The sequence below is a fragment of the Balaenoptera acutorostrata genome, chromosome 17 (assembly GCF_949987535.1).
Source record: "Balaenoptera acutorostrata chromosome 17, mBalAcu1.1, whole genome shotgun sequence".
Taxonomy (NCBI): Eukaryota; Metazoa; Chordata; class Mammalia; order Artiodactyla; family Balaenopteridae; genus Balaenoptera; species Balaenoptera acutorostrata.
Genome location: NC_080080.1, coordinates 8,795,384 through 9,948,816, shown reverse-complemented (window position 1 = coordinate 9,948,816; position 1,153,433 = coordinate 8,795,384). Strand labels below are relative to the sequence as shown.

Sequence of the window (1,153,433 nt, the reverse complement as noted above, 5' to 3'; positions counted from 1 at the left end):
CTGGAAACTAATCCTGGATGACCCCGGCCATCTATTTTCTCCGTGCCTGCACTCATGATGAGGTTCCTGGAATAAATCACACTGCCTAAACTTTTGTGTCACTAGAAATTTATGACCAGTGATGAATGACACATTGCATGACACTTGCCAACATCCTTACTGAATTTCTTTAGTAAGTGCATATTCCCTTTGCTGAGGACAAGTTTCCCACCTTCCCTGCTTTCCTCAGCTCTCCACTCCACACTCACCTCCCTCCTAGAGGGTGTCACTTCATATTTCTTTGAGTAAATAAGAGACAGCAAGGAGCACACACGCCTTCCCACCACTGTATCAACACACGCCTGTGCTTATTTTCTACTTCCTTCCTGCTTAAGTGGAAGACATGTTCCTCCTCTTGCCAAAGGCCAATTCCCTTCTATGTGCAACCTCCCTCTGTGTGTGTGTGTGTGTGTGTGTGTGTGTGTGTGTACAACCTCCAGCCTAAACCTCTTTTCTGACAATCAGACTAACGTACTCAAATGCCCAGTTAACACATTCACTTAGATGTCTCAGGCATTTCAAACACAATAAATGCACAACTGAATGTTCTCCAGTCTTCTCTATCACCATACACACTTCCATTATTCTTCAAGTTAAACCAGAAACCTGGAAGTCATTCCTTTTTACCCCCATTTCCCACTTATTACCTGATTCTGTTGACTCTACCTTCAAGAAGAATCTTTAATCCATCAAATTCTTTCCTCTTCCACTACTGCCAACTTAGTCAAAGTCCCAATGTTTTCTGGATCTGAACGACTGCAAAGGCTGCTCACACAATCTGTGTATTTAACAAAATCCCCGCTCCTTACACTGGACTAAATGCCCTGCATTATTTTTCTCTTCCATACCCATTTAGCCTCAAATTCAACCATACTTTTCTGAGTGTTAGGCATGATGCTTTATTTAGGCTTCTTAGAAAAACTAGGCTCTACTCTACCTAAGGCTATTTGCACTCATTACTTTCTCTGTCAGAAATTTCTCCATTCTTTGCCTGGCCTATTCCTGCTCATCTTTTATTTGTCAGCTCGAATATCACTTCCTCAGTGACTTCCTGGTCTACTAATCAAAATTACAGGCATACCTTGGAGATATTGCAGCTTTGGTTCCAGACTATTACAGTAAAGCGAATATCACAATAAAGTGAGTCACACTGTTTGGTTTCCCAGTACATATAAAAATTATATTTATACTCTACTATAGTCCAAGTGTGCAATAGCATTATGTCTAAAAAAACAAAATATTTTATTGCTAAAAATGCTACCCATCATCTAAGCCTTCAGTGAGTGTTAGTAGTAACATCAAAGATCACTGGGCACAGATCCCCATAACAAATATAATAATAATGAAAAAGTTTGAAATATTGCGAGAATTACCAAAATGTGACACAGACATGAAGTGAGCATATACTGTTGGAAAAATCACACCAAGAGACTTGCTCACTACAGGGTTGCCAGAAACCTTTGGTTTGTAAAAAATGAAGTAGCTGCCAAGCACAGTAAAGCTAAGTGCAGTAAAATGAGGTATGCCTGTGCGTCTCCCTTATTATTCTTTCTTTTTAATTTGTTTTCTTGATAGAACATAGCTTCCTTTTTTCTGTTTTAAAATTTTTTATGGGGGAGAGGAGTTAATTGTTTATTGTTTAATCCCTGATGAGAATTCAATTTCTATGAGGCCAGGGATCGTGGCTGTTTTCCTCACCACTTCTCCTGGCATCCAGCGCAGTTTCCGAAACACAGTGAGTGTTTAACAGATACTTGTTGAACAAATGGATTTGAAGTTGAAAATGGCAGCATTTAGAAGCACTCTTAAGTTTCTGACTCAGACGACTAGGGAGATAAATGTGTCATCTACCAGGTGAGAAACACAGGACAACGGAGAGATGTAGTCCAACTAAATGGGGTGTTGGGGAGGGGGAAGGTGTGGGAAGGGCCTGTGGACCCTCAGGTATAAATGTCAAGGGGGTAGTTGGTATTTACTGTCCTGGAGTTTGGGATAGAGCTCTGGACTTGAGGCAGAGATTTGGGAATTTGCCATAAAGACAGCTATTGAAGCTCAGTTAATTCCACCTGGAACTTTTGGGGGGGTTTTTAGTGCCAATTAATGGTGCTGCCATTTTCCCTTAAATGAGCTCTTTTTTAAAAAAAATTATTGAAGTATAGTTGAGTTACAATGTTGTGTTAATTTCTTGTGTATAGCAAAGTGACTCAGTTATACACATATATATTCTTTTTCATATCCTTTTCCATTATGGTTTGTCACAGGATGTTGAATATAGTTCCCTGTGCTATACAGTAGGACCTTGTTTTTTATCCATCCTATATATAATAGTTTGCCTCTGCCTACTTCATGAGCTTTTAAACTATAGACTTGTGGTCCTTGGATTGGGAGAACAGCTCTCCGGGGTGAGAGCACCAGTTGTCTGCATTGTAGGAAGACTATTTGGAATATATCAAATGGTTCCTGGACAGAATTTTGGTAAAAACCATAATGATAATCCCTCACCAAGATTTGGGTTATAAAAGAAAATGTCTGCTTTAGGAGAACTAGTTTTTATTGAGCCCCTACTGTGTACCAGGATCTTGTACTACTTTATTTCATTTAGTCTTTGCAGATGTGGGGTTTTTACATCTACTTACTGGCAGTGGAATGCCCTTCTTCTATCCAGGAAGATCATAAAATTCCTTTTTAAGGTTTAAAAGTAACAACATAGAACCAAGTACCTAACACTCAGTGTGTTCTCTAGAAATACTAGCTCACTGCCTTCTACACTGCAGCTCTTTCAGCAAGCAGGGGTTTTAACTTTACAGTGACCCATAGGCCTTGTACTGCAGTGACTTCTGAGCAGGTGAACTTGAGTTTCTTATGGAAAAGTATGAGAACAGTGGAAAGGCATAGGTGTAAACATGTGTATATTCTTATAACAGACAGGCACATGGGCTGCACTTCACCTTATCTAGTGAGATATATAATCCTCGTTGTAAGAGAGAAATATGTGTGAGTGGAACCTGGTTGTCATCAAAGTGATAATGTCCATTTAATAGCCTATAGCGTGGGCAATAATAGATGTGTCTGCGGGGAGAATTAGTCTTTTTATGAGCTGAGCTGGATGCTAGTGGAATGAGTACAAATATGATGAAACTTGGGGTAGAGACAGAGACAAAAATTTACATATACACACAAATGCATGCACACAGCCTATGTGTAGCCATGTACCCATCTGTCAATCTACCCAACTCTCTACCTGTCTCACACCAGCCAGCGGAGTATATTAACATTACTTGTTCTTCCACATTCTGCTAGGAGAGAGAGATTTGATTTACAGGTTGTTTGTGGCTGCATTTCTCAATTTCACTAGTCCTTGCCTTAAGCCTCTCCTTTCAAATACTTGCATTCAGAAATTAAAAATAAAATTCAGACACAGACCTACTAGAGAATGGACTTGAGGATATGGGGAGGGGGTGGGGTGAGACGTGACAGGGTAAGAGAGTGTCATGGACATATATACACTACCAAATGTAAAATAGATAACTAGTGGGAAGCAGCCGCATAGCACAGGGAGATCAGCTCAGTGCTTTGTGACCACCTAGAGGGGTGGGATGGGGAGGGTGGGAGGGAGGGAGATGCAAGAGGGAAGAGAAATGGGAACATATTGTATATGTATAACTGATTCACTTTGTTATAAAGCAGAAGCTAACACACTATAGTAAGGCAATTATACTTCAATAAAGATGTTTAAAGAAAATAAAAAAAATAAAATAAAATAAAATAAAATTCAATGGGAACACACATTGTTTTTAATCTTCTGAGGTCCCTTAAGCCGTGTTTGCAGACGCTTGGCGGGGGTGGGGTGGGATGAGAAACAGCTTTTAATTTGTTTGCAAAGCTCGAATTCTACTTACCTACTTCTGAGAAACTGCAAAACATTTGGGGATGCTTCCCTTAATTTTTGATTTCCCCCTGGTCTTTTTCCTCTGTCTGACCTGAATGGCAGAAGTATAGAATTCTGAAAGTTCAGAACTTGAGGGGAACTTGGAGATAATCTTGTATAATTACCTTTTTTTTTTTTTTTTTAAATGAGATCTCTCTAGTAATTTCATTTTTTTTTTTTTGGTATTTTATTTATTTACTTATTTGGTTGGGCCAGGTCTTTAGCTGTGGCAGGTGCGCTCCTTAGTGGCAGCAGGTGGGCTCCTTAGTTGCAGCATGCGGACTCTTAGATGCGGCATGCATGCGGGATCCAGCTCCCCTCCCAGGGGTCAAACTCGGGCCCCCCGCACTGGGAGCGTGGAGCCCCAGCCCCTGGACCACCAGGGAAGTCCCAATTACTTATTTTTTAAAAGAGATAGTTGAGGTCCAGAGAAGGAAGTGACCTTACCAAGGTCACATAACTCACATAAAGTAGCAGAGCCTGAAATGGCCCAGGTCTCTGAATTCCCGTTCAGGATTATTTATACTGTTCATACACTGATACCTCTGCTTATGCTGTTCCCTCGCTTGGTGTAAAACCCACGATCCTCATACCTTGACCCCTAACTGTCCCACTCCCAGGGATCACAGGAATCCTAGCCCCAGCCTCACGAGGACCCCTGAGGTTCCAGACTTCACAGATCATACCTCACCAAGTCACTTGCCCTCTTTCTACCTTAACTTTGTTGAACCAAGAGACAGTAGTGTTTCCTTCCCTTCCTTTCTTCATAGAGACAGCATGTGGACGGAATTCTGCGGAAGGTATCCTTCTATAGTACTAAACTTTAGTTCACTACTACGTGATCCTGCCATGCTTGTTAATGTATGCACATAACTGAAGACGAGAATACATGTAATCTGACACCGTGCTGACCCTGTCTTATCCCACTCTTCCAGATGCACAGCTTTCTTCTTGTTCCTTAAACACGCCAAGCCCTCTCTAGCCTCAAAGCCTTTGCACTTGCTCTTGCCTCTTCCTGGAGCCCTCCTCTGCCTGGAATCTGCCAGGGTCTGCTCCATCATCTCCATCAGGATTCTGCCTGAATGTCAGCCAGTCAGTGAGTCCTTCCATGATTAACCTTTTCAAAATAGCCACCTCTGTCCCCAGAATGCCCCATTTATAATTCCCAGCAAATTATTATATTGGAACATATTACAGCATATTATATTTGATTTTTGATATATTGTGTATCTTGCCCTGAACAGATGTAGATTCCATGAGAGCAGGATTTTTGTCTGTCCTGTTCTTTGTTACCATAGTAGTACCTACAAAAGTGCCTGACACATTGACACTCAATAAATATTTATTCAATGTGTGAATGAATGAATGAATGAATGCCATGTTCCTTCTATTAGTCTGTGGTCCGGTGTCTTCAGTGGTCCTAGTCTCAGGGATCCTTCTCTATTAAAAAGACTCCTGCTTGGTCAGTTTTCATACCTGTTGCCAAGATAACTATTCGTATCCACCATCCAAGATTTTATGAAATTTCATTATCAGGCTGCACAAATGGTGAAAATAAGACCCTTTTTTCTTTCTCATTTGCTTCTCACTTGGTGATTCAAGAGAACCTTGAGCTGGGTGTCAGGATGCCTGAGTTCCAGCACCACACAGCTCTCCGATCGTGTCAGGCCCTTCACTCTTTGGGCCTTGATTTGTTTATTTGGAAGCTGCCTTCCAGCTTTTGCAACTGTTAGTTGAAGGAGCATTAGCATCAGGAAGGCTTCACATCAGGGAGCATGGCCCTGACTTGGGGAAATTTGAGCTCCTATAAAGAGGAGCCGGAGAGGGTCTCAGGCATGGGAAATAAAACAGGGCCCCAGTTATTCAGAGTCAATCACGGGGTGAGGCCCAGCGACTGATCTCAAGGTCAGACTAAAGCTGCGGGTAGTTCGAGTTCCCTCATTAGCTCCTGAATTCTCCCAAGTGAGCGGCTTGGTGAAGAAGCCTGGGAGGTGGTCGAGGTACTGAGAGCCCTGGCTTATTGCACAGTGGCCAGGGGCTCTGGAGGAGTATGGACATTCATTCAGTCATTCTGGACGTCGGGCAGAGGACTTCCTCTGCACCTCTGGTCCCCACAAGGCAGCATTGTTCTGTACATTTATAGATGGCTGCCCACTCCTCCCTCCTCCACTGGGGAGGAGGGATGAATTGCTCGGCTAATGGGCTTGGAACAGGAACTGAGCACAAATGGGCCAGCCACTTCTTCCTGCTTTCTTGCAGGGATCATGGGGAGGCCTGTGGTTTTCCACACCTGCCTGTGAAAGAGTTAATAAATCTACCTGATCTTGGGGTTCTGTCTTAGGAAGCCCATTTGCCCAAATATGTAAGCTGAATTCTCCATCATCAGCTTCTTATCAATAATCAAGGTGATGTTTTGGCCCCCGTGATCATGTTTTCTATTTTATTTGGTTTAGAACATGGGTGGGAAAGAGGAATGCTGTTTACTGGGTCCCTTCAACTCCCGCGTCATCAGTGTATTAGTCAGTCAACAACACCTACTGAGTGCCTATCATGCGCCCGGCACTGTGGCAGTAGGGAAAGTGGGTAGGAAACTATCTGTGGAGCATGTACTGTGTAGCAGCTATGTTCTAGATGCTGTACACATGTTCTCACTTAACCCACGCAGCAACTTCGGAGGCAAGATTATCATTCCCATTTTACAGATGACACAACTGCGGCTCAAACAAGTAAAACGACAACAAACAATAACTTGCTCCTGGTAAACACAGGTAGTGAATGTTGGAGCCAGAATGTGTACTGATGCCAGAAGTTATATTATCAGATGTGGTTTCTGCTCGCCGAGTCACAACCTACTGGTGGGAACAGTTAAATGGATCCCAAATCACAACGTCTTCCAGACTGTGGCCCTGGTTAGATAGGCACAAGCTACAACAGGGAAAAGAGAAGGGCTGTCGACTCAGATCGAGGATGGCAGGCTTATAAAAGACTTTCCATCAGGGCAATCATTGAGCTGAATTTTGCAATTTGCAATCAGATAACCCCGGATTATTTTACCACTTACTTACTATCTGTTTGATACGAAGCAATTATGTAACCTCACTGAGTCTCAGTTCCCTCATTTATAAAATAGAGATAATGATTGCAAGCCCACAGGTTTGTAGGGTGGATTAAATGATGTAACATTTGGAAAGCTACCAGCAGACTCCTTGGACCAGGGTAAGTGTTCTTCAGTATTGGCGTTCTCCTTATTCACTCTCTGGATCTCAGCGCTGGCGTAAGGAGGATTGTGTGATGAAGAAATTAGTGTTTCCAGGAGGGAAGTGATTCTGTTGGACATATTTCTGGGCATGAGCTGCTTGGAAAGTGATTTTCACAGGTGACTTCCAGAAATTCAGACTTGATATAATTTCATAATGGGACCACTGTCACCACTCTAAGGCCTGAAATTAAAACGTCCTAACGTCTGCTTTATCTGATGCTCACAAACCTTTTAAAGTGTAGCCAGAACCCAGATGTTCAGGGAACTTTTATTGCTTATGTTGCAGTTTATGCAACTCTGATGAGACTATTACAATCCAAGTGTCCCTATGCTTATCCCAGGAAAGCAGAAGGTAATTATCATTTCTGTGAGTGCTTGGAGCACTTTGAAACATTTTTCATCACTAGAGTATAAAAGGAGGTATTTTTCATTTTATTTGTTTAGCTCTTGATTGTTTCTTCCTCTATTTTTATGCGATCAAAAAAAAAGTGTTGCGTATTACATTTGGCTTGGGATTAAAACAAAAGTGTCCTCAAATCGTCTTGTAAAGACCACGGTTGAATTATTTCCTGGGCTGGGTGGTACAGTGGCCAGATCTTGCAAAATAAAGTAAGTTTAAAATGGACTAATGAGATCTTTTTTTTCCTCTTGCTTCTGAGAAGAAAGGAATGCAAAGAATAAAGTAAAGCAATCTGGAAAAATCCAATGTGGATTTCAAATCTCCCTCTCTGTCCACATCCCTAAGCTGCTGTTTAGAGAGAGAATGAATCTAGTATCATTAGAACTGCTTAGAGTGCCAATAACTGTGCTTTCAGCTTTAGCATGGATCAATCTTCAGTCTTGCCCACAGTGGGGAGAATGAACCACCTACATCTGGAGCACCTGGTTATGTGTGAACATGAAGAATCATGGTCCAACTCCAGGTAGACTCTGCATCAGCAGCCCTGGGGATGCAGCCTGGGTGTCCTTTTTCCTTCCTTTCTTTCTTTCTTTCTTTCTTTTTTTCTTTCTTTCTTTCTTTCTTTCTTTCCTTTTTTCCTTCTTTCCTTCTTCCTTTCTTCCTTACTTCCTTCCTCTTTCTTTCTTCTCTTTCTTTCTCTTTCTTCCTTTTCTTTCTTTCTCTTTCTTCCTTCCTTCCTTCCTTTCTTTCTTTCTTTCTTCCTTCCTTCCTTTCTCTCTTTCTCTCTTTTCTTCCTTCCTTCCTTCCTTCCTTTCTTTCTTCCTTCCTTCCTTTCTTTCTTTCTTCCTTCCTTTCTTTCTTTCTTTCTTTCTTTCTTTCTTTCTTTCTTTCTTTCTTTCTTTCTTTCTTTCTTTCTTTCTCCTCAAGGTATTCTTATTCACACCAAACTTTGAAAAACACTGGCATGAAATCTGTGCTAAAGCACAGAATAGAAGACATAACTGTTGGGTTCCCCAATAGTTGGACTAGAAATTAATTTGGCTCCATTTGTAAAATAAAAGTACCCCCCCAATAAATTAACGAAAATAAAAGATAAATAGATGTTTTGTAAAAAGTCTGCTCATCTTAAAACCTCCCTCCTTTGTCTCCTACTTTCATCTGTGTGGTGTTCTCTTTCTCTTGGAATTACAAAGTGTTGTAAATGGTTGTGGTGACTTTGAGGATATTCTCTGAGATCATATCTCAGCCAAGCTCCAAGGAGAAAAGGTCAGGAGTAAGTTCTAGAGGGGGAACTTACCATACAAGGACGCACTTCTCTGTAACTCTGGACTTGGTTTCCTTTCTATTAAATAATTCCTTCCCAGCTTGTTTTAGTTTTTTTTACCCACAAAACCTTCCCCAATGCTTCCAGCTGTCATTAATTTCTCTCTTAGGTTGTTAAGCTATTGATCAAGTGTGTTTCACATAGTTCTGTCTGCCTTGCAATGGGTTAAATCAAATGAAATATCATTTGTATGATGCTCTCCAAAGCATTTTCATACACACTACCTCATTACTCTTCATGATATACTCTAGTTGGGCACTGGAACTCTCCTAGGTTTAAGAAAAGGTGCTAAGGCTCCAAAGGTTAAGTGACTTCCCCAAGATTAAGAAACTAGTTAGTGCCAGAGGCAGATCATGTTTCCATTACACTGTTTTTCATATAAGTTATATAGTTTTGTGCCTCTTTCATCAAACTACAGATTTTAAAAATTAAGCAGTTATATGTGCCAGAAGCATGCTAGATACCATGGGATATAAAGGTGTCAGCAAAGCCCTCTTCATTAAGAAATTTACAGTCTTACCAGATAGTAAATCAGGTTCACAAATAACTTTCACATATGCTACATTCTGAATGTTTGTGTCTCCCGCTAAATTTATATGTTGAAATCCGAATGCCCAATGTGATGGTATTAGGAGGTGGAGACCTTTGGGAAGTGACTAAAACATGGGGGCAGGGACCTCATGAATGAGATCAATGCCCTTATAAAAGAGGTCCAAGAAAGCTCCCTTTCTTCTTCCACCAGGAAAGGATACAAGGAAAAGTCTGAGATGAAGAAGACGGTGCTCACCCAACCATGCTGGTGCCCTGATCTCGAACTTCCAACCTCCAGAACGGTGAGAAATAAATTTCTATTGTCTATAAGCCACCCAGTCTGGGGTATTTTGTTATAGCAGCCCAAACAGACAAGGACAACCTTATACTGTAGTTATTTATTCTTTTCCCAACACATATTTTTAAGCCTCCATATGTTAGATACCTCACAGAGAACTACACATACCTTAAAAAAAAGTCATAGCACAACAAAGTAACTGCCATTAATAATCTAAGTGCAGAGGAGAGACTGACCCTAGGTGTACCAGAGAGTCTGTACATTTTGGTTAAGAGCTTGTTCTCTGGAGATAGACTTTCTGGGTTTATTTCCTGTCCCCACTACTTAATACCTGTGTGATCTTGGGAAAGAACTTGTAAGTGTTACTCCTTGGAGACTAAATGAATATGTAAAGAACTTAGAACAGGTCATGGCACAAAGTGCTCAATAATGCTGATAATAGTAATAATAAGAATATTATTAATAATGATTATATGTTACAATTATTTTTTAAGATTAAGCCTTTGGTCAAATTTGGGAAAATATTAGCCATTATCTCTTTAAAAGATTTTTTTTCACTATACTCTCTCTTTTTCTTCTGTAGTTCTGATTACATAACTGTTGGACTTTTTTGGTATTATCTCATCAGTTGTAAGGCTCTATTTCTTTTTTAATAATTTTCCCTCTTTGTAGTTCGAACTGGATAATTTGTATCAATCTACCATCAAATTCACTGACTTCTCTCCTCCGTCATCTCCATTCCATTTACCAGGCCCATCCAGTGAATAGTGTTATCCAGGTTGATGTATTTTTCAGTTCTACATTTTCCATTTGGTTCTTTGTTATAATTTCTATTCATCTAATGAGATATTCTTTCCTTCATTTCAACAGTGTTGACCCTCACTTTGCAGAGTATGGTTAAATTAACTGCCTTAAAATCTTTGTCTAATAATTCCAACATCTGTGCCATCTTTGGGTCAATATCTGTTGATTACTTTTTTCTTACAAGATATTAAAGTTTCCGTATGCTTCCTGTTCATAATTTTGGATTATATGTTGGACATTTTGAATATTATAAAGATCTGAATTTTACTTAAATCCTATAGAAACTATATTTTATAACAGGCAATTGACCTAGTTGAAGGCCACAAATTCCTAGGCTGTGGTTCTGATACCAGTTCAGTTTTCAAAGCCTTTGGAGGACCTTTTAGATCTTTCCCATGTGTGTACCATCCAGTGGCTAGTCTAGGAGCTAGGTGGGGATTTACCCCATAGTTCAATTCTCAAAGCCTTTTGTATGCAACTTAGGGCCAAGTTCCATGAAAGCACAGCTTGGAGGTGAGCCCAAGAGTTCATACACAGCTTTATGGAGCTACTTTCTTTCTTGTGATTTTCTTGATGCATTCTGGCTCCCAGCATCCATCTCCCACACTAACCACCCCACCCCTACCTTGGTTTTCTGTCTAGGAAACTGGTGCTGTAGGTTCCCTGATCTACCATATACTTCCTGAGACTGAATCTGCATCAAGGGCCAAATAGTCAGGGTCCAGAAAATGATATGGTGCAACACCCCCCACTCTCTTGGTGCCACAGCTCTCTGGTCAGTAAGACTTCTTTCCCCTTGGAGTTGTGCCTGCTCAACATTGCTGCCATTTTTACCACTACTGCCATGCGATTGCCTGCAGACTGGGGTAGGAGAGAAGGAAAAACAAAACCAAACCCAAGATGGGATTTCTACCATTCTCTTTGATCCATAGGAACCCCCTTTCCTGTTCCTGGGACCAGAAAGAAAGGTGTTTTTTGTTTTTTGGTTTTTTTAAAATTTTGTTATGGGTTAAATTCTGCTTCCCCTCAATTCATGTTGAAGTTCTAACCTCAGAATGTGACCTTACTTGGAAATAAGATCATCGCAGATGTAATTAATTCAGTTAAGGTGAGGCCATACTGAAGTAGGGTGATCCCTTAATCCAATATGACCAGTGTCCTTATAAAAGGGAAGTTTGGACACTGGTACATAATAAAGGAAGTTGATGTGAAAAGACACAGGGAAAAGGCAGCCATCTACAAGCCAGAGAGAGAGAGACTTGAAAGAGATTCTTCTCGCATGACCCTCAGAAGGAACCAACTCTGCTGACACCTTGATTTTGAACTTCTAGCTTCCAGGACTGTGAGAGAATAAATTTCTATTTTTTTTTAAGGCATCCAGTGTGTGGTATTTTGTTATGACAGCCCTAGAAAATGAATCCACAACCCTTCTTGCCCACATCTGGTGTACACTTATGAGCTTTAGGCTGTCTTTGAGTCCAGGCTGAGAAATATTGGAGGAGGAAAAAGAAGAAAATCATCACCAGTTTGGTGTTATTTCAGGTTCTGGTTTCCTTCCCCAATCTTCCTGCTACCACTTTAAAAAAATATTCCTTAGATAGCTACACCATGCATTCTGCCCCGGGTTTTTCATTGCATTGAGTGGAAGAGACAGGGCGGAGTGTGCTCGTGCAGTCTTGAGCGGAACCAAAACGAACTGTTTTCGAGTTTGCGGCTTCCCTCTCTTTACTTAGATGTTACAGGGTTGATTTGAGAAAAAGGGTCTTATGTTATTTCATCATCTTGTCAAGAAATGGAAACAGGGAGCTCTCCATCTGCTTTCCTTCGGAGACTAGTTTCCTCCATGCTCAGTTTAAAAGTCTAACATCTTATTGTTTGCAGTTAAAATTCCTGAGTTCATTCTGTTCATTATCTTTCAGGGCTGAGGGCCTTTTGGACTTCGGGGCAATACAAGTAAATTATATCTTTTCACCTTTAATGATAAAGAAATGGGCACCCAGTTGCAAGACATTCTTGGGATACTTGTTTCTGATTCATCTGGATTTTATCCAATTCAATTTTATTCACATTTATTGATTTTCTTTTTTTCTTTGCATTAAAAAAAAAAAAACTTTACAAATCACCCTAAAAGGATGAATCACACATAGTTCATTCACTGAAGAAATTCAGGCAAACTACTTCTCAGAGCCTTGATACTCTCAATAGGAATAATTATATTCATCACACAGATGGTGTGTGGATTATTTGAGAAAAAAATAAAATAAAAAAAGCATTTTGTAAACATAAAGTGTCATGCCAATTAAAGGTAATAATATTTTATTTGTCTTAAATGTGCCTTCTTTCAAGCTTTAAGAGGAGCCTGAAAGAAGGATTTTGGGTTTTACTGAATAAAACAGTGTTTACTCTGTCCAAATCCCTGCAGATTCTGTGCCCACTTCTTCTCATCCTAACATTTCAAGGCACAACAATCCTGATATTTCTAGTCTGGAACTGTACAGCAACCTCTGCTGGCCCTGGCCCTTTGGGGGAATGTCCCAAGCATCATTAAGTCTTTCTGAAAGAACAAGTACCAGAACTGCACATAATGTTCTACCAACGGACACCCTGGGTCTTGTAAAATGGGAGAATATGATATATTCAGGTTTAAGAGAAAAATGTTGGGTATGAAAGTACGTAACCCCTTACGTTGATATATAACTTGCCTTGTCTCTTGAAGCTACCCTTAGTCTCTAATATCTTTACTCTCCCTATTTCTTTACCTGTTAAAACAGGACTCATTTATTCAACAAGTAATTTTTGAGCTCATACTCTGTGGCTACGGCAGGTGGGAAAAGTTTATGTTTTCAAGGGGTTGGCTTTCTAAATGTAGAGGGTGGAAAGAAGAAGGAAGGAAGGAAGGAAGAAAGAAGGGAGGGAGGGAAGGAGGAAGGGAGGAAAGAAAGGAAGGAAGGTAGGAAGGGGGGAGGAAGGAGAGAGAGATAAAGAGAGATCAGATAACGATAAATGTTGGGAACAGTGTGTCAGAAAAAGCCTCTCCGAGGCATAAGAAGGGCAAGAACAAGAGCATTCCAAGCAAAGGAAATAGCTATTTCAAAGGCCCTACAGTAATCTTGGTACAACTGAGGAATGGACAATGGTTCAGCGGCTGGAACAGAAATGACAATGGGGGAAGTGGTACAAGATGAGTTCATAGAGATGGTTACAAACCAGATTACACAAAGCTTTGCAAATCAGCTCAAGGAGACATTTGGATTTTATTCTAATTGTGATGGAAGCTATTAGTGGTTTTAAAGCAGGGAAGTAACAAGTTCTGATTTACTTTTTGAAATGTTCACTCTGTCAGCTATGTGAAAACTACATTGTATCAATACTTCTCCTTCAGAATCCATTTCAAATGTTTCTTCTGTCAAACACTCTTCCCTCAAATCCCAGACCAAAATTAACCCCTCCTTCATCTTGGCTTTGATGAAGATCTACCATTGTATACAGTCATTTGAAATTTGGTGACTAATCTGATTTAAATCAACTTGAATGTTTCTCTTCATTAAATATAGGGATGGTCTATGGATAAATAAATAAGCACACAGAAAAGGCTGTGGCACTTAGTAAGCCTTTAGTAAATTCTGGTATAATACAAGTCCTTAGCACTTTGAACCTAAAATTTAGCATTTATTTTATCTTAAATTCTAGCTGGTCATTTGTATGTTTGATTTGTCCTAATGACTGACTTCCTTTAAGACAGAGATTTATTATATTGGTGCCCCTTTCACCCTGTGGAGTTATAGGAATATCATCAAATAGTATAGATTGCTGTGTGTTCACCCAAGTGCATTGGTTTCTCATGTTATGTAAACAGCTGGAGGAAATTCCCAGTCTCTAGTTAGGTAGGACCATGTGACTAGCCAACCCAGTTCTAGCCAACTGGATGGGATTAAAATGATATTCATGATTTCCAATCTCAGTCCTTAAAAGCCTCCTAAATAAGTGATGCTTCCTGTTCCTTTTTCTTATTTGCCGGCAGAAAATGAAGAATTATGAGGCCGTGGGGAAGGCTAAGCAGGAAGAAGCCTGGGACCTTGGATCACCATAAAGACTACCCATTGAAATATTGCATGAGGGAAAAATAAATCTTACTTTGATAAGCTATTAAGATGTCAGAGTTGTTCTCTTACATTGCTTGTGTTACGCTAACTAGTATAACATACCATCATATGTGTAGCATTTGCTTTTACTTTCACATATTTCGTCTCCTTTACTCTTTTCTATTATGAAGGATGCAAGCCAAGGCAATCTACTTTTTCCCATTTTATAGAGGAAGACTGGGGAAGGTTGTGATTTTCCCTGATTGTTAAGGCAAGAACCAAGCCTTGAGCTCCTCATTCTGTTTTAGGAAAAGCAAACAGACAAACAAATCTAATAGGATAGTGGAGAGTGGATTAGAAAGGAGTGAAGCAAGATTATGTAATCTTGTAAGGAGACAATCTAGTAAGGAGACAATCATACTAATAAGGATGGCAAGAGATGAGATTTTGAATAAGTAAAAGTGAGGAAGGTGGTGAGAAGCAGATGGAAGTCACAGAGCTCTTCCCTATATGCAATACTCTCTGCAGCAGCGTGACCTACTCACTAAAATCCCCATATTTTCATATTGGGAAACTGACTTATTCTGAAATGAGTACAATGTATTAAAACTGAAAGTGAATGGGACTTTCACTGAGGCAAGAGACCCTTGGTAGGTATAGGAAAAATATTGTCATAGTTATTAATATTGTTATTATTATTTTAAAGTGTAATTTGTGCCTGGGTTCTCTTCTGGAATATTTCAAGACTCAACATGTGAAGAAAATAAATGCTTTGAGGTCTTCTATTTCTGACTTTCAGTTTTCAGATAAAACTGGCTACAACGTTGCTCTCAAATTCTTATTTCTAGCTCAGGCTTCCTCCTAAAGCTTACACCCATATATTTATTTACTAAAACCTAAGAGTCTTGTTAAATTTCTCCCTCTGTTTCTCAGTTTAATCTATCACCAATCCCTATAGAATTTACCTCTTAAACATCTTTTAAATATGACTTCTCACTTTAATTAAAAAATGGATTCTGGCTTACAGTCCTTGATGCAGTTTCTCTCCAATTTATCACAAAAAAAATCTATGAAAATACATTTTTTAAAAAAGATAAAACTGGGAAACAGCATCAAAATTTAAACCTGTTAAAATTTACTGGAATCCAAATTACCAGAGATTAAAACAATAGAAAAAAACTTTTATCAAGTCCCTATATAACCCGTGGAAACACATCAAATTTATTATTCTGAAAAAAATAGTAGGAAATTCTCTAGTTTATAGCCTGTGGCTCTGAAATATAAAGTCTAAACCAACAGAAAGTGGGGACAACATCTCTCTTTCATATGGGATGTTCTGTTAAAAGCAGTCACCATGAAGCTTCCATTCCCATCCTTTCCATTTTGTTCTTCTTTGTCTACAGTTAGCTCTCCCTAGTATATGTGGAACATACCACACTCGTACTTGTTCAATATCTGTTTTTTTAAGTAAATTAAATTATGGCCTCCAGGAGGGCAAACATTATGTCTATTGTGTTCATCGTGGTGTTTTTATGCCCAGCAGAGAGCCTAGGAGGCAGTGATGTGCTCAGCATTGCTTTGTTCTTGGAGTACAACCATTCCCTCACCCATGAAAAAAAAAAATATGGTTTAAAAAAAAGACAATTGGCAGTGATATACAGGATTTGGAAGTGAAGCACTTCATGTAATGATTCATGGGTGGGGATAGAAAAACAGATTTGTTAGCAGATTATTTTGTGATTCTTTTTTTCCCCACTGTAGTCCATTGGTCAAAAAACAATGAACCAGATAATGGGTGTAGGAAAAATTCCACCCTCTGTTGAGCAGACCCACAGACGACTTTAGAGCTGCATAATCTCCATTTACTCTTTGAGAATAGTATTTAACCATCACCCAAATGAACAGTGCCTGGAAACTACAGCTGGCAAACACTTAGTGTATAGATATACTATACAAGAACACAGTACAGATAAATCTCATTACATTTGAAAGTGAGTAAATTGGAAAATAAACTGAAACCTGCTGCAGAACAAGTGAAAAAAATATCCTGAACACCCAGGAGATCTTCACACCTATAAATATTTTTTTAACAAGAATTGGAGGAAAATGTTAGAAAACTAAATGCTTCAACAGAATGCAAGAAGTAATGACCTCTATAAAAAAGGAGTAGAAAGGCTTAAGCAGAGAACTAGTTGAGACCAAAGACAGCAGGCTGAGAATACGAAAGATCTAAGAGAAAAAAAGAAGGATTGCAAAGGAACCAATAATTCAGTAGCAGTAGTAGAATTAAAATCTCCATTGCAGGTAGTGAAGTGGCAAATTGACAATAAGACACAATATTTGTGAGGTGGAGGGCAAACTTGAGCAGCTCTACTAAAATGCAAAGGAAAAATGATTATTATAAGAGAAAAAATGACAGCTATGGAGGAGAAAATACACAGACACTAACAATATATGGATATCTAATGTTACTTGTAGTAGTATTTAGATTTTAACCTCATAGTACAATAAAAGTTGATGTTATTAATATGATCTCTATGAAAATCATCCTGGATGATTTCTCAGGAAAATGAAGATGGTGTAAGGGCATGTCTTAAAATAGTTTAGACCATTTAAAGGAACATTTCAACATAAGTATTGATAACACGTAGAAAATTTGTGAAAGCAAACAAACAAAAAAAAATAGAGCTAACATTTCCATAGTACTTAGTAATTATTACTAAAAATAAAAGAAAAGTCAAGCGTCAAAACCTGCCATTATAGAAACACTGGCAGAAAACCCAAGAAATCACAAATTTAGTGAAGAGTCTGAATATGGCTATTAAAATAATTATATAGTCTTGAAATGAGTAACTTGAATATGTATTTATGATGATTTTACCTACATATACACATTGACCAAAAATTTCATCCTTATCCTAAAAATAAAGACTTGACCAGGAGTTTTTTTTTTTAAATTATCTATTACCCAAACATTTGTTGAGAACATAATATCTGCCAGACATCATAATGTGTTCTAGGTACTGTAGTGTAGATTCAGCACTTTATTCTGTCATCTCTGAATCTTTAGTCCAATGTAATATGCCAATAATCAATCAGACAATCACAAAACAGTCTGATAAATGCTGTGATGGGGTATAAAAGCCTGTTGTGCCCCAAAAGAGTGGAGTCTCATCCAATCCTGGGATCCTGGGGAATGATGGGTGTCATTGCAAGCCAGGGTTATCACCAGTATGAAGGCCAGAGGGAAAGAGGTCCTGGTGAGTTGGAGGAACCAGGAGTTCTTTGTGATTGACTCTTAGAATCAAGGAAGGAGAGTGAGAAGAAGTGTGAAGAGAAATAAACTTGAAGAGATAGATTAAGATGTTGGATAGAATCCCAAGAGTATCTTGGACTTTCTCAAATATAGAGTTTAAATCAAATTTTTGAGTTTATTTGTACTTACATTTTTGTACTCATAGTAATACCTTGGGCTTGTTAAAGGGAATGTATTTTTCTAAACCCCTTCTATGTGCCAGGTACTTTACATATCTTATTTCATTGAATTTCTCCAGGAATTTCATAAGGTAGTCATGCTTATTTTTAATGAAATGAAAACTGTGGAACAGAGAAATAAATTAACCTGTGGAAGATTAAACAGTAAGAGGCAACACTAGAATTCAAATATAACTGTCTACCTCTACTGGACTGGATGATGAAGATGATGATGAAGATGATAAAGACCAACATCATCATCATCATCATTCTAATATTCACTGAGTGCCAGGCACTGGGCTTAGCATGTTACAGTGATTTATTTACACAACAATACTAGAATAATCTTTGTTCAAAGCAGAGGGTTAGTAAATTCTGGACATAATTAAGAACCTCAGTCAAACTGTGCTTGTTGCTTTGATCTCAACCTCTAATGGTACTCAGGCTTGTTCCGCTGTGTGGGCTGCCCTCCCTTTGCCCATTCCCTCTTCATCTGATTAACTTTTACACCTATTTTAAAATACAGCTCAGGTATCACCTGCTCCAGAGAGTATTCCCTGACCCCTCCCACTCCCAACCTTCATCTGATTAGATACCACTACTCTGGATTCCATTTACAGTCTGAGCATATATTCACCCTTGCATTCCACACTTGGCTTTACCTTTACCTGTATTTCTACCACTTCCACTCTCTGTGAACTCATTGAGCAGAAAGATGTGTACTATTCAGCTTTGGGTCCAGAGTACTTTTCACACTATTTTAGACATTATAACAAGCTATAACAATTTGCCGAGGGCTGAGATGGCAATCAAAAATCATGAATAATTAAAGTAGGGCTAAAGACTATATTAAACTTGTAAGAGTTCATTTGTGGTAGAAGTGCATTCTGTGTCCAAATTAACTCATACTGTTTTGTGGAGAAACTGTTTTATTTTGTTTTTTTCCTCTCTAAACAGTTGAAGAACTATTTTTTTTCTTTATACTTGGAGAATATAAGGAATCACAAGAAGTTGTATTGAGGGACTAGTGTCATTTAATTCATATTGCCTGATGTGTACTTTTTATTTGCAAACTTCATATTTTTCTTTAAGCTGGGGAATATTGTTATTATTATTTTGTTATTGAAATTATTTACTTTCTTTGGACTTTCATGTCATTTGTGTTCTACTGTGAATTTCATCTTGGCTTAATTTCTGAATTTGAATTTGGACGCAATCTGTAGACCTGTTCTTTTAGTCCAAACTAATGTTTACCAATTTCCTTGTTCTTTTAATATGACAAATATGCTTTTCACCTCTTTAGTCTTTCCTGATATGAAATTATTTTCTTTTTATGACTGTAAGCTTTAGTTTTAAAGATTCTAAGTCCCTCTGACTCTTGATGAGAAAATTAATTTAAGGATGTGAAAGGTTTCTCCTTTTTCTCCAAGTTATCCATATTCAGAATCTTTTGGGCTATGGCGTTTTTCCTCATGTCTCCGATTTTTCTTTGTCTCCCATCTTGCCACTGAGGTCTCTGTATTTTCCATGAATGGGGTGACAGAGAGCTTCTCTCAGAGATTGTGTGGGTCCCTGTTTGCAAATCCTAAGATCTAGTTCCTCGAGATGGGACAAATTATTGGTCATGTTGACACTTTCTTCATTCCAATCTTGTCTTTCCTTTATCTTGCAGCAAGAGCTCAACATTTTTGGCATGTGGACATCACTCTTTGCGAAAGTCTAGTAAAAATAAAGGCTTTCTTACTTTAAGTCTTATTGGTCATTGTACTGTAATTCGGGAAGTCTCCTGCATCCTGTTTACACAGAAAGATTTCATATTTATTTTACAATAAAATAAAACAGCTCAATAAATAAATCATTAATAATTTCTAACTTTATAATTTAAAACTTATAATTTTCTTTATTACAGTTTTATGAAGAACATATGTTGTTCAAATAGTCAGAAGAAATTAATAAAAGTTATGATATCCATTTATATTATTGATAGGGCATCTGTTTTCAGATATCTAAAGAAATGATTTGAATAATACATGTGTAACCTCAGATATCTAAAGAAATGATTCAGTAATACATGTGTAACATTGTGTAAGTTTAAGGCATACAAAGTGTTAAATTGATAGACATATATATTGCAAAATGATTACCACAATTATATCTCAGTAAAGATAGAAAAGATTCAACTGATAGAAATCATATACTTGCATTATCAGGGACATGGCCAGGGGTACAGAGAGAAACACTGTGGTCTCTTATGTCTGCTGAAGCCACCATCGCCCCCTTCTCTAGAAGCTGGCGAATCTGCCCCTGTTATCGTCCCTCCAATGGTCCATGATCGTTTCTTTCTCTGTTTAACTGCAATTCTTTCTTTATAGAAGCCAGGAGTATGTTCATGAGAGCAAGGCTGCTGACATTTTTAAACATTTTAAAGATTTCCTGAGCTGTATCATTACAATCCCTTATCACTGCCCCCTTGCCTTGGAGCAGATATGAGTGCTGCAGTTCTCTTTTCCTTCCAGACAAATTATATTCCAAGATGTCTCTTCTTCCTTTATGCAAACTGTTCCCTACCAGGTCTCCTCTGTAGTCCTTGAGCTGTCTTCAGGTACATCTGAATGTAAAGTTTAGAGTTAGTGTACTATGGCTGCCAATTTGGAACTCCGCCGGACACATGACTGTGTTTTAATTTGAGTGATGGAACTTAATGTGGACATGACTATTGTTTTGCACATTCCTGATTCTTGAAAGTCTTGAAAGGTGAGACATTGCACCAGTATCGCATTGTGACTCACAGAGGGCTGTGAGTAACTTTGGAGAAAAGTAGCACTTAGCTGTCTTGCTTCCATGCAGTGTCTTTTTGGGGCCTGCCATCCTCCATGTAAACCCTTTATCCACTAAATTCATCAGGACTCAAATAAGCTCAGTTTTGAGGAGCCTTAGCTACAGCCTTTTATAAAAAGGGAAAAACCAGGACTGGAGGATTTGAGATTATAATTAGTGTTGACATAATTTCTGAAAGGGTCAATGTATGTAATATTAATATTAACAATAATACAAACACTGATACCAACATCAGCTCTCAGATATTAAATATTTATATTCTAGGCTCTTTGCTAGATTTACCTACAGTACCACATTCAATCTTTACTGCATCTTCATGAATTAGTAATAATGATCCTCACTTAACAAGAAAGGAATCTGAATGATTGGAGAGGTTAAATGGCTTGTCACAGGTAACATAATTTAAAAGTAGTAGAAACTTCTCTATTTCTCTCTAAATTCTGTTACTTTTCATCACTCTACCATTAGTGTAATGCTGGCAAATGTGTTCACAGATATGGGTGAAACTGTACTCATGTCATCATTAAGTCTTTTTTCTTTTTAATATATGTTTATTGGAGTATAATTGCTCTACAATGTTGTGTTAGTTTCTGCTGTTACAAAAAAGTGAATCAGCTACATGTATACATATATCCCCATATCCCCTCCTTCTTGAGCCTCCCTCCCACCCTCCCTATCCCACCTCTCTAGGTCATCATAAAGCATCGAGCTGATCTCCCTGTGCTATGCAGCAGCTTCCCGCTAGCCATCCATTTTGCGTTTGGTAGTGTATATATGTCAGTGCTACTCTCTAACTTGTCTCAGCTTCCCCTTATCATTAAGTCTTAATTCTGAGATATATATTCATTGGCAGTGGACTCCAGCTCTGGCTATAAGTATGAAGACCCAAAAATCAGATCCCATGTATGAGGGGGAAAAAAAAAAACAGGTAGAAGTTTGGAAAACAGAACGCTGAACAGAAAACTGAGGTAGAAGTTCGATTGAATGAATGAAGAAGTTAATTCAAGAGATGAGAAATTCTCCAGCTCAGATACTACTAAATGAGTGAATGTCCAGAACTCAACCTAACACGTGAACACTGAACTTGGAGCAATCTGTTGTTGAGGCTGCATCTACAGCCACGAGTAATGCCTTTGTTAGCACAGCTCAGGAAGTGGTCATTGGATGAGCCTGCAGGAGTCTCCACTTTTTCATGTATCTCTTTCCTCTCAGGTCTACAAAGCAGCCTAATGAAGAACCTTAGGAGTCTAGAAGGCCAGCTCACCTCTCAAAGGTCTGCAGAGTCAGTTCATACCCACTACAGCTCATTGTCTTTATTAGCTCTTTGCCTTTGATCCAGAGGAAGACGCCTTCTTTCAGTTTCACCAGGACAGATTTAGTTCTGAAGATTCTCACATCTCTTGGCTTCAACGGTGGAAGAAACACTTTCTGGAATGTCTTATTCTTCCTTTCACAGAGGAAACCAGACCAAACGGAATAAAGTGAAAACCAGCACAATAGAACAAACTTTTCTCATATCGGGAGATAGGGCTGGCTCAGAAAACTTCCGGTTATAATCTTAATTGAGAATTCTTTCAGTTAGGCAGAATGTAGATGAGTCTTTAGACCACTTCTGGGTGACCCCCAAGGGGAAGACTAGGTCCAAAGGATACAAATTTCTGGGGTACCAACATTGTTCAAACTTTACAGCAGTCAGAGCCATCCAGAGACGGAATGATCTACATCAGGAGGGCATCCATATATTAAGAAAGGACATGCTGTAGTCATGATCTAACGGAGGCCAGTTAAGCATTTGGTGGGTGTGTTGGAGATGGTGCTCCAATACCATGTGGGAGATTGTATTAGAGTTTTTAAAGTTTCTGTATCAGTTAGCTATTGCTGTACAACAAATTATTTCAAAACTCAATGGCTTATTCTGTTTCGTAAATAAGTTCCTTTGTTTCATTTTTTTTTAGATTCCACATATATCATATGATATTTGTCTTTGTCTGACTTACTTCACTTAGTATGATGATCTCCAGGTCCATCCATGCTGCTGCAAATGGCTACTGAATAGCACAGGGAATGCTGCTCAATATTCTGTAATAATCTAAATGGGAAAACAATTTGAAAAAGAATAGGTACATGTATATGTATAACCGAGTCACTTTGCTGTACACCGGAAACTAACACAACATTGTTAATCAACTATGCTCCAATATAAAATTTAAAAAATTTAAAAATTCAGGGGAAAACTCAATGGGTTAAAGCAATAGGTATATATTATTGCTCTCATTGTCTATGAGACAGCTGGATGATTCCTTTAGTCTTGGTTGGGGTCCCTCCTGTGTCTTCAGTCAGCTGATCTGGGTGCAGGTGGCTTTGCTGATCTAGGCTGGGCATTTCCATATATTTGGAAATGGCTGGTTATAGTCTGGCTGAGGATGGCATTGGCTGGGATGAATGGGTGCTAGTCTATGAGGTCTTTCACACTCTAGCAGGCTAGCTTGGACTTGTTCATAGGCAATAATAAGGATCCAAGCGAACAGGAAACTCACAGCTTCTTGAGACCTATTCTTGAAACTGGCATTTTTACTGCATCTCATTGACCAAAGTAAGTCACAAGGCCAGTCAAGATTCAAGGGATGGGGAAATAGACTCTGCCTCTTCAATAAGAGGAACTACAAACTCTTACTGCCAAGGGTTTGGATACTGGAAGAGTGAAAAACATTGGTCACTTTTTTGTAACTGACCACATTCCTTCCATCCCACAGAGCCTGTGATTCCAGGAGGCTGTGAGCCTGTGTTAGTCATTTAAAAGAGCATGCTGTGACTTTTATTTATTTATTTTTCTATTTAAATATAATCTGTTTTATACCTAAAGGATTTATGTTCCTTATACTGATAACCTGCAGGGATTAGTTATGGTTCCTTGAGTAATTTATAAACATAGCTAGAATTTTGTCCTGTCTTTTACAGAATTCTTAAGGCAACAGCCAAAACAACAACAGCAATTACCACGACCACAACAGCAGCTCAGTGACATTAATATTTTCACCTTTATATTCAGCACTTATAACAACATGACTCTATGTGATCTGTACAACTAACTTTTGAGGCAAGCGGGGTGTCCATTTAACAGAGGGGAAACTGGGGCTCAAAGAGCTTAAAGAACTTGCCCGAGGTCACCCAATTAATGTCCCCAAGGTCAATGTCTTAGACTCTTTTTCCTATTTCTTAGGTCATTTCCTGGGAAGATGTTAGCTTTTAAACAGAAACATTTCCTCCCTCATACCATTAGGAGACCATTTTTAAGTACTAAGTATATAAGGTTGTTCTTTACATCCTGGAGCTCATTTCGTCTCTACAACATATATATTCATGGGGGGTAAGAAGATGGGGTTCTTACAAATTAGATCATAGTATTAGTCCTCTATTCTGCCTTCCTTGCCTTACATGTTCTATTTGACACATCTCACTAATAGCGTGTCTTCAGCAAGTACCCAGTCTGGGCCTTATACAATTCTAGACCATAAGATAACATGTCATAATAACACCATGGAATAGATGTTGTAATATTATGAAACATATGGCTGAGAGGTGTTAAATGACTTATAAGGTGACACAGTTCATCTGGACCTAAGCTTGACTCCGAATCCCATATTTTTCTCCTGCATAGAAACCTTTCTTAGTATCCTATTTCCTGGAAGAGATAATAAAATCCTGCATCTTGACGGCATTTCAATATTTCTGTCACATATTTATAACTTTGTTCATTTGCTCATTACAAGTCTGGCAACAGCTGACAGCCAGTGTAAGAATCTCTCTTTCTACATTTAGGGATACTGGAGAGCAGATTGGACAATTAACTTGCTCAAAGTCACATAGCTTTTGAATGACGGAGATGGGACTTAAAATCAAATCTGTCTTAAATTCTGAGATGCCTTCTCCTTTAAAGAGCTTTCAAAGTCATCAGATGGCAGAATCTCTGCCTTCTCTCTACTTGTTCACTTTAAGTTTCTAGTCCCCATTTCCTTATCTTTTATTGGCAGAAAAAAGCACTGTTGTACTTTCTAGTTTGATGATACGTATCTCTTCTGTATACTTGACTTTAGGTAAGTCCTTTCTCATTAGTCCAGAGGGCATCTTCAATGCAATAATACGTGTGCTTCTCCACCTTCCTGGAAGAAGACCAGCGAGAGTCATTAAAACCTGTTCCCCTGGGAAGCATTGCCCGGTGGAAAGGAAATTAAGAAAATATTAATGAGTTTATGTTAGATATTTACTTTACTCCCTCAAGGGTCTTATTGATGGCACATAATGCCCAGTATGGTAGATAAATGAGAAACAAAATATAAATTTTCATGGGCAAGTATTTGATAAATATGAAATGAGATTGGATAATTTCTCCACCTATAAAGGCTTCGTACACATAGGCATGTCTGGAGAGAGAATGGTGTGGGGGGGGGACACTAGCCCTAGAGACTTCTAAACCTGTATATTAAAATAGGTACGTGGATGAAAGCTGTATACCTGCCTCATCCTTCTAATCACAGGTGCAAAATGAAGGCATCTAGGAAAATGCTCAGAATTTCCTGAATCAAAGTGGTCCTCAATCTTTTGCACCAGTAAACCTTTGGTACTCACGTTGCTGGGTCCTACCCCAGAATTTCTCATTCAAAAGGTCTGGTATGGGGCTAAAAATTTACCTCTTTAACTTTCTAACAAGTTTCCAGGTATTATTGGTGCTGCTGACCCAGAGGCCACACTTTGAGAACCGCTGCTCTAGAAGGAAGACCTGTTATGGAACTAGGAATACTAATACTAATATTAATACTAATACTAATAACAGCAGGTGATGTTTATCAAGCTCTTGCCCTGTATCAGGTGCTGTTCTCGAGTGCTGTATGAAATACTTCATTTAATCCTCCCAACAATCTATGAATAGAGACACTAAGTTCATCTCCTGTTTGCAGATGAGTTTAAATTATGTGCCCAAGGTCACACAGTTACTAAGTGTAGGAGCTGGGATTTGAACCCAAGCAGGGTGACCCTAGAGACCTGAACACTATGCTTAGGTTCTCTGAACTTCAGTTACTCCAACTGTAAAATGGAACTCAGACTCTTAGGTGAACTCCCAGGAAATGCTAGTGTCTTCTTCATTTCCCTTCACCTCCAGCTTTACCATTTACTGATACTGACTTTCGGTAAGTCATTTGGAATTTTTGAATTTTTGGACTTTAACCCTTTAGCTGTGCTTTGAATGAACGCACATTATCTGTAAAGTAGAAGAATCGTACCTGTTTCAAGGCTCCTGATTTATCTGAAATCCCTCTAGATGAGAGCTTTGAAATGCAAAAACAAAGAGCACTGTTGAGGAGACTTCCTTATCATCTTTGCTCTCATTGATTCCTCCTTGTGATTTTCACAAATGTCCTGAAAGGTATCTGAGAACACACTGCTAATTGATAAAGTTATAGAACTCAATTTCTGTAACAACCTCTGGATTTGCATAGTAGGTTTCCTTGGAATCTTGACAAAGAATGTGGACCAAAGTGTTCTCCTGCAAAGGTAGGAACAAAATCGTGTCATTTAGTGGATGGTTACTATTTGCAGCCTCTCTGCTAAGAACCTGTCTTCTCATTTAAACTTCACTATAACTCTATAAGATTTGATGTTATTTTTGTACTCATTTTTCAAATAAGTAAATTGAGGTTTAGAGACGTTGAATAACTAGTCAAGATCCGTTAGTAGATGTATGGTTGAGTCAGAAATAACCAGGCTGGCCTCCTAAGCTTGGTTTTGTAAGCAGCACTCTCTGAGTTACTTTTTCTCAATTTGCACAAATCAAAGTCAGATAAAACTTCTTTTCTTTCTTTTCTGTCTTTTATTCACTTAAAATGTTCTCATATGTTTCATACTTTCTACCCTTTGTTTATATCGGGGCTGTGTGTGGCAAACCAGGGAGAGATGAGTCTTAGTCTTTTGTTTATAGATTTTATTTATTTATTTAATTTATTTATTTTTGGCTGCTTTGGGTCTTCCCTGCGGTGTGCAGGCTTCTCATTGTCGTGGCTTCTCTTGTTGCGGAGCACAGGCTCTAGGCGCGCGGGCTTCAGTAGCTGTGGTGCGTGGGCTTCAGTAGCTGTGGCATGCGGGCTTCAGTAGTTGTGGCGCAGGGGCTTAGTTGCTCCGCGGCACGTGGGATATTCCCGGACCAGGACTAGACTCCGTGTCCCCTGCATTGGCAGGCGGATTCTTAACCACTGCGCCACCAGGGAAGCCCTGAGTCTTAGTCGTTAATAACAGGGAACTTCTTAACTGATTTGTCATTCTGGGCACTGCAACCAATTCTACAATAAGGTCACATTTTATTCTGTTCACATATCTGTCTACAATGCCTCAAGGATTTCTTCAACCCTGAATTTTTTAAAGGCTAACTAAGACTTTGTCATCCACGTTCTGGGATGAAGGCTCGATATATCTCTCTACTCAGTTCATGTAAGCAAATAAATATGCCCCACATCCTAAAGTTCCATAAGAGGATCTGATGTAAATGTAAGAGTAACTTCTCCTTGTGGAATTAGCAGAAACCCTGAGGCAGGGGAATGATCTCTCAGGACAGTCATTTCCACACCTTCCAGCTGCGCGGAGTCAGCTCTTTGTGTTTCACTCTCTCTCTGCCCTTGCTGGTCTATCCTGGAATGTCACTGTTTCAGGATACACTTAGCTTTCTTCTCCACCTGCCCACTTAGGCAATGCTCACCTTTAATTGGCTTTGTCATTGGAGTCTTACCTCCTCCAGTAACTCTAGTAAATGCCTGTCTCCTGGGTTACACCTTAACTGGGATGCTTCTTGCACTCTACCTAGAATTCTTGCTAGACCTGTCCCTCTGTAATCTTAGCATTTGACCCCTTCTTTCTATCTACTGCTTTCTCTCCTGTGGAGTGTGTGAAGGGAGAGAGTGTAACGAGAAGCAGGCAACATAACCCCCAAATATGGACCCAAATTCTTTCTTTGGGAATTAAAAATGGATTTAATGCAATTTAACAAATGTTAAATTTTTTGCCAAATGAATGATAACACAAGCAAGATATATAAAAATGTATGCAATGTAGCTAAAGCAGTGGTTAAGAGAAAACTTTTAACTTTAAATGCTTATATTCAAATAGTAGAAAGGTTTAAAAGTCAATGAATTTTTCTTAACTGTATCAATGTCAATATCCTGGTTATAATATTGTGCTGTAAAATTTTAAGATGGGGGAAAGTGGATAAAGGGTACAAGGGATTCTTCTGTACTATTTCTTAGAATTGCATATGAATGATCCCCAAATAAAAAGTTTAATTTTAAAAAGGCAAAGGGTAGGATTTGGCAAGCTATGGACTGTGGGCCAAACCCTTCCACTTTGTAAACAATTCACAAGCTAAGAATGTTTTTAATATTTCTCAAGAGTTGTTTACAAAACAAGAATAGACAGAGACCATATGTGGCTCTCAAAGCCTAATGTGTTTACTAACTGGTCTTTCAGGAAAACACTTGCCAACCTTTGATCTAGGCAGTTTCTGTTCCATTCTGGAAGTGTAAACTTCCTTTAGCCCATCCCTCCACTAATTAAAGATAAAACCTCTGGACAAAAAAACAAGAACAGTTACTTTATGACTCTTAAAAGTAAACAAAAGTGGGCAAAAAATGGAGGAGAGTAGAAACTTACAGAAGTGACCCATATTGGGATGTGTTTTCCAGTGTATTTTTGTTTATTTTTGTCTTTGCTGAAAGAGTGAGTCCCTCTTATGAGTTGTATGGCAATGTTAGCTAAAACTCAGGTAAAAACCCTTACCTGATAAGGTAAGACTTACCTGATGAGGTGCAGACTTTCTTCCTAGTGAAGCAAGAGACCGTGTAGGCCAGAAAGTGAGGTGAAAGAATCACAAGGAGAAAACAGGACAGGAAATCACTGTTTTTCCCAACGTTTAGAAGATTTTTAACAGTAGTTTTTTCTTGAATAAGTGCTTCTCGATTTGATTTAACTTTTGGTCAATTTCCAGAGTCCTGACATAGTTGTTTTGGTCAATTTTGTACACTTTTACTGTTCATTTTTGGAGATAAGATTGGCTAATAAGCCCTTGACTCAGCCATTCCAGAAATAACATTAACATTTAACCGTAGAAAGAAAAAAATCTTTTTGGGGAGGAATTAAAGTACAGATACTCTTACTTGCTACCCAGAATGAAGAGAAGGTACTAAAGATAGCATTAATGCATTATTATGTTGGATTGTTTGGGAAAGAGAAAAACCATTAGACAATTTGAATCAAGGACATAGGGGAAATGAGTGGCTGACAGAATGTCATTATGCAACTTGAAAGGAGAAGGCGCATTTAATGAATGATTTTAGGGTCTGAGCAATGAAAGTAATTAACATAAGGGAAATGCATCAGTGGATTTCAGAACATTGATTTTAGTGATTCCCCTGAGTTCTTTCAGATCTGTTGATTGTTTTTGTGCATCAACAGTTCCTGATTAAAAAGGGATAAATGATTCAAATGGAAATTGCACATTTAAAAACTATGTATATTGCTTTTGTCTATTTTCATCATATTTAGCTCTGGCTCTTTGGTCATAAATGGTGGAAATGTAACAATGAAATTGTGTGCAATGAAAAATTATGCTCAGAATGAATTACTTATGAAGCAGGAATTTAAGAGGGCAAATGAAAGGAGCTGTGGTTCTTTAGTCTTGAATGGTGACAGTGGGGAAAAGATTTATAGTTGGAGAGATCCACTTACTGTTTCATTCATGCAACAAATATTATTAAGCTCTTACCAAGAGCCATGTACGGCTGGGGATAGAGTGGAGGATAAAAAAGATAGAACTCTCTGCCTTCCTGGATTTGATATTTTAGTAGGACGAGGCAGTAAGTTATATCACATGCTAGAGGGTATCAGTTTTATGGTCAAGCATTAAATAAGATGTGGGAAAGGGAGAACGGTGAAGAGTGCTGCAATTTTAAATGGAGTGGACATGGTAGACCTCACCAAGTGATAATGTTTGAGCAAAGACTTGAAGAGAAGAGAAAGCATGCCAGGTGAGCATCAAGGGTAAGGACCTTCCAGGCAAAAGGGAAGGCCAGTGCAAAGGAGAAGGTGATTGGGCACATTCAGTAACAATAAGGTAAGTGTGGCAGGAGTGGAACGAACAAGGGAAAGAGTAGAGGAATAATAGGAGGCCAGATAGGACTTTGTAGCCTATCATCTGAAGGACTTTGGTTTTTACCATATATGAAATGGGGAGCTATTGGACAGAGAATTAACTAGGTCTATTATAGATTCAGAAAGCTCATTAAGAAATCTCTGTGTTAGGAAAAAGTCAAGGACTTTGACCAGACTGAGTAATGAGTTGATATCATTGTATGCCATTCTGTTAGTTTTTTGTTCACTCAGATTTTATCCCTGAGAGTAAATTCATGAGATCAAGTCCCAGCTTGTGAGCATGACGTTCAAGGCTCATTTCAACATAGCCCCTCCCACTGCTTCCCAGCCTAATCGGATCTGCTGCTACTCCCTCCATTGCATCTCACCCCCCTCTATTCCAGAGGCATGATGGATGTTGGACAAGTAAATAGTGCATTTTGAGTATGCTCTTCTGTCTACCTAGAGTGCCTCATCTGTTTCTGGAATTTCTATTTCTTCTGGTTAGCATAACACATTACATTTAATTGCAATTATTCATATTTCTGTATGTCTCTGCACCTAGCAACAACACTCGGTACACAAGAAACACTCTATATGAGTGCATTATATTGGATACAGTAGGAACAAATCTAACTACTTGATTCAAGTTAAGGAGATGTTTACATTTATGCTAAGACTAATTTCAAAAAGAAATAAGGCAGATAATAAGCAAAAATTTATATTTCAAAGGAATCAGAGTAGTGATAAACCTTGAGAAACTTTATTGAGAGTTCAGTGAGGTACTAGGGGAGGAATGGGTATTGCAAAAACCTAGGCAAGCATATCTTTCCTTCAATATGCTTATTATTACTTGAAATTATATTATATATTTATTTGTATTTTTTATCACTCACTGGACGGAGCCTCTATTAGAGCAGAGACTTTGGCACTGCCATGCTTGCATTTCCTAAAGTAATATTCAGATATTTGATATATTTGTTAAATGAATGAACGATCACTTTACGTGAGCACTAAGCTTTGATATGAACACCATTATCATAGTGCAGAATTCTTTTTTTTTCTGATAAAAAGACTTCTATCAGATTTTTCCAGAAGGATGAACTTTGACTTGTCATTAATCCCTTGGAGGAATTTATCTCACTTAATTTCACAATGTCTTACCTAGGGACCATTGGTGAAGATAACAATGTCTTTAGGAACTGATATATGAAATTTCAGAAGTGTTCTTCAGGTAATTATTTCTTAATTGATCCAACATTAAACGTCAGTATGACGGCTATTAATATAAATTATATTACCTTTTCATTCTACATAATAGTATTAACTTTTAATTAACATTAACTTTTAATTCTACAGAAAACTCAAATAATATAGCTCGTAAGTAGGTTTCTGGTGATATAAATTGGGGAAAAAATAGAATCTAGAGCCATGTGTTAATGGGAAAGACATTAAGTCTTTATTTTCTGTCTTTGGAAGGATAAATAGCAACCCAAGACGAGTCACTGGTGTCCTTCCCTCATTGGATAATGTTTGATAATTATTTTTAGACTATGGAGCCAGTTTCTTAGGTAACAGTTAATTTTCTGGTCCCATATACCAATTTTACTTGTACTTTTGCTACTGACCTTTGAGGCTTTAACCCAAGGTGATACAAGACTTTATCATGTAATATATACACATACGTACAGATACACACACACATATGTGTATGTATATGTGTATACAATTGTCCTTTTCTTTATTGGTCCTCAGATGATCTTTTGAACTGGAGATGTATCTTCATTCAGGAGAAGGTAGTTCTCTTGATTCTGCCACTGGAGTAGAATTTTATTGTTTTGGCTCATCAAAATATTGTACTTTTGAGAATGAGACTCTGATTTTACATTGTGAGAACAACTGCTTTCTGGGTCCACATTCATAAGGTGAATAAAGCTGACTCCACCTCCCCCCTGCTCTGACCCCCGGGTTCCAGGTGCGTAGGCTATGCTTGCTGTCAGTGCATTCAATGGCCCCATCCACAGAGATAGGTTCCGGGGGTAGAGAAGTGATCCCAGGCAGGGCATTTACTGTCTCCAAGAATCAGTTTTCTGACTCTTGTCCGCATGCTCAGGGGAGTGAATGGTCTCTTCTGCTGGATCAGATGCTGCATTGATAGTAACCTGAAGCCACTGGAATCACCATGCAGAACCCATTAATGTGCTGCACCTACAGGGACCAGAGCAAAATAGTGGAGCTTTGTGACATCATTTGGGCCCTGAATCATGACCCATTTAAAGCTAGATCTACTCCTGGACATTGTATCTTACATGAACATCCACTCGCCTTCTTACTTAGTTTGAGTCAGGTTTTCTACTCCTAGCTACTGAAAGAGTCCTAACTCTTCATTAGTCATGTAACCACTAACCAGCTTCACTGCTGGAGGCCCATATCCCTTCTCAGTTTTTCCCTCCACTTAATGAGAATATTAATTCTCATCCAAAAGTGCTAAGTGTTGTAGAAAGGTATTTGAATAGACTATCAACTGATATGTAAATTAAGGGTGATGCCTAATGCTTCTGGCCAACAGAAGCATTCTTTTGAATATTTAATTTTGATGATGGTTTGTGTGCTAGTCTCGTTTGTTTGAAATACTATCTATAAAAACTATCATGTACTGTTTTCAATTACATGCCAGAAACTTCTAAGGTTAAGGATACACAAACAAAAGACATGGTCACCTTCATCAGCTTTCTCTCTTCTATGAGCAATTTGAGAGGAGGGGGCAGAAATGACTATTACATCAGGGAGACAGTGTTGACTGTCCCATAATAAGTTTGTATAACTGGAGGATATATGTAGGAGGAAGCAATTGCTTCTGATTTTGTTGTAGGATAGAATAAAAATACAGAAAGATCCATCAGGGGAGCAAAATTACCTTTTCTGAGATAAAAGTTTATGTGTCATGTACTCATCATTTCTTGTCTTATTTACTGTCTCATTTAATTATAACAGGTATATGAGATACCTATTTTATAGGTAGAAAATTGAGGCTATCAGAGTTTGACTGATGTTATATAGCTAATTCGTGACCAAATCAGGATTCAAACCCATGTCTAAGCTGAGAATTTATGTTCTTTATGACTTTTGCCTTGAAGGCTAAGAAGGAGGTGGGAATTCAGAGGAGGAGAAAAGGGCAGTCTAGGGAAAATGACCATGAGCAGTCCTTGCACTCTGGGGGGGGGTTCTTCATCTGCACGGGTGCAGATTTGGCAGCTTCTGTACCAACAAGACCCAGCCCTGGGTGTTAGGTGAATTTCAGGCCAGGTGACAGTGGGATATGAATGATTCTATCACTTACTGATGATTTACAATACAGGCACGTTTGTAATTTACAGGGTGCTTAGCGCTCCAGTGAAGTGTGTGAGCAATGCAGATGCGCTGAGGAGACCGGAGTGGAAAACTGTACATCCCTTCTGTTTTATCCTGAGGTTACTATCTGGATTGCCATTTAAATGCGCATGCAACCTAAAATGCAGAATTTATACATGAAGACCTCTAATCTGATTTTTATAACTGAAGCTTACTTTTTCCATAGCTAATAGACAAAAAAAAAAAAAATGATAGCCGGTTTTAGAAATGCAACTGTCATATAAAAGCCAACATTAGAGTTGCATACCCATTAATTGTCATCTATTTCCTCAATATAATCAATTTATGGGGGACCTCCCAGGTCCTTTACATTATTTTGAAGGGTATGGTTTTAGGAACAAGAATTATGTCACTGCAGAGTTAGGATTAACACACATGAAGAGAAGTGAGCTAACAATTTAAGATCCATTATATGTCAAGCACTGCGTTGAGTTTGCAAACATTATATCAGTAGATTCTCCCAACAATCCTGAGATAATATTTTTAGCCCATCTCACCGACAAGGCCCAGAGGGATAAGTAATCCATGTCAAATGACAATTTATGAAGAAAGGCTAGCATATTTTGAGAGCTTAATAGGTGCCAGGTGCTCTGCTAAGCGCTTACAGGGTCTCGTTACAGGGTCTGCTGTAACCCTCAGTACATTGATAGAATCCCCTCCTTGTAGATAAGACCCGAGGCTCTGAAGTCAAGGACTGCCCAAGATGACACAGGGAGAAAGTGGCAAAGCCACCACGCAGGGCTCCACAGTGTCAGGCAGGCTGCTCAACACTATTTGTCCCAACACTTCCACTTTCTAATAAACATTTCGCCCGCCCGCCTTGCAAAACCGTGAAACAACGTTCACAGATAATACAACCTAGTGACAAGCAATTTCAAGAAAAGCCAATAGAAATACCTGAATGTCATACATAAAATAAATAAAATTAGTTCATAATAAAATAAAATCTATCATTCAATAAATAAAATACATTACTGCATTATAAATATTTTATGTAAACTATTATTTATGATATATAGATTTTATTTATATATAATTACTAACACATGAACACCCTAGAAGACTTAACAAATTGTGAGATGTTGCCAGTATCATAGACCCACCAGCAATGTGAGAGCTACAAATATAGGTTGATCCAAGTGTGTTGTAACAACTCAAATACCACAATGTTATTACTGTTGCCTATTTTCTCAATGGATAACAGTCTTGGTAACATTCTAAAAATAACAAAAATCTTTTCTACTTTACATGGTAGATGCATCCCTGGACAATTATCTTTATTTTAAAACCATGCAAAGCATACTATGTGTATGTGTATAATTGTAATAAGCAACTTATTAATGACTATACAGCAGGACCTTTTTTTTTTTTTTAATTTATTTATTTATTTATTTTTGGCTGTGTTGGGTCTTCGTTTCTGTGCGAGGGCTTTCTCCAGTTGCGGCAAGTGGGGTCCACTCTTCATCGCGGTGCGCGGGCCTCTCACTGTCGCGGCCTCTCTTGTTGCGGAGCACAGGCTCCAGACGCACAGGCTCAGTAGTTGTGGCTCACGGGCCTAGTCGCTCCGTGGCATGTGGGATCTTCCCAGACCAGGGCTCGAACCCGTGTCCCCTGCATTGGCAGGCAGATTCTCAACCACTGCGCCACCAGGGAAGCCCTACAGCAGGACCTTTGAAAATCATATGGGATGTAAAATAATTCTTTGCATGAGGGACTGTCCCTGACAACATAGAACGTGTAGCATCCCCAGCCCTTGATATTGATCACTATGCCCAACTCTTGGGACAAACAAAAATACACCCTATAAAATTTCAAAATACACTAGAAGAGTTGTACTTCTGTCCTTGAGAACTGCTGCCATCAAGTTCTCAAGCACTGCATCTGCTTCCCCTATAAATGTACAGTCATAGCAACTGAGAGTTGGAAGGGGTCTGAGTAGGCAGACAGCTCCTTAATGGAGCCGGTATTTCCCAACAATCAGCCATTTCTGCATCACCGGAAGGATGTTTGTTATATATACAAAATACTATTATTTAATATTTTTCTTTTAACAGACACTTCTACTATAAAAATTCCACTTGAAAACAAAAATCAGTTGCCATCTTAAATGGAAAATAAGAATCACTTACGATAAATGAAATGCAAACTTAACAGTAACAATGAATAAACCAAACACAAAACATCAAACAAATGATGATGTCATTAAATTCTAGCTAGATTCAGTTACCATCCAGAGTCTCAGCCGGATGTCTATTATCTTTTGGCTAATCACCAGATTAAGGCTAAATTTATCTCCTCAGAACTTTAGCACTCCTGTTCTTGGTCTGGTTTCCAGAAGAACAGAGGAAGAATCTATTCCCTTTACTTCATGATAACTCAGCTGCCATTATTCTCCTCTCTCCAGGATAAACAAGGTATTTCTTTTTTCTTACAGAGAAAGTACTTTTTTTCCTGACTGTATTACCCCCTTATATCAGGATTTATTGTTTTTTATTTATTTATTTATTTATTTATTTATTTATTTATTTATTTATTTATGGCTGTGTTGGGTCTTCGTTTCTGTGCGAGGGCTTTCTCCAGCTGCGGCAAGTGGGGGCCACTCTTCATTGCCGTGCGCGGGCCTCTCACTATCGCGGCCTCTCTTGTCGCGGAGCACAGGCTCCAGACGCGCAGACTCAGCACTTGTGGCTCACGGGCCCCGTTGCTCCGCGGCATGTGGGATCTTCCCAGACCAGGGCTCGAACCCGTGTCCCCTGCATTGGCAGGCAGACTCTCAACCACTGCGCCACCAGGGAAGCCCTATTGTTTTTTTATAAGGAAAAAATATTGTGAAGTATCTGTTACTTGGTACTAATATAGAATTTAAAATATATTTTTTTCTAATCTTTTATAAATACAATATGCCAAGGTATACCTCAACACTCCCATTTTACAGATAAGAAAAGGTATAGTGCATTTGCATTTAACGAATTTTCCCAAAATCTCACAGCTGGTTAGTGGCAAAGCCAGGATTCCAGCTCAGAGCTAATTACACAGCTTGGAGAACTCATACCATTTCTTGTGTTAATTGGCCATGGAATTAAAAACCAGAGTAAGATGGCGTTGTCTAATGATACAGAAATAAGGATTTAAGCTGACTTAAACTTGTAACTACCTAAATAGAGATAGCTTTAACCTAGTGGTGCATTAATATATTCTAAAGGGTTTTATTTTAAGCCTCCTCCCAATACTTAAGAGGGTAACTGAGAAGACCTACATTAACCCATCATGAAAGCTCTATTGTTTCCCAGTTCCTCTAAAATGTTCTACAAGTGCTGCTTCAAAAGCGAGCTGAAGTCTAGAAGTGAATAAAAACAAATGTTAGCTGCTCTGGAAGGTGGTGTGATCACTAGACAATACACCATAATGGTGGCTGGATCCTCCTGGGGGCTGCGCAAGGCACGAGATGGTTAAATTATGTGTCATCTGGGCCACGAGATGCTCATATATATGATTAAACATTATTTCTCAGTGTGTCTGTAGTATGTTTCTGGAAGAGGTTAACATTTGAATTGCAGGACTGCAATAAAGCAGATGGCCCTCTCCCATCTCCCATGTGGATGGGCATGATCCAATCCATTGAGGGCCTGAATCGAACAAAAAGGTGGAGGAAGGCTGGATTTGCTCCCTCTGTGCCTGACTGCAGAGCTGGGACATCCGTCTCCTCCTGCTGTCCATGCTCCTGATTCTCAGGCCATCAGACTCCATCTAGAATCTACACCGTCAACTCTCCAGCTCTCATCACTGGCTTTCCTGGGTCTCCAGCTTCAGACAGCAGATCATGAGACTTCTCAGTCTCATAATCACGTAAGCCAATAGCTTATAATAAATAAATATCTATACTATCCATATCTATATCACAGATATAGATACCTGTATCTTTATCCATATCTATATCTCTATCTGTATCATCTATCTCTTCCCAGTGGCTCTGTTTTTCTGGAGAACCCTGGCTAATACAAGGCAGATGTTAAAATCATGGAACACAGGATGTACAGGTGCATTCACGTCTTTCATTCTCTCTTGTCATTCTCTACTTCACATGCCAGTCACCATGCCAGGTTTTCAAAAATGCACAAATTTTCCCACTACAAGAAATAAATACATCATTAAAGAAGTAACACAGATTGTCCTCTGTACTCTGTGCTTCAGGAACACATATGTTTTTTGTATCTCAAATGTGTCATCATCTTTACCATTCTTCTGCATCTTTGTTCATACCCCTGCCTATAAATTCTGTCCTCTGCATAGCATTTTATAGTTTTGGTATTATATATTTGTATATAATATAAATATTATATGTATATCAGTTAATAATATTGAGTGCTAACAAATATTTATTAAGCGTTTACCGTAAGTACTATGCTAAGCATTTAATATATGTTATTTAATATTGACACATTAGGTGTCATTATACTATTATTATACATGATGAAACATAGGCTGAGCTAAATTGAATAGGCTTTTGTTTGTTCATTTGTTTGTTTTTAACATCTTTAGTGGCGTATAATTGCTTTACAATGGTGCGTTAGTTTCTGCTTTATAACAAAGTGAATCAGCTATACATATACACACATTCCCATATCTCCTCCCTCTTGCGTCTCGTTCCCTCCCACCCTCCCTATCCCACCCCTCTAGGTGGTCACGAAGCACCTGTCTGAGAGCTTTTGGGCATGGCAGAGCTGGTATTTAAAGCCTGGGGTATTATCAAAGACAATGATTAACCACAATGTAATATAGAATATTTCATCCATTACTATGCTATGAGTCAAAATCCCAGAGAAGAGATTTTATGTACCAAGTAGAGCGATTCAGGTGATCCAGTTCATAGTGTTCCTTAAGGTTGAACTGAATTTTTAGGTAGAGGACGTGGTATGGACTTGGCTTTGATGTGATGGTGAAACGTCTCCCATGATGCTCTAGGCTGGCCCCCGAAAGCCTCGAAGAAGATGGACCAACGTAGATGATAGTATCATGCAGTGGCTAAGAACTTGGGCTTTGGAACCAGAGCTGAAGCTGAATCTTAGCAGAGTCACAACTACATGACCTGGGACAAGTTGCTTTACCCCTGTGGGTGCCAGTATTTTTTCATTCTTAAAACAACAACACCCACATTGCAAGATTGTTTTGTAGATTGATTACAGTAATGCTGAGAAAATATTCAGCTATGATCTGGAACGTATTAAGTGCTTAATGAGAATTAGTATTGCTTCACAACGTAGCATAAAATTAGCCTTCACAGCCTTATCTCTAAGGCTATGAAGGTTATGATTTCCTCCTGTCTCGCCGTCATGAACTCCTTTAAGTCAAAAAAAGGAAAATATTTTCTTTTTCCTAAAACATCACCATCTATCCATCCATTCATTCATTTCAATGTGCCAGGCATTCCTCAAAGGACTAAGAATAAATAACAGCAAAGGATTTATGGGCCCAAATGACCCCCAGAATAACAGAGATAGGAAGCTACATGCACAAGTTAATATATGACGGTATGAAAATCACTGCAATTCAGTGCTCCATATGGCAATTTCTAACTAACCCTTCAAAATGGTAAAGTGTGGATATCACCTCCCACCTGAAGTCTTCTTTGATTTACCCATGACAAACCATTTTTCTATCTCAGCTGTCACCATCACCTCATTTATTCACTACAACCACAATATTTTATAATTTTTCAACATTAAATAAAGGGGTATTTGAAGGATGGGTCCTACTGTTTTTGTTTGTTTGTTTGTTTTTACCCTTTTTAGAGCCTTAAAATCTTGGGCCATGCCTAGAATGTTGGGTGATGGATGGATGGAGAGAGGGATAGAAGGAGGGAGGAATGAAGGGAGGGAAAGAGGGAGGACGGGAAGGATGGAGAAAAGGAGGGATGGATACATGGATGCGTAAATGACTTCAAGAAAAACATGGGGGAGGAAGACATAAATTCTGGTTGAAAGTAAGACAAAGAAGGAAGACTTCATAGTTAGGGAGGGTTTGAGTTATATCTAAAGGACAAGTGAGATTTCAGCATAAACACAGAAGTCTGTATGTGATGGTGGAAGGCTGGGGAGAGAAAGGCATTCTAGATAGAGGGAAAAGTATAATAAAAGCACAGAGGTATGGAATTTAATGATGTATTAATTGAGCGGTGAGTAGATCAGGGGAAATAGAGCTGAGATTGGAAGTCGGAGGAGAAAGGCAGAAGGATGGTGAGAAAATAGGTTTCAGACCTTGAAGAGCCTTGGAAACCATGCTAATGAATTTGGACCTTCAAACCACAGCGATTCCTCAATAGGTAAACTTCCCTGTCGTACTTAAAGACTTAACCATGACTGAGGACATTATTCCTCAGTTTCAGCTAAGTACTAATGTACTTGATTATCAAGACTGAGAGCAGGTAGGTAGCTCCAGTGGTATTTCCTGGGAGCCTAAATCACAGGGTTTTGGCATCTCCGAATTTAAAGAGAAATTGAAATCGCTTCAACACTTATTCAGGCTGAACCTACTTTTACAATTTCCAAGAAGAACAGTTGAAAACACAAATCTGTCTCCTAACAATACTTAGGCTTTGGGATTCTGCCTGCGTTTATTCTGTTGAATGAGACAGAATGGTATGAATAATAATACCTGACGTGCCCTTACATTATATTTGTAGAGCACTCTCACAAAAATGATCTCATTTGATCTTCATAAAAACCCTGTAAGCTAAGCACTATTATCTTCATTCAGCAGCAAGCACACAGCACAGAAATAGTAAGGCAGGCAAGTCTTGATTCTCTCACCTCTTTCTCTGACCTTCCCAGCTGGGGCAAGTTCTGAGGATCTTCACATGCAGATAAAGGCCCCTTCTGGTGTTACAAAAGAGGCAGAAGATAAAAGGGTATGTAATATGTATTGAAAATCTACTCTGACACTTGCCGTGATTATCATTATATAATCCTCATACCTATATGGGTATATCCTCATATACTCCTGGAGGTAAGTGTAACTGGGTCTACTTTGTAGAAAAGCACACTGAAGCTCAGAGAAATTAATAAACGTGCTCAAACTGGTCCAGGGACAAAATGGAAGGACCAGATCTGAATCTCCATCGCTAGCCTCCAATGTACACACCCTTTCATTGCCACCTCTCATTGCCAAGATGTTAGAGTGTGGGCTCAGAGCTCAGATTACTGCATTCACCACTGATTGGCCTTATGACCTTGGGACTGGCTTTACGACCTTAAGAATCTGTGCTTCAGGTTCTATTCTCTAAAATGGAGACAATATTAGCACTTACCCCTAGGAGTTGCTCTGCAAATAAACTGTGGCAATACATCTTGAAGTGCTTCAACAGTTCCTAGCACAGAATCCATATGACAACAGTAAGTGTTGTCTACAGTTATCAAGCATCTTATGGGTCTTAGAATCGATTCCCTTCCCCAGACCCACGCTAGATCCCCTTTTTCCACAAGGATTAGCTTATCTGGCGCTATGGTATAGATATCAACTAGACTTGACACCAGATTCTCTGGAATGAGTTGCCCTGGGAGCCCCCCTGGTTCCCAACCAGGTCTCCCTACAACTCTCACTGTTGTGAGTCCAATCTAAAGGACAGAATTACCATCTGAATATTTCCTGTTTGTCCTTCAGTCCCTCTGAATCCCATCTCACTGGATTGGAGCTCTAGAAACACAACTTCCTTTTGCTAGACCCCTTTCCCAGAATGATGACCTAATGCCATGTCCCTAGCATGCAGGCCAGTGGTCCTCTGTGTCCATACTCTTGGAACAATAAGTCCTGCCCTGTGTAGCATTTACATTACTGCACATTGACTCTGTTACCTCCTGGTTTGTTCTTTCTTTCTGTTGGAATTTTGCATCAGATATTTATTTTACGTCAGGAGCTCTGCAAGGTCATAGAGAAAAAACTCCAATCAACCAAGCATGGCTTCTGTCCTCAAAGAGAATAGCCAGATTTTTAGCAATCAATTATACAAATAATTACCTAATTATAGTTGAGAAAATGTCTTGAAACAGAAATAGAGAAAGCTGTGAACCAATAGAGCAGGAAGATTCCCAACCAGTCTGAAGATTCAGGGAAATCTTGAGGAAGTGAAAACGTTAAGTGATCTAGCACTCCCAGGGATAAGGCCTTTCTTATTTCCCCTTTATTTATTCAGATGCTACTATGTGATTTAGAGGTAATGAAGAAAAGAGTAATCACCTCTAACAGTTTATCAAAGCTGTGATAGACTTTTCAATTTATACATGAGTCATAGTCATAACATGATTTTTTAAAAAAACGCTTTTTATTAAGTACATGTCAGGTGTGTTGTTAAAGACATTACATCAATCTTGTTTTCTCAGTCTGATTAAATCATGTGTCAGCCACTCTTCTAGGCTCTGCACAAACAAAGCCTTTAAGGAACAATTTCTGCTTTCAAAAAAATTCACAGTAGAATGGTCCTCGCCACAAATTTGAATTGTGTGTCAGTTTGGGTGAACTAAGTTATGGTGCTGTAATGTACTAGTTTTCCATTGTTGCATAAAAATGACCCAAAACTGAACAGTGTAAAGCTCATCCATTTATTAGCTTTGAGTTCTGTAGGTCAGAAATCTGTGCAACTTTAAGTTCTCTGTGTAGGGTCTCACAGGTTGAAACCGAGGTGGTGGGTAGGCGAGAGTGGTTGAGCAAATGCTTGAATCATGAGGAGTTTTTCCACTAGGCAAGAGAAGGGAGGTAATTCCAGAAATGAGAAAAAATTTCATGTGCGGAAGACAGAAGAGGAAGGACGGGGTCACGGTCAGCTGGGCATCTGTCTTCACGTGTAAAGGGATGCAGTTTGAAGTGCATCCCTAGTAATAAATCTGATAGGGCTGTGTATGCTCTGCTGAGGAATTTGAACTTCATCCTGTAGCAGCCACAGAAGGATTTATGAGAGACTATGTTAATCCGGGTCTTCTGAGAAGTAGATGCCAAAATGCAATTCCACATGTGAGGATCTAATTAGGAGAAATGGCTGTGAAAGGAAAGGGGGAGGGAAGGGGCCAGGGGAGGTAGGGGGAGTCTGATACCCAGTAAAGGAAAGAGGGAGAGCAGGTGGGATGGAAATGGCTTAGAGTTCAAAGTCAACTGAATGTGTCTCAAAACGGTAACAACAGTATAGGCATATTTGAAGATAGCTAACGATTAAAAACTATATATATGTATATAGAAAGGTAAAGTAATTAAAAGTGCTTATTTATGTGGAGCTGGATGGGGGGTGGTGAAAAGTGTGGGGCAAAGAGCCCTTGCTCACTGTTCTCAACCACAAGTGTGTGTGTGTGTGTGTGTATTTAAACCTCATAATGCATTACTTTAGTAAAAATGAAATATAGATATGTATGTGTGTATATACATGTGTGTGTGTAATTAAAAACAGTGTTCTTTTTCTAACCTGTAGAGAAGAGGGTATCATTCCTGATTGGCTTTGGGGTGTCTTCCAGGTAAGATAGGCTCTGCCTGAGATTCCTGGCCATTTTTCCTTGGGCCATTTTCCCTTTCCTAGAGCTGCCTGGACCTTTGTGAACTATACAAAAGAAGGTGTCTAATGTAACCTTTCCAGTTGTGCCTATTAATCACTGACATTTCTTCTTGATGAATCTTCACCCATTTCAGCCTTTGTGGGCAATTTTGGGAAGAAAAGAAGTTGCCTGAGATGGCATTCAAAAGGAAGAATAAGAAATCTGTAGTAAAATTGGGCTGGATGCTAGAACATGGATCTTGAAAATGTGTGCCAAAGCAAAGGTGCTGGTATCCACAGAGATAAATAAGGGGATCTGCAGGAGAAGGGAAGAGGGAAGTACTCTTAAGGGGCAAAAAGTGCCCAAGTACAAACGGAATGGGAATAGATTGTCTGAGAAAACAAACGAGCAAAGCAAGTAAGTAATTGAGAGTCCAAAGCAGCAGTGATCTCCCAATAGCAAATTATTACCAGATATGCCACACACGTGGACTTTGCCCTCACATTCACACAGGTGTATGCGTGAGCGTGTGCACACACGCACACACACCACCTACTATGCACACCTTGCACATGGTGCTCTAGCAGTTGATTCTGACCACATCATATTACATCTGGAACTCCCCAGGACCCTGAATTGAAGACCCAGAACTCTGCCCAGACATGGAAGCCTCTCCCATCCATTCATCCGGTTCTTAAGCCAAAGCATCAGAGCCTCAGTGTCCATTTTCCATTGTTAGTTCAAGAAAAGGCACCTTCCTGTCTCAGCTTACATGTCCTTTCATTGCTCCCGGTGACCCCTCATATACAGGCTGTGTGCGGGTTGTCCTTTCGTTACATGAGCATGGTTTTACACTGCATTAAAATGAAAATTTGTTTTGCTCATATTCCCGTTTGTTCCTTTTAGGACCTGGAGGGAAGGGCAGGAGCTGTGTCTAAGTTCCCTTTTATGCTTGACACCAAGTCTGAGGCCTGGCACTTAGTAAGTTCCTGGTTAATATTTCTTCAGTAAATAATTAGACTAAACATGAGTAGGGTTGGAGGGCAGCTGGGTGCAAAATGGGAGGGAAAAGATCAAGGCTTTCCTCATAATCTTCCTTCAGATCTACTTTTCTTTTTCTAACTCAAGTCACATTCTCATTCTTAGATTTATTTCCTTTTCATCCTGCTTATTAGAGAAAAAAAGAAATAAGAACCAGGGGTAGGAGACTGGTTCCATTTTATTTATTTATTTATTTATTTATTAAATTTTTTTTGGCCGTGTGGCACGTGGGATCTTATTTTCCCGACTAGGGATTGAACCCTGCATCCGCTGCCGTGGCAGATGGAGTCTTAACCACTGGACCATCAGGGAAGTCCCTGGTTCCATTTTAATGTGCCAGTGATCTACATTATACGCTCACATCCCAAGAATTTGCCTTCTCCCTCTTCATTCTTCTTGCTCTCACAAGCTTCTTATTTTGAGGGAAAGACAAGAAAACCAGGCAGATTGATCGTATTTTCCAGGAGTTTCGCTGGGCATTTCCAGCACATTTTTTATTAAGTTCACAGTAATTCTCAGAGTAGGTACTTTTATTCTTATTTTAAAGTTGAGGAAACAGGGAATTCCCTGGCAGTCCAGTGGTTAGGACTCTGAGCTCTCACTGCTGAGGGCCCAGGTTCAATCCCTGGTCGGGGAACTAAAATCCCACAAGCCACACAGCCAAAACATTTTTAAAAAGTGAAATGAAATGAAATGAAATAAAATAAAATAAAATAAAATAGTTGAGGAAACGAAGACACACAGAGCTCAAATGGCAGAGCTGGGAGAGAGCTCATTCACAGGAGACTTAGCATTGGTGCCCATGTTCCCTCACCTGGGTGCCTCTCAAGCACATTTCCTTGAGGAAGACCTTAGCAAATTTCTTGTGAAATCCCCTTGTACACATGGGAGGGTTGAAGTCCAGGGGAAGGAGGTGACTTGCTTAATGTAGATTATTTTTCCTACACACTTTGCTTTTTCATAGTTCTTCCCTTGCCTCACTCAGGAATATACTTATGATGCTTTTAATAGTGAAACTAATAGATCAGAGGACTGTGGAAAACAAATGTCCGTGAATGATCCTTAGGTGACTTGTTTAATGGGACATGTGAATTTTGAGTGCAGAACTCAATGTCAAGAAGGCTCAAGTTCAAATCCCAGCCCTGCCACTTAATCAGCTGTGAGAGGAAGGAGTTAACTTCATTGGGTATCAGTTTTCTCCTAGGGTATTGTAAGTGTTAAATGAGATGAAGTATGTAAAGCACTTAGTATATTGTCTGGGGCATGGTATGAGCATCATATAAAAGTGTTGTTATCTTTATAGTTAAGCTTGCCAAGTGCAGAGGTGTGGTAAATGTGTCATCGATGGTGAACACCATGGAGAACGGTCCTTGTTCTCTTTCTTCCACTTCCCACCATGGGAACATGAGTACATCCATTATACGTTTTCCAAATCTCCATCTAACATTCTGGGTGAGTTAGACTTTATAATTCTTGCATTCTTGGTATTTAATGCCAGTTTTCTTTTTCAAAATTACACTTTGAAAAAGAAGTTGCTCTGTTCTGATATGCCACTTTGCTCTTTCCAAGTGGCTTTAATCTTTATTCACTCATAAGAGCTAGAACTTAAGGGAGTATTGCTATGGAGAAAATTATGATATCATTAATAATAGAAATGTTTTGAAGTCACACACATGGCTGGGCCATTGGCTTTAAGCGTTCCAAGTTACCAGAAGTACTTGCAATTTCTGAAAGGAGAGCTATGGTCTTAAATGACAATTTGCCTGTTGAAATAGAGTACGTGCAAGGGTGGGAGTACTGGGTGAAAGGTGCTTACGCTTTGGAGTCAGGGGTACCAGCTTTCAAATCCTGGGAGCATCACTTACAATTGTGTGACCTTGACAAAGCTTGGCAAGCCCTCTGCATCTCATATTTCTCACCATAAAGGAGGGATTTCAATTCCTACTTTTCTATGTGGTTATAAACCTTAAATGTGAGTTAAATATCCAGAGTCTTTCACATTGCACGTGCTCTCAAATATTAATAATGATTCTTTATTTTATTATTTGAAGCCATAGTATCCTGCATTTGCATCCAACTCTTCTACGTGGTAGCTATGTGATCGAGTTACTCTTTGAACCTAAGTATCTGTAAGTAAAATGGAGATAATATTTACATTATGAGTCTGTCATGAATATCAAATGAACTAACTTACTTAATAGTGTCTGGTATGGAGTAATGATTCAATAATGTCTCCCTCTCTCTTTCCTTCCTCTTTCTTTTCCTTTCTCCATTTCTCCTTGCCCAGTGATAACTATTAATATGCCCAGACATAGTCCTTTTCCTCAAGGATGCCTTTCTGTAATACTGCAGCTCTCTCCTGTTCTCTAGTTCCCAGAATCAAGGTCACTAGGAGCCTGTCACCTTCATTTCCAAGAGCAAAGGTCATGCAGCCAATAAAGGAAACTGGTGACAAGCCACTGATTCTCTCTGTGTCGTGCTTCTCTCTCTGGGGAGCAACCTCACGGTTTAGGGCCAGACTCCTACCAAAACGCTCTCATGGGGTTTTGCACTGGCTGCACTTTGTTGTTCATTCTTCTTTTGCCTATACATGCACAGTAGCCAAACATGCATAATCTAAGTGCCCAAATTTTCAGGTATTGCAAAAATAACATTGAGATGATTAAATGAGAATATATTGCATGAGACTGTAGCCCAAGCGATAGAGTGTGAAATGGTTCAGTAGTAATACCTACTCCTAATGTACTACAGCAGTAAGATAACTGGTGTTGGGACATAGGACGTAGCATTTCTCTGAACACAGGGGAAGCTTCAAACAGGGAGCAGAACTTCCTACCAAAAGGAGATCCACATGCCAGCCTCCACAGGTACAGATATAGAAGAAAAAGCCCCAAATAGGCCACATATTCAGACTCAAGTGTTTGGATTAGAGATGATAAAACAACAATCTAATTAATAGTGGTTAATAATAGTTGGGTGCTTATGACATACATACAAATGAAATTTTCCTTCAATTACTTCATGTAACCCTCAGACAATCTATGTAAATGGCAATTAAAAGTTCCACAGAAGAATTGTTTCCTATTTTTATTCATTTTCTAAATTCAGTGAATTTTCAATAAGGAAATGAAAATCAGTTTCAATAATGATTTTCAGAAGCCAAAGCTTTTGCTTAGAGGAGAAGGATGGCTCCACTCCTACTTTCTGAATTTCAACATTTCTCCAAATATTTGGAATACATTAGTACCTTAGAAACAATTTCTCATCACAGTGTTTTCCACTTAATTTCTAAAACGTCAGTTGTTTGGAACTAAGTCAGTATGTTCCTAATTTCTTCCACTTGACTCAGTGCTGAGGCTCTGATAAAGGAAATGGATGCCCAAAATACCTGGCAAAACTAAGACTTGCTAATGTTTTCTGATTTAAAGCATTGCTATTTTCCATATTTTAAACCAACCCTATGCTGTTGATACAACGAATGCCCACTCCCCCATTGTACAGAAGGGAAAATCAAGGTTCAAAGGGGGTGCTGAAATGTGCCTGACCCTCACAGTTAGTAAGTTACAGGGCCAGGCAATTTGCCTCCTAAGATTGTAAGCTACACACTAAGTGAATTCAAGGGGTGATTGTTAAGATCAAATAAAAGGAAAAAAATTGGAAGTGAGTTGCAAACTCTAAAGTAGCTTGAAAAATTTCAAGCACTCAATTGATGATTGTTCCACGGCTGAATGAGTGGATTCTTATCCCTGATGATAGCTGGGTAGAGGCAAAGTCAGGAACAAGAATGGGAATCTTGATCCCTGGCTTGCAGGCTCTGGAATCAGACATTTATAGGCTGGAGTAATGGCTCAGCAGTTTGCTTCCTGTGTCACCTCGATCAGTCACTTAAATGCAACCAGTCTCAACGTCTTTGTAGGTATATCAGGGGCTATGACATTTCCCTCATTGGCAGGAGGAAGGATTAAATTAAAAAAGGGGCAAATTAATTGATATGGGAGCTTGGTATATGGGTTTGCTTTTTTCTGTGCCCTATCACACTACAAAAATATTTTAATGTGCCCTCAAATTTCAGCTCCAAAGAAGTGCTTAGAAATAAATCCAAATTAAAGCCAATAATCACGTGAGAGGTCAGAAAAGAGAGATGAAATTGCTCATGATATGTGGCAGAAGTCAAAGAGGCCCAATGGTTAGTCTAAGAAGTTAAAAGGGACTATAAAGATACACCAATAAGAAAATTTTTCATGCTGGGTTTCCTGGGAAATAAATGTTACATGGTTTTAATTGGCTATTTATTAGTGGCTGTGATTGCTGGGCCCTTGCTATGGGGCCTGGCCTTTTAACCACCAATCTGAGTTATAAAAGAGCAAAATTTAGTTACAAAAATTCAGATAAATAGTGACCTTTTGGAAGGAAAATTTTCTAATGTGTGTAGTTTTTCCTTCAATAACATATGTTTTCTTTCACTTACCTTCAATTCTAACCTTTTTATAATTACTTAAAGAGCACCACGTTAGTCAGGATGAGCTAGGTTATGCTGATGTCACAAATAAACTTTGAAATATGAGTGATATAAACAAATATATATCTGTGTCCTGTATACACTCATATCCAATGTGAACTGACGGATGGGAGACTCTACTCCGCAGACTCAGTCAAGGACCCAAGCTGTTGACTTGACAGTTCATTATGGCAAAGGAAGAGAAAAACTGAAGAACTGCTTGGTGTTTTAAGTTGGCTCAACCTGAAAAAAATACACATCACTTCTGTTCATGTTTCATGGGCAAGAGATAGCCACATGACCTTGCCAGGCTGCAAGGTGCTTGGAAGTCTATATTCCACTGGTCAAGGAAGGAGGAATGTGAAACAGGATTTAGTGAACACAGCAACCTCCATGTGTCAGATAACAATTGCATGCATATGTGATGATTTTAACAATGATTACATTTCCTCCTCTCACAGGTTGTAAGTTTTGTGTCTCGTGAAACCCACTGATTCCCTGGTGCTTAATACGGTGCCTGTCTCAGAAATATCATGGTGCTCAGGATGGAGTTGTTGATTTCTAGTGCTGAATATACGTGCCATTCATCTGCTCCATCAACAAACATGTACAGACCTCCAGCTATGAGCCCAATAACAGAGCTAAGCATTGAGGAAAGGGATCAAAAAAAGAAAAAGAGGTGTAATGAGTGTGTAATTACATGTGCTTAGCTTGATAACTAACAAGTCAAGCTCACTGGAGTTGTCAGGGGGATATTCAGTTGGAAATGCTCATTCAATGTGAGGAGCTATTAGGGAAAATGTTAGGATAATATCAAAGACAACGTTATATGTTCAGAAGGAACCTCCAGAGAGATGCTATTTTTTTTTTTGATTTTTTTATTGAAGTATAGTTGCTGTACAATATTATATAAAGATATACAATACAGTGATTCACAATTTTTAAAGGTTATATTCCATTTATAGTTATTATAAAATATCGGCTATATTCTCCGTGTTGTACAATATATCCTTGTAGCCTATTTTATACTTAATAGTTTGTACCTCCCAGTCCCCCAGTCTTACATTTCCTCTCTCCCCCACCTCTGATGGTAACCACTAGTTTGTTCTCTATACATGTGTCTGCTTCTTTTTTGTTATATTCACTAGTTTCTTGTATTTTTTAGATTCCACATATAAGTGATATCATACAGTATTTGTCTTTCTCTGTCTGACATTTCTCTGACTTATTATTATTAGCATAATGCCCTCCAAGTCCATCCATGTTGCTGCAAATGGCAAAATTTTGTTCTTTTTTACCATTGAATAGTATTCCATTGTGTGTGTGTGTGTGTGTGTGAGTGTGTGTGTATCACATCTTCTTTATCCACTTGTCTGTTGACGGACACTTAGGTTGTTTCCATGTCTTGGCAATTGTAAACAATGCTGCTATGAATATTGGGGTACACGTATCTTTTAAATTAATGTTTCTGTTTTTTCTTTTTTCCAGATATATACCCAGGAGTAAAATCACAGGGTCATATGGTACTTCTATTTTTAGTTTTTTGAGAAACCTCCAGACTGTTTTCCAAAGTGGCTCTTTCCAAAGAAGTGGTACTTTAAATATTTAAATTACGTGGTATTGTTCAAGACTGCATGGTTTTGTAGAAAAATGTATTAGAAGGGAAGAGAAAGAAAAGGACTAGCACTGATTTTGACATGTACTGAATATCAAGCACTGTGTCAAGTCTAGATATTCTATCACTGAATCACCACCAGCTCTGGTTGTGTTAATATCTCCATTTGATAAACAGAGAAACCGAGGGCCAGAGAGGTAAGAAACTGGGCCAGAATCACAGTTTATCAGCCAGGAATCCCATATTTAAACTCAGGTCTTAACACCTCGGAGTCCAGCCCTCATTTCTATGCCCATCACTGCCTAAAGAAGATGGGGTTCCGTAGTGAGTTCATTGTCACTGGAGGAATTCAAGCAGAGGCCGAAGCATTGTCGTGTTGGGGATAATGTAGAGCTGGGGCAATGCTGGGTTGGGCTTGGCGTTAGATAACCTTCAAAGTGCCTTCAGTAGCCAGGACTTTGTGTTTGTGGGGTTGAGCCTCAGGCATTCCTACCTTCAGAGGGTAGGAGAAACAAGAAGTGTCCACGATGAAGAAGCCACTTTCCCTGGTGCGGTCTGACTCAGACCCCACTGCTGCTCAGCCTTCTCCTGGCTGCTCTCAGCACTCGAGCCTGGCAGGTGCCCTGAAAAAGGAGCCCAGAGGAACATAATTGCTGAGCCTTTCAGATTTGGAGCTCTAAATGTCCACTCACCCTCTAGTTTCCTTGTTAAATCTGTTCAAGCGGAAATCTTTTGACAGGTGTAATTAAGGTCATTTCAAGAGCAAGTAAACAGTTGTTTATCTCAAAGTCACTTATTCCGTAGTTTCCCTAGACATTTACCAAGCTGGATCCAGCCCCAGAAGCTGCACGGAGCAGTCAGTAGATGAAAAGAGAATGCCAGGTGCTCACCACAGGGTCATAATTTATTGTTCTGGGCTCAGTGCAGCCTGTGAAGTTAGGGTTGGGGATTCTTCAGAGACATGCAAATGCCCTTTCCATGTGCTGTCCCCAAGCCACCAATTGTCATGATTTAGGGAGAAAATAAAACACTCATGGAAATGTCAGGAGACTCCATCTCAAACACTAGCCGGCCACGTTATAGTAGCTAAGTCACTTCCCCTATCGAGGTCTCCGTTTCCTCGTTTGTCGTGCATCAGATGAGTTCTTAAAACGGGTGCCTACTAATCCTTTTCATGTCCTGTGTGGTCTGGAGGACCAAGGCAATGGTCTAGGGCTCTGTTTTCTCACAGATGGGAAAGACAGTAACTCGTGGAAGAGAGTGTGATGCAGTGAGTTCAGTATCTGAGTGACAAAGTGTGGCTTCCAGCTCTGTCACTTACTGGCTGTGTTGCCTCGGGGAAGTTCCCTCTGAACATCTGGCCCATATAGAAACAGGAATCGTGTTAGCTACATCACTCTGTTATGGTGAGAAGTAGATGGTGGAAAGAGCCTCTAGCCCAGTGTTTGGCCAGACACATCACACATGTTAATATGCCCCCCTTCTCCGCCTCCTCAAAACGCCAGGAAATAAGACGACCCCTCGGTATCCTCAGGAGTGGATCTCATGGGTCAAAACTATCCAGGGGCCCAGGCTGCTCTGGGCAGTGGTTGAAAGGGAAAAGTAATTTTGAGCACTGCCCAGATAACAGCTCTTAAATTTTCCTCTGTCGTAACCAACTCTCATTTTAACACTCCCTGATCAGACTTATGCAAAGATAGCTCTAATGGAGATAAGAAAAAAGAAAGCTCCAGTGTCAAAAAAAATGAACCCAATTTTCAGAGGGCACAAGTCAGCAGTGCAGGCCTGTAACAGTGGATTCCCAAGCAGATGAGAAATTTCCCTCATCTTGACCCAGTGCAGAGGTTTCTCGGGACCCAGCTGGGAGAGCAGGAAATATATCTGCAGGAACCTGTTAACACTCATCCCAAGCTGGGAGCAGCAGAGGGGAAAGACAACGTATGCATATCTGACTGCCATTGGGAGTATACGTGAGATGCTCCAAGTGGACTTAACTTCCAAATTCATTCATGTAAGATTTGGGGAGTGGCTAGGGCTCCGCAATTTAGCTGTTGAGGACTAGAAGTTAATTATCTTTTTGATGCTATTTTTATTATTTTGTTTCAACCTCAGTGCACACCTTCATCCCTCCATGCCCAATGCCAGCAAACCACTGTAGCCCGGGGAATACTGAGTGCTCATGAAGTGTCAAACATTCTCCTAGTACTTCAGTGCAAAGGCCCTGAGGTCAGGTGGGCCTAGGAATATTTGAGGAGTCAGCTGCCTTGACAAGAGGGAGAAGAACAAAATATGAGGCTGGGCTGTGTTGAGTTTCATGAAAAAGTAAAAGCCAAGAATCATTTTGTGTTCTACACCTCAAAAATAATTGAATCTTCCTTTAGGTATTATCAGAGTCATTTTGTTCTTTTCTGGTCCTGTCAATATGTCTCATGACGATATTTTTAATTGAATTTAGCCTTCTCTATCCCAACATGACACCTACAGTATCCAAAGAACAGGGGGATGTTTATGAAAATACAGAGATGCAAAGTAAGAAACCATAATATAAACATTGACCACAAAATTGGTGATAGCTACAATTGTAATGATTCTCAACATCATTGTTATTATAGTATTATCAAACACTCTTAGGTTTTACATGACAGAAACCCTACTCAAACTGGCTTAACCAAAAGGACAATTTATTACAAATGGTCTTGTGATTGCATGAGATAGGAATGTGCTTGCACCTTATCAGAAGTCAGAACCAGAAACTTGAATAGTATTGATACAAAGATCCTTGATCAATTATATTTGCTCCTCTTTTTGAATCTGATTTATTTGCCTACTTTTTTTCTCTCTTTTTAAGCTAGGTATCCTTCACTCTCATCCCTGCTTTATTCCTCAGATTCACCTTGTATGATAAATGGCATATGACAACTCCCAAGCTTTTCATATATTTCCCAAGGTTAGTGTTGATAGCATGAGTCCCTCCTTTCCAAGTCCAAAAATCCCAGGGAAGGGACCATTGGCCCAACCCCTGGACCAATCAAATGTACTCAGAGAGTGAGCTCATGTATGGGAGCTCCTCCTACTTCAGGCATGTGAATAAGATGGGAGAGGAAGTAATCTCAAAAGAACCAGGAGGAGTAGAGATGTCCTCATTAGAAGGCAGGATGCTGAGAAGAAAACAATAGTTGCCCACTATAATCATCGTATTTATTTTTATTTATCATTATTATTATATTTCTGACAAAATTTTTTAGTATTTATAAATTCATAGGTTCTTAGAAGGAGTAGACTGGAAGGGACTTTATCACATCAGTAATTCTTTGCAACCTGACACAGAACTATTGCTAATCCTTTCCAAGAGTTTGATGAATAATGTTTCTCCCAACGAGACTTCATCACGTCCCCATGCTTTGTCCACCTCCTTTGCTATGAAGATTGGAAGCTCTGCCTTTTCTCCGTTTCTGGCATTTAATGTAAATTCCTCTGCTGTTATTCTTAGAGATGATAAGGAACAGCTGGTCACCATCTTCAGCCTAATAATGTTTGATATGTCTGAAAACTGCTCTCAAGTCAATCCCTTTGCCTCCCTTCAGACTAAATAAACCCAACTGCTCCCGCCATGTGTCTGATCCTCATTCTTGCCGTCACTACCCTCTTGATTGTTCCAGCTTCTCCTTTTCAGAAGGCGGGCCTCTGCTTTGGCTATTGGTCATTGGCATCTCATTGCTTCGTCAAGGACAGTTCATCCCTGGAATATTGCAGGGAAGAGAATCAGTAGCTGCACGAGGAGTCGCATTCTGATGTGGGTGAGCTGTGTGGCCAAAAGTCTCTGTGTGATTCTCCTCGTTGCTCTTAGTGGGATGTCAGTGTCTACTGTGTAGAGTTTCATGAGCATGGATTCAAATCCTGGCTCTAATGCTTATTGATCATGGGCAAGCGATTCAATTCTCTGCCTCATTTTCTTCATCTGTGCTGTGGAGATAAGAATACCAATAATATTTAGAGGATGAAATAGGATGATTCATGGAAATGGCTGAATAGTGTGCCAGAAACATAAGAATTGCCCCATAAATCTTAGTTCTGTTCCTTTTCTCCTTGCCTGCATGGAGAAACCAGCAGACGATAGCAGCCAGATTAATGAACAGAAGAAAACTCAGATTCTGGTGCCCGCTCTACAAGGAGGTATGGGACCTTGGGAAAGTTTCTTTATTGTATGACTCTCATCCCTAAAGTAGAGAGCTGGAAATGGAGATGAAATTGATTCCTAGAGTTGCTGACAGCTCTAAAAATACAAAACCTTAAGACTACGAGTTTCCTTATATAGTTTGGCAATTTTCAATTTCAAGAACACCTCCTAACCACATACACATTGGCCACAAAAGCAACACTGAACATAACAGAATACCTTTAATTCACAGAATAGTATTTTCTGCATCTTTAATTGTATTAAATATCTCCACTGAAGCAATCCTGTACCCTCAAGAATTCTGATTGTTTCTTGTATCCTATCAAGGGGCAGAACCAGGGAGTGAGATAAGAGTGGGAAAAATCAGAAGGGCAAGGTGGCTGTGATCAATTCTGGAGAAGAGAGGTCAGAGCTGATCTCCATAGTGACCACCAATAATGAGGGAAGGTCTTAGTGCCAAGATCCAGAACCTCAAGCAGGGGCAACCTGAGAGAGGCAGAGAGCACAGGGGTTAAAGAATGAGTCTGAGAGGCATGTACACCTGGCCTGGAATCCTGTCTGTGCCACTGCTTATAACATGAAGATAATAGCAATTATCTAGAAGGGCTGTTGACAGCATTAATGAGATAATATATGCAAAGTATTTAACATATGGCGAGAGCTCCATCAACTGTAGCTTGTGCTATTAACAGAACCTACAATAGGAGCTTGGTGGGACTGTATCAATAGGGCCTAGAAAGACATGCTGGGGGCCCCTCTCTTTCTCCAGTTGGTGTGTGTTTATCCTTAATACACAGTCTTTTCTTTTGTTGAAGTTCTTGATCCCAATAAACCAAGAATTGTCTGACATTGTTTCGAGTGTGGATAAAAACAAAACTTTACTACATTTGCCTTTTAGAAGGAATTTTATTAGATGGTTATTTTGGGGGCACAGTTTGCTCTTAACTGATATGTACTAGCGCTCTAAGTTAACAATATTACTAAATGAGTTTGCTTTCCTCAAACGTATGCCAATGGATGTAGGGGGAGACAGTCTTGAAGTCTGGGGTTAAGGTTTTATCACAGACAATCTTTGAAGGAGAAAAAGCACATGGAGATAAACATTCATGAGATTAGCGTATTTAATTACATCAAAATTAAAAGCTTCCATTAAGTGACAAAGAAAGCAAAATGCTTAACTAAAATAATAAGATAAATGACAGGCTCAAGAAACTACATTCAGTGAAAAGTTGGGACTCTTCTGACTGATAATTTAAAGAGAATAAACAAGATGCTAAGAGCCTAATACATACACAGGCAAAAAACATAAACAGATGTGTCCCAGAGAGAAAACAAACAGAAAAAGTACTGTTGCAAATAATCCTGAGATATGCAAAGTAAAACAACAAAGTGCTTGATTCACCTATTAATTATTACCCCTTTCTCAAATAATTAGACTCAATGGTAATGACAAGGAGATGAATGAAATAAACTTATATATTGTGGATAACATTTTGAATTGGTACAATAGTTTGAAAAAGCCTTTTGATAATTTGACTCGGGAGACACTTCTGGGATATTGACCTAAAGAAATAGTCCAAAATATAAAAAATGACCTCTGCACAAAAATGTCCATTTCTAATAGCAAAAAGTTAGAGGCAACACAAATGCTCAAATAATATACAAACGACCACAAATTCATTCAATGTGACATTATATAGCCATTAAAAATTATCCATGTACAGAAGCTGATGCCATCATACGTCATGGGAAAAGTAAGGTGCAAAATAGTTTGTCAAACTTGGACATATTTTAAAAATGAGAAGTAAATGTACTAAAATATGATTATTATTGCAGTGGTCGAATCATCTACCGGAAACAAACAGCTTTCCTGTTTCCTTCTTCCTTGAATAATTACAGGCCCATTTCTTTGCTCTTCTTCCCAGCACAACTTTTCACATCCCATTGCCCCTGTCCCCACAGTTCTTGTCAAGGCTTTCATATATTTTATTCTTTGGTAACTTTTCTATTCTCATATTACTTGACTTCTCATCAGCCTTTGACAGAGTTGACCATCAACTCCTTTTTGAACTCTCTTCCTTGGGTTCCCCTGATACTACCCACCCTGATATTCTTCCTGCCCTCCTGACTGCTCTTTGTCTAATTCCTTGCTATCTCTTCTTTTCCTTGACCTCTAAATATTGGAGTGCCCCAGGCATTCGTTTCTGGGCTCTATTGTCTTCTCTTTTTGCCCTTTCTCCTAAAATTAGTTCATCCAGTATCATAGCTTTAGGTATCATCCATAGGGTAATGATTTCCAAATCAGCATTTCCGGTCCAGTCTTGACCTCTTACTGAACTCCAGGCTCATACATCTAACTACTTCTTTGCCATCTCCACTTGCATATTTCTCATGCATCACAAACACAACATGACCAAACCAAAAGACTGATTCTCATTTTCCCCTGTCCCAACCTGTATCAATCCCAGTCTTCCTATGTCAGAGAATGGCATGACTATCCACCTAGTTGCTCAAATTAAAGGCCTAAGAGTATTCTTTCACTCTACACATCTGATCTACCAGCATGTCTTGTCAGCTTTATTCTCTGAATCAGTATAATTCTCTTCATCTCTATGTACATCACCTTAATCTCTAACATTGCAATTTCTCTTCTGAACCACTGCCATAGCATCTAAATGTTCTTCCTACTTCCCCCCATATGTCCCATCATTTATTCTTCACAAGCAGCCAATTTGATCTTCTAAAACATAAATCAGGTCATATTACTCCCACTTAAGATTCTCCAATGACCGTCCATTGGCCTCGGGATAGAATCCAAAGTCCAAGACAGGATGTTTTTGTCTCTGTCTGAACTCATCTCTCATTCCTCTTCGTTTTGAAATCACATTGCTTCAGACTCTCTAACTCCTTTCAGACTGAGCTCATGCAAACCTTAGAGTCTTTGCATTAGTATTCTTTGACCAGGCAATACAGATGATATACACCTAACTACAGATGATACTAAACTTCCTGTCATCTAGATTTCACCTTAAATACCACTTCTTCAACAACATCTTTCCTGACCTCCCCAATCCATTTTTTTCTCCCACTAGATTAACCTGTTTATTATCATTCCATTTCCATCACATTCTATACCATTATAGATTTATTTGTTGAGTTGCTTATTGTTTTTCTACATCCCTCAAGAATGTGGGCTTCAGGGATCAGGGGACTTATCTGTTTGGATCATCACTATGTTCTCAACATCTAGACCAGTGCCTGACACATAGTAGAGTAGATGCTCAATGAATATATTTTGCATAATTGTGGGATTTCTCCTCCAAACTTTCCATATTTTTTCTGTCAATTTTAGAGTTAAAAATAAACTTCTATGTATAAAAAGAAATGTAAACGTGCATGCCATTATATTTTAAGATTCTAGTAAAGAAATCATCGTCATTAGATTATTTAGCTGCTCCCTTACTTCTCTGTGTCTAAATTATTTAAATTCTTTAAAACTCAGTATACTAGTCTGTAAAATAGGGCTAATAATTATACTGGACTTGCCTTCCTTGATGATTTGTTAATAGGAGACAAATGAGACAAGGCACAGGAAAGTGCTTATTGAGTTGTTAAATGATTCAGAAACATCTAGTGTTATTTGCTTTTATTATCCTGTTTGCTCTTTTCCAGCTCCCATTCTTCTATAGGGTAACATATAGTCAGGAAATTCCCAAGGGTCCTCAGACTGAGTTGAGGCTGGTGGGGAAGGCGGAGAGATTGGTTATAATTATAAAATCAAATGTAAATCAGTCTTCAGATGGCTAATCTCCTCTATCTGCAAGCATCTTTTCCTTGATTTGAGGGAAAATTCCATGCATGAAAAAAGTCTGATTTGAGCCTTTTAGATGTATTATCTGCATTACCATCTATCCTTTCTCTTTGTTCCTGGATGTATTTCACTCTGTGTATTTTAACTACCAGCAGTGCTTATAACCACCCAGAGAGATGCCAATTGGTTGCGCCACCAGAGTAGACATTTGACAGTAGAACAATGAATCGAATGGTTATAAACCAAATTACCACTGCAGCTTCCTGTGGTTTTTTAGAGGTAATTCTGCACAGGTCCCAAAAGGAAAAAGGCTTAAGGAAATCAACAAGACTGAAGCCTACCATGAAAGGCAGAGTTTGGCATCTTGAGTTTAATTTTCAGCTCTGTGTGTTTACCAGCTGTGTGACCTTGGGGAATGAAAATAGGGACACTGAGTGATTATAAGACGTAATTTGAATAATATTTGTGAAAATATCATTTGTAAACTATAGCATGCTAGGTAAAGGGAAGATATTAACAGAAGCAATCACTCTAATCCACTGAATGGGCATGTTGGCTGTCAAAGGAAATAGATTTAAAGTAGCAACACAAATCCATCTCTCCACTTAACGCTGGACTGTGCAAGTTTGGGAAACTCAGATCTCTCTGAGTCAAACTCTCTAACTTGGTCTATAAAATATGAAAAGTGGGACCCATTCATCCCTACCTTTTCCTTGAATTTTTTTTTTTTGGTGAGGATGTGATGTCTGGAACTGTGCAGCCATCCTTTTTTTTGGTAACTTTATTTATTTATTTATTTTTATACAGCAGGTTCTTAGTTATCTATTCTATACACATCAGTTTATATATGTCAACCCCAATCTCCCAATTCATCCCCCCCTCCGCTTTCCCCACTTGGTGTCCATACGTTTGTTCTCTATATCCATGTCTCCACCCCTGCCCTGCAAACCGGTTCATCTGTACCACTTTTCCAGATTCCACATATATGCGTTAATATACGATATTTGTTTTTCTCTTTCTGACTTACTTCACTCTGTACGGCAGTCTCTAGGTCCATCCACATCTCTACAAATGACCCAGTTTCATTCCTTTTTACGGTCGAGTAATATTCCATTGCATATATGTACCACATCTTCTTTATCCATTCATCTGTCAATGGGCATTTAGGTTGCTTCCATGACCTGGCTATTGTAAATAGTGCTGCAATGAACATTGGGGTGCATGTGTCTTTTTGAATTATGGTTTTCTCTGGGTGTATGCCCAGTAGTGGGATTGCTGGGTCATATGGTAATTTTATTTTTAGTTTTCTAAGGAACCTCCATACTGTTCTCCATAGTGGCTGTATCAATTTACATTTCCACCAACAGTGCAAGAGGGTTCCCTTTTCTCCACACCCTCTCCAGCATTTGTTGTTTGTAGATTTTCTGATGATGCCCATTCTAACCGGTGTGAGGTGATACCTCATTGTAGTTCAATTCTTATTTCATTTTTTCTAAGGATACAGTGGCAGAAACGCCAGGTTCCTGTGTCTTCTTCCAGTAGGTGGCGTCATTGAGCACCAAATTTTCTCAGAAGTAACATTTTGTAATTTTTTTCTTTTTTTTTCATGAAAAGAGAGGGAGAGGTTCATCGATGTTGATTTTTACTATCTGTGAACCATTTCCCAGAATAGATCCACTAGGCCTGAAACTATCAGAAATATAAAAATTGAAACACATAATATGCTTCTTGTTACAATCATGAAAAGGATACCAGTTTGTTAAACAAATTTTCTTACTTTTTGAAACCCTTGTGATTTCGTGTGAGACCAAGGACATATACTGAAACTTGATTATACTCTCTGCCATGGAAAGAAATAGGCAAGTTCGTTTTACCTCTATTGGAAAGTATTACATTTATTTAAAAATGGGCATGATGCATGGTCTCCAATAGGATTTTCCCAAGGCTCTCATGCAGGTGGATGAAATGGGATGATAATTAGGAAAGAAGGGATATTAACACTTTAAAAATACCTACTATTTATTATCTTCATATATTATTTTTTTAAATATTAATTAATTAACTAATTAAGTAATTATTTGGGCTGTACCGGATCTTAGTTGCGGCACACGGGATCTTTTTTTTTTTTTTTAGTTGCGGCAAGGGGACTCTTAGTTGCGGCATGCATGCAGGATCTAGTTCCCCCACCAGGGTTTGACCCGGGCCCCCTGCACTGGGAGCGTGGAGTCTTACCCACTGGACCACCAGGGAAGTCCCTGTCATATTTTATATACAGCTACAGTAACAATTATTAGAGTTAAATATTCTCCCCTATATTTTATTACATGGAAACACGAGGCTGAAAGACGTTAAGAGATTTGCCACTAAGAAGGAGTAAGTGAACACTTGAACGTAAATCCACTCTGGCTAGCCTCAGAGTCAGAGCATTTGCAGACTACAGAGCTGTCGCCCTGAGGAGCAAATGGGGTGATACAGATTTGGGGCAAGGGAATATTTTCAAGCCTTCCTCAAAGGTATACACTGAAGCTTCTCTGTTTTCTTGATGAAAAAGTTTTGGAGAGGGTATAGATTGAACTAAATCAAGGTTTATTGTCCATTTTCACTAGGAGACATTCACCAAAGAAAGAATAGCCAGGCACTTGGAGCCTACCATAAAACAAAGAACGTTGCCCACCACCTACAAGACTTAAGTCATTAGCCACTGCCGTCACTGACCTACAGAGAACTCTGAAAAGAATTCAGGAGGAAAAACAGGGTAAGGCACTCTGTGCTTTGGAAAAACAGGCCCCTTAAATAGTTAGATATTTCTCAGGAAATACTGTAATGAACCTAGATTCTTGCATCTTCCCAAACATAAAGAAGCACTAAAATCATTAACTGGGATATCTGTTCCTTGTGATGAGCAGTAATCTTCTACCGAGTTGTAGGCTTGACTGCACACATTCCCTAGCCAAAATCATATATAAACTGTTTTTTTCCCCCTTCCTCTTCAGAGCAGTTCTTCAGAGCTATCTGAGAGGCTGTCTCCTGGAACATAGTCCTCAGTAAGACCCTGAATAAAACTCACAGCTCCTACATTGTGCATTTTTATTACAGCTGACACTACCTTCTGTCATACTGCATTTATCTATGAAGGGGAGCAAAATATACTATCCCGAAATATGCTACTTTGTCATATTGATTATTGTGAATTGAACTTACTGAAGAAATAGCAGGTGCAAGAAGAACATTCTGACCATCTTTTGTCCCCTCAAAGCAGGAAATAAATCTCCCATGTGAAACATACCTTCTCTGTACCAGGGGGTAAAGAGGCATCCTTCTTACCAGGAATAGGAAGTTCAGGGCTAAGACGTCTGTATAAACAAACCTTGTTACTTCTTCACTACTTAGCTACCCCAAGCCCAAACCGCTTTGTTTTGCAAATTCTTCCCAAATTTTGTTTCTTTGTCCAAAAAGTATAAAAACTGCTTGCTTTGGTCTCTTCTTTGAGCCTCATATCTTTGGGGATCCCATACATATGAAATTAAATTTTTTTTCCTGTTAATCTGTTGTATGTCAATTTAATTATTAGACCAGCCAAAGAACCTAGAAGGGGAAAAGTTTTCTTTCCTTACACCTACATCATCCCAACCCCAGGAAAAACAGGGGACAAGAAAGAGTCAATGTGCTCAGGGTTGGGATAAAGTTAAAAACCCCAGGGGAAACTGAGGCAGCATCCCAGGTATGTACAGTAGGGCAAATAGTGGGGAACCAGTTGACCATGACAGTGAATACATATGTGCAAAGGCTGACTCCACGCATATTGGATGCCAGGTTCATGAAAGAAAGTCTCATCCTCAAGTGTGATTTTTTTTTTTTTTATAGCTACTTTATTTATTTATTTATTTATTTATTTTTATTTTTGGCTGTGTTGGGTCTTCGGTTCGTGCGAGGGCTTTCTCTAGTTGCGGCAAGCGGGGGCCGCTCTTCATCGCGGTGCGCGGGCCTCTCACTATCGCGGCCCCTCCCGTTGCGGGGCACAGGCTCCAGACGCGCAGGCTCAGTAACTGTGGCTCACGGGCCCAGCTGCTCCGCGGCATGCGGGATCCTCCCAGACCAGGGCTCGAACCCGTGTCCGCTGCATTAGCAGGCAGATTCTCAACCACTGTGCCACCAGGGAAGCCCTCAAGTGTGATTTTTAAGTGGTTATGTGGATGGGCTCTGGCATGACTGTCCTGATTTCAACTTCTGTCTCAAGATGCTCTGAATGTACTGACTCAGCAAGACGTTACAAGCGTACTGTAAGCGAATAGGGTGGGGGTCCCCGGAGAAAGAGAACCAGGCACGGCTTTCTCGACAGAGGAGAAATTCCTCCTCCCAGTTCTCCCAAGTCTTTCTCCTCCACCATTCCACTCACTCACTCTTCTTTAAAACCTTAAAGAAAATATTTCTCCCTCCTCCAACTTTCTAGCCTGAAATTCTCAAAGAAATCTGAGGATTTCCTCCTCGGACTAGAATTCATTCTGCTTCCTCCTACCTTTATATTCTTTACCCTGGGCAGTGCATTTCTGCTATTGATGTTTCCCCCAGAGGAAATTATTATTTCTCCTGTCACCTTTTCCCTCACCTACTTTTTTTTGCATTAGGTGTGTTCTTCAGAACCCATGGATAGCCTGATCAGATGTTGAGGAGTTCATAAAACATATTTTTTAAAAAAATAAATTTATTTATTTATTTATTTATCTTTGGCTGTGTTGGGCCTTCGTTTCTGTGCGAGGGCTTTCTCTAGTTGCGGCAAGCAGGGGCCACTCTTCATCGCGGTGCGCGGGCCTCTCACTGTCGCGGCCTCTCTTGTTGCGGAACACAGGCTCCAGACGCACAGGCTCAGTAGTTGTGGCTCACGGGCCTAGTTGCTCCGCGGCTTGTGGGATCCTCCCAGACCAGGGCTTGAACCCGTGTCCCCTGCATTAGCAGGCAGATTCTCAACCACTGCACCACCAGGGAAGCCCAAAACATATTTTTTTAAAGAGAGTGTATGTGGGGAATAATTTTCCCTCTACTCTCCTAGTTTTTGTCTGAGACCCCCCTGCAATAAAAGACAGATTAATAGGAGAAAAAAAGAAGTTCAATAACATGTATACCACCTACACACATGGGAGATACTCAGGAAAACTGAGTAACTCCTGAAATGGTCCAAGCCATCACCTTAAATACCATCTTCAGCTAAAGACAAATGAAAGATGCTGGGTGGGGGAAGGACAGCTCTGGGAAATTACCAGGAAAAGTGCAGTAAGCAAGAGCATGGCTGCAGTACAGATCTGAGTGAGTGCCTTCTCCAGTGAAAAGAGTTTTGAGAGATTTAGGACCATCCTCTTCTTTCAGGTACAGAGAAGGAGACACTCTTACAAATGAAGATTTCCTTTATGAATGCAAATGTCTTTTACATAAGGGTAACTTCTCCTTTTTTAGAGCTTTTCCTGTGTCTGCTGTTTCTTAAAAATAATCAGCTCAAGATAATCCTCATGCCAAAAAGACATATTTTGGGGTGGCAGATTCTGCTCCTTTTCAAGTGGAAAATATAAATATCACTCTCCTAATCCTCAGAAATCCCTTGGGAGCTCACAGTAGGACAGCTGCCACTGCTTAAGGTCTGAGCACTTCCTGCTCAGAGAGCCTGGAGGAGCTTAGCAGAGGTCTCCCTGCATATCAAACTCCATATCACAAAGGTGGGTGTTGAAAGGATCTCTTGACAAAACTGCTCTCCCCCTGGTCCAAGCTAAAATTCTCCCATCAGCTATTTCTTCATGTGTGAGTATTAAAATATGATGGGAGTGAGCAGAGAAAAAATTAATAGCTAAATTGGGTGCCTGCTTTTCCGCAGGTGTTTGCACATACATTACTTCATTTATTCCTTACAGAATTGTACGAGCTGTTGTTATTCCCATTTTTTAGATGAGGAACCTATGAACAAAAAAAGAACAAGGAACATCACTCATCGTCCAGTTATACAAGGGTTAAATTGCAACCCACTGCAGTTGTTCAGGATGAAAAACAGGACGAGGCACTCTGTGCTTTTAATAAACAGGTCCCTAGATAGTCAGATGCATATCTCAGGAAGAAGTTCAACGACCCCAGATTCTTGCACCTTCCCATATATAGAAAAGCACTAAAATCATCCAATTGGGAGATATCTGTTCCTTATGATTATCAGTAATCAGTAATATTTTACCATGATGTATGCTTGACTGCGTGTATTTCCTAGCCAAAAAATTCATACACGTGCTGGCTCTTTCCCTACCTCTTCAGAGCAGTTCCTCAGAGCTGCCTCCCAGGCTACAGTCCTCAGTAGGACCCTGAATACAACTTACACTCACAACTCTTAAGTTGTGTATTTTTCCTTAAGTTGGCAAACCTGAATGATGGCTTTTGTGTCACAGCTGAATATTCTCTGCATTGCATTTGTCTTGACTTAGGTTTCCTCCAAAACAGAGTCTGAAACAAGAACTCGTGTGAAGGTGCTTTGTTTGGGAAGTGATCACAGGGAGCAAGGAGGAGAGTCAAGGAGAATGAGATAGGAAAGAAGGAATAGCACATTTAAGGATGCATTATGGAATTGGTCACTGCCAAAGGCAACTCGGGATCACCCCTTAAAGGTCATTCCGAGGGGCTTATAAAGTGCTTCTCAAAATTTTCTACCTGAATATGTGGACACAAAGTGTCCAATTATAAAGGCAAGACATAGTAGCAGACTGGAAAAAAAAGGAATAATTATTAACGATCTAGAGATGATAGGGAAATTTTATTTATACATTTTTACTCTTTAAAAAATTGTCTAAAATAAAAGAATATTTTTTGTAATCAGAAAGAGCAAACAAAATAAAAATGTTTAAATAAGGATTGAAAACAAATTTTCTACCTGAGCAGAATGGAGAATTTTTTTCCCCAGGAGCCTAGCCCCCACTGGTTGAGATCTTCACTAGCGGTGTCAAACCCTCCACTCTTCAGACCTGCACAAGCTTGCCTCAAATAAGACTCCCACTGGTGTTCTATACCATGCAGTGTCCATAAAGCCCGGGATTAAAAGTGAAAGGCATAAGGCTCATGCTTGAGGTGAGACACTATGAGATGTTATGAGCAGAAAGTGAGCCCAAATTAGCACAGGATGACTTGGCATTGGCATTGCTGGAATCAGACATGAGGCCAAGATGATGGTAGTGCTGACCTAAAAGAGATAGACTGCCAGTCTTCTGTGGCAAAGATGAGTTTATCTGGGATCAGCAGAGAATTGCAGTTCAGGGTCTGCAAACCTGGCGAGCTATGTGCAAGTCCCTGCAAGGCAAGGGAAGGAGAACTCTTTTTTTTTTTTTTTTATTGGACTATAGTTGCTTTACAATGCTGTGTTAGTTTCTGCTATACAGCAAAGTAAATCAGCTATACATATACATATATCCCCTCTTTTTTGGATTTCCTTCGCATTTAGGTCACCACAGAGCACTGAGCAGAGTTCTCTGTGCTATACTCTAGGTTCTCATCAGTTACCTATTTTATGCAGAGTAGTGTATATATGTCAATCGCAATTTCCCAAGGAGAACTCTTTATAGAGAGGAAAAGGAAGTTGGAAGGGCTATCCTAAACAAAGATTCCATGGCTTTTCATTGGTTGAGTTTTTGCCAGGAAAGAAGAGGAGTCTGATTTTCTTGTTAGGCTTTGCTATGCTCACAGGGCATGAGAGCTCCCCGTTTTGGTCCCCTGACTCTATTTAATTGAGATTTCTGTTTATCAATTTTTTATAGGAATAAAAAAGAGCACAAGAGGTGTCTGAAAGAACATCCTGTTCTGCCATGTTAACCCTTCCGTGTTATCGCCAGTTGGTGGAGGGTGGGCATGGGAGGATCTGACATTATACACCTATCCATCATTAACAATTTAGCCAGAATAAATCTCACAGTTAGTCTTAGATTGTTGCAAGCAGTGAAGCTGATTAGAAAGAGTATGCACTCTGGATTTGGATCCTGTACTCTAAACTGTGTGACTCTAGACAGATGATTGCACAGCCGGTCTGTATGCCATTTTCGCCCAGGATGGAAACTGCAGGCAGCAATAGCACAAGCGTCTTATGATCCCGGTTGGACTGGAGGCGGGGGTGGGGAACAGAGAACTGGGTAAATGAAAGACAAAGAAGCTGATTCAAGATGGACAAAACCATCCTCCAGTTTCCATTTTGTTTCTGGTCAATCTGTAACCCAGCAGTCTCTGCTTCCCGGGTCAATGAAGATCCAAGAGATGGTGCTGTCTGCTGCCAGCTGTTGTAGCCTTGGCACAAGGAGATGTTCCTTCTCTCCTCTGCTGAGACTGTTCACCCCTGATTCAGGCAATATAGTTGGGAAACTTCAGAGGAAACACTTTCTCTATCCCCATTGTATTTTTAGCCGTGCATTGCGATGCAAACGCAAAATATTGCGAACTATAAATCAGCACCAAATCAACGCATGACCAAGAAAATCTATTGCATTTACACCACTACTAGTTTTGAAGGTTTTGCTTTTGAAACAGAACTGACTCCGTCTACATTTGTAATCCAGTTCAGGACACTTTTATTAATCTAGCTAGACTCCTTTGGGGGTATCAATTTCCCACATACTTACCCAGCCTCTGTATCTTCAGTTTATTTTCTTAAAAGATCCTTAAGAAATACTATTTAGTATCTTCCTGTTGGCCATGGGCTCAGCATGGTGAACTCTTCTAGGAGTGGGGATACAGCAGGTTATACATTGGCCGTGGCAGAGAGTGAAGGTGGGCACAGATATCATTTGGTCCTTTGGGATTGAAAAATCACACCTCAGTGTTTACGACTGAATTATAGGAGAGCACCTAGTCCTCAGTAAATCCACTGTGTTGGGCAAATGACTGTCATTCTCTGAAGGCCTTAATGGGCACCCCATTACTGTCATGGCTGAGGTATTGTCACTGACTTAAATGGGAGCTCAGTGCCTGAAGAGGAAACAGGTGACCAAGAACCCCCTTTACTCCCTTATAATGCAAAGAATTTGGCAGGAGTGAGGCAAAAAAAGACTATTTTAATACCTGCTTATATTTGGGGAGTTAAGCAGTTATGACTCTATTTGTGGCAGAAAAGATCATTTGTCAGCATCTGGAATTGGTCTTTGCCCTGTATTAGTAGAATGGACTGACTAATATAAGAGAAAGAAACTGCAAATTTCAGGGGCTCCTACAGACTGAATATTTTGCCCCCCTATTCATATGTTGAAACTTAGTCCCTGATATGATGGTATTTGGAGGTGGAGACTTCGGGAGGTGATTAGGTCATGAGTGTGAAGCCCTCATGAACGGATTTGTTCCCTTATAAAGAGACCCCAGAGGGCTGCCTTCCTCCTTCTGCCATGTTGAGGACATAGCGAAAAGTCGGCCGTCTATGAACTAGGAGGCTGGCTCTCACCAGACACAAAATCTGTCTGCACCTTGATCTTGGACTTCCCAGGTTCCAGAACTGTGACATATAAATGGTTGCTGTTTATAAGCCACCCAGTCTGTGGAACTCTGTATAGGGTGTCCAAGTGGACTAAGAGAGGAGAATAATAGAATAAACTTTTTCTTCTCATTCACATGAAGTTTAGAGTGAGGTCAGTGGCCCTCTGCCATCTTCTAACTCTACTATCTATCACATTGGGCCTCCAAGGGCAACATGGCAGCCAGCAAGTGATGGAAGAAGCATAGGACTCTTCACATTCTTGGACAGAATGTGACATTTGTGGTCTATTGACCAGAACTAGTCTCATGGTTCCAACTTTAGTGCAGGGGTCTGGATAATGAAGGGGCGCACAGAGAATATTTGGTGATTACTGTTTCTGCACCACCATTTCATGTCTTTCTCACATGCTACCCAGGGGATATGGTCCATCATCCTGGAACATGGCTAAGATTCTGCACCCAATTACAAAATGTGGGTTTCTTTCCCTGTTGGTTTGCAAACTGGTCCCCATAAACAAAGGGCAAGGAGAAACTGAAGAAAGAGGCAGACCATCCAGAATGGTAGGTGTCAGTTTTAATAAGTAAGGGAACTTACACAGGAGGCTTGTCTCGGGCGGCCACAAAATGAGTAGATCTCCGCACCCACCACTGTAAATATTAGGTTCTCATTTATAAATTGATAAAGCATTTCATAGGCAAGGAATTTTGTTCCCATTTTACAACGAAGACACTAAGACTCATAAAGGTCCTGTGACTTATTCAGAGTCACATAGCTAGCAAGGGGAAGAATAGGGGTTTGACTTCTTGTTTTCTGACACCAAGCCCCATGTTTGGTTATATCATAAGTTATAAGTTATATCATGTTATAAGTTATATCATATAAGTTATATCATAAGTTCCCTAAGTTTGGAGATCCCTAGCTGTGAGAGAATTAGCAGTGGATTATAAAAGTTGAGTAGCATCAGAAGAGCAACTAAAGCATTTTCTACAGGAAAATTGAAGCAGCCTCATAAAGATTAAATCCATTTTTTTCAATTGCCTTAAGAGTCAGCTAACAATTACAGTTTTAAATGGTTGCTAGAAGTATTAAGTGAACAAAGTAATTGGGTCGATCATTTGTGTACCAGTTATTTTGGTCATTAAGTGTGGCCTATGTGAAATGAATTTGTTTATCTGCAAATAACTTCATACTCAAGCTCCTCAGATCCAGCCAGTCTTTAGAGCTGAGCAAAGCAGAGTTTCCACAGCTGCAATGATTACATGTGTTTCCCAAGGCATCCCAGAGACCCAGACAAAGGACCCAAAATAGATACTCAGACGGATCCCGGTCTGATTTGCTTCCTTCTCCCAAGAGAGGATTATTTTATCTTGATTGTAAGTTGATGAAACTTCTCCAGAGGTCAGCACAAATTAGAAATGCCAGCTTCTACTTTAACTACTGATAGCCTACTTAACCCTGAGTATCTTAAATTCTACTCTCATAAAAAATATTTAGGTTGGAGAGAATTAAAAATCAGAGACCATATTTTATTAGAGTAACTGAAATATACTAAATTCTATGGCAGATGAAAATAACGATAAATTATGTAAATATCCTACCCTAAATGAAAGGAACCATTCTTTGAGTGTGGGGTTAGTGAATCCCTTTCAATGAGTACAGTGTGGAAAGTGGAAAAAAAGAATAACTTCACAGTGGCGAAACCTGACAAACACTGTTTCAACCAGGTGATCAAGGTCAACATGCACAGCCATACATCATATGGATAATATGTGCCCTTGATATTCTGTAATGAAAATGGCACTTTACTTCTGGGATCTTCCTTCTTGAACCTATAACTCCTATCTAATCAGAAGAAAAACATCAGGAAAATTCCAATAGAGAGATATCTTACAAAATACCTGACCAGTTCTCCTCAAAACTGTCAAGGTCATAAAAAACAAGGTGGGTGTGAGAAAATGTCACAGCCAAGAGGAGCTCAGGAGACAGGACATCTAATTGTAACATGGATATTGGATGTGGATTCTAGAGCAGAAAAACACCGTTAGGTAAAAACTGAGGCAACAGGGATAAACCATGGACGTTATTATTAATGATGATAATGGTGATGATGGTGGTATTGTTGATGGAATTATGATGCTTAAGGTGATGATGGGGGGTGCTGGAGCCAACAGAAAAGTGAGAGTAATTAACATGCACTTGTGTGGAATTCAGATGATACCTAGAATCAGAGCCTGTAGCTCCAGCCTCACCCTTCCCTGTGCCCCTACAAATCTGAACTACTGATTACTTGCATCTTACCAAATGTAAAAAATAATAAGCAGAAAACTCAGTTAAATAGAGCTGAAAGCCTAGACAGGGGAGATCTCACACTCTGTGATAATGGTAGAGCCCAACAGGAAGAAGAAAAACTCCTCTTCTTTCCTGGCAACAATTCAGCCAATGAAAATCCACAGACTCTTCGGTGTTTTTTTTTATTAATTAATTTTTATTGCAGTATAGTTGCTTTACAATGTTGTGTTAGCTTCTACTGCATAGCAAAATGAATCAGCCATACATATACATATATCCCCTCCCTTTTGGATTTCCCTCCCATTTAGGACACCACAGTGCATTAAGTAGAGTTCCCTGTGCTATACAGTATGTTTCCATCAGTTGTCTATTTTATACATAGTATCAATAGTATATATGTGTCACACCATTGTAAAGCAATTATACTTTAATAAAGATGTTAAAAAAATAGTATATATGTTTCATTCCCAATCTCCCAATCACAGACTCTTTGTTTACAATAGACCTTCCACTTTCCCTTGCTCCTTTTAAAAAGATTTCTCCTTCCCTTGTCATGTAGGGACTTGCACATGGCTCGCCATGGCTGCAGACCCTGCATTGCTATCCTCTGCTGATCACGGATATACCCATCTTTGCTGGAGAAATAACTGGCAGTCTATTTGTTTTAGGTCAACACAAATATAACTAGTGTATTCATTCATGCTTCTGTGCCTTTTCTCTTGCTCTTTCCTTTCTGTGGAAAACTGACTTCACCCCTTTCATCATCTGACAACAACACTCACTTTTCATAACTCAGGTCAAGGGTCTTTCCTTATAATATTCTTCGTGACAATTATTTTCCACCTGGCATAAAATTGGTTTCTACCAACTATATACACACAGCTATCACAGTACCTCCAGCCTTTTATCTGATCATTTATGTATCTTCCTCCTTATCTAGACTGAGATTTTTGCAGGCTGGAGGTGCATCTTATTCGCATTTGTGCTCTTACACTAATCATAATGTCTGCCATATAGCAGAACCACCAGACATTCGCTGAATGAATGTGTAAGTTAATGATGAACTAGTATTCCATCTGTGGTAAGCTAGAGAGGATCTGGGTAATGTCCTCTGGCCATTTCATCTTACTAAAGTTACTGAGGAAATTCATGGAGTATCCCTGATTTACACTGTTTTATTTTTATCCCCTTATTAGAACATATGGTTCTCAAGGGCATCTATATAAATGGTCCCCAAAGTGTGGTTCTCAGACCAGCAACATCTGCATTACCTGGGAACTTGTTAGAAATGCAAATACACACGCCCCAGCTGAACTTGCTGAATCAACAACGGGGTGTGAGGCCCAGCAGTCTGTGTTTAACAAGTCCTCTAGGTGATTCTGATGCACATTCAAATTTGAGAACTACAGACATATATCATTCACTGCTGTACTGTAGGCATTAAGAACTATAAAGTAGAAACTGTTGTTAATCTTACCAAAGCCTTCTAGTTACCCATTGTTGATTCCTATTGCAACTCAGCAGCAACTACCCTAAACCACTGCCATACTCTTGAAGTACCTAATTCCTCCCCATACTCCCTTGTCTCAGCAGAAGGCCTGGTCCTTTACCAACTGGAGAAACTTGAGGTTATCCAAATGAACCTTTTCCATTTCTCTCCCACTCATTCCAGTAGTTCTCAGTTTCAGCACCAGGTAAAATTTAAACCCTTAAACACTGATGACCAGACTTTTCATGTCATACGGTGTCTCCGTCCTCATTCTTTACCACTTGTACAGTTATACAGTATGCCCCAGCCATGCACAAAGATAGGTCAGTTTCTTGGTATTAAGACCATAAGCATTGTCTCATGGAAAAAAATCTACTCTTCTCTTGCTCCACCTCAACACATACACACACACACACACACACACACACACACACACCCCTTCTTGGGTCATAGTTGGAACTCTTAATATGTTTGTTGAATCAAGAAATAGGACAGGTGCAAGTTAGAACCCTTGATTGTAAGGAAAAGAAGTTTATTTTACCTAAATTAAGCTAAGAAGAGTTTTTTGGAAAAAAAAAATCTGTTTGACCTCACATACTTGAAGGAAAAGTTGGACCATCAAACCTTGGAAAGGACAACTATCTAGACCAATCTTCAGGTTTTGGAAGCAGCAAACACAGAGCAGTGTCTGATGGGAAATAATGTTATTCAACCATCTCCAACTGTTCCACCTCCTTATATCATTGCTCCAGATTTAAATTCATGAGAGACGTTCTAAACTGGCTAAATATGGACTTCTCCAATAGCAGATTCAGACTCAAAGGGCTGGGTGCTTATAGCTTATTTGGGAGGATATGCCAGGAACTAAACATAAGAGAGAAAATAAGGATACGGAGGGAGGAAAAGTAGAAAACAGCTTCTAATAAACCACATAGAACAACTTCTGAATCATCCTTTTGGAGGATGGGAAGCTGAAAAATTTATTCCCAGACTGCCAGGCCCCATTGTTTGAGATTTTTCCCAAGTGCGTTAATATCCCATACTTCTGGATTGCTCTGGTTTGCAAACGAATGAGTTTCCATGGTAGGAAAACCACAAGGGTCATGGGGATGTGGAGCAAGAACAGCTGTAGAATCCACTTCAAGAACTTAGCATATCTCTTTTTAAGAATCCCACTAAGACTACATGAATTAACCAGGACTAGTTCTCCAGAATAAAACAAAAATGCTGTTACCAAAAGAAGGGAGAATAGATTCTGGGCAGACAAGATTATCAGATACACACTTCAGAGGAGGTAATCAATGGATAAGAGAGGTTCAGAAAAAAAGTGCTTAGGGAGGTCCGTAGGGTGAAAGATTTTTATCCAATAGGGGGAAATCATGAAAAAGTTCATGAAGAAGTTGGTTTTTGTTGACCAAATGCACCCTCCTGATCCAAGATAACAAAGTCTGCCTTCCTGGTCTCTCCTTTTCAAGCATCCAGTACAAGTTGTACTAGATTGCCACGACCACTGCATGGTTCAAAAATAATTTATGTGAACTTAACAAATCATTAGTGCTGTGTGTTTGCTTAGATCTCCTTGATGCTATTTTCGGGTGAATAATTGCTAATTTAATTCTTGCTGGGAGAATAACATTACACTCAAATTCCTGTGTGAAAAAAAAAAGGCGCTAATGACTAGACAGCCTTAGGTTTCCATGGCAACATATTGCTCTCAAAGATCAAGTGGAATATTAAAATAGTGGCTCATTAGGTGGCACAGGTTTATTTTTAATGTATTACATATGTAATATATAACAACAGTAATGTGGTCCATGAATTAGGGTCTCTGATATACCCTCTAGAGCAGTGAGGGAGTTTTTTTTTTTTTAAGTACTTTCACTTTGTAAAGAATTACTTCCAAAGCTGTAACTATATCATTTTTTATCTATTCATATTCTTTTACCTCTGTGCAGCTGAATATACATATATACAATGGATATCTGCCCTGCTCTTCAAAAGTCAGCAAAAGCCTGAGAAGAAGGCATCCACACTGTGTGAGCCTGAGAAAGAGTGTCATTGAAATATTCTCTGGGCTTAACATTTGAAAGTCTCTGGGGTCTGACATCTCATTACTCTGTTCCTTACATCCAAATAGGGTTATTCAAACCTCTTTAAGAATGTTCTTTGCTTTTCATTTTTTAAACCTTTGATTAAGTTGTACCCTCTTCCATTCCTACATTGCTTGGTAAGAGTTTACCATCTTCAAGTGCCAGTGGAAATGTTTCATTCTCTGTCCTCCCAGGTCTTCTTCAAAGACCTGATGAGAAATAACTTACCACCTTGCTGCACTGTACAGACCTTGATTTGTACTCCTCTGATGGCCTTATTAGGTTGATCTATTGGCCCCAATGTTAATCAATGTTAGTGATGCTTCTGAAACATTTGATCTCATAGTTTAAGTCTTTCCTCCCACCTATAATATAACATTATAATGAATAGCTTTAAAGTCAGAATGAGCTGCTGTGAATCCTATGTTCTCCTCCATTCATTATCTATGCCTCCCCGAGAAAGACATACAACCTTCCTAAGCCTCCATTTTCTCACCTATAAAGTGGGGTTAATAATAGTTCCTATTTCATAGGGTTGCAAAGATAAAATGAAATACTTATTGATGATGATGACAGTGACAATGGAGAGGGTAGTATAATTAGATGGGTTTAGGTGTGTGTAAGTATCTGTACAAACTTTAGATTGTATAAATGAGGAATACAGTAGGGGCCCATGTGGCTTGAAAGAGCAGTAAATAGTACATTAATGCCTGTAAGAATGAATGCATCTCCTGAAACCCATTTCCATGTTATGACCTCTAGGGAAAAAGATGAACACAGTGGGTGCTTAAAATCCTGTAGTAATGTCCCAATCTATCAAAATTAAATTATTTCCTAATTTAGAATGTAAGCATGACCTGAGTCCTACTAGCATCTCTAGAATTTCTTTTCTATCATTTTCTTCTATCATTTTTTTCTGTCATTTTCCTAGATTTTGCAGTTCTCTTATACTTCCATATTTTTTCCACATATAGTTTCTCTTTCCTGGAAAACTTTGTTTTTTCTTTCTTTCTTTTTTTTTTTTTTTTTTTTTTGGTCTTCTTTACCATTCTCTCTTCTAATGTTCCCTCAAGATTTAGTTCACAGATAGATTACGATTCACCTCCTCTGGCCAAGTTTCTCTGATCCACCTTCCTCTACGGCTTGGCAAAAAGTCTCTTTTTGTTTTTGTAGCTGCCTATGTATATCTGTCAGTACACTTTTCTTTTTCTGGATTTTAATTAATATATTACTTAACCTTGCATGCAAATAAATTGTAATTACTTCTTTGTCTCTATAGCCTCAGCATTTAGTACTGTACCTGGCACTTAAAATGAACTCAATAAAAAACATGTACATAGATGAATGTAGTAGTCATTAGTATTATTTGACAAATGTGACAAATAGGTCTATATTGTTCAGTAAATTTGCACTCCCACCTCTCTCACCCTCATGGAGGACATGTATTTCCTTGCCTCAGTAACAGTAGGTTTGGCAATACAACTTACTTTGGATGTTAGCTGGCGTGGCACAAGCAAAGACTAGAAATGTGTTTGTGTGATCTGGCTCTTATCTTGCATTCCTGCCTTTTATGAGAAAAACATGGCTTAGATAATCATTAGCTCCAAGGAGGAAGAGAAGGATATACAGTGGGTCTATGCTTAATCAATAACTTGAAGCCGACCCCCATCAAAGGCAGCCTAGATCAGCCATCTGCCATCTGACCTACAGACACATGAAGATAACTACATTCTTCTTATTGTATGTCACTGAGTTTGGGGTTGGTTGATTAGACAGTATTTTTGTGGATATAGTAAACTGAGAAGAAAATTGATAGCAAACTGTGTAGCACTGCCATGACAAAAACCTAAACTATGTGAAATTGGCTTTGGAACTTATTCGCAGGAAGGAGGCAGGAAAAATATCAATTTATGTTATATAGGGGGGACCATTAGGTAAAACTGTTGCTCATGGTAAGTGGAAGATAGGAAGATGTACCTAATATATTTTTAGCACCAGGCAAATACATTTCAGAAAACAATGTTGATGCTGTAAATTGACTCTTGCTAGCTGCATTTTATCAGATATTATAAAAAGAGATGATTTCTGAAAAGTATAAGCTAGATTGCAAACATAATTTAAAGGGAAAATAGAAGTACCAGGAATTGCGTGGTTAGAAATTAAAATGGTTTCTTACCAAATACGGCCTTAGAACAAAGGGTCCTGCCATTGTGTTATGCTCTACAAAAAGCAAATCAATGGTGTGGCTGTAACATGTTTTATTAAGTCCTCTGAAGGAACTGATGTAATGTTCAGTAGATCTTTTTAGGTAGAAAAAGGAGCTTCTAGAAAGCTTGAGAGCATGGTCCAGAGTACCTTGATATTATAAGAATGAATGAGAGAGAGACACAGAGACAGAGAGAGAGACAGAGTGAGGGCGGGGGAGGGAGAGAGGGAATAAGAAGGAGGAGGAGGAGGAGGGGGAGGAAGATAAGAAATAGGAGGAGAAAAAGAGTCTCAAAAGAGTTGTGGAAAAAGCTTTTGGCACATGGAATGCCCTGGAATGGAACATATAAAAAAAATCCAGAAAGGTTTTGAGAAAGTGACATTGGAAAACACGCACACACACACACACACACACACACACTGAACTAAAGGAGACAGAGACGGTTAGAGATGTAAAAATACTCTGCTCCCTCAATTACTACAGGGAGGAAGCAGGTTGAAAAATCTGCTGATACCAAAGAATATATCCTTCAATGCCTTTATTAGAAGTGGCCAAGGAAGATGCTCTCCTACAAAGCGGAACCATGAGCAAAGTAGAACAGTGGACTAAGGAATCACTTCCAGAAAGCAGAAAGAGGACCTAATCAAAGAACGGTTTTTACAAGGCACTATTTGTCCAGTGAGATTTCAGAAATGCCAAAAGCCTTATTCACTACCGTGTACCTCTTATTCATCCCCTGTTCAAAGGTGTTGTGATTATTCTGTACATGTTCCAACACGGTATGTTGGATGCAAGGAGCACAAATAATTTGCCTTTTTAAAAAAAAATTATTTATTTATTTATTTATTTATTTATTTATTTTTGGCTGTGCTGGGTCTTTGTTTCTGTGCAAGGGCTTTCTCTAGTTGCAGCGAGCAGGGGCCACTCTTCATCGCGGTGCGCGGGCCTCTCACTATTACGGCCTCTCTTGTTGTGGAGCACAGGCTCCAGACGCTCAGGCTCAGTAGTTGTGGCTCACGGGCCTAGTTGCTCCGCGGCATGTGGGATCTTCCCAGACCAGGGCTCGAACCCGTGTCCCCTGCACTGGCAGGCAGACTCTCAACCACTGCGCCACCAGGGAAGCCCCAATAATTTGCCTTTTTGTTCATTAGTCACTGTATCAAGAGGAGTTCAAATTGAACTTAATGTAGAGTAAAAATTCCGGACTTGAATACTGATGTATTGATTAGATAGAATTTTGGAGCTCTTAGGGTTGATTCAGTGTATATTGTAGGTGGGAGAGATGTGAATACTTTTAATTTTAGTAGATGCTGTACCACTCTATCCGGATCTCCCTGTGCAGGATCAATGTACCCATTTTCCCTGCTGTCAGAAAGCTTGTCTGATGATGATTCACGGCTGAGGCTCTTGTAGGGAATTACCATCAGCCTAGGGACGCTGCCTCACAGAGTACTATGCACTCCCTCCCTTGTGACAGTAACAGATTACTTCAGTTGGGGGCAACTCTGAAGGGCTCTCTGGATGAGGTCTCTGCTGAACCCCATCACAATTTATCCACAAATTATTTCTCTTTGCCTAGCCCTACTTCCTTCATTCTCATAGATGTTGTTCCTGAGAGAACTGCCAATAAAATTCCTCTAAGAAATTAATCTGTCTCATAGTCAGTTGCCAGGCAACCCAACCAAAGACAGTTGGAGCCAGGAGTGGTCTAAGAAAGTAGAATCTCAGATGGGATTTGGGATCTGGATCACTTGTGGGCAGGCTGACCATGAGGGCCCAATCGGCAGTGGTAGATGGATTGCGGCTGCAGCAGTGCAATTTTTACAACTTTTATAAAAGTTGTACTGGGATAGGATAGCAGTAGGGAGTAATACACGGGCAAGTGCAGTATTTCAGGCACTTGAAACGTTCAGTGAAAGTAGTACAACTTGAGTGGAAAGAGAATAAGCTAAAGTAGACATACATACACACATACACACACACTCATGGGAAATGGTGAATTGCTTGGCTTGTTTACCAAGTTTCTGATCGGAGAAAGAGTGAATGATCAGGGATAAGGAGACCTGAGGAAGTGACATGTGGATGAACCTTTGAAAGTGGGCACAAACTGGGAAAAATCTTTGTCTCATGTGTTGATGCATGCCAGAGAGCATCCATCATGGAAGAAGTACTAAACAACCAAATAGAGAGAGAGCTTGACTAGTTGACATCAAACAGCACAATGGACACAGGAATGGAGGGGACATGGTGACAGGAAGGGAGGAAAACTAACAACAAACAGACAGTTGTAGTCTTTGTAATGATGCAGGAAAACACAGGAGATTGTGGGAGCAGAGGGGATGGATGCACAGTTGAGACTATATATGGGCAGAGTGGTGCAGGTGTTGCTATAGAAATGCTGTTACAGTGCTTATGCCAAACACTGAACATGTTAACTGTGTAAACCTCAGAGAGAGGTTGGGAGATTGGAGGGAAAGTTATAGAGTCGACTTGCTATCAGAGTACCTTAACCAATGGGAAGGTTTAGTTCATTATTTACTTATTCCAGCTGAGGAAATTAGTGCAAATCTCTCACCCAACATGATTCCACAACTCAGCGACAGAGAGAAGACAGCTGGGCAGATTCATGAGGTTAGACAGAACAGTACGTATTAATAAGCCCAACACTGTAAACTTTCCCACGGAAGTGTGATTTTACACTATGTGCTGGGGACAGTCTGTGAGGGCTGTGGATGAGTGAGTGTGTGTGTGTGTGTGTGTGTGTGTGTGCATGGACTTGCTATGTGTGATGCTTTCTGGGGTACCTCCGGAAGATAACTGAACTCTACTTTTAAACTCTACATAACGTGAAACTAGACTCTCTTGTATATTGTTTGAGGATCTCATTTATTTTGTTGATTGTGTTCTTCTTGAAGAAGAGCCAGAAGTTTTATTCATCTTGTCACTCCAGAACTCTGCGTGGGCACTGGCATAGAGTTGAGGGCATGGAGAGAACGTGCCAACCTGTGAAGTGGATATTTTCTTCACTACTCTTCCTATTGTATGAGTGAGAAAAAAAAGGCTCAGAAAGGTCATGTCCCTCAGCTACAATGTAAGTGTTGATATTTGGGTACAAATCCTGGGATCCAATGTTCTAAAGCCCATTAATTTTCCATGGTGTCATTTTATTTTGACACGCTTCTTGGATTTGGCCAAATAAATTATAGGTCTCTTAATATTTTGCTTTTTAATCACCTGGATCTGTTAGTCTACTTTTTAGCTGTCTGATACAAAAAGATAGCTTACATAATCAATGATGATGTGGACCCTATAATTATATCATGAAATAGCTCCATTACATACTAGGTCTAAAAAATTATGGACATGTAGGCAGGTATGTTAAGCATGGTTGCATTTTGGTAAAATCCGGTGCGTGCATGCGTGCGTGAGTGCATGTCTGTGTGTTTCTGCCTGTCTGCCTCAATTCCGAAAGGTATTTACATAAATGTTAATAATGTTTATCTTTAAACGGCAGAATCACAGGTAAATTTTACCTTTCTTTTAATTTTTCTGTTCTGAATCTGCTTCTTTTTGGAACAACTCTGATGTTTCACTTATACAAACAGATAAAAAAGTTATTTCCATTTCAGAAAGAAAAATTTCCTATACGTATTTGGTCCTTTGTGAATTGCGATTTCAGTGTTACAGGAGAAGCCTGGAGATTAGGTACAACTAGCAAAGCTGCTTGAAATGAAATAAGTGCTGAATGAGGTTCTCACAAACCCCAGTTTATTAAATCAGTGTGTCCAGGTGTGATTTCTGATTGACCTTGGTCTCTGTTACAACAGTCTGTTTCATGTGTACAGCTTCTTCAGTTTACAAGGTCCTTTTCCTTATCTCTTCTTTCAACACAAACACCCTCTGTATAAGGAAGAAGGCCAGGAATTGGGTTTTTTCCATATTTAGGTCAAGGAAGTGAGATTCAGAGAGGTTAAGTGACTTGTAAAGTCACACACTAAGTCGAATGATGGAGTAGTGAGGAGCATTGAGAGAGGGTCCATAAAGGCTCATAACTACTGTCTTTGCAATTTGTTTTATTTTCTCAGACTTCCCCCCAGTAGAATTCTATACTCCCAACTCTAATAAATATTGCACATACCTGTCAACCTAATAAAGCATTTGTTTACATATGTACCTGTCAACCTAATAAAGCATTTGTTTACATATGTCTTCTTGAGGGAAGACAGCATTTCAATTCCATAGTGCTTATCTCGATATCTGGTATGCAGCAAGTTCTCAACAAATGTTTACTGAATTAATATATGTCTTGTATCCTGGAGGACTTCAATGCAAAAGCAATTATGAAAAAGAAGTGCAGGCTATACCTCAGAGATATTATGAGTTTGATTCCAAACCACCATAATAAAGCAAATACCACAATAAAGCAAGGCACACAATTTTTTGTTTTCCCAATGCATATACACCACACATAGTCTATTAAGTATGAAATAGCATTATGGCTAAAATATATATACACTTAATTTAAAATACTTTATTGTTAAAAAGTGCTGTCATCTGAGCCTTTAGCAGGTTGTAATCCTTTTGCTGGTGGAGGGTTTTGCCTCAGTGTTGATGGTTTCTGATTGCTCAGGATGGGGGTTGCTGAAGTTGGGATGGCTGTGGCAGTTTTTTAAAATAAGACAACAACGAAATTTGCTGCATCTCTTCACGAACTAGACTCTGTTCACGAATGATTTCTCTGTAGCATGCAATGCTCTTTGATAGCATTTTACCTATGGTAGATCTTCTTTCAAAATTAAAGTCACTCCTCTCAAACCTTGCTGCTGCTTTATTAACTAAGTTCATGTAATATTCTAAATCCTTTGTTGTCATTTCAATACTCTTCACAGCATTTTCACCAGGAATAGATTTCATCTCAAGAAACCACTTTCTTTGCCTACTCATAAGAAATAACTCCTCATCCGCTCAAGTTGTATCATGAGTTTGCAGCAATTCAGTTACATCTTCAAGCTCCACTTCTAATTCTAGTTCTCTTGCTGTTTCCACCACATCTGCATCTGCTTCCTCCCCTGAAGTCTTAAACCCCTCAAAATCATCTATGAGGTTTGGAATCAACTTCTTCCAAACTACTGTCAATATTAGTGTTTTGACTCCCTCTTCCCAAGAATCACAAATGTTCTTAATGGCATCTAGGATGGTGAATCCTTTCCAGAAGGTTTCAATTTACTCTGTCCAAATCCACCAGAGGAATCTTTGTAGCCATTGCCTTACAAAATGTATTTCTTCAATAATAAGACTTGAAAGTCAAAATAACTCATTGATCTATGGGCTGTAGAATAGATTTTTCAGAATGGTAAATGAGCATTGGATTCAACTTAGTCACCAGCTGCTTTAGCCCCTAACAAGAGGATAAGCCTCTTTGAACATATGAAGCCATACATTGACTTTTCCTCTCTAGCTGTGAAAGTTCTAGATGGCATCTTCATCCAATGTGAGGCTGCTTCATCTACACTGAAAATCTGTTGCTTAACGTAGCCATCTTCATTAATTACCTTCACTAGATCTTCTGGATAACTTGCTGCAGCTTCTACATCAGCACTTGCTGCTTCACCTTGCAGTTTTAAGTTATGGAGATGGCTTCTTTCCTTAAAAATCATGAACCAACTTCTGCTGTAAGTGCTAGAGATGGGATATAATTCAGGACTGTTTGGCTTCAGAGCAGGAGTTCTCTAAAGAGTATTGATCATGGAGCTGATGATGGTGATGGCAGGGAAAATCATGTTAACTCTCTGGTAATACGGCTCTTCATGCAGACAGGGTCTCAGAGAAAATGAGCAGGATGTTTTCAGTTTCCTTCCATAGAAAGAAAGTCAAGTTACACAGTCAGAAGTCATAAAACCAGCGGGGGTAGAGATCATGATAGAACTCAAATCTCTCCTTGCATCCTTAGACCTTCTTCTACAGCTTTCCTCTCAGAAGGATATGTCTGTCACACAGCCACTTGGATTGCTGGTCTGTTCATTAAAAAAAAAAAAAAGACAAGCTGGCTAAGACTTAGGAGTCATGAACTAGGGGCTATGATTTCTAGTCATTCACTGTTTGGTCTTAGGCCCCCCTTCCCTCCTTTCCTCAAGGTAAAATGGTGTGCTTTGGGGAATAGACTGAACAATTCCCACAATGCCTTTCAGAACTAATATTATATCCTAAGTTTAGCTGAGTAAATATAGTTTGCTGAGAAAGAGTCTACAGCTTTGGATGGGAAGGAGCTTTATGACAGGAGATTTGAGGGAATTAAGAAATCAGCTGAGCATCATGGAGTGGGCCATGAATAGAAGAATACTGGCAGATCCTTCGAGACACAGTAATTAGACCAGAAGCAGATTAAAGTTCTTCTAAAAGGATGTCAGCAAAAAAGCAGTGGATGTGCCTAGAGCCTCTAAGGGACTTCCCTAAAGGTTTATAGGTAAGAGAAACAGTGCCAGATCCTAGAAGATGGAGAACTACTCTAGAGCAATTACTGTGCAAGAAAAATAGTGAAAGAGGGCCACATCAATACAATGAAACAATGCTAGAGAACACTAAAATCAGGTGGAGACCTTCTTCCACCTGGAGTTATCAATTATGAGGAACATATGAGACTTAGGGGAAACCCTCATGGTCTTTGCTGAACCTCCATCCCAGTAATGGTGATAGAACTTCAGGTTTGGAGGTGCTGTATTTTTCAGTTTATAATAGACTGGAACCACCACTTTACAACTTTGCCATCACTTGTTTGATGTGGGGGGTGACAGAACCTGAGAATGAATCTAATACAGAGGAAAGTTGGAGCAAAAATCAAGCAAGACTTAAAGCATTATTTGAGGTCCTAGATCTAGCCATTCCTAAAGGCATACTTCATCTTACAAGGGCTCCTCAATACCCCTAACTTCTTTTATGACTTAAGCCTTTTGGGTTAGTTGTCCCTCATTTGCAATCAGAAGAGTCCTAGTGCCTAGTATAAACTCATGATTTTATGTAAGTAGATATCCATACTTGTGTATATTGAAGAAGCCCAGAAAAATGTACTGCATAGTAATGAGCACTGTATTGCCAAGATCTTGATTTCTAAATACCATCATTCAATAAAGAGCCAGAGGTTCTTGCAGAAATGGCTCATTCCAGGTCTGAGACAGGAAAAGTACAAGGCAAGCCTGTGATATCTTGCGTCAGAAAGCAAGAAAGAACTCAAAGATCAGAGGACCGTGTCCAAAGAACACAGGAACAGAAGGAAGAGGCTCCCACTGGCCAATTTTTGGAAGTTTAAGCATCAAAAAGAAAAATGACTATAACTGACTGTAGTCATTAAATTTTTAAAAAACCCATAAATCTATAATGACGACAAAGAGAGAGAGAGAGGAAAACAAAAGGGAAAAAACTCTTCTATACGGAAGGATATTAGTTTGAATATGTAGAAGGAATTGCAGAATTAGGAAAAAACAGTCATTTTCATTGATTTAGACACTGATTACCAACAGAAGCAAAAACCATTACATGGAAATTTGGAGGGAAACCAGATATTCCAAGATGCCAAAAGACTCCTGCCTTCAGAGTCTTCCCAAGAGCAGAAGGAAATGTTTACCATCTTAAAGGTTGACCACCATTGGGCTTCCCTGGTGGCGCAGTGGTTGAGAATCTGCCTGCCAATGCAGGGGACACGGGTTCGAGCCCTGGTCTGGGAAGATCCCACATGCCACGGAGCAACTAGGCCCATGAGCCACAACTACTGAGCCTGCGCGTCTGGAGCCTGTGCTCCGCAACAAGAGAGGCCGCGACAGTGAGAGGCCTGCGCACCGCAATGAAGAGTGGTCCCCACTTGCCACAACTAGAGAAAGCCCTCGCACAGAAACGAAGACCCGACACAGCCATAAATAAATAAAAATAAATAAATAAAAATTAAAAAAAAAAAAGGTTGACCACCATCTTAACCAAATGGTCATACTTCGCCTCACTAATAGCAAGAAAACCCAACATTATTTTTCTCCTTTTGTGATATAAATATCCTTGTCAAAAATGTTTATCTTGAATCTCATCAAGCCTTTTATAACTAATGCTCAATTTACAGAAAATGTAGGAGGCAGGAAAAACACTGTTTAATGATGCCAGAAGGAAACACTTCGATAAACACAGATGTGTAATATTCTCCAAGACCACTGGCATGGACTCTTCCATAAGGCAATATTAATTGGGAAAAAAAAGAAAAAAAAGAAGGTTGGTAGGTTTGTTTTAGATCAAAGAGATGGAAGAAATGTCATAACCAATAGAGACACATACAATCTGATAGGGTATTGATTAAAATAAATTAAAAAGCTATAGAAAGATTCTGAGGACAATTGAGGAATTATGAATAAGAGCTGTCTATTAGATGGCAATTATGAAATAATAGTTTATTTGTGTGGTAGCATATGGCTTTATAGAAGAGCATCTTTTATTCTTATCAGAGGCAAGCTGAAGTGCTCTGAGAGGAAAGGTCATGATATCTGCTGCCTACTTACATACAGATCAGGAAAATATACATATATGTGAAAATAGAGAGAGAGAAGAACCATGATGAAATCTTAACAATTGTTGACAATTGTGAGAAGATACACAAGTGTTCATTGTGCTAGTCCTAGTGTTGGTAAGCTTTCTCTGTAAAAGGTAAATACTACCTTGTAGGTAGTATTTAAAGGTAAATACTACCCTTTCAATGAAAGAGTGAATACAGTAAATAATAGACATTTTTCTGCTTTGGGGGTCCATAGATCTCTGCCTCAGCTCCTCAAAGCTGCCCTTGTAGTGCCAAAGCAGCTGTAGACAACATGAAGAGAAGTGGGCATGGTTGGATTTAGCCCTCACATGTAGTTTGCCAATCCTTGTGTTACTCTAGCTTTGTATGTGGTTGTAAATTCTCATCATATAAAGTTAGGAGAAAAAAGGAAGTCCTGATGTCCATATCATAATACTCATCAAGCTTGAAGTTTGCAATACACACAATGGAATAGTGATGGCCAGTGGTTGGGAGGAAGGTACCTTGTGGTCTCTCCTAAGGGCCTTGAGCTTTGTGTGTAGGTAAAGGAGAGCCAATGAGAACATTCTCTACTCTCCTTTCAACTGCTTGTTTTCAGAGCTTGAGCTCCAAATCATGATGTGTTTTCACATTTGATCCTTTCTGATTTTCCTTGGCTTCTTTATCTGTTATTGTTATTTCCTACTTGCCTCCAGATGCTTCTTATATTTTGGAATAAGACTCAAAAGTACCCAGACTTTCTCAAGTCTGCCTTTCTTGATTTCCCCACTTAGTGACTGTGTAAAACAAAAGGAAAAGCTTTGACAATATGTGAACTGGTTGTAGGAGATTACTTCACTCCTAAAGACCTTATCTCAATGTTTCCTCCTTCAGCAAGACTTAACTACTTTGGCAGCTGGGGACGTTGGGACCTCCTCCTGCCTGATATGAACCACAGATAGACATGGAGCTATTAAGGGAGTTCATTGGTTTGGAAGAGAGAACTCAAAGGTCTCAGGTAAATGGATAGGAAGTTCTGGAATTCTCTCCCTTCAGGATCAATCAGCTCTTAGGTAGCATCTTATCCAAGTCAGCATGGCAAAGAGAGTTTGAAGTTCTTCTGTTTAGTAAAGATGCTGTTTTCAAAGATCTCCATGCACCTCTGCTTGGGCAATGACTTCATGCGTGCTCTCTCTGGAGTAAGACAGTCTTATCAGACAGATAGCCTCTTGGAAAGAGTCAGTTGGTCTCATCTGTCAATTAGGATGAAGATAAGCTATTCATCTCTTTTGCATTTGCAGATAAAGTCATGCTTCTCTTTCAAGGGGTTAACTCTTCAGGTAGATGACCTTTCTGACAACACGGCTTTGGCGTTGGCCCTGGACTGGAAATCGAGAGACTGGAGATCTATCCATGGCTAAACAGCTTACCATTCACTGACCTTGGTAAGTCACTCCTCTTCCCTGAGCTGAGATTATTTCAGTAGGATCAGGGGGGTAGACCTGATGACTTCCAGTTCACACCTACCTAGTACAAGTCTATTGACATGTCTATTTTTTGGTTTGTTGTGTTTTCTAGTCATGAAGCTAATTTTATATATCTCGAATAGGAATCCATTGCAGAGGACGAGTTTAACTGTTAATTCAACTGTGCAGTTTAACACATGAGGGAAAATGGTGACTAAAGTGAATACACACACACACACACACAAACATGCCCCTGAAAGGTTTGGAAATAATACCTTCTGACAATAAATATGTCAGAACTTGAGCACAGATTTTATTAAACTGTTGTGCCATTGTTGTGTTCAACCAAGTGAAACATAGAAGGAAAACTAACATGATTTCTTATTTAATCTGTGGCATGTCTCAAAATTTTTACCCTGTTGTATAATGCATGCATTTTATCGTGAGCAATCTTTGTGTGTTGCTTTTGTTCCTCTTGTTTGTCTCTCTTGTTAAACTTTAAGCTGAACAAAGGTAGGGAATCTCTCAGACACCGCTGTATCTTCAGTGTCCTGTCAGTTTACAGTACATGTGCTCAATAACTGTTTAATTAGATGACGTTGAATTCAATCAACGTCTTCAGGGATTCTTGGAGTTTGCCATTTACAAATAAAGAAAGTGAGAATCAATAGAATCAATTACTAGAAAGAGACGCAGTTAGGATCTGAAGCTAAATGTTCCTGATTCTAGTCTACTTTCATTCCACTAAACCATTTTCTCTTGTAAGGTTATTATTTAGTGTAGCCAAGTTAGTGAATTTGAAGGACTTTATTTATTGATTGATTTATATTTTTTTTGGTCACGTGGCATGTGGGATCTTAGTTCCCCTACCAGGGATCGAACCCAGGCCTGCTGCATTGGAAATACAGAGTCCTAACCACTGGACTGCCAGGGAAGTCCCCAATTTGAGGGACTTTAAACTGCACACAGAAAATCCCTCATTTGCCCCAACTGTTCCCACCAGGAATTCCATTTCAAACACTAGCTTATATCAGGAAATCTACCACGATGTCATAATTTCATCCTGCGAGTTTAAGGCTTTGATCGCTTTAATGCTAATAACTTTGGGGCATCTCACAAGTAAATTATCAGACATTCTTTTATTTAAATGAAACACCTTATTTCAGCAGCACATGTCTCTTTTCTTTGAAGAGTTTAAATACCAATCGCTATGGAGAAACAGATAGGGGAATGAAAATCAGGAATAAGAAGAAATTGAGAAATGGAGAACAATCTGACACAGTTCTCACAGTGATAGCACTTTCATTTCCCTCTTAGCACCCTTCTCCTGGTGTCACTGGTATCCAAGTCATTAGCTGGTAAAGCTAAGCACCCCACCGAGGGTGTGCATTGCTTCACTCTTCAAGACAGAAAAGTTGTCACCACCTAAAGGAAATCAACCTCTGATGGGAACAAAAGGATTGCTGTTTTGGGATTTGGGGTTCTGCCCAGCAACCTCCAAGTCACCTTTTTAAAAAAATTGTGGATATGAGCTCATTGGAGTTACATACACAAATGCTTATGTGAAATTAAATTATTTAAGACAAAAGGAAATTCTTTTTCCCCAGGAGAAAACATTTATGTAAAGATATACTTCTCATTAGGCTCATTTGATTTTTAAAATTATTCCTTTTTTCTCCTTTTTTTACATTGAAGTATAGATGATTTACAATGTTGTGTGCTAATTTCTGCTGTACAGCAAAGTGACTCCATTACGTGTGTGTGTATATGTATAAGTGTACACACACACACATTCTCTTTTATATTCTTTTCCATTATGGTTTATCCCAGGAGATTGCATATAGTGAAAGGGAATGGAAAACCCTTTATAATTCTGTAAACATAATATTCTATGACTCAATGATTCCATTTTATACTGGGCATATTGGTAGTCAAAATATAGAAATGTATTTTTTAGAAGAGTTGTTGCCAAATGAAATGGATTCACCATGTAGGGTAGAGATTTTAGCATTCCTAGAGGTGTTCAATCATAAACAAGATCATTATTTGGCAAATAGATCATAGAGGTCATTCAGTGGTTCTCAAAGTGTGATCCCTGGTTCATAGACTTGAGAATCGCCTAGGGTGTTTGTTAAAAAGTAATAATTAAAACCTCTGGTGATACTGTTCAGAAATGTGTATTTTAAATAAGTTAACAGAGAAATTCTGATGTAGTCAAAATCTGAGACCTCTTGGTGAAGGGAATTGAATATGATGATAATTAATCTGATTTTAGGCCATATTTCCCTTCTTCCTTTATGTTTTCCTTCAAATGCTTCTGTTCTTTTGAAAGAAGTAAGGGTGGAGTGTTACATCAACTAAGGCTCCTTAAAAAGTTAAAGAACTACCATAGAACCTAGAAATACATAGACAGTTGACCCTTGAACAATGCAGGGGTTAGGGGTGCTGACCCTCCGCGCAGTTGAAAATATAACTTTACAGTCAACCCTCTGTATCCACAGTTCTGCATCTGTGAATTCAACCAGCTGAGGATCATGCAGTACCTACTGTTATAGGTACTTCATACTCTTTTTTTATAAAAAAAAAGAGTCCACGTATAAGTGGATCATGCAGTTCAAACCTGTGTTGTCCAGAGTCAACTATATACGTGTATATATTCAAAAGAATTGAGAGGAGGGATTCAAACAGATATCTGTACACCAATGTTCATAACACCATTATTCACAAAAGCCAAAGGTGGAAAAACCCAAGTGATGATCAACAAATTAATAGGTAAACAAATTGTGTTACATGCATACTATGGAATATTATTCATTCGTAAACCGGAATGGAAATTTTATATAGGCTGCAACACAGATGAACCTTGAGAACATATGCTAAGTGAAATAAGCCAGACACAAAAGGCCAAATACTATAGGACTCCGCTTATATGAGGTGCCTAGAGTAGGCAAACTCAGAGAGACAGAAAAGTAGAATAGAGGTTACCAGGGGCTGGAAGGAGTGAAGAATGTGGAGTTATTATTTAATGAGAACAGAGTTTCAGTCTGGGATGATGAAAACCTTTGGGTGTGGGTAGTGGTGATGATTTTACAATATTGTGAATGTACTTAATACTACTAAACCGTACACTTACAAATGGTTAAAGTGTTAAATATTACGCTATATATATTTTACCACAATAAAAAAAAAAAGGGGAGAAAATACCTTGGGAGAAAGAATGCTATTATTAGCCTACTGTCGGATGCTGTGCCCACTCCTTGGCTGGGGATAGGGGTTGCAGGGTGGGGATTAGGGCAGGGGAGCAAAGTACAACCTGACTGTGGATGCCATTTGGACTGCCACAATGGGGAAGGATTATTGCCCCGAAGAAAACTCAGGAGAGGGTACAGGAAGCTGAAGCAAATGATGTTCACTGCAAAGGTATCTGAAGGGACATGAATTCTCTATATCCACAAACTATTAATCTCTCAAATTCTCATCTGTATAACAAAAGAATGATTTGGCTGGCTCCAGCAAATGTAATCTGTATCGGCTGCTCTAAAGATTTCTTTCATTCCTAGAAATTTAACACACATCTCAAGTAAGTCACTTAAACGTCAAAGACTTCTTACAGAAGGGATCAAAATGGTTGTCCCAAACAGGAGTGATTTATGAATAATCATACTTGAATTTGTTTATTTGAAGCAGATAATATCCAGTACATGTCAGACCTCACAACACCTCTCATGTCTTATACTTCACCCAGCTCACTCATTAGTGGTAACTGTCTGGTCCATGTAGATATTTAAATTGAAACCCTGGGCTTACAGTGAGTTGGCGAGTATGTGTGAGAAAGACTATATTGGCTTAATCAGCTTTGATTCCAAAAGAAGGGTAATCTGACCACTCTAGCTCCAGATGGGTTGAACACGCCTGCAGGCAAGTCTGCATCTTCAAAGCATTGTAGGAGAGAGTGAGGCAGGCAGAAAGATGTCCCAAGGACCATTCTCTGCACTGCCTCTCTTTCTGTAACACTCTTCCAGATCTTCTCTTAGCTTTTATATATTATATATTTATTTGTTTACTGTCTGTTTCCTTACTTACAATGTGCCTGGAATGAGGAAAAGAGCTTTGTTTAGTTCACTGCTTTACTTAAAGCACCTAATACAGTGTGGTCACATTTTACCAGCAGAAAGTAGGCAGACTATACATATTAGGTGAAAGAATAAATGCAAATTCATATTCTTAAAGGTCAACTTTCTTAAGTTGCTCCAGCCCTCCCTCTCTCACAAAAATAAAAAATATGCCTGAGTCAGAGGTTATCGTATAGCAATACCTACTACCTTCTATCCTAGGAAATAAGCAGATGCTATAATAAAAGATATTATGTTTGTTCATTTGCTTGTCTTCTCACTGGATTCTCAACTCCTCAAAAATAGGGAGTGTGCCCACTATTCATTGAACAGTTATGGAATGAATGAAATAAAGCATGATTTGGGAAGTGAAATTTAACCAGGAGTAAACACTAGCAAGTGAACTTAAGGTAGAATGTAATGCTTTTCTTCTCTTACTATCAGTCAAATTCAAGATAGTATATTTGTTCTGATTTGTTGTCCTAGTTATTTAAGCTTCTTGCTTCTAGCAGAGAATATCTAGATTAAAAGATAAAGGTTGAGATAAAGGTGGATTGTAGAATGCTAAAAATATCTGTTATTGTCTTTTGAACAGTGTCAGTATAGTAGGATCTAAATTAATCCTGGATTACTAATATTTCATGGTAAATCATATGAGAGACAAATCAAAGGCCATAGTAAAATTTTTGATCTCTATAAACTAGCTCCCAAGGTTCAAGTAAGTTCAAGAATGTATGAATACAGAAATCTGAGCACATTTTAGAAAACTATAAATTGAGAAAGTTAATTTTTTGTTAATTGTCACAATAATATATAAATTTAGAATTTAGAAAATATGAATTTAGAAAACATGGGTAATAAATATATGTATTTTTATATATGTACATATCACCATATACTTATATGTGTACATTAATATTTTGTGTATTTAATTTTACACATGGTATTTTCTGCCATTTAATTATTCTTTAAACTTTCAATAGCTGTTTATTATTTCAATAGTTGGATCATTCACTTATTCAATCCCTTATTGTAGAGCACTTATGTACTGATGGCAAAAAATGGCAACACTTCTCTGTATTCCTGCAATGCTACTTTGAAAGTCCTTCGATAAAAAGGTGAAATCTGGGCTTCCCTGGTGGCGCAGTGGTTGAGAGTCTGCCTGCCAATGCAGGGGACGCGGGTTCGAGCCCTGGTCTGGGAAGATCCCACATGTCGCGGAGCAGGTCGGCCCGTGGGCCACGGTTGCTGAGCCTGTGCTCGGCAGCGAGAGGCCGCGATGGTGAGAGGCCCGCGCACCGCGATGAAAAGTGGCCCCCGCACCGCGATGAAGAGTGGCCCCCGCTTGCCACAACTAGAGAAAGCCCTCGCACAGAAACGAAGACCCAACACAGCCATACATACATACATACATACATACATAAATAAAAAGAATGTAAGCAGACAAGAATAGCATTAAAAAATAAAAAAATAAAAAAAAATAAAAAAATAAAAAGGTGAAATCTGTTTCCCCATAGGTCTCAATGGCTTGCTTTGTCCAATAGAATGTAGTGGACATGAGTGTGTTCTCTCTGAGCCTGCATACCCAGAGGGTTTGCCACCTTCCACTCCTTTCCTTGGAACCCTGACAAGCCTGGGATAAGCTTCTGATGACAGTTACATGGGAATCATCAGAAACATGGGCCCAGTTCCCTGATTCCCCCAGCTGACAGCCAACTAACATCCAGAGGCAGAGATGCCCAACTAATGCCAGTTGACCACAGATGAATGAGCCAGCCCAGCCAAATAGAGAAGTTAACAACCAGCAGACCCATGAACAATGTTTTGTAATCATCATTTATTTATATGACTTCCATTTTGTTTCATTCTAATTTTTCTAATGGGAGTAGGACTATTTTTTCTTATTGTGGTAAAATATACATAATGTAAAATTTTACCTTTTTAACTGTAAAATTCAGTGGCATTAAGTATATTCACAATGTCATGCAATGTTCACAGTATTTCCAGAATTTTTCTTCTCAAACGGAAACTCTATACCTATTAAGCAATAACTCCTGATTCTCTCTACCCCTAGCCTTGGTAATCTCTTTTCCACTTTCTGTTTCTATGAATTTGCCTCCTTTAGATACTTTATATAAGTGTAATCATGCAATATTTGGCCTTTTCCTTCTGGCTTATTTCACTTAGCATAATGTTTTCAAGATTCACCCATGTAACATGTATTGAAACTTCATTCCTTTTTTTAGCTGAGTAATACGTGTCCATATACATACATTTTGTTTATCTATTCATTTGTTGATGGACACTTAGGTTGTTTCCACCTTTTGGCTATTGTGAATAATGCTGCTATGAACACTGGTGTATAAGTAACGGGCGGAGTGCCTGTGTCCAACTCTTTTGGGTATATACCTAAAAGTAGAATTGCTGAGTCAAATGGTAATTCTATGTTTAACATTCTGAGGAACTACCAAACTGCTTTTCATAGTGGCTACACCATTTGACATTCTCACCAGAAATTCACAAAAGTTCTTATTTCTCTACATCTTTGTCATATTTCTTATTTTCCGTTTTTTTTTTTTAAATAATAGCCATCCTGTGAGTGTGAAGTGGTATCTTGCAGTTTTGATTTGCATTTTCTTAATGACTAATGCATCTTTTTATGTATTTTTTGGCCATTTGTGTATCTTTGGAGAAATGTCTGTTCAAGTCCTTTGCCCACTTTTAAATTTGGTTATCTTTTTGCTATTGAGTTGTAGGAATCTTTTATGTATTCTGGATATTAATTTCTTTTTAGATGATATTTACAAATATTTTCTTCCATTTTGTAGGTTGTCTTTTTTGTCATGATAGTGTCTTTTGATGCTCAAAATTTTTTTGAATTCTGATGAATCCAATATATTGAATTTTTATTGTGTGTAGTTTTGTGTCATATTCAAGGGACCATTGCCAAATCTAAGGTCATGAATATTTTATTTCCTTTATTTCCTATATTTCCCTCTAAGAGAATTATAGTTTTAGCTTTAAATTTAGGTGTATGACTCTTCCAAACTATTTTCGCAAGGTGTGTATACCTTGTTGTGTGTCGTCACTGAAGTCTCTGCCCCATTATCTCTGTAATCAGCCAGTGACCTGAAAAATATTTCCTTAAGTGTCTGGCTGTAAAAAGGGAAAGAAAATAAGAAGAGGTCCTGTCTCTTCAGGTCTCCTGATAGTTGCTGCTGAGGGATGTTACATATGCTGAAAAGCCAAAACCAAGGTAAGCATCTGCACAGGTCTTTTTGGGTACTGCCAGACCAACCTAAACACACAGCCCTACAATTTTGGAGGACAAATTTCCACTGCCTGCCACTCCAGCATATGAAATGCTCTTCCCATGCTGAGGAATGAGAAATGTAGTTGGTTCTAGGGTGTCACTCCTCATGAAAGGTCAGCAGCCTCTTCCTTTACTGAGCACTGTCTTGGTTGTGATAAGCGTCAGATCAGGTTCCAGAGTTCTAATACAGTTGATGCCAATGACTCTTTTCAGCTCTATGGCTGATTTGGTGGAAGGACCAACTCCTCCTCCATAGGAGACATTTTTACTTTGCCATTGTGTGTCATCATTCCCCTCTCATTTTTTAAATTAAACATCTTATTTTGAGAAAATTGTTGATTCGCATGCAGTTGAAAGAAATAATGCAGGTAAATCCCATGTATTCTTGACCTACATCGTCTTTTTGAAAACTTTCCCCTTGTACCTGTCATGCTAGGATTTTTAAAAATCCCTAATCTCATTAGTTCTTGGAATATTCACAAGCTCGTAACTACCTGTTGAAGCTCTGTGCTTGCCTCACATCCTAACTCAAGATCCAACTGTAAGAAAATACTTTTCATTCTCAGTATCCATATGTTTTTTTTTTTTAACCTATCTACACTGGTGTTTTCCAGCTTTGCAAAATTAATAACACTTTTATGTAAACCTCTCCTAATAAACCAGGAATCCAGAGAGTGCCAACCATTTACTACTAGTGCAGATGTAGAATTTTGCAAATAGCAGGCTCTCAACATATATTGGGTAAATTAAATTCATTACCAAATCATGATAACTGCACGTGACTACCAGACATGCTGACAGTTCCTTTTAAACTGGAGTGCATTCACCTCTGTGATAGAAGCTAAGCACTTCTAACCTTTGTAAACACTGTGCATAACACTGAACTATACAATAAACATTTATTAATCAATTTGGGGGCCTTAGAATATTCTTTAATTTAAATTAGTATTCTGATCAAAGGAAAAAAACTGAAAGATTGAGGAAAAGGAAAGAAAGAAGGAATAACAAAAAATGAAGACTTCTAGGCCTATCTAGTAAGAAAATATCTAGCAATTTCAGGTATATTTTGCAGCAAAGAAAGGGAATGTTAGAGCATATTCAGTTTTGAGAAAAGGCTCACAAAAAAACATAGGTATGTTGGAATTCATATGAACAGAAAAGTGATGGAGAGAGACTATGAAAATAACACACTGGTCCTCTCGTGCTGCTCCTTATCTGATGATCTGAGGTTGAGGGAACCAAGGACAACGAAGGAAATTAGGTCTTCCACAATTTTCATTAAATGCTCAAGGAGTCTGACTGCTGCTGAGCTGAGCACTTCAAGGGCTTTGGAAAAGGATAGTGTGGTTACTTATTTCGCCACCTTCACTGTGCTGAAGGAAGTAAGAAATAGCTCTGAGGCTAATAATAATAGAAATGGCATCCGAAGCAGCAGAACACAGTGGCACTTCCTTAAGGCAGTATAAATAATTAAGCATCTCTACAGGCAAGCCACTAGGAATATAGGAAAAAGAGTTGCAATGTGCTGATGCCCTCTCAACTCAGTTCTGCCCATATTTCTTAAAGGGGAAGGGAGTTGGGGTGCCCGTTATAAAGTCTTGGAGTTGGAAAGAACATTTGTTTGCTCATTGATTTATGCATTTATTCAGTCATTACTGAGTACTTATCATCAGAGACCAGTCATCATGTGCCGGCTAGGAGCTTTGATATCATCTATTCCTACTTCTTCATTCTTTGGATGAAGAACCATCCTAACTGTGAACCCAGAAGTGAAGAGTGCTATGCACAATTTAACACCTGGGTTGTCCAAACCTAGAACTACAACCTAGTTCTCCAATGCCCCAGTGAATATGTTTTTAATTACACTCCACTTTATTTTTTTAAAATGTGGCTTGTGAATTACTTTATGAATGATTTTATTTTCTTGGCCATATTAAGCACTAAAATAAATAAATAAATAAATAAATAAATAAATAAATAAATGGACCTCTCCAAGGTACTCCTTCTGAAAATGACTTCATGGCTGTTTTGTCTATTTGAAACATTTAGTTTCTTTGGCCTTTAGGTCCAACTCTCTTTGGATTCACCTCTTACCTGATGCCTGTCCCTTCTCTGTTACCTGTGCTTTATCTTCTCTAACTTTCTGACCTCTAGATTTTTTTTTTCTAGACTCAGCCTTCTGACCTCTTTGTCATCTCTATACACACTCTAAATATACCCATCCAAGCAGCAGCTTTAAAGAACATCAGTATTCAGATGATTCCCAAATTTATATACTTTAATTGTCAGGGTGATCTAGAGAAACAGGATCAATGGGATATAGACAGATAGATAAAAGGAGTTATTATAAGGAATTGACTCACAAAATTTTAGAGACCAAGAAATTGCATGATCTACTGTTTGCAAACTGGAGACCCAGGAAAGCCAGTAATGTGGTTCCAGTCCAAGTCCAAAGGCCTTGTAACTAGAGAGTTGATGGTGTAAGTTCTAGTCTGAGAGCAGAAGACCAAGACCAATGTCCAGATCAGGTAATCAGGAACAGAGAGTGAATTCTCCATTCTCCACCTGTTTTGAATGGTTCAGGCTCTCACTGGATAAATGAATGATGCTCACTCACATTGGGGAGGGTGATTTACTTCAGTCAATCTACTGAGTCAAATGCTAATCTCATCTAGAAACACCCTCACAGACACACCTAGAAATACATTTAGTCAAATATCTTGGCATTCCTTGACCAGGTCAAGTTGACACTCTCCCTTCAGGGGAAATGGCCAAGATGGCAGAACAAGAAGACCCTGAGCTCACCTCTCCCATAGGCATACCAAAATTACAACAGTTTACAGAGCAACTATCCATGAGAATGACCTGAAGACTAGCAGAAAAGATTTTCCAAAACTATAGATATAAAGTAGGAATCACAGTGAGATGGCCTGGAGGGGTGGAGATGCAGTATAGTCAAGACAAATACTCCTGAGTGGTGATCTACAAATGGGAAGATAATTAAAATTCCTCCCCAAGAAGCTAGGGGTCCAAGCCCCACATTGGGCTCCCCAGCCTGGAGGGTCCTGCACTGGGAAGATGAGCTCCCAGAATACTTGGCTTTGAAGGCCAGTGAAGCTTACTTTCAGGAGAGCCAGAGGGCTGTAGGAAATACAGACTCCACTCTTAAAGGGTGCACACAAAATCTCACACACTCCAAGACCCAGGGCAGAAACAGTAATTTGAAAGGAGCCTGGGTCAGACCCACTTGCTGATCTTGGAGAGCTGCCCAGAGAGGCAGGAGGCAACTGGGACTCACCCTGCGGATATAAACACTGGCAGAAGCCATTTTTAAGAGCTTCTACCATGAGGACATTGGTGCTGAAAACCACCATCCCTCTAGCTTATTAGCACTGGGACCTGGCCCTACCCACCAGCCTGTTGGCATCAGTCACAGGATGCCCCAGGCCAAGCAGCTAACCAGACAGGAAAACAGCCCTACCCACCAGCAGGCTGGCTGCCATAGCAAACTATCAGAAAGAGAAATTAAGAAAGCAATTCCATTTTACAACTGAGTCCCAAATAATTAAATACCTGGGAACCAACAAGTAAAAGACCTGTACTCAGAAAAGTATGGGACATTGATGAAAGAAACTGAAGGTAACAAAAACAAATGAAAAGATGTTTTGTGCTCATTGACTGGAAAAAGTAATATTGTTAAAATGATCATACTACCCAAGGCAATCTACAGATTCAATGCAATCCCTATCAAAAGACTAATGGCATTTTTCACAGATCTAGACCAAATAATTCTAAAATTTGTACAGAAACACAAAACATCCTGAATGGCTGAAGAAATCTTGAGAAAGAAGAACAAAGGTGGAGATATCATGCACCCTGATTTCAAACTATACTACAAAGCCACAGTAATCCAAACAGTACAGTGCTGGCACAAAAACAGAAACCTAGATCAATGGCACAGAATAGAGAGCCCAGAAATGAACCCACACTTATATGAGTGATTAATGTACAAAAAAAAAAAGGAGGCAAGAATATGCAATGGGGAAAAGAGAGCTTCTTCATTAATGGTATTTGGAAAATTGGACAACTACATGCAAAAGAATCAATCTGGACGACTTTTTAACACCATATGCAAAAATAAACTAAAAATAGATTAAAGACTTAAATGTAAGACCTGAAACCATAAAACTTCTAGGAGAAAACAGAGGCAGTAATCTCTTTGACATCAGTCTTAGCAATATTTTTTTGGATATGTCCTCTCAGGCAAGGGAAACAAAAGCAAAAATAAATGGGGCTATATCAAACTGAAAATCTTTTGTAGACTGGAGGAAACTATCAACAAAAAGAAAAAACTGCCTACTGAATGGGAGAAGTAATTTGCAAATGATAATTACTGGCAAGGGGTTAGTATCGAAAGTATAGAAAGAACTCATACAACACGTCATCAAGAAAACCAAACAACCCAATTTAAAAATGGGCAGAGGGCCTGAATAGATATTTTTTCAAAGAAGACATATAGGGAAACTCAACATCATTAATCATCAGGGAAATGCAAATCAAAACCACAGTGAGATATCAGTTCACACATGTCAGAATGGCTATTATCAAAAAGACAACAAACAATAAATGCTGGAGAGGGTGTGGAGAAAAGGGAACCCACATGCACTGTTGGTGGGAATGTAAATTGGTGCAGCCATTATGGAAAACAGTATTGAGATTCCTCAAATAATTAAAAATAGTACTACCATATGATCCAGCAATTCTACTTTGGGTATTTATCTGAAGAAAATGAAAACACTACTTAGAAAATATATATGTGCCCCTATGTTCATTGAAGCATTATTTACAGTAGCCAAGATATGGAAGCAACCTAAGTACCCATCAATAGATGAATAGATAAAAAAGATATAGTATATATATAACAAAATACTCATCCACACAAAAGAATTAAATCTTGCCGTTTGTGAAAACATGGATGGACTTAGAGGGTATTCTGCAAAGTGAAATAAATTAGACAAAGAAAGATAAATACTTCATGATTTCATTTATATGCAGAATCCAAAAACCCAAATGACCAAATATAACATAACAGAAACAGAATCATAGATGCAGAGAACAAACAGGTGGTTACCAGACAGGAGGGTGTCAGGGGAGGAGCGAAATAGGTGAGAGAGATTAAGTGGTACACACTTCTAGTTACAGAATAAATGAGTCATGCATATGCAATGTACAGTGTGGTGAACATAGTCAATAATTATGAAACATCTTTGTATGGTGACAGATGGTAGCCAGACTTATTATGATCATTTTGAAATTATAGAAATATCAAATCACTATGTTGTGTACCAGGAACTAACATAGCGTTGTAGGTCAATTATAGTTCAAAACAAACGAACAAACAAGCTCACAGAAAAAGAGATCAGATTTGTGAATATCAGAGGCGGGGGTTGGGTGGGGTGGAGGAGGGATAATTGGATGAAACTAGTCCAAAGGTACAAACTTCCAGTTATAAGACAAACAAGTACTAGGGATGTAATGTACAACATGATAAATATAATTAAGACTGCTGTGTGTTATATATGAAAGTTGTTAAGAGGGTAAATCCTAAGTGTTCTCATCACAAGGAAAAACAATTTTTTTTCTGTTTCTTTTATTTTGTATCTATATGAGATGACGGATGTTCACTAAACCTATTGTGGTAGTTTTTTCATGATGTATGTAAGTCAAAGCTTTATACTGTGCACCTTAAACTTATACAATGCTGTATGTCAATTATATCTAAATAAAACTGGAGGAAAAAAAGAAAAGCTGAAAACAATTAAACTATCACATATACTCCGCTCTGACCTCTCCCTTTAATTTACACTGATATCAGATTATTTCTCTGATATTCCTACAGTGATGTCCAACTAGCATCATAACCTTAACATGTCTAAAATAAACTCTGTGCATGTCCCTGTCTGCATCCCCCATGCGTACAACTCAAATCTGTTCCTCCTGTGACCCTCCCCCCCATCTCAGGAAAACACTTGCTCAGGTAAAAAACTTTCAGTAATTAACTACTCTCATCTCTTCATTCTCCACATTCAATCCATCATCAAATTTTCTTGGCTCTAACTTCAGAATATACGCGGAATCCAAACACCTCTCTCCATCTCTACCATTGCCACTCTGAGACCACCATCTCGTTACACCTGAATTATTGCAGCAACCTCCCAACTGGTTTTTCTGCATCTCCTTTTGCTTCACTCCAATCTACTCTCCACATAGCAGCCTAAATCACTCCTCTGTTCAAAATGCTCCAACGGCTACCCACCACACTCAGACTAATAACCAAAGCCCAAACTGTGGATTAAGTGACCCATCACTACCTGGACCCCTCTTTCAGGTCACATCTCTGTACTTTCTCCAACTGAGAATCCAGTTGAGCAGTAGAGTTGACATAAAACATTATGTTAGTTTCAGGTGCACAACATAGTGATTCAACATTTAAATACATTAAGAAATAAGCACCATGATAAGTCTAGTAACTGTGTCATCATACATAATTATTACAGTATCAAAACTTTATTTCTTATGCTGCATAATACATCCTTGTGATTTATTTATTTCATAACTGGAAGTTTATACCCCTTAATCCTCTTCACTCATTTTGTCCAACCTCCTACCTTCCTCCCCTCTGACAAACACACAATCGTTCTCATATATGAGTCTGTTTCTGTTTTGTTTGCTTTCTTTTATTTTTAGATTCCACGTGTAAGTATTTGTCTTTCTCTGTTTGACTTATTTCACTTATATAATATATATAATAGTACCTATATATTCCATTGTGTATACATATATCTATATATCTTTTTTATCCACCTATGGACGAACACTTAGGTTGCTTCCATATTGTGACTATTGTAAATAATGCAATGAACATAAAGGTGTGTGTATATATATATATATATATATTTATTATTATTTTTTTCAATCAGTGTTTTTTTCCTCTTTGGCTAAATACCCAGAATTTCTGGATCACATGGTATTTCTATTTTCAATTTTTTGAGAAACCTCCATATTGTTTTCTATAGTGGCTTCACCAAGTTACATTTCCCTTATTTTAATATTATTATCAAAAATAAGAAAAACAAAAGGCAAGGATAAATGGATTACCACTTTTGGTAAATATGTCCTGGGAATTTTCTGCCAAAGACATGAAGTAGACATAGAGTTATACCTATCTGAAAGCATGATAACTAAATTATTATTATTATTATTTATAGGCAATGAGATGAGCAAACTCAAGAGTCATCTGAAAACTATTAGAACCAATGAAACATTCAAGGCAGTGGCTTTATGAAGAATAGAAATATCCAATGTTTTCCTATACTATAGCTATAACCAGATAGAAATTTTTATGAATAAAACCACATTCTCATAACACTAACATTGATTTAAAGGAATGCATGGTAATATACTTAAAAAATATTCAGGACTTATATGCAGAAATTTCCAAAGAGGAAATATAGCTTGAGTAAATGCCATAAAAAAGCTATATCATTGAAAGGAAAGACTCATTATTGACATAATATCAGATCTTTCTAAGTTAATATACTCATTGATGCATTTTTGGTAATGAGTCTGTAATTTCCCTATAATAAACTTGTATGCTTTTGTAAAGAGAAAAACATATTTAAATATTAGAATTATTGAAGATACCTGAAAGGTTAGTCAACACTTAATCATATGTCCCATGACTGATAGAATAGACAGCTTACAGAAAAATGATACAGGGAAAAATTACTTTATAGAAAATCAGGGGTAAATAAGGACTGAATTTTAGTAACTATAATTTCAAACAAAAGAGTCTTCGTTAGATAACACATTTTGCTTTGGAAACAGTTCATTTGTGACCATTGATGAATGAAAGAGTTTAAATCTCATACATGTACTACTCATCTTTGCTAGAGCAATACACAGTCCATAATCTCAGGAGCTTATAACAAGGAGCCTTCATTTCTCACTCAGATTACACGTCAACATCTGCAGGGTGGCTGCTATTTCTCTTCTTTACTATCTTCTCATTTTGGGGGCCCAGGCTGAAAGAGAAGCCCCTCTTTGGAGAATACCATTATCCTGGGAGCAGGAAACAAAAGCCTAATAAGAAATGACACTAACCTTCAGGTTGGACTAACAAAGGTCCCATCCACTCACATCTATTGTCCAAAGCAGGTCACAAGGCCAAGCCCAATGCCAGGGGGTCGCGGATAAATAGTCCTCCCATGGTGAGGGTGGACATTGGAAGTCACATGGCAACAAGAGCAGATGTGTCATACTTTTCCAAGGAAGAGGGGGTGGAGTAGGATAATTGGTGGCAATAATATAACCTCAGTACATGTTTCCTGTCTGAGTGAAGAGGTCAATTTCTAGGCTGGTAAACAAGCTGCTCTCTCTTTCAGTCCTTCCTCTGCCCCTGTCCCTCACCTTTTGGTCAAAGAATAATTTACGCTGAAAAGAGTTGCTTTACTGAGCTCCTTTTTTACAACCTGAACCCTATAGACATTTATTTATAAGTCAATGATTTATCAAATTCAGTGTATATGTCTTGAGGGTAAAACATACGTGCGCCGTCATGGTAAATAGCAAATTTTTTTTTTTTCATCATCTGCTTATTTAAACCCACTTGACTAGAATATAAAAGCAGTCACACATACACATATGATTACATAGATAATCACAGTGGGTTCCTTGGTGTCACAGAAATACATTTTCCTCTTGAAAACGAACTAGCTAGAGGAAAAGTAATATAGACTGAATAAAAAAGAAATAAGAAACAATATTAAATAAGAGAAACATGATAAGGTATTTTTCAGATGAGCACACATTATTGACCCTGATTTATTTCAAGTATCTGTAGTTAAAGGAAATTGAGATAAACATTGATGAATTGGTGAGCTAGCCATTGAATCATTAAGAAAATGGAATTGGCAAAGGTATGTAATATGCTTTTAAAAAGATGAAACTTGGATGACTTGAGGGTTCATGGCTTGGGTAACTGCCCAAGTAATTCTTCTAGAAACTGGCTCTTTGACCTTGAGTATGTCTCTTTCCCTCTTTGTGTCGCAGTTTCCACATTTGTAAGATTATCAAGTTGAATGTTCTTTAAGGTTTCTTCCAGCTCTCTTTTCTTTACTTGTAAATCTTTTCTTTATACGGTTTTTAATTTCTTTCTGCCTCCAGAAGCTTCTGTCGTTCAGCCTGCCTGTCTCGCTGGCCCTGAGTCCAGACACTGGCAGCAATGTGGTCAATGTGACGTTGCTATCACCTGAGCGCTGACCCCTTCCAGCTTTGTTGGTGGCACTGTGACAGATCGTTCATCTTGACCACAGGAAATAATGAGCTGAGAGTGTTTTCATAATCAGACTCATTTGAAAGCAATTAAATCCAAGTTAAATGATAAGGCTTTGTATTACTTCTGTCAGGGTTGGGGACAGTGGGTGAACATATCATGTTCAGTTGACACAAAGAGTAAATAACTGTAAGGGAAATGTTAACTGGAAATATACTATTTCATCTACCAGAGTTGGAACAAAAGTGGTAGTGAGTACGCATAATCAAACCAAAGAGTGCAGTTGTCACAAGGATCACTCCCCCATATGGAGGGCCAACTGTTTTACATAAGAAGCTCGAGCATCTGCAGATTTTGGTGTCCTGGGGGGCCCTAGAACCAACTCCCTGGGGTACCAAGGGAGTACTGTATTAATGCCACAACTTGGAGAATTCTAGGGGATTTTGCTGAGTGAAAAAAAACCAATCCCAAAGGTCACAAACTATATGACTCCATTTATGTAACATTCTTAAAATGAAAATTTAAAAATACATAGCATATTGGTTCACCAGAGGTCAGGGATTGGGTGAGGCAGAGGAGAAGGTGACAGTGGCTAAGAAGAGCAGCACAAAGGGCTTTCCCAAACCCCTCCCCACACTCCAGTTGCCAGGTGAAAATAAAGCATAATGTGTAAGAGGCATCTTTGTGTATGTTGGGGTGACAGGCATTTTTGATAACATATGCAATCCTTCTCCCTTATTTCCATTTATATGATTTCCTGTAAAGTCAGTGACTGACTCTGATTGGAGACACTGATGAGAGAAAGCATGAATGTCTAAAATATGGGCTGTCCCTTAGAGGAGGTTAATCCATGGAAGATAAAAAAGGACTTTACTAATTTATATATTTAGGCCACCTCTAGCATGAATTGTCTTCCTGAAATTTCAACAATTGCCAAAGGAGGCATTGTTTGACAGGATCAGAGAGGTTAAGGAATTTGCCCACAGTCACACAGCTGGGAAGTATTGAAAGTGGAATTTGAGCCCAGGGATAAATAGAGAGACCAAGCCTTTAATCACTGAGGATTACTCTTGTTCTGCCTCTTACTAATTGAGCAAGGTCACTCATTGCATCTCTGTTTCATTATCCATGGGATGGAAGTAAAAACCCCTACCTCTTGAGGACATTGTGAGTTTTAAATGAGACAGTGTAGTTAAAGAGACTGCATACATTTTAACATTGTCTATAAATATTAGGAAGTGAGCCTATTTTATCTAGTACCAAATGTGTGAGAGCAACGTTTAATAAAATCTTCAATAGACTGAAACGAAGGCAACCAGTTTCCTTAATTAGCCGGGATAGTATGCTTCTAATTTGCAGAGAAAGAGGAAAATCACAAGAAAATGAGCTGACATCTAGCACTTACTAAAAAAAAGTCTAAGAAAATACCCTGGGGCAATATTAATTCAATTGCATCCAAAATATCTTTGTATTTCTTCCTGACCTTGATAATGAGGATTAACATTTACAATCCACAGGGCCAAAATGTTAAAAAAAAAAAAAAATGTGTGTGTTTGTATGCTGGTTGGGGGTTGTTTGTTGGCATCCAGCTAAGATCAGTTACCAGCGTGCAGTTGTTGGTAGGAAAGGGGAAGGGGAGGCATGGTAAAATGAGAGAGCAAATAAGAAGGGCAAAGGGCCTGTAAGTTGTAGCAGCAAACACTAACATCTGCTTACCAGGTACCACCCACTGCTCTAAGTGTTTCCATATGTAAATTCATTTAATCCTCAAAACAGTTCTAGGAGGTGTGTACTATTATTATCCCCATTTTACAGATTAGAAATAAAGGTACAGGAAAGATAGGTATCTTGCCTAAGACCACACAGCTAGAAGTTGCTCGGGCCAGGACTTGAGCTCAGGCAGCCTGGCTCTAGGGACCATGACCCACACATTTTGCATTCTTTGCAGTTTTATTCAGCATTAACTCTGAGTTGGTGATAAAACTTAGGTGAGAACCAATATTGATTTGTTATCTACTATACTCCAGATACTTTCCCTACTGGCTAATACTTCCTAATACTCCTATATTTCCTAATCATTCTCCCAATCGACTGTTGGTTTAGGACCCTTTTACTCCCATCTCCGTTTGGGGAATAATTTAATGTTCAGAGATCCATTATAATTCCCCAAATCACACAGCCCAAAAGTGACAAAGACAGAATTTGACCTCGTATCTTTATGACCTTATTCCACTACCTTGGAATATGAAACCAAATATTCCAGGTACATAAGAAACAGAAAGAATATTTTCCCCAGCTTTGATGTACTGATTGCGACTTTTGAATGATTACTTTGTGTCAGTTTCAGGTCTCTGAGAAATATGCACCAAAATGGAATTAGATGAGCAAGATATATATTGAGGGAAATGCCTGTGAAGGGCAAATGGGAAAGAGAGCAGGAATAGGCAGAGAGGCCCTTCAGATGTAGGTATGACACCTGTAAAAGGAGAGAGGGAGATAAGGATGATTGGGTAGGAGTGGCCTCAATCTGCAGGGCCATTCTGAGAGTCTTGGTCAGGCCAATGGAAAGATCTCTAGCAAAGACTGACCATTAGAGGAGTGCTGTGTTGGGCAGGAAGGGCCCAGCTCTAGTAATGCCATCATGCTGGGTCACTGCCTGGGAGCTGGGAGCAGTCCAGACATCTCATGGCACTGGTATGAAGATGGCAGCAGAGTCAAAGGTGCAACAGCAGAACACTGTCAATCAACTACAATTCTCACAGCAGGTCCTTTGAAGGGAGATCTGAGTGGCACACCCACTAGCTACATGGACTTCTTTTGTACAGGTGCACCCAGGGTGATGCATGGAGATGACTTATTCCCCAGGATATTTACCGTTGGACTGTGGATGTGACTTTCCTTCATATTAGATGCCAGTGTTGAAACGGGTACCAGGACACAGACGTACAGGAGGGAAGCAAGGGAAACTGACAGCCTGATTTCGATGGAATTACCTTTGATGAAGTCCAAGTTACCCGAAAACACATCAGGGAGGAAGAGGGCAGGAAAAGAAGCGAAGAAATACTGGTTACACCATTACACTAAATTCAAGCAGGTCGAATTTTAGGGAAGCCAGCGCAGCTGGGCCAGTGGCTGAGCAGTTGTTCTAACTACTTGGAGCTGGAATGCAGAGAAGGAACATCTGAGCCATAACTCTAGAAATTTGACATTTGTCACTTCTGCACTATTTCATTACCTGTTGGGATTTAGGGAGATTTTCCTAGTAAATGACATCCAAGCCCATCACCCTACACATTTCTTGAGCATCTGCTGTGTGCCTGAAACTGTACTGAGAGTTTTGTATAATCCCACAATACACCTGCAAGAAAAAGAATAAATGTTCCTTCTTTATAGGTAAAGACGCTAAGGCTAAGAGAGTAAACGACTTTCCCAACGTCACACTGGGACAGTGTACCAGAATCATACCCCTGCCCTTCCCTCGAATGGAAACCAATTGCTCTTATCTCAGTTTCAGAAGGAAGCTGCGAAGAGAAAAACAAGAACTGGTTAGAACCAAGTAGGCCCAGGATGGCAAAAGATTTGACTTCCAGTAGACCTTGAGCCTCATTATACGCTCATTGTATAGTACATTAGCTAAATGACACACCCACAAGCACCCTGACAGTTGACAGTTGCCATGACAACAATGGGAAAATCCCATACAAGGACTAAAAGGATTGTTGCATCAGTTCTGGGTCCAAACCACACCCCTTTTCTCAGAGAAGTCGTTAATATTCCTCCCACCCTTTCCAGTTCCCTAGCTTTTACCTCAACCCTCCTATTTATATGGTGTCTCCACCTGAATAGGGTTGAGAAGTTGATTTGTGAACTAAGTTCCCGCTTCTCCATTCTTTGGTCACTGAATAAAGCTTGTGCTGTTCCAGTGTCAGCATAAGTTTTGTTATTGGCTATGTGAATCCGAGCAGAAAAAGAACCTCCCTGGCGGAGGCAGGGGGTCTCGGCCCAAGCTACGACTCCGGCGTGGGTCCAGGCAACACATTTGGTACTAAAAGCAGGGCCAAGAGAGATGGGTGCCAGTGTTCAGTGCCTGGATCAAGTCATGCCTGAGAACTTATTCAGGACATTTATTCAGATAATGCATTTCCTAGTTGCTTGAGCTCAAGTTGAAGTTGGAATTTCTGCCATTTGAGAGAAAAGAAAAGAAAGATATCCACATCTACAGAAAGCATTTGGCAAACTCGAGACCAGAAGAAAGCACGAGATTTTGCACTGGACATTATCTTGCCACATCACTTTTCTCTGGGTCTCAATTTCCTTATCTACACCATGGATTTGGTTCCATCACTTTTAAGGTGACTCCTTGTCTCAGACGGTGTGCAGTGCTGAGTTTAACGCGGAGGCGTTTGTTGCTGTCACATAGATGGAAGATGCCTCCTCACCACCCAGTTGGACTTTCCCAGAGTTTTCTTGGTTCATCCTTGAGAAGTAAACTTTAAACTTAGCTGAGATCCAGGATTCATAGCTAAAGGGAAACTTTAAAATGGCTCCCCAATTACCCTCATTCCTGTAGAAGTTCATGAGAACCCTGAGTTGGCTGTACATCCTCTTCCCTTCACAGTAAGGAAGATTGTTCCATGAAAAATTCATGAGTGCTTTGGAGTCTCAAGTGCTGAGTTCTCCCACCCTGAAGGGTTCTTAACGCCCCTGAAAAGACAGCGGATTTAATCTGCACAGAAGAATGCATCTGAATACTCAATCTTGCCAAGACAGGAGGTAAGGTATGCATTTGCTTCTTTGTGACATTCTGCGTAGCATTACCTGTCTCTTTCCCTGTGTTTGCAGAAGTAAGAACATGGAAAGGTTATTAACAGATGGTGCAAAATGTGGGTTAGGTTGAATTATATGGCAACATCCACAGCATGGAATTTAAAGTCTTGTGCTTATGTTTTCATGCACAGTGATAATTCAGTGGGTTATAGCTCTAGTACATTTGAAAGCAAGAAAAAATTGTATCCTTTCTGATACAGGCTTGATGGAAGCCCTCCCTACAGTTGCTTAATGAAGTCATGCCTCATACTTTTCAGAAAACACATTCCTTTTGACTCAGTTCCTCAAGAAGTACTGAGCCCTGTGTTAGATGCTGGGAATACAAACATAAAAAAGACATGATTCCTGTTCTCATGAAGCTCAAAATTTGATAGCGGAGAGAGGCAAGTAAACACAGATTTAGAGTCCAGCACAGCAAGTGCAATGAAATGGCCCTTTGAAAGCACAGGGATTTCACAAAAGGAATTTTGGAGCATGTAGCAGGAGGAATTGGAAGATGCAATATCTGGGATGGATTTAGATAAAGGAGGTAGAAGAAGTGAATCAAGCAAGGCTGTTACTGTGTTCCAGGAAGAGAGAACAGTATGTGCAAAGATACAGAGGCATGAAACAGGTAAGTGTTTTGCAATGTTAAGTGGTTCAGTATGGCTGCAGTGTACTGTGCTGAGACAGGGGCCATGATTGGAGAAGATGCTGAGAAGACTCAAGATGGGCAGGAGGAAAAATGGGAGGGGACCCTGATGCAGTAGTCCAGATAAAGACCAGAACTACAGCAACTGTAGTAGGGATGGAAAGTGGGGAGGACTCGGGACATTTTAGGAGGTAGGACCGGAAGGATAGGGTGACTAATTAGTCTTTGGAAAGATGGAGGTGATGGAGTGGGTGGAATCAAGAATGCATTGTAGGTCTGTCTTTGGTAACAGAGTGTGTTCTTCTACAACCACACATGTATCTGCTTTTCTTGAGCACACATTTTTATGGGGTTTTGGCTCCACAGCAAATATAGCATGGAGCTTATTTCCCAGCAAAATTGGCCCATAGTTTCAGGAACTAAGTCTAACTTTTAGGTAAAGTATTTAGAAACCCTCTTAACCTCACACCTAAACTAAGTTTTTTTATCTTATTAATATAGGTAACATGTTCATCTACATCTGCCTGACTCCTGTACCTTTGTCTCATTTTATTTGCAACTTGGCTTAGAAAGAGAGGAATGTTATTCATAAGCACCTTCAAACACCAAAATATGAGTTCAACTTTCCTTTTTCAACCACATTCAGTTTTTTCCTCCTTAATTTACTTGGAGAATACATTATTCAAGCAAAGAAAGGCCTCTTTAGTGCTGTTATGTTTCTTCCTTTATGTCAGTTTCCTTCGTATATACACTCCTATTTCTAAAGCAGTTCATTCTCCAGGCTTCTGACTTGGCAGAAAGCATAACTTCATACAACGCCCCTGAGTATGTAGACCCTGCTCTGTAATGAGCCATTTAGCTGAGGCTTTCTGCCGTTATGTCTTTTGATTGGAGTATTTAGTCCATTTACATTTAAAGTAATTATTGATAAGTATGTACTTATGGCCATTTTGTTACTTGTTTTGGGGTTGTTTTTGTAGTTCTTTTTTTGTTCCTTTCTTCTTCTTTTGTTCGCTTCCTTTGTGATTTGATAACTGCAGTTTGCTCAGTTCTTTTCTGGGGTTTTGTCTTAGTCCTTCTTTTGGAATATACTTCTCTGCTGCCTCATTTTGCCTAATTCTGTATTTTTATTTCTACATATTAGGTAAGTAGGTTACATTTCCTGATCTTGGAGATCCCTTATTAGGACATGTCCACTGGGGCACCCCAACACACTCCCCTCTTGTCACCAGAGCTGTACGCCTTAGGGGCACCCCCATGTGGCTGCATGGGCCCTTCCTTTTGATGAGGCTGACTACTGTGGGCTCACCGGTGAGCAGGGCTGGACCCTGGCATGACTGGCCACCAGGCTCTGCCTCCTGCAAAGGCTGCTGGCCTGCTGGTGGTTTGGGTCAGTTCCCAGGGCAGCTGGCAGCAGGGCTTGGTGGGGTGGGGGGTGGGGTGTTCCCATGGCTGGTGTTGGTCTGCTGGTGGGTAGGGTCAGGTCCTAGGACAGCTGGCTCAGGGCTGGCTGGTGGGTACTGCTTAGTCCCTGGGTCGTTGCCTGCTCGCCCTGGGGGGTTCTGGGACTGGTACCAACCAGCAAGCAGGGATGGGCTAAGCCCTCAGTGCTAGTAGGCTAGAGGGAGAACTCCAAAATGGTGCTTGCCAGGACCAGTGTCCTCATGGTAGAATGACTCCTATAAATGGCTGCTGCCTGCATCAATGTCCCAAGGGGAGTCCCAGTTGCCTCTTGCCTCTCCAGGAGGCTCTCCAAGATCAGCAAGTAGGTCTGACCCAGGCTCCTCTCAAATTACCACCAGTGTATCAGGTCTTGGAGCATGTGAGACTTTGTGTGCATCCTTTAAGGGTAAAGTCCCTACAGCCCTCTGGCTCTCCTATATGTAAGCCCTGCTGGCCTTCAAAGCCAAACGTTCTAGGGGCTCATGTTCCTGGTTCAGGATCCCCGGGCTGGGAAGCCTGATGTAGGGTTCGGGTCCCTCGCTTCTTGGGGGCAACTTGTGCAATTGTGATTATCCTCCCATTTGTGGGTCACCTACCTGGGGGTCTGGGTCTTGACTATACCAGGTCTCTGCCTTTCCTACCCATCTAGTTGTTGTTCTTTCTTTACATCTTTAATTGTATGAAATCCTTTCCGCTAGTGTTTAGGTTGTTCTCATTGATAGTTGCTCTGTAAACAGTTGTAATTTTGATGAGCCTGTAGGAGGAGGGACGCTCAGGTCATCCTATTCCACCATCTTGGCCACTCCACTCAAAACAACTTTTTTTTTTTTTAATTACTTCCCAGTGGTGCCGAATTAATGCAGCTCTAGACTATTCTGGCAAATGATCCAGAGATCCTGCCAACAGAATTCTATCAATTTAGACTTCTTTTGCTGTTTCTTACTCTAGGTACTTAAGCCATAAAAGTTTATTATTACACATTGATTTTTACCCAGCGCCCAAGGTTGAGGAATTAAGTGAGTATTTATGACGTTTCTAATATGCATCTTATTCTTAGTTTAAAATACATTATTTCATTCAGCTCCTTCATACCTCTTTTAAGGTAAGGAAACCAAGGCTCTGAGAGGTTAGGTGATTTGCCTAATGTAACACAACCAAAAAATCTTAAAGTAGCAACTTGAAACCAGGACCCCAAAACCCATGTCCTTTCAAGTCATAAAATACTGACCTCAATGAAATTTTTTCTATTTTAAAATCAGAAATGTGCAACAATGCAGTAATGAATTTGAATTCCCATGACATCTCCATTATCACTTTTGTTCTTTCTGAAATTAAATGTGGATGAATTTATTAATGGACAGCTTTTTTATAGAAGAAATCTACATATTGAAGAAATGTAAAAAGACTCAAATCACGTTCAGTTATAGTTATAGGATTAAAAACGTGCCCATTTCATAGTTAAGAAAATGACACCCTTTTAGACAATTCAGGAAAAAATACTTCTTTTGTATGCAAAAACAGGAATCATTCTCTTATAATGGATCAGTTTATGGATTTGAGGTACATCAGAGAAATGTGCACAGTGTTTTATGTATGTCTGCTAAGGGAAAGGTAATTTAATCATTGTATTTAGGCCAATAATGATTATGAAATGCTATAGTATTGTTCTGTTTCAATAATGTAAATGATTCCCTCGAAAATATATGCTGCTCTTCCTTTAACAAAATGCTTTATTAATGTAAGTCTATTTGATTTATTTGAGCCTCACAACAGTGCTAGCAGGAATTAACATCGCAATTTTAGCAATAGTGAAATTGAGAGTCCTATAGTCAAATAGTCAAATGTTATGTTTGAGCCACACAGGAAGCTTATACTGGGGATGGTGGCCAGGATTTGGACTCCTGGGCTCTCCTCACTATCACATGTTGCCTGTAGTAAATTAGCTATCTAATTTGTTGGATCTTAAAAGAGCATTTGGATTCTATTAGATTATTTTAAAGTCTTAGAATGCTTGGGGTTTCTGAAAGTGCCTGATAAATAACACCCCTCTTTGCTATCCAGGTCCTAGACAAATTGATAGTAAAAAAATACATTGGCTGATAGAGCATCAAGCTCTCCCTTTCATTACTGTAAAGGCAGAGCTGGATAATTTAGCTTAGAATGAGAGACTAACAGGCCTGCTGCCTAAACTCCAGGATTAAGCTAATTTACCCCTGGGGTTATAGACAGCCCTGGATGTGGGCAGATATCTTCACAGGCTGAGAAGAGGCTTCCCCTGGAGGAGAAGAAGCAGGATGTGGTGTCAGACAGCTGACTTGCAGGGAAAAGAGACAGTCTGAGCCGATCATGACCAGCTTATGCTTCCCAAATTTACCTATAAGTTAAATTCCTCTGTCTCCTTTGGGGAAGAATGATTGAAAGAGTGAAGTGTAATATAAGTAGAGATCAAGTCTTCACAAGAAACATTGTGCTTGGGGAGAAAGAAATCAAGCCTGATACTTCTGTATATTATTGATTTCTTCACTCATTCATTCATTCAATCATTCATTCATCCAGTATTTATTGAGTGCTTCCTCTGTGCCAAGACTGTCGACACAAAGGCAAACAGTGCTATGACGGTCCTGATATTCATAGAGATTACTTTCCAGTCATGATTAGGATGGCTAAGGTCAAAAGAGAAAAGATAACATAGGTCGGTGAGACGTGGAGAAATTGTAACGTTTTGCACGTTGTTGGTGAGAAGGTAAAATGATAAAGCTGCTATGGAAAAGAGTATGGAGGTTCCCCCTAAAATTAAAAACAGAACTGCCATATGATCCAATGAGTATCTCAAAGAGATATCCATACTCCCATATTCATAACAGCATATTCACAATAGCCACGATATGGAAACAACCTAAATGTCCACTGATGGATGAGTGGATAAAGAGAATGTTATACACACACACACACAATGGAATATTATTCAGCCTTAAAAAAGAAAGAAATCCTGCTATATGCAACAACATCAATGAACTTGGAGAACATTGTGCTAACTGAAATAAGCCAGTCACAGGACAAATACTACATAATCATACTTATATCAGGTATTTAAAGTAGTCGTATGATCTACTATATCATCTAGTCGTATGATCTAACCTCTATGCCAGAGGTTAACTGGCATAATGAGACACTAGAGAAAATAATGGAAAACAATTTTCAAGCAGAAATAGCATTCACTAAGTATTGCTTTGTTACTGCTATTCTCTAAAGTGTAGAATTATGTAAAATGGCATTTTTAAGGAAAAATGTCAACTGCTATAAAGTAGAATTTAAAGTTTAGCTGTGATTTATACATAACCCTGAAGCTTTTCATCAAGCTCTTCTCTGAAGGAACTCAGTTGTATGCTTTAACAAACCAGTTTCTACCATAAAATTAAGTACAAGCAGGGTCATATGGTAGTTCTATTTTTATTATAGTTTTTTAAGGAACCTCCGTACTGTTCTCCATAGTGGCTGTGTCAATTTACATTCACACCAGCAGTGTAAGAGGGTTCCCTTTTTCTCTACACCCTCTCCAGCATTTATTGTTTGTAGATTTTTTGATGATGGCCATCTGGCCGATGTGAAGTGATAGCACATTGTAGTTTTGATTTGCCTTTCTCTAATAATTAGTGATGTTGAGCATCTTTTCATATGACCCAGTAATCCCACTCCTGGGCATATACCCAGAGAAAACCATAATTAAAAAGATACATGCACCCCAATGTTCATTATAACACTATTTACAATAGCCAGGACATGGAAGCAACCTAAATGTCCATCAACAGAGGAATGGATAAATAAGATGTGGTCCATATATACAATGGAATATTACTCAGCCATAAAAGTAATGAAATTGTGCCATTTGCAGAGACATGAATAGACCTAGAGACTGTCATACAGAGGGAAGTAATTCAGAAAGAGAAAAACAAATATCGTTTTTCTAGAAACGATAGAAAAATCGTTTTCTAGAATCTAGAAATCGTTTTCTGGAATCTAGAGAAATGATACAGATGAACTTATTTGCAAAGCAGAAATAGAGACACAGAGGTAGAAAACAAATGTATGGATACCAAGGGGGGGGGGAAGGGGGGATGGGATGAATTGGGAAATTGGGATTGACATATATACACTGCTATGTATAAAACAGATAACTAACGAGAACCTACTGTATACCATAGGGAACTCTACTCAGTGCTCTGTGGTGACCTAAATGGGAAGGAAATCCAAAAAAGAGGGGATGTACGTACACGTATAGCTGATTCACTTTGCTGTACAGCAGAAACTAACACAACATTGTAAAGCAACTGTACTCCAATAAAAATTAATTAAAAAAAATTAAGTACAAGCAGATTTTGTTTATTAAGCACTTGCTAACAAATCTACTGGTAATTGATTTGTTGCTTTTAAAACAATATATTACTAGAAAATAAAAATAACTTTTCACATAGTCCTAGTGATTAGAAATCCCACATAATGATATATTTCATCAAATTTCAGCTTGGAATATCAATAAAATACGGAAATTACATGAATACTATAATGAACAAATCTTATCACTTATTAAAGACATTTGTGTCTGCATTTTGGAAAAACAGACATAAAGTGTTATTAAAAGAAAAGTAGAAAAGACAAATACAAATACGTGTGGAAGAATTTACATTTTCATTTCTACATGTAAGGGGCTTGGAAATTGCCACTCTGTCCTAACAATTAAAAAGCTAAACAGACTGAAAAATCAGAAACTCTTCTAGGGTCCCTATGAGAAGTGAGGACACAGGGCAAACTGCTTCCCCCAAAACTGAAGAGACCACAGGTGAATAGAAAGAATAACAACTGAAACCATATCTACACAAAACCTACAGCTCATATCATGGTTAATGGTGAGAAACCTGAATCTTTCCCACTAGGATCTGGTACAAAGCAAGGATACCCATTCTCACCACTCCTTTTCAGCATAATACTGGGAGTCCTTATTAATATGGTAAGGGAAGAAAATAAAATAAAAGGTATACGGATTGGGAAGAAAAACATAAAACTGTTTTTGTTCACAGATGACATGATCATCTATGTAGAAAATCTGAAACAATCACAAAAAAACTCCTGGAACTAATAAGTAATTATAGCAAGGTTGCAGAAAACAAGGTTAATATACAAAAGTCAATGGCTTTCTTATATACTAGCAGTGAATAAACAGAATTTGAAAGGAAAAACTCAACACCATTTACATTACCACCACCCAAAATGAAATACTTAGCTATAAATCTAACAAAATATGTATAAGATCTATAGGAGAAAAACTACAATACTCTGATGAAAGGAATCAAAAAACTAAATTTATAGTGATATATACCATGTTTATGGATAGGGAGATTCAATATTGTAAAGATGTCAGTTCTTCCCAACTTGATTTGTAGATTCAATGCAATCCCAATCAAAGTCCCAACAAGTTATTTTGTAGATATAGACAAATTGTTTCTAAGCTCCATACAGAGGACAAAAGACCCAGAATAGCCAATACAATATTGAAGGAGAAGCACACAGTTGGATGACTGACACTACCTGACTTCAAGAGTTGTTATAAAGCTACAGTAATCAAGACAGTGTGGTATTGGTGAACAAACAGACTAATAGAAGACTGTTTCTTAAAAAACTAAACATACTCTTACCATATCATCCAACAATTGTGCTACTTGGTATTTACCCAAAGGAGTTGAAAAACTATGTCCACACAAACCCCTGCACACGCATGTTTATAGCAGCTTCATTCATAACTGCCAAAAGTTAGAATCAACCAAGATGTTCTTCAATAAGTAAATGGATAAATAATCTATGGATAAGTGAGGTATCAAGTGATGAAAACTCGGAGGAAACTTAAATGCATATTACTAAGTGAAAGAAGCCAATCTGAAAAGCCTATATACTGTATGATTCCAACTATATGAGATTCTAGAAAGGGCAATATTATGAAGACAGTAAAAAGATCAGTGGTTGCCAGGGGTTGTGGGGAGGGATGAATAGTCACAGCACGGAAAAATTTTAGGTCAGTGAAACTATTTTGTATGATACCACAGTGATGGAAACATGTCATTATATGTTTGTCCAAACCCATAGAATGTACAACAGCAAGGGTGAACCTTAATGTAAGCTATAGACTTTGGTTGATTATGACGTGTCAATGTAGGTTTAATCAATTGTAAAAAATGTACCACTGTAGTGGGGAATGTTGATAATGGGGGAAGCTATGCACATGTGGGGCGCAGGGGGTATAAGGGAAATTTCTGTACCTTCCCCTCAATGTTGCTGTGAACATAAAAATGCTCTAAAATATAATGTCTTTTAAAATACGGAAAAAAGAGTTTTGAGAAGAGCCAAAGGATGATTCCACGGAGACCTAAGTTAATGACATGTCAAAACCCTGGAGTGGGTCAGAGTCTGTAAGATAGATTGCCCTCATAGTACCTGGTAGCTGAGAGGGAGCATGGAAAGGAGTAACAGAATCCCAGGCATGGAGAAGTGACGACCATGTCCAAGGGTCCCAATGTCCTCACAGTCATGGCCCTTGCTCTGTGCAAGTCATTTCTTTCCCCAACTCTCTTTCGACCTTGCCCTAGCAAATACCAAGATCTTGCTTCCCCAACTGCATTTGCCATCAGAAATCAGGGCACTGTTATGGCAGAATACCAGGCGCCATCCAGGTGGGTAATACGATTCCTAGCACCTGCAGCCCACGCCTGACTGAGGAACATCCCCTTGGCATGTTCTTGATCTGTCCCAGGGCTACTCCTATACTCTACAGTATCTTAGTCCACAGTACCTTAAAAGTGAGAACAATTTCTTGTTGTCATTAAAGCCAAAGACAGCACTGCCACACCCTTGTCTGATCTTACCAAGTAAGAATCTCCTTCCAATTTGTACTTGGAAGAAAAATCAAGCACTACCAACTCCAGAAACTTGGGAGATTTCCTTGGTTTAACTCCTGAGCAGATCTTGGTCTCTGTTAGCCTGTAACCACCCCTACCTCGCCCTAATGGGTACTCTGTTACTGTGTACGTGAATGTTGGGGTTACTCTAATGTACTTGTGAAGGGTAAGTTTTGAGTCCCTAGAAGTGCAATATAAATTTCTACCATTAATCACTTGAAGAAAGTCAGGTTCTTAAAAAGGCAAAACCAGAACTCAGAAGACAAATCCTAGTGATACAGGAAATGGGAGTTCCTTCTTTGCTCTGTATATCAATCTCTTGTGTCTGGACTTTAAACAGGGTGAATTTTAAAAGTGTGATCCTGGATAAAGATACTAAGATGGTGTTCTTCCCCTGCTGGCAGGCTGGGAGCAAGGAAATAATAGTACCCAAGAATATCCAAGCTTCTCTTTGTTTCCTGTTTATTGTCTTACTATTATCTGCTGAAACATGAAAAACATTTTGTCTGCTTGCTAGAATTTGGTCTCAGCTAAGTTTCAAAGCATAATATTGAAAGATAAAGCTAATAATGAGCTTGAAAATGACCCTTTCTCTCTCTTCCTACCCTATAATTCCAGAGATTAAAATAGTCATGACAGCAGCAGTCAGTAAGAGATTGCCACAGGAGTTGCAAGGTGAATAGGTACCTCTCCCCATCGGAGAAATGTCTTTTAGCACTAATCTTGAAAGATCTGGCTTTTCTCTTCCCTGAGATAGATTCAATTTTCTGTTCACTTGATTAACTTGAACTTAATTAAGTTACTAAATTACAAAAATATTTTGAAGGACTGAAGCTTATTGATGGCTCTTTATTGTTTTGGTAAAGATGTAAAATGCATATCCGTCTTTATGGAATAATAAAGACTTTTAAAACAAACAAAACATTAAAAACACACATTTTTATTTAGATTTCAATCATAGAGATGCCAATTTAAAAATAGCTGTCCAACGTTACCCTTGGTGAGGAGAGGATAGAAGGGGAGGAGCATATGGGGATTCCAGTTGGTGCTGGGAATGTCCTATTTCTTGATCTGGACAATGGCTACAGGATTTGTTCATTTTGTGAAAATTATTGTGAATTGTACACTTATTACCTGTGTACTCTTCTATACGTATAACTCCATTAAAAAGTTTTTTAAAAGTTTCCTCAAAAAGCTGAAATATTGAGTAATGGTTACCATTAAATCCACTAACATACATTTATGGTTTATGCATGGTATGTGCATTGCATATTTAAGAATTAAAGAGATTTTATCATAAAGTCTCAATTGTTTCAACCCAGCAACATCACTATGAAAACAAATATAACCTAGAAATTATTAGTGATAAAAAAAAATAGCTGTCCAAAGGAAGTAAGAATTTATATTTACTCATGCTGGTTTTTTTTTTTTTTTGTATGTTTATGTAAGCTTTCCATAATTGAAACTGTTGCACAGATTCAATTTTGCATTCTTACTTTTGACATTAAATTAAGTCTCTATTTTGGCACGCTGTTTCTATACATATTCCTTTTAATGTCTGACTATTAACCCCCACATTTACAATAAATAGACACACAGGTTACAATATAAATTACGTTTACCTTCAGCTCATTTGTGTTGTTCATGTATACATTTTAATTCTCAGAAAGTAGGACTTAAACAGTGTCTGAAAGACTTTTGCAAGAATGACTTTTAATTTGTTCACAAGGAAAGCGATGTTCAGAAAAAATGGAATGATGAGGGAAGCCACACAGCATCCTATTGCTGAAAAGAGAACGGAAGCCAGCTCGGTATAGAAATCTCAGGTCTAGGAACCTGAGGCTGGTGAAAGGAACGGTAGTAGGTAAAATGACTTTCTTCTTGGTCTCAGGAGAGAAAAAAAACAAGCTTTGCTCTTCAGACTCCCTGGGAAGAGGCAGACTGGCATTGCCCAGCCTGGCATGTCATATACAGTATAATATACAGACTTATTTTAATAGTTACACATTTATTTTAAAGACAACATATTACCAATTCTTCAAGCATACTTAATTTTAAAGATATTTTTGCTCAACGCAAGTCTAAGATTTAAAAGTGAGTAGATTTAAAGTCGGTTTGGAGAAGAATATCAACCATTGCCCTGTTGGCACACCAATGCGTTAAAAGTGTTGGCATGCGAATGACTTGAGATTGGAGACATTGGTAATAAAGAAGCCAGGAAATAAGAACTGAGTTTCAGCTCTATTGCAGACTGGCTACACTGACTTGGCTGGTTAGTCACCCCAAGCCTCAATTTTCTTGTCCGTATGACGTGAGGAATTTGTTAGATGATCTCTAAGCAACTCTGTACCACTATGGTGCTGCAGAAAAAAAAGAAAATCATCTTGGATAAGAAATCTGGAGTCTTCCATTCCTTGAAAGACAATAATCTGAGTGTGGTCTATATTATCCTGCTCATCAGAATATTTGATAATCTGGATCCCCTTCTTTTTCCCCCAGATAACTTCTGACATGCTGGGTATTACAGATGAGATCGGGCGTGTTCAGGGTGGTATGGCCGTAGACCATGCTGGGCGTTACAGAATTTGCAGTTTCACAGTCCTCATTGTCTCAAATGGACACTATTTCCAGATTTACCACAGCCCCAACCCCATGGTACACCATATAATAGAATTCTTGAAAAACAATCAGAAGAGAAAACCTAAAGCAGTTAGAGAAATAAGATGTTACGCCCAGGGGGACAAAATTCAGAAGTCCACTGACTTATCAGAAATAATGCAAGCTAGGTGATGATGGAAGTGAATGATATTTTTGAAGTGCTATTTTAAAATAAAAGTAAAATCATCATCCTAGAATTCCATAATCAGATAAGACATCCTTCAAAACTAAAGGCTAAAAAAAGTATTTACAGTAAAAGGCTTAAAGAATTTGTCACCACAGATCTTCACTGAAAGAAATATTGAAGGAAGTTTTTCAAGCTGGAAGGAAAGTGAAAGTAGATGAAAAATCAAATCTACCAAAGGTATTAAGAGCACTGGAAGTGGTAAATATGTGGGTAGAAATAAATGGAGAAGGGATTGATTGCTACTTATTTAGCAAAAAATTTGATAGCCTATGTTCATTTTTAATGATGATAACGTCAGATTTGGGGTTTTTTTAGTGAAGAAATGATGTCTGAAGAAGTTCACAACCTACTGTTTGTCATCTAATTGTGGGTATTACGTATTTGCAATATTCCCTGCTAATGAATTCTTTAATCATTAGATCCAGTGGAAATATTTTGCTAAGCATGGGGAAGAAAGTGGGAGGCTTGAAGATATATCCAATTATTGAGCTCTTTACTCTGTTCTCATATAATCTTCCCTGTAATTTGGATAAGTAAGCATCATAACCCCATGATAGAGATAAGAAATTAGGCTCAGAGAGGTTAAGCCATGTGTGCAAGGTATACAGCTATTTGCTTCTCATTTGGTTTTTGATTTACAGATTCATGTAACACTAAAGTCTTAGTTGGTTTATATGGAGACACCATATTTTAAGATGCTTTAAAAGTCCATCTGAGAAAGGGAGATCAAAGAGTAAATAGCATCTCCTAAGCGAGCAAGTGACTACACTCCTCTGGTTTTCAGTTTTTCCATCTATAATGTGGGAAGAAGGGGCTGGGATTCAATGGTACATATTTTCCTTCCCATCTATATCATCTGTCACTCTAAACTCAAAGGACTTCCCAGTGGTACCACCATTCACCCGATTGTCTACATGAGAAATTGGGCATCATCCTAGACTTCTACCTAAGTATCCACCCTATATCAGTCACTAAGCCCCATTGATTCTATTCCCCATATTTCTCAGATTCATCCATTGCTTTCTAGTGTCATTGTTTTTGTCCAAGCCCAGGGCACTAGCATCTTTATCTGGACCAATACGTCTTCATTAGTTTCCCAATGTTCAGTCCATGCATCAGGTATGTTGGAATTTTTTTAGTCCTTTAAAAAATGTGAAATATTTCAAACATGCAGGAAAATCAGAAAGTAATACAAAATATATGCAGCTACATTCAGAATTAACAAATGGGAATGTTGTCATTTGCTTCAGATAGCTTTGAAAGAAATATATATATATCAATAATTTCTTTATATATAAAGTCCCAAAGTAAATGTTAAAGTCCCCATATCACAGTTTTTATTTCCTTCCTTCCCTCACAGAAGTAAACACTACCCTACAGAAGCTGTGCAGCCATCTGAGCTACTATTTCCAATATTGGAACCATGAGAAAATTCACATTTTGTGGGACTTAAAACTTATGCAATTTTTATATAGAAAAAATACAATATTAAGAATTTAAAATTAGGCACAAAAGTTTATATTTATTTACAAAGTGAAACATAATTGAAAAAAAGTTAAACTGACAAATGTTACATAAATGACAAAATCCAGAAAAATAACATAATGTTTTATTAACTAAAGGCTTGACTCACCTCTATAATACTTTTTCCCTACAGTTTTGGCTGCATATTCTTTGACTGACACTTCAAATTGGAATGCTTCAGAATATCATTTTCTACAGAGAGAATAGAAAGATAATTCAATCTTTTCTCCAACACAGTGGATTACAAGTTGTTTCTTTATTATTGATAGTTTAGAATAACTTGTTTAAGTTTTACTTCATCTTGGGAATGTCTTGTAAACTTGGGGGATAGTTGTCCATTTGGGGAAAATTTAAGATTTCTTCATATATGAGCTGTAATATTTCAAGGTAAATCAAGTTTTCTTGTTCAGTGACTTATCTTAATTACCCTTTGAGTTGACGACACTGACTAATCTACCCATGTCTTCTGGTGCTGGATAACTTTAGGCCACATTCGTGTTCACATATGACCTCTGGCCCTACACCTGTACGTGCTGATGCTAGGTGATTTAGCACAGAGGGTGGTAGGAGTGTTCCCGGAAGCCATTCCTCCTCGGGGATGCGCATAGAAGGGAAGTGACCAAAGTACAAAAAAATATTCCCCAGATGAAATATATCTCCGATTCAACTTTCCCTTAGCGGCTCCTAAAACTCCTCACGGCCATTCCAATGTCACTGGCACCAGAGGAAATGCAAAGGGAAAAGTAGAGTGGAAAGACTTGGTCTTAACTGATTACTGTTAAAATATCTGAATTTTGCAAGATTTATGAAAACATATGACTATGAGAACAGCAGACTAGGATGCCTCCCAAGACTCTGGAAGGGGTCCATAAGGGAGAAGTCTGCTTCTGAAGTTTCCATTAGTGTCATAGCAAATCTGCCTTTGATGACCACATACACGACGCCGTGTCTGCAGACCACCCCCTCCCCTAGTCTATCATGGTGCCTTTGTGCAAATGGGCAAAAAGCTGCTCCTCTAGGGGGATGCGTCTCTGTGAGTGAATGGCTTTATGATCAATAGCATCTTCGTACAAGTAACATGGTGCTGCATCCTTCAAGCAAGTGAAAACCAGAGAGGGGCAAGGCTTGGCAAGAAGGCTGGGAGTTAGATTTTGTCCCCTGCTCATTCTTTCAGCCTGTTACTCCTCATGGGCACAATCCTATGCCCTAAACCTGTATTCACACACTCATAAGCAGCATGTAGTATATTCTCATGTGATTTAAATTTTTCTTTGACTGGAATCATGCTGACATATCATTCTGCAATTATCTGTCTCATATGGTAGGTTTTTGAGAAATACTCATGATAATTTGAATAGGTACATGGATAGATATAATTCAGTCATTTTGCTTGGAATACTGTATTCCATTGTTTGAGTATTTCAAATTACAGTTATCATTCCCCACTCTACTTAACATTAAATCTATGGTCCCCTCTTTTTTCTTTTAGAAATAGAGCAGCAATGAACATCTTGGACGTATTTCCTTGTGTTAATGAAAGTTTCCATTCTATTTAACTGGAAGTGGGATTGCTGGGTTGTACAGTTAGGTGCATATTTAATTTTACTAGATAGTTCCAAACTCTTCTCCAATGTATTTGAAACTATTTATATTTCCTCCAGTATCATATGAATTCCTGACTCCATATTTTCAAAAAAAATAATTGTTTTTGTAGATTTATACTTTTGCCAGTTCAAAGAGGAGTGAAATTGTATCTAATTTTATTGTAAAGTGTGATTTTTGTGAATACAAGAAAAGTTGAAGAATTTCAAAAATATCTATCAATGTTCTAGTTTCCTTTATTGTAAATTGAATATTTGTATGCTTTTTTCCCCATTTTTCTATTGAGTTGTTTGATTTAAAATAAAAACCTAAATTGGCAGCATTTTAAAAAATATTTTATGAACTCTAATATTTTTGGGGTATATGGGTTGCAAGTAAATTTTTCCATTCTTTGATTGTCTTTCAATTTTGTTATAGGGAATTTTTCACACAGAACATTTTAATGTTAATGTAGTTATATTTTTTAGTTATTTTATCTATGGTTTTTGTTTTTAACATTTTTTTCTTATGTATTCATTTCTTATCCCAGGTTAGTAAAAAATATTCTATTTTATCTAAATTATCTAAAATAGATTATTATACTTTAAATTATTAGACATTTTAAGAGTAATCTTTAATCTATTTAATTTTTTTTTTCTGTGTGGTGTGAGGTAGGAATCTATTTATGTTTGTTTTTACTTGGAAACATCCAGTTTTTCTCCAATGACGTTTATTGAATGGCTCATCTTTCATCTCTGACCTGCAATCCCAGCTCTGCCACATGCCAAGTTTCCTTGCGTGAGTGGGATGTTTCTGGGCTGTTTATTCTGCCCCACATATTAGTTTGCTTATTCCTATAACATACTGAATATATATTTTTTAATTTTTATTTATTTATTTATGGCTGTGTTGGGTCTTCGTTTCCGTGCGAGGGCTTTCTCTAGTTGCGGCAAGCGGGGGCCACTCTTCATCGCGGTGCGTGGGCCTCTCACTATCGCGGCCTCTCTTGTTGCGGAGCACAGGCTCCAGACACGCAGGCTCAGCAATTGTGGCTCACGGGCCTAGTTGCTCCGCGGCATGTGGGATCTTCCCAGACCAGGACTCGAACCCATGTCCCCTGCATTGGCAGGCAGATTGTCAACCACTGCGCCACCAGGGAAGCCCCATACTGAATATTTTAATGGCAACTTCTTTAAAATATCTTGATATCTGATTAGCTAGTCCTCCACCCTGATCCTTTTTCTCCTTCTGCATCTGCAAAACTGCTTGGCCATTCTTGGCTCTTAACTTTTCCATATACATTATAGAATTAGTTATTTAAGTTACAGTAACACAACATATTGAATCTCTTGTGATTTTGTTTGAAATTTCATTGTGTGTGTTGATTACCTTGGTATAAAATGACACCTTAATGATAGTTTATTCTTCCTACCTATAAACACAGTCTATACCTCTATTAATTTGGTCCTTGGACCAAAGTAGTATCAGAAGCATTCAGGGACAGATGAATCAAATTCACCTAGGAGTGGAGTCCTTGGTCTATAAGTGGAAACATTCTGGAGGCAGATGACTTTTAAGTGATATCTGGGCACTGACTCAGCTTTCTTTGCCTGGATATTGGACTGTAGCCTAGCGAGAGTTTAATGTTTGTAAACATTGAACACAAGTGCAGAAATTGTTAGTAGAGTTTGTAATTCTAACACTCACTTATGGTATAAGACGAAGAGCGTAAAAGTACAAAGGGGTACCGTTTTTCCTTCTTTCTCAGGTCCAGCAGGACTTTCCCCACATGGAGGGAGCCATCCGCCTTGTGTGTGCTGTAGGTAACCAAGAGCCAAGGGAAAAGCTGAATTCAGAGCCACCTCAATTCCACTAAGTTCTGAATCTTAGCTAAATACAGTTAGAACTTATACCAGAAATAATGGCATACACTTCCACCATTGCATTGATGGTCTGCAGTTTCACAGAAATTAGTGGGGTTTTTTTGTTTGTTTGTTTTTTGTTTCTGTTTTGTTTTTAAATCTTTCTCAGGACTTGGTGAACTCACGGAATCTAAGGACTCATGTGTGTGGAAGTTCTCAAGCATTATATCTTTGAATGTCGTCTCTTCCCCATTCTTTCATTTATTTGACCTAGAATTCCTTTAAGATGTATTTGGATCTCCTCAATGTTTCTCACAGTCTCTTTATATCTTTGTAATAACTTTCCTTTCTTTACATCTCCGAGCTATTTTCTGCACGATGTCCTGAGGTTTCCACTTGAAGAGCTGTGAAGAATTTGAGATTTTACACTTTTTGCAATCAAGTTAGCTTGTCACAATTTTACACATACACTAGTAGGGAAACAGAAGACCTATGGGTCAGAGACAAAGAGGTTCTCTATTCACAGCAAAAGCAACAGCAAGAGTTACATTGTAGCTTTGGATGGACAAGCCTCAACTCCCTGAAGTGTCACCGTGAAGGCCAAGTAATACCTACATACACAGCAAGCGGGGATGTGTTATAGAAGAGAAACACTGAATTGAGTAGACTCTGATCTTACATAGAGGCTGCTGGCCAAACTGCCTTTCCTCTTCTCCAGAGAGAGAGACATGAGTTTTATCACCCTTGCAGGAAAGCAATTGTCTCTAGGGAGGAAAGGAAATATCTCTAGGTTTATTACCTGAAATATCTCCAGGGAGAGAAATCTCAAAATCTTTCCAGAAGGAGTCACCATCTTTATCTTTGCTTACCCAAAATATTAATAAATTCTCTCTAGAGGGAGTTTCTCTATCTTTCTGGGGCTGCCTGCTTGTATAAACATTCCTGAAAAGATAGTCCTGGAACACATGGATTGTTCATTTCTGGATGTGCAAAAATGTGATAAATTCATAGAGAATTATCTCCCAATATAGATTATCTTCCCTACATAAATCCTCTCTCGAGATGTTCTAATCTATTTTTTAACTTATGGACTAAATTTTAATTTGTCTATGTAATTCTCATTTTTAAAATGTCATTCGTTTTCAAATTTTTTAAATATCTTCTTCTGTTCTTGAATTTAAATTACTTTTTAAAACTCTCTTTAAATATTATTTAAAAATCCCTTTCAAATGGTCCTGTTACTCCTAATTCTTGCTTTGCTAATTTTCCTTTTCATTGGGTTAGTTTACTTATTTTTACTATTAGTGTTTTTATTTCCTCTTGTGTGTTTTTTGTTTTTATTTGTTTGTTTGTTTTGGTGAAAGCAACATGTGCTTTGAGTTATAGAGGTACCTCCATCTTCTCACGTTTGCATCTGTCAGAACTCTAGGGTTTTTCTAATTTCATATCAATTATTCCACTGAATGTTTTGGTTTGGGATTTTCACCCCAAAAGAGTGGGGGTAGCTTTAGACCATCCACTTGTATCCACAGTTCCAGCTACATTTTCTAAGTTCTACTGGTTTTTTAGTGTCTAGCACATAGCAACTAAAATATATTGAGCACTTATTATGTGCCGGGTACTGTGCTAAGTGCTTCACATATATTATCTTACTTTACCCTTGCTATAACCTTGACATGTGTACAATTATTAATCCTGTTTTATGGATGGAAAGGTGAGACTTGCCAAGATGAAATTATTTTCCCAAAATCACAAAGCTATGAGTGGTAGAACTAAGATTCAAACACAAGCCAGGTGGCCTTAGAGCTCCTACTCTTAACTTCTATATTACGTATCCCACGAAGAGGACAAAAAGAATATGTGCTAATTGAATGAATGAATGAATGATCTAGTAAAAATTCCTAAATAAAAGCTGCTAGTACTCCTTCTCCGCATGACCTCCCAAATCCTTCTCCCAAGGTCAGTGTCTGAATGTGCACAATCCCATCAACTCAACCACAGCAACTGTGATGATTAAAAACAAAAAAAAAGCTGCAGAACAATCAGAACTACTGCTGTCCTCTCTGCAAGATGTAAAGGCTTTTCAGAGTCTTCCCACTGGCATATTAAATGCTACTGAAAGACTGTGCTGAGAAGCTCTGCAGAGGCCAGGTGTGCTCAGTCTTAACAGCTGTCATTCCACCGACATCTGCAGCCTTTATTTGTCTGGGTGACGTGTGGCACTTTTGAAGAGGTCTGGGTTTTCAGGAAATGACAAACCTTGAGTGAGGAGAAACACGAAATAGACCCTAGTTTGAGCGCCATTATCGAGTAGGTAAGACGCGGCAGAATGACTATCTGTCATGAGAGGTAGTCAAGTGTCCGGCTCTGCAAATGCCGTGTAGGAGCATCATAAATTCAGTCTTTTGTGGATTTGTGGCGACTGTCTTCTAAATTAGGAGTCAGTCAGGATGCAAAATTCTATTTCTCACATTTGCAGTGCAGGACGTGGGGATGGGTATAGGGGATTGGTCCTTTTCCAGAGCGGCAAGGGACCACGTAAGTGAACTTTCTGGCCCTAGACATTGTCAGGATAGATGAAAACATTTCTGATGAGCTAATACGTATGAATAAATAACCATTTTTAAATGCATTTTATTTGATTTTTTAAAGTTACAAAAGTAATACATGATCGTGGTAACATATCAAAGCCCTCAGATCTACTTACCTGAGAGAATGATGTTTTGGATTTGCGTTCTTCCATACTTTTCTTTATGCTCTTAAAACGTTGAACATGGGTTACAGAAAATACAAGATCCTTGCAGGCAGAAATGTTTACCTGTTTTGTTCTCTGTTCTACCTCTGGTGCCTGGTATACCTGGCATATAATAGTTTACTTTATTTGTTCACTGAATATGTCATATTCCATTGATTCTAAGATGCACTTTTTAAAACATCTGAACATCACTGAAATGGGAATGCATCTGATACTTTGAGTTATCTCACTATTTAAAAAAGCAGTACACTTTTTTCTTTCTTAGCAGTATAAGTTAATAATGTGTCATAATGAATGTGCCTTGGGTTTGCTGAAATACTGTATACACATATACATAGAGACTTATCCTTTCTCTTTTCCTTTTTTAAAATAGAGTCATTCTTCATAAATTACTCTGAGATTTGTTAATTTGCTTAATGGTGTTTCCTGGACATCCTCCCCTGTGAATGTGTATAAATATAACTCATTCTTTTTAAAACAGACACACTATTTGATGGGGTAGATGTACCATAACTTGCTTATCCATTCTCTTACTGAATGAACATTCAGGTTGTTTCTAGTTTGGTTTTTCATTTTAAAAAAATATTGTAGTAATTATCTGTGTACTTATATGTTTATATGGCAGCTTCTTTATAAGAAAGATCATCCAATGTCACTGATGAATTATTTTGCTTTGAGGTAATTAAGTGTGGTATTAACTTGTATATCCAGTTCCTTCCCCAGGTTTGGGAAGTTCTCAGCTATTATTCTTTAAATAAACTCTCTGCTCCCTTCTCCCTCTCTTCTCCTTCTGTGATACCCGTCACCACAATGTTGCCATTCCTAAAAGAGTCAGATAGCTTTCATAGAATTTCCTCATTTTAAAAATACCTTATTTGGGAATTCCCTGGCGGTCCAGTGGTTACGACTCCAAGCTCTCACTGCTGAGGGCTGGGGTTCAATCCCTGGTCAGGGAACTAAGATCCTACAAGCCACACTGTGAAGGCCAAAAAAACAAAAACAAAAAAAAAACAAACTTTATTTATCTTTCCTCTTCTACTTCTATCATTTCTAGATTTCTATCTTCAAGCTTGCTAATTCTCTCTTCCATATGGTTTGCTCTATTTCCAATGCATTCTTCGTCTCGTCAACTGAGTTATTCAGCTCCAGAATTTTTCTGCTTGGTTCTTTTGTAAAGTTTCAATCTCTTTGGTAAAGTGATTTTTTCTGTTCATTAATTTTATTCCTGAGTTCTTTGAACTGAGTTTTCTTGTATCTCATTGAGTTTCTTCATGACAGCTATTTTGAATTCTTTATCAGATAGATTGCAACATTTTGACTTTAAGTTTGGTTGCTGGAGAATTGCCATTTTGTTTTCGTGGTACAGTGTTTCTGTGGTTCTTCATGGTGCTTGATGAGTTAGTTGTTCTGCTGGTGCGTTTGAAGTAGTGACGGGTTAGAATTAGAGGCCTTTCTTTTGTTTTCCAGTAGGTGGCGCTATAACACACATGTTTTTGGTTTCTCTTACCTGAGCTAACTGTGGTTATATGAGAGTCTGCACTTTCCACCCTCTGCTACCTCTATCAGAGGTGTGGCTCTGTGCCTTGTTGTCGCTTTTGGTGCCTCCAGCGTCATTCGTGCCTTGCTTCTGCCAGTGTCACTGGTGTTGCTACCTGGTAGATCAGAATGGTGGGCTCTTTCACCGTGTCTGGGATCCCCTGAGTCACAAGCTCCACCACTGCTGGGGGAGGGGAAGGTTGAAGAGGAGGGTCCAAGTCATGCAGGTGCCTCTGCCATGTCTGGTGTTGTAAGGTTTGCGGGCTTTGCTGCTGTGGGTAGGGGCATGGAGACTGTAGTCATGGGCGCCTCGGAGACTGGAGGGGTGAGGTCTCAGGCCCCACTGATCCTGCTGCCCAGTTGCCTGTGGGTGTGGGTGCAGCTACTGCAATCAGAAGGCTGGGATCTCAGGCACTGCCTCTGCTTTTCCCTTGCTTCTACCTCCTCTGTGTGTTCAAGTCCACCCACCTTTAAATGCCCAGATGTGTGGAATTTTCCAGTTCCTGTTGAACTGGGCAGAGACAGCTTTGTTGCACTGTGGATGTTTTACTGGTTGTAGGTTGAAGGGGAGAGACAAAGGTAGCTTTACACTCCGCCATGTTGCTGACGTCACCCCTCTCTTAAAATCTGATCTTTTTATTGGCTCCATAGTTTTGCCTTGTCCAGGTTGTCATATAGTTGAAATCATACAGTATTTATTCTTTTCAGATTGGCTTTTTTTCACTAGCAATATGCACTTAAGATTTCTTCATGTCAGCTCATGACTTGACAGCTCATTTCTTTTTAGTGCTGAATGATATTCCAGTGTCCGGATGGACCACCATTTATTCATCCATTTACCTACTGAAGGTCATCTTGTTTGCTTCCAAGTTTTGGCAATTACGAATAAAGCTACCAAAAACATCTCTGTGCAAATTTTTGTGTGGACATGAGTTTTCAACTCCTTTTGGTAAATACCAAGGAACATGATTGCTGAATCATATGGTAGGAGCATGTCTGGTGTTTTTTGTTTTTTTTTTAAATTAATTAATTAATTTATTTATTTATTTTTGGCTGTGTTGGGTCTTCGTTTCTGTGCGAGGGCTTTCTCCAGTTGCGGCGAGCGGGGGCCACTCTTCATCGCGGTGCGCGGGCCTCTCACTGTCACGGCCTCTCGTTGCGGAGCACAGGCTCCAGACACGCAGGCTCAGTAGCTGTGGCTCACGGGCCCAGTTGCTCCGCGGCATGTGGGATCTTCCCGGATCAGGGTTCGAACCTATGTCCCCTGCATCGGCAGGCAGACTCTCAAACACTGCGCCACCAGGGAAGCCTGCATGTCTGGTTTTGTATGAGACTGACAAACTTATTTCCAAAGTGGCTGTACCATTTTGCTTTCCCACTCGCAGTGTATGAGAGTTCCTATTGCTCCACATCCTCACCAGCATTTGGTGTTGTCAGTGTTCTGGATTCTAATAGCTGCGTGGTGATATCTCCTTGTTGTTTTAATTTGTATTTCCCTGATGACATATAACGTGGAGCATCTTTTCATATTTTTATTTGCTGTGTATCTACTTTGATAAGGGGCTTGTTAAGGTTTTCTGCACATTTTTAATCAGGTTGTTTGTTTTCTTATCATTGCATTTTAGGAGTTTTTGTACATTTTGGATAATAGTCTTTTATCAGGTATGTTTTTTGCAATTTTTTTTCTCCCAGTCTGTGGATTGTCATCTAATTGTCTTAATTTCATGCTTTGCAGAGCAGAATTTTTAAATTTTAATATGGTCCAGCCTTTGAATTATTTCTTTCATGGATCATGCCTTTGGTATCGTATCTAAAAAGACATCACCGTATCTAAGGTCGTCTAGGTTTTCTCCTATGTTATATTGCAGGGGTTTTTATAATTTTATGTTTATATTTAGCTCTATGATCCATTTTGAGTTAATTTTTGTGAAGAGTGTAAAGGCTGTGTTTAGATTCTTTTTTTTTTTTTGCAAGTTGTTCCACCACCACCCATACTGTGTATTTACCTTTACCAATGAAGTTTTTCCTTTTGTATTTTTATATGTCTAGTTGTGGTCTTTTCTTTTCTACTTAGAGAAGTCTCTTTAATATTTCTTGTAAAGCAGGTTTAGTGGTACTGAACTTTTTTTTAGTTTTTTTTTCTTCTATATTTTTCTGTAAAGCTCTTTATCTCACCTTTAAATGTGAGTGATAGCCTTGCTGGGTAGAGAACTCTTCATTCTATTTTGTTTCCTTTCATCATTTAAAATACATTTTGCTCCTCCCTTCTGCCCTGCAGAATTTCCACTGAAAAGTCAGCTGATAGTGTTATAGGAGTGGCCTTGGATGCCACTGGTTGCTTTTCCCCTGCTGCTTTTAAAATTCATTCTTTATTTTTTGCCATTTTAAGTGCAGTGTATCTTGGTGTGAACGTTTTTGGGTTGATCTTGTTTGGGATTCTCTGCTTCCTGGACCCGGATGTCCGTTTCCTTTCCCAGGTTAGGGATGTTTTCAGCTATTATGTTTTCAAATATGTTCTCTGCTTCTTTGTCTCTCTCTTTTCTTCTGGGACCCCTATAAAGTGAATGTTAGTATACTTGATGCTGTATCAGAGAGCTCTTAAACTGTTCTCATTTTTTTAATTCTTTGTTCTGTTCAGCTTGAGTGATTTCCACTACTCTATCCTTTAGTTCACTGCTCCATTTCTCTATCATCTTATCTACCGTTGGTTCCTTAGAGTGTATTTTTTATTTCAGTTATTGTATTCTTCAGCTTTTTTGGTTCTTCCTTATATATTCGAAGTCTTTGTTAAAATTCTCACTGTGTATTTATTATTCTCCCAAGTTTGTTCAGCATCTTCATGATTATTTTCTTGAACTCTTTATTGAGTTGATTGTTTATCTCCACTCTGCTTACCTCTTCTTCTGGGGTTTTATCTAGCTCCTTTGTTTCAAAAATATTCCTCTGTTGCCTCATTTTGCTTGATTCTCTGTTTCTGTTTCCATGTATTAGGTAAATCAGTTATGCTCCTGACCTTGGAGGAGTGGCCTTGTGCAGGAGATGCCCCAGGGAGCCCAGCAGCCCACTCCCCTCTTGTCACCAGAGGTATGTGCTCAAGGAATGCCCCCCTATGTGGGCTGCATGGGCACTCCTGCTGTAGTGGGGCCAGTTACTGTGGGTGTGCTAATAGGCAGGGTTGGCCCCCAGCCCAGTGGCTGCCAGGCCTTTCCTAGTACAGATGCTGGTGGCCCACTGGTGGCCTGTTCCAAGTCCTGGCATAGCTGGCTGTGTGGTCCGGGGGGGTCTTGAGGCTGAATTCAGTCTGCTGGTCAGTGGGGCTGGGTCCCAATATGGCTGGCTTTGGGCTCTAGGGATCCTAGGACTAGTGCCAGCCAAATGGTGGGTGGAGCTGGGTCCTGGGGTGGTTGGCTAGGGGGTGCTATGGGTCCTGGACCTGGTGTCAGCCCAGTGGTGGGCAGGGCTGGGCCTGGGGTCTGAGGGCTGGTGTTGGCTTGCTGGTGTGTAGGGCCAGTTTCTGACATGGTTGGCTACAGGTCCCAGGGGCTCAAGGCTGAGGCTGGTCACTGGTGTACAGAGCCAGGTCCTGGGCAGCTGGCTGTGTAGAACTGGTGTTGGTCCACTGGTGGTTGGGGGCTGGGGCTCAGATGTCCTGAAGATGGTGTCAGCCTGCTGATTGCCAGAGCCAGGGCCCTGGAGGTGACGGGGCTGTTGCCTGCCTGCTGGTGGGTGAGGCCGGTCCCATGGCTAGTGATGGCCCACTGGTGGGTGGAGCTGGGACCTGAGGTGGCTAGCTGGGGGGCCTCCAAGATTCTAGAGTGGGGGTCCAGGCCTGGGGTCCCAGAGGTGGTACTGGTAGGCAGGACCAGGTCCTTATGCAGCTGACGGTGGCCAGTGGTCCTGGGCTCGTGCCTACCCGCTGGTGGGTAGGAGCCAGGTCCTGGCCCATTGATGGGCAGAGCTGGGTCTTCGGGAGACTGGGAGTCTCAGGGGAGCCTATGGCTACTGAGAGCCGGCTGGTGGGTGGGGCTGTGTTCACACGAAGCTGGTTGCTTGGCCTTGGGGGTCCCAGGATTGGTACAGACTGGCTGGTGGATAGGGCCAAGTCCTGGTCACTAATAAGCTAAAAGAACGACTCCAAAATGGTGCTTGCTAGCACCAGAGTCCTTGTGATGGAACGAGCTCCCCAAAATTGGTGTCACCATTGTCTATGTCCCCATTGAGTAAGGGAGTCCCCATTGTCTCCTATCTCTCCAGGAGGCTTTCCAAGATTAGCAAGTGAGTCTGACCCAGGCTCCTTTCAAGTTACTGCTTCCGCCTTGGGTCTCAGAGCATGTGAAATTTTGTGTGCATCCTTTGAGAGAGGACTCTCTCTTTCCTATAGCTCTCCAGCACTCTTGAAAACAAGCCCCCTCTACTAGCCTTGAAAGCCAGACGTTCTGGAGACTTGTCTTCCCAGTATGGGAGCCCAGGGCTGGGGAACTTAATGTGGGGCTCAGGTCCCTTGCTCCTTGGGGTAAACCTCTGCAATTGTGATTATCCTGCTGCTTGTGAGTCGCCTGCTGGCGGGGTGTGGGTCTTGACTGCGCCGTGTCTCCGCCTCTCCCACCCATCCCATTGTGGTTCCTTCTTTATATCTTCTGCTTTGGAAAATCTTTTCTGTGTTCAGGTTGTCCTCACAGACAATTGCCCTGTAAATGGTTGTAATTTTAGGGTGCCTTTGGCAGGAGGTGAGCTCAAGGTCTTCCTGCTCTGCCATGTGGGTCACTCCGTGACTATATGCCTACTTTTAAAAGGATTAAATGATGCATACATTTTGTAAGATAAAATTGGTATATCGTAGTTATTTAACAAGATGCAATTCTTTCCTCTCCTTCTCTCTCTTCTTCCTCTTACAGTCTCTGTCTCCCTCCATACACATTTAAATAGGGAGTTATTAGAATAGACATTTAAAGATAAGGGAAACAAATATCTTTCAGCAAATAGTGATTGATATGGGTAACCACATCAGCTTTTCATCACAGAATCCTTTCCGCCTTGGTGCCCAGTGATTTCTTGACTTTACACTCTGCATGATCCAAACAGCAGGGCCAGATGACTTAGGAGGGATAGTCCTATGAGAAGAGCATTTATCTGATGAAGGAAGATAACAAAAAGAAGCCCAGTGCAGATACAGGCTCAGTATCCCTAAGGGGGTTGCTGTTTGTGCAGATATAAGCAGGTTGGATTGTGGCAGACGTGATAACGCTTTTTAATAATGCCTGAATGTAGGGAAGTACATGTGTAGGGAAGTACACCAAAACGAATTAAATCGGGGGAAACATGTCAAGATGAAGCCCTGGGTGTGAGACAAAAAATCTACAACTTATGCCTAATGTTTCATGTTTTTTATGTAAAACTGGCATTTGTTAAATCCTTTGTTGTTGATAGAGCACTCTCACACAGTATCTATTTATTCAGTAAATACGTTCTATCAAATAGCTACTGGTGTTAGGGAAGGGGTAAGAAAGAATGTGAATCACAAGGGTCCTGACATTCAAAAAATAGTAACCCAACCTCACTGAACAGGAGTCAGTAAAAGTCCTGGCTCTGGGCTTCCCTGGTGGCGCAGTGGTTGAGAATCTGCCTGCCAATGCAGGGGACACGGGTTCGTGCCCTGGTCTGGGAAGATCCCACATGCCGCGGAGCAACTAAGCCCGTGTGCCACAACTACTGAGCCTGCGCATCTGGACCCTGTGCTCCGCAACAAGAGAGGCCACGATAGTGAGAGGCCCTCGCACCATGATGAAGAATGGTCCCCGCTTGCCGCCACTAGAGAAAGCCCTCGCGCAGAAACAAGGACCCAACACAGCTCTGTCAAAGGACACTCTTGATTTCTGAGAGTATTTTTGGAGAATTTCCTTCCTTTGGTCGATTTCAAAATAGGTGAAAATATTTCAATCATCTCTATTTGAATTGAGTTGGTTATTAACTTCCTTTCTAAGCCACATGTTTGTACTGGGGGCTAGTAAGAATCTAGTCCTACAGTAATTTCAAGTATATTGCTTTTTATTCATTCATTGTTTTCCCAACCTATGCAGCACTGTTCTATCGTAATCAAATCACCATAAAACATCAGAAGAATCTTTGGGGACTAAGCACAGTAGTCTGTAGAGTATTCCATTCCGGGAAATTTCCACTATTTGAGTCACATCACTCAAAAGTCTTTCATGCCTCTCACAGTCTACCAAATCATACCCAAAATTCCATAGTTTGATTTTAAAGTGTAAGATGGGTGGGTTTTAAGTAGACTGGTAAAAGGCTGGATGGATCACAGCACAAAATGGAAAGGGCGGGGGTTGCAAAGAGAAAGCACATCTTAGGATGACCCAGAATTATGCAATGACCTACGTTCTACAAATCTAGCACCACTTTAAAATATATTCTTCATTTCAAAGAGGTTTAACTCTAGCCCTCAAATCTCATGATCAGTAGAGTATAATTACAAGCCCTCAAGGGAGACTAATTTATTCCTCACCCCCTCCCAAGAGACAAGGCAAAAACAATTAAATTTTCTTATTATCTCTTTTATCTGGGTGTTTGTTTTTTAAGTCTATCTTTTTCTCTGGGGCTGTCATATTTCAGAGGTTCTGGTTTTATGTGGAGGGGGTGGGCTCAAATCCATGTCTTCCATCGAGTTGGTCTAAGTTTTATCTCCTGTCTCTACACATTTATTTAAACCCAAGGCTTTGGGTCACCACAAGTCAGCAGATGCGCCCAGGATAGCCCCTGACCTGACTGCCTGCTCACTTCTCTGAATATGTCTTTTCTCCTTGTTTTACCTTATGAGTATTTCCTTACTTCTTATGTCACATGTCCATTTAAGAGGATTACAAAACATTGTTTCACATGTTCGTTTGGATTCTCAGAAAAATAGAACCGGAGACAGGGGCTTGTGTATAGATCGTGTATTTTAGGTAGTGACCTCAGGGGATGAGAGAGGAGGGACTAGGGAGAATAACAGCAAAGGCAAGAAAGCCAGTTCCACCGTGCATTAGGGAATGGTGGTTCTGCTCTAGGCAAAGAACCCAGAGGGTTCAGTCCCACAGGGACCTCTGAGGGACCACGTAGAATGCACCCCAGACTTGTCCCCTAAGGCATGAGAGAGGGGAGTATTTACTCAGCAGTTTGGGGCCCATAACCTTGGGAGGGGTTAACCTAGTAGAAATTTTTGTGTGTGCACGTGTAGGATGGCTGAACACGTAGTACGTGTCAGGTAGCACATGCAGCTAAGGGAGAGAGAGGTTAGGATGCATCCTTAGAGAATTGGCTGCCATAGCAACAGCCAGAGAAGTAAACTGTGGGCAGAAAATATGAGGGGGGTACATAAAAGATGTCCACTATGAGTGTTTTGTTGGGGAGGGCAAATTGTAGATCGTATTGCCAGAAACCTAACTTAGGGTGACTTTCCAGACTTGGGAATCTGGCAAGCTCAGCCTGTACCACTGTACCAAACACTCCTCACTGAGGTTGACTAAGGATGTCTCTGGCTGGCTTCACCATGGTCCTTCACTTTGCCCACCTCTATCTTATCCCAGGAAGAAAAAAGTAATGGACAAACAGGAGAATCTCATAGTTTCTCTTATTACTATTGCTGAAACTCAAACAGGGAAAGTTAACATTCAAGGACATCAGGATTCAGATAAGGGGCAGTTGCTAGCAGTTATGAGAAAAGGAAATTAATTAGTATGTGTCGTGGTCTGAATGTTTGTGTCCCCACCTCCCCCCAAATTCAAATGTTGGAATCCTAATGCCCAATGTGATGGTATTAGAAGGCAGGCCTTTGGGACGTGATTAGGTCATTAGGTGGAGTCCTCATGGATGGGATTAGTGCCCACATAAAAGAGAACCCCACAAAGCTCCCACCCCTTCTGCCATGAGAGGATACTCGGAGAAGTCTATGACCTGGAAGAGACCCTTTGCCCAACCATGCTGGCTCCCTGATCTTGGACTTCCTGTCAGTAGAACTGTGAGAAATAAATTTCTATTGTTTATAAGCCAACCCAGTTTGTGGTATTTTGTTATATCAGCCCAAAAGGACTAAGGCAGTAAGGCTGAACAAAGTCAGGATGGAGAATTGTGAAGAAATTAAAAGCCATAGGAGTGTCCTTAGGATAGGCGGACAAGCTCCTCGAATCAGCACTACCCACAAAAGGGCATTGAGGTTGTCACTTCTGAATGCAAGTTCTCAGCAGGTATGAAAGCACTTGAGAAGAGAGCCATGTGTTCTTTCAGCTGTATCTTAAAACTTTTAATACATATAGAATGCCTAATAAATATGTAGTAAGTTAAAAGATGACTATCACTATCACATTAATCATGCACTGAATGTATGAAAAATGTCATGTGCTGACTTGAGTAGTATAGTGGAAATGGTTTAGAGTAGACATAGGGTGACAGGCCTGAATTCTCATTCATTTCCCCCTTCTTTTTATGTTGCATCATAGCGGGCAACTCAATTAAGTTTCCCGAGCTCCTTACAGATGCTGCAAGTGGTAGAAAGTCTGTGGTGATGAACTATATGTGTACAGAAAATATGCATGTCAATTCAACCTGCTTGCTCCTTGTTCTTTGAGCAAACTCCTTGTTCTGCGAACCAGCCAATTATAGCCACAAGCAGGCAAAAGCTGGAATGTTTGCAGATACTCAATATGCACTTGTGGAATTAATAAAAGAAAGAATGAATGATTTTTTACTCCCTTGAGGGTAGAAGCAAACATTTAGATTCCCAGCCCTTAAACTAGAGACACAGAGAGGGCAGGTTCCTCATCTGTTTCAATCACCACTCTATGCCCTGCCCAATGCTTAGTACCTGTACAAAAGAAGCTCAACAGACATTTTTTGAATAAATATGTTGAATGAATGAATAGATGTCTATTGGTTTATTGAATGGATAATCGAATAATAAATAAATATGTAAAATATACTTCTTTCCAAAGACCCGACTCTATACCAAAGAGAAAATGTTCACTAAACTCAATTATTTTTTCTTAGCAGTGATGCCATCACATGTGTGAGCCCCAAATTATACTTGAAATGTACATTCTACATCCTGTACTTTATGCCACAGATAATGGCCTCACCAATTCAGAAGCACTAGAAAAGGAAACAATTGCCCTTTAGTAATTTAGTTTCCAAATATTGGTTTTGAATGGAAATGAAACAAGACTCAGAGGACCTATTCACAAGAAATTGAGCACTAGCTTTTCTTCTGGTACAGTTCCTCCTAATCATTCTACTTGTATAGGGTCAGGGGGTTTTTAAAATATGTTAGCAAAATGGAATTTATCTCAAGTACTCCCCTTTGGCTCCTCTAGAATTGTAACTTTCCCATTCATGATATGTGGATTAGTATTCTCCAATTCTCTCAGCATGAATTTTTTTAAATGTGTGCATGGTAGACAGATCCATGTTTATGTGAAATGCAGGGAAACAATCAGTGGTTCATGAGTTTAAGCCCTGGATCCACACCTAACTCACTGGGTGATATGAACCTCTGTTTTCCCATCTGTAAACTGCACAAAGGTATTTGTTGAGCAACTAGTAAGTGCCAGGCCTTAGGAATACAGAGATAAAGCAGACCTGACTCACACCCTCAAAGTGCTGCTAGATCAATGGGGAGATAGATATGCAAACAGAAAGATGTGTTAAATACTAGAGAATGAAAGCTGAGTGTTTGGGGAAAATAACTGCATTTTGACAAGACAATAAAACATATCTTATTCAAGTGTGATTGATAGCGAGCAGGACCCTGTGGGGCTCCTGGGCACAAAAGCCTCTGTGTGTCCCCCATTTCTTGATTACAGGAAATAGGCTTCACTCAGCCTCCATGACCTTCCCTGAGTTCCAACTAGCAGGTTCAAACAATTGCTAAATAGCGAAGGCAGGGGATGCAGAGACAGGGGAGGAACAGTCAAGAAACCATAGTGCAGCCTTGGGGCAGGATCCTGGTTCCCCCTCAAGGATACACATAACAACATCTTTGAGCTGTTTTGCAGGTACTGAAACCCTCACCAAGTGGGAGAAGTTAACTGTCTGCTGCCAACAAGCAGGCAGACCCCAGACCGGGTGGAACCAGAAGGTTGATGATGCCGACTCCCACTTACCTCCCCACCAACCAGTCAGAAGAATGTCCACGAGTTGATCACGCCCTCTTTGAACCATTGCTATAAACTTACTCACTACTCCATCCAGGATGGGACACACAGTTTTGAGGGCATTAGCCTGCCGTGGCCCCCTTTGCCTGGCAAAACAATAAAGGTATTCTTTTCTAGTTCACCAAAACTCTGTATCTGAGATTTAATTCTGTGTCAGGGTACAGAAGCCTGATTCGGCTTCATGATGATTGTAAACTGGGAGTTAGTTGGGGTATTGTTAAGGTGATCCTGAATGAGAAAATATTCAGAGACTTGCATGAGGTTTCATTAGGGCAAAAAGAGAAGCATTTTCACCAACCTGAGAGTTACAAAGAGGATATTCTGGAAATTCCACTTGAGTAGAGAGTTGAGACATGAGTAGGGTTTTGGCAGGTAGGGTGAAGGATAAGGGAGAGAGGGCTGGGTTTATACCTTGAAGGTTCTGTGGAGCAGTGTCCTGGCAGACCTTTACAGTAGGAATTTGAACTTTATTTTCACAGTGTGGGTGGTAGGAGTGTGGACTTTGGACTCAGATCATTCGGACTTGAATCTTGACTTCCCACTGATTAGATGTGCCAACCTTGGGCAGGTTGGTTAATAATAGCAACTAATAATAGTATTTATTTCAGTGTTGTTGCAAAGGGGGAACAAAGCAACACAGGAAAATGACGACAACAGAGCACTGTGCATTGAAAGTACTTAATAAATGGTTGCTATCATTATCATCATTATAAACTCAATGGCATCCCTCATCTTGAAGTCTGAGATCAAGGGAGATTCTGAAATGCAGCTGGAATGAGCTACGAGGAAGACATAGATGGATGGATCGAAATATTGGGCTGGCCAAAAAGTTCCTTCGGGATCTTCCGTAACATCTTATGGAAAAACCCGAACGAACTTTCTGGGCCAACCTGGTATTTTCTTTGCCATTAAGAGATCAGAACATCCCTAGCTAGTTAGGAGATTGTTCTCTGCTAATGAAGAGATACAGCTCTCCTGAAGAATGACGAGATCACTGCGCAAAGACAATCACCTCTAATTAGGAACAAAGTTTAAGTCACAGATTTGTTCAGGTTATTTTTCCTCACAATGACCCTGGTATTTATTGTGTAGTGGCAATTGTTATGGTGATACAAAGGTGGCTAAGCTGGGAAAGCATTGTGAAAGCATTTGCAATGAAGACACCGTCTTAATTAGGTCAACATTTGTCATCTTTGATTCCTAGATGTGGGTTTAAAACACAGCACAGCATATTTCCATGATGCTGGTAGACATCATTCAGATAACAAAATATCCCACCCAAAGGTCTGTGTGGGAGATGGTCTCTGCATTCTCTCTGTCCTTGAGCCTTGAGGGGCAGTCCATGGACCAGCAAGCACCAACATCACATACAAAGCCCCAGGAACCATCCCCAACTGTCTGAATTAGACGCTGAATCTCTACCAGCTCCCCAGGTCATTGGATTGCATATTCCAGTTTAAGAAGCCCTGTTCTATGTCAAGTTTGAATTCCAGATATGGCCAGCTGATGAGGATATAACCCACACGTGGTAATCAGTTAAGGTTTTGACAAAGCTATTTCAGACTGAACGTGCTAAAAAGGAACTGGAATGCTTGTTCTACACTTTTAAAATGTTAAGGCTTGAATGGAACCTAGAAATAATAACCTTTTACTGAGGTATTACTCTTAAAAGTAGCAAAGTCTGGACTCAAATCAAGGTCATTTGAATTTAGGTTCATTGTTTTTTTTGGCGACGCACTCAGGAAACATGAACTCTAGGCCTGGTTTCACTTCTTACTTGCTGGGTGACTTAAAACATATCGCTTCACCTCTGATCTTCAGTTTCCCCACCTGCACAATGATTGATTGGGTGTCCTCTGATGACCTCCCAGCGTTGTTTACTCACTGTGTCTGGTCACACTTTTGATCTTCCCATATGTGAGGAGGTGACCATGGTATACTCACAGGTGAAGCTTGCCCTGAAGCCAGTTTCCAAATCAGCATGACTAACATATCTGCTTGATTACTTCAGTCGTTTCTTTCCCATTCATGAGGAAAAATGTTCCTCAGAGAATGACTTCCCATTAATTCATGGCTTTGCTTGGCTGTCAAACTAATTGCAGCTATTTTCATTGCTGATCAGAAGGACACACATGCTTTGGATACAGTCTGATGCTGATTAAAAGTTATTATCTGTTTGGAAATCTGCCTGCCTTTCCCATCCTACCTGCTGTCAAATTTTAATAGCATTGAATCAGACCCCTAATAAGAATTGTAATGACAGCCTACATTTGATAGTGCTTTATATTTTCCAAAGCAGTTTCAAGGGAATGATACACATGCATTATCTCATTGATCCCCCATGGCAGATAGGGAAAGAGGGAACACAGTGGATGGTTTGTCTGAAAGCCTGGATTAACTTCTCTGAACAGTTGACACTCATTTTCACCCTGTAGAGAGAAGAAATTGAGAGTCAAATATGGTTATTACATATTGCAGGACTCTGATACTTTTGTCCAGACATTATCTCATTTACTGGTCACCACCGTGCTTACAGGTGCTTATCTTGTTCCCTGTTTTTCAGATGAAATAAACAAAAGCACACATCGGTGAAGTGCCCTGTGCAAGGTCACCTGCTCCAAATAAGAGGATTCAGAATGTAGATCCCAGACTTCTGACTCCAGCCAATCTCCTCCCTTATTCCCATGGAAATGAAAATACAGAGTGTTGTTCTTGCCTGAGGTTCATCACACTGTTAATAGGGCTCTTTGGAGAAAAGCTTTCAGGAATATCTTTATTGACATTTGTTTTTGTTTGTCAAAATAACATTGTAAGCTTGATATCATTAACCCCACTTTACAGATGGGGAAACAGGAAAATTCTGGTTTCACTCTGGTCTGCTTAGCTGTTTATTGAAAGAGTTAGAAATTTAACCCAAAAGTCTGTGCTTTAACAAGGCACCACTACCCTGCAGGTACATTTATTTTACCAACCTGCCTGCGGTGTCTTCATTATCTATAAACCCCAGTGGATCATGCTTGCTTTTTCATTTATTTATAAGTATTTATAATGTCACAACCATCAGGATGGCCATTATCAAAAAAAAAAAAAAAAAAAAAAAAAGGAAAATAAGTGTTGGTGAAGATGTGGAGAAATTGAAACCCTTGTGCATTTCTGGTGGGAGTGTTAAGTGGTACGGCCACTGTGTAAGACAATATGGAGTTTGCTCAAAATTTAAACATAGAGTTACCATACAATCTAGCAATTCCACTTCTGGGTATATACTCGAAAGAACTGAAAGCAGAGACTCAAACAAGTATTTGTACACCAACGATCATAGCAACGTTTTTCACAATAGCCAAAATGTGGAGACAACTTTTTGGTTGTCCATCAATGGATGAATGAGTAACAAATAATAAATAAACAAAATATGGTATACATACAATGGAATATTACTCTGCCTTAAAAAGGAATGGGATTCTGATATATGCTGTGACATAGATGAAATTTAAAGACATTACGCTAAATGAAATAGGCTAGTCACAAAAGGACAAATATTGTATGATTCCACTTATACGAGGTACCTAGAATAGTCAAATTCATAGAAACACAAAGTAGAATAGTGACCACCATTCTACTTAACAGGTTAGCAGAGGCTAGGGAAAGGAGGTAGAGAGGAGTTATTGTTTATTGGGGACAAAGTTTAAGTTTAGCGTGATAAAAATGTTTTTGAGATGGATGGTGGTGAAGGTTGCACAACAATGTAAATGTATTTAATGTCACTGGTTTGTACACTTAAAAATGGTTAAAACCATCAATTTTATGTTATGTATATTTTTCACAATTTTAAAAGCAATATTAAAAATCAACATTCATAAAGCATATTATTTTTATTGATGGAATGATACAGTGATGGAGAAGGCATGGCCCATTATCTCAAGAAGCCAACCATCTACCTATTTGGAGCAGTAGATGTATAAACAACCAAACATAGTACAGAATCCTAACTGCTCTAATTAGAGATATTCCGAATCAATGAATCCTCCCAAATATTGACAATTTTCTGTTGAAACACCCAAAATGTTTTAAAGATGATGTAACAACTCGTGATAGAAACCTTTCTAAACCATTACCCATTTCCCTGTTTAATTGCATTGAGGAAACTGAGCATTTATTCATTATTCATCTATATATTTCATTCACTGACACAAATTTATTGGACAAATACTATGCAGCAGGCACTGTTCAAAGTTTAGGGACATAGAGATGAATGGGACCTGGCTCTAGTCAACATCTGGGGCTGCACAGAACAGACACGTCAGAAATGGAAAATATATAATATATATATATAAATATAAACATGTGTATGTATATATACAGTAACTCTGGTGAAATCTGCACAGAGTACAGGGGTGAAAGAAGGCACAAAGCTTAAGTGGTTGATATATTTGGGCAAAGGGTAGTCTGGGAAGGCAAATCAAGGTAACAACTGCATGGAATCTTGAAAAGTCACTAGGATTTTGCCAGATGTAAGGTGGAAGGAAGGAATCTTGGGCAGTGGGAAGAGTGACTTAAGGCCTAGAGGCCTAAAGCACAGGTTGATCCATGTGACTTAAAGAAATGAATGATGCTTTCTCTAGAGATGAGACCGGACAGGACTTCAGGGGCCAAATCATGAAGGACTTTGTATGCTGGTTTGAAACACACACCATTGGCAGTAGGGTGTCGCTAAAGAGTTTTAGGTTAAAAAAAAAATGGTGCTGAGTGACAGTTCCATCTTGGAGAGATCAGCTCGGCAGCTTTGAGGAGGATAGATTGGAGTCATGAGCTGTTGGAAAAAGATATGACACATCTTTACTAGCCAGTGAGAGTAGGGCTGGGTCTCAAGGACTCCCCTTGTCCGTGACCAGGGGAGCTATTATTTCCACTGGAAACCATTCCCATCAGAGCAGAAGCAGACCATTTTTGGTTCTGCTTCTCATTGGTCTTTCTCCCTCATGTTGGTTAGATCAGGAGATGGGGTAGGAAGTAATATTTATCTCTTTTGGCTTGTTTCCTCATCAAGTCACCCAGAGGATTTGGGACACAATTTATTTTGCCCTGGAGGTTAAAACTTTATGTTACCTAGAGGGACAAATTTAATAAACCCAAACAAATAAGTCTCCCTGAGTTTTATTGACTATTACAAGGATATGTTTTACTGAAGAAACAATTTAAATAAAAATATACACATACTGTGAATCTTGAACAATAAGATAGACTTGCTCTGTTTTAATTTTTTCTAAAGAGAAAAAAAGGTCACTGAACAGAAGAGGTTGAAACCAGGTTCCCTCTTTTCCTACCAACTTTCAGGTGTTGACAATCACCATTAATAATGATGATGATGACGATGTGATGACGACAAACTCTAAAATATAGTTACTCTCATTGTATGCACGATAAAAGGAGAGTTTCAGGGCCTTATGGTCACCCACATGGTAAATGGCGAGTGAGGATTTGAACTTGGGTCTCTCTGATCCTCAAAACTCAAGCACGTGCTAAGAATATGCTATCCTGCCTTGAAAAGGGAATGTAGGAAACACATTTGCAAACACTGTGAAATGCAAACTCTATATGTCATCTTGTGTCGTAAACCACCTCTGAAGGCATTATGCTAAGTGAAATAAAGTCAGACAGAGAACGACAAATGCCAAATGACCTCACGTATATGTGGAATCTAAACAACAACAACAAATCCTACCAAACTCATGGAAAAAGAGATCAGATTTGTGGTTTTGCCAGAGCTGGGGAGTGGGGGAGGTGGAGGGAGACTGGAGGAAGGTGGTCAAAAGGTGTAAACTTCCAGTTACAAGACGCATAAGTACTAGGGGTATAATGCACAGCATGATGACTGTAGCTAACATCGGTATGTGGTATATAGGAAAATTGCTAAGAGAATAGGTCTTAAGAGTTCTCATCACAAGGAGAATTTTTTCTTTTTTTTATTGTAGCTATATCATATGATGGATGTTAACTAAATCTACTGCGATAGTCATTTCACAATTATGTAAATCAAACCATCATGCTGTATTCCTTAAACGTATACAGTGATGGATGTCAATGACTTCTCAACAAAACTGGAAAAAAAGATGAGAAAAAAACACCTCTGAAGATTGCATTTTTTTTAAAAATTTATTTATTTATTTATTTTTATTTATGGCTGTGTTGGGTCTTGGTTTCTGTGCGAGGGCTTTCTCTAGCTGCAGCAAGTCGGGGCCACTCTTCATCGCAGTGCGCGGGCCTCTCACTATCGCGGCCTCTCTTGTTGCGGAGCACAGGCTCCAGACGCGCAGGCTCAGTAATTGTGGCTCACGGGCTTAGTTGCTCCGCGGCATGTGGGATCCTCCCAGACCAGGGCTCGAACCCGTGTCCCCTGCATTGGCAGGCAGATTCTCAACCACTGCGCCACCAGGGAAGCCCTGAAGACTGCATTTTAATTGATAATGGAGCAGGGATTGAATAGTCACCGTATCTTTGGCAATGTATTTGTGGTTACGAGAAGGAACTGTAACTTCCAGAACAATGTCAAGCACAGCAGGAATCGTTTGTTCACCCTGTTGCAGAGGAGAGCAACTCATACACCCAATGAGGGTTTCACTAAAGGACTCCTAGGGCTCTTTCTAACTTTTGTGACCTTTGCTCTTATTTTTTTATTTATTTATTTTAACATCTTTATTGGAGTATAATTGCTTTACAATGGTGTGTTAGTTTCTGCTTTATAACAAAGTGAATCAGTTATATATATATACATATGTCCCCATATCTCTTCCCTCTTGCGTCTCCCTCCCTCCCACCCTCCCTATCCCACCCCTCTAGGTGGTCTCAAAGCACTGAGCTGATCTCCCTGTGCTATGCAGCTGCTTCCCACTAGCTATCTATTTTACGTTTGGTAGTGTATATATGTCCATGCCACCCTCTCACTTTGTCCCAGCTTCCCCTTCCCCCTCCCCGTGTCGTCAAGTCCGTTCTCTAGTAGGTCTGGCCTTTGCTTTTATGACCAAGATGTTATTGTGAGTTCTTACTCCTAAAAAAGCCCTCAGACATCATCTCAGCTAAATCTTTTATTTTGCAGAGAAAAAGAGGGTCAGGAGAGAAACCGGGCTGCCTGATATCAGAGGCTTGTTGGTGGATGAAGTAAGATAAGAAGCGAGCGTGCATAGTCTTTTCACTCAGATGCTCTCACTTACTGAGCTCACTCACCAAGGCAGTGGGCAGCCCGTCCCGTGGACACCATCCTGCAGCTGAGGAGGATGAAGGTCCACAGTGCTGACGTCCCCAAGCCAGGGTGATGTGAACACTTACATGAAGGGCAGGACCATAGAGCTTTGCTAGGGTCCTCGTGACACCAAACGTGAGTGATTTTTTAGAAGGAAGGGCATCATTGGCCTCTGTCCTTTCTCAGCTTTGGTGGAAAATAACCAAGAACTAGAGAAGGCCAGCAGCCACCTTCTAACATTTGGTCAACTTGAGTGTGGGAAAATACAGCTTAAGTCAGCCTGGAAAATCAGTGTTGTGCTGTCTTCCCATTCTGCTTGGTGAACTCACCACTTGAACTTTTGGGGTACAGAGATGCTCACTGAGCAGCAGTTGATTAAACATTGGCTTCAGGGCCAGAATGTGAAGAAATAACATTAACATTTGGGAGCTCACTCATCCTGTGCGCCTGCAAACCCTGTGCTGATTGTTCCTTAGGGAGGATACACTCAAGCGTGGGAGAAAAACATAAACCAATATCCAAAAGGGTGAATATGGAATTGCCAGTGTAATCTAGGCTACAGTGAGAGTCACTTACTGTGATGAGCATCTACAAGACAGTTGATTTTGTCAGGGGTCCAAGGGCTTCCTCAGGGCATTAAAAATTGAACTGAGAGGATCTCAACAAAAGCCCTGTGAAGTCAGTTTTAAACTCCTGTAAAGCCCCTTTTATAGTATAAGGAAACTGAGGCTCAGTGAAATTCAATGAATTTACCAGTCCCAGACAGTAAGTAGCCGAGCATGTATTCAAAGCCAGGATTGTCTAATTCTACACTGTATCCTCCCCCGTGAAACCATGGGTGACACCCTAGGACCCCCTTTTCCCAGACCTCTGGTCCCTGTGCTGTCATGCTGAGTGTATTTGTATTCTCTGAGACATAACCAGCATTTTCAGGAGGAACATGAACTTTAGCGTTGGATAAACTTGGATTCAAATTCTATTTCTTTTGCCTGCTGTGTGACCTTGGACAAATCATTTAAACTTTGTAGGCCTCCCTTTCCTTGGTGACAAAGAAGGAATAATGCTACGTTTTGCTGTTTCCAAGATTAGAATTTTTGAAGAAGGTGCTCCATAGAATAATAATATTAACATTGAAAGCAACAAACCAAAAGCTATCATTTGTTGAGCGTCTACCATGTGCTAGATACATGAATTATCACATTTATTCCTTATAATAATCCTAGGAGAGAAGCAAAATTATCATCCTCCTTTTAAAGAAGAGAAAACTAGCACATAGTATTAAAATAAGTTGCTCAAAGTCTTAAAAGCAGGGAGTGGCAAAACTAGGATAAAAGTCCAGGTAGGCTGACTCCAGAGCCCTTACCCTCGACTGCCACACTGTATCATCTTCCTAATCACGGTCTACATCATGTACAGGAGACTGGGAAGTTGGCTGGGTATATCTGGGTAGATTTTCCAGCACAAACTTTGTGATCTGTTTTCCCTGTGGATAGTTTGAAGGCTTCGTATGTACACATAGACACACACACACACACACACACACACACACACACACACACACACGACAAACTTTCCCTCTGGGGCTCCTGGGCCTGGCCCTTCTGTACTGTTTCAAGGTGTCCTATGGAGGCTGCTCTTGGCTTCATTGCCATCTTCTCGGTTTCCTCCAGCTGCAAAGCTGTAGAAAGAGATGAGTCTATTTTTGGTAGTTATGTATTTTCTGAGCTGAAACCAATGCAGGCTGCTATCCAGATCCTCTGAAAAATCACTTCAACCAGCTCTGAGAATGGCTCACTCATTTTTCTTTCAAACCTCAATTCAGGAGCATGAATTGGGAGAGAGAGAAAGGAAGAGGCACGGGCGAAGCAATTAGAGAGATGGGGGAAAGGGGAAAGGAGGAAAGTCACATACGAGCCAGGCCAACCGTGTGACAGTTTTGCATAAAACAATAACTGCATGATACACACTGAAGACCTACTTATTTAGTGACATTTGAGGTTCAGGTGCTATACTGCTGCCGCTTTCTACATCTTTACATTTGCTGGACCCTTTGTCTTAAAAAGGGCTCCTAAACCTTCTGTCTCCCTGGAGATCTCCTGCATCAAGACTACATCTCCCATATCCACCCCCGTAATCCCTCCTTGATTGCCCTCCTTTCCAGGCCAGTTAATTTTTAGGTAAAGATTCAGATCTTAAATTCAGAAAGGCTTAAGATCCTAACCCAACTTTACTAATTATTAGCTTTTTTTGAATTGGCAAAAGCTCCTGAACCTTTCTGAGGTTCAATATCCTTCCTGTTTAAAGGAGCATTGCAAAATAATCTGTCTCATGACTTATTATGAAGGTTAATACAAGAAGACGAAGTGAGAAATAATGCAAGTGATGAAGAAGTGCCTGGTACTAATCATGTACTGATTCCCAGTAAATATTTGTTAAATGAATGAATAAAAGAAAGAGACTGACTCAGAGCCTGCACTTAGCAAGTGCTTAGAAAGGTTAACCATTAGTAGTAGTGCATTATCTATTCATTCCTCTCACTATGACATCCAGAAGCCAGAAGCCTCTTATCACCATCCTCATATTTGTAGAGATTAGCATGATACATGGTATGTGGAAAACTTCCCATCTCACTAATCATTTTTCAAATATTTATCTTGATTATCACATACATTTGAAGTGATAGGCATTATTGCCATCACTTTACACGTGAAAAAAACTGAAGCATAGGGAATAAAAATCCTTCCTTTAATTCAAAGTTAGTAAAAACTAGAATAGAACTTGAGTCCAAGCCTCTGACTACACTGGGTATTGTCTGCTTTTCCATGGAGAGAAGTAACCCAGCTTGGGGTGGCAGAGACTTACACCTCATCTAACTTTCCTCATCTTAATGTATGATGCCCAGAAAGAATGGACCTGCCCGAGCTCACATGGCCACTTGCAGGTGATTGCATTTCTCAAATGCTCCAGTCACTCAGAGATGAGAGTCAAGTTTATTTTGATAAATAAATCAAATAGTTATTACTCACCAGTCCAAATGTGTTGTATTTAGAAATACTAAATATTTATGGTCGACAAGGAGAAATTGAATTCATTTACGTCTCTTTTGACAAATTAGTTACCTCCTGTAGAATAATTGCTGCTTTTATTCTCAGTACTTAGCTCCACTCTGCACATTCATGAGTCATAGCTTAGTTGATGCCTCATTTCAGTTGGCAAGGTACTATTTATGGAAGAAAAGATTGTAACATTTTGGAAGCAGTCCTTTTTTCTTTGAACTTTGCATGCATATCATTGGAGGTGTTGACACTTCTATCGTAATTTCAAGTAACAGAAAACTGATTCATTGAAAAGAGCAGAGTGGCTGGTTGCATGTTTCTCTAGAATGGTGTCCCCACTCAGTGACATGTTTCAGAAAAGCTTGCCTTGTCTGTAACTGGGTGGGAGATCTCTGTGTTTTTTTCAAAAACTCTTGTTCACAACTCAGAAACGTTGCATGGGGATCATGTTACCCTGTGTAATATCACCCATTTTGACTGATACACCATCTTCATTCTACCAATTTCTAGCACAGTTACTGGAATATAATAGTTGTTCAGTACATTTCTGATCTTCCTCCTCTAGCAGGTGAGAGCCTAGGGGCTGGGCAAGTAGATTGCAGAGGTGGAATATTGGGTCAGAATCCTGATTTGACCACTCTGCAACCAGCCTGAAAGAATTCCTTTATTTATAAAATCCACTAGTTTATATACTTTGGAGAATCAAATTAGTTAATATACGAAAATACTCAGCATAAAATCTAGGATGGAGTAAATTCTCAATGTCGGGAATGAAGTAATAATTATTAAATAAATAATTAAAATAATGTGCTATATTTAATTATATAGTTACAATAATAATTATGATGACGAAGATACAACCTCACCTGTCTCATGCAGTTTGAATTAGCCATAAAAATTCACACTAGCCAATGGCCCTAAGGTCTTAGTGGCTTAGCACTGTCACGTTTTATTTCTCCCACGTGTCATGGTCCTATAAAAGTCTGGTGGCTCTCCTGGTAACTGTCCTCCACCAGAAGAGCAATGGCTGAGGAATCCAGATTCTTTCTTTCATGTGGCTCTGCCCACTTGGAATCCTTTCCTTCCAGCTGCAAGGAAAGCGCAGAAGGAAAGCAAGATCTTTAATCTGCACTACTCTGACCATAATTCAGTCCCAAGGCTCAACCTTATTGTGATGGAGGTAGAAAATGCAGTCTTGTCTCATGTGGCTGGTACATTCAGCTGCCACATAATTTAACATATAACAACATTTTAGTTGTACAAAGGCTTACTCCATATTATAGGCCAAAGGGCGTTGCCATCATTTACAAGTTATCATTCTATACGGTGAATATGTACTGGATACATAGAAGGATGCAATGAGAATCTTCAGGCCAAGCATATTTTAAACACACACCCACACAAACACACACACACACCACAGACACACACACACACAAACACACACACACACACCACACACACCCACACACCAGACACACACACACACCACAGACACACACACACACACACCCCACAGACACACACACACACACACCACACACACACACCACAGACACACACACACACCACACACACACACAAACACACACACACAAACACACACACAAACACACACACACCACACACACACAAACACACACACACAAACACACACACACAAACACACACACACACCACAGACACACACACACAAACACACAAACACACACACACAAACACCACACACACAAACACACACAAACACACACACACAAACACACACACACACCACAGACACACACACACACACCACACACACACACACACACAAACACACACACACATACACACACACACACACACACACAAACAAAACAAAACTAATGAATCAATGAAGTAATGGATTTCCAAAACAGAAGCAACCCAGGAAGAGGCAGAACTTGTTCAGCCTTACAGGATGGATAAGACAGTAAAACAGGGAGAGTAATGACGTCAAACTCATGGACCCCTAAAAACAGGCTTTTAGTTTTCCCTTCTAGAGACAATTAGGCCATTATGCTTGCTTTATTTATGGTACAAGTTTCAAAGCTTTGAATCTTTGTCCATTTATACTCATAATAAAAACATACATTTTTTTTATCATTTGGCTGCAAATACTACCACTTAGTTATTTCATATTATTTATCATAGAGACATTTAAAATGGAGGAGAATAACCTGTACAATTCACTTATCTTAAATTGTGAGGAAATAAGACTTTCCATATAAGTGAATATTATATGAAACTGAAGCTTATTATTTTTTTATTTTCAAGCTTTCTTCTAATCACATCTAATTTATATCTATCTAATGTTAATTTTGAAATGTATATTTCCTGCTTTCTCAAAACCAAGTTTTTTTTTTTCCAACATGATTTAGCTTCTTAACTTCTGTATGAATTTCATACAAGAGATGTGTATTGAGCACATTGTGTAAAAAGAATCGTCCCTATACTCAGTGGCTGCTTTTGGAGACCAGTTTAGAAGAGAGAGGCCGCATGCAAACAGATCTTCATTTTGAAACCTTGTCACCTACATTTATTTTTGTGATGGCATATTATTTTTAGTCTTTCCTCCATATATTGTTAGCTCTATGAGGCCAGGAACCAGGTCTGTTTCAACTGGTGATCACCACCAGACCCCCAGCACTTGGCAGGGTGCCAGGCACACAGTTGGGTCTCAGTAATTTATTCCATGTGAATAAATTAATTTGATAATACATTTTAATTCTTCACCTGATGCAAATTATCTTTTTCCTATGGCTCACATTTATGTCTAGTATGGCCTAGTGGTTAAAAACACAGACTTGGAGCCAGAATGCCTGGGATCAAATCCTGGCTTTGTCCATTCCTAGCTCTTGGGAAAGTTATTTTTTTTTTTTATTTATTTATTTTTTTTTAAAGGATTTTCTTATTTACTTATTTATTTATTTATTTATTTATTTATGGCTGTGTTGGGTCTTCGGTTCGTGCGAGGGCTTTCTCCAGTTGCGGCAAGCGGGGACCGCTCTTCATCGCGGTGCGCGGGCCTTTCTCTATCGCGGCCCCTCCCGTCGCGGGGCACAGGCTCCAGACGCGCAGGCTCAGTAGTTGTGGCTCACGGGCCCAGCTGCTCCGCGGCATGTGGGATCTTCCCAGACCAGGGCCCGAACCCGTGTCCCCTGCATTAGCAGGCAGATTCTCAACCACTGCGCCACCAGGGAAGCCCTTGGGAAAGTTATTTAATCTCTTTGTACCTGTGTCTTTATCTGTAGAGTAATGACAGTGCTTGTTTTATAAATTTGTTATGGGTATTAAATGAGTTACTGTTTGTAAGGTGTTTACTACATATTAAGTACCTTATAAAAATTAAAATATTTGCCAAGGAAGATCTGATTGGATTAGATCATCACTATTGTCCATTTGGGGGCAGGCAGTTAATGGAGTTACTTTTCCCCACTGGTTTACTCATCTGTGGGTCTAAAGAGTTAGGCCACAGGACACAGAGTGTTGCAACTCATGTGAAAAGACTTCTTGAGAAATGACCATTAAGGAGGAACCACAGAAGTGAGTGGTGAATGGCGCAATGGCCTTTCCCAGCAGTCACTGCCCTAAGAAAACTGAAGCTAAGTGAAGCTAAATAAACCACACACACACATCAGTGGCAGAGTCAGGATCTGAACTCAGGTCTCCGGTCTCCAAAAACTGTGCTCTTTGCAGAACATCTGGCCAAACTCATTTATCAAGCAACGATTATGGTCATTACTAATATAATGCTCAGGCTATAGATAATCAAACAGAACATCAGTGAATTAGTGAACAGAGCATTTGCATGGGTGAAACAAGAAATTTATGAAGATGAGGACTCTTTTATCTCACCAATTTTTATTTTCAGAAAAACAACCACCACAAACAACCTTGTTTCTTCTGTTTCCCATAGCTTTATAGCCCCAAATGACTCAGCCTACATCAAACTATAACTGTGTTTCACAACTAAGCGGATCTTCCACTCAAAATTTATGGAACTTTGGGGCAAGAGTTTGAAGGTTGTAAAAGTCTAGCGATAAAACCCCCGAAACTTGCTGCTTGAATGAAAATTGCTGAAATTAACATTGTTAAGGTTATAACTCACCTTCCAGATTTTCCATATGAGTTATGGCCCCCACTTAGAGCTTTTATGTTGTTGTTGCGTTTTATACCGCATGGTAATGACGGATGCGTCTGTCATTGTTAATGAGTTCTATATACGTCTGGTGTTGAACGTGATGAAAGACAATCCTGAGACATCATATTTTCCTCTGATGTGACATTCAACTTCTTATTACAGATCACTATTTCCATTAATAGAATTGTCACGTTTGAACTAGTTCATTCATTAAATCAACAAACTTTTATTGGGCATATAATACAATATGTGCCAGATATTGTGCTAGACACTGGGAACATAAACATGAAAAAGAAACATTCCCTTAATTAAAAAAGCACAGAGTCTAGGGGAAGAAACTCTAGTGTCAAAAGTTGTCAGCATGATTACATTAAAAATTTGTTCCTTAGAGTCTAAGACTATATTGTCTCCTGTGTGGCATATATGCTGTAAAGACACAGTATAAACTTTAATTCCACGGATATTTTATGGGTTCACTTAAAAAGTTTAGGGCTTTATTTTTTCCCCAAAGGTAGGAAGAGAGATTTATCGCTAGGAGATTGAAATGATTTGAATTTATACAGGTATGACTCTGATTCTAAAAGTGTGTCCGCTAAAATGTAAACTCTGTAAGTGTAGACATTTTATGGAATCTATTTGTTCACAGGTGCTTAAAATACATTGCCTGGCTCATAATGGATGGGCACTAAATATTTGTTGAATGAAGGGACTTACTGCGTGATACTGGCTTAGCTGTTTAACTTCACTGAGCAGAGAGTCTGTTCTTTCTCTCTCCATCTGGGCTATTGGATGACGGCAGAGAAAATGACACAGCCTCACAAACTGGTGCCTCTAGACGTGCATGGTGGGTGGTCTCCCTTGTGCCCTCAGCCAGTCCGTCTCCCTAGTTCAAGGGTCTCATTGGCCTCTGGATACAGTACCTTCGCACTCCTGCGGTTGTATGCTCTTTCCTCACCCCACATCTGCATATGGTGGAAAGGAAGTCTTTTGTCTCATCTAAGGGTGACCCTTCCACCTGTGCACCATGACCCATGCCCCCATCCCCACCTGCTGGGGATGCACCCCATTACCTCATCTTATCTTTATAAACTGGCTCCTTCCAACAGCATTCAAACATCTTAAAATCCTCTCTCTCTGTTAAACAAATAAGGGGAAAAAGGGAGAGTGGGAATAGAACCTCCAGCAATCTCTCCTTCCTCTTCCGCTAATTCTTTATCCATCCCTTTCCCTGTATGATCAAACTTGAAAAAACTGTCTGCATTCGCTGCTTCCCCTTGTTGACCTCATGAACCCACCTCAATATGGCTTCTTCCTTCCTACCTTAGCTTGGTCACCTGTAGTCCCTGATGCTTAGGGATAATAAATGCTTCTTCAGTCCTCAGTTTACCTGACATTCAGATTGGCTCCTCTCTTCCTACTTGGAAAACATCTCTCCTTAGTTATAGCTTTGTGTTATCACCACAACACTGAGGACATCACCAGTTGGTTCTATCCACTTGGCTTTGCTGGCGTGTATTCCAATGTCTATCCCTCGTATGTAGAGCATGCTTGGGCTTCTGTTCCAGGCTTGCTCACTTTCTCAGTCTACATGTCTCATATGCAATCTCATTCAAAGGCATGGCTTTGTTTTATCACCTATTCCTGTAGCCCAAAACTCTCCCTTGAGTTTCAGGCCAATCTAGCAAACATTCCAGAGGCTGCCTCCATTTGAAAGGCCTACAGTCTCCTAAAGTAAACACGTAAAATTTGTTGACGTTACTATCACCTAGTCCCTCAGCAGTTGGAGCCCTTTGGGCCACAGCTTATCTTAGAATAATTTGGAGACTGACCAGCAGAATCTTAACAGAAGTTTCTTAGCACATATGTAAAGGGAGTTAAGCAACGTCTGGCCCAAGCACAATGTAGAAAAAAATGCTTGTACAAAGATTTTACAAGCCAAATTTCCATGATCTCCACTTAATTTCTCTCACAAAACAGCTCAATAACCATATGGAGGAGACATATCAATAAATACTGATCTAAAATTTTATTTACGGCTACATAGTATACTCTTGGGAACACCTTAGTATATCTAACTAATCTCCATTTTTACAGTGTGTATAATCTCCAAAAGCTCAAAATAATACAACATATTATAGCAATAGCATCTTTGCGTCCCTTGGACAACACTTTTCTTGGAATACACTCCGAGGAGGGTGAGAGTAGTGTCACAGGGCACGTGCAGTACTTCAAGCGCTTGTGTGTGTGTTACCAAGGTGTCCTTCGGAAACACAGCAGCAGTCCGCGTTCGTTCCAGCAGAACTTGAGAGGGACCGTTCCCCCCCAGATATGCTAACACTGGATATTAGCCTTTTATCTTTTGAAACAGTTCATACTCTGTCAACTACTTCTTCTGGGGAACCATTCCAATTTGCCAGCGCTCCTCACAATGTCGGCTGTTAGTAACTAGTCGTGATATTTTAAGTGTGCTTTGACTACTGTGGAATAAAGTAGAATTAGAATAAAGGAGAATTAAGCTCTCCTTGTTCTAAGTCCAATCTCCCTTAAAATATATATTATTACAAAAGTGGTTTTTGGCAGGATCAACAAGCAGTTTATCTTGTAAGAACTGAGGTCACTTATAATCATTCATCGTTCCCTTTTTTCTATCCTATATCTTCTGATGTCAATATTTTCAACCCAAAGCAAGTTAAACAAATCAACTCCAAAAGCCAGAATGAGAGGAACCTTACTTCCTAAGTAGTTAAAATGAGTATCTGCAGTGTAATTCAAATAACTTGAAAAATTAGCTGGGATGAAACAACCGAAAGGGAACTTCAGATGGAAAACAATTAGCTTTGCTCCTCCAGCAGGCAAGAGAATATTGTGGCTTCAAATTTTCTTTTGATTCTATTTAATTCCCTTTCATGGGCAATTATCCTATTAAACTGGCTCTTTTGTTTTGGCATAAGTAATTAAACCCTCGGAGCTCAAGATTGCTTCTTTCAATAGCAAAATTTAGCTCTGAACTTCTTTTTTTCCTAGAATTTAGCAGGCTGCAGAGCTCTTTTAAAAGTGCCTGTGCTCCAGGCTTTTCCTGAGACCAGGCTTCTGGAGACTCTGGAAAGCAAACGCTGAGGTTTATACTAGGAGAGCAGGGACCTGTATCCATGCTGCCATTGCCAGCTGTGGGTTTTTACCACCAGCCCAGATAAGAAATTGGTATCCTTATTCTGCAACTCAGATTCAGTTCCACCAGTGTTTACTGAGCACTTACTACATGAGCAAGATTGAGGGCTCAGAGAAGGAATCATTCCTTATCCTGACCAGAAACACAGTTGGCATAATGAATATAATAGGTAAAGAGAAGAGCTCAGTGGTCTTTGGAAACCAGACAGACCTGCATTCAAATCACAGGTCTGGTACTGCCTGACTGTGTGGCCTTGGAAAAGCCACTTGACCTTCAGAGTCTCAGCTTCTTGATCTAAATTCTAGACCAAGAAATGAGGATCATGAGGTGTGAGTTAAATGGGAGAACTAATTAAGGGTCTGGCACATACCACATGGTTATGATGACCAATGGGATATCTATCAGTAGTAGTAATACAGAAAAACCTCAACACAAAACAAAATAGGGATTTCAAAATTTAAATTTGATGCTTTATCTTATTTCGAGGAAGTTAAAGAAAGGAGCAAGACAGGCCCATTTAACTAGTTGCTCAGGGGCTCTGCATGGCCTTCTGTGCTCTCCAAATTCTTTCTTTTCACTGTAGTTTGGTGCCACCAGGATATGATTATCTACATCAGCTTGACTATTGGTGGATATGATTGTGGTTCTGTGGCCAGCTGGAGCTTGTAGGACAGACAGCTTTTCCAGGTATCTCCTGGAATTCTGCGATCCATTTCAGTGACCCAATCCGGAGAGACATGAATCTAGGGACTACTGGGGATATGAAGACCTTCCTTGCCCTTTCCTGCTTTTCCCCTTGTATTTCCTTGCTGGGTTTTGTTGTCATTTCCATTTCCTCCCTCCCCTATGGAAAGTGAATATTTATCTCACCTTCTTAATTGAGACTGAGCCAGGACAGTAGCCATTCCCACTACAGCTGGGTAATTTGTGTTGTCCTGGAGACTATTATTAAGGGGATCAGGAGTTGATGTTACTGTATTTTTGGTAGACAGATCTGTCCAGGATATCGGGCACAGAAGATATATATATCTTCTGTGATATATAAGATAGTTAGTTGAACAGAGTAGCCTCAAGGGTTTCAGGAATCAGAGTACTCGGAATAGGACCTCAAATTCCAACTGAAATGATATCCTTGGGGAAGGCACCTGGCTGGAGCTAGCTACTCATTTGGGGGAACCCCAGATATCAGTGAAAAGGTCTTTTCTGGTATGGAGTTGGACCACTGATGTGAAGATTACAGGATTATTTCAAGTCAGGGTACTTAATCTGAGTCCAAAGGTGTTAAGCATTTCATGGTTGGGCTTCAGAGATCTATGAATCCATATATAGCAACACAAACACAGTTCTTCGGAAAAAGAGTTTGCTATTTGTATGAGGGATGATATCCTCAAGAGAGTTCATTGTTCCCAACAAGTAAAACCAAATGCTTGAACTAGAGGATATTCTTCACGCGTTAAAATAGAAGCTGATTGGCACAGAGTCAGATTCAATGGGATATTGTGAAATTTAACACTGTATGTAGTGAGCTTGTAAGATATTGCCCGCTGCAAACAAGCAGAGGGAAAGTAAGGAGCTGCTGAAAGGCACTCAGAATCCTTTAAGAGGGACAATTACTTGGCCTAATTACTGAAACAGGCCCTCTGGGACTGTCAAAGCATTTGCAACTGCCCATCTCATTGGATACATCACCTTGAACACTCAAATCACTCAGAACATAACTGCTATTAAATGAATGAAAGGCCATGTGAGTGAGGGCAGAGCATAACTAATAGAATGTTAGAATGGAGAGGCAGCTTTTAAAAGTTAAAATGTGCAGCCTTTTGCAAGCTGCCTTTCCATTTCTATTGACCAGCATCACTCAAAAGCGTATCAACTCTTGGGGCTTCCCTGGTGGCGCAGTGGTTGAGAATCTGCCTGCTAATGCAGGAGACACGGGTTCGAGCCCTGGTCTGGGAAGATCCCACATGCCACGGAGCAGCTGGGCCCGTGAGCCACAGCTGCTGAGCCTGCGCGTCTGGAGCCTGTGCCCCGCAACGGGAGGGGCCGCGATAGTGAAAGGCCCGCGCACCGCGATGAAGAGCGGTCCCCGCACCGCGATGAAGAGTGGCCCCCACTTGCCGCAACTAGAGAAAGCCCTCGCACGAACCGAAGACCCAGCACAGCCAAAAATAAATAAATAAATAAATTAAAAAAAAAAAAAAAAAAAAAGCGTATCAACTCTTAATTTGCTCATTTTGCTTACTTTGCATATAGGTCACGATAGATTAAAGACAGTGAAATAAGTGAGGAAGTTGCCCCAGAGAAGCACATTAGACTCAGGAAAGGTGGAAATTCCCAGCAAGAAAAGAAATAGACAGTGCAACTTTAAACAAAAAGAGTGGTGTTCTGAAATCCTTGAATGTAGAGGTAGAGATTACTATATGATTCAATAGGGCTTTAGGAACTAATTCTAAAACAATACACTAATTTTTAAAATAATTTGCCTCTATTTAAAAATAAGGGTATTGGCTATTCTGAGAATTTGGACATTTTGTATATCCTTGTGTGTGCCTTTTAACCTCTCCAGGCATAACTGCTTTCTTCATGGTTAAATTTCAAATAAAGTGATGCCATGTGGAAGGGAGACATAAAACTTTTCTGTGTTGCTTAAGAAGAGGATGAGAGTTATCAGAAAGCAGGTTTTATTTGAATATAAGAAAGTAGCTTTTACTAATTAGTGCTAACTTGTGGGAAACAAGTTATTTTCTGAAGTGGGGAGCTCACATTTTGTAAAGATGTTCAAACAAGGTGTGAAACCCCATCCGGGATGTTGTCAAAGTGACTTGTGCATTGAATTTGCATTTAAAGTAGCAAATCCAGATTCTGTGATCAAAGAGGCTTGTTCAAACAAATACAAGAGAATTTCCATATCAAGCCCTGGTAAAATTCCGTGTTTCGTTTTAATACCTATGCACTTCTCCTGGTGGGTGATTCTTGTCTGCTGGGATGGATGGTGCGAGACAGGAGGAATGCTTTGGAAGGTCATCCATAGGATGCCCAGTTCATATTGAAAAATTCAATGGCAAGGAGGTTTCTACTTCGGTACGTCCCCCTCGTAATTCTTCCGGGTCCAGTAGTGATGGGATGGGATGTAATGTACTAAGACTCCACTCAAAATCTCTTAGAGGTAAGTGTGCTGAGGACTATTTAGATCCCAGATTCTAGCACATGAGAAAAACAGAACACATGAACAAAAAGAAAATTACACATGGTTTAGAATTTACCAGGAACTCTAAAAGGGAATGATGGAGAACCAAAACCAACTCCACCATGGTTAGAATGAAAGATCAGAGCTTGGGCTAAGTGGAGCCTGCCAATCTGAGATGAATCAGCCTCTGAAAGCCTCAGAGTTGGTGGAAGGGGTTCACCAGGGTGGGTAGTTCTGACAGCACACAAAGCGGGGGCTCTCTGTTGGTGGAAATTTCTGAGTCTGTAGCTGAAGGTGCAGTAACGTTTCAGGAAATCCACTTGTCCTGCCCCTAAACCGCACCACATTAGCAATGCATAAGAAACGCCATTTCTTCCTTTTGGATCTCTGTATTCCTAGACTGACTTCTGACTTCCCCTCTGAGAATGATACTCAGTACATCTGTCCAGCTGCAGTGCTTGCCATTCTTGGAATATTCCATGCATGCTTCCAAATGTCAACAGCTTTACACATAATCTTCCCTCTGCCTGGAGCACCACCTCCATTCCACTGTCGCCACCACCAGCAAAAATACAACGTGGATTATACACTCCAAAGTGAATTTCCTTTTTGATATGATAACTTCTCACTCTGCCTTGTAATTTGGGTTAATTGGTGCTCTCACGGAGTCACTAGAAGCTTCAGAAAGGCAGGACTCTGATTTATTCATCATTGTATCTATTCCGGTGCCTGGAATAACGCCTGCCACACAGTAATTGCCGAGGGAATAATGTTGACTAAATGAACGAGGTCAAGAGCAAATTGACTTTCTGAAAGGTGTATGGCATTCTTTTCTATTGACTCCTGGTTCTACTTCCCTATCTGGGCAGATGTCATTCTCTGAGAAAGGAGATGCAGAGAAAGCCACTTCCCTTACTGGTGGCCTGGAGGACCCTGGCTCAAACCAGGCATCAGAAATGTAAATTCCACCTTTTCCTGTAGACAATGATGGCAGAATGGCAGAGGAAATGAGGCCATGAGCTTTTACAAGTATGAGATTTATCAGCTTCACAAATCTTAACTGAAATTAGTGCCAGAAGCCACAGATGGTAACTTCTCCCAAAGTTCTCAAACACACTTGGATTTATATATTTCTGCAAAGACAAAAACAAAAACAAAAGCCCCCAAACCCTTCCCCTTACATTGTTACCTGGTTTCACTCCATGTAGGTTCGTGCCCAGATTAGATGTATGGGTACCTCTTTATATTACAAGATCATATTGGAGGAGTGTGGGGACTGAACATCCTAGACCAGTTGTTTCTCTTTGCACCTGCAAACTTTTTCCTTCCTAGTTGATTTTCTCCCAAAGTATTCCCAAACTATAATTTTTGTGTAATTAAAATTATATATATATACACACACACACACACCACACACACACCACACACATACATGTCCTGATATCATTTTGTGTTTTATCATATAAACACCAACTGATTGATGTTAAACTGATTCATCTAATTCATTCTTTCCCATGTATTTAGATTTTTTTTTTTTTGGCGTACGTGCAAGGGATATTGGTTAACATTTTTCAAAAATACTATTTGAATTTAATTGTTCTAATATATTTGTCAATTTTACTTCTACTCATTTTACTCCCCAAAGGTTCACAAATTTTAGAGCATGATAAAATTCTCACTGGACCATGCAAGATGAGAAAAATATGTGTGTGCATGTATGTGTGTGCGCTACAGTTGTCACAAACTTGTCAATGGTCTTTTCTTTATTGAAGATTATCTTCCCTGCTTTTTAAGTTTGGGTCCTAAATTGTCCTTTTTTTAATGTAATGTAATTAAGTTTTTTGTAGATGGGAGTATTTTTTTTAAAAATGTCTTTACTTGGAAAAAATGAAATCTGGTAGTTGTATATCAGCCTTTTTGTTAGTTAGTTGGTTTAAATTGTATTGGTTTAGAAATCCCAAAATAAGATTACTATTATTTACTATGCTTACTAATAATACTATTTTAGTCCAAGAACAAGAGAACCGTTAAATCACAGTGCAGAGGGGGTGCTGTTCATCATCCATCAGCGCTCTCACACCATTAACAGGGAGGGAACTGGACCCATGCTCAGAGCCAGGTGGTAAGAAAAGAGATGCCGAGTGAGGACTTGAACCCACGTATCCTGGCTCAGTCACTCTTGCCCACTGCCCACATCACCTCCTCACACTTTTAAAATGACAAAAAGATTATCTTGGCAGAGAACTCATAGTAGAATCATTGCATCTTGTTTATTCATGTTTAGAACTGCATTTCCCAGGAACCTCAGAGGGTTATATTCAACATTTCCAGGGTGAGAGAAATTTGCAAGTATCTGGCAAAGAGGCACCTCTTTGTTTGGAACTGAGTGCATAATGGAGGATTTCACACTTCAGCGTTATTCAATCTTAATCTTCAGTGAACTTAGTAAAATACTGTTTTGATCAGGACAGCTTCCCTTATTGTTATATGATTTCCCCACCATAATTGTATTCCTGGGGCACCACAGGAGTTCCAATTGCAAATGCAGAGCAATTTCAATCTCAGCCACTCATGTTGTCCATGTTGAGAGCCTTAAAGGAGAAAAAAAAAAAGGAGTCATTTTATTTCTGGGTGAATTTCAAAAGCTAACATAATGCCATCACTGTATTCTCTCATAATTTCCAGAAGGCCTGAGCAACTCATGCAATTTGCAATCATTCCCCTTCGAAAGGTTTCAGGAATAACATATTACAGACAAATTTAATAGAACTGCCACAGAGCCTAAAAAGAGGATTGGATTTCCAAAGAAAAGATGAGATGGGCACCGTCTATAAATCGTGGTACTGCCATGGGATTCACTTGTCTCAGGGTTTGACTGGCCTTAAGTGTATGCTTCATGTTATGGTCAATTGACAAGTTTCTCATGGGATCTTTTTTTTAATTTAAATTTTTATTGGAGTATAGTAGATTTACAATGCTGTTAGTTTCAGGTATACAGCAAAGTGAATCAGTTATACATATACATGCATCCACTCTTTTTTTAGATTCTTTGCCCATTACAGAGTATTGAGTAGAGTTCCCTGAGCTATACAGTAGGTCCTTATCAGTTATCTATTTTATATATATAGTTGTGTGTATATGTCAATCCCAATTTCCCAATTTATCCCTGCCCGCCCTTACCCCCTGGTAACCATAAGTTTGTATTCTACATCTGTGTCTCTACTTCTGTTTTGTAAATAAGTTCATTTGTGCCCTCTTTGTAGATTCCATATATAAATGATATCATATGATATTTGTCTTAATAATTAAATTTAATCTGCTTAACCATGCAGACTGGTGTCAGTTAAAGACAACATGTTTGGCAATCATATCACCTGGGGTCTAGAATTGTGTTGCCATTGTCTACTTGGTTTTCTCAAACAAGGAGCTTTGTTTTCCTGCGCCTCTGTACCTTCATGCATTTGGAAATGAGAATTTAAAATCCTGGTCTAACTCAGAGGATTATGTGTTGATAAAATGTTGTTAGATATGGAAACATGCTTGTAAATTAAAACCCCACCAGAAAGCAAGGTGGTGGATTTATAGTAATAAGAGAAAATTTATCCAGAGCTATGTGCCAGGTGCTTTAATGATTCATGCATTATTCCTCACAATAACTCCTTTATTCCTCACAATAACCCAGTGAAGTTATCATTCCAGGTTTGTAAATGAGGAAGTTGAGGATAGAAAGGGAAAGCAGCTTGCCTAAAATTGCACAGCTGATAAGTGGTGGAGCTTGGTTTTGAACCCAGGCTGTCTGGACCCAGAGCCCATCTTCTTAGCTGTTATGTTACATGCCTCCCAATGCTGACATCAGTGATCGAAAGAAAGGAAGGGATGCCTCAATAAGAATGACCCTTTAGACATGCGAGGAAAAATATATCTCTTGTTATGGGTTGAAGTGTGTCCTTCTAAAATTCATGTGGAAGTCCTAACCACCAATACCTCGGAATGTGACCTCATTTGGAGATAAGGTCATTTTAGATATAATTGGTTAAGATGAGGTCATACTAGAGTAGCGTGGGCCCCTAAAACAATCTGGCTGATGTCCTTACAAAAGGGAAATTTGGAGATAAAACCGTGCAAAGAAAGAACACCGAATGAAAATTAGAGTTATGCTGCTACAAGCCAAGGAACTACCAGAAGCTGAGTGAGATCCCTGGAACAAAACCCTTAGAGGGACCATGCCTCTGCAGACAACTTGATCTTGGACTTCTAGCCTCCAGAACTGTTAAACAACAATGTCATGTTGTTTAGATCACTCATTTTGTGGTACTTTGTTATGTTAGCCCTAGAAAACAAACACATAAGTGCACACGGTTTATGAAAATCAACTCTGTGTGATTTATTTATTCATCCTTGGAAATCCATAGAGGGAGGGACCCTTGCAACATGTGCATGGATCTGGTTGCAGTTTAGGCCAAGTTGACTGGAGAGGAGGCCATCAACTTCCGGTGCCAGTGACTCTGTGCCCTCCTTGGCCCCGTTTTGAAAGCAGAACCTCATGTCATCCATGGATGTCACAATGAGGACACTCAGCCTTAGCCCAGGGAAAACTAGGAGGGTCAAAACTTCTGGTTCTGTTTTCAGTCACTGAAAGGGAAACCCACTCAGTCACCTCTGCAGCCACCTGATCTGGGCTCACCTCTGTAAGGTTGGTGTTTCCCAGGTTTAATCCCAGGACTAGTGGGTTCCCCCTAATGTACCTTCCCAGTGACCTTATCCTCTCCAATGGCTTAAATGACCTCTTGCGATGCTACTCTTGTAGCCAGCAGTGGTTATTGCTTTCAGTGTATTATTGCCTAGCTATGTGAACTTGACGCTAAATTTTTGGACTCCTCTATGCTCCAGTTTCCTCATTTGTAAAATAGAGGTGAAAATTGTGCATTCTTTACAAATTTGTTTGGAGAATTAAATGAAATAGTACAAGTATAATACATAATGTACAAAGGAGGTAAAAGGTCATGAACTCCTGGAGTTTAAATTCTGGGAGTAAACATAGGCAAATATATAATTAATCTATATGTAAATACAGTTTAAGAAATAGGAAAAAAATAAAGCCAGGGAAAGAGAGTGTCAGCTGTGGGAAATGTCAACCTAGGGTGCCTACAGAGGGTCTCTCTGATAAGGATCCAGGTGAGAAAATCCCTTGTCACTGAAGTCATCACCCTCATGAGCTGGGGTGTGGCTAGAGTGGGACCAGACAGGGGCCTTCTAAACTATGGGTTCCAGTATCCAGGTGGTTTCTAAATGCAACAGAACTGAGCATTTAGCCCCTACCAAACACCCGCTGTTTTGGCCTGATTGTTTAAAAAACGGAGGAGCTGTGTACCACTTCCTGATAAGCTGCTTGCTGTTTTCTCAAGACAAATTCAGAGAGTAAGAGGCTGCCGTTCATTGCAACAGTCTTGCCTTGGGGGAATGGAGGAGCTGGGGAGGGAGTTTTTAATATTGTTCCCTCCTGCTTCCTACCGGCCAACTTTCATCCCATAGGAGTTGATGCCCTTGAACTTCTGGATTATCATCCGGCCTTTTCAGGAGCTTCTGGAGAAGCCCAAGGAGTCACCCTCTGGGTGAGGCTTACTTGGGTCCTGTCATGGACCCAGACACCCCAGGCTCCAATGGTAGGCGGTGGGCCAGGTCAGCCCATGAAATTAGGCTGCCGCTGCACTGGCTGCTTGGAAGCCACCAAGTATGAGAGCTGGAAGTGCATTCGGAGCTTGTGGCCACAGAGGTGCAGGATTCGGAACAAGTGGTCAAGGTCCCTGGAGAGAAGTGAGGCCAGAGGATCTGTGTTGGCACATAAATAGGAGCTGTCTGATACACCTGCTCTTACGCCCTGGGTCCCTATGGCAGGGGAACCTAATCTAATTTTAAACTTCAAGGTAAACCTCTCTGAAGAAGTGCTGTTGAAGGATGAGGCGGTGCTAACTATGTGGAGAAGCAAGTAGAATGTTTCAGAAAGAGGGAAAAGTTGTACCAAAGCCCTGAGGCAGGAGAGGACCTGGGCACGTGGGCTCAGTAGTTGTGGCTCACGGGCTCTAGAGCACAGGCTCAGTAGTTGTGGCGCATGGGCTTAGTTGCTCCGTGGCATGTGGGACCTTCCTGGACCAGGACTCAAACCCGTGTCCCCTGCATTGGCAGGCAGGTACTTAACCACTGTGCAACCAGGGAAGTCCCAGGTCACTTATTTCTAATTACTTGTAAATATTTGTATTTTCCAGTAGAGTATTGTTTTTTATGTAGCAAGAAATTATTTTCAAGTGTTTTTTTGTTGTTTTGTCTATTTCCAAATGTAGTTTCCTGTTGTTTTCTGGCAATATATTTTATTACGGCAGAGAATGTTGCCCCAAAGATATTTTCTTCAGTATTTGTTGAAATTTTTGATCAATTTTTTAATTTTATTTTTTTACAAATCATTCATCATTTTCAAAAGCAGCTGCTGAATCCAAAATCATACAATTTATTTTTGTCTGCATTGTGCCTTTTTTATTTTTCTAGGCTACAAAATAGGCTTCTCAGCTTGAGCAGGGGAGTCTGACATGGCCTCACCCAATTTGCCCATTTCTGCAGCTTTCAAGATGTGTTTCTTCACTTCACCTGAATACTTCAGGTTGACAAGTTTCAAAGCCTGTTAATTGATTTATTATGAGCACCAGCCTTTGGGTATCTCATTTGCATGTTTCTGTGCATTTTTGCTAGTGTTCAGGTCTTACCTGCAAATTTAACTGTAATCTTAACCAAAATTAAATGTGATTCCCCCCCATTTCCATCTGCTTAATTAGATCAGATTGCAAAGAGAAAAATAAAAATATAAAATATTTCTTGAAAAATAATTGTCAGAAAAGCATCACTTAACTATTTTGTGGGGGGTTTTAGTTAGAGTAGTCACTGTGTGGGTAATGCCAGGGTTCTGAGCTGGCCTCAGAAAATGGCCTGTTACTCTTCTGCTGTCTATTGGATAGTGGAGAGTACTAGTCAGTTTACAATACACCTGCAGAAGAGATATCATTTTAGAGACTTTCAGAAAATAGCTCAAACTTTGACAAAGAAAATAGAGTTCAGAATGAGTCTAAGACAGAACTTTAAGAAAATTTAGGCCCAATGACAAAAAAAGTGGACATTTTAGTTCAATTTTAGGCACAAAAATGCCTGGGAAGCGCTTTTATAGATGCTAGGAATGGTGCAGTGAAGAAAAGCATAGACACATTTGTCAGGTGAGAATAAGTCCTAAGATGAAAAATATAGAGGATGAAAAAGACAGAGATTGATTGGGGGGGGGGTGTTATTTTAAATAGATTGGTCAGGAAAGTCATTATAAAGATGATATTTCAGCAGAGACATGAATACAATTAAAAACCCCAATATACCGAGAGGTTCCAGAAAGTTAAATGTGAATGCATAAAAGCTCTCTGCATTGATAGTGGTTTGTTCCATACCTATTGCCAGCTTGTGGAACAAGGCTGTATCCATGCCAGTCAGGATCAGGACAGAGGGACAGAAATCTGGCTATAAATGATCTTCCTAACCCTTTTTCTCCTGTGCACATGCTGGTGCACCTTCCCTGTCCCACTTTCCCAGCCTAAGTGTTGAGGTAGATTCATTTGCAGATTACTTCTGCAACATTTTAAAATACTCCTACAAATGAAATGTTCATTCTGCTTCTCATTACCACTTTCTAGATCTTTTCTAACTTGTTTATGCTGAGGCTAAAATTACTTTTCTTCGTCTGTTCAGTCTGCTCTAACAAAATACCATAGTCTGGATGGCTTATAAACAACAGAAGTGTGTTTCTCACAGTTCTGGAGGCTAAGAAGTCCAAGATTAAGGCACCTGCAGATTCAATGCTTTGTGAGGTCTCTCTTTGGTCTCACTGTGTCCTCACACAGAAGAAGGGGTGAGGGATCTCTCTGTCTCTTTTGTAAGGGCACTAATCTCATTCATGAGGACTCCACCCTCATGGCCTAATCACCTCTAAAAGGGCCCACCTTATTGAGGATTAGGTTTCAAGATATGAATTTTGGGGGGACACAAACATTCAGTCCATAGAAATTGTATTTCTTCAAGCCCTTCTTCCTCACTTTCTTGTTCAAAGCAGCTGGAATCCTTATATAGGAGCAAAATGTTATCATAAAATATATGAAGAAACTGGGGAGAGGGTCTTTTTTTAATACCGGGAGGCTGAGGACACAGGAAAATAATGGATTCTGTTCCATTTACTAGATAGCAAGGACTCTTTCGGACTTGTCTCCAAGTCTCTGAGAGCACCCAGTGAAGTGTGTGGTACCCGCTTGGTGCTGAAGACTCTGAGCTGCATTTCACAATGGATCTGTGATTCCCAGCAATAAATTAGACCAGAGGAGTTCATTTATCAACCTTAGAATCTGGGTGCAAAAGTAGACCAAAAACTATTATTCAACAAGCATGTCTCCTTAAAGAATTCCCAATTAGACTGCCAATATATGCCAATTTTCTAAAATATATATACAAAATTCTATTGTACATCTTCTTAAATCGTTTTATATCCTCTTTTATGTCAAATAATTTTTGAACATTTTAATTAAAAATAGAAGAATACTTAAATACTATTTTTAAAAACAAGTAAAGTATGTCTGTATCCATGCACTTGCATGTGTACATTCGTATTAACACCAACAGTTGGAGTGTGTCTTCGTTTTATCCTTCACTGTTTGTTGGAAAAGCATGTATACACCATTGGATAGATGAGCAAACTGACATTTAAGGTAGACAAGTGAACTTCCAAAGTCATATGTTGGTAAGTTGACCTTTCTCCAGCCAAGGACCTCTCCCTTGACCCCATGGTCACTAACCACACATCACCTCTATTCCCAAGTCACCTGGTATACACGTAAATACCCTAGAATCAGGAATCCTGTTATTAGTGTGTCCTTTGGCATTTGTAGGACATTGATGATGGTTTCAGTCTAAATAATGGGCAGTTTGTGGTGAGACTGATGCAAAGTGCTTCTGTGCTTTGAATGATTGGCCATCTAGTATTTGCCCCTTGCTGTGTTTGAGAGCTTCCTGCTGGGCCTTCATCGTGTCCAGGCAGTGCTGTCATTAAAGTCACTGTAGCCATTCATTACAGAAGCTCTGAAGTCAATCCCTGGGAAACAAGAGTGAATTAGTCACAGCTGGTGCTGCCGGACAAATGCATACTGATCAGAAAAGACTTCTCAACACTTCCCCTGGACCTCTAAGAACAGCTTTTGAAAGTAACCTCTCCCCTCCAAACAGAGCTTTTCTTGAGCTTTACAAAAGATAGATGTTTATTTACTTGCTCACTCTTTATTCATTTATCCTTACCTCCATTTGTTCAATAAATATTTGCAGATATAATAATAATAATTTGTGCTGGGAACTGTATCAAGTCCAGTTTATGCCTTGTGAACAAAGAGAAGGGATTCCTGCTCTTCTAGAGCTTTCAGGACAGGGAGCGTGTTAGATAAACAAGTATCAAGATCTATCCTTATACAAAATACAAATGGTGGGGAAGGGAGTGGAAGGGGAAATAAGGAAGAAGTACTGCATAAAGTCCTTCAGGGAGTCACTCTTTGAGGAGGGGGCATGAAAGTCAAGCCTGAAGAAGAGGTATAGATTCTCTGAAATATTTCAAATTCTTTCAGGGACAGGATTTATTTCTAGTTCATCTTTGCCTCCTTAGGAATTGCCACTCACTGTGAGACAGCTGGGGTCAGTTGGAGAACACACTGGTTATTGCAACATCAGTGTAAGCTGTATCAGCCCTAAAATCTCGACTTCATTGTCACCTTGAGGGACCCCTAAGTTCAGGCCTTCCACTCTTCTCAAACGCTCACCTAGAATCCAGAGCAGCACTTCTCTACCTATATTCTGTTTCAAACCACAGGACAAAATGTATTTTCCTGTGCTATATACTCCAGAGTCCACGTAGACCCAAAGTATGCATCAACATTAACCCCAACACTTCTGACCCATTTAAGAAAATATATCAGAAGGCAATCGACGGAGAGCAGCTTTGTTACTGAATTAACCTTGAGTCCACTTTACTTTAAAAAAATCCAAAGTGCATCATTCTCATCCATATAGTCTGTACTATTATAAATGACAAACTACTTGTAGAACACATGACAGTTGATTGTGGCATACCAAGTTTTTTGATATCACAGTCACTGCTCTGCAGACCTCCAGGTCTTACTCCCTCTTACATGAATGGGTCTTAACCTCTACACTCTCATGCATTATTTTCTTAAACCCAGTACGTCACCGAAGAGTTACTCAAGGTCCCCATCCCATCCACACATGGCTGAGTAGTTGCTCCAGGCACACCTTCTCCAATGTACTCTTTATTTGAAACCAGTGTTCTTATACCATTTTGGCTACATTCCCCTCATTATGGGTCTCTGGTACTGAGGTTTATAAACAGTCTCCACCATAATCCCACTGTAAGAGGGCCATTATGAATAGTCTCTCAATACATCATTTATTCAACAAATATGTATTGAGCATATACTGTCATTGCCATCCTCCTCCTCCTCCTCCTCCTCCTCATCATCATCATGTGTAAGGCTTCTGAGAAGAGCTAGAGCATCAACAGTGAACATAATAGATAGAGTCCCTATCTTCATGTAGATCACAATTTAGAGGAGATTTTTTAAATGTATAAGACTTCAAAAGATAGGTATAAAAGATGTATTTTTGATCCGCTGGGGCAGCTGGGGGCTGGGAGCTGAGGCTCGGGCTTCAGAGATCAGATCCCAGGGAGAGGACACGAGTTGGCTACATGAACACAGCCTAAAGGGAGCTAGTGCACCACAGCTAGCTGGGAGGGAGTCTGGGAAAAAGTCTGGAAGTATCTAAGAGGCAAGAGACCATTATTGCAGGGTGTACAAAGAGAGGGGATTCAGAGCACCGCCTAATCGAGCTCCAGAGATGGGTGCAAGCTGTGGCTATCATTGTGGACACCAGAGACGGGCATGGAACGCTAATGCTACTGCTGCTGCCACCAAGAAGCCTGTGTGCAAGCACAGGTCACTATCCACACCTCCCCTCCTGGAAGCCTGTGCAGCGCGCCACTGCCAGGGTTCCGTGATCCAGGGACAACTTCCCCGGGAGAGCACATGGCATACCTCAGGCTATTGCAACATCACGCTGTTGCCCTGCATTCTGTACCCCTCTCTCCCCCCGGCCTTAGTGAGCCAGAGCCCCCTAATCAGCGGATACTTTAACCTTGTCCTTTCTGGGTGGGGAAGAGACGTCCTTAGGTGACCTACAAGCAGAGGCAGGGCCAAATCCAAAGCTGAACCCCAGGAACTGTGCGAACAAAGAAGAGAAAGGGAAATCTCTCCCAGCAGCCTCAGGAGCAGTGGATTAAATCTCCACAATCGACTTGATGTACCCTGCATCTGTGAAATATCTGAATAGACAACGAATCATCCCAAAATTGAGGCAGTGGACTTTGGGAGCAACTGTAGACTTGGGGTTTGCTTTCTGCATCTAATTTGTTTCTGGTTTTATGTTTATCTTAGTTTAGTATTTAGAACTTAACATCATTGGTAGATTTGTTTATTGATTTGGTTGGTCTCTTCCTTTGTGTATATATATATATATATATATATATTTTCCTTTTTCTCTTTTTGTGAGTGTGTATGTGTATGCTTCTTTGTGTGATTTTGTTTGTATAGCTTTGCTTGTGCCATTTGTCCTAGGGTTCTGTCTGTCTTTTTTTTTTATTTTTTAGTATAGTTTTTAGCAGTTGTTATCATTGGTGGATTTGTTTTTTGGTTTGGTTGCTCTCTTCTTTTTTTTATTACTTTTTTATTTTTAATAATTTTTTCTATTTTTATTTTAATAACTTTATTTCTTTTCTTTTCTTTTCCTCCCTCCCTTCCTTCCTTCCTTCCTACCTTTCTTTCTTTCCTTCTTTCTTTCTTTCCTTCTTTCTTTCTTTCTTTCTTTCTTCTTTCTTTCCTTCTTTCTTTCTTTCTTTTGTTCTTCTTTCTTTCTTTCCTTTCTCCCTTTTCTTCTTTCTTTCTTTCCTTTCTCCCTTTTCTTCTTCTTTCCTTTCTCCCTTTTCTTCTGGGGCTTGTTGCTCCAGCCAGGTGTCAGGCCTGTGCCTCTGAGGTGGAAGAGCTGAGTTCAGGACATTAGTCCACCAAAGACCTCCCAGACCCATGTAATATCAAATGATGAATGCTCTCCCAGAGATCTCCATCACAACGCTGAGACCTGGCTCCACTCAATGACCAGCAAGCTATACTGCTGGACACCCTATGCCAAACAACTAGCAAGACAGGAACCCAACACCACCCACTAGCAGAGAGGTTGCCTAAAATCATAATAAGTTCACAGACACCCCAAAACACACTACCAGACATAGTCCTGCCCACCAGAAAGATAAGATCCAGCCTCATCCACCAGAACACAGGCACCAGTCTCCTCCACCAGGAAGCCTACACAACCCACTGAACCAACCTTACCCACTGGGGTCAGACACCAAAAACAACTGGAAATATGAACCTGCAGCCTGCAAAAGGAGACCCCAAACACAGTAACTTAAGCAAAATTAAAGACAGAGAAATACACAGCAGATGAAGGAGCAAGGTAAAAACACACCACATCAAACAAATGAAGAGGAAATAGACAGTCTACCTGAAAAAGAATTCAGAGTAATTATAGTAAAGATGATCCAAAATCTGGGAAATAGAATGGAGAGAATACAAAAAACGTTTAACAAGGACCTACAAGAACTTAAGAGCAAACAAACAATGATGAACAACAAAATAAATGAAATTAAAAATTCTCTAGAAGGAATCAATAGCAGAATAACAGAGGCAGAAGAACGGATAAGTGACTTGGAAGACAAGATAGTGGAAATAACTACCACAGAGTGGAATAAAGAAAAAAGAATGAAAAGAATTGAGGACAGTCTCAGAGACCTCTGGGACAACATTAAACACACCAACATTTGAACTATAGGGGTCCCAGAAAAAGAAGAGAAAAAGAAAGGGACTGAGAAAATATTTGAAGAAATTATAGTTGAAAACTTCCCTAATATGGGAAAGGAAATAGTCAGTCAATTCCAGGAAGTGCAGAGAGTCCCATAAAGGATAAATCCAAGGAGAAACATGCCAAGACACATATTAATCAAACTATCAAAAATTAAATACAAAGAAAAAATATTAAAAGCAGCAAGGGAAAAGCAACAAATAACATACAAGGGAATCCCCATAAGGTTAACATCTGATCATTCAGCAGAAACTCTGCAAGCCAGAAGGGAGTGGCAGGACATATTTAAAGTGATGAAAGGGAAAAACCTACAACCAAGATTACTCTACCCAGCAAAGATCTCATTCAGATTCAATGGAGAAATTAAAACCTTTACAGACAAGCAAAAGTTAAGAGAATTCAGCACCATCAAACCAGCTTTACAATAAATGCTAAAGGAACTTCTATAGACAGGAAACACAAGGATAAGACCTACAATAACAAGCCCAAAACAATTAAGAAAATGGTAATAGGAACATACATATCAATAATTACCTTAAATGTAAATGGATTAAATGCTCCAACCAAAAGACATAGACTGGCTGAATGGATACAAAAACAAGACTTGTATATATGTTGTCTACAAGAGACCCACTTCAGACCTAAGGACACATACAGACTGAAAGTGAGGGGATGTAAAAAGATATTCCACACAAATGGAAATCAAAAGAAAGATGGAGTAGCAATTGTCATATTAGACAAAATACATTTTAAAATAAAGACTATTACAAGAGACAAGGAAGGACACTACATAATGATCAAGGGATCAATCCAAGAAGAAGATATAACAATTGTAAATATTTATGCACCCAACATAGGAACACCTCAATACATAAGGCAAATGCTAACAGCCATAAAAGGGGAAAATGACAGTAACACAATAATACTAAAGGATTTTAACACCTCACTTTCAGCAATGGACAGATCATCCAAAATGAAAATAAATAAGGAAACACAAGCTTTAAATGATACATTAAACAAGATGGGCTTAATTGATATTTATCAGACATTCCATCCAAAAACAACAGATTACACTTTCTTCTCAAGTGCTCATGGAACATTCTCCAGGATAGATCATATCTTGGCTCACAAATCAAGCCTTGGTAAATTTAAGAAAATTGAAATAGTATCAAGTATCTTTTGTGACCACAATGCTATGAGACTAGATATCAATTACAGGAAAAAAACTGTAAAAAATACAAACACATGGAGGCTAAACAATACAGTATGAAATAACCAAGAGGTTACTGAAGAAATCAAAGAGGAAATCAAAAAATACCTAGAAACAAATGACAATGAAAACAAGACAACCCAAAACCTATGGGATGCAGTAAAAGCAGTCCTAAGAGGGAAGTTTATAGCAATACAATCCTACCTCAAGAAACAAGAAACATCTCAAATAAACAACCTGACCTTACACCTAAAGCAATTAGAGAAAGAAGAACAAAAAAACCCCAAAGTTAGCAGGAGGAAAGAAATCATAAAGATCAGATAGAAATAAATGAAAAAGAAATGAAGGAAGCAATGGCAAAGATCAATAAAACTAAAAGCTGGTTCTTTGAGATGATAAACAAAATTGATACACCATTAGCCAGACTCATCCAAAAAAAAAAGGGAGAAGACTCAAATCAATAGAATTAGAAATGAAAAAGGAGAAGTAACAACTGACACTGCAGAAATACAAAGGATCATGAGAGATTAGTATAAGCAACTATATGCCTACAAAATTGACAACATGGAAGAAATGGACAAATTCTTAGAAAAGCACAACCTTCGGAGACTGAACCAGGAAGAAATAGAAAATATAAACAGACCAATCACAAGCACTGAAATTGAAACTGTGATTAAAAATCTTCCAACAAACAAAAGCCCAGGACCAGATCGCTTCACAGGCGAATTCTATCAAACATTTAGAGAAGAGCTAACACCTATCCTTCTCAAACTCTATCAACATATAGCACAGGGAGGAACACTCCCAAACTCATTCTATGAGTCCACTATCACCCTGATACCAAAACCAGACAAAGATGTCACAAAATAAGAAAACTACAGGCCAATATCACTGATGAACATAGATGCAAAAATCCTCAACAAAATACTAGCAAACAGAATCCAACAGCACATTAAACGGATCATACACCATGATCAAGTGGGGGTTATCCCAGGAATGCAAGGATTATTCAATATACGCAAATCAATCAATACGATACACCATATTAACAAATTGAAGGATAAAAACCATATGATCATCTCAATAGATGCAGAAAAAGCTTTCGACAAAATCTAACACCCATTTATGATAAAAACCCTCCAGAAAGTAGTCATAGAGGGAACTTACCTCAACATGATAAAGGCCATATATGACAAATCCACAGCCAACATTGTTCTCAATGGTGAAAAACTGAAACCATTTCCAGTGAGATCAGGAACAAGACAAGTTTGCCCACTCTCATCACTATTATTCAACACAGTTTTGGAAGTTTTAGCCACAGCAATCAGAGAAGAAAAAGAAATAAAAGGAATCCAATTTGGAAAAGAAGAAGTAAAACTCACTGTTTGCAGATGACACGATACTATACATAGAGAATCCTAAAGGTGCTACCAGAAAACTACTAGAGCTAATCAGTGTATTTGGTAAAGTAGCGGGACACAAAATTAATGCACAGAAATCTCTTGCATTCCTATACAGTAATGATGAAAAATCTGAAAGAGAAATTAAGGAAACACTCCCATTTAACATTGCAACCAAAAGAATAAAATACCTGGGAATAAACCTACCTAAGTAGACAAAAGACCTGTATGCAGAAAACTATAAGACACTGATGAAAGAAATTAAAGATGATACAAACAGATGGAGAGATATACCATGTTCTTGGATTGGAAGAATCAACATTGTGAAAATGACTATACTACCCAAAGCAATCTACAGATTCAGTGCAACCCTTATCAGACTACCAATGGCATTTTTCACAGAACTAGAACAAAAAATTTTACAATTTGTATGGAAACACAAAAGACCCTGAATAGCCAAAGCAATCTTCAGAAAGGAAAACAGAGCTGGAGGAATCAGGCTCCATGACTTCAGACTATACTACAAAGCTACTGTAATGAAGACAGTATGGTACTAGCACAAAAACAGAAATATAGATCAATGAAACAGGATAGAAAGCCCAGAGATAAACCCATGCACATATGGTCAACTTATCTTTGATAAAGGAGTCAAGAATATACCATGGAGAAAGGACAGCCTCTTCAATAAGTGGTGCTGGTAAAAGTGGGCAGCTATATGTAAAAGAATGAAATTAGAACAATCCCTATCACCATACACAAAAATAAACTCAAAATGGATTAAAGACCTAAATGGAAGACCAGACACTATAAAACTCTTAGAGGAAAACACAGGCAGAACATTCTATGACATAAATCACAGCAAAATCCTTTTTGGCCCACCTCCTAGAGAAATGGAAATAAAAGCAAAAATAAACAAATGGGACCTAATGAAACTTAAAAGTTTTTACACAGCAAAGGAAACCATAAACAAGACGAGAAGAGAACCCTCAGAATGGGAGAAAATATTTACAAACAAAGCAACTGACAAAGGATTAATCTCCAAAATATACAAGCAGCTTATGCAGCTGAATATCAAAAAACCAAACAACCCAATCCAAAAATGGGCAGAAGACCTAAATAGACATTTCACCAAAGAAGATATACAGATTTCCAACAGACACAAGAAATGATGCTCAACATCACTGATCATTAGAGAAATGCAAATCAAAACTACAGTGAGGTATCACCTCACACCAGTCAGAAAGGCTATCATCAAAAAATCTACAAACAATAATTGCTGGGGAGAGTGTGGAGAAAAGGGAACCCTCTTGCACTGTTGGTGGGAATGTAAATTGATACAACCACTATGGAGAACAGTATGGTGGTTCCTTAAAGTACTAAAAATAGAACTACCATATGACCCAGCAAACCCACTACTGGGCATATACCCTGAGAAAACCATAATTCAAAAAGAGTCATGTATCACAATGTTAATTGCAGCACTATTTACAATAACCAGGACATGGAAGCAACCTAAGTGTCCATCAACAGATGAATGGATAAAGAAGATGTGGCGCATATATACAATGTAATATTATTCAGCCGTAAAAAGAAATGGAGTTATTTGCAGTGAGGTGGTTGGACCTAGAGACTGTCATACAGAGTGAAGTAAGTCAGAAGGAGAAAAACAAATACCGTATGCTAACACATATATACGGAATCTAAAAAATAAATAAATAAAAATTGTTCTGAAGAACCTAGGTGCAGGACAGGAATAAAGACACAGACTTAGAGAATGGACTTGAGGACATGGGGAGGGGGAAGGTTAAGCTGGGATGAAGTGAGAGAGTGGCATGGACTTACATACACTACCAAATGTAAAATAGATAGCTAGTGGGAAGCAGCCGCATAGCACAGGGAGATCAGCTCGGTGCTTTGTGACCACCTAGAGGGGTGGGATAGGGAGGATGGGAGGGAGACGCAAGAGGGAGGAGATATGGGGATATATGTATATGTATAGCTGATTCACTTTGTTATACAGCAGAAACTAACACACAATTGTAAAGCAATTATACTCCAATAAAGATGTTAAAAAATTGATGTATTTTTGTGAAGGAATAGATGGCTTGAGCAAAGCACCAAAAGTAGGAAATAGCAAGACATGTCCTGAAAAAAAGGAAATAATGCATAATTTGGCATTCCTCTAAAGGTCTGGGCAGAGATGAGGCTCACCTTCTTTTTCATTTCTTGCTTGTAGGGAATCCCTCATAATTTTCAGCTCTTCTGCAGGTTTAGGACTTTGTCCTCTGACACTTCAAACTTGTGAAACTTCAGTTTTTGAAACTTCAAACTTGTGAAATTTCACCTGAGCTGTTCAGAGTTGGGGAATGCACTCAATTAAAAGAAAACCCAGATAATTCATAGGTTAGACCCCCATATAGCCCTATCATTGTAGATTAGATTTCTCCTTGGTTTTTGTCTGCATTTGTATTGATTCCCTGGGATATGTTCCGTACAATCATAATTTAACTAACATCAAGGGATTCAGGGGGCATTTATAGTCAGATTTTGGTTCTTATTCCTTCTGTTGTTCTCTCTCTGCAAGGATTCCCTTTAAATTTCCAGTTGCTTTTTTATAGCCCTAAAATTTTATCTCTGACATTCTAACCAATTAAGCTATATTTCCGAAGCTGTAATCAGAGTGGTTGGACAATTCTCTCATGTCAGAAAGCCACCAGCTCACAATATTTACCTTTTCCATTTGCATTTTTCCAAAATTAAACTCCCCAGAGGCTTCCAGAGGTTTTGGATTCTTTCTGGTGTTATTAACTAGTTTTTTCTTTAAACAGTTTTTATAAATATGATTCATGGAAAATTTCATGCCATCACTTCATTACTCTGCTATTAATTTAAAAGCTCTTTCTTTTAGTGATCACTTTAAAAACAAATGCATTCATTTAGCTTTTTTTTTTTTTTTTTTTTTTCCTAAATGGTGCAAGACATGAATACCAGTACTGGGGTAACAATGAGCAAAATAGACATGTTTCCTATCTTTGTAAATATGACGCTCTAGTACAGAAGACAGAATATAAATAAGCAAGCCAACATGTGACAAAATATAAAGTAATTATAAGTGCTGTGAACAAAGTTAAAGCAGGTAAAGGAACAAAGAGTGATGAGGTTGGTATTTTAGACATGACATTAAGGGAAGACCTCCTTTTGGAGGTGACATTTGAGTAGAAATGCTAAATATTAAAGCATATATATTCTGAAATCTGTGTTGGTTCCCTCGGGGAATGGTAAGTATAAATGAATCATACTTACCACTAGGGAGAAACTGATTCTGCTCAAGTGAAATACATCATTTATTGATACATAAATAAATAAGACAAGCACCTTCTATTGGCCAGGAACTGTTCTATGTGATAAAAGTAGAGCTATTTCCTGCTCTCGTGGGACCTACATTCTAGTAGGGAAAATCCAAAAGTGAGGTCCATAAACAAATTATACAGAATGTGATGTTACTACAAGCCCCAGAGAGAAAAATAAAGTAGAAATAATGTATGGGCTGCCAGTAGATGGAACAATCAATTTAAAATAAGAAATCAGGAAATACTTCACTGAGAACAAACACCTGAGGTGGATATATTTTGGAAGAGCATTCTGTGCCAAAGAAATAGGAACTGCAAATTTCCCAAGGTGGAAAATACTTTTAACGTTTGAAGAATAGCCAAGAGGACGGTGTGGCTGGTCAGAGAGAGTAAAACGTAGAACATAAAAAGAGGGGATGGAGAAATAAGAAGGGGTCAAAATCTGCAAAACCTCATGGACCCTTGTAAGAACTTTTACTTTCACACTAATTGAAATTAGTGTGAAACCAATTTCAGGATTTTGAGCAAAGGAGTGACATCAGAAAATAGTTATTTCATATATTTTACCCAGCAAGAGGTTTTGATCTATATTGGATCCTCCACCATAGCTAAATTTGAAATTCCTCCCTTATGTTTTAACAGGATCCCTTCAGCTGCTTTGTAGAGAACAGACTATTTGGGTAAGACTTTGGAAATCAGTTAGCTATTGGTTTTTTCCTGTAAATAAACATCCGATAAGATGTTCCATCTTATGGAAAAACAGAACGACCTTTTTGGCCAATCCCAATACTTCAAAAATCCAGGAGATACTATTATAGTGTCTTCGACCAGAGTTGGTAGCAATGGAGATGGTGAAAAGAGTTGGCTCCTGGAAATCCAGAATGCCCGTAGTGTTGTGAAAGTAGTTTCAGTGTTATTTCATATTATTATTATTTTTAGTGAGATGTGCACAGGAACTTTACATAGCATTGTAGAGTTGTAATCATCATATTATTATCTATGTATTTGTTTACATGTTTATCTCTCCTACTTTATTCCGAGTTCCTTGAGAACTGAGAATAAGTTGCTTTATCTTTGTAGTCCTAGTACTTTGTAGCCCACAGTACTCCAGTATCGATCTGGTCTCGTCTCACTAAACTTTTACTCATTGATTCCTTTCCAGCCCTTGAGGGCTACACACAACAAGCCTGATGGTTTTTTTTTTTTTTTTCCACTAAGGGTCCTTCACATAACTGAAGCCATCTCTTTCCTGCCATTCTGCACACATATAAAACACTTGGGGTGAATGGAGGTGAGTATCTAATAGGTTTTAAAACTGTATAAAACTGTAGTGGAATTGGATTGAATTTTGAAGCCATTTGAGGGCCACACCAAGGAGACCACAATATGTTCCTTGCGTATTGCCTGATAAAGATAATCATTTCAGAAGTCCAGGTTAAGCAAGAATGGACAAGAAAAAAGGAAAACTAAAAGAAGACAATTGTGTCATTGAGAGTCCTGATTCTTCTTTCCGGTCAGGGCTCCCTTTTTCCTGTAGATAAACAAGCAGCTTCTATATTCTTCAAGGAAGGTTCTGGGTTCTTTGCTTCACGCCCACTTCCTCCAGGTGGTAGTAAGCTGGAGGAAGGCTCATGTCAGAGCCATCATGATACAGATTCAAACTAGCTTCTTTTCTCTCTCCCCTGTGCTCTCCTCATTTCCTCAACCACGAGAAGATGATGATCCCAGGAATAACAACTGCAACAACTTTATTATAAAGTCCTGATCTCTATAGCTCTGTGTAGTTTATGAAGCACTTTCCCATGAATTAACTCACTGGATACACACAGTAGATTTGCAAGATAGATTTTATTATCTCCATTCAATTTGTTGAAGACACAAAGGCTTCAGGAGGTCATAGGGAATTACACTGAATTGTTTTCATGTTACCTGACTTTGGGGAACACAGAGAAAGGGAAAAGTTGAGTACTGTATTCAGGTGCCCCTAATTATTTATAAAATCATTATCTTCAAGAGCTGTGGCATCAGCTTACATTTATTGAGTATTTTAGGCTTTCAAGTCCCTTTATACACACCCGCTCGTTGAACAGCCTCGACAAGCCATGAGGAAGAAAATATCTATTATAGACTGTGTCTTCTTCACTAATCCATGAGCTCCTTTAAGGCAGGAAATGCATCTCATCTTTCTTGGACCTCTTCCTCCTAGCACGATCTCTAGATCTTAGTAGGCATTCATTAACTATTAAGTGAATCTAGGTAATTTGTAGTATAAGAAACAAGAGACTTGGGACTTCCCTGGCGGTCCAGTGGTTAAGACTCTGTTCTTCCACTGCAGGGGGCATGGGTACGATCCCTGGTCACGGAAATAAGATCCTGCATGCCACGTGGGAAAAAAAAAAAAAAAAGAAACAGAGACTCCTAACAGCTAAGTGACTCATCCAGGCTCACAAAATCAGTAGAGGAATAAATTAGAATTTGAAGTCAAGTCACCTAATTATAAGTCCTCTATACTCACTGCCTCCAAGGTATTGTTCAGGGGGGATTTTTGGCCACATCTTAATTGAACTGTATGCTGCCCTTCACCAGGGCCAAGATTAAAGCATCCATCAAGCATTCAGGCCAGCTTGGGATGTGGGAGGGCTGGCCGCTCAGGCATGATAATGATTGCCATGTTTAGCAAGGCAGCTGGAAGCAAGGACATGGAGCAGGACCGTGCTTGGCCCCTTTCAGTCATGCACTGATGGATGACCCCTGTAGAGAGGCAGCAGATGCGCTGAGACACTAGGACCACTGCCTTCATCTATAAACTGCCCAGCACTGCTGGGGAGCACTCCTCCTCCCATCTTGTGTGTGCATTTGTTACCCCTGCGGAGCAGCTTTATCTGAGCATAACAACTCAGGAACTAAGCTTCAGCTTAATTACCTATTTGACATAATAATTCTCTTTCCTAGGAACGTTGATGATGAAAGCAGGATGACTGGCCTCAAAGATACCAGAGGATGAATCTCCTATTGATATTCCTGAACCCAACAGAAGCCAAAACAATTTCTCAAGTGGTTTGTGGTATCAGGGTCATCTTAGGAAGTTTCAAATTTACCACTTTCTTTGAAAAATGTCCAAGTCTTTTTATGAAAGGAATTCTCAGCTCTTGGGACTAAGCTAAGGGAAATTTGTTCTGAATCTATGAATTGTCTTATGCTAATTTGTTTCACTGCCAGAGCTCAACATCTGATGACATAGCCTAGGAGATGAAATTCTGGTTTCTAACCTCAGAGTGCATGACAGAAAGCAAATGGTATCAAGTGCGGTTTCGTTTGGTTGCACATAAAAGAAAAGTCCAAAATAACAAAGGTTTAAACAAAATAGTTTATGTTTCATTTGAAAGTCCAGAGGTAACAGATGAGGGTCACTGGCACCGCTGCAAGATTCAGGCAAAACTCTCCACCTCAGTCTTCCCCAATACTCACAACTTTACCCTCACTATTAATCTGGAGACAATCAGAGTGAATCTCATTGTGCACTGCCCACCTCTTTCTATCAGCCCTACAAGAACACAAGGCTGCCACGATCGCTTTATCCCTGGACTCCTTGGCTCTATACGACTCTGTCCATTTCCTTTTTGCATCCATCTTTCATCTCTCCTCCATCCCAGAAACGCTTCCATGAGCCCACTGGAACTTATAGCCAGTCATCATACAAATTCCTCAGACCCTCACTGAATTTTCTGAATGTTCCCTTTACCTCCTTGCTCTACAGAAATCTGTCTCTTCCCTGAAAACACTTTGGCCTCCAACACTATTAAGTATACAAATTTTTCTCCCTAGTACTTCTTGGCCTCAAGTCCTTCTTGATTCACAATGACGCTCTCAGACCATTGTCCTTCCTTCCTCCCTAGCCCTCTCATTTTTAATTGTCACCATCAGAGTATTTGATTCAGAGCATCTCTCTATAACAGTCAACTGCACACATAGAGACTATTTCTTATCAAAAATTGTAATGATCAGCTTTTTAAGTTTACCCTTTATAGAGGGCACGTAGTGTTCTGTCATTTTAATTTGCATTTTCCTGTTGACTCTTGATATTGAATATCTTTTTGTTGTTTATTGACCATTTATAAATCTTCTTTTTGAAGTGCCTGTTCAAATCTTCTGCCAATTTTAAAAACGTGATTCTTTAATCTTTGTAGAGCTGCCAGAGGCTGCCTGTATCCAGGACAAAATTCCTCTGTCAGATCTGTACACAGTGAATATTTTTTTTCCATTTCGTAAATTTATGTTGTATTTTCCTTGTTTTATCCTTATTATTTTCTCTCTTTAAAAAAAAAAAAATTATTGGGGCTTCCCTAGTGGCACAGTGGTTGAGAATCCACCTGCCAATGCAGGGGACACGGGTTCGAGCCCTGGTCTGGGAAGATCCCACATGCCTTAGAGCAACTATGCCCATGCGCCACAACTAGTGAACCTGTGCTCTAGAGCCGGTGAGCCACAACTACCAAGCCCGCTCGCCACAACTAGAGAAAGCCCGCACGCAGCAGCGAAAACCCAATGCACCCAAAAATAAAATAAATAAAATAAATAAATTAAAAACACACACACACACACACAAAAGAATTCTTTAAAAAAAATTATTGAAGCATAACTGACATAAAATAATCTGTACATAATTAAAGTATACAATTTTAAATTTCGACTATGTGTATACCCATGAAACTACCATCTTAATCAGAATGGTGAGTGTATCCATCAATCCCTAAAGTTTCCTCTTGCACCTGCTGTAACCAGTCCCTGTCGCTCCTCGCACTTCCCAGCCACGCTCTCTAGCCCCTCACCGCAGCCACACGGTAAGCCTCGCCATCTTCTAATGAGCAAGCACTTCCCCTCAGAGCACTTACCTTGTTAATCCCTCCATCAACTCTCACCAAGAAATGTCCTCTCCTCACCTCCTTCAAGTGTTTGTTTACTCCATTTTACTTGAAAGTAGGGCCTTCTATGGCCACGTCTCTCCAGGCTAGTATTCTCTAACACACTTGACTGATTATTTTATTGATAATGCTTATCACCCACGTAAATACATATTTTATTTGTTTATTGCCTATCTCTAGCCTTGGAAAGGTCCATGAAGTCAGTCAACGATTTTCTTTTTTTTTTGAATTCACTCTTATTTAGTAGTTACAAAAATCCCTGGCACATAGAAAAATGAATACATATTTGTAAAGTATAAGATGGAAGGAGGGAAGGAAGGAAGGAAGGAAGGGAAGAAGGGAAGAAGGGAGGGAAGGACTCCTTTGGTTTTGCTCCATAATGCTATTTAGAACATGGCTTCCATCCTTAGAATCACTTCATCACCTACGATGCCTGCTGGGGTTCCTACCATAATTTCCACTGGAGAAAGAAAGGTTGAAGGATATAAATGTGCATCTCCCAGATGAGGCAGTTACATTTAATCAGGATTTCAGGAAAACCTACATAATAATTATTCTTATATCTTTTTGTTCATAATGTCGTCACATGAATAACTGCTAGAAAAGTTAAGAAAAGGTTGTCTTTTATCCTTACTGATGTGTCCAAATTAAAATTGGAGTTCCCTTACTAAAAACAAAGTTGTAATGGGAAACTAGCAATTCTTGCCACAAAAGACCCAAGGGCTTTTAGTGAATAAGGAAGGTTTTCCCAAATGGCATTCATCCTGGTATTTTTTTCTTTCTAAATGCCAGGGAGATTTATAAGCCCTCTCAATATACAGTGTCAGTGTGTGTGTGAATGTGTGTGCATGTGTGTTTATGTGTGTGTGTGTGAATATTGCCAGAGAGCTATAGTAGGCATCTACACACCTGGAGGAGCATCACAATTCCAATCTCTTTCCAAAAAAAGGTACAGCTTAGTAAAAATTGAAAGTTTATTTATTCTAGTTAGAATTCAGAAAACTGTAGAGTGTTCCAAGCACCTCTATAGCAATAAAAAAATCCAACACTCTACAAATTAAATTTTTATAATCCATCATAGAGCTGAAGTTACAGTGAAAATAACTGTCTTCAAATCCAATGAAAGATGTCTCAAAAAAATAGAATAGACATGGATAGATTAAAAGTGAAAGAATGGAGAAATGTATATCAACAAACTCTAATCAAAGCTGGTGTGGCTATATTAATCTCACACAAACTAGACCCCAGAACAAGGAATATCACAACAGATACGAGGGACATTACATAATGATAAAGGGAACATTTCACCAAGTAGAAATAACAATTTAAAATGTCTTTGCAGTTAATATAAGTGCTTCAAAATAAAATTATGTGAAAATGATAATACTAAAAGGAAAAATAGACTATTCACAATTATAATTAGAGACTTCAACACTCCAATCTCAAAAATTGACAAAACAGACAAACAATTATTAAGAATATGGAAGCCCTGGACAAGACTGTCAACCAACTTGACCCAATTGACAACTCCACCCAAGAAAAACAGAATACACATTCATTTCAAGTTCACATGGAACGTTCACCATGTGAACCATGTTGTGAGACATAAAAACAAGTTATAAAATTTAAAAGGCTTAAAATCATATAAGTTGTACTAGAAATAAACAATGGAGAAATATCTAGAAATTCCTCAAATATTTGGAGATTAAACAACATACTTCTAGATAATATATATGTCAAAGAGGAAGTCAAAAGTAAAATTAGAAAATACTTAAACCGAATAAAAATAAAACACAGCTTACCAAAACTTGTGGAATGTAGCTAACACAGTGTTTAGAGGGAGATTTTTAGCATTAAATATTATTGTTAAAAAAGAAGAAAGGTCTCAATCAAGGAGACCTAGCACTATATACAAGTTACATAATATACTTAAATATAAAACCTAAAACAATAAAACCTTTAGAAGAAAACACAGGAGAAAATAGTTTTCATCTTGGATTAAGCAAAAGTTCTTCGATACAATACCAAAAGTACAATCCACAATGAAAATATTAATGGATTGGACTTATTGAAAAACGCTATTAAGAGAATGAAAACGTAAGTCACAAACTGTGAGGAAATATTTGCAAATATAAAGACTCTCAACACTCTATAATAAAGCAAATGATCCAATCTAATATATATATGCATACATATATAATATAGGATATAAACAGACACTGCACATTAAAAGATGCTCATTATTAGTTACTAATGAAATGCAACTTAAGCCACAATAAGATTTTGCTACACACCTATTAGAGTGGCTAAAACAAAGTAACTGATAATATCATATGCTGACGAGGATGCACAGAACCTGGAATTTTCGTATAGCATTCATGGGAATGCAAAATTGTGTGAATTCTTGGGAAAAGTTTAGCAGCGTCTTATAAAATATACATGGACCATACAACTTCGTTCCACTCTGGAGTATTCACACAAAAACTTTTATGTCAGTATTTGTTATGGCTTTGTTATTAATAACCCCAAATTGGAAACACCCAAATGGCCTTCAGCTGGTGAATAAAGAAACTCTGGGGCTTCCCTGGTGGCGCAGTGGTTGAGAGCCTGCCTGCCAATGCAGGGGACACGGGTTCGAGTCCTGATCTGGGAAGATCCCACATGCTGCGGAGCGGCTGGGCCCGTGAGCCACAACTACTGAGCCTGCGCGTCTGGAGCCTGTGCTCCGCAACAAGAGAGGCCGCGATAGTGAGAGGCCCGCGCACCACGATGAAGAGTGGCCCCCACTTGCCACAACTAGAGAAAGCCCTCGCACAGAAACGAAGAGCCAACACAGCCAAAAATAAAAATAAATAAATTAATTAATTAAAAAAAAAAAAGAAAAGAAAAACTTAGCAATGAAAAGGAAAACTCAGGTAGAATTTCATTAAAAAAAAAAAAAAAGAAACTTTGGTACATCCATACACTGGAATACTATTCACTAAATAGAAGGAAAGAACAGCAATATAAGGTGCAGGATTCTTAAATGCATTATGCTAAGTGAAAGAAACTGGACTCAGAAATCTATATACTGTATGTTCGATTTATATGATCCCTGGGTTAGAGTGGAGGAATTGACTACAGAGGAGTGCTGAGGACAGGTTTTTGTAGGTGATAGACATGTTTTATATTTTTATATCGTGATTTGGATGGTGCTTACATGACTGTATGCATTTCTCTAAACTTGCCTAACACTGAAAAAGGGGAATTTTACTGCATGAAATTATACCTTAGTTTAAAAATGGGGTAAAACCTTATTAAACATCATTCCATAAGATTTTTATGGAATAAATCATAGAAACGTGAATATACATAAGCATGGCCTTTGAACTAGTAAAGAATTCAACTCTGTATGGATTTAGCAATGTGTGGGTTGCAGACACTCATATGAGCCCATCCTAACTGGTATGGAACAGTGAGGATGCATTGTTAATTAACACTAGAATCACATGGCCACTGTATTTCCAATGTTTTTGTTGTATGGCGTTCATATACGTTCATGTAAAAAAATCTAAGGATGCTTTTACCTCAGGGATATTTATTGTTATATAAATACCTCCCTTAGTAATTTATAAAAGTCTTAAATTGAGGACCTTTTCAAGTATTGCAAAGGTTAATAAGATAGCTAAATCAGCTGGACTGAATTTATATTTTTGGTCACCTCCTGTCTTCCAGAGTGATCCAACAGCAGTTCTGAGAAAATGAGGGCTGCACGGTGCTTATTTTTATAAGGGATGCAGGAACTTTGACAAAGAAAAGGTACAGCCTGAAGCTGTCTTCCTTTCATGCAGTCTATAGTGCCCAAAGCTAGCTCTGTCTTATCTTCTAAGAAATACGATTTTTTTCCACGGTCTTTGTTCTCTAGGAGAGCATCAGGACCGTTCCACCAGTGTATATGTGAAATGTAGAACACTCGGGCTGAAAAATCTTCTTGTTATGAAACAATTTTCTCTAGAGGGACAGTGTACCTACCTGGGACCCCATTGTGGGTGAGCTTGTTCTAGGTATCCTTCCACATAAAAATTTGGAAAATTCTTTAATCGAAGGCATAATAATTCCAGCAAAGGATTTGTTGAGACTGAGTGAGGTCAAAATCTAAAAATAAATATATTAGTCAGCTATAGTAATTCTTAAAGGTACACTTCCTATCTGGTTGGGAACGGAGAAAATGGAAAATTGATAGAGCAGGTTTCAGTGGCAAATTTCTTGAATCCTTACACTTCCACTTACTAGTTGTACGACTTCGGGCAAATTAGTTAATTTCTCGGTGCCTTGATTTCTTCATTTGTTCCCTTGGGAATCAATATAGTAACTACATATTTTGTTTGTTCAATTTAGAACATGAAAAGCATCATAGAACAATGCCTGGTACAGAATAAGTTTTCAAAAATTACTATTGTAATGGGTAAAGAGCATAGGCTCTGCGGGACACTGACCTGGAATGATACATAGCTCTATCACCAATAAGCTGGGGGACACTGCATCATTTATTTAATCCTCTGTTCTTTAGTGGGTTTCTTTTCATGGACAAGTAGGTATATTATGTACTTACTTAAAGAAATTATCACAAATATTAGACTTAATTGTGCGTTTAAAGCGCTCAGTGGAGTGTTACATACATTTAACTAGTTTTTATTACTACTACTGTGAGTGTGGTTCTCTAAATTCCAATTTCCTCTGTATCCTTAATAAATGCTATTCAGCAGCGCTTAAAGATGAGGGATAAACTTTTAGAGGTGTCTTAAATACTCATGTTGGACAATTGTCAAAGGGCCGAGTATAAAATTCATCCTTTAGCTAACGCCAAAGCAAGAGCCTTGTCCTAATCTTGTAGGATTAAATCTGGAATATAATTTTTAAAGTTATCATCATCATTATTTCATTGTTGAAATGTAGGAATATTTTAAAATTGTGATATTTGTATTTGTAAAAGTTAATGAATAATAATTTCCCAACACTGTCAGATGTCAGATTGCATCTTACATTCCTATATTGTATTTTATGAGACAGAATTAGTTATTACTTTCTTTCAGGATCATTTGCGGAGCAAGGTCTTTCCTTTATTTGCTGTGTCTGAAGATATAGGCTGTTATCTGCAAGTGAAGCTTTGCTTTCTGCTCCGATTTTAAGTGACTTAAGTGCATGCTTGTATCCTCCAAGCCATGAAGTTCATTTAGTTGACAGTGGTAAAAATGTTTATTCAATAAAACTTTTAGTGTGAAGCTTTGTGCACTCATTAAAGAAGACACTGACTCAGTCCAGATTCCCTAGAAAACAAAGCCTATGGCAAGCTTCAAATGCTAATGCTTTATTGGAAGGAGCAATTCACCAGAGCAGTGAGATTGAGGGAAAAGTGACGTGAGCAGAGAAGAAGGTGGAAAGCAAACACAATAGGATGCATCTATGAGCTATTCATAGCTCAATAAAAACATGTAATCTGTTATTTGGTCATGCAGGACACCTCCAATCAGGGGTAGAAGTTAATTTGATAGTCCTCTCCTGTCTCTTGTCTATCATTTATCAATCATCATGCCAAGGGCATTAACTCCTCTGCATTTCCATATGTGGAACATGTATGAATTCTGGTAAGGAAAAATAACTGCCCCCTCTAACATGGAAGGGATCAAATATAATCACTTGACATCAGTTGGCTGGCTTGTCGCCATGAGGAATGTCCTGTAATTAATGCTCAGCATCGGTCTCTGCTCCTGGCAATACATGAGTCAGGCTTGACGGGTAGGATCCCACCCTGCTGCCTCCATAGTTTTGAGGCAAGAAAGTGAGCATATACTGCTGTTCTTGCTGTGTAATGTCTGTCTGCCTTCAATCCTTACTCTTAATTGCTGTAGAGAGAAAAAGTGTTTGCCTAATCAATAGCTGCATAGAAAGTGCCAGAGACAGTGTTGCCTGTCTCTCGTTAAGACAGTACTTCCAGCACAACAACTACATTAAAGGCTACCACTTGCTTCATTTACAACAGACCACTGATGTCTACCTTGATAGATCAGGACTTGTTGAAAGTGAACTGAGCGGGGATATGAGAAGACCACAACCTCATGAATCTTTCAAGTCTTTGATGGCAGCACCATCTTAGTTTGGGTTTCACCAGAAGCATAGCCTGAGACAAGGACTTGGAATCAGATAATTTATTTGGGAAGTGATCTCAGGCTGACGATTACCTCTGGGGATGCCAACTCCTTCTGTCCCCTGATTCCAGGCTTCATCTGCCCAGAGAATGAGCATGGAAGTCCCTTGAAGTAGAATGCTGTCAGTATAGACAGAAACTCTCCACCACAGCTAAAGCTGAAGGCAGTGGTTGGCTGAGGAAATGTGATATGAATAGGTACTAATCTCTACATCAGTCATCCAGGAATTAGATATTGCTTTAATTTACTATTTTGGTGTATCTATGTAGGGGCAGTTTCAAGGACCCCGCTTGGCTTTCCCTATCATAATGCCATTATTCTATATGTCAGGAACCAGCAGGAAGGTACTGACTACTGCTAAGTATATACTTATATGACCCAAGTATTCATTTTGGGAGCAGGTAAACAAACACAGGATGCATATTTATGTGTGTGTGTTATGAATGTATGAACCCATTTTATCCATTTTGAGAAAAAGAGCCACTTCTTTTGAAGTGCAGACTATTTACCACTTGGCTTGCATAAGTCCTAATCTAACTAGAGGACTAAAATGGTATTTTAGTTTCCCTGATATCAGTGTCAGTTTAGACCTTGTATCTTACTGTCTTCAAAAAGTCTGATTGTTCACTTACCCTTTGCATTGACTCTGGAAAATGGCACAGATTTCTCTGGTGAAGGATTGAAGGAATACTTACTGTATCTATGTTTGGTGGCATTACAGAATCCTTTCTCAAGAGGACTTGGTCTCCCCCTTGATCAATGGGCTATAGAACTGTGAACTGAGATAGGTCTGGGACCTGAATGAGATTCTGTGATTTTCCATTTTGGTGGCTGGTGTCAGCTTTTTGCTCACCGGATCTGATTTCTTCTGATTTTAGACATCAAACTATACATTAGTTAGATACCCCTCTATCGTAGCCATAGATTCCTATGGGTCAAAGCTCCATCGTCGATCAACTAAATTTGATTCCCATTATATCTACTTTGCTGCTGCTGAGTAAGTCTTAAAGCCTGGCTTCTGCTAGTCCTAACGTCTCTAAGATATCAGGGGTTCAATTCCTTGGCCTATAAAGGAGAGCCACTGCAGTGGATCTCAACTGTGCTAATGGGACCCCTTACCAGTATGTTCCTTACTGTCCTAATAGGAAAGGTGTGCTCTGGCCTTTCCAAGGAATATAGACAAGTGATGATTTCTTGGAATGCATAATAAATCAACTCTATCATTCCTACCTCTCTAAGCCTTCTGAATCCTCCTCTATAGTACAAGAAGAAAGTTCTGGAATCTCTACTTTGATTACTGTTGGCTATTGATAAGTCCAGACTTAGGACCCATCCACAATGCTACTAGGAATGGTTTCAGATGTCCTTCCTGAAACTCAAATCCCGAACAATAGGTTAGTGGCCTCACGTCTACAGATGATTGCTTATCCAGCATTGCATTCTGTGTTTCTGGGCATAGTACCTCCACATCCATCTCGCATGTGTTCTCTCTTTTCCTGCTGATGTTTACTACCCATGTCCTGAAATTCTTTTGAAGTGTAGACTATTTATTCCTGGAGAAGGGACTATAATTTCTTCTTTGTGCTGAGACTTACTCTGTTGCCTTGAAGGCAGTAAAGGGTGGTTGCATTGGGCGCTGAAAATAACAAGCATTATTTCACAACACACTGCTCTGTGGTTGTAAGAGATTAAAAAGGCTCTTTAAAACTACCATAACGGCCTTCTCATTTTCATAGCAGGCATTATATTGGTAAACAACTAGATTAAACCTGTCCTTTTCTGCTTGCAAGCTCTACAGTGTTGTCAAAAGGTGCTACAACACTGTGTAATTCTTTAATTACCATTTCCTTTATATGGATTAATACAATAGCTACTTGATCCTGCCATGCCTTGATCTCATCCTGTACCACACCATATTATCACAGATGAAAATTGTATTAATTGTGATGCCATTACTTGCCAAGGGTTATTAACATTGCACCTACCTGCAAAAATGGGGTGCCTATTGCTTCTAGGCAGTCACTCTTAGTACGAAGTCTCAACTTTTAGGTCTGCTTTCTAGGACTGCTCCTGGAAGCCCCTGTTTATCCCGGTTTCCCTAGAAAAAAGCCCGAATCAAAGCTTAAATGTTGATGGTTTATTAGGAGATGTAATTTCAACTAAACAAGAGTAGGAGAAAAGGAAGTAAAATAAGGAAGAGGGAAAGACGTTTACGTTGGTGAATGATGAAGCCATCTACATCTCCATGAAGAGACACAGCCATTTGTTCTGTCATGTAGGAGGTATCCAGTTCGGCTTTCTGGGAGAGGAACAGAATATTGGACATGTTGGCTGTCTCCCATCCTCTCTTTCCAGTTGGTCAATTTCACCAAGTGAGTCAATGACTCCACTGCACTTTTCTGCATGTTCATCACCTGGCTCTTTTGGGCAGCTGCTCAGAAAATCATAGCTCATGCTCCGTGTTATGGCATTTCACACAAGACGAGAGGGGTAGAAGCACCCAGGGTGTCCATGGTCATATCCAAAGGACCCCAGTGCTGTAGCTGCTGCGGTTCCAAGCATGATGTTTGTGATGAAGTCCGTCCAGGAGGCCAGTGCTCGTCCTGGGAGTGAAGCAGATCTCAGCTGATTGCCCCTTACTCGTCTTTTTATTCCTAATGTTTTTCATGCCATTATTTTTTCATACAATCACTAAGTTCAAGGACAGAAGAAATAAAGAAGAAACTCAGTCATACAGCCTTCTAAAGGCTAAATCTGAAGATGAAGAACAGATTTTGACTGAATAACAAGGTCAAGGCTGACCCTAGGCAAATCTCTGGTTTTGATTGATGTTTAATGGAATTCTTATTCTAACAAGTGTCCTTTTAGTTACACTGATATATTTCTTATTTAAGTGACAAATGCTTGAGACTGTTATTTGGTTGTTGCTAATCTATAGAAATGTGATGACATGATCAGGTTAATTATTAAGACTTGTCCAAATTTCTTAGTAGCTAGGCAGGAGTTGGCAGAGACGGTTCATGCTTTTGCATAGAGACCTAATTGTAAAAAAAAAAAAAAAAAAGAGATAAAAGAAGTAAGGCTTTATGGCATAATAATTTCATGTTCTGGATAATTAAATGTGGACCTCCGTGTCTATCTATCTATCTATATCTGTTTATCTAACTATCCATTTATCACTTATCTGTCTTTATACATATCAATTTTTGTACACACACATACATACATATATGCAGTCTTTCTTTTGGTTAACCTTTCAATTTCAAGGTCAAACACTCAGCTGGTGAACAGGGGGATTTACCTAATAGTGTTTAAGGCATCTAAAAGGAACTACCGCTTTAGAATACAGGCAATTAAACATTGTTAATCGAAAGACTGCCTTAAGGATTAGCATCTATTATTAAGTATTTTTGTGACACGTACAGAAAAACAACCTGCCACCATGAAGGCACTCTGAAAATAACAGTAGATCAAAGTGACACACAGTATTCATTTTTTGACAAGCAACCAGGGTTTGGAAAGCACACTGGAGCACATATTAATATCTGCGTTGAAAAAGGAATCTGTGGCTGCATTCTAAGTGCTTGACAAAAGAAGAGTGGGGGAAATTAAATATTATAAACTAATAATATAAATCAACCCGTTTGTATTCGCCATATATCAGGCACCAGGTTAAACACTACATGGATGTTATCTCCTTTGATCTTTCACAACATCCTTAAGTGTAAGCATGATTATCTTCCTAGATAAAGAAACTGAATCCCAGAGAGTTTTAAAAATTAATCCAATGGACATAGTATTTGAATTCAGGTATGTGGCTTAAGTATTTGAATTCAGGTATGTGTGCTTAGAGCTTGTGATTTTAAGCCACTATGTTGTATGCCCCCTCACTAGCATTTATAGTGTTTCTCCAGTGTGCCAGGCACTTTACATTCATGATCTCAGGAGTCTTCTCAGCCACACCATGCTCAGTGAGGAGAATGTTGGGACTCAGCTAAGAAAAGAGGCTTTTCTAAACCGTGGAACTAACTAGTCATTGATAGAGGTCAATACAGCCTCAAGCAATCTCATTCCAAATCCCTAATTCTTCCCGGTACTCTAAATTGCTGCCTAGGCTGCCAAACAATGCAGCTAGTTCAACCTTGTGAATTCAATCTCTGGTTTCTTTCCATTCCATAATTTGTTTGATACAGAAACATACAGGTACATGAATGATTATGATTACATCAGTTAATACTTATGTCTCACTAATAGTGATAATACTAATAGTCTCAATAATGACTCACAATCATTTAAGGACACCACACTTTTTCTCCAACTCTAAAACTATCACTATCATCTCCAGTTTACAGACAAGGAAATTTTTAAATCTCACATGCATTTCTGAATTCAAATGTACGAAATGGTAAGAAGCCAAGCCGTTATTTTGTTTTGGAACATCAACTTCAATGCTGAGAAAAAAAATCTGGCCATCTGAAGACCCTAAGGCAGCAGTACAGAAGGCAAGCTGTTTTTTCCTGATCCCTCACAGGTGTTTGTCCCCAGATTTTAGCCCCCAGCAAAGTGAAGACCAAGAGGAGAAGGAAAGGGAGATGGATTTACCATTTGTGCTTGAATATTTTTTTTTAAGATTTTTTTGATGTGGACCATTTTTAAAGTCTTTATTGAATTTGTTACAATATTGCTTCTGTTTTATGTTTTGGTTTTTTGGCCATGAGGTATATGGGATCTTAGCTCCCCGACCAGGGATCGAACCAGTACCCCCTGCATTGGAAGGCAAAATTTTAGCCACTGGACAGCCAGAGAACTTCCTGTGCTTGAATTGTTTGATGCAATAGAGAGGACATCAAGGCATCAAGCTAGGTTGCAAGGAGAGCTAACACAGATATTTATTTTTTAACCATACCACCTAATACTGGTGATAATGTGGCGACATGAGCTCTTTGATCAATTATTGATGGGTTGAACACTGGGGATGCCCTTTTGGAAATCCATTTGACAACACATAGAAAGAGTCTTCAAAATATTTTTATCTGTTAGCGCAGAAATTCCTTTCAGAAATCCCTCTTAAGGAAATTAATTCCAAACAGCAAAAGCTTGATGTGCAGTTGTCATAGGTCTTGGTATTGTGCTTGATGGACCGATGTTCACAGACAAGGACAAAGACTACGGATACTTTTCCTTTGCTGTGCAAAAGCTTTGAAGTTTCATTAGGTCCCACTTGTTTATTTTTGTTTTTATTTCCATTACTCTAGGAGGTGGATCGAAAAAGATCTTGCTGTGATTTATGTCAAAGAGTGTTCTTCCTATGTTTTCCTCTAAGAGTTTTATAGTGGCTAGTCTTACATTTAGGTCTCTAATCCATTTTGAGTTTATTTTTGTGTATGGTGTTAGGGAGTATTCTAATTTCATTCTTTTACATGTGGCTGTCCAGTTTTCCCAGCACCACTTATTGAAGAGACTGTCTTTTCTCCATTGTATATCTTTGCCTCCTTTGTCATAGATTAGTTGACCATAGGTGCGTGGGTTAATCTCTGGGCTTTCGATCTTGTTCCATTGATCTATGTTTCTGTTTTTGTGCCAGTACCATATTGTCTTGATTACTGTAGCTTTGTAGTATAGTCTGAAGTCAGGGAGTCTGATTCCTCCAGCTCCATTTTTTTGCCTCAAGACTGCTTTGGCTATTCGGGGTCTTTTGTGTCTCCATACAAATTTTAAGATGATTTGTTCTAGCTCCGTAAAAAATGCCATTGGTAATTTGATAGGGATTGCATTGAATCTGTAGATTGCTTTGGGTAGTATACTCATTTTCACAATGTTGATTCTTCCAATCCAAGAACATGGTATATCTCTCCATCTGTTGGTATCATCTTTAATTTCTTTCATCAGTGTCTTATAGTTTTCTGCATACAGGTCTTTTGTCTCCCTAGGTAGGTTTATTCCTAGGTATTTTATTCTTTTTGTTGCAATGGTAAATGGGAGTGTTTCCATAATTTCTCTTTCAGATTTTTCATCATTAGTGTATAGGAATGCAAGAGATTTCTGTGCATTAATTTTGTAACCTGCAACTTTACCATATTCATTAATTAGCTCTAGCAGTTTTCTGGTGGCAGTTTTAGGATTCTCTATGTATAGTATCATGTCATCCACAAACAGTGACAGTTTTACTTCTTCTTTTCCAATTTGTATTCCTTTTATTTCTTTTTCTTCTCTGATTGCCGTGGCTAGGACTTCCAGAACTATGTTGAATAATAGTGGTGAGAGTGGACATCCTTGTCTCGTTCCTGATCTTAGAGGAAATGCTTTCAGTTTTTCACCATTGAGAATGATGTTTGCTGTGGGTTTGTCATATATGGCCTTTATTATGTTGAGGTAGGTTCCCTCTATGCCCACTTTCTGGAGAGTTTTTATCAGAAATGGGTGTTGAATTTTGTCAAAAGCTTTTTCTGCATCTATTGAGATGATCATATGGTTTTTATTCTTCAATTTGTTAATATGGTGTATCACATTGATTGATTTGCGTATATTGAAGAATCCTTGCATCCCTGGGATAAATCCCACTTGATCATGGTGTATGATCCTTTTAATGTGTTGTTGGATTCTGTTTGCTAGTATTTTGTTGAGGATTTTTGCATCTATATTCATCAGTGATATTGGTCTGTAATTTTCTTTTTTTGTAGTGTCTTTGTCTGGTTTTGGTATCAGGGTGATGGTGGCCTCATAGAATGAGTTTGGGAGAGTTCCTTCCTCTGCAATTTTTTGGAAGAGTTTGAGAAGGATGGGTGTTAGCTCTTCTCTAAATGTTTGATAGAATTCACCTGTGAAGCCATCTGGTCCTGGACTTTTGTTTGTTGGAAGATTTTTAATCACAGTTTCAATTTCATTACTTGTGATTGGTCTGTTGATATTTTCTGTTTCTTCCTGATTCAGTCTTGGAAGGTTATACCTTTCTAAGAATTTGTCCATTTCTTCCAGGTTGTCCATTTTATTGGCATAAAGTTGCTTGTAGTAGTCTCTTAGGATGTTTTGTATTTCTGCGGTGTCTGTTGTAACTTCTCCTTTTTCATTTCTGATTTTATTGATTTGAGTCCTCTCCCTCTTTTTCTTGATGAGTCTGGCTAATGGCTTATCAATTTTGTTTATCTTCTCAAAGAACCAACTTTTAGTTTTATTGATCTTTGCTATTGTTTTCTTTGTTTCTATTTCATTTATTTCTGCTCTGATCTTTATGATTTCTTTCCTTCTGCTAACTTTGGATTTTGTTTGTTCTTCTTTCTCTAGTTTCTTTAGATGTAATGTTAGATTGTTTACTTGAGATTTTTCTTGTTTCTTTAGGTAGGCTTGTATAGCTATAAACTTCCCTCTTAGAACCGCTTTTGCTGCATCCCATAGGTTTTGGGTCGTCGTGTTTTCATTGTCATTTGTCTCTAGGTATTTTTTAATTTCCTGTTTGATTTCTTCAGTGATCTCTTGGTTATTTAATAACGTATTGTTTAGCCTCCATGTGTTTGTCTTTTTTACGTTTTTTCCCCTGTAATTCATTTCTAATCTCATAGCGTTGTGGTCAGAAAAGATGCTTGATATGATTTCAATTTTCTTAAATTTACTGAGGCTTGATTTGTGACCCAAGATGTGATCTATCCTGGAGAATGTTCCGTGCGCACTTGAGAAGAACATGTAATCTGCCGTTTTTGGATGGAATGTCCTATATATATCAATTAAATCTATCTGGTCTATTGTGTCATTTAAAGCTTCTGTTTCCTTATTTATTTTCATTTTGGATGATCTGTCCATTGGTGTAAGTGAGGTGTTAAAGTCCCCCACTATTATTGTGTTACTGTCGATTTCCTCTTTTATAGCTGTTAGCAGTTGCCTTATGTATTGAGGTGCTCCTATGTTGGGTGCATATATATTTATAATTGTTATATCTTCTTCTTGGATTGATCCCTGGATCATTATGTAGTGTCCTTCCTTGTCTCTTGTAACATTCTTTATTTTAAAGTCTATTTTATCTGATATGAGTATAGCTACTCCAGCTTTCTTTTGATTTCCATTTGCATGGAATATCTTTTTCCATCCCCTCACTTTCAGTCTGTATGTGTCCCTAGGTCTGAAGTGGGTCTCTTGTAGACAGCATATATATGGGTCTTGTTTTTGTATCCATTCAGCCAGTCTATGTCTTTTGGTTGGGGCATTTAATCCATTCACGTTTAAGGTAATTATCGATATGTATGTTCCTATGACCATTTTCTTAATTGTCTTGGGTTTGTTTTTGTAGGTCCTTTTCTTCTCTTGTGTTTCCCACTTAGAGAAGTTCCTTTAGCATTTGTTGTAGAGCTGGTTTGGTGGTGCTGAATTCTCTTAGCTTTTGCTTGTCTGTAAAGCTTTTGATTTCTCCATCAAATCTAAATGAGATCCTTGCTGGGTAGAGTAATCTTGGTTGTAGGTTCTTCCCTTTCATCACTTTAAGTATTTCATGCCACTCCCTTCTGGCTTGCAGAGTTTCTGCTGAGAAATCAGCTGTTAACCTTATGGGAGTTCCCTTGTATGTTATTTGTCGTTTTTCCCTTGCTGCTTTCAGTAATTTTTCTTTGTCTTTAATTTTTGCCACTTTGATTACTATGTGTCTCGGCGTGTTTCTCCTTGGGTTTATTCTGTATGGGACTCTCTGCGCTTCCTGGACTTGGGTGGCTATTTCCTTTCCCATGTTAGGGAAGTTTTCGACTATAATCTCTTCAAATATTTTCTCTGGTCCTTTCTCTCTCTCTTCTCCTTCTGGGACCCCTATAATGCGAATGTTGTTGCGTTTAATGTTGTCCCAGAGGTCTCTTAGGCTGTCTTCATTTCTTTTCATTCTTTTTTCTTTAGTCTGTTCCGCAGCAGTGAATTCCACCATTCTGTCTTCCAGGTCACTTATCCGTTCTTCTGCCTCAGTTATTCTGCTATTGATTCCTTCTAGTGTAGTTTTCATTTCAGTTATTGTATTGGTCATCTCTGTTTGTTTGTTCTTTAATTCTTCTAGGTCTTTGTTAATCATTTCTTGCATCTTCTCAATCTTTGCCTCCATTCTTATTCCGAGGTCCTGGATCATCTTCACTATCATTATTCTGAATTCTTTTTCTGGAAGGTTGCCTATCTCCACTTCATTTAGTTGTTTTTCTGGGGTTTTTTCTTGTTCCTTCATCTGGTACATAGCCCTCTGCCTTTTCATCTTCTCTTTCTTTCTGTAACTGTGGTTTTTGGTCCACAGGCTGCAGGATTGTAGTTTTTCTTGCTTCTGTTGTCTGCCCTCTGGTGGTTGAGGCTATCTAAGAGGCTTGATGGGAGGCTCTGGTGGTGGGTAGAGCTGACTGTTGCTGTGGCGGTCAGAGCTCAGTAAAAAACCCTCCTTTCTTCTGAGTTGATCAATTAGTTTTGAAGACAGGAAAAACAAGATCAAGGCATTGGCAGGGTTGACCAAGCTGTCTGGTGAGAGTTCACCTCTTGGGTTGCAGGTGGCTGCTTTCTTACTGTGTGCTCACATGACCTCTGTGTCTCAGAAGCACAGGCGGCCGGGCGGCCTCGGCCCGGAGTGAGATCAGCGATCACCCTTCACACGGACGCGCTCCTCCCGACTACGGATACTTTTAATGCAGGTAAGAGACACAACTTATGGCAAAACTAGTGTTCAGAGCACAGGTGCAGCTGCATCCAAACCAGAAGAGCCTTGCCAGTGCCCCCCAAAGCTGCTCACCCACAAACCGTGGGTGAGAACAGTGTAGGGCTCTTTGGAATAATCCCTCTGCACTCCTCCAAAGACTAGGTGAGGAGGAGGAACTATGACGCATTCCCACCAACCATCCTAGAGACTCTGGCTACAGGCTTTCTGTCCCCCAAGAGGAAGTGGCTGGTAACACCCCGGCACAGGCTTGTGATGTTTGTAGCAGAACTGAGTGAACTAAACATAAATATTCCCTCAAAACATCCACTGCACCTAATTTATAAACCTAAACGGGTTCTATAACATGGAATGGATAATTACAGACTGAAAGATATGACATTGTTAATACTGATTATTTTTTTTAATATAACTTATGTACAATATTATGTTAGTTTCAGGTGGACTACATGATGATTAGACATTTGCATACATTATGAAATGATCACCACAATAAGTCTAGTAACCATCTGTTCCCACATAGTTACTACAATATTATTAACCATATTCCTTATGCTGTATATTACATCCTAATGATTTATTTTATAACTGGAGGTTTATATTCTTAATCCCCTTCTCCTATTTTGCCCATCCCCCAACACCCTTCCATTCTGGCAACCACCTGCTTGTTTTCTGTATCTAGGAGTCTGTTCTCATTTTGTTTTGTTTTTGTTTTGTTTGTTAGATCCCACATATAAGTGAGATCATGCAGCATCTGCCCTTCTCTGTCTGACTTATATCATTTAGCATAATACCCTCTAGACCCATTCCATGTTGTTGCAAATGGCAAGGTTTTATTTTTTTTAATTTTTTAAAAAATGAATTTATTTATTTTTGACTGCATTGGGTCTTCATTGTTGCATGCGGGCTTTCTCTATTTGCGGCGAGTGGGGGCTACTCTTCGTTGCGGTGTGCGGGCTTCTCATTGCGGTGGCTTCTCTTGTTGCGGAGCACGGTGTCGAGGCACGCAGGCTTCAGTAGTTGTGGCACATGGGCTCAGTAGTTGTGGCTCGCGGGCTCTAGAGCGCAGACTCAGTAGTTGTGGCGCACGGGCTTAGTTGCTCCGCGGCATGCGGGATCTTCCTGGATCAGGGCTTGAATCCGTGTCCCCTGCTTTGGCAGGTGGATTCTTAACCACTGCACCACCAGGAAAGTCCCAAGGTTTTAATTTTTATGACTGAGTATTATTCCATTGTATGTACATCCAACACTCTTTATCCGTTTGTCTATTGATGGACAGCTATGTAGCTTCCATATCTTGACTATTTTAAATAATGCTGTAATGAACATTGGAGTACATATATATTTTCAAATTAGAGTTTTTGTTTTCTTCGGAAAAATACCCAGAAGTAGGGCTTGGACATTTTGCTTCTTTGGGAGAATCTCTGCAATTGTGATTATCGTCCCATTTGTTGATCACCTACCCTGGGGGTGTAGGTCTTGACTATACCGTGTCTCCGCCCCTCCTACCCATCTCATTGTGGTTCCTTCTTTATATTTTAAGTTTTGGAAAATCTTTCTGCTAGTCTTCAGGCTGTTATCATACATAATTGCTCTGTAAATAGTGTAATTTTGGTGTGTCCTTGGCAGGAGGTGAGCCCAGGGTCTTCCTACTCCACCCTCTCAGCCACTATTGATCACTTTTAAGCTACAAAAATGGCAGTGCCATATGGTTTAAGCGAGTATGGTGGCACACGCACTCAATAGAACAGTATATAGCCATTAAAAATGATGTGTACAAAGATTTTATAAGCAACATGAAAAGTGCTTTTATCATCACATTAAGTTAAAAAGTGGGCTGAAATATTACAAATAAAACATGGTCTCAGGTGTGTAAATAAGGCTGCAAGGGAATCACCCTGAAAAGAAATGTAGCTTTTCAACCCTCTTTCTTGTCTCCCGTCTTTTATCGGCATCCTCGAAACTAAAAACACAGACAAATGAACACACTGAAAAGTAGCCCACCTGGCTTTGAGTTTCAGCAGTGCCATGACCTATCTGGAAAGGGATCCTTTCAGACCTGTCCATGCTTGGGCTTAATGCCCCATCTGTCAAATAAGGAGAGGGATTCTACATGACACCTGAGGGCCCCAGAGCAACATGATTTCATTTAAAAAATCAATATAATCTGAACACAAGATTCCCTATTTTGGTAAACTATGACTTTGCTAGACGTAGAAAGACAAAAGCAGGGCTTGTTAAACCTCAGAAAATCCATGGGAGATAAGAGAATGTCACACCATTATCTTCCCAACTCAATTTTATAAACTATTCAGGTCTATCAGCCTATTTTGTTACTCAATTTTAAAATGTTCTTTAATTAAGTCATTTGAAATTGCTTAGTTTAATTGGATTCTTGATTGTTAGTGAGACAAAAAACCAGTGGATTTTCTCGATGTCAAGGTACCAAGAGGTCTTTTTTTTTCTTTCTTTCTTTTTTTTTTTTTTTGGCATGAAAACTGAGATGTTGGTGTTACAGACAAGATTTGAGATAATTGGATATATTCCAAACAGGGTTCAATACTTCTGTCTGGAAAAGGTCACCACAAATATGTCACATAATTGAAAGTAAACGCGTTAGAGTTTTAAAATAACAATTTTGTTTAAATTGCAAACCATAACAGAAACAGAAAGGCTTTCTTAGGTATGGCTATTTCAAATGTTCGACTTGAAATATGTTTTAATGTACAATTTTTCCTTGACATGCTCAAATATCATGAAAATTTGTATTACTTTCCTTTCGAGTCTGTATTCCAAAGATGGAGTGGAAACTGACCAGTTTATTCTTTCCTATCTATCTTGCCTACAATGGAAGATACAAAATCGAACTACATCAATCCTGAAATACAGTGTTGACACTCAACCAGCATCAAAATCAATTCTTTCACATTTTAAAGAAAATTTAAAATCAGTTTATAGAGTTTTAAGGAACTAATTTTTTAACCAATATTTAAATAACATTTTCTATGTAGTGAACACTATGCTGGACACTGCATATTCAACAGTGAAACTCACAGTCTAACAGGCAAAATCGATGTTAATAATATAATTGTAAAAATGATCATCACAAAGTGTGTGCACAATGTTGCAATCATCTAAGTGGTCCAGAGGAGGAACATGGCTACTGGAACACTTCCCTGAAGATGTGCCTTTTCAGCTGAGAACAGAGGAATTAGCAGAAAGCACTTTGATCTTGTCCTCCCACTCAAGGACAATGAGACACAGAATTTTGGAGCTGGAAAGGAATTCAAGTTTCAATCAGCCTAACATTCTGATTCGACTCTTAAGGCTGTATAGCATACTGAGTACTGCAGTCAAAGCAACAGGGTTGGGCTTCCCTGGTGGCGCAGTGGTTGGGAGTCCGCCTGCCAATGCAGGGGACACGGGTTCGAGCCCTGGTCTGGGAGGATCCCACATGCCGCGGAGCAACTGGGCCCGTGAGCCACAATTACTGAGCCTGCGCTCTGCAACAAGAGAGGCCGCGATAGTGAGAAGCCCGCGCACCGCGATGAAGAGTGGCCCCCGCTTGCCGCAACTAGAGAAAGCCCTCGCACAGAAACGAGGACACAACACAGCCATAGATAAATAAATTAATTAATTAAAAAATATATATATATAAAAAAAAGCAACAGGGTTTTATAGTCTCTACTACTTAATCACTATGCAACAGAGATGATCAGTGGCACAATTCCGTAAATTTCTGGGTCTGTTCTAGTTATTTATCTCCAACAAACCATCTGAGATTAGCTGAAACCTTCCAGTTTTTAAGCACTGTAAGTCCCAAGTCCTACAAAAACCCTCAGTTCCAGGCAAAAAAGGAGCTGTTGGTTGTCTACTAACGAATCGCCCCCAAAAGTAGTGGCTACAAATATCAATTTATTATTATTATGTCTCACACTTCTGTGGGTTGTCTGGGATTCATTGGGGTGGTTCTTGCTTGGGGTCTCTCATTCAGTTGTGGGTAAATGGTAGCTGCAGCTTAGCTGAGCTAATGCCTGTGACATAAGGTTGTTGTGAAGTTTAACGAGTTAATAAGTAAACGTTGATTAGCCCAGTGCCTGATACATGCAAAATATAAAACAAGTTGAGCTGGTAGTAATGGCAGAATGAAGGAAAGAGAAGAGGGGGAGTGATGGCTGTAGGAAAGGGAGAGTATATCAGTGTTTTCGTGTCTATTCTGACAGCCATTATTCTAGATGTTTCACATACATCATCACAGTTCATCTTCCATTCATCTCCATGGAAGAGACCCTGTAATTACCCCCATTTTACAGAAAAGGAAACTGAGGCTCCAAAGTTGTAGTCACCTCCCCAAACCTCATAACAGTAGAACTAAAATTTAAATGCAGATTTGTGTTTGCAAAGCCTGTGAATCTTCAACCTCTGTATCTGCTTTGTGGGAAACCATGAAACAGGCTTTCAAAAGATTTCTGTAAAAATTTCACTCCCAGTCAAGATGATATAACAGAGATGGGAATCACCCTTCTGCATGAAACAACCAAAAATATGGGCAAAAATGTATGGGAAAAAAAAAAACCAAACAGTTTTCAAGACATCTAACAGAAGGAAGTGATCCCTGAGAGAAGGCATGGGTGAATTAGGTCTATGAATGCCCCAGGTTACGATCTTGAGAGAGTTTCCAGTTCTTGGAAGAACAGAGGGAACGTAAGTTCATACAGGCTTCCTGGGTTGAGGAGGCAGAGCTGAGAGTCAGGAGAGATGAAGGTGGCTTGAATTTTCGGGAGAAAGTACCAGAAAGAAGAGAGGCTGACTAGAGAGAAAGCTCCAGAGATCTGCAGAGGATCCCCATCAAGTATTCAGCTAGGTACTTGTCAGTGCATGTGTGTGAGGGAATTACTGGAGGCCAGAAAAAGAACCAGCTGAAAGGATTAAAGGTAACAGTGGCCACTGCCCACACAGGTCTGGGAATAGTACACAGACTCCCCAGCCAGCCTGGAAAATCTCATGATTTAGGGGCATTGGCTAGAGTACACAGAAGGCTCTTGCCTGAGCCATGGGGAGTAATTAGCACCTCTGATGCCACCTAACAAAACTTATAAGCAAGAAACAAAAGAATTAAACTGTTTCCAATATGTTTACTGTGCCCCAGAACAAAGCTCGAAAATATTTATAGGAATACAAAAAATGTGCTGGGTCGAACAAGGTAAAATTCAGAAGGCTAGGGCTTTAATTAAACATTACCTACCATGCAAATAAATAAATAAGAAAATACAATGCATAATGAAGAGAAAAAGCACTCAATCTAAATTGATCCGGAATTAGTACAGATGTTATAGATAGCATACAAGGACATTAAAAATGTTATTATGACTCTATTCTACATATTCAGAAAGTTAAGCAGAGATATAGGAGATCTTTTTTAATTCCAAATTTAACTTCTAGAGGTAAAAGTTTCAATGAGTGAGAAGAAAACACATTGGATGGGGGATCAATGACAGATTGGGCATTGCAGGGGAAAGATTAGTAAACTTAAAGACAGGGCTGTGCATACTATTTTAAAATCTAACACAGACAGAAAAAGAGAAAAATAAGTGAACAAAGCATCTCTGAGTAGTGGGACAACCGCAAGCATCCTAGTAAACATTTAATTTGTATCCCTGAAGAAGAAGAGAAAGCAAGAGACAGAAAAAAAAAAACTTTATCAGTCAATGGTTGGAGTTTTTCCAAATTTGATGAAAACTCTAAACCCACAGATCCAAGAGTCTCAGGGAACCTTAAGCACAAGAAACGAAGAAAATTACACGGCAATCATACCTCAGTAAAGTTTTTTTAAAAAGATTGTTGTAAGAATGTCTGTCAAGGACAGATAGTTTTTAGACTTATAATGGTGATCACTACATAATGCATGCAAATGTTAAATCACTATGTAGTACACCTGAAACTAACATAATAATATATGTCAACTATATTTCAATTTAAGAAAAGGATGTCTTTGATGGGACTCACCAGAACCCCTCAGTCCTCTGCTTCTGGAAATTTACAAGGTGGTGCTTGTATTAGTCATCTTTGAGGGGATGTTAATTGTTGTTGTTACCCTCAGTCTCTGTGGAACTGCCAGAAGCAGACTGTAGCAACAATTCTATCTCCATGTTGTGCAGAAAATACCAGAAATAAAGACTCGTAGCTCTCTCCAGTCAATGTGGCTTCTTAGAAAAACCCAATGGTTAAGAAACCTCACCCGAAGCTAACACAACATCAACTATATTCCAATATAAAATAATCAACTATATTCCAATACAAATCAACTATATTCCAATATAAAATAAAAACTTAAAAAAAAAATCCCTCAACCAATGTGGCAGAGTGTGTAAGGAATAAGCCAGTGGACCAAGTCCTTTCAGGTTTCAGATTATCCATGATAATGGTCACAGGGTCTAAATACCTTTCCAAATATCTGCTGGTCTTTTTGGATCCCTGGAAAAAAGTCTCAGGATGACATGCTCTTCTCATCCCTGTATAGGCCTTACCTGTTGGTTACCTGGGGTCTTAATCCCTCCCTGTTGCAGAATCCATGAAAGCTCTATCCATAAACATTTGAACAACAGTACCCACTTCACTATATTTCCACTTACATAATTTTTAGTTTCTTATAACTACCACATGGAGTCTTGAGGATGACTAAATAACAGGTAATATTTATGAGCGTTTCCCATGCTCTAGCTACCTTTCTAAGAACGTTACATAACTTATTTATCTTATTTAACCTTTGAAAGAAACTTATGAGGTAAGTATAGTCTATTCTTATTATTGATGGTAGTTAAGTTCTAGAAAGTCGATTCTCATTATTTCTGGCAGTTGTTATTCCCTGATTTAGTGTATCCTCAACTTCTGTTTCTAGGGGAAATACAGGATCCAGTTCCTCTGAGTCTCTAGTTACATTTTTGTCATCTGATCAATACCTAACCTTGTTTTATGTGTGTTTCTGTTCAGAGAGACCTCATTTAATGTATGTTGTTGGTTCATTAACATTGAACTCACGGTCAATAGCGCTATGACTTAAGCCTTGAATGAGGCTTGTCTAACGTACTTGATTTCCCCAGAAGGCACATCACAGCGTTCTTGAACTCAGAACAACAGCTGGGGCTGCAGGACTATACTCTAGGGGCCTTTTAAACTGTGCAATCACCAACAGAAAGCACGAAAATGTGAAAAAAAACCCCCAAAAAACCATGGCACAAAATAGACCACAAAATGACATTTGTTTACAGTGTAAGCGCTAAAGCAAAAGAGGAAGCAGCCCCTTGATCAGCCTCAGCTGGAAGCATGCACATCAGGGGACTCAAATTTTTCACCACTCCGCACGTGTCCATGAATCCTGGTGAAAACACCGCAAATATGCATCTGGAGGTTATAAATCAATTTTAGCGAGTAGGTGACTTTGCAAATGCAGAACATGAGGATCAGTTGTGCAATAGAGCTCATCATCCACCTTTTCCAGGGAAAGAAGCACTCAAAGGGTAGTCGACTAATTTTCTCAAGGTTGTGTTGTTCATAAATAAGAGTCAGAATCTAAACTCCAACATTCTGACTCCAGTGCCAAGCTCTTAACCACTGTGCTGTCTCTGCTGATACGGTACTTTTGGTTGAATGGTACCCATATCAATCAACAATAATGAGGTGCAACAAAGAAACATAACATCTCAGTGGCTTACAGCACCAGAAACTGATTTTTCTTGCTGCCAGATCTGTGGGTTGGCAGGGATTCTGCTGTTCTCATTTAGGTTCAGCTGGGCTTGCACTGGGCTGCAGTTTGGGTTCAGGTCACTTCGCTCTCCATTCTCCTCGAACAAGTGGCTACTCAGAGCTTGTTCTTAGCACAAATGGCAGAAACGCAATGAACCAAAGTGTTTAACACAATGTATTTTATACAAACACATTTAAGGTCTGATTCAAGGCAAGTCACATGGCCAAGCCTAGCATCCACGGTTTTATCTACTCTAGTCACAGATACTGCAAGCTCACGTGGCACAGGGTGCTGATATATAATTCTAATAAAGAGAGGAGTGAAGAATGAAAACCATGATACACACTTTGTCAATGTCTTAGGTCAGATTAAAAAGCATTGCAGGACTTCCCTGGTGGCACAGTGGTTAAGAGTAGTGAGGTGGATGGACCTCGAGTCTGTCATACAGAGTGAAGTAAGTCAGAAAGAGAAAAACAAATAGCATATGCTAACACATATATATGGAATCTAAGAAAAAAAAAAAAAGGTCATGAAGAACCTAGGGGCAAGACGAGACTAAAGACACAGACCTACTAGAGAATGGACTTGAGGATATGGGGAGGGGGAAGGGTAAGCTGTGACAAAGTGAGAGAGTGGCATGGACATATATACACTACCAAACGTAAAATAGATAGCTAGTGGGAAGCAGCCGCATAGCACAGGGAGATCAGCTCGGTGCTTTGTGACCACCTAGAGGGGTGGGATAGGGAGGGTGGGAGGGAGGGAGACGCAAGAGGGAAGAGATATGGGGACATATGTATACATATAACTGATTCACTTTGTTATAAAGCAGAAACTAACACACCATTGTAAAGCAATATAAAGCAGAAACTAACACACCATTGTAAAGCAATTATACACCAATAAAGATGTTAAAAAAAAAAAAGAATCTACCTGCCAACACAGGGGACAGGGGTTCGAGCCTTGGTCCGGGAAGATCCCACATGCTGCAGAGAAAAAAGCCTGTGTGCCACAACTACTGAGCCCGTGAGCCACAACTACTGAAGCCCGCATGCCTAGAGCCCGTGTTCCACAACAAGAGAAGCCACCACGATGAGAAGCCCGCGCACCACAACAAAGAGTAGCTCCCGCTCGCCACAACTAGAGAAAGCCCGAGCGCAGCAATGAAGACCCAACGCAGCCAAAAATAAAATAAGTTAAAAAAAAAAAAAAAGTCCTGCACTTCTTCCAAGGCCCTCGTTTTTCTTTTAAGGAGGCAAAAGAAGTGTTCACCCCAAACCCCTTACCTCAAACTGAAGAACCACATTCATTCTCCTGATTCATTTTGGTCCTGCACTGGGATGAGGAACCTCTAGCCCCGAGGATGATCTAGACAGTGTTATCTTGAAGTTCAATAAAAAAAGCCGAAGGCTCTGCAATGATGGTGGCAATTGTACAGGACTGGACAGAATTAGAATATCTAAGTAGGTGCCGAAGTTAAGAATAACAGGCTGTCCATATGAGACTGACGATTCAAAAGTGAGAAGTAATGCCCCCCCCAAAATTTGTGAACTGACCAGCTCCAGTGGCAGTGGTTGTTTAGACGGTTCCTAGGGAATAGGTTTCTGTACGCCCATAGGCTTAAGGAAATTGGCCAAAAGCTGACCATTCAGGAACCCAGCCCTGTGCCAGCCAATTTCTCTCCCTTTCACCCTCTCTGGGCTTTCATCGGCCATCTTTATCAGCTCCCTTGCCATCAGCTGGCACTTGCTTGACCATTGCTGTCAGGTACCCCTATTTCTGCCTTCCACCCCCTCCATGGCATCAGATACCCCATCACTTTGTGATGTGATGCATTCTAGGTTGAATTTGAGTCTGCTCTTCTCCTTTAGGACGTTTTCCCCTCTTGGTGTGAGTCAAGGAAATCTCATCCCTATAGGTTTTTGTTAACTTTTAAATCCATCCCTGTATAAGTTGGTTAAAACTCATTTTTTTTTTCATTTGATTGGCACTCCTGATTTACCTTGCAACTGTCATCAGGCCAGAGAGGGCAAACTCCTAGATGCTGAGTTTACATCTCTTCCCCTACTCTTAAGCCCTCATCAAATCATTCTTCTGCAGCAGGATGATTAAGTGAAAATCCACTGGATGAGGAGTTCAGAGACCTGTGATCTCATTCATGCTTCGCCACTGACTCAGTTAATGACTTTGAGAAAATTACATCTTTTCTCTGCTCATCCACAAATGGGCTGGGGGAACTCAGTCAGCAATTCTTAATGTTCCTTGGTTGCTGAACGCATTTTAAAAATTAAAGTCTAAAAAGGAAAGTATAAAATGATAAAAGCTAAGCCGCTGTAATTTAATAGAAGGTGCTGGCAGGGGTGGGAGCGGGAGTAGGGGAGAATCTGCGAGAGTTCCAGCCACTTCACACTCTCCCACTCCTGCCTGTGGTCTCAGGCACCTCCTCAGCATGCTGAATGCTCCACGGACTGCACCTTGTCAACCAGTAGATAAGACAGTGTCTTACATCTATTTTGGGTCTAAAGTCACTTGAATCTTTGTTTTCTCTTAAATTACATATTAGGTCCCAACACTTGAAAAATCAAATAAAAATTCTAGGTATCGTTTACTTGTATTTCAGCCCACCAACACAGAACAATTAAATGAATCATTGGCTGGGTTTTAGCAAATGCTATGCCACTCATTAGCTGGTGGGAATTTGGTCAAGTCAATCGTGCTCTGTGTTTTCATCTATAAAATGAGGGTCTCAGGTTAGAGTATCTCTAAGGCCCCTTATACATATGCATTCCTTATTATAGAATTCAAGCCTTTCTAACCAATCCTCCCCCCATCTATTAGCAGCTTATTTGACAATAATCTTAAGAAAGGACGGTTTTCTGGGACAAATTAAGTTGTAATGAGCAGGTGGGAAGTGTGTGCCCGCACAGCCAGAACACGTGCAAGCCTGTTTGTAAACGTGCAAACTCCACATTCATCTTTATGAGGCCCCATTTGTCTTTTAGCATTTCTGATGAGTAAACTAACTCCAAACCAATATGGAGTTTGGAGCAAGCAAAATATGTTATCATGAGATATTTGTTTTCTCAAACGATTGTACTCACAAAGCCTCTCTCTGTCTCTCTTTCTCCCTGCCTCTGTGTTTTGGTCTGTTGTTTCTGAATAATGACTAGAAATCTGCAACTCAGGGCTAACACAGATTTCAAACTTATGGAGATAGAAAGTTGATGCATTGGACCAAATCAGAGAGGAAAAAGGAATAAAAGGAGGAAGAAATACAGGAGAAGGGCAAGAGAGACAATGACCGACAGAAATTGAATTCCTCTTCCTTTTCCCCTTCATTGAACTTTCAAGCCAAAAATATCTGCAGTACCAGATCCAGATGGAGAGAGAATGGTCTGTTTACCATCTGCAGAGACAAAACGGCACAGCGAAACTGCAATTTAAAGGCGAAAGTCATCAGGAATAGAGTTAAATAACGTATGTCAGAATTAAGGGATTTGGTACAAAACCCTTTGCTAAGATTCTGGGGTGCCTCTCTGTGGGTGTGTGTGGTTCAGAGAGTGAAAGCTAAATCCTTTGACAACCAGAAAATAAATGTGAGGGGCACTTAGGGGCAGTAAATAGATGGCTTTCAGGGAAGATCACACACGACTGAGGAGGCTATAGAGGGGAATCAACAACACTTGCCCTGAAGCATTTGGAGATTTTATGAGGCTAAACATAGCTTCCACTGAAGCCTAAAAGTCTCCATTCAGAGGATGCATGTGTTACATAATTAAAGAAGATCAGAGGCAATTCAGAAAGCCAACTGAGAAAAATGCTGCTGAGCAATTCTTATTCTTCAGATTCTGTAATCAGGGTCATCTTCCAGGGGGATGGAGTGAGAAGCAAATGATCTTGCATGATATCCCACCACCATGGTCCTGCTTAGGAAAGAACATGGACTTTGCAGTCAGAAGACCTGATTTTATAGGGCTTTGCCCCTCTTCCTTATCTGGGTTGCCTTGGGTAAGTTTCTCAACCCATTTTCTCTCAGGTATCCTCATCTATAAGATAATGATTGCAAAAAACACGTTGAGAGGGCGTAAGCCAGGTACTGTTGTAAGTGATTCACAGACATTAACTCTTAATTCTTACAACAGCCCTAGGAAGAAGATATTTTAGCTCTGTTTTACAAATGAGGAAATTGAGTCACAGAGGGATAAGTAACTCGCTCATGATCATACAGTGGATCTTGACAAGCAGGGGAGCTGTGAGCTCTGGAAGTGGAGCTCTAGAGCACTAACCAAAGCACATGGCAGTTCTGATACTGTAGGGGACCTTGGAAGGTACCGGACACACTGGTTCATACTAGAAACACAACCGGTATTGGCATGTTCGCTTTCTTCCTAATCGGTCATTTGTTTACTTGATAAACATTTATAAAAGTGCTACTATGTGCCTGAAATCATGCCAGGTAATAACAGTTAATGGTTTTTTTCTGTGCAAACTCATTTCGTTCTTATAATTCACAGCACCCCTGACATCAGTGTTGATATTATTAGGGGTTTCTTCCCTTGCAATTCCCTTTGCTGGAAATGCTTTCCCCTCTCAGATACCCATATGGCTCACTTCCATACCATTCAAGTCTCTGAGAGGCTTTCTCCAAACACCATATCTGAAACAACAAACTCCATCATACCCTCTCTCTCCTTTTCTTGCTATAGTTTCCTTTAGAACATATAAAAACACCTGGAATTATTCTATCTGTTCCTCTATTTTCTGCCTTTCTCAAAATAATGGAAGCTTCATTAACGCAGGAATTTTGCCTACCTTGCTGACCGCTATTCCGTATCACCAGCCTCTGGTAGACACACACTTGTTAAATAAATGAATGAATTGTCTCCATTTTACAGTTGCATAAGTTAAGATGCAGAGAAGTTCATGAAATGCCTTAAGGTGCAAAGGTAGAAAATGATAGAGCTGGAATCCAAAGGCAAGAGGATTCACACCTGGAGCCTATCTTCTTAACCACCACGCCACCTTGGAGGATACAGAGATACATAACCCAGCTCCTGCCCTCAAGGAGTCCACAGTGCAACAGTGGACAGTCTCGTACACAAGAACCCTGGTTCATTATGCATGTGTTCACTGCTGTAACATGCATGGAGCACTTGTCAGTTACAAGGTACCAGGAGTGTCACCGTAGGGACACAAAACCATGTAAGACAGTCTCTGCACCCAAAGAATTTACAATTTAAAAGGGTGAATAGGATATAAACAATCTAGAAAATCATAGAATACGTTGAAAGGGTAAACATTAATTGAAGGCAAAAATTGTATGTTGTGAAATGCCTAAAAAGGAGAACTTTTTCTTTAAGAATTGGGCGTCGTGGAAGGGTCAACAGTGAAGGCAGTATTTATTTAGGCTCTAACACGAAAAGAATCTTCATTTTGTGGGAAGAGGGGTAGGAGTTATAAGCAGAAAGTACAGCCAGAGTTGGGTAGGGGAGAGACTGAAGGATGTAAAGAAGAACAGGCATCATTTTAGAGTTTCATGGAAAGAAAAGAGACATCAAAATAGTGGGTTGAGACAAGATCATGAAGGGTCTTGATCATCACGCTAAACAATTTGGACTTTGTAACTTATGTAAAGTTTGGGGAGGTTTTTATGGAAGGAAGGTCTTTGAGGGAGATAACTGGCAGACTGTGGAAGGTGGGTGAGAGGTGAAAGATGTAAGAGCAGGAGATGGTTACACTTATCCAGGAAATAGAGGATGAAGACTTGAACTAGGGAGGGGATGGTGAGGAAAGGATGAGGAGGAAGTTGCATCACAGTTGAGGGTCCAACCCCTATGCCCTGGCTTTAGAGGTCGAGGGAGAGGAATGAATCCAAAAGTTTGAAATTTGAAAATGGGCTTTATAAGATGGTAACTTCCTGTAAGTGAAGTTGAAAACATAGAAGGAAAGCAGGCCTTTGGAATGAGGGAAGAAGGAAGGGGTCTGAACTGAGAGTTGTAGGACAAGATAGCTAATCCACAGAGGACGGGCCAGGGCTTGGGCAGGAAAGCCAAGGCAGAGTGGTCAGCAGGGGTACAACCCACTGCTTACTGATTTCTTACGTGATTCCTCCAGTTTTCCAATCTCGCTCACACGTGTGCAGAAGATGGTAACACCCGTATGGCAAGCTGGGTGTGGTTGATCGCGCCCTGAGAACCTCCAGCTGGCAGACCCCACCCCCCAAGGCTCTGCCCCTGCAGATTTGGCCACCCATCAACCATTCACGCCGCATACTTGGGCCATGGGACCCCAGTTGGGAAACACTGTCATACAGGATTTAGAGTCAAGGGAGTTTCATTTGGAAATAAGCAGATAGTTTTTAATTTATAGGGAACAGCCGCCTCCCTTTACATAGACTGTCCACGTGGCTTTGCTTTTTCCTATCAGTATGTGGGCTGCTACACAGCACTTCTGAGGGAAAGGAAATAGTGCATTAAAAATGGCAGAATAATATGCTACTAAGGAGGCCGGGAATCAGTAAGAGCTGCCTGTTCCTGAAAACTGCATGACCACAGTGTCCCAGAGATCCTAGGTCAAATTCTCCAGGGTAGGTTTGGCCAATTGTTCTTAATTAAATCTCACTAAGCTCCACATAGATCTTCTCAAAAGAGAATTTGTGATACTGTATTTCAACAAAGGATAAAATCATTTAACATTTGAAACATTGTGAGGGAAACCTTTCCTCTCTCTAAAAGGTATATTAATTCCCTGTATGATGGACAAAAAGGGACTAAGCCATTGACCATGCTCCAATGAGGTCATGAACGTATGTTTGGACATTACCTCAGCTCATCATGTGTGCCAGAAGGAGATAATGAAAGGGATCAGAATACCTGTCCCTTTTAAACTCATGAGTTTCAGATGAACCTCAGTGTGCCTGCCCTAAGTCTGAGTCAGCTCTGTCAGCTTGAGGTCCACAACCAAATGGGAATATGAACAAACCTACCACCTTTGGTGGAAGGCTCAGAGCAGTGCAGATAGCTCCTGAAAGTTGCTTTGCGTTGTCTTGGATAAGGAATGTGGGGACATTATTGCTCTCACCTAATGTCCTGAATTAAAGAAAAGCATGGCTGAGAAAGGGACACCAGCCCAAAGTTTTGGAAACTTCTAAAACATTTAAAGATGTCACTGCACTTCTCCGAATTTCATCTTCTTCATCAGAAAAATTGTGAGATTGGTCTAACCCACTGGTTTTCCAATGGGACCTCACTGGAGCTCCTCAGTGATACCTTGGTGGAGATTGGGAGTGGGAGGTGCATGGAGGCAGGACCAACAAGACCGAGGGGCTAAGGTAGTCTATCCCAACTTCAGCAAATAGCTCCATTCTCCTTTGTGTTGTATTGTGGGCCTCCCAGTAAGATTTCACTTGAATAAAAGGACTGGCTGCTTTAAAAATCTTTGTAAATGATCACACTCAACAGTAGCTAAGAGCCATGTTAATTTTCAGCGAGAGTGGCATCCAAATTTTAGGTTCTCCTAGGAGTCTGAGCTGAGTTCTACTTGTCAAAGTATTCTAAATATCGTAACTGAAAATGTTGTTGTTCTTTAAGGTTTCCACACAAGATTTCCAAATTGCTCTGAAATGTAGCCTCTCATGAGGTTCGTATTAACTGTCTGTTCTGGTGAACGTGAAAGGTCCAATATATAGCCTAAGGAATTATACCTTTTGAGGTTATTCAAGTCCACTGTTGAATTTCCCAGCAGAGAACATTCTCACACATTATAGAAAATAATCTAAAATTACCCTATGGCCTGGTAATTGTACTCTAGGATACCTCTTCTAGAGAAAAAAGAAGAAGAAGAACATAGGGCTACTCCTGGTAACGTTGTTGATACTGAGGAAAAATTGGAAGCACCCTACAAAAGAAAAGAGATTTAAAGTAATAGGTACATATGATGGTATAGAGGATCAAATAAGTGAAAGATCTTCAAATAGTACTTCAGTTTAAAAAAAAAGTGGCAGAATGCTACATGCATTACAAAGTATATATGGGAACTGAAAAATTATACTACATATTTTCTCTTGTTATGTATGTATAGTATAGGAAAGACTGAAAGGAATCACTCAGACTCAAAATAGTGTTATCCCTCAAGGAGTACATGTGGGTTTGGGAGAAGCAGTGTATGGAGACAGAGGTCAACCGGGACTTCAAGCTCTAATAAAGATACTCCAAATGTTTTTGAAAAGGGTTAATACCACCTGCACCTGTATTAGTTGCATAATTTAAAAAGTAATTATAAGCATAGAAAAAAATGACTGGAAGCCAATGGGCCAAATGTGAATATTAGTTTACTCTGGCTGCTGAGAATATATATGATTGTGCTTCTACATCCTTTTCCATATTTTTAAAATTTCATGGACCAGCATCCAAGTCTATATGCTTAAAAACTAAATATTCAGTAAGGCAGGGCTTGTGGTATGAGGTACTTGATTTCAATCAACTCAGGCTCCACTGATCAGCTTCCAGCAGTGGACCCTGGAATCATTTGGCCCCTGGCAGTGTCAGTGTTAGTGGCAAAGCACAAAATAATGTGACAAGACTGTGAAGCAGTCATGTGTGAACAAGGGCTTGGACTGTGTGGGTCTTAGAAACTCAACGGGCACATAGAATCCGTCTCCAGCAAAGGGGGAGCAAAAAAGAGGGGGCAAAGTAATAAACAGTTACATTTTCTCCCCTCTGGTCACGCTGAAGAGCAACCCAGGAAGCAGGGCATGGAGACCAGCCCTGACTGATGGAGAAGAAAGAAGCTATTTTGGTTAAAATTGAGTGGAAGAGAGAATTGCAGGTGATGCAAAATATTTTGCGCTTTCAGAGGAGTCATGGGACCCTGCACACCAAGGCAACACAGCCCAAATATCTGGGACCACTAGGGAGAAAGGATAAAGCACAGATGTGCAGACTGCAATCACCCCCAAATTGTCAGAGTCTCCAGGGCATCTCAAGCAGTCTGCAGGGTTAGTGCTTAATAGAGTAGCCCAAAGTATTTTCTGCTTGTTAAATTTCTCAAAATAACTTCATGGAAAAAGGGCTTATCCTCGATTTCAGGGATTTGCAGGAGATCTGGGCAGGGAGACTATGCCATCTGACAGTTTCCCTTGAAGACGACAGCCAGAGGGACTTTTTGAAAATCTGTACTGAGTATCCAGATGTTACATCTAGATATGTTTGGTGCAAAGTCTGTCCCTCTTTGGAACAGCTTCTGTGGTGGACCTTATCACACTGTGTTATAATTGCTTGGTTTCCCTGACGAGCTTGCCAACTGAGCAGTGAACTCCAGAACAGAACTCCAGCAATGACGGCCAGAACAGGATGTTATTCATCAGTGTTTCCACAGAACCTGGTACAGTGCTTGACACAGAATATTTATAATGTAGTTTTTCACTGATGAATGAATTATGGCATCTTTAATTGGAGTTGCATGCTTACATAGTCCAAGATCCATACCCCTTCAAAGTTTTATGGCTTCTCACAAGCCTTACTTCCTCTTATCTACATATTTGCAAAATGAGGATAATGCACCAATCATTTCTTGACATGAGTCATTTCAGCTGACACATCTCAGACAGACCCATCTTCCAAATATGAGCTGTGGCTGGACAGCACTGGCTGCTGTGATAATAAGTTAACTGTCCATAGTCCAGAAAAGAATTGAAAATTCAGTTCTTGGGACTTCCCCGGTGGCACAGTGGTTAAGAATCCGTCTGCCAATGCAGGGGACATGGGTTCGAGCCCTGGTCCGGGAAGATCCCACATGCCGTGGAGCAACTAAGCCCGTGCGCCACAACTACTGAGCCTGCACTCTACAGCCTGTGAGCCACAACTACTGAAGCCCGCACACCTAGAGCCCATGCTCTGCAACAAGAGAAGCCACCGCAATGAGAAGCCCCCGCACTGCAACGAAGAGTAGCCCCTGCTTGCCGCAACTAGAGAAAGCCCGTGCACAGCAACGCAGCCAAAAATAAAAAAAGATTTAAAAAAAAAAGAAAAGAAAATTCAGTTCTCTCTTCTGGTTGATTTTTCTAGCTGTTTTCAGAGAAGATATTCCTAAAGAAGGCTTTTTAAAAAAGCATCTTTACTGCTTCTGGACCCTGAGGTATCAAAGGAGTGGGGCAAATACTCTAACGTATAAGAGGCACAAAGAAAAATTCACCAAGACAGAGTGAAGACTGAGTGCTAATCTAGCTGAATAGAAGGAGAAAAATAGCGCAGACCCAGTGGGATAGGGAGAGGAGAGAAGGCTTGGTTTACTGGGAGCGGTGGTAGGGATGAGGGATGTCAAAACAGAGAGAGAGACTCAAACTAGCAAGGAGACCAAGCCTATTCTCTGATGTTTATTTAGCAGTTTCCCACCCAGACACTGTGCTAGGTACTTCAGATAGAGACATAAAAAGATGTGGCCCATGTGTTGAAGGCACACGCAAGTGAATGCCAAAGGAAGAAAACTAGGGGGTCATGAGAGATGCCAAGAATGGGGGTAATTCAGAGTCTTTCCAGGGTCCTGGAAAACTGAAAAGGCATCTGTTCAAAGCAGAGGGGGAAAAAATGTTTAAAACCACAAATGTATGAAAGTATGTGACACATTTGAGGATAGCCAAGTAATCTGAGAAGAAGGTGGGCAGGGGAAATCACAAGAACTGAAGCTGAGTTCACATGTGGACACCCTTGAATTCCATATTAAGAGGTTTCCTATTTATCTGGGGAATTCTTGATGAGGGACCTACGAAAGTTTTTAATCAAATGATTATGCTGTTTTAGAAGGAAGCGAACATTTTGAGAGCTAGAAATGGACATACAGAAGAAGAGACAGAAACACACATTTACTTCTTAAGAGAGCAGTTTGATGAGTGGCAAAATCAGCTTGATCAATGTCCTAACCCCAAACACCTAAATATCCAATGTGGGCACTCTCATGACATTCCAAATTCGATTGCACTTCATTCTTATTCCCTGGAAGACTAGACACAAAGAGTCGTTTGCTATCAATTTGGTGTCCAGATAGACCTGCTGCTGGACTGGCTTCTGGGAGGAAGAGACTGACCTAGCCAGATAACAAACTACTGCCTAAACTTAAAAATCAGGACCTGGCCCTCATGCTTGGCAGAAATCAGCTGCCAGTCTATGTAGCTGCCCTATCTGACTGACACTTTCATTCATTTCTTCATTCTGGAGGCAGACTCCGATCAACTACAGGGCTTTCTAGTAGCAGAGAAACATGAACTCTGCTTTGGAGCCCGCAAAACTCCCAGTCTCCCAAGTCTCCCAGGGCAGAGAGCCAGCAGGTTTTGGGAATTCACCCAACAACACGACAGGTACTTACTGAGAGGTCCTTGAGTTGGGAGGTAACTAGGCCAGCTGGGATCCAAGTCCCAGCTCCTCAGTTACCGGCTATGTGACCTTGATCAAGCTAACGTCTCTTCGTCTTATTTCTTCGTTGATGAAATAAAGATGATAATGCATGCTCTACGTCATCACTAAGAAGACGAAACGAGATAATGAAGGTAAAACAGTTGACATAGTCCCTGGCACATAGTAAGTACTTAATAAATGTCGGCATCTGGTAAGAATTATTCTCATTATTATTTGAGAATTATGGCCACATATTTATTTTTGTATCCCAGAACCTAGCATATCACTTGACACCTAGTTGGCGCTTGACCTTTCGTTACCCAAAGCTTCTGACAGACATCAGATTCCAGAAGAGATTTTAGTTTCTTGAAGTGCAAGATGGAGCTAACTATACTTAACTCAGATGCTATTGTGGGCAGGATACAGGACAATTTAAAAATAAAGACCCTAACTCAGTCATCATAAATGAGGCCAGTCACTAAAGATAGTACTGGTTGCTCTAGAACATTTAGATATTTTTGTGGTCTTCTAAAAAATGTGTGACCACCTGTGCATCAGGAATGTGTCTTAAGAGCCAGCATCACACTAGCCCCATCAGGCAGCTTAGGTCCACTTATTGGTAAAGAAACTGAGTCTCAAGATCAAAGAACTAAGACTGGAAAACCCAGATTGCCAAACTTCAAGTTTCATATTTTTGTTTTCTCCACTCAAGCATGATGTCTACAAAGAAGTAAAAGAAAAAGAACAAAAAATTCCTATGTATTTCACAAATGTGCCCTGCTAAATAAGATAAGATGAATATCTTTAGAATATAAAAGTTCAAGGTACTGCTTTTTTTTTTACTCTTTATATTCCCTTTATATATATTGTGGAGATTCATTGGGTGATGCATTTGAGCTGAGAGCAGACCCCATCCACTTAAAAGATATTTGCTTGTGAAAATGGACTTCAATGTTTTCTCAGAAAACCTCAATATTATCTCATGTTTGTAGAGCAAAGTGGAGACCAATTTCTAACGGTGTATCTCAGACTTACATGACATCTGCAAATAATATCCTGACAATCACCTCATCTCACCAACTCTCCCACTACCACCTTAGTTGAAGCCCCCATCCTCCCTTCCCTAGATGACTACAGCAGTCTCCTCATTGGACACCCTGCTTACCCTCTTGCACCTAAATACAACAAGTCCCCTACATACGAATGAGTTCCGTTCTGAGAGCATGTTTGTAAGTCCAGTTTGTTGTAAGTCCAACAAATTTAGCCTAGGTACCCGACTAATACAATCGGCTATATAGTACTGCACTGTAATAGGTTTTCACACAAATAATACATAAAAAAACAAACACAGAAAATAAAGAAAACATTTTTAATCTTACAGTACAGTATCTTGAAAAGTGCAGTAGTACAGTACAACAGCTGGCATGCAGGGGCTGGTATCGAGTGAACAGGCAAGAAGAGTTACTGACTGGAGGAGGGAGAGGAGGTGGGAGATGGTAGAGCTGAAGAATTGTCAGCAACAGGAGACAAAGGGCAAGCTGCAATTTCAATTTCACTCACGCCTGACGTTGATGGAACACACGTTCGCATCTTTGAAAGTCCACAGCTTGAAGGTCCGTGTGTAGGGGACCTACTGTAACCCGTTCTTCACCTAATGTCATGGTGAGCTCTTACAAATGCAAAGCAGGTCACTGGCTTCTCATCCACACTCCCGAACACGACATTTAAAGCCCCACCTGATCTGGACTCTGGCTACATTCATCTTCTTCCTTGTGCTTACTTGTACCCAGGCATGCTGACCTTCTTCTTTTCCCTGAACAAGCCAAGTCTGTATCTTCCTCCCAGACTTGGTACATGGAAAGCTCTCCCCCAGATCTTCAAAAGTCTCACTCCTTCTCATCATTCAGATTATGCTCAGATGTTATTTCCTCAGAAATGCCTTCCTTTTCTTGCTCCTCCCCCAATCACCCCATTTACATTAGCCCCTGTCATCAATCCTGTGAATTGGTCAGGGTTGGCCAGGTTATGCTGCAGAGAAAAAAAAAAAACCTTCAAAAACCAGGGGCTTATCTCACCCATGGTTTAGTTCTTGCTCATGCTCATATCCATCACAGGTTGTCAGTGGGCTCTGCTCCACGCTTTCTCACTCTAGAAATCAGGCTGGCAGATTATCCACCATTTAAACATCACTAGTCACTGTGGCAGGGAGACAGGAACATGTAAAAATCAAGCGTTGGCTCTTAAAACTTCCACCCAGAAGCTATGCCTGTCATTTCTGTTCACACTTAATCGGTCAAAATGAATCATATATGCATATATGACATCAAGAGAGTATGAAGGTACCATTCTAACTTATGCCCAGAGAGAAAACTGGAAGTATTTGATAAACAGCATTAATAACTACTACAGTCTTCTTCAGTCTTCTTAATAGCACTTCCTACCACCTGCAATTATATTTATTTATCTTTAATAGCACTTCAACTTTAGTAAATACCATCTACCACGTGCGCCTATCCTTTGAGCAAACGTCTTCATTCAAATACTGACTTGGTACAGGGCAAACCTCTGAATGATTACTCACAGCAGCAGTTCAACCATGTTTGACTTTCACAGGTCCTGAAGAACACAATATACTTCCCTTGAGTAAATTATATTTTGTTGTTTTTTCAAATAGAATAAAGTTTTCTAGAATATTATTCCCAAGAAGCCAAAAGATCGAATCATCAACTTGTCCCCAGTCACCTGCCTTAAGCACAGTTCTGCCCTGTTTCATGAGAACAGGTAATATTGTATTGTTTATTGATATTTCTTGTCTATTATTGACTGACTTGTAGAAAAAAAACAGAATCCTACGTATGTCACCAGAAATCACCCAATTAAGCATTTACAAGAGAGCTGTGTATCATCGACAAACTATTTTTTCCTCTCTTCTCTACACACACACACACACACACACACACACACACACACACACACACAAACACACACACAATCATTAACTATATTTACTTTGGAAACCCCAAAGGATCTGATATTTCTATTTTAATTGAACCGAAACATTTTCCTATAGCCAAAAGAGTAACTTTCAGACAATATGCTATGCAAAATCCATCAGAATAAATTCTCAAAACTCTCACAGTAAACCATATAATCATTCCCAGACCACTTTTAGAGTGTAGACCAGAAGTCAAGACTGTTCACCATAAGGTTTGTTTTATAATTATGCACAGAGTAAATTTTTACCAACATTTGAAATGTTGGATAATTTACATAAAATCTAGATTTTGAAATTTCCTTGGCAAATCAGAAGATATGATTACAATGGGCATATATTTTTGCAATGTAACAATTGCCACTATTAATAGAGGGGGTGGTTTTTCCCATTTGTTTCCTCAAATCCTTGTTGTGTTGTGTTGACTCTGAGCCAATTGCCGTCTTCCACCTTTCATCTGGCTGGATTCATTCAAGCCTTTCTTTGGTCTTTTAGACATTTGAGATGTGGCCATCACTTTGGAAAATCATAGGATGTCACTCAAGATTTTAGATAATAAAATATCTTCACATCTGGATTTTTCCATATTTCCATGTTCTTTTTTTTAGACAAAGTGTTTATCCTCTTTTTTTGAAATTTTCTAGATTTATTTACATTCTTTCCCTTTTGCTTGAACTTACATTTTGGGGAGCTTTCTTTGAATACTTTATTTTCACTTTTTAATTACAGACTCCATGTACCCATCAACTAGCTTTAATAATTATCCAGATATAGCTAGACTTGTTTTATTAATAATTAATTTCTTATTCCCCAATCATTACCTCTCCATCTTTTTTCTCTTATTTATTCATTTTACTTATTTATATTAATAAGTATAATATTAATATTTGTTCATTTTTAATGAGGTTATTCTCTAATTCCCTGCTAGAACCTAAATGTCAGGTAGGCAAGGACCCAATCTTTCAAATTCACTGCTGTATCCTTAGCATCTTGAACAGTACTTGGAACAGACTAGATTAAAGAGCTTTTGAAAATAACAAAAGAGTTCCCATTTAAAAAGTCAAGCCTGAGGATAGGGAAAATATTGAATGATCTCTTGGGAATCTTTGTAGACTGTAATGCCACAAAGTCTTTAACCATTTATTCATTAAATTCATTCATTCATCCATTCAGTCATTACTCAGCAAACATAACCAACTATCTGTTATGTGACAGGCACTGTGCTTAGTGATGTGAATGGCATGATGAATAAGACATAGTTCTTGACCTCAAGGCACTAATAGTCTAGTTAGGAAGATAGACAAGTAAACAAATACATGTAATACAAAGTGATCAACACCAAAGGAGGAATGACAGATTCTCTTCAAATTATTGAAGAGATGCTTTGCCCAGCTGGTTCCCCATCCTGCCCCCTCCCAGCACTGTATAATAAAAGTGCAGATTTAGACCAACTAAATTAGCCCATCAATCTGGATATTTCTCCCAGGGCTTCAATTCTAACAGTGTTGTCCGAATTGTCCATCAAGAGAAAATTGAAAAAAGAGAAACTTTTCCAAATATGAGCTTACCAATGGTGTTTCACTGGGGGAAGGGGATCAGGCAATGGAAAGAATGGGGAAGTGAACAAATTCTTATACTGCATGAAGCAGAGATTTTTTTTTTTAAATCCAACATCTGAAGCTTATCACTGGCTAAAAATAAGTGCTGTTAAGCAGTATGCCAGATGTTCCTCCTCATTGGAACTACTACGTAAAAAATACAGTATGGTCGAGGCAGAGAATAGAAGCAATCAGTGAGAAAAATAGCTCACCCTTAGAGTAACCAAGCCTTAACTGGAGTCCCACACCATTCAAGCTGAGAGACATGTAAGAGATTATACACACTCCTACTTTTTCTTCTTATTGACAAGGACATGAAGACTCAGAAAGGTTTAGAGGTCCAGGCCAAGATGTCACTTTGTGATAGAACAATTTATTCACTTCGTTTTCTCAGCCTGAATAAGCTGTAATTTTTCTCTTTTCCTTTTATCAAGAGCAGTCACTTTCCCCTCCAGTTTCTGAAAGAAGCATCATCAGTTATAAGAACAGCAAGTCAATCCTCCATACATCATCTTACAGATATTGCCGGCATCTGTTAAGGCGACATAGGTACACACACAGCCCATTCCTGGGCATTGCTGTCGGCAAAGAAATATTGTCAAGTGAGATAAGTGAGATAAGAAATATTGTCAAGTAAGATAAAATACATCAAGAAAGAGAGAAAACAAAGTGATTCTTGTTGTCTTTATTAGTCAGAGACTAATAAAAACCCTAAAGGCTGAATAGATTACAGGATTCACCCCAACTTTATATAAATTTTTAAAGCTATTATTCTGTAGAATAAATGTAAGAAAGACAAAACTATCCCTGATTTTTATGACAATTATTGAAATTTTACGTAACAAATAAAATATCTCGTTTTTTAAATTATTGTGTCAAGTGGTCATGAATATACGCCTCTCAGATGTCCTGCTACAGGAAGCAAATATAGCTGATGATCCAGCTGTTGTCCCCACTGTGTCTATATTAATTAATTAGTACAGATCCACCACTCTATCTCTATTAAAACCAAGTTTAGCCAATGACTGAAAATAAAGGAGATACTAACCTAGGCCCATTGGGACTCCTAGTGGGTGACTTGAGGTTTGGTCTGAGGACTCATAGCAATTTGACAGAACACTTCTTGGAACTGCGCTATTGACTGGGACTCCTCTTACCCCTTCCTTCACCCCTCCTTCTAAGGTATCAGACTTGCATTCCAGTCTGAATGCTCTCCCACCTTCTCCACCTCTCTCCTCTTTAGCCTTCACTGGTCTTTTCCCCAATAAATTTCTTTTGCATCTAATCACACCTGTTCCCAAAGGACCCAGATTAATACATGCATATGTATGTATGTGTGTGTGTGCTCCGGATTCATTGGTGCCCTGAGCACTTATTTTGTTTGTCTTTGTAGGTAACCAGACATCAATATGATAGAAGGTAAAAATAGTCACCTTTAGTCATACCTAACTTTGAATCCTGGATGCATGAGCTCGAGTGTAATTTAATCTCTACAGTTAACCCAGAAAAAAAATAAAATTTAGTTATTGAAAAAATATCTCTATAGCTTTTATCTTCTCATCTGTAAAGATATTCATCTGTGGGGATGCTAATAGGATATGCTACAAGAATTGTCACACATAAGCACATTACATTATATGACAGAGATGTATAAATTGCAAAATACAAATTTTTTTCTTTAAATTTTTTGTGCTATTAGGCTAAGTGTATGTTCATGGTCATCTTTTAAAAAGTATAGACTTCTAGTTCAATATGCAAGATTAACCATATCAATACATCTATTACCACTTCTCCTCGAAGCTCCTTAAATGTAAGTATTTTTTTAAATGTAAAGTACCAAAAAAACAGAGAAGATGGGGAATAGTAGAAGAGAAACCTCTGTGTATTATATTTAAGAAAATAGTGATTAGAGAAGCAGTGACTGCAGGAGCAGAGGAGTACAAACTACCATTGGTTCCTCAATGGGGTACTAAGTAAGGATACCCTGTTTCACCTCCGGAAGCCTCACAAGGATGAGAATCTGACAGTACAAATCACACCCAAAGGCAGAGGTGTGGGACCTGATGAAAGGAACTTGAATGTATATACAAAGCCAGTCATATCCTATACCCACTGGCCCTGAAAGAGACTGCAGATTTGTTTTCTGGAGAAACTGGACATGAGAAGTTTGAGTTTCATTGAGATCAGGCAGAGTAAAGGGGGAAGAGGAGGCACAGGACCGAAAAAAGTGAGATTTGGGAAAAGTCTGCCCCTGCCACCAAAATGATGGAAATACAGTTTTTCTTTTCTTACTCCTCCAAGGTAAGTAATATCAGTGGATTACTTTATAGAGAAAAAAAAAAAAGCTAGAGGTTACTATAAGTGGGGACAGTCTCAGTGATTTTGGCACCAAGAAGAGGGAATTTGCTGTAACAAATACTTAAAAATGTAGAAGATGGGAATAAAGACGCAGACATAGAGAATGGACTTGAGTACACAGGGAGGGGGAAGGGTAAGCTGGGATGAAGTGAGAGAGCGGCATGGACATATATACACTACCAAACGTAAAATAGATAGCTAGTGGGAAGCAGCCGCACAGCACAGGGAGATCAGCTCAGTGCTTTGTGTCCACCTAGAGGTGTGGGATAGGGAGGGTGGGAGGGAGGGAGATGCAAGAGGGAGGGGATATGGGGATATATGTTTATGTATAGCTGATTCACTCTGTTATACAGCAGAAACTAAGACACCATTGTAAAGCAGTTATACTCCAATAAAGACGTTTAAAAAAAAAAAAGATGCTTTGGAATTGTTGAAGGCGCAGCCTGGTTTCTCTGTGCTGCTTATAGTAAAACGTGAGAGGAAAGGGATAAACTAAAGAAGAAACTGTTAAGCAAAAAGGAACCAGCGCTTGATGATTTGAGAGGCTCCCTTCCCATTTAAATGGCAAAGGATGCTAATATTAGGAAATTCACTGTTGGAAAAGCATACTCTGGAGAAATGACCAGTGTGGCTAGGGAATCTCTTCCCAAAGAGATTAGGTATGTGAATGATGAATCCAATAAATCTTCCCAGCAGAAGCCAGGAATAGAGATGAATAGGAATAGGGATGATTCAGGAAGGATCTGTGGAGGACCCTCTTATCTAATGGTGTGAATCTGGGTGACATACACAGGAGATCCACACGGCTTTTGAGAATGTTGTGTGAGCAGAAATGCTGCCCGCCTGGACTCAAAGGGTCAGAGACTAGACAAAATGAAAGTTTGTCAGACTCCCGAAATTCTATAGGCAGAAAACTGATACTGATTTTGATCACTATACGGTGAAGCCTAACAGTAGACAAGCCCATCTTATAAACACAGAGATTCTAATCAGCTTTTCAAAATCTCTAACATATGCCAAAGACCAAAATAATCGAACAAAAAGGAAACTGAAAGAAATGGAAATCATATCCTAGGAAAAAGTAAACTACCCCTCTACACACACAATACCCCCAACTAGAATCAATAACCGGAGAGCTAAAAGATGATGTCGCTTCATGAAAAAAGAACAGAATGTTAGGGAAAAAAAAGAAACAATCAAATACTTTTTTAAAAGCACTGGAAATATAAAAATCCAATAGCCAAAATTAAAATATCATTAGAAACATTGGAAAATAAGATTGAGAAAATTTCCCAGAAAATAAGCCAAGGGATAAGACACAGGAAGTACATGAAAATCAGAACATCATTCTCAGAGCGTCATTCCATGAGGTACAACATTCAATGAATAAGAGTTTAAAACGACAAAAGAGTGAGACAGTGAACCGAGAAAACAGGAAAGAGAAAATTAACAACAATAACCAAAAAAATACATTATAATTTCCCGGTTTTGAAAACACAAGTCTCCGGTACAGTGTGTGACTAGCACTGAATGGGAAAAAAAGAAGCAAACATCAAGCATATCATTAAAGATTTTCAGAATAGCAAAGATAAAGAGATACTTAAATCTCCCAAAAAAGTAAGACAAGTCACATATAAAGGGTCAAAAATTCACAAAGCAGCCATCTTCTTGACAATAATACTGTAAGTTAGGAAGAGAATAGCAATGTTTTCAATATTTTGAATAAAAATAAGTTCAATCTAGAATTCTCTACACAGTCATCCTAACAATCAAATGTGAAAGGAGCAAAAAGAAAATTTCAAGCATGCAAAGATATAAAAATTTATTTACTATAACCTGTCTGTAGGAATATATTAGAGAAAATAATCAGCAATCTAAGGAAGCACACAAAGAAAGAAAAAGGCATATGATTTTGGCTCTAGGCTAGAAGGCAGTGTAGGGAAGTCCAATGATGATGGTCCAGAGAAATTGACAGATGACACAAGGCAGCAGAGTAATTAGACCCTATGGTAATGATGGCTTAGAGATTGTTCTGAGGGAAAGAGAGGGCTAATGTTTTAGCCTGTGGAAATTATTAATATTTCCTGTGGAATATCACTAGGTGTGTAGAAGATGTGATGGAGCATTAGCTCCCAGATAAAAGAAAGGTTGTCAAGAGAGGAGATGTAATCATATGGCATTACTCAGCTCAGCAAAGAATAACATTTGTTCAGTCATTATTACGTAAATTCTGAAGATTAAGTTAACAAATAATTGTGATATAGCTACCTACCGGGAGGTATTGGGGGGGGGGGGAAATAAGAGGTTGTATCTATAGAAAAGCTTAGTTTTCCTTTCTCATAGCAGAGAGCCAAGAACTATTTTCTAAAAGAAATTTCAATATATTATTTAGAAGTATATAGATAAATACTAGGGAACATACTAATTGTTGAAGATGTAGTGTTGAAGGAGATAAACCAGGATTGACAGATGAACAGGGAAATTTTAGGACTGCTTGCTTATTTAAACCAGGGACAAGTGTGATCTCTTTATAAATTCATTAAAACAAAATACCTTGCCCAAATATAAAATATTTCCCCTAATATGGACACAAAAGGCCATGCCACAATTACATCTTTTAATATCTGGCATATTTGGAAACTAGAGCTGACTAATTGTAGGTATTTTAAGTAAAACCAATTGACACTGAATTCTATCAATAAATAACTAGTTTTGTGTGTACATTTATATATGTGTAATATTTCAGAAATCAAGCTGCAATACCTTTAGATTCTTTGTTAACAGTCAAGAAGAAGCAAAACTCCTTAGTCTTTCCCCTGGTACAGCATAGTAAACCAACATTTTGCATTTGAAGGATAAACTTTTATTACTACTGATTCCAGCTACGAAGAAAATCATAAACATCAATATGGTAGATTCACTCCTCCCTCAGACTTGACACAATTGTAGAACTAATTCTGTTATTTAAATCAAAATTTAATCATAATGGTGTACTCTGCAAAGCAAACCCAATAAAAAGCAAAAATGGATTAAAAGAAAAATAAATTGCAGGAAAAAAATGCCAGGTAGCATTTTCCAATGCTTAACTTTTCTCTCCAAAGATTAACTCTCACTTTTGAAAATTCAATCCATTCTGGAAATAATTATATTCATTTAACTGGATAAGTTTAAGATTTGCATATTCCAGAGAAGACTTAGGCTTTACATTTTTTCCCAATTGATGGGCTAGGAATAGTTGTGTACATTGTCTATTTATTAACAAAAACTGATGAGCATTAAAAATTTAAAACGAGTTCTTCTTTGGTAACAGATCTGGGTTCCTGATAAAGGAGTATAAATTTATTCAGCAAACATTTATGATGTATCTCCTGCGTGTCAGGCATGGTCCTATGTACTGGGGACACACATGTTTATTATGGATGCCCAGCTGTTATTGTCCAAAGTCTTCTGCAAAATTTCCCTTGTTACAGCTTGTCAGTTATTGAATTTTGCTAATTTAACAAAGCTGTGGATTAAGTGGAATAATAATTCAGGGTTTATCGGTAACATCTAACATCACATGAGCACAGCCAGCAGAATGGGAGTTGCCTCTACAGCACACTGAGCAGTGAAAACAACCAGTAAGTGTGCACACTGAGTCAGGCTCGGTGATCAGCAAATTCATATTATTTTTAATCCTAACAGGTCCTTCTGAGATAGCTTCTATTACCCCCATTTTATAGACATAAAAACTGAGGTTACGGAGTTTAACTCTCTTTGTGGACCCAGGATTTACATTTTTCCATTTCTCAGTCCCAGTTTGGCTCACTTCTCCTTCTCCTCCAGGTTTCATTTCAGTACTCATTTCCTTGGGTATCTATGCACTCTCTAAAAATTCATTATCACAGCATACATGGCCTTTATGACAATTGCAGGTTTAATTGTCTCACTACCTGTCTGTGCTTTCTTGAAGGCAGGAACTATAAACATTTTGTTCACTCCTGTCATTCTTGTGCCTGGCACATGGTATTGAACAATAAATACTGAATGAACAAAGAAGTGTGCAAATAGATTCATATCTATGCAATTCCAAAACCGGTGCTTTAACTAGCAAACCCACTCGAATACCATTCTACTTTTAGTGACGATTACAGATGGTGTGAACTGTTTGCTTGAGAGGTAAATGTAGGTTTGTTCATTTTCCCGTGTGTGTGCGTGTGCGTGTGTGTGTGAAGGTGTATATTTGTATGTAGATAATTCTGAGTGTTATTATTGGGGCCAAATCTCTGCAGTTTAGTGTCACAGAGGTGAAATTGTGGTGGAAGCCAAGAAGAAACCATTTTGCCACCTAATTAGTCGCTTTACTCTAATAGTCTAAAGAATATAACTAATGTGTCTTTGCAGTAATTTAGAACAATGACTACAGCAATTCGTATTTATCTATAGTTATTTACTGAAAAACAAATATCTACAAACTTTTCCACTTCCCCTTCCTTTAACCCTTTCTTTCTCCATTCTTTTTTGCCCCACTCTTTTCTTTTGTTTTTTTTCTAGAGGAGTTGTATGGCTTTGGAGAAGGTCAACTTTCTGAGGTTTCTTCATCTGTAAGATGGGGATAATGCCATCCAGCCCAAGAGGTAAGCATTAAATAACCTAATGTATGCCAAGCACTTAGCTTGTGGTATCTTAAGTCATCTTCCTCATCTATCACCAAATGTTGATTGAGAATTTATATGTACCAGGTACACTCCTAGGATCTGGTTTCCCAAAGATGAATATAAGGCATAACTTTTCTCCCTGAGAATAGCAAATAATCCTTGGACAGAGATATGGTGAGTTTTCATTTGTCTTGTTTTTTTGTTTGTTTGTTTTCTTTTCCTTTTCTTTGGACTTATCTGGAAAACTAGAATCAAATAGCAATTTTGACTATAGATAAGTAGGAGTCTCTAAAAGAGTGATATAGTTTTTAGCATCAAGATGTTTCCTGAGGTAAATTCTCTTCTCTGTGCAGAACAGCATGAATTCCTTTTCTCTTAGTTACAGGCAAAACCCTTCTATTGCCATGATGGGGTCCTTGTTCACGGTGGGGAGAGGAAGCAAAATAGAGATGCCCCATGAAACTTAGGATGGAAACCTTTCAATGGCACCTCAGCACTTGTAGAGGCCAAGGCCAAAGTTCAGCCAAGAAGAACACTACAAAGTGTTAAACCTGTTGTGCTTAACAAACTCACCTGTTGATTCCAACGTGTAGCACAGCATGACAAAGACAGGTTAAATGGATATCCTAAAAACCAAAAACAAAACATAGTAACTTAGAAATCAAAGACTGGACTATAAATTTCTTGGCTTAAATTGCTAAATTTTTGTATATAAATACAATGTGATGAGTCACTTTATCCCCCGAGAGAAATTATTCTCTCCTTGAAAAGGTAGAAGAAACAGGTATTGGGTTGGCCAAAAAGTTCGTTCGTTCTTTTCTGTAAGATGGCTCTAGTAACACTTAGTTGTCTTTAACTTCATTGGAAACAATTTTGTTAGATTGTATGTGAGAGCTGTCATGTCAGCGTGCATTTAAAAAAAAAGACTTATCAAAACAGGTGAATTTTTGTGTAGCCATTTTAATACTGAAGATGGAAGAAAAAAAGCAACATTTTCGGCCTATTATGCTTTATTATTTCAAGAAAGGTAAAAATGCAACTGAAACACAAAAAAAGATTTGTGTGGTGTATGGAGAAGGTGCTGTGACTGATCGAACGTGTCAAAAGTGGTTTGCGAAGTTTCGTGCTGGAGATTTCTCGCTGGACGATGCTCCACGGTCGGGTAGACCAGTTGAAGTTGACAGCGATTAAATCGAGACATTATAAGAACGATCAACATTATACAACATGGGAGATAGCTGACATACTCAAAATATCCAAATCAAGAGTTGAAAATATTTGCATCAGTTTGGTTATGTGAATCACTTTGATGTTTGGGTTCCACATAAGTTAAGCAGAAAAAACTTTCTTGACCGTATTTCCGCATGTGATTCTCTACTTAAACGTAATGAAAACGTTCCGTTTTTAAAACAAATTGTGATGGACAATGAAAAGTGGATACTGTACAATAATGTTGAATGGAAGAGAGATTGTGGGGCAAGCGAAATGAACCACCACCAACCACACCAAAGGCCAGTCTTCATCCAAAGAAGGTGATGTTGTGTATATGGTGGGACTGGAAGGGAGTCCTCTATTATGAGCTCTTTCCGGAAAACCAAACGATTAATTCCAACTAGTACTGCTCCCAATTAGACCAAATGAAAGCAGCACTTGACGAAAAGCATCCAGAATTAGTCAACAGGAAATGCATAACCTTCCATCAGGATAACTCAAGACCGCATGTTTCATTGATGACCAGGCAAAAACTGTTACAGCTTGGCTGGGAAGTTCTGATTCATCCACCGTATTTCCATTTATTTTGGTCTTTACAAAATTTAATGGAAAAAATTTTAATTCCCTGGAAGACTGTAAAAGGCACCTGGAACAGTTCTTTGCTCAAAAAGACAAAAAGTTTTGGGAAGATGGAATTATGAAGTTGCCTGAAAAATGGCAGAAGGTAGTGAAACAAAAGGGGGAATACGTTGTTCAATAATGTTCTTGGTGAAAAATGAGAAATGTATCTTTTATTTTCACTTAAAAACCAAAGACACTTTTTAGCCAACCTTTTGCTGTCAGCCAATTGAGGTTGAAAATCTTAGATCAGTTACTTCCTAGCCAGGAGAATGAAACTAATTTTTAGGCTAGAAGTCTGTGGCTTTCTTTTCATCTGGGAGTGTTGTTAATAATATAGGCTCCAAAATAAGATTGCATGAGTTTGAATATTAAATCTGTCAGTTATTAACTAGGCAAATATGTCAAGCTATTTAATATTTTTGATTTTCTTCATCTTTAAAAATGAGAATATTAACAATGTTTAACTCAGAGAATTGCTGTGAAGATAAGTTGATTCATATAGAGTCACTAGGAAAGTGCCTTGCACATAGTAAACACCCAATAATGTGAGCTGTTATAATTGCCAGTAAAATGGAAATAATAATACAGCTTCACATTATTTTCACTAGGATCAAGCAAAGTTGTGAATACTGAATTCCTTTTTAAACTTTAAGGTGCTAAGTGAATTTAAAGTGTTATCACTTCCCTTATTATTTTTTTATACATCTAAGTGATTAGAGTATCTCAACAGCTATTATTTTCATTACTGATAATTTCTATAAAATGAGTGGGTTGTCCCACATGATTTCCAATTACCATTTTAGTTTTGACATTCTCTCATATTTCAGTAGTCAAACAGCAGCTGATTTAAAGAGCACATTTTAAGCATACTCTGAGATATGGCCTATGATTTCCTTTTTGGAGTTTTCAAAAAATCTACCCATCTAAACTACTGCCACTATTTGGGGGGAAAATGTTAAGGTTTAATTAGCTAGCAGCATCAGAAAAAGTAGCGCTTATAACATGCTGAGAACATAAGCAGTGCAATAAATCATTCACCTCATCAGTTAGCCATCCTTTATTTAATTTTACTGAGTAAGTTGTACAGAAAAATCTATATGTGTATCATGTCTTGACCAAACAGAGGTATCAGAGAAAGAAAGACAGGACAATCAACAAGAGATGGAAAAAGTAACTATCTTAATACTATACATACAAAAAATATTTATAGTGCATTTTTCAGTGTTCTCTTCTGCACTTCTAATTTCCTTATTAGGCTTGTTTTGTTTCCCTTTGCAATGCTTTCCAATGGTATTCCAAAATGAAATCTGTGAGAAATATTAGAAGATTTATAAAGAGAGAATATTCCAACTTCCTCTACAATTATAGAAAAACAAAAGACATTACTCTGCACTAGTTCTGAAAAAATGGTGGTTTGAAATATTTACAACATATAAGTATTGCACTTCAGTCCATTGTGGAGACTTATACGTAAAATCTTGTTCTCTCTGGTACTAAAAATGACCTTAGCAACACAGCATTGGCATAAGGATACGAAAATGAATAAAATGTAGATTCCAGGTGTAGACCCATGCATATATGGTCAATTGATTGTTGACAGATTTTCCATGGTAAATCTTTGGAGAGAGGATATTCAATTTAATAAATGTTGCTAGTATGCCTGAATATCCATTTTCTAAAACAAACTGAACGCTGAGCTTACCTCATGCCATATGCAAAAATTAATTCACAATAGATCCAGAGATCTAGATGTAAGAGCTAACACTATATAAGTTCTGGAAGAAAACACAGGAGAAAATCTTTGTAACCCTCGATTAGGCAAACATTTCTTAGTCAGGACAGGAAAAGCATGGGCCATAAAAGAAAAATTTGATAAATTAGACTTCATAAAAAGGAAGCACTTTTGCTCTTCAGAAGAAACCGGTAAAATAATGAAAATATCAGACTGGGAGAACATACTTGCCAAACATATATCTGGCAAAGGACCTGTTTGCAGAATATACAAAGATCTCACAAAACTCAACAATAAGAAAACAAATGAACCAATAAAGCTATATGGATGACAAATAAGCACATGAAAAAATGGTCAATATTATCCATCCTTAAGACATGCAAATTAAAACTATAGTGAAATACCACTACCTACCCAATGGAATGGCTAGAATTTAAAAAAAAGAACAGTAACAATCATCAAGCATTGGTGAGGATGTGGCGTATTTGGAACTTTCATACGTTGCTAGTGGAAGTGCAAAATTGTGCAGTCACTTTGGAAAACAGGTTGGCAATTTCCTATAAAGTTAAGCATATATTTATCATAAAACCCAGCGATCCCATGACAAATTTATTTCCCCAGAGAAATGAAAACAAGTTCACATAGAGATTTTTATTCAAATGCTCATAGCAACTTTATTCAAAATAGTGAAAAACTGGAAACAACACAAATGACTATCAAGTAGTGAACAGATAAGCAAAATACAGTATATTGTAAAATGGAATACTACTCAACAACATAAAGTAACAAATTACTAATACACTTCACAGTATGAATTAAGCCCAAAGTATTATGCTAAGTGACTGTAGCCAGACACAAAGTATTATGTGTTACATATTCCATTTATATGAAATTCTAGAAAAGGTAAAACTATACTTGTAGAAAGCAGATTAGTACTTGCCAGGGGTCAAGTGTAAAGAAGGGGAATTCATTGGAAAAGAGCATGAAAATTTGGGGGGGGGGGTGTAAAGAAAATATTCTATATCATAATTGTGGTGGCAGTTACACTCATATATATATATTTGTCAAAACTCACCTATTAGAGCCTTTAAAATTGATGAATTTTACTGTATGTAAATTATGCCTCAATAAACCAATTCATTTAAAAAATCTGTCTTTGTAAGGGTCACTTGTACAAAGAATTTGTGTAAGACTGCAAATTTCATCAAGTGTTGTTATTTCCCATAAAATGTAACCTATAACCCATAAAAGTTTGAAATTTCAATTGGTTGTCTTAGCTCTTGCCGTAAGTAATAATATTTAAACCGGAATATTTGTTTTCTGAGAATAATAAGTACTTAGGGATTACTTTGTTAAACTAGAGGGAGAGTTTAGGAATTCCTTCTTCTTTGTCTGGACTTGAGTGCACAGTCTTGGACTCATCATAACCCTTGGGTCATGGCACCCTCTCATTTTTGGTCCATGTGTACCATGTGGTCCCCTTTTATTTAGATACGTATTTGTTTAATTGTTTTACTATGGCCTCCCATGGACACAGAAACTAGTACACTGATTAACATTTACATCTACTTATTTGATCCTCTCCCATTCCAAACCCCTGCATCAACTAATCCAATGCAAACACCGCTATTCAAAATCTTGTACTGATCATTCCCTTGTTTTTGAAAACAAAATTATCATATTCATTTATTTGTATTTCTAAAAATTTATTGCTTTGCTTTATTTGGTTCATGAAAAGAATATTACAGTGTTGGCCATTTTTGCAGTTTATGTTGTACTCAATATTATATTTCTAAGTATAATATGTTTTTTACTCAATATTATACTAGGAATCATTCATATTATGTACCGCTGTAGTAGATTCATTTAGATTTCATAATATTTCATTTTGTTATTGAACCAAAATGGCCATGTAGAATATATCTTCTCGACCTTGTAAATGAGTCCTTATAAATAGTCCTGCATATATGCATGAGTTCCTCATGGATGTGTGCCTAGGAGGGTAATGTCTCAACCATAGGACATGTTTGTAGCTTACAAAATAATGTCATTTATTTTCAAAATGGATGTAGCAATTGACACTTTTTCTAGCATTCCTGTCACTGTACATCTTCTCTAACACTTGATATTATCAGACTTCTTCATTTTTGCTTTCAGAGTAAGTGTTAAATATTATTATGTAATGGTCTTGATTGCAAAAAGATTGGAAATTATTAAATTAAACTGACTTTTTTTTTAACAGATGATATGATTATCCATATTGAGACCACACAATAATTTTATGATAAATTATTAAAATAGTAACAGAGTTAAGCAAGGTGACTGGATTTGAGATCAATATATAGACACCAATTTCATATACAGTATAAACAAACATTAATTTCTAAAAGGCTTATGAATAGTTACACACAAAAATAGTTTCTGTTAAAAAAAGAACAGTTCTAAGGTCTAACATTCTGGCAAATGTTAACCACTCTCTTCGTATTGGATCAAATATCTAAGTACTATTCTTCAGAACGAAGAGTGACAATGTGCTCATTAACTGAGTTTTCAACCACCTGCTTCAATTATTACAATTAAAATGGTGCCAATTTAGTGGTGACTCGCAAATTTGTGCTTGTCCTTGGTAAGATTTAACCTGAGTCAGATCTCCTTATCTGTGTATTCATATTGACTAGTTCAAGTCATCACTGGAGAGAATTAGATTTTATCATGATACATTTGGATGAATATGTAACATTAACTAGCAGAGTCTCTCTGTAACATGGAGTCCTGCTATATGTTGAAATATCATACCAGATAATTCAAGAATCTCACTATTGAGAATTTCTTTTATTCTGTACTATAATCTTCAATGGATTCAGTCTGCATTCATTACTTATTTGTTTATTCATTAATTCAGCAAACTTTTATTGCATATTATGGACAAGATACTGTGCTAAGCACTTTAATTCAGAAAAGTTAGAAGGCAATACCTTCTTTACAACATAAAGGGAAAGCTAGGTCCATAAACAGATGATTCAGCATATTTATAAAGTGCCGACTCTGAGAGGTATGAGACAATTGTGGGAGGAAAGTTCAGAAATTACTGTTTCCAGTTCATATAACTGAGGAAGGATTCCTGGAAAAGGTGACATTTACAGTGAATGCTGAAAAGATATCTAGAACTTCAAAAGCTTAAGAAGGGAGAAGAGTGAGGAAGCATCATGAGTGGAGACAGGGAGGTGGGAACAATGTTTGTGAAATGACAAGGGAGACAACCACTGTTATTACTACCATTCCACTACTACTACTATTACAACTATTACTACCACTACTATTACTATCAATACTAATACTATGACTATGACCACTACTACTGTTACTACTACTACTACTACTACTACTACTGCATATGCCTTATTGAGATAGGAACCATCTCTTTTACAACTGCTGCTACTACTACTTCATACCATTAATTGAGAGCCAGGAAGTGTCCCCTTTAAAAGTACTAGGCTCCTCATAGGACTTTCTACTGCTAAAGTAAGCATACCGCCTCAATATCTCATGAGTACGTCTGTCATATTTTGTCTCTCCAGGGGACCTTTCAGTCTTGTGTGGATCTTGTGTATGTGTATAAATCTCCAGATCAGGTGGCATTAGGTTTTCTGGCCTTTTCTTCACAAAGGATCCAATCTCTTACATTTTTGTCTATGAATTGAATTAATCTTAGTCCAAATTGGAATGTCATTAAATGCTGACATCAGTAGACAAGTCACCTGGGATAGACATGAACAAAGGAACAAATTAAAAAAGCAAGCATTTTCTGGTTGTATCTGCATAGTCGAGAGTGAAGGGAAGTGATAAATCTGGATCCAGAGCAAAGGGAACCAATGAACATTATTCAAGACCCAGAAATAGCTCAGACCAATACATACACCAGTGGATGCGGTATGAGGCAGAGAGAGCTTCAGGTCCTTCATTCAGGTCATAGGCCTTCCCTAAGGGGAAAAGAGAGAAAGCCTCATGATCTGATCTATCCATCAGAAAAAGCTGAATAATGGTGGCCAATTCATCAAGCACAGATGTAGTCATTAGGCAACTCCCCACTGGACCAAAAAAAAAATCCCCAATAGCCCCACTGGACCAAAAAAAAATCTTTTTTTAATTAGCTAAAAAACCTTAGTCACATTGTCAAAATGAACACAAGAAATGGTAGAAAGAAGGTGAATCAACTCATCAGGTGTCCAGTCTCTAGGGTGCCCTTGCAGCTTTTCAGCAGTAAGTGTAAACTTTCATTTGGAACCAATTGTTTAGAAGTTAATAGGTCACACTGATGAATAACTCATGTGAGTAGCTTAGTGACAAGCCCAGCTGCTCAAGAGGGGGAGTTAATACTTCTGACTTAAAGGTTAATGCATTCAGCATCGAACTTCGAAGTTACAGACATGTAAACATAATTCCCCCATTTTTTTTAACATCTTTATTGGAGTATAATTGCTTTACATTGTTGTGTTAGTTTGTGCTGTATAACAAAGTGAATCAGCTATACGTATACATATATCCCCATATCCCCTCCCTCTTGCGTCTCCCTCCCACCCTCCCTATCCCACCCCTCTAGGTGGTCACAAAGCACCAAGCTGGTCTCCCTGTGCTAGGTGGCTGCTTCCCACTACCTATCTATTTTACATTTGATTGTGTATATATGTCCATGCCACTCTCTCACTTCGTCCCAGCTTCGCCTTCCCCCTCCCCGTGTCCTCAAATCCATTCTCTACGCCTGTGTCTTTATTCCTGTCCTGCCCCTAGGTTCTTCAAAACCTATTTTTTTTCTTTTTAGATTCCATATATATGTGTTAGCATACGGTATTTGTTTTTCTCTCTCTGACTTACTTCACTCTGTATGACAGACTCTATGTCCATCCACCTCACTACAAATAACTCAGTTTCGTTTCTTTTTACAGCTGAGTAATATTCCATTGTATATATGTGCCACATCTTCTTTATCCATTCATCTGTCGATGGACACTTAGGTTGCTTCCATGTCCTGGCTATTGTAAATAGTGCTGCAATGAACATTGTGGTACGTGACTCTTTTTGAATTATGGTTTTCTCAGGGTATATGCCCAGTAGTGGGATTGCTGGGTCATATGGTAGTTCTATCTTTAGTTTTTTAAGGAACCTCCATACTGTTCTCCATAGTGGTTGTATCAATTTACATTCCCACCAACAGTGCAAGAGGGTTCCCTTTTCTCCACATCCTCTCCAGCATTTATTGTTTGTAGATGTTTTGAAGACGGCCATTCTAACTGGTGTGAGGTGATACCTCACTGTAGTTTTGATTTGCATTTCTCTAATGATTAATGATGTTGAGCATTCTTTCATGTGTTTGTTCACAATCTGTATATCTTCTTTGGAGAAATGTCTATTTAGGTCTTCTGTCCATTTTTGGATTGGGTTGTTTGTTTTTTTGACATTGAGCTGCATGAGCTGCTTGTATATTTTGGAGATTAATCCTTTGTCAGTTGCTTCGTTTGCAAATATTTTCTCCCATTCTGAGGGTTGTCTTTTCGTCTTGTTTATGGTTTCCTTTGCTGTGCAAAAACTTTTAAGTTTCATTAGGTCCCATTTGTTTATTTTTGTTTTTATTTCCATTCCTCTAGGAGGTGGGCCAAAAAGGATCTTGCTGTGATTTATGTCATAGAGTGTTCTTCCTATGTTTTCCTCTAAGACTTTTATAGTGTCTGGCCTTCCATTTAGGACTTTAATCCATTTTGAGCTTATTTTTGTGTATGGTGTTAAGGAGTGTTCTAATTTCATTCTTTCACATGTAGCTGCCCAGTTTTCCCAGCACCACTTATTGAAGAGGCTGTCTTTTCTCCATTGTATGTTCTTGCCTCCTTTATCAAAGATAAGGTGACCATGTGTGCATGGGTTTATCTCTGGGCTTTCTATCCTGTTCCATTGATCTATATTTCTGTTTTTGTGCCAGTACCATACTGTCTTGATTATTGTTGCTTTGTAGTGTAGTGTGAAGTCAGGGAGCCTGATTCCTCCAGCTCCGTTTTTCTTTCTCAAGATTGCTTTGGCTATTCAGGGTCTTTTGTGTTTCCATGCAAATTGTGAAATTTTTTATTCTAGTTCTGTGAAAAATGCCATTGGTAGTTTGATAGGGATTGCATTGAATCTATAGATTGCTTTGGGTAGTATAGTCATTTTCACAATGTTGATTCTTCCAATCCAAGAACATGGTATATATCTCTCCATCTGTTTGTATCATCTTTAATTTCTTTCATCAGTGTCTTATAGTTTTCTGCATACAGGTCTTTTGCCTCTTTAGGTAGGTTTATTCCTAGGTATTTTATTCTTTTTGTTGCAATGGTAAATGGGAGTGTTTCCTTAATTTCTCTTTCAGATTTTTCATCATTGGTGTATAGGAATGCAAGTGATTTCTGTGCATTAATTTTGTATCCTGCTACTTTACCAAATTCATTGATTAACTCTAGTAGTTTTCTGGTAGCACCTTTAGGATTCTTTGTGTATAGTATCATGTCATCTGCAAACAGTGACAGTTTTACTTCTTCTTTTCCGATTTGGATTCCTTTTATTTCTTTTTCTTCTCAGATTGCTGTGGCTAAAACTTCCAAAACTATGTTGAACAATAGTGGTGAGAGTGGGCAACCTTGTCTTGTTCATGATCTTAGTGGATATGGTTTCAGCTTTTCACCATTGAGAATGATGTTGGCTGTGGGTTTGTCATATATGACCTTTAGTATGTTGAGGTAAGTTCCCTCTATGCCTACTTTCTGGAGAGTTTTTATCATAAATGTGTGTTGAATTTTTTCAAAAGCTTGTTCTGCATCTATTGAGATTATCATATGGTTTTTCTCCTTCAATTTGTTAATATCGTGTATCCCATTGATTGATTTGCATATACTGAATAATCCTTGCATTCCTGGGATAAACTCCACTTGATCATGATGTATGATCCGTTTAATGTGCTGCTGGATTCTGTTTGCTAGTATTTTGTTGAGGATTTTTGCATCTATGTTCATCAGTGATATTGGCCTGTAGTTTTCTTATTTTGTGACATCTTTGTCTGGTTTTGGTATCAGGGTGATGGTGGCCTCATAGAATGAGTTTGGGAGTGTTCCTCCCTCTGCTATATTTTGGAAGAGTTTGAAAAAGATAGGTGTTAGCTCTTCTCTAAATGTTTGATAGAATTCGCCTGTGAAGCCATCTGGTCCTGGGCTTTAGTTTGTTGGAAGATTTTAAATCACAGTTTCAATTTCAGTGCTTGTGATTGATCTGTTTATATTTTCTATTTCTTCCTGGTTCAGTCTCGGAATGTTGTGCTTTTCTAAGAACTTGTCCATTTCTTCCAGGTTGTCCGTTTTATTGGCATATAGTTGCTTGTAGTAATCTTTCATGCTCCTTTGTACTTCTGCAGTGTCAGTTGTTACTTCTCCTTTTTCATTTCTAATTCTGTTGATTTGAGTCTTCTCCCTTTTTTTATTGATGAGTCTGGCTAATGGTTTATCAATTTTCTTTATCTTCTCAAAGAACCAGGTACTAGTTTTATTGATCTTTGCCATTGTTTCCTTCATTTCTTTTTCATTTATTTCTGATCTGATCTTTATGATTTCTTTCCTCCTGCTAACTTTGGGGGTGTTTTGTTCTTCTTTCTCTAATTGCTTTAGGTGTAGAGTTAGGTTGTTTATTTGAGATTTTTCTTGTTTCTTGAGATAGGATTGTATTGCTATAAACTTCTCTCTTAGAACTGCTTTTGCTGCATCGCATAGGTTTTGGGCCGTCGTGTTTTCATTGTTTCTAGGTATTTTTTGACTTCCTGTTTGATTTCTTCAGTGATCTCTTTGTTATTTAGTAGCACACTGTTTATCCTCCATGTGTTTGTATTTTTTTACAGTTTTTTTCCTGTAATTGATATCTAGTCTCATAGAGTTTTGGTCTGGAAAGATACTTGATACGACTTCAATTTTCTTAAATTTACCAAGGCTTGATTTGTGACCCAAGATACGATCTATCCTGGAGAATGTTCCGTGAGCACTTGAGAAGTAAGTGTATTCTGTTGTGTTTGGATGGAATGTCTTATAAATATCAATTAAGTCCATCTTGTTTAATCTGTCATTTAAAGCTTGTGTTTCCTTATTTATTTTCATTTTGGTTGATCTGTCCATTGGTGAAAGTGGGGTGTTAAAGTCCCCGACTCTTATGTGTTACTGTTGATTTCCCCTTTTACGGCTGTTAGCATTTACTTTATGTATTGAGGTGCTCCTCTGTTGGATGCATAAATATTTACAATTGTTATATCTTCTTCTTGGATTGATCCCTTGATCATTTTGTAGTCTCCTTCTTTGTCTCTTGTAATAGTCTTTATTTTAAAGTCAATTTTGTCTGATATGAGAATTGCTACTCCAGCTTTCTTTTGATTTCCATTTGCATGGAGTAACTTTTTACATCCCCTCACTTTCAGTCTGTATGTGTCCCTAGGTCTGAAGTGGGTCTCTTGTAGACAGCATATATACAAGTCTTGTTTTTGTATCTATTCAGCCAGTCTATGTCTTGGTTGGAGCATTTAATCCATTTACATTTAAGGTAATTATTGATATGTATGTTCCTATTACCATTTCCTTAACTGTTTTGCGTTTCTTATTGTAGGTCTTATCCTTATCTTGTGTTTTCTGCCTAGAGAAGTTCCTTTAGCATTTGTTGTAAAGCTGGTTTGGTGGTGCTGAATTCTCTTAGCTTTTGCTTGTGTGTAAAGGTTTTAATTTCTCTGTCGAATCTGAATGAGATCCTTGCTGGGTAGAGTCATCTTGGTTGTAGGTTTTTCCCTTTCATTACTTTAACTATGTCCTGCCACTCCCTTCTGGCTTGCAGAGTTTCTGCTGAAAGATCAGCTGTTAACCTTATGGGGATTCCCTTCTATGTTATTTGTTGCTTTTCCCTTGCTGCTTTTAATATTTTTTCTTTGTATTTAATTGTCAATAGTTTGATTAATATGTGTCTTGGCTTCCTAGTGTGTGGAAACTTTTCCTCCTTCACAGCTCCCTCCCCGAGGTGCAGGTCTCGTCCCTATTCTTTTGTCTCTGCTTTTTCTTTTTTCTTTTGCCCTACCCAGGTATGTGGAGAGTTTCTTGCCTTTTGGGAAGTCTGAGGCCTTCTGCTGGCATTCAGTAGGTGTTCTGTAGGAGTTGTTCCACATGTAGATGTGTTTTTTATGTATATGTGGGGTGGAAGGTGATCTCCATGTCTTATTCCTCCGCCATGTTGAAGGTCCTCCAATTTCCTCAATTTTTATATTACGGAGCATCACCAAAATACATGGACTACACTTGAAAATTCATTTGGGAAACATTACTAGAGCTAAAATAAACCCAAAACAATCACTAAACCATAGAAGCAGCATGATGTGTTAGAGGTAGAATTTGAACTCAGGAGAAGAAATGCTTAGCTGGGAATCCCAAATCTATCACACACTTGTTGTGGGACCCTGGGCCGGTCACTCAGCCTCCTCTAAACCAAGCCTTGATTTCATCATTTGCAAACATGACTATAATAATCTGGGCTAATCTTATGTGGTCAGTTGCAAAAATGACTGCAGTTTTCCACCTCACTCTGTATTCATACTTTTTTTTTGCAATGCGACTTTTCTAGCACTTCTAATTAAGAAGTGGAGTCTATCTCTTTGGCTTTGGATTCAGAGTAGCCTTATGACTGGCTTTGGCCAATAGAACACAGGGAAATACTCTTTGTGCCATTTCTAAGCCCAAACCTCAAGAGACCCTGCATATTTCTACTTACCCTCCTAGAACTCTGATGCCACTATGGAAACAAACCTGGGCTACCCTGCTGGATGTTGAGAGACAAGTGTCCCTCTCACCCTAGCAGTTGATGGTCACCCCCGTCATTCCACCAGCTGACAGCGAGATATCTCGCAGATTTATGGGTGAGTCCATATGTTTTCATTGTCTGTTGCTGCAAAGAAGCAACCCTAAAACTTGGTGACATTAAGAAAAAATTAATGATCTCTTACATGTCTGTGGGTTGATTGGGTTCAGTCGGGCTCTTCTTCTGTTCCCCATGATATTGACTGGAACTTCAGTCATTTGGGAGCTCTGCTGGATTGGAACACCCTAGATGGCCCTCTCACATGTCTGGATGTTAGGTGTCTCAATAAGGAAGACCAAAATGCTAGGAGAGATAAGTTCCCCTTCCATCCCTTCTCCTCCTCTCCCCTCCTCTCTTCTTCCTTCTCCTCTGTCCCCTTTCCTCTTCTTGCTGCTTTTCTTCTCCTTCCCCCTCTCCTTCTCCTTCTCTCTCTCTCTCCCTCCATCCCTCCTTCCCTCTCTCTCTGTTTCTTATGTCAAGGCCTCGCCAGATTACCTTTCTGTTGTACTCCATGTTATCTTTACTGCACGATAGCTGGATTTCTTACATAGCAGCTCAGGGCACTCAAAAGGGCAAAAGTATAAGCTTTCAGGCTTTCTTAAGGCTTAGATCTCAGATTAGCACTGTGTCACTTTCTCTGCATTCTGTTAGTAAAGTGAGTCACAAGATTAGCCCAGATTCAGTGTTGAGAAGGGACTGTAGGAAGGCATGGATACCAGGAGACATAATTCTTACAAAATTTGCTTCAGGAGCTGTCAGCCCCTCAGTTCTCTGCTTCAGTCCCTGCTGAGGGCCCCACCACTGACACAATGGTTAGTCACCAGAGCTGTTTAGAGATCCTACTTCTCTGAGCTCATGAGTCTTCTTGGTGACCATGTTGAGCCTTCATGGTGGTCAAGCAGAGCAGTGCTCTGGAGCAGGGAGTGTAACGCTCTCTCCCCGCTCAGGGCTACTCTTAACCTCTCGGCTGCAAAGTACAACTGCTTGTGCCCTGAGTTTCACCAGACTTTGTAGATGCTCAGTTCTACCTGCTGCACAGGAGGAAGTTACCACGTCATTGCATCCTATCTTTCTCTTTCTTGCCTTTCCTTGAAGCTCCTGGCATAAATATTCAAACAGTATTTTCAGACAATATTCTTTTACTACAACAACAACAAGAGTATCCTATTGAATTTATGCTAAAAGAACCACATGGCTTCACCTATACATTATCTCTGCAAACAGCCAAATTCAGAGACCCCTTTTGTACTTATTAGAACACCGTGTATACATGAGTAATTTCCAATGATTAGAAGCTATGTTTCCAATAAGTACTGGATAATTGAACGAATAAGTAAAGCAAAACCTTGCACACACATAACAGAAGCTCAATAAATATTCATTAAAATACTAGCAGTAAGACTCACCAATCTTTAAGGTCATTTCTGGCATTAAACATTTGTAAACTATAATCTTTTTGTTCTCAGGAACAAATATAGTATAGTATAGTATAGTATAGTATACAGTATAGTGCAGGGTTTCTCAAATTCTACACTCCATATTTTTGGCTGTGGGTGGCTGTCTTGTGCACTGTAGAATTTCAGCAGCATACCTGGCCTCTACCCACTAGATGCCAAGAGCACCTCCCATCCAAGTTGTGACAACCAAAAATCCCTCCAGATAGTGACATATGTTTACGTTCTCTGAAATGAGGAGCTGGAAATCTAGATTAAAACTGTGCCTGAGGCACCAACCTTGGTGATTTGGGGGGAAGTCATTTTCCTTTTATGAAACGGGTGTTACAGAGTTGCTGCAAAGATTAAATAAAATACTATATGAAATTTTCTAGAACATAGTAAGTGGTAAATACATGTTAGTGTCCTTAACTTATAACTAATACAGATGGAATATTTAGAAAATAAGACAACATGATATAAAATTTAAACTACCTAAGATGCAAGATGTTGTCCACCATCATTTTTTATGCTCAGAAGACCCCATATTGTATTTTCCACATAGCAGATACTTGATAAATACTGTTGAACTGAATAGAAAAATAAGGCTTCATAACACAGTAGGATTTTGAAGGTACAGGAATGAATTAGTGAGATATAAGAGATAACAAAAATGCTGAAACAAACTGCGTGTGAATAAAGAAAATGTATGTTTTTGAAAAGACCACAGGATTCACTTATTCAAACTGGTTTGAACCTTAGCTATGCCTCTCTGTAACAACTTCTGTTGAGTCTCAGTTTTGTTATCTGTAAGTGGGAATGATAGCTAGTATCTATTATGAAGTGTTATTGAGATGACTATATATATATTGGTTTAAAAAAATTATAGTATAGGGCAGACATGCTATAAATAATAATGGCCACTGCTATTAATGTGTATTCCTATTTAAAGATACTGTTGAATATTCATTATCCCCTGAATTCTGTTTTTAAGGGCACTTGAAAATTAGAACTCACTCAGGAAATCCACCCCATGATTCTCATCTATGAAAGCTGCTGGCCTCAGCTAATCAATTAGAACCTACCAAAACATTCACAGCACTGGGATTCAGGCACATCCATCAAGTGAAAGGGCAGGGGAGTGACAAACTTTCAAGGAAGGCTGGTGAAAGGTTTATGATTCATGGCAGCAACTTGCACAGGGGTCTCAACAGCAGGTACCCTGTATTAGGACATGGCCCTGCCTTCCAATGGGAGGTGGGATTTGCTTTCAGAGGTCAATACAATTACCTTTTTAACCTCCCATGAAAAGAATGAAGGAGTTATTCCTATGGTTTCATCAGGACCAGCCTTCATCCATCAGATTATTTTAGTGGACCTGTGGGTAGACAGTCATGGCTAGAAATCTGAAGCCTTTTGGAAAATTAATAGCAAAAGGCCCCTTGAGGATGGATGAAGCTGGAATCTGAAGCTTTCCCTATTAACTTTCGGCTCTACCAAAGCTAGTGACTACTGGGATTGTGGGGGAAGAGGTGTGAGCCCTGGATGGATTTCTCCCAGGTCTCAGAAGAGGGTAGATTTGTTATCTATGAGGAGCATAAAGAAATATCAGTCTTAGACCTTTTAGTGGGACGCAATTCTCAAAGTTGTTATTTGGAGTGTGTGTGTGTGTTTGTACGTGTGTGTGTGTATGAGAGAGAGAAAGAGAGAGAGAGAGAGATTGAGAGAGAGAAAGGAATGTCCTCCTAGCTCTAGCGTTCCACATATAAGGGAGTACAGACGTGGCTGCCTTTAGGCTCCAAGACAGGTGTGAGCACTGCAGAGAAGCCAGAGGCTTAGAGTCAAGTCAATCTGAATTAGAATCCTATTTCTACTGCTTACTAGCAGTGTGGCCTGGGGGTGGGTAAGCCCTCTGAACTTATTTCATCACATATAAAATGAAGATAATAATAACCATCAAGAAGGGTTGCTTAGACTTGACCCTGGTACTTGGTGAGGATGCTGATGAGACAGTACTCAAAAGGCAAGAGTGGAAGAAGCTTCGAGCTGCTTCCTGGCCTAGAAGGGAAAATGAGCCTGAATCTTTCGCTATTACACCTCTTGTTTTAAACAAACATAAGGTGAAATATCCCCATGGCCCTGGGGAAAGTATGTAAGTGAATTATTTGTGCTTGACAAAATTTGTGCCTTCCCAATAGCATTTTCACATTCTCAGCCATTCCCTGGAGTAAATGGGGGGGACTAGGGATTAAAAACATATCTTGGGAGAAAGGAAATTGAGCATCTACTTCCATCCCCTTTTAAGAATCAACATGATAAGAATTTCTCTCTTGAATTGTAATGGTCCAAATGTGGTCTACCAGCAAGAAAGAACTCTATGGTCCCCACTGAGGCAGCATATCAACTGACCACACACACTCAACCCCAAGGCAATGAGCTTCACATCATGCAGGATGGGCGAGAAGCTTTTCTGGACCCTGTCTTGATGCAGTGCTTTGGGAGTACTCACTAAACAAGCAAGTGAGGATGCAAAGGGCTACAATTTGGCTCAACTGTGACACTCTATTGTGAGAATTAGAAGGAATGAAGTGAGCTCAGGTATCAATACAGCAGCAGCCCAGACGAAGCAGGACCCATGTGGCCACAACCAAAGACAATGAGTGAGTTATTCCATGACACTTTCTGGTTTTCTCCCTGCTTTGTGTTTGGAACAAATCTGGCATTTGGGGACTGAACAGGGTTCCAGGATAATTGGAAAATTCAGAGTGTGGAGGACAGTCAAGTAGTAGAGACTAGATTTTCTGCTAATAAAAGCAAGTGGAGTTTCAAGTGCCTGACTGGAAAACTGAAGTAGATGACATTAATATTTATACTCCTAGTTATAAAATGTATCAACTAATTGCATGGGTATTGGGTATAAAGCATCTGGCACTTACATGTGTGAGATTAATCGTACACATCATTATCGCTACTCCTACTCTTGTAATTATGGATACCCTTGAACATAATTTGATCCTCTATCTCAGTCATAGAACAAGGCGAGAATAAAAGAGAGAGATTAAACAAGCAGAGATGCCAATATTTACTAGAGTTAATTGTTGAAGGTCAAGTACTCCAAGGATATTGAAATATCTTCTCTTTACTGTTGGACAGTGGCGAACATTAGAAGAAGCAATGAATGAGGGTGGATTTGTAGAGAGCAGAAAATGTTGACTTTGGACTAAAATCAAAGCCACTAAGTCCTGATCTCCATCACAGTGTTGTGAGAGTGGTGGATAGGGCCAGTACTTCCTTCATGTGGAATCAATCACAACAGCACTATTCAGCTGTGGTGCAAAAGGAAATAATCATAATAAAAGCAGTTAATATTTAACTGCCATCCGTGTGCTAGCCACTGTACTAAACATTTAAAACAGATTACTTTATTTAAATCATCACAAAATCTCATGAGACAGTCACCATTGTTTTCTCCAGTTTCATGTAAGGAAATTACAGACTAAAGAGATTTACAGATACCCCAGTTTACACAGATGGTGAGTGGTCAAGCTGAGATTTGGACCCACGGTATCTGACTGCATTGCCAAAGCTCTTAACCTACGTGATGCTGAAAGTACACTGGACTTGTTGTAAAAGTTCTAGGCTTGTATTTTAACCCAGAGCTCTTGGAACAAGTGAGTTAAAACTCCCTGAGCCTCAGTCTCATGTTTTACGCCTAGGGGATGAGAGATAGCATAAAATATGGCCTTAAACTCTCTGAGTCTCAAATTCTTTTTTAAAATATTTGTTATTGCCAAACTTGGATCCCTGACCTTGAGGAGCTTACAGTTAAATACAGAAATAGGCTTGTATACAGATGGGACGATGTAAAGGTTACAAAGAAGCAATGACCAATCGTCCCTTGTTTGGGAAGGAAGTCAAGGCTTTGAAGAAGAAAGGATCATTCACACCCATTGACTTTTGACCCCAGATTGACTGGCTTTGAATTCCATACTCAACGTTCTGATTTTAATCAATTTTCTATTTCTGTTATAACGTGACCATAGGCAATCACCCCAATTTATCTAATGACTTGATTGATAATAAAAAAAATATCAACAACGTTTATGTTATTTAGTAAAAAGTTAGACTTGGTAGGACGTAAGCAGAAAGAAACTGCATGCTTTCTTACTTCAACCCTTTAAAACTGCTCTGTTGAATTGTTCATTCCTGCCCTTCAATAAAATCTGAGAGAATCAAATGACATAGATTTCCAATTACATTAAGCACTATGCCTTAGTGCTCTCAGCTTCAAGATAAGATTAATTTCTCCTGGATAATTTCCAAAGAATTCTTGGAAAGATACATAGGATGATATACAGCATGAGCTCTGTTCCTTCTGAAAGAATGAATAGCATTCCAGTCGACCAGTATCGACTGGTCGATACTTAGTTCCTGTATGTTATGGGTAGAGTGGGTACACTAGCAGAAACCGCAGTCATTCTGTCTAACCAATGAAGTTTTCAACTCCCCATCAGTTCTTCTACTCCAGTGAACCCAGCTGGAACATGTACTACTTTCCCCTGAGACTTCTTTGGCCTTTGTCCCTGAAGAGTCTCCCCTTCCATGTTTCCATTGCACTGGCTCTTCCCTGGCCCCACCTGTTCATCTAAGCATAGGGCACATTTGAGTCAGGAGGCACCCCCATGGGTTATGCTACCATAGCTGACACAGGGGCAAGAGAGAAAAGTAAGCGTATTTCACAAGAAGGAAAGGGAACATTGGTCCCCTTACCCCTTTGCATGGAAACTTTCACCTCCCCAAACTATGGGCTCCAATTATAATGGCGTCAAAATGATCTCAACATGGGCCCCATCTATGAGAGTCCCAGTGTCATCTTAAGGACTCTTTTTCTTGACCCACTCTTTTTTATGGTAGTGTGTGAAAGAAGAATTTTTGTGCTCCCCTGGAAATTAAAACAAAATCACCAATATGCAGGAGCTCTTGAGTTGTTATATAGAACTCAATCTATGGGCCAAATGATAGCATCAAGTCAGTTCAAAACATATCAGAAACTTAGATTAGGTTAAAAAACAAAAAATCCTCCATTTGTTTCAAGAAGTGTCATTGTGAGATGACAGTCCCTCTTGTTCTCACTTTGAAGCTTTTGTTTGTTTCTGTTAAGGAAGGTGATGTCACCTCTCGGAATTAAGTAAAACATCAAACCTATTCCTTACAACTTAATCCACTTAAGGTTTATTATCAGACATCTGGAGTCACAACTTTCTTCACAGTTCCCTGTGTCATGGCTTGTAAAACTGGGAAGGCACATTAAACAAACTGAGTCTCAATTACTTATTTCGTAGGTAAGGAGAAAAGGACTCAAAGAAGAATGTGTATTACCTCCTCAGCCTCATTTCTTACCAGTCCTGTCTATTACAAAACCCATGTTCTATCCATGTGAAATAATTTGTAGGTCTTTATTTTGGTATACTCTATCGTACTCTGTGCCTTTGCATATGCTATTCCCTCTGCCAGGAATGCTTATCCCTACTCATACCTTCTCCTATCAACTCCGTAACTTAGATTCCTCTTTCAGGTCTCAGGTTAGATTTCACTTCTATGATAATCCTTGCATGACACCCTTCTCCACTTGCCTCACTTAGGTGCCCTCTTTTTTTGTTTGTTTTGTTTTGGCTACAATGAAGTGCTACTGCTTTATTGGAAAGTACAATCCCAGAGCAAAAAAAGTCAGGCAAATAGGAAATGAGACAAGCAAGGATGAGAAGCAAATGCAAAATCATACATTGCCATGCCTGCCACTTTTCCCCAACCTTCAGTGGAGACCTAGCCCATCATTCTGCAGGTGTCCCTCCTTAGCCACATAGTCTGCCTTTTGTATGACAGAAAATCATGTTTGACACAGCCCAATGGAGATAGGAAGAGAGAAGAATTTATCTGTTAGGTTCTTCTCATATTCTTCCTTCAATTCTTCAATCAAAATATGTCTCACAGGGCTTCCCTGGTGGCGCAGTGGTTGAGAATCTGCCTGCCAATGCAGGGGACACGGGTTCGAGCCCTGGTCTGGGAAGATCCCACATGCCGCGGAGCAACTAAGCCCGTGAGCCGCAATTGCTGAGCCTGCGCGTCTGGAGCCTGTGCTCCGCAACGGGAGAGGCCACGATAGTGAGAGGCCCGCGCACCGCGATGAAGAGTGGCCCGCACTTGCCGCAACTAGAGAAAGCCCTCACACAGAAACGAAGACCCAACACAGCCATAAATAAATAAATTAATTAAATTAAAAAAAAAAAATGTCTCACAGGTAATTAACTTTCCTGCACCTCCTGGACTCTCTGAAAGCCACTATGAAGCTAGAGAGAATGAATGGGGTGTTTCAAGCAATAAGAGAAGTGTAGTTAGGATAATAATAGTTTTTTTTAAGATTTTTTTTATTTGATGTGGACCATTTTTTAAAGTATTTTTTGAATTTGTTACAACATTGTTTCTGTTTTATGTTTTGGTTTTTTGGCCACGGGGCATGTGGGATCTTAGCTCCCCAACCAGGGATCGAACCCGCACTCCCTGCATTGGAAGGCAAAATCTTAACCACTGGACCACCAGGGAAGTCTCAGGATAATAATAATTGAGTTATTTGTAATGAGGTGGATGGGTCTAGAGTCTGTCATACAGAGTGAAGTAAGTCAGAAAGAGAAAAATAAATACTGTATGCTAACACATATATATGGAATCTAAAAAAAAAATGGTTCTGAAGAACCTAGGGGCAGGACAGGAATAAAGATGCAGATGTAGAGAATGGACTTGAGGACATGGGGAGGAGGAAGGTGAAGCTGGGACGACGTGAGAGAGTGGCATGGATATATACACACTACCAAATGTAAAATAGATAGCTAGTGGGAAGCAGCTGCATAGCACAGGGAGATCAGCTCGGTGCTTTGTGTCCACCTAGAGGGGTGGGATAGGGAGGGTGGGAGGGAGACGCAAGAGGGAGGAGATATGGGGATATATGTATATGTATAGCTGATTCACTTTGTTATACAGCAGCAACTAACACACCATTGTAAAGCAATTATACTCCAATAAAGATGTTTAGAAAAAAATGTATTGGTTTGCGGGACATAGTTGGAGAGTAGTGAATAGTACAGAATGTCTAGAGATAAAGCCATATCGGAGGTAGTTGTGGAAGAATGGCTAGCGTAAGACCATAAAGGGATCTGATCAGCATAGAAACACAGACACTGTCACATTGCCTCCAGAAATACCATAATAATGGGACTAACCCTCGTATAGGTCTCATCATGTATCAGAAAGGGGGAGATTACAGGTGTGACTGCAAGTAGATTGGTCCCAAAGGCATACCCTCAGTCCCTGTACTGAACTATATCATCCACACCATCCACTATATCATGCCAGTGTTGAAACCTGGCAAACCCAAGCTAATGGAAGGGTCAGATGAGGAGGCCTCTCAGAGCCTTTGTTTCAATATTTAATCTACTTACCCAGAAGCCAGTGTTTTCTCCAATAACTGTTGGGGAAAATGTTGCAGACAAAGCTCGCCACCTGTTAATTACTGCACAAAAACAGCAGGGTCCAAAGACATTATTGTGTACCACGGATAATTACTGCCACACAGTTGTGAGGCGTCCTCTTGGCTCCTTTTCTACACGAATGTGAGGGCCTAGATCCTGAGCCGGTGATAACGATTTACGAGAAGAATAATAAATGCCGGTGGGAGCACAGGTAATTAAGAGATGTCAGCTGCAGACAATGTACTCTGAACAAGTCTGGAAACAGACCAGGAGGAATTATGGCAGCTTCCATCCAGTTTAGATTGCATCTGAAAAGATTGACCAGCACATCCAGTAAGTTCAATTTCCTTAATACATAAAGAAGGAGGCAGATGTTAAGATCAGGATGAGTAGATTAATAAATGCCATTCCCGACATGGGAAGCAGGCTTCCTGCCCATCTCTGGCTGGGCATGCAGACATGAAGTGAGCAGGACTTGGAACGGGGGACTGAGGTGAATGTAATACCATAAACTGACAGCTGATAGGCATAATGAGGATGGCTAGAGACATCTGCCTTGCTGGAATGAAAAGGAAAAACCAAAATTAAAAAGGATTTCCAAATTTCATTTAGGAATTTGGCATGTTGGTGATCTAGGAAGACAATGAGCCATTCATTCAAAATCTCTGGTCCAAATTCAGACCTGATTGCTGCCAATATTTTGGACTTATGCATTTTTTTCTTTTTTTTCTTTTTTTTTTTTTTTTTAATTTTATAGCTACGTTATTTATTTATTTTTGGCTGTGTTGGGTCTTCGGTTCGTGTGAGGGCTTTCTCTAGTTGCGGCAAGTGGGGGCCACTCTTCATCGCGGTGCGGGGACCGCTCTTCATCGCGGTGCGGGGACCGCTCTTCATCGCGGTGCGTGGGCCTTTCACTATCGCGGCCCCTCCCGTTGCGGGGCACAGGCTCCAGACGCGCAGGCTCAGTAATTGTGGCTCACGGGCCCAGCTGCTCCGTGGCATGTGGGATCTTCCCAGACCAGGGCTCAAACCCGTGTCCCCTGCATTAGCAGGCAGACTCTCAACCACTGCGCCACCAGGGAAGCCCCTTTTTTTCTTTTTTTATTGAAGTATATTTGACTTATTGTATTAACTTCAGGTGTATAACATAGTGATCTGATATTTTTATAGGTTATACTCATATAAACTTATTACAAAATATTGACTATATTCCCTGGGCTGTACATTACTTCCTTGTATCTTACTCATTTTATACCTAGTAGTTTGTATCTCTTAATCCTCCACGCCTCTCCCCACTGGTGACCACCAGTTTGTTCGCTGTATGTGTGAGTGTGTTTCTCTTTTGTTATATTCATTCATCTTTTTTTTTTCAGATTCCACATATAAGTGAAACCATACGGTATTTGTCTTTCTCTGTCTGATTTATTTCACTAAGCATAATACCTTCCAAGTCCATCCATGTTGTTGCAAATGGCAAAAATTCATTTTTTTTTATGGCTGATATTCCATTGTATATACATACCACTTTGCTTTATCTATTCATCTGTTTATGGACACGGGTTTCTTTCACGTTTTGGCAATTGTAAATAATGTCACTATGACATTGGCGTCCATTTCTTCTAGGTTGCCCTATTTGTTTGCATATAACTGTCCATAGCATTTGCTTATGATTTTATGTCTTTTGGGTTTACAGTGTAATCTGTCTTCTATTTCTTTGTTGATCCTCTATTTAACGGTTATAGCCACTATTAAAAGTAGAATATTGATGACTCCAACTATTATCATTGAATTATCTATTTCTCTATTTCTATCAGTTTTTACTTTGTGTATATGGACAAAAATAACTAAGTATATTTTTATAAAATATTTTTAAATTTATAAAATATGTATTTTATAAAGCTATTTCACCTGCATCTCCCAATTTAATCTTAGCAACAAAGTTGTGCAGATGATATTTTCATCTCCATTTTATGGGTAAGAAAACGAGTGTCCCTGCAGTTCACACAAGTAATAAACAGCAGCAACGAGACTCAAACTCAGCCTTGGCCATTTTCCACTCATATATCATCCTCTCAACATCATCCCAGCCAACACATTAACTGGCTGAAAATCTAAGAGTAAACTCAGCCAAATGTAGAACTGTCCAGCTGACAGCAGCCCAGATTACTGACCCACAAAATTATAAACTAAATTAATGGTTGTTTAGTCACTGAGTCACTAATTTTGGGAATGGATTGGGACATAGCAACAGCTGATACAGTGCTCCTATTTATTGCCTATGCTCCCTGCATTCAAGTGTCAAATTCTGTTAATTTCTATACTTACATTATTTTTTTAGAGTACAGAACTATTTGTTAGTACTATAAGTCTACCAAAAGTCAACAGAGATGTTTTCCAGCTTTACTGAGATATAATTGACCTACAATATTGTGTAAATTTAAGGAGTACAATGTGACGGTTTGATACATGTATATATTGTGAAATAATTACCACAGTAAGGTTAATTAACACATCCATCAAACTCACATAATTACCATTTGTGTGTGTGTGGTGAGAACATTTAAGATCTAGTCTCTTAACAACTTTTAAGTATTTAATACAGTATTGTTAGCTATAGTCACCATGCTGTACATTAGTTCCCAGGATTTATTCATCTTTGTACCCTTTGACCAATATTGCTCCACTTCCCCTACCTTCCAGCCTTTGGGAAGTCACCAACATTCTACTCTCTTTTTCTATGAGTTTGGCTTTTTTAGATTTTAAATTTTAGTGAGATCAGGCAGTGTTTGTCTTTCTCTGTCTGATGTATTTCCATTCCATTCCTGCTGTTGCAACTAGCAGAATTTCCTTCTTTTCATGGCTGAATAATATTCCTTTGAATGGACATATACTACACCTTCTTTAACCATTAATCTGTTGACAGATACTTGGTTGCATGCATGTCTTGGCTATTGTGAATAATGCTGCAATGTACATGGGAGTACAGATATCTCTTCAAGGTAGCAATTTCATTTCCTTTGAAAATGTACCCAGGAGTGGGATTGCTGGATCATAAGGTAGTAAAAGTCAGGGATAATGTGATTAAAAGGAATGCAAGGATTTTCTTAATCCAGGGTCTCTTCACTCAATTACTTGCTTTACTGCTTTGTCCCTCTTAGCCGGTCAGTTTGCAGCTCTGCTACTCACACAATTAACATACAGATGATTCATTTTGTTGCAGGTTTTAGAAACATTTATTTCTGACCAAGAGCGGCCATATGGTTTGAGTGTTTTCTCCTACCTTGCAGACATTCAAGGAACTATTGCTGCCTACTAGGAAAAAGGAATTCACGGTTTATGTTGTAAACATTTCTCTCCACAAATACTTTTTTTCTTTGTTTCTTTTCTTTTCTTTTCTTTTTTGAGGAGTGGGGATAGAAACCAAACCTGAAGCAGCTAAGAATAGTTCGATTCAATATATTCCTGCAAAAAGCGTGTTGTTTATTTATCTCTACACTGCAGGTGCTGAGCACAATTTTGTTTTTCCAAGAACTTCACAAAAGTAGCTTTCCCTGGCTAGCCAAGAAACTTTTAAAATAATAATTTAAAACAGGTTCAAATTTAATTTCATCCTTTGTAATGTAGATGACTAGCGGAAAGTAGAAAGTGGTCTCTAACAGTTGGATTCATTGATTATATTTTTTTCTGTGTTTGGACTTCTGATTTCTAGCCAGGTCAGATAGATTTCCAGGGAGCCTGATCTCAAACCCCTTCTCCCAAAATTTCCATCAAACCAGAGAATGAACTAGCCTGTGATAAAAACAACAAAGAAGATAGAGAAGGAAAAGAAACTGACAAGACCATTTGGGGGTAACCACTTATTGTTCCCAAATTAAAACACTCAAGAAGTACAGTTTAATCCAATTTTAAAATTGTTTCCTAAAAGAAAGGATTTTTTTTTTTCATTGTTAAACATTACCATTCTCTACAACTGAAGAGATAAGTACACTTTAGTTTGGCAAAGTTCACATACTAATTATTTTAAAGTAGGATATATATAGTGTGTAATTTGTGCTGACATATATGTATGAATTATTAATTACACATACTCTACTATATATATTAATATATTATAAACTACACACACACACACACACACACACACACACACACACACACAGAAAGAGAGAGAGAAATTCATGCTGACTAGTAGGTGGCTATATTATTTTCCAAGGTAAGCTGAAACTTAGAAAGAGCAGAAACATGAAAATGACTCTGAGATCATCATATAAAGAATGTAAAAGAAGAACTGGACATTAGTGCCATAGTCAAGACCAGGATCCTTCTCAAACCAGCCAGAGTCCTTCTCAGGTTGGCCTCAGTAATGTGGACGCAGATACATTTGAACATGGATCCAATTACCATTCCTCCTTTGGCTAGGAAGGCCATAAAGCATCGCAGTGAAGGGAAGGCCTATAAAATCTGGCTACTTTGGCTGGAATTCTGTTTCCCCTGTTACACTCTAAGTGATCTTTGTACTCTGAGCCTCAGTTTCTTTGTCTGTGAAAAGAGAATAATAATTCTGCAACTTGGGAAGCATCCATCCAGGACACATAAGGCCTGCATTCTCCCTTCTTGCAAGGTACCCTCAATCACATTGAAAACTTTGGGACTTTGGGAAAGGGGTAGATGCACCTAGGAAAGAAAAGTCCTCTGTCTATGAAAGCTGTATTTCTGGAAAGACAAATATTCTTGGTCTGGCTCTACCTGCCCCCTCCCTACTCTACTACATATGCTGGGAAGGGTGTGGTTTATAATGGTGACCACTGGTAGCCAGATTTTCCCCCCACCTCATCAGCATGGATGTGGCGTGCTTAGCAGCATTTTTCCTTAACTGGTAACCCTAGTCCACAATTCCCAGGGTAACAGAAAAAGCCCCAATCCACATCTATTTATACATTTATTTATGTTATTAAATTCTTTCAACAACTGTGAGATAGGAGCCATAAATGCAGGTGGATAAATGGAGGACCATGAGGGTTAAGTAAAGTAACCTAGGTTTTGAAGCTCAGCACAACACTAGCCTAGGTCTGCCTGTGCTTATTCCCTGTATCACGTAATATGGGAATATTACCATCAGCTCAACCCTGGGAGGCCTCTATTCTTTATCCTCTTCTCTCCTGGTTTATATCTCTTCCACTTCAACTTTTATTTCATCTTCTGACTTTCATCTTTCTTCATCTACCTTCCTACCCCTTCCCAAATATTTCTTTGATTTTCCTAAAACTTCTGTCATTCAACATGTTTTCCTCTTTCTACATCTGTATAGATTATATTACTCTTCAAATTTTTCAGACCCCTGCTCCCTGGGGAGCCTTATACCTTCCACAATGTTGAAGCCAGGAGTGACAAAGACACACTTTGGTCAATGAATCTCAAGAAAACTAATGTATGTCCAAGTTGTCTGGGCCTTTAAAAGCCATTAATTGTTTAAAACATTTCTCCCCTGCCCCCTTGAGACTGGCAATGTTCCAGAAGGTGATACTCCATCAACCCCAGCCTTGAAAGATGGAAAGTGTAGAGCAGAGCTGTAGGTGACCCACACGGATATGCAGTGAGAGATAAACCTTAGTTGCTATAAGTCCCTCAGGCTTTGGAGTGGTTTATTACCACGGCATAACCTAGCTAATCCTAACCAATATTCTATCCCTCTGTTTTTCCTCCCACATCTTATTTTCTTTGTCTCTTTTTCTTTTCATTCAACCTCTTCCAACTCATCGTTTCAGATCTTACTCAACTTTTTTCTTACCAAAGCCTATAAACTCTCTTACTTCTTCTTCTTTCTCTTGATTCTTCTTTTCCTGATTTTGTCCTATCTTCCTCTGTCTATTCCCCAATTAAACCCAAAGGAAAAATAGAGAAAAAGAACTTTCAAAAATTAATGATGAATAGGTATCAAGAAATGAGACCAAAGCAGGGGAGACTGGACATTATCCTAGTGGCCCCCAGAGACTTGCATTCCAGGCAGGGTAGTAAATGTCTCATTTTTCATTGAATGCCTAGTTTGGGCCAGGTACTTTGTTGAGAACTGAGGTTACAGAATTGAATAAGACGTACTCTCAGATACCCAAGAGGAGATACTGAGAGGGAAAAGAGGTATAATCAGTATTTTGTGTAAGTACTATAATATATTACACATTACATATATTATTGTACTTGTCTCACTAAATTACATATATCATACATGTGCATAAGCACACAAAACAACAGTTTCTAAGCAATTTTGTGCTAGAAGCTCTGCCTGGTACTGTACAATCCTCTCCTTTGAAAGAGTAATCCCATGGTTTAGGGACACTCATCCCCACTTGACAGCCAATAACACCGAGACTTAAGAGAGTTTAAGACAATGAAGCCACCCTCATACCTATTAAGTGATTAATCTGTGAATCAAACCCAGGTCAGCCTAATTCCAAAACCTGAGTTCTTCACCAACACCCTGCACTACCTCCCTGACGACAGCTGTAGGGAAAGACAGGAAGTCAAGGAAGGCTTGTGAAAATAAGGACTGGCTGATTCGAAAACAAAGGGGTGAATAGAAGAATGAGTGAAATGCTATTTCAGGCAGGGTTACTCTCCTAAGTAAGATGCCCAGAGGCAAGGAAAATAATGGGATAGTTTTGTACTTTTTTTGGTTTTGTTTCCTTTCTGTTTTTTGCAATTTCTGAAAGAAGTAGAAAAGCAGAAATCCCTGCTCTTGGGTAGTTATTTGAACCATCAAGCACAAGCATCTAGAGAAGAATAAAATCACTGACCAAGAAGGAAAACAAAATGCTCGGTAATTTTTCTCTTCAGAGTCTATGGAGAAACAATAACAGATACACCAACCTGATCTTTGATGCATTGAAAATCAAAAGTTTAAAAGCCTGCAAATATACTTTGTTTGCCCTGCACAGTTTTGCAAAAAACAAATTAGCTGCCAACATTGAAAAAGTGAGAGATGCTGCATAAAAAATTCAGACTTCTGGTTTCTCTTTTAGAAGTCCAATATCCCCTATGTGCTGAGTACTAGTTATCCCTTCAGATGGGTCATACACTTTCCTGTTAACCACCGTCCCACTACCTTTTTGGTTCCTTTTGTTTTCTACACCTGGCCTGCTTCACTCATTCATTCTGATTTCCTGGTCCTGAATGCATTCAGTGTTAAGAAGCCTTGATAACCATTATCTACTCTTTGATTCTTTAATCATATAAAACAAAACAAAATTTTAACATGCATGCTCCCAGAGTAACAGTGAACGATGCCATAGCTTCAACTGCCCACATGTGTGGGGTTAATAAATATCTGCCAGCTCGTTATGCCAGTATTGCACTGTGTCAAGCTTGCTGTTGTATGGTGCTATTAACACTGTCTGGAAAATGAGTGAGTACAAGCGAATAAAACACCATCTGAGAGCTCTGGGATTTCAAAATAACTTGTTAAGCCTTGCTAAGTATAAAAATGGATCACGATGATATGCCACTGGGAGCAGAATATTCTGCACTTGTGGATGGTCAGATGAAATTTAGAAATTGCTGTTCTGATCAGTGAATAAAAACATTACCATCAGCCACTTCCCAGAAAATGTACCTTGACTTGTTAATTGCTCGGCCATTTATTATTAATAATTGAAGACTTGAATGCGTTCTTACTGTGTAATCCAATTCTACCCTTACACTTACCACTCAGGATAATATTAACCAGAGCACTTCTTCTGAGGAAATGCATTAGTGCACAACTCTGTGTTAAAAATAAAAGCAAAGTTTCCTGTAAGTGGAAAGAAGAAATCTGTATTGAATCCAGAGGAAAAATCAAGATAATTGTAACAGGGAGTATGAAAAGGACAAATATAGGGGAAACAAAATACTTATTGTGATTCAGCCATATGCCACATATTGTGTTGGATGTTTCACCTGAATTTATCTTATGTAAACTTGTCAATTAAGTGTTATTCCTGGTTTAGACACAGAGTACTCAGGCTTAGAGGGGGTCAAGTAATCAAAGTAATGGAGTCAAGTTTCTAGCTCAGGTTGTTCTGGGAAGATTTAACAATGACTACCTAAACAAACAGAGACCTATTCTCAACTTAGAGAGGGATAGAGGTGGGAATAGTGGAAATTTTGTAAATAAGGCTGTGATGGTTAGTTAATTTTATGTGTCAACTTGACTGGGTCACCAGGTGCCTAGATATCTGGTGAAATATTATTTCTGAGTGTGTCTGTTAGGGTGTTTCCTGAAGAGATTAGCACTTGAAACAGTAGGCTGAGTAAAGAAGGTTATCCTTCCCAATGTCAGTGGACATCATCCAATCCATTAAGGGCCTGAAAAGAACAAAAACGCAGAGGCAGAGAGAATTCTCTCTCTGCGCCTGACTGTTGAGCTAGGCTATCAGTCTTGGTCTTCTGTCCTGGGACTGGTTCTTAAACCATCATTGCTCCTGGTTCTCAGGCCTCTAGACTCGGACTGAAACTGCGCTACCAGCTTTCCTAAGTCTCTCCCCAGCTTTTTCTCCAGCTTGTATATGGCAGATCATGGGATTCTCAGCCTCCATAATAACATGAGACAATTCTTCATAATAAATCTCCCTCTCTTTCCCTCTCTCTTTCTCTAAACAGAACCTAAATCTATCTATCTATCTATCATCTATTTATCTATCTACATCTATAGATAGATATAGATATAGATAGACATGTTCTATTTATCAGACTAATACAAAAGAGGAGGTGTCAAAAAAGGAATTCTCTGTACACATATGTAGCACTTCACCTTCTTTAAATGTCTTTGCAAGTAAATTTTTCCTCTTAATTTAGGTAGCCACAATAACTCTATCATGAAAAGCACTACTCCACTAACTTTACATACATTAAATGCTATCTGCAAAATAGTTATTAATTGTGTCATATAATAGGTGCTCAATAAATGCAACTATTAATATAATTGCCTACGTATTTACTGATATGTTGATTATGTCAGAGAAGAGTGGGTATGATTTGGACTATTAGATATATAAATCCAAGTAATAAAAACATCTAACATATTGAGGTTCAACTATATCAAAGAAATGGCTGACAGATGAGATGATTGCTCATTCACCTAACAGTCATTGAGCACCCATCCTGCACCAGAATTACACTAGGTGCTGGGAATAGAATGATCAATATAATAAGGTGTGTGCCCGTGAGAAGCTCATAGTTGAGTTGAGATGTGAATGAGAAAACAAATGTTCATGATAGACTAAAAAAAAGTGGCATGGAGCCATTTATGAAATCTGCAAGGAGCAAAAAATTCCTGCCTGAGAATTTGAGGCCTGAGCTGAGTGAAGTTTACTAGTTTAAAAGAGTTAGAGTTTATCAGTTGGATAAAGGGTAAAGAGGATAAAGGCATTCCCAGCAACAGACTTGCCTATGCAAAGCCCAGAGGTGAGAAAGAACAAAAACAACTCAAGAGAAAAAGTTGGAGGGTCTAAAGGATGAAGCTGAACAAATGGGAAGATGTCCAGTTTCGAACGGGTAGACAGGCATGTGAGCTACAGAGCCTGTCCTGTATAGAACTTGCACTTAGAAGGGAATATGAATACATTAACCAATAACACATCTTTCTTGAGTATTTCTCCAGAGTCCAGCCCTGTGCCAGTTACTGAGTAGGATACAGAAGTGAATGTGCTACCGTAACTACAATCAAGAAGAGGTGGAGTTCAACTAATATTTATTGAGCACTTATTATGTGTTCTATTCTGATCATCTGAAAAGGGGAAATGCTCATAACATCTTGAGACTAAGTTTTGTTTCTTACACATTACTCACTCTTTCTAACAATCACCATGTACTGAGGATATTGAAAGCTTGGTCAAGTCTTAGCTAGAGGTTCAATTTGTAAGACGGCATAAGTTTGAAGCAATATGGTTATAGTAGAAAGAAAGTAAATAGGCTCAGGAGTTAGGCAGATGTATGTTTGCATTCTATACTCATCATCTGCCACCGACATACCTTGGGCAAGTATCAGCCTCAGTAACCTTCATTATAAAATCAAGATGTCAACTCCCAGCGTATAGGTTTCTTGATGCAATTAAATAAGATCACTGACGTAAAGATGCCCAGCACAGTACAGAGAAATAACAGGTGCTCGACACATGTTAATGAATTTATCCAAAACTTATTTGTGAGAATGATAATCAGGATGTACCACACATATCTGCAAAATGATTATGGTATCCAGTATATTAACTCCTGGAATCCTTCCTTTGAATATTGCTTTAAGAAAAAATAATAACTGGATCCAACTGCAATCTAAGATATAGCCAGGAGCAATAACTAGGCTGGGAAAAGGTGTCTCAGTTACATTTTCCTGTCCTTATAGATACAGATAAAAACTGAAACCAATGAATGGAACCAGGAATATGGAGGAAATAAGGAAAAGAGTGGAAAAGATGGAGGCTGAAAATTAGTAGAACAGATCTAATGACACCCAGGGGAGGAGCAGAGCCCAGGAAGGAAGGAGGAGCTGACATTAATTAATGAAGAGTTTAAAAAGGAACCAGTGAAGGAATGACATCCCCTGGGAATAGTCACACTGGTGGAAATGGCAAATAACTCCTGAGTGTCTTGGACTGTGATTATTTTTCTCCTTTCAAAGATGATCAGCATCCCTCAATGGAACTGTTAGCTGAAATGCCAACATCTCTTGGAGAAAAAAAAAAAAATTGTCTTCACTCATGTGATCGGAAAACAATCTTATTCAGAATTCTCCACTTTCTTCCAGAAAATATTCATTTCCCATCTTGGTGGCTTGCTGTAATGATCAAATTAGAATTCATCTTCCAAAGATTCCTGAATTAAAGGAGTTAAATAACTGTATACAATGGGAATTCAATGAATCAACTTACAAAAGGCGGTAGACAGTAGGTGATACACTCTGAAAACAGACACTCCACAAAGGTGTGATTTATCATCAAAACTGATCTCAGGATCCACATTTTTTTGTTGTACAATTTTTGTCTCATATAAAATGAGAATTATAGCATCTACCACAAAGGATTTCAATGTATATGAAATATGTTATTAAACATTGATAAATGCATCTGGTCTGAGCATATAATAACTGCTTAATAAATGTTAGTTCCCTTCCTACCTTCCCTTTTCTCTTCCATCCTCTCAATTTCGTTAAATTGGTTCATCCATCTGTGTCTAAATTGTCCCCTTTATTTGTTTTTCTTTTTTCTTCTCTCTCTCTCCCCTTACACATACATTTTTTTTACCTTTGTTGAAAGCATGGGAAATAGTTTCAGACTATATTCCATTCCATTCCATTTCCATTGGGAAAATGTTTCTTTATATTAATACAGATTTAGAATTTACTAGTCTGAAATATTTTGGTTGTTCTTGGAAGCTGGGTATATCATTTACTCAAGACACTGTCAGAACTTTTCCAGAAGAATGAAGGTATATATTTTTGCTTTGTACAAACTAAGAAGGCTTAGAGGACAGTTTACAGTCTGGAGTGTCAGAGCCCAGCTTGGAATCTTCCACTTGACTTGAGCATCAAGTTACATATGGATCTGTACTCCTAAACTCCTCCTGCTGAGAAGCTAGACCCAATAACTCTGACATTGGGAAATGTGTGACTAGAAAATTACTGTGCTTTGCAAATTGCCTTAAGGCTAAGAAAAAAATAGCACATAGGGTATGCTTAGTGCGTCACAAGTGTTTATGTGTGTGTCTCTGTGTGTATGTGTTTATGTGCATGTATGTAGATTCAAACTACAGGGGTGGAAGAGGAGCTCTTTCTCTTGGAGGAGGAGGAGGAGGAAGCGGGGGAAGAAGAGGAGAGGGAGACCTCAGAGAGTAAGGGGAGGAGCTAAGATAATCCAAGAGAATACTCTTAGTAATAAGGGTTTCTTTTTAATTTTTTCCATAATCTTGAAGAATATTTTGCAAGTTTCAAGTTTCCTTTAACCCCCTTTATTGTTATTCCCTATAGTTTGGGCCCAAATTTCAATAAAGTCTGAAACAAAAGATTTGGTATCATTGGTAGTTAAACTGTATAAGGATGTTTACAATTCCTCCTATCACTCCTCTGAGGAGGCCAGAGTGCAAGTAGCTGCACTTACATAAGGGAAACAGTGGTCCTGATGTTATAGCATCAAAGAGAATAGAGCTCCCAGGCAGGAGGAATGTGGGATGGAAAAATAATCTCAGCTAGTTCAGTCCCAGGAATGAGTCTGAAGGTCACAAGTATAATTGCAAAATATGATGCTTCAGGTGAATGTAGTCTTGATATTCAAGTTATGTTATTATGAGAGATGTTCACTCTATGTTGAGCTTGAACTTGAGTCACTCTCCAGTGAAGGCCAACCTTTTCTTTGTTTGATGTTAAAAAGTTAAGTTTCAAAACTATCTTCCAATTTTTTGGCTTATTGTATATATCCTCAATCCTACTTTGCTGCAAATAACCTCTCTTTGGGGTTTCTGATACTGGATGAAGAGCCAGCAAATTCAGAACATTAAAGAGATCAAGTGATCTTTCCCTTAAAAAGGACTTTTTCTCAAGTGGAAATGACCACTGATGTATAATTAAAGTAATGATTTTGGTGACCCCTAAAAAGTACTGAAAAGCTTAAGCAGACAGAAAGGACTCCAAGAATAGAAAGCTATTCTAGGAAACACTTAACTCCACCCCAATACAGCCAGTATTTTAGAAAAAGCCAACAACCTTGAAAACCAGTCAAATGAGAAAACAGAGTTGCAGTGCTATGTATTCAAGTGTACAGTGTTTGGAATTTGAAGGTTCTAAGAATGAATTCTAGCTCTTTAATTTACTACATTTATTTATCTTTCTGATTATAATATCATACACATGTATACATATACATTACATTATATATACATATGCATTACCATATGTAATTTTTAAATTTACTGACATATAGTTTATTTACAGTGTTGTGTTAGTTTCAGGTGTACAGCAAGTGAGATATATATGTGTGTGTGTATATATATATATATATATATATATATATATATATATATATATTTTAGATTCTTTTCCCTTATAGATTATTACAAAATATTGAGTATAATTCCCACCATATACGTCTATATGCAGGTACTTGATACATATTAATTTGCTTCTCCTCCATTTTCCTTTCCTTTCATATCTTCAACTGTTGATTTCTACTTTGCCTTCTCTAAGCCAAATGAGGTGTGTCTGTCCCCCAAATGAAAATGGAAAATAAGTGATCAAACATAAATGAAAATTAACTTCACAAAGAAACAATATCACATAGAGTTTTAACCATATGTAGAATATAAATTGACAGAACAATAATGCAAACTGAGTGAGAGAATAAGTGAATTGAACTGTTCTGAGGCCCTTGTTTTATCAGGAAAGTAGTAAAATTATTCATTTGTATTATAGTCTAATAAGGCATTTGTGTTTTAGTCTCTAAGATAACCACTAAAATAAAAGTAAAGTAATCTATAAGTAGCTAAGGGAGGTGGGTAAAATAAAAATAAATTACCAGACTAATCCTAAGTAAGTAAATAACCAAGTAAAAACAACCAAATAATGAAATAAGTGAATAGCATCAGCAAATATAATATTAAGAAATATTAAGAAAAACGAATTAGCTTAGAGTTTATAGAAAGTGATGGGTGTGAGCTTTTGTTTTTGAGTCATCAGGAGAGATCTTACAGTGAGATGACAGTTTTGCGGAGATTTGATTGGTAAGTAGAAGCCAGACCCGCAAAGATCTAGGGATAGAGCATTGTACACAGAAGGAAGAAAACTAAAAAGGTAGAAGCATCTTGGCATCTTGAAGGAACAGAAAGAAAGCTGTAGTGAAGTAGGGTTGTACTATCTTATGCCAGCACTGAGCGCTGTACTGCACAGTATATTTGCAGCCTACAGTGCTGTATCAGAGCACTAGGGGATATTTTCAGTCCTAACTTATAGAGGGGAGACTGACGTGCCAAGCAATTAAGTGAATTGGGTAGCATTACTGCGTATATTTTCTTCAAATATGTATTTTGTAGACAATCGTTTGAAACTAGTCTCGGCCGCTTATGAGAGCAATTTGGGAAATTTGCTTCAGCTTCACCCTATGTATTTGTAAAATGGAATTATCAATAGCATAAAAAGCCAGGGTAAGGTGTGCTGAGGATTAAATCCTATTATGTAAAGTGTCTACCAAAATGGGTGAAACATATTAGTGAGGGTTAACTCATAAAATTATTATCTTAGATACTCCATAGGATAAGAAAAGGTGCTGGTGTTCTACCCCAAAGTGTGTTTCACTACAGTCATTGCATCTTCCACTTCACCTCACAGTCAAGTAAAAGGATGACGTGGAAGACAGTAAGTGCTGTAAGAGAAGCTGGGGCAAATGGCTATGAACCACAGCAGAGGAGACAAGGTAAGTCCAGCCCTGGAGAATTAGACTTCACCAAAGACTTCTCAGAGGAGGGAATATTTGAACTAGAACTTGGAGGATGAAGAGCTTTGATTTTCCCCCTTAGACATTTGCTCTCAGAGCCATCTGTTTAGAACTCAGTTATGTTCTTTCTTGCATGGCAGCTAATATGGTTTCATCTTCGAAGGAATGCAACTGCTATGTATTCTCAGATCATTGTTTTTTATGGTCATGGCTTATTCCATTTTCTAATCCTGTAAGAGCAGGAAGCTTTCTCAGAGATAGTTCATATTTATTTTTGTCACTACAAAGTGCCTGACACTAGGCTGATATGACATATGTAGAAGTCCTTCCCACTGCATTGGTATATAGTAGGCACGCAATAAGGATAGCTGAGTTAAAGTACATAGTTAACATTTTTATATACTTATTAAATTGATCTTGGATATGATAAATTCATGTTGGATGTATGATGTTGGTAGAAAGAATATCAAGATAGAAGGGAAATGACTCTATGGATGATGGATGGGTGGAGAGATAGATGGCTATAGAGATCAGGTGGCTGAGTGGCTAGAAAATAGGGAAATACCAGTGAATCATTGAGTTTTCCAATAATTTCCATTGACTGGGGAAACACTTTCGAGCTGCACTGATGTTTCCAAATTTCTAAAGGATGTGGAAAGAGGCTTACAAAATTCATTTATTTCAACTTTTCTCCTAATGCTATTAAAATGATGGATGCTTGTTCTGTTCTCTGAGACTTTTGCTCCAGTGCAACATCAATTAACTAGGATATCACATCATGTTTCATGTATTTTTCAATATCTTCAGCCTCCCCTGTCTTCCTTTTTTCCTGTCAGAGAAAACAATTCGGTATCTCATGGTATGAGTAAACAATCTCCCAAGAAGTAGTAGTAATAATAATAATACAGAAAATCTTTTACAAACAGAAGGTAAAGTTGATTGAAAACACACCTATCTTGAAGACAAACTTCAAACACTAAGAGTAGATATTTCAAAGCTAGGTGGCTACCTTGGGGCTACAGTTCAGCAGTAAGGGCACATAATTAGAGCTAGCAAGACCTTGGTTTAGATTTAAAGCTGCTACTTATTAGCTGTGGGATTTAGGGAAAGTTACTTAATACTTTTTAACTGTCTGTACTTTGGGGATACCATTCCTACATTCCATGGTTGATGAATAAATTAAATTAAACAAACTAATTTGTGCAAAGTAAACAATTTAGTGTTAGGTACACATTAAGTTTTGAATAGAGGGTAGATATTAATATCTTGATTCCTCTGTAAAATCCATTTAAAAAATGGAGTCATCTAAAGCCAACTCAGATATCTTATAGCATTTTACAAGTTTACAGGCAATATGCACATATATTATTTAATTTTTATTTATCATCTCTGTCTCAGAGAGGTGAAGTGATTGACTCAAGTTCACACATCTGGAAGTAAAATGAGAAGCTAGCATCTTGGACACTGCATGTCATGGTTTTTCTTCTGCAATACTTATTGGCGCCATCTCTCACATTCCAGAATCTGTTATCAACAGGAGATACACCTACTGGACCAGAGCAGAGCTCACAAGACAGCCTGATAATCTAGATTTCAGTCTTATCCGGTTCTGAATCTTTAAATTCCTCCAACAGCAAGACTGCAAGCACTAGCTCAGGATGGTGGAAATGTAAGTTTGCTAGGTTTCAGTTATATCCAACAGACCATGGCATTTTATGACGGCAAATGTGACAACTGTCTCCAATATATTGTTCCTGTGCTAAAGCATTTCCAAGAGCCTCCATATCTCACAGCAATGGTTCTCCAAATTTTTAGTAGGCATTGAAATCCCCTAAGGAACGTCTCAATCCCCATCCTGAGAGATTCTGTTCTGGGTTTAAATCTATTATAGTCTTATATAGGATTTGGGGGCCATATCAGATGATTCTGATGCAGGAGATCCCAGGTGTCCTGTATGAAAACTGATTTGCATGATAAAGGTCAACGTGGCATTCATATCCTTCCATTACTTTGTCCTTGACTATCTCTCCAGTCTCAAATCCCATCTCTTCCTACTTTGGCAATGATGGTCCACTGATGCCTAATTGTTTGTGGACCCTTAAAAACACATCATGCTCTTCACCACCGATTCCTTTGCTCAGGCCAACGTCTTACCACCTCCTCCCAGACTTGCCTGAAATTCCCTTTCTCCTCTACACACACTCCCATGCACTCCTCAGGACTCAGCCCAGCCACCCCTTCCAGATATACCTCTGTCACTAAACATTCACATTATTTTACAATAGTCTATGAATTATTCATCACCCCAACTAGATGACAGTTAGCCCATTAAACAAAAATTCATGAAAAATGTGTGTACCCAAAGAGGAGGATGGGAGAATTGCTTTCATACCCAACGTGAGAATTTCTCATGATGGATCCTAGCTGAAGGGCACTTGGAGATTCTGTTGTGTGCTTGGCTTTGCTATTAGGCAAATGGCAAATAAAGACTGAGTATCGCTAGAGGTTTTCCTTTAGGCTAAGAATCCTATTCCACGGCTTTCCAGCTCAGAAACCCTCCTACAGTCTTCAGTCAACCGAACACACCAGGGGTCCTGCAAGGTGCTGGGGAACCAGCTCCCCCCCAAAGGCCATGCACAGAAGTGGGACCTGGGGAGGTCAAAACAGAGGAGTGAACTGGGCATGTGCAGGCTGCGCATCTATGCCTTCTAGGAGGCCAATGCCCAGGGACAGCAACCTGGGCTTCTGGTGTGGATTCCGGGGCCCAAATTGGTCCTCTGCCAATGTCTACAGCTACCTGATGGCGCCATCCCATGCCCAGAGGCCAGGCCAGGTGTAGAGGAATTGGTTCTGGCCCAGAGCCTGTGCAGGAGCAGGACGACCCAAGGCCAGGATGGGGGAGTGAACTGCGCATGTATATATGTATGTATAGATATATGTGCATACAAATACACATATCTGCACACACATACGTGAATAAGTAAATATATATACACACATATGTGTGGTTTCCCTACTCCTTCCTAGGGTCCAACTTGGAGGAGACATCTAGAAAACATTTCTATCCTCCCCAAGATAAAGTTACTAGAGTTTCTCCAGTCTCTAATGAACAAGCTTTGGGATCATGGCAGGCATAAGAAGAGGGTTTTTTTTTTTAAATACTGTTCAGGGAAGGTGAGATGTGATTCTCTTAAAGGATAAATTTCATGGGTTGGATGGTGGGTACTTGAGATATCTAAGACAGTTGCTCTTATGAACTTAACTGGTTTGTATAATTTTTTAATATACCCAATTCAGTTCCTCTTCTTGGAAGTTCCCTGCCTCTTTTGAAGGAGTGGGCCTAGAACCATATGTCTGTACCAGATTATGCCTCATATGTGCCAAAAATAATTGGATGAATTACAGAATTGGAGCCCTACAGTTGAGCCTCACTCTTGAAAATTTGAACTGATAAACACTAAAACTTGGTGCTTGTGAAGCAACACTCTAAGGTCATGTAGGGCAGGTGAATTTGGGCTTGCTGTTGACACAGCATTAACCCAAAGCTGTGGAGAATCAGAACCAAATGCCTTGTCAAGAAAGCTGGTCTACAGGGAAAAAGGAATTAGATGAGAAAATGTACTGTCTCAGAAAAAGAAATTGAGTAGATGTCTAATGATTTTGTAGTCCTCCTGAAGCTGCTTTACTTCTTTCCTTCGAGTTCTGAATGAGCCCCCTATATCCTGACAAAATCTCTTTTCCTTAAATTTGAGAGGGGAGTGATCCTTGACTAAAACATCCTACAAATGACTGAGTCTCATGGGCTGGCAGGTGGATCTATGGGATAGAATGTGTGTAAGTTATGCAAAATGACCCAAAGGTCTGTCAAATTGGAGCAATTTAGGATCCACGTTTCCAGTATGTTACTCTGGACATTAAATGCTGCTCTGGCCCTAAGGTACAATCCACTAGGGATCTTTAGCACAAGATTTTTTAGCCCAGTTAGTTAGCACATCTAACCTCCAGCTCCTCTATGACTAACCATCTGCCCACAGCTAACATTTAGGTGGCTAATTACATCCAGGTATGATGCTGGTGGGCTTGGATAAATTAACTGTTGCAATTGAAACTGAATGCAATCAATTATATGGTTTTGAATTGCTCAGAAACTGTTCCACTGGAGCATGAATAAAAGGGCATGAGAAATATCTATTAACAGTAGGAAAACAGGCATGAATAAAGCCTCTAAGTATTTTTGACTCATGTGTGAGTCATGGGTATTACCTGCATACCAAGAGAGGACCCTTTTGAGTCACCACTATTATCAACAAAAACTTAATGAGGACCATACACATACGGAATTATGATAATGGGACCCACGTAAGAGAAGACTTGGGTGTCCACGTTAGTCATAAACTTCATTCATCTGAGGAGGCGGTTCAGGGTTCCTGGATGAAGACATCTGCTTCACACAGATCAAGCTTAGATTCTTGTTTATGCCTCGTCCAGTTTACTTCATCAGCTTTCTCTTTGGTCTCCCTGTTACAAGTCTTCACCACACCAATACCACACTCATACAACTGTCAGAGCAATCTTTCCAAAACACAAATCAAACAAAGTTGTTTCTCTGCCTCTAGTTTTTCAGTTATCACAGCATGGTTCTCAAACTTTCACGGGTATAGAGATCTCCTGGAGAAATTGTTATATACATACACATAAGGCCCACATTCAATGATTCCAACATAGTACATATTTGGTGGAGTGTAAAATTTATTTTATTTAATTAGCAGCCCAGGGGATTCTATTACGGTGGCCTAGATACTGTCTGGTCTTGGATGCTGCAATGGCTTATAGCTTAAAGCCCCTAATTCCTTAGCATGGCCAGCGGGGACCTGCATGATCTAACCGTGTCTGTAACCTGGCCTCATCTCCCACTTCTACATGACTTATCCTGTATACCGCCCGGACAAAACCCAATCTTTCCAGGTTCCTCAGTTCTCCCCATCCTCATTCATGCCTAAGTCCTTTTTTTCCTGGTCTTCCCACTCTCTGGAAAGCCCTTCACTCATATCTACCATGATTGGGTGCTGGGTCTTCCCTGTGCAAAGGTGACGACCGGCTGAGCGACCTCAGCTGGGAGCTGAAACCTAGCCTGTGCCAGGGATGTGTGAACTTGGAGGCAAGGACACATTTACCCGATTGGATACTCAGAGGGTATCCACTTTGGGGCATTCATCTACTCAAGGAGAACAATTTTTCTAGTTCCCAAAGAGGGTTTGTAGTGGAGGATGCCTTGTCCCTGTCCTCACTTGGGTACAACTTTAGGCATTCTCCAAGACTCAGCTGGTTGCCACTGCTTGCTGGGTTGGGCACCCTTGCTCTCTCCCCCTGCAATACCTCTATTCCTCACTCACCCCATAGTGTTGTAATCACCGCGTCTGTTTTTTCAGGCTGTGGTCCCCTCAAATGCTTGGCTTATCGTAGTTTCACCATAAATATTGTCACTGTGAAGGTAGCTCAAAGGAAATTTCAGTCACTGGCTGACATTTCTGAGACTAACAAGAGCAAGTCTGGCTTCCAGCCCCCTTTCAGTATCCTTCAACTCATTTTCTTGAGGGCCAATCCCGTGCCTAGTACTGCGTCTGCCTCTGGAGATGCAGACGGGAATTCTTCACCATCCTGTTCTTAAAATCAGAGTTCCTTTAACTCCTCCCCTGAATCAGCTTCTTGCCCCCTTGGACACTCATCTTCAGCAACACTCTGGCTCCTTGTACACTGGCCTTTCCTACCAGATCCTAGAAGTGCCACACACCCACTCCCCACTGGGCCTTCCCCCGTGATGTTCCCTCCATCTACTCCAATCTCCTTGTCCACTTTTTAAGATTTTTTTTTTTTTGATGTGGACCATTTTTAAAGTCTTGATTGAATCTGTTACAATATTGCTTCTGTTTTATGTTTTTCGGGTTTTTGCCCACAAGGCATGTGGGATCCTAGCTCCCCGACCAGAGATTGAACCCACGCCCCCTGCATTGGAAGGTGAAGTCTTAACCACTGGACCACCAGGGAAGTCCCTCCTTGTCTACTTTTTAAACAAGCAATCAACCTTCAAGAACCAGCTCACAGGTCTTCCCTGGTGGCTCAGTGGTTAAGAATCCGCCTGCCAACACAGGGTAAACGGGTTCGATCCCTGGTCTAGGAAGATCCCACATGCTGCAGAGCAACTAAGCCCGTGCACCACAACTACTGAGCCCTCACTCTAGAGCCTGTGAGCCACAGCTACTGAGCCCACGTGCCACAACTCCTGAAGCCTGGGCACCTAGAGCCCATGCTCCACAACAAGAGAAGCCACCACAATGCGAAGCACACACACCACAACGAAGAGTAGCCCCCGCTCACCGCAACTAGAGAAAGCCCACGCACAGCAAGGAAGACCCAACGCAGTCAAATAAATAAATAAATACATCTGCGTCTTTATTCCTGTCCTGCCTCAAGGACACGGGGAGGGGGAAGGGTAAGCTGGGACGAAGTGAGAGAGTGGCATGGACATATATACACTACCAAATGTAAAACAGATAGCTAGTGGGAAGCAGCCACATAGCAGAGGGAGATCAGCTCAGTGCTTTGTGACCACCTAGAGGGGTGGGATAGGGAGGGTAGGAGGGAGGGAGACGCAAGAGGTATAGCTGATTCACTTTGTTTTAAAGCAGAAACTAACACACTATTGTAAAGTAATTATACTCTAATAAAGATGTTAAAAAAATTTTTAAATAAATCTTTAAATTAAAAAAAAAAAAAAAGAATCAGCTCACAATACATCTTCCAGGAGCCTCTACTGATTTTCCATTCTGCTCCAAACAACACTTTTCTTGAGCCCTCAGGTTGGAGATACCCCATTGCTGACAGGTATGATGTTCCTGCTGTGCAAAAAGAGAGTGAGGAGTACCGAGTGCTTTCCACCATAGCTTCTACCCTGGCATGGGCTTTCCTTTGCACAAAGGGGCATGTTCACCACACCCTGTACTCACACGGTTTGTCTTCCCCAAAGGAGCCCTTTACCTATTTTAAACAAAGACGTAACAGCAGCAGCCCTTCCTTTTGATTCTATAACATCCTGGGACTATCCTTGATTATACCACATGGGGCTCTGATTAGTATTTGTCTTCTATTTCTGCAAGTACCCTGTGGGTTTGTTGAGGTCGGGGACTTTGCCTTACTAATCTCTGTGTCCTCTCAAGCAAAGTGTTTGGTTCAAAGGAGGCACACAAAAGACACTACTCAAATCAATGAAATTGTAAAACTAGAGAATCTCCAAAAGAAATGTAAGTGTCCAGCCCACTGACTCACTCGGTCACACATCCATTCATTTATTTTTCATTCATGTATTTTCAATCATATGAACCACTCTGGGCCTCAACTATAAAATGGGAATAATGATCTCTCCTCTCATTCTATCATTAGAAAGTTGAGAATCAGAAGAGATAATGTTATAAAGGCAGCTTTCAAAGAGTAAAATAGAAAAAAAAAAAGGCACTACGGTAAGAAAGGTCTCCAGACATGTAGAGACATATTTCGGCATTGTTTTATCCATGGAATTTTGGCATACATGAAAATTAAAATTTAAAGCAGCAATATCCATGCGTATTTCACAAAGCTAAGTATTTTACAGAAACAGAATTCTGTGGTTAGTTAAATTTTGGAAAGAATGCATTTTTTTAAAAGTTAATCTTTTTAGCTGCAAGATCTTCAGAACCTTCAATACGGCAATGCCATCATCATACACCTCTGAGGGGTGATAGAGTGAGCAGATTCTCCGAACTTAATTGACCAGAGAACCTTACGGATCACGAGTTAGCTAATAAACCAACCCCCACCCTCACCTCCAACATGTTTTTGACAAAAAGTCCAGGAAAGGATTCCATTCAGACACACTGTCCCCGGGAAATTTGGCAACAAATTCCATCCAGCAAAGGGAACATCCTTCCAGGTTTTAAAATCAAAGGATTTCAGAGAGCTAATGAAAATCTCAGGAGAGGCAGTGTAGTATATTAGATTATTTCCTTGAACCTCAATAAAGTCACAATATATTTTAAAACAAATTTATTTTTATAACTACAATTGTATTTTGAAATATTTGAGATCCAGCGCAGCCATGGTTTTCCAGATCACCTTTGCCCTTCACTGTATTTCTCCATCTTTCTTAATTCTCAACCACTTAAAGATAAATTCTCTGCTGGGTGAAGCCCATCTAGAAAGTTATTGTAAGTGGACTTAGTTCAACACTATTCACCTACAGGAATCATTGCTTCCTGTCAAGCCAGTTTACTCAATGTTTTCCCCAGATATGGGTTCAGTCAGTTTCCATCCTTTTGCTCTTGTCATCCCCTCAGTAGAAATGCTCCCTACTTATGCTTCATTCTTCTTTTCCTCCTTTCCATTTTCCCCCTTCTTTTTTCTGTACTTCTTTCCATCCACCTACTAACCCCCAAACATTTATCTGACACTGTTCAGTGTTAAGGGTACCAGTACCTAACAACTAAGATTTGTTCTTTGGTTTCAAAAAGTTTAAATAAACAAATATGTTGAGAGCCTGAATATATAAATGAACAGTGGCCAGACCATATGTTAAAATAGAATTCTGACTCACAGCCTGTAGCAACCTTCCCAGGAAGCCAACCTCTTTTCTACACTAAACAATCGAGAAAGCCAGTCTATTATAAGTCAGATTGCTATCTCTAGTGATAGCCCAGGAAGCTAAACAATGACTTCTATTATTGGCCCAAAGTGGCCAAGACATGATTAATGACTGAAAGCTTTGCTAATTTTTGTCCCTGCTTCTAACTTAAGACCAAGCAGAGAAGGCCAAATATGCACCCCTTTCAAATCACATACGATGCCCCATCCCTAATTAGCCCACCTACAGCTTCCTCATGCCAATAGCCTCAGCTCAGGACATACCTGAAGCCTCCCCTTTTCTCCACTGTAATGCTTTCCCACTCCTCTGCCTGCCTTTGAGTCTCTGCCAAAACAGAGTGATGGTGGCTGACCCCCTTGCTCAGAATAAATAGCCTTTGCTTCTCTCATTTGGTTGGTTTTCATTTCCACAATGTGAACAATGAAATTTACAATGCAATGTAATCAGTTTATAGCAGAGGAGTGTATAAGATACAATAGGTACACACACACACACACACACACACACACACACACACACATTAAAGAGTTAAATCTCAAGAAGATTGAAAGAGAAGATAAGATAGATCAAGGAAAGCTTCCCAGAAGCGTCAAACTGGAATAATAATGTTACCACGTTGACAAAGCCAAAGGCAGAAGGAAATAGATGTGTAAAGGCACAAAGGCAGGAAGCAAAATATACTCATAGACTAGCGCTTGGAATGAGAGCTAATTTATTGGGTGCATACTGAGTTGCAGGCACTGCCCTAGTGACTTGTTCAATAACCCTTTGAATTACATTTTATTATTATGCCCATCACAGAGATGAGGAGATGGAAACCAAGGGTCACAGAGCCAGGAAGAGCTGGAGTTAGGATATGAACCTATAAATTTTGGGTTCAAAAGTCTAGACGTTGAATCACTATAGTATACCTAGAATACAGTAGGTGTGGGCAGTAGTAGAGTGAGATGAAGCCACATAAGGAAGGAGCACCCAGCTCACAGAGGACCTCTTATGTCCCGCTAATGTGTTTGGACATTCCTAGGTGCCTTCTCTGGCCACCCCAACTCACTGTTATACTGGCCCCCTCTGTAGCAGGGTTAAGCATTTTCCTACACATTAGCTGCCCGTAGCCTTTGAACTCACCACAGCCCTTGAAATAAATAACTTGATTGGTCCATCTCTCATCTCTCATCTCCCAACTGGATGATGAGATCTCCAGTGGTGGGCACTGCATCATCACCTTCTCCCCTTGATGTCTATCATAGGGTTCTGCACAAAACAGGTATTTAATTGGAAAAAATACGAAAGGAATAAAGGAATAAGTCCTTGAATGAGCATTAAAAGTAACAACTCAAGACTTCAACATGTGTAGAGCATTTTCACATACACAGTTGACTTTGATTTTTTTTTTTTAATGTCTGTGAGGTAGTTACAATCTTAAGATCTATTTTAGATATAAAGAAACTGAGATTCGGGGTGTGTTTAATGACATTCAAAGTTAGAATGATAAAGCAAGTGATAGGTATTGAAGTTTAGGAGGTTCTAAATCCCTTAGTTTTCTATTTCTTCATTGCTAGTCATTTTCAAAACTGCTTTAACACAAAGGGGACGGGCATTTGATGGAATAGAGTCTATATTTGATGCATTTAATGCTCCCTTCCTTTCTAAAAACTCCATTACCATCCCCGGAAACTATGATCCAGGTTTCATTTACTGCAGCAAAAGTACAAATTGTGGAGGCAAAGACAGATAACGTTGGTTGAGTTGCTAAGAAACCCAGAACATTGTTAACTATCCCAGGTCACTATCCTACAGAGAGATCAATAATACATCATGTCTCCATAGTAACTTACTATGAACAGGATGTGAGTTGAAAATAGAGGAAACTATGACAATGGTAATCAGTAAGAGTTAAACCAGAAGAATGCTGAGTAACAAATTGTTTGAGAATGTTAAAATCCTCAGAAAGAATTAGTAGGCAAAGGCTGAGCTTTAGAATCCAAGAGACTGGGTTGGAATCATAACCCTTCCATTGAAAGTTACAAGACTGGGGCAAAGCAGTCAAACTCTCTGAACTATATGTTCCCCAGCTGAGAAGTAAAAAATGTTAAGTCTTGACCTACTTAATTCTCAGGGATGTTGTGAGTTAAGGGCTGCACAGATATAAAATACGTTTGAAGAATCATTAACATCCTTGTCTTTAAAAAGGCACATAGTCTTACATATCTGAGAAAGTAAATAAATAAAATTCCATCTTAATTTGTTGCTGGCTTATATTATGCAGTAGAATTTTCTGTTTGCAGTAGATTATTCTTCAGGTTTTGCAAGATTGAACTAATGTTAAATTAGTTCAGTTTGGTTGGTGGCTGGAAAAAGCATGAATTTGGAGCTTTGAAACCTAGGTGTCAGCTCATTATTTCCCTAATTATTTATATGATTCTGAGCAAGTTGGTGGCCTTTTAAACCTCAGTTTCTTTATTGGTAAAGTAACAGTAGTAATATTAACAGGTACCACCCTTAGACTCTGACAAGTGAGCCCCTGCCTGAACCCAGTGCCTCAGTGTGCCCAGGGCGTTGGAGTGCTTCCTCACAGTTTTCTAAGTCCCCTTCCAGTGTCTGGAACCTGCTAAGGCCAGCAATGCCACACAGACAGAATGACGCTTAATCCCAGACCAGGACATGTGTGGACCTCAGTCAGCATTTCTCCCCTTCAGAGCACTGTCTGACCATCTTCTTTGTGTGGGGTCAACCAGATGTCCCAAGTTGCTCTGGGATTTGTACCCAAGAGGTCCTTGTAGCACCTGCCTCAGTTCCAGGAGGATTGTCTGGTGAACAGATCATTCCCACTGGCCAGTGTGGTTTTTCTTTCATAGGATGGGGCAAGATTGAGCTGCAAGAATGATACTAACGTGCTGATTTGGTGTGACTCTCTCTCATGCTAAGCACAGGACAAGTTCAGGGCTCTAGGCTAACAAAAGGTTAATAACAAGGGTTCTCCCAATTCTTGGGCTTGAGCTTGTGTGTAAACCCGTGTATCAGCTCTCACCCATATATGTATCAACCATAGTACCACCTCCTGTCTACAGCATCTAAGGGTGGCTGGGGTAGAGGTATATATTTTTTACCCAATGCACCCTTCACCACTGACACCCAGGGTGGTCACCCATCCCCCTCACAGGCTCTGTGTCATGTATTAGGTATAAACATGCCTATGTCCTGCAAGGTCTTTGGAGATCATTGCTCTGCAACATCAAGGAGCCCTTCCAACTGTTACATCTTTTGTCTCCAATCTGTGCAGTGCTCTCCCCAGGGTTGGTCTTAAGTCATTCTGGATAAAAGATAAACACTTATTGCACAAATTGGACTGCTCTTCTTGCCCCACCCGCATTCTTCCTTGCTCATTGCCATATATGGGAGGCAGGAGTGAGCTCAGCATTGAAAGATAGGACATTCTAGGAATGTAGTGATTATGGCCTTAAGAGTTCAAGAGAAGGCATGGTTGGAAGATGTATGGTTCTACCTTTATGCTATAAAATTCTAAACAGTTAATATAACATGATCACAAACTAAATTATCATTCAAACTTTCCTTCATACTCTCAGTAAGATGAACATGTGTGATCATCATGAACAAAGTACGGCAACAACCATAGGAATCACTGGAATCCAGGATCCATGAGTGCCTTGGAGGATGATGTTGTATCATGAGTAGTGTTACAACTGGTAACTGGTTGTAAATTACATTAGGGAGTTGCAGATGCAAGAGGATCTATATGTTCCAACACAAACAGGTTCCAAAGAGCCATGTCATTATGAGTACGCTACATTTTACTTGCAGTGGGTAATAAGAAATTTGACAATAATGGCACATTTGACAATAAAGAATGTAAAGGGGTGGCTTCTGAATATTAACATAAAGAGATAGTGCCCAGTTACTATGAAGAATCTTTATGTGCAAGGATGAAACAGTAAACAAATACATAAGTACCACTTCTCTATCCATTATTTCAAATCTTCGTTGATAAAACACTGTGCTTCACATGGGCCCATTCATTTTATATTATATGCTTTAATCAAATTGCACGTATGGACAAATATCCCACCAAAAATATTCACACAGGGCCTCATACATCATAGGGTGACCCCAATACTAACTATGCTTTTGCCAAAGGATAATAAAAATACTACTACTACTACGAATAAAACAAGTTAATAAGTTGTTCCTGACACATGCATATCTCCCCTCATACCTGAGAAAAAAATGGACCTTCCCTCATTTATGCCACCTTTCTTCCTATTCACAGTGCCAGGAACACAACACTACCTCTGCTTCCTGACATACGTCTATCATTCTCAGGCAGTATGAACGTCAGGACAGTGGCACATACGGTTCTTTTCTGAATCTCCAGTACTTATCATAAAACCTGGTGCTGCCTAAGCAGTCAATAAATGTTTGATGAATGAATAATAAAAAATGAACTAATTTATAAATTATAAAGTGAGATAGAAATGGCAACATTATTACAGTAATATTATCATTTCTTGTCAGAATTATCCTTTAGGACAGGATGAGCAAAAAATGCTGAACTGCTGAAAGGATACAAAGATACAGAATTCATTTTCCAAATAAAATAGAATAATTTTTTAAAATATTCAATAGCAGGTACTTTAAACCAAATGTTCCTGTGAATCTTATCATCTCTTCACCAAGCTTAGAATCAGCTAAAGTGTCCCGTAATCATACAGATTCTTGGACCCCACACCAATGATACTCAATCAGAATCTCTGGTCTTGGGCTTGGGGATGAGGGGCAGGAATATGCACACTTAAAATGTTTTTCAGTTGATATTTGAGACTTATTTCTGTAGACTGATATTTTCAGAATGAGATTTGCCCTTCAGCTTCTGAATCAAGTGAATTCTTGAACCTTTAATTAGAAAGGAAATAGGATTAAATATTGGGAACCTCCATGAGTCATAAATTGGTATACGTCTCTCTATGACCACAGCAGACTTTTTAGAGGCTACTATGGCATCTTGTTGTTTTGATATAATAGGATTTCTTATATTTTATAGTTATTGCATACAATAATGTTTTCCTTCATGTCTATAGTGTAAGCTCCGTGAGAAAATGGACCATAGATATTTTGTTTATCACTGTGTTCCCAGCTGCTAGCACAGTACTTAGCCTTTGTAAATGCATGCATGAATCCATGAGTTAGTAAGAATGAATGAATGAGTCAACAATGAATGAAGAAAATACCTTCTTCTGATGCTAATTTTACTACATTCAATTCATTATTATCTTTTGTTCAATGAAGATATTTCTCCTGCTGAGTTATGTTTTTCTTCTCAATTGTTCCCTGAGAAAGGAAAAGTCCTTTCCTGTAACTATGTAAATTAATAATAACCTATTTAGGGGGGAAAGGGAAAGAAAGACAGAACATGATCATCAGATAATACCCTTTTCCCCTCTGTGTTATCCACTTATAAGGATTTGGAACCTGAGTGTATCTTATACGAGAACAGGAACAAGGACAGTAAATGCCAAATGTGAACTACCCATCTACCAAACAAGATAGCGAGATGATTTCATCCATCACCAGGGCTAGCAGAAGTGTGATGGATGCAGAGCAATCAATTTCAAACTCACGCAGTCCTGAGATTAAATTAAGTCTAACAGATATCTCCCCTATACGTCTTAGTGGTTAGTGTTCCAGAGAATGTACCTTTGGTGTCCTTGAAGGGAGAGGAACAGGGTAGCTGGTCTTAATCCTCAAATCTATTGGTCCAGCATCTCACTAAGAAAGGTCCCACTCCCTCTTGAGTGTACAAGAGTTCCACAAGATGAGCTTCTGCCTTAATCCCATATCTAGGTCTCTGCTGTATGTATCAATCCTTCTTCCACGAGAAGTTGGGACACTGCAGGCCAAGCAAGTAGTGTCCCAGGGGCCTAGGCTGGACAGGAATTGAACTTCTTATAACTTTATTTGAGGGTGGCTTGGGAGCTAAGCTTACATCAGTCCAAAGCTAAATTATCAGATCCCCTATGGACAGTAAGTGCTCTGGGCAAGAAGGATATTTGCATATAAGGAAGAGAACACCTGGAGAAATTTCTTAAACTAGGTTCAAACATTTGAGCAAATTTATGTTTTAAGAGGTAGGCTATAGAATTACATAATTGAGGGTCTGAATCATGGTTCTACCACTTAGTAGCAATGTAAGATTCAGAAGATTCCTTCAAATCTTTGAGCTTCAGTTTTCTAATCTGAAAATAGGGTTAATAATAGCATTTACATCATAGGCTGTTATGCAGATAGAGGAAGATATGCATATCAAGTATTTGAGGCAATGTAAGTATTTGAGATACTGAACGTGTTCAGTAAATATATACTCCAATTATTATTCATCTTAGGATTTTTAATATTGTGTACAACTTCTAACAAATGTAAGTCAGGAAAAACCACTGATAACCCATGGGTACCTACATTGCAACCCTGTTCTTCCAGGAGTGGACCCAGTCTTGATATTACACAATCTGATGTAATATACATATCTACATGCCTGCTCAGATTCTCTCGCCCTCAGCTATCTGCTAGACCTACGCCAACTAGCTCTCACTCAGCTGTCAACATGGCCCACTGACTCCATATGTTTTTAGCAGATCCATGACCCAAGGTTGACCAGTTGCATGCTTGGAATTTCTTTTCCTTCCTCTTCTGTCTCAGATGAAAAACCACACTGTAAGTCACGCGACCCAGATTCCCCAGCAGCTGCCAAAGGGGCCAACCTGAATGTAGAGGGGAATTAACTTCCTGTGGGGCAGAATTTGAACTGTGGGGCAGGCGAAAGTAGGGAGCAATTTTTACAGTCAATTTTCTATTACTCCTTCCAATAGAATGTTTCCATGCACTTTACTGTATAGCCAGAGATGTACAAAAATGCCCACATGACTAAATAGAGACACCTTCATAGTGACAAACATGAAGAAGTATTGTCCAGTGTGATTAATGCATTATTTTGCATTGCTTCCTACATCTCCTTGCCTCACTTCATTTTTCCCTCACTCTTCCCACCCTAGGAATGTACTTCCCAAATAAAGCATTAAGACTAGATTTCTCCCTCAGTTTCTGCATCCAGGAAACTCTGACTAAGATTATTAATAACAAGAGTGGTTCTGCAAAGCAGACTGTCAGACAGGAACTGGCTTTCTCACTGGTCTGAAGGCAATAAAATCTCTATTACCAGGAGTAAGTGGGATGCAGTGACATCATGAGTACTGGGACTTTCATCTGTAGTTAATGGGATAAAGACAAGGCTATGGGATTTTGAATAGTTGTGATGCTTAATCAGCTTGATAGCAAAGAAAGCATAAAAATGTGAGTAGAGTGGCTTTTGGGGGAAAGTGGGCACAAGAGACCTTGCAAAAAAAAAAAAAAGTCCAAGGCTTCTAATTGCCAGCTCAAAGCATGATCTAAAATCTAGAATCCTTTATGATGCATTAAAAGAGACATTCATCCCTTGAAGCTAGAAGACAAGAAATGCAGTGAATCCAATTTTAGGGGTAATAAGTGCAAAGAAGATAAAATAAACAGGCTCAGCAAGTCTCTTATGTCAAAACCAGGGCCCTAATGGAGAAAAAATGGACAATTTAGACCTGGAATAGGAATATTTCTATAGGCAAGCCTCAAAATCTTTGAACTCCCTAATCCTCTGAAATCTTCTCACGGCAAGCTTTTTAATCTTTCCAAGTGAGAACTTTTTTCTCTTGCAATGGATTCATTTGAAACTGGTTGCAAGATGATGTTTGATCTCCTATCACACTCATTGCTTCTAGTCTAATAACTAGAGTCAAGTCCAGTGGAGCCCTAACAGGAAAAGGCTATACACTAAAGGACCTGCAGAATCCAGCTAATATGTCCTAGTGAAACTGGAGGAACACAGATGGGGCTGGGTCTCGCAGATGATAAACCAGGTAAAAAGAATGTAACACTGGATAGAGGAGAATTCACTGGCATGTGGGCACTTACCCAATACTTGAAATTCAATATCTTGACTACTGCAGATAGTTTGCTTATATGAATGTCTGCTCAATGCCTGGATTTAAGGATGACTTACAGTAAAACGAAGTGGATGTGCTAACATTTCTTTGACATAACATCAAATGAGGCATTTCTACTGGATTTGACTTTTCCGTTACCCCAGACCAACACACTTGTTGCCCTCCTGGCCAAAGAGGTCCTAGCAATGGTTTGCTATGCTCCCATGGATGCAATTCAGCTTGCTGGAACTGCCGCAGTGAACACTACAAGGAACCACACATGTAACATCACCTGGAAAAGAGAGCCTGGCACGCCAGCATAATGGCTGGACTATACCCACAGGGTCTCCAGTCTATCTTGCCAAAGTACAGCATTTTCCATTTGCCTGGAATCATTCAATGACCTTGCCAAAAAATGCCTCACAAGATGGCATATTGTCTTTTTTTTTTTTTTTTTTTTCATTACTCGTCCTTGCATCCAAACCAATAATAAGGGTCAGACCTCAGCCCACTCTAAGTGAAGAAACACAATCCCTACTCTGGGGCAAATAGCCTCTACCAACATAATTGTAGTACTCGACTAATATGTACCACAGGGACTGGGGAAACATGACTACAGAATTCACTGAGTTGGAGGACTCATCCGTAACTCAAGAATTATGGTCTGGGAAGAAGAGGACAATAATCTGCTTGGTTGGCTCCTTCAACCTTGTTGAATTCAACAGTGATGACTTAACATTAAATGAGGTGAAGATGTCATAGTACTGATGAAAAAAATCAGAATGATCAAGGAAGTGGAGATATTACAATAGATTCACAATCTGCAACCACATAGCAGCATTCCTCAGAAAAGCCCAAGGATGCTTCTTTTACCAAGGCAATAAAGAACATAATGAGGGGGGAAATGGCATCTTTACGAGTTCAGGAGAGACCATTCTCCATAGACTGGTATTTGGGGCCAACTTCTAGTTTGGAATTGCCTCCTAGGGAAAATCACTGACTTATTCTTCCTTGGCTACTCTTGCATAGGTGCTGGTAGCTAAATAGATGCTCAACAAATTCCTCCAGATTTCATATATGTAAGCCAGGATAGTAGAAAGTGTCTGAGCTATAGAGCTGAACTTAGATGAACTCTAAGCTCTGTATTGTCTTTCTTCTAGGTCTACCACTTACATTTTTAATACATTTCTCCCCAAGGAACTTTTATTTCCAGAAAAATCTGCTTAAAATAATGTTCCCTACATGACCTCATGGCTGCCTATATGTCACTGCAATACTCTGTTTTCTCCCCTTTGGCTCAGAATAGGAAAGAAAATAGAAACTTTGAGCTCTTTGGTCCATTAAAAGCAAAAAGAAGAGGCCACTGGAGTTCTTTAGATTCTCTTCACTGTAATGGATGAAACTTTCTAAATCAGGGGCAAGTCATTTTAAGCAAGGCACTACAAAATGGTATATTTCTATGAAGCTGCACTATTTTGAAGGATGTCCAGGAGCTTTTTTTATTCCCGCAATAAAATCTCTTCCTACTTATTTTCTATTTATAATGACTCCCTCTATTCCCTCACCAAATGTTTGAGTTTCAACCCATCTCAATACCTGAAAGCCCAGCTGTCTTTTGAGACAGAGAAAACCAGCCTCCTGTAGAATCTGAAATGTCTGCTCACAGGACAGAGGAGAATTCAGGCCTGCTTGGCTCCCAGTGGCCAAACAGTTAGGAACTTCTCAAGGTAGAATGTGAGTCTTTTATCTACGCCTAACCCTGGGCCAGCACTGGACCAGCAACATAGGAGGCATTCAGCAAATCTTGGCTTGATTATCCTTTGTGACTTAGACTTGTTCTAAATGTGTAAAATCAGCAGCATGTCATAAATAAGCATAATCAACTTTTTTGAGTGCTTCCTGTGTGTTACCCACTGTTCTAGGGGCTTTACGCATATTCCTTCATTTGACCCTCATAACTTACTATTATCCCCAGTTTCTAGATGAAAAAAGAGAGGGACATTGTGGTTGAATGACCAGCCCATTACATGTAATGAAGGCTCCAGCTTTCTAAATCTCAGGCTAATTAATGTGGACTAAATTCTTCATTCAGTGAATTATTCTTGAGCACTGTATCATGTGCCCAGAACTGTGCTCTGTGGTCAGAAACAGTTACCCAAGACAGACCTGATCCTTGACTTCATAGAGATTGCAGCCAAAGAATCAGTGATTATCAGTGCCCATCACAGCCAGAGGAGCTGTCCAACAGCCAGTAAAACTAACACCACCACTACTAGTCACAACAACATCATGTATTTGTGTAACCCTTTGAAATTTGCAAGTGTTTCGGTGGGAATTAGTGCATTTGTCCTGATGCAGGACAGACTTTCTCCTTCTTACCTTAGAGACGTGAAAACTGAGGCTAGCACAGGTTGCAGGACTTGCTTGAGGATCACAGAATTGGTCAATGGAAGAACCATGACTGGAATTAGGGAGATAACTGTGTAGACCAGATGCAAAGAGTTAAACTCCTCTATTGGTGCACAAATAAAAGAAGGCATTGATTCACAGATAGCTTGCAGCATGTGGTGTATCAGAAAGAACACTGAATTTAAAGTCCTGCTAGATCAATGGCCTTATGATCTTGGAAAATCACTCTATTTCTTTGCCTTTCCGTTTCCAGGGTTGGAATATGAAAACTGACCTAAGCCAATTAGTGTATTCCTTCCCTCTGACCACTTAGATGAACTAGAGAAGAATATGTGACCTAATCCAGTCCAATCACAGTAAATCTTAGAGAATATTACAAATATTGAAACAAAGATGATCTCTTTCCTGCTGGATATAAAAATGAAGGCATACAGTGCTAAGAAGTTATTGGCAACAATTTGGACTATAAGGAAAATCAAATTCAGGTTGAAACCAACCCAGATGAAGGCAGGCCAAGGAAATAAGGCACATGTAGAGCTTGGTGACATTTATTTGTGTCTGTATCAAGCTGTGCCTGAAGTTGGAATTACCAAAAGACTTTTCGGTAACACAAGCAATTAGGTTCCCTTTGTTTTTTAAGTTGATCTGAGTCGGATTTTTTGTTATCACAACCAAAGCTGCCATACAATTAGGAAAGCCAGTACTTAATGGTGAACTCATGGAGTTACAAAAAGAAGATAGAAACAGAAAACTCTTGGGATAAAGGATGAAGGCACAATAAACAAGATTAATCTCCTACTAAAGTTGCTTCCATCTCATTTCCCTCTTTAATTCCTGTTCCAGTGGGGACATCGATGGAGCAGTGAAGGGCAACAAAGTGGTGACAGATGACAGGATATGGAAGCATTGAGTCAGGTTTGGGAGGTTGTAATGTCGAGGCATAAAATACACTCCCAGATGGCTCTGCTTTCTTTGACTATCAAATTAGTCTACACACTTGTCATAATAAGCATTTACACCAGTTTTCCCAGTGATACCAGTAAGCTTTGTTTTATTCAAATACTATATTGCAAAAGAATGCCTCCAACGTAGAGTCTGATAGAACAACAGGTTCAACATTTATCGATCACCTAGTTTTTACCTATACTAAGTTTTACCTATATTAACGATTCCAATTTTTACAATTCTGTAAGATACTTATCTTTCTTTACAAATGATGTAGATGATGAAACTGAGACTCAGAGAGGTAATGTCACTGGCCAAGATCAAGCAGCAATTAATTCATTGCTGAGTTTTGAACACAGATTTGTTCATTTATTAAATATGTACTGAACAACCACTACGTGCCAGTCACTTTGCTAAATTCTGGAGACACAAGGGCCCTCTCCCCGAAACTTGCAGAATTTACAGTCAGTGGGAAAAGAAACAACACTAAAAGGTGATGATTCTTATGGTGGGGAAGTACATGGGGTTTATTCACTGTATTAATCTGGGTTCTCCAAAGAAACAGAATCAACTGGAGATAGACAGAGGATAGATAAAGGATTGGTAGCTAGATACTTAGATGGATAGACAGATAGACAGACAGACAGACATAGGGATAGAGACTTATTTTAAGGAATTGGCTCATGTGGTTACAGAGTCTGAGAAGTCCCAGGTTCAGCAGTAGGCAAGCTGGAGACCTACGAGAGACAATGGCTTAGTTCTAGTCTGAGTCCAAAGACCTGAGAATCAAAAGAGCTTATGTGTAGTTCCAGCCTGAGTCTGAAGGTTGGAGAATACCAGGGTTCCAGTTGGAAGACAGACAGAGGGAGCAAATCCTCCCTTACTCAAAATTTTATTCTATTCAGACCTTGAATGGATTGCATGAGGCCCGTCTATATTAGGGAAGGCAGTCTGCTTTACTCCGTCTCCTACTGCAAATGTTAATCTCATCCAGAAACACCCTCACGGATATGCCCAGAAATAATGTTCAACCTAATATCAGAGCACCCGTGGCCCAGTCAAGTTGACACATAAAATTAGCCACCACATTCACTTTCCTAATCACCTTTTCAAGGAAAAAAAGCCTTATATTTCTTATTTACTAGTTTATAAAGCTTAAAATTCTTTCTCTGTACCATACTCCAGAGATATATGACATGATTCAGTGGCTTTCAATGCCCAGTGGAACAACTTTGTCTTCCAAAAGCTGAAGGAGATACAGAGCAGCAACTGATTCAGGTAACAGCATTTAGTCCCTCCACATGTAAATATCAATAATTAAGCTCTCTTTCTAGCACTGAGGATCTTTGGGCAAGAGCTAAGCCATCTCAAGAATTAAACCTTAAATACAGTGAGAGGTTCAGCCTTACAAGATAAAATAAAACGAGCTGCTTTATCAGCAATCACATTTTACAGGAAACAAGGAAGCATCTAGAAAGTTTACAGAAATACTATGTCAATAAAATGGAATTGCTAATCTTAATTTGGCCTATAATAATTCGTTGAAATCTGAAGTATTGAGTTCAGTTCTGGGTTCCAGATTTTAAGAATATTGACAAACTGAAGTCAGAGAAAGAATGGCAAGATACTTAATTCCTCCTCTTTGAAGAATTGTTAAAGCAATTAGCGATGTTTAACCAGGAGGTAGGAGAAATTTAAAGGGGAATATATGACTCTTGAAGTGTCTCAAGGGCCATCATTAAGAAGAAGTAGTAAGGGGGTAACCAATTACTGAGCACCTGCATAGTGCCGCCCCCTAAGCTACATCATCTAATCCTCATTTAAACACTGCCCTGTGGATATTACCATTCCCATTCTTAGATAAGGAAACCTAGACTCAGAGACTTCAATGTCCTGCTCAAACTCACACAGTATGTAAGTGTCAGAGCCAGTTTAAGATTGCACAGATTCTTCTGACTCCACTGTTTATATTTTTGCTGTTATATAAAGACAAAGAATTAAGAGTTAAGGCTGGGCTGGAACCAATGGAATCAGGTTACAGGGATAACATTGGTTCAATAAAAGACTGACACAGTAGAAATTAAAACAGTCCAGCAATGGACATGGCTGCTTCTGAAGTAGAAGTGTTTGTCAAAGGAGTTCTAGTAAGAACGGTGACCACTTGTCCAAGGCAGTGTAGAGTGGGTTTCTACACTGGGAATAGGGATTATATGCTCTCTAATGTCGACTCCAAGTCTTGGATTGTAGGATTCTAAATCCCATTTCCCTTCCTTGTTTCCTTGTCATTGGGGCAGGAAGGGAAAAGTCAAACTTGTGGGCTCTTGGCAAGTGGGTAAATGGCTAGGATAATGCCTAGCATACAGTGGTGCTAAATAATTGTTTTTGAATTAATGAGTAAATGTAAATAGTGACTCAAGTCATTAAAATAAGTATGAGCAAGGGAAGATACGTTTTCAAATCTCTGCAAGAAAAAAGAATGATCCTTCTAAATCTAGGTATGTAGATTTCAGGAAGAGAAGAAATATATTCTAATGAAGTATCAAAATTCTCATTCAGCTTTATCAGCCAATATCTCATCCAGTTTAGTCATTCTTGGGAATTTCTTTAAGTGGCTTTTCTTTCTTCTCTTAGCTTTACATGTTCCCCAGAAACCCAGCAAGTTTTTCCAGGCACCGCATTTTCTGAAAACCATTTATTGAGCTCTTTCTCTTTGTTGAACACTGAGCTAAGAGCTACCTGTGCGTTATCTTACTAAATCCCCTCAATTGTTCTACAAGTGTGAGGTATTTTTAATCCTCATTCTACAAATTTGAAAACTGAGGTTCTGAGGAGTAAGTTATTGCACAAACATCCCACAGCCAGTAACTGGTGTTGCTGGACTTTAAACCAAGGTCTGCATGATTGCAAAGCTGCTACACTGTAATGTCAAGAGGTTCATAGCATCGTGTTCGTGGACCACATTTCACAGATGATAAAATCAGTTTTATCATGTGGTAAGCCTCCTGTTGCCCTGCATAAAGGCAAGCCTGGCCTGTTCTGTTAATTGTGCAAAACAAGAAAAGCAGGGAGGGACTTTTTGACCCTTTGCATTCTGCCCAAGGCAAGGGCTATGGTCTACCATCAAATGGTTGCTCTGGTAGATTAAAAAATCCTATCACTGCAGGTTTGGGGCTGAGGACATCAGGTATATCTTAGAGGAGGTTAAAGGGTGAGTGGAGAGATGAAGTAGAACTGTTTTAACGTTAAGATTACTCTGTAATTACTCCATGATTTCTTCTTCCCTTTGTGGCTCTATCAATCTCCATTTTGGAGTGATGGGGAAAGTTGGCCCAGAATCCACTGCCATACAGTGTGCCTGTGTGACTGTGGACAAATCGCTTCACATTTCTGGCATCATTTTCCTCATCAACTGCAAAGTGATACCTTGGGAATAAATAATCCCTAAGGGCCCATCCAGCTCCCACCAGCTGAAGCTCAGATTTTCTGGCCTATGCCCAAAGGCCACAATTTATGACTGCTCCAAGACTCAGAACTTCCAGGTCTGAAAAAATGCACCCAGCTGCTTAATCCATTAAATAACTGAGGAAACCCGACACCCAGAGCCGGTTGCTTATCTTGCACACTTACTGTATGAATGAAGCAAGAGCTGCAAAGAGAGGTGTTCTAATTTGTTATTCAGTCCACCTGACTCCTGGATTGATGAAAATCCAACATATTGACCTGGAATGTGATAACCTATTCACATTTGAAAACATGAGCTTAGTGCTTGCAAAAAGCTGTCAGGTTGAAGCTGCGGGAGGCTAGAGCCAATTTCTCCAAAGAGAGACTGCCACAGCAGAGCAAAGGGCTGAATGGCTCTGAGGTCCTTTAAGGGCGTGGGATGCGAGACAGAGGCTCTGGAGATGGAGGCGTGGCAGGGACCTCAGCCAATGGAAATAATGCCATCTTTAGAACCTCAACTTTGCAACAGACCTTGGCGTCATCTAAGAAGTCAGAAATACTATGTTAGTTGTGTTCAGGGTTTGGGAGTCACACAGCCTTGTTGTGAATCCCAACTCTGCCACTTACTAGTGGGTGATCTTAGGTACGGTGGTGACTTTCTACCCAGTACCTACAGTCTAGATCTCTCTTATACCCCAGACTTGTGTATCCCACTGGCATGCCTCACAGACAGCTCAAATTGAATATGACCAAAATGGAATTGATCATCTTCTTCCCTTCCCAAATCTGCAGCTCTGGCCACTGTACATTAATCTATATAACAGGCCTGACGGACCATTTTGTGCAGCCTCTCAAGTTCAAGTCTTGCCTGACTATGATGTCTTGTTGGTCTGTGATACAAATAAGAAGTTACTTTTCTTAATGAATCCCTAAATTTACAAAACCCAAGTGTGTATGAAGAAGATGAGGATGAAGAACAGGAGAAAGGTAACAGATGACGCAAGAAGAGATGAAGAAAGACAACTGAGAGAGCGACAGGCACAAAGGGTGAGAAGATGGGAACAGAATGTGTGCCGCCTGGTAACTTGTTTTCGTGCATTTACATTTCAGATCCTGAAAACAGACTCTGGGTGCCCTGAGACATATTTTGTTGCTATTTCTGGCAGCCCATTACAAATTAGAAAATTATAAATGCAAACCTCAGCCCTAGAGGGCCAGTGCAAATGAGGGAACAGTTCATAAACTCCCAATGCTGATGTCCCTACTAGCCTGTGGGAAAACAGAGGCTTGAGGCTCATGGGGGAATTCGAGCTACAGCAAGAAGCCTACCAAAAGCCAAAAGAGGAGACAAGGCAAATTCCTCTTGCGATCAACAAAGAACACAATTCTCTGCAAATAAGCAGAACAACTAGGGAGAATAGAAACTCCTTTACCACTCCTAGAGCACAAAGTTGGAATAACAATGGTGAGCCTGGAAAGAAAATAAATTTGTTCAGAGTTGTAGAGAGAGAATGATATGGTGATTTTTAGAAATTAAAAAAAAAAAAGCAAAAAAAAAACCCAAAAATAAATTACCATTATGATGACAAAATTATATTTTGGGGTACATAAATAAGAAATAAAATTCTCCCTTAATCTGTGCTTTTCGGTACTAAGTTTTGAGATACTGTAAATAGGCTTCAGCAGCTTCATTATTTTCTATAGTGGATATCTTTCCATTTTGGTACTTCCTTATTAGCCCTATTCATTATTTTTCATGGCTGTAGAGCAGCTCACGATGCTATATTTAATTTAAATGATCCCCACTCCACTGGCAGTTCTTTGTTTCCACTCTTCTTGTTATTATATATATGGCTACAATAAAAATTATTACACATATATATCTTGACACTCTCTAAAGTGAATTTCTAGAGTATAACATCATTTAAGTGGAATTGCAAGGACACAGGTTATGCACGTTTTTTATTTTGATAAAAATTGCAAAATATCCTCTCAAAATTACTGTAGCAATTTCAACTTCCAACAGCATATATGAGTGCCCATTTCCATACTCTCTTGTCTACCCGGGATGTTTTCAATCTCTTAGATTCTAGTCGCATGTGTAAAAACTATTTCTTAGTTTCAATTTTTATTACAAAAATATTAGTGAGGTGAAGCTTGTTTTTACATTTAAAAGCATTTGTATTTTTGGAGTATTTCCTTTGATATTCTTTACCCATTTTATTATTTTTAAAATTTTTCATTGATTTGTAGGATACATTTATATTTTAAAGCTATTAACTTGGGATCTCAAATATGTTTCAAATATATCATAAACATTATTATGGTATATTATACCAAACAGAAGTTTTAAATTTTTAAGTGGCTATATCTCTTCATCCTTTATCCATGGCTTCTGGAGTTTTTATATAGAAAGCCTTTCCCAAATCTATGATATATAAATATACTACTTAAATTTCCTTATAATTTTTATAGTGTTTTTCAACATTTTTGTCATAGTAAAATACACAAAACATAAAATGTACCATTTTAATCATTTTAAAGTGTACAATTCAATGGCATTTAGTACATTCCAATGTTTTGCCTCCTACAAGCCCCCAAAGACCACTTCAGCATTAGGGTACATTGTTAGGAAAGTTACATCTTTTATTACTGAAGGGAAATAATATTATCCAAAAAATTTTTTTTAATTTTATTTATTTTGGCTGCATTGGGTCTTCGTTGTGGTGCTCGGGCTTCTCGTTGCGGTGGCTTCTCTTGTTGCAGAGCACGGGCTCTAGGCGCGAGGGCTTCAGTAGTTGTGGTGCGTGGGTTTCAGTAGTTGTGGCTCGCAGGCTCAGTCATTGTGGCTCTCGGGCTCTAGAGCTCAGGCTCAGTAGTTGTGGCGCACAGGCTTAGTTGCTCCACGGCATGTGGGGTCTTCCCTGACCAGGGCTTGAACCCGTGTCCCCTGCATTGGCAGGCGGATTCTTAACCACTGCGCCACCAGGGAAATCCTATTATCAAAATTTAAATCTGTTTTCAGGACCTTCTACCCTATTGCCAAGATGCTGCACAAGTGCCAGGATCAGAGGCAGAGAAACAAAAGTGGCTGATGGAACACCAAAGAAGCCCAGTGTTGGAAGCAATCCATGAAGGCTTAGCTCTGGCCAACAAGTGTTTGAAGAAATTGTAAGCTGTATCCTATGAGAGTACTGCAAATGTGCACTATTTCCTGGAGCTGATATTTTCATGATGGAGAGATTTTTCACAGGACCACTTACAGCAGGCATCATCTGGGTCTAATCTGAGTAAAACATGTCTTTATTTCTCAGCTGAGTCAAATGACTCAACCTCTCCAGCAGTTGAAGCTATTCAGGAAAAAAATCAGAGATCCCTTCCATGAGCCATGCATCAGCAGAGACCCCGATGTGTAAATCCTGAACTTCAGTTTTACAGACTAGGAAGCAAGGTGTGGGTACCCCTCCGCAGGCTTCTCAAGAGCTAGCTTCCAAGGCAAGGTGACCCAGCATCCCACAAAGCAGGTGACCCTAGCATCCTTGATCTGCTATCTGGGAAGCAGCCTGAGACTTATGCAAAGGGGCTGTGATAAGAAAGAGAACTCAGCCCTAATATCCCAAAGGTTGAGAGTCTCTAAGCAAAGGACTAGAGATGGCATCCTGCCAGGAGAGATTCATGGCGAGCTATCTCTCCATCTCCTATTCACCTATGTCTGGTGGGTCCCAGGAGTTGTCAGTGAGGACTGGAGCAGCTTGAAAAATAAAATCTGCCCATGTTTTAGGCTTGTTATTATTAGCTACAATTCCTCAGTGGGTATTTGTTTGAAATCAAAGAAAAAGCATTTACTGACTAGCTTCCAGATTCAGGAAGCATATAGAGGATGGAAGCATTTATTGTGATAAACTCCTACTTTTAAGATGCTAGCCCAGTACCATCAGCAGCATCAGGGCTCAGAGGACCCAGAGGTTGTACTCATTTTGTCCTGTGTGCAGAAGCTGAAACCGAGCAGGACCCTGGGGGGGTTCCTGGGCACGGAGGCCTTTCTGTGTCCCCCGTTTCTTGCAGCCTCCATGACCTTCCTTGAGTTCCAAAGGGCAGATTCAAACTGTTGCTAATCAGGGAAGGGAGGGGATACAAAGACAAGGGAGGGGTTGCCAAAACACAATAACGCAGCCTTGGGGCAGAGCCCCGGTTCCGCCTCAAGGGATACACATAACAATATCTTTGAGCTCTTTGTAGAACTAAAACCCGCAATAAATGGAAGATGAAGTAATCCTCATTCCAGAGAGAAGGTCACGGTTTGATAGCCTCGAGAACTAGAGAAGTTTATCCAGAGACCACCTGAGGCCAGATTAAAGGAGTGCAGGCCCTGCAGGCCCTGTGCACACGCTAATCTTATCAGCAACCCTGCCCTTAAACCGATTGCTGTAAAACTCCTCACCAAATCCTCCCAGGTTGGGACACATAGTTTTTCAAGGCAGGAGCCTGCTGTGTCCCCTTTTGCCTGACAAAGCAATAAAGCTGTTCGTTTCTACTTCACCCAAAACGCTGTCCCTGAGATTTGATTCAGCACCGGTACACAGAAGCCAAGCTTTCAGCATCAAATTCTCCCCAAAGAGAAATACTAAGCTGAGGAAAACCAACAAACCCCTGCCTTTTCTCAGGGATTTTAATCCATGAGCCCACCTTTCAAATTAGATCCTGAGAATTTTAATTTATGAAGTTCCCTGATATCTGAAGAATAGAAGAATGGAAAAAGAAAGTCTCAAACAGGAGTAGTATTCTCTGTCCCCATGACGAAATGTGAACAACTTTCAGTAGAAGTGCACGGTTCTTGATCTTTAACGGAAAGATCTAGAAAACCTTCTCCTTTTAAAGTCAAGGATTTGCAAAAGCATTTGAATGGTGATTAATTGCAGAAACTCTCAGTTCCATAGTCCCTGTGCCCCACCTCTTGGAAACTTAATACGCGTGTGGATAACCATTATAATCTGGATAGCTGAGCACCAACCACACAGTCTACTAAGTGTTTCCGAGAGAGAGCAGTTCATTCATTAGTCCACTTAACAACTATTTATACATCACCTAGTAGCTTCTCTGCCTTATCTCCGGTGACTGTTCTAGGAACTGTTTCAGGCACTGAGAATTCAATACAGAATAAAACAGCCAAAATTCTTGCTCTCTATTGATGAGACAGCCAAGATTCTGGAGGGCAGCCTTTGTAGAATAGTTATTTTTAAATATCTCTGGCTAAAAGGAAGCAGAGGAGAATAGTATTTTACATCCCACAGGAGGTATATCACTTTGAAGCAAAGTCTCAAAATTTCTCAAGGTTTCCTGCCATCTTTCAGCAATTAATAGCAAAAATGGTTGAAACACAAACTATTTGGAAGCATTACCTTGTCTTTGGAGAATATGAAGAGGGAGTTCGTGGAAAAATCAAGTCTGAATGTACCCTCTGATTAATGTCAGTTTTAATTGTATGTTAGGGACATGGTAACCAAATGCGGGGGGTGAGCAAGGATATTTGCATTGTTGAGTTGGCCTCCTTCTGGAAATAGGGTGGGTACTATGTAAAGTTTGTAAAGCTTATTCCAAGGTATCCAAGCTATTAATGATTTAACTGTGCATTATGAGATTAATATCAGGGTGCCTTTAACCAAGCAGAGGAAGAGTCAAGAGCAATAGGAACCAAAGTCTTCACAACATATCCTGCTCCATCATTCCAAGTTCTTCAACCTTTAAAGAAATTGTTGTTGGGACATCCATTGACTGGGTGCTCATTACCACCCTGGTAGACCTTCTAATGTAACCCCATGTCTTAGCCCTAACTGACCTAGTGAGTGCCTCATTATACATGCAGCAGGGGACTTTGAAGGATTAGAGACGAAGGTGCTAGAGTGAGACTACAAGAAAAGAGGAGGCATGCAGTTTTCAACAGCAGGAGAATGTCAGAGAGTGAGACAGAGTACTCTACTCACAAGTCTGTGACTGGCCCTAAGATGGACAATAATGGAAAACTTTCAGGGATGTGTATACAGTGTGACTAGCAACATCATTTCCTGTTTCATAGATAGCATCTTTTTGTTGTCTTCTCACATGGCAAAAAGGGTGAGGAATCTCTCCGGGGTCTCTTTTGTAAAAACACTGACTATTCAAGAGGACGCTGAGCTCATGACCTCATCACCTCCCAAAGGCCCCACCTCCTAATACTATGACCTTGGGGTTAGGATTTCAACATATGAGTTTGGTGGACACAGACATTCAGACCATAATACCATGTGTTTTATTTTTTAATCTTATTGATTACTGATTTGATTTCTTTAATTGATAAAGGCCTATTCAGATTATCTATTTTTCTTTGTGTGAGTTTGGTAGTTGAATCTTTCAAGGGATCGATTCATGTCACCTACATTATCAAATTTGAGGGCAGAGTGTTCATAATATTCCTTTATAATCCTTTTAATGTCCATAGCATCAGTGATAACCCCTTTTTCATTTCTGATATTAGTCATTTGTTTCTTCTCTCTTTTTTCTTGCTCAGCCTGGCTAGAGGTTCATCAATTTTATTGATCTTTTCAAAGAGCCAGCTTTTAGTTTCATTAAAAGTAATTTTTTAGAGAAGTAAAACACACATACGCACACACGAAAACTTCCAAATGAACCACTGATTAACAAGGAAATTAAATACCAAAATAGAGACTGTTAGAAAGATAAGACAGTGCAGTACATATTCAACCCTGTGAAATGAGGCAGAAGTGGTATGCAGTCATTTAAGCCTAAAATCATTTATGTGAAAAGAAGTAAGATTGGAAGTAAAGCAGTCTATTGAAGAAAGTAGAAAATGGATGACAAAACTAACCTAAGAAAATTGAAGGGCAGGATTCAGGTAGAACTTAGAAATTAGAGACCAGCAGGGTCATAAGAGATTCTTGGGTTTCAGCATGTTAATTTTATTGATGGGAAAACTGAAGTTAAGAGAAAGTTACTTGACCAATAGTAACAATATAATCAGTGTCACAACTTATTTGAGTTTCTATGTGAGATATTCTGAGTCGACAACTACTTTCCCACTAGGAATGGAGGGGAACAAAATTTGATGCAGGCAGGAAGGTAGTCAACATATATGAAACTTTGGTAGGGGAGAGAAGGGGCAGGGGTGAAGAGCTACCTATAAGCCTAATACATAGCACCCAAGAAGATCCTGTGATCCAAGGTTTTCTATAAGTCGATGTCAATTTCCAGTGGAGTGAGGAGGTTATCAGTTGTACAAATCTTTGTTATCAGCAAGACCTGTCCAGAGAACACCGCCATAAGGAGTAGGATTAGATCCAATTGCTCGGAGGTGTGAAAATGGCCCAGCAACAAACTCACATGCTGTCAGGGGCCTGGCAGGAAACACATATAAGTGAAGTTGTCATATGTTAGTAATAGGGTATAACGGTGCAATGACAAACCAATGAGCTGCATTCTTTTGTAAGAGTCTAGTTAATAACAACTGAGTAGGGTGAAGCTGTAGTTTGACATGCACTTGAATTCGTCTCAGGTTCATTGGATATCAGGAACATATCCTGATATCCATAAAGCTTTCAGGAACAATACTTGTTCCAGACTTCATTCATCAATGGACTAAGGCTGATAATGTACTGCTGTCCTGGTGAGAACTGGCTAGAAATTAGTTGGAAGCAAACATGGGGAAGGAAAAAATTATTGATCCTAGTTGAAAGGGGCCAGAGATGACAGGGCTGACAGCTGATGCCCGCTTCCTCATCGCCAGAGCCAAGTCCAATCTGGCAGGCTGGCAGCCATGTGAATCAGCCCAAGGTTGGGTCTTCAAATCAGAGAGACCAGCTGTGTTGTTGCTGAGGCTTGCCAGAGAAGCCAGAGCTGGTCCTAAACAAAAAGGCAAAAACAAAGAGGTCAGTAAAAGAAGAATAGCCTTTGTTTTCAGATCCAAAAGAATTTTTAAGCCCATAGTCATAGGTTCAGGCAAGAAGTAAAGAACAGCAGAAAACTGTAAGAAAAGTAACCCAAGGTAGGACATAGCAGGGGAGTTCAGGGTAAAATCTGATCTGAATTGTCCTAAATTGGTGACATTTTTATTTTTCATTAGATGCTAGCTACACTATAACCAGATTATTTTATTCCACAAACATGTATTCAGTGATCACTATGTACTAGGCACTGGGTTAACTTCAAGGGATATAACTGTAAATGAGACAGTGCCTTTCCTTCATGCATTCTCAAATTTATTCAAAGAAACAGGAAAGAAATCTGCAGTCACAATGCTGTGTGACATTATAGCGAAAGTACATGGTGTTGTGGGAAGCCTGGAGAAGGTACCGAAACATTTCTTGGGTGATCAAGGAAAGCTTCTCAGTGAAACTGATCTCTTAGTTGAGAGCAAAACAACAAATGGGCGTCAGTTTGGTGGAATGGGGTTGGAAGAGCTCTTCAGGCAAAACATAAAGCCTATGGAAGAGAAATCAGGCACATTCAAGGAAATGCATGGCATTCAACGTGATTACAGCCCAGTAGATCTGTGTGTGCTCATGATGTGTGCATGAAAGAGTGAGCTGTGTGTGTGTGTTTGTGTGTGCACATGTGGGTATGTAAGGAGTAAGTAGTGAGAGATGAGAGCGGAGAGGTATTCAGGGACCAGATCCCAAATGGCCCTGTATATGCAGTATTTGGTCCTTGTCCCAAGAACCATGAAGACTCTGTGGGTTTCTGACGTGTTTCTTCGTAAGGTTCTTTTTTTTTTTCAAGTGACAGTAACCCAACTCAGAGTGGTTCGTAGAAGTGACTGGTGCACAGAACTGGGAGGGCAGCCAGATAGAGAGTCTTAACGGAGATCAAAATCATGAAGTGGCTATAAAGCTCTACTTACTTCCTCTCATCTTTTTGCCTGTTGGTTTTCTTCTCTTCCTTGGTAGACACATTTCGTCACATGGTGGAGACATGCTCACTTAAAGCTCCACCCTCACAGCTGTAGAAAGCTGTACAATGAAGGAGGAGATTATGGTAGGCGGAATTCAAACATTCCATAAGTTCATGTTAGCACAGTTGATCTTAAGATAGGGAGATATACAAGCGGGCCTGACCTAATTACATGAGCTCTTTAAAAGCAGAAAATTTCCTCCAGCTGTTGACAGAAGAGAAAGTCAGAGATTCAAAGCATGAGAAGGGTTTAGTATGCTGTTGCTGTTTTGCAGGTGGAGGGGGCCACACGCCAAGGAAAGCGAGCAGCCTCTAGGAGCTCAGAGCAGCCCCTAGGTGACAACCAGCAAAGAAACTCAGACCTCAGTCCTACAACTGTAAGGGACTAGGTTCTGCCGACAAGAATGTACTTGGAAGTGGATTTTCCCCGGAGCCTTCAGATAAGAACTCACCCCAGCAAACAGCTTTATTTCAGCCTTGTGATTTCAGCCTTATTCAGCCCGAGCAGAGAAATCAGCCACACCACGCCAGACTTCTCACCTACACAAGTGCGAGCTAATAAATCATTGTCGTTTAAGCCACTAAGTTTGTGGTAATTTGTTATACACCAATAGAAAATTCACACCAAGAGCCTCTGCCCCTTGAATCCTGCCTCTGCCCTAGCTCGAGGTATGTCTCAGAAAATTGCTCTGATTGGCTCATCTTGTGGCATATGCCTAAATCTGAACCAATCACTATGACCAGGGAGTCTGATTGGCCCAGACAGATGATAAGACCACCCCTTGACCAGTCAGTTGAGTCACAGCAGGAAGGATAACTTATAAATAGTAACTCTCAAATGGAACATTGTCAAAAATGTTGATGAGGTAGAAGATGAGCAGGTGGGTGCGTGCTGTTTACAGAAGATGAAAGGAGTGTACGTTACAATGTGGGATAAACATCTTCAGCGTCACAATTTAGAATAATCATCCTGGCTGAAGAGTGGAGAAAGGGTTAGACATGCACAAGACTTGAGACGGAGGATCAACTTGAAAACTCTTGTGATAATCCCATAGAGAAATGACTGTTACCTGAACATGTATAGCGGCAGTAGGGGGTAACACACCACCTGGCCTAGAGGCTCACACAAACTAGGCACTGAATAATTTGTTGAATAAATAAATTAATAATGAATGGATGAATGAGCATGGATGGAAATGGGAATGGCTTCTAGAGGTATTAAAGAGATTTAACCAAAATTGGCTCAGAGCACTAAGAAAATTCATTTAAAAATGACTGGAATTGGGCTTCCCTGGTGGCGCAGTGGTTGAGAATCTGCCTGCCAATGCAGTGGACACGGGTTCGAGCCCTGGTCTGGGAAGATCCCACATGCCGCGGAGCAACTGGGCCCGTGAGCCACAACTACTGAGCCTGCGCGTCTGGAGCCCGTGCTCCGCAACAAGAGAGGCCGCGATAGTGAGAGGCCCGCGCACCGCGATGAAGAGTGGCCCCCGCTTGCCACAACTAGAGAAAGCCCTCGCACAGAAACGAAGACCCAACACAGCCAAAAATAAATAAATAAATTAATTAATTTTTAAAAAATGACTGGAATTGACATATATACACTATTGATACTATGTATAAAATAGATAACTAATGAGAACCTACTCTATAGCACAGGGAACTCTACTCAATGCTCTGTGGTGACCTAAACGGGAAGGAAATCCAAGAAAGAGGGGATATATATATATACATACAGGTGATTCACTTTGCTGTGCAGTAGAAACTAACACAACATTGTAAAGCAACTATACTCCAGTAAAAATTAAAAATAAATAAATAAATAAATAAATAAATAAATAAATAAATAAATGTTTCTTTAGCTGTGTTAACTGTATCTCCAGGGCCACAGAACCCTGGGCTTCTTAGACAGAGCAGGCATGTCAGACCATGCACATTAGAATGCTCAATGCCTTCACACATCACTGGGGCATGATTACATAACACCCTGGATGCCTTCAATCTGCCTTTGCAGACCTCTTGCTGTTAGTTATGAATCACTGCACGCTGACATAACTTTGCATTTCCTCCTTTGCCATATGTCTCCAGTCCCTTGTCATCTTTGCTCATCACCGAGGTAACCCATCTTGCTTCCTTTTCATTAATTTGCATGACTAAGATGTCCTCCCGATCAAAAGAGGCCCCTTGTCCTCCAGTGCCTGCTGTAGCTGCCTCTCCTGGGCTGTGACCTTGTTCCACTTTGATATTTTCCACTTTATTAACTCTGTAAATGTCCTCAGATGGGCAAAGTCATTTCTCTCCATTAACTATCAGCAATATGGCCACATGTTCAGATGGAGACTCTATTAAGTAGCCAGCACTGGAAGTGGAGAGCTGGACCATTGGATGAGAGGGCATCAATTACTCTAGTTTAATGATTTAGCTTCTGCTGCTCAAGATAACTAGTATTTGGCTGGGGGCTGTCTCCTCTACCTATCCTGAGGTTGCAGCGCCTTTGCTGTATCAATGTTTCCTGTGGTGTCCTACCCACAGGACTGTAAAGCTTGAGGGCAGGAATTATATTCAACAAATATTTGAGGGGCTTCCATGCATCTGGTCCCATGCCAAGGGCTGGGCATATAATCATTTGGAAAATAGGCATGATCCCAGCATTTATGGGGCTGAAAATTGAGTAAGGAGATGAACATCAGTCATGTAATCAGACAAAGATAATAATCAACTACAGGGATGCTCTTTTAAAATACAGCAGTGGGCTTCCCTGGTGGCACAGTGGTTAAGAGTGCACCTGCCAATGCAGGGGACACGGGTTCGATCCCCAGTCCGGGAAGATCCCAAATGCTGCGGAGCAACTAAGCCCATGTGCCACAACTACTGAGCCTGTGCTCTACAGCCTGTGCTCTGCAACAAGAGAAGCCACCGCAATGAGAAGCCCGTGCACCGCAATGAGAAGCCCGTGCACCACAATGAAGACCCAATGCAGCCAAAAAATAAATAAATAAATAATTTAAAAAAAAATACAGTAGTAAAGAAAGTCCGACTGGAAAGAAATTACATTTAAACTATGATCTGAAGGATAATCAGGAGTTAAGAGGCTGAAAGGAGAACAGGGGGTGAGTGATCTTTGTTCTGCCTTCTAAAGCGATTTTAAATAAATTTGTCCTCGCTTCCACATGAAAGTCCTTGAAAAACATATACATTTATCAGACCCATGTATGTTTGTTTGTCTTCTCTTTAACAAAATGAAGAAAGCATGTTAAGTCCGGACCCCTTTCTGATCATTTACATTTTCTTACTCTGGATTATTCCTAATTTTCTTTGCTGATGTTCTGATTGAATTTGCTCAGTGTCAATTTGAGAATGAGGTTAATGTAGAGAAGAAAATTAACATTTCTTGACCACTAATATGTCAGGCACCATATTAGGCACTTTACATAGGTTCCTATTTAATCTTCAAGTGAGTGAATAGTCATCAATCAGACTATTTTATAGATGGTTAAACGGAGGCTCCAGAATGCATCCAAGACCACACAGCGATAGGTGGTGGAACCAGGTCTTTCTGACTCCTAAGAATTTGTTACTTTCTTTCCATCATACAGCATCCATGAATTTGACCACCATCTATCTTTGTACCCTGGATGGCATTAGCTTTTTCAAGCACCACGTCACACATTTGACTCCTTACGGACAAATAAAATGTCAGGTCTTTCTGCATGTGTGCACATGCATGTTTGTAAGTACACATACATACCGAGACTCCGCTACAGTTGTTGCTGCAATTGACTGCTTAGATTCTAATTCAGCGAGACTTTTTGTTTATCCCTATTAGAGTTCATCTTGCAGAGCATGAAAAATCTTTCCAGTCTGTTGAGAGGTTTCTAGTATTGATTCCCTTAGCATGTTCCTACCAGCTTTAGGTAACGTAGTATGCATGCTTTCTATGTTCTCCCTTAAATCCCTATTGTTAAAAGTGAGCCAATGAGATTATATCACATATTGAGAATCAGAAATCCTGTATTTTCTATTATTTAACTCTCAACCTCTTTTCCTGGCTCTCTGTCCTTAAAAATCCAAATCTAAAGCCTCACTGAACTAACTGAAGTTTTCCCAAGTCCTCAGTGCTCTCTTAGAATATGACTTCTGGACATACATCTTAGTGTATGTCCTCTTCTTCCTTTGAAGTCTTATTCATTAATCAAGAAGGATACTTTCCCAAAGACCCCTACCCTCAAGGTGAATTAACTGTCCCTGCTGTATGTTTTCTCAGCCCAGAATTATCCCTATCATGACACTTTTATACTGTATAGTAATCTTCTGATTTTTTTTTTCCTGGCAAGACTGAGAATAGTATTACCTGTCCTATTCATGAAACCCAGCCCAATACACAGCATATTTGAAGAGCTCAATGTATGTGTGAAATTAAAATGCCTTAAACTAAATCAGGCTGGGTTGTATTGGGCTCCATTGTGCCTTCTGCAAAATGATATAAAGCAGGAAACAGAAAGTCAGTGTCCTACAGACCGTCCTATCCTTTGACATTGATCAGCAGGTCAACAAGGGCAATACTGTTCTTTTCAAATTTGCTAATTTGTGACAGTTTCTGAAGAAGTCTGCCCTTCACACTTTCCATCAACAGAACTTTCCCCTTTGAAAAAGGACCTTTTGTGAAGAGTGGAATCTCTGGAGTCAGAGTGCTGAGATTTAATTCCCAGCTCTGTCAGTTACTAATTGTGTGATCTCTAGCAAGTTACTTAACTTTTTTCTTTTTCCGTCTGTGTAAAATTGAAATGTTCACAGCACCTATGGAAAGAGATGATTGTGTTACATGAGTTAATTCAAGTAAAGCATTTAGAAGAATGCCCAGTACATGGTAAGCACATTACTATGTCCACTAATGGTGTATTCCACTCTCTACCGTGTAGTCTGTTTTCCCTATCACAACGTGAGGTAGCTGAGACCAGAGATCTTATTTTATTCATTTTTACATTCCCATACATGAAGGCACAGAGTAGAAATTCAATAGATATTTGTTGTATGATTGATAGAATGGAAGACCAGAGGGATTCACTTCTGCCCCTCACCAAAACTTGCTTTGCCCTCCATCACATTTCTAGATAATTTGCCCTAAAATTTAGCAATCTGCTCAAGCAATTTATGTTAAAAGAAAAAAACCCTGATAACAATTAACTATTAAGCCACCAAGATGGCTCCCACCTCACCCCTCATGTTGTAGGAACAAAGAGGTAAAAGTTGCTAAGTCCCCTGCAAAGACATGGAGGAAGGTTAAGGAAGAATAGGAAGGAAGGATGGAGGAAAGAGTGAGAGAAGGGGAGGGGAGGAAAGAAAAGGCAGGGTAAGGCAGGGAAGGGAAGGGAAAGGAAAGGAAAGGAAAGGAAAGGAAGGAAATCCTTTGACCCCATTAGGATCTACAACTCATGTTGTTACCATTTTTTTCACTGTCTTTTACTCCTACCTGCATCCTCACTTCTTTCTGTTTCAGCTTAAATTCCTGGTCCGTCATGAAAATCACTATTAGCACATTCCCAGCTCCTTTGCTTCTTTGCTCTTTTACAAAACTCACCTGGAAAAACACCACCCCACCTTTGTTAAATGACTCTCCACTTGCCTGGTTCCTGATCCAGCTAAGCTGATTATGATAAGAAAAACATATAAATACGCAGATTTAAAAATCACTTTATAAATTCTAAGGTCACTCTCCTCAAGTGGGCTCATAAGTCCTAACAGGGATCCTATTACATCTCCCTGTAGGTGCTTCATTTCCCATTTATCTTTATAACTATTTCACACCTTCTCTATCCTCTGATCTGCAAGATCTCCTCCTCCCCCATAAGGCCTCTCACCTGATGGCCTTGCTTCCTATTTCCCTGAGAAAATGAAAACAAGCAGAAACTAATCTCTTCACTCTATCATCACTTTATATACAACCTGCCTGCATTTGTACCCATATACTCCGCCTTTATTATAAATGTACTGCCTGTGCTTCTATCTTAAATCAACCACCTACTTATGAACTAGGTAGCTGCCTCTGTCATCCATTCTAAGGATATATTTCCAGCAATTGCCCCCTTCCCTGTACCGTCAATGTTCTTCTTCTATTGGAGCATCCCCATAACCATATAAATACACTTTCAGTGTCAATCACTAAACATTTTAAAAACCTATTCTTGACCTACATATGCCTCCACCCATCACTTCCTTTCTCTGCTCCCCTCTAGCTGGCTTCTGAAATGCCTTCTCTCTTGCATCTTTTTCTGTATTATTCATAGCTCCTTCTTGGTCTCCTTTGCTGGCTCTTCCTCGCCTCCCAAAGCCTTAACCTTTGAAGTGTCCCAGAGTTTAGTCTTCAGAACACTGCCCTTCCTGTCTACACTCATCCCCTTGGTGATCTCAGCCAATGCCAAGGCTTTCAATGCCTCTTGTATTGACAGATGTCAAATTGTTATCTGCAGCTGAACCTCTCCCCTGGACTCTGAAGCCCTATAATCAACTGCCCCCTCAAAGCAAACTCCTGATTCCTCCAAAATCTGCTCCCCCATCATCTTTCCTACCTCAGTTAAAAGGCAACTCAGTTTTCCCATTGTTCAGTCCAAACACCTTGGTTTCGGCCTCGGCATTTCACTTTCTTTAAAACACCACATCCAATCCATAGGCAAATCCTTCAGTTCTACCTTCAGAAACATCCCATCTAACTCCTTCTTGCCACCACACATGCTCTGGTAAGAGCCACGTCACCTCTCATCTGGATTATTGCAGTACCTTCCTCCTTGATCGCCCTGTGTCTTTTCCATCCTCTCATGTCTTTTCTCCAGGACAGCAGCCAGAGTCTTCTGTGTCATTCCTCTGCTCAAAACCCTCCCAGGCCCTGACCTTACTCAAAGCCAAAGTCCTCACAATGGTCTACAAGATGCTCAAGAGGAGGAGCTGGGGGCCAAATCAGGCACAGCCTTCTTTCTACTTTATATTTAACCTTTGAATCCCTCTCTCGATTTTGCATAATTAAGAAACAAAAATGTATATTCATACAAAAACCTATACATGAATGTTCAGGTCTTAAGATCATATCTGGCAAAATGAAAACTTCCTCAAAAGATCAGTGGAAGAAAATATGAATAGTTAAAGAGGAAGGAAGGTGATACTTGTAAATTAATAATTTACAAGTAATTCTCTTTCCATAAAATAGCATTTTACATCTTCTTACTGTTCTGCACATGTTTCTTCTACGTGTGGCTCTCCTCTCCAAGCAGATTATAAACTCTGGGTGAGCATGGTCCATATTTTATGTATCTTTCCCATCTCCTCTTAGGCCAAGCACAGGGTGGTTAGGTGCTAAATAAATACATCCAAAATTATATATCCCTCGTGCCCTTTCTATCTGGTTTCACTTCTTTGCTTGGTGACATTGGCTAATGTTTCAATGTGATAAATTCCTACTTTGTATTAATAAGCTAAAAGGTTCTCCTTTCTGGGCAAAATGGAGTCATAGAACCTTAAATTGAAGGTTCCTTAAATGGTCCCTAGTTTTATCCACCAGCAAACTCCCTCTAAGGCACTCCCCACACCTCTTGTTTCTTCTTGCATACAAACAGGGCCAAGGAACTCACCACCATACAGAATGGTCTCTGAAATTATTTGATGGTTCTGAATTTAGGGACATAATTCTTTACATTAAACTGAAATCGTCTATCTCTGTCTTTTATCTATTATGTTTTAATGCCAGCATTTGGGTCTCTCTAAGACATTCAAATTCTCTTATTACAAGGGACGGCTCTTCAGAAGGCAGAAGACACCTTTAAGATATCTCCAAGTAATAAGCACCAAGGCCAGTAAAGGCCAGCCTAATGTAAGAAATAATACAGAGATTCCCCTATATCCTTTACCCAGTTACCAGCAATGTTAACATGGCTATCATACAATATTACAACTATGATCTCACATTTATATAAACCACCAATCTTATTCAGATTTAACCAGTTTTATATGCATTCATTTGTTTATGTGCATGTTGTGTATTTAGCTATATGCAATTTTATCCATGTGTAGAGGTGTATGACCACCACCATAATCAAGATACAGAATAGTTCTATCACAAGAATCCCTCACACTACTATTTTATAGACACAATTACTTCTCTCCATCCCTAAACCCTTGGAAACCACTAATTTGTTCTCCATTTCTATAATTTTGTTACTTCAAGAATGCTATATAAATGGAAGTATATAGTATGTACCCTTTTGAAATTTTTTTTTGTACTCAGCATAAATCTCTTGAGACCCATCCAAGTTGTTGCACCAGTGGTCTGTTCCTTTGTACAAATAGCTAATGTTTTAGTGCTAACTTTGGGCCTGAAACAGTTCTAAAATGTGCATGCCCTAACTCATTTATTCTTCACCAAAACTCTGTGAGGTAGATAATATTATCATATCCATTTTATGGATGAAAAAATAGAGGAACAGAGATAGTAACTTACCTCACCTGATTAGTAAGCAGTAGAGCTGGAGCATTATGGCTCCAACTTACATACTATGCTACACGGTCTCACAAGGTGTGTTGTGATCAGAGATGGATAACCTGCCAGAATGGCTGAGATAGGGAAAAATGGCTGAAATAAGGAAAAAATGTAATAGGACATATAAAGAGAGTGTAGGACTAGGTCATCCATAGTCTTGACCGTATGTATTTGTGTATATATTTGGATGTGTAATGACATCAAATTAAAAGCATGCTCTTATTAAATTACAGGCTCTAGGCAGGCAGGGACTATGTCTCTTTAGGTTTATTATCTCACAGAGCATTTGTCATATTGCATTTATATACTCTGTGTTCAACAAATGGAGAGTGTTCAGATATTCCATTAACTAACCATATGGATATATACGCCCCAAAGGAACAATATGCACACTGTTATTCTTAACATATATGCATTGTGTTAACTTTCTTGTGTTCTCTTTACCTAATTATGAGCCTCTGCATCTCAGCATTCTGAAGAGCTGACCCAGTAAATGGTTTATAATCAATCCTTGTTGTACTGTTTCTTAAATATTAAAAATGAACAATAATGCAGCAAGAATACAAAACAATTGAGAAAGGAATTATAGTATGTATCATAGAAAAGAAAAGCAAACACTTGCTAAAAAATTCCCAATTTTTATGTGACCTTGGGAAAATTGCTTTGCTTCTCTGGGACACAGTTTCCTCAGCTGATAAAATGAGAAGAGTATTTAAACATGATTCCTAATTCTAAGATCTTACCATTTAAAGAATATAAATTTATCTTTAATCTTTTAAATTTCAGATGAAGAATAAAAGCCCAAGAAGAATGTGTCCTTTTTATCATAAATATAAACCATAGTGTTATGTGTACACAGATGTCAAAAGACAAAACTGGTTTCCCTGAGAAACCACTCTCTCTTGCCCCTGCTTAATGAAGACACCAGAGCATTGGGGGTTGGAGAGCCAGAGGCAGCTCTTACAGGTTATTAACTTCTTTCCAGTTAAGGGCACACATTCTAATTTGCATTTTTGAATATGCATGAGCAGCTTTCAGCTGAAAAAGAATTTTGCCAGTTGTGACAAGGCCCTCACCAAACCTGTGACATGCGTATTAAGCAATGAGGAAGTAGACTTTCCTTTTTCCACAGAAAGGTTGAAGAGCCCTCAAAAGATCTGACAAGTTTTCCTGTTGGCTCTGTGGGCGAGTGTCTCACTTTCTAATAACGATCTAAAATAAAATCAGTTTAGACTGGCTTCCTTTGACACTGGGGCTCATTGTGACATGGCTAATAACTTCTGCTTTGTGTGGCAGCGGAAAGCATACTGAATTGAGAGCTGAGGGCCCTGGCTACAGATCATGGATCTACCATTAATTGTCTGTCTCCCTGAGCAAACCACTGAACAACTTAGAACCTAAAATTTCCAATATGACATAAGAGCAAGGATGTCAACTCAGTGTTATTTAAGGAAAAAGATGATGTCATGACCATGAGAACACTCTCAAAGCACTGAAGGATCATCAAATACAATGGAATTTCACTAATACAGAAATATAAGATTGTATTATTGCTGACCTTCAGAGTAGATGGGAATGAAAATAATATGATTACAGAGTATATATTCAAAAGATACGTTAGCTTGGTGTGGAAAGTAAAACGTGATGCACTGTAGATGGTCTGCAAGTGTTGTGACAACACAAGTTTAGACCAAGAGGTAAGAATGCGGATCCCTCCCAGTTACATAAATGACAAAGCATATCACAAGGCTTTCTGCAAACGCCACCATGCTGTCTTGTTAAGGTCATTAAACATTGAGACTCGCAACACCACCCTAGGCCATACATGACATCAGATTCACTTAGAAAGATATAGGGAAGAAACAAGAAATCGCCAGTTGTGCAGCATTGCAGTAATCTTTGCAGAAGAGCATCTCTTTGAGTGCCTCCCCCTTCCCTCAGATGATGATTCAGATGCCAGAAAGCAAGATCCACACTGAGCAGGCATGAGAGCCTGAGTTTAGCATGTCGTGTCCCATGGGAGCCAATATCTCATAACAATTCCATAGGCGTGGGTTCCTGGGTCACCACAAGTATGTGCCCAGTTACCAGAGGCACTGTACTCAGCGTGGCCTCAAGCCAATCAGGTATGGATAACTGTTACATCTCAGGTGCAATTTACCATTCAGAAGATATTTTACCATAATAAACATTGCCTAGGAACATAGTTGACTTTCTCACCTTTATTGGGTATAAGGGCACACAACAGGACAGCTAAATGGAGTTCAAATTCTCATGCCGTAGGGGAAAGTCTTCTGTTTTGATCTGCTGGAAGAAAAAATTAGTAAATTTGAAGCTTAGTCAAATGAGATTTTTCCAGCATGAGAAATAAAAGAAATTAACAGACCCTAAGGGTCCTTTAGGACCCATGGGACACCATCATACATGCATATGCATAGTGTGTAATGGGAGCCCCAGAAGGAGAAGAGAAAGACAGGGGGAGAAAAATTATCCGAAGAAATAATGGCAGAAAACTTCCCAAATTTGACACAAAATATTAACTTCTACATCCAAGAAATTCAACAAACCGCAAGTGGACAAACTCAAACAGATCCACATCTAGACACATTATAGTCAAACCGGCAAAATACAAAGAGAAAGAGAATCTTGAAAGCATCAAGAGAGAAGCACCTTGTCACATACAAGGCATCCTCCGTAAGATTAACAGCTGATTTCTTATCAGAAACCATCATGGCCAAAAAAGCAGTGAGAGGACATATTTATTGTGCTGAAAGAAAAAGAATATCAACTAAGAATTCTATTTCCAGTAAAATCATCTTTCAAAAGATAAAGGAAAATTAAGACTTTCCCAGATAAACAAAAACTGAGAGAACTCCTCTCTAGAAGGCCTGCCCTATGAGAAATACTAAGATGAGTTTTTCAGGCTGAAATAAAAAGACAATAGACAGTAAGTCAAGTAAAGTGATGAAATAAAGAACATTGTTAAAGGTAAATACACAGATAATTATGGAAGACCCTAGCACAAATTTTATTTTTATTTCTAACTCGTTTCTTCTTCACTCTGATTTAAGTTAGCCGCATAAAGCAATAATTACAAACATGTGTTGATGAGCTTAACATGTATAAAGATGTCATTTGTATGATAATAATAGCACAAAGGAGGGGGAGGAAATAGAATTATATTGGAGCAAAGTTTTGCATATTGTTTAAATTAAGTTCTTTTTCATCTGAATTACACTGTTTTAAATTAAGATGTTAATTATAAACCCCAGGGCAATCACTGAGAAAACAGCTCAATAAATCTGGTAAAAAATAAATAGATAAATAACAAGAGAATAAAATGCTACAGTCAAAAAATCTATTTAACACAAAATAAGGCAGTAATGGAGGAATAAACAAAACAGACATAAGACATATAGAAAACAAACAGCAAAATAGCAGATGTAAATCTTACCTTATCAGTAATTATATAATATGTAAATAAATTAAACACTCAAAAGGCAGAGATTGACAGAATAAAAACAAACAAACAAAAAAACATGATCCAACTATATGCTATCTACAAAAGTTATCCTTCAGATTCAAAAACACAAATAGGTTGAAGGTAAAAGGATGGAAAAAAATATATGGTGAAACCATAATGAAAAGAGAGCTCAAGTGGCCATCATATCAGGCAAAATATACTTTGAGGCCGTAATTATTACTAGACACAAAGAAGGACATTTTGTAATGCAAAAGTATCAATTTATCAGAAAGACATAGCAATTATATATTCACCTAGCAACAGAACCCCAAAATTCATGAAGGAAAAAAATCTTCAAATGTCCCAATTTACTTTTCATGATAAAATCCAAACTTCTGAGCCTATATCACTAGATAATGCACGATATTCCCTTCTTTGTTCACACTTCCTGTCTTTTCTCCTACTTTTTTCCTTACCATACGGTGCTCTATTCATAAAAACTACTTTAAATTTCTTCAAAATTTCTATTTTCCCTCTAGCTTTTGCACATGCTATTGCTTTTGCCTGGGATGTCCTAATCACCCTACAAGACATCTTTGAAATCTTAGCTCAAATGTCACCTCTTAAAATAAGCACCCCCCGATCCTCCCAGGAACACTAAAATATGTTCTCCCGTGTGTACCAATGTTCTTTACTTTTATTTCCATTATAAGGCTGGCTTGTAATGATTCAGTCAGGTTTGCCCATTCCACTAAAATCTGAATTTCTGGAAAGCAAAATCAGCTTCTAATAACCTTTGATAACCCAGGAGCTAGAACAGTTTTTAGCACAGGTGATGTTCACAAAAATATATGTTCGCTGGATACATGAATAACAGAGAGCATAAGAAAATACCATAGACTGAGTGGTTAAAACAACGGAAATTTATTTTCTGATAGTTCTGAAGGCTGGAAGATCAAGATCAGGGTTCCAGCCTCATGAAGTTCTGGTGAGAGGTCTCTTACTGGCTTGCAGACACCTACCTTCTCACTGTGTGCTCACATGGCTTTTCCTGGGTGTGTGTGCATAAAGAAAAAGAGAGAGAGAGAGAGAGAGAGGTCTCTTCCTCTTCTTATAAGGCCACTGAATCCCATCTGATTAGGACTCTACCCTCATAATTTAATTTAACCTTAATTACCTCCCAAAAGCTCTGTCTCTAAATACAGTCACATTGGATATTAGGGCTTCGACATGAATTTTGAGGAAACACAATTCAGTTCATAGCAATGTATAAGAGTAGATTTTGTTATATTTGTGTATAACAGTAATAAATAGGTTAGAGTATCATTAGCTCAGCCTGGCCCTACTCCTCTCTATGTTGTCTCATTTTGGAGCAGATGTCTTTGACCTTGCTCTTTGAGCTGAGTTCCCAAGGTCAGAAAAAATGTGTTGACTTATCATTGGTAATCCATAAATCAGCATCCATTTCCCCAGTCTTCTTGATTTGCATAAGGAGCCTCTTGTCCCAGCCTGACAGTAGTAGAAATAGAAATGTACCAATTAAATGATTGTCCTGCTTATCAAAATCCTCATTGGAATATATTAGGCAGGAAGTAATTTTCTCCTCTCTGATTTTCATGAATATACATAGGATTGAAGCACTGAAACCAAATACACGTTAGTCAGATTCTATAACCCATGTGAAGGTGGATCTAATTTATCTTAAGATTTTAGGGCCTGAGGAAAAAAAAAGGAATAGAAAGAGATTACAAAGTCATCAAATATTTACATAATGCGTAACAGTTTAGAAAGACCATACTTTCTCCTCTCGAAGGAGATGTTTTAGCTATTATTTCTTCACAGATAAGACTCTGAAATGCTAATTTTCCCCTGAGATAATTCAGCTGTTAAGTCACCAATGGATTTAACTAACTCCATCCACTAATGCTAGAGTCTGTGTTTCTCCCCTGTCACTAACTGCCTTGAAAAGTCAAAAGCTTAATTTTTATTTTGCTCTGCACTTTACACATTACTTTGACACATATTAACTTAATCTACCTGCTCACAACAGCCCTGAGAGTTGGGCATAAGAAAATTGAGGCTAAGGTATTTTCGGGAGACTAACTCAGGGAAGGTTCCGATGGATAGAGTTTAATTCTGAACATCAACAGCCTGTCATCCTGGGATTCACAGCGCCCAGTGCACACCATGACTCATCCATTCCTGATGACCAACGTGCCCTCTTCCTCCACCTGTCTTTCCTGTCTGGTGCCTGTCCTTCTCTTAAGCTGCAGCTCAAGTCTATAGTTCTCTGGGAAACTCAGCCCAGTCACCACATCGGCTAGGATGCCCCACTCTGGGTTTCTTTTGCCCCTGATGGGCAGGGCTATGGCTGCACTAATCATCCTGTAGAACAATTTTGTGTTTGCGATATGTCCCTCCCACTAGGGTATGAGTGCCTTGAGGGCAGGGATCCTAGATCTTGCATCCTTTACCCCTACACTTGGGCATAGGACCTGGGCCATGGCATGTTCTCAATGCGTAGTTATTGAATAAGTTGGGGTGGAGAGATATATTCAGGAACCACCTCCTTTGGCAGCCCCTCCTCAGTAGAGTCCCCACTTCCTAAACATGGAGATGTTAAGGGAACAGTACAAAAAACATGTCAGTAAGTCATTAGATAATATTCTTAAGCTCTATTCTGTATTGTATTAGGGTGCTTCAGCTATCTTGGTCTGTTTGGGCTGCTATAACAAAATACCACAGACCGGGTAGCTTAAGCAATAGAAATTTATTTCTCACGGTTCTAGAGGCTGGAAGTTCAAGATGAGGGTGCCAGCACGGTCAGGTGAGGGTCCTCATCTGTGTTGTTGACTTCTCATTGTATCCTCACATGATGGAAGGGGCTAGAGATTTCTCTGGAGCCTCTTTTATAAGGCACTAATCCCACTCATGAGGGTTCCACCCTCACGACTTAAGCACCTTGAAAAGACCCCATCCTTTAACACCATTACATTGGGCATTATGATTCCAACATGTGAATTTAGGGGAGACACAAACATTCAGACCATAGCATCACAGAAATAGAATCAATAGGGTGTGTGTGTGTGTGTGTGAGAGAGAGAGAGAGAGAGAGAGAGAGAGGAGAGAGATTTTAAGGAACTGCCACAAGATACCGTGGAAGCTGGCAAAATCTGGAGGTAGACCAGTGGGCTGAAGACCCAGGGAAGAGTTAATGTTGCAGGTCCAATCCAAAGACAATCTGCTGTCAGAATTCCCTCTTCCTCACAGAAAGTCAATCATTTTTCTCTTAAGGCCTTCAATTGCCTGGATGACGCCCACCCACATTATGGAAGATAATTTGTGTTACTCAAAGCCTATTGATTTAAATGTTAAGCTCATCTAAAAAAATACCTCCACAAAAACATCTAGAATAATGTTTGCCCAAATACCTGGGTACCATCACCTAGCCAAGTTGACATATAAAATTAACCATTATATGTATCATTATCTTTAAGAACAGAAATCTAGCCTTTGAGGAACTGGATTCCAAAGGTCAAGGCATAGCCACAGCAGGGTGTGTGAAATGCACTAAGTTGGACAGTTAGTGAAGCTCTGTATATTGTTCCTTATTGGAACCCAGACTTGCCCCAAAGGATGTGACAGGACTGAGTTTAATGAGGATAAATAAGGTGGTTTAGGGCTAGAGCGGTGTTTCTCAGCTTCAACACTCCTAACATTTTGTTCAGGACGATTTTTTTACTGGGGAAGAGGGCTGCTGTCCTTTGCAATGTAGACTATTTAGCTGCATCCCAGGCCTCTTCCCACTAGGTGTCAGTAATACCTCCCTCCAGCTGTGACAAGAAAAATTGTCCCCAGACATTGGCAAATGTACCTGGGGAGAAAAAATTGCCTCCATTTAAGAACCACTGCGTTAGAAGGTAGAGGCTCGGGGAAGTAACTCTTGACCATTTTTCCTCCTTCCTTTGCTGACTGACCAGTACGATAGAAAGGCCATAAAATTAAAAGCAAGGATTAAGTGTGCTTGGATACAAAAACCACCTCTTTCACTTGCTGGCTTATGCAATTTGCTTACTTATCTCATTTTCCTCCTCTGCAAAATGGAAATGACAATATGGTTTTCAGAAGCACAACTGGTAGCACATTGAGAGGCTCATTAATATTAGTTTGCTTCTTTCTTCACCCTAATTGTCTTTCCATGTGCTTTCAAGACCCTCTACTCTTTTCACTGGTTGATTTTTTTTTTCTATCTCTGAACCAATAGCACACTGTCTGGAACCAATATAATGCTAATTAAAATCCTGGTTGTGTGTGTGTGTGTGTGTGTGTGTGTCTGTGTAAATTGACAAGCTAATTTCAAAATTATATGGAGTCATGAAGGTCAAAGAGACTTGTTTATACTTTTAGACATGAAGGCTTATTATAAAGTTACAGTAAATAAAACTGTATGATAGAGGCACAAGGGTAGACAAATAGACTAATGGACTAAAACAGGAGTTTTAAAAAAGATCCATATGTTTATGACAAAAGTAGGACAATGTGGAAAGAGATTATTTGTAATAAAAGGTGTTGATCAATTGGAAATCCATGTGGAGACTATAAGCCTCCATTCCAGATCCATTGTAGATCTACATGTGAAAAATAAATCAATAAAGCTTCTAGAAGATGATATAATATACATATGACCTTAAGGTAGGCAAAAATTTCCTAAACAGGACATGAAAAGCACTAAACATAAAGGAAATGATGACAAATATAGACAATATTTGTATTAAAAACTTCTGGTTTTCATAGGTTACCTCTAGGAAATGAAAAGGCAAGCCAGCGACTGGCAGAAGATCCTGTATATATGACTAGCAAAGGACTAATATTCAGAATATATATATTAGAAAAACTATAAATCAATAAGAAAAAGACAAACAACCTTATAGAAAACAGGGCAAAGATCTGAATAGACATTTCAAAGAAATGATATATGCAAATGGTCAATAAACATGAAAATGTACTCAACCTCATTAGTAATCAGAGAAATGCGAATAAGATCACAATGAGATACCATCTCATATTTAACAGAATGACTCAAACTTAAATCTTCTGATAACATCAAGCTAGTGAAAACGTAGAACAACTGGGACCCCCCGTCTTGTATGGGGAATATAGTTATAACCATTTTGAAAATTAGTGTTATTTCTATGGTTGAACAATATAACCCCGATAACGCTGAAATGTCATTCCTAGGTTTTAACCAAAGAAATGAGTGTACACTTGCACAAGAAGGCATGTAGAAGGTTGTTCAGATTAGCATTTGAACAATACGCAATAATCAAACACTGGGGAAAGAAACAAGATTCCATCAACAGGACAGATAAATAAATTGTGGTATATTTATACACCATAGTATCATACAACAATGAAGGTGAAAAACATTACAGTTACAGGCAATAAGCTAAGTGATCTCATGAGCATAATACTAAGCAAATGAAGCCAGACATAAAAAAACGATCAACATTGTATGATTCCTTCTGTATAAAATTCAAAATCTGACAAAACTGATCTATAACAGAAGGAGTCAGGATAGTTTTTACATTTGTGGGGGACATGAGAGGGCTTCTTAGGTAACAATATTTTATTGGTGTTTCTCTCTCCTGGTGATAGCTATACCAGTGGGTTCCTTTTGTGATAATTCATCAAACTGTAGAGTTATGATTTCTGTGTTTTTCTTGCATGTTATGTTTTAATAAAAATTTTTAATTTAAGTATTAAGTAATTTAAGTATTTTTCCAGGCTAGGCATGTATTTGTTACTGGCAGTAATGATTACAGAAGAGAACTAGAAGGGAACCTCACATGTCTTCTAGTTCAATTCCCTCATTTTGTCCAGCAAATCATCAAAGAATGAGTTGCAAGAATTGGGTTTTACTTGACTCTCATATCTGTCAGTATCTAGAATAGTAAATATTTGGCAACAGATTTATATGACTATTTATTCCTTGGGAACTCAAATAAGGTCATCAATTCTTTTTTTTTAAAATATCTTTATTGAAGTATAGCTGCTTTACAATGTTGTGTCAGTTTCTATTGTATAACAAAGTGAATCAGATATAAGCATACATATATCCCCATATCCCCTCCCTCTCGAGCTTCCCTCCCATCCTCCCTATCCCACCCCTCTAGGTGGTCACAGAGCACCGAGCTGATCTCCCTGTGCTATGTAGCAGCTTCCCACTAGCCATCATTTTACATCTGGTAGTGTATATATGTCAGTGCTACTCTCTTACTTCATCCTGGTTTCCCCTTCCCCCCTGTGTCCTCAAGTCTGTTCTCTACATCTGCGTTTTTATTCCTGCCCTGCCACTAGGTTCATCAGTACTGTTTTTTTAGATTCCATGTATGTGCGCAGTATGGAGGTTCCTTAAAAAACTAAAAATAGAAATACCATGTGACCCAGCAATCCCACAACTGGGCATACACCCAGAGAAAAGCATAATTCAAAAAGAGTCATGTACCACAATGTTCACTGCAGCACTATTTACAATTGCCAGGACATGGAAGCAACCTAAATGTCCATCGACAGATGAATGGATAAAGAAGATGTGGCACATATATACAATGGAATATTACTCAGCCATAAAAGGGAACGAAACTGAGTTGTTTGTATTGAGGTGGATGGACCTAGAGTCTGTCATACAGAGTGAAGTAATTCAGAAAGAGAAAAACAAATACCATATGCTAACGCACATATATGGAATCTAAAAAGGCCATCAATTCTTTTTGGGAAAAGAATCAGTAATCAGTGGTCAGCTCCTCTGTCCTAGGCTACTAGTCAGACATTCATTCATCTTCTGGAAAACCTATTTATCCTGCTCCTGTGGCTGATCTGACAGTGGAAATATAGACATGCAGAAAATAAAACAGAGAGCATGTTGAAATATTTAATTCATACAAAAAATATGCATTACAAACAAAGGATAATACTAGTTAAGACATATATATGAAGACAGAACAAAAAGAAGCATATTGGGGAACGAAAATATGTAATTAGAATAAATTTGCTATGAAAGAAGAATGTTGAGGTTAGTTCACAAAACAAAAGCTAATCTTGTGCTACATACAAGAAACACTTCTAAAATGAAGAGAAGCAGGGATGTTGAAATGGAAAGAATGGGCAGCAAACTACAAGGCAAATGCAGATCCACAGAAAGAAGCAAGAGAGCTGCCATAAATAACAATAGATAATAGGTTTAATTCAGGTTTAGTTTAATGCATTAAATTGGATAAAATAAAGTACTTTATTAAAAGTTATTATGAAAAAAGAATTATTACACTATTTGCTGAATATGTAACAGTCTTTAATAAACCAAAGTATATGACATCCAAATTTAAAAATCTAAAGGAACATAAGGAACAAAGATAGAAATATTACACTACTCAAGTAGTTTAATTCACCTCCGTTGGCCCATATTAGATCAATAGACCAAAAGTGAAATGAGGCTATCTAAGTGAAATGAGGCTATTCGTAACAAAATAAACGAATTAGAGCTTGTTCATTTATGACTAACTTAATGCTTCCAAAATTGAGAATGGAACCCTTCCCTCTAAGAGTCAATGAAACATTTGTGAAAACAGATATTAGGATGCAAAGAAAACCATAAATTTCAAAAGGAATAAAGAATACAGGTAAGTCCCTGACCACAGGGCAATAAAATTTTAAATTAATATAAAAACTACCAAAAAATATTCTATCCCATCGGAAAAAAGTGTAAACCTTTCTGAATCAATTTGTAAATTGAAAAGAAAATAAAAATAAGTAACAGAAATATATAATAATGAAAACATGTAACAGAACCTATGAATAAGTTCTGGTGATCTAGTGTACAGCTTGGTGACTACAATTAAAAATATGTGGAAAAGTTCAGAAGATAGAAAGAGAAGCAATGATCACAAAATATTTTTAAAAAGGCAATGAAACTAAAAAAGGTGATAAATGTATGGGGGTGCTTCCTTAATGAGAGAGAAAGAGAGGGATGTTTTAATCTTAGAGTTCAGTAGATCTTTCTATGAAAGACATAAACTCTAGAGACCATCCAGAAATTAATAGAGATATTCCCTGGCATCCCAGTGGTTAGGACCCCACGCTTCCACTGCAGGGGGAAAGGGTTTGATCCCTGGATGGGGAACTAAAGTCCCGCATGCCCCACGGCGCAGCCAGAAAACCAAAAAAAAAGAAAGAAAGAAAGAAAGAAATTAATACATTAGACCACATAAAAGTTAAAAATCTCTGCATTTAACAATATCCATAAAGTCAAAGACAAAAGGCAAAAAGGAAAGAAAATATTTCCAAGATAACATATTACCTATATAAGTAAATGTTTCTTCTGAAAAAGTTAGAACCCAGTAGGAAAACAGGCATAAAAAAGGGACAGAGATTTCAGAGATAAGTAAAATAATTTGCCTTTAACCGTATGAACACACGCTTACTGTTTGTCATAGGTTTTTTAAATGCAATTTAAAACAATGATGAGCTGCCATTTTTTATTTATCTGTTGGACAAAGGTTACAAAGTTGGATGAGAAGTAAGCTGATGAAAGAGTAAATCAGCATAGTCTCCTTGAAAGGCAATTTGGAAATGTCTATTAAAATGAAAACTTCTTAAACCCATTGATCCAGCAATCTGGTTTCAAGATATTTATCCTACAGCTATAATGTGCAAAAATAACTATGTAGAAGAATGTCTCTTGCAGTGTTGCTTGAAGCCTGGAAACAGCCTAAATGTCCATCAAGAGAGAACTGGTTCAGTACATTTTGCAACATCCATTCAATGGAACATACTGCAGCCATAATCTGAAGGTATTTATAGAAAATGTTCTCCAAGTCAGATTGCTAAGAAAAAAAAAAAAAAAGATGTTGTGTGCAGCATGAACACACAAGCTATGCCAAATGTGGATGCACCTACCATATTTCAGAAAGATACCAGACCGGCTACTGTGGTAACCTCTTAGAGGGGTCTGAGAAGCTGAAGATCTGTGTTGGCAAAAGATTTATCTTTCACTTTGTACGCTTTTAAAATTTTCTCATATGTATGTGTTAATATCTTTCCCAAAATCCTTTACAAATAGGATAAAACAGTGATAAAACATATGGTACCCCAGGTAATTCTGATACAAAGCCAAGGCTGGGCACCCTTGTCCTAGAACAAATTATGCCACGTCACTTGACATCCCCTCACACCAATCCCAGAGGAACTGAGGTGAGCAAGCCAGGTTCACGGTGGCCTCTGACAAATAATGAGAATAACAGCAACAAGATTAAAAGTTCAGTGGCAAGGGTTATGCCGTGTGCCAGGGCGTCTGCTAAGCACGTTACGTCGTGGTCTCATCTGGTCTTCATCATTAACCAGTGAAATGAATCCTAACACTGTTCGCATTTTACCGCGAGGACCATGAGAAGCAGAGTCTGGATTCTGAATCAGTCTGCCTGCCTCCAGCCTCAAGCCTCACCGTGCAGGAACTATAACGGGCGTCCGTCATCTCCCTGTACAGAGAACAACATATTGCCGACCTATAAGGTGGAGACGTAGAGTGGAATATTCACTAACTTAGGTCAGAACTCCTGCTCTTTTTTTTTTTTTTAACATCTTTATTGGAGTATAATTGCTTTACAATGATGTGTTAGTTTCTGCTTCATAACAAAGTGAATCAGTTATACGTATACATATATCCCCATATCTCTTCCCTCTTGCTGTTCTTAATAGCTGTTGCCACTTACTAGCTGTTGTCTGAGGCCTCGGATAAGTCTTTTTACCTTATCATCTGTAAAATGAGGGGTAATGGTAAAGATTCTTAGCTTGATTAATTGACTTTCTTTATTCTTCATCAAAAACTTAGGTAGCCGTATGCTAACATGTATATACGGAATCTAAAAAAAAAAAAGGTTCTGAAGAACCTAGGGGCAGGACAGGAATAAAGACGCAGATGTAGAGAATGGACTTGAGGACACGGGGAGGGGGAAGGTGAAGCTGGGACGAAGTGAGAGAGTGGCATGGACATATACACGCAACCAAATGTAAAATAGATAGCTAGTGGGAAGCGGCCACATAGCACAGGGAGATCAGCTCGGTGCTTTGTGACCACCTAGAGGGATGGGATAGGGAGGGTGGGAGGGAGACGCAAGAGGGAGGGGATATGGGGATATATGTATACATATAGCTGATTCACTTTGTTATACAGCAAAAAATAACACAACATTGTAAAAGCAGAAAATAACACAACATTGTAAAGCAATTGTACTCCAGTAAAGATGTTAAAAAAAAAAAACTTAGGTAGTAAATACTGATATGTTCCCCATTTTACATATGAGGTATTTGATCCTATGTGTGATCAAGTGAATTATTATAAAGGGCCACACTCCATCAGCCAAGGGCTGCAGGGATGGAGACCATAAGTAACTCTCCCAATAATGGACAGGAGATTTGGAAACAATGCAGAAACCTGGCCACCACCAAATAGAGAAGAGCACCGCTAACATGCTAGTAGCCTGCAGTCCACACATTATGACTCTTGATTTCTACCATATTCTTTCCATTTCAAACACAATTACTCCTCATTAAGAAGGTAAACTCTAAACTTCGGCAGCCATCACGTTTAGAGCCGCCAAGGGAAGCATGTGTTGCTGTCATGCACCCAAGTCTCGAACTGAAAAAAGTTCCGTTGCTTTTCCCAATCAATATCGACGGAGACCAGTTTATATGACAGATGACTTAAGTTCCTCCTCTAGACTGTGAGTTCCTTGAGAGTCTGCATGGTCCTTGCACCACTACGTTCATAGTACAGTCATTGCACAATAAGCATTTGCTCATGACTGAATGGATGGATGGATGGAAGGATGATCAACCAATGGACACGTGGGTGGATAGATAGATAAAATGATTAAATGACCATAGAACTTTTCTGAAAAGAATGACTATTTATCTTAGCTTGTAATATAAAATATAATCATTTTATAAAAAGCTATATGGTAGGAGACAATGGTTTCCTTTAATCCATACAGGTCTGCTGTTTCTCAAAGCTCCCACTTATGATAATTTGGCATATCAGGTGCACCTGCAGAACAAAGAGAACTTGGCAAGAACCTCTGGAGAGGAGTTAACCACATGACAAAAGGAGAAAACATTCAGATAGAAAAATCATCTCAAAAATCACTATAGCGCGTAAATGAACTTCCAACTTGGAAAGCAGAGAGGGAACAATTTTCTAACCTTCTAATGAACATTGCGCTTAGCCAGCTGTCAAATATAAAACAGACTAATTTTTCATTCTAATTATTTGGAGATGTTTTTTATGGGTAGCATGATTATGAGACTGGAAATCCTAATTCTGAGTGTTCTTTAATTGATACTCAGGCTAACAAAGATTCTCCAAGCCCAGAGGCCACAACAATGTCTGGGCTCCTTACTAGTGGAATAAGCCAGTGCATATTTATGCCTCACAAACAGTCCTGAGCTACCCAGTCTTGTACAAATTCACACTCCTACCACCTTTAAGGGGAAAATGAGAGGAACTGGCTAGGATAGGATGAGGTCAAATAATTGTATGAGGGGTTCCGTCTTGTACCTTCCAGAATCCAGATAGATGAGGCTGAAGTAATGCCAGCCAAGGAAAGTCAAGGATCCAATGTCAGGGCAACAAACACAAATGGCAGTCTAGAGGGTAGTGGCAGAATCCAAACTGAGAGACAAAGCAATAGCTTGCAGTGACATAGAAATTGTGTAGTGGGCATCTCTTGTTTTCTCTCTACGGTTTTTTGTTTGCTTGTGTGTTTGTTCCTCATTTATTAGTTTGTCTGCTTTGTAACAGCACTCTGTTTTTCTTTTAGGGAATTATCCTTCCCCATTGTGTATAATTTTATTGGAACTGTCTACCAAGGTGCAAGTTCCTCCTCAACAGACTGGACACTAGCTCCTGTCTAGCGAACAGAGGTGCATCCATTCACCCAAGTCTGGAAAATGCATTCCTCAAGACTGGAAAAGAGAAATCGGTTAACTGCCTGCCTCTCAGGGCTGGAGGGCTGGAGCATTTGGAGTAATTATTTGTAAAGACAGACTTAAACATCATTTATTATTCTGCCTTAATCAGCTTGCAAACTGGAATCCTCCAGTCTCTTTCCTCCAATCTCTAATATAGGAATTACATCCCTTTTAAAAAGTGCAACATGACATTACTCTTCGCAAAGCATGTTTACACATTAATATGGAACTCTCCCAAAACTCTTTAGGATAATATAGTATTGGTTGTTTTTTCTCTAGTTTTACATGAATAAACTAAGATTTAGGTAAAGTTAGCAGCTCCCAAGCTTTCCACTATCAGCGCCTCCTACACCTTAAGATTGCATACTTTGAAATTTTTTTGTCAAGAAATTCAGAACAAAAAGTTGTGTGTGCGGGCTTCCCTGGTGGCGCAGTGGTTAAGAATCTGCCTGCCAATGCAGGGGACATGGGTTCAAGCCCTGGCCCGGGAAGATCCCGCATGCCGCGGAGCAACTAAGCCCATGTGCCACAACTACTGAGCCTGCGCTCTAGAGCCCACGTGCCACAGCTACTGAAGCCTGCGTGCCTAGAGCCCGTGCTCCACAACAAGAGAAGCCACGACAATGAGGAGTCCATGCACCGCAACGAAGAGTAGCCCCCGCTCACAACTAGAGAAAGCCCGCACACAGCAACGAAGACCCAACGCAGCCAAAAAATAAAAACAAACAAATAAATAAATTAATTTAAAAAAAAAAAAAAAAGTTGTGTGTGCAGGATGATCCAAACCATGAAAACAAATGTGAATATCCATACAATAAAAAGACAGAAAGGAAGCAAACACAGGAATGTAGTTTGTCTCTGCAAGATAGAATTATGAGGATTTTTCATATTTTCTAATTTTTCTATAAGATATAAGTATTACTTTTATAAAGATAAAAGTTAACTTGTATTTTCCCCCCAAAAAAGTATTGCCTACAATCATATTAAGTAATTACATATTCCTTATAGTTATCAAAGACATGGAAAGGATGAAGACAACTAAAAACGGTAAATAGCAACAGCGATGTTTCTAATCTACTAAGAAAAGGCTTTCCGATAAGCAGGCTGTGAGGTTCCCAGAAGAACGTAAATGAGGCTTAGGAAAACATATAGACAAGACCTCTCAATGATTATATACGGAGCGAGAGCAGGATTTAGACACTGCACCGCTACTCTGTAACCTCAAAAATGCCTATAAACACCCTCTGTTTTGAGTAACATCCCATTACGCTGAGTGATTGCTGCATCTCTCCATGACCCCCATGGTGCATGCATCACACCGTGCTTTAATCTTCCTGCTTCCTAGACATTATGAACTGAATCATGTCCTCCCAAAATGAGTATGTTGAGGCCCTAACTTCCAATGGGATAGTATTTGGAAATGGAATCTTTGGGAGATAATTAGGCTTAGATGAAGTCATGAAATGGGGGCACTCATAATGGGATTAGTGTCCTTGTAGAAAGAGACACCAGAGAGCTCTTTCTCTCTCTTTCTCTCTCTCTCCCGACCCACCCACATGAGAACACAATGAGAAGACAGCCATGTGCAAGTCAGGAAGAGTGCTCTCACCACCCCCTGGCCATGTTGGTACCCTAATCTCAGCCTTCTACCCTCCAGACTGAGAGAAATAAATTCCTTTCCTTTAAACCACCCAGTCTATGGTATTTTATTGTGGCAACCGAAGCTGACTAACATACTAGATAAAAAATAAAAAATAAAAAACTAAGATATTCACTCACCAAATTGAGAGCTTTAAACCCAGAACTTGCTTCCCTATTTTCTCCTTAAAAATCATCCAACACCTGTCCAAATCATATAAGAAGCTCCTCCGAATTTCCCCTTGCTGAGATGCTGTTACATTGTCTCTACAGGGCTGAAAAGAAGTCTAACTTTTTGACTTTAGATGTGTTCCTATCAGTCACTGGTCAGAGAGCAACATCCACTTTGGAGGTCCCAATGTCCCACCAAGAGCCCTGTGACCACAGGACGAGTCCTCAACAATAACAGGGTCCCACAAGGGAGACCCCTTGTCACTCCACCTGCTCAAGGTCACTTTGCCGACAACAGCAAGGCGATCTCCATGCTGAATCTGAGCTCCAAATGTTTCTTGAAATCTTCAGTGTTATGTTTATATTTGGTTTCTAGGACTTTATTTTTTTAATTAATTTATTTTTTTGCCATGCCGCACAGCTTGTGGGATCCTAGCTCCCCGACCAGGGATTGAACCTGGGCCCTTGGCAGTGAAAGTGCAGAGTCCCAACCATTGGACTGCCAGGAAGTTCCCCTAGTACTTTTAAATGCTGATCAGATTGGGCTTCCCTGGTGGCGCAGTGGTTGAGAGTCTGCCGGCCAATGCAGGGGACACGGGTTTGAGCCCTGGTCTGGGAAGATCCCACGTGCTGCGGAGCAACTGGGCCCGTGAGCCACAACTACTGAGCCTGCGCGTCTGGAGCCTGTGCTCCGCAACCAGAGAGAGGCCGCGATAGTGAGAGGCCCGCGCACCGCGATGAAGAGTGGCCCCCACTTGCCCCAACTAGAGAAAAGCCCTCACACAGAAACGAAGACCCAACACAGCCATAAATAAATAAATAAATAAAATTAATTAAAAAAAAAAAAAAGCAAATGTGTGGAGTAAAATTAAAAAAAAAAATTCTGATCAGATTGTATCATTTCCTGGCAAAATTTGGCTTTTAATACCATCAGCTAACATCTTTCCATTTGTCCAGTATCTTGAGCTTTTTTCACCACCAGGACATCAATCAGGTTCCTTCTGAAGAGAAGATAGATTAGTTCCTTGGTAGTGTTTCCCAACCTGACTCATGCCATGGCAAGCTTAAAATTACAATATTTGCGGGGCACTCCAGAGTCAAGGTCGAGGTGACATGCACTGAGTCTACTGCCTTAGAGAGTCCAGTTGCCCCAGACATGTCCTATCCAGATACTCCAGGGTCTAGGATGTGAATAACTCAATCCCTTATAAACCAGCTGCAGCACATGGATTAGGAAATTTGCCTTAGATCATAGAGTTACACCAGAAAAAAGCAAGATCAGAAACTCCAAACCTCTCTCTTCTATTCCCCTCACAAAGTCCAACAGAGGATAATTGTTATTTCTGGAGAGAAGACACCATTCCAGGCAAAATTGGAAACCTACCTCTTAAATCTGCATTAAAACTTCAATTAATCATTATGCTAAGGGGGAAAAATACACAGGAACTGTTCAGCTACTTAATAACTCATGAATATAAAACAGAGACTTTAAATTGCTCTTTAAACAAATATTTGGACACTCATTGTTATCAATAATTATATAGCCTATCCGACACAAAGGAAAATGGAAGGAAACGGTTTGGGCTTAAGACCCATTTAGCTCCCAATGGACTTGTTTCCTTAAAGGACAAGCTCAACGGTGTGCCTGCCTAGATGGCTGTGTCGGAGGATTTTTCCAACGACCCTGCTTGGCAAAAGACAGCTCCCTCCATGGCCTTGCACAGTTTCTGAAATTCTATGTGTCAACTCTTTGGGTGAAGTCAAGGATGCTCTTGTTCTTTTGTTTGTTTGTTTTGCTTTTTTTTAAGCCATCAGTTTTTTTGTTTTTGTTTTTGTTTTTTTTGGTCCTGAGGCTTGTGGGATCTTAGTTCCCCAACCAGGGATTGGACCGGCATCCTTGGCAGTGAAAGCGTGGATTCCTAACCACTGGACCGCCATGGAATTCCCAAGGATGCTCTTGTTTATTTGGACTAAGTAGTTGTCATTAATTCAAACTAACTCCATTTGGGGGGTTAGTTTTTCAGAACTCTAAGTGCTGAGCAGATGAGACATGTGGTCAACCAAGAAAGAGGCGGATCCCTAACCTCGGTGGAGCTCTCAGGATATCTTCCCGGACCCCTCCACCTAAGATGAGGAGTATAATTTGGGGTCAAGACCAAAAACAAAGTCTTTAGAAGGACAGACCTGGGTGTATGGCGAGATTTTAGTGGCATAAAATCCCTTGTTTCTTCTCAAAGAATTTCTTGGCCGTTGGAAGTCGTTTCTCTATCGTATTTTTTTCTCTCTGTGACCTCATTTTGGGGGAATCTCATTCTCTCTCTGACTCCATGCAAGGAGCATTTACTGAGGCGCACTATGACATGGGCTGGGTACAGAATACAAATACGAGCGAGGCAGGCACATTCCCTGACTTCACAGAACCCTAACCAGGAATGATGACAATCAACTGCCAGGTGATCTTGGAACGGGAAAAGGAAGACAAGGAGAAGCAAATGAGCAAACACAGGGGGGCAAGAACACCTTTATTCCAATAAAACTGCTTCTTCCCAGAGGAGTAGAAAGCTCACAACCCCAGAGAGTTGACTACATTCAAGTAATTTGCTGTGGTCTTTCCCACCTCTATGCTTTTGTACACGCTATTCCCTCTGCTGGTAAGGTTTTGCACACCTCTTCCAGTCTCAAACCCTCCCCCAATCTTTCAAGAATCAATCCAGTTGTTCCCTCCCTTGTGAGCCCCTGCCCTCTCCCCTTATCCTCCCCACTCTGGGTGGAGCTGTTTGTATTTGTTGATGCCAGCACTCCTTGCACACAGCTCCATCATATGACACACCACAGTATGTTCTGATGATTGCTTCTGTGTATGTCTGCTGGGCCACATGGTGATTGGTGCAGGCGGGGACTGTGCACTGTTCATTTATGCATCCAGGGTCTAATACGGGACTTGATTCATAGCTGGTGCTCAATACGTCCTTATTGAAGCTACCTGCAGGTCTCAATTAAGAGAGGGAGCGAAAAGAGGAACCTGGTACATCCGTCACAACACATTACTTCTCCCTCTTCCCTTATCCTCTTTTTTTCAGGAAAACTTTATTTCTATCCCCCAGGGAGGCTAAGTAAGTAGTTACAGCCTGCAATCTCCGCCTGTAGCCTTGTGTTCACTCGCTAAATTTAACTCACTTTCCCTCTCTCATCTCTTCCCTTTCCGCTCAGCAAAAGCCAGTCACCAGGACCTGTTAAACCTCGTGGCAGATGCATTTGCAGAATTGATTGAAAAAGAGGAGAGTGAAAGCCAGGCGCCCCTTTGGTAAAGCCATTCCCTGATCTTTCGAAACTCATTCTCCCCCTACTGTAAATGCCCCAGTTTCCACTGAGATCTCTAGACATCAGATGTAATGCCTCTTAAAACTCCGTCACATCTTTTCTTCCTCCTTGTCCTGAGTCAAAATTAAAGAGCCTCCCCTGTACCTGAGATCTCACCTCTAAGATGTTAATAATTCAGTTCCTGAGTGATCACTGTGTGCAAGGTGGCGTGTTATGGACTGTAAGGGAGGCCAGAATTTAAAACATGTATGGAATCAGAGAATGTCATATTCCCAAGAAGCTTTGAAAACATCAACTCTGCTATTCCAGAGAGGGAAACTGAGGCCCATGAGGAACAGAATTTAAGACCTGGGCTGGGACTTCTCTGGAGGTCCAGTGGTTAAGACTCCAAGCTTCCACCGCAGGGGGCATGGGTTCGATCCCTGGTTGGGGAACTAAGATCCCCACTGTGTGGCCAAAAAAATAATAATAATTGTAAAAAAAATTTTTTAATTAAAAATAAAGCCATGTTTAAAAAACAAACAAACAAAAAAAGACCTGGGTTGTGTTCTTTGCTGTGAAGGAATTTGTAGCCCTTCCAGGGAGACAAAATATAAATACAGAGAAAATTAAGCAATAATATAATAAAGTCCGTGGGCCTTTTAGACTCAGAGGCTAGTGAGTAATCCAAGGAGGGAATGTGGACTTGAGATGATCATCATCACCATCTTCACTAATATCTACTGAAGGTTTCAATGTGCCAGAAACTTTCCTAAGTGCTTTACAGGTATTATCTTATTTAATCTTTTCCCTACACTTAAGAAGAAGATATATTTATCTCAGAGATGAGAAATCTGAAGTCTAAAAGGTCAAGTTTTAAGGCTCTGGAGTCAGAACTTGTGGGTTCGCATTCCAGCTCTGCACCTAACAAGGTGTGGCTCTTCTCAACCTCTCTAAACTCTGTTTACTGACCTGTTCAGAGGGGAGGTGAGTGCATAACTCTGGGTTACCACGACAATCAGGTGAGTCAGTGCATGAAAAGCACTGAACACCTAACTTGGCCCACTGTCAGTGCTCTGCTACAAGTCAACTATTAGCATTCCTGTCATTGTTGTGTTGTTGTGACTTTTTTTTTGTCAATGATTGGAATGGGCTTTGGTCTGTACCTTTAGGAAATAACAAAGTGTAATCTGGAAGAACATAAAGACAGAGCCTATGAAAGAAAGTTGATATGATTCCTAATCATGACGTTATAATAACAACACTTATGTGCAGTTCACCGTGTACCCAGCCATGCGTGTTTAACCAACAGTGATTGGAGCTGGATGTCTGGAACCAAAAGGACATCGTGAAGGAGAGCTGAGCAAGAAGGTAGAACCCCATCATAAAGAGCATTGATACCCAGCAGAGGACCCTGAACTGAAGGCTGCAGTGCACATGGTTCAGAGGAAGTGCCCCTTCTTCACCTGAAGAAGAGTGAGAGTTGAGCTCCCAGGGCTATCCCAGGATGGCAGTGGCAACTCTTAAACGAAGGGGAGTGAGAGAGAAAGTCCATCAGAATCAAGCCGTAGGTGGTCAGGGCGTGCCAGCGTGGCACGTGCAAAAAAAGTGGGCCTCCGAGCAGTGGGCAAGTGAGATTGCCCAATGTCCTCAGTATGCATCTATATGGATCACCTATCCCACTTAAAGGGTTAAAGTAGGACAGAAGAGGAAGGGCAAGGGCTATGATGTCAACATTTCTTTGTTCATGCTTTCTTTTATTCATTTACACCCTCGGCACTTAATGAGCAGCTAGTAGGTGGTAGGTTCTGTGTTGCTAGACACTAAAAATCTAGTGAGAAACAAGAATGCCACGGTTATCAACAAGATGCCAGGCACTATATCAGACCCTTTAAAAATATTTCTTTTTTGGGGGGGTGTTTATTTATTTATTTATTTATGGCTGTGTTGGGTCTTCGTTTCTGTGCGAGGGCTTTCTCTAGTTGCGGCAAGGGGGGGCCACTCCACTATCGCGGCCTCTCTTGTTGCGGAGCACAGGCTCCAGACGCGCAGGCTCAGTAATTGTGGCTCACGGGCCTAGTCGCTCCGCAGCATGTGGGATCTTCCCAGACCAGGACTCGAACCCGTGTCCCCTGCATTGGCAGGCAGATTCTCAACCACTGCGCCACCAGGGAAGCCCCCCTTTAAAAATATTTCTGATCCCTAAAACAACCCTACCAATTGGATTTTATTATTACCATTTGATGGGAGGGGGCAAGGGCTAGGGCTCAGAGTAGAAAAGTAACTTTCCCAAGATCACACAGCTAATAAGGAACAGTTGAACCAGGATTTAACTCAGTCAGCCAGGTCAAACATCAGAAGAAAAATAAAAGAGAGAGAAAGACAAAGATTACCCCATTTCCATTCTCAAAGTGCTCCCAGCCTGTCATTTCCTAAAGTGGCTGTGGTTAGATTCAGCACCCTGCGATTGCTTCCCAGTCTGGTCTGCATGGCTGATCTGCAAGATCTGGGGGTGTCGCTCTTTGATTACATCTGGGGGTGTCGCTCTTTGATTAGGGGCATAAAAAACAGGCTGGAGAGCCACCCTGGCCCAGCACAACGCGGGGTCCGACTGGGGAGTGAGTCAGCCAGGAAGCCCTCGTGAATGCCAAGAATAAACATCCCAGAATAGCTGCCCACTGGGCAGGAGGCTTCAGGAGTTGCCCCACGTGTGCCAGCCTGGGAACTGGAGTTGGCAGTGAGCTTGACAAGATGGGTCTGAGCCAAAAATAATCCCTGTCTGCTCCAGAAGACTCCTGGGGAAGTGAAAGAAAACTTCAGGTAGAAGCAAGTGGGGAAACCTGTAACTGATGACTCACTCCACTACAGATGGGAAGGAGGTCCATCCTGTGTGTTACCCGTGACCAAGGTACTGGGCAAGTTTGACCTGAGACCATGTTGGGCATCCCAAGTGGTTTTTTAAATATTTTTAATCTGACAACATGAGATTCTAGGCAAAAGAGAAAGTTAGGAACTAGAGCGCTCACCGATTAATCATGAAAAACAGGGTGGGCCTGAATTTTAAAAAAAACAATAGATTCAGGCTTTCAAACACCAGATACTTAACTAGGGCCTATGAAGAGGTAGGCAATGGACTTGGCACTGGAGATATAATGATAAACAATGCATCACTGAACACTGTTTCCAAGCTCCTTAACCAGATACTCAAGAGTTCTCCCTTTGAGGGATGAATAATATATTAGTTAGGTCCTCTAGGGTCAAAAGTAAGAGAGACACAATTCAAATTGAATTAAGGGAAACAAAAAGGAGTTTTTTGGTTCATGTAATGAAACTGGAGAGGTAGAATGTCTTCAGGCATGGCTGGATCCTGACATCAATGTCACCAGACTACCTCACTTGCTGCATTCCTCTGCTCCGCCTTCCTTGATTTTGGCCCCCTTCTCAGGAATATTTTCCTTTGGAGCTCCCAGAAACTCTAGGCCTTCATACTCACAGTTCATGTAGAGTATGACTCCTGTAAAGGATTCAAGACTGGCTGTAATTGAACTGACTTGGGTCGTATGCTCATCTTGAACTGTTAACTGTGCAAAGGTGATGAAATGCACTTGTTGCTCAGTGTTGGGCACTCCGCCCAGTAACGGGGGTGAGATCAGATGATAGAATTCACCTATAATTCTGTAAGTAAGAGAGGGGTAGCTTCCCTAATGAAAGGTGCTTTTCCAGAGGAAGGGGGATGTACATTAAGTGGACAAAACAACAGACGCACACGACACATGTAGAATCAGACTTCTCCTGCCCTGAAGGTTCCAGTGGCAGCTCAATTCTGTTCCTGACCCTGTCATTAAAAAGAAGAGTGACACTAGAAAAATCCTTTTCTCTTCTCAGAGCCTCAGTTCCTCTTTAAAAATGAAAGCGTGTTCAAGTTTCTCAGTAATGGAATATTTTGTCTAATTCAGTTCTATGCAGAAACCCAATACTCAATTTATACATCAGACAGACAAATGGGCACCTGCTTGTGTTGAACCAGGGGGAAAAATTGGGGAGGAGCGTTGCCCTTAATCCTCCTGGAGTAACCCCTGAGGCTCACACTGACATATCTTTTAAGCACTTTGCAGGTATTGCAGCAGGTGGGAGGGAAACAGCAGAGACAAGGAAGAAAAGGAAGCAAGTCAAAGGTGCATTGTCGGGCTTCCCTGGTGGCGCAGTGGTTGAGAATCTGCCTGCCAAGGCAGGGGACATGGGTTTGAGCCCTGGTCTGGGAAGATCCCACATGCTGCAGAGCAACTGGGCCCGTGAGCCACAACTACTGAGCCTGCGCGTCTGGAGCCTGTGCTCCACAACGAGAGGCCACGATAGTGAGAGGCCGCGCACTGCGATGAAGAGTGGCCCCCGCTTGCCGCAACTAGAGGAAGCCCAAGCACAGAAACGAAGACCCAACACAGCCAAAAATAAAGAAAGAAGGAAAGAAAGAAAGAAAGGAGTTCCTAAAAAAAATAAAATAAAAGTGCATTGTCAAGTGAATTGCCACTGGAACTGAATCCCCCTGGGTCACTTTGGGAGACAGTGTACATATGCCTCAGACTTAGACACCCCCCACCAAGGTGTTTATCCATTTAGTTCCATCAGCCTTTGGTTGAGGTCTACACTCAGAAAGTGCTGTGCCCTGGCACGTCTAGCCTGCCCTGCTCAGGTGGCCAGAGAGAGCCTTCAGGGAAGGAATAGCAAGAGCTGGCAATTGGAAACATTAAGTGCCAAAGGAATAAGGGACAGCTATAAACAGGGTTGGTCACAAAGGTATAAAAATTATGTCACACACTTGATACGCATTTATGGAGAGCTACTCTGTTCAGGATAGTAAATAGCAGGAGTTTCTCCCCTCACAGAGCTTACAGTCTGTCAAGGCGGACAGATGTATCAAGAGGCTCTAGTACTGATACAATGTGACAGGCAATAATGACAGTGCAAGAAGCATGGGGCCACACAGGAGGGACGTTTAACCCAATATTGAGAATGGAGGGAGTCGTGAAAAGCTGATTATAAAAATGACATCTCAGCTGAAATCTTCAAATTAATCGCTTACTCCCACTCATGCCCAGATTAGCAGAAATGCCATCATATTTCTTCAGATTACCCCGTTACAGGTTGAATGTGAACCCTAAACATTCTGATGTTGAAGTCCTAACCCCCAGTATCTCCAAATGTGACCTCATTTGGAGGGGGGTGTCTTTGCAGAGGTAATCAGCTAAAATGAGGTGGTCCAGGTAGACCCTAATCCAATGGGACTGGGGTCCTTACAAAACGGGGAGCTTTGGAGAAGACACACACAGGCAGGAAGAGCACCATGTGAGGACAGGAGTTACTACTGCCACAAGCCACGGAACTACCAGAAGCCAGGAGAGAGGCCTGGGATGGATCCTTCCCTCAGAGCCCTCAAAAAGAAACAACGCTGCTGACACCTTGATTTTGGACTTCCAGCCTCCAGAACTGTGAGGCAATAAGTTTCTGTTGTTAAAGCCCCCATCTCTGGGACAGCCCCCCATTGTGCCAGCCCTAGGAAACGAGTACACCACCCTTTCCATGAATCTCACACCTTATTTATTCAATACAAATTGGTTCTACTGCCAAAGGCACTAAGGGGACCAAAATTTCTGTTGCCTTGCTTCTGTTGCTGCCACTTGGGGTTGCTACAGACAAATGGTTTCCTCTCCCCCTGGAGGGGAGGGATGGGGTGGTGCTGTTACCAGAACACCACTGAAATCCAACCCCACCTATATGCTGTGCCAGGACCAGCTCTCCCCATGAGACAACGATTCTAGAACCCAGGGTTGGGCTCTGGTCACTCTACCAACTTCCCCTTCCCTTTGGTGATTCTGTCCTAGGCAGACTGCTATGGAGATTATCTCCAGCCATCAAATAAGATCTGTTGGCTGAATATCAAACTCAGCTCCAGGCAAATGTGTTGCCTCATCCCCAGAAACTTAGAGCTATTCAGATCAAAGGATATTCAGAAGGGTAGCTTGACCAAGCCATCGAGAGATCCCATGTAACACCTGAATTTCATTCACTCAGCCAAGACAGGCCTTGTCCAGCGACCTGCCCAGAGCACAGAAAAATCATCCTGTAGTGAGTAACTGCTTCTACCACTAGAAGAAGTTGGAGACAAAACTCAAATGTCAGACTCTCTGGAAAATTTTTTAAATAGGAATTAATATTGTTTAAGTCCTACCTCACTAATCACTTTGATCCATATACAAAACTTACAACACAGGAAGGAATTGCTATTGTCCTGACATGTACAAGGTCTTCTGGGGTAAAAGGAAAGAAGAACTTTCTCAAGTCTGCCTGGGGATGCTCAGATAAAGTACTGTGACTTTATAGCGGGTGGAGACTCCCATAAAGGGCACATTTCTGCTAAGCTGCAGAAACGTTGAAGCAGGGTATGGGGATAGCTAGGGGAACAAAGTGGGGAAAGGGATTATTGAAATATCCTTGTTGAAAGAATGTGAATGGCCTCTGCAAATGCTATTCTTCTTCCTCCATCCCTCACCATCTACTCTTCTCCTGGATAGCTCCTGTCTATTCACGAGATCTCACTTTAGGTGTCTCCTCTCTCAGGAAGACTCTCCTGATTTTAAACCTTCCAGTTCTGAGTTAATTCCCCGTTCAAAAGCAACTTTAGCATCCTGCATGCCTCCCTCTCGCATTAGACTGCAGGAACCTATTTATTTGTCTGCCTCTCCCACTAGACTGCAAGCTCTTCCAAGGCTGACAACTTGTCTTGCTCACTATGTTATCCCTAGTGTGTAACACATGCCTGGCGTTCCATTAATAGATGCTGAATGCACCTGAGCCCAGAACTCCCTGCAGCCAAAGCCTGCATAACATGGAAGATCCTGCAGCTGTAGGACCAGTGTTAACATCTGGGTTGCCAATTCCCTCTGGATTTCCTTGCAAGTTCCTGATACCAAGCAGGACCCTGTGGGGTTCCTGGGCATAAAATTCTTTCTGTGTCCCCCCGTTTCTTGATTACAGGAAATAGGCTTCATTCAGGCTCCATGACCTTCCCTGAGTTCCAACTAGCACAACAGTTCAAACAGTTGCTAATTAGGGAAGGGAGGGAATGCAGAGCTGGGGGAGGAACAGTCAAGAGAAACAATATTGCAGCCTTGGGGCAGGGTCCTGGTTCCCTTCAAGAGATACACATAATGTATTTGAAAATTCCCATATTAAAAAGTTAAAAAAAAAAAAAAGAGATACACATAACAATACCTTTGAGCTGTTTTGCAGGTACTGAAACCGTCACCAGGTGGGAGAAGTTAACTGTCTGCTGCCCACAAGCACGTAGACCCCAGACCGGGTGGAACCGGAAGGTTGATGATGCCGACACCCACTTACCTCCCCACCAACCAATCAGAAGAATGTCCACGAGCTGATCACGCCCGCTTTGAACCATTACTATAAAACTTCTCCCTACCCCCCTCCAGGTTGGGACATACAGTTTTGAGGGCGTTAGCCCTCTGTGCCTGGCAAAGCAATAAAGCTATTGTTACCAAGTCCAAGCTCGCTCTTCTCGCTGCACAACAGGCCAGTAAATCAGGAGACGAGGTGTTGAGGCAGGGAAGACGACTTTCGGAAAGCCAGCAGACGGAGAAGATGGCGTATTACGGTCCCTGAAAAAACAATCTTATTGGGGTCTGGATGCCAGTTCCTTTTATAGAATCAAGAGAGGGAAGTAAAGTAAAAAGGCAGAACAGAGAGAGAGAGGCAGGGAGGAAGTAAAGTAAAAAGGGCCATCAGTCTTGCAAAACATCTCCTGGAATGGCCAGCCTCGGGGAGGGGATGTGTTAATTTCTTCTTTCTTGCAGCATTCCAGGTAGGGTTCCCTGAGGCGGGCCATTATGTATGATTATAAAAACAAAAGCAACGAAAAGCAAAGGCTAAAGTCAAAGAAACAGATCCAACATGGAGTCAAAATTGGCTCTTCCCTGTTGCACTATCTTTCCTACTTCACCCAAAACTCTGTCTCCAAGATTTAAATTCAGTGTCGGGGTACAGAGGTCGGATTCGGCTTCACTCACCTTCCAGACCCTATTTCCTGCTTGCCTGCTACACCCACTCTCACCAGCTCTTTTACATCTTGTGCATGACTCGCCTGGTTCCTCATCCTCGTTTCTTCCGGCTTCCTCACAGATGCCAGTTTAATGGGGGTGGAGGGTCAAGGGAATCCATGAATCTCTGCCTCAAGAGACATGGTTGAATCCAGATTCCTATGCTCTGGTCAGGAAAGCATCGTGGTGTCCTGGAAAGGATACTAGATCCAAGTTCACAAACTCCATCTCAGTCTACTTCCTAGCTGGGTGGCCATGGGCAAGTCATTTTACCTTTTTGAACCTCGGTTTCCTCAACAATACAGTAGATATAATAATCCCTATCTAAACACTGTGCTTCCTGATAAGGTCAAATGAATACCGCATATGTAGTGTTTTGCAAACAACAAAGTGCTATGCATATACATGGAGTTGAAACTCATTGTACAAAGAGCTGTGATGAGAACATTGGAAATATTTGATGGTAGTCCAAGAATATTGCATCTGAAGCTCCCTTTTTACAACTCCTTTGTTTTACAAAGGATTTCCGGCATGATTCATTCTTCAGACTCAACCAGCTTTCCCACGTGGATCCATGACACTTGAAATAGCTTTTCAAAGCCAGACCTTAAATCACCATGCTAGATTTGGTACCTAGCCCAAAGCAATATTAATATGAACCAATCCAATTAAATGAAGATCAAACACCATCCCTTTCCTGAAGTTTTCGATGATTCGAACTGTCCCCAAAACCACCACAACAGCAAGACTCTGGAAGGTTTCTCATCCTCCTCTGAATTCACTCCCAACCCTAGCATCCCTAGGATTCTAGTTCTCCGTGAGGTGACTAGTATCTGGGAGACATAAAAACAAACAGGACAGAATAGGACAAATTGAAATAAAAGTAGGTTATTAGCCTCCACTTAAAACACTTTGCATAGGTAGGGGTTGCAGACACCAGATTAAAAATCAGCCCCTCACCAAGAGAGTCATAATATCAAAAGTTAGATCATAAGTAGACCTTAGGAACCATAACACTCGATACCGTAGATACTGCCAAGATATTTAATGGGACAGGCTTCACCGATACCACACATAGAGCATAGAGTCAGATCTACATCATCCTAATCCTAGCGCCACATTTTATACTACTTATGTGGCTTTGGGCAAGTCACTTAACCTCACTGAGTCCAGATTCTTCATCTGTAAAATGGGACGTAATAATAGCTTTTAGCTTAAAGATTTGTTGCAAATATTAAATGATATAATACTTGGGTACCAGACAGCAAGGAAATGATCCATAAATGTTAGCCATCATTACTGTTATTGTATATCTCGAGGACCTAGGTCCAAATTCTCGTGCTACTCAATGCCATGACATAGCAACCTCTCTACGTAGACTTTCCAGTGGTCACATGCTCCCAAGATGGAAGACGTCTCTTTCTCTTTTGTGTTTGTCATGCATTTGTTGACACTTAGTTTTCTACCCCATTCTCCTGAAGCATCATATACATTTTTCCATCACAGTACTCTTTGCCTTAAATAGTAATTGACTCTCTTCCTTCAAGATTCTGAACACCTCCAGGGCAAGGGCTCGGTCTCATTCAGCCTTGTATTGAGGCAGGAGATAGATGGGCTCCAGGCCAGACATTTACAACTGCCCTCCTGTTCACACTTCCTGCGGTGAGAAGAAGATGGTGAGAAGAAGATGGGCTCCAGGACGGACATTCATTACCAGCCCCCTGTTTACACTTCCTGAAGCAAGAGACAAATGGGCTCCTGAACTACATATTTATGACCGGACTCCTATCTATATTTCAAGATCTGCACCTCGATATAAAAACCAGCAACTGAAATAGGGTAAATAACCAGACATTGGACATTTTTATGGCAGGGACAGAGTGGGACTAAACCTTGTTAAAAGATCAAGAGGTCATACATTTCCCATCCTTGGGGCAAGGGAAACATTGCACATGTGCAGAAAGGCTCCTTGGGGGTCAAAAAGGAGGAGACACCACCCCATAATATGTGATGCTAAGACCGTCCCATAGGCGTTTGGTCTGTAATCCATCTTGGAAAAAAGTTTTGCAGGCATGTTGGGGAGAGTCCTAGGGCAGGTCAGGTGTGGAAAAAGAAACCAGATACTTGGCCAAAGGTAAACAAAGACCCAGAAGAACTACCCTATATGAATGACTTAACCGCTTCTTTACTGGGCTCCTCCTCATTAGGGGGGACGCCCACACCCTTTCTCTCTGAGTGTGCATCTCTGCCTTGCTTCTGTCTTAACTAAAACTGTTTCTCTGTTTGCTCTTCCACTTGTTGTTGTGCTGTGTCTCTAATAATACACTTTGTACCTGTTTTTACAGTTTTTGCCTCCGTGAGAAATGCATTTTTCACTGGGGGCAAGAGCCAGGGGGTGGCTAGGATTCCTGGTTTTCATCCAGGCTCCCCAGGTTCAATTCCTGGGCAGGGAATTAAGATCTTGCTTCACGCCACCACTCACTGCTGCCTCTCCGAGATCAGTATTTCCAGAGTTTCACAAAATATTTAGCCCATCATTGGTGTTTAATATTTGTTAAGCTAATTAAAAAGAAGGGATATTAATTGATCCTACCTTGCTCAAAGCACCCACTGGGTAGCACAAGAGACAGAAGTAACACAATGAGTTTGCACAGTATGTCAAGCTTCCTGCTATGCAAGTTATGACTGTTAAGTTTTTTACTCTATCAGTAAAGAATACATTCAGATACATGTATAAGCCAACCAAGAGTGGCTTATACAAATAGGATTTATTTTCTTCCATTTTTATAGGTGAGAAATTTCTGGTTTTTCTTCTACCCTTTATTGGTACCATTTGGACCCTGTAGTGTCCTATCTTTCTGCTCTGCCATCCTTAGCTTTGTTCTCTTACTTGCAAGTTGGCTGCCGCAGCTCCAGGCAACACTTCCACATTCAAGGCAAAAAAATGGGGGGAAAGACGCACTGGTCCTTTCTGCCCTCTTTTTTCAGGAAATCAAAAACTACTCCAGAGACCCACAGTAGAACTCTACCTAGGTCCCATTTGCCAACCCTAGTACTTGGGAGGCTATGAAAGTATATTTAGCTGGGCACTTGCTGCTCCAAACATATAAGCAAGTTTCTTACCCAGGAAAAAAAAAGAAAATAGATATTAGGTAGGCACTTAAGAGTTTCTGTGATGAAATCTCATGGTTTCATGAAAACCTAATGGAAGTGGGATCAATGCCTCCATTTCATAAATGCAGATCCTGAAGTTGAGAAATAAAGCAATTCATACAAGTGCAAAAAGCTGATCCACGGAAAGCTGGCATTCTGCCAACTTACTGTCCGTGCTGGTTGCCATAAGCCACATTGAAAACTGACAAGAAAAAAGTATCTAAAGTTGTGTTTATATATGATTAGAATAAGCAAGGCTTCCACCTACAACTTCCTTATTTTTTAGGAAGAGCTTGTTTGCTGAAGGAGACAAACTCTTGACCTTTCTGCCATAGGCATCAATTCTCAACCAAATTAGCCACCGCCCCTGTTTGCTGCGCGCTTTATAAACCAGTTTCAAATAATCTTTAGCAAAATGTCAATCCAGCCTGCCTCACTACTAAAATGTGTTCAGCCTAAGTTTTGAGAGTCGAAATGAATCACAATGAGGTCTTAAGAATTGTGCAGGGCGTAGAAACCATCCAGATTGACAAAAACAAAAGCTTAATCCTGCTCATTTGAAGAAAACCTTGGATGAGCCCATTCAGCTGGAAACTTCTAACAGCTTAGAGCAATAAAATGCCTTTGTGGCCTTCCTAACCCATTTTTAATTTTTGAGTAAAATTAATAACGTAAATACCTAGGAGTTACCAGCTGCCTTCCTTCCTAAGGATATAAGACTCTCATATATATTCCCCATCTGTCTTTGCCAAAGGCAGGTACGATTTATAAACATGAGAATAATTGTGTCTATTTTGCAGACAGAGGAGCTAAGACACAGAATGGGTACAGTTACTTCGCAGAGGGCAGGCACCTGACAAGATTAATGTTACTTTCGCATTTGTACATTCTTATTAGTCCCTTCCCAACGAAAGGGAACACTCTTGATGTATTTACTCCAAGGCTTCTATTTCTTAGCGACTTGCCTGGTGCTGTTTCCACATGCAAAATGGACAGAAGAGTTTGTATGGTTAAACAGTGACACCTGGCCAAGATCCCCACGTATAAGTTTGCCCATGAGATCTACTGACATTGTTCCCTCAGCTCAACTCTCCCCAACCTGAAACAAATATTTTATAGACCTGATCCTTTTTCTCGAGGTTTCACTCTCTGTCAGGAGTTTCCTACCCTGTGGGGAGTGTTGAGAGGAGTGGAAATGCCCTCTGACAGCACTTTCCTGAAAAGGCAGAAGTGTTGGGAGAAGCTACTACCTAGTCCAGTAGAAATCGGGACATTAGAGAAGAGTTCTGTGCACCCTTCCCATTTGTCACGTGGTGAAGGTAAGTCTACTTGCTACAGCATAGCACAAAGAGGTATGCTTAGGGAATGGGCAAGTCTGAGTTCAAGTCCCAATACTTGCTAGCTTTGGAATGAACCCCTAGCTAAGATGCTTAATCTCCCTGAGTGTCAGTTACCACATCTGTGAAAGGACGGGTGATAAGACTTACAGTGAAGTATTGTAAAGGTTACCTGAGATCATGGGTAAATGGCCTGGTAGGTATTGAATGTATTTATCAGTATTCTATTAAACAGTGAGATGCAGCCGCCAGCACCTGCTGAATTTTTTTCCTCAGAGGCTGAGAGAGGGCCAAGCTCCAGGCAAAGGAGACTCTGTGCTTCGGGCCTGAGGCTCTCCAGGTAGGATGAGCTGAAGTGGGTACTGATTAGAATACATTATACTAGGCGAGGATGGAGACTTGGCCTTGGAGGAAAACAAATGATGAGCACAGAGTGAACAGAGCTCTGGGAAAAGGAGGTGGTCAGGCTCCAAAGGAAAGGCTGGGATTTAAACTTGTTCAGAAACTCCTTCTCCCTTTCTCCCCGCTTTCCTCCTCTAATCCCCCCTAGGTCACCCTCCTCCTGTTTCTCTTAACAGAGGCCCTCCCCTCTCTCACTGAAAACAACCCCACCAAGACTTGCTAGATGGAGCAGAAATGGCTCCCAGGGAAATACGAAGGATGGTCTCAATATCACGAAGAACCCAGGAAATGGGAATTCAAACATCAATCAGATGCCTCAAGAGGGCTTAAAAGGGGGAGGGAAGGAGGCAGCCAGAATGCTTTCTACACAAAAATTACCTTGTTTGCTTAAACTTTTAATGTTGACTATAGCTCTTCAGGTATGTCTCAAGACATAAATAATTCAAATCACAGGTTTTCTTTCCTTTTAACACTGAAATAAAGTTGGGTACCAACACACATACCTATAGTGCTTTACCTAAAAGATAGCAGAGCGTACCGGTGTAACAAAAACACAAGCAAGGATCAGATTCCTAGTGTGGGAAATCAAAGGTAGAGGATGGAGGGGACTTGCTTGAAGTCTCTCCCAGTTGAGCCAGAGCGAAACTGGAATGAACCTCCAAGGACATGGGGCTCGTCTCCCCTCTGATTTCCCACTGTGCTGACAAAAGACAGCATCTTGCAGAGTTCTAACTTGTCCTCCTGCTTCCTTACTCCTTCGACACACAAAGACTCCAAATGAAAATGTCATTTGGATCAAAATACTCGAGATGCATTAAGACATCTAAAATTGCACACAGATCAAAGTATATGAAGTCATACATTTTCTGGCTCCCCCTCACGATGGTCATCAAAATAATAAAGAAGCCATTTGCCACTTCCCACACTAATTCCACTATAATCAGAACATAGTCATACATTTGCCTTTGCCAAATTGGGATTTGTGAAATTCTGAACATAAATGGGAGCACCGTTGGCGGCCAGGGGTTCAGAGACTGAGGTTTCTATCATTTTGGTGTGACAGGTTGGGAATTCCTGGGCTTTCACCTAACCGGCAAATGACCAAAGGCCAAAACTCTTTTCTTTGCCACCTATGACCAGGTAGCATATCTGATTCAGCCTGCTAGGAAACTCTTCCCTAATCCTGCCAGCCAAAGAAATCTCTTCCCTACTCCAGACATCCACAGCCCTACAGATGATGTCTTCCAAGGGACTTTTAAACAGCAGGGTATGTTTTAGGATAATGAAAAGGGGATGTGCGTTGAAATCAGAAAACCTAGGTGTGAGTTCTTGGCCCTTCACTCACTCGTATGAACTGAGCAGTCTTATTGGCTCTGAGATCCAGACATGACATAGGTGTCACTGCCTGTGAATGTTTACGTTCAGTGGTTAATTCCCGGTGACGTAACGAGACAAACACGACCCCCCAACGTTTCAGTCAACAAATCATTTGATGACCATTTGAGGATGGAATATGGTTTCCGGGCTGTCGTCTGAAAGCAAGTGAGTAGTAAAGTTGAATCAAGGAAGAACCAGGAAATGAAGCCCCACTACAGAAGTTCATGACCACGGCAGGGGTGGACGTGGCAGGAGGAAAGAAGACAGGGGCCTGGGTCTGGCGCCATCTTCGTCTGCCATGGGGAAGACGACACTGTGGCTGTGACTACGGCTACCACTTGGACGTGGACAGTCTGGAGGAGACACTTAACCTCAGCAACCCTGTATCAAGGAAGAGATTCCCACTCTGCAGAGAGACACAGGACTGGCAAGTGGGGTGGGGCAAGCAGAGCAAGGAGTCTAAGGACCTTACCTTTATCAAGATCTCTCAGAGCCCAAAGGTTTGCAGCCAGGGAAGAAATGGCCAGTGCCTCAGCCCCAGTGATGCCAAGTCTGTAAGGTTTTCATTAAACAATCTAGATCACTTGGTGACCAATGAGATGTTGAAGAGGAAGAATGTACAAGAATATGTGTCATGAAATTGAAGTCCTACACAACACTGTTAGAAAACAAAATCTCCCAAGAAGCCAAGATTTGGGTTATTTTTATAATTGAAACCATCAAAAGTTGCCTAAGCAATAGCAAACTGTGATGGAAGGTTTAGACCAATCTTGGCTGAACCTAAAATACGAAATCCCAACCCTCTGAATAAGAATATCCAGTTGCATGAGTCAAGAAACATTGGGACTTGAATCCGTAAACAAGTTTCCATTTGAATAATAATCCAAACTTTCAAGTTTTGAAATGAAATACGTCTCCATAAACTTGTTGTACTATCTGTACAACTGTCTCCAAACACTTGTCGGTTGTATTACAAATCCCTTTCACTGAAAAGCAGCTCTTTGGCAATATTATTATAGTACCAGGATTGACTATTATGCAGTTAAAGACCCTTCTAGCACCCAAATTATGGTGATGGAGTTCTTCCATATTTTAATGTACTATCAGCCACATACACAGAACATATAGGCTTTGGTACTTTCCCGAGAATCTGAAAGGTATGTCCTTCTGAAATGATGGGTGCAGAAATGGATTAACTATGAAGCTGTTGAAGTTAAAGTCTCAGGACCCCTCACTTGAAAGGCTCATTCCAAGACCTTGTGCCTAATTTTGGATCTGTAATTTAGTTTTCTTTCCTTTAAAGCGTGTGATGGTTAATTTTATGTGTCAACTTGACTGTGCTAAGGGATGTCCAGAAGCTGATAAAACCTTTTTTCTGGGTGTGTCTGTGAAGGTGTTTCCAGAAGAGATTAGCATTTGAATCTGCAGACTGAGTAAAGGAGATCACCCTTACCATTCTGGGTGGGCATGGTCCAGTCTATTGAGGGCCTGAAAGAACCAAAAGGTGGAGGAAAGGTGAATTTCCTCTTGGATTGAGCTGGGACATCTGTCTTTTCCTGCCCTCAGACAGACATTGGCAGTCCTGGATCTCAGAACTTCAGACTGGGACTGAATTACACCTCTGGATTTCTGGTTCTCCAGCTTATGAAAGGCAGATAGTGGAGCTTCTTGAAAATGGCTAAAGGGTACAAAGTTTCAGTTATGCAACCTATTGTCTCTTTGATGTTATATTAATGTTTTCAATTAGGTTAGAGTCAAGATCTTTTCGCCTATTGGACATTCTGTCCTGGTAAAATGGCTTTGCATGTTTCTTTTTATCAATTTAACAGTTCAGCTCTTGGAGGCCATCTTAAATTCCCTATTTCCAGATCATGGAGGCCTTAAGCTTCTTTAGGAATTGGCTATAGAACAGAAGACTCTTTTCTTTCTTTCTTTTTTTAAATATTTGAGAGATAGTTAGTATACCTTTCCCTGATTTTTTAAAAAATTATTTACTCATTCATTTATGGCTGTGTTGGATCTTCGTTTCTGTGCGAGGGCTTTCTCCAGTTGCGGAGAGCGGGGCCACTCCGCATCGCGGTGCGCAGGCCTCTCACTGTCGCGGCCTTTCTTGTTGCGGAGCACAGGCTCCAGACCCGCAGGCTCAGCAATTCTGGCTCACGGGCCCAGTTGCTCCGCGGCATGTGGGATCCTCCCAGACCAGGGCTCGAACCCGTGTCCCCCACATTGGCAGGCAGATTCTCAACCACTGCGCCACCAGGGGAGCCCAGAACCGAAGACTAAAACCAGAGGCCAGAGCAGAGTGCTGCTAACTGTGGTCCCGACCGTTTTCCACGGTAAGACATGAGTAACTTCTGGGAAATTTGAATGAGTTTAATAGAACATAGAGGCAGGGAGAAGAAAAAGCAGGGATGGAGAGCATGGAGAGAGAGAGAGACAGAGAGAAACGAGAAAAGACAGCCAGTGAAATTTGCAGGGAGGATTGTTCTGGTATAATTTAATTTTGAGAGATTTACATTCATGAAGAAATAATAATAATACCAAAGATTTTTATCTTTGTATAAACTTCAGTTTAGATCTATATTACTCTGTGCTAGGCATTTGGCTAAGCGCTTTATTTTCATCGTCTATAAGGTACTTAGTATTTTTATTCCCATTTATTCATAAGGAAACTGAGGCTTACAAAAGTTAAATAACTTTCCATAGGTCATGCAGTTAATTGGCAAAGCTGAGACTCAGTCCTAGGGAGTCTTACTGCAAAACTTCTCTCTTAGCCACAGTGAAAATGCAGCCCCCCCATAATCCCCAACCAATGTGAGAAGATACCTCTACTTTGCCCCCTTGATGCCATGCTTTTCCTGATGTTATTACTCTCTGACTAAATGCTGATGTTTCTTCATTTTTATCTTGATTGTACAGGGAAATTCTTCCCATATAAATTATTAAGCAATTTATTCAAGAAATGAAATCTCTAAAAATTGACCACATGCTGCCTTGACCAGTCAAAGAGATTCTATGTGTAGCCTTTTACTTATCAATCATTTCTGCAGGAGTCAGATCCCAGAAACCCTGTCAAAGCACCTTTATGCACCACAAGTCCCAGAACTTTCTTCAAACAAGGTGTGCTAAAATGGATAATGCTTTCTCAGCCTCCATATTTGAAAGGGGAAGTCCATCTTCAAAACACACAGGACACATCCCTGAACTTCTCTTACATAAAAGCTTATCTCACACATATCTGAGATTATATCCCTTCTGGTTAGTTTAAAAAAAAAATGAGTTCTATCATTCTTAAAAATTCACCAAAAAAAAGAACCCCAAAATGCATAGACTATGTGTAATCCAGAGATACTCAACAAGGGTTGGATTTATAGTGCAATTAGAAGAGAATAAACCATGATGCCAGTAAAACCTTGGATTGAATCCCAGCCGAGCCTCTAGCTGGCTTTATGGCCTTAGGACAATGACTGACCTCTGTGAATCTCACTTTCCCTTATCTGTAAAAAATCATAATGGCTACCTGTGTTTGTCTCTCAATTAAAAACAACCAAGATGTGCTAAGTTTGCCTCCTATAAAAAGAAGCTTAGAAAAACAGGGTAGGGGAAGGCAGCTTTCTAGAGGAAGCCAAGCATAACGATGGATCTCAGAGCCTCTTTAAGACCAGAATGGAAAGGACATTCCAGAATCCGTGGAAGTTCCATTCATCCTAATGCACCAGGGTCTAAGTAGCTGTGGTCTGTCCCGGAGCGAGAGCTCATGGCTCTTCCCTCCAGAGGCACAATAACACGGCAGCTACATTTGGTTTCTGCTTGCCTGTTTGTCACATCTGCCCTTTTCTCTGTGAACAACTGCCGATTCTCCCTGAATTTTCCAGTGTAAACTCCTGAGAGGGAGCATCTGATTATCACACCCAGCTGCCATCGCCTCCGGGTAGTCAGGAAAGGGGGAAACATGGTTCAGAATTCAGTTCCTCTTGCTCAAGGAACAACTAAGGACCAATCTCTGCATCAGGAAATGTGGGTGTTGCAGGAATCACCATCTATCTATCAAGTTTACCAGTGGATAGGCTGTTATAATGGGGCATATATAGTGCCTGGCTCATAATAGGTATGCTATAAAAGGGACTTACTACTATTTTGGACAGACTCAAAATTGGATTCCAGCGCTCAGAAAACTAATAATCGTGTGATTGATAGCGAACATTTAATTGAGTACACTCTGTATGCCCCAGCACTTTACTTGCATCTCCTTTAACCTGCACAATAACTTGATCATATTATCATCCTTACTTTATATAAAAGGAAATTCAGGCTCAAATGATTTACATAATCGACTTCAGGAAACAAAGCAAATGACCTTGAATCCAGAGCTCTTTCACCAGAGTCCACATCTATGAATACTGCCTCAAAGTAATCAGAAACACTGCCCTGGAGCCTGGGTTCCAGCCCTTTGGTCTTGCCTAAATCACTTAAACCCTCTGGACCTTGGAGTCCCATGTAACCAATAAAAAAGTGACCCTCAGTGATAATAGACACTGGGCTTAGAATGAGAAAATCTGGCTTCCGGTCTATGACCCCGTACTTCCTGGTTGTGCGCCTTGCACTAACCTCAAACTTTCCAAGCCTTCCTTTCCTGAGCTGTAGGTTGGCAGTGACATTACATGCTCTGTCGGCCTCACTGCTTGATGTGAGGCTGCGAATCAAAATGAAATACTATTTGGAGGAAAATTGCCTAGGAACAATTTAAGCATTATATGAATGTGAGTTATTATTATCAAAAGTCCATTTGAACTCACATTTTATCATTTGAAATCCTGCAGTGGTATTCTGGTTAATGATGTTGTTCAGCTAACTTTAAATGATTCATTCTCTCTCATATAAATCTATTGACCACCTACAGTAGCCAAGGACTGTAAGAGGAATAGGAACATAAAGATGAAAAAGGCAAGACTTCTATTGTCAAAGTGTTCACAGTATGGAGGGAGGGGGGGCCGTAAACAAGGGATTGCTGGTGCAGTTTGCAAAATGCTATATCAGGGGTAGAAACAGAGCGATGTGGGAACACAGATAAAGCTGGGAGGTCTGCCTGGGGAGAAAGCTTAATTCAATCAAGATACAGCCACTGTGGAGAACAGTATGGAGGTTCCTTAAAAAACTAAAAATAGAACTACCATACGACCCAGCAATCCCACTACCGGGCATATACCCTGAGAAAACCATAATTCAAAAAGAGTCATGTACCACAATGTTCACTGCAGCACTATTTACAATAGCCAGGACATGGAAGCAACCTAAGTGTCCATCGACAGATGAATGGATAAAGAAGATGTGGCACATATATACAATGGAATATTACTCAGCTGTAAAAAGAAACGAAACTGAGTTATTTGTAGTGAGGTGGATGGACCTAGAGTCTGTCATACAGAGTGAAGTAAGTCAGAAAGAGAAAAACAAGTACTTGCTAACACATATATATGGAATCTAAGGAAAAAAAAAAAAGTCATGAAGAACCTAGGGGCAAGATGGGAATAAAGACACAGACCTACTAGAGAATGGACTTGAGGACACGGGGAGGGGGAAGGGTAAGCTGGGACAAAGTGAGAGGGTGGCATGGACATATATACACTACCAAACGTAAAATAGATAGCTAGTGGGAAGCAACCGCACAGCACAGGGAGATCAGCTCGGTGCTCTGTGACCACCTAGAGGGGTGGGATAGGGAGGGTCGGAGGGAAGGAGATGCAAGAGGAAAGAGATATGGGGATATATGAATATGTATAGCAGATTCACTTTGTTATAAAGCAGAAACTAACACACTATTGTAAAGCAATTATACTCCAATAAAGATGTTAAAAAAAAAAAAAAGATAACATCTCAGCAGGTTGGATAGCAAGTGAGAAAGGTGGGTAAAGACAATTGCAAGGTGACAGATTCTCCCAAGCACGCCCACCCTCCACCGCTGCAGTGTCCGTTCCTCTCTCCTTTCTCTTAGTGACAGAACCTCCTGGGTTTCAGCTGGGAACGTGTCCGCCTGGCAGTCTCCATTTGCAACCTCCCTTGCGACTGAGTGTGGCCACGTAGCAATGAGGTGTGAGCCCAAGTCATGAGCTCAACCTCCAGGTCATCTCCTTAGAAACAAAACCACCGTGGACGTGGAAGAGGGGCCAGCTTCAACCACACAGCAAGGACAACAGCTGGGAAATGGCAATAAGATGGAAGAGTCCTGGGAGCTGCTGTCCTTGTGAAGCAGAGCTGCCCCACTAGCTCAGGACCACTCACTCTGTCTGTTTCATAAGAGAAAAATTAAGGTCTGTCTTGTTTAAAGGACTTTATTTTTTAGTCTTAAAAAAAAAAAGTATCTTAACATTTTAGCCAATAGAACATGTGAAAAGCCCTGGAATCGTGAAGAGATAAACCAGCTGTGTTTAGGGAATGATCAAAAATTTAGTTTGATAGCCACATGGGGACTCAAAAGTACAGGTTCCCATGAGAATGTGAGGTGATGCAGGAGAGGTAGACTTGGCCTGAGCTTTCAGGACAATTGTCCGTCAAGGGGCTCTTCAACGTAGTCCCTTGGGCACCTGGGAGCCAAAAAGTGCCCTAATGTCTCCAAAACATCTTCTCTTGACAAGCCAACACCAGAGACAGCGCAGCATAGTGAAGGGGGGGAGGGAAGGAAGGAAGGAAGGGAGAGAGGGAGGAAAAGAAAAAATAAACAGAAACCAGGACTGTTAAATCTTAGGCATATGGACTTCTGTAAATTCCTCTGAACCTCGACTTTTTCAACTTTAAAATGGAAACAGTAACATGTTTGCAGAATTATTTTAAGGACAAAATGAGATCATGTAAATAAAGTATGTGACACATGTTAGAAACACCAAAATTATACTGTTATCAATAACCCAAGTTCTCTGTTTCTGGAAGTTTGTCCTATTGTCTCGCAGAGCTTTCCCCGTGTGATGTCCCAGCCACACAGTTGCTGCTGATTCCACTTTGTAGGAGACACGTCCCCCATCAAAGTTTGCCCCACTCTGAGTTTATAGACAACTCTCCTCAGACCACCCAGAGCCACTGCGGCTGCTCAGCCAAACTCAGCATCATTTGCTCTTTTACTCTTTCCTCATGAATCGGTCCCTTCAGCCTTGTAATCATCCTGGGTCCACTGAGGTCTCTACCAAAGTACACTACTCTCCCCTGGATGAATTCTAACTTGATTCCTTTAGACTGGTACCAAGACTTGCATGTGGTAGCATGTGAGAACCCAGGTTCTGTCTCCCAAGGAGAAGTGTAAGGAGGGAAATCTTCTAACAGCCATCTTACTCCCTCTGGCTCCTACTCTCCAGGTGGGATTTCTCTGGATGGGGAAGAGTGGGTGGTTGGCCCCATCCTGCTGCAGCCTGCGTTCAAATGGCCGAATCCTGGGTAACAGGGAGGGTGTTTAAGTAGGCATAGTTGACTCACAAATTCAGGGGTTTCAGTAGAGACCTCAGTGTATCCATTTGCCAGGGATGCCTAAGACCTGCTTTGGAAAATGGGGATGAAGACCCTAGGCTAACAGATCAGGTCTCTGAAACACAGGTATTTCAGGCACTAAACTGAGAGAAACGAGGACCATCCAACGCATTGGACCAGTGTAGGAATGCCCCAGAATGACCCCCAAAATGGCTGTGCCCTGTGGGAGCTCGGTGAACAGAGAACACCCTTACAGAAGCTCTGCCAGTGTCTCCAAATGCTCCAAGGCTTGGTGCTGGGGAATTTCATCCAAGTTCCTTTGTGGAAAAAACCAGTAAAACTAAAAGATTAAGCTATTCTGGGAACCTGGAGAGCTTTAGTATTTTTTGAGAGGCCAGGTGGTATGAGGCTGACTGTGAAAAGTATAATCCCAGCAAAAGCAACACTCTGACCAGCAAAAGACTTGACCCAGGTCTTCTGACTCTTGGCTCACGTGCCTCCCATTTTACTGCTGGTGAAATGAAAGGGTTCCAGTCTCTCTTTCTGAGAAGCTGTCCTGGTTTTCCCAAAGGTAGGAGGATGCGGGCCCCTGGTATATGCCTCCACACTAAATGCGCGTCTCCAGAGGCTGGACATGACTCTGTGAAGCGATGGGGTGCAGATAAGTATTCATGGGGTTGAGCACCAGGTGTTTCTGGTTTGTTTCGAATTCTGACTCTACCAGTGACTAGTTACAGCAGGACAACTACAGGGATTAGTAGGGTGATACTGAGAAAGCAGGCAGGGTGAACTGTTGGTAAGTAGGAGTAGCTTTCACAGTGGGCTTTGTCCCTATTGTGGAGGTCAACAGAGGATACTTCTCCCGTTTCTTCATTCCAATGCATTGATGATGATCCAAAGCATTTTTTTAAAAATCTTCCAATTGTTGGTCAACAGTTCCTTGTTTGTTCATGCATTTGTTTGCTTGCTTGTTTATTGTTTCCTCTTAAAGCATGGGCACACCTTGATTAGAATACAGAATATCAGAACTATGAGCAAAACTATTTTTTTAAAGGAATTCCTTTATTTTTATTATCATTTTTTATTTATTTATTTTATTTTATTTTTGGCTGCGTTGGGTCTTCGTTTCTGTGCTAGGGCTTTCTCCAGTTGCGGCAAGCGGGGGCCACTTTTCATCGTGGTGCCCGGGCCTCTCACTATCGCGGCCTCTCTTGTTGCGCAGCACAGGCTCCAGACGCACAGGCTCAGTAGTTGTGGCTCATGGGCCCAGTTGCTCCGCGGCATGTGGGATCTTCCCAGACCAGGGCTCGAACCCGTGTCCCCTGCATTAGCAGGCAGACTCTCAACCACTGAGCCAGCAAGGAAGCCTGAGCAAAACTATTAATGGCAAAATTCAGATTCAGGGAAGAAGGGAATTCAGTCCAGCTAGAATGAAGATGGAGTGGGGTGATGGGGATATAAGTGAGGTGACAACCTCCTCCTTTTACTCTTCGCCATCAAATACTAGCAAACAGCTTCCAATCCTCCATGTACCCACACTCCTGCATGCTCTGTGCCTTTGCCCATTCTCTTCCCTCTGCCTAGAATGCACCTACTCTCCTTAGCTCACCTGGCTAACTCTTAAGCATGCTCCAAAACACAGGCTGCTGTCCTCTCTTCCAGGAAGCCTTTCCTCTCGCTTGAGTCATGCTCATTCCCAAGTTGCCCAGCACGTAACTCTCTCAGACTATGGCAATTATCTGTTTAAGAGTCAGTCTTCCCCAACAGACTGATTGTCCTATAAGGGCAGGGGCTACATTTTATTATTCTTTTCATTCCCAGTACCTTGCAGAATGCCCAGCACAGAGTGGAAACAATACATGCTTGATGAATGGCCTACAGTCTCTCGGTATAGAAACAAGGGCAGGACAAGCCCCGGTTCCAAAGGAGTGGGTGTAGGATGATTATCAAGGCAACAACTCAGGCACAACAGCAAAATTAAGATACTCAAGTAACTGAATTGAAAGATGAGATTGAATGGGCCTGGGTCTTGGTACCGAGGCAGAAAACTCACACATGAGATTTGATAGCCAAGGTCAAAGCAACATGTGAATACATGATCTGAGCCCCAGCATCTCACCTTGAGCTTTGAAACTTCCTCCTGCAAACCCTAAGACTGCAGCTAGGAGTCAAGGAAGCTCAATTACTTGGCAGAAGGAGACATGTCATCATGGCTGTACTCATTAGTGTTGGGAGGACTAAAGGAGACATTTCAGAGAGAAGTCCAGCCGTGGTCATGGGCCTCCTGGTAAAGCGGATGGGGTTTGGGGAGGAGGAGTGGGGCTGGTGTTTCTTCCCCATTTTTCTCTAGAAAGAGGCACTGTCCAAGCCATTTGTCACCCAGCATTTAATCATGTGTCAGATGAGGCCTCACAGTTACAGCCCACACCCCTCCTACCTTAGAACATGGCTTCCCATTCCCTCAGTATAATGGTGATTACTGTACAAACAGTTGATGGTGAACATGCAGGATGGATCCTTTTGATGTATTCAGAACCTGGGCCCACATGGAAGCTTTTCAGCCCTAGCTCTTCAACCTCAGAGCTAGGGCTGAGGTTTCCATAGTCTAGAGAAGCAGGTAAAAATCCAGATGAGAGCCCCTGGCAACAAACATCTCTGAATTTAGAGCACTGGCCACATTTGCAGCTGTCTTTCTCTCCTCTCATCTCTCCCAAGAGCATCACAGCTGCTTCTTCATGAGATGTAGTAGAATGGGAAAAACTGAACTATGTGTAAATTGTGCACTGTGGAAGAGGACTTAGCCCTCCTAAAACCCTTTATAAGTACTTGCTTCTTTGAGCTACTCAAGGCTGAATCCCATATGCTACAGGACATTGAGAGATAATTAAAATTTCCTAGATTCTGTAAGCCAGATCTGTTCTACTCTAACTCAGGGCAACAAAAGGCTACCACTGATTCTAAAGGGGACCAAGTCCACGTAGTGAGAAAACAATAGCCAGGCCATCTTCTTTATCTGACAAATGTATATCAGTCAGGCTTTGCCTCACCCCAGCCATTCCCACGACTTCTTCCCAGTCTGCTAGCTAAAGCATCTTTTAATAGCAACAGTGCAAAAGTATCCTTCAAAAAAGTCAGTTTTCATGAAAACCAAAGAGGATGTGGGGAATAAAAGAGGAGTTGATTTAAATTCTCTGCCAGCTGCTGTGAGATTTTAAACGCACTCCTGACCAATGCCTTTGATGTCCAAGCATAAGGACACGGCACTGATTATTGGACATGATTTCTATTCTGAGAGGCGCTGTTAATTTCTTCTTTCTATTTCCTCCAGTACTTTTCCATTCCTCCATCAATTACTGGAGACCAGCTTGCCACTGCTATTATATCAAAGAATTTGCCCAGTTCTGATCACCACACAGCATTTGGAATTTTTCTGAGAATAAAAAAACTGTTGTTATCTGTCTGGATTTTTTTAATGGTTGTCATCGTGGTGACTTTGTTAGTAAAGGTAGTGATGGTGATTCAACTGTTAAATAATGATTACTTGATTGAGCAGTAACAATGTGGCATGAACTCTGCTGTAGAATGGATGCTGACCCAGCCTGGTGGTGAGGTGGTGAAGGTAAGAAAATTATGGAACTGAATAGGGGTGTTGGCACTGGTGGTGATGGTGGAGCTTGTCCTGGAGATGGAGTTGGTAATGACTGTGGCAATGGTTATGTTATTAATTGTGATGATGGAGGTGGTGATACTTGTGGAAGAGATTGCCTGTGAGAAGGCGTGTGTGATGGTGGTGACCTTGAGAATCAAATGCTGATGGAGTTACTGTGTTAGTGTAGATGATGGTTATAAATATAGAGATGGTGGAGAGGATAACAGATGAGAGAAATGATAGATAGATAGATAGATAGATAGATAGATAGATAGATAGATAGAATAGATAGATCTACCTATATATAGATAGATAGATATAATGTTGTTTCTTAAATGATTTTGTTCACCAGATGTTTTAAGATTTGTCTTCTCAGACAAACTAAAACCAGAGGCAAAGAGTGGCTTCTTTTTCCTCAGAAAGCTATTCCCTCCATTAGATCATAAAAATAGAAAACACACATCGAACTAACCAAGCCCTGGATGCACCATTAGCTAGAAGAGCTAACAAGTTAGAAATTGTCAGATGCCATCTGTAGTGATGAAATTCTAGCCTAAACCATCTTCTCCTCAAAGTTCTTCCAGAAAGATAGAGCATTAGGGAGGGAAAATAAATTCTTACAGGGATGAGAAGGACTGGGGATGGAACGACCTTGTATGGGGGTCCCAAGATTACTCTTAGTTTCGGTGATTAGCTGGAAGGACTCAACTCATGAAATAGTTGTACTCGTGCCTAAGATGTATTACAGTGAAAGGATACAAAGCAAAATTGACAAAAGGAAAAACTGGATAAGGCAAAGTCTGGAGGAAATCAGATGCAAGTTTCCAAGGGTCCTTTCCTAGTGAGTCACACAGGACGTGCCTAATTTCTCCCAGAACAAGTTGTGACAGCACATGTGAAACGCTGTCTTCCAGGGAAGTTCATTAGAAATTCAGCACCCAAAGATTTTAATAGGAGATTGTCATGGAAGCACCCTCTGCCTAGCACATATCAAAATTCCAGGCTCCAGGGGGAAAAAAAGCAGATGCTCCACATAAACCACATTGTTTGTCCAAACTGTTTAGGCACAATAAGCCATTCTTACCATTTATGGAAAGCTTTATGTCAATATAAGAAACTATTTACCAGCCATGTTCCAAGACTCCAACCTAGGGTCAACTTTGCAAGCAGATCTTTCTATGGATAGCAGTCTTATCTCCACTGTATAGGAGAGATGCTGATGGCAATGGCTGAGAACCAGCATCACCCCTGCACAGAAGGCTGGTCTCAAAAACCTCACAACTCTTTGCAAGCAAAAGTGCAGATGCAGCAGCACTACCCTTGACCTCATTGGGTTGGTGGATAATTACATAGCCCTGGAGATCTATTTCCACTGATTAAGAAGAGTCCAGCTGCATCGCAAGCAGATGTGTTGGTTATTGGGGTGACTATAAATCACCCCGATGAGTCCTCTAACAAATACAAATCTAATTACCTGAGAATTGCATCTCATAAAAGAAGTATTTGCAAATCCAGTCTGGTTTTGTCATGAATTCATATTTGAATTGCAAAACTTGGGGTGGTAAAATAGGTATTTTAAATCAAAATCTGGTTTTACTATTTATTAGCTAATTGACTTTCGATAAATCACTCTGGGTGTCAGAAAGTTGCTTGGTTTCTTTGGGGGGTTGGCATTCAAGATCAGAGAATTGGGGTGATCAATCTTCAGGTCTTGCCACACTTGTCATTAGTCCCAACGAGGATCCTCTCTCATGCCATTTTATATTTTTTCCCTCAGCTCTTCTCTCTTCTCTCATTCCAACTCTCCCCACCAGCAGCTCCACACAGAAATGCGTTTGGAAGAAGTCTGTAATAAGTCTATGTATCTAAACTTCCTCATCTGCAAAATGGATATAATAATACCTGCTGTACCGACCTCATTATGCTTTTGCAAAGGTCAAAAAAAAGATGCCTTAAAACACTCATCAGAAGATTGTTTTTCAGTCAAAAATAACTCCTAACATTTTTTTCTATTGGAGAATAGTTGCTTTACAATGTTGTGTTAGTTTCTGCTGTATAACGAAATGAATCAGCTGTATGTATACATATATCCCCTCCCTCATGGACCTCCCCCCCCATGCCAACCACCTAGGTCATCACAGAGCACCGGGCTGAGCTCCCTGTGCTATACCGCAGGTTCCCACTAGCTATCTGTTTTACACATGGTAGTGTATATATGTCAATCCTAATCTCCCAATTCGTCCCACCCTCCCGTTCCCCCGCTGTGTCCCCATGTCCATTCTTTACCTCTGCATCTCGATTCCTGACCTTCAAATAGGTTCATCTGCACCATTTTTCTAGATTCCACATATATGTGTTAATATACAATACTTGTTTTTCTCTTTCTGACTTACCTCACTCTGTATTACAGACTCTAGGCCCATCCACATCTCTACGAAAGACCCACTTTTGTTCCTTTTTATGGCTGAGTAATATTCCGCTGTATCTATGTACCACATCTTCTTTATCCATTTATCTGTCGATGGATACTTAGGTTGCTTCCATGTCCTGGCTATTGTAAGTAGTGCTGCAATGAACATTGGGGTACATGTGTCTTTTTGCATTATGGTTTTCTCAGGGCATATGCCCAGTAATGGTTAGCTTTCTGTATTATATCTTCCATCCCTCCTGGCCTGACACAAATACTGAGACAGGAATGCTGGGTTCCCATCTATTATGGGTTGAACTGTGCCACCCAAAAAAAGACATGCCCAAGTCCTACCTCCCAACATATTTGAATATGACTTTATTTGGAAATAAGTATGGTCTTTTGCAGATGTAAAAAAATTAAGATGAAGTCATACTGGATTAGAAAGGGCCCTATTTCAATGACTGGTGTCCCTATCAGAGAGGGAAATTTGGACAGAGAGACACAGAGAAGACACACATGGACAAAGCCACATGACAATGAAGGAAGAGATTGAAGTGATGCATCTACAAGCCCAGGAACACCAAAGATTGCCAGCAACCACCAGAAGCAGGGAGAGGAGGGACTGATCCTCCCCTGGAGCCTTCGGAGAGAACATAGCCCTCCCAACATTTTGATTTTAGACATTTAGCCTCCAGAAATGTGAGAGAGTACATTTCTGTTGTTTTAAGCTCCCCGCTTGTGGTAGTTTGTTACAGCAGGCCTAGGAAACTAATACTTCATCCCATTCCACCACCATATCACTTAGTGGTTCTGGCCAAGACACTTCATCAGGCCTACCTATGCTGTGGTCCAGTGGCGAGATACAGCATGGATTAGCTTGAGTCCATGGGTTGTAGTGATAGTAGAACTGGAGCCGTATTTTGGAAAAGCCAAAAGAGGAATTCCAAGAACGTGCCCTTTAGTGCTTAGTGCGCAGAAATGTGGCTGTAGCGCTATACTTCTAGTTTTATTAATGAGAAAACCAAGGCTGCAGGTGATGAAATTCCTCAGCTCTGGTTACAGAGTAAGTTAGCGGCAGAGCCAGGGGAGAGCCTGGGTCTTTGGCCTCCGAAGTCTGGGCTTTCTCCATCACATTCAGGATCCCCTTTTCTATATGGCCCACAATATCAGGAAGATGGAAAGAATAAGGAAGGCAAAACAACTTGTCCTGTACTGGAGCAAAGGAGCCTGCTGCAAACGGTGTGATGTGTGGGGACTTTTAGTGGCGATAAATCATCTCTGCCTAAGTCAGCGTCAGAAATAAAGGGAGAGAGTTTTCTTCAGTGGTCAGATTAGTTGATTCACTGTGGTTTAAGACCAGACCCTGCTCTCCCATTAATTTTAACCCCAACTCAGTTTGGAGGGATTTATGATCAAGCAGTACAAAGAGTGATTTGAGTTACAGCTGGGCCTGGTCGTGTTTGGGAGAAAAGGGCAGAACGTTTCGTTTTCCAGACTGCTGACTTTCTTTTTAACTCTCCTTCTCTGAAAACATAAATAAAGGTGAGACATTGAAAAATGATCCTGAGTTTCCTGATGGTTGAATCCTATTCAGAACTTAAAGAATAGAAACTGAACAATTAAAGAAAATAATCTGAGGAGGCCAGCATGATGTCAAGGAAAGAGCTCTGGACCAAGGGATCAGAAGTTCTGTTCTGTCCCCAACTCACCAAAATGTTCTGGAAGCAACTTCCACAACCTGGGCGCCTGGTTCCTAATCTGTAAAACATGAGAAGCATTCTCACTGATCTACCTTGGGGACCCTGGTGTCACAATAACTCTGAGTTCAAATCCTGATTCTGGTGCTGACCAGCTCTGTGACCTTGAGCAAACCACTTAACCTCTCTGTGCCTCAGTTTCCTCATCTGTAAAATGGGAATCATAATAAAGCCTATTCCACCAGGTTTATTTGAGAATTAAAGAAATTAGCATTTGCAATGTGCTTAGAACAGTTCCTAGCATGGTACAAGTACTGTACACATTTGTTTGATGAAATGAGGGTGTTAACAGGATTCTTTCCAATGATTCTTCTAGCTTCCACACTCAGAGTTGGTTGCAGATAAGAGGCATGGGGAAGAAAGAAAAGTGACAGAACATCTAGACTCTTGGGATCAGAGATCTTGAGAGGGTAAACTTGAGAGGAAGAGAACTGAGTTTGAGCTGGAAGGACTACGACCTGGTCCCAGCTTTGCCAAGTGTGGTTTTAAGCACATTTCCACATCTAATAAAATAGAAAATACAGATTAGACTATCTTCAATGTTGCTTCCATTTTAAAACTGATTTTTAATAATGAGACCCAACAACCAAGCTATCAGCACCAAAGTACAACTGATCTTCCAGAAATATTAGGGGGACTGGGTGTGGGTTTGATGCCTAAAACCTACCATTCACCCCTTTTCCCCAGGGTTCAGTGTTGAGGAAGAACACATACAACCATCTACAGTCAAATGGAAAATCATATATTCCACAAATATTATTGATGTCCATGTAAGTGCCCAGAACTCTAAAGCAAGATTTGGGTAAAAGCTGGATTCTAAAGAGAGATGTAGGCCTATGGCTGAGGAAGGACCTCCTGGCCTCCATTCATAATCCACATTTTGGTTCCCACGTGTCCAAACGTGCCTTCAGGAGAGGGGGAGGGATGGGGCAGGGTCTGCAAAGCCTATCTGAAGTCATTTAGGCAAATGGATAAAGATGGCTGACAAATACTCTTGACTTTGTATGCATTTTGTGGGAATTTAATGAAAGAGCGCATGAAAAGCACTTAACACAGTGCCTGGAACATAAAGGACGATAAATTAGAGTCATTATCACTATTTTACCAAGCAGTCTCTCAAAGACCTTAAAAGTGCAACTTGTTCAGCTCCCTTTTTCATACAGAAGAAGATTGTAATCCCATATTTCATTATTTAAGCTCTCTAGGGATCTCAAATTATAAATCAAATATTTTATTTCCTTTACAGTCAAGCCAGTACAGGCACACCTTGGAGATATTGTGGGTTCAGTTCCAGGCTACTGCAATAAAGTGAATATCACAATAAGGCAAAAGACACGAATTTTTTGGTTTCCCAGTATATGTAAAAGTTATGTTTATACTGTAGTCTACTGTGTGCAATAGCATTATGTCTAAAATAAAACAATGCACATACCCTAAGAAATACTTATTGTTAAAAAATCCTAACCATCATCTGAGCCTTCAGTGAGTCGAAATCATTTTGCTGGTGGAGGGTTTGAAATATGAAGAGAACTACTGAAATGTGACACAGAGACACGAAGTGAGCAAATGTGGCTGGGAAAATGGCACTGATGGACTTGTTCCATGCAGGGTTGTTCAAACCTTCAATTTGTCAAAAATGCAATATCTGGGAAACACAATAAATTGAGGGATGCCTGCATTCCTCTTTTCCAAAAGAGATGCCCACCACCTTAATTTAAGGTCTTTTTTTTTTTTTTTTTTTTTTTCCAATTCTTGGATTCAGCAAGGACAGAAAGATTCTCCGGGTCCTGCACATAAATATTTACGTTCTTGAAGGAGGTGACTATGGGCCTTCTCAGCCAGTGCTCCCTTAGAAACAAAGATCCAAAGTCTATGGAAAAAATGGGCCAAACTCCTGTGATAAAAGTTTAAACTCAGCCATAAAAAGAAACAAAATTGAGTTATTTGTAGTGAGGTGGATGGACCTAGAGTCTGTCATACAGTGTGAAGTAAGTCAGAAAGAGAAAAACAAATACCGTATGCTAACACATATATATGGAATCTAAAAAAAAAAAAAAAAAAAAAAAAATGGTTCTGCAGAACCTGGGGCAGGACAGGAATAAAGATGCAGATGTAGAGGACGGACTTGAGGACAGACACAGGAGGGGGAAGGGTAAGCTGGGATGAAGTGAGAGAGTGTCATGGACATATATACACTACCAAATGTAAAATAGATAGCTAGTGGGAAGCAGCCGCATAGCACAGGGAGATCAGCTCCGTGCTTTGGGACCACCTAGAGGGGTGGGATACGGAGGGTGGGAGGGAGACGCAAGAGGGTGGAGATATGAGGATATATGTATATGTATAGCTGATTCACTTTGTTATAAAGCAGAAACTAACACACCACTGAAAAGCAATTATACTCCAATACAGATGTTTAAAAAAAATGTTTAAGATTTTGTTATCAGAGATTGAAATTAGAATTCTTGGCTATAGTAGTCCACTGATGGTACACCAAAGAAGTGAAAAAGGAAAATATTTGAATTCAGTAGAAAGATGCCTCTATCAGCCTATTCAATATTAGTGGAAACATGGAAATAATTCGAGAGCCTAGAAATAATATATCCATGCGGCTGTATGTTCATTAATAGTCAAGTCCACTGCAAAAGGGTCAACTATCTGAATTTTCCACAGTGTTTCCACTGCTGCTCAGTCCAGCTCCTTTATTTATTCATTCAGCCTTTCCATCACCCAGGTATATTTTAATGCTTACTATGGGAGAAGTACTATTGTTGACCTTGGGAATGTAATGGTAAACAAGACATTATGATCCCTGCCCTCACAGATCTTCATTTCTAACAAAGTAGCTAGGAAACTAATTAAATATGGAATTATAAGGAAGGATGACAACTGATTTAATTTGGTAAATCATGACAAAGGAGTAGATCTGAGATTTGAACCTTAGCCACTTGGCTTCAGAGCACATGGTTTTATCATAGTGCTGTTGGTCACTTGCCTGTGGTTAAACAGTAAGGAGAGAGCAGGAGTTCGACTCTGGGCCACCTGACTCTTCCAGAATCTTCATGCATAATCACTCTGCTCAATATTGCACATGCTTAAGGGGGCATTGCCTCAGGACAATAGGGAGGGAAATAATGACATGAAAAATACACCTGTAATGGGAAATCTTACCTATACTTGTTTTTATCCCACTGTGGTCTTGACTAAACTCACTCCTATGGTTAAAAACAACGTAAAGCATCCCATAGTTCTGCGTTTTCTCTCCTTGTCTGTCTCTGCCTTTCCAAGATTTGGCTATTTCACACAGTCTTTTTCTGAATGGATGAATTTAATTATTTTTTCTTCCTACCAGCTAGCCTCGGTACCCTTTGCATATAACAAACTTCCTTTCAGATAAATAACCCACACTTCAAGGAGTGGTCCTGTAAATCAGGCTTGAAAGAATTAAGAGAGGGAAAGAGTTAGGGTTGCCCTCAAGGTGGGAACAGCTCTGCTCAGTCTTACAGGATGAATAAGTATCATCCACTGAGGGTTAAGGCATTATAGATGGAGAGAACCACATAAGCAGTTCAATTTGCTAGAACATAAAATCCGAGATGGAACCCAGCAGGAGAAGGAGTTGGAGCAATAGGCATATGTAAGAGATGATGGACCTCCTGCTGAAGCATCTGGCTTTCATCCTCTTGGTCTCATGCGGGAAATAGGCAACTAATAAAATAGAGAATTTTAGGTCAAATTCCATCTTTTGCTCCATTCTAAGTTTCCAGAGGGCAGGAATCTATTTCAAAAATCAGAAATTAAAATGCTGAAGCCAGGCAAGTACTCTTAAGTCAAGTGTAATAGGTAAGTTTTTAAAGTCATCTGGCCCTCATATATCTTTCATTTCCACCCTTTTCTTAGAGACATGGGTATATAGCAATATTTCACTTTGATAATAATGACAAATGGCAGCCGACACTCGACCCAAGTGCTGGGGAGCAAGATAAGGTGGTGGTGACTGTGAAATTGAGAGGAGGTGGGGCAACCACACCCCACATCAGCCAATCCCTGCCATCTGGGAACGTGCAACCAGTACTGCCAGAGCTTCCAGCTCTTCAAAAGAAGTTGGATGTGTGTGTGTGCATGTAAAATCACTGTGTTTTTAAAGACTGGCTAGCATTTCTCAAAACACTCTGTTGCTCAGGGAAAACAAATCTACAGGACAAATACAACATGTGGCTTACCGGTTTGCAACCTCTGTTCTATTTTCTTTAGTTCTTCCCCAGCACACTATGGGGACTCCATAATGTTTGCTGGGGAAATGAATGAAGGAGTGAAGGTCATTCTCTTTCTGCTCCGAAATCAGCTTCCTCAGTCCTGAGTCAGGGACTTTATTCTAGAAGCTGCTCCTTCTTTTGGTGAGAGGGCTAGAGTGGATGGTTTACAACTTGGTCTTTAGAAGCAGTATCTCACTATATAAAAGAAAAACCAGAACTTTTCTGGTTGAACTGGGGATGCCAATCTAGGGGCCAACCCCCTGCATTCCCTCTTGTCCCATGATAAACCCCATGTGCTACCTCCAGTGAATCAAGGCACTCCATATGAAAACCACGAGTGAAGTGGAAACAGTGTGAGCTTTGGGAACACAGGAGCCTCAGTTCCTGTTCTGGCTTTGCCATGTACTAGCTTGAAAGAGTCAGGTGGTCTCTCTTAGCCTTAGTGTCTTCCCAAAATACCCCAAATCTGCAAGTCAGGGATAAGTATCTATATCACAGTGTCATTATGACAATAAATTATATCATATATAAAAGCCTCTAACACAATGCCTAGCACCTAGTAGCTACTCAAGTATTGGGTAATAAAACCGTGCATGAGATCAAAGGGAAAAAGAAAAGCATCTTTCAAAATCCATCACAGACCATCAAATAATGGTCTCCAGCTCAACACATAATCAACTCTTCTTACAATTACCATAGAAAGAAAAGCTTTGGACAGAGGTGGAGATATCTAAAATAGTTAATATTAATAACAAGTAAATTTTTGGAAATTAAATTTCTCCACTTTTCCATTATTTTTGGGTAAATATACGAAGCCAATTGTCAATAACAGTGAAGGCTCTGAGATTTTACCTTATTTACAAGTAAACAGTTTAACCCGAGAGTTTCACTGATGCTGAAAGAAGCCTTGACTCTTGGGTCAAAGACCAAAGACTTGATTTTTCACAGCAATAGCAGTAGCCAGAGTATCGGAATTTTCTTGGGCCAGTTCCTCAAGTTGTATTTCCCAGTGCGTGATGGAAAGAGGGCCAGGTGACACTTGCACCTGCAACATGTTGTGTTACAAGGGAGGAATCCTGAACTGAAACAGTGAGATGACTACCCTTTGTTCTGGAAAGAGACACTATTAGTATCTCCCAAAGCTGTAAGCAAACTTGATCGTTGCTCCAGAGGGACACACCATCTCCATCTTCCAGGGTTGTTAGCTACACAGACATCCTGTAAAAGCTATGTCAGACTTCTATTTCCAGTATGACATGTAAAGATGTTGGAAATCATCACTCTGGTCCTCACAACAAGAAACAAAGTGAAGAAACTGAAAATTAATAACTATTCTTAGATTCATCAGAAAATTGAGGTCACAGGACAAACTCCAGCTTCCAAAATTGGAGAGAAAGGCAGACACAGAGAATTACAGCTTAAGGGAACTGAAGTCCAGAAGCAGAAGCTTCAGTAATCAAAATAGTGTGGTATTGGTGAATAGACAAATAGATCTATGGAATGAAATCAAGATCCCAGCAAGACACTCACACAAATATAACCAACTGATCTTTGACAGAGAGCAAAAGTACCTCAATGGAAAAAGGACAGGCTTTTCAACAAATTGTGCTGGAAAAACTGGACATCACATGCAAATAATAATAATAATCTAAACACAGACCTTACACCTTTCACAAAATTAACTCGCAATAAATCTAAGTATAAAACACAATACTATAAGACTCCTAGAAAATAGCATAGAAGAAAATCTAGATAACTTTGGGCTTGACAATGACTTTTTAGAAACAACACAAAAAAACATGATCCATGGAAGAAAACGTTGATAACTTTGACTTCATTAAAATTAAAAACTTCTTTCCTGAGACAGACATTGTTAAGAGAATGCAAAGACAAGCCACAGAGTAGGAGAAAATATTCACAAAAAAACCCCCTGAAATTTAACACCTCATGTTTATAAGCATTTATCAATGAACTTCTTCAGGTTCATCAATATTTTATATTATCAACTGTGAGATCCATAGCCACATATAATCTCACATTTTTATAGTACTGTGAATATTACATTGTTATATCAATTATTTGTAAAAAAAAAAAAAAAGAAAACATAAATGAAAGCTTTTTTTTAATAATTACTCTCAACCAAAAAAGATTGTCCAGAGCAAAGGCAGTTAGTGCCTCTTTTCACAAGACATGAAGAAAAGTGAGAGACATGGAGAATTGTCTCCCAACACCAGTCCTTTGTCCAGAGCTCAACCAACCTGACTTTCAGACTCTTCTCAACTCCCCTGCTCCCCAAAGCCAGGCTCTCTGAGTTCTCCTCCAGAAGGCTAACCTCTTCCCAGTCATCTGCCCAATCTGGAGCTATAGCAGACATTATTTCAAGAGGGAAAGGCAACTATTTTAGGACTATTTGGTTTTTATCAATGGAAACTCATCTCAGACTAGGGAAAGTAAAATGGAAAGAGAGAGGCTGACATTGCTGGAAAGGATACCTGAGTAGCTTATAAAATACAAGAATAGGTCTCAAGAATAAGAGCTCCAGGGACTTGAATGGCGTTCTTTCTCTCTCTTTATTCATTGTCTTATTTCTAATTGCTGCTGCCTATCTTCATTGTACAGGGGTCTCTGCTGGGTACTCTCAAGCAATAGCAACTCTCTTACTTCCCTAGGATTCTGAACAAATGAAGAATTTTTTTTAAATGCCCTATGGGAGACCCAAATATCGCCTTTACTACTGAGAAAGGCTAGGTGGGAGGATGTTACTTAGTACAAAAGTCAAATGGGAATGTGAACTTTGGAATTAGGTAGATTTATTCACCCAGGCAAGACAATTCTGGAAGAGACAGTAAGACTTTTTGTCTCCTATGTGCAGCTGGCTTCCCAGAGGACAAAGGACAGGAAAGGGAGAAGTGGCTAACCTCCTACTCTGCTCCCAGAGGAGCAGAGCTCAATGCAGGTTTGTTTGTTTGTTTGTTTGTTCTTTGATGCTTTGAAATATTTATTTTTGTTGAAAAATGTTAGACCTAAAATGATTCTAGGAAACTCATTTTCAAAAAGTAATTTTATAAAAAATATAAACTAATTTATGCCCATATCCATTAAAGTAACTTCTTTACTTTAAATATTAAAAATTAACATAAATAGAATAAATATTTTATAGGTAGTCATATACTTTAATGTTTTTCCAAAGGATGCATTCTTTTTTTCAATTCAATGTTACTTTTTAAACATTTCAAGAGCAACCAAAAAATCTGCAATTTTTTTCAGGGCTGTATTTCTCTAAATTAAAAAAATTGTATATACATAGGGAGAGTGACCAAAATACAGGGGTTTTTTTTGTGAGTTAATAAGAATATGCAAGGAAAATAATTCAGCAGAATTATTTCTTTCTTTGTTTCTGTCATCAATTTGGTTTTATACTGTTTGAAAAGACTTTTAAATTTTGGTTACATTTGTTTCAAAATAAACTGGCAATATTCAACCAACCTATTAACAAATGGAGTACAAAAACTTCCTTATTTAAGATGTTAAGAAAGCAATTATTGAAAGTGAAGCTTGCAAGCATTAAGACATTGATTTTTATACGTAATAAAGCAAGGAAGGAACTGAGCAAAACATAAAATGAGAACTCCAATGGTGTACAAGATTTAATTTTGGAATTCTTTGAATATTTTAGGGTAATTCTGTGCATATGTAAATTTTTTTAAAAGACACAAATTTCTAGCATTAAGATTATTTAGTTTTGAAAATCTGCACATTTTTTAGATTTACATTGCCTTCTAGGAGTTTTATGTCAATTTTCACTAGTAAATACTATTGATACTTAAGAAATTGTCTCTTGAGTTCAAACTTATTCTCATTGTAGGATTTCTTTTGCCCAGTAGTTTTCCCAGGCTACCAGTCACATGGCTCAGTCCAACTTCCCTGGAACAGAATGAGTTAAGGGTAGAGAAAGACCAAAAGTATGTTTGGGGGAAATTCCTTCCTCATAGCAACAGAGTGGAGAAAAGGACCTTCCCCTCCAGCACATTCTACAGTCCATCTTTCTCCATATGGTGAAAATGTGGCACCAAGAGACCCAGACTTCTTTCTGTCAAGCTTGGCAACTCCAGGAGAATGGACCATCTTTCTCCCAGTGTCCATATAACAACCCCAGAAAAAATATCTGATTCATCTTGATTGGGTCACCTGCCCATCCCTAACCAATCATTCTGTCCAAGAGAATGGTACTGAGGATTAGCCAAGCCTGAATCAAATGTGTATCCCTGAGTTTTGGGGTGCAGGGTCTACTTCTAAAATAAAAGGGGATGTGAAAATGTGCTGAATAATCTGCAACACTCACCATTTCAAGTAGCAGTGTGTTTGGAAATATACAAATATCATTACATTTGACCCTTAAAAACCGCTTTGTGATAGGTCAAAGGAAAAGGCAATGGTACCTGTAATTTAGACTGAATGGCCTGGCATGTCACAGGTGTTCAATAAATGTTTAATGGATGAATAAATGGGGTGGTGGGAAACCATCCTGTGAGATTAACACTACCATCCCCATTTCAGAGAGTTTAAGGAACTTGCTCAAGTGTACATGGATAGTAAATGGAGGACCCAGAGTTCAAACCCAGGCCTCTTAGCAAAGTTCCCAGTCTGGGGGAATATTGTCAATACTGAGTCTTAGCACCAGAATTCAGGTCCCCAGTGCTCATCTGTATTCTCCATGTCATTCCTGAGCTGCCTTTTCTCCCATACCCCAAATACTGAAGTTCTTAATCTGGATCCTGACTGTTCCCTTCCAAATAATTCTCAAAATTTAAAATTCTGATTTAATAAGTATTGAGTGGGGCTTAGGAATCTGTATTTTAGCAGCAGCTATGAAGTGGGAGTTCATGCAGAGGTCTGTGAAACCATCAAATCTGGCCTCTCCAATCTCCAGAAAACAATGTCCCTGTCACTTCTACATTCCAAAGCTTGACCAAGTTCCTCTCATTGGTAAAGTCCATCCAGAATTATTCAGTGAAGGATGTTGTGGTGGTGCTGCAAATACACCATAAATAGAATAGTCCAACACACGCATGCACACACACACACACACACACACACACACACACACACATCCATATCAAATTTCAGGAGACATATGGATGGCTTGTCACCCATCCATAGATGATCACTAATTAGGAATCTTCAAAATTAGGTGGAAATTGCCCAACAAAACCATTTGCCTTCACTTCACATTAATTCTTCAATTCCAGCTATAACATTCCTGCCAACATTCCTGTTCAGATGTTTCTTACAAACCTCCAGATATGAGGAATGTTCTTCTCTGAATGTGTAGACTATTTATATTGACCCCAAACTTATCTATTTGTAGCTTACACCCACTAGTCCTAGTTTGATCCCTAAAGCACAAGTCTATCAAATCTAATCATTATTCCAAATAGAAGCATTTTAAATATTTGAGCTACTGGTCATATTCTCTGACGACTTCTCCAGACTATTACCAATTTTAAGCTTGGCTCATTTGACATGGCTAGAGTCCCTTGACCATCTCAGCTGTCATTTATTTACTCAATAAATACATGTTGGGTCTTTTTCCTTTTCCCATCTCCTCTGCATTGCTCTGTTTCCCGCCCCCCGCCTTTCTGATCCCTCTGGTGTCTCTCTCATCTTGCACCGTCTCTGTGTTTCACAGGTTCTTTCTCTTTATCCCCTTATATTTCTCTAACTCTGTCTCCCTTTCTGTCCCTCAGCCTACCTCTATCTCCCTGTATCTTTCTCACCTTAAAGAAGAGTATGTGTACGAAAAAATCAAAACCAGGACAGGATGTCTCTGGGTGAGGTTCTCAGCAGCCCAGCAGCCGATGGAAAGTTTTCAGCCAGCCAGATCCAGCTCTATTAACTGGCTCTACGCATGCAGATTCCCAGACCATAGCCTCCTCTGCCATCCTAGCAGGTGATATAAGACCTTGGAAGCCAAGGACACACAAAAAAATGTTACTGTTCCAAGAGCTAATGGTCTATGAAATGAAAGTGCTTGGCCCACCTGCTCCTCGTGGCCACCTCACAATGGGGACCCTCAGCTGCCTCCAGCCAACCCTGAAGGAAAGCAGGAGGAGACTTGTCCCAGATCTGAGTCAACAGAGAAGATTAGGAGAGTCTGCTGAATGCAAATAGCTCAAGCCAAGATTTTTCCCTCACCAGTGCTATGCAACCCTCCAAACGTGCCCACAGTATGAGGTTCAAAGGACCCCAAAGAGTCGGAAGACCTGGATTTGACTCACAGCTTTGCCACCAACTGACTGCAACCTTGGGTAGGCCACTTGTCCCTTCTGGGCCACCATGTCCTCATCTATAAAAGGAGGAGCACAAATGCCATCAACTAATTCTACGGTTGTTTAATTGCAAGGTTGTTGCAAGGGATTAGGCCCATTTTGTTTCCCATTAACTTAGGTATCTGCTGCCTACCCATAAGCATTTAGAGTGCCTTTCCACAGGATGAAGAAGCCAAGCAAGAAATAAGACAGGAGGGAGAGTAAAGTTATGAAAACACATGCATTTCTCCATCCTTACAAAGAAACCTAAGTAGTTCCTTAGGAGGCAGAGGCTCCAGGTTCCTTCTTTGTGCTACACAAATACCTGTTCTTCAGGGTATGTCCCCAGACTCCTGCTTTATCTCTGTTTTGGTGGACTAAATGCACCATTCATGGTGTTAGTTCTTAGTTCTTAGTTAGTTTGTTCTTTAGTTCTTCTAGAGCTCTGTTAAACATTTCTTGTATTTTCTCAATCCATGCTTCCATTCTATTTCCAAGATTCTAGATCATCTTTACTGTCATTACTCTGAATTCTTTTTCAGGTAGATTGCCTATTTCCTCTTCATTTATTTGGTCTTGTAGGTTTTACCTTGCTCCTTCATCTGTGAACTATTTATTTGCCATCTCATTTTTTTTTTTTTATGAGTGGGATTGTGTTCCTGTTTTATTGGTTGTTCGGCCTGAGGCTTCCAACACTGGAGTTTGTAGGCTGTTGGGTAGAGCTGGGGCTTGGTGCTGAGATGAGGAACTCTGTGAGACCTCACTCCAATGAATATTCCCTGGGGTCTGAGGTTCTCTGTTAGTCCAGTGGTTTGGACTCAGAGCTCCCACTGCAGGAGCTTCCACCCAACCCTGGGCTTGTGAACCAAGATCCTGCAAGCTGCGTGGGGTGACCAAAAAAAAAAAGAAGAACAATAACAAAGCAAAAAATAAAATTAGACTAGGAAACTAACAGATATGTTAGAAAGAATGTAAAAATAAAAATATAGACGAATCAGCAACCGGAAGGTACATCAGTACCACAGCAGTAAAAAAGAGGAGGAGGGAAAAGAAAAAAAAAAAAAAGGAGGGGGTGGCCTTGGCTGTGGAGGGTGGGGCCTAAGCCAGGGTGAGGTTTGGGCAGTGGGCGGGGCCAATGCTCAGGACCCACAGGACTGGAAAAGGCCCTGGGAGCTGTGGGGGGTGAGGCGCAGGCTCAAGGAACAGAAGGGGCCCAGGCGTGCCCCCCACCCTGGTCTCAGATGGCGGGGGACTCACCTGGGAGCCCAACAGGCTTCCTGGGCTCAAGTGGGCAGGGCAAATCCCTCTTCTCCTCTCCTGCTCCTCCGGTCTGGGGTCTGGGAGGGGCCCTCCCACCTGCCTCTCCTGATCTCCCCCAGGACCAGTGCGGCTGGGGGGGGGGGGGCGGTGGGCCTTGGAGGGCAGGGGATGGGCCTGGGAGCTCAGCAGGCTCTCCGGGTTCGAGTGGGTGGGGCAATCGCCTTCCGCTTCTCTCTTGCTCCTTCCAAAGGGCCCTTCCCACCTGCCTCTTCTGATCTCCCCGGCCTCAGGGGCTCCGATCCTGTCTGGCCTCCACTTCTCCTCTTCCCTCAGTCCCCCTACATCCTACTGGTTCACTCTGGGGTTCCTCCCATCTCCTTGGGCGTCAGAGTCCCCCACCAGCAGCAGCCGGCAGGCGTCCTAGTTGTGGGAGACGCTAACTCCGCGTCTTCCCACACCACCATCTTGACTCCGCCCCCCAGGGAACTCCTTTTAGCTCATATTCTTCCCCAGAATAATAGCAGCAGTCGTTGATGGGGGGGTTACTGTACACCAGGCACCGTGCCAAGTGTTTTATATATTTCGTATGATGCTCACAACTTTCCAAGGGAAGTGCTCTTGTTATCACACACTCGATATCTGACAAAATCGAGGTACAGGGAGGTTGAGGAACTTGCCCACGTGCCAGGTGAGCAGCAGGACCAGTATCTGAAGCCAGGCAGTCTAACTCCAAAGCACAGGCCGCTAATGAGCTCTCCATCTTTCTGTTCTGGTTCTGCACTGCAGCTCTTTAAAACTTAGGAGACAAAATATGACATCCTGGATTCTTCCCATGACAATTTTCTCTGGTAGTCTTTTGGTCTGAATGGTGGAGGTCATGGAGTAACAGGAGGTGCATGTGGAGGCCGGGTGGGAAAAGACATCAGTTACTCTTTACATATTGTCTAGTGATTTAATACATCATATACATTTTGAGAAATTAGCTTGAAAAGCGTGGTAAGAGAAAACCTTTATTTTATGAAGAGACGGGTCCCTATCAGGTCAGATTGGGTCACACGAATTATTTACGTCTGGCTACTTCTTTGCTTCTCATGCTGCAGCTGGGCTGAGGCAGGGACACTGAAGCAGGACTGGACAGATGCAGGAATAACAAGACCCGGGGGCCCATGTAACTCCAAACTCCCACATTTAATACCTAGAAGATGAAGCTAATCAATCATGGCCACTTTTTCTGGTGGATCCAGAGGGAGCCTCAGACGTTTTCTCAATCCTCTGCGAATAAAGCAACTCCTACCTGCAGAGTGGAGTTGGCATACAAGACAAAATCCATTTACTATGGCAAGAAAACATAAGGGGAGGGACAAACAAACATAAGACGGATACAAGCATAGAACAGCACAAACTAGGTAATCTGAATTCTAAACCATGGCATGCTCTCTGAGGCTCTATCCTTGCTTGTCCTCTGTGATGGGTACCATCTAAGCACATCATCCAGGAGCAGAGCTCAGACTTCTGGACTCCTCAAAATCCAGTTCCAAGAAAGCCCAAGACCTGTCGAGAAAAGGACATTCCTTCTCCTAGCCACTTAAGGTTTAACTTCCAACACTAGACCAACTTCCCTTCTGTATCATTAAGCCCTACACCCCACCCCACCCCAGGGGAGACTTTACCTCTCCTCAGGTGTGTGCTGATACCCCTGGGCTACAGAAAGGTAATCATCATCCCAGTGAAAGACAAAAGACAGGAGCACAGAGTTGGGGGACATTTCAATAAAGCAGACCTTCATAGCAAAGCTGTCACATAAACCCAATTCACACTCATATGGGGCTTACTCTGCCCTGGGCACTGTTCTAAGCACATTGCATATAACTCTTGGATACGCACAACAATCCTATGTGGATGGTTGTATTATTATTACAGAAGGGAGACTGAGGCACAGAGAGGTTATGTAACTTGTCACAGGTTATACAGAAAGTAAGTGCCAATATGAGCCTATAAACTGGGCAGATTGGCTCCTGAGCAATGTTGCTGTCACATGACTGCTTATTAGCCTTACATAAAGAAGGACAGAAAGCCCTAAGTGTGATGATACATCGTTTCATAGGAGAGCTTTCTTAGGAGTGGAAGAGCTATTCTTTTATACCTGACCACGTATCTGGGCTTACGCTTGGGTTTTGAAAGGAGGATTTGGTGTTAGGGTGGTGGAAAATAAGGCTACATTAATAAAGTACCTGCTATATGCCAGGGACCATGTTAAGTGCCTTTATATATAGTTTTTCCTATTTCTTCTTCTTAACCCCACCATTATCCCCTTCTCACACATGATTCTTGGAAGGGAAATTGACTCTTCCAAAGCCACACAGCTAGACAGTGGTGGAGTTAGAATTCAAAGCCCACTCAGTCTGCCTTTCCACTCTAGGAAGTGAACAAAGAATATCCTTCTCTAAAGGAGAACCAGGAAGTTGATTTGGTAATATGAAACTCTGGTGCTTTGCCATTAGAAGGACCCCTCTGATGTCCAACCCTGGTTCATGAGGGCTTGGGGAGGGATAGTGGGAGGAGGTGGGGGTAGGGGAGCTTGTGAAGTCGTAGCCACGTTTTACAGAAACCCATAATTTCTATGATCCTGGACTATTCTTTCTGGTCCATGACCTAAGTCAAGGTGTTGCTAGATAGCAAGTAAATGTTCCAATTTGAAACAAGTTCCACTTCACGAAAGAGGAAGAAATAACAGAGTGTAGAAGCTCAAACTCAAGAAGATTCTTCATTTTGAACTTCTTTCTGCAACTGAGAAATGAAATCAGTGTTCCCTGCCTATTTTATTGGTAGGTGAATAATGGCTTCTCGGAGGTTCCAAAGTTCTGTCATTGTCAGGGCTACAATCTAATGGTTTATTAAGAGGGAACAGAAGAGCTGTCTGTGGAGAAAGTCTGTGTCCCCAAGCCCATCCTGACTTACCTTGGGTTAACAGTTTCTTTCCTTGAGCAGGGTCTGGTTTCTGGTTGGGAAGATCTCAATATTTTCCCTCTAGCTGCCAGGCAAAAGGAGGGACTGCCTGACATCTGGCCTCTCCTTGTCAGCATTGCTAAAAATTGGATTCCCCAGTCCTCCAACTTCCCTTGCCTTTACTGATCCAAGTGCCTCAAAGCTTCCCATTCACAGATAGTGATATTTGTGAGAATAAAACCGTAGAGGTCATAGGAGGCCATTTCATTCTCCATCCATCCATCCATCTATCACAACCCCCTGAGCGCCCACTCTGTGGAAGATGGGGCCACACAAAACTCAAAGGGCAAAGGCCTGAGGCTGTAATGAGCTCTACCTGTTTGAGGAAGAGAACAAAGACAGTGTGCTTGGAAGGTGGGGAAAGATGGACGCCAGAGAAAGAGGCAGGGGCCACCATGGTAAGGATTCTGGATTTTAATTTCATTACAATAGGATGCATTGCAGCTCTAGGCAGAAGGATGTCCTGAACTAATTTTATTTCAAGAACGCTACTCGAGCTTCTTTCGGAGAATGGATTACAGGAACAAGCGTATCAATAGAGTGGCTAATTAGGAGGGCTGATTGCAACAGCCCAAGCAAGACTATGACTTGATTGGACTAGGGGGCAGCAAAGGAGTTTGAAACAAGTGATTCCATTTGGGATATAATTTGTAGGTAGAGCTAACAGGGCTTGCTGACGAGCAAGGGGTGGATGGTCAAAGAAAGGAGGAAGGAGATCAGACTCTTGGCTTGTGTAACTGAGTAACTGCTAGTGCCATTGCATGAGGATGCAAAAACTAGGGTGTGGGCAAGATTAGAGAATCCAACGTCTTTCTGGTTTTAACTGTCCTTGACTCTTAATAGAAGCCAAAAGCAGGTGCAAGGCTAGTCCCCAGCTTAGCCTGCATTTTAGGTTGTTCTTTGGTGAACAGCTGCAGCAGTCACAGGATCGAAGCCTGAGTGTGCGTGAGGCCCCGCTGAGGGCAGAGAGGCGAGGACCTTGGCATCTGGGCCAAGCTTTGGAGCAGACTTGCTGAGCCAGCGCAACAGAAGCAGCGATGCTCTCTGGAGCAACATCTCACATTCGTGTCCTTTGCTGCGGAGGAGCACACAGGGATTAATAAGGAGACGTCAAGAGACGTCTTTAATGCCTTGGAAAAAATCTGGGCTAAAGAGACCGTCACCATTTTAATCACTTCCACCTATGCAGTGGTGTTAGGTTCACTGTGTATTTTCACATATACCATACCATTTGCTTCTCACTATAACCTAGAAGACGGAGGTTCTGTTGTCCCCATTTTATAGGAGGAGAAGCTCAATGAAATTATATAACATGCCTAAGAATAGTCAGAGGCTTATGAAGTAGAAAGGTGAAGAGAATGAGGGTAGAGATAGGAGTTAATTTTTTTTTTAAGTTGAGTGTAGGCAGTGGAAAGAGGGCTAATAATGGCTTTTAAAGTTTTGAGAGAAGCAAATGTTAGCAAACATATTTAGAACTAAATGGAAGGAAGGAAAGACCCAGTTCATCACAAGATGCTTGTAAAATAGTTCAAATCTTCATGCCTTTGCATGTCTGTGTGCTCCAGCCCTAAAGGTCCTTTGTCCATTTTGAGAATGCCTAGTCCTCCTTTAAAACCGAGCTCAGACAGTATAGCTTACAGGTTCCAGGGTAATTTTCTTACTTCAAAGTCTTTTCCTTTCAAGAAATTCCCCTTCCCAGAAGAAGGAGCAGGGTTAAGCTGTCAGATTTTGACCATTTCAACCTCCATAGCTACAGCAAATTAAAGCTAAGATGGACACCTGACCCAGGAAGAATCAATTTATTGGCTAGCCAGTGAAAAATATTTCTCTCTCCTGGTACTTTGACTAAGGGGACTCAGAGACTGTAATCCATGGGTGATGGAGATTAGAGATGAATAGTCATGCAGAGGTAAAGCCAGAGTCAGCATGTGTCAGCTGATATTATAATATTATGGAGATCAGGAACCACAAGTAAGTAAATGAAGTCAGACAACATCCATTTATTTATTCAAGAGTGTTTGTTGTGTGTCCAGATTCTGCAGACTGGCTCTTTCAACATCCACTCTAACCCCTTTCTACCATGTCTTTCTGTTCTGAAGGGGCTAGGAAGCTAAACACTATGTGACCCAGGTTCTGCATTTGACCTCAGTTCTGTCAAGCAGATGAGACAGGCTGAGACATGGAAGGAGGAATGACCCTTGTGAGGTGTCAGCCAGTGGCAGAGAGATTGCGTCTTTTGTCTCACTTGGTGATTGTGATGTTTGGTCCTCCAGGATCCGAGGACTGACTTACCTTCTGGGCTCTAGCGTCATAAATGCTGAGCAGTGGGCAGCTGAGACATGGGGGTCTCCAGTGGAAACTTCCTCCATTTATCTGAGCGTCATTGTTCCTATAAGAATACATCTGGAGGAAGACCTTCAAGATGGTGGGGGAGTAAGACGTGGAAATCACCTTCCTCCCCACAAATACATCAAAAATACAACTACATGTGGAACAACTCCTATAGAACACCTACTGAACACTGGCAGAAGACCACAGACTTCCCAAAAGGCAAGAAACTCCCCACGTACCTGGGTAGGGGAAAAGAAAAAAGAAAAAACAGAGACAAAAGAATAGGGACGGAACCTTCACCAGTGGGAGGGAGCTGTGAAGGAGGAAAGGTTTCCACACACTAGGAAGCCCCTTCACTGGTGCAGATGGGGGGTGGCAGGGGGGAAGCTTCGGAGCCACAGAGGAGAGCGCAGCAACAGGGGTGCAGAGGGCAAAGTGGAGAGATTCCCGCACAGAGGATCAGTGCCGACCAGCACTCACCACCCCGAGAGGCTTGTCTGCTCACCCGCTGGGACGGATGGGGGCTGGGAGCTGAGGATCAGGCTTCGGAGGTCAGACCCCAGGGAGAGGACTGGGGTTGGCGGCGTGAACACAGCCTGAAGGGGGCTAGTGCGCCACAGCTAGCTGGGAGGGAGTCCGGGGAAAAGTCTGGACCTGCCTAAGAGGCAAGAGACCATTGTTTTGGGGTGTGTGAGGAGAGGGGATTCAGGGCACCGCCTAAACGAGCTCCAGAGACGGGCGCGAGCCGCAGCGATCAGCGCGGACCCCAGAGACGGGCATGAGACGCTAAGGCTGCTGCTGCCGCCACCAAGAAGCCTGTGTGCGAGCACAGGTCACTCTCCATACCGCCCCTCCTGGGAGCCTGTGCAGCCCGCCACTGCCAGCGTCCCGTGATCCGGGGACAACTTCCCCCAAAGGACACACAGTGCACCTCAAGCTGGTGCAATGTCACGCCAGACTCTGCCGCCGCAGGCTTGCCCTGCATTCCATAACCCTCCCTCCCCCTGGCCTGAGTGAGCCAGAGCCCCCTAGTCAGCTGCTACTTTAACTCCGTCCTTTCTGGGCAGGCGGAAACAGACGCCCTCAGGCGACCTACACTCAGAGGCGGGACCACATCCAAAGCTGAACCCCAGGAGCTGTGCAAACAAACAAGAGAAAGGGAAATCTCTCCCAGCAGCCTCAGGAGCAGCGGATTAAATCTCCACAATCAACTTGATGTACCCTGCATCTGTGCAATACCTAAACAGACAATGAATTATCCCAAAATTGAGGCAGTGGACTTTGGGAGCAACTGTAGACTTGGGGTTTGTTGTATGCGGCTGACTAGTTTCTGACTTATATGGTTATCTTAGTTTAGTTTTTAGCACTTGTTATCATTGGTGTATTTGTTTTTTGGTTTGGTTGCTCTCTTCTTTTTTTTATTAATGTTTTTTATTTTAATAGTATTTTTAAATTTTTAATATTCTATTTTAATAACTTTATTTCATTTTTCTTTCTTTCTTTGGCTGACAGGGTCTTGGTGCTTCGGCCAGGTGTCAGGCCTGAGCCTCTGAGGTGGGAGAGCCGAGTTCAGGACATTGCTCCACCAGAGACCTCTCAGCCCCACGTAATATCAATCAGTGAGAGTTCTCCCAGAAATCTCCATCTCAACGCTAAGATGCAGCTCCACACAACAACCAGCAAGCTACAAGGCTGGTCACCCCATGCCAAACAACTAGCAAGACAGGAACACAACCCCACCCATTAGCAGAGAGGTTGCTTGAAATCATAATAAGTTCACAGACACCCCAAAACACACCACTGGATGTGGTCCTGCCCACCAGAAAGACAAGATCCAGCCTTATCCACCAGGACACAGGTGCCAGCGCCCTCCACCAAGAAGCCTACACAACCCAATGAATCAACCTTCCCCACAGGGGGCAGACACCAAAAACAACGGGAACAATGAACCTGCAGCCTGCGGAAAGGAGACCACAAACACAGTAAGTTAAGCAAAATGAGAAGACAGAGAAATACACACCAGATGAAGGAGCAAGGTAAAAACCGACCAGACTAGACAAATGAAGAGGAAATAGGTAGTCTACCTGAAAAAGAATTCAGAGTAATGATAGTAAAGATGATCCAAAATCTTGGAAATAGAATGGAGAAAACACAAGAAACACTTAACAAGGACCTAGAAGAAATAAAGAGCAAACAAACAATGATGAACAGCACAATAAATGAAATTAAAAATTCTCTAGAAGGAATCAATAGCAGAATAACTGAGGCAGAAGAACGGATAAGTGACCTGGAAGACAAAATAGTGGAAATAACTACTGCAGAGCAGAATAAAGAAAAAAGAATGAAAAGAATTGAGGACAGTCTCAGAGACCTCTGGGACAGCATTAAACACACCAACATTCGAATTATAGGGGTCCCAGAAGAAGAAGAGAAAAAGAAAAAGACTGAGAAAATATTTGAGGAGATTATAGTTGAAAAATTCCCTAATATGCGAAAGGAAATAGTCAAGTCCGGTAAGTGCAGAGCGTCCCATACAGGATAAATCCAAGGAGAAACACACCAAGACACATATTATTCAAGCTATCAAAAATTAAATACAAAGAAAAAATACTAAAAGCAGCAAGGGCAAAGCAACAAATAACATACAAGGGAATCCCCATAAGGTTAACAGCTGATCTTTCAGCAGAAACTCGGCAAGCCAGAAGGGAGTGGCAGGACATATTTAAAGTGATGAAAGGGAAAAACCTACAACCAAGATTACTCTACCAAGCAAGGATCTCATTCAGATTCAACAGAGAAATTAAAACCTTTACAGACAAGCAAAAGCTAAGAGAATTCAGTACCACCAAACCAGCTTTACAACAAATGCTAAAGGAATTTCTCTAGGCAGGAAACACAAGAGAAGGATAAGACCTACAATAACAAACCCAAAACAGTTAAGAAAATGGTAATAGGAACATAAATATCAATAATTACCTTAAATGTAGATGGATTAAATGCTCCAGTCAAAAGACATAGACTGGCTGAATGGATACAAAAACAAGATCCGTATATATGCTGCCTACAAGACACCCAGTTCAGACCTAGGGACACATACTGACTGAAAGTGAGGGGATGGAAAAAGGTATTCCATGCAAATGGAAATCAAAAGAAAGCTGGAATAGCAATTCTCATATCAGACAAAATCGACTTTAAAATAAAGACTATTACAAGAGACAAAGAAGAACACTACATAATGATCAAGGTATCAATCCAAGAAGAAGATATAACAATTGTAAATATTTATGCACCCAACATAGGAGCACTTCAATACATAAGGCAAATGTTAACAGCCATAAAAGGGGAAATCGACAGTAGCACAATAGTAGTAGGGGACTTTAACACCCCACTTTCACCAATGGACAGACCAACCTAAATGAAAATAAATAAGGAAACACAAGCTTTAAATGACACATTATAAAAGACGGACTTAATTGAAATTTATAGGACATTCCATCCAAAAACAATAGAATACACTTTCTTCTCAATTGTTCATGGGACATTCTCCAGGATAGATCATATCTTGGGTCACAAATCAAGCCTTGGTAAATTTAAGAAAATTGAAGTCGTATCAAGTATCTCTTCCAACCACAATGCTATAAGACTAGATATCAATTACAGGAAAAAAACTGTGAAAAACACAGACACACGGAGGCTAAACAATACACTACTAAATAACCAAGAGATTACTGAAGAAATCAAAGAGAAAATCAAAACATACCTAGAAACAAATGGCAATGAAACAGGACGACCCAAAACCTATGGAATGCAGCAAAAGCAGTTCGAAGAGGAAAGTTTATAGCAATTCAATCTCACCTCAAGAAACAAGAAAAATCTCAAATAAACAATCTAACACTACACTTAAAACAACTAGAGAAAGAAGAACAAAGAAAATGCAAAGTCAGGAGAAGGAAAGAAATTATAAAGATCAGAGCAGAAATGAATGAAATAGAAATGAAGAAAACAATAGTAAAGATCAATAAAACTAAAAGCTGGTTCTTTGAGAAGATAAACAAAATTGATAAACCCTTAGCCAGACTCATCAAGAAAAAAAGAGGGAGGACACAAATCAATAAAATTAGAAATGGAAAAGGAGAAATCACAACTGACACTGCAGAAGTACAAAGGATTATAAGAGACTACTACAATATATGCCAATAAAATGGACAACCACGAAGAAATGGGCAAATTCTTGGAAAGGTACAATTTTCCAAAACTGAACCAGGAAGAATTAGGAAATATAAACAGACCTATCACAAGTAATGAAATTGAAACCGTGATTTAAAATCTTCCAACAAACAAAAGTCCGGGACCAGATGACTTCACAGGAGAATTCTATCAAACATTTAGAGAAGAGCTAACACCTATCCTTCTCAAACTCTTCCAAAAAATTGCAGAGGGAGAAACACTCCCAAATTCATTCTAAAAGCCACCATCACCCTGATACCAAAACCAGAAAAAGATATCACAAAAAAGAAAATTATAGACCAATATCACTGATGAACATAGATGCAAAAATCCTCAACAAAATACTAGCAAACAGAATCCAACAACACATTAAAAGGATCATACACCATGATCAAGTGAGATTTAACCCAGGGATGCAAGGATCCTTCAATATATGCAAATCCATCAATGTGATACATCACATTAACAAATTAAGGAATAAAAACCATATGATCATCTCAATAGATGCAGAAAAAGCTTTCGACAAAATTCAACACCCGTTTATGATTAAAAAAACTCTCCAGAAAATGGGCATAGAGGGAACCTACCTCAACGTATAAAGGCTATATATGACAAACCCACAGCAAGCATCATACTCAATGGTGAAAAACTGAAAGCATTTCCACTAAGATGAGGAACAAGACAAGGATGTCCACTCTCACCACTCTTTTCCAACATAGTTTTGGAAGCCCTAGCCACAGCAATCAGAGAAGAAAAAGACAAGAAAGGAATCCAAATCGGAAAAGAAGTAAAACTGTCACTGTTTGAGGATGACATGATACTATACATAGAAAATCCTAAAGATACCACCAGAAAACTACTAGAACTAATCAATGAATTTGGTAAGGTTGCAGGATACAAAATTAATGCACAGAAATCTCTGGAATTCTTATACACCAACAATGAAAAATCAGAAAAAGAAATTAAGGAAACACTCCCGTTTACCATTGCAACAAAAAGAATAAAATACCTAGGAATAAACCTGCCTAAGGAGGCGAAAGGCTTGAAAACTATAAAACACTGATGCAAGAAATCAAAGATGACATAAACAGATGGAGAAATATACCATGTTCTTGGATTGGAAGAATCAATATTGTGAAAATGACTATACTACCCAAAGCAATCTACAGATTCAATGCAATCCCTATCAAACTACCAATGGCATTCTTCACAGAATTAGAACAAAAAATCTTACAATTTGTATGGAAACACAGAAGACCCCGAATAGCCGAAGCAATCTTGAGAAAGAAAAACAGAGTTGGAGGAATCAGGCTCCCCGACTTCAAACTAAACCACAAAGCTACAGTAAGCAAGACAGTATGGTACTGGAACAAAAACAGAAATATAGATCAATGGTACAGGATGGAATGCCCAGAGATAAACCCACACACATATGGGCAACTATTTTACGGCAAAGGAGGCAAGAACTTACAATGGAGAAAAGACAGCCTCTTCAATAAGTGGTGCTGGGAAAACTGGACAGCTACACCTTCTCCCACATCTGGATTTGGCACCAAGAGTGAGGGAGGGGGTTTACAATAGAACACAGAGGCAGGAAAAATGGGGCAAGATCTCAAAGGAAATTGTGTTCCCTTCGAGACATTTGTGCTCACTTCCCAAGTAGGCACTCAAAACATCCTCACTGAGCCAGAGCTGGGCAGGATGAGGCTAGGAGAGGGCCTGAGAGCTCCTGCTGGTCTTCTGCAGCCCCAGAGAAGCTGAGGGGGCGTTCCTTCCTGATTTTTCCCAGGACCCCACAGAGGGCAAAGTGAGGAGGGAAAAAGGAGCTCTTTGACCTGAACATCCTGCACACTAAGGACAGAGAAGAGAGTTTGCCATCACCAGACTGTAGACAACTCCTCAAAGTCATTTTGTGCAAGAGTCGTGGGTTTCTGGGAAGTAGGAGGTTGGTATTTGGATGAGGCTTGGAGCAGTTGGAAGAATTAAGGGGTTTGAACGTTTGCAGAAGAGACAGGAATTTGAGGGGCAGTTCTGTTTGGTATAGTTTCATGTATATCAACACTCAGCCTGGAAAACATTGAGTTTAGGCCTGGGGGACTTCAAGATGGTGACCACTGTCGCTGGGGGGAGGGGGCTCCTTCACATCTTTCTTTGCACCACCGAAGAATTGCTTCATTCAGGATCCCATGCCCCTTTAGACTCATCCTTTCTTATTCATGAGCTAGTCTCACAAGGGCAAAAAACAGCCCTCCCTGTGCCCCTCTGGCATTTGCTTCTGGGCTCTGAACTCTGTGTTTGTGTTCCATCCAACAGGAGGCAGCCAGGCAGAGAGAGGTCCCACCTGTGAACAGAGTGGTCCTGGGCCTCCCTCAGTCACCTGCTTATCCCTCTCTGCTCCATCCAGGAGTTGGGACACAAGGGGGTGAGGGAAACAAAGCCTGTTCTTTGAGAACACAGTCGTGTTCTCACTGCCAGCTGTGTGTTCTTGATCAGGTCAGGCCTCTGGGGACTTCAGTTTCTCCATCTGCACCTTGAACATATCAGACCACATTGTGGCCAAGCATCTTGGGGGCTCTAATAGTCCATGACTCATTGAGTCATCCATCCAACTGCCCCTTCGCCTTCCCCTTGATACCAAGCAGGACCCTGTGGGGTTCCTGGGCACAAAAGCCTTTTCTGAGTCCCCCATTTCTGATCACAGGAAATCGGCTTCATTCAGCCTCCATGACCTTCCCCGAGTTCCAAGCGGCAGGTTCAAACAGTTGCTCATTAGGGAAGGGAAGGGATGCAGAGACAGGGGAGGAACAGTCAAAAGAAACAATAGTGCAGCCTTGGGGCAGGGTCCTGGTTCCCCCTCCAGGGTTACACACAAAAACATCTTTGAGCTCTTTTGCAGGTACTGAAACCCCCTCCAGGTGGGAGAAATTAATGGTATGCTGTCCACCAGCACGTAGACCCCAGACCAGTTGGAACCTGAAGGTTAATGATGCTGACACACACTTACCTCACCACCAACCAATCAGAAGAACGTCCACGAGCTGATCACTCCATCTTTGAACAATTACTATAAAACTTCTCACTACCCCCTCCAAGTTGGGACACACAGTTTTGAGGGCATTAGCCCACTGTGTCCCCCTTTGCCGGGCAAAGCAATAAAGCTATTCTTTTCTACTTCACCCAAAACTCTGTCTCCGAGATTTAATTCAGTGTTGGGGTACAGAGGCCAGATTCTGCTTCACCCTCACTGCCTCCCTGTACCCTCCCTCTTTAACTCCCACTATAGTGCCTGTGGGTGAGGCTAGGAGTGACCCACGGCCCATCCCAGACAAAGCATTTTGCCAAACTAGACTCAGGAAAAGAGCTCCTGCCGTCTCCCACCATCTCCCGCTGTCTCCTGGTGCCAATCAGCCAAGCAGAGGCATTTGCAGAGGAACATTTTTAGAATGAGCTCTGGGCAGAGGAATAGGATTGCATAATCGTTCTGTTTTAATGAAGGAGAGAGGAAGAAAGGAAGCAAGGGAGATCTTGGCACAGATGCGTTAACAATTTTAACAAATTGTTGACGTGAGAAGGCTCAGTGTGGAGAGTTGATGCAAGATGCTGTGCCTGGCTTATTTCTCATTTGCCACAGAAATACATTTAGGAGCACTGGCACCCAAACAAGATTGCTTTATGATTAAATCAACTAGACAAGTTAGAGAACTGGTCAATTCAGTTGGCTATTACTTGTATGTTTGTTTTTTTTAAAATCTAACTCATTTATGCACTGAACGGCTGGTTATTTTCCTAAATTGTTTGGTAAACGATTGTATAGGTATCCTTCAAGGGTCTGTTCAAATGTCATTGCCATCCTGGTTCCACCAATTAAAAGTGATGTTTCCCTCCTGATAACTCATATAACATTGTCTAAGTACCTCTCTGGTCATTTGTCATTTCTCCCTTGGAATTTATCTCCCTTCTGGGTCCAGAAGCTCATCCAGGACAGGATCCACGCCCAATATCTATCTGTCCTCTCAGTAGTGATGTGTTATAATGCCAAGAAAATGGTACATATTTTCTAAATGTTTATAAGTGAGTAGATGGAAAGTACCATATTGGCATGGTGTGTATCCCTTTAGAAAATTGTTGAGTGCCTATTATTCATTCATTTATTCAACAGTAAATACTGACAAATTACTATGTGCCAGGTATTGTTCTAGATTCTGGGAATACAAGCAATGAATCAAAGAGACAAGAGCCCTACCCCACGGGGCTTACATTGTGGTCAACTGGTAATTTTTAAATATCCAAACCCCTAAATGGAAGGTCAGTAGGTCTCTGGAAAGACAATCAGTTTATTATTCCAGCAAACACATTGACTCTCTTCAACCTTGTTAAGAACTTGGGAAGAACACAAATCGTGGCATGATCAAATAAACAGTTCTGGGGCTCAGTTTTCTTATCTGTATAATGGGAATAACAATACCCTATTTCTTAGGCTGAAAAAAGTGCCTGGCACTACACCTGGCACATTTGGGATATTCCTTATAGTATTTTCCTCCAAGCCAGCATTGCCACATCTGCTGTAAAGAACAAGAACATGCATATCTTACTTATCACATCTTCCTGATTCTTTTATGGAAATTTCTATCTCCAACAGCCTCTGGGGAAAAATAAGAGGTGCTGTCTGGGAGAATATGACCTAGCACTGTGCTTACAACACCAGAAAGATGCCATTACTTAAAACAAAAGGGGGGTGATGAGAGCACTTTCTCTTCCAAGGCAAAAACACAGGGGCCCTCAGTGTGACTCATCCAGCACTTCAGACCTTGCAAAGTGGCTTTAGTGAAGAATTTCTGAAAAAAATAAAGCCACTCATTCCTTTGACCCTAAAAAATGAAACTTAACAGTGTTTTATAGGTTCAAAAGATTCTCATTTCTGCTCTGGTGTCTTGCCCATCTCTCTAGAAAATGTAAGTGCCCGTGAAGGGTTTCAAGTAACATCTCTCACCCAGCCTCTCTGTGAATTCCTGTGATGCTCTGAAAAAGAATAAGACTTTTCTGTCCCAAGGGGTGGAAGCCAGGAGCCTAGATATGGTACCTAGTTTGAGAGCAGCCTGACGGCCAGAGAGATAAGTCCCTAGAACAGCAAGAACACTTTCTCCAAAGATCCAAATTCTTGTCCCTGCCAAGATGATGCCTGGGAGATGCCCTTTGTCCTTGGCCATCCTTCCTCCCAAACATATCTATTTCTTTGTACTTTATCCAATAAGAAAAGCTCCCTCCCCTCGGTTCTCCCCATATTCTATGCTCAGGACACACTGGACATTCTGCTATTACCCAAACAAGATGGACATTCATACCTACTATCCTTCTGCCCAGAATACCTTCTTTCTCTTCCTAATAAACAGAAGCTCATCTTTCAAGACCCACTCATCCATCACCTCTTCTGCAAAATCTTTCTCCAAACCCTTAGATCCAATTAATTACTTCCCACTCTAGGTTCTCACAGTTGTTTGTCTTTTTATCTGAATTCTCGTTCCCATTATGCATTATTAGGTTTAGAGAAGAGAGGAGCAGATAAAGGAGAATGAGGGCATTAAGGTTGCCGTTGAGGAAAACCTTCTCTTCTCTTAAAACACTCTTGTATATGGAAGATTATGCCTAAAGATTGGTCTTCTGCCTCTGCTCCTCCCCACAGTGGTGGAGTGAGTTATGTGGTTGGTGGACAAGTCCATTGGTCCAATGTCTAAAGAGGCTGGCTGTAGCCCATCAAAGGCCACGAACGTCACTCATTTGTTCTCTTCCTCCATCCCCAGTGGGAAGCAGAGTTCTGGGTGTCTCCGTTGAACACTCAAATCTTCCCCCTTGGATGGGCTCTTCCAAGACCTAGGCTGGAGGAGCTAGCAAGCTCATTTTGGTTCTTAACCTAAGCAACATCTTCCAACCTTTATTTTTTATTAATGAAGAGATGCTCTGTTTCTCCATATGCCAGCCTATTTTGTTTCATTTCTCCATTGGTTAAGCGCTCAAGTGGAGAAATAGGAGGGCTCCATTTTGCACTACCTGAAAGAACTCTAACAACTGCAGAGAAAAATTGGAGCTACAGGATATGTGACTGGACTTACCAAGAGTTTCTGTTGTGTTTCCCTTTCTAGCGTTTATCCCATTGTGTGGTATCTACTTGTGATGAGAACCACAGAAGAGGTGATGAGGAGTAAAGGGGGATGATTCCAGTTTGGAACAAGATGCATCTGGAGAAGCAGCCCTTGATCTCTTGAGATAGGTAAGTGCTGTGGTGTCAGGATGGCAGCCAAAGCCAAAGTAGGAAATAGCGTTCCCTGTACAAAAGTTGACGAGGACTTTTCCTCCAGTCCTGAGAGCATCCTGGTTTCAACCCGGAGCTCCCTGGGGTAGCAACCGCTTTTCTGATTAATTTTCAAGGCTATTGCTGGCCTGTGCCTATGCAGCAGCTACCTCCCTATAATCACTCTCTCCTCCCAAGCAGAGACATATCCACAGCCCTATGTTCCTGTAACACTCCTGATGGAGTTAGCCAACGTTTCAAGGTTATGTAAGCCTCAGTCAGTAACAGTTGCCTGGCATAAGGACAATGGTTTAAGAGGAAGAAATTAGGAGAGAGAGAAAAAGGAAGTCAGAGAACAAAGGTAGAGAAATAGAGAAGAGTGTGAAATAAAAAAAATTGAGACAATGCAATTCATGGGGAACAATACAGTCAAATCAATTAAAACTGAGTGTCTCCCCTGTGACCGCCCCCCCCCCCCCCCCCCCCCCGGCTGCCAAAATGTTCCTGACCTTCCACCTGGAACACCTTGCCTCCCCCCAGGGCATCTTCCAATTCTCCCTTTTTTTTGGAGGAGCCATGATCCTCAGCCCCGTGGCTTATTTCCATAGCAAATGAGATTTCTCCCCTCCTCCAAGAAAGGGAAGGACGACCAAACCTCTTTGTTCCACTTGTTTTGTGCCCTCCCCTCCTCCTCCCTCAGAAAGAGTGGCTCATCTAATTGGTGACAATCTGACTCCATCCGTGTTTCACTGATGGGCGGGACCAAGGTGTGAGAAGTTGCCCCTTAATACATAGTGCCCCTCTCCTGCCTGACTCCAGCTTGTACAAAGGGGGGCCCTCTATTCCCACTCCCCTGGGGTGAGCCCACCTGCCCAGGTCTTCCTTTGGGCGGACAGTGAAGGCCTGAAATTCTCTACTTGTAGGGCATATGCACAATGCTGCATAGAGGCAGCTGGGAGTCACCTGAGTTAGAGAACTACCTCTCCCCACGGGTAGGCTCCAAAGTCTGGATGACCGGAAGAATTAGTTAGCCTACTCTGGCCTCAGGACCACATTCTCCAACACAGTTTACTATGAAGCTTGTGCTATGGGCTAACTGAGCTTTTTCTTTTCTTTTCTGGTCACGCCACATGACAGGTGGGATCTTAATTTCCCGATCAGGGACCGTACCCGAGCCCCTGCAGAGGAAGCGTGGAGTCTTAACCACTGGACCGCCAGGGAAGTCCCCTGAGCGTTTTCTTGACTCTAGAATGATGTGTTTCTTTGATCCTCATTCAGCCACATTGGTTTATGCTTGATTGGGTTGAAATAAGGATTCACAACCTTGAGCATGCATCAGGATCACCAGGAGGGCTAGTTAAACACCGATAGCTGGACAGCAGCCCCAGAGTTTGAGTCAGCAGATCGTGGGTGGGCATTTCTAACAAACTCCCCAATGAATCTGCTGCTGCTGGTCTGGGGACTCCACTTTGAGAACCATTGGATTAAACGCAAGAAGAGAAGAAAGTATGCAATATCTTTTCATAACACTCAGCACATTTGGTATTCCTTGTTGAATGGTGTTTTTCCCCAAAATTCCAGGCAAGCAGCGACCTTGTTTATCTTGTTTACAATTATGTCCCCAGTGCCTATCACAAACTAGGAGCTCAACGATCATTTGCTAATGAGTTAGACTGGACACCTGTCCTTATTAATGGGACATCTCCGTCACATAAGACTATTTGGCTCCCCACACAAGGCAGTGAGATGTTATTACGTACTCTTCTATTGGGAGGTACAGAGGTTATGAACTGTAAAATTTCAGAGAGTCCCCGCCCCAAAGCTGCAACCTGTGTTTCCCAGACACCATTGCCCCAGGGTGTTCATTTCCATTAAGATCTGCCCTGGGTGAAAACTGGAAGAAGGTAAGAGGGAGAGAAGGAGATATGTACTTGCTTAACCAGTCACGTAGGAGGGTCTGAGCAGTCCTTCCTGCTTCCAACCCTTGGTGAGAGAACAGTGCTCAGTAGTAATTGTTATTAAAGCCGTTGGCAATAATACGCCTTGTAAATTGTCTGCAGGGCTGCTAGCAACCAGAAATGCCCTGATTGCTCATCGGCTTGTTCGGAATACATTGGAATGCGGCTCAAGCTGTGATGAAGGAATGATTCTCAGAAATAAATCAAATTTGGTGCAGGAAGACACATCTATATTTCATGTGCCTGCTTCTGCAGGAATGCTTCAGTAATTGGTTTAAAAATATCCATGACATCTGTTGATTCTTCTACTTTTAAGTGTGCATCTTTATCTTTGTCTTTTTTGCAAAAGATTATGCTGCAAAGCAGAGGAAGGGGAGAAAATGTTGCAGCAGCTACATTTAAAAAGGCTTTGCCCTGCCAGCTCTCAGATCGATCTGCTAGTCACCTGGCCTAATACAGAATCATAGCTCCCTCAGACCCTCGTGGGAATGAAATGGCCTATAAATAAATACATGGCATGCCTATAGGTGAGCGCTCACTTGGGACACGTCAATAATTTCACAGCATTGAAACGAGGGTGTCTGGTAATTCCAAAATTTTACATGTATACTCCAGAAGTTATAGCCCCCACTGGAAACACACAAACAAAGCCACATCTGCATTTAGCGTTTTCAGTCGGGGAAGTCTTCCTGGAAAGCTTACTATTGCTCTCTGGCCTCAGTTAAGTCAGATGTAAAATGGGGAAAATGACAGAACCTACTTCATGAAAATTGTTATGAGAATCAAGGGAGAAAGTGTGGGAAATATCTACACATGTAAATAAGGACTCTATAAACATTTTCTGTTACTATTGTTGTTGCATTGTTATTATTGCTCTCGTGGTTGAATAACATTCAAGGCCCACAGCATCAGTGAGACTTGTCAGGGAAGTAAGTTTGGATACCTAAGGCACAGTCCCTCCCTGGCTTCCAGCTTAAGTTGCGGCGGCCCTGGGGCAGTCCTTGCCGCTCTCCTTTGGGTGTTTATTACTTCCACCTGGAATGCCTTTTCTCCTTCCCATTCTTCACCTATTTTCCCCCTGTCTAAGGTAAAATGGAGGGGTTGCTCTCCCCCATCACACTATCCCAATCCAGAGTATCTGCCCTATTTGACATTCGTCACAGCCCAGGAGCATCCCATCAGAGCAGTTTTCACACTGGATGATCCTTTGCTGTTTACTGGTCTGTCTCTTCCTCTAGATTATGAGCATCCTTGGGTATGAATCTGATATTATTGGATATCTAATTTGGAACAAATACATGTGAAGAGTATGAACTAAAAGGATGGCTGTCACTTGTCTCTTTTGCAAATTTCTTAAAAGGGGTTTGGTGGGAAAATTAAATGCCAAACAGGTAGAATTCACACTGGCAAAAGGAGAACACATTTGGGAATAAATAGAAGTGAGGATTGTGGATAGAGTGATAGTATATAGGCTTTGAAGTCAGTCCTGCATTCTAAATTTGGCTGTGTCATTTACTAGCTGTGTGTCTTAGGTCATGTTATGTCACTTCTCTGGACCTCTTTTCTCATCCAAAAAGATGTAAATAACTCACAGGGTGGTGGAAAAAGAGCAAATTGGTGTTATGGACTGAATTGTGTGCTTCCAAAATCCCTACCTCTCCCCCTCTCCTTCTCCTTCTTCCTCCCTCTCTCTCTTCCTCTCCCTCCCTCTCATTGTCTCTCTCTCCCCTCAGTCAGTGTGATAGGCCATGTGAGAACACAGCAAGAAGGCAACTGGCTGCAAGCCAGCAAGAGAAACTTCACCAGAACCCGACCATGCTGGCACCTTGATCTTGGACTTCAGCCTCCAGAAAGGTGAGAAAATAAACTTCTGTTGTTTAAGCCATCCAGTCTATGGTATTTTGCTATGACAACCCGAGTAGACTAACACAATCGGCATGTGTAACGGGACTTTGAACATAATATATACCACATGACACATAGTAAATGCTTAATAAACACTGGCCTTTCAGGTCATTTTCAATGGTGTTTGATTTTTTTCAATGAGACTTCTTATAATAACACCAGCATTTATCATACAATTCAGTTGGAAAATGGTGTAAAATATAAAAATTATTTTTGCCAAGTATAAATATTTATCTACTTTTTTGGGCAAAGTCAGCATATACAGCCAATGCATGGTGCTTATATCAATGCATAAAATTAGATAAAAAGCCGTTGATCAATCACTTAAAACACCATTTCACCCACTGATAATAAACGCTTCCATCACAAGCATTTATAAGCGAGCCAGTTTGAGCAAAGAAACTGACTGAGGGTACTTTCCTCTCCTTTTCTTGCCATTGGCCATCATCTTGTGAATGAGTGACCTGGTCAACTCAAACTTGCCTTCCTATGAAATTCTCCAGGGGAACTTTAAGACACTGATGCCTGGGTCTCATCCTCCAGAAATGCTGCCTTAATTGGTTTAAGGTGGAGCTGGACCTCAAGAGTGTCCCAGTCCCTCTCCAGATAATTTAAATATTCAGCCAAGTTTGAGACCCACTGAGCAGGGGGCTGGCAGGCTTAGCTGGCTGTATCCCCTGTTGTCTGTTGCCTGGCCAATGGCCACCCCTGGGTAATTAGGGCTTCTTCTCTTGGTCCAAGGAAGGAGTTGAATATTCTATCAATGAAAAGCACCCAATTGACTATCTTCATAGACTTAAGCTACTCAAGTTCTCTGCATTGCACCTTCTTCACCTGTAAATTGAGGACAACGCCTGTGCCCTGGAATTGTTGCCAATAACAACAATATGGTAATTAATGTGCATCAGGCTCAAGCCATGTTTCAGGCACAGGTCTGAGTGCTCTACACATTTTTTTTTTTAATATATTCTTTTTTTTTTTAATTTATTTATTTATTTTTGGCTGTGTTGGGTCTTCGTTTCTGTGCGAGGGCTTTCTCCAGTTGTGGCAAGTGGGGGCCACTCTTCATCGCGGTGCGCGGGCCTCTCACTGTCGCGCCCTCTCTTGTTGCGGAGCACGGGCTCCAGACGCGCAGGCTCAGTAGTTGTGGCTCACGGGCCTAGTTGCTCCGCGGCATGTGGGATCTTCCCAGACCAGGGCTCGAACCCGTGTCCCCTGCATTGGCAGGCAGATTCTCAACCACTGCGCCACCAGGGAAGCTTTATCTCATCTGATCCTCATCAAAGCTCAGAGAGGCAGGGACTGTTGTTATCCCAGTTGTGCATTTAAGGTAGCTAAGTCTCAGCCGCAGCAAAGAATCACAGACTGAGCCATATCACAGCACGTGAGTGACAAAGATGGACCTGGAACGCAAGACTGCCTGGCCCCCGCTCTCTACCCTGCACTCCAATGCCCTGAGCTGTTTCCTGTCTCCTGGGCTACAGGAAATGATGTGTCTTAAGATCTTAGCACAGGGCCTGGATCATAGGAGTCCCTGAAAGCATCCTGGTTCCCTTCCTACTCCTTAGAGCCCATTCTTATAAGGCAGAACCAAGGTCAACACCCTCAATGTCCAAGCCAGATTCCAGAAAAATATCAGAACCTGACCGAAACAGAACAGATCCTGTTCAGCAAGGGAACAACACTGAAGCTGGTCACTGACGCAACCTAGCATCAGTAGCATCTTAACCAAGAGAGCTCTACCAGCCAGACTCAGGCCGTTGGCAGCTGCGTCAGAGCTGGCCTTGCAGCATCCACAGCTGCCAGGGCTGCCAAAGGCTGCAAGAAAGCACCAAAAGATCCAGAGGCAACCACACATTCTCACGCTGCTTTTCTTTCTAATGCGGAAGCAGATGAATGGACCCTGCAGCAACAAGGAAAATGCTTTGACTCTAAGGAGAGCTAAAAGAAAAATAGAAAACTATGTCTGTGTTATAGGAACATTGTTATAAGAACATCCATTGTTACTAAGCTACATTGTTATAGAATAAATACCTGCATGTGTGTGGATTAGAACAGGCAGGGGAACAGGCATAAAAGGAAGCTGCCTTATTGGGGTGACAGGACAGTCAGGGAAGATTTTCATTTTTGTTAATATGGCCGTAATGCTGTTTGTGTCCTAAGTGATACGGATTACGAAAGAGAGCATCAAGGTAACAAAAATCTCTCCTCATGGACAGCAATTGCATCAGAAACCAGAAGCAGACTGGAGAGTGGTGGAAAGAGGCTGGTACCCAAACCCAAGAAGTCAGGAGTCTTTCATTCTTTCATCTCTTTTTCTCTAGTCCTCCTATTCATCGTAGAAAACTTAGAAAATATATGTCACAACTGCATTTTTCATAGCTAGCTAGATAGATGATAGATTTTTTTATAAAATTAAGGTAATGCTCTACACTGCTATGAAGTGAAGAAGAGACACAGGATTCAGGCCTTTGGAAGTCAAAATGTGAGGTTCATTCCTGAGAAAGCTGTTTAGAGAATATGGCTTAGCTCTGTAGGCAGGCGAGCTCGCTAACCCTCGGTCCCTGAATGAGAGTGATTTATTCACCCAGTTTCATCACATCTGGATGGTGCAGGTCACCCTGCACGGGAGCAGGGCTTTCAGTCTAAGATGACTGCACAGCCGGAAGAGAAGAATGCACCCTCGCTGGTGGAGGGCAGAACCCAAACAGGCAAGCAAGGGGCTGAGCCAAGCTCAGGATTGGGTACGTCATACCTGCTCTCGTGGGCGAGAGGAAGTCATGAATGGAGAGAGTGGCCAGCAAGTCCCCCCATAAAAACATGAGAAATGAGAAAAATCCGGTTTCCAAGTGAGGCATATGGTGGCACTTCCTTCTGGAGTGCCTTCCTGGGTTGCAGTCTAGAAGCTAAACACTATGTTGTCCAGACTCCAGTACAGCTACAGGACTCGGGCTAGACGCACTTGACTGAGAGTTGGAAGGTAGATACAGGGAAGAGGCTATTTCTGCTGCTGCTTCTCTTTCAGTGGACAATCACCGGGTCTGATTTTTCCCCGGTGGCTTCTTGACCACACAGAGGTGACACGAGCCTCAAGCCAGTATCTGTACAAGCAGCTTGCCAATTTAGCCGATGTCCTTCCGGTCTTTGTGGTCTCCAATTTATGACAGAGACAAGTGTTTCTGGAAGCAACATTGGAGCAGCAGCTTTCCAACTTAGTCGGAGGTTTAGATCAGAAAAGAGGCAGTAGCTCCTGGGGTGATTCAGTTCTCTAAGATGTTCCTGGGAGCTCAACCAAGATGCGACTTCTTCAGCCTCTCTAATGATTCTGGAAGCTCTTTAATATGTTGTAATCGATCCATTTCTGCTAATACAAGCTGGAGTGAATTCTGATCTCTGCAACTGAGCCCTAACTTTTCATCCAAGATTAGTCACTACTAATAATTTTAAATAAGTATAATGCTGTGGACTGAATGTTTTTCCCTCCTTCTCCCACTCCTCCAAATCCATATGCCTTAATGCCTGAGTGATGGTATTTGGGAGATAATTAGGTTTAAATGAAGTCATGAAAGCAGAGCCCACATTGATGGCACTAATGTCCTTATAAGAAGATGAAGAGGCCAGAGCTTTTTCTCTCTCTGCCATGTGAGGACATAGCCATAAGACAGCCATCTGCAAACCAGGATGCTAGCTCCTACCAGATGTGACTCCTTGATCTTGGACTTCCCAGCCTCCAGAACTTTGAAAAATAGATGGTTGATGTTTAAGCACCCAGACTATGGCATTTTTGTGATAGCAGCCCAGCACTGAATAAGACATATAATAATATTAGGACCACTAGTAAATTTTCACTATGTGCTAAGTATTCTGCAAAATGTATTATTTTGTGCAATTCTCACAAGAACTCTCTGAGATGAATATTTTTATTATTTCTATCACTAATCCACGGAGAGATTAAGTTAGATGCTCAGCATTAGAGGGATATGAGGAGGAAAGCCTCGTGGATATTTCCATTCCATATGAGGATGGAAATCTGAAGTAGAATCCAAATCTGTCTATACCTACAGTCTATGCCTTGACCCATTCCTCCATCTTTACCATTTTCTTATTGCAGTGTTTGATTTTTTTCTAGTTGATTTTTAAACACGCCCAGATGTCCTTTAAAATAAATTTCACATGTTCACAAATATTTGGGAAGGCCTTCCCCCATCAAACACATTCTATCGTCAAGCCAAACCTCTACCATTCTACCCAAGCCAGGTCTCCACTTAAACAGAGGTCCCTTAAGCACCTCACCAAATGTCCCGGTAAGAATGGAAAGAGGAAAGAAAATGGGGGAAAAGAGGAAGGACACAAGACAGGCTAATGGAAGAAAGTGTGGAGAGAATTCAGTAGACCTGCTATACCAGAAAGTCTCTTATCAACTCAACACCAGTTCTGCTCCCTCCTAAGTTCCCCTCTATTCCCAAGGGCTGGAAGTCTGGGACCTACATTTCCCCCAAATTCTCTGCCACTGGGGTTATTGTTTAGCTTCTGCCAGCAGAGGCTGGCAAGGTGTAAGAGAGGCAGAAGCCATATCATAGCTTCTCTACATTTTCCAAGGATATGCATGGATGTTAGCAGATGAGAGACTACAAAAATCTCCAGACTTGCCTTACAAACCACTTGCCTCGGTGCTGTAAGCAACTATAATCATTGGTGGCAGTTTCCTGCAATTCCAGATTGACCGCTAAGCAGTAAAACTGTGTGTCAGCAGCTTTTCCTAACCTTTGCTCATCTAGTCCTTTCAATAATTTTATACGCCATTAATCCCCATTATTAAACCACTTCAAACTTACAAGACCCGGATCAGTCCCTGGTTCCAAGATGGAGAGACCAGGGATATCTTTCCAACTCTGTCACCAGAGAGGGTTCCCCTAGACTGGTTACTTTCCTTCTCTGGGACTCAGTTTCCTCATTTATCAGACGAGTGGGTTGGACTTAGCTGAATCGAAGGTCCCTTCCAGCTCTAGCACACTGTGAGTCAACAACAAAAAGAAAAAATCATTCACACTAGAAAAGTATCTCCTGGCCTCTCTTTCTTACGCCCCACCAGCCAAGGCCAAAAGGGTTTTGTTTATCTGGCAACGGCAGGTTCTACAGTGAGAAACAATTTTTACTGGTGAAACCATATTGAGAACCACAAAAGAGAAGCGAACGTCAGATACGCTCAAAGGTGCTAGTTCATCCAGGTTCAATTTCCCCTAGAAATTGACTTAATGTCCAAAAACATTTCAGTTAATGGCTCCATGGCTATTGCTTTCTCCCCCGCGAAAGCAAATAACTTTCCCTGGACTTGTTCTTAACCTACTCCAGAAAGATCTGTGCAGGTCCAGGCAGAACATTTGAGTAACTTGGAAAACTGTGCATGACTAACATTTCTGACTTCACTGGCTGGCGGTGGAAACAGAGCCTGTGACTTCCTGGAATTAGGTTGGAGTCCCTCTATATCAGTCTGCTCAAGCTGCCGTAATAAATATCATAGACTAGGAGGCTTAAGCAGCAAACATTTACGTCTCACAGTTTGGGAGCCTAGAAGTACAAAATCAAGGTGCCAGGAGATTTGGTTCCTGAGAGAGCCCTCTTCCTGGCTTGAAGATAACCACCTCTTGCTGTGTCCTCACATGGCAAAGAGAGAGACGGGGAGAGGGCCCTGGTCTTTCTTCCTCTTCTTATAATTCCATCATGGGGTCCTACCATCATGACCTCATCTAACCCTAATGACCTCCCAAAGTCCCAACCTCCAAATACCATCACCTTAGAGATTAGGGCTTCAATGTGTGAATTTAAGGGGGACACAAACATTCAGTCCAGAACACTTGCTTTTTCCCTTCCTAACTGTGGCTCAGCTTACAGGTCGCTTCTTCAAGGGGTTCTTCCCAAACAGCTGCCTCATTCTAATGTCAAAATACTACGTAATTTCCCTTTAGGTCATTTCTTAGAGCACAACTGATTATTGTCTGACAGAATTTACCTAGCTCCTCAATAGCATATAAGCTCCATGAAGGCAGGAATGCGAGGGTCTCATCACAGCTGTAACCTGAACCGAATTCAATCCAACATGGGGGTATTTATTAAATATAAGATGAAAAAATGCAGGGGCCCATAAATTCGAGAATTTGGGTAATTCAATTGACCTCTCTGAGCCTCGATTTCCCTGGTAACAACTACCTTATGCTGCTGTGATGAAGGTTAAATGCAGTTGTGCATGGAAGTGATTAATTCGTAATTTGGAGGGACAGCCTGTTGTAGAGGAGGGGCTGGTACATGGAAGATAAACAGGTCTGGTTTTTGTCCCACTGACAAGAAGTGTGACCTCAGTGAGGCGTTATTTTTTACGTAAAATGGGAATATTAGTGATTAATTCACAGGGCTAATGTCAGAATTAAATGAAATCCCTAGGACAGTGCCTGGTCCATAAGAGGTGTGCGGTAAACATTTGCTCACGCTGATGGAGGCGAGCCAGGCAGGTTTGCAGGCAACCGTCTTTGAAAGGGAACACAGGAGTTTCCTGCTAGAGACTCAGACGGTCCAGGTGGCTCAGCTTGGCTTCCTGCTTGAATGGAAACTTCCACCAGCATCCCAGCTGCCCCTATTGGCTGGCGATGTTCTGGATTCATCAGGAAAGTGAAAAGGCAGGATTGGCCTCTTTGTCTCCATCAATCCATTGCACCATGATGCTCCCAGAACCAGCAGAGTGACTCATGTGCCAGCGCTAGTGACAGGATTAAACCCAGCAGTAATAAAAATGTGACTAGCTCTCACACCTGCAGAGAGGGGTGTTTAGAAACAAAACTCCTACGTGTTTTCCTGAGGTGCAGGAACTGCTCTCTTCTCATGTATATGACAGAGAGAAAAGCTGTGAGGTGGAGGAAGAAACGAATGTGCCGGGACTTCAAGATTTCTTCATGTGACCTCAAAGATCTCCTCAATCTTGAAATTGTTAGAATCCAGTAGCTCCGTGCCTGGTAATTTTAGGGGCCTATATCTTGCCTTTTCTGATTCCCAGTCTTAGTGTTCTCCCCTACAACAGAAACCCTCCCGCTCAAGAAACCAGCATCCAGCTACGGACAAAAGGTTGAACGCTTCTTTGTGACACTCCATCATCAGTATTGTCGTCAATTTACAGCCACAGATACAGGAACCTGGAGAAGCAGAGCAGCATGCCAGGGTTCACAGCTTTGAAGGGAGGATTGTGAATCCCACATTCTTATAACCACTATGCTAAATCTCTGCCTACAGTATTTGACCCAGTAGGGAAAGATACACAATCACAGAAGCAGGAGAATGGAACAATACCATGGAAATTTTTAAAAATGTGGAACCATATGATCGTGGAGAGAGGCAGAAGTCTCTGTGTCTAACTCTCCAGTTACCGAGTCCATGTGGTCCAAAGGTACATTGTTTCCTGCTTTGACATCCATGAACTTGCCTATCACATCCTCCTAATATCCCCCCCTTGACCTAGTCTGGCTTTAAAGATGTCTGTTTGCCAAGAACATGCCGAAACCCAAATCAGAATCACAGAGAAGCACAGAAATCACTGGAAGCCCAAAAATGCATACCATCCTCTGGGAACCATGAGTCATTGGTTTGGCTGAAGCAACAGGCGGATTCAATAGTATTCAATTCAACATACATTCGTGGCATGTCCAGTAGGGACTAGATACTTAAATAAGTTCCTAAGCAGACAATAAGTCTATAAAAGAATCTCGATGTCCTCTTATAGAATTTATTTGTTTCTTCTCCCATTTTCACCTCTTGCCCCAACGGTAACAGCCTGAACCCCATTGCTGTTGCACTATCTGTCCCCGTCTATGTAGGATCCCTCAGTCTCAGTTACCAACCCAGGCCTGCTGACTCAAGCAGTGCCATGCCAAGTTCTATTTATATAACTCCTTCTGTGTATTTATGGAATTATGGAACTATATGAATTCTCAGAGCTCAAGCAGACCTTAGGGGACATTCGTTCACCTTCCTAATTGCAGATAAGGAAGTGAAAGGCTAGTCCTGTAGTGTTAACTTCCTTCCCAAAGCCCACTGTTTGTGGGTGCCCAGCTGCATAATGGACCCACGTCGTAAATTGAATAGATTTTTAATGGTAGAAATTCTGGAACAATAGCAGGAAACTTCTGAAAGCTGTTGTACTCGGGTCACAAAATGAAGCATATACATTGTTCTTGACAGGCGTGGAAATTGTAACTCTTAGATCTGCCCCAGGAGGACATGACTCTAGATGAATTGTTCTATGATCCTCTAAGCTCATTCCCAGGAATAAGTCACAAATTCTGATCATCCTTCACTTTGGAAGGGGACAGGTTGACTGTCAAATCCCAGACTTTCCTAGTTTCAAAATATTTTGAAATTCATCACTTTCACACACTGTAATGTTCCCCTCTATAGCATCCCTGACTTGTGGACATCCAGCCCCTGCTTGAATACCGCTAAATATAGTTTCCTACTTCATGAGTCACCTGATACATCCATCAGAGAACTCAGCTGGCTAGAGATGGCTTCCTGCTGTAGAGCTGCCTCCTTGAAATTCACAGAGCAGACCTGCTTCTTCTTCCAGGAACGTTAACAGTCCAACTGCTCTCTGAAGACTGTCTGTCCAACTCCGACCTCTTTCCTCTTATATCTCCTCAACCCACAACCCACTCCTAGAGCAGCTCCTCTGCGAAAATGTACCTACCCTTCTCAGCATCCTTTTCAACTCATTTATTTTTCTCCAGGAAAGAAAACAGACATCAGAAAATTAGCTTTGGGTTGCTAATTAGCATCCCTAGGGGTGTAGAAAGAGCAGTTTATCATTTCCTTCTCAAGGTAAATTAGTAACATTTACTCTTCTAGACATTACACTCTTTACCTGAATCTTCTTAATTAATTGGCTACATCTACAATCCTGATTGTTAAAGAAATCTGTGCTTGCCTGGGCCTCGAACAGGAGGAGAGAAGAGCCGAGGAGGAGCTGCCCAGAAAGAGGATATTAGAAGACAAGACAAGGGACTTCCCTGGTGGCGCAGTGGTTAAGAATCCGCCTGCCAATGCAGGGGACACGGGTTCGATCCCTGGTCTGGGAAGATCCCACATGCTGCAGAGCAACAAAACCTGTGCGTCGCAACTACTGACCCTTCGCTCTAGAGCCTGCGAGCCACAACTACTGAGCCTGTGTGCCACAACTACTGAAGCCCACGTGCCTAGAGCCCATGCTCCACAACAAAAGAAGCCACGACAGTGAGAAGGCTGCACACTGCAACGAAGAGCAGCCCCCGCTCACCACAACTAGAGAAAGCCCGCATGCAGCAACAACGACCCAACGCAGCCAAAAATAAATAAATAAATTTATTTAAAAAAAAAAAAGAAGAAGAAGCCTGTTGATTGGGGCCGTCAGCACTGTTTATGACCATCTGCTATCACCTCCATCCTCATCTGGTAATTCTGTCACCACACCTAAATGGCCAGGTGACCCATGCTCACCAGACACTGGCACAGAAATGAGCTCTGTGAGCGAAACTAGGTTAGGGACTTTCCTAAGATTTGATTTAGGACCACTGCAAAAAAAAAAAATTAAAAATTAAAAATAAGCCCTCCACTTTTCCTCGGGAACAATAACCTGTAATGTCATATAGTCCTAGAACAAATTGTTATTGGCTCATCTTTCCTGCCATGTAAAGAGAGCCACCTGGAGAATGAAGCCAACACATGGAAGAAAGCTTAACAAAGATATGACGGGAGAGAAAACTCCATAATGATACCGATTGAGCCCCTGAATACAACCATTCCTGAACCCACATTCCTGAACCTTAGACATACCAGGTACCAGGCAGCTATAAATTTTCATTTTACCCAAGCCTGCTTGCAACCAAGAGTCCTGATGAATATACATGTATTGAGATCAAGATCAGACAATATTGACAGGTTCAGGAAAAATCCACAAACAACAGGAAAGCATTTGGTACAGAACTTGGTGCACACTACCAAGACCAAGGTGAAGGTACCACATTGGGGTTGGAAAGTTTGAGCTTTCCAGTTATCCAATGAGAATTATCAAGTCGTCTCTCAGGAAAGTGAAACATTTTAGACCAAAGCAAAGAAAGGCAGCAGAGCCCCAGTGTTCACAGAAGGATGAGAAGCGTCTTCCCTCAATTATTCAGATACCAAGTGAGTATGACAGTCGTATATCTTGGGTTGATAGACTGAAGCAGTCTTCCGCAAAATGGAACCCTAAAAACATCTGAAGCCAAGGGGCATCAGTCCTGATAGGTCTTGATTTCAGCCCCTTTCTGTGAAAACCCACTGACTTATTTAACGGACATTTCATTTAGTGCCTTCTGTGTTTCAGCCATTGCACTTGTCATTTGGGAAATGCAATGAGCAAGCTCAGCATATCCTGCCTTAAGAGAGCTCATAATCTGGTTGGAAACATACTTTAATAAATCCTTTACCGTGTGCTAATAAGGGGACATCCGAGTGCCAAGGAACATAGAGCAAGGGTTTCCATTTTCTACTGCTGTGTATCAAATAGCCACAAATGTAATGTCTTCAGACAACACGCAGGTATAATCTCATGGTTCTGTAGGTCAAACATCCGGATGGCTCAGCTGCGTTCTCTGCTCAGGGCCTCACAAGGCCAAAATCAAGGTGTCAGCCAGACAAGGCTCTTATCTGGAGGGTCAGGGGAAGAAGGTACTTTCAAGCTCATTCAGGCTGACAGTAGAATTCAGTTCCTTGCGGGGGTAGGACCGATGTACCCCTTTCCTTGCTGTCTGTCATGAGGGGTTCTGTCCCTAGAAGCCACTCCCACTCTTTCTCACATGGTTCTCTACGTCTTCAAACTAGAAATGGCACTTTGAGTCTTTGAGTCTCGCTGACTTCCCCTTTTTCCTTCCTCTTCTGCTACCAGCCAAAGAAAGTTCTCCGCTTTTAATATTATGATTAGATTGGGTGAACTCGGATGATCTCCCCTTTTAAAAATCAACTCATATGGGATTTAAATTATATATACAATATCCCTTCATAGCACTACCTAGATTAGTGTTTGATGGAATAACTGGGGAATGGAAATCTTGGGAGCATCTTTAGAATTCTGACCACAGCAAGACCCCTAACCCAGACTGTAGGAGTCACAGAAGTCTGCCTGGAGGAGGTGGCATGTGAGCTGAGTTATAAAGAAGTAGTAGGAATTAGAAAAAAATAATAGTAATAATAGGGAGAGCAAAGTTCCCAGCAAAGAATCAAGGACTATCTAGGCACATAGGAGAATAGGGGGAAAAAATTCAGGATGGATGGAGTGACAATTCAGAGGGGGAGAAAAGCAGTGAAAGATGAGCTGGAGGGAGAAGAGAGGACCTCATGATAAAGGGACTAGTAAACCCTATTCCACCTCCCAAATCTCATTCAAGTGCATCTTGATGGATGGATCTATGTTAGCTGCAGCGTTTTAGCTTTTTAGCCTCTGCAAGAGAGGGAGGTCTCTTGGAATGAGGCTGGATACTGGAAGTAAAATGCCTCACAGCCCAACATATGTAGGGCACTCAAAAAAAATGTGTCTCTTCATATTTTTATGTTTTCTTTGGAACCTTATTTAGATATTCATTCTTTCAAAATATATTGATGGAACAACTTTTCTGCCTGGAGCTGTTATGCACAAAAGATACCTAGATAAAGAGATTAGCATTCATGCATCCGAGGAGCCCACAGTCCAGAGGGACAAACTGACATGTAATGCCAACAAATAAATCACAGAGCACACAGGTAATAGTATAATGGAGGTCATGTGGTTTGGGAAGCATTCCTTCATAATTTAACACCTAACTTGTGGTGTCAGATGTGGAATCTAAAATAACCAAACTCCTAGAAACAGAGAGTAGAATGGTGGTTGCCAGGGGCTGGAGGGGAGGGAAGGAAGGGAGGTGATGGTCGAAGGGTACAAAGATTCAGTTATGCAAGATAAAGAGGTTCTGAAGATCAGTTATACAACATGGTGCCTATAGCTGACAATAATGTGTTGTATACTTGAAATTTGCTAAGAAGGTAGCTCTTGTGTTGCTACTACTACTACTTCTAATAATGATAATAATAATAATTAGTAATAGAGGCAGGAGGAAACTTTGGGAGGTGATGGTTATATTTATAGCCTCGATGGTGGTGATGGTTTTACAAGTGTATACTTATCCTCAAACCCAAGTTATGTACATCAAATATGTATGGATTTTTACATGTCAATCATACCTCAGTAAAGTGGTTCAAAATTTTTTTAATTAAAACCCAACTATTGGGCCCTGCTATTTGGTCCTTGGGCCTCTGGGTCTGGGTCTCCTCTCCCTGCACAGAGAGGATGACAACACCTTTTCCAGAGTTGCATGGGGATAATACATGTATTACAAGAAAAGTGCTCAGCCCCTGGCTTGACACATGGTTCAGGTTTTGGTTGTTGATATTATTCACAGAACCAAAGGGTCTACTCAATACTACATATTTATAAAGATGCATTATGTATAAGAAACTACACATGTATTAGGATTCTCTGTATTCTATAGAGATGCTTTTCTCAATGTCTTTAACATTTCTTTGTTCAGTCCCTCTTTTAATGTCTCCCTCTAGAATAACTGGTCTTCATTTTAGGCAACATCTGCTTCCCTGCCATTTGTATAAATTGGTCCTAAGCGAAGTCCCACTTTCTTTAGAACAACTCTCCAAATGTGAGAAGACAGCACTCATGGTCAGCTTTGCCACCCCCATCCTTCCTGTGCATCTTTCTTCTCCATCCTTCCTTCTCTTTTCTTTCTCTTATGCTTTCTAGCTCTTGTTCCGTTCTTTTCTTCTTAGTAATGATCTCCAGCCTTGATGAAGGGCTGGTTCCATGTGCGATGCACTTTACACAGATAATGTCAAGGTTTTCCTTATGACAACCAGTTAATTGGGTATTATAATCCTTTCTGTTTGTTGTTATTTACAGACCATGAAAAGAAAGCTCAGAGAGGTGAAGAGAGAATCCAAAGGTCACACAGCTAATGAAGGGCACACCTTGAATTTAAACACTGACTCCTCAGTCATGTTTTTAATCACACATTTATTCTGTTTCCTAATCCTAATATTTCAAAACAACACTACAGTGATCTTAAACTGAATGGTTTGAATCACTCCTCAAAGCCCATATAGTCAGAAGAGACTTTTAGCTATAAGAATCAATCAAGGTAGAATTTAACCAAGAGATCACAAAACTCCCTGATCTGGAAGTGTCAGGTTATTATTCTACCCCCAGATTGTTCTTGAAACAGGTCCATCCACCTTGGCAGACAAGGGTCAAGTTGTGAGAGGCTGTGACTGTCCTATTCGGTGCTCCCTTCAGAGCTGAGCTGTAGTCCCAGGTCCTCCAAAACAAACCCTCATCCATGCTCAGAACCCCTGCCTCTAACTCTGACACATTTATAGGATACACGAAAGCATTGGCACCTCCCATATGCCAAGCAAGGCACTGGGCATGCTTCATATGTTGTTTTATAACAATGAAAAATGGGTTTCTCGATTCCCCATTCAGATCAGCACAGTGAGGCTTCAGCAGGTCAGGGGTCTTTCCTACCCCACGAAGCTCTTGCTGAGCTGCATACAGAGCTACATGTATTTATTTAGGCAGAGGCTCATTCATGGGTGAAGACTGTATCTTATTCTTCCCTGAATCCCCAGAGCCTATCACAGCATGCCGCAGGTGCTCAAAACATGTGCACTATGATGAAACTGGGCACGCCCCTCCTCTAGCAGCTTCCTTAGCAACTGCCTTCAGGCAGAGATGAGAAGGAATGGGTTTCATTTATAACAACTCGAAAGATGACTGTGCTTTGTGACCACCTAGAGGGGTGGGTTAGGAAGGATGGGAGGGAGACGCAAGAGGGAGGGGATATGGGGATATATGTATATGTATAGCTGATTCACTTTGTGATACAGCCGAAACTAACACACCATTGTAAAGCAATTATACTCCAGTAAAGATGTTACCAAAAAAAAAAAAAATGACAGTGTTGCGCCTGTTTTTTTTTCCTGCAGTGTAACGTTGTAGCCATTCTTCCTGTGGGGAGGTGGTGCTGCAGTTGTTATGAAGCAGCAGGCTCAGATAGGGTGAGTTATTTGGGTCCCGGTGTATTTCAGTTCTTGAGATCCATGGGGACATGCGAGCACATCCATGAGGTGTGCTCACAAAGGCGCAGAGTGGAAGGCGGGAGCCCTATTAAGCTGTTTGAGGTTGACTGTGGTGGGACGAGGGACCGTCAGAGCGGAGAAGCTGACAAAGCTCTTGAAAAACTTCTTGCTCTGGAAATCCAGGTCTCTGCCTCCATGCCTTTAGAGTCCCTAGGATGGGCCACAGTGAGTGCCAGGCGCGGCTGGAAGGAACCAAGGCACAGGCAAGTGGGAAATTTGGAAAACCAAAAGATCAAATGAAACAAAGTAGCTACCATTTACCATTGAAGAGCCTGCTGTGTCCTTGCAATTACATTAATTGCTCCCAGGCACCTGAATTCTCACTGCAACTCTATGGGGTGGGTAATATTATACTCATCTTACAATTGAGGAAACAGACTCAGGGAGGTTAAGCGACTTTCCCAAGGCCACAAAGCTGAGGACTAGAGAAATTAGGGAAAGACCGAGCTCTTTCCATTATTCCACAGCACCTCTTCAATACTGCGGCGGCTGAATAATGGCCTCCAGAAGGTGTCCACATCCTAATCCCCAGAAACGGTGAATGTTCCCTCATATGGCAAAGGGGACTTGCAGACATGATTAAGCTCAAGATCTTGAGATGGGAAGATGATCCTAATTGATGTGGGAGCACCTAATGTAATCCTGTTATCACAAGGGTCCAGGGTGACAAGAAGGTCAAGGAGGAAGCTGGAAATGTGACAACAAAAGCAAGAGGTTGGAGTTATTCAAGGGAGGGGTTGTGAGCCAAGGAATACAGGCAACCTCTAGAAGCTAGAAAAGGCCAGGGAATGGAACCTCTCCTGGAGCCTCCAGCAGGAACCAGGCCTGCAGACCCCTTGACGTTAGCCCGGTGAAACTGATAGTGATACTTCCGGCCTCTAGAACTAGAAATCAATAAATATTTGCTGCTTTCAGCCACCAGTTTTGTAGCAAGTTGTTACAGCAGCCGTAGGAAACTAACATGGTTAGTTTCTCTTGTAGCACTTTTCTTGTAATACATGTGTTATCCCCACGCAACTCTGGAAAAGGTGTTGTCATCCTCTCTGTGTAGGGAGAGGAGACCCAGACCCAGAGGCCCAAGGACCAAATAGTAGGGCTCAATAGTTGGGTTTTAATTAAGACCCCAATGATAAAATTTAAAAATTGAAGATGAAGGCTAAAGTGTGTCCAACACTATCTAAAGAAAAAATATTTTAAGTGTCAACTGATTTCATAATGGAAGATGTCATAGAGCAGATGACCTCCAACTTAAGCTGAAAAATAAAAAGCACACTCACTGCCTCCCTCGCCTAAGCCCTCGGTATGTCAATTTCAACTCCACTGAGGCACCTTTCACACTGAATTTTCACATATTCCTATAATCCATCTCATCTCACCACTCCTAGATGTCACAACCCCTTGTTCAAACATGGCCCAAGAAATGCAGTCTACTCACCATCTGGCTTAGACAGTGGCTAGCCCAGAAATCACAAGACCATTTACTTCTCGTCCGCTTGGGCTGGGTGAGATGCACATAAGAGAACCTCTCAGAAGATACTACTGAATCCTCTCCAATAACCTTGTGACTTTGGTAGAACAGGGATTATAATTAACCACATTTTTCAGATGTGGAAAGTGGGACTCAGAGAAATCTAATGCTTTCCTTAATGTTACACAAAGGAGATTGCATTTAAATTCTAGGTCTGCTGTTACACCAAAGACTGAGTGGTTCAATCAAACGAAATTAATTTTCTCAGAATGGAGGCTAGAAGTTTGAGCTCAAGGTGTTACCAGGGTTGGTGTCTTCTGAGGCCTCTCCCCTTGCCTTGTAGATGGCCATCTTCTCTGTATCTTCACATGGTCTTCCCTCTGTACAGCTGTGTCCTTCTTATAAGGACACCAGTCAGATTGGATTAAGGCCCACCCGAATGACCTCATTTTAATTTAATCACCTCTTGAAGGACCCTGTCTCCAAATACAGTCACATCCTGAGATACTAGGGATTAGAATTTCAACCTATGAATTTTAGGGGGACATTATTCCGTCCCTAACAGTCTTATGGTTCTAGATCGATGTTGCTTTCTGTCTCTATCAAGCATCTCATGAAATGGCATAGTTACTTCTCTTTAAATAACACCAAATAGCACGAGCCTTCCCAGCATTATCACCCCAGAGCTCTGGATTTCTGCTTTGCACAGTACAGCTTCAAGAAGGAGACCTGGGGAAAGAATTTGGGGTTATCAGAGCCAGAGACTAGCGACTGCATTCAGGACAGTCTTACGTAACCAGCACAGGAAGAGCCGTCTTCTGAAGCAGGGAAACTCCCATTGCCTGACAAGCAATAAGAGCTCTCAGAAAGCAGGGATTCCGAGGTGAAATCAAAAGGGACCTGTTTGGCGGGCCTCCCCAGTAAAGGATTGCTCTCTGCTTCTACAGTGCAGCCAGATGCGGGAGGTGAGGGGCTACCTCCCAGTAGAGGCAGTGAGTGATGTGACAAACACTCCCCCAAGGTGTGCCTGCACAAGACCCCATCACGGTGGAGGGATAAACAAACGTCCCTTTATGACTGTGACCCCGGCTTGCGGAGCAATTTTTCATTTTGATTACATTTTCAATTAAGTTTGATTCAGAGGAATATTTGGAAGCAATACCTGTAGTCCCTCTAAATGAAAAACCAAATTGCTTTGGCAGATTCAGATATTTCTTATGAGGACAAAAAAAAAAAAAAAAAAATGACAAAACCACCCAGCATTCATGTTCTGGTGCTCTAACCATTAAACCCTTGGGCGAAGACATTTTATATTTCTTTCCATACATCCTCCACACCCTTATTCCCCAAAATACACACTGACACGTGCACACTTTCCGTGAAATTAAATTTCTATTTCTGATTGTGGCAATTATTTTCCTTTGTTGAAAAATTGATCCAAGTCCCTACATTGAGAAAAAGGCAGTAGTAGACCAGTCCAATGTCTGAACTTTTACTAGAAGAATTAGAAGAAAAAAAAAAGTAGATCAGAGACCTAGTCTTTAACTCTCCTTTTTGTCCCCTCACTCCCCACCACTCCTCCTGAAAGCTGAAAAGAGAATGACTTCACAAGGCATCATAATAATAATAACTATGATTTAATGAGCACTTACTATGTGGTACCCATTGCCCTAAATTCTTCACAAGCGCTTTCACATTTAATCTTCATAACAATTTTATGATAGTGGTGCTATTATTAGGCTCATTTTTCAAGTAGGAACACTGAGACTTAGCAACTTTCCCAAGGGAGCATAGATGGTGATAATATCTGTGGTAGGCAAAGTAATAGCTCTCCAAAGATGTCCACATCATAATCCAGGGAACCTGTGAATATGTTAATTTGCAAGGGCAAAAGGGATTTTACAGATATGATTAAGTTAAGGACCTCAAAATAGGAAGAGTATTCTGGATTATCTGGATGGGCCCAATGTAATCACAAAGGTCCTTTAAAAAAGGGAAATGGAGGCAGAAGAGTCAGAGGACATGTGACAGCAGAAGAGAGGAGAGAAGGATGTGATCGCTGACTTCGAGGATGAAGGGATGGGCCTTGAGCCAAGGAATGCAGGCAGCCTCTAGAAGATGGGAAAGGAAAGGAAACAGGTTCCCCTCTACAGACACCCCAAGAGACACAGCCCTGCCAATACATTGAGGTTACCTCCGTGAGGTCCCTTTCTTACTTCTGACCACCCCTCCCCATCTCTGGCTATGTGGTTTGCCAAGGGCTGACCCCTGCCCCTCGCTCTAGAGATAATCACATGCCCCAGACTGATGGACACCATATACTTCACCTCCTTGGTCATGGTGATGGATTCAAGGATGGACACGGTGATTCACATCAGCACAATAGACAATAGACATCAATCACAAGACATTTGTGGGAATTATAAGGTAATCTCTGTCTCCATTGGGAGTTGCTGAGAAGACAGGGAAGAAGCTGGGCACAGGCAGGACCAGCACTAGGGTGAGCCTGTCTGAGAAAGAAGCCAACATAGAAGAGACAGGAGCCAAGAGATGGAGAGATTTCCCAGTGACAAAGTATGAGTACCTAGATCCAGCCAAGCTCAAAGTATCTTCAAAACTTTTTTTCAGTTATGTGAGACTATAGTACAATCTTTTATTTAAGTGGGCTTGAATGTAGTTTTGCCACAGACACCAAAAAGTCCTGACTAATACAGACTGGCACTGGCAACATAATTTGGGTTATTTTGCACATTAGGCTACCAGGTGGTACCATATACATTCATGGAAGGAAGGGTCCAGACCTCTGGAGTATGAGTCTGGCCCAGACTATGCAGGACATCAAAGCTGAATCAAACAGACTTAGTTTCCAGACGATAACCAGTCCCCACCTCATCAGGAACTAGAATGCCAGGCCTCGACAGAGAGGCGGATGCCAAGGCCTGCAGATGGTACCATAGGTCAGAGGAGAGGACGATGACAACTCAGTGTGTACTCTTGTCACATGCACATCGGATTCACGAGCAGAAAGACTTACTTCAGCAGATGGCCGGACTGAGGCAGCTGATGTGCTTTCTGTTGGGTTCAGCTCGTGAACTCAAGCAACACAGAATTGCAGATGGCGTCCACCCCAAAAGCCCATGGTGGGAAAACAGAGGCAGAAGGAGGTGGCAGTTGTGCAACGAGGTAGCCAAACAGCAACAGGTAAGAGAAGGGGGAAAAAAGTGAGACTTTAGACTCAAAATGCCCTGAATACTTCCTGTCAGTCACAGATGACACACGGATAATGGGGGGAGGTGATGAGTAAGATTGTAAGGAAAGACTGAGATCACGTTCAGGGAAATTAACAAGGTTACATTCTGTAGCCCGGAAGGTGCTGGTGATGTTGATGGTGGTGGTTGTCATAGTGATGGGGGTGGTGGTAGAGGTGGAGTGATATTCACCATTGCTAAAATATTTACTATGATCCCCGCATTGTATTAGGCCCCCGATTTCACTTAATTCTCACAACAACCCAATGAAATAGGTATTATAAGTCCCATTTTATGGACAAGGGAACAGACTCAGAGAGGTCATACAGCATGTCCAAGTGTACACAGGTAGTAAGTAGAAAAAGAAGAATTTAAACCCAAGAGCATCTGACCGTAAGACCAGTGTTCTTAATCACTGTGCTTCAATGCATCTTAAGCTCTCAGAAGCCATCACTCCCCACTTCTGTCTGCTGCAATGTGCTTCTCACCCCACCCCGGGGCGTGATGAACAATGTAGCACCTTGTGTTCTTCCAAGTTCACAGTGGTTTTCGACACACTGTCCCCTATACCTGTGGTTTACAGCCTTTCAAATAAGAGAACTTATTTTAACATCAAATTATTTGGCTGATCTCTATATGATTGTACTTATCTTTTGAGTATGATTAACCAGGAAAATACATGAAAAAGAGCTACTCTAATAGTACATAATTTAAACTTCATGAATAATCACGATAGCATCTACGTGTATTTGAAAAATAGTCAATCATACAGTTAAGTCAGAAACATTCCTTATTCAGGCCATTAATTGGGACTTCATGTATGCAGGAATTAGCCTATACTTTGACTTTGGAAGGATGCCAACCACTTCTGGACATTATCTCACTAGTTCCTTGGGAACTTGCTGTGAAGATTGTGAAAGCACGTGGTGTAGACCCATCCAGGAACACCAGTGGAGTACATGGTGTACCAGCACAGGAAGTTTCTGCTTCTCCCTTCTCACCCCTGGAGCTTTTGAAGAGACCCTAACACTCAACAGATGTTTGCCTGGCATGCCCAGGAATCAGGCTTTTCATCCCAGCTCATTTATTAACAAAATATGTGTATCTGTGCTCCTGGCATCAACCCTCCCAGGAGCTCAGTTTCCTCACTTGGAAAATGAAAGCCTTGAGCCAGACCTCTATGGATCCTTTCAAGGTACAATGTCTGATGCTATTTATACTTTTGCATCCAGTGTATTTCCCCAACCCTGCTTCCTCATAATCTCCTGCTATTTATCATAAAAAATAACCAGTATGTTAAAGTGCAATGAAAAACTTCAAAATGAGATTTTTCAAAATATAATGTTCTACCAGAGAACTCATCAATAATACCACTGTCTTACTGAATCAGTAGAAGAGTTCATCATCCCTTTCCTAAAACCAGTCTGAGTGTGAAAGAGCAGTATATTCATTTTAAATAGCTGTTTTTACTGTTTTAATGTCATGGCCTAATTTGTCTCTCCAACTGTAAGAAGACATCTTTAAATGGTCTCTAGGATTCGGGTCAGGACCACCCTCCAGGGAATGGAATACTTCTCTTTGCACAGAAGCCCAGGTGAAGATCTGCTTCATGGTAAAAATTCACAAGATTTTCAGCTTTCCATTCTTTTTCCTCAAAACCCTCAGTCAAATAATCCAGATTCATTGTGCAATCCACCTTCAACCTAATGCTAGCCTGAGCGGGCAGTCAGATAGAGCAGAGTTGTTCAAAGACAGTCCGAATGTTAAAGACAGGAACTGAGAGTCAATATTTACAAACATTTAAAGCAATCTGATATCATCACACTATCCTAGTGTATGATCATTTCCCTAGTGATTCATCTTTTATTGTAAAGTAAGAAAGTATTGGTCCAGAGAAAATGGGAACTTAAAAACAAACAAACAAACAAGAAACCCCACTCCTTCACTACAAGTGGTTTGGAAAGCACTGGGTAGAGGATACTCACACATAATTGTGAAACGATGGGACAATCGTTGCAAATCACATTTCACTCACTCAACGTGTTTATTGGTTGAGGGCATGCTGGGTGATAGGAGCACAGGCTCTGAAGTCAGACTGCATGGGTTCAAATCCTGGCTCTGATACTTACCAGCTAGGTAACCTTGGACAAGTTCCTTAACTATTCTTGGACTCAGTTTTCTCATCTATAAAATAGGTATACTAACAGGACTTACATAATGTCTCTGAAGATTAGATGAGACTCGGCACCATGTAAGAAACAACGGTTGATGGTAAGGAGGAGGAGTGAAGCATTCTGCCAGGTGCTAGCTTGGTGACTGAATAAACCATAGCCCATGTCCTCTACAGGCAGACAGTGTAAGCAAAGAAATGCCATGAGTGGGTAGAGAGCTGGAGGAGCTGCAGTGGGTGCATGGGAAAGTGAGGGAGAGAAGAGAAAGATAACTCTGCTTAATGGGTTCAGGGTAGGCTTTTCATAAAAGTAAATTCACCTGAGTAGGAATGAGAAAATTAAGGATAGTCTTCCAGGAAGACTGGGGGAAGTGGATGGGGGAATTCCAGGCACAGAGAATAGCACGTTCAAAGGTCCAGGGGTTGAAACATAATGGTGGGATCTGAGACCCTCACTAGTTCAGTGTGGCTGGATTGTAGGGGAGGGGCAGAAGTGGTGAATCCCTCTAGAAAAGGGGTCACTGGTCTTTCTTGTAGTTTTCCCAACACTTAGAACAGTCCCTGGTACATGGTACTCAATAAATGTTTATGGAATGAATGGGGCTGAATGTCAGGTGTGGCATGCTGAGAGTTTGGGCTTTGCCTTGAAGTTGATGAGAAGCCATGACAGGGTGAAGAGGGGAGTAAAAGGGATGCCCACCATGCCAATTGAAAGACAAATCAGAGGTGAGAGAGATGGGGTTCAGGGAGTCCAATCATGACAACTCTTTGAGATGGATTTATATTTCTTTTTAGCTCCAATTTACAAATGAGGAAACAAAAGATTAGAGAGTCCAATGACTTGCTCAAGGACCCATAGATTTCACAGGATCCAGGTCTGCCTGACTCCAAACCCCATGTTCACCCTCACTTAGTCCAGACAGCCCATCCACTGTTCTTTCTGGTCATACTGACAATCCTGTTTGCAGCAAGTGGATTTAGATCTGGTGATCTAGTCCCCAACTCACTTTCAACTCAGAGTCATATAAATACCAGACAGAAGAAAAAAGATGGTGATGTGTTTTCAGCCCTTAGAGAGAGAGAGAGAGTGTGTGTGTGTGTGTGTGTACATGTGTGTGTGTGTGTGTGTATGTGTGTACATGTGTGTGCCTGCATAGCCTCCTGTTTGAACAGTAGCTACAACCCCCAAAACATTCCGACAATGGCAATGGCACCTGCGTGCACACATACCAACATATACACAGAGGAGGAGATTTTTGGTTGCTCAGAGACATGCTTAAGAACAACTGAGCCTGAGTTGTTTGTTTCCCAAGTAGAACAGAAAGTCCAGTGTTCCCAGAAGGAGCTGAAAAGAGGTAGATATTTGGAAAAGGGTGAAAAGGAAACAGACTAGGACACCCTCCAATGAGAAGGAAGCTGAATAGGTTGTGACAAGGCTAATTGTCAGTCCCTGGAGGCAACAGAAAAGTGCTGAGAGCTGGAAGCCACTGGGACCCTGGCTTTCTAAGCTCAACTCTGGTCCTGACTCACTGTGTAATCTTGAAGAGGTGCCTTCATTTCTCTGGGACACTGTAGTCTTTACAGGTGAACTAATAAGACAGGGTAGGACTCATGGTCAACTAGTAAGCTATCTGGTCATGGCTATAGAACAGTAGAGGGATTTAGAAATAGTAGAGATCATCTGGGACTGGGCTTATCAGAGAAGACTTCCTGGAGGAGGTGGGATTTACAGAACTGGAAGGACTCAAGCACACAGAAGAGAGGAAGGATGCTCTAAATGGAGATGACTGCATAAGGAAAGCCATGGAGAGTGAAAATGTATGTGCAGAAAGCAGAGAAGAACACATATCCAATAAGGGGTTAATATCCAAAATATACAAAGAATTCGTACAACTCAGCATCAGAAAAAAAACCCCCAAACAATCCAATTTAAAAATGAGCAGAGGACCCAAAGAGACATTTTTCCAAAGACATACAAATGGTCAACAGACACGTGAAAAGATGCTCAACATCACTAACCAACAGGGAAATGCAAATCAAAACCACAATGAGCTATCACTTCACACTTGTCAGAATGGCTATCATCAAAAAAACAACAAATAACAAGCGTTGGCAAGGACGTGGAGAAAAGGGACCTCTAGTGCCCTGTTGGTGGGATGGTAACTTCGTGCAGCCACTATGGAAAAAGGTATGGAGGTTCCTCAAAGTTAAAAATGGGACTACCATATAATCCAGCAATTCCACTCCTGGGTACTTATCCAAAGAAAACAAAAACACTAATTCAAAAAGATATATTCACTGCAGTGTTCATTGCAGCATTATTTACAATAGCCAAGATATAGAAGCAACCTAAGTGTCCATCAATAAATGAATGGATAAAGAAGATGTGTTATATATACACAGTGGAATATTACTCAGCCATAAAAAGGAATGAAATCTTGCCATTTGCAACAACATGGATGGACCTAAAGAGTATAATTATGCTAAGTGAAATAAGTCAGACACAGAAAGACAAATACCAGACCATTTCACTTACATGTGGAATCTAAAACACAAAACAAGTGAACAAAGCAAAGCAAACCAAACCAAAACAGACTCATAAATGTGGAGAATAAAAAAGTGGTTGCCAGAGAGGAAGGGGTGGGGTATGCGAAATAGGTAAGGGAATTAAAAGGCACAAACTTCCAGTTATAAATAAGTCATGGAGATGTATGACACAGTATAGGGAATATCGCCAGTGGTACTGTAATAGCTTTGTACGGGAACAGATGGTAACTAGGTTTACCGTGATGCTCGTTTCATAATGTATTTAAATGTTGAATCACCATGTTGTATACCTGAAAGTAACATAATATTGTAGTCAACTTTATTTCCATTTAAAAAAGAAATAAAGGAAACAGAGAAGAGCTGGCTTTGCAGGAGCAAAGGGTGTGTACTGAGAAGACTCCAGAAAACAGGGAGACTAAGCACGGTGGAACCAGATGACAGGCAGCATCAAAAAGGACAGACAGAGACATTTGGATTCCGAGGAAGTAGCACCACATTGCTCAACTCCAAAGGCAGCATCTGCATTGCAGGCTGTGACTGCCCCGTGCACACAATGCAAGGGAGTGGTAGAAGCTGCTTCCTGAAGTTGTACAGCAGAGGCCTGAATAGAAGACCCTACAGGGTCCCCATGGTTTCACTGAGCACCTACTATGCACAACATCCTGAGCTGGGCACGTGTTCCAGAACCTGGGAGAGTTCAAGGCACATGCTGCTGCTATATCACGTGCCCCTTCGTCCCAACCCTGATCCAGCACTTTCACCTGGCTAGCCCTCCCTGTTCCCTCTGCTCTCAGATGTGGCTTCTCTTCCCCCAGAAAGCTTTCTCTGACATCCAGGTGGGGTTTATTCATTCAGTCCCTTGACAGGCTTTTGTTGCTCCCCTGCTAAGTGCCAGGCGCGGTACTGAGCACACAAGAGGTGCCCCTGCTGGGAGCTCCCTCAGCATCACATGACCTCCCTGTATCATAGCACTTATCACACTGTGTTATAATAGTGTATTCACTGCTATGTCTCTTCTACTAGATTGTGAACTCCTTGAGACCAAGGACTCTATTTTAGTAAACTGTGCCTTTCTAGAACATCATCTGGCATATAGTACCTGTTCATTAAATCTTAGCCAAAATGACTACTGAATGAAGGGGTGAATGAATAAAGGAATAACAGATGAGCATGCAATCTACCAAAGGACTTGCATGTACACAGCTAACAGTGGCATCGGCTGAAACAAGAGAAGGCAAGGACAAGGAGACACAGGGTCACCTTGGTCTCAAGATTCCAGATGTGAACATCTGTGATATGGGGAAGGGCCATTTTGACATCCCTCACATTACTCCAAAGATGCAAATAAGCCCGACTCTCGATATAATGCAGTCCTTAGTCTGTGTTGGGGAACAAAGGACCAAAGTTTTTAGCTATATGTTTGGGGGAGGAATTGTGTTTGTGAATCTAAACTTTTAAAAATGAATAACATGATGTAACAGAAAAAACAGAGCCTTACTGTTGAGGAAGGCTGAACTAGTGCCAAACTTTTTCTCTACCACTTATTACTGTGTGATCTTGAAAGATGACTTTATCTCTCTATGGCTCCATTTCCTTATCTGCAAAAAGAAAACAACAATGGAACCTAGGAAAGAAGTTTCTTGTGAAGATGAAATGAACTCACGCCTGAAAGGGCTCAGCTTGGTGCCTGGCTCCGAGAAAGTCCTCGGTAGATGGTGGTTGCAATGGTGATGGTGGAGAAGGGGGAGGAAGGCCATGGAGTTGATGTGCAGACTAAGATTCCGCATTTCAACCTGCCTAGCACATGCCTGGCTCAGAAAAGCATCTCAATACCTGTTAGCCATCTTTCCCTTCTTCCTCCTTACATAGGTTACAAGATATCACTCTTGAGACTGAGATCCCCAGAGCAAAGAAGAAACAAATTTGTCAAATGGTTCTTCAACCTCACAAGTTCTGAGACAGAGGCAACAGCACCACCTACTGCCCAGCAGAGGCACTGCCCTTGGTCCTCCAGAGCTGACAATAAGTGCAAGAGCAGGGGTTGTGGACAGAAGGATGCCACGCAAAACATCGCCTCCAAAATGCTCTGCCCGTTCCCTATCTCGCCACTTTTCCTCTCTCCTGAAAACATGCGTGAAGCAGACAAATGTTCCACAAATTCAGTTATCTCTACAGAATCCCACTTTCCAGATTAATATCTGCAAGGGGAGGGTCAGGAAAAGGGTGGAAGCCACATCCAGTGAGATTCCTGAGCCGTGTCTCCAGTCCTGTCTCCCTGTTTCCTAACCCACAGTCGTGCAAACCACAAAGACTACCTGGGTTTTAGGGGTTTCTGGGCTCTTTTCCAGGAAATCACCTGCTCGCTCCCTTCCCCTATCCTTCCCTGTGGAAATTCTATTCATCTCTCCAGCCCTCATTGGCTTCCCTTCCTTTAAGACAACGCCTCGATGTCTTAATACAGCCCAGGAGGCCCCAGGAGAACTTTGCACTTGATGCTTCCCGGGTCCCCCTTTCCCGGCTTACTGATGGACTTACTCTCACTCATTCTGAAGGGTTCATTGTAGATGTCACAGCTGAAAAGCCTCTCCTAGACCACCCACCCTGACAGGGTTAGCATTACTTCTCTACTTCCACAATCACCATGTTTTGGAGCTGCTTATGTTTATTTCTCTTCCATGAGACCATGACCATGAACTGTGTGTAGCAGGGTCTCTGTATCATTCACTCTTCTATGTCACACAGAGCACAGAAGCCCTTCAATTAATATTTGTTGAAAGAGCAGAAGAATTAATCAATTAATTAAATAATCAACAAACCATCCAGTGAGTAGAATGCCTGTTCTAATGATGTCTCTGGCACTTACTAATGCATGACTTTTGGCCAGTCTCTTCATACCTCTTGCCTTAGTTTTCTCATCTGTGAAATTGCAGTAGTGAAATCTACTACCAGGGATACAGCAGTGAACCAAGCAAAATTCCTGCCCTTGGGAACTTACATTGTAGAATGTTGGAGAGGGACAGAAAATTAACAAACAATTACAATACAAGATAATTTTGCATGCCCACATGAGGGAATGGACCATTCTGGGATTAGGGAAGTCTTCCCGGAGGATATGACAAGTAAATATATAGAATGACAGATGGTGAATGAATGCAGGGCAAGTAAATAGAGCAGGACAAGTGTCATGGTGACTGCCACACGGGGCGGGGGGATGTCACATCATGTCAGAAGTGGCCTCACTTGTAAGGAAGTGAGGATGCAATAATGCAATTAATTGGAGACAAGGCTTGCCAGGCAGAGGGCAGTGCAAGTGCAAGGTATTAAACCAGCCCAGGTGATGGTATCCACTGGGGTCCCTTTTATTCTTTCTCTTGCACTTTGTCTTTCATTCACTTTCCCAGGAAAGGATACAAGAAGCTCCTGCCAAAGATACAAACTGTACCCAAGAGCAACTTCTATCCTCTCTGACTCTGACGTCTTCCTACATGGCCAGCTTCTTGAAAATCAAGAAGATAACCTGCAAGTGCCCTTTGCCTCTTCTTACTTCACCCCTTGAGGCGGTGACCATCAAGGATTCAAGGATGACCCCTGGCTATTGCTCTGGCAACCAGCAGGTTCAGTGCTGGCAACTTAGGGCTTGGTGATGCCTCTCATTGAGATGGAGAAGAGGAGAAGCAGAGTAGAGAAAAATGATGAGTCCTGTGTCCTTTTCATCTATCATGGACTGTCTTACGATTTGTTAGAAATCAATCAATAAGGATATGAAGGAATCCATTTTTTGTGTAGTTGAAAAGACAAAACTTACCTGTATAAATAATTTGAGGACATTTTGAAGCTGGACATTAGTTGCAAAAGGATATGTTTGCTATTGATGACAGGTACAAGGGATGCAAAAACACTTGAAGTTATGGGAGCAGGAGTAGTAAGGTAAAAAGATGGGACTATGAGTGAGCTTTGAAGATTTAGTTGAGTGGCAAAAAATAAGGGGATGAGAAAATTGTGACCAGGTACACTATCTAAACAAAGCCACAGCTGCAAGAATGAGGCGGATGTGCTTGAGAAGCACTCAAAGAAGTGTATAAAAATTGCCCGTAGCTGTGGTCCAGGGTGCACTGACATTGAGGAAATCATAATACTGAGTGAACATAAATTCTGGGAATAGAAGTCGTACAAGATGGGCAACATCATTTTTCCTGCAGGGTTTGGTAGAAAGAACATGCATTTTGGAATCAGATAAGCTCATTTTCATACCCTGGGATCATTGCTAAAGAGCTTTATGATGCCAGGCAAATGAATTAACCTCTGTGAGTCTCAAATTCCCCTTGTGAAAATGAGAAAAGCAATACTTAAGTTGCAATATTCTTTGGAATGAATGAGATGGTACAGAGTAAATGCTCAATATATATTCATTCCTTTCTGGTGCTTTTTTAAATTAATTTTTGTTGGAGTATGGTTGCTTTACAATGTTGTGTTGGCCTCCACTGCACAACAAAATGAATCAGCCATACATATACAGATATCCCCTCACTTTTGGACTTCCCTCTCATTTAGGTTGCCACAGGGCATTAGGCAGAGCTCCCTGTGCTATACAGTATGTTCCCATCAGTTGTCTATTTTATACATAGTATCAACAGTGTATATGTGTCAATCCCAGTCTCCCAATTCCTCCTACCCAACCCCTTTCCTCCTTGGTATCCATACATTTGTTCTCTACATCTACGTCTCTATTTCTGCTTTGCAAATAAGATTATCTATACCATTTTTCTAGATTCCACATATATGTATTATTATACGATATTTGCTTTTCTTTCTGGTGCTCTTTTTGAGTCTCTATTCATCTAACTTACCCAGATGAAATACTTGAACAGGGTATCTGGGTTCCATGCAATATGGAGCTGATCCCAATGTCCATTGACACTAAAGAAGTTTTTCAAGCTCAAGGTTGTAGAAAGAAACCACGATGAAGTAATCTATATGCAGGGCTGATAGATAGATAGATAGTTAGATAGATAGACAGAGATAAAATTGTAATCTTGAGCATGAATATGCTTTAAAAATTGCAAATAGCATATGAGAATGTGAACTTGGTATGAATCACCTGCTGGTTTCTCCTCATGAACCTGTACCCTTAGTCAGTATGAGGAGGGCACAGTCTGCCCAGGTCCACGTCTATTTCTGCTGCTGTCACTGCCCTACATCTCCCCAACTGCTACCACGTCCAGGTGTCAGTACGGAGTCCAACTGCCTCAGAGTCAGCCCTGAAATTTACAAACTTTCTGCAACTGCGGAAGGAAATGATATTTTATTGCTCTTGCCTGACTGTCATGGTTAAGTGAAATAGCCTTGCTCTTCATTTCTTTCTTTTTTCTAAATTTATTAATGTGCTTATTTAATGCATTCCCTTTGATCACTATACCTATTCATATTCACCCAACCACGTACCACCCCACAGGCAACTATGTTTTTTGTGTTTAAAAAATTTTAAACACATACTTTAGCATATGTATGTTTCATTAATGGACTACGTGATGACACATTTGGTCATTTTTAGCTCTTCTGCCTCCTTCTTGACTTCTATCACTAGGCTATAAGCATCTCAGAGATGGGCCCAGGTCTTATTCATCTTTGTCTCTCCAGGATTTAGAACAGTATCTGCAGAGTAATTCTCAAAAAAGTCATATAGATTCAGATTCTACAATGTTCCAGAGACCTAAAGATTACACACCTATGAAATATTTACAGCACAATTCGAGATGATTTAATTATGCCTGCTGACACAACTTGTGAATGCATTACCCAAACTCTGTACAGCCTGGATATTAAGAATCAAGCTGGGCTCCGACAGAGGACCTCGGTACAGTGCAGTGATTATTATTCTTATTATAAATGTTACCACTTGATTTCTTCATTCCAACCTTTGTTCCATATCAAGTCACCTAGGGTTTCAAGGCAAGAATGCTGGAGTCCTAAGACCCATGATTAAATCCCACCTACTAGCTCTATCAGACAGCTTTCTTAACTTCTTTATGTGGCCAGACCTTAAAAAAGAGGGAGGAGGAAAAGACACAGTATTATGATAAGGATTTGTGTATAACAGAGCTGAAACATCAAAGTAAAAAGTTATTAGGGATCCTAGAGTAAAGTGTTAGCTACTTTTCTCAACTCTCAAGGACCATGTCACGAATAAGTGTGTGTCTGGGGGTGAGTGTGGAAAGACAGGGGTGTATGAAGTATATGGGCCTGATATTCTGCCAGTACACACTGCTATGACCACACAGGTTATAAATATTGAAAAATTTCCAGACTAGTTGATAAATAGCCTCCAACCCACCCCATGTTCCTAGCCCAAAGTCCTTTATCTGTCCCCTGGGGTCTTCATAGGCTTTCAGGCCTTCCTGCAACTCAGCAGTGCAAGTTCTCCAGGACGTGTTCAGGTGCCAGTCTTCCTGCTTCTGTTCCAGTTAATCATGCCTCTGCTGAGCTGGCTGTTGGCTATTTTAGACACATGTGCGTGCAAGTGTGTGTGTGTACATGTCACAGTGCCTCTGTGAATCTCTCTGCCTTTCTCCCTCACTCTCTCTGCTTCCTTCTGCACAAGGATTCCATTCTTCTCTAACACAAGGATTCATGTACTTATTCTTTTCTTAAATTTTTAAAAAAATTTTTGGCCGCTCCACAAGGCATGTGGGATCTTAGTTCCCAGACCAGGGATTGAACCCTCGCCCTCTGCATTGGAAGCATGGAGTCTTAACCACTGGACCACCAAGGAAGTCCCTTCATTTGCTTATTCTTGGTTGTTCCTCACTTACACCCTCAGCTTGCCCAGAGCCATCATAACCTCGCCATGCCCTCGCCAAATCCTGACCCATCATTTCAGCCCCTATAGCTAACTTCCAGGTTCAAATTCCTGGTGGCAGTTACCTAAACTGACCCAGTTAGGTTTTCCATTCAAAGTCACTTCACTGACTCCCAGACACCTTGACCTGGCCAGCAAGATAGCAGGGGTTTGGGGGGACAATGGTTCAGCCTCCCTTGGAAGGGTATGGGGGTGGTTTTGATCTGCACAGAACGGAGAGTTTTTGTAGGCATTAATTCTGAATGAATTCGTAGGAGTTCACCTGAAAGGGTCTAGAATATGATAGAGAGCCAATAAATCGTTTCTGAAACTGATTCTGTGAGAAGCTAAAAGTTAGTCAAAGACCAGTTGCACCACCTGCCACTTGGGACATTGGGTTTCATGGAGTCTCTGGGCTTTTGGATCTTACACAGCAGAGGGGAGGAGTAGAACTGCTGCTTGATGGGACTGTTGTGAGGCTGAAATAAGAAACGCCGTGTGTGTGTGTGTGTGTACGTGTGTGTGTACGTGTGTGTGTGTGTGTGTGTGCGCGTGTAGTGGTGAAGGATTGGGAGCAAATCACTCAATAGCTTACATCAAACCCTTCCGAAAAAGTGGAGTGGGGATTATTGGAAAATGGAAGTAACTCATAGAATCTCAGGCAAGACCAACCCTTGTATGGATTGGAGAGGGACCCTCACCTGAAAAGAGGCCTGTGAGGCTTTATTTTTATTGAACGATAGTTGGTTTACAAGGTTGTGTTAGTTCCAGGTGGACAGCAAAGTGATTCAGATATATATTTCAGACTCTTTTATATTATAGGTTATTACAAGATATTGAATATAGTTCCCTGTGCTGTACAGGAGGACCTTGTTGGTTATCTATTTTATATATAGCAGTGTGTACCTGTTAATCCCAAACTCCTCATTTATCCCTCCCCCCACCTTTCCCCTTTGGTGACCATGTTTGTTTTCTATGTCTGTGAGTCTGTTTCTCTTTTGTAAATAAGTTCATTTGTATCATTTTTTAGATTCCACGCATAACTGATATCATATGATACTCCTCTTTGTCTGACCTTCTTCACTCAGTATGATAATCTCTAGGTCCATCTGTGTTGCTACAAATGGCATTATTTCGTTCCATTTTGTGGCTGAGAAGTATTCCATTGCACATATGTATACCGCATCTTCCTTAACCATTCATCTGTCGATGGACACTCTGGAGGCTTTCTTTCAGAGCAATGCCATAAAATGGGGGTTCCACCCTAGTTTCACATTCCTATAGGAAGCACCTGATTGGCTCAGCTTTGTCTCTTTCTCTAAACCAATCGGCCATGGCCCAGGGACAGCAGTTTTGGGAGGGAAGGAGTAGGAAGATACAGCTTGATGGCTGGGACAATTGCTGTGGATGCAGATCAAATGACATGAAATCGGCTCACTCTCTGACACGTAATAGGCATTCAATATATTATTATTGTGTGATAGTGCCATGAAAATTGTGAGGAGCTCAATATTTTCCTGTATGCCTATTACATTGCTGACCCTGTGCTACATTCCATAGGGGAGAGAGAAGTAGAAGACATACCCTATCCTCAGGGATCTTACAGTCTTGATGAAAAAAAAGATAATACATATCTAAGGGTTTGATTCTATAATACAGATCACAAGTGTCAAAAGAAATAATGGAATACCTTTGAAAAAGAGACAGGGGTGGTGGTAAATGAAAGAAAATTCCAAGAGACAAGTAGACGTTTTGTAAGAAAAATAATTTGGAAACAATTGATTTTGAGACTAGACTGGAAAGTGATTTTCTGTTCCTTTTCCTGAGAAGTCTCATACCCATAATAAAAATAGACTTATTTATAAAGCCATTGATTGCCTTGTGTATACAGCTAAGAATATAAAATAGGAGAAGGGTGCGTTCCATTTCGACAAATGCAGAAATAGTAAGGAAAATGTACTCATCATTCCTCCACTGCTTCCTCTGGATCTTTTCTGTTCTCTCTGACTCACTGCCTTGCCAAGCAATTTAGTTTTATCCCCACGAATGAAGCAATTTACATGATTTGAGTTTGGCTTTGTTTGTGTGTTACTGAAAAATCTCCTATACCTTCACCATCCATTATCTTGAACAATATCATAAGGATATTTGAAAATAAATTTCAGAAAAATATATCACAGGGGCTTCCCTGGTGGCGCAGTGGTTAAGAATCCGCCTGCAAATGCAGGGTACATGGGTTCGAGCCCTGGTCTGGTAAGATCCCACATGCCACAGATCAACTAAGCCCGTGTGCCACAACTACAGAGCCCGCATGACACAACTAATGAAGCCCGCGTGCCTAGAGCCCGTGCTCTGCAACAAGAGAAGCCACCGCAGTGAGAAGCCCGCGGACCACAACAAAGAGCAGCTCCCACTCGCTGCAACTAGAGAAAGCCCATGTGCAGCAACGAAGACCCAATGCAGCCAAAAATGAATAAATAAAATAAATAAACTTATTAAAAAAAAAGAAAAATGTTATCACACACACACACACACACACACACACACATCCAAGATCAGACTGTAGTATTAGGAGATAAATTTAAGTTCCCACTACTCTAATTCAGGCTCTTTGCCTGTTTATAAAATGGGAATAGAAATAACTCTTAATATGATAAAAGGGCTGAACTTTGATTATGCACCAGCCTGTGGATTTTTGCTAGGGCTCTGCCTCTGACCTCCACTTTATAGTCTATCTCGTGCAGGTGTTTTAATATTGCTGCATCCTGCTTTCCTGCAGCAAGAGGCAATTTCATAATGAATGGTCCTGCAGTGCAGCAAGACCAAGGATGCCTTGGACATGACATCTTCAAAAGAGGTGGCTGCCGCAGAGCTCAGAGGCTGGAGGGGTGTGTGTGTGTGTGTGTGTGTGTGTGTGTGTGTGTGAGTGTGTGCGCGTGTGCACGCTACAGTGAGACTTATTTAAAGCTCTTTCTTCAGGGCTGGCTGGTCCAGGAAGAATAATTCTGACGCTGTCTTTCCTTTATTTTACCAAAAGAAAAATGCCCAACATTTTTCATGCCTTATCCTAGGTATTTTATACCTATTAACTCATCGAATCCTCAAATCAACTCTAGAAGGTACATATGATTGCTAACACCATTTTACAGATGAGAAAACTAAGACACAGAGAGGTTAAGAAAATTGTCCAGATAAAACAGCTGGTATGGTCTAAAGACACAATTTGAACTCAGGTAGTTTGACTCCAGAGCTCATGCTCTTAATCCCTTCACTCTCCTGGAAGAAGACATTTGGGGGGCCCGTCTACACGGACACCAGAAACCAGCAGGTTATTCTGAAAATAAAAAAACCAATTCAAAATACAACCACAAATTAAAATACTCAATTTCAGATCCTTGACTCCAGACAGAATGGCTACACAGTTCAACTTGATCTGGAACTACAGCCCTACGCTCTTCTTGCCCCTCTGCCTTACTTGCTATTAATGAACTTGACTCCCATTTGCACCAATGAACTCCCTGCCATATTGACAGAAGAGCTGTTATCTCCCCGTATTCTGCAGAGAAGTGACCTCATTTAGGGCATAATGACCCTTTGTGGCTGTCATGGTTATTATTATTATTATATCTTTATGAAGTGTACATTGTGTGCCAGACTCTATTCTAAGCACTTTACATGCGTTATGTTATTTAAACCATGCCACAACTCAATGTGGATTACTATTGCTATCCTCATAGTACAGTTGAGAAATCAAAATCAGTGTCTGAGGATGAAATGAAATCTTGCTAGTAAAGCCCATTGCTCAGTGCCTGGTGTATATTAAGCACCCAAAATTGTAGCTGTTGTTATTCTCATCATCATTATCATTTATTATTATTATTATTATTATTTTACTATTGCATTCACTGGTCTTTACAGTGCACATAGGAGAACGAGTCCAGGTTAGAACTCGAATCCATGTGCTTCCCAAACCTATGCCCTTCATCATCCCATAAAGTCTGTGTCCAGAAATCAGCAACCAAGATGTGAGAGAGCTGAGAGCCAGTACATCTGAAGAGAGCTTAACAGATAGGGTGTGTGCAGCTGGGTGTAGATAAGAGACTCAGGGAAGTAGAAATCATCTTTTGTGTATTCTCTTTCGCACTGGAGGACCTAAATGTGACCAATGGTCAAAACTTGGGAGAGGCAGATGTTTAACTCTACTTAGGGTGCATTGTCACATCCATTCCAACCAATAATGGAATGAGATTTCCTGCACAGTAGCCTGTGTTCCTGTCCTTGGAAATCCTGAAGCAGAAGACATGCAGCCATCGTGAGAGGCTCTGGGAAGAATTTCTGGAAGGTGACGCCATGGAAGAGTGAACCTCAATTCCCCCTCATACAAATCTGAAATTCTACAATTTATAAAGACCCCTGTGCAGCCTAGGAAATTCCCCCTTCTTTGTCCCAGCTCAGGCACCAAGTCTAAAGCCTTTTCTTTTGTTCTTCTTCCATTCCAGCCCTTTCAAGTCTCAGGACCTCAGAAATTAACTAATAAATTAATGGTGTTAATGTATCTGGTTTTCAGTGGATTGATGCTACTCCTTCTAGTGAAAATAAACAAAACAATCAAAACCATAATTGAATGAATAAAATACATTTATTAAAGAAAATTAGAAAATAAAAGGAAGAGGAGAAAAAGATAATTCACCCATAATTCTTGTTAATATGTTGACACATATTTTTCCAAATCTTTTTGTAATTTCGCAATTTAGAAGACAAATTCTTGAGATACAGACATGGCTCTAAATATAGGAATATTCTGTATAGTGACAGACTGAAGATTGTCCATACTTTCCTTGCAGTACGCCAAATATTGAGCACTTAATTCTGTGCCAAGCGTTGTATCAGATATTAGCAACATACAACCAAATAGGTCATCAAGATCCCTTCTCCCAAGATGTTCACAGTCTAGTGCAGGAGACCAACAAGTAAACAGAGCCCAATAAATGTATGTGTGTAATAAGAGTTGTGGTAACAATAAGCACATATAGTTTTATTCGGGCTCCTAAAAAATGTTCATGCTAACACAAATAATGCTCATAATCACAGTAACTAACAGATTTCAAACTTTTTACATTTATTTTAGCTGGTTTCAACCTTAAAACAATGTTAGAAGTTGGTAAGCATTTTTATTTTTATCTCCATTTTAAAAAGGAAACAGGATATAGGCACCTCTATGTTCATTGCAGCATTATTGACAATAGCCAAGACATGGAAGCAACCTAAGTGTCTATCTATAGATGAATGGATAAAGGTGTGATATATAGATATGATACACACACACACACACACACACACACACACACACACACACAATAGAATATTACTCAGCCATAAAAAAGATGAAATCATGCCATTCATGACAACACGGGTGGATCTAGAGGATGTTAGGCTAAGTGAAATAAATCAGACAGAGAAAGACAAATACTATATGATTTCACTTATATGCAGAATCTAAAAAGCAACAACAACAAGAAACCAAACCAGACAAAATGAAAAAAGACTCATCAATACAGAGAAAACAGGTAGTCACCAAAGGGGAGAAACACTGTGGGGACAGAACAGGTGAAGGGGATTAACAGGTACAAACCTCTGCTTATAAAATAAATAAGCCACGAGGATATAATAAACAGCATAAGGAATATGGTCAATGATATTGTAATAACTTTATATGGAGACAGATGGTTACTAGACTTATCATGGTGATCATTTCATAATGTATGCAAATATCAAATCACTATAGAGTATACCTGAAATTAACATAATATTGTACATCAACTGTATTTAAATTATAAAAAAGAAAGATAATAACCTATAATGGAGAATTAGGTACTTCAGATCATTATATATATAACAATCACTTTGCAGTACACCCAAAACTAATACAATATTGTAAATCAACTATACTTCAATTTAAAAAAAGAAAGGAAAGAAGGAAGAAGAAAAGAAAGAAAGAAAGGAAAAGAAAAAGAGAGAGAAGAAAGGGAGAGAAAGAAAAAAAGGAAACAGAAATAAAATGGAAAGACTCTGGGCTTTTGAAGCAACCAGATTACATCCAACTTTAGATTCTGGCGCTGACTAGCAGTGTGGTCCTAAACTGATCACTTAGTATATTTACCTACCTCTCAGGGTTGCTCTCAGGTTTACAAGTAATATCTGTAATGTGCCTGACACATGGTGAGTATTCCCTAAAATGCATCTTTTCTTATTGACCAAAGCTCAAAATAAGTCAGTGACTTGCCCAAGGTCACATAAGCAGGAACTCTAAATTCTCTTGATTCTAATCCCGGCTTCCTCTGGATGTGTCAATTATAGCACTTAGGTAATCGTCTATTGCTGGCAATGGACAGTGCCAAAAATAGAACAGGTACCACATATTTATTTATATCTAAATATCTATATAGATGCATTTTGCATATTGTTCTTTGTTTTTATTCTTTGTGTCCAACCACAAAAATTACATCAAAATTGTCTGCTATTTTTCCCAGTAAAAATCTATCGCCCAAATCCTGCTTCACATTCCATGATGTCAACACTAGAGATTACAATTAGATCAGGGAATTAGAACTCATTACACCTGTGGAAAAATCCATCCAAAAACCTGCAAAGTTACTCTGCTCCTAGGACATGGCCCATTTCCCTTCCAGGCTATGAGTCCACTCTCCCATGGACTGAGCTGAAGGGCCCCCCCCCAAAACCTCTTAAGATACCAGTTTCACAACTGTTTCAGTTTAGTGGGCAATGAGTCCCTTCCACAGAAGATGCTCAACTTCCTTGGCCCCTTTAAAATAAACAAAGCAGGGCTGATGTAGAAAACAAAGGCAGTGAGGGAGAGAAAACTCTCAGTGGAGCAGGGAACTGCCTGATGACCATGAGTCAGCAGGGTAACAGTGTTGTGTAACATGAAGGCATGATGCTAAAATGAGACACAGCATCTGAGAACGACCACAGAATCTGGAGCTGCAAGGGATCTTATAGCAGTCTTTTTCAAAAAAAATTTTTTTTCGATGCAATCCACAGTCAGAAACACATTTTATAATTGCAACCCAATACACACACATATATAAATAAATGTACAAATAAAACTTTTATGAAATAATTACTATCCTTACCATGTGAAACATTCTAATACTGCCTATTCTAAACCATTCTATTCTTCCTGCCTCCCAATAAATTAATTTCTCAAGATACTAATGGATCACAACATGTAGTTTGGGAAAAAAAAAAAACTGATTTGGTGAATATCTCATTCAACCCCCTATGCAATGCCCATGAAAATTCTGTGTCATGTCAGTATGGGGTACTCCTTAATAATGTCAAAGTCATTCAAGACACTTGAGTTTACAGATAATGATGCAACAATAATGGTATTCACCTACCATTTTGAGTACTTTTCTACACGCTAGGTCCTACGCTTGTACTCCTAATCTGTACACTATTTAATCCTCACCGAGGGTTCTTTATATGAGTCTATTATCACTTCCAGTTTACAGATGAGGAAACTGAGGGCTCCACCAAAAGCTAGTGACTTCTCACAAAGGGCCATCTAACCCATTGGGAGCTCAATTGCTTGCAGTTGAGAAGACTTTGGGTAGCAAGCCTTTTGTTGCATTTGCTTTACCCCTTAGGTGTCATTTTATCCTGGCACTTAAGCCCCTTTTGGTCTTGCCCCAGCTTTCTGTACCAGGAAGTTCATGTGCATGCGGACCCAGGGCTGGCCCTAGATGATAGCCCTGATCCAACAAAACATCCCTGGAACTGTATCTTCATGCAGTTCGCTCCTCCATCTTCAGCCTGTTGGCTTTTATTATCAGGGTCAAAAATGCTACAGCAATTCCAGGCACCATAATCTGACTTGACTCGCATCTAAAGCAGAAAAAGAGGAAAGGGAAGGTAAAAGGCTTTCTCTTCATTATTTCTAAGCTGGAAGACTTTTCTCTGAAAGATCTCAGAATTCATCTGTTTGCGTCTCATTGGCCAGATCCTAGTCACCAGCTCACCTAGGATCAGTCAGGTGGGCATATTGCCACTTGTCCAAAATCATGATCCTGTTGGTAAGGAAGGGGCCATGGCTGTTGGGAAGGCAGCTAATAGTGTCTGCTACAGTGACTTTTGGGCATCTGGATCTGGATTGGGGAGATCATCTATCTCCCCACTTTCTCCCAAGGCTGAAGTCCCACTCAATCTTTACTAAACTTTTTTTTAGCTCTTTCTGTGTCCCACATCTTGCTAATTTTAAGTCCTTTACTCTTGTTCTTCCCTTTGCCTGGAACATTCCTTACCATACCCTGATCCTCTTCTGCCTTGCTCATCTCTACTCTTCTCTGAGGTCTTGAGTAAATGTCCTCTCTTTCAGGAAACCATGGTTGAGCAATGGTATGGGTGAGGTGCCTCGCCTACCTGCTCTCTGCTCAGCTGAAATTTACTGAGTTCAGAGGTCATGTCTGCCATTACATTTCCTGTGCCCTCAGTCCCTACCAAGGTACCTGGTTTTTTATAAATATTTATTGAATGAATGAGTAAAAGTCACAGTTGTTAAGTAGAAAGGGCACTATATTTTAATAACTAATTTGAGCATGAATATCAAATATTCATAAACCACATAATGCAATTACAGGAGTATTTATCTCAATTTTATTCTATTTGAAAACAAGATTCAAAGAGATCAAGTTACATGTTCAAGGCCACACAGCTGTGAAAGGTAGAAACAGGATTCAAATCCTGGTCTGATTCTAGAATCCAGGGATATTCCACTCCACCACACTGCTGCCCAGTGAGAGATACTACAACTCTAGTCCTAGCTTGTGGTTGAACCTAGATAGGGGTGGACAAATATTTTCTGTAAAGGACCAGATAATAAATATTTTAGATTCTGAGCCACATACAGTCTTTGTTGTAACGAATCTACTCTGTTGTCATAGCTTGAAAGCAGCCATAGACATTATGAATGTGTGGTTGTGTTCCAATAAAAATTTATTTACAAAAACAAGTAACAGACCAAATTTGGTTCACAGGCTATAATTTGGGGACCACTGACCCAGAGTAATTCAGTTCCCTTGACTTAGCTTTGGATTCTTCATCAATAAATTGATGGTTTGACTTTGATGCAACTTAGGTGACTTTCTACTCCGAAACTCAACTATTAATTATTGTTCTGAAGCCCAGAAAACATCCTGTTTTACTCACGTTATTAGCAATAGGAAGGATACAGTATAAGGTTTTATTCAATTAAAATATAAACATAAAAAATTAACATGTGTGCTCTAAAAAATATTAAAAAGAAGTACACAAAGAGTAAAGTGAAGTGTTTGCCAACATAAACTAAAAGCACCAAGAAAGGAAAAGTTTAGCTACATATATATTTTTATGTGAGACTTTTTTTGCTTTGGCATTTATGATCTATTGGATAACCTAACACTTCTTTAAAATACAATCTTTCTAATTTTAGCCTCTACCATCTCTTAGAATATAAGTTCCATAATTCTAGTCTTTAAACATGGATTCTTGCTTTTAGAAGTTTGTGATTCACATATGAGTAAATGATTGTGAATATGGTCATTCATTAGAAATCTTTAGAAATCCATAAATAAATATTTACTTACATCATAGGATTGTTGTATTAAATAAGATGATGTACCTGGCACAAAACCCAACAGGAAGGAAATGTGTCATACACTGTGATTATTTGGGGGATTACTGACATTATTAAAGTGAGTTTTATATGATATCGATGAAAGAGGCAACGTCTTATTCATTAGAGCTGTGGTCCTTAACCGGGGGACAATTTTGCCTCCCAGAGAATATTCAGCAATATCTAAAGACATTTTTGGTTGTCACAACGAGGGGTGCTTCTGGCATCCAGTGGGTAGAGACCAGGGATGCTGGCAAACATTCCCCAGTGCACGGAACTACACCCCACAACAAAAAAGTAGCACTATTTTCAGTAGCGCCAGGGTGCAGAAACTTTGCATTACGGTAACACCCTGTGCCTGGCACAGTTCCAAACATAACACAGAGTAGGTTGTCAGTAAATGTTTGTGACTGAGTGAATGGATAACTGAATGAGTGAATGGATAACTGAATGAGTGAATGGATAAAACCAGTCACCATCATGCTAATATTTTGCTTCTGCCTTGTATCAGTACTTTGCTAAGGAAAACTGAGTCTATTGAATCCATACTATTTAATTGACATATATATACACTAGATTATACGCTTCATGTCAGCTGAGACACTGTATGTATTGTTCAAAGTTAAGCCTCCAGTGCACAGCACAGTGATGACACATAATGTGTGCTCAATAGATAGCAGATGAATAAGGGAGTAATCAAAGAATAATTGAGGGTAGTTCCCTTTGCCTATTATACTAAATTCATTCATTCTACCATTACTTTTTTAAAAATTTTTTTAAAATTTTATATTGGAGCACAGTTGATTAACAACGTTGTGTTAGTTTCAGGTGTACAGCAATCAAATAGCACAGGGAGATCAGCTTGGTGCTTTGTGACCACCTAGAGGGGTGGGAGAGGGAGGGTGGGAGGGAGACGCAAGAGGGAGGAGATATGGGGATATATGTATATGTATAGCTGATTCACTTTGTTATAAAGCAGAAACTAACACACCATTGTAAAGCAATTATACTCCAATAAAGATGTTTAAAAAAAAAGGACCATTACTTATTGAACTCAGCTATGTCCCACCTCTATCCTTAGAGCTGAAATGATGGGATTTCCTTTTCACCCTCCATCCCAGCCCCAACCCCTCCTTCCAAGAGCAGCTTTGCATGTCAACATAAAATTCATGTCATTCTGTTTTTCCACAAACAGGAAAAAATATCTGTAAAGCAAACCCCAGCAGCAAAGTACAGCCCTGCTTGCTCAACACGGACAGGCTGTGTGCATTTTTATGGGGTAGAAATAAATATGGAGATAATTATGCTGAAGGAGCTGAGGCAGACAAGGCAGGAAGGCCTGCTGAACACGTCAGCACACAAGAACCGGAGAATTCTGCTGAGCTCCAGGCAGCAAAGGAGACTTCAGGCCCCCAAGGCATGAAATGAGTGTTGTTCAGTGATGGAAGAGGCAGTTAACACAAAAGGTTTTTTGTTTTCTGGTTTTTGTTTTTGTTTTAAGCCATTGCCTTAAAGGAAGAAAGAGAAACATTTAGAGAATCATCCATTCTAAAATCTCCCTTCTGGGAGATCATTTCCCAGGAAATATTAACCTTGGATTTATTAACCCTTGGTTGCCTACAGATGTCCTGGAATCCATAACGTTTATGTAAGGTTATTTTTTCAGATCTCTATTTTTCTCTGGACATTTGTTATTAGATTCATGACGAAACAAACAGAAGGGTTAGTAACCACTTAGCCACTGCTCTAGAATGCTTTAATTGTATCAATTAATGTTTCTGACTACTTAACACGTGCTGGGTACCGTACTTAAGAATTGTGCATGTATTTTCTCCTTTAATTGGAAAAATAACCTTATGAGGTAGGCATTTTTATTGTCCCCATTTTCTGAGGATTAAGGAGGTGATTGGACTTGACTGAGTGTGGAGGCCAGAACCCCAGCAGTTCCAACCTCACCTCCCACATTTGCTTCAACGATAACTCGATGGTACCACTGCTAACATGGGTGGATTTCATCAGACAACTACCTACGTGGCTTTGGGTGAGTTATTTATCTCCTCTGAGCCTCAGATTCTTCAGCTATAAAATGGAGTTAGGAATGATAACCATTCCATCAGGTTAGCATAGAGGTTACATGTAAAGAGTTTAGCACAGTGTGTGTCACATATAAAGTAGGAAATAAATGGTAACTCCAGTATCCCACTACTGAATTTCTTCTTACTACTTCACTTTACAGATAAGGACACCAAAGCCCGAAGAGAGATGTGACTTTCCCAAGGTCACAAGTCCAGGTGAAGACCATTCAAGGACTGAATCTCAAGTCTCCCACTAACAATTAAGGGTAATTTCTGCTGCACTTCATCTCATCCAGCATCCAGGGGAAATCCTTCCACCCTAACATGACAGGGGCCATGCAGAAGCAAGCAAATCCAAGGGCAATCGGAAAAGGTTCTCCTCAGTCCAAACATCACTATGAATATTTGCAAACCATTTAAAATGACATTAAGCAGCTACACTCTTTTTTTTTTTTAATTTGTTCACTGGAGGTTGATCTGAGTGAAATAATGAAAGGGAAGAGAAGTTGGTAAGGGAGAGATTGGAGTTCTGTCTCTTTATCAGAAAAATCCTGACAAAATCACTACCTACATCATTCTCTCCACAGAATAGCAAGAAAGGATCAAGCAGTCATCGGTTTTGAAAGTAGGTAAATCCTAGCGCCAAACTGAGTGAGCTGTGTGACCTTGAGCAAGTGTCTCAGCTCCTCTGACTCTTCACGACACTCAAGTGTAAAGTGAGGTGAGGTGCTCACTTGACAGTGTTGGCAGAGGAGTTGGATGAGCTCGTAAGACACTTTGAAAACAGTTACAGTCAGGCTCTGAAGTTCAACAGGCATGAGTTCGAATCCTGACTCACCATTTCTTCGCCATGTGACTGAGAAAGGCACCTCACCCCTGTAAACCTGATACTCCTCATCTCTAAGTTATGACATTAGTATCTACATCATAGAGTTGTTGTGTAGATAAAGTGCACTGATATGCATGTAGAGAACTTGGTAAATTGCCTGGCAAAAATTTAGGAGTTTGACAAATGCTAATGAATAAGTATAGTAAATTATTGTCCAGCATAACTTTTTACTGAGCAAGACTGTTGCTGACGTCCTCTGAACTGATCTGTACATTCATCCATCAAGCATACATTGAGTAACTACCCTATGCCAGGTTTTGTGCAAGATTTTACACACTGCCTTTAAAAGTCTAGAACTCATACTTGAAAAAGAAAAGAAACAATACAGAATTCAGGAGGACATAAAAAGTGTCTTAAGTATTTGAAGAACTATCACATAAAAATAGTTTTCATTTCCACATTTCTCGAGAGGAAAATGAGGGCCAAGTCATGAAAAATTAAAAGATGGAAACTTTTCATTTTGCAGAAGAAAGATTTTGCTACTGATTAGATCCATCTAACAATAGAACTGTTAGTCTTGAAAGGTAGAGAGCTTCCCATTATTGGAAATAATATATTATTTATAATATAAATAATAATTTATAATTTAATATAAACAATATAATATATAAATAATAATGATATATATTATATATTACATATAAATAATATAATAATATATATAAATAATATACAAATAATATTTCATTGTCTTCCATCCCCCGCCGATGGACATACTGGGTTTCCAAATATGTCATGCCATTTCACATGCATCTCTGGGACTTACACATACTCTTCCCTCTGCCTAGAAAGATCTTCTCCCACCACATACACATGGTCATCTCCTAGACAAGGTGTGAAGTTCCCCAAAGTGATCCTATTCTCTGTGATCCCGTGAGAATTTGTGCATCCTCTGCGAGAACACTTCCATTACTCTAATTTTTGTAATCTATGCCATACTCATTTGGCTATTTGCGGAGCCAGGACTATGTCTCACTCCATTTTGTGTCATTTTAGAGGCTGATACTCTGCCTGCACATAAGATCCTCAATCAGTTAAGTGCTGAATGATAACTGGTAAATAACTGTATCTTGAAAACATCAGAGAAGAAAGGTTTTAAATCATCTTAGACCACTTCTACATATGATCTATGTCAAATAGGCTAGCCCTTTGCTGAGAAACATACACTCCAAAATCTCAGGAGTTAAACCCTATTAGTTTATTTCTCACTCATCCAGGATTATCTGTAGGTTGGGTAACTCTACAGGGCACCTGTGCTCTGTGCTGTGACTCAGGGATCAAGGATGCTTCATGTTGTGACTTCACCATCCCAAATCAAGGCCTCCATGATCTCCATGGCAACAAAAGAAAGATGGGAAAATCTCAAAGGTGTCTTTTTTTTTTTTTTCCTTCATCATTTAGAACTAACAAACTTCACTTCCACTCACATTTCTAGCCAGAACTAGTTCCATGGCCTCATCTAACCTCAAGAGGAACTGGGAAATATAATTTTCCATAGGCCTAAAAGGGAGGAATAAGAAACAGGATTTGCTGAACTCAAAGTATCATCTCTGCCACATGGTCATTGGGAGAGAGTATAACACATTTTTAGAGTGCTATTAATGTTTGCCACCCTTCAAAAATAATGAATTTGTGCAGTCAAAAGAATGTACTGAATTTATTGAAATTACAGTTTATCCATGTACTAAATATTATGTAGTAATTAAAAGTTATATTAGAAAAAATCTTGATACAATATTAACAGAAAAGTGTTAAAAATAATATATACAGCATGTCTTCAATTTTATCAAAGAGTAATATATATGTACATATACACAAAAAAGACAGGAAGGTTACAGACCAATGACTTAAGTCTGGTTATCTCTAGACGGTGGTATTACATATGTTTCCATTTTCTTCCTTGGGCTTTTCTCTATTTCCTATTCTTTTAAAAGATTTTTTGATGCAGACCATTTTTAAAGTCTCTATTGAATTTGCTACAATATTGCTTCTGTTTATGTTTTGGTTTTTTGGCCACGAGGCATGTGGGATCTTAGCTCCCCGACCAGGGATTGAACCCGCACCCACTACACTGGAAGGCGAAGTGTTAAGCACTGGACTGCCAGGGAGGTCCCTCTATTTTCTATTTTTTACAAGAAAGAATTATTAATTTTGTTATAAGGAAAAAAGTTTTTCCTCCTAATTTACCAAAATAAGGTACCTGCTGAGCCTAGAAACTATTAAATCACTCAAGAGTGGAATTATCTTTTAGTGTTTTTTGTCCCTATACTCCTATGGACTCATGAAATCCACCCAAAGAGAGCAGGACTTTAGCCTTCTCCTAAAATGATAGGTCTAAAAATAACACCCTGCGGAGTTAAGACTTCACATGTGAGAAATGCCAACCCTAAATCTAAGAGGAAAAATCACCAGGTTGTGAAAACAGTACAAGCACAGGCTGTGCCAGGTGCTGGGTGAGGGACCAGGGACCCAGCAGAGACCTTGCAATGGGTGCAGCAGCCATCAAACCCACCCAAGAAGGCATGTCTAGAGCCCTGCAAAAAGGTCAGGAGCTCAGGTGTACTTTGAGACAAGGGAAAAGAATACAGGAGAAAGGCTGAGTCTATCCTCAACCACCAGTTGAGACTCTACCAAGAGAGAAGAGACTCACAGTTCGTCTGCTACAGCTCCTTCAAAATGCAGATGCAAAAAAAGTAAACTCAGAGAGGTGCTGTGACTTGCCCAAGGTCGCACAGCAAGTTAGTGCCTCACCCAGAACTAGAATGTCTGTTTCTTGGCTCCCAGTTAGTTTTCTGCTTGCTTTGGTTTGTTTGTACTTTCCCATTACACTTTACTACTTTCAATACCAGTCAAAAGTTAGATGACTTGGTCCTTATGTAGACTGCCACAAATCATCTCTGTGACCTCAGACAGAAGTCCAATCTCTTGGCCAGTCTAGAAATAATGACGTCTGCCCTACTGGCCCAAGTTTGTTGAAGGTGAATTGAAATAATGGACCAGAAAGTACTTCTAAATGTTGAAAGAGATAGAGACAAAGAAAGGAAGAAGGAGGGAAAGAGGGAAGGGAGGGAGGGAGGAAGGAAGGGAGGGAGGAAGGGAAAGAGAAAGGGGAGAAAAAGGAATGAGAGAGGGAGAGAAAAAGGGAATGGGTTATTATTACCAGAAATATACCTATTTTCTTTTTTTATTAGCTAAATGCCAGCTGGTCAGGGTGGTATTGATACCTGAAATAACAGAATTAACAGCATCATGACCTGGATATGCTGGTAAGCTAAAGAGGTCAAAGTGCTGAATTCTACTCAAAGTAGCGAGATGCTGCTAAATTGAAATGCTTCCTCATTGTTTAGGACTTAAATTCTCATGACCTCTTGCTTCCTGTCACCACAAGTGTATTCAGCGAATACACAACTTTTAGTGCTAGAAGAAAAGGTCGGCTGTGAGAGCTCTCCCTTTGAGTGTGTGGTTGTCTTGCACAAGCTTCCCAGAAACTGTGGTTAACATTACATTTCTCAGAAAGCACCCCCCCCCCCGCCCGCCTCCTGCTCCATGTAAAGCACCTTCTCCTCATTAAGCTTAGCAGGAGCTTAACTAAGGTCCAGTTCCCTGGGCGAAGGTTAGAATGCAGAATCGTGGTTCCTCTTAGACATCATCTTGTCAAATATGCAGGGTTTATAACTTTTATTTCCTGAATTCTAGTCTCAAATATTGTTCCATCAACTCTTTCTATAATTTAATTTTCATATGCATGCTTCATACAATTTGTCTTATTCATGATGAAATCATCTCATTCATTTCTAATTTAGCAATGCAGTTTAAGTGACATTTTGGCAACACAGGAGTTACACAAATGCAGTCTGTTTTGAGCAGTATTAAAATACCATGTATAGTTTACCTAAAGAACATTATTTTACCACCAATAAATGTTCTTAGCTCCATAGTCACAAGCGCTATAGTTAAGAAGATTAAAATTGAGTTTCTAACGTGCGGGTGTGTTGTTTCGACCCTCTGGGAAGCCTGATAACCTCAAATCACTGAAAAGAAGAAAAAGCCTGAAATGGTCACTACTGGATCAAGGTTTTCAGGCCAAATGCTCACCTGAAGCTTGGTCTCTAAAGACAGAATCATCTTTAAGATGAAGATCCAGAACCAGATAACAGGTGACTTCCTGAGTAGAATCAAAGGTTCTTCCCTGGCCAGTACACAATTCTGAACCTGTTTCCCTGGAGTCTTTATATAACCTGCTTCTTATCATATTTACCTTTTTTTCTTATCTGAAAGTGCATAGTAGGTTGAATAGTGGCCCCCAAAAAGATATGCCCATGCCCCAGCAGCTGTGAATGTGACGTTATTTGGAAAAAGGGTCTTTGTAGATGTAATTACATTAAGAATTTTGAGATGAGATCTTCCTGGGTTACCCAGGCAGGTCCTAAATCCAATGACAAGTGTCCTTATAAGAGACAGAAGAGAAGGAGACACCGAGGAGAGGAGAGAAGGCCGTGTGAAGACAGAAGCAGAGATTAGAGTGATGCTGTCACAAGCCAAGAAACACCTGCAGCCACCAGAAGCTAGAAGAAGCAAGAAGGGGTTTTCCCCTAGAGCTTTTGGAGGGAGTATGGCCTGCTGACACCTTGATTTTGGACTTCTGGCCTCCAGAACTGTGAATACATTTCTGTTGTTTCTGTTGTTACCACGCAGTCTGTGGTAACTTGTTATGGCAGCCACAGGAAACTAATACAGGGTGAGACCCCAGATCTGGGGGAAAACAGGTTGGTGGTAAAGTCTCGTACCTGAATTAGAAAAACAGACTTGGGCAGCCTCTCTCCAAAAACTACTAAAGTGTGTCTCAAAGTCTCTTACCTCTGAATCTGGCCCCCGGGATTCAGCAGGGAGCATCTATTCCATGGTCCTGAGAATGGACACAGTCACTCTGCATCAAAGCACCAAACTGTGGTTTCTATCAGCATGAAGTCTGGAAACCAGGCAGAGGAAAATGTCTGCTACCTCTGTGCCTGGGGATAAGAGATATCTAGCAGGCAGGAGACACAGAGATTAATGAAATGTAGATTTCTTTCAAGTTCTTGGTGAAGGTACAATAAAGGTCCACAGATCTGGCTTTGAAATGAGCCGTCAAATGGACAGTTATATTAGGAGGAATGTGCTTTTTCTCTGAAAAAATAGAAAAATAAGTCCCTTAGCAAGAGCCCCAGGAAAGCTTATTACATTCATAAAATATTTTTCTTTCCTTTTCAGTGCTTGGTAAAGATTAAAATGAGAAGACAAATGGTACTTCATTGCTTGTTTTTATGTGTGTGAACCAAAAAAAAAAAAAAATACTGTAAAGATTCAATTAAAAAATCAATAAAGTTTCTGAAAGAACTATGTAATCTGAAGTTCCCTGGTACAGACTCATAATTTGGAGGTGATACACAGAAGGCTTGCAGAATTAATAATTAAAGAAATTGGCTAAAAAGGAATCATACTTCCCTGAAATGGTTCTGAATCATCAAGTCTAGGGGCTGAAGAAGGGACGCAAGAGATCATTTTGTCATCTCCCAAATCAAACGCTAAACCAGAAAGATCCTTGTCTGTTCTTTTCCATAAGCCTCCAGAAAAGGAAAGAATTTTCCTTCTCCCTTGATAGTGTAACCAGTCGGTGAGTCACTGAGTCAATATTGAGCATTTATTTAGCACCCTGTTCGATATTAATTGGAAAGAATAAAATTGTTCTTGGCACGACTTGGGTAGGCAGGAGAGATGAGACATTCCGGGAATTCAGCTTAGTAAAAGTTCTCAAGCCTTAGTCCTTGTTGTTCCCATCTTTTATCGTTTTATTAGCCTCCATTCCTTCGTCAGTAAAATGGGGATAAAATATTGCCCACTTCACACAGCTGGGGAGAAGATGACAAGAAAAACATGGGCTTTGACGTCAGACAGCTTTGACCAAGATTTAGATCCTAGCTTTGCTCTTTTATTATCTGTGCCATAAGGTCACATCTCTGACTACCTCTCAGCTCGGTTTCCTCATCTGGAAAATGAATGAGCAAAGTCCTACAAAGGGCTCTTGTGAAAATCAGAGATACTTTACACAATATGGTGCACACACATCTAATACATGAGTTACAGTTGTTAATGAAAAACATTGATTGCCATATCAGTGAACAAAGGATGCTGCAGCCATCAAACCACTACAGCCACCTCCAACTGTGCACCCTGAGGGGATTCAGGATGGAGAAAAGCAGGATACTAGCCCTAGATAGTTAAGGTGCACATCAAAGGAATGATTTCAGTGAGCCCAGACTCTTGCATCTTCCCATACATAGAAAAGTGCTAAATTCATTAAGTTGAGATATCTGGTTTTCTTTAATTAACAGTTATCATTTGATGATCTGACTACCTGATCTTTGTTCCAAAAGCTGCTACATATCCAGGCTCCCCTCTTTACCTCTCGAGAGCAGTCCCTCGGAGCTACCCGAGAAGCTGTGTCCTGGGCTTAAGTCCTCAGTTTTGTCCACCAAATAAAACGTGATTCTCAACTTTTAGGTTGTGCATTCGAGTTGCTGTCGAAAGCATTTCATTAACTGAATTCTGTGTAAATTGTAGGAATCCCTGGCCCCATCCAAAGCTTCCGTTGTCATCCCATGGAATTGTTGTATTGAACAGTCCCAACTTGGTTGGATACAAACATGAGTTTTCTTGTCTCCGTTCACTGCCCCTTCCCCCCACTCTTCAGCTCTCACAACCACTGGGCACCTCAGAGCCTCTTGCTGCTGGCGTCCTCCTGCCCACCTGACAAAGCATCGGATGGGACAGCGGCAATCTGGTTGTGGTGCAAAAGAAACTCACACATCTTTGGTAGCCAAACAGTGGAAGAATAAGGCAGCTGCACCACCACCCCTCTGACTGGAAGTTCTTCCCTGCTCTCTTTCGCCCGCTCCCATAGGCTCAGGCGAGATCAACAGGCTCACTGCCTAAGCAGACATCCAACCAGGGCATGAGATGCCACGTTCTTCCTCTGCTGCCAGCACCTCTGCTTCTACGAAGGTTCTCTGGAGCCCTGTACCATTTGGAGTGGGGAGAGGAGGTGGAGTGTAAACACGCCAGTCCCTTCAAGTCAGTCCTCTTCCCCTCTGGCACTGTCTTCTAAAGGATGCTGAGGGCTCCTTCCTCCTGCCCCCCATTTTTATTCATAGAGTGGGAAAATGATGGGCGTGGCAAGGACAATGGCAGTGTGGCAGGTCCAGTCGAGCTACCTCTTTTTTTTTTTCTTTTTACCTTTTTTTATGGAAGTATAGTTAATTTATAATGTTGTGTGAGCTACCTCTAAATACTCCTGAAAGAGATGTCCTGGCCCCAAATTCTACTGGCACCTTAATGCTTTTCTTTCTTCCTATTTTCTCTTTGTTCTTGGATTTAGGTCTTAGCCACCAATCTATTCAGGATCCTGCGATACTTGACTCGCTCTTAATGCTCTCAAGAAATGTCACCTATGTCGAGTGGACCCAACCACAAGTCCTAAACATTGTGGCACTATCAATATTCTGCTTTGGAAATGGAAGAGGGATGGACATGAAGGGAAATTCTTCTAAGGAGTCCTACATCTGACATGTCTTTTTTTTTTTGGCTGCGTTGGGTCTTTGTTGCTGTGCGCGGGCTTTCTCTAGTTGTGGCGAGCGGAGGCTGCTCTTCATTGCGGTGCTCAGGCTTCTCATTGCAGTGGCTTCTCTTGCTGTGGAGCACGGGCTCTAGGCGCGCGGGCTTCAGTAGTTGTGGCACATGGGCTCAGTAGCTGAGGCTTGTGGGCTCTAGAGCGCAGGCTCAGTAGTTGTGGCACACGGGCTTAGTTGCTCTGCGGCATGTGGGATATTCCCGGACCAGGGCTCGAACCCATGTCCCCTGCATTGGCAGGCGGATTCTTAACCACTCTAGCACCAGGGAAGCCCAATGACATCCTATTTTTTACTAAAGGTTCTTACATCTGAAATTCCTATTTCTTATAAGGTCAACAATATAAAGCAATTTTCTTTTTTTTCAGCCTTTTTTTTTTTTAGCCCTGAAATAATACGTTCAGGGCTAACCTGTATTTAGCCCCAAGTCCACAGAGACACTTAGATTCTTTCCCATTGTCTACTCTCTTTGGTCAGGTTCAACAAATTTAGGTTGAGAAGGCATTTGTTGGCAATTCAATGGACTGTATGCTTTACCAAATTTTAAGTCATTAACTCTTTCTCCTAACTTTCAAGTCCTTATTTCTTGCTCTCTGATCAAACTGCTAACAATTACTCAAGCTTTTCCTTATTTGAAGACACTTTCCTACAACATCTCAGAAAGTTCTAGCAGCTTTAGATTTGTGCTATTATAGTACTTTGCACATAGTTGTATTAAAGCCCGTTAACCTTGATTTTTAGTTACCTGAACATGTGTCTTTCTGCCCCGACAAGAGTCTCCCTCTCTCACAGATGGAGAATGGTTGTCACGGTATACCTGTTACCTAGCATATGCACTAGGCCTTCCAAAATATCTGTTGAGTGATCCTCCTTATTGAAGAGAAATTCTCATCAAGAAAAACTGAAAGCCTTAGCAAAATCCAAACATACTGCATTTCAATTTCTCTATCACTCTGTCACAAAAAGAAAACAGACTACTTTGATGATATCGATTCTCTACAAAGCCCTGCTGGTTTTCACCCAAAACCCTGTGCTTTTATGGCTGCTTAGAAATTGATTTCTGGTGAGATATTCGGTTTGTTTGTTTTGCAGTATGACGCATTGATGGCTCCGTATCAAGCCACACTATCCTGTTTCTCCTTTTGTGAGAATGGACTTTAAATTGCTCCTTTCATTCACTTTGACCACCTCCCCCAATCTTCATGGATCATTTACAATCATTGCTAGTGGTTGTGATATCCCAGCTGGACCTTGGGGAAACTTAACCTTGCTGATTAAAACGCATCCTGCTTACGTAAAATGTAACCAAGATTTCCCCAGGCCATATCAGCACAGTGGTTAAATCATGGTCGTCCTAACACTAATAAAATAGTATATTTCTGCTTCACAAACTCTGAGACTCCCATCTGATTCAAATTCCTCCCCAACCAGCACGCCTGCATATCACTTAGGATGTCTCAGATGTTTGCAGATGCATCCTCTGGGCTGCCATGGGGACCCATCAAGTTCTTCCTCTCTTGCTCTCCTGCTTTGATGTGTCCTATTGTTGCTGGTCATGAAACCGTCATGAAGCTGCCTCATGTCCTCTGTGGTTCTGTTAACACCCACTAAAGAGTGGCATCGTCTACCACTCTTCCATCTGAGAAGAAAGCTAGTTTAGCTGGATACCAGCTGGCTGAGTTTGCGCTATGTTTGAGAGTAACTCATGATGTGAAAATGCCCATTCCTGTGCAGCTCTGCCAGAGCAGCCACAAAGCCTTAGGGACTCCACATCTTACAGTGTTTCTGCTGAAACAACTCTTTCAGGTTTTATCCTCAGTTCCCTTTCCCTATGTTCAGGCGAGAATGTAGTAGTTTGGCCATGAGCAATAGCCATGGGCACTATTCAGAATGACTTTGCACTTCTTTACAAACCATTGTATTCCAGACAAAACTCTTTGTCCAAACTCTGTCTTTGCTCAGGATGATGTTGTCCCCAAGAGACCTCTAGTCTGTCATGACAACAGAATGCTTGTGGGTTCATTCAAGTGGCCTTTAGACATGCCCGCATATATCTGCATCTTAGAATGACTATAGTTTGGGATCAAGCTCATGTCCTCCTTACATTCAATAATAGAGAACTAGCACCTACACCTCTACGTTGTGTCATCCTAGTCTCCCATCCCATATGCTGCCCTGTTCGTAGATTATAGAAGACATTTAAACTTATTCTGTTTCTGGGACTGCTGTTACCTGGTCAGCTCAATCAGATTCCATAAGAACTTATTGAGCACCACCAACATGCCAGGCATCTGCTGGCACTAAGATTGCAGAGATAAGTAACACCAGAACCATCTACTCCAGGGTTTCCTAGTCTACTGGAAAGATACAAGTAAGTATTTACCATGCAGACTAAGAATTTTTATGATAGGGGTTAAGTACAGGTGCCATGAGAGCACAAAGAGAAGTGCTTTTGTTAGTCTGTGGCTCGGAGGAGGCTTCCCAAAGGGGATAATGCCCAATTGGAGTGCTGGAGGAGAAAGAGACACCCCCCCTGCCCCCGGATCAGGATGGAGGCTGTTGAGAGTGGGGAGAACAGTGTGAACTCAGATGCTGAGGCACACAGCCTATGGTGTTCTTGGGGAAACTCCAAGTAACTGGATATGACTGAATCATAGGTGAAGGCTTAAGGGGGGTGGTAGGAGGTTGTATCTATTTGTAGCTGCTAAGGTTTTAGGACCTCATCTTTATAATTAGTTTAATCCCCAGCTCTAGACCATCAGGATTTGTATCTTCTCTATGTGGTTTTCCAAAAAGAAACAATCCAATTAATTTGTTTGTCCAAAGGTGTAGTTCCTCCAAATAAAACAAATAGAGAGATGGCAATATTAAATATATTAGGATTGACTAAACATTGCAACAAAAATCAAGTCTGCTTACTCACCTCATGGTCCAATACAGTAGACAGGGAGATCTGTTTCACAGTCATTTATGTACACAGGCTTCATCCATCTTGTGACACAGCCATCTTCAATTATTTCCAAGAAAGAGGAAGAGAGCATAGAGGATTACACAGATGGGGGGTATATGGTTAAGTATGGTATATATCACTTCTGTACACATTTTGATGTGCATAACTCAGTCACATAGCCTCAATCTAATTGCAAGGGAAACTTGGAAATATAGTCACTCCTCAGGACCTGTAGGGGATTGGTTCTAGGACCCCCTAAGGGTACCAAATTCCACAGATGCTCAAGTCCCTTATGTGAAATGGCATGGTATTTTCATATAGCCTGTGCACATCCTCCTGTATACTTTAAATCACCTCTAGATTACTTACAATACCTAATACAATGTAAATGCTATGTAAATAGTTGCCAGCTTGGGAAATTCAAGTTTTGCTTTTTGGAACTTTCTAGAATTTTTTTTTCTGAATGTTTTCAAGCCACCGTTGTTGTAATCCGCAGATGCAGAACCTGTGGATACAGAGGGCAGACTGTGTGGTCTTCCTCAGCACCCAAGATAAAAGTGAAATGGTTTAGGCTGAATACATAGCACTATTTCAGACACATTAAGGAAGAAAGACTAGGTCTGGCCACTGCCTTTTCTAAAATTGATCACTGACACAAGGGAGCAAAGGGAAACCACAGAGTTATTGCTGTGTTATATCTTTTTATTGAACACAAGGCCACTTCCATGTGATAAAATCAGGACGGACACACCATCATAGGCATGGAGAATAGTAGATGACAAACTTTTGTACTTTGTGCTTCGGTATTTATGTGTATGAGCTAAACATCTGAAAGAGGTCTTGCAAGCTACTAGAGAAAACTAGCAAATGGAGTATGCAACTTTCTAAGCTCTAAGAGTTTGTGAGTTTTACTAACAAATACTATAGTCTGAGAAATGGCCTTTCATATTTTGCCTTCTGAGTCTAGACTTTTAATACTGTTGTCAATTTTTTTCCATATAACAGATGTCAAATTCCTAAGAACAGTTGACAACACCCATCTCCAAGTACTCTTCCTCATTGGCCATGGTTGCAATTGAATCAAATTAAATTTGGGAGAAAAAAGTACCTTTTTATCTAGGAGCAAATATCTACCCAATGACAGAACCCATGTAACATTTACACATAGATCTAAAGCATTAGCATCTTGGGGGAAATTATAGAAAATGAAGAAGGTCATTTTGGTGCATTACATCAGATTCTTGCAAAGCTTCAGAGACTTTTGAGCTAATTCCACTTTTTTTATGTTTACCATTTCACTTCCTAGCTACATTTTGTATAGCCATATATCTTTTCTTTAAGACCCATTAAAAAATCACAAAACATCTTCTTATAAAGTATTACATTTTATACAGGAATATAAAGCAATTGAATAGTTGTGGAAAGGCATTATATCTCAAGAAATACCTCTACAATGCTGGTTTGAGAGTGGTATTAAAACTCATCTTACAGTGGTCATTTTGTGTAGGAATTTTGAGTCCCAACATTCTTATTTTTTTCTGCCCTTCACCTTCTACCCTTTGATAATTATAATCATTAATATTATTATTTTGACAAACAGGTTAATACAAGTCATTTTCTTACTGTGTTGGCACAGGGATCAAATGAGATAAATACACATAATCATTTTTGAAGTAGGAAAATGTTGCAGATGTTATATTGCTTGGTCTTGTACAGGCAGGAGTGGCCCTCTATCCACTGTACTGTGTGCATTTCTCCAGGACAGTCTTATCTTCTTGGTCTGTGATTATCTATCATATAGACAGGACTCTGTGATTGAAATGTTGTTTGTGGTTGGTTGGCAGGGGCAACAGTAAGAAAACGGAGGACATGCACGGTAGGTGGGCTAGGCACCAATATGGCATCAAAATCAACCCATACACCATCTGGAGATAGAAAAGCAGTTTTCAGTATCTTCCATCTTTAGACAGGAAGACATTGAACACCTCTCAGCCAACTTTCCTACCTCAGCCCATCGGTTGACAAGGAGAATTTCACTTCTACCCCAGCTCCAGAAGTGTTGGAGAGAATACATCTGATCTGGTCTATCTCTTTACTTTTTACCCACACAGGAGGCTGCGAGATTAGAAAGAGCATCATATGTTTTAGACTATAGCTACCTGGATGCCAACAGTAGCCTCCTAACTCATCTTCCTTCTTCTACAGTTGTTTCCCTACAGTCTATTCTCAACATCCAGAAAAATCCTTTTGAAATATTAAGTTATTAAATCTTGACTCTGCTCGAATCCTCCTATGGATCCCAATTTTAGAGTTCCTTGTAATTTCTTTTTTTTAACTTTTTTTTTTTTAGCCATGCATGTGGGACCTTTTGCATGTGGGACCTTAATTCCCAGACCAGGGATCGAACCAGCACCCCCTGCATTGGAAGCACAGGTCTTAACAACTGGACCACCAGGGAAGTCCCTAGAGTTCCTTGCAATTTCTTACAGTAGCCTCTACAAGGCCGTCCATTGTCTGGGCCTCTGTTATGTCCCTGATCTTGTTTGCTCTCCCTTTTCTGGCCACCACGGCATCCTTGTTCTTTTTTAAATATTCCAGACCTACTCCTACTTTACAGCCTTTGGACTAGCTGTTCCCTCCATCTGAATTATTCTCCTTCAGTTAAGTACATAGCTCACTCCTTCATCTCCTGCAGGTCTTTACTCCAATGCCACCTTCTTCATGAGCTCTACAATGACCACCCTATCCAAAATGGTACTTGTCCCCCTCAAATGTCATATTACATTACCAAGTTCTACACTCTGTTTTCTGTAGCACCACCACATAACATTTTATAAAATCTATTTCTTACCTTTATTATTCATTTTGTTTCCCTCTCCCTGGAATATAAGCTCCTAAAGGAAAATAATTTTAGTATCTTTTATTCACTGATCTATCCTAAGCACTTAAAACTGCTTGGCACACTTGTCGAATGCAAGAATGAACTTACAGATGCATTAATGAAAGTAAATAGGAATTTGTGGGTAATGGGAATAGCACTGAGGCAGGAAGGAGCCTGGGGAGAGAAGTGTCCAGTGAGAAATGCCTGGGAGTAGAGAAGTCAAAAGATTTTAAGAACGAAGGCACATAAAATTAAATGTCCTATTGTTTGCATCACTGCTCTATAGCCCTCTCTTTGGCGGTCAAAAAACATTGCTGCAATCTGTGTATCTTCTTTGGAGAAATGTCTATTTAGGTTTTCTGCCCAGTTTTGGACTGGGTTGTTTGTTTTTCTGATACTGAGCTGCATAAGCTGCTTATATATTTTGGAGATTAATCCGTTGTCAGTTGCTTCGTTTGCAAATATTTTCTCCCATTCTGAGGGTTGCCTTTTTGCCTTGTTTATGGTTTCCTTTGTTGTGCAAAAGCTTTTAAGTTTCATTAGGTCCCATTTGTTTATTTTTCTTTTTATTTCCATTTCTCTAGGAGGTGGGCCAACACATGAAAGGATGCTCAACATCACTAATCATTAGACAAATGCAAATCAAAACCACAATGAGGTATCACCTCACACCGATCAGAATGGCCATCATGAAAAAATCTACAAACAATAAATGCTGGAGAGGGTGTGGAGAAAAGGGGACCCTCTTGAACGGTTGGTGGGAATGTAAATTGATAGAGACACTATGGAGAACAGTATGGAGGTTCCTTAAAAAACTACAAATAGAACTACCATATGACCCAGCAATCCCACTACTGGGCATATACCCTGAGAAAACCATAATTCAAGAAGAGTCATGTACCACAACGCTCACTGCAGCACTATTTACAATAGCCAGGACATGGAGGCAACCTAAGTGTCCATTGACAGATGAATGGATAAAGAAGATGTGGCACATATATGCAATGGAATATTACTCAACCATAAAAAGAAATGAAATTGAGTTATTTGTAGTGAGGTGGATGGACCTAGAGTCTGTCATACAGAGTGAAGTAAGTCAGAAAGAGAAAAACAAATACCGTATGCTAACAAATATATATGGAATCTAAAAAAAAATCGTTCTGATGAACCTATGGGCAGGACAGGAATAAAGACGCAGACGTAGAGAATGGACTTGAGGACACGGGGAGGGGGAAGGGCAAGCTGGGACGAAGTGAGAGAGTGGCGTGGACATATATACACTACCAAATGTAAAATAGATAGCTAGTGGGAAACAGCTGCATAGCACAGGGAGATCAGCTCGGTGCTTTGTGACCACCTAGAGGGGTGGGATAGGGAGGGTGGGAGAGAGATGCAAGAGGGAGGAGATATGGGGATATATGTATACGTATAGCTGATTCACTTTGTTATATAGCAGAAACTAACACAACATTGTAAAGCAATTATACTCCAATAAAGATGTTTTAAAAAAAAATGGCTGCAAATTCTTTAACATTTTCCCACAGAGAGGTGGGGTCTACGTTCCCTCTCCGCGAAAAAGTGCAGGCTTGTGCATGGCAGCAGTGAAGCTATGCGACTTCTGGGGCTGAATCATTGAGGATCTTGCCATTTCTGACTGGTTCTCTCAAATGTTTGCTCTGGAGATATGCCCACTTGGAATCCAGCCACCATGCTGTGAGAAGCACAAGCCACATGGAGAGGCCGAAGGGAAGGTACCCCGGGGGACCGTCCTAGCTGGGCACATGCTTTGAATCACCCATGGGAGTGAAGATGCTTCCAGATGATGTAGCCCCCATGCCGTCACCAATTGCGTCACCCCCAGTAGAGGCCTCAGATGCCCAAGCCTGGAGAAGCCATCTCTGAATTCGACGGTGCACTGTTCGAATTCTCCATTAAAATAAACCCCAATGAGTATAACAAAATGACTGTTCTTTTATATCACTAAGTTCCGGGTGGTTTGTTACTCAGTAATATAATAGTAACTGGGACAGCCTCCAGCCTCCAAAGTCACACCAGTGACCTGTGTGACTGGATGCACACCTGGGGAGATTCGAGTTAGTGTGGGCAGAGAGTAATCCAACAGCCACAGAAAGGGAAACTCTAATTTTGAGGCCAAGAGACTTCCCGGATCAAAACCTCAGGCAGGAGCGAACGGGCAGATTACAGAGCTCCAGAAATTAGCAGAAATTGGAGTGGGGAAGCAGAGAACTGCCCACAGGTTGTGAGGTAGGGCCTTGAGATAACCAGTGGCAGATGGACCTCACCCTGGGCGGGGGCAGGAAAGTTGAGGGCCTTTGTATATTAATACTGATTATATTTTAGTTCTCAACTAGGACCCAAAGTATAGAATGTCACGTGATCACCCCAATACTCTAGAACTGGGTCTACCAGTGGACCTTTTGTCTCACACTGGGACTCTGGGATTCCTTCCCATTCTTCTCTCTCCCTTTCCCCCCACATCTCCTCCTGGGGACAAAAGAGCAAAAGTAGCCAAGTGAGCAGCTTTGGACCCAGCTCTGTGGGTCTGAGTTACAGCAACTCCACTTTGCAGCTATGAATTCCTAGGCAGCTTATTTCACTTTTCTGAAACTGTTTTCCACATTGGTAAGTGGGGGTTATACTAGTAGCTATTTTATGGGACTGTTCTGAGGCTGACGAGTTAACATATGGAAAGCACTTTAAGCAAGGGCACACAGTAATTCCTCAATGAATAGTAGCTGGTCACCTCATCACTGATCAAATTCTGCTAAACATGCTTCTTTTTTTTTTTTTTTAAGAAAAAACTAGTTGTGATTTTTATTTTATGATGCCAAAATAAAACAGGATTATTTCACAGTTAGAAAACACATCTTAACAAAAAAAACTATAAAACACATGTCTCAAGTGTGAGGGTGGTATATAATGAGAGAGTGAAAATGAGTTCTCCATATACTCACGTTGTTGTAGAGTCCTTCGGAACCAGCAGTACAGAGGGTATTACATTTTTTAGGATTATGTGAACTTAGCCCTGAGAATACGGAACTATTTAATCAAAGTTCCAAAGTGTGACATCTCAGATGCTCCCTAAATTCATCAAATGAGTGCTTCAAGTATAGAAACTAACTCAACATGATCATTTCAACTCTCCCTTATATTTGAAAACCAGAACTATAAAGGTTTTAAAAAGCTATTCATGTCTGTTTCCAATAATTAGACTCTTTCTATTGTAAAACGAAAATAAAACTTAAAATATTCGTAAGGACTAATTTACTCAGAGCATGGTTTTTTATGGTACAATAATATATTCTATGGGAATGTATTATACCAGGATCATCATCAGTAATGATATAGAAATAGTTAAGATTGTGTTTATGACCATAATTTTCAAGATCAGAAGTCAAAAATTCCCAATGGAACGAAATGATTTGTCCAGGGCCATCTCCTGAGTTTGTGACCAGGGTAAGGCAGTATTTTGTTTCCACAAAGCCAGTCTACCAATTAACCTTTAGGAAGTTAGCCTTCCTGTAATACTTTTTCTTTTCTTTTTTTTTTTTTTTTACATCTTTATTGGGATATAATTACTTTACAATGGTGTGTTAGTTTCTACTTTATAACAAAGTGAATCAGCTGTACATATACTTATATCCCCATATCTCCTCCCTCTTGCGTTTCCCTCCTACCCTCCCTATCCCAGCCCTCTAGGTGGTCACAAAGCACTGAGCTGATCTCCTGTGCTATGCGGCTGCTTCCCACTAGCTATCTATTTTACATTTGTATATATGTCCATGCCACTCTCTCACTTCATCCCAGCTTACCATTTCCCCTCCCTGTGTCCTCAAGTCCATTCTCTACATTTGCGTCTTTATTCCTGTCCTGCCCCTAGGTTCTTCAGAACCTTTTTTTTTTTTTTTAGATTCCACATATATGTGTTAGCACACAGTATTTGTTTTTCTCTTTCTGACTTACTTCACCCTGTATGACAAACTCTATTTCCATCCACCTCACTACACATAACTCAATTTCATTCCTTTTTATGGCTGAGTAATATTCCATTGTATATATGTGCCACATCTTCTTTATCTATTCATCTGTCGATGGACACTAAGGTTGCTTCCATGTCCTGGCTATTGTAAATAGTGCTGCAGTGAACCTTGTGGTACATGACTCTTTTTGAATTATGGTTTTCTCAGGGTATACACCCAGTAGTGGGATTGCTGGGTTGCATGGTATTTTTAGTTTCAGTTTTTTAAGGAACCTTCATACTGTTCTCCATATGGCTGTATCAATTTACATTCCCACCAACCAATTTTTTTTTAAATAAATTTTATTCAGTTTAATCATTGCTGCCCAATCTCCCTCAGCACAATGAATTTTTTAAAATAAATTTATTTATTTTATTTATTTTATTTTTGGCTGCGTTATGTCTTTGTTGCCACACAGGCTTTCTCTAGTTGTGGCGAGCAGGGGCTACTCTTCGTTGCTGTGCGCGGGCTTCTCATTGCAGTGGCTTCTCTTGTTGCAGAGCACAGGCTCTAGGCTTCAGTAGTTGTGGCACATGGACTCAATAGTTGTGGCTTGCAGCATCTAGAGCACAGGCTCAGTAGTTGTGGCTCATGGACTCAATAGTTGTGGCTTGCAGCATCTAGAGCACAGGCTCAGTAGTTGTGGCCCATGGGCTTAGTTGCTCTGTGGCATGTGGGATCTTCCCAGACCAGGGATCAAACCCGTGTCCCCTGCATTGGCAGGTGGATTCTTAAACACTGCGCCACCAGAGAAGTCCTCCTGGTCTTTGTCTAAGAGCAGTTTACTACCTACTGCAGGGCTACCCGGACCAACCCTTGTCTCACCTTTACCTGCCAGCCTGCAGCTCCAGAGAAAATGTCCCTCCACAGCTTAACAACTGCATCTGTGCCTCTAATTCTCTGGAGGGTGGGAATAGGCAAGAGAGGGGAAACCAGTTTAACAAAATGCATCATGGTAATAAGGAAAATGTTGATATTACAATTGTTGGTGCACATGTGTATCTTCCCTACCCTCACCTCCTTGACAGCTGCCCAGATAACACATGCATAACAGGAGAGCACACACCCACAAACACACACACACACACACACACACACACACACATATACAAGTGGGACATTATCATTCCCTGACACACTATATATTGGTTGTTGTTGTCTACTGTCTGCCCCTACTCTCTCTCTCACTAAAATGAAATTCCCTGGGACTTGGTTTTTTGTTCACTATTATATATCCAGTGCACAGTATAGTAGTAACACATAGTAGGTTCTGGACAAATATTTAATAGATGGATGGATGACTGAATGGTGGAAACAACTCACTAAACGTATAACAGAATTTTCCTGCTTCTTAATTACATTAGCTTAAGTCAGGACTTAAATCTTCTAATGAATGAGGAATGGATGGATGGATGTATGGATGGATGCATCGATGGTGGAAGACCTCACTCACTAAAACTCAGTAGAAGTTTTACTACTTCCTAACCTCAGTCTTAAGTCAGGACTTAAGCCTCTGTGGACTTCAGTATTCTCATCTGTAAGAAAAGGCACGAGAGCATTTTAGAAAAAAAAAAAGGTTACAAAAGAAAGAATTAACTCTCTTCATACCTCCATGCCCAGTTCTACGCCATCATCTCTGTGGAGACTTGACTCTTTCCTCTAGACAGCATCTGATGGTCCTCTAATTTCCATCTATAATTTCCATGTATTGTTATTACAAATGATCACTGAGATCCAAGAATGTGCTGTGGAAAAGAACGGAATTTAAAGACTGATTGAGAAGAGACCACCTGGAAGATTAATGGGGGCCAGAAGGGAATGCTAGAAACACACCAGGGGGCATTAGAAGAAATTTTTGACATAATTAAGAAAATTCATAGGAAGAAAGGAAAATAGAGAGCAAAGTGGTAAATGCAGCCAAATGTCTGCACTTCTAAGGTGAACAAACTACGCAGGATGCTGTAGGTGGGTCTCAGGATTCAGCACCGTGAAGCAGAGGGACCTATAGTTGCTCACTGATGTCCTAGTTGAAGAGGAACAGTGCCACCCAGTGTTCTGAAGCTTGCACCCACCTAGCTTTCAACATTTCTCAGGACTGAAAGACTTGAGAATCTCTTAGCTAAAACATATTTGGAGCTGAAGTATAAACAGTTCATTGCCAAGTACAAATGATCCAGTGATTCATTTTACACTTTGAGAGAGGGAAGATGGACTGGGAAAGAGAAAGAGAGGGTACGAGGAGCTTGAGCATTCCAATTATACAGCCCTGCAGAAATGGCAAAGAGAGGCAGTCAACACAGAGAGCAGGGCTCAGAGGCTTCTAGTTTTGCAGAGGGCTGCCATTCCGCTGGGCAAGGATAAACAGAAAGCATGTATTAATCTATCAATTGTACTAAGGTGTAGGGAGCACAGGGTAGCAATCCCCACAGTAGAAGTAAATGTCAAGGTCTGTGGGAACAGAGAAGGGAGCAATTAACTTGACACTAGAAAAAGATGCAGACAGCCAGGGTCCTCATTCCAGCTCTACTGTTTCCTCGCTGTGGGCCCTAAGACAATTTACCTTAAATCTGAGTCTCAGGTTCCTCCGTGAAAATGGGGATGGAGACGATGACCACACCACATTGCAAGGATTGAAGAGCTTGATGTATCTGAAAGAGGCTAATGTGGTACCTAATGTCTACAAATATTCTCTACATGTGATTTCCTATTACAGAAGAAACTCCAGAGAAGGTTTCATTGGAAAAGCAAACTTTGCAAAAAGAGGAAGACAAATACCATATGATATCTCTTATATGTGGAATCTAAAATATGACTCAAATGAACTTATCTAAAAAACAGAAACAGACTCAGACACAGAGAACAGACTTGTAGTTGCCAAGGGGGAGGGGTGTGGTGGAAGGATGGAGTGGGAGTTTGGGGTTAGCAGGTGCAAACTAGTATACATAGAATGGATACACAACAAGGTCCTATTGTATAGCTCAGGGAACTATATTCAATATCCTGTGATAAAACATAATGGAAAGGAATATGGAAAATAATGTATGTATTTGTATAACTGAATCACTTGGCTGTAGAGTAGAAATTAATACAACATTGTAAATCAACTACACTTCAATAAAATAAATTTTTTTCAGAAGTGACCTTTGAGCTACATCCTAAAGAAGCCAGTGTTCCATTTTCTTGGGTGAAGAACTCTTATCCTCCTTAACTGAGGGACTAGCTCAAGAATAGTGAGGACCGAGGCAACTTTCCCCCCCACCAGCCAGATACATGACTATTTCAAGAGGTCAGTAGGTGACAGCTGTCACAGGCAGGTCACCCAGACATCCCAAAGAATGAGCAGGTTACCTCCAGGTAGAGATAGCAAGCACCCTTCCCTGCAGAGCTGCAGTTAGAGATTGGAGCCTCCAATCTGTCTGTCTGTCTGAGGCTATCTCATAAGCTGTGGCCAAAAACTGAAGGTCAGGGAGGTATTTATCACAGCAATAAAGGTCATTCTTGTGCTTTAGGAGGGGATCTGTTGCTTTTCGGCCTCGAAAGCATTGTTCCTGGAGAAGAGGAGGCTTATTCTATCCCAAAGATACAGCTTCTCAATAACACCTGTGTTTTCCTGGCTTGTGAGCAACACATATTTAACTATTTCTCAGCTCTACCCTTGGAATTTGCAGATTCTTCCAAGTCCGATCAACAATCACAGCGACACTTCAGGTGAGAGGAAATAGGTATCTTCTGTGAAAATGAAAAGGGTTTCTTTCCCTCCACACAGCTCAGTGGAGGAAAACGCTTCTGCGCGTCTTTATGCTTCGCTTACAGAGCCACCTAGCGTCCTGAAGCAAGTGCTTTCCTGCTTAGGAGATACTTCCCCTTTAGGAATTTTGCAAAATCCGTGCATGCTCTTTCACCAACCAAGAAAAATAGAGATCAGCACTGAACTAGGCATCAGAATGTGCCAAAAGAAGTGAAGTGCAACACTCAACCTAAGAGGACTTTTATATCTAGTTAGAGGGGCAAGGGGAGAGATATCAGAGCAAAGGAATACATTTACGAGTATGTTGTTATTAAATTTAACTCCATATGAAAATAATATTTGAGCACCAACTCTGTGCCCAGCATTGCAAGGTACTGGTGATACTGCAGTGCTGAAGAGGATACAATTCTGCCTTCGAAGAGCCAACTTCAAAACAGACAATTAAAATACAGAATGACGAAATATGTGATCAGTTTATAAAGAGTGTGGGAAGGAGCCTAAAGAAGACACACCTTTGAGAGTCTGAGAATAGGGTCAGGGGAGTCTCTGGGTTGAATATTTAAAAAGCTAGTCAGGTAAAGGCAAAAAGAGGGAAGGGGAGAGGGGTTTAGGTTGTTGGTTTAATAGGTATATTTAAGAGTATCAACCAAATCCAGGGATTGTCCAAGAGCCGCCTAAATCACGGATGAGGTGAGGCCCCCATGGGCACAGCTTGTACTATACCCCTCCCCGTCGTCACAGCCAGGGCTGAATGGACGAGGAGTGAACACCTTAGCCAAGCTGAGGTGGGAATTTAGAACTGAGAACGGGCAGATTCCAATTGGGAAGAAACGCGATGTATCATTTAGGGAGGTTAGGGAGGTGTGGAGAAGCCATAATTTGCTGTCAGTAAAGCAACAGAGAAATAAAGTCGGCAGGAGAAGAAAGACATAGCTCCATTCCTGTTCACCACCACTCTGCTACCATCATGTGTCCCCTGGATGATTGCAGGAGCCTCCTAATAACTGTCCCTGCTTCCGCCCTTGCCCCTCTCTATTTTACAAAGGTGGGTGATCCGGTTAAAACTTGAACCAGACCATGTCACTTCTCTCTTCAATTGTCTGATAGCTTTCAATCTCAGAGTAGAAACCATCGTGTTTAAAATCGTTTTTAAAAAGCTCACATGACCTGCCCCAGGATCACCATTATGTCTCTGATCTCATCTCCTACTAAGTCTTCCCCTTTTATGCCCTCAACCAGTCTCCCTGGCCTCCCTGCTGTTGCTCAAATGTGCCACCTCAGGGCCTTTGCATGTGCTCTTTCCCCGAGCCTAGAAGTTCCTCTTCCAGAGATCCATGTAACTTACTCATTCACCTCCTTTAGGATTTACTCAAATTTCATATTTGTAGTGAAGCCTTTCCTGATTGCCCAGTTAAAAATTAAAACACTCTGTATTATTCCCTACCCCTGCTTTATTGAAGGATAAACAGAACTTGTCACCACCTGACATACTGCGGATTCTCATTATTTATATTACTTATTGTCTGACTTTGACCACCACCACCTCCCACTCTCATTACAATATGGGAAAGAGATTGCAATGAATTAATAAGCTAATTAATTCATTAGTGGAGTACATGTGAACACTGAGAGGAGTCATAGAGAGGGAGCTCTTTCTGGGTCCTGGATGATCTTCTAGCTCCTAGTTCCTCTGCACTTGACCGTGTCACATGCCTGACATTGGCTGTTGGGAAACACACCTACATCTTTATAATTCTTCTTTTGTTGCTTAAAATAATCTCAGTTAATTTTTGTTCTATTTGCAGACTAAAAAGTCCTAACTCTTTCAATGAGAGAACAGCCTTTGAACTTGCTCTATCTGGAATAACTTTTCCCTGAGATATGCTTAAGTCCGGCTCCCCTGCCTCACTTAGGTTTCTGCTCCAGTGTCTCTATGATAGAGGTCTTCTCTGACCACCTTATCTAAAACAGCAGTCTTCTAGAATAGATCTTGTGTTCTCACCACCAAAAAAAAAAAAAAAGTAACTTTGTAAGATAATGGATATGTTAATTCGCTTGATTGTGGTAATCAAGGATCAAGGTATATGCCTATCAAAACATCACACTGTGCCACCTAAATATATACCATTTTTACTTGTCAATCATTCCTCAATAAAACTGGAAAAATTAAAATAAAATGACACCCCCATCACACTCTATTCCTACCCAGACTTGACTTCCCTTCATAGCACAGAGGGCTTGTCTGACACATGTTGATGTGTTTATTACGTCCCCCACTGGAATGTAAATGCCAGGAGAACAGGGTTTTTATCACTGGATCCTCAGTGTTCGGGTTAGTCTAGGACATAGTTGACACTCAGTAAATGTGTGTTCATCTATTCCACAAATACCTTTAAAATGCCAATCCTCATCCCAGGTGCCGTGGAAATGTGTGCCCTCCAGGAAGCTACGTTCTCACGGGAGATTTTTGTTAACTATGAAATGCGTGAACTCCAGGGTGAGGAAGGGGTGGAGCCTGTGTTGACGAGTTGCTGGCCCTGAAGGTTGAGACAAGAACTGAAGTCGGAGGCTCCCTGGGAGGGCCAGGCGAGGCATAGAGGGCTTGGGTTGTTGCTTCCCCAGCATCCACCTCCCACACACCCCAACAGGATGCAGATTTTCCATTTGCAGCAGCACAGGATTTGGGCAGGATTGACATCAGATCGAGGGGGCAGGCCTGGATAGACCTGAGCAATCAACATGTGACCCCTCGGCCACCAACACTGGTTTTCAGAAGAGCATGTGACTCAACCTGATCCAGAAAGGCAGGAAGAGATGTTTGCTGGAGTTACTGGGAAAGAAGTTTCTCTCTTCCATGGGAGCTAAAAGAAAATCATTCTCCTTACTATGGACAGCATGGTTGAGGCTGTGTGTTCCAGAACTCTTGCAGCTAATATTGCTTCCATGAGCTAAAGAGTTAACAACAGAAGATGGCATGGAGAGGACAAAGTCACATACAGCAAATGGCAGAGTCCAGAGAAAGACCCTGATGACATCACGAACCCATAGATCAAACTATGCCTGAAGCAGAATCCTGACATTTTCTGTCTTATGAGCCAATAAACTCCCTTTATGACTTAAGCTAGTTTTATATTTGTCAAACTATAAAAGTAATACATGCTTGTTGAAGCACAAGAAATAATAGAAAGATACATAAGACAAATTTTATAATCAACTTCTATATTCCTTCTCATCCTATCCTCTGAAATATCCAATATTAACAGATGGATGTTACTATTGGGTTAAAATGTGTCCCCCCCACCAAATTCATGTGTTGAAGTCCTAACCCCCCAGAACCTCTGAACGTGACTATCTTTGGAGATAGACTCTATAAAGAGGTAATTAATTTAAAATGGGGTCACGTGGGTGGGCCCTAATCCAATATGACTGGTGTCCTTATAAGAGATTAGGACACAGACACAGAGGGGAGACCATGTGAAGATATAGGGAGAAGAAAACCATCTACAAGTTAAGGACAGAGCCCTCAGAAGAAACCAACCATGCTGACACCTTGATCTTGGACTTTCTAACCTCCAGAATGGTGAGAGAATAAATTTCTGTTGTTTAAGCCATCCAGTCTGTGACACTTTATTATGGCAGCCCTAGTAAAATCATACCTATTTCTACCTTTCCATACCTTTCTCTTTGCTTTCACATATACACCTACAACATATGTACACATAATCATGAGTTCACTGTTTGTTTTTACAAAAAGAGTCATACAATACTCGTTATTCTGCAAGATGCCTTTGACATAAAAAACATGGATATTGCTAAAAACAGTTGTGGTCAATCTATTTATATCTGTTTTCTAATCTTTTAATGCATGTATAATGTACATAAATATAATTTTATATAAAGACAATCATACACATACTGGGCTGGTGGGGGCTTGTTTGTTTGGTTGGGTTTTTTGGAGTGTCTTCTTTTCTTCTATTTTTATCTGAGGCTTGTTTCATCTTCTCTTTCTTCATGCTCAGGAGAAACCAGATTAACAACCTCAAATGTGTCCTTGGTCCCATACTTTTCTCTGAGACATGTCGTCAAGTTTTGTCATCCCAACCCAACTACAGGACTCCTAAGAGCCAATGGCTGTAGCACAAAGTTGTGCCTTCCTCCCAGTCAAGTGATTCCCATCACATGGTTCACAGTGGACCCCATCATTCCCATGGCTCAGGGGTTGAAATGAGAGCCCCCCATATAGATATTGCCCAAAGCCAGGAGTGGAAGAACCATGGCTGGCACTTCGTGGACAGGGAGATGATTGCATTTGTGAGCACACGAGACACCCCCCAGAGAGTCTCAAGATTAGCTGGAAAAGCCAAATTGTGCAGTGGCTGCTGGACAGCCTGTAATAGTAAGTCCAATGAAAACCGTTTTGTTCTCCCTCATTTTACCCTCCCTGCCCCACACTTGCATTTGGATGATAATAGAAGAGCTAGGCAACTAGGAAGAGAGGTCTTTAAAAATAGCTCAGGTGCACTGATAGCAATCAGTTGGCACTGTGTTTTGTGCAAACGTGGCTTATCTCTAATGACAGCAAAATTGCAGACCCCAATATTTGTGCCCTCATCAATCAGTAAAATATAAAGATAAGATGAGCAGCTCCCATTGATCTTCCCTTTAAAGAGCCGAGTTATTGAACCACCTCTGCTTCACTTTGCTCAAAGTGATCGACCTTCAGCAGGCAGAGGCAACATGGATCAGAGAGATTCCAGATCTAACAAAGTACAGAGAAGAAAGCAGTGGAATTCCACACAGCGTGGCCCCAGATGCACGCCATTCAGAAAAACAACTCTGTTGTTTCTGTTGGTCTCTGAACTCACGCTGTTTGGTGCCACCCATCAGCATGTCAACACCATGTCTGTGCCCTACCCCAGGTTTTATTTTATTTCCAGAAATTCTGATCTTACTTCCTTTTCCAGCTGTTAGACATATGTTCATTGGGGCTCAGAAATGCTAGAAATATCATGTATTTAGGAAACAGAGCATTTTCAAATACATGAGCCTCAAGGTTTACAACTTCAAAAGGAGGTTCATATTCCCTCCCTCACAGGGTTCTTGCAGGGATTAACTGAAAGAAAACACATAAAGTGCTTTGCATAGTGCCTGGCCCTCAGGGGTAATTGTGCAATAAGCAATCCTTATGTTTACACAGGTGGGGACAGAGAAGAGAGCAGGGGATTTCTTGGGCCTGTGGTCAAGGGGCTAATGCCTCCATCCTGTGGTGAATGAAGAATGTGATGAGGGCATCATTCTCACGCAGGTGGTCAAAGGTCATTTCTGTTGTATCCTTTTGTGTATCCTGATGAATTATAGCCATTTGTGTCTTGCCAGAAAAACTGGATTGCACAAATTTGATACTTTGTTCACCCTTTGCTTCACTTTCATGCAAAGGTAATTTCATTATTACAAAGTGTGTGTATGTGTGTGTGTGCGCGTGTGTGTGTTTATTCTTTTATTATGTGCAGGTTCTTTACATACATTACCTCACTGAAGTGGGTAGTGAAATTCTCATTTTACAAATGAAGATAAAATGTTACAATGTTAGGGAGGTCCCTCTTTCTTTCTCTTTCTTTCTTTTGCTGTAATTATTAGTATCTGAAATTGTCTTATTTCATTTATACGCTTAATTTTTTACTATCTTTCTCACACACTAGACTATGAGCTCCTGCATCTCTAGTACCTAGAACAGTGTCTAGAAGATAATTGGTATTCAATAAACATCTGCCAAAAAGAGAAATATACAAGGAGAATACACTTTTATGAAAAGATTTGACCAGCCTGAACCAGAGGGAGTCACCCAGGAGGCCCAGGTAATGTGCTTTTCTGAAAAATTACTAGGTTACTGGACATCTATTAAAATCTTGAACATATGCTTTCCTGGAAAATTACTTGACTCCTGGGAATATATTAAAAATCCTAATTTTTACTATAAGAAATTGATACCACTTCTGAGTGATGTGGACTCCTTCTTCCTACAAATTTTATCCCCACCACCAAGTCTCTGGCTAGAGAACAGAAAGAAATATTTAAAAACCATCCCTGGATCCCAACATGCTCAGCAAATTCTCTTTATTCTTTTATTAAATTCTTGGAGATTTTCACTGTTTCATGCTGGTTGTTTATGGTGCAATAATATGGTGCAGTAAGATCTACAAGTATATACAGAGGCAGTCTAAAAATACCCTTGTGTGTGGTTTGGAAAGATATCTTCAAGAGTATCCTTTGGGATATCTTTCTGAATAAAAATGCTGTGGGGTGGTGCTCTCATTATTGAGGTTTTATTCCTTATTCTTATTCACACGAAGGTGAGAACATATTGATGACAAAGATGCCCTTAGGCTTTTGTACTTCTACAAAGATGTTCCCATTGAGTTCAACAGCTCTCAGTGAATCATTATAAGACATTTTGTTGTTGAACTTCCTGCAGCACATGATTTTCAACATCTTTTTAGTATTCCAACCATCTCTCCTAACATTCGCAAACTGCCTTTTAAGGAATACAGGAAAAGATAGCTCTAAAATCGACTTTTAAGAAGAAAAATGTTGTAAATGGCAGGGGTGATAAAAATTACTAAAGGCTCCCTTTACCACCCATAAAGTTTTAATCAGACCCAATTTTGTTGAGCCTCGAATGGGAAGAAAATAATGAGCTTCTATTTTTAAAGGTTATGATAATCAGAAATTCTGATAATACTGATTTACTGCAAGGCACAAGAAATCTGTGGCCTCATGATGTCCAGTCTATAGGGACACAGGCAGAGTTCCTGTTTTTTTCTCATCTTCTTTGGTGTTCCCAAAAAAATCTGCTTATCGATACGGTGGGAAAGAATCTCAGAGGACATGCAGTCTACATTCTTCTTTCAACCTATGAGGAAACTGAGGCAAAGAAAGATTTTCTTAAGTTTAATTAGCAAAATGGACCCACAGATGGCAAGGAGGCTTTTCACTTTTAGTTGTTAACATGATTAAATAAATTAACAAATTATTTTAAAATTTCTAAATCAAATTCTCCATCCTACTCTGTAGACTAGCTTCATTCACGCATGCAAATTTTTGCAATTGGCCTGAGAAGGATGATTATTTTCGATAGAATTGATATGACTTGGTCATGAGGTTAGATGCTGGGGCAGAGGAAGATAGAGGTTGCAGACTTCCAGGAATCTGACTTGGGTGATCTGACATAGGTAAACACCTTATGAGTTCCATCAGCCCAAGAAGGAATGCAGCGTCTCATTTTCACAGCCTCCCTTTCCGCTAGACTCAGCCATGTGACCTCTGTTCCACCAATCAGATGCTCCAGTACATGATGTCTATTCAAAAGTGAGCAATGGGCCTTTATTGTCTTTAAAAAACAATAACGTTATGAATCAATTTTAGAGCTTGAGAGAGAGCTGCAACTCAGCGTAATGGCTCCCTAAAACTTGTAAATTACAGGCGTCAGCATCAGTAAAATCATGATGACACCAAAAGAAAAGTGAGCAATGGGAGGAGGCCACCAGCACATGGAATTTATTTTTCCAGAGACATTTGGGAGTCAGGTGGTGGAGTTTCAAGCATACAGAGGCTAGCATCCTGCAACCATGCCCAGGCATGATAGTAGTGGGTTCTGCTATATAAGCCTTGAATTGTGGTTTGAGCACTGTTCCTGAATGTATAGCTTCCAAGCCTGATTCTTATGCTTTCCTGGGATGTCTGAATGTCACCTGTTACTTTAACATACTTTTCTGTTCAAACCTACAACAGTGGCATGGTAGCTGGTCTCCAAAGATAACTTCCCTAGAAGCTGGTGTTGTCTGTCCCCTTGAATGTGGGCTAGCCCTGTGTCTCTCCCAGAACAGAATGAGGTGGAGAGACAGTGTGACTTCCAAAGCTAGTTGTAAGAATCCTTGCAGCTTCTGCTTGCCCCGCTGGGAATGCTTGCTCTTGAGAAGGTCTGATTCGGACCATAGCTGCCATGCTGTGAGAAGCTTAAGCCACATGGAGAAGCTATATAGAGAAAGGATAAATCAAATTAAAAAGAAGAGGCTTAATTGTCCCTGTTGAAAATAAGAGTAGAGATTTCTCTTCATCCTTTCTTTTCCTTGGAGCATTTACTTTAGGAAGTTAGATAGGCCTTTTGTCAGCTTTATGACCCAGGAATGTCTTTCTCAAGGACCTGGGAGCTATTTCTTTGAAACATAAACATCAAGAGAAATAGCATCTCTCTGTCTCTGTGTGTCTCTCTGTCTCTGTCTCTCTCTCTCAGTTTCTGTGAGAGGGTAGGATCTAACTTAAGTGAGGCTCTGAACACACCCCCCTCTTCTTGAAACTTCCTCCAAGTTGCAAGACAATCTCCTATCATGAAGATATCAGAAGTTTGTTATTCCTCCGGATAAAGCCAATTGGCTAACCCAGATAGTCACCTCAATTACCAAGTAAAGTTAGGAGGAACTATATGTGACAAACAGTGCCATCAAGTCCCCTTACCTGAGGACTAGTTACTGCTTATCTTGAGAACATGTGTATAATAGACTGTATCTGCTTGGCTATCTACAAGGGTGAGATTTCTTTCTATCTTTGCAATCTCTTAGCAGATTGCTTCTGATGTGTGCATCACATTCTGGTTTAATGTTTATTCGATAATAAAACTCTTTTCTTTTTCTACTACCTTTGTGGAGCAGTTTTCTGGGTTGGGAGAAGATTTTGGTTTTAATTACATTTCCCAAGAGTAGACACTCCGTCAGTCTCCGCTGAGGTCCCAGATGACAGCCAGCATCAAGTGTCAACCACAGGAGTGAGCCATCCTGGACCTCCAGCCCAGTAAGCCCATGAATAACTGCAGCCCAACCAATAACCATGACCGCATGACAGACTCCAAGCCACAGCCTCCTGGCCGAGCCCACTCAATCACAGAACCATGAAAGATAACAATAAATTGTTTTAAGCCACTAAGTTTGGGGTAGCAAGAGATAACCAAAACAAATAACTTTTGTTCTTGCAACTAAGAGCTCTGAGTGATACATATAACCTCTTCTCTCCTCTCTGTGGGAGTATCTTAGAAGATGGCGGTCCATTGCATCTCTGAACGCCCTTCCTTGCAACTATTTTTCGCACAGAGGAGATACTAATACATTTTCCCATTTAAATCGCTTTTTGGACAGATTGGGGTTTAAATAAAATAAAAACAACAAATTGGATGCAATACATGTCAAATTGAACTAAATATTTTTATCTAACAACTGCTTCTAAAAAGCATTTGTTTCTGTTTGTTTACACACTCCACAGATAATTTCCCTACAGCTTAAAGCCAATACACACAAAATTATGTTTAGGGAATACCAAGACTATTTCATTTTTCCAAAACCACTTCTGAGCTCTGCTGTTGGTTCATTGGGCATTTCGCTCTTCTGTTCACTTCAGGAGACACCATTCTGTGTTCTATGCCTGCTTTTTCCCCATTTTAATGGTGTGATTAAAAGCTCTCTATTTGTTGGCCATAGGGACCTCTCACAAATATCCATAGCATATTGTCAAGACAGAAAGCAAATGATTAGGCACAAAAAATGCTGTCTGCAGGGACCCATCGTTCCATTTCTCTGGAGCATCAGCCTGTGTGTGTAACAGTGACTGGATAATGTGTCTGCAGATACATGAGGTCTCTTGTGATTTGACTTCTCCACACTCCTGACAGATTACTGACTCACAGGTTTCAAGATAAGAGCCATCCAGATACTGCCTTCATGCTTTTTCCCAGATTGGTAATGCCTTTTAGTTGCGATTTAAACTGAACTTTGGAAACTTAAAGGTGCTTTCCTTAGTTGCTCTGGATCCTTTCTGACATGATTAGTCCTTGACAGAGAGGCTCTGGAAAGGTGGGCTCACAGCATCCATTTCCTGTCTTTTCCCCCATCCATTTGTAAAAGCCTCACTCAGCAGGAATGAGCAAGCCATCCATTTGCAGGGAAAGGATTGTCACAAAGGAGAGGTAGTGAGTGAAACCAGAAGACAAATTCTGTTCCAGGCAACCACTTCACGTCTGATGCACTGAAATCACTGACTTCCATCTGTTTTCCTTAGAGCCTGGCATAAAGACCTGATGACAAGAGCATCAATAGTACTTGAACAATTTGGAAAGTATAGTGAGAGAGTGAGGTCAGGGAGAATTCATTCACAGGCTCAGCAACTTCACCTGTAAAAAGACAAAATGTTAGCATGCACCTCCCCAGGTTGCTGGGAACCCTAAAAACGTAAGTCAACTTAAGAACGTGAGTAGCACCCTAAGCATTGTGCCTGGCTCCTTGTGCAATCAACGTCCCCTTGGATATTGTCATGTCCAGAGCAATACTAGGGGTGATGCATTCTGTTTGGGGCGCTATGCTTTGAGAGGGGCATTGCAAAACGTAGATAGAACTACGAGAGAAAAAGGAAGAGGAGAAAGAAGAGGAGGAAAAAGAAGCAGAAGAGAAGGAAAAGGAGAGGGTACAGGAGGGAGAGAAAGAGAAGGGAGAGGAAGATGACCAGGATGATGAAGGGCCTTGAAATAACATCAAACGAGGGAATACAAAACAGAAAGGTCATGAGAACTGAAATGCACCACGATTAAGGAAACAGACCTTGTTCATTCAACATCACATATTTAATGCTTACCTTGGGCCCAGGGTGCTGCTAAGCACAGGGGATGCAGACATGGTCCCTGGCCTCGTAGAACTTAGAGTAGCAGAGGCGACAGCTCATTTAAAAGGTCCCTGCTGTACAGTGGGTTATGGTACTATGACAGTGGAAGGATAGGACAGGTGACTATGGTGGAACAGATCAGGGGCAGGTAAATAGTCTTTGGTGGGTAAGGGGGAGGTAAGGGTTGTCTGGAAAGGCTTCCACTTACCAGGTACCAGGACTAGGATACAGGATAAACTACTTAGCATTGCCAAGTCTCAGATGCTCATCTGTCAAATGGGAGTAACAACGGTACTTACCTCACAGGGACGCTGTGAAGAAGAAATACGACCATCCGTGTAAAGTATTTCACCAGGACGTCCCTTGGTCCAGCAAGGGATTCAACCTGGTGGCCATGGGGCAAATTAACCTCACTACATGTTTAGTCAGTGATTCAAAAGGAAATGAGATGGCCACATTTAAAAATTGGGAAGGTCCACAGGAATTTGTATTTCTAGCTTCTCATGAAAAATAGGAGAATCCGGCACCTTTGCTCTCAGATTCCATATGGCAGCAGTTGGCTGGAACTGAGTAACAGCTGCCCTTCTGGGCAAGGGGTCTGGCCTCCAATTGGTCACGGTCCCAACAGCCCTCTTCTCTCACGTGTGTCCCCTGCCCGCCCTGCACGCTTCTGAAATGACCTCTCTTGCTCTACTGAATACAACGCAGACTCCTTACCTCAACTTTGCCCCTCGCCCTGCCTTTGCGCTCTTCGTTTCAGCAATCCTGAATAACTTACAACTCCCCCATGATCTCTGTGCAGAAGTACCCTTTTTCCTGCTGTTCTTTCTGCCTGGAAGAGGAAGAATCAATGAACTCTTGCTGAGATGAATTTGGATTCTGTTTTCAAGCGTGAAAGAATTTGCTTAGACAAAGCCATGGGACAAACAGCACATCATCCTCTGGGTAGTTTTAGGCTATACGTTCCAAAGAGAAAAATTAGGCTGACCGTTATTATGAAAGGGGGAAAATTTCTGCTCAACGCCTGTCATTTTCTGCCAAGTGAAGGGAGCGCCTTCACAGTGATACACCTGGATTCTCCCATCTTTCACTTACTCTTCCCAAGGCAAGAGTGAATTTGGGTGAGTTTGGCAGAAAGAATTGGAAAGGCACAGCCCGGCCCTTTTGTCAGTCCTTTTCCCCTCCTTGCTGGTATGACTGAAGAAAGCATATGTCTTGCTCTGCCTCTGTCCTGTGGGAAAGGAACCTTCCCCAGCAAGGGAGAGTTGCAGGCTTCCAACTTCAACCGGGTCTAGATGGGTAAGCCTGGATGGTAGATTATTTGCAAAAATGGTTATAATTATTCCTTGCCTTGTACCCAGCCTTGTTAAGTAGTTCATACAACTTCCGGCATAAAGAGAGCTTGGGGGGCAAGGGGAGAGGAAACCTGGGGGGCAGGAGGTGGGGAGGATTCACAAATTATCTGGACATCACTTTTCTATTCTAAACTCCTTTATTTCTCTGCCACTTTGAAATTTTAAAGTCCTCATTCTATAGAGGACAATCTTCAGTCTTTGCCCATCTAGCATTTGACCTCTCCACATAGGAGGCAGAATCTGCGTCCCACTCTGGAATCTGAAATCCTGGACACGTCCTTTGCCACCCTCCCCTGCAGCAAGAGGGCCCTCTCCACTCCAGAAATGCTACTTCTGGAGATTCACTGCAGAATCTGAAAATAAAAGATCACCCTGACCACAAAGCTTCTGCCAGCAGATCCGTAGAACTTCTAAACGATTTATTTATCAACAATGGTGACATAATACATTCGACATTGTTTCTGAACAAAAACCTTTTCTTTTTTTACAGTGAGAGAAGAAAGGAGTTTAAGCCCATGGGATTCACTGCTCTTATCATATACCCCATCACCTGAGAATTCTTGGCCTTCTAGAAGAGTGAGAAGGCTTCTCGAAAACTCAGTGTTGATGCCAGTTGGACTGCCTTGCAAGGCTGAGTTGCAGTTATGCATATAAAATGTAGTATATGCTCTGAGCCAGACAGTAACTCATTGGGTGTTTCTTTAATAGCCAGAATACATTGCATTCCATGCCCACATCTCTGAACTTCAATGGTTTAGAAAATGCTGTGTCCCAGAGAAGAACGTTGCCTTCAGGAGACACGGCACGATTTCTTTGAATGGGGAGCTGAGCCACTGCCTATGCATTCAGGTGCCTCTGTTAGAGGAACAGGGGAAAGTGAGGGGTAAGTTGTTGTTTGAGATGATGAATTTTGACTAGCTAGGGAAGCTGGGGACATGGAAGGCTATGTCTGGATCTCAGGTGATCTCCCATGATGGCTTTTAGTATTCCTGCCTTGTCTAGTGACAAATGTTAGTGGAAGATAACAGCAACCCCATGCAGGTGGAACACGAAGGACCCTACTCCACAGGGATGAAAATGTGGGTCACCCAACCAGGTAGAGGACCTCAAGAGGCCAGGGAGCTGGCTGAAGTTAAAGGCAACAGGAAATGAATAGAAGAGAAGTCATAAATTCACAAATACCAACTGTAGCCTTAGGAACAATTACTGTAATTAGTGCTCAGCATCTCCTGGCATTTTCTTCCTCCTTGACCTGCACGTACACAAATGTATTAACTAATTTTCTTCTTTCTTCTCTGTCCTGCTATGTTTTATAAGATGTGTTGATGGTAGTTAACTTCACAATTTATTTTCCTAGAATACAGAAGATTGAAGTGGGATGGTGGCTGGACTAGAATAAGAATGGAAAATAGACACCCCAGACCTGGAGCTGGTAAAAGAAATGACTTCGTGTTGGTTTCTTTGAGGGAGGAGACGAAAAATATTTTTGATTTTATGAAGGCTATTTACATTATATTATTATTAGGTGAGGTTTTGTTGATTGGTTTAGTGTGTGTGCGCGTGTGTGTGTGTGTGTGTGAGTGTGTGTGTTGATACTATAAATGTGGGAAAAACAAAACAGACATGTTGATGTAGAACAGCCAAATGGCGAACATTTGCCATGATTTTTGGTTGCCCAGCATCTAACTCCCTTCCGATGTGTGGCAAGTCCACCCCTGGTAAGGCAAAACACTTCTCCTATTAGAATCTGAAAATGTCATCAATTTGTTTGCCCACCTTTTCTTGCAGCTGGGTACCCGACCTCCACCTTTCCCACCAGGTATACCTGCACGAAACTTTGAATTGGAAGGTAGCGATGAAAAACAAAAATAGGGCAGAACCTCACTGAATCTATGCTTGGGATGGGCGGTGACACCAGAGACAAAAACAGCAATGGCCAAAGTAGTGCCAAGGACAATAGTGACCAGTATTGCCAGCAGCAGTCCAGTGATATGTCAGGCTAGTTTCCTGGGATTTGGGTTCTGCTCCTGGCTGTAAACTCTGAGCTGAAACCTCAGGCTTTCCTAACTATCCTGAAAGTTACTCAATTGTATTTTAATGAATTCATTTTTGCTTAAATCAGTCAGAATTAGTTTCTGTTGATTGAAACTTTGAGCCCTGACTGATAAATATCATTCATTCAATGACTGTTAATTGAACACTTACCATGTACCAGACGCTGAATTAAATGCTATGCTATTAGATACCAGCAGAGAGCAAATGTAGTTATGGTCCCTGCCTACAGAGAACTTACAGTCTACAGAGAGAAATTTTCATCAAGTAATGAAAATACATTTGAGACTGATTCTCTTGTCTTTTCCGCGTTTATATTCCTCAGAGGACTTGACACTATTTTCTCCTAACACTAAAGCAAAATGTTATTTCTGAGTAAGAGTGAGGTGAATGAGATTAAATGGCATTTTATTCTTTATACTTTTCTGCATCTTTTAGATTCTTTAGAATTGGTAAATATGTCTTTTAAAAACCTATCTTTTCCACCAGATAGATCGTACTTTATTCTCCAACTAGAATCATTGAAATCTGCAAAGATTTTTGGTTAATGCAATCAAAATTATTTTCACTACTTTGCATCATTATAATAGCATTTGGAAACTGTATTTGGTTTATGGGAAATTATACCAAATTAGTTAATAAAATATGTCTTAATGTGATTGGAAAGATGTGCTTTATTTTATTGTGAGCACAGTTATAAAACAAGTAACACAGGTCAGGTTGTGGTAAGAACAATTGTATTGAATATTAGAATAAATAACCATGGGGGGGAAACTATTCTTAAGAGATTTGCGTATAAGTTAGGTAATTTAAAAACTGACTTTTTTTTTTTTTTTTTGGCTGCATTGGGTCTTGGTTGAAGCATGCAGGATCTTTTTTCATTACAGTGCGCAGTCTGCTTGGGCTGCTCTCTAGTTGTGGCGTGTGGGTTTTGTCTCTCTAGTTGCGGCACACGGGCTCTAGTTGTGGCTCGCAGGCCCAGTAGTTGTGGCACGCGGGCTTAGTTGCCCCACAGCATGTGGGATCTTAGTTCCCCGACCAGGATTGAACCTGCATCCCCTGAGTTAGAAGGCAGATTCTTTACCGCTGGACCACAAGGGAATCCCTAAAAAGTGACTTATTAAATGTCTAAACTATGGAAACCGCTTAGTTATATTTTGCCACCATGGTGAATGAACAGTCATATCAACAGAAATCGATGTCATTTTTTCTCTCCCTCCCCCCTTCCTCCCTTCCCCCCTCCCGCAAGCTCATTCTTCATGCTGTGTTTGTTTATCTGAGTCATCTGATGGTCCCTTATGTTCAGACTTCTGCATTCCACCAAGCTTTCCCTTTCAGATGCCATTTAAAAGAGTATAAACTTCACTGTGGTTTTGGACAATTAGTTTGAAACTAAGTTTAATAGCAAAAAGGGAATTCCATTTGCCGTATTTCATGAATTACTGGGGTTTCCTTTGGTTAACAAATCCCTTCTTTGGGAGAGTAGATCCCTCTTCATTTTGCTTCATCTCTTCCTGTAGCCTTGTTTCTTCCCCATCTAACTTGTTCTTCATCTATTTATAAACTGCTCAGTTAAAAATGCTCTCTCTGTTGTTACTAGTGATCGTTCCCTAATCACCCAGCTCAAAGAAAGACCTACTCCTTTCCCCACTGGAGACGTCTATAAATTACTAAGTTTGCCTTCTTCCTTAATAAAGCAAATCCCAAATCCTCTGAGGTTAACAATCGGAGGGAAAAACTTCACGTGAAAAGAGAAGCTGGCCTTGGAAGCCCTCACCCTTGTCCTCCTGAAGCTCACCTTCCTCTTTGTAAGATGAGGACCTACAACACGAGTCCCTTGACTCCTGGACAAGGGGGTTCACGGCGCCTGGTCATAATCACTGCAAAGCTGACAGGGTTGAGAGCAAAGTTGCTTGGGTCTCAGCTTTACTACATGACCCTCTCCTTACCTTACCAGAACACCTCACACAGGCGGTTCATTCCTGCTTGAGTAACTAGCTTTTGGCTCTTTCCCAGTATCTACGGTTAAACTTCTGGATGAAGAGATGGACTGATCTAGGATACAGTGTTCCCAGGGTTCCTCTCTGGATGGAGGTGTTGGACTGCCCACAGGTAGGCTTTTATTGGGCAGATGCCCATCTCCAAGAGACCCAGTGGTACTTCGTGTGTTTGTCACCTGGAACAGACCCTTTTTTAAAAAAACTTTTCCTCTATACGTCGAAAATATTTTGAGTAACCATGTCATAATAAAAATCAAATAAAATATTGATTTATTTTTTACTTTTAAAGCAATTATTTTAAAAAGCATTTTTCAAATTAAAGTATCATTTGAAACCCATAAACCAGTTCATTTAGGAACTAAAATTTGTACCTCCAAGCAATATTATGTATGTTCACAGTTCGCTGTTTTAAAATTTCAGCAAATAAAAACTCCAAGTTGTCCCATAGAATTGAAGTAGTTCAAGTTCTGTTTCTCAGTTTTGGTAATCACAGCACTATCATGGTTTATTTCAATTCTACTATTTAATTGCAGGGTTATGTTGTGCCACAGAACTTGCAGACGGGAATTGAACCAGAAGAGAGCTGGAACCATTCAGAACCACTTTGATCTGACAGTGAGTTCAGAGTGGTTCAGAGTGGTTCTGCATTTTTAAAATTTTAAAACAGCTGTGTCCATGTGCGTCAAGGCTCGGTTTTATGATTGGGAGTTCTTCAAAGTGACTTTCACAGAGAATATTATGTTTGTTAAAGGATACATAATACAAATTACATTACATGTAAATTATTAGAACTCACAGTAACCTCAGCAATTGAGTAGAACTTAGACCAACGAAAGACTTTTTCAGATTATTTTATCACTGATATTGTTTACAATGGCCAGCATGTGGTGATAATAAAAAGCAGACACACTTTTAATTGGTTTTTTAAAAATTTATTATTATTACTTTTTAAAGATTCTGTACTTTAATTTATTTTTTATTTATTTATTTTTGGCTGCATTGGGTCCTCGTTGCTGCACACGAGTTTTCTCTAGTTGGGGCGAGCAGGGGCCACTCTTTGTTGCGGTGCGCGGGCCTCTCATTGCGGTGGCCTCTCTTGTTGAGGAGCACGGGCTCTAGGCGCGTGGGCTTCAGCAGCTGTGGCACGTGGGCTCAGTAGTGTGGCTCGCTGGCTCTAGAGCGCAGGCTTAGCAGTTGTGGCGCACGGGCTTAGTCGCTCTGTGGCATGTGGGATCTTCCCAGACCACGGCTCGAACCCGTGTCCCCTGCATTGGCAGGCGGATTCTTAACCACTGCGCCACCAGGGAAGCCCCTTTTAATTGGTTTTATTACTGTTGTTAACTTCTCTATTACGAATGCATCCCTTTAGTGTCTGCATCTGCAATGGACCACACTTAGTGCCTGGACTTTGGTAAACCAATGGAGAGGTCTTCTCCGACCCCTCTATCTAATAAGTAAATCTCCCCTCTACTCTTATTTCTCTTTATCACCAGAACCCTATTAATTTGCTTTACAGCACTTATAATTTGTAATGACATATTTGTTCATGTACATATTTACTGTCTACCTTACCACATTGCTATCATCATCAGTTGGTGATGGTAGGTCCCAGCACCTCGTGGATATCTGACATATAGTAAGCACTCAGTATATTTTTTTGAATGAATGAATGCATGCATGAATGAATTAAAGTCTTGTTCATTTAGCAGTGGCCAGGGGGATGAGATCATGTAATACCATATGGCAATTAATGCAAAAAACAGAGGTGTGAGTATGCTTTGGTATGCCCTGGCCTGCCTATTCACCTTGACTAAAATCATGAGAGGTATATAGATCAGATGTCCACGTGATGAGAAATACAACTGTCAGAAAAGCCAGGAGTTTACATCAGCCTTATCAGTGCATTCTTTCTTATAGTAAATATAGATGAGAAATCAAATCAAGTTTGCTTATATAGCCAGAAAAGCACATGAAAAGATGCTCAACATCACTAATTATCAGAGAAATGCAAATCAAAACTACAATGAGGTATCACCTCACACCTGTCAGAATGACCATCATTAAAAAGTTACAAATAACAAATGTTGGAGAGGGTGTGGCGAAAAGAGAACTCTCCTACATTGTTGGCAGGAATGTAAATTGGTAGAACCACTGTGGAGAACAGTATGGAGGTTCCTTAAAAAACTAAATGTAGAACTACCATATGATCCAGCAATCCCATTCCTGGGCATATATCCGGGGAAAACCATAATTCAAAAAGATACATGCACTCCAGTGTTCATTGCAGCACTATTTACAATAGCCAAGACATGGAAGCAACCTAAGTGTCCAATGACAGGGGAATGGGTAGAGAAGATGTGGTACATATATACAATGGAATATTACTCAGCCCCATAAAAAGAGAATGAAATAATGCCATTTGTAGTAACATGGATGGACCTAGGGATTATCATACTAAGTGAAGTAAGTCAGACAGAGAAAGACAAATATCATATGATATTACTCATATGTGGAATCTAATTTTAAAAATGATATAAATGGATTTATTTACAAAACAGAAACAGGTTCACAGATTTCGAAAACAAACTTATGGTTACCAAAGGGGAAACGTGGAAGGGGGGGGACAAATTAGGAGTTTGGGATTAACTTACACACTCCACTATACATAAAATAGATAAGCAACAAGGACCTACAGTATAGCACAGGGAACTTTACTCAATATTCTGTAATAACCTATATGGGAAAAGAATCATGTACTTTGGTTTTTTTGTTTTGTTTTGTTTTTAATTATTTATTTATTTTTTTGGCTGTGTTGGGTCTTCGTTTCTGTGCGAGGGCTTTCTCTAGTTGCGGCAAGCGGAGGCCACTCTTCATCGCGGTGCGCGGGCCTCTCACTATCGTGGCCTCTCTTGTTGCGGAGCACAGGCTCCAGACACGCAGGCTCAGTAGTTGTGGCTCACGGGCCTAGTTGCTCCGCGGCATGTGGGATCTTCCCAGACCAGGGCTCGAACCCGTGTCCCCGGCATTGGCAGGCAGATTCACAACCACTGCGCCACCAGGGAAGCCCATGTACTTTGATTTATCTATGTTTGCTTCTTGTCTTTATGTCCTTTATGTTTATGCTCCCCCCTTCTTCCCTCTCTTTCTCCCTCTCTTCCTCAAATGTTTATTAAGCACCTAATATGCTCCATGTAGAGGGAATACCCCAATACACAAGATGTGATTCCATTTGTCATTAAAAGTCTTGTAAAGGATCTCACTGCCAGGAATGCCCCTGTGCTTAAGGAGCTTTTTCCTCTCTCTCCTTTTAGCAGCTCCACTACACCCTATGTTAAATGCTAAAGCTAGCTAGCATTTTAGTAAATAACAATGAGAGATAATGCTTTCCTCTAATTGTTTAAAATGACAGTGTTTCTAAGGAAGAGTTTCCAGCTGTTTTGTCTGGCCTAATCAAGAACTCTTCGCCTTATTATCTCAGGATTTTGCTCCCCATCCATTTGCAATTCTCTTTCTAAAGCACAGATGCCTGTGACATTTGGCTCGTGGGCTGATCAGGAGCGTGTGCCTTGCATGCTGTCCTAGTTGGCACAGAGAGGGGTTAGGAATGACCTTCTGGATTAGAGGCTCATCCTTTTCCTTTGGTCTCGTGTGTTTCCAACGACTTTGGCTAGGACGGTAGTGAGAAAATTACTCTGGCATTCAGAGTGCAGTGATCTCAAATGCATGAGCTTAAATGGCAACAGAAATGGCCTGATGAGATGTATGACATGTATGATTAGAGTCTCATCATACTTCAAGTCTTTTCTAAGAGAATGGTGCTCCACTTTGGTTACACACAGAAACATCTGGAGAGCTTTGAAATTAGGTCCACACCCAGGCCACACTGCAGACCAAACTACATCAGAATCTGGGGAGTGGGAACCGGGCATGGGTATTTTTAAAAGCTCCCCTGGTGATTCCAAAGTTCAGTCAAGTTTGAGAACTACTGCCTTGAGGGGACTCATAGAATGTTACAACACAGGAATGTCTCTTGATTTTAAAACTGAGGAAAATTAAGTCCAGAGAGGTCAAAGATTGTCAAAAGGCCAGGTAAGGGGGAAGGCAGTATTCAGACCCACGTTTTCCAAGTCCAAAGTCTGTACTTTTGATGCCTCATAAGAACCAGAAAGCCCTGAGTCACTATTAGGCAATGGTAGAAATAGAATGGAAAGAAATGAAACAAGAAGGGCATATTATTGATATAAATATTTAGTGAGAAAGAAAACTAAGCAATGAGAGCATCAAGTTGCATCATTTTGACCTTTTGGGAGAAGTAAGTAACCTTACAGTTATTTCCTATAAACTGTAAATTTGCTGGCAAATACCTTTGAACACTGTACTTCCTTGGTGGCGCAGTGGTTAAGAATCCGCCTGCCAATGCAGGGGACATGGGTTTGAGTCCTGGTCCGGGAAGATCCCACGTGCTGCGGAGCAACTAAGCCTCTGCACTACAACTACTGAACCTGCACTCTAGAGCCAGTGAGCCACAACTACTGAGCCCATGAGCCACAACTACTGAAGCCCGCGCACCTAGAGGCCGTGCTCCGCTACAAAAGAAGCCACTGCAATGAAAAGCCCGTGCACTGCAACAAGAGTAGCCCCCGCTCGCCACAACTAGAGAAAGCCCGTGCGCAGCAACGAAGCCGCAACGCAGCCAAAATATATATATATATATGTATATATATATATATATATACCTTTGAACACGAAAATGCATGCTAATTAAAAGTGAATCGTCTCAGTGCTTGATTTGGAAATTGGAATAAATACTGGACTAAACATGAAGCAGAGCTATTTTGGGCAATTTGGGCTAAAAGCAAATACTCTGATAGGATGTTGACAATGATCTTTCTAACACCATCTTAACTGATATTATCAGGCAGGCATCCTTCCCGGAAGAGGGATCTATCTAGTGGCTCATCTTGGTGTTGGCCCTACACAGTGTGTAAGAACGAGAGCTGGGAAGTGTGCGGACACGGAGATGGATAAAGCCCAGTTCCTACCAGTTCAAATTGGGCTTTAAGAGAGAAGCACTGGCACGGAGGGGATGGGAAGGGTATTCAGAAGAGGTCCAGGAGAGGCAAACACTCTTAGCTCAACTACTAAGAAGGTGGTGGCAGAATCAGTCCTCTAGAAATTGGGGGTAAGGGGAGGGGTGATACAGAGGCAGAACTTGATCCAGAGGATTTGACAGGGAAAGGGGGTCTGTACGGTAACTGTGTTACCAAAAGCCTACGTGTACTAACTAGGAAAACACTTAGGTGTGGTATATGTGAACCAATCATCAGGATATTATTATTCCTGACTTTGACCTGTCCTTCCTTCCTTCCTCAGGATCTTTGGCTGCAGATTTTATTTCTGGCAACTATACAAAACCAAAAGGTCCAGGGGATTAAAAAAAAAACAAAAAACAGTGAAAAAACCGAACCCAATATGGGCCAAACTATCTCAGGGCCTCTGGGATTTGCATCTTTTTTGAACAATGTAAGCAGAGATGTCTGTCATTTAGCATCTTATCCTCCTTTGCCTTCCTGGGCACTGTGCCCTCTGGATCTCCTCTATCTTTGTCATTTTGGCTCCACACCCTCCCTCAGCAGGCTTTCTCTGACTCTTACCTTCAGCTTTTGTCCCAGGGCCAAAGATTCCCAAATCTCTCTTCCTGAGACCCCTCTGCCTGCCTTCAGCCTGGTATGCCCAGCTGCCTTCAGATCTGTTCTCTCGGATGTTTCTCTTGGATGTCATCTCAAGCCTAATACGTAAAAGAGAAACTCACACCCTCTCTTCACACCTCCTCCCTAAAGCAGCTTTCCTTCCCAAGTTGCCTACTGCTTTTCCAGCACATCCGTTTCCTCATTCCGTAAACTTGGAGTTTCATAACTAACAGATGCCTGCTTTTGCTCCCAAGTCAGCAGCCAGCAAATCCCAGAGAGTCTTCTTCTGCAGTAAGATTCAGCCCTTTCCTTTTCCACAGCCACCAATACTATGCACCTAACACTCCCTTCCGTATCAAAATCGAGGTCTTCCCTCCATGGTTTTTCTGTCATGCTGTCGACTCCATAGAACCCTGTTGTTGATAATTCAATGCTACTGTCCTTATAAAGAACCTAGAGTGGTTTCTTAAAGGACATATTCCAAGCTTGCATGTAAAGTTGCTCATTAACTAGCTCCATTGTACCTGTTTTGTTTTTACATCCAGTGAATAAATATGTACTTTATTTACATAGTTATTACATTAACATGCTCTAGTCCCCCTACTGTGTGCCAGGCAGGAATACAGAAATATGAACAGAATATGGTTTTTGCCATTTTCTGAAATGTGTACAGCCCAGTGGTAGAATACAAGCACGTATGACAGTTTAATTAGGATTCAGTGGGGAAAATGCTACAGTAGAGGCAAATCAAGATGTTGTGAAAGTCTGGGGAAGAAAACTGGGAGCAGGAAAGATGTTATAGATGATAAAAATATGCAACGATGCATTGAAAGAAAACCAAGTATTTGGTAATCTGCCCCTTATACCCTTAAGCAAGAGACAGCCTCCTACATAGCATTTGTACACACTTCCCTGACTCACTCTAAATTGCCCTCCACCCTCCCCCAGCCTCTTTAAGAGCTCTCCAGGTCTTTGCTAACTCAAATTCTGCTTTCTTAGAAGTCCACCTCAAGACTAGTTTCCCTCAAGCCCTCCCGCCTCTTATCTTCACCTTCTTTTTCTTCTTCTTTCAGTACTACACAATATCATTTCTTAACCAGAATGTTGGCACTAGGACAAAGGATCTCAAACTTAAGTAGGTATTTGAATCACCCTCAAGTGTGATCCATCAGGGTTCAGCTAGGAAGGCAGGAATCTGATTTTTAACAGGTTCCCAGGTGATTCAGGCACAAGAGGATCTTGAGCCACTTTGAGAAACACTGGCTGAGACCTCTGTGGTTTCCTTCGACTTCTCCATACTGGCTGTCCACAGCCCACAGGGACTAGCTAAGCGTATGTGGGTTGCTGAAGGCTCTGGGCTCCAAGTATTCGCTTAGATCGGTGACTATTAGATACATCAATTATCAATGACATTCAGAGAGTAAAGAAAAGTGACTCAGTCAAGTGGACAGAACCGCCCTCTCTGGAGGAAACTGACTCCTGAGGCATGAAATCTCTCTGAAAGTCACCATCAGAACAAGAGAATATTTGCAATATTTGCAAATGAAGCAACTGACAAAGGATTAATCTCCAAGATTTACAAGCAGCTCGTGCAGCTCAATAACAAAAAAACAAACAACCCAATCCAAAAATGGGCAGAAGACCTAAATAGACATTTCTCCAAAGAAGATATACAGATTGCCAATAGACACATGAAAGAATGCTCAACATCATTAATCATTAGAGAAATGCAAATCAAAACTACAATGAGATATCATCTCACACCGGTCAGAATGGCCATCATCAAAAAATCTAGAAACAATAAATGCTGGAGAGGGTGTGGAGAAAAGGGAACACTCTTGCACTGTTGGTGGGAATGTAAATTGATACAGCCACTATGGAGAACAGTATGGAGGTTCCTTAAAAAACTAAAAATAGAACTACCATACGACCCAGCAATCCCACTACTGGGCATATACCCTGAGAAAACCATAATTCAAAAAGAGTCATGTACCAAAATGTTCATTGCAGCTCTATTTACAATAGCCAGGACATGGAAGCAACCTTCCATGAATGGATAAAGAAGATGCGGCACAGAACAAGAGGAAATTACACTTGCTGTCCTCTCAGAACAGGCGCAGCCGTCGCCCCTGATGACCTCCATGCGTCTCAAATCACGTTTTCAGAGAATACAGAACACACTGCAGGTTCAAGAGCTTATAAAAGAAAAAGCCTACGGGTACTCGATGCACTCAAGGCCATCACGCGTAGCCTCACAACCTCATAAACGGGTGCAGTTGCAAGAAACAAATATTGCTAATGCACCTCGCATAAGGGTTCATGAAAATGAATATGACTCAAATCAGGAGGGTCTGACAATAAAACGAAGCCCGAAGTGACCCTACGCGCAGCCCTGTCCTCTCCAACTTCCCCAAGCCCCAGCACAAAGCCCCTCCCTGCCCGGAGCGCGGCCTCCCTGTGGAGGCGGGGCCGAGACGTCGGTGACGTGCTGACGTCAGGGCGTGCGGACGCCCAAGTATCGTCCGGCACGGAGCTGGGCTGGCGGCGGCCCCTGTTGCCAGCTTCCTTTGCGTGAGCCGCGGGGTCCGCGTCTGCGCCCTCCGCCCTTCGCCCTTCGCCCTTCGCCCTTCGCCTCGTCCCGGTCTCCCCGGCCCGGCCCCTGCCCGTCATGGTGCCGTCGGCGCGCCTGGCGAGGCCCCGCTGAGCCTCGGCCCGGCGGCGAGCGCGGCTCGGGGTCACCATGCCTACCCGTGAGTGGCCGGCCGAGGGTCGGACCGGGCGGGGAGCGTTGGGAGGCGGCGGCCCGCTGGGCGCGTACTCCGGTGTCGCCGTCTGGCGGGGCGGCGGGGCAGGCGGGCCGGGCCGGGGAGAGCCAGGAAGTGCCGGCGACCGGCCGAGTTAGTTTCGTTTGGGCTTAGGCTTCCCCGGTGGGGTGGCGTGGGAGCCCGTTGCACAGACGGGGAAACCGAGGTCCGAGCGCTAAGGACGCACGGCTAGTAAGTGGCAGAGCTGCTAGTAAGCTTGACCTGTGGGACTTGGAAGTCCAGCTCTTTCTCCAGCAGAGCTAAATGGCACTTTATGGAAATGCTGAAAATAGCTCCGTCCCATCGCCATTGCCTCCTCACTTGCTCGAGGACCAGGCATCTCCTGGTGGGACGCTCCGGCCTGGCCCAGAGCCCTTCCCCGCGGCGCCCGAAGTCCCAGCAGCCCTGACTTTTCTCTGTGACACGTCCCGGGGGTTGAAGCAGGTGCTCTTTGGGGAACTTGTTGGACCCACCGGCTTCAGATCCAACTGGCAGCTGATTGAAAATGCAGGTGTAGGGCTCCTCCCTAGACACGTTGAATAAGATTCTGGAGCTTTGGCCCTGGAATCTGCGTGTCCTACGTGTTACTGAGGGACCCTGAAGTTTGAAAATTGCTGGATGGTGGAGGCGTTTTGGACAAACAGGGTACTATAACACTACCAACGACAAATTTTAAAACGACCCAGAGAATCACCATGTGACTTTAAACCCGGTGACCTATCTGGATACGTGCAGACTAGGGAAGCTCCTGATTTTGGACGTAGAGCAAGCATGATGATGATTGATTTGAGATTCTTTTCAAGTAGGGCTCTTGCAAGCGTTTCATGCTGTAGAATCTTGAAACACTTGGCGGTATGTTTCCAATTAGTTCATATTTCTTAGAATTCATAACTTTTCCTAATTGTCCTTATTTTTATAGACACATGGGACACTGGATTTCCAGGTCAGCCTCAAATGCATGTTTTGTCCAGTGGTGGGTAAAGAGGAATTATTTCCTGATACTAGAAAGGTTTATGTAACGCTGTTACAACTTTTTAAACCATCTTGATGTAAAGATTACTAATAACTCCTCATATATGTATGGGTAAGGTGGATTTTGTTCTCTTAACCCAGTCCTGTGTGTCCTAAACTTGATGTTCTTGGATTTTTGTATCCCGTACGTATGTCAGCAGTTTATATTTTATTCTTCTAGACTGGAGGAATATCATCATCAGTATTATTGTCAGTATTTTGTTCCTAAGTTTATATTCATGTTAACAAGTGAATTAGCACTGTGCTAATCTTTTACTTTCTTAGAAAGCAAAGGGGGTGGGAGAGGAACACCTTTTTTGAAAGTTAAGGCTTCATGTGGACTTTATTGGTAAAATGGCAATTAAACAGAGATTTTTAGTTATGTTCTAAGGTTATTTAGCCCCATAGAATGGATAGAGGACTTTTTTTTCCCCTTAATTGTGTGATTTACAATGCAGAATGACACAATGATGAGCCATGGTGTACTTTGCATAGTTAGGATTACAAGATCCGTGACCTGACTGGAGGGCAAGTGAAATATTTGAGTTATCTATCATTGCTGTTAATATTTATTATGGTACAGTTTCTGCGGTTGCTTAAAAGTGTGGTACCGATTGGTGGTACACGTGTGAAGTCAGTTGTGTTCATAATTGCCTTTTTCTCTTCTTTTGTGACCAGAACCACCAAAATAGCTGTGATAGTGTATGGATATTAGTACTTCTCAGAAATTCTGCATGTAGAATAAGTAATTTCCAGCAAAATTATTATTTTCTTTAGGGATTTTTTAGGAAGGAACACCCCCCCGCCCCCGCAATAAGCGAAGCTTTTTTTCTTTCTAATGTCAAATGAGTTAGGAGGCTCATGTACATACATGCTCAGCCAGTTAATCCTTAAGCGTTTAGTGAAATAAATGTAATGCTTTTCTGTAAAATGAAAGTGTTGGAGATGATCACTAGGGTCTTTTCAGACTCTATAATTCTGAGGGTGACCCTTATTCCAAGTCATAGAATTATTCTACTCTTGCTATTTTGTTGCTTATTTGGAATACTGATACCCTCAGTCATTGAAACTGGAATTGGTAAGTAGAATCCAGTGGCGCATAGTACACCCCTGAAGGCTGAACGATGGCATATCTCATGAATGTTAATAGTCACTTCATTGGACCTATTTAGGAGATCCATAGACTCTTTTTCAGAAAACAGCTACCTGGAAGGATGTGTGACAGGAAGTTGCTGCGACACAGGAACAGTTCTGTGGTCGTGTCACTGTGTATTTTCAGGCAGTAGTTTGCAATAATCACTAAGCACAGATTTCAAGACTGTTTCACTAAACGATCTTTTCAAATCTACAAACCTGTAATTTGTCACATCATTTCTCTAAAGGCCTTCATTTCATTCTCCTACACCCAAAGGATCGTTAAGAAACATTTTGATTGTGAAGATTTTCCAAACTCTGTATCAGAATTTGAGTGGAAGAAACGTTAAAGCTTCTCAATCCAATCGTTTCATTTTATTTTGCATAGCAGGAGACTGTGACTCGGTGAGTTTCAGTAACTCGGCTAGGGTCATGGGTGGAGTAGAACCAGGACTTGAACACAGACCTGGGGTTAGGGTTTGGGTTAGGGTTCCTATCCATAATCACACTGAGCATAGATAATGTTTATTTTTCCACAGCTAAGTTGATAATAGTTTATCTTTTTAAAAAATTTTCCCTGGAGTTACACTAAGGCAAAAGTGAGCTTGGCCAAAACTTACATCAGACGTGTGAACTTAAAAGAATATTTAACATTTGTGCCTTTGCTTCTGTCTTGTCACAGGAATCTTAGCAAAGATCGCCGGGGATTCCAGTGGTGTGCTAGGTAGATGCTTGGTTATATAGGTATAGACGTAAACTTTTTAATAAACTACTTATATGAAAGGGACTTGTTAGCTGACAGATAACTTGTCTCAAAGCAGGTCCAATAAAATGTGCCCTTTTATTATATGTGAAAACATTGTATATTGGCTAAGGGAAACTGCAACTATTAACCATTCTTTGCTGTTAAACTATACTTTCAGTAATTATTTGTGGGTAATGCTTTCTTTTCTCATTTAGATGTTGGCATTGATATCTGGCCGCATTTGTTAGGCTGTGGTAATGTGGTCCATCTGTGTGTGGATTTTTCCATTGATGAGGTTGATTATATTTGACTTATTTTTCAATCCATTCTTATGAAATAAGTGCAGAATATAGGTGAATTGTGAAGTGAGGGATGAATGCTGGTGAAAGTGTTTTCATTTAGAAACACATGACAAGTAAACTTGATCTGTTACTGGCTTGTGAACCTTTTGTGTTTGTTCGTTCTCTCTCCCTCTCTGCCCCTCACCCCCTTTTCTCCCTCTCCCACCCAGCACCTATGTACACTGCCAGAGTTATAGCTGAAGAGTTTTCTTTCTCACAGCGACCTTTGGCCTGACGTGTTTTGGTTACTACCAGATCTCATCTTTCAATCTGTCCCCACTCATGGGGACACGGGGCTGCATTAAAGATGATGTAGGTCATGGGAGATGAGGCTGGAGAAGGAGAAAGGAGCCAGAATTTGAAGGATGTAAGATGCTGTGCAATTAACGTGACTAAAATTGTGTTCCAGCTGTCACAGTCACAGTTAGTGGCTATTTTGTAGGCATATTAGCAGTTTCCAACTTAGTGATTACTTAAAAACTTAAAATTCCCTCTTAGTAATAGAAATTGATTATTGGATATTGATTGTGTACGAGGCAATATACTTTGTGCTTTACAGGAATGATCTTACTTAGTTGTCTCCGACATTGAGGAAGGTCCTATTTGACCAATTATAGAAATGAAGAGATTGGTTCGGGGAAGTCAAGTAACATGCCTAATGACAGTAAGTGGTGGAGCTGGGATTGGAAGTAGATAGGTGTGACTTCACGGTCCCAGTTCTTTTTTCACACTGCACTGCTCCAAGCCGGGCAGGAGTTGAATCTGCAGTCGTCAGATCCTATCAGTTTCCATTAACATTGTCACTTTTGCTTAGCACTATGCCTGATCACATAATAGGTACTTGGTAAATGTTGAATAAAAGAATGAATTCTAACTGGAGTCAGAGAAGTTATTCTTTAGATACTATAACCTGAAATAACTTTTTTCCCATAAAAACAGTGTTATAAAAAGTTTTATAGTTTATGATTAGATTCTTAGCACACCTGCCTGAAATATTTGCAAGACCTGAGACAAGAATACAAATGGAGGCCCGCAAATCATAGTCTAAATTCGGGTTTCTCAGTTCTTGCTCTCTTGATGTCTTGGACTGGATCATTTCTTGTTTGGGAGGTCTAGGGCTTTCCTCTGCATTGTAGGATGTGTAGCAGCTTCTCTGGCCTCTACCCAGTAGAAGCTAGTAGTAATTCTGCCCGTCCCCTAAAGCTGTGACAACCAAAAATGTCTTCAGACATTGCCAAATGTCCCCTGGGGGGGGGGAATTGTCCCTGGGTTGAGAACCACTGGTCTAAATATTAAATGTTACAGACCAAACTGTGGCCACAGCCTGGCCTGCTTTCCCATCCAGGGTCCCTACAATCTGCTCCCCAGAGATTACCTTCTCAACCGGGAGGTCCAAGCAGACTACAGGCCTGATCCGGTCAGCAGTGGTCTATTGGGTCAGGGTGGGGTCTTGCCTGACCCTGTCCAGCTTCTTTGGGGAGCCAGAGTGAGAAGGTACCCCCCGCCCCCCATTACCTCACTTCCATCTCAGGAGTTTGGTACGGTTCTAAGCACCTCCCAAAGCTCTATCACCTGAGTAGAGGGGCAGGTGGGTGAAGGAAGCCCCGCTTTCTCGGGAAACTCCATCTGCCTGGACTCCCACTTCGGGTGATTTGGGGTGGGCAACTTCAAAGAAAAACAGCTGCCGCCATCTTTCTCTGGTCTCCTAGGATGTGATTTTCAGTATTGTCCCCTCCCCCACCCACAGGTACCTCTCTAAAAGGAAAGAAAACTGTGTTGTGGGAAGCAGAGGCCCTTTTTTCCCCCCGAGTCAAATGAAGGCACTAGTTCTTAGGAGAAAGCCGCATCTTACCTATTTTATAGCTCAACTTAGGTATGGAATGACCCCAGGTCACCTGAATACTGGGTGGGTATTCACAACTACATACTACCTTTATGTACTACTTCATACTACCTTTATGGGGGATGGAAAGGTATGGTATAGAAGTATTATAAAAATCTGTGGCTAAAGATTTGAAGAAGGATTCAAAGTTAACATCAAATATAAGAGATCAATATTTGCAGTATTTATACAAATCGGAAAGCAAAATACCACCAACCCTCCGTGGTTAAAGCACACACCTATACTTGTCAAAGTCTAAGTACAAATGATTGATAAAGATTTGGGGGGAGATGGCTCAATTTTACTAATGAAGAAATGCTCATTAAAAGCTGAAATCATTTTAGGTTTACCGCATTACCGAAGACTTTAACGGTAATAGGCAAAGGTGGTGGTGAGGTGCAGTAGAAAAGGCAGAAGTTTAAATTGGTACAATTCTTGGAAAGTAATTTGGCAATATTTTATCAAGTGCTCTGATAATGCATTTACTCATTGACCCAGTAATTTCACTTTTGGGAATCCTTAAGAAATGATTAAAAACATAAACTGCACTAGGATGTCTGCACTGAGGTGTCTGTCACCTTAATATTTGTAAAATAGTAAAAACCTAGAAACTTTAATATTCAATAATGGGGAAGTGGTGCAAATTGAATATAGAACATCCTTGCAACAAAATATCATGCAGCCATTTAAAATACTTACGAAAGCACTGGGATTATGAACTGTTTTTATTTTCTTTTCTGTAATTTGTGTTTTCCAGAGTTTCTACAGTTAGCATATAATCCACAATCAGAAAAAGATGCTTAAGTTTTTTTTTTACAACTTTACCATAATTTTTTTCAACATTTTCGTAATTCTTTCCAAAACCTAAATGAAACAAAATATTGCCCTGAACTGGTTCTTCCTTTAGCCCATAGAAAAGAATTTTGGGTAACCGATCAGATAGTGTTGATTGTGTGTGTATGTATATATATGGCTTAGGAAAACAGTGCATTTACTGTCTGATTGCTACTGTCAGGTGATAGCAAATGCTTATCATTGGTGTTTTATTCTGAAAAGAGGAAGAAATAATTTCTGATTTATTAAGTGGTGGTTCCGGTTGTGAAAACCTGAAAGGTTGAGATGAATCACTTTGGGTTTGGTTTATTGGGAGCTTGTAGGCTTTTTTTGTTTTTATTTCCCTGAATGATTGTGTATTGTAGAATGAACACAGTTCTAGGGAGGTATGATCACAAAATGGATGTTGGCAATTCCTCCTATGATTAATATGTCAAACCTGTCAAAATTCTTTCATCATTTGTATTTGCCAGGTTTATTCCACTCTTAAAATGAGCCTGCTTTCGCAAATGCTCGAAATCAAGCAGGAGCTACTATTAATTTTCCTCTTTCTGTATAGGCTGTCATATCCTCCCTTCTGCATATTTATTTACTGCTTCCTAACTTTAGGTATTATTAGATAGCCTGATTCTAATTTTTATTAAAGAAGGAATCACTACTCAGCTTTTGTCATTGTACCTCTGCATCAAGTTTGCCATATTCTAAAAAATGGGCATTAAACCTTTTGCTCTGCAGTCTTCAAGAGGACTTTCATTCTCCTCAATGCCATTATTTTTGGTTTTGTCCTTAGTTGGTGAGTTCATTACCTGAACTCCAGGGTACTTCTGCTGTACTGTATCCAGTTTTCTGGATAATTCTAAGTGTTCTTCACACCCCTGCTATTTAATTGGCTTTTTGAACAGCTGTCTTGGCAATTTGCTACAAAGTTCTCTGTGCTGTGGTTGCACTTAAGTTTAAATGGATCTCACTCCCGCTGGGCAGGGAAAATGAAATATAAGATGTTCAAGTTTGCTGCGGTCAATGCCTGGGGCCTCGTAAATGGCAAAAGGTACTGGCCAGGCTAAAGGACTGGCCTGGAAGTCGAAAGGAGTGGTCCGTTTATGACATCTGACATAAATTGTTTTTTGAACTTAGTTATAAGTATTTTTATTAACTATTTGATCCATTCAATGGAAAATGATAATACTTCTCAGGGAGATTTAGATGCAGTAGAATTTATGTAATTGTGCTTTAGAGGTAGAAATACTTTATGAACATGGGATTAGAATCAGAATCAGAATTAGAATTGCTTCTTGGATTGTTACCCTTTGCTGCAGCTGGTTCCAGAAGGGCATCTACAGGGGAGGGTAGTCCAGGCAGATGTGTAATAGCTAGGATTTGGGGTCTAAGTCCCTATGGGTTTTTCCCATTCTCTTAGCTGGCTGGACTATGTGAACTTCAGGGGTCCAGTTTCTTTTTCAGTTCACAGCCCGGATCAGAAACAGCCTTAAATAATTTGTCTACTCCATGCTGCCTTTTCCCTTGATTCCATCCTGCTTCATCACTTGGTCTTCCAAGGATGGGAGCACCTTTGGGAAGCTGCCCCAGGTTTGTATTATTGCGCCATCTTTACGAAATGGAACAGCTCAGGTCCAGGAGATTGAGGGAAGAAACTGCCCCAGGTCAGTTCTATTTGTATTACCTTTACTAAAGCTCCATCCCCTGGCACAGGATTCTCATTGGGAGTTCCTGATCCGTACTGGAGGGTGGCACAAGGCAAGTTTGAGCTACCGCTAGACGTAAGTTTTCAGAATGTCTTCCATGGAAATATAATAGGGACTGTTGTGTGGAGAGGGTGCTGAAAGAGCAGATAGGCCTCTCTGCCTGACCCAGCTTCAGCCGGGCCAGCTCTGTCTTTAATCTGTCTTATGGTAAGATTCTGCATCCAATTTCAGGAGGTAAATAACATTGTTTCCTTTTTAAAAAGTTTGAAATTTAGGGTCTTAGACATTAGAATATGCCTTCTGACAAGAACGTAAGATATTTTAGAATCAAAAGCTTAGGGACCTAGAGGCAAAACCAAAGCCATTTAGCTGATGGTGTCTCACCTGCTTTTGCTCTAACGATCTCCAGGAATGGAGTTGTCTCATCTCTCCTTGTAGTCGTTTTGGTCATAGGCGCTGTCTGTATACTCTTGGAGTCACACACATTCTCTTTCAGTCTTTATTATTTTCCTGTTGGATTTCTCTTGATTGATTCACTCAGCAGATTATTTTAGTGCCTACATGTGCAAGGCAGTGATAGGTGGGGAATACGGAGATGAATAAAGCAGTCCCTAGCTTTAAAAAGTCTATCCAGTTTATAGAACCTTGTGTAGATGGCTAGCACACAAAGAAGGAAATGGCAAGCCCCCTGAGAAAGTGCTGTGGGGTTCACAGAGAGGCAGCAAGGAAAAGGTGAGTGGGAGATGGCGTCCTCAGCCTGAATAGTTACCAGAGGTGAGAGTGCGGGTTTGGGGAAGATGTTTGAGTCACACAGGTGGAAGTAACCAACAGCTGGCGGGAGTAAGTCATTGGTGCTGGGGAGCGTGATGACTTTAAGGCCATATATATATTTGGTAATTTTGTCTTTTAAGCAACACATACATCAACGCCTAGTATGTGCCAGTTATTACAGGCACTGAGGACACAGCAGTACCTCATACTAGACACATGGGCATCACCCCGGACATCATCTCTCCTCTCATGAAGCTTAATCTGGTGAGAAAGACAAGTGCTGACCAGACACTTACCTTCCTCACCAGACTAATTACAAGCACCTAATGCCTGTTTTCTTTGCCAACGTATATATAGTTTTTGATACAGTAGGTGGCTCATGGTACACATTCGGTGTATATTTGTAGAGTGACTCAGATTACTAAAGGAGAAACGCAGGTTGCTATGGAAACACATGAGAGAGGTTGGAGGGAGAGCAGTTAGAGGTTATTAGAATACAGTAGTCTTGAGTGGTGGGCTTTTGGACTTGGATGATAGTAGTGGGATGGATTGCAGTGTAGAAATCTGAATATTGTTGAGAAAGTACAATTCGTAGGATTCATTGGATGAGGGGTTGAGGGAGAAGGAGGAGTCAGGATTCACTCCCAGATTTCAGGCTTGATCGTTCGGGTGAACTGCTCTGGTATGATACAGGGACTTTTTGGAGAAGGCGGGTGAGTCCATCTCAGGGTATGATAAGTGTGTAGTGCCTTACAGGGCTTTCAGGGTACGTTTGTAGGCATAGCAGTGGATGAAATTACTAAAGGATAGGTTGTGAAGGGAGTAAAGATGCTGAGGCAGACCCTCGAGGAACACGTTCATTTAAGGATGGAATAGGCAGAGGGAGCAGGTGGAACATTGCTAAAGCAAATGCGTGCGTGACAAGAACTAGGTAAGGCTCGTGACAGTCCCTTTATTTATAGACGCACTGCAAGCATTTCAGTGTAGCGAGGAAAAGAAGCTGGACAGTCGCTTACTGTTTGATGTGAGGCTTTGACGATGATGATTTATGAAGTGTTGTTAGGAAAAAAAAATCTTACTTTAAAACCTTAAAGATGATTGTGTGTCTTAATTGTGGTATGTACTATCCTGTACTTATGTCATTAACTTGTCACTGCTTCCTAGCTGAGGGAAGAGATTGTCAAATTGTAGTTGGTTGAGAGGATATAAGCTGTTCTATAATTCCTGGGTAGACAAGCTAAATTGTGGAATTTGCAGGTAGAAATTAGGGAAGCTCCGCATATGTAATCTAAAACTTTCATATAGCACTAAACTATTAGTAACTTATCATCCCATGCTGTCTTCTTTGAGTCTCACTGTTACGTGTATTTGTGGAAGAACTGAATGATCTGCTCGTGGCAGATACAATGCTTATGTAAACTTGCTGAGGAACTGCTTTACTTCAAACAGAGAACTGAGGGGGCATTTAGAGACTGGAGCTGTCACCTGAGAGCATCAGTTAGCTCTTTGAGTGTTGAGCACCACATTCTCCCCCCACACAGCTGATACTCCTCTTTTTTCCCTTCCCTATCCATTGCTTTCTGCGTATTTACTCAGTGACATGGAGTAAACAGCCTCTCTTCTCTTTTCAGCAGCAAAGAAGTATTGCTGCTCTTTTTGCTGCCTGCCCTGATAGGGTACAGCAACATGCTGGTTAAGGGCTGAATAATTTTAAAAGCTTTGTATCCAGTGGTTTCAAGAACATTAGGGAGGGGTGAGTACAATTAAGTGTGGTTTGGCTGCAGAGCTTTTTCTGGAATGGCAGTTGATTCCACCATTCTTAATTTTTTAAATCTAAAATTTCACTGTATTCAACCTTGCTAAAGAATCTGAGTATTTACACAAAAGTGAGATGATTTTTTCTTGTTCCCTTTTAATTTTCAAGAGTGAATAGTTTCTTTTTGTAGTTGTAGTAATAACATGAATACCACAAATGTGTATAGATTTCCAGGTTCTCCCTTTGTGTATAAATGCCACAGAAAGTTGCCGTGTTTTTTATTTCTTCCATGCATTCGTTGTTATAAGTCTTACCTTTGAACTTGAGGAAGATATAGCAATACATTGAAATCTTCGGGTAGCATCAGATTTTGGTTTATGATTCATTAAAAAAGATATTAGAGAAGATCAGATTTCCTTCTTAAGAGTTTTGATTAACATAAAAGTTGTGCATGCTGTGACCATAATGTGTATAATAAATTAAAAGAATACCTAATTTAAAGAAGTCTTAGGCTTTTGACATTGTGTTACCCAAGTGAATACAAAATGTTTAGAGTCTTTATGTTTTAGCTGGAAGTTTTGGGGAGACTATGTCAAGCACTGAACCTCGAAAGTTTAAATTAGTAGCTTAATGTTTTTTAAATTAGACTTTGTACTTAGCTAGACCCACTCAGCAAGTCCTGTGTTATATTTTCCTATCTTCAAACTTTGGATAGAGAAATTAAATATATATTCTGTTTAGATATATAATGAGAGTGTTCCCTATCTTTCTCTTTACTGTTTAATCAGGAAATTTAATCATCTCAATTCAAATGAAAATCTTCAACATATGGCATAGACACCGTGGGTGTTGTGAAATCTGTAAGAAGAATCAATGCCGTTGGTATATTGAATGTATTCGTTCTGAAAATAATTTTGGAAGTTACAAACACCCCAGATTTAACCCTTTTGTTACTCTGTGACTAATAAGGAAATAAGAATTTGTTAAAATTTAAGTCGTTGGGGAATTTTAATGCTGTTTTGAATTTTGCCTGAAATAACTCATATCCTACTTTTGAAATATTCAGAGAATTTTTAATTAAAAATAACTCAAACATCTGGTTCACTGAGAAAGATCCTAGTCATCGTCTGTGGTGGATTCTTTATGTCTGTAATGGGGACAAGTTAGTATCTTTTGATTTAAGGGTTTATTTTCCTGACTACAGTGCCTTAGCTCGTTTAAGCAGAAATTGGATTTGGATGTGTTGGTGTTTTTCTGTTTTTGTTTTTGTTTTTTAAAGAACTTAGCTAAAAATCTGCAGAAAACCCCACCTTTATCTTTTTTTAATATCCAGGTTTTCGTTGTGGACAGTAGGGCAGCAGTAGGGTTTTAAACTGTGACCTTGGTATTACAAATACTTATTAAGGTCACAGTAAGTATACTGATGGAAATAATTGATTTTTTAAAAAAATATTTATTTATTTATTTATGGCTGTGTTGGGTCTTCGTTTCTGTGCGAGGGCTTTCTCTAGTTGCGGCAAGTGGGGACCACTCTTCATCGCGGTGCGCGGGCCTCTCACCATCGCGGCCTCTCTTGTTGCGGAGCACAGGCTCCAGACGCGCAGGCTCAGTAGTTGTGGCTCACGGGCCCAGCTGCTCCGCGGCATGTGGGATCTTCCCAGACCAGGGCTCGAACCCGTGTCCCCTGCATTGGCAGGCAGATTCTCAACCACTGCGCCACCGGGGAAGCCCCGAAATAATTGATTTTTAAGGAGAGTTGTATTGAGATATATAACTTGCATACCTATATTAAGTATATGGAAAAGCTTGATTTTTATGTAAAATAAAAACTGTACAAATTACCTGCGCAGTGATTATAAATGTGAAATCCTAGATGCCCAACCTTTCCTTTCCCCCAGATTTTGATTCAGTAGGACTCATAATTCGATAAATTGCACGGTGTTAGGAGACTTGCTAAAATTAAAGATACTGAGTGGCAAGATTGTGAAATTCTAGTTCTTTTTAACCTCTTTATTATAAATCAGGTATTTTTTCCTCTGGATTTTAAAACTTACACAGTATATTTTTAAATTTAAAAATCTGAAATCATCCAGTGTCAGATTACCATAATCCCAAAACGAGTGTTTTAGTTTGTAGAGGGGAGAATTAACTAGACTTTTTCCTCTGCATGCCCAAATTATAATAAAGCAAAGGATTCCCACCTTATTTCTACAAAGTGAAAATGGGTTGTAGCTTCAAAACTGAAACTTGCTTTAAGTATGGATTTGCTGCTAGAGTTTTGTGAAAGTTTACATATAAATGCTTCTGTTATTTTCCTTGTTAGTTTTGGGAGTATTTCGTTGTCACAAGCTGAAACTCACAGTGCACAGTGGATAGGGAAGCTTTAAGACATCCTAAACAGCGGTTGTCATTTGGCTGTGATTTTGTAAAGTAATGAGGTTCTCTCCCCCTTTTTTCAGTGGCTGAGCTCCATACAGCTCTTGTTTGTTGTCAGGTGTGCTGGGAATTCACCAGTAACTTTTTGTGGGGGCAATCTAATAGCCTAACAAAAGCTTCTCATGTTTCCTTTCATGATGTTCTTGTATTCTTAGGGATATTTTAGAGCTCAGAGTAACCTACAATAGGAAAAGAGGACACTTTCTCGAAGTGGGAAGTTTTGTAATATGACAGGTTCTCAGGCAGGGTGTCACTTCTCCATTCTCTACCATCTGACTTGATGGAGAGCTTGGTAACAAGAGTATAATCTTTGGGCAGCTGTGAAGTATTTTGACTATGTTGCTCTACTCTCCATATTAAACAGTTCAGCTTATTTAAAGAAAAAAAAAAAGCCATCTCAGGAAGGCAGTACAGTATAGAAACTGCTAAGAGCACAGGCTCTGAAGTGGGTCCACAACTTCTAGTTGTGTGACCTTGGACAAATTACTTTTATCTTTCTGATTTCCTATTTGTAGCCTATAGATGTTGATACCTACCTCATACAGTTATGAGCATTAAGGAAGATAAAATCTGGAATATAGTAGATGGTCAAATATTGGTTGAATGCATTCTGAAAGAATCAGACTGGCAGATAAGGAATAGATAAGAACAGGGTATTCCTGGGGTAGATTAGGTTAGGTCTTCTGGTTTTCTACTATATTTTGCATTATATCCATGAAACCAGAATTTGTGCCACAGGGAACTTGCATTTACTTTTGCTGTTGTGTTAGTTTACTAGGGCTGCTGTAATAAAATACCACAAACTGAGTGACTTGAACAACGAATTTATTGGCTCACAGTTTTGGAGGTCAGAAGTCTGAAATCAAGGTGTTGGCCGAGTTGCTTCCTTCTGAGGGCTGTGAGGGAAGGGTGTGTTCCAGGTCTTTTGATCTGGCTTGTAGATGGCCAATTTCATGTTCATCTGGAGTTCTCCCTGTATGCATGTCTGTCTCTTAATTTTCCCTTTTTATAAGGATACCAGATATATTGGATTAGGGCCCACTCTAATGACTTCATCCTCACTTAATTGCCTCTGCAAAACCTTATCTCTAAATAAGGTCACATTCTAACGCCCTGGGAGTTAGGACTTCAGCATATGAATTTTGAGGGGGATACAGTTCAACCCATAATAGCTATGTGAGACATGAAAGTGAAACAGATTTTTTTACTTACAATATTTCCATTTTCTAAGCCATGCTTATTTATTAAACTTCGATGTAAACTGATGGCATAGTAACTTTTTCTTTTACTATAACCAAATATTCATTTACTTAAGCTTATGGTGAAGTATATCTAGCACTAGAAGAAAATTGGTAGAATGGAACAAAAATTCTTTCTTTTCATGGCTCAGTTATTTGGTATGCTACTAAATTCTCTGAAGGCTGACTTATAGTCATTTTGGCATTTGAGTTGATTTCAGGAATGGTACATATCTTAATATCTAGCAAATACAGAATTTACTGGCCTCCATGTTATATGAAATCTTACTTGTGTTAGTTTTTCAAAGCTGCCATGTACAAGGTACCATAAGCCAAGTGGCTTAAGACAACAGAATATTCTCACAGTTCCGGAACCTAGAAGTCTGAAATACGGTGTGGGCAGGGCCATGCTCCCCCATAAGTCTCTAGGGAAGGAGCCGTCCTTGCCTCTTCTAGCTCTGGTGGCTGCTGGCAAGCCTTAGAGTTCCTTGGTTTGTGGCAGCATGAATCTCATCTCTTCCTGTCTTCAATGTGGCCTTCTTCCCTGTGTGTCTCCTCTTTCTCTTATCCACTTGTCTTATCTTTCTCTTTAGGAGGGTACCAGTTTTTGGATTAAGGGCCCACCCTAATCCAGGATGACCTCCTTTTAATTTGATTCCATGTGCAAAAACCCTGTTTCCAAATAAGGTCACATTCACAGGTACTGGGGTTAGGACTTCAACATATCTTTTTTGTGGGAACACAGTTCAACCTGCAACGTTTGTCCATTGCTTTAAAAAGTTAGCTTCTTTTAACTTCTCTAATCTTCCAAGTATTCTTGACTAGTAAATGGACAACTTTGTTATCACAGATTAATGTTCTTGAGCCTCACAATTCAGAACCCTCCCAGTGTCTTGATTGTTAATCCATTACCTTGGTTTTCCAGGTAAAGAATTATGCTTCACTTTCAGCTCTTTGTCCTGTTTCAGTAGTTTGTTGCAAATTCTTTTTAAAGTGCCTTTTGTCTCATACTTTCTTTACCAACTCAATGTTATGAGTTACGTTTGAAATTGCTGAACCTCCTATTGTATAGTTTACAATAGATTTCAATTCCAGGAGCCTTTTGTAACTGGAACGCATGTTATCTTACTGCTGAGTGCATCTTATCTGTAGTACTTTTTATGAAGACAAGGTATTCTATACAGATAGAATGGTGTGAGCAGGTGCATGGGGATGAATAGGTTTGGGGCTTGATTTAAGAGCTGTGAATATTCACAGTTTTTATCTGGGAAGTAAGGCTGAAAAGTTAGAGACTGTGCCCAGGTTCATCTCCAAAACCAGCCTAACAATGAAGTGTAAATAAATTGGGGAGATCTTTATTTTGGTAAAGTGTAACTGACTTCACTTTTTAAATCTTTAAATAAATGTGTGTGTGTGTAGCTAAAATAAACTATTAAATTTGTCATATACATTTTGTAAAATAAGTGATTTGGGTTTTTGTAGGTATGCTCTGAATGAACTATCTGATAATTTGTCTAATCATGGATACTATTTTAATAACCTCTTCCATTATATTCCATTATATTCTCCATATATTTCTGACATACAATAAAATGTCTTGTAGTCATATTCTTTCTGTGTTAACTTTGCCTTATATAAACTTCACAGTCTTTTTCAAAGGCATTTGGAAAATGTCAGGGTTTTTTTTGTTTTTTTTTTTAACTTTCACAAATTGGAAATGTCACAGTCAGACAGCTTCTGAGGAGAAATAGAAGGCTTTTATTGTGAGTCAAGGTTTGAACTTTATTTATTTATTTTTTATTATTTTCTTCTTATTAGTCATCCATTTTATACACATCATTGTATACATGTCAATCCCAGTTGCCCAATTCATCACACCACCACCCCCGCCCCCCCACCGCTTTCCCCCCTTGGTGTCCATACGTTTCTTTTTCTACTTCTGTGTCTCAATTTCTGCTCTGCAAACCGGTTCATCTGTACCATTTTTCTAGGTTCCACATATATGAGTTAATATACAGTATTTGTTTTTCTCTTTCTGACTTCAATCTGTATGACAGTCTAGATGCATCCAAGTCTCTACAAATGACCCAATTTCATTCCTTTTTATGGCTGAGTAATATTCCATTGTGTATATGTACCACATCTTCTTTATCCATTCGTCTGTCGATGGGCATTTAGGTTGCTTCCATGACCTGGCTATTGTAAATAGTGCTGCAGTGACCATTGGGGCGCATGTGTCTTTTTGAATTATGCTTTTCTCTGGGTCAATTTACATTCCCACCAACATTGCAAGAGGGTTCCCTTTTCTCCACACCCTCTCCAGAATTTGTTGTTTGTAGATTTTCTGATGATGCCCATTCTAACCAGTGTGAAGTGATACCTCATTGTAGTTTAGATTTGCATTTCTCTAATAATTAGTGATGTTGAGCATCTTTTCATGTGCCTCTTGGCCATCTGTATGTCTTCTTTGGAGAAATGTCTATTTAGGTCTTCTGCCCATTTTTGGATTGGGTTGTTTGTTTTTTTGATATTGAGCTGAATGAGCTGTTTATATATTTTGAAGATTAATCCTTTGTCCATTGATTCGTTTGCAAATATTTTCTCCCATTCTGAGTGTTGTCTTTTCGTCTTCTTTATAGTTTCCTTGGCTGTGCAAAAGCTTTGAAGTTTCATTAGGTCCCATTTGTTTATTTTTGTTTTTATTTCCATTACTCTAGGAGGTGGGTCAAAAAAGAACTTGCTGTGATTTATTTCGAAGAGTGTTCTTCTTATGTTTTCCTCTAAGAGTTTTATAGTGTCCAATCTTACATTTAGGTCTTTAATCCATTTTGAGTTTATTTTTGTGTATGGTGTTAGGGAGTGTTCCAACTTCATTCTTTTACATGTAGCTGTCCAGTTTTCCCAGCACCACTTATTGAAGAGGCTGTCTTTTCTCCTTTGTAAACTCTTGCCTCCTTTATCAAAGATAAGGTGACCATATGTGCATGGGTTTAACTCGGGGCTTTCTATCCTGTTCCATTGATCTGTATTTCATTTTCTATGCCAGTACCATATTCTCTTGATTACTGTAGCTTTGTAGTATAGTCTGAAGTCAGCGAGTCTGATTCCTCCAGCTCCGTTTTTTCTCTCAAGACTGCTTTGGCTATTCGGGGTCTTTTGTGTCTCCATACAAATTTTAAGATTTTTTGTTCTAGTTCTGTAAAAAATACCACTGGTAATTTGATAGGGATTGCATTGAATCTGTAGATTGCTTTGGGTAGTATAGTCATTTTCACAATATTGATTCTTCCAATCCAAGAACATGGTATATCTCTCCATCTGTTGGTATCATCTTTAATTTCTTTCATCGGTGTCTTATAGTTTTCTGCATACAGGTCTTTTGTCTCCCTAGGTAGGTTTATTCCTAGGTATTTTATTCTTTTTGTTGCAGTGGTAAATGGGAGTGTTTCCTTAATTTCTCTTTCAGATTTTTCATCATTAGTATATAGGAATGCAAGAGATTTCTGTGCATTAATTTTGTAGCCTGCAACTTTACCAAATTCGTTGATTAGCTCTAGTAGTTTTCTGGTGGCATCTTTAGGATTCTCTATGTATGGTATCATGTCATCTGCAAACAGTGACAGTTTTACTTCTTCTTTTCCAATTTGTATTCCTTTTATTTCTTTTTCTTCTCTGATTGCCATGGCTAGGACTTCCAAAACTATGTTGAATGATAGTGGTGAGAGTGGACATCCTTGTCTTGTTCCTGATCTTAGAGGAAATGCTTTCAGTTTTTCACCATTGAGAATGATGTTTGCTGTGGGTTTGTCGTACATGGCCTGTATTATGTTGAAGTAGGTTCCCTCTGTGCCCACTTTCGGGAGAGTTTTTATCGTAAATGGGTGTTGAATTTTGTCAAAAGCTTTTTCTGCATCTATTGAGATGATCATATGGTTTTTATTCTTCAGTTTGTTAGTATGGTGTATCACATTGATTGATTTGCATATACTGAAGAATCCTTGCATCTCTGGGATAAATCCCACTTGATCATGGTGTATGATCCTTTTAATGTGTTGTTGGATTGTGTTTGCTAGTATTTTGTTGAGGATTTTTGCATCTATATTCATCAGTGATATTGGTCTGTAATTTTCTTTTTTTGTAGTATCTTTGTCTGGTTTTGGTATCAGGGTGATGGTGGCCTCATAGAATGAGTTTGGGAGTGTTCCTTCGTCTGCAATTTTTTGGAAGAGTTTGAGAAGGATGGTGTTAGCTCTTCTCTAAATGTTTGATAGAATTCACCTGTGAGGCCATCTGGACTTTTGTCCTGGACTTTTGTTTGTTGGAAGATTTTTAATCAGTTTAATGAAACACTTTCATTTTCATTACTTTGTGATTGGTCTGTTCATATTTTCTATTTCTTCCTGGTTCAGACTTGGAAGGTTATACCTTTCTAAGAATTTGTCCACTTCTTCCAGGTTGTCCTTTTTATTGGCATAGAGTTGCTTGTGGTAGTCTCTTAGGATGCTTTGTATTTCTGCGGTGTCTGTTGTAACTTCTCCTTTTTCATTTCTAATTTTATTGATTTGAGCCCTCTCCCTCTTTTTCTTGATGAGTCTGGCTAATGGTTTATCAATTTTGTTTGTCTTCTCAAAGAACCAGCTTTTAGTTTTATTGATCTTTGCTATTGTTTTCTTTGTTTCTATTTTATTTATTTCTCCTCTGATCTTTATGATTTCTTTCCTTCTGATAAGTTTGGGTTTTGTTTGTTCTTCCTCTAGTTCCTCTAGGTGTAACGTTAGATTGTTTATTTGAGATTTTTCTTGTTTCTTGAGGTAGGCTTGTATTGCTATAAACTTCCGTCTTAGAACTGCTTTTGCTGCATCCCATAGGTTTTGGATCATCGTGTTTTCATTGTCATTTGTCTCTAGGTATTTTTTGATTTCCTCTTTGATTTCTTCAGTGATCACTTGGTTATTTAGTAACGTACTGTTTAGCCTCCATGTGTTTGTGTTTTTTATGTTTTTTTTCCCTGTAATTGATTTCTAATCTCATAGCGTTGTGGTCAGAAAAGATGCTTGATATGATTTCAGTTTCCTTAAATTTACTGAGGCTTGATTTGTGACCCAAGATGTGATCTATCCTGGAGAATGTTCTGTGCGCACTTGGGAAGAAAGTGTAATCTGTTTTTGGATGGAATGTCCTATAAATATCAATTAAATCTATCTGGTCTATTGTGTCATTTAAAGCTTGTGTTTCCTTGTTAATTTTCTGTTTGGATGATCTGTCCATTGGTGTAAGTGAGGTGTTAAAGTCCCCCACTATTATTGTGTTACTGTCGGTTTCCTCTTTTAGAGCTGTTAGCAGTTGCTTTATGTATTGAGGTGCTCCTATGTTGGGTGCATATATATTATAATTGTTATATCTTCTTCTTGGATTGATCCCTTGATCATTATGTAGTGTCCTTCCTTGTCTCTTGTAACATTCTTTATTTTAAAGTCTATTTTATCTGATATGAGTATTGCTACTGCAGCTTTCATTTCTCCATCGAATCTGCGTAAGATCCTTGCTGGGTAGAGTAACCTTGGTTGTAGGTTCTTCCCTTTCATCACCTTAAGTATATCATGCCACACCCTCTGGCTTGTAGAGTTTCTGCTGAGAAATCAGCTGTTAACCTTATGGGAGTTCCCTTGTATGTTATTTGTCATTTTTCCCTTGCTGCTTTCAATAATTTTTCTTTGTCTTTAATTTTTGCCAATTTAATTACTGTGTGTCTCGGCGTGTTTCTCCTTGGGTTTATCCTGTATGGGACTTGCTGTGCTTCCTGGACTTGGGTGGCTATTTCCTTTCCCGTGTTAGGGAAGTTTTCGACTATAATCTCTTCAGACATTTTCTCGGGTCCTTTCTCTCTCTCTTCTCCTTCTGGGACCCCTATAATGCAAGAGTTGTTGTGTTTAATGTTGTCCCAGAGGTCTCTTAGGCTGTCTTCATTTCTTTTCATTCTTTTTTCTTTATTCTGTTCTGCAGCAGTGAATTCCACCATTCTGTCTTCCAGTTCACTTATCCGTTCTTCTGCCTCAGTTATTCTGCTATTGATTCCTTCTAGTGTATTTTTCATTTCAGTTATTGTATTGTTCATCTCTGTTTGTTTGTTCTTTAATTCTTCTAGATCTTTGTTAAACATTTCTTGCATCTTCTCGTTCTTTGCCTCCATTCTTTTTCCGAGGTCCTGGATCATCTTCACTATCATTATTCTGAATTCTTTTTCTGGAAGATTGCCTATCTCCATTTTATTTAGTTGTTTTTCTGGGGTTTTATCTTGTTCCTTCATCTGGTACATAGCCCTCTGCCTTTTCATCTTGTCTATCTTACTGCAAAGGTGTCAAGGTTTGAACTTTAAACATTCATCTCGTTTTAGCATAAAGTGTTTTGTTTACCAAGAAGTTAAGTAGACTTTCTTATTACCTGCATAGCAAGTTAATTTAGAAGGGAAGTATCAAAGCATATGAGTCCTTGTTAAATAATAGTTTCCATTGCTGGTCTTTTCTGTACCTTCCACAATACCTTGTATAGTACTTTCCACATAATTGGTATTCATTAATATTTGTTTTGCAGCTGAGTTGGAATGTCATGTGCATTTAGAGTTAGAAGGAATCTTAGATTATTTAATCTAACCTCTAGTTTGAATCTGGACAACAACTGACAGATGATCCTGTTTGGAAGCTCTCAGAGAGTTCTCAATTATTTTGACTACTTTTATTCAAGTTCTACTCTTTGAGGGCATTATAGACTAGTCCTTTTTTTACATGATGTCTTTTAAATATTTGGGTAGTACCTGATATTTTGACATTTACTACATGATACAGTCTGTGCTAAACATTTCTTCAAACTAAAATAATGAAAATTTTTGTTAAGAATTATGAATTGCATTTAGTAGCCTTCAAATCTACCATACCACAATCTATGTACAGTTAGTCAAATCCAACAGCAATTCATTTTTGCAGAATCCATGAAGCAGGGCAGAATTCCTTTCTGTTAACGGTAAGATACCTACTTAGCTCTTGTAAGCTGATACTGCGTTGCAGTCCATTTCTAACCACTGATATGTGATGAGGAGCATCCAGAGAAATATATAGAAATGATTATGAAGAAATGATTTTGATTTGGTTTCAAAGGACATTAAATAGAAAAACACAAAACCATAAAAATGATAAGAATATACATACGTACTTTTACAAAAGTCTGAATGGAGAAGTTCTCAAGAACAAGTAATTTGTTTCCTGTGGCAGAATGGAGGAAGTTACTTTAAAAAACAAACAAAAAAACAAAATCCTGTCTCCCTCCCCAAATTTTGCTAAAACAGAGAACAGTCATGTATACAAAATGAATACACCAGGATAATGTTGGTATTCAGCATGGCTTAAAAATTGCACATGCTTTAAAAATTATGAAACATATGGAGTGGAGTGTTAGTTCAAATATTAGTTCTAATGGCTGTTTCAGTGGCTTAGTTCATTGATCACAAATACAATGTATTAGTCACAAAGTTTGAGAAAGTATTATGTTTTAAAAGGCCATTTGTCTCTTCTGTGATTTCAAGTTTATATAACTTCCTTTTAAATATATATGATGGTCCTATATAGTAGTTAAGATCAAATGACTACAGTATTGCTTTTTATAATGTTACAGCAACACATTTTAAACACAAAAACCACATCAACAATGATGAAATTTAAGAAAGAAAAAATGTGTTTGTTCTTGTTTGGTTTTTTTGTATGATCATGAGATCAATAAAGCCTTAAAGCTTTATTGTGATACAGTAATGTAAAATGAAATATCATGGCATACATATGGGACCAAATACTAAAAATTACATTTTAAGCTGTATACCTACCAGCTGCCAGCATTTACTTTCTGTATAACTTTTTATGTCTTTCATTTTAAGTGTGGAAGTCAAGTGCTCTTACTTTTCTTTTCCTATTGTAGCATTTTGACTATAACTGATTTAAACTAAGAAAAGATTGCTTTAGTCTAATATATCAAAGAGGACTCCAAATTTCAAGATTTCATTTTTCTTTCACAGAAAGGAAAAATGTACATAACTGTAGACTTTCTTTCTAGACATTTCTGGATCTTTACCCTTTCAACATCTTTAACCTGCTGAGTCTCAGAAATGAATAAACCATAGCCCTGCCCTTGAGGAGTTTATAGACCTCTAAGAGAAATAGATCACTAGGTCATTTAAACAGATGATGATGGTGGTGGTGGTGGCTGAGAAGGGTGGGCCTGGCCCAGCTTTGGGTGGTCATCAAGGACAACTTCCTTCAGCAGTAACGCTAGGCTGAGGCAGGGAGGTGAGTAAGTTAGCTGAGGAAAGGAGCAGCAACAGAGAACCCTACCCTCTTCATATACATTAGTTTGCCAGTACCTTTGAAAATGCAACATGCAGAACGTTGCCTTTTTGTTCTATGTCCAAGCTATAGGATTGTTAAGCAAAAGAGCTAAATTCAGAGTTTGTGGAAATGACTAGAAGTCTTCGTCTAGGTTTGTGTTTTCCAAACTCAAGAACTCTGACTGTGACAGGGTTCTCATACCCTAGACTGAAAAGTGCTGAATGTAAAATGAAATATCATGGCATACATATGGGACCAAATACTACCTTCCAGTAAGTGGAGCTCAGGAAGTACAAGTCAATAAACTGAACACCACCTACTAACAAAATTATAGAACAACTTAACTGAAGGTTTGTGAATTCTTGGAGTCTTTCTTATTTTATTTTATTTTTTTGGAATTCTTATTTTATCTATGTAATTGGTACTTTTATAGAAGGTATAGGATTTGGAAAACTCTCCTTTGTTTTCTCTAATACTATTCTTTTTGTAGTTTTCTTCCTATTTCTTTAAATATCTTCCCTTTCACTTCTTTCTCTGCCAGTCATTATTTAAATGTTTGCTTTCCCCAGGATTCTCTCCCCAATTACATCCTATTTTTCTTTGATGACCTTAGCTACTCAAACTAGTTTCTTTTGCTATCATTTATATGCTTTTGGTTCTTAAATGTATATTTCTAGTCTAGATCACTTGCCTACTACAGGATGTCCCACTTTCATGTTTGTAACCTCAAGTTTAACATGTGCAAAATAAAATTTATTCTCTTTTTGATACTTCCTCCTACCCCCAAATTTGTCTTCCTCTGTTCCTTATTGGACACCACCATCCAACCACTTGTCCAAACTACCCTGTCTATTCCTTTTGACTCCTCCCTCTTTGTACCTTCTAAGTTCAGTTGGTTTCCAAGTCTGCTTCCTACAAGTTTGTCTAGCCATTTCTCTCATATTGCAGAACTTTTATGTTTGTTTGCAAATTAAAACGACACTCTTGTTCTTAACATGTGGCTCTCTCCACCTAGAATGATAATCCTCCCCCCTTTGCTGAATTCCTACTTCTTCTTCAAGACTTAGTTTAGTTATTACTTCTTGCAGGAAGGTTAGGGCTGCACTACTGTTCTCCTATAGCAATCTCTTCTGTCATAGCTGTTGTCACATAGAGTTATAATTCTCTTTGTATGTGATTATCTTCTCTTATCAGACTATGAGCTCCTGAAGGCCAGGGACTGCGACCTGTATTTGTCTTCGCTGCATTTAGCCTAGTGCCTGGGGCATGGCAGGTCTCATGAAAACCTTGCTGAAAGAATTAATGTGATTGTGTATGTGTTTTTTCCAGTTAGATATATTTCTGTTGATTTTAAGACTGTAGCAGTTGCACCCTTGTTCCCCTCTGAATTTGGAACCAGTTGAGAGAAGTAGAAATATCAGGCTGATAAAAGTCAAAATATGAGCTTTATTACTAGTAAAGCTGGGTCAGAAAATATGGTTTGACTTTTGTCTATCATCAGGCCTCCCACTTACTTTCCATCCAAATCTAGACTTTCCAACGATGTGTCTAAGGGACATTCCAGGTTGGCAGAGCAAATGCACTTACCAGCCTTCTGCAAGGAGGGCACTCTGAGTTAGACTTCTGGGTAACCCCCTAGTGGCCACGTAGAGACAGCCTTCCAGGACCAAATATACTGATCACGTAGAGGCAGAAAGAGTGACTTGCAGAATGCAGATTTGAAAGAGAAACGTTTGAGAGTGCACTGTTCATTCATTCAACAAATAGATAGGCACTCTCCCTATGTGCTGGGCATTGCGTAAGTGCTAAGGATACATATCCGGAGCTTATGTTTCAAGGCACGCTCAGTTCCTTTGTCCAGACTCACCAGTAAAATAAGTCACTCTTCCTCCTTATAATAGAAAGTTTCTCTAGGAAAGGTAGGTCAGGAGAATAGAACAATTTTTCCAAACTGTAGAGCTCATTCCTTAGCTATTGCATGTAAAATAAATTCCAAGGACTGATAATTTTAAGGACAAAGTGGCATGAAATACAGAGAAGCATACCAGAGCAGTCTTTTAGGAAAAGGGGAAATTTCAAAGTTCTGGTCATATTTTAGAAAATCATGTGCAAAGTCTGACCATGATAATTTGTTTTCCTTTGCTCCAGTACTTGATTTAGGATTTTAAAGGCCATTTAGGGCCTCACCCTGATTTATCTCCAGCATGGGTCTGCCAAGTATTCACTTAACGTAAGTTGCTTAGAAAATCTAGTCCACAGGGAGGTATGGTGGTGGCATCTCACAGTGATGGGGAAGTTCTAGAGACCTCAGCCACGAATACCAGTGCACTGTTGGCAGTGAAGTTCTGTCAGGTCAGTATCTTCTGTGACGTTGTTTCCAAATGCCCTAGTATTTGTCATCTCTGTCATTCATTTGGTCTCATAAATGGTACTTTATATGATTCATTTCTTGTAATGTATTAGATGAACTTAAGATGCCGCCGGTATTACCATTTTTTATCCATTGCATAAGTTAGGTAGTAAGTACAATGTCCTGCGTACCTCAAGTACACAATAAGAAAAAATCATATACGTAGTTCTTTAAATCATTATGCAAGGGGAGTGGTTCTTGAGAACTTGAATGGTCATAGTAGGAAGCGGGGTTTATTTCTAGAAATAGGAGTTCTGGTATCCCATCTCTAGAGACTGACTCAGAAGGTCCTGGCTGGGGCCAGGGAGTATTCAGTTAAAAACATATATTCCAGGAGATTGTTTTTCAGATGGCTCATAGAACCCTAAGGAAAGCATTGTACTATGAAAACACAATTTACTTAGGTAGGATTTCTTATGAGGTAATCTTTTATCATAAGAGAGTAATAAACACATTCACATCGTGAAAGCAGAAGAGTTGAGAGTGTTGTTTTAGTTAGGGAAGTTGAGGGTGTTCTAATTGTTCCCTAGAGAGAATGTTTGTGTTAAGAGTATGGTAGAAAAATCAGCCTAATTAGATATATATAATTCTACCCGGAGATTGAGGGTGAATTTGGTTACTTGCCATTATGGTTTTGTTTGCATCTGCCTTTTGTTTTTAGTAAAGGAATAATCATCTTGTTTTCTGTAGTATTGATTTCTTACAATTTTGTTAGTATTTTTTTTGTTGCTTGATTTTTAAAAAAATTTTCTTAACATCTTTATTGGAGTATAATTGTTTTACAATGGTGTGTTAGTTTCTGCTTTATAACAAAGTGAGTCAGCTATACATATACATATATCCCCATATTTCCTCCCTCTTGCATCTCCCTCCCACCCTCCCTATCCCACCCCTCTAGGTGGTCACAAAGCACCGAGCTGATCTCCCTGTGCTGTGTGGCTGCTTCCCACTAGTTATCTGTTTTACATTTGGTAGTGTATATATATTCATGCCACTCTCTCACTTTGTCCCAGCTTACCCTTCCCCCTCCCTGTGTCCTCAAGTCCGTTCTGTACGTCTGCATCTTTATTCTTGTCCTGCCCCGAGGAAGAGAAAAACAAAATACCGTATGCTAACACATATATATGGAATCTAAAAAGAAAACAAAAAACAATTTTGTTATATTTTAAAGGTCTTCATGTTAGGAACCAGTTTTGTGACTTATTCATGCATCCCATCACAGTCCCTAGCTTCGTACCTTGACTGTAGTAGGCATTTTATAGAACATTAATTACAGATGTGCAGGGACTTTACCAGTTAATAACAAAAAATTATTACATCATTTGATATATTACGATTATAGTTATTATATACCAGAAAAATTAAAGCCAGGTAAACTCTTAAGTTATTATTATTTTTTTAACCAATGTTCTATGTTTCTTTTTTTTTTTTCCTTACCTTTTTCTTTATCTTCCTTGGCTGGATTGTTGCTGCTTTTCCTCATTTTGTAGCTGTAACTGAAAACTTGTCTACTTTGTTTGATGCCTTTAGACATGTCCCAATACTCCGTCTAAGAGAATAAGGATAATCCTAGGTCCTAGGTTGCCTGTGACTGCCAAGATTTATATCACTGGTCCTGGCATAATTATTAATAGCATCCTGAAGTCACTCTAGAGATGCTAAATTACTAAGCATCCCTGGGCCTCAGAACCATCTGAATCAGTGATTTGCAAATGGAGTTCCTGCCTTTACTTATCCATGGAGGTCCTTCTGAGGCTCTGCAAGTTTGTCTTTGCTGTGTTAATGTTAGTGGCTCTTTCTGTATTTTGATTTCTAATGTGAGGATTCCTAGACCCTGAAGTTTTGTTGTCCTCTAACAGGTAAGACTAGTAGCATCTTTATTTTTATTGAGAATTTTTGTGTGTTTTAAATGTGGAATTTTTAACTTATTTTAATCTTATTTTTGAACTATACAATAGAAGGTTTTGGCTGTCTCAAGAAAATTTTGCCCTTTCAAAATGGATTCTAAATGGGTGAGAGAGAATTCTTGGGCCATTAGCTTATGTCTAGGCATTGATATAAGAAAAACAATTTTCAAGAACACATAAAAAAACAATATTCCATGGTGTTCCATGAACATTTGTTCATGTTAAGGGTTCTTTACAAGAAGTTCTAACTAAAGGGAAAGTTGTAAGTTCAGTTTCTTTTGTTCTTTTTCATAGTAAAGGAATTTAGATATACACTGATCTCAGTTTTTGTTTATCTTTGAAGAACACATTTTCTTCTTAATGTAAGATACTCCTGTACTCTTTGGCTAGCTTTGTCATATTACATATTTACCAAGATTTGCTCTGAGAAGTGGAAAATAAGTTTTTGTACAAAGCTCCAAAGATTGGTTTGTTGAAATATACTACAGAGATGGAAACTGTCAGAGCCCTCAATTACTTTGCCAACTGTTTCCCTAGCTGGGTATTAAATCTCCTTTTGAAGATAAAGGGTTTTTTGTCAGCTAGAGTTTTTGTTAGACTGTGTTTTAAATAGGACTCTTAAAACACATTTGTGCTTTAGTACTTTACCTTCTCAGTTACGTTATAAATTCTACATAGTCTGATTTGCCTTATGCCCTTGTTCCTCTATCTTAATCATAATCCTTAAATTTATCTTTGACCATTACATAATTCTCTCTTCCCCCCAAACATAGTAATTGTGCAAAATAATTATCAATATAATAGTCAGTACCATGGTGTGGATTCAAGGGGAAAGTTGTTGTTCACATGCTTTTTTAAACAATTACATATGGAGAAAATGTGATTCCTTTTGTAATTCTTAACAGTACTACTGACATTATCATAGAGGACCTTTAGTCAGTATTTTATCTATTAAACAAAAAAGGGAATCACATACTATTTCAGTTTTCAGTTCTGCCTCATCTAATTTCTTACCTCCGGAGATGGGGACACCGGAGCGCTGTGTACTCCCTTCCAAGACCACCCCGAGCGCACTTGAAGAAGGTCTGTGGCACGCAGAGTCTGGTCATATGGTCTTAGAAGTAGGGATGAACCATACACTGTGTCCTAATGGTGGTGGGGACAGAGGTGTGAGTACTTTTTTTTTTCCTGGTTGCAGCTCTGGTTTCTGTATCATCCAGTGGATCCTTTCTTATTTGTTTTGCAAACTAAGCCAACATCAGATGAAATGAATAGAGAATTGTATTTCCTTATTTTAATGTTTGTGGTATTTTTTTTTTCCATATGAGGATTCCAAAAGGTTTTCAAATGCAATCTTGCAGGATTAGATTTTGTAAAAACCATGATTATTCTGTATTTTATTGCTCTTGTCCTTGGGTAACTCTACTGAGTAATATTTTTTTTTTCAGTTAAGTATGATAGTATACTGTAAAGTCTAGGTATAAGTCTGTAAATTGACTGTAAGTAGGACAATGCCTAATATATTTTTTTCCTTTAAAATTGTGATAGTGGGGGAAAAATGTGTTGAGTACAGACTGATCACTAGTTGACGCAGCAAAGAGCTGTTTTTTCCCTACAGAGAGTATCTCAGAGTAGTTTTGTGAAGTGTGCAGAGTTTTGTCTATGTTATGCCTTTTGTAGAGGCAAGTATTGCAATGCAGTGGGAAGACCATCTTTTAAAAAAGAATTGGAGCTTTAATTCCATTTACTGCCTTTGTTGTCCTCTTTTCCATGAAGTTTATGTGCCTGGGAATAAAGAACAAGTAGTGAAATTGAGAATGAAAGAGAGAACGTATAGAATTACATGTGGAAAGAATCATGTAATAAAATACTCCTCTAATGGATTAGAATCCTTTCAAAAGGAACACTTTCCTAAAGATAAGACTATTTTGTTCCCATTTTACTTTGACCCCTATCTAATTAGTCACCAAACCCTTTTGATGCTTCCTTTGTGCCACCTTCTACATTCCTTCCTTTCTAAGCTCTGGGTCATTAGAAAACGCATTTTGGGTTTTCCATGCGCCGTCCTCCATAGTGAAACTTGCACTGTTCCGCCTGCCTGTAATCATCCTCCACTGTCTTCAGTGTATCCTTACAGTTCAGTCTACTTGTTCTTCAGGGGGAGCCCTCAGCTCAAATCCCATGTCCTTCACAAAACCTCCCTTCATTTGACCTGGGAGTGCTTTCTGTCTTCTCTCAACTTCTGTGGCCCTATGGCCATGTGGTCCATTTGACATTAGATGTCCCTTGTCCTCCAGTGTTGTCCAAATCTTGTTTTAGATTTCAATTTTTAAACCTGTGTCTTTTCAAGTAGATAGTTACCTTTTTGATCCCCTGTGGCTCTTAACACAGTGCCTTGTACATGTGTTGAAGTGCAGGAAGAACAGCCGTATTACAGGCTTTATATATGGTGTCTATATGAGTGTGTATGGTATATGTAAATCTACATATTACATGTTTGGTACTTGGGAGGGATATGTGTGAGTGGGACTGTAATATTGCTAAATCTTTTAATTGTATGAAGTGAATGTCTTGTTCTGACACTAACTAAATGAATAACTTGACTTTTAATTTTAACCTTGAAGAGACTATATGTGATGCAGACTCTTTTAAAGGGCTTTGGATACCATAGAGCTCGAGGTCTTGAGGTAATGAATTTTTTAAATCTTCTAATAGAAAAACACGCTGTCTCTTTTCACCTTGATTACTGATAGCTTCCACTAGGCCTAAAAATAAAACATGAATTGTTCAAAGTGATTCGTTTGACATTGTCAGCTATTTGTTGGAGAAATTATATTGTTCTGGCATTTATTTAGTATTTTGTAGTGGGCAGTGTACTTTATCATTTTGATTTTTATACCACATATCAATAGATATTAAATTCATTTTGTTTATCAGTGAACTTTGGGTCCACATTCATTTAGTGAAGGAACATTTTTTGTGAATGTCTGCTATATTCCAGACATGCACAACAATGAACAAAATGTATGGGCTTTATGTTGGAGTGACTCATTTTCTGGGGGGAAAGACAGACATGTGTATAAATAAGTACAATAATTTGTTATAGACACAATGATAGAAATATCATAAAGGCCAAAATCCAGTAATCATAGCCATTCCCATTTGAAAGTATGACACTTAGTAAGCCCTAAATATGCCAGAGAATTCCTAATGCATTACATGTTAGAATTAACAGAGATAATATAATTGTTTTGTAGAAGGTATAGATACTGTTAATTTCTCCTTTAATAGATCATGAGACAAACCTAATTCAAAATCATACAGTTGGTTCCCATCTAAGATCTAAACATTCTTCAACTTCAGTGACAGTAACTTATTATTTTTGTTTTAGAGGGTAGCTTTTTCCCAAGTACCCAGTACCATGATGGTGTTTAATAATAGACATTAATAGTTTAATTATTAATAATTTAATAATGGAGATATTACTATTTCCAGTTAGGTTTAAATTATCATTGGTAATATAGTTAGTTGAAAGCATAAGTAACTTATTTTAAAAGGGGTCTTAATTAATTATCCAAACCCCCAGACTTACAAAGCTGCATAGGAAAGCAAATGTCATCACAAACTAGGAGTACTCACTGGTGGACCAACCACTTAGATTACTGGCCCCATTACGCAGAATTCTCCCAGCACCCCTGTGTGCCCATGTACCCGATCCGATCCATGGCTTCTATCAGCTCAGCCATGAGGTTTTCTGTGCAGCTACTCAAGTTCTTCTGTGAATGCCTGTTGGATCAGGACGGGTTGGAAATTACTTCTAACACCTCACCATCAAAGAAGGAGGATGATAGAGGTCGATACATTTCACTCCTGCCTGTGGTGAGGACTAGGAGACACTGGTGAATCCACATGATGTCTTGGGTGTCTTTAAAGAAGAAATGGTTAATTTAGGAGGGCAAAATTTACCAAAAAAAAAATTTACCAAAAGATTATATATATTATTATATATATATAATGTTCTTAAAGTGGCTTCTATATTCCAGGCAATTTTTATATTGATTTAGTACTCCTAACCCTGAGAGATTGGTAGGATTTTTCTGTTTCCTGACTAAGGCTCAGAGAGCATTATTGAACAGATTGCCCCATGAGCCTGTCTGCACACCACTGTCATATGCAACTTGGCACTTTTTTTTTGGTCATAATTTTTCTTTCCAGCTATGCTCCAGTTCCATTTTCCCATAGTTCCGTTACCTACTTGAGACTTCCTGTTTCTCCTCCTGCTGTATCATACGTAGGGTTCTAAATTCCATATGCTACAGGAGGAGAATAGTGAGTTACCTTCTCCTTTATGTGTTAGAATTAAATTTAAAGGAAGAATTCATATTGCTTAGACCTGCCAGTTGCTTGAGGCTTTCTTGTGATATGCTTAGCCCCTTTTTCCTTTGGAAAAGACGAGGTTGGGAAGCAGTTGAAAAGTGAGGAGTTTGTTGGAAGGGATCAGAAGCTAGGATGAAAAGGAATTAAAGGGATGCTTCAAGAAAAAAAAATATAAGTTCATTTTCTTATTCAAACTATATGAAAATCTATATTTAGTAAACTAGCAATACAATACTTTAATAGTATCTTGTTTAAGCTGTTTGGCCTTGTCAGCAGAATTTGATAGGGATATTATCAAGTTCTCCATAGCTTTATATTTGATGTCAGCACGTTAGGTAAGTTACAGTGTATTAGTACCTTCTGCTAATTAATTACAAGTAAAGTGAGCTAGGCACTTCCTGGACAGTAGGTAAAAGGATCTAAGAGCAGGAAGATCAGCTAGAAAATCGTCTCTTACAACATGAAGGACTATGTGCAGGTACCTGCAGCTGAACTCGAAAAGCCTTATGAACTGACTTCAACAAGGGAGTCAACCACATTTCTGTGCCTGAGTAGGTCCAGTGATTTTATTTTACTTGTTCTTGTGGTGCTTATAAGTACAGAATTGTCTTATTTGAAATAGAGTTATTTCTTTTGTGATTACTGTTACCACTCACTTTCACCTTGTATTACCTTCAGTATGTTATCATTTTATAGAAACCTGAGTAAATTGAAGCTTTCAAATCTAGTTTCATCTGTCTTCTCTATAGTTGGTAAGTTTTCATGCATAGTAAGTGGTCAAGAAGTTGTTTTTGTTCTGTTTCGTTTTGAACCTCCTGTAGAAGCTCACTGTGATTGTTTATTTCCCTCCATGGCAGTGCATTCCTCATCTGTTAGCCAGACTCATTCCTGCAGTCATGTTCATTGGTAATGGTCTGTGGAGAGCTAAAACGTTTAAAGTAATTTAGAAATTGTCTGGTACTTGAATTCAGAGTGGCAGTTACCCTTTAAAGTCATCAGATCTGGTTGGAATCTCAGCTCCTCTCCTTACCAGCTGTATGATGTGGGACAGATGGGCCTCCCTTAGCCTCTGTTTCCTCGTTTATCACACAAAGCTGGAAATAGCACCTCAGAGAGTCGCCATAGGAGTAAATGAATGATGCTGTAAAGTACTTAGTGTAGTGCTGCACACATCACGTTCAGAAAATAGCGGTTACCCCACTGGTTCTCTCGTTACTGAAGGCTTGTTGTGAACCACATATAAAATTTGTTGGATTTTTAGATGATTAATTCGCAGCAAAGGTTTTTACGTTGTTGGCAATACTATCTCAAGGGCCCTCAAGCACCTCTGCTTACCCCGATTGTAAGTACTTACAGCGTTACTAGTAATAACTACCATTTTATTGAATGCTACTTTGTATTACACCCTTAATAAGAACTTTACATATAGTTTTATTTCATTTTCCCAATAAATATGAAGAAGGCGTTATTACACCCATTTAACTGATAAGGAAACGTAGGTAAAATAAGAGAAGGTAACGTGCCTACCTAGCTGGACAGTGAGAGACCTTGGGTTCACCACAGTCTGTGTGACCCCAGAGCCCCTGCCCTTTAACCCCATGCTACCTATTGGGCATTTTGTCTTTTTACTCGTCTGTCTCTTCCGGTACACCCAAGCTTCCTGAAAGTGGGAACTGGATATGATGTGTATTCCAAGTCCCCATTTTTGGAAGCCTCTTTAAACTAAAAGCAGTGTATAATATCAGAAAGTGTCAATGTGAGATGTAATACCTTATTAAGAATTCTTTCTTACTTACTGAAAATTACATAATTTACCATTCTGACAGGAAACTTGAAGCTTTGGGACTTGTTTTTCAGTTCCGTTCTCTCTTTGCCATAATAGCAATTTGAATTTACTATATTTGGCCTTGTGTTAGTGATAGCAAAGTATTCATCCTAATCTTCTTATCAGGTTATAAGCTTCTTTCATCATTGCAATACCTAGCTCAGTGCCCTGTGTAAGTTAATCACTTGATACATATTTGATTTTAATTTATTTCAGTATATTAATATTCATCTGAAGTATTTTTATATTAGGTATAGTTGACACAGAAATATGACTTTTGCTTACTTGGCTTTTACCCTTGTTTTTCTTTCTAGCAATCAGGCCTGTGTTTTGCTTTTGGACTTTAAAAAGAGTTCAGGTATTTTGGTGTTAGTCTGAAAAAAATTCCCTAATGGACTCTTTGGAATTTTTTCTTCTATTAAAGTAGAAAACATCCTGAACAATGTGTAACATTCCGCATTATCAGCATGTAGTGCCTGTGTATATATTGCTGAATTATTCACTGTTTTTTAATAACAAGTTTATGAACTTCTCAAGGGCAGGGATCTTGTCTCTTGTACTTTCTTGTATCTGTGGCATCTAGCCACAGATGGTGGCTGGGGACATAGCAGGTGCAGATGAAATATTTGGATCTTGATTGATTTGACCACTAATGTCTATGGGTTTGTGGAAAGAGCATGAGGTTTCAGAGTTAGACATTGGATTCTCACCCAGCCATTGCTGTTGAGTAAGTTATTTGGTCAGTTCTGCTACAGTTTCCACTCTGGTAAAGTAGTAATGATAATAATACCTAACTAATTTGCTGGAAATGTTAAATAATGTATGCACACTGCTTTATGATGACTAAAGATGCTGTACATGTCTTAATTCTGTCTTGTTTTTATCAATATAATGGCTCCGTTCTACGACAAATCTGGACTCAGTCTTGTGTGTTTTGGCCTGTTGGACACTTACTTGACGTGATATATGACTGCATGCATGAGTCATGTATACTTCATGAGCAGAGTGAGGTCTGGAGAAGTTGTCTGTGGAATAACATTACTCAATAAGATAATAGAAGTCTGCTTAAGTCTGAGTTCTCTTAACTTCTAGCTTAAGTGTTCTCTCATACCATATTTTGGTTTCTAAATACATACAAGTGCACACTTACACACAGACACACATGCCCCAGTTTCATAAATCATGGGAAGAATTTTATAATGGCTCAAGACCAACATTCCCATTAAGTTATTAGTTTGTAGTACAAGAAAATGGATGCCTCTTACCTACATAGTTCCTTCCAGAGAGCTGCTGTGCCTTACCCAAGGTCATGTAGCCATTTAAGTGAAAGAATTGGAAGGAACCCAGGTCTTCTAATCCAAATCCTTGACTCTTTCCAAGATGCCAACAACTGAAAATGTATAGAGCAGCCTTTGAGCATTTTTTGAAATTCCTGGACTTTCCCTCGATGTTGGTTCTCCCTCACTATTGTGGTTCCTTTGTATGATGCATCATATAGATACAGGTGTTACCTGTTTTCACCAGCTACACTAGGAGCGAACTGCCATTTTAAGACCATTGTAGCTGGAGCTGAGTGGATTGGGCTGGGCAGGAAAAGTGGGGGTGAGGGAGGTAAAGGTAGGGGTAGGGACTGCAGAGAGTAGTAGGAAGTGAGACCAGAAAGGAGGCAAGGTGGGGTACCAGTTGTGTATATGCTTTAGAGGATGAATTGGGTGGGTTTTACGTGGATGTGCGTGCATGCGTGTACACACACGCGCGCCCCAAAACAGTTTGAACAGTTTGGTTTGAAACTTTGGAATAATTCATTAGCATGTTCATTTTGACCTGGTGTCTTTGGGGAGGGGAGGAGAAATTTAACTTTTTCACTTCTTCATTAGTAATTGAATTTGCATGCCTTTTTCTATTTCTGGCTGTTTGAACTTTCCCCCTTTATTTTAAAGAACCCATAAATATTCAGAAACTTGAATTTCTAGGTCGGTTTACAGTACGATTAATCTCTGTACTTGATGATTTTATTCTCTTTGAACAGGAGTGTGTTGCTGCTGTTCTGCTTTGCGTCCTCGCTACAAGCGCCTGGTGGACAACATCTTCCCTGAAGACCCAAAAGTAATTTGATCTGCATCTACTGCTCCTTCTCTTTGCTGGCCCATCCTCCCCCCCGCTGACCTCCCTAAAGGTTTCCCTAATTTCATTTCTCTACTTTTACTCCCAAATCTCATCATGTGCACTACTATTTTTATACTACTCTCCTTTTTTTTAACCTTTAAATGATCCATGCTTGCTTGTCTTGTTTTCGGATTCTTTTCTTAGATTAAGCATAAATTCAGAATGCTGGACGGATGATGTTCTTTAGTCTGTATAGTTCCTCAATTTAAGTAATACTCACTTACCAAAAATTTATGAACTAGTGTCAGATCATTTGTATGAAATGCCAAGAACACAGCTGTGAATACAGACGTGGTCTTCTGCTCTCACCAAGCTCCTAGACAAGTAAATTGGCAATTACAACACTGTGTGAAAGAATATGCTGTGATAGAGAAATAAGTACAGGGTACTGCTGGAGTAGGTAGGAATGATATCTAATCTGGGCTTGGGAGAAGAAAGGCCTGAAGGAAATGAAATCTAGGCTAAGATCCAAAGAATAAATAGGGTTGGCCACACAATTTTCAGAAGAGAATTGAGCAGTAAAGGGAGAATATTCCAGGCAGAGTTTGTTCTCTTTTTACTTAAGTGCTTTTACATTTTTCATAGAAGTTACTTTATTGTGGAAGACGACTGGTTTCAAAGCAAGTGTCTTTGATTGATTTTGTTTGACACTGTCTTAAATTTTCCAAGACTCTTTTAGTCTAGCGTTAAAAGGATAGGAACAAAAAAATGTTACATGGGTTTGATTTCCAGAAGTTGCTTTATTTTAAAATGTAGCCAACTCTAGAAACCTCTTGGTTATCTTGATATTAATTTATGAGATACGCCTCATTTTTAATCAAATCTGATTTAAATATTCAGCTATTTGTAGGAGGCCTGCCAATTAAATATTTTGGCTGCGAGATATCCTGGATAATTTATGGCATATAAATAACTCTAAGATATGGTACCTGCCTTTAAGAAGCTTTCCATCCATTTGACTGAAATAAAGCGAAAGCATACTAAATATTAAATCACAATGCATAAATCAGTAAGTAAAATGTTAAGTAAAATAGGTGGTAAAGTTTCTGCCTTTATATCAGGGAGGTATCATATGGGTTGGCAATCTCTGTGAAGCATTCTCAGAAGAAATGCAATTTGCTGAACTTTGAAGGATGTACACCATCTGGAGAAGCAGAGATTAGTCTCTGTTGCCAGCAAGAGAAGAATCATGGTAAAGTAAGAGATACATTTGAGAACAAGAGCCTTCAAATGAAGGTGCCTATAGCCTAATTGAAGTGTAATGAATGATAATTGTACACAGTTCCTGATTGGAAGTTTCAGAAGTATCATTTAATAGACTGAATATTCAGATCATTTTCTTAAGGAATCTGGAACATACAATTACTGAAGATAAGGATAAGGTGGAGCACAGATTATGGAGGAATGTGAATGACAGACAAGGCATCTACTTTACCCCCTTTAACTTACAGGCGGTGAGGGAGCTTTGAACACTTTTGATCTTGGGAGTGGTGGCTGGTAAATTAGAGAATGGTTACAGAAAGAATCTTTATTTTTGCCAAGTATTTAGATAAGATTTACTTAAATAGCAATCTGTAAAATAAGGTTTAAGGAAAAGAAAAGATTTACATGAACCTTGCATACATATGGCAACCATAAACCCAATTGACTACATTTCTTATTTTTAATTTATTAAACGAGCAAATCTTGTGGTATATCCAAAACGCGTCCAACAGTAGGTTCCCAGAGTGCAGAGGTCTACGTGTCATAGTCCTGCCTTCAGAGAGTGCTCGAATGAGGGGAACAAATAACCAAACCTTTTCTTATAATTACTAAAATATATTCTATTCCTTACGTACTATATGCAGTTAATGGAGCTATTTTTCTGTAAAGGAAGGTGTTAGAATAATCCATTGCTTGTGAAAGCATATTTAAATGCTTTTCCTAAATGGGGCATTTATTTAACTTTTTGAAAATTCTGCATATCCAGAATGGTGATTAGCTCTTAAGAGGCTATATCCAGGAAGATTCAGCATAAATATGGATTAATTACCAATCCAAAAAGGGGAAATGTGATGCAGGCAACACTTAGAAATACAAAAAATAAGCATGAAAATATAGATATAAATATAACCTATTTCACTTGTTTTTTTAATTTTTATTTTTAGGATGGCCTTGTTAAAGCTGATATGGAGAAATTGACATTTTATGCTGTATCTGCTCCAGAGAAACTGGATCGAATTGGTTCTTACCTGGCAGAAAGGTTGAGCAGGGATGTTGTCAGACATCGGTCTGGGTAAGGAAACTAATTGCTGCTAATATAGTATCTTTGGAAAATTCTTCCTAGGCTAAATCATCCTATAAATTATTTTGCCATCTAGTCAGGGAAAGATAACATATGGAGAATAAAACATTGTAATATCATATAAGGAAATGTGTAATATCAAATAGATGCTGTAGCTTTTATTACTTTCCTGGTGGTCAGGTTTAAGAATAAACTCATGTTACTTAACAGAGTTGTTTAAGTATCCATTAATTTTTAAGACTTCCCTAATGGAAATAGTAGAAATTGATTCCCTTAGTCTGTCAGCGCAGTACTGTAATTTAAAAATCAGTCTCAAAGTTGAAAACTATCAGAAATTCTGTTAACGAACTGATTTTTTATCACAGCTCCAGTTTTACCTATCAGAGGAGCAATAAAGCAGAGCTATGTTAGGCTTAAGGTTCAGAATATGTGTGCATGCTGATTTGACCTGTGCTAGCTATACATCTACCTATAAATAAAGGTCTACCATCGTAATCCATTCTCTGTGCTTGAACAGCAGTAACTTTGCAGTTTGGTTTATAAATACTTTTCCATATTGTCATTTTATGATACTGGTTTCTTAGAGTATTCCTTTCTCCAAGTGCTATACTGGCTTTCTCTACTTCTGCATTGTTACCATTTAGAGCATTTGATACAAATGTGAGTCTTGATACAAGTAGTTTTTATAGTTGACTGTTCAAGCAAAGTTATCTAAAGTCTGAATTTTAATTTTTAGTACAGGCTTTAAAATCTGATGAATTATATGGTAAAATGTATGATACCTTTCCTTATAATATTGCCGATACTGTTTTATATACTCATATTTACAAATACAAATAGATTATGTTAGAAATTTAGGCACATTTCTTATAATAACTTTTGGGTTGGATGCAAAGAAATGTGGTTAAAAGCCTGGAAAATGGAGAATATCTGTGTTTACAAAAAAATTCACATGAAGGTAATGTTAAAGAAGCTCTGGAAGAGTTTTTGGTGAGCAGGAGAAAATGGGATAGTACAGTATAGTTTCTATATACTTCCATATGAGGAATATTTTATAATCTCAAGATCATTTGTGTTGTGTGAAGATTAGGATCTCACTTAGAAGCTGCTAAATTTGCCTTTCTGTGTTCTGTGCATTTAAATAAACTTACTTTAATTATCCCTATGAAAGTGATTAGGAGAATTAAGAGAGCTAGAGATGTGTTGACATTATTTTTCTCTTATATTTAGGTATGTTTTAATTGCTATGGAGGCATTGGACCAACTTCTTATGGCCTGCCATTCTCAAAGCATCAAGCCATTTGTAGAAAGCTTTCTTCATATGGTAGCAAAGCTGCTGGAATCAGGGGAACCAAAGCTTCAAGTTCTTGGAACAAATTCTGTGAGTAAAACTATTCTCTAATTTTAAGTTTAATTAGCATAACTTGGATTAACTCTTCTTAGAGTGTCTATCTGGTAGAAGCAGATGCTCTGGTCAGGGCATTTGGACAACCAGTACAGTGGTAGATGATTAGAACATTTTGTCTCTAGCTTTTATTGTTGCTGCTTGTGAAATCTGGGGTGTTAACCAATCATAAGGAACAACAGAAACTCAGTTGGCCATAAATAGAAGGTTTTTCTTTTCCCCCCAGGCCTTCTTACACTACTTCTGAACTATCTCTGCTAACAACATTCATTTTCTTTTATCCGGAACCATAGTTTGTTAAACATGTGTGGGGTTGGGGAAGGCATATCTAATAAAGAAAATAAAATACAGTGATAACCTTTCTCCTCTTGTCATTAGTTTCATTGTATAACCTTCAGTCTTTCGGTTCCAACTTCATCTCTGAGGAAGCTTTCAGGCATTCAACCAATCTATATGTTCCCATCCAGATTTTTATCAACAAATAACAGAGTCATGTACTACCTGCTGCTGTTTATAGATAACTATTTTGTGGTTAGGAAGTGTAGGGGGTGACTGACAGCATGGATTCTAGGGTTCGACTGCCTTTCTTTGAATTATGCCTATGCCACTTTCTAGCTGTGTATCTTGGGCAAGTTACTTAACCTCTCCTTGCCTTAGTTTTTCATCTGTGAAATGAGGGTAATAATAGTACCGATCTTGGTACTCTTGTTGTGTGATACGAGTTCATATAAATAAAGTTCTTAGAGCAGTGTTTGGCACTGTTAGTTATTGTTGGTAGTAATATAATGTTTTTCTTTTTTTGAAGCAAGAGTATGTAAATAAAACCCTCATTAAAAAGCCCTTAATATGATTTTGTCCATTTGTTTCAGAGGGAGAATATTGGCTATTTCCAAGTGCAGTTAGGTGGTGTGACAGGCTCCATTGCTGGCAACATAGCTACTTACGCTTCTCCTGCTTCCTTTACACTTAGGTGAGGAAAGTTCAGGGGAAATTTTTCTTTTAATTTTATTGAAGTATAGTTGATTTACAGTGTTGTGTTAATTTCTGCTGTACAGCAAAGGACTGAGTTATAGATACATATATATATATATGTACTTTAGTTTTGTTTCCAGGACAGCTTTAGGCTATTTTAGAAGTAATAAATTACCAAATAAATGAGAAAGCAAATAAGAAAAAAAGATTACATATTAAGCAATCATATGGCTAGGTCTGTGACTCATGTAGGATATTTAAAATTTCCTAAACATATGGATATCTCTCTTTTTGTAATCTTTAGAAAAGAGGTAGAATAAATTTTACCATCTCAGTATTTTTTCTTCTCTATTGAGTTGGTTTTCTTCAGTTTAGGGCCCTTTTTTCTTGTCCCATCTCATTTGTATAAATATTACTCATTCATGCGTTATGCAACAACTGTCAAGATTCCCTACCCGAGATTTAAGAAATAAAATTCCCTGAAGGTTTGGGCCTCACTGAGGTTGTCATGGAAACACTGTCAGCATCCAGGAAATGCAGAAGGGCTTTAGAAAGCTCTTGAGAGAGTGGGCTCACTCAAAAGAGACTGCATCACAAAGTTATATTCGATGTTTATAATGCTATATTCTTGATTTTGTAAAGTTCGTTATCAAAAACTTCCTTTCGTATATATGTGGCATTTATGATATTTCATATTTCGTTTGCTTTTTACTTGGATATTTCTTGTCGATGTATGTAACAAATAATGAATGAAAGTAAATGTGTTTGTTCCACACTTTCAAAAAGGTGATAATACATCTTATTGTTATTTTTTTAGTTTGTCAAATTTGCAAATATTGAAGAAGACACACCGTCCTATCATAGACGTTATGATTTTTTTGTATCTCGCTTCAGTGCCATGTGTCACTCCTGTGATAGTGATCCAGAAACACGAACAGAGTATGTATTGTTTTATGGTTTATAGTCTTGGAGTTATTTATTGATGAATATTGTATTTATATATTACATAATGATCACCAAAGGAGATGGGAAAATATATGCTTTATTCGTGAAGTACAACTTTTCATTGCTGTTAGAAGAGCTGACCAAAGCAGCAAAATTGAGAGTGGTTTCCTAACTCAGTCAGAATAAAATGCAAAGTCTTTACTGTAACCCAGAATGCCCTTTAATGCTCACCATACCCCAGTGTTGGATCCTGTCATTTCTTCTTCCTTTTACTCTGCTCTAGTACATGGGTCTCCTCGCTTGCTTGAATACATGAGGCACACTTCTCCCCAGGGCCTTTGGACTGCACAGTGGTCTGTCGGCCTTACCTCACTTTGTTCAGATTTCTGCTCAAATGTCATCTTATCGTGAGAATCCTCCCTCAGCCACCTTTTATTTATTAATATCAACCCTTCCATCCCACTCACAGTTAAGCTTTGTCTTCTCATATCTTCTTGTCTGTTTTCTCTCCTCTATGGAAGATGAACTGCAGGAGGGCAAGGGTTTTGTTTTGAGGACTGCTGTATCACTAGTACTTTGAATATTGCTGAGCACGTTGCCGGCTCTCAGTAAGCACTTTTTGAATGAATACATACATAAATTGAATGAATGAATGACTGTATGTTACGGGATCATTGTCTGACTGAGGTTGTCAGGACAACTGATTTGGGCATTTTTAAACATTTCTTCTAGATACATCCTGGTAGTAATCTAGAATCAAATACTTATCTGCAAACACAATCGATAGATTGACATGTATATGAAAGTTAAAAATTAAATTCAAAATGACCCTGGTAAATGTAGTTTGAGCTTTACCATAATACACCTAAAAAGAAAGAAACTAACCCAAATTCAGAGTGTTGTCATGGGCAGTCGATTGTCAAGATTTAGCATGTTTTGTGATTTTTTTTTTTTTTTTTAATTTTATAGCTACTTTATTTATTTATTCATTTTTGGCTGTGTTGGGTCTTCGGTTCGTGCGAGGGCTTTCTCTAGTTGCGGCAAGCGGGGGCCACTCTTCATCGCGGTGCGGGGACCGCTCTTCATCGCAGTGCGCGGGCCTTTCACTATCGCGGCCCCTCCCGTTGCGGGGCACAGGCTCCAGACGCGCAGGCTCAGCAGTTGTGGCTCACGGGCCCAGTTGCTCTGAGGCATGTGGGATCTTCCCAGACCAGGGCTCGAACCCGCGTCCCCTGCATTAGCAGGCAGACTCTCAACCACTGCGCCACCAGGGAAGCCCTGTTTTGTGATTTTTACTTTTCTTTTAAAATAAAGGAATATACAGAAATGTAACTAGTTAGCTTTAAGTATGCAAGCTACAGTGTTGCTTTACACAAACAAGTGTAAAAGTTACTTAACTTGGAGAAAGAAAGCTGAGGGGTAATTTAATAGTTTTCAGATATAAGATTTATTTCTGTCTGAGATGCTGTTAGTATAATTTTTCCTTGGTATACTATAGGCCGTTTAGGATCCTGATGTTATTCCTTTATTACGAGTGTAAAGCCTTATAGAAGAATAGGGATAACCATAGCTATCTTATAATAATAAATTTCCTCTTTCTCCCAATCACTGCTAAAGTCTCTTTTTCTCCCTAAAGGATATTCAAAAAATGTTTTATAAAACTGTTCCCTGTTCTCAGAAGCTGGTGTTAACTTGTTAATGGGGCAAAAAGGTATAAAAATTAGCTAAATAAAATGGCAGGTTTTTTTCAAAGTTGTAACAATTTCGTTTTCTTTTAAAATACAGAAAATAATCCAGAAGATAGGGGTTTTAAAAACTGTTTCTTTGTTTAGTTTGTTCACATAGGCATTTCCCAATTTTTGGTTGAGGTGGTGAATTTCACATATAAACCAATGTAAGTGAAAAGTGTTTATGATATTATAGTACCTATGAAAGGATGCATTTTAAAAATTCAAAAATTTTACATAGTATCTGATTTTTAGGTTTTAGCGCCCCCTAGTGAAAAATCTTGTCTTTTGAACATGTATTTTCGTAACATTTTTCAATTTACAAAAAAGAAACTTGAAATTTTCTGTACACAAATGAAAGGTGGTACTTTGTCTTAATTCTTTATTATATAATATTTGATATTCCAAAATAACACTTCATTTGAATCACTGTGAAACAAATGAGTAAACTAAAATGCTTTAAGATACTTAGAGGGCTTGATTTTTTTTCTGCTTCGTTTTTAGTAAAAGCCCTCTTTGGGTTTTCTTCAGGACTATTTATATTCCTTCTTAGGTTCTAACTTAGATAATTATTATAAATCCCTCTATTTTTAGCAATACACTGTCAAATACAACTTAGGGGGCATGGCCAGTAGGAAATGGGGCTGATAACTGTTAAGATTTTCTTAAAATATTTGACCTGCAAATACTACCTTTGTAGTAATGTTAGGCTTGCCCACTTGTGATAGCTGCAGAAGAGATTTCAAGACTTTCTTTTTGCTGTAGAAAGCAGCATGAATAAGACACAGCTTTGTAAAAGGCAAAATTTGTCTCCTAGTTCACTTTCTCACCTGTTTAGTGTCATGTTACCGCTGTATCCCATGCTCCACCTGCTACTACTGAATGCCTGCATTACTTCCCAATGGGTTTCTAAGCAGTATCACCCCCTTCCCCACAGCTTCCATTCTCTAACCCTATTCGCAGCTTTTGGAAAAAGTGCTGGGAAAGCTGAGTAAACTTCTAATGGTGACTGTTTCAGGTAGTAACAAAAAAGGAGGGTAAATAACAATCAAATTTGGCCAGAATGAAGGTGTTTCGGGGCAGAGGGGCTACCGTGTTAGCTCTGCTCGCGAGATTGTTCTTCCCCAGATTTTATATACTGTTTTCTAATTACTTTTCTTCTCATCCCTGAACTGAATAGATTTTATTTTTAAAGAAGAATGAGGAAGAGCTTGAAGAAGTTGAGGGCTGTGAATTGGGAAGGGAGGGTAGGGCAGCATTCTCTCACAGTATGGATAAATTTTAAGTCCCATATGCACACAGTAATGTATACACATCGGGACACACGGATGTATATGTGTATATGTATACGGCTCAGGTTATCGGCACTCCATTTTGATAGTTCTCCTCTGTCATACCTTTTAAGGAACCAGCCTCATCTTCCATCTAGGTGGACTAAGGGAGGTGAGAGGTTCTCAGGGAGAAACAGTGAATGAAAAGTCTGCGGACGCATTAAGGGTGTTCAGGAACAGTGAAATAAATCCTGTTCTCACTCAGCTGCTGAGACTTCTAGGCAAGAAATGGGAGAGAATCTGGTCCACTTTGGTTTGAATTATCATCATCCTCTTAGGAAAACCTAATTCTTTTTTTTTCATTTTTTAAAAAATTTTACTGAAGTATAGTTGATTCACAATGTTGTGTTAATTTCTACTGTACAGCCAAGTGATTCAGTTATACATATACATACATTCTTTTTCATATTCCTTTCCATCATGGTTTATCACAGGATATTGAATATAGTTCCCTGTGCTGTACAGTAGCACATTGTTTATCCATTCTATATATAATAGTTTGCATCTGTTAATCCCAAACTCCCAATCCATCCCTCCCTACCCCGCTTGGCAACCACAAGTCTGTTCTCTGTATCTGTGAATCTGTTTCTGTTTCGTAGATAAGTTCATTTGTGTCATATTTTAGATTCTACATATAAGTGATACCATATGGTATTTGTCTTTCTCTTTCTGACTTAGTTCACTTAGTATGATAATCTCTAGGTCCGTCCATGTTGCTGCAAATGCTATTATTTCATGCTTTTTTATGGCTGAGTAGTATTCCATGGTATGTATATACCACATCTTCTTTATCCATTCGTCTGTCAATGGACATTTAGGCTGTTTCCATGTCTTGGCTATTGTAAATAGTGCTGCATTGAACATTAGGGTGCATATATCTTTTCAAATTATAGTCTTCTCCAGACACATGCCCAGAAGTGGGATTGCTGGATTATATGGCAGCTCTATTTTTAGTTTTTTGAGGAGCTTCTATACTGTTTTCCATAGTGGCTGCACCAATTTACATTCCCACCAACAGTGTAGGAGGGTTCTCTTTTCTCCCCTCCCTCTCCACCATTTGTTATTTGTAGACTTTTTAATGATGGCCATTCTGACCGGTGTGAGGTGGTTCCTCATTGTAGTTTTGATTTGCATCTCTCTAATAATTAGCAATGATGAGCATCTTTTCATGTGCCTATTGGCCATCTGTATGTCTTCTTTGGAGAAATGTCTGTTTAGGTCTTCTGCCCATTTTTTGATTGGGTTGTTTTTTCATTATTGAGTTGTATGAGCTGTTCGAATATTTTGGAAATTAAGCCCTTGTTAGTTGCATCATTTGCAGATATTTTCTCCCAGTCCGTAGGTTGTCTTTTTGTTTTGTTTATGGTTTCCTTTGCTGTGCAAAAGCTTATAAGTTTGATTAGGTCCCATTTATTTATTTTTGGTTTTGTTTCTATTGCCTTGGGAGAGTGACCTAAGAAAACATTGGTACAATTTATGTCAGAGAATGTAGGAGAACCTAATTCCTTTGATTAAATTATTTTTTATTGAAAACTGATACAGACTAAATATGTCTATATTTTACAGTCTTTTTTAACTTTAAATGCTGATTGTAAAAAGATGGTATTAAAAGTAAGCCTCGGGCTTCCCTGGTGGCACAGTGGTTAAGAATCCGCCTGCCAATGCAGGGGACACGGGTTTGAGCCCTGGTCCGGGAAGATCCCACATGCTGCGGAGCAGCTAAGCCCGTGCGCCACAACTACTGAAGCCCACGCACCTAGGGCATGTGCTCCACAACAAGAGAAGCCACCGCAATGAGAAGCCCTCGCACTGCAACAAAGAGTAGCCCCCACTCGCCACAACTAGAGAAAGCCCACATGTAGCAACGAAGACCCAACGCAGCCAAAAATAAATAAATAAATAAATTTATTTATTAAAAAAGAAAAGTAAGCCTCTTTTGGAACTGCCATATCTCTGTCCATCTTAGATTTTTGAGATTTTTCTTAGACTTATTGTATGTTATTTTTATTGTCTTGAGATAACTATTTATTTGACATCCATTCTCTTAGCTAAGTAAGCAGACTTGTTTAAATAGCTTTTTTTCATGACTCAGTTTTTTTTCTTTTTTACAGAATCCGAATTGCTGGAATCAGAGGTATTCAAGGTGTGGTTCGCAAAACAGTTAATGATGAACTTCGGGCTACCATTTGGGAACCCCAGCATATGGATAAAATTGTTCCATCCCTGCTGTTTAACATGCAAAAGATAGAAGAGGTTGACAGGTATTGAATGAAGATGTTAGGGCTGGGGCTGTGTTACTTTAATACGTGTGTATGTGTGCTCGCTTGCTAGGGTAAGAACGTTTGTCTTTAGTATTATGTATATAGTAGTCTCATAAACTTGAGCAAGTTTAAATATGTATCCTTTCTGAAAAAAATGTCAGCTTCAGTCGTCAAATTAGACTGAGCAGACAGATTCTGACTCAGACACTTAAGCTTTTATTTCTTTCAGAATAAATTTTCACTTTACTTTCTGCTTATTATTGGGCATCCACATTGCTATTTGAATTAATACTACTTAAAGCTGCAAGTGTAAGAAATAGAGATTATAAACTGAACTTCTGTTATTCTTTAGAGATCCAGCATGCTTTTTCATAGGGAGTTAGTACTAATCAAAGTAATAATAATAATAGCAGCTACTATTCACTGTATATATATTTTTCAACAGAAATAAAAGCTAGACTAGACTAGACTATTTATGTCTTATTTATTCTTCTAAGATATTTTGGCATGAAATATTGTTTTGGGGTGTATGCTGATTTCTCCCCCCCCCCCACCCCAGTAACCTGTTGAACTTAGAATTCTGTACTTTATTCTCTTTTTCCAAATGCCATAAGCATGCTTTCCTCCCAAATTTCTGTTGCCTTACACAGAGGTACTATGCAACCAAGTTTTAGAACGAGTATTCTCCAGTTTGGCTTATTATGCTGATCTCCCTGATTATTGCAGTTTAAAGAGGGAAATCCAAATCAAATTTAAAAGATATTTAATTCTGTAGTTCTAAAATTTTAACTTAATTTGTAATTTTGATGATTGTATGTGCAATATCAAAATAAAAGTGGTCTAGAAGTGAAAAGGTGAAACTGGTAGCTCCGCAAGCGCTTATATGTTTATCAAAATTTATGGCAATTACAGCAAGTATTTATGCTAGATTCCTTAGATGTGATTGTCTCCAGCTTTGGAAACCTAAAATGTGAAACGATATATTTTTTTAACACCTTCTGTATTTTTCTTGTTCTTGGCAATGTAGCTGATGTTAGTTTTTTCTGTCTAAAATATTTATTCTTCTAAAGGTACCTGGCTAGTTGAGAATTGACTCCCCATAATTATGGCTCTTGAGGTACAGGATTAGCATAAATAGGATACAGGAATGTTGATACCATTGGTTGCCAAATTTTAAGAAGTTGTGTTTTCTCATGGTTTTATCCCAATGCTACAGATACATGCTTTTTTGAAATTATTATTGCACATGAATACATTAGTCTAAAATAAGGTTTTAAAATATGAACAAATAGTGTCTATTGAAGACATCTACTTATACAAATGTTCTAATTAGCTTTTAATTTTTGCTCACTTACAGTTAAACTGGGTGATCTTTGGGCACCTTGTTCTTACTAGGATTTTGCTATAAATGTAGCGAAGTTGTAGGAAGTTAACAAAATAGCAACTACTGAGTATTTTGCCTTTAGAAAAGGTATTCTGTTAGTTAGAAACAAGTTATACAAGTGAATTTAGCTCTGCAATTTTGAAAGATTATGTGATCAGCTTCAAGGTGTTGAGTTCATGAAGTAGAATTAAGCTCTAAAGTTATTTTGGGATAAAAAGAAAATGTCATTCTAATATTTCCGAGAAGTAAAAATCTGTTCTGTTTAACTGTCAGAACTAGTGTCAGAATTCTGGCATTCATTTGTTTGTCTTTATTTTTCAGTCGCATAGGCCCTCCTCCTTCTCCTTCAGCAGCTGACAAAGAAGAGAATCCCGCCATGCTGGCTGAAAACTGCTTCAGAGAACTGCTGGGCCGAGCAACTTTTGGGAATATGAATAATGCTGTGAGACCAGTTTTTGCGTAAGTAGTTGGTGTTTTCCTGGTTACTTGTGACTGTGCTATATTCATTCTGTTTTAATTTAATTTACTTACAGAGGACAAATACTCTTACCTGTGTGAGTGAGTTATTAATAGAGCCAGTGTAGCAATGTGGGAAGGGTACAGGATTGAGACAACATAACATCCCTTTGAGCACTTGTTCAACCACTTCACTGGATTTTCCCCCTTAAATAGGAAATACAGTCATGTGCATCATTTCACTAGAGCTTTTATTCACACCTTGAAATGTATATATCCAGTAAAATATTAAAACAAACAAATGTCCAAGTATGATGTATCTTGTTTTATTAACTTCTGGTCAGTTCCTCATATTCCCTGGCTTCTGTTTCTTGGCTTTCTTTTTGCCATGGCTGGACTGCCTTAGGTCGCATTCTCTTCTCTGAGTAAGTTTTATCTTATACCGAGTGACTGAGCAGAGCAGGAATATTAAATATCTTGTTGGTACTTATATGCTGCCTTCCAAGCAGAATACATTTGTGAGCTTTGAGTTTCTCGACATAGACATTATCTCTCAAGGCTTGTAAAGCCTCTGAGTTCTAACTCAATTGTCAGATGACAGATTTATATAACATTCTGTGTAATTTCTGGACATTTTTGCTAGTCTTTCTTTTGTTAATCATTTGCCTTGTCCTTTCCCCTTCCTGACTATAATAATGTCTTTATAGCATATATAAAGTAGTCGAAATGTAATATCCAGAATTCTTTATTTAGGGCAGATATTTGGGTTCGAAGTTGAGCTTTAGTTACAAGAATCTATAAACTGCAAAATTAAGCATCAGAGAATCATTATAGTGTTTTCAAAAGGATTCCCCCCACCCCACGCCCGACTGTTGCCACCACCAAAAAGTTGAGATTTACCGTTTAAAGACTCGGTGGGCTTATGAAAATGCTACTAAGAACTAATCAAATTATGTCAAATATAACTAAAGGCAGATTTATTTTTTCCAGACATGCTGATTTAATATCAGAATTCCAGTTTTTATCTTAATCCTCTTGTTAACCGAGAGGTAATCTATAAAGCCTTAAAAATCTAGAGAGCTAGTCTAAAAGGAAGAAACTACCAAATTAACTATACTTGATTACTTGAGTAACTTGGAAGTGGGCCATATTCTTTTCTATGTAGAACTTAGTGGACTTACCTCCTGATCATGTGTTAATTAATCTAATTAAATGTTAATTAAATAGTTAATTATATATTAGCTATTTAGTTAATTAGTTGATTAAATATTAAATGCCCTCTGCAAGTAAGGTACCAGGTATTTTGGGGGAATATATACATGAATAAAACTGTCCTAGTCCTTAAAAACTTGATTGATAATTGACATTCATAGTGGCTTTTTACCTTGTGTGTTCTGTGAATTTTAATTTTGAGCTCATATTCATTGTAACTTTATTTGTGAGAATTCTTTGAGGCTTGCATTAATGGTGTGTACTCCGTAAGAGGCTTTATTTTGCTTCTGCTGAAGGCATGGATGCAGTGTTGTCCAGGCACCACTTTGAACTACATTCTTATCTTCAGTTATTTTAAACCACATAGATACTTGTGAATTCTGTCAGCCAGGCGAGAGCCTGGGTGCTAGGTGTATGGTTGAATTCTTCAGAGAGACTTTCATTTTTGTGATTCTTCTCAGAGCCAAGGCCAACGCAGACAAGCTTCTTGACAGTCTTCTACAACATAGAACATTCCCCCAGATTCACTGAAGGTGTCATCTTTTACGGCTTGAATTGATGCATGTATTTCTGATCTGATAGCCACCTTTCCTGGGTGGACCCTAAACTTTGTCTCCAGTCTCCTGTGTATACAACCCTTTAAACCACTAGCTATCAGCTACCAGAGATCTGACGATGTGCCTAAGGCAACTGCTGGCTTCAGTGTATACTTACCTCTCCAGATTCTCACCTTCTTGTGGAGTCTGGACTGAGGGACTTTTCTTTCTTGCCAGCTCATGTTGGTATTGAAAAATCATATATATATGTATATGTATGTATATGTGTGTGTGTATATATATATATATATATATATATATATTCTAGTCTTTTATTGTTACTGTTTTATGAAAGGATCTGGCAGTTGTTCTGGAAATGGAAACATTGATAATATTCTCTTAGATAATATTCTTTTGATTGGTAGGCTTTGCATATTGTTGAGGGTTCTAGAGGAGAAAGTGTAATAAAAATAAGGAATTCTTAAAGTACTTTTCTTACTGTTAATTTACAGGCATTTAGATCATCACAGACTATGGGATCCCAATGAATTTGCAGTTCACTGCTTTAAAATTATAATGTATTCCATTCAGGTAAGGATTGGTTAACTGTTATTTTTATATATAAGTAATTTTAGTTCTGTGTGGATAAGCATGTCCTCAGACAGAGATAGAGAACAATGGAGGAGATAAGACGTGTTCTTAATTTAGTTCTTTGTCTCATTTATTTTTATTTACCGCTTATATTCTTATTTGCCAAGATGAAAAAATATCTAATTAAAAAGAACTAAATGATTTTATGATGACAATCTTTATTGTGCATTTATTAAATACATTATTGAGCATTTATATTTTATGATAAACTGGTATTAGAATTGATATTTATTACAGCATCATATAGCTGATACATTTATTGGATATTTACTGTGCAATACTGTAGTTTTTATAGATTGAGGCACTTGATGAGGCACTCTCATCTACTGCAGAGGACAGCCTTGGTTTTCCTCAAACCTTGAACAGACCCAATTAGCTCTTAATTCAAGTGGGATTTTAGGTCTTTATTTTTTAACACTATCTACATTTTTAATGCCCTAAAAAGTCATCATTAATTTAAAGGAGATAAGGTAGTAAGAAGCAGTACAGCTTTTAGTATAGGTCATACCAGGATTTGCATCCTAGATGTGCTGTTTACTAGTTGCATAGAACTTGGGCAAATTATTTAGCCTCTCTGAGCTTCAATTTCCTCATTTCTGAAAAGGAAATTTTAATGAATTCATTGAATGGTTCATTTTTATATTAAAATAGAAGGTACCATTTATCAATTGCTGGCTATACCTCTGAATATGCTAATAACCTTATGTATATGCTTTATCTCATTAATCCTCCTTATTTTATGAAGTAGATATTGTTATTATCCCCATTTTACAGATCAGAAAACTGACCTTTAGAGAGGTCAGACACCTCACTCAAGGGTACACAGGTAGAACGTAAGGATTCAAATTCTGGTCATTCTGTTCTAGAACTTTTGGTCTAAATTAAACATTAAGTTTAGGTTACTATAGCATGCCTAGCATAATGTAGGTTTTCAATGCATGGTAGTTATTATAAAGCTGGTTTGGATGTGGAAGGATAATTTAAAAAATTTTTTCCCAGTTTTATTGAGATTATAATTGACATATAACATTATATAAGATTAAGGTATACAACATTGCAAAATGATTACCGTAATAAGTTTTCTCAAGATCCATCACCTCACATAGTTACACATTTTTTTTCCCCTTTGATGAGAACTTTTAAGATCTTTTAATTTAATTTTAGTTTAGTAGGTGAGAAGTTGATCTGGCAATCTGTGGACATAATTAGGGCTGTTCCCCTGGTCTTCAGTAGCCTTGTATTTCTTCATTTGCCCTCCTCATTCAGATTTAGTTACTAGATGAAATTGTTTTTTACAAAAAGTAAAGTAAATTACAAAGTTGAAGAAACTGAAGGAATCAATAAGTATTTGTTGATTAAATTTCTGAGAAATGACTTCTGGTCCAGAGCATTGCTTTAGAAGGAGCTTTAAGTGCACCATATGTTTTTTGAAGTCCATTAATCAAAAATTACATGGTAGTACCCACCAGAATGGGAGTTTCTGTTTAATAAGACTATCCTGATACAATCAAAACTTCTGATAGATTTGATTGTTTTAATTGCCATTTACTATAAAATTGATATAGGAATCATTCTTAGGTAATATTTCAACCTCTGTCCATAAAACATTAAACTAGCTGGCCCTGATCAGGAAATTTCATCAGGTACACATTGTTAAAACTTCAATTTTGGTAGTGGCTCTTGATTAGATGAGAGTTTTAACTGTTTAGCATTGTTAGATGTCCATGATAAGAAATAGTATGTATCTGGTTGGGTAAGAGAGAAGTACTATAAATGTCATAATCTGTCTTATTTTTTAACAACATTTTGTCCTATTATCAAGTTATAAGAGTGTATAAATATTCTTTGTGGAATTACAGAGAAGTACAAAGAGAGTAAAAATTTCTCATAAATCTCCCTCTCAGAGATGACCAGTGTTAATATGTAGGCACATATAATTCTAGTCTTATATACTAAAAAAACAGAATTTTATTTAACGTAGTATTTTACAACTTGCTTTTTTTCACTCAGGTTATCGTAAATATTTTCCGGTATCCCTATTTATTCTTAAAAAGAATGGTTTCTAATGGCTACCTATTGTTCCATTAAGTGTCACATGGTTTATCATTCTTATGAATTCTGCCAGGATGCATGTAATTGTTCATATACTTTTACACTATTTTGTTCTTTTAGGCTCAGTATTCTCACCATGTGATCCAGGAGATTCTAGGACACCTTGATGCTCGTAAAAAAGATTCTCCACGAGTTCGAGCAGGTATTATTCAGGTTCTGTTAGAGGCCGTTGCCATTGCTGCTAAAGGTTCCATAGGTGAGTGCCAGCACCCCCCCCCCACAAAAAAAAATTCATTAATCATTTTCAGAATGTTTTTTTTTTTTCAGTAGGAATAGCAATGTGTGGAAAACTCTTAGAAAATATTTGCAGTGTTTTTAAATGTGCTCTAATTTCTCTTGAAATGTTAGGTTCATATGACTGTTGTCAGACTTCCTTAGTGTGCAGTTAAACATTTCCCTCCAAATCATTGTCTTCTTCCCTTCCTCCTTTTTTCCAGTAAAGATTTTTGAATACCAGTTATATGCTAAACATTGGGAGGGTACAGATACAAGAAAGTTATGGTTTACTTGGAGTTAGATGACTTTACCTAATACTGTAATACAAGGCAGAATTTGATCATATATCATAAGAAAACCAGGGTCCAGGGAAGGGAGGGAAAATGGATCAGCAGGAGGGAAGTATTACGTAGCCCGTTTGACTAGGATGTGTGGTGGTAGTGTGGGGGAAGCCCGAGGAGTGGCTTCAAGTCCCAGTCGTGGCCAGGTCACGGGTGTCATTCTACAGTGGACTGGCACTAGTTAGAGATTTACTGAGCTCTTCATCAGAGGTGTGTTACAGGGCAGTTCATGTGGCTGCAGAGCGTAGGGCACATTGGAAGTCGCAGGTGGTTGTCACCATTGGAGGCACAGAGAAAGAACTTGACCTTGATGGCAGCAGTAGGAATGGGAATGTAAAGCCAGCAGGATCTGATAACTGACTGACTAGAGAGAGGGGTAACAAGGAGAAGGGACAGGTCAGACATCATGCTTTTTCACTCACATGTGATTAGAAGAATGGAAGAGTCCCTAAAGAAATTACTGAAGTTAGGAGGAAAATCTAGTTGTGGTTTCTTTGCTTTAAAATGAAAGTGGAACTGTATATTAGCTGCTGAAGTATTCTAATATTCACTCAGTATCAAATGAGAGTGGGCATTTTGGATATGGACTTGTCATTACTCATAACTTATCTCAAAGAGATGGAAGCAGGTTATTTAATTGAAGAGTTAACTTGAAATATGAAGTGAAACACAGATGATGCATTGACTGAATCGTCTCACCTGCTAATATCTACTATGTGTGAGGTTATGTATTGTGTGTGAGGTTCTGTCTTATGAGGTTATATATTATGTTTTAGGTTCTGTACATTCAAAGAAGCATTTGAACGTGGCTGCCTGTCCTGGAGAAAGTTGGAATCTAGAGTAGGAGGCAGAAATAAAAATACTGATTAAAGTATAGCGTGATAGATGCAGTGCCAGAAACACAGGCAGAGTATTTATAGTACTAAAAACAGAGAGCATATTTAGTTTACCTGAATGTGATAAATTGGCTAGTTTCTGTCTAATAATTGAGGCAAAATTCTTTCTTCTTCAGCCTCAAAAGATGCCAAACAAATTTCTTAGGCCACAGTGAGCTATATTATAGTTCTGTGGATTGTGACCCAACAGTCAGTTTATCCCAATACTGTACACATTATTCTGAGTAGACAAGATTAGATAGATGGAAAGTTTTTGGTAATCTTTATATGAATATACACATTTTGTGTGGTTTGTACCAAGGATTCAAACAGTGAGTTGCTCCGAGATGCCCAGTAAATGTTTGTTGGAATAGCTAGGAGACTTTCTTATTTACGTATTTCTCATTTACTTTTTTAATGTGCTAGTTAGTTCATAAATTATGAAGTATTTCCAAGTACTTAGAAAATATGCAGAAATCTCTGTTGAGAAATACGAGGATTGGTTTTGAGTGTACGTTGCCGGAAAAATGTATCTGCTCACATCAGGGTTCATTTGCAGGACCCACAGTGCTGGAAGTCTTTAACACCCTACTGAAGCATCTGCGTCTCAGTGTTGAATTTGAAGCAAATGATTTACAGGGAGGATCTATAAGCAGTGCCAACTTAAGCACAAGTTCCAAAGACAGTGATGAGAAGATTGTGCAGAATGCTATCATCCAAACAATAGGTGAGTACATTTCACTTTTCAAATTATTCTGGGAAACAGTGATTCAGAAAGCCCTCACGGAAGGTACTTGTCTCTTACGGGACATTAGTCAAAGGTGAATGATAGCTTAGACTTTTTTAAAAACTTTCTGTTTGGAAAATAAACAAACATAAGACTACGACAAAGAACACTGTATATACCCTTCACCCAGATTCATCTATTAATATTTTATGTCATTTACTTTTTCATTTCCTTTCTCTCTCTGTCTGCCTTTCTCCATCCCTTTCTCCGTTTTTCTGTGTGTATATGTATATGTGTGTATATATAAATATACACACATAAGCACATATATAAATATATACATATAGAGAGACATAGATACATACATATACACATCTACATTTTTTTCCTAACCACTGGATGGTAAGTGCATGGGTCTTGACTACAGATTATTTTTTCAAAGAATAAACCAGAGTACTCTTACATAACCAGAGTACAGTTATCAAATCAGTAAATTTAACTTTGATACAGTACTTTAGTCAAACTTTCATATTTCAGTTTTGTCATTTGACCTGATAATGTCCTTTATAGCATGTTTCTCCTTAGGTCCAGGATCCAGTCTAGGATCATTTAGTTGCATTTAGTTGTGATGTTTCTTTGGTTCCTTTAGATTGGAACATTTCTCTTTTATGATATGGGCATTTTTTAAGACTATAGGTCCCCCTGACCCCTCACTTAAAAAAAATATATCCTCACGTGGGTTTGTCTGCTCTTTCCTCATGATTAAATTCAGGTTATGGGTTCCTGGCTGGATACTATGTAAGTGATAGTGTTCTTCTCAGATTATCACATTCGGAGGTACACAGTGTACACCTGCTTCTCGCTGGTGATGTTAGTTTTGATCACACAAAGTATTGTTCTATTCCTCTGCTGCACAGTTTCCATTTTTCCCCTTGCAAATAATAAGCAGTCTCTGAGAAGATACTTTTAGGCTGTGCAGATATCCTGCTCTCCATCCAAACTACCCCCTAGATGTAGCAACCATTCAAAATTCTTACCTGAACCAGTCTTTACCGTGATGGTTACAAAATGATGGTTATCAACTTGGCACTCTCACTTGGCACTCAGTGTTCATTGTAAGCAAGAGCCCCTTTTTCTCCCTACTTATGTATGTAGGAATACATGTGTTTATCTATTTAAATACAGTGGTATGAGCTCATGGATTTATATTTTTATCTTCATAATTTATTCTGTACTTTTTAAATTATTATTATTATTTTGGTGGTCAAACTGTCCCAGATTTGGCCAGTGGAGCCCCTATTTTCTGTATCTTTGTAATATCCCCCCACATTTCTTTTAAGCACAGCCTTAGGTTCATTTTATACTTCCTGCCCCAATCCTAGAATCAGTCATTTCTCTAAGGAGCTGTGGTTCCTTTTAGTGGGGAAAGGCACTAGAGACCAGGATCTGGGTACTGATACTTAGGCTTTAATATTAGATGCTTCCCCCTCCCCTCACACACACAAAGGGTAAAAGGGTAAAGAGCTTACTTAAAAAAAAAAAAAAAAAAAAGAAAGAAAGCCATGGGGAATTTTTTGGGAAATTAAATGATCAGACTGTATATAAATACAAATTAAAGCAATCAAACTCTTCCTACTTTAACCCTCCTCTTCCAATATTTTCTTTAGAGTATCCAGATCATATTTTAATGTAACTGTATGATTTCTAGGATAATTTCCAAATTGAGTTGTATTCTTGGGGTTTAGTACCTAATTTCTAGTGGTTACTAATAGTTTCTTTTTTTTTTTTTTTTGAAGCAGACATTTTTAATTTATTTAATTAATTTATTTATTTATGGCTGTGTTGGGTCTTCGTTTCTGTGCGAGGGCTTTCTCTAGTTGTGGCAAGCGGGGGCCACTCTTCATCGCGGTGCACGGGCCTCTCACTATCGCGGCCTCTCTTGTTGCGGGGCACAAGCTCCAGACGCGCAGGCTCAGTAGTTGTGGCTCACGGGCCTAGTTGCTCCGCGGCATGTGGGATCCTCCCAGGCCAGGGCTCGAACCCGTATCCCCTGCATTGGCAGGCAGATTCTCAACCACTGCGCCACCAGGGAAGCCCTTACTAATAGTTTCTACTAATAATAGAGTCATATAAATTTATTCTGGAGCTCAGTTTATGCCTTTTATTTGAGTAATATCCTACCTGTGGGCCACTTGTTTATAATAGTCCTTTGGCATATTTAATACAGAGTTTTCCTTTTGTTTATTTCTAAAGTTTTATGGATATGCATACATGCATTACGCATCCACATTCAGCACCTTTTTATTGAACATATTGAACTTACACCAGGCCGTATGCTTGGGCTTCTTGATGCACGTGACTCCTACCTTGTGGATGCCTTTGGTTGATCTGCCTGGGGTAGTACCTCTGTTTCACCTAATCACAGTCTCATCATGTGCATAGAAATTGTCCTCATTAGGGCAAAGGCCCAGAGTGTCTGTGATATTTTAAGATGGTATATCAAATCAGCTAGTCTTGTTTTCAGAGAATTAATTTAAATTGCTTTAGTGACTTCTAGTTAATTCAGTGTTACTGTTTTACTCTAGAGTATTTAATTTATTGTTTCTCAAGTATGTTGTTATAAAATGTATATACCACAGACAAGCAATATTTCTGTGACATAACACATTCAGAATAACGTGAAAATTAAAACATGAGAGAAAAACAGTGCAGTGTGGCACAGTGAATAAGACTTTTATTTAAATCACACTTCTGCTTTCCTCAATATTTTCTTTCAGAAGTTCTCAGTATTCTTTATTTATCAGATCACGTGAATATTGGTGGGACACAGAACAGGGCTGCTGTAGCTTTTGCACTTGAAGATAGGAGGCCGTTGGCCAAGCTCTTTCTTTTAAAATAATGCTCTCCTCTTTTGGGGAGGCTTATTAGCACTTCTATTCAGCAGTTCAAATACAAACAATGGGAATAGAGAATGAGTTAACTTTCTGGCTGTCCTCACAGTTGACTTGTTGGAAAATTTCTGCCTTTGTGGTTAATGACCAACTTGCTTGGAACAGAAAATAAGTGTCCAGTTTTGTACAGTGATTAGGAACATACCTAATTGGGTTCTTGGAAAGTTGAAAATACCTTATAGAGAGGAAGCAGAGAGTAATAATAACATACATAGGCTTTGGAGATGAACAGATCTCACCTCAGGTCTTAATGTTAGCTGTGTAATTTCTTGTGTGAATTCCTAACCTCTCTTATCCTAATTTCCACAAGAGGAAACTGACACAAATAATAGTACCTGGATTCATAAGGTACTATTATTTGTTGCTGTAAGGATAGAAATACAAAGTAGCTTCTTACCCCCATAAATATGTGCTGAAGTGTTAGGTAGAATAATATACTTTATGCTGATTGAATAATGTTAAGATCATGAGATTTTTGATTGCTAGAGTATGTTATAAAGAGAAATGAGTTTTACCCCTAGATCTAATCAAAATGATAAATAGAACAATTTGAATTTATAGAAAGATATTATTAACTCCAGTAATACAGGCTGAAGAGTTAAGTTGAAAAACTAATTTACTCTTAAAGAAATATTAAAAATGTAGGTTTCTGTAATGATTATGTTGCATTTTAAGAAATGATCAAAAATAGCCGGGTTTTAATACCTGTTCTGATCTTTCAAAGAAACAACAGGGTTAAAAGTTTGAGTAAGTGAATTAAGTGTCCTAAGTCTTCTGTGACCAGGAAGTAAACTCTCCAAAGCTATAACAGATAAATTCAAAATATGCACAATACCCAAGAGTTCCTTGAGAAAAATGACAAATAAGTAAATTAGTTGAATTATGTATATTGAATTAATATTGAATTAACCCACAGTGTTAGACTGTAAACCTGGCTCATTATAATGACATTCTAGAACATTTCAACAATCCTGGGGAAGCCAAAGTAGTGGCTTAATTATTGACTTTCTTACTAGAACAGGAATTTAGGCTTACAAAATGGGAACAAGGGTTTCATCAGAAATACTACCAAAAGTTTTTTTTTCCTTTTTCTAAAACTCCAGTCAATTCAAATTGATGATTTGCCACTGTTAACTGTATGCAAGACTTTCAAACATTTATCTTAATCTAAGTATTAGTCCATTAAACACATCTTATAATGTACATCATTAAATGATTTTCACCAAAGAAATTATAGTATCTTTAGACTTACATGTAGCTCAAAGACATTATTTTACCACATATTGAAAGCTGTGGTTAAAAATATATTATGATTTTTTATTATATGGAAAAATAAACTTTTCCATTTGCAAAATTTATCTTAAATTTATCTTAATATTTTTATAGGATTTTTTGGAAGTAACCTACCAGATTATCAGAGGTCAGAAATCATGATGTTCATTATGGGGAAAGTACCCGTCTTTGGAACATCCACCCATACTTTGGATATCAGTCAACTAGGGTATGTGTATGTAGTTGTTCTGTGTTCTCAAACTGTAAAGTTGAACTTAATCTTGTATTAAATTTTATCTTAAATCTATAAAATGTTTTGTCTTTTTACTCAGTAATAAAAGTCCTGTGGTGTTGTTATGGCACTAGATTGCTAAGCAGTTGAATCAACATTGCATGCTTGGGTGGGAGGAATTGGGAGACTGGGGTTGACACATATACATTATTGATACTGTGTATAAAATAGACAACTGATGGGAACATACTGTATAGCACAGGGAACTCTACCTAATGCCCTGTGGTAACCTAAATGGGAGGGAGGTCCAAAAGGGAGGGGATATCTGTATATGTATGGCTGATTCATTTTGTTGTGCAGTGGAGGCTAACACAACATTGTAAAGCAACCATACTCCAATAAAAATTAAAAAACAAGACAAAACCAAAAAAACATTGCATGCTTTTAGAGTCAGTTTTCAGTATATCATAAATTCTCAAATTTTCTTATATTGGCTAGGTGGAAGGTCTGGTCAGCCTGGGCATTTTCTATATATGTAGATTATTTAGGGTAAAGTTTCAAGTTTGTCACTGTGGAAGGAATGTTGACTTACTTCTAGAATTCTAGAACTGAAAGTTATTTTAAAGATCACATGTCTTGGCCCCCTCCCCTCATTTTATAGATTTGCTTTGATTTTACAACATGCTAAAGCTTTAGTTTGTAAATATGTTTGTGTGTTGCTAATTTAATAAGGAAATTATAGTCTTATTTGACTTATATTTATTTGGCCATTAATTAGAGAACCCTTTCTTCATTTGTTAATTCTTTTTTGAAGAACTATTTATATAAGAATTATTTAGGCACATTCTTACCTGCTTATTAGTATATGTTAAATAGATGTTATGTTTGTCAATTATATTTGCAATAGATCTATTCGCCAATTTATAGTATCTTTTAATTGAGGTTGTTTTGTTGTGTATTCATACAACTGACTTTTCATGTCATTACGTGCAGAGGTCTGTTTCCTTTGAGAGCCAATAGCTTTTTAAATTTTTTTGTGCAAATTTGATTTTTTTTTAACATATAACCCTTTAATTCATGTGAAATTTACTTTAGAGTATAAAGTGAGCCTTGACTTCAGCTAGTATGAAAATAAAATCTATATAGCTAATATGAATAGAGTTTTTAAATCAATAAATAATAATGTAAGGAAATGAAGTTAATTACTATTAATAAGATAATACCACTATTTTGTATATTTTAGGGATTTGGGAACCAGGCGGATTCAGATAATGTTGCTGAGATCTTTACTTATGGTAAGGAATTTAAGACAGGTGAAGAACACACTTAACCCTAAATTATTAAAGAGGTTAAAAGAGTAGCTTCACATTATCAGTTTCTTTTTCTTGTATTATAAGATAGTATTTATGGTAAGTTTTTTTTCTGTGGTTTATATACTTGAATATTATGCTTTTCATTCTTTAAAATTTTACTTTTATTGTTTATTCCTCACTTCTCCTGTCGTCTTATTTGATCTTCATAATGATGAAATATACCGAGGTTAGGAAGCATTGCCATTTTATAGATGAAGATGCCTGGGCCCAGCTAGAGCCAGATTTGTCAGTCCTTTCCTATGTGATCTTTGCTTTTTTATTTGTATCTTGTTTAAGAGCTCCTTGCCTACTCTGATGATATAAACACATTTGTTTATATCTTCTTACAAAAGGTTTAAAATTCAGCTTTCCACATGTAGAACTTTGATCTGAGGTTTATTTTTGTATGTGGTGTAAGATATGGATATATTTTTAATTTTTCTAGGTGGGTAGTAATTGTCCCACCAATTTCTGCTCACTTATAAAATCACTTTTATCCTATAATGAGTGCCCAAATGTAAATGTTAGATGTTCTATATATGCTAGTAATCCTGAATATAAATAGAGATTACCCACATGAAATTTCATTTGGTCCTAAGCCTTTTTATTAAATAAATTCCCTGAGTAAATAACCTTGTCTCTAATCCTAATTGTACGACATAGTCAACTGAATGAATTTCCATGTGGTATGGTTAAACTATTTTATAGCATTAAAGTATATGCTAATTGAAAGCTCCAACTTTAGACATAGGGATACACTCAGAAATGTCACATCAGATAAAGAATAAAGTACAGCTTTCCAAAATGAAAATGCTTTCCTATTAACCTAAATTGCTTAATTTAAAATAAAAGAATTATTTGCCATTTTAACATTTTCAGGTCTTACCTGTGTTATTTGCTGCCTAGTCTCCTTATATCCATTTAGGCCTGACTACCTGTTCCATATATTCTTAGTCTCTCTGAGCTTCAGTTTTCTTTTACAAAATGGGGGTACACTAATGCCTAGCCTCCTAGGAATACGGTAAGGGTGAAGTTAATACACATATAGTGCTTAGATTCATGCCTGGCATATGGTAAATGTGTGCTATTATTAATTTTATTAACTCTATGAATGATGTTTTTGTAAATTCAGTAAAATCCTCATCATCTCACAAATTTCCTTTTAGTTTTTCCTTCAGGCTTGTGTCCATACTTGCTGTTTTCTCTAAGCTTATGGTTCTTATAAAACAGCTTGAGAGTTTTACCAAAGAAGGACTCATGACAAAGGTTTTTTTGTTTGTTTCTTTGTTTTTCCTCCCTATAATCAGGTAACCTCTGGATACAAAGCAAAGACAATAGTTACTGCACTGCCGGGGTCTTTTCTGGATCCTTTGTTATCACCATCCCTCATGGAAGACTATGAACTGAGACAGTTAGTCTTGGAAGTAATGCATAATCTCATGGATCGCCATGACAATAGGGCAAAGCTTCGAGGGATCAGGTAATGTGCTATTTGAAAATAGGCTTAATGGTAATGTTTTCAGATTTCTATGTTAATGTATTTAAGTATTGTAATTTTTTTAATCTAGGATTTTCAGGTTTTATTAATCCAGAATTTTATTTAATTGGTATTGTGACAATTTAATTATTAATATGTTTTAAGATAGTCAGTGTTGAAGGTCTTCTAATGTACTCTCAGAGATCTCATCTACTAGTAATCACTAGTTACATAAATTTTATTTTGGTTTTGCTTTAAACTTAGGAATGACATTAGAAGTCAAGATTACTTTATGCAATTCTACTTGATTAAACTTGGTAATTCAGTAGTATCGTTACATATAGGCTTATTTAAAATGCTCATTGAAATGAGTGTTAAATAGTTCAGACTCCTAAGTATAGCTGATTCATCATATAAGATATGATATTATAACTAAATGTGCTGTTCATTAAAAATGATGCATTGATTGTCTCTAGAATAATACCAGATGTGGCTGACCTAAAAATAAAAAGAGAAAAAATTTGTAGACAAGACACAAGTTTCATGAAAAAGGTAAGATTATCTTCTGAAAAAGAATGCATCACTTAAGTTATAGCCATTTGAATTGTTAGGTAGTTTTATATTGATCGATAACCTTAAAATGAAGCCATAGCATTTTGGAGTTGAAAATCTGAAGCCATCTTCAACTCCCCACATTGCCACAACCGTCCTGATGGCGTCTCCTCCGGCCTGCGTTTAAACTTTGGGTTGTCCGCCTGCTGTGATAGTTCCAGATTTCTTCCTTTAAGTAAAATGTCTCTCTGTAATTTCTGCCCTGCTCTCCTCCCCACCCCAAACACACGTACTGATTTCGCTTTTAATGGGTCTTTAATAGACAGCTTCAAGTTTTTGAAAATACTTATCATCATTGATTAAATACATATAATGAGTATTTATTGTGTATTAGGCATTATTCTGTGCATTATTTGGGGTATAAAGGTCAGGTAGGCAGGATCTCTGCCTGTGTAACTAGTATTTAGCTAGATTTTCATTATGATCACTTAAATTTTGTAGGCGTATTGGCAAATGGCTGAATTTAGAAAACTATGGCATCTAAAGTTATTTAGTATATCAGGTAAACTTTCTGTGCAGTTATTCTTCATCCAAAGCTTGAGCACCTAGTATTGCCAGACGCTGAGCTCAACATTGAGAGATACAACAGTAAACATGCCATGTGTGCTAACTGACCTCAGTATAATCACAGTTTTGGTGGATAAATCACAGTTTTGGTGAGCCTGGATCTTTAGAGGTGCAGAGAACAACAGACCTATAGGAAGATAGGTACAGATATCTATAATCCCTGATCATCTTTGGCTCTTTGTCAGACCCCGTTTTCCTCCTGTCACCATCTTTTATTTTTTTGTCCTTATCTGTTAGTATCGATTGCTGTGTTTCAAGTTAATGGCCTCACAGTTTAAAAACTTCATTTGAAAAATAATTTACAAACTATCACTGTTCCTAAATTAATGTGAATAAAAAGAATTCTTTAAGTTTGACTATATTGTGTATGAAAAAAGTGGTTAATAATAGGTCAAAGGCATTAACTCTTTCCAACTTTTATTTTTTTGATATTTCATATCATCAAGTTAATCAAAGAAATTATTCCCCATAACTGAGGAACTTTTAATCGAGTGATAGAATGAATTTTAAAAATTTACTGATAGTTAATTTGGGGGTTTTTTACTTTAAAATCATGACATTAAGCAATCCTGAACTTTGGGACTGGATTGATTTTACTTTATCTAGTATGATAGAAATAATCCTTTGTGCTTAATTTTGCTAGCCAATCAATTTGAAAGGGTATGGTTTAACTGAAAGGTTAGACTATTTATTCCTTGTTAAATTTTGAATCATTAAACTGTTCTCTGAATTAGTTTTCCTTCCATTTTATAATTTAAAATAACTTAACCTGGCTAAGCATTTGTTACCATTAGTATAAACCATTTCTTTAGTATATTTTTCTTTAGGAACAATCTGTTCACATTTTTCCTTTATCAAATTTTATTTTTACAATTGGATACCCTTTTTCATTTACTTTCTAATTTATTTTATCAGTAAAAATGTTGTTTGGTTTTCATATGCAACTTTAACTAGCCACTTACAGAAATTTCAATGAAGACCTGAAGAAAAAAAATTGAGGTCTATAGCCAGGGGACTGTGGACTGCCCTTTGGTTAAGAGAAGCTTGCAGTTTAGAATGGACAGTACCTTTGGCTTCTCCATGCAAGCATTATGTCCAGGCAGCTGTGTCTCAGATGACTACCCAGCCTAAAACTGCTCCATCTGAATGTTTTAGGGACATCTTAGACATTGGATCTAAGTTTGAAAAATTGTCCCAGGGCAAGGTGCCCTTACAAATTACATTGGGAGGTGCCCTTTCAGCTCTAATATCCTAATGAAGCTGTATTTCCAGATAAGAGAAAACAGCTGTTTCCACTCAGCTGTTCCAAACAGCTGTTTCCTCACCTGCCAGGGCTACTCTCCTAGAGCTAAATTCCTGGCAGAATGTCACTGTATGAAAGAGCTCTTGTTAGTGTTTTCTCAATTGAGGATTATGTAGAAAAAAAAGTACTTCTTATTATGAAATGTAAAATATATAGGCATTATTATTTTAATTACTTTTAAGTGAACAGCAGTACAGCTAAAAGCATCCCACATGCCCATCTTGTTTACAACTCCATCTTCTCCCCAAGAGGTAATCACTGTTCTTGCTTCCATGAATATTATTCCTTGCTTTTTTTTCCTCCAGTTTTGCCACCTAAGTGTATATCTGTATATCCCTGAACAGTACAGTGTCGTTTTATCAGTTTTTGTATTTTTTGTGAAAGGAACCATACCTTATATATTTTTTTATGTTTTCTTTCTTTCATTTAGCTTTATTTTGGTGAAATTCATTCACGTGTAGCTTTATAGTATTTGATGACATGAATATACCACAAGTTACCCATTCTGTTGGTGGAATTATGAATTGTTTGCAGTTTGGGTTTGTTATGAACAGTACGACTATAAACATTCTTGTCCATGTATTGTGCTGTATATAACTCTCATTTCTCTGATGCATGTAGGAGAGAAATTGCTGAGTAATAAGTTATGTATTCTTCAAATTTACTAGACGATGCCAAACCACTTTTTGAAGTCATCATGTCTATTTGCACTATAATATTATAATACGTAATGTTAGATTTTAATTTTATCTAATATGGTAGGTATGTAGTAGGTAATTTTTTAAAAATAAACTTGAATTACTAAGGAACCCGAAGTTTAAACTCCCATGTGTGTAAGCACTGCTTTAATGGTTGTTAATGACGTTTAGGGACGTCAGATTTAAGAATAAGATTGGAGGTCATGAAGAACCTAGGGGCAAGAAGGGAATAAAGACACAGACCTACTAGAGGATGGACTTGAAGATATGGGGAGGGGGAAGGGTAAGCTGTGACAAAGTGAGAGAGTGGCATGGACATATATATATTACAAAATGTAAAATAGATAGCTAGTGGGAAGCAGCCACATAGCACAGGGAGATCAGCTCTGTGCTTTGTGACCGCCTAGAGGGGTGGGATAGGGAGGGTGGGAGGGAGGGAGACGCAAGGGGGAAGAGATATGGGAACATATGTATATGTATAGCTGATTCACTTTGTTATAAAGCAGAAACTAACGCACCATTGTAAAGCAATTATTCTCCAATAAAGATGTTAAAAAAAAAAGAAAGAGAAAGAAAAGGATTGGAGAGGGCCCAATACATAGACTGTTACACACCAGAGTATAGAATCTTTTGAGAGAGAGACAAACTCTGGGTTCAGAAAGATGGAAACCAAAATGTCAGCTTCAGAAATAAAGAGGAATCTGTTAGGAGAGCATACATAGCTGTGTATCTGTAGCCGCAAAACCCCCCACTTGCTGATACTGAACCACAGACCTCAACAGACTTAACCAGCCCCTGGCGCAGCTGGAGGACCCTCACCTGGGTGGGTCCATGTGCACGTTAAGTAGAGAACAGAGCAAAGTGCGCACCTTTCAAGACAGGCTGGCGTGCAGAGACTGTGCTGCTGCTGCTCACTTCTTTCTCCTCCAGTGAGGAAGCAGACGAACCTTCTGAGAAACAGAAACTGAGCTTGGAGCGTTGAGCTCAGGCCCCTCCACATGGGAATGAGTAGGCCTTACCCTGGCTGCACATTGCAATCACGGGGGGAGCTTTATGCTTTAAAAACACCGATGCCTGGGCTTCACCACTGACGGGTTAAATCACATCGGGGGTGGGCAGTGGTGACCGGTGGGGAGGAGGCATTGTGGTCCTTCCATTTCCCAGTGGTCGTAGCTTACAGTTTGTGTTGAGAACCAATGCAACACGTTGAGTTAATTACCACATAGTAACTTGAAATGGGAAAAACTCTCTTACTTCTGTTAGCTCTCACTTGGCAGTTAGACCTATACCCAGGAATGCTTTAGACAGCAAGGCTTTTATATTCTTTATTAACATACTTAGATTGGTTTGGTGTAGAGGGGACCCTCTCGCAGTCCCTGGGGTGCGTCTGTAACCTCTCCCATCTCCAGAGGGGCTTATAGATGTGCCGTCGTCACTTCAGACAAAAGTGGAGCAGAACCTGGAGATGCTCTTCCCTGGACAGCTCGTACCTCACCTCACAGGAGGTTGTTCCCTAAGGCGGGAGAGCCTGAATCCATTTCCTCTCAGCCAAATGTTCTTTATCATTGCCAAAGCTCCCATAACTCTGCCATTCATTTCAGTTTTTCTCAAATCAGTCTATAATTTGCTTGTCTTTTCAAATTAGTATTAAAAACATTTTCATTGTTTACACTGGAACTGTTTCTTGCTTGCTGTTTTTATTTAAGTTTGTCCTCAACTCCAATATTAGTTTGTAGTCATACATTGGTGTACTTACTGACGTTAATAATTGGAATACAATTTGACCCTCCGATTATCAGCCTAAATCTCTTCCATGTTAAGTTATGTAATAAGATAGCTACTTTTTAAGAGGTTATATATGCATGTAAAATCTGTCTTGCTACATTTTAAGCAAAATTATCTTTTTCCTCTGTCATTCCCCTTTTCAGAATGGGCAACAACTATATCGGCACATATATTTGGGCTGTAAAGAAGAAGACAATGTTCAGAAAAACTATGAGCTACTTTATACTTCTCTTGCTCTTATAACTATTGAACTGGCCAATGAAGAAGTGGTTATTGATCTCATTCGATTAGCCATTGCTTTACAGGTATGTTTTCATAAGCTTTCATTGAAGAAAGGATTCTTTCATGAATTAGACACCCATCTTTAAAATATTATTGCCTTTATCCAAGGACATGAGTTTTTTAAGTGAGATGTCTAGTTTTAAATCTAAAATACTCAAGGCTACGATCCCATTCATTTATTCTTTTAACAAATGTTGAGTAAGTATTGACTGTGTGCTAACTGTTGTTCACGGCCACCGGAATACTGTGATGAAAAAGACAACATGGTCCCTGTGCCCATCCTAGTGGGGAAGATGGTCGTTAAATAATAAGAATTACATGTATGTCGTTGTTTAATTGGAGTTTAAGTGTTACGCAATAACAGGACAGTTTGCAACGAGAATATATATATTTATTTTTATATATCTTATATATATTCTGCCCACGCCCACGTTTAGGAAGGGCTTTCCTAAAGAACTGTTTGAATTGAGAGATTTAAGTCTCTTATAAATGGGCATTTATTCTCTTTTTAGAATTTTTTTTTTTAAAAGCTTCTTATAAGGGGACATTTTTGTTAGCATTCCGAACTACCTGCAGTTTTTTAGTATAATCATAGAGAAAATGCTAATGAAGCGTAAGACCTTGATCTTTCAGTGTTTGTTTTTTGGTTTTTTATTAAAGGACAGTGCAATTATCAATGAGGATAATTTGCCAATGTTCCATCGTTGTGGAATCATGGCGCTGGTTGCTGCATACCTCAACTTTGTAAGTCAGATGATAGCTGTCCCTGCGTTTTGCCAGCATGTTAGCAAGGTAATGTATTTAGAAAAGCCCTCGAATTTGATTTTTATACAAAAGTGGTGGATTTTCTTCCAGTGATGATTATTTTTAATTTTGATGATTATGTACCACATTATTAAGATAATGCTATAAAAGTATGCATGACTTTTTCAATAGTGACAAAATCGATACTACAGCTCTAACTATGACTAGTGTTATGTTTTCTTTGATGCCTGTTGTTGTATTAGAATTTTTCTGTGTAATGGTTGAGTAGAATATATGATTTTCTTCTAAAATACTTCATGTGATTTCTTATATAATTGTTTTCCTTTAAAACCATTATGAATCTTAGCATCTAATATTTCTTTAATTATACTGTTTTTGTTGTTATTGTTTTAAACCAATCTACTTGAGTTAGATCTCAAAAGTTGAATAATTAATATGCCTCTCAGAGATTTGTCCTGTGTCATTCAACTGTATTTAGCTTTCTCAGCAGTAACTCATTAAATAGTTACTTGCATGATTTAATATACATTTCAGAGCTCCTAACTTACCTGGCAGAAAAAGTCCACTGTAGTTTTATTCTTTAAAAACATCTTTCAGGGAGAACCTCATTTTTATGAAATTGGAAACACTTCTCTCAGTCCTTGCTAAAATACAGGTTTTTAGAGCATTCTAAGAAATAAAACTCATTCCTTCATTAAACAAATGTTTGAGTGAATATTTGACATCTGCCATTAGAGATACAAATGCTGTGAAAGCAGTGTCCCCCTTTAAGTGAGTGGAGGAGCCAGACCTCACAAGAGCGCTGAGACCACCTACACGTGCTGCAGAAGGTGGTGCAGAGGAGGGGGGACAGCGAGGGCCTGGTGCTTGTGAAGGCGTTTCCCACATGGGGCGTTTGAGAAAGGACAGCTTCTAACCCCTCTGTAGTAGGTTTAATCAAATGTAATGTATCCTCTTTTTTTTTTTTTAACAACCTGTATTATTTTACTATCACAATTTTGTTACCTGCTGACTTTTTAAAATAATAAATGTGAAAACAAAATGAACTCTGCTTTTGGGCTCTAAATGTAGTTTAAATTCCAAAATAAAGTGACGGTATTTTGTATAAATGTTTAGATTCTGTTTCTGTGTTTTTAGTTTTCCAAATTTTTGTGGCAGGGTCCTGAGGAGTGAGGTTTTTGATTTTTATTTTGTTTTGATTTTTGAATATTTTTCAGGTTATTGAAATCCGAACTATGGAAGCCCCTTATTTTCTACCAGAGCATATTTTCAGAGATAAGTGCATGTATGTTAATTCTTTACATTTTAAGGAAGGGGCACTGACTTGGGAAACCAATCAGTGATAATTACAAAGGAGTAAACTACTGTTAGAATAATTTTCTGGTGTTTTAAAATATTCATCGTTTTATGTTTTTGTCATTTAATCCATCTAACTTGTTTCTCTTGCTATAAAAGTTCTTGTACAGTATAAATGTAGACTCATGAACACATGGAATCAATCTTTGATGAAAAAAATTTATCTTACCTTTTTTTAATATGGAGGTATATCTCTTAAATATAGCATGTTCTGATAATATAAGTGAACACTCCTTTAAGAGAATACAATATCCTGTTCAAGACTCTCAATAACTGACAACAATATTAATAAAGCTGTAGGAGAAAGAATGTATTACGGAAAATCAGTGTTATACCCTGAATTTTTTTCTTGCTGTCCAAACAAAAAAATATATATGAAAAATACTTTATTCAAACTTTTGGGCTCTAAAACCAGTTTAATATTGAAAGCATGCACATAAGATAATATTAAGCAGTTTGAAAGGAAAGTGAAATCGTAGGTCTTAGCCAAGTGCTTCCTATCACTTAGTTGACTAATATCTTCTTCATTAACAGACAGTGAGCTTCATTTTTATTTTCTTCTCTCAGTAGATTTTTAATTAGCATGAAAGTTAAAGCTGAATTTAGTCCTCTTCATCATTTAATGTGTGAATACCAGTGGAATAATGTAAGGCTGGCTTCACCGTTGGGACATTACTGGGGAAAGAATCAGCAGAATGCTTCATATATGGGTCCACGTACCATATGTTTTTAAAGAGCTCAAATTAGCCACCTAAAATACACTGATTTTTCTATTACTAATTACAGTTTAAGTTGCATTTATATTTATATTTAGGCCTTGATCTAAAATGTTTATATGTTAACTTATTTTTGCCCAGTAATTTAAATAATACTAAATGACTTCTTTTTTGATCAACTTGACAGGCTTCCAAAATCTTTAGAGAAGCATGACAAAAACTTGTACTTTTTGACCAACAAGATTGCAGAGTCACTAGGTGGCAGTGGCTATAGTGTTGAGAGATTGTCAGTACCGTACGTACCACAAGTAACAGGTAAGAGGAAGGTAATTAGAACTCTTACTCTAGTGATTATGTGTCAGCAATTTTTCTGTTAGCCCAGTTAGAAAGTTAATGATGTTTGTATACTTACTAGCTTAAGAGAATTTACTTCTATTTTAAAATTTTGTTCTTGAAAACCTTTAGTAAATCTCTAAAAACATGTATATGATTTTATCATGAGCGTATTGAATCCTCAAGTGATTGTTATTATTATACTTCATATTTTATTGATATTATACTGAATAACATTATCCTTTAAACAAAGAAGCAAAATGAGATCTTTACTCTTTAAGCAATATTGTGTTTAACTTAGGGAAATTGGTGAAAATTGTTTAGTTAGTGATTTGTGACTATTGACCTTAATGAATTATGTAATTTTTGTCATTTGAAAGAGTGCAGACTATTTGCTATGTAAAGAAATCTGCAAACTTTTTAAGTTTAAGAATATGTTTTGCTCTGTGCATTATGTATTTCCTTCCGTTCTTTTCATTGCCTGAGATAATTCTGTTTTGTTTCAAGGCAGAACTGCATGGTGTCTTGCATTCAGTTTTTACTTTGAAAACTAAAATCGAAGAATTTTTATCTTACACCTTCATTTGCATTTGATGACTGTATAAATATTAAATTTGGTAGAAAAACTCGTTCTTCCTTTGGGGATACCTCTGTTCTATAAGAGAACTGTTTGATTTCAGTTAGGTAGTTTTCTGGATTAATCACTAGAAGTAGCACAGTCTTTGGGAATAGCCATCTTTCTATAATGTGGATCCAAAGTATATACATTTATTACAATGATAGTTGTTTATAATAGTCTGAGATGTTAAGGCTTTTCTTTTAAATTCCATAGTATAGAAAATTCTATTGCTCATGAGTTCCTTGGCGAAATAAAAGTGCTAAGAATAAAACATGAGTAGAGCTTTGTAATTTAAAAGAATTTTTAAAATGGACTTTTAAAATATTTCATTCTTATAACTTGGATTTAGCTCTCTTTCCTTCAGGCAAAAAACCTCATAAACCCAGGCACAAGTACAAAGGTAAATCCAAGTGTCAGTTTGGCTTGCCCTTTCCCTCACCTGTCCTCTAGGAAAATAGCTTAATACAATTTGCCTTCTAGAAAATGGAGCCAGTGGCCTGTATATTTTATATAGTTGTGAGTTCAGTTATTATTTTGCTCTACGTTCCCCATAGCTGTAGTTTATTTTCACTCCTTGTTATTTCCTTTTACCCTATTCCTTTAACTCTAAACAATTTTTAATGAAAATTATGGTACTTTTTTTAAGAGGTGGTTTGCTCTTCCCATTTCCTCCCACCCCTGAAAATGATATATTCTCTTTCTTAATGCCTCCCTATCATTGACTAGGAGAATTCTGAGTATTTCAGCGTATACTTAGTTACATAACTGCACAGAAATCCCTCAGTATAAATAAGGTTTTTCTGATTTATAAAGATGTTGATAGTTTAGAACCAGTCCGTGGCATGTGTGTCCTGCCTTAATGCAGAAGGAGTCAGAAGATATAGTGATACTTTATGGGATAATCAATCGGTTATTAAAGTTTCCTTCTGCTGTATAACCATCAGATATTCATTTTTAAAAAATAAGGGATTTAAGAACAATATATCAAAAGAAAAAAAAACAAAATAGTTTGTTGTGTGTCATGCATATACACCCATCATCATCAAAATAGTAGCTGCCATTTATTAGGCACTAACTGTATGCCAGTCACTGTGATAAGCACTTCGTATTCATGTTCTCAATTAATCTGTAACATAGTTTGGTGAGGAAGGTAGCACTGTCTTTGTTTACAAATGAGGATAGTGAGACTGAAATTAAATAATTTGGTTAGGTAAGACCACTAGAATTAACTGCCTTGCCTGTTCAGTTAGGTGCTTAATAAATTGATTTTTGCCAACTGTGTGCTCAAAGATTGTTCAGTCATCCATATTGATCCAAGTTTATTTTTTTATGTATTCCACAAACCTTTACTGAGAGTCTACTATATATCAAGCACTTTTCTGACTTTTGGGGGTAGAAAGATGTTAAGGTTCAGTCCCTATCCTCAAGGATTAAAATCTGGTGGAGAAGACAGACAAATGATTGAAATGTAATGGTAACTGGTTCTAAAGAAAGAAGAATGGTCTGCCTAAAGCTTACTGAACTGTTGGTGACTGACATATAGTAAGTGATCAATAAATGTTAGCTGATTATTGCATTTTCCTTTTATCTCAAATCAACCTAGAATTTGAGTTAATAGCGTATGCCTAGGTGTATGCTAAGTGCTCCTCTGTGAGGGGGCACAGTACTCACAGTGTGCCAGCTGCTGTGCAAACAGAAGCAAAAATGAACAAGACAGGTGGAGGCTTCTGCTTCCACCACACCTACAGTCATTCCTAGCGGGTTCCTCCTCTGGACCACAAAACACAGAAGATGATTTTGAGTGACGTCTTCCTCAGTTCTCCCAAGATGGCACTTCGCCAGTTTTATTCGAGATGCGTAGGAAGGAAGTTAATTCATTATACAATTTGTCTAACAGGACAGTTGCACTATGCCTTAAAGGCTATGATCAGAGAGGTTTGGGGTCCTCAGGCAGCACCTAGGAGAGTGTTTGCTCCAGGTTTGGTGACACGGATGTCTTCCAGAGGAAAAAGTCCCTACGCTGAGCCTGAAGCAGGTGTTAGGCAAGTGAACTGTGTTTCATGCAGAAGTAATCGCATATGTGGAGGAATGGAGGTAGGCAAGAACATGATTTTTCAAGGAATTAGTATAAAGTTAGTCTACTTGGAGGGCATTGGAAGAGTAGGGTTGGGAATTCTAAAACCGGGTTAAATAGTTTGAACTATCCTAAAAGCAATGGGGAGTCATTAAATGATTTTAAACAGGGGATGGCATGATAAGAGTTGCACTTAGAAATGTTACTCTAGTTGTAGTTTAGCAAACTGAAGACGGGACAGCCATTTAGAATACTCTTCAGTAATCTCCAGGAGAGATGGCAGTGACCTGTACTAAGGAGGTCCCAGTGTGAATACAGGAAAGTGAGTGGACTCTAGAACACTGCAAGAGAGAATCTATAAACAGTTGAGTGATACGGTGGTGGGGGTGGGGCAGGGAGAAAGGCAAAGATTTTGTCTAGGGCTCTACCATGGGCATTTGGGTGCTTGGTACAGCACCAGGAGGAAGAGCAGACAGAGCTTGTTTGCTGCTTCATTTGCTTGCTTTTTGTTGTTTTTGTTTTAGGAGGGACGGGTGGTGTGACTGGGTTTAAGTCAAGAAAGAAAGAAGTGTGCATTTCAAATGTAACTGTCTATAAGTAGTTTTGAATCTTGGGTGATAGAAGGATGGACTTTTTATTAACAGAAATGAATAGGGAAGAGGGAGTAGTTTTGGAGTTCAGCCTTTTGTTGAGTGTCTTGGACAGTGGAGCATCCAAGTACGGTCGGGGTCAGGACGGTGTTTTGTGTGAGAGATTAGAGGTTATGATGAGAATTTTGAAATTAGCAGTATAGGGAATTTTGCAAGAGCTTTCAGGAAAGATGACTTCTCAAAGTGAAGAAGTGAAGAGAGACTAGAGTGGCTTTGTTCTACCCTTGCTATGTGGCCTTGGGCATAACCCCTTAATCTCTCAAAGACCCCATATCCTCATGTGAAGCGAGGACCATAGCCCTGAAGCCATTTCGCTCAAGTGGGATATATACATGAAAGTACTTTTAAAAACTACAAAATGCCATATCAGTATAAGAATGTTATTAGTATTTTTTTAATGTCTTAATCTTCCAGTTGGCATTTTGAATTTTGTTAATTTGTTTTATTGATTAAAAGCACTTATAACACATGGATGCCTTTACATGCTTTATCAAAACCTCCATTATTTTCCTACGAATATCTGCTTATAAAAGTATTTTCATGTATATATCCTATCTCTCCTTGTAGAGGTTTTGTTTTAAAGCTTGTTTTAGAAATAAAAGATTGTCTTTTATATTACACTGGCTTTTTATTCATGGTGACAATGGTTTTTTAGGTTCTTTTTATTTTATAAATATGCATTAGCTCTAGATGGAATTTTGTGTTTTTCTACAGGACTAAAAAAAGTATATCTGTATAAGTAGTATCAGCATTAAACTGACATTTTAAATTTCGTGTAGATATAAATTATCTGCGAAATTTCATTTTGCCCCAGTTAGCTTTTTCATTGAATCTGAATGGTATAGTAGCCCTAATTACATTTGGGATTTATTATATACAGTTAAGTAAGTTCCTACATCTTATTTTTTATATAGCCATAGAAAATTATATTGAGTAATTTAATGTAGTTCTGTGTTATACTTGTATTCAGACTGTTTTCTCTATTCTTTAGCCATCTGAATGCAGTTATATACATTACACACAGATACACCAGGTGGCAGCAAAATATCACTGAAGGACGTTAGGGCCTCGCTCTCTCTAAGTATTACTTCTAAAACCCAGGTTCTAATTAAAAACAAAAAGAAGAAACAACGATTACCATTGTGAACGGCAGATTATAGGAAGCGGAGAGGGAGAAGGGATGGGGAAATGAAAGGGCACAGAAAGTGGTGTCTGGGACTCCCCCAAACCAACCTCAGGAAGGGAAGCAAGGGCCTCCCGAGGGGGTGCGTACATCAGGCGCTGAGATGGTGACAGGGTGGTTCTCGAACTGGCGGGACAGCACAGTCCACGGAGGCTGCAGTGATGCTGCGTTCCAGCAGACGTTGAAAGGCAGGTCAGGAACCCATGTGGACGGCCCATGGAAACAGGAGAGTTATCTTTGGTAAGCTCTGTTTTGGAAAGCTTACTTCTGTGTAGATGTACAAGATAACTGATGATAGTTGTATCTGGGCTTTTTCTGTCACCTACAAGCAGGTTGCTCTATAGGTCAAAAGAAAGAACTTTCTGAGAATATAGTATTAGAGTTTCCCACTGAATTTCATTTTCTTCCCTAATCTCTGCTCACTATACTTCCCTTCTCTTCTTGTTGATTTTTGTCACTCAGTAATCCCTCTCCTGCCTCTGTACTTCTCCTTTCCTTTTTATTTTTATCTTAGGCTTCAATTTGACTTTTCTCTGCAACCATCAGCCTTTGTATATTAACCTAGAAATTCTTGTGTGGGTGGGAAGCAGGCTATTATTTATTCCTCATTTTGAATTCTGGTAAGACGTTGAAAGTTGGCGTGATTAGAGGGTAAAAAAGCAAGTCAGCAGTGATGACCACATACTATTTTGTGGCAGTTCCATTGATGTTTGGTCATTAGCTTTGGTGATTTATATTAGTGCATATGATCATGAAGAAAAAGTAGACAAAGTACAGTATCTAGGCTACCTCAGTAATGGCCCTATGCAAGAGATATAATATTTCCAGCCTGAAAACTGAAGAAAAACGATAGGTAATAACTTGTCACAGATATAGGTCTGTGTTCCTCCAGCCTTCACCCAGCAGAACCTGAGTAACTGGTGTGTGCTAGATGCAGATACAGAGTCTGCCCCTGAATTTCTTGTATACTTGGGGACATAAGACATTAAGTCATATGTCTGTACTTCAAGGCCCACTAGATGAATAAAGGGTGATGATGATTGAAGAGTGACAAGGAAAGATCAGTCATAACTGAAAGTAAATTTTTGTAGCTAGAAGAAAGAGGGATAAGTAAAAATAATTAGAGTGATATTTAAGATTTAAAGGAAGCGATGTAATGTTTAACCAGGGCTTGAAAGGTGAGAATCTTTACAGTGGGGAGGACATAAGAAAGGGCAGGTAATAAAGGGCTTCCAGTAGGAGTTTCTGTTTGTAGAAAAGCATGTAAGGCAGATGTGCCAAAGCCTGCTCAGAGGTTGGAGAATAGGCACGTTTGCCTTAAACACGAGATAAATAAGGGAGCGGCTCGGAAGTTACTGTCGGCAAGATCTGACTGGAGAACCCAGATGCCTTTTTACTTCATCAAGCAATGGGCAGATTTGCTTGGGGGAGTGATGTGGTTAGTGTTTTAGTGTTTAAGAAGCTCAGGGTGGCATAGAGGGAAGATTCTAGAAAGGTCTGTTATTAGGATAGACGGGGTCAGTGGTTCTCAACTGTGGGTGATTTTGCCCATCCCACGGAACATTTGTCAACCCTAGAGACATTTTTAGTTATCACCACTGGGACAGGCCTACTGGCATCCGGTGGGTAGAGGTCAGGGATGCCACCGAACATCCAGTGAGGCACAGGACAGTCCTCACGGCAAGAATTACCTGGGCCAAAATGCCACTAGTGCCAAGGCTAAGAAACCCTGGCTAGGTTGTGCTGTGAGAACAAACAGTCACAGGTTCTTAGTAGTTTAAACCAGTAAAGATGTATTCATCGCTCCAACTAACTGTGCATAACTTCGTGTCATCCGTATTCTGGAATCCAGGCTGACAGGATAGCCGCCATCTGAAATGTTACTCATACTTTACTGGCCAGAACTACTTACACAGTCCCTCCTAACCACAAAGAGGCCAGGAATTGCAATCCTACTATGTCCCAGAAAGAGAGTAAATTGCCGTATTTGATTAACAGCATTAATTACTGCCATGGAAGGCTACCTTGGAGTAGAGGAGTAGTCAGTAAGAAAGAAGCTAGTTTCTTTATGTTGGCCTTCTTTTAGTTCATTCTTCACCCCTTCAGAAGGATAAAATCACAGTACAGTTGATCCTTGAACAACACGGGTTTGAACTGCACGGGTCCACTTATACACAGATAATTTTCAGTAAATACATACTGCAGTACTATATGATCTTCAGTTGGTTGAATCTGTGAATGCAGAACCATGGATATGGAGGGCCGACTAAAGTTATAATGCAGATTTTTGACTGTGCAGGGGTCAGTGCCCCAAGCACCCATGTTGTTCAAGAGTCAACTCTGTATACAAAATGAGATCAGAAAGATGGAGTGTTGCCAGATTATGAAGTGACTGACTGTGCTGTTCGACTAAGATTCTAGACCTGAGCTTCCCAGTTGTTATTGGGAGCTTTACAAGCTGGATATTTATCTCCTTAGTTCTTCAGGTAGCTGGGTCGGGCCTGGGGTAGTCAGCTTGCAGTGCAAGCAACCTCTTCCTTTTATCTCCATATGCCTTACACGTATTATAATTATATATATGTGTTTTGATGTGAAAAAACTTGCGAAGCTCAGCATTAGTCAGTGGGCTGGATTTGGTTTTTTTTTTTACATAAATTTATTTATTTATTTATTTATTTTTGGCTGCATTGGGTCTTCGTTGCTGTACGCGGGCTTTCTTCAGTTACGTCGAACAGGGGCTACTCTTTGTTGTGGTGCGAAGGCTTCTTATTGCGGTTGTGGAGCACGGGCTCTAGGTGTGCAGCTTCAGTAGTTGTGGCTCGCGGGCTCTTGAGCGCAGGCTCAGTAGTTGTGGCGCACGGGCTTAGTTGCTCCGTGGCATGTGGGATCTTCCCGGACCAGGGCTTAACCCCGTGTCCCCTGCACTGGCAGGCGGATTCTTAACCACTGCGCCACCAGGGGAGTCCCTGGATTTGTTTTAAAATTATAGTTTAGTGTGAAAAAGATTTATTTTAGAACAACTCTACTGGTAGTATAGGAGGGAGTGTTGTATTAGACCAGTTAGGAAGCTATCCTCAGATCTAGGTAAGAAAAGATAAAGATTTTTGAATGATAGCACTCTTGGAAAATAAATATGGCATTGTGGAGTTACAGGAGATTTATTAGAGATGTTAAAATTGGGTTTAGAACATGTCGAATAGAATTGGTTAATAGAGAATTGGGAAATTTGAACTGGATGTGGAACTGGAGATGTGGAGAGCTAACTGTAAAGTGCTGTGCTGATTTTCGACTGTGCAGGTGTCAGCACCCCTGACCTCCATGTTGTTCAGGGGTCAGCTGTGTTAAACTGAGTTCAGCCATCAATTTTATTTTTTTAATCTGCTTCACGACATATAACAGTCTGAGAGCGCACTGTTTCATATATTTAGTAAAAGAGCAAAAAAGGCAAAAAACGGTCTTAACTTTCTGAAAGTTTAAATTTGAAATAGGTGGAGTTTATAAGTGACATATCATTCTAACTAGCACATAATGGGGGAAATGTTTTCAAATTTTAGATGAAGATCGACTTTCTAGAAGGAAAAGTATTGTGGACACCGTATCCATTCAGGTGGATATCTTACCCAACAGCATTCCTTCAGATGATGTGGTAAGTTGCTGAAAGTTTATGATGAAGTACTGTCTGAGATAGACATCAATTTAAAAGAACTTTTTGCCCCTCCACACTTCTAAACAGGATCAAATACAACTGTGATTTATCCCTAAATCAACAAAATTGTTAGTAGAAGTTAATTTGATTTAGCCTTGAACTTATTTATAATTTATTTTACTGAACTCATTTCATATACCTATAAAGATACATAAACTTAATATTGTGTGTTATGATATCACTAGATTTCACATTGTAGTAAAAGGAACCATAAGATAGAACTAAGTAAGTTTTTTTAATAAGTAAGAAATGCTACACAAGGCCTGTTATTAAATAAGTAGGCCCTCTAATCCTATTTATTTTTAAAGATTTATGAAACATAAGTTGTGAAAATAAATGGAATTATACACTCTCATGTGAAGCCAAATGCTCACTACTTTTAGAAAGTTTCAGAATTTCACCTATGAGAGAAATTTTTTTTATCTTTTTGGATAGTGAATATAATGAATTTAACGTAGGTTAAGCTGTATCAGTGACCTGTGTACTCCTTAAGGAGTTATTTGAAACATCATAGATTTAATGTTCTCCTCCTGTTTCAATAGAGCACAAGAGTGTACCCAACGGAGTCATAGGAAGAAAAAGCAGCCAGTATTCTCTAGGACTTGTCCACACAAATCAGCAGAGAATTTTTTGATAGTCGAGTAAAAATGCCAATGTGCCAGCATGTCACGTCAGCCTCCTCCTTGTGGTTTAGCCGCTGTTTGCCTTCCTAGGTGTTTCATTATTTCTCACTGGTACAATGTAAATAACTAAAAGAATATCCATGTAAGAAAAGAGGAAGGAAGTTGTCTGAATTCATGCTTTCTCAGCCTCCTTTCTCCCTCCTGCTTCCAATGCCTGCCAGTTAATTTGTCTTCAGGAATTAAAACTATTTGGTGGCCAAGGTACAGCCAATTAATTTATATCTTTCATGCTTTTAACTCCCCGTTATGTAAAATTAATCGGTTTTATCAAGGAATTATCTGCAGAGCATCAGAGTAGTTGGAATAGGCAGTTAGTGTTCATTTTGGAACTTGGGGCTTTAAGGTTGGTTTAGAGTTTCTTACCAGTTTAAAACTCAGGAAAAATCATCTTCCCTAAATTTCACCTCTTCAAAGCCATTTTAATTTTTACACTCCTTACTAGCAAGAAGGCTATCTTGCTAGCGATATCTTTCGGTGATTATGAATTTGCTGCTATTACCTTTTGAGGGAAGAAATTCATCCAAAGCCTTAGTTTATACTTGTCAAGAGTGCAGTCTATTTTATTGACTGGTATTTTTCCATTTGCCTTTTGTTAACCATTTTTATTTCTTTTAAAAATACATATATAGCACTTTAAATGGTAGCAAAGAATCAGTCTATTTTGATAAAATGAACTGAAGAAACATTTGCATGAAGACAATATAGGAGGAACATTCTTGAGCATGAATTTTACATTAAAAGTTCATTAATACATTTGTTAACTTATTAAAGATCCTTTTGTTTTATCTTTGCTCTACCTATAAATCCTAAGTCAAATATGCCTCACCCTGAGTATTTGAAAAGTTAAGTGCAGTTTAGTATATAAGATTTACTTGAGCACATTGGAGTTTCAAACTCATTTACCATTATGGTATCTGATTTTATGTATTAGGAATGGTCGTTGAAACACCAGAAGACAGAATAACAGTACCTTCTAGGCTAAAACTAACTAATTTCATTGTGTGGACAGGAGAAAGTGTCATCAGTTAGGTATTCACCAGTTAATGGTGTAACAAAATATCAAACTAAGAATAAGTATATTTGCAAACAATGAATCAAATTAAAAAATTGCTCATTTGAAAAATTGCTCATTATTTCATCAAAATTACTTGAAATTGTATATACATAATCCCAGTTAGTCCTCAGATATATTTGATACCTGCTTTTAGAGCTTGTAATGTTGTTTAGATGGAGATCATAGCAAAACTTTCGTTTTCCCTAGATATAACTCAGCTTATTACTATGGTCTATTAAAATACCTGGTTCATTTCTGAGGTATGTGAGTCCTGACATTTGCAATTCAAATTTTAGCCCACCATGAATCACTTAGTGAACTTCTCCTAAAAATTGCACTATATATGTATAAAGATACCTAATTAAATTAAGGTATTCAAGAAGATAAATGGCTAAAACATTTATTTATTTCAGCGGCGTCTCTGCCTCCTGAAATTAAATGATCAGCTTGACTAGTAGAATAAAGCACCATAGGCATGATTCTTTGATGCTGGGCAAATGCATCATCATTATCCAAATTAAGGAAAACAACAAACAGAGAAGAGTTATTAAATAAAGTACTCTAGCTTTTCAATACTCTAGCTTTTCACTTATCCAGGATTGAACAGGTAATAAGTAAAAATTCTATGTAATAAGAATTCTGGCCTTCTAGCTTCTCCTATGTTCTTTCTCCTATACTATAGTTGATCCTCAAAAGTCTAAACCTCTTAACCAGTTGTAAGAACAACTTTGAAGTACTGGATTGCTTCTAGGTACAAGTAATTGACCAGCCAGAGCCTAATCTTATATATCTGCTCCAAATGTCTAGAACAAAGCAACTGAAGACTCCCAAGTTTAATCTGACTTCAACTAGTAATATGAGCCCTCAGTAGAAAAACTGAGGTAGTAGAACTCTTGCTGCTTGATTTCCAGCTAAATCCTTTGTACAGAGAGCTAAGGTGCAAAGCATGAAGTCTTTTGCTTTCACTAGTCTTGCTGCCTTAGACTTAGCAAAAAGAAGCTCATGAGCTAAAATTAGGGATGACCAGAGTCCAAGGCAAGTACTCATATATCATTTCTTAACTTTTATTCAGAGATACTATAGTAACTGGATATATTATTCCTTCTGAAAATGTGCTAGTGCCACAAAAAGTATTACTGACTTTTTATGTAAGCACTTGATTTCATACCTTTTACATGTCTCAAAGCAAGCGAGATTTGAAAACTTCAAGTTAAAGGGAGTTTCTGGAGAATAAGACTTGGTGGTTGACCTTAAAAGATCCAGAATATAATTATTTTTAAATGTTGGTTAACTGTACTCATTGAACACTTCCCAAAGTAGTGATTTTTTGCTTTAAAATTTTTGCATTTAAAGTTCTAGATTATTTCATTTTTGATTTTTAAACTGTATGTGGTACCAAAATTATAAAGAGTATAGAATACTTAGTTTTCATTTATTACATAGCTGAAGCTGCATTTATATATAATCTCTGCCTTGAATATTGGTTGGGTTGCCTTAAAGGTTGCTAATTCTGCCAGCCTAACATCAATCTGTAGGCTTCTTTGGGGAACCACTGTGGTAGACCATTGTTAAAACCAATGAAAACGTGGAGATTATTTGATACTGTTGAGTGTGATCACAAAGCAAGCCAACACAAAGAAGAGAAAATATTTGTCAAAGTTCTTAGATGACTTGTAACTAGGTGAAGGTATCATTTATATTGACCGTTCTTAACTCTTTATTTTACTTAAAATCACTTTTCTCTAGGTTAGTAACACTGAAGAAATCACCTTTGAGGCGTTAAAGAAAGCAATTGGTGAGATTTTGCTTGTTAACTCTCCTAGTATTTTCTAGCTTATCTATATCTTGTTACTTGTTTAAATGCCAGAATTAACAGAGGCAGCATGGTAAGTGTATATACTGTCGATTTCTATATAAATATATAATCAATTTATTAGCTTATGTTCTTTAGACTTTTGTAATTGTCCTGTCTTGTCATAGATAATTACTTTCCTCTCTATAGAATGACTTTTCTAGAATTATGAAAGCATATCGCCATGTATTTGAATGCTGCCCTTATTTGGTGGCCAACACTGAGGCTGAGTGAATTTATGAGAAATAGTGAATGTATTTTCTTTTATAGGAGATGGGCAGGTGAATAATTCTGAGAGAATTACATAGAATGATTTTTAGTAGGCATGTAGCAGTGTAATTAGAAGCCTGTTTCTAATGGGGTAAGAGAAAGGAGCTGGCCGAAATTGTCAGCAGGCACAATAGAGTCACATTAATCCTTGCTATTTTATCAATGAGAACACTGAGGCAGAGAAATTAGCAACTCTCCTGAGATCACATAGCTAGTAAATACCGGAGACAAATTTCATACCCAGGTCTGACTGACTCTGTAATCTTTTCACTTATCTTTGCATAAAATAATACTCTGATTTTTTTTTTCTCCTGTAGCCTTTATGGAAATAAATTTTACCTTATATAATTTGCCTCTTTTAAAAATTTTTTAAATGATTCCTTCAATTAAGTATTAATATAAATTCCTGCTAGGCTCATGATGCCTTGATCTCAATTCATTTCTAATTGGTAAAGCAATAGAGGGTGGAAATTGACTTTCACGATAGAGTGGAAATTGGCTCTCAATTTTTAAGAAATATTAGAATAAGAAAATCATTAACAAGGGAAGTGAAGTGCTCTAGTACCCATCATACATGAAATAAAATCTGACCTTGTTCAGCTTAATCCATTAGAGGATTTTTTTTTCTTATTGTAATATAAAATTTGCCAAAATAAAATTGAATTTAGTAAGCAATTTTTGAACACCCATTATGTACAAGATACTGTGAGACATTTAAAAATTAATAAGACATGTTGAGGAACTTACAGTCTGGCAGTGGTTCTCAAAGTACGTCTTTGGACCCCTGGAACTTTGGGGAAGACTCTTCCAAGGGATCCTTCAAGTCAAAAAGTATATTCAGCACAATACTAAGACATTATTTGCCTTTTTACTGCATGGATTAACATGAATGAAGGCAGTGGCATCAAACTGTACTAGTGGTCATTGAATTCTTCAGCACCACACATCCCCAGTTATTTTTATAAGTCAAGATTTCTCTTAAGAATGCCTTTGAAGAATCAGTATAAATGATTAATTTTATTAATCTCATCCCATGAATACATGCCTTTGGGAAGCACATATAAAGCACTTCTTTGATTGCTTTTATTTGCAAGCAGAACTGGTTGGTTTTTTTAAGGAACATCACTTTTACTTAAAAAAAAAAAAGAAAGACAGAAAACCTGTGGTATTTGAAGGGAAGCTGTCACTTCAAGAGAAAAAAACCACCCTGATGGTATTTGCTCCCAGTGATAAAATTAGCACTTTTTACCAAAATTAGAATTTTGAAGCTTATGTCTGCCACTGCAAGTTTGACAGTTCCCCAATATTTATTTAAAGACTTTTCTAATGAGATCAGTGATAATAACTAACAAATGTGATTTTAAAGAGTATTTTACAGTGAGATATGTCTACATTTAGAGGGTCTGCATAAATCAGTGGAGCAATATTCCAAATGACCTTGCATGATGTTACAAAACCATACATGAGTAAAGCTCTATTCAAACTGTAGAACAGACCAATAGATGTTAATATAACCAATTACAAAAAGTTCATTAATAAGGTTTCAAATTCCATATTGCAACTAACTTTTAAGAAACTACCGTTTGTCATGCTTTGTTGTAGTGTCCAAGAAGAAATAGCTACAATTCTGTGAAAAGGCTATTTATTAAATTACTCTTTCCCAGTCCATACCTGTGTGAGTTTAGTTTTTCTTTATATACTTCAACCAAAATAACATATTGCAGTGGATTGAATGCATTTGCAGGTAGAATCCAACTGCTTCTATTAAGTCAGACATTAAAGAGATTTGCAAAAATAGAAAACAATGCCATTCTCTTCACTAAATCTTTTCATTTTAGAAAATATCGTTATTTTTTCATGAAACAAATGTTATTTATGTTAACATATAGTGGTTTCATTTCTTTAATGCATTTAATGAATATTTTTAAAGTCTCTCATTTTTATATTGTAATATGGAAAATATCAAATGATGTAATACATAAAGAAAGCAATTTGGCTTTCTTAATAATTTTTCAGAGTAGAAAGGAGTCTTGAAACAAAAAGTTTGAGAACTGCTGGACTAATGCATGGAAAAGAAACTTGCTGCCTGCAGGCCAAATTTAGGTGGAAGTATTATTTTCAGAAATTGGATTTGAATAAAAACCAAGGATGTATGCTCAGCTTGCCCAAGTCCTGTTTTTCTTACTGCTTTTAAAACATTTATGTTTCCTGCCTAGCCTCTGGCACATTTGAGCTTGTGCCCCTGATCTAGTGAACACGAGAGATGTGATCATAATTCTGTATTATAGTCATTCAGAAAAAGTACATAAATTCGACAACTTTGTTAACCTGCCACAATTTCAGAGGGGGGAAAAAGAAACCTATTTCGTTTGTACCTGCTACATCCATTTTTTAAAACTAGCTAATTGTTACAGTTTGTCTACCTGAAGAGAAGCTTTGTTTTTGAAGAACCTTGAACAGATTATGTTTCATCTTATGAAATTCTTGACCAGGAGAAAAAAAAAGCTGAAGAGTTACTGAGTTGTTACTGTAGACCATCAATAAATAAGCCATTAATTAGCCTTCTTTTCAAATTCTTAAGCAAATAGACGTAGTTATTATATGTATCAAAATGACAGACACTTAGTATTTTATTATCTCACAAACTTTGGCCAGACCACACGTCATCTTAAGATTTAAAAAAATCCCTTTTCAAATTGTGGAAGATAAATGGAAAAGGCTAAAACAATATGGTTCCTCATGACCCTATCTATATTTCAATCACACCATTCACTATCAAGTTTAGCAAACTTTTAATTTAGTACCTCATATGTGCAAGGGCATGATTATTAATAAAAGAATCATCCTTCAGGAAGGGCCTTGAAGTTGCTTGACTTGTAGGAAGTTGTCATGCTTCTGCTTTTATTTGGTAAGAGAGACAAAGGTAGTCTTATGAAAAAGGGTTTTGTGCTGTGTAGTTTTTTAATTTTTTTATATGTGGGCTTTCTAGCCTTGACTAAGACACTTCAAGGATGTCACACCGTTTGCTTTTTTCCCTATACAAGTAGTCCTATAAATTACCCTTATTTTTTATTTATAGATCATTTGCTCTTAGGGTCATTGGCAAGGTTCTATGAAATTTTGTGTTCCTTTTAATGGGTCTTTGTAAACATTTATATAGATACCAGTGGAATGGAAGAACAGGAAAAGGAGAAGAGGCGTCTAGTAATAGAGAAATTCCAGAAAGCACCTTTTGAGGAAATAGCAGCACAGTGTGAATCCAAAGTAAGTGAACACATGGTGAAGGGGGTGGGGGGTGGAGTTTGACTTCGTGGAAGCTGTCCTGGTAATTGGTAGGTAGATTCCAAGCTTCAGGCAGATCAACAGAATCCACAAGGTAGTGGATTTGATAGGGACTGAAAACTGAAGACATAGCTATGAAGCCTAAATAATTTTTTTGTGTAATGTCAGCTGATGGGAATGGCAGACCCCAAATTAAATGTTAACGATTGTTATTGCTTTGAAACTGTTTTTGCAGTGGTTTTCAGTGATTTTGCTGTAGGTATTTTGTGTGTCTATCGATTTTGTTTTTACCAGTGAGACTAGGAAAGGAATAAAAGAGAAACTTTACATTAAATTCCAGTGTATGAGACAGATAAAACCAAAACATTAAAGCATTCTGTACCATCAGTTTAATAGTTAGAGTTATGCTTTGTCCTTTAAATCACACTTGTATTTTTACATATGGGTGTTTGGAAAATAATAGATCCATTCTTAACATTTTTTTTCTCCTTTGTAGGCAAATTTGCTTCATGATAGACTTGCTCAAATATTGGAACTCACCATACGGTAAGAGTTTTGGTACTACAAGAGCAATAAAGCAACAAAATAGAAACTATTAGATCCCTATAAACTTGTGGCTTTTTAAGTAATTGTGCTTTTCTTTTAGGGTAAACACAAGATCATACAGGTCTCTGTCTCAGTGGTTATTCTGTTTACTGGATTGTCTGATACCATTTCTTGTCCAGGGGGCTTCTAGCTTTTCTAGCTTTCCTTTTTAGATCATTTAAAATTTAAAATGGTCCTATAAGGACATTTGAGTGATTGGAAGACTCTTATTCTAATGATATGTTTAAAAAGGTAATTTCTCAGATTTAACCATTGTGACCTATAAAAACTACAGTTTTATATGGTTCAACCTCATAGTTCTTTCCAGGGCAATAATGATTCTACGTATGCAGATGGCTCACTTGAATTATTAAACTTCACTTGAGTTTTCCTAAGTCATGTCTGTTTGTGTCCTGTTATTAGTTATTATAGTCGGCCCTCCATATCTGCAGGTTCTGCATTCGCAAATTCAACCAACTGTGGATCAGAAATATTTGGGGAAAAAAAAATTCCCAGAAAGTTCCAGAAAGTAAAACTTGAACTTGCTGCATGCTGGCAACTATTTACATAGCATTTACATTGTATTAGGTATTACAAATAATCCAGATACGATGTAAAGTACAAGGGAGGATGTGTGTAGGTCATATGCCAGTAGCACTCCATTTTATATAAGGGACTTGAGCATCCAAGGATTTTGGTCTGTATGGAGGGTCCAGGAACCAATCCCCTGTGGATACCATTGAACGATTGTATCTTATGCTCCAAAAGCATGAGGTATCTAATATCGGTTTTTCTGTGTCTATTGGTTATTAAGTAATGAAGCACATGACAGAGGGAGAGAAAAACTCCAGGTTCCACCTAAGGAAAGAACCTCTGCTTATTCTTTTTTTTTTTTTAAATTAATTAATTAATTTTTTTTATCTTTGGCTGTGTTGGGTCTCCATTTCTGCGCGAGGGCTTTCTCTAGTTGCGGCAAGCGGGGGCCACTCTTCATCGCGGTGCACGGGCCTCTCACTATCGCGGCCTCTGTTGTTGCGGAGCACAGGCTCCAGACGCGCAGGCTCAGTAGTTGTGGCTCACGGGCCTAGTTGCTCCGCAGCATGTGGGATCTTCCCAGACCAGGGCTCGAACCCGTGTCCCCTGCATTGGCAGGCAGATTCTCAGCCACTGCGCCACCAGGGAAGCCCTCTGCATATTCTTATATTGACTTCAGTGTGGAGACTGGTCTGTGTATAATGTGGCACAGTGAAGGAGCCATGGATAGAAATTGTGCTTCTGAAATTTTTTTTTACATCACCGTATCTTTTTTATTTTCAACTTGATTAACTAAATCTGTTTTGCTTCACACCCTGTATGTATCCTTATAAACAGAATAAACAGGTAGATGCTCGAGTTCACTTGCTTTTTTTTCCCCAGCCTTTTTTCTGCCTTCATACGCAAAGCATGTTTTCATCACTTTAACATCTTATTCTAGGCGTTTACCACCAATACTGCCCCCCCAAATAAGTTGAGAATCACTCATTTATAAAAGTTCAGAACAGAGAATCAGACTAAAATACGCAATATACTATATACCTTAGATTCAAAGAAAATTGCTGGGTGTGGGCATTTATGCACAACCTAAAAGTTGAGAGTTAAGTTTTATTTGGGGACCTTGCTGAGGACTATAGCCCGGGAGACAGCCTCTCAGATAGCTTTGAGGAACTGCTCCGAAGAGGTAAGGGAGGAGCCAAGATATATAGGAGTTTTTGGCTGGAAAAAAGCATGTAGTCAAACATCAAAAGATCACTGCCAATCACAAAGACCAGACATCTCAGGTTGATGATTTTAGTGCTTTTCTATGCATGGGAAGGTGCAAGGATCTGGGTGCATTGAAATTATTCCTTAGATATGCATCTTAACTGTCTAGGGCCAGTATCCAAAGAACAGAATGCTCCCTGTTTTCCTCCACCCTGAATTCCCCTCAGGGCGCACCACTGTAGGCGACTGCAGTGGCTGATGGCTTGATCTTGCAGAACTGGAATGGCAGGCAGCACTCCCTGTCCACAGCTTCTTTGATGCCTGTTAATTGTAACAGTAAACATCTGCCACTTTATATCTGTTGTTTTTACTAATACTCCCCACAGTCCTGAAAAGTTATGTAGATCCTTTCCTCCCACCCACCCGCCCCAGGTAAAGACACTGAGGCTTAGAGAAGTAAAGTAACTTGCTGAAGTTTATCCAGTTAGTGAGTGGAAATAATCAAAATTCAAATCCATAACTCGTGTTCTTAAAAGAAATGTTGCTAGAGACCACCATGTTACATTTAATCACACTATCATAACTATGTGGGTTTAATATTTTAGAATAAGTATTATGACTAATTCGGTTTCATTGGTACTGCAGCTACTACTAATAATGTGTATTTATTAAGCCTTACTGCTAATAGTTATTTACTGAACACTTACGGTGTTCTAGGCACTGTGCTAAGTGCATTCTTTCATTTAGTGTTTACAACAGATTTTTAAAATACGTAGTGATTATTTTTACTTTACAAATGTAGAAACAGATGCACGTAGAAGTTTGGTAATTTATCCAAGGTCACCTAGTTAGGAAGTAGTAGTTTTGGGTACCTTACGGTGATACAGAGAAATGAAATAGACTTCTTAGTGTACCTTCAGGGCTTTCAGTTTCTATTTGATATATTTCCTCTTGTTAATTTGCCTCATTCTAACTAGGAGATAGAGAAAAGAGTTTGTATTCTTGAGAAAAGAAACAAAATAAGCAATATTATATCTCAGTTTCCATTGTTCCTTCACTTTGACCTTAGTACAATAAGAAAAAGTTACAAGAAATGCAAAGGAGCAAGAAAATACAGAAAAAGAATAAGCAGCCCCACAGATGATTGATCCAATTATTGGAATTAGTAGACAATGACCTTTAAAGAACACACACACATATCAAAGAATTTAAAGGAAAAAATATGTATATTTTAGGAGAGAAATGGAAAGTCTAAAAAAGAACCAAATTTTAGTTCAAGAACTGAATGTTGTAATATCTGAAAGAAAAAAAATGTCATTGGATGGGCTTAATAGTATATTGGACGTTATAGAAGAATTCGTATATATTGCTCATAGGAGTATAAGTTGGTACACTTTGCAAAACTTCGGCAGTGTCTTATAAAGTTAAACATATACCTGCTCTTGATCCTGTAATCCCATATCTCAGTATTTGCCCAGAGAAATGAAAACTTAGATTCACAAAAAGACATGTACATGAATGTTTTAGCAACTTTTTTCATAATTACCAGATGTCCATCAACAGGAGAATGGAGAGAGAGTAGACAAATGGTGGTACTCTTAATATAGTGAAATACTATTCAGCAGTAAAAAGGAACACATTTTGGGGGTAAATTTTAAAAAATGCATTGAGCAAAAGAAGTCAAACATAAACGAGTATAGCTTGTATGGACCATTCCTATAGGCTGTATAGACCATGTGAAATTCAAGAACAAGTGACACTAACCTTCAGTGACAGCTATCAGAACATAGTTACTGTTGGATGTGGGTGTATGTGTATGGGTATGTGGGAGTAGGGAGAGATTGGTTGAGGACACAAAGGACCTTTTTTGAATGATGAAAGTGTCAGTATCTTTATCTATGGTAGAGATAAGAATGAAGTAATGAATTGAGGGAAGAACATTGGTATCATATGACGAAAGATCAGTTTCCGAAACTGATAAAAGAAAAATATCTGAGTAGAAATACAGGCAGTAGACTCAAATAGACTATTCACTTTAAAAGAAACACAGAATGGTATGTGGCATTAGTAGTAACCCAAAATGTGAAAATAAAAGAAAGAATGAATTCCCTTTTGCCTGCCAGAGTGCCAAAGATTAAAATAACAAGAAAGAATGATTATACCCAATATTTATAATGGTGTAAGAGGATGGGTACACTCAGATGTTGAAAGTATGAATTGCCAGTATTATGGCAATGTGTACCAGTCTCAAAAATGTAAATACACTTTGATGCAGAAATTCTGTGTGGAAGACTATAAACCAAGGAGACAGGATAAAATTATGTATAAGAATAGACCTGTCAGCATTACTTATGATAATGAAAAATGAAAATGAACCTACATCTGTCCATTGAAGTAAATCAATTATAATATATCTATATATTGAAGTACCATGCGGTGGTCATCAAAAGAAGTTAATATATGTATATATAAGATTTTTTACTAGTGAAACAAAGCAAGCTTACATGAGTGGGTATAGCGTAATCCCACTGTAAAAATTATGTATACATATATTCAGAGGAGAATGTCTAGTGTATGCTTAAAGACAGCTTGGTAGCACTGTGATCTATGTGCCACGCCAGCTTGTAGCTGGCCCGCAGTTCCGTCGCACTGATCCCTGCGGTGAAGGAGACTCTCTGCTGCTGGCAGGTAGTAACAGAGTGCTCTGTGACGTGAACAGCTTTGCAATTCACCTGTTGACAATGCCTCGCTCTTTTACAGCCCTCCTCCCAGTCCATCAGGAACACTGACCATTACTTCTGGGCACGCCCAATACCAGTCTGTCCCAGTCTACGAGATGAAGTTTCCAGATCTGTGTGTGTACTGAGTGGCTCACGAAGACCTCAGCATAAAGCCTAAAACTTAGGGCCAAGCTGAGTTTTCAGGGTTTACTTAATGTGTGTTAACATACTTCTTGAAAATTATGATGGAATTTATCTTTAACAGAATGCTTGGCATATCAGATTAGATATTTTGCAGCTATATTATATGATTTAGAGTACTTTTGAAGATAGGTTTATGCCATGTTAATTTTTTTTTTTGAGGTTCCTGATGGCTTTTAAAATTGAACGTATATTGGTCTCACATTAATTGTTAAATAGTATATTTAAAAATTTTCACAAACATGTAATTTAAAAAAAAATTAAGCCTTCAGAGGGTTGAAGATGTATGAAGTGTCTACTGTATTTCTTAGACATCTACGCAACTGCTTAAAATTAGAATTGCTGTTGTTTTTCTTTATCTGCGAAAGCAAAAACATACAAATATATTCCTAATCCTGGAGCTGCAAAACTGTTCTGTGGCTCTTTGTCCCCATGTTGTAGATGTCGTGGTGGGCATCCCTCTGTTCGTTCACTGTAACAATATGTGACAGTCACTCCTCAACTTGTTTGTGGAAATGACATTTACTGAGTAATATTGCTAGAATATGACCCTAAAATCTCCGACTTTAAAGTGTCTAGTTCTTGTAATACTGTGTTTTCTGCCAAAAGTTTGACCGTTCTACTTGAGAGGTCTTAGAGCTTGCTCTTGGAGTACTGAACTGTGCAATATTTTTTACATCATTAGATGTATTAGTTTACAGATGATGCTTTGAAATTATAGTAGCATTTTGCTGTGGCCCCATTAATTAAATGAGCTATTATTTAGTACAGGAAAAAAAGACGCTTAAAACAGCTACGAGTTCACCTGTGAAGAGCGTGTACGTTTTGATTTCTGTTGAGAGCATATTAATTTACATTTTAATATTGTGCGGTTTTTAAATCCTCATAGTCAAAAAATGCCCCAAATGGACTTTCAGTTTGTAAGATTTGACCTGCACCTTGTATGCATCTCTGTTTAGGATTTGTGATATTACATTTGAAAAGAGTGCCTATGGGTTTAGCAATCAAGTGTGCTACAGATCGCCAATTTAAGCTTGTGTTGATTTAAGCTACCAAGATTACATGTGCTGACAGACTTAAATTCTTAAAATTGTGTACATTTTAGTGAATTCCATCACATGGCAAAAATGAACAATTTTCTTTGCAACTCATAAAATTCTTTTAGGACATTTTTATAAAATAATCCGTTTATAATTCTACTACCTTTTCAGATTTGATTCCCTTTTACATAAAACAATATACATATCAAAAATTGTAACCCAAAAAACAATTGCATTATTAGCTTTAGATTTTGTTTGAAAAATTGCAGTGAAGAAAGGCATGTTATTACTTGGTGTTTACAATTATTTGGGCACCTTTAGTAGAAACAAAAAAGTGAGGAAGTAATAATAGAACAAGCATACTCAAAATTTTTTTGAATATTTAAACCAAAGTACAGCATCTTGAAACATCCTGCAGAAGATCCTAGTCTTTTTAAACCTATTAAATGATACTCAAGCATCCTGGGTGGTTTACTCACTGTAGATAAACAAGGCATTGTTTTCCAAGTGATAGTGCAGTCACCACCTGGGGGGTTAAATGGCCCCATTGCAGCTGTCACTGTAACTTTACCTCTTGACCAGGTAAAATGTTTCACCATCTAATAGGCCAAGTTTTATGTTTTTTTAATTTCCCTTTTTTTCTTCTGTATTTCTAAAGAAAGATTGTGTAAAAATCTAAGCAGGGGGACATGCAAAAACAATCATCATCCACTTGGATGTCATTTTATAGATTAACACTGTGTGCTTTTGTATGAAAAAATATATATAATTTAATAGTATAAGAAAAGAAGATATATATTCATTTGCACTCATGCAAAACAAACTTTGCTCTACAAAATTTCATGTTTCTCTGTGATTTAAAAATGCATGTATAGCATGTAAAGGAAGACCATTTCAGTTAATGTTTATCACACCTCTCTTTTGGTCTGTTTTGTAAACTGTAGATTTGGGTTTTGGGGGATTTTTTTTCCTGTAGTAGTTGTTTTTAAATCACAGTAGACTTCTGTATATCCTAGATTACTGAACTGGTCTTGTTAACAACGATTCCCAAGAAATGAGGGGTCTTTTCTTAGGCTTTCTGTCCCTTCCAGGAGATTGCAGGAGATCCTGCACGTCATAGGTATGCCTACTATATTACAGCCAGTTTGGATACTGAAAGTTTAGGATGTGTTGAAATTCACTGTATTGCTATATTTTTGTAGATATTTAAAACTCTTAATAAAAACTGTTAATCATTCTCTTTTCGCTGTATACTGTTGCTTATATCATTCATTTTTTTCCTTGACATTGAATAGTTAACATTGAAATGTTTCTCCTATACTTGTGTTGTCTTTGCTTATACAGTCATTGGAGTTAACCTAAACACACACACACTTCCTTAATACTTCTGAACTCATTATCTTTTAGAATCATAATACTGTACTTAACCAGCAGTTAACTTCCCCTTCCTCACAATATCTCTTTTCTTCCTTTCTGAAAATGGTACTAATTTGTTTTATTCATACCAATATATGTACTAAATGTAATGAATTGAGTTTTTTGAGATGTAACAATTCACTGTGCAATTCATATGTAAGCAATAAAACAAAATCAAATTACTTCTGTATAAGTACATTTTTGTAATAGCCATTACATTTATTAAATTAAACGTATTCACTATTTTGCTTTAGTTAAAAATGAAGAACTTCAGTGAAAATCAAGCTGCCAAATGGATTCATCCTCACATACGTTGGAAGAATCAGAACCATAACTGCAGTTGTGGTAAGATACAGCTAAGATTAAGCTCTTAGCGTGTGCTTGCGAAAGCACGGTTTCCACCTCTGCATCAGTCTTACTGTTTGTATTTTCAACCCTACCCCTTTGCTGTATAAGTTACATGAAGCCTCTCTCTAAAAAAATAGCTCCTCTGTAGTACCCTCTGCCACCTGGTCTGCTTTCCTACCGCTGGCAGGAAAGCCCACCATAGCCAGATGGGCTTCAGGGACTTCCTTTAGGAGTTTAGCAAAGCAATGAGGAGCACGGGCTCTGGCTTCAAATCCCACCCTGCCACTTCCTGGCCGAGTAGCCTTAGGCAAGTGACTGAACTTTGAGCTTTGAAGTCTGTAAAATGAGGATAGTATGTTCTGCCCTCAGAGGTCATCTGTTGAGGGGTAAATGAATCACTTAGAAGAGGTTCCTCGTGTCATGCCTACACGGCACAGACTAGACACTGAGTCAGTGTTTGTCATTAATAATCCTTGAGTTCACTATGCATAGCGTCTTAAGCAACCTGGACAGCTGTCTCAGTTCTGCAGTCTTAGGCCAGTCACTCCAGTTTTCTGAACCTGTTTTCTTTAGGTGTAAAACGAGCAGCCTGTGTGATACACTATCTCGTGTGTTTTCTTTTCAGCTGTAATTTGTTGCGTCCTGTTCTCTCATCTGATACATAAGTTCACATGAATGAAAAAGCAGAGCCGGTGTGCAGCATCAAGCTCTGCCTCTTAGTTTTGCTATATTACATTCGCCTTGTACTTACACTTTGAGTCACAGGCAGACTTAGGGAGCCAGTAACTTAGCCTAGGTTCTCCCAAAGCAGAGCCTCAGACAAAGGCTTACATGTAGGAATTGCTCTGGGAAGTGATTCCAAGAAACACCAGCAAGGGACTGGACCCGTGAAGTGGAATGAGAAAAAGCTCATTAAGAGGGTTTATTTATGAATTGCCAGCACCATAGGTGACTGGAGATCCATCCTACTGGACAGTCTAAGGAGTCTCATGAAATAATCTCAGAACTGTCCACCCAGGTGATGAAAGCTGGGGAAGCATGTATCCTCGGCTTCTGTTCTTCATGGTCAAGGGTGGCCCTGTTGACATTAACTCCCCCGCGTTTTTGGATTGTGTGTGCTTGCGTGCTGGGCAGTTTCCCAAGGTGTGCCGTGCCTTTTTCTCAGAGAAGTCCTGCGTCCCATGCACGAAGTGTAGACGTACAGACGGCAGGCATTGTCAGATTCCACCCCCACGCATGAGGCAGGTTGAAGCCTGTGTGCAACTGGTTATCACGGCAGGATCTGGAGTAAGGTAGGGCTGGATGATGTGAAGTCAGGCAGAAGATATCCAATATAGCACCACCTAGTGTGGTATTTAAGGACAAGACTAAATCTAGGAGCATCAGATTTATAATTTCATGTTTTGACCATCTTAGTTTAATGAGTCAAGGGAGAGATTTTTTAAAGATGGGAGACTCTAGGGATTGTTTGCATGCTGATTAGAATGATACAGAAGAAGAGAGGGATGAATTGATATAGAATAAAAAGGAAATATTTGCAGGAATCAAGCCCTGGAAAAGGCAATAGGGGGGTACTGTACCCAGAGCATAGGTGGAGGGATTGACCTTTGATATGGATAAGGAACACTTTTTTCATTGAAACAAGAAGGAAGACAAAGACCGCCGGTAATCTTGTAGCTTTGGTGGCTAGAAGATCAGGACATTCCCACTGGAAAACTTCAATTTTCTCAGTGGAGTATTAGGTGAGGTCATTGTTGCTATGTGCCTTGCATTTCTGCATGTCTTGTGAACAGAGACACTATCTTTATTCTGGATTATCTTTTTTTAAGGATATAGTACATCCTACAGACTTGGAACACAGAGATGGCATCTCCCTTTGGAGCCCAGGACAGACATGCTTCTTGTCCTGTATAATACAGATAATCTCTTTTCTGGGGTAAAATGCAGGCTTGTGGCCAATTATAAATATTTTAGGTTCCCTATGTAATGAAACCCACCCTGTGTGTAGGTGTTACCTGACCCTCTTTGCATTGGCCCAGGGCTTGAGGAACCAGCATAAATACTCATACTCAGGCTACTGCCATTACTGTAAGTAATAAAGTCCTTTGTCTCTGACCCAAGCATCTCGTATGTTCTGCCAGCATCCATGAAATGCAGACCAACTTGTTAAGTTACAAATAAGGTAAAATCTCAGACCCTTCCGCTCTGGACAATTCTCAGCTGAGAGCAAGGGGAGGTGTGGAAGGTTTGAGGAGAGGAGGAAAGGGACCAAACAGTTGCCTTGGAGAGCAGAAAACTCAGCTTACTAAGAAGAGGTTGAGCGTCCATTTGAGGTTTTTGTGGTCATGAGCTTCAAGCGAAGTGGGTCAGCTCAGTTGCTTTTGTCCTTCAGCAACATTCAGCTGCCTCAGGTGAAGGTGTGGAGAAGGCAGGCGGTCACCATACCTGTGGGCGGCCCAGCACGGTGACGGCCATGGGAAGCGGACACTTGGCACACACCTGCTGGGTTGAAGGAAGGGAGTGCCATCGGTGGCACGCCTCGCCTTGACCGCTGTAGTGCCCGCGGGCTGATTGCCGGCCACTCTCACCTGCATTTCTTTGCCTAAAGGCTTCCTCAGCCGCCGGAGCCTCCGGCCCCCAGGTGCAGCAGGCAGGAGACATCGCCCTCCACGGGAGTAGAGACTGATCTGATAGAAGGTGATCTGTCTCCTCTCCCGGGTGTGTGTGTGTGTGTGTGTGTGTGCTATGCGTATTCTACTTCCAGTGGCAACTGCCTTGATAACGCAGCTTTCACTGGCTACCGTTCCTCTGCCGTCTTATCTCTTTGCTCTCCCCTCAGCGTTTCCTGCACTTTCCAAATAAACCACTTGCTCTCAAGTCTTTGTCTAAGGGTCTGCTTCTGGGAGGACCCAACTTTAAGCTGTTACTTAAAAGGTCACATTATTCAAAAGATTCCAATGTGAGGGACTTCCCTGGCGGTCCAGTGGTTAAGACTCCACGCTACCACTGCGGGGGGCAAGGGTTAGATCCCTGGTTGGGAAACTAAGATCCCACATGCCATGCAAAAAAAAAGATTCCAATGTGTTGGATTCATCAAAAGGTGCTCATCAGGTGATTTCGCTGGCAGGTAGGGAAGGGTATCAGCTGCTGGCTTGGCACCACGACCTTTTGATTTCTTAAGGTTTTCAATTCTTTAACATCAGGATTGTTCCGCACCATGAGAAGGTCACGAACACTCACTCTTCAGAGGCTCTGCTTTCCCGCCTGTCTGAGGAGCAGGCAGGGACCCTGTATCTTCTCACTGCAGGACACGTGATTTATGGGAATAGAGAACCAAGGATGTGATGTGAACTATAGTTCGTGTCCTTATCAAATATTGAAGGGGATTCCGGAGGCACATTGCCTTTTTGCCTGATGCACAGTAAAATCTCAATAACTATCAGATGGGTGGGTGAGTGGATGGATGGAGGGATATAATTTCCGTTTTTTTGTAATTCCCATTATATTTGTCTGTGTCCGAGTGGCCATTGGCATCCCCCAAACTTCCAGCCACTGGGATAAACCCTGTCATTTTTTTAAAAATCAATTTAGTATTGCCAGACCCACGACAGGGTTATCAGCGATTCTTCATGGAGGTGGCTGAGGCCATTCTCCTAATAACACACCGGAGAGCTGTCATCTCCGTGCTTGGCATATGTCTTTGGTGGGTTATTGGTGACCCATAGGTTATCTCATAAGATTGATTAAACATACTCCCTTCTGTATTTTTTTAATAGAAGAAAAAGTAGCTTTCAGTGATTGGGGAGTGGAGATATCTTTCCCCCTCCGTTCCTCTGCCATCTCACCTTTGCCATCTGTTCATGTATCAGTATCTTCAAAACCAAACCAGACAAAGAAACGTTGATGGGAATATTTATTGAGCCGCTACAGTGCCCTCCAGGAAACGTATAACCACCCCCTCGTTTGCCTTCTCCAAAGACACATTCGGATGTGAGCTGACAAACATCACAATGCACGTGTGCAAGGGTCTTCCTGCCTCTCCCCGCTTTGAGCCTCTGCTGAGGACAGAGAGGATGGAGATGGGCCCAGAGAGGTTACAGTAGCAGGAGGGACAGAACGACAGGGTGTGATGGTCATTTTCTCTGGGAATCTATCTGGGGCCATGTTGTGGCCTGGTCCCCAGGAGACCAAGTGACTTCCCCAGGAATCTTCTGGTTCTTCTCAGGCCCTCCCTGGGGGGCGGGGCCTCCTCGCTGTTCTCCTCAGAGCTGGAGCCAAGGGACGAAGCTGAAATGCTGCCGTCCTCGCAGGATGGCCGGTGGCCCTGGCACTCCTGTCTGCCAGGTGACTTGAGGCTTTGGTTATAGAAGGCGGAGGCCAGGCACTCAGCCGCCGTCTGGTCACAGACACAAAGCAGCTTCTCGCACAGGCTCTGCCCCACACCTTAGGCGGCAAGAACAGAGTAGCAGACCTGAGACACCGCAGGATGCTTGCCCCTCCCGCCCTGTGCTCCCCGGCTCCATCTTGCACCTCTTGGTCCTGCGTCCACTGATTCCTCTACTGGGAATATTCTTAACTTTCTCCTCCTGGTTAGCGCATACTCGTCCATCAGGAATCCACCCGGCATCCCCCGCCCCGTCCAGAAAGCTTCCTCCAGCCCCTCTGGCTAAAGGGAGTGTCTTTCCCATCAAATCCTACCCTATGGTTCTTACTATCACAGCGGAAATACATATATTTTTGCTATCTGTATTTTTATTTGCTCAGTCCGGTGACCCTACTTTATTTCTTGAAGGTTTCAATTGCATGTAGTGCGGGTTGGCGTGCAGAACACGCGTGTGATTCAAAGGAAATAACGTATGTGAAGGTGCTCGGACATAGGCAAGCATTCTGCAGACGTTTTCCTTGTCTGTGGTTTTCAAAGACGTATTTGGTCTGTTTAATGTTTTTTTTCTGATCCTACCGCAAAGTATTCATCAACCAGATCAACCAGACCTTTTCTCATCACGCTGACCCTCCACGTCTCCTACCCTGGCCTTCACATCAGCCCCACATACTCGTTGCATCTCCACAGCAGGAAGCAGAAAGAGGAGACATGGAAGAGCAGAGTGGACCCAGACATGAGCCTGTTCCCCAGAGCAGCTCTGCGCTTGGGCCCCTGTGCCTTATGTGGGGTGGCCCGGAGCAGGCTCCGAGATGCCCTCATTTCTCACAACCCGCCACCTGCAGCTGCTACAGGACACGGTGCTCAGGGTTCACAGAGGGTCGGAACCAGTTCACGGAAGCCCTGTAGGAGTTCAAACGACACACACAACCTTCCTGGATTCAGTGAGCCCAGAGGGGTGAAGGCGCCTTTAGCTGAGCTGATGGGACCTCAAGGCGTGATTGCATCACAGACAACAACGATCATCTGATCCTGTCACTCATGGGTTCTAAACCCACCCCTGGCTTCTCACCCCATGGAGGACAAAATGTAAATGTTTCAGCCTTGGGTTCGTGATCTGGTACCTGTCTCGCCAGCCTCACCTTGCATCACCATGGTCCCGCGACTCTGACTATCTCTTCCCGAAATACAGAACCACGTGTCGTTCCCAGACTGCCAGGAGTTCCCCAAAGGCCACAATCTTTCTCTTCCCTTTTCTTGGAACACCCACACCCAGCGCGGCCACCTGGGAACCTGTTAACCTCTTGGAAAACCTCCTTCACTGCCCTTCTAACTTCTCCCAAATTCTCCCATCCTGGCTGCTGTATTCCGCGGGCTCAAAACCCCTTTCACCACGGTCCCAGGCACCTGTACCACCTCGTAGCAATACTAATGAGAATAGAAGAGTCCCTTGCTTGTCTCTCTTCCTTCCGGGCTGTGAGCAATTTGAGGCAGGGATCATGTCTGTTCACTGTGTTTCTAGGTCCCGATGGAGGTTTTTTGGATAAGCAGATAATTGGGTGAATGAATGAATGAGTAAGTGATATGTAAAGCACAGAGCTCCCTCCTGGGAGGTGAGAGGCACACAGGATCCTCCAAGGTCAGGATTCCCGGAGGCCAAGGGACAAGGTAGCACTGAAGCCTCAGCCTGGGGCTTCCCCAGATAAAAAGTGAGGGTGAGACAAGCCCTCTCAGGGCTCTCGAGAAATGCTATAGGGACCATTTCCTTTTAAACTGCAAAGGGTAAGGGAAATACATCCACTGATGTACATGAGGAAATGCAGCCAGAGAATGGAGATGAAGCCAGTTGTAAAGCAAGCCCCGCAGAGTGAGGCTCCTGGGGGTGGGGCTGTTTCCAAATGTCCCCCTCCCCCCTCCCCCCGCCCCCCCCCCCAGGCCCTGAATGGCCACGGAGGCGCCTCCGGCTTCCACACCCGGGAGGAGTGGAGATGCAGGCCCACCTCTTCCTTCAGCCGGAGACACTCCCCTTTTTATGGGCTTCCTCAGGGGACCTCACTTGGGAAAAGCGCTCTGCTTCTCAGGAAAAGAGACCCACTGGCACAGTGAAGACTCGGTTCTGGGTCTGAGGCTCTATGGTTTCACAGTTCCAGCCCCAGTTCTATCACCTCCTCTACCTGTGTGGTCTTGGACCTCAGTCGCCGCCTCTGTAAAATGGGAAGTCTCGTGGTGCTACCTCATAGGATTGGTGTGAGGATGAACTCTGTTAATACACAGAAAAACTCAGAAGAGCACATGGGAAGCACTCAATAAGCATGGGTAATTTACATTGTTCCCCGTCTGCTCTTATTGGCTCTGTGACTTTTGTCAGCTGACTTAGCCTCCTGCACTTGAGTCTCCTCCTCAGTGGAATAGGAGTACTAATGTGTGCCTCAAAGTTAAGAAACGTTTTAAATCACATTAGAGATGAACAAGTGCTTGGGAAAGCATCTATAAGATGAGCTGTGGTCCTGATGCTGACTTGAATGAAAGAACAACCCCCTATGCTGGCTCACAGCACTTACACTTGGGGGTACCATCCACGCATACCACTGGTGACCGAGGAAGCCTCTCGAGCAGGCAGCCCAGCCTTCTCACCTGCTCCAGGCAGCAGTGATGGGACAAACAGCACCTAAGAGCAAGGAAAATCGCTTACTGCCCAGAGCCCCCAGCTGCCCCCAGAACTCCAGGCCTGCTTATCCCATACTCCCTATATTAATGAGAGAAGCCAGTGCCTCCTTTCCAGTGCCACTGGACTGATTTATATACATCCCAAGGGCCACCATGTATGGTTGTTCAGGTTGTGGACTGCACAAGGATGCCACATCTAAGGCAGTGTCCATCACACTGGATGTATCTTACTCTTTTTTTAAAAACTTGGTGTTTTTATTGTGACTCTGTTGACTGAAAAGGTGGGTGACTTGCATATTTATTACAATAATTTTCCAAAAGATGGAAATAAAGAGTCTCGAGGAAGGGGTACCACTTCTAGCATACCATATGGGCTAGAAATAACCCACTCCCTCCAACCTTTTACATAGTAGAACAGTTAATCTCACATCCATAAGGTACCCCTTTTGTCCATAGCCTTAAAAGAGAACAGAGTAACTATCTCGAACGTAAATAAAGAACTGCATCTAGGAAAGTGTCCAGCAAAGAGCAAGACCTCAGGAAATAGATGAGAATGAATCATGTTCTTGCTTTTTAGACCCACCCATCTGGCCTGATAAAGCCTCACAGTGTCCCCCCAGCTGATGGACATCCCGAGGGAACTTGTGATGGCTGCAACCAATAGGGGGCTACAATTGCTCCTTAAATCCTCTCTTTTCAACTCTCCCCTGTCCTTTAATCCCTCTCACTCGGTCCTGGAGACCACAGCCGGAGCTGGGATCAGGCAGATTTGCGGCTTCTTGGTAGTGCTTGTGCTTGGCCACGTATGGGCTTCACCACCCATTCCGGGTGCCAGCAGTCGGAGGAGGAACAATCCACCTCTCACATCACATTAGTCCGTGTGGGATGAGAACTGCAGCCCCCATTCTGCTGTTAGGACAGCCGAGCCACTGTCTTGTGTGGCATTCGGCTGGGGTGGGTGGCGGTGGATAGTTAATATAATAGTTAAAATCTAAAGTCAGTGAATCAGAAATCATATATGATCCAACTACCCTTGAAAACCATTCAAGTGTCCCAGAATATAAAGTATGCATGGTTTGGAAAAACACCGTTGCAGAAAATAATATCATTTTGACTAATCCTTCCTTGGTCAAGGCTATGGCTTTCCATTTTTCCATTTCTTCCTAATGGATGTCACACAAAGGAAGCCGTATCATAGCTCACTTGCCTGCCTGATCAAATCTCATATTTTTTGTGAAATAAGGTCAGTAGTCAGGAAACCTCTTCAACAGCACCCCCATATTCTTTCCATAGGGTTCAACAGAACACAGTGGCTACTGCTACCTAGATTTCTATTTTGCCTTATCTCACTGAGTGCTGTGGACTCAGGAACAATCCTTAAATGGTTCTCTGCCTTGGAGAGTAGAGGGCATGTTGTCAAGCCCCATGATGAAAACACAGTGATTCCACAGTGTGGTATATACTTTGCTAGAATAAAAACTTCTTTAGTATCACCTGGTGGGAGGTAAATTTTCTGAAGTCTGCCTGGGCAGCAGAGCCCCTGATTTCCCGGAATGCCCTGCAAAGGTTGGATGATGGGGCTGGATGTCTGTGCAGTGGAGACAGGAGAGCTACTGTGGAGGTAGGTGGCTGTGTGAGTCATACAGCCATGAAGACGCCACGTGACCTGCAGTGGACATGTTCCACGTTCCTGCCAGTACTGTATCCTTTGTGTTAACTACAATAAGACTCGTCTTTTTCACTCTCAGCTATAGTTGTTGATTCTCCCCTGGCAAGCCCAACATCGGAGGTGGGCATACACAATTTCACTCTCAGAATCTTCCTCTAACTCATCTCCAGGTTGAGTTCCCCATCGTTTCCTCTGTGTCCCCACTGCATTTGTTACAGCGGGTGGTATTTTGTTGAATTGTCCATCTCTTTCACTCAGCAAGCTCCTATGGGGCAGAGGCAGTTTGTTTTAATCTGCTTTGTTTAGGTTTAATCCTTTTTATGTCTCCAGCACCTAGCACAGTGCCCAACACAGAGCAAAACACAACATATGTAGGCTGAATGCCTATATAAATGAAGGAATAAATTAATGAACGCATGAGGTCAGTGAAAATTCTTCCAAGAACAGTAGGTAAAACATTTGACAGTTACACTTAAAAGTTGTTGAGAAGCTCATTTCAGTGTGTCATCCTGCAGAGCAAATCAACTAGGGACCCCAATTCTACCTGCTGCTCATTGCAAAATAGGCAGATTTGGGGTCTTCCGAAGTGTCTTTGCAGATTGACCCTCAGAGCAGCTGGGCAGTATTCGTGGTGGAGCTCTAGACCAAATCGAAAGATCTGGATCTGCCCGGCTCTGCCCCTTTGTGGCTGAAGGACCTCAGACAAGTCAGCCTCGGGGCCTCAACTGCTCATCAGGAAAATGGGACCATAATGACAGCAAGCCCTCCTGAGTGAAATAACGCCACTCAGCGAGCTCTCTGTGAGCCCGAAGCAATGTCCAACGTCGAAGAAGGCTATCATCTCTCGCTGCAGCATCAACACCACCCACCCGCCATCCTCGCCCGGCTGTACCTGTCCAGAGCGTCCCTTGGCTCGCCTTGTCCTTCCTGCCCACAGTAACAGCCGTAAGATTCAAATTCCTCCGGGCACCGGGATGTCAGACAAAAGAGCATCTCTCCAAGCTGTGGCATCACCCAAGCGTTGTCCCCGCTTCCCAGGCGCAGGAAGGTGAACCTGTCACAGGCTGATGAGAAACAAGGACTCTCTGTCTCTCTCTCTCTGCCCTCCTTCTCCTCTCCCCTCCTCCTCAGCCTGCAACTTGTGCTAAGCTAGGCACAAGCCCACTGTGCAGACTCCATTGTCCTCCGTTCAGAGGGGGAAGAACCACGAAGCCGGAGGCCTGCGCAGGGCTCCTCCCCAACCTCCCCCTCGAGAGCCTTGCATGCGTGGAGGGCTTGCCCAGGCGTGAGCAGAGCCCTGTGTGTCCCACTGGCTGTGGCTGCTTGCCGGTGCGGGGCCTTTGCTAAGGCAGCCGAGGGAGGACAGCCAAGGAGGAGAACCATCCAAACCCAAGTGTTTCATTCTTTCCAGCAAACCATGCTGCGGATGACGCCCAGCTCTTTCCTTCAGGGCCAGTAAGAGCGACAGGAGCCCTCGGTCAGGGGTTCCTTTCCCCGGCTCGGCCTCCAGCAGCTGATGGCTGCAGGCTCATCTGCCCGCTCTGAGAATCGAAGTGCTCAAGCGGCAGGAGGGATGGCGCCTCCTAGTGGCACCAAGTGGGACAGTCACAGTACGACGCGGTAGCCGAAGGCTTGGTTAACGACTTCACCAGAGGATCCCAAGGCCGGGAGAGGACAGACATCTCTGCCTGCTTCTGCTCACCTTTTCCAGATGTCTCCTCAGGACCACTTCTGACGGATGACACAGCCAACCCCAAAGATTTAATGCCGACAGGGACGATGGTTACACCTTTAGCTGTGGCAACAATCTCTGCAGACCCTGAAAACACATACCTTTATGGTCCATATTTGAAAAGTGGTTCAAGAAGAGGTTTGCAGATGGACATGTAGTCAGGGCCAAATGCAGACAAAGCATCGGGAGAGTGTCTTCAAACTGGGTCTGCAGGCATCAGGGCAGAGCCTCAGGGATCCATGGACACTACGTGAGAATTTCCAAATTTCCTACGATAACATTAAAACTGACAGGACCCCAAGCTAGACCACCTGGATGATATCTTGTGGGCGAGAAAAGTCATAGCCTCTCAGGCCTGTATTTGTGCTGTGTTTACCATCATGAGCCTGCCAAGTGAAGGTCCACGATGATGCTCATGGGTGAAGAGAGAAAAAGAATGGTGGAGCGATTAAGCCAACTCACAGTACCCAGTAATGCAAACTCCTCAAAGCACTGCGTCAGCTTCTCCTCATACTCAGAGTTAAGTGCAAGGTCCTCTCCGTGGCCGTCAAGGCTGCCCGTGTTGTGGCTCTGCCTGCCCCATGCAGGCTCCCTGGCCCTGTCTGGATCTCCCTTTGCTCTCAGACCTCAGTCCCACCAGCTCCATTGCCTGGAGGCAGGGAGATCTCCAGCCCACAGGCCAGATCTCCAGCCCCGTGTGGTCCAGACCAAGGGAGCCTCAGTAAGCTCCGTGCCCACTCATCTGCTGACCCAGGCTCAGCTCCCAGCGCTCTGGGTAAGACCTGGGCCTCTGACTTGCAGTCCTTCCCCAAATCCACCATATTGGTTTGCTTCATACATCTGGGCTTCTGTCTCAGCTTGCTCAACACTGGTCCTGATGGGTTAGAAGCAACCCTTTAGCAGTCCTGTCGTAACCTCAGTCTCCTAGGTTTAGCATCCTGCCCAGCTCTCCAACCCCACAAAGGTGAATCAGAGGGAACAGTGGAAAATAATGAGCTACCTTTATTTTCTATTAAAAATGGGTACAGGTTTTTTGTTTCCTTGTTTTTAAATAATAGTAGGCGCTATTGGCCCCTGGCGTGTGCATATGAATGTAAATTGGTTCAATTTTTCTCCAGGGCAATTTGGCAACATATTGAGAGCCCTGAAATGATTATACCTTTTATCCAGCAATTCAACTTCTAGGCATTTATCAGAAGTGGATGGGCATAAAGAAAGTGCATATCTATTATTTATAATAACACACGTTGGAAATAATTGATTAAACAATTTATAGGATTCCATACAAGAAACCATTGCACAGCCTCTAAAAATCATGTTACAGAAAAATATTTCATGTCAGGGGAATATCATCTCATTGTATGAAGTGATGCAACTCAGACTGCAAAACCATGGCTGCCAAGTGATCTCAAATTCATTTTATTTATGTTCACAGATGTGCTCACTGTGGGTTGGGGCAGACTGGAAGAAAGCATCCTCAAATATTAAAACTAGCTATTTTTATAATGTGGATTTAAATAGACAACTAAGTACAGTTTTCTATATTTTTCTAAATGCATCTCTTTAGCAGGTAGGTTTCAGTATCTTCCTACTAATGAATCTATTTTCTGATTTCACTTGTCTAATTTTGGACAGGGGGATGTAAAAGTAAATTGGCTTCAATGATTTCTTTCATTCTGGGGAACACACTTGATTTCATAAATATATGGGGGACAACAATATATACAACATATACAAAGCTGAGCATGCTTACCTGGAGAAGGTGTGGTCCTTGCATCTTCTGTGTCTTCCTGGACTTGGCCTGGTTCTGTCCCCAGAAGAAGAGAGAGGGAGTAAGCATTAACTCCAGTCTGTCCCATCTTGGTCTCCAGAGGCAGCTCCCATCCCGCTGAGCCCAGGAGGCAACGTGCTCCTTGCTCTGCCCCTGGTCACCTCCCAGGAGAGCTGGTGAGAGCAGGGTTCCTGCTGAGCTAAAAAACCCCCAGACTCAGGCTTGCTGATAAACGCAGCCGCAACTTGTCATGCTGGAAGCAGGTGAGTCTGTTGAAATACTTTGAGAAAGCAGACTTCTCCAGAATTTGAATGAAAATAAATAAACAAATAAAAATCACATTTTTTGAACAGGGGAGAATAAGGCAGCAGAACTGTGTGATTCCAGTTGCTTGTGGTGTGGCTTCAGGAAGGCTGCTGAGCCCTGGTTTCTTTGTGAAATGAATTGGTTGCTGTTTAATAGTCATCAAGCTTCTAGTATGCTATAGAATGAGTGTGTATTTCCCCCCGACCCAGATTCCTATATTGAAACCTAACCCCCAACAGGATGGCATTTAGAGATGGGACTCTGAGAGGTGATTAGCTCATGAGGGCAGATCCCTTCTGATGGGATTAGTGTCCTTATAAAAGGGACCCCAGAGAGCTCCCTCATCCCTTCTCCCATATGAGGACGCAGTGAGAAGGTAGCCGTCCATCACTAAGCAGTGGACTCTTACCAGAACTTGACGATGCTGGCATCTTGATCTTGGATTTCCAGAACCATGAGAAATAAACGTCTGTTGTTATAAGCCACCCAGTCTGTGGTACTTTGTTATAGCAGCCAGAATGAACTAAGACTTACTACATGCCATAGACAGCACTAAGTGTTTCAATTACATTAACTCAATAACAACCCCGTGAGTTAGAACTATGCTCACCCTCATTCACAAATGAGAAAGGGGACACACTTGCTCAAGGTCACGGAGCCAGGAAATGGTGACATGCAAACCTGGGCCACCTGGCTAAAGTTGACCCACTTAACCACTATGCTAGGCTATTTCCCTTCTGGCTGTACCCCAGAGAGCTAGAGGTGGGAACTCCAAAATGCTTCGGAAAGGAAGGAACTGCCTTAACTTCAATGTGCCAAAGACCAAGTTTATGATGATGTTATGTGAAAATAGGCTTTGAAATTTCCTGATGTGGACACGAACGCTCAGCAAAGGGAGAAAATCTCGGCAGTTCTAAGCTGGGGCAGGTGGTTCTCGTCAAAGGCAGAATGTACAGATTCAGAACCAAAGGAATACTAAGCTGTACTACCCTGCGGAAATGACCCCGCCTCTCAGAGTTCCTCCTTTACCTGTAAAATGAGGATAACAACGGGCCTCTAGGATGAGGGAGGATTAACTCAGAGAAGGTGCATAGGGGCCTAGGAACCCGCCGACACATCGGAGGTCCTCAACAATGTCACTGCCTATTAAGCAAGGAATCCGTTTGTTTACTTAGTCACTCTTAGTATTTAGTAAACCGTTATTATCTGTTGTTTATACTTATTAATAAAGGAGCCATGGTTGTTAATGACCACAAGCAAAGTAAATATGTTAATTCTTCTGATGACATCTCCGTCTAGGTATTTTTAAGTAGGAGGTTGTTCTCTGGGAATCACTATTGTATAACAGAAAGCCTGAATGAAGTCTGGGGTTAGAAATCAGTCTACAAGTCACTGCTGAATGACAGAGCTTTTAACCTCCCAGAGCCCCAGTTTCCGATATAATCTGCAAAATGGGTATAATAATATTTCCTCCAGGCCATGTCAAAAACTGGTCACCAGAACTGAACACAAATATTTAGGTGGCATTTCTCCACTGGGTTTCTTGCTGTCCTCCTATGTAGTCCCCTCTGCTTACTTGTCCTGGAGAGAATGGTCAGTCGGGCAGCTCTGGTCTCAGCCGCCACTGTGAAAAGAAACCACCACATCTCAATTACCAACCCAGCTCAGCACCTTAGCTGGGCAGAGGAGAGAAGGCCCATGGCAATCTGATCAGACTATGTCTGGATGTTGTTGCTCCATTACTTCCCAAGTCAGTGGACAAGAGGCCAGATAAGGGCCAGTCCTGTGTTTAGGCAGAGAGACCGGCAAATGACCTCTTTGGGAGAAAGGGCCATAATTTCCCCTGGTTGGAATGGCTTTGTTGGGGAAGGCAGCTGAAGAGGGAGTTTAGGTCTATAAGTAAGGATGGAGACAGTGGCGGCCTCAAATCTCAGATCTACCACCCAGCTCTGGGCTTGGACAACTTCCCTCTCCATCTCAATTTACCATCTCAATATGGAGGTTACAGCAATTATTTCATAGGGTTGTATGAGCATTAAATGAGATTATGTATTTTAGGCAAGTCGTCCAGTATCCTGCATGTGATTTGACATTGTGTGTGGTTTTTTATAGTCACACTAGAATTTTTGGAAGAAGATGCTGGCCCAGAATCTTCCCATGCTCTGTCTCATTCTCCAATCACCACAATGGACCAGGATAATCATCCCTTTCCAGGGACTGGTAAACTATGGCCTGGCCCTCAACCCATTTTTGTAAATAAAGTTTTATTGGCACTACAGCCACACCCATCCAGTTACAGATTGTCTATGGCTGCTTTTCTGCTGCAATGGCAGAGTTGGGTAGTTGCGACAGCGATCCTCTGGTCCACAAAGTCTAAAATATTTACTATCTGTCCCTTAACATAAAAAAATGCTGATACCTGCTTTATGCAAAGGGGAAATTAAAGCTTAAACCACGCTTCCCAAGTCACACAGATGAAAAATAGGAGAGCAGGGAATCCATCCCAAATCTGCCTGACTCCAAAACATAATTTCATCCCATAATGGCGAGAACAACTACAAACCCCAGATCTTTTTCCTCACAAACTGTCCCACCTGCACCTGCACGATTGATTTTTGAGCCCGCATTCAGGCTGCCCCCTCCTCTGAGGGCATCTGTGGCCACTGCCTAGGTCATGGATGTGAGGGGGAGAGTGCGAGTGCGCTGGGGAGCGAAGATGAGGGTGTATCCCCTCACCTCCTCCCGTTAGGCTCTAGACTCCTTGAGGAACCTTATTTACTGTGAGTCTTTTCCAGGGTTGTGCCACAAAGGGGTGATGGTTCAGGCTGAAGAAAGTGGCAAATGTACGAATCTGGGGTTATTTTGTGCTTGTCTGGCAGGGCGGTGAAGCCCGTAGCTTATCCTCAATTTAGAAGGGACGTGGCCACTGCCAGGCATGCTGGGAATGGCTGCCGGTTGGAAGCAGGGCGTACGGTGGAGCTTTGGTTTGGCGTCGGTGCCATTTCCTCTTTTCCCTGGACCTGGTCTCCAAGGCACGGGCTGGCCGGAAGCCGTTGGGGATGACATGCCCTTGGACATGGAGGATGGCTGGGGGGTGAACGCATGAGCCTCTGCTTTTACCCTGGCAGAAGCAGCAGCAGCAACAGCAGAGGAGAGCAGTACACGGACTTGTAGGGCGGTGGGTGTGCAGCGTGATCTCCCTGAGGTGAAGAGTTGCCAGATTTAGCAAATAAAAATCCAGGATGCCCAGTTCAATTGGGATTTCGCATGAAGAAAAGATACATTTTTAGTAGAAGTAAGTCCCATGCAAATCCTGGGACATACTTATATTAACAAAGTATGTGTTGGTGATCTGAAGTTCAATGTCAGACGGTTGAGGGCGGGGTCTGTGTTTTATCTGGCAATTCTCCTAAGGTGGAACTAGGAGTGTGGGAGAAAGCTGAGCAAGTAGAGAAGAGATTTGGCAGTCAAAAGGAAGTAGGGGCTTCCCTGGTGGCGCAGTGGTTGAGAGTCTGCCTGCTGATGCAGGGGACACGGGTTCAAGCCCTGGTCTGGGAAGATCCCACGTGCCACAGAGCGGCTGGGCCCGTGAGCCACAACTACTGAGCCTGCGCATCTGGAGCCTGTGCCCCGCAAAGAGAGGGGCCGCGATAGTGAGAGGCCCGCGCACCACGATGAAGAGTGGCCCCCGCTTGCCACAACTGGAGAAAGCCCTCGCACAGAAACGAAGACCCAACACAGCCATAAATAAACAAATAAATAAATAAATAAATAAAATTAAAAAAAAAAAAAAGGAAGTAGGAGGGGTTCTAGAATGTTCCTGAGGCAGTTCCATTGTAAGCCCAGGCAGGGAGCATTTTAAGGGAGATAATCCCAGCAAGCAGGCAGCTGGCACAATCAAAACACGGCAGAAAGAGACTCACAGACCTTGAAAACGAACTTATGGTTACCAAAGGGGAAACGTGGAGGGGGATAAATTAGGAGCTTGGGATTAACAAATACACACTGCTATATATAAAATAGATAAACAACAAGGACCTACTGTAGAGCACAGGGACCTCTACTCAATATTCTGTAATAACCTACATGGCGAAAGAATCTGAAAAAGAAGGGATATATGTATATGTATACATGAATCACTTTGCTGTACACCTGAAACTAACACAACTTTGTAAATCAACTATACTCCAATAAAAATAAAATTTAAAAAAAGAAAAAAAATAAAGCTACTCTACAAAAAAAAAAAAAAAAACCCCACAGATATTTGGGTTCCATACCGGTCCCCCTGTGCTCACCTTCTCCTGAGAGGGCCGTCAGGCTGGAGTCCGTGGGCTCCACAGGAACCACTGGAAAAAGAGAGCCCCCAGGAGCAACGAGTGAGGGATGCAAGTGCCAAGGGTCCCCAAGGACAGGCTGGGTGGCTGGATGAGGCAGGAGGATAAGGGGCTGTAAAAGATGTTCCCAGAAGGGCTGCTTGTCCCGCCTCGGGATACCTCTGACTCTCGCACACCGCCCAGGACACAGGGGTGCCCAGCAAGGCCCCCCCTCGGGCGGGACTCCAGCCAGCGCTGGGTTCTGGGGGAGAAGGCGACACCATTGGACACAGGCTGTGGACGAAAGGGCTGCAAACTCCGAAGGTTTGTGCCTATGGAGTGTGGTCCCAATTTGAGAAAACCTCTGTTCAAGGGGAAGGCAGATGGCAGAGAGAAAAGGGCGCTGACTCAGAAAGTCCAGAGGTACATCCCGCGCGCACGCACGCAGCCATACACACGCGTCAGCCTATACATGCCCATACACAAACCCACGCGTGCACACACCCGTGCACACTCATAGGCACGGGCACACCTGCATCCACGCACACACAGCCATATCGGCTTCCTCTTTAACAAACACTGCAGTGCTAATTCTGAGAAAGAGCCCGGCCCCGGGAAAGGAGGGATGGTTGGCCGAGGTGCACCTCGAACTTCCCATTCCTGGGTACCCACAGTATTGGGACTGAAAGATCGTGGGAACTTTGGCAGACAAGGAATGATGGGCATAAACTTAACTCTCACTTTTTTCATAAGATGCATGTTTTAGAGTCAGAATCATCCCTTGCTTAGCTCAGTAGATAGTTATAAGGAGGCTACCCTGTCCTGAAAAGTGACACACGAGAAAACAGCTTCCCCTTCAAGGGGCCTCACCTGAATCCAGGCAGCTCCTTGGGCTGCAGGCTCTGGGGGGCAGAGGAGGGGGACAGCTGGTCTGTTCCCAGGAGGCCTCAGTGGCCAGGAGCGCACCCAGCCGGGAGGGGCCTTGCCCCATCTGAGCACTGGACCCTGTCCTGCTTACAACTATAGGCCGAGAGAAGGATCCTGGGGTCTCCGTCCTAAGTGGATTAAATTCACACCTGTCTACGTAGAAAGGGCCATTTGATTTTGGGTGTGAACTGAGTTTATCAGAAGTAATGGCGTCTCCGGCTGGGGGATGTGGGCAGGTCTTCAGTGCCATGGGTCACTCCAGCTTCGGTGAGGCAGGCCGGGTGGAGGGGGTGTATCCACCCATTCCCATCAGTAGCCAGAGCCCTGTGGTCCAAACAAGAGCAGCTTCCCGAGAAGACCTTACCTCTGGGCAGAAGTGTCAGCAGCTCTTTCCTGCTGGTTGTCTCTGAAGGGAAAGCACATTAGAGAAGTGGTTTTGGAGAATGTTAGAAGGCGCTGGACTTGGCATCTGAAGAAACGCAGCAATGACTGGTCCCATACCAGCTCCCGCTGCAGATCGCCAGCCCCACCGCTGATGCAGGGCCTGGATCTTCCTACCTGGAGGCTGAGCCAGACAGAAGGACGTGTCCAGAAGGTTCAGGGAAGAGTTGATACTGGACTGAGCCAAGCACTCTATGGCAGCCTTGTCACAGGTACACAGCAGGTGCTCACAAGCGTCCCCGGACTCTGTCCACAGAGCAAGGGCAGAGCAGACCGGAAGAGCTCACTGGGAATCCCAAGAGGTGAGGCAAACTCTAAAACTGACTCCCGCTCTGCCCCCAAAGCCCTGATTCTCTCGCGGTTTTCTTCGTCTCACCCACGCCAATTTCATCTCATCCACGCCAGCTCCATCCCTTCAGCCGTGTGGGCCCAGCCCGGGAGCTATAGGCACTCCTTTCGGCTCCCCCCCCACCCCGCACTTGCACCGGATCCACCAGGCCATCCTACCGGCTACTTTCAACCTATTTGAGCCTGACATGCGTCCCCATCTCCACTCCACCCCCATCACCCCCTGCCTGGGTGATGTGAGTGGCCTCACCGGCCCCCCGCCTCCTCCCCGGCTGCCCAGCCTCTTCTCACTGAGGGGCCAGAACAGTCCTTTTCAAACCCAGGTCAAACTATACCTTTGTGTGTGTGTGTGTTCAGAACTTTGAGCAACTTCCACACTCAAAGTAAAAGGCACTGCCCCCTGTTCCTTCTCAGACCTCACCTTTTTCCACTCCTCCCCCGTCTCCCCACTTCTGACCCACTGTCCCCCTTGTTTCTGAAACACACCAGGCACCTGGAGCCCGGGGTCCGCCACACGCTGCTTCCAACGTCTGCTCTTCTGAGTAGCCACAGGCTGGCATCCCTTCTCCTCTCAGTCTTTGCTCAACTGTCATCTTCCCAAGGAGGCTTCTCTTGACTTTCTTATTTAAATGGGAACCCACACCCCAGCCCTCCCTATGCCTTTCCTCGATTTATTTTCTTCCGCAGATCTTAGCATTATCTAACATACCGTATGATTTGTTTCTGACGTTTTCGGTGTCTGACAACCAAGAGGAAATTCCAGAAGGTCAGGGTACCCCCAACACGTAGGCGATTGTCTTACACTTGGTGTAGGTGCTCAGCGCGCATGTGTTGAGCGAGTGAATGAATGAGTCTCGTTTCTTCGTGTTCGCTGTGTTCCTCACCTTGTAACTTACACCCTTCCTGATGCTCTGAACTCCAGCCAGCCCATGTGACCTGGACTGTGGGACCAGTCAAACCTGGGCTCAAACTCTGCCTTAGCCACTTAGCAGCTATGTGACTTTGGGCAAGTTGTTTAATTTCTCTGAGCTCTCCTCGCCTTGTCTGAAAACTGGGGATAATGACCCCCATCTAATAGGGTTGTCAGGACGATCAGAGTTGCTGTGTACAACATCCGTGACACATAACAGGCACTCAGAGAGGAAGCCCTAATATACTACCCCAGCATGCCATGGTCCTCTTCCCTCAGTGCCTTTGCCTATTCTACTTCTTCTGCCGGGATTGTCCAGAGACATGAAATAAAATTCCTGGAGTCACACAGCTATTAATGTGGAGGGCTGAGATTTGAACCGCCGTGTGTGCCTGATTCCTACAACCACACCAGCCTTATTCCTCCCTCGTGGACTCCACTTCCGTCACTGAGTTCTCAACAGATGCCAGTCACCATATTAACTGTTTTACACTTAACATTGTTTACATTTTTAAAATGTAACATTGTTTTACCTTTAAGCATTACTTAATTTTTATAACAAATCTCTGAAGCAGGTTTCCTCCTCCCCATTTTGAGAGTCCCAGTTGTTAAGTAGAAGGTCAGGGTATTCCCCCTAAATCACACAATGCATAAGTAGTAAGCTATTTGCTCTTCTCAAGAGCCCAGGCTTGGTACAAGCATAAAATTGTAGATCAAATAATCTGCTGAGCAGCCACTGTTTCAATTCAAAAAGAATTTGTTGCGCCTCTACTCCATGCAAGGCACAGATGCCATAGATCTGGCCCTTGTAGGGCTCTAAGTATACACAGTGATGTTGCCAATGGTGATGATGATGAGGGTGGACCCTGGGAGCCCGGGCCTGTGATCTCTGAACTGATGTTTCTCAGCCCAGCCTCCTGGGACACCTGGAGATGCTCACCACAGGTGATACTCTTGCTGACACAGTTGACATCTGTGCTAAGCTTGGCGGGGTCTTGCAGACAGTCCATCTCTGCAGCCTCCTCGTAACACCTGCGATGCTGGAAGCAACAGCTGTGGCAGGATGGGGAAGGGACAGGGTGAGAGTGTGGGTTAGGGTCAGAAGAGGGGCAGGCAGCACATGATCATTCTGTGTCTCTCGTTGGTTTCTGGCAGTGGCCTGTTCCAAATGCTTAGTGTATACACACACACACACACACACACACACACAAACACACAATATTTGAATTTGAATTATATTACCTATGCAGCAGGTGCTATTATGCTTATGAGCATTTATGTGTGTGAAAAGTGAGACACATAAAGCTCTGTAACTTGCCAAGGTCAAGGTTGATCACAGAGAGAGGCTGACACTAAACAAGGGAGTCAGGTGGCTCTTGCAGTGCATGCAGCAAGCAGTGAAAACCAATGTAAAGAAGACATACAGGCAGCTGTATGGGCAAGCTACTAAGTTTCTCACATTACCTAACTCGTAAGAATTTGGGGGAGTCAAGAGAATGTCTATAAAGACCCTGTCATGTGGTTGACACTCAATAAACTATGGCAATTGTTTTTGGAATCTGGCGTGCAAGTTCGAGGTGGAAATAATCTGTCCTCCAGGAGTCTGGAAATCCCCACCTCCATCAACTGCAATGTGTAAAGTAATTGAAATTGGGTAGGCCCACCATTCTGCCAGTTCTGGCCATCAGTGCTTTGATCATTCAGACAGGGATGAATTACTGCTTCATTTCTTTGACTTCTAGGTTTGTGGGTGTTTTAATAACTAAAGGAAGTGGTAAGGGAGGACCTGAAAGGAAAACACATTCCCAGAAATGGTTCTGGCAACGTGCCCCGAACAGAATCAGCCTCCCCCTTTCTGAATGTCAACGAGCTGGCTTATGGTCCCAGAAATGACAACCTGCCCTTTTGGTGCAGAAACAATTTACACCAATGGGAATCCTTCCCTATCTTCTGGGAGTCTGTGTAGATGAAAGCACACACTTTATCACACTGGATTTGGGCACAAATATAATACCCGTGAGGTATAGACATGGTCCTGGAGTAGGGGTGAGATGTGGGTTCAATTTCCTGGTTCCACACTCCTGTTGCTGCTGCAGTTACTATAGCTCCAATTACTGCTATTACTACTACTCCTACTGCTACTACTACTACTACCACCACCACCATTACAGTTTTATTAGCACTGATGCTATTACTACTATTATTATGATTACTATTACTATTACTACAGCTACTCTGACAACTATTCTACTACTACTGTTACTACTACTACTACCACCACCACCACCATTACAGTTTTATTAGCACTGATGCTATTACTACTATTATTATTATTACTATTACTATTACTACAGCTACTGTGACAACTATTCTACTACTACTGTTACTACTACTACTAACAGCACCACCACAACCACTGGTTTACTAGTACTGCTGCTGCTGCTGTCACTAATATTATTACCACTATTACTATTAATACTACTATAGCTACCTAGACAATTGTTACTACTAATGTTGTTACTATTACTACTACTATTACAGCCTGACTATGACTCCCACAATACTATTACTACTATCACTACTACTACTACAGCCCTACTAATATTGTTATCAATTGCAAATACTCTTGAAGACTTAATAAGCCAGGCAGAATCCCAATCACTTTAACTTGTATTTGGTCATGTAATCCTAAACAATAACTCTATGAGGTAGGTGTTATTATTACCGCCATTTAATAGATGAATAAATGGAACACAAAGAAGTAAAAGAACGTGCCTAAGATCACAGAGTTCCTTAGGAACAGAGAATTGGAGTTACTGGGTTATAGGTGACATGCATAAAACTCTAACAGATACCACCAACTTGTCCTAATTGACCCTCCTGCTACCAGTAGCTATTTGCCATATCCTTGCCAACCCCGGATGCTTCTAAGATTTTAAATTTTATTGCACACACCCACATACACCTGCACACACAAACGAAGCCAAGGGAGTTTTCCGCATCTGTGCTCTGCCCAAGCCTCAGCCGGGCCTCCACGAGCTCACCTTTTGGTCATGCTCACCTGTCAGACTCGTCCACAGGCAGCCCTTCCATCTCAAACCTGCAGGCACAGCCGTAGTCTTCGAAGTCCCGGGGGCAGAGACCAGCCACACACTTCATACCACTCACGAACTGGAGCAGCGCGGGGAAGTTGGTGAAGACATCCTGCAGCCAGGTGAAGTGGGAGCCCAGGCAGTCTGGGGGAGGGGAGGAGGGCGCACCAGGAGCCAGAGATGAGGAGGGAGCCCCCTTCTCAGGTGGATGGTGCCTTGTCACCTACTAAGCACCTACTGTGTACTTAGGACAATTCTAGACAATTGAAGGGAAGCAGGTTTACTAGCTGTGGTCCCTGTTGGTTGCCCACCTGACAGCCATTCATCCCTCTTCCTTACCAACAAAACTGAAAAGCACTGAAAAGGAAGGTAACCTCCTCCCCAAGTCCCTGGGAATGTTTAATAGTCATTCTCAGCTCATCATGGTAATCCCATGCTTCCATGACAAGGGCTAGTCTAGGGCTGAGCATGAAACCCAAATATGGCCCCAAAACCCTAAGGGTGAGTCTGTTAGAAGCTTTTGGGAAATATTTCTTTCTTAATAAAGCATAAAGGCATGTGAGAGGGCCCTTCTGAGCTACACCTTTCTCCTTTCTTGAATATGGGGAGGATATGCTGGCTGGAATTGCAGCAACCACCTTGCAGCCATGAGGCCCCAAGCCTAAAGCTGAAAAACTATTATGTCCAGGGTAGCAGTGGGGTAATATAGAACAAACCTGCTGGGTCTCTAATACCTGTGTTGAGCTACTGCACCAATGCTGGTGCCTTCAGATGGCTTATGTGAGATCATTAAACGTCTTTATTATTTAAGTCACTATTAGTTTGCTGAATAGATTCCTAATGATACAGTCCTGGCAATAAAGAAGTATGAATCAGTGCAGGAAGAGAAGGGGTACAGACACTAATAATTTGCGGGCACCTGCTATGTGCCAGAAACTGTGTTAAGTGCTTTATTTTATTTTATTTTTTATTTTATTTTTAACATCTTTATTGAAGTATAATTGCTTTACGATGGTGTGTTAGTGCTTTAAATAGCACAATAGTTAAAACTGATTGAGTGAGTAATGCTTTATAAAGCTTTCATTTGGTCTATGATCCCATAAACTTCTTGGGTTTTTTGTTTGTTTGTTTGCTTTGCTTTGCTTTTTTTTGGCAGCACCATGGGGCATGCCAGATCTTAGTTCCCTGACCAGGGATTGAACTCGCGCCCTTGGCAGTGAAAGCTCGGAGTCCTAACCACTGGACCACCAGGGAATTTCCCCCCCCATAAACTTCTTGTTAATCCTGTAAGACAGATGCTATTCTGTCACCTCCCTTTCATGGGTAAAGAGATAGAAGGTCAGAGACATGCCCGAGGTATCCACCAGCAACAATGACTTATCCTAAACAAAAGTGCTCTTGCAAACAAAACTGGCAAGAAAACAGTATCCACCTTTTTGACTCTACAACTCATGGTCGCCCTCTCTGCTGTCTGCCTTTCTGATTGGACGATCGTCAGGTGCTTAATGCGGTGACCCCGTAGCACCGATTTAAACGCACAGGGTCGTCGTAGGGAGCTTGGGGAGATCCAAAGTTGTTTGTGAGGACCACGTCCACCTCGACTGTTCACTGCTCTTCTAGTTTCTTCCTACCTCATTCAAACTTCCCTTCCCACCTTTTGTTTCCACACAACCTAATCAGAAACATGAATAAATGGTTCTACGCTGATGGAAAAAGCCACCCTAAGGTTTATGTGTATGTGTATGTGTTTATAGAAACATGCATTTTCATTCAAGAGCTTCCAGGGCACCTGCACTTAGTCAAACATACACTTGAAGTGCAGTTTTACGCGCAGCACTGTCTAATCCCATAGCAGTTCAGAGTCACCTTGCTCATGTCCATCTTGCTATAATCTTATTTTGGGTACTTTTAGTCATCAGTGATGGGAATCATCGTAATGTCATGCGATTAACAGTCAAATAATAGATATATAACTGATCAATGGAATGCTTCTTAAACTTTATGTATATTCACTAGTTGAGAAGGAAAAATAAAACCACTTTTGTGGAAGGGGACCAAGCTCTGGACTCAGAGGAGACCTTGTCCCTTCTAGCTGTGTGGCTTTGGGCAAGTCCCTAACTCCTTTGGCTCAGTTTTCTTGCCTGTAAAGTAGGGATGCCATTCCCCTCCTGGCCAGGTTGAGGTCAGGATGAATGAAGGAAGGACAACGAAGCCACCTGGCCACTCAGTGACTCACCCTGCGATAAAGGGCCCCGCTACTCTCATCAGGACCCGGATCACATTGTTCGGAGCTTGCTGGTGAGGCTGTGGGAGCTCAGAGGGCAGAGCCCAAGGCCCTAGTCATTTCCTTAGATTTCCCACACACCCCCCATGCCCTGACACCTGGGGGATAAAAGCAAGTTCAGATTTAACTTACCAAAAATTTCGGCCACTCCTCCCACATTTTTAAACACCCCATTGAAGAAAGTCATATCTAAGTGGAAGGAAGAGAAGATAAATTAGAGAGGCTTGAGGTCTACCCCTTTCCCTTCCCGGTCCACCCTCTCCGGGAAGAGTGAGTAAAACCCCTTCTCTAAGGATAGATTTGACCTTGGGCTAACTTTCTAATAACACAGGTTACCATGGAAACCTGATAAGATAAAAACCGTGAACTGTGTTGCTAGACAACAATGCTCAATGGTAAAAAAAAAAGGCCCGTGGATGGTGAGGTGTATCTGGACTGCAGGAACTGCGGATGAACTACAAACACCTGGTGGGAGGCCATCATTTTGGGTCTCCATCAGTGTGACGACTCATTCAGCTGGGCATGTCCATTCTGGCATCCTAGAAATTACACCTATGCGGTGGTTACTAGGGATACTGACTCCTTTGGAGAGTGAAGCTTCTAGGCCAGGGCGGGTCCTGGGGCTGCTCCACATGAGCCCTGTTCCCTTGAACCTGAGTTTTTACCTAGGCGCTCCTGGACTACTGCGTGGGTTGCTGCCAGAGCCCCTCTTGATAAAGAAGCATGGCCGGCATGGCCTGCTCGCACACAGTGCTTCCTGGCCTTGATCCTTCTAAAAGCCAAGTGACGCCTGTGAGTCTAAATATCTACCTGAAGAAGACCTCCTAGTGGGCACTGCACTCCCCATGGGGGTGATGCCATTTGGAGAGAGGCCACTAACATTTGTGTCTGGATGGGACCGATCACTTAGCTTGCGTGGGCTCATGCACAAATAGTTGGGCTGACTCAGCTCGCCTCTCTGAAAGGTCAGAAACGAACCCTTAACTCAGGGTTAACCTCGTCAGCTAGTTCACGATGTACTCTATTCTTCAGCGATGCCTGTATAAGAACCCACCTGAGAAATATTTACAATCCATCACCAGGAAAACCTTCCATTCCCCAAGGAACAATTACAGATCCCTCCCTTCGAATAACCAGAGGACTGAAATACATCATAGTTTTCTTTTCGTCCTGCCTTTTAATGCAGTTACTACATAACCCTCATTCATCAGCCCATTTACATCCCGCTTCTAGTTTCCCCTTTCAGCTGACCTGTGTCTTTGATGAGAGTTTTTAGTGCTTTATCTCAAAGGAGAGATCAACAGTGGGTCAGACACCAGAGTAAACTGTGAGAGAGAGGCTTCTGAGTCTTATTCAAATCACTTTACCTACAAATGCCACAGCAGTAAACGGCTCTAGGGTATATTCAGAAGGGATCAATTTCTCTGCCGATATCCTAGACAGCTTTCTACCCAGCTAGGTCTCCTAAGAAAAGATCAAAGGATGCTTACTGATATTTTCTGAGAGTCCTGGAGGCAGCTCCCATGGAAGATGTGGGGTGTCCAGAGGGTGGGCCCCTATAATCGAGGAGGAGAGCAGGCTTAGCACCCACACTGCCGCCGCCCACGTGCTGGGCTAGAGCTGGGAAGTGGTGGCCGGGATAGTAATGAGGATGCACAGAAATTCAATTCTAGACAGATTTTTCTAGTGCCTGCTATGCGCCAGATCTCTGCGGTCACCTCTTGAAGAAAATAAAGGAGTGGCTGGGTAACCCAGTGTTTTATATTAGTTGGCCTTAAGGGAGTGACTTCCTGGTTTGGGATGGGGAGATTTGGGGACTTATCTTGAAGCTGTCGTGGCATATGAAGCATACAATTTTAACTTATATTGCATGTTTGTTTGGAGTTACTTGAGGTGAAGGATTGGTGGAAATAAAAACAGACATGGAGGGCTTCCCTGGTGGCGCAGTGGTTGAGAATCTGCCTGCCAATGCAGGGGACACGGGTTCGAGCCCTGGTCTGGGAAGATCCCACGTGCCGCAGAGCAACTAGGCCCGTGAGCCACAACTACTGAGCCTGTGCGTCTGGAGCCTGTGCTCCGCAACAAGAGAGGCCACGGCAGTGAGAGGCCCGTGCACCACGATGAGGAGTGGCCCCTGCTCGCCGCAACTAGAGAAAGCCCTCGCACAGAAACGAAGACCCAACACAGCCAAAAAATAAATAAATAAATAAATAATAAAAGAAAAAAAAAAAACAGACATGGAAAGGACCCCAAACTCCAAGTAGTTTATAACTGAGGACAGGGGTTTCCCCAAGACTATCAGCATCAAACTCACCTGGGATGCAGGCTCAGTAAAAAGTACCATCTATTTTTTTTTTTTAAATAGATTTTTTTAAAAAATATTTATTTATTTATTTATTTATGGCTGTGTTGGGTCTTCGTTTCTGTGCGAGGGCTTTCTCTAGTTGTGGCAAGCGGGGGCCACTCTTCATCGCGGTGCGCGGGCCTCTCACTATCGCGGGCTCTCTCGTTGCGGAGCACAGGCTCCAGACGCGCAGGCTCAGTAATTGTGGCTCACGGGCCTAGTTGCTCCGCGGCATGTGGGATCCTCCCAGACGAGGGCTCGAACCCGTGTCCCCTGCATTGGCAGGCGGATTCTCAACCACTGCGCCACCAGGGAAGCCCAAAAGTACCATCTTTGTGCCCTCACTCAAGTCTGATCCAGCAGGTCTGGAGTAAGGCTCAGAAATAGATATTTTTAACAAGCTCCCCAGCTGGTTTTAAAGTTGATGGCCTAGAAACTGCACTTTGAGAAATGTTGCTTGGGGAAAAAATGATGATTTCTACAGTACCTAAATATTACCACCAACTTCAGTTAGTGTTTCATCAAGGTGGGAGGATGGGGATGCAGCCTAGGGCAATGGGGACAAATGGGTGGGAATTGGAATCTTAGTTCAACCAGGGACCAGCTCCCTAGAGGCTCAGAGGGCTTACAGACTTGTCCACGCTCACATTGTTTTCCCCCCCAGTTATGTGCAGCATGTGAGTAGCCTGAAATGTTGAAAGATTTTTGTCTTTCTTTACAAAGTGGTCAATTTAGTCAGGCCCATAAGTTTGACATTGTTTGGAAACCTGCAAATCTGAAAGCCACAAAGGGTTGTCCTTGAAAGAAGCATGTTAGATTAAATTTACTCAGGAAGATGCCCCCAGTTGGCCCTGTTTGGCTTAGAGCAGGTTTCACGGCCTAAGACTATTGACATTTGGGCTGGATAATTTTCTGTTGTGGCTGTCCTGTGCATTTTGTACCCCTGGTTGATATCTGGGGGACTTCAGTGAGCTGGGACAGCTGGGATCAATCCCTCTTGGATGCCACACTCCAACCATCCAGAATTGCTCTCAGTTCCATGAATGTGCCCTGACCCCTGGGCCTTTGCACAGGCCATGTCCTCTGCTGGAGTATTTTGTCCATGACTCAGCCTGGCTGACCCCCTACTCACCATTTAAGCTTAGCTTTAACAATACCATGTGGAAGTCTTTCCTCTCTCCCTCCCTCCATGTTGGAAGACTCTGGCTAGTTGCCTGCCCTCTGAGCTCTCATGCCCACTCCCACCTTCTGGTGACCTCTACCGTGGTACTATTCATGCTGATTCTCAGGGTCTCCTTACCTGTGGGTCTCTGGCATTAGACTTTGATCACCTGAGGGCGGGAACCTCATCATAGTTCCAAAGCCTAGCACCTCCCTTGGCGTACCGTGTGCTGAGTGGATTAAAGGAAACCGTGAAGAATGACTTGGAAGGGCTGAGATGGGAGGCCCAGAGCCTAGTAAGGTTTAGACTGACTGTACTGGTCCAGGACAGAGAAAACAGGGGTCTTTCTTAAGACTCAAGACTGCAAACCCACATCTCTCCAGGGGTCAGGCAGACGATGTAAACAAGAGAAGTGGTCCAGTGCTGGGAAACAATAAGGATTGGTGGAGACTGTGGAGAACTTGAGAGCCCCAGGTCACAGTGGGAGGGACAGCTGTCACTTAGCCCCAGGCCTTGGGGAAGGAGTCCCACAATCCGGATTTTAACAAATTTGTTGGAAGTCTGAACTTTTTGTAAAATCTTCCCATTTTAAACTCTTGGCTCAAATTTTAAATTAAAACAGCAACAAAAGCAGGTTGCAGGCTGATTTTAGTTTGAGGGTGAAAGGAAGATACTTTGGGTGTGTGCAGAGGGGCTTGGTGGGGTCAGTACTCCACCTAGGCCAGCCAGGCAGGGCTTGAGCTGACCTACACGTCTCAGCTTTTGGTTCCAACCACGGCTCCTCTCTGCCAGGTTCTCGGAATGGTTCCCAGGGAGAAGAGTTCCCTCCTGACTGAGCGCCATGGGCTGTACGGGCACAGTGTAGACTTTCAGACCAGGAGGGAGACTCACAATTTCAGTTCTGTTCGAGCCCTTATCACAGAGCCCATGTAACTGCTCTGGCGTTTTCTACATTGGGCACAACCGCCTCAGGAACTGTTTAATTAGCATACCAGCCAACAGCTAAGAATATCTACTGCCCACTTAAGCAGCGATTGTAAAATATGGCCTACTCCTTTGTCATTACTGCACTGGTATTTCCTTTGTGCAACTGATAATAAAATTTCTGCTCTGGAGGGTGGGGAATGATCTTATTACTGACATGGGCTCATCAGGTGTGTTTGCTCCTCTACACTTCCACCTACTTTTGGGATATCGGTGCCCACACATTTTCATGAGCAGCTAAAAAAAGTCACCCTGGATTTTATTTTACTATATTTCGTTTTATTTTTTCTTTACATGCTGCAATATTTATTCCAAAAATCTTTAAGAAAACCCTACTTTCTGCAGGGAATTGTTTTAACCAGTGAACATAATAGAGAGAGATGTTTTCTCTGAGCTAATAGGAAACTGGCCCAGAAGTGAATTATAGCAAGATTTGGCACTTAGAAAAGCAACTTTCTAGACCTAAATAGACATTTCTCCAAAGAAGACGTACAGATGGCCAAGAGGCACATGAAAACGTGCTCAACATCGCTAATCATTAGAGAAATGCAAATCACAACTGCAATGAGGTATCACCTCACACCAGTCAGAATGGCCATCACCAAAAAACTCCACAAACAATAAATGCAGGAGAGGGTGTGGAGAGAAGGGAACCCTCTTGCACTGTTGGTGGGAATGTAAATTGGTGCAGCCACTATGGAGAACAGTATGGAGGTTCCTTAAGAAACTCCAACTCCAGCAAGTGCTGTGCCCTGAAGTCTAAGGCAGTGTTTGCCCAGAAGCCACAACCCGCATCCCTCACGGCTGCTCCTAGCCAACAGCTCAGCACGGGCAGGTGTCCATGGTGGGCTGGGCTCCTGGGGGACGCGGGACTCTTCTGACGGACTCCTCCCTGGGCCCCTTGCCAAATTTCCTTAGACACACCTGTGTCTGTCTAGGATGCGTTCACCACCACCCCTCCCCGGTCTCTCCTTCACTTGCAGAGCTGTATGACCTCTCCCAGACTTTCTTGGTTGACACTCCATTTTTTTAATCACAATTGAAACCTTTCCACACTTAAACCTGTCCTGTCATCAAAGAAGACCCAGACTTCTTTGAGAGTAGCGTGCAGGCAGAGGCCTCAAAAACAGACCTTTCCCCCTACAATGTCACGGCCAAGAACTGGCGAACTGGGGAGGTGGGCAGTCTCTATGGTGACCGCACACTCACCCCTGCAAAGCTGGAGCCGTAGGCATGGTACATGTAAACCCATATATAAAAGGGTATGTTTGCACTTAAACTTTCTATGGTTATACCTTTTTTTTTTTTTTTAACTCTAGGTGTTTGTGTTTGAAAATAAAATCTCTCAGGACAAGCACAAATGTTTGTGACAGGTTATCATAACAGGATATCATGATCATTTTTAGTATCACAATGTAGTAGTAAACTAAGGGGAAACAGAGATAAAGCAAGAAGGACAGATAGAAAAATGTTTAGTGGCCTCAATTTTATAAAGAAATTAAAAATTTTAAAAGGCATGTACGTAGGGGTGGGAGGATGTAAAAGGACAATTTTGATCAAAGGGAAATGTATCATTTTGGAAGAGGAAAATGTTAGACAAGAAAAGAAGTTTAAAAATTATAAAAATGGGTTTTGGTAAATGAGATTTCATTTAAAAGGAAAAATATTAGGGAAAAACTGTAGAACATTTCACAATTTTGTCACCAAAGATGAGGTGAGTCAAGATCATAGCTGGGATCTTTTTTTTTTTTTGCCATGCCGTGCAGCATGCGGGATCTTCGTTCCCCAACCAGGGATCGAACCTGTGCCCCTTGCATCGGGAGCAAGTAGTCCTAAACACTGGACCACCAGGGAAGTTCCATAGTTGGTATTTGATCAAGACCACTTAAGTTCTTGAGAAAGGTTGAAGGGCTGATACATCAGCCCCAGTTGCACTAGCAATGGGACCCCAGTCATGACCAAAAACTTTTAATAAGAAAAAAGCCACATATGAAGGAAGTAAATAATCAATAGAAGCCCAGCACATTCTGAAAGTGGTTGACCCACTCTGTCTCAGAGGAAAGGTCCAAGGTGGTGTTTGGAAGGATTTGAACTTTAAGGGAAGACTTTGCATCTTATGGAAAGTGGTTATATTCTAATTTCAACCTACAAGCTTCTGGACGACATGCAAAGCTCTTGAATTATCTCCTAACTCAGGTCCTGGTCAAGATAAACGATCAATAATATTGGGGGTTCCTTTTGCTTCACTGTCACTATTGGGATTGGAAGGGAACCATAGAGAGGGGAGGGTCAGTGGGTTGGTCCAGAGTTTACCTGAATATAGGAAAAGAACGAGAAAAATGACAAGATAAATGAGTGATCTCAGTAACGACAGTGCCCAAGCAGTTGCAGCAAGGAAAGAAGTGATTTGGAATGTTTAGCTGCATAAATATGCAAATAAGAAAGAGCATAGGAAGGAGCCGGAAGACTCAGATTCACAGCTAAGATCCCAAGTGAACTCGGAATTATTACCCCAGCTGCCAAGGAGCTTACTTAGATGGCTTTCGGGTTTGGTGGCGTGGGCCCCAACTTTCGAATGTGGGGTTGGAAGTGTTTGCTTTTACACCAGAGATGCCTCCAGAAGGGGCAAGGGAGCTGTTGCATGTCAGGAAGGCCAACACACTCCAAGGGAATCAGCAAAGCAAGGGACAGCAGCCCCTGAGCAGCGGGGGAGGAGATGCGCTACGGGGTGGAGAGGACCTTGCTAACCCTTGCCCTTTGCTCTCCTTGGTGCCCACTCTCCCCCATCCCACATGTCCATGCTCAAAATATCAACTTTAATATCGGCATTAACCCTCGAGCTTATCATTCATGTTTGATTTCCACCACTCATTAGGCAAGGTGATAAAACTACTAGTAAGCAAATCGGATGGAATTTGACAAGACAGCCCAGGGTTCATTGTATGTAATTATATACTAAGCCAGAAATACAATAAAATACAGTTACTCACTGCCATGTGAGGCCATCAGCATTCCTGCGAGCAGAAGCACGATCATGGTAGCAGAGCAAACAGTGGGATCCTGGCATCAGCTGCAACAGCGTCCTGGGAAAGAAGTCAGCGGAATATGGCAAGTGTGCTTTCAGAAACCATGACACGAGACCCCACAGGAGCTGTTTGTCCCGTAATGCAGTGCAAGAAAAAGAGAAAGCCCAGAAAGTGTCTCTGTCCCAGCTTTGCCAGCAGCCTTATTAGCAATACGACAGTAAGGAGATTATGTTCCCTCTTTGAGACTCAGTTTATCCATCTGTAAAATGGACACCTCACCGTGCGCTCCTTGAGGACATAGTTCTGGTCTCATTTATTTACTCACTAAATCAATGGTCATTTATTATGGGTCAGCCACATTGCAAGGATCCAGGAAAGCAAAGTGAGGAAAACACACCTTACCTGTGAGTGGTTCACAGACGAATGGGAAAGGGTGACAATTTAACAAGCGCTGTAGTTTGACTTTTGTAAATTGAATTTTGAGCAACCCATACGTTATGACCCACCAGCATTCCAAGCAGCATTCTTTTCTTAAAATTTTTTTAACCATTTTTTAATTGAAGTATAGTTAATTTACAATGTTGTATTAGTTTTGGGTGTACAGCAGAGTGATTCAGATATATATATGTGTGTGTGTGTGTATATATATACATATATATATATATATATATACACATATATATATATATACTTTTACAGATTCTTTTTCATTATAGGGTATTACAAGATACTGAGTATAGTTCCCTGTACTATACAGTAGGTCCTTGTTGTTTAGCTATTTTATACATAGTGTGTATCTGTTAATCCCAAACTCTTAATTTATCTCCCCCCATCCCCTTTGGAAACCACAAGTTTTTTCTCTATATCTGTGAGTCGATTTCTGTTTTGTAAATAAGTTCATTTATATCATTTTTTAAGATTCCACCCATAAGTGATATCATAGGATATTCTTGAGTGGGCTGGCTCTGAACCTTTGTACCAACATCACAGAATAAATCTGGCCATCGTGTGGCAGCGCTGCCTGCTAGCAAATAATGCTTTTGCATACTTTGTGGCAGTCCTAGCGGTTCAAGGAATGTGCCTTTGGAAGGGCCTGTGGGGAAGGGGCGAGGTGGGTGGGGTCAGGAACCTGCCACATTTCAACTGTAGCTGCCCTGGGATCTGAGCAGTCAATATTGAACTTCAACAGTCACTTACGGTCTATTGACTCAAGCAGGTCAACCATGTATTTAATAGGGAAGGAACAATTTAAAGACCAGAGGGATTTAGAATAGAATAATTTTAGCTCCCTGGGAATCTAACTCCCAAAGGAATGTGAGACGTATGATTGACTTATACATATTCTGTTTTAGAACATGTTTTTAGGACACAGTTTGAATGATAATACAGGGTGATTATGCTACCCCAGCGGCACACGCAGGGCTGCTGAATAAGGTTGTATATGTTGTGCTGAGTGGGCAACTAGGGGCTGAAATGCAGCCAGTGCTCAGCTCCCACGCTTGCCCTCTGCAGGGCTGTGTCAACCTGGAGGAAGGGGCAATTTCTGCAATTTGTTCTCCCAGAGGCAAAGGCTGCCCTGTGTCCTGGTGGCCCAGCATAGGTACCCAGGTCCCTGGTGGGCCGCTCTGCAAGTGAACAGAGCTTGGTACTGGGGAAGGTGTCCCGGGGGAGAAGACATTTGTAGGTTGTAGGATCTCTACTCTGTGAACTTGCTGCAGGGCCCAGCACACCTCTGCTGGCTGCAAGATACCTGTTTGTTGAATGAATACACAAGAAGAGGGTGTGAGATCTTTGAGATTCACACTCAGCTCAAGCATTCTCTAATACTCTGCTTATTATCTGCCAGACATGAGGCTCTGCTTATAACAATTTTTAACCACATAAATTCTTACAGCAGGTTAACGTTCAAGGTTAGGCAGGCTCTCTGATGGCGCAGGCTCTCCCGCTGGAAAGTGGCATGGCCTGGGAACTCCGTGGGTGGCAGCTAAAGGCATTTCAGGGGACTCTATTGAAGTCGTACCCTCATGACCAAGACCGGTGGCACTACCTGGCACTTACTGAGTCAGATTTTTAATTGTTACCATCACATAGAGAGAGGATGCCAGCTGTTTGAGCTCAGAAGAGGCAGCAGAATCATCGAGTCCGAAGTCTCTTTGTACGAATGAGGTCAGGGAGGCTCAGAGACTAGCAATTTACGGTAAAAATGCCCCACTCCCAGATCCCGTGCTCATAATATTAACAATATAAATTAGGAGGTGTTGTGAGGACGGAATGAGTTAATCCATGCAGGGCACGTACAAGTGCCTGATGGAGAGAAATGGCTCAGAATCAGCAGTAATTACAATGATAGCGTCCGGCACCAGGAAAGGCTCAAGAAAAAGCAACTATTACAATGAAGGCTCCAATTCCCTGTTGGAGTAGAAGCCCCTGTTGGATGAAATGCAGGAGAGGATCCAGTTGAGCACCATGGATGTTGTTCTTTTTCTCTTGTGATACGCATTTTAGGGAGATGTTCCCTTGGGTCATCCTGACGCTCAGGGAAGAACAGGCTGAGGGTGGTGTTTATAGGAATCGCAAATAATGTTTATTGGACTTTCAAGCATATATTTTATTAGAATGCAAATGAGCAGAAGTGACCTTATTACAGATATAATCTTGACTCGGGTCTAATATTTTTTTAAAGTAGGTTATAGGGGGACTTCCCTGGTGGCACAGTGGTTAAGAATCCACCTGCCAGTGCAGGGGACACAGGTTCAATCCCTGGTCGGGGAAGATCCCACATGCCGTGGAGCAACTAAGCCCATGCACCACAACTACTGAGCCTGCGCTCTAGAGCCCGTGAGCCACAACTACTGAGCCCGTGTGCCGCAACTACTGAAGCCCACGCGCCTAGAGCCCGTGCTCTGCAACAAGAGAAGCCATTGCAATGAAAAGCCCGAGCGCCGCAACGAAGAGTAGCCCGCGCGCGGCAACGAAGACCCAACGCAGCCAAAAATAAAAAAAAACAAATAAAATTGATTCTTTAAAAGAATAAATAAATAAAAAGTAAGTTTTAGGGACGGGGGCGGGGCGATGGGGAGTTCGCGTTTAATGGGACAGAGTTTCAGTTGGGGAAAATGAAAAAGTTTTAGAGATGATGGAGGTAATGTTAGCACAACAATGTGAATGCACTTAACGCTACTGGACTGCTCACTTAAAAATGGTTTAAATGGTAACTTTTATATTATGTATATTTTACCACAATTAAAAGAGATGTTATAAACTCCAGGACCTCATTCATTTAAACACAACCTTTCAGTGATTGGGTCATTCTTTGTCTTGGGTCTTAACCAAGCATCTCCCTATACTGGCTCATAAGGGCACGCTAGAAATTTCTAGGTGGGGAAGCAAGGCTCAGAGAGGTCCAGTAACATTTAAGGCCACCTTTGCCAAAAGGCACCACGGCAGGGGGACCATGGCAGCACCAGGCACAAGATTCAAACTGCGGTCAGCCAGTCCGACTTAAGTCTTTGGTCCAGGTTGTAACAGGGAAGAGACAAATCTGACTACATGCTGGATCTGTTTCTTTCACTTTAACCTTTGCTTTCCGCTGCTTTTGTTTACTAAAAGGATACTGTGTATACATAATGGCCTGCCTCAGGGAACCCTGCCCCTCTGCCTGAATGTTAAACCAAAGTGCCTTTGTTCAGGGAAACATCCGGACCCTTTCCAAGTGTGGATGGCTACAAGAAAGAAGAAATTAACACATCCCCTGCACGAGGCTGGCCATTCCAGGGGATATTTGCAAATGTCATGGCCTTTTTACTTTACTTCCTCGTCTCCTCCCCCTCTCTGTGCTATACCAGAAATTGGCATCCAAACCCCAATAAAATGGTTTTTCGGAGACACTAGTCTGTCATCTTCTCAATCTGACGGCTTCCCGAATAAGGTCGTCTTCCCTGCCTCAACACCTCGCCTCCCAATTCATTGGCCTGTCCTGTAGAGAGCAGAGTGAGCTTGGACTCTGTAACAAGATGTTTTACCCTCAACTGCGATGCTGATCATTAAATCCCAAACAAGCAGCCTAGTAATTTTATTCACTGTATAACTGTTGAGAGTTTTGGCAATACTTGCTTGAGAGGCCCCCAGGGTGGCCAGCGGCTCGCTGGGGTGTGGTGTGGCACTGCAGTTGACAATCCCCAGCTGGGAGCCAAGAAAAGGGAAATTGCGGCGGCAGCCAGAGGTGGCAGCAAGCGCTCAGCCTTGAACAATGGGGAAAGCCTTGAACAATGGGGAAAGAGACTTGAAGCGGCGGTGGGGGGCGGGGGGACATGCACATTAGGATCTGGGGGTGGGAGGGCTCAGGGCCGCTGCCGAAATCCAGCATCCTTCTGCTGGCAGAGTCAGGTGCCCTTGGGGCTGGGGCTGTGTCCACCTGGAGAACTGCCTTTTCCTAAGGAGGCCTCCAGGGCTGTCAGGGACCCTGCGGCAGTGCCACCTTGTGGGACTGAGGGCCCCCAAGCCTCGCCTTGGTCTGCGTGCACTGGAGGCCTGGCTCACCAAGATGTACCCTGAAGACTGATTCCACCTCATCTAGGACGTTTCTAATAGCAAGGCCTTTCTAGCTGGACAGACCTGGGGTGGAGTCGGGTTGGGGCGGCGGGGAGCAGGGCAGGGGGCTCAGGCTCCGCCTTTCCCTTGATGAGTGCCCGGAGCCAGACACTGAAGCTGTCTTGTACTCATTTTCCTGGGCAGTAAGATGCCCATTTATCTTCCTTAGGGTGTCACGAGGATTGAATGGAGTAATCCTTCAAGGTGGGGCCTGCATAGCATGAACTAGGTGCTTAGTAAGGCCGGCCCATGACTAATGATGGTTATATTTCCACACCAGGTGCCCTAGGGAGAGACATTGGCCCACACAGGTTTGTAGGACTCTCATTGATGTGTCGTGCTGGATTTTTTTCCCCAGGTAAATGCACCAGATGTTGTCCTCTGGCACTGCATCTCTTTGTCCAAGAGCTCAGAGTGCCTTTGAGTTTCTCGCTACATCTTGGAGTAGCATCCTGGTCTCAGGCGCCCCTCGAGAGCAGCCTCCCTCCCTCCCTTTGTTCCTCCCACCCTTACCATCCCTCCATCCTTTCCGCCCTCTTTTTCTCCCTTCCTCCGCCTTCCTCCATTCTTAACCCCCTCCCTCCATCCCGCCCTTCCTTCCTCTTTGGCCCCCTCCACAGTCAGGAGAAGGGGGTGCCTACCGTGAAGGTCCCACTCGAAAGCTGCTGGATGAACAGTCCTTGGCTTTGAACAAGATGGGGACCGAGCCCTTTATACCCCAGGGAAAACCCTTAGTCATGCGCTCCCCCTCCCCCTCTTCACATCAAGAGGACGGCCTTTCCTGAATTTGGCAGGTGGGCTGCCTCTGAGGGGGAGGAGGCATCATAAGGCTCTGGCTTGGAGGAGGTGAAGCCTCCATATTAAGAGGCCCATCTTGAGCCTAGAGGAGACCCGGGCTCTAATTAGAGAACAATGGCTCCCCTGTTCCACTCACCCCTCCTCATCTCAAAGGCTTGGAGGCCCAGAGATTATGTCTCGGGGTCATCAGGGGAGCGCCAATGAAATTCACAAGAGCTCTCCCTCCAGGAAAAGGGCTGGCTTTGTCTAGTCTAGTTAATTTTCCAGCAAGAGGGTCTCTGGGGTGATTCTTCTTATATGTGCCTGGCCTCCAGCCTGGGAATTTGATACCTCTTTCCTTTAGGGGTTTTCTGCCCAAGCTGGGGGGAAGGGCGAGCTGGGGCTTTGAAATCAGACACCCTAGGTTCCAGTGCCCGTCCTGCTTACTCATTGCCAGAGGGATATGGAGCTTGGAGCTTGTCACTGCTCAGCCTTGACTCTGCAGCCATGGGGAGTAATCCCACGAGGACCGTGAGAATGAGGTGAGCCAGGTAAAGTGCCTGGATGGTAGCGGGGCCCATTAAATCCTAGTTCTTCCTCTTTCCTTGATAGCCCCCTCAGGAATTGTTTCCTTTGCAGATTTAACAAGGAGAGACAACATTTATTGAAAGCCTATTGCGCGCCACAAATGTTTTGACAGGATTTTGTCCATATCATCCTGACAGTGGTAGGATGCAGCACTAGCTCCATTTTACACACGAGACAAACAGGGGTCATCGAGGTTTGAGGAGTGAGTCCGAGCTCACATGTGATGGGACCATTCTTGGCTTACAGGTGAACCTGGCTGTGAGCTGTTGCCTCCACCACTGCCTCCTGGAGAACCAGGGCTCATCCAGTGATCAAATCCAGGAAGAGCTGAGCCTTTACAGAGCCCACTGAAGGGTTTCTTCAAATCATTAGTTGTCCTTGTGCATCAAAGCTTTGTTTATAGATCATTAATTATTGTTCAGTATCTCACGTGCACAGAGGAATGAAGCTATGCCGTGCCCATCCTTTCTCACTAATACAGAAGACGCACCATCTCTAAAACGATTACGTCAAGGGGGGTAGATGGATCAATGTGGCAAAATTCATCTTTTCAGCATCTCCAGAGCCTAAGTTCTGCTCAATGCCAAGGGGTAATAACAATCTACATAAGTGTGTTGTTCTAGACATTTCTTGGGATTTGAGAAGCTCATCTTCTTCCCATAGCCAATAACAGGGTATCTCAACCTTAGCACTATTGATATTTTCGTCCAAATAAGTTTTCGCTGTTGGGGTCTCCTGTGCATTGTTAAGGTGTTTAGCGGCATTTTGGGGCTCTACCCACTAGATACCAGTAGCAGTCTCCCTCCCCAAGTTGTGACAAACAAAAATGTCTCTAGATATTGCCAAACAAACATCCCTGGGGGTCCAGATCACCTCTGATTGAGAACCACTGGCCTACAATATCCCTGGAACCTTGGCCTTTTCCGTCTCTGTTGATTGAACAGAGTGAGAATCAAAGTTTTCACAAGAACTCAGACATAAGAGAAAAAAGGCTGTTGTATGGGAGTTTAAAATTTGAGACTGCATTATGACAGCACCCTATTTCCTCACTCACACGAGCCCCCAACACAGGGCACTTATCCAGAATAGGTGGACATAGCAACATGCACACACGAACTCAGAGAGACACGCAACAGGACTAGGAAACACACACGGAATACCTTTTGCTCCCTTTTCCCCTCCCCCCCTCCATCCCCCTTCCTTTCTTTCTCTTGCTAGTTTAGCTAGTCTTTTGGACTTGAGGGAAATAGACAGAAATGCACCTGTGCTTTGCCTCCAGGAAGAATCCTGGTTAATGATGTTACCTGTGTAGCTGCATGGTCCCCTTCATTGGCTGGGGCACCGTAACCGTCCTATCTCTTTACCTCATCAGTAAACCACTGGTGGCCACATATGCACAAATGAGTAGGAACGCCAGGGTGGAAGCACCCCCTGAGGCCTCCTCATCGCCCTAGGCATCCGCCACATCTGGACTTATTCAGCCCAGGAGGGGTCAACCTCCCCTTACACTCCAGGAGACCGTGGACTCCAGGCTCCTGTCAGTTTTCCGTGGGCCCCATTTACTTCCCGCCATGGCTGCTGTTGGGATAGTGTGACCCTAGAAAACCAGTCCCATGTGGTGCTCTGAGCCTTTGTCCCCGCTGCGTGGGCCTCAGACGTCCCTCACACTCGGGCTTTTATAAGTTGTGGTCGTGCGTAATCATTATCCCTAAAGGATGGTTGGCGGGTTCCACACAAGCGGATAGCCGGGGGTCGGGACCAAGTCATTCATCAGTCCATCCTCTACTTTCCCTGATGATAAATTACTCTCTGTGGAACCTCAGGGATCATTTCCTGCCAAAGGTCCCTAACTGATATCAATTTGATCCATCGCAGAGGGCTGGGTCAGATTAACCCACACTTAATGAATGATGCTGTTTTCTTGATTCCTGTCCAGGTACGAATCCCTTTGCCTTAGCAAATTTACTGTATCCTCCTCAGCTTTGCAAACAAGGGGCCCTTTGCAGGCCCTAGGAGGCCCGACCACAGCTGTTTATGAGCTTGACATTTGCGTAACGTTGAGGGCCCCTCAAGTGTCCTGGGGATTAACAATAAATCTTTCTGTGTTTGACCAGACAGGGAAGCATCGGGCTACTTCCCTCACGAAAGAACCTGATGTTCACGTGCAAGGACACGCAGGGTCTTCCGATGGGGGAAAACTGTCTCCACTTGGCTGCTACTTGGAAAGTGGCGGGCATAGATCATAAAGGAGGGAAAGCTGATGTTCGGCAGCGTGCAAGGTGAGTGAGTGGAGGGAAGCCGTCCCTGCAGTGAGGAACGAGGGGGTCCAGGCGGGGCCGCTGGAGAGAGCGTAGTAACGCTCTGCATAGACACCCGACATTTACAGAGATACTGGAGCAAACACAGACATGGAAATAACATACAGGGACCTGATCCCATGAGGGGGATGACTCATTGTGTGAGTGTGCCGTAGGGGGTTGACTCAAGAGGGCATTCAAACCATGCAACTGCCAAAGAAAGGTCTGGTCCTTGAACAGTTCCTAGGACATAACCTCTAAACCCTTGGAATATATTGCTTGATAAGTGTCTTTGTATACCTGGGGCTTTGGACCATGCCAGGTAGTCTAAGCTAACAAGGGGATTTGTAGTGGATGCCATGAGTCACACAGTGTCAGCTTGACCTCTGGAGGGGCTGGAGCCTGAGGAACTAAGCTCAGCCATGTGGGCACTTCATGTCCCCGCATGGCTGACCCCCAATAAAACCCCTGGACTCCATAGCTCGGATGATTTTCCTGGTTGACAATACTCCATACACACTGTCACACATCATTGCTGGAGGAATTCAGTGCTGTCCACGTGAGTCCACTTGGAGAAGACAACCAGAAGCTTGTGCCTGGACTCTGCCCTCTGCACCTTTTCCCTTGGCCGACCTTAATCTCTATCTTTTTGCTGCCGTCAATGGTAAAGGTGACTATAAGAACTTCTCTGACTTCTGTGAGGCCTATCATTACATCATCAAACCTGAGAGCGCCCTTGGGCGCCCCCAAAGACAGTGGGACACACAGAAGAGAAATCAAGACCAGACATCAACAAAACAACACTCTCTACCTCCTCGTGAGGGAAGGTTCTCATCGCCTCCTGTTTAGGGGGCTTGGAAGGTTATCTGGATCGATAGTACAGCAAGTCTGATGAGTTGTAGATAAGCGAGTTTGAATAAACTGTATAGAGAAATCATATGTGACTCTCTCCAGAGGATGCGTTCAGCTTTCCTCATTTTTCCTGTGTTGTCTTCCTGCAGTCCCAAGTTTAAGCCACTTCAGGGACTAGGTCAGAGTCTCAGTGCCTGGACTGGTTTGTTCATGCTAGCACGGCACCCCACATCCCAGTTCTCCAGTCTCAATCATCCTGGGAGTCCCTCGAGCGTAGCTACTAGGTGTCCATGACCTTGGAGCAGGCAAGGGAGTGAGCATCCCTGCACTGACTGTGAGAGCTCTAACGTGTGGTCTTCCACATTCAATACCTTTCACAGATTCACAGGAGAGAAAGAATGGCTACTTCCAAAAAGACCCACATTCAATTAATTGATGATCTGGCTGCAGCCTGGGTGAATTCTGCAAATGCAGCCAACTTGGACCAGGGGCCAGGGTGAATAGATGTTGCCCAGCTTACTGTTAGGTCCCATTGCTTTTTCAAGACCTCAAACAGACTTGCAGATATTCTCGAGGCATTTTTGTTTTAAGGCTGGAAAAAAAAAAGAGAGGGAACTCATGGTATGGAGAAGGAAATGCTACAGAGCCATAAATTCTGACAGCACCAGCGATGGCTCAGGCTCTTCCCAGGGGGCCAGTATACGGCAGTGCACAGGACAGGGTGTTACTCAGAGTCAACGTCAGAGAATGAAGGAACTTGTGCAAGACCCCCTTGCTAGTTAGCAGAAAAGTCGTGTTGAGAGCAAGCCTCATTTCTCCAGTCTCTGCCCAGTGATGTTTTTCTAACACCCAGCTGTACCAGCCTCATCTCCCCAGTTTGCACAATGCTAATCTGAACTCATTATGATGTTCCATAAATGTAAAATGCTGTTTGTGTGGAGATTTTAATGTGGTGAGGACAATAGAGGAGCTAGTCAATAAGCAGTTTGCAAGATTTCCTATTCCCTCTCCCCACACCAGGTAAATAGATTTCTATTTTTGACTCCTGAGCCCCTCCAACACCCCCAGTCCAAATGCTTGGTTTTTATGATGCAGGATAAAGGTGACGGTGGAAGGAAAAGACAGCGGAAGTGGGGTGATGGATTTGTATAAGAAATAAGGAAGCTGTTTTTGAGAGATAAAAAAGTGAAAGGCAAAAGGAAAAGAAAATAATCAGAGGAGATATATGGAAACAGAGAAAGAGCCAGAAAGCTTGATTTTAGGAAAGTTATTGAGTGATGCGTTGGAAAATAAAGCCTAAAGAGAGGTTTTGAGATGGTAGCTTGTGGGAAGTGAGAGATAATGGAGGGGCAAAAAGAATAAGAAGAGTTTCTAAGAAGTGTTATCATGGATCTCATTTGATATTCTTCAAAAGCCACAAGGAAGGACTGGGCAGCTGAATTGTTTTTTGTTTGATTGTTTGTTGTTATGTAAAGCATGGCCATGTGACCACCTGGCTTATATTTGGGTTATACTTAGAAAGGATTTTTCACAGACTTCAACCTGGTTCCGTGCTTTTCAGAAAGCCAGAGTCCTTCACCAGACAGTTCAGGAAGATGTCACAATAAAATGGCCAAACTATTGGTTTTGGGAATGGACAGACTACGTCAGCCACTTTTGTCAGCAGGAGTAGAAGAAAAAAAGATGTCTGGCATCTCTGAGAATAAATGGGGCTCAGATGCCATGAGGACAAGGACAGAGGTACCATACACATCCACTTCTAGCACTTCAAGCTGCCTTCTTCTTCTTGAATTATTTGTATACGTTTTGCTTTGGTCAGGAATTTGAGTGCTTACATGGTGATTGTCTCCTGTTTCATTTGTCTTTGTCTTTTTAGCTTACATGGGGACTCAGAGAGGGTAAGAAGCTTGCCCAAGAGCACAGAGAAAGCAACAGTGTTTGGCTGGGCTGACTCCTGCTTTTTTTTTTTTTCAAACTGTTAGGTGAAGGGGACTCAGAAATACCCTAGACTCTTTTTGTCTAGGATTCATGATCACTAGATGAGTTATACTTCCTCCTACTGACCCCGTGCTAAGGCAGGAACATCACTCAGAGTTCTAGAACCTTTTCATAGAATGCGATTTACAATACAGTCCGGCTGTGTACTTACTGTGTGAGTGGAACACCCTTTTCACCCTCTGACAGATGTATGTTGCATTCTTCAGAAACCAGGAATAGTATTCAAGACAATACCTAAAGATTTAAATCAGGGTTGAACGCAATTACTATCCTTTGTGGCTATAAGAAGAGAACCATACTAAAAAAAAAAAAAATCATAATGGCTAATTATTCATAGCAAGGAACTCCCTCTCCATCTTTATAGGCTGTGGGAGGAGAGGTAGAGAATGAGTCTGAGTAGGAAAAAGCTTAGACTTCAGAGTCAGAAAGACTTATTTTTAGTTCTACCGTCATTACTTACTAGAATGTATGACTTTCAGGCTGATTAATTAATTCTCTGGGCCTTGGTTTTTTCGTATGTAAACGAGAGGCAATAATGGAATCTACACTCAAAGGGTATCCTGAGGATGACATGCGATAACATTTGCAAAGTTCCCCAGCGGTGCCGGGCTTATCATAGGTGCTGGATCAATGATATTCATTTGTTTATTTTTGTGTGAGGTGGAGTAAGAGTGCAGGACTGTTATAGTTAACAATGCAGCAAATACTTAGCAAAATAATATCCTGCTCTTGGCTGGTGGCTGCAGGGATTGCTTCAAAAGGCTTCAGTGAAAAGGCCACGCATGTCATTAGGAAGAAGAGTTTTCAGGACGGGCTGTGTCACTGGCTTCACATAAGACTCTTGGGAACCCAATTCCCTTTCAATCCTTCGCCTGAGCTATGAGGAGGTTGGGCTAAATATTCTCTAACTTCTCTTCCATCTGTATCATTCTGTGATTCTCGCATATTCTGGGGAGCAACCAATTGCTCATGTAAAGCTGGCTGTAAAGATTTCCCAGGTTCTGTCACCCTCAATTTACAGGACACTATAAAACTCTGGAAACCGAGGCACAGAGATGTTGCTGCTGGAACTCTGGGAAAAGTCAAAACTCATTTGCAAGACCCAAGTAGATGTTGGGAAGGGCACGGTTTCCTGAATAGGGACATATGCTGGGACAGTGGCCTCCCATTTTTGCTGTAGCCACATGGAACTCTCCGTGGTCCTGAGATGTTCCAGTCTGCCTCTCACTCTCCACCTTTTGCCTGGAGTGGCCTCTCCCATTTTTTGCCTAACAAACTCCTATTCCTCCATAAGCCCTATTAGCTATTTCCTCTGGGGTCCCATGGCTCTTATTCTGCTATACGAGCTTGTATAGCAGAGCTTGTATCTGCTATAGCATCTGTCACACTTCTTTGTAATTTGTCTCTTCACATGGCCAACTGCCCCACTAAACCACGATTTTTTTTTTGACCACAGGGGCTGTCCTATTCAACAAGCACACTGAGTAATGCCAGCCTCCTACTCTGTTATTCTTATCCCATATTCAATGCTTACTATACGATTATAGAACAATTCACTATTAACTTAAAGGGAAAAGAAGGGATAAGCTCAGTTTTACAGATGCTTCATTTCTGTAAATTTAAACTCAAATTTCTTTCTGGAAATGTCTGCCTTCCTCATTATCCTTCCAGCAAATATGCAATATGGATTGTTCAAATTTGATTTTCTTCCAAGGGTGTGAGATTAATAGGTTTTGCCTGTGTGCGTGACTTGATTTTGTCACTTACTATGCCATATTTTAATGTGTGTTTATGACCATTTATTCCCCCCAACTATGAAATCCTCAGTTTCTGGGTTTATTTCTGATTTGTCTCTATATCCTGCTGGCTCGGCTCAGTGTTAAATTGATGCATAGTGGAGACTTGACACTTGTTATTGATACAAAGAGCTCGATAGAGAAAGAAGGAAGGAATAGTGGGCTGATCGAGTAGGAAAGTATTGTTGCAAAATGTCCTCTTCTTTAGGATCAGCCTGTGCTGTGGAGAAATGCCTCCACCTTGCTGGCTAACACCTTCAGGTCTACGAATCTTGCTTATTTCCCTCTCTGGGTGGAAGAAGCATCCACTCTGATTGAGAGATCCAAGACCAGGGCCAGGAAAGAGTGATGGAAAAAGGCTGCCAACCTGAACTTGGGGCTCAGAGCCCGTGGATAATGGGCATTTAAAAAGCTGAAAGATCTCATAAGTAGACTTTGAAAATAACTTTAAAGATCTGAGAGACTGGCCTCCTACTATTGGAGCAGAAATATTCATCTACCTTGTTTGGCTCTGGGCTTACAGCCAAGGATAAATCCCAGAAGAAAGGACAGTGTGTCAGCTTTCCTGGGCAGGAAAACGTCCACACCTAGTCCTTCTTAATGTAAGATGGGGTCTGCCTTCTAATTTTCCTTTTACATCTTTATTATTGAGTCAGCAAATGACTGCTTAGGGATTTATGAAAAAACTGGAATTTAGGTGGACATAACCTCTGATTAGTCTCTTCTGGCAAATCGTGCCAGGCTGAGGGCATTGGGGTTCCAGGACCACTCAAAATCCTCTGTAATTATTCCAGCAGATGTGACACAACACAAGTCAACTTGACAGCACTGACTGTGTCGTGGCCCGCCCTTGGCTCTGGGGACCCAGAAATGAATGAGGTTTCATCCTGGTTCGCAAGGAGGTGACAGTGCAATAGAGGACTCACTGGCGTGTGCATTCCTTGAGGTACCCTGTCATCTGTGTGTGGATTGCTTAATGCCTCATCACTTAGTGGCCTGCAGAGGAGCCAAGCAGAATCAGAAGCCTGTAAATACTGGATGTAAAAAGCAGTGAGCGGCTCAGGTTACCTCACTGCCTCCATCCTGGGGTCTCTCTTCTGGCTCATGCAGAGGCATTGCTGGAAAAAGCGGCACAGCTCCATCAGGCAAGGGTTGAGCTTCTGGATGGCCAGCGTGAGAACAGCAGGGGTCATGGCCCCCTCCTTGAGGAGCGGCTCAGGACACCCTAGAAGATGCAATCCCAGACCATTCACATCAACAAGAATTTAGCAAGCATCTTCCCTTTGTCAGGGACTGTGCTGAGTGAATACTGTCTTGCCCCTGATCTCAGGTAGCTCGACACCAACAGGTGCACATGGCCTTGCTTCACCATGTCTGGTAAAGCTGCTGTGAGACTTCCCAGAGATAGGTAGAGAAAGGAGGGGGTCTGGTTCCTGGAAGAAATCAGAGATGGTCTCACTGAAGTTTTATTAAAAGTAAAAGTTCTAATGAGAAGTTGTATATTTCTCATTAGATGGATGGAACGATGGATGGATGGACAGAGCCATACAGAGATAGATATATAGATATAGATACAGATAAAGATATAGATAAAGATACAGATAAATATAGTCAACTTGTTTTCTAAAACTCAGTCTGACGACTGCCGCCATCTGCACCACTCCTGTGTTTCTTTAGAAACCTGGAGAAAACAGGGCTATAATTTCCTATGGTAGCATAATCACGTCTTTGTGTCTGAAAGGCCCATTCACCATTCACTGGAGGTTGAGAATGGGGCTGAGGCAGATCTTAGGTGATATGAAAAAGGAGACGTGCAGGGTCCAGCAATTTAATAATGCCCCGTTGACATATGACTAGAACACTCAGGTCCAGGAACATTCAGGAAAATAATATTGAAAGGCATCTAGGAGTGGGAGGGACCTGAGGACTCAACCAGCTTTGAAGGACTCACTTTGTGTCAATTTCTCTCTCATGGAAACTGGCTCCACAGGAAAAAAGGAGAGTTTGACAACCAAAAATTGGAAAAATGCAGCGTAAACCACAGAAACTCCAAGTCCTGAGCCTCTGTCAGGAGTCCTGAAAACCCACGTCCAAGCCCAGGAGAAGGATTCCCCTAGAATTCCGTAAGAATGGCGTGTACAGGGATGTCCTTTCCCAGGGAATAGAAGTAAATGGCACTCAGTGGCTGGGGGTGGACTTTTGGAGTCATCCTTTTTTCCTTCCCCTCTTTCTGCTAACATCATGCTCATTGTAAGAACAGCTTCCGTTTACAAAGTGTACAGCACATTCTCAATGGGTGTCCATTCAATAAAAGTTGATTGAATTAAGTTATATGGAGCTCTCCAGTTCCAAATCACTTCCACACACATTATCTTACCTAATACAAAACCCTGCAGAGATAAGACATTTTTAGTGCCCACGATAATTGTTATTATTCTTGCTTTACAGCGGAGGAAACTGAATTCTGGAATTTGAGCGCAGGAGGTTTCCTCACCAGTAAATAGCAGAGCTAGGATTTAATCCCAGCAGTCTGAATCTAAATTTATCAAACAAACCTCTTTTTATTATACTACACAACTTCGTCCAAAACAAACAAAAGCTATAGGAGCGACAGGGCACTGGTACGTACTTGAAACCTGGTGGGGTCCTGGGACGAGGGCTGGCTCTTCTCCAGAGGTAAAGGGCCACACAGCAGGGAGATCACCTGCAAGGACAACAATGGCCTCGCAAAGGTCAAAATGAAATGGACCTGGGGTATACACACAAGCAGAGAATCATGGCATCTTAAAGATAAAGAGTTCTATAAATCCATAGGGAAATTGTAGTCAAGAAAGAGAAAGTGATTTATGCAAGATCATAGGGTGATTTAATAGGACAGCAAGACTTAGTTCTCCTGCCTCTCCTCCTGCTAGAACCAATAAAATACAATAACAAGCTTAGTCTGCCTACAGGCACCCCTGTCCCGTCACGCCCCTGCCCCTAAACAGTATTCTCCACCTGGGGTATTGGGCTCCTCTTTCCAGGGCCACATTCTTACCTGCCTGTGGGTATCTGGGGGCCGGAGCCTTGGTAGGGCTTGGAGTCTGTGTGCCAGGGGTGAGTGGGCCTGGGATGAGAGGAGAGAGAGGTGAGCTTGAGTTCCTTCTAAGGATGCATGAGCAGAAAAGGCCCCCTGCCACCAGTCCTGCCCTGTTCATCCACTGCTGCTTATCAAGCCAGGTAGCTGGGGGTTGCTGAGGATGCAGAAATGAGTAAGAAATAGACTCTACGATGGAGGCAACCCCAGTGTTGAGGAGGAAATGGGCGAGTCCCATCAGTAACTGTGATACAGTGTCTTGGTGCCATTGGAAACCCGCTAACACTGGTATGAAATGGGAGAGGAGTGGACTTGCGTGGGCCATGTCCGAGCACGGTGCTCCCAGGCAAAGAGGACACGAGATGCTCTTCATTCACCTGAGTCTGGTGTGCACGCTTACCCCATCCCCACCCCTATGCACTGCCCAGCACCATCATGATAGAATGTAGGCTCATCTCAACAATTCTTTTGATCCTGTTCATGAAGTCCTGATCTAAGGACCACTTTGTCAAGTGATCCTGCTGTCAAGATGCATGCCTCTGGCAAAACCAGCAAAGCAGCCTTCTTATAGGAAATGAGGGAGAGGAAGAGGAAACAGGCACTTTCACTCGTGTGGTTAAGCGGAAGGAAAGGGGTGAGGCTGGGGGTGCAACAGGAGCACGGGGATGGAGGATGGGGCAGGTGACATCTTCTCTGGGATGGAGAAGCGTAGCCGTAGGTGAGGGGAACAGGCCTTCCAAGCAGAGGAAAGCGCGTAATAAGCAAAGACTCAGAGAAGTGAGTGGAAGGCTGTTTGCTATGGCTGGAGTCTGAAGGAAGATGTGGAGGGGTGGGGTGAGGTCTCAGAGCCTGGGCTGGACCCAGTGCAGTGTTGCAATCCTGCTTGTTCCTTATTAGGCTCCTCTGCTAGGATGGTGGGTGTGGCAGCGTTGAATTCAACTGCCTCAGTAGCAGAGATGGGCAGCATGACACATTTACAAACAGATAACTATGGGCAGGAGGCCCAACTCCAGCGGGCAACCTGGTGGTTTTCTCAGAGCCGGTCAGCATCCTCTTTGGTTTTTTTTGTTTTTTGTTATTTATTTATTTCTTTATTATTTATGTTTGGCTGTGTTGGGTCTTTGTTGCTGTGTGCGGGCTTTTCTCTAGTTGCAGCGAGCAGGGGCTACTCTTGCGGTGCGCGGGCTTCTCATTGCGGTGGCTTCTCTTGTTGCTGGAGCATGGGCTCTAGGTGCGCGGGCTTCAGTAGCTGTGGCACGTGGGCTCAGTAGTTGTGGCTCACAGGCTCTAGGCACGTGGGTTTCAGTAGTTGTGGTGCACGGGCTTTGTTGCTCTGCGGCATGTGGGATCTTCCCCGACCAGGGCTCGAACCCATGTCCCCTGCATTGGCAGGCAGATGCTTAACCACTGCGCCACCAGGGAAGCCCTCGGCATCCTCTTTGGATTCCCCTCCAGGCACTGACTGTAAGCCCCTGAATAGAGAAGGCACGCTGACGCTTGCTGCCTGGGTGTGTTTCTATGTAGTTCTGGAAGATGAGCAGCCTTAACCCTAACCCAAACACAGAGCTGACTTGTCTGTGGTCACTGTTCACAGTTTAACTAAATGACTGCAGAATCACAGAGGATTAGAGCTGCAAGCGGCCGAGGGCAAAAGCAGACACACGCTCTCTTCTGGTTGACATCCGCTTTGCCACTACCCTCCTGAGCCTGTGTCCTGAAGCTGGCTGCTACGCTGTCGCCCTGGGGGCAGTAGGACAGGGCAGTAGGCGTTGCCATTGATTGAGGGATTCCAAGGTGCTCCGTGTGGAGCTGAACACCTTACAGACATCACTTAACTGAATCAGCACAGCCACTCTGAAAAGTAAGCATCACCTTCCCCATTTCGAAGATGAGAAAACCAGGACTCAGAGAAATCAAAAGAACTGCCTAAGGAGACAGCAGTGGTGGAGTCAAGATTTCAACGCTACTGTGTCTGAAATAAGGGCCAGAGCTCAAAGCCTCAGGGCTCTGCTGGCTGCTGTTGCCTGTTGGCCAAACCCAAGTATGTTAGCCTGCATTTTTCCCGATGCCATTATGTCAGGTGTTTCTCCGATTTAAGCTATCAGTTGCGTTCCCAGACCTGTTTGTGCAATTGAGATTTTGCACCTAAAGTTAAGACTTTACATTTGCACCCTTTGAAATTCATTTAGTTCTTCCTCTCTACTTCTTCAGAAATTCAGGTAATTCAGCAAGCTTTTACTGAATGTCTGCTGTGGGAACTGGAGAGTAAAGACACAGGCCTTTAAAGAGAGCATGGTCCAGCGGGGAGAAAGGTCAAGTTCATGGCCCCTAACAGCACAGCAGTGATGAATGTTATGATCCATTGAAAACACAAGCATAGAAGAAGGGCCTCTGGCTGCAGAGATCAGAGGAAGTGATTTTAAAAACACGTAAACCATTTTTGTCTGATTATAGGAGTAGAAAATATGGAAAATTCATGACACTGAAGTGAAGAAAAATCAAGTCTTATCTATTGATACTTCCCAGATATAGTCAAGGTTAACATGTTGTGAATTTCTTTTGAGTCTTATTTTGGTTTATTTTTTATTTTCTGTGTATCTGTATGACACACGCACATGCATACACACATAAATACATAGACAAACACAAAATTGGAATTACACAGTTTTTCAGAGCTCAGGCCTTCCTCATATTATATGATTACATTTTAATGTGCATATCACTATATTTGTATATGTAATTAGTGCAGTAGGAGTGAGAATCCTCTCTTACCTGAGGTTGGGCTGGTCCCTGATGGGCTGCCAGGCGTGGCCACTGTCTTGGCAGGAGTCTCGGAAAAGCTCCGTGTGTTCGTGGCCTCCTCGGCCTCTGCAGGAGATGTCGGTGGGGAGGAAAGTGTTTCCCAGGGAAGCCCTCCAGGTGTTTTCTCACTGGTGGCCTGAGCCCAGGGCACAGGTAGTGTGGAAGCCCATGCCTGCCTGTGGGCTGTCACCCATGGAGTTCCAGCCACCTTCCTGGTAGCTGCACAAGTGACAGTAACAGAGCACTTACATGCTTGACCACTTTGATTCAGATGTAAAATTAACAAGACATTGACATATAATCAAAGGGTACATGCAATGCACATGCATAATATAGATAATCCAGGGACTTCAACCCTACCCTGAATTGGAATAAGGGGACCACACTAAACTTTGTTTTCCTAACTACTAATTTTAAAAAATTCTCCAAATTCCTAGGACGCTGAACAATCAGCTAGGGTGTGTGTCCAGAGGACAGTGGACACTGTCAAATTTAAGAAATACGATTCTAATCATGTGATACAGTGGAAAGGTTTAAGGTAAGGAGACCTGGAGGTATAAGTTCTGCCCCCACCTCCTCCATGCTGTAAACTCTGGGGCAAGTTACTAAACTCTTTTCAGCTTTACCACTGAAATGGCAGTGACGATCATGATGATGCCTGACTGACAATATCACAGGACGGTTATTAAGACAAGTCTTCCCTCGCTGGTCTTTTAAACAATTGCCAGATGTTTTCACTCTTTCATTCCCATGTTAAGAATTAAAATAAATTTTTTTTCAGGTTGTACAAAACTCATCCCCTGGGAGGATTTTAAATCTATAAGTTAAGTTGGGAACAGTTGCCATTTAAAAACTATTCCGATTTCTCATCCAGAACATGGTATAACCCTTTATTTATTTAAATATGCTTTTATTACTTTCTTGAAAGTTTTGTAGTTTTTCTCTTGCAAAACTAGCACTTTCCCTCTCAGAGTGATAGCTAGATATTTTATGACTTTTCTTGCCACTAGCAATCACATCTTTTTTCATATTATACTGGGAAACTTTCTAATTTTGTATAATTGTCTTGATGCGGATATATTACTAAAAAATTTCTAGTTAGTGAATCTGATTCCTTTTCCTCGTTCTTGTTTCCCTGTCTGCTTGACTGTTATCAGTTCTCAACCTCCTCAGGGGACCCCCTCTCTGGGCTTTCCAGGACAATAGCTCTTTGTAGGCTGGATAATAAACTATCAGTTTACTTGTCTATGTCTCTCTCCCAGATCTGAGAGCTCAGGAAGGAAAGGGAACATTGATAGATCTGTGTTTTTTGACAGCTAGCCTGGGGTCTGATATTAAATATACGTATTGATGAGTGAATGAATGAATGAATGTATTCTGATGACTGTGGTCCATTGTTGGAACTCATTGAGACATAATCGTCTTTTAATGAAAGAGTTATCTCAGTTGTCTCTTACTGCAAATAGGATAAGCGTGCCTTTTACATCTTCAGTGACAAAACCACTGATCAGTGTTCACAAAAATGATGGGAAAAGAAGAACTTCTTAGCAGGTCAGCAGCAGCAGCTTTTTACACTGGCATCAAGTCATTAACATATTCTTGGCAACATTATCCAGCAAGCTACAAATTAACCTAACCCTGCCTGCCATAAAATGTTGACTGCATTTCACCATTTAGTGTGAATTTCAGGAGAGATATTGCTACCTACTCTGTTAAAATAAAAATACCTGATGTTACCATATACCACATTTATATTACTATTGTGGGATGCTGGGTGAAGGGTATGAGGGAATTTTGTACTATTTTTGCAGCTTCCTGTGAGTCTTAAACTATTTCAAAATAAAAAATTATAAAATTAAATGTTAGAAAGACATTATGCCAGTGACATTTGTTGCCTTTGCTTATAGGTATCACACCCATACTGGTTCACATCTATCTCTTATTAAAGGCCTGCTGAACAAAGAGGTTGGTGGAGAAGGGATAAAGGAAACATTTCACTTATTTATCTGAGCCTAGAGGGAAGTGCGGGGAGAAACAGGACGGGAGAGGAAGGGGTGAGAAATCTCACCCCAGGCTGGGAGGGTGGGAGATGCGCTGTCCAGGGTGGCGGTAGCTCTGGCCGGGGCTCTGCTGTGACCCTCAGGACGCTTGTTTGTGCTCATGGTCTGCTCTCCCTCTGAAGGAGGGGTTGATTCTGTCCTGGGAGAGCTTCTCAGAGCAGACACTCCCGCGCTCTGGGATCCACGTGGGGGGCTTGTCCTTGGTAGTGTTTGCTGGCTTGCGGGTGTGAGCTGTGAAGTCAGGGCCATCCCCCTGGTAGCTGCACATTCAAGGAGACAGTCAATGGCAGCTTTACTATGCTTGACACTTTGCACACAGAGAACTGTCGAGCCACTGAAAGGTCACTGGACAGCAAATATACAGAATGCAGAGATTCCAACCTTACTCGGAGCAGTACGTTACGTCACCAAGAGGAGGGTTTCTCCTTGAATGACAGATCAAGCTAAAATATCGAGGGGTGAAAATGCCACGGGCAAAAGCAATGTGCACAGAATGCAAAGCTGCCAGGCCAAAAAGCATCAGACACTTGAGGTGTTTCCTGAACAGAACCTGGATCCTGTCAGGGTCCTTGCCCACTTCGCAACCCTCAACCCCTCCACAGCTCTGGCACTGGTCCCAGGAAGAGGGATTAGGTTTGCTCATGTGCCCTGTGGGTATGACTAGGGGCCAGAGGTGAAATTTGGGGGAACTAGGGGCTGCCTGTAAGAAACCCACTTGAAAGATGGGTCCCCACAGAGACAGAAGGAAGGCTTAATTCAGAAGGAGATCTACACAGTGCTCTTGGATGTTCCATGAGGAAAAGGAGGAAGAGGTCCAAGTGTTCATTAAGCCTACCTCGGGAAGGCTTAGGGGATGAGGCTGCATGTTAGGATAGGACAGGCTCTCACTAGCCCATAAAGTCCCCTCCTCTGGGTGGACAAAGCCTGGCCTGCAGACAGGTGGGATTTCGGCCCCTACTTGCCCCTTTGGCAGGTAACTGTGTGTCAGGCACAACCAGTGCAATTGTAGAAGGTGGCCCTGCAGCCTCATTTCCTCTCTCCTGCCTTACCTCTGAGCTCAATATCACCCCACATGCACTAGAAGCCTGGTCCTTGCTTTCAGATTAATGGACATGAGACTGAGTGCCTGCCAATCAAACTATCACTCAGCCAGGTGACTGGCTATCAAGCACATCACCTTTGTGTCAACTTGTTCATATGTTCTCTCTTCTCAAGCAGTTGTTGCTGGGAAAACTTTACAGGAGCACAAAAGGGGAGACATAATTGAGACTGGGGGTCAGAAAGTCAGGAAAGGACTCTCTGAAGAAGTGAGATTGACTCAACCTTCAGATCTGTCCTCAGAATTGGGTAGGTGAGGGGAACCCACCAAATGCCCATTTCATCTCCTTATCAAGAAGCCTTATTCCATACAGTTGAAGTTCCTTCCTCAGCATAACTAAGAGATGCCCTACAATAAATACCAACCAAGGCAGCCCTCTGGAGTGGAATTGGAGGTTGACTGTAAACTTCATTTCACTCCAATAAACACGGATAAAGAACCTACTATGTGCAAAGTACAGTGTGAGGCACTGAGGGGAAAGCAGACTATGGAGATGAAGGAGACGGTCTCTGCCTTCAAGTATGATTCAGTGAGGAGACACACAGATAAAGTCATCTGTGATACAACCTGGAGTAACAGTCCAAATAACTTATAAGTGTGTGTTGTAGAATCATAGAAGACAGAAGACTAATTTTGACTGGGGGAGTTTTTGGAAAGAGGAGGCAGCAGCTGAGCTGGCCATTGACAGACAAATTGGATTCTGAAATATGGAAAAGTAGGGAAGTTCCATTCTGGTATAATAGCATGAGCAAGGTTGCAGGGGTATGGAGATGTATGCCGTCTGCAAGAAAGGCAGGAATTTCAGTGGAGTTTTAGCAGAAGATTTATGTAAAAGAGAGTAGGTAGGGTGGGCTTGATGACAGACAAATGTATACTCGATGTTAAGGACTTCAGGCCCCCTGCTGCTGACTTAGGAGTTCTGAGCAATGAAGAGACATAACCTAATTATTTTATCACTCTTATGACAGTGGATGGGTATTTCAGAGAAATAAGAGACTAGGTCAAAGGAGATTGGTTCAGAGGCTATTATAGTAAAGTTAGATGACAAGGACTTGAACTAAGATAATCATAGCAACAGATGATGATCTTGGAAGACCAGCCAGATTCCAGAAACTTTATTCAGCTAGAAATGACACATAAGTATAGGGGAGAAAGATGGCTTTAAGGCGGTTCCAAAAAATGCCACCTGATACCAGAGAAAAGGCAGGAAGATGGGTAGATGTGTGTGGAGGGGTAGAGGATGGTTGGGTACGGTCTGAGTATTATGGAATGGCAATGTCTACAACAGGGTCACAAATTCAAATACCTACAAAAACCAGGTAGTTTATATGAGAAAAAAGTGCAAGGCAACAGGGAGAAGTGAGGGCTATGGAAAAGAGGAGAAAGGTGTGTCTCCTAATGCGGAGGATGGCAACACAACCCCCGTTGCCATGGGGAAGGGGGAGGGTCCAGGGCTGCCAGATCTTTTGAAAAAAAAAAAAAAACTATAAATTCAAAAAATTTTAATGACGAAATCCTCTGATTTTAACACAGTACAGCTAAATAAAATACCTGAGGGCAGCATTCAGCCTTCAGCTTGCTAGCTGGGACCCTGGTCTGGAGATTCTATAGTAGGAGTTTGGGAGGGTTACACTCACCCAGAACACCAGACATGCTGCTGGTAAATGTGTAATTGATAACAGGAGATTTTTCCGCCATCTCCCAGAAGTCAGAAAGATTCCTTCCTGCAAGAACCACAGCAACAAGGTCAAATCTTGGGCTCACCTGCTGGAGGGCTGTGTTTAATTCTCAGCTCAGAGAGCTTGTCAAAGAATGGCTGGTGGTTCACCTGACTTTCCTGACATCACACAGATGAAGATGCAGTCAGATTCATTCGCTTGACTCACTGTAAGACAGACCAGGATACAACAGGACTTAGCAATGGGTCTGAAGCTGTTAAGTCTTTGGTTGAAATGAAAATTAAGCTGGAAATCTCTAGCTCTGGATGCTATAGGAAAATAAGGCTAACTCCTTATTTAGGAGCCCTGATTTTCAGTCAGCCACAAGTTTCTGGTTTTAATTTTTTTGATGGAGGAAAGATGCAGTATAATGTAATGGCTAAGGGCAGAGCCTCTGGGGTCAGCGTCCAGGATTACAACATTAGCTCTAGCACTGATTAGTTAAGTGAGCATAAATGAACTGCTTGACCTCTCTAAGACTCAGTTCACCTGTCTTTAAAATGGTGAAAATTCAAATCCCACAGTATCTTATTTGCACTTTCCAAATCTCCAAATCTCCGTTAAGATGGAAGGTTTTTGTGTGAGTTTGGTACCGACTCATTCAGTGGCAAAACCTAAATTGACAGATGCGAGGCTATTGTAGTTTATCTATCCTTCTTAGTGTAAAGGGTCAACCATTTTGCTAAATGAATATGAGTGTGTTTGATTTACAGCAGGCTGTCCTGGATGCTGCTGGAGGTGTTCTGTCAGGTATAGTGTAGACACCCTACTACACCATCAAAAATCCGAAAACTTCTGAGTTCCTAAGCATACTTGTCCCTGAAGATGCTGCCTGAAGGACTGTGGATGTGTGGTTGGAAATCTCTGGTAGGATGGCTATGATGATCCAATGAGACGATGTACGTGAAACTCTAAGTATGGTGCTTGGCAGGTAGAAGAGCTCAGTAAATAGGCATAATAGTAATAATGGCTCTTGTTAATGTGGTCCTATTATTATATGTATTAATAGTGACCAAGAGCATGGACTTCAGAGCCAGATCACCTGGGTTAGAATTCTATCTCTGCAGAATGATCTTGGGGTAGTTCCTTAAACTCTCAGTGCCACAGTTTCCTCACCTGTAAAGTGGAGATAAATATAGTAGCTACCCCATATGGTTGTGGTGAGGATCCGATGAGGCAAGCCCTTAGAAGAGTCCCTGGCACCTGAATATATCTATTATTTCTCTTTCTTCCTCCCCCACTGCTCCTAAAACAGTAGTTGCTCCACAGTATAGGACACCACATTTCTGATGAGACCAAGAGTTGGGCTATTGACTGGATCTGTGCTTTTCAAAGTAGGTCCCCAGGGGAATGTGAATTGCCTGGGGTTATATGAAGCCACCTTATAACTGAAGCGTATCTTTCTCAATTGTATGTCAGACATGAGTTTAGGCTCCATAGAGATCTAAATCTGAATTCTGAACCAACCTTGAGCAAAATATTCAACCTCTCTGAATCTCAGTTTTATCATCTTTAAAATGGGAGTATAGCTGTCCAATAGAAGCTGTTTTTTTGAGTCTGCCTAACTCCCCCCAGTGTTGAGCCTTGGATTCTTCCTCCAACTTTTTGGACCCCAGGAATAGCTTTGATAGGAAGATGGAAACTTCAAATACTGTACTGGTGGTTGAAACTGTACCACACTGATTGTCTAAATAAAACTTACATTAAAGTTCCTGGCAGCCCAGCCTATGGTAGGGATCGGGGTGGGAAGTTGACTAGGTTTTATTCCGTGATGAATGCCAAGTCTCAAATTTGCCAAGCATTTTCAAGAAGAGCACACCTGAGAGGATGGAGGTTGACTTAAAAATCTCTGTGAGGTAGCTGGTAGAATTTCCAACGATGTCCACCAGTAGGGCTGTGAAATCTGTAAGATAGATTGAGGAGGTTTAAATTTCTGAGACTTGGTTTAAATTTCAGAGACTTGAAGGGAAATGTATATTGTATTTGGATTTTTCAGAGTAGATTTTACAAGTTTGATTTAGTTCTGTGTATTGGGGATTATTAACAATCATAAAAAGAAATACTACTAGTTGTTTTTCAAGTCTTAATTTCAGGCAGGCAGAAAACTTTTGGATCCACCATCATAATCTCCTTTCTCCTCCACTTCCCTCCCCCCACCCCAGATCCTTCTCTGCCAGCACCAAAGAGCTGTGCAAAACCATAGTGTTGAATGATGGTTTTTCTGATTTGTTCCCCCCTCCCCCAATTATTTCATCTAATTGATTTAGAATACCAAATTCATTGGATAGGAAGCAGCCCTGCAGACATGGGATGTAAATTTACATAACTTCAGATTTTCAAAATGACATCAAATTTAGTGGTGGATTATAAACTATGAACTATCAAAGGAGACAAGGGCTTTACACAAAATAGAACAAGGAAGCTCTTCTCCTGCCCTCCATGTTCCGAAGTCTGATGGGAGGAGATTGAGATAATTTTACAACATTTCAAGCTCTAAAATCTTTGAGGACTTTCTCTCTCAGCACGTTCTGTACAGGTCTTGCCTTGGTGGGTGCCATGGACCAATGAAAGGTCCTAACGCACTTCCTACCCAGAAGCTGCTGCCTCTTCTGCTGTTCAGTGATGGTTTTCCAGGACCCAGCAAGTTCTTGGCTTCCAAAACAAGGAGTCCTTATTCTAGGAGCCCCAAACTGTCAATTTCTAAAGAAGCTTCTGAGGTCCCACGGAGAGTTTCCCGTCATGCCTTGTCTAAATGCATCTTTTACTCAGTAACGGGGTTATGAGCTGGGGTCAGGGGCAAGCTGACTTGAAAATATAGAACCCAGACCATTGAAAATATAGAACCCAGAGAGGCATGAAAACGTGATGTGACAACCAGTGGAATGTATAGCATGCAAGGCCAACAGGAGGTGGGCGCTACCCTATGTGAGCCGGGGCCATGGTGACATGCCATCTTACCACACTTGCACAGGTGCGTGGTTAGTCTCCTAGAGGAAGATGTGGTGGGCCACCTGTACAGGTGTGGACATGTGGCCATGCAGAAGGTAGGCATCCTTCTTTATGTCTCTTTAGACCAATCTGTTTATAGTCACATTGTAGAAACTAAAGAAGTATTTCATTACTTATGCCATCTATTTTCTTTCTAATTCTCAAAAGTCTCCTTTGTTTATTAATTCATTCATCTAATAAACATTCATGGAGTGTTGGAGTACGCCAGACATCTTTTAGGCACTGGAGGACTAAGACACCATCTCTGCCTACCTGAAGCTGAGATTAGTGAGAGAGAGAGAGATTCATAGATAGACCAAGAAACTGCAATCCACTATTTATATTACATGGAAGCTATGAGCATGGCTTTGCAGCCCAGATACCAAGCATGGAGTCCAGATTCTGCCCAAGCTTCAGAGAAATGATGGAACTTTCCCTAGGTCCCAGAGCACGTGGCAGGGCTTGAATTTGAGCTGAGGTCTGCCTTGTGCTAAAGCTCCTATTCTTCCCAAAATTTCTACCACTGCTCATACAAATCTCATACTCAATACATTTGTCAACTCTCCTTTTAGAACTGCTTTCACAATCGAGTCCTAGGCTTGGAAGAAAATCAGTTATCACTGCCTCAAAGATATTCTTTGTTTTGATGAAAATATGAACTATCTAATTTACTAGCAACACACAGATGAATGATTTCTGACTACTTTCATATATAAATAGAAAATAGGGGAAAAACCCTTTTTGTCTGTCTTAATTGGTAATGATTTAAGAATGTCTCTTGGTACTCAGTGTTGGCAATGGTGTAGAAAAACACACACTTTCAAACATTACTGGTAAGAGTGTAAACTTATGCAAGACTTCTAGAGGAAAGTTTAGCAATTTGAAGCATCACAAAATCCTCTTCCTGTCAGACAACAGTTCTATTTTGAGGACTTTATCCTACAGTGATAATTGGGCAAATGCTGCAAGTGATTGTACACAGGTACTCATCACAGCATTGCTGATAATTGTAAAAAAAAAAGTTTCCATCAGGAGGAGATAAATTATATTATGGTACATCTTTCAATGAATACTATGAATTCATATGAAGGATGAAGCATATTTATATCATTGAATGGAATGTTTTTTAAGACATGCTGATTAGTTGAAAATGGAATACCAAATTTCATAGAAAACATGGTAGATACTGACAGCTGTCTCCCAATATCCATCCTCTCATTTTCCTTTAGTAAGAAAACATGAAATTTCAGTTGGGCACATGGTAGTTTAACGTAATTTAAAATTACATTTTCAAGCCTGCTTTGCAGGTGGGTGTGGCCATGTGACTCAGTTCTAGACAATAGAACGTGAAAAGAAGCAATGTGAAAGGTTTCCACAATATATTCACAATATATCAACATCACAATATATTTTATCATCACAATATATTATTTTTTAAATCAAGAAAATTTATGGGCTTCCCTGGTGGCGCAGTGGTTGAGAATCTGCCTGCCAATGCAGGGGACGTGGGTTTGAGCCCTGGTCTGGGAGGATCCCACATGCCGCGGAGCAACTAAGCCCGTGAGCCACAATTACTGAGCCTACGCGTCTGGAGCCTGTGCTCCGCAACAAGAGAGGCCGTGACAGTGAGAAGCCCGCGCACTGCAATGAAGAGTGGCCCCCACTTGCCGCAACTAGAGAAAGCCCTCGCACAGAAACGAAGACCCAACACAGCCAAAACTAACTAACTAACTAACTAACTAACTAAATAAATAAATAAAAATTAAAAACAAAAAAAGAAAATTTAAGCTATTTTCATTAAGGAAAAACACACTCAGAGGAAGGCTATATATCAGAGTTGAGAATATTCAGAAAACAATCCACGTCTGAAGATTATCCACAAACACATCTTCCCCAAAGGTTTTGAACCATGGCAAGATGTTGGCCGAAGTGTACAGCCTCTCATGGTAGCAATTTGAGGGGAATCAGCATTAGGCACGTTGGGACATGTTAAACCTTGGGAAAATCTCTGTGGTTTACCAGGGGAGCAAGATGCTATTTTATCAGTGGTAACGATCCATGGATCAATTCTTTTCAAATAAGCATTGCATGTGTATGAAAATACACTTCAGCTCACCAAACAGAATTACAAAATTCCCCAGCAGATGTGACTCCAATTTTTAAATTTTATTTTTATCTTTCACACAATCAGGGCAGGGACTCAACACCAGACAAAACTTGGCCTCTAGCCGAGGCTAATGAGGTGGTGAGAAAGATGTGATTATGAAGAACATTTTCCCTCCCAAATGTAATTTGTTGATGAGATTCAGAGGGTGAGTTAAATAAGAAGATGGTACTTATTGCAGTCTGGCATCCAGTATTTATTAAACAATAATCATTATCCTCTTTAAAAGGTGCACAATATTTGGTCCATAAATTCCACCTTGGGGAATCTATCCTCAGAAAGTAATCTAAAACAGGGAAACGTTTTAGACACGAAGATGGCTAATACAGGATTTTTTTATATTAAGAAAAACCTAGAATCCACCCAAAAGTTCAACAGCATACTAGCTAAGAAAATGTTCACATTCATAGGTTATGTAATCGTTACACATGTTTGCAAAAAGTTTGTAATATCATGGAAAATATTTTTAATATTAGGTTAAGCGAGGGGGAAAAAAAAGCAGGAGACTTTTTCACCTTGAGTCTTTGCTTCCCTTACAGACTATTCTTTAACAAGCAGCCAAAGGGATCCTTTTAAAATGTAAGTTAGATCAGGTCACTCCTCTGTGTGGACAATCACAATGGCTTCCTTCTTATTCATAGTAAAAGTGGAAATCTTTGTGGCAGACTATAAACTTCTACATGATCTGCAACACCCTTCCTGCCTTGCCCCCACAATTCTGAGCTCATTTCTCATGGCTCTCTGGCTCACTTGCTGGCCTTTCTGGTCCTCACTCTGCCTTTGCCTGGAACACTCTGTCTCCAGGTACCACAAGGCTGTCTCTCAGGTTGCCTGCAGGTAGCCCCTCAACCCTCACCTCACTAGAGAAGACTTCCCTGACCACCCTGCACATAGCAGCCACCTCCACCATCACCCTGTCCCCTGCTTTATTGTTCTCACAGTCATGCCATTAGCCAACATACTGTGTGTTTTCAGTTTATTCGTTACTCCCTCTCCCTTCCAACAGAATCTAAGTCCATGAGAGCAGGGGGTGTGTCCACTTCAGTGTGGGTGATACCCTCACACCTAGAAGAGCATCCGGCTAATAGTATGTGCTCAACAAAGAACTGCTGAATGGATGAATCAGTGGTGAGAGAGTAATTTTCACTTTTATTTTTCAGGATTCTCTAAATATAAGGAACATGTCGTACTTTTAATGTTTAATTATAAAAGTAATACATGAATATACTGTCTTTGAAAAAAACTCAGGTAATACCAGGTCCCCTTAATCATCACCCTTCTATTTCACATGCAGACTCCAATCTTCTTTTCAGAGGTAATCACCTACCCGGTGTTCAAATATGTATATATTTTTTCATCAATGCCATTTTACTCTATTTATTTTTGAACTCCCTTTTTCTAATTGAAAATGTCATGGAAATATTTCCATACATAGACCAAACCTGGCCACCCGCATTCATTTATGTACTCTCTATGGCTGTCTTCCAAGATTTGACTGTACAGTAGACTATTCAGCCATTTTCCTAATGATGGATATTTAGGTTGTTCTCAGCTTTTGCTCTCAAACAATGCTACCTTTTGTTCTTGCCCCTTTGCTCAGACGTAACTATTTCTCTAGGGTAGAAAACCAAGAAAGGAACTTTCCAGGACAATGGATGTGCACATATTTAAGCATAATAGATATCATTACATTTTCTGATCTTAGTCTAAGGAGAAAAAAAATAATTCAACCTTATTTAAAAGGGCACAAGCAAAATCAGGGCAGCCTGCAAGCCTCAAAGTGAGTTCTACCCACCTGATAAATCGTTGGTCCGGTTGTTTAAGCAGTAGCAGTACCGTGTGGGGAACTTGGCCGGGTCCACAGTCTTCAGGTTAGAAACTGTGAAGAGAAACGAAGCACCTAGCACCCCTGGCACATAGCCTGGCCTGCCTACCCATCGCTTACCATTCTCGCCGCCAAGAAAAGCTGGAGGAGGGGGATTGGGAGAGGGATGGATTGCGAATTTGGGATTAGCAGATGCAAACTATTATATTTAGAATGGATAAACAACAAGGCCCTACTGTATAGCACAAGGAACTCTATTCAATATCCTGTGATAAACCATAATGGAAAAGAATATGAAAAAGAATGTATATATGTATAACTGAGTCGCTTTGCTGTACAGCAGAAATTAACACAACATTGTAAATCAACTATACTACAATAAAATAAATTAAAAAAAAAAAAAGGAGAGCCAGCACTTACTGTTGTAAATGGCCACAGAAAACTTGTGGAAGGCAAAGGAGCTATAGGAAGTAACACTCAGCAAGGAGAAAAATTTCTTGCTATCTGTCAAAGACATTGAGATAAAGAAATAGTAAATGCCCACTAACAATAATAGCAGTAATAGAAATTAGCAAACTGATCATGGAAATTAATAATACGATGAACAAATAAAACTATAATAATAAACACTGAAAATAATAAACAAAAATCAAAGCAAAGCAAACCAAAAACAAACAAAAAAAAAAGGCAAAAGTACATGTCCCTTGGCTATATTTCCTAATCTGTCCTTAAACTCTTGCAATTGTCTCACAATATAGTTACGAGTAGAGATGCCTACACAGATGCGGTGTTTGGAGCGCAGCTTGCTCTCAAAATGCTGGCAAACCTCCTACTTCATCTGGATGTTTTCAATCTCATCATGAGTTAGGTAGGACACACATCCTCTGCTCTGAACACAGAGGAACTGAGACACACAGAGACTTGATGGGTCTTGCCCAGGTCATGGAGAGTCCAGAGGCGAAGCAAGAACAAGATAAAAATGGGCCTGGATTGTGCTTTTAAAAAAATTGGTTAGGGCTTCCCTGGTGGCGCAGTGGTTGAGAATCTGCCTGCCAATGCAGGGGACACGGGTTCGAGCCCTGGTATGGGAAAATTCCACATGCCGCGGAGCTACTAGGCCCGTGAGCCACAATCACTGACCCTGCGCGTCTGGAGCCTGTGCTCCGCAACAAGAGAGGCCGCGACAGTGAGAGGCCTGCGCACCGCGATGAAGAGTGGCCCCTGCTTGCCGCAACTAGAGAAAGCCCTCGCGCAGAAACGAAGACCCAACACAGCCAATAAATAAATAAAATAAATAAATTAAAAAAAAAATTGGTTACCTTTTAAAGCTCTGATCAGCATTCCGTTCACCAGCTCTGTCAGGTTAAGTGCAGACAGATCAACCGACATTGCGGGCAGCTCTGAAAGAGATTCAAAGGTAACGTCATCAGCAGGCCTTTCCTGGCAAAAGGAAACGTTCCTCATTTCCGACATTCAGGCAGATATGCCTCCTCTTTGGACATGAACTCACACCCTGTGCCGGGCACAAGGATTTGGAAGATAAAAGGCTGTTCCTGTCCTCAGGAGGTGACAGCTAATGGCATATACTGTGACAAGCAAGAGTAGGTAGAAGAAGTTTGGGTGAAACACAAGGAATGCTTATTTTAGGGAATATTTTATCTCTGCATTTGGAGAGAGTAGAGATTGGTGGGAGATGCTTATATATAATATACGATATAAGCCCTAGGAAATTGCAGGAGTTCTCAACCTGCTGTCTAATATAAATAACGACATTGTCTAACAGAGGAGCTCGGATCCTGGCTGGCCCTTGGCATCACTGGAAAGATTTTTTTTCCAGTTCCACAATTCTGATGCTTGGGCTCTGTCCTCAGAGATTCAGATTTAATAGGTCTGGGATGTGTCACAGACATTGCTACCTAAATCCATCCATCCATCCATCCATCCATCCATCCATTCATCCATCCATCCATCCATCCATCCATCCATCCATCCATCCATCCATCAACTGCCCAGGTACTGGTAGTGTGCAGCCAAGTGGAGAGATGCTGCTTCTCCCAGCTATTCCCCGAAGACTTGGAAACAACAGTTGACAAAGGGGACATAAGAGCTTGACGCTGCTCTTCATATTTTTGCAAACACTGTCTTTTTCATCTCTTACTTAATGTTCAGATAATTGTGGCTAAAGCAATCTGAGGATTGGAGGGATGCAGTTGCCCCGCTGCGGGGGTGAGAATGGAGGTCCAAAGAGGTGGGAGAAGTCATCTCAGCGGCCCAGGCCACCCATGGAGCACTGCGGGTGGGGTGGGCGGTACTCACCTGTGGTATCCAGAACAGCGACCCCCTTTTCTCTACTCTCTTCTCCTCGGAGGCCAGACACTGGGAAGAGAAAAGGCTTCAGGAGAGAAGTAGAGCCTTCGACCCCAGCCCCACGTTGCTGGAGGGGCCTTGAGGTCTGTAGTGCAGCTGCCCTCCGGTTTAGTGAAGGTCAGCATCACCGGGGGCACTGTGACCCCTCCCCCTGAGATTCTAGTCTCCTTGAACTGGACATGGTCTAGAAATGCATATTTTAATAAATAGACAAGGTGATTCCCATGCAGGGGGTCTAATCCACCCCATCTCTTTCTTTACTGGATTGGGAAACCGAGGCTCAGAGAGGAGAAGAAACTTGCCTAAATTTGCACAACTGAGTCCTGGTAATGAAGGGCCAGAACCTACTTCCAAAATATCAGGCCACTTGCCCACTCAGCAAATTTCATGCTGCCAAAGAAGACAATGTCAAAGGAAATTTTGAAATACCTAAGGTGTTCATTCATTCTTTATTCATTCGATAAATGCTCACCTAGGGCTAAGCAGTATGGTAGGTGTTTGGTATAAAGAGGTCAACAGGAAGGGACTGAATCTCCACGGCCGCAGAGCCTACCGTCTGTGGCTCAGAGGGAGGAGGGAGATTCACGTGTAAACCCACGGGAAGAGTGTCAAACAGGGACCAGCAGGATGCTGGGAGCACCTCTATCAGAGAACACAACCTGGTCTAGGGGGATGGAGGAGACCTCACTGCGGAAGTGACGGAAAGCCAAGACCTGAAAAGTCAGCTCTTTTGGATTAGATGCCATTTACTCATACTGCATCCGTTACTATTATTGTTGCAGTGATTATTTTTTCATGTCACATTCCAATGGAGAAGGTGATTTATGTCCATTTTAAAGATGGAAAAACCAAGGCACAGAGAGGCTGAAAAATGTGTTATAGTGTCACAGAGTAAGTCAGGATTTAGGACCGGTCTAGTTACCGTTGCACCAAGGAAAGCCTCATCTTTTTCCTTCTTAACTTCTTTATATCCAGACACTGAAATAAAAGTTTTCATGAATAAAATAGTACCGTGGAAGCAGAGCCTCAGCAATTTATAATATCCTTATAACTCATCTTATCCAATACTACCTTTGAAGGATGAGAAACTGAGACTCAGAATGTTACGTGATGTATCTAAATCCCACATCTGGCCAGTCTCCCTGTGTCCACCTCCTCCCAGACCCTGGCAACCACCTTTCTTCTCTCTGCTTCTATGAGTTTGATGATTTTAGATTCCTCATAGAAGCAGCATCATGTGGTATTTGTCCTTCTGTGACCGTTTATCTCACTTAGCAGAAGGTTTATCCACATTGTGGCAAATGGCAGGATTCCCTTCTTTTTTAAGGCTGCATAATATTCCACTGTATGTATATACTACATTTTCTTTATCCATTCACCCGTGGATGAACATTTAGGTTGTTCCCTCTGCTTTTTATGTACCCTGTTGGAACTTAGGTTCAGTCAACCGTTGTCAGCCAATTTGGCCTTTCACAGACGATCGGGCTTTTTGGTTAAATATCAGAGCTTTGGGGCTAGAGGTAGGGCGAGTCTGTGGATGCCCTTCTTTACAACACAACACGGCTACTGGAGGTGGCGGTCATGTTCTCGATACAATTAAAGGAAGTCTGAGACAGATGTTTATTACCAAGCAAGGCTGAAGCTGTCAAACAACCCCCGCCCTCTGGCTTGGGAGAGTCCGTCCGGCTCTCCCCTCTCAGGCACCCTGAGGGGCCCTTGACGCCCACAATCTACTCTGAAGCAGCTGCAGTGAGATCTGTAGGAGATACCAGCCGACCTTGCCTGTTACCTGCCCAGGAAGCAGAGCCCTCTGTCAGGGTGAGGGGCCGGAATCATCTGGCCTCTGGATTGCCAGGCTCCAGGGATGCTCTAAGCTGCTGGGTTTGTGGGATTCTTACACCTGTCAAATCCGAATGATGGGCCCTGGGCTGCAGTCTTCCTAACCAAGAACTTTGCTTAACACTGCTCATTTCATTAAGGAAAAATTATTTCCACCACTTCTTTTTATAATTACAAACCCATGGGTGGATTTTGGTAACAATATTTGAAGTGTGAACTAAATACCCCAGAAGCAGGGATTTCTGAATAGGATGCTATAGACATTTTTCAAATAAATTGCTGGGCAGATAACATAAAGCTATTGTTCTCTTTTTGGATAAAATGACCACCATAGTAGTATCTTTAACGTAGATGGTATTAGCACTCTTCATACTTAGTCATGCTTAGTATTTTATCGCTTTTCATGGTTTATGATTACCTGTGAAACAGGAATTGTTCCCACTTAAAGAGAAAATTAAAGACCCAAACAGGGGAAATATTTACTGAAAATTACCCTGCTTATAGAGAAGAAATTGGTACAACTGGTGTCTTCTGGAGAAGAGAAGTGGCTGACTGGTGGAGCATTTAACTTTTACACCTTTGTACCTTCTGCATTTTGAACTATATGAATGCACTAACTAATTAAAAGTAAATAAAAAATTTAGCATAAAGAGTGATTCCTGCTACCACTCCCAGCCCCAAATTCAAAAGTATTAAAAAAATTATCCTGCTTGTTTGCCAAAACATTAGGAACAGAAACCCAGCGCCTGACTCCTCTGTGTCTTTTACCTTGTCATGCATTCATTGTCTTGCTTTACAATCAAATTCATACCATCAGAAAAAAAAAGTCAAAGAAAGGTGGGATTATTACAAAAGTGATGATGTCAAATAACAATATCTCCCTTTATGAAATCTTCTATTGCTAATAGAAGGTCACAGTTTTTGTGGATTTAATAAGGTCATGAGAATCCGGGTGTACCATGAACCATAAAGCAATGAGCAGCTCATGGGAACTATTACCATGACTGTTAGAGCTGGAGATACAGGTACAATCTCCATCTTACAGACAGAGAAAGTGAGGCTCAGAGAAGCCAAGGAATTTACCCAAGACAGAGTAAACTAAGAAGGACCACCTGCCCATTTACATGCTGTAAGTAGGAAGGTCATGAAATTTTCCTTCTTGGCTTCCCCTTTAAAGGCAGACTCTAAAGGAAGAAAAGGTTTCATCAGAGAAATTATAACCTAGACATAACATCAGAGAAAATTTAATCCAAACTAATCCTTTTAAAGATGAGAAAATTATGATGTGGACTTGCTTAAAATCCCACATGTAGTTTGCTCATTCATTCAATCATTTAGTCACTAAATATTTATTGACTAACTATAATAATACTAATAGTTGATCACATTACTAAGCCTCTAGACTTTAATAGGCATTGTGTGTGTTAGATGCTGGTATAATATGAGCAGATAGATACAGATTCCATCTTTATGGAGCTTATAGTCTAGTTGGGAAGGCAAACATGAAGGAAATTAAGACCCATGGATATTATTACAAACAATGTTAGGTACTTTGAAAACGTTTTGAGTGTATGGAACAGGGAGCCTGATCTAATCTCAGGGATCTGAAAGCCGTCCCTGGGAGGTGACTTTCAGCTGAGATCTGAAAGACGAATAGTGTGTGAGCAGGACATAACTGGCTGAGGGGGTATTCTGTGTACAGGTAACAGCCTGATCCCGGGGTCTGAGCTGGGCATGAGTATTATTTTATGAACTGAAAGAAGGCCAATGTGATGGAGCGTAAGGAATGAAGGATATGAGGGATTGTAGACGATGGGGAGGTGGGCTGGGCCATGTAGAGCACGTAAAGGACTTAGGAGACTATCCAAAGAAAAGTAGAAAGTCATTGAATACTTTTGGGGAGGAGGAGGGAGAAATGAGGGAGGACTGGGAGGGTGGTTTAATGAAATGTATGAAAAAAAGGCTCAGGCTGGTGAGTGGAGAATGGATCATTGAGAGATAAGAGGAGAAGCAAGGAGTTACTTTGGGAAGCTCTCCTGGTGGTCCACCAAAGAGAAGATGATGCTTTGGATAAGGATGGTAACAGTGGAGGTGAAGATAATTCTGTTGCATAAATGGGACTCAACTGCAACAGAATAAATGGGGAATTTATTATTGCCATTTTTATCAAACTCATTTGGATTCTGGGCTGAAATGCTGGCTGCTACAATTCTCTAAAGCACAATGAATACCCAAACGTAGTATACAGAACAGACACTTCAACTTCGACCAGACCCACCTGTGTTGTAAAGGGACAGGACACATGCGAGGCCCATGCACAGCCTTACCAGTGGACCATGTAGCAGGAAGCCTGGCATGTCTTCGATACTCTGGCCCACCTGGAAGCAAGCAAGCAAGCACTTGGAGGAAACCAGCTGGATTACTAACCACATTGATGCAGAACATCCTTGAGAATACTGCATGGGGAGTTATTAGAAATACAATTGATAAAAGCCATTGTATAGTTAGGATAGGTTAGGTTATGCTGAGGTAACAAATTAACTCCACAATCTCACTGGCTTAATTCAACCATAAAAGTCGATTTCTTGTTGATAGTCTGTACTCGCTGCGCATTGGTGGGGAACTGCTCTTCATACTCACTCAGGGGCCCTGGATAATGGAGGTTCTACCTTCTGGTAGTTCTCCATCCCTGTGGTCTCCTTAGTCATTGACTCACAGTGGCAGCAGAAGGGAGAGACCTGGAGGATTATGCACCAACTCTTAAATGCTCTGGCAGGAAGTGACGCGCTTACATTCATTTACAGCCTCCACCAGAATTACTCATGTGGTCCTGAATAACTGCAGGAAGTCTGGGAATATGGGAGGGGTGCATGCATATGCAGGGAGAATCAGTGTCTCTTCCATGGGTTTTCCCACTGTTTAGATGGAAAATACCCTTCAAATACAGCATCGCTGCTGCTTATAAATAAGAAAATAATATTAATACACATGTACATCTCAGTGTTCACACTCTCTTTCCTTCACTGCAGCACCGTGTGCCAGCCTTTCCCCTGGGCATTTGCTGCACAGAATCAGTATGACAGTTAAAAGCCGCAAAGCTGAGACTAATAGGAAGGATGGTGAAAATTTATTGAGTGCTTTCTGTGTGCCAGACACCACACAGACTGCTGCCTGACGCACACTGTCTCATCATAACTACACAATCTTGATGTGTAGGTATTAATGTATTACCCATTTAATACGGGCTGCGCAGACTTGATTTGAAAAGAGTAGAAATTTGCCAGTGGTAGAGAATGGAATAGATCTGGAAGGTGACTTGGGGAAGAGGAGAAATGTCAAGAGAAAGTGCACTGGGGAGAAAATTGTCTCAGGAATTAAGCATCTTCATGGAAAATTATATTTTAAGAAGTTTTGCTACCCATTAGGGATAGAACCACCTTTGGAATTTTCTGGAAAGATCCTCGTAAACATTTAAATTGCTTTTTAATTATTGGTAGATACTTAAGTGGTGTTTCTTCTGGACGTCACCCTGGACAGAGATAGGCCTCACAAAGCTGGGGGTGGGGGGGGCTTTCTTGGAGTCCTCTTACTCTCATAAATCTGTCTACTCTTTGAAGCTTGGTTTTCCTCATCAGCAAAATGGGGATAAGAGAACCTAGCTCATAAGGTCTTTGTGAGGATTTAAGATAATGAATCTAAAGTACTTAACCCAGTGCCTGGCACGTATAGGTGCTTGGTACATACACCAGTCATCATGGGCAGGCAAAGTCCCCTTAAGAGCCTGGGCCACCGTGGGACACTCTAGGGCAGAGGGAGGAGCAGGGGTTAAGGTCCCACAGACTTGATTTGCATCTTGACAAGTGCCGTCTGGGTCAAGATACTTAACCTGCATTCACTCAAAAAATCTTTGTTGAGCTCATGGCATTGGTGTTACAAGCACAGACCCTGGAGCCCAGCTGCCTGGCTTTGCTTCTTGGTTTGGTCACTCCTGCTGTGCAAGTTATTAAACCTCTCTCTGCCTTAGTTTCCTCACCCAAGGCTGTTATGTTTATAAAATACAGCGAATGGTATATGAGCAAAGGCTATGTAAATTCTTAACAAATAAATAAAAGTGTTGGTACTGAAAAAGATGGTGTTACTCTAATAGTAAGAAAGAGCAACAATATTCCCCATATGGATGGAATTACAATCTTCAAAGTTATATTTTACAAAGACTGGATCAGACGTCCACAAATTTACCCTGAAACGGAGTCATCATTATTTCACTGCATTTCCCAAGGCCATTTTTTAATTCTTTTTTTTTTTAAGTATAGTTGATTTACAATATTGTGTTAATTTCTGCTGTATGGCAAAGTGATTCAGTTATACATATACATATTCTTTTCCATTATGGTTTATCACAGGAGTTTGAATATAGTTCCCTGTGCTATACAGTAAGACCTTGTTGTTTCCCATGGCTATTTTTGAATAAACAGCCAGTGACACTGGCATAAAAGCTAGTCATGAGGCAGGAAGACAAAAGTACAGCCATTTTGAAAAAGGACCGGGGAACGACCTTGGGCCAAACGGGCCTTGGAAGCTAAAGAACAAAGGCTCTGGGGTCCTGAGCCCCAGAGACAAAAACCAGGCTCACAGGAGTACAAGATTAACTTTATTTCTGTTACACTAAGGAGTATACCTAGTGGCCACAAGACAAGAAGCTGAACTATCAATTTTAACCTTATCTGTTCTGGTGTCTTCTTGCAGAAAATTCTCATGCACTCCTTTTCCTTCACCAGAGCACTCCCTATTCCCGACAGCCATCATGCAGCTACCTGGTGCTGATCAAAGAAGTCTGATGATTTCTGGAAAGTAACCAGTGATCATGAGACAAACCCTCCCTACTGTTATAAAAGCAACTCGCCCCTTCTCAGGGAGCTGGCACTTTTTTCCACCCTCTCCCTTGTGCACAAGCTCTCTCTTTTAATAAAAGAGAGAGCTTTGCTTACCTAAGGTTCTTGTGGAAGTGACATTCATGTCTATGGTATTGCATCCAAGAATCTGGAGAGGGCCCAGTAATGCTTGCACTCAGCAACCTTCCTAGTGAGGACCAGCTCCCTCTCTGTGACGAGGGCCCAGAGGCCTAAGGCTGTCAGACAACCGGCCCAAGTTCCTTCAGCTGAAGAGGAGCAGCCCAGCCTTCACACCCCGGCAGTCGGCTCTGCTGCCGGGGAGACACTGAAAGGGGAGGTTCTGGCTTTTCAAAAATAGTTCATTCAGGGCCTTCCCTGGTGGCGCAGTGATTAAGAATCTGCCTGCCAATGCAGGGGACACGGGTTCGAGCCCTGGTCTGGGAAGATCCCACATGCCGCGGAGCAGCTGGGCCCGTGAGCCACAATTGCTGAGCCTGCGCGTCTGGAGCCTGTGGTCCGCAACAAGAGAGGCCACGACAGTGAGAGGCCCGCGCACCGCGATGAAGAGTGGCCCCCGCTTGCCTCAACTAGAGAAAGCCCTTGCACAGAAACGAAGACCCAACACAGCCAAAAATAAATTAAAAAAAAAAAATTCATTCAGAAAAAGAAGCAAAGAATCTATTATTTCTTGACTATCTGAGGTGCCAGGAATTTTACATGTGATATCCACTGGTCCTGGAAGTAACGCTACTTAGGGGTTGTCATCCTTATTTTATAGTTGGAGGAAAGCAAGGCCCAGACAAGCAACCGGCCCCCGGGAACGCAGCTGAAGAGCCAGGAGTGGAATCCCAGTCTGTTTGCCGCCAAAATCCGTGATGGATTGACCTCTGAGAAAGTATAGTTTCTGAGCTGTTGCCTTGCTGCCAGCCATTTTTCAGGGCGTTCTTTTCTTCTCATTCCAATTCTTTGGATTAAAGATCATGTTTCCTTTATCACAGATGTGAGGACAAGCCATCCCCCCCAGCTGAGGGCTGCATTAAGATGCTAATCGATAGCTTAAGGGGAAAAATGGAAAGAAACAGACTGTGATCAAGGGGTGAGTCTTAGCTTAAGTGCAGCGAAGGGACTGGGTGATAGAAACTCCTCTCCTATCATTCGGCAACCAGGAGCCCAGAGCTTGGGAATTAGAGCAGATGCATTTCTTATCTGGCTTCATGCTTTGGGGAGTAGAGGGAACCGAAGGGTTTGCAAATCTCTACGGTATGTGACTTACCTGTCTCCCGAGCAGGATAAATGACTTCAAAGAATTTAAGCAGCCTGAAAGATTAACAGCTAAGTCAGAGCTGTGGGGTTTATATGAGTTCTTAGTGAAAGATACAGAGGGTGGAGGTGGGGAAAGGCTTGATAACTTTGCTTTAAGTCCTCTGGAAAAAAAAAATGGAATAATAATCCTACCAAGAAGTCACAGCGGTGAAACAGGATCAGAGAAACAGAGAAAAATGCCTTTGCTATGAACTGAATAGCATCCGTGAACAGAATGACAAAGCACTGATTCAGCGTGGGATGGGAAACCTCTTCTGACAGTAATTACGTGTATTGAAGGAGCAGAACAGGATCACAAGGTGATGATTTCCCCTTCCTGCTGTAAAGGTCTGTGAGCCAAGCATCACCTGTCCTGTGAGCCAGTAGAAGTCTTCTGAAGAACTGGCTAGGGGTTGCTCGTGAATTTTAGCAGGGTGGGCAAGCCTGGCCCCATTGCCTGTTCTTATAAAGCCAAAAATGGTTCTACAGTTTTAAACAGTTGTAAAAAAGCAAAAGAAGAAGAGTATTTCATGATGTGTAAAAATGATATAAATTTTAATTTCATTATCCACATGTGAAGATCTCTTTGGCTGTGATATGCTCCCTTCAGCTACCCACACCCCAAACTTTAACTCATCCTTTTTATTCTCATCTCAGACTTCCCCGTCACCAGGAAGCCTTCTCTGATACCCTCCCATCCCATTAAGGGTAATATTTTTGTATTTGTCTTATTGTGCTGTGTTGGGATGATCTCTTTGCTTGTCTGTCTCCCTCAGTAGGTTGTGTGTATGTGTGTAGCTTCAGGGCAGGTACCCTTGTACCTCAAGCATCCTGCATCCCCAGCACCTACAATGGTTCAGGCCAGCTGGGACCCACGCAGGAGGTGCGGACAGTGAGGATATTGTCGGAAGAGGAGGCAGGGGCCAAACACTGTCTCCGGGAATGGTAGAGGAGAGCCATTTGTGTGCCAGACCTTTTCAGGTGCTGGGGACTCAGCTCCAAATAAGCCAGTCTGGATCCCTGCCCTCCTGACCTGTACATTTCAGTTTAGGGAGATCAGTTATCTCAACGTTACTTTTCTCATCTATGAAATGAAGATTGCAAGAGTAGCCACCGCAGAAGGCTGTCAGAAGGATAGAATGGTCATAAGGAAAGGGCTTACAGCACCTGGTTCAAGGTAGACATTTGAGAATTGTTACCCATTGTCTGCCTAGAAAGATTGCATTTCTGAACTTTTGGTTGACTCTTGTGAAATATACCTATTGTGCTAACAGTCACATTTCTGGATGAAGCAGCAGGAACAAAAGCCACAGCCCTGGTTCTGCTTCAGTGACTGGCTAGCTGTGTGGCCTTGGGCAAACTGCTTGACCTCTCTGAGGCTCATTTTCCTTGTACTTAAAAATGCAGGTACAAAAAGACAAATGCTGCAGTCTTCCAATTGTACGAGGTACCTAATAGTCAAAGTCATAGAGACAGAAAGTAGAATGGTAGTTGCCAGGGAAGGGGGGGAAGGGAGAATGGGGAGTTACTCTTGAATGGGTGGTGCAGAGTTTCAATTTTACAAGAAGGAAAGAGTTATGGAGATGGAAGTTAGGGATAGTTGCACACTGTTATGAATTTATTCAATACCATGGAACTGTATGCTTAACATGGTCACTATGAGTTTCCCTACCCAATGCCCCCAATTCCTCTCCTCTCCTCTCTCTCAAGGCCACGCCAATCAGGCATCACAGCAGCACCCCACCCAAACCGCCTCTGTCAAGGTCTCCATGACTCCCATGTGGCTAACTGCTCCGCTCACTCGACCTCTCAGTAGCACTCCGTGCCTGCAATAGGTCACTCGCTCCATGAGATGAGGTCTGCACTTGGCATCCCCAATGCCATACTCTTCTGATTGTCTTCTGTTTCATCAACTGCTTCTGCTCAGCCTCTTTTGCTGGTTCCTCCTCGTCTCCTTGACCTCTTGAGGTTGCTGGGTATAGTCCTTAGGTGTCTCCTCTTTTTTCTCTATACTTGTTCACTTGGAGATCACATCTTGTCTCATGGTTTTAAAGGTTATCTATAACTTGCCAAATCCATAGATAGATAGACAGACAGACAGATAGATAGATAGGTACCTTCAGCCCTAAATAATCTTAACTCCACACTCAACTATCTACAGAACATTTCCACTAGATGCTTCATATGCATCTCAGATTTAACATTTAAAAAGCCAAATTCGGGCTTCCCTGGTGGCGCAGTGGTTGAGAATCTGCCTGCCAATGCAGGGGACACAGGTTCGAGCCCTGGTCTGGGAAGATCCCACATGCCACGGAGCAACTAGGCCCGTGAGCCACAATTACTGAGCCTGCGCGTCTGGAGCCTGTTCTCCGCAACAAGAGAGGCCGCGATAATGAGAGGCCCGCGCACCGCGATGAAGAGTGGCCCCGCTTGCCACAGCTAGAGAAAGCCCTCGCACAGAAACGAAGACCCAACACAGCCATAAATAAATAAATAAATAAATAAATAAATAAAACCTTTAAAAAAAAAAAAAAAAAGCCAAATTCACATCCTTTTGCAAAAACTTGCCCCTTCCCTAATCTACTCCCATCTCAATTAATGATACCTTCATTCTTCCAGGTACTCAAATAAAATACTGCATAATCTTCCTGGATTCTTCTCCTTCTTCCACATCTCACATTCAATCTATCAGAAAATCCTGTCATTTCTACTCTTTTTTTTTTTTTTAATTGTCTGTGGCTGGGTTCTTTTTTTAAATTATTTTTATTGGGATATAGTTGCTTTACAGTGTCGTGTTAGTTTCTGCTGTACAATGAAGTGAATCAGTACCATGTGTAAAACAGATAGCTAGTGGGAACCTGCTGTATAGCTCAGGGAGCTCAGCTCGGTGCTCTGTGGTGACTTATATGTGTGGGAAGGGGCAGCAGTGGTGGGAGATCCAAGAGGGAGGGGGTATATGTATACCTATAGCTGTCATTTCTACTCTTAAAAGGTATCTAGATTCTAAATATTAAGATTCCTCACCACCTCCATCACCCTGGTCCAAGCCACTCTTGGCTCTCACCTGGATTATTGCTAATGCACTAGTGTTCCTGATTAATCGCCTTGCCTCTACCTTTGCCTCCTTCAGTGTATTCTCAATCCAGCAGCTAGAGAACCCCTTGTTAGCACCCATCAGATCTTCTCACCTCTCTACTCAAAGCCCTGCATGACTTCCTGTCTGACTCAGAGTAAAAGCAAATGTCCTTATCATGACCCAGGGGGCTGTTCATGACCGGACCTCTGTTACTTCTCTAATTTCATTTCTGCTTCTCTCTGCTAACTCCACCTGCCCTCCACTGGCCTGGGGCTGACCTGCCCAGAACCAGAAGATAAATTGCTGGGAATGTTTTCATATTTAATGTGGAGGCAGGACACAAGGACAATTGGACTTTTCTCAGGGGAGACACCTTACACGTCTTCAGTGTGGGGAAGCCACAGGGTCTCAGGTCAACTGGATGCCCGAGCTCATTGTTGGAAGCCGACATTGTTAGGAACAATAACTGGCTCCCAGGAGGATCTGGGATGCGAGGTTATGAATGGGCTTTTGCTCCATTTGTGCAGATGGAAAGGGCTTTTCTCAGGGATATAATTTTTAGGCTCTTTTTCTGTCTGGCAGGCAGTCATCTGAGACCGGAGGTGGGTATGTTTTATTGGGGGAGGGACATATGTTTGCTGAGTGGATGCTCTTCTCACCTGTCAGCCACAGGCCTTCACAATGACAAATGTGGGCCTGATCTTCTAGCAGACCTTCTACACTGCTTCCTAGTGGTTACAGGCACTGTTTTAATAATGAACAAGTTCATGGGCACCACGACCAGCTTGCCCAGTGTTGGCCAACTTTGTCCTTTGACTTACAGAGTGATTTGTGGCAACCTGGCTGGGTTTTTGCTTCCCTGTGTGTATGCAGGGTTTTCAAGTGGGCTTATGTACCACATGCTGATTTTTCTCCATGCTGTTTTCCCTCTGCCCAGCTGCGAGCTCACCTGTGGTCACAGTACACAGGTCACAGCAGGCAGACAGCTCCTCTGGCCACGTCTCTCTGCTTCTCTGCCTCAGAGCTTTTGCACCTGGGAGCTTGCTCAGCTGTAGCACAGGAAAACTGACAGAGGAGGGAATTTATATCCCAGGGGCAACTCTCAACCCGGGAAGAACAGGGCTCCGTGGATGAGTGCCCCAGATGCCCGTCCCAAGGTGGAATGATTCTCTGGTGTATTTCACATGGGTTCTCGGGGGGTTCCTGGTGGAATTGAGCCCCGTTACCCACAACGATTAGCTCATTCTTTACTGGCTTTTCTCCCTCCCTGTTCCTGTCTCTCCACTCTTTCTCAGCTGTGTTTTCTGGGATCACTTTCCAAATATACTACCTGCATCCAACATTCTGTCTCTATTCCTGCGGAAACCCAAATTAAGGCCGCCAGGCATGTGGGCACAGGATAGAGTCAAAAGCTGTCATTCACTGAACATTCGCTGAGTGCCAGATCCTTGGCTAGGATAATGACCCTTCAAGGCACACATTTTTCTCCCCACTTTACAGATGATAAACCAAGACAGAAAAAGGTTAAGTAACTCTCCCAAGGTTCCCTGCTCCAACTCCCTCTTTCTCATGAGAAAACGTCCCTTCCTGCTGTACTGACAACAGAGAGAGGCCATCTGATATGAGCTTTACTAATTTCCTCTCCGTTGACTTACATTCTCTCTGAGTCACCCACGTGGTCTTCCCCCCAACATGGTCTAGGAGGGGAAGCTTCTCCAAAGGAAGTAACATGAGTCTTGGGGGGTAGATGGTCCTGGGCCCTACTTGTGACTGTTCACTTATTAATGTCTGTCCTTGGGCAGGTCTCTTATGTTTCTGGGTCTGAATTTTCTCACCTATAAAAATGGAGTAATAACGTCTTAAAACTGTAACGATTAGGTAATGTTTTACTGAACTCTGTACATCTACAACCTTTATAGTGGTTGTTTCTAAGGAGGTGTGCAATCCACATCATGCACTTTGTAGCTATGAAAACATTGAATTATGTTTTCTTTCTTGTGTCTTTATTCTCTGCCTCTCAACCACTTCCTACAAACATACTCAAATCCCCTCCTATTCCTCCTGCCCGAAACTGATAATGAACTGTCTTTCCTTGTCACTCTGTGTTGTTAATGAAGCCAAGAACATTTTGCCACACAATCATTGAAATGTCTATTTATTAATAAGTGGTGCGGTATTTATTTGTTTTAAGATAGAACATAAAAAATCAGGTAAGAATTGTTTGCATAATATATATGGAAATCAACTTATTAAAGTTGTTCAAATATCGGACAGAGCCAGAATATAAATTACACATACAGTTTAAAAATTACAGGAAATCATATTATAAAGAGCACTAAAGGCCACTTGTGGAAGAGTTGTGTTCCCATGTAAGCCAGAATGTGAAGAAAGCCTACTGTAGCATGGAGACAAATTCAGGGAGCAAGGCACCAGAATTCTATGCCGTAAAAGGGGGTTAAAGAAAATACAATCCCAAATCAGATACAACAGATTCATGTCACTGGAAACCTCAGTTTGCTGTTCAGATTGGTGTTTTCCATCGCTGCTACATCACAAAGAGAAAAAAGAAAGAGAAGAATAGCCATACCCCATTGGAAGCAATGTGGAAAGCCTTTTCCTCCTTAAAACAGGGAATGATTGACGAATCTGATGAAGTTGGTGCATCTTTCTAAGGTGATTTTCAGGATGGGGCAGGGCCCACCTCACATCTCCAACAGCAAAGCCTCTGACACTTGACAACAAGGTGGCTGCCAGTCTTCGAACTTGGCCTCCCATCTGGACTCTCTGAACCCTCACAGGAACTTCGGAGGGTGGAGCTGCGCTCCCCTCCCTTGGAAAAGGATTCGGAGGGAAAAGAAGGGCCCAATTATCAGATCAGGTTGGCTTCCACTGGGAACCTCGGTCTTTTCATATCGAGAAAGAGAAACACAACTGTTCTGAGCCTTTGGCCTTCCAGAGGATGTTTTTGAAGACTCACCTGTTTCTGCAGGATCTCTAAGCTCTGAAATAAAGGTACAGTCTAGAGACAAAAGACTAGTCAGGAGGGACATTTGAACTTGTTTGGTTAAAACAATGAAAGGAAATCCTTGGGGGCAAAGAACAAGGGGCACTTGTGGGATAATCTGTAGCCACCCCAAACTCCCAGAGCTGACGGATTCCAACATGAAGCAGATGGACAATTCAGGTGGCATTATTCTCTGCCACTGACAGCTGGATCGTGAAACCACGCAAAGGAGCAGGCAGGACCCGCCGAATAGCAAGGGGAACAGTCAATGCAAGAATCACTCTTCTCTCCAGGGAACCGACAGGACTGTGACCATTTTACTTAAAGGTGATGGGGTGTGGGAGGGCACGGCTTTGTGGAAGCCCACAGGGCATGATTTGGGAGCATTTCTATTGACCTGGGAGACTTGGGGTGAGGAGGAAGAAGGGGCTTTGGAGGTACATGGGTTTTGGTTAACGCCTTCTCCCTCTCAGCTTCAGCTTTCTATAAGATGGAAACAGTAATACCTTCTCAGTGGGGTTGTGATGAGGATTGCATGAAGTCGAGAGAGAGAACTATGACGTCACATGCTGCTCATAAAGAGAGCTTAGGGTGGGTTCTCCTCCCCTTCCCTGACCTCAGTCTTGTGGACAGAGGAAGAGAATAGAACACTGAAGGAAAACATGCTCATTTTGCGTTACTCTTAGGCAACAAATTGTAGAGTCCATTTGACAAGTCTAAGAGGAATTACAAATATATTCCTAACCCCTGGGCAAGGCTTTTGACCGCTTAATTATAAGTCACACTCACGTTATTCTTACATAGACCCCATTTTTGACTTATTTCCCTCTGAAACTTATTTTAACCTTAGAACGGTGCTATGTGAAGGCTGACAGAATGACAGTCATTAAAGTCACTGCATCACCTATTGCCATCCAAGAACTTGACCACCTTTCTTTCTATCTCTTAGGAGCTCCTGACTCAGGAGAACTGAACATCCTGCTACTGGCTTTAACAAGGGGAGCCCTGCCAAATTCTGGAAAATGTATCCCAAGCACAATATAAGTGGAAACCAACTATGGAAATCCTCATTTGAGCCAATGGAGGCCTGTTGACTTCCTAAAATAATTTTCTAGTTACAGGAACATAAGATATCTTCAGTTGAATCCTGTTTGCTTCTTTGTAGCTTTTGGTGAAGACTAGAATACCTGGCTGTGATGTGACCCAGACAGACGTTCTCTGGGACAAAGCAGGAGGAGCCAGGCTGTGCCCAGGTGAGGCCCAGAGATCCCAGGGCAAAGGGACAACTTCAGTAGACCTGCTGACTTGGGGTCATATACTTCCCCAAAGAAATCACATCCCATTTCCTAAAATCAAGCCCATACATTTTTTTCAAGGAGAAATCCTGGTAAATTGGCTTATAGGTAAGGATATAACCTGAGGCATCACTCTGGAGCTGAATGAGTCCAAGTGATGGACCAAAGAGCTGAACCAGTCTAAGCTTGGGGGAGAGGCCAGGGGAGCGGAGGGGAGGAGTGCTCTTCTTCATTCCTTTTCTCAACCGCACACAGCAGCAGTGGTATGTCTACAGCTTTGGAACACAGCAGGATTTTGGAAGAAAGAGCGATGTCATCTTTCAAGGCATGGGATCATCAATCATATTCCAGAGATGGGAAGATGTCCCGACACATGTGTCTGTTTTAGCAGTTTCTCCAGTGGACCAGGAAGTTCTCTCTCATCTCCTGGGCTCAACAGAAATACTTTATTCTCACTGGGTATTTTACTTTTAGTTTTTGGTCTCCAACATCTGGTCCAGGAGTTAGGAGACCTGAGTTCTAGATTCTGCTACACAATCACTCATTTTATCACTGATTGGCTAAGTGTGACTCCCTTTGCTCTGAGCCTCTGCTTCCTGATATAAAAAGAGAGGTGGTCTGGGTGATTAAGGTCTCTTCTTGCTCTGAGCATCTAAGAATCTATGTGTGTCTATGATGATAATAAAGCAAAACACTAGTCACAGTTTTCCTGCAGGAATGCCAGAGTTGAGGCTGTTCAAAGCTGGGAACAAATCCCCCTGAGGAGGCTTTCAGCAAACTTAAACTCTTTCTTGGAAGTTCTCCACTCATTGCTAGCATCTGTCTGACAGACATCATGGCACGGTTGAATTTCCTCGTTGAAAACACTCATTTCTTTATATTTAATTATTCCGTCTATTTGGCTTTACCTCCTACAAATCATCCTTCGAGACAACGGTGCAGTATCTGGTACAGTGTGTCCCATGGAACTGCCGCAGCCCAACCACTGGGATCCAACAGTCTTGCTCTCCTCATTCTGACATTCCTGCTCTTCCTTATTTTGATGGAAAAAGTAAGCATTTCTATTTCTAGAGATGTCCTTATTTAAATAGCAATTGTGAAAGTGCCTGATTTTGTCGTGTAAAAATTGGGATTGTATCTTCACCACTCTTTTTCTGAAAAAGACTTTCTAGTGTAAACTTAGAGTTCATGAGTAATACCAAGACTCTGGCAATGGAGTCCATACATACTGTAAAAAAAGGACATGAATAACAGTACCCTGGATATGGCAGTCATTGTAGGGGCTTTATCTATATGGACTGTGTCTTTGAAAATCAAAACACGTCAGAAAAGCCAAAGACGTTTGAATATAACTCAAATTTTCATCCAGGGCATCTCTATATCCTTCCCAGCTCTTTGGTATTTTTCATTACTGGTTTCCTAAAGCACTAAAGCTATGCAGATAGGCTGGTTCCTAACATGTTCTGACCTGGGCATCGTGATACTTGCTACCTGATTTAGGGGACTGTTGGCTCAGTTTTAAATAGTGTAATATCGGTAACACAGAACTTTGGGTTGATTTGAATACAAAGAAAGGACTTACAGTCTGTTTAAAAGTTCATCCTGAAACAAGCAAGCCTTCAAAGACAAGTGAGGACATGGGAAGATTCCTCAGGATGCCCAGGGTTCAGAAAGCAAAGATAATCCTTGGGGTGCTAGGTGCCCTGGATATGTATTCAAGGAAAACGAAGAGTAGCTATGGGGCATCTTCTGGAGGAAGCTGGGGTGCACTTTCCAAAGTGAAGTTGGCTTCTTAGGACACTGGACACATTTATTCTCTTGTCCCAGGAGAATCTGATGTGCAGGTTTCCAGAAGCAGAGTGACACTTTTCTCTAAATAGATACTGTATATTGGTCTTTACTATAAGCTTCTCTTGGTCAACACAATGAAATGGAAGTAGCTCAGCTCCTTGCCTGGTCTCAATCATGGTAGGGATTTGGAGAGGAAGAGAAAGCTGATTTCTCCAAGAACCTTCTCAGATACTCCAGAAACTCCTTCTTCCACAGCTTGTCTGGAGCTATAATGTCTAAAGCATTGAACCCAAACTCAAAGTCCCCATACAATCCAATCAGCCGTCCCTGAGCTGATGGGGTCATTACGATTTTGATGCAGAATTTTTGCTTTCACTTTCTTCCATGTTCAGTCTCTCACTGATTCCAACCTAGGAAGCATTCCTGTCTGTATAGTTGTCTGCAGGGATGAAATCAGGTTCTTTCCACTTCTGGTAGACATAATTTAAAGGGACCTTTAATAATTCAAGGCCACCAGATTCCTAGCTTTTTGATAGCAGTCTGTATTTTTCTTATCTCCAAATTTCTGGTGCATTGTGCAGTGCCTAGAAGACAGTGGTGCTTAATAAATCTTGTAAATGAATAAACAAAGGAACATTTTTATCACGCTCATTAGAGTGGCATGGAATTATGACAATGATCTTGGCCAGTTATGAGTAGCTCCTGTTATGTTAACATTTTCTATAAGTAATTATTCTTTCAACTTAGTGTCTAGGAACTGTCGTGCACAAAATAGGCATTAAATGCATACTGTTGATTAATGAGCTCATTTGATGTACAGTATATACCTTGGGGTTTTCTGGCTATGTTTTCATGACAACTAGAGCTTTATAATATCAACGCCATGTCTAATAAGTCTAATCTCTCAGTGTCCAGAACAATCACAGTTAGTGAATAGTACTTTCTCAATTTGATTTTTTTTTCTCTCACAATAAAAAGAACAAAAAAGCTTTCAGTATTTGCTTGTGTGCTAGTCTCTGATAGTCAAAACTCAAAATTGATCTCAAGTATTTTCTTCTCAGCCCAGTAGGATCACCCTTCACCTAACATTTGGAAAGTGTATTTATCTCATTAATGTTGATCCTGCTAAAAGACGACCTCTTCAATTTTGCATATATCATGTTGTGACACAGAGACTGAATACATATATCATAGTTTCCCTTGAGAATATCATCCTTCATTTGTCATTATTTCATGGAGTTCTGCTGAAACTATTGCAATTTCCTGGGCAAGCTTCAGAACCACTGGTTTATCTGAAGTAGAATAATCTTGGGCTGTGTTATTTACCAATTCTGCTGGATTATTTCATCATGTTGTTTTTTTTGTTTGTTTGACAAAAAGATGTTTGTGGAAGCACACACTGTTTCTCCTAATAACTTATGTTCAATCCCAGACTCTGAATTTCTACTTCATCAATGCCAGCCATGTTGATGATGTCGTCTGTGGGCAGGCAACTTGAGTAGGTTTGGTTTGCATTTCTGGAATGTGTTTTTTTTTAAAGGAATATCAAAGCAGAATATTCTAGATGATTTTTCTTTCTTTTTTGTTTTCTTAGATGGGAAAGAACAGCTCTTACGATTCTTATCATTTATTCATTCATGAAGATGTAGTTTGCCTTTGTCTACACTGATAAAGACAACATACTGCATTGGCGGTACGTAATCGACACAAACCCAATCCCTGCCGTCCTGGCCTTATGATCCAGCAGGGAAGCTAGACTGTCCTCTAAAGGTTTGGAAAATAATACAAACTCCAATTCTTCATCAGTTACTAAAAGAACCTAAGGTAATCCTCTAACTTTGGAGCCACGGTAACTATTTTTAACCTGAGGATGAGAAAGTCTCACTCTTCCAGCTGGGAACTCCATTGAGTTCTTGGAAAATGCCTCTATTTGTAAGATACTGAGGCCAGTAGGTTCTGCAAGAATATTAATAAGTTAGAAAAATAATTGGTATGTTAGATGGCTCAATCGTTTTTGACAAAAGATTCCAGGAAGGTCAGAATCAAGAACCGAACTCTAAGGAAGGGGCATAAGGTTTCTTAGGTCATCAACTCCAGTGGCACTTGCAGCCATACTGAAGGGAGTCAGGAGGATCACACGCCCTTTGCCCTTCAGATAGCCAGAAAGTCAAATGGCAAACCATGGGGGAGGGGGTTTCACGTCTGATGTATGTGCGCACTCTTGTGTATTTCCTACCTCGGACTTCAAAGTCAACACCCATCCATTCGTGGGACTCTCCAAGTAAAACTCCTTTTTTACCACTCACAAAGCCAAGGACTTCAGGCTTTGGTTGTAAGTTCCTAAAGTCAGGGGCTGACCCTTCATTATTACTGTACTCTGAGCCTTTTACATGGTACCTGTTGACACATAGGTTGAAATAAACCAATCTCTGAGGAAGGAGCTCCTCTCTCCAATATAGTGCAAGATCCCTGCATTAGGTAACGATGAAAACATCAACCATCATGTCTGCCACAGCCATTATGGCTCTTGACAAGACCGCGAGGGAGAACATCGGTGGGATGTAGACACTCGCTTAGGCCGTTTCAAACATCCTGATTGTCATCAAGGCAACCATCCACAACCTGTGCTTAGACGTATGAAAAGAGTGAGACAATAACACTGCAGTGTATTCATTTAGCTAATTACCTCAAGCCTAACGGAAACCTTTTCCATCAGTGTGTTTCAGAGAGTAGCAACGTCTCCTAGCAGGATGGCTTCTGCTTCATATTAATGCTTATATAGTAGGACGGTGAGCTCAGCTAGTCTTACAGCTATGTGTGGTTTAAAAAAATCTAGAGGAGGAAAAATGGATGGTTCTGGAAATTTTGTCTATTTGCATATTAATGAATGTTGTAGCTCACTTGTATTATTACTTTTTTCTGGATCCAAAATGCAAAGCATCCGACAAACATGTTTTGCAATAAAAGCAGACATCCTCCTCCCGCTGGATAAACAGTGTCACGAGTGCTTTCCACACAACAGAGTACAGGCATCTCGGTCCTGTTGTGTAAACTGTAGAGTGGTGTGGCAGGAGGGACCGGGCCCTGGAGTGAGTCAGCTGACCGGGTTTTGAGTCCCAGTTCTCCGGGGAACAATGGAGTGGCCCTGGGCATATGTCTTTACCTGGGCCTAAGCTTTCTCATTTTTACAAGGAAGGACGTGGACTGGATAATTTCTGTGTGCCCTCTTGACTCTAGCTCCTATTTGAGATGGGTATTTTATACAAGTATCACGGGGAAGAATGTGAATTGGAACCTCATTTTGAAGGCACTGAACTCCTGCCCTGAGGGGCACCCCGCTGCTGATAAATCTTGTTATCTTTGGCTACATAATTTGGGAACTATCTTAATGTGCATGTGTGTGTGTTTTCTCCCTGCCTAGTCACAACTCATCCGACACGTTACACCTGCTACCACCCTTCATAGATGAGGAAACCGGGGCATGATAGTTGACAATGACAGACTAAGTGAGGTCCCCTTGAGAGCTTTTGGAAGGGTTTTCCAGCCTTTCCTTAATAAAATAATGTTTTAAATTCTTGGTTTTGAAGATGTGATGACTATCTCGTTCCTGCCCTCACGTTTTTAGCTCAGGAGGCAACCTCACTGGTACGCAATGTATTTTTGTTGAGAGAATTATTTGCTTGCTTTAGAAAACGGTTAATTGTTGGACTCTTTTACACAAAGGGGCAGTGATGCTAGAAACAAGGTAGACGACTTTCTCTGCTCACCCAGCCAAGACCCAGCCAGTCAACCACACAGACACATGGCATGGCTCACCAGTCATTTCTCCCTGGACTGGTCCAGTCATGATTCAAAGTAAGAACAGCGGATAAATGTGTATCCTAAAGAGGTTAGCGGTACCATTTATATAGTGTAAAGTCATGCAAACCATGCTTGAAAGGAAGCGGCTTCACTGTGGTGACCTGGAGAAGAAAAAGGCCACGAGAAGCCCCAGCCCAGGTGGGGCTACCACGCACATGCATGCGTTTGATGCAGCCGCTGGGGATCTCACAGGTACATGGCGGGTGTGAGAGCAAGTGAGCTATACAAAGTCTGTCTACATTACAGGGAGGAGCCAGCCCACGACCCCTTTTAAGTGGGCTTGTTGGAAGGGGTCCATATCGAATCAGAAATGCCGTCGCCCGTGGACGACAAAGGCATGGAGCCGCTGGGTGTGAAGGGGTCCGTGTCCGTGTCTGTCTCACCCTCGGCGAGGTACCGTTTCTCCCTCATCCAGCTTGACCCCCCGCTCGGGCCAAACACATAATCGTCTCTGTCTTGGGAGATGCTGAAGCCACTTGGAGAGCGTTCCAGCTCCTCGTGGTTGACGGACATCAGGGACAGGGGCGTGTCACTGTCCCGGGTGATGCTTCGTCTCTGCTGGGGGGAGAGCCGGTCCGAGCAGGGACTGTGCAGTTCAGCCTGGGAGTGGTAGCTCCCTCGGGAGTCGAGAAGAGTCAAGATAGGCAGGACGGTGGGCCTTTCCGCATAGGTGGTCGCCGAGGAGGAAAGGGTGGCGTGAACCTTGCCAGAACTGGGCGCCCCTCGGGACAGGTTCACGGGGTCGTGGGCAAAAAACCCATAGGGGCCGGCTTTGTCAATGGGCACCTGGTGGAAGCTGTAGGGGGCGTTGGGGGCGCCGGTCTCGGAGTAGTTACAGATGATGGTTTTCAAATCCGAATCCCTGTGGTCCTCTTCCTTCTCCACCTCAGCTGGCGAGGAGGTCCCCTTGGTCGGGCAGAAGTCGGTGACGTGCACCTGCAGCCGCTGCACGTGCTGCAGATGCATATCCACCAGGAAATCCAGTTTCTTCCCCATGTCGTGAACCTGGAAAATACGAGGAACCGTGAATCACTGCTTTCTCTGGACCTGCGGGTAGTTTTATTGGTCGGGAGGAAAAACTATAGCATTTACTTTTCAGAAAGGAAGAGGGTTCTTGCAAGTCGTAATCATCATAACAGCTAATTATTTCGTGCCTCTTGATTTTGAGCCTTGCGCATGGATTCGTGCTAATCTAAAAAAAAAACAACAACAGGGCAAGGACTTTCCAGAAAGCCGGAAGCAGAGAGATGGGTGGAGGACAAGTTTTACCCGAGGAGGAGGTGGCCTTGCTGCTGCTGTTTGGGTCTAGGAGCGGGAGTTCTTGATTTGCAAACCTCCCCTTACAGAAGCATCTAGACTGTTTGTGCACATTTCCCCTACCTGGTGATGTAAGCCCCAAAGATACAAGGGCAGTGGTTAGCAAGAATTGAGCTTCTCAGAACTGGAGACCCTGCCTAGGGGTCTTGGAGGCCAGTGGAAGATACACTGCGATAAGCTGCGTCTATCTGTTCTTACCTACAAAATTGAAAACGTATCAAAATCTTTGAGTGCACAGACACAAGTGTGCATTCATGTGTGCACGGGATGTTCTTTCCCTGACAGTTCATAACTCACCAGGAAGCACTGCAGGCAGGTCTACCATCCTCTCTTACAGATGAAGACACAAAGCGTAGAACTAGGTAATGGCTGAGTTGGTACCCAAGCCTTAACAATAACTAATACTTCTCTAGCAGTTAGTATGCACTTTAAAGATATTAACTTATTTAATTTTCATAACAGCCCTATGAGGTGGATACTATTATTCTCTCTATTTCCCAGGTGAGGAAATAGAGGCACAGAGAGATGAAGTAACTCATCAAACATCACAGAGCAGGTAAATGGAAGAGCTGAGATGACAAATTAAAAATTTAAAATGGAAAAGGATATTCTTGATATACCAAAAAAGAATAATCATTCAAATTTTCTCTTGCTTCTTCTGCACAGATCCAATTTTAGGTTCTGAATAAAATAAAAGGATTGATAGGAATCCTAAAGGAAATTGACAGTGCTATTTATCTAGTGTAAAGTTGGGCAAACGATCCTGAAATATAAGCTGCTTTACTGCAGAAATGAGAGGTGGGCTACCTAGGGTGCTGTGACTGAATGGGTTTCTTTCTGTCCTGAATGAACCCCACCCATAGCCTGCCCTACTCCAGGCCCCTTCACACAGGCCACACACTGACCCAAACTTTCAGGGAAGGAGGATTACGAATAAATGTGGAGAAGGTCACCAACATTCCTTAAACACCATGAAGTTCATGATAACAGTAGCTACCATCTGTTGAGTGTTTACTGTGTGCCAGCTACTATTGTAGATAATTTACAGGTATCAATTGATTTAATCCTCATGGCAACCTTATGAGGTATTAAAATCCCCATTTTACATACGAGGAACTAAGACTCAGAACAATTTATTCACTTGAATGTGATCACCCAACCAGTAAAGTGTTAAATCGGCGATTTCATTTCCAGATCCTTTTATGAATGGTAGATTCTCAAGTATGTTATATCTCCCTATGAAAAAAATGACATTTGAAAATAAATTTCACATACTTGTTTTTTGGTGAGAGAAAGGAAGGACCTACCTGCCTTTCGACTTTCACAAACTTCCCCATCATGCTTTGGTCTTCAGTTTCAGATGTGGATGGCCTGGCCACATATGGTTCATTCCTAGGAAAGAGCCCATAATGCTGTAAGATTGTGATATCTATTTTTGCCTTGCAAGGTCATTTCAGCTAGGTGGGCTGTGGCCCCTGGAACTATCCTTCTCGTGTTCAGGCTGACATAGCCTGGAAGAGGCCACGCAACTCTGGAGGCAAATGGGCATCAGGAAAGGCCAGCATTTTCCTGTCTTCAACAGGGACATCTCATGCTTACCGTGTTTACTGCAGGAAAGTGTGAAGTTTAACCAGTGGACCGCCAGGGAAGTCCTGAAGCTGAATATTAAGCTGCTCTTAGGAAGCTTTGTGTCAAGGTTAATAACTGTGCCCAGAGTGTTTGATTCCTTTAAATTATGCTCCTTGGCCTTTCTGTCTCAGACGACTGGTTGAGGATGGAGTGGGGGAGGGTTTGTCTCATCTTTGAAATTCTACACAGTGGGGACCAATATTCCAATATTTCATCTGTTCCGTTTAGTTAAGACTGGAAAACAGATGTGAAATCTGGAAAATGATGCAAAAGATGATATTCGTAGGTAACAGGAGACGTGTGCTGCATTTGCTCCTTGGCCAGGCACAGTTCATATCTGTCTAAATTCCAGTTAGTTTCAATACTGTTCTATGTAGAAGAGACCTTTCAGGGCACCTAGCTATTGCTTGAAACCATTCATGTCTGGCATTTTCTAGGCAGTTGGTTTTTCTCTCTAGGCTACTGACTGCTGCTAAGACCCTGGCCTGTCTTGGGCTGAGCAATCTTGAATTAAAGCAGATGTCAAAAACTGGTGACCTGTGTGCTGAATCCAAGCCCACCAGTGTTCTCCTTGGCTTGCACAGGGTTCTAAACATTTAAGCCATCTCAAAAATGGGGAATTGTGCATCAAATCTGGATATGCAGCTTTTCTTGAGAAATCAGACTCTCTGGAAACAGAGGATCTTCATTGGTAAAATTAGCAACAGCAGAACAAAGTAACAATTACCTCCTTGGGATGGGGCACGTTCACCCCTTGCTATTCTATCCCCAGGATTGAGGCCAAAGATTAGATGCTGTATATTATCCTCCTTACGTTCTTCCTTCTTTAATAATAAGGAGCCTTATTATGATAAGGTGCATAATATTTCTTACGCCTACCTCCCTTCACTCATGTTACCTGCCTTGAAGACATTTGGGAATAAAGAAGTGTACATTTCTTTTACAGTGGACTTTCTAAAGCAGGGGTCCCCAACCCCCGGGCCACGGACCGCTACTGTTAGGAACTGGGCAGCACAGCAGGAGGTGAGCGGCGGGCAAGCAAGCGAAGCTTCATCTGTATTTACAGCCGCTCCCCATCACTCGCATTACCACCTGAGCTTTGTCTCCTGTCAGCCTTATGGTGAGTTGTATAATTATTTCATTATATATTACAATGTAATAATAATAGAAATAAAGTGCACAATAAATGTAATATGTTTGAATCATCCCGAAACCATCCCCCGCTAACCCCCAGTCCGTGGAAAAGTTGTCTTCCGTGAAACCGGCCCCTGGTGCCAAAAAGGTTGGGGACCGCTGTTCTAAAGGACTGCTCCTTGTTCATGAGGACCTAGCAAAGGACAATTCTCAAACATTTTTTGAGGGAGAGCAGAGCTGCTCTGTTGAGGGACACAGCTCTACCTGTTACAATGTTGTCAGGGACCTGACATCTGATTTCCTTCTTGGGCTCTGTGGGTGATGATGCAGGAAAAGCCAAGACAGCTGACCAGGAATGCCTTGGGCTCTGCTAACATGACATATTCTTTCGGTTCCAATAAAGCTCATAAGCCTCCCCTTATTTTATAATTAGGAAACCATTAATTTCATTTTCAATAGCCATAAAAAGCAGTGTCACCTATAGGGTCTGGGTGGAAGGGCTGCAAGTCTTTTGTACAGAAACCGCTCAAATGGCCACTGGCCGGAATAGGCTTCAAACTCTGTCTCTTCATCTGGTTTAGGGGAATGGCAACCTCACCCCACCGGGAAGGAACCCAGCTGAGGTTTGGGGGTGCTCCGTGGGCTTTGGTACCACACAGCCTGTCAGCGCATGACCACAGGCCCCACCTGGGAGATTGCTGGGCTGGGTAGGTGAATGCTGCCCCCTTCTGAGACTTCTTATGTTTTGGAGTAGATGGAGGTCCAGGGGTGAAAATCATATCTATTCTGAAAGAGAGCACACAAAGAGAAGGGATTAAATTAAAAACAGCTTTACAAGAAAAGAGAGGAAAGCAATTCATTCTCTTCCCTCTGTAGTCAGCTGTGGGTTTGGAATATAAAGGAGAGGAGAAACAAGAGAGAGGAAGGGGGAAAGGGAAAGGAAGAGGTAAGGAGAGGGAGAGAGAGAGAGAGAGAGAGAGGGAGGGAGAGACAGAGAGACAGAAAGAGAGAAAGAATTTATAATCTCAATGTATCATTATCTTTTTTCGGTCCAGGGGTACTGAGAGCATCTCTCTATCCCAGGGGAGAGAGGCAGCCAAACCACTGAGACGGGGTGACAGTTGTGTCTTGTTATTTCTTACAGGAAATGTCATGTGTGCTACAGCCTATCTGGTCTTCCAGCTCTTTTATTCCACCCAAAACATCTAGTTAGGGAGTTTTTCCTTCTAAACTCTAGGCTCTGTTTTCAGCTGTGCTCTCTTTTCTCTGCTGCTTTGCAGGCTTCTCTGACCATTAGAGGGATGGATCCAACACTAGCTCCCACACCTTGCTTCCATTTCTGCTCAAGCCACTAGCTCCCTATCCGCACCACCCTCAGCACAACGGGAGACAAACGCCCCCCACCCCCTCCCCTCATCAAGTTGCAGGGCTACGGCAGGGGCAGGGTGTGGGAGCAGCCTTGAAGGCTTATCACAGTCCTAGGACCACTAAGACCATGCACCCAGAAGAAGCCATGCCTCACTCTGTCTCTCTGCAAACCCAACTGCTCCTCCAGTGACCCCACCATGTACTAAATCACCCTTCCTTTCTCTCTGGCCTCCTGCAGTATCAGCATGGCTGGGGGTATGTGATTAGCCCACTTAGGCAGTCAACCTCCCGCTAAGACTCAGAAACTCATGTGCCTGATAAATACCAAACATGATGACTGTACAAAGGTCCACTCAGTGCACATTAAGATGGGCTGATATTTTTGGAGTCTGGTATGTCCTAGACATCATGCTCCCTCCTTCCATCTCTCAGAGAGACATGTTTGCATAAATAACAGCATAACAGTTCAGGCTCAGAACTTGTTCACACATCCTTTTGTTCGGCAGGCATTGAGCGCCGATCGTGTGCCCGCCACTATGCTGGGCCGTCACAGTTGGTATTCCATTTATGGATAAAGGAAGGTCACAAATAAACATTCTTCCAACCCAACAGCATCGTTAATGGCCAACTCATTCAACACGATGGTCCTATAAACTCTGCAGGACAACCCAAATATTCAGATGAGAAAACTGAGGTCCAGAGAGGACCTGACTCATGTCAATCTGAAATCTCACACAGGTCTGAGAATGAGCCTCAGACAGGGCTTTGGCTTCCTGATGTCAGTTCTATGACTTGACATCAAAGTGTCCTTTAGTTGTTTTAAATGATTTTCTTTTTAAAAGGATATTTTTACAATTCATTGAAGATTTGATAAATTTAAAAAGTAGAAAAAAAATCACACATGGACTCAGCACATCAGTAGAGCTACTGTAACCCCTTGGGGGAAGTCTTATTTCTTTTCTTTAGGCCCCTGTAAGGGAGAGTGTGTACGTGTTGTGTATATTTCTGAATAAACGTACGTGTGTACATTTTTGTAATCATAGTATACAAATAACATAGTTAACATCATCACAAGGTCTAGGTAGACTATATATAAATATAATCATATGTATGTCCATATAAGTATCTAAGTGTACTATTAGTAATCATATTATGCATATACATATTCACTAATCACAGAAATTTTTATCTCACTATATACATTTTTTTTTTAAAGATAGTAGTCATCTTTTCTTTTTTAAATTTATTTATTTTATTATTTATTTACTTTTGGCTGTGTTGGGTCTTCGTTTCTGTGCGAGGGCTTTCTCTAGTTGCGGCAAGCGGGGGCCACTCTTCATCGCGGTGCGCGGGCCTCTCACTATCGCGGCCTCTCTTGTTGTGGAGCACAAGCTCCAGACGCGCAGGCTCAGTAGTTGTGGCTCATGGGCCCAGTTGCTCTGCGGCATGTGGGATCTTCCCAGACCAGGGCTCGAACCTGTGTCCCCTGCATTGGCAGGCAGATTCTCAACCACTGCACCACCAGGGAAGCCCACTATATAGATTTTTAACATGTCATTTGATGGCTGCATAACTTTTTAATGAGAGCAGGTACCATTATTTTCTTAATCACTATTTATAGAATTGAGGCAGTGTGGTATGTTACAGAGAATGGGAGTTTTGTAACCAGTTGGATGTGGTTTAACTTCCAGCTCTGCCACCTACTAGCTGGGTAGTTTTGGGCAAATCCATTGTCCTCTGAGCTTCAGTTTTCTCACTGGTAAAATGGCAGCTATAATGCAATACTTAGGGGGTTATAAGGGATTAGAGACATAAATGTAGAACACCCAGGTGCTTAACAAAAATGGAGGCAATTATTGGGAATTGGGAATCAATGCTGTTTCCATATTTTCACTAGTATAAATAACACTTGATGAACTTTTAATTGGGTGAAAATTTATATTTAGAATTAGTCAACTGGACTCATTTTAGGTAATCCCAATTTTGTTGGCAACATCCAAAGCAGCACAGTCAGGGGCCAGTAGCACAGATGCCTTTTCTCTCCCTGAGGCCTTATCAGGGTGCTGATCTTGGCCGTGTCAATGTCATAGAAATTCTTCCCAGCCTGTCTGATCTGGTGTTGGTTGGCCTTGACATCCATGTTTGATGAATATGTTTGTTCTTAAAATTTCTCCCCTGCATTGTGGATTAGTGAATGCCTTTCACCCTCAGCTCTAAGGTCTACCTGGCTCTAATTCCTTGGCAGTCAGGAGAGCACCATCCTTCCAGGTGTGCTGTCTTACCTCGTCTGAAGGTACTTTATCCTGGAAAGCATGTCAAGATGTCCGGCGGAATACTGCTCAATCACATCCTTCACGTCATAAGGCCTCAAAGTCTCCTTGAATTTTTTTTTATAGAGACGGAATTGTAGAATTCTGCAAGGCAAAGTAGAGACATTTGTACGTCAAGAGTGGAGAGTAAAAGAAATTATGATACAAGATGAGCAGACTCTGGGGCGGAGGAGGGGGGAGGATAAAAGAACCAAAGAGAAACAGCTTGATGAGAAGTTTCAACTCTTGGTCCTGGTTCTACCTCTTGGAAACACACTGAATTAGGCTGGCTGGCATCTCTCCTTCATGACTACCTCCTTTTACTCATTTGAATAATAAATTCATAGTAACAATAAGAGCTAACATTTATTTCACATTCATTACATGCCAGACACTGAGCTAAGTGCATTAACAATTTGCTAATAGATCAATTCACAGATGATGCAACTGTGGCCGAGACAGCTTCAGCATCTTCCCAGGGCCACCTAGCTCATAACGTCAGAGTTCCCTTCAAACCCAGGTTTGTATGTGGACAAGGCTCACGGTCCTAATCCTGTGTCACACTGCTTTCTATCTGAGGACAGCTGACATATCTCTTCCTCAATAGCCTCCTTAGTCTTTTGGCTTATGAGCTCCTGGAAGAGAAAAGCTAGCTTCTGTTCCCCGAGTTTTCTCAGGTTCTCAATTAAGTGGGGCGCCCAGAATTTGGAGATGCTGAACCCTCCCATCTTCCTGAGAACCAGTAAAGCCATCCTAGGTGATTAATGCTCCTTGAAATTCCCATCACGAGCTCAACTCTTGCTGAACATAGTGTCAATTAAAACCTTTAATCATAGGCCAGGTAGGAAACACAGCTACCCAGGTCCTCCCATCTCATACATGTACAGGTCTTTTATTTTTTGGCTGCGTCGGGTCTTAGTTGTGGCACGCGGGATCTTTGTTGAGGCAGGAGGGATCTTTCGTTGCGGCAACGGGTTTCTCTCTAGTTGTGGCGTTCGGGTTTCTCTCTAGTTGTGGCGTTCGGGTTTCTCTCTAGTTGTGGTGTTCGGGTTTTCTCTTTCTTCTAGTTGTGGCGTTCGGGTTTCTCTCTAGTTGTGGCATTCGGGTTTCTCTCTAGTTGTGGCATTCAGGTTTCTCTCTAGTTGTGGCGTTCGGGTTTTCTCTTCTCTTCTAGTTGTGGCGTTTGGGTTTCTCTCTAGTTGTGGCGTTCGGGTTTTCTCTTTCTTTTCTCTTCTCGCTCGAGCTCAGTAGCATGTGGGATCTTAGTTCCCTGACCAGGGATCGAACCTGAGTCCCCTTCACTGTAAGGAGGGTTCTTTACCGCTGGACCACCAGGGAAGTCCCATGTACAGGCCTTTTTTATGGTGCATTCAAGGCTCATTTTGTTTGTCATAGCCCATGGCGTCAGCCCCTAAACACTATTTTTGCCTATTGATTGTATACCCAACTTGCCATCCTTTCCAATTGTATGTCATTTTCTAAGGCTGCCCTTTACATAGCTCCATCTAAGGTAGGTATCAGGAACTATGGCTTGCAGGCCAAACCTGGCCCACTGCCTGTTTTTGAAAGTAAAGTTATGTTGGAACACAGTCCCAGTCATTCATTTCTAGACTGTTTACAGTTGCTTTTGCACTACAAAATCAAGGTTGAATACAGCGGAGACCTATGGATCACAAATCCTGACATATTTACTACCTGGCTCTTTACAGAAAAAGTTTGCCAGCCTCTGAACTAAGGCATCAAGGACAATGCTAAAAAGGATGGGGCAGAAGCCAGACCATGAAGCATCCCAGCAGAGACCACTCTCGAGCTTGACACAGATTCATTTATTGGTTTTCTTTGAATAAGACCATTCAACCAGTTATGAATCCAGGTGGTTGTGTTTTTATCCAGGCTCATTTCTGGGACATTGTACAGGATGGGATCACGAGGAACCAGGTCAGCAGCTTTGCTGAGGGCCACCTATTATAAACTATCGTGCTCCCTGATCTATTGGACTGGGAATCTTCTGAAAATATCACGACTAGTTCTCAGAGACTCCGACTTAGTTTCTAGAATTCACTGCCACTATGGCAGAGTGCTTATAAGCCCATATCCTGGTCAAAGGTTTCTTGAAGTAGTAGCATATTTTTATTTTCTTGTGGGATTCAAAACAAAACAGAAATAGCCAGGGTGAATTACAGTCTTGTCTGAAGCAGACAAAAAAATCCTATCCTTGATTATCTTGTTGAAAATGCGAATTAAAAAAGAACTAGATGGATGAAGACAGACAGAAGAAAAGCTATTTTGAGTAAGAAGCCTATAAAAGAAAACTCTATGTCAATACACCCCTGCCTCCTCAACATCCTTTAAAATAAATGGTGGCCGAAGCCAGACAAGAGGGTGACGGTTGGAAACACTGTCAGGGGCCTGTGGAAGCATTTTTATAAAACGGAGAGCAAGAATCTCCCAGGATGACCTGCTAATGTAGCCGCTCCCTTAGAATTGACATAGTGTCTGGACTTGACTCAGGGGTTACTTGAGGGATCTTCTGCCCACCTTCCCAAAGCCCAAGAGCACTTTACAAAACCGCATCCTGTGGGAGCTGAGCTGGGGCCTCGGGAGGCCCACAGGTAGGGAGGAGGGGGCGTTACCTGACGGCTCGGATGACGGCCTTCAGGGTGGGGATCATGTCTTCGATGAGGAAGTCATTCCCGTAGCCCCTGTCTTCCGCTATGGGGTCGCCCGTCCCGGCATCTGGGAGGGAAGGAGACACACATTATCAACGGCAGGCCACAGTACTCGGAAAGGCTCGGGGACCTGGTTCAGTCAGAGCCATCCAAACTCAACCTCCTGAATCTCCATTCCCATTTCAGAAACCCCGATGCATTCTCCAGTTGTGACGTCATTCAGACTTTCTCCTCATCTCCCTTCCGTTATCCAGAAGTCTCAGTCAGAGGTGCCTGTAGGTCAGGACTGTTGCTGGGGGAGAAGGCTAGGATGGAGGTGATGTGAATTCCAGGGTTCCGGAGTGGCCCTTTGGAGGCAGCAAAGGGACACACGTGGGTGTTTATCAGACAGACCGGGTTTAGATTCTTGCTCTGTCAGTCATTATCCTTGTGACCTTGACTTGGGGGGTGGTCACTTTCTGAGCCCTACGCATCCTCCCTTTTCATAAGTGAGAGGGGCACACAGATGTATTGCTCCTACAGCCCCCATGGGGCACTTTTCCAACACCTCTTCCCACCCCTGGGGGTGCTGAGTTCCCCAGGTGTCCAGATCACTCTGCACCTGGCCCCTCTCCATCCTTCAAGGTGACCTCCATGGCAATGCACTCATCAGGGCCACCCTTAGGATCCATGGCGGTATGTCCCAAGGCTCCCTGGAGGGGCTGTGCAGACACACGTGGTGACCCTGGCCCAGGAGAACAGCTAACGTGGGCCCTCTGCTCTTGGAGTGAGTGCAGGGACCTATCAGAGCCCAGGGGCTGAGGATAAGACAAGTGAGAAGTTGATTCAGGGCAATAGGAAAGGGCTACTTTGTAGACTGCAGGGTTCTTCCACAGGGGAGGGAAGGAAGGAGGGAGGGAGGGAAGGAGGGAGGGAGGGAAGGAGGGAGGAGAGGAAGGAAGAGGGTGGGAGAAGGTGACATGGAGGAGACAGGCTGAGGAAGAGGAAGGGTGTTACCTTCAGAGCTCTGCCAGAAAGCGTACGCTTTCATGCGGAAGGCGGTGCGGAAACGCTCTTTATTGTTTGAGCCAACAGGCTTTGGTTCTTTAGAAGGACTTTCTTCTATGGCATCTACATTCAGAGGGGTAAATAGCTTTCCTTTAGTATTGCTACCACGAGGATTAGAAAGGCGAACCCGATCCAAGAGACCCAGCTTTTGGCTACAAAATAAGCAAAAGTGAACAATTTTCCTCCTTGAGTGCAGGCTTTCATAATTTCCCGTCCCTCTCCATAAAGACGCACCCATCCTCCTCCACGCGGGCGGGAGTGGGACTCGCGCCTCCAAGGCTCAATCTGATTGAGCAGCTTGGAATGGGACAGGGCTTGGTTCAGATCCTAGCTCGGCAACTGACTAGCTATTACACCTCAGGCGCGTTTCTGTGAACTTCAGTTTCCTCATATGCTTAAGTGCAGCTTTAACGAGATCCAGGATATAAAATGCCAGCCCGTAGTAGCAGGCAGCAAAGCTTCATTTCTCCTCCACTCCCATCTCCTCTGCATCAATAACTTCCCTTGTACCACTCCGTGGTGCCCAGATAGTGACTCACAGAGGCAAAGCTTTATCAAGTGTTCCTTGAACAGAACCGAATGACATAAATGACACAAAGCAGGTACCCTAACCTGGTGTCCACAGACACCCCGCCATGGACAGAACTTTGGGGGAGGTCCATGGGTTTGGATGGGAAAAACACTGCAGTTTTAATTTACTAATTAGATTTTAATTCACTAATCTCAAACTGAAAATTAGCACGTCTTTCAATTATGAATGTATGAATAGACCCCAGTAATATCCTCAATGCCCCAGCCATATCCTGTGACTTTCCACAACAGAAATCACAGGTCATTTATCTCCAGGTATTGCCATGCTCATCACTGCTTTGAAATTATGGTAGTATTCAACCTGCCACTACATCATACCATTAGATTCATCACAAAGAAGCACGTAGACGACTGCATCTCAAAAGTTTAAATATTTTGGTAATTACATTTTAACATCATCAGTTTCTTTTGTAACTGTCTGCCTTTTATTTATGGATTCAAAGTTGTTATTCTGAGAAAGGGTCCCTGGACTTCATCATACTGCCAAAAGTCTTCTTGGAACAAAAAAACAGTTAATGAGTCCAACAGAAAGTTGCCCTGGTGCAGAAACCATCTAGGTGTCCTCGGGCAAATCTGTGACCTTAGCCAGCCTCAGTTACCTCATCTTTAGAATAGGGATAAGCACGTCCCACTTCTCTTGGTTGCAGTGGGATGATGCCTGTCAAGGGTTTGGCATGGAGCCTGGGATACAGTAGGTGATCTATAAATAGTAATTTCTCCCTCTGTTTCTTAGCCTCTGCCCCTCACCTGAGTGGGCACAGGAGGGAAGTCCTTTTGTGTGGTAAAGACCAGAGAGACCCATAGTGCTTGTTTCACACATCAATACACTCAGCTCAGCTGCGTTCTCTCCATCACCTACACGGGGCTTGGTACCCAGCAGGTGTGCATGTACTTGGGGGAGAAATGAGTGAACAAATGAATATGGGTGGTCAAGTCAGCTTTGCATCAGCCTGAGATAACTGAGTATTTTTAAAGTCTGCGTCTGGTTATGACAGCCACGTGCTTCGTGCCAGAAGCTGCTGCCATCTTTGTGGCTTGGGGTGGTGAGGAGGTCCTGGCGTTGGAGCTGCAGAGGTGGGAGCACCTCGTGCCGAGCAGGTGCCTTACGCTCTCTGAGCACCGGGTCCTCATCGGTTACGTGGGCCTGACAACACTTTGCTTCGGAGAGATTTGGGGAGCATTACATATGATAATGTCTGCAATGCTTCTTGTCTTCAGCCTGGCGTAGAGAAGGCACTAAGAAGTATTTGATTAATGAATGAACGAACAAGTGGATGAGTAATTGTTACACCTGACTCCTTCTGGACTGTTCTCTCTCGCCCGGCATTGTTACATGAATACATGTACATGCCCAGAGTAAATTCAGAGAAATGCCAGTACTCAGATGACTCCATCTTTCCTGAGCTGGTCAAAGTTTTCAGAGTGGTTTCCTGACCAGTACTAGGTGAATGACTAATGAGAATATATTAGGGTCCAGGGGCTAAAAATACTGAACAAGGCAGGAAGTCAACTGAACACACAGAGAAGGCTTTCCTAGCCATGAGCTAAGGAAAAAGGGGACTTTAGGTCTGTCACTTCTCAGGCCCTCTGCTTCCTGGCCCCTGCCTACCTGCCTTGCTATACCGCCAAGCAGATCCATCATTCCGTCGGTACCAAGCCCCTTGCCCATCCCCAAGTCCCTTCCTGCATGCCTTGGTGCACTCAGCCATGCCCTTTCTTGCCTTCTCAGTTGACCTCATTCCCATCTGCCCTTTAAAACTGCCCAAGGGTCCCCTCTTGGAAACTAAGTTCTCCCCATCTGCTCCAAAGACAGGCTGTGTTTCTCCGTCTCCGTGTTTAGTGCACAGGGTAGAGGCTGTACGTTCCCACACCCGCCCACCCCACTCGACTGTGTAGTCCTGGCAAAGAAAGGACTCTGCCTGGTTATCTCTGAACCCACCCCACATCCCTGCTCAGCACAGCCTGATGGTCAGGACTTTGGGGCAAAACTGGCCTGAGGGGAAATGTCCTAAAAAACATGTAACCTAGGACACAGAATTCATGCCGTCTGGCCCTCAGCTTCTTCACGGGCACAATGATGAGGACCAGCCCATGTTACATGGGGTTGTGGAAGGGTTAAGTGAGGGAATACGTGTAAAGTGCTTAGCTGACTGTCTGGGATGCGGATGTGAGAAGCTTTCAATAAATGCTGGCTGTCACCATTATCTCGGTAAATAATCCTCTTCCTACAGAAGCAGTAGAAAGCTAATGACGTGTGAAAAGGATGGATAAAATTTCCTGAGCCACGGTGCTTTGTGACCACCTAGAGGGGTGGGATGGGGAGGGTGGGAGGGAGGGAGATGCAAGAGGGGAGAGAAATGGGAACATATTGTATATGTATAACTGATTCACTTTGTTATAAAGCAGAAGCTAACACACTATTGTAAGGCAATTAAACTTCAATAAAGATGTTAAAAAAAAAAAAAAAATTTCCTGAGCCACAAAAAAGTGTTTTGGTTTTTTTTTAATGAACTGAGATGAGTTCTCAGGATTTTTATATTATTTTACAGTACTTCTTCTTAATGCTAGTCTCAAACACTCACCATTGTCACAGAACTTGACCTTGGCAGGAGATAAGTGTATGAGAAGCTTAATTCTAAACTAAGCAAGACAAAAGTCAAAAAAGTAATGGCAGCCACTTTGTCCTGATTTGAAATCTCAGGATAACTGCTGACTATCAGATAATGAAAGAACTCTCTTGGTTCTATCTCTGTTGGGATGTAGGATTCGCTTGTTTGTCATTTAAATGTTTCACTGCAACTTCTAACAGTCTGAATTGCTTTGGCTATGTTCACTTAATACCCCATTGGTCCCAGGGATCGTTTTATGAGAGATGGATTCTGACAGCGTTAGGAGTCCAGATGCATCGGGCACAAGTCAGAAATCTCGGCTCTGAATTACGGCCATCGAGCCTAAGAGGCTTACGGAATTCTTTCTCCATCAAAGTGGGTGATCAGCTTACTTCTTAATTGTGGTGCCTGAAATCCAAGACCCCAAAGGATAATCAAATGCAAGGCAAAGTTCATCCTTGAAACTCAAAACCCATCTCTGCCCTTCTCCGTATGGATTTCTAGTGCATGATTCAGGCCGTGTGTTTGGAGGCTATGCCAGGTCTCGCAAGAAAAGCTCTCCTTGAAGCTGACATCAGATTCCCTTGGAAAGCCGGGGTCCCTGATTTGTTAAGTGCAGACAAATGATTTCCAAACACGAATTGGGAAAACTGGAAATAGAGACTAGGGATGGCAAAAGTAAAATCAAGGCTGTTCTTTCCTGGTAAAGTTGTTCAGTCCCTGCCCTGGGCTCCTGCCCCAGGGAACTCTAAGTTGTGTTAAACTCCATGCAGTTCCCTGACTTCACACTTCCCAGCCTTGGCACAAGTGGTGACCTGTATCTAGGAAAACCTTCATCCCTTCTTTTATCCAAAAGACCGACTTTTTGTCTGAAACTTCGTCCAAACATCAGTCCCAAGGCACACTTCCACTCTTGGTCCAATTAGATATCCATTCACTGTGCTTTCTTAAAGACTTTCCTCAACCATGGCACTTGGCCACCATAATGAAGTCTCTGACTTTCGAGGGACTCTCTCTCTCTCTCATTTTGCCCCCAGTGGACATTTGGCAATGTCTGGAATCGCACTTGATTGACATAACTTGGAGAGTGCTACTGGCTTCTAGTGGGTCAAGGCCAGGGATACTGCTAAACTTCCTACAATGCACACAGGGTAACCCCACAGCAAAAACTTATCCCACCCAAAAAGTCAACGGAGCTGAGCATAAGAAACCAAAAGTGTAAGCTATCTGTTCAGAAACTGTACTTTGTCTGATGATCCAGCATCTAACACAGTGCCTGGCACATAGTAAGGCACTGAAAACACTGTTATGATGTTGGGTGAAAGAAGGAAAGAATAATACTATTTGACCTTCTGATTAAGAAAATGAACCCAACTTCAGATGAGGGAGGATGTGCTATAAAGTGGAAAGAGTGTCGCCTTTGGGAGAAGAGAACCGGGTTCAAATCGCTGCCCTGCAGTTAATAATTTTTAACTTGGGTAAGGCGTTAACTCTTTCTGATTCCGTTTTTTTTTTCACCTGTAAAATAGAGCTAATGTTATGTATTTATTCCACAAAAATGTGTTCTACACCTTGAAGATGCTAGGCTCTTGGTAACTTGCTAAGGTAATAGTTGTGACTAAAACAGACATGGTTTTCAGCCTCCAGTGAGCTTACAATAAGGTCAAGAAATCACACGATAGGCAAACAGATATATATATATTGTCGGAAATCTGACCAGTGTCAATGAAGAAAATGTTGCCTGTCAGATCAGTAAACAAAGGATGTTGCAGCCATCAAGCCATCACATTACAGCTGCCCCAAAGGTGAACACTGAGGGAACTCAGGATAGAAACACGATGCCCCCCAAGGTGCACTCTGAGGGGATTCAGGGTGAGAAAGCACCAGATACTGGCCCTACAGAGCTGAGGTGCCTATCAATGGAATGATTTCAATGAGCCCAGACTTTTGCATCTTCCCATACATAGAAAAGCGCTAAATTGCTTAACCTGAGATATCTGGTTTTCTTTCATGAACAGTAAACTTTCGATGTTCTGACCACCTGGTCTTTGTGGCAGAAACTCCTATATATCCTGGATGCTCTTTGGAACGGTCCCTCAGAGCCATCTGAGAGGCTGCATCCAGGGCTTAAATCCTCAGAAAGTCTGCCGAATAAAACGTAATTCTCAACTTTTAGGTTGTGTATTTTTTTCAGTCAACACCAGGAAACAAAGAGAGCGCAGTAACAGAGACTATCAGGCAGTCACCTTAGGTAGGGTGGTCAGGGAAGGCCTCTGGGGTGGATGGGAAGAAGAATTAGAGAACCAGTTTCAGTGGTTCAGGTTCAAAATGATGGTGCTCCAGACATGGAAGCTGAGCCTGGAAGAGTAAGAAGAAGCAAGACTTCAAAGAAAAGGAGTGAGAGCTCTCCAGGCAGAAGACTCGCACGTGGGTGCAAAGGGTGTGAGGACTGGTTTGTGCCACTGAAGGGAGCGCACGTGACCAAAAATACATGAATGGGGGACAAAGGGCAAGATGGGATCAGAGGCTAGGCCGGTCAGGGATTTTTAGAAATAGAATTCGAAAATAGGAAGAGGAAAATAGGAATTTCTATTTTATTCTAGGTCTACCTGGAGACACCCAAAGAGTTTTAAGAAGGAAAGAGGATATCAACTTTGCTTTTAAAAAGAATTCACATGTTCATAGCAGCACTGTTCACAATAGCCAAAAGGTGGAAACCATGCAAATGTTCATGGATGGAAGAATGAACGAATAAACAAAATGCACTATAAACATACGATGGAGGCTTAGAAAGGAAGGAAATTCTGACACGTGCTATAACGTGGATGAACCTTGAGGATAGTATGCTCAGTGAAATAAGCCAGTCACAAAAAGACAAATGCTGTATGATTACACTCATATGAGGTGTCTAAAGTAGTCAAACCTGCAGAAACAGAAAGTTGAATGGTGGTTATCAGGGGCTGGAGGGAGGAGGAAACGAGCTGGTGTTTAATGGGTACAGAGTTTCAGTTTTATAAGACAAAGAAGTTCAGGAGATTGGTTGCACAACAATATGAATATATTTAAGAGTACTGAAATGTACATTTAAAAATGGTTAAGACAGTAAATTTTATGTGTATGTTACCACAATAAAAAATTTGTTTTAAAAAAGGGAACCCAGTGGCTGCTTCATGGAGAATGGATTGGAGGAAAGCAAGGAAAAAATGAAAGACCAAAGAAGATGCCACTGAAGTTTTCTAAGCTGGTGGCTTGGACTTGGGTGACTGCAGTGAGAAGAAGGAGACCAGCACTTGGACATTTATGTTGGAGAAGAACCACAACAGTCTTCCTTGATGGATTCTATGTGGCCATGAGGGAAAGAGACAGGTAAGGCACCACTCCTGGGTTTCTGGCTACACAAATGGGTGGGTGGGGACACCATTTTTTTTTTACAGTGATGCCATTTTTTTTCAGTTGAGCAAAAGGAGCAAAACAGGTTTGGAGAAGAAATCAGAAGTTGAGTTTGGCAGTCCCTTGTCTTCACACACATACAACCACACACATACACACTTGGTACAAGACTGTGGTGTGAAGCGGATTTTAGTAAATGGTGAGGATTTGCCTCACAACTCAAACAGCTTAAGTGGAATATTAGACATCACTCTTAAAATACTTTTGGAATTCGGAATATAAAAATATAAATAAATTCTGGTGTGTATGTGCTAAAGAAACACTGGAAAGATACCTAAAAACCGAAAAAGATTATGTATTGGGGGTGGGAGGGTGGAATGGGGTAGACAGGGATGGAAGTTGTACTAAGATGTTTCATTGTTTGCCTCTACATTATTTTGACTAATGAACCATGTAAATTTTTTTTAAGAAACTTAAAATTAAAAAAATTAAAATTAACAACTCATTTAGACTCTCTCCAGTGGGAAAATTTCTCAGTGGTTATACCTTCCTGAGGGATTCTGAATCCTCCTCTCCCCTCCCATTTCTCCTCCTTATATACTCCCTCCAGGGTTGAGTCCTCCTCTGTTCCAATCTAGATTGTTCTCACTTCCAATTCAATTAAACTCTCTTTTGCCTCTACTCTCACACTCAGCTCTTGGGCCCACTTTTGCACATTAAAAACTCATAAAAGTGTTCATATGAACAAAATACAAAGAGAACCCTAGGAGTGGTACTTTTAAATACAATTCTTGCCCTTCCCATCCAGGATACAGAATAAGATGAGATCGTGGGGAGGAGGTGTCAGTGAGGCTGTGATATCAGAGAGAAGTTGGAAGGGAGACAACCCAATAGGTAAGGTTAAAAGATATCAGAGGCAAATAGTGCTTAGTAGACAACTTTGTTTGAGACCAACTTGACTATATTCTCTGCCTCCTTATGCCATCTTTGTTGGACATGTGTGTCCTGGATAAGCTAAAAATGTCTTTTTTAAAAAACAAAAGAACAAAATTTGAGCTTGGGACAAGTTACTTTTAGGAAGACTGAGAGGCAGCCTGTCAAATAAATAGTTGGGGACCTTATCTTTCTTATTCATAGCTATATTCCCTAAAAGGGCTTCTGGTACACAGGAGGGTCTTAATAAATATTCATTGAATAGGTGGATGGATGGATGAACAGATGGATGATGATGGATGGATGATAGATGACGGATGGATGGATGATGGATGATGTATTATGAATGATGGATGGGTGGATGGACAGATGGACGGATGATGGATGATGGATAAACCAAGAGTACATTGTCACTGCAGCCAAGAGAACAGTCTTTTGAAGAAATGGTCAATCTGTCTTGTTCTGTTTGTTCAGCTCAATGAGCACAAACTGGGTAACCCGCACAGAGCAGCCAATCCCACCTACGGGAGTTAAAGCCCTAATTTTGTCCCTTCTCTTTTTCATTCTTTCTTCCTTCCATCTTTACACATGGGAAAGGTGAGCCCTACACAAGATCAGCAGCCCCCTTTTAGAAGGCTCCTTTAGCACCACGGTCTACCCTGAAAAAGGCAGAGAAAGCATAGAGAGAATAAAAATCTGTCACCATCCACATGCCAAACCTTTGAGGCTTTGGTGCCCTGTTTTTCTCTCTGAGAAAAAAACTATGAATGAAAGTTGCTATCTCGCCTATGTTTCTTTTTCATTAAAATGAGAAATCTTAATTGGGAATTAGATGACAGTGAACATGGAGTGGTCGTCAGCATCCTGGTACTTCACGGTGGAGCTAGGAGAACTCAAATCCTTTGTTTCTAGCTACGATATAAATTCCTCTATAGAGAAATGAAGACATTTATTTAGGCATTTTGCACATTTTTCTCGGGGCATCTGCATGCTGTTCTTTACTGACCTAATGAGTTGGCGTTTCTAGGGATTTCTCATACAGAAATAGATGGCCCACGGAAAGATGACAGGCCTAGGGACTCAATGCTTGTTAAGTCTGAAGGATGAAAGAATGAAGGAGGGAAGGAACAAAATTAGAGCCCTAATCCCTCCCTCAGCCCCGTGTAAAGCCACTCAGCCCTTAACAGTCAAGTCAAAGGAAAGCACCTCAGGGATCCTCTCCTGATGTGTTGTTCCAGGTAGAACTTAGATTTCCCTTCCTCTGCTCTCCTTCTCTGTACTCCTGTGTCTGTAATATCCCCATACCAGCACCCTCCACACTACATTGTTCTTTTCTGGTTGACATATCCACCTCCTCCATCAGACTGTGAGTGCCTTCCCCATTACACTGAGTCCCAATTCCCTGGGAATCTCTAGGGCCTGAGGCAAAGCAGGGCTCTTAATGCTTGGGTTATGGAAGGAAGGAAGGAAGGAAGGAAGGGAGGGAGGGGAAAACCATTGCCAAGCTAAGATTCAAACCTATGTTGATCTGACTCCTAAGCTGGCCTTACAGCATGTGGAAAAGATCCTTGGCATAGAAAACCCAGAAATGTGGGTGTCAATCAGGATAATGACAGTAATAATAATAAAAGCAAACCTTATGTAGTATTTGCCAGGTTAAGTCTCTATTCACACCTAATCTTTACAACAGCCCTAGGAGGTAGGTATTCTTACTATAACCATTATATAGATTGGAAAACTGAGGCACAAAGGTTTGGCAATGTGCGCAAATCATACAGTCAAAAAATCTTCCAAGTGGCCTGTAACTCACATTGTCTAATGTGGCAAAACAATGTGGGACCAATTCTGCTACTGTGGCCACAAACTCACAACACACAGGAAGTGGCTTAGGAATCCCTTGGTCTGACTTCTGCCTTCTAGCGATGAGGCAGCCGAGGGCCAGGGGGCTGGTGGTTCCTAACGGACTGTCTGGGCTGAGGAAGGAAAACGGTGGATAAAGCAGGGACCAGGTGGTAGGGTCATGATAGGACTGACTCCTGGGCTGTAGGAAGAACATTGTGATTTTAAAATAACCCTGATATATTGATCTGGTTCACTCTCATCTGGACAGGTTTGCAAAGTTAGCTCTGCTGAGCTCAAGGATCTATTGTTTTTCTCTGATCCAGTATGTCTGGAGATCTATGAGCACGATTCCAGAACATTTGCAGCTGGTGCTCCAAGGACACGCAGACTCACACACTGATGCAAGAGTGAGAAACTATATATTTTTCTGTGTTGGTTTCCTAAAAGAATTATTTTTCCCACGTATCCAAATCTCGTGGATGAATAATATACCAAATGAGCAGAACTAATCTCTAGTGAGCATTTACTTCTGCTGGACCACAGGCGTCATTCCAAGCAGCCTGTGAGGTTAGTACTATTATTATCCCCTTCCACATATAAGGACATGAGGACACAGAGAGGTTGCATAAGTTGCTCAAGATCACACAGCTAATAAGCAGAGCAGCCAGTTTTTGAAGTCTGTTAGTCTAACTCTGGAGTCTGTCTCAGCCCCTATTGCTAGGACTATCTCCTAATTCTACCACCTGGTTATTTTTGGTCCCTTGTTCAAGAGGAGAGAGGACCACAGATCTGGAGGGAGCCGGGCATACAGAGGATCAGATCTCAGCCCCTGTGCATGTTGTTTCCCCTTGCTGAGCCCCGGCACCTTCATCTGCATGGGGGACACTGAAATCTAGCTCTCATAAACGTCCACCTCAAAATCACATATTCTAGGTCTGCTCAGACAGCTTCCCACCACATGCAGATCCATCACATTTACCTTTTGCAAATGTAGAGAGTTGAATGTCCCCCTGCAAAAGCTATGTTCAAGCCCTCATCTGTTACCTGTGATTGTGACCTTATTCGGAAATAGAGTCTTGGCTGATGTACTCAAGATAAACTCCTACTGGAGTAGGGTGGGCACTTAATTCAATGAGTAGTGTCTTTGTAAGTGAAAGGAGAGGGAGGTTTGGCTACAGAGACATGAACATACCCAGAAGGAAGAAGCCTACGTGTAGATGGAGGCAGAGAACGGAGGTGATGGGTTACAAGGTCAAGGGACGCCAAGGAGTACCAGCAACCACCACATGCGAGGAAGGAGCAAGGAAGGATTCTCCCCAGAGCCTTCCAAGGAGCACGGCCTGATGACACTTTAAGTTTGGACGTCCAGCCTCCAGAACAGTGAGAGAATACACTTCTGTTGATCTCAGTCACCCAGCTTGTGATACTTTCCTGTGGCGGCTGCAGGAAACTAACACGGCAGACAACGAGGGCTTAGCAGATACACGTGCACTGTTTTCAGACAGACGGAGCCAAGTCGGAGCCCGTGACACACCCTCGTGTGCTAAGGGATGATGTGCTCATCGGTAGTGAGGAGGCTACTTGAAGGGGAGGCAGAACCACCCTTTCCTGTATTTTGGCAACATCATAAAAATGGGATTTCCACACTCTTAGAAGAACTAATAAACCTCTAGCCTTCTACTGGCTTTTCCCCATGGCAGGAGGTGAGTTATCTTGTTGGGTTATACGGAGTGTGTAACTGCCACTGGGCCCATGTTCTTGATTGGGTAGGCTTCCATACTAAAGGTCAGCACTGTATTCAAGGTCACGAATGGTCTCTCTCTCCTGCTCTCAGTGACCCACAGGGTCAGATAGGCCATGGCCCCAGGTGGCTGGCTGGGAGAGTTTCTGCTCTGCGCATGTGCTGGTCCCAAGGCCAGACTTACCGTGAAGTGTTACAAAGCTCACTGCTGCCCCAGAGCCAATCCTGCTTCACCCAGCAAATGTAGCCTATATTTCGATCCTTCCCTGTCTCCTCTATGTCTCAACTAGTTCATAATTCAGAGAGAAAAGGGTGTTATAAATAGGCAACCCCCAATATTAAAAAAAAATTGAGACTAAGTCCTTAGGACATGCCAGGGATCACTCTGAGATTAAAACTGGTCCAAATCTCAGTTACTCTGTAGCCTGGGAGCAGTGCTGCAGGGTCTGGATGGCAGGAGAAAATACATATAGCTATGGGATTGTGTCCAAGGCTCTTATTTTGCTCTGGGTAATAATTTTCTCATCAGTAAAATTGGGGGATTAGATTAATTGATCTCTAAATTCTTGTACATCTTTAATAGTCATTGATTCTAGGGCATGGAAGATTTATTGCCAACATCATCCATCACACTGTGAGATGAAATTCATGTGGCTGATGTCACAGGGAGAAGGAAAAATGTGAATTACAAGGTCTGACTAAACACTCCTTGATGCCGTAGAAGACTCTGGGTCTGTGCCTTTCCCTGCCTGCACAGCCCCCTCGCATGGCTGGGACTCCAGCTACATGAGCCAAGAAAGCGTAGAAGAAAACAACACACAAAAGCGGACACCTGCAATGACTGATTATGTGACTGTTCCCAACAAATGTGAGGACCAGCAGAGTGGTTGGGACCACGAACTATGGAGCCAGACCAGCTGGATCCAAGTCCTGCTCTTGCTACTTTATTAGCTGTATGACCTTGTGCAAGTCACTTACCTCGTTGAGCCTCAGTTTTCTCATCTGTAAAATGGGGATTAAAAATACTACCTACCTTCTGGGGTGGCTAGGAGGGGCTAGCTGCGCTTAGAACTGTAGCTGGCAAACAGTAGGCATTCTTTATAAATAAAGGTTATCATAACTTGAATTCTTTGATCCAAAGAATGATCCTTTACTAAGGTTGACAGGTTTGCAATGGGAAGGACATAATAATGACATAGGAGATAAAGATGCATGGGATAAATCTCTTCCCTCTCCAAAGACTGATACAAAGGAGAAGAAACCTGAAGGCTGCTGTTCATATTGAATCGTCTGAAAACACAAAGTGAACGATTGGGCCCAGGCAAGCAGTTATCGTCAACACAGTTACCTGTTCTGCAAATTCAAAAATGCTGGTTTCTTATTTTTAGTTTTTTAAGGAACCTCCATACTGTTCTCCATAGTGGCTGTATCAATTTACATTCCCACCAGCAGTGCAAGAGGGTTCCCTTTTCTCCACACCCTCTCCAGCGTTTATTGTTTGTAGATTTTCTGATGATGGTCATTCTGACTGGTGTGAGGTGATACCTCATTGTAGTTTTGATTTGCATTTCTCTAACGATTAGTGATGTTGAACATCCTTTCATGTGTTTGTTGGCCATCTGTATGCCTTTTTTGGAGAAATGTCTATTTAGGTCTTCTGCCCAGTTTTGGATTGGGTTGTTTTTTTGATATTGATCTGCATAAGCTGCTTGTATGTATAGCTGATTCACTCTGTTATAAAGCAGAAACTAACACACCATTGCAAAGCAATTATACTCCAATAAAGACATTAAAAAAATAATGCTGGTTTCTATCAAAAACCTAATTATCAGCACTGCTGCACGTCTACTGAATAGTTATAATTGATGTTCAAAATGACATCCCTAACCCAAAATACTGAAGTCTTCTCTGGTATATTCTATAAAGTAAACGAGGCTCAGTATGTTTTAGTGTTGATGTTCTTTAATGCAATATTATTTTTAGGAATTTGAAAAGTTATGAGTAGAATTTATGCCTGTCATGGGCATCTGTCATGTCTGTCTGCTCTATGTGTCACCCCCTATTCTTTGGGAAAAAGAACCCTATTCTATTGGAGAACAGATCTCCCATCTTCAACCAAGTGACTCTAATGGGGGCTGCCAAACACAGTATCTTGAACCTACACCCACCCACCCTAACTGGTGGAAACATGACCTAGAGTTTGGTCATTGTTACTAACCTCTTACTCTCTGAGCCACAGAGACCAAGGTGTGACCATGTGACCCAAATTGGGCCAATCTAAATGCTTCCCTGGGATCTTTCAAACTAGACTTGGGTGAAGAACAGGTGGACAGAAGAAAGAGGAAAAAATATGTGATCCTGGGGCTGCTAACATCCACAGTCTTATCAGTATGGAGAAAGTCAGCTGAGACAGTGGAACCAAAAAGAGAAGCACAGACAAGAGTTGAAGAGAGAGATTCTGGAAGGGTCCTGTTCCTTGTTTCCCGCCCAGGGGTTCCCATCCTCGCTGATGGGTGACTATGAAAGCCATTGTATTTCCTTCTGAGTCCAAGGTACTTTAAGTTGGGTTTCTGACACTTGGGGAATAAAGGGTTTGTCCATTCATCCATCCATCCATCCATCCATTTATCCATCCACCCACTTTTTCAGTAAATTAATATCTACTTAAAGCCAACCACATGCCAGGTTCTGTTCTAGGCACTGTTTCAGGTGCTGGAGAAAAGCAGTGAGCAAAACAGACAGAGTCTAGCCCCTTGGAGGCATTTGATCTAGTGGAGAAGGCAGACAAGAAACAAATGCATCATCTATTAGGTAACCATCAGTGCTAACAAGGAAACTGAAGCAGGGTCAAGGGGTAGAGACTGGGGTGTGGTGGAGAGGCAAGGAGGGTCTATCTCAGGAGGTGACATTTGGCAGAGTCTCAAATGAAGTGAAGGAGCAAGTGGAACAAAGAGATAAGAGTTCCTGGCTGAGAGAGAACAAGCGCCAGGATCAAGAGTTTGCTAGATTAACTGACCTCACTCTTTTCTCCTGGAGGACAAAGAGGGCATGACGACCACCTGTGCTGTGGTGGGACTCAGCCTGTATGGTCTGATACAGTCGGACAGACCTATATCTGAAATCCTTATCTTAGCTATTTCTGTCCTTGGCTTAGGTGTAAGTTACATAAACGCTTGAGCTCAATTTCCTCCTAAGGAAAATGATTGCACAATATCTCCTTCATTAAATCATTTATACATTCAGCAAATTTATGGAGTACATCCTACATTTCAGGCACAGTGTTAGCCCTATCAAACTCATGGGGTAGAGAGGAAGAGGGAATTTTAAAAGTTTTGACTGTATATAAAGTAAATGCGGGACGTCCCTGGTGGTGCAGTGGTTAAGAACCCACCTGCCAATGCAGGGGACACGGGTTCAAGCCCTGGTCCGGGAAGATCCCACATGCCGCGGAGCAACTAAGCCCGTGCGCCACAACTACTGAGCCTGCGCTCTAGAGCCCGCAAGCCACAACTACTGAGCCCACGTGCCACAACTACTGAAGCCCACGCGCTCTAGGGCCCATGCTCCGCAACAAGAGAAGCCACCGCAATGAGAAGCCTGCGCACCACAACGAAGAGTAGCCCCCTTGCGCCACAATTAGAGAAAAGCCCGCACGTAGCAAGGAGGACCCAATGTGGCCAAAAATAAATAAATTTATATATTAAAAAAAATAAATAAAGTAAACGCTTCCTTAGGGGAAGTGCTGAGTCCTACTTAAGGGCACCATGAGTGGGGCATCTAAACTAGGTGAGAAGGGGTGAGGCGGTGGGTTGTCAACTGTCTCTCAGGATCTATAGATCCCGAGAAGGAAGCACACAGTAATCAAAGCCAACCTCCCAGCCATTGTAGGAAGTCAGGGGGCTTCTGTTCCTCAAACAAGCCTGCATAAAAGCAAATCAGTCAAGACAGTCCCATCCTTGGGACCAAAGAAGCTCAGCTCTCTTGACCCTTTGGGGGGAGGGTGGTGGGAACACGCAATAGCTTTATAAGCAACTATAGGTATGAGCTCTTTCCAACAAGCTGACTAAAATGTTCCCTTTCTTATCCCAACAGAGAACCAGGAGCTGTTAAGTTAAAGAGAACATAACTCTTTCCTTGGGTTGACAAACAGATGTGTGGGCCACCTGTGTTAGAAGGTGTCAAAAAGATGAACTCCAAATCTGATTCTGGCTATTTAGAAATAATAATAAAGTAAGATAGAAACACCAGTTAGCAGGCAGCCTGTTGAAGAAGCGAATGGTATACCAGTAAGTATTCATCTAATGCACACGTATATGGCTGACCATTCTCTGGTCTCCTTGCTCCCTGCCTTCTTCGGTAAAAGAATTGATTCCTCTGTCGACAATTCACCCATCCTTCCTCCAGATCTCCGGCACCACCTCCAAGCTTCACACCTGCCATCTCCCCTGCCAATCCATCAGCCAAACCTATTTGTTGTTCAAATCAGAAGCGCTGCACCCTGAGCCTGGATGAGGGAGGCTGAGTGGCTTATGTAACTGACCTAGCTCTTCCTGAAGAGGATGAGCCAGAAAACACCCAGCAACTCTAACCCCAAGAAATCATGGAATGTACGTTCCCTCTGTGTGTACCCCTGGCAGAGTGGAGAGTTCTTGACAGAGGCACGAGTAAGTTGATGAGCAGATTTCAGAGACCCATTTTCAATAACTGGAGAAGCATGCCCAGCAAAGCTGCAAAATGCATCTAAGCCCAAATGAAACCAAAGTGCCCAGTCCAGTGCACAGCGGTATTTTGCACATACATTCCAACTTGGCTAAATTCTGTTCGTGTCTGCATAGAAAAGGATATAAAGGTCAATGCAGTAATTCATTTGCAATGTCAACACCTGCATGATTTAAAACCCCATTGGTCATGAGATGAGGGGGAAAGAGAACTCCATGGGGAGTCCTGAGATCGCGTAACCCCTCGAGCTCATGATTTCTGTAAGTTGGGGTGAGACTGCCTTCTTGGGGGGGACTCATTTCTGTAAAAGCATCCAGAGGAGGATCTCTGAGGCATCTTCCCGCTCTGCCTCTGTGAGGCATGAGCTGCTGCAGGTCTTCTAGCAAATGTCTCCTGACACTGTCATTGTCAGTGGTCAGCCCTCCTTTGCAATCTCCCCAGATGCCCCCTAGAGTCCGGACTGGTTCCAAGCAAGAAATGCTCCTTCCATTTGAAAGTCTGCATAAAGGAGGGAGAAAGTCCAAACTGTGTCTTTGTCTGTGAGTTAAGTGGTGCTGTCTGTTCCTTCCAGGCAGGATTAAGTGGTTCCCATACACATGGTCCAGGGTCCCACCACCTCCTCTGCCCAATCTGTCAGCTCTAGAAGGACAACAGCTAAGTTGGTGTCCAGGAGATTGACTGAGAGGCTTTACAAGTAGTTTGTCAACAATAATACTTTAAATCTATATTATATACATAATGTATATTTACATTTATAACTATTTCTATTTATAAATACAGGTGGCTTTCCATATCTGCAGGTTCCGCATTCACAGGTTCAGCCAAGTGAGGATCAAAAATATTCGAAAAAAATTTTTCAGAAAGTTTCAAAACACAAAAGTTGGATTTGCCACATACGGGCAACTATTTACAGAGCATTTATGTTGTGTTTACAACTATTGATATAGCACTTGCATTGTATTAGGTATTATAACTAATCTAGAGATGATTTAAAGTACACAGAAGGATGTGCATAGGTTATATGCAAATACTCTGGCATTTTATATAAGGGACTTGAGCATCTGCGGACTTTGGTATCCTTGAGGGTCCTGGAAACAACCCCTTGTGGATAAAGAGGGGTGACTTGTATACAAACAGTTAAACTGTTTGCGAGAGATGGTCTTCCTTTACCATCTCGAGCAGGGTCCATAGTTTCCCTGATACTGTGACATCTTGTCGAGAGGGAACCAAAAGGAAGAGAGAGGACTCATGCAGAAGCTCAACCTCCTTCTGCAGCAGCCTTTAGTGAACATGGTTTTACTAGGGATCATGAATTATAGTCTTGATTCACTTTTCGAAGAACCATCTGTGAGCCCAAGAAGCGAACGAAGCAAGATATAATGGAAATAACATGGTCTTAATATTCAGACCTGAGTTTGAATTTTGGTCTTGCTCCTCAGTAGCTGTGTGACCCAGGCAGAGTAACTCAACATCTCTGAGCCCCAGTCTCCTCAATCCATAAATGAAGACACGAGAGTCGATCTTTCACTGTGGATGTGAGGACCACATGAGATAACACATGCAGGACTCCAGGCACAGAGGAGAAACACTCAAAGTGTGACTGCTGCTATGATCACAATTAAGTTGTTCTTGAGTAAATTAACATGAAATTGGCAGAGGAAAATGGCGGCCAGCAACAGCAGTGAACCCCAAAACTCTATCTCACGACCAGCATGACTGCCCAGGGGCCCTACAGTGTACCCAACTGGACCCTTTGTCCCGACACAGTGGTGGGAAGAAGAGGCTTCATAATCACAAACATACCTGGCTGCTGCATCCAGCTGTTCTTTCCTGTGAGGAGACGGGGGAGAAAAAAATAAACACAGCATAAATTACAGGCAACAGCTCCCCCTCTCCCCAAAATCTGTCCCCAAGCTTCCCTTTGATGAAGACGAAGGAGCAGGGTGGAGCTCTGGGACAAGATGGTGCAAGTGGAGGAGAGCCAGTGAATGACATGGGTTTCCCCAGCCAGACCCCAGACCCCTCCTGTGACCTAACAGGTCTGGCTCTGAACTCCAGGGTTCTTCTCAGCCATGCATTCATTTATTCATCCCCAGAATGGTTGCTGAGCACCTACTCTGCCCCACACCTTGTGCTGGGTTCAGGTGATCTGTTCAGCGGTGGGGACAGATCAGGAAACCAGGAACTTCATAACTTATCAGCCACACACCCCATCACTCTGTCACCACCATCATCATTACAGTCGACATCATCATCACTAATATTTATTGTGCGGTAATTAGTAGGCAGATACTCTTTTAAGTGCTTTTTATGGATTAACTTATTTAATCATCACTAGCAACCCTATGAGGTAAATATTATTATCACCCCCATTTTCCTGATGAGAAAACTGAGACACAGAGGGATTCAGTCCATTGCTCAAGGTCTCACAGCCAGGAAGCAGCCGAGTCAGGATTCAAACCTAGGTGATCCAGCTCCGGAGCCCACACTTCTAACCATGAGGCCACACGCAGTCTACACACATGCATAACCGAGACTTCGCTCAGGCTCTGCCTAGAACGGTCTTACTCTTCCTTTAAGTTCCAGTTGGAGGGGCTCCTCCTGGTGTTTCTATCTAAATTCCCAGGGTTGAGGCTGAGCTAATATCTTCGTATGTGGAATTGGACTGGATCACATTGTCTTAGAATTACATGGTCGTGCGGGGGCAGAGCCTCTGCTTTTCTCAGCTCTAAAACCTGAGCACCCCATACCCTGGCACTTCATAAGTGCACAGGAAATACTGAATGAATACCTGGACTATCGTTGGGATCCAGGGGTGGGAGAAATGGGGAGAGAATATGAGGTGTCTTGGTAGAAGAGCAAAAGGACCAGCTGGAGAGTTAAGGATTTCTAGTTCATGCGTCAGCTCAGCCTGTGGGTCTAGTGTGGCTTTGAGCTGGACACATCCTCTGGGCCTATTTCCCCTCCTGAAGCATGTGGACAGAAGAAGCTCTGACTTTTTAGAATCCTCTGGGTCTCTGGCTCCAGGAAAAGTAGGGACGGCAGTAAGAGGAGAAGGAAGGGCTTCCCTGGTGGTGCAGCGGTTGAGAGTCTGCCTGCCAATGCAGGGGACACGGGTTCGAGTCCTGGTCTGGGAAGATCCCACATGCCGCGGAGCAGCTGGGCCCGTGAGCCACAACTACTGAGCCTGCGCGTCTGGAGCCTGTGCTCCGCAACAAGAGAGGCCGTGATAGTGAGAGGCCTACGCACCGCGATGAAGAGTGGCCCTCACTCGCCGCAACTGGAGAAAGCCCTCGCACAGAAACGAAGACCCAATGCAGCCAAAAAAATAAAGTAAATAAATAAATAAGTCAGGAGCTCTTTAAAAAAAAAGAGGAAAAGGAAAAGGTGAGGGAGAGGGCCGAGGGCAGGATGGGAGCAGAGGGCAATGTGGGGGGCGGTGCTAAAGGCAGGGATAAATTAGGAGCATGGGACTATCAGATACACCCTACTATACATAAAATAGATAAGCAACAAGGATTTATTGTATAGCACAGGGAGGATCTTGTAGTAACCTATAATGGAAAATCATCTGAAAAAATATATAACTGAGTCACTATGCTGTACACCTGAAACTAACACAATATTGTAAATCAGCTATATTTCAATTTAAAAAAAGAATCAGAGGCACCACTTGCATTCCTTTCTCATGCTACAGGACGATGATTCCATGCCTCCCACTCCAGCATCAGAACTCCCCCACCTCCCCACTTCCCCCCCCACCCCAGCCAGTGACCCTGACCTCAGCAGAGATCTGCCGCATGGTCCTACCACCATATTGACAATCTTATACCTGGTCTCGCCCACTGGCTTCCCTTCAGTGTTGATGGATGAAGGGTCCATGCTCCTGCTGACGGCTTCACTTGTGCCTTGAAGCCCATGCCCTCCATCCTGCTCTCTCCTCTAGCCCTCCCCTCCACCACCACTGCATCTGCCTATACCCCTCTCTACCATTATACCATTCCCATCAAGGATAAAACCTGAGCCCTACATCCCTTGCAGCTGTGTCATCTGCACTCACTGTCCCCACGTGCTCATTTCCTTGTCACCCTTTGGCCTGTGTAAGCTCGCTTTCTGCCCACTGCTCCACTGCAACTGCTCTAGTCAAAGCCCCAACACACTCCAAGAGATAACACCCAGTGGGCAATTCTCTGTCCCTGTCTCCATCAACCATGTGACAGGACTAGCACGGTTGACCCTCTCCTGTTCACTGTTCTATCCCCAATGCCACGCCCAGTGTCTAGCACGTAAGAGATGCTCAGTTAAATACTTGCCGAATGCATGGATAAATGAAGAAAGGGTTTGTAACCACATTCCAGAGGGGATGTTCTAGCCCTGCTGTCACTAACAGTGGCTTCCCAGGACTGTGCTTTGGGAGTTTAGTGTCTTCCTTGCCCTCTTCTCTCCTCTGTGCCATACACCCACTGCTTCCTTCCAGCACAGATTCAACCAGCAGAGACTAAACACCTAGGACGGGCCAGGTACTTTCGCACATTTTATTCAGTTTGACCTTCACAACAACAATCTTCAGAAAAGGCTATTATTATCTCAACAAAACTTGTCTCATCTTACTTTCATCCAATTTTCTCCCTAAAAAACTCTTTCTTTCCAGAGATATAATGGGCTTTGGCATAAGACCTGGGTTCCAATCTTTGGTCCATTGCTTACTAGCTGGGTGACATTAGACAAGCTGATTAATCTCACTGATGTTCTGATTCTTCACCTATAAGCTTGGGGTTATGAAAAATGGAGTTACCCATTCTACTTATCTCCCAGGACATTCTAAAGATTAAATGAGATAGCCTGTATGAAAACAGATCCATTGTTATTTGGCCGTAGCAAAGGGTTACTGCATATAGTTCCCCTTCTCCATTTCTAAGCACTCCAATAACCTTGACGCTGGTCATAAAAAGAACAAGTTCTGGTTCTACAATAAATTAACTGGGTCTTCTTGGTCAAGTAACTTCTGTTTCTTGGGCCTAAGTCTCAGCTCCATTTTAGTTCTAATATCTAATGATTCCAAAGCTGCACTGTCCAATGGTAGCCACTAATCAATCACATATGGCTATTTAAATTAAAATTAAAGAAAATTAACAATTCAATTCCTCAGTTGCACTAGTAATAGATGCTCAACAGCCACCTGTAACTAGTGGTTACCATATGGGGCAGTGCAGCTATAGACAATTCTACTATCACTTTTAGGGAACAAATCTGTGTGCATGTTTTTTTGTTGGTGGTAAGTAACACCTGGTTTTTAATGTCTGCTCTCTTCTCTGCTTGTGCATGAGGATGTACAATCTACCATCCCCCCAGCATCTTCCTGTACCTTCTCAGCCTCCTACCACCTACTTCTACCAGGTCTACACAGTTTCCATTGGCCAGCAACTCAGAAGACCTGGGTTTGATCCCAGCTATGCCCAACATGATGTGTGGCCTTGAGCAAGTTCCAGAGCTGCTGAGGGCCTTAGTTTCTTCTCATATAAAATTGGGGTGGGACTTGAAACTCTCCGAGGTTCTTTGCAATTCAAAAGTAATGATTTTATAATTTTAAGTAATCATAAAAGAAAAACAAAAAAGGCAATACCATCACTCATCACTGCTAGCCCAAAATATGCATGTATATACATACACATATGTACACGTGTGTATACATACACACATATACTTGCAAATTAACAAAGAACTACATTTGCTGGAAACTGATATGACACCACTCTTAGAAATGGGTTACACAACTTCATCCTTCAAAATCTTTTGGAGGACTATAAAATGGTGTAGCCACCATGGAAAACAGTCTGGCAGTTTCTCAAAATGTTAAACATAGAGTTACCTATTCCACTCCTAGGTATATACCCAAGAGCATTGAAAACACATATCCACACAACATGTACCTAAATGTTCATGGGTCAAAAAGTGGAAATAACACAAATATGCATCAACTGATGAATGGATAAATACAATGGGGTATATATGATGGAATATTATTCAGCCATAAAAGGAATAAAGTTCTGATACACAAGACAACATAGATGCAACTTGAAAATATTATGACAAGTGAAAGAAATCATATTATAAGATTTTATTTTTATATGAAATGTCCAGAATAGGCAGAATAGAGAGAGAAAATATTAGTGGTTGCAAGGGCTGGGGGAAAAGAGGGAATCCAGAGTAACTGCTAAAGGGCACAGGGTTTCTTTTTGGGGTAATGAAAATATTCTGGAATTAGATAGTGGCGATCAATGCCCAACTTTGTGAATATACTAAAAACCTACCAAATTGTTACTTTAAAAGGGTACCTTTTATGGCGTGCGAAATCCTTTCATAGTATATGAAATATATCTCAATAAAGTGTTTTTTCAAAAAAGTAAATCAAATAAAAAAACCTTTAGGAAGCAGGTGAGGACACAACAGTGTATTATCAGCTACTTTTTTTTTTTTTGCCATTAAACATATGGAGTGGGTTGGAATATGGGGGCGACATTCTTTTCCCAAGGGATGGCCTTGTTTCAGAATGGTTGCCAAGTGAATTCTCTAGTGGCTTTATACTTTTGTCCTTGAAAAAAAGAAAGAAATGTTCTCTCTTAAAAGCCATTCCCATATCACAGCTGCTGTCTGCAGCACAATGTATTCCTTGGAGTCTCCGACAGCTAGGACAATGCCTTATTTATAATAAATCAACCCAAAAGAATGGTCCTCTTGCCAAGACCTTGGGATGCAAAGAAAACAGAAATCTTCTTGATTCAGAATTCAATGTGGTTGCACAAGTTCTTGTTTTTGAGTTCAAGGTCACTCTGTTCTCCTCAGGGGAAGCCACCTGCCCATTCTAAGACCCTTGTTATCCCAAGGAAGGCTGATACTACCCCAAACCCAAAATGATTATAGCAACAATCGAATGTTAGAATCAAAAGGAATCACAGAGATCATCTTCTGAGTAAATCTAATTACAAGTAAGAAGACAAAGTTAGTAAACCAAAATTTATCATTCCATTACGGAAGGCTTGCTTCTTCTCATCTCGTTAACTCTCCCACAAGTCATCACTCCCTGAGTTTCTTTCCCTTTGCTTATTCCCTTTCAGGTCCTCCCTCTATCCTCCCTTCCTACTGCTGTTACCTTGGTTTAAGCTCTCATTTCCTCTTCCCCTGAATCCTGCATTCCTTTGTTAGCTGATCTCCTTGTGCAGAATCCTGAGCCTGTCCAATCCATCCTCCCTCCTGTCACTTTCCTGAAACACACATCTGATCATGTCATTCTCTGTCGCCAATAGCTTCTCTTCGCTTTCAGGATCAAGGTCAGAGTCCTTCACAAGTCACTCGTGACCTGCATGGTCTGGTCCAATCCTTAGCATGTACAAGGGGCTCAAAAATATTGGTGGACCGAATGCCTGGACTAGAAAGTGCCACATGCCACTAGACCCTCTTGGGAGTAACAGCACCATAGATGCTGAGATGGGAGAGGTAAGCAGGACCCTGAGGTTCTGGGGCCCTGTGGGTTGTGGTCAGGTTTTGGATCTTGTTCTCTTCATCATGGTTATCCAGTGGAAAGTTTTATGCAGGGAAATGAGTCAGTCATGATGTCATGAATTTTCTTAAATCTTTATGACAGTCCGGTGATGGAAGTGGAGGGAAAATTGAGGCCGAGTTCAGAGCCTGGTCGCAGGTTCCACAATGAGAGTGTGGGAAGGTGGGATGGGGTTGGGGGGAGCCACCCGTCCAGCACTGGGTCATGCTATGGTTCATGAACCCAGACACATGGCAGAAACATGCTTCAGAGCAGGGTGCCCACTCCAGGTATGAGTTCTGAGTGTCCCTCTACTTCTTCTTCCAACTCAAGGGTCCTGTCCACCCAGCCTTCTATCCACACACTTAAAAATCTGAGCTCTGGACCACAGTGTCTAAAATCTGGCAAGGATTTTGGGCACTTTGCTGATGGTGTCGGTGAGCGCGTTTCCTGCCTGAGCGCAACTAGTGGCAAGTCGCGGGCACCTCCAGTTTCCTAAGGTGAAAGCTTAGATTATTGAGATTAGGAACCAAGATGGCGGAGTAGAAGGACGTGCTCTCACTCCCTCTTGTGAGAACACCAGAATCACAACTAGCTGCTGGACAATCATCGACAGGAAGACACTGGAACTCACCAAAAAAGATACCTCACATCCAAAGACAAAGGAGAAGCCACAATGAGACGGTAGGAGGGGCGCAATCCCAGTAAAATCAAATCCCATAACTGCTGGGTGAGTGACTCACAGACTGGAGAACACTTATACCACAGAAGTCCACCCACTGGAGTGAAGGTTCTGAGCCCCACGTCAGGCTTCCCAACCTGGGGGTCCGGCAACGGGAGGAGGAATTCCTAGAGAATCAGACTTTGAAGGCGAGTGGGATTTGACTGCAGGACTTCGACAGGACTGGGGGAAACAGAGACTCCACTCTTGGAGGGCACACACAAAGTAGTGTGTGCATCGGGACCCAGGGGAAGGAGCAGTGACCCCAGGGGAGACTGAACCAGACCTACCTGCTAGTGTTGGAGGGTCTCCTGCAGAGGTGGGGGGGCGGGGGGGGGGGAGTTGTGGCTCACCGTGAGGACAAGGACACTGGCAGCAGAAGTTCTGGGAAGTGCTCCTTGGCGTGAGCCCTCCCAGAGTTTGCCATTAACCCCACCAAACAGCCCAGGTAGGCTCCATTGTTGGGTTGCCTCAGGCCAAACAACTAACAGGGAGGGAACCCAGCCCCACCCACCAGCTGTCAAGCGGATTAAAGTTTTACTGAGCTCTGCCCACCAGAGCAACAGTCAGCTCTACCCACCACCAGTCCCTCCCATCAGTAAACATGCACAAGCCTCTTAGACAGCCTCATCCACCAGAGGGCAGACAGCAGAAGCAAGAAGAACTACAGTCCTGCAGCCTGTAGAATGAAAACCACATTCACAGAAAGATAGACAAGATGAAAAGGCAGAGGGCTATGTACCAGATGAAGGAACAAGATAAAACCACAGAAAAACAACTAAATGAACTGGAGATAGGCAACCTTTCAGAAAAAGAATTCAGAATAATGATAGTGAAGATGATCCAGGACCTCAGAAAAAGAATGGAGGCAAAGATCGAGAAGATGCAAGAAATGTTTAACAAAGACCTAGAAGAATTAAAGAACAAACAAACAGAGATGAACAATACAATAACTGAAATGAAAAATACACTAGAAGGAATCAATAGCAGAATAACTGAGGCAGAAGAACGGATAAGTGACCTGGAAGACAGAATGGTGGAATTCACTGCTGCAGAACAGAATAAAGAAAAAAGAATGAAAAGAAATGAAGACAGCATAAGAGACCTCTGGGACAACATTAAATGCAACAGCATTCGCATTATAGGGGTCCCAGAAGGAGAAGAGAGAGAGAAAGGACCCAAGAAAATATTTGAAGAGATTATAGTTGAAAACTTCCCTAACATGGGAAAGGAAATAGCCACCCAAGTCCAGGAAGTGCAGCGAGTCCCATACAGGATAAACCCAAGGAGAAACACGCTGAGACACATAGCAATCAAACTGGAAAAAATTAAAGACAAAGAAAAATTATTGAAAGCAGCAAGGGAAAAACGACAAATAACATACAAGGGAACTCCCATAAGGTAAACAGCTGATTTCTCAGCAGAAACTCTACAAGCCAGAAGGGAGTGGCATGATATACTTAAAGTGATGAAAGGGAAGAACCTACAACCAAGATTACTCTACCCGGCAAGGATCTCATTCAGATTTGATGGAAAAATCAAAAGCTTTACAGACAAGCAAAAGCTAAGAGAATTCAGCACCACCAAACCAGCTCTTCAACAAATGCTAAAGGAACTTCTCTAAGTGGGAAACAAAAGAGACCAAAAGGACCTACAAAAACAAACCCAAAACAATTAAGAAAATGGTCATAGGAACATACATGTCAATAATTACCTTAAACGTGAATGGATTAAATGCTCCAACCAAAAGACACTGGCTTGCTGAATGGATACAAAAACAAGACCCATCTATATGCTGTCTACAAGAGACCCACTTCAGACCTAGGGACACATACAGACTGAAAGGGAGGGGATGGAAAAAGATATTCCATGCAAATGGAAATCAAAAGAAAGCTGGAGTAGCAATACTCATATCAGATAAAATAGACTTTAAAATAAAGAATGTTACAAGAGACAAGGAAGGACACTACGTAATGATCAAGGGATCAATCCAAGAAGAAGATATAACAATTATAAATATATATGCACCCAACACAGGAGCACCTCAATACATACAGCAACTGCTAACAGCTATAAAAGAGGAAATCGACAGTAGCACAATAATAGTGGGGGACTTTAACACCTCACTTACACCAATGGAAAGATCATCCAAAATGAAAATAAATAAGGAAACAGAAGCTTTATATGACACAACAGACCAGATAGATTTAATTGATATTTATAGGACATTCCATCCAAAAACAGCAGATTACACTTTCTTCTCAAGTGCGCACGGAACATTCTCCAGGATAGATCACACCTTGGGTCACAAATCAAGCCACAGTAAATTTAAGAAAATTGAAATCATATCAAGCATCTTTTCTGACCACAATGCTATGAGATTAGAAATGAATTACAGGGAAAAAACCGTAAAAAACACAGACGCATGGAGGCTAAACAATACGTTACTAAATAACCAAGTGATCACTGAAGAAATCAAAGAGGAAATCAAAAAATACCTAAAGACAAATGACAATGAAAACACGATGATCCAAAACCTATGGGATGCAGCAAAAGCAGTTCTAAGACGGAAGTTTATAGCTATACAAGCCTACCTCAAGAAACAAGAAAAATCTCAAATAAACAATCTAACCTTATACTTAAAAGAACTAGAGAAAGAAGAACAAACAAAACCCAAAGTTAGCAGAAGGAAAGAAATCATAAAGATCAGAGCAGAAATAAATGAAATAGAAACAAAGAAAACAATAGCAAAGATCAATAAAACTAAAAGCTGGTTCTTTGAGAAGATAAACAGAATTGATAAACCATTAGCCAGACTCATCAAGAAAAAGAGGGAGAGGACTCAAATCAATAAAATTAGAAATGAAAAAGGAGAAGTTACAACAGACACCGCAGAAATACAAAGCATACTAAGAGACTACTACAAGCAACTCTATGCCAATAAAATGGACAACCTGGAAGAAATGGACAAATTCTTAGAAAGGTATAACCTTCCAAGACTGAACCAGGAAGAAATAGAAAATATGAACAGACAAATCACAAGTAATGAAATTGAAACTGTGATTAAAAATCTTCCAACATACAAAAGTCCAGGACCAGATGGCTTCACAGGTGAATTCTATCAAACATTTAGAGAAGAGCTAACACCCATCCTTCTCAAACTCTTCCAAAAAATTGCAGAGGAAGGAACATTCCCAAACTCATTCTATGAGGCTACCATCACCCTGATACCAAAACCACACAAAGATACTACAAAAAAAGAAAATTACAGGCCAATATCACTGATGAACAGAGATGCAAAAATCCTCAACAAAATACTAGCAAACAGAATCCAACAACACATTAAAAGGATCATACACCATGATCAAGTGGGATTTATCCCAGGGATGCAAGGATTCTTCAATATATGTAAATCAATCAATGTGATAAACCATATTAACAAATTGAAGAATAAAAACCATATGATCATCTCAATAGATGCAGAAAAAGTTTTTGACAAAATTCAACACCCATTTATGACAAAAACTCTCCAGAAAGTGGGCATAGAGGGAACCTACCCCAACATAATAAAGGCCATATACGACAAACCCACAGCAAACGTCATTCTCAATGGTGAAAAACTGAAAGCATTTCCTCTAATATCAGGAACAAGACAAGGATATCCACTCTCACCACTATTATTCCACATAGTTTTGGAAGTCCTAGCCACGGCAATCAGAGAAGGAAAAGAAATAAAAGGAATACAAACTGGAAAAGAAGAAGTAAAACTGTCACTGTTTGCAGATGACATGATACTATACATAGAGAATCCTAAAGATGCCACCAGAAAACTACTAGAGTTAATCAACGAATCTGGTAAAGTTGCAGGATACAAAATTAATGCACAGAAATCTCTTGCATTGCTATACACTAATGATGAAAAATCTGAAAGAGAAATTAAGGAAACACTCCCATTTACCATTGCAACAAAAAGAATAAAATACCTAGGAATAAACCTACCTAGGGAGACAAAAGACCTGTATGCAGAAAACTATAAGACACGGATGAAAGAAATTAAAGATGATACCAACAGATGGAGAGCTATACCATGTTCTTGGATTGGAAGAATCAATATTGTGAAAATGACTATACTACCCAAAGCAATCTACAGATTCAGTGCAATCCCTATCAAATTACCAATGGCAATTTTTACGGAACTAGAACAAATCATCTTAAAATTTATATGGAGACACAAAAGACCCTGAATAGCCAAAGCAGTCTTGAGGGAAAAAAACGGAGCTGGAGGAATCAGACTCCCTGATTTCAGACTATACTACAAAGCTACAGTAATCAAGACAATATGGTACTGGCACAAAAACAGAAACAAAGATCAATGGAACAAGATAGAAAGCCCAGAGATAAACCCACGCACCTATGGTCAACTAATCTATGACAAAGGAGGCAAGGATATACAATGGAGAAAAGACAGTCTCTTCAATAAGTGGTGCTGGGAAAACTGGACAGCTACATGTAAAAGAATGAAATTAGAACACTCCCTAACACCATACACAAAAATAAACTCAAAATGGATTAGAGACCTAAATGTAAGACTGGACACTATCAAACTGTTAGAGGAAAACATAGGAAGAACACTCTTTGACATAAATCACAGCAAGATCTTTTTTGATCCACCTCCTAGAGTAATGGAAATAAAAACAAAAATAAACAAATGGGACCTAATGAAACTTCAAAGCTTTTGCACAGCAAAGGAAACCAGAAACAAGATGAAAAGACAGCCCTCAGAATGGGAGAAAATATTTGCAAACGAATCAACGGACAAAGGATTAATCTCCAAAATATATAAACAGCTCATGCAGCGCAATATTAAAGAAACAAAGAACCTAATCCAAAATGGGCAGAAGACCTAAATAGACATTTCTCCAAAGAAGACATATAGATGGCCAAGAAGCACATGAAAAGTGCTCAACATCACTAATTATTAGAGAAATGCAAATCAAAACTACAATGAGGTATCACCTCACACCAGTTAGAATGGGCATCATCAGAAAATCTACAAACAACAAATGCTGGAGAGGGTGTGGAGAAAAGGGAACCCTCTTGCACTGCTGATGGGAATATAAATTGATACAGCCACTATGGAGAACAGTATGGAGGTTCCTTCAAAAACTAAAAATAGAATTACCATATGATCCAGCAATCCCACTATTGGGCATATACCCAGAGAAAACCATAATTCAAAAAGACACATGCACCCCAATGCTCATTGCAGTACTATTTACAATATCCAGGTCATGGAAGCAACCTAAATGCCCATCGACAGACGAATGGATAAAGAAGAAGTGGTACATATATACAATGGAATATTACTCAGCCATAAAAAGGAACGAAATTGGGTCATTTGTAGAGACGTGGATGGATCTAGAGACTTGTTATACAGAGTGAAGTAAGTCAGAAAGAGAAAAACAAATAGCGTATATTAATGCATATATGTGGAACCTAGAAAATGGTACAGATGAACCGGTTTGCAGGGCAGAAATTGAGACACAGATGTAGAGAACAAACGTGTGGACACCAAGGGGGGAAAGAGGCGGGGTGGTGGTGGTGTGATGAATTGGGCGATTGGGATTGACATGTATACACTGATGTGTATAAAATTGATGACTAATAAGGACCTGCTGTATAAAAAAATAAATAAAATAAAACTCAAAAATAAAAAAAAAAAAATTTGGCAGGGTGCGGTCTATTTCAGAAGCCCAAGTAGTGAAAAGATCATGGGCTTTGGAGGCCTCTAGATGTGGCTGACACTGGCCAAAATGACCAAAGTTCCTGACCCCCAGTTGGTTCATCCGTGAGAGGAGCCTGGTGGTACCGACCACCCAGCCTGTCTCCAAGGATGCACCATGGGCCACTGTGTCAGAATCAACAGGGGCGCCTGTGTGAGGTGCTTTAGCTACTCTAATGCCATTGAAACTGCTAAAGGTGGATGCAGGATCTGGTGTTTACAGTCCCCCACTGATTTTAACGCACCTTAACATTTGAGAACCTCTGACTTATTTCACAGGATGCCTGTGAGAATTAAATGAAATGTGAACTTGGATCCCAGGAACCTATTGGACATCCAATAAGTATTCATTTCCCTCTCCCTTTTCATAGGTGCTGGCCAGGGACCTCCCTGGCGGTCCTGTGGTTAGGACTCTGCGCTTCCACTGCAGGGGGCACGGGTTTGATCCCTGGTCGGGGAACTAGAACCCCATAAGCTGTGTGGCGTGGCCAAAAGAAATTTTTTAAAAAATAATTAAAAAAATAACTTAGGTGCTGGCCATAGGAAGAGGTTTTAATTTTATTTTCCTGAAGGCTTTCGTTTAATCTCCCACCTCTGAGAACACAAAACAACATCTCTGGGCCCCCAGAGAACCCCCCAGCTGCTTCTTTCCCGTGCCCTTTCCCCCTGTCCAGAGTGGTCTGGCGGTGCAGGCCATGGGCAGGTGCTGGGGCCTCCAGGACTGCCAGGGTGGCCCACTGCACTGGCTGCTCACTTCCTCAGCCACTAATCCTGCTCCAACATTGGCCCGACCTCCCTTTTCAGCCACTCCACACTGTCTAGCTGGAAACGCTGGGTGACACCCTGGGGTCATCTGGGGAGCTTTAAAAAATACTGATGCCTGGCCTGCAACCCTGGGGATTCTGATTGAATCAGCCCGGGTATGGTCTGGGCATTGGGATATTTTAATCTCTAATGACTCTAACATGCAGCCCAGATTGGGAACCACTGCCCTGAAGGACGTCCTCCGGGAAACCGTGAAGGCCACAGGCACAAATACAGACCCACGGGAGGGATGGTCAGTCACGCTCTGAGCATTCAGATGAGTGGCCACTTGCCTGAAGAACGGAAAAGAGACGACTGATTCATAGAACCTCCATGTCGCCACGAGATCAATCCTGTTGGGGTTGGTAGCATAGTACCTCCAGGCGGCCTGCGGAGGAGAAAAGAGGGGCAGGAATGACCTGGTGTCACCCGAAACGTTCACATGGAATCCCACAACATTAAAACAGAAAGCCCTTGACATCTAAGAGTAAAACGTGCAGTGAGGTCACATCTAGAGAAGCCGGATTCTTGGCTTTCCGTAGCTCCTATGGGAAGAAAACCTTCCTTGACCCCATCATCTCGGAGCTATAATTGATGGTGTGGGGTGTGGAGAGGTGAACTACAGTGGACGGGGGACGCGGGTGCTGGGTAGAAGATCCCTGAAAGGAGCAGGGATTACTCTCGTTTCAAGATTCCTTGAGCTTTCTCAAACAGGTAGGAAGACAAACAGTCTTCTGTTCCACTTCTGTGCATTTCCCAGTACAAGAGACAGCCCGGGAGATGAGTTTTTGATTCTAATATACTAGGTCTTCTGTATACCATGATGGTTTGGGGTTTGCGAAGATAGAGCAGGCTCTTAGAGATCAGCACTGGCCTAGAAACTACAATATGGAGGGTAACATCATGTACCATCCTGTATCTGACCCACAGAGACACCCGCTCCAACTGGACACGAGTTCACGAGTGGGTGGTCACGCAGACACTCAGTCCCAGGCAGCTAGAGCCAGAACACTCTCTCTTTTCCTATTCTCTGCGCTCCCAGTGGCCCATAAAACCACAAAGCAGGAACTTTCTCTGAAGTGAAAGAGGGAACGCTCTGCCTCTCCCACCATCTCTCACTCTGGTCCCCAACCCCCAGCCCACGGTTTGGGGAGAGATAAGGATGGAGAGCTGGCAGGAGACCAACACCCACTGCTGCCTGGCTGCCTATAGACACACACACAGAGACAGACACACACACAGAGACAGAAAGACACACAGACACACAAGCAGAGGCAGCTACTTGCGGGATCTGAGTCCCATTCCAGTTCATCCCCAGGCAGACAGACCTGGATGAGCTCAGCAGCGGGCTTCCTCCTTTTCTCAAAGTGCTTCTGACGGTGCTGTTCCTGCACCTTGAGCGCCAGCCCGGACCCCAGGATGCCCTGAAGGGAGAGGTCAGGCCCTGAAGTCAGCCCCACCCAGACTCTCCCAGAGCCCCCGCCCCCCCCCAACCCCCGACTCCCAGGAGCAGGACGACACTGAGCCAAGGGGAGGAGGAAAGATCCCTTCTTTCCCTTCCAGGGAGTAGGAGCTGGGTTAAGTGGAGCCTTGAAGCCAGGGCTTCCTGACTCTGCCACTTCCCAGCGGTGAGACCCTGGGCCAGCCTCCTCTCTGCTGCATCTCACTTTCTTCCACACGGAAGTAGGATAAAGGTACCTACCTCATAATTCTGTTAGGAAAAAAAGTGAGATAATGTAATAGGAACTGCCTAGTAAGGAGTAGGATGCAGAATAGATTCCCAGTTACTATTAAGGGAATTAAAAAAATATTTTAGTTGCTTGAATTGTCACTTGAGGCTTTTACTCTGGCTGGAATCTCTCTGAATTGTGATCTGTTTTGATACCCAGGTCGGACTTTCATGTGAATTACACAGGTAGGAACACACCCTTTTCAAGTCAAGAGAGAATTCAGAGACCAAGTCGCACACTCACTGGCCCTCACCTGTTATAGATAAGGAAACTGAGAATCAGAAAGGCCATATGCCCAAGGTCAAACAGCTTAGAAAAAAAATAGACCAGGTAGGGCTGCAGTGGACAAAAAACATTAGCAACCAAAGGATGGGAGGTGAAGGGCAGGGAAGAGGGTTTGTTATACTAGAAGGTTCTCTTCAAGCTTTGTGATTAAGAGCCAGGCTTGGAATGAGCAGACCTGGGTCCCTGGTTCCACAACCCAAAAGCCCTGTGACTGTGGAAACTTCACTAACCCAATTAAGCCTTGGTCTTCTCATCTGAAAAATGGAGATAAATGTAGCGCCAAACTCCTCATGTTTTCACAAAGATTAAGTGAGATGGTGTAGGTAAAGCATTTGGCATGAATCTAGTACACAGTATGTTCAACAAGTGCTATCTATTATTATTGCTGTTATTACACTGATGGGCACTGGGCTTTGGGGAAGTTATTCTATCAGGGGTCAAAACTTAATCTTGAGGGAAATGCATTTTTTATATAAACCAGTAGATGACAGTAGATGACAGGGCAAGGGAAGGGAACTCACATATACAAAGGACGTGCTATGTGCAAGGAATACGTGGGTGAAAGACATAATCTCAGCTCCCCAGGAGCTCACAGTCTTCTGGGAAGGCAGATTTGGAAATGTGCAATCCCAGCACGGGGTCTGAAATGCCTTTACAGAGCTCTTCCCAGAGGAGGGAAGGACTAACTCAGCCTAAAGAAGGCAGCATTGAAACTGGGTCTTGAGGATAAATAACAAGGTCCTACTGTACAGCACGGGGAACTATATTCAATATCCTGTGATAAACCATAAGGAAAAGAATATTAAAAAAAAGAATGTCTCTCTGTGTATAATTATGAGTCACTCTGCTGTACAGCAGAGATGGGCACAGCATTGCAAATCAACTATACTTCAATTTAAAAAAATTAAAAAAAAAAAGAAACTGGGTCTTGAAAGGGGAGTAGGTGTTTGGGGGGATCACTCCTGGCGAAGGGATCAGCACAGCCTATGGCAGAGAGACGGGAAACCATGCTACGGGGATGGTTATTGAGTTGATAGAGCTGGAATTCAAGATACGAGACGATGGAAGATGAGGCTGGAAAGCAGAGCTGGGGCCACGCGGTGAGGGATCCTGCCCGTCACGCTAGGGAGAACACCCGAGATACTCACCGCTGGAAGGGCAAAAAAGGAGACGCCAATTAAGGAAAAGGTGGCTGCAATCAGACGGCCCTCCCACGTTTTGGGCGTCTTGTCTCCGTAGCCAATGGTGGCCAGTGTGATCTGAAGAGAGAAGAGTTCAGACACGCGGCTTCCCAGGGAGAGGAAATTAACTGATGTATCAGCTGAGCTTCACCTATAAGCCTTTGTACTGACCAGGGTGCTGTTCCCGTTTAGAATAAGAGTCCCACTGGAGGGCTTCCCTGGTGGCACAGTGGTTGAGAATCTGCCTGCTAATGCAGGGGACACGGGTTCGAGCCCTGGTCTGGGAAGATCCCACATGCCGCGGAGCAGCTGGGCCCGTGAGCCACAACTACTGAGCCTGCGCGTCTGGAGCCTGTGCTCCGCAACAAGAGAGGCCGCGATAGTGAGAGGCCCGCGCACCGCGATGAAGAATGGCTCCCGCTCGCTGCAACTAGAGGAAGCCCTCGCACAGAAACTAAGACCCAACGCAGCCAAAAACATAAATAAATAATAATTAAAAGTGCTAATAATTAAAAAAAAAAAAAGGATTCCCACGGGAGAGAAGGTGCTAAGTACCAGCGAATTTATATGGGAGCCTTGAGACCACACCTGTTTCTAAGTTAAGGATTTCCTCCCTATAGTCAATCAGTCAACAAATATTTCAATAATTGCAAACATGTGTATGTGACATACATTCATGTGTATTTTTGCCTATGTGTGATTTTGTGTATAGCCATGATTCTAAATATATGTGCTCTTGTGGGTGTATTCATATGTATTGTGTGTATATGTGTGCATGGCTAAGGTCTGTGTCCGTGTCTGTCCTGGTATGAGTTGAATATTCCTGTGTGCGTTTACATGTGTAGGTTATCAGCGCACATGTACTTTATGAACATGGAAGGCAGGCTTTCGGAGCAGTTAAAGAGTGTGGCTTCTAGAACCCAAATGCCTGAGTTCAAATCCCAAGTCAACCACTAACTGGCTCAGAGATCGTCCTGGAATTACTCAACTTCATGCCTCAGTTTCCCCATTTTTAAAAGCGGGCTGATAATAAGAGTTATTTCAGCTTAAAATAGATTTATAAATGTAAAGTGCTTAGAGCAACGCTTTAGTACCACATGTCCTGTGGGTGTGGGGCTGTGTGTCTCTAGGTGTGTTTGAGGGTCTGGGTACACACATCTACATCTGCCACTGTGTTTGTTTGCATAGCATGGCCTGGCTGATGACAGCCTACGACGAATGAGGTGAGGTCCCTGAGTGACCGTAGGACCAGACTGTTTAGAGCTCTGACTTCTTATAAACACTATGGAAAAGCCCCTTCCAAGGGCCTCCCCTGCAGGGGGTGTCTCCCAGGGGCAGGTTCAGAAATGGAGGAGGCCTCCTCTCCCCCGTGGCTGCAGAATGCAGTTGCCTGACCGAGCGCGTCCCTGCCACGCCCTCCATCTCTCTCTGTCCCTAACAGCCAATCCCCACCGGGCAGCCTTCAAGGTGGGGACTCACCAGACCCCACCAAAGGGCATCCGCGTAGGTCTCAAACTCCTCTTTCATCTCTTGTCCTTGGGCATCCACTTCCGGCACATCTTTCTCAACCAGGTAGACGAGAAATGAAGAAAGGATGAGCGTCAGGAACCCGATGTACCAGGCGGTGATGAGCTCCTGGGAGAGCAAGCAGAGACAGGGACGGGGTCAGTGGGTGGAGGCTGGGTGGAGGTTGGAAGCAGACACACTGGAGCTGGAGTCCAGGTGTACCAGCTCTGTGACACGGGCAAGTTACTTACTTTCTCTGGTCCTCATCTCCCATCACTGTAAAATAGGATCAGTAATATGGTCATTATTTTCATCATTAACAGAACAAGCGTATAGCTCTAGGAGGAGAGGAAGATTTCTGTGATCTCTACATCACAGCTCAAGGGCCTTCCCCTGGAGGCAAGAAGGCAGGAGGGACTGGCCACTGCCTCTGAGACAAGGCTCGGGACTCAGGAGACCCCATCCTATGCAGGACTGGGCAGAGCAAGGACAAAGCTCAGTTCTGCTGGGACAGTGACGGACAGCAAGGGGGAGCTATCCTGGCAGAGCGGACGGAGCTGTGGACAGGGCCCCAGCCCTGCCACTAACTGACTGTGTAACTCTGGGCAAATGACCCCTCCTCCCCAGCCTCAGTTTCTTCATTTTTAAAATGAAGGGACTGGACCACAGAGTTCCAAAAGTGCCACAGATACTTCAAATACAGATAGGTGTTTTTTTATGTGAAGTGGTCACCTACTGATTTAAACCATATTACACATTAGCATAGATTACACTAAAACCTATTATTTCATGGATATTACTGCATGATAGACTAGGACGTATACGTAAACAGGAGAAAGCTGATTTAAAGGAAAACGTTGAGGAATAGTAAGGATGGTGCAGAGATACGGCAAAGATGGGCAAATCACTGAGGTTTCAAACATCCTGACCATGACAATCCCTGAGGTGCTTTCTATGTCTTTCATTCTATTCCAGTTCCAAGGGTTACTGTGGTTACTGTGGTAGGTTGGGCAGAAGAAAGTCAAAGTCTGTGGGCGAACACAGTCTGGAGATTAGGACCGTCATTCCTGCTGAGTCATCACAGAGAATGAAGCTGCTCGTATCGATAGAGTTCATCTATTTGACCATCTGTGGCCAGTCAGCTGGCTTTACGGGTGAATCGCATCTCGCTGACAGGGCTGCTTTCTGCCTGCTTCTGTGCCTTTGTTCACCTTGGTCCTCTGTCCTCCCTGTCCCTCCCCATGGGACCAAGCAGAGAGCACTGAGTCACCTTCAGACTCACGTCACCTCCATTACGAGAGCTTTCCGGATGTTTGCTCCCCCAACTAGAGCTAGGGTTCATTTCTAGCTTTCTTTCAATGCCTTCACTATTTTCTAAACAAACTTTAAATCTCTAACACTTTCTCACGCTCATTTGCTTAGAGGCCTGACCTTCCCCACAGCGTCACGTGCACAGTGCACTCGTGTGAGTTTACAGCAGAGACAGGTTAGCTGAGATGCTGCAGGCAGTCCAGCCGGCCCTTCCCCTCCATGAGTGTCTGCCCCGCCGGGGGTTCGAGAAGAAGATGAATTGGATCGTCCTTCCCCAGTGGCTGTATGAGCATGACCCTCTTGCTCTGTTAAGTGTGATTCTAGCGTGCCTAAGCTTTTTCATACCCTCTGGCCCCCAAGGGCAAGTCAGAAGTTTCATCTGGTGCTTAAGCAGGGAAACAGCTGTCCATGCGCACACAGAAGCACTGGCTGTGTGGGATTAAGAGCTGGTATAAAGGTCGTCACTGAGGAGTGAAATGTGTCCCCACTCTGTGCCTTGCAGTCGTCTCAAAGGCTATGCAAGGTAATTCTGCCTGGAGGCAATCTTCGTCAGCAGTTCTGTGGCAGAACCTATGGCTGCTCCCCGACATCCACGGGCTCCTGCCCACGCCTGAGCCCCCCTGCAGTCAGGTGCAGGCTGAGGGCCCGGGGTCCAGCCAATGTGGGGGTGTGATGGGAGCTACTTCCTGCCTTAAATCCATTCTAGAGGATGCTCTGGGCCCCCCTTCCCTTGCCTTGGTGACTCAAGGCTCATTTCCAAGACAGATGAGGACCACCCAGCCCACATCAGACACTGTGTGAGCGAGAAGACACCCACATCTTTTGTGCTAAGTCACAGAGACTCCAGGGCTTATTTGTTCTGGAAGCAGAGCCCGGCTGATCCTAACTTTAGTAAGAGCGTTAACTTTAAAGTCTAACCCTGTGTAACCCTGTATGGGCCTGTCACTCTTCATCTCTGAGTTTCCAGGGGAGTCAAGCATGGAACTTGGCCCAGAGAACACGTTTTCTGAATGAATGAATGAAGAAATGAATTGGTAAGTGCCTGTTCACCAGGCTCAGAGAAGGAACTGGTCTAAGCTCTTGCAGTTAGTGAATGCTGGACTCAAATCCAGGTAAGTGCTTACCTCCTGAACACACTGCCTGCCCCGGAACTGAAGGCCAGCCCTATAACCGCTCTGCAGCTTCGGCACAGTGAAAGGCTAAAGGCTCGTCTAGTGGGACTGTTGCGGGGAAGGATGGGAAACAGAGCTTGCCAAGCAGTTGTTTTGTCTGCCTTCGGTCTCCTACCACATACATGATTTCGTCTTGAAGTTCTGCCCACCTGGCATCAGTTGTGGGGTCTGGCGGTGGCATGGACCATCTTTTCCCAGGAATGACATAGCAAACATCCAACTGTCATCTATTCTAATCTGAGGGAACACAGGACAAAGACCGTAACCAGACATTTTTAGCCCTGATTTCCACTGGAGCTGTGAATCAGCTCAGCTCCATGGAGACAAGTCCTCTGATAAAAGATAAAATAGAAGGTCGGGTGAAGAAAGAACTCTGAAAAGAAAGCCCTGAGCTCCCCCAGCCTGTGGCCAGAAGTGGCACAGATGGGGAATAAAACATGTATGGCAAGAAACTGCATCCTCCAGTGAGAGACTCCGGGTGTTTTAAATTTGTATTTCATTTTCTTTATATATTTACTTGTACGTTTGTGAAGAAGAGCATGTCTGAAATAATCCATGCTACCATTAATGAGCACTTATTATTCACCAGGCACTCACATGTACCTTTTCTTATGTGAGCCGCTGGAAGGATTCACATTTTAACCACTGGGGAAGCTCGTATACAGACAGAGCAATGTTCTTACGGCTGGAAGGGTGCAGAGCTGAAATGTGCACTGAGCTGCTGTCTGACTCCTAAGCTCCTGTTCATTCTACGATGACATGCCGGCCTATCTGGGTGTGTCCCTGAGCTGGAAGAACCCAGGAGTTAGCTGTGTGGAGGCATTCTGGGGTTGCCCAAGTGGGGATGGCATGCAGCTGTTAACACATACAAGGAAAACTCTGAGCTCCCCAATGGCGACTTGCCCCAGGATCACTGCCTTGGGTGCAGTTCCCCAGAAGCAGAGCCTGAGACAGAGGCTTAGGTGCATGTGATGATGGAGGGAGGGTCTGGGAGAGAGGGAGTGAAAGAAACCAGACAGGGCAGGAAAAACAGCTCAGCAAGGATGTGGTCTCTGCTGGAGCCCCCTTCAGCCTGATCCCACGGGGAGCTCTGGAGTGTGGACTGCACCACAGGGCGGGTCCCAACACAAGAAAGGTACTTGTGTCAGCTAGTCACTGGCGGTGTGCTTCCCTGATGTGGGGGAAGGAAGGTGAGAACAATATAAGCTCCTGGGCAAGGCGGCGCTCCTGTACGTCTCCAGAGAAGGGAACAGCTGGGAATATTAGCGGCTAACTCTCATAGCAGCTGAGGGCTGAGCACATCCTCCCGGTGAAGGTAGCCTGGTCAGGGCACCAACCGCGTCCATTGTACCCACCAAGCCTGGCACAAGAAGATGCTCTTGTAGTGACAAAGGTAGCTTTGGCTTTATCCCCTGAAGAACACCCATCCCAGGGGTCCTTCACTCCAATTTCTCCTGAACTGGCCTCGGAGTGGTTTTTCCTGCCACTCAGAGGTTTTTCCTTCATTTCTCCAGGGTCCAGCTGAGGCAGGGATGTTAACACAAAGTGCTACCGAAGGTCTGGGCTAACAATAGGAAAGAAACACAGGGAGCACGGCAGAGACAGTGCCAGACACGCTGGACTCTGCCTGCCTGGGTTTCCACACCTGCTCAAGCATGTGGGACTCTGGGAGAGATCCGGCCAAGTCCCACTCATCCCAGCTTCTCATCTCCCTTGGAGAGGCAAGAGCCACCACGACCAGCAGCAAATCACTGAACACAGGCTCTGAAGCCAGCCTGCCTGGGTCTGTGATGGTGGGCAGCTCACGTCCTCTTTCCAGATCTGCTTCTTTAGCACTGAAATGGGGTAAGAACAGTGCCTGACCCCTGGGGCGAGCTCATCTGTATCAAACACTAAGTTCTAGGCACTGTGCTTCTGGCTACATAATAACAATAGCCACTGAACCACATCAATGAACTGGGTGTATTCTAAGTGCTTTTCACCCTGTGGTGAAGGCATTATCATTTCCATTTTATAAACGGCAGGAGAGAAGACCCAGAGGGGTTACAGGAAATCTCCAAAGTCACATCAGTAGAGTCTGGATTCAAACCAGTCTGCCTGACTCCAGAACCCTTCCCTCCCACCCCATGCCGGTTTGCATTAGCTCATTTCATCCTCTCAACAATCCAGAGGTACAGGCATTATCAACCCTGCTTTAGGAATGAGGAAAAACTGAGGTCAAAGAGGGTTGAGTGGGCTTCCCTGGTGGCGCAGTGGTTGAGAATCTGCCTGCCAATGCAGGGGACACGGGTTCGAGCCCTGGTCTGGGAAGATCCCACATGCCGCGGAGCAACTAGGCCCGTGAGCCACAATTACTGAGCCTGCGCGTCTGGAGCCTGTGCTCCGCAACAAGAGAGGCCGCGATAGTGAGAGGCCCGCGCACCGCGATGAAGAGTGGCGCCCGCTCGCCGCAACTAGAGAAAGCCCTCGCACAGAAACGAAGACCCAACACAGCCGTAATAAATAAATAAATAAGTAAGTAAGTAAGTAAATAAATAAATAAGTAAATAAATAAAGAGGGTTGAGTGACTTGGCCAGAGTTGTTCGCATTTGGTGGGGCTGAGACCTGAGCCCAGGTCTACCTGCGTCTGCTGGCTGCAGCGCACCTGTGTGTGCTTCTCCTTCCTGCTCCTCCTCCCCCTCCCCATCATCGTCATCATCATCATCAGCGGTGGCAGGACAACCACCCTCTGGGGACGCTGTCAGGGAGGAGAAGCCACGGACGGGCCTAGGCGGGCAGGAAGCCAGCGCGGTCTGGCCCCTTCGCAGCTACACTCACTTTGCTGTGGGCGCAGATGGCCGAGCCCAGGAGCTTCCAGGTGCCACCCCGCCGATCCATGCGAAGCATCCGCAGTATCTGCAGGAAGCGCAGGCTCCGCAGGGACGTGGCCAGGACATTGCCCTGGTTTCCCACGGCAACCACCGGCACAGAAGCAATCAGCACGAAGATGTCTGGAGAGAGGACAGAGGGTGGCAGAGGAGAGGGGAATGGAGGTCAGGCCAAGGCACGGGAGAGCCGTCACAGGCAGTGTCGGCGGCGGACGAACACGCGCTAAACGCTGCTGTGTTAAATCGTGACGTGGACCGCGCAGGATTCGCGTTCTCCTGTGACAGGGGAGGGAACAGGGGCTCTGAGTGTGAATGCCCTCCTAGGGCCACGCGGCCGGATGTGGCCGACTGGGGATTGGATGCAGGAGGCCTGCTGGACTCCGACGCTCACTGTAAATCCCAGGGAAGTGATGCTCCAAGGCCCTCCAGGGGTGGCACTCGGGGGTCCCTCTCCGGCCGAGAAGGGATCTGGGTTGCCCAGGTGGTGGAGGTGAAGCCTGAAGCTCAGACGCTGCTTTACTGTGGGTCTCCCCTGCAAACAGCCCCTGAGACAGGGACGCGGCTGTGGGTGATTTAATGAGAAATGATCTCAGGAAGCAGAAGTGAGGGGAGAGGGGGGCGGGGAAAAGGCCAGTGCAAGGGGTGCTGTCAAGGCCACTGCTGGAGCCTCTGAGCTGTAGGCAGAACACCTCCCACCATTGTCCCTCTGAAGGATGGGAGCTGGGCCATCTGTCCACCAGATCCTGTTCCCTGCTGGCCGAGGGGGTCGTAACGTCCCCACACTCGCGAGCTGCACTGCCTGTGACCTCCCTCAGCTTCAGAGAAGGCCCTGGGGTGGACTGTGGGAAAACATGGGGCCCACCCCAGCAGTGGGATGCTTCTAGGTCAGGGGGTGACCTAGAAACGTCTACCAGAGCTGTGACTGGGAGCAGAGGCCGAGGGGATGGGGCACTTCTGAAAGGGCCAAGCTGGCTCCTGAAGTTAAATGGCTGAGGACGGAAGAAAGAGGGCCCTGGTCTCTTTCTTATTCCCTTCAATGCCTTCCCCTCAGCTCCCGGATCTGTTATCTCCCCACTGTACTGCAGTGGGCTAAGCAAGTAAAAAGGATCCCATGATCAAGTAAATCTGAAAAAAATTCAATTAAACAGGTTTTGCTACTGCAGGACTTTTCAGAGCCTTTAATATGGTAATATGCCCTGTGGCTCTCAATTTTACCAATGAAGTCCAGCCTTTCTCAAAAGATTTTGACCTGTCTGAACTGTTTTTGCTTGTTTGTTTTGTTTTTTTGTTTTTTTGGCAAGAGCATCAGGATTCCAAGGAACACATTGTAGGAATGTTTATCCACTGGGCAAAGTCCAAACTTCTGAAAATCCTCTGTGATCCGGCCCTTGGGAACCTTCTAGAAGCATGTGTGGTTTGCTGAGCCCACAGTGTTCTCTCACACCGCTACACCTTTGTTTGTGCTGCCACCCAGCTTGGATTAGGCTCCTTGATCTACACCAGGTACGTCTGCCAAAAAAGCTGACACCCCTTCCACCATGTCAAAGTATCTTCCAGGTGTGCCTACCCTTTGGGAAAAAGTAGGGCTCAGACACCTGGATACCAATATGTCTATATCCTTGGCCAGGCTTCTCAGTCTATCTGTGCAAAGATACCCATTGATCACGTTTGTAAAAGAGAAAACAAAACCTAGGTGCAGGGTAAATGTGACTTAAGTCTATGACACTCAGGACAGCAAATTCTGGCCCAGAGGGACCCATTCACACCCAAAATGGCAGGGTCTGAGGCTGCTTCGAGTAAGGAGGCCATGATATGTGTGGACGTGATAACCAGCCTCTTGTCAGACACACAGAGAAAAGCAACATTTCCCACAAGGGCCACATTACGGGAGAAGTTGAGAGGAGTAGAACAGAAAATGCAGCAACATCAGGAAAGAAGCCAGCAAGGATGGTGGATGCTGAGGCCCAGCCTTGTCTCTCCAGGAAGGCCGGCAGGGGAACGTGATCTGGAGCTCCAGTACAATCCTGGAATAGCGGAGACAGTTCCATGGGGAACGCCCCTGTTCCGAGGGGCCCGGGCTCCACATGCTACAACATCCTCTAACTTGGCAGGAACCTCTGAATTTGGGCACCGTCAATCACAAAGTCATCTCCCCCACCCCCTGCCAACACACACACACACACTGGATAGGTCACCCCAAAAAGAAGTCAGCTTAAGACCTGAAAGAAAGACAGGAAAGAGGAAGGGGAAGGAAAGTTGGGGGTTGCCATGGACTGAATGTTTGGGTCCTTTCAAATTCATATGTTGAGTCTTAACCGCCCCCCCCCCCCCCCCCCCCGTGTAATGGCATTGGGAGGTGGGGCCTTTGGGAGGTGATTAGGTCATGAGGGTGGATCCCCCATGCATGGCATTAGTGCTCTTATGAAAGAGACCCCAGCGTGCTCCCTCGCCCCTTCCATCACGTGAGGACACAGCAAGAAGACAGCTGTCTAGGAACCAAGAAGTGGACCCTCACCAGAATCCGGCCATGCTGGCACCCCCATCTCAGAGGCCCAGCCTCCAGAACTGTGAGAGAGAAATTTCTGTTGTTTATAAGCTACCCTGTCTGTGGTACACTGTTATAGCAGCTGGAAAGGACTAAGACACGGGTAGATAGACACGGAAAGAGGACAAAGGAAGAGAGAAAAAAAATGTGAAAAAAAATCAGTAACTACAAAGTCCTCCAAAATTGCAGGTGTGCACACGTGCGTACACACCCCCATCCTACTTGCATTCAAAATTCTGAGCAATAAACAAAACCCTCAGATTTCCAACCTCAGCAGCAAATGGGAAGAAGGAAGAGAGGCTTCAGCCGACAGTGAGGGTAGTACCTGTCCTTTGTGTGAGGCAACCTGCAAACGCGGCAACACGGCCCCAGGAGGCATGGAGAGAACTTGGCACCTAGGACAGAGGAGGGGTCCAGCTCTTCCTCCCTGGCTGGGTCATTCATACCCACAGGGCTGTGTCCAGTCCTGGGGGGGTCACTTTTCAAAAGGGGAGTGAGGAATAAGCAGCAGCTCAGAGGAGAGGGTCTATGATGCTGAGAAGATGGGTTATAAGATGGAGTTGAAGCCGCTAAGCACATTCCTCCCGATGAAAGGAGACTGCTGGAGTCGAGAGGAGGAATAGGATGGCTGAACTCGAATATCTGAAGAGAGTCAGAGGAGTTAAGATGGAATGAATACCCTCGAGAGGTGGTGAGCGCCCCGTGACTGGAGGTGTGCAAGTAGAGTCTGGGGGACCACTTAAAGGCTGCTGCAAAGGGGGCTGGAGCATCAGACAGGAGGGTATCTTCAACCAAACGCTTTTGAAGGTCCCTTCCAGCCCTGACATTCTATGATCCTCTGACTTTGGCCATCCCTAGGAAGTCGAAGCTGCAAGACTCCTAACCACCACTGCAGGCAGATTTTGTCCTGTCACTATGATTTTAGTAGGATCTTCAGATGGGAACATGGTGGGGTGCACCAATAGGTGTGTGTGAGAGCTTCCACCTTCTTTGCTATCAAAATGCCTACACCTGGATGGAGGGGTCTCCGTGACACCTCCCCAAAGCAAGGTGGGTCAGGACACAGCATTATGGTGGCGAGGGGGGTCACAGGTGCTAGATTCTTCCAGACTGGGTGTTAGGATGGAAGAATTACCTCTGCTGTCCTACAGAGGTCATTCTCAACCAGCAATGGTGTCCCGTCTCCCATCCCCACCGTGGCCAGTCTGGAATTGCAGGGGCAATTTTGGCCCAGGGACTGGGGCTGCTCCACATCCTGCCACGAGCTGGCTCCTTCACGACCCAAATGCCAAGAGTGTCCCCCACCCGCCTTAAGAATTCCTGCCCTGTGGACTCATTATAAAGAGAAGCCACGGGGGCAGGAATTCCACCTGCTGGAGGATTGAAGGGAGGGTCGGAGGCGGGGACGGGCCCCCAAGGCGCTGCATGGTCTCCCAGAAGAACAGCGTCTGCTTAAAATTGCCTCAGAGAAATAATGCACCAAAAGAAGGGGATGAGGCACCCCGGGCTCGGGGTCAGGGCTTACCCAACATGCACAAGGGCTTCCTGGCAAACTTCAGTCGTCCCCGCCAGCCTTTGTATCTGCAGCAACACCCAGCAGCCCAGATCCTCAAAGCAAACTCGGCTCCGAAGATGAAAATAGCAAATGTTTCCTGCGTTGAAGAACATGTGGAGAGACACATTAACCGGGACCCAGCTGTCCAGAACTAGCGATTTCTGTCCGGAAGTTCTGAAGAGCTGGATTCCTGTTGTTGCTGGTTTGGTGGTAGAGGGGGTAGGACAGGCTGATCACCTCCATTCAGTTTGGGGCAGTTCCTGTCTTCAATCTGATGTGCTAACTGTCTCTAACATTAAGCCTTTTTTCTACGTTTTTGTTCTAATGGCTCATTAAAAAAAATCCCTTCAATGTACTAAAAGCCCCCAAGAAGTTCAGTTGGGTTGAAAGGAAAGGAATCAGTGATATTGCCCAGCCGGTGTCTGGTCCCTGGTATTGCTAATCGTGGCTAATGGTCACTGAGCACAGCTCCTGGGCCAGGCACCACCGGAAGTAGTTTATAATATGACCCTCATGTTGTATTTTGAAAAACCGAGGCCAGGCAAGGAGTGGCTGAACAAATGTCTCAAGGCCAAAAGTGGCAAAGAAGGCATCCCAGGCAGGCGATCAGGCTCTGAGCCCACGCCTGTCTCCGGGACATCGGGTTTGCATCTTCCCGTCAGGACCATGCTATGGCGTCTCCCGGGACATCGGGTTTGCATCTTCCCGTCAGGACCATGCTATGGCGTCTCCGGGACAGCGGGTTTGCATCTTCCCGTCAGGACCACGCTATGGCGTCTCCGGGACAGTGGGTTTGCATCTTCCCGTCAGGACCATGCTATGGCGTCTCCGGGACAGCGGGTTTGCATCTTCCCTCCTGAGCCTCCTTTGTGGATCAGATGGAGACACCTTTGCCCCCACTGACCTCCCTGGGGCCCTTGGGGAGTTGCAGCAATCCTTGAAACTTAGTTCCTGGAACTGGATGTCTTCCCAGGAGTCATCTGCTCAGGTCTTAGCTTCAGACCTGCCCTGTAGACTGTCAACACCTGCCCTTGGAAGGAACCTGCTGATTCCGGCACCACGGACACGTGGTTAGCTCAGTGGGAGGCAAAGGTTCTGCTATTTCGTAAACCCTGATTGGGGGCTGGCATCCCTTCCCTGTGCAGAGGGTGGGGCCTCCCCCTAGAGAGGTGGGCTGATCCTAATCCAGGAAGGCGTGGTCATTCAAGGGGCCCGCTGGCCTGTGCTGTCCGGGGCTGCAGAAGGATCCAGCCCTTCCTGGGAGCCTCCTCCTGGCCGGGTGTGGAGGCTGCACCCAGCCTATCAGCATGTGCTCCTCACCGTACGTTGCTACATATTTTAGGTGAGGATGGGAGGAGACTAAGTCCGGGTGTTAGGTAACTTGCCCGAGAATTCTAACTGCACGCTCTCTCTGCCGCACCGCGGGATACAGACTGGAGAGTAAAAACAGGCAGAGGCCCAGAAGGGAGGACCTGGAGTGCTCATGCAGAAATGGGATTTGTTGCTTGGCCTTGAAGGAAGAGATCCTCAGGGTTTAGGGAGGAAAAGCAGAGGAAGGGTTGGGACGAAACATGCCTTTGTGTTACTGTCAGAGAGTTGGGAAGCTGTATTTGATCATTTAACCAGTGGGTATTGGTGTTTGCTTTGACCTTCTTTATGTCCCCTTATCTCTAATCTGGAATAACACATGCCAGCCATTCCCTGCTCCAACTGTGCCCCCAGCAGACCTCATAACTGATCCACCAATGCTTTCTCCTGGGCCTGGACTTGGCCAGAGACTCCAGGAAACCAAAACCAATTGGGCAGAATTGTACCCAAGGGCCTCCTTGTCGTCATCGTTGGCGGTCCCACCAGAGCATCTACCCCCGCAGCACAGCACCACGGTGCACGCGCCATCTCACCAGCAGCAGAAGCCAGTCTCCCGAAACAGTCTCGTACTCCCTGAAGGTGGTCAGGACGGCCAGAATCAAGCACCCAAGGACAATCAGGAACCTAGAGGGGAAGGAAGAAGGAAACTAAGGAAGCGTCTAGTCTTGGATTGCGTCGAGGCAAGACTGGGAAGGTGTCAGATGGGATGAAGCTACAGCATCCGTTAGACATAGGTGTGTGCTTTATCCGTTATCCCACGTAACCTCATAACACACCTGAAAGGCAGGTAGGAATTATTGCTCCCGTTAAAGAAAACAGGGCTGAGAGAGGTGAAGCAATGTGCATAACTTTTACTTTACCAGCTAGTTAGTGGCAACAGTGAGAATTTGAATTAGATCATCGGGTCCCAGCCCTGGAGGGCTGCAGATGCCTTGAAAAACCAAAGTTACCGCAAGCTTTGCTAAATCAACGGGAATATGAATATGTTAATAATGTGTCCTGCACATATAGGTCTATGTTTTTCAAACATATGAAAGCATTCTTAGAATAAAGACAAATTCATCCAACGATTGATAAATTCGGTGATGGCGTCTGTCACCATATCTTCATATTATTTTTTTTTTTTACAGTCAATAGTTACTAAAGGAAACAACCTCTTTCAATTGGGGGCCTTCAGAATCATTTTTGAAATTACCAACTGTGCTTCATGCTAGAACGAAGAGAAGCCACCGTGATGCACAATGCTGCTCATTGAAAAGTCACTGAGAGCTCATCTGGTTCATGCTCCTGCCTCAGGCAGAAGCTAACTGCAAACAATCCTTTGAGATTATTATATTTATAAACTCCCGGTGTGTGAAGGGGGTGATGGTGGTGGTGGAGGGACAGTGTGTGTGTGTGCACGCTTCACTGTTTCAGCAAAGAAAAAGGGTTCTCCCTCGCTCTTGGTGGAGAGTCTTTGGTTCAATGGTCAGCACCAGGTTCCCTGGGTGTCTAAGAGGGAAATTACAAGAGAGGGTCCATGCAGGAGGCTTGCTCACATACTCCAAGCTCTCCTGCTCTATGTAATCTGGCTCTGTGCCCTGCTAGGTTCCAATCCATGCTTTTTTGGTTTGTGTAAGTGGGTACCCACTTGTACATTCATTCATTCATTCATTCATCCATCCATCCAATATTTATATGGCAGGCACTGGGGGACACAGAGCTGAAATTCAATGATGAATAAGCTGGATCCGTCCTCCTGAGCTCAGAGTTCAGACAAACAGGAAGCGATCTCATGGTGTGATGGTAAGGACCATGATGTAAGGAGGTTTGGAAATGTCTGCTCCTGGCCCTGGATTGGACCAGAGTCCTGGCTCCTCCGGCCCTTGGTGATCCTTCCTGATCACATTTTCTGATCAACAGCGTTGCTGATCTGCAGACCTGAATCCATGTTTCCAACCCTGCCTATGAACCCGAACAAGATTTTCAACTCCCTCCTGTGTTTGGCCATTTTACTTTAAATTCATGACTCCTGACCCATAGCTGGAATCTGCCTACTCTTCATCCCAAATCTTCTCAGGTGGTGATGACAATGATGACGATGACAGTGACAACTGTAACAACGTCAACACCCACCACCACTCTTTCGTGAGCAGTTACTACATCCATCAGCTCATTTATCCTCACAACCGCCTCCCAAGGTAGATATGATCATTCCCATTTTAGCAGTGAAGAAATTCATCAGAAGGAATCATTACCATCAGGATAACTGTGTGGTCGGTAAAAAGACCATACAGTTTGGAGTCCAAAGATATGGACTAGAAAGAGGTTCCGGTATGTGATCTTGAGAAGCTCACTGATTCTGGGAACCCCAATGATCACATCCATAGAACGAGGATAACGAACCTGCCTAGAGATCACAGTTATTGCGAGGACCACAGGAGATAATGGATGGAGAGTCATTTGGTCCATTGTTTAAGATCAAGCAAATGATGCCTGGTGCTCGCCCAGACACACACGCATCACTGGCCGGACAGGCTCTGGGAAACGTGCTCTCAGACGATTCTGCAAGTCCACACTCTTGTTCTCTCAAGACTTGACTTTATTCATTCAAAGCCTCTGGAGATAAGAACTGGATTAGAATCCTCTTCCTCCTCTCATGCTGTGTCATCGTAGGCAAGTTACACAACCTCTCTGCATCCTGATTTTCTCATATGTAAAATGAATCCAATAAAAGTGCTAGTGTTCTCAATTTTTCAATGCTATAATCCATGTCATGGGCTTAGAAGAATGCCTGACAGATACTTATTAGCCTTCATTAAGTGTAAGCTATTATTTTATTGTGATTTAATATCAATGCCTCTTCTGTCCTAGGCAGAGAGATGACTTTAAGGGTACAAACATGAATAAAACCTAGCCGTCATTTTCAAGGACCTCCTAGTCCAGTGGGGGAAACAGAGGACAAATAATCACACGAGAGTGTGGTTGAGGTTATGATCTGAGTGTCCACCACACGCTTTGGGAGTACAATACTGGAAGCATCCCAGAGGCTATGGCCAAAGGGTTGGAAAGATATCTGAGGCTTAGCTAGGGTTGACCATATGTTCCATTTTATCCAGGACATTGCCCATTTTATGTGTTGACCTGGAGTATGGACCCTTAGGCATTGTGAACAACACGTGCATGTGCAGAGAGTTCAGAAGTTCATGGACACAAAACCCCATTCAATCTTCACCTTTAGCAAGGGGTGTGAGCCTTTTATGATCTGGCTTTGCCCTCCTCACAGCCTCGTCTCTTCTTGCTCTCCCACTCCCAGGCTGGCCATACTGAATCACAGCATTTCCTCAGATTCTCTTATCATATTGGTGTCTGTCTCGATGCTCCTCTTCCCCGCCCACTCCCCACACATGCCCCTTCGTCCTGCTGACACCTGGACAGTGCCGGTCATGGCTTTGCCTCCAGAGCCTCCCAGCTGCTGCCTGTAGGTTTCCTCATGTGATCCCTCCCTTAGGATCACGGAGCACCCCAAGGCATTTCTATTCCAGTACTGATCCTAACCCATTATCATTTTGTAATCGTTTGCGTGCACTGTGTCATAAATAAAGCACACTATCTTAACACCCAACTTGAGAATTCATCCTAGGGCAGGAACTGCCTTTGCCTAGTGAAACATTTTACTGATCCAGTTGAGGTGGAAGTTGCAACCCTAAAGGCACAAGACTACTAAACCTCTCAGTAAGAAAAAGGAGCCAGAAATTGGAGATGGGGGTTGGTCTTGAGGGCCAGGAATGACAAAGAGGAGAGGATATGGCCACATGCTGAAGGGCTGTTAGGAACAAGACTGGCTAAAATTACAAGTTCGTGGTCCTGCAAAGCCAATCATCAACCATGGCCTTATGGAGTGGTTTTGTCTTTACTGGGCATTGAACATGGAGCTAGAGCCTGTGGCCTGGGTAGGGATATGTGTGGGGAGAAGGGAAAGCTTGATGTCCCACAGCTAAACTAATTCAGGAGGAAAAAGAGTCCTTAGCCAGATTCTGGGACTCAACCCACACTCTTGTACTTGAAATGTATGTGAATCTTGGGAAGAGTCTACGAGGTGTGTGCATGGTGACCATGCCATAAAGTGACCCCAAACGAGCCATGCCCTTGTATAATCCTCATACTTGAGAGCAGGCTGAACCTTCGACTTGGTTCTAACAAGAGATTATGGCAGAGGTGATGGGATGTCATTCCCTTGATTAGGTTTCATTATGTGGCAAAGGCAATGGGATAGATTCGTCTGTGATTATGTTACTTTAGATAAGACTCCATCTTAGCTGAATGGAGCAAGAATCTCCTGCTGGCCTTGAAGTGAGCTGCCATGTTGGGAAGGGTCTGTGAGGGTCACAAGGCCAGAAACTGTGGTGGCTTCTAGGACCTGAAAGCAGCCCTGCATGAAACCTGACAACCAGCATGAAAGTGGGACTTCAGTCCTACAACCACAAGGACCAACAGTCAGGTGAGTTTGGAGGACTCCCAAGCTCCAGAAAGGAGTACAGCCCAGCCCACCCCTTGACTGCTGCTTTGTGAGACCCCAAGAGGAGGGCTCAGTTAAGACATGCCTAGGCTCCTAACCCATGGAAACTGTGAGACGATTCACATGTGTTGCTATAAGCCACTAAGTTAGTGGCAATTTGTTACGCAGCAACAGAAAGCTAAGAGTGTGGATGGGAATCTGTACCAAGTGCATCCGGTTTTTATAGAGCCCCACCTCACCCCCCCATTCTTCAGATGATGTCTGGGCTGCACTTGTGTGTTTGGTCTACGAGGCTCCACTCCTTGAGGGTGGACTATCTTGTTCCTCTCTGTATCCCAGTGACTATCCCAAAGCCTGGCACTTAAGAAGAACCCATATGTGTTTAGAGAATGGATAAAAACAATTTCAGAGATGAGCAGTTGCCCTGTGGTTGGAATAGAAGGCAAGGGATATAGGATGGGCCTGGAGGGACAAGCCAGAGTAGGGTATGAACAGTTTTGGTGGCCAAGTGAGAGTTTGGACTTTATTCTGCAGAAGATCTATATCTACTACATCTGTAGGTATAGCCATATCTATATCTGTATCATCTTTATCTATTTCTATATCCACATCCATATCATCTTTATCTGTGTCTATATCATCAAGATCCACATCTATATCTGCTATATCTATAGCTATATCATCGATATCCGCATCCATGTCATCTATATCTGTATCTATATCATCGATATCCACACCCATGTCATCTATATCTGTATCTATATCATCGATATCCACATCCATGTCATCTATATCTGTATCTATATCATCGATATCCACATTCATATCATCTATATCTGTATCTATATCATCGATATCCACATCCATGTCATCTTTATCTGTATCTATATCATCATGAAGATCCACATCCATGTCATCTATATCTGTGTCTATATCATCAAGATCCACATCTATATCTGCTATATCTATAGCTATATCATCGATATCCACATCCATGTCATCTCTCCCTATATCTATATCATCATCAATATCCACACCCGTATCACCTATGTCTAGAAAGACTGCTCTCTGACAGGACAGCAGTCAGGAAGCTGTTGTCAAGGACTGACCTGCAGAGATGACAGGGGTTCCATGAGACAGAATCCTTCCGAAGTTTCAGTGGGACGTGTGACTACTGGGATGTGGAGGCAGAGCAGGAGGAGCATCTGGAGGGTCGTGGGGGTTGGTGGGTGACAGGGTGGACCATGTGGTGTTCACAGACTTCAAGAGTATGTGCCCTGGGGCCAGGACGACAGCAAAGATAAGCTACGCTGCGCACCTGCCGTTTGAGGTCCAAGTGGAAATATTCAGCAGGCTGGTCGAAATTCAAGTCTACAGCTTAGGGGAGAGGTTGGGGCTAGAGACCTAAGTCCCTTTCAGCTCCAATTGTGATTTTAGAGCCAGGTGAGGGGATAACTCATCCTTAACCTGTCACCAAAACGCAGTTTCAAGGTGGTTCCCATCTGCAGGGGGCATGCAGAACCGTGCTTTAGCCAGGAGAGGGCAGCAAACACCTGGCAGAACGTGGCACTTCCTGGCATCTCCAGGAATTAAAAGCACCGGCAACCTGGGGAATTTACTTGCTGGGATTTGAAAACAATTATTAATTTATAAAGCGAAAAGCATCAGGGAAGCCCTCTTTCACCTGAGAAGGGGAAACACCCTACGGTCTCTTGCATAGTTCAGTTTATTCTTAAGATATGAACTTGATTTCAGACAGGAGGACCAGATTATCAGTCTCACAGATGGAAGCCAGATAGGTGTGGCTAGACAGGGTCTTCCCTTCTCATCTTGTTTTGCCTCTCTCTCTCTCTCTCTCCCCATGCCTCACCAATTATTCTTTTACTTCCTCTGTCACTGTGGTTTCCTTCTCTGTAGCCCTGACTGTTTCCTTCACCCCACTCTTCTCTCACTGCCCTCCTTTCCCTCATTTCTTTTCCTCTCCCCTCTGCTCCTCACCTAGCACTTCTCCCCCCGACTCCCCTCCTGGGACTTGCTGAAGTCTTGGGGAGAGTCAACAGCTGTCCTTCTGTCTGTAGGGTCCTGGCTGTCTTTGCCAATGAGGCCAGTTAAGGGCAAGGGTCTTGACATACCATTAAGCCAGACACCATCTCCTACCCGCCTCTTCTCACCCGAGCTGGGCGTCCCCTGACAGGAACAAAGCCGGACCTGCTGGAAATCAGGACAAGGCTTCACAGCCAAATATCCTCTTTAGATAAGACTCCATCTTAGATGTCTGAGTACTTCATTCAAAGTAAGCCCAATAGGGTGAAAACTCCAGCATTTACTTGGTCGTTTTCTTAGCACATCATTTTCTCTTTTACCCCAGACAGCAGCAATGCCAGCCAGGGGCACTGTCACCGTTATATCTGTGCCCCCATTTTACAGATGAGGAACACAGCTTCCAGGCTCAGGCAGCGGGGTCACCAAAGGAAGGAAGTGGGCAGCGCTGCTGGGACCGGACCCTGTGCTGAGAGCGGTCGCAGGGACTTGGGTGAGACTCTGCAGGGAACGGGGCAGAGCCAGCCAGAGAGTGGGAGGGCTGAGGTTCACAGTTCAGCTTCTCCTCTCCTCTGGACGCCAGTTTGGGGGAGAAAAGCTCAATTCCATTTCCAGGTAGTTCCCTGAGACCCCGGCTGGTTCCCGGGTCCTGGTAGGCATCTTTCGAGTACCTGCAGCTCAGCAAAGGTCCTAGACCGAGGGGGGAAGGTGGCGGCTGACCACTGGACTCTCCCCCCATCCATGTACCATTAAATCCCCATCCATGTACCATTAAACGGGCATGTGCAGAATCACGCTCCCTAGCCAGGCGCAGAGAACTGACCCCCCTAACAGGGTAGGTGTGCTGAGGTCACAGCTAGCCCACATGTCCTGATCTTCAGCTACCACCCTGATCCTTGCTCTCCAGCAGAAGCTACAAGCCTTCAGACCACATCAGGATCCTACCGATCCCCCCATGGAAATGCCCCAGAGGTAAAGCACCCACTGTGTGTCAGGGGCTTTCTTATTCCCTCTGAGTCAGCCCCAAGGCCTCTTAGAATCTCAGTGCCCGGCCCAAGCGATTCTGAAGAAGCTACACACACCTGAGTTCTACGTCTAGCTCTGTCGTGTACTCATTGTAGGCACTTGGAGAAGCTTTTTCCTCTTCCCAGGCCTCAGTGTATACATCTGTGAAACGAGTGGGTTACAAGATCCAAAAGGCCTGTAAGGGAAGCTGTAGTGGGTTCAGGCCTCCAGCCCACCATCCTGGCAGGAGGGCCTGGAGGAGCTTTCAGAGAAGCACAGACTTGAGTTCAGGGGTTCAGATCTCTACTCTGTCCCTTACCACCTAGGAGACTGTTTCCTCATCTGTAAGTGGGAATGACCACAGTTCCTAACTCAGGGCTGTCGTGCATGAGAAGCACCCAAGGCCATGCTCGTAGGCTATGTGACATGCCTGGTACAGCACAGAGGCCAACTCGTGTTAGCTACCGCAGCAGTGAATTTGAGCTTGGGTGGGTCGGGCCTATGGCTGAGTGCCATGTGGCTAATGAAACTTTTTGCCATCTCTTCAGACCTGAGATTGTTCTTTAGAATAGGGAAATCAACTAGAACTTGGAAGAAGCCCTGGCAAGAAGATGTCTGAGGGCCACCATGCCCTGCACCGTCTATACCAAGTCTGAGTCATCACTTGTCTATTTCTGCAGGGATCCTGGCTGTCAGTATTCTCAGATCCATCCAGCCCCCCTAAAGGAGGCCACATTTATTTTTGGGAGGTGGGAGGGTTGGAGTCTTCTGCCTGGGGACAGGGTTATCGGCTTTCCCCAGACCGAGCGGTTCTCTTCCATGCCTCTGACCCCCTCCACACTCACAATATCACCAGCTGAAATAGACAACAGTCCCAGTAACAGTACCACCAACACGCCCTCTCCAGTACCCTGGTTTTCATTTCACACTTCCTGATAAAGGTGATGCTATCCTAGGGCTGGCAGGTCACATTCTTTTCCCCCTATAGGCTAGAGACAGGAGTCATGAGCTCTGTACTTCCGGCTCCAGCAGGACTCCTGGGCCATGCTGAGTGGCAGACACAGTGGGTGGGAATCTGAACCAAGCCCGTGGAGAGAAACAGTCCATCTCTGGATGTTTCCTTTCTTCCCCTCCAGAACAAGCCATATCTCTGATACATCCTGAGATGTTAAAGTCAATCTGGCCCCCAATCCCCTCTCCCCATTCAATGGCATTCATTTCATCATCTGCAGTGTGCTTCCCGTGTGTCAGGCACTGTGTTAGGGACTGGCGTATCTGCAAAGCCTTGTTATTGACAGAGCATTTTTAGTCAACATCCAAAAGCATTCCAAGGTAACGGTGCTACAAAGTGATGTGAGGTTATAGTTTAAGCTTCTTCTTCGTGGTGCAAGCATCCACCATGCTCCCCTGGTAACCAGTACCAAAAAGGAGAAGAGTAAAGATTTTGGAATCTAGTGTAACAGTCAGATCTTAAGATGACCCCAGTGACTCTTGCCTCCTGCTATTCACACATGTGGTTAATTCCCTCTGCGGAAAGTTGGCTGGGACCTATGGCTAGTTTCTAACCAACAGAATACAGTAAAGGTGGCATGTCACTTCTGGAGTTAGGTTATAAAAGACTGTGACTGCCACCTTGCTAGTAGACTCTCTCTTGCTGGCTTTTTTTTGGGGAGGGGGTGGTGCGCTGTGAAGCTTGCGGGGTCTCTGTTCTCAGGCCACAGCAGTGAAAGTGCTGAATCCTAACCACTAGACCACCAGAAACTCCCTCTTTTGCTGGCTTTGATGAAGCAAGTTGTTCATACCTCCATCTTGGAGAGGCCCACGTGGGATGGAGCTCAATGTGGCCTTCAGCCAATAGCTAGCAAGGTACCAAGACCCTCAGCCCAAGAGCCTTCAAGGAACAAAATTCTTCCAAAAACTACAAAAGGGAGCCTGAAAGACAGTCCTTCCCCAGTGAAGCCTTCAGATGAGACCCCAGCCCTGGCTGACACCTTAATCACAGGCTTTGTGAGACACCCTGAGCAGGAGACCCAGGTAAGCCATGCCTGGATTCCTGACCCACAGCAACTGAGATGATAAACGTGTGTTATGTTAAGCTGCTAAGTTTTGTGGTAGCTTGTTATGCAGCAATAGATAACCAGTACTAGTTAACCAGGATCTGAATCTTGGCTTACCACCTAGAAACCAGATGACCTGGGGCAGGTTTATTTTTCTGAACCTTCTAACCTGTATTGTAGAACCTCTCATCTACAATATAGGAGTGACAAATCAAGGGATCTTCCTTATCTTCTTCTTTATCCCAGTCTTTTTAGCTCAGAGATTGCACAGGGCAGCAAAAATCCTCATAACTAAAAACCACTTCTCTAATGAGGTCTCCATGCAAACATCCTTGATGATTTAACAGCAGCCTATACCCTGGGCATCACGGCCTTGAACTTCAGTCTCTGCCTCCCTATCAGGTACAGCGTCCAATAGTACAATGTGAACCATCTGCAAAGTGAAAAGGCAAAGCTTACAAAGGATGCAGGATTTCATGAAGTTGATGGATATGATGCTGGAGAGCTGTTCTAAATACACCAAAGCCATTAACAAGTGACAATATTACTGGAACAACGAAAGACAAGTCAACTGATACTTCAAAGTGGGAAAAATACCATACAATCCTTCCCCCAGAATGTTGAGAAAATAAAATGTGAAGTTATATTGTATTATCATCTAGTTTTGGCAAAGAAAATATAACCTCAAATTAACACTCAGTTGAGTGTTTGTTCATTGTAAAAATTAAAGCATAGTTGCAATTATAACCCCAATTTTGTGAACTATGAGAAACAATAAACACATTTTTGTATTTTAATTATATTTTTGTGATTATGTACTAATGAGAAATTTCCTTCACTGTTTAGTATGAAGTTTGGTCCCCAGTTTCAGCAGATTCCCTTTAAGTAGATATTCACGGATTCCTACTAACTGTGGAATTAGGGACCCTCTAAACCTACCTCATGGCATGGTCATGTGGGTGAAAAGAGAACCAGATATGTAAACTGCCTAGAATCCTGGTAATTACCAGGCATTCATCAGATGCCAGTTTCTTACCTCCTTTCTTCTCATCTTATGCTCACAGAGGAGAGTAAAAAGATGACTTTAATGGGATATAGAAAAAATCATTTTGTCCTCAAAAAACTTCCCTGTTCTTGAAATGAGGCAAGAAAATCATATTCACAAAGAACCACAGACAAATCTGTATCTATATCTTGATCTATCTATATCCTGTCCATATCCATCTATAGATTTACAGATGTGTAACGCAGATGCAGGTTTTGACCATCTAAACCAGGGGTTAGCAAACTGCGGCCCTGGGGTCAAATCCAGCCAGCTGGTACTTTTGTAAATAAATTTTCTTACACCACAGCCACTCTCCTTTGTTTATATATTGTCTGTGGCTGCTTCTGGCTGAGTAGCTGCAGCAGAGACCAGCCGGCCCACAAGCCTAAAATATTGGCTATTCGGCTTTTTAAGAAAAAGTTTCCCAACTTCTGATTTAAACTAAGAGCCCAGGGCAACTGAATTCAATCAGTACCACCTCAAGATGTCCGATATGTCTAATTTCAGTGCAGAAAAAAATATTTAAAACTTGAAAGTAAAGGATTTAATCTCACCGTGGTTGAGATAGATGACCGAATATTTAACAAGATTAGAGGAATAAAATAGGGTCAAAAAATCCAGGTTTGTGGAAGAAAATAAATACAAATTTAGGGAAAAGAATACAAGTTATGATAAAAAATAGTACCGGGCTTGCAGCTTAAGCTTCATTAGTTTCATGGTGGATCTGTCTCTGGAAACATCTCTTTGAGTTTCATGGCATGTTACCATGCATTTCTTCTTGAGCGTCCTGTCTGCTCACTAATGGTTTTCAAACAAATCAGCAGCTCTGTCTGAAGGCACTGTCGCTGCCCCAGGAGCATATCTGTGGATGGCACCGACTGTGTTACTTTAGGCTGCGAGGAAACTTCTCCACGACCTGACCAAGTGTCATGGGCACCTCTTGTCAGGGAACAGCCTGGGCCCTACAGCCAAACACATCAGGGTTTCAAGGCCAGCCTCACCACTGGGCTTCTGGTTCCTGGTCTATAGAGTGGGATGAAGTGCCTACCTGCCAACAGGATTCAGTGGGATAACAGATATAAGATGCTTACAGGCTGGTAGTACTCAGCACTCAGCAATTGGTACTTGCCTCCCAATTTGCCAACGTACATGCCCATTTACAAAATATTTATAACTGGGAGCCTAAATTTGGGAATCAGACATGGAATGATTTTGAATTTTGATGACACTATTTACTGCTGTGTGACTTTGGGCAAGTAACTCAACCCCTCTGATCCTTCAATGCCTCTCCTTCATTTTGGGGATAACTGCAGATGTAGCAATACCTTGGAGATATTGCAGGTTTGGTTCCAGACCACCACAATAAAGCAGGTCACGTGAATTTTTGGGTTTGCCACAGCACATGAAAGTTATGTTTACACTATACTGTAGACTATTAAGTGTGCAATAGCATTATGTCTAAAAACCAATGTACGTACCTTAATTAAAAAGTACTTTAAAAAAAAAAAAAAAAAGTACTTTATTGCTAAAAAAATTCTAACAATCATTTGAGTCTTCTGTGAGTCACAGTAGTAACATCAAAGGTCAAGGATCACAGATACTATAACAAATATAATAATGAAAAAGTTTGAAATATTGCCAGAATTACCAAAATGTGACACAGAGACAGGAAGTGAGAAAATGCTGTTGAAAAAAATGGCACTCATAGACTTGTTCAAAGCAAGATTGCCACAAACCTTCAATTTGTAAAAACAGTAGCATCTGTGAAGTATAATAAATTGAAGCACAGTAAAACGAGGTATGCCTGTATTACACCTCACAGAGTTGTTGTGAGGACTAAATGTGCCTCAGTTTCTCCATCTGTAAAATGGGGATAATAAAGTGCTTAGGCTAGTGCTTGATAAATGTTGGCAATTATTATTATTATTATTATGACTGTTATTTTTAATATTCCATAAAATACAGTGCCTGGGAAATTTGTAATTTCTCAATAACTGGAAGCAACTGTTATTATTATAAGACATTTGGAACTCATCACACATATATCATCTTTGGGTAACTCTACCAAGAAACACTGTTTCATTATCTCTCAGACACAATTAATTGTAAGACCCATTATAATTGTATAAACTACTAAGAAAGGGAAACTGCCAGTTAAATTATGACAGCCATTGATTGTATTCCACATCCTCATTTTAGAGATGTTAAAATGGGAAAAACATGCATTTAGAATTGACAAAGCAGAGGTAGGTAAAGCTGCCTTACAGCCAAGTCCTTTAAGACAAACCCTTGGACAGGACAAGGGTCATGATAGGACTCTGGGGATGTCTGAGGGCCTGGAAGTAGATCCCGTGTCCCCAGCACCAGCAGGGCACAGGCATTAGTGTGGGTCCAGGGTTTATCTGGCCTAAGACCTTCTGTTTTCATTGGACCTGTTAAAGCCCGAGTTTGTTTGCATCTCCTAACATTTCACATCTTTTATTTCACAGGAACTAAAGCTCCCACATTTTCATGCAGTGACGCTTCCTGGGGCTCACCTAAGCTAGCAGAGTGGAGAGCATCAGCAATCCTATATGTGTTCCCAAGTGCCACAGGCTTTACGCCCTTCCTTCCTGGATACGACCATAACGGGCACCCAGGTTTGAATCTGGATCCCCCTTCTTGCGAGCTGTGTGACTTCCGGCAAGATACCCCATCTTTCCGAGCCTCAGCTCATTTATTGGAAGATTTGGAAAGGAAGGGCTGCTCACAGAGTTGTGATGAGTACTCAGTGAGATAAGGTTTGGCCAGGTGCCCACCCCGGCTCCCCAAACAGGATGCAGGGAGCCCCCCTACTCCTATGCTGCAACTGTGCCCCACCCCAATACTAATCCTTCAGCAAATTATGCCCATTCTTCCTCTGAAATAATATCAGACATCTGGTCGACTTCTCTCCATCTCTAGGACTGATGCCTTAGAAAGGCTATCTCAGTTTTCTCCTGGATCACTCCGGTGGTCTCCTGACCTGGCTCCTACAGCCCTCCACTCCTGTGCCTCCAGTCCACCCTGGGAAGTCCAGAGCAATCTTCCCCCAGCCTCATTTCCATCACTCCCCACCCTCCCTGTCTTCCCAACTCCTCATGTCAATTCTACAGAAAGGCTTTCCTTTTGCCCCCATCTCCTCTCACCCTGTTCCTCCTAACCCACTATCTCTCCCCACCTCCACACACACACAGAGTCAAGCATCGTTTAGACAACTTGGCTTATCAGAAAAAGAAAGGTCTTAGCGGGAAGGCAGAATCTGGTTTCGATTTCTACATCACGTTTCTAGCCATGTGCACTTGGTCTCGTTGTCTTGCCTCTGGAAACCTCAGTCTCCTTATTTCTAAAACGAGGCTAATAAAACACCAGTGTAAACATGGGACAGAGGCTGCTATTCCAGTGCAGATGGAGGGTGAACACCAGTGAAAGTTGGTAACTTTCAACCTCCTTCAAGCCATTCCCAGTGTCCGGAGCACAGACTCCCATCCATTTCCTTTGTCAAATTTCTTTCTTTTTTTTTTTTTCAATTGAAGTATAGTTGATTTACAATGTTGCATTAGTTTCAGGTATACAGCACAGTGATTGATTATATATCTATCTCTACCTCATCTATCTATATATATATTCTTTTTCAGATTCTTTTCCCTTATAGGTTTTTACAAAATATTGAGTATAGTTTCCTATGCTATACAGTAGGTCCTTGTTGTTTATCTATTTTATATACAGTAGTGTGTATCTGTTAATCCCAAACTCTTAATTTATCTCTCCCCCTTCTTCCCTTTCAGTTGCCATAAGTTTGCTTTCTATGTCTGTGGGTCCATTTCTGTTTTATAAATAAGTTCATTTGTACCATTTTTAAAGATTCTACATATAAACTATATGATATTTGTTTTTCTCTGTCTGGCTTACTTCACTTAGTATGATAATCTCTAGGTCCATCCATGTTGCTGCCAATGGCGTTATTTCATCCTCTGTCAACTTTCAACCATGTTGATAGGAGTGTATCGTCGTACAGAACTTCCCATGTGCACATACACCCCCAGAAAAAAAGTTACAGTATTCTTTCATGCCCATGTAGGGCAGCTGATCCTGGAAGGTTGGGTAAAATACAAAGCTACATTCCCACGTGGCCCACTCTCACCAGGACCATTTTTATGGAATTTTTCATAATTTCTTCAAGACCTTGTCACAGGACGCACTGTATTGGAGAGCTGGATGGGGTTGGGTGGTGCTTGCCATCAAGAAATCAAGAAAGTGAACCTTGAAAAATCAGAAGAGAAACAGTAGGTGCTCCCTTGGCTTTGTTGCAGGAGTGGGCATGAAAAAACAAAGGCGTAATTAAAAATTCATAAGCCTCAACTAAAAGTCCAGTCAGGACTTCCCTGGTGGCGCAGTGGTTGAGAATCTGCCTGATAATGCAGGGGACACGGGTTCGAGCCCTGGTCTGGGAAGATCCCACATGCCACGGAGCAACTAGGCCCGTGAGCCACAACTACTGAGCCTGCGCGTCTGGAGCCTGTGCTCCGCAACAAGAGAGGCCACGATAGTGAGAGGCCCGCGCATCGTGATGAAGAGTGGCCCCCGCTCGCCGCAACTAGAGAAAGCCCTCACACAGAAACGAAGACCCAACACAGCCAAAAATAAAAAAAAAATAAAAAAAAAAAGCTTCTTTCTTAAAAAAAAAAAAAAAAAAAAAAAAAAGTCCAGTCAGCTTTGTGAACAAAATATTCTTTGTTTCAGACTCTGGGTAGTACTTTTGAGGTCTCAATCCATCCTTCCATAGACACCCACTCTGCCACTGGAATGATGCTGAACCCTAAGAGGACGCTTGATTTAATGATCGGTTGCAGAGCACCTACTATGCTGTGAGACTGTGATTTATAATGAGAAATATATATGTGGTCTTGTCCCAGCTTCTGGTACTGAGTTCATAAAACCTTTGGAATTTCCTTAGTGAGGAGCCCAACCAAGGTGTCTTTCGCTATGTTAGTGAGGTGACTTTTGGGAAGCACCTCAGGATGGGGGCTATTACCAGGAGAGGTAACCAAGTGATTAGAGGGTTGGAACCTCCAGTCCCAATTCCCAGACCTCTGGGGAGGGCAGAGGGGCTGGAGCTTGAGTTCCATCGCCAGTGGCCAATGATTCAATCAATTATGTCTATGTAGTGAAGCCTCCAGAAACACCCAAAGGGGCCAGGCTGGAAGAGATCCAGGTTGGATCCATGAGGGTGGAAGGTGACAGGGTGATGGGAGGAATGGCAAATAGGCTGCATGGTTCCCCTTCACCCCTCCCACTTTCCAGAAGGAGAGGGGCGTGTCTTAAAAGGTTGACAGCAGAGGCTAGCATTTTCTCTCCAGTCCCACCTCATGTCTCTTCCATCTGGGCATAAGGACCTTTTGCAAGGAATTGGCTGGGGCTTGAGATCCAGAGCCTAGAGTCTAAGCATGTGCTTCTAGGGCATCCCTTTCCTTCCCCTCCAAGTCACCTCTGTTCCCATCGTCTTCCAGCCTCTACTGCTGCCCCAATAGCCTTTTCTTCTGCATTTCTCACTGCAGGTCAAAAGCATCCCATCTCCTCACTGGTTCTTGGTCACTGTGCATGCCTACCATCAGATACCTTCATCTGAGCATCTCCAGTCTTCTTGGTTTAAAAGACTCAATTCACAGAAGACATTCTAAAGCAAACAATGGAAACCAAAATAAAAGAATCCTCATATTTAATTCTAAGCCTAATAAATCAACTATTTTCACTTTCTCCTGCCCTTTTGCAGCCCAAGGACACAGGCATACACAATTTTTAATATTTGCTTTGTCTCAGCAGCATAGTCTACATTTTTATCTTATTAAAGCATAAATATTCTTCCACTTAGCTATAAAATATTCAAAACAATCATGTTTAATGGAAGGGCTGCATTCTATGATATCAGTGCGCTGAAAGATATATAACCATCCTCTTATTGCTGGATATTCAGATTTAGGTTGCTACCTATTCTGTATTGTTATAAGTAACACGATGGTAAATATTTTTGTGCATGAAGTTTTTCCTTCTTTAGAACCAATTCCTCATAATAAATCTCTAGAATATCTGGGCTTTGAATATCTGAATGGATTCTTGATATATTCAGATATTCTGAATGGATTCTTGATACTTTTCTGAAGGGTCACACACTTTACACTGTCCCCAGGAACACAGGAGCACCCACTGTCACCCAATTTCACCAGCATTGACTATTTAATACAGTTTGCTAATTGACTTGCTAGTTTAATAGGTATAAAATGGCACCTAGGATTTGCATTTTAAAAGGGAATAAAGCCTTGCGCCCAAGGATTAAGTTACTTCTTGTGGGACCTCCAGCTGAACAAAAGAGGTTTTAGGAGAAAAGGGAGCAAGTCTTCTCAACAGCTCTGAAATTGTCCCAAGTAGGCATTCACTTTCCCACCCACATAGTGGCCAAGCCAGCTTTTCAACTGCCTTCAGGCTGAAGACAGTGGGAAAAATGCCAATGTGTAATTGGCATATTACTTTTCTTACCATGCCCTGGAGACTTTTCTCATTCAGAGATAAAAATTGGTCCTCTCAAACCCAAACCAAAAGGTGTAAACATCTTATATTTTCTTATTCCATTAGCACCTTCCTACAAATGGCTCTAGTGTTTCTTTTGAGAGCTAAACACAGAGACACAAAGTAAGATCTGGGCCCCCTGCTGTTTTCCTCCCAGCATGACACAAGCCCTGATTATTCCAGATTTTTTTTTTCTCTGCTTTTGAAAATCTCATTAGAATGGAAACATTTAGTGGCTTCAAGTTTCCAAAATGAGAGAGATTTAAAAAAAAGTGTGTCCCACGCTGGCGTTAGCGTGAGGGAGACACATCTGTTTGCACAGCTGCACTTGTAGGAACAACAGCTATCATGGCTGATTGAGCAATTTCCTTCCTTCCCTGGGTACCGTGTTCATCTTTAAATGCTCCTGGATTTTATATTCACTCACTCAGTCCTTCATTCAATACACGTTTACTGAGCAATTACTCTGTACTGAGCCCCCTGTCAAGGTACAGAGGTGATTCAAGAATCAGGTCTGCCTTTGAGATACTTACAGCATCATCAGGAAACCAATTATTCCAGTGGACATTAAAGTGGACATAGCGCGTGCCACTGTGTGGGGACAGAGGGCAGTCAAGAGCACCCTAATAAGTTCTCAGGCGTTACCAGCTATTAGCTACAAATTCAAAACCCAACAGTATCTTGGAGCTTTGAGACCCCCTTCCTCGCATTTCTAAGGTCAGTCACTGGAGGGAAAAATGCAAGACCATTCACTAGCCATGGGTGTTGGGAGTTACCTCAAGCTTGGGTTCACTGGCTCTACATACAGTTCCCAATTCCTAGGACCAGCATCAAACTTTGTAAATTGAGTCACAATATTTATCTGAGGAGAAGGCTGAGGAAGTGGAGCAAAAGTTGCATGTATTTGGACATGTAGGAAAAGAGGGATGGGGAGGAAAAGGAATACTAGGATAGGAAAACTCATTTTAAGACTTTGCCACCAACTACCTGGGCCACCTTGGGCAAGGTGACTCTGAGCCTCAATTTCCTCATCTGCAAAATGGGTCTAACCAACTGACCTCTCAGAGTGACTGTAAGAGGTGGGTTGGGAGAATCAGTGAGAACATGCACGCACAGTTCCGGCACATTGCAGGCCTTCAGCTCATGTTCGTTCCACGTTTCATCCTCCTAAGACACCTTCTGGATCTAGAATAGATTTGTGATTCTTATTTGCATCAGGAGGTGCAACAGGGAATGTCCTGGGCTTCAGGCCACTGGAGAGGAGGCAGACGAGGCAGAGTGTGGCTTAGAACAGGCCCTCGGGGTTCAGTTACAGGGGGATGGTGATGAGCAGGAAGCAGACAGGCCCTTTCTCAGGAACTATGGGAACCATTTACCTGTGTGGAAAGAGAGATGGGCCACTTGTGGGTGCTTTGAATTCTAGACACACCCCATATTCATTGAAGATAATTGGCAATGGGGTTTCACGTTCATTAGCCCTTGTTTGTCTCATTTGTCGTAACTCTCTGACCTCTCCAGGAGGTGTCCTCCTCATTCTCCGACTTTGTATCACCTGTCTCTGTCTTTTCTTCTTCCTGTCTAGCAGCATTTGTCAGAGCACTTGGGGAAGATATTTGGTGCCGGCCAAGTACAAGCTGAATGAGGCTTTCCCCTTCTTAGGCAAGAAGAGCTGGGTATTGAAAACAATGTTTGTGTTTCAATGGAAAAATTATGATGCCAGTCATGACCTCACCTTTTCCTAAATTATCTTTTAGCAAAGGGCTTCTCCCCAGATGTAATGATGATATGATTTCCTGGGCATCCCCTATGCCCTGGAACAGTGGTTTGTAAAGCTAGCTGTGAATTAAAATCACTGTGGATCTTAAAAAACAAAATACCATGGGCTACCCCCAACCCAGGAATCTCCTAGTTTAATTGCTCTGGGTGAGCCAATGCTGATCTAGTTTTTAAACTTCCCCCACATGATAATAATGTGAAGTCAGGGTTGAAAGTCACCCTCTGGAAGGAATACGCCACCACTTAACACTGTGGGCTCTGGGGTGGAACCGTATGGATTTGAATCCTGTCTCTGGCTGGTCAGTAGTCAAAGAAGCACATAAGCTTGCAGTGGGTGCCTGCCTTGGTCAGGGCTGTGTCTGTGCAATCAGAAAGAATGGTGTCTGAATCATAGCTCTAACACTTTTTAGTGAGATACACTGGGCAAGTTACTTGATATCTATAATCTCCTTATATGAATGAGTTTCCTATGCCATGTAACACACTGTCACAAGTTTAGCAGCTTAAAACAACACACATTTATCATCTCACAGTATCTGTAGGTCAAAAGTCAGCATACATGGTGGCACAGTGGTTAAGAATCCATCTGCCAATGCAGGGGACACGGGTTTGAGCCCTGGCCCGGGAAGATCCCACATACTGCGGAGCAACTAAGCCCGTGAGCCGCAACTACCGAGCCTGTGCTCTAGAGTCCGCAAGCCACAACTACTGAGCTTATGCGCTGCAACTACTGAAGCCCACGTGCCTAGAGCCCATGCTCTGTAACAAGAGAAGCCACTGCAATGAGAAGCCCATGCACTGTAACAAAGAGTAGCCCCAGATCAACACAACTAGAGAAAGCCCGCGAGCAGCAAAGAAGACCCAATGCAGCCCAAAAAAAAAAAAAAAAAAAAAAAAGTCAGGGTACAGCTTACCTAGGTTTTCTGCTTAAGGCTGTATCAAATGTCAGCCAGGGTTGGGTTCTCATCAGAGGCTCGACTGGGGATGAACCTGTGTCCAAGCTCCCTCTGTGGCCAAAGGGATTCATGGCAACTTGCTTTTTTAAAGCCAGAAATGGAGAGAGGAGGGAGGGAGGGAGAAAGGGAGGGAGAGAGTAAGGTTGCAGGGGGGACTCTAGCAAGACGGTGCTAAGCTTTTACGTTATTATGTATATCTGGAGAGGGGATGGTAAGGTCCACCTTAAAGTCTGTGCACCACACTATTCCACTATTATCATCTGTAAAATGGGGAAGTTATATTTACCTTATGGGTAGTTGTGAAAATTAAATAAGACAATCCACTAAAATGGCACATAAACGCTCAGTGTTAATTTTCATCAACAGCCTGCACAGAAGCCACTGCTGCATGGCTTCCCCATCAGAGATCGCGGTGCCTTCCTCTGGGCCCACAGCACTCTGCACAGACCTGCCTTATGGCTCCTATTACAGTGTGTCTTCCATCCAACCATCATGCCTGCCGGGTGCCAAATTAAAATCTTGTCGTGTGCCAGCCATTGGTCAAAATGCAAGGCATGCATTATTTTCTTTTTTCTTTTTGGCTGCGTTGGGTCTTCATTGCTGCGCACAGGCTTTGTCTAGTTGCGGCTAGTGGGGGCTATTCTTCGTTGCGGTAAGGGGGGTTCTCATTGTGTTGGCTTCTCTTGTTGGGGAGCACGGGCTCTAGGTGTGCAGGCTTCAGCAGCTGTGGCACGTGGGCTCAGTAGTTGTGGCTCACGGACTCTAGAGCACAGGCTCAGTAGTTGTGGCGCATGGGCTTAGTTGCTCCACGGCATATGGGATCTTCCCAGGCCAGGGCTTGAACGTGTGTCCCCTGCATTGGCAGGCAGATTCTTAACCACTGAACCATCAGGGAAGCCCTAGGCATGCATCATTTTCTTTAATCCTCAGAGCTAACTACTGATATACAATCTCTGCCATTTTCAAGATGGGCCAACAGAGACTCTAAAAGGTATAAGAAAACTCTGCATTGTTTAGATCATACCCTTCCAGGTTATCTTAAGTTTTTCATTGTCCTTAGGGGCTTTAGTCTTTCATTGTCTTTGAGCTACTTTATAACTGTAAATTGTAAATAAGAGATGGCAAAGCCGACTAATTCTTGTCTCTAAACATTCAAATTCTGTCCTGTCTAGTATAGGTTCAGTTGATTTCTTTCCCCTTTTTCCTCTTGTGAAAAACACCAGTGTTGTCAGTTGTCCATTTATTTCAATATTCCTGATCTATGAATGTGTTTGTTTTCTCCCTTTTGAGTCTTTTGTAACATTTGCCTGGTTCCTTCATTAATTGATGAATTAAAGAAAATCTTTAACATATATTCATTTTATATACGTATAGGAGTCATGAGTTTACTTTTTTAAAAAAATTATCTTTTAACAAAGGTTACATAAATTTCCCAGGCCACATGGCTTCTAAGTGGTAGAACTAGCATTGATGTTCATCTGGCATCAAAACTCACATTCTTGACTGTATACTATAGTGCGACATGCAGGGTGGGTGCCCACTGATGCCTTGTTTGCCCCTCTGGCCGGCTGACCTTGACCTCCTTTTATTCATCACATAGGGAGCACAGGCTCCCACACTCACTTTCCTATCTCCCCTAGTCCGTCTGATTCCTGCAGGTCCTGCAAAATTCCCTTAAAAAGTCCCACCAGTGGCCTTGGTCCCAAGAGCCTCCCAAGTCCTTCCCCAAAAGGAGTTGACACTTGTCTCCCCGTAAATTCTACCCAGTTGTCTTGCTTCTCTACTATGGGAACATACACAACACTCCCTTTCATTCACAAATGGCTCTTCAAGTACTGGAGGCTGGCTCTCCACGCCCCCCCCCACCCCCACCAACCCTTCTCTGGTCTGGAATCACGCTCTTTAAACCTGGCCTCTGATGACAGACTTTTGAGTGTCTTTGCCATCTTGATCATTCTCTTTTGGACATGTTCCACTCTCCATGAACCCTCAGTAAGTGGTCCTTAGATCTACACACAAGGCTGATCTGACCAGGTAAAGTGCAAGGCCCCCTTCTGGATGTCCAGGCAGGGGCCCTTTTAGAAGAAGACTCTTCTTAGGTGAAGACTCAACTTGGGTACCTTGTCAGGCTTCAGTTCTCAGGCTGCAGACCCTGTGCTCCTCCTACTGACAAGTCCTCATCTCCTCTCTCTGCTCTGTCTCCACTGACGTCACCATCCATCCCCCAGGGCTATGATGTTGGCTCTTCCCTACATAGGCATTAACTACTTGGGGTAACTCCCGCCAGGCCTGAGGACCCCTGGGACGCTCTTCTCCACACAGAGCCCTGCAGGCTGCCTGGAGCTGCGGATAGAGAAGGCAGAACTCCTTCAGGTCACACCACCGCCGACTCAGACAGCCTCTGAAGTCATCGGAGTTTGGGGCACGCACAGGACACTGTCAACTTTTCAGGGTGAACTTATGGAAAACTGAAACACAGATTTTTTCCCCACATTTATTACAAAATCATAGATTGTTTACCAGTGCTTGTGTAATCGACGTCTTCTTGGACCTAAGTACAGGCCCTTACATTTATCTTTGTTCCATTTCATCTTCTGAGACCCAGCCCGTATCTCTAGCTGCCACGATCATCTCGGACACCGAGTTCTGCTGCTGGAGCATTAACTGTCCTTTGCAGCTTTGCCATCTGAATGTCTGACAGTCCTCCCAGTGGCACACGGACTTCATTGATGGAGGGGCCACTCTCCTTCCACAGCTTCCCATGACTTCCCCCTCCCAGGGGGATCAGGGATTCTGGCTTAGGGTTCCTACTCCCCTCTGTCCCCCGGAGCCCATCTCCTGGAGACAGCTTGCTGGTTTGGCATTTTCATCTTTCCATATCTGAGAGTAGCTGCTGATAACATGCCAGCATCAAGGGCTCAAAGACCCAAATCAACACCAGTTACACCCAGGCATACATCATCCCCTTCAACCCTGAGATGCTGACAAAGCTTGTCCTTGGTGTGTCCCTCTCTTACTCACAGGCCACAGACCCAGAGGATGTGGAGAGAGAGAGCATCCTTTGTGGGCCGACCTGAAGGCCAGCCACCGCCTTGGTAGGCTACTGCAAGCTCTGGTTTGCAAACGATCCTAGACGCAGTAACGAAGACCCCAGATCCATTTATCAAGGTCCCTGTGCTCTCACGGGGCTCTAATAGGGACTGAGTAATCAATGCTCCTTGACGCCGAGCTGTGGGGCTGCATGGGAAATGTGTCATGAGCGTGGCATCTCAAATGGGATTTTTTTTCTCTCTCTCTCTTTAGAGATGAGGACACCAAGTTTCCTCCTTGAAATGAGGACAAGAAAAAAACACAAAGAGAGAAGGAAAACTATGCAGAATGACTCAGAACCAAGGTACCTAACTAGTGCATTGTAAGTATGTGGGACTGTCCTCACTTTAAAGATAAAGCAAGGCGTGGAGGGAAGGGGTGGTGAAAAGACCCAGGACTGGAGTCAAGGGCCTGGGTTCTGGTCCTGGATCTGCCCCCAACTACCTGGGTGACTGGGAGTGAGTCACATTGCCTGTCTGAGCGACAATGTCCTCTAGTAACTAGATAATTTCTGCAGATCATTTCCCATTCTAAGATACAGACCATCATTTAAGCAATAGACGTGCTCCTGAAAATATATGGGCAGACTTTTGTGCTCCCAACTGAAGTAGACTTTAAATAAACCAGGCCAATATCTCCTTCTCTTTTTCTCTTCCCTCCTTCACTCCCTCCCTCCCTCTTTCTTCCTCTTCTTTACTTAGGAGTGGCGTTCTTTCTTCAAAAACAAGTCTTTAAAACTACAATAAGAAATCACCTCACACCGGTCAGAATGGCCATCACCAAAAAGTCTACAAATAATAAATATTGGAGAGGGTATGGAGAAAAGGGAACCCTCCTATACTGTTGGTGGGAATGTAAACTGGTACAGCCACTATGGAGAACAGTATGGAAGTTCCTCAAAAAACTAAACAGAGCTACCATATGATCCAGCAATCCCACTCCTGGGCATATATCCAGAAAAGACGAAAACTGCAATTCAAAAAGATATATACACCCCAATGTTCACAGCAGCACTATTTACAACAGCCAAGACATGGAAGCAACCTAAGTGTCCATCAATATATGATGGATAAAGAAGATGTGGTTTATATACAATGGAATACTACTCAGCCATAAAAAAGAATGAAATAATGCCATTTGCAGCAACATGGATGGACCTAAAGACTATCATACTATGTGAAGTAAGTCAGATAGAGAAAGAAAAATATTGTATGATATCACTTATATGTGGAATCTAGAAAATAATACAAATGAATTTACTGACAAACAGAAATAGACTCACAGACATCGAAAATAAGCTTACGGTTACCGAAGGGGAAAAGAGGGGAGGGACAAATTTGGAATTTGGGATTAACAGATACACACTACTATATATAAAATAGATAAGCAACAAGGATTCACTGTATAGCACAGGGAACTATATTCAATATCTTGTAATAACCTATAATGGAAAAGAATCTGAAAAAAAATATATATATATAAAACTGAATCATTTTGCTGCACAACTGAAACTAACACAATATTATAAATCAACTATACTTAGGTAAAAAAAATCTTATGCAGAAGTCAAATAAATATACCTGCAAAAGTGATAGTGGCTTTATGGGGAGGGATGTTTGTCCACCCTTGGCAACACCCCCTCCCCTCCCCTCCCCTCCCCTCCCCTCCCCTCACTTCCCTCCGCTCCCCTCCCCTCCCCTCCCCTCACTTCCCTCCCCTCCCCTCCCCTCCCCTCCCCTCACTTCCCTCCCCTCCCCTCCCCTCCCCTCCCCTCACTTCCCTCCCCTCCCCTCCCCTCCCCTCACTTCCCTCCCCTCCCCTCCCCTCCCCTCCCCTCACTTCCCTCCCCTCCCCTCCCCTCCCCTCACTTCCCTTCCCTCCCCTCCCCCTCACTCCCTCCCCTCCCCTCCCCTCCCCTCCCCCTCCCCTCCCCTCCCCTCACTTCCCCTCCCCTCCCTCCCCTCCCCTCACTTCCCACCCCTCCCCTCCCCTCCCCTCCCCTCACTTCCCTCCCCTCCCCTCCCCTCCCCTCCCTTCCCTCCCCTCCCTTCCCTCCCCTCCCCTCACTTCCCTCCCCTCCCCTCCCCTCCCCTCCCCTCCCCTCCCCTCACTTCCCTCCCCTCCCCTCCCCTCCCCTCACTTCCCTCCCTCCCCTCCCCTCACTTCCCTCCCCTCCCCTCCCCTCACTTCCCTCCCTCCCCTCCCCTCCCCTCCCCTCACTCCCTCCCCTCCCCCTCCCCTCCCCTCACTTCCCTCCCCTCCCCCTCCCCTCCCCCTCCCCTCACTTCCCTCCCCTCCCCTCCCCTCCCCTCACTTCCCTTCCCTCCCCTCCCCTCACTTCCCTCCCCTCCCCTCCCCTCCCCTCCCTTCCCCTCCCCTCCCTTCCCTCCCCTCCCCTCCCTTCCCTCCCCTCCCCTCCCCTCCCTCCCCTCCCCTCACTTCCCTCCCCTCCCCTCCCCTCCCTCACTTCCCTCCCTCCCCTCCCCTCACTTCCCTCCCCTCCCCTCCCCTCCCCTCCCCTCACTTCCCTCCCCTCCCCTCCCCTCCCCTCCCCTCCCCTCACTTCCCTCCCCTCCCCTCCCCTCCCCTCACTTCCCTCCCCTCCCCTCCCCTCCCCTCACTTCCCTCCCCTCCCCTCACTTCCCTCCCTTCCCTCCCCTCCCCTCCCTTCCCTCCCCTCCCCTCCCCTCCCCTCCCTCCCCTCCCCTCCCCTCCCTCCCCTCCCCTTCCCTCCCCTCCCCTCACTTCCCTCCCCTCCCCTCCCCTCCCTTCCCTCCCCTCCCTCCCCTCCCTTCCCTCCCCTCCCCTCCCCTCCCCTCCCCTCCCTTCCCTCCCTCTCCGCGCACACATGCAATTGGCACCATTTGTGGAGCACTGAATTAAACTATCCCCCTATTTAAAAGAGTCCTTGTTTTGATGAATGCTCTACCTGGGAAAGCAAACATGACTCAGCCACATGAGGGCTAACAAAGCACTTTCCTGTCGTTACCTCATCGCTCTTCTCTACAAATCTGCCAGGCTGGGTGATTTACCCGATGCTACAGGAGAGGAGACCGCGCTTAGATGCATGAGAGGTGGAACGTGTCATTCTTGGTCATCGCTGTAGCCCAGACACCTGGGGACAGTACCTGGGGCATAGCAGGTGCTCTGGAAATAGTTATTGAATGAATGGGAGTGGGACTTGCTGACCCTCCTTAACCAATCCCTGCCAGGGTTGGAACTCCAAGTCTTTTCGCCCTCTTCTGGGTCACAGGCACTGAGGTTCCTTTCTTGGAAACATATGATCCGTTGCAAATTCCACCCTGTAAATGTGAATTTTTGGTTGGACAGGTCTATCTCCCCCACACACCCTGAACCATAGCAACATAGTATCTCAAGGCTGTCCATCATTCATAGCAGAGGGAAATAAATCTCTATTCTGCCTTCTTCTCTTCATAGAGATGATTAAAGAAAAAGGGAGCAAGACAGGGATTCTAAAGCTTTGGGCAGTTCTATTTTGCCCTAAAAGACTGTAGCAGACATTGTCCATGCTCTGCCCAGAGCCTCTAACCAAGGACCTTTTACTGCTCCTCAGTTTCCTTCCTCCAACAAGCCTTATCTGCTATTCTTCTTTGGAAGGAGTAGCCCATGGGCTGCTGGAAATGCTTCATCTGTGGCCAGGAGCAGAAGGTAGGATCTATGGCCACATGGGGGTGGGGCTTAGCCAATGACTGATGGGTCCTGGGTCAGGACTGCAGCTCACATTCTGGGACTCCTGGTAGGGTCAGGTAGAAGCTGCCCTCCTTGGGACTTTGCTAAAATCGTCCCTTTGTTTGTATTCTATAGCTTAGAGTCAGGTTCTTGAAAACCTGATGTGAGACAAAGGGGAGACTGGGAAAAGAGGGTCCATGATTATCAGTAAACATGAGTCTGAGGATATGCAAAAAAGCATAAATAGCCACATTTCTCTGTATAATAAACTCCTTTCATGATCCACGGAGAGGAGTTGCATTTCATGGAAGAGTGTTGGGTAGAGAAGTGGAAGATGGGAGGCTCTCAGGAGAAAAGGGTCAGAGGACCAAAGCACATGGGAATGAAAAACAATGACAACAACACAACGGCAATAACAAAACACACCTCTGCAATAGGCCAGAAGCTTGGGGAGAGTTTGCTACATGCACAACTGCCTTATGTGCATGATATTCTGAGGGACATCGGGGGAAGGGGCTGTGCTCCAGGTCCTGGAGACACCACGTGCATCAATGAGGAAGTACTGAGCCCTTCACAGAACGATATCCTGGAAGATTTCTAAGCCAGAGGACCACAGGCAAACATGACCTCGCTCCACACAGCCCAGTGCTTAAGGAGACTGGGTGGAAGGATGCAGGCTCCCACCATGCGTGCGATAGTGTGAGAACCAGTTCCACTTGGATCCCAAAGGACATCCAGGTTTCACACTGTTGATGGCATAGACCCCAGTGAAAGGGACAAGTAGAGGAACAGCTCTTAACACAAACAAAAGAAGGTGAAAAATGCCACTAACGAGGTGCAAACAGCATGCTCTTGGACCTTCAGGAGGGAGAGGGCACACCCCGTCATCTGGTTATTTGCGTCTTAGGAAGCACTTATTAGCCCCCAGTCCTCCCAGACAGCACAGAGAGGGAAGAGGGGGTGGTGTCACTCCAGAGCTTGCACATGTGAAATGCGTAAGAAACAGGGGTGCACTGGGACCACTTCATGGGACTCCAGAGAGCCGATGGTTAAATTCTCAGTAATTTTTCAAGCTATGGTTAAACTCAGCTGTTATTAAAAACTAAATGATATCAGCTTATAGTGAAATAAATTATATGAAAAAAGGTACTAAGTGCTCAAAACTCATCACTACCTAATGATTTTATATTTCACTGTTACCTATGCCCTTGAGGTTATTTACATCTTTTGTTTTCTGTCTGGTAGAAATATTATATAAGGGTGCCTATCTCTTCCCTGTGTTCAGTGATGTCATGCTAGTAGTCTGAAATTCACCAGAGTGGGATTATTTACCCCTCAGAAACCAGCAAACACTGCAACACGGGGCCCCGCCCTTCGCCTGCTCAGGGCTGGTTGTTAAATGTTTAGCAGCACATCCATCGGAGAGGAATCTAAGAGTGTCCAGACAGGGTGCAGAGGAAATAAATCACATGACTTCATTCATTCCTCCAACACTGCTTATTAATCACCTACTATGTGCAGTGTACACGTAGTTACAATTTCTTCACGGTTGGCTGTAACAGGGAGCTCAGTCAAAGCTGACTGATGGAGCTAATTGGGGCAAAGGTCCAAGCAAACCACTGGAAGTTCCAACTACTGAGCATCTTTCAATAAGTGCATTTTGATGATTTCCAAATCACGTGCGGTGGCAGCTCCATCTAAGAGCTAACTGCCAAGGAGGGGTCTGGGCAGACCTGCTTCAATAAATAGATAAGGATCATTTCAAAGCAGCCCATTAAATGTTTGCATGCAAATGGACTTGCCAGTCTCCTTGAAAAACGGTTTGTTCTCCTAAGGAGGTTAAATATTTTCAGTCTTATTTGTGGTATTAATTTGCCTAGCCAAGAGTGTGGTTGAGGGTGCATTCTTAATAGAGGATGCAAAGACCTTGCAAAATGAACCTTATCCTTGAAACCTAAATGAGGGAGGTTTTACGAATGCCATAAAAATGACCACAGACTTTGCCTGTTTCCCGAGGAGAATAAATCTCTGCCCCATTCAGATCAGATAGCCCTGGTGTAACCTACAGGATGGGGAATAAAATAGAAAAATGAATAAACTCCAGGCATGCTGCATGCCTCCCACCTAGGACAGTACCCAGCACAGGTGTAACCCACAGGTGAGGCACATAATAGAAAAATGAACAAACCCAGTTGTGTTGCATCCCTAGCATCTAAATAGTACCTGGCACATGGTGAGCATCCAGATTTTTGTTGAATGAATAAATGTTCCCATGCCATAATTCTAACCACAGTTTTGAAGAGACGGGTTCTCTAATAATGGTAGACAGAAAAAAATCATAGAAGAAAAGGATGGAGAAAGGGGGATTTATAAAAAGAGTTAGACTCTTTTCATATCATATCTCATTTACTCCTTGCAAGGTTTTATTCTCCCCATTTTACAGATGAGATAAACTAAGGTTAATCAGTGCACCCAGTATCTCATAGGTAGGAAGCACAGAGGGAGGTCAAAATCTGGTCTGTTTCAATTTAAAATCCATGCTCTTTCTATGTGTTATGAAATGGTGACAATCTTCCTGGAAATAATCGATTTAAAAAGAAAATCTGGGCTTCCCTGGTGGCGCAGTGGTTGAGAATCTGCCTGCCAATGCAGGGGACGCGGGTTCGAGCCCTGGTCTGGGAAGATCCCACATGCCGCGGAGCGACTAGGCCCGTGAGCCACAATTGCTGAGCCTGCGCGTCTGGAGCCTGTGCTCCGCAGCGGGAGAGGCCGCGATAGTGAGAGGCCCGCGCACCGCGATGAAGAGTGGTCCCCACTTGCCGCAACTAGAGAAAGCCCTCACACAGAAACGAAGACCCAACACAGCCATAAATAAATAAATAAATAAAATTAAAAAAAAAAAAAAAAAAAAAAAAGAAAATCTTTCCCCTGCTCCCTAGAAAGTATGACGAATTTCCCTTATTGGAGAAGAGAGAAAATTGAAAACTGAAAACTCACACCAGAAACACAATGGTGGCCTAGCACCCCTTCCTCACTTCCTTTCTTCTGTCCTGGACCACAGAGGAATGGGGTGTGTGTGTGTGTGTGTGTGTGTGTGTGTTATTATTGTTTTCCTTTATTTTCTTGATCATCAACTTTTGCTTCAATAGTGAGTTGGGTGCTAAACTCTGCTTACAGCAACTCCGTTCCACAAAACTCTCTGTAAGGGGAGTATTATCAGCCTCCATGGTGTGGATGAGAAAATTCAGAAACGGTTGATTTGGCTAAAGTCCACACCAGTAAATGGAACATCCAGGAATGTAGCGCAGGCTTATCTGTCACGAAAGTGTTTTTCCATTAACGGTTTTCTCAAACTCTAGTGTGTGCAGGAATTACTTGGGGACCTTACTAAATACAGATTTTGATTCAGCAGGTCTGGGGTGGGGCCTGATAAGCCCCCAGGTGATGCCGAAGTCTCAGGCCACATTTGATGAGAAGGTTCCCGGGTCAACTGCTTAGTCAATTCAGAGCTTATCCCACTGTTTGGGGTTCGTTCTCAGTCCTTCCTCTTGTCTTGGTGAAGTTTCGACGCATCAGCCACAGTGAGGACCTGACAGGACAGGGAAGGCAGCAGTCTGTCCCCGCTGGAGCCTGACTAACTTCCTCCCCCTTACATCCGGTCCATCGCTGGGCAATAGCACCATCTACCCTGGACCCACACAGCTTCCCGGCTCTTCCCTCTTTGCCCACACACACCAGCTACCTCTATAAATGGTCTCTGAGCCTGCAGTCTTGGCCCCTTGAGACTATTTTTCATAAAACAGTCATTGTGAGCTTTTTAAATGTAAATCTGATGACATCACTCTAGTTCTTAGATTCCTTCGAGAAAGGGGAAGCACCAACCCCCTTGCTCTGCCCCAAATCCTCTTTAACCAGAGCACCTTACTTTTTGTCTGCTTGTGGATACTGTGGTTCAACATAGAATGTAATTAAAAATAAAATGAAAGATGTATCTGCTAAAGAAAAGCAAGAATCCCTTTGACCAATCCAATCAATTTCTTTGCCTTTTACAGATGAGGAGAACGAGTCCTAGAGAGGCCCAACCCCTTTCCTGAGGGACCCCAGGAAGAAAATTGTGGAGCTGGCACAAACATTAAGACCCTCCTGAAGTTTTCTTTGGTTTTCTCCTTCTCTTTCCATTGCACCACGCTTCTCCTCACAAACAACTTTCTATTTTTCTTCAGATATTGCTTTCCTAAGATCTACTAAGTGAGTTCCTTTACTGGTTGAGAGCAAAACACTCACGTCTGCAATGCCTTCTCCAAATCTGGCCCCTACAATTCCAAGCATGAAGAAAAGCAGAAAGACGTGCAGACTCTTCCATTGGTTTTATAAGCAGCTTGTCGCAGACTAGACTGATTGCTTGGTCATGAGATCCGAAGCTTGGGGACAGTTAGGGGTAAATAAGGAACAATGACCAAAGCTACCACCTCCCTCCCAAAATTGAAGGAAGAATCTTTAAGGCTCTTATGAGGTACCATGGCCAAGGTAAGCTGACTCTCAGGACATGATAAAGTGAATGCAGAAGCAGATTGAAATAAGTACTTTGGGCCCTGAGCTGATGGACATTTTTCCCTAAAGTATTATTCTCTTAAAAAACATCAAGAATATTTTATGATGAAGGAAATCCCTCCTTTAATCAAAAAGTGCACCCCCCAAAGCCCCTGATTACCAAATCCATACAAGCAACCAAGGCTCCCTAAAACTGGTTAATTTCCACATCAGCCCATTGTCCCCAGGACAACATATTCACAGTAGGTTAATAAATATTCCTCGAGTGAATAAGCATGTAATGAAGCCGACTGTTTGCAGGGAAAAGAGATACTTGGTACACCATTGCTTGCTAAGTTGAATGGTCTCGTTAGATCCAGAGATGGGATAGCTCAGTGTGGGCTAAGAGCAAGGGAAGGTACTCTGAGTGGGCTTTGAGTTGGTGGAGAAGAGAACATTCAGGAGGGTCCCAAGAGAATCAAAGTCTGGAGGTGGGGAGTTGTGTCTCCTTTGCTATATATGGTAGAGAAGAAAGCCAAGAGCCCATTAAAATCTGAACCAGGAACTCTGTCTAGTGCATCAGCCACAGGAAGGCTTTTGTACGATGTGCAATGTACAGGTGGGTGGTATACAAGGGACCTTTAGTTATGTACTTAATGTGGATTTGAAAAAGCATGCAATTTAGCATATCAGATAACATGACTTCACAGATACTATTGCTTAGGATCAGGCTAAATTTATGGGAGCAAGAATCAGCGAGTTTACTTCAAGAGAAAAATATTAAATCGATACCAGCTTGGATGTGACAAAAATCATGAAGGTGAACAGGAGCGACTGGTAATTGACAAACACTTCGTGAAAGCTATGTATCAATGATCGTTATTCATTGTCTCATCAAAGGGCATACTGTGTGTGAAAGTGTTTTGTGGATTTCGCTCACTCATTCACAAATGTGAAAATTTATAATTCAACAAAACAGATTAAATGAGATACTACAGACAATAATGAATAACTTACTTTCAGACAAGGAAGGAAGGAGACAGTATCTTTATGGACCTGCTAAGAATCAAACAACATGGGAGGCCTGGGGATTCAGATAGAAACAAGACGGGTTTCCTTCTCAAGGAGCCTGCTGTCCAGCAGGAAGGCAGGCAACTATGGACGTAAACTGCAATCCCACGTGAGAAGTATTTTCACGGAGATGTGTACAAAGTACAAGAACATGTAGGAGCCATCAGAGTAGGAGCAGCTGGCAGAGGTGGTGGTAGATGACTTTAGCACCTTTTGCCAGATGGGGCTATCACATGCGTTACTTACAAGTAAGGTGTTGAAGGAATTCTAGTGTAGGAATCCCAAGACACTGCAATCATTAAAAAAGCATAAATGCAAGCTATTACTATTGTGTTTACTGCAATGAATGACACCAAACTTTAGTATGCATGAGAAAGACCTGCAGAACTTATTTTAAAATGCACATTTTGGGACTCTCCCTTAATAGGCTCTGATATTAGTATGCTTGGAATGTGGTTGGGTTAATCTGAAATGTTAATAAAGCCTGGGAGATTCGGATGTGGTAGGTATATACTCTGAGACTAACTTATAGAAGGCAGGAAACTTACTTACTTTTGATAACTCAGTATTGAGAACAATGCCGGCATACAGCAAGCATTGAATAAATGTTTGGTAAACACACACACAAAAAATAAATTATTAAAATCTAATAACAAATCTGAGCTCCAGAATAATATTTTGTTTTCCAATGGATTTAATTTATAGACTTAAAATTTACACTTGCATCCTTCCAGAAAGTAATGGAGATAGCCCATAATTAAAATTCAGAGACACACAAATATAAACAGGATTAATTGCTTTTTAAAATTTAATTTTTTGGATTGATTAGCCCAGGCTCAGGCTGATGGCTGTTGGGCCTCCCTTTGGGCGGTAGAGACTCAGAGTCTGGATGCCCTTGAAAGTGAGGAAACATTCTCCAAGTACATTCTGCCTTGCTCCTCCCTAATTCTGACCTGCCCCCCTCTACTAGTTGGTCTCAATTAATGGGGTCTGAAGCACCAGCTTGTCAATCAGCAGGAACATACTGTACCCTCAAGAACCAAACTCAAGGCAGGCCTTCTCATTTTGCCATTTTCTCTATCTCTGAAAAGTGTTAAAAGTAGATTCATTATGGCCAATTGAGCCAAAGGGAACAGGACAATCCTTTCTCTAAGTGGCTGGAAAATAAGCCAATCGCTGGTCCATGTGCCACCCAAATACCTCGATTCTGCTACTTTTGGAGCTTTCAACAATGCTCTGTCCTAATTTTCCATTCTTCTCATGATAACCTGTTGTGCCTAGCATGAGCTACATAATGGTAATTCCATTAACTGAAAGAATGAATGAATTAATGAAGGCATGAAGGCATGGTCAGGTCTCATTATTGTCTACTGTACTTCAAGCATTATGCCAGGCACTGGTACGATGATAAACAGAGCAGACACGGACCCTCTCTCGGCTAACAATTTTTAGAAGAAGGCTGCATTAATAAAATATTTATGCTAAAGTTGAGACAGAATAGACCCACCAGTTTGTCCCCTGTTTGCAAATCAGGAAGTGAGGATTCCCAGCAGGGCTTGTTCTGTGTGAGCCCCAGGAGGAAAAAATAAATATACTCTATTGGTAGCAGTAACAGTGAGGAATATTGTGCCCAAATGAAAAGAACTTTTAAAATATCTTCACACCTCTAATAGAGATGGAATAAGATAAATATAAAAGTAGCCGAGTCCCTCCGTGATTTGAAGCCAGAATTGAAATATGCCAGAAGAAGTCAGGTAGTCAATCTAGAAAGATCATAGGAATCATATTCTGGGAGTGAAAGGGAAATGGTGGCTGGGAAGGCAGTTCAGAGCCTCAAGTTTTGCTAAAACTCATCGGTAGCAAGTAGGAACGGGTGCAATTTAGGACAGAGAAGACAGGGTGGGTGAGTGCATGGGCTTCAGGATGAAGACCCGGCAGGACAAGGCAGATCTTTACTTATATGTGACACTAACTGGATGACAGTGGTGTCCTGGGGTCTGTTCACACTGCTTGGCAAGAGCCAATTACGTGCACCCCTTCCTGACTCTGATTTCAGCCACTTTACATTGGTTACTTGAAACTGCCCATGGTGGGAGTATTAACACTATAGGAAGAGGCAAATGCTACAAACCAGTGTTTTTCTTTAAGTTAGCAAATATTTACCAGCACACGACTGGTTACAGAGTCCAAGCTAACAGCCAAAGGGACCTGCGTGAAACCAGGAATTCAGAGCCAGAGCTGTACTCAGGTGGTGGTGGCACTGGCTGCCTTGGAAGTGCCATGTCCCCTCCCCTGACATCAGCACGGAGATTCAACTTTCACATGGGGGCCTGGGACAAGCGCTCTCGAAGGCGGCTTTCTACCCCGAGAGTCTGCATCCCTACGCTAGAAATAGTCATGGAGGATTTTAAGACTGCAGTGGTGAATTAAATGCCATATTATGGAGTGTCTTCATCCACTGCTGGTGGACAAGGGCGTGTGTGAGTGTGTGTGTGTGTGTGTGTGTGTGTGTGTTTACAAGCATAGAGGCAGGTTAGGGAATCATGGCTTAGTGGTAACATTTAAAATAAACTCATGAATTGACAAGTGGCCAAAGCCCAAATTAGAGTAACTTCAGAGCCAGAAACACAAAGCCAGAATGCGTGAATTTACACACTAGGCATGGTGTTCTTTTTTTTTTTTAACATCTTTATTGGAGTATAATTGCTTTACAATGGTGTGTTAGTTTCTGCTGTATAACAAAGTGAATCAGCTATACATATACATATATCCCCATATCTCCTCCCTCTTGCATCTCCCTCCCACCCTCCCTATCCCACCCCTCTAGGTGGTCACAAAGCACCGAGCTGATCTCCCGGGGCTATGCGGCTGCTTCCCACTAGCTATCCATTTTACATTTGGTAGTGTATATATGTCCAAGGCATGGTGTTCTTAAAAATAAACCTGAGTTGTAGCTATTACAGACAGTACCATTTTGCAGAAGTGTAAAGAGAGGTGGGTTGAGGCTGGTGCAAGATCACCTGAGAAATACAGCGGGGTATCAATTATCAATGATCTCCTGGAGCTAAGTCTATGACCAAACAGAGGAAAACAGATTTCACTGTAGATCCCGCCAAGACCAAATCAATGAATGTGAACTGTGTGAGGAGGATGCAATTCTGTGCCCACGTTTTGGCAACACTCTCTGAGTGATAAAAATGAAAGTCACTGACATTTATACAAAGGTTTGGAAAATTTCACGTCCATTATCTGACTGAACCATCACAGCATCTTAGAGGAAAGTATCACTGACATCATTTTTCAGAAGACAGAAGTGCATCTCAGAGAGGGGAAGTCCCTTATCCATGGTGGCAGAGAAGGTGGTGGCACACACACAAGTTGCTACGTAATAAAGTACGTAATACACATCTCACTCCCAACAGATCCATTCATAATGGTTCTTACTTCTTCCACTGAGAAGGATCCATGTTCCTCATACCTTGACTCAGAACCAAGGACGCACAAGGCCCTTTGCTCTCTGGCCTCAATATACTCCAACCCTCCTTTACCCACACCTTCCCAAGGACCACTAGCTGCAGTCACATTGTGCTCTCATGTCTAAGATATTTTCTTTCCTAAAAAATTTTTATTTTATATTGGAGCATAGTTGATTGACAATGTTGTGTTAGTTTCAGGTGTACAGCAAAGTGATTCAGTTACACATATACGTGTATCTATCCTTTTTCAAATTCTTTTCCCATTTAGGTTATTACAGAATATTGAGCAGAGTTCCCTGTGCTATACAGTAGGTCCTTGTTTGTTATCTGTTTTAAATATAGCAGTGTGCACATGTTATACGACCCTGTACATGCTATCCTCTCTCATCCATACCCCCTTTCCCCACTCTCGGCTTGTCAGAAACTTAACCATAAATTCAAAATTTAGCTTAACTCTCACCCCCTCTGTGAGGCCTTTGTTAGATTTTCCAAGAGGATTTATTCTTTTTTTCCTTCTGGCTTCACTTTACTTTGATCCCACTTTTACTACTGGGGACAGAACTGTTTAGGGGTGTTATGAGATGAACTGTGTCCCCCTAAAATTCATTCCTTAAAGCCCTAAGCCCCAGGACCTCAGGATGTGACTGTATTTGGACTCAGGGTCTTCAGATTGAGGATTAAGGTGAAATAGACTCTAAGTGTGGGCCTTAATCCAATCTGACTAGTGTCCTTGTAAGAAGAAGAAATTGGGACAGAAAAAGAGATACCAGGGCCTCACTCACACAGAGGAAAGACCATCTGAGGACACAGAGAGAAAGTGGCCATCTACCAGCCAAGGAGAGAGGACTCAGGAGAAACCAAATCTGCTGACACCTTGAATGGACCTCCAGCCTCCAGACTGTGAGAAAATAAACTCTTATTGTTTAAGCCTCCCAGTCGGTGGTATTCTGTTATGGCAGCCCTAGCAGACCAATACCGGGGCCTAGTTGACCTGTGCTTTGTGGAAACTTGTGATCAGCAGGGTCGCTGGGCCCCGTGCCGAGGGCAGCTGTAGCATATTGGCTCTGCCGCTGGCACTTGACACTTTGCCAGCGCTCTGCGGAGGAAGCCACGTTCGCCTGATTCCTCGTTTCTTCTCTCCTACATCTGGTGGTCCCACTATATCTTCTTCTATCATTTTGGTTTACAATAAATACCCCCTCACCACAATCAGGGGGCTCCCTGGCCTCTCCACGCCTCTGCTACCACGCACATGTTTTGCCCTTGTACAAAGTCTGGCTCATCTCATTCTGGGTTTTGACGTTTCTCTCTCACCACAGGCATCAATCCTTTAAAGAGAAGTAGGCCTTCTCCTAAACTTTCAACCCACAGCATTTACCAAGTTTATATACATGCAACATTTGTTGGAGGAGTTATAAACCATGTCTGTTTTTGGTTACCTCTGTCCACAGTGCCTGGCATGTCATAGGTACTCAACATATAAACGAGAGATTTTTTTTGGCTCTAGAGAACCACTGTTAACATTTTTTATTCTTTTAATATCTAACTAATTGCATTGATGTGGCAAAATTCTTATTTCTGATTTTGATTCAATTGATAGTATAGAGGTGACCTTGGAAACATTCCTTGTTGTTGTTGTTGATTTATAATGTTGTGTTAGTTTTAGGTGCACAGCAAAGTGATTCAGTTATACATATGTATTCTTTTTCATATTCTTTTCCATTATAGGTTATTACAAGATATTGAGTACAGTTCCCTGTGCTATATAGTAGGACCCTGTTGTCTATCTACTTTATATATAGTAGTTTGTATCAAAATGGGTGATTTTTAAAAAAATTTATTTTATTTATTTATTTTTGGCTGCGTTGGGTTTTTGTTGCTGAACGCCGGCTTTCTCTAGTTGTGGCGAGCGGGGGCTACTCTTCATTGTGGTGCGTGGGCTTCTCATTGCCGTGGCTTCTCTTGTTGCGGAGCACAGGCTCTAGGGGCACGGGCTTCAGTATTTGTGGCACGCAGGCTCAGTAGTTGTGGCTCGCGGACTCTAGAGCGCAGGCTCAGTAGCTGAGGCACACGGGCTTAGTTGCTCCGCGGCATGTGGGATCTCCCCAGACCAGGGCTCGAACGCGTGTCCCCTGCACTGGCAGGCGGATTCTTAACCACTGCGCCACCAGGGAAGCCCGAGTGATTTTTTAAATGAGATAAAACACCCCAAAGTACCCAGCCCAGTGTTTGGCACATTGTTGGTATTTAAGAAATGTCAGTTTTCTCCCCTTGATCAAGATGACTGATACTGAAACCTTGGCCTTCCGTGTTATTAGAAGGGAACTCCTCTTTTCCGCAACCCCATTATCAGTGGTGTTGTGGGAGACTTTATATTATGGGTAGTAGATTACACTGCCATTCCTATTTATTCATTTGCCCATAAGAAGACTACAAACTCACCTCCCATCGCCCTCTGTCTTGCAGAGTCTTCTGTGTCTCATAAACTGTAGACATTGCTCAAACTCAGAGGTGAGAAATTAAGAAGCATTACTGAGTTCACGCAGACGTTAACAAAAACAACAAAAAACACAAAACCCAATAAGATTGTGTTTAGTTCCTCCAACAGTGAGTAAGCTGATTCTGCTGAGAACTCCTCTGCTGGTAGAAAATAGTGTTGACAAAATCAAAGCTGTGGCAATTAGCCACAGGGAGCTTCCATTGACTGTTCATACATTTGTTAAGACCAAGGCAGTTTTGACTCTGGGGAAACTTTTTTGATACACACAAATCAAGTTCATGTGATTTCTCAACTAGTGGGCTTTTTCCCCCAAGAACTCAAACTATTCAGGCCTCAAAGTGACAAATGAATAATTTTACTGAGGAATATATAGAGAGAGAGCCACCCTATTACACTGAATAATTCACTTATACACCCATCTGTTCACTCATTTATTAAAGAAAATGTTTATTGAGCACCTATTATGTGTCTGGCATAGAATTAGCCACAGAAGATACATAATTGCAAAAGAAACAGTCTTTTCTTTCAAGGAGCTCACAATCTAGTACCTGTGTCAGAGAGCTATTGTGAATTTTAAATTAATTACTTCATGGAAACACTTAGGAAAATGCCTAGAACATGGTGAACACTCAAAAAGTGTAGCTCTGAAGAAAAGCTACAATCCTGCAGCCTGTGGACCAAAAACCACAGTTACAGAAAGACAGAGAAGATGAAAAGGCAGAGGGCTATGTACCAGATGAAGGAACAAGAAAAAACCCCAGAAAAACAACTAAATGAAGTGGAGATAGGCAACCTTCCAGAAAAAGAATTCAGAATAATGATAGTGAAGATGATCCAGGACCTCGGAATAAGAATGGAGGCAAAGATTGAGAAGATGCAAGAAATGATTAACAAAGACCTAGAAGAATTAAAGAACAAACAAACAGAGATGACCAATACAATAACTGAAATGAAAACTACACTAGAAGGAATCAATAGCAGAATAACTGAGGCAGAAGAACGGATAAGTGACCTGGAAGACAGAATGGTGGAATTCACTGCTGCGGAACAGACTAAAGAAAAAAGAATAAAAAGAAATGAAGACAGCCTAAGAGACCTCTGGGACAACATTAAACGCAACAACATTCGCATTATAGGGGTCCCAGAAGGAGAAGAGAGAGAGAAAGGACCAGAGAAAATATTTGAAGAGATTATAATCGAAAACTTCCCTAACATGGGAAAGGAAATAGCCACCCAAGTCCAGGAAGCGCAGAGAGTCCCATACAGAATAAACCCAAGGAGAAACACGCCGAGACACATAGTAATCAAAGTGGCAAAAATTAAAGACAAAGAAAAATTATTGAAAGCAGCAAGGGAAAAACGACAAATAACATACAAGGGAACCCCCATAAGGTTAACAGCTGATTTCTCAGCAGAAACTCTGCAAGCCAGAAGGGAGTGGCATGAAATACTTAAAGTGATGAAAGGGAAGAACCTACAACCAAGATTACTCTACCCAGCAAGGATCTCATTTAGATTTGATGGAGAAATCAAAAGCTTTACAGACAAGCAAAAGCTAAGAGAATTCAGCACCACCAAACCAGCTCTACAACAAATGCTAAAGGAACTTCTCTAGGTGGGAAACACAAGAGAAGAAAAGGACCTACAAAAACAAACCCAAAACAATTAAGAAAATGGTCATAGGAACATACATATCGATAATTACCTTAAACGTGAATGGATTAAATGCCCCAACCAAAAGACATAGACTGGCTGAATGGATACAAAAACAAGACCCATATATATGCTGTCTACAAGAGACCCACTTCAGACCTAGGGACACATACAGACTGAAAGTGAGGGGATGGAAAAAGATATTCCATGCAAATGGAAATCAAAAGAAAGCTGGAGTAGCTATACTCATATCAGATAAAATAGACTTTAAAATAAAGAATGTTACAAGAGACAAGGAAGGACACTACATAATGATCCAGGGATCAATCCAAGAAGAAGATATAACAATTATAAATATATATGCACCCAACATAGGAGCACCTCAATACATAAGGCAACTGCTAACAGCTATAAAAGAGGAAATCGACAGTAACACAATAATAGTGGGGGACTTTAACACCTCACTTACACCAATGGACAGATCATCCAAAATGAAAATAAATAAGGAAACAGAAGCTTTAAATGACACAATAGACCAGATAGATTTAATTGATATATATAGGACATTCCATCCAAAAACGGCAGATTACACGTTCTTCTCAAGTGCACACGGAACATTCTCCAGGATAGATCACATCTTGGGTCACAAATCAAGCCTCAGTAAATTTAAGAAAATTGAAATCATATCAAGCATCTTTTCTGACCACAACGCTATGAGATTAGAAATGAATTACAGGGAAAAAAACGTAAAAAAGACAAACACATGGAGGCTAAACAATACGTTACTAAATAACCAAGAGATCACTGAAGGAATCAAACAGGAAATAAAAAAATACCTAGAGACAAATGACAATGAAAACACGACGACCCAAAACCTATGGGATGCAGCAAAAGCGGTTCTAAGAGGGAAGTTTATAGCTATACAAGCCTACCTAAAGAAACAAGAAAAATCTCAAGTAAACAATCTAACTTTACACCTAAAGAAACTAGAGAAAGAAGAACAAACAAAACCCAAAGTTAGCAGAAGGAAAGAAATCATAAAGATCAGAGCAGAAATAAATGAAATAGAAACAAAGAAAACAATAGCAAAGATCAATAAAACTAAAAGTTGGTTCTTTGAGAAGATAAACAAAATTGATAAGCCATTAGCCAGACTCATCAAGAAAAAGAGGGAGAGGACTCAAATCAATAAAATCAGAAATGAAAAAGGAGAAGTTACAACAGACACCGCAGAAATACAAAACATCCTAAGAGACTACTACAAGCAACGTTATGCCAATAAAATGGACAACCTGGAAGAAATGGACAAATTCTTAGAAAGGTGTAACCTTCCAAGACTGAATCAGGAAGAAACAGAAAATATCAACAGACCAATCACAAGTAATGAAATTGAAACTGTGATTAAAAATCTTCCAACAAACAAAAGTCCAGGACCAGATGGCTTCACAGGTGAATTCTATCAAACATTTAGAGAAGAGCTAACACCCATCCTTCTCAAACTCTTCCAAAAAATTGCAGAGGAAGGAACTCTCCCAAACTCATTCTATGAGGCCACCATCACCCTGATACCAAAACCAGACAAAGACACTACAAAAAAAGAAAATTACAGACCAATATCACTGATGAATATAGATGCAAAAATCCTCAACAAAATACTAGCAAACAGAATCCAACAACACATTAAAAGGATCATACACCACAATCAAGTGGGATTTATCCCAGGGATGCAAGGATTCTTCAATATACGCAAATCAATCAATGTGATACACCATATTAACAAATTGAAGAATAAAAACCATATGATCATCTCAATAGATGCAGAAAAAGCTTTTGACAAAATTCAACACCCATTTATGATAAAAACTCTCCAGAAAGTGGGCATAGAGGGAACCTACCTCAACATAATAAAGGCCATATATGACAAACCCACAGCAAACATCATTCTCAATGGTGAAAAACTGAAAGCATTTCCTCTAAGATCAGGAACGAGACAAGGATGTCCACTCTCACCACTATTATTCAACGTAGTTCTGGAAGTCCTAGCCACGGCAATCAGAGAAGAAAAAGAAATAAAAGGAATACAAATTGGAAAAGAAGAAGTAAAACTGTCACTGTTTGCGGATGACATGATACTATACATAGAGAATCCTAAAACTGCCACCAGAAAACTGCTAGAGCTAATTAATGAATATGGTAAAGTTGCAGGTTACAAAATTAATGCACAGAAATCTCTTGCATTCCTATACACTAATGATGAAAAATCTGAAAGAGAAATTATGGAAACACTCCCATTTACCATTGCAACAAAAAGAATAAAATACCTAGGAATAAACCTACCTAGGGAGACAAAAGACCTGTATGCAGAAAACTATAAGACACTGATGAAAGAAATTAAAGATGATACCAACAGATGGAGAGATATACCATGTTCTTGGATTGGAAGAATCAACATTGTGAAAATGAGTATACTACCCAAAGCAATCTACAGATTCAATGCAATCCCTATCAAATTACCAATGGCATTTTTTACGGAGCTAGAACAAATCATCTTAAAATTTGTATGGAGACACAAAAGACCCCGAATAGCCAAAGCAGTCTTGAGGCAAAAAAATGGAGCTGGAGGAATCAGACTCCCTGACTTCAGACTATACTACAAAGCTACAGTAATCAAGACAATATGGTACTGGCACAAAAACAGAAACATAGATCAATGGAACAAGATAGAAAGCCCAGAGATTAACCCACGCACCTATGGTCAACTAATCTATGACAAAGGAGGCAAAGATATACAATGGAGAAAAGACAGTCTCTTCAATAAGTGGTGCTGGGAAAACTGGACAGCCACATGTAAAAGAATGAAATTAGAATACTCCCTAACACCATACACAAAAATAAACTCAAAATGGATTAGAGACCTAAATATAAGACTGGACACTATAAAACTCTTAGAGGAAAACATAGGAAGAACACTCTTTGACATAAATCACAGCAAGATCTTTTTCGATCCACCTCCTAGAGTAATGGAAATAAAAACAAAAATAAACAAGTGGGACCTAATGAAACTTCAAAGCTTTTGCACAGCAAAGGAAACCATAAACAAGACGAAAAGACAACCCTCAGAATGGGAGAAAATATTTGCAAATGAATCAACGGACAAAGGATTAATCTCCAAAATATATAAACAGCTCATTCAGCTCAATATCAAAGAAACAAACACCCCAATCCAAAAATGGGCAGAAGACCTAAATAGACATTTCTCCAAAGAAGACATACAGACGGCCACGAAGCACATGAAAAGATGCTCAACATCACTAATTATTAGAGAAATGCAAATCAAAACTACAATGAGGTATCACCTCACTCCTGTTAGAATGGGCATCATCAGAAAATCTACAAACAACAAATGCTGGAGAGGGTGTGGAGAAAAGGGAACCCTCTTGCACTGTTGGTGGGAATGTAAATTGATACAGCCACTATGGAGAACAATATGGAGGTTCCTTAAAAAACTAAAAATAGAATTACCATATGACCCAGCAATCCCACTACTGGGCATATACCCAGAGAAAACCGTAATTCAAAAAGACACGTGCACCCGAATGTTCATTGCAGCACTATTCACAATAGCCAGGTCATGGAAGCAACCTAAATGCCCATCAACAGACGAATGGATAAAGAAGTTGTGGTACATATATACGATGGAATATTATTCAGCCATAAAAAGGAACGAAATTGAGTCATTTGTTGAGAAGTGGATGGATCTAGAGACTGTCATACAGAGTGAAGTAAGTCAGAAAGAGAAAAACAAATATCGTATGTTAATGCATGTATGTGGAACGTAGAAAAATGGTACAGATGAGCCAGTTTGCAGGGCAGAAGTTGAGACACAGATGTAGAGAATGGACATATGGACACCAAGGGGGGAAAACTGCGATGAGGTGGGGATGGTGATGTGCTGAATTGGGCGATTGGGATTGACATGTATACACTGATGTGTATAAAACTGATGCCTAATAAGAACCTGCAGTATAAAAAAACAAACAAAACAACTAATACTAAACTTTCTTTGGGTTATTTGTATGGAAATATGTTAATATAAATGTTTCAGACATTACATGAAATTTCTAAAAATCTTATATTTGTATTTGTATGGAAATATGTATGGAAATATGTTAATATAAATGTTTCAGACATTACATGAAATTTCTAAAAATCTTATATTTGTATTTGTATGGAAATATGTATGGAAATATGTTAATATAAAAAAAAAAAAAAAGTGTAGCTCTTATTTTTATTGTTATCTGAGAGACAGACAAGAAAACATATTTTCAGTCCACTGTGGTCAAAGTTGAGGATAAGGGTAACCTTGGGGTAGTAGTGCGGAGAGGTACCTACCCCAGCCTAAGAATGTCTGGAAGTGTCCTTCCACAGATAGCCCGTCAGCTGACTCTTAAAAGGAAAGAAAGAGAGGCAGACAGAGAAGACCAGAAAGGAGTTCTGTGAGATGAAACCAGAGAGATGGAGGCCAAATCCTAACCAGCTTGATGTATTGTGTTAGGGAGTTGAGTTTATCTTGCAGATAATAGGGCACCATTGAAGGTGAAGCCATCCAGAATATACCACCGTGGCATTCAAAATTATTTTGAGCTGAAGTCATTTGAGAATCAAAAGATGCAGAAAAGGGCCTTGTCTGAACTCCCCACCCCCATCTGCCTAACAGCAGAGCCTTCCAAGAGAATTCAGCTGCCATAAAGTCCTCCCTTCTAAGGCAGGCTTCCTGTACAGGGGGAAGATTGATTCCCATCACCAGAGACTAGAAGTCAGTATTGGGATGAGAAACTGCATAAACAAACATTGCCACAAAACTATCGTAACTCGCATAGATTCTCCTAAGGCCCATTTCTTTCCCCAAAGTCATTCCTTTTTTTATAAGTGCCCTTTCTCCCCTTATCCTTCTCCTATTAACTTGGTATATAAGCCCCCAATTTTTAAAATAAATAAATAAATAAATAAATAAATAAATAAATAAATAATTTTTTGGCTGCGTTGGGTCTTCCTTGCTGCCCACGGGCTTTCTCTAGTTGTGGGCGAGCGGGGGCTGCTCTTCGTTGCGGTGCGCGGGCTTCTCATCGCGGTGGCTTCTCGTTGCGGAGCACGGGCGCTAGGCGTGTGGGCTTCAGTAGTTGGGGCTCCCGGGCTCTAGAGCGCAGGCTCAGTAGCTGTGGCACACGGGCTTAGTTGCTCCGCGGCATGTGGGATCTTCCTGGACCAGGGCTCGAACCTGTGTCCCCTGCATTGGCAGGCGGATTCTTGACTGTCGTGCCACCAGGGAAGTCAAGCCCCAAATTTTAATCACTTCTTTGAGCCACGTTTTCTGCAAGCTCCTGCATACATATGTGAATGAAGTTTGTCTTTTCTCCTGTTAATCTGTCATTTGTCAGTTTAATTTGCAGGTCCTAAGAACAGAACCCGAAAAGACAGAGGAAGAGTTTCCCGCCCCCCCCACCCCCGACAAAGGATTTTAAATGCAATCATGATCACATTTGTGTTTCTTAAAGCTCTTTCTCGATGTGGGGTGAAGAATGGCATGAAAGGGGCTCCTGGCGCAGCTTTTCTCAGGAGATTACTGACGAGTGACTCAACCAAGCCAGTGGCAACGGGCAGCAGGAGGAGGAGGCCAGCTCAAAATACATCGACGTCTTAAAGTTAAATTGACTTCAGAACTTCAGTAAAAAGGATGGAGAGTCAACTGTGACAGGGTTTGGAGGATAGCACAAGTAAGATGGCATTGCTCTTTGCTGCTGAGCTTTTGGTACGGAAGAAACTTTGGAAGAAAACTATTGAGATTAATTCTGAAGATTGTACTCGAGGTGCCTGTGGGCAGCTTCCAGGTGGTGATGGCTAGTCAGCAAACACAGGCTGGAATTTCTAAGCCAGTCTGATTTGGAGCTAGAGATTTGAGAGTCGTGAGCTAGCAGGTGGTCCGTTAAACCATGGGAACAAATAGGATTGAACACAGAGTTCGAGAAGAGCAGAGGGTGTGGGGTGGGTCATTCCTAGACCTTCCAAGAGGCATGTTCTTGTCACTAAATATACTGAACAAGGAAGCAAATGCAGCATCGCCCCAGGACGAAACACGGCAGGGCAGAGAGAAGCCCCAGGCTGAATGCATTAAGGCTAAGGATATGCCACCATCTCCTACACGGAGACTTGCGGGGGAGGAAGCTTGGTAAATATCTCAACCCACATAATTGGCATCTTTCACAGAACACTCCAGCGCAGAAAAGCTGCCGGCTCTGGGAAGGGCACGATGGGGTCTGAAGGCTCACCTTCCATCTGGGAAACCAATTTTGTCAATAACATGTTCGCTCCTCTGCCTCAGGGCCACGCTGGATCCACCTCGCCTGTTTACAGGTGACAGGACCAAACGCCCCTCCCAGCTTCTCCCCAAGGCTGCCTCCTTAGAGTGGTACGGGGTGAGGCCCAATCAGCATTCAAACTGGCACCTTCCCAGGGCTCCCAGCAGAAAGGACCCCTGGAGGCTGCAAAGACCTCATCTGCACACTGGCAGCTGCCTCTTCAGTTTCCCAAGCCAGGATAAAAACAGCTCCCTACCTTCCAAGATGAAGCCTCCGCTAGAGAAAAGAGAAATCACACCCCCGCGCTCAGTCGAAATTCATCTTCCAATTTCTCAGCCTGTCACTGCTGAGAAAGACACAGCTACTGCTGCCACCACAGGCAGAAGAGGAAACAGCTCCCCCGCCCTCACACACACACACACACACACACACACACACACACACAGACAGACAAAGCACAACAACCCTCTGACCTGTCTCCAGATTAAGTCACAGGAGAGTTTCTTACAATGCGTCTTCCTGCCACTCAGGGAGGTCCCTGTGACATTATTTTAAAACTTTCTACAGAAAGCAGAGAGATGAGAATTGATCCCAAGCCACAGGTGCCAGAGCAATGGGAAGACATGATTCCTGAAAGTCATGGCCACACTAGATTTTGGCAAGAAAGCACTATATTTTACTGGTGCCTTCCAAACCTGTTTTTCTTTTTTACCATTATGCTGTGGCCCTATATACAATATTAGGTTATATAGCTTCAACCCTCCCCTCCCCCTCCTCCAGAATTACATCCACTTCTCACCAAGAACCCTTGTTTAGTATTATGGGTTGAATTTTGTCCCCCTCCAAAGGATATGCTGAGGTCCCAATCTCCACTTCCTCAATATGTTGACCTTATTTGGAAAGAGGGTCTTCCTAGAGATAAAGTTAAAATGAGGTCATTAGGGTGGGCCCTCATCCAATATGACTGGTTTCCTTATAAAAAGGGAAAATGTGGACACAGACAGACATGCCCAGAGGGAAGAAGATGTGAAGACACAGGGAGCAGACAGCATGGGACTGGAGTGATGTATCTACAAGCCAAGGAAGGAATGCCAAGAACTGTCGGTAAACCGCAGGAGCTGGAAGAAGCAAGGAAGGATTCTTCCCTAGAGCCTTCAGAGAGAGGCTGTGGACACCTTGATCTTGGACCTCTCGTCTCCAGAACTGTGAGGGAACAAATATCTGTTGTTTTACACGCAGTGCACGGTGCTTTGCTACGGCAGCCCTGGGAAGCTCATGCACTTAGATACGTGGGCCTCTTTGCAGACACTTTTAAGCCTTTCCTTTGACTTGTGACGTCCACCGCAATTCTCTGCCCTGTTCCAGGCCACATTTGTGCTCTGCGCGATGGCTCCAAGGCACAGTGGTCTTTTAGCTCCTTCCTAGTCCTCAGCAGTGGTGATCCTGACGGTGACACAGCAGTTCTAATTTTGAATGTTTTCCGAAAGGAAATTTGTACTGACTGGGCTCCCAGAACATATAAAACGAGGTGCTCCACGCTCTGGATGTCCCATTCCTCACAACCTCCCTGTGGGAGATAGCGACAACCATTCCAGTAATTTCCAGCAGAGGTGACTGAGCTTCAGAGACTAGGAAGGTGATGAAGGTCATCTAACTGGGGACATGGCAGGATGTGGGCTTAAATCATAGGCAAATGGCTCCTTAGCATAGGCTCATTCCTCTGAACCACAGGAAAACCTACCCTTTTTCTTGTCCGAGTCTGCATTTCTGTTTCTGCACATGTGATCAAGCTACTTGGAGCATTACCGTAACCCCAGAGCGTCTCAGGAGTTAATGTGCACACGAATCCCTGGGGATTTTGTTACCTGGCACATTCTGATTCAGTAGGTTTTGGGTGGGGCTGAAGCAGGAGACAGATGGGCCCCAGGGTAAGCAGCTGGAGTTCATTCCTTGAGGACAGAAACTCCAAAATATCAATAGCAGGACAGTCGAGAGAGGAGGCTGGTCCCGCCCAGATGAGAGATAAAAGACCACATATTCCTCATTCTGGAAGTCAAGGAGACCCTCCTGACTACACAGGTGCAGAAAAGCTCCTTGGAGGTCAAAAAGGGAGTGGGCGGCACCCCATAGTAAGTGACGTCAACTCTCCATAGGCCTCTTCGCTAGAATCCACCTTGGCTGAGAGATGCGCGCGCACACGTGGGAGGTTCCTGAGATCAACCCAATATGGACTCAGAGCCAGGCGAAGCAAGATGACTGGCCAAAGGAAAGGGGGAAGGAATGCCCCATGAAAGTGATTCAAACTCCATGAGGGCACGACTCTCTCCTCCCGTGTGTCTATCCATAGGTACCCTTTTCCTCCTAATAAACACCTTATTTGTTTCACTACTTTCCGTCTCTATGTGGAAATTCACTTCTACACAGCTGACTGGCCAGGGCATCATCACTGGCCCCTGGCCCCTGGTGGTCTAGTGGTTAGGGCTCAGCGCTCTCACCGCTGAGGCCTGACTTCAGTCTCCGTCTGGGAACCGAAACTCCGCTTCAAGCCACTGCTGGCCAGGCCACCCGAGATCAGGGCCTGAGAGACTGCCTTTCAAATATTTACTGAGAGCCTACTGTGAACCAGGCACAAGGCTAAGTGCTTGGAATACATCAGTGAAGAACACCAACAAATGTCTCTGTCCTCTTGCTGTTACTTGTCAAGGGCTGTGACCTCCTGTGATGCCCCGGCATCGAGTAGGTATTGGTTCCTGTTTGGAGGAAAGTCTGCTTTGTTTTCTGGGATCGGCACACAGGGGATGTGAGCATGGTAAAGGATGGAGATGACTGGAATTTACAATCATGAGGTGTGGCTACAGGTTCCCATCTCTCAATCGGTGTGTCAACATTCAGACAGCCTGCCTGCAGCGTTTCCCACCCCACCTGGATATGCTGCCTTAGACTCAAGCTGCAAAATTTCCTTTAGACTTAAGTCATTTCCAGGGTAATAAAACAAGTGAAAGAGTCCATATCAAATGTCAGTCTGAGGCTGAGATTTGAAGGGAAATGGGGGATGAGAAAGCTAGCATATATTTGATTACCTACTCCGTGTCAACGATTATTCTTTGTGTTATGATGTTGGACCTTTAAATATTCACAACACCTAAGGTATTATTTTCTCAACGTAGAAAGTGAAGCTCAGAATGTTTAAATGACTTGGCTAAGATCAGGAACTGCCATATTATCTTTTTCTATAATCGATTATAACTGGCCATCTATAGGGTCCAGTGCCATCAGCTGAGCCTGTCTTAAATGTCACATTTCACTGGAAGCCATTGTAAGGGTCACCCATGGCACTTGCACATCACAGCCCTGGGCGTGGTCTTCCAGCTTTTGCAATCTGTCAGTTTCAGTGTTACTACCCAAGGCTTCCTGGAGAACTAACAACCTCCCTCCAGCCTCCTCCTTCCTGAAATTACTTTGAGTCTCATTTTGTCATCCCCTACAGTATCAGCTTCCTAAATCAGTGGCTTTCATGAAATGTGCTTTAATTCTCCAAGCAATAACCTTAGAGGTACTTACAGAGGTGTTAAATTCCCTCAGTCTCTCACAAGGCTTTTATTTATTCATGTGTTAGAATGTCGTTGATTATATCTTCTTGGATTTAGCAGCTTGCCAAGAGCAGGGTGTGTTTGCAGCAGTTCACGGAATCAAACTAAGTAGCGGGGAGGGCTGGACCAGGTCATGGAGCAGCTCATAGGGCAGCCTTAGTTCTTCCAGCATTTCCAAAGTCTCCCCCCATTTCACGGCTGGACTTAGTTATGGAGGAGCAGCAGATCCTCCAAATAAAATGATTTAAGAGGCCCAGGGCTTTCTTCGTAATACGTCAGTCCCCTAATAAATAAGGTTCTGCCAAGGCTTTCCATCCATCAATTAATTCGTTGCTAGGTAAGCTCACTAGCCTGACCCTTAAAGTACCTCATGACTTTGCTTCTGTGTTTCCCTCCAGTCTTTTCTTGCCTTGCCCCACTGCTGTGGAGGTAGCTTCCTCAGCACCCCTTTAGCACAAATTCCCCCCTTTCTTCCCCATTCATTCAGTAGAAGCTTCCAAGTGAGGACTATATGACCCCATGGAATAGGCTGATCGGGCTGGGGGTGGGTCCCTAACCCAAGCTGGGCCAATGGAGTCTTTCTCTGAGAATTTAGTCTTGAGGCGTGAGAGATGCTGTCATTCTCTTTCTGGGAGCATGGGGTATGACATGTATTTTGGGAAGCTCTTGGCAATCCCCAAAGAGTCCAGGGGAGAAGGGGGAATGTAGGGAAAGAGAGAAAAAGAAGAAAGAAGGTGCTTAAGAGAAAGGAGAGAGGGAGGGTTAGTTCTTGTAATACCTTAGATTCAGCTCAGTAATCCAGGAGACACCCTAGTTTTGTTTCATCTTCAGTTTTTGTTTTAATAATAAATTCTCTTTATTTCTTAGGTAGCTTTGAGTTTCTGTTATTTGCAATCAAGAAATCCTGACTTTTAAAGCACAGGTCTCCAACAGTTTCACCCAACTTTTGATTTCCCACTTTTCATCCGATTGTATGCCTCCAGGCCTGTATTCATGCTGCCCCCTGACCCTCCTCCACTGGACCAAGCCCCTTCCTACTCTGTGAAGCTCCTGCCTGTTGCCCAGCGTGCGTCATGGAAGGTGGTGCTGTGAGCAGCTTAAGTGCACAAAGATGGGGCCAGGCAGACCCTGAGTTGGAATCCTGCTCTGACTAAGGGCGAACCTTGGGCCAGTGGCATGACTAAAGTAAATATTCCTAACTTTCCTCAGCTTCAGAGATGAAAACACTAGTTCCTGTCTTGCAAAGTTTGGTGTGAAGAGCAACTGAGATCACGCGTACTCAGCACTGAGCACACAGTGAGTCCTCGGTAGATGTCAGCTATGCCATCATGTCACCATCATCATGATCTTCATCACCATCAACATCATCATGATCCCATCATCATCATTATCACTAGTATCCACTCCCCGTTGTGTCATCTGACTCAATGTACTTTGTAACGTTATTGTGAGTGCATTACTTTTTCACTGCTGTGTGACTACCACAAACTTAGTGGCTTAAATGAGACTCATCTATTAGCTCACAGATCTCTGGGTCAGAAGCATCTCTGCTCAGGGCATCACAAGGCTGAAGTCCAGGTGTTGGCTAGCTGCATTCTCACCTGGATCTTGGGGTCCTCTTCCGAGGCCATTCAGGTTGTTGGCAGAATTCAGCTCCTGTGGTTGTAGGACTGGAGTCTCTGATCCCTTGCTGGCTGGCAGCCAGGAGCTGTTCTCAGCTTTCAGGGGCCACCCACATTGCTTGCTGCGTGTCCCCCTTCATCTTCAAGGCCAGCAATGGAGAATCTCACTTGCGTTGAATCCTTCCCAGGCTTCAAATCTCCGTTTTTCTCTGACCTTTGTTCCCAGATTTAAAGGGCTCATATGATGAGGTCAAGCCCACCCAGATAATCTTCCTTTCTTAAAGTCAAGTGTGCCAGATGAGATAACCCAAATCATGTCCTAATTCCACAGTCCCTGGAATTAGGCAGGGGCCAGGGAATGGTGGGGGCCACCTTGGAACTCCACCTGCCATCACGGGCTTATACAGAGACAATGTGAATAAACATCGTCTTGTGTGCTACTTGGCACAGAGCAGGCGCTCACCCAGTGGTTATTCTCTTGTTTTCATTATCAGTGTTAATCTCAGTCGTGTTCTCAATCAGGCTTCTGTTTTCTCAGTATCAACTCTGCTTTCTCTCTCTCTTTTTTTAAGTTACAAGAAAAGGCACTTGAATCTCTGCAAGCATCAAAGATTTATGGATTCTTTTGTATGTTTGGATTGAATAACCTGATGGAGGTCACGGTTAAGCTGGAACCATTTGGGAAACAGAGGTCCCATTGGAAAGATTTTCAAAATGTTCACTCTCAGGCAGAATCAAGTATTTTTCCAGGTGAAAACAGTTTGCCCTTTGCAATTGTGATTCTGTAACTGGGCTCGGAAAACTCTTCCCAGTGGTCGTGGAGTTAAGGAAGAGCTTGGAGATAACCCTACATTCTTTCTAGCTTGACCACATCAGTGTAGGTGGCAGCACGAAGAAGAATCGGGCTTTTCTGATGGATTCATCCAGAGACGAATCTCATTCATCCACTGCTTCCTGCCAGGCCTTGTGCTGGGCCACAGAGATACAGCTGGAAGGAGCCCAGCATGGACCCCACTGAGCAGAGCATCTGCCAAGAGGGGAGGCTGACAATGACACATGGACCCATATGTCAGAGGATTTCAGACAAGGGTTAAGTGCCATCAAGAAATGAACAGGGTGATGCCATTGGAAGTGGCTTAGGAAGGTGCTAACTCAGTTGGGGACAAGAGGAAGGCCAATCCAAGGAATGGCATTTTGGCTGAGGTCCAAGTGATGCAAAGGAACCAGCCCTACGGAACCCAGCAGAGCATTCCAGGCGAGTGTCAAGATTGTGCAATCATCACCACTAGATCCGATTTACTTTTTAAAATGATGGTTCTGGCCATTGTGTGGAGAATGGACTGTGTGGCATGAGGCAAGGAAGCTCCTGCAGTGGTCCAGGAAGAACTGGATGGTGGCTGGACCAGAGCAGCAGTGGTGATGGAGAAAAACAGATGGTCCTGAGGCTTTCTGTTTTCCAAATCGGGACACCTGATGTGGTGACAGGAGCAAAAACTGTGAGGCTGGACAACCTAGCTTTGGATCTGCCACTTTCTACCTGCCCTAAGCATGGGCAAATCACTTAATTGAGCTGAGCCTCAGTTTCCCAATCTGAAAAATGGGAACATGCATAACCATTTCATGTGTTTACTCTGAAAACCAAACAAGATAAAACACACATACATCCTATCACCATGCCCAGGAGGCAGTGTGTTCCATAAGTATCAGTTTTCTTCTGTTTTGAGACCTCTCTGTCTCACCCTCAAAAGGCAGCCCCACCTTAAGGTCGGGTCTCAAGAACTCTGTTCAGGCATTCCCCTGTCATTACACAGAGTTAATTTCCCAAACGTGGAATGGAAGAACTGTGGGGCTTTCACCCACCAAGGGAAAACCGTTTTTCATGGAGATGGGAGAACTGTCACAATCTGAAATCCCTTGCCTCCAAGCTGTGTAGTCTTGGGCAAATCACAACTCTCCTGAGATTCAGTTTCCCCATTTACAAAGGGAGTCATCTCCTCTGTCAGCGTTCAGCTGTGTATGCCTGGAGCGGGGTGGGGGGTGGCTAAAGGTGACAGTCCTTATTTATAGTGTCATCACATATCCTGGTTTGCCCAGGTCCGTTCTGGTTTACTCTGGCTGTACCAGCATAACTATTAATAGCTCTGCCTTTCACCATCAGAAGTGGTCTGGTCTGGACAACAAATTATTTGGTCACTCAATTTATTCACTTCATTACTTTTCCCGCAGGTCAAGTTAGACCTTTTCCTTTATTGCTTCAGCTGAAATATTGAAAGTGCCAGGTTCTGACAACTGAAGAGCAATTTTGGATGTTGGGTGTTTTTTTAAATTATTAAAGGAATCTTTGCCTGCTTTTCTGCCTTTAGAATCTAGTCAGCATAAGACGCAATTGCATTGCCTATGTATAAGTATCTAATTTATGTTATATATCCATATTAAGTTTCTGTCAATTAGTAATAAGGGCAAACATTTTTTCTGTGTCCTCAGGCTGAAACGGAGGGCAATGGGGGGGGGGAGGGAGACAGCTGTGTAGCTTGGTATCTCTCTTAAGCGGTGAAGAAGAGTGATGTATTCGTGTGTGAGATGAATGGAAGAGAGCAGGATGGAGGTCTCTGCTTTTTCCTCCCATCAGAAGTCTAAGGGGGGAAGCCAAAATTCCATGGATGCTTTTAGAGTAGGCTGTCCAGGTGATTCATTAGCTCGGGTTTTATGCTTATGTTGAACCTGCAGCTTACAGATAACCCAGAATGTATCCTAAATGCACTGGGCCTTCCACACGCCCTAGCAGAATATTGAGGTTGAGCAGGCAATTCTCACGTAAACCTAGGATTTAGCATTTTCTATTCCGGCGTCTGAGTAGAAATAATTTCATGAAATGGACTCGTGGAATCTGGATTAGACAGCAAGGGAAAATGAAAACAGGGAAGATTTGCTACTGACAGAATTCAAATCAAGTCATGGAATATGCTTCTGGTTGGTATTTGGCTGGAAAGGATTTTGAAAATATGAGTTTTTAATGTCTGATGTAGCTTTGCTTCTCACTTTTGAACAGACTACCGCTATCTCAGCTGGGGCCATGAGTGTGTTCCCTCCTGGATAAGGGTCGCACGAGAACACTCTGGGTCACCAATAAGACTGGCTTAAAGGAGGACATTTTATTTTTCTCACATAGCAAGATACATGAGGCAAGCAGCTGCTGACATCTGTTCAACAACTCAGCAATGCCAGAGCCAATGCCTGAATGACTGTCTTGGCTTTTCCCTCATATTGGTTGTCTCATCATCATAAAACACAGCATCTACAGGTATTAAACCCATGTACAGGGCAGAAGGAAGACACGGGAAGCCTTTTATAAGGAAAAGCCAAAAGCCTTCCTGCCACACCTCAGTGGCCAGAACTATGTCACGTGACCACCCAATCTACAGGGATGCTGATGGAGTTAGTGTCTGGGGCTGTTCTTGATGAAACTGGGTGTCCGTTAGTAATGCGAGAAGAAAGAAGAAAGGCTAGTAGTTGACTAAGAACATCTGCCACAGGGGTACATTTCAGTGATGATATTGTTTACTTGAGGGCTGTATTTTCGAAGCTGGGGCTGTAAACAAGTCTTGACCAAGTGCTTGCTCTGTGCCCACGGTGCCCATTTGTCGAACAAATGAAAGAACAAATGAATCAGTTAATAAGAGTCTACGATGTACCAGACACTGTATTAGGGATTTTCCACATTTTAAGTCCTGTAGCTCTCACAACAACCCTACAAAATTGCTATAATAATTCTAACCATTTCCTGGATGAGAAAATAGACAGAGTGATGTTAAATAAGTTGCTCAAGGTTACAGCTGGAAAACTGTCATGGCTCACATCACTGCGTTTATCTGCTTCTAAGCACAATGTAAAATTCTTCTTACTTTATAAAGATATTATGCAGCGACAGTATCTTAAATAATCATTTTGTTATTATAGTTATTGTTCTCCATCACCTCCCTTTACCTTTAGAAAAACACTGGGTGGTAGAAGGGAAAAGGATTATTTCCATTTTTCACAGAAGTGGAAACTGAGGAGGGAACTGAACTCACTTACTCAGGACTATAGTAAGCATTATACAGTCAAGGGCATCCGGAGAGATCAAGGATATTTTAATTTGCTTAGAATTTATTCCTCGTTGCACAACCACTTACAGCGGCACCACATTTCTTATGAGGCAGGAAGAAAGCTCAGCTCATTTTTTTTCATGCATTAGTGGAAAAGAAATATCTATTTGAGTCATGCAGAATGGCAAATACCTCATATGTGGGTACGGCAGAGTTGCTGACCTGAGAGGTGGTTAATGCACCTGCTTGTCCCCGTCTAATAACTTTTTACTAGCCAATCAACAGACATTTACTGAATAAGACACTGTGCGAGGAGTTACGGGGTGAGGTGGGTGGAAGGCAGTCCCACCCTGTGTAGGAACTGGGAGGGGCACGGACATCCGTGGACCGTCTATGATGTCTTGGCAACTTGCATACCCTGTCTCATCTGACCACCAGAACAACCTCATGATACAGGCCCTGTTTATCCTTAGAGATGTCAAGAGACCTACTGAAAGCCACACAGTTGGTAAGTAGAAGACTTGGGATTTGAAACTAGACTACTCTGATTTCAGAGCTGCAAGTTTACCTTCTGTACTACACCACTTTCAACAGCATAGCAACTGGTTTTATAATGATCTATTTTTTTGTTGGTTTTCTTGACTAAATAGATGATAGATATACTAAAAATGTAGATTCCATACCTTTTTCATTCACAGCCAGATCTCCAGCACCTAGGACAGCGCCAAGCACATAGTATGTATCATATAAAATAAACATTTATTGAATGAATGAACAATTGAGTTTTTTTTGTTTTAGAATCCCAAGGGCTTATCATGACACCTGACATTGTATTTTATGGGGAACAAAACAGTGTTTGTATTCATTTATAGGCACTTTGTTTACTCAAATCCTGCGGAGTAGACCTCACTTTCCTAGTTTTATAGATGAGAACATAAATCTCAGAGAGAGTAGGCACTTGCTTTGGGACAAACGACTTTTTGGAAGAGAGGCTGGGATGCCACCTCCTTTCTACCATGATGTTTTACGTAAGGAAATGGGGGCAGTCTGAATATTTCTGAGGAGGAATAAGACAATCGAATTCCTAGAAGGAACTCTGGCAGTAGGGGATAAAAGGTATCAGGATGGGAAGATACCAGGCAGGAGAAAGAGAAGAGCCATCTGATTAATGTCAGTTCAATTCTGACAATGGGCCACGAGGCTTAACTTTCATGATAAGGAGCCCATTCTACAGATTACCAACCTGAGGCTCAGGAAGGTTAAGTGACTTGCCCAAACTTACAAAGCTAGTATATGATAGAGCCCACATGTCGGATATGATACAACCTCACGAGTCTTTTTTTTTTTTTTTTTAAAGGATTTTCTTATTTATTTATTTATTTATTTATTTATTTTTGGCTGTGTTGGGTCTTCGGTTCGTGCGAGGGCTTTCTCCAGTTGCGGCAAGCGGGGGCCACTCTTCATCGCGGTGCGGGGACCGCTCTTCATCGCGGTGCGCGGGCCTTTCTCTATCGCGGCCCCTCCCGTCGCGGGGCACAGGCTCCAGACGCGCAGGCTCAGCAATTGTGGCTCACGGGCCCAGCTGCTCCGTGGCATGTGGGATCTTCCCAGACCAGGGCTCGAACCCGCGTCCCCTGCATTAGCAGGCAGATTCTCAACCACTGCGCCACCAGGGAAGCCCCCCTCACGAGTCTTATAAGTCTCTAGTCTCACACTGGCGGTCTCAAAAGGAGAAAAAAATAATGTGATCTGGAATTGTTCCCAAAGGCTTCCTGGAGAAGGTAACAGGTGACTTTGGTTTGGAAAGTGAGGTAGGGAAGGAATTCTTGGCAAAGGTTTGGAGGCCAAAAAGGAAACACATATAGGGTTCTGAGGGGTTTCAGCCTGAAAGAAGCAGAATAAAAAGCAGTAACTAAAAAGTGATTTTTTTTAACCCATTTATGAAAATTGTGTCAAAAGCCTCATCAAGTAAGACCAAGAGCTGCTTCATGGAAAGAGCCATAGCTTTGGAGCCAGAGATTTGGTGTCAGAGCCTGATTCCCAGCTTAATAGCTGTGTGTCCCTGGGTAAATTACTTAACCTCCCTGAGCCTCAATTTCACAGCAAGATAAAGTTACTAATGGTTCAATGTACACACTAAGTGCTCAATAATGGTTCATTTCCCTTTATCCCTTCCCTTCACGGCTGAACCTGTAAGGGTAGAAATACCCATCATTTTTCCTTGTATCCAGATTCCAAGCTCTTAGGAAAATATGTTGGTTTCACAATCCAGGTACCATCATTATTGTGCTGTGCACGTGTGCTCATCCTTCACTGAAAATCTGAGGAAGATCAGTGGCAAAAAGCATCAACTGAGCCTTCAAATGCCAGCTGATAGAAGGAAAACTACAGCCTAGTAGAGAAAGGGGGTGTCCTGGATGTTACTGCGCTGATTCAAACACGGATGAGCAACTGATGAGGACCGAGGTTCCTGGTCTCCCTCCAACCTCTTAGAGTCTCAAAACTGAACAGGACCAGAGACAGCAGGTAGTGCAAGGTTCTGAAACTTCAGTGATTACTCCTCCATATTTAATCACCACCTGTACCATCAATTACTTCTTTTTCTTGAGCTTGATTTTTTCACATAAAAGACATTTTCATATTTATTTTTAAGAAGGAAAGTATATTATTACCTGCAATCATTAGAAGGAAACTGTAAAAATAAGTACAATAAAAAAAAAAAAGGACCGTGACTAAATTAGAGCCAGATTCTGTTGGCTGGCTAACGTTTTGAGCCCAGGGCTTGCTCTTTTTTGTTGTTTAAGAAAAGAAAGAGAGAAAGAGGAAGGAAGGAAGGAGGGAAGGAAGAAAGCAGGAAGGGAGGAAGTAAAGGTAACTATTAAGGGATAGAGAGGTGTTGAAAATATACTTTCAACAAAATGAGAATGCCTCCTTTTAACCAGAAAGATTGAAAAGAATAAAAAGGGAAAAACTTAACTATGTGATTCAATGTTATCTAGGGTCCTATTTCTCCATTTACTTTTTAAATCATCTTATAGAAAGACTTCGCGTTGGGGAAAATACAGATCCAGCCCCTCACCATGCACATGAGAGACTGAGGTCTCGTCTGAGCATCTTGAATTCGAGTCCTTGTACAGAAACCAGCCCGACATCCTCTCTGCTCCCTTCCTCAGCCTGCACAGAAGCCCGGATACGGTGCTTCTCTCATTTCTGCCTGTGTCATCCCATAATTATTTGTTGGCAACTCTGGAGCCTGAAGGTAAAAGTTTTTCATTATTTATAGAAGCCTGGCTTTTATTATAAAAGTAACATAATCACAGCACCAAACTTAACCAATGAAAAGATGAAAAAGCTACTCACTACTACCCTTATCACTTTGGTATCCGGTCAGCATTTCTTTTATGCATTTATTTACATAATGGCAATCACAATATGCATACTCCCCCCTGCCCCACCTTGAATGGTCTTATCTCCTGAGGGATGTAAACTGTCACCTCAAGCTATATAATTGGTGTCTGACCATATCAAAAGCCTTGGAAGGGACTTCCCTGGTGGCGCAGTGGTTAAGAATCCACCTGCCAATGCAGGGGACACGGGTTCAAGCCCTGGTCTGGGAAGATCCCACATGCTGCGGAGCGACTAAGCCCGTGCACCACAACTACTGAGCCTGCGCTCTAAAGCCTGCGAGCCAAAACTACTGAGCCTACATGCCACAGCTACTGAAGCCCACGTGCCTAGAGCCTGTGCTCAGCAACAAAAGAAGCCACTGCAATAAGAAGCCCACGCACCGCAACGAAGAGTAGCCCCTGCTCGCCGCAACTAGAGAAAGCCCGCGCGCAGCAACAAAGACCCAACGCAGCCAAAAATAAATAAATAAATAAATAAATAAATAAATAAATAAATAAATAAATTTAATTAAAAAAATTAAAAACAAAACAAACAAACAAAAACCTTGGGAAAGAAGTGTTTCCTCTGTGATTAATTTCAAGTCCTCTATCCTTCAGTTTCCTCACTTGCAAAATGGGGGTAATTCTAGCATATTTACTCACAGGGCAGTTGTGAGAATTCAATGAGATGATATACGTAAAACACTTAAGAACTTGCTTGTTGAAAGAGCTACATATAAGTTTCTCCCGTATTATTCTTACTCAGTTTACCTTATCTGGGCCAAAGCTGGAACTGGCCAGGCCTCAGTTGGTCTCTGCAAGGACCTAGGACTAACTTCTGAAAGTTGGGATGAATTCAGTTCCTGCTCAAAGAACTTAAGGACTTTCTTCCACTGTGTTGTTCATCTAGGCACCCCTGGTCGTTCAGGATCTAATTTGTGCCCACCTTTCTTATGCCATCTCCTGCAGTTTGCTCCAGTTTGTAAGCATTTTGTTTCATCATTCTGGAAAACTCCTATTCATTCATCAAAGCCCTATTCTGATGTGCTCTCCTATAGGAAAACTTCCCTGAAATTCTCTTAAAAGGAGGGAATTATGAGCATTATGTCTGCAGCCTATACCTGCATTTAAGGTTGTGTTTAGCAACTGGCCTCTAAATATATATGCTATATGAACATTGACTGCTTAAAAAAGTCACAGATAAGGTTAAAAACTTCTGGACTTTTTAACCACCCCTCTCAAGCCCACCAAGAAAATAACTTAGTTGCTTCCACTACTTGTCTTCCAAGTTAATCATCAAAGTGACATAGGTTTATATGTCTCTTACATACCTATATTATACTTGGTGTATTATTTTCCTACTCAGCATGTCTCAGATATCCAAGCATATTAGGACAGATTACCTCATCCTTTCTAACTACTGCCTAGTATTACCTGGTATAAGCCTGTCACTATTTAGCTTTCCCCAACATACATGGCGTTGCATCCTTGAACTTACTTTCCCAGGCACTTAACACTGCTTGCTTGCTGGTAGCCTGTGAGCTTCTTGAGAATAGGGTCTAAATTTTACTTATCTCAGTAGTCATTTAACTTAGCAGAGTATCTGTTATATACAAAATGCTCAATGAGTAGTTGATGAATGAAGGAAGGAATGAACAAACGAATGAATGAAGAGAAACTCAAAGGATCCCTCCAGAATGCAGACATAGAAACAAGAAGAATCTCTTCATCTTTCCTTCCCACTCTGCTGACCCTGAGGATTCAGGACCTGGGCAGTTTTCTACATGGGACATGGCCAGGGGCCCTCAGTTATTTTGGGGGAGCCCACCTGCTTACAGTAAACAACCTGCCTGTCCCATTTTCTGCTTTTTGTACAAATGCTCAGAGCACTTTGGGCACAGGCAAAGGGGATTTAAATAACCAAGGAAATAAATAAATCATTGCTTCAAAATAGCCAAATAGGATATTTCCAACAAACCATTCCTTTCCAGGGGAGAAGGAATGTTGGGGGAATAATGCCCAAAGCAGCAAATTTAGGAAGAAGCTATAAAGTTTACGAAATAGGAAATAGGAGGTCTGCAGAGAAATGTGCTGCTTTCACATCCCAACTTCAGGGTATTGCTGGGGTGTTGGTTTCTTTTATGAGGCCGTCATGAAGTTGGAAATATAAACAACACTTTAAATCATTATTTAGCAAGAGGGGAGCAATTTCTTTGCTTAGACAAGGCTGATCACAGCCGTGATAATGCCTCTTGTTCATTTGTTCTCTCCCTCCAAGAGGCTGGAGATATTGGAGAGATTGTTCCAGTCTGTGCAATTTGCCATGACAGGGCATTACATCAGATTATTTAATGGAGTGTTCCATTTCAGGGTTGAAACAGCAAGTTCTCTCTCTCCCTTCTCTGCCTTTCTTCACACTGCCCCTTCCACCTGGCATGTCTTCCTTCACCTCCGTCTTTCCTAACCAACTCTGCTGACCCCTCGGGTCTCAGCCCAACATCCCTTCTTCCAGGAAGTACTCAGCACCTTGGAGGAGGGTATGGTGGGGGTTATGAGCACCAGCCTATGTATGTGTGCAACTCTGTGCACCTGCTTTAAACTCTGAGTCTCACTTTTGTCATTTATAAAAGAGGGAGAATATTGGCATCTCCTTAATAAAGTTCATAAACTATGTGTCAACGGCCACCGTCTAAGAAATCAGAGTCAAAAACAGAAACAAAAACAAACAAACAAAAAAAGAAATCAGAGTCATTGTATTATGATTGTTATTAGACTTTGTATCACCTGGTGTGGCTCTTGTTACACTATCGTGTAGTCATATATTTACTTGTCTTTTTCTCTAGCTGTGATCTCCTGGAGACCTCAAATTCTCTATGAGCTCCAACAAAATTCTAACCTTTGCCAATGTACATGCATTTTTTTCTCCTTTATCTAATTTCACCTGCACAACAAACCTAGACATTGAACTGCGTATATTTTACATTTGCTTTGGACAGAAGAGAAAGTGAAGTTAAAAGGTGACTGAGTGACTTCAGCAGGGTCCCCCAGGTGAGACAAAGTCCAAGTCCACAGCACAACCTTGCCATCATATATTAACTCACATTAGCCACCCTCACTCCTCATTTGCTGAAAGGGTAAGAGAAATACCTATTAAAGGCCGAGAATGTTCCATTCAACATGATTGTTTGGAACAAGGAGGGAGAAATGAAAATAACAGTAGCAATCAGTTATATGTCACTTACTAGATGCTTCACAAATATTAACTAATTGCATCCCAGACCAGAGGAGTAGGTACTATTAGTATCCTTATGTTACAGTGATGAAAACTGAGACATTAAACAGTTACCAAAGGCTACACAGCAGGTAAGTGGCAGAGCTTTCCTATTCTTCTGACACCAGACCCCAGGTTAATGGCTCCCAAAACTGACCCACAGACCTCTTCCAGTCTGTAAATTTCCATCTTAGATATAGATATAACATAGGATTGACAGTACTATCTTTTTCCAAGTAAGCACTTAAATAGGCATTCGAATATGCTTATATATTCATGTACATATGACATACAGATTCAAATGCTTATTTACGTGTTTGCTTGGAAAAAGAGAGCACTGTCAGTCTTATTCATGTTAGTTCACCAACATCACCTCCCCAATTAAAAACAGAAAATGAGTAGAGCAAGGATTCCTTTGTACTGGCCTCTAGGGGGACCTCAGTACCCAGCTCTGCCCCTCTCATAAGTCCTCTATCCAACACAATGGGCAAAATGAAGAGACAGCTCAGATTCCAACAAGATTTGTTGGGACCTTTCCTCTAATCGCAGCACCTCAATACTCTTTACTTACCCTTCCACTCCTACACACTCAGTCCATGTGATTCACGTGGGGCTGCTCCTCCCCACACCCACCAGGCAGAGGCACAGACCCCAGATCCAGGCAATCAGCAGACTCCCTCCCATCCTGCCACGGTGACTGCAAGTTAGTTCAATTAGAGACAATGCAGGGATGGATGTTTGCTGGAACGATTGGTGTCTCTCTTCATTGGAACGGCTCATTGCTAGGACCTCATCCTGGGGAGAGTCCAACAGAGAATGGAGCCAAGAGACAGGGAAACAAAGGGATCCCTGACAACACCGTTAGAGCCCCTAGACTCAGGCTGGCTGGATCTTCAGCAATTCTTTAATGGAGAGATATAGAAAGGCTGACCCCATGGAATAGCTTCTATGAATGTGATGTGTTTAGGCTTAAGTTAACTATGTAGTAAATAGTCTGTGGTTATCATTTCATATGATGGGGACATCACATACTTTTAAAATATTTCATAAAGTCCTAAGTTTCTAAGGTGAGCTTCAATAGGGTTACACCTACCTAAAATATGGAGTAGAGGTTTGAGGGCACGAATAGCCTAGTCATACATGAATATGAACAGATTATAAAGACAATCTCTGAGGAGATGTCTGGCCCATCTGTGGGCCATTTCACCATCCCCAAGAGGAGTGAGTAGACCCCGAATTGGGCTCAGGCCCTTTGGGACACTTGCTATCTCACAAAAGGGCACCAGGTCCTTCCCCAGATCAGTTCGTTCTGTCCACTGGTCACTCCTACCTGGCAAAATGCAATAGTTGCCCTTAGAATACTCAGGAAGGGTGACCCCAAACTCATCCCCACCCACTAGCTCCCAAAGTTTTGGCAGAGGGAAACTTTATCGAGGGACATCTTGTGAAGTGCTGTTCATCAACTGCCCCAGGTATTCTAAAATCAACCCCTGGTCCAGGTACGATCAGGAGAAGATGTGCATTGCTCTCCCAAACCTGCTTTCATTGAATGGTGTGGAAGTGAAAACACGTTGCTCTTCTGGTGAGAAGGACCATGGCGGCTCCATGGGACCCCAGTTGGCATCATCTCTCATCTTTGTCTCGAGGTCCCTGGGGATGCTCTTGAGCGTACTCTAATCTGATGGATCCTAATGGCCCTCTTTTTATCACAGCTCTTAGTCGCTTACGGAGTGACACTGCTCCAGGTAAAACACTGCTGTCTCACTTTTGCCTTTGTCACCGGCTTCTAGGAGGCCTGCCAATCCATTTTGCCTTCCTCACCAGTAGAATAAATCATCTCTGGAAAAGCACCTTTTCACTTCTTCAGAGAAAGATTTCACAAAGGCTCCTACACTTCCCTTTCTGAATTTCACCCGCTCATCTGTTCAAGCAGAAACAGATTTATAGAGAGTGTCCTGTGTACCAGACACTGTGTTGGGTGAGGACCTCCCCAGAAGTTTTGCATCCTAGCAGAATGTGGGGTTCACTCCCAAGAAGCAAAGACAGCAAGACTTGGAAGTTAGATGCGGGCACCACTCCTGGCTCTGATCCCAGCTGTCGACCTTGGATAGGTCACCCTCTCTGGGCTTTGGTGACCAAGTCTTTAAACTTCAGTCATAATGTCTCCCTTGGAGAGTTAGGAAAATTAAATGGCATAATGGGTAGCAAGGACCCAGCAAAGAGCCTAGTGATAAAAAACGAGAACTAACATAACTCAGCACCTACAGAGGTGGTTGTATGTGGGTACTAACGTTATCCCCATCTTACAACAGAAGAAACTGAGGCACAGAGGAAACAGGCCCGAAACTGGAAACAAGATGCTCTCCTGCAGCTCCTAAAACACAGTCGCTTTGAGCACAGGGGTTTGCCTTCTCCCTCTGCCTTCCTTTCTTCTGCTTTATACACTTTCTCTCCTCCTCCTTCTTTTCTCAGAAAAGGTATATCGATATAAGAGACACCTGGCATGTTTTGAAACCATTCAGATTTCTCCTGGCTTCCCCTTCCCCCATACTAATAATGCACAGCACTCAGAGAATCCAACCATGTTTGATTTTACAGTGACCTGGAAATTCCCTCCATCCATTCCTGGACTTCGGGCACAACCTCACCAAAATCCACCCTAGAAGATGAACTTTTTCTTCACTCTGAAAGCCCTGAAGAAAATCCCACAGGATTCCTCTGTGACCCACATATGAAAGTTCAAGCGCATAAACAGCCCAGGTGAAGAAAGCAGATGGGAGCTATATTCTGTCAAGGAGATGTAGGGGGCAGGCTTTGGAGACCAATGCTGCTAAATCTTTAGGACCTTGCTACTCAAAGTGTGATCCATGGACCATCATCACCCGGGAACTTGTAAAAACACAGAGTCTCAGGACTCATCCCAGACCTACTGAATTAGAATGATTTTAATCAGATTTCAAGTACCCATTGACATGTGAGGATATAGCTTTAGAGAGAGGGGGGGAAAGGGATGCATGGAATAAACAGGAGAAGGGATGTCCTCTCCACTGCCCGGCGATGAAGAGTAGATGCATTCCATGTTAAGCAAATGAGTCACTGTTAAGCAAGTAATACAGAATTTACAGGGGCCTTTAAGGAACAAATAAACAATTAAAAAAACCACTTGCACAGACAAGTTAGGAATACAGACAATGCATAAAATGAGGTGTACCACCTTGAGGGCAAAGGTTTTAAGGATAAATGAATAGAAAAGACAGTTCAGGAACAGCAAAATAAGGTCCTCCTAAAGCCCTCTCCTTCATACAAGCAACAAAAACCAGAATCAACTTTTCAGAGCTCTGGAAATTAACCAAAGGCTTGGAACAATCCAGGAGTATTTATTCAAGAAAAACGGCTGAATCTCCGTAGGAAGAGTAAGCTTTGTTGCATTTTAATGTGCCTTAGTCCCATTTCTTCCTCTCCAGCCCCATGACAGCCTTGAAAACCAAAAGCCCCACAAACCACCATGAAAACCAGCAGTCTAGTAGCCTCTGGAAGGGTGAGAATGGGTTTTCAGTGCCTTCAAAGCCCAGTTCCCAGAAAACTGTCATTATTTGATCTGTCTGGCAGTTCCCTGGAAAATCCCATTGCAGGGGCTGGTCTTTATTTGACCTAATTCAGAACTTGCCCAGTGAGAGCTGCTTTTTTTCCCCTGAGAGTATCTTCTTGAAAACCATCAGTGGAAACTGTTAAACATCATAGCTGACTGAGGTGGCAATAACAGTTGGGGAAAACGATAAGCTAACCAAAAACCTTAAAGGGAAAATCTGGGCCACGAGGGTCCCTGAATATTCCTGGGAACCTAGCAAACGAAGCACATGCATAGGGACGCGCACATGCCCAGGGCTAGGTGTCTGCTCAGGAAAGACCTGAGAAGGCTCTTAGCCTTCACTTCTGGCCGATTTTGAAGCAGAAAGTGAAGACCACGGTGGAATTACAAACTGCCTGCCTGAGCATTGAAGCCATGCCCTAACACACATGCAGAGTCCCTCAGTACAGGCAGGGAGACTTACTAGTCCCAGGAACTTGAGAAAATCCCTGTCTAATCATTAGTTGACCACTAAGCTAAGTGAAGACTTAAGTGGCCACACAGGAAAAAGAATACAGATTTTAAAGAATTAATTCAGGAAACTCACTCAACAAATACTACCAACAACAATAAACAGCAGCAACAACAAATCCTGAGGGTATCTGATTTCTAGGGTTGCCAAATCTTATGATTTAAAGTGTCCAGTTTCCAACAAAAAATAAGCCATGCAAAGAAACAAGGAAGTATTGCTCATATATTAAAAAAACAGGTCAACAGAAACCATCCCTGAGGAAGCCCAGATGAAAGACTTCTAGACAAAGATGTTAAGTCTGCTAGGTTAAATATGTTCAAAGAACTAATGGAAACCATGTATAAAGAATTAAAGTACGAGAACAATGTCTCACCAAGTAGAGAATATCAATAAGGAGACAGAATTAGAAAAGGACATTACACGAAATGGAATATTCACCAGAAGAACTCAACATCACGTGTGTACTGGCAGGAGAAAGAATAAGCCAACTTGAAGAGAAGTCAGTTGAGATTATTCAGTGTGAAAGAAGAAATGCACAATTTAAAAATTACTGGCGATTTCAATACTGCATATTCAATAATGAACAGAACAACCAGACAGGAGATCAACAACAGCATAAACCAACTAGACCCAACAGACATCTACAAAACATTTTTTCCAACCATAGCAGAATGCACATTCTTCTCAAGTGCACGTGGAACATTCTCCAGGATCACTATTTGCTAGGCCGTAAAACAAGTTTCAAAATATTTAAAAGGACTGAAATCATACAAAATACATTTGACCAAAATGGAATAAAATTAATAATCAATAATAGAACGAAATTCTACTGTTTTAACCCAGGATATTTTTTGCTTCTCACCGTGGAATGCTCCCCAACCTACTCCCATCCTTGGAAAAACAGCAGCTAAAATAAAATGTTATCTGCTTGAAGCTTCCGTAGTTCTTTGTTTATCCATTTCTGCTTTGATCCTTCCAACCCTCCATCCATCCATCTAATCACATATTCATCCTCTCATTTATTCTTTCTTTCATTCTTTTATTATTGAAACCTCACCCCCATACTACAAAAGTCACTTTTTTAAAGTGTAAAATTTGTTGGTTTTTAGTATATTCACAAAGTTGGGCAACCACCACTACAGCTTATTTCCAGAACATTTCATCATTCCAAAAAGAAACCCCACACAGACTCACCGTTCACAACAGCGCTAAAATTTAAATCTCTTCTAAGGAGGTCAGAGGCAGAAGAGGGACAGGGGCCCAGGAATGTGCATGCAATTCAGCTCTGTATCTGGAGTGCACTGAAAAAAGTCGGGGTTCGGGTGGGATGTCCTGAAGCCACTGATCCTTGCTGAGGTACTGGTTTTCTCCCTGAAGTCGGAGAGGTATCTTTTTTAATATCATGCTTCTTAAGTGCGGCCACCTTCACCCACGCCTGACTCTGCCCGATCAAGTGTGCTCCGCCTTGCCCAGCAGGGCTCCGTTTGCCAATCGGACCTGCACCAAATGACCCGCTGTCCCGTTCTCACTGTGCATGTGCGTCCCCACCCCCGGAGACATCCTTTGTTCTCCGACTGGCCCGCATCCTCATCCCCTGCTCTGCAGCAGGCTTCCCAAAGGGTGGAGGATGTTTTGAAGCTAGGACGAGGGAGGCAGTATGCAGTCGTCCCTCTGCAGAAAAGATGCAAGTGGCAGGATGTGACGGTGGCAAACAGAGTGGGGACCCACTGGTGGCAGCAGTGGCAGCAGATGTGACTGGAAGAACGGGAAAGACTGCAGTGGGGAGTCTTGGGGGGGTATCAAAGATGACTCTGCTGCTACCCCTGGGCAGCTCCCCATTTCCAGCCTTTACCTGCACAGCCCTGGAGGCCAATGTCCACACTCTGCTTGGGGAATCAGGCTGCTCTCTTGGTTTTCGCTTTAGCCACAGAACAAAACTCTTCATATGTAGCAACAGGGCTGGGACTAGGGTGAGGGGAATGAGACGCTCGCCTCATACACAAAATTTAAGGGGGTGCTTGTACACAGGTGCTCATAGCACTAGTAAGAACAGCCCCAAAGTGGATACAACCCAACTGATGAATGGATGAACAAAACGTGGTGTATCCATACAATGGAATCTTATTTGGCAATAAAAAGGAAGGAAGTACTGATACGTGCTACACTGCAGATGAATATGGAAAATATTATGGTAAATGAAAGAAGCTGGACAGGATACAAGAAACGTCCATTTAAATGAAATGTCTAGAATGGGCAAATCCATAGACAGAAAGTAGATTAGTGGTTACCAGGGCCTGGAGAGAGGGGAGAACAGAGTGACTGCTAAGGGGTATAAGGTTTCCTTTGCAGTGATTAAAATATCCTAAATTTGATTTTGGTGATGGTTCCACAACTCCATGGACATACTAAAAAAACTCTGAATTATACACTTTGTATGGGTGAACTATAGGGTTGTGTGAATTATACCTCAGTAAAGTTGTTACCAATGAAAATTTAGGGGGATGTCAAAGGTCTCAGCAATCAAGATATTTAATGCAATATTTAAAAGATCAAAATTAATGCAAAAAAAATCCATGATGAATAAAGTATCAAAAAAATTTTAAATAACAGGATCAACCCTGTACTGGCATGATTATCCTCACCCATCTCCTGTTTGTCCTGGCCGTGTATATCAAATGCATATGTGTGATAAACCCTATGTTTAGAATAGTAGTTACTTCTGCAAAGGGATTAACCTGGGTAGGGGGTACACAAGGGGCTTCTATTTCCACATTCATAATATCTTATGCTCAAGTTGGATGGTGGGTCCATAGGTGTTTATTGAATTACTCTTTGCACTTTTTTTGAATATTAGGGATAATTGTTAATTCATTAAAATGTTAAAAAATTTGTCCTCAAATTTATTTATTTAAAGGAAAAACATTTTGCATGGCCGTTAAAGAAGTTAAAGCATAAATAATCAACAAAACAAATCAATCCCCCCAAAATTCTCTACTGGGGCATCATGAACCCAATGATAATTCAATGTCTCATGCAACACAGGTCTCTCAAGGGTCCCTGTGCTGGGGAAATGTATAGAGGTGAGTGGCGGTCAAGCCCGCCTCATTCATTCAGACTTCCACTCAACCATATTTATTGAGCACCTACACTATTCCAGGCCTTGTGCTAGGGACTGTGGACTCTTGGAGGTGTTGGCAAGCCTCCAACGTTCAAGGAGCTCATTATCAGGCTACGCCAGGTGAGGGATGGACAAGGAGACAGATCAATACAGTCTGACATGATAGGTCTAATCCTTAATGCGGGTGTCAGCAAAGACTTCTGCGGGGAAGTCACCTCTGAGCTGAGGGGTCCAGGATGACTAGGTGGGGGAAGGGCATTGCAGGCAGTGGGAATAGTATGTACAGAGGTTAAGAGGCAGAGACCAGCAGGCTGCATCCCGGGGATGGGACTTCTATCAGCCATCCGGTATCACCATATGCTCTTGAGGATGTAGGCACATGCTAAGGAGGGGAGAGGCAAAAAATAGAAGGTGCTTTGGGTCCCCTGTGACATCCTGGAGCTGCCACACCAGCCTTGGAGAGGCTATGCCCAGACTTCATGAAAACAAGGGAAAAGAAATATCTCACCCTTTTGTCACTTAGGTTTTATACATCAGAGCGTAACCTGAACTGAAATACCAACACCATTTACTGAGTTCTTACTATGCATGACCTAAGTCCTTTGGAGGCACTGACTCATTTAATCTGGCCAACAAACCTTTGAATGGGTACCATCATTGTCCCCATTTTAATCAAGGGACCTGAGATGCTGAGGAAGTGCCCAAGATTCCATACTTACTAAGAGGAGGAGCTGGGATTAATCTCTCTGACCCCAAAGCTGACGCTCCTTGCATTGCTTTGGTTTCCCACTGAGTCAAAATTGAGTTGGCATCACTCCTTCATCCCGCTGGTCTGGTGCTAAGCTCACTGCTAGTTTGGATGGTGACAGAGGACCACTCACTCTGGCTGCTCCAGCTCTTACACTTAGTCCTAGGCCTGGCATCTGCCTGGTAACCTGTCCACTCTGTGACAGTGATCTCAGATCTCAGTGTGCTCTTCGAAGGGCTAGCTTCCTGGGGCTAGAACCTCACTTTCGGGCCTAGGGCCCTGATTCCCATAGAGAGACTGATTTGACTGCTTTACCCTGACTCACCACTCTGTCCAGTTCTGTGCTCAAGGGCACAGCCCAACAGGTTGCTGCTAAGGAGGTTTCCTGGGGCGGAGGCTGGTTTGCTGGCTTATTACTTCAAATGGCCAGAGGCAGATGGAACCAGAAGTCCACCTATGCAGACTGTAAATGTTAAACCATCATCAGGTCCAAAGAAAATCTTGTTGATGAAAGCGAAAGAAACAAGTTACTACAGAGGCCAAGAACAGAGAGAGAAATGAAGTCAGGAAGGAGGAAAGAGGTCTTAGGATGTTGGCAGGGAGCGGGGCCCGTATCTTCCTCTTACTGGGGGCCGAGGATGCGGTGGTCTCTGTCTGATTTAATGGTCCAGGTTAGAGCGGCAGCCTCAGTGCTCAGCTGGCCTGTAGACACATCTGTGACTTCAGAGTGGGCTCCCAGTGCTGAGCCCTCACTTTGCCTGTGCCCAGAGACTGCCTCGCTCCTTGGACAGTGTGCGTTCCCACCAGGCTGGAGATCTTGAACTTTCGGGGTCACTGCTGGCCACGTCATGTCTCACCCTAGTGGCTCTAGCGCAGGTCCCGGTCCCTCTACCCCACCCACTTCTCCCTAGGCAACCTGAGAGCTCACTCTGTGTTAGGCACAAAGCCCAGCATCTTCAAAATATCTAATGTAGCGCTCACTATGATCCTATAGGTATATCATCATCCCCAGTCTGAGACACTGAGGTTGAGAGAGGCTGAGTGACTTGCCAAGTTGACCCAGCTAGCAAGTGGTGAAACTGGGTTCCAATCCAGGTCAGTCTGCCTCCAAATTCCATGCTTTTGGCCCGTAAGCTAGGCTTGCTGCTTCATCTTAAATTCCCCCCTTGGCTCAGCCTCTGTCCACAGGTGTCCAAAGGACTGGGCTGGAACAGCCTCAGGTAACTGCTGAGTATTGAGCTGCGCAGGAAGAACCAGAGCCGCACCCCCACTGCCCCCAACAATCAGGTGGGGCTGTGTGTTGGTGTCATTTCCCCAAAACTTCCTGGCCATCTCCTGTCATGCTAACAACTGGGGCCCACTGAGGCTGGTGTGCAGTGAGTTCTATTTGGAGAGCCCAGGTGGCCAGAAGGAATGGAACTTGCAGACACACAGGGGCTTCTAGGCAGGGGCTCCTACTCCAACTCTATCAGAATCTCCTGTGGGACTTAATAAAACACAACTTGTGCCAGAGTCCCACCCCAGAAATTCAGATGCCTTCCAGGTCTAGAGCGATAAAGCAAATCCACTTGCCTGGGTTCAAAGCCATGGTCTACCACTTATTAGTTGTGTGACCTTGGATAAGTTATCTCACTTCTCTGTGCTCTGGTGCTTCACCTATATTCAGGGTTTTTGTGAAAGTTAAAGGGACTTAGAATACAGCCTGACCTTCAGTAAGCATGCAGTAGGATAAGTTGTTATAATCATTTATTACCTATAAACTTCTAAAAAGCTCCGAAGGTTAGAGTTGAGAAGCATGGAAAAAGGAAAAAAGGGTTCTTTCTTCTTCTAGCGGAAAGAACCCAGGCTTGAGCTTAGACAGACCTGTGAGCTGTGCGACCTTGGGCAAGACGCTTAACCTCTCTGAGCCATAACTGCCTCATTTATAAAGTGGGAATAGCTACCTTGTAGGGCTGTGGAAAGGACTGCTAGTAATTAAGGCACAGGGGCCTGGCACAGTGCCCAGCATACAGTAGATGCTCAACAAATCACAGCTATTGATGTTAAGCCATTCTAGAATAAGAAAGCTTAGCTAATTTCTACTGAATCTGGTGGTTTTAGGATATGAGTGGCACTTTATCCTCTTTCTCTGGATGAAATAGGTGCTCTGCATTTTCAGACAGGAAATTTGTATTTGCTTGTAATAGCAAGGCCACGCTGTGTCAACCAGCATGCTTAGGATCCCCGGAGGGGAGTGTTAATAGCACAATTTTAATTCCTTGGCAATGAGTCTGTCTGTTATTTCCAGCTCTCCCAGGACGCTGAATTGCAAGGCAAGGGCAAGAAAGCATGGCATTCCTTACAGGCCCCACTGTTCCGACAGGATTTGCTGTCTCCAATGCCTTCCTAACCCCTCAGACAATGTCTGAGACACACAGTCAATCACCATGGAGATGGGGGCTTTTCCCACGGAAGCTTGAGTGTCACACCCTGTGCATCAGTACAGCAGATTTTAGCTGTGACACACGCAAATGGTTTGAACTGACGTCAGAGCACACCACGGCCTCTGTGTCTACCGTTCATATGCTTAGCTCATCTGGCTTTTTAATGGCGTTCTATGAGTCAGTTTGCCTTAAATTTCTGGGGGTTTTTTTCCTCCCTAGAACAAGGTAAGGAATGAAACACTGGCACGTTTAATGTCAGTGTCTTTTTCTGTCTCTATGTGATGTCATCATCTAGATTGCGAGCTCTCTGGGCTTGGAGGCACCACCTTCTATTTTCCTGTCTCTCCTGCAGCCCAGATGGCAAGCCAGGTAAAGCAGAAAAAGTCAGGCAGCCCAACTCAGCTGTCACATGCCAGCTGGGGACCTTTGTAAACAATTTATGTCTCAGAGCCCTGGATTTCTCCTCTGTAAAAAGGGAGCTAGATGTCATACCCCCCAAGGTGTAAGTTAGGAATGAATGATACCACTTACCTAAAGTGCCTTTCAGATAGTAAGAATTCACTCAGTGCTACTTTAAAATCATTATGTATAGAGTCAAAGCATTTGTTGATTGAGTTGACTGGTGGATGGATCTCTCTGGATGTGTTCTTTGCAGAACAAAAACATTCCCAAGCAGCAGAAATGATGGAAGATTAATGACTCCTGACCATCTTGAGGGTTCAGGGGCGGGATAGGTAGGAAACTAAAATTTACTGAGCCAGGAACTGAGACTACATTTTATCAAAGAATTCTCACAGTAACTCTGTGGCAGAGCTTTTTTGTGCCTGCTTTACTGATGGGAAGACAGGTGGCATGTTGCAAGCTCTTCATCACAACCTGGTTTTTATTCTTTTAGGATGTTCAGACTACAAATCCCAGCCTGCTTCACAGGAGGTGTTTTCCAGTAGGAATGGGAGAGGAAGCGACCTGTATCCATCAGGACGTGGTGCAAAAACACTGCTATCCACACCTCTCCACCCTCCCCCTTCAGGTGGGAAGCAGAGGGCTACAGAGGACTGGAGCAGTGGTGATTCTCAGACTTGAGTTGCCTCGGAATCCCTGAGCGTGTCTGAAAGCCCAGATTTCTGGGACCCTCCTAAGTTTCTGATTCAGCAGGTCTGGTGAGAAGCCTAAGAATTTGCCTTTCTAATAAGCTCCCAGGTGATGCTACCGGGCCAGAAACACATTTTGGGAACCTCTGTTCTAGAGGATGACAGAGCTACAAGATGAAAAGTGCCTGGGTCCCTGAATCACCATATGGAGAAAAGCATCCCTCTGTATTTAACATTTGAAATCTTGTGTTATGTACCTGAAATTTGAAGGTTTATTTATTACCGCTGCTAGAAGGACACTGGAAAGGAAGGCTAAAGAAAATGTTTTCTTCATGTGGAAATGGATGATTTGCAGAAAACGAAAGCTACTGGACGGGAAATAAGGAACCAGGGTTTCCTACCAGGACCTCAACCCGCTCAGATCCATCAGGAAACTCCAAGATGCTTTCTGTGGACTGCGGTCCTGATACCAAGAGCCTCCTTCAAATTCCACTGAATGTAAAGAAGTGGTTGTAATATGCTATCAGGGATACATGCAAAGAAACAAAACCGCCCACTTACCCAGGGTCCCAGATTATATTCAATCTTCGTTACTGGAGTTCAGCCATACTCCTTCCTCTTATTTCCTATTGGCATCATCTCAGCTCAGGAGTAAACATCACAACTGAAATGTGTTGCTCACTTCCTCCGTGCCAGGAACCATGTAAGTTCTTTGCACGTATTAATCACACTGAATCCTAGCATGCCTTTCCTGGACATGTGCAATGGCTTTCTAGCTCACAGCTGCAGATTCATCTTCTCAAAGCAACGTTTTGAAGTTGTCACTCCCCTGATCAAAATCTTCAGGGCCTCCTTACAGGGCAAAGTCTAAACTCCTCAGAATAACCTTAAATTCTCTCCAAAATCTCACACATAGCTGCTTGTCAATCCTAAACCCTTATTACAGTCTGCATCAGTAACTCCTAAATGTTAGTATATATCAGGACTCCTGGGATGACTACGGACCCTCCTGAATGAAAATAGCTGGAGGAGGAGCCCAAAAATCTACATTTTGACATCTCAGTGATTCTGGTGCAACTGGTCTAAGGACCACACTGAAAAACACTGCTTTTTACCCGTTAATTTATTGTTACCCATAAGCATTGAAACAACTAACGCCCTATCCGTGTTGCCAACTGGACTTTATTATTATTATTTTTTAAAATATTTATTTATTTATTTATTTTGGCTGCGCTGGGTCTCAGCTGCGGCACCCGGGATCTTTAGTTGCAGCATGCGGACTTCTTAGTTGTGGCATGCCTACGGTATCTAGTTCCCCAACCAGGGCTTGAACCCGGGCTGCCTGCATTGGGAGCACGGAGTCTTACTCACTGGACGACTAGGGAAGTCCCCAACTGAACTTTATATCAGAGAGAAATTACCTTTTAGGTTAAAGTCCTGTTACAGCAACTAGAATTATCTTCAGTAATGCACAAATTTTGTCTTCCCCACTAGACTCTTGCCTCTTGAATACAAGGGCCTGATCTCGGTGCCCCTTGCATATTTCTCTCCTCTTCCTGACTCCTGCTCTCTCTCCATCACAGCCCCACCTAACATGAATCCTGATGCAGAGCCGGGACTCAATAAATACTTGTCAAAATGAGATTTCTGACTTTGTGCATCCAGTCAACAGTGAGGCTGGGCGGGGGTAGGCAAGGCAAAAGGATGGGGCTCCCTCTGTAGCCCACAGCTCCCCAAAGAGAGAATTTACAATTCCATCACCTACTCTGAAGTGGCTAAGTTTGTCAAGTCGTTTCCAAGTGGCCCATTATCTAAGGGACCACTTTCTCTAACCTTCCCACCTTCCCATTAAATACCTGCAGCTTCCCTAGGATTTCCGAGCTTTATGATTTTTCTGGAAAAACAATTAAGCAGACTTTATTATGCAGCTTTGCCAAAGTAATCAGAGAAAACTTTAACTTGATGTTTCAATTAAAACTCTGGCAATGGATACTGACACTGCCAGATTGAAAACTGATGGTTGGGAAAAGGCCATTTTTCTAAAAATACCAAGTCAAGAATTTTCCAGTTTCCAACTGCCTGAAAGAGAATCTCCATATGCAGGGAGTCCTGCTCGCAGGCATTTCATCGCAGAAACAGGCACATGTTGTTTTCCAAACACACTCGTCTAAGACCATCCTTCCAAGAGCTGTGGGCAACCAAAGGCAAGGCTTGCACTACTTCCCTTTTAATTCTGACCATGGACAAGACTTTGAGCCTCTCTGAGCCTCAATCTCCTCATTTGTAAAATGAGGAGCTCTGGACTCAGAGGTTGGCAACTATGGCCTGTAGGCCAAATCCGGTCATTGTCTGTTTTTATAAATAAAGTTTTATTGGAACACAGGCATGCCCATTCATTTAAGCATTTCCTACAGCTGCTTTCATGATGCAAAGTCAGAGTTGAGTAGTTTCAACAGAGACATCCATGTACGAAAAATTTAATAAATTTATATTTTTATAGAAATATTTCCCAGAGTATTTTTTTTCACAGAGTATTTTTACAGGATATTTCTTTACAGAAAAGATTTGGTTTGTTGAATGAACCAATGGCAAAGGTTATACTTTGTCACTGACACTGTTATGTAATCACAGAGTGAAACTGACATCATTGTGCAGTGACTGACCAAAGGGCTAAAAGGCCACTTACTGAAATGGAAGTCGCCAGGTATCACATTGGTTAGAGCCAAGAAAAAGGTGGGCTTCTCCTATGACCTGTTCTGCCTTATTTATTTATTAAAATTAAAAAAAATCTCTTGAGAACTCTGCAATCAGCTTGTTTCTATGGTAACTTTGGCTGTCAGGCATTTCACTTCTGGTAACTTCCCTTCACCCAGGCTGTCCAGCAGGATGGAGAGATGGGATGGACATGGGCTTTGACATCAACCAGATCTGGATGCAAATCCAGCTTCATCTCTTGCTAGCTCTGGGTAACTACCTTGAGCCTCATGCTTAATCTCTCTGTGCCTTAGTTTCTGAATCTGTAAAATGGGGAGAATAACATATGCAAAATGCCTAGCATAGTGCCTGGCACAGAGTGGGTTCACAGAACTTAATAGTGTTACCAAACCGAACTAAGGTCTGCTTACCCGACGCAGGGCAAAGCCAGTTCACTGATGTTGGGTCACGGTGAAAGTACAGCATTTACTGCAGGGCACCATGCAAGGAGAATGGGAAGCTAATGCTCAAAAGACCCAAACTCCCTCACGGTTTTCAGGGAAGGGTGTAGGAGAGGGCCACAGGGTGCGTGATCAGCTCATGCACAATTCTCTGATTGGTTGATGGTGAGGTAACAGGGTGATGTTTGGGGATTACAGTCATCACCCTCCTTCTTGTTCCAGCCGGTCTGGGGTCTACATGTAGGTGGTCAGCATGCAGTTAACTTTCTCCAACTGTTGGGGGTTTTAGTATCTGCAAAACAACTCAAGGATACGGCTCAGGATATTATTGATAGCCTTTGAGGAGGAACTAAAGATTCTTGACTTTATTTTATGGCTAAACTATTATTATTTTGTCTTGCTCGACTGCCTTCCTTTGTTTCTGCATTTTCTCACTTCTCTGATTAAATTTGCTCTTTGGAACTCGGGGAAGGCCTAGGAGGCTAAAGCTTTTCTACAAACAAGAGGCGGGGACAAGGAGCTTTGTCCCTGGCAAGGCCCCTAAGGGTCCTGCTCAGTTTCAGTAGTGTCCCAGCCCTTCCCTCCCCTGCCATTGGCAGTGTTGGTCCAACTCTGGTCCACATGACTTAAGACTGCCACCATTCCCATAGTCACTGTCTAGCCAGGAGAAAGAGCCAGAACGGCTGGGCTCTATTTCTGTCCGGCCAGGAACTGAGTCTCCTGGCAGGTCAGTTTCATTGCATGCTAAATGAGAATAACTATCGTACTATCTAACAGGGTACACTAAAGGATCAAATTACAGCTCCTGCTTTTTCTGCACAATATATTGCTCCCTTCCCTGTGCCTCTGCTCTTTCTAGAACTCGTGTGTCACATTTTATTCATTCATCAAATACCGATTGTGTCTGATGCACTGTGCTAGGCTCTGCACTTGCCATCTTCAGGAAACTTGTGGCAGAGAGAGAAATGTCAACAAACAAACAAGTGTAAACTGTGAAGTTCTCAGTGGAGTGCTGGGAGGTGGGCGGCTGTTTAGGTAAGAGGGGACCCTGAGCTGGGTCCTGAAGAATGGAAAGGAGGTAGCCATAGTTGAGGGCAGGGGAAGGATCCAATTTATCTTTGCTCCCCAGGGCCTACACAATTCCTAACACGTAGTAGTCACTGAATAAATACCTGTGGATTGAGTGAACCAGTGAAAAGGCAAAAGGGCATATGGGAAAATGTTTTCTAAACTACACAGCATTATACACGTGAATGGATGATTGCTACTATTGAAAGATTATTTACACGCCCTCTCACATCGAATAAAAGCAAACAATGAATTCACTGTATTATCCCTTGCAGGGCGGTGGTGGCGGGGGGAGCGGGTAAGAAAAAGCTATGACATGACACCAAGGAGTTCCAGGCACAATTGTTTTTTGCCGATCAGCCTTGGGGAGTTAGAAGCAACCAGGAAGGTCAGTAACTCCACCCTCCAGGCCCACACAAGCCTCATAGGGTCCAGGGGTCGCTCTGAGGATAATGGAACATTCCCTGTGTGCACTGGCTCTCACTGGTGACATCTGAAGCCCGCCTTTGGAACCACCTACTGAACCTAAATAACAAAACTAAAATCTTACTACCACGACCATCACCGTCTACGATTTATCTATCGAGCACTGACTAGGTGCAGCCGTTGCACTGGCCCCATCTCGTCCACAGCCCCAGAAGACGGTGCCCCAGAACAGGCCTTCGATTCCAGGGCTGCTCTTCAGACAAACCGTAAAAGAACCCAGCCTTTATTTTCATAATTTATTTGTAGGAGTGAAAATAACGCTTGAAGCTACGTTTACTGTGTCCTCCCCACACTTCAGAAATGGTCCTGGGCACCTGCCCTGGATTATCTCACAACCACTGCAGGAGCCGGGGGCCCTTTATCAATTTTACAGAAGAGGAAATGGAGGCCCTGAGGTGTAAGGGACTCTCGGCAAAGATCACTCAGGAGGAGGGCCAGAGCCACGGACAGAACCTCAGGAACGTCCAGTCGAAGACTCTCCTTACCAGGGAACCGAATGGGCATTTGGGAGCCCCTGCCCAGCCCCCTGCAGGCGGCCCGCTTCGCACCTTCAATGGTGGGGAGGCCACCGGCCCCAACAAGGACACCCACTGGGGTTCCAGGCATGAGGGACATTTAAAACTATTTCCTCACATTGATTCAAAATGGGTATCTCTTCTCACTCCTCACAGGCATTTTTAGCCTACTCGGTGCTGAGGTCACACCTGCCTTATTTTGAAACATCAAGTAACCCTCCAAAAAACAAATTTTTTTTAAAAGAAGTTAAAATAAATAAATAAATGAAACGAAAATTTAAAACAACAACAATAACAACAAACGACCCTCCATGGTCAGGACTATAAACGAAGTGAAGAATCTGTGTTCCAGAGAACACCCGACAGAACCAGGATCGATCCCATTCTGCCACGCAGAGTCGCATGACTCTGGGAAATCACTCAAGTCCCTCGAGTCTGCACAACAAGGATAATACCGCCGATGGTAACGCCTGGAGAAGTGGTGCTATGAGACCAAGACTCCGTAATGCATGCACAGTGCTTGGAACAGAGCTGGTACTTAATCAGTGATCCTTCAACTTTCTCATCTTTTTAGCACAGAATGAACATGCTGCATCAATGAGAGACAACAATTATGACTGAAGGAAATTGCAACAGAACTGGATTAAAGATAGCAAAAAAGAATAAACAATATCTTTTTTAAAAGAAAGGAAAAATCTTTATTGAAACTTACTATGTGCTAGACAGTATGCTCACCACTTTTGTGTTTTCTGAGTTTACAACCTATAAGGTAGATGTTACAGCCTCTTTTCACAGATGAAAAAGACTAGGACTCAGAGACGCTGAGCAACTTGCCCAAAGTCACACAGCTTTTAAGTCACAGATTCAAACTCAAGACTCTTGACCTCAATCCAGCCCTCTTTCCATTCCATCTGTCCAAGCCATGGTTATTATCAGTGTTTGCTCAACCGTGGAATAGATGCGGGTCATACTAAGCACTGCCAATACACAGGGGGAACTAGATGCCCAAGTCTGCAAAGTAAATCTTAAAAAGACTTAGAGAAGAAACTGCGAGGCTGCCAAATTAATCTGAAGGCGGACTCAATAGAGAAGGAGGGAAGGGGAAGACCGGCTGGGGAGACAGATTTCTGAGCGTCTTTTCGCGAAATCTAAAAATTACTAACCTTCTACATGTCAAAAGATTTTTTTGTCAACACATGCGAGAACGCCCTGCTGAGAAGGAGCCCAAATGAGCAGATGGGTGAATTCGCAGACTCGCAGACGCTGAAGTTGGAAAAGTCCCTGCTGACAGTCTCCAAAGGACAAGCCCAGAAACCCCCACTGTGAGCCGGGCTGGGTTAAATATCCCGGGAGCCGCACTGGATCTTGTTGTCTGAAAACCAGGGCGGACAAAGGTCTTTTTGTTTCTGAAAATGAGACTCCTCCCTCTGCTTTCAGATCCTACCTGCCCTCTGTGTTTCTCCATTTTCCACTTGGTGTCCCATCTCTCCTTCATCCTTGTGGGGTAGGTGGGGGATGACATCCTTCTGAGACAGGGCGGGGCTTACTCAAGGCTGGGATTCAAATGAGTCAGGAGGACCGAAATCCATCTGTCTTCCGAGACCACAAGATTTCCTTCAATTATGAGAGTAGGCAGACCACAGGAGTATTAATAGTGCCCATGCCTTTGTCATTAATAGAAATCACAGATGTTCTGATATCACATCATAGTTGTAGCAGAGATCTCAAAATAACATTCACTCTTTTCACTGCTTTGCAATGACGGTACTTATTAGGCTTGTTGCCGGATCTTGTTGTTTAGCATATTACTAAAGATGCACATATATTACTGTTTCAAAAATGGTTTGTTTTGAATTTTGATAACTGCATTTCAGTATAATTGGCTTCTTGTGTAATCCTATTAATTTTATTTTATGCATTTAAAAAACATTCTGCTGAGAATGCCATAGGCTGACTGCCAAAAGGGTCTGTTGCACAGACAGCAGAGAAGAATGCTGAGCCACAGACACTGGCTTCCTAAGATCGCACTTTGGAATCGGCATTTTCCTTGAGCATTTCTTTACTTCGCCAAGGCCTGGGGAGACAGATAAGAGAGGTGCAGAATCTGAAACAGGACCCATCACTGACAATTTCCATTTGGATGGGAAGACAAGCATTGTTCTCATGAAATCAACTTCATGATTATGTCCTCAGTGTCCCTCTCAGCATCTGTGGACAGTCATCAGGGATGTCATTTTACAGGTGAGGAAATGGGTCGCCCAGGCTATTCCCGGCCCTTGGTCACTTCTGGCCAACAGGTGCCCTGGCTGCAGGAGCATAGAGGCCAGTCTTCAGGTTTGAATTTTACTGTAAGAGCCAACAGAACTGTTTGCTGAACTTCTTTCTCTATTTCTTTTCAATACCTGGGAGGAGAGGAAACACACCCAAGTCTGGGCATAAGAGTGACTATGAACTGATATGCCCAATCAACTCCAGACCAGGTAAGGGAGACTCCTATCCAAGCCTAGTTTTCACATCTGCGAAGTGGAGATGATATTACCTGCTCTGTTGATGATGAGACACAAATATACACACACACAAACACTAACATATGATTGTATATGTATATATGCACACACATGTGTAAGCATATACATATATACGCATACCTATACGATTGTACATGTATATGTATGTATATATGAGTGTGTGTATATATATATGCATGTACATCTGTACTTATACACACAAATATGATTGTCAAGGGAGATCATGGATCTGACAAGCTTTGACAAATTCCATAAGGAATTAACAATTGGGATAAACTTAATGATAAGACACTCATTTGTTCATGTAATATAATTACTGAGCACCCAATATCTATCAGACTCAGTTCTGGGTGCTGGGCACACAGTAGTGAATAAGAAAAACCAAGCCTCTGGTCCCATGGACCTTACACTTCAGTGGGGGAAAGACAAGCAATGAACAATAAACAAATACTCAAGATAATTTCAGAGAGAGAACAATTCTATGAAGCTATGCCAGAGAACCACGACTGAGGAGGGTGGGCTACTTTAACTTGGATGCTAAAGAAGACCTTTTGATGGGGGTAACATTTAAGCTGAGAGTCCAAGGAGCCAACCATGAAGAACTGCAGGGACTGTATTCTAGGCAGATGGAAGAGCTGGTGCAAAGATCCAAAGGCAGAAATGAGTTCATCACGTTAAAGGAGGAAAAAAAATCATTGTGTTTGCCTTGTAATTGGCCAGGGGAACACAATTAGGAAACAAGCGGGAGAACTGCTGGGATCGTAGACCAGGGGTAAGTGATACAGGGCTTTGAACAGTGGAGGAAGAAGTGATGGGGTTTCTTTACTTGCCTGGATTCCAGCAAGACCAGAATGGAAGCTAGTATCAAGGGTGGCTATTCCGGCTGGGATGGGGAGAGAAACCTGGGGTGGGAACTCACATTTATTAAGCACCAGCTACATTCAGCGGCAGGCCCTTGTGGCTTTGTTTCATACTCCCCATCAGTATGGAGCATTTCCAGTGGATAAGCTATCACTGTCTGCATTGGACAAACCTGGAAACAGACTGAGACTGAGCATCTTGCTCATATTATGCCACTGATGCCACCTGCCCTTCCGTTCAGACAGCACGTCCCCTGAACACACAGCTGAGAGGGACACTGTAGGCAAACCATGGCTGTGTGCCAGCACTCCCAGGGGTAGAGCAGCCCCAGGACATGTTCTGGTCCCATGAAGCGCCTGCCCCTCCTCCTTTGCTACGGTACTCCAGGAGGTCATCACTGACCCCCATCAAAGCTGTGTCCAGTCCTAACAAATTGACCTCCTGTGTATATATATATGTTTCATAAATACAGACATTTAATATATATGTATATAATTCATCTACTTTACTCCATCTCCATCTGTATCTGCATCTCCATCTCTGCCTGCATCTGCATCTCCATCTGCATCTCCATCTGCATCTGCATTTCCATCTCCATCTGCATCTCCATCTGCACCTGCATCTCCATCTCCATCTGCATCTCCATCTCCACCTGCATCTCCATCTGCACCTGCATCTCCATCTCCATCTGCATCTGCATTTCCATCTCCATCTCCATCTCCATCTGCATCTCCATCTGCACCTGCATCTCCATCTCCATCTGCATCTCCATCTCCACCTGCATCTCCATCTGCACCTGCATCTCCATCTCCATCTGCATCTGCATTTCCATCTCCATCTCCATCTCCATGCTGGTGTAAAACTCCATGAGGACAACTGTGATAGTCTCCCCTGGGCCTCCACATTCACTCCTCACTTAAAGGCAATTCACTGCAACCTGGGAGAGCTTTATAAGAGCACGTCCTTGTAGACTCGGCATGCTGGAAATCCCACAGTGGCTTCCCACTGCTCAAGGAGCAGAGCCCAGCTCCTTCTACGGTTCAGGAAGCTCCCGTGACCCACCCCTCCCCCTCCTCTCGCTCCTCTTGCGATGGTCCTGCAGGAAGAGGGAACTTGCTCCTGACCTCTCTTCCCTGGGTCCTCTGTCCTAGTCATCTTGCTCATACTCTTCATCCGTCTCACTCCAACTCCTCCCTCAAGCCTGGATGAAAGGTTCTGCGTGGCATGACTTTTTCTAACCACACCAGGTCATGGCTCTATGTCCACAAAGCGCCCTACACACAGCATACCCTGTAAGACTCATTGGAAACACCCACTCTGTCAGCACCGGGAGGTCAGGGACTGGTTCCGTCTCCCCAGCCTCTAGCGGAGTTTCAAAAAAAACCCCACCTTCCTGAGTGAACTGAATTTATCTGTGATTTCCTAAATAGCAGGCACAAGAAAAAGACTCCCTGAATGTTTGTCTTCTGGCCCTTTATCCCATCCTCAGCAGGTTAAGCAAGGCCACGTCCCATTCCTGAATGTTAACAGGATGAGAACCTTTAGTCCGCGCTCAGAAGGAGAGAGCAGGCCACCCTCATTCCCAGCCCTGTCTGTCCCCTTGCTCAGTTTTGAGGGACTGAACACACTTTTGTCCCTGGCACACTCCTGGTGTCTCCCGGGACCCTCTCAGGAGCACAGCACTGGGGTGTTCCTCTCCTCTTCTTCTGCTGTTTGCATTTCCCTCCTGTTCCTGTACACGAGAAAAATTCTGTTTCTAGGATTCATGTTCTGCCAGGGCGGCTTGGCATTGGCACCGAGGCCTCCCTCCCCTCAGCATCGGATATCAAGAGAGCTCTGTGGGCCTAAAGCTCCCCAAATAGAACTGCGCCATGATCTCCACTTAGCAGGTTGCCCATGTGATGAGAGCCTGCTGGTGGCCTGGCCCGATGACCACAAGGCTGCTCCGAGGCCGGCCACGGGTTCCCAGCAGAGTGGGGCTGGGAGCAGTGCTGGCAGGAGGGAGTCAGGCTGGGAGAGAGGGAAGGAGGATGCTGAGAGCAGCCCAGGAAGAAAAGAGCGAGGAAGGCAACAACTGCGGAAGAGTCCCGGATGCGAAACAGAACGGGAGGAAGAAACAAGGAGAAAGGACACAAGGAGAACCCTCTGAAGTTGTGTTCTTCTTGGTGGAAGATACTATAGAAATTCCTAATGAATATCTGCTCCACTGCTTCTAATCAGCTGCCCGGGCCTTTTTTTTTTTCTAGCCAGGCATTATTATTAATTCCCATTTTCCAGAGGAGAAAACAGAGGCTCAGAGAGGTAAAAAGACCAGTATTTATCTTTGACTCTCCAGCATACAGTCCTGAGTCAGGATACAAAGCAGGTTCTATCTAGCAAAGTGTTCACTGCATGGAAATATGAACAAATGAATGGATTCAGTATATCTGACTTCAAATCCTGTTGTTTTACTATGATATTTACCTGCATTTCTCTCAACAAGCAACACACACGGAGGAAAGACCAGGGTCATCAAGCAAATATAAGTGATTTGCTCCTTTCCGTATGTTCTTGGGCATTTTGCTGGCAGAAACCCCAGGGCTGGGCGGGAGAGCTTCTTCCTGGTCTCACGTGAGTCATCAGCAGTGCAGGTCAGCATGGCCTGCGGGCTGCTGACCCCCAAGACTCCTCCAGAGGTCCCTGCCACCTCCCTGTCATCTGCACCCTGTGCCAGGTCGGGAGATGGGGAAAAGTCATCAGGGGGACAACACACTGGATTTGAAAGTGCTCTGAAAACACTGAGAAATATACACATGTGGAAGGTGACACAATTCTGCAAAATAGGGGCTGGTGTGTCCCTGATGTCATCTTTTACAAACTGGTTCTTTATAACATTAGCATCACGTGGGCACAGGATCACAAGACTAGAAAGCGTAGGGCTGGAACCCCAATCTTTTGATTCCTATTCATTATTCAAATAAATATTTTTCTGGCATCTACTTTTGTGCCAGACACCAGGAATACAGATGGGACCCCTATGTTCACAGATCCCAGAGAGGAGATGTACATTAAACAACAGGACAAGCAAAGAATTACAAATTGGGTTGTGTCCCATGAAGAAAAGAGGTGAGATGTTGTAAGGAATCTGCTCTGCTGAGGCTGAGGGCAGGGAGATTCTCTTGAAGGAAGGGACTCTGGGGGTTGGGGAGGCATTCCTGGTCCAGTAATGAGGAGGTAAACATACCTTGGACTGTAAGTTACACCTCAAAAATAATAAAATCAAGAAAAGGTCACATCTGCTTTAACTCAATCATAACAACCATTTATTAACACCTACTATGTGTGAGTAGCTATCCAAGGTGACACAGCCAGGCAGTGGGCAACCTGGTATTTGAACTTGGATCTTCTTCTGAGGCTCTATGGATTTCCTTGTGTTCTCCATTGAGTACCCCATGGAGATGAAGAAAGGGGAGCAAGTGTCAGCCTGTGTATGGAGAATTTTCTACAGTGTTTTTATGAATATCTTTCCATGGGAAAAAAGTTCAAGCCGTATTGACTAGGCTTAGGATTAGACACTTAGTTTGTTTTGATGAAAAAGTACTATAGATATGATAACCTGATCTTTCCCTTTCTAACACTATAACAGAAATATTTCCCCATGTTATTAAAATTTCTATAGAGTCATCTCCCATGGCCATGGAACAGTCCATAGACTGGGCGAGAGAGTGATCACACACCCAAAAGGAATGCCTTTGAGGGAAAAGAAGAGCTTAATGTGGGCATGTAAAGGGGTTGAGTATAAAACCAAAGGGAGCAGTTGGAACTGAAGCTAAGCTGAGGCATACAGGCCGACCAAAGACATTCAAGTTCAATTAAAAAAAACTGACAATGAGCAATTCTACTTCTAGGTATGTCCCCAAAGAATTGAAAACAGGTATTCAAACAAAAACTTGTACGCAAATGCTCACAGTAGCAATATTCACAATAACCAAAAGGTAGAAACAACTAAAATATCCATCAATGGATGAACGGATAAACAAAAAGTGGTATATCCATATAATGGAATATTATTCAGCCTTGGAAAGGAATAAAGCACTGATACATGCTACAACATAGTGAACCTTGAAAACAGTATGCTAAGTGAAAGAAGCCAGATATAAAAGGTCGTATGTTATATATTTCCATTTATATGAAATATCCAGAACAGGTAAATCCATAAAGACAGAAAGCTGATTAGCAGTTTCCAGGGACTGGGGGCAGGAGGGGGTGGGAAGTGATTTCCGTTTAGTGTGATAAAAATGTTTTGGAACTAGATAGAGGTGATGGTCAAACAACATTCTATATGCTAAATACCGCTGAATTATACACTTCAAAATGGTTAATTTCGCTGCCTGCCACCTTGTGAGCTCTGGAAACCACAATTTATTTTGCTTTCCCTTCTTCTTGGACAGAGAAGGTATTTGCTGATTTTGACATTATAAATACTGCTGCAATAAACATCTCTATGCCTGACGTGTTTCCATATTTCATCTTATTCCTTTAGGATAGACTCTTGGAGGCAGCATCCTCGGGGTAAAATACGTGGGTATTTTTATGGTTTTAACTACATATTGCAAAGTCATTCTCTAATAAAACTGGATTAACTCAGCGTCCCGCCAAAAGTATGCAAGAGGTCTTATCACCTCATCCTCATCGACATACCCGTGGCGCTTAACATTTTAAAAAATTGCTTGTATGATACAGGGCATGAGGCAGCTCATAATTTTTCTTTCCGTCTTGTAAAAATCACTTCTCCACATCAAATTCCTGTAGGTAGTTCTCCCACGTAAATATGAGCTGCTCTCCAGTTTCTGGACTATTTGTTTTTCCCTAACTCTGGAAGTGACTCTCATTGCCTCTGTCCATGCTGGTTCTATTGCCGGATAAGCACCTACAAATTCCCAGATTGCCCACGCTTCTCTACTGCTCTCTGACTCTCCATCACTGTATCAGTTGTTTGCACATCTCTTACTTGCAAAGTACTTTGCCCCTACCTCTTTTTCAAGGCAGCACATTGTATGAGAGTTCTGGTCTTATGCGTCTACTTTGCTCTCTGGATTTTGAGATCCTTGCATTTGGGACTGATATTTACAAATCTCTGAGTTGAACTGAACCCACTAGCCCAGTCCCGGACCCACTCCACACAATTTATCAGCCTCTGCATGGACCCACCTCAACAGCTTGGAGACACAGTCGGAATACTTAAGAGCCGTTCACAGTGAAGGGAGAATGTTATCATTCACGTTATTGGGTGGGAAGACCTTGTGCGTGGGACATGATTACACTATTCGAGACACAATGCAAAAGGCAGAAGTTCAAAGTGGCAGAACGATGTCTGATTTTCAAGCAATCGAAGTGGATTTCAATAGGATCCCGAAAAGCGAAGATGTCAACGGAGCTACAAAGACACTGGCTATAAGAGGTGGGTTGGAAAATAGATCACTCAGATATGTTCTCATTCAAGGTTATAGGAAGAATATACGACTTAAGTCCTCCTTTAGCAGGAATATGCATTGAGAAGGCTGGAGAGAGAGAGAGAAGAGCTGTGAGCATTATGACGTGGAGGGCTAATTAAAAATGCATAGATTCTAATGGTGAGCACTTCTTACACATCGTGATTTATATTATCGATATTTGGGCGTGAAGTTTCCTGAAGCTGCTGTGACAAATCATCACAAACTTGGCAGCCGAAAACAACAGAAGTGAATTCTCTCAGAGTTTTGGAGGCCAGCAGTCCAAAATCAGTATCGCTGGCCTGAAACTGAGATGTCAGCGGGCCACCCTCCAGCTGGAGGCTCCAGGAGAGAATCTGTCCCTTGCCTCTTCCAGCGTTTGGTGGCTGCTGGCATTTCTCAGCTTCTGGCCACATCACTCCCATCTCTGCCTTGTCCCATGGCTTTTTCTCTTCTATCTGTGTGTCACAACTCTCTGTGCCTCCCTCTTATTACAAGGGTACCTGTGACTGCATTTAGAGCCTATCAGGATAATCTGAGATAATCTCCATATGTCAAGACCCTAACTTAATCACATCTGCAAAGTCCTTTTTTTTCCAATGCTTTTATATTCTCTCTCTTTTGCCTCCTTGTTAAATTACAGACTTCCTGAAAGCAGGTATTTGACCTCTCAGGTATCTTATTCAATCTGTGACTACATCCTTGGTAGCAGGCAGAAAAATCCCAACATCTCCAAGTAGGGCTAGGTCCCAATGACACGGCCCTACTCTCTATCTCTTGTATAGACTCTTCCTTGGTTGTTTAGAAGTAGTCTCAGTGTAGAAAAATGGTTTTGTATAAAGCAGACCTTCATACATTCAGCGAATGTAGAAGCCCATCTCCAAGTTCACGTATGGAAGATAGCCCATGCTCTTTCACACCAAATCTGAAGTCCTAATAAGAAGAACATTCATAATCCATACTCCTGACACAGAAAACGTGCCCAAGACTCTGACTAGTCATTACGTTAAAAAATTAATGTTACTCATCTTGGTGTCCTCGAGACCCAGCCAAGGACTGATTATCTGGCAGATGAAGGAGAGAGTGATAGAGGATGAGGCAGGAGAGGAAGAAGAAGGCCACTGCAGGCTCGGTAAGGATGCTGTGCTTTATCCCAAGAACGATGAAAGGCACTGACGTGTTTCATCTGGAGGCGGGATGCGGGGAAGGGGAGAGACACGACCCAATCTGCATTTTAACATGGGTCTCTCTGGCTGCTGGGTGGAGATTCAAATAGATGGAGAAAGAATGGTTGTTGGGGGGGCGGGGCATTCTGGAGGCTATAATCATACAGACTGGAGATTATGGTTTGAACCAAGGGCATCCTTGGAGATGGAGAAGATAAAGACTTCAAGAGATATCTGGAGGCAGACCCAAGAGGTCTCAAAGATCAACTGGATACAGAAGATGAGAAAGAGGGAGGTTTCAAGGATGTTTTGTAAGTTTCTGGTGGAGAATGGGTGGAATTGCCACCCATTGGGTTAGAAAATACTGGGAGAAAAAAACAAGTTTTAGAGAAAAGATGAAGTTATTTCAATGGCAATAACAAGAAGGCAGTTGGACGTTCAGACTGAGAGCAGACACACAGACACATAATCGTGAGTGACACGCGCCTGGAAGAGAACTGGTGTCATGAGTGTGAATGAGACTTCTTAGGCACCATGTTCTGCGTGGGAAAGACAGGTACCTCCAAGACAACAGGGAACCAACAGTCAGAGAGGCGGGGGGGGGGGGGGGGGAGGAAAAGCAGGACATCTAGTGTCATGAAGATAAAGGAAGAGAAGATTTCCAGAAGTGCTGAATGTTGCTGAGGTGTCAAATATGTTGAAGACAGGAAAATGTCTACTGGATTTAGTGTCATGCATTGGAGACACTGGCAAGAACTATTTCGGTGGATGGCGCTAAAAAGAAGCCAGACCAGGGTGGGTGGAAGGGGCGGAAATGGAGACAGCAAATTCAGACAATAATTTTGAAGATTCATGGAAGCTGGTAATGTGTACAAAGCACTCAGCACAGCGCAAACACCTAGGAAGTGCACAATAAATGTTAATTTCTTGGCCTTCCTCATCTTGAACACAAACAGCCTTTTGGATACTGAGAGAGATGAACACAAATGTTCTTTTCACAGCTTGGGAAAGTACCAACAAAAATAATTCTCCATCACCAAAATTTAGCCTGCTGATCTGAAATATCCACGGAAGGACCACTTATTATTATTATTTTTTTAATAAATTTATTTATTTATTTATTTATTTTTGGCTGTGTTGGGTCTTTGTTTCTGTGCAAGGGCCTTCTCCAGTTGCCGCGAGCGGGGTCCACTCTTCATCGCGGTGCGCGGGCCTCTCACTGTCGCGGCCTCTCTTGGTGCAGAGCACAGGCTCCAGACGCGCAGGCTCAGTAGTTGTGGTTCACGGGCCCAGCCGCTCCGCGGCATGTGGGATCTTCCCAGACCGGGGCACGAACCCGCGTCCCCTGCATCGGCAGGCGGACTCTCAACCACTGCGCCACCAGGGAAGCCCTATTATTCTTTTTGTTGCTGTTTTCCAGGATATTCCCGATGTCAAGTCATCTAACTCTACGTCATAAGAAAGGTCATTTGTTAATTAAGTTGAAATAATTTTTATGCCTCTGCTACAGTTTTCCAATGTGTTTCTCAATCACATCTAACCAACACTTAGTTCAGATAATATTGCCCCCAATGTGTATCTGTGATTGTATACAATATTCATGTTATCCCTTTCACCTATTAAAAATCCACATGAGGCTTCACTTGGGAAAGATAAAGGCGGTCACTACTTGAACAAAAGGTATGAAAAATGCCGTCTATACATAACTGGATGCAGAGAAACTATAGAGACCCTCAAGAGAGGACCCCAGAGCCAGGACCTCCAAATGGTTGGGGTGATCCATTCATGCATGCTGTGTGTAACTGAGTATTGGAGGCCAGATGAGGACCTTAAGGGAAAAATTAATTTAAAAAGAACCAACAACATTAAGCCTGTCTTGGAAGATAAAATTTAAAAAAATGACTTGGCCTCCACGGGTTGCAGACAACAGAAGAGATAACAAAGGTAATATCCTGCGGTACAGACAGTCCAGGCTCCGACTGACACAGACAGAGCAAGGGCTGCTCCAAGGGGAGATTTTAAGACCTTTTGTCCCCAAACAGCCCCACCCCACCCTAGTCCTGTCCAAATGTCTGAAATTGTTCATTACTTACACAGTGAAGAGGTCTAGAGTTTTCACATATTTAGTTTTAATTCCCAAATGATATGCTTGACTGATCTGTTGCTACTTCAAGTGATAGATGTTGAAATAATCAACTACATAAAATGCAGGAAAAGTCTGAGTCTCACTGGGGCGAAGAGTTCCTGGCTGATGGGCAGAACTTGTATGTCTTTGGTGTCCTTGGGGTCTGTAGTGGGTGATTAATAATAACAGCTAACTGTATATCAGGAAGTGTTCCCGAGACTTCAAATGCATCATCTCAGGTAATTCTCACCCAACCCAAGGAGTATGAGGTAAATATTATTATTCATCCTCCCATGCAGATGAGGAAAAAGAGGCGCAGAGAGACCAAGTCACATGGTAATAACATAGAGCTGGAATCCCAACCCATGTAATTTGACTCTAGAGAGTAAGCTATTGACCACCACATTACACATGTTTGTGAGTGGGTAGGTGGAGATATGGAAGGAAGAAAAGAAGAGAGGGAGGGAAGGATGGAGGGAGGGATGAAGGAAGTAGGGAGGGAAGGAAGAAAGGATGAACAGATAGGAGAGGTGGAAAGACGGTTGAACAAATGCCTGAATGGATGGATAATGAGATGGACCAACAGAGGGATGGATGGATAAATGGACGGATGGATGGAGAGCTGAACATATGGATATTCATTTTGTCTTAGGCTCCGGAAAAAACATGAACTTCCCAGAGGACTAGCGACCGTGATTTAATATTGACTCTCACATTATTTTAACCCAGTTTCACATGAAGGAATGACTCACCAGTTATTGCAATGCTGTGCCTCTTATTATGTGAAGGCTGGGTTCTGTGTGGCATGAATCACAGTGATGCAATTGACCTCGAGGACTGGTCAGGCCTGAAGAGGGAGGCCCATCGAAGGGTCAAGTCTTCAGACTGGGTGTTGAAGGGGAAGGCACTGGGTGGGGAGGAGGGCTCTATTTCTTCAGGTCTTGATGATCAAAGGGTCATGATGTGTAGGACGATGCTCGAGAGACTGGGTGATCAGATGCTACCTGGCACGTGTCAGCAAACAAATGACAGGCAGGGATCTCTGTCCCTTCAGGTCTCATGTGAACTGGGACAGAGCTGATGAGCCCTGGGAAGGACCAGAACTCTCTCCTTTGTAAATGACATTACTGAAAGATTCCTCACAGGCTCTGAGATGATCCTGCTAATGTTCTCCCTTAGTGTTCAGTAAGGTTGTTTGGAAAGACAGAGTTTATTCCAGTGATGCTGGAAAGAGAAAGGGGTTTAGGATTTTGTGGGCCATTATTATCGGGAACAGTGCTTCTGTGCGGGACACCTTAAGTTGAAAAGAAGAATCAGAGCGAGAAAGAAAATCCGAACTGATGTGTTAGGCAGTACAGCATCAGGGATGTTTGGTCCTAGGGGTCCTTTCCACTGGGAAATTCTCATTCTGGGGCTAAACTTTCCAGATTTCGAGATTTATTTCATAATCCAGAGAAACACCTCCGTAAGCACTCGTGGAATACCTGAATGATCAGATACTCTATATTTTCTAAACTGTAAACATCTAGACTTACGGCTGACCCTCCAGCCCGACGCTGGTCACACCGGCGGCGGCCCACCAGGCACTGTCCCTCTGAGATGGTGTTTTTACGCACTCCTTCTCCATAGGCGTGTGGAACAAATAAACAGGTGGTGAAAGTAATAATTTTTATATTTGAGCAACAATTCCAAGTCAGGTATTTTATATACATTTTCTCTATTCCTTAAAACTATTGGGCACTTGAAATGCGGTTAGTGTGACTGAGGAACTGAATTTTAAATTTTATTTAACTAACTTTGATTGATTTAAATTTAAACAGTCACACGTGGCTGGGGGGGGGGGTGTCATATTGGGCAGTGCGGAATAGAACATTCCCACCACTGCAGAAAATCCTACTGGACAGCGTTCACTTCACCCAGTAAGACAAACTGTGTAGGCAGCTGAGTCAGGATGTGAACTCGGGTCTTTGTGACTCCAAAGCCTCAGAAAACTCTGATTTCATGGACAATTTACTGCTCACCATTTTAGTGGGTGGGGAATCCAAGAGAGTTTAATGTGCCTTTTTCTAGAACCTTTCCCATTAGAGCACAAATACAAACTAACTTTATGTCATAAATATATTCTAAATTATATATCAGTGGATCAGTCATGTAGGATAATTTATGCTACTGTAACACACAATCTCCACATCTTTGTGGCTTAACGTGATGAAAGTCTATTTGTGTCTTACTCATGTTACAAGTAACATGGGTCTGTGTGGGTCTGAGCAGAGGTTATGCTGAAGGAGGCTACAGTGCCACCTGACCTTCTGCAGTCCCCCCAATACCCCGGCTCTAAAGCCACCAACCAGGACCGATAAGGTGGCACAGACACCCTCAAAGGGTGCAGATGGGGGTGGGATAAGCAGTGAAATTACCGATGACTTCTATAAGCAACTTACCGTCTTGGTATTTGACTCTTTCTCCTAAACGTGTATTTTAAGTTATGCAAGCTCTTTGGTCGTTCCGATTCTGAAGTCACAAACGTTTACGCTGTGCTCTCAAGAGGTTATACTGGAGCCTGTGTCCTCGGCTCTGTGCTAGGGGAGGACCATGTGAAGGGCAGCCTTCTGGCTAGCAGCGGATGCGCATGGGGAATCAACCATCCCGGTCTGCCCAGGATGGAGGAGTTTCCCAAGGCATGAGACTCTTAAGTGTTAAAAGTAGGACAGCCCTCTGCAAACTATGATGATTTGGCCAACCTAGGGGAAGAGCAAGCAGAGGGCAAAGCCAGGTGGGGCTGGAGCCTTGTAGCAGGAGCCAAGGATGCCTTGGACCAGGGAGTGGCAAACTTTTTTCTGTAAAGGGCCAGGCAGTAAATGTCTTGGGCTGTGCGGGCGGCAGTGTCTCGGTCGCCACTACTCGAATCCCTGATGGATTACGCAGCCACAGGCAACGTATAAACAAACGGGTGTGGCTGTGTGCACACACTGTGTGTAAAGCCTTGCTTACAGAGAGACACGGTGGCCCACGGGCTGTAGTTTGAGCACCTCTGCCCTGGACTCTTAAGGATAAGATGTGTTTCAGTAGTCAGTGACTGGGAGCAGTAGACACTCTCTTTCTAGTGCTGACCGGTCTGTCACTGTGCAATCTTCATTTACTGAGCACCTACCTCATTGAAGGGGCCAGATCTGAGGGACACTACAGGTAATACCTTAGGAGTGATCTCTTTTCACTGGAGTATGAGGTTTGATGGGCACCCTATCCAGGTGAACAGACCACTGTAGTCCTGCATGAGAGAATTATGATGGGGAGAGCATGGGATATTCTGGAAGAAGAGAGGCGGAAAGGTGGTGGGACTTCCCTGGTGGCGCGGTGGTTTAAGAATCCGCCTGCCAATGTAGGAGACACGGGTTCGAGCCCTGGGCCGGGAAGATCCCACATGCCACGGAACAACAGAGCCCGTGCGCCACGACTACAGAGCCTGCGCTCTAGAGCCCCGTAAGCCACAACTACTGAGCCCGTGTGCCACAACTACTGAAACCCACGTGCCTAGAGCCCGTGCTCTGCAACAAGAGAAGCCACCGCACTGCAACGATGAGTAGCCCCCGCTCGCCGCAACTAGAGAAAAGCCCGCGTGCAGCAAAGAAAATCCAACACGGCCAAAAAAAAAAAAAAAAAAAAAAGAAAAAAGGTGGTGATGGTGGGTACCAATCTGGGTGTGGGCACGAAAGGTTTCTGGAGGGGAAGTGTGTACCAGGCAGAGGAAACTGCTCCTGCAAATGCACGGAGGCCAGAGAGAACACGTCTCATTCAGAGAATTGCAAATAGTCAAGGATAGCTAGTGTATAGAATTGGAGGTTGGTACCTTAATATATTGGAAGAAAGGTCTGTAGATTATTTAATTAATTTATTTACTTATTTATTTTTAATTCTAATTAAAATTATTTTGAAATGAGCATACATTCAAATGGCACAGTACTGAGTAGCGTATAGCAGTAAGTCTCCCTCCTACTCTGCTATTTAGACAACTGTTCCCATTTCCACAGGCAACCAATGCTTCTAGCTTCTTATATATCCTTCCAGACATATTCTGTGCAGATACAAAAAAAAAAAATGCACATTGTTCTCCTCCCCAAATTGTTTCCCACACAAATGTTACCAGACTATACACTTCTCTACATTTTGCTTTCATCACTTAAAAATCTAACCTGGAGGTGGTTCCAGAGCATTTGTATTCATAGGGAAGCTAGATCCTTGAGAGATTCTGATGGACATCCAGGGTTAAGACGCATGGGGGAAATCTGCTGTTTATCTGTGTATGCCCTGTGCCAGCAGCGTTCATGGCAAATTCGCACTGGATGGATTGAGAGAACAAATGAATAAATAAATGAAGTGGGAGAAGGGAAAATGCATTTTAAAATGAGATAAGGATGGAAAAAAGGAAGGAAGGATCCTATTAATATTTAATCCCTTGGAGGCATCTTGCTCCAAGATCTGAGAAGTGGCATGTCCTCATTTTGGAAAGTGGAATATAATTAGGGAGGTGCCCCGGCTTTCAGCCTGTAGGTCCCATGGCCTCTTGCAGAATCGGGTGCGCAACTTTTTAAAAGTCTCAATCAAGCAGTCCTTTTCTGCCTCTCTGAAAAATGAAGCAATTTAAATTCTGTTTATAAGGTCAAAGAATTGAGCCCAAGGCCAGGCAATGATGGAAATTGTCTCCCTGTTGGCAGAGGGGATACTGGCTTATACAGAGGCCATGTGCCCCTTTTCTCTGCCCTCTCAGAGCTCTCTGGGCATCCTTCCATCCCAGCACCTCCAAGCCCTGATTGTCAATACCTGTTTATATGTCTGTCTCTCTGACTAGTAGGAAGCCATCTGCAGGCAGGGATGTCTGTCCCCTATAACACTCCAGGGACATACTAACACATACAATAACCTGGGTCCTATTGCAAAGGGGAATGAATGGAAGAATGTGTCTATTATGGGATGGAAAGAAAACAAAAGAGAAAGAAGATAAAAGACAAGAATAGACCACAGATCATTCCACCATGGAAAAGTGACAGTTTTTTTTTTTTTTTTTTCATTTTCTCTTCCTGACAGGGAAAGTCCTTTGCTGCCATTTCAAGTGGCAGAATGTTGGAAGCAACTTCTGCCCATTTGTCAGGAGTGCCCCGCACAGAGATAAGAATACATGGATTTGTTGCACGATTTCTGTTTTTGTTCCCGGTAGGAAGGGCTATTTCTGTCTTATCTTTGCGGGGCCACTTAAGGCAGGCACAACGATGCGCTCACAGGCTGTCAGTAAGTGGCAGGTTTTAAAACCGGGTACCTGCTGAGAGGTGCCCCAGAGGCCTTTTCAGGGATGTGAGACGGCAGAGGGAAGTCCAGATCTGGGACCCATCAGCACCTGGCACCATGACCCCATGCCTGTAACACCAGAGCCGGGCTGGGTCTCAGGCCCAGGCAGGGTGGGGAAGCGTTGTGGTTTCCAAGGCTACCTGGGGAAGACAGCCCTATCCATCACACACTAAAACAGAATCTCGGGGGGACTGCACCCAAAAAACTATGTTTTAAACTGAATCTCAGGTAACGGTTCCACCTGCCTGGGACTCCCCGCCTGCCTGGCCTCGGGTATGTTAATCCTCCTCCAGGACCCTAGCGGCCTCATCTGCAGAGGAATCAGGAACGGCGCCACTGATGACGAGGCAGGCTTGGCGTGGAAATCAGAGAAGGTGGTGAACAAGCACTTTGTCCTCTGGAAGCATTCACAAGGGTTCACCAGCCTCAGGATGCTGACAATGATTTTTACCCACTTGCTGTTATAACAAGGGATCAAGCCAGCCAAAGAAGAATGAGAATGTTGCCAGCGTAGCCAAGTTTTTTTCTTTCCACTTTGCTCGAGAGAAGGCTCACTGTCAGCTCGTGCTTAGCAAGTCGGACTAAAAGGTGATGGGTTCCCTTGGTCTCTCTCTTCCTTTCTGCACACTCCACACCCCTGTGATACCCAAACTCTTCCTTCAAACACTGTCTCTGCCCAGACATACCCTGGAGTCCACGTGCCTTGTGGCTGCCCCAGTTTCCAATGGACTTCACGCCCATAGTTCATGCTTTGAGCCTTCCCCACCCTTTGCTTGTCTTATGTCCTGTTCCCTCTTACTTGGGGCATGGAAACACAAATCTCCTGCTCAAGAACCAGCCAAGGCTCTCTATTTCCTTTTTTTTTTTCCCAAACCTTTTTTTTAATACCAGACCCTGAACTTCTGACAACTCAACACACCTTTTCATTGCATAGTCAGCTCTTACAATTGCTCTTAGGATCTCTACCAAACATTTTAAAAGCATTTCTGTTGTTCCTGTTGTCGGTTTGTTTACTTGTTTTGGAGCTTCAAGGCTTGTTTGTTTTTTAAACTTTTTATTTTATATCGGAGTATAGTTGATTAACAATGTTGTGATAGTTTCAGGTGTACAGCAAAGTGATTCAGTTATACATATACATGTATCTATTCTTTTTCATATTCTTTTTTTTTTTTTTTAAAGTTTAATTTTTAAAATTTATTTATGGCTGTGTTGGGTCTTCGTTTCTGTGCGAGGGCTTTCTCTAGTCGTGGCAAGTGGGGTCCGCTCTTCATCGCGATGCGCGGGCCTCTCATTATCGCGGCCTCTCTTGTTGCGGAGCACAGGCTCCAGACGCGCAGGCTCAGTAATTGTGGCTCACGGGCCTAGTTGCTCGGCGGCATGTGGGATCTTCCCAGACCAGGGCTCGAACCCGTGTCCCCTGCACTGGCAGGCAGACTCTCACCCACTGCGCCACCAGGGAAGCCCTTTTTTTTTTTTTTTAATGTCCTATCTGGCCTTCTCAGGAACGCTTATCTCTGCCATCTTTTTATTTATTTATTTATTTATTTATGGCTGTGTTGGGTCTTCGTTTCTGTGCGAGGGTTTTCTCTAGTTGCAGCAAGTGGGGGCTACTCTTCATCGCGGTGCGCGGGCCTCTCACTATCGCGGCCTCTCTTGTTGTGGAGCACAGGCTCCAGACGCGCAGGCTCAGTAGTTGTGGCTCACGGGTTTAGTGGCTCCGCGGCATGTGGGATCTTCCCAGACCAGGGCTCGAACCCGTGTCCCCTGCATTGGCAGGCAGATTCTCAACCACTGCGCCACCAGGGAAGCCCTTTTTCATATTCTTTTCCCATTTATGTTGTTACTTAATATTGAGCAGAGTTCCCTGTGCTATACAGTAGGTCCTTGTTGGTTACCCATTTTAAATACAGCAGTGTGTACATAGCCTATGAATATCTTCTTGAGGTTTCCAGGCCCTCCAACTATGAACCTTTTGGCTCATTCCCCTCTGTCTACTATCCCGTAATACTCCACCCCAGTCAGGCCGACGATCCCTGCTTGCTGTAAAATGGCCCTGCTCATTCCAGCCACCATTGCCCCCTCCCTGCCTGTCACACCTTCTTTTGCCACCTGACCGCCAGCCTACCCAGCCAGTACAGCCCTGCTCAATTCCATTTTTCTCAGGGGTCTTCCCAGAGTTTTGTGCAGTTTACCGAAATCTGACATGAAAACAGGCCCACAGTTAAACAATTCATTAAGGAAGCATTTACTGACCACATACTAAGGACAGTTTGGACTAACTGAGAGGGATGGTGATTAAACGGACATACTGAAAGGAGGTCTTGCTTGGTCATTGACAGGATGCGGAAAGAGAGGGAAATGAAGGAATCTAAGATGACTCTCTTATTTCTAGCCTGAGAACTGGATGGGGTGCTGCCCTTCACTGAGATGAAGACATATGAATGGGATTAGGCTTGCAGGAGGATGCAAATCAGTTCCAAGCAGGACACTTCGCACCTTGGCTGCCGTGATGCACTTGGGGAACGGGGTTCCGCAGAAAGCTGGCTATGTGCAATGTGTAGTCCCGGAGCTCAAGAGTCTAACTGAGGCAACCCCCAAATTAGAATATAAAGTAGCAAATGCAATACACAAGGTGGAAAAAAAGCTAAGGGAGCCAGAGGAAGGAACAGATGCCTGGGGATGTCAGGAGACTTCCAGAGGAGGTGACAATTGAGCTGGTCCTGGAAGGACCAGTACAGGCTTAACATATAAATGGGAGGGAAAAGGAATTCTGGGATGAAGGAACAGCATGTGCAAAGGTACCGTGGTGTGAATGACAATGGAGTGTTCAGGCCTGCCCGCCTCCCTCTTGGGCGATTGATAGCTCTGGCTGAGAGTATTTTAAGGCTGTTGCCCTTTTGACTTGAGTCTTTCATCCCCGCTAGTCAAAATGGCAGAAGAGTAGAGTGTATGAAGGAATCCAGGGCAATGGAGCTGAGGCAGATGAAGGGGCAGCAAAATAACAGCCCTTGGACCGAATCTGATCCAGAGATATGCTTTACTTGGTCCACAAAGTATTATAAGAAACTAGATATTTTACACCAAAATCCAGATTTCCCTCTTCTAATAAAAGAAAAAGGAAAGCCTGGACTCTCATTCTCTCGTATGACAATAGGCCAGTGGAGCGGTGGCTGGTCCCTCTGAACAGCCACGGACTTTCCAATTTGCCAGATTCTCCAAACTGTTACTTTACTCGTGGTATCATCCACCTGGCCCTCGTTGGCATCTGAGACTTGACCTACTGCTGCCCCTAGAAAACAGTGCTAAGGAGTTTAGACTTATTTCTGGGGGCAATGCAGAGTTGGTCATAGGGGACAAGATAATGAAGACACAGGGGCAAGGTTATTTCCTTTGAGTCCCTTCTCCTGAGAGGTTTGACCACAAACCAGTTTTGAATAGACACCATCAAAATGTTCTCTGGTCTTTGAAGTCAGTCTCCTAGGACTAAGCTTTCTTTCCTTTCTCTCCTGCCCTCTCAGTTCTCAAACCCATCTGTAACAATGCTGTGTCCCAGGTATTGAGTCAAAATGTCTCTATCCAATTTTACCAGGGAATTCATCCACCCCAGGACCCCTCCGTTCAGCGGTCCTTTGGCTCATGGCTGCCCTGGACATCCAGAGATGTATGTGTCTGTCCAGCAGGCAGCTGGCCATTTTTGCATGCTGCTCAGGAGAACCTATTGAATTATATCACAATCTCCAGGCACCGCTGACCCACCACCCTGCTGGGGAGGCATGTAAGGCAACGTGTAATGACTCGGGGAAGAAAGACTCAAGTCAAAGGGCAGCAGGCTTAAAATACTCTCCGCCAGAGCCATCAGTCGCCCAAGAGGGAGGTGGGCAGGCCTTAATTTTCTCTCAGCAGAGATCATGTTCATCTATAGAATTTAAACCTATTAAGGAAACAGATGAGATTAGCACCAATAAGCCCCATGCTATAACCTTACCATTTCAGTGCTATGAAACCCATGAAGGCAGCAATGACGGCAAAGCACTCATTTGCCAAACTTATTCTTTATACCTACTATGCATCATACCTACTGTGAGGTCATCCTCAAAGACCTCACACTCTATTAAGAAATGTAAGCAACTAAACAGGTAACTGCAATACGATGTGAAAGGTACACTGGCTGAGATACTGACTAAGTATAACGTTGACATGTCTTCAAAACTTTGCGTGGGGATTATAGAGACTTCATGGAGGAGGAGAGAGTTGAGTTGGATTTTGAAGGATGAGTAGGAGTTGGCTGAGAGGATGAGAATAAGGGTATCTGGGCAGAGGGAACAGTCGTGGTATAAAGCTGAGTGTCTTTGGGGCCAGTGAAAACAGGGCTTCTGTCCTGACTCCATCATTTACCAGCCAAGTCATCATGGACATGCTACTTAACCTTGCCAGGACTCAGTTTTCTCATATCTAAAATGCAGATAAAGAGAACCCCTTTCAGGGCTATTTACTTAACAGAGTAGCCCGAGCCTCTAAATCAAGTGCAAATTAACTAAAATTAAAACTCCAGCTCATTATTCACTGTAGTCATAGCTTGATAGCCACATGCGGCTAACAGCTACCATACTGGACCATGCAGAAAGTTCTGTTGGACAGTGCTGATTTAGAGGCTGAGACTTCTGGGTATAAAAGACGTCCTGTATAAAAATGTTCAATAACATATAATAATGGATTATTTATATATTATATTTTTATTTATACAATGCAATATATATTCTATTTATACAATACAATTATAATTTGCAAAGGCTTAGAGCAGTAATTCCTAAAGTGTGAAATGACTGGAGGCAAGAGTGATAGATTGTAGTGACACAGATGAAGAAGAATTAACATCAGTTGGGAAATGAAGAAATGAGGGAGGGGGAGAAGAAAGGAAAAGGGGCAGGGTGGCAGGTAAGGGTGCTGGTTCTTCTACATTTGTCCCCCAGAGCCATTTCTCTTTCCTGTCCTGCCCAGTGCCTGGGAGACTGATCTCTGAAGACCATCTCATCAGGGCTCCCTTGCCGGCTGCCTTCTGGTTTGGTTTGGCTAATGGGAGTGAGAAATAAAACAGAAACCAATTTGCAAAATGAACGCTGACCCTAAGAAGGGATAATCTGAACCAGCCCTGACATGCAACACAAATTAAGCTCAAAGCGTTTTAAAACCAGCTCGTTCAGTCCCATACGTTCCAAGATAAGACCACAAATTGATGTAGCAATGAACTCATATGTTCCAGAGATAAGACCACTGACTGTTCCAGGAACCTACCTAGTTCATAAATTCTGGTCAAGCTCTGTCCAGATCATGCTTACTACCATCTGCCCTCAAACCCTCCTATGACTCACTCCAGCCCCACAACCAGACAAGTACTTTCCCTAATGCTTCTCCTTTGAGATAGTCTTGAAATTCTGTTTTGGGGCTGCTCGACCTTGCTCATCATGTTTCATAAACCCAGCTTGGGAAGATCACAAGTTTTCCCTAGACAAGCTAGGAAGAGTTAGTGTGAAGCAGAAGTTAGTTTAAAGGGTAGCAAAATCTTCCTAGATAGATCGAACTGGTAGCCTTAGAAAGACTGTTATTTAGGGCAGAGTCTCATGAGTGATATCCCTTAGTTATACACACATACACACTGTTCTGGAGGAAGAGGATAATGGAATATTACCTGGCTTAATAAAGGTAGACCCTTGACAACATCCCTTTATATCTCGAGCTGGGAGGTGGTGAAATAATCTGCCCAAAGAGTCATGGGATTCTAGATGGGAATAAACCAAGACAGGATACAAAGTGGCTCAGAGTTTGGGGGGAAGTCTTGGTCAGTGACATAGATTTCATACATGAACCATAGAATCTGTGAGAAAAGGTTGGTTCCCCTATTACAAGCAGCCAAAGTTGATCCAGCTGTAGAATTATTCGTTACCAATCAATGACTGAGCATATAAGCATGCAATTAAATAGGTGAAATCTTGGAACCTAAGTTTACAGCATCTTGGAAGCAAGTATAGGATTTGGGCCAGCAATAGCTCCAGGGCAGGGTAAACAAAGCAGCCACTGGACTGTACAGGACCTGTGTTCAACAGTGACACCATGTGGCAGTGAGAAGTTACAGCAAGAGTGGACTGAGTAGCGGTCCCAATTTTTTTTTTTTTTTTTTTTTGCCAGGCAGCATTAAGAGTACGACTGGCTCCTTTTTGAACTACGTAAGCCCTTTGAGATTGTGGCTAATTCTAGAAGAACTTAATGGTCTTCTTGCTAATAAGTAATAAATTGGGAAGGCAGAAGTGAAGTAGGTTGTAACAGTCACCTTGGGAAACCCAGAGCTTAATTCCAGTCACTTGCTGTGTGTGACTTGGACCAAATCACTTATTTTCTCTGGGCTTAATCATCTCATTTTTAAAACATCTTTTCCAGATCTGAGACTCCTCAGAGGACTGTAAGCTCCATAACAACAGGACCAATGTTTTGTTCATCACAGAATCCCCAGAGCCCGGTGGTGTACAAAGCACTCACTCATAAATGCTCATTTAATTGAACTGAACTAATGATCTCAGGATGATCTATTCCTCAGTGAGTTTCGCCTTGAGGCAAATGTAAAAGAAAAATCAGCTCTGGGTCAAGATATTGATCACTAACGGATTCACGGTGGTGCTGAGTATATGGAAGACACTGATAAATGTCCATCCCTTTATCTGTTCTTTCCCCTACCTGTCTTTGTAACTGTTAGTGTAAGTTTTAGTGTCATACATTCTTGGGCATGGAGAGAGAGACACATAAATGATCTTGTTCAGAGGCATTTAAAATTTTTTAAAAGCCAAATAGTCCCATCTTGTAAAGGAAAAGCCTAGAGGAAAGCTCAGTATGTAAAACACTTTAGTCAGAGCTATTCTAATTGGCTGTGTAAGAAAGGAGAAGCCTCTGTGATTGGCAGGGTCAGAAGGGGTGGGGCTTCCATGACCGGCAGGGTAAGAAGGGGAGGAGCCTCTGTGATTGGCAGGGTAAGAAGGCAAGGATTCTCCCCTTGGCTATGGGACTCTCCCTTCTTTCCATCCTGGGGGCTGAATTTGCCTGGAGAATGCTTTGAACTCTGCTGAACACGGTCGGAAAACTGCTCTTCTAATGCAAGGCTTAAGTCTTACAGCTGAGGAAACAGAAGATCAGAGAAGTCACGTGACTCTTGCGGAGTCACACAGGTCCCCAAGCTTCCCTTAGGGTTGTCTTTATGCTCCCTGGTGACAGAAATGTGTCCACCAGCTTCTTTTCTCCCTGGGCCAGCTGGTTCCTCCCATGAGAGCCTGTCTCCTCCTCTGGCCCCCTGAGGATGGCAACACTTGCCTTCTGTCCTAGAAGCAAGCTCTAAGGCTTCCTGGGGCTTCCTGAGATCTTTCAGTGTCAGGCCCGCAGGGAGCCACAGGCAGGAAGGCAAGAGAACAAAGAAAGGCAGGACATCTCCAGGGAACTCACAACAGAAGCAGTCCTAGGATTCTGGTTGAAAAAATATACAGCTGGGCTCCGTGGCTCCCCTTGGCTTTGAGCCTGGGTCTCTTTCTTTCTCTATGGTCTCCTGGGTCCCTGGGCTTTCTTCTTTATCAGTGGCTCCAACTGCAGTCCCTCCCGGTCCAGTGAGGAGGAGAGCAGATGAAGAGACATCTCAGCATCCGTGGCGATAACCACGATTGCAGAGGGGCTGCTGGAGCACAGAGAAGGGGGCGATGGACTCAGCCTGCTGGGGAAGGGCTGGACGAGGGACCTGGCTCTGGAGGGAAAGTAGACAAGGATAAGGTGGGAAGGCATTTCTGGGAAGACTATATAATTAGCAGGGAGAAAAGGAGATTTCCCAAAACTACTATTAAGGATTCACGTGGGGGGCATACGTGAGGCAGGTGTACGAACCACGCACTGTAATTCAGGAACTGCCTGTATTTCTTTTAAAATCATTATTATCATCAATGGGAATAATAATAACCACAAGACGTAACACTTACTGAGGGCTTGCGATGGGGCAGGTACAGTGACCGACATGGTTTGCTTGCTCATATAAGTCATATGTCTCACAATAACCCCGTGACATAAGAATGTTATCATCCCCACTCTGCAGATAGAGAAACTGAGGCTCAGAGAGGTTAAGTGAATTGCTCAAGATCCCACAGCTGCTAAGTGGCAGAAACAGGATTCTAGACCAGATCTATCTGACTCCGGATTCTGAATTGTTAACTATTATCATCTCTTGTTGCTCATTCATTCATTCCACAAATATTTTTTAAGCAACTACTCTATGCCAGGCACTGTTCTATATTTTCTTATGTTGATTCCTGACATTTGATTTAGAGGCGAATTTCCAGGGGCACAGCTACCGTACGGAGCAATGTGCAAACTGGAAGAGGGCTGTGAGCTAATGAATGATTCAGCTCCACTCTGGCACCCCAAACACACTAGTCTGCATTGACAGGTGTGCCTCAGAACATGAAACCAGCTTCCAGCATCAAAACCAAGCTAATTGCAACTCCCAATAGCAAGGACCACATGCCAGAGATCTGACTCTCACTGAATTCCAGCTAAAGGAATGAACTGGTAACCGCATGATAAGGATTTTGCACACAAAAAAATGAATTGAAGAAGCATGGGCAGGCAGGACAAATCCACATCCTTTTGATGACCAAGTCTTGAAAACAGGTCCCTCTATGGCGTTTGAATCCCAACTACCTCACAGAGAGCTCTGAGCTATGAAATTCTAAACTTGGAAGGACCCTCGAATCTCTAGACCTTCCCAAATGTTGGTTGGTCAGATAGCTGATCACCATCTTTGCCTTATCCAGCAGGTACTACCCATACTATTAATTACTTTATATTTTTAAAATCCACTTTCCTTTCCACTTAAATCCAATTACAGCATTAGAAAGGGGAACTTTATATCACAACCTTTAAAAGGAGAGTCAGATGCCCTCACGTAAATGAGTTACTGTTAGAATAAATGTGCTGGCCCCAGGAAGTCATTAAGTTCAAAGCAACCTGAAAACTAAGGTAATAAATCTATGTGTCCCCCATATTCGGGGGAGGAAAATAAGCAGCAGGGTGGGTAGGCACCCTGCCTGGACCCCTGAGTGGCCGCTGCCTGGCCAGGACTGGCCATGTACATTCTATGTCCTCACCCAGGAATCCTTCCATGGCCAGCCCATTGTTTGATGGATGCCTTTTCTTATTTACTAGCTGCATGTCTGTCTGAATAGCTAGGCATCCCAGGCTCATCTCCATTACCCTAAAAGTTCCCCAGCTGCCATGTCCATTGCAGGCTTCTCCATGTCTTAGCATGAATCTGTTGCCTATGCCTCTCCCACTCTATTCTCCGTGGAAGTGCAGGTGAGGGGTACAAAGTGCTCCACTGGGGTCACCATGGTGAGGGCCTGGGGAAGAGTCATCTATCTATATGCGGAGCAGGTGTGATGGCGTGCTAGGAGCTGAACCCCACTGGCCTGCATTGGCTGTTTGCTCCTGTAACTGACTGACAGGAAGCTGGACATGTCCCTCTTCTCCCATCCCCATAAGTGAAGGGTCAGACTGCAGTGGTGCTTCTCAAGGTGGGGTTGCATCACAGACACATACAGCTGCACATGCTGATTAGGCTGTGGGACATTTCCCCATTTTTGTATTATGGGCTTGGGGTGACTCAGGTGGGGTGGGGGTAGGGAAGGTGAGTCCAAAAAGCCCACCCAAAGGTAAGACCCAGTGATGAGGTTCTGACCCCAGGTCCTACCAGGAGCCTGATGATGGAAAACAAAGGCCCAGGGTAGTGGGGCTCCCAGGGTGTCTGCAACTCTACTGAACATGTGTAAGTGACACTCACTGCTCCACCCACGATATAATGTGGAGTCATAAAGGCGGAATATGAGCTGAATAGTCTCTATTTTTAAAAAGGGTTAAAAGTGAATTTGGAAAACTACATCTGAATAAATCTTGGAATTCTTTGAACAATTCTGCATGGTTTATTAAAGAGATGGGTTTTAGGGGGGGACAAACGGTGATCACCAGGAACTAGCAAAGATTCACTACGAGCAAATCGCATCAGAGTCACCTACGTCTATATTTAATAAGACAGCTAACCTGGTAGAGTAAAGTTATTTGTTTAGTCAACAAACCTTTACGGAATATCTACAGTATGTCAGGGAGTTTGCTAGGTGTTCTCCATATTGCCAGGTCACATGTATTACACAGACACTGCGTGATGGCAAAATAAGGTGCCGCCAAATAATTTGGGAATTCGGAAATAAGAGTGCCCTCTGGTTAGTAATTTATTTTAAAAGTAAGCATACAGAATTGGAGGACAATTATATAAGTTGTCCTTAAGGAGACAGAAAGGTCAAGGTGATGTCTGTCCAGCAGTCCCAGTCTCCTTCAATTGATACTTCTCATTAAAATACCAATGAGGACACAGGAGAAACTGGCAAAATTTCCTAACTCATAACCACACTGAAAACCAAAAGGGATAAGTAAACTTTTGCCAGAATTAGGAAAGAATTTTCATTAACAATATTTGATGAATTCAAGCATATAAAGTGCTTGGCACAAAGAAACACTAATTGTTAACTGTTATTCATTTAAAGTCAAAGGAGCTAGACTGAGAAAAAGTACTGGTGATCTTGGCAAACATTGTCTTGTGAAAGAGAGAGCCCCAACCAGGCTGAAAGGTGTGAGGAGGAGCAGTGGATTGAATGGTGCCCCTCAAAATTCACGCGCACCCAGAACTTCAGAATCTGCAGACGTGACTAGTTAAGATGAGCTCACACTGGATTAGGACCAGCCCTAAATTCAATGACTGGTGTCCTTATAAAACAAGGAGAGGAGACACAGACACACACAGGCAAGAGGCCATGTGCTGATGGAGGCAGAGACTGGAGTGCTGTATCTATCAGCCAAGGAACTCCAAGAAATGCTGGTAGCCACCGGAAGCTGCAAGAGGCAAGGAAGGATTCGTTGCTGGAGCCTCCCGAGGGAGCGCGGCCTTGACCACACTTTGATTTCAGACTCCTGGCCTCTGGACCTGTGAAACAATAAATTTCTGTTGTTTTAAGCCACCCAATTTGTGGTACTTTGCTATGGCACTCTAGGAAACTACTACAGGAGATGTTACCCCCCTCCTCTCCACTGGCAGAGAACCAGGGTCTGTATTCACCAGAAAAGTGGTCAGTCACCTTTCTGCTTTTGTGTGCTGCTTTATGAATCGGCCAAGGCTGTGTTCAGTCGCTTCCTGCTCCCAGTATTTTCATCTCCAGGGAAAAGACAAAGCAGAGAGCAGCAGTGATGCAATGCACCCTGGGGGATGGGGGTCACTGCAGGAGAAACACTCCATTGGGGATGGAGACGGGATGGGTTTGGGGGCTTCATGCGCAGGAGCTTGGTACCCTTCAGGTGCTGCACCGCTGCAGACACACAGACAGCTCTGACTGCCTGGGAATGGAAGCTCCCACCACAGTTCATCAAAACTGCACACAGCAGATGCCTGTAAGACCCCAGGACCGGGGCCAGAAGGCGCTGGGCACACCAACCTCCTAGATGTACCCCTGGGAAAGGCTGTGACCATCATTCATGTGGCAGTGGCCAAGGCCAAAGGCAGTCCACGTAAGTCTGCCTGTTGCCAAACCCTGGCCTGGAGAGACACCCCTTCTCTAGAAACGAATAAAGAGAAGGAAATAGCAAAAATAAAGCCCATGAAAAGAATAGTGTGACCTGAGTGGAAGAGAACGTTATCCGCAAGTCTCTAAGGAAGAGGATACCTCTGGCAAAGGGGAGACTGAAGAATGTTTTAGAAACGCAGAAAGGGCTTTTGCAATGGGACATCAGAGAACCCGGCTTCTATGAAAACGGGAATAGGGAGTTACAAGGAGATCATTTGGAATGGAAGGAGAACTGAATATGACCAAAGGCAAATACCTCCATGAAGAAGATGGCTGCAAAAGTCCTTCAGAAAAATGGTAGCATGTGGATTGCCGAAGAACATTTTAAAGGAATAACCTACAATGACTAAATAGGGTTTATGCCATTGAAGGCTACCAGGGTTTAAAATCAGCAAATCATTTCATTATTTGTATCAGTAGATCATTTGACCAAGCTTACTGTCCATTCTTGAAAAAAAAATCTAGTAAACCGAAAATGGAAGAGTATTTTGTTGACATGAGGAACTATGGGAATGGTGAGCTATGAAATGGGATCCAACTAATGTCATGGACAAGGACCCACATTATCATCAAAGTAATTTAATGCTATCCCTTTAAAAGGAGGAGTCAGGGGAATTAGAAACCAGAAATAATAGTTCTTGCGTTTGCATGTACCACTGTTTTTAGTAACATGACTGTCTATCTCCAGCAACAGCAAGAGTAACATTCACTGAAGCCTCAAAAGGACTAAACATTGGTTAACACTTTACATAAAGTTCCCAGCTGAATCTTCACAATAACCTTATGAGGCAGGTACTATTATTATACTCAATAAGCAGATAAGGAAAACGAGGAACCGAGAGGTTAATTTTTTCCAGATCACACAGTGGTTAAGTAGAGAGCCAGATACATTGGCTCTGGAATCCACATCTGAATGAGAACTCCCAAGCAAATCAGCTGAAAACAAAACAGAACAAACAGCAACCAAACCAAGCAAACCAAGCATTACAACTAATAAGAGACCAGGTTGTAAAATGGCTGGATATAAAAAGAAATGCATACGCACAAAACAGTATAAAAACAGGAAAGATAAAATTGGAAGAAATAAATCCACTGAAATTAGCAAAACCAATAATAACTCTGGCAACCAAATAGTGAGGGAAAGAAAATCCTAACATGAATTACTCAGCCCTGTAGGAAGACAAACAAAGGAAAAACATGTTTCTGGAGGAAAAGACTAACTGTAAAGATCTTGATCATGTCCCAATTAATTTTAGGCTTATTATAGTTCTTACAAAACCCCAGGAGAGACCTGGTTAAACTGATGGATTTTAAAGTAAACCTGGGAGAATATACCAGAATGTTTGGAAAAACGGAGTAATGAGAAGTGCCTTGCCCTAAAAGAAAATGATAGTGAAAACTGTTGAGAGAAAATCATTAAGAGTTCTCATGATGAGAAAAAACATTTCTTTTTTTTTTTTTTTGCTTTCTCTTTGTATTGTATCTAAATGAGATGACGGATGCCAGCTAAACTTATTGTGTTCATCATTTCACAATATACGTCTAAGTCAAGCCATTATGCTGTACCCCTGAAACTTACACAGTGATGAATGTCAATTCTCTCTCAATAAAACTGGAAAAGTGGTTATTAAGTATACTTAATAATAAAAAATAAGGTACAAGAATTATAACTTGTATAACAAGAATTGTTGGGTAAAGATAACTGAGCAACATAACTGAAAAGAGGTTCCAGTAACGGGAAATTTAATTTATGGGAAGGTGGCATCAGAAACAAGCGAGAGAAAGAAAAACCCAATAAATGTTGTCCAAAACAATTAGCAAAATGAGATGTTTCCTCCATTCCAAACACCAAAATAATACCGGAAGTCCTACAGGGTGTGGTGTGAGAGAAGTCTCTGAATATGAGCAGGTTTAGGTCAGATGAACAAGTAAGGTAATGACGATCATAGCAGGCAGAGAAGTTAATTGTGAATGCAGGCGTGACAGACGAAATGTGTTCAGACATTTACAAGAAATTGTTTAGACTGAGGATAGAGTTCCAGAATAGGGAACATAAGGAAAGAAGACCATGATGGTACACTGGATTTAGTTAGGGAGTTTAGGCTATCCTGTAAGTGATGAAGAACCAACTACGGAATCATTTTAAAAAGATAAAAGACGTGGTCAGGTTAGGATTTTAGGAAGATGTTTTGGTTGGAAAAATGGAGGAGAAAGCAGAGAAATGGGAAACAATATAATTAGGAGGCTGCAGCAAGAGGCCAGGTGGAATACAATGAAGGTATGGAATAGGGCAGGGAGGATGCAGGGAGAAGGGTGGTCAGGTATAGAATTGAGAGACGCTTAGGTAGTAGAATCAACTAGACTAAGGCTTGCCTGGACGGGGAAGGGTATGAGAGCAAAACTGAAGGGGAGGTCTTGGTTTCTGGTTGGTGACTCTAGGCCCACTGATAGAACTGAGGAATTCAGGAGGCAGAAGGGATAATGGTTAGGAAACGTTTATGTGACACGTGACTGAAGAGATTTGGGCTGTGACTCCTGGGGGATTAAAAGGTAAGAGCTCATACTCCTAGGGTTTGACTTGTCCAATGCCTACCTTAAAGGAAAAGTTGCTTTTCCCTGGCTCGTTTTTTGGGGGGGTCTTTGGGGTTGTAATACAGGTTTCTCTTCTGTAAGTACTTTCTTCAAGTTGGAAGATAACTTATTTCTCCTAACAGCTCAGTTCCTGTTTGTTTTCCCTTCTACAAGGGCAATCCATGTCCTTTAGTTTTCTTATATCTGAAACATTTCTATTCAATTAGCTAATTTCTCCCTGAAGTCATATCCTTCACTTTAATAAGAGGAAAATGAGGCCACTCTATGTATTATTAAACTTCATTTCAGGCCGAAATTGAATTATACACTAGCAGTAGTTCCTCTCATGTATCCCAAGTTATTGGTCTATGATTCATGCTTCTGAATGGTTTTCCATCTTTTGGAGGCAGTGGGGGAACTGTCTTAAAGGAGCCTGAATTGTAGCTCAATGAGTATTTTTGAGAAGTCTGTAATTTTGGAAATTTTTACAGAAACATTTTTACTAACAACGACCCTGGAACAGGGAATCTGCTTCAGGCTTTACACAGGTGAGTTACTGTTTGTTTCTTTACTTATTTTCTTTTCCCAAATGTAGTGGTATTTTAAACGACCACATTTATCCCCAGATGAGGCAGGGTGATGAGACAGGTCCATTTTATCCAAACTCTCTGATTTCAGCAGTTCACTCTGGCATCATCCTTTCCTGAAAGATTATATTTAAGTGCTCAGCTCACCTTGTCTGCCTTGAATAGTCCCTGCCTCTGTTTCTTCGGATTCACTCTGACTGGCACAAACTACTCACCACCTCACAGAGTTGGGTGTTAGCAAGGAGATGAGAAACGATGGTTAAGAACAAAGTCTCTAAAGTCAGACAGACCTAGTTAGAACCTTGGTTCTGCCAATTCCATGCATGGCTCTGTGATTTGGGGGCAAGCTCCTGATGTTCCGAGACTCTGATTCCTCATTTGCGAAGAGGGGAAAGCAGAGGTTCCTTCTAGATAGGCCATTCAGGCCATTGTGAGGTTCAGTGTGTGATCCTGGAGAAGCACTAGTATGGCATCCAACCCAGAGTAAATGTTCAATATCGCACACATACACATGGCATCACGCAGCCTGGGACCAAGTACCGCTGCCGTCTAGCTGTGTGACCCCAGCTAAATCACTCACCCTCTCTGAATCTCAGTTGCCACCACATCAAAATGCCAAAATGAGGGAAATGGATGTGACTCATGCAGTGACGGAACCCATCTGCTGAGTGCCTATTCTATGTGAGACACAGAAGCATCACTTCTGAATCCACTGCTCCCAGAAATGCTGGGCTCTGGTCCTTAAGGATATCTAGATCCCATGACCTTGGAGAAGTGCCTTGGATTGGCAGGAGAAATATTAAGGAGAGAGTGCAGGAAGTTTTTATCCTACTTGCTGGACTCCCTGAGGGCAGGGACCTCGGTCTAACTCATCTTGTCTCCCGGCGCCCAGCAGGCTCAGGACTTAAACTTGTTGAGTGAGTTTAAAGAATAAATCAACACACAGGCGCCTGAAAAACATGCCTGAGATCAGAAGAGAGAACAGAGGCAGACTTTGCACTGATCCGAGACAGGCTGCCCGGGACTCTGCAAGTCTCCGTGGTTGGTCTGACCATGGTGTGATGGCCTGTGAATTAAAGCGCCGCTGACAGCCCACCATGAAGCAGCTGTACTGCCCGGAGGTGACGGATGACGGCTACAGGTCCCTCTAGACTCCTGCGTCCTCCTCTCATGCCCATGTATGATCCCTGGATCACTGACACAGCGTGATGCAGTGGGCTTTCCATTGCTCTAATGGTCTGGCGTGTCAGTGTGGATTTATCACAACATATACGGGGACACGGGGGCATGAAGCCTACTTAGGATGCAACGTGAAGAGTTTACTTAGGCCAACCTCAGTCTTACCCTCTCAGTTCCCCAGAAGTGACCCCACCCTCACCCCTACAGCCCTTATGGTGGCCAGACTTGGACAAACTTAGCTCCCTTCTTCAACTACATGTTGAATGAATGAACAGAATAAAATGAATAAATGCTCACTATGATTTCCAGTGAACCCACAAGATCTCATTTCCAACAAACAATAAAGCTGTCAATTTTTTTTTTTTATGGAAAATGCACTTTTTATTTCCTCAAAAGTCCAGCTTTTCTCAAACAAGTGCAATGTTAGTTCTGTCATAAATTAGGTTTCTTGTATGTGTGGGTCTGTTACTTGGTTCCCTCTCCTTTCCATTTGTCTTTTCCCCTCCTCCTGTACCAATACCTCATGGCCTAATTACTGGAGATATAGAATAATTCTTAGTATCCTATGATCAGTTAAGTCTTCTCGCCTAATTTTGCTTCTTCAGGACTATCTTGGTTATTCTTACTCTTTCCACTTCTATGCAAATATTATTGATAGAAACAAATATTAGAAACAGATCAAGTTACACAACCACAAACCCAACAGAACACAACAACAACAACAACAACAACAAAACACACATCTCAACCACTTCTGTGTTTTGACTGGAGTGCGTCAAAGACATACATCACTGAGGTTTTTTAATGTAAGCTGTCAATTTTGAAAGTACAATATCCTTAAAAAAGTTTAATGTATGGTTGGATTTGTATAGTTTCAGGTTCCCAGAACACTCACATATCACTTTATCTGGTGATCAAGACCATGGGCTCTGGAGTCCAAATGCCAAGGTTCTATTCCCGGTTCTGTCACTTATCAGCCGTAGGACCTCAGAAAAGTTACTAAACTCTCAGACCTCAGTTTATTCATCTGTTAAAATGAGGATAATAATGCCTATTGGCGCAGGGCTGATGCAAGGAATAACTGAGATACACACAGGTAAAGAGCACCACCGCGCTGCCTCGTGTGAATGCTGGCCTTGTCTTGTAGGAACGGCATTACCTGCCTATTTTACAGATAAAGCCACTAAGGCTCAGGAAGATGACATGATTTACCCAAGGTCACAGTGTCACCAAAACCCAGGAAATCTAGCTCGCCATAGTCAGTTTCCAGCCTGAAATTGACCCAAATTGTTCACGATCCACGTAATTCTGCCTGATCCTTTCACCCCACCTAATTCTGAGGGCAAAAAGCAGCCCACACTCAAAGGAGTAGCTGGGACTTTATCTTCCAGAAGGAAAGCTAATATATCCCGACAACCGCATTTGCTCAGAGCCAGAGCCCCTGAAATTACATTCAGCACCAAGCGGAAGAGGGAAGTCTTAATGGATCTACGCGATGCTGTTATTTACAGCAAATGAGAAAACCAATTGATGCTGGTGCCTGGTGAAGCTTCAGAATGCTCACAGCCTATGGGCGTCTTCGTCCGCACCTGCTGAAGACCGTCTATATCCACTTGCAACCGTAAGAACTTCCTCTTCACCCCCATTCCCTCTCACGAGTGAGTGGTTCTCAATGGAGGTTGCACATTAGAATTGCCTGGGCAACATTTGAAAAATAAATAAACAAGCAGAAGTATGTGAGATCTACCCACAGAGAGGTCAGATTCAAAAGGTCTAAAATGGGACCTAGTCTTTGCTTTTCAAAAGCTCTAGGTGACTTAAACGTGCAGCCAGGGTTGAGAGCCACTGGGGTAGCTTGTGGTTATGGAGTGGCTGGCTGGCTGGAGACATGAAGTCCTCCCACTGTGTAGAGCGCAGACAGACTCAGGAGTCACAGAAACACAGGATGATGGATACCTAATGCACCGTTCTCCCAAACTGGACCCCACCCCTCCTAGGTCCTGCCAGGTTCTTATTACCTGACCGAAACCTGGAAGAGCCCTCCATTTTGTCCTGCTAAAACCTGGCTCTGACACCACTATCTCACCCTACTGAAACTGCCTAGGTACCACCATCTCGCCCTGCTAAAACCCTGGCCGTGGGCCACCCGCCGTCTTGCCCTGCTAAAACCTAGCACTGGTACCACCATCTCGCTCTGCTAAGACTTGGCCACGGTATCACCGTCTTGTAGGAGCCCTAGGTTTACCATGAATACCATCTTCTCCCGCTGCGACTCCCTCCTTGAGGCCCTCATCACACCTTTCCTGGGCTATTGTGGGTCTCCCTGCTTCCACCTGCTCTCCTTCCACACAGAAACAGAAGGATGCATTTAAGCAGGCAATTTAATGTCACTTCCGGGCTGGACTCTGATTCCTAAAGCATAAAATGCAAACTTCTCAGCATGCCCACAACCCCAGCAAGACCTTCGCAATTTCCTCTGGTTTTCTAATCACATTTTTCTGTGGCTTCTCCACATTATTTCCACCTGAGCCAAACTCACCCATATTCATTTCTAGAACACACTATTCACCACCATACCTCTGTGCTTTCGTCCAGGCTGTTCTTTTCGCCAAGAACATCCGCACACCAGTGTACCAGGTGAAATCCTACTTGCTCCTTAAGATCTATTACATATGGACAAAGAATCTAGCATCACAGAAAGTGTCCTGGGCAGGCAGTCCCCAGCAGGACCCGCCTCCCCCACTCTGGGCCAGCCAGCCTCTGGGCTACGTCCCCTCCAGCATTACTGTTTAAAATCCCTGCTACAGCCCTATGGAAAAGGTGTTATTATTATGTCCACATTACAGGTGGGGAAATCGGCACAAAAAGAGCTTTTCTAGCACATTTTCTGGATAATGGCTTGGATGTGGCCTCAGGGCAGGCTTTGGCAGCAGTGATCGAGCAGAGAGGGTAATCAGAGCAGGAGGAGAAAGGAATAGAAATGGGCCTTGGGAGGGAGGGGCTCACAGAGATATCCGGCCAATGAGCAGTTCTTGGGGATGAGCATTCATCAAATAACACAGATGTCTGATACCCAGTTTTAATGGTTTGCTGTTTAGTGCATGATTTGCCTGCTTCTCCCATCTCTGATAATATCCTTTATTCTCCATAAATTCAGCTCTCCATGCCAATGCTCCAAGGAAGGGATTTGGAAAGAAATCAAGGCAAGGGGCTTAGTGGGACGTCTCTGTTGACTCAAAGCAAAGAGGTGAGCAGGCATAGAGGGAAGGCAGGACTCAGACGGAGAGTCCATCGGAGCAGGAATCTCAGAGCCAGGTGACACATTTGCCTGTTCCCACCACTACCCCACCAAGTGGCAGAGGTGTTGGGGGAACAAAAAGAACTCACTGGGTTTCCCATCATATGTGGAATAAAGATAAGTAGGTCCTATCTTTTATTTAAATCTCAAAGATAAGATACCTGTATGACGTGGCAAACCATGACTGCCCTACAGCCCAGGCCTTCAGACAGCGGAGACTGGGACAGGCAGGCCAAATGTGTCTCTCTAGTCACTTGCTCAGCTCAGATACATTTGCATAGGAATCCTGGAGCAGAAAATGTGGTCTTCATCCCTAGATGCTCGCTCTGAACCGTGCAGGCTTCCAAACCTCCACATAACCAATTAAAAAAACAGGCATGTTATGAGGGCTTTTGGCCACAGTTGGTGACGACCCATCTGAGGGAATGGAATTTCCCCAAAAAATTACATTTCTCCGTGCAGCCCACGGACAAGCGCAGACGGGGCCACTTGCGAGGTTGTTAGATCGGCGCACCTCGGGCCCTTTGTTTCAGAGAGCAGTGATTATGTTTGCCGGACACGCCGAGCTCCCAGCGCCCCTCTCCTGTATGTGCCTTCACCACCCATCACAGGCTGGTGAGGCTTCATCTGCCCCCAGGAAGCAAGGAAGGCAGTTTGCATTTGTACCAGCCCCTGTGCTCCCTACGGAGGCCCACACTCGTGCCTGACTACAAAGACACCTGCCTTCTTCCTCCCAAACCAAATCCATCCAAGCTTAAAGCTGGAAGAAAGGCCGAGAAGAAATCCCGTGGCCTTAGGAAAAGGTAGGCATTAGGCTGACTGGTCCAAATCAGAGATCAGCAAACTACAATCCATGGATCAAACCCAGCAAATCCAGCCTGCCACACGTTTTTGTAAATAAGGTTGTATTGGAAGACAGCCACGTCCATTCATTTATGCATTATTTGTGGCTACTTTCATGCTACCACGGCAGGGCTGAGTAGCTGTGACAGTGATTGTTTGTGGTCCCCGAAGCCTAAAATATTTACTTATTATCTAGCTCTTTACAGAAAGAGATTGCTAACCTCTGGTCAGCTGAAACCATCCCGATATACTTACAGCCACCGTACTTCTCATTTAATCCCCACCACAACCAATGGTAAGCATTACTGTCCCCGTAATAGAGTAAGAGTGAAGTAACTTGCCCAAAGTCATGCAGCTAAGAGTTGAAGTCAGGATTTAAGCCCAAGACTGCCCCTGCCCTCAAGGCAATCACAACCTCCTTAGGAAAAAAGAGAACAGAGAGTCTATTAAAAGTTGGAGCCAAAAGAGGCCTCTGAGATCATCCTAGGTCAACCCCTCACTTTGCAGCAGTGATGCCAAGGCCCAGGTGAGGTATGTGTATCCCGCCTTTGCTCGGTCCTCTCAGCTGGAGCGGTGCTTCGTACCCCCCTGAAGGCTCAGCCCTTCCCAACCAGGACGTTGAGTAGCCCAGAGCCCCCGGGCCCACCAGATAGAAGGGTCTAGGGTGAGTTATGTCGGTCTGTTTCCTGGTTTCTGAGATGAGCTTTGGGTTGTCTCAGTAGCTGTGAAGTTTCTGACTCTACGGCGAGGCTTCTACTTCAAGGAATGATTCAGCCCTCTAGGCATCGTCGACCTCTCTGCTACGACCCCAGCCTGGCAGGCCTGGCACGCTGGCTTGAACCAGGCTCTGCCCCGCGTTGCTGGGCATCTTTCCAAAGCGGAACCGCCACCAGGGTCCTGCGCTTGAGGAACTGGCCTCCTGAAACCACGGTGTCTTGTACAGACCACCCGACCCGGACTCTGCAGCAGCTCCCACCCTCGGAATGGACTTCCTTGGACATCAACACCCCCAAGACCAGGACTGTCTCACTTTCAACACTCTGTGAGCATCAGGTTTCCCAGAATACTCTTCTCAGTCTCCGTAACCTCCATCTTCTTCCTCTCCTGTATCGTCAACTGCAATCCTTGTATTGATGACTTCCAATCTCTCGTTAGCCTTGATCACTGTGCTGAGCTCCAGACACATCTCTATAGTTTGCACACGCTTCAGTTTTTATACCTTTATCTCACGATAATGTCTTTCCCTGCATTCTTTCTTCCCAGCAAAACTATACAATTTTTGAGAGCAGGACCTTACCTATTTATCTCTGTGTCCCTAATCTCTAGACACAACATCTCAAAATCAGTAGATATTTGTTAACTGGATGAAGTGAAAAAATGCACAATGAACGAACGGGTGGGTGCAGACAGCCCTTGGCCCTCACTTTCCCATGTAAGAAAACTCCCCTCTCATCTTTTCCTTACCCCGTTAGCTGTATCTCTAAGGAAGGACCACACTTGAGGAAAAGTCAAGTGAACACAGTTTAAGGTGAGAACTAAGGATAGTTACCAAACAGTATTTCCCTTTTTATTAAGGAACCATTTTGGGAGCATCTACTAGGTACCAGATATTGTGCCAAGTTCTTTATATGTATATTTCTTAAATAGTTATGTGAAGGATGATGGGTTATCAGCTCCACTTTTACAGAATGAGAAGACTGAGGCGAGATGGCAACCTTCCCAGAGTTTCCCAGCTGGCAAGTGATGGCACAGAGGGAAGGGCCCAGCCCTCCAGCTGTTGTCATTACAACACACCCCCTTCCTGAGCTTTCCTGCGATTCTGCTCCCCTGTTATTTCACTGATTTGTGAAGCAAAGTTAGAGGCTTCCGACTGAACAAACCCAGAATAATATCGTTATGTCCTAGTTAATTTTTTTTAAGGAAAAAATAAATAAGGGCAGCGTGTTCCCTGGCCTCCATCCCATTGTTTCCAGGATCGCCACCCACCACAGCTCAGTAGGAGCTCAGAGTGGGCGGAACCAACACCCACACAGCGACAGGCTGGCTTTCTCCAGCCTCTTCCCGAGGCCCTGGAGGGATGGGATGGGGGAAGATGAGGACTCACCCAGTTACGAGAGGAGAAACCGGCCGAGGAAGAGCAACAGATGGGTTTCCGAAAACATGATCACATCGTCACGTGGGATGGAGGGGGAAGAACAGTGTGCTGGGGGCAAAAAAAACTGGGTCCCTTCTAAATTCCAACACTGAGCTGGGACCTTAGTCAAGACCCTTCCCTACTTTTGGCCTCAGTTTCCACATCTGGGAAAGGAGATGGTGGCTGGTGTCATGGGCTGAACTGTGTGCCCCACAAATGCGTATCAAGTCCCAGTACCTGAGAATGTGACCATACTAGGAGATAAGGTCTTCACAGAGGAAATTAAATTAAAATGAGGTCAAATGGGTGGGCCCTAATCCAATAGGACTGGTGCCTTTACAAGAAGAGGAAATTAAGACACAGACACACAGAGGGAAGACCTTGTGGAAACACAGGAAGGGGAAGATGACCACCTACAAGCCGAAGAGAGCAGCCTCAGAAGGAACCAACGCTGTAAACATCTTGATCTTGGACTTCAAACCTCCAGAACTGTCAGAAAATAAACTTTGGACGTTGAAGCCACCCAACCTGTGTCATGGCGGCCTGAACAGACTCATACCGCCGGACAGGATGAACATCTGGTTTCTGCTCCAGCTGTGACACGCAGGTGGGTGTGTCCAATACCGTGGTGCCAACTGAAGAGAGGAGGGTTACGAGAGGCCAAGAAAGGTGGCCAGATACGGAACTGGGGCTGTTTACACTGGAGAAGGAATCACAACCATGGAGGAAACACAACCTTTCCTTCTCACGACACTTATTGGGTGAGGAAATTTGTTTGAGTCAGTTAGGGCGGCTATAACAAAAATACCACAGGATGGGGGGCTTAAACCACACACATTTATTCCTGACAGTCCTGGAGGCTGGGAAGTGCAAGATCAGGCTGCGGGCAGATTCGGTGTCTGATAAAGTCCCACTTCCTGGTTTGCAGGCATCTGTCTTCTCGCTGTGTCCTCATGTGGCAGAGAGGGATCATCTCTCTAGCTCCTCTTTTCTCATAATCCCATGACCTAATCACCTCCCAAAGGCCCCACCTCCACATAGTATCACCTTGAGGATTAGGTTACAACATGTGAATTTGGGGGGGGGGGACCATGAACTTGCAGTCCACAGCAGAGCTGGTCACCCTGAATGGACGCAGCAGGGGGACAAATGTCACCATGGGCGTTCCTCAGGGTCATGAACTTCCCATCTCGGGGGGTATTTAAGCAGAAACCCAAACTGGATCTGGGGATGGTGACAAGGGCTCAGGCTGGATCATGGCAGAAGAAAGTTGATGCAGCATACAATGTAACATTTGAAAGCTTTCTCAAAAGGGAGATATAGCTGTCCAAGAAATCATGGGATTCCCATGCCTGGAGACGATCCAACAGGGTCCCAAGGCCACCTGCAGGGTTGTATAGATTCCCACCCCTGGTCAAAGTTTATACTAATAGACCTGCACTCATCCGTAGGACAAGTCTTTTGAGCATCCACTGTCAGGCATAATGCAAGAGGCTTAGTGACACAGCAGAGACAAGACCAAGTCCCTGCTCTCAGATGGTTAATAGTCACTCATTCATTCACTCACTCATTTACCTCTTTAAAGAGCCTTCCCTGGACATCTCACCTGAAACAGTGCCTCCAGACGCCCTTTCTTGTTTTACGTTTTACTGGAGTACTTAGAACCTCCAGCCACATTCTACATTTGGTGCTTGTTTGTTTGTCAATCTCACTCACTAAAATGAAAGCACCAGACAAAGGAGATTTGACTCTTTTACTAATTTATTCCTTGCTGTGCCCAGATTCCAGGAAGTCAACAAGTAATTATTGAGTCCAACTCCACGCAAGGCACCAAGGCAGGTGCTGGGCAAACAGTGGTGTATCTCACAAATCTGGTTCTTGTCTTTATGGCCAAGAAACACACCAACCCGAGGAAATTGAGAGAATAGCATGAGCTAACACTTACTTCCTGTGTGCCAGGCACCCGAAGACCTTCTATATCTTATTTCTTTGAAGTTATGTGCTATTATTATCCCTGTGTTACAGGTAAGTCAACTGAGGTTCAGAGAGATTAAGTAACTTGCTCTAAACCACATGGTAATAGGCGGAAGTGGGGTTTGAACCCAGCTTTGTGGGCAGTGCGGTCCCTAGGGCTGGGCACCCAGGGTCCCTGTCCTGGCTCTGGCTTTAGGGAGCCCACTAGGATCCTCCTTCTACCGTGTTCCCTGCCCCTGCACAGAAGGATTCTGCAAGACCAAGACAATGTACCAGTCTGAAAGCCCACGTCCCCACTCTGTCCCACCAAGGACCATGCAATTCCCCTGCCCAACACCGCAAAGGTTTCCTGGGCAGGGCAGGCCTCATCTTGGCTCTGGGTTCCCTAGAGCAGCCCAGGCTCCTGCGGGCCCGTGAGGGGGTCTAAGGTGAAGCCGGAGGGAGGGCCTAAATGGGTGGGGATGGAGGAGCTTGGATGTGCGAGCCGGGGGCCCAGGGGCATGCATGCGCACAAGTCCCTCATGGTCTGGGCTGCAGCTGGGGCAGGGAGGTGGGGGACAGCCGTGGTCTGGAGGGCCCCGTTCATACTTCAGCCCCTGCCTCACAAATGTTAGAGGCGGGCCTGTCTGTGGGACTCCAGGCTCGGACCCTTAATTTCCGTGCTGTATCCCACAATGATGACATCTTACCCAGCCCAGAGCCAAACTGGGGTAGGGTAAGCAGGATGCCTGCTCTCCAAGCTCACGCAGGACAGCTGAGGTGTCACACGGCATGTTCCCCTGGGAAGGGAGCATGCCGTGTGGGGAAGGGGCTGAATTCAGACGGCTGGGAGGACGCGCCCGCAGGTCCAAAGGGGAAGTGACACAAGGCACAGGGTTCCGCCGCTCCACTCAGCCTAACCAGCCTCCTGCCCCAGAGCATGGTACCGCCGGCTGGTGTCACAGCCGTGCTGCCTGGGAGTGGAGAGCAGGGGCAACTGGACCCCGGAGTTACGGGAGAGATGACCAAATCCCTCCTTCATCAACCTTACGGGCAGTTCTGTCTGCTTATGTCTGTCTGTCTCCCTTCTCACTGCCTTGCCCTTTATAAGAAATGAAGATAGACTATTTTTAAATGTTTGCTCCATCTCTTAAATACACCTTTATATTCCATATTTTAATCAAAATCCGATGAGTTTCAAAATACTATAAAGTGCTGAATGAGTATAAGAAATTGTCCATACGAAACAGTCAGGAAGAAAATGCACTGGGATGGATGGCTCTGGGTGGTGGGTTTATGTGTTCTATGTCATCTATCACCTTGTTTAGGCTTTTCTGTACTGTGTAAACTCCAAGTCAGAACTCTGACTTGCTTTTCTAACCACTTTCAGGTGAATGAAATTTTAATGATTCAAGTATCTTCTTTTTCTTTACTGAGAAATCCCTAGCAAGATTAAGCAACTCATTTCTTTAGTATGAACCACTGATTGTTCCCATGGGATGGTAAAAAGAATAGATTCCCCATCTTTGCCTTAAATAGGCATAAGGGAATTGGAATTTTTAATCCCTTAAATGGAAACAAGCCCAATTTCAAGAATGCTATAAAATAAGAATCAAGAGAAAGACAGGTAAGAGTGAGAAATAGGTAACACCAGGTGAGTAAAGTGATCTGGAGCTGTATGGGGTGGGGTGGGCCATGGGGGAGGGACAGCTGGGACCCTGTTGACCTTGTCAACAGGTCAAAGTTTGGCTCCACCACTTACTTCTAATTATGAAAGTTGGGGCGAAACGACTTTTCTGAGCCTTACTTTTCTCATCTTTAAATGGGGATAACAACCCTGAACTTCCTTTTCTCCCCCTTCACACCTTCTATCTTTCCCCTGGCTAATTCCCATTCTTCCTTTAATTTCAGTTTATGTGTTGCTTCCTCCAGGGAGCCCTTCCTGCCATCCTGGCCCAAGCCGCATGGCCCTGTGAGATGGGGTCCCACAGCTCACAGGCTACCTGTTCACCTGTATGTCCACTGTGAGTCTTCACAGATAACTGGTTTTAAATGGTCTGTTTCCTCGTTAATTGGTGAGCTCCTGGGCAGGTGACAGCTAAAAACTATATCTCCCAAATCTAGTAGGTTCTCACTAAGCGTTTGCTGAAGGATGGTAGCCTGCAAGACGTAGCACTGTTGTTTCAAACAACAAATATTTATTGTGTTACAGTTTGCCTGGGTCAGGAGTCTGGGTGTGGCTTACTCGGGTGTCTCTGACTCAAGGTCTCTTATGTGTTGCCGTCAAGCTGTCTGCTGAGGCTGCAGTCTCATGTAATGGCTAGAGTGGGGAGGGAGCGTCTGAGTCCAGGCTCACCCACGTGGTCCTTGGCAGGCTTCTTGCTAGATGCCCCTCGTGGTGCAGTACCTCAGGGAGATAGGAATGCCTGTCTCCGGTGCCGCCCCCAAGCTGCAGGCCATAGAGCAATGCTTACAGGTGGGACAATCTCAGAAATACCTAATGGGGGCAGGGGGACTCAATAGGACATTCAAGAGCATTTCTTTCTGGGAAGACTGCATCCCTGGCTTTCATTCCCAGTGAGACCCTTCCCCCCGCAACTGTGCACACATGGTTATTTAACTTATAGTCCCACTGCCACTACCCTACTTCAGACCCCCACTATCTCAGACCCGGATATCACAGCAGTCTCCACACTCTGACCTATCACTGCCCCATTTACTTTAAGTCCCCATCTTTCAGCCAAAGTGGTCTTTCTAAAATTACAAATCTAAAACCAGAGCATCGTAAATATTTTTCAACGGCTGTCCACTGACTTGCACCCCAGGCTTTCCATGACAGTCCCAACTTCTCTCGAGTTTCACTGTCTCCTCTGTGACTACACCCTCTCACTTTTTAATAACTATTCACTCTGTGCCTACAAAGGGCCAGCGACTGTCATCACTGATGTGGATACATGGCAGGAAGGCATAACTCCTGCCCCCAGGGAGCTCGAGGTCTGGTGGAGCAATCAGAGGATGACAGTCTGGGTGACAAGCATCCAGCAGAGGTGTGAGCAGGGCAACGCACCCATTCCAGAGCTCCCTTCTTTTCATTTAAAGCTTTTATCCCTTCACACCGATCACAAAACCTATTCCCAAAGAGATTGATCTAGACTCCAAATGCAAAATCAGAGAGAAACCTTCTAGGAGTTTCAAGCAGTGGTATTTAGAGACGTGTATGGGGGAGGGGTGGAAGGGTGGGGAAGAGAACCTACATCCTCTTTGTTCCGTGTCACTTGTTTTTATGTGTTTCCCCTCCCCTCCCCGCAGTGGTCTCATTTATTCAACTTCAAGCCTTAGAGTCTCACCGTGAGCTCCTTGGGCTGGGACCTTGTCTACTCCCCTCTGCAGACCCAAGACTAATTCCTGGAGAAGAGGCTCCTTCTTCATAAACAGAGCTGCACGTGTAGAAGGGAGCTGGCCTCACAGCAGTGGGAAGGCAGGGCCACCATCACATCACCTGAGCTCTCATCCCATTTCCCTGCCTCCCCCACCTGACTAGAGGTTCCCAAAGGGCAGGTGCCAGTCTGGGCATGCGTGGACTGACCCCCGACGAGGCTGGCGGGGTTTCCAGAGACAGATCACCTGCATTACAAGCAGGGCTCGGCGGTGCCTTCACCTCCCCCTCTGTGCAGACTCAGCGCCACCCGCCACCTTGGAAGTCAGTGGTTGCTTTCCAATCATGGCTCTATTCCACGTGCAAAGGGCAAGGCGCTCAGGAGTGATACAGTTTCCTCATCGGTTCATCTCAGGTAGAAGGTACCTATCTGATCCGACGGGGAGGGGAAGGACAGCGTTGAAGGCTAATCCCGTGGGGCTCCAGACACGGAGCAGGTGGTGATTACAGCCATGTACTGACCTCCCACTCCACGCCAGGCACTATTCTAATGGCTTCATATGCACCATCTTTTCTAAGCTCAGAAACACCCTGTGAGTTAGGATCTTCATCCTCCCTTTACAGATGAGGAACTGAGACAGAGACCATTAAGGAGGATGCCCAAGAGGTATACGGGGATCTGACGCCAGGCAGCTTGCCTCTGGGTCCACGTGCCCGCATAGCGTGTCCTCCGCCTCCCCTTGTCTATCACGTTCATCTCCATGTTCCTGGAGGTCCGCAGATGAACTGGCCTCCTGGTTAAGCGTGTCATACGGATAATGTTCCCTTCTCTCGGCAGTGATCAGGTTTGCAAGTTCTAATATGCTACACTGTACACTTATTTTTGCCCACATATGGAGAGATTGCAGAAATAATTTTTAAAAACCGCTACATAATAAAAGACATTGTTGCCTGGTCTGAAAAAAAAAAAAAGGTCCAGTGAACTGTCACACACAGTCACAGTGTTTGCTCCATCCCCTTCCTCATACTTATTCTCTGTATGGGGCACCCTTCATCTTATCACCATGACTAATACATCTTTTTGGATCAGAGATGCCCCCATGCAACCCATAGACCCCCTCACTCAAAACGATCGTATTTACAGGCAACAATGCACAGGGCGTCCCCAAAGGTTGTTCAGGTTGTGCACTGCATAAGGGCACCAGGCCAAGGGACCTCCAGTGGAGGCTGAAATCTAGCCCACACTCCACTCAGAAAGCCCTGACCCTGGAGAGGGCATCCAGGAGGAAGGGGACAATCTTGATGATGGATCTGCCCAGAGAAGAAGCCCCTTTTGCAGTTTTTCCTCCTGAAAATGTCTGGCATTGCCTTTTTCTAATTTGTATAAAGTCCTCTTTTGAGCTAGAACTGGCCTCGGCACTTACATATAATTCAAGGAGAGCAGAGTCCCCAGAAGCCCATCAGTGGACAGACCAGGGGCATGATGGTTCCTCAGGCCAAGAACTGTGGAGTCAGCTCCCACCTTGTGAATGATGGGCTGGTACCAACAGGCTCCCTATTGGTCAATAGTTTGGGCTCAGAACACATTTCTACAGACAAAGAATTCACAAGGTGTCAAGGGCTCAGCACAGCCCCCTAAGCTACTGACCTTGCAGTTCAGGAATCACGGTGAAGTCGTAGTCATGGCTACAACTAAATGCATTTGGGCTCATTTATGAGGATTAAAACCAACGTGCCGGCCCCATGTCTGGCATATAATAAATACTCATATACCCTGCCCCCGCGCTTTTTGGGGTTGATTCTGTGCCAGAATGCCAAACTTGGACAGTGTAAAAATGAGCTTTGCAAAACACTTGTCAAGGGAAACCTCATAAAATACACGTTCTATTCTTATCATCCAAATATTTTTTTTCTAAATCAACCTAACATTGGAAGATAGGAACCACCTCGGGGCCATGTAGGGATGAGCCAGGTAAGGACAAAAGTGTAGTGGCAGGTCTCAGACGGTGGAAGGCTGGAGAAACAAATGCCTTCTGTAATTGTCTTTCTCTTCAAATTTATTGAGAACATATGGGGTGCTGGGTAAGAGTACAGGGAAGCACTTTGCAAATGTCATCCTTTGTAGTTCTCACAATGACCCTGTGACAGGGGGTATTATGACCCAGCCTGGGAGACCCTGAAGGCGGGGGTCAGGCATGGCCCCAAGGTCACATGCTAACATGTAAGGCAGAACTGAAACTGTACACCAGACCCCTGGCTCCACTACACCTCCTGCATGGCTGGGAGCACAGATCTGGGAGTCATACCATCTGGGTTTGAATCCAGACTCTGCCATATCCTAACTGTGCGAGTTTGGACAACCCCATTAACCCCATGTACTAAAATGGGGATAATTGTAGCACCCAACTCAGAGCGTTGCTGGATGATTAATTAATCTCTGATAACATTTAGATGAGTGCCTGCCACTTGCATACTGTTCATTTCACTATCACGGCTGTTACCCTGATCACTGCTCTTTGAGGGTTGGTGGTTTGACAGTGGTGTGTGCAGGGAAACCGAGGGTGCGGGGCGAACACTTGCTAGCCTCAGCCCCAGTGGCGCGCGCCTGTCCAGAATTCCCATCTGTGCTCTGAGGAACATGCCGGTTGTTTGTCAGCAAATGCCCTTTCCTGTTGAGGGGATGTCGACACAGAAAACAATCGAGCTGTTTCTGGCAGGAGATAGCCAGGCAGAAACTGGCTCTGGGGGCGAGTGATGGATGGTTGTTGAGAGTTTACAGAGATGTGACTCCAAGGCCGCCTTCATGCCTCGTCAATGAGCTTTCTCCTAATAGGGCTTATCTAATGTTCTGGGGAGGCCAGCCTGGCAAAACTCAGGAGAAGCCAGTGTAGAGCATGAGGAGGGACCACAGAGCACACCCATCAAAGGAGCTGCATCCTGAAAAATCCCATTTTCCACATTACAGGAGCACCTGGAATACGATGGAAGAGACATCAGAATCAGAGTGGGGGGATGGACCTAGAGATTGTCATCCTGAGTGAAGTAAGTCAGACACAGAAAGACAAATATCATATGATATCGCTTATATGTGGAATTTAAGAAAAAGGTACAAATGAACTTATTTACAGAAGAGAAGTAGAGTCACAGATGTAGAAAACAAACTTATGGTTACCAGGGGATAAGAGGGAGGAGGGATAAACTGGGAGATTGGGACTGACATATACACACTACTACATACAAGATAGATAACTAGTAAGAACCTGCTGTATAGCACAGGGAATTCTACTCAATACCCTGTAATGGCCTATATGGGAAAAGAATCTAAAAAAAGAGTGGATAGATGTATATGCATAACTGATTCACTTTGCTGTACACCTGAAACTAACATAACACTGTAAATCAACTATATTCCAAAAAATATTAAAAAAAAAAAAAAAGAATCAGAGTGGGGGGACCCAGACTCCAGCTTGTGTCCTACCATTAATCAGGCAGCTGTGTGGCCTCGGGCCACTCTCTTCCCCTCTCTGGGCCTCAGGTGCCTCCTCTGAACAATGCAGGGGCTGGACCAGAGCCTGGACCAGGGTCCTTCCAGATATGAAATGATGAATTTTTTAAGAGAACAAGAATCTACGTTGTGTCTTATCTTTTAACTCTTCCCCTTCACTCAGCCATTCACTAACTTATGCATTCTCTCCACCAATTCAGACTGGCCAAGCAGAAGACCCCTTCACCCCTCAAAAATCCAAACAGAACAAATTTGTCCTCAGCAATCCCAAATGCCTGGGAATTCAACACGCTCCCTCAGAGACCTGCTGCCAAGGTCTGAATGTTTGTGTCTCCCCCAAATTCACATGTTGGAATCCTAACAACCAATGTGATGGTGTTGGGAGATAAGGACTTTGGGAGATGATTAGGTCATGGGGTGGAGCCCTCATGAGTGGGATTAGTGTCCTTATGAAAGAGACCCCAGAGAGATCCCTCACCCCTTCTGCCATGTGAGGACACCGCAAGAAGCTGGCCACCTGGAAGAGGGCTCTCACCCAACCATGCTGGCATCCTGATCTATCTCAGGCTTCCAGCCTCCAGAACAGTGAGCAATAAACTTCTGTTGTTTACAACCTACCCAGTCCGTGGTGTACTGTTACAGCAGCCTGTGCGGACTAAGGCACCTGCTATTCCCCAGGACTTCCTGCAGGGTGGGGTCTCTGCTTTATTGTGCACCCCCAGGTACAATGGTCAGTCCTTCACTTTCTTCCAAAAATCCACTCACACGAAACATTTTATCAGCTTGGATCTTTAAGATTCGAGTGGAGGGTTGGTTATATGACAAGCAAATGATCCCCATCTGCTCTGCTCTGTCTCCTATCATCACCAGAAAGCCCACATTTTTCTGCCCCTGTTAGAGTAGCTTCCCCTTTCCCCAAAGCCTGGGTTTCTGGCTATACCCAGACCTTGAGAATATGGATGGGGCACCTTCTACTGGCCAACTTGTAAAGCCAAATCCACGAGAGCAGGCGCTCAGCGATATAAAGGTCTTCTCTGTAAAGACTTTCACTCTTCTTAAGAGGCAGCCTAGATTTTAAGCAGCAAAAAATAGTTCCCTTCATTGCACCTATACTGAGCATCTACCAAGTGCCAGGAACTAAGCAAGAACACAGAGTTGCAAGGAGTTCTATTAGCCACATTGTCTAAATTTAAATTAATTACGATTAAAAATTCAGTTCCTCAGTCACAGTAGTCACATTTCAAGTACTCGACAGTCAGATGCAGCTAGCGGTGACCAGATTGAACAGAGCTAGTGGTTACCATATTGAACAGAGCAGAAAGTTCTACTGAATCGCTCTGGTCCAGAAGGAGCAAAGAGAAAGGGAAGAAAAAGCTCTATCAGCCCAGAGGCAAAGCGTCAAACACAGATGAAGAGAACTCCTCCCGAGCACAGCATTAATGCCTAACTGCCCCACAGGCAGAAGCCACTCACTGATAACCCTTAATGGGAGAGGTGTTTGCTGAAGAGTTGGCACGTTCCATCTTGTTCAGCCTTAAAGTAAGATGGGATTGTCATCTATACGGCTGAAGGCAAATCCCCTCCATGTCGAGAGGTTCAACTCAAATGCCTCCTCTTCCCAGATGCTTCTCTCCTTAACTCCTGAGATAGTCATCTTTTTCACTCCTGCCATGTCCACACACATTCCACCTTGGATCACAGTCATGGGTGTATGTGTCTTACAGTCCTTTCCAGCTGTGAGCTCCTTCTCTATCCTCGGGTCCTAGCACGGAACCTTGATAACTGAGTGAACGAATGAGTCAGTGAAAAGTGAATGAAGAAATGAATGAATGAAGAAATGAATGAATGCACACACCATGGCCCTCCCACTATGGGCTTAAACCAGACCTGGTATCTCTGTTGTAAACCTCTCCAATCACTGTTGAACTTGGAGAGTCGAAGGTTCTATGTCAGCTGTCTGGTTACCATCTCTCTAATCTTGGAAATCTATGGGAACTAAAGAGAGGGCTTATCCACCTCTCATCGTCCAGAGCAACACCAATACAAAACTCTCACGCAACCATGAAGTTTTCACTAGACAAAAATAAGTCACATGAGTCACATTTTTTCTGTAATAAATGGGATGGTTTTGCCTGCACAGAAACATCCTGACTCTTCTAGCCACACCCTCTTCTTCCAATTCCTGTTCCCTCCAGACTTGGAGGAGGAGTGTCCTCTCTGTTTGTTGAAGCAACCTCTCTCCATGTGTCCTTGATCTAATCAATAACCTCCTATTTCCAGTGGGCATTGATCCATTGATCACCGTCCCCTCTCCTGCCCAATCCCTCGTCCACCATCGCTCATGGCTGGTTTTCTGTAAACTCAGACGGAGGATGCCAATCCCTCAGCACTGTTCTAACACACCCTGAACTCATTTGATTGTCCCTGGCTCAAGTCCAAACCATGACCCTTCCTGTTTTTCTTTCCACCATCAAATCTCTTAAAAGATGCACCACGCCTTCACATATTGGTCTCACGTAACTGTCAAGCAGACTAAATGAGACTGTGTAGAGCACCAGTCATATTTAGAGCTGAATAAAACAGACATTTACTGAGTTTGTTGTAGGGGCCAAACACTGTCCTGAGCACTTCACACATCCGGACTATGGACTCCTCAAGAAAACCCTAGGAAGTGGTGCCGTTATGATCCCCATCCTGTAGATGAGGAAACCGAGGCCCAGAAGAAATGCACCCAGGATCACACAGCTCATCAGGGGAGGAACCTGATTTGAATTTGAATCTAGAGCCCAGGAAACTAATATAGCAAGTGACTTTGTTGTACTCCTGGAAAAGACCACAACATAGGCTACAGGCGCAGGGAGTAGACAGCTGCCGGGGACACTTGCACGGAGGCTGTGGATAAAGTCAAGGCCAGTTGCAGTAGGAGCAAAAGGGAGATTGGGGGGAAGCAAATTGGTGGGTCCAGTGATGAGGAGGAGGCTGAGCTCTGACGGCGGGCAACTTGATGCAGTTGAAGAAGGAAAGAAGATGTCAAGAAACAAAGGTTGTGAGGTCACCCAAGGAAGAGGACGACGAGCTGAGAAAGGGACTTCCCTGGTGGTCCAGAGGTTAAGACTCTGCGCTTCCACTGCAGGGGGCGCAGGTTCGATCACTGGCTGGGGAACTAAGATCCCGCATGCCCCGTGGCTTGGCCAAAATTTTTTTTAAAAAATAAAAAAGAAGAAGAGCTGAGATAAAGTGACCAATGTCTCAAGGTCAGCCTAGCTGGCAACATACAGCTCCACGGGGTCGGTGGTGCATTTTTGCTAGACCGTGTTCGCATCGATGGACTGATCAAGGGGCACAGCACGGTGACTGTGACTTGCTTTGGGTGAGTCCCTGGTCCCCTCTATCCCTCAGAACACTTACAAATATGACCCAGATGAAATTTAGAATAGCACTGAGTCAGAGGTTCTGGCTAAAGCACAGAGTAGCTACATTCACTTGGCATCTCTCATTGGTTTAATGTAGTCACTCAGACCCAGCCTGCCTCCCTGCCTTAGGTCTGCCTGAAGAATTAAAATAATAATAATTATATACGTGAAGGCGGATACAGTTGGAACCTTGGAAAGAATAAACTTGAGGGAGTGTGCTGCTCCAGGAATTTGTTCGAGCAGTTGGTTGGTACTGAGCACCTACCCAGGTCTGGGTAGGCACCGGGGATGCAGCTGTGAACAAGGTGATGCTCATTCGGGACAGTCACCTCAGGCAAGGAAGACTGCTACTACATGAATCACCACTGGAGTACAGCTGTGGTAAATACTGATGAAAGAATCCCACATACGGTGAGAGCACCCTTTGGAGCAAGTCACACAGTCTGGGTTGACTCCTATCCTCTCCGATTGAGAAATTTTTTTCTTTCCTTTTTTTTTTTTTGGCCCATTACATAAATCACTGAATCTCAGTGGCCTTATCTCTAAAGTGCCAGAGCCTTGGAGAGTGGTGGAAAAATGAGATGATACGCACAGAACTTGACAATAATAAGAGCTCAATAAATTGTTATTATTTATCATCACTAAAGGCTATAACAGCATTGACAGTGATGATGGTAATGATGATGATGGTGATGATGGTGATAATCATGAGAGTGACAATGATGGTGACGGTGATGATAACTGATGATGCTGATGGTGATTACAATATGATGGTGACAATGATGCTGATGGTAATGATGATGATGATGTGATAATGATTGTGACATTGACGGTGCCAACAATGGTGACAATAGTGACGATGATGGTGATGATAATGCTGGTGATAGTGATGATGATTATGATGATGTGATAATCATGATGATGGTCACAATGATGGTGATAACAATAATGAGGATGGTGACGGTGATGATGTGATAATAATGATGATGGTGACAACAGTGAAGATGATGGTGATGGTAACGGTGGTGATGGTGATGATGGTGTGATAATCATGGTGATGGTCACAGTGATGGTGACAACAATAGTGGGATGATGGTGGCAGTGAGGCTTATGTCATGGCATGACCTTAGCTGATCCCACTCTCCTCAGCACTGAGGACCCACAGTGGCTACTCGACAAGTAAACCTGGAACTTGAAGCCACGTGGGTACCCTGCTCTGGCTGTCAAGTTCCAAAAAGAGCAGACTGGCATTTCCACGCTGGTTTTCTCCAGCTACATTTCCACTCCTGGCCTCTGCTCACGCAAGCGTCACCTCACTCTGAGAAAACGCCAGCCTCTTCGAGGTGAGCTGGAGCCTAGGGAGGCGGGGGCAGGAGCATCGCCAAAGGTCAGGGTGACTCAGCCGTCTTCTAAGCTGCTGGTGGTAGGGGAGGGCGGTGCTGTCAGCACAAGGAATGTCTAGAGCCCTCGCCACCACGCTCTCCATCACAGTGAAGAAGCTTGACTCACCATTTCTTTTGCCTCTTCTGCAAGTCTAATGTGGGAACCTAGGAGATGTGTATAGTTGAGCTGCCACTGACTGTTCAACTGCAAAACCATGGAGCAAATTCCTCCACGTTTGCCTGGAAAAATCTCCCAGGAGGCCCTGGCTGGAAGGCACACCGGTGCTCAAGAAGCTGCAGGTTCTCCCACCAGCCAATCTTGCTCATGGCCTATATAGCACTGTAGTGTAATAGGTTTATAATACTTTTCACACAAATAATACATAAAAAACAAACACACAAAAAATAAAGAAAACATTCTTAATCTTACAGTACAGTACCTTGAAAAGTACAGTAGTACAGTACAACAGCTGGCATAAAGGGGCTGGCAACAGCTGACCAACAGCTGGCATACAGGGGCTGGCATCGAGTGAACAGGCAAGAAGAGTTATTGACTGGAGGCGGGAGAGGAGGTGGGAGATGGTAGAGCTGAAGGATCATCAACAACAGGAGACGGAGGGCGAGCTGCCATTTCACTCACGCCTGACGCTGATGGCACAGGTTCTGGTTCCTTGCTGGATTTAGGTCTATCTACCCTCTTGAAAAAATGATCCAGGATGTCTGGGTAGTAGCTCTTTTTTTCTCGTCATAGATGACACGTGGCACTGGATTGCATTCTGAACGGCTGCTGCAGCCTTCACGTACCATTCTATGTTCAGGTCCTATGCCTCAAAAACTAACAGTGCCTTCTCAAAGAAAATCCTGACATCCTGGGCTTGAAGTAAAGATACTGTACTACTGTACTCGCTACAGTACTGTACAGTAAAGTACACAAAAGCAGAACTTCTTGTAGATGATGCACGCATGTGACAATGTACGCCAGACACGTGAACGAACTTACACGATTGGACACACGAATGCACGTTTGCATCTTTGAAAGTTCGCAATTTGAAGGTACGTATGTAGGGGGCTTACTGTATATATGTATATATATAAATGAATTGCTGTGCTGTACACCTGAAACTAACACAATATTGTAAATCAACTGTATTTCAATTTAAAAAAAATCTCTGTGTAAATTCACATCAGAGAGTTAGCTGGTTTGCATAAGGTCTGTTAGAAGTAAGTTTTCATGAGGGTGTTTACGTTACAATCTAGGCTCTCCATGCTTCGTGGAGATCCAATGCAGCACCATCCAGAACTTTCGGTGATGGGGGACCCATTCTATAGCTGTACTGTTAACATGGTGTCACTAGCTACACGCAACTTCGGAGCATGTGGAAAGTGGCTAGTGAAGGATGAAGAAACTGAATTTTTAATTGTATTCAATTTTAATTAAGTTCAATGTAAACAGCCACATGTGGCCAGTGGCCACCCTACTGGACAGCGCAGGTCCAGAGCCTGCCTAATCCATCTTTCCTCCCTTTCATGAAAGGCTCCACCACCTCATTAGACCACAAGGCTGGCAAGACCTGATTCAAACTGTCATCATGTCCACCTCAAAGTGACCCTTTCTTGACTTTCCAGGCTACTGAAGACTTACCAGGCTACAAAGAATTATCAAGCTCAAAATATCAATGCTGCTGAGGCTGAGAAACCCTGACAATTTAAGGTACACAAAACAAGGCTCACATAGGAAAGTCACTGCTCAGAGCTGCTGTGCTGATTAAGTCAGGTGCTGCCCATGGGCACTGGGAGAGCACAATGTTTAGGAGGAAGCAAGTAGGGACTGGGGTTGTTACTTAGCTCTGGGAGTGACAGATCTAACCACAAGATGGCGCTAGTAAGTGGCAATGGTTACATGCCAACATGCTCATTTTTTTTCTTTGATTTCATTTTTTCATTTTAATGGAGATTATGCTATTTTAACCTGTTAGGGCAAAAATACTCGCTGACTCATGTGTCAAGATCTGCATAGCTGGTTTTGTGAATTTTTGACAGCTCTATCATGGTTCCTAGAGTTAAGGATTATTTTCTCTTTGGGGAGTTTAGGAATCTGTGTCCACTTCCCACTGTCCTGACCCCAGCTGCATACTTGGCATGATGTCCGATATATGCTCGTCTGGATTCATGGAAGGGACAGCATGAGAGCTGAGGACAAAAAGTAGGATTTTGACTGGCAGATCTGGCAGGATGCAGAGGGCAGAAAGAAGGGAAGGATTCTCAGGCAGAAAAACTATCAGAAAAAAAAAGTGATAGACAACTAGAGACAGCTATTGGCACATGGAGAGGATTAAAACTGGGAACTGTGGACACATGTGTTCAAATCTTGGCTCTTTCACTGACGAGGGACCTTGGGCAGACCTGGTAATCTCTTTTGGCCTCATTTCCTCATCTGTAGTTTGATTTAACAATACCTACTTTGAAAAACCTTGAATTTTTATAGCAAGAAGGTGAGATCACAAGCAAGAGAGAATGCTGTAAGCTCAAAAATGGCAACGGGGGAGGTTATCAATGCTTTTCAGTTATGAGTGTGTGTTCCCTATCTGTCTACTAGGTCCCTGGGGCCGTGACCATGTTCTCATTGTCTTGCATTCCTTGCAGCACCTGGCTCAGGGCTTTGAACAAGAGAGGGTTGGAACTGTGTATGTTCTGTGAGATGCAGGAGCTTGTCTGCTTTTCCTTCTAGTGCGCAACTTGTGCTGAGCACTCACTGAACTTCCACTGTCCATGTTTGAAGAAAAGCTAAAAAGGATATCTATAGGAGAGGCGGCTGGCTGCCATGAGACCTCACAGGATAAAATTTAGCATTAGTGTATTTGCCATTTTCCGGACCTCCTCTTCCCTTAGGTAGACTCACATTAACCAGACTCAAAGAGACTGATGTATAAACCAGCATGCCAAGTGATTACTGCACAGGGAAAACAACTGTCAAGGATACCAGACAATACTTCCTTAGGTCGGGATCAGCTGTAAACCAGAAGTTGGCTTCGTGAGACAGGAATCAAAACAAAGGCACTAGTTACATTATTTGAGTGTTTCCTGGCACTGAGCAAGCCTGACATTTCCATCTCCATCACAAGGATACACAGTCACTACAACCAGATCATGTTCTTGGGTCAGCACACGCTCTCCCCTAGACAATGCTCAGGAGGCACTTTCCACTCTGCTCCCCAGACTTTCCATATTCAGACTTCCATGGTGGGCCAAACCCACTGTGGTGGGGAAAATTCTTTCTTCAAAGATGTTCCTACCTTCTATGAGAAGGCAGCCTGGTCTAGCTCTGGACTGAGGCATTCTGCCTTGCAGGTCCCAGATGTCCCCATCTGGAGAATGAATTCCTAGCTAATCCCTCCTTGTCTCCTTTACTGCTGGGCTTGTGGAGTGGGTGGGGCACCCCCGATAATCCCTGGTAGCCTCTACGCTTCACATGTCTCAGCAGGCGGCCTGCTGACATAGGGATGGGTTGGATGTGGAGGTTCAGCATCCCCGCAGCCTGCCTGGAGTATCACCCTGCCACTGTCTCCACTACTGTCTCCAGGATACAACCCTGGAGGGAAATCAGCAAACAGTGCCTGTTCTAAAACGGTCCCCAGGGCAGCAAAAAGCTCGAAGTGAAGAGAGAATGCACCTTGTTCTTTATGCTACTTAATTAAGAACTGATCTATTTGTGGAAATGTCACAAAGCACCTCTAGAAACCTGATTGAGGTCAGGATTTAGAATGCTTCCGTTTACCCTACTGCAGAGCTGTGGGCATGCTGAGCATAAATGACTGCTATAAAGAGACCTCAAAGCTATTTGTTACCCATGGTGGGCAAGGATCACACACCTAGTAAGAGCTTTCTCTCCCTGTTTCTAATAGGCGCTGGGATGCCAGCTGGACCCTCAGTGCCTCTCCACCACCAGGCACCATCACAGGCTTGTTTGGAGAGCTGCCACCCAAACAATGGGTGCTGGCCATGCCCCTCCAGACTTACATGTCCAGGGAGAAGCCCCTGACCCCAGGTGGGCCAATCATAAAGCCCCACCTCTCTAACACAGTGATAGGTCCAAAGATTGGCATGTGACCACAAGCCTGCCAATCTGAACTCTTCCTTGGGAATTTTCAATGAGAGTTGAAGAGGAAGAGGCCAAAGTAATTAGACTTTTTCAGCAATTAGACTGGTAGCAAGCATATTTCCACACTTGTGGGAAAGCTGGTCTAAAAGAATGAAGCTGGCAAAGCAGAAAGAAGTGGGGAAGTGAGAGGGAATGCCGATGGTTTCTGAGTGCTTTCAACTGAGCCTGCCCATCACATGGGCTGCTGACATGAGCTAACATAATCCCTTTTGTGCTTAAGTGATGATTCTGTCACTTGCAACCAAGGAGTCTAGGCTCATTGACTTCTGAGGCACATTCACGCCCAAAAATGTTTGAGCCAAGTCCCTTAACCACCCTGATCCTCAATGTGCTTTCAGGAACCAAGACTTCACGGATTCTCAGATGGTCCTCTCAGCTCAGGGGGAAGTGGAGCAGCAAAAGGCAGTGATCATCTGGGTCCAGGAAGTCAGGTAAGCAGGGCTTTGAGGGCAGGCTGACTCTGAATGGCAGTGCATCCCGTTATGAGGGTGATAACTCAGGCAATCACGCTTCCTCTCTGAGCCTCAGTTTCCTCATCTGTATAATGGGGACATCAGAGGGCTGTTGATGGGTTTCATGACTCTCAGCATAGTGCCAGGCACTAAGTGGAGGCTCCACCAAGGTGAGTTCCTTGCTATTCAAAAAGCAGCAGAAGAGACACCTGCTCTGAGGCTGCTCACCCTCAGCCATCAGGTTGTTATCGTGGAAAAAAAAATTAACTGTCCATTCAAAGCCACATTTCTACAAGAAAAATGTACTAGGAAAAATGCTAGCTTGAGGCAGAAGCCCTGGTCCTGAGCTGACAGAAAGAGTGAGTCCTGTGCTGTGAAACCCAGCCTCACTTCTTGTAAATTGAGGGAGCATGTGGAGTATCTTTGAAGCCCCTCAGCCCCCAAATGCTGTAATTTTCAGGGCAAGTGACGTAATAACTGCTAACAGTTACTGAGAGTTGGCAAACAGCTAAGCCCTTTGTGTCCATTGCCTCATTTAGTCCTCACCATAGCCACATGAAGAAGGGACTTTCTTCTCCCCACTTTGCAGACAGGTAAACTGAGGCAAAGAGATACTAAGTGGCTTCTTTAGTTTGAGCAGGAAGAAAGTGCTCAAAGTGGAACCAGGATTCATTGCCAGTCTGACTCCAGAACCTGCAAATTAAGCCTTGCAACTATACTGCACACATGAGCGCACACACATATGCACACGCACACGTTTCTCCTGCATACTGGTAAGAGTGCTGACGCACAGAGCAGCCTGCACTGCTGCTCACCCAAGGTTGTCCAGAACAGCGGCATGAGGGCTGCCTCAGCCCCTTCCCACTGCCCTCCTCCCCCGCCTCGGCTGCCAGCCTGAGGCTCCCGCCTGAGCACACTTTCCGGCACAGCCCCTCCTGCCCGGTCCCATCAGCCTGGGGACTGAGGAGCCCCACCAGGGACACAGGCCTGTCGTCCTCTGGCCAGGCAGGTGTGGCACCCGATGGTCTAGTTTTGTTTTCCTGGATTTTTCCTTTGCCTCCTCTCCAGAGGTCTCTCAGGGACTGTCCTCAGGAGATGGCATGGTGCTCAGGGGACAGCGCAGGTCTGGGAAGCAGGGCACCTTGATTCCAGCTCCTGTGCCTCTTCTTGGCTGCTCTGTAGTCTCGGGCTATCATGTCACATTTCAGCGCCTCAGTTTCCACATCTAAAAGATGAGGGCATTAAGTTGGGTTCAACCAGGGTTTTGAGACCTCAGCATTCCTGACATTTGGGACCAGATATTTCCTTGTTGTGGGGACTGCCCTTGGTATTGTAAGATGGTGAGCACCATCCCAGCCTCTACTCATGAGATGCCAGTAGCACCCTCTCCCAGTTCAATCACAAATGTCTTCAGACTTTGCCAAAGGTCCCCTGGGGGCAGAATTGCCTCCAGCTGAGAACCACTGGGTGAAATGATGTCCAAGGATCTAACGCTCTGGGCTCAACATCACCATCATGTTGTCCTTTATCTACCTTCTCACAGCACCCTGTGCCTGCCTTCTGTCCCTCCAGATGCTGGGCATTGGGGCAGGTCACAGACTGTCTGTTGTGCTCTCCACTCCATCCCTTCATCAACATAGTCTCTGAGACTGGGTTGGGAGTGGCAGGACCTTTTATTAGCTCTTTCCTTACAGTCCCCAAAACACAAGGGCATCTCTACTTGGTCCCCAGGACAGATCAACATTGAAGAAATGTTTCTTGGTCTCTCCCAGCCCCTTACTTGCTTTCCCTCCTGGGGAAGAGTGACGGGCTGAGTGGGTGAGATGGCTGCAGTCTGAAAGGCATTGGTACCCAATTCTCTACAAAGCAGGAATGATGCTTTCCAGACCACTCACAAGAGCATCTTCCCACTTTGGGGATCTAGGTCCTTGTACATGAGTGCAGTCAGGTAGACCCCAATCCTCCACAGACTTGGCCAGATGTGTGCTCACCCTGCAGACCTGTCTCTCCCCTTAGGAATGTCCCATGGTCTGCATGTGGAAAGAGAAATATTAGGAAGCTCTTCGGGCTCAGGACAAAGCCCCATTTCCTAATGAATTTTTACCATCAACCAAGCTGAGCCATGGCCCTATCTGACTTCTGTGCGATTTCTCAAATGCTTTACAACCTAGAGGATACAGGATGATTAATGCTCTTCTCACATAAATCTTTGTCGAGTTGATTTGTTGAGTGATAGCCCAGGAGCTGGATGGTCTGTGAGGCAGTGAGTTCACCATGGCAAGAGGAAAAACAACAGAGGGTGATGGCCACACAAGAGAAATGATATGGAGGCAATTTTAAGGATGAGTTTAGAATTGGATTAGATATCTTTTTTTTAAAAAAACATCTTTATTGGAGTATAATTGCTTTACAATGGTGTGTTAGTTTCTGCTTTATAACAAAGTGAATCAGTTATGCGTATACATATGTTCCCATATCTCTTCCCTCTTGCATCTCCCTCCCTCCCACCCTCCCTATCCCATCCCTCTAGGTGGTCACAAAGCACCAAGCTGGATTAGATATCTTTTAAAATATGTGCCAGGTTTGAGGTTCTACAGTCCTGTGGCTTGGGAGAAAATGAAGTAAATCCAAAATAATTATATTAATAATAATAGTAATAAAAGCCCTGGGATTCTGGGAGTTGAGTCACTTATCCAGGGAGCACCGAGAACATCTTGAAAATCCTCCCTTTTTAAATGAGGCAGAGAATACTGTGTTACTCACCCAGCCAGACCATCTGGCATTAGATTCACTCGAGATAAAACAAAAACATCACCCACTTGCTTTTATGTCCTCTCTTAGTTTGGGTTTCCCCAAAAGAAAAGGACCTGGGTGGGTGATTCATCTGGAGGGCAACTCCAGGAAGCAAGAGTGAGGGAGCGAGTGGAGGGGTGGGCAGGCAGGGAGGACAGCCAATGTGCACATGCGCTGTAGGCATCAGGGGCTCGATTCCCTCGAGACCACCGGAGATGCTTACAGAATCTCTCAGAATTCTCTGCATGAAGGTCAGGAGGCTGGAGCACTTACCCACATCTCCTGGCTTGGCACCAAGGTGGTTCAATGCCCTGCCCTGTGGACCACGCCAGGTCCATCTGCAACTCTGAGCTCACACTGGGCTGCCCCAGCAGACGCAGCTGGAATGAGATGTGGGGCAAGGGGACGGGACCTGGGGCACCGGAAGCAGCTGCAGCCCCCAACTCTCCGTGTCCAGCCTCTCACTAGTCTCCAGTGTTCCAAACTCACGGCCCTGCATACTTCTTGAGTTGAATTGTAATTTGTGTGTCAGTGTCCCCATGAAATAGGAGCCTCTTGAGGTCAGAGACAAGGTCTTATGCCCTATGTGGGATGGGACCTGGTATGAAGGAGACAGTGATTATTGCAGGAGGAAAGGATGACTCCGGTAAACTGTCTTCAATGCCTCTAAGCTTCTTCCACTTCAGAATGAGGAAAGGGGCTGAGCGGAATCAGTTTCCTGAGAAGCACCAGACCTGCGAGGTGCTTCTGGAGAGAATGCATTCTGAGTCCTAATGAATTAGGGAGACGTTCCATCCTTGGCCCCATCTTTGGGCATCACTGTGGCCCCACCGAGAATCCTGGTCAGCACGGTTTCAATCAGCCACGTCCAGACTCATTCAGCCACAGAAAGCCTTTGTTATAAAACCCAATCATGTCGAGAGGAAGTGGAATATCCAAGAAGGCACGTTGCGTAAAGTTTGCCTAGAGATGCCTCTGGTTCCTTTCAGCTCAAGAATTCTATAATCACCATGAACTTCTGACTAAACTGAGCATGACAGACTTACTTGATTCGGGAAAAAATGTTATCCCAGCGCTTCCAAAGGTGAGGAGGTGGGGAGCACGCAATCATGACTGGAGTTGTTCCAAAAGAATAAATGAGTCCAGTCCCGTGCGGGTGACATCGACGTGGAATTCAAATATGGAGATCGCACAATATCAGAGGATCTTCATGCGGGATCCATGTTTGTGCTTGAGTGGTGGGTATGAACCCCTGAAATTTACACTGATTTGTGTGAATGCATACTTTTCCTGGATAAGGACTCAGCACTTTCAATAGATTCTTAAAGGGGTCAGTGAACCCCCCAAGGCTAAAGCCCCCCAGACTCCACGATGGTCCAGACTGGCAGTACCCACCTCCACGGAAAATGCATAGCCAGACACCATCAGCCGTGGGGGGAGAACAGTGGGTCTGGGCCATCCCTGTCCACTGCTGGAATTCTGCTTCCAGTATACTCATTAACCAGTTCTCTGCCCGAACTCCCGTCATGCTTGTCATCTCTTTGACCTTGGCCCTGTACTTGACTTCTCCATGCCCTCCTTTCCTTATCTGCCAGTTGGGAACAACACAGTATAATTGTGAGGGTCAAAGAGGATGATAGAGCATCACAAACATGCTAGTTTAATTGCAGTGGGGCATTCAACCAAATTACCCACCCTTTCTTTCAAAAACAGGAAAACCCTCACTCCCTGGTTGAAAGCTAAGAGGCAGAAATGCTTCATCTTTGATTCAGATCGGGGAGCTCCTGCTAGGCAACCCATAGCTAATATCTGATAACTAAACACTTTCCAGTCTTCAGAACTGTTTCCAGCTTGGCATGTTGCTCATTGCCCTTTATCTCTGATGGACTTGTCACTCTTGCTTTTCCAGGGTCTGTCCTGCTGGGATCTCTGGGGAAAAGGGGTCTTCCATCCCCTCAGCCCCCTCTGCTTGGGTCAAGCCATCAGTGACGCCTTCACTGTGGAAGCTTCACGATGCTCCTTGGACACCTGGAGGGGGGTGTTTGGACAGGTTAGCGGGTTAGAGGTCTGTGGGTGGTGGCAGGGCTACCAACTGAATCTGGTCACACACCTCAGAGTCCTTGAGACAAATCCAGTCATCCCTTGTGCGACAAGGTGAAAGAGTTTCCTAATCGTATCAGTGGTCCTTAGAGAAACTAGTGATGACGCCGTTGACAAATAATGGGAGTTAACAAAGCACCTTTATATTCATTTCATTCTTTGGGTTCTCCTTGGCAAACCCAGGTCAAGGTACCCACCAGTGAACAAGGAAGGTGTGGTTCAAAGGAAGCCCAGGCCCATTCACTGCAATATCCGCAGACTTTTCTCCTGCTTCCCACCTACTCCTGGCCTGTGTTTACCCAGCTTCTGAGTCTCATCCACATTTCTGGATCTGCACTGGCCCCCTTGGATCTGATACCGATTTAGCTTCTCAGACCTGAACCTGGGCACCCCTGTGTCCCTGCCAACACCTACACCTGAGCTGTGGTTCTAGCTTCTCCTGTTACAGATGTCCAGCACGGCCCCAGTTCTGAAGACTCTTAAGAACTTGGGGAGTCCAGCATGTAATGAAGTCCTTTGTCGTTGCCTGTGAAGCTCTGATCTCCCAGCGCTCTCTGGTCACATCTCCCGTCTCCCTCCAGCCAGGCTGGCTTCCTCGCTGTTCCTGAGATTAGCCAAGCAACTCCTCTGTCTAGATTCCTGTGTGGCTCTCCCCCTCAAGCCCCATCCTCTTCCCTCTGTCCCTCTGTTTATTCAGTTTCATGGCACTTTTGCTCACCTGACCTATGACGCTGGGTTTGTTTGTTACAGATCCGCCTCCTCCCACTAGAATGTAAACTTCCTGATGGCTGAGACTTTGCCTTGTTGACTGCTACTGCCCAGCACAGGAGCAGAGCCTGGCAAAGAGGAGGTGCTCGAGAGCTGCTGGTGGGATGAGTGGAGGGTGCACCTTAAACCTCACAGGGGCGCTTTGAAAGAGCAGTCAGCTCCAGCCCCCTGGTCCCATCCCCTCCTACTCCCAGAGGAGGCGTTACACTCAGAGAAGAGCTGGTGGCCATTCTTCTGGCACTGCTCCCCCGCCCTCCACACCAGGCTCTCACTGACATCTCGACTCCCCCTACCTCCCAGGGAAGTCACCCCATTTATTCCTTCTCATCTATTTTCATAGTCTGTACTTCCTTTGTTTCTTCCTTTATTTTCCCCTTGAGTCTCTCTGTTTTACTCTCTAGAATATGTCATGAAGGTAGGACCTTTGTTTGTATCCCCGGGGTCCCGGACAGTGCTTGGCGAGGAGGGAAGGGAGGGAAGGGGCTGACCTGGCTTCAGCTTCACTGCTTAGACCGTCAAGGTGATGCTTCCATCAAGCTCCAGTCCACAATGCACTTTATTTGATCTTGCTTATCTCTTCGGTTTTCATTCCATCCCCTCGCCTAGCACCCAATGCAAGTTCCCCAAGTTGCAGCCCACAGATGGCTTCCCAGGCCCCTGCAGACACAGGAGCACTTTGGACAAAGGGCATTAACATCACTCAACCGTCTAACAACCTGTAAGAGCTGCGTCCAGGCCCTCTGCTGGTACACCCTATAGGCTGGCCTCCATGCTGTTTTCTAACTTACATATTGAACATCTTCAATGTATTTATGGCCTGTGGACAGGACCTATCATCTGGGAAAAGCACACAGAAGCTGTGTTTGAAACCTGCCCCTCCTCCAAGGTGGAGCATTCCACATCCCATACCTACAAGACCTCTCTTGAAATGTTAGCCTCCGTGGTTGGAGATGGTCTACTGATGAGCCCAGTGGCTATGAAGAGCTTAGGAACAGGATATGATTATTTTTTCTCTTTTTGGCCACGTCGTGCGGCTTGTGGGATCTTAATTCTCCAACCAGGGATTGAACCCGAGGCCACAGCAGTGAAAGCGCCGAGTCCTAACCACTGGACCACCAGGGAACTCCCTGGATGTGAAATTTGATGAGAGTTTCCAATTCCAAGGGCAGAGTGAAGGAATTCACATCCACTCAACCAATAAATAATTACTGAACCCTTCCAATGCCCTTTTACATACACCAGCCCACTCAATTTTCAGGTAAGTATCCTTGTTCAGTCTGAATTCTTTTGTCAAATGCGTATTGACCACTGTGCTAGACGAAAAAAAGAAAAAACATGATACTAATGTCAAGAGGATGAAAGAGACCATATAGGAAGTGACCTAGCCTATTTAGGGGGAGGAGGCTACAGAAGAGGGATGTTGAATCTGAGTCTTGAGGGCATAAGCCAAGGTTAAACGGCAGCAACTGAGGCTCCAGAGAGGGAGTGCTGTTCCCAAGGTCACGTTGCTAGAAAATGCAAGAGTAAGAATTCAAGGTGATGATGAGATGGTACCTGCCCTACAAGTTAGTGTGAAGACTGAGTGAAACAGCAGATATGAAAGTATTTCCAGATAACTGGAATGCCCTCCAAGAATGTAAGGGTTTACGATTCCTCTAGGTCCATCAGAGGAATTTGGGGTCATTTGCCAGGGACCCTTGACCAACAGACTGCTCAAGAAGTAGGAGAACAAGTCGGTTCTAAAACCAAGTCAGGAAACAACTAGTGTAAATTCATATCTAGATATTGTCTACTGCGTTCTGGGCACTTTCTATGTAACTCCTTTAATCCTCACACCAGCCTGTTGCCCCATTTTACAGATAAGGAAGCTGAGGCACAAAGCAATGAAGTTACTGCTCTCTGATACATAGCTAATATGCTGGGATGCTGGATTCCAAAGTCCAGTCTCCTGACCATCATCCAGGGCCTCTTGGAAGCCAGGCAGTTTGGTTATAAATGGAATTGCACCAGAGCACATCCCACTCAAAGTAGAATTCCTGGCCTCACCTGATATTTGTACTGGATAAACCTCCCCAACCCCTCACTCCCAGATTCCCCAATGCAAAACTCCCCCAATGCCCCTGTCTGGTAGCTCCAAAGCAGAGATCTTTTATACCTAATGTATTTTTTTATGCATTGAACTTTTGAAAATCAGTAGAATATTTTTTATCTTCAGAATTTCTCCTGTGCTGACTTCCTGATCATTGTTTTAATTGTGTCTTAGAATAGCAACTCTGTCTTTCAGACTGTGAAATTTCAACTCTGTTTCTCAGACTGTGAAAGTTCTGCCTGTGGGAAATCTCTCTAAAACATAAATACATGAAGCAACTTGAAGAGACAATAAAATATCTAAAATAGTCACTATTAATAGTAATCAAAGAAATAGAAATGAAATAAGCTTTCTTTTTCACCTATAAAAGTATAAAAGTCAAGAGGGCAGTAAAACAGAATTCTTAGTTATTGATTAAGGAAGAGTACACTGGTAATTATCTTTTATAAACTAATTCAGGCAAATTTAGACCTCTAAACTATTTATACGTCTAAAACTAAGTCAGAGATATAAGCCCAGAAAAGTCCTTCAGTATTATTTATAATAATGTAATAGTGGAAAACAGTAATCTCCTTATACTAAATCCAGGAGAAAGAATATTATGCAGCCATTAAAATTACATTAACAAAATTATGTTAGCAAATAGTAAAATAATAACATTGTAAAATACTTATGTTTTACATAAATGAAATGAGCAGGATTTTGAATTATGTGATGCAAACTTGAACACAGAAAAATCCTGCAAGAGACCCTCTAAAATATTAACAGTGTTTTTTCTTTCCTGTGTGGCTTGGGTGATTTTCTTTATCAATCTGTTTTCTATTATATATTTTCCAATATTTCAAAAGAGACCACTATTAATTTCATATTGGAAACATAAGTATAATTTTAAGAACCCTCAAAATGTATTTGCAAACCACACAACAAGATACTTCTACGTCTTGGTTCAGGTCTACCAGAAGATTCCCAAACACAGGATCTGTTGTGTTTTCTAAGAATGTCACATTTTTACCTGTGGAAACCCTCTAATTCTTACCACTTATCCAAATTCAAATCACGCTTGAAGGACCTGCCAAAATTCCACTTTGCCAAGTCATCTACAAACATCTACTGAGTACCTATCAGCTCCTGTGGAAACAGAAAGAAATAAACAAAAGCTGTGCCCTTGAGAAGTTCAGGTCCGCTGGGGGAAATAAGTGCTTAAACAAACAAACAAGAAATGACGACTCGCTGAAGCAAATGCTCTCACTGGAGTCTATACTGCGTGCTTATTTCTGAGAAAGCCTCAGGAAGCACTGCTAAATGGGAACGGTCACCAAGGTACCCTGATGCCAGAAAGCAGAACATTTGAGCTAGGTTAAAAACGGGATGTGGGATTAGCCAGGCAAAGAGGAGAGTGCATAACAAAGAAGATACTAAGGAAGTGTAAAGGCAAGCAGGCTTGAAGGGCATGTGGTCTTCAGCTCCACAGCTGGCAGGAGGGCAGATGTACTGAGTTGGGAAATGTCAAGTGGAGGCTGGGGGCTTATGACCATGCTAATGAGACTCTGTAATGAATTTGTAAGCATGGCGGACACCATGTAGCTTTGGGTTTTAGAGGTTAGAATGAAGGGGAGGCAAGAGGCAGGGAATCCCATCAGGCAAAGGTTAAAGAGTGGAGGGGAAGCTGCAAACACAGGAACCATGAACACCACAGACGGATACCTGGCCGCTAGTAGACTCTCATGAAGTACTATGAATACATCAGGCAAAAGCAGTGCACAAAGTGAGAAGCCAGATTCAGAAGTAAGCCCTTCATTCGGCAAAACCTGGCCACTTGCAGGAGAGCTAACAAGATATGCTGGGCATCTCTGATCCAAATCTCTCGAAGGGCACCAAGTGGAACACTAATTCTGGAGGATATTTGTAGGTAAAAGCCCCAAATACAAAAGGGTTCCATGTGGCAAATTTGTTTGGGAAAGACTAGATGAAAGAAGAAGTCAGACTTGCTGGACTTCTCAGAGCCTTTAATAAGCTAAGGTGTACTATGACTCTCCAAATGATGGCTGTTTCCCAAATTATTTTGTCATTGAACCCTTCTTTCCTTAATTGATTAGTGCCCTTGGGAACACACTTTGGAAGATGCTGCCAGGCCATGTTGTATATGTATATATGTGTGTGTGTGTGCTTGGTGTATAGGATATGGTTCTGATACAGATAAATATTCCCATAAAAAAGACTCATGAGCATTTGTAGTGATGTAACCCGCAAGGAGGGTTCATCATTGCAGGCCGCCCCTGTGTTCCTGAGGGCCACCCTCTCAAAACGCGCTGACCCAGGGTGACCTTCTGTTCCTATGGCACTCCACCACCAACTACCCCGGATGGCTTCTTTTAGTCCAGAATCTTAGTCTAGGGCTGAAGAGCAACCCCACAGTGAATGGCCCCTGCGTGCTTACATCATTCACACTTGTTCTTTCCAAACCATGCTTCACACCTGACCCATCTCAGCCTCCACATCCCACTGGCTTGCGCTTCTTCTGCCCACCTTCCTTTCTTCCCCCCCTTTTGCACTTTCTGAGTGCCAGGGACTGGTGAATTTCATGCTGGGCTATTCTACTTTATCCTTAGTTGACCCTGTATTTAAAGGCGGAATCTCTCAAAGAATCTAAACTCAAATGCAATTCGCTCTCTCTTTAAAAAAAGTCACGTGTATCACTGAAGTTTGTGCACTGCTCCTGGCTGCAACATAATTCACCTCTTCATTTGGGACGCTGATATCTGCGGAGAACTATTGTCCCCAAATGCCGTTAGTTTCAACTCCTCAGTCCATCTCTCCTGACACTTAGTCAATGATTCTCTGGCTCTAATTCATCACATCGGACATAATGCAAAAATTGAATTAAAACATTTCAGGGCAGGAGGAATACAGATTATGACACAGGATATGGTTAACATTGTGAAAGGCGATACTCGAGAAGGTATAATCTGAAAACACTTAAAGAGGAAATTACTTTAGGAGGAAAAGAAAAAAAATCACCCCAATGGAGGTCTATCTAAGTGTTGGCCACACACCTACAGAACATATAGCTTCTGGTTCTGGGCTGATGACTTCACATTATGTAGCTACAATGGATTCCCTAAGCCTTCTCCATTGAATCTGCCTTTTCACTCGGAAAAAGTTCTCTATCATCCTAGGGGGAGCCAGCTTTGTTTAGTATCTGAGGAGGGCTCAGGGAAGTAAAGTGGTGAGAGCCTGGGCTGGAGAGAGTGTCACTGCTGCTTGACTATCAATTCCAGAAGGGAAGATACAGGTATGTCTGACTTACCACTGTATGTCCAGGACCTAGCGCAGATGTGGTACTAGGTACTTAATACACATTTTATAAGTGGGCTCAGTAAAGGGATGGGTAGGTGGGTGGATGGGTGGAGAGATATATTGGGTTGGCTGAAAAGTTTGTTTGGGTTTTTCTGTAAGATCTTATACAGTCCGCGTTAGCTCATGTCAATACTACTACAACAACAGCTACTACTGCAAATAATAATAATAATCACATAATAGTGAACATTGATAAATCGCCTAGGTACTTTCTTTTGGTATAGATTATCCCATTGTGTAGTAGGTACTATTATTATCTTCCTTACTTTACAAAGAAACTAGGTTTTGGAGTGGAAACTTGGTCAAAATCACAGAGCTAGGAAGTGGTCTCCTATTCTCTACCTTTATCTGGTGATAAAGGCTATCAATATGACAACAATGTCAATATCAATATGGTGACATAGAATGTCAATGGGAAGGTGATAAAGGCTACTCTAGCACTCCTGCTACTGACCTGGTATTGTTTTTTTGCTTTTTGTTTCTTTTATGCACTCATTCATTTAATATTTATTCCTTTTTAAATCCAGAGTTGAGCATAAAGCCTGCACACAGTAAGTGCATAATAACTCATGTTGAGTACATTAGTGGGTAAGTGTTAAATCTAAGTTCTGTTGGGCTCCCTCCTAGGTGAAAAGGGGCTAATGTTTATTGGGCAGCGACTCTGCACTAGGCACTATGCTAGAGGCAGTATATACGTGAAATCATTTCATCCTTACAATAATCCAATGAGGCATCCATTTTTCTAAAATTTTACCCATAAAAAAAATGAGCTGGGTGCCTATGCATGTTTTTCCTATCACAGTACCTGTTTCCTATTACTTCAAAATGAAGCACCATGGCTGAAGTGAGGGAGGGCTCTGGAGGTGAACTCCCTGGGTTTCCAGGCTGGCTCTGCCATTTTGCAACTGTGTGTGACCTTGAGCATATTACCCAACTTCTATGTGCCTCAGCTTTCACAGCTGTAAAACAGGCAGGATGATAATAACGGTATATGCCCCATGGTTTGTTATTGGATTAAATAAGTGAATGCTGGTAAAGAATGTAAACAGAATCTAGAACAAAATCAGCATTTGCTGTATAAATCTATTTGTCTAGTTCAACAAGCACCAGCATTAAGTTAACTTTATAGATGAATATAAGCAGAATTGACATCTTTATATAAAAGCCTCTTAATTCAAGAGCATGCCAAACCCTCTCATTTGTTTAGTGCTTTTGTTGACTACCTGTAGAGCAATTTAAAGTTCTTTTCATATAACTCTTGCAGGTTGCTTGTTACATTTATCCTTAGGTATTTTATCGTTTTTGTTACTATGGTAAGTAAGTTTGTGGTCTCATTAAAATTTGCATATTGATTTCTATGTATCAATTTTTTGCCCTGTCACCTTACTAAATCTCTTCTTAGTATATTTAATCTGATTCTTTCAAGTTTTCCAGGCATTAATCATGTTATCTGAAAATTGCATTAATTCTACCTCCTCTTTTCTGATTTTCATACTTCCAATTCCTTTCTCTGTATAAACACATTGGCGAGTATCGCTAGTACAGTGCTAAATAACAGCACTGATGGTGTATGCTCTTGCCTTTCATACTTTACTCTGAACGCCTCCAGTGTTTTCTCAGTAGGCATGATGCTGGCTTTTGAATTAAGATAAGTCTTTCAAAAAATTTTTTTAAAAATATACATCAATTCTAATTTTACTAAGAAAATTTTCAAGAAATATATGCTGACTTTTGTTAAATGCCTTTTCAGCATCTATCAAGAAGATCATGTGCGTGTTCTCCTTAGATCGATTTACGAAGATGAAAAATGTTACAGATCTCCTAATGCTACATTCCAGAACAAATTCCATTTGATCATAAAATATTCTTTTAATGCATTGCTGAATTCTGCTAATATTTTACTTAGGATGTTTGCCATAAGTGAAATTGGACTATAGGCTTCTATTTCTGTGCAGTCTTCACTGAGTTTTGGCATCATTCTTATGATTGCTTTATAAAAAGAATTTGGAAGTATTCCTTCTTTTTCTTTCTGAGCTGCATATCTTAAAAGATGTGTAGGAATAGCCAAGGGGAAGATGTGGGGATAAAAGAAGGAGGCATTACAGCGAAGGCACAAACATAAGAAACAAACATTGGTACGTGTGAATTATTGACAGCCTGTCACCTTCTCCTCCCACTCAACCCCCAATGCCTGTTCAGAAACCGCTGAATACAACTGATCATGATATTTACTATATACGTGGGGTTTTTTTCCTTCTTCAGCAAGATTATGAGACACTTTGTTTATCCCAGAGAAGATGTTCTTAAATTAAATTCCAGCAACACGGACTTCCCTGGTGGCGCAGTGGTTAAGAATCCACCTGCCAATGCAGGGGACACAGGTTCGAGCCCTGGTCCAGGAAGATCCCACATGTCGTGGAGCAACTAATCCCATGCGCCACAACTACTGAATCTGTGCTCTAGAGCCCTCGCACCACAACTACTGAGCCTGCGTGCCACAACTACTGAAGCCCGCGCGCCTAGAGCCCATGCTCCGCAACAAGAGAAGACACCGCAATGAGAAGCCCGCGCACCACAACGAAGAGTAGCCCCCGCTCGCCACAACTAGAGAAAGCCTGCGCGCGGGAACAAAGTCCCAATGCACCCAAAAATAAATTTAAAAAAAATAAATTTATTAAAAAAAAAATTCCAGCAACACACTGGTGTCCAAAGAACTGGACTAAGGTAAGCCAATAATAAATCGTCATTCACATATTTATTTGGTCACTCATTTGCCCAACATTTATTAAGCCTGTTGGCAAAATCTGGAAAAACAAGATACCACCCCTGTTCAAGATCTCAGAGTCTACAGTAAAGAAATAACAGTGGTCTAGTCCTAATCTGCATGACAAGTTAAGCTACTGAACGGATTTTTTTCAACTAATAAACAACTTTCCCCACAGATTTTTCTTAAACCTCTAGTGCTTGCCAGCCCAAACTCAAAGATAATACCAAACAAAAAGAAGCATTACTGAGATTAGTTGGAGGCAGTAGCAATCTCAGACTTTCACAACTACTTCTGGCAGACCTATTGCTGTGGGGTCGTCTTGTACCTTGTGCTAATGCCTTTTCGCCGGATCACTGGTCAGAACGAAATATACTTATATGTCACTGTGTTCCAACAGAACAGCATGGCTCTCAGAAGCTCTGCTCCTCCCAGACATATCTGAGAATCAGAATGTGCAATTCCCAGAGAAACAGAGCATACTGCTAGGTATACAGTAGGTGCATATTAAGAGATTACTCACAGGCTCAGATTTTGACATTCAGCTACATGAACCTTGAGTTTGCATAAGGAATATACTGCACGGCCGAAAAAGTGAGACAATGCCACCTCCTTCAAAGGGATACCATGCGCAACAGCCCCTTCATAGGGGATTTGGGAGAACTAAGTAACAATAATGACAGTAAGAATCAACGTGAATTGAGTACTTACTCTGTACACATGCTGTGTTTGGTATACAATGTCATATTTCTTTTTCACAAGAACCTTATTCTGTAATAATAGTATTACCTACATTTTACAATAAATGTTTTTGTTTAGAATAGTTATAGATTTACAGAGAACTGGTGCCGATACAGAATGCTCTCATATACCTACAACCAGGTTCCCTACTGTTGACATCTTACTTTACTATGGTACATTTGTCACAACTAATGAATTAATATTGATACATCATTATTAACTGAAGTCATACTTTATTAAGATTTCACCATTTTCCCCAACACTGTCCTTGTTCTCTTAAAGGATACCACTCAGAATACCACAGCACATTTATTTATGTTCCTTAGGCTTCTCTACACTGTGAAAGTTTCTCAGATTTTGCTTATTTTTGATCATCTTAACAGTTTTGAGGCGGACTAGCCAGGCATTTTGTTGAATGTCTCTCAGTTGATGTTTTCTCATGATGAGACTGGGGTTATGGGTTTTGAGGAGGTCAAGTGCCATTCTCATCACATCACATCAAGGGTGCATGCTATCAACATTACGTCCCTGTTGATGTTGACCTTGATCAGCTGGCTGAGGTCGTGTTCATCAGCTTTGTCCACTGAAAAGCTACTCCTCTTTTTCCCTCTTTATATGCTGCACTACTTGGAAGGACATCACCACGTGCAGCCCACACTTAGGGGACGGGGAGTCATGCTCTATCTCCTTGAAGGGAATTCTCTACATAAATTATTTGGAATTTTCTGCACTGGAGATTTGTCTAGAAGCAATGACATCCCAATAGCAATGAGCACACTTACGAACCAGATCTTGATTTCTAACACCACTGTCCAATAAAAGGAACTGGGAATTTTTAGCGAAAGGGCTGATTCTAGGGCTGGGGCAGGGACTATACAAGATGAGGCTGAAGTACTACATAATGATTAAACAGACACACACACACACACACACACACACACACACACACACACCCCAAGAGACGTACATCAAAGGGACACAGGAGCCAGTTGAAAGAGCTCTCAACGGCTGAAGCTGAAACAATGTGAGTAACAAAATAAGGCAGAACTCAACTATAACCCAAAGTATAAAATAAACATCCACAAGTCCATACTGACATAGATGAATGATTACATTACCAGTTTTTAAAGATGAGGGAACTGTGTGATCACACAGCAAATGGAGGTGGAGCCAAGGACTTAAGCCCAGACACTCTAACCCCAGAAGCAAGTCCTTAAAAGTATCTGCCAGACACAGCACTCAACACTCCTTGAGATAAGGTGGGCTCAGTGCTTAGGAAGGCAGGGGCTATGGCTAGGCTCTCAATCAATGTCTGTGGTTGTAATTACCACAATCATTATGTCCCAACTCCAGGTCTTCCCCACGCAGCCCTGTTCCCTCTGCCAGCAAGGCTCATTTCCTCCGTTTTCCCTTGCTTGGATCCCACTTGTCTTTTAAGGCTGGGCTGAAGCCTCTTCTGACTCGCGGCCAGGCTGACGCTGCCATCGTGACTCTGTCAGCACTCCCCTGGGCACCCACTCCGCCTACTCACGGTCTCCAATGGCTCAGACGTCACAGTGTACCAAGCTGCCGGAGGGCAGGAACAATGAGCCACACACAGTAAGCACTTAATAAATATCCATTGCACGCATGCCCAGCACGGTGTTTGAGCAACAGCAAACACAATGCACGCTTGCCAAATGAATGGACGGAAGGATGGACAGATGGACGGATGGATGGATGGATGAGTGAATGAATGAATGAATGAATCTTCTTGCAGAAACCTGACCCATGGAAGGAACAGGCATCATTAACTGTTTCCTGTAATGCTCTCCTGGTTCCTACTTGGAAAGTGAGTCCCCTGGTGGGCCAGTGGTTGGGAGGGGCATTTGTAAGCCACTAGCCTGCTCCCTCTGGCAAGCTCTCTGTGCCTTTAGAGCGCCGTGTTTTCAGGCATGTTTCAAACAGCCCTGATCAATAAGAAATGGAGAGCAAGGGTGCTTGGCTGAATTCAGCCACAGAGCAATGGGGGATCCAGTTACACAGCTGGCAAGGTTGGGAAGACCCACTCCAAGTCAGGGCAGACGCCAAGGAGCAGAGACCACTGTCGGGAATGCCCTTCCTACTGGTACTGCGGGGAATAACCATTGTGTTAATAACAAGAGGCAGCGTTTCTGGACCACTTTACAACGTGCAAGGCACTGGGGAAAGTGCTCTTCATGCCTGGTCCCACTTACTTCTTGTCACTGCCCAACAAGGACGTCAGGGTCACCATCTCCATTTTACAGATCAGGAAACTGAGGTACAGAGAGGTAAAGAAAATTCTCCAAGGTTACAAAGCCCCCAGTTTGCTAAGCAGGGAAATAAGCTCCCGAGTCCAAGCCCTTCAACCACTCCTGTAGGCTTCTCTGCCCTTCCCATTTTGCAAATCCTTGGTGAGACCCCCTCGTTTCCCAGAGGCCGCACTGGTCACTCCCAGCTGCACGTCACTGACTTCGGGCCACAGAAACATTTGTGCCGACAGTAATCTTCTCACAAGCGCGCCTTATCTACCAGCTCCTCCATCTTCAATCCGACTGTCCTTGAAGGCAGGACCTGAGGTTTCTTTCTCCCTCGGCACGAAGGGAGCACTCAGTGGATATCTAGCGCTCATTGATGGACTGGCTATTTCACTAGGCTCCTGTCGTCTCCAGGCTTCTTGGCTCCTCTGGAGTCTTTGGCACTGTGCGGAACTGTAACGTGATCTACTGCGAACGATACTGAATCCCAAAGCAGGCGCTTAATAATGTGGGTAAGTGGCTTATTCTCTCAGAAACTTTATCATTGCTCTAAATGGGACTAATAGCCTATCTGCTAGGGTTGTCGAATTGATGACACAAATATTTACTGAGCGCTGAGGCCATGCACCGAGGAGCCTGCAGCCCAGTGCAGGAGGCAGACGTGCAAGCCAAAGGCTTCAATAAAGTATGGTGAGGGCGAGAACTGAGCCACGTAGGGTGCAATGAGATGCGGGAGGGAGGGACCAAACTAGCCTGGGCAATCAGAGAAGACTTCCTGGAGGAGGAAAGGCTGGAGCCGAGTTATCAGAGATGAGGTGAAAGTGGCTGGTGGGGAAATAAGCGTCTTTATGGCCACCTTCAGCACGCTGGTCCCCACGGAAGAGCGGGATTTGTTAAAGACTAGACCCCTCTCTGAGAGCTTGCCCTGTTTAAAGCAGGAAGAAGTATTTCCAGAGGCACGGAACGTGGCATTCCTCTTCCTGCCAAGTCAGGACAACCAGGAAAAAACCAATACCACCCCCCATGAAAAAAATAAAGCCCTACCTCTGAAACTTAAGCAGCTCTGGCTGGATCCTCCCACGCAGTGGCCCCACTCTGCACAGTCAGTAATTCCAGAGTAAATATGAGCAGAGAGGCCTCCCGTTTCTTCCATCTCCCCTCTGCACACGGCAAACATCACGCCCTGCCCTTTGGTGAGCACCCGCCTTCAGCACTGGCCTGACATCCAGCCTTGAGAGCTACTCCAAGGGGACCTGTAGTCATTTAAGGCATCGTCGTTCTTCACACGGTAGGTACAAAGCCAAGGTCAAGCCTGGAGGAAAGAGAATCCCAGGCCTGCCCACCGCTGTGTCTCCTGCTCCAGCCCCGTGTGTCGCCAGCACCGAGTCTCCTCACTTCATGTCGCAGCCCCGGCTCCAAGAACAGGCACATCTCTAGCCTCGGAGTGGCTCGGTCTGGGCTGCCGGCCTCCCCATTCCATCCATCTCCTAGAGGTTCTGTACCAAATGCAGAGTGCCCTTTATTGCTTCCTTGAGTAACGTCTTTTCTGTCCAAGGCTGTGGCTTGACGCTGGGCTCTGGAATCAGACTATCTGTCTCTGATGCTATCCCGCCACTGGCACTCACTAGCTAAGTGTTCTTGGGCACCTCCTGCACTTCTCCAAGCCCCGAGCTCCTCATCTGTAAAATGGGCACCCTAATAGTACCTACTCCGCCAAGGCTGTTCTGAGGTTGGAGTGAGTGAAGACATAAAAGCATTTAGAACAGAGCTGGCGGGGTGGGCTCAGGGGAGCACAGATCACTCTCCTTGGTACAACCTCACGGGCTCCTTGTGAAGCCAGGAGAAATGCACGCAAACTGTGGGTGGAGTCCTGCTCCTAGAAAAAAGTGCTCCCTGAAGGTTGGTTTCCTTAATGGAGCAGGAAGAGAAAGGAGAGGAGAGAGAAAATGAAAGAAAGCACAAGAAAATGAGCAAAGATGTAGAATTTCCCAAAGCTGCCTTGGCCACAGCCTCTGGCTGGGGTCCTGAATCCTCCTTCCAGGTGGATGAAGGAGCGTGGGGACCCCCAGGTTCTCCTTTCTCGTTCCCAAAGATGAGCTCAGCAAATGCCCACTTCCCTGTGGTCTCTCAGCGCCAGTGCAGGCCTCCCCCATCACGGAGGGTCCTCTTAATGCAAGTAGAAGAATGTGAGTTCAAAGGCATGCCGACATCCAGGCCTCCAGCATTGGAAGTGTCACTGAAAAGTTAGCCACTGCAGTCGGAATAAACAGGGAGAGATGGCCCTGGAGACCTACACCTGGGACAAGTCAGGTTCTCTGAGCCTCCATTTATTTATCAAAATCATTGGGGCAATAACGAAACACCTGACATGTAGGGCTGTGGTGAGAATGATGCGATAAGATGTGCTTTATGCAGCTAATACATGCTAATAGGGCAGGTCATCTTAACATGTTCAGGGCAGTACAATAAAATGTTAGGAGTGACATTTGTCTAGTACTTTCTAGCTGCCAGGCCAAGACCTAAGTGCTTTAATGTATTGACCCATCTGATTCTCATGCCAACCCTACAAGGTGAGTACTGGTGTACTATCTCCATTTCACTCCCAGGAAACTGAGGCACAGAGAGGTCAGGTTACATGCTCAAGGTAACACAGCCAACAAGTGGCAGGGTGAGCCTTCCCAGTTGAGATCCCCCAGGGATTCCATGCAGATCTGACCTTTGCTTGCTGACTGCATTGCAAGAAGTCAACAAATATTCCTTCTCCCTCTCCTCTCTGCGCTCCCCCAATGGACCAAGCTTAGCTCCTGACACATAAACGGTACCCAGTGAGCTCTGCTGAATGACAGGGAGAAGACAGCCTGCCTTGAAGATGAGTCCTCCCCTCCCCAGCTCCCTGGGCTGCTTCTGCCCAACGAGGAGCTCATCACTGGCTGTACATTTCCTCCCAGAAGCCCCTCCAGGCTGCAGTGACCTCCCCAGCTGAGATCCCTTTGCCAGATGCAGTGTCTGCATTGTGCTATCAACCGTGGTCAGCATGTTCCCTCAGACACCATCAGGGACCACCCCTCAGGGCAGACAGGGGCAGGGGGCCCATAGCCCTGAGCGGCAGTGGGGGGCTGGGACCTCAAACACCTCTCATCAGTGAACATGACCCATAATGGGCAAGACCTGCAAAGGCCCCAGAGTCACAAAGACCTGGGTTTGAATCCTGGCTCTGCCCGGCTTGCTCTGTGTCCTTGGGGAAGCCGCTTTCCCTCTCTGAGCCTCAGTTTCCTCATTTGTAAAATCCAAAGCCTCCAGCACCTTTTTCACAGTGATATTGCAAAGATGAGTGAGATAACAGACACAAGTGTCAGATCCAGCGGCAAAGGCTTCAGGATACGGTACCAGTTGACATCTAGAACAGACCGTGGAGAACCTCTGTTAAAGGAAGATTCCTCTTGGGCTGCCAGTTATCTCGATCCTCCACTCACTCCCTCCTGCCCCATTTCTCCTACCCTGGGGCCAGAGGAGCCTTGACCCAGGACTGTCCCCTGCTGGCACTTCCTGACACGGGCCCCTCCCAGAAAGCGAACTAAACTCGCTATTCGCAACATTTGCCATTCTTCAATACAGTATTATAGAGGATTGCAATCAGATCTATCAACATCTACTCTACTTGAAATTAAAACTGAGATATTTTAACATATGTTTAATTCATTTAAAAATAATAATAAACTTATTACATTAGCATAAATAACACATCTTTGATGAAAAACAGCTATATTTCGCGAAACAGATAATCACTGCACTAAGCAGAATGGTGCTGTTTTGGCCTTTTGGCTAAATCTCTTTTCAATGTTTGGCTCAAGAGAAGGCAGCTGGACTCTCATCTGCTTTTGCATCCAATCCATCTTGATCACACAGGCCATGTAACCGCTGAGAAACTCCACTGTAGGCTCACAAAAGAATGGGACTGAAAAGGCAAATGTGTCCTGAGTATGATTATGAAAATAGTTTGGCCTCTTGGATTCCCTGGTAGGGGGACTCTCGGGGTCCCCAGGCCATGCTTTGAGAACAGCTGCTTGAAACCCATTCTCTGCACACTGGCTGCCAGGGCGATTCGGTTCCCTGATGACCTGTTCTCTGCGGGGCTGAAGTCTTTGCTGGCTCCCACGGCTCTCAGGGGAAGGCCCGAGCTTCCCCACTGGGCATCCCGTGCTCTCTCATGGGCTGGGGCACTGCCTCCCTCTCCCGGGCCCACCCCCCAGCCACACCTCCCCCCTGTGGGCCTCTCCCTGCAATACCTGTTCAGCCTCTCCTCCTGGCCCATTCCTTCTTATGCTTGCTGACTCACCATGGGTACCACTTCCCTTAGGAACTCTCTGCTGACCCCACCACCCCCAGGCCAGGTAAGTGCTCACCTGTGCTCACCTGGCACTCTCTGCACACCTCATCCTAGCATTCCCTGCACAGGAGCAGGTTTTTCAGGTTAGAAATCAGTCTCATGGACTGGGAGCTCCTTGTGGGCAGGGGCGTGACGCAGCAAGGAGCCCAGGGCCCGCCTCGTGGGAGACCCTCACAAAGCATCCATGTCGGTCAGTGTGTTTTAATCTAAGTGACCTTGCCCAGCATGCCAAGTTGGTCTTCCCTCCACTTCATCCATCCAAATTCCCATTCCCACAGGTATCGGTTTAATACCTCACTTCTAAGAGACGCACTTCTTTCCCCTCACGTTACTGTATTTCTGAAATCAGCATGTCTTACATTGATGCGTACATTTAATGTTTCTAGTTTTTCTTCTTGAAAGTTGTAGCTAAATTGAGGGTCTGTCTTACAATCAGCAGCATTTTACTTTACGATGATGATAGTTATCCTATTCCAAAATACGATGCTGGTGATTCAGTTGTGCATTTAACTAAGTGCTTACACCCCTCGTGCTGTTCCCCCAATAATCCACCCAGGCCTGGGCGCACCAAGCATCGTCTTGTTAACTGGGGAGTTTTGCAGGCAGGAAGAAAGGAATGGAAGAATTTCAGGCAACGAAGCTTAGATGTTAAGAATTGAGAGACAGAGAGAGAGAGGGAAAGAGAGAGAGGGAGAGAGAGAGAGAGAGAGAGAGAGAGAGAGAGAGAGAGAGAGAGAGAGAGAGGGAGGAGAGGCCATTCCATCTCAAGTCACTTGATCTAGAAGAAAATGTTTCTTTTGTAAACGTGACTTTCCAGATACCAAAGACATTGGTTCCAACCCCATCAGGTTTTGCTATTGTTGTTGTTGATATTGCTTTGTTTGGGATTTTTTTGGGGGGGGGCAGAGATAAGTTTATTTATTTTTAATTTAATTGTGGGAAGAACACTTACCATGGGATCTACCTTCTTAACAAAGTTTTAAGTGTAGAATACAGTATGGCTGACTATAGCACAATGTTGTAAGCGGCTTTCCAGAAAGTAGTCATCTTGCCTCCCTGAAACTTTACGTCCATTGATCAGTCACTCCCCCTTTCCCCTTGTCAATGGAACCATGACGTCGAACAACTGACTTAACCAAGCCAGGACTTCTTGTTCTCTGAGATACGAAATGCCCTAGTGTCTAATTCCCCTTGGCTGAGCCATCTTTTACTTGCAGCCAGAAGCATCCTAACGATACAGGTACTATTCATAACGCGGTTTGTGCGTTCGCTTTTCACCTCCTCTATCATGTGTGGACAGCTCACCACGTCTCTGAACAGAATAATAAAAACTAATATCTATTAAGGACTTACTCCTTGCAAGCACTTTAGGAAACCTATCATCTCATTTGTGATCCCACAACAAACCTATGCGCTCAAAAAGAGTAGCCTGCTTTCTGGATGAGAAGGAAACCAACACTTGGAAGGGAAAAGTAACATAATTCAATACTGGGACCAGAATGTGAGACCAGGTCATTCTGTCGAGAGTCTAAGTTTCTTCTCCACAACTCCAGCCGCTGAGATTCAGCCCATCATTTATGATGGCTGCAAGGCATCCCGTTTTCTGTATGTAACACAAACGCCCCCCAGGGATGGCCCACGCCCAGCAAGGTGAGGGCCTCCTCCCCTGCCCTGGCCCTTCCCAGCTGGGGTTCGGCACCTTCTAATTACCGATCCCTAAATATGCGAAACAAGAATATTCCTCGATTGCTTCCTCCTATGATTTCATGTAACAGATCCCCTCAAATAGAAAGTCCTTAATTTTAATTGCATATTATGTTCCGTTTCTGAGGGCAGACAGCTATTTTTTCATCCAGTAACTGTTTGAGAGACAAAGGTGTGGCGTGTATCACACCAAATGAAGTATTTGCTAGTTGCTATTACTACTGGGGCTACATTACATTCCCCTGATTTCCATTCGAGGAGCTCCTAAAGAAATCTTGGCATCTTTTTTTTTTTTTTAAATGTTCTTTTTGGCTTATCCTACCTATGACTACATAAAGGCCAACAAACCCCAGAGTTGTACTATAACTGGTGATGATAATAGTAATTAAGACAATGTAAAGATGTACAGCCATATGTTTTACTTGCTTATTGAATACCTACTGTGTGCCAACCACTGAGCTGGGCATAAGAAGAAAATTGCCTAGTCCGTCTTCCTCATTCAAGAACTACTTAAGAGATTCGAGTATCCCCACTGTTACTGTTGAGAATTGAAGAGTAGAGAAATAAAAACACTCATCTGCACGAGGCACACAGCTGTGTATCAGGAGGGGGGTTTTGAGCCCAGGCCAGTGTCAGCCCGAAGTGTGGGATCTTGTTCGGCTACTGTAGAGACAGAGGCCCCTTCTAGCTTCATAACTGACTCCATGAGAACGAGACAAGCATGTCAATTCCACATTATACATGGGGTCACCTTCCTAGACAGGAAGTGATCTTCCCGACTTCGGTGGATCAAACTCCGCATCAGAAGCAACATGAAGAAGGGGTTGGTGCTCACATAAAACACCCCCTAGACTAACAGCCTGCCTCTTACTGGCCCACTTCCCCTGCTGCCCACGCCAGAGAGTCTTCTGCTGGGTCCTCTGCATGCACACACATCCTGGATATCCCCTCTGACTCACACACACACACACACACACACACACACACACACACACACACACACACACACACACACACCCATGGCTGTAGGAATTATAGCCACATTCATCAGACTTAAGACTTCTGGCTTTTTTCGCAGGGGCTTCAGTCTTGCAGCGGAGCGAGAGAAAATGTCCAGAGAGGAACTATCAGTTCATTTAATTCCTATTCACTGAACACCCACCCCGTCCCAGGCAGGTCTTGTGCACACAGAGATGGGACAGACACAGATCCACCAGCTCCAGATCTCCAAGCCCCAGCGGGGGAGTCCCAGCTCATCACGACATATGGCCAAAGCTTAACTACATGGAAAAAATGGGCAGAAAGTAATGCCCTCTTACTATGGAAAAAAAAGGGAAGCAGAAAGACGTGGAAGAGGGGAAGGGTGCCCGCACACCAGGATAGAGGCTTGAAATGTAAAGCAGGGAGAACGGAGCAAAGGAAAGATGAATATTCGGAGCTGTCAAGAAACCGATTAAGCAGAAAGTAATTCTTGAGTGTCTCTGTCTGCTGAGCGAGTTACCTACTTATGTTTAATCCGCCCAATACCCTTACAAGCTCGGTCTATGACCGCTAACTTTACAGATGTGGAAACTGAGTCTCAGAGAGGTTAAGTCATTTGCCGAAGGCCACACAGCTGAGAAGTGGCGCTGCCAGGATTCAAGCCTAGATTGATCTGGCACTAAAACTCCTCCCCTGTGCCAGACCAGCGTGCACAGAAGTGCCACACCTGAGTCCTCACCAACAAACCACATGCTCACTGAGCCTCGCAGTTCTGGATTACTCAGTGGCACAGATTTCCACTGAGAAGTGACAGCGCTTCCCAGAGAGGTGCTGATCATGTGTGGTGTCATGTCCTATAGAGGGTACTAGGGCTCCCAGACCACAGGACCCCAAAATGTTTAGAGAGAGCCAGGACTGCCATGCTGCAGGCAGAGGCGAGACCTTCCCTACAGATGGAGATTCCCCATTGGGTTAACTCCTGCTTACATCACTGTCAGCCTACAAGTGGAGTTCCCTCATTCACCAAATATTTATTGAGCATCTACTATGTGCTAGGCATCTAGATGCTTGCGCTCTCTCAGTGAACAAAACAGCAGATGCTGACTTCATGGTGCTGACATCCTAGTGGTGGATGGGAGGAGCAGATCCCACCAGCATCCATCAGACCCCGACCCCGGCCCGAGGGCCCAGGAGCCGGATACTCAGAGGGACACCATCCCTTCCCTTTGGCTCAGTCCCTCCATGTACAGCGGAGGATCAGAGAGGTCTGGGTGGGCCTTGACTGTGGTCAGGCTGAGCCGAGCGGCAGAACTGGGGTAAGAACATCCCGGGCACAAAAGCGGAAGCCTACTGGGCTGGGCAGCCATGTCCTAATACGTCACCACACCAGTTCCCCGCCCCATCATGGCCTCTGCTGCAGAAGCCAGCAGAGAGCTTGTCCCAGTCACACTAAGTAACAACCAACGCCATATGGGGTGGCGGGGGGTGCCTGAATGCATAGTTTTGAATCTTTGCAGGTTTTTTTAAAATTTATTATTTATTTTTGGCTGCATTGGGTCTTCGTTGCGGTGCACGGGCTTCTCGTTGCGGTGGCTTCTCCTGTTGCGGAGCACGAGCTCTAGGTGCGCGGGCTTCAGTAGTTGTGGCGTGCGGGCTCAGTAGTTGTGATGCATGGGCTTAGCTGCTTCGCTACATGTGAGATCTTCCCCGACCAGGGCTCGAACCCGTGTCCTCTTCATTGACAGGCGGATTCTTAACCACTGAGCCACCAGGGAAGTCCTGTAGTTCCTTTTTTTTTTTTAAATAACAGCTTTATTGAGATCTAATTCATACACCATAACATCTTACAGGGTTTTGAACCGCTTCGTTGCGGGGGTCAGGCTTTTTGAAGTGAGACATTAAGAGCCGTGGCCGGGCTTCAGAGGAAACAGATGCCGCTGAGGGGCTGGGGACGGGGTAGGACGAGGGTGGGGGAGGGCACGCCTTCATGCCATCCTTGGTACGGTGATCCTGTGAAGAGCTTAGGGCCAAGGGGCCGGATGAGCTGCACCCAGATGCTGCCTCTACCACCTCTTAGCTTGGTTCACCTGGGTAAGTTACTGACGCTCTCTGAACCTCAGTGTTCCTATCTGTGAAATGGAGCTACAGCAAGTACCTGCCTCAGAGGGCTGTTGGGAGGATTAGATGACACAGGGTCTCTGTAGCACAAAGCCTGGCTCCACGCCCAGAGCACCATCATGAGAGGCACCTAGTTCTTGCTACAACTCTCTCATTCCAAACAGACAAAAATCTAACCCCTTGTCTTCTAAGAGTGCACAGCTGAAAACACCCCATCCCCAAACCATTCTTGACCTCTTTCCCCACACATCCAGCAACTAGGCAACTTTCCTTTGAAAACCAGGTGCTGACCTGTCTATGAGGATACAACGCAGGTTGGGGGTAGGGAGAGAGGGGGGTGACATGATGGAGGGACGCCTCCCGCTGATGTAGAGGTGACACAGCATGCAGGGGCTGGGGAATCACATACATTTTCTAACCATACATGACTTGTGCAGCGTGTTTTATTTGCAGGGTGCAAGATTGTCATGGTGACAGGGCCAGGGTGTGGAGGGAGATGGGGACCCTGCCCGCCTGCAGGAAGCCAGAGGGGGATTGGGTGGACAGCAGAGGTGAGAGAGAGCCCGAGGCTCAAGGGGGGCAGCGAGGCAAAGAGAAGGGGGGGGTGGTTCCACTCACATCCACTCACTTAGGACTGAGATGGTGCAGCACCCTTGCATTCATGCATTCAATGAACCTTCGGAACCGCTTGTCATATGACATCAACTAGTAACAAAGACTCTCCTTGACCAGACTTTAATCTGGCTAGTCCTGGACCTTGACCCCTGTCCTGCCTTTGGCCTGCCCAGTCCAGTCTTAGCAAAGAAACCTGCTGACTCTGTTTAGCAAGTATCCCCCCCTCTTGATACCTGATTCAGTTCCTCATGCCCCACCTTTGATGTCTAAGTCCTTGGTCTGCCTTTGGTAAGAATCTTGTTGGATCAGTTTAGCAAGAGTCTCCCTAGCTTTGAGGCCTTCTCTTAGTAATTCTCCATCCACTGGTATAAACCCTCACCCCCTCCTTTGGCTATAAAGCCCCACTTTTTTTTTTTTTTTTTTTTTTTTGGCCGTGCCAAGCAGCTTGTGGGATCTTAGTTCCCAGACCAAGGGTTGAACCCAAGCCTTCGGCTGTGAGAGCATGGAGTTCTAACCACTCGGCCGCCAAGGCATTCCCCCCACTTCTCCTTGTATTCATTCAGAGCTTAGCCTGGTCTCTCTCCCCTATTGCAATCACCTTGAATAAAGTTTTCCTTATTGTTTTAACAGGTGTTGGAAGGGGCCACACTTTGTTCATCTCTCTTGCCCACAGCACCCAAAGTGGTGCTGACACAGAGCACATGCAAGGTATGCAGAGAAGGGCCCTGGTGGATGGGGTCAAAGGTGGGCTGGAGAAGAAGGGCTACCTGGAGGAAGAAGAACCCAGAGACGGCTCTTTGCTGTTTCCCAATATGACACAGATTGGTCTCTGAGCCTCGGCTCTACCTTTCCCTCAGCATCACCAGGCAGGGAACCAAACTGTGACTCAGCCACTTCCTGGCTGTGTGACTTCAGACAAACCATGTAGCCTCTCTGGGCCTCAGTTTCTCCTCTGAAAACTAAGGATTAAATGAGTGAGCCGAGGAAAAGCATCTACAGAGTTTCTGCATTAGGCATTAGCTATGGTTCTTGTGATGGTCTTTGTCGAGCTTCCTTGACGAGACAAAAAGCCCAACTGGGGAGACTTGGAGTCAGTGCAAGAGCATCAGCATGTCACCTGACAAGCTCCTACACATCCTTCAAAGCCCAAATCAGGGCTCACCTTCTACAAGGCTTTTCTTCCCCAAGGCCTGCTCCCCAGACTCAGGGAGTCTGTCTCCCAGGCACATGCCTACCCCAAGGCAGTGTTTTACTGTCTGTCTCCTCATCCCTGTGGGGTGCTATGGCTGGCTTATCTCTGCATACCCATCAACGAGCACTGTGTGTGGCAGGGACTGAACACACGCACATTTCAAAAGATAAATGAACAAAAGAATGAATGAGTGATTTCATCCAGGTGGAGAGCAGACGGAAGGAAAGTAAACACCTTGAAGTAATATGATGGCATTTTTGAGATTCCAGGATGGAGACAACTCGCCAAGGACACAAGTACAAACAAGGAGGCCATGTACAGTGGAAGATGAAAGAATCGAGGCCCTAAGACTGCGAGCCGTAAACCTCAGAGGGCAGAGGAACATCCACACAGAAGCTTAATGGGAAAGGTTGCAACCCAAGAATTCTATACCTGTCAGCTGGTCATTCACGTGTAACAGCAACATGAGGCAGAACCAGATATGGTCACTGGAGAAACAGGTTCAAGGATATTTTCTAATACTTAAAAGTGACTGCTAGGGAAATCCAGAGCAAGGTTTATACCTTCCAGATCAATAGAGGCAGTATATTCAAGTCACACTGCCTGGGTTTGAGTACCAGTTCTTCTGTTCCTTTATTAGGGGCAAGTTCTTTAAACTCTTGATGCCTCACTTTCCCATCCGTACAATGGGAATGCTGACAGTGCCTGCTTCACAGGGCTTTTGTGAAAGTTGAACCAAATAATCCATATACAGTGTTTGGTCCAATAACTAGCACTGGTAAGCTGCATGGATATTGTGATGAGCCACTGAGATGCCCCTTCAGGAACAAAAGACTCCCTTCCTCCCCCTCCAGGTGCTGGAATGCTAGTAGAACAGCCTTGAGAGGATTGCTTAGGTTGATGAAAACTCCTCGCCCAAGATCATGTCTACAGCCAACCACTGACCAACACAGGGGTAGAGAGGCCCTGCCCGCTTGCTCCAACTTGGGACAACTCTGAAAGATCATCCCAGCTTCAAGGATCCCAGTGAAGTTGGCAGAGGCCTTTGTAGGGACTGCATGGAAGTTCTACTTCTCTCTCTGCTCAGGGCTGCTTCCTTCTCTTTCTTTCCACAAGTGCTAATTTCAAGAGCTCTCCCTAACAAACATCCTGTAGGCTAATGTCCTTCTCAGAGTTTGCTTCCTGGGGATGCACCCTGCCAACAAAAAGACCAACACAGAGACCCCCATACACAACCATCATTTGAGAAGACCCACCAGCCCCTGGGAGGCAAGGCAGATACATTGTAGCCTGTCTACCCAGAATGGGTAACCATTCCATTCGGCAGGAATAGATACATATTTCAAGTATGAGTATCCCTTTCCTGCCTTCAGGACCTCAGCCAGCCCCATTACCTAAGAACTGACAGCATGTATGATTGACCAGCACCAGGTCCCACATAACATCATGTCAGACCAAGGGATCCACCTTAGAGTATAAGAAGTGCAGAGGTAGGCCAACAGCAAAAAATAGAATACCAAGGAAACAGCAAGGATATAATGTACAGAAAGCAAAAATAAAACAAGATGGTAATGATGACAGATGATTAAATATATAATAAATGCAAATAGATTTAAATATCCTGAAAATACTCTAAGAGGGTTGAAAAAAAAATCCCAAATCTACCAATTTGCTATCTATCAGAAACACATCTAAAACAAAGTGACAAAGAAAAAGGAAAAATAAAGAACTCTGGATGGGGTTGGGGGTGGAGGCAGGACAGGGAAGATATTGGATTGCTTATATTGTTTAAAAAGATCCTTTAGGTGATTTTGATAGATATCTTCCTAGGGAAGCATACTTTCTGATTGAAAAGAAAATGATAATGAGCACATCTCATATCAGAATATAAAAGTAGTATCCAAAGCTGTTCTCAGAGGAAAATGTGTAGCCTTAAGTGCTGTCAATACTGGAGGAGGCTAGATTACAATAAATGGAATGAGCTTGCAACTAAAAATTTTTTAACTATATGGAACAGCTTAATGGAATTAAAAATATAAAAGCATAAATTAAGAGTAAAGTTGAAAAATAAATTCTAAAGCTGGTTAAACATAGACAAAAATTTTAATAGAAAGTTTTTATAACCACAAATATACATTTTTAAATCACAAAAGTATATTCTCTATATAGTTCTGTGCTATTATCTTTTAAAAAGTTGATGAAATAGATGATGATTTTAAAGGAAAAATATGAATTACCAAAATTCATTCAAGATATTTAAAACCTCATCAGAGCAGAGATACAATAAAAAATTCAAAGTTCTTTTAAACCATCAAGGAATGGATCATGACTCATTCCTCAGTTCTCAGGAAAAAATGAAAATTCTCCCAATCCATTTTGGGAAGCACAACACCATGTTGAAAACTAACAAAAATAAAATAAAGAGCATTCTTGCATATACTTACAGAAGCAAAAATCCTATATAATATCCTAGTAGGAGACTCAAGTGGCACATTAGAAGAACAAAACTTATTATGTCCTAATAGAACATTATGTTCAGTACAGCCTTTGTGCCAGGAGCATAAAAGATAGTCTGCCATTAGAAAAGTTATTAATGGGAGTCATCATTAATAAGTCAAAGGGAAAAATCCATATAATCATCTTCATAGATGACCAATGGCAATTGATCAAGTTTGATATCTGTTCATGTTGTTTTTTTTAATTAGTAGTATTGAAAGAATTCATCAAGATAGTAAAATAATTTGAAACCGGGCTTCCCTGGTGGCGCAGTGGTTAAGAATCTGCCTGCCAATGCAGAGGACACGGGTTCGAGCTCTGGTCTGGGAAGATCCCACATGCCGCGGAGCAACTAAGCCCGTGAGCCACAACTACTGAGACTGCGCGTCTGGAGCCTGTGCTCCGCAACGGGAGAGGCCGCGATAGTGAGAGGCCTGCACACCGCGATGAAGAGTGGCCCCCACTCGCCACAACTAGAGAAAGCCCTCGCACAGAAACGAAGACCCAACACAGCCAAAAATAAGTAAATAAATAAATAAATTTATAAAAAATAAAAAAATAAAAAAATAATTTGAAACCAATAGAAAACATCTTACTTAATGCTGAAAACCTAAAGACAGTCCCACTAAAACAACATAGGGAAGGCTTTAGGAAGCAGAAACTTAAACATCAACCCCTCCTCCACAGACACACACACACACACACACACACACAAGCTTGATAAGGTAGATTTTGTACATAATAATGTGAAACTTTTGAAGAAGAAAAAAAACAATGAACTTCAAAGAGAAGTTACCATTTGGGAAATATATTTGCAATGTATCTGATAATCCAAAGATTACTGTCCTTAATAAAGAACTCTTACAAGATATTAGCAAGTTGAAAAAGAAAAAACATGAGTTACATAAATAGCATTTTCAAATTCACCTGAAATAAACTGAATATTAAAGTAAACATGTGATACGACTTTTTAATCCATCGAATTAGCCCAGATTGAAAAAAAAATGATAGCACAAGTCTATTTGAAAATTCTGGGAAAGAGTATGTCTGAAGATTCTGAGAAAGAGGCATTGGGTTGCTTGGGGTAATTTAAATTGATTCAGAAATTTTTAAAGCAATTTGGTAATAAGTTTAAAAACACTTATAAATATTCATACCTTGATCTACTTCTAGGAATACATTCTGAAGAAATAAACTGAAAATCACAAGAGGACTTCAGGATGAAGGATGTTATTTATACTAATTAAAAATTGGAAGTAGTGTCCAAGTTCAACAACAGGGCACTGATTTAAAACATTCCATATATGATGAAATACCAGGCAGCCATTAAAAAATCACCAATTAGAAAAAAATTAATATTAGAAAATAGGCAAGAGCTATTGCTAATAAATCATGTTGCCAATAGCATGTATAGCATGACCTGAATTTGTATAAATATGCAAAGAACAAAAAAGATGGGAGGAGATAAAAGTTTTCATTCACTCACTTATTCTTTATTTCTTTCAAAAAATATTGATGAAGCATCTACTAAGTATCAGGCTTGGCTGCAGGCATCGTCAAATAAAATATGCATGAAATTAATGCATACGGTTATTTTTGGGTGGTGGGATTAGGTAGAGATTTTTATGTTCTTTGAGATGTTATTCTTTTTCCCAAATGTCCCACAAAAAACATGATTTTAAGCACAGGGCAGTAGTTGTCATCCCAGGCTATAATTTGGACTCAGCTGGGAAGCTTAAATAAATACTAATACATAAGCTGATAAAACAGATTTTTAAAAATATGTTCCTTGAAAAATCTGGTATCAATTAAAAAAGAAAATGAAACTGATTTCTACCTCACAGGATACACAAAAATCAATTTCAGGTTGATGGTAGACCTTGGAATGAAAGATAAAACAATAAAACTTAGAGAAGAAAATAATGGAGAAATCTTCATGATGTTTTCATAAAGGAAATAATTCACCAATTTCACCGCATTGAAATTAAGAACACTTGTTCACAAAACAAGAGCAACAAAACCATTAAGAGAGAGAAAAGTGAAGCCACAGAGTGAGAAAAGATATCTGCTACACATGTAATTAATAAAAGGCTTTTATCCAGAATACATTTTTTAAAAAACAAATTGGCATCCTAAGGGGAAGGTGATGTAGAAACTGGAGTACCCACATCACAAAAGAGGATATCCAAGCAGCAACTCACCAAATGAAAAGTGGGCAACCTCATAAGCCATCAGAGAAATGCAAATTGGAGCCACAATGAGATATTTCCACACGCCCATCAGAATGGCTACAATTAAAATGGCTGATAATAGGAAGGGTTTTTGGGGAGGTGGTATAGGAAGAACTCTCATACGCTATTGCCAGGAGTGCACGTTGGTACAACTGCATTGGAAAACAGACATTAGGTATTATATTTGAAGATAAAGACCCTGGAGCCCACAATTGTACTCTTTGCCATAGACCTTGCATATGTACATATATGCACCCAACACATGTACATATATGCACCAAAAAGTACATACAAGAAAATTTCTAACAACGTTGCTTGTAATAATCCAGTATAGAAACCAACCCAAATGTCCATCAATGGTGACTGATGCTACAGTCATACAGTGGAATTCCATACAGCAATGAAAATGAATGAGCTCAAGTGACACGCAATAACATGGATAAATCTCACAAACATACAGCTGAAGGAAAGAAACTAGACGCAAAATAACACCTTCTATAGGGTTCCGATTAAATAAAGTCCAAAAGCAGGTAAAAGAAACTATAGTGTTTAGGGATGAATACTTTCGTACTGAAAGTCTAAAGAAAAACAAGAATGTAATCACTGTAAACGTCAGGATAATGGTTACTTTGCGGGGAGAGTCTGGGTTGTGAGTGGAAAGGGACAGTGCAGGAGCTTTGAGGTGCTGGCAATGTCCTTACCTGCGTGGTGGCACAGCTGTTCCCTTTACATTAATTCCATAAGCTGTACATTTATCTTATGCCTTTTTTTTCATGCATGTCATAATCACAATAAAAAAGCTAATAAAGCAAGAACAACAAAAATACTGATGCCTGGGCCCCACCCCAGACCAATCAAACAGAATCTCTGAGTGGAGACAGTAGCATTTGCATTTTTTAAAACACTCCCTGGGTGTTTTAAAACACTCACGTGAGCTCTGAGAAGCATTGGTACAATGGGAAAAGGCAGCACAAGCTCTCCAGTCTGTGAGCTGAAATTTAAATGCTACCTCCCTTTCACCTTATCTGTGTGACTCTGAGCACTTCTCTGTGCCTCGGTTTCCTCTTCTGTAAAATGGGTGCAGTAACAGTATTTCTAAGTAAGCTCTGAGGATTACAAATGCCAATACCCATGAAGGGTTTAGAGTGTTTCTTGGCACGTTTTAAGTGCCCGATAGGTATTAGGCTGCTATCTTTATGATAATAATGTAGCAATATATATTCTTTTTAATGAGATAACATGAATGAAGGGGTCAAAATAATTCCAAACATATAAAAATGTTATTACTATTAAATATTTGGTTTCTACAATCTCGGGACAAACTAGGATCATCCTCAGGTATGGAATACCTTTATCCTTTAGGACTGGGAGGATGGGTACAATTTCAGGATCCAGGGTGATGAAGTCATTGAGGGAGTTAGGGGTATTTCCACTTGGGGCACACCCTCTGGTTTTGTAAGTTTATTTTATGTTTTGATAATATTTTTATTGAAGTATAGTTGACTTACAATGTTGTGTAGTTTCAGGTGTACAGCAAAGTGAATCAGATATATATGAATATATTTTCTTTTTCAGATTCTCTTCCATTACAGGTTATAACTCCCCAGAGACAAAGCCCAGATCCACCTTTCCTGGATTCAGCTGACAGTGGCTACAGCGCACCCTGTGAGTGGTAATGGGCACAGATGCTCGTCTGGACAGAGGTTCATTTGTTCTGTAGCTCAGACACAAGCCCTGAAGACTACGGTATCCAAAGGCCAGATCTCAAACATTCCCTCCACCTTTTACTGGCTGGGTGACTTTGGGGCAGGCACGTAACCGCTACATGCCTATGAAATGGACAGGATGACAAAAGAAGCTCTCTCCTCGTCTTAGATGTTTTGGTGAGGCTGTGCGGAGCTAAGGGATACAAAAGCCCCAAACACACTAAATGTGCTCAGCTAGAAAACACGTCACTCCCCCCCACATCCAGCAGGTGGCTGGGGAATGACACTGATAAAACTGATTCTGTAGGCTGACCTGGATTTTAGAAGCCCGTGGAGCTAAAACAAACACCACCAAACTGCTTTTGGAGGCTGCCATTGGGTACACAGCGCAACCAAGGGAAAACAGAGTCAGAAACATCCTTTCTCACTGGTCTACAGCAACCAGAAGAGAGAAAACATCTTCCTCTCCCGCAGCAGGAGACTCAGAAACAGCTACCCATCTCTCTTCTTTCTAACCCCCTGGAGACTTATTCTCACCCAACTGCCAGCCAGCCTCCTGCACCACATTCTATGTGGGGAGCAGCGTTCTGGAGCCACCAGTCTTGCAAAGGACTCTACTGCTTCCGAAACAGATGCTCACAGTGTCTGGGTACCACTGTCTTGGCAACTGCCTCCTGTGCTAAGAGGGGGCGGGTGTGGACACAATGTGTTTTCTTGAGCCAGAAACAGAAAAAGAGAAAGAAAAATCCATTTGAAAGCCCCCATCAAATACATACTCTGATACTGACATATGAGTGGCAAGGTGTATGTGTCCACTAGCCACACCTGGGGGGGGGATGGTGGGCTTTTGTGTGTGCACATCTGGCTGTCTGTCGTAGACCACTGTGGACTTTCATTACCCAGCAGTTCCAAGTCAGATCCTTTTAATGCCTTCAGCATCCAGCTTCCCCCGCCAGAGAAACATATCTGGTTACAGTGTAATTCCTCAGACCTACATTGAGTCACTTTCTCTGCAAACAGAACAGTGGCCCTTTAGTTCTTGGGTCAATTTTATTGACTTGTCTCCAACAGAAACTCTCTGGAACTCATCTTTTGCTCCTGGGTTGGGTTATAATTTTCCAGAAGAGGATTCACCATTTTTGCTGTGATCTTCAAAATGGAGGCACTACGCTGGCCCCCAAGTCCTGTCCATGGCCCATTACCTATCTGATCTCAACTGCTAGCCCTCACCATCTTCCTACTCTGCCCCAGCCATACCTGCCTCCTTGCTGTTTCTCAGAGACGCCAGGCACATTTCTACTCCAGCACCTTTGCACTAGCTGTTTCTTTGGCCTAAAGGTTCTACGGCACATGCCTTGCATGGCTCACTCCTTCCTCTCCCTCAACTCTTTGTTTAGATGTCACCAATAACACCTACACTGATTCCCCCCTTTAAAACTACAATAATCTCCCCGCCACATTTTTCCCTCCTGGCTACTCAGTCTATTTTATCCCTTAGCACTTTTCATCTTCTAATATAATAGTCTTTAAAAATTTTTTGGGGGTAGTTCTTTATTGTCTTGGTGTCCCCCACACTCTAGAATGTAAATTTCATGATGCTAGGAATTTTCCAGTTTAGTTCAAGTCTAGGTCCACAACATGAAGCACATGGTAGGTGCTTAATACTTCCGGTGTTTTTACTGTTATTTCACTTTTCCCCCTGCTGAAGTTTTCTGTCTGTGAAGAAGTCAATGGCTGAATAAGTGTCACCTCAAGAGAGAGGACACTCCATCTAAATAACTCCTCTCTGATTTCCCATCTCCCACCATCACTGTATTCTCTTCCTGAACTTATCATCCTGGCACTACCCAATGTAAGAAGCACAGAGTTTTGTCTTTGTCATTGTTCGTGGCTCTATCCCAACCATCTAGAAAAGAGCTCGGCAAACTTCTTTACAGGAAAGGCCAGAGGGTAAATATTTTAGGCTTTACAAGCCATAATGTCTTTGTCTCAATTATTCAACTCTTCCTCGTAAAGCAAAGCTTCCATAGACAGTAAGTAGGTAAGCAAACAAGCATGACTGTGTTCCAATACAAGTTGTGGGCTGGATTTGGCCTGCAGGCCATAGTTTGCTGACCCCTGATCTAGAACAACACCTGGCACATAGTAGGTGTTCAACAAACATTTGCTGAATACAGGAATGACCTGAGTAATTTATCAAGTGCGTACTCTGTGTCAGGCACCATGCTCAGGCTTTCTTTCAAATATTTCATTTTAGCCACAGAACCACCTATTAAACTCAGGACGGTTATCCTCAATTTAGAGGTCAAAGGACAGACGCTAAAGGAGGCCCTGTGATTTTTCCTAAAGCCATCATGACTAAGTGACAACGTGGGGACTGCAATCCAGGTCTTCCAGGCCCCTGATCGTTCCACCACTGACACGTGTCCTGCATTCTTGTTGCACGTTCCATGAAAATGCCAAGTCATGATGAGGATGATGGCTATAATTCTTCATCACCTGTTGCATATATGTTCTTCCACTCATCCGTCCAGCCAGGGTGTGCCAAGTACCCACCGTGTCCCTTCATCTGCTCAGTGCGATACAAGCTCTAGTCAGACTCAAGTCCACGTTCGGGCAAAGCAGCCACCAGCATGCGGCAAATACGGACTATGTGCCAGGCACCAGGCTGTGGGCATTAAAAACCGTGATTCTGACTCAGGGGCTGCCTTCCAAAGGAAAGGCAAGAAGTGCAAGTACTCAGAGGGTCTTCCCTGTACCAGCCACCGTGCAACATCCTTCCCTGCCACGCTAGGAAGAAGGTGACAGGTACCATTAGAAGATCCAGGCAAAGGTCAGGGGAGCTCTGAGAAATCAGAGTGGACTTTGACCTTGGGGCTCAGGGGAGGCTTTAGCAGAAGGTCACCGCTGAGTCATGGGTTTGGGGGAGCCAGACCTGGAACCAATTTCCATTCCTGCCACTTAATAGCCATGGAGACCCTGGGCATATGACCCAGTTTCTCCCTGACCCAGAAAACAGGGATAAAAATAGTATAAACCCCCATCACCAAAGAATTTTTTAGAAAATTAAATGAGCTAATATATGTAAAGTGATTGCTTGATCCAGAGTAAGTACTTAAAATGTGGCCACAACTGTCACCCTTGTTGTCATGATTTGATGGGGTCCTTGAAGATGTGATGACCATGGGGTGGTGAGAGAAACTCAGGGACTGGCCCAGCCCATGAGGCCTGTGTTAATTAAATAGTCCGAAGCCAGGAAAGTCCCCAGATTGGATCGTTTGCTGGTTTAACCAGCATCATGCACCATGGAAGGGTTCCATCTGTTGCTAAGACGTGGTCTGGTGCACCTTGGCCCCGGCTGCCTGGATGTCCTGGGGAGACAAATCGTGCTTCTGCTCAGAGGTGCAACTTAAAGTACAACCGAGGACCAGCTCCGATGGCACGGGATGTGGAAACTGATCTCCTCCTGCTGGTAATGGGGCCTGCCTCCTTGCAACCAATCCGAACTCAATGAGTCAGCCCAAGCATCGCCCACTCAGAGCGCACAGAGGGGCGTGAAGCACTAATAGGTGCTTCATTAACATCCCCTTCTGGTCCCTGCTGTTTTTCCTGGAACTCCCCATCCACACCAGGCTCTGACAGAAGCACCGGTGGTGGCGGGGTGGGGTGTAACTCAATAGCAAAGAGGTGGCTTCGAGTCTGATTTCACATAATGCAGCTCAAATCAAAGTGGTCCCCTACTCCATTCAGTACATCTTTTGCAACTGACAATAGCTCTTTTTTTAACTTGCCCATGCATCTTAGCTCAAGACAATTCAGAAACATAAAAACAAACCCAGGGAAGTGGAGAGGCTTTTAATCACATAGTAATAACCTAGTGTTTATACAGCATGTCATCCTAAGGAAATTTCCAGCTCACCAAGGATTCTGGAGCTTCCACAACGTGTCGTGGGCTTTCCCAGCTGCTCCCTTACTGGTTCCTCGCAATAACCTTCAGGTCGGCACTCGGTCGATCCCTACAGGGGCTGAAGCTCAGGGAGCCTCAAAGCCAACAAAGGCATTCATGGCATCTCCTAGGGGAATGACACCTCTCACCAGAGACCAGGAATACTCATGGGACTCATGAGACAAGGATTGGCATTTAGCGATGCCCTAAGGTAGCAGGTTGGTTTCACAGTTGCCAGGACCGGGCTGTGGTCAGATACCTGAGGTCAGCCCCAGATTTGACAGTATGATCTGTTTGGACTTCAGCACGTTACCTAATTTCAGCAATTTCACTTTCCTCATCTGCTAAATGGAGCTAATTCTAGTATCTATTCCCGGGATTGTGGTGAGGATTAAATGAGACAGTATGAGAGGCCCTTGGCACAGGCTGTGGCCACCACCTCTATCCCTGACCCAGGTACTCTGCTCCCCGTGCCACATATGCTGTCTCATTTCATCTTCACAGTGGCCCATGATTGGCCCCATTTTACAGATCAGGATAACAAACACTTGGGTCTCCAAGTTCAGTTTTCATGGAAATCAATTCTCTAGCCACTACCTACATTGAGCAGTGAGATTCTGCAACTAAGAACCAATCTTTGCAGAAGCTGAATTTACAGGGAAGAAAAACATGCCGCTTATACTGTAAAGAAAACAAAAAACCTGATCTCCTCAGAGCCACACATGGTCAAACAAACCTGGCAAGGCAGTAACTTCATGTATGTCAAGAGGGAGAAATGTCTTCCTGTTGCTTTTCAGGTTTGGTCTCAGATTTGTCCAGTCCTGCTCCCTGCAAGTGCAAAAGCCTGGGTACCAAAACCTTGGGAAAATACCAAAGAGAGGAAGGTCATTGTAGCAGGCAGAATTCTGACAGCACGCACGGCTCCTGGCTCCTGGTGTCCACACACATAGCAGCACCTGGATCTGTGCAGGCTTCAGCTGGCCAAGGTGGTGCAAAGCTGTTACAGCCATCTTGCCAAAGGTAAGAGAAAAGGAATTGGAGGGGTTGGGAGAAAAGGGGTGTGTGTGTGTCTGTGTGTGTGTGTGCACGCATGTAATAGGGAAGAACAAATCTAATTCCATATTGGATCTGTTTCTTTTTCTTGAAACTCTGTATTTTATTGCTTTTGTTACAAGTTAAGGATGTTGCCTACAGCCAGAAATACACAGGATAGCCCATTCTCAAGACTTGGACCTTTAAAGGTACAACACTCTTCTATTCATATAAAGATAAAAAGTTGCAGAACAGAGAATAATATTTGTCTTGTTGGAGGTTTATAGGAACATTGCAACCAGACCTAGGTGGACAGCGGCAAGAACAAAGGATTCCGGCACCAAGAAGTTCCCAACAACCAACCACACCCCCACACCCCCACCCTGCCTTTTAGTATAAAGAAGCCTGAATTCTAACTCGGGGGGAAAAGGTTCTTTGGGACACTAGTCCACCATCTCCTCTGTCTGCTGGCTTTCCCAATAAAGTTGCTGTCCCTTGCCCTAACACCTCGTCTCTGTAATTACTGGCCTGTCATACAGCGAGCAGTACGAGCTTGGACTCAGTAACATGCACACTTGCAGGGATGTTCAGGTCAGAGCAAGGGACTCTTAGCTATTCTGAGAAACTACTGAGAAAAGAGGATGTCACGAAGTTTTGCAGAGGGCAATGAATACAAACCCTCTCGTCCCCTCCCTGAAGCATTTGTGAAGCCACAGAAAGGTTCCTCTTGCGTTTCAGTAAGAATATTTCTTCTGGACTAATGCAGCACTGTGCCAAAGAGAACATACTACGGAGTCAGACTGCCCAGGTTCAAATCCCAGCTCCATCCCCACCAGCTGTGTGACCTTGAGCGTGAACTTCCTTATCTGTGAAATTGGGACAGTAGTAGTACACCTCCCAGAGACTGCTGTGGGGTGGTGCACAAGACACCTGCAGCATGGAAGAAATCCTTGATAAAAGTGCAATAATGAAAAGTGATGTGTGAGGGGATAAACTCAAGGGAGGGCAGCAAAGACCCAACTTCATTCCGATAACCTGGACGATTCTTTTTTCTTGAAAACCTCTTCCACTCCTGGTGCATCTTTCATGTTAGCATGGACGTCCTTTCCACAGTGCTTTACGATAAGTATTCAGTCCAAGTCTACATTTTAGAGAGAGAACTTTATTTTCCCATTGCTATTTTCAACATCCTAGGAAGTGGGTAAGTTCTAGGCAGTGCTGTCAGGTGGGGATGGGCAGCTGGAGAGGAGAGAGAGGTTTCCACACAGCGTCCAGCCCCGGCGAGCCCTGGGTTCCTGTGGATTTCCCACTGGTTCCCCTTGCTGATCTTTAGAAGGTCTTAGCCCTAGTGTTTCTGGTCCTAAAACCTTCCATCTCCTCCACATCTCTGTATCTACAGCCCCATTTCCACCCAACTTCTAAACCAACTGGTCTACACAGGGTACCCTAATCTTCACCTCCCATTCAATTTTTTTTCCTCCAACTTTTTATTTTGAAATTTTTCAAACTTACAAAGAACTTGAGAGAAAACAGCGAACACTTACATGCCATTCACCTAGATTTATTATCCAATGTTAACGTTTTGTCCCCTTTTGCTTTATTTACACTTTTTAAAAATTATGATACATTGGAAAGTAAGTTGGAGACATCATGACTGTGGGGTGGAATAACGGCCCCCAAAGAGGTCCTCATCTAATTCTAAGAGCCTGTGAATATTTTAGGTAACATGGCAAAGGGGAATTAAGTTTGCAGGTGGACTTCAGATTGCTAATCAGATGGCCTTAAGATGGAGAGATTTTCCTGGTATCCTTGATAATATCTAGATTTTAGCCCTATGAGACCCATTTCAGACTTTTAATTTTCAGAACTATAAGCTGATAAATTTGTATTGCTTTAAGCCACAAAATTTGTGGTAATTTGTTACAGCAGCAATAGGACACTAATATAATAACCGTTCCTCTAAATTCTTCAGCATCTCTTAAAAACAAGGACATTTTTCCTTTATAACCACAATGTCATTATCACACCCAGGAAAATTAACAAAAATTCCATAATATCATCTAATATGAAATCCACATTAGCATTTCTCTAATTGTCTCAAAAATGTTTACTCATATTTTAAAATCCAGGATCTAATCAAGGTACATGATGGAATTTGGTTATGTTCCTTTATTCTCTTTTAATCAACATCAGTTTCTTGGGGTTGGGGGACGTTTTTCATGTCACCGACATTTTTAAAGAGTCAGGCCAGTTGCCATACAGAGTAACTCACATTCTGGATTTGTCGGGTGGCTTACTCCTAATGAGAACCAGATTAAGCCTCTTTGGTAAGACTATCTCATGGAGGATATTGTAATCCTCCACTCACTCTTCAACGAACTACCCAAGTCACCAGTGCCTTCCACATTTCTTAATCCAACTGACACATCTCTTTCCTCGTATAAGACTTTCTCAGTAGCATTTGACAGATTGATCACTGTGTCTCTAAAAACATTCTCTTCTTCTCAGCTTTTATGACACGTAGCTATTCTAGTTTTCCCCCTACTTCTTTCTAAGATCCTTTATGGTCAACTCTATGGGCTTATTTTCCCCTACTCAACCTTTAAACGCTGGAGTTACTCAGGTTCAATGCCCTCTTTCTCTTTCTCTGTGTCTGTGTCTTCACCTGGGCAAGCTCATCCACACCCACGGCTCCCATTTGCTGATGGCTCCCAAGTTCATGACCTCAACTTGGCCCATTCCTCTGACAGCTGGGCTCACAGAGCCACCTGTCTACCTGACGTCACCAGGATGTTTCCATGGCATCTCTAAGAAGTTGAAAACAAAACTCTCAATTTTCCTTCCAAAGCTTTTGATCCCCAGTCTCCCATCTTGGGAAAAAGCACCAGCTACTTCATTGTTGTTACAACTGGAACCCAGGGAATCATTCCTCATTGCTCCCTCCATTTGCTGTCACAATTAACCTGTGTTCAAAGTCCTTGGACACCATCACTTATGCCAGTCACTCACTTCTATCCATCCTCCAGTCTAAGTTACTATGATCTCATGTCTGGCCCAGGTGTTGGGATTAGACACTCAACAAGACAGCAAAATCCCTCAGTTTCCTCTTTGTAAAATAGACTGATGTAGTAACTAAATTAGATAACACATAAAAAGTTCTTGGCATAATGTCTGCCTTACAGTAAATATTCAATCAATGTTACCTTTAAGGGGAAAAGAACCTAGAGTCAGTAAAGCAGTGGGCAGGTAGGGGTAGAAAGGAACAGTCATCACTGGGAGAAAGAAAATAAAATAAGATGATATTAGAAAACGAAGTTCTTTCTGGATGCCAGAGTTTCAAGTCCATCTGAGTTCCCTAATGATCAAGGCAAAGAGAAAAACAAGATTAGGTGCAAGAATCGTAGTGTTCAAAAGATAAAAACCAGGTGATAACAGCCCTCTCTACTGAGCACCTGTTGTGTGCTAGACATTCCAATAGGCCCTGGAGGTAGAAAGATGGATGAGATGATTTATCTCCATCTCACACTGGGCCTACCCTCAATTAACTCTAGTTCAAATTCTTAATCATACTATTATTACTGGAATTTATTTTATTCTAACAATAATTATGGTTATTAATATTACTACTTATTATTATCTAGTGCCTCTGCCTCTGAGATGACGAGAGCTTCGTTATGCCACCCCATTTATTTTCCAAGTGGTTTATTATTATCACTGCACTTTTCATAAAAAGCCCCACGGCCAAAGGCACAGAGTAAATTCAGTTGATCTGGTTGGATGGTGGCTTTGTAGGCTGAAATCTCATTCTACCAGATCACTACTTGAAGCTTCACTACTCAGTCTGGGAGGCTGAGCTGGGCCCCCTGGGCCCCCTGTGAGCATCTTGCCTGATGCCGACCTCGGTGGTCCCTCTCAGTGCACAGTGAGCTGGAAGGGGGCCCGTCTTAGAGCAAAGCCTCCTCCTCCCTGCCTGGCTTACCTCGGCAAGTTGCTGAACCTCCCTGGGCCTCAGCTGCTTCTTCTGCAATAAGGTAGTCATGACAAGAGTATATACACCGCATAGGGCTGGGGTAGGAATCATGTAAAATCTCACACAGGAGAACGCCCGGTACAAAGCACAGGATTAGGAAATGCTCTGTCTTCTGACAGGGATCCCTGAGGGAAGGACCCGTTTTCCAGAGCCTATCAGTTGTGAATTAAAACAGGTTGTCAACAAATGACGCTCAACAAATTATGCTCATATGGCCTGCCTATGTTTGGTGGCCTCTGTATGGGTGACCCAGGGAACCACCTTGGCTCTTAGAATATTTAGCTTGAAAGATCCTTTCTTTTAATAGTTATATTTTTAAAGGTTAAAAAATACTTCCCAAAGAAGTAATTTGTTTAAGGGCACATGGAAGGTACAGGACTCAAAATCATTATCACCTCAATCCAAGTTCAAGAATTTTTCTTCACATTTAGCTAAATGCCAACTATCTACCCTTGTGTCTGTCTATCTGTCTGCCTATCTATCTAAGGCCTAGGATTGCCTTTTAAAGAAAAGCATATCTACTATGAAAAAGTCAAACTTATAAAACATTTACTCCTGGTGCAAAAGCCTCACAGGGTTCTTTTGTGTCTGCGTATTTGGGTGGGTACGCAGGGATGGCGGGCGAGACAGATGGTGTCAGGGGCAAACATTGACCATCAAATTCTAGAGTAACACCAAATTCCACATCAGTTTTGAAAAATCTCTCTTTCGAGAGAAATCATCTTGTCTTCAAATTGAACACAAGTCCAAAATACAGTCTTTATTCTCTGCAAACGGTTTCTGCTGAACCAAACAAAACACGAGAGCAAACGGCTTCAGGTCTCGGCCATTCTTTGACTCTACGGTTAATTTTTATTTTCATTTTTTGGTGCAATATGGTCTCTCCCAATTATGGAGCTTCTTGGTGTTGCTTTTGACTTTTATGCATTTTTGGAAAATGTATTAGACTCGAACAGAATGGAAGAAACTAACTTATAGTGGTTTTTTATTTTTTAAATAGCATTCTCTAAAATAATTTGCTCATTATTTCCATTTTCTAAATTCTCTAAGTACCTTCCTCTACCAAAAAAAAATGTCTCAAATGTCAGAATCTTATTTGGGGTACCCCAAGAACTCAACATTTTATTAAAGGTTACTTGCATAAGCCTTTTCCCTTATTAAAATGCTATTTTAGTATTTTGTTGAGGATTTTTGCATCTATGTTCATCAGTAATATTGGCCTGTAGTTTTCTTTCTTTGTGACATCTTTGTCTGGTTTTGGTATCAGGGTGATGGTGTCCTCATAGAATGAGTTTGGGAGTGTTCCTCCCTCTGCTATATTTTGGAAGAGTTTGAGAAGGATAGGTGTTAACTCTTCTCTAAATGTCTGATAGAATTCGCCTGTGAAGCCATCTGGTCCTGGGCTTTTGTTTGTTGTAAGATTTTTAAGCACAGTCTCAATTTCAGTACTTGTGATTGGTCTGTTTATATTTTCTATTTCTTCCTCGTTCAGTCTCGGAAGGTTGTGCTTTTCTAAGAATTTGTCCATTTCTTCCAGGTTGTCCACTTTATGGGCATATAGTTGCTTGTAGTAATCTCTCATGATCCTTTGTATTTCTGCAGTGTCAGTTGTTACTTCTCCTTTTTCATTTCAACAAAATACTAGCAAACAGAATCCAACAGCACATTAAAAGGACCATACACCATGATCAAGTGGGATTTATCCCAGGAATGCAAGGATTCTTCAGTATATGCAAATCAATCAATGTGATAAACCATATTAACAAACTGAAGGAGAAAAACCATATGATCATCTCAATAGATGCAGAAAAAGCTTTTGACAAAATTCAACACCCATTTAGGATAAAAACCCTCCAGAAAGTAGGCATAGAGGGAACTAACCTCAACATAATAAAGGCCATATATGACAAACCCACAGCCAACATCGTTCTCAATGGTGAAAAACTGAAACTATTTCCTCTAAGATCAGGAACAAGACGAGGTTGTCCACTCTCACCACTATTATTCAACATAGTTTTGGAAGTTTTAGGCACAGCAATCAGAGAAGAAAAAGAAATAAAAGGAATACAAATTGGAAAAGAAGTAAAGCTATCACTTTTTGCAGATGACATGATACTATACATAGAGAATTCTAAAGATGCCACCAGAAAACTACTAGAGCTAATCAATGAATTTGGTAAAGTAGCAGGATAAAAAATTAATGCACAGAAATCTCTTGCATTCCTATACACTAATGATGAAACATCTGAAAGAGAAATTAAGGAAACACTCCCATTTACCATTGCAACAAAAAGAATAAAATACCTAGGAATAAACCTACTTAAGGAGACAAAAGACCTATATGCAGAAAACTATAAGACACTGATGAAAGAAATTAAAGATGATACAAACAGATGGAGAGATATACCATGTTCTTGGATTGGAAGAATCAACATTATGAAAATGACTATACTACCCAAAGCAATCTACAGATTCAAAGCAATCTACAGATTCAATGCAATCCCTATCAAACTACCAATGGCATTTTTCACAGAACTAGAACAAAAAATTTCACAATTTGTATGGAAACACAAAAGGCCCCGAATAGCCAAAGCAATCTTGAGAAAGAAAAACAGAGCTGGAGGAATCAGGCTCCTGGATTTCAGACTATACTGCAAACCTACAGTAATCAAGACAGTATGGTACCGGCACAAAAACAGAAATATAGATCAATGGAACAGGATAGAAAGCCCAGAGATAAACCCATGCACATAAGGTCACCTTACTTTTGATAAAGGAGGCAAGAATATACAATGGAGAAAAGACAGCCTCTTCAATAAGTGGTGCTGGGAAAACTGGACAGCTACATGTAAAAGAATGAAATTAGTACACTCCCTAACACCATACACAAAAATAAACTCAAAATGGATTAAAGACCTAAATGGAAGGCCAGATACTATCAAACTCTTAGAGGAAAACATAGGCAGAACACTTTATGACATAAATCACAGCAAGATCCTTTTTGATCCATCTCCTAGAGAAATGGAAATAAAAACAAAAATAAACAAATGGGACCTAATGAAACTTAAAAGTTTTTGCACAGCAAAGGAAACCATAAACGAGACGAAAAGGCAACCCTCAGAATGGGAGAAAATATTTGCAAATGAAGAAACTGACAAAGCATTAATCTCCAAAATTTACAAGCAGCTCATGCAGCTCAATATGAAGAAAACAAACAACCCAATCCAAAAATGGGCAGAAGACCTAAATAGAAATTTCTCCAAAGAAGATATACAGATTGCCAACAAACACATGAAAGGATGCTCAACATCACTAATCATTAGAAAAATGCAAATCAAAACTACAATGAGGTATCACCTCACAACGGTCAGAATGGCCATCATCAAAAAATCTACAAACAATAAATGCTGGAGAGGGTGTGGAGAAAAGGGAACCCTCTTGCACTGCTGGTGGGAATGTAAGTTGATACAGCCACTATGGAGAACAGTATGGAGGTTCCTTAAAAAACTAAAAATAGAACTACCATATGACCCAGCAATCCCACTATTGGGCATGTACCCTGAGAAAACCATAATTCAAAAAGAGTCATGTACCACAATGTTCACTGTAGCTCTATTTACAATAGCCAGGACATGGAAGCAACCTAAGTGTCCAACGACAGACGAATAGATAAAGAAGATGTGGCACATATATAAATGGAATATTACTCAGCCATAAAAAGGAACGAAATTGAGTTATTTGTAGTGAGGTGGATGGACCTAGAGTCTGTCATACAGAGTGAAGTAAGTCAGAAAGAGAAAAACAAATACTGTATGCTAACACATATATATGGAATCTAAAAAAAAAAAAAAAGGTTCTGAAGGACCTAGGGGTAGGACAGGAATAAAGATGCAGATGTAGAGAATGGACTTGAGGACACAGGGAGTGGGAAGGGTAAGCTGGGATGAAGTGAGAGAGTGGCATGGACATATATACACTACCAAATGTAAAATGGATAGCTAGTGGGAAGCAGCCGCATAGCACAGGGAGATCAGCTCGGTGCTTTGTGACCACCTGGAGGGGTGGGATAGGGAGGGTGGGAGGGAGACACAAGAGGGAGGAGATATGGGGATATATGTATACGTATAGCTGATTCACTTCGTTATAAAGCAGAAACTAACACACCATTGTAAAGCAATTATACTCCAATGAAGATGTTAAAAAAATGCTATTTTAATTTTGCTATTTATACAAATAGTATAAATAGTACAGGTTAAGTGGTTGGATACAGTAAGAGACTGAATGATGCTAAAAATGCAGAGGTGGTAGACAGAGAGGGCAGAGAAGGGAGAAAGGGACAAAGAGAGGCTGGGAAGATGAGCCAGGAGAAAAAGGAGAGAAGGAAGGAAGCAAATAAAACACACAGTATATCTGATCGATTGAATGGACTTTCTCAGAACCGCAGGTGATGCTGGCATCTGCCCCAAAAGGAAGGACCTGAACCTCAGACCGCAGCCCTATATGGCACAAGCTACGGGCTGCAACAGCAAGCTCTGGCTCACACCTCCTCTGACCACAGAGTGAGGCCACCTGCACGCATCGGCCTGCACATACCTGAAGATGCGTTCAGTGCAGCCATATATCAAGTGCCCTTTGAGCCGGGCCATTCTAGAAATCCACCAACAAAACGGGAGGTCTTCTCTGGACCTCTGTCCAAATAATGGGAGGTGTCCACAAAGGTGCTGGAGGACAAACCAATGGTGTAACATGCACTTAAGATTTATACATTTATTCATAGGCTTTGTCTCTGTATGTGCAGTAGAATCAACCTGCTTCACAAGTTTTAACAACGTTGCAATAAAAACTCCTGTAATGAGTTACAGAAATAGCTCTCACCTCTGTGCGCCCACAGAGCAGCCTAAGCCTCAGACCGTTTCTGTCATTTTTTTCCAGTGCATTTGAACATTTTTGCAGCTGTCACAGGAAGCTGTTCTATTAGCAGACAGGCAACAAGCTGCCAGCACCTCAGGAAGACAACTCTCCTGATATACCTGGTGGCCTGTTTCTCTTATCCCATCCTTCCCATCCTAGCCTTCAGGAGCCATTTTACATCCAAGGCCCACAGAGCTAGGAAAAGGGAGAGAAAAGGGGGCAAAAGAATCCTAAGATTTCAATAACCCCTTACATTGTCCAAATTACCAAGCATCCATAAAGATGGAAGAACTTTTGGGGCACCCCCCCATAAGGCCATTATTACATCCCTGTCTGTGCACATGAGATGCTGAGAAACCTCAGAACAGCACGATCCTGCCCATCCCTAGGTTCCCAGGGCCTGCCCCTTCACCAGTTATTGGACTTCAGATAAACTCTCTTTCTGAGCCTCAGTTTTCTCTTCTGTAAAATGGAAACATTCCTTTCTATGGTCTGTTTTCAGCCTAGGAGCCAGAGAGATGCTACTATAACCTAAAGTCAGCTCATATCACTCTCTCAGAACCCTCCAGGAGCATCTCAAATTCCCCAGAGTGAAGGTCCAGGCCCTGTGATGGCCTCCGAGGTTCTGGTGACCTCAGCATCCTCTCATCTCTCTGACTGCATGTCCACTTCATGTTCTCACCATCTGGACCGCGCTGGTCTCCTGGCCGCTCCCAGAACACGCGAGACCCTTTCCTCTGTCAGCACGGCATGCTCCGTGTTCTTCTCCTCATTGCCCCCTCCCTCCCTTCCATGAACTCTGCTTCCAGGGCCCTTTGGATAAGGCCTCATCATCACCCAGCACCCAACAGCAAAAGCCACCCTTCCCTGCACCCAGCCCCTGCTTGTCTTCCTCCCGAGTGATATGACCACTCAGCCCCACCTGTTTGGCTTATTTGCTTTTCTCCCCCTACCCTAACTGAAACCTGAGCTCTGCGAGGATGGGGATTTTAACCTGCTTTGTGACGGCTGTATCCACAGTGCCTAGGACAGTGCCTGACACCTACCAGGTACATAATCACTCTTTCCTGAAGGCAAGCTTATTTCAAATGAGAGTCAACAAGCCCTACATGGAGTATGAATGCATTCTATTAGTGTGAGAGCAGACAGCAAGGGACAAGCCATGACTTCTCAGGAGGTCCTTTCTGCTTCCTTCTTGATTTTGCACGTGCTCAGGATAGTTGATGAAAGCCATGTCCAGACGCCCTCTCCCCCACAGGGCAGGCAGGCCGTCTCCTAGTGGAGATGGTCACTGACGCTGGAACGGTGTCTATACTTGGTAACCTTATAACAAGGAGGACGTAAACATCTAGTGGTGGCCATCAGAGAAAGTTTCCCAGAGCAGCAGGAATGTGCAATGGGTTTTAGAGGATGTGCAAGGTGGCAGTGAACAGAGAGGTCAGGGAAGGATATTCTGGTTCAGAACAACATGTACAAAGGTGGTGAGACAGGAGAGCAGAGCGCCTTTATTGATCTGTTCAAGCATCTTGCACTGACCATCTACCCTGTGTCCTGCCCTGTGCTCAGAGCTGGGTGGACTCTGGAAACAGAGTCCGGTTAAGAGCATCACATAGTTTGTGGTTGCAATGAGGCAGGAAGAGGAAAGACCGTTTTAGGACCCTGTTGGTATGGTACTCATGTTGGGTGATGGAATAGCCAATGGAAGCACTAAGGAAAGGCATGACACTGGCTTTAGTAAGAAAGAAGGGAGACAGGGCAATGTCAATGTCTCAACAGTGGGGCATGCATGTGTGAGGGTCTGCAGAGGTAGCAGATGGGGCAGGAGACCAGTGCAAAGGTCCCGGGGAGAACAAGGGTCTGAGCTGAGATGGTAAAAAAAAAATTCCAGAAAAGAATTCTGGTCTTACTATAGATCTCCCTGCCCCCCAGATGCTCAAGGGATTCTCTTACCACCCCTCCCGGCATCCAGCCTAGCAGCAAGCCTCATCAATTCCACCCTAAAACACATCCCATATGGATCCCATATGGATGGCGAGAAGGAGCACGGGCTTGGCAACTAAGCTTCCTAGATGCACATCTTGGCTCCTCTACTTCCCAGCTCCGTGTCCTTCAGTAAGTGATTTCTTTAAGCCTCTGTTCTCTAAGTCTCACCCATGACTTGGGAACAGTAATAGAACCGATGGAATAAAGCTGCTGGCAGTGTTTCATGAGTTACTCCAGCATATGTGCTTAATAAATATTAGATATTAGTACCATGAATGCTACCCCCGGTCCAAGCCCATCAACCTCTCATCTGGAACTGTGAAGAATCATGCTAAGTGGTACCCCAGCTTCAATTTTTGCCCCTCTTCAACCCATTTTTCACAACATCTCTTCCCACAACCCTCAGCATTGAGAACTCCAAAGGAAATGAAAAACAAGCCAATTCCCCCCATGTCTTCCTGCTGCACTTAGAATAAAATCCAAGGCTCTCCCTGCGTGATCAGCAGGTTTTCCAACCTCACCCCACATCACCCTCCCCCTTAACCACCTGGCCTTTAAATAAGTTCCTCCAACACGCCAAGTCCTTCCTGCCTCAGGACCTTTGCATTTACTGTTCTCTCTACACACAAGGATAACCAACTCCCTGGCATAAGATCTGGCCCAAAGATCAACTCCTCAGAAAGCCCTTTCTGTCTGTCCTATCTACAAAGCTGCTCACCCCAGGAATTAGGGCTTACCTATTCTATTTATTTCCTTTCATATTTGTTAAATTAATTCAGTGATCTTCCCACTCTAGATTCTAGCTCCATTAGGGTAGAAGTTCTCTATCTTGCCTGGTGTTGAATTTCCAGCTTAGCATCTAATAGGAGCCCAATAAATATATGCCAAAAATAAATAAATAAATATACCAATTTCAGAGCTAGTGTCAAGGAAGAGAGTGTCTACTGTCTCTCAGCATCACTGAACAAAATTATAGTAGCTTCCAGAGATTTAGTCGTTCAGCCCAGTTTGGCTTCAACCACACGATTGTTCATTTGTTCATTCATTTATTCATTCATTCCCTTGGCAAGTAGTCTACTGTCTACGCTAGGAGCCAGGCACTGCTGGAGACAAAATAATAAGACATGGCCCTGCCCCCCAGGCACTCATAGTCTACTGGAGGAGACAGCCGTGTACGTGTAAATAGGCAAAGACAACGTGCAAAGACACATGCTAAGGAAGAGGCACATGCAGAAGAACCCGACCTGGCAGTCAGGGAGGGCTTCCCAGAGGCAGCGGCACTTAGAGCTCAACAGTGAGTTGGACCTGGCCCAGTGAAGGAGGTTGTGTGCAGGGCATGAGACAGATATATATATATATATATATATATATATATATATATATACATATATATATATATGTGCTACTCAACCATGCATTTATTAATATATTCAACACACAGTTATCTGGCATCTAGCTGTGCACCTTTTCTGTGGAATCTCCCTCCTTCTTTGTAAAATGAGGGGGTTGAACTAAAACCCAGTTCGACTCCCATCCACCTCTAAGTTACCCGTTTGTTTCAGCCCAGGGCCGGGTTCATGGCTCATGTGATCACGGTCTGATTTCCAGGCACAGAGCCAACCCCCAGGTCTGGCTTTCCATATAGCCTTGTTCTCAAGTACCCAGCCTGTGTCATAACCCAGATAAAAGTGACATTTGATCAACTTGGAACGAGAGGCTCTCAACAGGATGGCCCCACGTGGTGCAGGCTGCACAGGCGAGGAGCCAGCTCCCCGGCCCTGGTGACGCCACCGCGGGTCCCTGCACGGCGGTCCCACACCGGCTCCGACTCTGGCTGCCAAGGAAGCCCAGGTGGACGGAGGGAAGCAGCAGAGATGCCCGCCTGCAAGAATCTCCTCTCCTGCATCATAACCGTCAGGAAATCAATCACAGTCATGCACGTGGGGCGAGACAGTCCGCGAGAAACAGGGCACGGAGAGACAGAGCGGTGAGGCTCTCCAGGGCTCTGGCTGCTGTGCGTTTATGTCCCGGGCCTCCCTGTGCCTGGCCATAATGGCGTTACATTCTAGCACCTTCCCTTCGCTCTCCTCTACATGGTCTCACTTACTCTTTCACCAGGACCTGGAAAGGCAGGTGCTGGTGTTAGTTTCACATCTGCAGGACTGAGGCTCCAAGCGGGCCTTGCCCAGGCCTCTGACACTGACGCAGAGGGCAGGGGAGCTGGGAAACCCTTAACTCGCCTTCACAAAATCCACGCAGGAAGGTTGGGGCCAGGGTTGGGCTGGGGGGAGGGCCCCAAAGCCGGGTGCCACCCCACTCTGCATCGTGTCTGGTAGCAAACAACGTCTTCTGCTTGGTGAGCACTTAGGGTCCTCTTAATTCTTCTTTAAACAAGATTAACCACATATAAACACAAACCACCAGTACATTTTAATTCAGAGAAGCAACGAAGGCTGTTATTATGGGGTCTGGTCTTTCACAGGTCTCCTGGCAGGGCCCAGAATGACCTGAGAGGTTGTTTACAAATGCCCTCGTGGGCTCCTTGAAAGGCTGTGCGTCCCCTTTCACGCAAGCTCCACCTGACTTCCAGCAGGGGGAGCACAGGGGACCTGGGGGGGCAGGGGGGCAGTGAAGCGATTCTACATGATACTGTCACGGTGGATACAGGACTTTATGCGTTTGGCAAAACCCAAAGAACTGTACAACACCAAGAGTGAAGCATGCTGTAAACTATGGGCTTTAGTGAATGACAATGCACCACTATTGGTTCATCCACTGTAACAAACATGCCAACTAAGGCAAGATGTTAAAAATAGGAGAAACTGTGTGTAGACAGAGATCTACAGAAACTCGCTGCATTCTCTGCCTAATTGTTCTGTAAACTTAAAACTGCATTTAAAAAAAAGTCTGTTAATTAAAAAAAAATTTAAAATTAAGCAAGAAGTCCAATATACAATGGAATATTACTCAGCCATAAAAAAGAATGAAATACTATTTGCAGCAACATGGATGGACCCAGAGACTATCATACTAAGTGAAGTAATAAGTCAGACAGAAAAAGACAAATATCATATGATATCACTTATATGTGGAATCTAAAAAAACGATACAAATGAACTTGTTTACAAAACAGAAACTGACTCACAGGCTTAGAAAACAAACTTACGGTTACCAAAGGGGAAAGGAGGGGAAGATAAATTAGGAGGCTGGGATTAACATATACACACTATTATATATAAAATAGATAGACAACAAGGACCTACTTCATAGCACAGGGAACTCTACTCAATACTCTGTAATAACCTATAGGGGAAAAGAATCTGAAAAAGAATAGATACCTGTATATGTATAACTAAATCACTTTGTTGTTCTCCTGAAACTAAGACAACACTGTAAATCAAATATACTCTAATATAAAAAATAAAGAAAAAAAGAAAGCAAGAAAATGTCCAAATGAGGATTTGTCGCAAAGAGAGCTGTGACCTGGGGCTCTCCTGCGGGTCCTGGGAGCTCCTGGGCCCTTAGCAGGCCCAGTGGCCACTCTGACCACCCCCTCCCCCAGACCCTGTAGTGGGACAGTGGCCCTGCCCCAGCCCGAGCCTTCTGTGTACAGACCCTCAGCCCATCCCTGCTCTCTGGGGCGCAGGCTGTTCCAAATGCCGAGTCTGGCACATTCAAGCAAGCTCGGTTTGGGGTTCATTAATTAGCAGCTGGATGTTTAAACGGCACACAGGCATGGGCTGCAAGCGTGAATCCTGCCTGCCTCCCAAGCCTCAGAAATACCTGCTGAGGCGGACACCAATACTCCACCCCAAGCCGTGTAGATGTCGAACTTTAAAAGCCTCAAGCAAAAAAATATCATCATTGCTTTTCCACTGGCCAATGTCTATGAATCCTTCAGGACTCAGTCACCTCCTCTGGAAGCTTCTGGACCCACACAGCTGGGGCTCATGATTTTCTCCTGCTGCTCTGCTGAGCGCCCCACATTTACCGTTCTGGGGATAACTGTTCCTGCGTCTGTCTCCTCTGCAGTCTGGTGGATCCTGCAGAGAACAGGGACCTAATTTTATTCATCCTTTGGACGCCTCAGGAAACATGCTGTAGCTGGATGTTAGTAGCTGAGTCTTCAGCTACTAAGGCCTCGCCATGAGGCCAGGCTACAGGGGAGGGAAGGACACTGTCCTCCCCGCATGGGCCACTCCTGAATCACTTCTCCCTGAAACCTGTGAAATCACTTCTCTTCCAGAACCTGTGGCCAAATGCCACCAGGAACTCCTCAGTTGACCTGCAAGTTGGCCAACACGGCTCAGACTTGCCCCACTTTCGCTTCTCTTCCACAAAATTCACAGCAAATAGAAAGACATTGACAGGGGAGTTTCGATTAGGGAGGAGCGAAGTAGGACAAAGAAGTGTTCTGCAGACCAGTGGCTCTAGATGGGAAGAAAGGTCACATATCAAAGCTCCAGGGGAAGGAAGGCTCTGTCATTTGAGAAAGTTCCCCTGAAGCTCTGAGCTTCAGAGTTCAGAGAACTGGGGTGGTTTTTTGATTGTTAACTTGGCTAAGTACAACCTCCAGTTACTCAATCAAACACAAAGTGCTTCCTTGAAGGTATTTTATAGATGTGATTAAAGTCCCTAATCAGTTGGTTTTAAATAAGGGAGCTCACTTTGTACATGATAAGCATTTATCTTAATGTTCACAATAACCTCACTCTCCTGATTTTCCAGATGAGGAAAAGAGAAGATTCCTGAGTGACTCACCCACAATCCCAGTTATAGAGACAGAACAAGGGTTTGAATCTGTGTCGCCATGACCAAAGAGCCTGTATTCTCCTGACATACCAAGGGCGGGGGTGAGGTCAGGGGAGAGCCTGGGCAGAGTGAGGGCGGAGCTGTGGAAAAGGACAGGAGACACTGCAGAAGCAGATGATACAAGCCCTTGGTTAATTTCCCATGCTTCAAAAGTTTGTCATGGAGCTGCCACTGGGCAAAAGTTCAGAAAGTGGCCAGAGACAAGACATTGGCTACTTCTGAATATGCACAGACCCCACCCACAAGCCATCAGTCCACAAAGTGCAGGGTAAGTTTGTCCAGGTGCATGAAATGGCCATCCCCACAAAGAACAACTCTGAGATTCTCCAAGTCATGCGGTCCCCCGGCTCACTCTCCCTCTAGTACCCAGTCTCTTCGTGGCACTAAAAATACAGGTTGCTTCTCAAAGAGCCCTTCTTGCATTTGGTTTCAGGGTAAGAGACCTGGCTAAGGCACATTTTCCCACTATCCGGAAGGTGAAGACTTCAAGACGTGGTTGACTGGGGGTTACTCCACCCTATCAAAGAACTCTGGAAAAGCACCCACACCATGCGGTACCAGGGGCTGTGCTGGGGCAACAAGGTGGGGTGCAAAGATGAGCAGACAGGGGTCCTGCCTTCCAGGAATTTGCAGTTTAGGCTGGAGACTGACAAGTTCAAAAACAACTCTGGCTGTTTCAAGACAAGATCAACGCTGCAGCCGGGTCCAATCATTTCTTCATTCAAGCAACATTTCTTTATGCAGCAAACATACAGATTTAGCTTTGGAGGGCCTCTACCAGGGATAGGACATCACAACAAAGATGGAGGAGGGGACTCCCAAAAGGCACCCCAGGGGGAGCTCCTCCCAGAAAATAAAACCGCTTCCTCTGAAAACTTCACTCCCAAATAGCCTCCAGGTCAGGAAAGGCAACGCTGAAGGCAACATTCAGCCTCAGAGAACAAGAAACCAGGCAGAAATGCCCCAGGTGGGTGGCCGCGTGTGGGTGATTTCAGTTCTCTGTGCAACAGTTTCAACACTTGTGAATTGGGAGTAATAATGCCAAATTTTCCAATTTCACAAGGCTGTGGTGGAGATTAAACCTTCTAATGGAAGAAAGGGTGCTGTTTCAAACTATTTAACCCCGGGTTTTGTCTGGATACTGATTAATCAGAACAGATGGGGGCCTTGGGGCATCTTGGGTGCCAGTAATCAACACTTTTCTTGCTGGATCCAGTGGAGTTTGGGACAGACGATTAGGGGTTAGGGGTGAGAGAGGGGGTCAGGGACTCAGGAGCCTGGGGCAGCAACTACCCCCCAAACCTGCAGAGAAGAACTTCAGTATTTTAACTGGGGTCGCCCACTCATCATAAGCTCTGTTCCAAAGTCTTCCCCTTGCTCTAAGCATGAAGGAAACAAAATTAATTGTAAAATCTCGCCTTGCCTACTTTGTAGGCATCGTCTCCTTCACAACTCTGTACCCGAGCCCCGTTTGCCCAATGTACCACACAGACACACACGTACAGACAGACACACAGGCCCTTGAACAGACATACACACGCAGAGACACACACAGAGACACATACAGAAACACATGCACACACACACACAGACACAAACACACCCATACTAAACTAGTATGTTCCCTCAGTTCCGGACACCAAAACTATAAGAAACACTATGAATTTAACAACAGGTCAGAACTCGGGGGCTTGGGGTAGGAGATACTAACATTAAACATACAAACTGATCTCAGGAGTCAACTTGGATTCAGAAATCAGGTCAACGCTTCTCCACTTTCATAGGCTTCAAGTGAAAAAACTGTGTGCATGTGATGAGAGAAAGGGGGAAAGACAATCTCGTGTGTGGGAAGAGAATGTAATAACTTACGAAGGAGACAGAAAATGAGGGGTTCTTTTTCCTCCCCTTTTTACAAACCAAGCCAGGCTGGGCACCTCTGCTTCCCATGCCAGGTGTAAGCCAGCAGTCAACACCCCCACCCAGGCCCGTGTCCCCACCATCCTCAGAGGAGGTGCTGACTGATGGAGGTGAGGGCGGTGGGCGAGGGCAGGGCTGGTTCCACAGGAGGCAGGGACCCTTCCCGCTAGGGAGGCGACAAGCCCTACAAAGGGAGCAAACAGCCCTGCCCCGCAGCTCTGTAGACTCGCCCTCGCAAAGGGACCAGTGGCCTCATTCTTTTGGCTCTGCACTATCTCTGATGGGGAAAGAGAATGACTCCCCAGACAAATCACAGATTGATTTTTCTCTCCACCCTGGAAAGTAGGGGTTTAGAGTTAGCTTCACCCGGAGTCTGCCAGGTTAAACTGGATTCAGAGTAAATCAACGTGGCTACACTTCAACCCCAGAATCCAGGCAGCACAGTACTTTTAGTTCCTGGCCATCTCCGTTCTCTCTCTCTCCTGGCCTCTTCTGATGCTAATCCTTCTCCCTGGAACAAGGTCCCCCTCCTGTCCCCACCGCCTTCCTTCTCCCTGGAACAAGGTCCACCTCCTGTCCCCACCCACCGCCTTCCTCCGTCGCAGCAAGGGACACACAGAACGGAAGTGCCTGCTCGCTGCTCTGTCTCCCCAGCACCACTGGGCTCGCGGGTCTCATGCTTCCTCTGCCCTCAACTATCCGGGAAGCTTGCAAAACTCAGCATATTCCAGGTGCCACACCCAGGAGGTCTAGTTCAGTGGGTCTGTAGCAGAGTGCAGAAATCTGCATGTTTCACATGCTCCCCAGGTAACCCAAGTTCAAGCACCCCTCAGAGCACACCGAAGGAACCCTGGGCCACAGTAAGAGCCAGGGGCGGTGTGGTTTCTTAGCACCGGTGCTCATCACAGCAAGGGGAGTGGGCTTCTGACAAAGGATGTTGGCTACTGGCTGCAGAAAGTTGCTAGGTGGGTGGATGAAGAAATGAGTGAGTAAATACGTTAATTTAGTGATAATGAACTTATTCACAAACTTGCTCACCCACCCATCCACTGAAATTCATTAAGCTCTGGACCAAAGGGCTATAAAAAGTATTATGCGGACTATGTCAGGTAACAATTTAAAAAAATTTTTTTAATCATCATGGACTAAATTCAGCAACCAGCTACTCAAGTGCTCAAGGTAGAATGGTTTCCATAAAATTCTCCCTAGAAAATCGTCAGCATAATACTCCACGGAGATAGCTGCAAGAATCCAACAGGGTCTCAAGGCTATTTGCCAAATACTGGTGCAGTGAGTTTGAGTCCTGCTTCTACCGCCTGGGGTGTGTTTCTGGGTGTATGAAATCTTCTCTGTGCCCTGCTCTGGTCCTCCAGGCAGTTCCCTTACCTTCAGTAAAGCAAATATCTGGCCCTGTACCCTGTGAATTAAACATGGGCCCTGCGGTAGGCAGATTTCCAAGATGGCCCCAGGTGTACACCCTGTATAATCCCCTCCTCTGGAATATCAGTAGGACTTGTGACTATGAGAGAACGGCACTTCTATGGTTATTTCACCTTATGTGACAGAAAGGATTCTGCAGATATAATTAAGGTCCCAGATGACTTTGAGTTTCTCAAAAGGGAGATTATCCTGGGTGCGGCTGACCTAACCTGGCAAGCCCGTAAAAGAGGTGAGAGAGGATCAAGGTGCCATGTGATGGAGAGGGCTCACTGGGAAGGAAAGTGGATGGCATCTAGGAGCTGAGAATGGACCCTGGTTGACAGCCAGCAAGAGAGCAGAGCCTCAGTCCTACAACCTCAAGGAAGTGAATTCTGCCAACAGCAAGCGAGCTTGGAAGAGAACCGAGTCTCAGATGAGAACACAGCCCTGGCCGACACCTCAGCTGTGCCTTGAGATCCTGAGCAGAGAAGACAAGCACACTGTGCCAGGAACTGAACCTACAGTATCTGTGAGGTAATAAATGGGTGTTTTCAGCTGTTAAATGTGTAATCGTATTTCACAAAAAACTTCAGAGAATCTCTTCCCCCAAGGAGCTCACAAGCACCAAGGGATGACGAACATGAGCAGTAATTACCATGTTGTGTTATTTTCAAGGTCAGAGCAACTCTGCCACCAGCAGAGAAAAAGAAACGGAAACATCAGGGCCACACATAAAAGGCCGTCTGCTCCCCACCTCCCTTCCTCTTGAAGTTCACACTCACAGCCGAAGCCCCAGGACCCAGCACGCTGCTTCCTAGAAGTGACATCGTCCCGAGATTCCAAGCGACTGCAGGACTTCTGAGTCTCCAAGTGCACAGATAAGCCTGCCGAGGTTCTATGGGGGATGGAGCCCCAGATCCCAAGAGTGGGTTGAAATGGACAAGCGGAGGATGAATGGAGCTCCTGCTCACGCCCCGAGCTTCCATCCTGTCCGATGAACTACTTCATCGCCCGCCTTTGAGCACTGATTCAGTGCCTGCATCAGATGTACACATCTACTGGCCTTAGGCGACTGAGGTTTGAACCCCAGCTTCACCCCCTTACTTACAGCATAAAATAGAGGACCCCCTCCACCATCCTCTGGGGCAGGAGTGAGAAGGAAATAAGCCCACTGCATGACACGTGGCTCAGGAATAGGGCTTTGCTGATTCCAGGAGAAAAAAAAAAAAAAGCTCTGTGCTTTAAAATGGTACCTCTCAGAAGACATGAAAGAGCTTCAGAATCACCAGACACCAAAGGTGGTGATTAAAAATGCAAGCTCCCCGGCTCCCCAGGAATTTCCCCAGGAAATTCTAATTCAGTTAAGCCTGCCTGGGGCTCCGGAACCTGCCTTTTAACCCTTACCCCAGGCGATCCTGATTCAGGTGGATCCATAAAGCACACCCTTCTGAGGAAAAGATGCTCAGGAAGGATACCAGAAGGGGAGGAAGCAGACTGGAAATTTCTGCCCCACAGGAGTACCAAGGCATCTCCAAGCAGAGTCCAACCGGGACCTGTGGGTTTTGGCAATGTTTTAGGCATGGAATAGAAACCCTTTCGCAAACTTCACTGGCCACCTGAGCTTGCTAAGGTAGAAGAGGTGTGTGCATTTGTGCATCTCGACAGCAGTGCCACGGCAAGCGGCACAGAACAGGCGTTAGATGCCCCAGGGGGATTCTGGGAGCAAAGAGAGGACAGCACAGCCACCTCTCCTGCCTCATGACAGTGCGTAAACAACCGCCCGTCGCTGTCCAGCAGCACACATAGGGTGGCACGCAGTGTCTGTGGATGGACCCCCAACTGTGCAGCAGGGTCCTTCTGCAGGTTCTGATCAGACCAAGAGCTTCGTTCTATTGACCTCATTTATTTAAAGCAAAGCGATACCAATCTGACCCAACAAGCCGCGCTGGTTTCCCCATCCCTCACGTCTCAGCACGTCTGCTGGGTCCCTCTCCCCACTGACACCTCTCAGTGTAGCACACACTGGGCACTTGAGAAACATCTGCTGTACAAATAAAAAGGATGGGTGGATATATTCGTGAGTGAGTGAATGAATGAATGCACAAACTGATCTCCCTTCCTCAACCCACTCTGCCCCACGCAGTTGGAGTACTCTTGCCATAATACCAACAATACCAAGTTCCCCTCCTACCCAACACCCATGCGTGGCTCCCAATGGATGGATCATGTGCAAACCTAGTGAGGTGTGCCGGGACCTCCACCTGGTTCATGCTTATCCTTCAGATATTCAAGCCTTTAAAGTTTTCTGGAAAAACCATGCTTTCTCATGTGTTCCTCAAAATCCTCCTTCATCTAGAAACTCCAGCTCATCCTCCAAGTTCAGTTGAATCAGCACCTCCTCCAGGAAGCCTTCCCTGACTGCCATAGGCAGGGTTAAAGTAGCTTACAGTCAGCTGTTACTTATTCAGTAGACTATGTCAGCAACCCCCTTCTTTCAGTGTCTGTAACATTCTGTACAGATCTCCATTCATCTGTTCTCCTGTGCCTAACATAGGGCCTGGCACCCAGGAGGAATAACATAATTATATAAACTGATCTTATAATTCCCAGGGGACGTGTGTGTCCCCACGGTTAATAAACATTGTCAGATGCTGTCAAGGACGCAGCAGGATGGAAAATACCCGCTTTCTTCCAGAACAGCACAAAGCTTTTGCCACATAAGGCACAGGCAGCAGGTTCGCTGCATCCATTTTCAGAAGCTGAAGAAGTTCCTCCTCCAAGAAGCAGGGCTTCCTCAGCACGACTGTGTGTCATGCTGTCTGCAGGGGCATGTGACTGGGGAATCCCATCTGTTCTCCAGCGTACTCCGCCCCCCCCCCCCCCAACCCGTGACAAATGAATTCGTCTGCAGTGTTTGCCAGGAGCTGCTGCTTTGGGAGCAAAGGAGACTGGTGATGAATTATTCATCCCGAACAGATGCCTGCCCCAGCCTCCTGGGTACAGCCTGCAAAGGCACCCCCTGTGCCTACCAGGCTCAGGTCCCATTACGCAAAATAATAATAATAATAACAGCAGCATCTACCTTGGGTCGAGTTCCTACAACATGCCCTGTTGGGAGCTTAACCTACATTATTTAATTTTCACAACAGCCTCGAGGTGTATGAGCTAGCACCACCCCCATTTGCAGATAGGGAATCAGCACTGCAGGGGGGTAAGGTAACCAGCCCCAGTCCACCATTTTCCCAAGTCTCCAGAAGGTACGATTTCCACTGCAAGAGGGAGGAGCATCAGGAAGAAAGCAGGGAAGCCCTGGAAAGCCCAGGGAGGGGAGGGATCCCCTCAGGCAGAGCTGGGAAATGCCAGGCCTCCCCTCCCCCTCTGGATTTAACATTCAGAGCAGCAACGCAGGCAGGCGGGATGACAGCCCTCACCAGCCCCAGCGTATCAAATGCAGCTATTTCCAGCAGCTTCTCTGCCAGAGAAGCCCTGTCACATTTGATAGGGCTGACTCTGGAGGACGTACAGTTAGATGCAGCAGAGCTGAGGAAGGAGAGAAAGGGGACTCCCTAGGAGCTCAACCCCTGGACACAGTTATTCATGTCCTGCCCCGTGGACCGCTCCTGGGAAAGGAGGAGGGAAAACAGGCAGCATCCTTTAAGGAGAGGAATAAAAACCAAAGTGTGTGTGAAGCAAAAGAATATATGAAGGGAACAAAGAGACATTTTGCTTGAATCGGGAAGGATGAACAGGAAGTCTGGCGGAAGTAGGGATGGCGAGTGGTCCACGCTGGAGCTCCAAGCCCCAAACCACCGCCTGAGAGAGGTTGCAGCCAGTTCTGTTAAAGTCACCTGGCAGAGCCGCAGTGCCTGCCCAGTGCTCTGGCCAGATCGTGTCACCTCACCAGGGCAAAGACTTCATTAAAGGCCCCCAAAGCTAGAGCAGCTGCAGAAGTCCGCGGATGGAGGCCTCCTGGATGGACACTCAGCCTCCCTGAGCCACAGGCTGCCCGGACCTCGACTCCAGGCGGCTTCCCCCCGGTCCTTCATTTCCACCCCCGAACCTGAGTCTCCTTCCAGCCCCGCTCCTCAGTCTGATGTCTTTGCCAGCCTGAATCTAGTGAGATTTCTCAGCCTCCAGAGCAGCCTGGCCCAGTGCAGTGAGCATGAGGTCTGCCACCAGAGGCGTGTCACCATCACCCCAAGTGGGCATCCCTCTAACATGGATGCTGGCCCCTGTTGCTGGTCCCTCTGTATCCCCCATGAGTCTGAGGGCTCCCTTACTGAAGGGACTGACTCTTACCCTCCTCTGGATTCCTGGGACCTGATCCCCAGCTGCTGAGTCAAACAGCAGCAGCCTCCAGCCTCCTGTCTCAACAGAGACAGGGCACAGGGACACTGGCTGCTCCGCAGGCCAATCGAGGGACTATTTACAACAGCGGGGCGGGGCTTAGGGTAATCTACAAGGGAGGGAAAAGCTCCCTGGAATTGACCACAGCAGAGAACTGTTATCACCCCTGGGCCTAAAAGGCAAAAGAAGGGAAGCAGGGAGAGGGCTCCCAGCAGGAGCTGTGGCCCACAGCAGCCCAGCGGGAGGGAACCAAGTCCTTTCTCCCCAGCTCTCACCCTCTGATCTTCCACCGCTGCCTCTGTTGTCTGCACCCAACCAGAAGTCCAGGCAAGGGAGCCACTGATGAAATTCACAAGGTTAGTCTCATACAGATACAGAGCAGGTGGAGAATGGATTTGGAGAGACAAACAAGATACTCAGCACACAGAAGGCATCCACTTTTTTGACTGGTCTGCATATGGTCCCTGTTCTGGTGATACACCATACTCCATGCGGTTGGGGAGGGGGGAGTTTACCCCTTAGCAATGGTCCTGTGACTCAGACCTGGGTAAAGTTCATTCATTCACCCAGTCATTCATCCATTCATTCCAGGCACCCGTTCATTCATTCATTCCAGGCTGAGTAAGAAGGATGCATCTGTGAACAAAACCCACTTGCTTCCCAGGGGAATCCAAGCAACACGAGTCGTCTCAGCATGCAGGCCAAGCCAGGCCATTCAGAAACTCAGCTCTGGAACCTCTGTGGACCACAATGGGAAAGGGACGTTCTCTTTCTGTCCCCTTGGAGTTGAGAGGATGGATGAAGGGTCTTGGAGAGCCACAAGCCACCTGGGAGGGAAGCAAAGTGAGGACCTGGAGGCCCAGGGAAGGGCCCTGACCCACCCAAGGTCAGTGATGTACAAACGCTCCTGGGTCGTGGTCTAAGAGAATATTTCCCCACTGAGCCATCCTGCCTCGTCTTCCAGGGGAGACGTCCCGCAACTACCCGATGTTAAGGGACAGGAATCCTGATCTGTAAGGACCTTCATGAACATGGAGGCACTGAGCGTCTCTGGCAGCTGGTGGTTTATAATCACAAAGCTGATGTGGGGTTTTCTCTGAGCAAGAGCATCATTACCTGCATTGAAAGTCCCACAGGCAGATGAGGAGGAAACAATTACTTTGATGCCTGAGGACAAGATAAATGTAAGCTCAGATCCTAGGCTTCCTGAAGAGGACAGGTATCCACTGGCAGCCAGAAGGAAGGGCTCTGAGACAGAGCTGAGGAGATGTCTCCGGCTTCTGTGTGATTTTAATAAGGTGTACTCGAGGGACGCAAGGCCGGGAGCAGAAAAAAAAGCAGGCGCAGAGAGTCAGGAGTTCTGGGTCCTAACCTGGTTCTGCTTCTAACTGGCTGTGAATTTAAGAGAAGTCCTTTACTCCCTACCCTGAGCTTTAACCTCCTGCTTTGCTAAATATAAGAAGAAAATAGCTGTAAGGAGGACGGGTGAGGAAAGTGGCAGCACCATGGCTGGGGGTGGGCTTTGGAGTCAGACCTCAGTTCAAGTCCAAATTCAACCTTTAAAAGCCACGTGGCATAAAGCAAGTCAGATCGTAAGGCACGGTTTTCTCACCTGTAAAATGGGTGGGCATGACAGCCCCTGCCTTCGAGCATCTTTGTGAGGGTTAAGGGAGGTGAATAAAGCCCAGCACACAGCAGAAACACGAGAAGGGGAGTCAGCATAGCTGAGGAGGGATTGGTCTAGAAAGGTATGTAAAAGATGCCTCCTGGTCCACAATCCAAATGCTTTGGGCGCTAAGGCATGGTGGCACTTTTTGCATAAGGAGGACATTTCTTCCCTCCCCTCCCGAACTCCCTGCTGAGTAACTCAGCTCTCTCACCCATGCCTCCGCAAGGCATTCTCCACCTCCATTTTCGGCTATAAAAACACCCTAAAAATTATTAGAGTTTTTGTCTTTATTTCTGAATATACTGGTCACCGTCTTAGTGGAAGCTAGAGCTACCTAAGTAAAATGTAATAAGCACCTTGAGTTCCTGACTTCTGGGACCAGACAGAAGGCCCTTCTTAAAGTATTTGCCAAGAAAACCATCAAGGAGACCAGAGAAAAGATGGTCACAACCATACCCACCTCCGCTTGTGAAGCTACCTGTGCCTTCAGAGAGCGCTCCCTGCTGATAAGAAAGAGGAGACCTGTTTTCCAAGTGGCTAATACATGCAAGGACTCTTCTAGGTGTTGTACCAGCTTTATTTCTAATCCTCCAAACAAGCCTATGATACAATGGTCAGTATTAGTAGCCCATTTCACAGATGATACAAACTGAGGCTCAAAACCCCTTAAGTGGCTTGCCCAAGGCAACAGAGCAACACACCATCAGTAACAACTGATGAGGCTGCATTTGAGCTCAGGAATGTCTGACTACAGAGCCTGTGTTCTTCCAAGCATGCAATTCTCTCTTCAAAGGAAAAATGCAAACAGAACTGCCTGTTGGAATACGTGGGCACCTACCCAGGGGGATGAACGCTGGGCTGGGTAAATTCTGAAGTGTCTGAGAAGGAATCCCTCCCGTCACCACAATGTCACGGGCACCGATGATGGCAGCCCATCAGCCTCTGGGCTGTCACAGTCAGGAGACCAACCTGGTCACATCTGCAGCTTGTCCCTTACCTTTTTTTTTTTTTTTTTTTTTTTTATAGCTACTTTTTATTTATTTATTTATTTATTTATTTATTTATTTATTTATTTTTGGCTGTGCTGGGTCTTCGGTTCGTGCGAGGGCTTTCTCTAGTTGCGGCAAGTGGGGGCCACTCTTCATCGCGGTGCGGGGACCGCTCTTCATCGCGGTGCGCGGGCCTTTCACTATCGCGGCCCCTCCCGTTGCGGGGCACAGGCTCCAGACGCGCAGGCTCAGTAGTTGTGGCTCACGGGCCCAGCTGCTCCGTGGCATGTGGGATCTTCCCAGACCAGGGCTCGAACCCGTGTCCCCTGCATTAGCAGGCAGATTCTCAACCACTGCGCCACCAGGGAAGCCCTGTCCCTTACCTTTGAGCCGGAAGCACCCAGCGCCAGGATGGATGTCTCCCGGGCTGACACCCTGAAGTGCGTGGGCTGTGTTTTTCACTCAAAAGAAGACAGAAATTAACCAGAACCCAGAGAGCACATCAAAGAGGTCACTGTGGTCAGAACAGACTCACGGAGGGAAGAACTCTCTAGGCAAGGACAAGTGTTTATTAACCGCTTATGCCTTGATGAAAAACTAATTTGTACCAAACCACAGTGTACTCGAGACATGTTGATAAACGATGCTGCAGAAGCATCGTGTTTCTGGGCTTTCAGTGTGTTTTGTATTCCTGAGGCTACAAAGAGAACGCCTGCTTCCTTGACTGAGGCTTCATACACTTGCCAACACAGCACAGAAGGCCCCTCATTGCTAAAGGGCAAGAAGTGGCCTCATTTCCCTCTGTAACTCTAGCCCCCAGACTAGCACACAGTAGGTGCTCAAAAAAAATGTTGCTTGGGTTAACATGAAGTAAATTTACATTTTAATCCAAATGGTGAATACGATGTTTGAAAGGTAAACTGGAACGCAGGGCTGGTATATTCCAATGGGAGGTTTGAGCCGAAGGTGACAAAGGTGAGTTTTTCAAAGGTTTATACAGTCAATGTGCGTATTGAGAAGTGCCTTGCTGTATTTTCGAAGTTTCCTGATGAGACATATGTATATGCATGGATATAATATACAGCATCTGTGGATATGAATGGTCATAGATTTTAAGATATTTGATAACTAAATCTATTCAGGCATGCAATTGGCACACAGACGCCCTCAGCAAAATGGGAGCTTACCCTGGTCCAAGCAAAGCTCGAAGAAAGTGAAATTCCAACAGTGTCATCACAAATCGTTCGATAAGAAGTCTCAAGAAATCAGTGTTGGGAATCAGGAAATGCTCTCCATTAAGCCCCAATTACAAAAGGGCAGGTGAGCCAAAGGAGTGGGAGATAAGAGATTCAGGAGACATCTTTAAAAGTGTTTCACATCTGTAGGAAAAGCACGAGGAAGATGCAGATCCAGAAGGAGCAGAAGAAAGACACCAGGAATGACCAAAATTGTGTCGTACAATCTTGTGGAGGAGGAAGGAAAACAAAATGGGGGCAGATGGTGTATTGGCAACAGACGAAAGGCAAAAAGTGGTCTTTTTCACCTCAATGGGTGATTCTGTCTTCAGCAAAAAGAATGTTTTCCAAACTGGAAGATGAGGAATAAACCCGAATAAAGCAGGAACAAAAGGAGACACAGGAAACATAATACCGTGATGTGAGTCACGGGGCCCTAGATCTGACGGCAGAATCGCCAATGAAATTTGCTTTTTGGAACAGGGAATGGGGGAGATGCCTGGATCCTGAAGATGGGCAAATGCGACCCCGTTTCCTTAAGGGCAGCCAGGATGGACCCAGGTTCAAACCGTCACACTAGTGCCCCTGTCCCATCCCTGCCTCTCCCCACCTTCCAGCAGCATCATAAGCCCTGTCCGTAGCTCTGGGGCTGCACCACCGACATCAGGAAGAGAGGAAGGTCATTAACCTCCACTCGGAGCTGCTGCCCCTCTACCCAACTGCCTTTAAGGGCCTCCGCCATCTGTCACCCCACCATGAACACCTTCTACAGCCCAAACACACCCCCGGATTTCACCTCCACACTGAGCACTTCTCGGGAAATGGCACGGCTATCTAATCCAGTTGCTCCAACCAGAGACCCACAAGGCATCCCACACCTTCCCCTTTCCTTTATCGGCACGTCTCTTGTGCTGGCCAAAAAGGTCGTTCGGGTCTTCCGGTAAGATGCTACAGAAACACCCGAACGAACTTTTTGGCCAACCCAATACTTCCAGAATAAACACAACAGCCAAAGGGATCACCCCACAGCACACATTTGACATCAACATTTAAACCTAACTCCCCATCCTGCAGGTGGACCTCTGCCAACTCACCTCCTACTGCTCTCCCCATCCTGCAGGACATTTCTGCTCTTCTGGCTTTTCTTTAGGTCCTGAAACACACCAGCTCTCCCACCTCAGGACCTCGGAAGACGGTTCTCTTCCAGCAGCCACTCTGCCCACACATCAGTCCTGGGCGTGACTGGCCCCTCATCCGATATCTGCATCTCAGGGATGCCTCCACCCACAACCCTCCATTTCACCAAAGCCTTTGTTTCCAAATCATCACGTGTAGTTATTTGTCTGTTTACTTATTTGTCTGTCTGTCTCTGCACTAGAATCTCAGCTGCCTGGGAGAAGGGACAGATCTTTAAGCCAAGGTCTGAGGAAGCAAAGGAACCCTTGGGGTAGATGGTGGAGAAAGAGGGAAAAGCATTTCAGGTAGGGACTTCCCTGGCGGTCCAGTGGTTTAGACTTCCCTTTCCACTGCAGGGCGTGTGGGTTCGATCCCTGGTTGGGGAGCTAAGATCCCATGTGCCTTCCAGACCAAAAACCAAAACATAAAACAGAAGCAATACTGTAACAAGTTCAATAAAGACTTTAAAACTGGTCCACATAAAAAAAAAAAAAACTTAAAAAAAAGCATTTCAGGTAGAAGGAACGGCATGAGCGAAAGCACAGTCATGAAACAGCACATACTGGGAGGAACAGGTCCTGGAGGAGGAGGGTGGGAGGGAGATGGGACTAGATACGGAGACGGGGGCCCAGGAGACCACGCTTGATCAAGCTGGGAGCCCCTTTCCAGGACTCACACAAGCTAGCCACCCCACTGTGAAGATGCAAGGAGAAGCCAGAACTCTTTGTTTGATGTCATCTGACAAAATTGGGGTATTACCACGTGCCCGTCCGTGCTGCCTGTGTGGAAAAGGAGGACATAGCGGGCATGCCCTGTGGACAACACAGGAGCTGCCAGGATAGGGCACCACTGCCGGTAGGGACCAAAAGGAAGCATTCCCGGGAAAGGATGGTAAAGCTGCCCACTCCGCGTGCATCGGCGTTCCAGGACGTTATCCCGATTCCACTGAATCGGGGCCACTTTCCAGCAACCTGGACCTCCACAGTGTACAAGGGTTAGCGTCTTCCGCCAAAGGCAATACTCACTACCAAATATCCACCTGGAAAGGCAGGAAGAGGCAGATAAAGAGCGTGGACTCCGCCCAGGCTCCAGGCTTGGAAATTCTCACGGCCATGAGATGGGACTATGAGCCTGTCACCCAACCCCTCCATGGTGCCAGGTCTCCATCTGTAACACGAGGTCATTAATGGCTCCAACCTCACAGGCCTATTGTAACAATCGAACCAGGGAACCCCTTCGAGGAGGGCAAAGTCACCCCATTTTGCAGCTGAGTGAACTGGGGTTCAGAGAGGTGAGTAACTTACCCAAAGCCACACAGCCACAGTGGCAGAGCCGCAAACTCATGCCAGAGCCCACATCCCTGTCCTCCGAGCTGCACTGATCCCTCAGGTTTCAGGGGGAACAGAGCCCTGACCCCTCACCCGCTCTCCCACCCCACCACCCTACCCCACCCCCGCCCCCGTCCAAAGGACACTGAGACCCAAGCAGACAAGCAGCCCTGCAGGTGGCTTGGAACGTTGAAAGTGCATATTGTACTTCAGCTCCGTTAACTCTAACCACATCCCGAGCACAACCAAAACTAGGTCAAAAGAATTATTTCTGGAATTTCAAAAAAATAAAAAAAAACCAGAGCAGAAATATCCTAAATGTGTCTCCCATCATTTGCAGCCAAATGATCTCAAATGGAGGGCTTGTTATTATTCTTTTTCTTTTCCATCATGTCAAAATCCTGTTCCGGACTGGAATGAACCGGTTCCCATCCGCAGCCCCCATCCCTGCCCCAGCTCCAGGCCCAGCTAAGTGGGAGCGGGCAGCATTTGCAGCTGACTCAGGTGGGTGCAGACTCCCCAGCAGTTCTGCCCACGTGTCACATTCCAAAGGGCACCCATGCCCTTGGCCCCTGCACCCTTCCTCCCATGTTCCCCTGCACTTCAGCCTCCATCCCCTTCCGAAGGCTGCAATACTTAACAACTCAGTCCCAGCGCCCCCAAGGATTCCACCCTCAATCTCTGGTCGCCCTGCTCTATTATTTCATAATCCCCTCCCCTATCCCTCATTTTATAGACAAGGAAACTGAGGCCCAGCAGGCAAAACAGATTGTCTCAAGGCCACAGCTCATTAGTGGCAGACCAGGGCAAAGCCCAGGGCTCCTGGCACTCGGGCTGGTCATCTTTCTGCCCCACCAGCAGCAGGGTTCTTGAGACACCACGGGTGTATTAGCTTTCTGGGGCTGCCATAACAATTGATCACAAACCTGGAGGCTTGAAACAACAGAAATGTATTCTCTCACAGTTCTGGAGGCCAGAAGTCCAAAATCAAGGTATCGGCAGGGCCACCCCTCTCTGAAGGCTCCAGGGGAGAACCTCTTCTGTCTTTGCCAGCTTCTGGCGACTCCAGGTGATCCCTGGCTTGTGGTCACATCACCCAATCTCTGCCGTGATTCTCATATGGCTTTTTCCTCTTCTCTCCATGTGTCTCTCCTCTGAGTGTCTCTTATAAGAACACCTGGCATTGGATTTAGAGCCCACCCAGGTAATCCAGGATGATCTCATCCCAAGATCCTTAACTTAATTACCTCTGCAAAGACCCTTTTTCCAAATAAAGTCACATTCACAAGCTCCAGAGGTTAGAACACATCTTTGGGGGACCACCATTCAAGTCACTACAATAAACTTCTACTTGGAGATTCCAGACACCTTTGGAAATCGAGCACAGCTGTAGGTGAAGGAAGACCCTCTGGTCCAAGTTACATCTGCCCACAAAGCAGAGCAGCACGTGGGTCCACAGCACGGACCTGCCCTCCACTAGATACCAGCCACTTGCCATATAGTCATGAGAGAGACATGTAATATATAATCTCAGGATAAAGAGATCAGCTTACTGCAAAGAAGGCTTACTGCATACCAGACACTGTGCTAAATCATGACACACGTTCTCTTTTCTCCTATTACCACCCGTTAAGGGAAGTAAGATGTCACTTGCTAGCTGGGTGACTTCAGACAATTAAATGCACTGGGCCTCAATTTCCTCACCTTAAAAATGACATTAATAATAACTGCTTTGAGAGGTCCTTAGGAAGGTAAAGGAGAAATCATAAGGGAAATACCTAGCACAGGGGCACACACAATAGAAGCTTTTATCATTGTACCTGTCCATTGCTCACCTCTTTCTTCAATACCTACAAATAATTTTTTTAAAAATCAGTGTTACAACTCCCTTCCTAACAGCCATGACCCCCAAACCTCCACAGTGTGTAAACAGTAGTTACATACTTTGAGTGTTATTTTAAATGCACCGGGAAGTTTGTTCTTTAAAGGAATCTCCGGGAGACTCATCTACAATGGCTGAACATCCTCCAGCAGCGTGAATACTGATCTGCTTAAGGTGTCTGTTCCACGCATCTGTATGCATGGCCATGTTCCTATGATTTAAGCGGAGCACAACTCCTGTCAGGTCAGTGAGTCTATGTTTTCCATCCTCGGCTGTATTCACCCCACTGACTGCTTACCTCATTCTCTGATTCTTAGACAATGCCTGAATTCAGTTAGAATATTTTGGTTCTCCCAACCACCACAACGGGACAAATACAAAGAGAAACTGAGAAGGAAATGAGTTCTATCATTAAACAAGGCCCAGGTGTGATAAAAGACAAACACAGAAGCGGCACCAAGAGTGACTGACAAGAATAGAATATGAGAAGAACCATCTACTCAAAATTAGATTCCACAGCAAGCTTTTGGCAGGAGCCTGCATCCTGGGATGGGAAAGACCCCAGGCTTTGCAGTCATCAGCCCTGGGTTCAAATTCCAGCTCTGCCTGTCCCAGCTGTGGTGGAAGGCGTGAAATGAAAGCTCAGGATTATGCGCTGCCTTGACCGCTGGTGAAATCGGAAGGGCTTCGAATGATCTAATCACAAGTTGCCCTCGTGATTCTGCTCCTGTGCATTAGGTGCCCTAGAGAAACAACCTTACTTATTATCAGGGGGACAGGGAACTGTCCCTGCTCATCCCTGAATAGTGGTTTCAGGTCTCTGCCAGCCCCCAGAGTACTTAAACAAGCCAATCCTCCTGCAAAAACCAGGGGCACCCCACCCTCTTGATACTACAAAGCCTGCCTCCACAGCCCCTGCTTGTTCACAAGTGCAGCCCCCAGGGAGCCCTATGTGGTAGGTGGTGTCCTCTCCTCTGGGCTGTGATCACGTGTGGATAACAAACTACTGTGGATCCCCTCGGTCCTGTATTTGGTGTGTGTGTCCAGCCATTCCCATAATCCCGGGGCCGGACTCCGTCCTTCACCCGTATGAGCTTGGCCAAACTCTCTAAGTTTCTTCATCTTCCAAGGGATAATAAAGCCTTCCTTGCAAAAGACCAAAACTCAGATTCCTATAATCTAACTATAGGGGGTCCCCTGCCCCCAAGTAAAAGCAACAGAAAAGCAAGGACATCCATAACCACTAAGACAGGAGTCAACATTCCTTCCTACCCCCTCACGTTCACATATAAACAACACTTGGACTCTGAGAAGGGATGGATTAGATTCCCTGTAACTACATTATAGGTGTTATTATTAATCAGTGGAGAGTGGGCCACAGATTATTACTATAAAGCTATCACATAAGAACGACAAACACAGGCCAGCAGGAGAGCACTGCATGGTACAAGGAAAGTAAAAAGACTCACCCTGCCAGAAGAAACCAAATAATGGTTGGTGTCCCCCAAAGACTGCTTGAGAAGGCTCTGGCAGGAGGGGATCATGGTTGAGTAGTGATACCTGAGATTAACTAGTGATGCCTGCCACGGGAAAGGGAGTGGGTCAGGCAGCAGGTTTATTATGGCTTAAGTGCCTTCCTACCCTCAACAGGACAAAGAACACTGGCCTTGCACACAGAGCCCTGGGCTTCTAGTCATTCGGCCTCTCAGGGCCTCAGTCTCTCTATCTGCAAAATGAAAGGACTGAACTAGATGACCTCTGAGGCCCCACCTCCCCTTCCTTGTTCTGTCTCCTTTAATCTAATTAATCACATCATGGTGAGGGGTCAGGATGGGGTCACTGACCCCAGGGCAGGAGAGCAAGACACAATTCTGACCACCCTCTTGGAAAACTATACTATCTCCTGATTAACCCTTAAACTCCTACCAGGTCTGATTCCAAAAGAAGCTTCAGAAGCAAAGGAATGGCCTCAAGCTGCATTTGCTCTCTGCAACAGCGATTTAAAATATAAAAATGACACCCTGGTTCCAGCGAGACTTGGTGTCTGAACAGCAAAGCCAAAGAAATGAAGGCTCTTGCTGGGCCCCATGCACACTCCCTCCCAAATTACCTGGGGACGGGGTGCTCCCCAGCCGAGCCACAGACAGGAGGAAAAGAGGGGAGCAAATCCACAACACTCCCCCCGCCCCACCCTCACACACACACACACACACACACACACACACACACACACACGATCAACTGAAACAGCAGCTGAGCACAGGGGAAATCGTGGTCCAGGTTGGTCTCTCTCTTCACCAAAGAGGCCCAGATCTCTTTTCAATAAAATGGCCTTTAATCACTTTAAAGATTTTATTTAAAATTCTCCATGGACCAATTATAGGCAAGGCCTCCTGGCCATGATCTACCTATGCCTCAGCCTGCGGATGCTCCCTGGGTTCTCTCTCTCTCTCTCTTCCAGTCTCTCCCAGGGTGTCTGCCTCTGTGTCCCCGATCCCCATGTGTGTGTGTCCCCACTGTTGTCTGTGCCTCTGCAGCTTGGTCTCTCCCTCTGTCTGTCTCCACTCGGCATCTCAGGCATCTCAGCTCTCTCAAGGTCCATCTGCCCCCGGATGCTTCCCTCCTCCTTTTCTCCATCTGCCTAGCTCTGTCTCTCTCTCCTTGTGCCATTTCCCCTTCCACCTCCCACTCCTCTCTGTGATCCTTTCTCTAAAGCAGAGTCCCTCTGTCAGCTGTGCTCTCTTTTCATTCTTTCCTGCCTCCAGCAAAGTCTTTTCCAACTGGGAATGACTGCCACAGCTAGTCCAAAATTCCTTGGAAACACACCTAAGCCACTTTTGCATAAGGCAACTTATTTACAAAACATTATTACAATAATTAACACAAACAATTTGAGATAGCAACCACTGCCTCTGGTCCCTGGAAACCAGCACACAGAAATTAGTCAGCGTTCCCTTCTCGTCTACCACCCTAGAGAAAACACACACACACACACACACACACACACACACACACGTGCGTATCCCAGCTTTCTAAGGCTCACTAAAAAAATGATTAACCCTTAAAATGCTACCAAGTTTGTGATTTCCTTTATCGCGTCTTAAAAGTGGAAGATACAGCAAGGTACACCCATCTTAAATTGTATATGTAAATTATGTTTTGTAAAAATATATGTCTCGCCAGGAATATTACTTATATGCATTTTAGAACACCACTGGCGCAAAACTAGTATATTCATTCAGTTAAACAAGCAGATATGAAGCAACCATTGTGTTCTGGGGGCTGACATATAAATAGCAGACCATCTTTCTCCTAAAGGTACAGAAACAGACATCTAAACGGAACATGACTCTATGATATGATAAAGGCGATAATAGAAGGGACCCCTGAGGGAGGTCAGAAAGGCCTCCGTGGGATTTCCAAGCTTAGCCATTTCAGGCCTTTCAACAGGGGGTGACCTTGGCATTTGGATCAGTGCTTTGTATTTTTCAAAACACTATTTGAAAGCACTTGCCCCAGATCCACTGGTTTTGATCCTCACAAGCACAGTGCCAGGCACACCGCGGGCACTCGACGTGTGCTTGTCAGTGAGGAATGAAGGAGTGGATGGTGTGAAGATCTCTGGCCAAGCAGGCGTCTCGCCTTATTATCTTTGCAGCCTCAGCAACAAGCCCACGCCCGGCTCCCAGCAGACGCCCCGCACATGGGTACTGAATGAACAGCTGGGTGAGGCAGGAAGTAGAGGCACCGTATCCTCAGTTGACAGATGATGAAACTAACACAGAAAACATAATCCCATGGCCAGTCATCCAGCTAACTAGGAGAACTGCTGAAAACAGAAGAGTAGTCATAACTATGAGACTCCAACCATCCAATACATGCCTTATCCTCTTAAACACTGATTTGGTTTTCTTATTCCAAAGAATAAGTATTTCTAGACCCACTCTCAAAGTTTGTCTGTGTCATGTCATCAAACAGATGCAGAAAATATCTAAAGAACGGGAGTTTTCCAATCAGTCTGCTCAAAGAGTTCCTTTGCTCACTGCCTTAGATTGTTTTCAAAATCAAGTGCTCCCATTCATTCATTCCTTCATTCAAAAAGCAGGTACTGATGCTCAAACACCTACTCCCTACCATGCCCTGTGCCAAGAACTGGGCATAGGGACAGAACATAAGGGACATGCCTTGGCCTGAGTAGTCATTCAGAGACCGTCTCAACCAGAGGCTTCTTCCTTATTGCATGAGCTATTTCTTCTTAGAAATCATCTTCAACGTGTGCTTTGGTTAGACTTGCACCCAGAACTTCCCTTATACGCATCATTTGGAATTAGTTTGACTGGGCTAATGGTTCTCAGCCCTGGCTACACATTAGAATCCCCCCCAAAAAGATTCAAAAACAAACATAATCTCAGTCTCCATCCCAGACTAAATAAATCAGAATCTCTAAGGTGGGGCAGGATACAGCCATCAGAAATGCTAAAAGTACCCAAGCAATTGTAACGAGAAGACTCATTAGAAACCGCTGAACCAAGCATTTCCAAGCATCCTCTCGACAATGCAGCACAGAAAGGTCACTGAATTGAGCCAAAAGGCCTGAAGTGCTAGCCTTGGGTCTTCAACCAATCTGCCGGGTGACTCTGGGCAAGTCGCTTCCCCCTTCCCTGGACTTGGTTGGTTGTCTCCTGTTTGCGATCAACGAGCTAAGTGAACCAGGGGATCTGCCAGGGCCTTTCCAGCTGTAACCGTCTGTGTCTACAAAATCCCTGAGCCGCTAGAACCTAGCCCATTCCAGGAGACAAACACCTTCAGAAGCTGGGAAATCAGTGGGGGAATCAGCCACCGCCACAAGCTCCCCGCTACCCATTCAGAACAATTTGCTTCGGCGAGAGGAAGTGTTTGTTCATCTTGGGGGACTCTCTCCCCTCACCCCGTGAACACAGCGCACAGCGCTATCGGCCTGGCCAGGACCCCGGCTATGTGCCTGACAAGAACTCCTCATGCTGCACCCCGACTGCATTAGGCCCTAGAATCTTCTTTCCTGACTGCCCCCAGGCAGCACCAAATCCAGCTCGGCCCAGCCTCCCAGAGGCCACTCGCATTCCTCGAAACCCCACACATCAGGGTTCTTCCCTCCGATGTCCCCTGAGAAAGCATGTCCTCATGACGTTCATGGACCATTTTCAGGCATCACTAGCCCAGGAGAGGCTCCTGCACCTACTCACAGCAGAATCACATTCTCCCAGAATCCAAAGGGACCGGGGATGGCAGGAGTCAGACGTCTATTTCCAGGGTTTCGATCTCACTAGGACGTTCCTGCCAAATGCCCATCCAGGTTCTGTCTCCTCAGTCAGGAGACACACTGCCCATGCTGGCCAGCTCTGGTATCTAGGGAGTCCTCAGTCATTCCCGTATCTCCTGGCCTGGCCGCCCTCAGAGCTCACTGCAGGTGTGCCCAGCGAAGCTGGAAGTTCTCCCCAGGCTCTGACCTCTTCCATCTCCCCGTCTCCCGGGACGACGGAGCCCGGAAGGGACCCTCATGAAATCAGATATCTAGATGAGGCATGCAGGTTGTCCTCCTTGGCAGGTGGGCCCACAGTCCCCAGACTGGGAGGAGAGAGGAATAAGCATTGTTTTGAGAGCACGTCTAGGGATGCTCATTTCCGTGGCTCTATTGAAGACATTTTCACCCTTCCTGCTGGGGCCCAGACAGGCAACAGCTGGGGTAGCACCCCACCTCACAGACAGCTCCAACCAGGCACGTGCTGAGCCCTTTTACTGTGGTCTTTAACCAGGTCCAGAGGCCTGGAGTCACGTCTCATTTATTTTTCCCACACTAACTGTACAACCTTCGACAAGTAACTTTACATCTCTAGGCATCAGTCTCGCTTTCTCTAAAGTGATTTTAATAAAATCTACTCCATGGGGTTATTGTGGGGACTCACTGAGAACCACAGGTAAAAATTCTTACTGATTTCATTTAACTTAACTTGATTCACTCCCCATGTTTTCCCGTTGATTCTCTATTGACTCAACACGGAAATTCACAATCCCGAGGGACCCCATTCTGTTTATCATTATACTGCAACATCTGGCATGCGGTGGGGCACATGGCAGGCCCTCAGTGCATGTTCGTAGAGTGAATCAGAATTGAATCAATCAGGGTTAGGGTAAGAATCCATGGCAACCCAGCTTCCCAGTGGTAGAGATGTGACCAGCTAAGACATCGAGGGCCTAAGGCAGAAAATGAATGAACACAGCAAAAACCCAAGACAAAACCAAACTGCAATCTGTCAAAATATTGGAGGTTGTTTTCAAGTCCAGAGTTTAAATCAACCAAGAATTTATTTAAATACATAAAAGTCGAACACTCCAACTAGGTTAAACAGCATGCTGAATTTCCTATGCTTCAACATTATTCCAATAATGTCCTTAACCAATCTCCTGACTGGTCTCCTTCCTTCAGAGACTTGCCCCTCAGTTCCACACAGGACATTATGGCCAGTGTAACCCCTTCTCATTTAAATATGTTTTCCCCACTAGACTGAAACCTCTGTGTGGGTAAGAATTCGTGTCTCTTTTGCTTGTATCTCCAGTGGCTGTCATGACGCCAGGCACAGATAAAGTGTTCACAGAGTATTTGTTGAACTAATGGTCCAGTTGATGCTGAGAATAATCTGCCAGCACTTGAACAGAGAGAACCCACAAGCAGGGACAGCAATACCATGACCCCAAATTCTGGGTTAAACAAAATGGTATTGTCTTCTGTCCATGGTGGACGAAGAATCCCCGTTTGGTGTTACTAGAATTATTGGCTCCTTCAATGCCCAAAGTGCATGGGGTCAAAGAGTCTTATGCTGTTGGAGGAGAATCAGAGTAGCCACCCCGAACCCTCCAGGTGTTTATCTCATCCTTTCACATGAGCGTCCAGCTCAGATGTTATAAAAGTCAAGGATGCCGTTCACCTGGATCCTTAGCCCCTACCGGTTCCCAATTCAATGAAGACCTCCCACTAGCCATCTGTTTGTGGAAAACAACCCCCCACTGCCGTGTGAGCTAGTTCTGACTCAAGAGAGAAGCGCTGGGTACAGCCTAATGGTCCCTCATTTCCTTTTGGGTCAGCTTCCTTTTCAAGTCAACAAAGGTGAGTTCATCTCTGCTCCCCAACACAGCATTCTAATTTTCCAACAATCACCTGGGGAACTCAATCAATGAGTGTGAGAAGGCTGGACACTTCTTTCTGGAAGTTGAGGGAAGTTGAGGGAAGCTGATGAGAGTATGTTGAATTGATTTTTTTTTTTTTAGTATATACTTAACAAAATAAACTATTATTTCCATGGTATTTTACAGTTGCTAAATCTTTCCCTCACCTGTTCTACTTTCCTCCACAGTTACCACTGTTTAACAGTCTGTACAATTTTCCCATTTGTTATGTTTATCATGGGCCTCCCCAGCTAGAATGCTCATTCCATAAAGGCAAAGGTTTTTTTCTTTCTTTTGCTCACTGAAATATTCCAAGTGTCTATAACAGTGCCTGCACATAACAGATGCTGGATAAGTATTTGCTGAATGAACGAATCAGCTCATGTGGTCATCACAACCTTCCAAGGCAGATAGTTTTATTTCTGTCACATCAAAGAGAAAATTGGGGAGAAGTTAAATTAATGTTGGATTATGCAGGTATCCTTCAAACTAAGATGTGGCTCACTCTAAATCAGCTCAGATTTTTTTAAGTTAAATCAAAATAATTTGAAGGAAACTTCTAGGGGTCACCAGGATGGTCACGAAGAACTGTACATAGACAATGTCAAATGATGTCCAGCATCAACAGTGAATGCTGGAAAAGATGAGTGAAAAATGGGTTACTGGGCATGGAAACAAGGGGAGGCTTCAAAAGGAGGTGATCTAGAAAACAGCTGGCCCCTGGAGACTGGGTAGAAGTCAATACTACATGGAACCAATATGAACCTCTGTAAGATTTTCTAAGTCTGAAAAAATTTCTGGCCCCAAAGTAAAACCCCCTGGACCTACAGCCTCACATGAATGGGATGCAAAAATATTTACTAATCACCCACTAAGTGCCAGGGGTACTGTCCCAGTACAGGGTGTACAAGGATAAACCAGCATGGGGCCATGAGGGAACACAGGCCCACACACTAATAATTAAGAAAGGATGTGATATTTGTCATTCTCTGACTTAATTCACTTAGTATGATAATCTCTAGGTCCACCCATGTTGCCACAAATGGCATTATTTCATTCTTTTTATGGTTGAGTAATATTCCATTTGGAATTTCTATTCTAAAAAATCATATGATATCACTTATATGTGGAATCTAAAAAAATGATACAAATGAACTTATTTACAAAACAGAAATAGGCTCACAGACATAGAACACAAACTTATGGTCACCACAGGGGAAAGGGGGGGAGGGATAAATTAGGAGTTTGGGATTAAAACATACACATTACTATAGATGAAACAGATAACCAACAAGGACCTACTGTATAGCACAGGGAACGATACTCAATATCTTATAATAACCTATAATGGAAGAAAAGATAAAAAAAGAATACATATATCTATATATATATGTATAACTGAATCACTTTGCTGTACCCCTGAAACTAACACGTTGCAAATCAACCATATTTCAATAAAAGTTTTTCAAAAATTAAAAATAAAATCTTTTTAAAAGAAAGAAAAAAGGATGTGAGAAGCTCAGGGAGCCATATAAGGGCATCCTGGACCACAGATCCAGTGCTTCCCCTGGTAAATATTATTGTTTGATTCTATTTAGTATTTGGTTCTTTTATTTGTTAGTGTGTTAATATTTTCAGCACATAATAGATACTCAAATATTCTGTGGGATAAAATAGTGAATGAACAAATGAGTCCATGAACAGGTATGGGGTTCTTCAGTTGAGGGAACAAGAAAAGCTCAGAGCTCCCATGTCAGTTGACTTTGATCCTCACAAGAAAGGCAGAGGCAGGGATGAATCTCCTTATAGATGAGGAACTAAAGCTCAGAGAACATAAGTAACCAAGAGCAAGTACAGGAACCAGGATGTTACCCCAAGTCTACGTGATCTTAGCCACTGCAGGCTACCTCCTGTGCATTTCATCTTCAAGCATCTTGGGTGGGGGGCATGCCTTTCTTATCCCTGCTTTATTGATAAAGAAACTGAGAGCAATCTGCCCCAAAAGGGATCCAAACCCAGACTGAGTAACAAACAGAAGCCCAAGGAAATAGAGGAAAAGAAGCATAGACCATTTTTTCAAGAACCTCAACGCAGAAAGAAGGCTCCCTGAACTTGGTCCACCCCCCCAAGCTTTTTCTCATCACTCTGCATTACAATCGAGTCTGTATCATCTCTACCAGCCTCCACACCCTGCCCCAGCTCTGCAACAGCTGGCCACTGAAAGAGGGTCAAAATTTATTAAATGGCTTTTTACAAAACAATGCATAATTATTATGTATTTATGCCACAAAACGTTTTTGCCTTCATTCCAGCAAATGCATTACATTCTGTAATTAAGATTTTCATATAATATGCAGTCTATTGACAAAATGCCAAGTAAGAGAAACTTTCTTGAGTGTTTGTAGTTCTTAGATAGCTTTTAATTAATCTGGAGAAGCTTCACCTTGCTGAGGCAATAACAAGTGGAATCATCAACAAAATTCTTAGGGTATTATTTGGATGTGGAAATGAATCCTGATTTTCACATTACCACATTCAAACACTGTAAGGGGGGACACATGATAAATTGTAACTGCAGGTGATATTATGAAATATTTTAACTTGATTGTATAAATCACAGTCATTTTCAGCCTTTCTTAAACAGCATCTAGATCTATGCAGAATATCTAAAGTTCTTTCAAATCTTAAATCTGGTATATTATGAAGAAAACTTAAAACAGTAGTATATTGTTCAACTTTGCTCAAATCTCTCTTCAGACAATACTGTACCTTAATTTATAATGAACTGAGGTCTGGCTTATATGGCCTATATAGAAATCAGTTTGAGCATTATTTATATATGAATCTTCTCTGAGCCAGGAAAATATTTTTGTTTCCTTGTTTCAGTTTCCTTATATTTTATTTTATTGGAATGTCATTTTTGTCACATATTTCACCCACAGTTTTGATTTTCTTTAAGCTTAAAAAGTTTTTCATCCTTTTAAAATAGCCAAACTCAGATTTTTTTAAATTAAGCTTTTGTTAAGGTTAATGGAAACTGAAAGTTCATACTAAATAACTGTTTAGCAGAAATTTAAAATTAATTTCATTTTCTGCTGAATATGGCTTTGTAAATTTTCATTATTGTCAAGTTTCTATGTAAGACCTGACAAAGACAGAAAATGCCTTTAGAGTCAAAAGGAAAGATTCCCAGCCTCCCCTCCTGCTAATGGTTACCATGGGTAGATCTGGTGCCACAAAGTACTGCAGCAGAATGTTCTCTGAAGATCCATGATGCATGGATATTACTATACACATTTCAAAGATGGAGAACTGAGGCTCAGGGAGGTAGAGTGACTGGCCAAAATCTCCCTGCAGTTTTTACTGAGAAGATGCCTCCATGAAGGCCAAGGATGCCCATGTCCTAATACTAAGAACGTGTGAACATTTATGGAGCCTGTAAACAACAGGGCCCAGCCCTACCAAGCCCTAAGTCAAGGCTGACTATGTACTTATCAGAAGCCGTGAATGACATTCTGCTCAGAGTGATAGAGCAGAGAAGAGATCGGAACTCTGCTTCTCAAGTGTCAAAGGCTTCTGGCCTACCAGATCCCCCATCAGCTCTTCCCTCTACATCCGTACCACTGCCACCACGGGGCAGGTCTGATTAGTCTCATTTTCCAAATGAGACAGATGCAGCTCTTAGAGGGGAAATGACTTGCCAAAAGTCTTAACTACCACGTGTCACAGCCAAGACTGGCAGCAAGGTCTTTGCTTTGAACCCTTTTCCCACTTCTGACACCTAAAGACCTCAAAAGGTGAAACAGATTTTTTTCTCCGTATCTCAATTCCAATGTCTGTGATGCACAGTGAGTTCTCCAAGGAGCTTTATGCCCCAGGCACCTCTTCTCTGGGACACTTACCGTGGTAATTTTACATCTATTTTTGTGATTCCCTGAATAACATCTGTCTTCCCTACTAGCTATAAACTCCATGGAGTCAGAGACCATTTGTTAGGTTTGGATGCCCCGTCAGCTCCCCTGGTGCTTGCTAGCACAGAGCCTGGCATGCAGTAGGTGGTAAATATATTTGTAGAATGAATAAATGGCTACACAGCCAGGCTCTAACCTCCAACACTAAACTTCTCAAATGCTGGCTTCAAACAAGATGGGCCAGATCCTCTCTCCATTCATTCCCAAAGCTACCTGGAAAGCTTGCTCCATCTCTCAGCCTGGGGAGCTGCACGTGCTCCTATCTGGGCCTGCTAGTCTTCAACTGACCCTATGAAGGCAAAGCGTTCTCCTTCCCCAAATAAATATCCAGGGCAGAAGACCCCTCCTCCAGTGCTGAAAGCATGTCACTCCTTTCTACATCATTTTCCTGTTTTGAATTTTAATCATAACCAGGCAACCTGAAGCTTTAGCAGTGTGTGTTTTTCTCTTCCCCAGATTTAGAGGAAAGATATATTTGAGGTATTTTTAACTGAGAACGCCCAGTCCTCACCCTCATCCCCAACACCCTCTCCCTCATCTGCTCAGACATCACATCTCTGCCCCAGAGACAGGCCTTTGGAGGAGGGAGGGGCTCAAGCCGTAAATCCTCATCTGTGGCTGGGAATCCACATGGAGAGGAATCACAAATGCTCTATTTAGCCCTATTTCCAAGGAAATTAGAATTACAAATCTGAGCTATCGCTGAGACCCGCTTGAGCATAACCTTTGGAAATAAAGGTGGCAGGGGCGGGGGAGAACTGGCATTTGACTAGCCCGTTTCATTGTCAGGCTAGCTTTTGTAGAAATCCACCCCACAATGGCAATCGTGTCCCTCTCCCCAGCACCACCAATTAGAGCAGGTGGCCCTGGAGTATTCACTCTGCTTTGTTCACTGCTAAAGGCACCACCAAACCAGGTAAGCAATCGCTTCCAGGAGAAGGACAGAAAATTACTTCTTTAATTGGGTAGATTCCAGAGCTAAGAATAATTTAACTGAAGAACAGCATTAATAAGAATCAAAGGGATCTGAAGAGGGGCTGGGACAGAGATACCCACATGTCGGAGATGACCGAGAGCCCGGGTTCTCGGAAGGCATGTAGAAAAAGGGCTTGGTCTAAAACCTATTGCCATCACCCACCACTCCCTCCACTTCCCCACCAAGCACCCTAAACCCCCTGTCCCAGACACAGACACACATGCCCTAATTGGATGCTCCTCTCAAACCACGGACAACCATGAGGAAGATCGTTATCCTATTTTGTTTTGCTTTCTCTATTTTGCAGCAAGTCGTGCCATATAAGGGAAGAAGTATGGATTCACCTGGGATGGTCCAAGGAGTCCTGGATTCAGGTCCTGCTCCTGTCCTTGTTAGGACCCTAGTGAGGTCGCCCAGCCCCTTGAGACTCTTCTCCCCACCTATGTGTTCTCCTTATTTACTTAACAACTACTTTCATAGTTAAGTGCCAGGCAATATTCTCAGTTGAATATTTATAAATACCAAGCCTGTGAGATGAGCCCCGTGTGTGATCCCTTTCTTCAGATCAGAAACCTGGAAAGCACAGAGAGGTTTAGTAACTTGTTCAAAGTGACACAGCTGGTAAGTTTCAGAGCTGGAATTTGAACCCAGACAGTCTGGCTCCAGAGCCCACTCTCACATTCTAACATGGAGATGATACAGTGTTTCTCCCATTAGTTTAGCCCAGGCCCCTTCCAGAGCTTTCTCGTCTGTCCCCTGTGTTCTCCCTGCCACTCTCACCTGGCCACCACAACTCATTCCTACATTAAACTCTGTTTCCACACTCTGTACACGAACTCTGGGAGTTCTGAGCACGTGTCTTCATGCTACAACCAGGGTCACGTGTCCTGTCCCTAGTGGAGAGCCTCCATGCTGAATATAACAGCATCATTAATATTATCAAAAACAGTTAGGCACAGATTCATAATAAAAAGACAGCACTGTGTACAGGATAAGAGCAGGGACTCGGCAGGCCAACAGCCTGAGTTTGAACTTGGGCAAGTCATGTTACTTTTCTGTGCCTCAGTTCTCTTAGTTGTAAAAAATAAAAAATAAGAAAATAAAACTTGCTTCATAGGGTCGTGCAAATTGAGAGTTAAAAGAAACAAGGCTCTAAAGAATGCCAAGGCCTCCATGGTGAGTGTTAGATAAATTCAAGGTATTGTTAGCGCAATTACTGTTGGAGAAACACAGCTGATAGGGCTTTAGGATGGCAGACAGTGAAGGGCATGGGATCTGGTGACATCAGACTCGGATCCAATCAGACGTGGCACCTTGGTCATATCACTCCACATCTCCACACCTGTTTCTTTTATGTAAATGGAGAACATAACAATTCCTTCCCTTTTTCATCTGGTTGTAAGGATTCAATGAAACACTGCGAGTGACAGTAGTTTGGAGATGAGAAAGTAACCTAAAAAAACAGTGAGCTTTACTCTCAGAACAAATTAATTGGTGAGAAGGGGCCTTGGGCTTCTGAGTAATAACCTGGGCTAAAACCTTCAGAATGTTTCAAATAACATGCTCAGCGCTCAATCATCCTCTCGTAGTTCTCACAACTCCACGCCCATTTTACAGACTGGGAAACCAAGGCTTGGCAAGGTGAAAGGATGGGCTGGTGTCATGGGAAGTAGTGGAGTGGAGACTTAGACCCCACTCCCAAAGGCTCTTAACCGGGGCATTACACCGTCACATTCGTGTCACTGTCACTTCATGGAGAAGTGAAGAGTTGGCTTTTCAGAAAGGAAGAGAAGAGTCAGGCCACATTTGGGAGGATGACAGGTGGCACGGAACAAAGGCACAGAGGAGGAAAGACCATGAGAAATGGCAGGGGCGGCTCTCTGGCCTGGAAGCACTTTCCTCTCTGCATCCCACTGCCCATCACATACAGCTACCTGCCCTGTCTCCCCCGTGACTCTGAGTCCATTGTGGGCAGAGACATATTACCTTCCAGGTCTATGTCCCATACACCTAGCACAGTGCCCACCATAAATATTTTTGAGTGAAAATGACTGAATGAGTTAACTGGGGCATGGTGAGCATGTTAAAAAGAAATAAGAAAAAGGCTCCACTAAGCAGTACGGCCATGAAGACATCTTCCCGAGACTTCCAAATCAAATGAGTTAATGAACATGTGCCAGGCATTTCACATACAGAATCCTATTTAAACCTTACAATGACCCCATTTTACAGATGAGAAAATAGAGACTCACAGGGATGACCTCAGTGGCCCAAAGTCATACAGTTAGTAAAAGCTTGATTTAATCGCAGGGCTCTGTTTTGGAAACCAGAACTTGGCTATTTTTCTCCATTCCCTCTCTGTTTGCCTGTAAAACATTCCATGATTTTCCAGGCAAGAAGTCTGTCTTCCATGCCCCTGTGGCCCAGGTACTCTGCACGATGACAGGCACAGAGCAGTGCACTCCATGGGCATTTACAGAGTTGAACTACACTTACTCACCCATCTGTCCAAATGCTGAGCTCTTTACAGGACGAGGGCCTGGAAGGGACAAGCAGGTTACTATTTTACTCTCAAAGCAAGAAGAGCACCGGATTACCTTCTGGTGCATGTTTATTCCTAAAGGCTTTAGAGCAGCTTCCACAATCCCCATCTCAGCGTTGATCCACCAATCTTCAGCTCCTGTCAAGGCAACACTTTAATGGTGGCCAATGAGATTAGTATCCAATTAATAACTAAATTAGGAAGTGCTCTACGAAACAGCTTGGCAACTACATCAGGGCACACATTACCTTGACCTAAGGGCACCCTGCCTGGAAATGGGCAGAGCAAAGGTACTGAAGAGATGGCGCTCAGGAGACCCAGGTGTCCTTTGCCACTAGTAAGCTGTGTGTCCTTAGGCACACCCTCTCCCCGGTCTGGGCTCAGGTTCTTCAACCCAAAGGCCTCTTCCAGCTCCAAAATTCTATAGCTGTGGGACACCATTAAAGCCACGTGTCCACATGTCAGCAGAAACTCCCACGGAACGTGAACTTACTAGCACTTAACCCACCCATGGCTAACTCCAGGTAATTTCCAGAGGATTTACTGCAACTCCGAAAGCTGTTTTGTGAGGAAGCCATGTATATTCAATACTGACAGTGCAAGAGGCATGTTCTCTATCTCCAAGCCCATAAATCATCCAGGGTGTCAGGAGGACAAAAACCTTCAACGGCTTGTTACAAGTGGGCTGCCTCCCAGACAGAATTTAGGATTTATAAAAAGCTATAAAAAACACAAAAGAGATGAATTTAAAGCCAGAACGTGTGAGTGGTACGTGTGGGACAAAGTGTGTATGTACGTGGCCTCAAGGAATCAAAGTAGAAAAGTCGGAGAGGAATATCCACGTATCTAATCAAAAGGAATGTGACTTTTTGTCCAATCCTATGCGACACACATTTCCTGAGCCCTTCCTAGGATCAGACCCCCTGCTGGAGGGAAATGAGATGATTGAGTCAGATGAGACCTGGCCCTGAACGAGCTTCTGCACGTGGCTGTCACTTTCTCCTGTGTGACGGAGTCCATCCTGGAGTCCGAGGATGCCCCGTGAGCTCCTCTACAAAAATGAGAACAAAACACTATATCGCGGAGTGGTCTGAAGGCGCCATGAGGGAACGAATGCAAGAAAACGATTTTTAAAAATTAGTGATAATGTGACTATAAATAACTCTAACACAGGGCAGAATGAGCAGGAAAGGATCATAATAAAGATACATTTTTAAAAGATGCTAAAGGTTTCTGGGAGAGGGATATGGAGAAGACATTCTCAGAAAACCGGAAAGGAAGAGAGGAGAGAGAAGGTGGGGTGGGGGGAAGGACCACCTGTGATGGGAGGACAGGAGAGAATGCAAGAGACGAGGAGGAAAGAGAGGTCACAGATAAAGGAACAGAGGGCGCAGACAGTGGGAGAAAAGAGAAGAATAAAAGAGAACATAAACCATAAGGGATCTGAGATAGAACAGGAAATCAATAAAAATGCCTGAAGTTGATTCATCAAAAGACAGCAGCACCAAGCCCGTAACTGAGAGGCATGGCGAGAACCGCCAGGGGGTCTGGGAACAAGCAGAAAGAGAAGGCTTTGCCTCTGCAAGTGGTATAGGGAAGGTACAGGGCGGTGTAGGGCTGTGGCTTTCCATTTTAAACCTGCGAGTACCATTTGGGGTTTGAGTTACATGCATGTATTCCTCTGATCAAAATAAAAATAACTGAAAACATTTTTAAGGAATGGGAAAGGAGGTACACACCGGACACTGCCCTCAGCAACTTCAAAATACTATCTCATTCGTCATCCCAGGAACCCTGCAGGGCAATCAAATCCTCCTTTTATTTTCCATTTAACTGCACCTACTTCATGCGGTGGTTGTGAGGATTAAAAGAGATAACATAGGTAAAGCATCTGGAAAAGTGCCTGGTGGGCTGTAAATGACATCCGGTGAAATCTATCGTCAAAGATTTTGACAAGCTCTCCTCCCTTTTCTTGGGATCACCTCTATCCCCTGTTCTGCAGCAGCTGTCATGCTCTCTCGTGACCTATACCCCCAGGACACAGGTTGGGAAGGGGGATTCAGCAGTGGGCACCCAGGTTCCTAACTTGAAAACTAAAGAAGAAAAGGGCAGTCTCTCTCCAGGGACAGAGAGACATAAAGTTCAGATGCTGTAGGTGACCATGGTTCCTACCACGCGGAAGGAGTCTGCAGAGAGACAAGTGCGGATGACAGCTCATGTCTGGGCAGTCCTCCAGCCCCTGGCTCCACGTGTTCTTGGCCCCAGGTAAAGCCCCCCTCCTCGCTTGGTCCTGCTCTTGATCTCCTTTGGGATCCACGAGCCAACAAGCTCCCTGGGACTCCTCAGCTGGTTCAAACGGGGCTGCCTTCATGGCCTCCAAAAACGTGAAGACGATCCAAAAGACAACAACGTGTAGGTCTCTCCAGGGGCCTCTAAGAACAGGTGGCTGAGCCCCAGGGCTCCTGATGTGGAAGGAGAAAGATGCAAAGAAAAAAAAAAGAGGAAGACTGTACACTCAGGGGATTCTACATCTGGAATGCTGCTATTTTACAGCTAAGGAGAAACTCAGCAAAGCAATCTCTGGTCACAGCTAGCAAACTATACTTTGCATTTCCATCTTTCCAACCCACGATCTGTGCCATTTGGATTTCATGGTCTAAAAATATCTCCCAAACTTCCAAGTATGTTGGCATGAGCTGGTGGACTCAAATTTTTAATCCATTTGCAAATGTTTTTACACAGCTCTTTTCTTCCCCCCTCAAATTCTATTTCTTGCTGAATCACTTCCATCATTCAATTTGACATTTATTATGAGCAGGAAGGAAATCATCTTGAACACAAATGTAAACCTTGGCCCTGAAGGATGCTGAAGGTTTCAGAGAGCAGGTGAGAGAAAGAAGGGCCCTGCTGGTCAAACAGTGATGTGTGCTGTCACTGGTACTGTGGGGAGGGTGCAGGCTTGAGAGTTGGCATCTGGCTGTGTGTGATACTGAGCAAGATACTGGACTTCTCTGAGAGTGTTTTTTTTAACTACAGAGTGGGGACAATGCAATTCAGTATAGCAGAGATGCTGCAGAGATTCAGTGGGTTAGAATGCCATGTGCACCTCCAAGGCCAAGGCTTAATAAATGACCTCATTCTGAATTGTAGCCACCATCTTGGAACAGCTAAGGACCACATGTATCCCTAAACCCCAACCCTTCTCCACCCAGCAGCAAAGTCATCCTTACAAACACAAATCTGATCATGCTACACCATGCTGGGAAACCCAGTGGCCTTGGGGACAGACTTAAATGTTTACTGTGGTCTACACAGCCACGTCCAGTTCCCTACCTCCACCACACCTGCCTTTCCAAACACCTGTCTCTCAGCCTGCAAGCAGGTATTCCCACTCCAGCTCACATGGCTTAGCCTTTGATTTCAGGCCCTGAGAAACGGCCACTTCCTTCCCCTCTCCCACTTCTCCAGACCCCTACTCGTGTTAGAAAAATGACTGCAGATGCTCCAGATCTCACACCCTCACACCACACCACCCACAGGAGAAGACACCTCTTCTGGGATTCTCTCCCAAGTCCTCAGATTCACCCTCTCCTCCCACCGGCTCTGATCAGGTGGCATGCACTTTCCTGTGCATGGGGGCCACCATGGGGGCCAGAGGAGATGGGCTGACTGGATGATTCCAAACAGGGCCCACCTCTGGAGTCAGGCATGGAGTTACTCTTAACCAAACAACATGGTTAAGAATAGGGTGAGATAAAGTCCCCAAAGGGAAATCAGAGAATGGTGGGAGAAACGGGCGCTACACATAAGAGGCAAATGATCGACACCAATTCCCACTGGCTTAAGCGAGGGGCAGGGCCAGAATCATGGAAGGTCAGAGCCAGTGAAGGCCTTACAATTTTACAAAAAGGAAAAGTAAGGTCCAACATGGGCCCAAGACTCACCCATGTTCACACCAGGGCCACCGCCAAGTGTCCAGACCCCCACCCCAATGCTCTGCCCAGTGAATTATGACAGTGCTCCCCCGCCCCCCAGAAAAACATCTTCATTATTCAATCCATTTCACACTCAGCAGTGCCAGCCACAGACTTCATCACAGAAGATGCAAGGAGTGGTTTATGAATAGGAAATCTGAGCACCACTGGGCTCAGAGTGGCTGACTGCACACCATCTCCCCGAGGCAAAGAACCACAAGGCAGGTGCAGAGTAGGTGACAGGCTGGAAGCTGAAGAGCAAGAAGGAACTTGCTTGGTCTTTCTCCACCAAGAACCATCTCACACCCCAACCTTCCCTCCACTCCTAAGCACTGTCCTCTTGTCTCTGCCCCTCTCTGGGCAACTAGAACAGGGAAAGGGATGAAAGAAGAAAAGCAGCATTGCAAGGGGGTATAAAGGACGGAGATTCTTTCTGAGAGGGATGGAATTCAACCCTTCCACAAGGCTGGACCACAACAGGTCAATTCTTATTGACTTGTTTATTGCCAAGCACAGACAACTACTGACTTAAAACCTGGATTAGGATACACACACCACAGACTCTGGCTGAATTCTGCTAATTGGCCGGGACGGTGGTAAGGAAATGGCATTTGAGCTGACCTGGCCCAACTAGAGCACAGAACCTTCACCGCAGGCCAAGCTCCTGGCGTACTTGTGGAGGCCCCACGCAAGTCAGCTGCGCTCAGCTTTCCAACAGCCGCTTTCCATGCCCGCGTTCAGAGCTGGGTTTTGTTTGGAACTCAGCTTGGATGCTGCAAGGCCAAGGGGATTAGTCAACAGTGTTTGTTAAACACGGACCTCGTGGCCAGCATCATGCCTGGCACTGCCGATGAAAGGAAAACACATCATGCCTGGCTCTTGCCTATAACGGAGCCCTGATCTGGTTGGGATACTCAGGGCAAACCCTGCCAAGGCAGAGCTTAATGCAGGATGAATGGGGGCGCCAGATCCTTTGCAGCTCAAGGAGAAAAGCCCAGGGAAAAACTGGGAAGGGAAACATGGCTTGTACTCAGGCCCATGCAGGTTCCCATCCAGCTCCATGGCCTACCAGCTGTGTGTCCCTGGACAAGTCACCTAACTTCTCTGAGCCTCCACTTCCTAACGTCCACATCAGGTCACAGTGAAAATAAAATCATGAGATAGGGCCAGAATAATATATAAATAACAGGAACTTCCATTTAACAATGCTTATTTACTATGCGTCAGTGCTGTCCCAAGTGCTTTACAGAAGTTAACTCACTTTATTCTCTCAACACCATAAGGAAGGAAACATGAGCATCCCCATTTTGCAGATGAAGAAATGGAGGCCCAGAGGGATAAAGGAACTGCCCAAAGTTATTCAGCTAGCAGTTGGTCATCTTAGTGCCCAGGACTCACACAGTCCTTCCTCCCCACTCCTTGCCAAGGAGCAATGGATGAAATTGGCTTGAGGTGTCAGAGATACTCAGAGAAGCTGGGTCATGGTGAAAAGCATTAATGTGGCTTTGTGCACCCATGTTCACAGCAGCACCATTCACAAGAACCAGAAGGTCGAAGCAACCCAAGTGTCCACTGATGGATGAATGAATAAACAGAATGTGGAACATACATATAATGGAATATTATTCGGCCTTTAAAAAAGAAGGAAATTTTGACGAATGTTACAACATGGGTGAACCTTGAGCACATTATACTAAGTGAAATAAGCCAGTTACAAAAGGACAAATAGTGTATTATTCCACTTATATGAGGTACTAGAGTAGTCAAATTCATAGAGACAGAAAGTAAAATGGTAACTGCCAGGGGCTGGGGGGAGGGAGGAATGGGGGGGTTAGTGTTTCACAGTGCTACAGACCGACTGTGTCCCCTCCCCAAATTCCTATGTTGAAATCCTAGCCCTCAGTGTGAGGTAGGGCGTTTGGGAGGTGATTAGGTCATGAGGGTGCAGCCCTCATTAATGGGATTAGTGCCCTTATGAAAGACACCCCATAGAGCTCCCTTGCCCCTTCCACCATGTGAGGACACAGCAAGAAGCCCTCTTTCATGAAACAGGAAGAAGGCCATCACCAGACACCAAGTCTGCCAATGCCTTGATCTTGGTCTTCCCAGCCTCCGCTACCGTGAGAAATAAATGTCTGTTATTTAAACCATCCAGTTTATGGTATTTCTGGTACAGCAGCCCTAATGGATTCAGACAAATGGGTGCAGAGTTTCAGTTTTGTAAGATAAAAACCTCTGTGGATGGATGGTGGTGATGGTTGCACATTAAACCATTGAACTGTACTCTCATGGCTAAAATGGTAAATTTTATATTTGATATTTTACTACAATTAAAAAAATAATATGGCAAAAAAGGGCTATACTTTTCCCACTTAGGTGGCCCACTATGACTCCCTGTTCCCTTACTTGGATTCATTTGTTCAGCTGGCATTTTTTTATATTTATATATTATTTATCTATTTATGTAGGCTGCACCAAGTCTTAGTTGAGGCACACTGGATCTTCATTGTGGCATGCAGACTTCTTAGTTGCGGCATGCATGCAGGATCTAGTTCCCTGACCAGGGATTGAACCCGGGCCCCCTGCACTGGGAGCACAGAGTCTTACCCACTGGACCACCAGGGAAGTCTCTCAGTTGGCATTTTTGAGCACCTATGTGTTTACAGCAAGAATCCAAGAGGCCCTGACAGATCGTCATCATAACAGCAGACACATACCACTCTCATTTTGTGCCCGGTGCTTTTTGTGTTTTACCTTGATTGACTCCTGTAATCCTCACAACCATGCTCTGAGGTAGGTACTATTCATATCCCCATCTTATAGATGAGAAAACTGAGATCCAAAGAAGTCAAGTGTAACCTGCCTGAGGTCATACAGTGGGAGTTCAGACCCCCACGGCCTGGCTAAGACTCCCTGCTCCAACACACCTTCCCCACCTGAAACACAAGCCACGCTTCCATCCACACACGACCTCCCCATCCAGCCGAAGTGCCCAGGCTCCTGGAACAGCAAGCTCGGTGCCTGGAGAGGGTCTGTGTCCTGGTGATATCCCAGTAATGAATGCACTGCTCTGTTGCTTCCGATGTCAGCATTTCCCAGCACTATTTTTTTTCCATATGGAATCAACAGGTCCCCAGCTTAATTTGTTCCATGCAGTGACACTAATTAATGTTCCAAACTCTGGGACATGGGGACTGAGGAGTGTGTGTGTGTGTGTGTGTGTGTGTGTGTGTTTGTGTGTGTGTGTGCATATATGTGGTTTGTGTAACTTTCATTTTCCCCAACTTCTGAAATGATGTATGTGGGTATTTTACCTGAGCCAAACTGTTTCAGCCTAAAAAGTAATTTAGGCTTTCCTGAAGTCATAAAAACACTGTATTAACCCCACAAGTGTAATGAATCCTCCAGCCTCCTACATCTGTGTTTTTGCTTTGACTCATCACTGACAGTATAAAAACTGGGAATTTGAGACCAAAGTATCAGCCAGAGAGTCATGGCCTTTGGAGGCTAGTGGTGCTCAACCGAGGGTGCTGCCACCTTCATTGGAACATTTGGAAAAGCCTGGGAGTGGTTGGGTTATTCCAACTCTGGGAGCTCTAATAGCACTTGTAGGCAGGGTCCAGAAAACGCTGAAAATTCTGCAAAATTGCGACTTTCCTGTCCAAAGAGAAACAATGTCATCCATAACGCTAACAGCTTCTCCATCAGGAAACCCTAAAATGTATCCAACTACCTAATTTTTCAGGAAAGAAGAAAAGACACAGAGACATGGAAGTTTCTTATCCCAGGTTGCACAGCAATTTCACAGTTTAAAAAAATCTGACCCCTCCTATTACATTTCCTACTTCATCCTCTCACCACCCAGCTATCTAACCCCCCACAAAAGAGCCTCCAGGTACAGCCACCAGGAAATAGTCACACCTTACTCAGCAGCAGCAGCATTTTTCATTTCCAAGGCTTTGCCTAAGTTGTTCCTTCTGTCTTCAGTCCTAACCCTGACCCTAACACCACTGCATCCTTTTATGCCTGGCTCAAAGGCGGCCTCCTCCAGGAAGCCTGCCAGAGTCCTATCTCAGAATCAACCCACAGCAGTCTGTCTGTATTTTGACTTCCAGCCTGTGTGCCCACCTGCCTTTGTATGAGAGTCGTTTGTTCCCATTACCATCAGTAGGATGGAGCCAACTATTTTACAGTCCTTATGCCATCCTATGGTGACAGCGGTCTGGCAGGGCAGGTCCTATTATCCCATTTTTACTGATGAAGAATTTGAAGCTCAGGAAGGTGAAGCAGTTTGCTGGAGGTCACACAGGTGGCAAAGAGGATTTCCTCCCATACCTCAGAGCCCACGCCGCAGCTACGAGGGCACCCTGGCTTCCTGTGTGGTCATGTGCATGTCTGCCTCTTGTCTGGACCATAAGGTCTCTGAAGGTGGGGACCACATCAATCCATCCATGCTTACCTTATGGCATTCCCTCCATAAAAGATGTCAAAGAGCCCGGCACAAGAGCCCCCCATCCCATCTCCTGGTCCAGGACCCCCTCATTCCCTTAGGCCCCCTCTGACCTGATACAAGCTCCCTCCAGGTACACGGTGAGTCAGGAGCAGGGCCACAGAATGAGAAGTCTCCTAAGGTTTCCAGCCTCCCACCCCACTTCAACAACCAACTGCAGTAACCACAGTAGCCTTGATCAGACAAAATAAATAACTTCCATTCCTTCCTTCTGGCTCAGCAGGCTGCTTGGGATATGGCGATGGGCAAGCCTCATCAGGGTGTCCAGGGGCTCCGGAACCTCCTTTCACACCCTCAACCACTCAGGGTGGGAAAGGCAGTGAGCGGACAACTTAGAAGCCCTCTCTGCAGAAGACCAGGCCAGCAGCCAGTCAAGCAGGACCTGGAGGCAGACATGACGGGGAAAGAAGACGATGATGATAATGCCAGCCATCAGCCCCAGCCTCTGATACGGGCTCCTGGTGACCACAACATGGCAGACGAGCTGTGTGTCTACCCAGAAGACATTGCTCCATCTTTCTCCTCCTAACGGAGTCTCATTTTGTCGGGTTGGCAATGTGCCAGACCCCAGGAAGCGGTTCAGGATGGGTCTAAGTCAATCACGGTAGTTCCCTTGGCCTTCACTTCATTGGTCCAAGGTAGAAGGAGCAGCTGACCTGGTGCTGGTCAATGATACATAAGGGAAAATGTACTGTCCCCTCGAATTGTGCCCCAGGAAGTGGTCAGAAGAGATTTGGCTCCATTGGCCCACCCAGACGATGGCACTGAACAACTGATGTGATCTGAACACCGTCTGTTGGGGAAATCATAATTTCATGGACATCACTTAATACAATGAGGGCAGATGAAAGAGTAGTAGAAAGAGCTAGACTAAACTTGAAACTAGACGACCTGGGTCCAGATCTCAGCTCTTAACTGTGAGACACGGGGGACATGATCTCATCTGCCTGAGGCTGTTTCCATGTCTATGTAACAGGTTGGAGGGCCTCTGTAAATACAGTGCCTCTGTTCACAGAGTCCAGCAATTATTATTTTTTTAAATAGACTTTACTTTATAGAAGAGTTTTCCATTTACAGAAAAATTGAGACGACAGTACAGTGAGTTCCCATATAACCTGTACTCAGTTTCACCTATTATAACATCTTAGACTAGTATGATACATCTGTTATAATTAATGAACAGATACTGATACATTATTATTAACTAAAGTCCATATTATATTTTTTAAAATTATTTATTTATTTACTTATTTATTTATTTTTTATTTATTTTGGCTCTGCCAGGTCTTAGTTGCAGCATGCGGGCTTCTTAGTTGCGGCATGTGGGATCTTTAGTTGTGGTATGTGGGATCTTTAGTTGCAGCATGCGTGTGGGACCTAGTTCCCTGACCAGGGATTGAACCCCGGCCCCCTGCATTGGGAGCACACAGTCTTACCCACTGGACCACCAGGGAAGTCCCCATACTGTATTTAGACTTCCTTAGTTTTTAACCTACTATCATTTTTCTGTTCCAGGATCCCATCCAGGACACCTTATCTCATTCAGTTATCACATTTCTGGAAGCCCCTCTCGGCTGTGATAGTTTCTCAATCTTTCCTTGTTTTAGATGAACTTGACAATTTGGTGGCGCACTGATCAGGTGTTTTGTAGCTGGGCAAGTGTTTTCCTCAGCATCTCTGCTCCCTCAGCAAACTTGAGTCAGGCAGAAGAATGCTTTTCTTTATACACCTCTTCTTCCCTTTCCACATAAATTCCTTCCTTTCACCATGATAACAGAACTCACACATGGTAACAGAACTTCATCATGTCCAGAGCCTAACCTTAAGGCAGAAATTATGATATTAATTTCAACGTTACTTTCATTGACTGACATCATTTCTATCTTAGCAGGTTTTTGAAAGAACGGAGAGGGAACAGCAATGTATCAGATACCGACCATGAGCTACAACCAGGCTTTGGACTATATTACTGACATTTCATTGAATTTTTATAACAACCATGCAAATAAGCAAGTTCGATGTTACAGGTGAGGAAACAGGTTTAGGCTGGTTAAGTGGTTCCCTCAAGGTTACTCGGCTAAAACACAGCACAGCCAGGATTCAAAGCCAGGTCTTAGCTGTACCCACTTCTGCTTCCATTACTTCACCTGCACACCTCTCAGGACTGGCCCAGTGTGCATTTACCCAAGACTGAGTATCTGGTGGGCCAGGTGTTGCATGAGACCCTGGGCTGCAAAGAATGAATATTTGCACATACAGAAGTACAGCTAGGAAACAATCTTCAGCCTCTTTAAACAACTCACCTCAAGGTTCACCCAATGCTAGGTTCTATGATCCCACTCTCTCTTGCATTAATTTCAACACTTTTCCTTTAGTGTGAGAATAAATCAGACCTCTGATATCTAAATGTGTGACACAGTCATAGTCAGGGTTGTACATTACAAAATGAAGAAAGAAACAGTCTTTAACCTTATATGCATGATGAAATCTATTTCTTGTTGATGGAAATTCTCCCTGACTCATTTAAATGATGTTGACAGTTTTACTTGAGCCTCATGTAGACTGAGTATATGCACATATTAAAGTATCACACCACGATGCAATTATTTATTTACCTACTTGACCGTGGACAGAAAGGGCAAAAACTAATATATTCATCCCTACATCCCCTGTTCCTAGTCCAAGGCATGGCATCTTTTAGACCTGAAATCAATGTCAGCTGAATGATGAATCAGAATCCCTTGAGTTTGATGAGCAGATAGACATTTGCAGGCAAAGATGTTAAACGTAAAGGATGAAGACTTTCCTATGAGATTTCTTCCCAACCAAATAAGGTGTTGAAATCATGGTACCTAATTCCTAGACGAATTCAAGAAGAAATCTCAACATTCCTGCTAACATTCTGGAATCCTGAAGGTGGATGTTAATTACTTTCCCAGGAAACCAGAACTGAGGCAAACGGTGGAAGTCAGCACCACACTTCACAACCAGATCCTGCCATTTTCTCAATGAAAGATGTGTCTGTAAGAGCAACCGGAATACCTATTTTAATCTTGTTTTAAAAATGCGAATGTTTCTCACATTATAAATTAGATTCTTCATTCTTTGAAAGCATCACAAAAGGCACTCGGAATTATAGTGTCAGCAGGACTAAAGTTCTCCATGCTCATTTAAAATAACTCTCCTGTTTTATTCGGTAAGAATTACTAATATGTGAACACGCCAGAATTTCAACAAGGATACAGCTCCATCCCCCAAAGGATAATGCAGGCAATGGCCTGGTGTCATGGTGCTTTCGAGACCTCTACAGCCCTGCACACAGTAAGAGTCCGAAAAGCGTAGCCATCGTGAGATACGAGGCGCTGAATCAACATATTTACAAATACTTTAAATTCACGGTTTTTTTTTCCTGAATGACTTTCCTAAATGAAAAATTAATGAGGGGGAAAAAACACTACAGGATTACCACGACCCTGAGGCCACAAGACTTCCTTTACTTAAGAACCACTGGGGGAAAAAAAAAAAAAACACAGAAACATTTGTGAACCACAAGTTCCAGTATTTTCTTCACTTCAGAATGAGACAACGTACAGCAGTTGCTGTCAATGCCCCTCTCACCCCTCCTCAGTACCTTCTCCCAGCACCTGCCAAAGGTGGCCTTCCGCAAACAAATACCTTTGGCAAACGCCCCCATTTGTGTCTAAGGGGTTTCTCTGAGAGGTGATACCCCTGGGACCAGCCCTGAGCCAATGATGGATGGAGTCTGAGGATAATTCTGCACCGTTCTACACTGCGTTACAGGGGCCCCCGGGAGGACCAGCGTTCACTAACCCGCACGGTGACCTGCTTGATGATAAATGCATCCTTACGGTCTGCTTTCTCTTTCGTGTCTTACTTCCCCACTTGCTCCAATTTTACTTATCTTTCCAATTTTTCTCAGAATCACCTCCTAAATCATGCATTCTCAATAGTGCTGGGTATTGCCTCCAAGGGGGCAAAGTTGGTTCTTGGAGTGGGGGGGTGGGGAAAAAAATCTTACTCTCTTTATATCTGGAGCCCAGACATAAATACAGTACATAAAGGATACACAGTATACCTGTGGTATTAAAACATCATGGGTGGGAGCAATCAGGGAAAAAAGCATCTAAAAAGACTCCTCAAAGGGGAGATACTGAAAACCAGATTGCACGACTGTGCGTTAAATAAACCACTTGCACTGAGCACCTTGCCTCAGGGAGCTTCCGGAGGGACACAAAGTAAGATGCAGTGGTAGCCTCCCCTGAGTACATCATGAATTCATTCATTAAATCCTTTCAATGTGGGGCAGGGAATATTAGGGCCATTTATCAGATGAAACACTGGGGCTCTTACAAGTACAATGACCTGTTGGAGACAACAGAGCAAACTAGCCCAGGACTCAGGGTGAGAGCTTGGGTCTCCTAGGGGCTGGGCTCTCAGCCACACCTTAGAAGAAACATTAAGAGCGCTTAGCCCAGCGTGGCACAGGGAAATAACTCTATAAATACCAGTGGCTGTTATTAATGAAAACAGATCAGGTTTCCATGAATGGGCCAGATGATGGTGCTGCCCCACAGGTGACAGAATAATAACCCAAATGGATAAAAACGTTAGTGATCACTGATATGCTGGTTTTGAATGCCCCAACTTAATGTTGGACTCAAGGGAGATCAGAGCGCATTTTATATGACTCTTGGTAGAGGGCTGGATTTGGGGGGTAGGGTGGAGAAAAGAGGATCAAGGCACAAGGAATTTCAAGAGGAAGAGAAACCCTCCTTGGCAAGAGGCCAGCTGGGGCCTGTGGATGGATGCCTGTATAGTCTGCACTTGGCTTTACTCTTTCTTCTGCTTATTTGATCCAGACCCCGAGACAAGGCACCCCAGAAAAGTCATGCTATTGGTAAGACTGCTCCTTTGGTACACAGCCATTGGAAGACCACGAGGGAAAGCTGATGTGGCTGAATGGAAGCCAGCCTTGGAAGAAGAAGATCTGAGTTCAAGGCCTCCCTTTGCCATCAAAGTGACCTTAGGCAAGTTTCTCACTGCCCTGGGCCTCAGTTACCTCTTCTCTACAGTTCTAATGGTCTCTGATTTTTGTAATCTGCCAAGTGCCTCTCTCCAGGTTCGTAAATCCCCTAAACTGCTGTTTAGCCTGATTAGACTTGCTGGTTCCTAAGGTTTCATTTTCTGGACTGGCCTCACTAGGTGGAGAAACATCCGAGACTGATATACGTGGGGTGAGATAAAGCCGAAGCTGGGGTTTTAGGAACGGGCAGGAGTAGGGAGATCCACAGTGAGATAGTGCTGAGTGATTTTCCATTAGTACAGATGGCCTGGACCGGATGAACATATTCCCTTGGCTCAGTATTTTCAAGTCACGTTGGATAATATTTCACCCCATCCCCTACAAAAGACATCCATAAAGGTAGAGATGGACTTGAACCGCTATGGCAGGTTTACAAAAAAATCTAATGGCAAAGAAACTCCATGGACAGGCTCCTGAGATACAACATTGGCTTAGTTAGAAAAAACAGATTTGGCGAATTTGTAAGAAGGGCCCTGCTGTAACAGCCATTTGGCTAATATATCTAAAGCAAGTGTCCTGGTAGCACTGCCCAAGAGGGAATATAATAAACTACAAAATGATGTAAAAATGTTGGTTATTATTGATATCTTGGTTTTATATGCCCCAACTCAGCTGTTATACTCTTACAGGGTCCAAAGGATCTTACGTCTCTTGAAGGAGGGGAGGATGAAGAAGAGGAAAAGGCTATCCTGAGGAAACCCTGAGGTCTTCAGCACGGACAGAAGCCCACCTCAGGAGGAAGCCAAGCAGAGCCTACATACAGGATGCCCCATGAGCCAACCGCATAAGTATTTACTCTTGTTCTTCATAAACTACATGCAAGAAGCAATCTTGTTCCCGAGTTATAACCCAATTTGTTCTCTTAAGAAAACATTTCAAACAAAACCCTCTATCCCTTCTGTGGCAGAATGAAAAGTTCCATCCAACAAGGGTACAACTGGATGGGATCTGATTTGCATCCTATGACACCTGCCAAACTAGAGGTGACCTGAAACCTCGGTATTGACTGCTGTCTTGTCATCTCCAAACCTCTTTCTCTTCAGTGTCCTAAAAGGCAATCAACCTAGGGAAGCCAACATCCCTGTAGCACACGTACTAAGTCATACCATTAATGGGTTCCCGATTAAAATACCCAGCAATGCTCAGGTGATGAAACACAGACAGAAACGTGGCAAATCTGTCCCTGGGCAAATGCCCAAACCCAAAACCCAACTGTGGGACCTGTCTGCTCCTCGTACAGCTTTCGGAAGATGCTACCTCAGAATGCCGCTCCCTCTGTACTTTCCAAAGTGCTTCCTCACACGCTGCCTCATGGGATTCTTCATCAATCCTACACGGTAAGTATTTGCAGACTGTGAGACAAGGGAGGTGTCTGAATCACACATCTTCAAACGACTTACCCAATGTATTTCTGACAAACTCACAGCCATCTCCAGCCATCCCACACCAGAACCACATATCACAGTGTCTAAAATGGGTTTTAGTCAATCCAGCTTTGAAGACCTTTCCCATGCTTCCCTTCACACTGCTCTGTGGTCCAAAGATGCACCAAATCTTGTTTTCACTAATGCCAAACTTCGAAACCCAAGCCAAAAAGAGAAAGAGAGCAGGACCTTGATTCTCTGGAAAAGACCATAGGGTCACACTTGATTTAGGAACCTTTTAAACGTTGATGGAATCTTTTTAAATGAATACAGACGAAAGGGGGAACCTCCAAATAGTGCAAGAATAATAATTCAGTGTTCTGAATTATTAGCCCTCCTAGTAGGAGGGGGAGATGAGTCGTCAATGGTCGTCAGTAAATTCCTCCATCTCCTCCCCACTGCTTACACCTCCTTTGCAGAAGTCTCCCTTAGCAAAGGAGACAACAGTGCCTTCCCCATTCTGCATGCCTGCGTTCCTCATTTGCATGCTAATATTACTGCATTTGCTAGGCTATTTACATTTAGTCGTTTCCAGTCTCCACCTCCACAGGGAAAGAATTAGGCATGGCTCATCTCCCTCAACGTCCTGGCACGAAGCTTGGCATTTGAGTCAGTACGTGTGGCCTTGAAATGAATGACCTTAGCATTCTAAACTGCACCTTTCTCCTGATGTCTCATCACCTGGACAAAGCACAGGGAACTATACTCAATATTTTGTAATAACCTATAAGGGAGAAGAAACTGAAAAGGAATATATATGTACGTATATATGTATAACCAAATCACTTTGTTGTACATCTGAAACTAACACAACATTGTAAATCAACTATACTCAATAAATTTTTTTTAATTAAAAAAATTTTTAAATTAAAAACAAAAAAAAACCCAAGGTGGAGAGGAACTTTGAGGCATGGTCTATACAGAATCCGTGAATCTAAGAAAGCCCGTTCAGCTCAGCCAATGGTTTTCAGGCCTGGCTTCATATGAGAATCACTTAACAGTGATGCATGGACCCCACAGAGCAATGGTATCAGTTTCTGGGGTAAGGCCTTCATCTGTATTCATGTATGTGCTCTGTGCTGTTTGTGTGTGTCTTCTTTTTTTTTTTTTTTAAAGTATTTTTAACTTTTTATTTAAAAATGTTTTTAATTAGAAGGGTAATATAATCCACACATATAAGCTTTCCCTAGATTTTCCAAGTGTTAATATTTTTGCCATGTTTTCTTCCTTCTCCCTCTTCCCCTGTGCATGTATTGTGTACACATACACACACACTTACAGAGTCTGTGTGTGTGCTGAACCACTTGAAAGTAAGTTGCAGATATCATGACACTTCACCACTAAATATTACAGCACGCATCTCTTGGAAAAAAAAAAAAAAGAAACTTCATCTGCATAACCGAAATGCAATTATCATACTCAAGAAATTAAATTTGGATATATATTGTCATCTCATATGGAATCCCTGTTCAAATTTTCTTAATTGTCCCTATAATAATATCTTTTATTGTTATTTATTTTTTTAATTCAGGATCCAATCAAGAATCATGAATTGCATTGGTTTGTTTGTGTTTTTTCCAGCTTTACTGACATATAATTGACATATAACATTGCATAAGTTTAAGGTACATGATGTGGTGATTAAATATGCATATATATTATGAAATGATAACTGCAATAAGGTTCATAAACACATCCAACACCTCACATAGTTGATTTTTTTTTTTGGTGAGAATTTTTAGGATCTGCTCTCTTAGCAACTTTCAGTTATACAACAGAGTTATTTTTAACTATAGTCACCATGCTGTACATTAGATCCCCAGAACCTATTCATCTTATAACTGGAAGTTTGTACCCCTTGACCATCTTCATCCATTTCCTGCACCCCCCAGCCCCTGGCAACCACCAATCTGATCTCCGGTCCTGTGTTCAATTTTTTTAGATTCCTGTATAAGTGAGATAATACAGTACTTGTGTCTCTCTGACTTATTTCTCTTAGCATAATGCCCTCAAGGTTCATCCATGTTGTTGCAAATAGCATGATGTGCTTCTTTTCTATGGTTGGAAAATATTCCATTTTTTTATATATATATATATATACCACATTTTCTTTATCCATTCATCCAACAATGGACACTCAGGTTGTTTCCAAATCTAGTCTATTGTAAATAATACAGCAATGAACATGGGACTGCAAATAGCTCTTTAAGATACTGATTTCATCTCCTTTGGATATATATCCAGAACTGGGATTGCTGGACCATATGGTAGTTCTATTTTTAATTTTTTGAGGAACCTCCATACTGTTTTCCCATAGTGGCTGCACCAGTTTACATTCCCACCAACAGTGCGTAAGGGATCCCTTTTCTCCACATCCTTGCCAACACTCGTTATTTCTTGTCTTTTTGATGATAGCCATTCTGACAGGTGTGAGGTGATAGCTCATTGTGGTTTTATTTTGCATTTTCCTGATGATTAGTGATGTTGAGCACCTCTTCATGTGCCTGTTGGCCATTTGTATATCTTCTTGGAAAAATATCTATTCAGATCCTTTCCCATTTTTAAAATCAGATTATTTGCTTTCTTGTTACTGAGTTGTATGAATTCTTTATATATTTTGGATATTAACCCCTCATCAAATACATGGTTGCAAATATTTTCTCCCCTACCATAGTTGCCTTTTCATTTGATTGATCGCTTCTTTTGTGGTGCAGAAGTTTGATGCAGTCCCACTTGTTGATTCTCAAGCATTGCATTTGGTTGTCATGTGCCTTTAGCCTCCTTTAACTGAAACAGCTATCCTCATCTTTGTTTGTTTTCATGACATGGACCCTTTGAAAGAGACCACGCCAGATATCTTGCAGGATGTCCCACCATTTGACTTGGACTTTGTTATTTCTTCATGATTAGATTCAGGTCATTTTAAGCATGACTGCAGGTATGTTGTAAATTTCCACTGAACTATTCAGGAGGAAGGTAGGGTCAGTTCGCCTCATTATACAGAAGCTGGATGGCTTTGGTTCAGGTGGAGTCTGCCAGATTTCTCTTAAGGTGCCTTCTTCCCTAGGTGATTCACACGTGTATCAAAGTCTGGGAAGCCTTGTTACTCCAAGTGTGGTCTGCAGACCAGCAGCACTCGTTTCCCCTGGGAACTTTCCAGAAATGCAGCTCTAAAGCGCCTCACCCTGGAAGGGAGCGTTTCCGTCCCTCTCTGTTACTCTTCTGGTGCATTGTCTTCTATAGAGGAGAAGCGTGACATGGTGAAGAGAGCACCACCTCGCGGGTGGAGGACTCCTGCGTGATCCGAGCTCCACCACCGGAGTAGTTTCAAGAGCCTGGGCAAATCTCAGCATCTGTCATTCATTTATAAAAGAGAGACACTGGGTACCCTCCCTTCTAGCACGAAGGGCCACTTGATGTTAGCCCATTTCCTAGAAAGTAAATACAGGGCACCTGTGGTCATTGCCATTCCCAGCATACAGCCTCACTGCTGCCCAGAGATCTGATGTTGTGGGTTGTTGTTCACCCCTTACTTGACCTCTTCATTCTGCTTGAACAGCTTGAAAATGTCATAAGAAGGAAAGCCAGGAAGAAGTCAGGAAGTTCATAAAATGAGAAGAAAAATCAAATGAGATTATTAGAAAGGGGAGGCGGCATGGATTTTATGAGGGGGGGTACCAGAAGAAGGCAGATTAAATACAGTTGAGAGGGGAAGCAAAAATGAAACACTATTTACTGAAGTCTACAATGTGTTGGTGGAGGTCATGGAGAGGTCGTGACCACCGGTAGACCTGTCAGCTGGCTCCTCATCCCTCCAGTGGTGGGAATGAACTCTGCCCACTGTGCCCACAGTGGGAGCCATTTGCAAGGATGCAGCCTTGAGTGGGCATATGTTGTTGAGACCACCCGGATAGTGTACGTTACTGAACCCCGTGAAGGCCTCTATATAAACTTTTAAGATGCTGGCGGTTGGGTGTGGATATCTACCTGTCTTGCTGCCCAAGACAAGCCTCATATGTAAGTTCTCTGCTTCTTAAACCTGCCACCTACTCATCCAGAGTGGCCTGCCTCTTTCTTCAGTCTCTCCTTGCCCTCCATGTACCCGACCAATTTCAGATTTCACCTGGGGAACTCCTGAGGTTGCAAATCAACACAATGCAATGTTTAGGTGTTTAATATCATCGCCTTGATTAAATTTCACAACAATCCTGGGGGTGTAGGTATTATTATCTCCATATTAGAAATAAACCGAACTCCAGGGAAGTTGAGCAAATTGCTCCAGGTCACAAAGCAAGGAAATAGCAAAGTTGGATTAAACCCACGTCTGACTCCAAAGACCATGCTCTTACCACTGAGAAAGCATGACACAATATAGATCACCTCACACCTGTCAGAATGGCTATTATTTTTAAAAAACAAAAAAACAAACAAACAAAAAGAAAGAGACCATAAGTGTTGGTGAGAATATAGAGAAACTGCAAGCCTTACACATTGTTGGTGAAAATGCAAAATGGTATAGCTGGAAAAGAGTATGGAAGTTCCTCAAAAATTAAAAATAAAACTACCATGTGATCCAGCAATCCCACTTCTGAGTATTTACTCAAAACATTATTATCAGGGGATCTAAGAGCTATTAGCACCTCCATGTTCATTGAAGTACTATTCACATTAGCCAAGAGGTGGAAACAACCTAAATGTCCATCAACAGATGAATGGATAAAGAAAATGGAATACTACTCAGTCTTAAGATGGAAATTCTGCCGTATGTGACAACATTGATGAACCTTGAGGACATTATGCTAAGTGAAATAAGCCAATCACAGAAAGACAAACATTGCACGAGTCTACTTATATGAGGCATCTGAGACAGTCAAATTCATAGAGTCAGAGAGTAAAATGGTGGCTCCCCAGGGCTGGAGGGAGGGGAAAGAGGGAGTTACTAACCAACAGGCATAAAGTTTCAGTTAAGCAAGAGGAGAGATCGGCTGTACAACTCTGTACCTACAGTCAACAATAACATATTGCACACTTAAATATTTGTTGAGGGTAGATTTCATGTTAAGTGTTCTTACCACAATAAAATAAAAATTATTTGAAAAAGAATGAGAGTTTTTCAAAATCCTTGGTTCTCAATAATGAGAAGGAAACCTACAAAACTGAGGAAGAGAATGCAAAGAGGAAATTAGTGGGGTAAGGAAAAAAGTGAGGATGAACTGAGATGGTTAAGAAGACAAACATCTAGTGGGAAATGAGAAAGAATAAGATACATGGGGGCAGAAAAGGAAGAGAATGGGATGAATAGAGTCAGAGAAACAGAACAGTTGAGAGAACTGAATCCAGCAGTCCATCCCTTCTGTAATGAATTACAAGTTGTAGCACTGGCTGAGATGCTGTTCAAGGGATTCGTTACGCCTGGGCTGGGAAGTTGACCAGATGGCCAAACTCTGAGATTTTTGTCTAATACTAATGTTATTATTAGATGATATTGAATATTATTAAGATATTATTAGAGGGAGGGCATATATGTATACATATAGCTGATTCACTTCATTGTACCACAGAAACTAACACAACATCGTAAAGCAACTATACCCCAATAAAAAAAAGATATTATTAGAATACATGTTCTATTGGGGCAGAGATTAGACTGTTCTGTTTTGCTTGATTTTGTTTACTGCTATAATGCCAATGTCTAGAAGAGCGCCAGGCACAGCAAAGGCATTTCTATTGACTAACATTAACAACACAAATGACTGTCTATTATTGAGCACTTCTTCTATGTAAGGTGCTCTTAGCTCCGCAAGAGTCTATATTGATAACATTTTTTAGACGAAGAAACTGAAACTCAGAGATCCAGCAACTTGCCCAAGAACATACCGGCTGTAAGAGGCAAAGCAAGTTTGGGAAATCAAACTTCTCTTACTTCAAAGACTTGCTAAGACTCTGCTTTACTAAGGGGTCTCAGTGAGAGGCCAGTGTCTCTCCTCCACCTTGAGGACTATAGCTCCTTTAGTCAATACGCTAGGTCCACCAGCCCGGCCCTTTACCTTCCAGAGCAGCTGCTGGGTCCTTGCGCCTCACCTCTCAGCCTTGCCTGCCCGACGTTCCAGGGGCCAGTCTACCTGAGAATGCAATCAGTGTGCATCTCTTGTGATCACTGGTGGGTCAACAGGTGATTGATTGATCATACGCAACTGGCCACGGAGAGGTGGTCAGGGTAGTGGGATGCTTGTAAGGTGGCAGTCCGGCAATAATGCCAAGATGAAGCCAGCATCTTCCCACTAACAGGCTAGGAAGGGGGAGTCCCCGGACAGCCTCAGGACAGCCACAGTGGCAGGTGTGCTATGACTTTTAAGGAGACCCTATTTCAGAATCAACTAGTGAACACTTCGTGCCTAATACTGGGCTAATTTCATTCATATACACTACTTTCTTTAAGCCTAAAAAACACCCTGTGATGGGGTGGTTATCATTCTCAACTTACAGATCTTCCCCAACTTGGCTCATGCAAAGTCACAGAGACTGAAGGCAGAGTCCAGATGTGAACTTTAAGCCCAGCCCCTTTTCTACAGCATCAGAATTCTTTTCAGCCATGCAGCTAAAGATACAGAGAAAGTGATCAGCCTTACTGGGGTCACAGCGTGGTCTCCCACCTCTCCCCTATTGTCCACTGGAAGACTTCTGAGAGCTATTCTCATCATTAACGTTCCGTAATGCTGACTACTTACTATTGTTCTGAGAATAGTAAAACCACGCAGAACGAAGTCTGGGTGAACCTGAGAGTATGCGTTTACTCATCCGTTCAGCAAATGCTTACTGGGTAACTACTGTTGAGCCCAGAAGCCTGCTGGGGACTGAGGTGGCTAAGACACAACACAGCCCTTCCTCAAAGTAGTTCTCAGTTCTGCCAGGGGAGATGAGCAAGCAGATCAGTCCAGTGCAAAATGCTATGCTTGGGGGTGCTGCCAAGGAGGGGCAACTCTAGCTCAGCTGGAGGGTCGGGGAAAAACCTCCCAGAGGAGGTGACGTGAGAACTCGGCCAAGGTGAAAGTGAGTAGCCAGGAGAAAGCAAGGGATGGGCATTTAAGGCAAAGGGAGCAGAGGCGGCGGGGTTGGGGGGGGGACGGGTGCGGTCTTTGATTCTCACATTTGCTGTATCCTGCCTTTGGGATAGAAGGAAAAAACCACATCTCATGGGTCTGGTTCATTTTTTTTTAAAAAGCGTGCACTAGCCTGTGAGCCCACGGTCAGCCCAAATTCCTGGCTCACCTTCTGCCATTAAGCACAGCCCAGAATAAGATAATGGCTGCTTTGAAGCACGAATTTCAGTGCTTGCAAAATCCTGAATCATCAATGAAAGATATGGTTTTGTTCACTTAACCGGACTTCCTCCTCAGCTGGAGGAAGGATGTACAATGCCTCCACTAACGAGGTTTGCTTCAATATCAGGAGCTCAAACCCAGCCCAATGGGTTTTCCTGTCTCATGCCCAATTAATCAGAATCCCAATACCACCGCCACCCCAGGCCATGTCGCATTTCCCTAACACTGGGGTTCCCTGGGTTCTGAGCAGCCCCTGCTTTGATTCCAAACTCCATTCCCAGCCATTTGCCAGCTGGGAGCAGAGGCGGGACTAAGAGTCCTCTGTTACCAATGGGGTAAGAGGCATCCAAGGACGCCTGGTAAAATACCCAGAGTCCCGCAATTGTTGGAAGAGGGTCAGAACTGGAATCCGGGCTCAAAAACAAGAGATGACCCACTGCATTCATATGTGAGCTCCAGCTACATGATCCTGGACAAGTGGTGCTATCTGTTTTAGTTTTCATATCTTCACCTATCAAATGCAGAGAACAATTCCCACATCATAGAATCACAGTGAGAATGAAATGAAATAAATGATTTGCCTGTGTGAAAGTGCCTTTCTCCTTCCATAGTTTGAAATTTTCCTGGATCCTCTCTGGGAAACTGAGGCTACACACAGATTTTGGCATTCCCAAACCTGCTTCCAGGTGGTGGAATAATTCTAGAGAAGGATAACATTGAGGCCTTACCTATCCCTTCCCCAGACTGGTCAAGAAAGGGCTGGAGCGCTGGCTGGGAAAGGTGGGAGGAGAAGAAAGAGGGAGCCCACAAACTCCAGTGGGACCCCAGGTTTGGAAGTCAGCCAACACGTACTGAACACCATTTACGTGCAAAAGGACATGTGAGGCTGTGTATGTTTGTGTGCACTCAAATAATTCGTGTGCCTTTTTTATTATCGCATATTCCAGTATTATCTTCAGTTCAATTTAACTAAATACAGCACTAGAGACAGAGGTGAGTATCTTTCAATCCCTTTTTACCACCTTTTACCACCTGAAGAAAGCAAATGGAAGAGCAACAATTGCTAACCCTTCTGTCCAGCCACTAACACCTGCAAATACACGCAGACATGAATGCCAAAGGCTGGACCGCCCCCCTCTCCGCCCCGCCCCCCCCCCCCCCCCCCCAGAACCCATGTTCCTGGCTGGATGTCCTTAGTTCCTCAATTTCCGGAAGGCACCCTTTCCAGGCTTCGGTAACCTCTCTGAAGAAACCTGTTGCCAAGCCTGAGGTCCTGTGCAGACGCCTCCACCTGGTGGCCAAAGCTGGAAAAGCCTTTCCAACCAAGGAAGATTGGCAGGTAGTGTTTAACTCCAAGGCTCCCCGAACTCCTTCCCACCACGTCGGTCATGGGTCAATTGGAGAAGGACAGAGAGGAATATCCATTGCTAAAGGCACAAGAAGGGTCAAGGTCTTGGCCGATGCCCCGCCAAAACCCTGGTAACGGTACAGCCTCCTAAGAAGCAGCCATCAAGATGACTAAGCCACAGACGGGAAGCAAGGGGTACCTGAAGTGCCCTACCAGCCCTGAGATGCGTGCTAACAGCTGTGATTTCCCCTCCTGGAGAGAGGCCACCACTACCATCTTCGTCCTCTCCCCCAGTCCAGCAGGATTTTCTAGCCAGAGTGTCAGGAGCAGAAGAAGTTCCATCTTCCTTCCCACCACGCATTTACATCCTGCCTAGAAGGAGACTCTTTCCAGGGGGCAAACCTACAGCCCAGGCCCCTTCACACTCCCGCTGCCCTTGCCCAGCCAAAGCAAGAGAAAGGCAAGCGGTTGAGGGGATATTAAGACCAAATTATGGAGATGTTTCAGCCAAAATGATCCCTGGCCCCCACCTACTGGCACTGTTAAGCCCTCATCCCTCAGTCTAGGCTTAGAGCCTGAGAATCACAATCAATCTCCCCCCATCCCTCTCTCTCTCATTAACTTCCCTAAAAAGAAACCCAAAACATGCATTTTGGCCAGTCCAAGTCCCCAACTGGAGCAAACCACGTTCCATTCCATACGAGAATGGAGGCTTAAGAAGGTAGCACAAGCAAGCCATCGACACCCGCGCTCATACACACACACACACACACACACACACGCACACTCCACTGTGGGCAGTGTACCACTCCCATCCCCAACTCCAGGATGTATCATTTAAAGTCAGCAGCGACCCCAAGTAGAAGGGACCCACCCCGAGCAGAGCCACAGAGCGCCTGGGAAGATCCGCTTTATCCCGTTCGACCTCCTCGTTAATTAGAAAAACCACATAATTCTTTCAAGCTTGGATACCAACATCCGGAGACGGTACCATAACTGCGCACCCGCGCGCACACACACAGGCCAAAGCGGTCTGCAAATGAGCTGACGAGCCACGCTTGGATCTTTCAAGCCCTGGTGTCCAACACCCAGAGAGTGGTTCACAGACACACACACACAGCACAGGGCAGGCTGGTCTCCAATTCGGCGGACGGGCGCCCCTGGACTTTGAAGCCTCACAGCCGTCCCCAGCTCCAGCCCACCCAACCCCCCACGAACCCCCAGCCACACGCCGCCTCCGACGGGCGCCCCGAGCGGCCCGGTACTCACACGAGCGCGTGGTAGAGCAGCGCCCAGCCCCGCGGTCTCTCGAGGGCGTCGTAGATCAAAGTTTGGATGCGTCGGTACTTGGCGTTGTTCCTCTTGACAGGGCGGCTCAGGGGGGTCTTGGCCAGGAGCCCGATGCCCTGCGGGGTCCTCCGCAGCCCCTCGTCGCGGCCGCCGCCCTCCAGCAGCAGGGTCCCGTCTTTGTCAGCTCCGGCCCCGAGCGCCAAGGTGACTTGCTCCACGTCGCCCGGCGCCAGCCCCACTTTCCGCTCCTCGTCGCCCGCCGCCGCCGCCGCCGCCGCGTCCCCTCCGGCCGGGTTAGGGGCCCCGCCGCCGCCGCCGCCGCCCCCGTCGCCGCCGCCGCCAGCCGCCCCCGCCGCCCTGCGCGCCTTGAGCCCCATCGGCCTCGCCCCCGCCGGCCGCTTCGCCTTCTCCGCAGCTGCTCCGGGAAGAAGGGGCGCTCGGGGTGCGTGGAAGAGGCGGCGGCGGCGGCGGCGAGCCCGGGAACTCCAATGCCATGATCCGCGCGCCCCTCCCCACCCCCCCCCTCCAAAAGCAGGCTAAGGCGGGGCCCCGGGGGGCAGGAGGGAGGGGTCACATCCCGCGCGGGTCAACCGCGGGACCCCTGGGGGCGCGGGCCGCGGGCTGCGAGGGGCGGGTGAGGGCACGCGAGGCTGGCGCGGAGGCGCTAGGGCGCGCGGCGGCGGGAGCCCGGCACCGGCGCTCCGGGGCGGCGGCGGCGGCGGCGGCACCTGGGCCGGCGAGCCCGAGACAGCATCGCAGTTTATTTACAAGCCGGGTGCCAGCCGCCCTCCCGCCCGCCACACGCGCCGCCGCCGCCGCCGCCTCCTCCCTCCTCCGCGCTCCTACCCGCGCCACCCCCCACCCCGCACCCCGCTCCCGCCCCGCCCGCTCGCTCCAGCCTCAGCCTCGCTCCAGCCGCAGCGGCGAGCGGGCGACCGCGCCGGGGCCGGAGCGCACGCCGCTTCCCGCCCGCCCGCGCCAGGGTGGGGCCCCATCGTCCCGCCCCTTCGCGGCCGGAGGCCCCGGCGGCGCCCCGCCCCTCCCCGCGGCCCCGGGAGAGCCCGTGCGCGCCGCTGCGGCCGCCGAGCCGGGCTGCCCGCGCACCGTGGGCGTTGGGGCTTACCCCCGGCGCGGCGTGCGGCGCGGAGAGGAGAAGCGGCTGGGGGCGTCGTCTCTTTTCCCGCGTTCGCCTGGGCCCTGCATCTTTACGTTTTCTCGTCACCTCCCAACCCAGCTTCTGGGCTTCGGAAGTAAAATCGAAGTTGCTGGGTTGGCCAAGGCCGAGCGCACCGCGAACCCACCCGCTCGGTGCTAGCAATGCTTGTGGCTCCCTAGTCCGTTTGGTTCGTGGTTCGTGGTGGACAGTTCCGCCCTCACCTCCCGGCCCCTTGAATGGCACCTCCATCAACTAGAGCGAGCAGAGACCGAAGAAATAGGACACGGGGAATCGGCTTCGCTCCTAACTTGTGCTCTAAGCAGGTCATTCCCGCTCTTGCCTGAGTTTCTGTTCATTCATTCAATCAGTGACTTAAACCCACGTGAGTAAGAGAGGCGATTTTCTAGGACCAGGGCAGACGAGGTCCCTGCGCTCAGAAAGCTTGCATTCTTGAAAGGTGGAAGACAGTAACGGAAAAACAAACATAACAGCATAATTTACTACATTGGTAATTCAACGAGGAAAGAAAATAGCGTCCTGTGCTACAAGCGGGGAACTTCTTTAAGTTGGCTGCTCCTGGAAGATCTCATTGTGGAGGTGACATTTGGAGGTGAGGTTTAATGGTAAGCTGGAAAAACTAGTAAATGTCCAGGAGAGCCTTCCAGGCAGCAGAACAGCAAGTGCAAAGGTGAAGGGGAACTTGAGCTTATTGAGGTCCGAGGAGAGTAGAAGAAGGTGAGGCCTCAGTTGGGGGGTGGGGGGGGGTAGGTCTTGTTAATTCACTAGGGGTCATGCCCTTTGAACCTAACTCCCTCCCTTCCTTCTACCATCGCCGCCAGCATTAGAGAAACCCTTCATTCCTGCTGCCCAGGCACCTGGTGCCTCCTTTATTTTTCACTCTTTCTCCTTTTGTCTGCTGGGGTGGAGGGGCGGGTGTGTGAGCAAGGCCAAGCCAAAGATCTATCCCTAGTGTGCAGAAAGGAGCCACCAGAAGGCCTGCATGTGGAATGTGGCTCTGGATTTGCCTGGAGGAGTTGGACAAGGAGAGTGAAAGAGAGTGAAGGGCAGGGGACCGGAGGAGAGAGGAAATGGGGAAAGGGCGAAAGGATGGGGGAGGGGAGAAGAATTGGGGTGAGGAAGGAAGAGGGGGACCTGTATGACTGTCAGAGGGAAGAACCTCAAAAATCTCAGCAGCAAGATGGGTGCAGTTTCAAGAAGGGAGTTAAGCTATGCTACAAAGCTGAAGTCCTTAAAATGGTGTTGCATTGGCACAAAAACTGCTTGGTGCAACAGAATAGTTTGCCCAGAAAGTGACTCTCATGTGAGAACTATATATAAAATAAGACATGAAAACCCAATGGAGAAAAATTATTCCTTGGTCAGTGGGCTGCAGGATGGGTTTTGTGAAGATTACATGAATTGGTACATGGAAACATGACTGCCTGCGTGGTGGGACGCCGGTAAATGTTTACGAATAAATTAATGCTCAGCAATTAGTTGGAACATGTTAGTAACCAGTCAGTGCAAACTCTGGGAAGGAGGAAAAGTATGGAGAAAGGGAATTGCCTGGATGAGAAAAGCTCCAAACAGAAGCCGGCCAGCTGAAGCAGGCTCCCTGACGTTTGTTAAGCCTCCACCCCACCAGAGCACCAACACATGCATGTACTTTCTGTCCCAGCCCAATCCCAACTACCTAGAACCATTCTGCCCTTCATATTTGAGCACCTTTTATAAAGTTACCTTCCCCCACAATCCCTTGCTGTTTTATTTATTCATTACATTTATCACTGCCTAAAATGATCATATTTGCATTTTGTTTACTATTATCTTTCTAAACAAGTGCAGGGGCTCAGCATCCTAGAAGAATTCTTGCCTGTTATATATAATAGTAAGCTCTCAGTGCTTATTGCCAGCATGAAAGAATGATGAATAAATGCATGCAGAATGCAAAGACTCCAGAACAATGCCTGGTACCTAATGAAGCATTGGCTGTATGTTTGTGTGTGAGATTTTTGTTTTTGTCTTTTACTATTATGAAAGTCTTTAATCTTAGGAAATCTTAATACTGTTGTAACTTCAGTAACATAGTGACAAAAACATTTTGACAGTACTTAAAAAGCCTCACTAGATAAGCTCAAAAGGGTACTAGTCAAGGACTACATAGAAAGAAGGCATAGGAAAGACTTCATTACTGTGCAATTAATCAAAAGTTCAGATTTCCAAAATGACAGTTTGGACCTCAGGCACGTGAGGAGGCTTCTATCTTGATAAGATCCGCAGACTGTCAAATATTAACGTTTTAAGATCAAGCGCGGGGACTGTTCATGCCCCCCAAAAAGGGTGAAGCAAAGTCAATATCAAATTCGTAACTCTGATCCAGTTAAACCCAACGATAGGGAAACTGCCAGGGAGTTTGGAAATTGATTTGCTTCAATGGTTTTATAATCTGATGGAGAGTGTTGTTCAGATAGGGAGTTTGGAAATGTCACAAAAAACTGGGTACCATTTGGGAGACTATGTAATCTCAAACCTCTATAGCACATTTTCCTGCTAATGGAAATCAAATGTCCTGTATCCCACTGGAAGGAATCTTCTTTGAAGCCAAAATCCCAAAAGCCTCAGGTGTCAACTGGGTATTGGCACCAAGACAGAGTTCAGTGACGGAGTATCCTCAAGAGCCAGGCAGGGGCCATGGCGGAAACAACAGGGCACCCCCCCTCCTGGCTTTGCGTGCCAGCTCTGCACAACTTGTTATCTTGAAAACCCAACCACTTCCTAGTTCTTAGATTTTCCTCTCGGGATCCCTCCTCTCTTCATTTGCTTTTGTTTTCACCTCTCCTGGTGTTCATCTCACTGTACTTTAGGGCGAGTGAAGTCTTTCCCCTTTGCAGATGGGGAGCCTTGCTGAGAGTGAAAAAGGAGAGACAGAGAGAGACCAAAAGACCTCCTCTGAGCCTCAGTTTCCACCTTTGTAGATCATACTTCTTAGGGTTAGGCGTGTAGTGACCAGATGAACAGAAATGTGCTTGTAGGAGATGATAATACTCCAGTGCTGGTTACTATTACTATAATCAAATGAGCCGGGTAGTATCTCAGGTTCACAGGAACAGGCTAATGGGGACCCTACCTACCCTCTCACCCTGCTCCCGAAACACATTAAATAACTGTTTTAGACCATGTTTAAATTTGCTTTTAGTATTTGTTGCATACAGTACTTGTATGTGTTGTTGATTACATTGGACCTTCCAACCGTGGGTGGGGGAGACGTGACCTCATGGAACAGACGTATCTCCTGGATACAGAATTGCCTCCCATGCCCGTGATGTTTCTGCCAACATCACCCTCCATGGACTGAACATACTGTATTCACTATCGTAGAATCCCACGTAAAACTGCTTCTGGTCAGATCATGCATCCCCACCATGCTTGTTATAACTCTACCTCTGGGAGGAGCCAGTGAGACAGGTCTTTGCAGCTAAGGAGGCACCCTTTGCTTTTTTGGAAGAGACAGCACAAGCTCCAATTTTGGGTCTGTAACAACCCGGGCCAAAAGGACATATATTTGGAAAGGAAGGATCCCACGCCTCCCCTGTATGTATTTTTGTTCTTGAAAACCCAACTACAGCAAATCCTCAAAGTTGCTGCCCTCTTCCCTTCCTCCATGCCTTTGTTTGTCTTCCTTTTCCTAAACTTCAGACCACTCTACGTGAGGGCTTCCTCGCAAGTGAGAAGCCTTCCTGGGAATGAAAAAGATGAGAGTGGCAGAAGGACACCCTTGCACCTGTCACCCAGAGGATGAGGACAGCTTAAAGTATGGAATTTAGACCCAGACCCAAATTCGGGTCCTGGCTCTGTGCCTTTGAGCTTAGTGACCTTGACCTAGTGGCTGAACTCATATCTGACCTCAGTTTCCTCGTCTGTAAAATGGTCTGATTACCATTCAGGGATCCATGATGAGGCAGAGCTGTGTAGCCTGTGATGTACTGTGCACATTACTCGAAGGTGTCTGGACACATGACTGTGGAAGGCAGCTCAAATCAGGCGTGATGGGGAATGAATGAGCTCCCAGCCACATGGCACTCACCTTCACCCCAGATGGCAATAACTAAAGGGCTTAGCTTTGGTTGTTCTCAGTGGGAAAAAGTGTTTCTTTTTCCTGCCTTGCCTTTGCCATTCTTACATTAACCTTTAAATTTAATTTGCATGTTTCTTCGTGTCATTTTTGCTTTTTCTTTTAAATAATTATATTGGGTAAAATAGTCAACTCATCCATCTAATGAATTAATTCATTCATCTTTCCAGTGAGCGTTTATTGATTGCCTGTTTCATGCGTTGCTCTCTATCTGTGGGAAACAGGAGGAGAAAAGAAAAGAAAGTTGAGTAATGAATTCCATGTTTAGTTGAAAAGATGAGATAAACAATGTAAAACAATTTACTCATCTCTGTATCGTCATGCATTTCAATGACCTGGATCATCATATATGCTCATCGTCATCAACATCATCATTATTTACATTTATCAAGTGCTTACTGTATGCCTGGCACTGGGCGAAGTGCTTTATGTGGTTTATCTCCCTTAATCCCAGCGACAAAGTTATGAGAGAGGCATAATGGTTATTGTTCTCTACTAACCATGATGAAATGACACTTAAAGAGGTTAAGTACCCCGCTCAAGGTTACACGGCAAAAAATGGGGGTCCCAAGATTCAAGTTATCTAGAGTCTATACTTTCAACCCCTAAGTTGTATTACTTGCTGAGAATTCTGTGCCAAGTGGAAGCCTCAGCATATGCAAAGCCTTGGAGTCAAGACACAGCATGGAGGGACTTCCCTGGCCGTCCAGTGGTTAAGACTTTGCCTCCCAATGCAGGGGGTGCGGGTTCGATACCTGGTTGGGGAGCTAAGATCACACATGCCTTGCAGCCAAAAAACCAAAACATAAAACAGAAGCAATATTGTAACAACTTCAATAAAGACTTAAATAAAAAGGGTCCACATCAAAAAAAAAAAAAGACTCTGCACTCCCAATGCAGGGGGCATGGGGTCGATCCCTGGTCAGGGAACTAAGATCCCATGTGCTGTGGTGCGGACCAACGGGGGAAAAAAAAAAAGACACAGCCTGAAGTTTCCAGGGCAAGAGGTTCAGATGGCCGAGGCGAGCATAAAGGAAGCGGGGGCCATTCGGGACAGGCTTGCCTACGTACCAGGCTTATGAACTTGGGGACCACAAGGTGCTTTAAGCATAGACTGACGTGGTCCCAGGTGGTTGCAGAAAAGGCTTTGTGATGACTCTGTGGAGGAGAGGCTGGGATTGGGGGGAATTAATTCTATTAGAGCAGTTACAAGACTGTTGGTGGAGCTCATCTGAGAGATGTTGTGGTCCAGATGGAAAGTGGCGGCAGATCCCGGAGAAGAGTGGGGGGAACGGCTGCAAGAAGTATTTAGCACAAAAGCGTTCTCAAGAATTGGTATCTGAAAGAAGACAGGGCTGGGTCACTGGGTCACTTGGCATTTTAGAGGCAGAAGCAAACCCAGCTAACGTCCCAGCCTCCCTCCCTCCTGACTGTGGGTTCCCTGCTAAGCTAAGCACCCCTCCTCTGGCTCCAGTAATTGACTCCCTGGGCAGTCTGTTCCTTTCTCTCCATCAAATTAAGCTCTTTCTCTTCGGGTCTTGATTGTTAAAACACCCTGTTTGCCCATGCCATTTACATATTCCAATTACCCGCTGCCATTTCCCTTCTAATGAGCCCATGTACCTGCCTTCAAGAGCGTCTGGCCCGGAGCCGGTTCGTGCAGGAGGGCTGAGTGCTGTGGGCAGAGATGCTATTCACAGTGTCTTCAGACAAGGAGTTCCGGGACCATTTTCCCACCTCCTTCTAGTCCTGATGGAGTAGACGTTTGTGTCTCATTACCCGCCCCCCCCCCCAGACGCCCAGATACTCCATTTACCTTAGTTGACAGAGAGAAGAGCTCCATGCCAACTGGAGAAGCGCTCCCGGTTCTTACTGCCATCATAAAAGGCCCATTGTACCCTTAGTCACATGCGCAGAGCCTGTTAAGTCCAAGGTCTTCCTAATTTCCATCACTGAACGTTTTGCAGAGGGGAAGCTGACTCCTGGGTGCTAAGGAACTGGACGGAGGATTGTGGGTAGCTGCACAATGATGCTGCATGGGGAGACCTCAGGCTTTTGAGACAGCCTGCTCTGGGCAGGAGTTCTTTCTCTGAAAAATGCTAAGCATTTGACCCTGGGCAGATTAAATAATCAGTCTCAGCCTTATCTGTAAAATAAGAATAATAATTACCTTGAAGGGACGTTTCAGGAGTAAGGGAGTTAATATTTGTAAACCTTTGGCACTTAGAGGCAATTAATACATATTAACTCATATGCTGAATAGTAACATATTAATTACAATAATAACAATTATTATGATATCCAAATTAGAAGAGAACTTTTGGGTGTCAAGTCCAGTGTTGCCCCACACTTGGTGACAGTGACCCACATTTATGTTACAACCCAGTGCATATAGTATAACATACACATAACCAACCGAAATGAATGAGGATACCTTCTGATATCTGCTATCCTATAGTTTATAAAATGCTAATTGCAAACAGTGTTCTTCTGCTGGCAGTGCCAAAACAAAAGCCCACAGACTCACTGGCTGAAAGATCAGAAATTTAGGAAGTCCAAGATCAAGTTTTTGGCAGGGTTGGTTTCTGCTGGTGTCACCTCCGTGGCTTCCAGATGAGCTGCCTCCCTTCTGTGTCTTCCTGTGGTCTTTTCTCCGTGTGTGCCCACTCCTAGTGTCTCTTTGTGTGTCCATTTCCCCTTCTTATAAGGACACCAGTCGTACTGGATTAGGGCCCATCCTAACAGCCTCATCTGAGCTTACTCACCTCCCTAAAGGCTCTGTCTCCCAATAGAGTTACATCAAGGTACTGGAGGTTAGGAGGCCAACATGTGAATTTTGGGGGGATACAATTCAGCTCATAACATGAGCCCACTACAGATATTTTACATTCTACTAAAGGGTCATGAACCTAGCTAATAAAATATGAATCCAGATCAGTCTATAGCCAAGTCTTTTGGTCTCTACTTGACTATCTCCAGCACATTGCCTTCCAAGAAGGAATCCCATTGTTGAATAACCAATACGCTCACCACTTAGTGCCCATTCGGTGGGAAGCCCTGTGCTATTAGGCACCTTTCCTTCTTTACCTCATTTAATTGTCACAGCTGCCCGCTGAGGTAGGTTTTGCACAGATGTATGTGGATTGCCCAAAGTCGGAGAACAATGGCTGAGCAAAGGTTCAGATTTTTCTCCAAATCTCAGAAGATGTTGTCCCCATAATTGGAAAGTTTTTCTTCAGGGTGAGATGAAGTTTTCCGGAGGTAATGTGAATGTAACACAGGTGGTAAAATTCAGGTGTTTCATAGGAGGGCAGTGATAGCTCAGGTTTTAGTGTTTGAAGACATAGGTTTCAGTCCCAACCTTGGCACTTTCTGGCTATGTGGACTTGAGGAAGCTCTGGAAGTTCTCTCGTGCTCAGCTTCCTCTTCAGGAAAATGGAGTTGTTAGTAATATTTACCTCATGTGGTTATGGTGAAGTTCAAAGCTAAATACAGAGACCCCAAGAAATTGTTGTTACATTGCAGATGGTTTTTGGGCCACATTCTTATTTCTGTTTGACCCATTATTAATTTCTTTGAGCCTAATTTTCCATTATTATTATTATTCCCACATTTATATTAAATATTATATCCATAATAAAAGCTTCCTAAGAAGACTATTGAAAGACTAGATAATCTAACGCATGTAAGACATTGCATTGTTTAGAACTTAATTGTGTCTTGACTTTTCTTTTGATGCTACAGATTGACTGGGAAAAAAATGAAAAGAATACTTTATCTTTCTTCCTCAAAGGAAGAACAGCCACTTTAAAAAAAAAAAAAACCTTGACTTAAGACTCCCTTTTAAATGGGTGTTAATTTGTAAATTTTCTGAGACCACACCAAACAGGCTTTGTGAGTGGAAGTCCTGGCCGGGGTTTGCAAACCCCTGTGTCAGTGGGGACCAGGCCGGTGACATAAAGCCGTGGAGCTTATGTAAAGTGTAGTGCACAGCACCTAACACAAGAGAGAGCAATTCATAAGTGGGAGCGGCCAGTCTGATTGTGATGACGGTGTTGAAAAAAAAGAGGAAGAACAAAAAGTTAAGAGAATGGGGAAGAGACTCTTGGGCCCCCAATTCTGGGGAAACAGTGTTCCCCCAATCTGCTTCCCATATCCTAGGCCTCATAAAGGGCCACACTTGGACACAGCCCTATTCTATGGGGAAGATCCCTCTTCTCTGGTTTTGTACTTCCCACCCTGGTCTCAAGCTTGCTCTGTGGGTGATGCCCCAAATGGTTGTCAGACTGGAAACCCTCCTTCTTCATCTCTGTTTGTTTACCATAAAGTATTTTTCCTATTAATTATTTGTGGCAAAAATAAGAATAAAACAACCCATGAAAATAATCCATTAAATGTCATATACCATTTATTGTTGGCATGTGGTATACTTATACTATAGCTGTTATTTTCTTTTAATTCAAAACAGTTCGCAAAATGCTTCACGTAAAACCAATGGTCAGGATAATGTGCCGTGAGTATTCTGTCATTTTGTATCCCCCCAGGCTTAGTTCTGTAAACCCAAAGGGCTAGACATACCTTATTTAAGAAAGATGTTTTTCAACTGTCTTTTAATATCTTCACAAGAGTCCCCCACTATTAGAAGATTGTGTCACTAAACCAAGCATCAGTGAGTTCATTTCCAGACTTAACCTTTGGCTGGCCAACCATATTTTCATTCACTTCCGGAAGAGGGGGCAGATGGTCACAACAGATCTCTGTATGTAAAAGACTCTTGTTCCTGTATGTTTACATAGTGCCTCTGTGTCCAGATGTTTTGCATCTCTTAACACAACCTGATATGGACTGATTACTGCTCAGCAAATATTCACCCTCCCACACCCATGGGAGGACTATACATCTCACTAATGTTGTGCTTGCTCCCATAACTTGCTTTGCCCAGTGGAATATGGGCAGAAGTAAAAATGCACCATGTTCAGGCCTAGACCTTAAGAGGCATCACGTGGTTGTGCTTGCTTCTCTGACAGCCCTGACCCCTCCTCTGTGAGAAGAACATGCCCCAGGAAGCTGCTGGTCCCTACAGCCTGGGCCCCAGAATGAGACATGTTGGGCAGAGACACCCCACCACCTCTCGACCTGTGAACAGATGAATAAAGGCTTATGACCAAAAGCTATGAAAATTTCAATGATTTTCTGTATCAGGAAAAATTGGAAGTCAGCAAAAGTGATTATTTGGTGTCCTTTTGGCGGAGTGCTGTAATCCCTACAGGGATGCTCTGATCTATAGGTATCTGCACCTTTGCTATTTTGAAACTCTGCAGGGATAAAAGTTAACTTGTAGAAAACTGATAGCAGTGCAAATGAATTTTGTGCTATAGAGATATAGTTGATTTGTGTCCTGTAGAAAAGATAGCCCCAAACTTGACATTTTATGGCCTTTTGAATAGTAACCTGTTATGCATCTTTTAGCAAATTTATTTCAGCATTCCTGATTGTCTATGTATCTCTCTCTGTTCTTCAAAATCTCCTTTGAACTGGTCTCAACATCTTACTGATTCTCTCATTACTTCATGAGTTGGATAAAATCTTTACCATGTATTCATTTTATATATGCACGAGAGTTATGTTTTTAACTTTAAAATAAATTTTGGCACTCGTTACCAAGCATTAGCTGACTGATACACCGAGGTTCTAATCTAGCCCGGGTCATCAATTCACTGAGCAACTTGGAAAAGCTGCATGGCCTGTCTGGGCCTCAGTGTCCTGATCTGTAAAGTAAGGGTTTAGGACAGGTAGTTTCTTTATTCAGTCCTAAAGTTGATCCTCCCAAAGTCTTGTGGGGTAGGGAGGGAGAGCTTTATAAACCCATTTTACAGGTGGAGATGTTGAGAGGCAGAGAGGTTTAGTGACTTCCTCAAAGTCACAGGATACCTCTGCCTCCCTGTTAATTCACCATCTACTAGACCTTTCATTCAATGCTTAGGTTCCTGCTTAAAGAAAAGAGCAGTGTGTGCAGTCTCACAGCCTGAACTTGAATCCTGGCTTCACGGATTAGTAGCTGTTTAACCTTGGGCAAATTGTTAAATATCTTGGAGCCTCATTTTCCTATGTGAAATGGAGATAAAAATGCCTACTTTATAATGTGGCTATAAAACGACTAAAGACTATCATGTCCAATATAGTGCCTGGCACATAGTAGGAGCTCTTATAAATGCCAGTTTGTCTTCCATCCCTTTCAGCAACGTCAGAGGAATACCTGCTTTAGAATCAAATCAACACGAAGTTCAACTCCTGGCTCTGCCACCCACTTGCTGTGACTTCGGGCAGCTTGTTCAATCTCCCTGGGCCCTCATTCTATCATCTATAAAATGGAGATGCTAGTACCACACCTTAGTGTTATTCTGAAAACTACTGGAGTGCTGAGCATGGGGAGGCTGCAGTAGAAGTGCTAGGACCATTGTTCTTCTCATTAACTGATGATAAAAACACTCAGGCAGAGTGAAGGTCAAAGAGGGGACCAACAAAGATCTTGTATGGAATTTTGAACAAAGTCTGCCTTAAAAGCAGGACTGACGTCAACAGGGCTTCCTACCAACGACTATAGATTTTGGGAGCCCACTTATCAGCTGAAAGGAACAGAATTACTTGATAAAAGAACTCCTGCTTAATCAAGAAATTGAGTGGACCCTAATTTCAAAAAATGTTAATGGGAAGTATTATGTATTTAAATGCAGTCCTGGAAGATTTATGCCAGTCTTAATGGCTGGCGATGTCCTTCAAATTTTCCGTCTGCCTTGGAATAGGTCTAATATGATAATAAACAGGAAATCGACTGGGCTTAGGGACATGCAGTTCTGTTTTGAACCATAAAATCGACAAGGCTGCTGACATTGCATATTAAGTAGCTGATTCTTTCCTTTCCAAATTAAGAGCTCAGTTTTGTATTACATTCACGAAGATAAAACTTGGCTCTGTGGTTTGGGATGCATGAGATCTCATTCACTAAATATTTTTGGAGCAACTAAGAGTTTCTAGGATCTTCCAGGCTTGGCAAGGAATGAGGTAAGATATAAACTAAATCATGGAAAATCTCTCACTATCTAGGAAGATGATGGAGAAGGGTAAGACAGAGTAAAAATGATTGCAGTAAATTGTTTCAGAAAGATCCAGGCTTTCCTAAAGCATCCAGTATGGTTTTATCCCGCCGTCATTGGAAATCTTGCAAGCTTCATGTTTCCCTCTTGGCTTTGGCCAAAAGACTAAGAGCTGATTTTTCCTGCTCCTCTATTTCAATGAATATGTTTAAAGCTTCATTCATTTCATAAACAGTTATTGAGCAGCTACTATATGCCACGTCCTCTACTAGGTGCCAGAAATACAGCTTTGAACAAAAGAGGCAAAAATTCCTGCACTCAGAAAGCTTACATTCAGGAAAGGGAGATAAACTGTCAACACAACAGTTAAGTCAATATGAACATAGGATTTTCCTTCATGTTCCAGTTATCTGTGGCTATGTAACATACCACCTCACACTTCCTGGTGCAAAGCAACAGCCCTTTTATGATTTTTGTGGAGTCTTTGTGTCAGGAGCCCCGACAGGGCACCGCACGACTGGCCTGTTACTGCTCCATGTTTGCGACTCAGCTGGGATGACTCAGACGGGTGGGGTTGGATCGCCTGGGGTGAGAGGATCCACTTCCAAGACGGCCCCTTCTCTGGGGATGTTTGACCACCAGTGGGACTGTTGACCAGAACGCTTACGCGTGTTCCCCTCAGGACAGTTGGCAGCAAGTGTTCCAATGAATGAGGCGGAAGCTGCATGACCTTTTGTGACCCAGCCCCAGGGCCACACAGTGTCACTTACAATGTACTCCATTGGCTGGAGGAGTCAAAAGCCCCTCAGATTTGGACACTGACTCAATGGAAAGAGTGTCAAAGAATTTGTGACTACTTTTCAAACCAGCATACTACGTTAGGGCCAATACATTCATAGTGCAGGACTTCAGATTTAGGGTCCGTCAGACCAGGATTTGAACTAGGGGTCAGACATGTATTCATGGATTTAGCACGCATTGTTGGATGCCTGCGGGGTGTAAGCCACTGTGCTAGTGTCTCAGGCTCTGTATGGAACGAGAAAGATGTAGCTTCCCCCTCACGGGGCTCACAGCCTTGCAGGAAAGTCAGGTGACTAAACCTGCCATTGTAAGACCATATGACAAGTGCCATGACAACCACAGAGCGTCCATGGAGACATACAAAAGGAGGAACTAGCTGAGTGAACTTGGGCAAATTATTTAAAATCTTTCTGCCATTAGTTTCTTTCTTTGTACAATGAGGCTACTAAGACCTAACTTATCAGGGTAATACAAGGATGAGATGCAATAAGTAACCTGAAGTAGCCCTCAGTCAGTCACTTCATATGATCCTATTTTAGGTCTGTTACAACTATTTATCATTACCTGAACTTTCCCAGTTTTCTTGTTCATTTACTTGCTTACTGTCTGAACTTCAGAAACTAGAATGTAAGGTATGCAGTATATTATGATGGCTGCTGTATAGGAAATGGATATTCTCTGCTTAGAAAGTTCTTCTCCTCATATCTATGTGGCTAACTCCACCTGTTTGAAGAATTGCTGAAATGTCATATCCTATTTAAAGTCGTGTCCCATAACCCCGCCTCCCCCTTATTCTGTTCTACCTCTCTTTTCCCCATAGCACGTACCACTTCTACCACACTCTGCAAGGTTTCCATGTATTATGTTTCTTGTCTTTCCTGGGAGAATATAAATTCCATGAGAAAGGAATCTTTGTTTCTTTTTCTTGCTGATACATTGCAAGTGCCCATCACTGTAACTTTCACATAATAAAATAAATGAATGCATTGGGAGAGGGGGTAGAAGGAGGTCCAGTCAGCAGGGTGGTCAGGGGGCTTTGTAAGCCATGATTAAGAGTTTGTCTTCTTTTCCTTAAATCTGTGCTAAATATTGTAGAATTTTACGAGGATATATGACATGAACTGATTTACATTTTTATATTATTCTGGCTACTGTATAGAAAATGGAATGTAAGAGGTCTGGATTAGATGGAAGGAGGTGAGTTAGGGGCTATCTCAGGTGTCAGGAGAGATGCTGGGGGCTTGGACCAAGCTGGTGACACTGGAGATGATATGAGGTAGATTTAGGAGGTATTAGGAAGGTAGAATTGATGGGACGTGCTGATGGACTAAATAAGAGGGTAAATAGAAGAAAGATATTGAAGATAGTAGGTTTTTGGTTTAAGTAATTGAGTGCAATGTGGTGTCATTCACTGATGAATAAGACTATGGAAGAAGCAGGAGTGTGTGTGTGTGTGTGAGTGTGTGTGTGTGTGTGTCTGTGTGTCTGTGTGTCTGTGTGTATGTGTGTGTGGTATCAGGGTGGGGCAGTAAGTCAAGATTCCATCTTGGCCCTGTTAATTGTGAAGTGTATATCAGACATCCTCGTAGAAGATTCTCCATCTAGACTCTATCCCAAGGAAATAATCAGAGATGCCTACCAAGATTCAATGAGATTTTTCACTGCATTATTTGTAAGTCAAAAACTGGAGAGCACCACGGTGTCCGGTGTTATCCTTGAAAGTGCTGCTAATGAAGGTTATAATGAGACTGGAAAGTTCTTCCTGTCTTTGCTGATGTTCTTCTTTCGCATCCTTGAACAGCTCTCCTCGCCTGGCTCCCCAGACAAACATCGACTCAGCTTTCCGGACTCAGCTGAACATCACCTTCTTGATGGAGTCTTTTCTGACCCCTCTTGCCCCAGATGGATGTGCTGCCTTTCTCCTTTGTGACTGTTTAAACTGTGCCCCGCACAGGCTGCTATCCCACCCGATACAATTCATTGTCTTTGTTTCTTTACTTGTCTAGCCCCCAGTATAGACTAAAAGCTCCTTCAAAACAGAAAGTATATTATTTCATCTTGGTACCCCAGAACCTATCATGAAGTTTTCGTTAAGTCACCATGCAAATGGATCAGCCCCTTCTAAGTTCCCTGAATTTAGTAGGCACAAGGGATATAGGAGAGTAGCAGAGACTGTATTTGTTTGCCAACATCCCCTTATTCCCTGGTGGTAGGTTTCGTATCTGTACGTGGACACCCAACTCAAGAGTACCTTTGTCAGCCTCCTTTGCAGTTATGTGGTCATGGGAAAAAGTTCCAGCTATGGGATGTAAATGGAAGTGATGTGTTCACCTTCTGGGTCACAACCTTTAAGGGAAGAGGAGTCCTCCCCTTTCTTTCCGCTTTTCTTGCTGGTTTGAGTGTAGACATGACAGCAGCCACTGGAGCAGCCGTTCCGGATCTCGAGATGGAAGCTACCTGTTGAGGATGGCAGAACGAGTTAGAAGTAGGCTAATTTCCCTTCACCATCAGGCCCTCACACCATACATGAACTGACTTTAAACTTAAATAAAGAAGATAAATTAATTGTGGCTTGTTCAAACCAATGTATTTGGGGGCCTGTCTTAGTCTGTTCTGGCTGCTATAAAAGCATACCATAGACTAGGTGACCTATAAACAATAGAAATTTATTTCTAACAGTTCTGGAGACTGGGAAATTCAAGATAAGGCACCAGCAGATTCGGCATCTGGTGAATCTTCCTGGTCTCCTGGCTGTGTTGTCACATTGCAGAAGGGGCAGGGGGACTCCCTGGGGTCTCTTGTATAAGGGCATTAATCCCATTCATGAGGGCTCCACCCCCATTACCTAAATCACCTTCCAAAGGCCCCACCCCTAATACCATCACATTGGGGAAATAGGTCTCAACATAGGAATTTAGGGGGAACACAAATATCCGGTTTCTAGCAGGACTTTTTTGTTACAAGAGCCTACTCTATACCTTGCTCATAGAAATTGTTGTCTAAAGCACATTTGATCTCTTTACCGATTGAACTCGCTTAGCATAAACTCTGAGCACACGCATTAACAAATGAACAAGTGAGAGAGTGAATGAATAGTTTCAGGTCTAACCAGAACCAGCCAGAAAAAAATAAAAAGAAATAATTTCATAATTTGTCACAGCAGGCAGAGAGCATCATATGCTATGAGGCTTAAGTTATTTGGAGCCTGTGCTTCAGACAGTGGGCTTAAGCATTCCAGCTTCACTGCTCCGCCTGCCTTACCCTCCACACACAGAGCCACTGTGATCCTTTAGTTCCCCCTCCACACACTGTCCTTATTTGGTTCCCTCCCAGTCTTTCCCACAGCCATAGCTCTAATTCGGATCCTCATTACCTCTTACCTAAACCATGGCGCTAGTTACTGAGCTGGCCTCTCTCCACCTGCCCATCTTTCCCCAGAGCTGTTGCCATGGCAATCTTCCTCTGGCACAGAGCTGATCAAAACCCTCCAGGGCTCTCCATTGCCTTCAGGTAAAAGGCCAACCTCTTTAAATTAGCTCCGTGCTTCCCCCGTCCCTCATCATCCTGCCTGGTCTCCCACTCATTCGCCTCACTTATCCCACTTCACTACCCCATGACGCCCTTACCACTGCCTTTCTAGATGCCTTTTTCCAAGCTCACCCCCTTCCCCGGAATGCCTTCTTCCTCCAGCCTCACTCCTCTTCTCTGCCTGTTAAGATCCTACCCTTCTTTCAAAGTCCAGCAAATTCTTTTCCTTTATGAGTCTTTCTTATGTTTTAGACTTCAAAGGATCCCACCATCTCCGTGGACATCCTTAGCTTTCTGTATTCCTAATACAGAATTTACCACACTTGGATTAGGACTGGATGCAGGGTGGGAGGGTGGAAAAATAACACTAATACTAATATTAACAATAACGTTAATAACAACAATAATAACATCTAACCATTTGCTGAGGGTTTGCTACCGGCCAAACCTTCTACCCAGCATCTTAAGTACATTAGAGCATCCACGCCTGCAGCAGTCCTGTGGGGTAGGTACCATTTTCTCCACTTTAGAGATGAGGAAGTCATAGGTACAGAAAAGTTAAGTAACCTGCCCAGGGTCACACAGGAATCTTGAATCTTGATCTGACCACTTACTAGACAGGTGAACTTTGGCAAGTCATTTCACCTCTTTGAGCCTGAATGCTCTCATCTCAACTGCTGTGTGGAGACAATTGTAGGACATGATGTCTTGGAAGTGTCCAGCCCAGTTTCAGGTACTCAGCTCATGCTATCCTTTTGTCTGCAGAGTTATATCTCGTAAGTCTTCTATCCATGGCTTGTCGTATGTTTCCCTGTACATGGTAGGTGCCTGCAAAATGTTTGTTTATGCTGCAGCTTATATTTTGTCTTAGATGTGAAAGTCCTGGTCATATTCTGCCCAATACCTCTCAATACAAGATAGAGGAGCGGAGTGGCTGTCCGCTAATGCATCTTCCTTTACTTACTATTACATTAATTATAACAACAGTAGATTTTAACTTAAAACAGGCATTCACACGCCCCTCTTGGTGCTAGATAAGACCTCCTAACCCGGTCCAGGTCAATGGTGTGAGAGCAGAAGTGATGGGGGCAAAGTGCCTCGCCTTCCCCTCACCCCTTTCTTGCCACCCGGGAGGAGGAAGTGATGGTGAGTTTTCAGGGACCACACAAATGGGGCCATACCCCTAGGGAGGGCTGAGTGATAAGGTCAAAGGGACCTGGTCTCCGACAGCTTCCGTTAAGACTGACACATGAGAAAAATTAACTTCTGACTTGTTTAGGCCACGGTATTTGAACCTCTGTGACAGCCACCAAACCTACACCCTAACTGGTATTGCCGTGTGAACCCAGGTGAGCACAATTGCATTGTCTAGTAGCTGAGTAACCTTGGAGAAGGTCCATAAGCCCCAAGTGCCCCAATTCCCTCATCTGTAAGATAACAAGGGCACGCACCTATGCTATAGGGTTGTTGTGAGGATAAATGTACAAGTTGCTTATCCCAATGGTTGGCACACTCACTAAGCGCTCAATACATTTTAGTGATTATTGTTATTACAAGTCAGCTAAAATTGCAGCTTTCCACATACCTACCCCTATGTCTAGCTGGGCGGCCGCTTCTGCTCCTGAAATCGGTGGTACGATGATCTCATCCTCCCATGTTTATAGAATTTGCTGTACTCATATGTTTCCCTCCAGTCCCTCCTACTGGTGTCATCCTCCCTCCCTTCACCTATGCAGAGGATGGGATGGCTCATCCCAGTCCCAGCAGGAAAGCAGAGAGGAAAGTCACACCACTGTCACCATAAGTTCTGAAACGGCTGGTGGATCTGCAGGGTGTACACTTGACTCAACGGGGGTCCAGGGGAGGAAACACATTTTTTACCGAGCACCTCCTGTGGCCTGGGACTCTCATGGGCACCATGCATTTCCCTTAATCCTTGTTCTTCCCAGTGAGGTCGGTGCTCTTGATACAATTGCACAGATGTTAAAACTAAGGATGAGAGAGATGTCGTGATTGGCCAAAGGTCACACAGCTGGACAATGAAAGGCCATGATCATGGCAAAGGATGCTAGAAGTGTTCTCTAACTTTAATCAGCTTGCCATCTGAGGATAAGAGAACACCAGCATGCAAAATTGATTTATTTGGGGTGTAGGGGTAATTCCCTTCTGAATAATATTTCTGCCCTTTGCCACCTGCTTTTTCTGCCCCCGGTTCACGGTTACTGTGACTTCTAGTTCATACCTCCTGGGTCATCCAATTGCCCTCCCTCTCCCCACACCCAGGTTACATTTTACTCTCAGGATATATTTAGGTTTAAAGAAAAGAGAATCCAAATTTTAGGGGTGGATATTTTCTTAAACAAATAAAAATGGCATGTTATATAAATCACACGTCTGTGCTCAGGGCCTCTTAGGGACAGTGCTGGGGGCCTGTGGTTCACAAGCTCTTGTCCTGGGGCCCAGGGGAGGTTACAGGTGGAAGTAGGACACCAGGGCTCAGAGAAATTACACAGGCTGGTGCTGTGCTCCTAGCCCTTGCTTAATTATGCTTAATTATGATCTGTTTCATACACTGGGATTTTGCTTAAGACTTTATCTTGTGTCATAGGGTATCTCTTACATGGGGAATATTAAAAAAGGATACGAATGAACTTAGTTGCAAAACAGAAACAGGGCTTCCCTGGTGGCGGAGTGGTTAAGAATCCGCCTGCCAATGCAGGGGACACGGGTTCGAGCCCTGGTCTGGGAAGATCGCACATGCCGTGGGGCAGCTAAGCCCGTGCGCCGCAACTACTGAGCCTGTGCTCTAGAGCCCACGAGCCACAACTACTGAAGCCCGAGTGCCTAGAGGCCATGTTCTGCAACAAAAGAAGCCACTGCAACTAGAGAAAGCCCACGCACAGCAACGAAGACCCAACACAGCCCAAAATAAATAAATTAAATAAATAAATTTTTTTAAAAAACTTTAAAAAAAACCAAAACAGAAATAGACTCACAGACAGAAAACAAACTTATGGTTACCAAAAGGGAAGGGGGAGAGAGATAAATTGGGAATTTGAGATGAACAGATACACACTACCATATATAAAATAGTTAAACAACCAGGGCCTACTGTACAGCATAGGGAACTTTATTCAACATCTTGTAATAACCTATATTGGAAAAGAATCTGGAAAAGAATATGGGTGGGTGTGTGTGTGTGTGTGTATAACTGAATCACTTTACTGTACACCTGAAGCATTGAAAATCAACTATACTTCAATTAAAAAAATGCAATCAATAAAATTTTATTCATTTAAAAAATTTATTTATTATTATTATTTATTTATTTTATTTATTATTTTTGGCTGCACAGGGTCTTAGTTGTGGCAAGCGGGGTCTTCATTGAGGCGTGTGGGCTTCTCTCTAGGTGTGGCATCAGGGTTTTCTCTCTCTAGTTGTGGCATGCAGGGTCCAGAGTGCGTGGGCTCTGTACTTTTCGGCACTCAGGCTCTTCCTTGAGGCGCACAAGCTCAGTAGTCGTCTCATGGGCTTAGTTGCCCCGCGGCATGTGGGATCTTAGTTCCCCAAACAGGGATCAAACCCTCGTTCCCTACATTGTAAGGTGGATTCTTTACCACTGGACCACCAGGGAAGTCCCAATAAATAAAATTTTAAAATAAATTTTAAAAATAAAAAATTTTAAAAAGAGACTTTATCTTAGAGAAAAATGTCCTCTGCCAGCAAAAATAAACAAAAAGGTGCCAAAATCATTAGTATATTAGAGAATTTACTGATAGGGGATAGGACAATCCTTGGATCTAATCCTTGATTCTCTATGTTGAATTCTTGGGCAAATTGCCTTTCCTCTCTTCCTTACCTCTCTTTCCTTACCTATGCTCAAACCTCAATGTCCCCATTTGCAAGATGGAAAAGCCAAGTCTCATTCTGGAGGATTGTTTGAAAAGGGAGATAAAAGGTAGTTACCATTATTTCACGTTCAAAAACCTGTGAGCTGACCTGTGTTCTCAGCCTCTCTCCTGGCAGGATGAGCTCTGAAGAAAGGAAAACAGCGGCAGCAACTCATAGGTTACACAGTAAAGCTTCACTGAAGTCAGTATTTCTCATAACACAGCCTTAGTAATGAAGTGCTGGTTAATAATGCAGATTTCTGAGCTTGAGCCAGAACTACTAGATCAAAACTTCTGGAGATGGACTGGGACCTGTGCATCCACATTTTAAATGAACAGCGCAGGTAATTCTTATACACATGGAGGTAGAAAAACTCCTGACTTAAGTGATAAAAACTGACGGTGTCTGCACAACCCATGAATGGCTCAAATGAAAAACACTGCCACCACCAAATGCTAGCAAGGAAGCAGAGCAACTGGAATTATCAGAGACATCTGGGAGGCAAGGGAGAGTTTACAATGGTACAACGATTTTGGAAAACTGCTCAGGAGTATCTATGAAAGAGAAATGTGCAATTTTTCTGTGAACCAGCAATTCCACTCCTAGGTGTATACTCAAGAGAAGTGATACACATGTCCACAAAAAGACACACACACAAAATGCTCATGGTAGCTTTATCCATAATAACTCCAAACTGTAAATAACTCAAATGCTCATCAACAAGTAAATGGATAAATAAATTGAAGTATGTTCACATTGTCAGGAAATATTTTCTAAGACTTGGTACAGAGCCAAAGAGATCCCTAGGTAATCTTCTAGCTCAGTGCTGGGTGTGGTCAAGGGGTTTTCTGGGTGTATAGGGAACATACCTTTCTTTCTATTGATTCTGTGACTTTACAGCTCTGGAAGGATAGTAAGTTATGGAAAACAGATAACAATGCAAATGCTTCCTGTTCATAGCAACTAAAATTATTCCTGTTCACAACAATACCAACAAATTCTATCTGGTAGAGAATACAAATCTCTGGAAGTCAAATCCTCATTGGAACCTGTTTTTATTGTTTTACTGATTCACTCATTAATTAATGAGTTGAATAAAATCTTTGATACATGGCAAATTTACATTTGTATAAGTGTCAAATTTTTAACTTTGGAAAATGATAATTTAGATGTAAAGTTGGCTACTACACAATAATGTAAAAGAACAAACTTCTGATATACACTATAACATAGGGGAATCTCAGAGCTCTTACTTGCATTAGAAGAACCAAAAGCAAAGGACCACACATGGTACAATTCCATTGGTACAGAGAACACGAATGTGCAAAACTAATGGATGGTTTTGGAGGTCAGAATAGCGTTTACCTCTGGTGGGTGGGTGTAAGGACTTGGGAAGAACACAAGGGCATCTCCGAGTTGATGAAAATGCTCTATGTCTTGACCTTGGCCGTGGTTACATGGGGGTATCCATCTATAAAAATCAAGCTGTACATTAATGATGTGTTCACTTTTCTATATGAAACTGATACCTCAATTTTTAAAAAATACCAAACATTGGAAAGAAATTAAAGGATGGTTCTTTATCTTCTCAGCCATGGTGTTGGCCTGAAACACTGTGATAACTAAACTGTCACCAGCCCCCGCCCAGGAGCTGCTTCCTATGGGAGGTGAGGAAGCTGGACACCCCCGTGGCCCATTGGCTGTGGAAGAGCATCTCCCTGACCCAAGCCTCCTCTGGAGCCACGGCCAGTAACACACTTTGTCCCTCTAACGGCTTCAAAAAATTGGCTGAGGCAGAAACAACCACTGGTCCAGACAGCTGGGAGCAGATAGACGGGACTCATTTTCAGTCTCAGCAAAATGTATTTTAAGGAAGCCCTAAAGAGCTTTTCAAGGAAAGTCTTTCAAAAATTATCGCAAGCTTCCATCTCTGAAGTGGCCATATCAGCAACATCTTTTACACGAAATCAAATCAAAACAAAATTTCTGCCTAGAAAGAAAATTTCAACCAAGTCCTAAGAGGCCCTCTCATTTGCAGGCATTTGTTGTCCTTGACTCCCCCTGGTCTCCCACTAAGCGGTGGTCCAGCCTTTGTTAATGACAAGGGACCTCCTAGCCTCTCAGTATTTATAACTAGAATTTGCTGGGGACTCACTGTTTCATTCCGTTGAATCCTCGAAACAGCCCAGTGAAGTAGACACTATTATTACCACCAATTCACAGAAGCAGACTGTCCCCTCCATGTATTAGAGACTCCAACATAAGCACAGCATGCAAACCCTTCACAACATGTCTCTGGCCCACCTCTCCTGTCCCATCTCCCCTCTTACATTCCTGCCAAACTCCAGGCCTGCTGTTCCCCAGACGTGGGGTACCATTTCTCCCCTTCTTAATTATTCCCACTACCCGTTCAGGTTTCCTGGAGAAAATCTCCATGTTTTCAAAGGCCACTCCCTTCAAGAGATGTGTGTCCACCAAACTCCAGGGTCAGCGGACAACGGCCCTCTTTGTACCCCCCATCTCCTTAGGAACACTTTTTTTTCACATCTTAAATCAGTTTGTGTTTAATAGGATGTATTTGTGCATAACTGAATAGAACAGCTCTAAAAATATTTGAAAAATACCAAAAATATTGTTTCCTTATCCTGATTTGAAAAAGGATTCAACATTCGGTTTCAATACAACTTGGTATATATCCAGTTACCATTCATTAATTTTCTTTATGCTTACTAACCTCAATATATTCTTTTTTTATTTTTATTTTATATTGGATTATAGTTGATTTACAATGTTGTGTTAGTTTCAGGTGTACAGCAAAGTGATTCAGTTATACATGTACACATATTTATTCTTTTGCAAGTTCTTTTCTCATTTAGGTTATTACAGAATATTGAGCAGAGTTCCCTGTGCTATACTGTAGGTCCTTGTTGGTTACCTATTTTAAAATAGTAGTGTGTATATGTCAATCCTTAGACACACTTTAAAGAGGGCAGCAGAGACTCTAATAAACTCATTCATTACATATCTGTCTCCCCATCAGACTGTGAGTTGCTAAATATTGGCGTCTGTGTCACATTTGTCTTTCCTTCTCCTTCCCCTCCTCCTTCACAACGCGCTCGGTACTTGCTGAGTGAAGAAAGTTTGTCTATTTGTGGCAGAGATAGTTTGTGGCCACCCAATACACATCTTCCCCTTTTTTTCTCAGCTATAGAAACTCAATTTCATTCAGTGTAACCATGCACCCAACTAAGAATACATCTTTCCCAGCATCCTCTGCAGCTGGTGAGGCCCTTCTTTCATGCTTCTGGTAACACCAGCTCTTTCTCCTGCCCTTGCAGGCCTGGGGCTGGGGACAGCTTCCTACTGTCACCAGTACTTGGGTGCTTTCATATTCCTCAATGACATCCCTCACCCTGTAAGTGGACCCTTGATTCAATTTTTTCAAAATCCCAGCGGAGTGCCTTCTGTTTCCTACTGGGACCCTAAGTCTAAATTTTCTTGATTCATCTCCTCCTGTTGTTTTAGTATTTCTTCGTTTGAACTTTTAAATTTTAAATTCATGGTCTTATTAAGTCATTCTATAGCCTGAAACAATTATGACACATTCCCTTCCCTTCTCTGAGTTACGTTTTCTCATAGTTTGGGGTCTTTGTCTGACTTCTGCTTGCTGCGTTCCTTTCCTAAGTGTATTTTTTTCTTCTGTACTATATTTGCTGAGTCATTGTGTCATTTGTTCCCATCTGTCCCCTGCTTAGGTAGCTCTGGGTAGATGTTCTATTTGCTCTGATCCTATAGGGCTGATTCATTGAATGTTTTCTCACTGTGTATGAATCCAGTGTGTTTTTCCTCTAAGGTACAGTGTGAGTATTAGGAATGGGTATTTGGTGTTCTTTCCATGTTTCCAAACATGTTTCTGTGTTTCCAAGGCTGCCAGCATTCCTTGGCCACATGGCTCCAATCTCTTCCAACCTCTGCCCTCCAATGTCATATTACCTTCTCTGTCTCTGAAATCAGATCTCCCTCTCCTCCCTCTTCTAAGGACCCTTGTCCTTGCATTGAGGGCCCAACCCAATCATCCAGGGTTATCTCCTTGTATCATGATGCTTAACTTAATCCCATCCACAAAGTCCCTCTTGCCATAGAAGGTAACATTCACATTTTCCAAGGATTAGGCCGTGGTCATCTTTGGAAACACTATTCTGTCTACCTCACCCACTTTACTGGATAGTAGGAGACAAAATCAAAACAGGAAAAGGATAGGAGAGGCCTATGGAATCTTCAAGGTTCTTGATGAACAGTTGCCAGGGTGACCTTACTTCTTAGGGGCCCCCATCAAAGTCAGGGGCATGTCTTCTTCCTCTCTGGTAATGCACTAAGCAGTATAGGACCCAGCCCAGGGTATATGTTTTGGGGGTTTGACAAATGAATTAATAAACAAATAAAAGAATAAATGAATGAGTAAAAGAATGACTGAATAAGTGAATGATGAGGGAAAGACAGGAAAATAAAAGTTGACTTGCCACCAATTTATGCCAAGCCAGTTCTATGGCCCCTAAAGGAAAACGGTTTTCGCATCCTGGAGGCCTGAGGGCTCGGGGTCATCACAGCTGTGCTTTATCCTGTTATCTCACTAACCTGCTCCATAACCACCAAGGGAGGCTTGACGGTCTTCATTCACAAGCAAGCGGATGGACGCCCATTACCCAAGGCCACCGAGGGAGTGTCACAGGCCTGGGATTCAAAGCCAGCTCTCAGTCAGAACCGGGAGGCTTGCAATGCAGTCGGGAAGGCGGGGAGCTCTGGGAAACGGGAGGCGCTGCTGTCTGCGGAGCGCCAGTCGTGTGTGGTCACTGTGGTCAACATTTCTCATGCGTGGTCTTGGCTTTGTAACAGCCCTGGTAAATCAGTGATATTGGTCCCACTTCAGGAGCAGGAAATAGGAGCCCGGAGATGTTAGACATGCTGCTCAAAGTCGAGCAGACGGTCAAGGGCAGAACTGGATTTGAGCCCAGGCTGGTTCCAAAGCTGTGCTCTTAGCCATTCGACGAGGATGCCGGATGTGGGTTGAGAATGAGGTCCCCGCCCCTGAGGAAGGAGGGACGATCTCTGTAATAGCAGGTTACCTTTCTGTTAGGAGAGCTAGGAAGACTCTATTGGATCAAATCAAAACCCAGCTCGCTAGATGGATGCAGCAGAGACCCCATACTCCAGGGCAATGCTGGGGGTCCATGGGCTGCTCTGGGCCCCCTGTTCCGGGCCACAAAGGGACTGCACACCACCTCTGATGTATGTGCTGGGTCAGACACAATGAATTCTACCTGCATCAAGGCTTGTTCCGCATTTGGGAACAAGGCTCCTATTGCACGAGGATTTGAAGAGGTGACTCAGCAGGCAACCGCTGGGGAAGGCAAATCGGGGGCAGTGAAGGGGGAAGTCAGCCCTGCCTCTGAGTGACCTGAGATACCTTCTTCCCTTCTCGGGACTTCACCCTGCACTCTACCCACCAGTCTCTGAGTTATTTCAGTGCTGACAGTCTGGGATTGCCAGAAATAAAACTAGTGTCTGGTCATGGCAAATGAGTCAGTGTAAAGGGAGGTTTTTTGTGTATCCTTCTAAGAGCATTTGGTTATTCATCAATATTGATGAGGAACTTACAATGTTCTTGGATGTGGCGGGAGCTCCCCTCTGGCTGATGCAATCGGGTCTTGACTTTGAGCAGCTATTAGATTTTGCAGAAATCCTAATCTGGGGATTTCAGAGACAAACTCCCCTTGCAGATGGGTTCTGATTGGCTAGCAGTATATTTTCTAAAGAAACTCCATGGCTTTGATAGGGCATGTCCTCACTGCCATGTCACAGACCCAACCCTCCTTTGTGCTGGTCGTGGATGGCATTTGAATTTCTGCTTATAAATTAGACAGCAGATTTGCATTCCAGAATGCTGGTCCAAGCTTTCATTTCTTCTCAGCCTTCACTGGCCCAGGCAGGCCGAGGGGTGAGCTGTAATTTGCGGGCTGCCCTTTCACTGAAGCAGGAGCAAAACAAATGCCTTGATCCTCCCCTGCCCTGCAGGGCTCTGCCCAGCAGCCAGGCCCCCGGAGAACCTGGAGGCCAGCGCGAGCGGGATTCTCTCCTATGCATTATTCACACCAGTGCTTCCCTTTCTATTTTTAATGTTCAGTGTGTAGAGCGATTCCCTCCGCCAGCTATTTTTAGTAACATTGCTGCCAGCTGACACCAGAGACAAAGACACCGAGGCACCTTGAGAATGACAAATGGCGATTCTAAAGATGAAAATAGAAGGGCTATTTTTCTTCCTGGAAAGAAAGAGAAGAAAACGTCTACAGTTGCAAAGTTGCTGGGGCTTGTGTTGAATTTATAATTTGGAACACATAGCCGGCCACACTCAGGGAGGATTTCCTTTGTCTCTTTCTCTTTCTCATCCTTTGTCCCAGGCGAAATACACCCTCCTTTGCAGAAGCTTTCGCTGATGCTCCCCTTTGCTTCCCATGAGCCCCGCCCCCATCTAGATATAACACCTCCATTATTGCAGTAATAATAAATGCATTATCCTCATACGGTATTGTAAATGTTTGCCTCCCTGCAGGCTATGAGTTTCTTGAGGGCAGGAACTTAATGTTTGGTCTCCATTGTCTAGTACTAAGAAAGAAAAACAATCCAGAAACTGGCTGGGCCCTCAGGGCGAGGCCAGATCCCTCTGCTGTTGGACATAAACCATCCCTAGGACACCAGCATCCTACAAGGTTACTCTGAGCCTATGGGAAAGTGATACAAAACAGGGCCGCTTCATAATCTTGTCTGGGAACAGGTCAAAATGAGGTCCCTGGGCCACCCACTAAAGAGCAAACAGCCCCACCTCTTGGCTACAATGAGTGACTGTGACCTCTTTTCCAATCCCAGTCTTATCCTCTCTCTAGTCTCCCCTCCCTATAGATTGAGATTTATTGAGATACCCAAACGTAAATTGTCCCCACTTTCTAACAACACCCAACTTAGAGTTGACCCCTGCGTCTTTAGTGGACCCCAAATCCCCAAACAAGGCCCAAATCCTAGAATAGGTTCTTTCTGGTCCCCTTTTACTGAGACTCCCCATGGTTCCCTATGCTCTGCCTTCTCTCTCCTGCAACGAGAAGGATACCTGGTTTGCTCAACTACAAGTATGTTCCTAGTGGCCTTTGACCAAAGGGTGTCGACGGCACAGTCTCACGTAACTAGAAGGTCAATACATGTTTGATGTCCACCCAGGGCCTGGGCACGGGTGAGGCAAGCCAGGCACCCAGGCAGGGACCTGCAGTCCTGGCATCTCGCTTGAGTCACCCTTGCCCTGCCCTGCGCGTCACTGACACGCTGAGTGAGCAATTACTTTGTGCTGCCCTTAGCTCCATCTTACAGCAATCCTATGAGGAAGGGGTGATTATTTTCATCAATTTTTGGATCAGTAAAGAGAGACTTCAGGGGCTAAGTAAATACCCCAGGATGCCAAGGTCTTGAGGGGTAAGAAGAGACTGCTCCAGGTCTGGCTGTGTTCCTGCCCATGATAACACACTGCGCATGCATGCATGGGACGTGGATGGACAAATGTAGGCTTCGAAGTCTTCATAGGAATTTAAATTTGAGGAGAGGACCCTACCTGTATGCTGAACACAGTGTCTGACACATAAGAACTGTCGAATGAAGGCCTCGCTGGTGGTGCCTGTATTGGAAAAGCCCAGGCCAACTGTGTAGTTACTTCCTCCTGCCAATGACTTGTTCCGGAGCAAGTATTTGACCTAATTCTAGGATCTGAGACATGAGAAGCAAGCCTTTAGTGGAGCTTCTGGGAAATGGCTTCCTCTCCCCTTAAAAGGAACCCCTGGAAGAGCCGGTCTTCTTTCTTCTGTCCATGCAGCCCTGATGGGCTGTGACACTCAGACCATTGCTGCAGCCTCTGGGTGAGGCCAGCCCTGAATGCGGTGAACGTAACTCTCCTTACGTGAGATGCATGTTTCCTCGTTGACAAGGCCTGTTTACATCGGAGTTTCTGTTACTTACCTGTGCACTCAGACCCTCACTCCTACAAGCAGCTTGTGCTTTAAGGCTTCCTCAGACCATCCCAGCTAAAATAGCACCGTCTGGGCTTTCCTGGTGGCCCAGTGGTTGGGAATCTGCCTGCCAATGCAGGGGACACGGGTTTGAGCCCTGGTCCGGGAAGATCCCACATGCCGCGGAGCAACTAAGCCTGTGCGCCACAACTACTGAGCCTGCGTTCTAGCGCCCGCGAGCCACAGCTACTGAGCCCGCGTGCCTAGATCCCATGCTCCACAACAAGAGAAGCCACCTCAATGAGAGGCCTGCGCACTGCAACGAAGAGTGGCCCCTGCTCACAGCAACTGGAGAAAGCCCACGCACTGCAACGAAGACCCAATGCAGCCAAAAATAAATAAATTTAAAAAAATAAAAAGCACCGTCTGTAACCTCCATCCCCTCAGTCCATATAATATTCATACCTGGCACTAATCACAACCTGCTGTTGTATTACTCATTCAATTATCTACCGCTTTTTTGTCCATTTTCACCTCTAGGAGGTAAGTTCCATCAGACCAGGGTGAAGTTTGTCTTGTTCATTCCGCATCAACGCTGTCTGGAAGAATATGTGTGGAATAAATTAACAAGTGGAAGGTGTTTGAATGAGTAAAAACCAGGAGTCTTTTTGCAAACCTTCACCCAAATCCAGCCTTTCAGGATGGTAGATACTGGGGTTGGAGAGGCTGAATGACTCACAGAGAGAGATGAGGAGACAGATATCGAGACCAGGTGGGTCTGAGTCCAGGCCCTTGTTCTTAACCACTGGGCTCTCTTGCCTGGTTGGACATGAGATGGGGTGGGTGTTTAGCCTCTTGTGCTGAAGGTGGTCTGTGTACAACATGTGGGCTACTAGCAATAAAGGGAGGACATTGAAGATTCCATTTTATTCAGTCCACATGTGGAGTCATGGGTTACATTCTCAGTACTGTGCTTTGGCCAAAGGGAACATATTTAGAAAAGAGAAACTTGGAGGGTGGGGGGGGGGTCTTAAAAACTTTCAGGGAGATGGGTATGTTTATTTAGAAACAGGGGAGCCTGGGAGGAGGGTCAAAGGAAGAGTGGGAGGAAGGACATGGGAATTTCTAGGACACTATATTCCCTTTGATCACCCACTCATAGCTAAGGGAGTCACGTGCCAGCTGAAAAGTCATGTGTTCCATCACTAAAGAAATCAGCAAGAAGAGAAAAATGCTGTGTGTGTGTGTGTGCCCACACGCGTGTGTGTACACATGTGATTTTATAAATATGGAATCATACCAGTGAGAACATGAATAAGAACATCTTGAGGTTGCATGAAGAGGTCTGCAGTAATAGTTTCTTTTAGGTCTGGTGGTTTTCATCTGAATGCTTTTCCCACTACATCTAGATATTAGTTCAAAGATTTACTTGGGACCTAATTTTTGGCCACCTTTCACCACTGGGTTGATAAATTCTTCATCATAATCATCTCATATCAGCCTGGAATCCCTGGGACCCAGTCAGCTTTGAAGTTTCCACCTCTCTGCTTCTTCACTGTCACCCGGGACTCTTGACTCGTATTCTTCTGTCCCCGTGATATCAGTAGTCACGTGAGTCTGAAGATGGATGCACAGCAACATCCACTAATTTTGCAACCCTTAGAGCTTTAGCCTTTTGTATTTCCCTCATAGCAGCCTTTTCTGGGCCCCCTTCATCCTGGCCCTACTGGGGGTGGAAAGCATGAATGCTGAGTTGTCATGTGAAAGACGATAATTGTCTTCAGTGGGCTCAGGGGGTGAAAACCAGAGAGAAAGATTTTAGCTAAACATTAGAAAGAAACTGCCAATATTAGGAAGAGCAGCTCAGAGAGACAGAGGGCTTCTTTATGAAGTAGTGAGATGCCCAGCACAGGGAATTTACAGGCAGAAACCAGAACTACCTGGCAGAAATGTTTCAGAGAACCAGCATGGGTTGTGTGAGTCTCGGGGGTGTGGTGTCGGCAGAAAGGAAAGGTTGATAAAGCAATTGCAGAGTCTTTGAGTCCATAACCTTCATCCTCTCCACCCCTCTCACCAATATATGTTGTTCAATGTGCACATATGTGGTTATGATTCATAAGATAAAGCTTCATTTAAAGGGGTGACTGGGGCTTCCCTGGTGGCGCAGTGGTTGAGACTCTGCCTGCTAATGCAGGGGACACGGGTTTGAGCCCTGGTCTGGGAAGATCCCACGTGCCGCGGAGCAGCTGGGCCCGTGAGCCACAATTACTGAGCCTGCGCGTCTGGAGCCTGTGCTCCGCAACAAGAGAGGCCGCAATAGTGAGAGGCCCGCGCACCGCAATGAAGAGTGGCCCCCGCTTGCCGCAACTAGAGAAAGCCCTCGCACAGAAACGAAGACCCAACACAGCCATAAATAAATAAATAAATAAATAAATAAATAAAATAAAAACCCAAAAGATTAAAAAAAACATACACATGTGTAATCCATTGTCATCATCAGTCATGACTTCATTGGCATAAAAAAAAAAAGGGGTGACTGAATTTGTAGTAGCTTAGTTTCTCAATCAACGGATACTAAAAATGCAACTACTATTATACAGGGATCTGTGAAATCCTTTGACCCTAAAAGTGACTTTTTATTCTTGAAAATATTGAGAAGTGTACTTTTAGTAGATTGAAATTTCAATTGGGAGAAATCTGATTAGGTGACATTTACTTCCTTTCTAACCAGTTCTCGGATCCTAAGGGTTCACATTTAACATAATATTATTCCAAAAAAAGAAAGAAGAGAAATAAGCAATGAGATTTCTATGTATGTGATTATTTTGTCACTAAGAAATGGATCATTAAAAAAATATGTAAGGGACATGCCCATTGTGGAAAAAAAGGAAATTGTATTTAATAATTCAATTATCCACATATCTGTCACTGACACTGATATTTTTTTCTTAAAAATCCGTTTGGACAGGCCACTCAAATGTCACTCAACGTGACCCTGAACTTTAGGCATTAACTAAAGTGCAGCATGCATCACGTTTAAGCAGCCTGCAGGAAAAGAAACATTCCTCATGGAGACGGGCCCTTGGCCATCCCTCAGCCCCATTAAGGAGCTGAAAGAAACAGAGGCTGCAATCCAAATTTGCAGCAAAAATTATTTAAGTCAGCCACAAAGTAGGACTTTTGGAGAGCAAGTGTCCAATTCCACAGCTCTTGCTGGATGGGTTAAAATCCTTCCTAAAAGATGGGTGTGAACCCTCATTTCAGTGGAACTTGGGTAAGAGATTATGTTTGACTTCTTTCCTAGGAGATCAAATGGCATCTAGAGAAAGAAGAGTAAAGCCACAGGAAGCAAAATTTTAGATCATATATTTAAGGGAGAAATACATCACCTGCATCTGAGGCTGGCAGAAGGAGTCAGGGGATCTGGGTTCTGGCTTGATTCTTCTATATCAGAGCTTTGGTCTTGGCCTCAATTCACGGTGGAACATTTTCACCAGGTGACCTCGGGCGAGGTGTGGTGCAGCCAGCTGCAGATCAAGAGGGAAAGACCGAAAGGAGTTGTACAGTTTCCTGGGGAAAACACAGCACACCACACAGGGACACTCAGGGGACTCCTGGGGTCAGTCACCAGAAAGAGAGATGAGGGGACCTGTGGGCAAGACCCTTGACTGTGGGTTCCTTGGGAAGGAACAGGTGATGCAAGGTAAGCAGGGTTAGGATTGGCTCATTTGAGTAATTTCAGTGGGCTCTTGGGTATCGGGGCTGTCCCTGGTTGTCTGGACCGGACCCTGGAGCAATTAGGGTGGGCATAGTGATGGAGAGTGTGGGATGCCTGTGAGGAAGATGGTTGGGGGTGTGGACTTAATCCACTGCTCAGGATGGGGAACTAACCAGCCTCTACCTGAGGTCTCAAAACTAAGTCAAGGCAGCATTTATAGGACTGTATTACACGGGCCTTGACCAAATCACCTCCCCTTTCTGGAATTCAGTTCCCTCATCTTTCATATGGAGGATCAACTAAGATGTCTCTGAATGTCCTTCAATTCCAAAGGTATTCACTTTCAGGAGTTCCCTGGTTGTCCAGTGGTTGGGACTCTACAATTTTATTGCCAAGGGCACGGGTTCAATCCCTGGTCAGGGAACTAAGATCCCGCAAACCACGTGGTACAGCCAAAAAAAAAAAAACCCCAAACAAACAAACAAACAAAAAACAAAGTTATTCACTTTGATGAAAGCACTTTCTGAGATTATTTGCACCATCTCCAAGAAATCCAATGCTTTCCAGCTCAAACATGCTGGAATTCTAATTTAATGTAAACAATAATTTTCCAAATAGTGCCAGGATTGTCTAGAATGCAAAACACACCATGGAATAAACATGAACTGCAGATTTAATTTTTAATACAGTATTTGAAGCCCTGGCAGACTAACCGTCCACCTCAGCATTGTTCCCACATAAAGCGCAGATTGCTGTTCCAAAATCTGTGCCTTCGATTTCCCTGTGCCATCTAACTTTCTCGCCAAGGACGTGCTCTCTCCCGTGCAATGTATTGTAGTCTTCTGGAGGACAGTGAATGTTACTGTCTATTCATTCATTTGTTCAACCAATCATTCAGCCATTCAACAGACATTTATTGGCTCAAAATTTCTATTTACCAGGCACTTTCTAAGCACCAAGGATGCAAAATAAGTAGGGCACTGCCCACCCCCTTGATGATTTCCACATCTAGGCCAGGGAGCTATTTGTTTCAACAAACATGTAAGGGAGAGGGAGAGAGAAAGAGTGGAGCTCAAAAAAATTGTCACAGTTGTCAATTTGTCCCAAAAGAGTGACCACACAAATTGTCTCTTGTATACAGAAAATGGTAAAAATGTCTTGACTTTCTATTTTAAAAATTATGAAAAACGTGATGTATGGCTTCTTCTTCCTGGGCCTTCTCTTCCTCTATGGCATCTTTTTATAAAAGCCCACAGGCTAATTTTATTTCAGTGTGCCTTTCCCAGGGGTGATCTATCTTCTGAAATCCCCCTCACTTCCTCTAGTCACCCAGTCCTCTACTAATCCCGTATTTCATCAGCAAAGTCATTTTGGGTGAAAAACAGCTTAATTAAAATTTCAGACTTGAATCATCATCCTAATCATTCTAACTCTAGTCTTTTTTTTTTTTTCTAAAAGTTCTTAATGTAATTTTTTTTTTTTTAAAGCTTGATGGTATTCACATTGCTTAATTTGTGTCATGCTTTATTTATTTATTTATTTTATTTCTTTATTTATGGCTGTGTTGGGTCTTCGTTTCTGTCGGAGGGCTTTCTCCAGCCGCGGCAAGTGGGGGCCACTCTTCATCGCGGTGCGCGGGCCTCTCGCTATCGCGGCCTCTCTTGTTGCGGAGCACAGGCTCCAGACGCGCAGGCTCAGTAATTGTGGCTCACGGGCCCAGCCGCCCCAGGGCATGTGGGATCTTCCCAGACCAGGGCTCGAACCCGTGTTCCCTGCATTGGCAGGCAGATTCTCAACCACTGCGCCACCAGGGAAGCCCCCTTAATGTAATTTTTTTTAATTAGAAAGAGCACGTGACAGGAAGCATGCCAGCGAAATGGGTAGGTGAGCCAATGACACTTTCCAGGCTCGTATCATGACCAGACATGCGAGGCAACCCACAAGAATTATCTCATGGATCCTCAGAGCAACTCTGAGGATCCATGAGGTAGCCCCTCATTTTAGACACGTGGGAAATGAGCCTCAGAGAGGTGAAGAGGCAACAAGAAATATTTACGTATTGGGCAAATACAACCAATGAAAATTAATATTAAGTTTAAAGAGAACATTAGGTCAACTTGGGGAAAGATATTTTGGATTAATGCGTAGAGCAGAGGGAATCAGAAATTACTGAAGGATGCTTAGTTTGTGGGATTCAGAGTTTTGTTTTGTTTATGCTTGATTTTTCTTGTCTGTGTCACTGCCCCTGTGTGTTTCCTTTCCCTTGGATTTTCGTATTTGCTGCTTTAACAGCTCCTTAGCCCAGATACATATACTTAGCACCCTGAGCTTCACACACGGCCTCCGTGCCTGGAGCTTCCCTGCTCTGTGTCTGTGACAAGAACTTCCACCTGGATGTCCCACAAGCCTGACACGCTCACACTCAAACTTGCCTTCCTCCTCATCTCCTGCTCCTTGTTTCCTAAGCTCACTGCCCACCCAGTCTCTTGAGTCATGGATGTAGAGCCGTCCTTGGATCTTACCTGCCCTCCTCCCTTCTGCCTCTACCCCCAGTTCTCTGATTCTGTGGATTCTACAATATGTTCCTTTCTGTGCCCATCCCGCTCCATCCCTCCAGCACTGTTCTTGCTCAGGTCCACCTAGCTACCACTTGGACCTCGGTAGCAACATCCCTGGCCCTTCACATCCAGGGAGAGGCTATTTAATGACCAATCCTTTTGTTTTGGTAAATGCATTTTCCACCTAACAAAACTGACTCAGATTGGTTTCTCCAGAAGCAGACACTGACATGAGGGCTCACATGCAGATAACTTGCAAGAACATGTTCCCAGGAGAAGCTGGTAAAGGAATCAGGGAAACAGAACAGGAAGGGGAAAGAAGCCAAGCAGGAGTTCAATGTCAGGCCAAGTCTTCAGCCTGATTCTGCAGGAAACTCCGGCGTATAAAGGATGCCTCAGAGTTTGTCCCTACTCAAATAAAGGGGCTGGGCTTTGATACCCTGCATCACACAATCCTGGGCTAAAACCCACCCCAGGGAGACATAACTCCCAGGTCCTTCCTGCTCTCTGTACCTGCAAGCAAAGGGCTCCAGTAGCCCCAGGGCAGAGAGCTGCTGGAGCAGGCCAATAGATGCAAAAGCACAATGCATGCAGAAACCAGGGAGGGGGTCCCAGGGTATCTGAGGGGAGCACCAAAAAATCCACTATGGAAAATTTTCCAATTTTAAAGAAGAGAGAGAACTAATATTTTCTGAGTACTTCCCATATTGACAACCACTCTGCAGGTGAGCGCCATTTTCCTTATATTATTGTCACAAGACAAAACTAGTATTAGCTGAACTAGTGGCTCCAGAATTTCTCAAATGGAAGGAATATTACTTACTTAACAAGGTGATATAGTAAGAGCTTGGACGTCCAGAGAACAAAAAGAGTTGCTTATCAGGTCTTGAGAAGACTAATAAGACACATGGATACAAGATATGTCACCCAAGCGCATATCTACATGTATTCCATGTGAACTAATGGGTGAGTGCTGCTTGAGAATCCAGGATAATTTTAAAGTCTCACATATTCACAGGCCTGGGTACTTAGTCTCACCTCTGAGATTAGATGTGAAGTGTGAAAGAAGCTTGCTTGCTGGTTCGGCAGCATGAGGTCTGAGATGTTACCTTATCATGTCAACCATTAGATAATTTTAGTAGACACATTAATAGCATTTAAATAGAAATTTTAGGTAATTAATGAATAAATGAGGAACAACAGGTGGGAAAAACATTTTCATTTTCTGGGCTTCCTTTTCCAAAACACCTTTAAAAAAATCCTTTTGCATAGATCGTTCTTGATATTTAATATGTTGAGTTTCCTCTTGACCCCCTACATACATTTATGTTGATTAATATATATTCAATAAAGTATATTTAGGGGACTTCCCTGGTGGTCCAGTGGGTAAGACTCCTCACTCCTAGTGCAGGGGACCCCGGTTCGATCCCTGGTCAGGGAACTAGACCCTGCATGGCGCAACTAAGACCCGACGCAGCCAAAATAAATAAATTAATTAATTAATTAATTTTAAAAAAAGGAGATTTAGTAAAAAGCATATCAGATAAGGGAACATCATTGACCTTTCATTCATTCATTACTCTACTTCATTCATTCATTGAACAAATGCTATTGAACACTTAATAAGTACAAGAGTCTGTGCTGGGCCCTTAGCGTAAATAAAAGATTCTGCTTTCATAAAGCTGACAATTTAGGAAAGGAGAGAAATTAAAACCTGCACACAAATATCCGCAATCTAATATTGAAAGCGATCCAGAGAGATAGAGAAAAGGTACATGATAATTCAGAAAAAGGGAGAGATCACTTCCGCGTTGGGTCACCCAATTGCCCTAATCGTCTTTGGCAGACATTAACCCCCTCTGTGCCAGCACTGTGCTCAGTTCCAATGGAACGAGGAGAAAAACAGAGGTTAACCAATAGGAAGGCCTCCAGCTGCCCCCACTGTCCTGTCTATTCTACCAGCTCTTGCTCAGATTACCACAAACCTCCTACTGGCCACATCCCAGAGCCATTTCTCGTTCTCATCTATGTGGTCACTTTGCTGTGATTGGCCATCTTCTCCAGGAAGCTGGTCTTTCCTCAGTTTCTCTTGGTTCAATCCCCACCCCTCTCTCTGTCCTATGGGTTCTTTACTGGATTACCTCCTGTGATCATGCCTACAGGCAGGGGTCCCTTGGACCTTCTTTGCTTCTCGGGAAAAAGAAATCTCCAAGATTATACAAAACCCTGTCCCATCCATAGGGTCATGTATTTTATTAGCAGCAATAATAGTTTTGTAACACAATAAATATAACAAAATAAGACTAGGCACTCTGAAGGAGGTATAAGTGGTTCCCTTATAATTTGAAGACAGGATGGAGATGTAACCATCATTTCCCTCCTGAAGCCCGGGCGTACGCATGGTAGTGGATTCTAAGGGTGTTGATTCTAAGGGTGTTGAATCTAAGGGTGCTTCAAGGGGGACAAAACGTAAAATTGGGTAGAGTTTACTGACTCAGGTTCACTCTCCTGAGCTACAGAAGTTAATATCCTGCCAAGGACTCGAGAAGATGGTGTGAATTTGTGATCCTGGAAGCATAGAAGAAGTAATGCCTTAAGCTGAGCAAAGTTGAAATGCTAGACTTGCCATGGCAGGTGGTGAAGGGAGGGATGGAAAGGCTCAGAGAGGTGGGCAGGCTGGAATTGATTTACCATTTCTACATTGGGGAAGACCCATCACATAATTCACAGGAAGGCTCAGAGGACCATTTACTGCAGACATAAGGGATTCTCTGTTGAGTGGGCACCAGCATCATGGAAAGTGCTGGATCTCCTCTGTGGGCCAGGGCTGATGTAGAAGAGGCTGTGAAAGAACTTGTCTTGCAGATAGCAGTGGGGGTGGTAGGACCCTACACCAATAGAGGCCAGCGCTTATTGGTGGCCAGTATTAGAGGGGCAGTGCTTAAAGGACAGAAACCAGGGGGTGCAACTACGACAACTGTCAGTCTGACACACAGAGGACTACAGAGATGCTTCATACAATGTAGCATCCTCAGAGGCAAAACAGATGAGTAGGGGATGAAGGTAATACTCAGCTGGTACCAGCAGAAGAAATCAAGGATCAATGACCACCAAAGTGGTACCGGAAGATGAGTACTTTGTCCTACTAATTTCCCCTTTCTAGTTTCTCCTACGGAAAAGAAGCCCACCAGGATCCTGGAGGACTGACTCCTCAAACACATATTGAGAAGCGGATCTGAACAGGGCAAGGAGAGGACTGGAGTAGACATGCAGATGCACAGCCCAGGTGCTTTTCCCGAGAAGAACTAGCTGTCAGTTACAGGGAGTGTGGTCAGCATACAACGCCAGTTCTTCGCTCCTATGGGATGTGACTGAGCTGTCTCACCTGAGACTATGCTTTTCCTGGGGCAGCTAGTGACCAAGTGTGATGGTAACAATCCCACTATTACGAGTCCTTGTGATTCCTCTAAAGCTCCCCCACACCTTTATAAATAGTCCCCTTAAGGAACCCACTTTGTATTATCCTAATTTGAGATTTGACTCTGATTGTCCAATGACCATCAAGACTGGTACACCCAGGAGACACCCATAAACAAACGACTTGGGGGCACCAGGCACATTTGAAGGTTCTGCCTTATTTAGCAGGTCAGTGTAAAACGAATAAAACTCAGATTAGAAACATAGGGCTTCCCTGGTGGCGCAGTGGTTGAGAATCTGCCTGCCACTGCAGGGGACACGGGTTTGAGCCCTGGTCTGGGAAGATCCCACATGCCGCGGAGCAACTGGGCCCGTGAGCCACAACTACTGAGCCTGCGCGTCTGGAGCCTGTGCTCCACAACAAGAGAGGCCGCGATAGTGAGAGGCCCGCGCACTGCGATGAAGAGTGGCCCCCGCTCGCCACAACTAGAGAAAGCCCTCGCACAGAAACGAAGACCCAACACAGCCAAAAATAAAAATAATAAATAAATAAAAAATTAAAAAAAAGAAAAAAAATAAACACAGACCAGTAGTACGTATCTTGCTCTGAGTTTTCTGGGAGATTTTTGCACCTTTTCATCAGCCCAGAGATGTGGCAATTTGTTCTCACTCCAGGCTGCCACCTGCCTGTCTTAGATGTCACCCACTGAATGTGGCACCGACTGGCCACCATCAGTCAGCCTGAAGTCACTCTCTTTCCAACACTGCAGATCCTGCCAGCCTCCAGAAAGCATTTGTTCTCTGGGGGCTTCCAAAAATATTGACAGTTCTTGGAAGAGATTCAACACTAATTTGGGGACTTTCTCTTTTTCTTTTCCATGGTGACAGCTTTCCTGACAGCATGAGGCCAAGCATTTCAGTTGTTTCAATAGTGACTTTTTTAAAAAGATGATAATGATCTCATCTCTGTGGTTCTGTCTGGGTGGGTTGAGTGGCAGAGACACCGCCCTTGCCAGGCTGTGTAATGAGCTCTCGAGAGGATGATGAGCTCATCAGATTGCTAGCATGACTGTGGTGTTGGGCTTGGGCTGTCTTCTGTGTATCTATGGCATCTGGGTTCTTGCCTGTGGACACCTTTGCTTCTGAAAATGGCACAGCTGGCATTTTATTTTCCACCTGGCCATTGGAAGCTCCTCCCTGTAGAGATGCTATGTGAACAGATGCCTTCTTAAGCTCCACTAGACACGTCATTCCTCAAATGTGCCCTTTACAGTACTGTCTCCAGACCTTTGCTGTTCCCTCCACCTGCAATGCCCGCTTTACCATTTCTACATAGGCAAATTCTAATTATCTCACAATTTCATTATCCCCATGAAGTCTTCCGCCCACCTCACATGTTGGAGTTAATAGTTCCTTTATCTGACATCCATAACATTATGATTCTATAATACCTTAGACATAATATTTGTGCAGCATTTCACAGTTTCTAAGCACCTTACACATGTTTTATTTAACCCGTACAACTTATGACATTATTTTAGTACTTGTTGCAAGCTTATTCGCTGTGGCAGTCATTGGTACTATTCACCCAAAATTCGCACTTCTCCTCTCGGCCATGATAATGTTGCACTACCCTGCCCCCCGTGAAGTTAAGTGTGGCCACGTGACTTGCTTTGGCCAAGATAGCAAAACTGGTACGTGATTTATGGGCTAATGCTTGAAAAACCAGGATTCAACTTGCCACACTCTTTTTCTCTATGACACAATAAGTGGTGGTATTTGAAGTTGGCATTACTCTAATGGCCTCGATTCTCTGCTAGGTGCTGAAGGTACAAGATTGGTAAGAGGTGGTCCAGCCTTGCAAATACTGATGGGCTAGTGCAAAATGATTAATGCTGGTGCTAGTGCATTAACAGGGCTAGGACATAGATTACTATGATAAAATGAAATAATTGCCATAATGGAAATATTTTTTAAATAATGTAAATATATGAGAAGAAGACCCTGAATTTGCCTGGAAAGTTCATGGGAAAAGTTATATTTAAACTGATACTGGAAGGATAACTAAGTATTATCCAGGCTAAAAAGTAGGAGTAGACTGTTTGGAGTAGCATGTGAAAAGTACAGAGGCAGGAGAAAAGCTTGCAGTGTTGAGGAGAAGAAGTAAATGAATGGCCTCCCAAAGAGATTATGGTGAAAGATAACACTGTGATGTCTTTGTAAGTACCTATCTTTATTACTGATGGCACAAAGCAAGTACTGAGTAAATGACTGCTCCCATGCCCCTCTTTCCATGTCCAGCTCTATATAGTTTCTGACGTCAAGGATGAGGAATATTTTCATATTCTCTATATAAATGCTGCACAAGGGGACCTGGCTCTCTTTTCCCCAATGTCTGCCTCTTGCTTTGGAAAAGATGTGGCTTCTTTAGTCAATGCCCTGCTTTTAAACTGTCAGTAGTTCCCCGCTATCTTCAGGAGGAAGGTCAAACACCTGGGGAGGAATTCTAGGTCATTCCCGATCTGTCCCCGAGCTACCTTTCCAGGATCAAATTGCACTGCCTTCATACAGAAGCACATGTCCTGAGCTTTCAATTCTCTGTTTGTTGATCACTCCCACTACCTTGAAGATCTTTTACCCCAAATCATACCCATCTTTCAAGGTCCGGCTTAAGTATCAGGTAAAGTCAAATTCTTCCCTGATTCCATGCACTTCTTCCCTCAGAGTAACTCCCCCTCCTGTCTGTTGTTTCCTCTAGTTGTTTTTAAGAGGATTTTTTTTTTTCCTCTTTGGTTTTTGGTAGTTTTACTTGATGTGCTTAGGTGTAATTTTCTTTTTATTTATCCTACTTGGGGTTTGTAAAGATTCTTAAATCTCTAGCTTAATGTCTTTTGTCAGATTTTTAAAAAAATTCCCAACCATTATCTCTTTAAATACTGCTTCTGTCCAATTCTTAACCTTTTATCCTGATAGGGATCCATTACTCTCTTTTCTGTATTTAGCTGTCTTTTCTCTCTTCTTGTATCATTCCAGTTGTCTTTCAGTTTACAAATTATCCTCCCAGTTTGGTTTAATCGTCTGTTAAGGAAATCCATTGAGTTTTTAATTTTAGTTACTGTACTTTTTCAGTTCTAAAGTTTTATTTTTTTGATAGTTTCTGATTCACTGCCCAAATTCTAAATCTTGTCTTTTAACTTCTAGAATACTTTATGCATATTTATTTTGTAGTCTGAAGTTGATAACTCCATTATTTGTATATGGGTCTGTTTCAATAGCTTATTTTGTTTTCTGTTTTTATCAGCTTGCCTCCTTGTGTGTCTGGTTATTTTTTGTGGAGTGCTATACATTGTACATGAAAAACTAGGCAAAGTGGACAATAGACATTGCATGACTATGATCCCTTTGAGAGAAGGAACATGTGAGATGAGGCCCATGATTGTTCCAGTTTTCTGCCTAGGGGAACTTTCTAGAATACAGTAGAGGGAGATAAAGCCCAAAAAAGAATGCAGAGGTTTTGGTGATCTGGAGAGATAGAGATCGGAGTTAGGAGCTGCTAAGATGGCTGGAGTTTGTGGAACCAGGTATTAGAGAGAAGGCGGGGAGCTACACAGATAAGGAGCTCCAGAAATGTGCATAAGGTCCACATAAGTCTTTGCTCAAATACTAACCTGTGCATGCAAAGAATAAGACTCTTTATAGCCCAGCAGAAAATAACTACAGAGGAATTGTAAGCTGAATGGAGATTCTGGGGGCTGCATAGTGCTGGGGATATAAAGAGTTCCAACCAGCCAGAGAAACCTTGGGGGAACCACCACTTTGCTCAGCTGACATCCCCCAAAGCCCTTTTTGAATTGGAGTGTCTATTGCAGTTATTTTGCCTACTGCAGTTATTTTATGCTTATCTCATTGTATGCTGGGGGCGTGGGAAAGCTAACATACCTTATTAGTTCACAGCTCTGCCATTGGAGAAGAGCCATACTCAGGGAAGCACACCCACTGAGCCTCATCTACAACCAGACGTAACTTAGTTGATGAGATCCAAGGCTGTAACGGTATGGGATTTGGGGGATCATGGGAGACGGGGAATATATTTTGCATATGGAAAAATAATTTCTGACTGAAAGATGGGTATGGTAAAGAGGACCATAAATTCTTCGCCACTCCTTGCATTGAGAGACAGGATCCTACCTCGTCCCCTTGACCACTGAGATCAGCTCTTAGACCTGCATGCACGTGCCAGACCCATTTCATGTCTGTCTTGGGAATGTTGGATTCAAGGGGGGGCCCTCTCTGTTGGCATTTCTCCTACACACTCTCTCACCCCATGCTCTTGCTCCTTTCTTTGATGATCTAGGGATAGGCCAGTAAGACTGGCCTCCAAACAGAAGGAATCAGCTTCTCCTTCTTGCTGGCTCGCACCAGTTGTTATGAGTGATTCGCTTGACACCTCTTTCCCTTCCCTTTGAGGATGGGAACCTTAAACATACACTGCGTTCCCAAGCCATGGGGAAAGGAGGAATATGACTTCTCTGTATTGTTCTTATCTTTCCTGAGCAGATATCCTCTCCTGTCTTCCAGGATTCCACTCATGTTGGTTGGAGGTGGCTGGTGGAGGTTGGGGATAGAGGTGGTGGGATAAGAGCTGTCGTGTTGAAATGGCGCCTCTCCGTAAGCCGTGAGGAGGTGGCCAGTTAGAACGTGAGGCTCCTAGAGTCTTCTGTTTTCAGCTGGGCCATTCTTAGTTTTCCATTCTAGGAAAAGAAAGCAAGGTCCCATACAACCCCTAACAGCATCGTTTTACATATATAACATTTTCACTATATCTCATTAGTCACCAATTGCTTTTAAAAATCACTTCAGTATAGATGAAGACTGAATCAAAATACAGTGTTGCATCCTGCCTTTAAACCCTAACGTTTTCCATGACTTTTCAATTTCTTGCTAAAACTAATTTTGACACCTATAATTTATTTAACCATTTCTCCATTGGATATGAGATGCCTTCAAAAATGCCAGCGTTATAAATAGGGCTGTGATGGACATCTCTGAGACCAAGACATCTTTGTGTGGTATGGATTATTTCCTAAGATCAGAACTAGAACGTTGAGGTCATAGGGCAGAAACATATTTCATATTCTTGCTACATCTTGAAAATGTCCCTTCCAAAAACACTGTACCAGTTTACACTGCTGCCAGCAGCAGGGAAGCTGGGCTGTGATGGGCTTTGAAGGGGAAATCAAAGGCATGCAGGCTTTTCCCTGTCCTCAGAGAATGACATCATCCCTTGGTGTCTTTGCCAAAAACAAGTCTCTGTTGGATGGACTCTGAATCGTGACTGCTTTCGAAGCCAACGGAAAGCTCTCTGAACGTGGGATTTTACATTTTTCTCAAGTGAGTGGGAGGCCAGTTGGCTCTGGATCTGAGCTTAGATGGAGGAAAGTTTGAGCTGAGCTACAAAGGGGTTTTTTTGTTTGTTTTTTTGTTTAAAAAAATAAAAAAAGAGAGAGAGAGACACACATGAGGATTTTCTCCTTACATCTAAAATCTTCAATCAAGCAGGAATGCATTTAGCACTAAGGGTGGTTTCTGAACTAGGTTCACATCCTGACTCATTAGCTGGATGATCTTGAATGTTATTTAACATCTGTGATTGAGTTTCCTTCCTTGTACAATGAGGTAAATGACGCTTACCTCTAAGTGTTGCCGAAGCTTTAGAAATAATATCTCCCACCCAATTCTCTCCTCTGAATTCCAGACCCCATCTGCCTACCCAATACCCCTCCTTGGGTATCCAACAGGCATTTGCAACTTAGCACTTTCAAGGCAGGCCTCCTTGACCTCATCATTTAATATCACAGCCCCCGTGGTATTCTCAGTCCCTGTCTCTTGCTTACTTTTCTCCGTACCTCTTACACCATATGGTGGGCTTGTTTACTTATTTGTTTGTCTATTTATTTTCCGGCTCCCTTCAGTAGAATGTAAACTCCCCCTCTTCCACTGCCCCCGATGAGGATGATTTTCCCCCCACTCTTCCAGATCTCTGTACAAGTGGCATCATCCTTGCAATTTCTCAAACACTTCAGGACCACTCCTGACTCCTCTCTCTCTCAAAAAAACACACACTCCATCTGCAAACCCTGAGGTGTCTCTCCTCAAAACATATGCAGAATCCAGTTACTTCTCCCAACTTTCACCACCATCCGCTAACCCAAGCCAACATCGTCTCTCTCTGCATTGTCACCACCACTTCTAACAGGTCCCTGGCTTTTCCTGTTGCCTCTACAAGCAGCCGGACTGGGGCTCTGGAAGCAGTCTAACACAAGGCACCCAGTGTTCCGTGTCCTTGCACACCCACTCCTGTCTCACTGGGGATGAAAGCAGAGTGGAAGGAACCCTGGGAGCTGCTGTGTCGTCTGGCCCCATTGACCCCCTGACTGAATCTCCCTCACCCTCTCCAGACACGTGGCCTCCAGGTCACCCTTCCAAGGAGCTCAGCTCATTCCCACCACAGGGCCTTCACATTTTTTGCTAGATCGACTTGAAACCCTCTTCCCCAAGAAGTCCATTCGGAGTCTGACAACTCAGTGAGTTCTTTGCCTAAATGCCACCCTCCTTGACCTCATCATTTAATATCACAGCGCCCGTGGTACTCTCAATCCCTCTCTCTTGCTTAATTTTCTCCATACCTCTTACACCATATGGTTGCCTTGTTTATTTATTTGTTTGTTTATTTATTTTCTGGCTCCCTTCAGTAGAATGTAAACCCCATAAGGATGGAGATTTCTGTTAACTTTGTTTATTGCTGGATCCTCAGCCTGGAACATAGCAAGTGCTCAACCAATATTTGCTACAATAAAGTGAAAGGCACACAGTAGGTGCTTAATAAATGTTATTTATTATTATTTTCATTTTTACAGTATTAGATGAGCCTCACTTAGCCAAATATGTCATGAAAAGGATACACTGGTAAGCTTAAGTTTCTGGTTTGTTGTGAATTAAGTCATTGTTGATGAAACAACACATTTTAAATTGTATTTTAAAAAATAATTCTTCTCTAAAAATAAGGATTGATTAAATGGCTCTTAATTGCTTACTTAACACTCAAAGCTTTAATCAGCCATAAAAAAGAATGAAATAATGCCATTTGCAGCAACGTGGATGGACCTAGAGATTATCATACTAAATGAAGTAAGTTAGACAGAGAAACAAATATCATATGATATCACTTATATGTGGAATCTAAAAAACTGATACAAGTGAACTTATCTACAAAACAAACACAGACTCACAGACACAGAGAACAAACTTATGGTTACCAAAGGGGAAAATGGAGGGGAGGGATAAATTAGGAAGTTGGGATTGACATATACACACTGCTATATATAAAATAGATAAACAACAAGGACCTACTGTAGAGCACAGGGTACTCTAGTCAGTACTCTGTAATAACCTATATGGGGAAAAAATCTGAAAAAGAATAGATATATGGATATGTATATGTATAACTGAATCACTTTGCTGTACACCTGAAACTAACACAACATTGTGAATCAACTATACTCCAATATAAAATAAAATAATTAAAAAAAGAAACACCCAAAGCTCTGGGATGGCCTTCATCAGTTCTGATAAAGAAACATTGGCGACCCTTTAGGCCCTTGTCTGCAAGCATCACCTCTGTCTCTCTTCCCTCTGGAGTTCCAGCAAAATCTTATGGAGAGACAGAATAATGGGGAAGGTAGGTCAAGGGAGCACTTAATGCTCACTCACCTTCTAAGAAGTCTGATTCTTCCCTTTAGATACAGGCAGAAGCTGGCTGTGTTCATATTTGTGCTGTGATGGCTGACCTCCTCTCTAACTGCCCTCATGATGCAGCCTGTGTACTGAGGTAGTGTCTAGGCCCGGGTCTAAATGCTGGCTCTTCTGCCCATTAGCTGTGTGATCCTGGATACGTAACGTAACCTCTCTGCCCAGTCTGTTTATCTGTAAAATAAGGATCTCATGGCATTGCTCCACAGACTAGAGATGAGGTTTGAATGCTCCTAGCCCCATGCCTAGTGCATAGCTGGCCCTCAGGACATTGTTAGCCATCTTCCACAGGCGTTTGGATAACCTGAACCCCTCACTCACCCTCTGTGCTGCCAGGACTCTGATCAATGGAACCACCCAGGAAATAAGAACCGACTCCATCTACCTCTGCAAATCTCTTATCCCTCAAAGCAGGATAACCTGGAAAAGGACTGTGCCCTGAATCTAGACTCTGAGTCTGGGATGTTGATGGTGCCGAGAGGGACATGGATGGTCCTGAAGGACATACTATGAAACCCTTCACCCACGTGGTGGCAAGGACCCAGGTCACAGCCCTGCCACAAAGACGCAGCCATAGTTGGGACAGAGAGAGAAGGGTTTTCCTGCCCAGACTCATCTTAAATCTTGATCAGGCGGGCTCCCCACATGGGACTAGAAGAGCAGATTTCACTGCGTGGGTTGAGGGAAATAAAAGAGGTAGCAGCTGCCCTTATTCATGCTTCTAAGACATAGTTATCTGGTTCACTATTAAAATGTGTCTCAGTGAATGGCCTACTCAAGCTGATTGGATTAACCAGTCAGGAAGGTCCAAGCAAGGTGACACTGTTCTAGAAGAATTTTTGTATTACTTTTCACATTTAGATTTAAAAATAACTTTAGGTGTTGAGTTTTGTGTGAAGTGGGAGTGAGTTTCATGTTTTTCCATACAGCACCATTTATCCAGCACCATTTATTGAAGAAGTCATTCTTTCTCTATTACTCTCTTTCTTTTTTTTTTTAAAGGAATTCCTTTATTTTTAATATTTATTTATTTATTTATTTATTTTTGGCTGTGTTGGGTCTTCGTTTCTGTGCGAGGGCTTTCTCTAGTTGCGGCGAGCGGGGGCCACTCTTCATCGCGGTGCGCGGGCCTCTCACCATCGCAGCCTCTCTTTTTGCGGAGCACAGGCTCCAGACGCGCAGGCTCAGTAGTTGTGGCTCACAGGCCCAGTTGCTCCGCGGCATGTGGGATCTTCCCAGACCAGGGCTCGAACCCGTGTCCCCTGCATTGGCAGGCAGATTCTCAACCACTGCGCCACCAGAGAAGCCCTCTCTATTACTCTCTTAGTCTCTCTTTTGTTGTAGATCAAGTGTCCATATGCTGTGGTCCTGTCCCTGGACTCTACTCAGTTCTAATAGCATACTGTTTTAATGGCTAAATACTTCACATATATTATTCTTCTCTATCATCAAAATAATCGCCATCACCATCATCACCATCGTCATCGCCATCACCATCGCCATCATCACCATCATCATCACCATCACCATCGCCATCATCACCATCATCATCACCATCACCATCGCCAACATCGCCATCATCATCACCATCATCATCACCATTACCATCAACATCACCCTCATTTTCATCATCTTGATCACTAACAGTTACTGGAGTGCTCACTATGTGCCACAGCTTTACATCTCATTTAGTCCTCACACCAACTCTGTGATCAGCATTATCATAAACCTTATTGTACAGATGAAGAAATGGAAGCTCAAAGTGGGTGGGTAGCATTCCCAACATCACACATCTAGTAAGTGGCTGAGCAAGGATTGGTCCCGTCTTCATGGGAACCCATGTGTGCCAGGGCTTTTTCTATTTCCCCAGAGTGCTTCCCTCAGCTACAATCTTCCCATCAATTATATGCCCCCTCTCTAACCTAGAGGTGGTTGTTACAGGTCGTGGGACAGATGGAACCGACCTGAGTTTGCTCTATTTATGAACAACTGAATGAGTAAATTTCATCTCAGATGGGATTTTTAACCTTTGTAGAACTTTTAAAGACTGAAATTGGCCTGGGGAAGGAATTCGCAATCCAAGCGGGGCTAACCAATGATAGAGATGGCTGAAGACCTACTTAGGAGAAGCTCCCCTTGGAGGCACCCACTGAACTCCCCTTCATTCTGCCACACCCCCAGCTCCTCTGCCATCCAGCATGGGGGTTTCTGACAGGTTAGACCCAGCACTGAATGCAGGGCATGATTTCCATGGTGCCAGGGAGTTGCCCTGACCCTGTCCCATTAGCACAACTCACAATCGACCTATCTATTTGCCTGGAGATGCCATGTGCTCTATTTAAGGGGTGACCTGGGCAAAGAACAATTCCAGTCAGGAAAAACTGGCTCTGGAAGCCTTGAGCCCTGAGAGCTGGGAGGCAGTAGGGCCCAGGGGATAGTACAGCCAAGGGGAGCAGGGTGGTTGGAAGGACACTGGTGGGCCAGGAGGACTTCACCTTCTCTGACCCCAGGATTCTGCTTATGGCTAACACAGACCTACTGATATTTCTGCTGAGTTCCCATTCCTGTCTGAAGTCAGCAGCCTAGGGGGTGCTAACTGCATTCAGGTAACACTTCCGAAGGTAATTTCACGCCCTGCCTCAGTGCTGATGAGGCACTATTAATTTGGGGACACTTTAACACCACTTCATTGTGCCAGCTTAGCAACCTGGCTAATTAACAGAAAAGAAAAAAAGAGTAAGGGGATGATTTAAAGAGACATGGTAATGAAAAAATAGTCCCTGCAAATGTTTTGATACAAGGCGAGAGTATGGGATTCTTTTTATGTCAATGGAGGTAAAGCTATGAACTTGTCAATACACTTACATAGAATTTTGTATATTGTCATTATGAATCAGCGTGGTGTAGTATAAAAGAAACATGTACAGTGGCAAGTGCATGGTTTTGAAATAAGTTAGATCTGAGTGTCAAACCAGACTGTTCTTACTAAACCAATGTGAAGTCATTCAATCTCAAAGAAGCCCATGTTCCTCATGTATAAAATAGGGCTAATATGCCCAACATTGCAGGGTTATTCTGATTGGAGAATGTTGTATAGGATGCACTTAGAGTGATGTGTTGGCCCAATAGTAAGTACCTTATAAATGGTTTATAAATGATAGTCAAGTATGAGAACTTTCCAGACTACAAAAGCATCCTGGAAGTGGGTTCTATGAATCCAGAGTTCTTTGGGCATACAACTCTCCTCATTACCTTCCTGTATAAAGAACTGGCTGAACTGGAGCCTGCTGGGTCTAGGAAAAGGGTTGCTCTCCAGTGCAGGCTCACCTGGGCATCCAAACCCAGTTCCAGTTCAGCAAAGCTGATCCACAAGGAAACCAGGCTTTTAAGTCCACAATATACAGCCTCTGGAGGTTTGTGAGTAGGGCAGTGACATGAAAGGTAGAAACTTTGAGGTCAAGATGGGAGAGTCATTCAAACTGCTTACCATGGGCCAGGCTCTGTGCAAGCTTTGGGGGAACTACTGATGGTTAATATATAGCCCTGTTCCCAGGGGAGAAGGGAAGAACATGAAGTAATTTAGGGGTCATTACAGCAAAAATAAAACATTGTGACCTAACTGATCTTCAACAAGATGCATTGTCCTTATGGTGTGCAATTAGCTTCAAGGATCACAATGTTGTCTCATGATCCAGTAAAAATACCTTATTTTTCAAAGGTCAAAATGGAATTTTATTTCATAAAATTATCAGTTTGATTAATTGTAAGAGGTGCTATTCAATTTATTTTTGTTTAATTTATTTATCTTCAGCTGGTTATCTACCCAATAAGCATTCTCCCCTTCTTCCTGTCTAATAGAACCCTGATTTTCTTTGGTGTAAAACAGTGCACAGTTAAAACATAATGGATCTCTAGCCATTGCAGCAAGCAGTGGCCATGTGTCCCAATCTTGGCCAGTGAGATACAAGAGGGAACCATGGTGCAAGGTTTGGTGTGTGGAGCACATTCTTCATACTTTGGACCTTTTCTCATTTTTCTTTCTCCTTCCATCTGGGATGAAGATGTGATACTTGAAGATGCAGCAGTCATTTCATCACCGTGAAGATGAAAAGTGCACGCTAAGGATGGTGGGATAGGAAGACAGAAAAATGAAGAGCTTTATCAGACCAGCCCCAATTTGCCTAACTCCGGACTCCCCGGACCTCCTGTTTCTTAAGCCATTGTGTGTTGGGTTTTCTCTTACTTGTAGCCAAATGCATTTCCAATTGGCATAATTTTGAAATTTTAGATGACATTAAAGGCATGGGCTTTTACAGTTTAACTTACACAGCATAGGTTAAGAAAAGGTGATAAGCCACTGATGGACACAGGGTCAATGGGGCAGAGATAAAAAGATGAGTGGACAGTACTTGGTGACCAAGTATACAGAGGCAGTGACCATTTTCAAAACACAAGTTGGGACACAAATTCTGACAAACGATCTGACTGGGAAAGAGAGTATTTGAAACCTCATGGAATCTGAAAGAATGCAAACCTGTGAGCATATTCAAGTCTTTGAGGAAAGCAGAGGAGGACAGAATGCAATGATTCAAATCCGAGCTCTGCCACTTACTGTAGTGTACTTGAGTGTGTTGCGTAACCAACCTGGACTTGGTTTCCTTCTCTGTAAAATGGGGCCATGAAGTAAGTAGAAGGTGTGTAGGAACTCCTACAAACCTAAAGGTTTCTTAAAGACAGCTAACCTGGCAAGGGGAAAAATCCACATCCTGGTGCATGTGAAGTAACCTCAAGACCTGGCAGACCACGTCTGCACAACCAGCTGCGGCTGCCTACCCAGGAATGTGGCTGAACAAAGATGGCCTTTGCTATGGCTACTAACTTACTTTACTCTCAGAACATCTGAATGAAATAGATGCAGTCATCCTCATTTTATAAAGAAGGGAACAGGGCTTCAGAGTACCTAGTAACTGGCCTGAGTTCATACTGCTGGACCAAGGCCGTGTAGAATGCTATCTAATCCTCGTTCAGCTTTGTTCCCTATGCATTCATGCCATCTGCCAGATTTGATAGAGATTGCTAGTCTTTATTTTATAGCAGGACTCTGATTTTAGCTGGCGGATTGTCATGCAGAGCTAACACTCCATTTGCAGCCTGCCTTGGATCTCAGAGTTACCGTTATCTAAGCCTTGGCCAATGAGAAGTAGACATATGTAGGAACTACAAGAAAGTTTCTTAAAGACAGCTAATTATGAAAACGTACTTTTTTCCTTTGTCCAGCTAGACCATGGATGTGATGGTTGGAGCTCCAGCAACCTTCTCAGGCCCTGAGGTAATATCAACCAGAGATACCATGTGCTCAAATGGAGGAGCAGAAAGAAGACTGTTGCTTAATGACACCATGAAATCTCCATACTAGCCCTGGATTCTCTATCTCTGGACTCTTATTCAACAGGCAGAAATAAACATTGCCCTTACTTTATCCACTTTTTTCCTTTTATTTTCTGTTATATGCAGCTAGATGAATCCTAACATAGCAAAAATCTTAACTACTATAACTAATCTATCATGTAGTGCTGTTGAATTGTAAGCCTAGTTTGAGGCAGTGGTCCCTACACTGACAGCTTTGGTCAAGTCCAAGGAATAGTAAGTAAGAGATGTGAGACTCTTCCTTTCAAACTGGAACACTTAGAGGCCATTGTAAGGTTATTAACTGGCCTAATTTCAATATCTTTGTGTCTCAGGGACAGAGAGGCCTGAAGAGAGAGAAGGAGCAGTCAGAACACACAACATTTATCTTATCGATTACGTTTGCTTATATAGGCACAGTTCATGGTGCCGCAAAACAATTACAGTAGTAACATCAAAGATCACTGATCACAGATCACCGTAACAAGTATAACAATAATGAAAATAATCTTGAAATATTTCGAGAATCACCAAAATGTGACAGAGGGACACGAAGTGAGCAAATGATGTTGGAAAAATGCTGCTGACAGACTTTCTTGATGCAGGGTTGCCACCAACCTCAATTTGTTAAAAAAAATAATAATAAAATAAAATTAAAAAGGCAATATCTGCGAAGCACAATAAAATGAAGTGCAATAAAACGTGGTGTGCCTGGAATTTATTCTCTAAAGGCTTGGGGTCCAGTAGGAACTGCTCTGGGTCCCCTTCTAGTAAAGGGTCACATGCAGCTCTTGGAGGTGCTCGTGTAGTCAGGGCCCTGAGGCATGGGTGGTGATCACAGGGAAGCAGCAGAGACCGGAGCTCAGAGGAGAGGAGGTCCCCAGAAGGTGGAATCTCACTGGGAAAAGGAGCCCTGGCACCGTGATTCCCCAGAAATGCCTAGAACACAAGCTGTAGCTCCTTCCTCAGTAGGTGGGGCGAGAGCCAGTGATCTCACCCTGAGAACCCACCTACTGAGCCCCTGGGAAGTCTGGGTTGTATGAGCTAGAATGCAAAGACAATACCAGAAGAAAAATTAACTTGTGGAGAGGCAAATGCAGTATCAGTGCTTCTCTCAAAGAAATACGGCCAAAGGGAATTTTTAAAAAATTCTCTTCTATTTTTATGTGCACAACTAAAGGAACATTAAATGGGATTCAGTTCATAACTCTGAACAGGCCTCTCAGATTGCCTCCAAGTATCTTTATTTGCTTTTGCATTGATTTGTAAATATTTTTATTTATAGAACCCTCCAAGAAAAGGAGAGGCGGGCAGTGGTACATGTTATAAAAATGATCCTGAAGTAAAACTAAATATGCCTCTCCCCGCTACATTGCCCACATCTTTTATTCATACAACAACAAGAGAAGGACCACCTCCTCTTTCCTTGGGGGCAGGAAATGTTGCCTGAAAGAACTTGAGTTCCAAGGAGGAGAAAGGGTGGGTGGTAGACTGTATTTTCCTAAGGTCCCCTAACAATATCTCTTGCTTCACATGCTCTTGTAGAACCCAGCCACTCCTCCAGCAAGATGGAGAGACTGAATCTTCTCCTTGGACCTGGACAGGCCTTTGGGGTGGCCCTGATCAATAGGGTGTGGCAGAAGAGAGCTGAGTCACTTCCAAAACTAAATCATAGAAATGCCAGGCATTTTGTCATCATTCTCCTAGGAGGCTCCGTCTTGGAACCTCGCTGCTGTGCTCTGAGGAAGCCTAGACCTCATAGACACGTGCAGGTGTTCTGGCTGTCAGCCCAGCTGAGGTCCTGGTCAAAAGCCAGCCTCAACTGCCAAAAGTGTGAGTGAAGGCACCTCCAGGTTCTTCGAGCCTCTGGATGTCAAGTTATGCATGGCCTTTGGGTCTTCCAAGTTGAGGCTCCAGACACGAGAGAGAAAAGACAAGCTGTCCCCAGAGTGTTGGTCTGTATTTCTGACTTACAGAAACTGTGAGCGTAATAAATTGGTTGTTTTATCGCCCTAAGCATGGAATGGTTATGTTGTGTACGGTAACCAGAATGGACACTCTTTTTTTTTCCTTTGGTGGTGGAAGTCAGCAGACTCAACACAGCGTTCCACGACCCTGAGTGCTGAGGGGGGAGCTTGTGCCTCACCGAGGTCAGTGATTTCTTCCCCTGCAGGACCGTGGATTTCTTTCCCAGCACAGATGATGCAGTATGATGGCCCTTCATGTTGGATTTAATTTCCCTCTGAAGACTCTCCATCTGTTTATAATTATCCCAACAACTGATGCTCTTAGCAGGGAATAGGGGCCTTGTGCACTTGGTCCTGCTTTCCCCTCCGTGAGTAGGCCTCCACTCTGCCCCTGGGTTTAGGTAACACCACCGTGTTCCCATCCAATCCCGACAGGGCTCACCGGAGCCCTTGGACCCAGCACATCACCAACCTCAGTTCAGTGATGGCAGAGTCAGTGTGTATATAACCCCCGTGTGGCTCTCAGGAATGGTGACCACTGCAGAGTAGTGGGCAGGTTGGGTGCCCGAGGGGACATGGTGGGAGATGTGAGCTCACAGCAGTGGGGGCCTGGATCTGATAGGCTCAGGCTTTTCCCCCAGGCAACAGTCACGGGGTGTGCGGGACATGCTGACACAGCAGATGACGGGAGATCGCATGCAGACGGCGACCATGGGTTTGAAGAAGACTAGAAAAGCTCTTTTTGAGGGAGAATTGACAGGACTGTTACCAACTGAATGTTGAACATAGGAAGCAGTCATGGTGTTTTCTCAACTGGGTAACTGGAAAATGAATCCGTGAAACAAAAGTCAGAAGATAAGCGGAATAAGGTGAAGTGGCAGGAAAAGGCAAGAGAAGACAATGAACTGAATGACGGTCCAGGAGAAGAGTCACTTGAACTTGAGAAATGCATCTGAGGTCTGAGGTGGAGATTTCAGGGGCATCAGCCTAGAGCTGGCAGCACAAGCCACGGGATGGGCCCAAGTGTCCCGGGAGAGGGAGGGTGTGCATGTGGAGGAGAGGATGTGACAAAGGGGTCACCTGGGTACCGGCCTGATGTGATGGCCGGAGGAGCCATAGGTCACTCAAGAACTGGGAGAACGGGTTCTCGGGGGAGAAACTTCTCTGGCACCTGATGTGCTCCTTACGCTTAGTAGGTGCTGAGAAAATGTGTATGGATTGAAGAGACCCATAAGCATGGCCAACTGAGGCTCAAGGAAAACACCAGACCCAAGGGAAGGAGCAAAGTCAGGGAGCAGACGTGTAAAAGAGCAGCTAGTTTGAGCTGAGGTTTGAGAGCAGCAGATGCCTTGGCCTGACATGCGTCAACTGGAGACGCGGTGGCACTTTCCCTCCAATGTGTCAGGCAAGCCCTGACAGACTGTGAACCTTGGCTGGTGCACATGGCGCGTGGAGCCCCAGCTGTCAGGCAGAGGGCAGCCTTCCCGGGAGTGGGTGAGGAGCAGGGAGGGCACTGTCCCCGTGGCCTGGGCCTGGCGCAGCTCTCACACCTCCCATCAAGGTCATGGTTGGTAGCTCCCTCTTGACATTCGCAGGCCATTCACATGCAGGGGGTTCCTGCTGCAAAGCTTGTCCTGATGGCTGGGAGCGGGATGTAGAGACACGAATAGCTGTGCTGGGGACGGTGGGACATCATGGCCAGTGATAGAGAAGGGCCAGTTCATGCTGCTCTAGAAAAACCCTGGCAACGAAAGCAGGAGAAAAAAAATGCAGGGGCTGGCGTGTTTGGGTACTGGGGACAGAGGATGACATCACACCCTGTGCGATGTCCTTTCTGCTGGGGACTGAGAGGAGGAGGAAAGGCCACTCCTGTCCCTGCTGGAGCTGATGTGGGGACTTAGGCAGTGAGCCTTCTCGGAGTAAGAGATGAGCAGAGGCACAGGGAGAGGAGGGTGACGCAGGGAGAATTTGGACAAAGCAGCCCGGGCTCCGGACTCTGCGATCACGCGTTATCAGTATAAACTTAATGTTGAATGCTCACCTTGCAGCTCTGATCAAAACATGGTATAGTTTCCCCTTTCTTCAGTGTGGGTGGTCCTTCCCTGGCTCTGGATGAAGATTGAAGCAGACCCAACGGTATTGCCTTTTATTCTTGGGTAATAGATGGCCCTTCAGCCATTTGAATCATATTCTCAGTCTCCGTTCAGTAATGTTGTCCCCTATCACAGTCCAAACCCTGGCATCACATCTTCTCCTCTCCCTCCCCTGCCCCGTCTCAGGCTGCTTAGGTTGGAAACAAGTAGCTGACGATATGGCTGTTCTCTCATCCTGCTCCCCTGTTCCCCTACTGGATCTGAGACCTAGCTCCATCCGGGAGGGGTGGGGGCTGGAGGAGTGTGAGGGAAGACAGGCAAAGGGGAGTGTGCCTCCCTCCATCCTGCTGTGTGCCCTGGAGCTTGACCCTTGGGACCAGACCAATAGGCTCCCGTGGCCCCGGCCTCCAGTTGGGTTTGGCCAGTGGGAAGCTCTAGCCAGGGATGGGGGAAGCAGGAGAGTAAGGTCAAGGTGTTTATTCCCCTGCTCCTTCCCTGCGGGCTGCATCCCTGGAAGAAGGTCCCGGCTCCTGTCAGTGGTCTACTACCCTCTCTGGGTCCTGGTGACCACTTCCTCCCTTTTACCACTCAAGCCCCAAGCTAGGAACTGCCAAGACCTTGACAGATGCAGATAAGATAGTCCTTACACGGCTTGGTCAGGCTTCCTGCTCTGTCAGCCTGGAGGAGGGTGGAAGGTGACTTTTCTCCCTCTGGAGGCCTTTTCATGGACTCCTAAGAGGTCTCCCGTTCGTCCATCTCCTACATCCCCCAGCCCTGGCTTCTGAGTCTCCCTCCCTCCCCAGCCCCCAGCATGAAGCAGCATGCCCCCAGCCTCTGCCGTGGCGCTTCTCACCCCTCCAGGAAGCCCAGATGGACAGCGGCCCAGGCTGCTGTCATTTCCCACCTCTGGTCCTTAGGAAGGGTTCGTACAGCCCTGCCCTCAGCCTCAGGTTCCTCAGGCATGAGTCAGGTACCAGCCTGTGTGTCCCCAACTTCAGGAAACACTCTTCAAAGTTCCACAGTGAGACTCCTTGAAGAACTTCTCACTAAGCTTGGGCTACAAAGTATGAACCCAAAAATGGACGGGAAAGGTAACAGTGCTCTCTAAAGACATGTGTTCATCCCCAAAGTCCCTTGGAAGCCACACTCAGCAGGACTGAAATGAAAACATAGCATCACCCCCGCCCAAGGATCTTATAGCTAGTTATCCCCAAAGATATCACCCTCCACAAAGTCCCCTCTACCCTCGGACCCCTTCTCATATTCCCAAAGGGAAGGAGTAGTTTTGAGGTCCAAGAAAGTAGGTTTGTGACTATTTCCTTTGAAAATATTGGCATGTGGGTCGTTTCGTTCACTTCGGTAGATGAAATCTTTCATTTTGGAAACTCAGTCAAAAATGACAAAGAGAATCCCGTTCTAACAGCTTCTTACGCTATTTTAGGGCTAGTCATTTTAGGGCTAGTCACTTGACCTTTGGGGGTCTCAGCTGTTAACACTGTAAATGTGAGAGTGAGTTCAGAGGCTTAGCAAAGTCTGCTAGTACACAGGTGCCCCCCACTTTTCGAAAGTTCGCTTTACGCCACTTCACTTTATGAATCACCTATGTTAGTACCTGTTCTCCCTAAACGAAAGAAATCCGGAGCATTTTTGCTTTTACGAAAGAAAAGCAAACAGCAACATTGCGTTCAGCGTTTGTTTTGCAGGGAGCTGCTGTGGAGGCAGTGAGCGCCCCGAGCAGCAGCGAGAGTGGCCCCGCCGCCTTCCCTGGGAACCACACTGAGCGTCTCTGCATCAAGCTGCCAGAGCTGTGAAGGTGTCTGTGAGCCTCTGTGCTTCATCTAGACTTATTCCGTGCATCCGTTAGCAAGCTGTGTCCTAAGGTCATTGCTTCTTCGCTTTACGCCACTTCGGTTTTTACGAGAGGCTGCATTATTTTTGAACATAGCCTACTGAGTTTCTTTATACTTCCTCTGAGTTTTGTTTGAAAATGGACTATTTGTGCCTTTTGATTTGCAGCTAAAAGGCACTAGTTGATACTTTTGGCATTCTACTTGGAAATGTCTTTCACTAAATCCATTAAGTTCATCAGGTACATTTTCCCCCGTTACCCCAGGCAACAGTTTCGCTAAACTTTCTTCCTCTACTTAAGGAGGGTCTCCTTTCCTCCAGCATTGGAGAGCATTTTCCTGTTTCCCATCAGCCCTCACTGACAGCGACCTCCAGGTGAGTTTCTGTAATCGGCCACAGAGAGGCGCTGCTCAGCTCCCTCCGGGGAGAGAGCCAGCCACGTGGAGTGCAAACAGCTGGGAGCCTCCAGCTGTAGTGCCTTCGGGATCCGCTCCAGCTCTCCAGCTGTGGTCACCTCACTCTCCCTGGCAGCTTCCGGCCAATAACTAAATGTGGCAGGAGCAGCCGGGCGTGGCCATTTCTGTCCAACATGCCCGTCTTCCGTGGACCGTTTTGTGCACCTCTCTGGGCTGGCCTAGACATTCTCACAGCTGCACTGCCGTCTGCGGCTCCTTTTAACCAATCCTCCTTCCTCATTTTTTCAGATGTCAAGACTGTATCTAAAATCTAAAGTCTAAAGCCTTTCCTACTCCTGCTCCCTCTCTTCATCCTTCCAAGCCACTACCCCCAGTAAATCACTCACACTTCTAATTCTCTCTTGGTGTCTGCTTCCTAGAGTAGCCAACTGTCACAAACCTCCTCAAGGTCCTTCTAGCTTCTGACCGCTCCCTGGTCCCAAGCAACGACCGTGCGTCTTTGGTTTTAGTTATGGCAACACTCCACTTCCAAGTACCAATCCTGCTCTGGTTGCCATTGCTGCAGAACAAATTCTCCCTGAGTTTAGTGGATTACAACAACCATTTTATTTTGCTCACAGTGTCGTGTGTCAGAGTTTGGGAAGGCTCAGCAGGGTGGTTCTCACTGTGGCGTTTTCCATGCAGTTGCAGCCAGATGGTGGCCAGGACTGGACATCAAAGATGGCGCACTCATATGTCTGGCAGGTAATGCCGTCAGCTGAGAGTGCTTCTTGGGCAGTGGACAGGAACACCTCCTGCGGCATCTCCAGCACGGCAGCCCCAGGGGAGCTGGGCTTTTTACATGGCAGCTGGATTCCCCCAGAGAGAGTGTCCCGAGAGAATCCAATGGTTGTAATACGGCCTTTTCTGATTTAGCCTTGACCACACATAGCATCATTTTATCATTATGCTGTATAGGTTGCAAGCAAGTCACTAAGGTTGGTCCATATTCAAGATGGGAGGGCAGAGACCCCGTCTCTTGATGGGAAGAGTGTCACGTAATTTGCAGACATCCACAATGAGCAATTTGACAATAGAAGAAACCAACAGTGAACTCCTTATATGGCACTATACCCCAGGGGACCATCCGTCACCTGCTGGAAAGTCGATTGTACTGGAACACTTCCATCCATCATGGAAGAAGCGGAGCCTTGTTCTCGCTGGAATATACACTTGTTCTGAATATGAATCTGCCTTCCTCCCCCACAGTGCTTCTGCCAAAGCCACCATCCGTGGGTTTACGCGGTGGGTGCAATATTCACTGGCACCGTACTTCACGGAGCACCGCCTCTGACCAGGGAACTCATTTTCACAGCAAATGAAGTATGCCCGTGGAGTTATATCCACAGAATTCCCGTGGAGTTAATTCCATAGAATTCGCTGGATTTACCATGTTCATCATCACTCTGGAGCAGCTGACCTGGTAGAACAATGAAGTGGCCCTTTGAAGACGCAGCTACAGGGCCAGTTGGGTGATAATACTTCACATGGGTGAGATCATGTTCCCAAGGATAAAGTATAGGCTCTGAATCCCCAGCCAATATGTGGTGCTATTTCTCCCAGAGCCAAGAAGCATGGATCTGGGATCAAGGGATCGAAATGGGAGAGGCTCCTCTCACTAACACCCATAATGATGAACTGGCCAGTTTTATTCCTGTTCCTGCAACTTTGGGCCCTGCTGCTTTAGAGGTATTGGTTCCAGAGGCAAGAGCATTTCCATTGGAGAACAAACAGAACTGTCTTCTGACTGCAAGCTCTTACCACTGCCTGACGGGGTCCGTGTTTGTATATTTCGCTGCTTTGTCACCACCGACCCCTTGATGAACAGAGCAGGTCCCAGGGCTCAGGAGCTGCTGAGTAAAGTATTTGCTGATCAGAGCCTGATGTAAATGCTAGTAAATCATGATCAGAGTGAAGATAGTTTTCCTGTATTGTATGTGGAATACTGAGTTCATAACGTTCTAGATAAAGAGGAGGTTCAAGTATTTAAAACGTGAAGAAGGAAGTAGAGGAGGGGGAGTAGGATGAGGAGGAAGGTGAAGAAAGAGGAGGAGGGAGAGGAGTAGTGGAGGAAACAGGGAAAGGAGGCTCCGGGGGGAGGGAGGGAGGGGAAATGCACAACGTACAGTGTCGGGCACTTTACACGGTGCATCTGGAGACAAACCTACACACACGGCACGTGTTCTTCCTCCCCAGTCACAGATGGAGCCACTAAGGCGCAGGGAAGTTCACGCACTTGCGGAAGTTTCATCCAAAGCGACTGAAAGGGAATCCGACTTCACGGTGTCTAATTTCCAACCTCATCTTCTTGCCATTATACCTCGCCATCGGAGAAAGCAGATATGTCATGAGAAGAAAACGGAAACACTGCTTAAAATCATCTGAAAGCTTTCCAATTTGATCTGAAATTACGATTTTAACTTCTGAGCTCAACCCGTTTGCCGAAGCACAGGTTTAATAATCAGTGCTTTGATCCACGACTTCATCTATCTGCACGAGCAGGCAATTCTGGGATTTATAATCAGCGTGTTTCTATAATAGTTCTATGATTCACTGAACATTTTCCCTAGCCAACACTTTACTATAGACAAATGATGTTATAGCATTTTGAAGGTACACATTTTAATTGTAAACTGGTTGGAGAATATTAATGTACAAAGTAGGATCTAAAACATTGGTGGAGTAATGTTGAAAATAACTGTGTTTACCCCAGAAATAACATACACGCACTCTCTGCACTGAGCAAATCTGGGTCTGGCGGGTCACAGTCAGTGCAGCCTGAAGTTTTCAAATCAACGGAGGCACTTCGGGATTATCTTCAAAGTCTGGATCTTCCTCGCTTGGCATAATTTTGGGTTCAGCTTGAACTCTTCTGGGCGTGTGTCTTTTCTCTTGAACTATGTTAGCCACATCAGGGAAGGCACGCTTGCTGGGATCTACTTCTAGTCTCTCCATTTGCTGGCTTCTACAACAAAAAGGGCAAAGGAAATTGAGATATCATCTTTAAGTAAATTTCAAGTAGATTCAACTCATTCATTCATTTGTTCAGCAAATATCGGCAAGTACTATCCCTGGAGCATGGAGGCAAAAGTAGGACCCCATCCCTGGTTTCAAGTAGCTTAGAGCCTAGTAGAAGCAAGAGTCGACCCTTGGAGAAATAAAGTGCTAAAGAGCGCCGCAGGGCCGTGCTGACGTGCAGGCAGGTGGAGGAGAGGGCGGCTGGGAGACTCTGCTTACCTAAGATTTTTTTGATAATTGAAATGATACAGCAGGCCAGGCCCCAGAGCCAAGATCAATAATAGAATCACACCAGGCAGTTCTCACTCCTGAATGGAGCTAATCAGGCTCCTGGACCCTGCTGCTTCAGACCACCCAGCTCGCACTACAAGTTCAGGTGCACACCAAGCTTAGCCCACAGTTTCCCCTCCCACAGGAACCCATTCCTCCGCCGGCACCCCGTCCTTCCAGCGATAGCTGGAGTGAAACGGACCCAGGAAGCAGCTCTGCTGGCCACTGAGTCCCCTTATCACCGTCATAGAGGAAACTCTAGATGATACAGTCACAGCGCTGCTTTTCTGGCAATTTCCATTCCATAGGCCTGGAGTTGGACCCAGTAATCTGTATTTATATAAAGTTCCCCCAGGGATATTGATGATTTAGAAATTATTTTGGAATCACCGCACCATTCATTCATTCAGTTATTCAACAGATATACCTTAAGCGCCTACTGTATTCTAGTTGCTGTGCTAGACACCAGAAATAGCATGGTCTGTGCAAACAGACAAGGTTCCTGGTAACATCTTGGAGTGCAGTGTTGTGCTCAATAGAAAAGTTATCATATCGTCATGTAATTGTCTCATTACCGACCTGTTCTCCCTATAAGGCTGACATCTTTGAAGCAAAGATGTTGTCTTTTTCATCTTGTATCTTTGGCATATAGCTTTACTGAATAAATAGTTGTTGAATAAATGAAAAACAAGTTATTATTGTGGATTAACGAAATTAAATAAGAAATTATCTCTGACCTAAGGAATATCACAGTCAGCCTAATCCAGGAGCTCCAAACCCATGTCCTCAGACCAAACTCGTGCAGCAGACACAATCTGGTGGGGGAAGGAGGTCCGATTTTCTTTGGAAAGTGTAAACTCTGCTGTTCTTACAGCCCTCCCCCTCATTCCTGTAATCTGCACAGCCCTTGAAAGATTTGACTTTTTGATTCCTTAGTATTTTGACTAATACTCCTGGACCTGCTGAAGAAAAATACAAAGTATACAAAGACTATAAAAGGGCATTTTCTGAAGTCCCAGACTGTACACTATAAACAGTGTAGGAAGTTACAGTTTTCAAAGACTCGCATTACAGTCACTATTAATTATAGCGTACTTTTAAATTAGTCTGTTCTTATTAAAAGACTATGATATCTATGGCTTAATTAAGTAAATATCTAAATTCATCTATTATAATTATGTTGTCCTTGACTTTGAGGAAAAGCAGCCCATCTCAATTGTAGGCATATCTCTTGGGCCATAATTTCTGGATCTCAGTAATAAACTGTGAGCTTAGCTAGTATGTATATAGTTATCTGCAGAGCCCCTGCTTCAGATGTTGTGAGGAATAGTTTGCATGCAGGGCTTCAATGACTCATGAATCTCTGGGCCTGAGGCACCTGAGGACCACGCTCATCCCCAAAATAAAGAGGAGACGGGCTTTTCTCCCTGGCTACTTCATGTCCCCATGTCACAGGCCTAAAGTGACAGATGCCCATTGCTGGTTTTACCCGCCACCTTGCTGTCAGACCAGAACCTCTGGCACCTAGTAAGAATGGCTGGAAGACGGAATGAATAAATTTATTACCATGGAAGAAAGCAAGAAAAAAGAAAATGTCTAAAATCAGTAGGCAGTAGGCGTAAAATACATCAACGATTGACTCCTTCTATTAAAGAACATCATAAAGAAATGATAATTGGTTGGGCTAGTTTATTTGGACCAAAGACTCCCACTGCCCACTAAAAACTTTACTGAAAGATGTGGTAAGATAATTAGGATCCACAAGGTCAGAATTCAGTGAAAGGAGGAACCCAGAAAGGGGAATGGAGTCCTGAGACCACTTTTGCCCTGAGGGCACTCGGTGAGCCCCTAAAGTCAGGCTTTGGTCTTGCTGGATGTACAGAGTCTGGGGACAGAGGGCCAGGCCCTGAGCATGCCAGGTGGGCAGTCTAACAGGATGCCCTCTGCCCAGTAAGGGTGCAGTCCCAAAGGGCTTCTCCCTCCTGCACGAGTGAATGAGAGGTAAACCTGCTCTGCCCGCCTCCCCAGGGGGCTGTGAGGGGAGGTGCCCCAGTGGGACAGAAGAGGGCTGAGTTGTCACCACAGGCTGGCACTTCCATGGGTTTATAGCAGCTAAAAAAAAAAACAAACCCTCAATCTTGAACTTAGACTGAAGTGGTTCTAAATTAGCAGTGTCTTTAGGGTCTGCCCCAAAGCACACATCAATGCTCCCTGGCAGAGCACCTCCTGGACCTCTGAGAAGCCCCCAACAAGGCAGCAGATCACAGGAAAAAGTAAACAAGCACTCAAGTAAACGGGCACTCTGCATAAGAATCAGCAGAAGCAACAAGAGCAGAAATAGAGACATAAAAACTTCAGATAGTGACTAGGAAAGCATGAATTATAAAACCACTACACTTACGTTTAAATAAAATGTTTCAGACTTGAGAGTAAAATGCTGAAAACTTTCAGTCTGGAATTGGCAATAAGACAAAGATGCCTGCTATCACCCTCTTTTCAACATTGTACTGGATTTTTTCCCTATGCAGTCATGCGCGAAAAAGAAAAGATACAGGTTTGGGAAGAAAGAAAGCCATCATTCTTTGCCATATATCATCAGGGAAACGGGGGTTAAAACAACAATGAGATACCACCGCACACCTATTTAGAATGGTCCAAATCCGGAGCACTGACAGCACCAAATGCTGGCGAGGATGTGGAGCAACAGGAACCCTCATACGTGGCTGGTGGGGATGCAAAATGGTACAACCACTCCAGAGGACAGTTCGGCAGCTTCGTACACAACTAAACATACTCTTACCATATGATCCAGCAATTGTGCTTCTTGGCATTTACCCAAAGGAGTTGAAACTTTATGTCCACATAAAAACCTGCACAGGATGTTTATAGCAGCATTATTCATAATTGCCAAACAACTGGAGCAGCTAAGATGCCCTTCAGTAGGTGAATGGATAAATTAAACTGTGGTCCATCCAGGCAATGGAATATTATTCAGCATTAAAAAGAAATGAGCTAGTAAGCCATGAAAAGACATGGAGGAACCTTAAATGCATATTACTAAGGAAGAGAAGCCAATCTGAAAAGGCTACGTACTGTATGATTCCAATTACATAACACTTTGGAAAAGACAAAATTATGGTGACAGTAAAAAGACTAATAGTTGCCAGGGGCTGCGAGTGGGGAGAGCGGGAGGAATAGGTGGAGCACAGAGGATTTTCAGGGCAGTGAAACTACTCTGTATGACGCTATAGCAGTGGATACATGTCGTTATACATTTGTCCAAACCCACAGAATGCACAACACCAAGACTGAGCCCTAATGCAGATTATGGATTTGGGTGCTAATGATGCATGGACGCAGGTTCACCAGTTGTAACAAATGTTCCACTCTGATGGGGGATGTGGATCATGAGGGAGGCTGTGCCTGAGCTGGGGCAGGGAGTATATGGGAAAATCTCTGTGCCTTCCACTTGATTTTGCTGTGAACCTAATGAGACTGCTCTAAAGAAGAAAGTCTGGGCTTCCCTGGTGGCGCAGTGGTTGAGGATCTGCCTGCTAATGCAGGGGACACGGGTTCGAGCCCTGGTCTGGGAAGATCCCACATGCCGCGGAGCAACTGGGCCCGTGAGCCACAACTACTGAGCCTGCGCGTCTGAAGCCTGTGCTCCGCAACAAGAGAGGCCGCGATAGTGAGAGGCCCGCGCACCGCGATGAAGAGTGGCCCCCGCTTGCCGCAACTAGAGAAAGCCCTCGCACAGAAACGAAGACCCAACACAGCCATAAATAAATAAATAAATAAATATTAAAAAAAAAAAAAAAAGAGATTCCTATTCATTCTACACTCAGTTCTCCCATTCTCTCCACAGACAGAAGTTTGTGGAGAGAAGTCTTTGAAAAAAAAAAAAGAAGAAGAAAGTCTAATTTTTAAAAAAGACACCGTGAGGAGAGTAAGAAGGCAAGCCCAAGAATAGGCTACGTTTTATAGTCCTGCCTGGTTCCACCACTCACTTAACAACTTTGCGATCTTGGACAAATTGCTCAATCTCTTTGAACCTCAGTACACTAGGATACGAGGATTTATACTGCAGTGATTTTGGAGAGTAAAGATAACGCATAGCATCATATAGCACAGGGTAGGCACTCAGCACTCAATAAGTCCATTTTCGAGGAAGCTGTGTGTTTTCCTTCATCGTACAGTGTCACAGGACTACAGGAGTTCACTGGGTCAGTTACCTTCCCCCAAAACATAACCCCATCTGGTCCCAATGAAGATAACTCTCCTTCCCTTTATCTTCTCCCTCTATTCACTCTGTCTCCACAGCATGAGGAAAGGACCACTCAGGCTATGACAGGGTTGAGGGGCCTATTCCGACCTCCCTGCCCCCAGAGTACCACTGCCTCTGTAGTCCTTTCCCCCAAGCCAACAACCTGCCTGACCTCGTTCCCATGTGCAGCATTTATAGGCAGCTGTTTGGTTAATGGGCTGCCCAGCCAGAGGCTGAGATGATGTGTGTAAGGAAGTTCGTCAATGATTAAGGAACATCACAAACAACCTTCCCAGCGATGGATTATGAACGGTCGTGAGGTGATCCTTTCTCAGTAACGAAAATGAAAAAGAAAGGCCGTGTGAAAATACTGGAGGAGGTCCTATTATGACGAATTGTGCTAGGACATCTCTAATCATCAAGTGTCATCACAGTAATGACGGTTTTCCTGGAGTCTTGAAAACCAGCTCCAAACTTTGGCAATGACTTGGTTTCCAATCCCTGTGATTCCTCATAAATTAGATTCAAACTCTTTACATGTGTTGATGCTGCTGGGGGTTAATTATGACCGTGAAGATTCATAGTAGTCCTAATACCCTTGATTCTCTGTAAATCACACGTGTATCTGAAATGGAAATCACTAAGCTGGGAAACATGAGAGTGGCTTTCCAAGGTTAAAAACAGCAGTCCGCTTTTCAGAAGGAATTCGACTCCATACCTGTTGTTTAAACAAACCCCGTGTTTGAAAATCTCTACAAAATTTGACAGTTGTCTTTGAATATATACGAACGCCTGACTGCTTGTATTATGCAAGACATAAATATAGTTCTTGTTCAGGTATTTTTATAGTGATAATTCTAGCATATACATTTGTATCTCAAAGATAGTTTGCCTTGGTCCAAAATAGATACTGCCATCTGGATGGTACGAGTCTGGAAATCATGGCAAGGAGAAGGAAGGTTGAAAGAGCTGGGATGTTCATTCTAAGGAAGAATTGAGAAATAATGAGAGCTTTGTCTGAAATACTCTAAGGATTGTTACTGCTTGTGGGAGGTGGGCTTTGTTCTGGGGCGTCTCTGGGGGCAGAGCTAGAACCTTCAGTTAAGAATCAAAGAGAAGCTTTCAGACACCGGGGGAATATGGAGAATGCCATGAATACTCTCTTGAGAGGGTGAGGGTCCTGTTGAGAAGGAAGCTTAAGCCACGGCTGGAAGGTGACCTATGATTGACAAGAGGGCACACACGGGGCCTCTTGGTCCTTGCAGCCCTGAGAGTTTTGGAATCTATGACATGACACATGGGTCATAAAAGGAAGGCGGTGTGAGCAGCGTTATGGGCAGGGCTCAGCAGAGTCGTCCCAACAGGTCACAGCTACGTGACCTCCGGACATTCCAACCTCCTCCCTCCCTCATTTTCCTCGTCTGTAAACTGAGGGTAAAAATTGTGAGGATTAAATGCGTTACTATGGGTAAAGCGCACGGAATGGTGCCCGATACAAAGCAAGTGCCTGGTAAATGTAGCTGTCGTTGGTGTGGATATTGCCACTTTTATTATTGTCGCCGGAAGTTGGAACCTAAATATACTCAGATCTGTTTTTGAGCCCTACAAATCAAGAGTCTAAGTTTGGGGAATAAACATTAATGTTCATGGTATGAATCCTTTTTAAACTTTCAGTCACTGTACCTATTTGGAAGGTGCATTCTAGCCACCACATGACAATGAAGAGAACTCTAAACAAAGTTAAGACGGGCTGAGGGGACGGCACCTTTTGTCTGTCTGCTCCCTGCTGCTGTCCGCCGTGCTTTTCACTGGCTTTGACATTCCTTGACAGCCTGTGATTACTTCGCCCACCTAAAACAAAAACACAGTACACAGTTAGTGATACATTCTCTCTGATACATCTTCAAAAATATACACTATATATTTTCTAAATGCTAAAACATTTTAATTTCCACTACATATTCCATGAAAGAGTCTGACTTTAAGCCCCTATATGGGGCATGAGAAAGCTCCAATAGTCCCCCTGTATCCATGGGGATGCATTCTAAGACCCCTAGTGCATGCCTGAAATCACGGATAGTACCAAACCCTGTATATAGTATGTTTTTTCCTTTACATACATACCTGTGATGAAGTTTAATTTATAAATTAGGAACAGTAAAATACTAAAAACAATAACTAGTAATAAAACAGAACAATTATAGCAAATACTGTAATACATGTTACAAAATTGTTCAGATTTAATACCTTTTCCATCTTAACTAAGCACCTATCACTCACTGTGGCCATAATTTTTGCAATCTGAGGTACGGCAGCAAAACCAGCATGAATTTCTTTTTCCTTCCTCACAATTTCACGGATAGAAGATTTGTTCATACTGCAGATCTTAGTAACCTCAGCATATGATTTTATTTTCTTTCCTTATTAAGTCAGGAACTTTCACCTTTTCGATTAAAGGAGGCACTTTAAGCCTTCTCTTTCCTCAGTTTCAGTTACCCATGGTCAACAGTCTGAAAATATCAAATGGAAATTCCAGAAATAAACAATTCATATGTTTAAAACTGTGGGCCGTTCTGAGCAGCATGATGAAATCTTGCACCATCCTGCTCCGCCCTGCCCAGAATGTGATGTGAATCATCCCTTTGTCCAGTGTATCCCCCCTAGTTCCTTAGTCACTTATTAGCTGCCTTGGTTATCGGATCAACTGTGCTCGGGTTCAGGTAACCCTTAGTTTACATAATGGCCTCAAAGCGCAAGAGTAGTGATGCCATTGGTCAGAACCCCAGAAAGCCATTGTTTATCGCATGTATGCTTCAATACATGGACGGTGACTGAGCAAACGAGGCAAGACATCCTTGTCTGGGGGACTATAGCTTCAAATCTGGGGAGTGTTCTTATTGCCCTTGATGGCAATCCGTCTCCTATGTGGTGGCACAAGCATCCGTGTTTTTACATAGTGCAGTTGTATATTTTTCCCTCATACTTTATAAAAATTCAATCTGTGTGTGTATGTGTGATTTAGTTCAGTCCCTTCCCACAGACCTCATGGGAGGGCCTATGTGCAATGCAGCAAGGAAAGATCTGCTTAAACACCACCCTTTCAATTATGTATTGAACACCCGACTAGGGAAAATACCTTTAAGCATCACCAAGGGTTTGTGTGATGGCCAGACTTTTGCTGAGACTCCAGAAGAGAAAACAACAACAACAACAAATGCCGCATGTACCAAACACAGGAAGTTTCAAGGCTGGAAGAGTTTGTTCAGAAACATTTTTAAAAAGGTATATTCTGCATAACAAAAACATGTAGAAGGAAACCATGGAAGAGCGAGAAATGGAAGCCGCCAATGCAGTGTTCACTGGGTAATTAGAGGAGGTGACTCACGGAAAGGATCGCTCAGTGAAGCATGTTTTTATCATCATCAAACGAGGTTTGCTTTGGAGGCAGCTAATTCCAAAATGATGTATTTGCTATGTTTTAAAGTCTATTTCATGCCAATTTTACTGTTTTCCATTCCTTTCTTGCTGGCCCATGATGTTACATTTTTGGATGTTCACGTGCCAGGGTAGGAATGTTTACGCTATTTTAAAGTGAAAACTTAACTGTTGTTTTTTTTCTTTTCTTTTCTCTAATCGAACTAGTGTGATAGATACAAATATTTCCCCCATGTTCCTGGCCTATCCATAAAGAAATGGAAATGCTTTTCAGTTTCTATCGATGCCAGTTCTGGTTTATTAAGCCACATTAATGTCAAATATGAGGGCAAGGAAAGACAGAGATGAGGAGACTGAACAGAGATGCCTTGCAGTTGAGGCAGCAGAGAGCGGTTGTAGGCGTTGGGGTAATGAAAGCTGGCACTTTCCTCCTGGGGTGTCTCGGGGGTGAGTGGGGTCAGCAGGGCCTCCCTCCGAGAGGCATGGCGGCAGGGTGTCGGGGAGGAATGCTGTCCGGGAGAATTTTCTGCAATGATGGGAACGTTTCGGGCTGTCCAACACGGGGCCCCAGAGCACTCGCAATGCTGTTAGTGTAACCGAGACACTAAAGTTTTCATTTTATTTCATTTTTCAGTAATTTTAATTTCTACTGACCAAGCCAGAGAGATGGGAACGTGACCAGAGTGAGCCCCAAACCTATGCGTGGGCTGCCCAACTCTTCTTCGGGAGTGAAGGTCATCTATCCATGCCAGTTAGCCCTGATTTATCCGAGGTCCCTGACCACATGGCCTTTTCCGTTCTGGAACTCTCTGCTCCTTCCTTGACATGCCTGGGACCTGGAACTGAGCGTGAGAACGCGGAGCCTGTGTTTCAATCTCTCTGATCAACGTGGGGTGTAGGCTGCTCCTTTAGGCCAACTCGGGACGACTTATCTAAAGGCCCACGTGAGCCACAGAGCTTGGGCAGGCAGTGGCTGGGGCCTCTGTCAGGCCAGCATCGCAGCTCAGCTTCTCCCCTGTCCCAGTCCTGCTTCCTCCCCTCCCACAGGTGTGGATCTCTAGGCTGCTCCCCAGCAAATGTTCTGCAAGCGCATCTCCATCTCAGGGTCTGCTTCCTGGGGAGCAGTGGCATCTGAGAGCTTTTTTATTTTTTAATAATTACATTAAATGAGACCAATGTTACTTAAAATTCATGAAAATGTCAACTTTAAGAAAAAAAGCTTTTGAGCCAAAAGCACAAGTTTTGTATTGCTTGATGCTATAAATGTGCTAATCAGAATGGGAGCACATGCATAATTAGAGTCTTACAACACCCCATCTCTAACACTGTTATTTGTCCCATAATAAGCTCAGACAAAGATTCTCTGTGTTTATGGAAATGCAAATAGATTCACCAGGAATTTGCTATGTACCAGAATCTCAATGTGTTGCTTATTTTTAAAAGATATTTTCAGCTCATTTAGTTTCAAAGGTTCTTTTAAGTTTAAAAGTTAGGGGGAATTAAGAAATCAGCAGTAAGAAAAATATTAACACCAGCATTCATATTGACACCAAAATTCATCTTAACAACAATATTTATATGAATAGCAGGAAAAACTCTTCTGATAAGAGATCTAATTTTCCCAAGTAGAGGACCAAAGTTCAGAATTCCAAGGTACTGAAATAGTAACGTGGTTTCCCTCTATACCTACAGCCTAGTGCTACTCTTCCTCTAGAAAACGATGCTCATTAACATCAAACTTCCTATTCATTTGTACGAAGTGTGTTTAGGGATGACTAATGGAAAAGGTGTAAGGGCCAAAATATGTTTAATAAATTAGACAAAGTGCAGCAAATGGTTTCCTGAATCCATAGAGGGAAATGTAACCAACTACTTGAAAATTCAATTGTGGGATAGGCACAAAGGTACAAATTAACATTTTAATAATATTAGGTTATTTTAATGCATAGATTATGCAATTGAAAGTTGGGAGTGAACATGGAGGTAGGAATTGAGTCCCCTTTAGTTCAGAAAGCAAATGACCCTTCAAAGGCTTTCGTGACAGCTGGTTTTCCAGCCTTGGTTTAAATAGCACCGTGGGATGGAGTCCCTTTACCTCCCTGGGGTAGCAGCCTACACTGAGACCGTCTACATTTACCTTAACATGTACGTGGCTGCTTTACCAACCATAAAAGTTACTAATGCCAAGAAATCAAGACTACCTACGTGAGCTGTGTAAAAATACAGTAAACAGACGTGAGGGAGAGAGACCTACCTCCTAATCCTTATATTTAGGTTGAACCATAGAAATTACCAACATCTGACTATTTTTTATAGGTTTAAAAAAAACTTTTTTTTTATAATTAATTTATTTTTATTATTTATTTTTTTATTTTTGGCTGTGTTGGGTCTTTGTTGCTGTGCACGAGCTTTCTCTAGTTGCGGCGAGCGGGGGCTACTCTTAGTTGCAGTGCGCGGGCTTCTCATTGCGGTGGCTTCTCTTGTTGTGGAGCACGGGCTCTAGGTGCACGGGCTCAGTAGCTGTGGCTCGCGGGCTCTAGAGCACAGGCTCAGTAGCTGTGGCGCATGGGCTTAGTTGCTCCGTGTTATGTGGGATCTTCCCGGACCAGGGCTCGAACCTGTGTCCCCTGCATTGGCAGGAGGATTCTTAACCACTGGACCAGCAGGGAAGCCCCCTGACTATTTTTGACCTGGAAAACAGTGATTTTCCATGGTTTAGCTTAATAGTTATTTACATGAAGTTAAATAAGAATATGTAAACAATCCCTCCATTTCAGATGAAGACTTGCTAGTGGGAAGTTACAAGAGTGAATGGACAAAGAAAATGGAATATAAAGGAAGATATTTGTTACAAAAGAAAATGTAAACAATTGACCTTTTAACCTTCTCTTGTGAATTTCCCCTGGTTTCTTAAATAATAGTATTCAGGAGAATGTGAAGTAAATTTCTCTTTCTCTTGGATTTTCATTTTGTATCACAGTTTCAACAATTACCTTCATTAAATCTTCTCAAAGAAATATTTACTGAGTATCTATTATGCACCAAGCATAGGACTGAGCAATAGATATGGAATGATAGATTTAAAAATTATCCCTGATCATCTCATGAGGAATAAAGACACAAAAGCAATTAAAATACACTAAGAAAGTGCAATTGATAGAAATATGCACAGACTCTACAGAAGCCCAAGGGACGGAGTCAGACTGGGCCGCCTGGGGAGCAGTGATCAAAGAAGACTCACTAATGATGTGAGATTTGATGTGAATTTTAAAGAATAAGTGGGAATTTGCCAGAAGATGGAGATTATGAGATGAAGATTGTATAAGGAATTAAGAACATTCCAGAGAGAGAAAAAAGCATAAACAAAGACTGGAAGGTAAATGACCACATAAACAAGCACCGAATATTAGGCAGATAATAGCTAGAAATAAGGCTGAAGAACTAGGCAGAGGTCAGATCTTGGGAGACTTTAAGGTGTTTGGACTTTGCACAAGAGGTGATGGGGACTTTTGCAGTATTTTTTTTCAGTGACATAGGTATTCATCTCAGCTGAAAGAGCAACATTCTAAACGCACTTCCTATTTTCATTAGCCGAAGTGCGAGATGTTAACAAAAAAATACTAAGTCCAGTGGAGTGACGGCTTTTGAAAATGTCTCTTTCCTCACTAGATTAAAAAAATAATTTTATTTCTTTTTCGACTATTATAGTCAAGTTTCCCCCCACCCCAACTCTACTCTGAAAATACTAATGACATACAATCCTGTTAGGAAACTGTCTAAATGTGTGTAATGGCCAGCAAACTGATTGTAAGAACACTCGTAAACTGTTGGCTAATTTAGCTGTTCTTTGGGGCTTTCATTCACCTACAGACTCCAGATATATGCATATTTCTCTAGCTGCCCACTGACTCTCATGAGGTAGGTTTTGGACTCTGCATTCAAGATCACCGAGTACCTATACATCCTCGTCAAAGGGGACATTTGCATGAAGCAAAATCCATTATCCACAGCTGCCCCAGCATGGAGGAACATGAACGTTAACATGAAAATTAAAGGGAGATTCTGCTTAAATAGATTCAAGATGTATGAATTGGCTCTTCCCCTCTTCAGTCCGGGCCTCTTCAGTAGTTTAAGGAGGGTGTGCCGCGGTGTCCAAACTCACAGCACAGGTTCTGAGCCTGTTCGTCGTCCTATCCGTTTCTGGCCCTGCTCTGCTTGTTACAGGGAGATGGAACCCTGCAGCCCTCGTTCGTTATCCAGCTTCCCATGTCATCTGGCTTCCAGCTGGGCTTGGCCAATGGGAGGCACTGGGAGGAGGCAGGGGCACCAAGAAAGAGAGACTTCGGGCGCTTCTCCCATGATCTCTATTCACGTGAGCAACTCCTCCAGCAGCGGCAGAGTCTACCCTGTGGCTGCCCAAGGCGCCTGCTGCAGGTCTGGCTTCTTCCAGGGGACCCTAGGGCGTGGTTTCTGCCAACATCACCTCCTCCCTCTGTCCTGGGAGTGGTGGTGGCCTGTCATGTTACAAATTTCAAGGTGGTCTTACTCTCCCTTCTTTGGCATCTCAGATCTTCTGCTACCTGTGCAGTACATTTCCTGAATTCCTCCTATAAATTCCTGCGTAAATTTCCTGTACACATAATTTTCCATACTTAAGTGTTTCCCGATTTTCCATTAGACACTTACTGATTTACTCCATGTTCTCAAACTGCGGGGTGCTTGTTAAAATACACATTTCCACACCACCTAATTAGACTATGCAGAGAGTGGCCTGGGAATCTAGTGTTTTGAACAAACTCTCTTCAGGTGATTCTTAGGATCAGGCAAGTTTTGAAAACAGTTTTAGCTGTTCCCACGGCTTCTAGCCTTTCTGGATGCAATTCATGTATACAACCCACATTTATGGGATGCCTATAACATCCCAGGAACTGGACCAGGAGCTATGATGCTATGGTGATCCAGAAAAGCATGGTCACTGCACTGATGAAACATCCTCCATCATCACTAAAATGATATACTTTGATCTATAGATGAGAGATAATAATTGTATAATGTACACACAGTCATTTAATGGACTGATTTTAGATATTTAGATGGTTTACAATGTCTCATAATTATACTATGGTGTCTACCTGTATACATAAATTGGTATCATATATCCATTTTATTAGGAGAGAGTAAAAAATTAGAATTATTAAGTCATAAAGTACTTTTTAAGCTTGATATATGTTGACAATTTTATTTTCGAAAAGATTAAATCATCCTCTATTTCCTCTAGCACTTTATGAGAGTACTGCTGAACCTTCACAGGCATGGAATTTTATTGATTGTTTTGCTAGAAAACTGGTAGCGGTTCTGGAAAGGGGAACCAAATAGTTGGGGAAGAGGGATGGAAAGGATGTTTGCTTTACTTGTAAACTTAATACTTTGGAATTTTGTCCTGTAAACACATTATCTACGTATTGTTAAATTATTGAAACAAGGAGGCCATGAGACTGAGGGAACTCTAATACCATAGACTTTTTTGTGCTTCTTTTGTAACTGTGATTTACCTCTTTTCTATTGGGGTTTGGTATTTTTCTGAAACACTTTCATGAATTTATATGTAATATTGATATTATATCTTTAGTCTTTTGTGGTGTTTTTCCTCGGCAATGGGACATGTCAGCATTTGAAAAACTGTATATTGTCTTGTTTATTAGTTTACTGTCTGTTTTCCTGCCACTAAAATGTAGACCCCAGGAGGAATTTCTGTGCTGGGTACATGACAGGCCCTCAACAATTATTTGTTCAATGAATGAATAAATGGATGAAATATAAATGAACAATACATGTTTATGAATGGTGGTTTTTGACATACAACTTTGGTTTAAAGTAACCAAAACTATTGCTTTCCCTTGGTGATTTCTGCCATTGTTAGCCAATCTCTGCAGAGAATAAAAGTAAATATTTACCTTTATCTCCACTTATATATTTATTTTTATTGAAGTATAGTTGATTTATAATATCATATTAGTTTCAGGTATACAGCATACTTTTATTTCTTTTTTAAAATATTAAAAATAATATTTAATTCTTTAATCCATATGAAATTTATTTTTGTATAAGGTGTGAAATAAGATGACAACCTGATATTTTCCTAATTAACCAATATCTCCCAATCTTATATAAAAATTAATTTGAAATGGATCATAGACTTAAACGTAAAAAAGCTAAAATGATAAAGCCCCTAGAATAAAACAAAAGAGAATATCTATGAAGCTAAAGATTTCATGGACATGAAATAGGAAGCAACAATCCAAATAGAAATAAAATAATTCATTAGCGAGTTCACATCAGCCCATTCCCCACACCCCGCAGCAGGGAACAGCCATCGACCAAATATTCTCAGCGGTTGGTTACTACTATCCCAGTTCCAACACCGCTGAGGTAGAGTTATTCTGAAGCACGTGTTTTGCACTGTCTCCTAGAGCTTTCCCACTGGGGCTGCTGAGACTTTGTCTTGACTGCCTTTCCTTCCCTACTGCATGACCAGCACCCCCATACTTCCCAAATAAACCACTGTACTCATCTCCCTAGGGAGGCTTCCGCTCCTGGGAGGCTGCAAATTTAGGAAGTGTTTTACAGTTCAAATGTGAGTCTGCGTCTCACAATTTAGTCTCTGCAACAACCGTGGGACTCTCAAGTTTCCCTCGAGGAGGAAGAGTAGGAACATGGTATAACCAGATTCCAAAATACAGACTAGGTTTCTACTGGAATCCCGCTCAAGTCTCTCTGAGCACCTCGTTTAATTTTCACGGTGGGCTGGGTACTTATTTGAAAAAAGATTCTCTATCTCCCTCTCTCTCTCTCTCTACCTACCTACCTATCTACCTACCTACCTATCTATCCCACTCTCCCTATACCACCCCTCTAGGGGGTCACAAAACACGAGCTGATCTCCCTGTGCTATGCGACTGCTTCCCACTAGCTATCTATTTTACATTTGGTAGTGTATATATGTCCATGCCACTCTCTCACTTTATCCCAGCTTACCCTTCCCCCTCCCCATGTCCTCAAGTCCATTCCCTACATCTGCGTCTTTATTCCTGTCCTGCCCCTAGGTTCTTCAGAACCTTTTTTTTTTTCAGATTCCATATATATGTGTTAGCATGTGGTACCATGGATGATGTTAAATTCTAGAGGCCTGGGTTTTGCCAGGCATGCGCAGATGGAACTCATTACCTTCACTCAAGTTCAAGGCCCAGTATCAGGGCCATTTCGACAGCCATTTTGATAGACAGGCTGTGAGACTTTCTGAGGCCTGGCTGGCTTTTAATTCACCTTCCTCCTGGGCTAAAGTCCTTCAGAGTCACATCGCAAAGTGTGGGTGGCTTACCACCCATGCTAGCCTCTGGACTTTGACTCTTTTCTTCTCACCCCTGTGTGGTCACTGAAAGCATGGTTTATCCTCTCAGCCATTCCTTCGGGATCAGTGGACAGTAATTGCTCACTATCTCATCACTATCAGGATGCCTCTTCCTAAATTTTCTTTAGTGAGGTTGTTGTTCCCAATTACCTATTTGGCAACTAGCAGCTGATGGAGCTCTAGAGATGTTATTTAAAGTCATGAGATTAAGTAGGGAATGAGTACACATAGAGAAGACAAGGGGGTCCTGGAAGTGAATGACTGGACATGCCAACTTTCAGAGGCCTGGGTAGGAGAAGGAACCAGCAAAGAAGCATCCAGTGGCAACGGGCATCCAGTGAGAAGGAGCACCTGACATAAGAAGAGAATCAGATGAAAGCGGTGCATCTAATGCCAAGTGAACACGTGTTTAAAAATGGAGGGACTGATTAATGGTGTAAAAAGCTGCTGAAAGGTCAGATAAGAAGAGGATGGCGGCTGACCAATGGATTCGGTAATGTAGAGAGAACCATAGACCTCAAAAAGAGATGTTTCCATGATGGGGAGCCTGGAGAAGAGGTGAACGTCTAATTGGAGTTGCTTTTAGAGATTATGAGAAAATAATTGGAACAGAAGCTATAGATGTCTGCTTTAAGAGTTTCACTGTGAAGCAGGTCAGAGCAGTAAGTAGAGGGGAATGTTTTTATTTTGAAGAAGGGAGACGTTACAGCATGTTTTCTAATATAAGATGTATAGCGGAAAATTCAGTGAAGAAGTAGAGAGAAGAAAGAATTATCAGAGGGGGAAAAATGGTCCTTCAAAGGCAAGGGGAAATAGGAGCCAACACACATCTGGAGAGTTTGGGTAGATCACAGATAGTTCATTCATAGAATCAGGACGGCCACAGAGGCTGAGCAAGGAAATATGTGATGGTGACAGTATGTGGAGATGATCTTTTCATGCTTCTATTTTTTTTTAATATTTTATTTATTTATTTTATTTGGTTGCACCGGGTCTTATTTGTGGCAGGCGGGCTCCTTAGTTGTGGCATGCAAACTCTTAGTTGCGGCATGCATGTAGGATCTAGTTCCCTGACCAGGGATTGAACCCAGGCCCCCTGCATTGGGAGCTCGCAGTTTAACCACTGCACCACCAGGGAAGTCCCTATGCTTCTATTTTTTTTTTTTCCTATTTTCTTTTGACATTTTTTATTGGAGAGAATTTTGAGGCCAGGAGGATGTTTTTTGTTGCTGGTGGTGGTGGTGGTGATTTTTAATTTTTAAGTTTAAATATTTCCTTTGTGGGTAACACCTCTTTGCACCTTTTGAAAAGTTATAGGATATTTATCCTTGTAATGGAGGAATTTTGACACTGGTCTGTTTTCGGTAATTTTACTTAGAACTCGTTAATTGCTTTTGATCTGAGTATTCTAATTCTTATGTTTTTAAGCTCAAAAAAGTTATGACTTCTAAAATTGTTCTGATTTTGTTGGTGTGACCATAACTAATTCTTTGATTAGATTTTCATCTAAGTGCTCTATATTTATAATATCTTTCATAGTTTTTAGCTCTTGTCCTTTAGCTACATTTTAGGAAGGCTCTTCAAGCTATTTTCCACATTTGCTTTATTTTCCATGTCATTCTTTCTATTTGATATCGCCATTGCAGACTTAATTCTGCTATTTCAGTGCTAGTTTCCATTTTGTTCTTCCTTATCTCATTCAGCACCTGTTTATCTCTAATTATTGCCTTTGCCCTCATTTTGTTGCATTCTTACTTGTCTCCATTCTCTATGCTTTATACTTGCTATGTCCTCTTGGACCCTATTTAGGATTGCCAAGTTTTCTAAAATTTCCCTTTGATTCATGCCAAATATCATTTTCTTTTTCCTTTTTATTTTTTTATATTTTATTTTTTTATTAACATCTTTATTGGAGTATTATTGCTTTACAATGTTGTGTTAGTTTCTGCTGCATCACAAAGTGAAACAGCTATACATATACATACATCCCCATATCTCCTCCCTCCTGCGTCTCCATCCCACTCTCCTTATACCACCCCTCTAGGTGGTCACAAAACACTGAGCTGATCTCCCTGTGCTATGCGGCTGCTTCCCACTAGCTATCTATTTTACATTTGCTAGTATATATATGTCCATGCCACTCTCTCACTTCATCCCAGCTTAACGTTTCCCCTCCCCATGTCCTCAAGTCCATTCCCTACATCTGCGTCTTTATTCCTGTCCTGCCCCTAGGTTCTTCAGAACCTTTTTTTTTTTAAGATTCCATATATACGTGTTAGCATACGGTATTTGTTTTTCTCTTTCTGACTTACTTCACTCTGCATGACAGACTCTAGGTCCATCCACCTCACTACAAATAACTCAATTTCGTTTCTTTTTATGGCTGAGTAATATTCCATTGTATATATGTGCCACATCTTCTTTATCCATTCATCTGTCAGTGGACACTTAGGTTGCTTCCATGTCCTGGCTATTGTAAATAGTGCTGTAATGAACATTGTGGTACATGACTCTTTTTGAGTTATGGTTTTCTCAGGGTATATGCCCAGTAGTGGGATTGTTGGGTCGTATGGTAGTTGTATTTTTAGTTTTTTAAGGAAACTTCATACTGTTCTCCATAGTGGCTGTATCAACTTACATTCCCACCAACAGTGCCAGAGGGTTCCCTTTTCTCCACACCCTCTCCAGCATTTATTGTTTCTAGATTTTTTGATGATGGCCATTCTGACTGCTGTGAGGTGATACCTCACTGTAGTTTTGATTTGCATTTCTCTAATGATTAGTGAGGTTGAGCATCCTTTCATGTGTTTGTTGGCAATCTGTATATCTTCATTGGAGAAATGTCTATTTAGGTCTTCTGCCCATTTTTGGATTGGGTTGTTTGTTTTTTTGATATTGAGCTGCATGAGCTGCTTGTATATTTTGGAGATCAATCCTTTGTCAGTTGCTTCATTTGCAAATATTTTCTCCCATTCTAAGAGTTGTCTTTTCCTCTTGTTTATGGTTTCCTTTGCTGTGCAAAAGCTTTTAAGTTTCATTAGGTCCCATTTGTTTATTTTTGGTTTTATTTCCCTTTCTCTAGGAGATGGGTCAAAGGGATCTTGCTGTGATTTATGTCATAGAGTGTTCTGCCCATGTTTTCCTCTAAGAGTTTGATAGTGTTTGGCCTTACATTTAGGTCTTTAATCCATTTTGAGTTTATTTTTGTGTATGGTGTTAGGGAGTGTTCTAATTTCATTCTTTTACAAGTAGCTGTCCAGTTTTCCCAGCACCACTTATTGAAGAGGCTGTCTTTTTTCCATTGTATATTCTTGCCTCCTTTATCAAAGATAAGGTGACCATATGTGTGTGGGTTTATCTCTGGGCTTTCTATCCTGTTCCATTGACCTATATTTCTGTTTTTGTGCCAGTACTATATTGTCTTGATTACTGTATCTTTGTAGTATAATCTGAAGTCCAGGAGCCTGATTCCTCCAGCTCCGTTTTCCTTTCTCAAGATTGCTTTAGCTATTTGGGGTCTTTTCTGTTTCCATACAAATTGTGAAATTTTTGGTTCTAGTTCTGTGAAAAATGCCAGTGGTAGTTTGATAGGGATTGCACTGAATATGTAGATTGCTTTGGGTAGTATAGTCATTTTCACAATGTTGATTCTTCCAATCCAAGAACACGGTATATCTCTCCATCTGTTTGTATCATCTTTAATTCTTTCATCAGTGTCTTATAGCTTTCTGCATACAGGTCTTTTGTCTCCTTAGGTAGGTTTATTCCTAGGTATTTTATTCTTTTTTGTTGCAATGGTAAATGGGAGTGTTTCCTTAATTTCACTTTCAGATTTTTCATCATTAGTGTATAGGAATGCAAGAGATTTCTGTGCATTAATTTTGTATCCTGCTACTTTACCAAATTCATTGATTAGCTCTAGTAGTTTTCTGGTGGCATCTTTAGGATTCTCTATGTATAGTATCATGTCATCTGCAAACAGTGACAGTTTTACTTCTTCTTTTCCCATTTGTATTCCTTTTCTTTCTTTTTCTTCTCTGATTGCTGTGGCTAAAACTTCCAAAACTATGTTGAATAATAGTGGCGAGAGTGGGCAACCTTGTCTTGTTCCTGATCTTAGAGGAAAGGGTTTCAGTTTTTCACCATTGAGAATGATGTTGGCTGTGGGTTTGTCATATATGGTCTTTATTATGTTGAGGTTCCTACTTTCTGGAGGGTTTTTATCATAAATGGGAATTTTGAATTGAATTTTGTCAAAAGCTTTTTCTTCATGTATTGAGATGATCATATGGTTTTTATCCTTCAATTTGTTAATATGGTTTATCACATTGATTGATTTGCATATATTGAAGAATCCTTGCATTCCTGGGATAAACCCCACTTGATCATGGTGTATGATCCTTTTAATGTGCTGTTGGATTCTGTTTGCTAGTATTTTCTTGAGGATTTTTGCATCTATGTTCATCAGTGATACTGGTCTGTAGTTTTCTTTCTTTGTGACACCTTTGTCTGGTTTTGGTATCAGGGTGATGGTGGCCTCGTAGAATGAGTTTGGGAATGTTCCTCCCTCTGCAATATTTTGGAAGAGTTTGAGAAGGATAGGTGTTAGCTCTTCCCTAAATGTTTGATAGAATTCTCCTGTGAAGCCATCTGGTCCTGGGCTTTTGTTTGTTGGAAGATTTTTAATCACAGTTTCAATTTCAGTGCTTGTGACTGGTTTGTTTATATTTTCTATTTCTTCCTGGTTCAGTCTTGGAAGTTTGTGCTTTTCTAAGAATTTGTCCATTTCTTCCAGGTTGTCCATTTTATTGGCATACAGTTGCTTGTAGTAATCTCTCATGATCCTTTGTATTTCTGCAGTGTCAGTTGTTACTTCTCCTTTTTCATTTCTAATTCTATTGATTTGAGTCTTTTCCCTTTTTTTCTTGATGAGTCTGGCTAATGGTTTATCAATTTTGTTTATCTTCTCAAAGAACAACCTTTTAGTTTTATTGATCTTTGCTATCGTTTCCTTCATTTCTTTTTCATTTATTTCTGATCGGATCTTTATGATTTCTTTCCTTCTGCTAACTTTGGGGTTTTTTTGTTCTTCTTTCACTAATTGCTTTAGGTGCAATGTTACATTGTTTATTTGGGTTGTGTAGGCTTCCTGATGGAGGGGACTGGTGCCTGTGTTCTAATGGATGAGGCTGGATCTTGTCTTTCTGGTGGGAAGGACTGCATCTGGTGGTGTGTTTTGGGGTGTCTGTGAACTTAGTATTTTTTAGGCAGCCTCTCTGTTAATGGGTGGGGTTGTGTTCCTGTATTGCTAGTTGTTTGGCATGGGGTGTCCAGCACTGGAGCTTGCTGGTCATTGAGTGGAGCTGGGTCTTAGTGTTGAGACGGAGATCTCTGGGAGAGCTCTCGCTGATTGGTATTACAAGGGGCTGGGAAGTCTCTGTTGGACCAATGTCCTGAACTCAGCTCTCCCACCTCAGAGGCTTGGGCCTGACACCGGGATGGAGCACCAAGATCATGTCAGCTACATGGCTCAGAAGAAAAGGGAGAAAAGAATAAATAAATAAATAAAATAAAATAAAATAATTAAAATTAAAAAATAATTATTTAAATAAAAAAATTAAAAAGTAATTAAACAAAAAAGAAGAGAGCATCCAAACCAGTAAACAAATCCACCAATGATGACAAGTGCTAAAAACTATTTAAAAAAATAAAACGGACAGACAGAACCCTAGGACAAATGGTAAAAGCAAACCTATACAGACAAAATCACACAAAGAAGCATAAACATAGACACTCACAAAAAGAGAAAAAGGAAATATATATATATATGTATATGTATTAAAATAAAGGAAGAGAGCGACCAAATCAATAAACAAATCTACCAATGATAACAAGCTCTAAATACTAAACTAAGGTAAACATAAAACTAGAAACAAATTAGAGGCAGAAAGAAAACCCCAAGTCTACAGTTGCTCCCAAAGTCTACTCCCTCAGTTTTGGGATGATTCATTGTGTATTCAGGTATTCCACAGATACAGGGTACATCGAGTTGATTGTGGAGATTTAATCCACTGCTCCTGAGGCTGCCGGGAGAGATTTCCCTTTCTCTTCTTTGTTCGCACAGCTCCCGGGGTTCAGCTTTGGATTTGGCCCCGCCTCTGCCTGTAGGTCGCCTGAGGGTGTCTGTTTTCACCCAGAGAGGATGGGGTTAAAGGAGCAGCTGATTCGGGGGCTCTGGCTCACTCAGGCCAGGGGGAGGGAGGGGTACGGAATGCGGGGCAAGCCTGCGGTGGCAGAGGCCGGCGTGACGTTGCACCAGCCTGAGGTGTGCCGTGCGTTCTCCCGGGGAAGTTGTCCCTGGATCAGGGGGGAGCCTGGCAGTGGCGGGCTGCACAGGCTCCCAGGAGGGGAGGTGTGGATAGTGACCTGTGCTCGCACACAGGCTTCTTGGTGGCGGCAGCAGCCTCAGCATCTCATGCCCGTCTCTGGTGTCTGCGCTGATAGCTGCGGCTCGAGTCTGTCTCTGGAGCTCGTTTAGGCAGTGCTCTGAATCCCCTCTCCTCGTGCACCCCAAAACAATGGTCTCTTGCCTCTTAGGCAGGTCCAGACTTTTTCCCAGACTCCCTCCCGGCTGGCTGTGGTGCACTAGCCCCCTTCAGGCTGTGTTCACGCCGCCAACCCCAGTCCTCTCCCTGGGGTCTGACCTCCGAAGCCCGAGCCTCAGCTCCCAGCCCCGCCCGCCCCGGCGGGGGAGCAGACAAGCCTCTCGGGCTGGTGAGTGCTGGTCGGCACCGATCCTCTGTGCGGGAATCTCTCCGCTTTGCCCTCTGCACCCCTGTTGCTGTGCTCTCCTCTGTGGCTCTGAAGCTTCCCCCCTGCCACCCCCCGTCTCCACCAGTGAAGGGGCTTCCTAATGTGTGGAAACTTTTCCTCCTTCACAGCTCCCTCCCAGAGGTGCAGGTCCCATCCCTATTCTTTTGTCTCCGTTTTTCCTTTTTTCTTTTGCCCTACCCAGGTACGTGGGGAGTTTCTTGCCTTTTGGGAAGTCTGAGGTCTTCTGCCAGCGTTCAGTAGGTGTTCTGTAGGAGTTGTTCCACATGTAGATGTATTTGTGGGGAGGAAGGTGATCTTCACGTCTTACTCCTCCACCATCTTGAAGGTCCTCTCCCAAATATCATTTTCAAAGATAGGTAGGTCTTTTTTAGATTATCAGAATGATATTATCTTTTTCTTGTGATACATTACTTTTTTTTGTAGGGTCTATTTACATTTTTCTTCTTCTGTTTTTTAAAAAAATTGAAAATTAAATTAAAAATTTTAAATTAAAAAATTAAAAACATTAAAAGGTATAATTAAAAGATTTATATTAAAATTTTCACTTAAAATTGAAATTAAAAATTTTTTCTTCTTCTTTTTAAAGAATGATAAGACCTATTCAGACTTGGTGTTTATGTCATCAGTCAAGATAAGTGGGTTTTCCTTGAGTCTTTTTTTTTTTTTAATTGGGTCTATTTTTTCAGTGCTGGAAGTTTTAGGAATGACCTGAGGATGAGAAATAATGTTCTAAAAGAGTAGAAGTATGAATGGAACAGGAAAACCTAGCATGATGACCAGGAGGCCCTCACTATAGACCCTCTTGAAATTAACATTCAGAGAATAAAAGTGAGCTTATGTTGGGTACATTGCAAGCATATTTGAGTAGAGAGAAAGTACGGAGAAACACGTGTCCAAGTAATAAGGGAAAAGGGAGTCTGAGACTGTGTTTTTTAGAATCACGGTGTGTGATATTGACCTTAATACGTGACCTTCGTCTCCTGTGCTCAATATAGCAGAATCAAGCAAGATGTTCACCACCTGAAGTTGTAAATATATTTTGCTGTTCAGTTCAGATGGCACCTTCTTTAATCTCAGTTAATTATTCTGAAAGAACATCCAAAGGAAATCATGAAGCATATTCATGGAGTGTTCCTGGAACTTGTCAATTGAGAACCTAGATGGGAGTTTAATTGAATGATGATGCAAGGTTCTCCATGAAGGCAACATTTCAGTTAAATCTTGTTAAGTTGGACTGTGGTGAGATCATGTGTCAGACCCTTCCAGGCTGATGATGATAAGACTGTGTTTGGACATATCACTTAGTCTGACCACACATTTCAGAAAATATACCGAAGGCCAAGCGTAAACTCTTGGAAAAGGCCATGGGGAATAATCCTACTCAGAATAGGAACTAAAATCATACATACAGTACCTATAAATAAACTTTAGAAAATATGTAGCATCTATAGAGAGAAAACTGCAAAGCAAAACTTCTGAGGGACATAAAATATGAGTAATAAATGGAAAATACATTATTGTAGTGCAGATTCGATTATGTAGATATATCAATTCATTCCCACAACAATCTATAAATTCAATGCAATCTCAATAATAAAAATATATACTAATAGGAATTCATATTGATTAACTTGACAATATTGATTATTAGTAATGGATAATATTAATTAACAGTAACATGAATGCAGTGTGTATTATGTCCCAAGTGCTCACCTAGGTGCTTTACATATTACTTTATATAGTCCTCAAGACAACCTTTTGCGGTATGAATGATCATTCATATCATTTTATGGACAAGGAGTCTGAGGCACAGCACAGAGGGGTTAATAATTTGCTCAAGGTCACACAGCTGCTGAGCAGAAGTATCAGGATTTAACCCAGGTTCTCTGGCTCCAGAGCCCATTCCTTTAATCATCTCTTTTCACTCTCTCTAAAGGGTAATAGCAATAAAAATTCAAATGGCATTTCTGGAGGCAGAATTTGATAAAATTATTTGAAAGTTAACCTGGAATAATACACATGGAAAAACAATGAGGAAATGGTTGAGGAGGGAGGAGAGTAATTAGGGGAGATTCGTGTTCTAAATATTAAAATGTATTTTAAAGATGCATTGAATGCATTCACTTGTTCAACAAAAATTTATTGAATACCTACTCTTTGCCAGTCTCTGTTCTAGGTGCCAGTGACACAGTAGTAACAAGAACAGACAAAAGTCCCTACTTTCATGAAGCTTAAATTTTTGTTGAGGGAGATAGACAAAGAAATAAACAATTAAATACATGGACTGTCCAGTGGTGATATATTCTATGAAGAAAAATACAGCAGGAACAGGGGATAGAGAGTACTGGGATGGGGAAGGGGAAACTTTTAAAATATCGGGATCAGGAAAGACCCCATGGTAAAATAACACTTAAGAAAAAAAAAAAAACTGAAGGAAGGGAGAGAACAAATCATGAGGATATCTGGGAGAAGGGCATTCCAGCAGAGTGAACAGTATGCGCAAAGGCCCTGGGGTAGGAGGATGCCTGTCATATTTGTGAAATAGTAAGGAGGCCAAGGTGGCTGGAATGATTAGAGGGTAAAGTGGTAGAAGGTAACATCAGAGAGATAATGGCAGGTGGAGGTTATCAGGGGATTTTGCTTTTAACTCTGAATGACTAGAAAACAAGACTTGGTCTGATTTACATATACTATAAAATGATCATTTGGCTGCTGTGCTGAACAAAGAAGAATAGTGAATTTCTGGTAGACAGATGACACCCATAGGTCCATGTTTCTTGACTGGATATATCTAATGTAATAAAAGGCACTGGAGACTGAGACTCTACACCGATCCCAAAAGCTAAGACTGATGAATACAACAGTGCCGGAAGCTAGAGAGAAATGCCACTGACAAGTGGAGCAGGATTGAGAAAAGCCTCATGAAACACAGAATGTTTCCTACTCCTCTATTACCTGGGCAGTTGACCTTCTATTCCCTAATGCCACTTTCTGAGAAAGCCAGAGTACCTTTGCATCCACTACCCCACCTGCCACTTCTAGCCAAGACATCAACCCTTGAAATCATGGTGGAGGAGATGGCCTTCTGGGAGATGTGGTACCCATGAGTTACGTTATAAAGATGGCAGATGGAGACAGGAATTCTGTAGGGAATGGCAGGGATTGTGATATCTGTGTAGTCTATCAACCCACAGATTACAGACTTGGTGGCAGATGTTGGAAAGCATCTGGTATTGTAGAGCTAGCATGAGATGAAAGTCCCTGGGATGTGGAGCTGAGCTGGGAGAACCCGCCAGCAGGTCAGCAACAGAATATCCAACCATGACCCCTGTGACAGGGAACAGACTTAACGAAACTTGCCTATTTATCGGTACCCAGTCTGTATAGATCAAGCTTCATTTAGGGGTAGGGAAGGGAAAAAGATCCATTTAACACCTATGACAAAATACTGAATGAAGTGTCTAATAAGAAATATTTGAGCATTTTGTGGATTCCATTACAAACTGTGTCCTTGAAAAAATGTATACAAAGTTAATCACTGAATTTCCCCAGATAAACACAATATAATCATCACAGTACAGACATCATCAAATAGATTATCTTTTCACAAGTATTCTTTACAAATGCTATCACAAAGAAGGAACAACTAAACAGCAAATTTGATCTTCTTTTCATTAATTTAGAGTATCCAAGTATTATAAACTACTAAGGACTATATTAGATATTTCCTGAAGTACTAAGTTATCACTTAACATATTGACCACACTGTTCTGTGAATGAAACAAAAGTATACCTAAGTGTCTACCTGATCTTTACAAAATGCTTTAAAATTCCAAGAAGATGCCTCAGTCGTTATAACGCAAGTCAGACACGGACAATTCCACAGTAAGGTAGAAGCCTAGACACACAAAACGGCTCAGTGGATGAAACTTCGGTACTTCAATAGTTTCAATCAATAGGAATTATGAAGATGTTAACTTTTTGTAACACATATTTTTAACAGTAAGCATAAGTGAAGTTAGAATTTTATTTTTTAACTTTTGATGACTTTTTAAATTTAATTTTTAAGAAAAAGCTTTTGTTCTTTGAGCTTTACAGTCCTTACAAATACCTAACTCATGAGTGAAAAACCACTAATTCAGGGCAAGAAATAGCTACCTTTTAGGAGGAATAATGACGGAGGTATATAAAAGAAATGATAAAAGTAAATAAATTAATAATTTAATAATTAAAAGGAATAATGATAGAGATAGCTTCACATCCATGTTACTTTTAGACAGTAGTCTAAAATCTTAAAAAGTATATACTTCAAAGGAAAAAATGTTACTCATAGTTTCTTATTGAGAAAAAAAAAGAACCATTCTGATTCTTTCTATGTAAATTATCTCATCTTCAACCAAACACTTCTAAAATGCCTTTGCCTTAATAAGCCATTTTTTATACTTTTTATGTATATTTAACATGAAGATTTAAACAGATATAAAGACAAAAAGGATAACGGAAATAGAATGTTGTATTCATTTAAAAGATTCATAAGCAGAGATAGCAGAGGTCTTCTGATCAACTGCCTGGCACCCTGTAAAAGGTACACAAATCATACGTCTTGATTTCCTTTTAGGAAAATAGCAGTTACCACTTAATCTTTGGCTTTTCAGTTAGAATGGAAATTTCAAAAAAAGAAAGAAAGAAGAATGCTAATCGCAGTGTCATTCAAATGTCTCTGTTGAAACACTGAGGTAATTGGGTTATCGCTTAGATTTCCCTATAGGATATTCTAACTGGCATAGAAGCATTTCCTTAATTTGTTGTAGTCAACAAGGACAATGCGATTCTTACAGTTGTGTTTGTTGTTTTATTCCTTGACAACAAATTGTATTTGCTGTCTTACTGCCTCAGAGTAAAAATACATAACTGATTACTCATAATCTGTTACAAAACTGGCTTTGGGAACATGAAGGATTATTAAACCATTATAGAAACCTTATTGGTTAATCAAGTTTATAATCTTTGTGTCCCCCAGGTCCCTTTTCTTTCTCACAAGGAGAACCCCACGTTGACTGGTTTATCTACTCTTCCCCTTTGAAACCTGAGTGACTGGGGCAAAGCTGACCCTACCCGTAGCTCATGGGATGAGATAACAGTAACCAAACATAAAATAATAGGAACGAAGAAAGGACTACCATCTCTTTGGCCAGAGATTGGTTTCATTGTCCAGGGTTAAGCTCATCAAGATTTTTAGCCTCTTCAGCTAAATTAGCCAGATCAGTCCAGAGGAGCTTTTATTCAATGGTGATGGGAGAGGTCCTCTCTCTGGTCTTTCTCTGATTCTCTGTCTTTCCATTTTTGTGCAAGGTAAGAACAAGAAAGCAAGTCACCCCAGTTACAGCTAGTGCTCACGTCAAGAAGGAAGCAGGTCTGAGTACAGAGCTAACACATCAGAGAGGGCCTGACCCTCCCCTGACTGGGCCCTCCCAACCTTCCGTATCTTGTTACAAGAGTTGAAACACTTCTTTACGGTTAAAGCCAATTCTGTTTGGGGTTTCTGCAGCTTGCAGCACAAAACATCCTAACTCATTCATAGAGCCTGTACTGAGGAATCAGAATATTCCATATAGACAGATGAATATTTTTAAAGTTTTATTTCCTTAAGTTCTTTCAGGGTTGTCATCTATCCATGTTAAGTCTGTTCAGGCTTCTAAACAGCTTCTGTCTCAGACATTCAGCTCTGAGATCAAAGTTATAGAGCCTGACAGTCAGCAGAGGGAACCCTACCAGCCATTAGAAGTCAGCCATATCAAAAGTACACATATAGTTTTGTTCTCTATGTCTGAGTCTGTTCCCGTGCTGTATACAGATTCACTTGCATTATTTTTTAGATTCTACATGTAAGTGATATCTTATAGTATTGTCTTTCTCTGTCTGACTTACTAAGCATAAGAGGGAGGGGGAGGGACAAATTAGGAGGATGTGATTAACAGATAAAAATTACTATCCATAAAATAGATAAGCAGCAGGGATTTACTACAAAACACAGAGAATTATATTCGTTATCTTTTAATAACCTATACTGGAATGTAATCTGCAAAAAAACCCCAAAAAACAAAAAACGGGGCTTCCCTGGTGGCGCAGTGGTTGAGAATCTGCCTGCCAATGCAGGGGACATGGGTTCGAGCCCTGGTCTGGGAAGATCCCACATGCCGCAGAGCAACTAGGTCCGTGAGCCACAATTACAGAGTCTGCGCGTCTGGAGCCTGTGCTCCGCAACAAGAGAGGCCGCGACAGTGAAAGGCCCGCGCACCGCGATGAAGAGTGGTCCCCACTTGCCACAACTAGAGAAAGCCCTCGCACAGAAACTAAGACCCAACACAGCCAATAAATAAATAAATAAATAAATAAATAAATAAATTTAAATAAATAAATAAATAACATTTATTAAAAAAACCCAAAAAACGAATCACTTTGCTGTATACCTGAAACTAGCGCAAAATTGTAAATCAACTATACTTCACTTAAAAAAAACTGAAAAAAATACATATACAACAGTTCTCCTCCCAAATAAAAGACAAAAAAGAGTTTTAGTTTAAAATACTATCTAGTCCATATCATAAAAATAATACAAAGAGCGACAACGATGGCATCAATATTCATTGAGTGCTCACTATGCTATGAATTTTATGTGTATTATCTTTCTTAAAAGCGATATTAGGAAAAAGAGGCCCAGAACCAGGTTAATAACTTGCCCAAAGTCACGAATCTAGTAAGCTCAGTATTTGGAATTCAATCACACTTTTTTAAGAGACCCAAGGCCTACTACATCTCCTTGCAAAGTTATTGGTAAGGCAAGTACTGATTACCATGTGCCAGGCATGCTCATGGCGCCTGTGATTTATGCACCCCTCCTCCACACTCTGGTCTGCCAGGTAGGAAGGCTGGGAGGCTAGAACTGCAGGTAGGAGGAGTTACCACAGTCACAGCGTCCTGGTCCCAGCTCTCCCTTCTCCCAGGCCTTTGTTCTCCTACCTGAGCCGGTCCAAGTAGATTTTCTGGCTCTCTCAGCCAAAAAGACCTTGATCACAAGTCATCAGGAGCCCTGGTAGGCCATGTTCCTCTAGGAACTTAAGACTTGAGCTTGATCCAAATAAGGCTACCTACCTTGGGCATGTAGACCACCAGATGTCCTGTTGTCTGAGCTCTTCTAGCAGAGCTGCTGTCAGGTTTGACTTCTGCAGGAAGGACCAGCTGAAATGGCTGAAAGCAAACAGGAAGTGTGGAGAGTGAGTGCATATTACACGAGGGGGTTACTTTAAGAGGTGTTTTCAGTACAAATTTAAGATTCACCATTTATTTAAAAAATCTGCTTAGGCTTATTAGGAAAAAAGTAAAATATGGGCAATGCTTGATACGCATGAACTATTTTACCAATGTTAATGAATTGTCTGAGGAACAGTTAGTCACAAATCGTGACTGGTCCATTTATGGGAACATGGCTGATAAAGGATTTATAGATAAAACTTCTTGTCATAAAACATCAACATGTTTCCATTTTAAAGTCTTCAAGCGAACTGATATGAATGCTCAGAATCAGCAAAAAATACTATTTCAAAAGTGATAAAGTTACAGTTGCTGTGAATGAAATCATTGACAATTTTAAATGGGTATATTATTTAAATGGGTATATTATTTTAAATGGGTACATTATTTAAATATAATTTCAAGTCTAGGCTACCCATACATGACCATCTTATCAGCTCTGAGAAAAAGTACTAACAAAACAGACACAGGTTAAAAATACAAATTTTATCAAGGTACATAATGGTCAGCAACCATTCCCGCTGCACGCCACTCCCGTCGTTTAAAATCGTGTGTCTAAAAAAACAGCACTCTGACTGAGTTTCTCTTTTTCTATTTTAAAATCACTTAAATCTGTTTTGAGGCAAGCTAGTTTGATTCAAGGCTGAGCTTCTGAAACGGGAACAGCCTATAGGGTTACACTTACCTTGCCTTTGACCATCACTCGCACGTAAGTTGGCTGTACATCAACATCGATTAAAGAGGTGTCCATATACCTTCAAAATTCAACAACCGAGTCTTATAATCTTCAAACCCATTTAAAGAAGTGCAAATACAAAGTCCCACTTAAGGGACCATTTTAAGTGAAGAAAGTTTACAATTTCCATGCTAAACAGGTCTTAGAATATTCATCTTAAATTAATGCCCAGACCGCCGGAAATTCAATATATGAGCAATTTCATTTTTAGACCCACAAGTACACTTGGCATTGATTGCCCCTTACCCCAAAATATCTGCGGCCTGAAACACCAGAGGGTTGCAGAAAATGGCTTGCCATGCTCTTTCATGAATATTTTATTTTAAACCCCTAAGGCTGACTTGAATAGCCAGGAATGCTGAATCCACTAAGCTCCTGCGTCCTTAGGGCTCTCGATTCCCTGCAGCTGTTCTGCAGCTGCCCCATCCTACCTCTCCTGGAAGACTGGCTCCGAATGCACATCCTGCCCAACAAGCCCAGCCCTCTCCCTCTATGGCAGTGACCTCAGGATTGGGGGCAATTGTTCTCCTTTACTTCATGAGCAGAGGAAAGGTTTAGATTCCACATCACTCATTAAAATAAGAAGTTTGGCCAAATGATTATTTTTATGCATGTTAAAATATTTGAAAATGCAGCGATGATTCAAAAATCACAAAGATTATGGCAGGTAGGACGATACGGGGTGACAGGCTCAGGTTTTGGCCACACAGGCTTGTGAGGACTGACTCCACCTTCCCCTTCCTGCTATATTACCCTGGACCACATTCCTTAACCTTTCTAAGCCTCCGTCTCCTCACCTGTAAAATGAGAATACAAATAGTGCCTATCCCCTAAGATTGCTAAGAAGACATGCACACCATGCCTAGTACATAGTTACTGGTAATAAAGCATTGGTACAATTAATGAAAAATTAAAATAATAAAAAGTAGAGTCAAGTTTTCCTACAACTTCATGTTTATTATCTACCACTTTAACTATGGATTACAGAGTCTTTTTTGTGCTTAGGGCCACCTAAAGTTCCTCTGCCCCGACCTACAAGGGTTTTGCATGTGCTGTTTCCCTCTGCCTAAAATAATCTTCTACCAGTCCTTTGTAGAGCTCGCTACATCTTACCCTTCAATTTTCAGTGCTCACGTCCCTGGCTTTCCCTTTTTCCCCAGCCATCCCCTACACCGCCAACCGCCAGACTACACACACCATTGTTCTCCATCCCTGAACTCTGTCCTTTTCCTGTACGGCACTCTTCTCCCTTTGTAGTTACCTATTAGATGCCTGCCTATGTATTGTCTGCCATCCCCACTGGGCCGTAAACCCAGGAGAGCAGGGACTGTATTTAGAACAGGCCGGTTACAGTCTCCCAGCGCCTGGCACGTAGTAGGCATTCTACAGCTATTGCAGGAATAGAAGCAGGAAGCATACATGAATGAATGAACTTTCATGCATACATCCATGTGCCAATGAAGATAACAAGGAATTTTAGTGTAATAGTTTGGACAGAATCATGGGAAGGGAAGGATTTTTCTACTGAGGAGAAATAGCACCAGTCCTTGAAAAGGTACATGCATGGGGAAATGAGGAAAGTTTTCAATTGAGGATTAATGTTAAGTAGCTAATCGAGCTAAAAGGAGAAAGAGGTACACATTCACTGAACTCCAGGAATAAGGCCTAAACATGGAAAGGACGAAAAAGGGAATGTTTAACTGAAAAACAGCAGAAAGGGAAGCTCAGGGAGTTGGAGGAACAGAGAACATGCAGTCAGCTGGAGGAGGGCTGGGATGGAAGGCAGCCCTTCTTAAAGGCAGGCGACCTGGCAGCAAGAGGGCAGGAGGACTGTTGGAGGCGTGGGAGACGCAGCCGAGTGTGATGAGAAGAGCTGCACCAACAACCGGCCCCCGTTCACACCGGCCAAAGATGGACACAACCCAAGTGCCCGTCAATGGGTGAACGGATCAACAAAAAGGTGGTCTCTCCATTCAATGGAATATTATTCAGCCACGAATATGCTACAACATGGGTGAACCCTGAAGACATTATACTAAGTGAAAGAAGCCAGACACAGAGGCCAGATATGATTCCATTTGTATGAAATATCCAGAATGGGCAAACCTATGGAGACAGAAAGCAGATGAGTGGTTGCCAGGGGAAGGGAGGAAATGAAGAGTGACTGCTAAAGGGGTACAGGGTTTCCTTATGTGTGAGAAAATTGCCTGGAAGTAGATAGTGGTAATGGTGTTACAACATTGTGAATTTACTGAATGCCACTGAGTTGTACAATTGAAAGGGTTGAAATGGTGAATTTTAAGTTATGTGTATTTTATCACAATTAAAGAAACAAAGTTGGACCTAAGACTGAGGGTTCACATTCTGGCTTCTCCAATGACCATGTTTACTTTCACAAGACTCACCCCCCTTGGGTAATTCCAGGATAACAATCTCTCCCACGCCACTGGGTTACTGAGAAATGAAATGAGATAGAGCATGTAATAAAATCCCTCAAAAATAGAAATGCCTTTATTACAACTCATGAATGTAAATGTTCATTGATTCCATCCAGTAATCATTCATTCATTCATCCATTTACTCCTGTACTTATTGAGCTCCTAACGGGTGTCAGGCACTGTTTTAGGTGTTAGAGACATAAAGAGGTAGGAACAAACAAAACAAAGTTTCTGCTTCAACTACACATTTTTCAAAATACAGGTAAATTGAGAGTTTGTCAGGTAGAAATAAAAAAGCAGGAAGAGGTGGAAGGACGTGCTGAGGCAGGGGTGGTACTGGTCTATACTGGATGGTGAGGCAGAGAGGCCTCTATAATAAAGTGACATCTGAACGGAGGCCTGAAGGGCACGAGGACACCTAGAGTGAGAGTGATACAGGCAGAGGGAGGTACAAGGACAAAAGTACTGGGGCATCAGTGGGTCTGAAAGGGCTGGAGAAGCAGAAAGGTCCTGAACGTGGATCCTGAAATCATCGGCAGGATACAGGAAGTGAGCCAGGACCTGGAATCTTCAAGGAGGGAGGCAGATGGCCCCGGGTGTCTTTAAATGGCTTCAACAAGGAAGCATGGAAGGTGACACAGGCTGATGGTGTGAATGTCACAGCTGTGGACAGTTGTGGGTTGGGGGAGAGCAGCTGTCAGGATGCGGGGATGAGGGGTAAGCAAGCAGGGAGTGCGGGGGTGAAACAAGTCAGGATGTAGGACGTGGCCTGGGAAGAGGTGGCAGCCGGTGATAAAGAGGCAGCTGTTTATGTTTAAGAAAGCAAGGGCTGTGACTGAGAATGAAAATAGCAAGAAATGCCATGAAATAAACGCATAATAAAATGTCTTTACCTATACACAGCCAGGTCCAGGACGATCTGGTTACGCTTTTCATCATCTCTCAAAGAGAAGTCAAGCCTAAGGAATAATCCATTTGGAGGGGAAAAAAAGAGGATGTATTTAGCGATACTTTATAGATAACCCCATCCCAGTATCAAAAGAAAATTTGATAAAAACTGTGTCATAATCTTCAACGACAAACTTATTTTGGTAGCTGGTCAATAACATCTGTTAGTTTAAAAATTTCAACAGAAACCTACAGCATATTCATAAATTATTCCTGTTTACATTGTTTCAATATGAGAATCCTGAACTACATAAAAAAAAAAAAATTAGCAGCGGTGCAGAGACAGAGACACCTGGTGGTTAAAGTTTTCTTTTCCATTTCATTTGGGTTTGCTAGAAGCAAACTAAAACACGGAATTATTGATGGGGAATTACGCGTTGCGTTTGCTTGCCCTTATCCAGCATTCCATTCCTTAAGTTTTAAGCAGTCTTGTCTTTTTTCTTCTCCTTTCATTGGTGACCTTTCCCTAGCCCCCGGAAATGCTGAGATGCTGCCCATGATCTATCACTTCCGTTTTATAGAAGAAGAAACAGGCTCAGAGAGGCTGACGTAGCTGGGAAAGAGGCCATGTGAGCCTTGGAGGCAGGATTTCAAATCTCTAAGTCTTTCACCTGTACCCTGAGATTGAGTCCTAGGTATAACTTCCATACTGTCGATGTACTGTTCAGAATTACTTGGTCAATTTTATTTTGAATATTTCACTTATCGTATTATTCTGCAAAGTACAATACCCCAACAATATTAAAGAATGTAGGCTAAATTGTTTGGAGAAATGTAACATTAGCCCTAGGTTTGGCTGCCAGCAGGATGTCTGCTTGTGGCGGTCACTCTCACTGCTTTCAACACTCCTGCTGGGTGGGACCTCTTCAGGTGCTCAAATGACCCATGCATTCTTGAGCTCATCTCTGGGGCTTTTCTATGTGCTTTCCCCTCTGCCTTGATTGCTTATTCCCCCATTTTCCAGCCACCAACTTAAACTCTCCCTTCATATATCTCTTGAAAGGTAATTTCAGGGAGGTTTTCTATGGCAGACACTGATATTCCCCACTGTCTGCTCTCCGTTTATCGATAGTAACAGGGCCCCTGATTTTAATGAGGAATACGGCTCTGCAGGGTAAAGACCACATTCCCCAGCCTCCCTGGCAGCTAGATGAGATCATGTGATTTAATTCTGTAAAGAAAATGTGGTTTGGTGCTTTCCAGGAATTTTCCTTAAGAGAGGGGGTGTTTGCCACTTAACAGGCTATTGCAACCGTCCAGGCAAGAGGAGGCTGACTTCCTCTAAGGTGGTGGCAATGGAGTGAATGAGAAGGGGGGGGATTCTGGTAATTCTGAAGGAAGAGCTCACTGATAACACGAGGGAGAGAAGAACTGAGGATGAATCCGAGGTTTCGGTCTTGATACCCCGTGGATGCTCATTCCTGAGCTGGAGGACACTGAGGGACGAGCAGGACCTGACAGTAAGTGGTTGTGGGGATGGAAGTGAGGATGTCTGCTTTAGCCACGGTAAGCCTATGACACATAGTTTATATCCACATAGGAGAGCACATAGCTAGCTGCATATACAAGTCTTGAGCTCAGGGAAGAGGTTGGGTCTGGTTGTAAGTAACGGAAGGATAGTGTTGAAATCATGGGATTTGGTGAGATCTCGAAAGTGAACGTGGAAACAGAAGATTGCTGAGGAGTTTGCCCCAGAGCACTTAGGAGACAAGACGGAAAGGATCCAGCAAAGCAGAAGAAGATGAGAAGGTAGTAGGGTCAAAGAATCAGAAGCAAAGGGAAGAACCTGTTTGGAGAAGGAAAGTATGAGCAATCTGGGCAAATCTGTTAGGTTAAGTAGATGGCTGAGATTTGAAAAGATGTGACTGAATATAGAAATGATGTGAACATGGAATATAAAAACGATGGGACTGCAGAAGCTTCTCTGGTCTCACTAGGGGCATGCAGAGCCCAGAGGGTCTCCCTCCAGCCCTGCTGTAGCCTGAAGAGAGACAGTCTCCCCACTAGATTTTTAAGTTTCTTAAAGGCAGAAATCTGTCATATTCACTTCTGTATCCCCAGGGATTAGCATCATGTGTTGTGCTGCATTCATGACTTCTGGATAAAGAAGGTGTGTGTGTGTGTGTGTGTGTGTGTGTGTGTGTGTGTGTGTGTGGTGTGGTGGGGTGAGGTGGGGGTGAGATTATGAACTTGATCATGGAAACCACTAGAAATGGGCTAGCATGGGCAAGTCAGACACACCACCTATTACCTACGTGGCCTTGGGCAAGTCATTCACCCCTCAGTTCAAGGTTTTGACCTGTGAAGAAGAAATACTGCCTATCACACAAGACTGCTGTGAAGGTGGCGTGAATGACGCCTAGGAGTGATTCAGGACAGTGCCTCTTCTATTGTGGTAACAGCACAGCAAATGAAATGATCAAAGTAAACAGGTTTTGAGTAACGAAGTCAACAAGCTTGAGTTCGTAGGCTTTTTGATCTGTATTTTGACTACAAAAGGCCTTTTCTGCCTGCTTTCTAGTTTTAAATGTTAAAACAGCTAGATACTACTATACGTGAGGATTTCCAGTTGGAATATTTTTCCTCTCTCATCAACTCCATTGAGGTATTTATATCAATTTCTTTCCTTAGCTCTCGAATGCTTTGCAGATGTGTTCCAGACTATAAAGTAGGTGTATAGGAGATTTATCAGTATCCTCAGCCAGATTGTTCATGGCAGAGTTTTAAAAATTAAGAAACACAATAATGATGCACTTGGAATTTTCAGGCATAAAACTGTACATGGTTCAAAGTTTCAGGAGACACAGAAATAACTAAGATTTCCATATGTCAAGGTCATGTTTTGGATGCCAAGAAAACGAAATATAACACTACACACTTGAAAGCATAATGATGTTCTGCTTTCAAATACACACAAAATGACATTCTTATTAGGCTCATCAAGTTTGTTAAGAGTGGTCAGATATATTCTCTGCAGAGCAAACGTATCATTGAAACCATCGTATGACCAACACCACACATTCTACTTCTTCAAGTCTCCACTCGGCCTCACTTACTTGGGCTCATTTACATTCAGGGCTCTTCCATTCTCAGAGATCAGCACCCTGGGTGGTTTCACTTTCTTCTTTTTTTCACTTAATATTAGGGGTAGGTGGGAACATGCGGCGGGAGAGAGAAAAAAATAAACAAAGATAATATAAAAGCAATTAATGTGTGAAACAGTTTAAGAAAAATTAATCAGGTATTTGTGAATACATCAGCAATTCACTGTGATGAAGTCCATTGCTGGGAACTGACAATCGAGCCAAATTTCTGTGTGATTATATCTATATCTGTAAAGCAAAAGTGTGACCAAGACAATTTGCCAGATAATTCGAATGGGGGAGAAAACTCCTTTTCATGAAATAGCCATGAATATTTAAATGAGTCTATTTTATGCATGATTTATTCAGCTAACTGTTAATTCTCCATTTGTGTATACATCTTCTACTTTAGTGAAAATTACAGTTTTTTTTTGAAAATTACAGTTTTTAAAATGCCAAATAGAATCTATTTTATAGAAATAAAAATACCAGCACATAGAATCTACATAAAAGGATGTCTATCACAGCATCATCTGCAGTGGCAAAACCTTGGAACCATCAAGAATGTCCATCAATGGAGGAATGACTGGATTGACTGTGGTACATTCATGCTATGAAATATTTTGCAGCTATTGAAAAATGTGTTCACTCTTTACCTACTCGTCTAGAAAGTTATAGAAAAGTGTTGATGATGATTTAGTGAGAACAAATACATAAAATATAAGTCCACTTTTGTTTTTAAGAAAAGACCCTCAATCCTATGTTTGCAGAAATCATTTATATGATTGTAGCAGGTGGAGGAAGTTCTGGTAGGATGGACCCAAGCCTGCTAACTCTTGTTACCATGAAGGGGTAGTGATAGGAGGGAAATAAATGGAGCAAAGAGGAAAGATTCATGGAATAACAAGAAAGAAAATGTGCAACATAAATTCTGTTTATTTAAACACTTACTGAAAATACATAAAAACTTTAAAAAGGCATATATGGACAAGCTCTAGAAGATCAGATGGACAAATCTGTTTAAATGACAGAACTGCAGGCAATTCTTTGTCTTGGATTGCTGCTGTTCTTTTAATACAGATTTTATGTCATTTAACTTTATTTTATAATGTAAATTTATTCACATTTTTCTGGATCTTAAACTGGGTTCTCAGGTCCAATTAATAAGTTCATGTTTCCAGGAACTACATTATTCTCCATGACACAGGACAATTAGAGGGCATTCAGAAGAGGAAAATATCTCAGGAACCCATTAGATCGTGTAGACTACAGCACACTGAACTCAAGAATGACTTGGATAACTAGTATCTGTAAACCAGGCCATGCTCTTATTTGACACATTTAAAGTTGTTAAAAAGCTAAGGACATAGAAACAAAGCCCTACCTAAAATGCCACGATTCATGGCATTCTAAAGAAGGGTTAGTAGATAACACTTCAACAAAAGGCTGAAATTAGAAAAAGCAAAGTCTGTGTGTGATAGCTAAGACAGATTTAACACAGATAATGGGTGAAACAAGGTACAATCATGAAAATATACTCCATCACTCTCAATGATAGGATAAAATGGAATACCTTAATTTTTCTTGGTCTTTCCGTTGTTTTTCCATATGTCTCAGAGTTTCCAATCTAGATTCAGGAGTATACAAAGAGGGCTTATTCCAGAATTCCAGGTCGTCTTCACCGTTGTCTAATTTCTTTTTCTTACATTCCCCTTCTTGTATTTCTGGTGCCTGGACGTCATCTTTGCTCTCTTCAGAAGATGGGCTAGAAAAGAACACGGGGCACGTTAAAACCAATAATAATGGACGTCTGAGTTTCATCCTGAATGCTGCCCCTTAAATATCTATATTTTGTGTGTGTGTTATCTTCTTACCTTTGAATGACAAAATGTGTCTGAAAGAGAGCCTATCTGAGCCAAGCTGGAGGAAATTAGTGCCACAGCATTGGGGCAGGCCCACCTCATCTATCACCAGGAATATTGCAGTAATCAGGTTCAAGGGTTCATAGACCTGGCCGATGTGAGTCACCTGGGGAGCTTTATACACAGTACAGATTCCTGGGCTCCCACCAGAGTCTCTCCAGTTGATTTGAAGTGGGGTCCAGGACCCTTGCTTTACAATATTTTGCAGGCGGTTCTGATGATCAGACAAACTCAGGGACCACTGGGCCTTAGCAATCACCCCACCTCCAGACTTGCACCCTTCAATTCCATCCTCCACCCTGCTCCCAGAGGAATCTTTCTAAAAAATTTAATCATATTATTTCCAGGCTCTTTAATGATTCTCTACCTCTAAAATTCTCCAGTGGGATATATGAGATCGCCCATAGTATGGCCTCTAACTACTCCATTTTTCGTGGATAACTTTGGATTTTGTAGCTTTATATGGCAATGGTGCTCTGCTCTCTTTTTTATTCATGTTTTGCGGACTGTCAGAGAATTACATGATGTCTCTATATGGCATCAAATAAGTATTATATGATATTCAACATTCATTCAACATGGATTCAAGTAATATTTATTGAGTGTCTTTCTGTGTGCCAGGCACCAGAGAGACAGCCCTAGTCAAGACAGACAGCAACACTACTTACAGGAGACTCTATTCTAGCAGAGAGAAAAGGACATCATTCAAACAGTACACAATTAGGATAGGCTCTCTCCCCTCACCTCTCCCTAGAATATGCTCTGTTACAAAATGACATTAAATGAAAAAATCTACAGGAAGCCTTTAGTACCAAGTATGGCAAATAGTAAGTACTCATTAAATGTTAGATTTTGTTATTGTTGTTACTGAAATGAGATGACACAAAATGCTCATTTCGTTGACCTTCAAATAAGATGTTTTTTGAAAGAAGGGACAAAAACTACCAGAATATGAAATTTAAATAGTATAAACGGAACACAGTAAAATCTGCTTAGATACCTTACATATTATAAAATGCAACTAGACAGTTCAATAAGCAAAATAGAGCAAATTACTGAAAATAAATGCTTTGCCACATAGCTTTGGTTCTTTACGGTACTGGAAAAAAAAACAATCTATTAAGGGAATCTATAATATTCTACAATATTTTAGCTAATGGTCACTGAAATAATTGGTTTCATTCTCATTAAAAAAATTTTGTTTGGCAAACAGAAACAAACTCACAGACATAGAAAATAAACTTATGGTTACCAAAGGGGAAAGGTGGGGGGAAGGATAAATTAAGAGTTTGTGAGACAGATACACATTACTATATATAAAATAGATAGGGCTTCCCTGGTGGCACAGTGGTTGAGAGTCCGCCTGCCAGTGCAGGGCACACGGGTTCGAGCCCTGGTCTGGGAAGATCCCACGTGCCGCGGAGCGACTGGGCCCGTGAGCCACAATTGCTGAGCCTGCGCATCTGGAGCCTGTGCTCCGCGACGGGAGAGGCCGCGATGGTGAGAGGCCTGCGCACCGCGATGAAGGGTGGCCCCCGCTTGCCGCAACTGGGGAGGGCCCTCGCACAGAAACGAAGACCCAACACAGCCATGAATAAATGGATGAATAAATAAATAAATAAATAAATAAATAAATAAATAAATAAATATTAAAAAAAAATAGATAAACAACAAGGATCTACTATGTAGCACAGGGAACTATATTCAACATCTTGTAATAAGCTATAATGGAAAAGAATCTGAAAAAATACATATATAACTGAATCACTTTGCTGTACACCTAAAACTAACACAACATTGTAAATCAGCTATACTTCAATAAGAAATTGAAAAAAAAATATGGACAAAGTGAGTTTGTTCTAGAAATTCAAGGATGGTTTAATATTGAAAAATCTATTAATGTTAATTCAACACAACAACAGAAAAACATGATTTTCTCAATAGATGCAGAAAAAGCATTCAATAAAAATCCAGTATCCATGATGATAAAAGCCGTTCCTCAACTTGGAATAAAAGAAAACTAACTTAATTCTACCAAAGCCTCACAGGAATCATTATACTTAATGATGAGGAATTGGAAACATTCTTTTAAAAGTCAGGAGCAAGATAACAGATACCCATTCTTACTGCTATTATTCTACCCCGTACTGGAGGCTCAGCAGGCACCATAAAAAATAAAAAGCAGAGGTAGAAGGATTGGAAAAAAATTTTAAGTTGCTGTTTATTAAAAAAATGGGTTTTTCTACATAGATAACACAGGATAATCTACAGACTAACTGTTGCATCTTTTTAAAAAGTTCAGCAAGATTGCATAATACAGTATCAGTACACAGAAACCATTTGTCTCTATATACATCAGAAAGACCCAATTAAAAGCCTATTTTTAAAATCCCATTCTACAAGATACTTAGAAATAAGTCTAATAAGAAATGGTGTAAAACCTTTATAGAGAAAAATTATAAAAACTTATTGAAGGACTCAGAAGAAGGTCTAAATAAATAGAGTTATTACAAAGTTCAGCAAGGAAAGAATCAATGTCCTGAAGATGTCAACTTTCCCCTTATTAACATGTAAATTAAATGCAATTTCAATCAAAATTACACTAGGGATCTGGGGGGAATTTGAATGGCAGATTCTAAAATTCTCACAGAAGAGTAAAAAAGAGTAAAGAAGAGCCAAGATAATTTTGAAACACGAAAATATCTCCTATCAAAGATCAAGATTTATAGAAATTGAAACCATGTGGAGGTACTCCCATGGAGGAGTCCAGAGAGCCCAGAAATGGGCCCATGAATCACGAGAAGAGGGTATATAATACGGGAGAAGAATAGCACTTTAATCAATGGGGCACAAACAAACAAACCTGTGTGGGAAGTGATTAGCACCCTACCCCACACTGTTGTCAAGTTATTCCAGATAGACAGATATGACACTGGGGTATTGAAAAATTTCATAAACAAGATCAGAAAGTATAAACATAAGTTTAACTACATTAATACTTCTAAATTCTGTAAAACAAGCACTTATCAAAATTAAACACAAGTCACAGACAGAGAGAATATACTTGCAAAGCTCATAAGGACTAAAGAGTTTGCATCTAGAATATAAAAGAACTATAAATTAATAAGAAAAAAAAGTACAACTTATTTAAAATAGGCAGAGGTCTTGAATAGAAGAAATCTGAATAGCCAATAAACATATAAGAAGACATTTAAGATACTGAAACTCACTCGTAATTCTAGAAATTCAAATTAAAACATTAGATGCTATTTAACAACCAACTTGATTAGCCAATGTTTTAAGAGATCACATTATCTACTACTGGCAAAGATTAGGAACTCTCCTATACTGCTGATATATGAGTTAAAATTAGTACACTTTAAAAAACAATTGGGCAATGCATATAAAGTCGAAAAGATGTTTATAATTAATATGTAGCAATTGCTGAATATGCTACAGAAACTTCCATACTTGCACAAGGAGATGTGTGCACCATTGTCTGAAAAAAACAAGAAAGGGGAAACCACAGATTGTTGGAGCTGGTGCATATTCTGATTGGTCAGGAATAAAGAACTGCTGCTAAATATTTTGAATATCACCTCTGGGATAAACTGTGATTTATTCATTCGAAGGAATTTTATTCCACAGTTAGAATGAATGAACTAGTTCTAAGTGTCTTCATATGCATAAATCTCAAAAACATAATACTGAATGAAAAGCAAAGCTGTAGAAAGATATTCATGCTGAAAAAAACAACAACATGAAACTACTCTTGTTTAAGGAGGCATAATTACGTAGTAAATACATTACAATATGGATGGGATCAACATTATACCAAACACATACTAACTTTAGGATGGTGGACACCATGGAGGATGAAAGGAGGAGTGGGATGGGGGAGAAATACTTAAGAAGCTTCTCCTCTATTGATATTTTATTTCTCATTTAAAAATAAAAGATCCAGGGACATCCCTGGCAGTCCAGTGGTTAAGATTCTGCGCTTCTGCTGCAGGGGGTGTAGCTCTGAAACCTGGTCAGGGAACTAAGATTTTGCGTGCTGTGTGGCACGCCTGAAAAAAAATAATAATGAAGTGAAGTGAAGTGAAATGAAATGAAATAAAATAAAATAAGATCCAAAGCAAACATGCAAACTATTGACATTTATTATTAAGCTGCCTATTTATTTTTTTTAACATTTATGTACATCTGAAATATTTTATAATTATTATTTTCTCAAGCTTAAGAGATTCTGTTACAAAATATTTAAAGCTTTCGTTGTATGGAATCAAATCAACTGACTATAGGTGCAATTCCCTTAAAATAAGCAAGCGTGAAAAATTCATGCTTGTAAAAATGACCAATTAGGGGCTTATTAATCGCATTAAAAATGTATTCATTACATAATTCACAAAACAGAACATCTTATGATATAATCAAAATTACTCAATTTATAATAATGTGATTTGCATTTAACTTTTCTAAAATATTCCTACTTTATAAATCAAAGTACACCTGTTAATTTATCCTTCCTGTGCATCTTTTAGAGAGATTTGTCTGAAGATAATTTTAGATGCAAATTAAAGTTGCTAGCTTGCAAAGGCTTTAAGGGAGGAAAGCCTCACAGAATTGTCACAAACAATGGGATGATCATACATCGTCTTCACCCAAAATTCACATCATAATTTATTCTTCAAATCAGTTGTCTGGAATATAAGTGAAACTGTGAACACCTTGGGAAGAGAACTTTTTAACAAAAGTTTTGCTTTTAACACAAGTTAACTAGAAAGTACACTCTATTAAGTGACATGCAGAGTAGTATTTAGTGGTTATTCAATGTTCTTTACTGCATTGTGGTAACATACAGCCCTTCACAATAGGAAATGAAAGGTTTTTATTTCTGCTTTTTGGTTTTGCCTTGTTGTTTTTACTCATACTGTACAAGTAAGAAGTAAATAAAACAGGAGGACATTGACAATTTTTAAAAAGAAAAAAAAAAAAGTTACATACAGAGTAGCACCGATGTCTGTGTACCAACGTCCATCAAAGCCTGTGTGCCTTCCCTCCTTCTCGCCTTCGTTTTCCTCCTCCTGCAGTTTCCTCTGAGTCTCTTCCTTGTCCTTGGCTCGTTTGAGGCAGTAAGCTTTCTCCTGCTCTCTGATTTGTTGTTCAACTACTGGAAAGTCCTGTAATGCCTGAATCCTTTCTGAACGCTCAATTTCTCTGCCATCCAACCACTGGAATAAAAAACAGCCAACACAGTGCATTTATTCAAAAGTCGCAATTTGAATCAGCCCCAAGCAGACTTTGCTTGCAAGGTGAGAAATAATAAATTATGCACCTTAGTGATATGGAATTAAAAGCAAAGTAATTAATGGGAAACGTCAGAAACTTTGATCTAAATCAATGTTCACTTCATACAATTAACACAGTTTACAAAGTATCTTTACCGGTAATAATAATAAGTAGGTCTCCTGTTGAAACCGATTATTAATGACAAGCTCCCAAAATATAGTAATTTTATAACTGCTCACTATGTAAAGAATTTCAGTGCCTCAAGTCAAGTCCCAAATGCTCTCTGCCAAAAAGGGCCTTGTACATCACACAAAATTGAGCTCTATTGCAAGTGAGCCCGTGTTCTACCCTTGACAAGACATGCAGAGTGTATTATTAATTCTTATGGTCATTGTTTTCACCTGGTACCTCTATAGGGATTGTTCCAAATTGAAATATTAAAAACACCAAACCAAAATCTGAAGGTTCAAAGCTACCAATTTAGAGATGCCTACTTATTTACTGAGCCTTTTTCTACAAAGAGAGGTGAGGTATTTAGAAAAGTGCGGTAGGCAGAATAATGGTCCCCCAAGAATGTCCACTTTCTAATCCCTGTGAGTGTTACCTTCCATGGTAAAAATGACTTTGCAGGTGCGATTAAGTTAAGGATGTTAAAATGGGGAGATTATCCTGGATTATCTGGGTGGGCCGGATGTAATCACAGGGGTCTTTATAAAGGAAAGAAGGCAGCGGATGTGTCAGGGTCAGAGTTAGGGAGAGGTCTGCAGATGCTACACGGCTGGCCTTAAAGATGGAGGAAGGGGCAGGGACTCAAAAATAAAGGCACCCTCTAGAAGCTGAGAAATGCAGGGAAACAAAATTTCTTCTGAAGCCTACAAAAGGAACAGAGTCTTGCCAACACCACAATCTTAGATTCTGACCTCCAAAACAAAGAGTTTATATTTGTGCTGTTTTAAACCACTGAGTTTTTGGTCATTCATTACCACAGCAAAAGGAAACTAACACAAACAAATACAAAACACACAAAGATGGAGTTAAATATGAATTTTAAAAAATTATCAGGAGCATTTATGGGCTTCCCTGGTGGTGCAGTGGTTAAGAATCCACCTGCCAATGCAGGGGACACGGGTTCAAGCCCTGGTCTGGGAAGATCCCACATGCCGCAGAGCAACTAAGCCCGTGCGCCACAACTACTGAGCCTGCACTCTAGAGCCCACGAGCCACAACTACTGAAGCCCATGCGCCTAGAGCCCGTGCTCTGCAACAAGAGAAGCCACCGCAATGAGAAGCATGCACACCGCAACGAAGAGTGGCCCCCACTCACCGCAACTAGAGAAAAGCCTGCGTGCAGCAACAAAGACCCAATGCAGCCAAATAAATAAATAAATAAAATAAAATAATAAAATAAATTAAAAAATAATTAAAAAATAAAAATTATCAGGAGCAGTTAATTAAAAATCAAAATTATAATGTCGCTATTTGGAAAAAACATAATTTAAAGTAGGTTTTGGTCATAAGAACTCATATGGCTGCTGTAGATGGGCGGCAGAATTGGCTCTGAGCTTGCTGGCAGCCAAAGCAACACAGAAAAACATCATCGATGAAGCGATTTTTGCTTTCTTTTCTCTTTACGAGAAAATATACTCGTTTCTAGCTTCTAATACTTAGTTCTAAAACACATTTCTAAAGTAGAGTCTCTTAGTGGAGATCTTGAGAGATGTCACGCATTGTTTCTGTAGCAACATGTCCATACATAACAGTCTTTACAAAGCTGTCTCTTCTAACATCCTTCAGTGAAAGGTGAGGCCATAATGATAAAATCCAATTCAATAAAACCTATTATTTAAGGTGATAAGTAATTGTGGTCTAAGTACTTAGCCTTTTTTTTTTTTTTTTTTGGTAATTAACCTAGTTTAAGCTAGGGTTAAGATCTAAGCAATTCTGGGACTGTGGTTAAGACTCTGAACTTCCACTGCAGGGGGCGCAGGTTCGATCCCTGGTCAAGGAACTAAGATCCCACATGCTGCACAGAGCGGCCAAAAAAAAAAAAAAAAGATCTAAACAATTTGGAAAATTCTGGATAAATATAATTTCTTTCACTGGAATTTTGATGAACATTGCGAAGAAGGTGATATATTCTCTTACCTGTATCTGGGATGTAAGGATTTAAGTATTAACTTTATATATATACATATATATTATTATATATAATATATACATATTTCCTTATACTTGGGTTAAATAAACATTGATATAATTTAGACCTACTGTTTCTAAAAGATTATGACCAATAAACCCCTTGTCACCAATACAGGCAGGAAGCAGAAGACCTCATGCTGGGAATTGATGACAAATTTGAGATGGTGTCACATGTATGCCAGCACCTGTTCTCGGGGCCTTCTTATTGGATCTCAGGTTTTTGAAGACTTTTGTTAGGTAGTTTTCAAAATTGGCCTAAGTTTTCTTCAGTCCAAAATCACAGCTGAATTCACACCTGATGAACTGAGAGATTAAGTTTTAGGCTGTGCATTGCACTATTCCTTGATCTTTATTCACTTAGAGCTCTTGCAACACAGAGGCAGAGTGTCTACGTTTCTCGATAATAATTGCGTGTGTGCTTCAGCAAAGAAGAGAAAGAGAAACTAAGATTTATTGAGGGCCTCAGAGAACTTCTTTAAAGTAGGAATTATTAATCCATTATAGATGAGAAAAATGAGGCATGCAACTCACAGGTAGCAGAGACATGAGTCCTATCCTGGTTTGTCGGCTACAAACCTCGTCCCACTAGGCTACAGTGCCTACTTACCACCTGGAGTGGCTCAGACACTAGGAAGAGGATACTTGAAAAGGGCTGAATCTCCTCACACCTCTTGTGCGTGTCTGTCTAAATAACTACTCTTGTTGTTATTGTTGTTGTTGTTGTTGTCTTGTTGTTGTTGTTATGAGTTAAATTGTGTTTCCCCCCCAAAAAAGTTATGTTGAAGTCCTAACCCCCAGTACCTCAGAATGTGACCTTATTTGGAAACAGGGTTCCTGCAGATGTAATCAGTCAAGATGAGATTATTCTGCAGTAGGGTGGGCCCCTAATCCAACATGACTGCTGTCCTTAAAAAAAGATGGGAGTGACGCTTCCACAAGCCAAGGAAAGTCAAAGCTTGCCAGTACCCACCAGAAGCTGGGAGAAAGGCATGGAACAGATGCTGCCTCACAGACTCAGAAGCAGCCAACCCACACCTTGATCTAGAACTTCTAGTGTCCAGAACAATGAGATAAATTCCTGATGTTCAAGCCACCCCGTTTGCAGAACTTAGTTATGTCAGCCCTAGGAAAATAATACATCCGTTAATGCAATTCCTTTCAAGTAGATCACAAACTTTCAATGGAATGGTAACTAAGACTCTAAAATTTATCAAGCTGTTTTTAAATACTAGTAAACACATTTATGAATACTATACTTCAAAGGGAGGCTGTTGCCTGTTGTAACAGCTTATTCAGAACAGTCTTTCTGAAAGGAAAGACTGGACCTGAAGCCTGTACATTAACCCAGACAGAAGCAGTGAGTGTGGTTATGGTGTGAATGGTGGGCTATTAGGTTCAAATCCCACCAGGGTCACTTGCCAGGTGTGTCACCTTAAACAAGGAGCATCAGCTCTCCAAGGCCTGGCTCCCTCATCTCAGAATGCACTTAATCATCTCCCTGCGAGAGTCCAGGAGTATCAGAGATGCTGTGTCCAAAGCACCTGGAACAACCCTGGCCCGTGCTTCAGGCACCTGTCTGATGGCTCTCACACACCCCTAGCCCAAGCACTGCAGAGTTGACAGGGGGCCCAGGTGTGATGACAATCTCTGCACCCTTCCAGGGAGATGGTTCACAGCATCCATTCTCTCTGAAATTCTGGCTCTCATCAGTTCATTTTTTTAGGAAGTCATTGTACAATGATGATCAGCCTGGGTTATGCTTGATCTACTTCATCACTCATTCTACATATATATTCTAGATTCAATTACCTGAAGCACTCATTCTCTTAATCAAAGAAATTTTACATTAGAAGAAATGTGTTCTATCAATCCAGCAATTTTGACTACACAGAACACAGCAGTCTAAAAACAAATGTCCTCTGAGGATAGAGGAAAAGGACTGCTAGAAAGCCAGGGCCTCCATGCATTCTCTCTGCAGAAGCAAAATGCTGTCCCTGCTGCTGGAGGGACACCAAGAGGACGTGACCACTGGATGGCCTGCGAGCTGGACCTGGGCAGTCACAGGCTGCTCAGCCCCTCCCCTGTCCTTGGAATGTACCTTCTGCCCGCTGCTCCCACACTAGGAGCTGTTCCAAGGGCAGCCTTGAGACAGTAAGGCTTTGTTGAGACCCTCTGGACAGTGTATGTGACTGAACCCAGTTAAGGCCTCTCTATAAACTTGTAAGATTATGGCGGGCAGGCGCAGAGATCTACTCATCCTGTTGCCCAAAACAAGCTTGGTAAGTAGGTTTCCTTGCTTATTAAACCTGCCTACCCATCTGGAGTCCTGCCTCTTTCTTTGGTCTCTCCTTGCCCTCCGTGCATGGGGGCCAGTTTCAGATTTCACCTGGGACGCCCCCGAGGTTTCAAACCAACACATGCAGGTCAGGAACTCTTGGAATTACATGGACATTAATATTACTACTTAAATATTCTCAGGTGTATGATTTCTCTAGAAACCATGTGCTGTTTCCCAGTACCAAAAGTATCGAATATGGGGAGATTTGGCATAAGAAATTAACACACAGAGCAGTGGTTCTCAAATGAGGTCCCTGGACGGTAGCATCAGCAGCACCTGAAAGCCTGTTAGAAATACAAATTCTTGGGTGCCCATCAGACCTACTGAATCAGAAACTCTGGGGGAGGGGCCCAGCGAACCCCACCTAAGTACTCCAAAGCATACCAGAGTTTGAGAATTACTAATATAGCGAATGAGTTAATAGAAAGCAATAGTGAGAAATAATACTTTAAAAAGCACAATAGTTTAAGACTATGAAATACAAAGGTATATAGCTGTAGCCACCTCAAAAGCCCTAAACTTTTGGTTTGCTACTAGTAATAAGGAACGCTCTTTGTAACAATGACTTGAACTCACCAAGAAAGTTCAATTAAACTGTGTGTGTTCTGAATGAGAAAGGAGAAAAGCATGCAATTTATTTTTCAAAGGTTTATTAAAGCTATAATATTAAAACAACTTTAAAGGTTCAGTGAGCCAAAGACTTGGTTTTGATTTTCTGGAATATTCCATTCTCTAAAACAACACATTCTCTGAAAATGCTGTGAATAAATCAGGAATCATTGTAGTTGCTTGTTTTCATTTTTCTGAGAATTTTGTATCACTGAAAAAAAAGCGTACCTTTAGTTGTTGAAGAGTGGCCACCACGAACTGTCTGTAGCCATCAAAGTCAGCGCAGGGGTTTCCCATGAGGAAGAGCTCCTTCAGGTGGATGTTGTGTTGAAGGGTTTTCACGCTGCTCAGCTCTCCAATGAAATTTACCGTCAAGTCAAGCTTTGTCAGCCCTTCACATCCTGCTGAGAGAAATGAAAAGAAAACAAAGCCAGAAAAATCACACAGGCAGTAAAATGTGTACAATAACACAACATAGAAATAAGAGTTGCGATATTTTAAGTCTGTTGATTAATTGCACTGCTTACCAAGAAGTGGTTTTTCAGAAACCTCAAAAAGGCTTAGTCTTGACTCACTTTTCTATCTGTGTCTCCCCTTACTTTCAACCCCTTGGTCCCTCCAGCCAAAGGAAATCATTTTCCTGCCCATATCCATAAGCTCTGGGCTGTTCACATTCAGATTTGGTCACTGTCTGGAGTGACGGCATCATGTTGACAAATCTAACGGAGCCTCTTCAATGCACTACGTCACTAGAAGAGTCTGCTGCATGTGGCACAATCGACCATGGATTGTCTCTTAAATCTCTCAACTGTCTTGAAACAGTGATGCTACTCTTTCCTTGTTCTCCTTTATAATGTAGTCTATTCCTCTTGATCTCTTTTACAGACTTTTCCACTCCATCAGTGGTGATGGAGATTTCCATCCTTGACCCAGTATTCCCTCTCCTTATGGTCTTGATGACAGTAGTCATGTTCACTGGTTTCACTAACCCCAGATTCTGATGACTCCCAAACAATAACCCCACGTCTGACCATCCAACTGAATATCACACTCCTCTTTCTACATGCCTGCAAGACATATCACATTCCACACGTCCAAACTGAAGTCTCCACTCTCTACTCCTCACTCACTCTCACTCTCTACTCCTACTCTCACTCTCTACTCCTCAAGACAGCTTTTCTGCCTTCTTTATGTCTAAACTCTACCGATGTCATCACCATTTTGGTATCAGATGTGATTCGACACCAAGAGTCAATCAGGGTTAACCAGGAAGTTAACCTAAACTATCCTCTTAGCCCCTTCACGTCATCAGTCATCAAGCCACGCAGATCTTAAGTCCTAAATTCTTTTTATGTACTTCTTGTGCACTATAATCCTATTACCAATATTCCTGTTCAGGTTCTTGTCACCCTTTGCATGCAGTATGGTGCATCTCCTAACTCGTCGCCCTATTTTGAGAACATAGGAAAGAAGGAAGGAAGGAAAGAAAGATGGACACAAGGAAGGGAGAGAGGAAGAAAAGGTTTGTCAAGTTGGCTCCTCCTCTTCCCCGCTCTTTCCTTTCCCTTCCCTTTCCTTCTCTTCCCTTCCTTTCAGAACAACTAATTCCTAAAGCCATAAGGGGAGGCAGAGTAAAGAAGGAGTAGAGAGGCGAGCGATAGCTACGTTGGTCCAGAGCGGAGTGGTGGAGCCCAAACAGGGTGAGGACAGTGTGCAGAGAGCTGCGCTGTGCTGGAAGCCGCAGCCCCAGCAGTCAGGGTCATCCCGGGTGCAGGTGGTCTGGCACGAGAGCAGGAGCCCAAGCCCAGTGAGGAAGGCATCCCTGCAGAGCGGGATGGTGGGTAGGAACCTGGGCAGGATGAAAAGAGCATCCACGCCAAAGACAGCCAACCATGGGGTGTCAGTGCAGACAGGATGGTATCAACAAGGAAGGGCAGCCTGACTCGAGGAATCAGAGCCCAAGGAAGGTAGGGAGCGTGTCCTCACGACACCCAGCAAGAGGCATCAGAGACCAAGTAGAGTGAAGAGGGGTCCACAGGGGAGGAGCACCAGAAACAAGGTGTCGGAGCTTGAGGAGGGCGAGGAGGGTATCCTAACGAGTGCTAGCATGGGCATTGGGAGCGTACGCTAGGGGAACAAGGCATCCACGGAGGGGACAACCGAGGGTTGGGCATGCAGACCAAGCAGGGCAAGGAGCTTGAGCCATGGACGGGCCGCGCAGAGGGGGTGTCAGAGCTCAAGCTGGCTGAGAAGGCAGTAAAGAAGCCTAATGTCCTGGGTCAGAGAGGAACGTCCCAGCCAAACTCTGCTGAATTCCTCACCCACAAAACTGGGTGGCGAAAGAAAGCTGTTTCAAGGCACTAAGTCCTGAGGTGTTTTTTTTTTTGCTGCAATAGATAACTGCAACTGTAAGGCAAATAAGCTAAGAAATGAACAAAGTTCAACAAAGCTACAAAGTGGGGACGGGAACCGAATCCCAGGTGTGCCCAGCTGAAAAGCGTCTCTGAACCTGTCCACTATAAGTTCTCTTTGCTGATCTCAGCTGTTTATTACTAACATATCATCATGACCATGACCATGACCATGACCACAAAACTATCAAGCTAAAGCTCTGTGGGACACAATGTTGGGTCTCTAAGCACAAGCAGTTGTAGTCATACCCGTGTGAGGGGTGGGATGAGGCCTGCAATTACTACATGGATGGAGAGAGCCAGACCAGCCATCCTCTGGTGGGAGGAGAAAGGGGGAGCAAGAAAGGCCAGAGGTTAGATGTGGGTCAGTAGGCACGTGCGCGTGACCGCTCCCCCCAACAAAGTGTTCATTCAAAACACCAGTCACCATAGATGGGCCCACATCCCGTGTCTCGTTACGATACCCCGTTATGTGATACGAAAACATAAGCAAGGCGGATAGACAGGGATAAAGAACCTTGGGGGCAGCGAGTAAGAACAAAATCTGTACCTGCCACGTAGGAGGTCAATAGACGATGCCTAAAATGAGAAAGAGTAGAGGATGCCCGGTGTAAGCAGGTTACTTGGAAACATGCAGCAGAAGAACGAAGGGGAGTGGATGGCGGTCGCCTCTAGGGAGCAGGGCTTGCGGGGTCTGGGGGCGTTGACAACAGGTCTGTTTTTCAACATGAGTATAGATATCGCTTTGACTTTTGAAACTGTCTATTGCGTTACTATGGTAAAATATGAATTATTAAAAAGATGAATAACCAAAATGCACAAGAACAAATAAATACTTTTATAATATTCCAGACTCAGCTACATAGGTGAAGGAAATTCAGTAACTTCATATCTTCAAAAATAAATTTTAAATATGTTGGCAAGGTTATGAGATTAAAAATATATATATATATTTTTCAGCATTCAATTTGTCAATACACAAAATAGGCTCTTAAGTGTTTTTTTTTTTCTCTTGATCCAGAATTTCATTGCGGAGGAAAAGGTCCCAATCAAATACCTCAACTGGAAATAGGTAATTTGTGCAAAGCTGTTCAGAACAGTTCTATTCACAAGAGCAAACATAATTAAAAACACTTCAAGCACCAAACAATAAGGAGTTATTTAAAGCACATCAATATATTTGATAATTCAGTCATTAAATCACAGTGATGTGAACTCAGTCAGTATATGAAGAATGAATATGAAACTAGACATATAAATATAATTAAGTTTATATCTCTGTGCCTGTATGTCTGTTTTACATTGGCAAAAAAAAGAATGTTAGATGGATTTTATGAAGTGTAAAGATATATTTGGGGTAGTCTGACTTAAGATACAGGTTACCTGGTATTTCTTAAGTTGACTTTGGGAGACTCTGAGAGATATTTTAATTATGTTTTTCTTCCATATGAGAAAAGACTGACATTTGAAAGACTCCAACAAGCTCAAAAATTCATATAATTTTTGGATTTTGCTGTAATTTTGTAGATGCAGAACTCTCCAAATGTTCATTACATTTTTCAAAGAGATGAATCTTAATTTTTCTTCTACTAGGCCTACACATAAGAAATTAAACCACATCTGCCATTTGAAAGAACAATTCTTGCTGAACTAGACAGGCTTGAGAAAACCTCCCTCCTTCAACTGAGTCCCACCCTCCAGCCCCTGTTCTGTAAAGATCCAGCTCAGTGGCCCACAGGGGTCTAAAGGTCACTGGAACCAACATGCTGATTTCCCAAGAGGGAGAGTTGACACTAATAGAAACCCCATCTCTCCTTCCAGGTTTTAAGGGTGGGAGAGGAGGGGCAGGATGGAAAAAAACAGGCACTTTATTTATTCTATCTTGGTGAATCCACAACAAGGAAAAAAGAAAAAAAAGGATACAGTTATGTTTTGCCATGCAGCAAAACAAACAAAGAAAAATCCGACTTATGTTTAAAATTATACTGAGATTTACTCAAGTAGGTGAACTGAGTATATATATATCCAACTTCCTCCTCTCTTCCTCAAACATTTAAAATTAAACAACAAGTGCATATTTGCCAAAAGATAAGACACCCATCCCTCCCTACTGCCCATCTCCCCAAACATATCCTCAAACGACCCTGAGCCCGGTGCATCCGTATTAGAGCTGGAAGGCAGAGGACCAAAAGGAAGAAGTGTCCACTGTGGACCAAGTTCTCAAAGCTCAAAAAGACAATAGTGACAATACTGCTCTCTAGTGGTTGGTGGCCGACACAGACCGCAAAAACAGAACTCTCCACATCCTTTCAGATACTACTTTCTTAATGAAAATAACAAGCCAACTGAGAATGAGAGTTTTAATTATTTCTCTGACATTATAGATAGACATTTCACTACTACAAAACATAGATATAGAGCATTTTTTAAGGTTTTTTTAAAAAATTTATTTATTTTTGGCTGCGTTGGGTCTTCCCTGTGGTGCGCAGGCTTCTCTTTGCAGTGCCTTCTCTTGTTGCCGAGCATGGGCTCTAGGTGCGTGGGCTTTAGTAGTTGTGGCACAAAGGCTCAGTAGTTGTGGCTCGCGGGCTCTAGAGCACAGGCTCAGTAGTTGTGGCGCACGGGCTTAGTTGCTCCGCGGCATGTGGGATCTTCCCGGACCAGGGCTCGAACCCGTGTCCCCTGCATTGGCGGGCGGATTCTTAACCACTGTGCCACCAGGGAAGTGCTAGCGCAAATTTTGTTATTTGTTCACACGTGGATATGGTAACAGGGCTGGAGAGGGGTAGCTGGGAAAGAGCAAAGGCTCCATTTCTAATGCAGAAAAATGCCAATGATGGAAAGAACCGTCTCAGTTCCAGCACTGATGATGGTTTGGGGGCTTTGACAGTGATGACATTTCAGGTTTTAAGGATGAACATTAAAAATGTATGATGAATATTTATGTCTTTATTGATATAGGACCTTGATGGCCCCTGAAATACCGATGTCTACACTAGGAGACAAATAGGCTAAAATCCAACAGGACTTAAATAATGTCCTCCTAATTTTAGCTCTTGGAAGATGGGAGTGGGGTGGGGAGAGGAGCTTGCCTGCCTCTGCCCCAAGCCCCTATCCACCCACACAGAGCCCACAGTGGCCCTGCCAGCCAGGGCAGAGGCTGGATGTGGAAACACCACCCCACAACTGCAGAATAAGCCCACACAGCCACCTAATCAACCAAATTCTTTGTGGTTATCAACAGACACCAAGTATTATTAGACATTTCGAAAAAAAATAACAGCACAAAATAGAAGCCTGCAAAGTAAAACAGGAAACCTCCCAGAATAACAAGACAAAGAGGTTTAAATAAGGAATACAGGTCAAGAGACATGGAAGATCAATCTAGTACAACCGCTTAAAAGAAGTTCTAGGGGAGATCGGAGAAAACAGGTGATGGATATGCCTGTTACTTTAATTGTGGTGATGGTTTCACACGTGTGTGCATATGTCCAAACTCAACAAATTATATATATTCAATATGTGCAGGTTTTTGTACATCAATTATACCTCAATAAAGCTGTTTAAGAAAAAAGAACAATTGTGCTCTAAAGGACACCAACAAGGAAGTTGACAAGAAAACCCACAAAATGGGAGACTATATCTACAAATCATTTATCTGACCGGATTCTAGCGTTCAAAATAAAGAAATAAGTCTTACAGTTCAGCAGTCAAACAACAAATAACCTAGTTAGAAAATGGGGAAAGATTTTGAATAAAGAAGATTTCTCCAAAGAAGATATACAAATGGCCAATAAGCACATAAAAAAATGCCCAAACTTATTAGTCATTAGGTGAATGCAAATCAGGACCACAATGATATACCACTTCACACTCACTACAGAATGGCTACTATAAAAATAAATAAATAAATAAATAAATGAAAACTGAAAATGACAAGTGTTGGCAAGGATGTGGAGAAACGGGAGCCCTCATAAACTGCTGGTGGGAATGTAAAATGGTGCAGCTGCTTTGGGAAACAGTTTGGCAGTTCCTGAAAACAGTGAAACGTACAGTTATCATATGACCCAGGAATTCCATTCCTAGGTACACTAAATTAACTGAAAACAGATGTTTATGCAAAAACTTGTACATTAATGTTCATAGCAGCTTTATTCATAGTAACCAAAAAGTGGACGCAACTCAAATACCCATCAACTAATGAATGAATAAACAAAATGAGGTGTATCCATACGATGGAATATTATTCAGTCCTAAAAAGGATTAAGTACTGACACATCCTACAACATGGATGAACCCTGAACACATTAGACTAAGAAGTCAGAACAGAAGACCATGTATTGTTTGATTCCACCTATATTACATGTTCAGAATGGGAAAATCTATGGAGACAGAAAGTAGATTAGGGGTTGTTAGGGGCTAGGGTAGGAGGTGAACGGGGAATGAATGCTAATGGATATGGGGGTTTCTTTTGAGGTGACGAAAATGTTCTGGAATTAAATAGTGATGATGGATGCACAACCTTGCAAATATACTAAAAACCTGTGAATCGTGTATTTTAAAATCGTGTATGTAAATTTAAAATACGTAAATTATATTTCAAATTTCAAAATACTAAATTGTCCAAATATTTCCATTCAGAAATATTTACATGTTAAATTTGAAGCACATTAGAGAGATTAAATGTAAAGAATAAAATTATTAAAATTAGAACTTATATGGACTATATTTGTATCCAGAAACCATAAAGAATCCATAAAGAAAAAGACTGATAAATTGGAGTATATTCATTTCAGAAGTAAGACTTCTGAACAATACCAGCATCATGACTGAAATAAAAGTAGTACACTCAAGAGAAAAGATTTATAACATATATAACAAGGTATTAATATCTGGAATGCATAATAGCACATGAAGAAAAATCAGTAGAAAAATGGCCAAAAGATATGAAGTAGTTATTCACATAAGAAAAATATAAATATTCAATAAACATCTGAAAGGTTATATGGAAGATCAATAATAATAAGTGAGGTGCAAATTTTAAAAATTACTAGAGAACAATGTCTTCTAATCTTTAGAAAACGATTGCTTATAAAAAGCACTAGTGGGGCTTCCTGGTGGCACAGTGGTTGAGAGTCTGCCTGCCAATGCAGGGGACACAGGTACAAGCCCTGGTCTGGGAAGATCCCATATGCCGCGGAGCAACTAGGCCCGTGAGCCACAACGACTGAGCCTGCGCGTCTGGAGCCTGTGCTCCGCAACAAGAGAGGCCGCGATGGTGAAGAGGCCCGCGCACCGCGTTGAAGAGTGGCCCCTGCTCGCCACAACTAGAGAAAGCGCTCGCACAGAAACGAAGACCCAACACAGCCAAAAAAATAAATTAAAAAAAAAAAAAAGGGCTTCCCTGGTGGCGCAGTGGTTGAGAATCTGCCTGCCAATGCAGGGGACACGGGTTCGAGCCCTGGTCTGGGAAGATCCCACATGCCACGGAGCAACTGGGCCCGTGAGCCACAATTGCTGAGCCTGCGCGTCTGGAGCCTGTGCTCCGCACCAAGAGAGGCCGCAACGGTGAGAGGCCCGCGCACCGCGATGAAGAGTGGTCCCCACTTGCCACAACTAGAGAAAGCCCTCGCACAGAAACGAAGACTCAACACAGTCATAAATAAATAAATAAATAAATAAATAAATAAATAAATAAAAGAACGTGAATTTCTTAAAAAAAAAAAAAAAAAAAAAAAGCACTAGTGAAGTTGGGGGAAAATGGGTATTCACGTGGACCATAGGTACAGGTGTATATCAATACAACCTTTTTGGAGAACAAATTGGCAATATTTTCCAAAATATGCGTATTTAAACCCAGGAATTCCATTTCTAAGTATCTATCCTAGAAAAATATTTACACATGTACACAGAGTGAAACGTATTAGGGTGCTCATTGCAGCCATGCTTATGATAGCAAAATGTAGAAACCACCCAATTGTCCATCTGCAGAACAACAGTTGGATAACTCAGTCTACAATCATTCCATTAGACAGCCTTCCCCATCCTTCCTGGATGTCAGAAGAACAAGGTAATTTTATGGAAGAAATTCATTTTGAAAACAATATTCATAGTATGATCCCACTGATACAAAGTAAAATGTAACAAAACTACCTTCTATACACCAAAGCGTTAATACCACTGCCTCTGGGAAGGAAACTGGGTTACGAAGGGGTGAAGTGGACTTACATTTTCGAATTTGTGTATCTTGTTATCGTTTGACTTTTTACAACAAGAATTGAGAAACATAAGACTTATGTAAAATGTTAATTTGAAAAGTCTACCTATTGTTTAAGCAATACCGTTGAAGTCTAATTTTAATTAACAATAAATTATAAGAAGAAAATTCTTACCTTCCAAATTTTCAATTTTTTCAATGTTGTTTAAAGCTAAATTCAAATATTCAAGTTTCTTGAGTTTGCTAACATTTTCTGAAATATACAAAGAATGGAATTAATTAACCTTCAAGATAAAAGACATTTTTATGTAATCTATTATGAAAATGGTAATGAGAATCTAAGGATCATTATGGCTGTCAAAACCATGTTGCTTTTTCAGATCTGTACCTGTACTTCAGACATTGTTGGTTGCCCACACAGCATCCATTTCTCCCTCTGTCCTTCCTAATGGAACCAACCCATTTCTGCTCATGTCTCTACCCAGCTCCAACTCCAGGGGGGTTAGGCTTAACCAAGCTGGCCCAACACTTGGCAATCTCATGTCCCTGGCTAGTGACAGCTCAGGAGCCCAGGCTTAAGTCAACCAGCCCGTGGCAGTCTCCTGGCGATTGTGTGATGCAGGAGAGGGCATGCACACCAAGTACTCCCAATCAGATGAGAAGGAATGATCTGTATTTCATGCTTGCGGATTTCCTGTCTCTTTTTCCTGCTGGATGTTAAAAAGGAAGGAAATACTATCTTTACTGGTACTCATAGTCATCTTGCAAACCTGAGGGAACCCGCTGTAGGATGAAGCCCACTGTGACTGGCGGAGCAGAGAGAAGGAATCAACCAACCCTGGAGACTGGCCTATCTCTAGACTTATAGTTGGGTTAGATGCTAGATTTCCTCACTGCTAAGCCATCTTGAGTTCTGTTTTCCTTTACGTGAAGCCAAAATCATCCTGATACAGGATTATTGTTTTTAATAAATATGAAAGCCCATATAGGCAAGGCAAAAGCATAAATAAGTCAAGGAATCGCTGAAGGGTGGGGCCCTTTAAAAACAGTTAATAATACCATAGCTTACATTACTGAGTGCTTATTACACGCCATACAATTTTCTAAGCATTTTGCGTATTATCTCATTTAATCTTCATAACAATCCTATGAAGTTAAAACTATTGTCGTCTCCCTTATGCAAATGAGAATACCAAGGTGCAGAGAATAAATCCACTTATTCAAGGTTAAATGGTACAGCCAGGAAATCTGACTCCAGAGCTTGGCCTAAATCATTACACTACACTTTAAAAGAAGAGTCCTTTTTAAGATGACATGAATGTAGAAAACCCTGCTAAGAAATGTGCATTTGGGGCAGGCTCACTTAAATAATGCTTCGTCTGGACCATTTTTCAGGGATATTATGACGGTCAAACATGATGATTTAGAACCGTCACCCTTATCACTACTAATATTTCACCTGAAATTTATAAAATATCATGTATTTGTTTCCATAGAATTCCTGAGAATAACAGTTTACCTCTCCGAGCCTCAGTTTACTCATTTTTTAAATGAAGATTTTGGAATAAATTACTAAAGTTTCTCTCAGCAATTATATTATTCTAAGTAATACTGATGTTTACAAGAGTTCCTCTAGGCAATATCTGAGCATTTGACAGTCACAGACTTGTAGAGCTCTATGTGCTCAAGATTATAATACAGTGCCTAGTACATATCCTGAACAAAAATACATAAAGCTATTATTGTTAAAATTGCCAGCCCACTTCTCCACTGTCATTTTATGTATAACACTGTAAATGCGAAAAGAGTCATCTGGTAGAAAAAAAGTTAAGATTTGTTTTGTAAGGATTTCCTAAATTAAATTAAATTAAATCGAGAACAATGGGTCAAACTGGTCAGGAAAAAACAAAGCTCTATAAGTAAAAATATGCAGAGCTTCTTGGGCAGCAGGAAGGGAGTCTGCGTTCTCGGCCAAACCAGCCTGGGAGGAGTTCTCACCAACCTCTATAACCAGACCTACAAACTTGTACTGGACCAAACCCATCCCCCAGTTCAAGCCGCTCTGAGGTGTTCAGCTTGGGGCTCATCGGGAAGCTGTTACCAATGCAGATTCCGGGAGCCCACCCCCAGAGGCTCTGAGCCAGTAAGTCTGGGGTGAGGCCCGAGCCCCACTTTCACAGACCCCGGACAGTCCTCAGCTGACACCTGGAGCCCCACTAAGCAAAGCCTGGCTCCACAGCCCACCTGGATCTCCCAGTGAGGAACAGAGCTTCAGGAAAGGCAGGTGTTTTGCAAACTTCTACCTCTGTGGCCCAAGAGCGAGTCTGAATCCTAGAGAAACAGTTTTACTTGCTAAAAAAGTGCCTAAATGCCTATGGGTGGAGGAGCACTGAAAAAATCCCATTATTAGGATTTAAAAGCGTGTTTAATTTAAGAATACTTTGGAAGCAAAAATTTAAGCTTTCTCACAGCTCTGAAAAGGACTGAAATACTATGCTACTAATTAGTAATTGTGATGGACCCAGCTGCGGAGATGAAAATTTTGGGCAATCTTTTAGAGCTGCACAATTAGGACAACTCTTTAATGCTCTCGTGCATAAAAGCTAGTGGTTTTCTATAACCGCCTTTTTAATTGAACAATGCGCCAGAGTTTCTAATTTCTGGTAAAGTACAAGATGCCAAAAATAATTATCTGAAGGAATAGAAAGAATTTTAATAAACCTTCAAAAATGATGCAAATTCTAGACTTTTGTATCCCTAGAGCCAATTTTCAATTACCCGCTAAGCTGGAGGCAACTACATCAGCAGAGTTTCTCAGCCTCAGCAATACTGTCATCTGGGGCCAGGTAATTCTTTCTTGTGGGGGGCGGGGGAGAGGTCCTGGGACGGTTAGCATGTCCCTGGCCTCTGCACACTAACTGCCAGTAGCTGACCCCTTACCCACACACACACACACACACACACACACACACACACACAGCAACAACCAGATATGTCTCCAGACATTGCCAAGTGGCCCTGCTGAGAACTGCCGCCTGTGACTGTGGAGAGTTAAAGTATAATCTTACGAGCCGACCTCTGGGCTCTAGTGTCAGAACCCACAGGGGCTGGCACTCACTCTGCCTCATCACCCCTGACTCCATCCCTTTTCCACCAACTCTGTGTGGTTCTCCCCTCTGCTTCTACCTTCGCGGGGCTGGCCTGGGGCCCCTGGGTAAGTGACGATATTAATAGCAGAGCAGCTATTTTCTCATGAGCAGGCATAAAGCTAAGCACGTCTAGAGCACCATGTAGCTCTAATACCATGTCTGTGTGTTAGATGTTGTTGTTCCCATTTTACAGACGGCAAGACTAAGACACAGAGGGACTAAGTTGACTGACTTAGTTTTTTGCAGAGGCAGGGTTCAAACCTGAGTCTACCTGACATTAGGGCCTGCACCTGCTCTTACCACTAAACTACACTGTAGCTTTTCTGAGGGTTGGGGGTCACTCCTCCTGTTTCCATGTGGCAGGATCCCCTGTTAGAGTGTCTCCACAGGCCTCTCTTCTCTCTGTCCCCTTAACTCATTCTTCCCGGGGGAGGGGGTGGCAATTGGATGGGGAGGACCCACTTACCTGATGGGTGAACTGGGAGAAGGAAATGGGCATGCCCAGTCCCACCGTCTCTCCTGGGTCTGGGATCTCCCCGCTGGCAGAGGGCACACAGTCTCGACCCGCTCCCGCCATAGAGCAGGGGGCCTGCGTGGGTAGGGGAAGCCTGCATTGTCCAGTTCTGCATGTAAATGGGTGGTGGGTAGGCTTAATTCTGGGGGCATATTAGGAATCCCACTTGGCTGCAAGTCTAAGCCACATTCTCCGAAGAGCTTTTATCAGTTATAATGCTGATTTTTGGATCTCCATCCTCCTGACTCCTGTTTTTACCTCTCATTTCATTCCAAACTGGAGCAGTCAGCAGGGGTGTAATTGTGGAGCCCCCTCGATATCCAGTACTGAGCACAATGCCTTGCACACGTACATTCTCAATACGTACGGCGGACCTAGTTATCACAGGCTGGGATCTGACAAGGATTTACTCAGCTCTCCCATAATCCTTTCAGGTTCACAGAGTGATGCTGTAAAACCATGACAAATGCCTGGATTATATCCCCCTCTCTTTTAAACTTTTTAAAAATCAGGTTTTAAATGACTACATCAACTGATGTGCTCCCAGCCATCAACCGGTCCTCCCAATTCCTTGATGGAGATGCCCAGGGCAAGGAGATGGAACAGGCACGAAAAGGTTCAGGGAAGTGTTCCATACACAGCTACTGAGAGATGGCTGTGTCTATTCCTCCATGTAATTCTTTTTCTTCCTCTAAGAATAACACTGCATTTGCCAACATTCTCCCATTCAAAATGTTAAAGAAACCATAAGAACAAAGTCCTGAAGACTCACCAATTTTTCCAATGAGATTATTTTGAAGATAGAGGATTTTTAAATCCCGGCACCACTTGTCAATATGTTCTAGTCTTTCTATTTCTTGCTGATGCAAGGAGAGCTCCTCCAGGGAAAAAATTATGCAGTCATTGTGCTCGGCATTCCGTCTAATAAGATCTTCCGTGACTGAAAGAAAAATTTGTTACATATTATATCTCCATCTCCATTAAGTTATTAATGCATTGGTTTTTCCTTGCAGTTAGATGTGAATTCTCCAGGCCCAAGTCATTTTCAAAAGGACAGAGATCAGAGAAGTGCTTCCTCCTACTGGGAGTTTTTGTGACTCCAGGGTGACTCAGAAGAAAGATGTGATGATACATTTTGTCTTTCTTACACTGGGATCTACACACATTTCGCTGTATGGATGGAGACCAAGTTGACAGGTAATGACCCTGAGAACGTGGAATCTTGAGGTGGTATCATGTCGAACTGGATGAGACCCACTAAGTAATCCAGGACAGAGCAACCGTACCTGCTCTGCTCCAGAGAGGTACGGTTGGGCTGACAGAGGGCAGAAATATGAAAGCATCTCCATTCAACAGCCACAACCATTCAATAAGGAAAGGTTCACTCACTCATTCATTCATTCAACTGGTATTTATTTAACTAGAGTGGAAGAGACAGGAGAGGAACACCCTAGATTTTGCACTGCAATCATATAAAGCACTTGGTCCATTTCCAGGAGGAATGAAAGAAGCTGCTAGCAGGAGGAGGGGTTGCGAGAGTCCCCACCCCCCTGACAAGAGTGATGAGTAGCACGGGGCTGGCCTGATGCCACAGGCCAGGACCATAGGATGACGGTAGCACCAAGGTACTGGAGACAACACCTGGGTCCACAGTGAGGGCCAAGAACAGGACACGCACCCTCTTTGTAATATGTACTAAAATCAAGGAGGTAATGACAATGGAGAAAACTTGTATTTTCCAGTGCTATTAAAAATTATTAATCCGTGTGAACCCTCACATTTTAGGTGGAATGTGGAAATATCACCTGTCCATCCTACAAGATAATAAAGATTCATTTATTGCCTTTACAAGGTGCCAAGCACTGTCTAAATGCTATGCAGGTATTAACATGTGAGTATGGACAATGATTAGTTATCTTTTTCAGATGAGGAATTGAGGCACAGATAGTTTAAATAACTTGCCCAAGGTCTCGCTAGTAAGTGCTAGAGCGAGGTTTTAAGTGTAGGAATCCGGCACCTGACCGCGTGCTCTAAACCACTATGCTCCACTGCCCCAAAAGCGAGCAAATAGGAGCCTCTCAAAATTTCTCAAGCTTCCTAAATGCGCAAGCTTCTCTAGCGGAGACAAAGTTCTTCACAGCACCTTCAGCTGCCCCGCTTCTGTGCCACATCCTTAAAAGTGAAGTTTGCCTTTTTTGAACAATGTGAAAACATGTACGAACTCCATCATTTGTGTGCAGTTAGCTGAACCCTCTGCTACTTCCGGTGGTAGGAGATGGGGTTGCTTGCGGTGACAGCTCTTTGGAAGAAAGACAAGGGAAACGCAGAGGTTAAGAGATTAAAATACCACACATGGGGAATGTTCCTGCCGCTCTAAGCTTTTTTGGCTCCACTAACAGCAAAGATGGCCGTAAACTAGGTCCTGGGGAGGGGGCAGGCCAAAGAGGTGTTAGAAGGCTAATAGGGCAGTCCCACCAGCCCTGGCTCGCTGGGATCCCTACTGCCTGCTGCACTCTGCCGTCTCTGGATGTTGCTGCTATTAGGCAAGCTGGCTTGAACAGACTGCTCTATTTAAGGAAACGAAAAACAATAAACTTTCTGAAAACCAAACTTGCAAGAGAAGCGAATTAAAACTACTCTCCAGAACTCCCACCACCAAAGTTGGTTCTAACAGCTTAAATCAACTGACAATGAATAAATGGGTACAGCCAAGTTGAGGATACATCAAAGCTGCTGTGTAGAGTCAATACCATTACCTGCCTCTGAAGTTTATCTACAAGAATTCTCTTAGTAAGGATGCAACACGGGTTAAGGGGTTGGGATGGCACGACCAATGTTATTTCAGCTAACTTAATGAAATGTGGAAGTGATGCACTGCTGTGATGAAGACAGACCCTCAATGACTAACAGTGTGTACGTGACTTAAATGACACAAATCCATGGAGCAGGGATTGGACTTTGGAGGCCTCGCTGCCATTAGACGTGGGGTCAATGGGCCAGGAGGACATGCCCTTCCAGAGCCCATGCCCTCTCCTCCAGACCATGCCGCAGGTGGAGAACAATGGAAGTCTCTGCCAAAGGGGCCCCAAGCCTGCCTCCAAGTCCTACGCTGGATGCTTCTCCAGGCCCATTCCTGAAGGCAGGCTGCACCGTCAGGCACACATTCCTACACCCAGGGGTGTCCAAGGAGCAGCTGTTTTCTCGGGATGTGGGTGGCTTGGATGTGTAGGCTGCAGTGTCTACCCTCATACGTGGGCACGAGGGACCAGGATAGAGCCAGGGATGGGATGCGAACGAAGGAGCTGGCTTTCCACAAGCCACCACGTGCTGGCACAGAACCCAAGGAGTCTGAGAAACATATTGAATGTAGCCTTCTGGGTTGTTACGAAGGTGTACTTGTCAAGGAAGGAAGATGCATTTTATTTAGCAGTTTGATGTATAACTTGATACATGGGCCTCCACTCATATTCTTGCCCCCAATCCCCAGCTGCCCCAGCTGAAGGCTTAGTTGGGTACCCAGCTTGAAGACACAGCCTAACTTGAATCCCATAGAGCTGTCAGCCTCACAGATACAGTGAAGTCGAATGTGGGCAGGGGAGTTCTGATGGCATCTTGTGAAGCATCTGCACAGGCCACGTGGGGCCTCCTGGCTCTCGGGGACACAAAAGGTATCACAGGTTCCTCCAGGTCTACAGACTTGAAAACTTTTCTGATTTACCTAACCCTGAAAACTTTCTGGTCCCTCCAACTGTTGACTAAGTTCTCAATGGTGCCAAACGTCCTTCCTATGTTCTCTGGCTACACCTTTCTTAAAATTTAAGAAATTCTTTTCATTATGCTATTATGTGCATGAATTTGATCAGTTGCATGCAATTGTCAAATCCTCCCTTTCAGAGGCATGTAGATATTAGGAAGGAATTATGTTGATCCGTATCTCCTAATCATGAGAATTAAGATGATAAAAATCACTATTAGTGGAAAGGGGTGGGGAAAGGTGGGGGAGTTGGCATAAATAACAAATTTACACACACACGCACACACGTGGGAGAGGAGGGGCTCAGTTTCACTCAGCACAACAGGGAAGTCTGCCCAACAGCAAGTTACACACAATGAGGATAGATTAAAAGAAAATCAAGAGGAGAATCACAGAGGAAGGTAGAACTGTGAAGGTCTGGAATTTCCCAGCAGCCCCTTTCTGAACTCTTCTATGTTAAGCAAACTGCTGTGTGGCACACTGATTTCATAGTTACATATTGTGTAACTCAGGAAACTGCTGTTACACAATACTGCCTCACCTGTGATGGCAAACATCAGTGCAAAAGCCAGGGTCCCCAAGAAGAAATGTGTCAGAATATCTACATGGTGTATGGAGGTTATAGTGTTTCAGACTTTGAAATGGGAAAACATTTTGTGGTTTTATGTACTGTGCAATTGAGACCAAACATTCTTTAACTCCAAGGAGCACTGTTCGCCTTTAGAAAGTCCTACTCTAAATAATACAGCACTGCATTTACAAGAAATCACTTTAGGGACTTAAAAAAGCTTTGGAAGCATTAATATGTCATCATAAGACTATTTCAAGACAGATGGTATTACAGGGCCTATCACATGGTATAGAAGAACATGCCAAGGTACTTACTATATGAAATATACTTTCACTTCCTTATTTTGAAAAAATTCAAACAGCAAAATACAGGATTCAGATGGACTCTGAGAAGTATCTCACCTACAGAAGGTCATAACCAATGTCTGAATGAGTGGCTGATGAAGGATACTAACAATTATAACCACAGATTCATACTTATCGCCCTAAAAGAATTCTGCCGTGGATTCCAAAGTTTTAAGCAAAACTGATGAGCTACGCTAGGCTTCTTTTCAATTCCTTAATACGACTGGGTTCTCAATAACTTGAGGGAGTTTCAATAAAATGACTTTGCAGGGTAGGGGGGGCAAAGGGCAAGAGGAGAAGTTTTCTGGAATACTAGAGGTTGTCATGTTGTGTTTACTATGAAAGAGATTTCAGTGTATTGAACGAGGTTCTAGAAACTCCCAAAGCCAACAATTTAGTGTTCATCCTTCAGGTTTTATATCGTGTTTTGTAAACAACCCTCTCTTTCTTGCTGGATTAGAATAAAATTAGTAATATATGTTTTGGGCAGATTCTGCAGAATTTGTAAACATCTTGAAAGACCTAGTGGATACATACATGAAACAGAGATTTAACATAAATGAAGGGGTTACAAATAGGTGAAGATTTCATCTTGCAGCATCTAAACTTTTTTTCTTTTATTGTTTTCCATGGGCATTTTTAGAAACAGGATTACTCATTTGCCCTGCCTTTTCTTACTGACTCATGGTTATCATGAGCGTTGGTGGCCATACTCTACACCCTGATCCCATGACACTGTTAGAGGCACTCACGCAGTGTGTGCTGTTACAAACACGGACAGGGTGTACGGGGCAAGGACGGAAGAATACAGAAAGTACAGTGAGTACAAAGGAGGGAGTGATCCATGCTACTGAGTGACAAGAAGAAGGTCAAGCGAAGCATCATGGAGAAGAAGTCCGGGCTGGATCGTGAAATGTGAGTACATATTTGCCAGATAAACGAATGAGGAAAGGACGCCACAGGCTATGGTAGATGCTACAGTGCCCAGTTCCCCCCTTCAGGCCTGAAGGATTACTTCCTGCTGCTGGGAGTTCTGCCAGAAGGCAGCCCTCACCTGCCCACCGTGAAGTCACCTCAGCTGAAGAAACATCTCAACCAAGGTCATGCCCCTTCCCAGGAAAGTCCATATCCAGTGATCGATTGGTGTGGGGCTAAAAGGGCCCAACCCTCTCACCCCAACTTGGGAAAACCAGAGGTCCGTTCCAAGTTCAGAGCTCCTTCCGATTTCCAGGTTGGTTGGCTAAGACCTTTGTTAAGATGCATCCCAGCCCTACTCCCCTCTCTGCCCGATCTTGCTTTCTTCCCTACCCACTCCAATGACGCTCCCTAAAAAACCTCCAGCACACCAGCCTCCATCTAAAAGTCTGCCTCCTGGGGAACCCAACCTGGAAGGGTGGATACCGGAAGTGGCACACAAAAGCAGACGCTAGCTAACATGGAACGTTGAATATTTGTTCCCCGTTGATAGTAACCTCACATGGTGGAGGGCATGAGCTAGATCTCTGGGGCCTCTTTCATAAGGGCAATAATCCCAATATCAGGGTTCTGTGCTCATGACCTAATCATCTCCCAAAGGCCCCACCTCCTAATACCATCACCTCGAGTGTTAAGATCTCACCATGTGAATTTTGGTGGGAAACAAACATTCAATCTATAGCAAATGGGATATTAATGGAGGCATTAGGGAAATATGGGGGAAACTGTAACTTTAAGGACAGCTGTATTGGGCGGCTGCCATTAAACACAATTGACAAGGTAAGGCTGAGAGTGACAACTGAACATTAAAAGCTAGGTGTGAAAACCACAGTACTATACTGATAGCACATAAAGAGGTTTTCTCCCTGAAAGCAGAGGGCAGAGAACCAGGACAAGGAGTAAATCATTAGAGCAGCAGAGCCTTCAGGTTCCGGACACGACGGAGTCACAGGCACAGGATTTACCCTCCAGCCTAAGATAACTAAAAATCAAGACAAAATATAAGAAAGTAATGCTTTTTAAAAAAAATTTGTCATTGGGAACTCAAAAGGAGAAAGTATTTTGAACAGAATATAACATGGAAAAAAACAGCGTATCAAAATCTGTGGGGTGCAGCTAAAACATAACTTGGAAGAAATTTATAGCACTAAATGCCTATAGCAAGAAAGAAGAAAGGTCCCAAATATCAGCTTCTTCTTTGAGAAACTAAAAAAAAAAACAAAAACAAAAACAAATTAAACCCAAAGTAAGTAAATAATAAAGGTTATAGCAGAAATCAATGAAATAGAAAACAGAAAAACAGAGAAAAATCAATAAAAATATTTTAAGAAAATAAAATTGGTGAATTTCTTGCCAGACTGATCAGTAAAAAGAAGAAGACACAAATACCTGATTATAAGCCAACAAACAAACAAAAACACTTGCAGCAAGCTAGGAAGAGAAGAGAACTGACCCAAGTTGATAAAGGGCATCTACAAGAGACCTAGAGCTATCATCTTACTCAATGCACAAAGACTGAATGCTTTTCCCGAGATCAGGGAAAAGGCAAGGATAGCTGTTCTCACCATTTCAACATTGTACTAAAGGTTCTAGCCAGATTCTAGCAATAAGGCAAGAAAGAGAAATAAAAGCCATCCAGATAGGAAAGGAAGAAGTAGAATTATCTCTCTTTGCAGACAGCATGATTGTCTATGGAGAATATCCAACAAAATCTACATCAAAAGCTGGTAGAACTCATAGCAGAGTTGAGCAAGTTTGCAGGATATAAGATCTATAATGGAAAAGTCAATTATATTTCTACATACCAATATCATGTACAATGGTGTCTTATTAAAAAACTGAGTTAAATGGATGATAGAATAATGTAAAACTTAAAATTAGGGAAACAAAAACATAAGAGGAAAATCTATGTGAACTTGGGTTAGGTAAAGATTTCTTGGATGGCACGAAAAGCAAAATCTATAAAAGAACAAGTTGGTAAGCTGGACTTCAAAATTTTAAACTTCTGCTCTTTGAAAAACACTGTTAAGAGAATGAAAATATAAGCCATAGATGGAGAGAAAATATTTGCAAATCATACATTCTATAAAGGACTTATATGTAGAATATATATAGAACTCTTAAAACAATCATAAGAAAACAAATCATACATAAGTTTGAGTGGACAAAGGTTTTCATTTTTCTTTGGTAATATCTAGGAGTAAAATAGCTGGGTCATAGGATAAGAATAAAATTTTCATTAATTTTGTTTACTACTGTTTGTCTATTTTGTTTCCTATTGTCTTACCTTATGTTTTCTACTACATTGATTTTAGCTCTTGTACTATTCCAGGTTTCTATTTATTTTTGGTTTAATTTGTAATCTTTTTCTAGTATCTTAAGGTGGAACCTCAGGTTATTTATTGCCTATGCCCTAATTTCCAGAACCTGGGAATATGTTACCTTGCCTGGCAAAAGGGCAAAGGGACTTTGCAAATGTGATTAAGGGTAAGGACCTTAAGATGGGGAGAGTACCCTAGATTCTACAGGTAGACCCACTCTAATCACACACAGCCTTAAAATCAGAGAGACTTTCCTGGCCACGTCAGAGATTGAGATGGAAGAAGAAGAAAAAGAGATGCATAGAATGAGAAGGATTCAACCCACCACTGCTGGCTCTAAAGATGAAGAAAGGGAGCCACAAGCCAAGGAACATGGGTGGCCTCTAGAATCTAGAAATGGCCTTAAGCTGAGAACCAACAATGAAATGAGGATCTCAGTCCTATTACTGTAAGGAACCAAATTCTGCCAACAACAAATAAGCAAGAAAATGCTCCTCCCCTAGAGTCTCCAGAAAGGAACATAGTCTCACTGACACCCTGATTTCAGGTAGGGTGAAAATCTACAAGAGCATCTACAAGAGTCTGATATAGGGACTCTATATCAGACTTGTGACCTGCAGAACTGTAGCTGCTAAATTTGTAGTAATTTGTATGGCAGCTGTAGGAAACTAACACACTGCTTTAAAGTCTTTGTGTCCTAATTTCAGCACCTCTATCATCTTGGGATCTGTTTTTATTAACTGCTTCTGTTCTTGATCATGGCCACATGTTTCTGCTCCTTGTGTCTAGCAATTTTTAATTGTAGGCTGGTCGTTGTATTCTTCTACTGAAGCACTGTAGAAAGTCTAGATTATATCACTGTCCTTTAAAAGGAGTGGAACTTTATTCTGGCAGGCAGTTAAAGTACTGACAGAACCTTTTTTCCCTGTTAGGCTTGACTGTATTTTTTGTTAGAGTGGATCTATTATAGTTTTGAACTTAGCCCTAGACCATGGTCATTACTCCAGGGCCCAGTACTTACTGCTAAGGTATGATTTTCTTGGGGGTCTCAAATGAATACTTAAAGGGCTCAGCAAGGTCTTTTAACTCCGGATGGGCCAGGACTCCTGTGCCTTCCAGGACTGCCTGACCTCTGGCATCTCCATTCAACACTCTGCCCCACAGTAGGCGATCTCTTTCAGGTCTCTCCAAGTCTTTGCTACACATGCTCAGCCAGCCCTTGCCTAAATCCTATAGTAAACGTCCCCATGAAGTCTTCTTCCCTCCCCCATTCCATAATGTACCTCCTTCTCTGTATCCTACCCCATAAATTACAGCAACTTCAGCAGTTCAGAAGGCTAATTTCCGCCTTAGCTCTGCAAGACCACTACTTTGCTTGAATTCTATCTTCTTTACTGCAAGTAGGAAAGTGCCTCTACAAAGAAAGCTGGGGTGACAGTGGGGTATGACTTTTGCATTTCCCTTCTCTCAAGGAGCATGGTTATGTCCTACTTGTTCCTGCCCAATTTCATAGTTGTCTACAGTGGAAGGTTAAGTCCAATACCAGTTACTCTATTATAGCTGTAGAAAGAAGCCCTAAAATGTATCATTTTTATGACTTAGCACTTTAACCAAGTTTTTCCAATGACCTGTCTCAAGAGAGTTTCTATGGTACTTATTTCAGACAGTTACTGGGAGGATTAAGTGCCCTATGCATGTAAAGCATTCAGCAGGGGGGTGGTACGCTCTCAAAGAAGGACTGGTTAAGAAGAATTATGCACATGTTTAAACTGTTAAATTTTCAAGTGCACTGTCTGAGCAATTTCACTATGACCACTCATATAAACTTAAATGAATATAACAGCCAAAGTATTTTAATTTTCTTAAGGTACAGAATATTTGTCTAAGCATTCCTCTTTCAGTTACATCAATGAATAATTACAGAAAGGAAATAGCTGTCCTAGACTTAAAGCTATTGTCAAATAAAGTCATTAAGTTAAAAACAAAGTTAAACAAATTAGTACAGTCTTTAGTAACCAGTTCAATTTGAAAATTAAATTAGGCCCTACATAAAAAAAATAAAACAAATTAAACACTATTTATTCATAATCAAGTGTTTTGCTTATTTCTTAAACTTTGTCTATGTGCTTGGTATGTAAATATATGCACTTTCTTTAAAGGATGTTTTTCTTGGAAGCCCATCTTTCATCAAAAAGCTTTTCCTTATATAGCTAAAATGTTTGGGAAAAGCATTTAGCGATTGTTCATAGGTGTGTGATGAACAATCCATGTGGTATCCAGCAACGTATCTCACCTCAATTTCAAAGAGCTTGAAATTAATGGTGAACAACACATGAATTAAGACTTAGAAGTATGAAACAAAAGATTTAAAGGATTTGTTATAAGCAGTTGATGAAGTCTACAATATAATGGCAATGAATAAGAAGGATGATTCTAATGGGAGTTTCCTAGTCAAGGTGACCTGAGAAGAGTTAATATAAAACTGATTTTTTCCACTATGTGCCTTTAAGAAAATGAAGACATTATGCAAGGCCACTGAGCTGGAACCCCAAATTTAATTCTAACCTATCACATAACAAGTGCAAGGTTTGGGACCAGATGCTTAAACTTTCTGCATAATGGATTCCATCTGTATGGTTTTACACATGGCATGGATTAGAGACCACTGAGCGCCCTTCCAGGGATAACATCCTATGGCCCTGTGGGTACTTAACTTCCCCCAGCAAATGCATACACAGATCACATCTCCATGAGACTAATCACCCTAATTTGATAGTCACAGTAATACAAAATGAATTCTATATTAAATTTTTGTTTTAAAAAAGAAGCTCATTCTTCTGTAAATCATAATCTACACCAGATTAAATGTGCAGAGAAGAACTAATTCTTTCATTTTCCCCTAGCCACTGCCCCTGGGCTTGACACTGCTCTCCCTGCGCAGATTCTAACACTAAAAGTAGTCTCTTTGACTTTCAACATGAGAACTTGCACCATGACCTCTCTTCTCCTCACCAGACCTTCCCTTACATTCAAGAGACAGTGTAGCAACATATTAAAGAGAGCCAGCCCTTTCAGGTTCACATCCCAGATACATCACTTACTGTGTGACAATTGGCAAGTTGCCTAACCTCTCTGTGCTTCAGATTCCTCATCTGCAAAATGGAGGTGACAGTAGTGTCTATTTCATAAGATTTTTGTGAGGACTCCAGGAGTTAACACAGAGAAACCACTTAGAACATTGCCTAGAAGGCAGCAAGTACATGACGTACTTGCTGCCATTATTACCATCTTCTCTCAGAAGCCCAAGTTTTTTCTCCTGATGTAGACAGTTCAGAACTGTGGAAAGAGCAGTAAAAAGAATCTTGTCTCTTAGTTTTGACTCTATAGTGACTGATATTTTTAAGTAAGTGTTTGCCTTCTTCCTCAAAGGGAGAAGCTCCAGGAGGGCCGGCCCACCTGTTTGTTCACCACTGTATCCTCAACGCCTGACACAGGGTAGGAACTCCAATACAATTCTGATAAGTTAATGATTTAACAAATGAAGGTGGACAGGATTCAGAGACAGAGGGCAAAGGATAATCCACAGAAAAGTAAAAAATGTTGATGAGCAAAAAGAAAAAGAAAAATCTGGGACCACAGTATGGGGATAAGGGGAGGAAAAGTGTGAAAGGAAATAACTGGTTTCCGAACGAAGTGTTAACATATAAAATCACCAGCCCCCTTCCACCACCAGGCTGTCAGCTCTTCCAGGGCAGAAACCCCATCATCCAACACGGTCTCTTGATTTAAAAGTATTCACTATGACACTTTTACAGTAAGTGATAAATTCGGTGGAACTGTATAAAATTGCTACCTGTAAAGGTCAAAGACGGTGTCGATATTGGAAAGGTTCAACCTGGTATAATTGGTTCAATCTAACATAAATAACTGTTAATCCTGCCAACTCAGTCTCTTGGTACATTTATAATCACATTTACAACACCGGCTGTCTGTAAACAGTACTATTACTGCCTACGTTTTGGAGGTGAGGAAGTCTCACAGCTGATAGGTGCCGGAGTCGGTTCCCTCAACCACTAGGCTACACTGCCTTCCCAAAGAGTCCGAGGGCTGTGGTTCAGAGACAGCGACTAGCCCACGCTGCAGGCAAGGAGATGCGCGGGCTCGAACCCGGCGTGTCTGACGCCAAAACCCTAGACCTTCCACTAGCCAGCCTTTCCGTCAAATCCAATGCTTTTCTCCCCCCACCCCCACCCCCCGACGCCCACCCCATTTTACAGAACGGGAACCTGAGTCTCGCCGGGGCCAAGCTGCCCCGCCAGTCAGCGGGGGACATGGCACTGCCGGGTCTGCAGAGGGCGAAGGGCTGGGCCGGGCTGGGGTCCGCTGGCGGGAAGGGGCCCCGAGGGTCCCAAGAGGCCCGGGACGATGCCCAGAACGGGGACAAATGAGGGCGGAAGGTGGGAGAGGGCGCTTACTCCGTCCCATGGCGCCTCTCGGGTTCGCGGGCCCGGGAACCTCGACCAGGACCACCAAGGCCTCCCTGGACGCCTCCTAGTCTCTCCTCGGCGCGTCCGCACCTGGGAGCCATGGCAACGGGAACTCTACGGCGGCCGCGCGGGGCCAGGCGGGGCCGCGTTTCCCGACTCAGGAGGAGCAAGGAGGCGAGAATGGGCAGAGGAGGGGCTCCCCGCGAGGAGACAGGGGCGACCCGCAACCCAGACCTAGTGCTCCTCCACGTCCCCACCTTCCACCTTCGCAGACTGCTTCGCTTTCCCCAGATCAACTGGCCAGACTAAACAAAGAACCAAGGGACGCTCTGTTTCCTGAGGGGAGCTGCTTCCTAGGCGTGCCTCTTAGCCCGCCCTTTACTTTTTTTTTTCTCTTTGTATTTTATTTAACGCCTTCCGGAGCCAGGAAATCTGGAATCGGCCCACACTCCATTTCCCAGAGGTGTGACCTTAAACTTCCTTAACCTTAGTTTCCACCTGTTAGATGAGTGCTAATAATAACCTCCAAGGATCATTGTGAAGCTTTAATGAGATAATTTGAGTTAATGAAAGACACTTTTTTAAAACAGCAGACTCAGTATTTAGGGGATGGAGCAGGCTACCCAGGAAAGGTGCCCCATTCTTTTGGACATTGGGCACTTCTTCATCTTGGGATCTTTACACTAAAATCTAGGATAAGAGCTCCTTCTGGGAGCAGGGTCTTGACAGATTGTTTGACACTCTGGTGGAATAGAGAAGAGATGTGGGTGCTAAAACAGGGAAACCAGGAATATTTACTTCGTAATTTGTCATGGGCCAGGCTGGGCTGGTTATGTTGTGTCCTTCCTCAACTCAACATCACAGACACCGTTTCTTAGAATCAGAGGACCCATGGGCCACAGAGGACAGGTGTACAGTGTGCTATGATCGTTACAGCCCACTGACGGGAAGGGAAGCTGGGAAATAAATCACAATATGACAGCTCCGGGTAAAGTCAAGTTCATTTCATTCAAACTGAATGTGGTAGTTTAAAGAGCCATGGTGTGTGTCTGCTTATGCAAATCATTATTCAAAATAGACTTATTTCTTTGGCTCTTGGAAATGTAACAAGATGAGTGGGGCTTCCTGAGAAAACTGCTGCAACATATTCTATATATAAGTAGAAATAAATTTTAAAGAGGGTTTTTAAAAATTCCAGGAACAGCAAAATAGGCCTCCTTCTTCTTCTGTGCTGGATAGATTCCAGGGACATTGACCTAGAAAGCTATTGGGTTCTTATTATTTTTACTATTATTATATAATTCAGTATTTTTATGATGTGTAACTAATACTGTGGTTACAATTCCATTGTACTTTGCATTAATTTTCCTTCAGAAGACTTTCCTCATTGCAACTCTATAACAAGTAAACCAAGCTCCCAAGCTTACCAGCACTTCTACAGTTTCAAGTTCTTCCTTCCCTCCTTCTTTCATCCAGAACTTCCAGTGGTGGATGGAAAGATTTTAAACCTGCCTGGATACAAATAATTTTACATTCCTTCCATTGAAAGGCAGTGTCAATGCCCCTTACCTTGAATCTGGGCATGCTTCTGACCACTTGGACCAATAGGGTACAAAGAAAGAGATGCTCTGTGATTTGCAGAGTTAGTTCATAAAAATCCGCTTTGCTAAACACTGACTTTTGGAGTCCTGAGCTGCCTTATAAGAAGTCTGTCTACCTTAAAGCCACCATGCTGGAGAAGCCAAGTGTAGGTGGCCCCTCCAGCCAAGCCCCAGCCTTTCAGCTCTCCCGGTCCACATGGCAGATATTGAGTGATGCTGTCTCGGACCCCGTAAACCAGCCCATCCATCTGTGAATGTCAGTGTGTCAATGCCACATAGTACAGGAGAATCACCCAGCTGATCCCTGCCGGAATTCCTGACCCACAAAATCATGAGATAAGTTTGGGAGTAGTTTAATACAGCAGGAGAGAACTGAAACGGTGGACTTGACTGCTATGGGAAGTGGACAAGTCTTTTCCCTCGTAGTCTATTGGTTGAAGTGGCTGGAAGCACACCAGGATTCAAAGGGTGGACAAGTCCCTTCCACTGCATGTTTATGGGATGGTTTAATGGTGTTCAATTAAATACAGTTTGTTAGTTGCATTTACTTAATTAAAATGTGTTTGATTGATCTGTGCAGGATTTTGTAGAAGGAGATGCCTCATTTAGGTAGGAATCTGGACTCAGTTGTTTCTAAGCATTGTGTGAGCAGTCTCAGTCCTCTGTTCAAATCCTAAAACATAAGACACATAAAAGAGGCTCTTCTCTGGTTTGAAGCAGATGTCAGTGTCCCTGAGCACTAATCTGATATGAACTGAGACAGTTCAATCGGTTATTTGTCTGTGTAGACCTAGGAAAAGAACAGTGTTTGATTTTGTTTGCTTTTAGAGGCCCAGCTCATGGGAAATTCCTAGAAGTAGGGTTTGAAAAACACTGAGCTAAAGTCTCCCCCTGAATCCTCCAAGGCTACTGAAACCCACCTTCCATGTGCCCAGATCAACCCACCAGCCCCACTTGGTGTTCTCCAGTGTCCTTCCTCGGTCTAAAATTTCATACCTATGGATTCTCTTCCTGCTTAACTAGACCAATAATTCTCATCTGCAAAGGGAAACAGTATAAACTACTGGTGTGTGTATTAAAACCCATTAATTAAACTTAAGCCCTTTACTGCCAGAGCAAATGAATATACATCTGTTTGGGTAACCCTTCTATTACATCCCTACGACATCCATGGGAAAGTGTTCAGACCCAGTTAGTCATTTTCGTGAAGAACACAGTCTTACCAGTGACAGGTCACAATTGCTCTCAGAGTCTAAAATATAGAATAAAATATTTCCTTCATTTCCCATGAGGTCAGCCCCTCTCAGATGGGCATCGGCATGCCCTCTCCCTTTCTGGTTTCCTGAACTGTTTCCTTATTTGCATCTCAGCCTACCCTTCCCCACTGCCTCCCAGCTCCATCCTGCCATGTCCCTTGGACATCTGTTGTTTCTGGACCTTCTCCAGCTTCAGTGGGAAGAGACTAAGTCTTCCAGATTCTTCTGAGTAAAGCATCTCTAACACAGAGTAGAATCTTGCTCACGCTGTCTCTCATAACCTTATGTTTGAAGTGGACATTTGTTTTGTCCCAGTATTTACTCCTCTGGGTCTTGTTGGAGGGCGATTCCAGGTACGAGTTTCCTGATATAGAAGCCAAAGTTACCCCTACTACCCTTTTGGTTCTATTGCCAGGGTCTGTTTTCATTGCTAGCAACAAAGAACCCTAACTGATACAACTTTGATGCCTTATGATGCTAAAAGATACCCTTCCCGTTAGTTGGGACAATGAGTAGAAATCAAAAGGTAAAAACGACAGAGAGTTCAATCCTGCCTCTGTTACCATCCAAAAAGTCCAACCCATCAACACACATGTCCACAGAAGGAAGATGCATTGATCTTAGAAGGCTGGTGATCAAGCTTTTCCCTTGATTAGTTTATTTATTTGCTTCAAGCTCAGGAGTTCTGTCATTTTCTAGTACTTCCTGGAAGACATGTGCTAGCAGGTGGTGGAGGCCTAAAAAAATTGCATAAAAGAGGAAACTAAAAAATCGTATCCACTCATTTAGTTTTCTCTGAGAATTGGGTAAACAACAGCTTTGTTCAGTTTTGGTGTTATAACACCTGGGTCCAGCTCATAGAAAACCTGAGATCCACAAGACTATTATTTGAGAACCACTGAGCTCTACAGGGATATGAAAAAATGAAATCCATAGAAATTAAAGCTGTATCTCCAGAAACATTAATCCTGCCTTAATATAATCTACAAGGATAAACTTGAAATGAGGCCCCTGGGGAAATTGCAAGTAACTGCCAATTTTGCTAATGATAATAAGTTTATTTTAATTGCTAATATATTCCTAATTACTCTAGTTCTAAAATGTTTACTTCACTGTCAGTCATCTTCTTTGGTTTATGTTCTTTGTGAAAAGACTTTGTCATATCGATCAACCCTTTCCAAGTTGGGTGGCAGCTGCCGAAAATGATCTCACCTTCCTTGTCACACAGCTCTGCTGGGCACCATTTGTCCAAAGGCAGAGAATGGCCTTACCCACAAAATCTTCTAGAATTCATAGCTTCCCATTTCAGCTTAGAGAAAAGTAATGTTTTCAAGGTTTTGCTTACATGAACAGAGGACTGACGCTGTCTTTTCCAAACTCTGATTTTAATGTAATCTTTTACTTGCCCTGTCTCCTCTTACCAACCTGAATGTGTGTATGTGTTGTGTGTTCGTGTGTGTGCATGCAAGTGCACGTGCATGTGTACCCAAATAATTGTTTCAAGAGCATGATGTAGTTGGTGTAAAGATTCCTCATCTGGGTGGGCATTAGAGGGTCCCATTAACTTATTTACTCATTTTTTGTTGTTGTTGTTAACAAACATGTATTGAGCCCCTAGGGCTGGGCATAGAGTGATGACCGAGACTGAAAGGTTCTGACCATCCAGGAACTTATATACACATAGGGGGAGATAGACAATAAACAAGTAAACTAATAAAGGCTACATAAGACAATTGCAGGTGATGATACAGGTTATGAAAGAAAAATGGGAGATGGAATAAATTCAGAGGAAGGCTACCTGGGTAGTCAAATAGGTCACATTTGGGATGAGCCCTGATCATGAGAAGGAGCCAGTTACGTGAAGAACTAAGGGAAGATTTTTCCCAGGGAGAGAGAAGAGTAAAAGCTCTCAGATGGAGGAAAACCTGCCCTGCTAAAGGAACGGAGAAAGGTGGCTAATATGATGGGGCAGATGATCAAAGAACAAATGTTAAGGGGTAGGTGGGAGGCTAATAATCAGTAAGACCTTGTAAGGAGACAGAGTGTTATTCCAAACATGATGGACACAGACGCATACAGAGGGAAGACCATGTGAAGACACAGGGAAGAGACAGCCGTTTACAAGCCTGGATCAGATCCTTCCCTCATGGCCCTCAGAAGGAACCAAACTTACTGACACCTTGATTTTGGACTTCTAGCTTCCAGAACAATGAGAAGATACATTTCTGTCATTTAAGTCACCCAGTTTGTGGCACTTTGTTATAGCGGCCCCAGCAAACTAATGTAGGAATCAAGGAGGACCCCTGAATTTTTTATTAGGAAAACTGAAAAAATGGCATTTCCGTGAACTAACATGGTGAAGAAGTGGAGGGGCAGATTTGGAGGAGGTAGGAATTAAGAGGTCTGTTTTACACACGTTAAACTTGAGATGTGTCTTAGACATCCAGGTGGAAATTGTGAGAGGGCAATTGGGTATGCGCACGTGGAGCAGAGGTCCAGGCTAGAGATAGAATTGGAGAGGTCATGGTTTGCAGAGGTGTTTACACTCATGTGCATGGATGAGACCACTCTTGGAGTGAATTTTGACAGAGAAGAGGTCCAAAGACAAAGCCAAGAATACTCTAAAATTTGAAAGTTGGCCTATGTGGAAGAATTCGCAAATGAGACACAAAACCAGTGAGGTAGGAGGTGAAGCCAAGTAAGAAAAGTGCTTCAAGAAGGTGGAAGTGACCATGTGAAATGCTGCTATAGGTCAAGTCAAATGAGACCCAAGAATGGACCATTGGATTTAGCAACATTGAAGGTCACTGTAGCTTTGACAGGGGCTGCTGTGATGAATGGGCAGAGTGAAATCCTGATTGGGGTGAGTTCAAGAAAGACTTGGAGGAGATGAACTGGAGATAAATAAGTACAGAAGACAAATCCACCAAGGAATTTTCTACTATTAGGAGGAGATAAATGGAGGAAGAGAGTAGTTGTAAAGGGTGTGGAATCAAAAGAAGGTTTAATTAAGACAGGAGTTATGACAGTATAACAGAGGCTGCTGCTGCAGAAGAGAGAACGATTCCTGGAGCAATTTCTATGAATACATAAGAGGGGGTGGGTTTCAGTGCATGAGCAGTGATATGGCCTTAAATAGCAACAAGGACTTTCCATCCATAGAACAGGAAGGAAGAGAGTAGGAACAGATGCTGGTAGGTGGATAGATATGGTTAGCTGTGTCTTCATACTTGTTTCTATTTTCTCAGCAAAATAGGAAGCAATGACATCAGCTAAGAATGAGACTCAGAGAGGATTTCTTGAAGGTTTGAGAAAAAAAGGACAAGGTATGAAATAGTCACCTGGGGAATAGGATAGTCAGTACACAGGGTGGGATAGGATGATTGCCAGACACCAGCAAACACGCTTCGAGTGTTGTGATCATGAATTTAAAGAAAGGCCTGGTTGTGTGGTTTTTCTTGAGCCATGTTCAGTTTGTGGGCACACATGCATAACAGATGTCTCACTGGGTGCAACCAGTGCTGTAGTTTTACCAGGAAAACACAATAAACAGAGGGAAGTGCAAAGGAATGACTTTAATGATATCTCATGGAATCTCAAGTGGAGAAGAACAAAAATGAAGACATGGCAGAGGATGAGAGACAGTGAAACACTGTCAGTATCAATATAATTTGATCCTGATAGCACCGCAAAAATTGTTGGAGGCGGAAAGATAGTGAGCTGGAAAGATGTTGATAGTTAAGAGTGGAATGTTCAAATTTGAGACTATGAGGGAGGTAATGACAAGGTCCAGGGTTTGACTGTGGAGGGTGTGACTGATTTAAGGTGAAAGATGAGACTGTGAGCACAGAAGCAGTAAAGAAAATGAGTGGTAAGACAAGAAGCACATGACAGATGCTCAACATCATTGGCTACCACGGAATGCAAATCCACTTCATGCCCACTAGGGCATGGCTATAATCAGAAAGACAGATATCACCAAGTGTCAGCGAGGCTGTGGAGAAACCAGAACTCTCACACGTTGCTGGTGGGGACAGAAAATGACGAAGCTACTTTGGAAACGATTTGTAGTTTCTTAAAATGTTAAACGGAAATTTACCATATCCCCTAGCAATTTCATTCCTGGGTATCTACTGAGGAGAAATCAAAACACGTCTCCCCACAAAGACTTGTATGTGAATTTCATGCAACCTTATTCATAATAGTTAGAGTGGAAATAACCCAAATGTCCATCAGTTGGTGAATAATAAACAAATTGCAAATTATATCCATATAATAGAATATTATTCTCAAAGATGTCATTTTTGCTGATGAGAAACCTGAACTTCAGAGAGGTTAGGTGATTTGTCGGAAGCCACACAGCGCTGAAAGAGAACATAAGTGCTCTGCCTTCTCCCATTGTTCATTCTGCCTCCCCTTTGCAAAGTCACTTCTCAGGATCAACTCTCTTCTAGGGTTTTTATGCTGACTCTGAAACAGAAGTAATAGATAAGAATTCCATTCCCTCAATAGTATGAAATAATCAAATCAGAGAAGTTCTAAAGCTAAATTAGAATAAGGCTGGCATAAAGAGGCATCTTGGGAAATGTAGACACAGTCAATGTTTTTGCCACAGTCCATGGACCTCTGGCTTTCTTTCTTTGCACTAGCCCCACCATATTCCTTGCCAGTTCTCCAGTGGGTCACACCCAGCCAACTGTTCATTAAACAATTACTTATTGAGCACTTTCTATATGCCAGGCACTCTTCTACACACTGGGGATTCAATGAATCCCTGGCCCTCTTGGAGATTCTGTTCTGGTGAAGAAAAAGAGGACAGAACAGGGGGAGACCAAAGACAAAAACCAAAACCAAACCAAACAAACAAAAAACACACACCACAAATGAACAAAAAAGTCATTTGTCATTCTTCACAAAATGAGAGAGTCAAGTGACCTGGGGCGGTGGGTGTGGATGGGGAGAACATTCCGGGGTGGCTGGGAAATTCTCACTGCAAAGGGAGTATTTGCACAATGAGGAGAAGCTGGCCTTAAAAAGTTCGGGGAGAAGGGTGTTTCTGCCGGTGTCCTGCAGGTGCAAAGGCCCTGAGGTGGAGCTGAGCTTTTGTGTTGTAGGAACAGACATGACAGCAGTGCTGTGGCCATGGCAGAGTGAGCAGGAGGAAATGTAATGTGGAATGGAGTGTTTTCAACGGGTAAGTGAGGCCATCTGATGTACATGTTGGAAAGATCCCTGTAGCTGCTGTGTGGAGACTCAACTGTAGCCTGAAAAAGTACAAAGAGGAGAGGCCGTGTAGGAACATTTCTCTGCTCTGGAATTAGTTGTTCCCTTTTCTTTAAATATCCTCTCCTGTTTCCTTCACCTGCCAAACTCATGGTCATTCTTCAAGAATCTTTCAGAATTATTCACAATAACCAAAAGATGGAAACAAGCCAAATGCTCATTAGTGAATGAAGGGATAAACAAATGTGGTCCATCCAATAATATTCAATGGAATATTATTCAGCCATTAAAAGGAATGAAGTACTGATACATGCTACCATGTGGATGAACCTCAAAAACACTAGGCTAAGTGAAAGCGGCCAGACACAAAAGGTCACATATTGTATGATTCCATACATACAAAACATCCAGAATAGGTAAATCCCTAGAGACAGAAAGCAGATTAGTGGTTGCCAGGGGCTGAGGGAGGGGTCATGGGGAGTGACTGCTTAATGGGTACAGAGTTTTGTTTTGGGGAAAATGAAAATGCTTTTGAACTTGATAGAGGCGATGGTTGCACAGCACCGTGACGGCACTGAACGCCCTTGAATTGTGCACGTTAACGTGGTTGATTTTATGTTTGTGAATTTCATCTCAATTAAAACTTTTAAAGAAAAAAAAAGAGTATATGAGTTTCTTTTTTCTATCAAGCAAGATAAATGTATTCAACTTCAATTCAAAGGAAAGCTCTATTGGAGAGACACCAAGGTTCCTCTGAGATTCTAGGAAAGAACTGGGCAGCCAAGCTGGGGAGAGCCAGCAGCAGAATGAATTCAGTCCTCATTCCGGGCTCAATCACATCCTTCCTCTAATCACGTCTGTCCCTGGGAGAAAGAGAATCTGATTGGCCAAGCTGTGTCCTGTGCCTCTATGTCTTCCAGGGTTTGGGATCGGCAGCCCCACTAAAGCCTATGGATTGGGGAAGGGGTGATTGAGAAAGATGCTATGGGAACCAGACAAAGGGAAGAAGGGATACTGGACAGAACAAGACAGCTGGTATCCACTACAAACACCTCTCAACTCACACTTTCTTTCAACAGCATCTATCTGGTCAGTACTCACTGAGCACCTCCCCAGCTGGCACTGGCTAGGCACTGGGGATAGAAATGCCCTCCTGGAGCTTATACTCATGAGGAAAGATAGACACTGGACTTGTGCCAGGGGGCTGAGAGCTGTGCGGGGAGTACAGAGGGCGCCTGGGAGGCTCTACCATCCAGGCAGAGATGGGAGCATCCCACCCTCGTTAGGGCTCCATGGCCACCTGGAGTCCCCTCTGTCTTACTGCCCATCACGTTGATGTCACCGCCTCTTTGTCTACCTCGATCATTGAACTGTGAGCCCTGAGCTGCGTGGAGCTCAGAACTGACACTGGGGCTAAGACTTGAAAAAAAAGGAGGGAAGGAGGGAGTGAGGACACAATGATGTATTGGATACACTAGATTTTAATTTATGTCCTGCTTCCCTTTTGATAAAGGGTCTTTAAAGCTAACTTTTATTGTGGCCATCTTGGCCCCCACGTTGGAGTGGGCAGTAAGATAACTTTCTTACAGGGTGACAGCTGATGACACTGCCCTTATACTAAATCATAGCGGGGGGCTGGGCCTGTCATCTGCTGGAGCCCTCTGCTTCCAACAGGGCAATGGCCGCACGATTGACCCCAGATGGTGGCTGTTTCCATGTCCAAAGTCCTTCTCTCTGCGAGGCCTGTTTTCATATCTTATCACCCTGGCCACCAAGACATTTTTCTTGGCTCAAAACCAAGATGTTGGCAGTGGCTGTCTTTGGGTTAAGGGATCCTGGGTAGCTTTTTCTCTTTTGCTTATTTGAATTTTCTCTTTTTTTATTTAAATGAAATGAGGGTGAAGCACTTACAGAATGAAGAAAATTTAACTGGTTATTTTCAAAGTGAATCCTTTCTCATTTCTGCATATAAGCTCATCTTCTCTTCTTTGATCTCCTAAATGTCAGAAAAGTGATACCACCCCCACCCACCCCCAGACTGTAGAACCACAAGGCATGAATGTATCTGTTTTACAGATGGAGTTCAGAGAAGCTGAGTGACAGGCCCAATATCACAAGGTCATTAATGACAGAGTGGCCAAGTCCAACCTATGTCTGTCTGACTTCAAAACCCATATTGTCTTTATATCGTTCCACCTTGTGTTAAACACGGGAAGAAGTATTTATTCAGCTAGATTGACATGCCCTTGGCCAAGCCTCAGCCCACTTCTCGCCCCTTTCTTCTACCATCTCACCTACTAACTGAAAATTCACATGGTCCCAGAAGTCAGGGAAACTCCTACCCCTACTACTAATGTTACTACTTCTGTTGGTAATAGCAGCTCCCACTTTGGAAGAGCTTAGTGTGTATCTAACACTGTGTTAAGCCTTAAGTACTTTGCCTGCGTGGACTCATTTAATTCTCGTAAAAACGCTATGAATTAGGTGATATTTTATCCCATTTTATAGATGAGGAAATTAAGGCTTAGAAAGATGAAATACTGGGCTCCCTTGGTGGTGCAGTGGTTAAGAATCCACCTGCCAATGCAGGGGACACAGGTTCGATCCCTGGTCCGGGAAGATCCCACATGCCGTGGAGCAACTAAGCCCATGCGCCACAACTACTGAGCCAGCGCTCTAGAGCCCGCGAGCCACAACTACTAAAGCCCACATGCCTAGAGCCTGTGCTCTGCAGCAAGAGAAGTCACCGCAATGAGAAGCCCGTGTACCGCAACGAAGAGTAGATCCAGGTCTCTGCGACTAGAGAAAGCCTGCATGCAGCAGCAAAGACCCAACGCAGCCAAAAATAAATAAATAAAATAAACAAATAAATTAAAAGAAAAAAAAAAGGCTCAAGGCCAGGGGAATTCCCTGGCTGTCCAGTGGTTAGAACTCCGAGGTTTCACTGCCAAGGGCACGAGTTCAATCCCTGGTCAGGGAACTAACAACAACAACAAGAAAAAAAAAAAAGAAAGAAAGAAAGATGAAATACCTTGTCCAAAGTGACAGAGCAGATAAGTAGCCAGGTCAGAACTTAGCCCCGGGTCCAGTCTCACTCCAGAGCAGGAACATCGAGTTGTTAACTACAGTGCTAGTGTTCAAAGGATGTGATTCAGCAGAGGAAGAACCAAGTAAATGGGGAAGGTGGAGAGATCTGGAATGTGGTCCTTGATTCTTCCTTTCACTGGAAAAAAAAAAGAAGAAAAATGGAGCTCCTGGCACTGAGCTTCCACTACCTCCCCAACAGCAGGTCAGTTGCAGCCTGAACACAAGTTTCACCCACACAAGAGTATGCTGTTGCAATCTGGGTTAGGGTGGAGGGTGGGTCGCCCTCCCTCTCTACCAGGCAAATATGAAATGATATATTTGCGTTGAAAATAAAAGTCCTGATATACAATACCAGCCTTCGTCCCCCACCTTGCCTCTCATTTTCTTTGTTTTTATTTCCTTTAAGGCTATAAAAGGATAAGAAAATTTTAGCAAAGTGGTTGCCAGCTTTTAGCATCCGCCTGCTAAGTTGCCCCACACCCCCAAGGTACCTCGTCTGGCTCTCTAGCAGGTGTCACTTGCAGCTGTAGCAGATTTCACCCAGCATGGGACAGATGGAGGGGATACAGCCATCACAGCGGGATAGATCATTTTTTTAATACATGATCAGACCTTCATCAAGGCTCGGTAGGGAAATGTGGCATTGATGCAAAGTATGCCAACTTAGCAGGTGTTCGCTCTGCTGTATTGTATGAGCAATAGTGGGATTCCTTTTGGTGGGGAGGGGGAATGGTTGGCATCCAGTGTAGCACAGGCAGATCATTTTGAGTCATTTTGAAGTAACTACAGTAGATTTTACTTGCGGGAAATGACACAGGAGCCTTAAGACCCGGGGTGCACAAGTCACGCATTCTCTCTGAGATTCACATTCCTCGTCGTTAAAATGAGGGTCTGGTAGGGTCCACTAGAGCTCACCAAAGATTCACATGCTTCCCTACATTTCCCAGCCACCCCCCACCTCATTGGTGGGGTCATGTGACTACCCCTCACTCCTGGCACGTAAGGGAAGGCATGTGTCACTCTCTTGCCTGAGGCAGGTAAGCAGACAAGCTTGGAGGCCATAGATGGCCAATGGCATCATTACAAGATCTGCCTGGACCACATCAGGCATTACATGGGTTTGTCTGTTTTTACAGCAAAAACCAAAATATGGACTACGGTAAGGATTATAGGTAAGGTAGATAAAGCATCTAGCACATAGTAAATGCTCCATCACGAGCTGGCTACAGCTATAGGAGCCTCTACAAGCAGAGGTCCTAAAGCAAACCAGACAGCATTAGATGATTTTTCTCTCCTATAGCATCTTATTCATGCCAAATCTTTGAGGACCTCGATTTGAGAATCTTGAGATACAAGATCAAAGGTAAAAGTCACAGCTGTCCCTGAAAAATGACTCTTTTCATTTAATCTTCTGCTTCACGGAAAACTTTTCCTGGGTTAGTATTTCCGGAGAGAGTGACTCAGGCAATATTTGATCTTCAAGGTGCCACGCTCCTCCCCTCTACCCCTTCTCAGCAGCAATCAGCAGTGGGAAGAGTAAGGGCTGTTGGGTCACACAGACTTGGGTTTGAAACCTAGATCCCCTACGTGCCCTTTGTGTCCTTGGGAAAGTTATCAAACTTTTCCAAGGTTATCTATCAAAAGGTGATTATAACACCTGCTGTATTAGGCAAGATTTTCCAGGGAAACAGAACCAATAGTATATTCCAAGAACCTAAGACATATATGATATACTTATGATATCTATAGATATATTTATAGGTATCTATATCTATCTGCCTATCTAGAGAGATGTTAAGGAATTGTCTTATGCAATTGTGGGGACTGACATGTCCAAAATTTATGGGGCAAGCCAGCAAACCGGAGATTCAGGTAAGAGTTGATATTGTGGTCCTGAGTCCGCAGCCAGGAAACTCAGGCAGCATTTGGCTGCTGTGATCTGTAGGCAGAATTCCTTTTTCCTCAGGAGACCTCAGTCTTCTCTCTTAAAGCCTTCAAATGATTGGATGAGGACCACCCACATCATGGAGGGTCATCTGCTTTACTTAAAGTCCATTGATTGTAGATGTTAATTACATCCAAAAAATACCTTCACAGCAACATGTCGACTAGTATTTGACCAAACCAAGTCATTGATGACTCCATTTATTTATTACTATAAAACTTTTTCAACCAAAAAGGCACTAAGTACAATTGATATAAAAAGTGATATTTTGACATTACCATTTTAAGCAGAGACAATTTTCTCCACACAATTCTCCAGCCAGAGAATATCATACAAAACAAATTTCAATCGCAGGCCACATTTGGGAACATATACCAAGCAAGAGGGATGGAAAGGGAGCATCTCCTGTAATCCCTCAGTGCAACTGTACAATTTTTGTGTGTTTCAAAGCACTGCGGTGTTTTGCCTTTATTTTGCCCCTGAGGTATTTTTTTGTGTGTTCTATCTTTATTTGAATTGAAGTTTGAGTGAAAGGTAATCATGAGTGCCAAGATGATTGAAAACTTGGTAAAGAAACTGGTTAGAAAGAAGAACTTTCTGAAAAATGGCTCTCTCCTGCCCGTTTTCCATCAACCATCATCTACTGTCACCAACTTCTATTAGGCCATCCCTTGGGAAGATCTGAAAACTTTTTCCACATTATATTTTATGCACAAACCACATTTATTTACTTTCAAGTTGGTGCTGATTATATAAATTCCCTTTCTTTGTTCAACTGCAGCCGTTCAGCAAGGGATAGGTACAGGCAGGCAGGCCCAGGAATCTGCATTGTTATAAGCTCCTCATAGAGTTCTCTAAAGAAAATTAATGTTTGAGAACCACTGCCTTAAGGTATAATAAGAGAACACTCATCCAGGTGGTTTGTTCTCTGTCACATTTCCCAGTCCTTTCCTTTTCAACTGCTTGTGTTTGCAGAGGGAAGACAAATTAATATTATTTTCATGAGCATATTATCATTGTGAGGCCAAAACTGAGATTTTTTTTAAACCACATAACCAAATTAAAATGCTTTTTTTTCTCAATTATCCACTTGTTCACTCTTTCCAATAAAACAGTTGATTCCAAGCAGACTACAAATGGGACAATTTCCAAATATTCAGATTGAAGACATTCATCAGAGGCTCTCCTGAATGGTTGTCAAATTTTGGCAAACCTAGGTCAGAGAAAGGAGGAAAGAAATGCATAATCCATCCACATACATGAGAAAATGCAGTATCTACTTGAATTACTGCATGACCACACACAAACACAACTACCTTGAATAATCAAAACTAGGACAGTGGCACCCAGCTCTTTTTCGTCCTACTAGTTCTCAGTTCTCCCCCTTTCCTGGGACAGGCTACAGAGGTTTTTGTCCCTAATCCCAGCTTGGTACTTAGTTAACTACTATTTTATATTGTCTTTTTTCTCTCTCCAAAAAACAAGTGAGTTTTCCCCATATTTCTACTCTCTAAAGTTGATTCGTTCATTCACCAACTGTACAAACATATATTTCTTCATGAAGAAGTAGAGAAAAGAGATGTTGCCCATTTTGCTACTATGATGTCATAAATGTAAAATGGACACTTCTGATACTAACACGTTATTGGCGACATGGGGTACCTCTGATGACCTTCATTTGAAAGGGACCTTCAAACCAATGGTGAGCAGTATAGACAGTCCCCAAACTTGAAGACTTTACATTTAACCAGGAAGGTGGTTGAGTAAGAATTGCATTATGGTATGAAAAGGGATGTGATTTGAGAATTATAAAGTGCTGAAGAGCAGGTATCTTATCTAACCTAACTATGTGCAGTGCCGGACAGGTGTGGGGGGGCTGTTCCGTAATGTTTGTTGAACTGAATTCAGGGCTTGTCCACAATTCCCGTAGTTTCTCCTCCTTGATTATTGGAGGAGACCTATGAGTCGTTCTTGACTCTTGATGTTTATAACCATGTCTTTGGCCTATTGGTTTCTGGATATGTTTATATATGAGGAAGAGGGTTGAAAAATCTTTAATGTACAGGAGCAGAGCTCTTGGCTCTAAAGGAAGTACTTTAAGAAAAGAGATAGCAAATACATTCAATTCAATGAATATTTATGGAGTACCTACTATTTTCAAGGCATTGGATACAGAAATGAAGTCAATAGTCCTTGTTTTCACAGATCTTGAATGCAAGAGTGTGTGTATATGAGGTCGGTGGGCAGGAAAAGGGAAAAAATGGAGAGGAAATGAGAGAAAAACAAGTTGAAGTACGTACACAAGTAATCAAAGAAGTGATCTTGTTCCATAAATGAGGCTGTAGCTGAGAGTGTTTAAGATGGAAATATCATCCTGGTCTTGATCTAATTTCTTTTAAGAGGAGCACAGAACAGTGGGAGATGCCCTCAAAGCAACAGGTGACATAACACCTGCAGGTCAGATACTGGCTTATCCAGCCTGCCTTCCCTGCCCACCCTCCTTACCTCTCCTGGTCTAGCCAAACATCATTCCTGGTGATCCCATAGCCTCTGTGCTAACTCTGTACTTGCACTTATTGCATTCAAAATGTAACTTCACCTTGCCCTTTACATGTCCCTCTAATTAGACTCTGAAATCTCGAGGCCTTGGCATTGTAACCCTGGCACTTAATGGCAGTGTCTGACCCTTAGTAGAGACTCCATAATGTCTGCTGAGCATTTCTGGACACCCAGTGCAGCACAGAACACATCGTAAACTCTCAATAAAGATTTAGTAGGTTAAGCGATGCCACTTTAGAAATCAAGGGGTAAAGGCTTTACAAACCATCTTTCCAAGACTTTCATAGTTTATGTGCAAAGAATTTCCTGGGGAGGTTTTTAATAATAAAGACCTCCTCAGAAATTTGGATTCAGAAGGTCTGGAATCAGGATCCATTCCTCTGCTTTTCAAACAAGCTCCCCAGTTGATTATAGAGCAAATGCCCCCATGCCGTGCTTTGAGAAACTCCGCCCTCATTAAGCTTCCTAAAAAGATGATACTTGTCGTTCTGATTAATTGTACATATTCATCTTAAAACCCAAAGAAAACGGATTTCTACTATTCTCACCATCTGACACTTCTGAAAGTTGGGTTACAAACTGACTCTTTGTATGAAAGTCTTTTGTTCAGACATTATAGGTTAGTCCAGTCCTGACCGGTGCAACATCTCAGCCCAAAAAGCTGAGCACACGTGCAAATCTGTGGTTAACATCGTGTGAGATATGCCTGTGCACAGCCCCGTAGCTAGAGGGAGAGAAGTGGGTATCTTAGAAAAGTTTTAAACAAATGTCATTAATTTATAAGAACTAAAGAATAAGGATTTCTCGGGTGACCTCAGGACCCAATTTTCTAACTATCAGGTTAAATAAAACTTAGCTATACCAGATGCTCGCCCCTAGAAACCTGGAAGGCCGGGAAAGGAAGGGAAACATCGCTCAGCGTGACAGTAAATCAATGTTGGCTGGAGTCCAAAACAAAATAAATCTTCACTAAGCCCCACTGTGATTTCAGAATTAACAGAAAAATTTCATAAATAGGGCAACAGAGTGTCAAGAGAGAAGGCCAGTAAACTAATTTGAATTGCAGACCTCAGCCTCCAAGCTCTGGAAGTCGACCTCTGGCAGCCATATTAAAGTGAGGGTAATTAACACAATCCATTTTGCAAGGGGATGGCGCTTTGCAGGCTGTTCGAGATTCTGTGAGCACCTCACCCAGACCCCAGTCACCCTTCGAAATATGCTGAACTATGGCAGTCAGCATATAGGGGGATCGTTAAGTGGGTGAAAGATGGTGGAGAAATCACAGTTTGTAACTGAGATCATTTCACGGGCAGTTTGCCAGCTCTTTGGGAAACTCTAAGAGAAAAGCCTTTTAATATGAGCTATTTATGAGGTACAGTGCTATGAATCTATAAAAGCCCTTTAAAAACTATTTAAAAATTGAAAATTCATATTATTTCCTAAGTCTCGCTGCCTTAAAAACTAATTCTATCTATTTTGGTGTAGGAATTTAGGAGACAGGTTAATACTACTATCAGATCTTAGCAGTAATAGAAAGTATTCTTCAGGACAAATAATCAGGACCTTTCTTGTACGTACTCACTGCCATCCATTACTCAGCAGAAAGCATTCTCAGATATCAGATTGTGGTCGTCTTTGTACAAATGATGCTAACACAGGCGACACTTACCAAGTGCGGGTGGTGACTTTGAAACAGTTGGCAAGGCTGAGAAGGAATGACTTGATAACATCTTGGAGGAGAAAGAAAAAGTATTTTTAAATGCCCCAAACTGGAATGAAATACAGGAATCAGAGCAGTAATTTGGGAAATGGTTACTTACAAGCAATGGTTATCACCAAGGAGCATGTGAAGACACTGGCTATGATTCCTCCCAGAAACCATCTGAAACAGCAGGATTGCTCAGGCTTAGCAAACTAATTGTATATTTCCAACACATGAGATGTTCTTTTAGACTTACCATAGATGGATGATTTTAGGATTTACTATAAAACTACAGTAATAGAGATACTGCAGTATTGGCAAAAGGATAGAGATATAGATCAATGGGAAAGAATAGAAATTCCAGAAATAGACCCATACAGATACAAGTTAAGTGATTTTTTAACAGAAGTGCAAAAGCAATGCAATGGAAAAAGGAGAGTCTTTTCAACAAATGGTGCCAAAATAATTGTATAGACACGTGCAGAAAAACGAACCTATACAAAGACATCACACCTTAACACAAAATTTAACTCAAAATGAGTCATAGACTGAAATGTAAACCACAAAAGTATAAAACTTCTAGAAAAAAAAAAAGGAGAAAATTTGTATGCCTACTGCTTCATAACCTTGACAAAAGAGGGTGTTAAACTTTTGGGTTTTTGTCAATCTGATGGATGATTGTATCACAGAGTGGATTTTCTTCTTTTTGAAGAATAATATTTTTATAGTTTTTTGTGCTCAAAATATGAATATTGAAAGAGATTACAAATAAATACAAAGGCAAAAGAAAAATGTCATCAAAAAATTCCCACCACCCTGAAGCATTCATTATTAAATTCTGACAAATATCTTCTCAGACGTGTCTTCATAGGCATTTTAAAAACTTTTAAAAACTGAGCTTTAGCAAATGTACACTAAAGCATATAAAGTGCACATTTTGGGTTTTTTAAAAATATAAACCCTTGTAATCACCCAAAGCAAGAAATAAAATATTTCCAGCACCCCATAAGGTTTCCTTTGTTGATCTTTCCAACTTTATCCCCCCAAATTAACCACTATTCTTACATCTATAGTAACTGATTGGTTTTGCCTTTTCTTGACAATCATATAGACTCTGTTGTCATCTTTCACTTATATAATATCCATGAGGTTCATCCATGCTGTTGCCCATAGGAATAGTTCTTTTTTAAAAAACCAATTATTTACTTAACTACACTTTTTTACTTTAGAATAACTTTAGATATACAGAGAAATTGCAAAAAAGAATACAAAGTGTTCTCACATACACCACATCCATCTTCCTCTGTTATTAGCATCTTACAGTACATGGTACCTTTGCCATAATTATAAGGAACCAACATTGGTGCATCACTAATAACTCAACTCCACACTTCATTTGAACTTTACAGTATTTCCCTAATTGATCCATTTTCCAGCATCTCACGTAGGATATCACATGACATTTAGTCATTATGTCTCCTTAGGCTCCTTTGGGCTGTGACGATTTCTCAGACTCTCCTTGGTTTTGATGACCTTGACGGTTTTGAGGAGTACTGGTCAGATAATGTGGAGAGTGTTCTCCAAGTTGGGTTTTTCTCATGGTTAGACTGGGGTTCAGAAGACCCTAGAGGTGAAGTGCCAGTCTCATCATATCAAGGGTACCTGCCATCAACATAACTCATCCCTTTTGATGCTGACCTTCATCATCTGAGGTACCATTTGTCAGTTTTCTCAACTGAAAAGTTTCCTTTTCCCCCTCTTTCCAAACACTACTGCTTGGAAGCAAGTTTCCAAACGTAGCTCAAACTCAAGTGATGGGGAGTCAATTTCTCCTCTTAAGGGAGGAGTTTCTACAGAAATTAACCTAAGAGGAACACTTTATTAATAGTCCTGTGAAATAAAGAAAAGTGTCCATGATCAGCTAAGTTTGAGAAAAGCTAAGTTAAATAATGCTAAACAGGTTTCTTCACCACATTATTTCACTGAGACTTTATTATGCTAATACACATTGTGATCCTCCAAATTGGGATATATAATGCAGAATTTTGCAAATGTATTTTTAACTACAGGACTCCCCCCAACCCCTTTGTGTTCTTCTGGCTCCATTATGATCTAAAAATACTTCTCAAACCTCATAATTATCTGGGAAGCTGTTTTAAAGTACGGATTCTCACTCGATCTAAATTGGTATCTCAAGGGATGGGATCCAGGACTTTGTATTTAAAAATACAACTCCCCCAAGTGATCCATGTGATGTGAGATACTTGATCATCAACAGGAGGGACTTGAGAGGAAGCAGCACTTACTGACTGGAGTTCAAGGACCACAAAGACCCCAGGAGGTACCATTCATCCCTGTTTCATTGTTTCAACAAGTATCCATGAGGCCCTAGCACAATGTCTCTGTTCTCAAGGAGCTTACAATCTTGTAGGGAAAGACGGATCATTAGCATTTAAACAAGTGAACACGTAATAGGTCAGGTGGTGATAAATGCTCCGAAGAAAAGCCAAGTGAGATGTGTGTGACAGAGAATGGTATTCTATTTATACAGGGTTGTCAGGGAAGGGCTTTCTGACAATGTGACATTTGGACAGATTCCAGAAAGAATTAAGGGCACAACTTATTGTTTCTCCAGACAAAAAAGACTGTAGTAGGCAGAATAAATAGCAAGCGCAAAGGCCCTGTGGCACAAATGGGTTTAGCACAGATGGGACTTGATCACCGCCCTGGAGACTTGGGCAAGAAAAGAATAGGAAGGACACGCTGGACAGAGGGTAGAACAGAAACGTGCCTATAACCAGGCAAGAGCGTTATGTCCTCTGAGATGCTGAGGAGACATTTTATGTGAGGATATAAAAATATAATGGGAAAGATGGAGTCCCAATGGGGACTTCACGTGCCCTTGAACTCCAAGTAGGGTTACTTAGACTGTATCTGTAACAGGGTGTCACTGAGGATTTAAACAAAGGATAATGCATGGTAAAAATCCAATTTCTAGCAAGATCCACTGCCTTTGGTATGTTTTGTGAGATAATGGGAGGAGGGAGGTGATAGATAAAAAGGCAATGGACAGATAAATGAACAAATCTTAACCACAGAGCTACCTAAAATGCTTTGCGGAACAAGGCAAGGAAATCATCAATCAATTACAGCTTCATTAATTATGAAACACAACTGCATGAACATAAAATCTGAATTACCTTGCACAGGCAGAAATAATTAAGCATGCAGCAAACAGATTTGCTTGAAAGGAAACCTCTCGTAACAAACTGGTTTCTAATAGGAAAAATAAAAAGAAATGAATTAGAACTCAAAAACATGGTTTTCAGAGGTATGTCAGCTCAAGTAATTTGTCATAAGTAATAAGATAAAATTATCAAATGTTGTACAGGGCCATTCATTACAAATTTCCTGAAAATGATCAGTTTTGTCCTATCACTAAAAAAATGAATAAATGATTACATTACATAAACAGTTTGGGGCTTGCCTTTTACTTTAATGCTGGGAAAAGGCTTTTTAGAATGTATGCTAATGTCAGAAATCTAACTGGGATGATATTGATAATAATATTAATGCCTCAAATTTGTGGAGTGACTTATGATTCACAAAGAGCTTTCCTACATCAGTTCATTTCATCAACACGACAAAAGCGTGAGGCGGGAACCATTATCATAGCTCTGCAAATGAGAAGACCAAATTTCAAATGATGAAATTCGTCCAAGGTCACACAGCTATGAGGTGCCAGAGCCAAGACTGAAAAACCACATCTAGCCAGAACACCATGTTTTGCCTAAAATGGGGCAGGGAAAGAGAACGGCAACTTGGCATACTGGGAGTCTCTAAAGGGCAAAAAAAGAGAATAAATATTCTGAACTATCCGTCCTTACGAAACTCTTTGCTATTGTAAAATATTTCAGTGCTACTAAGCCACAGTGGAAATGACTGCAAATCCTCCAGAAGTTATAAATGGAAGAGTTAAACCAGTTGTGACCCTGAGTATTATTCTAATCACCTAAAAGGAATCAGAGCTAGTTTAAGGATTGCCACATAAAGATCTAAAGGAAAATAGAACAAACCTCAGCTTAATCTTTGCCAAATGCTTCAAAAGCTCAATTTTTGTTTAAATAGTTGTTTAAAACTTGGAATGACTTTGAGCTATGAACGCGTTTATTTTTGCCATTTGTGCTCTGAATGGAGATCGAGTCAGCTAACAAAAACCTACTTAGTCCATAATGCGGGCAGAACACTGGAGACTGGCAATGCAAAATATAGCAGTTGTGAATGACGTCACTGCACATGTACAGTATTTCATGTATACTGTGATTTAAATAAGTTATTGTGGGTTCAGTTGAACACTCAACCATCATTCTAAAGTGTGTTTCTATTCTTAGCCTCCTCTGATTTCATGTAGAATTTGAAACCCATTTTCTCACAGAAATAAGTCTAGCTTGACTGCGAAGATCACTAGACTTGAATACTGAAAGAAAATTGGGTTTAAATTCAAGTTCTATAAAGATATGCATTGTGTGATTGTGGACAAGGTATTCATTGATTCATTCCATCAGTAGCCGTTCACTTAGCATTGATTTTGGCTTAGTTCAAGTGTAACCTCCTTCAAGAAGCCTTCCTGGATGCCTTCAACTCCCCCTTGGCCCTTAGCTTCTCCCTCTTTATAATCCCATTATACCTCAGGCCTGTCTCCATCAACAACCTTTTCACACTGAATTAAAATTGCTGTATTCTTTCTCTATAATTCCCCACCAGACTATTGAGAATAGCCGGCACGTATTTGCTGTTCTTTGGTGGCAGTGCCCATATTTTCCTTGGGAAGCCCCCTCTCCCCTTCTCCTAGTACATGGTCCCCATGGACAGACTGATTTCCCTCCCAGTCTTTGATCCACTCCAAGCCATTTGGAGCTTTACATATTTATTGACAAAGGGATTGGTTTTGCCATGTAAATCGGACCCTTCCAGAACCAAGGAAACCTGCCCTTTTGTCCTAACTTGAGGAGCCAATAATCTCCTTCTGCTGGCCTTGAACATGGGAAGTTGTAGGTACAGAATCAGCAGAAACTACCATGGAGTAGTAAGTAGCATTTTAAAGAGTGAAGCTGACACAGAAGAAAAGAGACTTGTAGAGACTGACAGAAACCTGAAATGTTTGCCTGGAATTTTTAATAATATGAAGCAATACATTCAATGATTGATTAATCCATTTTGAGTTGGATTGCGATCCGCTGGAACTCAAAAAGCCCTGAGTGATGAAGATGATGCCATGTACGCCTATATCCCTAGCATATGAACCATCACCTGAAACAGCCTGCACACTCAAAACCTACATGTGAAGGAGATAAAATAGGATCAAATGGAGATCTTGTCCACTCAGGGCTTCATAGCCAGGTGAGGCAAAGGAAGATGGCGTCAACAGAGAGAGAGATACACGGTGCTGGGTGCTATGGCATCTCAGGGAAGCCAAGTGCTACCTCAACCCCCCAGCAGGGGGCAGAGAAGGCCCCACAGAAGCGGTCTCCTCTGAACTGTACCTTGAAGAAAGAGTAGGGGTCTTCCAGGTATAGCCCGTGGGAGACATTCTAGATACAACAAAGAACATGTACAGAGGCTTACTTGACCTGTCAGAACTTGAGTATTCTTATCTGTAAAATGGAGATAGCACACTTAACTGGTCCACCACAGTCATGGAGCCCCTGCTCTGTGCCAAGCACTACCTGGGTAAGTTTAAAATCTACAGATGCCTAAGACATGGTGCCCATCCTGAAGGAGCTCACAGCATGATGGGTGAGATACAAAAGTAAACATGCAAGCTCAGTGCAGGAAATGGGCATGGAGGAACACAAAAAGGGGTCACTTATCACCTCTTCCTCAGAAAACAGGGTGGACTCCCTGGAGGAGGTGGCTGTGAAGCCTTAGTAGGTGTTGATCACCGGGAGACCGTCTAAAAAATAAACACTGCTTTCTCTGTCATCCCAACACCTTGAAAGGGAACTAAAAAACCCTCAACACTTATCTAATAGCTGCACTGGGAACAAAATAAAGCATAGCATATTGGTCTTTGGGAGAAGAAGTGGTCAGTGAAATAAATATTCATGATTTGGGGAAGGCAAACAAAGAGAAGATATTATTTTTCCGTTTAACCTCAATCTTATGTAATCATAACGTCACATTTTTGGAGTGCTTAGTATACACGATGCTAAGTGCTTGACACAGATTATTTTAGTCGTTTACAAGGTAAGCACTATGGTTATCTCCATTTACAGATGAAATTTTGGAGGGTTGGATAAACTGCTTCTGAGTTCCAGCCAACAAATGGGCACTGGACTTTGAACCTTGGCAAGCTGAAGATAGAGCCTTGAGGCGACACTGTGTGCAAACATGATTAATCTGATATTAGCAAGCTAGAAATTAAGGGAGATGCTTGCTGAATTTATTTCAGATTTACTACTGACAGGAAATACCAATGCCTTGATATCTTTTGACTTTCCTTGCTGGGGGCATAGCATGAAAGGACGTTCTTTTCTTTCTTCCCTTCATTTTCTTCTTATAGAGTATGTCAAATGCACAGCTAAGTAGAAAGATGATAATAATGTACACCTGTGTACGCACGACTCCGCTTTAGCCAAGCTTAACATTTTGCCAAATGTCTTCAGGGTTTTTAAAAAATAAATAACACTGCAAACCCAGTCCTTCTGGTGCCTCAAAGGTGACACCTCCAAATCAATCACCTTCTCTGCGAATGCATCACATGGGCACAGGCTGATATCAGCACCTAAGGGGACATTAGGCATCTCTGGGCCCTGAAAGGAAGAATTATTGGGGTGTGGCAAAGATTTAAAAAAAAAAAAACTCACTTGGATGATCCAAAATGTTTTCCTGGAAATGTTCAGAAGCTGTGAACTGGGACTGAGGAGGCAGGTTGTGGGAGTTTTCTCCGGGACTCCGAGAGGTGACATGGCTGGAAAAGGAGGTTTTCACAGACTCTGCATCTAGCTTCTCTGACTCCCAGTTATCCGTCAGAGAACAGTCAAAACCACCTCCTGGAAAAGCAGAAGGGATCAGTGCTTGTGTGTGTTTGTGTGTGTGTGTGTGTTTTCGGTGACTAATGATCATAACAATAGTCTCAAGAAGGACAGAGAATTGGAACTGAACGAGCAGAGATATTTTTTTCCTAACCTCTATTTTCATGGCATGTCTGGATCATAAAGTGACTAAGGCAGCCCACAGGTGACAGCCCCAGAGAAGATGCCAAGCCAGAGTTCAGGAAGGAGAGTCAGGGTAGAGGGGAAGGCAAAAGCTTCATGAGCCCCGGGGCGGGTGGATCCGTTGATTCATTCAATGCGGAATTATTGTATAACTGCACACAGGACACAGTTCAAGAGGCTGGGAGTCGGAAGTCAAAGTAGATACTGCTGTGCCCCACTCACAGTTGGAAAGGGACAGCCACGCAAGCCCACAGCTAAGAGGCACCGAGGTCATCGCTATGTGGAAGCCTGGCAGAAGGTGTCCAGATGGAGCCCAGGAGGGAGTGTGTGAGTGCTGAAGTGGAAACTTGAAGGATGAGTAGGAGTGCTTCCAGAGAGACAGCAGGAAGAGGGCAGGCCAGGCAGAGAGGAGAAGGAGGGAGAGGGGGAGGAGGAGGGGAAGGGGGGAGGGGGGGAGGGGAGAGGGGGAGAAGGCAAGACATCAGCCTGGGAGAGAACGTGGCGGGTTCCCAGAAGAGGGAGGCCTCCTACGTGGTCAGACAGGAAGTCCTGGAAGATGGTTCTGGCTGGACTGCTAAGAGGGGGTCAAATCACGAAGGGCCTCATGGGTCGCACTCACTCAGGAGCTAAGATTTATCCTCAGGGCAACTTGGAGCATGAGTGTAACAGGAGGTACCTGGTGTGTTGAAGTGCTCACTCAGCAGTGAGAGATGGGAGAGAGGACCCTCCCCGTTTTGGAAGCTGGGAATGACTGTGGAACTCCGAGAGACACTTGGGGTCCTCAAATAACAGTGCTTCTTAACCAGAAGTAATTTCTCTCCCCAGGGGACATTTGACAATGTCTGGAGTCATTTTGGGTTGTCACAACTTGAGCAGGGGAGAAGGGATGGGGTGTCACTGGTATCTAAGGAAATAAAACCCGGGGATGTTGTGAAGCATCCTATAATGCACAGGACAGGCCTGGATACTGAGCTAATGAACTGATGCTTCTGGACACGGGAATTCCTGCCAACCCTGCCGGTTCCCTCCCACCCTCCCACCCACAACTTGCTGCCTCTTGACAAAGCAATCTGTAGAAGCATCCCTGCTGGTTGCCATAGAAAAAGGAAACAGTAGAAAGTGAAACAAGCAGAGCATCCAGTAATGATCAGGTTGCAGAGGAGGTCCTGGACCTTGTTCACTGCAGCACTATTCACAACAGCCAAGTTATGGAAACAACCCAAGTATTCACCAATAGGCAAATGAGTAAAGAAAATCCTGCCATTTGTAACATCGTGGATGAACCAGGAGGACATTATGCTAAGTGAAATAAGCCAGTCATAGAGAGACAAATACTGCATGATTCCACTTACACACGTGGTATCTAAAATAGTCAAAATCAGAGAAGCAGAGAATAAAATGGTGGCTGCCAGGAGCTGGGGGAGGGGGCTATGGGGAGTTGTTCAACAGGTATAAGGTTTCAGTGATGCTAGATGAATAAGTTCTAGAGGTCTGCTGAACATAGTGGCTATAGGCGTCAGTGAGGTATTTTATGCACTTCAATATGTGTTGAGAAGGGAGATCTCACTTTTTGTTCTCAGTACGAAAAACAGACTTCCCCCAAACCCCCCACAGAAACAAAAAACTCCACAAGGAAACTCTGGGAGGTGTTGCATGTCTGTTGCCTTGACTCTGGTGATGGTATCAGGGGGGTTTGCAAACGTCCAAACTCATCAAATTGTACACACTAAATACATACATCTGCATATATCAATTTTACCTCAATAAAGCTGTTTTAAAAAAAGAGAGGAAGCTACATGGTCAAATTAACATGGACGTGAGAAGGAACTGGTAACTTTCATGGCTGATTATATATTCATGAATGGCACTGAAGTAAGATCTGGGGAGATATGGTTGAGGATGTGACAACAGTAAAAATATTCCTGTGCTGTCATCCAAGGCTGCTCTGTTGAACTTATGCTTTGCCACTGAGAGTGAGATGAAAGAAAAATGTATCTCATGTAGAATACTGGAAATATTACACAGAATTTTCTACAAGAAGAGGTGACATTAAAAAGAGAAACCACAAAAGAATCTTAACAAAAAATGATCAAGGAATTTTCATCTCTGAAAAGACACGGTTTGCCCCCAATTCACGCTTCCCCTCACTGACATTTTTTTCCCTCTAACCTTAATAATAAATGAAAGAATCATAATGCAGAAAACATTTCAGTAAATAGTTCCTTGGTATTATATTTGAAGATATTAATTTCATTCTGTTCCTCCTGATTTAGTTAAAGTCAGGGTAGTTGACTCCTGTTTTAAAAGGATGAACCCATTTCTCCGGAGTACATTCCCTATCCTTGCAATGTAGAATGGGCATTTGTTTGCTCTAGAGGGAAACACAAAGTGACATACAGATGTTGCCATTAAAGATATTTACGGAAGAGGCACTAGATCAAGAGAAAATCGCAGACCTCAGGCGAGGGTGCCTTGTCTGAGGTCATCTTGTCTTTCTTTCTTGGGACTGGCAGAAATAGAGCGGGAAGTCCTGATTCGTCCTCCCTGCATGAATCCTAGATCCTCTATCAATATGACTCACGGGCTCTGGGGATGCATCCCAAATTGCACTATTGGGCCTGGGGAGCCACAGAATGCCATGGCTAAAGAATGAATTGCAGCTAATGAGGAGAGGTATCTCGACACAGCTGTGGAAGGGGTGAGCTAAGGATAAACTAAATAGGCAACAACAACAAAAAAACATTTTTAGCCTGAAAAATGAAGCAAAAGAAAATCAGAGGAAGTAAGTTTTGATTGCATCCATTGCCCAGAGAGAAAACAGCAAAACAATTTAATTTTGAATTCTTCTCTAGTCTTCTAACTCGGCGACGTTTCCAGAGAAAAATAAATTGCTGATAAAAGTCACGGGGTTTTGGGTAAATCCGGAAAATAAGAAGTCTGGGGAAGATTTGATTACAGTTGACAGCAGAAATGAGAGCTTTCAAAGTCCTGTGTGTGCGCACCCGGGCTGACTAATTACTGATTTGGAGGGGGGTGGTTTGATTTGTTATATTTAGAAGATATTTGGAAACCATGAGAATTTTAACAAGATACCTCATGCACATGCGGTGCTGCTGTGGTCCAATTGCTTTAAGGTTGTTTGGACATATTTTGAAGAGGCAACTATGGGAAAACAAGATGTTAATTTACAAATTTGTGAAACTCTGCCTTTAGAACAATGATTCCCAAACTTTAGGCATCCAAGCATCATTTTCCTGATTTTTGCCACATCCCGGAGCCTTCTTAACTCCTAGCCATTTCATATTTTCTTAAGTTGTTTCACGTTAGTCTTTTACTTTAAAGGAAACTGTATATCAATCATTTAAATGCCCTAAAGAAAAAGTAAATATAAAAACAAGTACAGTGAAAATGAGACCTTATTTAATTTGCACTAAATACCTTTGTAGGGGAAAGCTCTGAGCCTGTTCTTTGTTAAAAGAGAGTAGTGAGTGTTCAAGAGTCTTAAAGCAACTGAGGCTCTAATCTGAGCCCTTCTCCTTGGTTTTATCAGAAAGATGGTGAGATCTGGAAGAGGAGTCAGAGCTTCTGTCTCACTGAGAGATTCAACATTCACTACTGTTGTGTCCTAGAGGCGTCTGCCGCCTCACCCACACTTTGGGGAAACGTTGCTTTAGAACCAAGAAGAGACTTGCCCCATGTGTTCCGGAAAGTCAGCCTAGGACCAAGAGATGGATGTTCCAAGTGCATAAGATAGGTCAGCAGAAGCAAACCACTACTGCAGCAGTGTTACCAATGAGAGGAAGATGCAGCCCACCCTTAAAAGGCAAGGGGGTTTTGATTGTGTTGTATACTAGTATCCAGGAAAGAACAGTGAAATTAAGAGAGTTATGAAGTACTGGATTTGGAAAAACCTGGTTTTTATAAAATAGAATGGAATGAAAGCCTAAGCCCAATATTGCTGACTTTGCCCCCTGAAATAACAGAACTCTATTGAGACAATCCTTTGGCAACACGAAGGTCACGGGAGTAAAAGTAAGCAACTCAGGGTTGAGCTGTGATTCCTTCAGGGCAAAAGAAGGGCAGACCCCCAACCATTACCAAACACCACTTTTGACAGGACCATCGCAACATGCAGTGTTCTTGCCCCTGCTCTGGCACCTTATCGTTTTGATTAGGACCTTGTTGTCTTTTTACCAACTTAATTACTTGAAATGCTAATATAGCCTGTCTCTTTGCTGTTTCAAGGCTGTGATATATTTTCCTAGTGTTTTGGTTTTTAAAAATAAGTAAGGTTGGGGCTTCCCTGGTGGCGCAGTGGTTGAGAATCCACCTGCCAATGCAGGGGACACGGGTTCGAGCCCTGGTCTGGGAAGATCCCACATGCCGCGGAGCAACTAGGCCCGTGAGCCACAACTACTGAGCCTGCGCGTCTGGAGCTTGTGCTCCGCAACAAGAGAGGCCGCGATAATGAGAGGCCCGCGCACCGCGATGAAGAGCGGCCCCCACTTGCCGCAACTAGAGAAAGCCCTCACAGAAACGAAGACCCAACATAGCCATAAAATAAATAAATAAATAAGGTTTAATTTTTCCTCCAGAAAAAGAAAAAGAAAAATTCATAAGAGTCCAAAATAGGCAGATCCATGCAGACAGGAAGTAGGCTAATGGTCTACTAATGGGTAGGGGGACAGGAAATGGGGCACGACTGATAATGAGTACGGTGTTTCTCTTTGGTGTGATGCAAATGTTCTGGAATTAGAAAGTGGTCATGGTTTCATAACCTACTTTGTGAATATACTAAAACAATCACTGAATTGTACATGTTAATATGGTAAACTTTATGATATGAATTATATCTCAATTAAAAAGTAAAGAGGGCTCCTCACTGTAGGTATCCATGCCAATCTGTCAGGGATGCCAAGAGTTGGCAGGATCACCTCTAGTTGCCTTTTTTTTTTTTAAACATCTTTATTGGAGTATAATTGCTTTACATTGTTGTGTTAGTTTCTGCTGTATTCTAGTTGCCTTCTGATTGAAGATGCCGTGCATAACTTTTTTACCAGAGACTTCTTTAAGGCTCCAGGACACTTGACCTCTTTACCAAGCGGCACACCCTTAGTCATTTCTTTATATGCTCTTCTTTCATGGCATCATGCTGTTCTGGTCCTCTGCCTGAGAAACTTTCCCCACAGTGCCTGTCCTGGGTGTAGCACAGTGAGCACATACTCAAGATGCCTCGGTTTGAGGTCAGCCTATGCTACTTACTAGTTGCATGGTCCCATGAAAAGTATCTAATCTGCCTTAGATTTTCCCTCGGTAAAATGGGGATAATCATAATACTCTCTCCATGTTGTTGCAAATGGCAGGATTTCCTTCTTTTATAAGGCTGAATAACATTCCACTGTATGTATATGCCACATTTTCTTTGCCCATTTATCTGCTGATGGACATTTAGATTGTTTCCATTATCTTTGCTATTGTGAGTAATGCTGCAATGAATATGGACTGCTGATAACTCTTTGAGATCCTGATTTCAATTCCTCTGAATATATATCCAGAAGTGGGATTGCTGGATCACATGGTAGTCCTATTTTTAATTTTTTTAGGAGACTCCCTACTGTTTTCCATAGCGACTGTACTAATTTACATTCCCTCCAGCAGTGCACAAGGGTTCCCTTTTTTCCACATCCTCACCAACAGGGATGAACCTGAAGCACATTGTGTTACGTGAAATAAGCCAGACACAGCAGGAGAAATGCTGCATGATTTCAGTAGTCCAAATTTCAGTTCCACAAGATGAATGAATCCTAGAGGTCTGTACAGCACAGTGGCTATAGGTAACAATTCTGTGTTGTATACTTAGAACTTTGCTAAGAGGGTAAATCTTACATTGTGTTCCTAACACACACACACACACACACACACACACACACACAACTAATACTCCCTCATAGACTTTGGAGAGAAGTGATGACATAACATAATGGATTTGTTGCAATGGTGCTGGTCCATAGCACTCATTACTATTAGGGATAATTATTACTGGAGCTTCTGTTTAACCTCCTAAATCCCTTTCTTAACTCTCCTTTCTGCTCATCCACTTGTTTTCCTCCTTTATTCCAAAGACATCTACTACTTCTCATACTGGCTTCCAAATCAATATCCAGATCCTTCCTTACTCCTGACTTCTTTTCTTACACTTCCAAACCCCTACTGGCTATCTGTCCACTTCCCATAAGTACTACAAATTTAACTCATAAGAAACAGAATTCAGGGTCTCTTTTCCTGACCCCAATCTGTTCCTTTTTGCCTTTTTAGAGCTAATTCATATTGAGCAGGACACCAGACCCTGTGCTAATATGTCCTTTCCATGAATTATTGCATCTCCTCCTCACAGCAATTCCACATGTTACTATTTTTCTTATTTTATATACGTAGAAATAGAAGATCAGAGTTGTTAACCTACTTCCCCCCAAGAACACTCAGGTTGGAGAAGGTGATTCAAGGACTTGAATTTAGGTCCGTTCAGCTCAAAAGCTCATCGTCCTCATCACTTGGCCAGACTGTCTTCCAGGCCTTGGTGACAGGCAGAACTTTTCATGCAGTTCCCCGAATTAAACACATCCGTTTTCTTTGATTCCTCCCACTTTCTCATCACTACATTCGATCTGTCACCAGCGTGTCAATTCTACCTCGAAAAAGATTCCTTCAGTCTCTTCCCTCTATTTCCAGAGCCACTGTGCCTGGTGTGCCAGTTGGTTTTAATTGCCTCTGAGTTCCCACTAGGTACCTCCGTCCAATCTTCACTTCATGGTGCTGTAAAGGCAATCTTTAAACATCTAAATCTGATTGTGTCATTGCCTTGCTTAAGAGCCTTCTACTAGCAGATGTAAGCTATTAGATATGGAATGGATAAACAACAAGGTCCTACTGTGTAGCACAGAGAACTATATTCAGTATCCTATGATAAACCACAATGGAAAAGACTATCAAAAAGAGTGTATGTGCAAAGCAGAAATAGAGACACAGGTGTAGAGAACAAACTTATGGACATCAAGGGGGGGAGGGGGTGGGATGAACTGGGAGACTGGGATTGACATATATACACTACTATGTATAAAATAGATAACTAAGGAGAACCTACAGTGAACTCTACTCAATGATCTGTGGTGACCTAAATGGGAAGGAAATCTAAAAAAGAGGGGATATATGTATACATATAAATGATTCACTCTGCTGTACAGCAGAAACTAACACTACGTTGTAAAGCAACTCTACTTCAATAAAAAATAATAAAATAAAATAGGCTTCTAAAATATCCTTGATCGATTAGATAAAATCCAAAGTCCTCAACATGGCGCAGAAGTTTCTTCAGATATCTTCAGTCTATCATTCCAGGCCCACTCACCACAACCCTGCCTCTTTCCCTTATCTTTGTCCTGTTTATACATCCTTGTTATTGTGGGGAACTAGGATACACTCAGTTTAATTACTAGTTTGTTAACATAAGGAATTGTTTCTTCATTTAACAAGCACTCTATTTTTTAAAATGAATCTAGTGTAACACACACACACACACATTCACACACAAAAACTGGTGAAATCTTAATGGTCTGGCATCAATGTCAATTTCCTGATTTTGATAATGTACTACTGAGTAAGTTTTACCAGCAGGGGAAGTTGGGTGAAGGGTACACAGGTGCTTTCTGTATTATTTATTTTTCAACTTCTTATGAATCTATAATTACTACAAATCAAAGAGCTTTCACAAAAATAATATAGTATTTGAGCTGTCTGCCCAGGAAGCAGGTTGAGAAAAATAGTGGACATGTAAGGACCATATCTTTAAACTATTATATGGTTGTGTTATGTGACTCTTCTTGCTTGCTCTTTGGGCCTGGGCTATGAGGTATATGCTGGAAAGGAGAGGAAAACCCTTACTGGCAATAGAGCAAAGGCTGGGCTTTCAAACTAGACAGACCTAGGTTGAATTCCAACTCTGCTGTTTATAAACTAAATGAACATGGGCAAGTTACTTAACCCTGAACTTCAATTTTATCATAATGATAATAAATATGATAACATGACCTAATTCCTAGGGGACTTTGAGGTGTTTAAACATGATAATGTACATAAACAAGGTAATATATAGATAATAATATAATACATAAATAACATAAACAAGACAGAACATAAAGTGCTTAGCATATAATAAGCACCCTTGACTGCTCTCTTTCTTTCTCTCAGCCCAGGTCAGCAAATCCTGTTGGCTCTACCATCGAAATGTATCCAGAATCCTTCCCATTCTCACCGCCACCCTGCTAACATCTTACTTCAAGCTGCCATTCTGTCCCACCTGAGTCACTCTGACACCTCTTCACTGGTTTCCTTGCTTCTGCCCTCTATACCTACCTTACATCTAACCTGAACACAGCAGCCAGAGCTATGTTGTCAAAATGTAAGCTGAATCACATTACTCTTCTGCTCAAAATCCTCCAGCGGTTTCTCCTCTCACTCGGAGCGGAGAGCAAAGCCTTTGAAATGGTCTCACAGCTCTCACCGTCCTTCCACAGTGGCTGCCACCCACAGACCTCTGAGATCCTGACCTCTCTTCCCTCACTCACTCAGCCCCTCGCAGGCTCCTAGGCCAGAACCTTTGCACTTGCATTTCCTCTGCCCGGATTGTTTCTCCCCAGATGCTTCACTCCCACGTTTAAGTCAGTGCTCAAAAGTCACTTTCAGGAAGGCCATGCCAGTCACCCCACCTAAACTTGAAATGCCCATCACTTCCTCCTTTGCTGCTCCACACTGCTTACCACTTTCCAGCATGCTACGTAATTTACGTCACTGCATTCCTGCCAAGGAATCCAAGTTGCGTGTGAACAAATAGTTTTGTCTGTTTTGTTCACCGATACGTCCCAGTGTGTAGAACGATGCCTGGTACCTAGTTGGCCCTCAATAAAATCTCCCAACCAAGTGAACAAATGAATGAATGAATGAATGAACGAATCCCAGCATATGAGCAACAGGAGTGAAGCGGCAGAACTGAGGAAGAGCGTGGTGTTCAGGAAACAGCGCAGATCAGTGTGATCAGGTCCAATGCGTGTATGTAAGGGACCTGGTCTCCCTCCTTCCCTTCCCGGAAGACATCCTGAAGAGCCCTCAATACCCCGGGCCTCCACTGCGTTGCCCCCATACTCTCCTCACCCTGTTTCTGCTTCTCTTCTGCCTCTTCCAGTCGGCCACCAACAACCTCCAGGTCAATGATACCAGTCGCATCCTATTTAACTTTGGGGCATGACTTGCCACCATTGACTACTCCCTCCCTCCCGTATCACTGTTTCCCCTTGCTTTTCATCACACGCCACTCTCCTGGTTTTCTTCTCGCCTCTCTGGGTGCCTCTTCTCTATCTCTTTTGCAGGCTAATCCTGTCCTATTCACCCATTCAACGTTTGGATTTGTAAAATTCCGTTCTAGGCTCTCTGTTAGCCAACTCTACTCTCTCCTGATCTATCTCATCCACTCCACGGCTTCAGTGACCACCTAGACTGAGATGGCTCACAGACGTATAGCTCGAACTCAGACCGTCCCTCTGACTCGCCCCAGGATGTCCTAAAGGAACTTAAACGGAATATCTTCCTAAACCATGCATGTGGTCTTTCCTCACCCAGCAAACCTATTCAGTAGACTCCCCAGACCCTAGCCTTTTCTGTCTCTTGAGCCCAGAATGCTCCTATTTTCCCCCTTTGCCCCAAACGCCCCCCTCGTTGTCCAGAACTCAGCTCAAACGCCACTTCCACAGAGATGCCTTCCCTGAGTTTCTGAATGGGTCAAATCTCCCAGGACATCAGATACCTTTTCTTCATAGCACTTGCCATAATTATTATTTTATATTTGTGCAGTTATTTAACAAAGGTCCGGGTCTCACCACACCCCTGCCCCAGTAAACTAGAGACAGGGGTTATATTTGTATTCACCCTTTTATTCTCAGTGTTAGCACGGTGCCTAGCAGATGGTAGGTGCCCCATAAATACCCTTGGTTTCCATTCTAGTGATAAAAATAATTATAACTGCAAATTATTGAGTACCAGGCATTGAACTATGCCTGACATTCATTGTTCCACATAATCTTCAAGATAGGCTTTGAATTCCCATCACTGTTTACATACATATGTGTATATATGTATCTATACATACATATTTAGATATATTAATATTACATAATGTGTATTACATAATATGTATAATGATATATCTAATTATACATATAACATATATTTCAACAGGAAGATATTATATATATGTATTACATTATTATAACTATGTATACATATCTTGTCTTAAAAATGAGGAAATTGAGACTTAGCAAAGTTAAGTAACTATCACAATCTACCCAAACTAGGACACGAACCTTGATTCCAGTATTCTTTCTCCACCCAAATCCTGTACGGAAAAGATCCATTGGAGATGTGCAAATATGTCCCAGGTATTATCAACTTAATAATTTACACATTGAAATTAGGCTATTTTGCATGACATGGAGATAAATGCATTTGGATTATATAAGTAGCATGGAGAGGACTTTAGGTGAATATTTAAAACGTGGTTCATCCTCTACATCAAAATGACTGTCGTCTCTGGATTTTACATTGGTCCAGGACCACATGGCTGCTACTGCCCATTTGGAAATTTCACCACGGAAAAAGAGGTTCAAACTCACCGTTTTCATTGCAATGGTTTGTTTCCAGCCTCCTGACCCCCTCCAACCAGACGTCCTCATTGGCGGAAGAGTCAGCATTACCAAAGATGCTTCCATGCAGCCAAGATTCAGACGTACTGAGGTTGAAGAGAGAAGAAAGAGAACGGCGGATTCTCTTTTTCTTTCTAAATATTCTGGAGAGAAATGAAAGTAGCAAGTGAATCATGAGCAGGAGTCAACTCAAGGTCAAGGCGGAGAATTTAGTGAAAATGGATGCACAGGGCACATCTCTACCACGCAGGTCCGTGAAGCTCATTTCACTTGTTTCCTCCGTTAATTCCAGAGAAGTTTCTTGAATTTCTGTGTGTGCCAGGTGCTTGGATCAATGTCAAGTATATTGAGATAAAAGACAAAACCTTGGGTCAAAAAAGTTCATAATCTAGTATGGGAGAAAGGCAAAAATAATGCAGATCCGGCTAATGCTTTCACTGACCTCATCATGTGCCTGGTGTCTTTCTTAGTGATTTACATATAGTAACTCACATTATCCTCAGAACAGCCCTGTGAGGTAGGAACTACTGTTACCTCATTTCTCAGATCAGGAAACTGAGGCACAAAGAGTTAAAGAACTTGTCTGAGGTCATACAGCTAGTAAGTGACATAACAGGGGTGCAAACCCAGGCAGTCTGGCTCCATCCTGTCTGCCCTTGATTACTGTGCTCTGTGGATGTGTGTTCTGACCGCATTAACCGAGGCTGCTTTGAGAGCACCAGGAGGGGTATTGCTAATCTGGAGTCAAGGGAGCCTTTCTGGGATATATGAACAAGAAGTCTCATATTGAGTCATGCTAGGAAATGAGTCAGGAAAGGTAAAAAGAAGGCGGATAATGAATAACCTTGACTGTTATGTGAAGGAGTTGGAATTTAACATAAGAGCACAGGGAGATCACTGAAGTATGTCAAGGGGAAGGGGGTGGTGGTGACGTGATTTGGTAATTGCATTTCCAAAAGATTTTGATTCCCCACACATCCACACTCCCAACAATCCATCTTCTACCTTGTAATCAGTGTTATCTTGCTAAGGATGAATCTGATAATTTGTCAATAGCTCCTCTTTTATCTACAGAATAAAGCCCAACCTTCTTAGGCTGGAATGTAACCTCCTCAATCCAGCCCTGCTTCTGGGCTTAGTCTCCTCTCTTGGGAGAGCAGCCCTTTCCACCCTAAGTGGTAGCCCTCCCAAACTATGTGCCATTCCTCTCACTTTGTATCAGGGTATCTTAGAACGCCATTCCTGTTCCCTCTTTCTGGAAGTCCTCTTTCCTACATCTATCTTAACTAACAGCCTGCACCTCTCAAGACTCAAGTCAATCATCCTCATCTCTAGGAAGCTTGTATTAACCTGTCGCTCCAAATAAAATGGGCCTCCTTTCCTTCTCCCCTCTGCTACCCTCTATCCAGGCTTCTCTCCCGGCACCTGTATCGCTTCATTACTTTCTTTTGTTTTCATGTCGGCCACGCCTGCCCCTTAGGAGCCTGTGTGTTTCCACTATCTGGAGCAGTAATGGGCTCCTTATAAATGACGTTGAATGAACAAATGAATGAATGAATAATTAACGTTTGGGTTGGACTTCAGATCCTTTTACCTAACCTCCTCTACTTACTTGACTAAGTTCTCCTTGTACAGGACACTGGTCTGGGAGGGCCTCAGAGTTATGTTGCCATCTTTGTCGCAGAGAAAACTGTCTTCAGTCCAGATGTAGTAGCCATTGGTGAGGAGTCTGGGACTTCGGCGACAGGCAAAGTGGGAGCCTGTCAGGGGATCTATGGTGCAGCACTCAAAGGAACTGTCACCATCCAGGAAATCACAGGCAAAACTGAAGAGGGAATGAGAGAAGACCTTTCAATCTCCATCCGGTTCAGCCAGTCGCACAAAAACCACATTTCCAGTCACTGTGAAGGAAAACCACCTCTTTGCATTCCTGGCTACCAATTACTTCTGCACCCCTGAGACTGTCTCTCTTAAACTTCTGACTTACATCTCTTTACCTGCGAGACAATTGAGCTACAGCACATTTAGTGTTTCTTTCTGTTTTAAACACTTTGATGAAAACTTGGGGCTAATCAGTTTCTTCACCATATGATACCCCTCATCCTTGGATGGAAAAAATTGCAAAACAGCCTACCTGGGATGTTGGAAGCTCAGAGCCTCCTCCACCCGACCCTTACTTCGAATAACCCTCTGAATGCTATATCCTTACTCTTGTCACTCTAATAGATAAATCATAACTACACAACCACCAGACATATATGAATTATAGGAGAACATGCAGTCAGAGAGATCTTTTTGGCTTTTGCCCATTTCCCTCAGGTCAACCACACAAATGATTGCATAGTTACCCTCTCTGATTTGCTATCCAGGGAAGTCTTCTACTTAGTTGGGTGAATCTGTATCTGTCTTAGGTTTGAAAAACAGTCACATGTCTATATGGTTGAAAGGCAACCTCATGCCTCATGCTTTACTGAAATTCTGAAAATTTTTTTAAGTTTAAAGCTTATTCATACTGTATGTAAAATAGATAACCAACAAGGACCTACTGTATAACACAGGGAGCAATATCAATATTTTGTGATAACCTATAAGGGAAAAGAATCTGCAAAAGAATATATATATTCTGAGTATATATAACTGAATCACTTTGCTGTACACCTGAAACTAACACAACATTATAAATCAACTATACTTCAATAAAAAAAAAATTAAAAAAATAAACTGGCACCATCAAAGAAAAAAGCCTATTCACAATGATTACATGCACTGAAGTTAGCAAAATACTATTTTAAATGGATATTATTTATGGAAAACTTACTACGAGCCTGGCCCATACTTTACACTTTATCTGCTTTTCACAAACCTCCCTAAAAGCTAACTATTATTATCTTTATAGCACAGCAGGAAGAGAAAAAATGAGATGCAGAAGGGCAAATAAATTGGGTATTTTATACAGCTAGTAAGTGGCAGAGTTAAGATTTGAACCCTGGTCTTTCTGACTCTAAAGCATGTGCTCTTTCCACGTGACCTGCTGGTTCATCTTTGGCTGATGCATTTGATAGTAGTAGGAGGCCTAGAATTTACAAAAAGGGACAGGTTCTAATATCAAAGCATGATCCCTTTATACCACTGGCACGTTTCACAAAATGCTAGAGGAAACATTGGCTGATGCCTGTGTGAGGAATAAAAGACAGACAGAGAAGCAGAAAAAAAGAAAAGAAAAAAAAAGTAAGGAATGAAAAGAAAAGAGACTTCACTGCAGAACTTGAACAAAATGGTAGATTCTACAAGTTTTAGTGGAGCGTGGCATTTGGCTGGCTTGTGCACTGGTCTAGACCCTTGTGGCCCTTGTAAAGTGAGACAGTAAAAGCATATTTAAGAGAACATCAATTTGAGAAAAAGTAACCATGCATCGGTATTTGGTAGTTTCTCCACTCACCAAACAAACAAGCCATTCACGTTTGCCCACACACTCACCTCCCTCCCTCCCAAACTCCATTATTAGGTTAGGCAAGTTTGCAATTTGTATGTGCATGGGACTGGAAATATATCTCCATACCAAAACTGGATGAAACCTAAAACTAATATATATATCCCGCACTACGTGGCTTGCGGGATCTTAGTTCCCTGACCAGGGATTGAATCCCAGGCCACAGCAGTGAAAGAGCCAATTACTAACCACTGGACTGCCAGGGATTTTCCAATATTTTTAAGCCAAGAATACAACAAAATAATGCATACAGAAAGAATATGATTGATTTTTCTTGCGAAAAGCCCCATGGAATACCTTGGGAAAATGCATGGGGGAGACAGCTCTGCAGTGTATTCTTTCTCAGACCGGGAAGAATCTGCATAAGTAAATGAGAGAGAAGTACAAATTTATCACACTGCATCAACATGCATGATTGCAAACAGTGGAGGGTGTGAATAGCTGACGTTCCAGCCTTAGCTGAGATTCCAACTGGTGCAGCCATCCAATGAATCAGGACGAGCACAACTTGTCACCAGGCCTCTACGGGCAGCAAGACATAATCTAGGGGCTTCTATCTTCTGTCTCTTCTCTCACTCAACACTTCTTGAGAGGTTCCTTAGTTCGGATGAGGCAATAATATGCCATTAGCATCAAACTGACTCATGAAAAGGAGGAAGAAAACATCTTACGTGAAGCTGTCCTAAACCCGAATCAATTACCCAATGTTCTGGTTATTTTAGCTTACTCAGTCATTTGAGGAATTCAATCATCTGCCTAGATTCTCTCTCATTAGTGCATTTGAAGGCACTTCTATTACAAAATAATGAGCAGAAGACGAGTGGTGGAAAAAAATAAAGTTTTGTTTTATATAAATGATTTTCCAATGTATGACGCCTGTGAGTATTCTTAATTAAAAAATAGATCATGCATTCATTCATGTTCCAGTTTAACCAAAGGCATGGCAGCAGATTTCAACTGGGGAGAGTTGTAGTTGATTAACATTCTAAACTCTAAAGCAGCATTTTATATTACATAGTAATGGTGTGAATACTTCTAATAGACAGGTTCAGTGAAACTTGGTTCCATTACTGTCAATAAATATCTAAGACAAAGAAAGGAGTTTAGACTTTTAGATTGGGTTGGTGGATTTGAAGGAGAAAATTGTAGGAGTGTGAGGGAGGGCAGAAGCAGGGTTTGGGGAGAAAATAACAAGAGGAAGGACAAATTTGAAACCACTACCGTTTGAACAACGCCCACATTTTCTGCAAGTAGCTATCAAAATCATTCGGTATTTTTTTACAGACCAACCGTTTTGCATCTTAATAGTAACTGATAAACAATCCCCTTTCACATTTATGCACAGGCATCAAAAAATGGTGATTTTTTTTTTTCCTACTAAAAGGAAAAATACCACATTTCTCTCAAGGAAAGAAATGAAGTCAAAATCATTGCCAAAGTGAACACTGGCATTTAAGAAGCACAAGCTACTGACAGATGGTTAATGGTATGAGTATCAGCAAAATCAAAGCAAGGAAATTGCTAAAAGAAGTCTAATCGTTCAAAAGATAATTGCACAGAGCAGTTCTCCTACATTTACTTGCTACTGGTGTTGACATCAGTTGAGATATTCGGTTCATCTTGGGAAGGCTGCTTGTTCAAACTTCACAGATTTTCTGCAGAAGACATTAAAAAAAGGTGGATTACGTATTAAAAATAGAAAGATGATGCCAAAACAGATGGCATCTACTAATTGCACTAGTCAGATTTGTTTACTGAAAGAGTACAGAGATAAATGGGATCAAAGGCAGGGTTGAAGGACCACTGAGGTTGTGTCTGCCTCTACGATTTTAGATTACATTTTCCATTGTCTTGCTCAGTGCATCTAAATAATCTTTTTCTCTAAATAAGCACAACATTTTATTCAGGAAAACTAGACTTACAAAGGTTGACTTGTAATCAAAATAAAATAATAAAAATTAATTATTTGATAAGAAATCAGAAATAAAAGATTGGTTCTAGAACCCTCTAAATAGATGTATTTGTATTTTCATCATCCAACACACATCAACTTCATTATCAAGTTCAAACAATGCTAGGGGATTGGTGTCCAACACCCAACACTTCAAACCATTGACAGGTAGTTACGGAGAGGGCTGGTGGTCTTTTCCAGTTGCTACCACCCTGGACATTTCTAAGTAGCATAAGTAGCATTGCACTAAAAATAGTATGTCACTGGGCAGATTTCAAAACTCAGTGCTCCTGAACATATAATTTACTTTCTCAGTTACAAATTAAACAAACACATATCCAAGTGTGTAGATTAGGTAAACTTTGATCACTTACCATTCATGACATAGATCTACTTTCCAATGACTATTAAACTTTGTGTATATCACTATCCTAGTAGCATAGTAAGGTAAGACTAAATTCTTTTCTGATTCACCACCTCTATCCACGTTTTTCAAATGTGGTAACTAGTAATGGATTGTTTTCGTAGCTGTCACACGTTAAAACAAACCCAAATAATTCTATAGCTTCAAATTGATTCTTTCAATAAACTATACACAAAACCTGTTAGACAATATAGATCCTACCTTACAGAGACCTTAAGAGAAATCGGGAGAACTTTCTGGCATTCCTTGGAAGATCTCTAAGTCAAAGCAGACATTCATAGATTTTAATGGTTTGGAATATAAAATAATATTGTTTGCTCTATAACATAATAGTATGTCACTTGTCCTTTCACTTTTTGTCCAGCCCAAATTACCCTATGTTAGTTACTCCCAATCATCAAGTTTAATTTTAAGCCAACAAGTTGCATAGCAGAAAGCAAGGTCTTACTGCTACATCTTACAAATAGTTATAACAGGCTACAGTTAACTCATAGTTAATCAAGTATTAGTAACACTGAAAGAGACTTCAGTTGCAGCTCTAAGACTTTTCAAGAAACAGATCGCATCTACCAGTTCCATCAAAGCAACTCATCTGTCCTGAAAAATAATCTGCCCATACATATTCCTTCCAAAGAAAGTTCCCAGTCCCTTCTTCCAACGGATAAATAACCAAAAAAAAAAAAAAAAATTACTGAAATATGAAGTTTCCTGTGGTTGAGAGCGGAGAAATCCAGGACTTAGCAGTTCTTCAGCTGAAAATAGCGTCAGCATATCAACAGGTGCAGAAGTCTGTTAAGAAAGGAAAATCCCACCTTGTCCTCTTCCTAAAAGATGGCTGCACACATTGCCCTGTGCAGGCCGTTGCAGAGAAATTTTGTCTTCAGCAGCCTCTTGTTCTTTTGGCTGTTTCCTAGAATAGAAGAGCTTGTAGTTCTTGGGAAAGGCAGCCTACAACTGCTCTTGTTTTCTTTTAAAAACAGCCTGCGTAACCATTCTGCTGAGAGGCAGAATGAGGTCACACTTCCTGTGGGGCTCATGTCAGCGGCATTCACGCTGAGGAACATGGTGAAGATGAAAGCTGTCTCCTGGACCAGCAGTGGGGGGTGAATCAGCCCAGCTGGATACGTCACAGTCACTGGAGGGTTGCTCTTCTGAGCTAACTCGTCACCCCAGCTGTGAGAACATAAGGAAAACTTTCAGAGAAGCAACACCTCTTGCTTATCATCTTCTGGCTATTTTCAGTATGAGTGTAGTACATAGTAGTGCTTTGTCCAAATCATTACTGGTGATCATGCACTGATGCTATTAAATTGAGAATACTATCAAATACCAGAGCTTGATCTTCTGAAGATGTCTGCAGCGCCAGTAGGTTGACCCACCAAAGGTTGGACTTTCCAAGAAACTCTGTGAGTGGCATTCAAAATTTTATATTTACATGTTTGTAGAGCTAAAGAGCTGGATGCTATTTTTGGGTCCCTACAAATCTCTGCTATTGTCAGTGATAAAAGAAATAGATATTCCAGCAACACTGAGGTGCATTGGGTAATGGAGAGTCACACAGACTGAGATTCAAACCCTGTCTGCCATACTAGCTGTGACCTCAGATTTATGACTTAACCTCTTTGAGTTGTAACTTTCTCAATTATAAATTTAATGGCTTGGCGCATTAAATGAGGCAAAAATAATGAGAACTGAGTCCTTAGCTCAGATGTGCAAGATGGATTCCTTATTTGTTTTCTGTAAATCAACTTCCCTTCTGAGGCACCAGTCATCAGGCTGGCAGAAAAGTTAATCTCATTCTTTCTTGGGGTTTCCTTTCCCCCTGAGGTTATGGCCAAAGGCAGGGAGGGTCCTCTGTAGAACACCCCCAGGCAAGGGAAGCTGTTAGGAGGCGAATCCATCTAGTCTGTGGTAGGCAGTTTTAAAAGATGGCCCTCAAGGATCCTTACGGAATTCCCTCCCCTTGAGTGTGGGCTGAAGCTAATAATTTGCTTCTCCTAAATAGAATAAGACAAAAGGTGATGGGTTGCCACCACTATGATTAGGTCACAAAAGATGGCGGCATCTGTCTTGCCCCAGCAAGTTGCTCTGTAACCTTCTGGGCTTACACACTTGGATGGAGCAAGCTGTCATGTTGGAGAAGCACATGTGGCAAGGATCTGAAAGTTGTCTCAAAAGCCAGTGAGGAACTGTGGTCCTGAGTCTATAAGCCAAGAATGCAGCCAACAACCACTGTGAGCTTGAAAGTAGGATGGTGGTTGCCAGGGGCTGGGAGGAGGGGGAAACAGGGGAGTGTTGGTCAAAGGATACAAAGTTTCAGTTATGAAAGATGAATAAGTCCTAGAGATCTACTGAACAGCATAATACCTGAGGTAGCAATAGAGACTCTGCATTTTTAACCAGCTCCAGGTGAAAACGCTGCTGGTCCAGGGACTGTTTTTTGATGGGCAGGATGCTAGTGAATGCATTTTGGACAATGCTAATATAACTTGGTGCGTGTGATGAATTAATTTAAAAATACTATAAGCAATAAACAAACACACCTGCATCCTTATTTAAATCCTTCAAGTACTCATGATCTCCCTTCCTACCTAAGCCTCACCCGCCTCTGGTATTCTGTGTTCCATCAAATGGCATCACCTTCCATTCTACTGCTCGGGTCAGGAAACTAGGAGGAATCAACACTATCCCCTCTGTAGCCCTTGAATGAGACACACTCTCCATCTCCACTGTCAGCTCTGGAGCTCCAGAGGCCACCTTCTCTTGTCTGGACTTCGGTACCAACTTTCTGTCACCGGCCTCTCTCCAATATATTCTCCAAGCCACAGCCAGAATGAGCTCTGCTGTGTAAATATCTGATTATGTTGCTTCTCTGATTAAATCCTTCAGTGGCTTGCCTTTGCTCCTCTCTCAGATCAAAATCTCTTGTAATACCCACAAGGTCCTGTGGGGTCCAGTCCTACCTATTTTCCAGCCTTTTCCCTTTCCTCACCACACCCCATCTCTGTAGAATTCAACCACTGTGGCTATTTTTTTCAGGTTCTCGAGCTTGGTCCTACTTCAAGCTTTTTGAACACACTATTTCCATTGCCCCTGGCCATCTCCTTCCCCAGCCTCTGTCTCTCCTGTTCATCTTTTAGGTGCAAATAGTTCTTTCTCTGAGCAGCCTCTCTGACCTCCCAGATCAGGTTCTAGGTCTCACAGCTGACTGTACTTTTCCTTTGGAACATGTATCACAATTGCAGTAAATGGACCAGGTTTTTATTGATATTTATCTCTCATGCTATATTGTGAGCTTTGGGAGAATAGGAACCATGATTTTCTAGTTTGGTATTGTGGTTTCTATGTTTGGCATCGTGTCTGGTGCACAGTAGGCACTTAATAATGAATGAGTAGGATTTGACACCTTCTAAGTCTGGCTGGGCTCTTTGCCACATAGCACAGAACTTTATGGGGGCCAGAAGGAGATATATGGGCCAATGCCTGGAAAGACTAATGATCTTAGTCTTAGAAGGAGATGGAGGCCAGCCATTGTATCACAATTATGCTATAGTAAAAGTCAAAGCCCAAATCTTAGTGGCTTGTAGCAATAATCAGGTACCGTCCCACGTGGTGGCTTTATGTGTCAATGTGGGTAAGCCGACCATATGTCCCAGGATTCCTTTCTTTGTATGTCCCTGGTTAGGATGGGCCACAAGTGCAGTTAGTGCAAGAGTTGGAAGGTGAGAATGCATCAGGAACCATGGTGGTCCTTGGAAGGTCCATGTGGCTCAGGCTTCGTTGCCACTCCTACAAATGTTCACAGATCTGCTGGCTCACTGCATGGAGTGGGCCCAAAGCTCCAGTCCCTGGGGGATTGCTTCGTTCAGCTTCCCAAATCCTGGTCCAGAAGTGAGTGTGTCTCCACAGCAGGGCATCCGCGGCCATGAAGTTGGAGGTTTAGAGATGGGAAGAGGCCAATGTGGGTTTCAGTGATAGACAGTCATTTTCCAGCTGGTTCTTCAGGGATTCCAGTGGTCCCCAATCACCCCACTTCCTTTGATCCTGAGCAACTGTCCTACAATGTCAGGTTCAGCACCCCTGGAACAGCCAAATAGACTGAAACTCTCTCGCCAGTGTCTAAAATTGTCTAAGATTCTCCTCTCCCTCAAAAACCTAACACGGAGAAACTATAAAAATAGAATATGTATGTCTAACATAATTTCAGAGGGTCTGGAACACTCTTGGTTCACAACCTGGCCCCCATACACAGAGGGCAAGGAGACACCAAAGAAAGAGGCAGAGAACTCCAGGTTGGTATGTGGTAGGTTGAATAAACAAGGGAACTTACCTGAGAGGCTTGTCTTGGGCTCTGCAAGACGAGTAGATCTCTGCACGCACCTGCCTGAATCTCCAAAGTTTATATAGAGGTTTTAACGGGGTTCAGTCACATATTCAGTCCAGATGGTCCCAACAACATCTTACTCTCTCAGGGCTGCATCCTTGAAAATGGCTCCCACTGCTGGAACAGCAGGCAGAACAAACATTCCCAAGACAGGGGAGAGGATGAGGAGCCTCCCATTAGCCAGGTCCAGCCCACGGGTCACCCTTTGGTCACGTCCTCTCCATGACCTCCTCCAGCAACCAGCATTCCCTGTAGCAACTTTATAAGCAAACAGTAAGTAGCATGATTTTTCTTCCTATTGTGAGGATGATCAGTTGCCTATGTTTACACTGTTCATTTCAGTAACTCACATCATTCTGCTAGCCAACTGCCTGATCAGTGGTAAACAAGGGCAATAGGGTTTTTTTTTCAATATATATTTAATCACACTGCATTTTCACAGTCTTTGTATTGTCACCAAAAGAAGATTCTTTCCCTTCTAAAAGCAGTTCTCTTAAATAGCAATAATAATTATATCTGCAAAAGTAAAATAAAGTCATCTAAGATTCAATGCTTACTTTAAAAAATTACGTATTCTACATCATTCCTGGTGGTACTGCTTCTTTGCTTGAATCTGACCAACACATCTTGCCCTATGTTGGCTGCAAGTTGGCTATAGCTCTGTCCCTCATGCCTTTATTCCAGAAGCCAGGCTGGAGGATCAGCCCCTATGAGGGACATGTCTTTCTCAACGCAGAGAGAGAACAAAAGAGCCGGCAGAAGTACGTAAAGCCTCTCAAAACTTCTTTTCAGGGCTGGCATCTGAAATTTCCACTCATACTTTATTGGTCAAAGAGGATCGTGTGGCCAAGCTCAAAGTCAGTAGGGTAAGGACACATCTCCATGGGGAGGCACTGCAAGTCACAGGGCCATGAGTGGAGACGGGAGCAGACGTATGCAGAGAGGCAAGGGAATAACTTGAAATAATTATGTAATTTGCAGTCCTCCATCTCCGTCATAAATATGTACCTCCCTCTCTCACTTTCAAAAATGCTGAGAGGATGTATTTCCACAGAGGATACCCCCCAGTGCCATTCAATCATGGCAACAGATTTCAAATCTAGAGTCTTCTAATATTTCTATATTGATTCCTTTTGACATGGAGACTTTTGAACCACCTTGCTCCCTACACCCAACATTCGATACTGGAAGAGGGACAGAATAATTTCCACCCAAACTTTCCTGTTTAGAAAGGGGCATAATGGCAGACACACAGCAGTAGCTGTTCCATGGAAATTCTGTAACTGAACGGTCAGACATTGCAAGAGTCCTACACCCTGTGGATGGAAAATGCTCCTGATAAGGCCCTGATTCTGCTCCCCGGGTGGGGCAACCCAGGCAATTGTTTTGTGGCTCCTGCTTCACCCTCTGGAAAGTAAAATTCACTCCTTTTCCTTACTCTCCTTGGCTACCTCTGGAGATAAGAGAATATGCTTTCCTTGGCAGCCGAGCAACTTTCTCAGCCTACTATCGTTCCTGGAAGTTGGAAAGTGGAAGAGGTCCTCTGAAGCTTTAAATTGTCATCATCTCTTTGATACCAAGCTAGTACCTCTTTGGCTGGACAGTCTATCAAAAACGTAGTCAACTGTTTTTTATTTATTTGATTCCTGTCAACTCCCTGTGCCAATGTCCTTACCTATAATTCTTTTGAGACATATACATCTCTCTTTTTAATTGCTGGCACCTTGAATTTGTCAGACTACCCGTTTCTTGGGTATTTGTCCTGTGTCATATGCATAATTTATGGACACCGTCTTGGAAGATCTTTCAAATTGTTTGGTTTTGTGAGTAATAGATGCTGTCGGCAATATGAATTGTGATCAGATTATAAGACCAGAATGCCAATAGGGGGTTATTTTGCCTGTAGGTACTATGGGGGTAGGGATGGGGATTTACGTATAAATATTTGGAGAGCATGATAATTCAGTTGTGAGTGATACACTAAGAAAAGACAAAGAAATCAGAAAAATGGCCAGCCAGGATAGATCTGGATTTAATTAAACTGGTTCACTTTAATTCCCTTGTAATAATACTAGAGTATCACATGTTCAGATGGTGATAGAAGAATGAAATCTCTAATGATTTCTTCTGATTTTCAGAGCTTACAATTCAGCACAGATTCATCACAATACTTTTATTATTTGCCTTTACATTCATTCATTTTTTAAGAAGTTTTCATTGAAGTATAGTTGGTTTACGATATTGTGTTAGTTTCAGCTATACAGCAAAGTGAATCAGTTATACATATACATATATCAACTCTTTTTTTAGATTCATTCTCCATATAGGTCATTACAGAGTATTGAGTAGGGTTCCCTGTGCTATACAGTAGGTGCTTATTAGTTATTTATTTTTTATATATAGTAGTGTGTATATGTCAATCCCAGTCTCCCAATTTATCCCTCCCCCCCTTCCCCCCCACCGGTAACCATAAGTTTGTTTTCTGAATCTGTGACTCTATTTCTGTTTTGTAGATAAGTTCACTTGTACCCTTTTTTTGGTTCCACATATAAGCGACATCATATGATATTTGTCTTTAACTGATGTTCTCAAACTTCCTTTGTTGCTAATGTGTCTTTTTAGGATTTGTACAATAATTCTTGCAAGTAGTCTCTTAAAAATGCTCTAGGTATGTCCTTACTGTGTGCTCAGAGTTCATATTCTAATTGTAGTGGGAATACCTTTTTTAAAGAGAGAGAGAGAGAGAGATGGAGAGAGACAAGGGACAGACTGAGAAACTGGGGGGCGGGGGGGGGCAGTTTTTAGAGGAGGAGGATTGAGAGAGACTGATTAGTTAGTGAAAACCCGGTAATAAAGTCTTAATAAAAGCTTGCATTCTTGGCAGCAAGAGCAGCGTCTTACTCATCTCCGTAAGCCCCAGCAGCAAACACAGGACTTGAAGCAAAGTAAGTCTTCAGAAAAATGTGTGCTTTCATGGAATCACAGCGAGTGAAACTGGGAGTACCCTCAGAGATTACAGCAACAAGGTATAAGGGTCCCTGGGAAAGGTGAAAAAGGAACATTTGGAAACACCTGGCATTTGTACCTCAATTATCATTTGCAAAACACATACAGCTGGTTCTTTCTAATTTAATACTCATTACAGCTCTGTGAGGTAGATTTAAGATTCTCACTTACGTGTGAGGAAATGAAAATCAGAGAAGTGTCTAGACCTCAACCACTCTGGTGATGGTGTCAGGTCTAACATCCAATTCCTGGTCTTTTTCCAAATCCCTGGCTTTCATATGCTTTCTATTTTAAGTTGCCATTAAAAAACAACAGCAAGAAATAAGGTAATGGATTTGATTTCCTTCAAATTTATAGTCTCCTATGATCTGCATGATACCCATAGTTCTGAAAATAAATAAATAAATAAAAAGGAAAGAAAATAAAGAAAATCAAAGGATGTTTACCCTTGTCTTGGGGAAACTGACTCTGTTGAATGTTTTGCAAACTACAAATGAGGAAGTAATCCAATACCTGACCACGAAGTTGGATTGTCTCAGTATTTTTTTTACTAAGGCAGAACCGCGGACTGTGGCAATGCATGTGCTAACAAGTTCTCTGCCCCAGTCCAGCCCTCTCCCCTCCCCCACGGGGAGAACTCTCTTTCATCTGAGTGTCTGGCAGTTACCTTGGAGGTGTTGGTATTGTTTTCTGGTCGTGACCAAAAGGACAGACACTTAGTTAAATTGCAAGTGACCAGTTAGAGCACATATCCTAACCCTGCATATTCCTGCATGCTGACGCTTACACTGTATAAGGATGACCTATTAGTGTGCTGGTCTGCTCGACTACACTGTTAAGTGCCTTATGATCAGGAAATAAGATTTTTCATCCTTATGCTCCTTGGGCCTAGCACTGAACTTGGCACATTGCAGATGTTCAATAAATGCTGTGGGAAAGAATTGGAAGTAGAATGCTGTTTTTTATTTGTCAGAACTTGAATCAAAACTATAAAGAGTATGCATCAACAGATGAGTGGATAAAGAAGATGTGGTACATATTGAATGGAATATAATGGACTACCACTCAGCCATAAAAAAGCATGAAATTTTGTCATTTGCAGCAACATGGATGGACTTGGTATTATGCTAAGTGAAATAAGTCAGACAGAGATAGACAAATACCGTATGATATCACTTATATGTGGAATCCAAAAAATACAAGAACTAGTGAATATAACAAAAAAGAAGCAGACTCAGAGATACAGAGAACAAACCAGTGGTTATCAGTGGGGAGAGAGAACGGGGAGGGACAACATAAGGGTAAGGATTAAGAGTTATAAACAGGTGTAAAATAAGCTAGAAGACTATAATGTGCAACATGGGGAATATAGCCAATATTTTATGATAACTATAAATGGAGTATAACCTTTAAAAATTGTGAATCACTATATTGTACCCCTGTAACTTATTTAATATTGTACAGCAACTACACATCAATTAAAAAAACCTGTAAAGAACCATAGGGAAATAATAATTTTGGAGTCTGTATAGAATCTTATTTGAAGCTTACTCATCCTTCAAAGCGTATTTCAAATGCCACTTCCTCTATGCAGTCTTCCTTGATTTGCTGAGTCAGAATGAGCACAGTCCTATAGTATCTCTATTTCAAAATGATTCATATTTAGCTTCATACTGTACTTGGTTGTTTCTGTATCCACCTCCCCATCACAGCAAGTTCCCTTAGCTTTGGATGCCTCATTTTGCTTTTCTTCCTGTTCTCTCATTCTGCATCACCCAGTTTCTAGTATTAAGCAGAACATCAACAAAAGTTTGTTGAGTGATTAAGCAAGTACCTGAAAGATAAAAGAATGAGTGCACGCAGGCATGCTGTCTGCCATGTTTGAGAATGCCACTGAATTGCAGCTAGCTCCATTCACAAGGAAAATAATGGTCACTAAGAGGTTAAAAGTGTTCACTATTTGGTTAACTGTCAATTTGTATACTTGCTATGTTCTGTTGCCTACCTTCTCTTCCCCCAGTTTTAACAATCCCCAGCAGAGCATTCTACATTACAGAGATTTGCCTGTAAAAGCAAATACCTAAGTAATTAGGAATATGAATGTTAGGTCAAACTCTTACTAGATTTGTCTCTCATTTGGCTTGGTTTTCTATCTTTGCAAACCAAGAAGAGTAATCTCAATTTCGTTGAATGGCTATAAATTGTCATTTGGAGTTACAGTCGGTATAAGCCAGTTGCAATGAATATTAGTTGTTTTTGTTGTCTGGCTCCCATTTTCTTTCAAGTAACAGCACCTCAATTTTCTTTAAAAGACCCACTTATTCCCATCTCTCAGTCCCTGAGGTTGGGGCCGGTCTCCACTTCCACCAGCCTGATTGGGGATTGGACCCAGGTTCAAGACAAATCAGTATAAGTCATTCCCACAGCCACCATGCTTGGTTCAGAATTGGGCACCTGACAATTTAGGCCAATGAGAGAATGACTTCTAGGACTTGTTTCTATGTTCATCAGGATGTTGCAGTGATGAGTCTGAAGTTGTTGGGGGCCTGGATGTGGATCCCAAGAATCAAGCCAACCCATAGGAAGCAGAGTGAAAGATGTTATCATTTGATCCCTGAATCAGAAGGCAAAATATACCTCATCCGTTTTTAATTCCACAAACATAAATTCCATTTATGCTTAAGCCTGTTTGCATTGAATTTTAGTCCCATACAACCACAAGACTCCTAACACACTGCAGGTCTGAAACTTCCGTGTACATAGGAATGATTTAGGATGGCTTTTAAAATACAGGTTTCCCGTCTCTAAGACCAAGATACAGGTTAGGGCCCATGAACTTGCATTTTAACAAACAGCCTGGGTGCATCTAATGCAGATGATTGATGGACCAATGCTTGAGAAACACTGAGAGAGTTCATGGAAGTGATCACAGTAAACAACAATAACCAGAATCAGAGGAGTTTCAAAGTATCAACATAGTAGCTGAAAGTAAAGAGCCCATCCTTTGTTCCAGTATCACAAACGGGAAAATCCATTGGGGAATTAGGAGTTGATTTCATATTCAATGGGAAATATAATACTTTAGGAATGTGAACAGAATGCTGTGTGTGAACATATGAGAGAGATAATATCTCCTTGTCACGTTCATACCTGGCCTAGGAGCTCAACTGCCAGAGATTAATTCTGGAACAACTATCACTTCTGGTCAGTTGATAAAAGGATATGGTGCTAGAGAGACAAAACAACCAAGTTCTTTGGCAGGTGAAGGATGTGATATTAGTGCCATTCTCAAAGATTTTCATATGAAATAGGTAGATATGCCAAGGGTGTCTGTTGCAGTAGGTTAGGTTTCTACTAAACTAGTCTATTAAAAAAAATCTTTAAATTGCTTTGATTTTCTTCACTGATTATATATATTAAAGCAAACACACAAAATAGCTTTCTGTGTTCTGCATGTAATGAAGGAATATCTGGTATTTAGTAACGACTTCTCCCCTTAAAATAGGTATATACAGTTGTTAAGTATTCCAGGAGATATTATGGTTCCATATTCATATTTTTAATGTTGGAGAAATTTAGTTCAGTGATTTCTGCCTAAGGACCCTTGTTTCAAGATAATTTGCCCACTGCTTGTTTGGTTCCACTCAAACACAGCTGTAAGTTCTTTCTTTCTAAATTTGGAGATGAAGTGACTGATGGCTAACATGTACCATCTGGACGAGGGGTGTGTTGGGTACGAGAGGAGAGGGGACATAGTCATGCATAGCTTCACTGTATGGCTGGGGAGTCATCTCCAGACTTTTCTATACAGTATCTTGTATCCCTTCCCTGGTTCTGACCTTTGACTTTGTAGGGTCAAAAGCAGCGATGATAGCCTATATGAGTTTTCTATCAGTCTTATCAGACTTAATGTCCCCTTTTTAGAGTTAATACTATGTCACATCTTCTGCACTCTTCTGAAATTAAATCCATAAATGAAATAATCAAGCTCCACATATTAAAAAAAAATCAATACAATGCCATAACAATAATGTGAGAATGCATTTATGAAAGTAATTCACAATAAAAATAATATCTATCTCAGTACTTAAGTGGTCAGCCATGACTCACGAAGAGCCACAATGAAGCAGTCAAGTGCTAGTACGGAAATTTAGATTTATCCTGAATGTAACAGCTATAAAATGCAGAGTGATATAGGTGTGTTCTATCAGTGCCTCAAATACTGAGTAGCTTTGCCATTGGTGGTATGATTTTTTAAAATGCAATAAACTCTTGGTAATATTCATACAAAGAGGACAGCCTTCCCTCATGTTATATAGTGGCCTCATTCCTCGAAAACTGAGCGCATATTAAAACCTTGCAAAAATACTTTGTGCTTATGTGTAAAACTGAGTTCTAGGCTCCAAAAATGATCAACAGGTTTTTTTTTTTAACCTACATGAAAGTTCGGAGGGCCATTCAAAAGTCATGTACAACCTGGGACAATTCTTCAAGATATGGGACTGCATTGTGCATTTCAGGATGTCTAGTAGCCCTGGTCCCTCCTCATTAAGTTGCAGCAATGTCTTACTCCAATCATGTGACAACTAAAAATATGCCTCCTCTGCCCATTCCCAAGGTGCCTTCTAAAGGACGGTATTGACTCCATTGAGGACACTCACCTATACAATCCATTCAAGCCAGGAATCATTTATTGATACATTAGACCCAATTTCCATTTATTTTCTTTCAAGTTACATTATTGGAGGGATCTCTTAAGTCCCAATTAAAATGGAAGAATCATCTGTTCAGGGAAGACTGGTAGATTGTCAGCAAACTGTGGAAATTGGATAGAATCTGTGCTATCCTTTACATTATGTATTTTATTTAAATCACAAATAACCTCAAATTTTCAGTGATGTAAAACAACAAATATTTATTTTTTTCTCACCTATTGGTTTGTGGGTCAGCAGGGATTTTGCCAGGGTTCAGTTAGTTAGCTCTGGGCTGAACGTTAGAAATTTGATTACTGGTATTGCCACTGCTGCTGGAGAAAATTTTCCTTATTTTGAACATCACCAGCAGCTTCTGATACATAGTTCTCAGTGAGAGAGTCTAATTGGTATAGCCAAGAATAGAACTTTAGCCGCAAGGGAAACAGGGAACATGAGTTTCTTATACTTTCATCTTATTTAGTGTGAGGTTGACTTTGCCCTAAGGCTCATAAGGTGGGTGTATACGTCAGTTTGCATTAGGTTATGCTGTGTAACAAACAACTCTCAAAATTTCAATAGCTTAAACCAACAAATATTTTTTTCCTTGTACTACATATCAGTTGTGGATTAGCATCATCATAATCTCTTTAGAATATGGGTTGTTAGAGCAGCCACCATCTCAAAAACTGCATTTTGCTGTGCCAGAGACAAACAGCTTGGTGAACTGGATTTTTTAAATTACCAACTGGCTGTGACAAAACTCACTTCCAATTTCATTTTATTAGCCAAAGCAAATCAAAAGGTCACATAGAAGTCTAAGGAGGGTGCAAAGTATAATCCTGTCATGTGGAATCTGGAAATATATGGTGTACTGTACTCATGACAACCATGATGGGAAATTTCCCAAACATGGAAAGGGATTTCAGATGCTGGTCAACCGAAAACCAAGAAGACAAATGTCCACTAGAGACTGTCTTATTTATATCTTTTCTGTATATTGCCATCCTCAGTGTAATTCAGTAGTTATTAGTAACATAGTAAGTGCTGATTGAACATCTGTTGAATAAGAGGATATGGATATGGTTGTTTAAATTACTGAATCTCACTATAATTGAAGCTTAACGAGCGATACTTTGCTATTTTAACTGCACTCTGTAAAGCATGATAAATGTATTATTTGCATGCAGTGTTGCATTTAGAAAGCTTGAGAATGAGAGTGGCACACTGGAAAGAGAAAAAAGATGTTTATCTCAATATTGCTTTGAATGTGTTCACTTGTTGGTTTCCCCAAAGTGGGGACACTTTCTTCTGTGCGTAGTACAGAGTTTGGGATATGGTAAGTATTCAAGAAAAGTAGTTCTGCTGTCATTAGTTGTGTATTCTTAGGAAAGTCATGTCGATTTAGCCATAGGTTCTTGAGCTGCACACACACACACACACACACACACACACACACATGCAACACACACAGAATGTCTTAGTAATATTTGCCTTTTGTGTTGTAAGGATCTCCTAGACTATAAAGGAATACAATTGTGAGATTGTGGTTGTCATGTGATGTACTTACAGCACAGTGCCTGCCACTAAGCATTCATTCAATAGACGTTTATTTACTTTAAACAGTAACCATTTGCTCTATTCTTAATGTGGAA

The 1,153,433-nt window shown here is 42.2% G+C and overlaps 6 protein-coding genes across 16 annotated transcripts; 1 reads left to right on the top strand and 5 right to left on the bottom strand.

The window, feature by feature from the left end:
* Positions 1-478,246: 478,246 nt before the first annotated feature.
* Positions 478,247-571,838, top strand: EFR3A (EFR3 homolog A). 4 transcript variants are annotated; one of them, XM_007188894.2, is made up of 23 exons: positions 478,247-478,486; positions 513,309-513,385; positions 515,593-515,720; positions 516,960-517,110; positions 518,924-519,045; positions 524,221-524,370; positions 526,076-526,213; positions 528,471-528,549; positions 530,782-530,917; positions 532,713-532,880; positions 537,218-537,332; positions 538,579-538,630; positions 539,995-540,167; positions 540,641-540,716; positions 545,273-545,434; positions 546,072-546,203; positions 547,394-547,461; positions 548,436-548,563; positions 556,662-556,753; positions 560,297-560,345; positions 563,833-563,936; positions 564,451-564,500; positions 569,040-571,838. In XM_007188894.2, exons 1-23 carry the CDS (start codon positions 478,477-478,479, stop codon positions 569,143-569,145), a joined length of 2,466 nt encoding a protein of 821 aa, XP_007188956.1. In that variant the 5' UTR covers positions 478,247-478,476; the 3' UTR covers positions 569,146-571,838. The 4 variants fall into 4 exon arrangements, with proteins under 4 accessions (XP_007188956.1, XP_057387960.1, XP_057387961.1 ...); XM_057531977.1 differs by having other exon boundaries at positions 513,309-513,455; XM_057531978.1 differs by lacking the exon at positions 478,247-478,486 and adding an exon at positions 478,714-478,732.
* A 4,316-nt stretch (positions 571,839-576,154) lies between these two features.
* Positions 576,155-611,889, bottom strand: OC90 (otoconin 90). Its single transcript, XM_057532422.1, has 15 exons — positions 611,824-611,889; positions 608,384-608,543; positions 598,336-598,401; positions 596,978-597,034; positions 594,531-594,705; positions 592,410-592,522; positions 590,329-590,457; positions 590,135-590,176; positions 588,826-588,876; positions 586,107-586,154; positions 584,207-584,260; positions 582,424-582,540; positions 581,614-581,785; positions 578,947-579,053; positions 576,155-576,447 (listed from the first exon to the last, which is right to left on the bottom strand). Exons 1-15 carry the CDS (start codon positions 611,887-611,889, stop codon positions 576,155-576,157), a joined length of 1,650 nt encoding a protein of 549 aa, XP_057388405.1.
* A 2,124-nt stretch (positions 611,890-614,013) lies between these two features.
* On the bottom strand, positions 614,014-641,554 carry HHLA1 (HHLA1 neighbor of OC90). Its single transcript, XM_007188896.2, has 16 exons — positions 641,476-641,554; positions 640,322-640,381; positions 637,308-637,367; positions 636,311-636,391; positions 635,412-635,495; positions 634,962-635,045; positions 629,834-629,917; positions 628,125-628,181; positions 627,928-628,020; positions 625,206-625,457; positions 623,108-623,356; positions 620,297-620,365; positions 619,889-619,963; positions 618,328-618,484; positions 615,615-615,697; positions 614,014-614,057 (listed from the first exon to the last, which is right to left on the bottom strand). The coding sequence occupies exons 1-16, from the start codon at positions 641,552-641,554 to the stop codon at positions 614,014-614,016; spliced, it is 1,611 nt and encodes a 536-aa protein (XP_007188958.2).
* Positions 641,555-658,365: 16,811 nt separating this feature from the next.
* KCNQ3 (potassium voltage-gated channel subfamily Q member 3) lies at positions 658,366-964,545 on the bottom strand. Of its 2 annotated transcripts, XM_057532295.1 has the most exons (16): positions 963,711-964,545; positions 716,615-716,705; positions 714,684-714,810; positions 710,564-710,736; positions 705,236-705,391; positions 703,724-703,834; positions 701,889-701,984; positions 700,854-700,948; positions 687,520-687,546; positions 669,841-670,043; positions 668,809-668,911; positions 666,149-666,280; positions 663,186-663,284; positions 661,043-661,127; positions 659,511-659,610; positions 659,171-659,423 (listed from the first exon to the last, which is right to left on the bottom strand). In XM_057532295.1, exons 1-16 carry the CDS (start codon positions 964,106-964,108, stop codon positions 659,305-659,307), a joined length of 2,115 nt encoding a protein of 704 aa, XP_057388278.1. In that variant the 5' UTR covers positions 964,109-964,545; the 3' UTR covers positions 659,171-659,304. The 2 variants fall into 2 exon arrangements, with proteins under 2 accessions (XP_007188989.3, XP_057388278.1); XM_007188927.3 differs by lacking the exon at positions 659,511-659,610 and having other exon boundaries at positions 658,366-659,423; positions 963,711-964,544.
* Positions 964,546-1,023,905: 59,360 nt separating this feature from the next.
* DNAAF11 (dynein axonemal assembly factor 11) lies at positions 1,023,906-1,109,683 on the bottom strand. 5 transcript variants are annotated; one of them, XM_057532380.1, is made up of 12 exons: positions 1,098,483-1,098,616; positions 1,086,815-1,086,982; positions 1,082,555-1,082,632; positions 1,073,980-1,074,152; positions 1,068,321-1,068,547; positions 1,062,965-1,063,156; positions 1,061,365-1,061,442; positions 1,058,254-1,058,319; positions 1,054,872-1,054,941; positions 1,054,028-1,054,123; positions 1,030,964-1,031,049; positions 1,023,906-1,024,611 (listed from the first exon to the last, which is right to left on the bottom strand). In XM_057532380.1, the coding sequence occupies exons 1-12, from the start codon at positions 1,098,490-1,098,492 to the stop codon at positions 1,024,434-1,024,436; spliced, it is 1,422 nt and encodes a 473-aa protein (XP_057388363.1). In that variant the 5' UTR covers positions 1,098,493-1,098,616; the 3' UTR covers positions 1,023,906-1,024,433. The 5 variants fall into 5 exon arrangements, with proteins under 5 accessions (XP_057388363.1, XP_028023999.2, XP_057388364.1 ...); XM_057532382.1 differs by lacking the exon at positions 1,098,483-1,098,616 and adding an exon at positions 1,109,606-1,109,683 and having other exon boundaries at positions 1,023,936-1,024,611; positions 1,073,980-1,074,155; XM_057532379.1 differs by having other exon boundaries at positions 1,023,936-1,024,611; positions 1,073,980-1,074,155.
* TMEM71 (transmembrane protein 71) lies at positions 1,105,655-1,140,645 on the bottom strand. 3 transcript variants are annotated; one of them, XM_057532383.1, is made up of 11 exons: positions 1,140,390-1,140,645; positions 1,138,896-1,138,977; positions 1,137,620-1,137,680; positions 1,135,445-1,135,657; positions 1,133,803-1,133,975; positions 1,122,734-1,122,919; positions 1,119,068-1,119,143; positions 1,115,986-1,116,047; positions 1,115,835-1,115,895; positions 1,109,606-1,109,797; positions 1,105,655-1,105,821 (listed from the first exon to the last, which is right to left on the bottom strand). In XM_057532383.1, the coding sequence occupies exons 2-10, from the start codon at positions 1,138,939-1,138,941 to the stop codon at positions 1,109,641-1,109,643; spliced, it is 1,035 nt and encodes a 344-aa protein (XP_057388366.1). In that variant the 5' UTR covers positions 1,138,942-1,138,977; positions 1,140,390-1,140,645; the 3' UTR covers positions 1,105,655-1,105,821; positions 1,109,606-1,109,640. The 3 variants fall into 3 exon arrangements, with proteins under 3 accessions (XP_057388366.1, XP_057388367.1, XP_007188959.1); XM_057532384.1 differs by lacking the exon at positions 1,105,655-1,105,821 and having other exon boundaries at positions 1,109,641-1,109,797; positions 1,140,510-1,140,645; XM_007188897.2 differs by lacking the exons at positions 1,105,655-1,105,821; positions 1,109,606-1,109,797 and adding an exon at positions 1,111,334-1,112,819 and having other exon boundaries at positions 1,140,390-1,140,642.
* Between the last annotated feature and the right edge of the window lie 12,788 nt (positions 1,140,646-1,153,433).

Coding starts and splice junctions, on each gene's coding strand:
- OC90 (XM_057532422.1), bottom strand. CDS start 611,889: ATGGCGGGAAGTAAATGGGGCCCACGGAAAACTGACAGGAGCCTGGAG. Junction 598,402..608,383: donor GATCAGCATCGCAGTTGAGG/GTAAAACATCTT, acceptor CCTCGATTATAG/GGGCCCACCCTCTGGACACC. Junction 588,877..590,134: donor GCTGACACTTCTGCCCAGAG/GTAAGGTCTTCT, acceptor CTCTTTTTCCAG/TGGTTCCTGTGGAGCCCACG.
- HHLA1 (XM_007188896.2), bottom strand. CDS start 641,554: ATGCCAGGCTTCCTGCTACATGGTCCACTGGTAAGGCTGTGCATGGGC. Junction 619,964..620,296: donor CCCCAGATACCCACAGGCAG/GTAAGAATGTGG, acceptor TTGTCCTTGCAG/GTGATCTCCCTGCTGTGTGG. Junction 614,058..615,614: donor AAGGGTGTTCCACTCACACA/GTAAGTACACAG, acceptor TTTTTTTTCCAG/CCTTAAAACAAAAATGCCTC.
- TMEM71 (XM_057532383.1), bottom strand. CDS start 1,138,941: ATGAACCGAATATCTCAACTGATGTCAACACCAGTAGCAAGTAAAT. Junction 1,135,658..1,137,619: donor CCCCCATGCATTTTCCCAAG/GTATTCCATGGG, acceptor TTCCCTCTTCAG/TTTTGCCTGTGATTTCCTGG. Junction 1,122,920..1,133,802: donor AAACCATTGCAATGAAAACG/GTGAGTTTGAAC, acceptor CTGCTTTTCCAG/GAGGTGGTTTTGACTGTTCT.
- EFR3A (XM_007188894.2), top strand. Junction 538,631..539,994: donor TGCTGAGATCTTTACTTATG/GTAAGGAATTTA, acceptor CCCTATAATCAG/GTAACCTCTGGATACAAAGC. Junction 540,717..545,272: donor ACACAAGTTTCATGAAAAAG/GTAAGATTATCT, acceptor TCCCCTTTTCAG/AATGGGCAACAACTATATCG.
- DNAAF11 (XM_057532379.1), bottom strand. Junction 1,068,548..1,073,979: donor CCACTCTTCAACAACTAAAG/GTACGCTTTTTT, acceptor TTTTTATTCCAG/TGGTTGGATGGCAGAGAAAT. Junction 1,063,157..1,068,320: donor ACAGACATCGGTGCTACTCT/GTATGTAACTTT, acceptor GTTCTTTTCTAG/CCCATCTTCTGAAGAGAGCA.
- KCNQ3 (XM_007188927.3), bottom strand. CDS start 964,108: ATGGGGCTCAAGGCGCGCAGGGCGGCGGGGGCGGCTGGCGGCGGCGGC. Junction 703,835..705,235: donor ATGCCCTTTGGTGGGGTCTG/GTGAGTCCCCAC, acceptor TTCTCTCTTCAG/ATCACACTGGCCACCATTGG. Junction 666,281..668,808: donor GCCGTCATCCGAGCCGTCAG/GTAACGCCCCCT, acceptor TTTGCCTTGCAG/AATTCTACAATTCCGTCTCT.